Source organism: Sabethes cyaneus, chromosome 2 (assembly GCF_943734655.1).
Source record: "Sabethes cyaneus chromosome 2, idSabCyanKW18_F2, whole genome shotgun sequence".
Taxonomy (NCBI): Eukaryota; Metazoa; Arthropoda; class Insecta; order Diptera; family Culicidae; genus Sabethes; species Sabethes cyaneus.
This window is the reverse complement of record NC_071354.1, coordinates 32,152,968-33,252,346: the sequence shown is the minus strand read 5'-3', so window position 1 is coordinate 33,252,346 and position 1,099,379 is coordinate 32,152,968. Positions and strand designations below refer to the sequence as shown.

At 39.9% G+C, this 1,099,379-nt stretch overlaps 33 protein-coding genes and 1 pseudogene across 47 annotated transcripts; 15 read left to right on the top strand and 19 right to left on the bottom strand.

Annotated features, from left to right (window-relative positions):
- Positions 1–46,656: 46,656 nt before the first annotated feature.
- On the top strand, positions 46,657–75,866 carry LOC128734615 (bombyxin A-3 homolog). Its single transcript, XM_053828896.1, has 3 exons — positions 46,657–47,645; positions 74,328–74,565; positions 74,643–75,866. Exons 2-3 carry the CDS (start codon positions 74,328–74,330, stop codon positions 74,825–74,827), a joined length of 423 nt encoding a protein of 140 aa, XP_053684871.1. The 5' UTR covers positions 46,657–47,645; the 3' UTR covers positions 74,828–75,866.
- Positions 75,867–83,786: 7,920 nt separating this feature from the next.
- LOC128738143 (bombyxin B-9-like) lies at positions 83,787–84,314 on the bottom strand. Its single transcript, XM_053833029.1, has 2 exons — positions 84,135–84,314; positions 83,787–84,070 (listed from the first exon to the last, which is right to left on the bottom strand). The coding sequence occupies exons 1-2, from the start codon at positions 84,268–84,270 to the stop codon at positions 83,919–83,921; spliced, it is 288 nt and encodes a 95-aa protein (XP_053689004.1). The 5' UTR covers positions 84,271–84,314; the 3' UTR covers positions 83,787–83,918.
- Positions 84,315–94,036: 9,722 nt separating this feature from the next.
- On the bottom strand, positions 94,037–96,186 carry LOC128737665 (uncharacterized). The gene is made up of 3 exons (XM_053832342.1): positions 96,140–96,186; positions 94,414–94,623; positions 94,037–94,353 (listed from the first exon to the last, which is right to left on the bottom strand). The coding sequence occupies exons 2-3, from the start codon at positions 94,607–94,609 to the stop codon at positions 94,040–94,042; spliced, it is 510 nt and encodes a 169-aa protein (XP_053688317.1). The 5' UTR covers positions 94,610–94,623; positions 96,140–96,186; the 3' UTR covers positions 94,037–94,039.
- A 10,996-nt stretch (positions 96,187–107,182) lies between these two features.
- On the bottom strand, positions 107,183–111,886 carry LOC128735252 (uncharacterized). Its single transcript, XM_053829746.1, has 3 exons — positions 111,795–111,886; positions 108,082–108,830; positions 107,183–107,736 (listed from the first exon to the last, which is right to left on the bottom strand). Exons 1-3 carry the CDS (start codon positions 111,884–111,886, stop codon positions 107,711–107,713), a joined length of 867 nt encoding a protein of 288 aa, XP_053685721.1. The 3' UTR covers positions 107,183–107,710.
- A 1,290-nt stretch (positions 111,887–113,176) lies between these two features.
- LOC128737627 (mitochondrial import inner membrane translocase subunit Tim8) lies at positions 113,177–113,755 on the bottom strand. Its single transcript, XM_053832302.1, has 2 exons — positions 113,518–113,755; positions 113,177–113,451 (listed from the first exon to the last, which is right to left on the bottom strand). The coding sequence occupies exons 1-2, from the start codon at positions 113,608–113,610 to the stop codon at positions 113,278–113,280; spliced, it is 267 nt and encodes an 88-aa protein (XP_053688277.1). The 5' UTR covers positions 113,611–113,755; the 3' UTR covers positions 113,177–113,277.
- A 1,652-nt stretch (positions 113,756–115,407) lies between these two features.
- On the top strand, positions 115,408–117,031 carry LOC128733894 (protein AMN1 homolog). Its single transcript, XM_053827748.1, has 3 exons — positions 115,408–115,501; positions 115,560–116,212; positions 116,267–117,031. Exons 1-3 carry the CDS (start codon positions 115,440–115,442, stop codon positions 116,326–116,328), a joined length of 777 nt encoding a protein of 258 aa, XP_053683723.1. The 5' UTR covers positions 115,408–115,439; the 3' UTR covers positions 116,329–117,031.
- Positions 117,032–124,429: 7,398 nt separating this feature from the next.
- Positions 124,430–137,375, bottom strand: LOC128738879 (clathrin light chain). Its single transcript, XM_053834336.1, has 5 exons — positions 137,127–137,375; positions 136,497–136,628; positions 135,924–135,956; positions 135,508–135,697; positions 124,430–125,460 (listed from the first exon to the last, which is right to left on the bottom strand). Exons 1-5 carry the CDS (start codon positions 137,287–137,289, stop codon positions 125,274–125,276), a joined length of 705 nt encoding a protein of 234 aa, XP_053690311.1. The 5' UTR covers positions 137,290–137,375; the 3' UTR covers positions 124,430–125,273.
- Positions 137,376–148,965: 11,590 nt separating this feature from the next.
- LOC128735251 (dnaJ homolog subfamily C member 24-like) lies at positions 148,966–149,662 on the bottom strand. Its single transcript, XM_053829745.1, has 2 exons — positions 149,572–149,662; positions 148,966–149,517 (listed from the first exon to the last, which is right to left on the bottom strand). The coding sequence occupies exon 2, from the start codon at positions 149,443–149,445 to the stop codon at positions 148,966–148,968; it is 480 nt and encodes a 159-aa protein (XP_053685720.1). The 5' UTR covers positions 149,446–149,517; positions 149,572–149,662.
- Positions 149,503–152,344, top strand: LOC128734506 (NHL repeat-containing protein 2). Of its 2 annotated transcripts, XM_053828745.1 has the most exons (3): positions 149,518–149,586; positions 149,917–151,337; positions 151,394–152,344. In XM_053828745.1, exons 2-3 carry the CDS (start codon positions 149,925–149,927, stop codon positions 152,177–152,179), a joined length of 2,199 nt encoding a protein of 732 aa, XP_053684720.1. In that variant the 5' UTR covers positions 149,518–149,586; positions 149,917–149,924; the 3' UTR covers positions 152,180–152,344. The 2 variants fall into 2 exon arrangements, with proteins under 2 accessions (XP_053684719.1, XP_053684720.1); XM_053828744.1 differs by having other exon boundaries at positions 149,503–151,337.
- Positions 152,345–166,960: 14,616 nt separating this feature from the next.
- Positions 166,961–208,074, bottom strand: LOC128738543 (macoilin). The gene is made up of 8 exons (XM_053833757.1): positions 206,862–208,074; positions 179,054–179,198; positions 178,847–178,973; positions 178,654–178,780; positions 177,065–178,588; positions 176,710–177,001; positions 169,372–169,543; positions 166,961–169,304 (listed from the first exon to the last, which is right to left on the bottom strand). Exons 1-8 carry the CDS (start codon positions 206,936–206,938, stop codon positions 168,670–168,672), a joined length of 3,099 nt encoding a protein of 1,032 aa, XP_053689732.1. The 5' UTR covers positions 206,939–208,074; the 3' UTR covers positions 166,961–168,669.
- A 3,101-nt stretch (positions 208,075–211,175) lies between these two features.
- LOC128735248 (protein yellow-like) lies at positions 211,176–212,089 on the top strand (annotated as a pseudogene).
- Positions 212,090–213,193: 1,104 nt separating this feature from the next.
- Positions 213,194–214,287, top strand: LOC128734082 (probable elongation factor 1-beta). The gene is made up of 2 exons (XM_053828083.1): positions 213,194–213,361; positions 213,577–214,287. Exons 1-2 carry the CDS (start codon positions 213,282–213,284, stop codon positions 214,181–214,183), a joined length of 687 nt encoding a protein of 228 aa, XP_053684058.1. The 5' UTR covers positions 213,194–213,281; the 3' UTR covers positions 214,184–214,287.
- Positions 214,288–231,563: 17,276 nt separating this feature from the next.
- On the top strand, positions 231,564–654,739 carry LOC128733875 (beta-1-syntrophin). Of its 4 annotated transcripts, none has more exons than XM_053827723.1 (11): positions 231,564–233,035; positions 380,496–380,971; positions 426,510–426,933; positions 427,143–427,377; positions 564,019–564,231; positions 626,280–626,497; positions 626,633–626,715; positions 642,236–642,353; positions 642,468–642,641; positions 652,990–653,178; positions 653,264–654,739. In XM_053827723.1, the coding sequence occupies exons 2-11, from the start codon at positions 380,763–380,765 to the stop codon at positions 653,345–653,347; spliced, it is 1,947 nt and encodes a 648-aa protein (XP_053683698.1). In that variant the 5' UTR covers positions 231,564–233,035; positions 380,496–380,762; the 3' UTR covers positions 653,348–654,739. The 4 variants fall into 4 exon arrangements, with proteins under 4 accessions (XP_053683698.1, XP_053683697.1, XP_053683696.1 ...); XM_053827722.1 differs by having other exon boundaries at positions 642,444–642,641; XM_053827721.1 differs by having other exon boundaries at positions 626,280–626,715.
- LOC128735247 (MAGE-like protein 2) lies at positions 247,527–248,103 on the bottom strand. Its single transcript, XM_053829743.1, has 2 exons — positions 248,098–248,103; positions 247,527–248,042 (listed from the first exon to the last, which is right to left on the bottom strand). The coding sequence occupies exons 1-2, from the start codon at positions 248,101–248,103 to the stop codon at positions 247,527–247,529; spliced, it is 522 nt and encodes a 173-aa protein (XP_053685718.1).
- A 96,767-nt stretch (positions 654,740–751,506) lies between the features above and the next one.
- LOC128735246 (uncharacterized) lies at positions 751,507–752,083 on the top strand. Its single transcript, XM_053829742.1, has 2 exons — positions 751,507–751,512; positions 751,568–752,083. Exons 1-2 carry the CDS (start codon positions 751,507–751,509, stop codon positions 752,081–752,083), a joined length of 522 nt encoding a protein of 173 aa, XP_053685717.1.
- Positions 752,084–759,573: 7,490 nt separating this feature from the next.
- LOC128737504 (zinc finger protein 677-like) lies at positions 759,574–761,543 on the top strand. Of its 2 annotated transcripts, none has more exons than XM_053832157.1 (6): positions 759,574–759,684; positions 759,746–760,229; positions 760,291–760,454; positions 760,526–760,593; positions 760,678–760,959; positions 761,017–761,543. In XM_053832157.1, exons 1-6 carry the CDS (start codon positions 759,677–759,679, stop codon positions 761,163–761,165), a joined length of 1,155 nt encoding a protein of 384 aa, XP_053688132.1. In that variant the 5' UTR covers positions 759,574–759,676; the 3' UTR covers positions 761,166–761,543. The 2 variants fall into 2 exon arrangements, with proteins under 2 accessions (XP_053688132.1, XP_053688131.1); XM_053832156.1 differs by having other exon boundaries at positions 760,514–760,593.
- Positions 761,544–766,352: 4,809 nt separating this feature from the next.
- On the bottom strand, positions 766,353–767,111 carry LOC128735245 (uncharacterized). The gene has a single exon (XM_053829741.1). The coding sequence runs from the start codon at positions 767,109–767,111 to the stop codon at positions 766,353–766,355; it is 759 nt and encodes a 252-aa protein (XP_053685716.1).
- A 5,567-nt stretch (positions 767,112–772,678) lies between these two features.
- Positions 772,679–780,660, bottom strand: LOC128738065 (zinc finger protein 37-like). The gene is made up of 3 exons (XM_053832901.1): positions 780,520–780,660; positions 773,020–773,801; positions 772,679–772,961 (listed from the first exon to the last, which is right to left on the bottom strand). Exons 1-3 carry the CDS (start codon positions 780,616–780,618, stop codon positions 772,682–772,684), a joined length of 1,161 nt encoding a protein of 386 aa, XP_053688876.1. The 5' UTR covers positions 780,619–780,660; the 3' UTR covers positions 772,679–772,681.
- Positions 780,661–780,924: 264 nt separating this feature from the next.
- LOC128738067 (protein FRA10AC1) lies at positions 780,925–781,952 on the top strand. The gene is made up of 4 exons (XM_053832907.1): positions 780,925–781,253; positions 781,302–781,461; positions 781,528–781,806; positions 781,873–781,952. The coding sequence occupies exons 1-4, from the start codon at positions 780,984–780,986 to the stop codon at positions 781,938–781,940; spliced, it is 777 nt and encodes a 258-aa protein (XP_053688882.1). The 5' UTR covers positions 780,925–780,983; the 3' UTR covers positions 781,941–781,952.
- On the bottom strand, positions 781,928–782,758 carry LOC128738069 (gastrula zinc finger protein XlCGF49.1-like). The gene is made up of 2 exons (XM_053832912.1): positions 782,654–782,758; positions 781,928–782,560 (listed from the first exon to the last, which is right to left on the bottom strand). Exons 1-2 carry the CDS (start codon positions 782,756–782,758, stop codon positions 782,033–782,035), a joined length of 633 nt encoding a protein of 210 aa, XP_053688887.1. The 3' UTR covers positions 781,928–782,032.
- A 241-nt stretch (positions 782,759–782,999) lies between these two features.
- Positions 783,000–786,623, top strand: LOC128738064 (zinc finger protein 665-like). The gene is made up of 5 exons (XM_053832900.1): positions 783,000–783,109; positions 783,560–784,142; positions 784,201–784,420; positions 784,479–785,892; positions 785,952–786,623. The coding sequence occupies exons 1-5, from the start codon at positions 783,020–783,022 to the stop codon at positions 786,621–786,623; spliced, it is 2,979 nt and encodes a 992-aa protein (XP_053688875.1). The 5' UTR covers positions 783,000–783,019.
- Positions 786,624–793,675: 7,052 nt separating this feature from the next.
- On the top strand, positions 793,676–795,418 carry LOC128738066 (zinc finger C4H2 domain-containing protein). 5 transcript variants are annotated; one of them, XM_053832906.1, is made up of 5 exons: positions 793,676–793,922; positions 794,003–794,158; positions 794,231–794,412; positions 794,470–794,742; positions 794,899–795,418. In XM_053832906.1, the coding sequence occupies exons 2-5, from the start codon at positions 794,099–794,101 to the stop codon at positions 795,038–795,040; spliced, it is 657 nt and encodes a 218-aa protein (XP_053688881.1). In that variant the 5' UTR covers positions 793,676–793,922; positions 794,003–794,098; the 3' UTR covers positions 795,041–795,418. The 5 variants fall into 5 exon arrangements, with proteins under 5 accessions (XP_053688881.1, XP_053688878.1, XP_053688880.1 ...); XM_053832903.1 differs by having other exon boundaries at positions 793,987–794,158; positions 794,231–794,409; XM_053832905.1 differs by having other exon boundaries at positions 793,987–794,158; positions 794,470–794,718; positions 794,908–795,418.
- Positions 795,419–795,540: 122 nt separating this feature from the next.
- Positions 795,541–815,886, bottom strand: LOC128738068 (adipocyte plasma membrane-associated protein Hemomucin). Of its 3 annotated transcripts, none has more exons than XM_053832910.1 (4): positions 815,771–815,886; positions 815,414–815,582; positions 805,059–805,159; positions 795,541–804,996 (listed from the first exon to the last, which is right to left on the bottom strand). In XM_053832910.1, exons 2-4 carry the CDS (start codon positions 815,517–815,519, stop codon positions 804,640–804,642), a joined length of 564 nt encoding a protein of 187 aa, XP_053688885.1. In that variant the 5' UTR covers positions 815,520–815,582; positions 815,771–815,886; the 3' UTR covers positions 795,541–804,639. The 3 variants fall into 3 exon arrangements, with proteins under 3 accessions (XP_053688885.1, XP_053688884.1, XP_053688886.1); XM_053832909.1 differs by having other exon boundaries at positions 795,541–804,544; positions 804,615–804,996; positions 815,414–815,853; XM_053832911.1 differs by having other exon boundaries at positions 815,665–815,853.
- A 15,015-nt stretch (positions 815,887–830,901) lies between these two features.
- On the top strand, positions 830,902–841,646 carry LOC128737018 (sulfate transporter-like). The gene is made up of 6 exons (XM_053831562.1): positions 830,902–831,497; positions 839,153–839,317; positions 839,397–839,501; positions 840,139–840,280; positions 840,359–840,963; positions 841,031–841,646. The coding sequence occupies exons 1-6, from the start codon at positions 831,015–831,017 to the stop codon at positions 841,469–841,471; spliced, it is 1,941 nt and encodes a 646-aa protein (XP_053687537.1). The 5' UTR covers positions 830,902–831,014; the 3' UTR covers positions 841,472–841,646.
- A 13,297-nt stretch (positions 841,647–854,943) lies between these two features.
- Positions 854,944–867,291, top strand: LOC128735244 (solute carrier family 26 member 10-like). The gene is made up of 6 exons (XM_053829740.1): positions 854,944–855,720; positions 855,784–855,888; positions 855,970–856,111; positions 864,064–864,668; positions 864,731–865,113; positions 867,132–867,291. Exons 1-6 carry the CDS (start codon positions 854,944–854,946, stop codon positions 867,289–867,291), a joined length of 2,172 nt encoding a protein of 723 aa, XP_053685715.1.
- A 4,420-nt stretch (positions 867,292–871,711) lies between these two features.
- On the top strand, positions 871,712–881,953 carry LOC128735243 (solute carrier family 26 member 6-like). Its single transcript, XM_053829739.1, has 6 exons — positions 871,712–872,233; positions 872,292–872,456; positions 872,528–872,632; positions 872,702–872,843; positions 880,804–881,408; positions 881,483–881,953. Exons 1-6 carry the CDS (start codon positions 871,712–871,714, stop codon positions 881,951–881,953), a joined length of 2,010 nt encoding a protein of 669 aa, XP_053685714.1.
- A 988-nt stretch (positions 881,954–882,941) lies between these two features.
- Positions 882,942–897,002, bottom strand: LOC128735242 (choline transporter-like 2). Its single transcript, XM_053829737.1, is given in 10 exon segments — positions 882,942–883,048; positions 893,315–893,963; positions 894,022–894,172; positions 894,227–894,380; positions 894,435–894,610; positions 895,249–895,415; positions 895,454–895,539; positions 895,895–896,251; positions 896,312–896,434; positions 896,966–897,002. Coding segments are annotated over 10 exon segments (2,007 nt in total).
- Positions 897,003–922,919: 25,917 nt separating this feature from the next.
- Positions 922,920–961,001, bottom strand: LOC128733787 (choline transporter-like 2). The gene is made up of 10 exons (XM_053827583.1): positions 960,874–961,001; positions 937,875–938,157; positions 937,651–937,773; positions 937,232–937,588; positions 936,740–937,044; positions 935,854–936,019; positions 935,565–935,796; positions 935,192–935,510; positions 934,473–935,127; positions 922,920–923,072 (listed from the first exon to the last, which is right to left on the bottom strand). Exons 2-10 carry the CDS (start codon positions 937,942–937,944, stop codon positions 922,966–922,968), a joined length of 2,334 nt encoding a protein of 777 aa, XP_053683558.1. The 5' UTR covers positions 937,945–938,157; positions 960,874–961,001; the 3' UTR covers positions 922,920–922,965.
- A 24-nt stretch (positions 961,002–961,025) lies between these two features.
- On the bottom strand, positions 961,026–964,816 carry LOC128735241 (uncharacterized). Its single transcript, XM_053829736.1, has 2 exons — positions 963,836–964,816; positions 961,026–961,262 (listed from the first exon to the last, which is right to left on the bottom strand). The coding sequence occupies exons 1-2, from the start codon at positions 964,814–964,816 to the stop codon at positions 961,026–961,028; spliced, it is 1,218 nt and encodes a 405-aa protein (XP_053685711.1).
- Positions 964,817–1,010,675: 45,859 nt separating this feature from the next.
- LOC128734404 (delta-aminolevulinic acid dehydratase) lies at positions 1,010,676–1,012,327 on the bottom strand. Its single transcript, XM_053828598.1, has 5 exons — positions 1,011,959–1,012,327; positions 1,011,725–1,011,872; positions 1,011,203–1,011,655; positions 1,011,031–1,011,147; positions 1,010,676–1,010,962 (listed from the first exon to the last, which is right to left on the bottom strand). The coding sequence occupies exons 1-5, from the start codon at positions 1,012,069–1,012,071 to the stop codon at positions 1,010,804–1,010,806; spliced, it is 990 nt and encodes a 329-aa protein (XP_053684573.1). The 5' UTR covers positions 1,012,072–1,012,327; the 3' UTR covers positions 1,010,676–1,010,803.
- Positions 1,012,328–1,012,909: 582 nt separating this feature from the next.
- Positions 1,012,910–1,013,721, bottom strand: LOC128734405 (uncharacterized). Its single transcript, XM_053828600.1, has 3 exons — positions 1,013,639–1,013,721; positions 1,013,354–1,013,566; positions 1,012,910–1,013,293 (listed from the first exon to the last, which is right to left on the bottom strand). Coding segments are annotated over exons 1-3 (459 nt in total). The 5' UTR covers positions 1,013,640–1,013,721; the 3' UTR covers positions 1,012,910–1,013,048.
- Positions 1,013,722–1,018,696: 4,975 nt separating this feature from the next.
- LOC128734329 (uncharacterized) lies at positions 1,018,697–1,032,131 on the bottom strand. 4 transcript variants are annotated; one of them, XM_053828469.1, is made up of 4 exons: positions 1,031,791–1,032,121; positions 1,030,405–1,030,644; positions 1,020,295–1,020,652; positions 1,018,697–1,019,773 (listed from the first exon to the last, which is right to left on the bottom strand). In XM_053828469.1, the coding sequence occupies exons 2-4, from the start codon at positions 1,030,543–1,030,545 to the stop codon at positions 1,019,649–1,019,651; spliced, it is 624 nt and encodes a 207-aa protein (XP_053684444.1). In that variant the 5' UTR covers positions 1,030,546–1,030,644; positions 1,031,791–1,032,121; the 3' UTR covers positions 1,018,697–1,019,648. The 4 variants fall into 4 exon arrangements, with proteins under 4 accessions (XP_053684444.1, XP_053684441.1, XP_053684442.1 ...); XM_053828466.1 differs by lacking the exon at positions 1,018,697–1,019,773 and adding an exon at positions 1,019,780–1,020,014 and having other exon boundaries at positions 1,031,791–1,032,131; XM_053828467.1 differs by lacking the exons at positions 1,018,697–1,019,773; positions 1,031,791–1,032,121 and adding exons at positions 1,019,780–1,020,014; positions 1,031,146–1,031,427.
- Positions 1,032,132–1,034,055: 1,924 nt separating this feature from the next.
- On the top strand, positions 1,034,056–1,043,566 carry LOC128737514 (mediator of RNA polymerase II transcription subunit 18). Its single transcript, XM_053832168.1, has 4 exons — positions 1,034,056–1,034,236; positions 1,034,299–1,034,389; positions 1,043,001–1,043,202; positions 1,043,273–1,043,566. Exons 1-4 carry the CDS (start codon positions 1,034,103–1,034,105, stop codon positions 1,043,491–1,043,493), a joined length of 648 nt encoding a protein of 215 aa, XP_053688143.1. The 5' UTR covers positions 1,034,056–1,034,102; the 3' UTR covers positions 1,043,494–1,043,566.
- Positions 1,043,567–1,067,480: 23,914 nt separating this feature from the next.
- LOC128734172 (uncharacterized) lies at positions 1,067,481–1,072,278 on the bottom strand. The gene has a single exon (XM_053828217.1). It carries the CDS (start codon positions 1,071,963–1,071,965, stop codon positions 1,070,151–1,070,153), a length of 1,815 nt encoding a protein of 604 aa, XP_053684192.1. The 5' UTR covers positions 1,071,966–1,072,278; the 3' UTR covers positions 1,067,481–1,070,150.
- Positions 1,072,279–1,099,379: the final 27,101 nt, after the last annotated feature.

The following is a 1,099,379-nucleotide window of genomic DNA, read 5'->3' as shown; positions in this document are numbered from 1 at the left end:
ATGTGACGCCGGAACCGGGCCGGGTTTCATTGCTTCCGCAAAAGCACCAGTTATTAGACCTTCCAAATGTCCGGGAAACTACCATCTTCTAGGTATTTCTGCAGCACTGCAGCACTGAACATGTTCGAGAACGCTTATATCGCTGCCCTTAGGGCCATGTTAGGGATTCCATTCGGACCGGGAGCCTTGTTAGTCTTCACCCATCTATCCACTGCTAGAAGTTCATTGTTAAAGACTTAAAAATATTCAGCCGCCCGTTCCAGATCAGAAGTTGTCGTGAGCCGCTCCTAACCTAGAGTAGATTCGCGCACTTGGTTGGGGAATCGTCAACGATTCGACTTTGGACTTATACTCAAAACCTAGAGGAAACGATAGCCGCTATTATTATTTTAAAACAGCCACTTTTCACAACGAATAATTCAGAATATAAAATTGTATACTTCAACTGAATGTAAACGAAACTAGCTACAGTCTAGCTGTATAGTTAGTTTCGAAATCAAACTAAAAACTGTAAAAATATAACATTAAACCAATGCAGCCGCTACAGCCCACACAATTAGTGGGTGACGAAATGGAATTGTACGTCTCTCCCTCCGGCTGGAAGATCACTCAAAAACAGCATGATACTTATTGTAATCGTACGGCAGTAAGGGGTCACTCCAACTATTGTTATTTTTTTAACGTCTTTGAATATACTTTGTACCCAATCAAATTCTTGTTTTTCGTTGAGGAATATTTTTTGAACCAACAACAACACCAACAACAAAAATATAATCTCGATCGTCCTAGCTCTTCAACAAAAATCCATTGACGGACAGGTTAATAGGTTACAGGGTCTTGAGTAAAACTTCTACCTTGGACATCAGTGATTTACGCTGACCAAACCACCATCTCCCCTACTATCAATAGTCCGTTATTTACACTCGAAGATGACAGCATGTTGAACAAATTGTTGCTCCTGTCTGTTCATTCTATAACGTAGCTTACGTTCATCTCTTCGCGTTCGACCGATCGACCATGTGAGTTGTTCCGTTTCAGTGCCGGAGAAATAAAGCTTGTGAACGTAAATGAACTCTCGTCGCCTTTGTCACTCACGGGCAAGTACTTTGCCTTCTCGACTTCTGTGTAATGAAAATAGAAAAACCGATTACGGACCTATTTCTGCCATTTATTATTGACACAATTCTAGCTAGACAGAAGTTTGATTGAATTGTTACTAATTAGCTTACAGCGGCGGATCGCGCTAAATGAAAATGCGATATGGGTATGTGTCCCAATGATCGAAACACCCCTTCAATGTGATTACAATATTGTATGATATTTTGCTCAGAAGCATATCAATTCCAAAGCGAACATTTCGCTTTGATGTTGGCAGTAGAGAATAAATACGGTTTGATGATGTGTGATTGGCATTCAGATACCTATGCTTCATTCCGAGTTTAAGAGTTCTGTTTTACATTCTAATCGATTTACGTATTTAGACACAATAATAGATAAAATTGTAACTAACGAAGGAGTAGGGGAGAGTAGTCAACAGTGAGACAACGGGAATAGCTACGTCATAAAATATTTAAGATCCATGATATTTTCATGCAAAGTCAAGTTTGTAAACCTACATTGCATAATGTAGTTTGAGAAAAATTTGTTGATTTTTTAACATATTTTTCAACAAAAATTAGCTTTGGGGGGGGGGGGTCAAAGTAAATTTTGTTGCAATCATTTTCAAGTGATTTTCAACAACAAAATACATATTAAATTAAAATTAAAATTACTGCATGGCATCACATACTAATAAGACTAAATATTTGAAAATATGATAATCGAATTGTTTGCTAACTTCGCTAGTTCACTATATTTCATAAAATATGTGATGTATCAACTTAAACCATAAGAAACAAAGAAGGATTGAGAAAAAAATCTAATCGACCTGTTCTGCTCAATGTTTAGTTGTTGCGTATAACAAAATTATAGCCGTGTAAACATTACAAGTCTTGCTAATATTCAGAGGAGACAACTCAGTAACTTTGGGCTTAAGATAGGACTTAAAAATATCCAAAAACTGAACATAATGTCAAATTTTACTTCAAAATTTTAAGGCAAAGCAAAGCCTGAGTGTTTAATTCCGCGTTCGGATGTTGGTCTTTAGCTTTTTATTCGACAGATGTCGCAATAACCTGTTAGAATAGAATGCCGGACAATTGCGAGCGCAATAGTGCTACAATACTATTGGCTCTTACAGCTTTCCTCAGTTGAAAGTCGATTATCGAGGTTGTCATTAAAAAATTGTATCTTGTTGTTTTCAAAAGATAGACAAAATGTCAGTAATATTGTAAACTGTAAACTTTTGAGTTTTAAATTTTAAATTTTGAAATTTTAAATTTCAAATTTTGATGGTAATCTAGACAATTGAACCTCAACTGGGAGAGGCTGTAAGAACCAATATGTTCGTAGAACTTTTGTGCTCGCAATCTATCTAACAGCGGAATGTGAAGTCTGTCTAATGAAAAGCAGAAGTTTTGAAATTTAAAGTCATATTTGATGTTTTGATCAGTTTTTGGATAATTTTAGCATTTCAAGCCATTGAGCCTCCCACCAGAGAGGGTAGAACATTAGATTAGAATCCAGGAATACTGTCATTGTCATTCAAGCTTCCATCCCCTTCGTCCCCGCATTTCGAAGACAAAGATAGTAGTTTGAGTTACTTGGAAATTAGCAAGACCTGTTATGTTTAGACGGCTTTAATGTTGTTTGTATGTAACATCTAAACTTCGAGAAGAACAGATCGATTAGATTGTTTTTTCCAATCTTTCTTTGTTTCTTAGGGCCCAAGTTGATAGAATTGTGTCAATAATAATTCGCAGTAATAGGTCCGTAATGGGGTTTCCTATTTTCACTACACGAAAGCCAAGAATTTCATATGCGTTCACAAGCTTTATTTTTCCGAAGAACTACTAAACTGGAACAAATGCATATGGTCGAGCGTGACGAGATGAACGTAAACAACGTAAATGAACAAAAGCAACAATTTGCAATACTGTCATTTTCAAGTGTAAATAACGGACTACTGACAGTAGGGGAGAAGGTGGATTAGTCGACGCAAATCACTAATGTCCAAGGTAGAAATTCCACACTAAATTACTGTTAAAGTGCAAAACGATAGAACTTAGATTTTTTCCACTAACTAATGCAATGTTTTGTTGTTGATGCAAAAAATATTCCTCAACACAAAACAACAATTTGATTCGGTACAAAGTGTATTCCAAAAAATAACAATAGTTGAAGGTACCCCTTACTGCCGTACGATTCCAATAAGTATCATGCTGTTTTTAAGTGATATTCTAGCCGAAGAGCGAGACGTACAATTTCATTTCGTCACCCGCTAATTGTGTGGGCTGCAGTCTATGGACTGCAATAATCAGTTCATTGTTATATTTTTACAAGTTTTAGATTCTATTGAAGTACACTTTTATATATTTTAAAATATTCATTGTGAAAAGTGGCGGTCTTAAGTAAAACGGCTATCGTTTGCAATAGGGTTCCGTTACCTTCAAGATGCACGTTATCATTTATTTTGCATCAAACAACACTAAAGCGCACCTGAAGAGTGTAAGATACTTTCGAGAAGTCGGAAATATGCCAGTTTTTCTCTGGATATACTGAAAATGGCCATAGAAGAGGCCAAAACGAAAAAAAAACCTCACTGAGAGAATCGACCAGCAATATGACAGTGTCTAATTACGATCACTCGTAACGTAATGAACATTCATATATTACGTAACCGAGATATCGATGATTTTTAACTCTCCCGCTCCACTTCATGACGCGATTTTGCATAATGGATATACGACGTGTAATGCGTTGTTTCACAACTCCCGCTTCCCTAAGTGCGCTACGTAATATGTGAATGGTCTTTAAAAACGGCAGCTCTATCGGATCCAGACAAGGAATATCAACCGCATGAAAAATATAAAAAGTTATTTTGTAATTTCCGTTACGGGGTTCATAAATTTTTTTCACCAACGTGACATAGGGCATTTATGCGTATATTCATAGCAAAAGCATTAAAAATCACAAGTCGGATTATCATTTGCATATTCAAGTCAAAAGAAACTCATACAAATCTTTAAATTTGTTCAATTTCCAAAAAATATTACTTGTTGCAAGTTACCCCTTTTAAGGGGTTATTAGTAACAAATTAGTTAAACAATTCTACAACAGCCAATACTGATCGCATATTTTTTCTCAATATGTGAAATTGTTCTGTAGTAGACCTAATAACTTTGTATTAAATAAAAGTCCTCAAATGTACTACAGATAAGTTTTCACTTGCACTTATAGTTGAGAACTGTTGCAAGTTACCCCGTTTGACGGTACGTAAGCGACATACGTCAAATGTCATATAATTTGCTCGAACTCGTTGTGCAAAATATTATTTATCTTCTAGCTATATAACTGGTTGATGAAGTGCTCAATAATAGATAACATCAGTGCCTCGCGTACGTGTAGGAATAAAACAGACCTCACAGTGGTCTTTAGCCTCTTATCCAGCAACTCCTAACTCCAGAGTCTTCGTGGTACCAGCCGGAATACAAGCAACGGAGTAACGGAGATCGGGTAACCAACCTCGGGAGAAACTAAGGTCGTATACTAACAGGGAAGGAGGCACTCAAGCGGATGCTGAGCGTAACAACGAGCAATTGGCTTGTCTTCCTTGAGCGTCTGTTCCCATGTTTGCGGCGGCTCTTGATGGCTTGACGATTCCCCAAACAAGTGCTCGAATGTACTCTAGGTTAGGAGCGGCTCACGACAACGTCTGATCCGATGCGAGTGGCTGAATTTAGAAATGTGTTGTCTCGGCACTAAAGGTGGCAGCCCTGGCTTGCCCTTACATCGAAAAATCAAGTAAATTCGACTCAGAACATTCGGAATGGACAAAGGCGACAAAAAAGTACCTGGATCTGCAAATAGCTGAATTTCGTGGCTAGCAACAGGGTGATGCTGGAACAGTTAAGAACCCGAAAGTTCGGCATCGTGGCGCTGCAGGAGATCTGTCGCAAAAGCGTGAAGGTATGCAGGTTGCGTGGCGGCAAGGTCTAATTGTACCAGAGTGGTGGAGTGACCAACGAGCGGAAGTAGTACGATACTTCGAACTTTAAACGCGTTTTTCTCGAACGAGCTTTGTATTTATGGGCGGAATGCAGGATCGCTTGATGGACTGGAAGGCGTTTCTCCAACTGCACCATCATGAACGAGAGCTGTTCACACAAAGATAGACCTGATAACAAGAAAAAAGTATTCTACGCGCAGCTATAGGCAACGTGTTGTAGCTGTTCGTCACGGGACATCAATATTATCATCGGGGATATGATCGCCTAGATCGGCGGAGAAGCGATGTATAGACCGGTGATCGAGCTCCGTAACCTGCACACCGACTCGAACGGATGAAGTTCTACATTCTTCTGTGGAGTTGAGTGCGTCGACTCTCGTAAACGGGTGAAGCAGGTCACGCTCAATGCCGTCAATGTGGCCGCAACCGCGGTGGTAGGTGAAGAACCCTCGAGTGCGCGAAATGACTGGCTTGATGGTGAAAGCCAACAAGCGATGGAGGGGAAAGAAAGAGCTTGTAAAAATTATCTAATCATTCCCTCGAGTGAAAGCTTGGCCAAGTATCGACGAGTGCGGAATGAGTTGACCAGGATCCTGAAGAGTAAAAAGTGCCAGAAAGAGGACAGAGATCCTGAAGAGCTAGAACAATTATTTCGGGCTAATGAGACGCGCAAATTCTACGAGAAAGTGAATCTCGTAAAAGATACACTCCGAAAACCGGACGGAACGCTTACAATCGGTAACAGCGTGCCGGCTCCCGATCTCCAAGAGACTATTTTTAGATATCCTTTAGACTACTTTTGAACTTATTTTAGACTTTATTTAGAACTCTTTAGTCTTCCTTTAGCTTCCTGCAGGGCTTATTTAAGACTAGTTTTAAAGATCATTTACACTTCTTTTAGAATTCTTTTAATCTTTTTCCAGAATATTTTCCATTTATTAGAGCTTTTAGATGCTTTAGATCATACCTCTTTTAGACTCATTTTAGCCTTGATTTAGACTTCTCTTATACATCATTTCGTGCTCTTTTAGACTCCTGCCAGACCTATTCAAGACTCTTTTTATAGTTTTTCTTAAATTGCTTCAAGATTTTTTTAGATATTTTTTTGACTTCATATATTGGGTCAGTCTCGTTGTAGTGGTTAGCATTCACGCCTCTCACACCGATAACCCGGGTTCAAATCCCAACCCCGCAGAAGTCACGAATGACCCAAGAATAGAATTCATATAGAATTATTTTTGCCTTCTTTTCTGGAAGAAGATTCCTTCCCATAACTAGTTTCAAAGTTCTTTTACACCTTTTAGACCTTTTTTAGACTTTTTTAAAGTTTCTTAAGATTTCTTTTGGATATCTCTTATACTTCTTTCAGACTTCTTCCAGACTAACTTTAACCTCGTTTTAGACTTTTTTCAAACGTCTTTAAGACTTCTTTTGGGCTTTTTCAAGCTTGTTTTAGAAAATAATGCAAACTTCTTTTAGACTTATTTAGACTACATTCAAATCTCTATTAGTTTCTTTTAGACTTCTTCTAGTATTTCGTTAGTATTTTAGTACTCTTGCAAACATCCTTTAGATTCTTTCCAGATTTTTATTTTTGAAGTCTAATTTTAAAGTTCTTTCAGACCTCTTCTAGATTCTAGAATTCTTTCATTTTCGAGTTCTTTAGAACTTCTTTAAAAGTTCTTTCAGACTAATTTTAGTCTTTTCTTGGACTATTTTTAAGCCTCTTTTTGACTTTGCTTAGACCTGTTTCAGATTTCTATATTTATTTTAGACTCCTTTTAGACTTCTTTTGGACTACTCTCAGACTTTATTTAGAATTTTTTAAAACTCCTTTTAAATTTCTTGTAGGCTTCTTTTGGACTTATTTTAGAATTTTTTTAACCTGGTTTTAGACTTCTTTACGATTTTTTATAGACTTCTTTTAGATTTTGTTTAGAAATCTTTTAGTTTCCTGCCAGACTTCTTTACAACTATGCTTGGAGATTTTTTAAATAGAGTTTATTTCTAATTCACATCGTAGTTAGTAAAGCCGTTCTAATTTTCATCATTTGTTGAATGGATTTAATGAATACTCCAAAAGTTCTTGTGCTGATTTGACAAAAACACACTTACCTTCCGATCCGTGAACTTTGAAATCACTGAAAAGCGATTATTAAAGCATATTATTAAAATTACGCACCTAACTTTATTTCTTAAATTCGTCGTACCGTTTTAAAATCCGTCATCAAAATTTTTCATCGTCCGAACTAATAATCACAACAATTTTTACGAAGCTAACGCGCATGTATTTGTGTAGGATGGCATGACAAATGTTATTCTGCAAAATTTCTGCAGGTCAGGCAAGTTTTCCTGGCTGTAGAATAACGACAATGCCTTGCGTGAGTTATTTTCATTTATGAATGACGGAAATTAAAACGATTAGTCGACATTTTCTTCTTCGTAGCACGAAAAAACGTAGGAAATTTGGCTGGTAGGACTTCTTTAATGATAAAAAGCATTTAAATCGATCTCAGCTTACTTTGATTGATCGCGTATGACAGCAAACTAAAATATTAGGGAATAACTAGTTTTGCATTGTGTGTCATAAAAATGCTAATATTTTTAATAATTTGTGTTAAATAGAACGGGAATCGGCATTTACGACGAAGCAGCAATATACCCTATCTTCTTGACTACTTTTAGAATTCAGAATTTTCTTTTCAGACTTTTTTTGAACTTGTTTTATTCATACTTTAGACCTTTTAGACTTTTTTAAGACTTAATTTGAAACACTTTTAGATTCCCAACACACTTCTTTAAGAATATTTTACGACTTCTTTTTGGTTTTTAAACTTCCTTTAGGCTTCTTTTAAACTATTTTCAGATTTTTTTAGACTTTTTTCTAACTTCTAGGAATTTTTTTAGACTTTTTTTCTAACTTCTTGGAATTTTTTTAGTCTTTTGTCAGATTGTTTATCAGACTTCGCATGGACTTCTTTTAGATCTCTTTCAGAGCTCTTTTAGATTTCTGCCAGACTTCTTTAAGACTATTTTAAGTGTTATTTAGAGCTTCGTTTAGAATTCTTTTAGACTGCGTTGAAATGATTTACTGACTTCTTTTAGATTTCTTTTATACCTCACTAGAGGACCCGGCGCTAAAAAGGGGGTAGATGCATAATACTGAAGATTTGCTTAAGTGTAATCTTGCAACCTTTCTTTTTGACAAACCATGATATTCCTAAATCATAACGCAAATTTCTAATCACACGTAACAATCTGGGTTTTATTACCAACCTTTAAAATGGTAATGTTGGCAAAATCACAATGAAATATCAGTGCAGTTCGTTTGAAATCAGTTTTAAAACTGGTCAGAAACCATGGACTAAGAGTAATCTCAACATTTTTTTCTTATATTTTCATTTCAACAATATATTTTCTCTTCAATTTGGTTTTTAAAATAAGTATTATATTTTCTTACTTTTATTTAATTTGACTTAGGCCATTGCAAATCATATTAAAAGTTTTTGTCACCCCCCCCCCCCCCTTGAAAATTGGCTTGAAAAATCGGGGGGCAAAAAAATAATTTGTAGGATATGAGTCAAAGTTCTTTTTATAAAATCAAGTTTCTGTGGGCTCTATAGTCTGAAAAACTCGAAAAATGAGTCTCCGAGTTGAATTAACGCTTCTAGCACGAAACAGAAATGAAAATTCAAACAATGGAATTTCCGAAAATCGTCCAAAAAATTTTGCTTCGTTTTTGACATTTTTCGTATATTTTTGCATAGAAAATAATAACGTATATATTATAAGCAAGAATAGATTCGGTTTTCACGTTTAAACCTTAAATAAAAATTCTTCAAATCCATGTTTTTTTTGCTCGATTAAAAAATTCACTTTGTTTTTTTTTCGCCCCCCCCCCCCCTTCAGTGGCCGAACACCGGAAGGACAAAAACTTTATAAAATATTTGTAATGGCCTTATTATGCCGTATGAATAAAAGAGTTAGAGCAAATGCTCCCATACGATTTAAACGGGAAAATCAATTTTTTCATTTTTTCATTTATTCATACCCGAGCAGGAGCGAAGAGCAAAATAATATCAAAATGTGTTATTGGAAATCGAATAACTCATATCAAAATTTGGTCTTGTTTTGGCTGACATAGTTGGTAAAATAACAAAAAATAATATCAAAATTTTACTCCTTTAAGGCCAAAAGAATAACTACTTGTGTTATTTAAATAACAAAGCAATAACATGACTGTATTCAGAGTTTAGAATAACATATTTTAGTATTATTAAGGTATTGAATAACACATGCAGTTGTATATGAGATGTTAAAAAGTCATTTTATAAAATATTTATAATCTGAAATGTCTTTGATCAATAAAAAAAAATTATGTCGAATGTCATTTTAAGGCCAAAATAAGATATGATAACAAAATCAGTTATTAAACTCATCTTACAACCACTGTTTTAAATATCCACTCAATAACTAAATGTGTTATCAATGTATCTCCATATCTATTCGATAACAAAATATACCATTATAACGCAGTTTGATATTGTTTTTATATTATTTTGCTCTTCGCTCCTGCTCGGGTACGGCCTATTATCTAGGCTTCACCGATTTATTATGAACAATTCTATTCCAAATTTATTCTATATTTTAGTATGGACTACAACGCTTGCGGCCTGCGGCCGTCTCGCCCTTAACTTGCCTCCAAAAACCCCCACATGCCACATTTGTTTCTATTTGCTTGATTTGTTCTCGAGTTATGCATAAATTTGTGTTTCATTTGTATGGGAGCCCCCCTTTCAGAGGAAAGAAGGGTCTCAATCTACCATAGAAAAAATAATCTGCTTCCAGTTTCCCCCACATGCCAAATTTGGTTTCATTTGCTTGATTAATAGTCGAGTTATAATAAAATTTGTATTTTATTTGTATAGGAGCCCCCCCCCCCCTTTTAGAGGGAGGAGGGGTCTCAATCCACCAGAGAAAAAATTTCTGCCTCCAAAAACCTTCAGATGCCAAATTTGGTTTCATTTGCTTGATTAGTTCCCGAGTTATGCAGAAATTGGTGTTTCATTTTTTTCAGACTTCTTTTGGTCTTCTTTTTAGTACTCTTTTAGATTCCTGCCAGACCTCTTTAAGGCTATTTTTTGACTTCTGAGAATTCTTTGCTGCAGTATAGATAAAATTGAGAAACATTCAATAGTTGAAAACAACATTCCAGAAATAAACATAATTTTACATATATAAACCCGATAGTACTCGGAAAAGATTGGGTAAAACTCAAACTAAATTAAAATAAAATTGAATTAATAAACGAAACAAGCATAATTTATATGTGATAGCGATAAAAGGCAACACAAAGTATAGTACACACACAGCACAAAGTACAAAAAAATTGAATTAGAGCTCTGGCATAGTAATCTTATATTAATTTAAGATTAAACTCACTCACATTGTTGCATGGGTATCAACACGGCTTAGAAACCAGAATTTACTGTTTATTGCAAAAGTTTAGAGCCCCAACTTCTACCAAAGTCTTGGAACGCTAGTTAAAGTAATAAAGTAATCAGTAGCAGCTAACTAGAATCTTTCCAAAATACTGGTTCGAACAATTTATTTTTGGGAATTCATATCTATCAGTTTTGCCAGTTGTCAGATTGACGTAGTATTAACGAGGTAAACCTAGTTGGTTGCAACGCATTATTTCGTCAAGAATTTAGGCATATTTTTAGTATTTTCTAGCGACTTCTGCAGCAGCATAGGATAACTATGGTTTTGCCATTTTCGTTCTCTAAATAGATAATGTCTCAACTATAGATTTGAAATTCTCAGATTTCTCAAAACCGTCTTATAAATACAGTTTAGTCAAAAGGAAGATATAAACATTCATCACTTACAATTCCTGGTTCGCTATTTGATGAATACTTGATGTTCACCACATGATAAACGATAATTTCCCAACAAATGTCACGCTCCCATCAAAAACATATATATCCCATATTTTTATTGAAAATAAAAGCACCCCTTTCCTACCCCCGGAACTAGTTCCGCCGCAGCTCCCGCATAGTATGAGAAATTAACATACATATATCCCTTTTCGATCGGCTTGCTCGCCCCATTCGCACGTACCCATTCACATACGGCAGTGCTGGGATAAGATGGCATCTGATGCATAAAATCCAATCAAAAGCAATTCCCCATGAGTTTCTCATCCGGATTAGCACCATTTGGATGGAGTACGGGACGTGTACCATCGTCGATGGCGTGCTTGCTTGTTCCACCGCTTTATCATGATTACGGCCCTGGCTTGTGTGCTTGTGTGTGCAGTGCTAGGATGCTAGGATAGTATCGTTTTCCTTATGCAAATTCAACCATCGCTTTTTATTTATAATTTTCTAAACGCAAAACACAACAACCAGCCAACCGAACAGTACATATCTGGAAGGCATTGGAAATACTGGGTTGCATAATGATGATCATGATGGTGGCGGCAACGGCGTCGCCATAGAACAGCCATGAAAACTGATCCCTGTCTGTGTGCCGGTACCTACTCTATCGGAGCCTGGTGAGGAACCAAAAGCAACATCAACACCCCGGAAACTACAAGTGTTCATCAGCATTAAGGCATAAATGAATATCTATTCATGTTAAGTAGGGAACTGGCTGCTGCGGCAGCCTCTGATGCCACGTCCTACGTAGCGCACAGCAGCAGTGCAGAGCAGAGCAGAGCCGAGCATATGAGGGCTGTAAAAAGGGGCCTCTGACTCACCGAGCGCGTTTTCTCCCTGCGGAGAAAGAAACCGGCAACGGATAGCATCATTACGAATGGATATTAGAGAAAATTCCTATTCAATTTTACATATTCGCACTCCAACAACTTTTCACTCCGCTGGACTGATGGTCCATCAGCCTCGGAAGTGCTTGAAGAGGAAAAAGGGCTCCGACCGGAGGAATGAAAAGTGGAAAATTTCATCACATTTTCCCTTTTCACCGAGTTTGTCCGAATGCATTCGGCAGCAGAGGAATAAAAAACGGACGAATGGCCTCCAGGCGTCAAATCCCACCGACTCACCAGAATAGCATAGACCCGGGACCGGCTGATGAATACGACGGATATGGATGCTCTCAGTGTGCGAAATGTGTACGGAAGCGTAATCACATCATGTATGTTACCTCCCCCCCACACACACCCCGTCACTTGATGGCGACAAGGATGATGACGACAACGACGACGACGAGGGTGTCCGGTTGCAGCCGCCGGGGCCAATGTTGTGTACCGAAAAGGATTATGTTTCAGCGTCGAGCTGGTTTTAATTCTTTTCATGGGATGTCTTTCACTGTATTTAACTGATGAGTGTTGATACCCTCCGTAGAATGATGACACGCAAAGATAGGGCCATCGCAATGCAGCTGTGGCGAATAGTGGAAAGGATTTTCCGGTTTTCCGAATGCACTTCCTTTTGCGAAACGGTTTCGGCATTGTGGTCCCGGCCGGCGACACCGGGCGTCCCGTACGACAGCTCAGATCAGATTTGTCATTGAAAAATGATTTAATTCTATGATTGAAAGCGCATTAACCATATTCATTTAGTGTTGAATTCGTATTTAGCAAGCAAATGTAGACATTCATTAGAGCACGAATATTAAAAATAATCCTGTTATACGTGGCGAACATAACATGTGGAAGAGCTTTCATTTTATCTAACCTGAACTGAAGACAAACTATGATGGATAATGGTTCTATAATGGTTAGGTAGGGTAACCAACCTATTTTGGACCCCATCAGCAGCTGTACATAATTTGGACACTTACAGCGAAATCAAATGGAAGTGTCCAAATTATGTACAGCTGCTGATGGGGTCCAAAATACGTTGGTTACCCTATGTAGTGAAGTTCAATTGAGTTTCAATTGAGATCGATTTTCAAATTTAATTTGATGTCCACTTCCAAGTCAAATTTCAAAGCAAACTTCAAACTCAATTTTAATCCAATCTCAATTTTTTAGTAGAATTCCCCTTTTTCTCTTTTCCACTTTTCGTAGTTTTGTTCCCGTTGTTATGTCCTCGTTTTCCGTCTTGGGCTGTTTCGTTTTTCCGTTTTTTAATTTGTGTTGTATACACCGATCGCCTGGTTGATCGACTATATAACTCCCGGCTTTTCGTCTATTCTGTTTTGGTTCCCTTTTTTCCTTTTCCGCTCCGGTTATACTCTTTTATCTCCAGTGTTTTGTCTTTTTCTCTGTCGTGTTACCTTTTTCTTTAGACCATTTTACCTGCTGTACGTTTACTGTACGTTTCAAGTTCCATATTTCTCCTTTTATATACTCTTCTGTCTCTTTTTGCCGCTTTTCTCGTTTCCTCAATCGATTTCCTTTTTACTCTATGGCTATTCTTGTTTTATCTTATTATGCCTATTGTTTTTGGTTCCGTATTACCTTTCTTGTCACGTTTTCCCTCCATTTCCCTCTCTCGTTTTTTCTTTTTTTCCTGCCCGCTACTTCCTCTTATGCTTTGTATCTTTTCTTTCCTCTATTTTGTCCTGTTTTCTGCCCATTTCCTAACTCCTGAGTTTCCTCTGTTCTGCTGTTTGTTTTTTTCTTCCGTACTTTCCTTCGTTTTTTGTCATTTTTCGTCCGATTTTAGAATTTTCCTTTTTTTATCCCTGTTTTCGTCTTTTATCGCTTTTCCACTCTTTTACTATCCCGTTTTTCATCTTCTTCTTATTATTATATCGTACTTTTCTTCTTTTATTGTCACATTTTGCTTCTCTCTACCGTTTTATCTCCTTTGCCTTCCGTTTTAATTTTTTTCTCCATTTTTTCTGTCTCGTTTTTCCTCCTTTTCTGTTATAGTTTCTCCATTTTCCATCCGGCGTACACAAACGAATCTCAAAAATAACCCAAAACTTTTCTGGGCATTCGTTAACGACAAACGCAAGGAAAGTGGTCTCCCGTCCACTATGTTTCTTGGAGAAGAGCATGCAGATTCAGTCGACGGCATATGCAATTTGTTTGCAAAGCACTTTTCGAGCATGTTTGACGGGGAAATCATCAGCAATCAACAATTTGAGAGCGCTTTGCAAAATACGCCCTTTGATGTGCTGGACTTCCACGTGGGTCAGTTCTCCAACATGGATATTGAAGCTGCTATCAGAGGAATTAAACCGTCCGCTGCTGCAGGGCCTGATGGAATCCCTACGCTTGTTTTGAGAAGATGTGCGGAAGCTCTCTGCGAACCATTGCGTTTCATCTGCAACTGTTCAGTAAGCCAATCTACATTTCCGGACCGTTGGAAGAGCTCGATCATGTTTCCAGTGTTCAAGAAGGGAGAAAAGCGGAATATCTCTAATTACCGTGGCATAACATCACTAAGCGCAGGATCCAAGCTGTTAGAAACGCTAATCAGTAAGCAGCTTATACAAGCCGTTAAATCGTATATTTCAACCGATCAGCACGGCTTCTTTCCTGCAAGATCTATTTCCACAAACTTAGTACAATTCACGTCACATAGTATGGTGGGTATGGACGAAGGCAGCCAGGTTGACACCGTCTACACGGATCTGAAATCAGCGTTTGACAGAGTCAATCATAAGATTTTAGTCGCCAAAATCGACCGGTTAGGTGCTTCAGCTAGCTTTGTGCAGTGGGTAACATCATATCTTGCCAATCGACAAATGCGTGTGAAACTGGGATCCCACGAATCGAATGATTTTGGAAGTGATTCTGGTGTACCACAGGGGAGTAACCTTGGACCGCTACTGTTCTCTATATTCATCAACGATGTTTGTTTCGCTATACCCACTGGATGCAGGATGTTTTACGCTGATGACCTGAAAATTTACTTAAGGGTGAAGTCTATTGAGGATTGCAAGCAGCTACAATGGATGATAGACTTGTTTGTAGATTGGTGTTCTGCGAATCGCATGGAAATCAGCGTGAAAAAATGTGCAATTATCTCTTACTCTCGTAAAAAGAATCCACTGCACTGGCAGTACAGGATTGGGAATGAGTTGATCGATAGAGTCTCAATCTTCAAGGACCTCGGAATCCTGCTCGACACACAACTTTCGTTTAGAGATCACTACTCTTATATTGTAACAAAGGCTAATCGGAACCTTGGATTTATCTTCAGGATCTCTAAGGAATTTAACGATCCGTACTGTCTGAGGTCACTGTACTTCTCGCTTGTGCTGTCAATACTCGAAACGGCAGCCGTGGTGTGGAGTCCATATCATGATATCTGGATCAAACGGATCGAAGCTGTTCAGAAAAAATTTATTCGCTACGCTTTGAGGTTTTTGCCTTGGGATAGTCCGAACGACCTGCCACCTTACGAAAGTCGATGTGCTCTGCTTGGCATGAATACTTTGGAGAAAAGGCGCGACATTGCAAGAGCTGTGTTCATTGGAAAACTATTGAAAGGCGACATAGATGCTCCTGAAATTTTGAGGCAGATTAATGTGAACGCTGTTCCCCGAAACTTCCGGCTTCGGCAATTTCTCAGGCTAGACTTTCATCGAACCGCGTACGCGCAGAACGAACCCATTAGAGGAATGTGTGTAGTTTTTAATTTTGTGTTTGGCCAATTTGACTTTAATGTTGATAGCAATGTATTCAGAAACCGATTGTACTTGTTTCAATTTTGACGATTTAAATAGTTGTAAGTTAATTTATGTAGACCTATGTGTTCGATGAATTATAATATATAATAATAATATATAATTTTCAGGAGTCCATATTATCTCCTTTTCTTCTTCTTCTTTTCTATCACTTTTTTCTCCTTTATTGTTTTGATTTTACTCATTTTCTGTCCAGTTTATTCGTTTTCTGTACGGGTTTTCCTTATTTTCACTCGTTTTTCTTCTTTTCTCTTTCATTCTTCATCTTTTTTGTGCAATCTCCTAGTTTTTGGTTCATTTTCCCGTCTTTCTCTCCCATTTTCTTCTTTTTCACTTTTTGCTCTTTTATGTTCCGTTTTCCCTCCCATTCTGTTACGTTTTTTTTCTTGAATTTTTTTCGTTTTTCATGCCATTGTTAATTCTTTTTCTTCTCTCTCGCGTTTTTCCACTTTTTCCATCCAGTTGTTGCAGTTTTTATCACGTTTTTCTTCGTGCTTTTTCCATTTTATCTCCTTCTGTCACATTGTTCCTTCTTTGCTTCTTTTTCTATTCTATGTTTGTTCTTTTTATTCTGGTGTAGACTTGTTCTAGACTTGAAATTAGACTTAAAATTGGATTTGAAATCGCACTTCAAATTATATTTGGACTTGAAACGCACTTCAAATTATATAAGTTGGACTCGAAACCAAAGTTGAAATTAGACTTAAATTGAACTAACAAAACAAGAACACTATCAAAACTACGAGCTCTACCAGAACTTTCTGATAACTGATATAAAACTGCCTTCCGACCAAAGGACCAACTCTTCAGAAGGTTTTTATAACCTCTTTAAGAATCAAGTTATAAGCTTTGATAGTCCTATCACGTTCTGCAGCTAGCAGTAATAAATAAATGAAGCTTTTCGCTTCAAGGCCATAAAGCGCAAGTAACAATTTCAAGTTTTATTATGTTCCACTAGTGGTTGTCATGACGAATTCCATAAAACCGCTAATAAAACTATGAGCTCCACCGGAACTTTCTGATGACCGCTATAAAACTGTCTTCTGACCAAGTGGCCCACTCTTCAGAAGGTTTTCGTAACCTATATAAGAATCAGGTCATAAGCAAAAGTAGTCTTATCACGATCTGCTGAAAGCAGCAATAAAACCGATTATGCTTTTCACTGCATGACAGCCATAATTTAATCAAGCTTTTCGCTACAAAGCTATAAAGTAGACAGCTTGCTCTGGTGAAAAGATAAATCCGTCCGCCAACTTTTTTACTTGAAAATATATCCGTGAGCAGAAAAGTTAAAGTTTTACTGTCACACCATCCTGATCGATTTGGTTGGCAGCGCCAGCGAGCATAATAAAATATCCCATAGTATAATTAATAAATTTTAGCAGCTTACATTGGTTTGCAGCACATGCGCATAAAATTTTATCGTGCATATTGACATGATAGGTGGATAAAACTGGTCGTTTTAACAAAATAAATATATACAGTTAGTCAATCTCAATTTCTAGCAAAATTATTTTAGTTGCATCCTGTGACAAGAAAATCGAGTGATAATAACTTTCTTTCTGCAAAACGCTTTGTTTTGATTAACTTTTCTTTGCGAGCTAAAACAGAATTCTAGAAAGGCTTTGCATAAAAAAATGATTTCGGTGTTGAACTCTAATATTCTTCATAATGGCAGCAATAAATCTGATTGGTCATGGTGTTACTGTTTTAATAGCTCTGTTAGTTATAACAGATTAATTGCGGTTTGACAAGCAACCGTAATAAGACCAATTTCGATTGGTGCGCTATATTGTATTGATACGCTACACATATGGTAAATTTATAAGAGACGTGGTGTAGCCAATTAGTTTTATCGTGGTAATATAGCAGCCACAATAAATTTGCTTTATTAACAGTTTTATTACGGTTTCATAGCTAGCTAAATACAACGGTATTTTGACTCGTATCCTCTTGGTTTTGCGTAATACCAAAATAAAACCAGAGGTAATGATTACTACCGTAATAAAATCTATATTAAATTCAAGTACCAAGTAGCTTTTGAATTGTTACTTGGTAATATTCCATAGAATAATTAATAAATTTTCAGCCGTGTCCGCAGTTGTGCAGCATATGCACATTAAATTTTATCCTGGATATTAATATGATAGGTAGATGCATAGATCGGAAGGGAGTTTTCTGCCCAATCATTGGAAAAGAGAGCCTTCACTCGACGACCAATGATAACGGCCTGAGGTTGATAATCTTCGCTGCAGCTAGAGGTATGGCAATCTGTAGCATCAACTTTGCACGCCGAAATATTCGAAAGCACACCTGGAGAAACGTGCTCCCAAATCGACCAGGTCTTGATTGAAGGCCGACACTTTTCTGACGATATAGATGTGAGGTCCTTCAGAGGGCCCAATATCGTCTTTGATCATTACCTAGTGGTATGTAAGATTCGCGTTAGGCTGTTAAGCGTAACAAGTTCCAAGAGACAGAAAACTATGCGGCTGAACATCCAGCGACTGTCGGCTCAGGGCGTGGTCACAGAAAATGCCCAGAAGCTTGATAAGAGAATTGAACAGGTGGATGCGAGGTGGCGGCGGGTTCATGATGTGTTAAAAAGTAAAGCCACTGAGGAAATGGCTGGTTTGAAGAAAAGCATAGCATAGTTTGACCGCCCGCGATTGATCTAGATCAGCTGAAATTGCACAAAGAACCATCAGAATTTTCTGGTGATCCAAATCGTCATGGATGGTGAACAATAGCAAAGCTGGCCACGTCCATGCAGGTCAGTCAATTAAGAAAGGGAAGGAATATTAGTCGGGCACTTGTTGCTACTAGAGACCGAGGAATCCTCTGCATCATCCACATGTGGCACAGGAAGGGGTTGTTGTTAGTAGAAAAGAATTGATCTGGATCCACCAAGGTGGCGGTGCGATCACTATTATTCGAGCTTCCGTACAATTTTGGAGGCGTTTCATTAAGTGGGCATCGCAAAAACAGGCAATGGAAGCCCGAAGTGTCGATGTATCACAGAGAGAATTCCAAGGAATCAAGTAGAACCAGAAGTAACACCTATTCCATTGAACTCCGTGAAATCAAGGGGGAAGAAGAAAGCGTAGACCTCCCGTACCAAACGCTTTCCATATAGATAATGTTTTATTTACAGTCGTTGAGAGTATCTGCTAATAAACCACACGACCCTGTATCTCCTAGCTTGGCTACTCAATTATACAAATTAAAATATATCCAAATATGGCCACACGGAAATGCTAGGGAAGAGCTTGAGAGGAGTAGAGCTACGTTGGGCGCTTTTTCCTAGTTGCCTTTCCCATTTCATACCCTTAATCTCTGCTTGAACAACGGTAAGACAAAAAAGTTGTGTGCTCCTGCCTCTTGCCTGTCTTCGAATAAGTTTTAAGTTCTCGTGCAAACAACTAAAACGAAAGCGGAGCGGAAAAATTGCCCTTTACCAAGCTAAGCAATCCGCAAGATGAAGCAAGCTATAATAAGAGACAATTGTAACCGGATTCGAACCCTGCATTTTCTTTTTATTGATAAAGGTTATAGAGATTACCTTTTACCACTTCTCTATGGGTCAAGGGTCCTCCAGTGAAAACAGTTTACCATCATCCTATCCCGCCTTCTAGCTGACGCTTCAAGTGGTTATTTGCTTGGCAGTCGCAAATAACAGAATGGAACTTGGGTGCACCTTACTGCTTTGACCGAAGTTTTGCTTGCCCGATCGTCATCTAACTGATAAACTTGAGGAATCAGTTTCCAACGAGCTTACGGCTACGTCCGTTCCACAAGGCAGTCACCTTGGCCCGCACATCTTCGTGCTACATTTCAATGATGTAATCTTTTAGTTACGAAGACCTTGGCTTTTGTTTTTTTTTGGTCAAAAAAGTAAAAAACTCCATGCTCCTAGAACTAGAACTGGTCACACGAAAATAGAATGGAAGAATCAATACTAGCATTGGTGCAATCGTAACGTTTTCCAGGAAGCAGCTGCCAGTCTTTTTTGACTATCATTTCGATAATCAGACGTAGTTCTACGTTAAAAGAGGTAAAGCATTTGAGTGTTAGACGATCATGCCGAAAGATTGAACGTCTAATGGTAATACAGCATCTAATACTGCAGAGAAAACAGTCTATCTTTGTTTTCAAATAAATCTATACCTATAAAGAAGGATTTCTGTCTGTCTGTCTGTCTGTCTGTCTGTCTGTCTGTCTGTCTGTCTGTCTGTCTGTCCTGTGTTCCTTATAGAATCAAAAACTACTGAACCAATCGGCGTGAAAATTTGCATGTAGAGGTTTTTGGGGCCAGGAAAGGTTTTAGTGATGGTTAGAGACCCCTCCCCCCACTAAGAGGGGGGGCTCCCATACAAATGAAACACAAATTTCTGCATAACTCGAGAAATAATCAAGCAAATAGAACCAAATTTGGCATGTGGGTGTTTTCGGTGACAAGAATTTATTCTAGGGTAATTTGAGACCCCTCCCCTCTTTATAAGGGGAATTATAACTCCTCTCCCCTTTAAGAGGGGGGGTTTCCATACAAATTTCCTCATAACTCGAGAACTAATCAAGCAAATGGAACCAAATTTGGCATGTGTGTGTTTTTGAAGACAAAATTTTTTTCTATGATGAATTGGGACCCCTCCCCACTTTAAGAGGGGGGGAGCTCCTATACAAACGAAATACAAATTTCCTTATAACTCGAGAGCTAATCCAGCAAATGAAACCAAATTTGGCATGTAGGTGTTTTTAGGGGCAAGAATGTTTTCTATGATGAATAAGAACCTCTCCCCACTTTAGGAGGGGGGGGCTCCTATACAAATGAAATACAAATTTCCTCATAACTCGAGAACTAATCAAGCAAATAGAACCAAATTTGGCATGTGGGTGTTTTCGGTGACAAGAATTTATTCTATGGTAAATTGAGACCCCTCCCTCTTTATAAGGGGAATTGTAACTCCTCTCCCCTTTAAGAGGAGGGGCTTCCATACAAATTTCCTCATAACTCGAGAACTAATCAAGCAAATGGAACCAACTTTGGCATGTGAAGGTTTTCGAGGGCAAGAAAATTTTCTACGGTGAATTAGGACCCCTCCCCACTCTGAGAGGGGGGGCTCCTGTACAAATGAAATACAAATTTCCTCCTAACTCGAGAACTAATCAAGCAAATAGAACAACATTTGGCATGTGGGTGTTTTTTTTTGGTGACAAGAATTTATTCTATGGTGAATTGACACCCCTCCCCTCTTTATAAGAGGAATTATAACTCCTCTCCCCTTTAAGAGGGGGGACTTCCATACAAATTTCCTCATAACTCGAGAACTAATCAAGCAAATGCAACCAAATTTGGCATGTGAAGGTTTTCGAGAGCAAGAAAATTTTCTATGGTGAATTAGGACCCCTCCCCACTTTAAGAGGAGGGGCTCCTGTACAAATGAAATACAAATTTCCTCATAACTCAAGAACTAATCAAGCGAATTGAACCAAATTTGGCATGTGTGTGTTTTTGGAGACAATTTTTATTTCAATGATGAATTGGGACCCCTCCCCACTTTAGGAGAGGGGGGGGTCCTATACAAACAAAATACAAATTTCCTCATAACTCGAGAACTAATCCAGCAAATGGAACCAAATTTGGCGTGTAGGTGTTTTTGGAGGCAAGAATTTTTTCTGTGATGAATTAGGACCACTTCCCACATTAGGAGGGGGGGCTCCAATACAAACGAAATACAAATTTCCCCATAACTCGAGAACTAATCAAGCAAATAGAACCAAATTCGGCATGTGGAGGTTTTTGGAGGCAAAAATATTTTCTACGGTGAATTAGGATCCTTCCACACTTCAAGAGGGGGGGCTTCTACACAAATGAAATACAAATTTCCTCATAATTCGAGAACTAATCAAGCAAATGGAACCATATTTGGCATGTGGGTGTATTTGGAGGCAACCATTTTTCCCATGATGAATTAGGACTTCTTACCTTTTTAGGAGGGGGGGGGGGGCTCCCATTCAAACGAAATACAAATTTGCTCATAACTTTAGAACTAATCAAGCAAATGGAACCAAATTTGGCATGTGAGAGTTTTAGATGGCAGAATTTTTTTTCTGTGGTGTATTACGACCCCTTTCCCTTTTAAGAGGGTGGGCTCCCATACAAATGAAATACAAATTTCCTTATAATTTGAGTACTAATCAAGCAAATGGAACCAAATTTAGCATGTAGGAGATTTTTGAGTCTTGAATTTATTTTATGATAGTTAGAGACCTCTCACCCCTGTGGTAGGGGGATATGGACTCTCATACAAATAAAACAGAAATTTTTGCGAAACTCAAAAACTAATCCAACTCGAGAAATTCGAGACTCTTCCATAAAACATTAATCAACAACAAGACCACAAAAACTATCTATAGTAACACTAGATCATTCAGGACGAGCCGGTCGCGAGTGTTGCCGGTGACCCGCCGTCGGAAGCGCCGCCCACTGGGGGGCTTGCAAAACTCGAGAAGTGACAAAGATCATCCGAGATTCATGATTTATGTACAACACAGGTTAATTTGTGGCAATACGAAGTTTGTCGGGTCAGCTAGTCAATAATAAAAAGCGGTCGATCTCAGTTAAACTGCATCCACTCGATCGATCAAACGGCCTGACCTTTGGCATCTTAATTCCCGGTAGCCTTTAATTTCAGCATCTGTCTGACACTGCCTATTTACTGGAGAGCCATATGAACCAATCGCCGAGCCGATCTGCCGGCCGGCCATTTCGAATCACATTAGGATGACTGTTGTTGCTATATGTCAATTGATAACGAGATTCAGCCTTCATATACAGGCTCAATATTATGTGTGCAAACAGCAATGGAATTAGGAGTGATAGTCGAGAGCGGAAAGGACCTATGGAATGCCGGTCGACCTATACGAAATACCATCTGCTTTTCTGCTGCTGCGGTGTAGCTCGGCGTAGGTTCCGGACCGTGATCGGACTGCGATGGAGGCATTGTTGTTTTTTCTCGCATTCTAACCGGCTCGATGCGGCCGCGTTTTATGGCGGGAACGACACACGTCTACAAGTTTGGTTGGAATCATAATTTAATCGCATAGTTAACCTTCTGGCCCCATTCCGTCACTGATATGACCGCATCCATTCGTAGCACGAGACGTTTAAATTAAGAACTTTTTTGCCGCCGCCACCGTCGCCACGCCGGTTTCTGAATTCATCGCGGAAGGGAAAGAAGGCCAGAAGCGGCGTGACGGTGAGGTGGGTGGACTGTTTGCTAAGGATGGAGTGTTTCGTTGTATTGGAAAAACCTTTCAAATTTCCCTCACTTTCATTATGTTTTAATTTGTTGGAAACCATGCATCCGTACTAAGGCATCTCAAAGGTTTTCATCGGATGTGGCCTAGAAAAAAAAGCTACAGAGATGATGCAATCTTGCTGTATTTGGTTTAATGTTGGTCATGGTTAATAATGTTGTTTATGGCCTAGTGAATCACTCGCTGCTCTAGTTGATGCCCTCTGAAAACTAGGCGCGATATTTTCGGTCGCCACGGTTCTAGTGTCAGCAAATCAAGCGTGACCCACAAGGAACTATTTTGTGATCGTTGCTATGGTTCGAAAACAGCTTTTGATAACAATTTCAAAAATAGTTTTGTTTGACTTTCTCATCTTAGAAAGGCTACTCTTTCTCCTCAAAAAGGACTTGCAGAACAGAACACCGAATGAATCAGTGTTGCAAATATGCGTGTGCTATCGCTTTTTGAAATTCTTTCCATTTTCTCGGTAACGACTGATCCGATTTGTGCGTTCTTGATAACGAAGGAATTGTATTTTAATCTGGTTGATCAATATAAGGTATTTTTATTTGGTGCAGTAAATTTTAGTAGTGGAAAAACCACATTGTAATATCACATTTATCTGTATAAAAAATATACTTAGACGCAACTCATTTTTGTAATTTGCGAAGAAAATAGTTTTCTTCAGGTTGAACCTGTTGGATCTTTCATCTCGGCTATAAATACGGTTCCACTTAGTTCACATTGTTATTTTGCAATAGACATAAAGTATGTCGCAAAGTGAAGCAGAAATTCATTCACTATTAGGTAGATCTTTGTTTGTTTTTGGAGATAAGAAAGTAACAGTCATTAATTTAAATATTTTTCCGGTAAGTATATATTTAAAGTCTAACGAAATAGGAGCTTTTTCCAATGGTATCACGCGACAGCTCAGGACACATATGCATGCTGTGGCATGCTGTATTTCATATGTGTTTACCGTCACGTCACGTTGATAATAATTCCGACATCATGAATTGTGACAGGCAACAATAAATCTTTACACATTGACTTAATCTTCACAATTTGTGGGATTTATTTTTGAAACAGCTGTCCCTGCTGATAAAGAATATTTAGAAACCACCGAGACTGTTTTTTTAGCCGATTTATTCTATACTTAGCAGAAGTATGACAAATATTTACATTTTAATGCTGGTATTCGCTAATTGGTCAGAGTCAATCAAAATAAGCTCTAAAAACAAAAAAAAAGCATTATTTAATTCTCGTCACGGTGAAAAAAATTCTTCATTCATCATTTTAATCGAAATTTTTATTAAACCATTCTTAAAACGAAATTTTTCCTTGTTTGTGCTTGCGGTTTCTTGCTGTTGAATTCGTTTTGAACCCGCCAAAAAAATAAATAAAGAATTGGCTGGATTGCTTACTACTGATTACATGCCATGGCCAGAGAGTAAGGGCACCCATGCAGGTGCCGGTCTATCAATTTTATTTTGATGAAACGTAGACTAAATGGCGCTGATGGCTGTGCTGTACTCTATTAACGGCTTTCGGTTGCAAATAAACAATAAACAAGGTCTGTTCCATGACTTATTACTGAGCCGCAACAGTCGACAACACAGCCTAGTCAGACTACTTCAAACTGCTTTGGGGAAGCTATTTTGAATAGCAAACAAAACGCGGAAAACTTCACCCAAATATTTGTCGATTTATTCTAAGAAACTAAAAGAATATCACCAAATGAAAAACAATTGGATGCGAAGCTCAATTTAATTAACTTTTCGGATCTTAGTTTCCTAACAGCGAAAAACCCAATTATTTGGCAGTTAAATTGCAGTGTTGTCTGAACTCCTTCTCGACACTTGCAGTTCCATGCTAGTTTTCCAATTTACCATTTACAATAGACCAATGTTCCTCCGTCAACCCTAGTTCTATTCCAAAGGAATCGTATTGACGCCATTGTTATTGTACCACACTTTGGTTTAATTTTAATAGTGACAGTTTGCCAATTCGAACTCACTTTGCTCCAGAAAACGCCTCTTTGAAAGCACACTTTTTGATCAGTTTCCTGGTATATGGTTCCAGAAATTAGGAAAGCGTTATTTTTCAGTCATTGGCGGCTGCCAATTAGTTATCGAACGAGGAATTCTTTCGACAACTGTGATGCCCATTTCTGTCTTCTGGGGAACTTTACCGATCGAAAGAAGTATAAAATTTTTGTGCCGGAATTTGTTCGAAAGCAGCCTTGTAGTACGCTTCGTCATCCGTAACGTTGCAATTGAATGTTGACAGCTAATTCTCAAAGAGCTTTTCTTTGTCTTAGGAATTTGATTCACAATCCGGTCTAAAACAACTTTGGCCTTGAAACCTCTCAAACCAAGCACATTTCTCTGTGTTCTGGACACGGTATTGCGAAACTGCCATCTTTCGCAGTGTTCTAACGATTTTCAGTTCCATTTGAAACTTTTCAAAAGGATCTCTAACTTTTGATAAGTTTTGAGATTTTGAGTTTTTATTATCACTGTCTCTAAGTAACAATGAGCGATTCTCTTTCGCTTGCCACGGTGATACAAATGTAATTAAAAACATGAGCTATACGTGAATCGGTTGTGCGTCCTCAAAACGTTAAGAAAATTTTCGTTGAAATGTACTTTTGTCACCGTAATAATCGGAAGAGAGGAACACCAAAGAGAGTCTCCTTAATGTTAATCCTTTTGATAAGTTATGTGGGAATTAATTAAATAAATAACGGACAACATTTATCATCCACATTGTTTAACCTTTATTTATACAGTGACTAAGAAGAGTGATAAATCTCTCGAGTTCGATTAGTTTTTATGCAAAAATTTCATGAAAGCAACCCCCCCCCCCTCACTTTTCAGAGCGAGAGGGGTCTCAAACCACCACAGAAAAAATCCTGCCTTCAACAACCCCAACAATCCAAATTCGGTACCATTTACATGATTAGCTCTTGAGTTATGCAGAAATTCGTGCTTCATTTGTATGGGAGCCCCCCTCCTCTTAGAGCAGGGAGGGGTTTCGAACCAACATACCTGTCTCTAAAAACCCCCGCATGCCAAATTGGTTTCCATTTGCTTGATTAGTTTTGAGTTAAGCAGAAATCTGTGTTTCATTTGTATGGTAGCCCGCCTTCCAGAGGGGGAGAGGCTCAAACCGTCATAAGAAACTTTCTCGGCCCCAAAAACCCCTGCAAACAAATTTTTACGTCGATCGGTTCAGTAGTTTCCGAGTCTATAGGGCACATATAGACAGACAGACAGACAAACAGACAGAAATTCATGTTTATATACAATCAGTTCACAATCATGGGTCACACACAATTATGGTTCATTTTAACTTTAACTACCATCTGCTAGTCTAATCTGCCTACTAATTGAGTGACAAAATTGTTACTCATAAGTAGCACTAATAATTTGATTATTTATTAGGCTAGGGGATATTAATTAGTTGTTGTTGTTTTTTATTAGCGACACTTTACACCTGTTAGTGCATTCGTGTCGGAATCCCATAATAGTGGACTAACTGTATATAGATTATAAAATATATATGTAGATCTATACCTATAAAAATAGATTTCTGTCTGTTTGTCTGTCTGTCCATATGTTCCTTATAGAATCGAAAACTACTGAACCGATCGGCGTGAAAATTTGCATATAGGGGTTTTTGGGACCAACGAAGGTTCTTATGATGGTTAAAAACCCCTCCCCCCACTAAAAGGGGGGGTTACCATACAAATGAAATGCAAATTTCCTCATAACTCGAGAACTAATCAAGAAAATGGAACAAAATTTGACATGTGGCTGTTTTTTGGAGACAAGAATTTTTTCTATGGTAAATTGATACCCCTCCGCATTTTAGAAGGGGGGGGAGGCTCCTATACAAACGAAATACAAATTTCCTCATAACTCGAAAACTAATTAATCAAATGGAACCATATTTGGCATGTGGGTGTTTTTGGAGTCATGATTTTTCTATGATGAATTAGGGTCCCTTACCTTTTTAGGAGGAGGGGCTCCCATACAAATGAAATACAAATTTCTTCATAACTCGAGAACTAATCCAGCAAATGGAACCAAATTTGGCATGTGGGGGGTTTTGGAGGCAGGATTTTTTTTATTGATGGTTTGAGACCCCTCACCCCTGTGGTAGGACTCTCATACAAATAAAACAGAAATTTTTGCGTAACTGAAAAACTAATCGAACTCGAGAAATTTTAGACTCTTTCATAAAACATTAATCAATAGCAAGACCACCAAAAACTATCAATAGTAACATTAGATGATTCAGGGCGAAACGGCCCAGGCCGCGAGCGCTGCCGGAGACCTGCCGTCGGAAGCGCCGGCCACTGCGGAGGGGCAGCCCCCCGAAGAGATCACCTCTAGCTAGGGTTATTTATTTTTCTACATCTGCTGACCTCTATTACTTTCCTTCAGTTGGGTCACTCCTGCGAAATAGTGCTTTCTACGAAAAGATTTTCCGTGAAATGGTACATCCCGCGTAAGATTTTTTGCGAAATGGTATTCCGCGAAACTCTATATTCCGTGTTATGGTCAACCGACAATTGGTGTTCCGCAAAATGGTATTCGGTGAAATGGTTTGTAATGATGGCGAATATTTAAATGCTATCCGCTTTATTTTATCAGGCTAAGCAATGGAGTTGTTTTCTACTTTACTGTGAGGAAAATTTGTATATTAAAACACCCATGAACTCCTCAGAAACTTACAAAACATGAGATTGTGGCAAAGGTCATCCGAGATTCACGATTTATGTACAACACGGTTTGATTAGTGGCAATACGAAGTTTGTCGGTTCAGCTAGTAGTATATAAAATCCAATTTTATGTTAGCCGATGGTGGAGTTTTGGAAAGAAAAGTTAAAAAATTATGTCCTGTCACACAAAATATTTTTTCTTGTTTGCCAATTTTTACATTCCTTACAAAAAGTGGAAAACGTTGGAGAAACAAAGCAGAAAAACATGACATGAAAAGAGAAAAAAGTTGATGATAGAAAAAAGAGGCAAAAAAGAAAATGCAGGACAGAAAAAAGGAAAGAGAAAAGAAGAAAAATGAGAGAAAAAAAAGAAAACCGCTAAAAAATACGAGGAAAACGAAAAGGAGAAAACGGGGTAGAAAAGGAAGAACAGAAAAAGAAAAATTACTAGAGAAGGAGAAATGAGTACTGACAAAGAAGAAAGTTAAGATAAAAAATAAATACTGAAGACAAAATCGATAAAAGAAAAAGAAAAGGAAAAAATCGAGAAAAAACAATAAAAGAAAGTGAGAAAGAGGAAACAGGGAACCGAAGAATGTATAACGAGGGAAAAAAGAAGGAAAACGAGAAAAACAGAAGGATGACGATACAGAAAAAGAAAAAATGTGCCAGAAAAAATGGGATATCAGGAGAGAGAAAGAGGGAAAACCAGACAAGAAAGGGAAATCGAAACAGAAAATAAGTGAAAGCAAAAAAGAAAGGAATATTGAGAGAGAAAAGATTCGATCCGGAACAGGGATGGAAAAAGTCGCTTCTAGCGATCAAGATCATAGAAGTGATCAGTTTCAGATTTATTGACATCACTACTTGTAAGCGACAAACACTATGTCGCGATCCGTACAGATTATGACAAACCTTATGCCAGATCATGTTCATTGCATGATTGCGTTGAGAAATGTAACAGATACAGACGATTGGTTGTGTGCATCGTATGAATCACAATACAAACAACATGTGTGACCTTTTTTCTCGCAGCTAGGTAAGATGTAACACTGTAATCGACTGCTGACACTGTTTAGAGAACAAAATCTTATGATCAACGCTAAAGATTCACTGTTTGTCATAATCTGTACGGATCGTGATCTGTGCGTGTGGCGATAACACACAGATTTTATCAAAATCACTGATCTTCCATCCCTGATCCGGAAAGATCCGATAGAGGAAACGAGGAAAATGGGAAAAAAGGTCAAACGAGAAATTAAAGGAAAAAGATGGGATGAAAACCGTATAAAAAAATGGGACAGAAAAGAAAGGAAAAAACGGTAATTTTCCAAAGAATCATGAAATAGGTGAAACAGAAGAGAAAAAGAGGAAGGAATTAGATGAAAAAGGAAAACTGAAAAGCAGAGAGAAAAAATTGAGCCAAAAGCAGAATAAACATGACAGAAAAACGGATTAGGTAAAATCGAGCAAAAAAGGATATAAAAAGAGTTAGAAAAAGACAAAACTTTGAAACGAAAAAAGGAAATTGGGAAGTGAAAAGACGGAAAACGAAAAAGAAAATAACAAAAACCAAGAGCTAAAGCAAAATGGGACACAAAACGAAGAAAAACGAATCAATGAAATAGGATATACGGGACCGCAAGAGAATAAACAGTAGAAAAAGAGGAAAAATGGAAAGAAAAGTTAAAGCAAACATAAAAAAAGAAAAATCGGAACAGAAAAGTTGTAAAACTTGTGAGAGAATATGACGAAAAATTTCATTGGCCTAATCTTAAGCAATGATGCGAATCGAGCGAGAAGTCAAAGATGCCTACTCACACGCGAAAGTATGAGAAACATAGCATTCAATGCTTACACTGTACACGCAGGCGTAAAAGAAACAGCCGCTGTTTCAGACATTCTGCTACCCACACACTCGCGCTCGCACATCCTCACATTGTCTTCCTGCATAGCTTATTCGCGAGTCAAAAATCGCTTGGGGAATCAGCTGCCCGTGAGGCTGGTGGCGCACTGTGATACAAATTTTGCATTACTTTTTCTTTTCTTCTTCTTCCTCTTTGACTGAAGTTTTTGGAGCGTCTTAGTAGAATACGAAACCTAAAAATAAAAAAGAAGAAAACTTATCCAATTTAATTCTACTATGTGTAGTAGTAGAATTAAATTGGATAAGTTTTCTTCTTTTTTATTTTTAGGTTCTTCCTCTTTGCTATCGATTTTACTCACGGGCGGGAGTGCGAGCCGTTGCGAGAATTCGGTATCAACAGCTCAGGCTGCAACGACGAAAGAGAGCGACGACGGTAGCTGTTAGCTAAACACACACTCGCAAAAACTCGTTGCAGTGGATGAATAGATAAGAGCGTGAGTCCGAAAGGGATGCTTATGCCGGCGTGTTCGTTAGAATGACTACGCGTGTGTGAGAAAATTAGATCACACGAAAGTGGGCGTCGCAACACTGATTTTGAGTAAAACTACGTATCTAATTTCGTGTCCATGTCGAATTTCAAGTCAAATTTAATTTCGATTTTACGGTTAATTTAAAGTCAAATTTAAACGTTGATTTCAAGTCCAAGTTCTAGTACAAATTGAATTCCAATCCCAAGTCCAATTCCATTCCAGTTTCAAGTAAAATTGCATGACCGACTTCAAATTAAAACTTTAAATTCTGTTTTAAGTCCGATATTACGTCCAATGCAAAGTAAAACTTCCAGTCCAACTCTAAATTGAAGTTCTATTACAAATCCAATTTCAAGACAAATTTCCAGTTTAATTTGAAGCAAAGGTTCAAGCTTAAATTATTCTAAATTCAAGTTTAATTTGATGTCCTGTGTCAAGTCCGATTTCAAGTCCAAGTCCAAGTCCAACTGCACCCAAGAGTTCGGAGTTTTCAACATAATCGGCCGGTTTCTGTGATAAGTAATACTAATAATAGTTGCCAATTACTCGATTCCCAGGCCAAAAAATTCTTCTGAAAGGCCAGGTGCTCCACCTTTTGCTTATGTCTGAGCACGCTAGTGGCTCGGATGTCTTGTGCTGTATCAACATTTTGGCAACTTGTGTCGAGACAGCACCCAAAACGAATTCAATCTGGTCGAGCCATCCAGCACGTTGGTTGGGCGCCTCTATTGCTGGTGTCAGAAAACTAGATTTCACTGCAGAGTCATACGGCATCCTTGCCACGTGTCTGCTCGTGGTTCATACACCTCTGCCACTCCCCGCTATCCGTTTGTACTCCGCTAAAAATAATTTGCTACACCTTTCGTTCAAATATGGAAAGTGCCCATATAACTTTTGGTGAGTAAAGTTACAGTTTCAAGTCCGTTAAGGACTTCCAGTTTGATTAGCAATTTGTAGATCTTGGCGATTTGTGCCGCAGCGTATGCCCTTTGATCGAAGAATCTTGCAGAGGGAAAACCAGACCCGACTTCCAGCTTGAATGCGTCGTTGAATCTCGTCGTTGCCATCTCCAGGGGGTTGTCTCCATTCAACTCAATCTAGGACCACTCGTCGCCAATTTCCCAGGCGTCTCAGAAGCCCCTCTGTTTCTGGTGCTCTTGGACTTACGGAGTTTCCGTTGCACTGTCATCCGGTATTTTTACGACGTGCCCGGCCCACTAGGCGCTGCTGGATCTGCTTACCAGTGATCTTGTCTGCGATAACCAGCGATCTCAAATATACGAGCTCATCTACCACTTCTAGTTTGTTGCCGTCAACGGCTTCCATCAGTGACAGGCGCGCGTTTGTCTCCTTTGAGCCTTTTCCTTTCATGTATTCGATCTTCGACGGATTTATTTTTAGTCCAATCCTCCTAGATTCCGCTTTCAGTCTGGTGTAGATTACCTCTGCCGTGGCAAAGTTCATAGCTATCAGAGTAGGGTACTTTTACTGAAGATCATGCCTCTCATTTCGATGCCGATGCACGAAACACATCGCTCGATCCAAAGTAACTCTGACCGGTCGCGTTAGCGTTGTCCGGAAAACCATGTTCGTGCTTTATCTACCATAGCTGGTCTCGATCGATTGTATCGTATGCTGCTTTGAAGTCAGCAAAGATGTGATGCGTGGGCACGTTGTACTCCCTGAAATTTCTACAAGATCTGTCGGATAGTAAATGTTTGGTCCGCAATGGAGCAAGTCTCCATGAAGCCAGCCTAATAGTTCCCCAGGAAACCTACTCATATAAAGCTACGGTGTGTGCCCTTTACGAGTTTTGTCCACCTTCTAATAGAACTTACGCGTCTCATTAGCCCAAAATGGTTGTTCTAGCTCTTCACGGTCTCCTTCTGGCGCGTTTTTCTCCTCAGGATCGTGGTCCGTCATTCCGTGCTTGTCGATACTTGGCAAAATTCTCCCTCGTAGCAAAGTTAAGCAAAGTTTTTCCGAATCAAACACTGTCGTGAGCCGCTCCTAACCTAGAGTTCAACCTCTCACTCAAGGTCAAGGCTGGCAATGCTATTACTCGTTGTTACACTCAGCATCTGCACGAGTGTCACCTTCCCGGTATACGACCTTAGTTTCCACCGGGGTTTGTTTTCCCTGATCTCCGCTAAGGTTACTTTAAGCTAAGGCTAAGGATGTTATGCATTATCGAGCCGTTCACAAACCATGCTTACACACCATAATTTTTAATCAATAATTTACAACAGGTGAAGAAAATAATGGACACAAGTAATAAGTTTATGGCTGTCGACAGAATTCTTTGACATGAATAGCAACGAAATGATTCTTAAATATTATATCATGTCATAAAAAACTTTCCTTCTCTTCCGCAGACGAACAACTTCATCTCATCATGAAGCGTTGTATTTGAAATAACGTTATTAGCAAACTTTCCCAACGAGAAAGTCAGATTTATGCTTGACTGTTTTTAGTTGATTTCGCGACCAAATTTTCTATATCGTATGTCAACCAGGAACTGCAGCTACGATCAATAAAAAGATTTAACCTCTCTCCTAGCAGCATTTTCATCTTGAAATGCTATCATTTCTCGCGGTTCAGTATATTTTCTTCAAACTAGAATACGCCCTCAACGCATTCTTGCGCTTGAATTCCGGCCAAGAACCATTAACGCCATTGCTCTAGAAACCCACAACCAACGCATCATGTTTAGTAGGTTTGAAACTTCTGTGTCAATGAAAGTAAGCGTTCGGTTTCAGTGTAGACGATAAGAATAGTTTTTATTTTCGAGTCAGATTATTTCCTCGACAAACTAATGCACTCTCAGGTCATGATTGTTTAGTCTTATCAGCACTAGTAGAGCACGAAAAAAAGGATTGAAACCCACAATCAAATATTGCTATCCATCACGTTGCTGTACGCTGTACTGGAATCATTACCTTAGCAACAGATGATTTTGGTCCACGAAAGTATTATAGTTTTGGTTTCAGTTTCTTTCAAAGTCAAAAATTTCAACTGTTATTCCAGACAATGAATTAATTTGTGAAGAAGAAGTTTCTAACCAGAAGTGCCGTATATTCCGTGATAGTACCACGTGCTTGCCTGGTGCTGAGAAATACAACTTACCATTTAAAGTCCTGCTTATGTGTAGAAGTCCGATCAGACTCCAGCGAACAGATAATAATACAGATTCATTTTAGCGTCTGACTGACCCGGCTAGACGCGTCGAAAAACAGCTTGTATACACACTCATCACACTCATCAATAGACCAGCCTGTCAAACAATTACAACAATATATAAAAGGTTGCGGCAGCAAATCCAGCCGAAAGGCTACCCGGCCCGTAAGCCAGCCGGATCAGAGCACGCTTATCAGCTTTGTTATTGTTATTAATTGTTAGTGGCACACACGACAGCACCATCATCATCATCACCAGGAGCAGCACAAATTACCGACCGCCAGTATCAGCCCCTCTACCAGCCAGCGACCAGAACCGACCGAGGAAACCATTATCATCTGGGTGTCAATGAAAACAAAGCCCTGGAATTGGGAGCTCACCCGCACTGCTGCTGCTACTGCCCTTACGCACCAGGCGTCGCGACGGTTTTCTGAGACGGCCATCTAAATGGCCAAGCCGCCGCGCCGGTGCCATTGTGCGGCAGACGGTGGAAGCGTGTGCATTGTTGAAACTTTAGATCAAGTGATTAGCCAGCTTGCTTACTGATTTATAATAATAGCATGGCCTTTAATAAGCATTTTGGAACTTACTTTGGATGGGCATTTTTCAAAATTGTCATACTAAATGGGTCGAAAGATTTGGTTCAAGAAGTTTATTAGGAAAATGGAAGACCTTGCATTTTGTCCTTTATAAGTCACTTGGACCCTTCGTCTCTAATCTGTTCGTAAATTTTTAAAAACGCTCATATTTCTCATGACCCAATCTTGTCATTGTAACAGGATGTTTTCAATTTCATCTGTTTGAAGAGATAATTTACATTCAGCAAACATTTGCAAATCTCAATGTCTTAAAATCTATTTTTAGCTCGTGCAGACATACTCGGCTGTGTCACTGTCTAAAAAAGCACTACAATCCCTCCATTTGAAAGTCAACCATAACTGCCAGCATGTCAACAGATTTGGACGTCATTAGAACCGGTTAGTGGTCGGTCGGTAAGTCATTTGCAGCCGATTCGCAACTATTGCAAACATAAAAGTGGCTGACTCATGTTTTATTATATGGCATCAATTTTGCCTACAGACGAGTCTCGTAAATACCAATTTGTTCCATCTCGCTGCCATAATGTTCAATTAGTAAAACGATGCCTCTAAAAACGTTGCACAGAAAAGCATCTCCATACTGTGGCGGTGCTCTGTCTGCGACTGAAGGTACGAACACGTATATGATGTGCAAGTGCATTTGTTTCTCCCGCCACAATTCTTCTAGGAAATTTCATCTTTTAATGTTCTGTCTGCTTATGCTAAGTCCGAGTTAAGCTACAGTTTTTACAACCAAATCCTACATTCGTTCGTTAACCATCAACTTTATGGTTTCCCACGTTCTCCAAATCGTGTATCCTGTTGTTCAGTTTCATTCAGTTTTCTGGTCTCATAACCATGCTTGGTCAATTCATTCCACTGAATAATAAAATATACAACCGCATCATCCACTAAATTGAATTAGTATTCGCAAGAGTTGAACCGTTGCCGTACTGAACTGAACTGTACTGTACTGTTTTGCAAGATTTGCAAATCCCTGAATGTAAGCGCTCGATGCATAAAAGTTTTATTACAAAAAAAATACTGCTGTAGATTGCACGTGCTGAGCAAAATGTCGTGCTGTACCTCAATAGTCCATAAGTGGTTTATGGGCTCGGGGAAGATCTATTTCAAACTAAGAAACATAACTTCGAGCTTACGAAGCATTGAACAATTTTTGGCACGAAAACAGCCGTTTGAAATAATTCCTAAATTAACTACAACCTTCTGTTGTACATACGGAACATGATAGAAGCAAAATTTACCACGAGATGGCAAATACTCAAAAGGTTCTCATTGAAGGTACTAAAATCAAGCCCAAGAAATAAATCTTGTTTGTGTTTTGCTCGGCGGCGGCTAAAAAGTCAATAAAAAAAACTGCACCCGAGGTCAGACGAAATAATGATCGAGAATTCGAACCATAAAACCCGAACTGGTTTCAAGTTTTATTTCAACAGAAATGATATTTTTGATCTACACCAGTCAGACACAGACACGACGCTGTCTAGTTGCGTTTTGCAATTGGTTTAATGTTTTCGTCTTTTGTCCTTGTTAGTGGCGCAGGCTGAGCCGAAAGTTATAAGTTTTCTTGATTAACGTAAATTTTGCCGCGCGCGGCCCTGTTTCTTCGCACAGATCAGACCAAAGGTCGAGGCAACTCACGACCGACCGACCGACCGTCAGGATATTACGTTGATGTGGGAAGTATCTTGAGGCTATCCTGCGTCTCGTCAAGAAACGATCTCCGCGACCGTCATAAATCGACAACGGTACACACAGCGGACCGCGGAGCGGAGGGAGGCGTTTGGCAATTTAACACTAAAAAATAATAACAATCTTTTCGGTGCGAATGTGCACAATGAGAGGTGAACGGAACAGAAAGTAGCTAATGATGCGAAATTAATTGCACGATTAAATTTGGTATGCACAACTACTACTCATTGTTTTTAAAAATATGCCAAATTTTGGCATTACACAACTTTTTACGTCTATAAACGATTGGTTAGAAATATCACAAATCATCTAAATAACTGTATATCAAATGCTGAGATTAAAAAAATACAAAATACCGTTTTAAAACCATTCTAATCGTCACCTAAAACACACACCTAGTTATTTAGTGGCTGCTTCCCTGAATGCTAAAAACATACAGTTTCAAAGTCCAGCAGGTCTTTGACAAGTAGACTAGAATCACTAACAACATTTTAGATCTAGCTTGTTTGAAGTTCAAGATAGTAACTTGCAGTTTGTCTAGGAATCTCAATCACAGCTGAATAGTGCTTAGTCAGATTCTAAAGTAAAAAGTCCACGGTCTAGTCGAATTTGATTTTTACATCGGGTGGATAGACGCGATGATTTTTAACAATGATTAGGTTTAACACAGTTGAAAATTATCCAAAATTATCATACAGGTTTGGACCTAAGGATTTCAGATTTTTGGTAAAAGTTTTACACGGGAACAAAAATAATATATACCAAACTCGCGATCTCCCGTTTTGCCAGAAAACTCCAATGATAATTTGTCTATTTTCATGGATATCGAATTATTTCAAAAATATACTGCTCTTGAATCAATCGTATTTTATTTTAACAATCTTTCAGCAATCAACCCCATACAAAAGATTACTTTTTGTCCAGAATTTTCCAAACAAAATTAGAGTAGGACGGGGCATAAGTGCGACGTTTGAAGTTGTCATCAATTTTCATGAGAAATGAAGAAGCACAACAATAACATATCTTGTATATTGATGCAATAACTCAATATCTTCATACTCAACTATAGATCATCTGGAGTAATAGTGTTATGCAAAATAAATTCTTCATTTTTCTGATCAAGTGCCGAAACACTTTTTCCCCACTAGCGGGGCAAAAGTGCGAAGCTCGAATCCATGAAATTAGCACAGCAGTAGCTAACAAAACCATAATATCTTCAACCTGCGATATGTTTTGGAAAGGAATATTTTCAATTTGCACCTTTTCTGTTTTCCACTGGTGACCTGCAGCCTTCGTCAGATCGAAACTTTACCAAACGTTTTTATTTGTTTCACCAGCGGATAGACACCGTTTTCCGTCGGTCAGCATCTGTAGAGCACACAGTTTTCAGCTGATCTTCCATTTCTAGTATCTGTAATACAGTGCCTAAAACTGTATATAAATACCTATGAATTTCTGCCTCGCCCATAAATCGCACTTTTGCCCCGCTAGGCGCCTAACGGGTTGTGATCAAATTACAGATAAGCGAAATATATTTTGTAAATTCTTCTCACCGCATTTTCAAAAGAAATATGTGAGTGATGTAAAACGCTGCCACATTTTTTCAACAAGTAAAGCTGTCAAAGTAGTTACCCATCCATGCCAATGTAGTCAATTTACTCGTAATCTGAACTGATAAATCATTGAATCGCACTTTTACCCCCATCGTAATTTTACCCCTCCTTACTCTATTCTTGTTCGCCAACAACGCCCAACACGTAGTATACAAGCACCAAAATGGCAAAAATTGGGACTTTTTTCCTTGCGACTTTTGCTTTCATTTTAACAATATAGTGTCTTTGGAATATTCATTCATATGAATGCCCCCATAATCTGAAAGTGCGAAAAGTTAGTTACTATAATTAAAAGTTTGGGGATAGCGACATCGTTTCTTCAGAAAAGTTATAGAAAATGTAAAAATAAGCAACTTTGCTAAAAAAAATCTTTTTCCATTTTTCACTCCAAGTCTGCTAAGAAAAATGTGTACCTGTGCTGTGGCTTGAAAAGCCACATTTTCATTGCAACCGGAACCGTCAACCACAAAATTTACGTAAATGAATGCCTCAAAAACGTTTGCTGCCTTTCTTGAAACAACATGATTATCCTGCCACTAACAAAAGTCCTGTATTTGTATGCCGCAGCAACGTTCAGGTGGTTCCCATGGTGAAGAGTCCTCTCAACGTTCCACCCAGATAACACAACATCGTAATAGAAAGTTCACGTTAAATTCTATGCATGTCAATTTTATATCGAAATTGTATAATGATTAGACTAAAAGGGTACGTTTCTCTTGCACTTGGAACGATAACGGTTGTTGACTGGACTACAAGATGGAATTTCTAATTGAGGGAGAATAGGGTTGCCATTACAAGGGGGAGGTTTAAAAACGTAAAAAAGGCATTGGCTCGCTTTATAGAGATTACCGAAAGAAGACAGATTTACAAGTGGCCGGTGGATAACAGGGGGAGCGCTGTTTTGTTTCTTGCTTTATGAGAATTTTCGTTACAATACCAGAGCGCGGCTGAGAAACCAGAGCGTAAGAGAGTAAGATCGGGCAATCAGCTAGTTTTACTAATAAATTATCGTGCCGTACCGTTTAAATAATCCATGGTCGTACCTAACCATATACTTCATTCAACAATAATCCACCGAATCTTTTTACTTATCATTGGGCGTACCGAACCATTTAGTGCATCTATAGTCCTTCCGAACCATTTATTTAATCACACAATGAACGTACCGAAATGTTTTATTCATATTCGGGCGTATCGAATTTTTTTTTATCACACGACCAGCTTAACGAATATTTGGATAAATACTTCACTTCACAGTTCACTCATTCAAAAAAAGATAACTAAACAACTAAAAAATGAGAAAGAAAAGCACCCACATTATAAACGTAATATTTATTTATAATTTATAATTTATTCGTATAATTCATTGGACAATTTGGGTCTAAATGAATACTTAAAAGTTACTTAATTGTTAGTATTTACATTGTCAAGTGCACGAATTCGTTGGCGGTAAATGCGTGATGGTTCGTCAAAATTAAAAAGGTCAGCAAAACAGTTGAATTGTCTGGTCATGGAAGCGATGGGAGAGTTGGCGGCATATTGCGTTGAATAGGAGTCTTCCTGCAGAATCATTCTGGGTCGTAAAACTCTTGAAGGTGCGTAGAGTCCGATTTGCGATAGGATGTCCAGTGCATCATATTCGCCAGTTAAAAGCTTGTAGGCAAACAAAGATTGCGAAACCTGTCTACGTCGACTTATCCAATATTATCCTAATATTATTGTTTTATGCGTGACGCGTTTCAGCATACTGCATTCATTCGGCCATCTTCGGACGCAAAACAGGCACGTCTAGTTACTTTAAGCGTTCAATGTCTATTCCATTAAACGCTTAAAATAACTAGACGTGCCTGTTTTGCGTCCGAAGATGGCCGAATGAATGCAGTAGGCTGAAACGCGTCACGCATAAAACAAACATAGTATCATTTCACCGAAAAGAATCAAGCAATCTCAAATCGGAATATATTCCTGTTAAAGAAGAGCAGAAACTATCCTATCATAGTCGCCATTGTGCAAAGCCGAAATCACAGAAATCACAAAGAATAGCCCAAGTCTTGCTTGTTAACCAACTGCGGACGAGCGACTGTGATCAGCAGTCAGATCGTTGAACGCTGTCGGTGCCGACACTTGACGCACCGCACTCATTCAAAAGTTTGTCGCAACGGTAGAACAACGAAATTCTGCCGAAATAATGTTTTGCGCGAAACATGTTCTTTTGCAGGGACAAGCGATAATCTCTATCAGGGGCATTCAACCCCCACATGTGGTGCGCTATAAATCTTGTGAAACCATTCAAATTTGCCAAATCTGAAGAAGTACCAACGCACTATGGGCCAGAAATTATAATTCCGGGACAAAAATATTTGCGGTTAAACGGCATGTCTCAGCTCAATGTGGTCTTTGGCAACTTTTTGAATGAAAAAATGATGCAGCTTTTGAAGGGGTCGTCCAATATTTAGGTGTTACTTTATCAACAATTTAAGTAATAACTTTTTGAGTAAATATTTTTTCACCAATTTCAAGTATTTTTTTTTTTTAAAGATATCTAACTTGGGGACGGGACACGAGGCATACAGACGTTAGGCATACGGACGCAAGGCATAGTACGCTAGGCATACAGACGTCAGGTATAATGGATATGAGGCATACTGGATGGAAGGCATAATGGACGTGAAGCCGAATGGACGAAAGGCCGAATGGACGAAAGGCCGAATGGACGAGAGGCCGAATAGACGTGAGGCCGAATGGACGCGAGGCCGAATAGACATTAGACCACCTACACAATAATGAGAACCGAAGTGGCTAGTCAGCTTACTAGCCAGATGCTGCAAACGCTTTCAAGATGATTCAGGTTGAACCGGTTCGCTTTCCTAGGACTACTAACCCTTATTAGTTTTTCCTAGTCCTCGCATCGACGACAAAGCCGACTTCTGTTTTTCAAGCTAAAAACACAGTTGTGTTCTGCTGGCACAGGGTGCGTCACCTGGCTTTGCATTTCATTTCGAAGTTTTATACAGCGTGATAGATGCAATTCAAATCTTGGCCTAACACGAATTTCATTTTCTGTGATTTTTTTGGTAACGGGGGTGTTGTGGAGGGTTTTATCTTACTAGCCCGAATACCACATGGTCGAAGGGCACTTGCCCAAATGTGACAGTAGCCCGAATGTAACACCAATCCGAATGCATGACAATTTTGCCAATAGATTGCTAAAAACATTTGAGGCGAATTGGCTAATTCAATTGAATTGAAGTGACAAAACCCAAGTAACAATTTGGGTTTTATTACACTTTTATGATGGCATTTAAGACCAAAATTGGTCATGAAAATCGCCAAAAGAGTACAATAAAACTCACATTGTTGCTTGAGAAGTAAGCTCGGTTAACCGTGTTAGGAGTTATGCTTGTCATAAGATACGAAACTTTTTTACCATGTTAGTATCGCACGTTTCCTAGATGATTCAGGGCGAGCCGGCCGCAGGCAACGGCGAGTGTTCGCCGGTGACCCGCCGTCGGAAGCGCCGGCCACTGCGGGGGGGCAGCCCCCCTGCAGAAATCACATCTGTCTAGGTCTATTCGTTTTCCTAGATCTACCGACCTCTAGTTAGTTTTCCCTAGTCCTCGCATCGATTTAACCTTTGGGAAATTTTTGTCTCTATCAAACTGAAAATCACTATTGTTGTGTGTCTTATTCTTGAGTATTCTTGGGATTCAATAAAACCGAAAGCAAGCCTGGGTGCTACACTCCGTTTCAAAACTCAACCTTAACCGTTTTTATACAACAGACTTCACAGCCATCAGATAAAAGTTAATAATTGCGTTTGTAATAGTAACATTCACGAAATCAGATATATTTTTATAAAAAAAGTGAATTTTTGACTTAATGACGAAGTATACGATAAAATTTATACTGCTACATTACAGATAACAAGCTGTCCTAGAGGGCGTAGTCGGGCTGCGAATATTTGATACTTTCAAAGGAATCATTTCTGTTTAGAATTGGTATTCGATAAAATTATTACATCTAAATGTGCAATTGTATAACTCATGCGAGGCCGCATGCGGTTATGATCCTTGGTTGGTGCGTTCTCAATAGCTCCTCTTACCTGTATATTAACTCTATAAGAAGCCATCATTGGGATAATATAAACTTCAGCACGAAGGATCGGTAATGAGTGAGTGAGTTCTTCTAAGATTCGCTCACCAAGTAGATTCTGCAACCTTGCGGTTACGAAGCCCCTTATGTTACATTCGGACTTGTTATTCAGGCTAGTTACTTTCGGGCAAGTGGGCTTTGAGCTAATGGCATGGAATTGTTGCGGAGGGTTACTTCTTACTTAATAAAAATAAAATAAAATTTGGATCTTAGAACAATAATACCCAACACCGCTAAACGCAAAAAAATCGAAAATGGAACATGGCGCCACTGATTGTTTTCAGTGTTTTAAGTGACACTGTGTTTTATCAAAGAAGTCATTTTGTTTTTTGTTTTTGTAAACAAACGGTTGGCAAATTACATTGAACCAATCGGTAATTGGATCAAGTTTGGATCAACCGCCTAATACGTCGTATGCTATATGCTTTGCTCTTGATCTGCACATCTTTAGGCCATCGTATCTGTTCTGCCTAGCATGCATTCGGTCTCGTGCCCATTTGGCCTCGCGTCCTTTCGGCCTCGCATCCATTCGGCCTCGCATCCATTCGGCCTCGTGTCTATTCGGCCTTGCGTCTATTCGGCCTCGAGTCTCTTCGGCCTCGTGTCCATTCAGGCTCGCGTCTATATGCCTTGTATCCGTATACCTTATATCCATTATGCCCAGCGTACTATGCCTCGCGTTCGTATGCCTAACGTCCGTATGCCTAACGGGGTGTCATCATCTAACTTCTACCTTTTACCCATTTTCAGCAATAGACCTTTGTTTATAATGGTGATTGACCCGTTGTTAAAAAATACTCAAAAAGTTATGAAATTGTTGTTAAAGTAACACCTAAAAACCGCGTAAAAAAAGACTAAAACATTCGAAGACTCTGAATTTCTCGAAGAGGATTCGTGCCAAACGCATACAAACGTGAGGTTCTTGAAGAAAACAGATTTCACTGCATATTCATCGTTGCGACGACTGCAGCTCGTGGTGCATACGCCTGCGCCACTCTCCGCTTTCCATTTGTACTCCGCCAAAAATATTTCGCAAAACCCTTTTGCAAATACGACGAATGAACGTGTGTCTTTCGTAAGCAAAGTTACTGTCAACAAGTCAAGTCCGTAGAGGACTACTGGTCTAATTAGCGTTTGGCTCTTGTGCGGCGACGTATGTTTTTTGATCGAAGCGTCTTGCGCAGGGAAAAGTAAGCCCGATTTTCATCTTGAATGCATCGTTGAATTTCTTTACTCGTATCATTGCCGGCGGTAATCAGAGATCTCAATTATAAAATACATCAACCACATTAAATTCATTGCGATCAATTGTCACTGCCCGTGGAAGGCAAACGTTGTCTTCTGTGAAGCCTCTTTCTATCATAATTTGATTTTTGATGCATTGATTTTAGTCTGGCGTAAATTACCCCTGTCGTACCAAAATTTCTAGTAATGATGTCGAGACCGTTTACGAAGGTTAAAAATTGGATACTTTTGCTGGAAATCGTTCCACTCGTTTCGATGCCCATCGCCGAATCACACCTTCAATAGCGACGTTGAATAACACACAGGACAGTCCATCCCCTTGCCGCAACCCTCTGAGTGATTCGAAGTGACTCGAGAGTGCGAAAAACAGACGTAGCACATCACTCGCTCCAAGGTAGCTTTGATCAGCCGCGTCAGTTTGTTCGGAAAATCGTTCTCGTGTTATCTGCCATAGCGGTTCGCGCCCGACTGTATCGTATGCTGCCTCGAAATCCACGAAAATAGATGTGTGTGCACGTTGCACTCCCAACATTTCAGAAGGATTTGTCAGAGTGTAAAAATTTGATTAGTAGGAGTACAGCCCCCTTTTAACAGTTGGTTTCCAGCCTGACTTTTATAGACTTTTTCGTAAACAATATGAAGCACATGTATACCTGCTTTTATTTGACTTTTCGGTAGCGCTTAGTTACTCTAAGGAATTCTACCTGAAATTCGACTGACCATGCTTCTCAATTAACCACTTGAAAAAATACAACTTTTATTCTTTTCATACATGTATTATCTAAGATTTTCATACGGGGCTTGAACGTGCACTGTATCATTGGGGTCACCGTTGAACTCTTGAACGCCATTACGCCAGTTTTAATGTTGTGGTGATTCCTAAAAATCGGCTTTTGCTGCCACCTATGTTACATTTTGTTACGCGCAGAAATGGCCATAGGTCATTGCGGCCCGCGGGCTCATGGGGTGATCTGGTTTTGACCGCATCATGCCTATGCCTGGGCACCACTGACCTAGAGTGTATACATTGGAATGAGAGGTGATCTGCCAGTATCACCCCATAAAGCTCGCCTGATATCGCCATTCGAAACCTTTTGTTATTAAGGATAGCAATCGAGCCGACTCCCGATTATCCAGTGAAGTGCCGATACTTGCGGTTCCTTATCATTTTTTGTAGAGCTCTGCCGGGAGTCAGTAGGAGTAGCACCTTGTAATAAGCAGCAGTGCCAGCAAAACATTATGGCACCATTCATTATGGCACACAAATATCCTGTAAAATTTTGATGAGATCTGGCAAGCTGCTACTACTGCCAGAAGGTAACATAAAAACGTGGTCGACTTGAAAAATATAATTATCCTTAAAATCTAATTTTCGACTGCAATTTTCACTAAATCAAAAGCTGTTCCATTGCGCGTAACCCAAAACATCGTAGAGTGTTTTCTCTACAAATATTGTGGTAAGCGTAGCTCTAGGTTTACGGAAGGGGTTCTTGCTTCAAAAAGTTTTCCTTTTGTGATTGATTCATACCACACAGGTAAATACAACTGTATTTAGTTGATTTATTGGAGTAGTTATCTATAACTTAATTGTTTTTTTCCTGTTTTGTTCAAGACTACATAGCGAGCGCAGTTAGAAGCAGAGAAGTTGTTTATAATTCCGTGCGAATGCAGCGAAATCACGTCGGTCGGGAGAAAAATCGGCATAAAAAGTAACTGTCCGGAAAACATATCAGCTGAAATTAAGAAAGTGCAGCAAGTTCAATCCCGAAAGCAGCGAAAATGTTCGAGATTTCAGACATTGTCTTGCTGAATACAAAGGACCAAATAGCGCACTTCAAGGATCAGAAGCTAATACCACACTTTCTAAACTAGGCATTTTGTATCCTCGTTTCAATTTTGGGGCAGCCAACATAACACAATCGTTTATATCACACCCAGAATCCGAGTTCGTTTCATGCGACAGGCTTCCCTGGCATGCGGTACTCATCTTATTTCACCATCTACAGGACCTTGAACGATCGAATATAGGAAACGATCGAAATATAGGAATTATACGAAACAGGTTTCATGTCCTGGTTATAATAATTACAAGTCTAGTTTATACTGTTTATACTGTTTAAGTAGTTTATACTAAGTCGATAAGATATGAAAATGAAAACTATCTTAGTGAATGTCAATTTTATTGAAGTGCGAATTGCTATTATTTGATAGAGTGATAGTGATCCTGTTATTTGAGCTAATCTAGCCAATAGACCAGACAAATTATTTTATCTGACTGTAATAAGCATACTGCGAAGGAATGAAACAATACATTTGTATACAAATCTTCAGTCAAAAAAATCCATCTGTGTTGGCAACCCCTCCCTTCAAAGAGGCTTCGACAGTAAATTCCATTCTGCTGTCTAATACTGACGGAACCCTTTTTTCCGTGCCCATCCCTTTCGGTGCATTTTTGTCGGCATTTAACTATAAATTTTGCGGACGTTTTTATGATTATTCATCATCTTCGAGTTTACGACGATGGCTCTGAGGTAAACCTCTCTCATCCCGAAAGTTTACCAGCTATTTTTAAACCCTCTGTCGGTCGGTCGGTCTGCACTGTTTCGCAACAGCCCCGTGTGATAGATGTGCTGTCGAACCGAATGTGTTATGTTGATGGGAGTCAAGGGTTCTATAAATAGTCTGCACGGCAGACGGCTAAGCCCGCTAAATGCGAAGCGAGGCCAAAGGAGGACTTAACTGCAGAGTCATTCCGCTATCCAGCCGATCCCGTATAGGGAAGTCTTCACTTTGGAGCTTTCTTCCTGATGTTTTAAGAAATGTTTCGCAAATTGATTAATAATCAGCGATAAATCATTTACGAATTCGTACTGTGTGACCTCTGGTTTTCTATCTCTCGTGCTCGTAAAATTTTCACCTTTTCACCCGAGTGGTGAAGTTAAAAATTGATAAAATGTCAATCATGTTGCGAAATCTTTCTCGAAGTGGCATTAATTAAATAGGCATGCACAAAAACGATATATAATATCGTTACAAACCAGCTCAGCTCTCTTCATCCGATAAATGCATCGAAGAAAAACAAAACAGAGAGTTTATCCAGTCAGTCAGTGCAAGCCTTTTTGATGACAAAACCACACCGAGACCCGAGAGAGAGAGAAACCCTGACATAACACTGCTCTCACGCTCGGTATCGCCCGCAAAGAGAACGACCCTCTCCTGGTTGGTGCAATCATATGTTTCGGAGCGATCGTCATACGTGCAAGCAACTTCATCGATCGCCCGCCCCCTGCTACGTCGCCCTGTCGTACCACCCCGTTCCTATGTCGGACAGGCCAGGACAGGAGACCCACAACAGCGTTGATTATGCGTGGGAATACACGTATTCTCTGCGAGCTAGGCAGTGCAGCCACTTTGAGGAAGAAGAGAGAATGAAATAGCGAATAAAAACAAATAAAGAAACCGTCAAGTAGCACGAGTGTACACGGATGATGTAGACGGACGGAGCTATAAATAACTACCAGGCTGCTCGCCTTACATTTGGACGAGCGGTTCGATTGGATAAGTGGAGTGATCGTTCTTTGTCTCCCGTCAAAGCCCGCTTTAAATAAGACTATGCAAAGAAACGGAAAGCTAACTTTGACTAGCCTGGTTTGCATAAGCAACAAAGTATAGAGCATGATGCTGGAATTTCCATTGTGTGCTAAATGATCGCCCAGTTAAAGACCCTTCGCCCTGCTAGGTATCTCAATCATCGTCTATTTTCATTTTGAACAAGCGTTTACCGGATCTTCCTCACATTTTCTTCGTATCTACCACCATCATCGATCGACGCGTCGGCGAGCGTACATACTTACGCTAGAAAGAGAGTATAGGAGGCCCGGGATCGGATCGAGCAAGAGAGCAGATGACGACGGAATCATACATAAATCGGGGCCCCACAGACCCGCTCTAGCATACGGGTATAAAATGACTTATTTTAAAGCGCTACGCTTTCCAGCGGCTCGATCAGTTGCACTCGTGGTGTTGAAGAGGTAGTGCTCAAAAACAGTCTCTTGTATAATAAATTTAAAAATAAAAGGAAATCAGAACGTTGCAAACCGAGTAGACTTTCAATCCGATCGACGGTTCCAAGGGGAGAGCCCCGCAAAAAGGAGAAACTGCTGGACTGTGTTGTTTTTTGTTTTTACGTTGATTGCCGAAGGAAGCAAAAGTTCCAAGGTAGTCCAGACAACCGTCGGATTTGTGCTGTGCCTGCGCCTGCCTGTCCCTCTGTCCCCCACGTTCGCCCGGATCGGAACCTCAACAACGAAGACGACGACGGGCAAAGGTTGGAGAGTTCGTGTGTACTAAAAACAAAAAATAAAACAAGTCAGTGTCCTTTGAGCGTCGGTGATTACCGTAGGAAGAAGGAAAGCTAGTAGAAGGGTGAACGAAAGTACTGCAATTTGGATCGTACTTGAGTCAAGCAAAAAAATAATAATAAAGAAACAACGGCTTGTTTCGTAGGATTCCTGATTGCTTTTTTTTTGACGATAAAAATCAAACAAAGGATTTATTGTGTCTGCGATCCAGAGTTGAGAAACTTTTATCGCTCCACAAACTCGAACGCCTCCGGGAAGTGATTGTAGTTTTATCAGTACCGAGACTGTGATCAAATTGTGTTTTGTTTCTAAATATAAACCAGCAGTAGCGATACGACGAAGGACAGCAAAGCGATCGCCAGAAAATTCCAATCACCGCTTTAGCGTAGTTCTTGTGCTTTTCGTCTCCTAGCATAATCAAGCTTTCGGACAGCAAGGCTCAAACGGGTGACACACACACACACAGCCTTTAGTTTTGCTTGCCACTCTTCCGGTACGATCGTTTGTGCGATTAGTTTTCGATTAGCTTCACGTGCGGGTTGAATGTGTACCACGGAAATCCACACCATCGATTTCATATTTATCTTCAACAAGAACTGTTCCAAGTTAGCCGATCCGGTTTACTACAGCCACTTTGCGGATTGATCAACAACCGTCTTCAAGGTATGTTTTTTTATGATATTCAGACAGAAAGATCTTCCTTTGTTCCAAAGGTTATTCAACTTCATCTCCTTTTTTTTCAAATCCTTTTTTTAAGAATTTTGATTTTAAACATTTCAGGTTTTCCCAAAATCACTTTCACATTTTCGATTTCTTTGGCTCTCCTTTCTACGATCACAATTCCTACCGATTGCATCAGATTTTATGCTCTCTCTCTCGGTATATCTTAGTTTCTTACCTCAAGCTTGTTCCAAACATATTTGTTTTCGTACCTACCATGCTGTCTATAATCGCAAAATATGTAGTAGTCAACATCAACAAGTCACAAGCACATTATTTTGGTGAGTCACTAGTCAATATTTTGGTCCTTTATTGGGCGCCTAGGCGAAGGAATGTCTTAAGCAAAACAAGGAAATGCGATTAAAATAGTTCAACACCAACCGCATTCCATTGGGCTGCATGTTTTCCTTATCAGGGTGTATGTTTCGTCCGATTGGAGAGATTATTTGGCTTTGTGTTTGTTCAATAAGGTCACATGTTACAGCGTTGAATTTGTTCAAATTGAAATTGGTCAGCCATCCATACTTTGGTAAATAATTTCGGAACATAACTGTATGTTTTATGTGTCAGTGATGGAGTTAATTTTGTCAAATTAAAAACAAGTGCGTGGCAGTTGGGTAAGATTGTTCGAGTTTTAACTCGGACATGATCAAGTCTAATATTTTATTACGGTACTCTGTCCAATTTTTCGACTGAAAGAAAAAGTGTTCTAAAATTATCATTTTTAATAAAGCAACTTTGGCTAACAGAGTGATTTATGAAACCGTTCAAAATCGAAGCCAACGACAATGAATTAACGGAAAATTATCTGCGTTTCCTTACTCCTTTGTCACGCCAAGTTCCGGAACATCGCTTGTTAGAATTAAATCTGAAAGGAAAGCTGCTCCACTAAATAACTACTCCTCTTCTAGTAATTGCCAGAAAAAACGTACTTTCTGGGAGACTGTCAATAAAAAAAATCATAACTAAACGCTAACAAACTTAAAAACACATGTAACTAGCAGTTATTTTGTTAGCCTGTAATCGTACTCAAGAAGGGCTGAAATTCATCTGATATTGCCTTTATAAAAATAATAATGGAGCTTCAACTAGTAATGAACCTGTTTATAACGAAACAATATCAATATGGGACATTTAGGCTTTTATTTTACGTATGGGAGAGTTTAGATTTGATATTTTACTCTTCTAAAAAAAAAGTCCGTCTAAATTATAGCTTTTTAGATAGATTACGATGTAAATAAACTAAACTAAACTAAACTAAATTCATATGGGACAGTTATGCTTACTCACACCATTGCACAGTGGTGCATAGCTTTTTCGTGTTAGGAAATATAGACATAGTTTCTTTGGAAAAGTTGTAAATATTGTAAAAACAAGCAACTTTGCTGAAGAAATAAAATTTCTATCTTTATCGAGTGCTGAATTATAGGGCATATTTTTTGAAAATTCTTTAAAAATTAGTTTTTCATCCTTAGCTTTTGTTAGTCGTATTTTTCAAGAATACAATGTTCTAAGCAATTATCGAAGCTCTCAAAACACACGTTTTTGCAGAAGACCGCAAATCTCTGGGACTTTTACTTTCTAAGTTATCAAATATTCAAGCTTTAAATTTCCGTAGCTTAGCGAGCCTATGGGGTGAAACGGGGCAAGTGGATTTATGAAATTAGTGCTTCATCTTAAAACTTAAGTCGAGTACTATAAACTTGTATGGCTTCCGCTTGTCCCCAACCACCCAAAACCAGTACGGCAAGCATACGTTTTATGTGTTTCGCGTTCGCGAAAGGCTCGATACACGTCCATTTTTTTTGTGTTCTTAGATAGACACATGGTTTCTTCGGCAAAGTTTTGGAAAATATAAAGGCCAACAACTTTGCTAAAGAAATGACATTTCTATCTCTATCGAGTGTAGAGCAATAGAGTATTTTCCTTGGAAATTGTTTAAAAATTAGTTCATACTTATCTCATGTTGGTTACATTTTACGGGAATATATAGTTCTAGGCGATTATTGAAGGACTCAAAATACACGGTTTTGCAGAAGATTGCAAATCTCTAGGACCTTTCCTTACAAAGTTATCGCTTTTGGTTCGTGAAGTTAAGGAAAAATAAAGCTTAAATAAGCGATAACTTTGTAAAGAAAGGTTCTAGAGATTTGCAACCTTCTGCAAAAACATGTGTTTTAAGTCTTCCAACAAGCGCCTAGAACCATATACTCTTGTAAAATGCAACCAACATATCAACGGTAAATATGGAAACTTATTTTTAAAGAATTTTCAAAGAAAATGCTCTCAAACTCTGCACTCGATAGAGATAGAAATGTAGAGATAAAAAACTGAGACTTTCAGGAAAGTTGTCTTTTATATCAACTAAAAAAACCGCAGAGATGTATTTTTATTTTTGTCTCTATGTCCCGCTACGCTATGCTGAAAAAATGTATATGCAGCTACTTACAGCGGGTGGGTTGGTGTTATGCAGCTTTTACATAACTTTGTCATTGCGGAGAAGTTAGAACATTAGATATGAATGCAGAAATACTGTCATTGACGTTCCCGCTCCCGAGGGCAAAGTAACTAGTTTAAGCTGACTTAAAATTGGCAAGACCTGTTATGTTTACTCGGCTGTAATTTTGTTATACGTCTAAGTTTTGAGCAAAAACAGGTCGATTAGATTTTTTTCCCAATCTTTATTTGGTTTTTGGGGCCCGAGTTGATACCTCAAACCTAACCTTCTCTAGAATCGAGAGAAGGGTGTGTTGCGTTTTCGCAACGCTAGGAGGAAATGGGTAAGCACGCTTGGCAAGAAATATCCTATCGTATTTTTAATCGACGGGGTTTGTGTCTTATTTCGTCATATATATGTATGAGCTATGAACAAAATACAGACTGGAAAATAATAATGGTAAGTCAAGAAAAGCTGGAGCACGTTTTCGGTAAGTTTTCATTTCATCTCGATGACGTGTTTCACAATGATTCTAAACCTTCAAAAAAATCGTCCATCGTAAATGAAAATAATGGACACACCAAGCAAGAAATAAACGAAAAAAAAATTGAAACCCTAATTATTTTGTGTAAGGAATTCCGTAGTATCCCACAAATTTCAGCCCGTTTAGTTTAGACCACGTTCAGTACTCAATTCACTCAGCTTGCGATAGAAATTAAAAATATTTGAATATATCGCATCACATCATCATGAAATTTGGGAAAATAATTCAAAAATCAGGTGGTCTTATGCGAAAAATCCGAAAAATCGAATGGTGATCATCCCAGTTACTGCAGTTCTTGTAAAAAGCCCTTATAAATCAATTTTCTACCTCTTACATATTTATTACGAATATTTCCAAGAAACAATTTAGGTTTTATTACACTCTTATAATGGCTTTTATGAGCAAAATTGGTCATGAAAACTGCGATAAGAGCGCAACAAAACTTACGTTGTTACTTGGGTTAGAACTATATGAATGGGAATTCAGCGTAGTGCTTTGATGAGATCTTTTTCATAAATATTACTTGTTGCAGTCCAATACACTCAAGTCGCTTTTTACGCGAAGGATACGTCCCACGTAAATTAAAATCGCGTAAAAAACCGCGTTAATTCCGAAATTCGCGTAAAAAACCGCGTAAATTCCGAAATTCGCATAAAAATAGTCACGTAAAAAACAAACCGTGTAAAAAGCGACTTCAGTGTATTTTTTTATTACGGTAGTTTTTACAACCGACGAAGGGAACGGTAGAGGAAAGTAATGGAATAAAGTTGTTGATAGTATCTCAGGAGGGACAAGGCAGATCGAACCAAACTATAATGGAAACCAGTTAGGGTTTATTTCTAATTCCCGTCGTAGTAAGCAAAGCCATTCTAATTTTCATCATTTGTTAGATAGATTTAATGAATACTCCAAAACTTCTTGTGTTGATTTGACAAAAACACACTTACCTTCCGATCCGTGAACTTTGAAATCACTGAAAAGCGATTATTAAAGCATATTATTCAAATTACGCAACTGACCTTATTTCTTAAATTCGTCGTACCGTTTTAAAATCCGTCTATCAAAATTTTTCATTGTCCGAACTAAAAATCACAGCAATGTTTACGAAGCTAACGCGCATGTATTTTTGTAGGACGGCATGACAAATATTATTCTACAAAATTGCTGCAGGTCAGGCAAGTTTTCCTGGCTGTAGAATAACGACAATGCCTTGCGCGAGTTATTTTCATTTATGATTGACGGAAATTAAAACGATTAGTCGACATTTTCTTCTTCGTCACACGAAAAAACGTAGGAAATTTGGCTGGTGGGACTTCTTTAATGATAAAAAGCATTTAAATAGATCTCAGCTCACTTTGATTGATCGCGTATGATAGACAACAAACTAAAATATTAGGGAATAACTAGTTTTGCATTGTGTGTCATAAAAATGCTGATATTTTTAATAATTTGTGTTGGATAGGCCGGGAATAGGCAATTACGACGAAGCAGCAACATACCCTATAACTTGGTTCGATCTGAGGATTCCCCAGCTTAGATAAAGAGGAACGTTATACAAACTTAATAAGCGTTGCATCAATGACCCTCCCTTATCCAATTTCCCGCTCTTTCCTTTTTACGCCTTATCCCACACTGTTAGGATACTATAAACACGTTTGATTTCATTACTTTCTTCTGCAGTTTTTCCCGTTTACGGGGAAAGAGTGCTGTTATAAAAATTAAATAATGTCTGACAACAGACAACAAAATATCAGATTGTTGTAGTCCAATATGTTTGAATATTTTTAAATATTAGAGGAAAATAAGCAAAATACGGAAGTTCCCGAAAACAAACAGAAAAGGGGTGACCACCGTACGATTCCCCAGAAGTTTTTACATAAGATTGCTTGTATTTTGCTTTACTTTGCTTTAGTGAGAATCGCTTGTTTCTAAATTTATAACTCTTGAAGCAGGCATCGTAACATAAAAAAATAGTTCGTTCATTTTTATTTCCGATGGAAACGCGATGGCATTTTTTTCAGCAATGCTTTAAAAATATTTTTTTGGAAAAATTTTCTACATTTTATTTGATGAAAACTTGAAATTTTATTTGAAACTAGAATTGAACTAGACTTGGCATTGGATTTGAAATTGGACATAAATCGGATTTAAATTGGACTTCAAATTATACTCAGAATTACATGAAAGATTAAAATTGAAATTGGAATTCAAATTAAACTTGAAAATCGGACATGCAATTGAGATTTTTGACATTTTCCATTGAATTAGACTTAAATTTGGACCATTTTGATCTTGAATTTTTAACCTTCAAACCGGGCATGGACACGAGGTTTTACTTAAAATAAAATTAACATTTTTCGTTTTATTCTCTGAAACGTTTACCCATTTCCTGTTCTGCCTTTTCTTTTTCCCAGTCCTATTTTTCCACTTTTTGTTCCGTTTTTTTCTCCTTTTCTGTATCGTATTCTCGGTTTTTGCTATCATTTTCTGTTTCACCTCTTTTACTCTCGTTTTTATCTCTTTCTGTCCCGTTCAGGGTTGATTTGCTCTTTTTGCTTCTTTTTTCCTCTTTTGACTACAGCGCCTCAGCCCAACAGAATTCGAAAAATTGATTTATAGGACAAGTGTAGAGTTACTTATTATCTACAATATTATTGAAGAAAGTATAGTTTGATTTTTTGCATTTATAGCGTTACAGAGCTGCAATGCCATTGGTAGCTAAAAGAGTGCTCTTTTGGCTACCAGCGGGGTATCAGCCCTATAGCGCCATAAATATAAAAGATAAAACTATACTTTCTTCAACAATATTGTAGATAATAATCAACTCTACAATTGGCCTATGCATCACTGTTTCGAATCTTGTTTGACTGGGACGCTGTAGTCAAAAGAGCAAAAATAAAGTAAAAAGAGTAAATCAAGCCCGGTCCCGTGTTTACTGTTTCAATCCTGTTTCTAGATTTCTTCGATTATTTCACTGGTTTTCACAATTTTCAGTCTCTTTCCTCATGATTTTCACTCGGCTTTTTGTTATTTTTTCCCGTTTTCATTCTTTTCTCTACTCTTTTTCAGTTTTCAGTTTTCGTATTTTTCTAACTCCTTTTTTATCTCCTTTCCTTCTCTGCGTCTGTGCCGTTTCCCCCTATTTGATGCCCTTTTTTTCGTCTTTTCTATCTTTTCATTTAGTTTTCCATTTTGTTCTGCTTTTATCCCTTTTTTCTCCAGTTTTCCTTTTTTCGTCTTTTCTTCTCCCGTTTTACCTTTCTGTTTGATTTATTTTTCCTGTTTCTTTTTTTTCTATCCTTTTCGCGTCCTGTCTTTCTCCTTTTACATCTCATTTGACTTCTTTTTCCCGTTTTCCTTATTTCATCTGTTGGTTTTTACTCCCTCGGAATTCTTCTTTTCTTTTTTCATTTCACTCGCTTCCTCCTCTTCCGTTGGTTACCACTGCGTCTATTATTTTGAACTATTGTGGTTTGTCTCCCTTGCTTCTCTTTCTTGTCTCGTTTTCTCTCTTATTCTCCACAGTTTTCCCACCTTATTCTTCTGTTTCTGTCCCTCTTCCCTTCTCTCTATTTGTTTAGTTTTTCCTGCTTTTCTCTCTCTTGTTTCTGTGTACTGTTTCCTATTTTCTGTTCTTTCTGAACGTTTTTCGTCTTCTTTTTTCTGCCATTCTGTTTTTCTTTTCCATTTTGTTTAAACGGATCTTTGCTTTATTCTTTTTCTCTACATTTCTTTCTTTTTCTGTCCTGTTCCCGCCCCTGTTGTGTTCCTATTTTTCTATTCTTTCCATTTTTTATGGCCCCGTTTTTTCTCCTTTTCTATTTCCTGCCTTTCGGTCCCGTTTTTTCTCCTTTTTGTCACGTTTTTCCCCTTTTTCTATTCAGTTTACTGAAGTTTTTGGAGCGTCTTAGTAGAATACGTTCGAAAACAGACACTGAGGAAGCCTGCAAGTCGTAGTGTCGTGAATAAAATATACATAGTAGAATTAAATTGGATAAGTTTTCTTCTTTTTTAATTTTAGGTGTTCAGTTTATCCTCTTTTTCTCTCCAGTTTTCTTCTTTAGCATTTATTTTTTCATATCCCATTTACCTGTTCATTCTGTCACGGTTATTCTCGCTCGTTTGTCCTCATTTTCTTCAGACTCTTTTCCGTTTTTTCTCCTATTGTCTTATTTATCCTTTTTTGTTTCTTTTTCTGGAGAGCAGCAAGAGCAGACTTTTCACTTATTACACCCCTACCTTCCTGTACGACGTAATCCTACGACAAAAATCTCGTCGCAAGATTGTCTTTAATTACCCCAGTACTTATCAGAAGAATGCTGAACATCAACAATCAAATATTTATTTCAGCTGTGTGCACACTGTCCAGCGAGATTATCGTTGACAAACAACGAGCTAATTCAATTTCTTGTTTATTTGACGAAATGACGTAGGACTATTTCAGCTTCTTTGACTAGATTAGGTGGGGTATAAATTTAACACTGATCGGAAACCTAGCATTCCGGACTTCGTTGCTCATCCAAGGCCGTTTAATCATGTTTTTCCTTATTCGGTAATGTAGATAACAAATATTAGGCTCTGTTTAAAGTACACTCTCACCTCACGCTGTATAGCACGGGTTTCCGACGGTCAGTGATCGGTACGGAATGCAGGAAATCCTCCTCATCGAACAGCTGATAAGAAATGAGTTGAAAATCCAGCAAAGATTTGATTTAGAATAATGCAATCAAGTGATGATTCAGACTCTTGTCAATTAAATTTGGTGCCACGAACGTTTTGATAGTAAATATATGACTACAGATACAAAAAATGGAAAATTGGCCGAACAGATAACCAGTGAAGGCCGTGATCAACAGTTATTTAACAAAAAAGTTTTGGTTTGTTGTTCCTAATAGATACTGCGGTATCACAGTTTTCTGGTCACAGAAATACCGAACTACAGTCTGAAAAGGTAAAAAAAAGGCAAGCTAAAAGTACAGCAAAGCAAAACATAATACGTTACGTAATACGGTCAAGCAAAAACCACCATCCTCTTCCTTGAATCCATCCCTCCTATGAATATCGCTCGAAACCGGTTGACTAAAAACTCTAACCGGTATCGTACAGATTGCGATACATTATTTGTTCTAGCCCATTATCTGCGCGCCCATTACTCACTTACCTACCAGCTGCCCATAGATGAATGCATATAAATAAACGTTAATATTGCCGTTCGCAGAAACGAAATCGGCTCGCCTGCCTGCCTGCCAGCCTGCCAGCCCGCTTGAGCTCAATTCTATCGCCCCCAGAACTCAAAAGCGGCGGCCGCATCCATCCCGGAGCAGCGGAGGATTCCGCAGCTCGCGGTTCGTCAGGCATCGGTAGCAAAGTGTCACAGATTATATGCTATGAACGCATAGTAGAAACAATAAACGGACCTCAACCATCATATAACCATCCCGAGCTGGTTCCTTTCGTTTCGGCTCAATTTAGTTGGTGTCATTTATTTTCATTTGTGTCCCATCTAGCCGGTTAGAGGGCCCAGAATTAGAATATGCAATCTAATCAGCTGGTGGCAGAGGATTGATACGGTCGCGTAAGGGTAAAAAGAAGGGTGGTGAGGGCAATGGAATCTTAACGTGAAGTAGAACTCGGCATGATCGAGCAGAACCGGTCGGTATTTTCCATTTGCACGACGCGCAATCATCGCCTCAGTAACGAACAATCAATTGAGCGGAGCACACTTTAGCGTCATGTCTCATAAACTTTGAACCCGCGCATGAAGTGATCCCGTCGACATCTAATTCCCGCTTGATGCTCTCGAAATGCCATTACATACAATGTATGTCTTAGCTATGTTGCACTTTCGGCAATTAAACAGTGTTGATGAACTGAGCAAGATCAGTGGCATCACCTCGGAGATTCCGATAGGAGATCTGTCTGCATGCACGCGCCTGCTTTGCTCCCAAACCGAACTTTTCATCGTCGGATTCAACCTGCCGAGTTAATTTATTTATTGAAGTCAATTGGGACTGCGAAAGGCGAAAAGTGTATCGAGAGGAACCCACTGGTTTCAGTCGTTCTGGCCTGGCGGCGCGGCGCGTTCGCTGGTCGAGATGGACGAGACTCGCGAGAATAGCTCCACACGCATACATTTCGCAAACCATATCGGCAGCTTCTGTGCAAATTGGTTGACCTCGACGGTGTTCGGCAACGGCCGGCGGCGTCAGAATGGAGAAACCCAGCCCCGCGACTAGACGAATCTATTACTCTTAATTCGCGTCAATTTGGTGCTCGAATTAGCCAGCAGCAGTAGCAGCAGCGCGCGGTTTGCGCTTTATTGCGGGCAGGCCTGGCGGACGTACCAGGCAGCGTTTGCGTGAAAAGACCGGTTGGGTCCAAGTTTGGACCGGTGGATACAGCAGCAGCAACACCTCAAGCACAAGGTTTAACCGTAATGAGCTAAATACATACATGGCAAACTAATTGAACGATAAATGTGCAGGTGCAGGTCACGGTTACACCTCGGGTGCTATCGTGGCGAAAATAGGAGAGTAATGTTTTTTGCACTTTTCCGCGGGATGCCATTTTGGTTCACCAAAAATTGCCCGAGCATTCGCAGGTCGCAACTGCAGCTGAAAGGTGTGTCGTAACTTATGTTTTCCGTTTAAATTTTGGGTGCACGTTTTATTTCGACAGATTTTATTTGAAAGTCATTTTCGATTGCTTGTGGATTGGTTTTATGTCTGATAGAGTTACACCCCAAAGAGCATCGAACTATTCGAAATGTTCAATTGAGGCTTTCCCAATTGAATTTTTATTTACCAACTTTATGGCGCCTAAGTACAGTAAGTTGCAAAACAGCCATGCGTCTCCTTTTTCATTACAACCGATAAGGGCGGTTTTTGGATTCGATCTAACTGATCTAACAAACCACTCGTCGCATGCTCGAATCTAGGAGCTAGGAGAGGCTGTTTAAGTTTTTTGCAATTTTTGATTGATTTTTATGTACCTTTGTATCATTGTATCATGTATCATTATAGGTACATACCACGTCACAGGTGCATATCACTGAAAGCCACAATGGGCATGATGCCGAATGGAAGTTATACCGAACGGACGAAACACCGATGAGACTCGAGAGCGGCTGTTTGATCTAGTGGTATTGAACTACTTAGCACTTACTACTTAGCTCTCAATTTTTACCGCTCACTTCTTAGTGCTCAGTTCTCACTGCTCACTGCTTATTGGTTACTGCTTATACTCAATGCTCACTGCTCACTGCTTATTGCTCACTGCTCACTGTTCCCTGCTCTCTACTCATGGCTCACAGCTTACTGCTCTCTACTCACTGCTCACTGCTCATACCAGATACCAGGCCAGAGCCGTAGCGTGACATTGTGGCACCCTTGGCAGAATCCCAATTTGGCGCCCCCTCATTTCTTAAAGTAGTACTCGTCCCAAGTTTATCACTTTTTCGTATTCGCCGCTTATCCGATACTTAAATACAATTAACGTATGTATAATAAAAAGAACTGATTTCGGATGTCGATGAAAAAAAATACAAACGATAATCCAATGAAACAAATTTGTTTTAAATCCTACGTTTATTAAGCCTTCTATAAAAATGCTGTGACGCCCTGCCAGCCGGAATCTTCGCTATGGCCGATCAAAAGATAGACGTCGGCATATTATTCAACTTTTCGTGGCCTTGGCGATCAGCTTCTTCTCTGTTTTGGCCACAAAATTGTTGAAGTAAATGTTCCGTTTGAGCTTCACCATAAAATTTACTATTGATCGTATTTAGGAGCCGTTGGGAGAGTTGGTGATCGTCGGTACCTACAACCTTTATCTCCAGCCAGTTGCTCTATTCGGCGGATACAAAGTGCTTCATCATGTCCAACTTCTTCGCTACGGGGTAAAGCTGGAAGTTCGAACAAAGCATCGAGCGTAGTTGTTTGACGGTTTTCATCAAGGCTGTTGCATGCAAATCAATTGATAAAGTAGCATGAAAAATCACTAAAATCGATATAGTTTTTAATGCATACGTTATTGCTAATGCTTTACTGAAATGTAGTCCCTTTTTAGCGCCCCTAAGATCTTGCACCCTTGGCGAGGGCCAGTCTGGCCAACCACACGCTACCGCAGTGTACCAGGCATTCAATTTATCCTAACATATGCGCGATAATCGGTGAATTTTGCCTACTACGGATAACAACTGAACAACGGAGAAACGAGATTGTTTTATTCCAAGGGACTGGCAACCATATCCCTACTCAATGTGTTTGACAGTAGCCAACATCTACTGCCGGTGTGGGTATTATTTGCAAAAATCTGGCTAAGATTTCAAAATACTACCCATCTGCCAGCATACCGGTTTTGCAGAACGAAACGAACAGAACGTATAGCGTTGTCATGCTGTTTCATTTACGCAAATGGTTAGATGTTCACTGCAAAAACATGGCTGCCTAGCAGGACCGTGTTTTATTCACATTTAGACCACTTATACTTTCCTCCATTCCAACAAACACACGATCAAAAGAGAGAAATAAAACGACCGAGTTTATGTATTTGGGTGTCACCATGGTTTCCTATTACACTGCAGTCGCTTTTTACGCGGTTTTTTACGCGACTATTTTTACGCGAATTTCGGAATTTACGCGGTTTTTACGCGGTTTTCGGAATTTACACGGTTTTTTTAACGCGGATCTCGGAATTTACGCAGTTTTCGGAATTTACGCGGTTTTTTACGCGATTTTCGGAATTTACGCGTTTTCTACGCGGTTTTCGGAATTTACGCGGTTTTTTTACGCGATTTTCGGAGTTTACGCGGTTTTGATTTACGCGGGACGTATCCATCGCGTAAAAAGCGACTTGAGTGTATATACCTTTTATTGCATTACAGTTTCGCACCAATTTTACCTGCGATTTATATTTATCATGCTTCAGTGAAAGAGAATAAATATTTTTCAGGGAGAAATTAATCGAGATATTATCAACTCTCTTTCTTTAGCGGAAAAATGGCTTTCTTTCGCTGCTCCCTGCTCACTTCTCAATGCACTTCTCAGTAATCAATGCTTACTGCTTACTGCTTACTGCTCACTTTTCAGTTTGCACTTCTCGCTTCTCACTTCTCTCTTCTGGAAATTTTTCAAAATTCAAAACCTATACGATGTTAGAATTTCATTAAATTTAGCACACGAGCATATTTTGCTGACTTATTAATGTGTGTTTAGGTGTACCACCATCACTTCAAGGATATACCTATGTATGTAAGAAGAATAGAGGTATAGATAGATAAGAATCCTTCCAACATAAGCATACGGCTACTTGATCAACGATTTCGCCATACAAACTGAACTTGCGTGATGGGAAAAAAGGGAAAGGGTGTGTTAAACTCCTATCGGGCCTTTAGGGGGGCCATCTCCCAGGTAATTCAAGCAGATCACACACGTCTGTCCTCTTCTTCTTCTTCTTCAGTATAGAGCCGAGGTGGCTCGTGCTGTTTCAAACACTCGTCTCCATTCAACTCGGTCTGGGGCCACTCGTCGCTAATTTCCTAGTCGAAGTCGCAAATCGCTTTCGACCTGGTCGAACCATCGTGCACGTTGGGCCTCCCTGTTCTTGGTGCCGGTGAGGTTGTTGAAGAGGATTATTTTCGTCGCACTGTCGTCCGGCATCCTTATGACGTATCCGGACCACCGTAGCCTGCCAACTTTCGCTAGATGTACGATGAGAGTCTCCCCAAGCAGTGCCTGTAGCTCGTGATTCATACGCCTCCGCCACTCTCCGCTTTCAGTTTGTACTCCGCCAAATATCGTCCACAGCACCTTGCGCTCGAACACGGCAAGGGCGCGTATGTCCACCGTGAGCAGCGTCACGGCCTCAAGTCTATAAAGAACTACCGGTCTAATAAGGGTTTTGTACATTGTTAGCTGCGTGCGGCGGCGTACGCTTCCTGATTGTAGCGTTTTACGAAGGGCAAAGTAGGCCCGATTTCCCGCTTGGATGCGCCGCTGGATCTCCTTGCTAGTGTTGTTGTCCGCGGTCACCAGCGATCCCAAATACACGAACTCTTCTACCACTTCTAGTTCGTCGCCGGTAACGGTTACCGTCCGTGGCAGACGCGCATTTGTTTCGTTTGAGCCTCTTCCTTTCATGTATTTGGTCTTCGACGCATTTATTTTTAGCCCAATTCTCCTAGACTCCGCATTCAGTCTGGCGTAGATTGCCTCCACCGTCGCAAAGTTCCTGGCTATGATATCAAAGTCATCTGCAAAGCCTAGAAGTTGGCTACCCTTGGTAAAAATCGTACCTCTTGTATCGATGCCCGCTCGTCGGATCACCCCCTCAAGAGCGATGTTGAATAGCATGCAGGATAAACCGTCACCTTGTCTCAACCCTCGCCGCGTCTCGAAGGGACTCGAGAGTGTCCCAGAGTTGCGTACGAAACACATCACTCGATCCAATGTAGCTCTGATCAGTCGCGTCAGTTTTTCCGGAAACCCGTGTTCGTGCATTATCTGCCATAGCTTGTCTCGATCGACTGTATCGTATGCTGCTTTGAAATCAATATAGATGTGATGCGTGGGCACGTTGTACTCCCGACATTTCTGCAAGATCTGTCGGATAGTAAAAATTTGGTCCATAGTAGCGCGAGCCCCCATGAAATCCCCCTGATAATTCTCTACGAAAGCTTGTGCTATCGGTGACAACCGGCGTAACAGGATCTGGGAGAGTACCTTGCAGCAGTCTAGCCGATCACCATTTTTGTAGATGAGACAAACCACTCCTTCCATCCATTCCTCCGGTAGCTTTTCCTCCTCCCAAATCCTCGAAATAACCCAGTGTAGAGCCTTTGCTAGCGTTTCTCCGCCATGCTTATAAAGTTTTGTCGGTAGGCGGTCCTTGCCAACAGTTTTACTGATCTTCAGCGGCCCGATTTTTCGTTTGACTTCTTGGAGATCAGGTGCTAGGACATTACTATCTTCTATGGGTGCTCCTAAATTAATTTCTGTTTCTCCTCCTTCTGAGACTTCGCCATTGAGGTGTTCATTGAAGAACTGCTTCCATCTGTCAACCAACTCGCGCTCGTTTGTAATTAGATTCCCTCCCACGTCCCTACACATGCCAGGTTTCGGTGTGTAGCCCTTCCGAGTTTGGTTCACCTTCTCATAAAACTTGCGCGTGTCATTAGCTCGGAATAGTTGTTCTAATTCTTCACGATCTCTGTTCTCCTTTTCGCGCTTTTTCCTCCTCAGGATCGTGGTCAACTGGTTCCTAGCTCGTCGATATTTGGGTAGGTTCTCTCTAGTGGCAATATTTAAATATTTTTTTCCAAGCAGATTTTTTCCCCTCTACCGCTTGTTGGCATTCCCCATCAAATCAATCGTTTTGTATATTCCGAGGTTTAATACCTAGTGCCGCGGTAGCGGCCTCTCCGATGGCCGAGCGTATTCTGCCCCAACCGTCTTTGAGGTTTGAAGCACCTAACTCCTCGGAAGAAGGCAGTGCCTCATTCAGTATTCGCGCGTAGTTCTCGGCAGCTTGTGGGTTATCTAGCTGCCTGATGTTCAGCCGAGGAGAGCGGTTTTCACGTGTTCGGTATACGGTTGGCAGCTTTGAGCGCACATGAACTGCTACTAGGTAATGGTCAGGCCTCGGGAAGCTGCGAAGTTTATACATCGTTGGCCGTTATCGTTCGTGTCGGTGTGCAGGCTATGGGGTCCTACCACCGGTCTCCATTCGTCGTCCTTGTTCCATCGCCTAGGTCGATGCCGAATATTTCGCTCCGAATTTGCTTGAATTTTGTAAGTGTGATTTAATTTAGGTGTGTAGCCGTACTGGGGCAACACTACCGAGTCTCGCGATGGGGCTGCCATCTTATAGTGGCGAGACTCACTATACCTCCTTCCTGGTTAGTGTACGACCTTAGTTTCCACCGGGGATGGTTACCAGATCTCCGCTAAGGTTGCTCGGCGACATCACCATGCTTAACTGAACGGCCCATCATACCAAACGCATTTTTTCCATGTGGATCCAAACTTTTGCAGAGTAGTGTACATGTTTGGATTTTAACTTCTACTTCTACTGTTCTGTGTACTGTAAACGCTTTGTAGATGATTTATGGCACCACGGCCACTGAACGCCGACTGTTGCCGGCAACCCGTCGTCGTTGGACATTTTAAGCATAAGAACCTCTTTTAAAATCTAAATTGGAAGTGAACGTAAAGGCACTTCCTGGCTCTAGGGAGTAAGATTGGTTGAAATTACTGCACCGGTAGCAGTAGCTATACTGCAAAAAGACGATATCACAAAAGATCAAATTACTGGTCGCAGTGATAATGTTCATACCAATATTCAATTGACCAACGTTGGCTAGAAGCAGGTAGAGGCAATCTTTCGACGGCATACATTTAGTCTGCCATTGTACTGCATTTAATAACATTATTAAATGTATTATCAAGTTTAATTCATCGTTCTTAAAAGCAATATAAAACTGAAAAAAATCGCTAAAAACGAGTTTATTCCAACTGTATCATTATGTATTTACGTTTCAAATGTAATAATACATCTTTTTGATTGCGTTCTTATATGTACCATCCTAGATCGACCTTTCAGACAATTATTGTAAAGATGTGAGTACACCTCTTTTATCACCAAATTATAAAAAAAACATGGTTTGAACTTAAATGAAACACAATTATTTCTAGAACCGATTCAAGTTCGTGTTCTAGAGCACCCTTATCAACTGTAAACAATCCTAAAGTTCATTGCTACTGGCGTACTATCTCCTCACCGACAACGGACGGTCCACCCGAAGTCTCGTGATCGAGGCGCTCCCGAGTTCAAAGCCCTTCGTTAGTTAGTTAGCCGTTCAAAAGCGTACTCCCCATCAAACAAACATCGGCGCTAACTAACGAGAACAAAAAATTACGTATCAAATCTTCGAGTCATCGCCACCGGACTACGCCGTCTCCGAAATAAACCCACGGCGGACGCTCGGTTCGCTCCTCCCCGGTGCACCCCACGCTCACTATCAGTCAATACCGCTTGGACGCCGTATCCTTCACCTCGCTCGTTGATCCTGCCCGATCTCGGGCGGGCAGACAACGGCTATAAAAGTGGCCGCCGTAAAAAATAATTCCACTACGGCAAAATAACAACAGCTCATGGCAAATATAAAAAAAAACATACGCTTGAGCTCAAAATTCCATTCCGCGACCTGCACGATTAAGTCCAACCAGGATGATGAAAACAATGAAATGAAATAAACATTTATTATTTCTTATTTACCAGTTGTAAACCGTCGAGATTTGCTCGCGAATTTGCTGGAACATAGGGTTCATTAAAATTCAGCACAGTGATCCCGCGAGCTATTCGATAATGATGACGACGATGCACCTCCCGCAATGTCCGTCGTGCGTTCCGAAGCCGCAAAGACCCCGAAAGGTCTCAATCGGAGCGGTCGCGATTATGATGCTCATCCCCCTGCCCCCCTGTCTGCCCTCCCTCCAACTATGTCGCTCATTATGGCGGCCCCAAATGCAGCACACGTTCTGCTGCTATCGAATGCACATGTAGTAGGTACGCGACCATAAAAAATAGACCTATAGCGATCCGGTTATGACGGATCGCCACAAATGGCCCTGGCGATGAGCCGCTGCTGGTCGGCGCGCAGTTGATAAACGAGAATTCGCCTTCACATGCTGTTTTTTTATCAATGTTATTTTTTCCGTACACAAGAAATTGTCGTATATTATGACGCGGTGACGGCGCCGCACACGGCGAAGGTTCAGGACGGCGCAGCGCCGATGATCGTAGCGAGGTAATTGACATCGATCCGGCAACGAACGTGGCGACGCTTTTCTGGACCTGTGCTGAATTAGACTCACGGATGTGCTTACCGGGAAGTGAAACCGTGGTTCCTTCGGTTTTTGACAATGGACAATGCCACATCTCATGTAAAATAAATGTAAACAAATCGTCGATCTATTCCGCCATAACCAAAGAAGGTCCTCCGAATGCAGAAGGAATTTCAATTTGACACCGCAAGCGTCGGCCTACCCAACGGCTGCACTGGCGGCACGGGGCGCGAAGCAGAGGTTCGTGGTTTAACCAAAGTCCAACTTGTGTGTATCGCAGCTCTCCAATCGACTATAGCGAAATATCGTCAAGGAAATCGGACCAAGAACACACAGCTGATAGTCGCCATGCTGATGTAGCAACACAGACGCTGTAATTACCCCATAAACACTGTGTGTGCCATTAGTCAGTCCGTGGTCCGTGTGTCTATGGGAGAATGCCTGCCCAAGCACGAACAGCTGTGAGCGAACAAGGCACAGCGTGTGCATCTGGGCCTTAATCATATGATCTTAGCATACAAACGATCGAGCGAGAAATACAAGAAGTTTCAAATTTCCCCCCGCCAGCCCGCCGCTCAACCTCAACCACCAGTTTCCGCTAGGGTGCGAACTACCCCCGTACCTTGCGTCCGTCCGTCCGTCCGTCCGTGAACGAAAACCCACCCAGCGCTATAAATAGCCCGTTTAAGATATATGACTTCAACTATTATGAACTCACTTCAGCAGGCAGCCGTGGTCGCCTTGCTACAGCGAAGACAAAAATAGAGTTGTTTGCCGTTGTGCTGTGACACCAGCGTGTATAATGGTTCTTCGCCAATGTTGGGACTGGGACGGATCCGTATGTACTGTGTACGATGTATAGATACGGTACATGTACGGTGGTGCTGCACAGCATGAAGCCGAGAAGAAGAGAAAAAAAAATAAAATAAAACCTGCCCACAGCTGATACGAACATGATCGCACTGCGACGATGCGATGGCATAATCTTCGCTTTGACACGGCCTAAGCTGGAGGTAAAAGTTCTCATGTCTCATGTATGGCAGTATGCACCACGGCATAAGTAATGGCTTATACGAGATCGCCGCAAGCAGTGCTTTGGCAAAACAGCAGGCAGCCCCCTAGAACATCCGGACAAAAACACAGAGGGCGAACAAAATCTAGGTCATAGCAGTTATTCTTTTTTTTTTTTGCTTTTCTCGTTTTATTTTGCTCGCCTGTTTCTCCTTGGGTTTTACGATTTATGCTGTTTTTGTTGTGCTCTATGGGACTCATCTAGCTGCTTTTACTACTTTACTAGGCTAGACTGGGTGAGTTTTGGTTGTTGATGTTTGCAAATCTCTGCTGCACCTTTTTTCATGACTGTACCCCGATTTGATCTCTCTTCTATGTGCATCCAACGCATATATACGAAAGATATCTGAAAACAAAACCGAAAAAAATGCGAAGGAACTTACTAGACTAAACTAGAAAATAAATAAAAAATGACAACATTGTAAGAAACCGCAAATAGACTCGGCGTGATTATGATGAAAAATGCGAATTGCGTGTAAATCGTGTGCGCTGAAACCGGGAGAGCTAGCTATGAAAAACATTCCTACTAGTTAATTAATGATCACTCGATCAACGAAGACGACGACGACGACGACGACAACGACGAAGACTCTGCTGATGACAGTAACAACAAAGTAACAACTTCTTGTCGTCGATCAACTCCGGACCGGTCTAGCTAGGACAGAACCAAAGTCCGTGGTGCAGTGGTTAAGATTGAGAAATCAAGCCATAAATTATCTCATAATGTCTCTGGGTGGAGCAATCGGTAATCGGTGCACTTAAAACATTCTTTAAAACGTCATGTGCACTGCTTCGCACACAAAGTTAGAGACCGAACTTTTTACCTTCAGCGCATAAGCGCAGCTCAGGTGATACGAACGAAACGAACGTCTATTTAAATCATATATTACTTGATTAGCATTTTTTAACCTCACCAAGAAGCAAAACACAGGTCTAAAGTTTGCTCAATCAGCTGTAAATAGCATGCTCGCAAAGTGATATATTGTAGATTTTACTCATTTAAGCGACCGTGTTTCAAGGTCGCTATCAGGTATCAGTAAAATTGGCACAAGCCGGCTGCTTTTCCTCGACATTGTTTCGGTCGGCGCACATTTTGAATCGGAGGCAGACCGTGAACATTCCCCAAATTATTGCTTCATATTCTGTCTGATCCGACTGTCTCCTCCTCTAGGGAAAGAAGTAAAATTAGAAAACACTGCTCTGGTTCCGGGTACTGTCAATGTTAAAAGGGACCTTACATCTGAAATGAGAACGGTTTATAACTATCTTCGAGGAATGTGAATACTGTGATACTATTGTTGTTTTGTTGATAATAATTCTTAACATGTAAAGTGAAAATACACCGTTTGGTACGACGAAACTTAACGTTTCATCGCACAGTAGTCCAAAAGGGCGAAAAATGGAACTTGTTTTCCTAATGTGTTTTGTTTTCATTTTATCATTTATGGTTTTCAGCACTTTTGTTCGTATGAATATCCCCCTTAGTCTAAAACTTTCAAAAGTTAATCATCGCTGACTATAATGAAAATAAGAAAATAGCTTTTTTGTGCAATATAGTATAGTAATATAGGCATAGTTGCCTAGCAAAGTTGTAAACAGTATAAAAACAAGCAACTTTGCTGAAGAAATAAAATTTCTATCTTTATCGAGTGCTGAACTATAGGGCATATTCTTTAAAAATTGGTTTTTCATACTTATATTTTCTTCGTTGCATTTTACAAGAGCACAATGTTCTAGGCAATTTTACACTAGTTAACAAAGTAAAACAAAAAGCGTGGACTCAGTTAGCTGAACGAGATGTAAAATTGGCCGCTGAATCCGAAAATGAGGTCAGAAAAATTTAAAGTAGGATAGTTTTTGAGATATGTACTAAAGTTGAAATTTCGCTTAAAGAAAGAAAGTACATTTTTATGTTTATTCCGCTATTCTAAGTATTCTAGATTTAAATTAACAACGTGGATAGCAGCAACGTGTAGTGCTACGGTCTATAATATCTGGTAAAAAATATGGGAATTATAAGTCGACCAACAATTGAGTATATTTTTCGTTTTGTAAACTTATCCACGGTGCCTAATTCTGCGCACTTTCTTGCCCATGTTCCTAATTCTGCGCATGTTTGCTCCTAATTCTGCGCAGCCAAAAAGCGAAAATAAATAGTCCTGCCATGCTGTTTATGTCTTTATACACTGAAAGCACACCAAAAAATCCGGCATTAACCATTATCATAATTAAATCCATGATCCGGCCTTCTTGTGCTCTCCGGGTGGCAAAGGAATATTGTTATCATTTTGATTGCCTCATTTTAAATATTTTATTCTCGATAACGTGAAGGGCGAATTGATTTGGGTTTTCTGCATACTGAACATTGCACTTTAGACTAATACCAAAAATTGTGTTTTCATATAGAAACCACTGCCCCACTCTCTGACAGCCGCTTGAGGTTGAACATTAAAAAAAATAGAAGACATGCTTTCATGAATTGGCGCTCGTGGGTTCGGACCCCGAGACACAGCATAGGATTCCAATCAAGATAAAGATTCTACTTGAATTTTCATGCCTCTATACCTCAGCCATTTGGGTGAGGTTGCGTATTCTTTCGCGCTTTCTTCGTAGAATACATTACTGCGCAGAATTTGGAACATGAATAAAAAATCTGTGCCTAAATCTGCGTATTATTGCATCGCAGTTTTCTAAGGAAAGCAATGCATGCAATCACTCTTTTTGTCTAAAACATGACTAAAACTAATTACTCTTTCTAATTATGCTGGGTAATTTGATCATTGCAAAGAATTTAGATCATAAATTTGTTAATTTTCTAGCAAGACAATCTTAGCGTTGGTGCTAACGACGATGTTTTCTGTGACATAAAATACTTTCAGTTTCACGTTAAATTATGTCGCTCTCAAATATTATGACCCATTTGTGAATAATGGCGTAATATTCAACAGACATTTATAAAAAAAATAACGCAATGATCATAGTTATGCACAATGTTAAAAAATACTTATATAAAGGAAAATGCGCAGAATTAGGAGCTGCGTAGAATTAGGGGCGTTCACGGTACTGTAGATATTTGAGAACTTGTTCACAACAAAACAAAAAAGAACGGATTTTTATGGAATAATTTCAACTTTATCAAAGATGTTAGAGAGAGAGAGAGAGAGAGAGAGAGAGAGAGAGAGAGAGAGAGAGAGAGAGAGAGAGAGAGGGGGGGTATTTGTTGCATGTGGACAAGTAAGAGGGTGTTGGCAAGAGCATGATATTCAATATCGTTTATACGCAAACATAACTGTTTTAGTAAAATGGTTATAACTTCTACAATTTTCAATCGATTGTTGTCATTAACCCTCTGATTTCTTTGTTTTTTATCGACCTTCAAAATTCACATAAGACGAAATTTTTAAAATGCGTTAATCTGGTCTAAAATCTTTGATAAAGTTGAAATTATTCCAAAAAAAATGCGTTCTTTTTTGTTTTGTTGTGAACAAATTCTCAAATATCTACTGTACTATTATTCTTACAGAAAATTGAAGTTCAACTAATCGATAATAAATTTTTTCCTCTTTAATATGAAAAAAGAGTTTTAAAATTGGTGCATTACTATGCCGGCTACTGCCGGAGAAATTTGTATTTATGTACATGTACTTTCTTCCTGTGAGAACTTTAGAACATATCTCAAAAACTTTAATTTTTTCTGACTTCATTTTCGGATTCAGCGGCTAATTTTACATGAAAAATAACCATCAGCTTACTGAGTTCATAAATGCTGTTAACTAGTGTTATCGAAGCACTCCAAATACACATTTTTGCAGAAGACCGCAAGTCTCTTGGACCTTTACCTGCTAAGTTATCACATATTCAAGCTTGGAAATTTCCATAGCTTCACGAGCCCATGAGGTAAAATAGGGCAAGTGGATTTATGAAATCAGTACTTCATCTTAAAGCTTAAGTCAAGTATCATAAATTTGTATGGGTTCCGCTTGTCCCCAACGACCCAAATGAGAGTACGGCAAGCATACGTTTTATGTGTTTCGCATTCGCTATAGGCTCGATACACGTCCATTCTTTTGTGTTAGTAGATAGACGCATGGTTGCTTCGGCAAAGTTATAGACAATATAAAGGCAAACAACTTTGCTAAAGAAATGATATTTCTATCTCTATCGAGTGCAGAGCTATAGAGCATTTTCTTTGGAAATTCTTTAGAAATGAGTTTTTTATACTTAGCGCATGTTGGTTGCATTTTACAAGAATATATGGTTCTAAGCGACTATTGAAAGACTCAAAATACACGTTTCCGCAGAAGATTGCAAATCTCTAGGGTCTTGCCTTAGAAAGTTATCGCTTATTTTAGCTTTATTTTTCCTGAAAGTCACGAGCCAAAAACAATAACTTTGTAAAGAAAGATCCTAGAGCTTTGCAATCTTCTGCAAAATCATGTATTTTGAGTCTTTCGATAACCGCCTAGAACCATATATTCTTTAAAATGCAACCAACATACGCTAAGTATGAAAAACAAATTTTTAAATAATTTCCAAAGAAAATGCTCTATTACTCTGCGCTCGATAGTGATAGAAGTGTCATTTCTTTAGCAAAGTTGTTTGGGTTGGTTACCCGATCTTCACTAAGGTTGCTCGTATTCCGGTTGGTACCACGGCGAGGTAGGGATAGAAGCTGCTGAATAAGAGGCTAATGACCACTGTGGGGTCAATTTTATAACTGCAGATACGCGAGGAACCGATGTTACGCATTACCCAGCCACTTACCAGCCCGGCTGGTTGGACACCAATAGAAAATTCCCTTTGTGTCGTCGCTCTTGATGTAATAAACTTTTTTTTCATGGGTAGTACGTCTTCTCTAATCTAATCTAATCTCACACTAACGCAGCCAATTCTGGAAGGCATCCTGGAAAATGACGATTACTTGAATCAATCATTTTTCTTGTCAACGGCCAGGCCAACTGCGCAGCATGTACCGCAGAGAGAATTCCAAGGAATCAAGTGGAACCAGAAAAAATACCTAATTCCATTAAACTCCTTGAAATCAAGGGGAAGGAAGAGAGCGTGGACTTCCCGTACCAAACGCTTCCCATATACATAGATGATTTATTTGCAGTCGTTGGGAGTATATTTGCTAATAAAGGTCAAGTGATACTCCGGACCCTCAGGGATCAACTAATGGCATTTAGACCAGAAGCCAGGCTGCAATTGGCCAAGGATATAGCGCCTTATTTCGCTCTCTAAAAATAGATTAGTTTGCTAAAAAAATTAATTTAAATCATATAATACTTGAAAATAAAGTCGTGTGGTTTAATGGTTGCCTAAAACTACATTTGTAAGGTTAGGAACTGAAAACCGCACGACCCCGCACCTCCTAGTTTGGCTACTCAATTACACAAATTGAAGTATTTCCAGGATGGGATGGGTAGAGCTATATTGAGCGCTTTTTCCTAGTTGCCTTCCCAATTTTCATACCCATTTTTTCATGGGCAGTACATCTTCGTTGGAAAACTGATACTACTCAAGTAGTGATGTAATAAACTTGAGTGGTATCAGTTTTTCTAACGAAGATGTACGAATACAAAAATTAGCATTACGTACAGATATACATGTTAATAAATCGTATATGAAGCACAAACTTGGCATATCCGTACTATTTTGGAGGCGATATACGTGATTAAGAATAATGTTAAGCATTACGACTATGTAAATATTTATATACGTTAATATCCGATAAATGCGCAACTCGCTTCGTACTGCTATACAATGTTGTGCTGAAAATCGTGTGTATGTCAGTTAATATCATTATATACGATAGAAAATCAACTTGGTCTACTTAGTTACGATTTCGAATTTGTTAAGAGATATTTACGATAATTTTCGTACATTGATATACGAGTTGGTACTAGCTGGGCGGTATCCCAGCTATAATACTAAAAAAATGCGCGACTGTGCCAAGCATGGAAAACAGCATGCAAGTGGATATTATTTACACAGATTTGAAAGCTGCGATCGATCGTGTCGATCACTCTATCTTATTAGTTAAAATTGAATGTCTCGAAGCCTCAATACACTTTACAAAGTGACTAAAACATTGAGTCGAACAGTTTTGTTTCCCTTTCTGGTATTCCGCATAGGAGTTACCTGGGATTTACCACTGCTGCTGATCTCTTTATTCCTCAATGACTTGTGCTTTATTATTTTGAATTGACACATTTGAATTCCTTCTCTAACTGGTGCGAAACTTATTGATTATCAGTGTATCGAAATGTTTTGTGATTTCACAAAACGTAAGAAAAACCTTACAAAGGTCGGCTGAATGCCTCTCAGATAAAAGTATAAGCGTCTTCCTAGCAGCACAGTCGGTGTAAAGTAGTTGAAGTGTCTGATATATGACTAATACAGGTTAAATAATTTTATTTATTTATTTACTATTTGATGGGTCTTTCAACCGTTGGTTGGTTCGCCCCAAAGGTTAAATAAGTTACTTCAACTAAATGTGCTAGTCGCGTATTAAAAAGGCAAAGCTTAGGTGCTACATTTCGTTATCGATACTTGACCTTCTATTTTTTTGTATTTTTATCACAGCCTGCTGGTAGAGTACAGGACAATTGCGGGGCTGATGCTATGATCCTATTGACTCTAAAAGCCTCTCCCAACCGAGCTTCGAACATGCGACGAGTCTCTTTCTCAGTCTCTCTCTCTCTCTCTCTCTCTCTCTCTCTCTCACTCACACACACACTCTTTCTCTCTCTCCATCCTCTCTTTATTTATCTCTATAGCTGCCAATATTTATCTCATCTCATCTCTCTATTTCTCTGTATTTTTGTTCTAGTTCTCTCTCTCCCGCGCTCTCTCTCTCTCTCTCTCTCTCTCTCTCTCTCTCTCTCTCTCTCTCTCTCTCTCTCTCTCTCTCTCTCTCTCTCTCTCACACACACACACACACACACACACACATGCCTGTTATAAGCAGGCTTCCTGTATGCTCGGCGGATAATCTTAATTTTCAACGATTTACTGCAAAACACAGAGAACTTATTTTTACTCTGTCGAAACTCACCCTTTCCATGTTTTTTTTTCTTTTTAATGTTGATGCTTTGAATGTTGATTTCTTTTTTCATTAATTTCCTTTGTTCCTTCTGGATAACTATAGAATGCTTGCTCTGAGGGTTGCTGTGCCAATCGTTTTAGTCGGTCTGGTTTCTGATGGACGATTCTTACAGGGTGTTTTAATTCTCTTTCATATACGAAGCAATAGTTTAATAGTTTAATCTCTAAAGTGCGGTGGTCTCTGAACTGTAAAATATGAGCAAACAGAAGCCTGCTTACGAGCAGACGTATGTACAGCAAAGTGAAATATAACCTTCAACGTTAGTTCAATAGCCGCTAAATCAAATCAAACCAGAGAAAGTGGGAATATTTCTTAAATTTAGGAATGAAAACTGAATGTATTTTTAAAATGCATTTTCGAGTGTGGTGAGAGGCTGTAAGAGTCAATAGGATCAGTAGCCCCACCATTGTGCTGTACTCTTACAGCTGGTTGCGAACAGTCCACATCAACGTACCTAATTGCCGAAAAGCATTGAAAATTTTGTCGGAGGGAGTGAAGTGAATTTTGTTCCAAAACTGGATCTAATAATGTCTTATTATCTTTCAACCAATTTTGTAAAACAAGCATTTTAATCCATTTCGTACCACGAACTGGAGTTATTCGTTGTCATTTTTACAACCTTTCTGGTCTGGATATAAACCGAGGTTTGAAAGTTACCCCTTCGGTTAGGTCAGAGATCCAATGAACGGTCAGCTCATAGAAGAAATATGTTCATATGAAAACCAACATGTAAGCCGAATAACCTTAGACTTCTATTTTCAGACATGTATTAGAGTTTATTCTAAAAAATGTTGTATATAATCAATAAGTAGCCATAATTTAATTGGTTGGTTCAAGAAGTTAAGTAATGAGTCTTAGTTAGAACTATTGAAACATGCCAACCAACATTTGGCGATGACTTTCAGAACGCAGGCGCCACTCGGATGTGTACGAAAATTAGTCGACTATTATCACGCATTCCTTTTTCTGCGCAATCAAAATTCCTGAATACGCAACTAGCGCTTTAATCTTTATTTTCACTCTTTTTCAAAATAACATCATCAAAACATGTTTACCACCAGCAGCTGGGGCACAAAAACTGTCACTCACCCAATCTGATATCTGCACATTCACCACCACCGGGTGAGCCAGAGAGAGAGAGAGGGAGAAAAAAACCGCCATCAATAACTGCGTGGCGCTCGCCGATCCCCGGGTTACCTTAAAAGCTGTTTGTTTTGCTATTTTCCCACTTTTTATTATCATTACTATTATTATTATCAATCATTTCTTCGTTTTCGTACGACGTTCGTGTCGGCTCCGGGTCTGCCCGCACTGCATGCCGAGCTGCAATGCAACCGGGATGCAGGTCGGTCGTGCCGCGGATACCACGCTGCCACATCGATCGCACATGGCGTAAACAAACGCGCGCGCCGCCGCCGACACGCGCACGGTTGCCTCGCGCTGCACTTCATGTCGATTGATCACGCGACGATCGAGTGATTTCAATGCTTCGCAATGTGCGGTCGAAGTCGAAGAAGATTCCCCACACATCCATCAGCCCATTTCGTTTACTGATATGCGAACGCAGCACCACAGTTTATCTAATCAACTTCAATCTTCAATTACTTCTTTGTTTTTTCAGATGCGATCAGAAGCATATATTCGAATTGGGGGGTTGGTGATGATCCCCCTGCTGATTACACTGCTGTCGTCATTCATGCCCCATGTGGATGCATCACCGGTTCCCGCTCCGGCGAATGGGAATGACAGCGAGCTTCTACACCAGATGACTCGGTCTCGGTATTGCGGTCGCAAGTTAACAGAAACCCTGGCCATGCTGTGCCAAGGCCGCTATCCAATGATGGGCCACCACCGATCCGGTAAGTCCGACTCCGTCGAAACATCCACAGTCATTCACATGCTAATAATTATAAATCACCTTTTGTTTCGCTTGCAGAATATCTCTCCGACCAACCGCAGGTCCCGGTGGAGGTTGAAGTGGCCACGCTTCCGGAAAACGCTCCATACGGATTTCCCTATTCGCGAGCCAAGGGCCACCGAAGGGTCCGCCGGGCGGGTATATACGACGAGTGCTGCAAGAAAAGTTGTTCGTACAACGAGCTAAGAAGTTATTGCGAATGATCTGCTTCCGCGGCAGTGTCGTCTCCTAAGCAACGGACCAACGGACAACCATTATTGTCCGACCTTTTATTCCCCTTCGACATCCGGCTTCATGGGTGCGTCAACGGAGGGGGTTTCTGCGGCAACGTTATAGGACCGCCCTGGTGGCAGGCTGTTTGGGTATCTCAGGCGCAACGATCACCACAAAAAGGGGCAACTAAAATGAGCGTATGTTTGATGTGGAAGAAAGATTTTTTTTTCTCAACGAAAGCTTGTTAGTTAGATAGTTAGTTTTTCAACTGCATTGACATTCTCTTTGCAAAGCCGTATAGTGTTTTGAGGGTAAACAAAATTTACGAATGAAGAAGAAGAAAAAAAAACAAAGAAAACAATATGGGACTGAAGTATTTTAAAAGCAACACTAGTGCAGTGGAAAACGAAATATTTTTAAGTCAAAAGCATGCATTTCTGTGTTTAGGAACAAGGAACGGACGTCCCTTAATTCGTTTGTAAACAACCGAAAAATCACTACTTTTTAAGAGTTCTTTCCTTGTTCCGTACAAGTTACTCCTTTGTATTTATTAGATCCCCTGTCCTGATTAGTTAGAGCAAACTACAAATTAGTCTATTATAAGCAAACTATTACGGACGATTCAAATGCAAATGTATGCAACTTTGTCGATTTATTTATTATCGCTCAACATAATATCCATTTCTAGTTTGTCTCGAACAACAAATTAGGGATTCTAGAGATTTTAATTACCACAAAAAATTTGAGGGAAAAGGAAACGAAAGGAATTAGTCGCTTTCGCTGGTTGCGTTTAGTGTATCAATTTGTTATATCAGAAATGGATCACATGATAAAACTAAATTCTCCTATCGTTTCCCGAGAAAAGCACACAAGTAGGTACTACTCACTGACGAATAGTTTTGCTTGCGTCTTTTCCAATTGTGACCCTCAACATTCTATTAACTCTAGCTCGTAAGCCATCATTTACTGAATCGATTGTGATCATCTCACTTCTAGACACACACATGTATGAAAGAAGTAAAATAAAACTGTGCGAAATTCTAAAGCAGGTCATTGATATTTTTTACAACTTTAAGCCCGTGTGTTCTTATTTGCCGGGATCCGAAATTTCCTCTGTTGTTATCATGGAAAGGTAACGCTTAACTCTCGTACCACCAGTTGGAAATGATCTCTTTCGCTAGCAATAAAATCACGTTTCTTCACTTTGATGCAGGATTTGCCTCCTCCTACGATTCTAGTTACTTTAGGAAGGGTCATAGAGATTACGATTAGGTGTAAGGTCGGATTGTGAATGAAAGAAAAGTCGAAACTTTTTTCTCGATTAAATTCTCCTATCAATAGTAATTAGACTTTTCTTTCCGTCAATTCTCGTACTCTACTTAGACGCTCATAAAAACTTTAGTTGGATAGGCAGTGTGTTTTCCATAGGGGTCACAGTTGTTTTTGAGAATAAACTAAACACCCAAATATTCAAATAATGGTAGAAATTTTAGTTTAATTCAAAAGTAATATTTGTGGCCGTATTTATTCGATGACAACCTACGAAGAATAATAACCTGATGGATGCAAAACCACATAATTTAGCCTAGGGGACCATTGAATGGTACAAAACTTGGATTCCGTTAAAACTAGGTTAAAACTACCTAAAACGCCCCAAGAGCGTTCAAGCTCAGATTTTGAGTAGCAAACTTATTAATTTTGGCTACCAATAATTGAATTATTCGCAGTGACAAATAACGCGCTTTTTATTTCCCCTTGTTAATTTTTTGGTTGGAAAACTACTCAGAATCTGAGTTGGTACACTTTATGGGCATTTTGAGTAGTTTTAACCGAAAAAAAGCAAAGCCTAGGGCTCAAACGTCTTTCTAAGACTTGACCCTTTTTTTCGACAGACTTCGCAGCCGGCTGTTAGAGTACATGACAGTTACGGGGCTAGTTGCAACAATCCTAACTGACTCTATCTAGCCGCACCGCCTCACAGTGGTCCAGAATCGAAAAAGAGCGGACATTAATGATTGAGTGAAAAATGCGTAATTTTTTAAGGGTGTCTCTTCGGAGAAGTTTATGAATAAAATATAGCGCATCTTTCTGCACAATTAGAGTGACCGTGAATTCACCTGTTAGGATGATACGAACTTTATTTTAAATAAATTCAAAAAAAAATTTCCTTCAAAATCTCTGTCAAAATCAAAATTTTACCGGTTGCGAAACATAATGATGTGTTAAAAAAGAGCAGTTTCGAGTGTTCAACAAAGTTATTCAGTATGTTAAAATACACATTTAACTGTTTGTCGCACACGGACTGTTTGTCGCTATGACGCATATTTAAGGAGTTATGAAAAAAATTCGCACTGCTAAAAACAATTTTTTTCAATTTCTGGCAACTTCTGGCTAACTAACAGCTTTCATAAGAAAGTACTATATTTCGTCTACAGAAAAAAATCCTTCAAGAGATCTCTGAAGCATCTTCAGTAAAAATTAATTGAAAAGTGTGCTACTTTTTGATAAAACATTTTATGACTCATTAAATATGCATCCTAATGAAACATATTCTTCACAAAAGTGTATATTTTAGCATACTGAATAACTTTGTAGAACATTTGAAAGCAAAAATAAAAAATACAAAAATTCGTTTCACCACAATATATGAATTCACGGTCACTCTAATAATGCAGAAAGATACGTTATATTTTATTAATAAAATTCTCCAAAGACACCATGCCTCAAAAGTTACGCATTTGTTCGTTATAGCAAATTATTGTGATTTTGGTGGTTTCATTAGCTGCCACTACTCGCATAACGGTCCCATTTATAGAAAACTCCCTATAAAATGGGACCGTTACGCGAGTAGTTAGGGTGATACAAATTTTCGCTTATTCAAATGCGTTCAAAAAGGTATGTTGTCTTCAGCAAAGTTGTAGAACAGATTAAAATAAGTAACTTTGTTAAATACAGTAGCACTCTAACTCTTTCCCTTAGAGACAAAATATAGTATTTTCACCCAACAGTTGTCTGGTTTGCGCGAAGCTGCCTGAAATTCAAATTATTTTTTTAATAGTGAGTTTTTGATTTTGATTAAAACAGAGGAGCGTTTGGTACGAAAAATGTTAGACTGAATACTGGGAAAATTTCGATCTGCGGCTAAAAATATTGGGTAGTTTGTGGTAGTGGAACTCCAACCCACAATTTCTCAGTTGATACCCGAGTGCTTTACGCATTTAAACTATACCACACCCATGTATTAATTAGTCTCAGATCTAGTTTTTGTCCCTCTAGTCCAAGCATTCCATCTTTCGCACACATACGCTCCCCCGGCGACAGTTATTATTTGTAATATCACTGCGCTTTGCTTCTACCACCGAGAAGATAGACGATTATCGACTGCATTGTGTGCGAAAAATGGAATACTTGGGACTGGAGGGACAAAAACTATATCTGAGACTAATTATTACATGGGTGTGGTATAGTTGAAATGCGTAAATCATTCGGGTACCATCCTCTGCTTTAATCAAAATAGAGTTTACGTTTGACCGCAAGAAAGTCAGATTGTTTTTCATATATTTTATAAATTATTAAAAATGCGTCTTAGCGACAAACAGTCTTCAGAGAAAATGTGTATTTGTAACTTTGTAGGCCACTTTTGCTCTGACACTGTGCTCTTTTTAAACACATAATTTTCGTAACGAGTAAGAGATAGACAGTTACTGTATTCAGCCAAGTTGCTTATTTGAGTGTTTTATACAACTTTTTTGAGGAAAGTTTTTTTTTAAAATTATTCAAAAAAAAACAAAAGTTCATATCACCCTAATAAGTTAATTCTCGGTCACCCTTATAGTGTAGAAAGATGCGCTATATTTTATTAATAAACTTTTTCGAAGACACCACCCTTGAAAAATTACGCGTATTTTTATCCAATTACTAATATCCGCTCTTTTACGATTCTGGACCACTGTGCGCCTAGCCGAGATTCGAACATACGACGACTGGCTTGTTAGACCAGAATCATACCTCGAAGCAAACTGGGCGGTCGTTTAACCAAGTTTTAGCTAAATCGAACATTTTTACAGATAAACCCATTGAAGAGTGTAGATCATCTACGGTTACGTGGCCACACCATTGCGACTTTGTCGCTTGATTTCATTCATATCGTTGTCACAAGTCGCGAGCGTGAAATGCTCGGTCGTTGTTTAAATTGTTCTAACTCTACCTCTGTGCCAACACACCCCCGCCAGCTCGATTTACTTTGTTTTCAAAATTCACGGTTTGATTGGTGGCGCTTTACTTGTTTATTTATTGTTTGGGCCCACGTCTCAAGGATTCATTTCCTCATAATCAGGACAAAAACATTTTGAGCCGGTGTTTGCTAGAAATCCATCCAATCTTACATGACCTAAACCGGTTTAACATGTTTTCGCCGTGAAGATGAGGAAATAAATCCTTGGAACGTTGGCCCAGACAACAAATAAACTAGTTCAGCAAAACATCAACAGCCCAATCGTAAATATTACCGTTGATGAAAAATCACATTCTTTGTTTATAATTTTAGTGTAATTTGCCAGTAATTACGCACCTAACGTAGGTACTTTCAGTTTTTCTTATCTCGTGGGGAAATTTATTACATTATTTATGTCAAAATTTGCCCTGCAAGCAAAATGACCTTTCAGTAAAATATTTTATTTGATTTCATGGTCCGAAATATTGCATATATTATTCAATTTGAGTTTTTTTCCAACAGCATGTAGACCCAATTGTTGCCCACTTGATTAACGTCATTTGCCTAATATTGCACATGTTCAACCCAATTGTTGCACGGCAAAGAAAAAACGAAATCAGGAAAACTATCAAGTACAGAAAATTGACATATAAAGGAGAATTCGTTAGAAACATACTTACTAATAATGAGTACCGTACCGCAACCATTTTGTCACATTTTTCAGTTCAATCATCACCCAAAAATGGTTTACTTGAATAGGTGCAATTTATTGCATTAATTAATGTAACTTTAGTTTCCAGTGTCTTTCCCTTTTAAAATTTAGACGCTGTAACTATTTCTATTCTTGAAATTTCTTCTGTAGTATGCGTTTGTGGTTGAGATTTTGCTTTTTTAAAAGAAAAGCTTTCGTTTTTTTTTTCATTCGAGCATACAAGGGAAACCTTGCCCACTAGAGATGGTCGGGTAGCGGAAAATTTGCCCGAAACCCGCACCCGCACCCGTACCCGCCGGGTTCGGGTATTGAAATAAAAATAATTTGCGGGTTCGGGTCGGGTACGGGTTCTTAATTTTTGATTTTGAAACCGGGTACGGGTCGGATCGGGTATCTCTATTGACCGCATTTAACACTAAAGATGGTCGGGTACCCGGGCCCGTCACGTACCCGACGGGTTGCGGTCGGGTTCGGGTATCAAAAATAATAAACTTGCGGGTTCGGGTATGGGTTTTAAATTTTTTTCTTAATCGGGTACGGGTCTGGTTCGGGTATTCAAATTTTCATACCCGACCATCTCTATTGCCCACTACACAACTTTCTCCTTTTCCTTTAATAGAGGCTGAGGCATTATTTTGCGCTAGAGTTTTGTTTCTCAAGAATTTCTTATGAAAAACCTCCGCACACTTTTTTCCGCTAATCGATTGTGGATTACGGATGCGAAAATTATCTCTTATTCACGAAAATTTTTACCCGTCGGTAATATCATTAGGCTTTTATAGATTTAGTCTTCAGGGAAATCGATAATTATTGATATTCTTTTAATCAGACATTTAAATAGTGGTACATTTTTAATAAGAATCGGATTAAGTAAGAATGGTGAAGCAAGGCCTCGCTTAGCAGCATTTGCAGATGATAGGAAATGGACAAAATCCTAATATTGTTCCAATTAATAACCAATATGCACAGAACACAAAAATAGGAAATTATAGTTATTTATGTAATCAAAAATTATGAATGCAAATATTTTGAAAGGAATAGAGAGTAATATGAGAATAATTTGCTTTTCGTTGAGGTCTAAAAGCTTAAATTTGATGAGTAGTTTCTTAAACCAAACTGTAAGCTTTCGGCGTATTTTGGCTTTACTAAGAGTCGGATTTTATGAGGTAATTTGTCTATGCCAAATATGTGTTTGCCAACAATCATGTTTACACATATTTGAAGGTAGTGTCATATATTTGTATTTTGACCGTTTGGAGTGCTGCGATAATATTTATATCTTGAGTCAAAAACCGTGAAATGGGCAACAATTGGGTGGTGCGGAACAATTGGCAAACTACCCTAATGTTGTTTTATAAATTTCATGTGCATTTATCTCGGAAACTACAAAACATATTGGAACAAACCCTCTTTTGTATTATTCGCATCGGTGTAAAAATTGTGTTCTATTAACAAAGTTGAATTAGTTGATGATGGGTCTCAACCTCTCAGATTCTCTTTTAGAAGTCCTAAGGACGTCCTTTACAGATGTACGATCAATCCCGCTGATATCTATGTTATCCGCAGTACCAATAATCAGTATCTACCACGGGTCATCTCGCTTAACTGAACCATACGCGGCCTTGAAACCTACAAATAGATAATAATTCTACAGATATTATCACCGGGACTTAAATTTTTTCACAGAGTAAATACGGAATCCATCGCGAAGCGACCTGGTCCAACACTAGCTTGACACTCGTTCACAGGATACGAGAAAGCACCTTATGTATAGAATTAAGAAAGTTAATTCCTGGATAGTTATTATAGTCAAATTTATGCTCCTTTCTATGGATAAGATTTTCCACCAATCTGGCTATTTTAAACAGTCGTCTTCATTCTACTCTATCCTAGTATATTTTTCGCTAATTCGCAGGCGTCACAGTCAAGCCTCAAGTCAAGACAGTCGCAAGACATTTTGAAAATTTCTCAATGACTCAATGGCGAAGATGCAGAAGTTGGCGGAACAGAAGTTAGCCTAGTAGTGCTCATGGAATAGTGATGTCCCAGTACCTGATCTTCAAAAAGTCATAGAGAAATCGGGTTGTTGACCAACAAAGTCAATGGTAAGGACCCCCTACCCCTACCGGCAGGGCTTAATAAAAATGGCCGTGAAATGCTGCCAACGGCTCTACACTGGGTTATTTCCAAGATTTCGGAGGAGGAATGTAAGGAAGGAGTGGTTTGTCCCTTCTCAAACGAGTGATCAGCACGAACGCAGCAACTATCGCGGCATAACACTAGTAAACGCCGCCTAGTAAACGCCGCCTCGATCGAGACCAGCTGTGGCAGATAATGCACGAACATCTTTTTCTGGATAAACTGATGCGACAGATCAGAGCTACATTCGATCGAGTGATGTATTTCATGCGCATCTCGAAGACACTCTCGTGACCTTCGAAACACGGCGAAGGTTGAGATAAGGTGACGGATTATCCTGCACGCTGTTTAACATCAATCTTGAAGGGGTGATCCGATGAGCGGTCATCGAAACGAGAGGCATGATTTTCTCCAAAGGTAGCCAACTTCTAATAGGCCTTGCTGATGGATTTGATCGTACTCGGGGCCTCTTTGTCTCTCAGCCACTTGTGCATCTGTAATTGTAAAGAAAATTGTCATAATGCAAGCAACAAACCCCTTTTCCTTCATTTGAATGGGTCTACACTTTATCAGCTCCCCCCTTCTGTTGCTATCCAGCCTCTTGCAAATCTGTCTTCTTTTCGGTAATTCCTATAAAGCGAAGGTAATTCCTATAAAGTAAAAAAGGCTTTATTTTACGTTTTTAAACCTCCTTCTTGTAAATAAAGTGGCCTATTTCCTCTCTTTCAGAAATCCTCTTTTGTCATCCGGCCACTTGTTTAATTGTCTATTGTACAACTGTTCAAACTGTTCAAAACCCGTTCAAACGTTTCGGAGTTATAGCAGAATATACATTCATACTCGCACGGTGCTCCCCCAGACCGTTATTATAAAAAAAATGCTCTATGAAATCGGAAGTCACCAGCCGATTCATGAGATTGTACTGCATCTCTAGTGAAATTTTCAAAATCCTCCTGCGGTGGAAATTTGAGTTATGCCCTTTAAAGTGCCGTAAGTACTAAAATCAATGTTAAATCGACAGAACACTCATTGCAAACCACTTGTTAAGCCACCAGTTCACGAAAAAACATGTAGAAAGTGCTCTACACATTTCAAATACAACATTACATAATCTTTACAGCTGCTGGTAAGTCTAGTTTGAGAGTTTAAAGGGCGTAAGTGCATTTTATTGAATATCTAATATGTTAAACGTATAAAGTTACTTAAGTCAAAGTCCTTTAAGATAAGTGATTTTCATAAAGCAAAGCAAAGCCTTGGTGCTACATTCTGTTATCGAAACATGACCTTCTGTTTTTATACGACAGACTTCGCAGTCAGCTGTTATAGTACAGGACAATTGCAGGGCCAGTTGCTACGATCCTATTGACTCTAACAGCCTCTCCCAGCCGAGATTCGAACATACGAGGACTGGCTTACTAGGCCAGCATCATACCTCGAGGCCAACTGGGAGGTCAAGTGATTTCCATACTACGACAAAAATTGCCACGACAGGAAAAAAATGTCACGACATTTTGTGTGACCGGTCACCGTACATAACAGACACGCTCGATATAAGAACAGTGCGGAGCACTGACAGTTTTGACTGAGAGGGCGACATCATACTGAATACTAGTAAATGTTGAGAAAAAATGTCAACCGTCTCGGTCTCGGATTAAAATCCACAATTTATTTGAAGCCTCTCTTCGCATAGTAATCCCAGATTACGAATAATAGCAAGCGAAGAAAATGATAATTGAAATTTTTCTTTTGTTTTCGTTCACTATCTTATATCGTTCATGTATATTATATTCTCGGTACTGTTCGGTGATTATCAGCCCCTTCGAAATAAGAAGTTTTCTAATACAATCCCAGCAAATAAAACAACTGTGGAAAAAATTCATTCCATTTATGAAAAACATTAAACATGTTACACGTAAATCTCTTGCATATATATTATCACACTAAAAACTTTCTGGTACGGCTTTTTCGATTAACACCTCGTAGTGTCCAACTTGGTTCATTGTAAAACAAAGCTATTCTACACTTTTGGTGGGGTGCAAAGTATTTTAAGCTGATAAAGGTCGCAAGGATACGAACAGCACTCGGGGACTATGTTGCGCCGGAACCGTGGAATGTTACGAAAACCGTCGTCAGCAGGTTGGTGGGCTTCAGTTGCTCTATGATAGGGATCTGTAAAGTAGGAATGATATTTCTGTATCATTGTGGAATTGACGTGCAAAAGTATAAAACTTACAGTCTCCATTGCATAGAAGCGCTAAAACTTGAGTAAGCCGCTTTCCACAATATCGATCCTTTCCTGGTCTGGGAAATGAATCAACTACACCGCTGGCAATTAGGCAGACCAACAGGAAAATAACTTCAATCTTCATCTTGTGCGAGAACAGCAAACCAATCAATTGCTTCGATTCCGCAGTTCAATTGCAACTGACCGGTAAAGCACTTCGAAAGGATCATTTTTATGACTTGTTTCCATTTTTCTGTCTGTCTGAGGTGTTTACAGTAGCTGTTATATTTACGAGTTGCCAGCGACTCCACTGACTCAGCTTGTCTGCTGCGAATATATGCTTTTACTTTTTCACACCAGTTCGTGGGAGCCAAAGTTCAACCCGATAAGGTAGTTTATTTCTGGTGAAAATTCCTCGCTCCCTGTGACTCTTTCTCGCTCGCTCTCTGTAGGCAATGAGTTGATCCTTATCGCGCGGAATCACAGAGGAAAAAAACAAATATAATGGCTAATTTTATGAGCTGCTAATGAAAGTCGGGTGAGTGAGCACCATTATGGGTGTTTGTTTGTAGAATTGACTTTGTCCGATAGTTCAAACAATATTATAGTACATGTCTTCATTTCATTGTGGGAAGACGCTTGCTCGCTTGATAGAATGAAACCGAACACAGCATAACTGGGGCGATTTATCAGCCGCGCGTGCAGTGATCGCGAACCGTGCGTACTTACTATAATAGTGCTAGGTTTTCTCCGATGTGAAGGGCGCACACGTGTGACAATTTACGGATGATTGTTCGAACTTGATATCGTTACGTAGACGAGTGAGATCGCTATCTGATTCTAGACGGGCGGACTTAATTGAGTTTCCGGACAGGGCGGCGACACGGCCGGCGGCCCTAGACAGTGCACCATTGCAGACAATTTATGGTGTCTAATTTATACTGGACAGAATGCGAACCAACCGACCGGCTCCCTGCCGGTAAAGGTCATGTGATAGTACTATAGATGCTAAGCAAGATCGTTGTGGAATATACCGCCGTTTAATGCATGACTATACTAATTTTTTGTGGAGTTTCCTATATGAATTTTGAACGAGCTGATTGAACAGATTCAAATAGCAAAGTGTCAAGATAAATCTCTACAAATATATTATTATGAGATCTTTTTGTTAGACACACGTGCTCGCGCATATTATAACTAAACTTTGCCGTTTATCTGAGTGAAATGTGCTTCAACAGCTATTGCTGCGGCAATCTAGTCCATACAACGTCTTGAATCTGGTCAAAATTACGAGTAAAATCAAAATAAAACTGATTTCTTAGTTTTTTTCATTCTATAGGGATAATATCTTAAACTGTTTCTTGGGAAGTCTAGGTGAAGAAAATTTTTTCTTCTTCCTAGAATCTCCAGAAAGCGTAGATCCCTCGAGTGAATCGTCAGTTACTGACTCATCAAATTAGCTTTGCAAGGGTTCAAAAAGATTAGGCAGCAACCTTTTTGAGCATTGCTGCACCTTGTTTGTGACCGCTTGTTTTTATCACTGCGCAATTTATGCGCGGGGCATGTCGAGAGTTCATACGAAGACTTCCCATAATAGGGGAACTTTTAAACACCTTTCCTGCATGTGTCGAACGTATGATTCGCCCCTCACTTACCACATCGTACTCATTTTGAACAGGAGCTATCCGTATGTCTCTATTGCTTGCAATTGAAACAGTACATAAACCACGGTACAAGAAGGCTTGAAGGCAGACAAAGTTTGCCTACACATACCTGGCTAGGAAGAGCAGCTCTGGCAAAAGTCAACCGGAACAAAGCTGATGGACTTCGCACTTAAATATGGCTGTCCAACGATACTTCTTCAATTGTTTACATTTCAGTATCTTTACCGGGTGGGCATTTGAATCCTCGAATGGACCAATTCCAAAATATATCAGGTCCTTAGCGGTCAGACTAGGATGGCTGACTATACCGTCATTCTCCACCACGCAAATGGGAATGCACAATTGATACTCCCACGCAAATACACACAGAGACGGTTTTCTCCCTAGTTTTATAAAGCTCACTTGCCAACAACGGTCCCTTTCTATATCGACTGTCTTCGATTATTATTGGTAATGTTAATCGTCAAACCTGTGCCATCTAAGTGGATTTGTCAGCAGTAATGTTTTCAACACAACGTTTAAATCTGTCCACAAATTCTATCGAAATTCTAGAACTTTTGTCGCTGCTGAAAGATCATTTCGTGCCAAACACGCTCGTAATAGAGCACCATCTTATCTCATTATATAATAGGCATGTTTAAAAGTGGAATTTCTTTTCATGGTATTAGGCCGAAGTGAAAGGAAAATTACTACTGTATCGACCAGAATCGAAGAGAATGATAATGTGTCTATTCCACGCCATTTTCAAGAGTTGGGACTTTCCACATTTACAATCTGGCATATTTTGCGGTTGTACCTCTTTTTACATCCGTACAAGATCATAAGACCGAAAGCTTGGACCTTAGAAGCAATGAAACCCGACCCGGATTTTATAAAAAAAAAGACGTAAAAATGGTACATAAAAGCAGAATTTTTAATCATGATATAATTCAAATCCAAAAGTGGTCCATCAATTGCCACTACACCCTGGAAAACTATGGTTTAGTGCAGTTTAAAGTATAATAAATATATTATTAAGTTTAAACAAGGGTGTACGATGGCACTCACTGGCAAGTACTAACGCACTTTTACTTTTCGAGAGATGATGAAATTGATGCTGACGACCTTCATTCCAACAAGATGGTGCAACATGCCACATTGCGGCCAATTATATACTTGTTTATTCGTCCTGCGACATATATTATATAATTGACATAAGCACATATATTATTTCAATGTTCATTTTTTTGTTTTTTAGTTAATACTAAAAAAATATTTCCTCAAATCCACTCGGGTTGGGTGCCGCTCTCCATTTTCTTTGACACCATGTACTCGCCGCCACATCTCGGTCTACCCGCTCCCCTAACACCATCTTCGCAAATGATCGTCTATTTTCAGTATAACTTTTCTCCAACTATTTACGTAAATTCAAGATAGTTCTCATTTCACTTGATTGGCTTTCCGTTCTAAGACGCAGTCTGAAGAACAAAATTCCTCAAATTTACTGTGTTGTGGGCTACTGCTCACCAATTCCTTAGATACCTTTTTGCTTACTGCGCCTCTGGTAGTCTTGTCCCTATCATCTTTGAAGGGTATAGTTACCCGGAATTTTCGCAACATGACCTGTCCATCGTACCTGTCTAGCGTTAGCCGCCTTTGGATCGCCCCCGCTGAAGACCATTCTTAGCACTCGCAGATTGTCCACATTTCATGGCCGTAGAGAACAACTGGTCTAATAAGCTTCTTTGAACGGGGTAAACTTCGTACGGGAGCTAAGTCTGTTCAACCGCAGTTAGTTGTGAAGCCCAACACACCTTATATCCTTGTTCGTAACACCTTGTAGCGCTACGTTAAGCAGCAGGTAAGAAAGGCCATCACCTTTACGAAGCCCTCTCTGTACTTCGAATGAACTTGACAATCCACCCAAAATCCGAACACAGTACTGTGACCATCCATCGTAGATTGATCATTATCAGTATCATCAGTTTCTTGCGAGAACCGTTCATGATTTTTGATTGACCATCCATCAACGAAGCCAGCTTAATAAATTCGCACAAATCTGTTCGCAATTGGTGATAGTCTGCGGAAAATTATTTAATAGAGTACTTTGTAGACGACATGATGAATTAAAAAAATAGACTGATTCTAGCGTTTTTTTATGCGATTACCCAGTCACCTGGTAGTGAATCCACCTATGCATTGCCAGTTGCAGCAACCCTGTTGTGTACAGAAAAAAGACAGTTTTATCAGTGCAGTACAGTTGACAGTGCAACAGTCAAGGCGAAAAAGCAGTCAATCAACTACGCTTGATGCTTTGTTCGTACTGCCAGGTACCGGTGCGAAAAAGTTGTTAATCGAGAGGCACTTTGTGTCCGTCAGGTATGACTGATCCGGCATTTACAAGTTTCTCTCCCTACTGGAGAAGGACGAGAGCGGCAAACGGAAGCCTGCTACCAGCCACCCGACGCTACTGCACGACTCTAAAGTACTGCAGAAATCGAAGAGGAAGATCGTGAATAAGATGGCGTCGTGTGACATTTTTGTGCGGAAGCGTCAGTCGAGACCGGCCGTGTCTAAGCAGCAGCTAATCACCCATAATGAGCGGCTGAACGTGTTGGTGAAACATCCAGAATTCCGCAGGCCTCCTTCAGAAATTTTCACCAATTTTACCAATTTAAAAACCGGACAAAAATTAAGGACAATTCCCACTGACAAACAGTCGTCTCCATTCAACTCTATTTTGGGCCACTCGTCGGCAATTTCCCAGCCGTCTCAGAAGTTGCAACTCACTTTCGACCTGCTCGAGCTTTCTTGTACGTTGAGCCCCTCTGTTCCTGGTGGCGGCGGTGCAGCTGTTGAAAAGTTGTTTTTGTCGCACTGTCGTTCGGCATCTCCACCGTAGCCTACATACTTTCGCCAGATGACGATAGGAATCTCTCCAAACAGTGTTCGTGTATTATCTGCCATAGCCGGTTTCGATCGACTGTATCGTATGCTACTTTGAAATCAATTAAGATGTGATGCGAGGGCAAGTAGCATCCCCGATATTTCTGCATGATCTGCCGGATGGTAAGTATCTTGTCCGTAGTTGCGTGGGCCCTTATAAAGCCCGCCTGATAAAGGGTGGCAACTAAAATTTTGGAATTTTTTTCTCAAGCTGTCAAAAAAAGATAAAGATACATGAAGAAGATCTGATTTACCGAAATTAAAGATACATTATCCATTGTTGAAAAGAAATTAGTGTACATTTGAAAACGGTCCGTAATTGGCTGTTCGGCGAAGCTTTCGTTTGACGTCGAAACAAGAGCGTTGTACGGCCGTCATGTCAACTTTGCGAATGCATCTCTTGATTCTACCAATCAACTGTTTGCAATTCGTGGCTCTTTAGTTATTTTTGTACACCAAAGAACTCAAAATACCGAAGAAGTTTTCAATTGGGCGCACTGAGACAGATTTTTCGGGTCGTGGTTTATGGGTAAAAATGGGATCGAATGGGTATTCAGGAACGATTGTAATTTTTTGGCGTAATGCGATGATGCTCTAACCGGCCAAAACACGTATTGTCCATCTGCATGATGTTTTTTTTAGAAACGGGATCAAAATTTTCTTCAAACATTCGTCTGGTGCATCTTATTTGCTAGCCAAACCAGAGGGCTTGTTGATGAAGAAACGAGAAAGAGAACGATGTCCTTCTGCGTCCATAATTTTGGCTGGTTTTCCACTACCTTGCGTGCGAATAGTTGTTGGGCATCTTAGGATATGATAAACAGTCAAAGCCGCAACATACTTGCTTGTTAAAAATTGTACCGTATACTTTTTGCCGAGATTTCTGTTGCAGTTCGTAGAAGTGTACAACGCGCTCCCGAAATGCTTCTTGTTTCGACGCCATTTTTAGCAAAACTGGGCAAGCATAAACAAAACAAAAAATATTAACATAAAGAGGAGAGATAGAGCTAACACATACATACTCTCATTTCTCTCTGAGCTCGTTTGTTGTTGAGCATAAGGGCCGCGAAAAAATTCCAAAATTTTAGTTGCCACCCGTTAATTTCCTTAAAACCCTGTGCCATCGGTGACAGCCAGTGTAACAGCACCATAATGAAATTTTTTTAGGTGCACCCTCTAGGTTCCCTGCAGGGAAACTTCCTGGCTACGCCAATGTCTTTTGGCTGAACCTGGTCTCGACCCATTATACCAAGAGATCATTGGAGGAGACAGACCTGCCAAAGATAAACATTATACCGAAGATCGCTAACCCTCCCCCGAAAACCGCTCTAGGTCAGACATTGTCTTGAGCCGCTCCCAACTTGACAACAACTTGAGCCGGCTCTCACTGCGTTGAACAAACAATGGTCTGATTTGCCAGTAGAATCACCATCAAGAGTCTATATTTCGCACCAATTACTTGCAATTTTGTAATTGTTTACACTATTGGAGGTGTAATTTTGGTGGCCCAATTTTGGCTGCATTTTGGGAACGTGAGTGAAAAAGTGTTATTTTTGACGGTTATTTGGCGATAAAACAAAACAAAAAAAAAGAATTATTTCGTGGTTTCGTCGCCTGTGAGCGCTTTTTGTTTCTCGAACCACGTAAGGTGGACTATAGATCTAAAAAATGAGACGTCGTGGAAGGTAATTTATTTTAAATATTCCTAGTAGAGTAGGCCGGAGCATAAGTGCGATGTTTGAAGTTGTCATCAATTTTCTTGAGATATAAAGAAGGACAACAACAAAATATATTTTGTAGTGATGCAGTAACGCAATGTTTTCACATTCAACTATAAATCGCCTGGAAAAGTGTTATGCAAAATAAATTTTTCATTCTTCTGATCAAGTGCCGATTCGCACTTTTACCCCACTAGCGGGGCAAAAGTACGATTACCACGGGGCAAAAGTGCGAAGCTAGAATCCATGACATTAGCACGGCAATAACTAACAAAACCGTATTATTTTCAATCTGCGTTATGTTTCGGTAAGGAATATTCTCAATTTGCACCTTTCCCATTTTTCGCTGGTGTATTGCAGCCCCTGTCAGACCGAAACTTTCCAAACGTTTCTTTTTTGTTTCATCAGCGGAAAAACATTGTTTTCCTTTGGCCAACATCTGTAGAGCACGCAGTTTTCTGCAGATCTGCCATTTCTAGTATCTGTAATATAGTGCCTAAAGCTGTATATAATCAACTATACATTTTTGCCTCGTCCATGAATCGCACTTTTGCCCCGTCCGTGAATCGCACTTTTTCCCCGCTAGGCGCTTGACGGGGTTTTATTAAATTGTGGAAAAGCGAAATATATTTGGGAAATTCTTTTCACCGTATTTTCAAAACAGATATGTGAGTGATGTAAAACGCCGTATAATGAAAAATTACATCAAAACCGCCTCAAAATAACATTTGCACATAACTCAGTAACTATGCTTTGTAAGCATTCAAAGTTTACGTTAGATTCAAGCTGTCAAAGTAGTCACCCATCCAAACTAATGTAGGCAATTCACTCAGAATCTGCACCGATAAATTATCGAATCGCACTTTTACCCCTCCTTACTCTATAGGAGATAATATTGGGTGCTTTTTCCCATTTTTGAGTTTTTTGGAACATTTTTTCTTCACTGTATCTTATTGCGTTATGATTTATTATGTCAGAAAAGATAGGAACTTGGACTTGAAATATTTTATCCAAATATCCATACGTTGAGCTGGTCGTGTGATAAAAAAAAACTTCGAAAAACTAACTCTGAATTATATGAGTGGAATATTTTGTATGCTCATTGTGGGAATAAATAGAGGGTTCGGTACGACCATATGCACCGTCAGTGTCAAGAAGCACGCCCGTACGGGTAACATTGACAAAAGCTAACATTGACGGTTAACATTGACCGAAGCTTCCGCGACAGCGAAAGTTTTACCTCTCGGTGCGGTTTTGTCGCAAAGTTTATTTTTCTTGGGGTTTCAGGGGCAAGCGAAAACGTTTGCGCATGGACCATAACAAAAATTGTACGTCGAATCGTGCGATGTGAGTTATCGTAGTACATGTGTGAGAGGTTTCGCGCGCCACCTGAAACTCTCATAGACTTAACGTAAAGTCTCGCTCTACTCTCTTTTTTCGCAGCAGCTGTTCTAGTACTTCCTACTAAGAAGAATTAAGAGCTGATATAAATACCGGCGACAACGCCGCGAGGAAAAGAAGATTCATGTGAAAGAGATGATTAGTTCTTTAGTATAGATCAGTTCTTTACGCAGAGGTTCGTTAAGAGTTAGTTTTATTAGTTCCTTACGGAAGTTTACTAGTTAGTTTTATGTTAGTGAATAGTGAAGTTGAAAATACAAACCCATCTCAGTCACTGTAATTACGCAAAAAGTGTTTTAAGTGAGAGCTACACATAGATGAATAAAATGATTGGGTACGATCAATGTTGAATAAAGTCTATGGTTCGGTACGACCATAGATTATTCGGTACGATCATTTATATGTAAAATGATTCGGAATGTTCATTTATAAGTAAAATAATTCGGTATGAACACTGCTGAATGAAGTATGTCGTATTCGGTACGAACAGTTAAATGAAAAAATACAGATCGGTAAGACCATAGACGAATAAAATATCATGATTCGACCATTGATAAATAAGATGGTTTTGTTTGATTATTGTCGAAAAGATGGCTTTATTCAGTGAGAATTAAGCACTAGATTATGTACATAAGCTTTGTTTAAGCTTTGATTTATTTGCATTTTTATTTCCGTTTTCGACAGATACACCTAACGCGACTTTATGGGTCTTCGGAATATTTGGCGCTCAGATCAGATCACATTACTGACGTAAGATTCGTTTTATTATACGCCTGCGCGCAGTAAATTGGACAGTTGGATCTTCAATTCGGCAGTCCATCGCAGATTTTATCAGCAGCGCCCGAAAAATAGACATTCGCAGGTGTAGGTAGAGAAGAATCAAACAAACCTTGAGGAGAAGAGCGAATGAGATCTGCAGATGCAAACCCAGTGGTTCATGAAAGTGTACCCTAGCCTAGGCCAATATTCAGGCAGTTCAACCTGGTGGCAGATGACTGTCAACTGTGGAGAAATTCGACTTCATCCCATTGTTCTGTCTAACCGTAAGTAAGTAAATAAGAGAGCTATTGCAGTATAAAAAGGACCACCGACTGGAATGCAGTAATTATCGGGGCATTGCTTTCCTCAATTCTGCATACAAAATTCTCTCCCGCATCCTGTCTTTCAGACTGAGACCGTTGCAAGAAACCAAACGTTCACTGTGCGACAAATCTTCAATAAATTCCTAGTATTCAACTTGCAGACTCACCTTTTTTATAGATTTCAAGGCGCCGTACGATTCAGGTAAACGAAATGAGCTGTGGCGGATTATGCTTGAACATGGTTTTCCAACAAAACTAACTAGGCTGACTAGGCAGATACGGGTAGCAACTCTTGATAGACCAAAACCAAGCGTCAGAACAGCGGGCGAGACATCGAACGTGTTTGTGACGTCAGAAGGTTTGAAGCAATGTGACGGGCTAGCGAATTTGCTTTTCAACATTATATTGCAAGATGCTAACGAGGGGCGGGCGTGCAGGTGCAAGGAAGCGGTACCATTATCACGAAATCTCACATGTCCTAGGGTTCGTGGATGACATCGATATCATCGACATTAACCCTAGAGCTGTTGAAGAGGCGTACACGCATCTTAAGGAAGAAGTTGCGAAGCTAGGACCACAAACTCTGCCAAAACGAAGTATATGGTGGCTGGTAGAGAGCGTGGTATCCCTTCGGTCATTGAAACTACGCTGGTGATAATTTTGAAGTGGTCGATGAATTTATTTACCTTGCTACGTTAGTGACATGTGACAACGATGTGATCCATGAAGTAAAAAGACGGATAGCGGCTGCCAACAGGGCCTTCTGCGGATTACGTAGCCATCTGAGCTCTCGTTGAAATATAATTCTCATTATTATATTGTAAATATTTTTATTTACCTTTGCAATCACAATAACAGTTATATAAATTCTCTGCTTTCCTAAACATTTACGATCAACTTTGAGTATTTGGAACGAGTTGGTAATTCTAATTTGTATAAAAACAGCAATCTGCAATGTTCATCACTGCTCACAGCAACGCTATCACAATCATGGCTGAGCCTGTATGAGATACCCTATTCTCGAAAACAACAAAAGATAAAATGTTCGTAAACAATTTCCGCCCTTTAAAAGCACTTCCTTTACATCGTAGACATGGAACCACATTTTTTGATTTGCAAGCAATTTAAGCTACCGTTTTGCAGTACTTGAGCAACTGATTGATCCCGCAGGGTCGTACGCAGCACTCGTTCACGATTCCCTCTCGTGGGCTTTTCCGAAAACGAGGCGGAATCAGATCGTTACGACCGGCGTTCGAACGGAAACCGTAATCCTGCGGGTACATCATGGTTACCCAGAGGGGCACCTTCGGGTCGTGTTGATCGGTCGACATGTGATTCGGTGAAACCATCAGATCATTCGAGATTATCGTATCCTGCTCCGGACCGTATCCCGGCATCCAGTCGTCAACGGAATAGTCCATCTTGTCGAAGTCGATCACTGCAATCGAATGGTTCGCTTTAATTGGTTTGTTGATAAAAAAAAATAAAAAGAACTTACTTGACTTCTTTACGCCATAATGAAGATCCGGGAACTCATCGCAAAGCATCGACAGCATCTTAACCAGCTGTTTCCCACAGAAGCGTTGACCGGCACCCTGTACAGCGGGACTTACCATAAGAACCATGAGGCCCCAGTGTAATACCGAAAGCCCCCGGCTGGCATATCTGGACGGGTTGTGGCTAGTGGAACTCATGGAATCGAAGGTTTCTGCAAAAATTGAAATTTGAAATTGAAAATTAATTAGTTAAACTCATGAACGACGATGAAACACGAATATTTGTGATTGGCATATAAAACACAAAGGACAAGGTCATCGCTGCCAAAATCAAAATCACTTTATTCAAGGGCCATACTACAGTGCGAGATCATCTCATACAGGTTTCCGAAAAGGCATTAATCCGTCTAGTTAGCGCAATACTGCTTCAAAGTCGCCAAGGTGCAACTTTTGCGGCAACATTCGTCAACAATCTGACGACGAACACGACGATGGGAATCCAGCGGTTCGTCCGGAATCTGCAGGTATGTACGCGGATATAACGCGTGAAAGAGAGGCGGTTTATCGTTGAACATTTCCGGGGCCAATTGTTCCAGCTCTTCCAAGTCCTGTTTTATTTCCGCCACAAGTTGTTCTCTGTATGAACCTTCGAAGGACTCTTCTACGGATGCTGGATCTGCAAAAATAAAAAATACACAGAAAGCAGATAGTATTTCAGTTAGTAATATAAATTTAAGCGTTTATTCTATTAAAAATAACCATGCGTGCCCATTATCACCAATACGATGAAGACGCGTGGTAACTGATGAATTATTTCCTGAACTTACCAGACTTCTTTCTCCACGGTGAAGGGTAGCTGGTGCAAACATGTGCCAGCATGGCAGTCAATGCCTTGCCACAATAACGTCTACGATCTCGGGCGACCCGTTGAAACGCGGTCGTTGAATTGTGTTCTGACCGGCTGGCCTCCGATGTTGCCACTGCCAATACCAGCAGTCCGCAACAGACAACGAAAATCACACTGAATGTACATCGGCGATGTAAGGCCATATGAAATCTTTCGTAATTACCTGTAAGAGAAAAGAAATGACACTTTGACGGAATTTCCCTGCTTCATACCCTGCCTGATGATGGTCTAGAAATGGCGATGCGCCGCAAGTCCATTTTTTGTCAGAGGCGAAACGTTGAGATGTTATTTATATCACAAAAGAATTCGGCAGCATTCATGCACGACACGACTCCTACTTTTCAACATTATTGCACAGGCCAACGGTCAATTGTACTACGCCAAACCCATTCATAGGCGCATCACTTTCTGAAATATTAATTAGTCAGTATCCTAGAAATCGCTAAATTTGTTCAAATTTCACCAATATCCTTAGACATGCTACCACCACGCTTGAAAATGTGCGATCCGTTGTATCCATTACCAAACACAAAAGCCAATCTTTTGACCAGAATGGTCACACATTTTTCTTCGGTCAAGACTAACATTTTACTGCCCACCTTCCTCAAGCTACCTATCTAAAACATTACTTCTTGCTTCGAGTAGCAATAATCAAAAGCGGCACACAAAAATCATTTCACCAAACAGATTTTCTACTTACAAAAATTTTGCAGAACACCAATTATTCACCAATTTTTTACTCACTTTCAGACAGAAAAACGAAGCAGACCCTGGGAAAAGACGGTTTCACCTCCTAATCTCAATTGCTCAAATCAAATTACCTTTCCGGGTTTAAATTTTACTGGATTTCGATGCTGACTGGCTGCAAACGAACCGGGTTCCACTAACGGTAAGCTCAATTTCCGGCGTAAAACTGTACCGCTATCGGTGCAATCCTTCCGTTTTTATATAGTCCGTAAAAGTCGGCGATCGCGCGCGCTTTCCCTTCTGTCTGAAGGATTTTCGATATCCGCACGCTTGACTGAATCCTGCTGCCGCCCAATGCAATGCAACAGGTAGCACGTGCTGTGACAGCAGCCTCTATCGGCAGCCGGCGCCGGCGACAGACGACGACGCCGTGACGTCTTGTAGGCGCCAGGTTTTCCCTACGTACCGCGGCAAGGTGTCTTAAGAATGTTTCCACTCATTACCATTTACGAGATGGGGTTGACTAGATTCCCGCCTGCATGCATAGGGGGTGGTTGGTAAAAATAGTGAATATTCATGAAAAAGGTGAACGTCGTGATGAATTAGCGATAAGCGAACTCGCAGGTTTTTCCGAAAAGAAAATTATTCTCCGCTTCCGACTCGGTGAGGTGGAAAACCGATCTCCGTGAGTTAGCAACAATATTTAGCCGACTGTTATTTTCTGACTGGCTGTCTGGAGTTGGGTATCGGAAAACAGATGTTTATTTTGCAGTGTTAGTCATATAGAGAATCAAATAAAATAGTAAAACATTTTCAATCAGTACCTAATTATATTTGTCATATGATAACAAAAGTGTTCAAATAGCTTGGTCATTGCTAATAAAATCTACTGCATTTATAAGTCTCGGCATGAAAAAATTGCGGTAATTTTGTTGCAGTAATGTAATGTACCGTTTCAGGCACTTTATATGAACCTTTTTTCGAATTTGAGAATTAACATTGTGCAGTGAGAGTTCATCATGAATGTATTGTATGGTTTCTAGCTAGCCTGTCGCTAATCAACTGCTCTGTACAATACGTAAAAATGCAAAAATATAAAAACAGTTTTTATCGATATTATATATGCTCTCAATTATCAATTATTTGTTTCGACAACAAACAGGCTGAACTCAATGAATCATTTGTTTGAGAACTTGTGGGATTTCTCAAACAAACCATTCATATGCAGTACTTAGAAATCTCATATTCAATTTATGCAATATACCTTAATTGATGCAATATACTGCTCATTCTTTGCTGTTTCTGATTGTACAGATAAAATGAACTCAGCATTGCCAACCTGAAACCAACGATTCGATCAAATCACTTGCATTCATGTTCGAGTTGGTCTCTACATTCATTCATTCTCGGCAACAGGGAATGAAATCAAGTGTGAATCATTCATTCATTTTGAACTGCCGACAACGGCAAACTAAATTGTAATTGAACCAAAAAATTTAAGTTTTCAACATGATTTCCTTAAAAAACGCTCAACGTTAACGAATTTGGCAGAATTTGTCTCGAGAACTGCGCAATGGATGGTTATCAGGTGGATACAATCTACACGGATATGTCGAAGATGTAATTAATATAGATGTGATTACAGCTGTGTTACCAAAATATGGAATAGGCGGAATGAATCTGCAGTGGATAGACGATTATTTAAGAAACCGATCGCAATATGTCAAGATTGATAAAAGCAAATCAATGTCGTATTCGGTTTGTTCTGGTGTACCCCAAGGAAGCCATCTTGGACTTTTATTTTTCGTAACTATCATGAACGAGCTTCTGGAACTACTTCGCGATGTTTACGTCCTAATTTATGCCAACGATGTTAAGATTCTTCTCCCAGTAAAATTCATGAACGATTGTCGCATACCTCAAGATAGCGTCGATCGGTTCGTCGGCTTTTGCGAAATGTTTGGTCTCAAAGTAAATACAACGAAATGTAGCGTGGCTTCGTTCACTCGAAAACCAAACAAATTGTTGTTTGAGTATTTAATAGAAGGTTACGTAATTCCTAGAAAGGATAGTGTATGCGATCTTCGAGTAGAAATAGATAGTGAGCTCAACTTTGTGCGCCATGTTGAAAAGATAGTAGCAAAAGCAAATTCACTGTTTGGTTAAATTAAACGTCTTAGTAGAGATCTGAATGACCCGTATACCATTATTACTCTATACAATTCCTTAGCACGCAGTGGTATTGAATACGCGAGCATAATGGCAACCATGCTATGAAGTGCATAAGAAACGAGTCGAGCGACTTCAGAAAAAAATTATACGCTATGCCCTTCGGAATTTAGGTTGGTCTGGAGAAATGCCCGATTACAAGTCGTTATGCATGCTGATTGGAACGGAAAGCTTAGAGAGCAGACGACGTACCACAGATACTATTTTCTTAAAGGATCTACTCTGCGGCAGGTATAACTCGCCGTATCTGTTGAGTCAGATAACCGTGTACGATGGACGTTCTTCATTGAGGAGGGTTAGGCCTTTTCAATTGACAAATAGAGTCCAAAACTATGCTAGAAACGAACCAGTGTACAGAATGATATCCATATTTAATAATCATCGTGATATTGTTGTGTTGTGATAATGTTCAAATGACAAAGTAGCAAATTAAATGTAGTTTTAGATTGTTCTATGTAAATTTTATGTGATAATTAATTAGTTTTAATTATGATAACGAGCGAAGCCTACAATCAGTTAATCAATAAATTAGTAATAAACGTAAACATTGCTCCAAAGCTTTAATTAATTTCCTTCAGCCAAGGTTTGATTGATCTTAAAAAGCAGGTAGTTTAAAAAACTAAACTTTGAGATGTAAAATATTAGTCAAGAGCAAGAAAATTGACTGACAGGTTAGTTAAGCAATCATTCTGCACTGCAATTCAAGAATAAATTGTTTTAAACGGTAGAAAACTGAGAAAGATGAACACTGTCAGCAGTTCAGTAGTCATATCCATGGGCTGACGGTTAAAAGAATACTAAGAATACTACCAGGGGTAAAACTGTATACGCTGAATGCGACTTATATTCACCTTCATGCAGGGCTGTCAGGGGTGGTGGCCTGGAGGCCTTAGCTAGGTGGCCTAGGTGGTGGCCTGGAGGCCTTGAAACTATCGACGGTTTATACCTCGAGACAAAGCCGTCCTCCTCAGTTAAACATTCGGCAGTTAAGCAACCCGCCAGTTGCCGAAAACAATGCGCGCGTACTGGATGAAGCTCTGCCTTCTTCTCTTCGAAGAATTCGTCAGCTGAAGAATAGGAATACCGGTCTGATTAGCGCTTTGTACATCGTCAGCTTTGTGCGGCATAGGCTCGTTGATCGAAGCGTCTTGCGAAGGGAAAAGTAGGCTCGATGCGAGAGTGTCTTTAAAAATCCTGTAAAACATTCTTCTCAACAGCAAACTAATTAGCAGAAATCATATTGTACGCAAACTTGTGAAAACCATTAGAAAGTTACTTGTGTAACATGATTACTTAGTTTAACAAATTAATTAATTAATTCGAAAGAATATTCTGTAACATAAGCATTAAATATATTTCTTAAACAAATGGTTTTCTGCACAATAACTTGGCCTCCCTCCAGAGGCGAGTGAACCTCTTAAGTTTAAAATTTCTCTAATAAAAAAATAGCTTGGCCTTTCCCAAACGAAAATCCTGGCTACGTCACTGGCTGTCAATATTTTCGAGCATTGTTCATATGTTTTACGTACATTCAACAAAACATTCTAAGAATTTTCACCGATATTCAGTAAAGCATAAATTTGGTTCCGCATTTCATGATTTAAATGGGCTGAAGATTGTCTCCTAAATGCACACGTAGCACTTCATTCGCTCCAGATTAGCTCATCAATCAGCCGAGTCAATTTATCTGAAATTTGTACTAGTTCGTTAGCTACCATAGCCGTTTCCGTTCGACCACAAACAATCGACAGTATCATATGCTGCGTTGAAATCGACGAAAATATTTCGATATGTCGTACCGTAAAATCCTGATCCACATCTCAGCGCTACCCATCTTAAAGCCCTTTCTGATACTATCCTACGAACTCTCCCGCTATTGGAGATAAACGACAAGACAAGATTTGAAAGAACATTGGCAAGCATTTTTCCGCGGTAAAGTAATCGTATTGTACCTGAGACAAACCACTCCTTCTATCCATTCCACCGGTAGTTTCTTCTGCTGCCAAATCCTGGAAGGTGTGTTTTACGTTTTGAATCGAATATAGAACGTTTTTTCGGTAATACAAAGAATAAAGATAAATAGTGAACTAACTCATTTAAACCACGTGTTATTAACCCTCTAACGGACAACTGGGTACTTCGAAATAGTTTGTCACATGCAGGGATGGCACCTCCTCAGAAGAAAAAAAGAGAAGAGAAAAATTCAAACTGTGCTCAGTCTTCAACGCGATTTATTCTGCTCCGTTTCATTTTAACTGTGCTCTTTCTTGCTGAACGCAGTTGTATGAGCAACCGCACACTGTGCTACTCATTGAGGAGAATGTTAATACACTTTGAATACGTTGATGCGATGCGCTGACGTATGACAACTACGGGTAGTTTGAACATGGGTAGTGCGTTGAGAAAAAACGACGATTGTCAGTAGCGGTCATTGCCATCAAAAAAATATTAATCCATTAATGCAGTTGAATCATGATTCTTACATTTAGTATATAGAGCTTGCTAAGCCCAGTACAAAAAGCTACAAAAACTTATCGTTTTTCATTCAACGAATGTTTTTTGACGTAGGACTACGTCTTACGGCAAGTTTTGAGATAGGGTGTCATTCCAAAAAATCGACAAATGCGAGCGTCACGAAAAATGAAAGGTTTTGAGCGCTAATAGCTCAGCGGTTTTCCGATCGATTTTCAATATTCTTACACGAATCGATCGGAAAATCTTCTAAGAATTGACCCAAATGAAGAAAAATATGGATTCTTGATGTTGAACTATTGAAAAATTGAAAATAATGAACCTATGTTTTACCAGAATTCTCGCTTCGTGATTGGTTGGAAGATTCTTTACGATGATCTAAATCTATACTAATTTGATATCTGTGCTTGGGAAGTAAGCCAAAACAAATGACAAAGTTTCCCCATTTCAACAAGATTTCTTAACACCGCGGTTCAACCTAGACCATTTTGATGTCCTTGCTTGGGAAGTACGCCAGAGAGAGTGACAAAGCCCCCTCGTGCCAACAGATTTCTTACGAACGCGATTAAACCTAGTCCAATTTGATGTTTGTGTTAGGAAAGTGTGCCAGAAAAAATGACACAAGTTCGTCGTCCCAACAGATCGCAAATTCTTTACTGCGAGACGATTAAACCTCGGCGAATTTGATATCTGTGTTGGAAAAATGTGCTACAGCTGTAGTTTTCGGTTATAATACGACTCTGTATGAATACACATGCTTGCCGTTTCATTAGAAGTGTAGTGAAAAGATGTGCTGTTGATAAAATAGGATTGAATTGGTAAAATCCCTTCAACGTGGGAAATATGGATAATAAAAAAAATCTTTAATTTCAGTAAGGTAGCAGAAAAGCAATACACTCCAAGTCGCTTTTTACGCGCAGGATACGTCCCGCGTAAATTCCGAAAACCGCGTAAAAAAACCGCGTAAATTCCGAAAACTGCATAAAAATAATCGCGTAAAAAAACCGCGTAAAAAGCGACTTCAGTGTAATTTGTGTTCTTGATTTTGTTAAATTGTTTTCAAATGCACAATCTTTTGAGAATTGAACATATGCAATGTTACTACTTTGATAAATGTTACATACAACGCATGTAACATGTATATATGTTGCATATAGCATGTATACATGAAGAATCGAATGATTACAAGCATGAATACATGCTACTATCACTACAAAGAGACTTACGTAGTCCTGCGTCACCTATATATGCGGTCGTGTCTTGTACACAACCCCTATGATTTTTTACCGGGGTATAACTGGGGGAAAACAAAAACAAACGTGTAAAATCGATGTAAAATCTGTGCGTACGGTAAACGTCAGCATTCAGCAAGCTCAATTCAGTTGAGTTTGGCTGCCCGTGAACGCAACTGCATCATATAAAGCATTGCACGCAGATGTCAGAGCGTTTTTTTCGTTCCAGGTTTGACAGTGTTGTGGGGTTTGTTTTGATTACTTATTCGCAAGACCCAGAAGCAAAAAATGGCAAAAATGCAAAAATATATGTTGTACAGGACTGCTATCATTTCCCAGCTTCGAAAAAGTCGGGCATTTCCGTTTTCCGCAAACAAGTGTGTCGCGACCGATCCCGGATAATGTCTGGTCCATGACGATATTCCACTGCTTTCCTCCCTGATGACTGCTCTCTGATTGGTCGTGGATTCGCGTCCGATTTTCTTCTCACCGCTGGCTGCTGCTTGTAGTTGCTGGAGTAGATGCTGCTTCCTTTGCGTCCGTTCGATGAATGAGGGACTGCACCGGGGGAAAGCAATTATATAGCTGGCGTACGAAGACGCCAACGATGTTTCAAAAACCTTTAAATGCTTTCCGCCCGATGACTGCTCGCGTCCGATTTTCTTCCCACCGCTGGCTGCTGCTTGTAGTTGCTGGAGTAGATGCTGCTTCCTTCGCGTCCGTTCGATGAATGAGGGACTGCACCGGGGGAAAGCAATTATATAGCTGGCGTACGAAGACGCCAACGATGTTTCAAAAACCTTTAAATGCTTTCCGCCCGATGACTGCTCGCGTCCGATTTTCTTCCCACCGCTGGCTGCTGCTTGTAGTTGCTGGAGTAGATGCTGCTTCCTTCGCGTCCGTTCGATGAATGAGGGACTGCACCGGGGGAAAGCAATTATATAGCTGGCGTACGAAGACGCCAACGATGTTTCAAAAACCTTTAAATGCTTTCCGCCCGATGACTGCTCGCGTCCGATTTTCTTCCCACCGCTGGCTGCTGCTTGTAGTTGCTGGAGTAGATGCTGCTTCCTTCGCGTCCGTTTAATGAATGAGAGACTGTACCGAGGAAAAGCTTTTATATAGTTGCAGCATCGTGTGAAGAAAAATCTCTCTGCCGTCGTCGCTGGCTGATTGGTGGAACACTGATTTCTCAATAATCATTTCAATAATTATTAATTATTTAATTTTTTATTTTTTTTATTTTTAATTTATTATATTTTGCCTTAATTGCTACAATTCATCTCACCCCTACTCTTTACTCGTATATGTTATATAAAACCATGTCTTTTAAATAATTTGGTCTTCTGATATTACGTTGTGGTCGTACATACGGTGTATCCTCATGACTCGGCTGACAATGATTTTCTACATTTGAAGATGTTGATTCGGCTGGATAATTTTCGGTTGAAATATCCACAGTACTTTCGTTGTCCTCTAGGTTTTGCGTACGATCTTCGGTTATTTTGTCTTCGATTGCTCTTTTAGCATCTCCTACGTTCCTTGAATACACGACACCGCGATCGCTTTTCACGATCAATTTCGAACCTTCTCTACCAATAACAGTATATTTTTCTGGAGCAAATGTTGGATCTGTTTTTACCCGCTTAGATTGCGCTAAAACCACTCTGTCTCCGACAATGAGATCAGATTCTTCAGCCCTTCTCTTCGAATCTGCGTATATTTTACTTTCCAACTTTGAAAAAGCATCTCTTTCTCTGATATCTTCGCGGTCTAACTCCTCCGATCGCTGCGTCCATAGGCACGGAAATGTACCCCTGTATTTCCAGCCTACTAATAACTCGAACGGAGTTACTCCCAGGCGAGTAAGGGGTCGTACCTTATTGTGTACATGAACATATCTATTGAGTGCATTTTTCCAATTGGTTTTGTCAAGTTTCGATGCTGCCAATGCTCTTTTAATGCCTTCGTTTTGCCTTTCAATCGCTCCATTTGATTGAGGACTGAGCGGTATGGATTTTCGAATTGTAATGCCTTTATTTTCCCAAGTTTTGACGAACTTATCACTTCGAAATGGGGGTCCGTTATCACTCTGCATTGCCATTGGATAACCCCATAGAGAGAAGATTGTGTTCAAAGCTTCGTTAGTGGAATCGGCGTCAATGCTCTTCATCTCAATCACATGTAGGTATCGTGAGTAGGTATCAACTACTGTAAGGAACTCACCAAATCCAAACTCTTTATCGGTGAAAAAATCGATCTGCAGTATTTCCCATGGCCCGTGTGGAAGCTCTCTGGTAGTTAAAGGCATCGGTGGATTCTTTTTAGAAAGAAGCAAACAAGTTTCACAATGGCTTATAAAATTCTCAACCGCTGAACTCATCCCTGGCCACCAAAAGTGTTCTCGTAAAATTCTTTTTGTTGATCCAATACCGATGTGACCCTGGTGAGCAGATTCAATAACTCGAAGTCTCAATGCTTCTGGCAAAATTATCTTGTCTCCTTTAAATACCAAACTTCCCAAATTGCGGAGATCCTTTGCTTGGGACTCGTATCTTCTTAAATTATGTTCCCAATCACCTGTTTCGATCGACTTTCTAACTTCTGATAATTCTTCATCTTCTTCGGAACATATTTCTATTTCATCCCAAGAAATTTCTATTCCACCAGTGTCCAAAAAATAAAGCAGATGTTTATCGCTTGCTTCATCGTCGAACGAAGTAATTGGCTGGGCTTGTTCAACTAATCTTGATAACGCATCCGCGACGTTTTCGTCTCCTGGAATCCTCTTTACGCTGAAATTATAAGGTTGCAGACGTAGAGCCCATGACTCCGCTCTATTAACAGCCCTTTTGCCTATTCTGTGAAGGCCTCCGAAAATGAATTCGTTTGACTCGGCGTCGGTTCTTATGGTGAAGGCAATGTTTATGAGATAGAGGGACAATCTTTCAACCCCCCAGACCATTGCTAATGCTTCTTTTTGAGTATGAGGATATTTTTGTTCAACAGTCGTTAGAGCTTTTGAGGCACAAGCAATTACTCTCGGATTCGAATCGTTATCATATTGAACTAATACGGCACCCAATCCGTAAGGAGAAGCATCCACAAACAGTTCTGTCCTATCTTCTCGGCTGAAATATCCTAAGGTAGAGATTGTTTTCCCTGCATTGTTTTTCAAATGATTAAATTCATCTTCCAGATCTTGGTTCCAAAAAAATTTATCTGCTTTCGCTAGCTCACGAAGTTTCCAAGTTTTGGTAGCTCGGTGAGGAATAAACTTTTCGACGAAATTTATTAATCCAAGAAAACTTTTTATTTCTGCCAACGATTCTGGGGTCCTGAAATTCTTTATTGCCTCTATTTTATTTTCTTCGATCTTCCAACCTTTGCTAGATACAGTAAACCCCACAAATTTTACAGACCTTTTTCTGATAGCGCATTTTTCTTGATTGATTTTTACATTGTGGTTCTTCAAACAATTCATTACCGTCGCAAGATTTTTATCGTGTTCTTCTATCGTCTTTCCATATATTAAAATGTCGTCCAGGTAGTTAACAGTTCCTTGACATCCGGAGAGAACGATAGTTTGCATAATTTCTTGAAAAATATCCGGGGCATTACAGAGCCCAAAAGGAAGTCGGCAGTATCGATAGAGAGCATCGCCTGCGAAGAAATTCGTCAGATGACGTGAATCTTTGTCCAATTCTATGTGAAAGAATGCCGCAGTTAAATCTATGGTAGAGAACCACTGTGCACCATGAAGTTCCAATAGTATAGATTCTAGTGTAGGCATTCTAAACGGAGTCCGGTAAATGCAACGATTCGGTCCTCGCAGATCAATAACGATACGTATGTCATTCTTGCCTTTCGGTACTACTAACATGGATGAGCAAAACGAGCGATCCATTTCCTCCGTGACTATCTCGATAATACCTTCTGATAACAAATTTATCAATTTTTGCTTAGTTAATTGCCTGAATGCTGCTGGGACGTGAGTATATACATGTCTTGCGGGAGGCATACTTGAATCGTACTTTAATGATACCGGAGGCACATTAAATTTTGGAAATTCATTCAAACATTCGATTTCTGCGACGTGCAGGCACAGAAAAGCGGCATTCTGTCGAATTGGTACATCTAAACCAACGTCGAGAACTGAGTATCTCATAGCGGTGTTAAATCCCAGTAGTGATCTAACTTCATTCACCACATAAAATTTTTCTATCATGAAAGGTCTATTCTCTGATATGAATAACTCAGCAGAAAAAGTGGCTATGACTTTAATCTCCTCGCTCACAGAGTATGCTTTCAGTGGTTTGTCTGAGGTAAAGCTCAAGGCGAATAATCGAGATGTTGCATTCTTATTAGCAAGAATCGTATCGAAAGAAATCTTGGTTATTGTATTGATTTGAGCCCCGGAATCTATCAAGAAGTTAATATCAACACCCGCAACTTGTGCTGTAATATATGAACCCTTTTCATGAGAACTTTCAGTCAGTGGATGTAGTATGTTTTGATGGTTTTTCTGTAAATAAGGTATTAATAGATTATCAGATTGAGTTTATACATTTTTTTATTTTGTCTTAAGTCTTCTTTTTGCTTTCTCTAACGATTAAATTTATTCTAATTCTTCGTTGCCGTTATTTACCTTTTCTTCTTTGTCCTCTTCGTAATTTGCACTTTTGATAGCTGCAACTTTCTTCTCAATCACTGGTTCATCGTCGTCATCGTGAGCACGTTTTAAAGGTCTCGATTGATAATTTTGACTAGAACACATGCGTCCCAAGTGTCCCATACGACCGCAAACTCGACAATTCTTTTGTATAGCTGAACAATCTGATGATCTGTGGTAAATTCCGCCGCACCTCCAGCAATTGGTTGGAGCGTGATAATGTGATCCACCTCGGCCGGAACCTCGTCTACCGGCCCGATTAAATCGTTGCGTTCCTCTAGCTCTCCAACTTGGTTGCGCTTGCTGCGCATGATAGTTTTGAGAAGAAATCGCAGCAACTAATAAGTTATCGCCACCTCCATGAATTCTGTGAAACTCTTCTTCGTTAGATTTTTCGATTTCTCGAGCTTGCACCGCATCCAACAGCTCTTTCGTTGATCCTTGCTTTACCCAGTTTCGATGGGCTAAAACTCGTACTCTAGAATCGTCGGCACCTTTTGTGATTATTCTAACGACGGCTTCCATCTCCTCACCTGGTCCGTAGTCACAGAGTTTTGCTGCCGACACCACGCGTCTAACAAATTGAATACTGCTTTCCGTGGGCGACTGACTCATCGTTGTCAGTTTGCCCCGTTGAGACAAGATGTACGTCCTAGACCCAAAATATTCATTCAACCTTGCCATAGCATTAGAGAAAGGTTGTGTGTTCTCGTCTGGCATCCCTGGAGACGTAGATGTAGTAAGGAATAACTCCCGAAGCTTTGCACCCGCTTTGATTTTAAAAACATTAAACTTAGTTTGCTCATCTGCGGTCTGTATGAGTTGCAGTGAAGAAATCAAAATTTCCTTCCAATATTCAAAAGCTCGCTTGTCGATTTCTCTTTCGCCTTCAGATGGCAAACATTCTGGCATATTTAGTGTACTTAAAGTCCAATTGCTCATACTAGATAGAAGCAAGGATTCATTACTTGTTTGATTTGATTCTTCACGTAGAGTACTGGAATGTGCAAGAGGGTAACCGTCACCGATGTTTCTTATGGTCAATTGCGTTACTTGCTCTCGCAAAGTATTATTCCTCTCGAGTGCTTCTTTAAGTTCCCTCAAAAGTTTCTTCTTGGATATACTCCTAGAAACGCAGAGAAAAAAAAATCCTCCATGAGAATTTGCTTTTTTAAAACTACGGAATAAACATGTTTGAGTTACGTCCTCTCATCGTAACTCTACTTGTTATTTATCTTTATAATAATTTTCAACCCTCCGTCTATACTACGGGGCAAAATTATTTCATCAATTTCAGATCCGTCTATACTACGGAATAAACATATTTGAGTTACGTCCTCTCATCGTAACTCTGCTTGATAATAATTTTTAACCATCCGTCTATACTACGGAGGAAATTATTTCAACAATTTCAGATCACCGCCTACTGCTATCGGTGTCTGTATATCCACGAACTTGGTTTTATACTTACTTCTTATGAGCCGAAGGTTCAGCTGCGCCACTGTCGCGACCGATCCCGGATAATGTCTGGTCCATGACGATATTCCACTGCTTTCCTCCCTGATGACTGCTCTCTGATTGGTCGTGGATTCGCGTCCGATTTTCTTCTCACCGCTGGCTGCTGCTTGTAGTTGCTGGAGTAGATGCTGCTTCCTTTGCGTCCGTTCGATGAATGAGGGACTGCACCGGGGGAAAGCAATTATATAGCTGGCGTACGAAGACGCCAACGATGTTTCAAAAACCTTTAAATGCTTTCCGCCCGATGACTGCTCGCGTCCGATTTTCTTCCCACCGCTGGCTGCTGCTTGTAGTTGCTGGAGTAGATGCTGCTTCCTTCGCGTCCGTTCGATGAATGAGGGACTGCACCGGGGGAAAGCAATTATATAGCTGGCGTACGAAGACGCCAACGATGTTTCAAAAACCTTTAAATGCTTTCCGCCCGATGACTGCTCGCGTCCGATTTTCTTCCCACCGCTGGCTGCTGCTTGTAGTTGCTGGAGTAGATGCTGCTTCCTTCGCGTCCGTTCGATGAATGAGGGACTGCACCGGGGGAAAGCAATTATATAGCTGGCGTACGAAGACGCCAACGATGTTTCAAAAACCTTTAAATGCTTTCCGCCCGATGACTGCTCGCGTCCGATTTTCTTCCCACCGCTGGCTGCTGCTTGTAGTTGCTGGAGTAGATGCTGCTTCCTTCGCGTCCGTTTAATGAATGAGAGACTGTACCGAGGAAAAGCTTTTATATAGTTGCAGCATCGTGTGAAGAAAAATCTCTCTGCCGTCGTCGCTGGCTGATTGGTGGAACACTGATTTCTCAATAATCATTTCAATAATTATTAATTATTTAATTTTTTATTTTTTTTATTTTTAATTTATTATATTTTGCCTTAATTGCTACAAAGTGGTACGAATTACAAGTAATAAACCCACTAGCAATAAAATTAGGTAACAAAGGGAATCAAAACAAAACACACAAAAACGTCAAACCAGAGTTGAGGTTAGGTACCGTGCAAAGGTTTATGGTTAAGCATGTCACAACGGCAACAGTGCGAAAAATGTTATTTAGATATGACAACATTTGAAATCCCATGCATTTGCTTCTTGATGCGCACCAACAGGGAAGTCCCATTATAAACAAAGGCAATTCTCCGCTAAGATTCAAAATTTAACGACTTTTGATTGTCTTGACGCCTCTAAGTCTATAGTTGCTGTACGCGCACCGGTTGTTTTGTTTCCACGTTTACTGCTGTAGCTACCGAGAGGACCGGGAGCAAAACCGAAAGTTGCTCATTTAAAGAGCGCATTAAGAAGTTTTTCTGCGTCAGTTTTTCTCATTGTGTTTAGTCTGTTTCTCATTGTGTGGATTTATTTCTCATTTCTGAAAGCAGTTCTACTCATTGTGTTGAACAAAAAAAGTTGCACTTTTTGCACAATGAGTGAGGAAATAACAAGCCTGGCTCACATGCATTGTTGGGCACCGCTAATTCGCTAAATCGCTAACCGGCCAATCGAGAAACGCTAATTATACTTTATACTTTATACTCAGACTAGTCGAATTGTTGCTGATCCATAACTCCAAATGAAGTGCCGCTGTTTATTTTAAAATTATTAAACTGTAAAGCATTTTATCCATTGACTGAAGTTTTTGGAGCGTCTTAGTAGAATACGAAACCTAAAAATAAAAAATAAGAAAACTTATCCAATTTAATTCTACTATGTGTATTTTATTCACGACAGATACGTATTTCGCCTACGACTTGCAGGCTTACTCAGTGTCTGTTTTCGAACTACAGAAAACAGACACTGAGGAAGCCTGCAAGTCGTAGGCGAAATACGGATCTGTCGTGAATAAAATACACATAGTAGAATTAAATTGGATAAGTTTTCTTATTTTTTTATTTTTAGATTTGATCCATTATAATAGGTTTTGATCTTAGTTTAATTAAGAAAAGCCGTGTAATATATATAAATTAGTAATAATTTGTACAGTGATAGATTACAATGCAAGTTGCTCCGATATATCAAAAATAAACAGTGACTGTTAATTTTGCAGTTTGCAATTAGTGATTAGCGAAATTTCCACGATTATCGAGCAAATTGTATCGGCTAGCGAATTAGCGGTGCCCAACACTGGTCACATGGCTACACTCGTATTTGTGCGACGTCGCCGTTCTTATATTTCTGGTGTACCTCAAGGCAGTAACTTGGGTCCAACTTTTGTTCATTGGCAGTAACTTTTATTTATTATATTCTTCAACAACGCTTCCTCTTGCAGACTGGTATATGCTGATGATCTTAAATACCTGACGATTCGTTGCAACGAGAATAGTCATCGTCTCCAGGCACTTTTGGACACATTTGTAAATTGGTGATAAATCAAACTACTTGACTATCAACATTCCTAAATGTGAGGTAGTGATATTCCACCGTATTAAATCGCCAAACAAATTGATGGCAATTGATGGTCAGATATTAAAAGAGGTCGACTGCGTTAACGATCGTAGTGTCACACTATACCTGAAAATGACGTTTGATCGGCATCGTGCAGTGATAATTTCAGAAGTAAGCCGTCAGCTGGGATTGATCGCCAAAATTGGACGAGATTCCAATGATCCGCATTGTTTTAAGGCACTGTAGTGCCCGTTAGTCCGTCCGATTCTCGAAAATGCATTGCTAATTTGGACACCGCACCAGCTCTATTGGAACCTTCAAAATGAACGATTCCAGAGAAGATTTATACGATTGGCGAAGTCCAGAAGATAGCTAAATACTTTTGCTGAAAATGGCACCTCTCGTTTCGATACTCATTCGTCGAATCACCCCCTCAAGAGTGAGGTGCAGGATAAGTGGCTATCTTGTCTCAACCATCGCCACGTCTCAAAAAAAAACCCAAGAGTGTCCCCGAGTTGCGCACGGAATACATCGCTCGATCCAATGTAGCTCTGATCAGTCGCGTCAGTTTGTCCGAAAAACCGTGTTCGTGCATCAAAATTCATAACTTCTCCCAATCGACTGTATCATATGCAGCTTATTAAACGATTATTCCATTGGTTTTAACTATAAAATAGTTGAATAAGCTACTCTTAAACAAGACTGTTTGTTGGATTATCTTTCGTTCCACCTCCCTCTCCAACTTCGCCATTGAGGTGTTCCTTGAAAAAACTTATAATAGTTATTCTAATTCTTCACAATCTCTGTCCTGCTTCTGGTGCTTTGACCAAGTTCTTCCAAGTGGCAATGCTAATTTAAGATAATTTTTTCAAGTCTATTTTTTTCCTCTTCACCGCTTGTTGGTATTCCCCATCAAACCAATCATTTCTTATACTCCGGGGCTATCAGGCTGCCAGCAGCGGTCTCTCCAAACCATTTTCGAGGGTTGAAGCACCTAACTCCTCGGAAAGAGGTAGTGCCATATCCCGTAATCGCACGTACATAGTTCTCGGCAGATTGCGAGTTATCTAGCTGCCTAATGTTCAGCTGAGCAGGACAGCTTTGACGCGTCCGGTGTACAGTTGACAGTTTCGAGCTCACACTGCTAGTAGGTGATGGTCAGCGAGTGAATATTCGCACTCCGTAGGGAACGTTTGTTCATGATGTTAGTGATTATATGGTCAGGTGAACTCTAGCTGGCTTTGTAGATATCTTTGCATGGGAAAAATGTGTTTCGGATCACTTGAGCAGTACCCGAACCCGACACCATGCCCGGTTATCCATGCCGCATGTTCCGAATCGAATTTTCTTGATTGCAGCGCATCTATAAGGAAAAGCGCCGGCATTGTCTTCAAAACTACCATTTTCTGGGAGAGCAAAATTTTATTAGTTGATTACTTTCCAAAAAGGACTCAATGAACGAGCAGCGTTGATTCACTGGCTCGAGCCGTCAAGCATGTAAGACATTGGAAAATAAGTGACAATTTGGCACGTGTTTCTACTAGACTACACTTCCATTGGTACTCAGATTGTGAAGAAAGTCCTGAAGGGTGTAGAATTCACAGACATTGAATACCCACTCACCCAGCTATATCGAACTGAAGGCAGACGTAGACAAACAATTTGAAGAAAGTGTGAAATTAAGTCCTAAAAGTTCCTCAGCCGCCTCGTTAACCAGGCCGACTCGAAAAGGGCACTGTTCGTTCCATCCCATTCTATGAGAGCATTAACCTCTTCGGCGGCATTTCAACGATTTTATAAACATGTTTCATAAACAAATATAGTTGTCACTTATTATTTTCCGCACCATTGATTATTAAACGCAAAACATTACACACTGCACATCAGTGCATCGTGTATAAAATGCATCAACGCAAGGAAATTGTACACAGATCAATGTGTTCAACACGTGTGCAAGGTCCATCTAACCTTTCAAGGTGTATTTAAAAAGCGCATTTAAAAATGCACTCAACGTTTGAAAGAGATCTTGTTTCTCGATCAATGTTACTGTGTATCTTAGTCCTTATGAACCATATGTTAGTCAGCACTACGGCACAGGGCCAACGTCTGTGTGGCAACGTGTTGGTCCGCACACTGGCCATGATGTGCGATGAGTTCCCAACATTTCCTCCGCCACATTACAACAAAAGGTTCAGCTGTAAGTCTCGATTTGTTTGAAACGTTTCCTTATAATTATATCATTACTGATTGCAGATGAACATCGACTACCACTTAACGACGAGGCTAATTATGGTGTTTGGAAAATTGTCAGACAATATACGCCACATATTTCCTATGATAATTTCGATCTCTTTAAACAAATACCCTATTGGATAAAATTATTCCCGAAGCATGGAAACAAACATCAGGTCGCGAAAAGAGGCATTTTTGAGTAATGCTGTCTAAAGCCATGTACTCAAAGTCAACTAAAAACGTTTTGCGCAAAGCTTTCCACTAAACAATAAATTAAACACTTCGAAAAGTCGGATATACCATCGAAATGCAACTTGCAATTGCAATTTTTTACATGAAAAGCCCTAACAATGTACAACCGGTCGCCACGAAAACTATCTTTATACCAACAGAATGTCTGTATTGTTTTTCATCCCACAAATAAAAGAATCTCAATTCAACAATATAATACCTAAGATTTAAAAACGTATGTATTTCCGAACTAAATTCTTAACCAGCAAAATGCACCCTTCTTCGGCCTAAACTTCCGCGCCCACATATCGGCTCACATCCCCGATTGTCCTTTCTGCAGCGTCTGGGCGAAGCGGTTAGCAATGAGTAGAGAAGTATCAATGAATCGATTCACACAATTGTTTAGGCAGGATTCCGTCCGGCTGTCCAGTTTGCTGCCCGGTTTGTCCACACATTTGTCCCAGCAAATGTCGTTGAACTCGTGAATCTGCCGATAAAAATGTACCGGTATTAGTGAAAATGTCTAGTACTACATCGCACACGAAACACTAACCTGAGCACTCAGTTGAGCCTTCTGTTTTTCGGCCATTAGGAAGTCCTGCAGCTCGGGGTCAACGGAGCTTTTCGATGCATCGAAGTCTGCCATTGTGTAACACGTTGATATAGATTTTTTAAGTAAGGAAATAACTAGAAAACTGGACGATTTTTTACAAAAACTTAATCTGATGTAATGAACACACAGCACTTATTAAATATCCTGTTCAGCTACCAGCAACATGCGTGATCCATCATTGCGTAACAGAACTGTCAAAACTTATCGTTTGGTTGCAAAGTCAGAACGGTATGCACCACCAACTAAATTTAACATTGAAATTCAGTAAGTTTTAAATATAAATTATGAAGGAACAATGAATTATTTCTTACATTTTTCTAGAGAAAACTCTGAAAAATGCAGATGTGCCAGATGTAAAGACATTTGTGAATACATAAGTTTAGTATAGGATGTTTTTCACCGAATGTATTACTTTATGGTCTAATCTTTTGCGTAACATATTGAGCTTGCTGACGTTTATCGTACGCACGCACATATCGATGCGCGATTTGTTGTTGCTGTTGTTAGATTTTACATTGATTTTACACGTTTGTTTTTGTTTTCCCCCAGTAAACCTTTGCACGGTGCCTAACCTCAACTCTGGTTTGACGTTTTTGTGTGGTTTGTTTTGATTCCCTTTGTAACCTAATTTTATTGCTAGTGGGTTTATTACTTGTAATTGGTACCACTTGTTTGCGGAAACCGGAAATACCCGACTTTTCCGAAGCAGGAAAATGATAACAATTCTGTACAACATATATTTTTGCCCTTTTTGCAGTTTTTTGCTTCTGGGTCTTACGAATAAGTAATCAAAACAAACCCCACAACACTGTCAAACCTGGGAGGAAAAAAACGCACTGACATCTGCGTGCAATGCTTTGTTATACCCCGGTAAAAAAAAACATACGTTTGAGTGATAAACGATAAGTTTTTGTAGCTTTTTGCACTGGGCTTAGCAAGCTCTATATAATTAATGAAGTACTTTGAATTTCAGGAATTTATACTTGCACATAATGTCTTCAATCTCTGGAATCTCTGTTTAGGAGTCTTTTTTTCTCTTTTATTATCTGATCAATATTTACTTAAACAAACTTTTGTAAGTGCAGACTTATAATGTCCGCAAATACTATTTAAAAGATGGGTTAAAATATCAACATAACTTTCGACCTGATAATTGTTTTGGAGAGCATTATGGCTAAAAAGTTGTCTGCCAAAAAAATTTACGCTTGATAAAAACACAAAAAACGAATATTTTCAATGTATTGCGATCTTAAAAACTCTCAACTTTGGTCGCACATCGATTATTACAATTTTCAACTGCCAACAACAATATAATAATTAAGAATGCTATTTTAAAGCTGCTACGCATTAAAAATGCTGAATTATGCCTAGTAGCGTGTAACTTGTAAATATAAAGCAGTTTTCAGCAGCGGGGTGCTATCCGTATCTTAACGAACGGTGTTTGACAGTCCACTTAACGAAGGGCGCTATTTCAAAAAATGCAAGAAATAGCGCCCGTCTGACAGGTAGATTTGCTGCCAACCTTTGTCGAGATGTGCTGAGATGTTGGCAACAAAAACATGGCACCCATCGCAAGCCCCTGGTTTTCAGGCTTAGTGCAGTGCTTAGCGGTTACTTTGGAAGTAAATTTAGAAAAGAACATTTTGTCATCGTGCAACCCCTCAAAAACGAAACTTTAACTTCGATCGTTTTTTGTCACCCAAATCACCTTTGGCGACGCGCTTGTTTACCAACAAATGCAAATGCAAATTCGTTCTGCTTCGTGAATCCTGACGGAAATAATTTGTTCTTAAAATATGACTTTTTCCCAGTGAATTTAATTGCGTTTCTTTACAAACAAGTTTCTCAGTCCAGTTTTAATAATGTCCAGCAGTAATACGTGTGAAAGTAGATTTAAGAAACAGCCCTCAACATTATATAATTCGTAAGTAACGGTAATCAGACGAAAGTTTTTCGTAACATTTTTTTTCTCTGTTGCGTAGGTGCGTTCGATATGTGGCCCGAAATATTAAACGATACAAAAACATTGAATACCTAGAACTAATACCACCGTTGATTAAAAATGCACTAATTGTGAACATAACTCGAGTTCAACGAGGATTTCACGACGACGAACTGCTGGAAATGCTTTTGAATCGATCCCTTACACGAATGAATCTGTCCAGTTCGACCATCACCGACCGGACGTTGAATTCCCTGGCGGAAAAATGTCCACAACTGCGAAGCCTTATTCTCACCCAGGGTAAATATCGGTTTACCCAAACCGGACTGGAAACGTTGATCCGCAAATTACCCCACTTACAACAACTGTCGGTGAAAAACTGTCCCCTTGTGGACGACAATTTGATCACCCAACTGGCTGACAATTGTCCCAGGCTGGACCTGGTGGACTTTGAGTCATGCCCGAACGTTACCGATCGCTCGGCAGAATCGATTAAACGGCTTAAGTTGACCAAACTGAACCTTGCGCGAACCCGGATTTCCGACGAATTTCTAAAAACAATAGCGAGCGACGCGAATGGCTGCTCGCTGGAAGATCTAAACGTCGGCCACTGCCAGATTACCGCCGCCGGTTTGGTCAAACTGCCCTGGGATACCATCAAATACATTGGATTCGAAGGATGCGACATTGAAGGTGAGTGCCCGGCTCAAATTGGTTGCGTTCTGAAACAGTTTATTTCCCTCTCAGATTTAGAGTTCATCGATATGAGCAAGAACCTTAAGTATGTACAATGGACAATATCCAACTGATGGATATTGCGCCACGCCCAGTGGACATGCAATGTTTAACCTACTTCAAAGTACTAATGCGAAATTATTACTAGCGCAGATATTTTATTTACACAACTATTTTACCAACAAGTAAGTGAATCGTCTGAGACGATTATTAGATGTAAGTGATTTTCGTGTTTTCTAACCATAATTTATCTACCTACTATCAACGACGAAGCTCTAGTTTTAGATGACCTACCAGTGAAGCAATTAACTAATCTTTAGATATTAGATGTGCGTTTTAAGTGATATTTTTAATGTAGCTATACTTTACGTCTTACTTCCAACTATGAAAAACCAAATTATTCATTCATTCTTTCCTGTGATTAAGGTTTTTAGAAGATATTCAATATAATTTGAATTAATACCTACGGAATTCCAAATGTTTGATGAACATTTTGTCTGATTACTACAGACCCAAGTCCAATAGTTTCATGAGGACCAAATTCCTAATCTTTTGTTTGGCTGCCTTTCTGGAAGGGCACTTAACATTTTTAGTTTAAGTATCTGTCTATCCTCCAAACATAGTGAAAAAACAAAAATAACATGATGTATTAATGATCAAATCACATGTCTAACATACACAAGTAACCTAGAAGCCACACGATGCCCTATTTTATAGAAAGCCTAGATTTGAATACATAATATATATGTCACATAATTCAACAATAAGCGAAGGCACTTAGATAGCAAGTAGAATTTTTACATAAACCACTTATGCTATACACAAAGATACGGATCAAACTAGACCTAGGTTTGGTCCGAAAGTATGTCTTACTAAAACGACTAAAATGATAACAAAACCACAACATGGACCAGCTTCGAGGCACTTTCGTCGTACGGAACTACCGAAATAGCGCAATAAGGGAAAAAACTAAATTCAAGGTGAAGTGATAAATTAACAAAATATGAAATTCAAATAAGCGGATATTTAAATATTTAAAACTTTTAATTCACATTATGATCGCATTCTCACGGTGTTGACTCGCCGAAAATAAGCGAAGTCATTCTAAATACCGCACAAGCATAGTTAATCTACTAATAATAATCTATATTACGGACACAGTTAGTAAGGTTATAGGAAGTAAATTTTTAAACAAATCTCTGTCATCGATGTACGTTTCCGTCTTAATTCTCATTAGATCTCTAGAAATGATACAACGTAATGTTTATGATAAATTCTAACTGTTGTTCAACCTATCTAACTAAACTACTACGTACTAGCAATTAACGATTACAAACAAAGAATGAAAAATCAAAACACCACACAGAACGGGATTTTAGCAGATACGAAAACATTAGGTGATACTGGTAGCCTCAAAAGTCATCTTTATCTTTAGAGTAGCTAGTTTGTGCTTGCATAGCTCCAAGAACGGGTAGGGTTTAAAGCACCTGAGAGCAGAAATAACTCTCACTCCCTCTGTTAATTTTTATTGAATTTCATTATTCTTCAACTTTTGATATGGTACAATAACGTATTCTCACTGAGTTATTACAGTTTTAGCAGCTTCTATGTTTTCGTTTTAGCATAGTTTATAATGAACCTATTTCTCGCAGCTCTCTTACCGTTTTTATGACTCCCAAGGGTTCCTGTATGCGTCTACCATTCATGTAAAATTCTTTATTCTAGCAGATTGATATGAAGTGATAAACCCAAACAAAATCCATATATCTAAGCCTCTTCCACGCCGTTATGAAAAAATTTTTCTTCCCTGACTTTAAAGATTGGGTTACTTGGTACGTATCACACATTTCTCTCATGGATTCAACGGAAAGATGTTGGTTATAACGTGTGCATTGAAAAAAATGACTAATTTCGAATGGCGATGAAAAAAACTACAAAAGATAATTTAATGGAACAAATTTTCCTACGATCCTATTTCTGCTTCTTGTTTATCGTCAGTCGGTCCGTCTCCTCCAGTATCTCTTGGATAATGGGTCGTAGCCAGATCCAGTAAAAAAACACGGTCTTCTTCGCGTGATACTTCTTGATGAAGGCAAATGTTTCTGACCAGCGCATTCTGGGTGAATACCTGCTGCTCAGATACGGCCGGCATTGACGAAAATGTCCATTTTGGCCAAGTACTTCTTCAACGTTTGGTCGGTTGCTCTGACTTCCCAGCCCAAGGTGCGGAACGTTGAGGCCACCTTACTTTCGATTTTCCTCCAATGTTGTAAATCAAACGGGAATCAAACGATGCCTATACTCTCATCCGAACGAGTATAAGAAGCATAGTATCCAACGCTTACGCCACTGACGCAAGCACACGACAAATAGGCGCCGTTGCTGTGCGCAAACATTCTGCTACCTACACAAAAGCGAACGCACAGCCTCGTAACGTGTCTCGCACGAATCAGACCGCACGACTGTGCATATTGATTGTGAGGAACGTGCTCCTCGAGCCAAAGATGCTGTGGGCTTCGCAACACCATCTTCCTCTTCAGATTCTGCTGCACTTTACGGCCAGGCAGCACCAACGGGTGACCGGAACCAGGCTTTCGTTCGATGCTCGCGCCTTTTTTCATAAAGAAGAGGATGCTGGATCGGACAGTGATAAAAATACCCAGCATGAAAAAAATGCCGTGGACACGAAGTGCTTCACGATGTCCAGCTCCGGAGTGGAGCTGGCAGCAGGAAAAAAGCATCGAGCGTAGTTACTTGGCTATTAACGCTGTCAATTTTTTCTTGTACACAACAGGGTTACGATTAGCGATGCATTAACAGATCAATCATCAGGTAGCAGAGTAATCGCATGAAAAATTGCAAAACTCAGCTTATTTTTTAATGGAATCCCACTATATCCGAAATATCTTCGAAGAATCTAAAGCAAATTTTACCAATATATTTTTTTATTGAATCTCAGTGAAGATAGAACCGAACCGTACTTACTTACTTAATTGGCTTGCCGTCCCAAGACATAGCCTGATGAACAAAATTTCTTCAATTTACTTGGTTCATCCTCCATACTCTGTTCTGTACGCCGCCGAAGATCGTTCTAAGCCCTCGTCTTTCAAAAACTCCGAACACTCGCAGGTCCTCCTCAAGTCTTTGAATCTCCCGGCTGCTGGTGTCATTGTGCGCCGTTGCCGTCAAGATAGAAGAACCGGACGAGCAAATACACTATTTTTTACCGACGCCGAAGTTGTCCGCGAATACTAAGAGCATGTGAAGGTTCGTAATGATGACACCGAGCTACTCTCGAAGTAGCTTTTAAGTAGGGTGAGCACACTTCCCAATTTACCAGGACATGTCCTATTTTCGCGTGTGTTATCCTGGTGTCTTGGTTTACAGCCGAAAATCCTGATTTTGGAAATGAAATTCTACTTTACTGAAGAAATTGAAATACAAATGTTTTTAAAGTCCTGTTTTGCCAGCCTCTCAAGAAACAGGGTATCTTATCTTCATAAATGTTACGATGACCGATTTTACATTTTCAGTTTCAAAAATGTAGCATACTTTCAGTTGTTTACACTGCTGTAGACCCGATGACCAGACGTACGGTAGTTGTTTTCCATGAGACAGCATGTTCTTTCTAAGTACAGCTAGCCCTAAAGCCCACCTAGGGATCAACTATTAGGTTAGTAACCAGCAGGTGTTGAGCCTAATCTATAAAATTCTCATCGATGGCCGGTTTGTCTCAAATATCAGCAACATGCGGCAGCATACGATACAGTTAAATGTGAAGAGCTATGGCAGTTATTGCACAAGAACGGTTAACCGGACTAACTACGCAGCTAAGTCCTTTCGTACTGTCCTCTGTCCTTTGGGCCGTGCCTTATACTATTTAACATCGCTATTGAATGTGTGACCCGACGAGCGAGCATCGAATGGGACGAACTTCAGCAAAACTGACCAACTTCTTATTTTCGCAGATGACTTTGATATCATTACGAGGAACTTTGACACGGTGGAGGCAATCTACGCTAGTCTTAAATATTGGACAAAAAATCAATGGGTTGCTAACCAAATATATAGAAGGAGGAGCCTATAGAGAAAGTAACGTTCACTTCCCATGGACAGGTACTATTTAAGCCGATGAACTCGAAGAGGAAGTCGGGCTATCTTTTCACTGTAGCCTTGCTTATGGAAGACATACGTACACTTGCTGCATTTGAACGAAAGGTGTTGGACTATTTTTGCCAGAGTACAGAAAGCAGAAAATGGCGCTGGCATATGAACCATAAGCTCCTACTTGAAGAGAATCCCATCGTATACGTGGTGAAACTCGAAAGGCTACAATGGGCCAGCCATGTTGCCAGGATGCACCACCGGGACTAGGAAAAGAAAGGTTCCACGTAGTGGGTACCTTGACCAGGTTGAAGCTGACTTGCGAGTGTCGACATACTTGACGACGAACAGCCCAGGACGAGTACAAAGGAAAAAAGTTCCCGATGCAGCAGAGCAACCCCGGGTTCGTACGGTATACCTTATTCGTTTTTTGTCTGCTTTGTAATGTTTGTCTGGGCCTTGCCAGATTATTTGGCGACTTTTCCCCTGGTTTTCGGTGCATTTTTGATGGTAATTAAGTTTAGCTGGCTCACTGAAACTCACCATAGCATTTATACAAGAAAGCGTTTGGCTCTACAACAGCGTTTAACTTGGTTATTTGCATAGTTGGAGTGGTACATCATCTTTGTCTAGCATTGTAACTTGTACCTTCTGTAGTCTAAACACAAGGAGAGGAAGGTTAGGTTGGTCAATTTGGCAAATCTATATTATATAGACTAATCTCAAGTTTTTAGTCTTGACCTTGAAATGAGGTCCTACATATAAATTAAATAAATTAAATAAAATAAATCAAGGGACGGTAGGGGAAAGACTACTTGTCAAGCATAGCTACCAATAGCCCCCCCCCCCCCCCCCCTTCCTTTCCGCTCTTCCCCTCCTTCACCAAAAATTTTCATTTCTTTCCCCTACCGTCCCTTCATCAATTGTAGAACCATCGTTTCAAAAAATATTAAATCTATATTTTCATCCGCATGTTTGGGCAAATAATGTCTCCCAAATCCTAGAAATTATCCAACGAAGTGCCGTTGCTAGCGGTTCTTGGCCATTTTTGTAGAGCTCTGCCGGGAGTCGGTCCTTTCCGGCGCTCATTCGAAGCAGCAGTTCGAAATATTGCTTCCACCTGTCAACCACCTAGCGCTCGTTTGTGATTAGATCCCTTCCCTCGTCCCTACACATGTCAGGTTTAGGTGTGTAACCCTTACGAGTTTGGTTCACTTTCTCGTAAAACTTGCGCGTGTCATAAGCCCGGAATAGTTGTTCCAGCTCCTCACGATCTCTGTCCTTCTTGTGGCGCTTTTTCCTCCTCAGAATCGTGGTCAAGTCATTCCGCACGCGTCGATACTTGGTCAATTTCTCTCCTGGGATGGGAATAGGCTTAGATTCTTTAGCGCTTGTTGGCATTCCATCCGTCAAACCAGTCATTTCGTGCACTCGAGGTTTCCCCTCCTAGCACCACGCTTGCGGCCGCGTTGACGGCCGAGCGTATCATTCTCCATCCGGTTTCGAGGATCGAAGCATCTATCTCCACAGAGGAAGGCAGAGCTTCATCCAGTATGCGCGCGTAGTTTTCGGCAACTGGCGGGTTTTTTAGCTGCCGAATTGTTTAACCGAGGAGTTCGTCTTTGTCGCGAGGTATAAACCGTCGATAGTTTTGCGCGCACGTGTACTGCTACTAGGTAATGGTCCGAGTCGATATCCGCACCCCGTAGGGAGCGAACGTTGGTGATGTTTGAGAAAAACCGGCCCTCGATGAGAATATGGTCGATTTGGTTCGAAGCTCGTTGGTCAGGTGATCTTCAGGTGGCTTTGTGGATATCTTTGTGGGGAAAGAAAGTGCTTCTGACCACCAAGCCTCGGGAAGCTGCAAACTTGATGCATCGCTGGCTGTTGTCGTTCGTGTCGGTGTGTAGGCAATGGGTCCCGATCACCGGTCTATACATTGCTTTCCTGCTGACCTAGGCGTTCACATCCCCGATGACGATCTTGATGTCCCGGAGTAAATGCACCCGTCATCTTTTTCATCTCCACCTAATCAGCACCACCGTAGGGGTTTGAATTCGCATCGCGACATAGCTCCTAAAAACAGGATTTCCCAACAGCTTTGGGACTCTCGAACCATGTACTTCGTTTTGGCGGTTTTAATGGGACTTACCAATCTCGTTGCTTCCCGTTTGAAAAGCCTCTTCCTCTACTCTACGGTTGATTCTGATGATATCGACGTCATCCGCAAAACCAAGAAGCATGTGAGATTTGGTGATGATAGTTCCGTTTCTTTCCACCTTTGGTCTTCGTATTGCACCTTCTAATGCAATGTTGAATTCTCTAACCTGAATGCACCCCCTTGCTTCAGTCCATCGTCTCGTCACGACGTGACGTCCAGCGTCAGGAAAGCGACTGAGATCTCACCGGCTATTCTGACTCATGATTTTGACCCATCCAGCATCTAACGTATCAGCATAATTAGTTTCGTCGGAAAACCACGTTCTAGCGTTATCTGCCACAGCTCATTTCGTTGGACTGAATCGTACGGCGCCTTAAAGGCCACAAACAGATGATGTATCTGCAAATTTTACTTCCGAAACTAACGATACTGAACGTAACTGACGCAGGGTAAACATCTGATCCGTCATGGAGCGACCCTCACGAAAACCAGCTTGGTACACGCCGACGAAAGACTGCTAACAGTCTCAGTCTACAGAACAAAATACGGGAAAGCACCTTATAGGCAGAATTGCGCAATGTAATGCCACGATAATTTTTACACTCAAGTCGATGTCCTGCTTTGAAATTTTTCACAGAAAACGCTGTCAGATATTCGCGTTCTGCCAGTTTTGCCCATTGCATTTCCTATTGCACTATCGACCTTCATCTTACACTAGGATATCCGTATATGGCAGGTTATGTTAAAAGATATTGAAATCTTAGTAAATTTTGTAGGCGAGTATAGTTTATGAACTTATTAATGGAAAATGTTTTAAAAATTCTAGGTCTACTGTTTTTCTAGGAACCTGTAAGGGGATTTTCCGATTTTCTCGGATAACGCTTATTTTAAAAGTTCATAACTTTGTAACCAAGTTTTATAGAACAATTTTTTTTATAAAAATGCAGCAATTTTTTTCGCAATCTAGGAAAAATATCAGTTGAATAAAAATTTTCACCAATTTTCCACGACGATGGGAAACTGTAAACAAAAGTCGGAAAACCCGAGTTTTACTTCTTAGAAAATTTTTTGAAATATTTTTCTCTTATTTGCCAGCTCATTATCTTTTAACAATCAAAATGTCACGATACTGTTATTTTTATTTCTAACAATTAACGACGGCACATAACTGGTCCGTTTTGCTTGTTAGACTTTTAAAATTATTTTGAAAATAAAAAAATTTAAGCAAACGCCACTTTTATGAGTAAAGAGGAAAACGGATCGGAAAGCAATATTCAGAATTACTTAGTTATTACTTTACCCACCTTTACTCATTGTCATTAGAAGTATGATAGGACTTTGAAATAAGTAAAACTAGCAATATTTAAATTCAACCACATTTTATACTATTCCAATAATTCATGTCTTCACGTTAATTAATCAACCGTGTAGGTGCGTGTTTTTAATCGATCTGAAAACCATTCCCTTCGATTACTTTTACATTTAGATGAAACATTTTTCGGAACAAAAATTATTACCTCCTAAAACCAAATGTTAAGGAGCAAGTAGCAAGCAAGCACTTAAAAACTGATCAAGTAAAACAATAAAACACCACTTTAAAAGTAGTATAGTTCATCGTACGTAAGGTAACTCAAAAATATTACAATGAATGAAAATTTCTAGCTATAACATATATGAATAATCACGAAAGCATTCGTTCAATTTTTTACACTTCCCGCCACCATACCCGCCCCAAAACTTAGTATCAGTGCATTAATTAAAATTTTAGGCGGTCCACTAACTAATAACCATTATTAGCATGGAAAATTCCACAACTACTAGATGTAGTATTCCTCTAACCGGAAAACGTGATATCCTTCAATGTATTGATTCGGCAGTTCAAGCGGAATTAATTTTCTCAACATTTAAGTTTTATATTTTTAATCTGTCGCGTGTAGGACTTTTCATATACATTTGCTTTACTTAGCATTTAGTTACTACTAACGATGCTTTTTTTAAATATATATATATTTATAGAACTATAGTATGCTTATGTTAGCAATTAGCGTAGAATGTACTGCTACTTGGAATTACTATCTCTGATAAAATGCGCTTTTGAAACGTTTTCTCTTGCGAAATAAAAAAAAAAGTCCAAACCTTATGAGCCAGTAAATGCACCCGGTCCAAACGGAAACAAAATGATAATACGAAAATTGCAACAAATATGTTTTGAGAAATGAAAAAATAAAAAACTAATCGTAATATATTTTCAAAACTAACACACTATGCACATTAGTAATTTAGTCAAATAATGAACAAAAAAAAAGAAAGGAATGATATAGTTTATACCGAATACAAAAGCAGAGCAAATACAACACATGATATTCATCTACCTTTGTACTCTACACATAGTGATTAATAGGAGCAATTTTATTGAACAACTCAAAAGCATATATTCGAATCATAATAATAATAATCAAAGCTACTAACACCGTTCACGAACAGAGGTCTAGTGTTTTAGCTTGTAACTATATCGGAAAACTGCTACTAGAGTAATCAATAAAACTGTTTTCAAGTAGAAGAAAGCAAATTTCGTCCGAGTTTTTTTTCTCCTCTTATCTTCCTCCTTCTACCTTTAACTATTCATATCATTTTGCCTATAGAATTTTTGTCATCTTATTGGTAAACATTCTACACTTGCAGCCAGCCAGCCAGCCCAGCTAGTAATGGTTTCCTGCTTTTGCTTTGCTGCCGCCGGGGTCCTAGGCGCCGCTCTTAGACTTTCTTACTGGTGGCGGAGATTGGGTTCTGCTTCAGCTGCAGGATAATGGATCGCATCCGCGAAATGTCCTTGCTGGACTTGTTCGTTTTCGGGTTGAAATCGCACAGCTTGGCGATGCGCTCCCACTCGGTGCCCGGTTCGATTTCGTCCGTTTCGGCTACGAACTGTTTCTCGGCGTTTCTGTGGATTGAGTTTGGGTTTTTTTAAGGATCAAAATAATTGAAATTGTTAGAAAATGTGACTAAAAAGAAAGTCGGGTGTCGGTTTTATTGGCCGAGAGAAGCGATACAGAGAACACTCAGGTGCGCTAATTTGGATACGGAAGAATAAGATGCCCGAAAAAGCTTTGACTTATTTACAGCTAAAACGATGAACAAACGAAACTCACATGCCTATACCGCTTTTTAAATTGACCTAAAAGTAAAAATTACGTGTTTTACACGTGGTAGTTCGGGATAGTTCTCGAACTGCTCTCTAATTGATTTCATAAATTTTAAATAAAAGCGGTAAGCTTTTCGTTAGAAACTATTGGTCCGCTTTTGAAAGTAATCCAATTCCTATTCTTGGGATCATTATGAGCTTAACATGTTCATACGAACATTGAAAAAATAAAACAGATGATAAGTTGCCCTTGCTCAATTTAGTAAGTGAAAAATACAAGCAATTTCACAATTTTGAAACCTTTCCAGTATAATTTATATGTTCAAGCCATCAAGCAGATAATCAATACAGAAGAAAAAACGTCCGACAGTTCTACTATGAAAACATTAGATGCTTACCCACCCAGAAGCATAGCCCAATCATGATTATTTTGACCAGGCGACTCATCAGCCGCAAATCAGGTTTAATCGGACCGAGCCGCCTAGCACATTGAACCCACTTGTTCCTGGTGTTCAGAGGTTACTTAACTTTTATTGCAACGGATCTAGTAAATCCAGCGTCAAACAAAGAAGTCGGTCTTAAGCAGACATTCTCCATCTCCAAACTGATGCGTCTTCCTCTACATTGCACAGTCGCCTATTCTGGAATCAACGACCTCAATATGGGAAACTTTTTGTTTCTTTGCACATTCCTTCTTCGTACTACTCCCTCCCATGGGTAGGTGGTTTGACGAGTACTTCGGCCAAACGACCTAAAAATTCTTAGTTCCGCATGTAGAATGTTTATAGTTTAAGTTGGATATATGTGTAGTATGTAGTATTGCATAATTTAGCTTTATGTGTAGCATGTGTCTCGTAAAGCGGAATGGAGCGAAATCGAACGGATTTGATTTTAAATTCAATCCGTTTGGGCCGAAGCACCGGGAGGGCTTACTCGGTTCCCTAGATGAATTGCTGGTATGCACAGAAATTTCTCTAGAAAACTGAAACCAAATCCTACCCACCATTCATGAGATTTTGACTTACTCATGAAAATTAAAATGTATCGCTAGTTAGAACGAACGAGTGTTCAAAAATGATGTGATGTCTTTATTTGCGTAATCGAGACATTTTCTATGAGATTGCCATAGAATTTGTGGCTGTTATGCGATTATGGACAGCACAGCACTGAAAAATATACACACACGTACATGTATACATGTGTATGCATGTATGAGTGTGCATGGGTGTATAGGTACGAATGAATATATGTTTGAGTGTTCTATGATGAGTCGGCAATTATTCTTATACCTATGCTGCCAAATTACAATTATTAATGGGCAGGAAGTTATAGTCAGTAGCTGTGTTTCCTGTATCAGTTTCCTATGCTATTACTATTATTACTAATATTGCTATCGTTGCTGTTACTGTCACCTCTATTGTATTGTTTTGGATGTAATTATATTTTTTTTTTCTTTCTTAGAATGATTTGCATGTCTTGTGACTAACCGCGTTAACGGTATTCAACTAACAACATAAAATGATCATGTATGACGCTGTTTGTCTCCCAAGGGCCTTCCTAATGCTGATGAGCCTCTGTCGGAGAGTCCATCAAGTCGAACGGTGGCAACTCACCGGCGGCCTGCTCCTCTCCATTCTTGCGGCTGTCGTCGCGGTCGGACTTAGTGGATCACTCGAAAAGATTTATAGCCTCGATATATATCTTGTTCTGTCCATTGCCCAATGCTGGCAGACTTCAACTGAAATTCCATTTCTAACTAAATCTTTTTAGAGTTAAAACTTCTTCAAGTAAAAACAGGTATTCGATTCTCTGGCTGATTCAAGCGATAGCGAAGGGCTGTCCTCAATCATTTCCACTTCCTAAAATGGGGTCATAGTACATAATATATGGCCGTGGTATGAGGATTTTTTTTTCGATTCAATACCATCCTCACAGAATTATCAACGTCGTTAACATCTTATTAAGTCTTGCTTTAGTGACAGCTTGCACTTAAGACCTAACACGGCATATATACATATCTCCAAGTGAAGTTCTTTTTGATCCACCTCATCCCTTCTTAGTTACAGAATCATTTCAATTGACCACGGTCTGAAGAGCATACCGACAAATCGGTTGACTACCGCTACAAATATGCAATTAATGCCACCGGGAATAATACGAGCGAGTACCAGTCCCCATTATATCGCATCTGCTCTATTTTTCGGAAGTTCAAGTAGTTTTTCGATAGTTCTGAGCGATAATATTGCTCTTGAATAATATTCCGCACAAAATATTCGAAAATTTACGCCAACAGCTACAATACTGCAAAGATGGTAGATAAAGAAGCGGCTGTGGCTTTTAATGACCATAGGTTGTTGAACAGCGCTGGGTCAATCGTGATGACATGGGTATTTGGGAGATGAGTAGCGTCCATCCTAGCGAGTAGTTAGTCGGTAGTAGCATAGGTGATGGACAGACATAAAATTCTCGTGATATTACTAACTTGAAAATTGCAATCAACATGTTGACTAAAAAATTCCTCTTTTCTTTTCTTTTCTTTTTTCTGCCTGATCTCTATCGCTTCTTCTCACGGCAACAATAATGTTGCCGTGAGGGGAGGCAAGAGACCAGCCACAGATGACCACACTGGTGACAACGATAAAGAGGACGGCCGGCGTGGAGCCTGCTTCAGGTTTAATAGGATTGACTACGAACAAGATGAGGAAACAAACAAAGGAAGGAGAAAACAAGATAAGTACAAGCCATCTTATGCTATATTGACCAAGCACACAATTATATCAAGCCAAGTTCTGTCACTCTTCTTCCGCCCATTAATCCATAATCACCAATACATTATGGAGCTAGCGTAATCCGCACGGATTCTTTTAACATTATCACAACCACCTTATCTCAGCCCTGGACAGACTTGGCTCTAACTGCCCCACCTTGTGCTGCAAACAGAAACAGAAACAGAAACATTCCTTCTTCGTACTACTCCTTCAAGAACAATGTTGAAGATTATGTTTAAGAGGGTACCATCTTACATTAGTCCATCCAGTGTCATGATCTTGCTTAATCGTACGCATGATTTGAATTCCTCCAGCGTCATTCGATCCAATTGAATCAGATTCGTTGGAAAGTGATGTGATGTGCGTTTTGTTCAATTTCAACACAAACCTTCCGCGGCAGGTGACTCAAATAATATACCACTGAAATAAATACCACTGGCAGCGCAATGAAATTTGCTTTGTCACGTCTCCCGCCTTGCACTATTGACCCCGTTATCTGCCTAAACTCATTTCGTTTAACTGAATCCTGCGCCGCTTTGAAGTTCACAAGTAGATGATGAGTCTACAAGATCTGTCACAATCAGCTTGATGTGCCCAACAATGGATTTCGCCAACAATCCAAATTTTATGAACAGAATAGGGTAGAGCACTTTGGATGTGGATTTGAGCAAAATAACTGTTACAGTCGAGTCAATCCCTTTCTGTAAATAGAGCAAATAACACCTTTCAACGTGTCCCCCAAGCATTCGTTCATTCACCCAAATCTATATGTAGAAAAATCAAATGCTGTTCATGTGTCCTACAAACCGCTCGAAGGATTTTGATAAAACTTGATATACGCATTGCCTATGATGTGTGGAACGTTCTTAGAATGGTTTGGGTCAATTCCTGCGTGTGGCGGTTTTTGTGAAAATCTGTTTGAAACAGAAGCATCTACTGCGCTAGACAGCGTCACAAATCTCGGCGATGCTCTCACTAACCTACATAATGACGACGTTATGATTAAGCTGGCCGCTTTTTGTCTGTAAATCCGCTTACATGTTTTGAGTACATTAGAAGGGGACCAAAGAAACGGACAACTACAGAGGGATCTCTGTCTTATGTGCATTATCAAAACTCATCGAGCTCGTTGTGATCGTACCAATTTCCTTGTTCGTCCAGCAGTAGATCGCCGACGAGCAACATGGATTCATGCCCAAGCGCTCAACGTCTACTAATCTGCTCTACTAAATACTCACTACCCACGTCAGTGATGATCAAACTGCGACCCTTTGTGATAATTCGTGCGACTCGCGGACTGATTTGAGGGATGGCAGACTTATGAACAATTTTTTTGATCACACAGGGGTCACACAATTCAGTCGTAGTACCCCGTGCATATCGATAGATCTGATTGCTGATTGCGGTTTAAATCTTGTGGTGATTCGTAAAATTCGGCTTTTGTTGCCGGCTATTTTACATTTTGGTATGCGCAAGAATGGCCAGAGGTCATTGCAGCCCGCGGACTCATGGGGTGATCTAATTTGGCCCGCACTACGCTTATGCCTGGGCACCACCTGATACCTACGTAATAGATTAATTTGACGACCGTTCTCTAACATCTACGTTATCTACACCGATTTCTCCGCCGCTTTCGACAAGCTAAAATATCAAATCGCCGTCGCAAGACTGGACAAACTGGGCATTGAAGGGCCGTTGCTCCAGTAGTTTAAGCCGTTTCTGACGAATCGACGGATGGGCTCATTTCACCGGCTTTCACCACTTTTTTCGGAGTCCCACAAGGTAGCCATCTCGGACCGTTGGTTTTCCTTATTTATATCAACGATGTCAACAGAGCGCTCCGGTTACCACGCTACGAATAGCGTTGCAACACCGTAGCATACTAAAACCCCCATTTTTAGAATTCCAGCTATGATTTCTCAAGCAGTCAGTATAGGATAAAGAAATCTATCGACTTTTAATTAATAAACCAAAACTTCATCTGAGTTGCAGACCCCGTTCAAAGATGTAACGAATATTGTTTACATATTTCTACCAGTAAATTAGTTAGGTACTTTAGCATTTTAATCGTTTCTACGTCTGCCATAAAAACCCAAAGGTTTTCCATGGGTGCTCCTTCAATTTGTTTATAAAGGTCAGCCCGATAAGAGAAATATTTTTCATCCATGCTAAATCGAGTTTAGTTACTTTTACCTAGACTCCAACTTTGCATCATAGCGTTTTTTTACTGTGTTAGGTTTTTTGGAATGCTGTAAGTACTGCAGCGAATTTGATTAAGATGTGTAAAATTGATGGTTATATCTTTACCAGATTCTGATACAGCTATACTGATAAGCTAAACTCGCGGGCTACCAAATCGGTCATCTTGTCTTGTCTGACGTATGCCGACAGGAAAGGAGAGCTCTTTCGAGCTTCGTTGGCCCTCCGACGAAACAGGGGGTTGATGTAACAGGCTTTGCAAACCTTCACCACGAAAAATACTAAAGCACGGAACGAAGAACAAGGAAATTCCTACTAGAACAATCGGAAAGACCCTCGCAACGAAACAGGACTATGGATTGGAAACTCGGGACGTGGAACTGCCGATCTCTTAACTTCCGAGAGAGCACTCGAGTGCTCTCCGACGTATTGAAGAGCTGCAAGTTCGACGTCTTAGCGCTGCAGGAGGTGTGCTGGAAGAGCTCAACGGTACGTACGTTCAGAGATGGACATACCATCTACCAGAGCTGCGGCCACACACACGAGTTGGGTACAGCTTTCATGGTGATGGGGGAGATGCGGAAACGGGTGATTTGGTGGTGGCCAATCAATCCTCGAATATGCAGGTTGAGAATCAAGGGCCAATTCTTCAATATAAGCGTCATAAACGTGCACAGCCCTCACCTCAGAAGTACCGATGACGACAAGGATGAATTCTACGCGCAGTTGGAGAGTGAATACGACCGCTACCCAAAACATGATATCAAGATCGTCATCGGAGATTTTAATGCTCAGGTCGGACAGGAGGAGGAATACAAACCGGTGATTGGAAGGTTCAGTGCACACCAGCGGACCAATGAAATGGGCCAGAGACTTATCGATTTAGCCGCCTCCAAGAACATGGCCGAACGTAGTACCTTCTTCCAGCACATAATCCATCACAAGTATACCCGGAGGTCACCAAATCAGACTGAATCACAGATCGACCACGTTTTGATCGTCAGTCGGCACTTCTCAGACATTATCGACGTCAGATCCTATTGAAGCGCTAACGTTGACTCGGACTACCACCTACCGTGTTACCTGACTCATAACGAATATACGTTATATACGGGGGAGGGTCGCGTAACTCACAAACTTTGTGGTTTTTCGTTTAATTGATCATAAATTCGAATAGAGCATACAAATATCAACTATATAACACAAGAAATTACATGTTTACTCCAAAAATAAAAGCATGAGAGATTTTAGAATTTCGGAAATAGGGGTGCGTTATGAGTCAGGTAACACAGTAGTGATGGTTAAGATGCGCCCAAGACTCTCCGTTGTGAACAACATTCGATACCGACGCCAGCCTCGGTTAGATCTCGCGCGGCTGAAGCAGCCAGACGTCGCCGCAAACTACGCGCATTCACTCGAACCTGCGCTGTCGGAAGAGGACGAGCTGGACGAAGCCCCTCTCGAGGACTGTTGGAACACTATCAAAACAGCCATCAGCAGTGTAGCGGAGAGCTCCCTCGGGCATGTGGCCCGGAATCAGCGGAACGATTGATTTGCCGATGAATGTAGGAGGGTGATGGATGAGGAGAAAGCTGCGCGTGCGGTGCAACACGTCAGAACGTGGAAAGACACAAACAGAGAAATATGCAGCGAAACCAAATCTTTCGGGAGAAAACTGAAACTGAAACGGATCCCTCAAAGGCTTTGTGCCGCGAGCCGAAATGTGTCGGGATAAGACTGGCAGTATTCTGACGGACGATCGTGAGGTGACCGATAGCTGGAAGCAGCACTTTGGCGAGCACCTGAATGGCGCCCAGGCGGAGAACCATGGCAGCGGGGAAAACGATTTCGACGGTGCAGCAAACGGGGAAGAGGTGCCAGCCCCCACCGATAGCCGAAGTTAAGGAGGCTATCATCAGCTGGGAAAGATGGCTTCGGAGTGGAGCTTATTAAAATGGAACCAGAAAAGCTGACCGTTTGTATACACTGACTAATTGTTAGAATTTGGGACACGGAACAGCTACCGGAGGAGTGGAAAGAGGGGGTTATCTACCCGATCTATAAAAACGGCGACGATTTGGACTGTGAGAACTATCGAGCGATCACCGTTTTCAATGCCGCCTATAAAGTGCTGTCCCAAATCATTTTCCGCCGACTACCACCAATTGCGAACAGATTTGTGGGAACTTATCTAGCCGGCTTCGTCGAAGGTCGGTCTACAACGGATCAAATATTTACACTGCGGCAAATCCTCCAAAAGGGCTGCGAACACAGAGTTCCCACGCATCATTTGTTCGTTGACTTCAAAGCCGCATATGATACCATCGACCGGAAAGAGCTATGGAAAATCATGGACGAGAACAGCTTCCCCAGGAAGCTCGTCAAACTGATCTACGATTGATGCTATACAGTGCTGTGTTCCGATTTCGGGTGGATTGTCAAGTTCATTCGAATCACACAGAGGGCTTCGTCAAGGTGATGGTCTTTCATGCCTGCTGTTCAACATAGCACTACAAGGTGTTGTGAAGCGAGCGAATATCAACACGTAGGGCACGATATTCAATCAATCTAGTCAATTCATCTGCTTTGCCGATGACATTATCGCCGTCAGAACCTATCTGGGCGCTAACATTGATTCGTACCACTACCTAGTGCTGGTAAAGATACACCAAAAACTGTCTGGTGTGAACAACACACGATGCCGGCACCCGCCACGGTATAATCTAACGCGAATGAAGCAACCGGATGTCGCTGAGAGCTACGCGTTGTCTCTCGAAACCGCGCTACCGGAAGAGGGTGAAATGAATGAAACCCCTCTTGAAGAATGTTGGAGTGCCGTGAAAACAGCCATTACCAGCGTAGCGTAGAACAGTAAACTTCCAGGAGAAGAAACGCCGCAAGGAAAAGAAGTAGGGCGAAGAACTCGAGCAGCTCTACCGCTTTCGCGACACACAGAGTTTCTGTCAGAGACTCAACGAATCTTGCAAAGGCTTTGTGCCGCGGGCCGAAATGTACAGAGATATAGATGGAGGTATTTTGACAGACGGCTGTGCGGTGATCGGAAAGTGGAAGCAGCACTGCGATGAACATCTGAATGGCATGCAGGTGGAAGACCATGATAACGAAGGAAGTGACTACATTGGTGTAGCAAGCAACGAAGATGTGCCACCCCCATCGATAAGGGACGCTAAAGAAGCCATCCAGCGGCTGAAGAACAACAAAGCAGCGGGAAAGGATGACATTGAAGCGGAACTAAATGAGGCCGGACAAGTTGGTCAGCTATTTTCATCAATTGTTTGTCAAGATTTGAAACACAAATGATTGCCAGAGGAGTGCAAAGACGGGATTATTTGCCCTACCTACAGGAAAGACGATAAGCTAGATTGTGATAACTACCGAGCGATCTCTATTCTGAATGCCGTCAACAAAGCTTTCCACACGCATCACCTATTCATTGATTTTAAAGCTGCATATGATAGAGTAAACTGATAAGAGCTATGAAAAATTGTGATCGAAAACGGCTTTCCGGGTGAGCTTTACTAGACTTATTTAGGCTGTGATGGATCGGAACCAGTGCTGTGTGGGAAACTCGGGTGGATTGTCGTGGACTTTACTGAAGAAAATCCAAAATGACCAATTGTGAGTTCCGGTAGAACCGACAACGGTTCTATTCCGGAATGTGGGACATGAACCAGCGCTCTACAGGATAGTGTAGGAATCATTCTTATTGACCACAAATGAAATGAATAACTTTTACGCACTCTGTAAAGCAGATTTCTAATTTTACTTTATCTGCTACTTATAACGTTAAAAAAATCCCATTGCGATCTGGAATATCTTCGGGGAAATGGAACCATAATTTAACAAACTTATTTTTTCAGTAAAGGGCAATCTAATGTGGTCCTTTTAAGACTAATTACATAAAAATCGAATAAAAATCAGTGGGGATACAGACTGTCGCAGTAGCCTTTTAACCTAATCCTCTTCTGGTATATTAAAAAGTTAAACACAGCCTTGAATTTCATTCCAGTTAATTTTAATTTAAGATCATGATACAGAGCCTTTTATCATTCGTAGTTAGGCTTAAAAGCGTGTTCACTGCATTTAAGATGAGGTGTCTCGGGTTATAAAAAAGCCCGAATTAATTTATTAACTGTAAACTTTCAGACTATTTTGAGTAAATTATCAAAACTCTACACAACTAAAATTTCGTCTATTACACACAAAATACATCCAAAAGCTCGAAATAAATCAGGAAATAAATCAGGTTTTTTAAAATCGTTTTAAAACAGAAGTTCTTAATCAAGAACTATTTAAAAACATTAACAAAATCTAATTCTACAATTTGAAATGAGTGTTTGACAAAAAAAAGTTCGATTTCTGAGAGTACTGCCTCAAATCGAGTTGAGCTATTCAAAAAACAAACACAAAATGTAAATGGTCAAATACACGTGCAAGAATGAAGAGATAGAAAATCTAGTTTGTGGTTTACTAATCGACCAATGCCTAAACGGCTAAACATGATTACTTACTTGGCCGATTCCCTGATATATCGGTTCAGTCAAATTGAGAAAAAGAAATTAGCAGCAGTAAACGGTAAACGAGAAATGATACAGAAAGAACGTTAAAATTCGGTTACATGGCGTACATAAAATTTTAACACTTAGTTAGGATAGACAATAGTCTAATACAAAAAATAAATAGTAAAATAAAGAAGTTAGCATAACTCTCGCAAGCGATCAAACGCCACCAAGACTTAGGTTGACTGACGTTAGTGTTAGCGCAGAGAAAAAATGGAAAAAAGGTTAAAGCTTGTCCAAAACTGTTAGCCATTAGGCATTCTCGTTTGTTTGGCGATAAACAACCACCAGCAACTCACCGATTGGCCGCTTTGGTTTTGGAAATCGCCTCCTCGTGATGTTTGTACCAGTCTTCCAGCTCCTTGCGAGCCTGCTCCCGCAGTTCCTCCTTTTTGCGTTCTTCCTCGCGATCTTTTTCCTCAAGGCGAGCCTTCTGCTCTTCGCGCCACTTGCGAATCTTTTCCGGTTCCTCCGTTACTTGCTTGGGTACTGGAAAGGGGTGTTGCGTATGAAGGGTTGTCCAGAGTTTTGTTTACAATCGATTAAAACGTAATGGAAGCGTGTAACAAATAAAGTTTATTATATTTTGGTATTTTTTCTTTGGTAGTATAAATGTAAGACTCTCAAGGCAAAAGCTTATTGAAAAGCCGAAATATCTGACAAGAATGGGAGGGACAAGAGAAAGTAGTTTTAACAATAAGAACGAAATTCTTACCTGTGTACCCTGAAAAATCATCATTACCATCCTCTAGAGGAATTAGAAAGAAACATAGTTTATACATTTATTCGAAAACAATTTGGTTAACTTAGTAAAACTATGCAATGGAAACAAAAAACAAACACAAAGCAATATATACGAAAGGTAAGCATTAAACGATTAAAATAGGTAATTTAATTGTACCGTGCAGGATTGTGTAAAACTACAAACCATCCACCAGAAGAACCGCTTATGATTAATTGGGAAAACATTCCTTGCCAGTTAATAGTTTTGTATTGGGCTCAGAATGCTTTCTTCCGACATTTCATATACGAATAACTTACATCTCTATCCACTGGAAGCTAAGAAAAACCATGCAAAAATGTACAAAACAAGCAAACATAGGACCAACAGTGTAGAATCAGGTGAAAGTTTATGGTGTTTGTTACTATGAACTGTATCCTCTAACAGGGTATGTTTATTAGGTTGATACTAAGAATACAGAAGACAGTTTCGCTAGCAGGCAACTTCAGCAGTTGCCCTTCGGTTCTACACGATTCGGTTAGTAGAAAAGTTCCGTTCAAAAGTTACCTTCGCTCGGGTTAATGGGACTGCTCGAGAAACCGCCAGCATCTTGGGAGCCGTAATCCTGTGGCCCACATCCGGCATCCGCATTGATTACTTCAAAGCTTCCGGTTGACTCGAACTCTAGTCCCAGTGGTTCTGATTACAGTATTGGTTATTTGTTTGTACGGAAAAAGTGTTGTGCGTCGCGTTTTGTCGTTGTTGTTTCAGTTGTTAGTATTTATTGTTGGCAAACCAAATGAAACCAAAAGGAATATACAGAAAACAGAAGGAAGCAAATTAACTTTTATTTCTCACGGTTCACCATGCTAGAAGAGTGCTCGATTAGCTACGGCAATGTATTCACAGAAGTTTTAGAAAGATAATTTTCGATTTTCTGGCCGACACTAAACACTACGCTCTAAAGCTATGATACAAGCGCTACAGTGGGCGTTTAGCATATTTCGATAAGCACAACGGATGAATTCGGAAAAAAACGGAACCATTTAGGACATATAGGCATAGATTTGCTGATAAACTAAAACGCCAATCGACAGAGGAAAAACCAATGAACTTATTGCCAAACAATACAGTAGCAAAATAACGCTGCTGCTTATCATCGATAATGATGCTGCCACCCAAAGGCGACGATGGTACCTGCATTCGGCTGAGTCACGTCATCGTCCACCGTACCATTGCTAACGGGAATGGGCGGAATTTCGTCCTCCAAACCGGCCAGTGCGTTCTGCTCGCGGGCTAAAAACTCAGCTGCCGGATCGATCTCGTTCTGCTCGAAGTTTCCATCGCCAAATGCGTCCATTTTAAGGATAATTTAGAGGAAAAATTGCACCAGAAAAAGCACACCACAAAATTGTACAACACTATCGAATCTACGAAAAAATTGCTTCCATGGATGCGGATGACAGTAGGCAGCCAAACGTACCGTTGACAGACAGAACAATGAAAAAGATACCAAACATCGCATAGCTCGGTATAGCTGGATTCTGCAATGCACATAAATTTACCGAATTTTCTCCACAGCACACAACGTCCACAACGGTTATCATGATATGCAAGTGCTGCATTCGAGTTTCGAGTCATTCGATTTCAAGCGTTCGATAAAAATAAAACAGCAAACAAAGGATTGTAAAGTACAAAAAGATGGTGTGAACTGTGAAGTGAAAATTTAATTATTTATTTGCATAGTTATTCTATTTTAAATTTAATCTAAAACTAACTACAGATCAAACTAAAATCTAGAGTGACTTAAACTAAACTTACATCTAATCAACAGGTAGGAAAACACAATTATGAATAAATTAAAACAAAATACTTATGCTAACCTTAAAAATAAACAGAAGGTGGCTTACGTTGCGTGTTCGCAAAGGTGGATCGGTAAAGCTTTGTAGGATAGAACTGGAGAAGAGAATATCCGTTAGCCGGTGAAAGTGTGAAAGCTTGGTGAAAGCAATCTTCAGTCCTGGTAAATACATACTGGTTATATACAACAAGGGTCAGGGACGATTCGATCACTTTGACTCAATTTCTAATAGCTTTTGACAGCTGAGCAAAGTTTGATTATAAATTCGGAATGTAGTCGCCAATGTCTTAAAAATTTCGTTCTCTGCTTCCAGAAAACAATGTCGTGGCCTAGGCCGGGCGGAACAACTTCATCGTACTGCAAGCTTTGCGTGAACGAGGATAACTCCGCCATGGTCCAATGCGACCGGTGTGAAAACTGGTACCATTTCGACTGTGTCGGGGTAGATCAAACAGTCGAAAACCGAGATTGGTTTTGTGCTGAATGCACCCGTGGCTCCTCCAGTACCTTCCGTAAGTACATGAAGACCGTGAACCGCCGTTCATTTTTCCGTTTTTAATTTGAACACTTTAGTTTGAACCCCGCTAATTTGCACGATGCACAAACTAAAAATGGTTTAAATCTGGCTTTAATTTTCAAAAGGTCGCATAATGCGTTGATTATATGCGACCTTATGAAAACTAAAGTCAGAAATGTGAGTTGTAACAATCTATGTGTATGTATGTATGTATGTATGTAAATGTATGGGGGTAGCCACTATCATCTCAAGGGTTTCCCATTGTATGCAAGTAGAATTACTGCAGAATCGAGTTTATCTACCTAGCAACTTTCATGTCAATGCTGTTCGTGAAGGACCAAAAGGGGGCATGTCGCTTATATGATTCCACGGGATATAAGACACTACTTCCAGCATAGACTTCCGGTTTCTAGATATATAACTTCGCCGTGCAAACTTATCTTGCGTGATGATTTGTGTGCTAGAAGGGCGCGTCAAAATCCTCTCCGACCTTATACGACTTGGGCTGGTTACCACATCCCTCATCCAGTCTTCGATTCATTCGATACCCTGATGCTCCTTCCTTGCGGTTTATGCCACCTAATAAAATATGTGTTATATGAATATACATTATATGAAGATATATAGACAAAAACAGAACAATCTCACTAGCAGTCCTTCGAATGGAATAGAGTTGCATCATTTGAGTTTACATGAGTGCTTCCATTATTAATTTAATTTTTTCTTCTGGTATCCATGAGCATTATTTAAACTTTCTTCGGCCCGAGTTTTCACTGTACAGTAGGAGGTGCTTGCTCCATGAGCTAAAACGAAACAAATCATTAAAATAACTTATGTCAAACTTACCTACTAACAAGGTCATGTGGCTCACCCGTCATCCAAACCCGCAGTTTTGAGATCAGGCAGCCGGGAACTACCAGGAACATCATCGCCGATGCTAGCTTGGCTTCTCAACCCAGTTTTTACGAGCCATACTGGCGGACGTGTTCGTAATATTTGAACAGCATTTTTGACATTTCCCTAATACATCGCGCGTTTTCTTTCCGTACATTCCTTTAGGTTTACAGTGAACGCGCGGAAAGAAAACGTGCGATGTATTAGACAAATGTCAAAAATGCTATCCAGCTTTTTACGAGCCATAATGGCGGACGCAGGGGCTTGCGATGGGTGCCATCGCCATGTTTTTGTTGCCAACATCTCAGCACATCTTGACAAGGTTGGCAGCAAATTTACCTGTCAGACGGGCGCTTTTCTTGCAATAGCGCCCTTCGTTAAGTCGACTGTCAAACACCGTTCGTTAAGATAGGGATAGCACCCCGCTGGGCGGACGTGTTCGTAATATTTGAACAGCGTTTTTGACTTTTCTTTAAAACATCGCACGTTTTTTTTCCCGTACGTTCATTTAGTTTTACCATGAACGCGCGGAAAGAAAACGTGCGATGTATTAGGGAAATTTCAAACATGCTGTTTAAATATTACGAACACGTCCGACATTATGGCTCGTAAAAAGCTGGATAGAATCACAGGAAAAATACAACAGAGAGTCGAAATGAACTTTCATTTTTTGGATGCTGGCCAGCGATTCCCCACTGTGCGTTGTAAGGAAAACTGTTCTATCCACCCAAGTAATCATAAGCATTAACCCAAAATCGTATACTGGAAATAATTCTGCATCCCTAGTGCCAAACTTTTGTATATCAGCAACCTTAATGCTTATAAAACGTATATTAACACTGTTGATGCATAGAATCATTAACGTAAAGCAGCATTAAAGACTGCAATATATGCGCATATAACGTAACAATATATTGCATTTAGTCAATTGCATTCAAACGAGCCGTAAGTGTTGATAAACGGCTTGTACTTGACTTCTTATTTTGCTATTCTACGGCCACTACTCGTCCCCTCTTCCACCAAATAGATGCCGGTTTTTCTACCCTATTGGTAATGCAGGACAAGTAGCTATGATATGAGAGGGAATATCACCAAGGTTTAAATATACAACTAATTTCACTAATTGCATAGTGTCGTCGTCCTGAAAGTAAAAATCAGAGGGGTTGTGTACAAGACACGATCGCATATATATGTAACGCAGGACTACGTAAGTCTCTTTGTAGTGATAGTAGCATGTATTCATGCTTGTAATCATTCGATTCTTCATGTATACATGCTATATGCAACATATATACATGCTACATGCGTTGTATGTAACATTTATCAAAGTAGTAACATTGCATACGTTCAATACTCAAAAGATTGTGCATTTGAAAACAATTTAACAAAATCAAGAACACAAACTATTACTTTCCTGCTACCTTACTGAAATTAAAGATTGTTTTTATTATCCATGGTTTCCCACGTTGAAAGGATTTTACCAATTCAATCCTATTTTATCAACAGCACATCTTTTCACTACACTTCTAATGAAACGGTAAGCATGCGTATTCATACAGAGCCGTATTATAACCGAACACTACAGCTGTAGCACATTTTTCCAACACAGATATCAAATTCGCCGAGGTTTAATCGTCACGCAGTAAAGAATTTGCGATCTGTTGCGACGACGAACTTGTGTCATTTTTTCTGGCACACTTCCCTAACACAGACATCAAATTGGACTAGGTTTAATCGCGTTCGTAAGAAATCTGTTGGCACGAGCCACGAGGGGGTTTTGTCACTCTTTCTGGCGTACTTTCCAAGCAAGGGCATCAAAATGGTCTAGGTTTAATCGCGGTGTTAAGAAATCTTGTTGAAATGTAGAAACTTGGTCACTTATTTTGGCTTACTTCCCAAGCACAGATATCAAATTGGTATAGGTTTAGATCATCGTAAAGAATCTTCCAACCAATCACGAAGCGAGAATTCTGGTAAAACATAGGTTCATTATTTTCAATTTTTCAATAGTTCAACATCTAGAATCCATACTTTTATTCATTTGGGTCAATTCTTAGAAGATTTTCCGATCGATTGGTGTAAGAATATTGAAAATCGATCGGAAAACCACTGAGCTATTAGCGCTCAAAACCTATCATTTTTCGTGACGCTCGCATTTTTCGATTGTTTTGACTGACACCCTATCTCAAAACTTGCTGTAAGACGTAGTCCTACGTCAAAATGTGAGTTGTACTAATCTAGCCACAAACTACCTAACATTAAATGAATAAAATTAATAATGCGAGTGTGAGTCGTATGAAGTATTCCACCACGCACACATATAAAGATTTTTTGACATAAGCTGAGGCCCTCGGTGAGGCTGTTTGCAGTAGGAGTAATAGGTCATTACACGGGAGCTCCTAACCACACTTTTTTGACAGCACTTGGTGGTTTGTTTACGTGGTGTTAAATTTTGAATTGAGTTTTCTATCTTTGTCCGGCAGATAATGATAGAAATTTATAGTTTTTATTGAAGAGAAAGTGCCTTACATGCATTTTACAGAAATTGATGCAGTAATCCTTCACGAAATTTCAAATCGAAACTGCTGGATGTGACAAAAACATGTAAACAAACCACCAAGTGGTGTCATTCGACGGCAAAATGACGTCATCGCAAAATGATCTATATCAACAACCAAAGTAAATTGATATATACCAGGTATATGACAATGCGAGCTGTCATATACACTTTGCACTAACACATCTACACTAGTTCTGAGATTTCGAGCATTTTGTATGGAAAATTAGTTAATTTTTTAAAAAAATCGTTGGATACGCAAGATTTGTCTTTTTTTTCTTACAGCTTTTATGTTTATGCTTAGAACATTATTTCTAATATGTATTTTCATGAATACAATGAAGTACAACATTCCAAATTGCAAGCAGAAATTTTTTCGTCAAAGCGGTATCAAGATATCTCAAAGAAATGTCCTTATATCGCTTTCCTACAAGTAGTAAAACAAAAAAGAAATTCTTTAAAATGCTCGGACATGATTGTTCAATAAGCAGCATGAGCAACATTGTAATCCGCCCGCGATATTTTTCGTCTGATTTCTGGTAAGCTTTTAAAGTGTTAATTATCATCTAAGACTGTTTTGTAGCAATCTAAGATTACTTTTTATGGTTTTCTACGTAGTGTTGAGACAAGAGCATATATATCAAACAACGTGAGCGGGCAAATTTATGATAAAAAGGTATCATCTTGGAATAGTGACTTCAACTTAAGGATTTTCAAGCAGTAGCACAAGCATCTATTCGAATAAAACTATTTTTTAAAAGAAGACATCAGAGGCAGATATTCAAGAGCATCATGCAAGCAAAATGTTGGACGGAACGTGTTTTAATTTAAGCAACCGTATACCATATTGATCGTGAAGTATTAGAAACATTAATTCATTTTTCAATTGTACATCGAAATAGTTAGTCACCCATGTTCTCAAATTTTTTACGCATAATTAAAGAAGGCTACAAGTGCAAATGACTTAAAAATATATTCCTTACATTTCATTGTAAATGTTCAAATATTTCTCTGGAATAATATAGCTGCATTCATTAATTACAATTAATTTAGTTTTAATTTTCATGAAAGTTCCACCATATTTCAGAACTATTTCTTCTTCTTTCTACACACACTAATGCAACCCTCGATGGTCACATACCTGGTATATATCAATTTACTTTGATCAACAACATCAAATTCCAAACTCCCGGATCCCCTCCTCCACTCTTTGCTCCCCTCTCACTCCTACATAAGCGATATCCTCAGCAAATGTCATTCTCGTTGGTGACGAAACCGCAAATTACTTCATAGGAGGCTGATAAACAGAGTGACGTCGATGCCTTTGATGATGTCTTTCGCAACGGATGGGTATCCCCACAAACATTTTTTCATGTAACAGCTTATCATGCGTTTAACGTGAAAACTAGCTACACAATGGTTGAATAAGCTATCCCGCCGTTTTGTACTTTACTGGAGAGCGGAGTTTTCCACTGGAGTGACACAAAAATGCAACATTGTGAGATTGGTGTAGTTTTTTTTTCTCACGACAAAGTCGCGAAAGTTCACCTACCCCGGGCGGTTGCCAAAGGAAGATTAAGGCTCGGTGGATCTGCACTTTTTTGACGTAAGACTACGTCTTTGTTTACTATCTGGGACTGGGTAGCACTTTGTGAAAACGAAAATAGAAGTGTAACGTTGGAATGAAAGATTTCAAATGCTAATCATAATTTATGGAGGAGGCGAGAAAGCAATTTTATGGACGGCGTAAGAGGGGGGGGGGGCTCCTATACAAATGAAACACAAATTTTCTCAGAACTAATCAAGCGAAAGGAACCAAATTAGGCATGCAGGGGTTTTAAAAGGTAGGATTTTTTTTATAGGGTACTGGGACCCATTCCCCTTCTAAGAGGGGGGCTCACATACAAATGAAAAGCAAATTTCTTCATAAATCTACAACTAAGCAAGCAACTGGAACCAAATTTGGCAAGTGGGGGTTTTAAAGGGTAGGATTTTTTTCTATGGTGTACTGAGATCCCTTCCTCTTCTAAGAGGGGCGGGGGGGAGGGGCTCCCATACAAATGAAATACAAATTTCCTCATAACTCGAGAGCTAATCAAGCAAATGGAAACAAATTTGGCATGTAAGGGTTTATGGAGGTATGTATGAATTTATTTTATGATGGTTTGAGACCCCTCACTCCTGTGGTAGGAGGATAAAGACACTCATACAAATAAAACAAATTTTTGCATATATGCCATATTTTCTGCTATGTAACAAGCGGTAAGCTGTGAAAGTAAACTAGTAAAACCTGGGAGCAAAAGACAGTGAATCGAAGCCGTTAACTTTCATGACTTGCAATTCATGCCAAAAGAGAAGGACATTCGAATGGCACGTCATATTTGCGATGAACGTGCTTTGGCTGTAATATTATTTGTAACCAATGGCCCTTTTAAAGGCCACAAGCGAGTTAAAGTAAGATTATTGAAACATGTCAAGCTACGCATAATCATATTTATTACAACAATCTGTGGGCTGGTCATTCATTACTATTTCAACTTTTATGATACACACAAGTGATTTTTAAAAGAAATCTATGTCTCAATGGCTGCAGGCAAAGAAGAATTGAATCTGAATATTTCGCTCTTCTCTTTTAAACAATGGCACTCATTAGATTCTTATAAACATATACACTCAACCCCCGGTAATATGAAAAACATCTCGTTCAGATCAGGCGAATTCATTTTTAATCTGGATATTTGGTAACTCTATTCACTTTCACACACGCGCAAGGCTCGTACCCTATGAGCTTGTTGCTTTGATTTGACGAAAACAAACGTTTTAAAAACATGTCGAATATGCGTGAATTCTGAACATCCAGATTGTAGAAGAGGAAATTGGCTTGACAGTATCAACTAAAATGGTCTATTTTGAGTGCTGGATTGAAATAAGTTGCATATGAGCTATATTGCCAAAGCTGCTGAGCAAGAGGAAACGTATTAAGTTTTTTTTGCTTTTTTTTTTCAATTTGCCCGGTCTTAACCGTCAATTGTGTATGACGCTTGATCAGTTTTTAATGTAAACGCATTCATACCAACCGGGTTCAGATAAAAAATGTTCACATTAAGGAAGATCATTCCAGCGGGAGTATACGGTAGTCCTACGTCACCCATTCGTACAACCCTTAGGCCAGGAACTGACGGATAATTACATAGGTGCTGAATATCGCTGATTTCTGCAACAATCTAACCTCAGCACTTTTAGGTCTTCCAGCGATACTTTCGGAACCACCTTTGGGACCTCTCCTAATCTCCACAACTCTTTCAACTCCATTGCCAGCGGACGATACTTAACAATAGAGGTTTTCCGTCAAAAAATTTTTTTTCACTAAGTGTTCGGTTTTGACTCTTAGAAATGGTACCCATATAAAACTTTCTTTATTAAAGTCTCTAACTACTGTAAAAATGAAAAACTAAAATACGTATATTTCTGCCCGTCACTTCTCGGATGTATTACATGCCTTTTTGTACCAGTGTCCTCTATTTTCACCACTTCGAAACCATTTGCGCTACTCTTTACTCTTGTGACAAGCAACAAACGAAATGAAAAAGAAGGTAATCATTAGCTTTTCATTCGTTTTGTTCTTTTCACTCAACCGCTGATACACATTAGACTGACTATATACAGAGTGGCGACAAGTCATCCCAAATGTATGCAATGCGGTTTTTCCAAAGTTTTTCTTTCTCTTTCCTGCATACGCGTTGGATAGGCCGTCTGCTCGATTGGAATGACACTGACAAAAACTGTTGTGCAATGCTGCCAGAAAATCTGAAAAATTTGATAAACAGTGCAGCCGAAACGAATTTTTTAAAACTCAACATTCGAGATTTGGTGAAAAGAAACTCAACATTCTTGCAATTTGCATTATTTAAAAAATCGTAGTAAATTCTAGAGTCAACGAAAAAAATATATTTTTTCACCATTGTCATTCGCATTGGGAGTACTTTCAAGAAAAAATAAGAAAAGGAGGGGTATGATCTGACGGAAAACCTCTATTTTGTGACAGTGTGTTGACTCCCGGCTCAGTTGAATGGCGACGTCAATAATGGTTACTATTCGGCTACCCTTGTCGTAAACCATAATGTCCGGTTGGTTGTGGTGAATAAAAAGGTCCGTTAGGACGGTGCGGTCCCAATACAGCTTGAAACGGTCTTAGATAACTACTAGACTGAGGTAGTAAGGTATTTACTCGCCGTTGATCGGCTCTCCAGCGGTTTTGTAGCTCAAGTACAATCTGGGTGTAGCAGACCCCCCCCCCGCCAGACGTCCGAGTTTTGGACCGGATCCGAAGTAGTGTCCTGCCCGCTGTCCGCTCGCTCACTGACATCATGTTGCTTCTCGCGTCCACGAAACGAGGGCATATGAAGAAAGCATGTTGTGCAGTTTCCTCTACATCCATGTACCTCCGTTAATAACCTCCGTTTTACTATGCGCAAGCTCCAGTTTCCTGGAGCGCATCCAATCTTCAACAATGCTTATAGAGTGGGCAGCCATCAATTCAACATCTCTGATAGATTCACCGTAGACTTCCAAGGTGATGTCGTCCGCAAAACCGACAATCACAATCCCTACCGGGAACTTTAGCTTCAACACCTCGCCATACATGACGTTCCACAACACCGGGCCCAGATTGCTGTAGTAAGAAAGAGCAAGAGCGATAACGGCAATGTTACTGTTTTGTTTTGTCATATTTACATTGACATTAGAGAAAATAATACAAGTTTACAAGAAAAAATCGGACATAGCCTAACTGTAAGGAGTTTATTCAGGAAATGGAGAATTATTTTCAGTTAAAAACTATTTTGGTTGAAATTAAGTGTTCTTCATCAGTCAAAAAAATCAAATTGAAATAATACAGTTAAAATGTTGGTTTCAAAGCTGGCATTGAGGTACGTTGTTTATTCGAATTTCGGCTGGGAGAGGCTGTTAAAGGTCATAGAACTGAGTATCTTCTAGATGCGGCCAGGGTGCTGCAGAACAACTTATCCGGTATGATTCTCAATACCGCTCTTAAGGCGATCCGACGATCGGATATTGAAACAAGAGGTTTGATTCACAGTAAAAGTAGCAAACTTCTTGGCTAAACAAGTGACTTTGCCACAATCAAAATAAATTTCACGTCGAAATCATAGGAAAAGTTATGTGACTATTTTCCATCCAGCTTTTCCTGCACTACCTACGTGATTTATCAGGTAGTTCGCACGCATACTAATGCGCTAACGTGAAAATCAGATAGATGCTATTATTTTTTTCAATAACAGTCAGCTGAAAATCTTGTAACTGCCTGTAGAGAAATTTACGTGATTTTTCACGTGGAAAGGACGTGTGGATTATTTTGAGTGCAGGTAGCTAAGGTGGGTGATTTATGTATGTATGTATGAATGGGGGTAGCCACCATCACCTCAAGGGTTTCCCATTGTATGCAAGTAGAATTACTGCAGAATCGAGTTTATCTACATAGCAACTTTCATGTCAATGTTGTTCGTGAAGGACCAAAAGGGTGGATCTATCCAGCTTTTTACGAGCCATAATGGCAAACGTGTTCGTAATATTTGAACAGCATTTTTGACATTTTCCCAATACATCGCACGTTTTCTTTCCGCGCGTTCACGGTAAAACTAGAGTGACTATATACAGAGTGGCGCCAAGTCATCCCAAATGTATGCAATGCGGTTTATCCTAGGTTTTTCTTTCTCTTTCCTGCATACGCGTTGGATAGGTTGTCTGCTCGATTGGAATGACACTGACAGATAATTATCATTCCAATTTTGACATTGTCGCCACTCTGTATATAGTCACTCTAGGTAAAACTAAAGGAATTTACGGTAAGAAAACGTGCGATATATTAGGGAAATGTCAAAAATGCTGTTCAAATATTACGAACACGTCCGCCATTATAGCTCGTGAAAAGCTGGATAAGCACTGTCGCTTATATGATTCCACGGGATATAAGACACTCCTATCAGCATAGATTTCCGGTTTCTAGATACATAACTTCGCCGTGCAAACTTTTCTTGCGTGATGATTTGTGTGCTAGAAGGGCGCGTCAAAATCCTCTCCGACCTTATATGACTTGGGCTGGTTACCACATCCCTCATCCAGTCTTCGATTCATTCGATACCCTGATGCTCCTTCCCCTTTACGATAATGATGGTATCCAGCTTTTTACGAGCCATAATAGCGGACGTGTTCGTAACATTTGAACAGCATTTTTGACATTTCCCTAGTACATCGCACGTTTTCTTTCCGTACATTCCTTCAGTTTTATCGTGAACGCACGGAAAGCAAACGTGCGATGTATTAGGAAAATGTCAAAAATGCTGTTCAAATATTACGAACGCGTCCGCCATTATGGCTCGTAAAAAGCTGGATACGAACGCGTCTGCCATTATGGCTCGTAAAAAGCTGGATACTCTTTTAGTCAACCAGCTTTTTACGAGCCATAATGGTGGACGCGTTCGTAATATTTGGACAGCATTTTTGACATTTCCCTAATACATCGCACGTTTGCTTTTCGTGCGTTCACGATAAAACTGAAGGAATGTACGGAAAGAAAACGTGCGATGTACTAGGGAAATGTCAAAAATGCTGTTCAAATGTTACGAACACGTCCGCCATTATGGCTCGTAAAAAGCTGGATACATTGCACCACCCCATTGACATCTCTATATCGAGCTGCAGTGAACGTCAGCGACAGCATGTTCGGGGCTCAAAATTTGACAGCGGGCCCAAATCAGACTGCTGGCAGTTGAGTGAAACGCAGTGCTGACATGGTATCTCATTTTTGCACACACGAGATGTTGGCAGCGAAAACATGGTTGCCTGCCTACGGGGTGCATTGCACGTTTTCTTTACGCGCGTTCACGGTAAAACTAAAGGAATGTACGGAAAGAAAACATGCGATGTAATAGAGAAATGTAAAAAATGCTGTTTAAATATTACGAACAGGTCCGCAATTATGGCTCGTAAAATGCTGGATAGGCATCCAGAAAAATCATATTCAAAATTAAAAAAAGGGAACATTATTATTTATGCTGCTGTGACATCAAACGCAATATTTTTACTTTCGAGTTACTTTAATTTGTATTGCTAGGCTATAATATATTGATATTACCAACAATCAATCAATATAGGTACTTATATCAAAACATTTAGTTAAAGTCAAAGTTCAAGTAACGTTCACTTGCACCACAAGTGAGCATTCGTCGCACGCGATATAACAACTTTCACCGCTGTTCAGATCTTCAGGCAGTATATATAGACCTCCGCATCGACAGTTACGACATCGATGGTCCTCGTCTCGATCGTAGTTGAAATCTTTGGCTGTTAGAACTTCATTTACAAAATAATCCTCTCGGCAGGTACGTTGCATTAATTCGGCATCGTAAATGCGCCTGGTCTCTGCATCCCGTAGTATCTTCCATGCTTCGTCAATGCGAATGAACTCGATTGGCGCCCTGCTGCTGCTGCTGCTGGAGCGCATTTTATCAGGGTGGTAACGCAAAGCCAACGATTGGTAGGCTTTTCGAATTTCCTCATGCGTGGCATCCGGTGCCACACCCAACACTTGGTAGTGTGAAACCTCATCGTCTACCTGTTCGTTTAAATTTTGCGAACTGGATTCTGCCTCTTTTGTGGCGGATGACATTACATAGCACTCACCGGTCGAATCGGCGATGTTTTTGTGTTAATATTTCTGTGCAGAGCACGTCGAATCGAACTAAAAAGACTTGCAAATATTAGTTTGAAATATTATTTAAAAAATATTACTTACATCAAAAAGAAACCAGTGAGTAGCTTACCAACCAAATTCTAGCGTGAAATCTTTATCTCGTTCCGGTAAACTCCAAACACATGCTGCTTTTTCCGATCCGATCCTTACCGCGCCGTTTGTTTACTGCGAATTATTCGTCCACTTTGACAGTGAGAAACGTCAGCAGCAGCAGTCGACGACATCATCATCATCACCGTCCTACTCAAATAGTCCAAAACAAACCCATCCAAAAATTCCTTTACGACTCCTCCCAATCCCATAATCGGCAGTTGCTGCAGCAGAAGCGAGAATTAAGTTCGTCGTCTACTTCATTGATTCGTCGTTTTTGTAAATCTTTCAAAATAGGTTCCAGAATGAGTTCCTCATCACCGGAAAATCTGGATATGCTGGATGCATTGGCGTTCAGCTGCAGCAGACTCACCACCGACCTGTGGCAAGCGACCAATTTAAACGAAAAACGTAAGTTGGTTGCTGAGTACTTGAAAACTGCTGACCGGGATGGCAAAAGTATCAAAGATTTCCGGGAGGATTTGGATTGGTTTAACGTTACTGAACCCCTTTCGTTCGAAAAATCTCTACGAGGAAAAATAGTTGTGCTGGATTTTTTTACCTACTGCTGCATAAATTGTATGCACATTCTTCCGGATTTGAAACGTCTAGAGCATCTCTACTCGATTGAGGACGGACTGGTGGTGATTGGAGTTCACAGCGCCAAGTTTGAAAACGAGCGCGACTCCGGAAATATTCGCAGCGCTGTTCAGAGGTATGAAATAACGCATCCGGTGGTTAACGATAATGTTTCCTCAATGTGGAGGAATCTCCGCATCCAGTGTTGGCCTACGTTGCTTATTCTGGGGCCGCGAGCTAACCCGTTGTTCGTAGTGATGGGTGAAGGACACTTTGACGATCTTAAATTGTACGTTAGCTCGGCGCTTAAATTCTACAATGACAAGGGAGCCATATCGAAACATATACTGTCGATCAATCTGACGAATAACTTGACCGAGAGCAGTCATTTACAATTTCCTGGTAAAATCAGCTGTTCTTATCGGGGTTGTGATAGCAACGATAATCCACTGTATGCGATTTCCGATTCCGGAAACCATCGGATTCTGATTGTCAACAGCGAGGGAACGGTCCTGCATCGTGTGGGTGGTAAGAAACCAGGCTTTGTCGATGGAGACTTTCGAAAAGCGAGATTCAATGCTCCTCAAGGTGTAGCATTTCAAAGTGATGAGATTTTGTTCGTTGCTGATAACGAAAATCATGCCATAAGAAAAGTGGATCTAAAGAATCGCCTGGTTAGCACCGTCGTAGGCAATGGAAAGCAAGGCAACGATCGAATCGGGGGCAAATCTGGCCATGAACAGGTTATTTCTTCGCCCTGGGATGTAGCGGTATACCGCACGCGGGATTTGGACATGTCCTTTCATTCGGACGAGTCAAAAGTTCCGCTAAAGGATGTGGTCTTTGTGGCGATGGCCGGAATCCACCAGATCTGGGCATTGTTTTTGGAGGATACGATTTGGTGGAAGTTCAAAAAATACTCTGCCAACAATTGTATGGCAATCGCCGGGAACGGACGGGAGGAGAATAGGAACAATACATATCCGAACAATGCTGCTTTCGCGCAACCCTCGGGTCTGGCGATTAATCGGGAATCGAAGGAACTCTATCTGGCGGACAGCGAGAGCTCGTCAGTTCGAAAAATCTCCCTGAGCGACGGAAAGGTTATGCCAGTAGCAGGAGGTGACCGTAATCCTCTGGTAAGAACACAAAATTAATAATTCTGTTTACCATTTCACATCGACTATTGTTTTAGGACCTCTTCTCCTTCGGTGACGTAGATGGAAAGCAGTACGCCGCAAAGTTTCAGCACCCGCTCGGGGTCACGTACAATGCTAAGGACAATTGCATTTACTTCACTGACACGTACAACCATAAAATTAAAAAAATTAACGCAACAACGAACGTGGCAACGACTTGTCTGTTCACGGACGAGGACGGTTCTGTCAAACGATTCAGTGAACCTGGCGGTTTGTGTGTGGATCCTACCGGGCGCTACCTGTACATCGCAGACACAAACAATCATCAGATTTCGGTGGCCGATCTGTCCGATATGAGCATTCGTCCGCTGAAGATTCGCTTCGACGGTACAGCAGCCCTGGAGGCTGATCAAACTGACGTTCCTGGAGAGGTTCACATCTACGAAGGTACCTTCAAGGTGCTTCCAGATGGAGGCAAAGTACAGATCAAACTGGAGTTCGGTTATCTGGAATCGAACATAAAACTAACGGAAGGGGCGCCCCAGCGGTGGACTCTAGTGTTACCGTCGGACAAGTGGCGCTGTGACACGATGAGCGGCACAATTAGCTCGCTTAATGACGGTCTTACGCTGTCGTTGGTCATACCTAAGGGTAGCGAACAGCAAAAACCGGTCCAGGGCAAGGTTAACTTCAGGCTGAATCTGTGCGCCAATGATATTTGCTTTCCGAAGGAATTTGCCGTGGGACTCAACTTTGTGCACGACGTTACCGGTGCTGCATCCGTCAAAGCGGGCTTAATGGTGCAGATCGGGCGAAGGAGTGTAGTCGTCTCCAAAGAGTAAAGAGCTCTTCTCTCGCCTGACCGCTATGCACCTAGTAAATGCATGCATTATTATATGATTAAATTCGCTTTAACTGTCACAGACTCACTATAATATTTTTTATAAATTTTACAAGTTTGTAGGTGTTGCCTATGTTATTATTGCTTTTGTTTTTGTAATCGCTTACAATAGATACAGTAGATAATAAAAATTATATTGAATGTAACACTTTTTACTTTTTCGTAGAGATTATAAATTTCCGTGATACTCTCAGCCTCAGGACGTTAAGTTGTGGTGAGAGTTTTCAATGAGTTTTTTACGTTTAGAGAAACAACATGCTAGAATTGGCCAAGTTGTTAAATAATTAAGTGTGTGCAAAACGCACAACTTTCACTATAGTGGATAGTATTGAAAAAGAATAAGGTTATAACGTTGAAATATTCTCGTCAGCATAGAGCCAGAATGGCTCGTGCTGCTTCAAGCAGTTCTCCGTTCAACTCATTCTTGGGCAACCTATCGCCAATTACCCAGATGTCTCAGAAGTCGGAAGCCACTTTAGCCCTGATCGATCCATGTGCACGTTGAGCTTCTGTTTCTGGTAATTTATTTATTGTTGCTTATACCAGCAGACATATAGTTGTCCTAATGATAATTTGGTCTAACTAGTACGTACAATATTTAAAAAGTTCCTACGAATAATCCTACGATTTAGGTAAAAGTCGAGCCCAGCTGACACTTGGCTGAAAGCTCGTAGCCGTTGGCCCCGTTTGCTGCATAATTTGTCCTTCGAAACGGTACTTGGAGGAACATTCTACTACGAAGAGGTCGTAGTTGAGCCCGTAGACTGATGTGGTTGAGAAGCCATAGACAATCGGCCCCCGCCATTAGGAGATCAGCTACAAGGATTGCTTGGCACAGTCGCACAGATTTATCCTGGTGTCTAGGGTGTCCAATCCAATTAGCATCAGGCGCGCTTCGTATCTTGGCAGCTGGAGCGGGTTATTCCAAGGCAGGCGACGGAGGGCGAACCAAATAAATTTACGGTGTGGTTCTAGTTTGGTTGGTAAGTGGTTGGATAATGCGTAAAACAGACCCCATTGTGGTCCCTAGCCTCTTATCTAGCAACTCCTATACCCCTATCTCCACGTGGTACCAGCGGAGATCGGGTAACCAACCCCGGTGAAAACTAACTAACTAACGTATACTAACAGGAGAGGAGGTACAGTGTGGTCTCGACACTGAAAGATGGCAGTCCCATCCCGAGACTTGGCAGCGTAAGCCCTAGTACGGCTACCTATCTAAACCCAAAAAACTAACAACAAGAGTCAAGAAATATCTTCTCGGAATATTCGGCATGGACCAAGGCGACGAAATAAGGACATGGAATGGAGACTTGGTACCTGGAACTGCAGATCGCTTAACTTCATTGGTGGCGACAGGGTGCTGCTCGATCAGCTAGAACCCCGAAAGTTTGGCATCGTGGCACTGCAGGAGATCTGTCGCAAAGGCAAGCCAAGAAGGTGTGGAGGATCCGTGGCGGCAAAGCCCAATTTTTTCAGAGTGGTGGAGCGACCAACGAGCTGGGAACGGGTTTCGTAATGTTGGGCAAAATGCAGGATCGCGTAATGGACTGGAAAGCGATCAACGAGAGGATGTGCGTGTTGAGGATAAAAGGCCGTTTCTTCAACTTTACCATCATAAACGTGCATCGTCCACACGAAGGTAGACCCGACGATGAGAAGGAAGCGTTCTATGCGCAGCTGGAGGCGACGTACGACAGCTGCTCGCCACGGTACATCAAGACCGTTGTCGAAGATATAAACGCCCAGGTCGGCAGGGAAGCAATGTATAGAACGATGTTCGGGCCCCATAGCCTGCACACCGACACGAACGATAACGGCCAGTGATGCATCAACTTTGCAGCTTTCCGAAGCTTGGTGATCAGAAGCACTTTCCTCCCCCACAAAGATATCCATAAAGCCACGATCACCTGACCACCGAACCTCGAGCCAAATCGACCATATTCTCATCGAGGGCCCGTTTTTCTTGAACATCACCAATGTACGCTCCCTGCGGGGTGCGGCTATCGACTAGGATAATTACATAACGTTGTATTCCGATCGAAACGCAATTTCTGATCGGATACGACTCCGATCGGTATGTAGAATAGAGGCGAATGATATATCTCACGATAAAGCCCTCCGTTAAACATTCGCTGCCGAGAACTACGGGCGTATACTGGATGAAGCTCTATCGTCCTCCGTGGAGCTAGTCAATTCGACCCTCGAAGAAAGATGGAGTAGGTTTTGCTCGACCATCAATGCGGCCGCAACCGCGACACTGGGCGAGGTAACCACGAACGCATGAAATGATCGGTTTGACGGGGAATACCAACAAACGATGGAGAAGAAAAAAAAGCTTGGAAAAACTATCTAAGCATTGTCGCGACGGAGAATTTGGACAAGCATAGACGAGTGCGGAATGAGTCCATTCTGACCCTAAGCAGGAAAAACCGCTAGAAGGTGGACAGAGATCTTGAAGAGCTAGAACGACCATTCCGGGCTAATGAGACGCGTTGGTTTTACGAAAAGGTGAACCAATCTTGTAAGGGGCACACATCGAAGCCCGATATGTGTAGGGACGAGGAGGGAAATCTGGTCGCAAACGAGCGCGAGATGGTCTACAAGTGGAAACAGTTCTTCGATGAGCATCTCAACGGCAATATAACATATAGAAAAACTACAAGGTATACAGCCCTAAGGGTTGTTCGAAAGGGTGACGTAGGACTGTGTCATATAATACCCATTACATTGATAACATGTTTTAATCGATGAAGTATAATTATAATTTTGTCTGATCATTAGATCAAAGACTAATGCAAACTGCATTTATGGCATATGCATATTTGAGTATCTGTGAGTATCATTGTTTGATTGTTTATTTGTAAAAGAAGAGCGAAATATTCTGATTTGGTTCTTCATTGAATCAATGGTGGTTTTGAAAAAAACCGTTTGAAACAGTTTGGTGGCCCTGAAAAGAACTATGTTTGAGCTGATAGCACTTCTTAAAAATCAGTAATATAATTACTGTTGCCAATATACAGATGGATGTCGCTATTCGGTCCTTTAGACTCTAAGATGATTGTTGCCCGCTAATACAGGAGTGATAGGAAATACCAAATCACTGTAAAGTAGAAATGGATCAGTTTTATCAAAATACTGACCGTCCGTCAGTGCGATCGTGCGATAAATGAGCAGACGGCGAACCTAGTGTGCTATTTTATAGTCACTGGCACTGCCGTTGCTACTTGTAACCCAAGCAACCAAAAGTTCAAATTTCACTTAATCTAATCTAATCTAATCTAATCTCACACTAACGCAGCCAATTCTGGAAGGCATCCTGGAAAATGACGATTACTTGAATCAATCATTTTTCTTGTCAACGGCCAGGCCAACTGCGCAGCATGTACCGCAGAGAGAATTCCAAGGAATCAAGTGGAACTAGAAAAAATACCTAATTCCATCAAACTCCTTGAAATCAAGGGAAGGAAGAAAGCGTGGACCTCCCGTACCAAACGCTTCCCATATACAGTGGACCCCCGTTAGTTTGAACGATTGCTCATGCAAACTAACGGGGTTCGTTTTTAATTTGAACAACTGGCAACCCTAAATATGTTGAGACATAAATAAACTGGGCGCCCTGTTCTTTGTTATTGTTTTGATATTTCGTGTTAGCAGGTGCAACCGGCGAAATTTTTTTCTTAGATTAAACGTTGATAATCAGTAGCTGAAAAGCATAACATGGAAAAAATTAACTACGTTAGCGCTGGGAAGAGGTAATATTTATCTTTCACTTTCATCGAATGAAGCTTTAATGCACGTCATAAATTTAGGTTACCTGCTGGTGAAAATAAAGAGAATATAGTGACCAGCTTGAAAAGAAAACATGTCACGCTTACTTTGGAGCAAAAACTTGAAATTATCAACCTACTGGATTCGGATGGTTTCTCTCTTGACAAAATTGCACGAAGATTCAACGTTTGCAAATCGACGGTTCTCAATATTTCCCGCAATAGAGAATCAATTCGAACAGCCGAAAACCGATTCAGAGAGACTGGCGTAACAGGTAGACGTACGGTAAAGGTAGCCAGATTTGTTGATATGGAGGAAGCGCTATTTGTATGGATGTTGCAGGAGAGGGATAAAAAGCATACAGTTACACCCGATGCTGTGAAGATAAAGGCGGAGTTGATGTTCTTGATGTTCCAGAAAAAGCAGAAATATTCCGACAAAGTAACGTTTGCTGCTACGAACGGTTGGTATGACAGATTTCGGAAACGTTATGGATTACGAATGCTGAATGTTACCGGTGAGAAAGTGTCTGGAGATGTTGAAGCGTTCACCTCCTTCAAGTGTAATCTCATGCAGATTATATTGGCTAATGGATATGAAAAACATGAAATCTATAATGCTGATGAGTCAGGACTTTTTTTCAAGTTGCTGCCATCGCGAACCTTAGCTTTACATGATGAAGACATAGCCGAAGGACGGAAAGTTATTAAATCTCGCGTTACATTTATGCCATGCTGTAATATGAATGGGTCGAATAAATTACCATTAATGCTTTTAGGGACTGCACAAAATCCAAAAGCACTTCCCAAAGACAAGTCATTATTGCCAGTGTACTACAAAAGTTCCAAGAAAGCATGGATGAACAGAGAACTGTTTAGAGAGTGGTTCTTTCAACAATTTGTTCCTTCAGTTAAAGAATTTGCTGAAAAAAACAACTGTAACGCGCGTGCTTTATTATTGCTCGATAATTGCTCTGCACACCACGATGGTGGTGATGCTCTAGAATATGGTGAAATTAAAGTCTTATACATGCCACCTAACATTACATCGCTCGGTCAACCTATGGATCAAGGGGTACTGAACTCTATCAAAAAGCGATATAAAAAAAAGCTTATGTTACATTTACTTTTGAATGAGGAAGAATTAGCATTCGAAGAAAAGTTGAAAAAAATTTCATTATGCGATGTGATAAACTGGCTTCATCAGTCCTGGGAGGAAATTTCGCGCAAAACTATTGAAGGTTCTTGGAAGAATCTGGTCGATGAATATCCTCATTTCACTTTGGATAGGGATGAAGACAACTCTCTAGATTTAGATGTACTAGCTTTAGCGAGTTCCATTGCTGAAGCTTTGGAGGAACATCCGTCTTCGGAAGAAGTAAAGAAATGGCTGAATGATAGTGTTTGCGACATGAACGGCAATAAACTCATCGGAGATTGCGATATCTACAGTGATCAGGAAATCGTAGATTACGTCCTCAATCGTCACACAGACAGTGTGGACCTGTGTACTTCTTCAAGTGAAATTGACCAGGACGACTCAACTTCCGATGATGCTTCTTTTCAAATTCAAAGGCTCGACGCGGATCGTGATAAACACAATAAGGCAATGGAATGTGTAGAGTATCTCATAAACTTTATGGAAGAAAAACGGGATGTGTTGGAAGTAACCCGCTTAAATAACATTAAAAGTAAACTAATTGAATATGAATGGAAACGGCGCCGAGAAGTTTAATTTTATCTTGCAAGCAATATGCTTCAGGTGATTTGACATTTGACTGATGAATTTTATTTAATAATCGAATAAATCTTTCTATAGTTACTTTTTATTATATTCTCCTGATTTGAGTAGATATCAATATGCAATAATATTTTCGGCTGTTCTCAGATTCGAGTTTTTTCACAGGCACAAAATTTAAATAAAAGGTTTCATATAAATAGAATGGATTCTTGGAATGGACACCGAAATGGTTGTTTTGGTTTTTGACTAATGATCGACAAATTTCTTTGGCTAGTTACTGCTTATTTTGGTTATCAGAATGTAGACAAATGCTGTCAAGTTGATGATGACATTTGAACCTTTTTTAATTTGCACGTCGTGCAAACCAACGGGGTTCAAATTAAAAAGTGTTCAGATTAAAAACGGTCAAACGAACGGGGGTCCACGGTACATAGATAATGATTTATTTACAGTCGTTGGGAGTATCTTTGCTAATAAGGGTTAAGTGATACTCCGGACCCTCAGGGATGAACTAATGGCATTTAGACCAGAAGCCAGGCTGCAATTGGCCAAGGATATAGCGCCTTATTTCGCTCTCTGAAAATAGATTAGTTTACCAAAAAATTAGTATAAATCATATAATACTTGAAATTAAAGTCGTGTGGTTTAATGGTTGCCTAAAGCTACATTTGTAAGGTTAGGAACTGAAAACCGCACGACCCCGCACCTCCTAGCTTGGCTACTCAATTATACAAATTGAAGTATTTCCAGGTATGGCCACGTGGATGCGCTAGGTAGGGGCTTGGGATGGCTAGAGCTATGTTGGGCGCTTCTTCCTAGTTGCCTTCCCCATTTCATACCCAGCCAAAAGTTCAAATTTCACTTAAGGAACAAATTTGAAAGTTCATATTTGGTTCAAATTTAGTTCCGTAGAACTTTCTTGCTGAACAACCAGTCACTACATTTGTAAACCGAACTTCATTCTCATTAAAGTACTGTTAATAGCTGTAGCAACTTGAAAGTCCAACATGCAGCTTGAAAGTTCAACATACAACTTGAAAGTAACTTAGAGTTCGGATAATGGTGTCTAAGGAAGGTTAACAAGCTTTATGTCTATGGAGGTATAGATTGCTAAGCAGCTTTACTTGTAATTAACCGAACTTCAAGGTTGCCTAGAGTTCGCTGCATAGAGCGCTAAACAGCTTCTGAAGAAACTTTGGCAAAAGTTTATAAAACAGCACTTGTAGTTCTATTTTTATACTTTTCCATTTTCTACCTCCGCCTCCTCCTATAACTTTTGTAAAGTCGGTTCATGCGATTAAGATAGACCATTTAAAAAAAGCCTAACTAACACCGACCGCTACTGGATTTGAACCCGAGCGTTCCTCGTTGCATGCATATCCTGATGCATTGCGCCATCTCTGACGCCGCTAGTGGCATGAATTTTGCCGATGAGTTGTTCTTAAGTGTAAGTTCGTTTCGGGGCCAGGGTATCGATTTTCTAGGAAAACCTGGAAAATCAGGGAATATCAGGGAATTCATTTTTGAATCAGGGAAATCAGGGAATATCAGGGAATTTCAAAATTCAATCAGGGAAATTTTGTTTACCCGGCAATATTGTTGATCAACTTTGGAATCAAATCAATTTTCGTGTAAAATATACGCAGATTGATCGGTTGAATTAAAACTTGTTACATATCTAGTGGCGATTCGATTATCTTTCAGTTTGCCGTAAATTTTTTATTTGTTTTGCGCCGTACAATTGTCAGACTTCACTCGCTGTAGTGCTCGAAATTGGCAATGGCAGGCCTCACGTACTTCACGGTGCAGACATCAAGAGCACAAAGCGGGATACAGACTGTTATTTACACGCGATCTACAGCGTTTTCACCAGTTGCAGAATTTTACACTCAGAAGCCCCAAGCATTGATCATCTTCCTTCAGTGTCCATGATTCATGTCCGTTGAGGGTTACCGGGAGCATTAACGTTCTGTAGAATTTGCGTTTATGCGAGTTGGCAACCTTTGAGACTGGTCCAGCTGTTTACGTAATACGCAGAAAGCTTACATGTTTCTCTGTTCTGACGTGATCCGCAGTGAGCATGCGACTGCTGGCCTGGTTCTTCTCATCTGTCATTTTCTGGCATTCGACATCAAACAAGCTGTTACACTCACCCTTATTCTGCGAGGCGAGTGACGTAACTAATTCGATCTTACGACGATATAGTGGTCAAAGTCGCTAAGAAAAGACTTTGATTGATGACTTCCAAACAGTATTGACCGTTAAACAGGATCGATCTGGGAGCTAGAGTCTTGAATTTTCAAGTCGTGCGCACCCCATTAATCCTTTCTAACCTGTCATAGAATTCGTCCCTAGCAAAGCAAAGCAAAGTCTTGAGCATTAACCGTCACTAGACATTATCCTTCTTTATCGACAGACTTCGCAGCCGGCTGTTAGAGTACAGGAAAATTACGGAAAATCAGTGCAACGATCCTATTGATTATATCAAACAAAAACCGGCTAGCCGACTTGTTAGATCAGCATCGTACCTCGAAGCTAACTGGGCGGTTCAATTCGTCCCAAGTATCATCGAATTTATGATTTGTTGGTGACTATACGTTGATTAAGCTGCAGTTGAAAAATTCGCCTTAATTCTCAACACCCATATACGGTCAACGGACCGAACGGTCGGCCACCGAACTACCTTCGACTTGCTCTCAAGCCTCGATAGTTGCAATCCTAAATCATGACACACAGCTTTAGTCTTAACTTCGCATACTGTCCACCATTGAGGGTTAAAATATTTGCCATTTGGACATTTTCTAACAATATATCTAGCTAAAGTTTTGCCGTACCTCAAAGCCAGCAAAACGCATATTTTTGTACCAAAAATCTTTGGGGAATCATCTCCTTAACCCCATACTTTTTGCAGGAAAGATAACAAGCTGAAACTTCCAGGAAAGTTTTGTTTTAGTTTAACTGAAAAACCGCAGACATGTGTCCAACTTCCAGCGGCAAAGTTACTAGTTTGAGCTGACTGAAAATTAGCAAATTTGTTATGTTTACACGGCTGTAATTTTGTTGTATGTAACATCTAAGCTTTGTGCAAAAACGGCTCGATTAGATTATTTCTCAATCTTTGTTTCTTTGGATTCCAGTTGATACCTCAAACATAACTGTCCCCAGACTCGATAGAAGAAGGCGTTTTCGAAACGCTGGTAAGAAATAGGTTAAGAATCTTTGATAAGTGTTCTTAAAACATGAAGAAATCTAGCTTTAGTTTTCAGCAGCTCGCATAAGCCATGCTAAAGGGTTAAAAAGTTAAGCCAGAAATCGCCCAAATAAGCTTGATATTCGATTTTTGAGGGTCAGGGAAAAATATTTGAAGCATCAGGGAAAATCAGGGAAAGTCAGGGAATTTGATTTTTGGATTTGAGTCGACACCCTGGGGGCTGTGATAAATGAGAAATTAGCACATCGAGTAAAAACGATGCAAATGGCATATTCCAGCAACGGAGCAGTGGTATGCGTCTAAGTTACCGAAAAGAAGTACTCGAGTTCAAATCCCCGAGGTTTATGTTGGTGGTGTGTGGTAAGTTACAATAAATTAATATTTATAAAAATACAGTCGATTATTAACCGAAATTAAACACCTTAGTTAATGAGAAATGTCATGAATCTGCAAAGTGGGAAAATATTCCCCCAATCTTTTTTATTTTGAAAATTATTGGAGTTTCTTTTTGGGCTGAACAGTGTTCTATATAGCGACTTAAGCGAACTTTTTGCGAACTTTCTAGTTCTGTTAGAAGCTACTTTGTATTCCCTTCGAAGTTTAAACAACAAATACGAACTTGAAAGTACGGTTAATTACTTAAAAATGAAGTTGAATAGAGTTCTATTCATGATCATGTCGTTGGCTGATTAAGCCAAAAATCCCCTTTTATCGGAACTTTTGGTTACTTGGGACAGGCGTATACTATCGTATATCTATCGTCCTCCGTGAACCTAGTCAATTCGACCCTCGAAGAAAGATGGAGTAGGTTATGCTCGACCATCAATGCGGGCGCAACCGCGGCGCTGGGCGAGGTAACCACGAACGCATGAAATGATCGGTTTGACGGGGAATACCAACTATCTAAGCATTGTCGCGACGAAGAATTTGGACAAGCATAGACAAGTGCGGAATGAGTCGATTCTGACCCTAAGGAAGAAAAACCGCTAGCAGGTGGTCAGAGATCTTGAAGAGCTAGAACGACCATTCCGGACTAATGAGACGCGTAGGTTTTACGAAAAGGTGAACCAGTCTTGTAAGGGGCACCCATCGAAGCCCGATATCTGTAGGGACGAGGATGGAAATCTAGTCACAAACGAGCGCGAGGTGGTTTACAGGTGGAAGCAGTTCTTCGATGAGCATCTCAACGCATATAGAAAAACAACAAAAGTTAACATGGGAGTGCCTTAAAACGAGGACAGCGTGTTGGTTCCCGATCTCGAAGAGAAATCGGTCAGCTGAAGAATAATAGAGCCTTCGGAAAGAACCAATTTTCGACAGAATTCTACAAAAATTGCCAAGAACTGTTGCTAGGGCACGTCACCGGATAATTTCAAGGATTTCAAGGAGAAACTACCGGATGAGTGGATAAAAGGTCTGTCCCCAATAGCAAGAGAATTCGTAGGGCAGTATCAGGCGGGCTTTATGGGGTCCGTGCTAATACGGATCTAATTTTTACTCTCCGACAAATCTTCCAGAAATATCGAGAGTATGACGTACCCACGCATCATATTTTCGTGGATTTTAGGGCAGCATACAATACAGTTGAACGAGAACGGCTATGGCAGATAATGCACGAGTACGGTTTTCCGGCTGACTGGCAAACTGACGCGGCTGATCAACGCTACCCTGGAGCGAGTGATGTGTTACATGCGCACATCGGGAAAACTCTTGAGTCATTTCGAATCGCGCAGAGGATTGCGGCAAAGAAATGGATAGTCCTGTCTATTATTCAAAATCGCTGTTGAAGGTGTGATCCGGCGTGTGAGCATCGAGACGAGAGGAATGATCTTCAGCAAGAGTAGCCAAGAAATCAATGAATAGAAAACCAAATATATCGTAGGAAGAGGCTCCAGAAAAAGCAACGTTTGCCTCCCACGGGCAGTGACTAGTGATGGCGATGAACTGGAAGTGGTTGATGAGTTCGTATATTTGGGATCTCTGGTCACCGCCGACAACAATATGAGTAAGGAGATTTAACAACACATTCAAGCTGGAAGTCGAACCAAGTTTCGATCAAGGACCATACACTACCGCACAAAGTTGCCGATGTACAAAACGCTAATTAGATTGGTAATCCTCTACGGACTTACGGACTTTGCTTACGGAAGACATACGTGTACTTGCCGTATTTGAACGAAAGATGATACGGACTATTGCTGGCAGAGTACAGCGGAGAGTGGCGTAAGCGTATTAGACACGAGCTGCGGGCACTATTTGAAAAGATTCCTATCGTACACCTGGCGAAAGTTGGGAGTATCGGCACCTACCAGCCAGGAATAGTGGGGGCTGGGGGCAACGTGCTAAATGACTACACCACGTTGAAGCCGAATTGCGTATCTCGAGACGCGCAACGGGTTGGCGACGAGTAACTTAGGACCCACTGTAGAGGAGTTTATCTACTGTTTATCTATCTAGTTTATCACTGTAGAGGAGGACATTTTATTACAAACGAACACGAGGTGGTCGACAAATGGAAGTAGTTCTTCGGTGAACCTCAATGACGAAGTTGTCGAAGGAGACGGAACGGAAGCTAACCAAAGATTCACTGGAGGCACACAGGTGAAAACATTGAAAATACTCCAGCAACTGCTAGATTGCAGAAATTCCTTGCTAAAGATCATTCTAATGGGTTAGGTACTGTGAAAACAGAGGATAGCTCTTTTACTAACTCAACTAAGGAAACATTAGAGTTAATTATGAGAACACATTTTCCCTGTTCAATCATTAATACATGCGGAGACCAAAGTGCACCGGCATTGAGAACTGTAAATCTTGAAACCAGAACAGACATTCACGAAATAGCGAGTGAAATGACTGGGTTAGATAGAAACAGGAATGATGCTTGTACAGCACTCGTTCGCTAATTGCACGAATGAGACGATGCGACTTGCGAATTTCGTTTTTTAATTGCACGATGGTTGTCAATATTTATTGTAAAACGTAATGCGTTATCACTGTAAAGAACTCTTCTCATGCATTCACACGTACGCTAAATTTTGGGAAAAACATTTAAATTTTTCCAAACGAACTAAAAGCTTAATGAATATGTGTTCAATAAGTCAGAGTTTAGCCAAATTTGCATGAATTTGTTTGTAATGTATCTACGTAATGCACAGATAGAGAGTTTTCATTTGGCAACGCTGCATTTTTGTTTATAGCAACCACCTGGAAAATCACGTGTAGTTTGACAGATAACTGCTTTTTAGTTGCACGATCGGGATGGAATTTTTCCTGTACTACTACAGAAGGCAGTATGGCGACAAGTACGGGTCACGTTCATTCCGAAGCCTAATAAAAAGGATAAGACTTCACCAAAATCCTTCAGGCCGATAAGCTTATCGTCTGTTGTGTTAAAAACAATGGAAAAAATATTGATGAGCATATAAAGTCATCATATTTAGCCAAAGATCCTTTGAGCGAATATCAATTCGCATATCAAGAAGGCAAATCTTCAATAACAGCAGTACAAACTGTTGTAAAAAAACTAGAAAAGTCTTTTGAAGCGAAAGAAATTTCACTAGGTGCCTTTCTTGACATAAAAGGCGCATTTGATAATTCATCTCATAATTCAATCATTACGGCTATGACGAAACGTGGTTTCGATATATCCATTATCGACTGGATTAGCGAAATGTTATCAAAAAGGGAGATATCAGCAAGCCTTGGAAGCTCATCTATAAGCATTAGAGCAGTAAAAGGTTGCCCACAAGGAGGCGTAATATCACCTCTATTGTGGTCTTTAATAGTTGATGATCTTCTTCAAAAGTTGACGGCGCTAGGCTTTGAAATAGTTGGCTTCGCAGATGATATAGTCATAATTGTTCGAGGAAAATTTGATTCTATTATCGCTGACCGGAATTTGATTTTCATCATGGTGTGATAGGCAGGGCCTCAGCATAAATGCCAATAGAACTACTATCATACCATTTACGAGAAGGAAAAAAATTTACATTAAGTAACATCAGATTGAAAGGAACGCTTTGAAAACTTTCAGACACTGTCAAATATCTTGGAGTATTTCTTGACAGAAAACTCAATTGGAACACACATCTAGAGCAAGCAGCAAACAAAGCAACCAATGCTCTGTGGCTATGGATATGTAAAAGAACGTTTGGTAAGCAATGGGGACTGAAACCGAAGATGATCCATTGGATCTATTCGGCCATTGTCAGACCCAGGATTACCTATGGTTCGTTGGTCTGGTGGCCAAAAACGAAAGAGAAAACTACCCAAATAAAGCTGGAAAAACTTCAAAGGCTAGCCACTCTCTCAATAATAGGTGCAATGAGAAGTACACCATCGAAGGCATTGGATGCTTTACTCTATATACTCCCATTGCATCAGTTTATACAATTAGAAGCTGAAAAAAGTGCTCTGAGGATCAAAAGATCAATGAACCTCTTTGAAGGGGACTTAACAGGTCATCTCAGTATTCTAAAAACTATTAGTATTAATCCTCTTGTAACCAATAATAAAGATTGGATGGGGAAAAAATACAACTTCAATTGAATATTTCGAGTATTTGAGCCTAGACGTGATTCCTGGGAAGATGGTGGTCCCGATCTTCGTCCAGGCTCGACAGTTTTCTATACAGATGGTTCAAAAATGGACAATCAAGTGGGAGCAGGAGTCACTGGCCCAGGAATAGACATGTCAATTTCTATGGGCAGATGGCCAACTGAATTCCACGCTGAAATACAAGCAATTCTAGAATGTACGACTGTGTGCTTGCGCAGGAACTATAGACATTCAAATATATGCATCATATCCGACAGCCAAGCAGCTCTAAACGCTCTGAAGTCGGCGACATGCACATCAAAACTTATCTGGGAATGTATTCATTCACTCCAAAAATTGTCTTGTCGTAACCAAGTCAACCTGTACTGGGTCTCAGGTCACTGTGGAATTGATGGAAATGATAGAGCTAATGTGCTAGCAAGACTCGGATCATCACATCAATTTGTAGGAGCCCTTCTGTTGCTTATCTGCTTCTGCTTCAAAAATGGAGCTAAAAGCATGGGAATGTACGAAAGTGGAATCAAATTGGAACAACATTTTCAATGCTAGGCAGTCGAAACGTTTTATCTCTCCAAACGTTTCAATGACTCGCAAAATCCTGGTGCTTTCGAAGAAAGATCTAAGCATTTATACTGGTTTTATAACAAGACATTGTCCGAGCCGCTGAATCATCTGAAGCTAATGGGAAAACTTCATAATGATATATGTCGCTTCTGTGGCATAGAAAAAGAAAACTCGGAACACCTGCTATGCCGATGTCCGGCAATTCTCAATAAAAGATTAAGGTTCTTCGAAAGAGGGCTGTTTCAAACGGGTTGGTTTTTCGAACGAAAGTGGATGATATTCTTCATTTCGCCAGCGAAATGAAATGAGCAAAACCTCTCGTTCGGAACAAGTCGAACGAAACAAAAAGCCGTACGAAATATAGCGTATAGGTGAATCTAGCGACTGACTTGATGTAGGAATGTTACGTGCCGCAAGCAATATATCAGATATTAACAACGTCTCGCTGGAAAGGATACTGGCAATCTTTCTAGCAAACAGCTGGCAAATTTTCTGAGGGCGCGAACCCGTCTGCGCTTCGCAGTGCTTCGTTGAAGGTAGTCCAGGTTTCAGGTTCTAGATTCCCAAGTAAATTTTCGTTTCGTTTCTCGCAGGGGAGGATGTGCCATCCTGGGTTTTATACCATATTAAAGGATTTCAAGTATGTAACGTGTGATGTTTAAACATTTTTTGGGCACAGTTACCGGTAGCGTGAATTGGCACAGAGACAAAGTGTCGGAGCTGCTCGTGAGTTCAACCGTGTCGGGAGTCAGTCGTCTAGAAGGCGTACCACAGGATATCACAGTTACCGGTAAAAATAGGACAACTACCGTTCGGGGTCAAGTTTCTTAACAACCGAATGAAAAGAAAACGCTTCTCTAGATTGCATTTCCAGTTTATTCCTATTTTCATACTTGATTTTTCAAGTTCGACTGACCGGAGGTCAGAGGACTCAAATAAGTTATTCTTCTTTCAGTGGATGCCACACAGCTGGCCTGTAATCTTCTTTTAATTGTCAGCATCTCATCAAATAATTTAAATCGTCATCATTCGCTTTTACAGGTGTATCTGTTTATTTCAGTTTCTGTCATTATCTACAGTAAAGTTTGCTGTTCAAACACAATCGATTGTATGCTGCTGCTGCTGTTTCGAAGATTTCATCGCCCTTTTTGTTCACCAAATAATCTCGTTACTTTTAATTTGCTCGGACAGCAGCGCCCTTAATATTCAAAACTCACACGAAACTGTTGCTGTTGTCGCGGTCGTAATCTCGGTTTGTCTTCCGTTTACTCCTTTCATTACTCATGTCACTTCGGTTGGTTATTCTAGATGAGAGATTAAACACTGCACAAATTGTATGCATCGAACGACATCGCTCTGTCAATAGGTTATCATTTTGTTTTTTTTATCGTAGTTGATAGAAGTCAGCGCGAGCGCAGTTCAAACAATGTCAAGATTTTAGTTCTTAGCCTTGTCTCGATTTTACCGATGGATTCGGAACTCTTCCGCAGTCGAATGATAAGTAGTGAGCTCTCCTCTGCTGCTTCAGTAATGCTTGGATGACTTTAATCAGCAGATCCATTACGTTACATAATAATCATAATAAATCGTAATAATAATTGTCGGTTAACGCGAGTGATAAAAAAATAGGAGCTGGTTTTACTACGCTTGGTTTTTTAGCAATATGTCGTTCTTCTATAAATAATAGGCTATAATTTTAAAAATTAAAAAAAGTTAAATCATTAATTTTAAGTAATATGAATATCACAACATTTGTTTTTTCTCTTCGTGTAGTTTATTTTTATTTAATTGTAATTCACTTTAACGTATCCTCCCTGTTGGATGCTGATTTCCTCAGGATGGAAAATAGAGAGAGAGAGAGTGAAAGAGAGATTGGATAGAGCAGAGGCAAAATCGTCTCGATTTGTATTTACTGATTTGCAATTCAGTAGCAGCCGATGGATAAGAGTTTTTAAAATTAGAGAAAAGCACTCACAAGTATATGCACATGGTTTACTGTTGATATAAGCAGTGTTGTAGTTTAATTATAAATATTGTGGGCTCAAATGCGTGAGCACGTTTAAACTATGGATAATTTGTTATTATTGCAATGGGCAAACGTGTAGTGCTGAGTTTCGAATGTCGAACTCAAATTGGAGAATAATCTTAGGCGAATCAAAAGTAAAAATTAGTTGAAAAAGTGTTCCTTCAGTAAAGCATATCTCGCAACTGCTTTGAAGTGTAAGGTTTAATCTGTTGAATGTGTATTAAAGGAAAACACAAAAGACTAGGAACATTTTGTTTGCTTGCTTGCTTTTCTAAAACGGATCTCCTCTCTATTCTGTTAAATTTTGTAGAGACTTGCTTGAGATCAAAGTGAAACACGTGTACTCTCTTTTCAAAGTTTACGGAAAAGGTTGACCGTGTTGCTGTTGTTGTTGTTTCTGCTGCTGCTGCTGCTGCTGTGCTTGCAAAAGAGACTGCTGATGTACGGAAGCAAACTGATTTGTACCAGAACTGCTGCTGATAAGATCGAGACTGGGAAATGGAGAGCAACTGCCGCTGCTGCTGATCGGTAGGAATTGCTGCAATTCCAGTGCTGACGGTCAGGCTTCGGCACCGCCAACCATCGACGATCCGGAGCACGGATTGTTCTTCGGTGTGTAGACAGACGCATTCGGATCCAAACTGGAGGGACAATTGTTAGAGTTTTGCATTTGTACTATCTGGCCATTGGACGTTGTCACGGTTACGACTCCGGAAGGGCCCATTGACTGATGTTGTTGTTGTTGTTGCTGCTGCTGTTGTTGTTGTTGCTGCTGTTGCTGTTGTTGTTGTTGTTGCTGCTGCTGTTGTTGCTGCTGTACTGACGGAGGAACCATTCCTCCGCCGCCTGCCAGTACATTTGCCGGTGCGCAACCGACTGACATAGCGGCGGACGCAGTCGTAATCGTCGAAGTCAGTACGCCCAAACCGCTTAGTTGGCTGATCAGCGGCGGATTGTTCATGACAATGTGCGACATTGGACTGGGCTGACCGGTTAAGCCGTTCAGGCTAGATTGAGAGAGCAACTGCGGTGCATCCGATAGTCGCATATGCGATCCACCGCCACCACCGGATGACGAAGGTCCGTGCCCAGAGAGACAAAGTGCGTCATTCGGCATGGCCGGCATAACGGCTAACAGTTGAACAATTTTTGCCTTCAAGTCTAAGATCTCCTTATCCTTAGTGCGCAGTGAACCTAGGGATCGGAAAAGGCAGGTTCAAAACTGTGCGGTTGGAAAAGACAGTTAATGTTGCGAACTTACATGAAGTGATTTCCAGCTGTCTTCTGGTGTCTCCGAGAGCTGAGAATAAGTCCAGCTTAACTCTCGTTTCAGCGGATAGATTCTTCTCCAGGGTGGCGTTTTTGTCCTGCATGGCAGCCAGCGCCGACATGAGCACCTCGGCGCTTTGCTGAGACTCCCGGTTCCGAAGCATCTGGAAGAAATGGATTGGTGAATCATTTTTTAAAATTAACGTATAGGCTTGGGCTGAAGGATTCCAGAATTCCACGGAATTTGAACACGTGTATTAATGGTCTAACATGAATGAAAAAATATTTAAAAAATTCGAGGTCTTTGGTTTTCCCACAAAACTTTAAAAAAATTCCGAATTTCTCGGAAGTCGGCGATATCAATTATTCGTGACCCTTGACCAAGTAATGGGGCGCCTCTAATCCAGGTTAGGATGGTGGTGTTCGATGAACACCTCAATGGCGAAGTTGCAGAAGCGTCGAAGACCTAATACCTGAAAGGAAGAGGCTCAAAGGAGACAAACGCGCGCCTCCTACGGACGGTAATCGTTGACGGCGCCAGATTAGAAGAGATAGATGAGTTTGTATATTTGAGATCGGTGGTGCTGGTGACTGCGGACCGCGGGTATCCTGTTCGGTAGCCTGAGACCGACAGCCGATCGATCAGATATTTACCCTGCGTTAGTTAGTCAGACAAGTTCCGGGAGTACAGCTTGCAGACTCATCATCTGTTTGTGGACTTCAAGGTGACGTACGATTCAATCGAACGAAATAAGCTGTGGCAGATAATGGTTTTCCGACGAAACTAATTACGCTGATTCGTGCGACGCTGGATGGATCAAAATCATGCGTCAGAATAGCGGGTTGAAACCTTAACCGCCTTCGTGACGTCGGATGGACCGAAGCAAATGGAAGCACTCTCTACCCTGCTAATCAATGTTGTCTTGAAAGACGCAATACGCAATACGGAAGAGCAAACGTGGAAAGAAACAAGATAATCATCACGAAATCTCACATGCTTCTTGGTTTTGCGGATAACATCAATTTCATAGAAATCAACCGTCGAGAAGTGGAAGAGGCCTTTTAAGCGAGAAGCAACGAGATTGGGACTTATCATTAAGCCCGCCAAAACGAAGTACATGGTTGCTGGCAGGGAACATGGAAGTCCGAATGGTGTTGGTGCCGAGGTGAACTTGGAGTTGGTTATAACCAACGTTATAACGTCCCGTAGTTTGCAAATTTGCACAACACTAGCGCTCTACAAAACACTAATCCTCTCGATGGCTCCGTACGAACATGAGTCATAGACGCTAAAGGAAGCTGATCGACCCCAAGCTAAAGTGCTTGGGGGTTTTCAGTGTAAAATTCTGCGATTAATACTTGGTTACTGCGTCGGGAGTGTGGTGCAGACATAGAAACCACGAGCTGTATTAAGTATACAAATCTCGGCCAACATGTCAAAAGGTCCAATGAGAGATTCTCTTTGCGTCTCCTCTCTTGTGCTTATCACGACGGCATAATTGCAACGCAAATTTCCATAAAGATTAGCCAGGCAATAACGGCAGCTACCGTTTCATGCAAAACAGATATATTCAAGTGCATTTGCATCAGCGGGATAAGCGTAAGAGAAGACGCAAAGAGAATCTCTCATTTGCGCGTTGGACCTTTTGACATGTTGCTCGCAAATTATACTGATACAATAATACTTCGATATAAGACTTTTAAAGTATCTTCGATAAAACGTATCTAGATAAAACGCAATTTTTACCTCGATATAACGTAATTTTTTTGGGAAGCCGAACATTAATAAAAAAAACTGAATTAATCCCTCTTACAGTATACCCGAGGTCTTTCTCCTGAACAAAAACCATCACTATTTAGATTTGAATTAACAGAATCTTTGCACAGTCTTCGCTCCCTTTTCAATTGCAATCAATTTCATTCAAATATAGGGTAAAGGAACCGGTTTTAGGCAATCTAAGCAAGTCACTGATTGTTTTACCTTATTACAAGCGATGGATTGACTAAGTGGGGGATATCAGCATACCAATCTTCTTGCTACCTTTAATTCTTCAAGCTGTTACCATTGGAAGACACTATTGTTGAGCTAAACTTTTGATTTTTCGCTTTAAAAGTTGGAGCGATAGAACTAATTTTGATCAGATCGAACATATTTTCACCCTCAAGGTGCTTTTTAAGCAGTCCTGAAATCTGAAATTTTTTACTCCCCCATAAAAAATCCCTCGAACTTTTCCCTCTATTCAGTAAGTTTGCGTTCCTATCCGCGACATACTAATCGGCATCTGCATTAATAGATTTGATATTTTTGGTCGGTAGATGCTAGATGCGTAAAATGCCATCTGTCTAAATTGGTAATCGGGGCATACACTTACCGCACCGTTCGGCAAACGGTATTCGTCGTCTCTTTTATTCTCTATAGTGTTCTTATTGGAAACTGTGAGTTTGACGTCTCACTCGCTGTTCATAAGGATGATGGGAGAACAAAAGAGGGACACATAGCAGAGCACACGGTCCTACTACAGAACAGTGTTGTCAAAGCAAATAACATTGAAACATATCGTTGCTTCATTAAATCACTGAGAAAATCTTCGAAAATTATTAAAAAAGCTGTCTAAATAAAAATTGCAAGAAATCTTTTCGGAAAAAAATGAAACAGTCTGCTGGTTTATCTGGTTTAGCTGGTTGCCAAAGGGTTGTGGGATGAGCCGTCTTGCCTGTTAGATCACATGCAATAAATGGGTATAAATCCGCATCAAATATTTAGCTACGCAAAGCAATAAACATAAAAGTTGGTCTCTAGTTTAGAACATAATTTGAAGATATTTTCTGACATAAAGTCCGATTTGTCTGGGCAGCTATTTCGATTTGTTATCAAAATTTGAGGAACCCTCAGAAATATAAAAATTTTTGAGGACAAATGACTCAACGAACGCGACTCGTTGCGACTCTATCGATCCTCTGCTCGCAGTCGAATTTCGAAGATATGACTGATTTGTTAGATTAAATCAGAATTTTGATGCTGAGATGGTCTTTAAAGGCTGATTTTGGTTCAGATTGATTAGTTCTCGTTATAGTTACAGTCCGACCTCGGTCCGGAAGTCTGGAATTATCTAGAGGCAAATATTAAAGAGGCAAAAATTTTTGCTGGTATGGCCTTTTTATGCCACTTTCCTTACAAAATAAGCAAATTTTCTATCCACAATTTTTGATCACATTTTGATTAATTTTGTTAAGAAACGTAAAACTGGCAACAATATTCCTCCGTCGGTCAACTTCGAAAGAACAACTTCTCACTCGAGCTCAGAATTAGCTAATCTTTTCGCTACGTTTTTCGAGGGCGTATTTGGTAAAGCATCACCCGTCCAGCGACATAACTGTTTCGAGCATATATCAATCCGTGATATTAATCAACCACTGGCAGCCATCAGTTTGCAGTTTTCTATAGACGAGGTTCGGAAAGCTCTTGAAGATCTCGATTCAACGAAAGGACCAGGAAACGACAGTCTATCGCCAGTATTTTTGAAAAACTGCGCCGTTTCGCTTGCATCACCGATTACCGCTGTTTTTAACCGCGCAATCGGTAGTAGATCGTCGCCAATTGCATGGAAAATGGCGTCCATCATGCCGATTCATAAGTCCGGAACTTACAAATCGGTCACCGTGGCACTTTGCAGCCTCAGCAAGGTATTCGAAAAACTATTCTATACAACTATATACAGGTCAGTTGCACCGATCATCTCTAACAGCCAGCATGGATTTATGAAGCATCATTCTAGAACATCAAAGCTTATGTGCTACGCCACAGCGATATCACGTGAGCTAGAAGCTAAGCGGCAAAAGGATACGATCTATTTTGAAAGCTTTTGATACTGTACCACATACCGAATGGCTTTACTCATACTTATCCGATCGCAAAGCTTTCGTTACAGTAAACTCCGTGCGCTACAGAACATTCGACATATCGTCTGGTGTCCCTCAAGGCAGTGTGCTTGGCCCGCTCATCTTTATAATTTATATTAATGACCTGGTCGAGCTGCTGTCATCATCGAAACTATCGTTTGCCGACGATCTAAAAAATTTTCGGGTGATTGCTGCCCCTGCCGATTGTGTCGCATTACAGGAGGATATTAATCGTTTACTAGTCTGATGCAGTGACAACGGGATGCGTGTTAACAGCAATAAGTGTAAAGTAAGTAATCATACATTCGCCGTAACACCGTTTTTCTTCATCAATACAGCATGAGACCGGATTGTCTGGAACGTGTTAACTCTATTCTCGACCTAGGCGTTACTATCGACTCTAAATTGAGGTTCGACGAGCATATAAGTAGAGTCACTGCTAAAGCATACACCGTGCTTGGTTTTATGCGACACCATGCGTCTGGGTTCACTGTCGTTTATTGTCTCAAGACGCTATATTGCTCTCTCGTACGCAGCAATTTGGAGTATGCTTCCCCGGTTTGGGCTCCTGCACACGTAACACAGATCCTTGCGATTGAGCGAATTCAGAAAAAAAAATTTGCGATTCGCCTTGCGTCAGCTACCGAGGAATGATCCAGTCAATCTTCCCAGTCACATAGACCTTTGTCAACTGGTTAGCCTGGATACACTCGCAGTCCGGCGCGTCAAACAGCAGCGTCTATTCATAGTCGACCTTCTAACAGGCAATGTGGGTTGCCCGGAACTCCTGTACCAGATACCGTGGAATGTACCTCCTCGTCGGCTTCGGAATCCACCGTTATTGGCCATCCAATTCCACAGAACAAATTATGGTGTGAATGATTGTTTAAAGCAGGTCAGTCGCACATTCATGAAATTCGAGATTTCGAAACTCAGAAATTTGTACACAGCAGATTGGTTGCACGTGAGTAAAAACAACGTCTCGTATTCTATTTGATTTAGGAATACAGAAAGGACTTAAGTGAAAAGGTGCCAGATATTTAGTAAATGTTATTCTTGCGAAGTCTTAATTTTTCCGGTATATTTGCTTCCCATGTCAAAAATCCCTGACTTCAAATGAAATTTCCTGACATTCCCTGGCTTTTCCAGGCTGAAACGAATTTCCCTGACATTTCCAGGTTTTCCATGATTTTCCAGGTAACCGATACCTGTAATAGATTATTTTTCGATAGTATCACCGATTTTGAATAAGAAAAAACAGATATACAAATTGCAACTCTGCTGGGAAATTGGCGATAAGTGGCCCAAGATCGATCTGAATAAAGGCGACTGCTTAATGTTCAAACACGCTTCATAGATTTCTGGGACCTTAACCTTAACCTTAAAACAGTACAAGCCCTCCTGGCTGATACTGATGACGACTGCAATAGATCTTTGTAAACTCAGGCTATTATTTTTAATTTGAAACCTAGCGACTGCAGTTTATAGCTTGGGTACTACCTAGGTAACCAATAAGCCGTAAGATAAGCAGCAATACAACCACATATTGGCATATCTGGCATTTTATACTACACGTTCTTGTATATTAGCTTTTTGACTGCATTGATGTTGTAAATTGGTATCCATAACTCTATTCAAGTTCTTCGTGTCAGTAATCAGCTGCAAATAGGCATTGTCAGCACTATAAGGGCGGTTGGTAAAGTAGCCGTATATTTTACCAAAATAGCATTGAAGGTGACTTAAATGCTTATTGGCTTGCATTTGAATAGCATTAGTGATGCTTATTGGTTATCTCGGTATAATTACCCACAACTTCAGTGATGTAGGTCGAATGGTGAAATCCTGTTTGACGGTGGTCCGTGGAATGGTGGTTCTGCTTTACGAAACCACAAACCACAACGCCTACACCGTTTCCAAAAAACATTGAGCCTTTGACTACTTTTGACGCATACCATCCTGCTTTAGATGTACTTTTAAATCTCCCAGTGCCGGTACTCTCTGATTATGATGGGACCAGTTCCGCAATCTGCCGTATTAACTGAAGAACTAGAACAATCTAACTCTGCTATCGAATATTTTCAAAAACAATCTTAAACGTCAGAACTAAATTTGCCTAATGCCCAGCCACAGCTAAAACTTTCTTCATCCAATAATCAACTGCGTGAACTGAAATGGCTCAGGGCTAAGGCTCTACTACAGAGATACTGCTGGAATCGTTCTCATTTTACTAAACAAGAGTTCCATCGTATGAATAACGATTACAGGGAATATAACAGATGTACGTACAACTGACTCAATTATTTCGTAAATTTTAAAAAGAAAGAAGCGGATATGCCATTATTAGTCGCTAACTCTGAACTTGAGAAGTGCGACCTTTTTGCCCAACACTTTATGAATTCGTTCACTGAAAGCTCTGCGTCATCTGACCAAGTCTCGCTTGCCAGCAACTCCTAATGCCTTGAGTTCCAAGGACAAGCCAATTCTTTAAAATTCTTTCTTTTTTTGAGAAAAAAAGAGGTCCAGAGTTACAGCAGAATAACCTGCACGTCGCTACGGATCATTGACCACCTGATTCAGATCCTATCTGGCAAAGCTATACGCACACGGCCAGCGGCAAAAGAGCTGATATGATTGAAGATTTTCAAATCGTCGGCGAAGGACAAACAGCGAGCTTTCAATTCAAAATTTACATTGTTGAAGTGTAAAAGCAATACCAGCGGTCCTAGATGGCTGCCTTGAGGAATACCAGCTGGAGCAGAAAATTCGCCAGGAAAATTATCACCAATTTTTACTGCCAACTGACAACCAGTGAGCGTAACCAAATGATAACTCTACCGGCGAAGCCCAATTTGGTTAAGTTGATTTGGCTAAATTTTGATAAGTTCGACGTTTCGCTTTTACAATCAAATCTGATAAGTATATATGTCAAGAAAGTTCATCTTGAAACCATTTTTTCTCTAAAAATTAGTTTTGGAGAATTGTGAGGAAAACAAAAGGGGAGAAAAGCCTTGTTGGCTTGTTGATTAACAAATGTTTCAATATTTTTTTGAAACGATGATTCTACAATTGATGAAGGGACGGTAAGGGAAAGTAATGAAGAAGGATTTTTTCCGGGAATGAAGGGGAAGGGTGGAAAGGAAGGGGGGGGGGGGGGTAATAGGTAGCTATGGTTAACAAGTTGTCGTTGTGACTCCTATCTTTTGTCCAATGCTGGAAGGTGCATGGGTCGAACCAAGCTGTAATCAGAGATTATAACCGGATTTGAACCCACAACACCTGCCAGGGCGCAGGTTAATATATGCCTGACCGCATTTCAAGGTCATGACTAAAGTCACGAGTTTGGTCAAATGTTTCAAACAATTTTGAGAAACGTACACTGCTCGCCCCAAAAATGCTGATAAACCAATTGACATATGGGAAAAACACTCACCTCCTGTTCGAAGCTGCGATTCTGCTTCTCGGCATTGTGCTTGGCATCTTCGGAGCTGATCAGTTCTCGGCGCAACTTTTGGATTTCCATTTCCAGCTGCTGGCGCTTCAGTTTGCACTGTTCGCCACACTCGGCCCGGGCTGCCTTTTCCTCCGCTTGCTTACGGTGTTTTCGTTCGTTTTGCATCTGGGATTCGAGCGACTGCCGGTGGCGCCGCTCGTCGCACAGTCGCCGTTCCACCGTCTGCAGGCTTTGCCGTTCTTGCTGACGCTGCACCGTCAGGTCCTGGAATCTACGGAAACAAAGCTCGGCTTTACAACAAATTGAATCCATTTTGACACCATTAGAAACTTACTTGTTTTGTAACTCATCGTAGTCTTTCTGTTTGACCTGCAAACAAGATTTCAGATTGCTGGTACTGGAATCGTATTTTTGTCGCGTTTCGTTCTCGTTCTGCTTCAGGTTACCGATTTCCGAGCGCAATTTCTTGATATCCGCTTCCAGCCGACTGCAGGTATCACAAGCTTTGATCACTGGCGGGATGGCGGCCGCAGTCGGAGTCGGTGCTGCGGCCGTCAACTGGGTACCACTGGAAGTGACCGGCGTAGAACCGGCGGTCGAATTTCCAGTGCCGTTTTGAGTATTATTCGAGACAGTGCTAGTAGTGCTGGCTGCGGCGGCTTGCTGTTCGTGCTGCTGCAGGTGATTGTCTTTGGAAGTCATCGTTGCAGCCGTCGACGACGACGACGACGACGATGTCGTGCTCGTGCTGGCTGTTGTCGTGGATGCCGCAGCCGTTGTCGTGAGAGTTGTAATTGAAGACGCCAAAGCTAGTGTCGCTGCCAGTCGAACTGCCGCCAACTGATGGTTGGCGTTCTCCTTTTGCTTGACGCGATTTTTCCGACCAGAACGGTTCGATTTCGGTTCCGCAGGCGGATCGTTATCTATGTGGTTTTGGGGTGGCGTCTGCTGCTGTGGCGATTGTGGCTGCTGCAGGTCCGTGTCATAGTTTACCACGTGTCCATTCTGCTGATGCTTGCTTCGGCTGTTGCCATTTTCATGGTTCGCGCCTTCGCTAACTTGCGTCGATTTACTGCTGCTACTGTTGCCGTTAGTCGTTTGAGAAGCTGTTGAAGAGAGATTATCTGATTGGGACTTTTGCCCTGAAGACAACGAGTCGCAGTCTTTTTTCTCCTTTGGAGACATGGCCGCACCGTTCGTTTGGGGACTGTCGGGCGATCGAGAGCTTTCCTTGGCGCTATTACTGACGTTATTCTGTTGATGATGATGATATGAATAACTGCTGGCTTTTCCGCTTAGAGAGCTTGAGCTTTCCTTGTCCAAACTCTTCCGTTGCAGATGTTGCTTCGAATGGTTGACACCACCGTTCATTGTACTCGTGCTGCCACTACTGGATCCACTAGTTCCGCTTGCTGCTGTCAGATTGGATCCCGTCCCAGCGTGTCCATTCACTTGGCTCGGGGAAGTCGTGCTGTTTTGTGACTTGCTGTGACTTTGAGCGTTCTTACTACTATGATGATGGTGGTGACTGTTGTGGCCACCACCACTGCTGTTGCTATTGTTATTATTAAGATTATTATTATTACTATTGTGAAGAATTGCCGTCACGGCAAGCTCTTTCGGTTGTGAAACCGGAGACAGTTGATGATCCACCGTTTGCTGGAGCGAATCGGAACTCGCTTCACTTCCGCCGGTGGCCGTACCGTTGCTCACGGTTTCGTCCTTGGGCAGAGCTTCCTGCAGCAGCTGCATATAGAAGTCATTGTCCTTAGCCACCTCACGTTGCTTCCGCTGCCGTATTCGATAGCCAACGTAGCTCTTGAAGCCGAAACCAAGCGTTACCACCGGATAGCCAATGCTGGAATGTTAAAGTCAAAATTTTCGTAAAAAAAGTCAGTCGGAAAACAAACAATTAAATTTTACCAGTGAGCCGCAAAAGGCCTGCACAGATCCAGATGTGGTATGTTTCGGCTATCCTTCCATCGGATGGCAGCTTCGAGATATACGAATAGTATCCACAGAATGATGGTTGGCAAGCAGATTCCTTTATCTGTGAAAATTGATATATTTTTTATTGTTGCTGGGCATAGCTGTCTGCCGAAAAAATGCTACAAACCTGTATGCCAAACATACTGCACCCAAACGTAGGTGCTGGCCGCAAAGAACAGCCACTGCACCGGGATGAAAAATAAGCACACCAGATCGGAAGTTATGGCAATGCATACAAACAGTACCGAAAAAGCCTGCCGAAAAAGAGAGGAGGTTTAAGGTTACCCTCCGAATGATACAAATAAAATTTAAAAAAAGAGAAAGACACACTTACCAGTCCTTTGTACTTGAACGAATCATAAACTGAGCGCAATAGCAACCAAAATGGCCATAGGAACTCGAAACGGAACTCGAGCAGGAAGTCAGCGGTGATTACGAACGCCCATAGAAGCAGGAATTTGACGTATAGCAGTGTGTTGCTGTGGGAAAGGCAAAAGCAAAAATGAGATATTATTAAAAATCATATATCTATTTACTACATATAATAAAGTTCATATGGCCTTAAATTTACAGAATGTATAGCATCGACGGTTTGGTCATGGTGATGGTGACAGTAAGCTGTAAAATTTGTTCGCAACATGCGATAACTCATCGATAACGAGATGAGTTAAAGTCATCACAGTCCTTATAATGAAAGCTTCCCCTATTAAAGCCGAAATTATCGTACAGAAAACATTATGATTATGACAAACGTCAATAAGCCGCTGAAGCTCAGTGCAATCCAAAGTATTTCGAACGTATTTTCACATCATCTGCGTAGAGTTTTTCAACAACCATCCGGGAGTAGCATCGATACAGCATCGATACAAAAAAAACGTCTTTAAGATTTCTTTATCGACAGACTTCGCATCGCAGCCGGTTATTAGAGTACAGAACAATTACAGGACTAGTACAACGATTCTACTGACTCTAAAACAACCGAGATTCGAACATACGACGATTGGCTTGTTAGATCAGCATCGGACCTCGACTAACTGGGCGGTGAACATAAAGAACAATGGTAGGCGGTGGTCCTACTATCTTGTGGTACTGCTGAGATATTTGTAAACTGTGCTGAAAGCAGCAATGTGATCTTCACACAAAGTATGCGGTTCATTAGGCAAAATCGAAGGCATTCCACAAGAGCGGGTGAGATTCTTAATATTACGAGTTTTGTTAAGAGAATTCTGAGTTGACGGTTTAAGTGCCGTTTAAAAATTGGGCTTCGCAGTTTACATTATTTTCGTAGAGCCGAGGAACGCTCTGTTTTTAGCTGTGGGAGATGTAGATTAGTCCAAGGAGTTTTTTGAGCTGGTTTTTGTGAGGAACAAAACGACCGATTACTGACTTAATACTTGAGTAGAAGCACTCCAAGGCATCATCAAGGGCGAGCAACGCTTGGTGACTCAAAATCAGCTCTACGGTAACCCAAATTCGGAACGGCTGGGATACTGGTTAGAATCGATTTTGCTTACGGAATTACTCAAGCTCAGCAAATCAACGAGGATCTACTGAATGTCCAAGAGTTTATTCTAGAAATGCGAAACCTGAAGTCTTTCCATGTAGAAGTTCTAAGTGCGATTTACAAATTAAAATCATCGTGGCTACCTGGACCAAGTGGTATTCTGCCTATTATTTTTAAGTAATGTTGTGACAGAGAACAACCTCTGTGCACCTCTCACTGCTGTTTGGAATCAGTCCATATCCCAATCGATGTTCCCAGATACCTGGTATTCAAAAAGGATATTCGTCGTGATGTGGCCAATAACCGCGGAGTTACCTCCTTGAGCAGTGGATTAAAACTACTAGAGATTCTTGTGAGCAAGCAACTGATGATGTACGAAGCTAAGCGACACATTTTCTGTGATCAGCACGGATTCTACTCTAGGCGATCTACTAATCTTGCTGAACTTACGTCACACTGTATATAAAACCTGCTTTTAGCCAAGATAGAACATACGAATGCGGCACCAAACTTTGTAAACTGGTTGAAATCATACCTTCATAATTATTCGTCGCCTCTCAGTAAAACCAGGCGAAATTATCTCTAGTGAACCATTCTGCCGTTCCACAAGGAAACAACCTCGGATAACTAACGTTTTGCTTATTTTTGAACGACGGTTGTACTGTACTTTCACGAGGATTGTTGATTGCTGATAGATTGCTGATGATCTGAAAATATTTTTACTGGTCCAATCTCTTGAAGATTGCCGTGAGCTACAAAAGCCAATCGAGATTTTTGCGGACTGCACAAGTGTTCCGTTATCTCGTTCAGTAGAAAGAAAGAATCTATTACATGGAACTACCGCATCAGCAACGAAGTACTGGAAAGAGTATGTATAGTTAAAGACTTAGGCCTCTGGTCTCGGGAACCCTACTCATATTTTATATCAAAAACCAATCAAAATTTGGATTTTATATTTGAGATTTTTAAGGAATTTAAAGATTCATATGACTTACGTGCTCTGTACTTTTCTATTGTGCGTTCAGTTTGTGAAATTTGGAGCCCTTTTATTGGAATTTGGTCCTCCAGGTTAAAAGCAATTCAATCCAAATTTTTACAATTTGTTTAGAGATTCACACGCTGGCAAAATTTTTAGTGCGTCCGCCGTATCAAGAACGGTACAACCTGCTAAACATTGCAACTCGCGACAAGTTAGGAGAAAAATTGAAAGGATTCTGTATGTCAGGAAAGCTTTAGTGGGCGAATTGAACTCTCCAAACATCGTCGTTCAAATTAATTTGAATGCCACTCCACGTGCCCTTCGAGAGGTGGAATTTCTATTTGTTTATTTGCTTATTTGTATAGAAATATCAACAGGCCTACTGGTCCTACTGATACACTTAAACTAGAATCTACGTGCTAGTGCCAGGAAACGAGTTTTCAGTACCTCACGGCTGACGTTTAAGTCAAAGCTATGTATAAACCGATTGAAATGGCGTTGCAGACCGATGATTGTGCTAAATGTGCTATAGTTGGTTCGCCGATGCGGTACACGCAGAAATGGACCGTTGCGTAGAACACGACTTTGGGCGTATATGTTGAGGTTCGCGAGTAGACATGGGCAATCCACTCTCGAGGTCAGCATGTCGGCGACAGCCATTTCTCTGATGACGTCGCGACGAGTGTTCAACGGGTCAAGATCGCTGAGTCTGCAGCGTTGTTCATAGCAGGGCAGCTGAAAGGGGTCGTTCCAGGGCAATCTTCGAAGTGCAAAACGTATGAATCGGCGCTGCACTGACTCGATTCGGTCAACTCCGTTTTGGTAGTAAGGAGAAGGACCCCACACAGGAGCGCAGTACTCAAGGTTGGATCAGACAAGAGCACAGTAGAGAGCTTTGAGGCAGTGAAGTTCTTGGCGATCCGCTTGATAAATCCCAGATTCCTGCAGGCCTTATCGACAATATATGTGATGTGCTGTCTGCTGTTTGAAGTCAAGCTTGGAGTCAAGCAGTATTCCCAAGTCCTTGACACAGTTTTCGCGGGGTAAAGACACGTCTGATAGCATGTAGTCGAAAACGAGAGGGTTCAATTTTCTTGAGAATGTAATTATTTCTGCGACCGGTCGTCAAAACTTTTTATCGCGTCGGACGTAAGGGCATGAAGCCGTGCTGATCGTCTACGACATATTGCCTTTTTATGAACAGGAAACATGTATGCCGATTTCCATATTGTTGGGAAGACACCTCTACTGATTGATAAACTGAACAGGTGACTCATCGGAGCAGCCAAGGCGTTGATACACTGTTCCAGCAGAAGAGACGGAATACCATCCGGTCCAGAAAAACAAGAGGATTTTAGCTTCGCGGCGGCTGATATGACCATCGCGTCGTCGATGGAAAGGTGAGTTAAACAATTGCTAAGTACGGGGACGCACTGGATGGCTGCGGAAATTTCTTCTCTTGTCAATGTTTCGTCAATAAATACACTGGAGAATTTCCGCGCGAATAGTTGGGAAATCTGTTCTGTGTTACTGGCAGTTTCACTACCCAGGAACATTACCGAAGGAAGCCCGTTGTCCTTCCGCTGGTCGTTGACGTGCTTCCAAAAGGATTTGGGATTCCTTTTCAGTCTACGTTCGATGCTGCTCAGGTAGTTTCGGAAACAGGAGCGACTCAATCGTTTGTAACACGTGTTGATCGACAAGTAGTGGTTACGGAGTGGCAACGTTCGATATTTTGAAAGTTTCTTGAGAGCGGTCTTTCTCTCGAGTTTCAGACGTCGTAACATAGCGTTTATCCAGGGTATCTGCTTCAGAGCGGGCATGGTTCTTTTTGAGACATGTCGATCGATAGCGTAGTTCAGGATATTGGAGAATGTCATTGCGGCAGAACTAACATCATCCTTGTCCAAAACTGCATCCCAATTGATGCTAGGCAGGGTTCTTTGGATTTCCCTGAAGTCCGCACGTGCGAAATCGTAGTAAACGATCGGTGGTGCACTAGTCACGTCAAGACGTATTTGTCGACGGATAGTAACCAGCAAGGGTGGATGATGTAGAACGTCCTTAACAAGCAGGGAAGGAGCCATCGCTATTTCGGGAGCCTGAACTTGCACACTAGCAAAGCATAAATCGAGAAAGCGACCGTTTTCGTTAGCAATGTTGTTGACTTGTTGCATGGTGGCAGTGCTGTAGCAGTCGAGTAACTCGTTAGTGAGTGGAGATAGAGAGGACGAGCTAGAGTCAACGTACATGAAACCATTGCCTCGTCCGTGCCACTTTAACCCAGGCAGGTTGAAATCGCCCATAACGATTATCTCGTCAACTGGAGACGCCATTGAAGCTATTGCAGTAACTGAATTTATATGAGCATTCAAGATAACGGGGTCACGGATGCGATCAGGAAGCAGATACAGTGCACACAAGAACAGCCTCCGGTCTGCAAGCTGCACCGTCACCCATACTTGCTCGACGGGTAGCCAATTGTCATTTTCGACGATAGACGCTTTGAACTGATGATGGACTGCTATCGAGACGCCACCTCCTGTACTTTTGCGACTATTGTGTATGCTGCGGTCGCAGCGAAGCACCTCATAATTAGGCCCAAATATCTGCCGAGAGCACGTACGATTGTCAAGCCAGGTTTCGGTGAATACGATAATCTCGTACGGACTGTCGATGCAGGCGAGTAGATAGGGGTTGCAGCATTGATCTTGTCGGCGAGTTTTGCAACCTGATGGTTATTCCTGACAATTTCGTCTTTGAGTTCAGAGATTCCATTTATTTGGCCCTCGATGACGGTAGAGATGACATTTCTGAGAGACGAAACCACACTTTTGAAGCGCGCAAACTTCATTAGTTTTACGCACTCGTCACACATCCAGAATAGGTCGAAGTTTTCGTGAAGAATCTTCCAGAATGGGCCGTTGAAACCAGCGCACCGGACATGGCAGGCTTGGTCGCAAAAACCAATACATGTAATATGATCCTCTGCTTTTTTCAGCGTTTTAGCACAGCGGTCACAAGCGGAACAGTTGGTCATATTGACTCGAAAAATTTCAATTCTTGTTAGAATGTACGGTATTCGACCGCCAATATGGACGCCCTTTGGATCACGCTGACAGCAGGTACACGCAACGTGCAGATTTATTTCCGTGTAGCACTGGCACTGGCTTCGTATAAGATGTAAACAAAACAATCGAACAAGATCACCTAAAAGCTCGTAGTTACTTCGATTGTGTTCGATTATTAAAATTACTATTGAAAAACGCCACAGGCAATCTTCGTTAGCACTCTTCACAAAGAAAAAACAATAAAACGAACGAAAAACTAGTAAAATAATATCGAAAACTTAGCGGGTGGCTAAAACATAGCTATCAACGTTCAATACACTGAACCGAAACTCCCGAAAACGCCCGGACTTCCGACGAACTGGGTACGGCCAAAATTAGCGAAATAGAGCTATGTTTCGCTAATTCAATCGTGTGTACAGCCTTTTTGATTTTAATTGTTTTAGATGCCGCTTGCAAAGATTAAATATACTTAGTTAGCTGTAATATAATGTTTTATTCATGTAGACGCTGTGGTCAGATGAATTAATGTAAATACATTAAATTAAATTAAATTATTTATGATTTTGTTCATAACTCCTTAGTAATATCAAATTCTTATCCCAATCGATATGAAGAAGTTTTAGGATATCTCAATGAAAATTAACGATATTCAAGTAACTGAAGTTTTTGGAGCGTCTTAGTAGAATACGAAACCTAAAAATAAAAATAAGAAAACTTATCCAATTTAATTCTACTATGTGTATTTTATTCAATGACAATTTTCATTTTTATTTTTAGGTTTTAGATATTCAAGTACATATTTCAATTACAACTCTTGATTATCAGAGATCCCCGTACTCCCCCTATTCTTATTCAAAATAAAAGTTTTTCTAAACAACGCAACCATCACATTCCGTAATTTCGGAACAAATTTTACTTGAAATAATTGGTTCAAAAGATTGTATTGTTTTACCAAATGGCATCCACCTGTCGTGAAATCAATTATTTAATTTAATAGCTCAATGAACATTTTTTGCTCCAATTAGCATTGTTGCTATAAAACCAAATTCATTGAGATTTCAAAACACTTTTTTCAAATATATGTAGATGAACTCAGCATAATTGGGATCCCTAACTGCCTGGTTTTTATATGGACGATGGCGATTCATATTTGGAAGATTAAATCAAGAAACTAGTGAATAACTTTGTATTTAAGATGTGTGCTGGTAATAAAAAATTTTGATTTTTATTTACCTTCAATATTTATTCATTTGATTTTCTTTTGTATGGATTTTCCTATATATTTCACTATGGATGACACTTAGTATCCTATCATAGTATCACCTGCTGGATTGCACAACACAATCGATCACTCCCGACTTTCAAAAGTTCGGCAGGGATGCCATCCATTCTAGTTGGTTTGCCGTTTTTCAGCAATCCTTATATTCCCCTCAAACTCTATTGTTAAATTTTCAGGACCCAGATAAATGTCACGTAACAGAAAATTCAAGTACCGCGAGTAGAAAATTGTTTTTTGACGTAGGACTACGTCTTACTTTAATAGGGTGGCACGTTGGAGAAGCAAAAATGACCGCGACACGACAAAGTGATAGATTTTGAACGATTGTAGCTCAGCCAATTCTAAATATATTTTTATGGTTTGCATACCATTCGAATCACAAAATATCAGCCTTTTGTATAGTTTTTATTAGAAGATTGTATTTTGTATGTAACTTCTGGAATTTCCACGTAAAGTTGAACAATTTTTCCAAATTCCCTACAGTATTCGTTCAATAGTCGCCATAGTTACCATATGAAATTGTTATTAATAACATACAATCAATTTAAGTGAGAAGTGAGTGATTTTGTGCATCTGATTCTACAATGTCTGAATTGCTTCAAGCAAAATATATGCGCAAATACCGCAAGCGAGTCCGTGAGTAGGCATTATTAACTGGACCAGCAAGAGGCCAGCGTTGACGGTGGCAGAGCACTGTAAATTCTACCATTTGAGAAGAAAAGGAAATCGTAGGCAAAGGAACTGCATCGCCGAGAATCCAGGAATTAAGGACGGAACTTAGGCGCCTGGAAAACCACAAATTGGTTACTTTAGGTACTGAACTTCTAGAATTTATAACGTCTAACGTAAGCCATTTTGCTGTACTGCTGAGCCTGAATGTACATAGTCTAAACGCACGCACATTCAGCAGATATTTCAACCGATGCGGTTCTCAGACAGGCAGATATCCTTGCGCTCAGCGAAAAATGAATGGACAATAATGAAGTTATTTCCATATCGACATTAGTGTCAGGAGCTTTTCTGTACCAACCGGTAAGGAGATGACACCATGTACCTGATTTTAACGGCTAGTAAGTTTCTGATTTGCAAATCAATTTTTTAAATAATTGTTACTCTGTAGTGTTAATTCACCACTATCTTAACCAGAGACAATGTGATTTCTTCCCTTGAACCCTTTAAACAATCCAGTTGAAATATTCGGACAAGCGACATCAACTCGATAATGTTGCCACTGGAAATCAGATGTAAGAAAAAGAATGTCATTTATGATTATACCATACATTACTTTAATTCACAGTGTCAAACAGAAAATTTAAATTATCAGCATTATCATGATGTCTGATTTCGACCTCACGCTGCTCTAAATAACGGTTTAGCATGTGCCAGATTGCTTATAATTTACACGATGCGAAGTTCTGCAATATGTAATGTAATGTAATGCTTTTGTAATGCTAACACTATGCTTTTTCTCTACAGCACAAAGTAGCCAATCCAATCGTGTCAGTAAATTTTAAACTTTCAAAATGGTTCTTTTCAAAACCATCAGAACTGTGAAGAGTATTATGATTTCCATTAGCAATCAATTTTCTCATAAGTGTTTTTAGTATGGTGTGTCTAGATTGGCAACTAGTGGCATGCAATTGTTCCTAACAGTTGCTGATGTTTCCAAGTAACTATGGCGACGCACCACAAATGCGCAGGTGGCGACAGAACCAACATTGAGCATGAACTAGCAACATATCGCATTCCCAACGTAGCCAAAATTGTCCATTCTAAACGCACCTTTACATTACCTTTGCGTAGTCCTACGTTGAATATGCGGTCGTGTCTTATACACAACTCCTCTGATTTTTTGGCTAATTTGAGTTTAAAGGTCCCAAAAGCATACGAACATGTTGTACAATTCAGAATTAGCACTAGCAGATATCCGCTCGTGTGGTTACTGAATTGTTGAATTACAGCCAAAGTCCACAGTGTGTGATGTCCTCAAACGATTTGGAAAACGTCTGACCATTGATAAGAAATCCAGAAGTGGTACCGTGAAAGCACCTAATTCCGATCACCTAAGGCATGATTCAGCTTTGAGTTCTCACTAAAAAATAAAGCTTTGACATTTATTTACCTGGTATATGTCTTTAGCAAGTACTTTTAATTATGTTCCATGCAAAAATATTAAAATGCCTAAATTATTTTCCAAGTTATAAAAAATGCATCAAAGTATGATGAATCAGTGCACCTAATTCCGATCATCAACTTTAAGGGGTGATTCTAATTCCGATCACGTCATGATGAACTGTTAAAGTATAGAACTATTGTCAACTTGTACCGAATGGATCTGAAATGTTTTGAGTTTATATAGTCTGACGACAATCCCCCTACCAGTCATCTTCTGCTTGCGTTAATGATCATTATTAACATTAGATTAATATTCATAAAATTTGTATACTCGAGAGCGCGACAAGCGAATTATGAAACTTTCTTCTTCTTTTTCTTCGTTCAACTGTTGCAATTACAATAAAATTGGGCCACATTCGACGTTTTTATAAAGTTTTATTCATTAATAATAGTAAAAATCAAATCAGAAAGGTTGTGTTCCAGACATGACCGCGTAGTTGGTGTAGAACTACGTTAGGCTGGTTTTCGCGAAGAAACCTCGAATATTAAAGAAAAAAATTTACACCATATTGGTATATGTGTAGCATAAAATAGCGTAAATTGAGAAAAACAAACAGTTATTTTGTGACATCATTTTTACCAGTGCCAAAATCGCAGTATTTGAGTATAGAAATCTGCCTTACGCATCGAGCTATTAACAAAATTGTAGGAGAAAACTTAGGTCCTCAAAATAAATATTATTGTTAGAATAAGAGAACAGGCATTATAAATAAGATAGCCCATAACTGCACTGTCGCCGTCGCTTGTAGCGTTAGAAAAGCAAAAAGTCTGAGCCTCTCAGATGGCCTCGTGGTACGGCACTGGTCTAATAAGCCAGACGTCACACGTTTGAATCTCGACTGAAAGAGGCTGTAAGAGTCAAAGGATTTGTAGCACTAGGCCTACAATTGTCCCGTACTCTTACAGCTGACTGCCAAGACTGTGCTGTGCTTTGTAGTAAGCAAAAAAACACGCAAGTTTATTTTGCTCCTTTGTCTTCAAACAGGAGCAGCCACAAGCTTGGTGTGTGTAATGGTTGTCCATGCCTGGGAAGCAAGACTGTCATACAGAAAATGTATGAAAAAATTTTAGCTTGAAAGTTTTCCTTAATTTTCACTATTCAACGATTGGCAATCTTTTCAAGAAAATCATACAATTGCTGCATCATTTATGATCAAAATCCGTTTTAAATTGAAAGAGCTAATAACGTTCAAAATCTTTCATTCTTTCGTGACGCTGCGCTGGCTTGATTCCAAATTTCGGATTGACACTCTACCGTAAGACGTAGTTCTACGTCAAAACATTTCATTTTTTCCTGCCATATTATCATGTTGCGAATAATCCTTAAAATCCAAATAGCAACTTCGTTAGCATGCATTTCGCGAGTTTATAACTTTGCTATAGTGATCGGAATTAAAAGCAGGAAAAAATGTTATGTTCATCATTCCGATCAATTACTTTAATGGAATAAATTCCGCAAATTCAGCATATTTTCAGCCAAATTTGATATAGAACGGTTATATATGCTTGTATCTACATGTTATCATAGAATACCGAAAAAGATAATATGTTTCCACGTTGCTATGATCTTAGCAAATTTGATCGTTCGCTTATCACTTCGGCTAAGAAAATACTTTTTGATGATATTTTTTGCTACTGCCTGTCGAATTTAATTTATTGTGAAGTGCATGGGACCCCAAAGGCAGTCATTTTTCAAGAACTGACACATAAACACATAACACAATAACTGAGCATGCTCATTTACTACAGATTTTGGCTTAATTTTCTAAAAATTGACTATTTAGGTTGAGTGATCGGAATTAGGAGCTGATCGCAATTATGTGCGGCCACGGTAGCAAAGAAAAAAAAAGACAGTTAATCGTAAAACTCATTCGAAAGTAGTGGCTCTTTGTAAATGAAACCCCAAGCTGTTATCGAGATTAGCGGCGAAAGTGCAGAAGTTTCACGATTCTTCATTCAGAAAGCAAAAAAAAGGAAGAAGCTTCAAGACACAAGTTGTAACGGATCATAACGCGAAGCAGAATCTGAAGGTAAAGAAACAGTCAACGAAAGCTCTGAGAAATTGCTGATGGAGTACAATATACCTACGTCGCCGTAGATAAGGAAACGTACGGCAAGTTCGTTTTCAAATAAATCCTTAGCTTCGTTTAATCTTCCCGATGCTCCGAAAGACTTCAAAATAATATGTTTAAGTTTCCCGCACAATCTGCAGCTACGGACTGGAATATGACGTTTTCGTAACTTCTAGGATTATGAATGAGGAAATTTTTCACAAGGAGAAAAGGTGGCTACCTTTTTCTGGGCCAGCAGGAGCTTGATTGCCGTGTCCTAGCCCGATTTGGTAGAGCTATTCAACTATTCAAATTCAATCAAACTATAGCCAATTGAGGAACACTGGACGATTGTGAATTCCAAACTGAAGAAATAGAGGGAAACTATGGAGCGGAAACAGTTGGTTCTAAGCATACGCGGTTCAGCTGGCTGTAGAAACTATCTTTCTCCCGCAGGTCGGCAGTATGTGTTATCTCATAGCACTGGATTAGGTTTCTAACCCGTGCCTATTTCGAATTCCTGCACTTCTTTGTGCAGAATATCGATTGTTGTGCGAGGAATGAACCACAGAAGCTCTTAAAGTCAATTCAACATCTACGAATCGATTAAAGTTACACATCTCTTCACGGGTTTGATTCCCGTCACCGTGTTAGAAACTTAACGGAATATTATCCCGGTGTGACACGCAACAGGCGATCTGCCATTCCATGGTGGAATGAAAAGAGCACCAATGTCTACGTGGAAAAGTGCCTCTTTCGAAGTAAAGAAAAGTTCAAATTCTTTGAGCTACACACGGCGCTTGAAACTAGGTTTAAAAACTTGAACCAAGTAAAGAAAAACCGAAGCACAGCGCAAAATTCTGGTCATGATTTTCACTGTTGTTCGACACAATTAATTTTCTTTTCTCGTGCTCCATCTGCTGAGATTTATGAACTTGTTTGTGCACCTGATGGGATTTTTGGCACTGAAAGAGGTGATCTATAACAGACGCAAAACTATCAAAAATCGATTAATTCGACAACCCAATGATAAATCGAACTCGATCACATCGCACGTGTCCGGTCCGGACAACCTTGGACTTTCTCCCCGCACGGAATCAGCTACCAGAGCGATTTTTTTTTCGATGAAAAGTATTATTAACTTATTTCAAGACATTGGACAGCTCTTTTTTCAAGCCCTCGTCGGTTCATTGACTTTCGACAAAATTTCCTGAACTTCTTACTCTTTTCATCCTTTGGCCGTTACTGTCGTTATTGGTCCATGTTTCACAACCATTCAACTTGGCCACAACGTGCACAACGATGATTGAAATCTAAGCTTTCAGCTGATTATCACATTTGCTTGCAGATGACTAGCTTCCGCAACGAGACAGAGAGAAGTGTCGTCATACTACTGTTCGATCGAACCGAGGTTCATTTACATAAAAAATATCACGTTTACTGTCGCAAAACCGTCTTTTTTTGTGCTTCACTTTCTGTGCCCGCCTGTCGAGTGCGCGTCCTCTCGGCTATCAGCCGAAAATATTTGCCATCGGTAGCACAATTGTGAAGGAAAACAACGCGCCGCGCCGAAAACGAAACCGGCTGATCGCGCCCTGGCCATCACCACAGCAGCAGCAGAATGTGTATGTTTATGTTGATGCTAGTTTTATCGTTCGTTCCATCTGTCTCGTTCCTCTGTGGGGTCTCCGTCTTTTTGGCGCTGCTACGCATGTAAAAAAGAAAGCACAGACCGGAGCAAAATGCCCTCTCGGATCGGATATTTGCTTATCTGCCGCCGTCTGCTCTTGGCTCGAATACTGTTATTGACTGAAAATGATGACATTTTGCCGTATCTGGATTATGAATTTAGGTAATTTTGGTGCAATTTTTAAGGCCAGTCTTTGGGCGGACTTAGAGGAGTATGACAATCCTCTCTCCTCCACCATGTTCATATAATTTGGAGGTGGTCGATCTCGGTAGAATTTTACGACTAACTCGACTTAAATTAAATCGATTTGCTGAAAGGCTCAACGTTTACCTCATCTTCCAAAGCAGTTCCACTCTACTAAACGATGGTTGTTTGCATTTCATCCGAGAGCTAAAAAATTCTTAACTTCTTAACGGTTTTAATAATAAGTGACCAGCAAAAACAACCATAACAAATTGAGTTGGCAATTTGTCCCGAGGAATAAGGCATCTGTTTTTAACTTTTTGTGTTTTTTCTTTTTATTTGAGAGAGTGAAAGTCAATTTTGTTTTGCAATATTCAACGATGACCTGAACGCTGAACATCCAAATGTCAAGCTGATGCAAGTTGAACAAAAAAAAAGGCAAAACTGTGACATCGATTAAATGTTAAACTCGCGGCACACACATGCTTTGGCAATGTGCATTTCGATATGCAAACCATCTAGGACAAAAGGTGCGGCTGATTCAGGAGTCAGCGGTTTTAGCATCGACATCGAATTAACGGTTGGTTATGCGGTGTAAGTGACAGGTGACGGCAGATTACCAGCAACCGCATTATGATGAAGACTTTCCTACTCTTGCGGTGGTCATCTGGTCGTCTTCGCCAGGAATGGAGGGGCGGGTGTCACACGAAAGGAACGGAAGCTGGACAGGTGATACCCGGCAGTGCCGTGCCGTGCCGAGAGAAGAACAGAAAAGGACTTTGCAAGGCTGCGGGCTAAGACAAGCAACAGTTAGGCCGGCCTAAATGAATAATTAATGTTTCGAGTAAGCGTCGATCGAAACACCGAAACTAATGCTGGTAGGAAAACAGCTCGTGATAGAGGGGGAAAAAACAAGGTCATATGAAATGTTGGTGTCGTGCACCGGCAGAACCCCTAAGGTTCTGGTTTTCTGGCGTTCTTTTATTCAACGAAAAAAAAAATTGTCTTTCGTGCGGGATCATTTAATATTACAATTACCCCTTTTAGTTTTGTGTACAATCGCTTTCTTTGCTCATCAATTTTGCAATAATCATGCAGACATAGCATGCAAAGAGGCACCAAATTGTTCGATGAACTCACGAAACAACAAAAAAAACGCATTATATTTATCCTCGATAAGTAAAATATTTATTGGCCACGAGCTGAGCTCCGTTATGACCAGGCTGATTGCCAGGCAACTAACCCAAACAGTCGTCAGAACGCGATGATTGGTGGGTAGCTTCCTGAGATGTATTTCAAAGCAAGGCAACTGCCTACGGCAGTCTGGCATGGCAAAGCCACCGTCCGTCGGTCGTAGGATAGGAGAATATACGCTACACGCAACCAGTGCGTACCACTGCAAGTTGTAGGTCGTATTCGGTGGAGGTGTTAGCTTTCTCGCACGAAAAGCTTTCCACGGTAAATTATGTATGTTAACCGGAGTGGTTGGAGAATTCACGAAAAAATGAATATTTGAGTGAATATTCATCCCTTCTGCAAATAAACTATTCACATCCTCTACCGATAATGCATCCGTCGGCTTTTGATTGCATCATAAACGAAGTTGATGCTGAATGTTTGTTTATAAAGGTTGAACACGAAAAAAGGCGGACACAAAAACTATGCGTGAATATATTACTGCGTTTATTGTTGTCATGGGCTTTGCTTCAATCTTACAGTCTGTCCTTCGCTCAAACTTTTCCCTGAACAGATCCTATCATCCTTGACACCAACAGTTTTCGTTCCGCAGTTTTACCATAGTTTTTCAGTTTGGCATTCACAATTGACCAGTACTGATCGGTCTAAAATTTTCAGAAAAAAAACAAGTATACAAAGTTTGGCGAAAATCGGAGTACTTTTGATCACGGAATTACTAAGTGGGTACACCTGTACCCGGTTGATCAGATTGCGTTGAATTTTTGGTTGATCAATTAAGGGTTTTTTGACGTAGGACTACATCTTACGGCAAGTTTTGAGATAGGGTGTCATTCCAAAAAAATCGAAAAATGCGAGCGTCACGAAAAATGATTGGTTTTGAGCGCTAATAGCTCAGCGGTTTTTCGATCGATTTTCAATATTCTTACACCAATCGACACCAAGTCTTGGTACAATTAAGGAATCACCGAGAAAGTTGATGGAAAGTTCCATTTAATTTTACTATAAAAAGGTTACAAGAGAATTAAAGGGAATCCTACCCTTTCTCGTTGATTGCTAATTGGCTTGAAAATTTCTTATTGGGATGTACCACCAACGGCAATACGGGATGTGACGCAGTCGTGCACGTCTGCAATTCCCGGTCGGTCGTATTCATCGGTTGCTGAGGAAAAGAAAGTATGCTGAGCGTGTGTTGGAGCTGGAGCACTCGTTTCGCTGCCGTGATGGAATATCTGGCTGCCGAACTTCTGGAATTGGCAGGAAATATGCTACTCGCGACAACGAAACGACCAGAAGCATCCCACGTCACTTGCAGCTGGCCACTTGGAGTGGTATTTCATCGTGATTCAGGACCATACACGAACGGCTTCGTTGATCGCATAGCTGCTGAGGTTTTCCGGATGGTCCGTTGCTATAAACCGTGCCAGGTTAGCGGTTATCGGTACTCCAATTTACCGAACAGTGAATTACGTTAAGTGCGTTAATGCAAGTTTATTGCAAGCTGGAGTTATGGTAAGCAAACAATCGGTCCTTTAAGGGCCACACAACGATTGAAGAGTTTATTATATTTTCTTGCCCAGTTAATACCAAAATAACACAGGCAACGAGCGAAAAGTTGAATTTTTCGCCATTGCGGACGACCAACAAATAACTGAAATAAGTTTTCTGGTCACGGGCGACATTTTCTGCGAGCTCCAAAACGTCTGCAGGTTGTAAATGCTTTATCAGTGTTCTTTTGTAAGCCGCAGAAAAGTTGCGTAAAATATTCAACTTTTTGAAAACTCGCGCGTACCGTCTACCGATTACCAGAGGAAAAGCACAATTCAACGTAGAAACAAATCATAAAAATTTTCTGTTTGGTTTTGTTACTGACTTGGTTTCGTTTTAATAAAATAGATTCAATCAATTCATGGATATAACTCCAAAATCGGTTGAGGATTGAATGTTTATTTGTTTATTTGTTTATTTTATTGTGAAATTCAACTGACACAGTTGTCTTATTGAATAATATAGTCATAGTCATGCTTATAAAAAACTACTATTACATATTTTCTGAGCAAACTTATGTGAAGGTTCGCCGAACTCAAAGTGGGTTTCAACTGCAGAGAAAGTTCGAATGCAGGCAGTTATTGGTTTGTTGCATAAAAAAGTTGTTCGATGAAAACTCGGCTGCAGTAGTCCGGTTGATCGGAGGGAGCATTGCGACGCACGGAAGCTCAAAGCAGATAGAGTTGTAAGTGAATCGATCTCGCCATTTAGGATCTTTGCTACACATACAGCTTGCTGAACCTTCCTACGCCGCTCGAGTGTTTGAAGACCCAGAAGACGACAACGTTCGGGATATGGTGGTAGATTTGCTGGATCACGCCAAGGTAAGTCTCGTAGCGCAAGCCGGACAAAACGTTTCTGCACCCGTTCCATACGCAGATTCCACGCCAGTTGATAAGGACACCAAACTATGCACGCATTTTCGATCAGTGGACGTACCAGGGAACAATATAGCGCCTTCAGACAGTGGGGATCACTGAAACCACGGGCAATCTTTGCGATGAAGCCAAGCTGTCGGGAAGCCTTCGATATTGCAGTGGTGCGATGTAAATTGAACGTCAGCTTGGCATCAAGCAGTACTCCGAGGTCATTGACTTGGTCGACTCTCGAAACTAGCTGTTCGTTTATTTGGTAGTTGAAGGAGATTGGACTAGCGATGCGATGGAAAGTCATTACTTGGCACTTCGGGATGCTGATGACCAGCCAGTTTTTCCTGCACCAGTCAGCGAACATATCCAAAAGCCCCTGAAGCCGCATACAATCATCTATAGAACGAACTGGTGAGTACAATTTCAAATCGTCAGCGTACATTAGCTTGCATCCAACTCCAAGCAGCGGGGCGATGTCGTTGATAAACAGTACAAACAGTAGGGGTCCCATGTTGCTGCCTTGGGGCACACCCGACAAATTAGTAAACCGGGAAGAGAAACAGGAGTTAAGCTGAACACGTAGAACTCTGCCGCATAAATAGGAACTGAGCCATTCGGTGAAATTCCGAGATGCGCCAAGCCGCGAGATTTTCTGCAGTAGTATTTTATGGTCAATACGATCGAACGCTGCTTTCAGATCAGTATAGATCACATCGATTTGCGCTTTTTGTTCCATGTGGGAAATACAGGTAGACGTAAAATCCATAAGGTTCGTGCTTACGGAACGACCAGGCGTAAATCCGTGTTGGTCGCTGGAAATATAACATTTTGTTCTAGCAACGATAAAACTACTCACTACAATTTCAAATAATTTCGACGCAGCAGAAAGATTCGTAATGCCCCGATAATTGCGAACATTCCGGCGATCGCCATTTTTAAAAACAGGAAACATGAGTGACTGCTTCCAGATCGTCGGAAAAATTCCATCCTCGAACGATTTGTTGAATATGTGACACAAAGGCTCCACTAATGCCATAGCACAACGGGCAAAGACTACCGCTGGGATACCGTCAGGTCCAGGTAAACACGAACGCTTCAGTTTTTTTGCAGCTGACAGTATCATATCGGGAGTTATTTCAAACGTACTTATATCCACTAAGTTAACAGGAACATCAGCAGCAGCGATAGTTGCCTCAGAATCAGAAGCCGATTGTTCAGCGAAAACGGAAACGAAAAATTTCGCGAACAACTCACATGATTCTATAGTGGTTTTAGCTTCGGTTTCGTCGAGATAAACATTAGAAGGAATGGCGGAATGTTTACGTTTTGATTTAACAATGTATACAATGTTACTACTTTGATAAACGTTTTTTTTTTGTTTATAGGAGACTAGACCACTGCGACCAGCATTTAGATCTATTGATAAACGTTACGTACGTAGCTTGTATACACGAAGAATCGTATTATTACATACATTGATACATCCTACTATCGTTACAAAGAGACTTACGTGGTCCTACGTCACCTATGCGGTCGTGTCTTATGGACAACCCCTCTGATTTTTCGTATGCCAGAAGGGCATTGGGTTAAAAGGCCACTGCGACAGTCTTAATGATCGTCTTTTGCGGCAGGATCAATTTGTAACCCTTAATTGATCTATTAAGGGTTACAAATTTTTTTTAACCTTCTATTTTTTTTAACCTTTAATATGCAGCGAAGAATGTCCCAATCCTAGTTCTTGTGCAAGATTTGGAGATATGGACATCAAGGCCCGCTGGACAGCTGTTAAAAAGAAAAAACTGTATCGCAAATGTCTCTCAAAGCATTTCGGAGCGTGCACGATGAGCGAAGCTTGCGGAAAAAATGGCTGCCCTTACATGCACCATAAATTGTTACACGACGATTCTAGATACCCGCGATATCTAAATCCTCAACCTTCAACGTCACAGGCAGACGTTGAGACCGGTTATGAAAGCTACAATGCTAGCGTAAGCAACGTTGGTGGAGTGCTGTTTAGATACATTCCAGTAGTGATTCACGGACGCGGGAGCTCTGTTCGTACATACGCCTTTTTGGATGATGGTTCTTCAGTGACGCTGATGGAACATGGCCTTCTGAGTTAGGTCTCAATGGAGAATCTTATCCACTGTGCTTAGGGTGGAAAGCCGATCATCAATGGCAAGAAGCAGAATCCGTGAAACTAGCATCTCTGGAATACATGACGCGGAATACATGAAAACGTATTGGATCCCAAAGGTGCATACAGTTGAAAGCCTCGCTTTACCTCGACAGACTCTCGAGATGGATGAATTAACACTTAAATATAATCATCTAATCATCTTGGGTATGAAATGGAGAGAGTTACCTGGAAGGAGCGTCAAACATAGCTCTGGCTCTCTCAAGCTCCCACCTGGCGCCTCCACGCAGATCTAAGTCAAATGATGACGGTCGATGGCCTTACCCGGAAATGCTTCACGTACTTACTGAAGCAGCTAAGCTAGGAGGTGCGAACTAGAGCGCCTGTTCTCCAGGTGAGGGGTGGCTCACACAGCGTCTGTCTCGTAACGGGCGGCTGAATATGAAATGCTGTATCCCGCAAGCTATACCTAAGATGGCAGACCCATCAGCGGGATGTAGGTATCGCGACCCCGGTGAGGTAGTATACCGAAAACTCAATTACCACGAACAACGAACAAAGAAATTCAGGACGGAACAATCGGTATAGGACACGGCAAGGGACAAGGAAACGATTAAGGGATAACGATTGGAAACTTGGTACCTGGAATGTCCGAACTCTCCATGAACCGGCACGGGCTGGCTTGCTTGCTCGAGAGCTGCATCAACTCGGAGTGGAGATCGCTGCTATTCAGGAAGTTCGGTGGCCAAATTCCGGAGAAAGGGAGTTCCGTGCAGTAGACCCTATTGCAGGCACTTCTTTTAAGTACCACATCTACTACAGTGGCGGTAAGAAAGCTGAACATGGAGTCGGTTTCGTACTGTTGGGAAAACAAAAGCAACGAGTTATCCGGTGGATGCCCGTAGATGACCGTATATGCGTGTTGAGGATTAAGGGCAAATTCTTCAACTATAGCCTAATCAACTTATACGCACCGACAAATGATAAATCCGATGATGCTAAAGACGAGTTTTACGACAAGCTTGAGAGGACCTATGGAGAGTGCCCAAAACACGACGTGAAAATCATCATCGGAGATGCAAACGCGCAGATCGGGAGGGAGGAATTCTTCCGTCCAGTTATTGGAAGACATAGCCTGCATCTGTCGACCAATGATAACGGTCTGAGGCTCATAAATTTTGCCGCGGCCAGAGGGATGGCCATCTGTAGCACCTACTTTCCACGTTTGAATATTCGGAAACAAACCTGGAGGCATCCAAATGGAGACTCTAGCTCTCAGATCGATCATGTCTTGATTGACGGTCGACACTTTTCGGATGTTATCGATGTACGGTCTTTTCGTGGACCAAATATCGACTCTGACCACTATCTCGTAGTGAGTAAGATTCGCGCAAGGCTGTCGAACACGGCGAAAGCTCGCACTGAAAGGACGCTGCGTTTCAACATCCAGCGGTTAACGGCAGACGGCGTTGCAGTGGAGTACGCCAAGAAGCTTGACCAACGAATCGCAGAACAGCAGGTAGAAGGAGAAGATATAAATGGGCTGTGGAAGAACATCCATGGTGCCATCGAAACAGCTGCGAGAAAGATGGTAGGCACGACGCGTGGAAGACAGCGTAACAGCTGGTTTGATGCCGAATGCCAGAGCGTGACAGACGAAAAGAACCAGGCCAGGAGTCGCATGCTCACTGCGGCAACGCGTCAAAACAGAGAGAGATACAGAGAGACTAGAGCAGCGAAAAAAAGAATCCATCGTCTACAGAAACGCGAGTACGAGGAGCACGTGCTCGCCGGCGCAGAGGAGCGATACACCAGCAACGACACACGGAGTTTCTATAAAACGGTGAGATGCAGGAATTTTGCCATGCCTGTGATGTGCAATGATAGTGCTGGCAACCTGCTTATCGACAAAACGGCGGTAGCAGCCAGGTGGAAGGAGCACTTTCAGACGCTGTTGAATGGAGAGGTAAATGCGGTGATCAGCAGGGACAGGATAGAAATTGTAAGCGATGGTCAAGCTGTGGAGTCACCAACACAGGAGGAGGTTAAGAAGGCAATCAGTGAGCTGAAAAACGGTAAGGCTGCTGGAAAGGACGGTATCCCGGCTGAACTTCTAAAAGCGGGGAGCGAGCGGCTGTACGAAGCAATCCATCGGATCATTGTCAGAATCTGGAAGGAAGAACAAATGCCGGAGGAGTGGTTGGATGGCCTCATTTGCCCAATTTTCAAAAAGGGACATCGAATGGTGTGTAAAAACTATCGAGGAATTACATTGCTCAATTCTGCCTACAAGGTGCTTTCCCGTATCCTGTTCTGCAGACTGAGACCGTTAGCGGAGTCCTTCGTCGGCGAGTACCAAGCTGGTTTTCGTGAGGGTCGCTCCACGACGGATCAGATGTTTACCCTGCGTCAGTTGCTAGACAAGTTCCGGGAGTACAACTTGCAGACACACCATCTGTTTGTAGACTTTTAAACGGCGTACGATTCAGTTAAACGGCAGATAATGCTAGAACATGGTTTTCCGACGAAACTAGTTACACTGATTCCTGCGACGCTGGACGGATCCAAATCATGCGTTAGAATAGCGGGTGAGACCTCAGCTGCTTTCCTGACGTTGGATGGACTGAAGCAAGGGGATGCACCCTCTAACATGCTATTCAACATTGCCTTGGAAGGTACATTACGAAGGGCAAACGTGGAAAGGAATGGAACTATTATCACGAAATGGGGGACCCTGTAGCTGCAAGGTTACCGAGTCTGCGTTGACAAGCGAGTGGTCGTGGGTTCGAATCTTATAGCGTTTTTGTTTTTGCTCAGGTCCCATCTAGGTCCGCCCTAGTTCCAACCGAATGGCTGTCAAAACGTTTGTTTTTTCACTCAGGTTGGACTTAGTTTCGCTCTAGGTTGAACTTTTTAGACGTCGGGTTCGCCCTGGGTTTTTCTACAGTTTCAACCCCGCTATTAGCAATAAACTGACAATCCGAAAACGTTTGTTTATTCTCCCGAAAATGTTTGTTTATTCAGTGGTCGGATTGAAACTAACCCAGGTTAAAAAACAAAAACGGTATTAGTAGAATCAGGCCATTCCAGGCTGTCGATTATCCAGCGAAAATAAAATTCTCTGACTTTCACACGAACACGAAGTTGTTCTTACGTTAAGCAAAAAAGTCAAGTTCTCTGACTTTTCCAGGTTTTTCCAGGTGTATTTCAAAAAATTCCAGACGCAAAATATCTCCGTAATTTCACTTATCAAAGTGTTTATTTGGCTTAATTGGTTGTTTACTCTTGAATCATCATTTCCTAATGAATTCAATTTTTCTTCTTAATTCAAATACATCTTTTTATGCAAAATTTCTATGTCCAAAATTAAAATTAATTCGAACTTAATTAACGCACATTGAAATTAAAGAATCAAGCTCAATAAAAATTGCAAGATGTCTTTTCGGAAAAAAAATGAAATTGTCTGCTGGTCAAAGGGTTGTGGGATGAGCCGTTTTGCCTGTTAGATCACATGTAATGAACGGGTATAAATCCGCTTCAAACATTTAGCTATGCAAAACAATAAACATAAAAATAGGTCTTTAGTTATTTTTGAGGCCAAATGACTCAACGAGCATTGCAGCATCTTGTATTATTTAGAACCTAACCTTCTGTTTTTATTCGACCTACTTGCAGTCAGCTTTTGATATTCGGGAAAACTTCGGGTTTGCGACTCTATCGACCCTCTGCTCGCAGTCAAATTTCGAAGATATGACTGATTTGTTCGACTAAATCATAATTTTTAAGCTGAGATGGTCTTTCATTCGAATACGCATTAAGCATAGGTTTTCACTAGTGATCGACATGAGAATAAAAATTGTAGTCCGGGTTCTGGCCCGTTCAGATTGAACATCGTAGTAAATTTTCAAAGTCTGATTCAGTTTGGTTCAGTTTGATTAGTCCTCGTTCCAGTTACAGTCCGATCTCGGACCGGAAGTCTGGAATTATCAAGAGGCGAAATTTGCTGGTATCGCCTTTTTATGCCACTTTCCGTTCAAAATAAGCAAATTTTCTATCCACAATTTTTGAATTTTTGAATATCCAATTAATATCGAAGAATCCAAAAGATATTGATAATTATCGATTCGGTTGTGAATACTTCCGTTTGAAACCAGAATCGATCAAATCGGTTCAACCGTTGCTGTGGTTTAAAGCAGGTCAGTCGCACATACATGAAATTCGAAATTTCGAAGCTTGGAAAGTTGTACGCAGCAAATTGGTTGCACGTGAGTAAAAATAGCGTATCGTATTCTATTTGATTTAAGCATACGCGAAGACCTTGAATGAAAAGGTGCCAGATATTTGAAGTAAATGTTATTCTTGCGAAATCCCTGACTTCAAATGAAATTCCCTGACTTTTCCAGGTTGAAACTGATTTCCCTGACATTTCCAGGTTTTCCCTGATTTTCCAGGTAATCGACACCCTGTGCTAGTTGCGAATCACTCCGGAATTAATACGCAGCTTTTTTTATTATCGCTTTTCTATATTTTAATCATAAAACAAACATTAGGGGCATTCGCGTAGCGCTGGCTATGTTGCGTAAACGGTATATTTCGTGTATATACTGCCGCAATTCGCGTTGCAGTTCCGGTTTCTATGGAGATGGAACTGTTATGCGAGTAGCGGTAGTATAAGTACGCAATACTCCGTATAGGCAACATAGCAAGCGCTACGTGAATACCCCTATTATTTAAATAACGGAATACGACGGTTTATTTTACCACCAAACTTGTCTCTGAATTTTAACTACGAACCGACAACTTTTCGTTCAATTTACCTATTGAACCAAATTCAAGAATAACCACCTTACTGCGATGCGCGCACAAGCCCACACCACACGCACCACAAGCAATATGCGTAAGTTGTTCAATGCTCAAGATGAATGAGATTTTGCGAATAATGCATGCCAACCGCGCTCTATTTTCAAATCCCTTCGTACCAACACATTGTTCCTGGTGCTAATCTCTAAAGCAACGTTCAAACGTCATGTTGAACGTGTTGCTTATTAACTTCGTAACTAAATAAAATGGAATCAAAGCGCAGGCCATAGGGATATGTGGTAGTAAGTTGTTCAATGCTGAAAATTAGCGAGTTAATGAGATAATAATGCGCCCGCGCTTTCGAGTAAAAGCTGTTTCACATTCTTCTTTTATCTCCTTCGTACCAACACATTGTTCCTGGTGCTAATTCAGTATCAAGAATCAACACCAGGAATAATATGTATGCTTGTGCATTGAGATCTCTAAAGCAGCGTTCAAACGTCGTGTTGAACGGTTTGCTCATCAGCTTCGTAACTAAGCTAAATTCGTATTGCATATGCGTCGGTGCAAACGAAATCATGAACGAGTGATGAAAACAATATGGTCGTGCTGAATTTTGTTGCCTGTCCTATGAACAGTGTAGCTGCATCATCACAAATCTGCAAAGCTTTAAAATGATGGCTTTCCCAAAACGTCAACTAAATGCATCACAATTACATCAAAACATACATATTTATTTTTCCCATCTTCCACTCACTATCTCTCATCTTCTAACTTTCCTGTCACCTAACAACTCGACTCTATTTTCTATCACTAAACATTTTCTTCTTCGGCGTCATGCCACTCTTCACACTTTCTTATGGACTATTCTTACTTGCTCTTCGCTCCACCATCTCTTATCTTCCGCCACGCCACGGCATATCAGGTATCAGTACTTGTGGCTTGAGCAGCACGTTACTCGCTGACGTATGCAATGGTCGTCACCATGCAACGTTGCCAAACCAAAATCTTCCACGAGTCGTTGGGCACCGATCGGCTGCTGGAGAAGTCCAATGTCGTCCCGGTCGAGTGCCGCACCGAATCAATATCGCACAGCGCTGTCACGACACAACCTTGCGTCGGTTATGTGCTGGTTGAAAAAATATCCGACCGATGATCTCGATCACGGCCACAGTCGAAAAGCAGGAACCGGAACGGAAGATCCCGACGTGCGATCTAAGGACGAGAAACAAAAACCCTCCTCGGAAGGTTTTTATCACTTTCTGGTCGTTCTCGTTTCTACGCCGCGATTTTAGCCAATGAACTCAAAATTATTCTCACAGTCGAACTCCGGTACGGATTTTTCCAGAACAAACGCACGTGTCGATCACACCAGCTCTTGGTGATTGCTCTCCGTGCCGGATCTTTTCCTGTTTGTCCCCACGTCTAGTTCTGAAGATCAGCAGATTGGCCGGCAACTTGCGTGCCCAGTGAACCCGTATGCGTACACGACACTTCCGTTTATTTTATCTGACGGCCTTCGTTGTATCCTAACCGGATGCTAGCAGGTTTTCGTTTCCTAGTGCTATGTGATTCGGCTTTTCTTTCTAGCTAGAACGAAATCAGGCTGGTAACGGCAATGCTGCTTTTAACGAAAACTGCTGCCACCGGTTAAGACTCGACGATGAGCTGGCACAGTGCACAGTCACGAGACGAAAAACGTTTTTGCTGGGATCTCCACTTTTATGTTCCTCTATCGCGTCGAAAACGGAAGACTGCATGACAGCTTCGCTTATAGGCGTCCAATTGCGTAATTTCAAGCGAGCGGCAACTGTCACTTGACTTTAAAGGAAGGTGTGCTTACACGTCTAACACTACTTAAGCTAATTTGAGAGTAATTAAGCTACGAATCATAACAAGTACATAATCCACAAATCGTTACAACAGGTTGAACATACGGACGAGTCGCCACTGCCGAGGATTACCCTGAAACTTTTTGACAATGCAGTTATTAAATGACCTCGAGCTGACCGACGACATTCTCTTGCTCTCCCAATGGCAATGTGATTTGCAGAGATTGCTACAACTTCAGGTCTTTGCGACCATAGTCAACGTAGCAAAGACCAAGTCAGTGGGAGTGAACAGTAACAATTCTTCCAATTTCACAGTAGAAGTTGAGGAGGTGGAAGATTTTGGTAGCCAGACAACCCCAGATGGTGGTACCAAGACCGAAATAAACAGACAAATCAGGATAACTAGCGGCGATTTTGTGGAATGTTTGTTGTTCAAATCAAATCACTTTACCAACTCAAACGCGGATTTTCAATTCTAACGTGAAATCCGGTCTATTGCCTGCGAGACGTGGTGCGTATCTATCAGCGTAGACAACTGAAGGTCTTCGTTAATCGTTGCCTGAAAACATTATTAGGGCTTGGTGGCCTAACACTCGATCGTCGATATCACCAGCGTCAGATAGAAACAGAGATTTGGAAACGTAGGTAGAGGTGGATCTGACATATTTTGAGAAGAGAATCAAACGAAATCTGCAGGAAACCTGGACTCAACTGTAATCCACAGGGAGAGCAGAAAAGGCAAACCTAGAGGTTAATTGTGGACACAGTTGGGAAAGCAGACTTTTTGGTTTTGTCGAATCAGCGGACATGGCCACTCAAGTAATTAAGCAATCAGCAAGCATCAAATTTTTTTCCTGATTTTGGGTAAAAATTCCTGGGTTTTTCCCAGTTTTTCCTGGTGAAAAAAATTTCTGGTCTTTTCCTGGTTGAGTTCCCACCCTGTATTATATTTTAGGATGTCCGTTGATCGAAGATGGCGCGAGTATCGAAAAGTTGAAAACTTTTGGGTACCGGTATTACCGGTACTGATGTTCCCAGTATCGAAATACCGGCTTTCGAAAAATACTGTCGGCACTCCTAACCCTATGCCGTGCAAATGGTCATAGATCGAGAACAAAAAGCAACCTGAATGGCGACGTTTTCGTTGAAATTGAGATTGGTTAAAATCTCTAGGCAGTAGGTGGCCAACAGCTACTAGCCACCGTCAATATTGAACCAGCAGCATCAATTGAAGAGGCTAAGAAACTGAAACGGTTGAATACAGACCACCTCCTCGCGTTTCGCCTGTCCATCCTGAATCGTGATCGTTACAATAAAAGCTGAATCCATTATCAAACGTCCGCGATTAGTAAAACTGAGAATACGGTCATATTTCTGCCTAAAATACAGCGTTTAGCTACAGCCCATCAAACTCGATCGGAGTCCTCTGACAGTCTGATAGTAGATGCGTTGCATTTTTCGGTATCGTCGGATTGACATTATTTTTTATTTCGATTTTAAAATATTTATATTTCTTTGCTTCTTTATTGAAATCTAAAGTAAGAATTCCTTTCCACTGTACTCGGTCCTGAGCTACCTGTCGCCAATTCGGTGACCGTCTCGACACACGCATACGTCAGTACTGGCCCAGTTGGCTTGAATCTGGTCGAGTCATCATCTAGCACTCCATCTAGGGTTCCTCTATTCCTGGTGCCGGTGGAGTTCTTGAAGAGAACGGATTGCTCCGCACAGTCGTCCGGCATTCTTGCGACGTGGCCGAGATGCTATTGCTGCCGAAAAGAGACTTCACCGTCGTAAGCAACTCCTGTTGGGTGCAACGTCAAGGAGAAACCCTGATTATCGGAGGAGGCTACGCGTTGGAAACAACATTCCGATATACTATCTAAAGGTGAGCAAGACACAGCTGTCAACAGAAACCGGGTAGCTGTGGATCTTGGAAACTGTACGCCGTCTTCAGTTAAACGAAATTTGAGCCAATTGTGGTAACAATCAACTAGGAGCTGCCAGTTTCAAAATCGACCAAAATAAGAGAAGAGGTAACGCGAGATGAGTTTTCTTTGTGACAATGCTCCATCACATACCCAAAACCGGTCTACCCGAGGCGGTGAAACTTTTTTGTTATCGGTATATTAGCTTTCTGGGAAAATGTCCAAACGTTAAAGTTTTTCTAACAGATGCTAAAAGCCCAGAGAATTTGCGTGATTAATTTTTTGTGTGGCTGATAAACATGGAATGTTTCCGGAACCCATACAACGACTTGGCGGAACAAAATGGACTATTCATATGCTAGCTCATATCTATCGCACCTTGGTGTCAAATCAATATGCAATTTTTTTTATGAGGTAGAGAGCCTCAATACTATTAATATTTAATAACTATATTGATAAGAATTAGTGATAATGATCCCCCCAGGATATTGACAACAGAGGGTAATCCCAAAATAGAAGTGGGCTTAGGAAATAATTCCGCACCCTATTTTATGATACAAAAACCATGTTTTTTCAACTCCATAAAACATATTACATTTTCTAATACGGTAAATTTTTATACTATTGTTTCTCATGCCACCCATTTAATTTTCGAGCGAAGGAATATTGAGTGAATTGTGAGATCATTGTCCTACCTTAACCCCACCGAACATAGCAGCAATCGTCACCGACCGTTAGTGGGTTTATTAGAGGCAACAAATTTTACATTCATCAAAAAGATATTGAAACTAGCTATAGATATAAGCTTCACTTACAAACCATTGAGGTCAGAATTTTTGATTTTTCAAATTCACCTTGAAAAAACCCACACGTTACCTTCCGTCCGGAAAAGGCCCACTCACCTTCCAAACTGCTCTGCTATTTTATTCCTCTTGATGGGCCGTCGAATCTTGCCACAATCGGCATTTCTCCTCTTCATTATCCGCGGCGTTGAGACAGCAGCTGCTTTCTCGCCGTGATTCCGTTTTTTCTTCTACCTTTTCTTTTTCTTCTTCTTGTTTTTCTTCAGCTATTCAGTTGTTCCAACCAAACACAACACACTTGGAGTGAATGAGAACGGCAGGCAGCGCAAACTACAGCTGCTGCGAAGAGACGAAACGAGTGCTCCCGACCCTTTCCTTCCGGAGGAAATGGAACACACTCACGTAAACACGCACACACACTCGCGCACGCAGGCCAAAGGGAAGTGCAAAATTATTTCCAAATTTGCAGGATATGCTGCGGTTTTGACAGCGCTGAAGACTCGAAATATTCGGTGGAATCTTGCTGAAACCAGCAGAGAAGGAAAACTATTTTTCCTTGTTTTCGCCTTCCGATTTTCGCGTGTTAAATTTAGAACGGCTCTTCTTGATGGTTGAGTTTTTCCTGTATTATTTGCTCTTCTTCGCAGCACCCACTCGTTTATTCCCCTCTGACAACAGCAGCAGGGTGACGAATAGAAAATTACTTCTTTTTTAGCCTCGTGAAAACACTCTCACTGACGACGGTGATGGTTTTCCTGGCACTTTTCTTCTTTTCCACTTCTGGATGATGGTTGACCAGTTGGCAGCAAAGCGATACCCTTCACCGGAGGGGGGGCTCACGAAAAAGCCTGAAATTCTCTCACTCCCGAATGGTTCGATCTGTTTCGGAGCGTTTAGAAAATACGGTAAGTAAAATCTTTCTTCGGGAAACGGAATATTTTCTCTTTCGATTCGAGGGAATCGATCAGCACTTAATATTAACAACAATCTCGGGCACCCGGGTGCAATTGTCAAGATTTTTCACACACTGCAATCTGCTTTTTTCGCACTCAAACATTCGTCGCTTCCATTCACATCACTCGGGGCAGCACATCTTGCCTCCTGCGCTAATTCCGCCTGCACTCGCACCGTTGGTCACACTCCGATACCGAGTTCGTCAAGAATTCACCCCGTATCAGCAGAATAATTTGTTTTCTTCCTTCGCGACACTTCGATGGCTGATGGTGATGTTCTCGTCTTTCCGTTCCGTCCAATTTATATCTTCAAATCTTCGACCGTCCGCGGCGAATCGCGTTTCGTCCGTGTGTCCGCTTTCTACCTTCTTCTTCAACTCAACTTGCGTGATGCGATGGTAATCTGAAATTTGATGGAAGCTGGCTCACGGTCTGTTGTATATGGAGAGGTCCGGCAAATGGTGCAATCTTTGCGGTAGTGTTAAACTAAAACTCATTCGTTATTTGCTTTTATGCCTCCTAAGTGAGGTATTTTTTCAAAGATGAGTTGGTAAAATACTTCATTATTAATAGAATAACGAGAATAACAATGAAATCCGTAAATATTTCGAAAATCTTGTTAAATTCCGGAATAAAATCTTCCACATTGCATAAAACATGATGACCTGACGTTAAACTAATCTTGATGGAAAGTTTCGCTGCGATGTTTCACTGCAGCTTTTTATCTGCGATGATGGAAGATGTTTTTGAAAGGTAAACGATATATTTCTGGCTTTTTTCTGGATAGATTACACGCTTAAAAAATTTAACTCAGAAATGAGTGAGTTTCAACTCAAAAATGAATAAAATCCGACTTACTTTTGCAAAAAGTGGGAACAGCCCAAAAATTTGAATAATTTGGCACCGGGTGCTAAATATATTTACTGGTATTGATGAATATATTACGGAAGTTTCCACTTTTTTCAATACAATCTTGAGCTTTGAAGTCCCATTGAGCTTGCTGACGTTTATCGTACGCACACATCGACGCGCGATTTGTTGTTGCTGTTGTTAGATTTTACATTGATTTTACACGTTTGTTTTTGTTTTCCCCCAGTTATACCCCGGTAAAAAAAGCATACGTTTGAGTGATAAACGATAAGTTTTTGTAGCCTTTTGCACTGGGCTTAGCAAGCTCTATAATAGTATGTGGCAAGAATTGTTATGATGAGGTGACACATTTAAAATAGTAAATGTATTTATCACATATTGAATATTTATACAGGAAGTGATTTACCCTGTGGGCTGACCCAAGGGGTCGGTCACTCGGCACAGCCGTTTTTATGTTAGGCGACTTGAAACGAACCGAACTGTGCCGTTGCTGTACCGAAAGTGCCGAACTGCAAGATTTGTTAAATTCGTTAAAATCTGATAGATCTGGCAACCATGCGAGATGATTTTGACAACTGGCAGTGCTCCCATTTCATATGTAAAATTGAACCGGAGGTGTGTAAAGCCCTATAAATGTTATTTTTATAAGGCTTTAGAGGTGTGCCGTTTGATATTTCTGCAGTGCCGGGGCACTATGTGCTGAGTGTCCGACCCCTTGGGGCTGACCTCATAATTGAGTTATATCAAAACATCCCATCAAGAAGACTGGCAACTCTGCCAATAGTTGAGCGACAGTAACAGCAATGATATCTTCCGAGTTAAAGTTGAACTTTCACATACTAATGTGTGTATATTAGAATATGGATGTACACAAACACGTATGCAATGCATAGCCACGCTCGCACACATCTTTTCCCACCAATACATGTACACACAGCTTCAACTTTTGTCGGGAGGGGTGCGCTGTTGCTTCTGTTGCTCGTCATTTGTATGGGCGCGAGGAAGAGATGCCAGTCTTCTTGATGGAATGGTTATATTTAATCATAATTTGTGTAAGTATTACTCACACGGAGAAAAATGTGGCTAGTTTAAAACAACCATAAATTTGGTTGAAGCCCAAACTAAATTTTTGATTACGTTAACATCGGAATTTGTTTAAATTAAATTCACTAATCTAGTTGAAAGAAACGACTTTTCCACATTATTTCAACTTTATTAACTCGCATTGTTTCAAATTAAGTATCAGTTGATCCAAACTAGAAGTTTGCTTTTTTCAACCATAATCTTGTTTATTTCAACCAAAATTTAGGTTGCAAAATACAGGTAATGTTACCTGAATTCAAATTGAGGTGTTAGTTTAAATCAACCTAAACCGTTGGCATAAATAAACTAAATTTATGGTTACGCAAATACCAACCTTAAAAATAGTTCAAAACTTGTTCTTAGTTTGCGTTTACAAATGCGGCTACCCAGGTAACCAATAAGCATTTCCAATGCGATTTAAATGCAAGCCAATAAGCATTTAAGTTGCTTTAAATGCTACTTAAATGCTATTTTGGCAAAATATGCGGCTACTTTACAGCTAGCCCTCTTATAGTGCTGACCCTCTTATAGTGCTGATATAGTGCTTATGCTTATTTGCAGCTAGTTAGCAACAAGAAGAATTTAAAAAGAATTGTGGATGCCAATTTACAACAGTTATGCAGTCAAAAAGCTGATAAACAACAACCTGCAGTATAAAACGCCAGGGTTGCTAATAAACGACTGATTTACTGCTTATTTTAATGCTTCTTCACGGAGCGAAAAAGCTCCAGTTTGTTTCAAACAAAATGATTGTTGCTTTAAGCCTCAATAAAATATTTTTATAACAACCTGAAAATATTGTTGTTTCAAAACGAGATTCTGAGTGAATCAAGAAAATAACAGTTTTGAATTAAATATAAAGTATTTTCAAATTTGAAGTTAAGATTGATATAACAATAAATATTTTCATTTCAATCATATATTTCAGTTTGAAACAAAACGAAATTTTTGTTTGTGCGTAAAACAACCATAAATATGGTTGAAACTACATTTTTATTCTCCGTGTTGGTTACCTGGGTAGTTTAAAACAACCAAAAATTTGGTTGGAGCCAAACTAAAGTTTAGATTACGTTAACATCGAAATTTGTTTGCATTAAATCCAGAAATCTAGTTGAAAGTAACGACTTTTACACATTATTTCAACTTGATTAACACGCATTGTTTCAAATTAAATATCAGTTGATCCAAACTAAAAGTTTATTTATTTTCAACCATAAACATGTTTATTCCAACCAGAATTTCAATTGCTATGATGTCATTATTTTTTGCCGTGTAGGTCGTCGCGTCGCTCGCTTTTTTGCGGTCTGTTCGTCGTCACAAGAGGAAAACTGAAACAATAAACCTCTTGTGGGAAATATGGTTTGTCCTGGGTCGTGTATGAATACGCGGAGGTAGGTTCCGAAATAAGTAACATTCATTAAAGATTATTCATTCCATTTTCTAACGTTTTCTTACATGATTTGCCATAGGACTTTTCGGTGTCATGCAGATGGATTTATATTCCGTCATGGAACGATATATCAATCACGTCTTCATCACTACTCCCCGCTGGAATCCTGGTGTTCCTGCGACTTTATCCTATATGCCGTCACCGATAAAAAACCCCAGCACTCCCTGTAGTCCGCATCCGGACTGGAGCTTCTACACCACTCCACAATCGGATTCTGGGAATCCGAACTGTAGCAAGTTGGTTTCATTGTACCGAATTGACGACGATAAATGCGATCCACTGTGGGTTCTGGACGTACTCTCAATGTGCTTGACCTTCGACCTCCACACCGACAAGGCGCTGTTGACGTACGTTCTGCTACCGGATCAAGTCAGGCAGGACTCGTTGGATATGAATCTGGTGGTGGACATCCAGGACGGTCAGTGTAACGATGCTTTTGCCTACGTGGCCGACGTTCTTTTCTGCATCATCGTTTTTAGTTTGTGTGAGTTCAAAAGCCAGAATATTATCAACTATTCATACAAATTCAAAATCCTTTCGTCAGCAATTGAACTATTTGGACTTGAACTTCCATTGATCGGATGGAATATTTCGAATTTCCCTTTCGCCAGTTCATCCTGATGGTAATCGAATGTTTTTTTTTATCATCCAATGTCTAGTTTTACGGCGTTCGAAGTCCCAGTGCCGGTACTAGAAAAAGAATCTTGCGAGGTTTTGGCCTGGTAAAACATTTAAACTGATCGGAAGCCGAGACAAGGGTGGTCATTCGTCTACTTTCGAGGTGGCAAAAACAACAATTCAGTTTCAGTTTATCTCTTTGGTCCAGCAGAACGGCGTTAATTGATGGGATCTGGCGAAATCGTAACAATCTGGCTGGTGAGAAGAACTCGTACAAGCTGGCGTACCCGAATGATTTCAAGGTGGACCGAAAGCCGAAGCAGTCGATTTGGGTCATCAGCGACAGTAGCTGACATAAATTTAAAACTAGTGATAATTTATAACTTTTTATTTTCATGAAATTGCCTCGTCTTCCGAAAATACAGTTATAAGATATTGCTGATGCAGTTGAACACCGTAGTAATCGACCTGCGATAATCGATTTTATTCTTGTTCTGTGTGTCGCAATTAAGTCGAAAGCGGTGAGCTGTAATCGCACAGTGATATAGCACACAACTTGCGACGTACAGAACAACAATAAAACCGAATGGTAGACTCGGTTTTGAACTGCAACGGCAATGCGTATGTATGTTTAAAACCGCAAAAATTGTTTCAATAAATTTCTTGGTTGTTGCAAACAACATTTTTGGTTACATTTAACGTTCATTTCAGGTTTATTTCAAAAAATAATATTAGTTTGTTTCAAACGTTTCAATGTTTGACTTGACAGATTTAATCAGTTTGTTTTAAACTAAAATCTGTTTAGATCAAACTATAAAGTTTGGTTGATATTACCTAAAAGATATCAACTGTCAAAACCAAACAACCAAGATTCTGGTTATTTCAAGCAAATATTTGTTGAATTGAAGTTAATTCCTAAAGCAAAAACAACCTAATATTTTAGTTAATTTCAAGCATCGCGGTTTGTCAAAGTAATCAAGTATATATTTACGCAAATTTCAATGTGAAAAGCTGGTTGAAGCAACCTAAAATATGGTTGTTTTTGCCATACATTTTTCTCCGTGCTAGAGCTTGCTAAGCCCAGTGCAAAAGGCTACAAAAACTTATCGTTTATCACTCAAACGTATATTTTTAAACCGGGGTATAACTGGGGGAAAACAAAAACAAACGTGTAAAATCAATGTAAAATCTAACAACAGCAACAAAAATTGCGCGTCGATGTGTGCGTACGATAAAACGTCAGCAAGCTCAATAAAGCTGAAAAACGAAATATTTTCTCGGGAAGTACAATACTTCACCCGGAAATTTGCCTCAGTGTAAATATTGTGAATTAAATTTCATCGCATGTTCGTTTTTTTAACGTTTCGCTGTCATTTCGTTCTTTCGTTCGCTTTTGCTTCGCATTCTCTCCAAAGGACTGTTGTTGCTTTGTCACCTTTCTTTTCTTTCTTTTCTCTTCACATTCTGCAGCAGCTGGATCGACATCGTGTTCGTTTCTGAAGCAGACGTTTTTCCTGGTAAATCCATAAGAAAATTGTACGAACAATGGCTTTTGGAGACGTTAAGACACCCAAGGGACTGGAAGAACTGAATAACTTCCTGGCCGATCACAGTTACATCGAGGGGTGAGTGTAAATTTGTTTAATGTTACGCAAATTAAACATTGAGGTTAGGCTCATTGTACCGATCCGATCAGATCACCGTCACCGATAGTAAATTATTGTTGACACGTACGAGCTTGAATGTGAAAAATGAAATTTTAATTCCTAATACCTGCTTCAAAACGTTGCAGTTTTTTCAAATTGGTTTAAATAACAATTTATAATCTCTCCTTTCGTAGGTATGTTCCATCGAAAGCCGATTTGTCAGTGTTCGATGCACTGGGAAAAGCTCCGGCAGGAAACAATGTCCATGCTCAGCGCTGGTACCGTCACATTGCTTCGTTCAGTGCCCAGGAGCGCGCTGCATGGGGTGGTCAGGCACTTCCGCAGGTCGCTGGTGCTAAGCCAACGGTGACTGCCGCAGCTCCAGCTGCTGCTGCAGCTGCCGCCGACGACGACGATGACGATGTCGACCTGTTCGGATCGGAAGATGAGGAAGAAACTGCCGAAGCAGCAAGGTTGAAGGAGGAACGTTTGGCCGCTTACAACGCGAAGAAATCCAAGAAACCGGCCCTGATCGCTAAGAGCTCCATCATTCTCGACGTAAAACCCTGGGACGATGAAACTGACATGGCAGTGATGGAATCGTCGGTGCGCAGTATCGAGATGGATGGTCTTCTGTGGGGAGCTGCCAAGCTGGTCCCAGTTGGATACGGTATCAAGAAGCTGCAGATCTGCTGCGTCATCGAGGATGATAAGGTTTCCGTGGACGAACTGCAGGAGAAGATCCAGGACTTCGAGGACTTTGTACAGTCGGTTGATATTGCCGCCTTCAATAAGATCTAAGTTTAAAATGGGCTTCGAAACAGTTTCGTTCGTTGATTTGCCGTAACAGCCAGTTGCAATTTTAAATTCTCCGTTTTTACTAACGCCAATAAAGACTCATTGTAACCTTATGTTCAGCTTCTATTTGTTAGTTTTGAAGTTGATCGTCTCGTGTTGTTTGAAACCTTGTTCAATGTCAAGCATTTCTATTGAAGCTTCAGAAAACCAATAAGTTCGTTGGTTCACACCTTCAATAGTGATGTTACATACAGGACAGTTCATTCTCCAGTCGCTGCGTGATTCGGAAGAATTCGAGAGTACCGATCCCGTAAAAACGTTGAAAGCGCCCAGTCCTGACGATATTCCGAACAAGGCACTCAAAGCGGCGATCCAAGCATATCCTGATATATTTAGAGAGACACTTCAGAGCTGCCTAGAAGTATGCGAATTTCGAGACAATCGGAAAATCCAAAGATTGGTACTGCTACCGAAGCCGGGGAAACCACCAGGTCGTACAGGTCAATTTACCTACTGGACACGTTAGGCAAATTACTAGAACGGGTAATCCTAAACAGGCTAACGCCTGTGGCGGAGATTGATGTCGAGCTGGCAAGGACGCAGTTTGGCTTATGTAAGGAGAAGTCTATGTAGACGCCCTTCAGTCCGTCATAGAGAGGGTCGAGATGCCTATGAGACAGAAGAGGCGTGGCAACAGGTATTGTGCCGATGTCAAAAACGCCTTTAATAGCGCTAGCTGGGCTGTAATCGCGCTAGCGCTGCATAGGAAGAGGGTACCGGACCCTCTGTGCAAGTTGTGAGCTACTTCGAGAACCGGACGCTAGTGTACGACACGGCTGATGGACGGACGGATGCACGGATTGTCGGTCCCACACTCTGGAATGCCATGTACGATGGGGTATTGAAGCTCGAGCTGGCCACTGGGGTCGAGATCACAGGCCTCGCCGATGATATCGTCCTAACCGTGGTAGACGAGTTTCTAGCAGAAGTGGAAATGCTGGCATCAGACGCCATAAGCTAAATAGAGGGCTGGATGGCTGGCGTCAATCTACGATTAGCCCACCATAAGACGGAAGCGGAGATGATAAGTAACCGCAAGGCGGCCTTAGAGACCAAAATTATCATTGGAAGACAAGTGATTGTCTCCAACCGTAGGGTGGAGTACCTAGGTGTTATGGCAGACAACTGGCTGAACTTTCCCAGCCACGTGAATTATGCTTGTGATAAAGCGTCAACAGCGGTTACTGCGCTGTCCAAGATTATCCTGAACGGCTATGGACCTGCCAGCAATAAGAGACGCCTAAGAGCCAACGTTACCATGTCAGTGCTGAGGTACGGCGCCCGGCTTTGGATAATAAGCGCAATCAGGCATGTCTGAACAAAGTGTTCAGGCTAATGGCATTGTGCGTAGCGTGCGGCTGTCGTATCATATCGTTGGATGCGATCGGGGTTATTGCAGTCATGATTCCCATATGCATAATTCTAGGTGAGGACATCGAGTGCCTTATGCAGAGAAACGTCAGGGACGCTCGGGACAGACTTAGGCTGGACTCTACTAGGCGGTGGTAGGCGAAATAGGACCGCGCTGAACACGGCAGGTGAACCCATAGGCTGATCCATAACATTTCGTCTTGGATCGGTAGAAGACATGGAGAGGTAAACTTTTTCCTTACCCAATTTTTATCAGGTCATGGATGTTTTAGGAAGTATCTACCTACGCGTGGACGGGTAGGGTCGCCCTTTTATTCCGTTTGTACGGAAGCCAAGGAAACGGTGGAGCATGTGATGTTGATACTTGCGGTCGTTGGAGAAGACACCAACGCCGACAGCATCGTGCAGAGAATGTGCGCGGAGCAGCCCAGAGGATTCACCATATCCTCAGTCGACTTTTTTCTACCGCAGTTGCCCGCCTTCTTGGCTGAGCTAGCAGCGGCAGCCACCGGCGGTCTAACTGGAGTGTTGGACTATGGTGGAGTCGACTTATTCTTAGGTAGTGCCCCCTTTTCGAGCTGTGCCCCCGATTTCGGCGGGGTTTGAATCTACATCACGGCATAGGTCCTGGAAATAGGATTTCTTGCTACGCCTAATCTCTTTGTTGAGCTCTAAGCTTAGCAACACGCACTTCGACATCCGCATCGCTTCGGGCCTTTTCGCGCTGTAGCATCTGGAGTAAAGGAGACCGATGGCCTCGTTCCACCAGTAGACAGAGCGGCGACCGTTCGTTGGCTTCCCGGTGCTAGGCTAGAGCCAGCAGCGTCAGCCACCTGCAACCCAACTGGCGAATTGGATTTCGGTGGAGACAACTTCTTGGATCTGCCCACGCTTCGGAGGGCTTCCCTTCTTGGGCAGTACTCCCTGATTTTGACAGGTCGTCCTTTTTGGGTCTGTCTCCCCGATTCCGGGGGGCTTCCCTTTTTCATCGAAAGGGACGAACGTTTCGAAGGGGAAGGCCCGAGGAGGTCTGGTTGAGCCTGGTCCCCGCTCTTCGACGCCAGAACCGATGAGTCCCTACTTCGTTCATGAGCGCCGTAGATAGAGTACCCGTCAGGACCCTAGAAGCTCGATCCACAGCATCGTACCAACCAAGGTACGTCACACTCTCTCCCTCTCTACAGCTACATGTATTCCTGTATTGGGCCCCAACAGTTCCAGTCGGCCGCACTGTTCAATTCAGGCATGATCGTATATAAATATAAGTATTAAAATGATGAGTAATTCTTGCTGAAACGGGGCCACTACTGACACGAAGTGTTGGTACTTTTGTGCTTAATTGGTTGATAATGCACAGTGGTCCAGCAGCGAAAATTAAGTGGAAAGTTTTTTGTGGTTCAAAATTACTCCCTACAATGTTCAGCAAAGTTGTTCAACTCTAAAAGACAATTAACGTGAAATCAACGGCTAAGTTCCAGTTTGGCTTGTAAACTTACTTACTTACTTTAGTGGCAACGGTCCGTTACCGATCCTGCGCCGAACGAATTATAGTCCTCCAGTACCGTCGGTCCTGGGCTGCCGTTCTCCAATCCCCACGAACACCAGCTGAACGTGCATCGTCTTCGACAGCACACACCCACCGGGTGCGGGGTCTGCCTCGGAGTCTACGGCCTCTTCCTGGTTCTCTGCTGAAAATAGTTTTGGCTACTCTTTCATCGGGCATTCTGGCCACGTGTCCAGCCCACCGCAGCCTGCCACATTGCACTACCTTCACTATATCAGCATATTTGTATACTTGGTACAGCTCGTGATTCATGCGTCTGCGCCACACTCCATTTTCCATTTTGCCACCAAGTATAGATCGCAGAATTTTACGCTCAAAAACCCCAAGCACTCGCCGATCAGCTTCCTTTAGCGTCCATGATTCGTGTCCGTAAAGGGCCACCGGGAGGATTAGTGTTCTGTAGAGCGCCAGTTTTGTGCGAATTTGCAAACTACGGGACTTCAGCTGGCTACGTAATCCGTAGAAAGCCCGATTCGCGGCTGCAACTCGTCGTTTCACTTCGCGGCTTACATCGTTGTCACATGTCACGAGTGTACCAAGGTATATAAATTCCTCCACTACTTCATATCGTTCCCCATCTAACTCCACCTCGGCACCAACACCACTTGAGCTCCCACGTTCCCTACCAGCAACCATGTACTTCGTTTTGGCGGTATTAATGGTAAGTCCCAATCTCGCTGCTTCCCTTTTAAAGGGCCTAAAGGCCTCTTCTACTGCTCTACGGTTGATTCCGATGATATCGACGTCATCCGCAAAACCAAGAAGCATGTGAGATTTCGTGATGATAGTTCCATTCCTTTCCACGTTTGCTCTTCGTAATGCACCTTCCAAGGCAATGTTGAATAGCAGGTTAGAGAGTGCGTCCCCTTGCTTCAGTCCATCCAACGTCACGAAAGCAGCTGAGGTCTCACCCGCTATTCTAACGCATGATTTGGATCCATCCAGCGTCGCACGAATCAGCGTAACTAGTTTCGTCGGAAAACCATGTTCTAGCATTATCTGCCACAGCTCATTTCGTTTAACTGAATCGTACGCCGCTTTAAAATCCACAAACAGATGGTGTGTCTGCAAGTTGTACTCCCGGAACTTGTCTAGCAACTGGCGCAGGGTAAACATCTGATCCGTCGTGGAGCGACCCTCACGAAAACCCGCTTGGTACTCGCCGACGAAGGACTCCGCTAACGGTCTCAGTCTGCAGAACAGGATACGGGAAAGCACCTTGTAGGCAGAATTGAGCAATGTAATTCCTCGATAGTTTTTACACTCCATTCGATGTCCCTTTTTGAAAATTGGGCAAATGAGGCCATCCAACCACTCCTCCGGCATTTGTTCTTCCTCCCAGATCCTGACAATGATCCGGTGGATTGCTTCGTACAGCCGCTCGCTCCCCGCTTTTAGAAGTTCAGCCGGGATACCGTCCTTCCCAGCAGCCTTACCGTTTTTCAGCTCACTGATTGCCTTCTTAACCTCCTCCTGTGTTGGTGGCTCCACAGCTTGACCATCACTTACAATTTCTATCCTGTCCCTGCTGATCTCCTCATTTACCTCTCCATTCAATAGTGTCTGGAAGTGCTCCTTCCATCTGGCTGCTACCGCCGTTTTGTCGGTAAGCAGGTTGCCAGCACTATCATTGCACATCACAGGCATGGCAAAATTCCTGCTTCTCATCGTTTTATAGAAACTCTGTGTGTCGTTGCTGGCGTATCGCTCCTCTGCGCCGGCAAGCACGTGCTCCTCGTACTCGCGTTTCTTTAGACGATGGATTCTTTTTTCCGCAGCTCTAGTCTCTCTGTATCTCTCTCTGTTTTGATGCGTTGCCGCAGTGAGCATGCGACTCCTGGCCTGGTTCTTTTCGTCTGTCACTCTCTGGCATTCGGCATCAAACCAGCTGTTACGCTGTCTTCCACGCGTCGTGCCTACCACCTCTCTCGCTGTTGTTTGGATGGCACCATGGATGTTCCTCCACAGCCCATTTATATCTTCTTCTTCTACCTGCTGTTCTGCGATTCGCTGGTCAAGCTTCCTGGCGTACTCCACTGCAACGCCGTCTGCCGTTAACCGCTGGATGTTGAAACGCAGCTGTAGTAGATAAGACATGAATTGGTATAAAGTCGATATAATTAAGTTGCAATATGAATAACCACAAATTAGAGTGTAGAATTAAACTGCTCGAAAAGTGTGCTGACAGCACGGTTCGAGTGGTCGCGCAATATCAGTGCGCTAAGTTCTGAGTCAGACTGAGATAGCGCGACATCGGAAAATGATTGATAGTTCGTCGAGTAAGCGAGCGAGAGATATGCGAACCGAAGAGAATCGAATACTCGGTCTCAAATACAAATAACGAGAGAGTCTGTTGATTATATTAGCCGACGTAACTCGTGTTTACAAGTTGCTCCTGAAGTCGAAGAGCAAAAAGCACGACATTGGCACGGTTGGTAGGATGCTGCACCTCGGTAAGTTAATATCAAATTGTGAAACCAAGACGGCGAAAACAAAGGGCATCCATAATGGGCGGCAAAGCCCAACAGAAGGTCCAATCTATTAGTGGACAATAGCAAATACGGAAATTCATTTATACGCAATAAGCAGGTGTATGAGAAAGAGCATAAAAAAAAAGAAAAATGGCGTCAAAAATATGATTGGGTTTTGTGTACAAATCTGGAAAAAAAAATTAAACAGCAAGCTAAAACAAGGAAAAAAAATATATAGAATGAATCAGCAAGAAAAAAATGATGCATTCAGCTGAGATAAAAAGAATTGTTGGTACGTATAGTAAAAAAAAAGGTAAATATGATTGGATATTGTGAAAAAAATGGAGGCAAAGAAAAAAGAGATGGCACGCAAAAAAAACAATGAATGAGCAAAAAAAGACGGTACAAAAAAAAATTGGTTGGTACGCATAGTGAAAAAAAAATGGTAAATACGATTGTATATTGTAAAAAATGGAGGCAAAGAAAACAAAACGATGGCATGCAGAACAAAAACAATGAATGAGCAAGCAAAAAAAAGATGGTACAAAAAAATGGTACGTATAAAAAAAAAATGTAAAGATGGTACAAACAAAATTGTTGGTACGTATAGTGAAAAAATGGTAAATACGATTGAATATTGTAAAAAAAAATGGAGGCAAAGAAAACAAAGAGATGGCATGCAAAAAACACAATGAATGAGCAAGCAGAAAAAAGATGGTACAAAAAAAATTTGTAGGCACGTATAGTAAAAAAAAAGAATAAGTGGCTAAACGGTGAGATGAAAAAAATGGCATTTAATAAAAAAAAATGAATAAACAACAAAACCAAATAAGTAACAAAAATTAAATTCAGTTGAAAAAAAGGTCAGAGATTGTTAATAAATGAAGGCATAGTAAAATGAATAAACAAGAAAAAAGTTGGCAATCAGTAAACAAAAAGGTAAAATGAATGAGCAAGGAAAAAAAGATGGCATTCAGTTCGCGGGTGCATATAGCAACAACCGCAGTTTGTTTCAAGATACGAAGCTGGTCTAGCAGCTCTCGAGTCTCGGCGCTGAGGGGCTTGCTAGATGGTGTCAGTGGGATCGTTGCGATGGACCCATAATTGTTCTGTACAAAAATTCGTGTGCATGTATAGCCAAAAAAAAAAGTTTAAATATGAAAAATAATGTGCAAGGAAAGACCACAAGTAAAGTGAAAAGGTCAGAAGAAATGACGTCTAGTGATTTCTATTTTGACAGTTATAACGGTTGTTAACATACAATTTGATACGTTCATGACATACGACTCGAAAGATCCGTATATGGAAAAGTGGAATTGAGATGACAATATGTTTGCACTTTCAATGCAATTTTGGAATAGGCTTAACCAATACAACGGTGGTTTCTTGGCAATCGGTTAGTTGTATTTGGCAAGGCAGTATCGTTCGTGTTTGGAACGTTTCTCAATTAGCAACGATTCACATGAAATGAAGAATACAGAGTTCAATATAGGGAACAGAAGGCTCGCATATACACAGAATATGATAATACTATTTCGCCATCTGTTACCTCAAAGGAAATACTATTAAATTACCCATAAATGTACAATGAATCTAGGGGTATACTGTTGATGGATGTTGCTTCCAAACGATGCCAATATTATAGTGATGTTAGGGTGATGACACATACACAAACTAATACAGCCTGAATTCGTTAATTGAGTCACGACTGCACGAAAAATCGAATTAACGAGCTCTCAATGAGCGAATCATTGCTGTACCTACCATCATCTTCCATAGAAGGTGTAATAAGCCTAGTAAGACACTTGACAGTGTGTCCAGTCTTTATATAGGTAGACTTCGCGTGAAGGCACGACAGGAATGCATTGAATCTGTGTCTTTTTCTGCTGCGAACGGATCATTTGTTCACTAAATTGATAGTTCGACAAATTTGGTAAATTAGTATCTATACCTATAAAGAAGGATTTCTGTCTGTCTGTCTGTCTGTCTGTCTGTCTGTCTGTCTGTCCTGTGTTCCTTATAGAATCAAAAACTACTGAACCAATCGGCGTGAAAATTTGCATGTAGAGGTTTTTGGGGCCAGGAAAGGTTTTAGTGATGGTTAGAGACCCCTCCCCCCACTAAGAGGGGGGGCTCCCATACAAATGAAAAACAAATTTCTGCATAACTCGAGAACTAATCAAGCAAATAGAACCAAATTTGGCATGTGGGTGTTTTCGGTGACAAGAATTTATTCTAGGGTAATTTGAGACCCCTCCCCTCTTTATAAGGGGAATTATAACTCCTCTCCCCTTTAAGAGGGGGGGTTTCCATACAAATTTCCTCATAACTCGAGAACTAATCAAGCAAATGGAACCAAATTTGGCATGTGAAAGTTTTCGAGGGCAAGAAAATTTTCCATGTTGAATTAGGACCCCTCCTCACTTTAAGAGGGGGGGCTCCTGTACAAATGAAATACCAATTTCCTCATAACTCGAGAACTAATCAAGCAAATGGAACCAAATTTGGCATGTGTGTGTTCTTGGAGACAAAATTTTTTTCTATGATGAATTGGGACCCCTCCCCACCTTAAGTAGCGGGGGGGGGGGGGCTCCTATACAAACGAAATACAAATTTCCTTATAACTCGAGAGCTAATCCAGCAAATGGAACCAAATTTGGCATGTAGGTGTTTTTGGAGGCAAGAATTTTTTCTATGATGAATAAGAACCTCTCCCCACTTTAGGAGGGGGGGCTCCTATACAAATGAAATACAAATTTCCTCATAACTCGAGAACTAATCAAGCAAATAGAACCAAATTTGGCATGTGGGTGTTTTCGGTGACAAGAATTTATTCTATGGTAAATTGAGACCCCTCCCTCTTTATAAGGGGAATTGTAACTCCTCTCCCCTTTAAGAGGGGGGGCTTCCATACAAATTTCCTCATAACTCGAGAACTAATCAAGCAAATGGAACCAAATTTGGCATGTGAGGGTTTTCGAGAGCAAGAAAATTTTCTATGGTGAATTAGGACCCCTCCCCACTTTAAGAGGAAAGGCTCCTGTACAAATGAAATACAAATTTCCTCATAACTCGAGAACTAATCAAGCGAATTGAACCAAATTTGGCATATGTGTGTTTTTGGAGACAATTTTTTTTTCAATGATGAATTGGGACCCCTCCCCACTTTAGGAGGGGGGGTCCTATACAAACGAAATACAAATTTCCTCATAACTCGAGAACTAATCCAGCAAATGGAACCAAATTTGGCGTGTAGGTGTTTTTGGAGGCAAGAATTTTTTCTGTGATGAATTAGGACCTCTTCCCACATTAGGAGGGGGGGCTCCCATACAAATGAAATACAAATTTCCCCATAACTCGAGAACTAATCAAGCAAATAGAACCAAATTCGGCATGTGGAGGTTTTTGGAGGCAAAAATATTTTCTACGGTGAATTAGGATCCTTCCACACTTCAAGAGGGGGGGCTTCTACACAAATGAAATACAAATTTCCTCATAATTCGAGAACTAATCAAGCAAATGGAACCATATATGGCATGTGGGTGTTTTTGGAGGCAACCATTTTTCCCATTATGAATTAGGACTTCTTACCTTTTTAGGAGGGGGGGGGGGCTCCCATTCAAACGAAATACAAATTTGCTCATAACTTTAGAACTAATCAAGCAAATGGAACCAAATTTGGCATGTGAGAGTTTTAGATGGCAGAATTTTTTTTCTGTGGTGTATTACGACCCCTTTCCCTTTTAAGAGGGTGGGCTCCCATACAAATGAAATACAAATTTCCTTATAATTTGAGTACTAATCAAGCAAATGGAACCAAATTTAGCATGTAGGAGATTTTTGAGGCTTGAATTTATTTTATGATAGTTAGAGACCTCTCACCCCTGTGGTAGGGGGATATGGACTCTCATACAAATAAAACAGAAATTTTTGCGAAACTCAAAAATTAATCGAACTCGAGAAATTCGAGACTCTTCCATAAAACATTAATCAATAACAAGACCACAAAAACTATCTATAGTAACACTAGATCATTCAGGACGAACCGGTCGCGAGTGTTGCCGGTGACCCGCCGTCGGAAGCGCCGCCCACTGGGGGGCTTGCAAAACTCGAGATAGTGACAAAGATCATCCGAGATTCATGATTTATGTACAACACAGGTTAATTTGTGGCAATACGAAGTTTGTCGGGTCAGCTAGTAATCAATATATATGAAGTAATTTGCGGTTTCGTCACCAACGAGAATGACATTTGCTGAGGATCGCTTATGTAGGAGTGAGAGGGGAGCAAAGAGTGGAGGAGAGGATCCGGGAGTTTGGAATTTGATGTTGTTGATATTACTCCTACTGCAAACAGCCTCAGCGAGGGCCTCAGCTAATGTCAAAAAATCTTTATATGTGTGCGTGGTGGAATACTTCATATAGAATGCCAGTGTCGCTGCAGTGCGCGTGGTAAACATCACACTTGTTCAGATAATGTATTTGCAGTATATATGCATATGTGTGTGTGCCTGAGATTCATCAAAAAGGAATCTCATTGTCAAACTTTGACAACCAGTTTAAAATTTCAAATATGGCTGCCAAGTAATGTGATTGGAAACTTCACTTGCTGCAAATTTCTGAAAAAATCGGTGCAAAAGGGCGCAGTTGTGGGATTCAATTCATCCGGACGAAAAGAAAAAGAACGTTTAAAAACATTTCACTGGCATGAAAACACAGCGATGAGCGCACTGATGACAACACCAACGAGCGCACAGATAAAGAACAGATAAATAACAATGAGCAACTTTGACAATGAAGTTCCCGATTCACAGACTTGATACAGATTGTTAGCATCATGTTTACCACAATGAGTCCTGTAGTAAAACAGCGACACTGGCATTCTATATATATTGATTCTACTGGTAAATTACGATTTACAAACCAAACGTCATGCTATCTTTGTGTAGTTTCGAGGTACCGTGATTCCTTTTCAAGAGCTGTTCATTTGAGCGCTTTTTCTTGGGAACTGGTTCTTTTGAACGGTTAGTGAGCCGTGTGCCCATTCCTGTTTAGTGCCCGAGTGAAATCGTTTACTTCGAATAATTTTGTTTGAATAAATTGGAAGGGATTCTCCCGTTATAAAAGTGCTATAGTTAATATTCTTTCCCGAGTTGAGTCAATACAAATAAATTTAATCTGAAACAGCAGTTATCTATTTTGCAGAGTGGAGAAGGGGGATAATGTAGTAGATAAGACATGAATTGGTATAAAGTCGATATAATTAAGTTGCAATATGAATAACCACAAATTAGAGTGTAGAATTAAACTGCTCGAAAAGTGTGCTGACAGCACGGTTCGAGTGGTCGCGCAATATCAGTGCGCTAAGTTCTGAGTCAGACTGAGATAGCGCGACATCGGAAAATGATTGATAGTTCGTCGAGTAAGCGAGCGAGAGATATGCGAACCGAAGAGAATCGAATACTCGGTCTCAAATACAAATAACGAGAGAGTCTGTTGATTATATTAGCCGACGTAACTCGTGTTTACAAGTTGCTCCTGAAGTCGAAGAGCAAAAAGCACGACAGCAGCGTCCTTTCAGTGCGAGCTTTCGCCGTGTTCGACAGCCTTGCGCGAATCTTACTCACTACGAGATAGTGGTCAGAGTCGATATTTGGTCCACGAAAAGACCGTACATCGATAACATCCGAAAAGTGTCGACCGTCAATCAAGACATGATCGATCTGAGAACTAGAGTCTCCATTTGGATGCCTCCAGGTTTGTTTCCGAATATTCAAACGTGGAAAGTAGGTGCTACAGATGGCCATCCCTCTGGCCGCGGCAAAATTTATGAGCCTCAGACCGTTATCATTGGTCGACAGATGCAGGCTATGTCTTCCAATAACTGGACGGAAGTATTCCTCCCTCCCGATCTGCGCGTTTGCATCTCCGATGATGATTTTCACGTCGTGTTTTGGGCACTCTCCATAGGTCCTCTCAAGCTTGTCGTAAAACTCGTCTTTAGCATCATCGGATTTATCATTTGTCGGTGCGTATAAGTTGATTAGGCTATAGTTGAAGAATTTGCCCTTAATCCTCAACACGCATATACGGTCATCTACGGGCCTCCACCGGATAACTCGTTGCTTTTGTTTTCCCAACACTACGAAACCGACTCCATGTTCAGCTTTCTTACCGCCACTGTAGTAGATGTGGTACTTAAAAGAAGTGCCTGCAATAGGGTCTACTGCACGGAACTCCCTTTCTCCGGAATTTGGCCACCGAACTTCCTGAATAGCAGCGATCTCCACTCCGAGTTGATGCAGCTATCGAGCAAGCAAGCCAGCCCGTGCCGGTTCATGGAGAGTTCGGACATTCCAGGTACCAAGTTTCCAATCGTTATCCCTTAATCGTTTCCTTGTCCCTTGCCGTGTCCTATACCGATTGTTCCGTCCTAAATTTCTTTGTTCGTTGTTCGTGGTAATTGAGTTTTCGGTATACTACCTCACCCGGGTCGCGATACCTACATCCCGCTGATGGGTCTGCCATCTTAGGTATAGCTTGCGGGATACAGCATTTCATATTCAGCCGCCCGTTACGAGACAGACGCTGTGTGAGCCGCCCCTCACCTGGAGAACAGGCGCTCTAGTTCGCACCTCCTAGCTTAGCTGCTTCAGTAAGTACGTGAAGCATTTCCGGGTAAGGCCATCGACCGTCATCATTTGACTTAGATCTGCGTGGAGGCGCCAGGTGGGAGCTTGAGAGAGCCAGAGCTATGTTTGACGCTCCTTCCAGGTAACTCTCTCCATTTCATACCCTTGGCTACTTGGCTTGTAAACACATAACACATAATAACTTTTTGTAGAAAAGAGATTGACGGATAATATCTTCGACAAAGTTGTAACTAAAGATTATATAAGTAACTTCGCCAAAGACATGGTAGTCGAATGTTTTATAGTTTCTATCTCACAGGGCGTTTTATATAAAGACCTCTCAAAAATTACTTTTTCGCTAATTACTTCAAATTTAATGGTTTTATTGCATCATAATGTTTTACAAAGTTGTTTCTCTTATCAAAAGACATATTTTTGTAGAACATTGTATGTTGAAAACTCATATGTATAACCGTGGACCCAGGGGCTCCTATACAAATGAAACACAAATTTGCTCAAGGCTCTAGAACTAATCAAGCAAATGGAACCAAATTTGGCGTGTGGGGTTTTTTTGGAAGCATGAATTGATGTTGAATTTATTTTATGATGCTTTGAGACCCCTCACCCCTGTGGTAGGAGGTTAATTCATTACCATTTCAACCTTTATGATGCACACAAGTGATTTTTAAAAGAAATTTCTATATCTAAGGTTGCAGGCATTGTACTTATGAACCCCCGTCCACGTATTTTCAAAGCCACCATTTGGCTTAAATGAAGAATTGAATCTGAATATTCCGCTCTTCTCTTTTAAACATTCACTTAAACAATGGCACTCACAGATTCTTATAAACATACATATGCCAGAAATGCAGTTTACATTAGTCTTTGATCTGATGATCTGATATAGTCCTACGTCATCCTTTCGTACAACCCTTAGGGCTGTATACCTTGTAGTTTTTGTTTCTCTTAAATAAATTAGTACTGTTTGTGTTTTCAAATCAACGTTATTCTGATATAAGCAGGTTGAAGTTTTCAAAAAGGTTCTATGCTTTATTCTTTTGCCTCTCTCGACATACCTACTTGTGATTAAAAAATGACATAAACAACTGAAATAATGATTTGCAATATTACGTTAACCAACAAAAACTTGTTTTGTTTTTATTATTGATTGAAAATTTTCTCAAAAAGACATTATTAATGGTAGAGATGAACCACATTTGCAAAGTAAAGAAAGTTGAAAGATTGATATTTATCCAAAACAGCTGGTGCAGATAGAAAACTGATGTTATAGGGTATGTTGCAGCTTTGTCGTAACTGCCTATTTCCGTGCTATCCAACACAAATTATTAAAAATATCAACATTTTCATGACACACAATGCAAAACTAGTTATTCCCTAAAATTTTAGTTTGTTGTCTTTCATACGCAATCAATCAAAGTGAGCTGTGATCTATTTAAATGCTTTTTTTCATTAAAGAATTCCTAGCAGCCGAATTTCCTACGCTTTTTCGTGCGACGAAGCATAAGCATAAGCATAAGTATAGACCTACGCTTTTTCGTGCGACGAAGAAGAAAAAGTCAACTAATCGTCTCAATTTCCGTCATTCATGAAATGAAAATAACTCACGCAACACATTGTCGTTATTCTGCAGCTGGGAAACTTGCATAACCAGCAAAAATTTATTGCAGAATAACATTTGTCATGCTGCCCTACATAAATACATGCGCGCTCATTTCGTAAACATTGTTGTGATTCTTAGTTCGGACGATGAAAAATTTTAATGGACGGATTTTAAAACGGTACGACGAATTTAAGAACTAAAGTCAGTTGCGTAATTTTAATAAAATGCTTATAATAATCGCTTTTTAGTGAAATTAAAGTGCACGGATCGGAAGGTAAGTGTGTTTGAGTCCAATCAGCACAGGAACTTTTAGATTATTCGCTACATCCATCCAAGAAATGATAAAATTTTAAGTTGCTTTCCTTACTACGACGGAAATTAGAAATAAACCCTATCTCTAATTCGAAGACTATTTTACGTGACAATCAGAAGAAATTACGTCGTTGTACGACGAATTTCATTTTTACTATTGACTTGGCTCTAATCGTCTTCATGAAGATATTAGAAAATGCTGCATAGTGGAAAAAGGCCAACCATGGAATAATTAAACGGAAATTACTCGAGTTAGAGAAAAAACCAGTTTTTAATTTTCACATATGTTTGAAATAAAATTTCAAGCTTTCAGAAACGGCCAAGTTTGATTTTTTCCGTTTGCGCCTTTTTGAGATATTCTGTTCTGAAAAAGACTAAAAAACATGTCTTTTGATGAGAAAAACAACTTTGTAGAACATTATGATGCAATAAAACCATTAAATTTGAAGTAATTAGCGAAAAAGTGATTTTTGAGAGGTCTTTATATAAAACGCCCTGTTAGATAGAAAATATAAAACATACGCCTACTATCTCTTTGGCAAAGTTACTTATATAATCACAACTTTGTCGAAGATATTATCCTTCTATCTCTTTTCTTCAAAAAACTATTATGTGTTATGTGTTTACAAGCCAAACTGTAACTTAACAGTCGATTTCACATTAGTTGTCTTTCAGTGTTGAAGAAATTTGCTGAACATTGCAGGGAGCTTTTATGAATCGCTAAGCCGCAAAAGTAAATTTCCACTTAGTTTTCGTTTCTGGACCACTGTGCAATGGTTAAAAAATGAGAATTACACTTTTAATACCTCGAAATAGTGGACCTCTCGTTCGCCAACGGGCCTACCAGTTTCAAAAAAAGTTGAATTTTGAGCAAACCTTGAGATCTATATCATGTGATATTTCATAAATTTACCGTGAAACAACTAACAAATGGCCCGGTTCAGTAAAGAAGAAGAACAGGGCTTTCAAATGGAGTAAAAAAAATTTTGGCGGCCATCTTGGATTTGTTCGCTATATTGGATTTTACCAAGAAATCGCCGTTTTCACCATGAGCTCCCCAGCCGATTTTTATTCTAAGACCATTGGAAAGCTGAGAAACAATGCTACAAGAATCATACATAAAATTAGGTGTGCAATGGCATTAACTAAACAAAACAATTAATTTTCTGTAGCAAGATATTCCATTATATGAGATTATATTACATTATATTACATTATATTACATGTGCCACTACACATGTAGTTTGATGAATGTTTCTTATAGCATTTTTTTCTCAGCTTTCCAATGGCGGTCTCAAAATTAAAATCGGTTGGGGTGATCATGACGAAAACGGCGATTTTTTGATAAAATCCAACATGGCGGCCAAATCCAAGAAGGCCGTCGATTTTTTTCACTTCGTTTATAAACCCTATCTCTTCTCTTTACAAAACCGTGTCGTTTGTAGTTTGGTTCATAGCAAATTTTGGAAATATCACAATGATTATATGGAAATTGTTAACCTTGCTAGAAATAACTAGTTGTTTTATTCAGCTAATGCCATTGCACACCTAATTTTATGAATGTTTTTTGTAGAATTTTTTCTCAACTTTCCAATGGTGGTCTTAAAATGAAAATCGGTTGGGACACTGTGATTTTTTGATAAAATCCAATATGGCGAACAAATCCAAGATGGCAGCCAAAATTTTTTTACTCCATTTGAAAGCCCTTTCCTTCTTCTTTACAGAACCGGGTCATTTGCTAGTTGTTTCATGGCAAATTTATGGAATACAACATGATATAGATCTCAAGGTTTGTTCAAAATTTAACTTTTTTTGAACCGGTAAAGCCCCTTGGCGAACGAGGGGTTCACTATTTCGAGGTATCAAAAGTGTAGTTCTTATTTTTTAACAATTTTTAACCAATTAAGCACAAAAGTTCCAATTTTTGAAGACCTCGTGTCAGTAGTGGCCCCGTTCCAGCGGCAATTACACTGATTTACTTTTTTCTCTACTGAGCCCTATATCTGTCTTGCATGTGTATATTTGGTGTTTTGTTCGCTTGATAGTCCGAGGTAAGTTTCTGGGAAATGAGTCTCCTTCAGCACATTCATTGGTGGGTAGCCGACCCTGTAACCAAGAGTCCGACTGAGCTAGTCGTCAGTTACAGGCAATGTCTTAAAAAGGCATGCCAGTTAAGCAAGTTTTTTAAATGTTATACCCAACAGACATTTTTTTTACCCAACAAGAATATTTGTTGGGTATCAGCACAGTGTAAATAACTGCAAAATTTTTTAAAATATTTAGTCTCTAAATATAATATTTCGAACTATCGCACCGTGCACCACATTACCCTACAGAATAAAACGATTAGCCACCCACCACCCACTTTTCTCACAGCTCACCGGTCGCTGCTCGGTATATGTCTGCTATGGAGGTGTGCTCCCACACGCACACAGGCACAACCACCCAACGAAAGCTCGCCCGCGTTCTCGTGTTCTCATCGACCGTCGCGAACTCTCGCACCGCCAAAACATGCTCTCTCAGAACCTCTCGTGCAAGCTCTCGTCGTGCCATCCCCGCACGTGTCAAATCACACGCGCGTAGATTGCGCAGAGTGAACACGCGTTCGCTCTGTCACCGTGATGCCTAGGTGCCACTCTCCGGTTTTATGAATGGCAACTACAAACGTTTGTGTAACGAGCCAGAGAGAGAGCGTCTAGCTTTTCCACCCACTGAGATGAGGTGGAAAACTACGGAGCGGAGTGAATGCAGCAGCGGAGAGCGTTGGATGACGGGCGTCCTACAGCTCGAATCAAAACAATAATAAAAAACAAATCGTCACCGGAGCTTCTTGAGGGTGGTGGGTGAGACAGGGCGCGGAGCCAGTGTTGTTCAGTTCAGCTTCGCTGCTGGCTGTATAGTAAAAGCACTAAATGCGATGCCAAACGAGAGGAAACCGATCCGGGAGAACTACGGAGAGCAATGGAGATTGCCTGGTTCGGGATTGTCTGCTTGTGGTGGGTGCTGCTGCTGCTGGTCGCTGGTGGCTGGTGCCGTTCGTTGAAGAAAATATCGGACGCTCGGGTCTGCTCCAGTCAGTTGTCGTTTGGCGTGCGGTCGGTTCGGTTCCGTAGTTTTGCGTTAGTGTAACGGTAAAACTAGTGCTTGTTATCAGTAAATTGATAGTTTTTTTGCTTCTCCTAGTGGAACTAGGGAACTCTATCCATTCGTTGGAGTGGAGTTAAAAATTTGAAGCTGAAAAAGTAAAATAATGTGAATCCTGGCGGAGAAACTGTTGACACAGGCAAAGAAAAATACTGATAATATCAAAATTCATACGGTTTTGGTTAAAATTTTACCTTCATTGGTAGCTGCATTGGTAAACATTGGTGAGTTTTGTGATTCGCAGTACCAAATTCAAAGCCATTTCGATCGGGATTAAAAATCGTCTGCCAGCTTTCGAAGCACCTTCCACAAGTTTTGGCAGTGCCTGTAACCCATGGAAAGGAAGTAGAAAATCGATTAAGAGTGTTTCGGTCGGGTGGACGGTTTATCTGTGTAAGTGTAATCGTGAAAAGGCGGAAAACGCCAGGCTATCCGAGCAGTAATTTCAGACAGCTTGAATTGAAATACAATAAATTTTTGCAATTGAATTCAGGCCGTCTACCTTTACGGGGCCAGGTGAATTATAATCAGTTTGGGACTGCACAGAAAACGCACAATTAGAAGAACCCAGCCAGCGGGCCAGCGATCGATGTGTGCTGTTGGATGAGAAAATTGTGGGTGAATGAGTGTGAGGTGGTGTCCTGTAGGTGAGAAAAAAGCTCTAACCGGTGAGTGCCGCAGGAGCTGTCGGAAAGTGTCTAAATTTTTTGAAATATTCCAACCTGAAAACTCTCAGGTAACAAGTTTTAAAGCCGATTAAAATTTCAGTAAAGTGTACAAATTTACTGGAAGTAAATCATTTGCGATAAGTTGCAATACAGGCCAGTCCATCATTCGTGAGAACTAGCATCCGATTTTTCTCTCTCCCATGTGTAAAAGACCACTGACTGCCAGACGAGTGAGTCAGTAGTGAATGATGTTTTGACTTCCTCTCGGTCCGTGCCAAGTGAAGAACGGTGCTGGTTGGCCGATGCGATGCAAAAACGACGGTGCTGCTAAGCTGCGTCGTTGTGTGCGACGACAATGACGACGATGAAAAGCTCAGTTTGGCTTGGCTCCTGTTGACGGGTACTGGAAGTGGCAGAATAAAAAAAATAAAACGAGCAATATCAGCGGCATTGTTGTGAATAATAAACGTTACAAATCTCACTCTAATTACTCACTCCTTTTCCACCATCATCGTTCCGACTCGGCAGTGACGAACGGGTTGAGCAGGACGCCCTCCTGTCCGTGAGGGTGCGTTTGAGTGTGTGTGTGTGGGTTTTGGTGTGAAGGCGCAAATAAATGTCTATTGTTGTACCGTGTAGCGACGGCCAATTGTGTAGTGTATTTTTGCTTTCGCTTCGGAGCTATCATTCATGATTGTAGCCGGAAGTTCGTGATCGCGCCAGTAGCCAGTGTGTGACAAATTACCTGTTTCAGGCGGACGTATAATTGGCGCTTTTTGGAAGAGGATAACTAAATAGAGGCAAAATTGAGAGGAAAATAGTTTAATTGTGATTGGAAGGGGAGGCAATTACCTGTCTGCAGATGAATAAAAATTTGCGTTGGCGAATGCAAAAAAATTATAAAGCAGTGTGTGACGGAAGTGAATAATAACAGGTTCAAGCTGGTGATTCAGGAAATCAGACCAAAAACAGATACACTGAAGCTTCTTTTCCCATCGGATTTTGATTGAAAGGTAAGTGTAAATTGAAATTTTACTTCATTTTCGGTGGTCAATTGCGTTGATATTTACGCATATATATTACAAAATATTTAAGAAGAGATTCAGTTTGGACTGTGGTGATTGGAAATGTAATACACAAATAAAAATTTCGACCTATAATATTCTAAACCGACTCTAAACAAGCGTCTTTTGACATTTCAAGAGTTCATTTATCGTGGAGGTGACCTTTTTAAAAATCTCTCCGAAAGCGCGCTCAGAGTGGTCTTTCAAACACCGCTTGATCTTAGTACCGTGCTCGAGGGCTCATGGCAAGCCTGACTTTGTTAGACGTAACCTATTTTTCCCCTGAACATACTTCATTATGTCCTATTCTAACAGCATGTAGTTGTATGACCCAAAGACAGCCAATGCAATGGTTGACTATCAAGCTTCCGGGGAACTCTTTGGAATCCGTGATTCAACCAACTCCAAACTACAACAGGTTCTTCACGGTTAGACCAACATCGCTAACGACATCTTCAATCTGCACTACGTAAATAGCGTACAAACAGCAATCACATTTGTTTGTAAGAGGTACGAAATAGTAACATGAAGCTCTTTTGGGTGTCTTTAGAAGGGTGAATTTTGGAGCTCAACACAGGCAATTTGCTCCTGTGGCGTATCTGGTCCCTTTTTTGGTACTTTAAAAAGAAGGTAGGGATTAACACTGGTAAAAATATCTGACATATACATTTTCAAAACAGGTGGCTAAAATGCGCTTTTACTATCCCATAAACAGAGTAAAACCTATTCGAAAAAAAACTATATTTTTGAAACAGCCTATACTTAAACCCTTCATTCCTTCTGTACGCATTGGCATTTTGCATCTCTCTCTCTGAGAGTGTGTCCAAGTCAAGAAGATGGCCTAAAGTGCCAGATTATTACAACGTAAAGTTTGTACTGGTTTGAGAGTTCCTGAGCTGCCTAAGAAACCAAACCAGATTACAGTTTTCCAATAGCAAACAACTTTGGCACAGTAAAAATATTTTAGGCAGTCAATTTCCTCAAAGTTTTGCTCAATCTTAGAGATGAATTCAAGTTGGTAATTAACTCATGTTTGTTAAGTGTCCTACAAGACGCCAACTTTAGTACCTAACTAAATTAAGCATTGTTAAAAAACAAGGAGGAGGTCTAGATTTATCAATAACCACTGATGACAGAATAAATCTGAGTTGAGACAGTTTTCGCAGTGATACTGCAATGTTAAATCGATCGAACGCCGTTTTTAAGACAGCATAAATTACGAAATACATTGCGAAATACATATCAAATTGCATTCTAACTCATACACTCCTTATGTTCATTTCGTACAATTGCTGCAAAAAGACCGTGGTAATTCCTCACATCATGATGGTCGCCAGATTTATATGTCGCAAACGTAAACGACCTGTTTACATATATCTGGGAATTACGTCACAGAAAATAAAAGAAGATATTACAACGAAGCCAACCTGACATGATAGAAGACGTATGGCATGGTAGTGCAGCAGTTGATTTGATTTGGTTTGAAGCACAAAAAAATCTGGTATCTGATGGGATAACTTTGAATATTTCTTCGAAAAAATTTGCATATTTTTCAAAAAAAAAGGAAGATTTTGCAGCAAATAAGAATTTTTAGACCATAATTTTAATGTACCTACAACTTTGCTTTTACGACAACTGCAGCTTTTACCCTTTAAAGGGTAAGACTATCTGGAGACGGTATTCGCTTTTGAAGCTTCAGAGCCACAATCGAAAACTTTGATTGAACCATCAGCATTGAATTCCGAAGCCAGCTAGCAGTTGGCATTCATGACTTTTCTGGTCATCATTCAAATTCGATTCGAGCGAACAGTGGTACAACGACAATGACGTTCCTGTGGTTTCCAAATGTTCCTCGGAGCAAAGGCCGGGTGAGTACATATCTACTGGTCGACTGTGAAGGGTAAACTGAAGAAGAAGAACAAGAAGAAGAAGAAGAAGGATGAAACTGCATACGAAAAGGAATTCAAGCGAAAATAAAATTTGATTGTCGAACAATTGGGCAAACAATTGGTATAAAGGAGGATGGCCCGCATTCGGGGAAAAGTTCGAACGATGAGCTATGAGAAGGACCAATGGCTGAAACAATGATCTAACAATAATTTTACAAGATTTTACTGGTTTCGTCTGTGAATAGTATTTGGTTTAGATATATTTTTTAGTAAGATTTCGTGACTTACGGTGCCAAATGCTTTTCTAACGATTTTTCTTTGATCAGTTTCATATACAGTAAACTCTCGGAAAAGTTAATCGATTGGGGAATGGGTCGATTAACTTTTCCGAAATATTAACTTTTCCGAGTAGTCCTAAAAATCATTGAAAATGATAAATACAAAAGCGAAAAATGCACTCCGGGATATAGGATACACATTTTTATATATTTTGAAATAGTAATGAAAAGAAATATGTATCAAGATCTTTATGAAATAATATTTAGTTCCTTTCAGTAAGTTTAAAATAGTCGGTTACACTAGTTTACTTTCGTTTTTTTTTTCGTATAGTGTGCGACTACGTTTTGATAGTGTTCGCGTTTATTTTTAGTTTCTTGCTGTTCCTTCTTTTGCATTTAAAATTCAATCTGAGTTTGCGCTTTTCCAGTATGTTATCAATAATCCTGAAGTAACTATGTGTAACTAGCAAATAGTTCAACACGCTATTGTTGCAATTATCCGGTACAAGAGTTTAATTTAATCCCAGTTATGATGCGACTCTGTATGACTTTGTATGACTGTGGAAAGGCGACAATAAACCGAAAAATGAGAAATAAAGATAGAAGGTAAACACACGTGTGTGTACGAACGCTTGGACAACCAATAAATCAAAACTCTCAGAAAAGTTAAGGTAAAAATTACCTTTTTAAAGCGTTGCATGAGAGCTGATATTCGCTTAACTTTTCTGAACAATTAACTTTTTAGAGAGTTAACTTTTCCGAGAGTCTACTGTATCAACTTATCGAATTGCTCTATAATAGCCAGACACGAATGCACCGAAAGGTGTAGTGTCTTTAATAAACAAACAAACAAACAAACAAACATTCTATAATAGCAGTTGATGTTTCGTAACCTTCCCAGAAGCAAAACTATTATTTTGTCCAGAACATGGAGATACTTAGACAGGTTACAAGTATTACCCGATAGGACGATAGTTATAGATGTTACCTTACAAGTACTACTCGATTCGAACACTGGGATAACTCTTGCAATTTCAAGATATTAGGATAAATTCACGATTCTATTATTCTTTTGAAAATACTTGCGATAATGTCTGATAACCGTGCTGCGTTAGATTCATCCAGTCTGCTAGTAAATTATCATGCCTTCTACTTTTTCTAACATCAAGTTAATTTTCCTTTTTATTTGTTGCTTTCGAGTTGTAATTTTGGCTTTTAGGTTGGGTTTTTTAACTTCTGTATTCTGGTGGAGGGAGGGGGCACGTTGGGCCCCTCTGTTTTTGGTACCAGTGGGGTTCTTCAAGAGAAGGGATTTCACTGCACAGCCGAGCAGCATCCTAGCGACGTGGCCGGCCCTTAGTAGTCTCCCAACTTTCGTCAGGTGTACGATGGGCATCTGTGGGTAGATTATACCCCTAGGCCACTCTCCGCTATCTGTTTGTACTCTGCCAAAAATAGTCCGTTTCGTTCAAATACGACAAGTGCACGTATGTTTTCCGTAAGTAAAGTTAATGTCTCAAGTCCGTAGAGTACTAAAACCGGTCTGATTAGCGTTTTGTACATTGTCAGGTTTGTGCGGCCATTGTCTGTGGAAGGCAAACGTTATTTTCTTTGGAGGCTCTTCTTCCTTATATTTGGTTTTCGATGCATAGATTTGTAACCCAATCCTCCTAGCATCCGTTTTTAGTCTGGTGTAGATTTCCTCCGCGTCCTCCCAAGGTTTCTAGTAATGATGTCGAGGTCGTCTGCGAAGGCTAGGAGTTGGTTACTCTTGCTGTAAATCGTTCCTCTCGTTTCGATGCTCGGTCATGGGGTCGGTCACCTTCAATCAGAGCCTGACAACGTCACCTTGAATTACATAGCGTCGCTCAACAATAAAGCAGGGAAGCTTCGATTTCAACAGAAACAGCACCGCTTCGCTTTCAAACTGGCTTCAATCAGCGTCAGTGAAACGGGTTTCACTTCATCATGACTATCGGTTTCAACTTTTCATTTGTACTTTTCTATCAAATATTCAGAAGATGGCCAGCAACTTTGAATGCAAATGAATTGAATTTGAGTAATATTTTCTATAATGCAACACATATTATAGTTAACCTAGTCAATGTCGACAAAGCGTGCCTGACTTTCTGTCGTCGTCAATTGAAACAGCCACCAACTTCTACTGAAGCTTGTTTGAAAAGTTCTGTTCAACTAATGAAGCAAGTCACTTCATGTATGAAGCGAAGGTAAGAGAAAGTCAGTTTCATTTATTTGTTTCGACGATGCCCGGCCCTGTCTTCAATAGCGGTATTGAATAACATACAAGACAGCCCATCCCCTTGCCGCAACCCTCTGCGCGATTCGAAAGTACTCGAAAGTGTCCCCGGAACGTGTACGTAGCTCGTCACCCACTTCAGGGTAGCTTTAATGTGCCGCGTCAGTTTATCCGGAAAACCGGACTCGTGCTTTATCTGCCATAGCTATCCGCGCTCGACTGTATCGTATGCTGCCCTGAAATTCACCTAAATATAATACGTGCGCACGTTTATCTCCCCGTTGTACATTTATGGAGGATATCTCGGAGTAAAAAGTTGATCCGTCGTAGCACTGCTGCTACGATAGGAAAGCCCGTATGTGCTTTAAATATACTAATACTATTTATTTTCGTCTAATATTTTATGGTAAAAAATTTATCATAGCAAGTTCTCCAGCAAAATATACATGCGATTGTATGCTTCGTATTTATACATAAAAAACGAAACCTGCTGCCAGCAACTCTTCTCTCTCTCTCTCCCTCTCTCTCTCGCAAAGTACGTGTCTATAGATTAACAAAAGGACGATAGCTGATTGTAAAAGTTTTGTAATCAGTTGAAAATATGTAAAACAATGTCATTCAAACTATGACGTAACTTGATAAAAAGACATTAATGCTTTTGGTTACACTTCTTGATGATTATTTATTTACGTGTAGCAAAATTCTTTACCTAGGGGTTTGATGCGAGTTTTATTCATTTTTTTAACGGTTAGTGTTTTCTACAATATGAGTGAGTTTCGCAAACCGATTTTAATTTGTCATTTTTGATTTAGCTGAAACCAGGGATGGCACCTCCTCAGAAGAAAAAAAGAGAAGAGAAAAATTCAAACTGTGCTCAGTCTTCAACGCGATTTATTCTGCTCCGTTTCATTTTAACTGTGCTCTTTCTTGCTGAACGCAGTTGTATGAGCAGCCGCACACTGTGCTACTCATTGAGGAGAATGTTAATACACTTTGAATACGTTGATGCGATGCGCTGACGTATGACTACTACGGGTAGTTTTAATATGGGTAGTGCGTTGAGAAAAAACGACGATTGTCAGTAGCGATCATTGCTATCAGAAAAATATTAATCCATTAATGCAGTTGAATCATGATTCTTACATTTAGTATATTCAGTTGAGTTTGGCTGCCGTGAACGCAACTGCATCATATGGTTAGGCATGTCACAACGGCAACAGTGCGAAAAATGTTATTTAGATATGGCAACATTTGAATTCCCATACATTTGCTTCTTGACGCGTACCAACAGGAAAGTCCCATTATGAACAAAGGCAATTCTCCGCTAAGATTCAAAATATAACGACTTTTGATTGTCTTGACGCCTCTGAGTCTATACCGTGGACCCCCGTTCGTTTGACCATTTTTAATCTGAACACTTTTTAATTTGAACCCCGTTGGTTTGCACGACGTGCAAATTAAAAATGGTTCAAATGTCATTCTCAACATGACATCATTTGTTTATGCAGACAATGCACATAAACACGATTCGTTTGTACTGACCTAGCGTGTTTCATCGGTTTCACATTTCGTTTTCCTAACGATTAAGAGAGAAATCCGATTGGAAAATGCAATATTCGCACTTGCAACTGCCAACTAAAACAAACCACCAAAACAATAACAAAGAGCAGGGCGGCCAGTTCACACAGGTTTCAGCATATTTCGGGTTACCAGTTGTTCAAATTAAAAAGTAACCCCGTTAGTTTGCATGAGGAATCGTTCAAACGAACGGGGGTCCACTGTAGTTGCTGTACGCGCACCGGTTGTTTTGTTTCCACGTTTACTGCTGTAGCTACCGAGAGGACCGGGAGCAAAACCGAAAGTTGCTCATCTAAAGAGCGCATTAAGAAATTTTTCTGCACGTCAGTTTTTCTCATTGTGTTTAGTCTGTTTCTCATTGTGTGGATTTACTTCTCATTTCTGAAAGCAGTTCTGCTCATTGTGTTGAACAAAAAAAGTTGCACTTTTTGTACAATGAGTGAGGAAATAACAAGCCTGGCTGAAACTTTGCATAGCTGTTATGTTTAAGAAAATATGTCATTTAATATGATAATATCAGTTATTTTTTTAAGATCAAGACTGCTTTTTCAAAAGGGCCTAACCAAAAATAATCCATTGAACCACAAAAAATTTTTTTACAGTGCACATATTTTTGTTAGAAAGGCAGTTTTATTATCTACAACTTTGCTGAAGACACTATTCCGATCAAATAACCCTTTTTTCCAATATAAAATATTTAACGGATTAGCACCATTTTCGGTTAGGCCCTTTTGAAAAAGCAGTCGACATCTTAGAAAAATACCTGATATGATAAAATGACACCATTTTTAAGCAGAACAGCTATGCAAAGTTTCAGCTAAATCAAAAATGATAAAATAAAAAATATATGTTATTTTTTCGTCACTTGGTGTGGAATCCCTCATATACAAACATTAGTTTAAGAGTGTTAGATAGGACATTGGGGACAATTGAAAGTTCGGTCTATTTCGAAAAACCATCAATTCACCGAATTTTTTACACTATACCCAACAAACATTTTTGTTTAAGAGTAGTTTATTCAGCCACCATATAGCTAATACCGACGGAATAAGCGCTTGATAAACCGTTATACAACAATAATGTTCCTTGGGTAAATCCATTGTCATTTGCCATTTGTTTATTGTTCTGTAGTGTAAGGTTCTACCTTTTAAAAATACTACCTCCGGTTTGTCACAGTAATTACAATTATAATGTTTGTTTAAATCTAGTCACTAATAAATTAATTTACCAATCTAACTACGGTTCCAAAAACTTATGCAGCCACTCCTAAAAATTGCTTCCGAAGAAGAACGCTTTACTATGGGAGGTAAACTATTCCAATTAATAACACCTCGTACGAACAGTGAATTGGCGTAACTCGTTGTATTGTTTGCAGGAATCACTAAGTTTTGTAAACGACGGCGCGCCGTCGACGGTGTGATTGTATCAGTTTTCGATGCAGTATGGTCAGGCTTGTAGAGGACAACCCAGCAAATTCTTCTGTAGATGGCTTACATGGTCATATCGGGTTAAACCATATACAAAACGTACACAGCAGTTTAATGCCACACGTAGACGATCAAACGAACTTGCACTGAGGCGGACATGGAAGATATCCCCGAATAAAAAGTGTGGCAGGATTAGCGACTTAAATAGTTTCAGCCTAGTGCCGACCGGCGCAGCAGAAACCCTGGAGAATAGTGTTCGTAGACCAGCGTAAATCTTCCCACACTGTTGGGCTATTAAGCCGTCCCACTGAAGATCACTCTGGAACGTATACCCTAGGTTGTTCACTCTGTCCGACCACTGAATGATCTTATCGTCTATCTTGATGCACGATAACGGAGACACAGATCCAATTTCTCGTCGCCGTCGACTTTTTATAAACAGCGCTTTACTTTTGGTAGGATTGATTACAAGCCCGCTTCGCTTTGACCACTCCGAAATTCTTTCTAAGTCCGCATTCATCATCCTGTTTATTTCCAATGTGCAGGGACCAAGACGACTGATGTATAGTAGTACGTCATCAGCATACATTTGGATGGAACAAAACTTAAGAACCGTCGGAAGATCGTTTATGTAACAGCAAAACAGCAACGGTCCGAGGATAGAGCCTTGCGGTACACCAGATGTAGACACGGCGCAGCTGGAACAGCTACCACCACAGTATACTGTCTGTTTTCGCAGAGGAAAAAATAAATTGAGCCTCCAGTTTTGACAGCAATTTCCGGTGAGGGATAATGTCAAAAGCCTTTGATAAATCTAGCAGCAGAAGAATACCAACTTCTTTTTTATCGACTACCGCTCCCAAATCGTCATGTACTTGTAGCACAGCAGTTTTAATGCTTTGACCTTTGCGAAAACCAGCCTGGAATTCAGTCAGTAGGTTGTTGTTTTCTATGTAGTGCGCCATTTATTGCTTAAGAAGCTTCTCGAAGGATTTCGACAGTGCGCATAGTATGCTGATCGGGCGTAGACTTGCAATGTCGTTCAGATGACTCTTCTTTTTTAGTGGCAGAATCTTCGCATGCTTCCAGCCTTCTGGGAAAGTAGATGACTCAATGAAGGCATTGAACAAGTGAGTTACACGTTCAATTACCAATGGTTAAATTATCTTTATAAACCTGATCGGTAAGCCATCCAAACCCACTGCGTTCGACTTGACTTCCCAAATGGCATTAATAACCTCCCAGCTCTGCACTGGTCGAAAAGAAAACTGATACAGCGAATACATTGTAGCTCTTGGAGGAGTTCCTTCCAGAGTACCACTTGTAGTATAGTTGGACAAGAAAACGTCATTGACTTCTTCAGGGTCGAAGTCGTGTTGCTGTGACTTCTTATCCTTGCCCACACCTATTCGCTTTACTCGTTGCCACAAGACCTTCGACGATATCCTACTGTTCAAATACTGCTCCAGAAACTGTTTTTTGGCTCGCGCAACATGTGTATTTGCACGGTTTCGTAGTTCCTTATACCGCTGTCGTTTATCGTGTTTCAACTCGGGTGCAGCTCTTAACCAGTCTTTGTACACTAAATCGCGTTCCAGCAGAGACCGCCGAACACCGGCAGTAAACCACTCATTCGATTTTCGTCGATTGGTGTTGGTACGAAGGGGTATACACAAATCGTGGACTGCCTTGACGTGATAGTGAAAATATTCGATCGATTCATTTGGATTTTCATTGTCGTATAAATGATTCCAAAGAATAGAAAGTATTTCGTTTTGTAGCCATTGCGCATCGAAATTTACATAATCGCGGTATGCACTCACTTGAGCGGAGCACTGAACATCAAAGTCAACTGATGCAAAGATAAGATCATGCTGCGATAATCCAGGAAACCTAACCTGTCCAAAACGTAATATTTTTTCGTGCACGTTAGCAACCAGGAGATCAAGTTATGAACATCCTCCACCATGGAAATATGTTGGTTCTTCGGCAACCGACGTCAGCGGAAAATTTCGAAGCATGGATTCGAACTATGTGCGCTTGCTACTTGGACAAAGCATATCCGTGTTGAAATCCCCAACGATGTATGCAACGTAAAACGCAATGTGGCATGTTGCGTAATGTTGTTGGTATGAAAGTCATCATTATCAATTTCATCAATTTTTGGAAAGAAAAAGTAATTAAGGGGACATAAACGACTAAATTTTTTAGAAAAACTCATTATTTTTTTACTACAGATTTTGATTCTGCAGTCTTTTTCGCTTATTTTGATACTAATTTTGTAATGATCCGACCACGGGAAGTGGCCGAAAAACGATCATACACATAAGCGTTCCAGTGCGGCGTGGAACAACCGCGACGGAATAAAGCGCCGCTCCTGAAAAATCATTATTTTCCAACTTTATGTACCGTTTTCTCAGAAACTACAAAACGTATTGGAACAAACTTTTTTTGTTTTGTTGGTAGCAGCTTGGCAAAGACTTTTATAACTTTTGAACTTGGTAAACAAAATACAGCTTGAGAAAAATGAAAAAGAACAAGAAAAGCTGGCTGGAATACATTTTTTTTATCTGTTTCTTCTTTTTCCTTCTGAAATAAAAAAATAATGAGCGTCTTATAACACCTTCAAGCGCAATGTTGAAAAGCAGGCAGGAAAGACCATCTCCTTGTCAAAGTCTCCTTCGAATGGGTCCGACAATCCACTCGAGATTCTCATACAGTACTGGATCCCATATATCGTAGCCAGGATAAGTCTAATAAGCATACCCGGGAAGCCGTTTTCGTCCAGAATTTACACTATCATATGCGGCTTTGAAATCAATGAACAGGTGATGCGTGGGGATTCGGAATTCACGGCACTTCTGGAGGATCTGCTGCAGAGTCAAGATTTGGTCCGGTTATAGACTGACCCTCCATGAAGCCGGCCTGGTAACTTCCCACAAATCTATTGCCTATTGGCGGTAGTCGATGCAAGATGACTTGGGACAGCACTTTGTAGGCGGCATTCAGGATGGTGATCGCTCGGTAGTTCTTACAATCCAGCTTATCGGCTTCCGTGTAGATGGGGCAAATAACCCCGGTTGTTCACTCCTCCGGTAGTCGTTTCGTATCCCAAATATGGATAATCAATTGATGCAAACAGTTCGCCAACTTATCCGGGCCCATTTTAAGAGCGTTCATAGCGGCCTTACTGAGTTTTAAAGAAGTAATGCCAAGAAACGTGCATTTTTTGGGAAGATAATTTTTTGATGAAAATCAGGATTAATTTCGATCGGTAGGGCCTTGGAACCCACAAACTCACGTCGTAAACGATGATCGGCAGACTCTAGGGTTTGTGACCTCCTGCAGAATTCACATCTGTCTAAGTCTATTGGTTTCCCTGAGCCCTGGTTCATTTTCCCTAGCCACTGCATCGACTTCTACTTAATAAAATTAGTCTAAGGCGGCAAAAATCAAAGGTTTTTGGTTCTTTCGAATTGAAGATTCGAAGAGGTGTGCTCATTTGCGTCAATACATATTTACACATTACTTATTCTCGTCTTATTGTCTAGGGTTTGTATCGCGTGACCTTAGGTATGTTTCTTTTTTATGCACTTCCACGTAACAAAACTAGTATAAAGATAAGCGCAAAGTCTAGAGATTCGAAATCTAAAATACAAAATATCTATTCTACTAAGACGCTCAGATAAACATTAGTTATTTTTACAAAATACTAATTTAAAAAAAATTGGGAGGATTTTCAACATTGGGAGGCTATCTACTTTGTTACTCTACGAACGAAAGCGGCGAAATAAAACATTTTGCATGGCAATCAATCTCGAACCTGTATTTTTTGTATTTTTTGTTGGATGTGACCTAACTCATTTGCCTTTTGCAAGTCTTTTTCCCGGAATCATAGTTATTTTTGCAAAGTGCCTGACGAATTTCACCAGAATCAGTCCGCAAAAATTCCAATTTTATTTATTGGACATTAAATCCCATCCCCCTCGTGCCAGAATGTGCACTTTTGCTGTCAGAAATAGCTTGCTAGGGTAACCAGCAACAGCAGAGCAGCAAAAAAAAAAAAACAGAGAACCAGTACATATATCACCGAACGGGGCGATCATAATTTGCATACCTGCCAACCAACGAAAATTCCACCGATATGCGAAGAAAAATATTTCTGAAATGACACCGACAAAAAAACAAATTGCCTAGCTCTCCCATGTTCGCAGCCGGGACCCCGGCTGATGGCGAGTATCACAACCGGCTGCTGCATGGTGCATAAATCCTGTCCTCCGGTCATTCAGTGGATGGCATTTGTACTATCTATGTACTAGTAGAAGTTTTGTAGCAATAGTAGTAGCACTGCTACTACTGGTGGTACTGGTGGTGGTGGTGGTGGTCAATAGTAGGTCAACACCAGCGCAGCCGGTGGCCATTAGGAGGAACCTGCAAGGTTTGACCATAGTACATACACCGGACATTAGCGCGAGGCCCGACAGTTCTGTCGGGTCGGGAGTTCAGACGGCACTGTACATATATAGGAGCTATAGTATACGTTTGGCTCGCTCACTTGGCCATCGTTTGGCGCAAAAAAGCAGGTGCTTACCAAGCTAATTTTTCGCCAGGACAGCTATATGACAACTATGAAATTGCTCCGTGAAGCAGTTCCTTCCGTGGTGTAGCAACTGCTGCAAGCAAGGTACTGCTCCTTTTGCTTGCTTTTGGCCCCGGCTAGAAACTTCTATAGACATAGAGTCACCAGCTAGAAAACACGGGTCAAACGATAAGGTGGTGGTACATACACAGTCAGTGGGTTTCTTGTGTGCAAAGCTTTCGCGATTAAAGGGTTCAAACACGGGTACAAAAAAAAGGAAGGCTCTCCTGCACCCACCACACCATTATTTGCGTCAACAATTTGAAATATGATTTTTTTTCTAGTAAATTTTGCAAGTCTTAAATTTTTTTTTATAATTTAAGCTATTTCTTTTCCAAAAACGAAAAGGTAAAAATGGAGCTTGCTTCAAAGGACATATAAATCACACATTTTATTATCATTTCCAGCAAAAGCATTCAACTTCATTAATCTTGATATAATGTGCGTTATGAAGCGGCATATATCATATGGTGCAGTGGCACTATTTTCTGGTTATGAGGTCTAAATTTTTTCAATTTTTTCCCGATAGTTACAGCAGTTCAAACAAAATATCAATCACTCTCGAACCGATTGATTCCGATTTCCGAGCGTCCTTGATGTTTCGTTCGAGCAGTACCAGTCAGTAGTGGCAGCCAGAGCCAGAGCCAGAGCGATATTGGTATGGTATTGCGGGAATTAAGTGTACCCATAAAAGTGTGACCCCATTACCGTTGCGCGATCTCTCCCGAAGCTGTTTACTGTTGTTTTTGCACGTTGACTGACGGGAAAGGAATCTCCCGGCAAAGCACTTGAAAAATCCCACGAGACGGCGACGCTTGCGGTTTTTCGCCATCCAGCCACCGCAGAGCACGGTACGGCCCGGCACGGCACAGAGCAAACATCATTAAACCGCGAAAAGCAGACCGAGACAGCGAACAAGGCAGAGAGACTTAGGCTGAAATGGAAGAGGTGCTTCCGTATTTATTGCCAGGTCGAGAAGAAGAAAGTCAACAAAATATTACACGAATCGCGTTTCCTGCAGCCAACGCAATGGTAGGTTTCCCGAAAAAAACGGACGACAAAAAAGCGATGTGGCGAACCGCGAAATTTCATTTCGCGCGGTGGATTTATGATGTGGTTTTTTATCATTCCATGCTAAATGCTGTCGGGGAAGTTAGTGGCAGACTAGGACCGGCGGTCGTCGTCGTCGTCGGCCACGGTTCTGTACGGTTCTAAATACGTTATCACGACCCTCGACGTTGGTGTCACCGCAAAGGCCGCCGCCGTCGCCCTCGTTGTTGTTGTTGACGAGGGCTTTCCGGGGGTGCCAACGACGGAATTTCGTCACCTGTAATCCATCGCAGTCATTCCGCGGTGCGGTGGCATGTGTAGGCGGCGGCGTTTTGGTCGACCGAGCCATCCGATCCCCCATGATGCGAATCGTTTTCGGTGGCAAGCAAATGCAAATTAAAGTTGGGTCGTTTTTCACGAGTCTAATGAAAAATGGGCTCTCGGCCAATTATAATCGTTTAATGCGCTCGTTTCTGGCGTCATTCGGGAGCCTTAAATTTCATTTGTGATTAGAAGCTCTTCCGATGCTAGTTTTGAATATAAATTGGGCTGTATCGCACAGCTTGAGTTGAACCGCCCAGTTAGCTTCGAGGTACGATGCTGGTCTAACAAGCTAGTCGTCGTATGTTCGAATCTCGGCTAGGCGGTGCTTGCTAGATAGAGTCAGTAGGATTATTACACTGGCCCCGTAATTTTCCTGTACTCTATCAGCCGGCTGCGAAGTCTGTCGATGAAGAAGGGTAATGTCTAATGACGGTTTAAGCCCACGGCTTTGCTTTGCTTTGCTTTGAGTTGACCCCGAATTAAAACAGAAATTAAGTTTGCGATTGATACTTTAAGTTATGATTTTCATCACTTAATTTTATCAGAGTTTTTCACAGCAGAACGCTAGTATACTTTAAATTGCTTCTCGCTTTCAACAGTTTTTTCTGCGTTCTTCAAGTTTTGCTTGACGACAACCTGTACGTTATTTTGTTATGGCAGAATGCCAAATCCAGCCTGAAACAACACGAACCAATCGTGTAGATTTAGGAAAGGTAACGGACGTTTTTCCGGACAGTTCACGTAAATTTTCCATATGCTTGAAAATGTCTGTCCTTTTTCCCTCTCCGTTTATCGTATAAAATTTCTGCCTTTACCATACGAACTTCGGCAGCAATATAGTGTACAGCTTCCGGGATCGTGTTTTGGTAGTCTTGTTTTCACATGTGGTACATCAAAAGCATTCTTTCTCAATTTTTGGAGCAAATATCAAAAGATTTCAAAAAAGGTAAAATCCCAAAATTTATTTCATCTCTCACACTCTATCAACCTCAACCCGCTCAACCCCAGTATGATTTCTTGCCGTAGTACTGATCCTTCACGTACACCGTCGGCTGTTCGACGTAGACGGGCTTTTTCACGTAAACCGGATAAGGCTTCTCGACATGGACCGGGTAGGGCTTCGCCACCTCAACCACTTCCTTTTGGTAGACGGGAACTTTCACCTCCACTGGATACGGGACCGGGCGATCAACCGGTACGTGAACCTTCTTCTCGACGTAGACGGGAACTTTCTTCTCGACCAGCACGGGGACCTGCTTCTCGACGTGCACCGGAACGGGCACCTTAACGGCAACCGGAACGTGTTTCTCCACCTCCACCGGGTACGGGACGGGAACGTTCTTCTGAACGGTCACGTGTTTGGTCACATGGTTATCGGTCCATCCATTGTAGAGCGGTTCCTCGTAGCCGAAGTTATGACCGATGTCAACCAGTCCTCGCTTTTCCTTCTTTTCCGATTCTTCCGCCGGGGCAGAGGCCACCAGGGCAATTGCCACCGAGAGCACGATGAAGACCTACAATGAAACACTTGTTGAGTCCAGCACCAAGTATGGAACCAACTGACGTTACCTTCATTTTCTTCGATATCAAATGATTTGGATGCGTAACGCTTGATGGAACTCAGACGACTGATGCCGTAGTGATGGTCTACATGCTCGTTTTATAGGTGCCACAAGTTCATCAACGATTCCACGACGCGTCTTTGATCGGCAGTCAAGCGTTAAAAATGTATAACAGTTTGATTTGTAAAATTTTTATTTTTATTCAGTTGGGAATGGCACAGAGACACGGGAAACCAATCAAAAGCACAAGTCACTTGAGTTTCATCGATTTCGGTTTGATTGAAAGTACTAAGGTCTTCCAAGGTCAGCAACGAACGGTCGATTTCATACGCTAACGGTAGGTCAGTTTTCAATCCCAAACTCAAGAATGTGTAGAGAGGTTTTTTCAATTATGTACGTTCGTTTTTTTATTATTCTTCAAATTTATATTAATGTATCGATACTGTTGTTATTTATTCAATTTAGTTTGTGTATTATTATGACATCATTTCAAATTTAGTTTCAATATTATTGGTGTTATTGGCTTAGTTTAACTACAATTTCTTATATCTATACCAGAAACTGATTTAAAATTGTCCTGGACTTGTGTGTGGGTGTGGAGGAGGAATCTTTCACCGCTTACGATCTTGTCTCGAACCATAACTTGCTTCATGGTTCTAGTGCAGTGAATTGCCTGAAAGACAGCGGCAACACGTTGACTCCATCGGCAGTTGCTGACGTTGTGGCAGGGGAACCTGCTACTTTCCTACTGCTACTGAGGGGATCATTCCATAAGTCGACTGTATCCGCTCATACTATCAGAATGTTAGAGGACTCCGTTCATAATTGTTTTATCTAAAGCAAAAATAAAACCTTTAACTTTCTACATAAAATTAAAATTAGGATCCGGCATCGGTTCGTCATCTACTTTATATATGATAAAGATTTCGTCTTATGCCTGGAACGGATTCTAGCCTCAAACATAAACGACGTTTCAAAGTCACATTTAACCCCATTTTTCTTGCACCATCGACTATTATAAGAATGATAAACTCTGTAGTTTGTTCCTTGAAACATGAAACTCATTGCTATAGAAACATAACTAATTTTACGCAAAATGAAATTGAAATTACCCTGAAGCAGCTGAAATCATTCAGCGTTCGGACGGAATACCTTCGTCATACTGTAGAAATGCGCAGCTATTCTTTCAAAACCTATACAGTTTATTCTTTCCTTGTCACTTCTTCAGGAAACATTTCCTGTTTGGTGGAATCGACATCAAAGCAGCGCTATATTGCGTTGATCACACTATACTACCAGCCAAATTAAAGCATCAGGCGTTCCTCAGGGTAGCAACGTCAGATCCTTGCTATTCTCACTGTATTACAACGATGTCTGCATGATACTTCTTGCCGGATGCAGAATCGTGTAGACCGATGTACTCAAAATCTAACTTGTAGTTCTCTCAGTATCGAATTTCGAACTACTGATCGACATGTTCTTTGATTGGTGTGTATGCAACCGACACAGCATCAGCGCACAGTAGTCCAAAAGGGCGAAAAGTGATACTTTTTTTCCTAGTGTCTCTTGCTTTCATTTTATCATTTATGGTCTTTAGCACTTTTATTCGTATGAATATCCTCTGTAATTTAAAACTGTCAAAAGTTAGTCATCGCTTACTATAATGAAAATAAAAAAATAACTTTTTTATGTTAGGAAATATAGACATAGTATCTTCGGCAAAGTTGTAAATATTGTAAAAACAAGCAACTTTGCTGAAGAAATAAAATTTCTATCTTTATCGAGTGCCGAACTATAGGGCATATTCTTCAAAACTACTTAAAAAATTGGTTTTTCATACTTAGCTTTTGTTAGTTGCATTTTACAAGAACACACTGTTCTAGGAAATTATCAAAGCTTTCAAAATACACGTTTTTGCAGAAGACCGCAAATCTCTTGGTCCTTTATTTGCTGAGTTATCGCATACTCAAGCTTTAAATTTCCATAGCTTCACGAGCCCATGGGGTAAAATGGGGCAAGCGTATTCATGAAATCAGCGGTTCATCTTAAAGCTTAAGTCGAGTACTACAAACCTGTATGGGTTCCGCTTGTCCCCAGCCACCCAAATGAGAGTACGGCAAGCATATGTTTTATGTGTTTCGCGTTCGCGAAAAGCTCGATACACGTTCATTTTTTTTATGTTCGTAGATAGACACATGGTTTCTTCGGTAAAGTTATACAAAATATAAAGATAAACAATTTTGCTAAAGAAATGACATTTCTTCTTCTATCGAGTGCAGAGCTGTAGAGCATTTTCTTTGGAAATTCTTTAAAAATAAGTTTTTCATATTTAGCGTATGTTGGTTGCATTTTACAAGAGTATATGGTTTTAGGCGATTATTGAAAGACTCAAAACACATGTTTTTGCAGAAGGTTGCAAATCTCCATTACCTTTCCTTACAAAGTTGTCGCTTATTTAAGCTTTATTTTTCCTTAACTTCACGAGCCAAACGAGGAAAATCGAAATAGAACTGGGTTTCGGGCTGGAACACTGAGAGTCTGAGATTCTGGCACTCTGGGACTTTGGAACTCTTATACACTGGGACACTGCACTGGGACTAGAGTTGGAGACGATCAGTTTAATCACTGACGTTAACGCTGACAATTACCAAAAATAAAGTCACTTTGTAAAATAATCAGTTCCATGCTTTTTGTCGGTGACGCAAAATCTCCGACTATAATTACTTTATTTTAGTGGCGACGGGCCGTTACCGATCCTGCGCCGAACGGATTATGGTTTCCCTGCGCTGTCGGTCCTGGGCTGCCGTGCTCCAATTCTTTCGAACACCAGCTGACCGTGCGTCGTCCTTGACAGCGTACATCCATTGAGTGCAGGGTCTGTCCCGAAGTGTACCTTTTCCTGGTTATCTGCTGAAAATGGTTTTGGCTACTTTTTCGTCGGGAATTCCGGCCACGTCCCTAGCCCACCGCAGCCTGCCTCATTGAATGTATTAACTGCACTATATCAGCATATTTGAATACTTGATACAGTGGTTCATATGTTTGCGCCACACTCAATTTTCCATTTTACCACCAAGTATTGATTGCAGAACTTTACGCTCAAAAACCCCAAACACTCACTCGTCGATCAGTTTCATTTAGCGTTCATGATTCATGTCTGCAAGGACCCACCGGGAGGATTAGTGTTTTGTGCGAATTGACAAACTACGGGACTTCAGCTGGCCATAATCCATAGAAAGCCCGATTCGCGGCTTACATCGCTGTCACAAATCACGAGTATACCTAGATATATGAACTCCTCAACTACGTCATGGCGTTCACCATCCAGCTCTACCTCGACACCAACACCGTTTGGACTCCCATGTTCCCTGTCAGCAACTAGGGTATGTTGCTGCTTCGTCGTAATTACCTATTCCCGTCCTCTCCAACACAAATTATTAAAAATATCAGCGTTTTTTATGTTACAAAATGCAAAATTAGTTATTCCTTAATATTTTAGTTTGTTGACTATCATACGCGATCAATCGAAGTGAGCTGAGATTTATTTGAATGCTTTTTTTCATTAAAGCTGCCCTAGCAACCAAATTTCCAACGTTTTTTCGTGCGACGAAGAAAAAAATGTTGACTAATCGCTTCAATTTCCGTCATTCATAAAATGAAAATAACTCACGCAACGCATTGTCGTTATTTTGCAGCCGGGAAAACTTGCATGCCATGCAGAAATTTTGCAGAATAACATTTGTCATGCCGTCCTACACAAATACATGCGCGCTAGCTTCGTAAATATTATTGTGATTTTTAGTTCGTTTAGTTCGGACGATGAACAATTTTGACGGATTTTAAAACAGTACGACGAATTTAAGAAATAAAGTCAGTTGCGTAATTTCAATAAAATGCTTTACTAATCGTTTTTTAGTGAATTCCAAGTCCACAGATCGGAAGGTAAATGTGTTTGAGTCAAATCAGCGCAAGAACTTTTGTGATATTCATTAAGTCCACCTAAAAAATGATGAAAATTAGAGTGGCTTTACTTACTACGACGGGAATTAAAAATAAACCCTATGTACTTTGTTTTGGTGGTGTTAATGGTATGTTCCAATTTCACCGCTTCTCGATCAAAAGACCTCTTCCACTACTTTACGGTTGATTATGATGATATCGACATCATTCGTAAAACCAAGAAGCATGTAAGATTTCGTGATGGTAATCCCATTCCACGTTTGCTCTTCGTATTTCACATTCCAAGGCAATTTTGAGCAGCATCCCTTTGCTTCAGTACATCTAACGTCACGAAAACGGCTCAGGACTCACCCGCTATTCTGATGCATGATTTTGATTCATTCGGCGTAGCACAAATCAGTGTAATTAGTTTTATCTAGTAACCATGTTCTAGCATTATCTGCCACAACTCATTTCCTTCGACTGAATCGTACTCCGCCTCAAAATCCACAAAAAGAATATGAATCGGTAAGTTATTCTCTCGGAACTTGTCCAGTAAGGAGGGTAAATATCTGAGCCGTCGTTTAGCGACCCTCGTGAAAACCAGCTTGGTTCTCGCCGACGAAGGCATCGGCTAACAGTCTAAGCTTACAGTGTGGAAGGTTCTTGGAAATAACTACGCCACGGTAGAAGTCGCAATGTAAGCCGTATAAATTTTCTTTGTACTCATTCAATGCACAAGTTTCACACTGTTTGACTGCTGAGGAAACCATAAAGTGTTACAATTTTCAAGTAACAGTCTAAGCAAATAGCACATATTCAAGATGTGAGGGTCTTTAAAGTTTTATTCAAGTTTCGAAAGGACATTTACAAGATTATAAGGAAATCGCAAAAATTAATCGCTTGAATATGAATTAATGGTACATTTAGTTGTTGTAAACACAAACAAAAATGTACATTACCTTAAAAAATTATAACAAACTTTTAGCAATAACTGTAAAAGATATCTAGAGGGAGCAAGGATGATCTCACTCTGTTATATCATTCTGTTTTTAGGCGGGGGATGCAGTATCCTACCGTTATCAAATAAAATACGTTCGCCCAACTACCTTCCATAATTATTAAACGTAATAAACGTAAAGTCGTCATCTTCACACAATTGCTCACGCTCAAGCGATGCTCTCCTATGACACCTACAAACAGGAGCATACATATTTTCTATCATTCATACTTCAGCCAAAAGTTCTCAGACGAAGATGAATGTTTCTCACAGAGGATATTTCTCATTCTGTTTAGTTTCCGCCATGTTACATTCATGAGCAAACTATTTCTGAGTTAACCTAGGCTCTTCACACAACCTTAGTTTTTAGCCGTAGTTTTAATCAAATTGCACCACGGAAGAAACGCTGTAGAAAATTTCCCATTGGGTATTTTTTCTTGAAAAGGGTATAAGTAGTTTAGAGTGTATTGTTTACACTCTATTTTTATCGCGGTCAGTTTTTCGAAAATTGGAAAAAATGGCGTCACCCGAAAAGCAACGTCGCGAATTGATTTTGCGCAAGCACATGGAGAATCCTCAACGGATTACCTACGAATGGCCGAAACCCAAATGGCCGAATTACGAATGGCCGAAACATAAATGGCCGAAATAACAAATGGCATAATATATCTAATAGCCGAATCATGAACAGCCGAATCACAAATGGCCGAATCGCGAATGGCCGAATCACAAAAGGCTGAAACACGAATGGCCGAACGTCATATTCGGCCGAAAATAATCACGGTACCTGCACAAATGTTGGGTATATGCTGTCCTTACTCGCTGCCGCTCGTTCGGACCTAACTAACGTATAATCCCTACTAGTCAGTAAATCTAGGAAAATGCATGCACCTAAATAGTAGTGGTTTCTGCGGCGGGTCACCGGCGCACAATTGATCGCGTCTCGTCCTGAATAATCTAGGAAATAACTTGCTACTGACACGATCCTAGATCAATAAACCTAGAATAAACGTAAATCATTCGCGCTTAGGGAAAGAAACAACTATCAATTATCAATACCAGTGATGGCCAAACTGCGGCCCTTCGTGTTGATTCGTGCGGCCCGCAGACTGATTTGAGGGATGGTAAACTTATGAATCATTTTTTTGATGACACAGGGGTCACTCAGTTCAGTCGTAGTACCTCATGCATATTGTAGATCTGATTGCTTTCCGGTTTAATTCTTATGGTTATTCCAAAAAATCGACTTTCGCTACCGCCTATTTTACATCTTGGTATGCGCAAGAATGGCCAGAGGTCATTGCGGCCCGCGGACTCACGGGGTGATCTGATTTGGCCCGCACCACGCCTATGCATGGGCACCACTGATGTATACTATATCTACCAAAATAAAACATAAGACGCAGAGTATGTCTTGTTCTTCTAAAACTAAGGTACAGAATTTAACGAAAAGCTTTTTTCCTTCACCTATCAATAACGCGGATCATCACGCGGGGGATGTTTCAAATTCGCGGAGAGAAGTAGATGAAAAAATTTATTTAAAATGTGTAAAGTCTCACAAAATGAGCAATCAAAATTTTGTTGATTTAGGCTTTTCGGGAAAATTCGGCCTTTCGTGATTCGGCCTTTCGAGATTCGGCCTTTCGTGATTCGGTCTTCTGTGACTGTTGTTGGAATTCGGCCATTTGGATTTCGGCCATTCGAGATTCGGCCATTTGTGTTTCGGCCATTCGGTACCAGCCCTCCTCAACTATCGTGCACTCAACTGTGAGTCGTGTGGTTAAACGTTACTACAAAACTCTGAGCATCGAACGGAAGGCGAAATGCGGTCAAAATGGATGCTCTATCAGTGATCAGGATCATAAGCGTGTCGTGAAAACGTTTTATCGGAATCCCAATGCTTGGTCAGGGATGTGGCCAAAAAGTTGAATCTGTCCAAGTCATTCGTTCAGAGAGCCAAGGAACGGAAGAGACTGCATACGTACAAAGTGCAGAAGGTTCCGAATTGTGACGAACGGCAAAATACGGTGGGAATGTCACGGGCCCAGAAACTGTACACACAGATGCTGACAAAGCGTCATTATTTAATTATGGATGATGAGACTTACGTCAAGGCGGATTTCGGGCAGCTTCTGGGTCTACTGTTCTTCACCGTAGAGGAAATAAGGAAGCAGAAACTTTCAAAGTTTTCCAAGAAATACATGTGCGCCGTTCGTGACTACCGGAACGGTAAACGGGCAGATCTACCTGAAGCAAGTGTCTACAGAAGCGTCTGCTTTCTCTGTTGAAGCAACAGGAGGGCCCTACGATCTTCTAGCTTTGTGCCACTATTTAAAGGATGTCCTGGAGTGATACGAAGCCAACGGGGTCGCTTTCGTACCCAAGGACACGAACCCAACACACCGGAACTAAGGCCCATCGAAAAATACTGGGCTATTATGAAGAAGGCACTACGGAAGCATCCCAAAGAGGTCAAATTTGGGGAAGACATGAAGAAAAAGTTCGTATAAAAGAACCGGAGTTAAGCGTAAGGTGTGAGCATACGGTTATGGTATTCAAGTTGAATGAAATAAATATGCCAAAAGCTTACTAATGGGTTATATTTTATTGTCTAAAAGTTTGAAAAGGATCGGTCGATTAGTTAATTTTCTACAGCGTTTCTTATGTGGTGCAATTTGATGTGAGACACCCTTTATTAAACCGAAATCACGGCGTATGTACGAAAACATGTATGGTATATACCATGAGGACAAACTTCGATCAATTGGTATCTTATTAGATAGAAGAATAATACTTGTATTGAATATCATATGCCATTGAAAAATTTCCATAATTCTACTGTAATACAGCATCCGAAAAAAACATCATGCGAAATGTTATTTACAACTACCGTTGATGGCTTTATTGGAAATGATAAACAATTATCTCGAATAGTACTTAAAATAAAGCCGGAACGATGCCTGACCTTGTACTATAGAAAGAGCAATGTCATTTTCAATCCAAATTTGCTCCTGCTCGCCGGTAAAACAGTTTACCATTCCATTAGATTTGTTGGTTTTACTAGCCAGCAACGAAAACACATTGTGTCACTCACGGGTTAACCTTGTGATAAGCTTGTTTTTATTTGTCCGGTTAAATTTATGTGTGTCGCTTGCGGACGAACTGTGCGACCGACACTTATAAAATGGAAGGAAAAAAAGAGTAGCCCCAATTGGCCTGCTTTGCATATCAAAGGGGCCCAGATCCCACCGAATGAATTCGATACCGAGTGGCTGTAATCCGGGTGATAAATTTGGATCTCAACTGGATGGCTGCCAGGCAGCCGCCAGTGCGCCGGTGTGATTCAGCTCCATACTTAGCGCTTCTGCAATATTTGTGTCGAATATATCGGTAATACTTTGGAGATAACTATTAACCCTTCAACTGCTAGAGGGTTTCTAACAAAATATTACAGTTCCAAACCGTGAATCTGCTGGAACACTCCATTAGGGTTTTATTGGGTTAATCGAGGCGGAAAGCAGATAGCGGTTATTGAGTCGAGTAACGGATTTCTCCCCCAACCCGCACAAACTGTCCCAAACCCAAACAACTAAACAGTAAAATTATATTTATAGCAGCTTCCAACGAGATAACAGAATCATAAAAGTGTTTATGGTTTTTTTTTCATCTCACATCGATCCGGTAGGGTTGGTAAGAAAATATTGGAATTAACATTCGAAAAGATGATGTTGAAAGTGTTTCTCTATCTTAAATATTTTTAAAGTTTTAAGACCAGTTTAGCAGTTTTTGTAAGTTATTTCTATTGTAATATTCTAAACACAAAGCTATGGGCTCTTCTTATTTATTCACCACTTAGCGGTTAATTTCGCTCCAGCAATAGCTTTCAATAAACTCAGTCGGTATTATCCATTTTTGATTGGAAGCGAAAATGTAAATATCATTTTTTTCTTCTTCGTAAAAACACCTTTTTAAGGTAAACGATTTTGTCCCTTCTCGTCGTTCAATATCGCCATAATCCTGGCAGGAAAGATACCCGGGTTTGGAATTTACCAATATGATACCTACGCTGGTTGGCGCACATACTGCATCAAAAGAAAATCCCCGGAAACAGGGGCCCCTGACCTTTCGGTTGTTTATTTCCACCGTTCATTAATAATCATCTCCTTCGGTTAGAGAGCTGCGGTGCTCCCGGTTTTCCACCACCGACCGAAGTGGAGCGGAACGGAACGGTGGCCTCCTGTCTGGCAATCGGAGAACACCAACCGACGGAAGGCGAGAAAACAGAGGGTCTACCATTTTTCCACTCGTTTTATGCCCTGTTTTTTGCTGACTGATATTAATAATACCGGCGGCGGCGACCAAACACACAAATCGTTGCTGCTCTACATAGATGCTAGAAGACCCGCTTATTTCTTCTCAAACGTCGTATCGTATTTTTCTTTCTCCCCTCTATCGGCGGTCGGTGGTTAGCACAGGCACACAGCAACACCCGCCCTGAGAAGGAAAAATGTGAATGAAAGCTTTGCGCCAGCCGCCACACAAATGAGTTGCGGCGATAAAAAATAGAACATAAGCACATCCAAGGCTCGCCGGGTTGTTGGTTTGGCTTTGTTCGCAGCTTCGAAGTTTCTTTGGCTTGCCAACTATCATTTATTCACGACTTTGAACTGGGATTTGCTGCTGCCACCGCGCCGTCCCTTGGCATTCCACTGTGCCCACGGGTTCCGCAATCTGGCGATTTGTATCTTGTTGTCCCATCGCCGGCTGGCTTCGCTCCACTACGGCACGATACGCTGGTGGCTTGGGGTAAATGTTGGAAAATTTCAGTCCCCAGTCCGGGGGGAAAATTCTCCGACTATCAGCGAGCCGAACCGTTTTACCCACTCCTAGGGCGAGATTTACTCTTTACGAGGGCGAGAGTGGGTTATTCATTTGCAAATAAGAAGATTGATTACTAATTTATGGACAGTGTGTGAGAAATCCGCTTCGCTGTAGGTAGCTCCAGCCGCCCTCCTACCGGACGGCACAGTACAGTAAAGTGCATGATGGCAGCTGATGCGGTCATGTTAATTTTAGAAATCGCCGTCACCGGTTTTGATCGATCCGAAACACGACCACCGTCGTTGTAGTTGTCGCGGCTGTTATGTTGGTGTTACACATTTTATGTGGGAGACTGCCAAATTGACCCTTTACCGTGTGGAAAGTTAGACTGTTAGACTGCTCTACACGTTTATAATGGGTGTCACTTGATAAAAGTTGTCATTTCCGGGAAATATTACAACTTTGTCGGTAGCAGAATGTGTCCACCGTAGAAAATGATCAGCACAGCCGGGATGGTGCCGGGATTCGAGGGTACAGCATGCTCTTGTGCACAACTGTCAGGATAGTTAACGGACGAACAAGTTTCGGCTATGCCCAACCCACTTAATCCTGAACAAACACATACACACAATCACCCGAACACCCACACCGACACGCACATCAACAGTTTTCCGTGCAGTTCCGGAGGAAAATGATTGAACTACTCATGACAGTTGTTGGGCTTGAAGTTTAGATGAGTTTACTCTGTGTGTCGTCTGTGGACAACTTGAATAATATCCAGAGCTCTGTCCGGTCGGCGGTGGCGGTGGTGGCATGAACAGTTGAGTGAACTTTTTCTTTCTGCTGCTGTGGTGTGATTCTCACAGAGTCCATGTAGCAGCTACCGGCAGGCTAAGTTACTGTGGGCTACTGTGAATATTTATGGGAGCTAGGAAACATGATTTATAATAGTTTAAAAGTAAAGCAACATAGACCCATGGCCATGAAATTTATGGAGCGTGTTTTATTATTCAATTTGTCAATGCAATTTTTCGCTCTGCATCCACCTTCTATTTGTTTGAAATTCAACGTGATATGAAAAATTTGATAGAAGTAAGTGGTAAAATCTATAAGTAAAATTAAGAAAATTACAATAAAAAGGAGATAATTTAAACCTCATTACCGGAAGTCAAAAGTTCGACTGAAATGGATTCAACTAGATATTAGGAAAAAATCGCGGTAGTTTAACGCTTGGGTATTCCATTCGTACCAATTTATTAGAATTCAGCTTGACTTGTATTTCGCAAGTAGTGAATAGGAGGCAAATTTATCGAATATACACTCAACAATTAGTGTAATAGCTGATCCCGTGCGTGAAGTTTGATTGCTGCATATCTTCGCAATTTCCCGATACCTTAGGCATCCCTCAAGGTAGCAATGTGGGACCATTGCTTATTCCATAGTTTTTCAACAACGGCACTCTGCTGTAGGATATCGATTGTAGATTTATGACGCTGATGATCTGAAAATGTTTCTGATTGTTGAAAACATGGACCACTATCGCCACCTACAATCTTTACTAGATAGATTTGTCAACAGGTGAAATGAAACGGCAAAATGTGTAGTGAAAAAACTTTTAGCGGATTAACTGCGCGATACTTTTCAGCAATCATTAATGGTACATAGTTGCGCAGGATATACCACGTTAGGAACCTTGGTGTTGTCCTCGATACAAAGCTTACTTTTGACCTACACCGCGAACCGATATCGATGTCGAGATCAACATAGTTATGCTTTAAGCTAAAACATCCCTAAAACATAACCAGGCCCGGATGGGATTTTTGTTTCATTTAACGCTTTCTACTGGTAGATTTCCTGCAGGATGGAACCGTATTTATTTTCGGTTGGTAAAAAAGGTGATCGGTCGAAGTCGATAATTATCGAGGAATTTCAGCGCTGTGTGCTACGTCGAAATTGTTCGAGTAATTCGTCATCAAACCATTTTGACCTAGGACTACGTCTTACGGCAAGGTTTGGGATAGGATTCATTGGGATTAATAATTTTAATTTAATTTTGTTTTTTATTACATGCACAAGTTTAGCCTAATATGCCTGCCATTTCCTCCTCTTGTTTGCCTTAACCTGCAAAAACAAAAAACAAGCTATTAACATGAGATTTTACTTACGTAACCATCCTTTAACAATTATCTGCAATTCTGAACCTTACATGCAGTACTTAATTTGAAAATCTGTTAAAGAACTTACCAAAGGTAATTTTGCGTCGCGCGCTTCGCTGTGTGGCGTTTTGACAGATGCAATTGCTGAACTTTCAGTAAAAAATGACATTCGCTGATCTTTAGGAAATTTTTTAATCATTTGCTGGATTTCAGCGAAAAAGTTTATTGCTGGTTAACAACCAGTAAATCATTTTGCTGAATCGAAAAATGCAATTTTGGTGTGTAGTGTGATACGCTAGACTGAAAGCGGAGTCTAGGAGAATTGGGCTAAAAATAAATGCGTCGAAGACCAAATACATGAAAGGAAGAGGCTGAAAGAAAACAAACGCGCGTCTCCCACGGACGGTAATCGTTGACGACAAAGAACTAGAAGTGGTAGAGGAGTTCGTGTATTTGGGATCGCTGGTGACCGCGGACAACAACACTAGTAAGGAGATCCAGCGGCGCATCGAAGCGGGAAATCGGGTCTACTTTGCCCTCCGTTAAACGCTACGATCAGAAAGCATACGCCGAAGCACGAAGCTAATAATGTACAAAACCCTTATTAGACCGGTAGTTCTTTATGGACTTGAAGCAGCGTCACTCACGGAGGACATACGCGCCCTTGCCGTGTTCGAGCGGAAAGTGCTGCGAACGATATTTGGTGGAGTACAAACTGAAAGGGGAGATTGGCGGAGGCGTATAAATCACGTATGACGTGATACGTATAACGTGTCACTTATGGCGTATGAACATTTTTAGTTTTTGGTTCTGTTTACCTTAAATTTGCTCTGGTACAAAAACTATGCTAGCTAGCTTAATTCTGTTACTTTCATTCAAAAACTGAAATAACTTTGTATTGAAAATTGGTCTTAAACCTCCTACTTCATGAGGTTTAGTAACTTTTTTGTAGCAAAAAGCTTTGAACTAAGTGTTTCTCAAGGCATTTTTATCGAATTTCTCCCAAAAATGTGTGATTAAACTAATTACAGCTACTGACCAATTTAAAGCCCAAATACCGTTCTACATTTCGCTCTTGGACGTAAAACGTCTATCTCTTTTAGCTTCGTTGCAATTTCATTTTAAACGTATGATTTTAAGTGTTGAATTAGTATCTGAAAACTGCTCGAACTCATAAATCACGCATAGCACATTAGATCAACGCGTGCGGCGGACACGATTAAACGCGTATGGAATTTTTTTTCGAAACTGACTTCTCGGGTCTCTCTGGGACGTTTCTGAAAACGATTGCAGTATTAAAATGTATTCCCGGAAGGAATCGCGGACATTCACCTTTGTTATGGCGTCGCTAATTGGGTAGCAACGACAGCCCAGCAGGAGTATGGTTGTAGATTTTCTGATCGTCGCGTTGGCTACCCCAATGTAAGTGCAAGTAAGTGTACACAAATCCAAAAGTGTTCGTTTTGTTGTACAATGATTTCAATTCAGGGACGTCTATGACAACGTACTGTCGCTTCCGATAAGAAACGTTGTTTTCAACGAGGCTTCGAGGGAAGCCTCAGCCTCATCAGCAAGTGCCGTCAGCGATTGACCATAAAATTTTGCGAATCATGGGAAATGATTTCAAGACAAGCACAAGGCAAATTGGGAAAGTTCGGAGACTACGGTGGGCCGGCCACGTCGCAAGGATGCCGGACGACTGTGTAGTGAAATCCGTTATTTTCAAGAACCCCACCGGCACCAGGAATAGAGGGGCTCAACGTGCACGATGGCTCGACCAGATTGAAACCGATTTGCGTGTGTCGAGAATCGCAATGAATTGGCGACGAGTAGCCTAGGACCGAGTACAATGGAGAGGAATTCTTGATACGACAAGAGCCACCCCGGCTCTCGGCTGAATAAGAAGAAGAAGAACAGGGCAAAATGCGGAACAGTCCCTTGTCACCATGGAGGTGTGGAACGTGCTGAAACGGGTAAAAATGCATCCTTTCCACACCACCACAGGTTCAACCCAAGCAGCATATTTTTCGCATTTATGGTTGCAGAAACTTATTTATGACTAAAATTAGTCGTAAATCGGTTACCACAACTGGTTTGTAACAACTGTGCTAGTATTGAAGAGCTGCTACCAGCGAATAAACCTAAGCGGCTTAAGTTTGCAAGATTATGCAAGCAAAAGCAAAAGAACGCAAATGAATTCGAAGGCCGCCTGCTCGAAACAACACGACTTCTTTCATAAAATCGAAAGCATGGTGATGAAAGCAAAAACTTTTCTTCCCCGAACATACAACCCAACGACCACGAACTATATCAATATGGGCCATGTCAAGTAACCGAGAAAAAGTTCAAACGTGTAATCGACCTTTACGGATTTGAACCAAATTTCGCCAGATTGTTCGTTTTCGGTTAGGAAGTAAAAATCCAAAATCTGGTGCTGATCGGACATTGCCTCGATTAATGGGATCACCTCAATTTTTACGGAAAATACCCGTTTTTGTCAAAACCTCTTATTTTCTTTTGTTTATATCTCGGGAAACATTCGAAATATTGGACTATTGTTAAATAGAGGTTGAAGAAGAATGGTAAGATGACTCGGTATGCGATTCATTGCATGCATTGCATGCATTTCTTTTTGCTAAAAGAATGCCACGGTTCAAACCAATCACGGAAATCTAGTCGGAAGTTTTCGAGTTTTACGCAGATTGATAATCATTGGATATTTTAATTCCCACTTGAGTTGCCGTGACCTTTCATCAACCGCGTCAACACTTAAGGGTAAATGTGCTGGGCGTGACTGCTTCAATAACAACGGGATGCAGATGCGACTGTTCTTAAATTTATAATCCTTTACTGTTAGGAGTACCCAATCATGCGCAAATACTGGCTTGAAGTGGACGTGGTCCACTGGTAGTTCCCACCTGAGCTATGCAGAAAGACTCTACGAGGCTGTGCGTTCGCGAATGTGTAGATACCAGAATGTTTGCACATAGCAACGGCGGCTGCTGCTTGTCGTACGCTTGCGTCAGTGGCATAAGCGTTGGGTGCTATGCTTCTCATAGTCAATCGCGTGAGAATCGGCATCGTTTGGTTTTAGCTCGATTTGCAACATTGACTTAAACCATCAATCCCTCTCCATTTTTCCATTTCCATTCGGTCGACAAATAATTTCACCTCAGCAAGAGTGGGACCAGTAAAGGTATTTTCACATGCGGGCTCAGATACGTAGACGCGCAAGAATCTGCGAGTTGCAGAATTGCACTACAAATACCGCAAGTTAAACTCTGATTTTGTGTGTGTTAATATGTGATCCACCTGACTCTTGCGGCAGCTCAGCTTCAAGAAAATGCGCGTAGCGAAAGCATATGTCCAGCAAACGATGTATCACATAGTTGCAAGTTGCAACTAGTCGCAATCATTAGTACTGTTGTTGACGTCGTTAGCGTAAAACAGGTGGTTTCCTGTTGGCAGTATAACAGAAAGCTCGTTGACAAATAGCGAGAACAAAAGAGGTTCAAGATTACTCCCCTGGGGGACGCCCGAAATTTTCGTAAACAGTTCAGAGCAAGCCAATCTAAACGTAAAGCGATCGATTTATCAAATAGGATCTAAACCGGGCGAATAAGGATCTATAGACCTCAAGCTTCTCTTGTTTGCTTAACAGCATTTCGTGATCCACTCGATCAAATGCTGTCTTCAGCTCAGTGTAGACAGCATTAGCTTGTCCGCGCCTCAAGCAGGTGCCCAAGTAGCACACGTTGTCACAATTGAGTCGCAGCGGCTGATATGCGACAAATTTAAATGTAAAACTTCGGTTACAGTAACCTAAAATATAACAGTAAATCTGGTTGCATTAACAGTTACTCAATAACCAATATGTAACATGTATAGTTACAAAATGGTTACTATTGAAGTTACACATAAACTGTAAATTGACTTTCAATTGGTGGCAAATTAGTTATCTTGTAACTTTTATTGCATAGCGAAAATGTAGCAGGTTTATTATTTCAATCTATGGCTGTCAACGTCAAGCAGTAAATTTAACTGTTGAATATAGAAGAGTGTATAAATTATTATTTCAACACAAATTTTAATGCAGTTTCAAATTTATGGTGAAATGCATGAGTCTAGCTTTGAAAAATTCAAGCGCTCTTATTTAATATAGCTTTTCGTTACTTACTTCGTTGAAAAATTGATGTTTTGTAAATCAAATATAAAAATTTAAATTTTAATTTTTTGATTTTTTAAATTTATTCTTAGCAATAATGAATTAGTGGAGCATTCACCAAGAAACCATTAAAAATCAAGTTGTTTTCGCTATCACTTCTATCACAGTAAAATTCATAGCCATTTTGCCTTTGGTTCTAACTACTACACCATCGTCCTTGAAGTTTTGTATCGTTTTCGGCATATTGCATGAAATGATATTAAGCAGCCATTGTTCATTGTTCACATTGTTGATATCGGGAAAAGGTATTTTTTAGTGATTGTTGTGAAAAGAAAGTGTTAATTTAATATCAAAGAATAGTTTCAGTTTGAATAAAACAGTTACCACCAGTGTTAATCATAGAAGGTTACATTTCAGTTACATTCTAGTTGTACGTAACCTTAGCCTTCGACCTGGTTACGGTATCGGTTATACGGTAACCAATATTAAATCTGTTGTAGTCATTTATTTCTTATGTCGTCATTTCTAAGTTACACTGTAACCTATTTTCATTGCCGGTTTCGTTTCGATGTAACTTGATCGTTTTGACGTTTGAGAATAATCATCATTTGTTTACTTAATACCAATGTCTGGGCGGAGAAGATTCCAAGTACCATCAATTAAGTAAATAAACGCATTTACAAGAGCATTTCGCAACCCGTGTACCAATTGTTTATCTTTACCATTAGCAATATTCTTCAGGTCTAGTTTTTCCTTAATCCGTTGTGTTTACAAGGAACAGTGAACAAATTGTTGCGAAAATGTTACTAGCCGACTTTTTTTGACTTCGTAACTGCTCGTAACGGAAAATTAACTGTTTTGAGACCAGCAAGTTGATGACAGTTTGGAAAAGGTTTCATTTGTGTCACTTGATAACTATTTGGTAACTCGTAACTGAAAGGTGACTGTTTTGCGACGACCAAGTTGTTGACAGTTCGAAAAAAAGGTTTCAATTTGGTCATTTGGTAACTACCTGGTAACTTTTTGAGATTTTTGTCACTAGAAAACTAAAAAGTAACTATTTTTAATTTTATGTAACCTAACTCGTTACAAGTATCCTAAATGTAACTGCTGTGCAACCTTTTTGTATTTTTTTATTTTAATGATTAGTTACAAGTGCTACTTGGGTGATGTCTCTGTAATTACGAACGTGTCTCTTATCATCTTTCTTGGGAACAGGGAACATAAATAAGGATTTTCACAGCTCAGGAAATTTGCTCTCTTGTAGTGACCTGTTAAATAATTTCGTAAATGGAGTAAGTAACAACTCCGAGCACAACTTCAGAATGGATGCCATCTAGATCAGCAGCATATGAAAGCTTTAACTTTTGGAGTGCGGACATGTGTTCACCTAATGTGAAATGAACGGAACCTAAAACCATCACTAAGACAATCGTTCATGGCGATGGCGACTTGAAAAGATCGCACTTCTCAAGTTCAGAGTTGGCAACTTGTTCCCCAATATAAACCAACACTGGCAGACCAGTTTCTTTCTTCTTGGAATTTACGAAATACCAAACTCTGTTGAGTTTCTTGTAGTCGTCACTCGCACGAATAAATTTCTGTTTTGTAATGTGAGAACGATTCCGACAGAATCTTCGTAGAGCTCTAGTCCTCAGCCGTTTTAGTCTGCGCAGGTGATTATTCGACCAACGAGGCGGATGAGCGTCGGGTGGTCGTCGGATACAAATTTAGAAATTACGTTCAAGATTGTTCACTGAAAATATTCGACGGTGTCGTCAATACAGGTAGCAGCGTTTAGTGTCTGCCAGTCAATGCGAGAGATAGCGGATCTGATCCCGTCATAATCAGCTCGTTGCAAGTCCGGTATACCATTATTCCCGAAAGGATCTTCAGAAATAATCGACGTTGAGAGTTTCAACAGAACTTCCAAAGCAGGATGGTTTTCATCGAGAGTAATTAAAGGCTCAATTGCTTCCGAAACAGTGCAGACAGGTGTTGCGGTTTCGTTCGAGCGGAGGCAGATAAAGCCGTTAGAGAGTCGACCTGAAATGTCCCGTCATTTGACTTACTCAACCGAAGCTGAGACTGGGGACTACAGTCCCCAAACTGTAGAGCATAATCACTGAGTTCCAAGTTGGAGACAACAGCACCGATTGAGTCCACGTGCTCATGATCATGCTCATGCTCATGGTACTAATATCATTACGATGATCCGGGGCTACATAGATGACACCCACGGTCACAACTCGCAGAGGTGTAGCGATTCTAACCCATAGCTGCTCTACACCATCGGAAACAGGCATTAGATCGATATGGCTGTTCCACCCAGATAGCACATTTTTGTCACTTTTACTCGACGAAATTTATTTACAACTAAAATTGGTTTTAAATCACTCGCCAGAACTGCTTTGTAACAATTGTGTGAGTAGGGCAACGAGTTGAAACAGCATTCATAACACTCCCGCCACGGCTTTTTATACTGTTCGAGGGATTGCGCTCAGTGCGACGGACAGCAAAGCCACTGCCGAACAGTATAAAGATTCATCAAACCATGTCTCGGTCAACACAATAATATCGTAGTCGCACTCGATTGAAACCAGAACAAAATAATCTACCTTTGTCCGCAATTACCTTCCACATTGCAACGTGCTACAACTCCACCGTTCAACTTTAAAGTTGAAGTGTCCGGTAGATAACAGCATTAGAGAGCAGTGGGATCAGTGGCTGTGGCGACGAGGGATATCGCTACAAAGGCCATTGCTGTTTGCATGGCATTGTCTTGGTTTTCCTACCTGCTTTGAACATGACGAAGAGATCAAGGCTGATCCCTCGCAATAAACACTTGCACTGTAAAGTTCTAATTTAAACTGTTTCCATTTTTTTGTGCACTCTTGCACAGGGTTCAATAAATACATCCATAGATTTTTTATAAACAATTGCTGTCTGTCCATAATAGACGACAGAAATCTTGAATATGTCGAAGTGCAGTTTTCATATGATTAACTCCCCCTGGAGCATGAAAAATTGTTTCACTAAGAAATGCAAATTATGATATATTTTATATGCCAAAATAGGTGAGATGTACAGGGAAAAGGCGTCATCTCAGGTGAAAAACTTGAGTACTTTCCGATGGATATAATTATTTTAAAAACTCGAAGTAAAATATGGATTGTGTTTACGTTCGACGAAGGGGATCGGTCACCTTACAGATTTTCATTGTCAGTTAAATCTTTGTGAAGACCTGTCAAGGTCAAAGAAATCCGAACACAAAGAAACAATAAACTCTAAAAATTCACAAAACAATTATCGCCCAATTTAACCAGTGGTTAATTTCCAACAACACTTTAACGATCCAGCCAACAGGCCAACGACACCATCCTTTACGTTGCGTGTGAAGACCATAAAAATGTGCCGATAACACACGTCAAATTATTATCTTCCAGGCCAGCTCGCCGCGTTCCACCGAGAGACCAATCCAGCCGGCGCGGGCCCGGCACGCTCGCTGGCATGGCGGTGGCGGTTCGGTTGACTGGAAACAAAACAAACACAAAAGACATTGTGCTTTCGCTGACGACGGTGTCGGTGGTGTGTGGTGGTGGTGCTAAGCGCAATAAAGCCACAAACAAAGGCACCAACCGAAAGCTCATTAAACGGCTCCGGCACAAAAACAACTGAAAACAAGACAAGACAACCCCCGCAGTTAAAGCACCGTTTTTAGTTCATTCATCAAACAAACGGCTTTACGTGGTGTTTCATTTATGTATACGTACCTACGAGCAGGGAGTAAAGCACCTAGTGCAACCGCAACCGGATGGATGGAACCCTTTGGCATTCACGCTAAGCCCCGGCAGATAATGATTATGACGATGATTAAGACGATCAGTCATTTCGTTGTGGAATCAATCATCTGGAACTAACTAACGGGCAGCAAAGTGCGCGCGGGTGGCTTTCGACCTCCGCGTCGCGCCACGGACATTCGAGTTGTGAATGTTTGTTTACCCAAACTGGCACACCGAGTGCAGCCGGAGAAGGTGTTATTGTGCATACCTACAAGGTGATTTGCCAGCCCTGGTGCTGTGCTTTGCCCGCGGCCTGTCATAGTGGGATGATTAAATAAGGCACGGGGCAGAAAAAACAACAACACAACGACGATCAACCTAAACTGGTTTGGTTTGTAGATTATATCGATACCGGCTGTGGCAGTGGCAGTGGCACTAAGCTTCTCAGAAGCGCCACCTCCGCTGGCAAATGCTGCCACTTCTCAACGGGCTGCTTAAAATGGACAGAAATAACTGCCCGATCGATGATGCAGCAGAAAAGATGCTACCGGATCGTTGTTGTTGCTGTTGTCGGTGCATGAGCGCTCGGACAGAAACTGTCCAAAGATACATTAGCGGTTGATTTATAAGCGACGAGCCAACCTGATCTGATCGCTGGCTGCTCGGACGTTGGACACGACCGACCGGCACGACGAATCAACAACTTTTGTGCACATCAGCTGAGAACACGCGAAATGCGCACTCGTCAAGGTCAGTCTCAAATTGCGACGTTAGATAGCGATCGCCGCGGTGTTAAGCGCTCTGGATGGATATGACTAACTAACATAATACGTACCTCACGGCCGGTTTCTTTAATTTGATCGCGAAAGGTGTTTGTTTTGTAAGGTTTGTCTAGCTTGTTACGTTCTGTGTACTAAGAGGTGATAGATAATTTGACGAGCCCGCAATGCATATTAAGCTAGAGCACGTCGTCGATTGATAACGTTCGTGCAATGTGACACCCGAGCCGATGTTGTTTGCAAACAATGCATTTCTTTGCATAATGGTTGCATGCTGCAACGCTGTCTTCCGCAAAATGAAATCAAAAACAGGTGTAAAATGCATTCTTCCGGTATGTATACAGACTAAGTGTAAGTCTTAACCTTACTGAAGATTACTAGTTCCGGCTTTTTCGTGGTTGTATTCCCTATAGACGATACAAGAGATGCAGTTGCAAATTGGCCTATCCGGTCTTTAAGGTTTCCAAGAATCCAGCTGGCACAGACCTTGTACCCAGCATAGTTCAAGGAGATGTTCCCAAACATCGGGAAGTTTTTTTTGACCGATTGTTCATCGCTATATTTGAAAAATTCGCTACTTAAACCAGTGTAACGAAGCCCACACTTGTGTGGTCTAATTTTCTCACAGACGCGTATTCGTTCTATCGAAAACGCCAGCAAAAGCGTCCCTTTTGGACTCTCGCTCTTATTTATTTATGCACTGCGACGAGTTTTTGCTAGCGTGTATCTAGCTAACGCTCTCGTTAGTCATTGCGGCCCGAGCTGCTGATACTGAGCACTCGCCCGTGAGTACAATCGAGGGCGAAGATGTCCTCATGCCTACGGGCAGCTAGCTGCTTACGAGCTGTTTGCCTCGTGAGCGGACTATGCAGAAAGACTCTACGAGGCTGTGCGTTCCCGAATGTGTAGATACCAGAATGTTTACACACAGCAACGGCGGCTGTATGTCGTACGCTTGCGTCAGTGGTATAAGCGTTGGATGCTATGCTTCTCATAGTCAATCGCGTGAGAATCGGCATCGTTTGGCAAATCTCACTCGATTTGCAACATTGACTTAAAGCATCAGTCCCTCTCCATTTTTCCATTTCCATTCGGCCGACAATTAATTTCACCTCAGCAAGAGTGGGACCAGTAAAGGTATTTTCACATGCGGACTCAGATACGTAGTCGCGCAAGAATCTGCAAATTGCAGTATTGCACTACAAATACCGCCAGTTAAACTCTGATTTCGTGTGCGTTAATATGTGACCCACCTGACTTTTGCGGCAGCTCAGCTTCAGCTGAAATGTGAGAAGATAGACTGAAAAAGGTACGGCGAACCTAAATCTTTCAGGGGAAAAGGCGTTACGTGGAGTGTGGAAGAGCATGAATTTCTGGACACACCTAAGTTCTGCTCGATTGACAAGAAAGTCAACAAGCTGGACTGTGAGAATACGCAATCACTCTTCTCAATGCCACCCACAAGCCACAAAGTACTGTCTTAAATCATTTTCCACTGACTATCACCAATTGCGAACAGAATAGAGGTTCGCTTTTGACTCTTAGAAATGATACGCATATAAAACTTTCTTTAATAAAGCCTCTAACTACTGCAAAAATGAAAAAAATAAAATAAATTTCAACCCGTCACTTCTGCTATGTATTACACGTCTTTTTGTACCAATGTCCTCTATTTTCACCACTTCGAAACCATTTGTGCCACTCTTTACTCTAGGGGCAAGCAACACCCGAAACAAAACAGAAGGTAATCATTAGCTTTTCATTCGTTTAGCCCTTTTTACTCAGCCGGCGCAGATACACATATGTCAAAAGCTGTTGTGCAATGCTGCCAGAAAATCTGAAAATTTTGTTTATTAAAAGCAGCCGAAACGCATAAATTTAAAACAACTTTCGTGATTTGGCGAAAAGAAATTCAACATTCTTGCAATTTTGCATTGTTTAAAAATTCCTAGTAGTAAATTCTAGAGTCAATGAAAAAATATATTTTTGCACCATTAGGCCGTATGAATAAAACAGTTTGCTTTGCTTTTCCCGTGTAAATCTTATGGGAGCATTTGCTCTAACTCTTTTATTCATACAGCCTATTGTCACTCGTATTGGGAGTACTTTCAAGAAAAAATAATAAAAGGATGGGTATGATCTGACGGAAAACCTCTATTGTGGGAAATTATCAAGCCGCCTTCGTTGAAGGACGATCAATTTCGAAACAATTATTCACGCTGTACAGATGCTCCAAAAAGGCAGTGAATACAGATTTTCCACGCACCACCTATTCGTTGAATTCAAAGCTACAAATGATCCCATCATCTGCAAAGAACTATGGAAAATCGTGGACAAAAACGACGTTCCCAGGGAGCTGGTCAGACGGAAGCGATCTACACAGTGCTGAGTGTGGATTTCCGGTGGATTTTGCAGGCCATTCGAATCCCGCAAGGGGTTTTATCAGCAGGCTCTCATGCCTGCTGTTCAATATAGCGTTACAAGATACACTCAAGTCGCTTTTTACGCGAAGGATACGTCCCGCGTAAATCAAAACCGCGTAAATTCCGAAATTCGCGTAAAAAAAACCGCGTAAATTCCAAAATTCGCGTAGAAAAACCAAAATTTCGCGTAAAAAAAACTTTGTGGATTTCAACAGTGCGCGAAAAAATAGACGTTTTGAGCACATCCGCGTAAATTCCGAAAACCGCGTAAATTCCGAAATTCGCGTAAAAAAAACCAAAATTTCGCGTAAAAAAAACTTTGTGGATTTCAACACTGCGCAAAAAAATAGACGTTTTCAACACATCCGCGTAAATTCTGAAAACCGCGTAAAAAACCGCGTAAATTCCGAAAATCGCGTAAATTCCGAAATTCGCGTAAAAACCGCGTAAATTCCAAAATTCGCGTAAAAAAACCGCGTAAATTCCAAAATTCGCGTAAATAAACCAAAATTTCGCCCTGGCTGGTGTTGTGGGTTCGAATCCGGTTATAATCTTAGATTACAGCTTGGTTCGACTCATGCACCTTCCAGCATTGGACAAAAGGTAGGACTCAAAATGACTACTTGTCAAGCGTAGCTACCAATACCCCCCCCCCTTCCTTTCCGCTCTTCCCCTCCTTCACCAAAAATTTTCTTTTCTTTCCCCTACCGTCCCTTCATCAATTGTAGAACCATCGTTTCAAAAAATATTAATATATATGTCTGACCGCATTTCAAGGTCAAGACTAAAAACTTGAGATTAGTCTATGGCCAAAATTTCGCGTAAAAAAACTTTGTGGACTTCAACACTATGCGAAAAAATAGACGTTTAGAGCATATCCGCGTAAGTTCCGAAATTCGCGTAAAAAAACCGTGTAAATTCCAAAATTCGCGTAAAAAAAACCAAAATTTCGCGTAAAAAAAACTTTCTGCATTTCAACACTACGCGAAAAAATTGACGTTTTGAGCACATCCGTGTAAATTCCGAAAATTGCGTAAAAAAACCGCGTTAATTCTGAAAATCGCTTAAGGGGGCATAGTACTTTTTACACCATATTTTTTGCCGTATTTCAAATGTTTTTTTCTCGATAACGCGAAAAGCGAATCGATTCGGGTTTTTTGTATTCTAAACATTGCACTTTATACTAATATTTACAATTTTGTTTGCATATATGAACTTCTTCCCCTCTCCCCTACGGCTCCTTGAACATGATCATTCGAAAAAAACATGATTTGCGGTACCATGGATTGGAGCTGGTGGGCTTATCCGAATTGAAAAATTCCAAAACGACATGAAAGTATATTAAATTATCTCGTGTTTGACCCATCCTTTTTTTAAAATTCGAACGCATAACAAAATGGCGGACATTCAAACATAAAAGTAAGGTTTTTAGTCGAAAAAATTGACTTTAAACATTTCTAAAAAATACAAAAATTGTAATATCGAAAAAACGATGGGTCAAACACTAGATAATTTTGTTGGCTTTGAAACAAAAAAGAATCATGAGAATTGCTTGAGTCGTTCTTGAGATATTTATGGTACCGACTTTCAAAACCTGGTTTCGAGAAAAACGACGTTGAAGTTTTTATTCGCTGTGTAATCGCTCCAGACATGCGCGGTACAAATAGCTGTAACTTTGCCAATTTTTGGAATTCATCGAAATGACTTGAAACACATATGGTCAAAATGTTAATCTTTCGAAATAGTCAACAAAAAAAAATTCAATTTTTTTAAATTGAAAAAGTACTATGCCCCCTTAAGAAAACCGCGTAAATTCCGAAATTCGCGTAAAAGAAAAACCGCGTAAATTCTGAAAATCGCGTGAAAAAAACCGCGTAAATTCCGAAATTCCCGTAAAAAACCGCGTAAATTCCGAAATTCGCGTAAAAAAATCGCGTAAAAAGCGACTTCAGTGTATTCAGTGAACGCAGGGTACAATTTTCAGCAAATTTAGTCAATTCGTCTGTTTTGCTGAAGACATGAATATTGTCGGCACAACATCTGTAGCAGTGCGGTGGCTAAACATATCAGCCTAAAAACCTTTTTAACGCCTGCCTTTCTGTCATCTTTATTTAGTCCTTTTGTCTATTTGCAGCGATTAGTTGTTATTTTTTGCTGTCTGTTATTGCGTTCCTGGTTGTTCTTCATTGCATCTGTTTGTCCTCATTTGTAGTCTATTTTGGCATTTCTTGTCGCTGTTTAACTGTCGTTTAATCGTACCTTTGTTGCCTTTTCTGCATCTTTTTTCAGTATTTTCGTCGTTTTTGACATTTTTTGTCATTTCTTTGGCGTTTTTCGGCGTGTTTTGAGTGTATTTTTGTAGTCTTTCGTCTTTAATTTTCATTAGCTTTTCGCTACTTGTCATCACTTTCTCGCCATCTTTTCGCCGCCTCTTCGTTATCTTTTTGTCGTCTGTTTGCTGTCTTTTCGTCGTGCCTAAATTGTCTTTTCGTTATTTCTTATTGTTTCTACACCGCGTTTTCGGTATCTTTTCGTCATCTTTTTGTCGTATTTTTGACGCCTTTTCATGTTCGTACTCATGGTTGTTCGTTATTTTTTAACTCAATTTTTGCATTTTCGTCGTTTTTTTCAACGGCAACGGCTAGCCGCCGTTTTTTTGTCGTCATTTTTACGTGTTTTATCGTTTTTTTTGAAGCTCTGCAATTAGTTTTTGTTCTATTATTTTGCGTCCCTGTTTTTGGCGTCTTTTTATCGTCTCTTCATCACCATTTCTAGATCTATTTATAACAATTTCATCATCTTATTGTTGTATTTTCGATACCTTTCCGTCGTCTTTTTGTCATGGTCTCTGCCATCACTTCAACGTATTTTCATCGTTGTTTTTTGAAGTATGCTTTTGGCACTTTAGTCGCTTTTTCGTCCTATTTTGCTACTTTAATCGTATTTTCGGTATTTTGACACCTTTTGGACACTTTTAAAGGTTACAGTATGGTTCCGATTATATCAGCTCCCGATTATATCTACACTTATATCACCTTTTTTCCGATTATATCAGCCCCAAACATAAATTGTTTGTTTGTTCTTTTTAAGTTATCTAATGATTCGTTTGAAGTTATATGAACAACCAAATGAGTGTTTCAGGCGTTTTAACCCTTTATGGGCCAGGCCGCATAGTAGTCCAAACAGCGAAATACGTAATCGCGTGAGATTACGCCGAATCGCGAGATTTTTCGCATATGGTATCTTTAGCAATATTTCTTGATTTAAAAAAAACCCTTCATTTGACAGGAACCATTATATGATTAATCTCCTTAAAAATGAAATATGAAATTTATTTTCTCACATATTCAAGATACAGGTTTGATGTGTTCAGCTAAGGTGTAATAAATATCAATACAAACAACTTTGTCAAAGACATCATAGTTGTATCTCTTCATATAAATTAACTATGAAGCATTATTTGTGGACAAACCCCTAAAAACAGTTTTTTTGTCCCTAATTTATTCTGGTAAATTTTTACGTGTTCATAGTGTTCTAGAAAGTTATTTGTCTTACTAAAATACACTTTTTAGTGTAACATCATTATACGTTATTTTCTAAATTTTCCGAGATATTAAGCTTTTCGTTGAAAAAATTTTTTGAGGTCTAATATTTCCCAAAGTGGTAATTGGCAGATAAAAAAATTCACACATAAAAGTACAACAAAAAACCTGTAAAAGAAAGTATCAATTGTCTGTATCTGATACCTTGAAAAATTACAGTTATTTTAAAACGTCTTAAACCCACGTTTTGCCTTTCTACTATATAAATATATAGTATAAAGGTATAGAAATCACTTGGAAAACCGGAAATGGAAAGAAGGTCCTGCGGGCCGAATGTTATATACCATTCGACTCAGTTTCGAAAACTGAGCATTTTCTGTGTGTGTGTATGTATGTGTGTGTGTGTGTGTGTGTGTGTGTGTGTATGTGTGTGTGTGTGTATGTGACGCTTTTAATCTCACTCACTTTTCTCGAAGATGGCTGGACCGATTTTAATGTTCTTAGTGTCAAATGAAAGGTCTAGGTGTCCCATTGGTCGCTATTGAATTTCATACTGATCGGACTTTTAGTTCAAAAGTTATGTATAAAAATACGAAAAATATGGGACTTCATTATCTCATAGGTCTCGTAACCGATTTGAACAAAATTGATTGCATATGAAAGAGGAGCCTTGCAAACCCTTAACTTCCAAATTTCATGACGATTGGACTTGTAGTTTGAAAGTTACATAAAGAAATGTGAAAAAATAGTATTTAAAACATATTTATGTAACATATAAGCATTAATTTAATGAAAAACATCACACATTTTATGATTATTTGAAAATTACTGCTAAGATCTATCAAACGAAACTGAGTTATTTAAAATCGGACGCTTCATTCAAAAGTTATTCAAACTTTAACACTTAAGTCCCGTATATTAAACCGTTAAAACGTGTGAAATCAAAACATATCAATCAAATGTTGATTGTATTCAATGTATGAGATGTGTGTGATGTATGTGTGTATGTATGTATGTATGTATGTATGTATGTATGTATGTATGTATGTATGTATGTATGTATGTATGTATGTATGTATGTATGTATGTATGTATGTATGTATGTATGTATGTATGTATGTATGTATGTATGTATGTATGTATGTATGTATGTATGTATGTATGTATGTATGTATGTATGTATGTATGTATGTATATATGCATGTATGTATGTATATATGTATGTATGTATGTTATGTATGTATGTGTGTATGTATGTATGTATGTATGTGATGACTATTTGCAATTTTAAAATTTGCAGTGAAATTCAAGAAAAGTGAGAAACATGTCAATAGTCAGAAGTTTTTGAAGCCTCTTAGTGGAATACGAACTCTGAAATTAAAGAAAAGAAAAAACTTTTACCGACTAAATTCCACTATTTAATATTTATTCGCGACAGATACGTATACGCTTTGAAATAAGACACTGATGAAGCCTGCACATCGTAGGTGAACTACGTATCTGTTGCAAATAAATATTAAATAGTGGGATTCAATCGAAAAGTTTTTTCTTTTCTTTGATTTCAGATTTCAATTGTCATTTTCTTCACTAGCTGTTACTCACAATTGTACAAGAAAAGCAAAGAGCGAAGAAAAGCAGTTTATTTAAGCATGTAGGTATAGTGGTGTATAGAATCAAAAATACTAGTGAGTTGATTTTTCCAAATAAATTTGTACAAATTCCAAACAAATTCTGCGCATCAATAGATGCTCTTTTCAATCAATAGATACTAGAGCTTAGAAATGTCTTATGAAAAATAGGAAGTAAACGTTGCACGGTAGAAATTTTGTAAGATTTGTTTTCGTCAGTGATATTTTAAAGGACAGATGTCTTATGTCATGTATCATGTTTTAATGAATAAATCAAAAAAAGACAAGCACTGGGAATCATATCGATCGTATTTCCCATTCTCAAGCATGTTTATGGCGCAGCTTTGGCACTATTTTTCGACCTCATCTTGTTTTCCTAACCCTCTAACATTGTAAAAACGATGCGATCAAGCTAATGACTATCTTTTCATGAAAGTACATTCAAAAGAAGCTTAAGTTTTGATTTTCATGCAAAAAATAATTATCTGAAGGAGCGCCAGCTAAGAAAAAGTTCAATTTCTCTTTTTCATATCTAATGCTCTATTCAGTTATTTTTTCTAATTCAGATATATTGCAAAATTGAAGCCAAGCAAACTAATAGTAAAATTTTGAGATTAATCATTTTGTTGTAGATATCCTTTTTCTTCAAAAGCGAAGTATAATAATAATTTTTCTGAACTCTTGTTTTTCAAAGATGCTAACTTTTGAGCGCATGGTATTAATATCAAAATATCAAAAAATCTACCCTTTGGGTTTAAACCACTCAAAAAAAAAATATCAGAAAATCTGCTATGAACACATATTTCATATTGTCAGTTCAAAACAAGTTTCGTATGTGGCTCTGAAACCCGAAAGTTAGCCGATCGATTATAAAACTAAATAAGATGTTCATCAAATAACATAAATGACGCTTACAAGTATTTACGCACCCAAGGAAAGAAAATATAATTATTCTACGCAATACGTTATGAATTTTACTGGCAAATAAGTATTTTGAGAAATACGGAACGGATATTTAAAAATATAGTCAAGTTAATTATAGATGTTTCTGAAAAATTAAATAATGATTATTGTGGCAGTAGAAAGGCTAGGTCACGCCGCTAGGTGGATTAATTTGGGTTTTTACAAACAAATCATTATACTTCGACAACCATAAGAGATAGATAGTTATTATATTCGACAAAGTTACTTATCTTAGTATGTACTACAGCTTTTAAAACGCATTTAAAACTTTTTTTTTGGATCACCCTAATATGTAGAAACATGACCACCCTAATAATGCAAAAAAGAACATAATTTATTAATGAATTTGGCATACTTTGAGCAAAAAAAAAATTTTTTTTCGATCGTATCAACCTAAAATTCACGGAGGGGCTGAAATAATCGGAACAATACTGTATTTTATTTTCTTTATCGCATTTAGTCATGTGTTTTTGTTGCTGTTTTGGCTTCTTTTCGTCATCGTATTGTTTTTCTGATATTTTGTTGTCTTTTTTTTCGTGTTCGTAGTCCTTTTGTCAGCTCTCTGTCGTATTTTTCTACTCTATGCCGATTTTGACAACTTTTTTGTTGCTGTTTTGACGTCTTTTCGTCGTCTATTCTATGTTTTTGTCATCTTTCCATCGTCTTTTGTCGTCATTTGATCGTTTTGTTGTTGTCTCATCATCACTTTTTTGTTAATTTTTTGTCTTACTGTGCTTTTCAAGACAACAACAATGTTACTTTTTAACTAACTTGTCATCGTTCTTTCATTGTCGTATTTAGCATGTTACATCACCCTTAAAATGCTTTTTACACCTTTTTGCCTTTCTACTATATAAATATATAGTATAAAGGTATAGAAATCACTTGGAAAACCGAAAATGGAAAGAAGGTCCTGCGGGCCGAATGTCATATACCATTCGACTCAGTTTCGAAAACTGAACATTTTCTGTGTGTGTGTATGTATGTGTGTGTGTGTGTGTGTGTGTGTGTGTGTGTGTGTGTGTGTGTGTGTGTGTGTGTGTGTGTGTGTGTGTGTGTGTGTGTGTATGTGTGTGTGTGTGTATGTGACGCTTTTAATCTCACTCACTTTTCTCGGAGATGGCTGGACCGATTTTAATGTTCTTAGTGTCAAATGAAAGGTCTAGGTGTCCCATAGGTCGCTATTGAATTTCATACTGATCGGACTTTTAGTTCAAAAGTTATGTATAAAAATATGAAAAATATGGGACTTCATTATCTCATAGGTCCCTTAACCGATTTGAACAAAATTGATTGCATATGAAAGAGGAGCCTTGCAAACCCTTAACTTCCAAATTTCATGACGATTGGGCTTGTAGTTTGAAAGTTACATAAAGAAATGTGAAAAAATAGTATTTAAAACATATTTTTGTAACATATAAGCATTAATTCAATGAAAAAAACATCACACATTTTATTATTATTTGAAAATAACTGCTGAGATCTATCAAACGAAACCGAGTTATTTAAAATCGGACGGTTCATTCAAAAGTTATTTAAACTTTAACACTTAAGCACCGTATATTAAACCGTTAAAACGTGTGAAATCAAAACAAATGTTGATTGTATTTAATGTGTGTGATGTATGTATGTATGTATGTATGTATGTATGTATGTATGTATGTATGTATGTATGTATGTATGTATGTATGTATGTATGTATGTATGTATGTATGTATGTATGTATGTATGTATGTATGTATGTATGTATGTATGTATGTATGTATGTATGTATGTATGTATGTATGTATGTATGTATGTATGTATGTATGTATGTATGTATGTATGTATGTATGTATGTATGTATGTATGTATGTATATATGTATGTATGTATGTATGTATGTGTGTATGTGATCCCAAGCAACAATGTGAGTTTGATTGTACTCTTATGGTGGTTTTCATGACCAATTGTGGTCTTGAATGCTATCATAAGAGTGTAATAAAACTCAAATTGTTACTTGGGATGACAATTTGCAATTTATAAATTTGCATTGAAATTCAAGAAAAGATGTTTCTCACTTTTCTGAATCAATTGTCTAAAGTTTTTGAAGCCTCTTACTGGAATACGAAATTTGAAATTAAAGAAAAGAAAAAAATTTTACCGACTAAATTCCACTATTTAATATTTATTCGCGACAGATACGTATACGCTTTGAAATAAGACACTGATGAAGCCTGCACGTCGTAGGCGAACTACGTATCTGTTGCAAATAAATATTAAATAGTGGGATTCAATCGAAAAGCTTTTTCTTTTCTTTGATTTCAGATTTCAATTGTCATTTTGTTCACTTGCTGTTACTCACAATTGTACAAGAAAAGCAAACAGCGAAGAAAAGCAGTTAATTTAAGCATGTAGGTCTTTTTAATCAATAGATACTAGAGCTTAGAAATGTTATATGAAAAATAGGAAGTAAACGTTGCACGGTAGTAATTTTGTAAGATTTGTTTTCGTTGATGACATTTTAAAGGACAGATGTCTTATGTCATGTATCATGTTTCAACAAATAAATCAAAAATGACAAGCACTGGAAATCATATCGATCATATTTCCTATTCTCAAGCATGTTTAAGGCGCAGCTTGCACTATTTTTCGACCTCATCTTGTTTTCCTAGCCCTCTAACATTGTAAAAACGAAGCGATCAAGCTAATGACTATCTTTTCATGAAAGTACATTCACAAGAAGCTTAAGTTTTGATTTTCATGCAAAAATAATTATCTGAAGGAGCGCCAGCTAAGAAAAAGTTCAATTTCTCTTTTTCATATCTAATGCTCTATTCAGTTATTTTTTCTAATTCAGATATATCGCAAAATTGAAGCCAAGCAAACTAATAGTAAAATTTTGAGATTAATCATTTTGTTGTCGATATTCTTTGTCTTCAAAAGCGAAGTATAATAATAATTTTTCTGAACTCTTGTTTTTCAAAGATGCTAACTTTTGAACGCATGGTATTAATTAATTATCAAAAAATCTGTTATGAACACATATTTCATATTGTCAATTCAAAACAAGTTTCGTATATGGCTCTGAAGCCCAAAAGTTAAGGCCGACCGATTATAAAACTAAATAAGGTTTTACAAGTATTTACGCACCCAAGGAAAGAAAATTTAATTATTCTACGCAATACGTTGGTAATTTTACTGGCAAATAAGGATTTTGAGGAATACGGAACGGATATTTAAAAATATAGTCAAGTTAATTATACATAGACGTTCCTGAGAAATTAAATAATGATTATTATGGCAGTAGAAAGGCTAGGTCACGCCGCTAGGTGGATTAATTCGGGTTTTTTATCATAGTTTTGTTCTTTTTGTCGCTGTTATGTCGTCTTTACATCGCATTCCCATGTTGTTTCCGTCGTATTTTGGTCGTTTTTCGTTATATTTTTTTTCATCGTATTTCCGCCATCTTTACACCATTTTTTTCTCTTTTAACGCATTTTCGTCGTCCGTGTCTCTTTGTCGTTTGTATGTAGCGAACCCGTAAGCAGGGATGATTCGATCACTGTGACTCAATTTTGATTCATTTGACAGTACCGTCTCAGCCGAGCCAAATATAACAATGTTAGATATGGGACATTTGTAGAACTAGTTCTAATCTACAATTTTTCTGAACTAAGTTTTGTTATATCTTTTGTAGTTATGGTACTACAACGCTAGTAACTCATCAGTGACTAAATGAACGTTCATTTAGTCACTAATTAGATACTAGCATTGTAGCGCCGTAACTACAAAAGATACAGCAAAACTTTTTTCAGCAAAGTTGTAGATAATAATCTGTTCTACAAATGTCCCATACATAACTTTGTCATATTTGGCCCCGTTAAGACGGTATTGTCAAATGAATCAAAATTGATTCAACGTGATCGAACCATCTCTGCCCGTAAGTTTTGTAACTGAAAGAAATTTTCAACCATTTTCGGAAAATTTATGAGCACTTGATCCGTAGGTCCGTAATAAATTCCTAAATCCGTAGAACTTCAAATAAGTCCGTGGTTCTGGCATTACCGCTGACATAGAATACAGGGTCGACTGGGTGACTGATTTGTGCACCCAGCAAGGGTTCGATTATGACGGGGCAACAGAAACCTTCATGAAACCAGAAAAATTCCGTCCCTGTGTCCGAATAGCTGACGGTAGAAAGACTGTACAGTTCGTACAGAACTAGAGACCACTGGCGCCACAATAAGTGTTAAGGTCATGGCTAAGCTAAGGATTTTTAATGTTTTGTTAATTAAAGTTTAGTATGATATATCAATACTGAGGTATTTCTTTTATCCAGAAGCACTACAATGATGTATTTTTCGTCTATATTTCAGGTACGTGAAACTAAAAGTTTAAGCCCCGGACGGAATTGTAAGTTGGTACAAACTGCCACTCATATTTGGTTGCTCCTTCTGATTCCGACGTGAGTTCCTAGCAACAATTTTACTGATGTGTTATTTACAAGGTAGGTCTTGGCCTCAGGTCCGGGATATTGGTTGAATTTCACTGCTTAGGAAGCACGCACAGTGATGTCATTGTCATTGTACCACTCTATGGTTGAGTTTGAATACTGGCCGCCAGTACTATCTCATACTGTAGCCGTTCCTCTGAGCAGTACACTTTAACTATAAGAGTTACTTTGGCACTGCCAGAAGGCTTCATCGAAATATGTAATATAGATTTCGGCATGAAAGAAGGATAATGAGGGGCCTGAGAATAAAATCATACTAAAGTCACCTGACATCGAATGAACTGATTCTTCTAAGATTCGAACGCAGACTCAGTAACCTTGCAGCTAAAGAGGTCAGCTCTCCAGAAGTTACGTAAGCTTCATTTCTCAGTCCGCAGCTGCAGATTGATTGCCAAAGGAGGAACTTTTTCAGAGGTTTTGATATTTTTATTTTGCATTCTTCCGAGTCGCTTTAGTGCCTTCAGTCTATTTTAAAAAGTTTTATCTTTATCTCACTACTAAAATTAGAAAAAAAAACCAACGCCAAGCACTCATCCACTTTTGGCTGAATCACCTTTTAAATTTAAAATAGTCTCTTTTTTTACCAGCCGCTTTGCCTTCCAGCAGCGAACCATTGGCATACCTATTTACATACCCCGCCGCAATACATAGTGCCACGCCATGTTTTTCGCTTGACTGACTTTCAACTCCGGCCGACAGCCCAGCGGCGGCGCGGCGGAACCGACGGTCGGTGGTGACGCTCGGTCGATCCGCCACACCGCTGGCGCTGCTGGCTGTGCTGGCTGGCTATGCACTGCGCGATTCACCTTTGTCGCGGTAATAAATGTCTCATGAACGCGCCTCATTTAAATTTAATCACCTTCAGTCAAAGCAGCAAGCAGCCTCTCTCGTGGCGGGCGGGCCGGGCCGGGTCGAGCGGTTGGTTGGTTGCACTTGGCACTTCATTTTTCGACGTGACTCGTGTTCGCGCGTAAGAACGAGAGAAGGTGGCATGGGGGAGTTGATGAAATAAATATATGAAAAAAATTGGGGGTTTGTTCTGTGGAAGCGAAACCTTGGGCGAAACTGTTAAGTTCTCTAAACAGCTAGCTAACGAGCTGTTTTACTATTGTACGCACAACTGTGATTTAATAGATGCGGTAATATTTTACCGACTCTTGCTGCTAGCGCACTTTCTGTCAGGAAAAAAATCTGCTCTTAGTGTAGAGTTCATGTTGGCAACTGACGGCAAACAATTTCCCACCTATTCCGTGCAGTTGTGCTGCGTGTGTTCTGTGTTCTCTTTTCACATAGATAGGTCAGAGCAATTAAGAAGACAGTAACACCGCGAGTGCTGCCATCATGCAACGTCTTCATTAATTAACACAAGTTGAAAATCATCGCGAAAGACAATTTTCACCAACAACAAGAGGAGCAGCACAGTGAAGTGGTGAGGTCGGTGGTGCGGTGGTGTTACGATTTAAATATTTTCCCACGACACTTCTTCGTTTCGCGATGCGCAAAGCGGCCGCTTTTCTCTCGAGTTTCTAGCTTTTGCTTGCCGTCGTCGTGCCAATGAAGACGGCGCGTGGCAACAAGAAGTGCAGAGAAACATTCTGCTTGACGCTTCGGGACGGAACAATTAACTATATGAAATGTGATATAGTGTATATATTGGGACGATTTCGTATAAAAAGAAATGACATATGAAAAAAATAATAAAACGAGTGACATCAAACAAGCCAAAGACAGCACAGATGAAACCGTGCAGGTTGCCAATGTAGGTACAATGTAGGTTGAGGTGGGCGACACACAGAGCGAGAGAGAGAGAGAGAGAACTGACATTATTAGCGAGGCTGGAATTTCGGTGTAAAATGTTTTATGATTTCTTTAGTACGCACCTAAAACGACGCGCGAGGGAATGAATGAATAACGGCCCGCTGTGCGGGATTCACTGACCTCCGGGCTGGGACAGGCCGTGAGATACGTGGGATGTGGGAAGAGAAGGTCAAGAACGTTGACGAACAACAAGTCCATCGGTCGTCGACAAACTGCTGCTGCTGCTGCTCCGTAAATAGTGGGTGCGTAAAATATTCAAATGAATACGTTCAGCGAAAATGATTACTTGCTTTGTTATGACAGTGACATTCCACGCCCCTTCGGGAGTCGTGTCTTCAATTCTCGGTCGGTCATCTATCTGACTGAGCAAACCCAAAAGCGGGATGGGACGGGACGGGAATTTTCCCCCGTTTCTACAAAGTATTTTAACTGGCATTTAATTTGTGGAGCGTGAATATTGCTTTCCCCTTCGCCGTAACTTCTGCCACTGGCATCCTACCGGATGGGGCAGGTTTATGGTGTTTACCGAGGCGATGGAGGGCTACGTGTTTTTGTAGCAGATTCTGCATTGCAATAACACCACAACAGAGCTCTGTGACACAGCAAACGTACGTAGGTACCACCGCGATTTTGTGCGGAAAAATGTAATATATCGGTGCAGCTTTGCGCGCAAAGGAAGATTTGCGGTTGTGGTTCAATTTGTAAGATGTGTGTGCGGAGCGTGCCAAGGAATGAAAACAACCCAAGGGGAAAAGCTATAAAATGGGTGGGAGGAAGCGGAAAATTTTCGCTGAGGATTTGGTGGCGATTTTCTGTTTTTTTTTTTCGTTGGTCAAAATATATGGCGTTGATAGGGGATTCGTTTTCGTTCGTTTTTGGTACAAGAAAGTCAGGATTAAACGTTGCCATTTCTCATCGTATTTATAAGAATGAAATCTTTGGTTGGTTGGTAAAAATATTTTACAGTTTATGGTGCTAGAGTTATGCTTTCCTTGCAATACCAAAAATTAAGACTTTTAGAAAGACCTTTAGACTATTAATTTATATTTTTTGACTCGGAGCGTGGTAAAAGTCATGCGTTATTGCCACAAACGATACTAATTCAAGAAAATTGCATTAGCAAACTTTCTGGGTATCCGAGCTCTATGAGATACACTTGTTCGAAACACATTTACATACTTAAGTTCATTTTAGTTCAACAAACTAATGCAAACAGAGCATCTCATGTAGTGAGAGAGTGTTATCTGGAAATCTATGCGACAAACGAGATACGAACACTTGAAGCTGGACTTGAAAATGGTTCAAACACAATAGGACATAACATTTGACTTAAAATGAGAATTCGACATGAATGAAACATGAAATTAGACTTTGAATTGTACTTGAAATGAGACATAAAATTGAGCTTGGGAATTGAAATTAAATTTGACTTGAATTGGACTTAAAATTGAACTTGAAATTAGACATAGAATTATACTTTACTTTGGAATGCAATTAGACACGAAATTGAATTAATTTTGGGTCAATTTGGATTTCAAATTGAGCTAAAGGTGGACTGTAAATTGAACTTAAAATAAACTCGAAGCTGGACTTACATTTCGACTTCCGATTTGACTTCAAACTGTATAGGAAATCGGATTTCAAATAGGGTTTTCAAATTGAGCTTGAAATTGGACGGGAATTGGTCTTTAAATTGACATAAAATTGAACATGAAACTGGACTCAATTTTGAACTAATTTCGACTAGAAACTTTGCTTTTTTGGAAAATGATTAAGTGTCTGGTGCGTAGAATGCTCTTTTGGTTGGTACCCGAATGTTTCACTGACTAAACTATTGCCGCACCCTTATATTAGGTGGACTAATACCTAGTTTTGTTTCTCCTCATTCTATCTCATCACACACTCGCCTTGGCGACGATAATTATTAACCTACGCATTCAGAGCGATAGAAACGGGCAGTCTATTGCCGGACGTCGCTACGGCAAGTTTAGTTATTCTACCAGCTTCAGGTGTTTTTCTGTAAATTGGACATGAAATTGATATGCAATCGGACTTAAACTTGGGCCAATTTAAATTAGTCGCTTTACTTCAAATTGAACTGGAAGTTTGACCTAAACTGGTCAGCTTGAACTGGTTATGAACGACATTGCGACTTGAAATTGGACTTGAAATATAATTTGAAATTCACTTGAAATCGTACATGAAATAGGACTTGGAATTGGATTATGAATTAAACATTAAATTGGAATTGAAATTAAACTTGGAATTTCACTTGACGTTGGACTTGAAATTGGACGTGAAGCTTGATTTGAGACTGGATCTACTTTTACGCAGTGAGATTTTTATCGCAAAAATGACAGGGAATTAAATTAAAATCTCCGATTACATCGAGTCCCAGCCTGGACACGCCAGTAGGGACGAATACAGATAACGCTGGTTCTCAGTACGATTGCATAGCTGCCAGTGCATATAAATATGATGTGATGGCAGACCGAATATATGCCGCTTTTGAAAAAAACGAACGTTGAAATTTAATTTAGAATGCTACGTTTCAAAACGTCAAACGTTAAAATCCAAAAGTCGAACGTTGTAAATTAGAAATTGAGCGTTACAATGCAAAGTCGAACGGTAAAATTCAAAAATCGAACGTTTAAATCCGAAAGTCGTTTGTTAAAATTCAATGTCGAACGTTAAAATCTACAAGTCGAACGTTAAAATCCGAAAATTGAACGGTAAAATTCAATATCAAACGTCAAAATGGAGACGTCAACGTTACAATCTAAAAGTTGAACGTTAAAATTCACGTCTAAGTCCAAGTTGCAAGTCCAAAATACAAGAATTTAGGAATTGGAAAATTCAAAAATTCAAGACTTCTTGTCCATGTGCAAGAATCTGAGAGTCGAAGAGTCCAAGAGTCCAAGAGTCCAAGAGTCCAAGAGTCCAAAGGTCCAAGAGTCCAAGAGTCCAAGAGTCCAAGAGTCCAAGAGTCCAAGAGTCCAAGAGTCCAAGAGTCCAAGAGTCCAAGAGTCCAAGAGTCCAAGAGTCCAACAGTCCCAGAGTCCAACAGTCCAAGAGTCTAAGAGTCCAAGAGTCCAAGAGTCCAAGAGTCCAAGAGTTCAAGAGTCCAAGAGTCCAAGAGTCCAAGAGTCCAAGAGTCCAAGAGTCCAAGAGTCCAAGAGTCCAAGAGTCCAAGAGTCCAAGAGCCCAAGAGTCTAAGAGTCGAAGTATCCAATAATGCGAGAATCGAAAATTTTGAGAATCCGAGAGCCCAGAAATCTAGGAATCAGAGAATCCGAGAATTTAATAATCCTAGAATCGTAGAATCCACGATTACAGGAATCCAGGAAACCAGAAATACAAGAATCTTAAAGTCCAGGAATCCGAGAATTCGAGAATCCAAAAATCCAAGGATATAAGAAACCATGAATCCGCGAATTCAAGAATCTGACAATCTACAAAACTAAAAATTCAAGAATCCAGGAATCTAGAAATCCAAGAATCCGAGAATTCAAGAATCCGAGAATCCAAGTTAGACTCTTGGAATCCAAGAATTTAAAAATCCGAGAAGCCAAGAATCCAAGAATCCAATAGTCTAGAAATTCAACAGTCTAAGAATCCAAGAGTCCAAGAGTTTATAGGTCCAAGAGTTTAGGAGTTCAAGAAGCCGAGAAGCGTCCATGATCTTGTCCGTTCGATGAGATCCCAAGAATCCAGGAATCCGATAATCCAAGAATGTTAGGATCCGAGAGTCCAAGAATCTACGAATTCAAGAATTCAAGAAACTAAGAATCCAGGAATCCAAGAATCTAAGAATTCAGGAATTCAGGAAACAACGAATCCAAGAAACTAAGAATCCAGGAATCCAAGAATCTAAGAATTCAGGAATTCAGGAAACAACGAATCCAAGGAACTAGCAGTCCAAGACTTCAAGAGTCCAAGTATCCAATACCCTGAGAATCCAAAATTTTGAGAATCCGAAAAGTCAGAAATCTAGGAATCAGAGAATCCGAGAATTTAATAATCCTAGAATCGTAGAATCCACCATTCCAGGAATCCAGGAAACCAGAAATCCAATAATCTAAAGTCTAGGAATCCTAGAATTCGAGAATCCAAAAATCCAAGAAACCAAGAATCCATGAATCTATAAATCCAGAAATTCAATAATCCAAGAATGTAGGAATCCGGGAGTCCAAGAATCTACGAATTCAAGAATCCAAGAAACTAAGAATCTTGGAATCCATGAAACCAAGAATCCAAGGATCCAGCAGTCCAGGAATCCGAGAATACAAGAATTAAAGAATCAAAGTATCTAAAAATCCGAGAATCCAAGAATGTAGACATCCAAGAATCCTAGAACAAACAAATCGTAAAATTCAAAAATCCACAAGTCAAGAATCCGACAATTTCGAGAATCCAGAAAACTAGGACTCCAAGAATCCAATAATCCCCGAATTCAGTAATCCAAGAATCCCTGAAACCAGAACTTCAAGAATCCGAGAACCTGTGAATTCCGGAATTCAATAATCCCAAGACCCCAAACCCAAGAATCGTGGAATCTAAGTATTGAGGAAACCACGAATCCAAGCATCATGAAATCTAAGAATTCAAGAATCTAAGAATCCGAGAATCTGAGAATCCAAGAATTCAGGATTCCAAGAATCCAAGATTCCAAGAGCTAATAGTAAGCCGAAAGTAAACCAAAAGTAAGTAAAAGTATGTCATATGTAAGTCAAAAATATATGAAAAGTGAGCCAGAAGTCGAAAGTTAGCAAACTGTAAGCCAAAAGTAATTTGAAATTACGCCAAAAGTAAGTCTAAAGAAAGTTAAAAGTAAGCTAAAAGTAAGCCAAAACTGACTTAAAAGTAATCCAAAAGTAAGCATGAAGCAAGCCAAAAGTACGCCAAAACAAAGCCAAAAGTATGTTAAAAGTAAGTCAATAGTATGTCAAAAGTATGCTATAAGCTAAAAGTAAAGCTGTAGTAAGCGAAACGTAAGCCAAAAGTGAATCAAAAGTAAACCAATAGTATGTCAAAAGTAAATCAAAAGTAAGTCAACAGTAAGCCAATAGTAAGCCAATGTGAGCCTGAAGTAAGCCAAAAGTAAGCCTAAAGTGAGCCGAAAGCAATCCAAAAGTAAATCAATAATAAACCAAATGTAAGCCAAAAGTAAGATAAAAGTAAGCCAAAAGTATGCCTAAAATAAACTGAATTAAGTCAAAAGTAAGTCAAAAGTAACCTAATAGTATGTCAAAAGTAAGTCAACAGTATGTAAAAAGTAAGTTTAAAGTTAACTAAAAGAACGACACTAGTATGCATAAAACAAACTACAAGTAAGTCAAAAGTGAACCAAAAGTAGGCCAAAAGTTAACTAAAAGTATGTGAAAAGGACACCAAAAGTATTCCAAAAGTAAGTTAAAAGAAAGTCAATAATGAGTCTAATTTTACCCAAAAGTGAGCTATACGTAAGCCAAAAGTAAACTAAAAGTAAGCTAAAACTAAGCCAAAAGTGAGCCGAAAGTAAACCAAAAGTAATAGTAAGTACGCTAAAAATAAGTTGAAAGTAAGCTGAAGGTAAGTTAAAAGTAAGCAAAACGTAAGTCAAAAGTCAATCAAAAATATGTCAAAAGTTAGTCTAAACTAAGTTCAAAGTAAGCCAAGTCAAAAGTATTTCAAAAGTGTGCTGCACGTAAGCTAAAAGTAAACAGGAAGTAAGACAGACGTAAGCCAAAAGTATGTCAAAAGTAAGTTGCAAGTAAGTCAAAAATAAGCCAAAAGCGTGTCAAAAGTAAACTAAAAGTATGCCATAAGTAAGTAAAACTAAACTAAACGTAATTCAAAAGCCAAAACCAAAGGTATATGAAAATTAAGTCAATAGTGTGTATAAAGTAAGTTAGGCCATTACAAATATTTTTGAATGTTTTTGTCCTTCGGATGCTGGACAACTGAATATTATTTTCCATGCAAAAACCTTCCAAAATAGAGTCAAATTCGAAAAAAAAATCGAAAAAAGTAAAAAGTAAAAAGTAAAAAGTAAAAAGTAAAAAGTAAAAAGTAAAAAGTAAAAAGTAAAAAGTAAAAAGTAAAAAGTAAAAAGTAAAAAGTAAAAAGTAAAAAGTAAAAAGTAAAAAGTAAAAAGTAAAAAGTAAAAAGTAAAAAGTAAAAAGTAAAAAGTAAAAAGTAAAAAGTAAAAAGGTAATTTTTCAAATAAACCTATGTGACAATGAGAGATTCTCTTCGCGTCTCCTCTCTTCCGCTTTTCACGGCTACGTGAATGCATAGAAAAGAAAATTCTCAAAACACTTAACTAACTAGTGACTTCGGCATCCGATTCATGCAAAGCTGATGTGTTAAAATGCATTAGTATCGCCGTAAAAAGCGGAAGAGAGGAGGGTCTATTTGAATAATTATCCGAGAAATGTTAAAAGTCAAAAGTCAAACGTCGACAGTCGTGATCAATTTATTTTAAAATAAATGAAAATAATGTAATAAGCAGTGTCCGACTGGCTGAGATAAAATTTCAAGCTCACTAAAGAATGAAATCGCTGACGCGGAAACTCTAAAACAACCATCAGCTATGGTTGACCGGCCTGCCGGTACCATCCGAAACTTCCGAATAGGCATATAATAACACCTGATCACGAAATACGCTATATCTTACCTGTCCAATCAACATCGGCCGCAATCATTTCCAGCAAACAATAGTACGTGAACATTAGTAGAAACCTTTAGAAACTGAGCTTCGCAGAAGAAAGTCCATAGATTTGAAACGTGCTGACACTTTGTATAGACCTCATCAGCCCGGCGCAAAAATGGAGAGACCTTCACCTCCGTCAACATCAACACGGCACGAACCGTGCCGACGCGATGATGGCCAGTGCGAACCCAAGCGGTTCCTGCTGGGGTTCGCAAAGGGGTACCAGTGACGGAGCTTCGGAGAGTTCCCGTTAGACGCATCATCAGCGACCGATACGGTCGCTAATCGAAACGATAACGACCATCTTCGCCAATGTCCATTATGGGCTTCGCTGGCTGACAGCCAGCGGGGAAGCCCGGCCGCTGGGAAACAGGTATTCTGGCGGCTTTGGCGGCAATCGGACGGTCGCGCGTGCACAATCTCCGCTGCCGTGTTGTATAGATATGTAATACAGCAGCCGTAAGGGAGGGGGAGAGCAAGCGCGGTCGCGGTGTACGACCGTACGTGACCGTGATCGCAAGAAATGGTCAAGTTCGTCGTCGAATGACAGGTAGTGTGTGGAATTATTTTTTGTGTTTTTTACTTTGCTCTCTTGCTGGTTTTCTACGACGCCCTGCCGATGGCGACGACGGCATTCGAAGAAATGAGGTAAATATTTTCGTTTCGAAGGGCAAAGAAATGCGCCAACTGGTCAGCTGCCGCTAGCCGGCATAGCACTAGATGATAAGCCGTAGAACTGAACGCTGAGAAATCATAGTGCTCACCGTAATGTGACGGGTTCCCGGTAGCCTCCCGTAGCGCAGTGGCTATACGCTGGAATGTTTGCAACGGAATTAACATTTTGCTCGAGAGATTTCCGAGGCCTTTTTCGAGCACATTGGATCGCTTGTTTTGATGCCAACTTTTCGCTGTATCTTGCTTTCCAGCAACAACAGGCGGGGCGACCCGATTCCGACTGGTAATTATCATAAAGAATTCTTCTTTTCTGCTTTTTTCCGCAAAATTGATTGAAATGACTTTATAGTTACCGTCATTAGTTTTGCTTTTCTCACTGAGGAGGAGTAAGCTTTTATATGTGGATGACCAGTGCTTAGTGAGAAAGGCATGCCTTCACTGTTAAGTATATTGGTTTTTCTTTTAATAATTTAATTTGTATACATATATGAAAAAATACCGGAAAAGACTAAAGACTTTAATCCAGTTATAATTCCCATCAACCGGAAAAACCAGATTGAAACTTTTAGTCTGTTTTTTCAATTTTGACAAAAAATTCCGCGAATAAGATGAGATTGTTGTTTCAGCATTATTGATATTATCAGGTGGTTATATAGGTAACGGGCATAAACGTGAATTGATGCAAATTGACGGAAGATAAAGTTTATTGCCCAGAAGAGTCAGTGGCTGCTCGAAGGCGTCAATTAAATTTCCAATCTACAACACGATCTTGGTGATTGGATTGGATCGACGATTCGTCGTTTTGGAACCTATGCAAATTAAGAGGTTTTTAATGGAAGCGTCCTTATGCTATCTGAATTTTTAATGCGATTAGAGGCTTAACTTTTTTTTTCAATAATACGCACCTGAAACCATTCGCCCCAGAAACTGCAGCGGTGGGTACTGCATCGTCGTCCTTCAAACCAAAAACGTTAAACAAACCAAAATTTATCACCAAAAAGCAGTTATCAATCAGCACTCGAACGAAACAAAAGTTATTTTGCCTCTGGAAAAAACTTTTCCTGCAGCAAAATGGGACCAGAACAAAAAACTGCTTGCTGCTGTCCCATAAATATGCATTAAGCACCCGCGGCGCGACGTCATCCCATCCCGTCACTCACTGCCGCCGCGACCTGAACTGATTCCAGCCAGCTTTCCGCCGTGCTTTGCTCAACTATATAGTATAGCATGGATGGGCTTGTCAATGAGCATGAATGTGCGCTAGAGTGGCTCGCAATCGTACGGAATGGAATGTACGCGTATGTAATCGAATTGGACCGTTTTTTATTTCGGTTTCTTTTTTGAGGTTTGAAGTAATTGTGCCAAGTTTGGTGCCACGAGTGGTTGCACTCCGGTTTACCGCATCGTATTTAAACTTTGCAGCAAAATTGCACCGCAAAAATCCGTAATGCAATCTAGGTAATCAATCGACCCGTTTTGGTGTAGTTTCAATGGTCGCCATGGTTCACCATTTTGCCGCAGGACGACGTTTTGCTGGAAGGCTGGAAATAGGCGCCATAGTCACTCGGCTTTGTAGTTTATATGGCTCCTGTCCTATAAACCCCTGTTAATAAATACCGAATTCAATTGCTTGCAATCCAGTATTTTTGCCAACTGGATACAAACATTCTTAAGTACGCCAGTTCCAAAGTCCAACAGGTTCGTTGGTGGTCAGACTAGGTTTAGTTAGGTGAACTCTTTTAGGACCTTGGATGTCGTTGAACGGTAAGGAACATAGCATAGCAAGAATTGAAACGAAACCCAAGTTAAAATTCTAAAACCACTTGATTTTACTTGAATTTTATAAAAGTTTTATTGCGGTATTAATCATTACCTTTGGTTTCGCTGTGGAATTGCGCAATACGAAGAAGATACGAGTCCAAAACCAACTTAAAGCTAGATAGAAAACCATAATAAAACTGTTGATAAGGCAAATTTATTGTGGTGGTTTTTATTACCACGTTAAAACTTATTGGCTGCACTGCACCACGTCTCTTATAAACTTACCATAACACAGTGGTCCAAACAGCGAAATACGTGATCGTGTGATATTGCGCCAAAACTTGAAGTTTTTCGCATATAGTGTCTTTAGGAACATTTCTTGGTATAACAAGCCCCTTCTTCTGAGAGAAATCTTTGAGTGATTAATTCCTTTAAAAGTGAGATACGAAATTTATTTTCTCGTATATTCAAGATACACGTTTAGTGCTTTCGGCAAAGTTGTAATAAATATCAATTCAAACAACTTTGTCAAAGACACCATACTTGTATCTCTTCAGGGAAGTTGTCTATGAAGCGTTATTCGTGGACAAACCCTTCAAAACAGTTTTTAAACTCTGGCTTATTCTGGTTATTCACCTTGGGAAATATTTAAGCTCAAAGTAGTACTATTTTTCATCAAAAATGCTAAAAATCCCCGAAACTGTAGAAAATCGCGTATAATAATGTTCTACAAAAACGTTGATTTTAGCAAGATAAACAACTTTCTAGAACACTATGAACACGTAAAAGTTGACCAGAATAAGTCAGGGTTCAGAACTGTTTTGAAGGGGTTGTCCGCGAATAACGCTTCATAGACAATTTCCATGAAGAGATACAAGTATGGTGTCTTTGACAAAGTTATTTGTATTGATATTTACTACAACTTTGCCGAAAGTACCAAACCTGTATCTTGAAAGTACCAAACCTGGATACGAGAAAATAAATTTCGTATCTCACTTTGAAGGGAATTAATCATCCAAAGATTTCTCTCACAAGAAGGGGCTTGTTATACTAAAAAATGTTCCTAAAGGTAGTATATGCGAAAAACTTCACGTTTCTGCGCTATATCAAACGATCACGTATTTCGCTGTTTGGACCACTGTGCAATGGTGGCAAAAAAGCAGAACATGGAGTCGGTTTCGTAGTGTTGGGAAAATAAAGTAGTGTTGGGAAAATATCCGGTGGAGGCCCGTAGGCCGTAGATGACAGTATATGCGTGTTGAGCATTAAGGGCAAACTGATGCTAAGGACGAGTTTTACGACAGGCTTGAGAGGACCTATGGAGAGTGCCCAAAACACGGCGTGAAAATCATCATCGAAGATGCAAATGCACAGATCGGGAGGGAGGAATTCTTCTGTCTAGTCATTGTAAGACATAGCCTTCATCTGTCGACCAATGATAACGGTCTGAGGCTCATAAATTTTGCCGCGGCCAGAGGAATGGTCATCTGTAGCACCTACTTTCCACGTTTGAATATTCGGAAACACACCTAGAGACATCCAAATGGAGACTCTAGCTCTCAGATCGATCATGTCTTGACTGACGGTCGACACTTTTCGGATGTTATCGATGTACGGTCTTTTCGTGGACCAAATATCGACTCTGACCACTATATCGTAGTGAGTAAGATTCGCGCAAGGCTGTCGAACACGGCGAAAGCTCGCACTGAGAGGACGCTGCGTTTCAACATACAGCGGTCACGACTAAAATACACAAGGCTTGCTACTCCGCGACCAGCTATTTTTTGTGACGTTGGTAAGTTCGATGAAATAAACAAACCGTTTTTTCCCATTCATCTCCAAGTGACTGTTTCGACCGCCGAAAACTTTCCTACTATGTTTCCTTAACAACCCAACGCAGTTTTCAGCATTATGAATGGAAAAAACATTTACCACGTGCAAAACAATTTACTACAATACAATATTTACTCCGACGAATTTGATGATGATTGCACATTTTATGTTTATCTCTAATGAGCTAGCCTCCTATATTTAAGTCGTGTCCAGCGGTTAACGGCAGACGGCGTATAGCAGTGGAGTACGCCAGGAAGCTTGACCAACGAATCGCAGAACAGCAGGCAGAAGGAGAAGATATATGTAAATGGGCTGTGGAAGAACGTCCATGGTGTTGGTGCCATCGAAACAGCTGCAAGAGAGGTGGTAGGCACGACGCGTGGAAGACAGCATAACAGTTGGTTTGATGCCGAATGCCAGAGAGTGACAGATGAAAAGAACCAGGCCAGGAGACGCATGCTCACTTCGGGAACGCGCCAAAACAGAGAGAGGTACAGAGAGACTAGAGCTGCGGAAAAAAGAATCCATCGTCTAAAGAAACGCGAGTACGAGGAGCACGTCCTCGCCGGCGCAGAGGAGCGATACGCCAGCAACGACACACGGAGTTTCTATAAAACGGTGAGATGCAGGAATTTTGCCATGCCTGTGATGTGCAATGATAGTGCTAGCATCCTGCTTACAGACAAAACGGCGGTAGCAGTCAGGTGGAAGGAACACTTCCAGACACTGTTGAATGGAGAGGTAACGCGGAGATCAGCAGGGACAGGATAGGAATTGTAAGCGATGGCCACGCTGTGGATCCACCAACACAGGAGGAGGTTAAAAAGGCAATCAGTGAGCTGAAAAACGATAAGGCTGCTGGGAAGGACGGTATCCCGGCTGAACTTCTAAAAGCGGAGAGCGAGCGGCTGTACGAAGCAATCCACTGGATCATTGTCAGGATCTGGGAGGAAGAATAAATGCCAGAGGTTGGATGGCCTCATTTATCCAATTTTCAAAAAGGGACATCGACTGGAGTGTAAAAACTATCGATGAATTACATTGCTCAATTCTGCCTACAAGGTGCTTTCCCGTATCCTGTTCTGCAGACTGAGACCGTTAGCGGAGTCCTTCGTCGGCGAGTACCAAGCTGGTTTTCGTGAAGATCGCTCCACGACGGATCAGATGTTTACTCTGCGTCAGTTGCTAGACAAGTTCCGGGAGTACAACTTGCAGACACACCATCTGTTTGTGGACTTTAAAGCGGCGTACGATTCAGTTAAACGAAATGAGCAGTGGTAGATAATGCTAGCTAGAACATGGTTTTTAGACGAAACTAGTTATGCTGATTCGTGCGACGCTGGGCAGATCTAAATCATGCGTTAGAATAGCGGGTGAGATCTTAGCTGCTTTCGTGACGTTAGATGGACTGAAGCAAGTGGATACACTCTCTAACCTGCTATTCAACATTTCCTTGGAAGGTGCATTACGAAGGGCAGGCGTGGAAAGGAATCTCTAGTAGCATAGTTGTTACAAATTAGTTGTGGCAACCGATATGTGACTAATTTTAGTCATAAATAAGTTACTGCAACTAAAAGTGCCAAATGTGTACTGCTTGGGATGGAACTATCATCACGAAATCTCACATTCTTCTTGGTTTTGCGGATGACGTCGATATCATCGGAATCAACCGTAGAGCAGTGTAAGTGGTCTTCAGGCCTTTTAAAAGGGAAGCGGCGAGATTGGGACTTACCATTTACACCGCCAAAACGAAGTACATGGTTGCTGGTAGGGAACGTGGGAGTCCAAGTGGTGTTGGTGCCGAGGTGGAGTTAGATGGGGAACGTTATGAAGTAGTGGAGGAATTTATATACCTTGGTACACTCGTGACATGTGACAACGATGTAAGCCGCGAATCGGGCTTTCTACGGATTACGTAGCCAGCTGAAGTCCCGTAGTTTGCAAATTCGCACAAAACTGGCGCTCTACAGAACACTAATCCTCCCGGTGGCCCTTTACGACACGAATCATGGTCGCTAAAGGAAGCTGATCGGCGAGTGCATGGGGTTTTTGAGCGTAAAATTCTGCGCTCTATACTTGGTGGCAAAATGGAAAATGGAGTGTGGCGCAGACGCATGAATCCCGAGCTGTACCAAGTATACAAATATGCTGATGTAGTGAAGGGTGTGCAATGTGGCAGGCTGCGGTGGGCTGGACACGTGGCCAGAATGCCCGACGAAAGAGTAGCCTAAACTTTTTTCAGCAGAGAACCAGGAAGAGGCCGTAGACTCCGAGGCCGACCCCGCACCAGGTGGGTGTGTGTTGTCGAAGACGATGCACGTTCAGCTGGTGTTCGTGGGGATTGGAGAACGGCAGCCCAGGTCCTTTTACCAGAGCGAAAAGCGAAAAGCTTAACCGGTTTTATTGCTGCGTTCAGCAGAGCGTGATACGACTACCTGAGCTTATAACCTGGTTCTTATAGAGGTTATGAAAACATTCTGAGGAGTGGGCCACCTTGTCTGAAAGCAGTTTTATAGCGGTCACCAGAAAGTTCTGCGTTTTTATGAAATTTGTCATGAAAGCCACTATACGAACGTAATAAAACTTGGAATTGTTACTTGGGAAATCATTACAACATTAGCCACGGAGTTTTTATTGTGAAACGTTTAAATCAATAAAGAAATCACAAAATTACAAAATTTGTGGGAATATTCAAAAATTCAACAATCGAAGCGACGGTTACAAACACAACAGCATAGCTAAGAGTCCTCTTAGGACTCACTACATTCGCTGATGATTTTTGCCTGCTGGATTTTTTCACTATTCCCGATCGAGCTCGACGTTACGAGTGATTTTGGGTTCAAAACGGTGGTAGCTCCTGGTTTACTTGTGGTCTTTAGGTCGGTTTGCTTCACGGTGGCCATTGTAGTCGTAGAGCAGCGGCATACTGTCCGGTGGACCACCGGATACCAGGGAGCCCAAGTGGCCGAATGATATTTTCTTGTCCTTTGCGTAGAGCGCGTTGTAGGATTTGCGGAAAGATTTGCGGTAGACTCCGGAGCTAAAATTTTTAATACCCTAGGACTCAAAGTAACAGGCTCGTCCGGAAGTTTCCTGCAGATTGATGTGAAATAAAATATTAACTATTTATCAACATTAAGGCAAAAACTTACTTGCATTGAGAAAAATGGCAATCGTTGAGAAGTGTAAAGTTATCGGTCGAACCGAACAGCATATAGTGCAGTGCGTACTTGTTTGTCTCCAAATCAATACACCAAAGAAATAAGTCATCATCTTCGGCCGTACTTTGGAATTTGAAGGTAAGTGTGCCACGGTGTGACGTTGGGACGTTTCTCATGCTAGGATGTCCCATATAATTGGCGGTCCATTGGTATCCTCCATGAACATCGTTGGTAGAAGGATTGTGCACTTTTAAAAGATATGTTATACAATCCTAAATGGTTGGAACTCCTTTATTTACGTGCAGATGTTAAAATTTTATTATCAATTACCGAAGTTCCACGTACGGACACATCCAATGCTTCATTACCAAATTTGGAAGTTTCCTCTTTTATCCATGCAATATCAATGGTTTGATTCTGGTGTCGATAAATTTTAACGTTTGTCCTACCTGCACCGAGGACGTCTAACTGGTCGGGTTCGGAAATGGTTCTTATATGTGGAAGCGAAGGAATAAAAATTAATTTGTAATCCTTACGAATAAACACAAAACCGGATTTTACCCATCGTTTCCGAACAAACAGTGAGCGCTGGTAACGAAGAGATTATCTCCCATATTGTACGCCGCGCAGTATTTTTTTCGAAATATGCACGTGGCATCCCCACAGTTAGCGTTCGTTGGCGTTCCGGGTTTTTTGTGGTACACGATAGTTGCACGAGCCGCTTCTTCTACCGTTAGATCTTTGTGATCGAAGAGAGAAGCTCCAAACTGGATCAGTAGGAATCCAAGCCACAACGAAAGATATGCTTTCGGTGATGTCATTTTGTCACGCTTTTCCAGTTAAACTTGTTAAACTAGCGTACGCCTACTACTACCTACCGGAAGTCTGTCTATCCATGAGTTTCAAAAAATAGCCTGCAGAAATTAATATTTTTTTAAAACGATGGTTCTACAATTGATGGAGGGACGGTTAGGCAAAGTAACGAATATTTTTCGGGAATGGAGGGGAAAGAGTGGAAAGGAAGGGGGGAGGGTAATAGGTAGCTACGCTTAACAAGTTTTCGTTGTGACTCCTACCTTTTGTCCAATGCTGGAAGTAGCATGGGCCGAACCAAGCTATAATCAGAGATTATAACCGGACTTGAACCCACAACACCCGCCAGGGCGTGTGGCTCGCTGGTACCCGTGTGCCTTTGAACCATAGAGGCGCTAGATGCTATGGCGCTAGGGCAAGGGCAGACGAAGCTATAAAGTGGGGGAAAGGTCCTTCGTTTGAATCGGACAGTCGCTGGATACAGGGTCCGAAGTTTTTGTATGAAGACGAACATTAATGGCCGAAAGATTGCAGAGAAAAGGTATTGGAGCCGGTAGCGGAGCCTAGACCATCCTATGTCCTATGTGAAAGCCACATTAAAATTTGAACGATTCTCGAAATGGGAACGATTTTTGCGACGCGTTACGTACGTTCAACGTTACATAGACAAGAGCAAACGACGTAGCAAGAAGGAGCCGTTGGAAATCGCATTCGACCTCTCGAGCGAGCGGAGCATTTGGCGTATTGTACAGTCCGAGACGTATCCAGCCGAAGTAGCCACTCTAAAGAGGAACACAGAGCCAACCAACGCGAGACTGAAACCGTTTATGCGAGCTTTTACATATGTCGGGATATATTATTTTGGGCCCTATCTCGACAAGGTTGGCCGAAAAATCGAAAAAAGACGAGTCGCTCTCTTCACCTGACTTACAACCCGGGCTGTTCATCTGGAACTAGTATACAGTTTGTCGACAGATTCCTGTAAGAAGGCTATACGCGGATTTATCGCTAATATGGGCTCGGCAGTGGAAATCTACTCAAGCCGGGGTACGAACTTTGTAGGTGCCAGTAGAGAGTTGAAGGAGGAAATTACGAGAAATAATGCTAGGCTCAGAAGTACATTTACTGATGCCACTGCTCAGTGGAAGTTCAACCCACCTGCTTCACCGCACATGGGAGGCTGTTGGGAGAGAATGGTTCGGTCAGTCAAGGCAGCCGTGAGCTCGCTACCTGTTGAACGAAAGCTGGTTAGACGACGAATCGTTGGAGACAGTGCTGAAAGATGCACAACACATGATCAACACTCGCCCGTTGACCATTGTTCCGCTTGAAACTGCTGATCATGCAGCGCTGACGCCGAATGATTTCCTCCTATTGAATTCCTGTGGGGCGAAGCATCCGGGAAAAGAACCGGTTGTTACGGGAATGGCATTGAGAGGGAGTTGGAACATGATCCAACATACGCTCGACGGATTTTGGCGTCGCTGGCTAAAGGAATACCTGCCGACGATAGTGAAACGAACCAAGTGGGGGCCCTGGCCATTCGATGTAAAGTGACTTTAGCATGGGTTTATTTTCCGGCCCCTCCACATCCTTCCTACTGCATTCTGCATTTACTAACAATGAAAGCCTCTTGCCAGGGCAAGTTATAAGAGTGGTACTTGCTTGAGGTGCGAATGAAGCCTCTTGTTCAAGGGCAAATTATAGCTTGTTCCGCTTTCTGGTTCTAGGAACGAGATTGGTAATGCATAAGTAGTAAGTAAGTAAGTAGTAGTAGTAGTAGTAAGTAGTATGAGTGGACTATGAGTGGAGTAGTGCTGAGAGATCGGGCAGTATGCAACCTTGCGTTGTTGGATGTACAGCAGGATGGTGACGCCGAATCTTAACTTCTGACGACACGTGGGGGAGAATGCTGCGCGCGAACTGGTTCGAGATGCAGTGGAAGATAGTATCTGTCAGGAGGTTGGTACCGTCACGCTTGCTGTCATCAGTAAGTTGTCAAAGACCAGCAGAATGTCATCGAAAAACATAACAGCGAGACTGTCAAAAGTAGTAGTTATCAAAAACTGAAAATGGATTTGTTTTCGAAGTACAAGAAACCAGTTGGAACTTAAGATTAAGAATTAGGATTGAATATTGTGCTTAAAAGTAATTATAGCTAAATACTAAATGCTAATTGTTCTTAAATCAAACATCTTCTAATTTACGTTATAGTTCTTAGAATTGTCAAACATTCAATCTGTTTGCGATTGCGATTAAAATTAATCGGATACAAAATTGTAAGTAAGAAAAAGTATATTTAGAGACGCGCACTAAATAAAATATATTACAGGTCGGACTCGATTATCCGGGTGAAATTTTTTTTAAATAGGTTTTGTGAAATGTGCTTACGTTCAAAACCTGTTTAAGATTATAAAAAAAAAATTTTCACCCGGATAATCGAGTCCAACCTGTATAGCTTTGAGCTCTTGTGACGTGATATCTACGCGTAGTGCTTCAGGGAGTCTGAAGTCTCCAACCGTACCAACACATGGGTTACGTTCAACAATGTAGCCTTTTATCAGATCAATTTATATGAGTGGTGCTGGCTCAAGGCGCGTAATGAAGCCACTTGTCAAAACGAGAATCTAAACCATTAGAAATACTCCTTAGAAATTGCGTGTAGCAATTCTGAATTCTTTCTGAATGTCTGAATTCTTTCAAAAATCACTCCAATAGCTTGTAACTCAAATATTAAAATGATTAAAAACTGAACAAAATATGATTGCGTTTAGTTATAAAAAAGAAATCAAACTTAATCCACTCGGGTATCGCGTGCTTGACAAGGCGACTGCTTTTGAGTGCAAAACGAGTGGTAGCTATGAGTCTACCTGCTGTCTTAGGGTCGGTTTTCCGGATTGATCAGTGGTCGTCTTCATTGTGCTGGTGTCTGGCTGAAACGGTAACATGGTTTGCTTCATGGTGGCCATTTTAGTCGCAAAGCAGCAGCCTACTGTCCGGTGGACCACTGGATACCAGGGGGCCCAAGTGGCCGAATGATGTTTTTCTGTCCTTTCTGTGGAGCGCGTTGTAGGATTTGTAACGGGTTTTGTTGTAGGATTTGTTGCAGGACTTATTACAGGAGTTGTTGTAGGATTTGTTGAAGGATTTGTTGCAAGATTTGTTACAGGATTTGTTGTAGGATTTACTGTAGGATTCGTAATCTGCTGAGCCTGGAAAGTTTCAGATATCCTAGGATTCATGGTTATAGGCTCGTCTGGAAGTTTCCTGCAGATTGATGTGAAAATAAACATAAACTATGTAGTTATAACCAAGCCAAGCTAAATCTTACTTGCACAGTGAACTATGGCAATCGTTGAGAAGTGTATATTTATCGCTCGAAGCAAAAAGCATATAATGCAGTGAGAACTTCTTCGTCGTGAAGTCAATGCACCAAAGAAATAAGTCTTCATCTTCGACCGTACTTTGGAAGTTAAATGTAATTGTGCCAGGGTGTGACGTTGGGACGTCTTTCATGTTAGGATGTCCCAAATTTTTGGTGGTCCATTGGTATCCTCCATGAACATTGTTGGTAGAAGCGTTGTGCACTTTTAAAACGTAAGTTGTACACTCCTAAATTATAGAGACTCATTTATTTATGTGTAGATTTTATTATTTTTGTTCCAATTACCGAAGTTCCACGCACGGACACATCCAATGCTTCATTACCAAATTTAGAAGTTTCTTCTTTTATCCATGCAACATCGATCGTTGGATCCTGGTGCCGATAAATTTTTACGTTTGTCCTACCAGCACCGAGGACTTCTAACTGGTCAGGTTCTGAAATGGTTCTAATGTGTGGAAGTGAGGGAATAAAAATTAGTTTGTAATCCTTAGGAATAAACACACAACCGCTTTTACCCATCGTTTCCGAACAAACAGTGAGCGCTGGTAACGAAGAGATTATCTCCTATATTGTACGCCGCGCAGTATTGTTTTCGAAATATGCACGTGGTATCTCCACAGTTAACGTTCTCTGGCGCTCCGGGTTTCCTGTGGTACACGATAGTTGCACGTGCCGCTTCTTCTACCGAAAGATCTTTATGATCGAATAGAGAAGCACCAAACTGAATCAGTAGGAATCCAAGCCACAACGAAAGATATGCTTTCGACCGTGTCATTCTGTTGCGCTTTTCTTGTTAAACTCGTTAAACTAGTGTACGCCTACTACTACCTACTAGAAGTTTGGCTATCTACAGAAATGCTGAAGAAAATGTAGGTAAAATGTGCTAAGAGGGCCTTTTCGAATTTCTAAAATAAGCTTGCAGTTATATATGTTTTAATTTTACTATAACTCCCGTATAGTAGTAGAATTGACCGAAATATTTTTCTTACTTCAATGAAAAATGGAAAGATTGAACTGATAGTAAAACTCCAAATCCAGATTGACGAAATTGATAGTCATTTCGTAGTACATTGAAGCGCCAGAACGATTTGATTGGCTCGGCTATTGACGAAAACAGACTCCGAAATTCCATCACACATCATAAACGTAGCTGATCGATCATAAACAAGTTTAAGCGTTCCCCCGGCGGTCGTAACTTGCGTTATCGCTATAATTAATAATGTTCGAATGAAAAATAAGCAACAATACAGTGTGGACTCTCCCAAGCATGCCCTTAATAATAATAAAAAACTTCTCCCAGATGGGCAGCTTTCACATTAACGACAAAGGAAATATAACGTGTTTACATTAATTTTCTACGCTCGCTCGCTCGCTCAACGGCTCGCTTTTCTACGCACAATCGGCCGTCCGGTCGGAGATGATACTGCCTAGCCGTAGCTTATACATATCAATTTGGCTGTATCAAACAATCATAAATCATCTTTTCCGGCCTGTCATCTAAATTGGTCTATCATCGGGTCCGTATCATGGCCATCGTGTTTCATCGTCGTCTTGTCTACTTCCATCGCGTGCACGGACAAGGCAGAAACAGGCGAATAAAACATCGCCGCTTGTCCGTAGCCTTGTAGGCCTCGAAGCCAAACCGAGGGCACAAATCCGGTGGGGCCGGTTTTGGGCTCAGCGGCACTGCGCGTCTGTGATCATAATAGACCTCCGCCCGTGCTGATAAGATCGCACTACGAACGGACACGCAGCTTCCCGATCGGCGCACCGCAATTCAGCTGAATTTTGCTGCTTGCTACTGTCCACGCTCTACCCGATGCAGTTAATAACTGCTGTGCTGCGCTTACCGGGTAAAATTCTTATCCATTTTATTGGCGACTCGCTGGCACGGTCTTTACAACATTCCAATAAAGTTCCACTTTCGATTGGCAAACGTACCTACTCGGAACTCCCCAGGATGGTAACGATGTGCGTGCAGCAATAGCGCAGCAGTTCGCACCCATTTTAGAGACGATTTGAGTGGGATGTTGAGCTGGCTTACGGGGGAGGTGTAATGTCATAAAAATCTCCGCAGCAAATAAAAATATCCTACCTTGCTGAAACGGCAGATGCGAGTGTGCCAGCGAATTGTATGTCGTAGGTGCAGGGCATAACCTCCCAGCACGTTCGATCTCGCGTACAATCGGCATCGATAGCAGCGATCGGTGGAAGGAGGGAAAGCTTGCCCCCGTCGTCGGTCGTCGAGGTGGGACATTGTTTACATTTGATTAGCCTTAATCGGTGGTGCGCGAATGAATGTAAATATCGCAGAAATATTACCGCTAAACCGATCGGTTGGTTGGTTGGCAGCCGGTACGTGGCCTTATCACGTAATCACGAGTGCGTTCGTGTTCGAAATCAAGCACGGAACGTTTTACGATTGGTTTTCTTTCTCGTCAGGCCAGCCGTTGCCCCGTGGAAACGATTTGTCAACGTTGTTATGTTTATTTTTTTGTATTAACTTACCATGCAGATTTTTCCAAAAATTTGGTTTAACGAGAGAAAATTAGCTGAATTTATTTTTGGTCGAAATTTCAACAAAATATTCTAAATTTCTGTACCGTCAAAACTAGCGACGCATGTATACCCAGATTTAAGTAATATCTGAACGTAGTTATGCGATTGTTGTCACGCAAACCTGAGCAGAATACATTTCATGAGCGTACAGCGATGGCTTTAAGTATAAAACCTTCAATCGGAGCTCATATTTTTGGCACCTGTGTTAACACATTCTAGTAAAGTATTTTTGATAACGTCCTCTCCGTCAGGTCAGGTAGGTTCATAGTCGGAAACTTATATTGAACAGAGTTTTAAACGAAGAAGATGTTTTATAGTCATGCTTATTGGGAAATGTTCAACTTTTTACATTGCAATGACGTTTCGCGCTGAACTTTAAATTTATAAAAACAAAAAATAAAGTTCGACAAAAACTATTTGCATCTTGTTAAGGGGACACAGTCTACTAAACACGTTGAAACATCACTAATTTTTTAATTGCAGATTTTGATTCTACAAACTTTTTTTGCATGTTTCGATATTAATTTTGTAATGATCCGACCACGAAAAATGAATGATAAACAATTCGATCTTGAGCCATTCGTTGCCAATTTCTCAGGCGCGTTAGAAGTTGTAAACCGCTGTCGAGGTTGTTGAAGAGAACCGTTTTCATCGCACTGTCGGTCGGCATCCTTACCACGTATGCGGCCCTCCGTAGCGGCCTTCTGACTTTCGCCAGATGTTCGATGGGCATCTCTCCAAGTAGTGTCATCGCCAACTCTCGCCATCACAAAGCTGCTGGCTATGATATCAAAGTCATCTGCGAAACCTAGGCTTGGCTACCTTCACTGAACATTTTACTGCCTGCTCGTTTCAACGCCTGCTTGTCGGATCCTCCCTTCAAGAGTGATATTGAATAGCCGTCACCTTGTCTCGAGGCGTCTCGATGGGACTCGAGTAACCCATCTCTCGATCCAATCTAGCTTTAATAAGTCGCGTGAGCTTGTCCGGGAAATCGTGTTCGTGCTACATCAGTCACAGTTGGTATCGATCGACTATATCGTACGCTGCGTAGAAATGAATACATATTTTGGTTCGTAATACCGGGAGCTTCCATGAAGCCCGCTTGATAATTTCCTACGAATCTTTGTGCTATCGGGAACAGTGCGGGAAAGTAGCTTGCAGGCGACGTTTACCTGCGTTATGCCGCGTTATTTGCAGCAGTCGAGCCGATCACCCTTTTAGTAGATGGGACAAACAACTTCTTCCATCCATTTCTCCGGTAGCTTCTCCTCCTCCTAAATATTGAAAATATCCCGGTATAGAGCCGTTACCAGCGTTTCGGGGCTTTAAAACTCTGCTGGTAGGCAATGATTACTGACGGCTTTGTAGAACTTCAGCATTCCGATTTCTTGTTTGAATTCTTGGAGATCAGGTGCTGGGACATTACAATCATCCATGGGCTTGGCTAACTTCTGTTCCGCCTGCTTCTGCAACTTCGCCATTGAAGTGTTCATCGAAGAACTTTCCTCCTTCTGGCGCTTTTTACTCGTCAGAATCCTGGTCAATTGGTCAAGTTTCTCTCTTCTTGGTGCCAGTGGAGTTCTTGAAAAGATCGCATTTCACTGCATAGTTGTCCAGTATCCTTACCACGTGGCCGGCCCACCGTAGTCTCCCAGTTATCGTCAGGTGTACGATGGCAATCTCTCCAAGCAGTGCCTGTAGCTCGTGATTTATACACCTCTGCCACTCTCCGCTTTTCATTTGTACTGTGCCAAAAATAGTCCACAAACCCTCTCGTTCAAATACGGCATGTGCATGTGTGTATGTCTTCCGTAAGCAAAGTTACTGTCTCAAGTCCGTAGAGAACTACCGGTCTGATTAGCGTTTTGCACATCGTCAGCTCTGTGCGGCGGTGCATGCTCCTTGATCGAAGCATCTTATGCAGGGAAAAGTAGGTTCGACTTCCAGCTTGAATGCGTCGTTGGATCTCCTTACTTGTATTATTGTCGGCGGTGACCAGAGATCCCATATATACGAACTCATCAACCACTTCCAGTTCATCGCCGTTAATAATCACTGTCCGTGGAAGGCAAACGTTGCTATCTCTGGAGCCTCTTCCTACCATATATTTGGTTTTCGACGCATTGATTTGTAACCCTATCTTCTTAGTCTGGCTTAGATTGCCGCCGCCGTCCCAAGGATTACACCTTCAATAGCACACCTTCTGCGCGATTCGAAAGGACTCGAGACTGACCCCGAAATGCGCACGTAGTACGTCACTCACTCCAGGGTAACTTTGATCAGTCGCTTCAGTTTGTCCGTAGAACTGTACTCGTGCATTAGCTGCCATAGCTGTTCGCGTTCAACTGTATCGTATGCTGCCTTGAAATCCACGCAATTGTGATGCGTGGGCACGTTGTATTCCCAAAATTTCTGGAGGATTTATCGGAGAGTGAAAAGTTTTCCGATAGCCGGCACGCTGTTATCGTTTGTAGGCAATCCTAGGTTAACCTCCTTTTTGTCTACTTCTGTTATATCGTCATTGAGATGCCCATCGAAGAAGTACTTTCACCTGTCGACCAACTCGCGCTTGTTTGTGTGTATCCTGGTTCTCTACAATATCTGTCCTCCATCTGGCGTATCTTTCTGCTCAGGATCGTGATCAACTCATTCTGCGCTTGTCGATACTTGGCCAAAGTCTCCCTCGTGGCAATGTTTAGAAAAGTTTTTCAAGCTCTTTTTTTCCTCTCCTTCGTTTGTTGGCCTTTCCCGTCAAAGCAGTCAGTTCATGCTCTCTACAGAGGAAGGTAGATCTTCATCTGGTAAGCGCGCGTAGTTTTCGGAAACTGGCGGAATGTTCTAATTGCCGAATGTTTAACCGAGGAGGACGCATTGGTTGTGAGGTATAAACCGTCGATAGTTTTGAGTGCACATGCACTGCTACTAGGTAATGGTCCGTGTCGAAACCTGCACTTCGTAGGAAGCATACGTTGGTGATGTTCGAGAAAAATCGGCCATCGATGAGAATATGGGCGATTTGGTTCAAGGTTCGTTGGTCAGGTGATCTTCAGGTGGCTTTGTGAATATCTTTGAGGGGAAAGAAAATACTTCTGATCAACAACCCAAAGACCCCTGTGGGGTTCGTTCATTCAACCGTTCCTTTAAAGCCAATTGAATTCCGCACATAGTACGCACTGTGTACCATTCAATGTAGTTTTAATTGGTTTGATCAGCTTTCCGGAAAAGCCGTTGTCGGCCATAATGTTCCATAGTTCTTGGCACTCTTCATAGGACGATGATATCATACGCAGCTTGGAAATCGATGCAATATTGGATTGGACTGATAACTCCATCCCTCCACTCCTCCGGTAGCTGTTCTTTATGCAAAATTCTTATAATCTGCTGATGGAGTCAAGTGGCCAGTTCACCTGAGCCATCGTAATGCGCTCCGCTCGGGTGCCTTCGTTGCCAGTCGATTTATTTTTCACCAGCTGCTTAATGGCCTCTTTATTACGTTTGACACACTGTCGAAATCGAAATTGCTTTCCCCGCCGCTATGGTTCGTTGCCTGGGTGCTATTAAGGTGTTTATCGAAAGACTTGTTTCTACTTTTGGTCACCTCACAGTTGTCCATCAGATACTACCATTCCTATTTTTTCTGCATTTCGACTCGCGTCACAAATCCCTTGCGCGATGCAAAACTCATTTCTGGTAGCACTTTCCCAACGGGCCCAACAGTTCAATATTTATAAGCAGTAGAAAAGGTTCGACTGAAATAGAAATTTTACTTAAATTTACTAGCATTAAACTTGTTCATATGACACATTCCAGTGTTACGGAACCATTTCACAAGGTATTTGCCAAAAAATTGGTGAAACCGGAGGTGATTCACAGGGTAACAATGGGTGCTAATTGTGTCCCGTGACGCTGGAATGCGTCATATAAGTATTCTATAAAGCTTAGGACCCGAAGGGTTAATACCCAGCCAGCACCAAATCGTACATCAATAACCGAAAATTATCGTAAATAACTCTTAACAGAACCGGAATCGTAACTAAAGCTTAATAAAGTCCGTTCAAGTTGATTTTCAGTTGTATATGATGATAATAGCTGACATACATTCGATATTCAGCACAGAATCGTACGGATCGGGTCGGGCCTAATCGGATATTATTGTATATAATTACTTATATCGATTAAACGCGTATGTTTATTCCTCATCACGTATGTCGCCTCCAAAATAGCACGGATGTGCCAATTTCGCGCATCTAATACGACCTATTAGCATGTATATATGTACGTAATGCTGATTTTTACCTTTTATATACAAGCTGACCCGAAAAACTTCGTATTGCCACAATTATACTGTGTTGTACATGTCTACTACCTGAGGTAGTTTATTATACAAAATTGCAATTTTTCCGCACAGTAAAATAGAAAACAACTCCCCTACTGCTCAGCCAGATAAAATAAAGCGGATAGCAATATTCGCCGTGATTGTATAACAATACGCCGAATACCATTTCGTGAAAAACTTCACGCGGAATGTACCATTTCACGGAAAACCTTATTGCGGAATGTACCATTTCGCAGGGGTGATCCTCTTCTGACACGCTGTCGCTCGTTCGGACACAAATGAAGGAAAGTAATAGAGGTCAGTATATCTAGCAAAACAAATAAACCTAGACAGTGCCAGGCCAGAAATTAAAATTTCGGGACAAAAATATTTACGGTTAAACGGCATGTCTCAGCACAATGTAGTCTTCGGCAACTTTTTGAATAAAAAATTGATACATATTTTGAAGGGGTCGTCCAATATTTAAGCGTTACTTGAAAAACAATTTAAGTAATAACTTTTTGAGTAAACTTTTTTTCATGTTTTTGGTTTCAAAATATTAAAGACAAACTAATTTCAAATAATTTTTCAGAAGATATGAAACTTCTACCTTTTACCCATTTTAAGCAATAGACCTTTGTTTATAAACGACCCCTCAAATCACATTTGTTCTTGTAACATGTTTATTTCAACAGACAGTTCAATGTAAATTTCTTGAAAATATTTTGCACATAAAAGAGGAATATTTTTGCTGAAGACTGTTTTCTTTATATGCATTAATTAATGAGAAATAAGTGATTTTAGGTTGAAACCCGTCTGATGAAAAATCCGAATATCTTAGCCATCTGAAAGTATCTGCAATTAGTTTGCATACCACTTTTTAGGAAATTATTAATGATATCTGCCCAAATGTGTATTTCAGAGAATACCTGGGAATACCTGGGAATAGCGCGGATTTTTTTCATACACTTTATAACCTAATAAATAAGCGTCCTAGCGTCAAACGATCTTCACAGAAAATATGTATTTCAACATACTGAATAACTTTGTAGAACATTTGAAAGCAATAAAATAATCGTGTGCGAAGTTATTGAGTGTAATTGATTTTTAAGTGCTCTTTTTTAATACATCATTATATCTCGCAACCGGTAAGAGATAGTTACTTTATTCAGCAAAGTTACTTATTTTAGTATGTTCTGCAACTTTTGGAGAAAAAAACTTTTTTTTAAATTATTTAAGAAAACAAAAGTTTGTATCAGCCAAATAGGTGAATTCAAGGTCTCCCTAATAGTGCAGGAAGATGCGTCATATTTTATTATTTTACTTCTCCGAAGACACCACCCCTAAAAATATACACATTTTTCATCAGACGGTTTTTAACCTAAAAACAGTTATATCTTATTAATGAGTGCAAAAAAAGCAAAATGGTCTACATCAAAAATATTCCTCTTTTATGGGCAAAATGTTGTCTAAAACATCACATTGAGCTGTCTGTTGATATAAACATGTTACAAGAAGAAATGTGATTTGAGGGGTCGTTTATAAAACCAAAAAGGTGAAAAAAATTTACTCAACAAGTTATTAGGTCATTACAAATATTTTATAAAGTTTTTGTCCTTCCGGAGTTCGGCCACTGAAGGGGGGGGGGCGTAAAAAAACAAAGTTTTTAATCGAGCCAAAAAAATATGGGTTTTAAGCATTTTTATTTAAAGTTTAAACATGAAAACCGAATCAATTCTTGCTTATAATATATACGTTATTGTTTTCTATGCAAAAATCTACGAAAACAAGACAAAAACGAAAGAAAATTTTTTCGGACGATTTTCGAAAATTCCATTGTTCGAATTTCCATTTCTGTTTCGTGCTAGAAGCGTTAACTCAACTCGTACGCTCATTTTTCGAGTTTTTCAGACTGTAGAGCCCACAGACAATTGGTTTTATAAAAAAAAATTGACTCATATCCTACAAATTATTTTTTTGGCCCCCGATTTTTCAAGCCAATTTCCAAGGGGGGGGGGACAAAAACTTTCAACAGGATTTGCAATGGCCTTACTTAAATTCTTGTTAAAGTAACACCTAAATATTGGACGACCTTTTCAAAAGATGCAACATTTTTTCATTCAAAAAGTTGCCGAAGACCACATTGAGCTGAGACATGCCGTTTAACCGCAAATATATGTGTCCCGAAATTTTAATTTTTGGCCCATAGTGCAGTGGTAATTTACGAGGGGCGGCTGTCCCCCACAGTGGCCAGCGCTTCCGATGGTGGGTCGTCGGCAATACTTGCGGCCTGCGCCCGTCTCGCCCTGAATCATCTAGTGTTACTACAGATAGTTGGTGATGGTCTTGTTATTGTCTAATGTTTGGTGGAAGTCTAAAATTTCTGGAGTTCGATTAGATTTTGAGTTAATACGTAAAAATTTCTGTTTTATTTGTATGAGAGTCCTTATCCCCCTACCACAGGGGGGAGGGGTCCTAATTCACCATAAAAAAAATTTTTTCTCCTAAAACCCCCACATATGAAATTTGCTTCCAATTGCTTCTCGAGTTATGAGGAAATTTGTGTTTCATTTGTATGGAAGCCCTCCCTCTTAGGGGGAGGGATCTCTAACTATCATAAGAAATTTCCTTGGTCCCAAAAACCCTTACATGCAAATTTTCACGCCGATCGGTTTAGTAGTTTTCGATTCTATAAGGAACATACGGGCAGACAGACAGAAATCCATTTTTATAGGTATAGAATAGATGAAAATGCTAGCTTGGTATTTAAAAGCAACAGGCCGATTTCGGATGAAACAGAACTTTTACTTTTAAACTCTCAGGCATTCTACCTGCTCATATAAGTCAGTTTCAGGCCATTGGGGCCTAAACTGGCGCCTTCAAACAATAAAGTTGTATAATGTTTATGATTTATATAAACATGTATCAAATAAATCCAAACAACTCAATTTGGCACACAAGCTAATTTTGAATAAAATTTTAGGAATACTTACATTTAGAAGACTATTTTTGTTGTTTGTTGTTGTTGTACTAATATAACGAAGAAACAAAAACTAACCTTACGATGATTTGTTTTCTCCCATATGTAGAGAGAAGCGGAATATGGTCAATTGGTTCCGCTATGAGAATGTACGTCACGGTAATGAATTCAATGAATTCACAGAAATGTACATATACCTATTTGAATCAATACCAGAAATAAACGAATAATCCAATAATGTAGTTTATTTCAGACTCACGATTTTGTGCGAATTCGGTTACATAGCTTTATATATATATTCATAATATGCACGACAAAAATAACCAAACGGCGTGCTTCTGAATTCCGCGAAGATGTTCTGTTTTTGTTAATGATTTTTGATATCGTAAAATGGTTTCGAAACGCTGTTCAAATCAACCAAATCGTACGATGGCATTATAAATAAAGATTATTATTCTTTTTTTTTGCAGATGGTGACTTGAAATTCAGAATATTCAACACATCTGTTTTTTTGCAATTCATTTCTCCTTCTGACATACATGGATGAGTATTGTAAATTTTTTCAAATGTCGGAGGAAAGTAACCGAATCGATTTCGGATCGAATTTTAGAAAATATTGAATGTTGCAAGTTGCTGGATCTGAACTTATACAATAATTTGTGTAGAAAAATTTGGCAAATTGATAACACTTACTAAATCACGCACCAAAATTAAAATGCCACCTTTTTGTTCACCTGTTATCGATAGCAAAATTAGCATTTCCAAGAATAAACCGGTTGTGCCACCCCATCGGAGTTGTTTATTTCGTTGGAAAAAATGCGGTAGCATTTCAAACCAGTCACCAACCACCGCAAGTGAAATATCGACTCCGTCGAGTCCACTGACTGTGGAGGTTCAAATTCTTACATAATAATATACTTTTATTACTTTTTATACCACGCGAGCATCTTCCCGGCTGCAGCACAGCAACGACGACGACTGATATCTTTTCCCGTCGCACGGGGACACATGACATTCCATCTTGCAAGGCGTAAGGTGTAGTGTAGAGCGATGTACACTATCAGTGCCAGTAAGCAGTACGTACTACCGTTTGCCAGGATGTTGCCACTGTGCCTCGCACAAGCATCCATAAATCATTTCCTTCTTTGCGCTCATTGAAATGCATTAGAGCATCACGCGCGAAACGTTGAACCCGTGCGTTCGGACTGCACAATCCACAACACAAGAGTGCACTGGAGCAGCGGCACCGACCGTGGTTGGAACCGGGTGAAGGGGAAATAAATGCTTGAATCCGTCAGACAGCGGCATCTTTCACTATCTTGAGGAATATCAGCGAAGCTGACTGAAACAAAAGCAACCGGTACGAGCTAAGTTACAGGTGAAAGACTGGATAATCTTAATGAAATCTTCTAGTCCTTGCGGAGAGAACAGACTAACTAGGCTTGGGATGTTTTTGTTGCTCCGTCGTGGCTGTACCTGGTGTTGATTTCTTGTTAGACTGTAGGGTTTATCACGCTTGAATGAGTTTATTCGCGATTAAAGTTGTTCCGATTCGACAAGATTGCATCCTGTTGTTGAGTTAAGGCTTCCAGGCAAAGGATTCCGAAAGATTCCGAAAATTTTTCTTCTTTCCTAATGAATAATTCTAAGTTTATGGTTATCCATAGTGGATGATATTGTCTCAACAAACAAAATGTTTATAACTAAAATTTAACTGACTTCTCTACATTTTTGTTTCTTTTTTTTCAGGTAATACAAACAACAATTTTGATCTGCTGCTGCTACTGCAGTTATTTATAGTAAGTAAATTATTTTTTAATAAAAATATTTTGAAATGATTTTATTTTTAAAAAAAGTTGATTTTGAAATTTCATAGAATGTCGACTTCCAGGTGATTCTTTTATCTTTGAAGCTGTGTAATTTATAACGGACCACATACCTAGAAAAACATACATTTTACAGCACACGCCGCACATTGCAATTGATTCACATCATTTTGTCATGCTTACTTGTTGCATGTCGCTATAGAAAAAAATCGTAAAAGCTCAATCAAATGTAAATTTTCACATACACCAAAGGCGGCACACAGGCGGCGGAAGCACCGAAAGAAAAAAAAAACACATTCCCAAACACGCACCCAGGAAACGACACGTCACATCAGATTCCAAGCGCCCATAGCCGCAGAAATTTCGCGCACCGTTCCAATTGCATTGCTGCTGGTGTACCGTGACGTGACCGAGCGAGGTGGTAGGACGCAACTCCTACGCCCGCAGCACCCGCTCTGCAGCTCGGCTGCTGTTCTCGTCAAGAATACTTGGCCGTCGTCCGTATGAGTGCCTACCTAAATATTATCGGCAATACACAGGCAGCGTACCGTGCGTCTTCATAGAGCCTGGAGTTTATATCACGGGTTGGCCAGCAGCAGACGGATCATACCATCGAAACCAATTGAACCGGATTGACTGGCACTCGTGAGAGACCGGAACGTCGTTATCAGCTGGTTCCGCTAGATGGGAATGGGAATGTACGCAACAGGAGTGCGCTTACATCATAACCGACAGCCCTGGGGCAGCGTAGCGGCTTCAAGTAACTATTTACGTCAGTAGTTAGCAGTTAGCGTGGATGATGTGCTGCTGAGTAAGTGGACCGCATAAATGCAGCTCGTTGGGGCTCGAGAAGCTCCCCGTTAAGTGCATTCGATCGCATTTCCGTTCCGGAGCCGTACCAGTCGGCCAGTAGCCGAGTCCGAAGAATGTGTTAACCCCCGGCTGCTAGGATCCTAGGCGTAATGTTTTAAAATCCGATTTGAACGTTTCCCTCGAATGGAATACTGTTAGTGATGTACTTGGAGGTTTTCTGCCACACTCCTCTATTTCAATAGTTTGATTGGTTTAACCGGATTAACCGTGGGGTGCTTTTCGTCAGAGTTCCTTTCTGATCGCAAATCGCAGTAGCCAGAGTCTCACCGCCGAATGAAGCAGTGACAGCTTTCTGAAATAGTCATCGTTTGCTAATTCTGGCACCTTATTTAAGTGAACCACAGGCTCTAGGAAAAGAATCTGCAAATGGTATGGAAATATGTTTCGTGAAATTCTTAGCACCCCAGTTAAGTTCGTTCAAGATTTTCGTTGCGCTAATCAATTATTGTGCCTGGAAAATTGGTTTTTCGGAAACACATGGAAAATGGGTTTTTCGTGGAAATCATGCTTTAATTTCTAAAACAAGAAAAAGTGGATAGTGGTTAGATTTGAAACGCTTACGAATTTCGGATGAGCGATGAAAATAAAAACTACAAAACATAATTAAATGAAACAAATTTTCCTTCAATCTTTTGTTTATTAAGCCCTCTAAAAACAGTGCAAGGGTTCATGCCTAGTGGCACGGGCGCAGGCTTGACGTAGGACTACGAATGTAGAGCAATTCGTCCCCAATGCTAAAGCCGGTGATTTTTGTACGAATTTCATATATAGTTGCCCAAGTTGCGTATTAAAGGATTGTGTTCTTATATGTGAGAAATTCATAATTTCAACTCTTCAGCTAATTTAAATGGTGGACTTGAAAAGGTCCGTTTGTTAATCTCGAATTCTCAAATTTCTGACTCGTGGTGTCCATTGTCTACTTTCGTCCATCAGATTGGTAATTGGTGCGTGGATTAATGGTGGGAATACTGTTTACCGGACAAACGCTACTGGTAGGATCTGTAATCAAGATAGACTTTTATGTTTATGATGTTTTTGTTATGATGATGTTATGCCAGCTGCTTGCCGATGTGTCGCCAACGAAAGCCGCTGACCGAATGACGATGCGCACCGTAAGGCAAGCAATGTTTCAAATACAACCTTTCAAATTGTGCCACGGATGTGACACGAAAGCTGCCTGCCCGATGTGTCACTAACCGAAGCCGCTGACCGAATGACGATGAGCAGCAAGCAGAAGCAATTTTTCAAATACAACCTTTCCTGCCGATGTGTCGCGACCACCCCAGGGCAACTATGACGTTTGCGAACATAATAAGTGAAGCCAACATCGACTGGATCACTGAATCACTTGTATGCAAGTGTGCATGCAAAAGAACGAATTACACGGTATTTCTGCAGCACCAGTAGTAATTTTCGTTGTGTTATCATCTATCTCATCTAAAAAATGACGTTTTCTCTTAGTTGAATGTAAACTATAATTATCAATGAACTGTTCTTAACAAAAATCTTCACTTCAGTATCACATAATTGATACATATGTGATTAAGTTTCGGTGGCTTGGTCACGTCAGTCGCGTCACTTCCATTGTTGTGTGAATGCTGCTCACTAAAAACAAAACGCATGTAGCGCCACCTCAAAATGTGGCGGTTTTAGGAAGCTGGTAGATACCCTGGGGTTGGTCGCGACCGAATGACGATGACCAACAAAAGGCAGGCATGCAGCAGTAATGTTTCAAATGCAACCTTTCCTGCTGATGTGTCGCGACCGAATGACGATGAATAGCAAACGGCATAGCAGCTAAGATTCTTCAGTTTGTTGGCGTCTCGCTTGGTGAATATGGATATCTTTGTTACCTTATCCGGGGAAGCAGCAACAGTTAGGGCTAGGGCGTAAATTAGATACAATCATAAGGGAGCTTAACCCATAGTTCATCTCGTATATATTTCTGTCATCTGTGCTAGGGAAACATTGACGTGGGAAGGCAAAAAAAATGAAATTAATGAAATAATGAATAGTCGTTTAATACTTTCTTAAATATTAAACGTCTGTTAGGAAAGCATGTAATCTACTGTGTTGTAATGGATTTAAAAAAAAAAATCCAATCGATTGATATCAATATCTCTAAAATCTATTGACGGATGACTGAGTTATAAGCGTGCAAACTATAACCACTTTTCGTTAAATGTTCCCTTTTCGTTTTTCTAAAGTGCACCTTCATATAGATAGAATAGAAATCGTAGAAGACGTAGTCCTACATCAAAAAAATCTTAGCCATGACCACTGAAAAGATGGATGCTCGCATTTCCTTCAGCTCTTTCGTGGCCTTGGTGGTTAGACGCTTTTCTGTTTTGGCTACTAAATTATTGGAGTAGATTCTTCGTTTGAGGTTCACACAAGATTTTTTTTTTATCTGTTGCAACTGGAGACGTTCGGAGGGCTGGCGATTCTCGGTACAACGTTTATTTTCAGCCGGTCCACATATCCAGCTAGCATTTTCATATGTATAATTATAGTATAACAACGGTAAAAAGATAAAAATCAGCATTACGTACAGATATACATGCTAATAAATCGTATTTGATGCGCGTAATTGGCATATCCGTGCTATTTTGGAAGCGATGTACGTGATTACGAATAATTTTGAGCGTTACGACTATATCAGTATTTATATACGATAATATCCGATTAAGCGCGAGTCGCTCCGTACTACTATACGAATTTGCGCTGAAAATCGTATGTATGTCAGTTATTATCATTATATACGATAGGAAATCAACTTGGTCTCATTTTATGCAGCTTTAGTTACGATTTCGAATTTGTTAGGAGATATTTACGATAATTTTCGTACATTGATATACGAGTTGGTACTTCAGAAGGACCTTCTTAGGCAACTTGGTATAAGAGATATATTTAACGTAGGTATTTGGCAGGAGGCATAAAGTATCAGGTCCCCTTTCGTTGCCATTCGTTGCCCCCCAAGTGTCAAGTAGGTCCGTCATCCCTTATGACCTCGACGTCGCAGTTCGCCGGAAGAATGCTTTTCACCAGCACCTGACGCCGATTTTTCTGAGTGACGGCCTGATTCTGCATAAAAATAACTGTTTTGACCGGAGATTTCTTTACCGTTTGGGTTGTTCTGATCTCATAGTCCAAGGTGCGGAACGAAGAGGCCACCCTGCTCTCGGTCTTCTACTTCAGCTTATTTTTGGACGCAAGCGTACGACGAACAAACGCTGGTGCTGTGTACATACGTTCTGCTAGCTGCACACTCGTGAGCGCACAGCCTGGTAGTGTCTTTCCGCACAACTCGCTTTCGAATCCAACAACTCATAAGCTGCCAACAGTCAGCGAGCGCCACTCTAGAATGTACGGCTACAGATTTTTGCTGGGGTAGTTACGCTTAACGACAACTAGCGTTGTGACTGCTACCTTTTGTCCAATGCTGGAAGGTGCATGCGTCGAACCAAGCTATAATCTGAGATTATAATTGGATTCGAACCCACAACACCAGCCAGGGCAAGTGGCTCGCTGGTACTCATGTAGGGGAATGACCCCAGTCAACCATTTGGTTTGTATATCTTGATTGCAACTGAGAAATACGACATCATATCTGAACGAAAAAGTTATACAGTAATGACCCGATTTTGTCACCCCCATGATGAATTTAGGGGTGACAAAAACGGGGCAGTGACAAAATCGGGTATTTTTTCAATTTTCATTTTTTTGCAGATAACTTAGAACGAACTACATATACTTCATTCTGATCACTTTTAGGACATGTCGCACTTCCTGTGGACATTTGTCACCTTTTCACAGCACTCCCAAAGGTATGAAAACACGCGTTTTTTAATTGCGCAGAAATGGTTGATTATACTGGTTAACTATGTTCAGAGAAATTTCACAGCGTAAAAAGCTCTTTCTTATGGTATGAACGATTCTTTGATTAACCCCCCTAAAAGTAAGATAGAAAATTTATTTTTCAGGCACTAAGAGATAGAGCAAAATAATGTTCTACAAAACTTTTGAGAAGATTATTATAAAGAACTTTGCTAAAGAAAGTAACCTTCTAGCTATTATAGTTGTGGAGATAAGAAACAACTTTTGTGGAAAATCCACGATAATCAACTTGTTGAACACAGTTCTTTTCACAGTGTTTTAACACATTTGACATACTAAGCTTTTGATAAATCAAAAGCGAGACAAAATCGGGTAAAAAACGTGACAAAATCGGGGGTGACAAAATCGGGTCAAAAACGTGACAAAATCGGGGAGTGACAAAATCGGGTTACCACTGTATTTCAGGTCAGATAAGAGCATAAGAGCATAAGATAAGAGCATATGTACCAAAGTGGAGGCAATATACGTGCGAAAATTTTGACGATTATTTTCAATTCAATCTTACATTTTATACAGCGGTTTGTATAGCACGCAACTTTATGCTCCTGAATATATGATTGAGATACAACTAAATATTGCAATCATCTATACTGCTTTATAATTCACAGTCATGAGTTGTATATGAGGACACGCACGACTGCAAAATAATTTATTGTTTACTTTGTTTTGACATAGGGGGATTAGGGGCATAATGAGCACACGGGGCGAAATGGGCACCCCTATTTTCTACGAAAGTACGCATTTTGTAACATCATATGGCATGCGAAACATTGCTGTAGGTACTACAGTATCTATTTATCAAAAAATGAGTGATCTCTACTTTTAAAACACGGAGTTATATTAAAAAACTCAACTTGGTTCTCAGACGCTGAAAAAATTATAATTTTGGTGCACTACCAAATAAGCTTTCACGATCATTTAAATATCTTAAACTATCAAGTGCACACTGCAACATGATGTATACATTGTATCTCAAATTTCACCTTCATTGAAGTTTTGATTTTATACTATAATTAGTGTAAAAACCCATTTTTACTTTAACTACTTGACTGGGGGCGAAATGGGCACCCTTAGGTGGGGTGAAATGAGCACTATGTCACATTAACTAACCTGTCAGTTTCTTTGTTTATCGCGTCAATGCTTGTTTACAGTGATGGTATAAATATGCCAAGAGAATCCGAAAGACATAATTGGTCAAAAAAGGCCTTGCAAGTGGCCTTGACCACTCTAAGACGAGACTGAATACTCACAAAATAAGTCGCCAAGTACCACAACATTCTGCGGCAGACGTTAGCTTGGTATGTGAGGCCATACGAAAGGGCAATCTCGGGGAAGTAGGTGGACCAAATTGATTCCTTCAAAACTGTTTTCGCTCCCGCTGAAGAACAAGAGCTGTTGGTCCATATTTTATATATGGAGATTCGATGCTACGGTATTACTACCCGTGAAATCAGAACCCTCGTATACCAGCTGGTAGAGGGAAACGGAAAAGCATATGTCTTCAACACTAAAACACAGCATCATTAAGCGTCATCCGAAAATTCCTTGTGTGTTCCAGAGGCAACCTCCGCGGCTTAATTGCCTTTAAGCGGCTTGCGGTCAATAGTTTTATCGGCGTTTTGACACGTTTTATGTTTTTGTATGTATGGATGTGTATGTGTTGGTGTATATGTGTATGTATGTGTTTATGTATGTGTATATGCATGTGTGTGAGTGTGTGTGTATGTGTGTGTGGTTGTTGTTCGTATATACACCCTTCAAGCATGTGTTTATAAGGGTGCTCATTATGCCCCAGGGGATGCTCATTTTGCCCCACACACTGACCGATTTTTAGTTTTTGAAGCACAAGTTTAAATTGCAATTTTCGCCATCATATCAATTATTTTTCAATTTGTTAACAGTATGCCTTTAATTATCGATAGTGAATGTATGTTTTGCAATGAGGACACTTTAAAAATTCTGTCATTTTGGGTGCTTAAATCAGCAAACAAGTTAGGGTGCTCATTATGCCCCTAATGCCCCTACTCTAATCATTATGCAATTCCCATGTTAAATTGACATGAAAACGATTTAATATGAACTTTCTATTACGATCTTGTGTTATCTGGGACGTCGTGGTTGGGCCATCGTTTGGTCCACAAATCTCATCCCAAAAGAAGCTTTGGAAATCTAACAAAGGTCTTATTAATAGTTTGTATTTAGACCTTTGTATTTAGACCTTTGTTAAATTTCCAAAGCTTCTTTTGAAATGAGATTTGTGGACCAAAAGATGGCCCAACCACGACGACATTCCCCTACCTTTGAACTGTAGAAGATACTTCGGGAAATTCTTTATAAAATGTTTATTCGTCCGCTTCTCGAAGGTTACTAATAATTTTACAGTAAATGTCACTCTTATATATACTGCTACTCTACACTATGCCTACTATATCTCCTACAGTTCGGCCATCTTGACAAAATACATCGTCCTCGATGTACATTATTTTATTAGTTGCTGCTCCAACAGCATTTGTCTTGATTCTGACTGCTCCAACAGTCACACCAGAAGTCGCACCAACGGCTCTAGTAGCTGCACCAACAGCATTTGTCTCGATATTGACTGCTACAACAGTCACACCAGTAGTCGCACCAACGGCCCTGGTTTCATCATAAAAAAATAGTCCCATTGTACAAATCTACAAACAATTGCTGCACAATCCGTGGCTGCTCTTCCGTTGTTGTTCTTCCGAATCGAACCCAATGCCAAACCGACGATAAATTGAGTTGTGAATTTCGAAATATCTATCACTAATCTGTTTGGGTGATAAATTTTCTGCCAAAGGCTTCGTCTCCGTTGACGTTCTCGATACTAGCAGTCAAACGAACAGGTTGCATCTGGATTTTCATAAAAAAATAGTCGATACTGGTGATTTTGCTTCGAATAGACATCTTCCTTCGATTGCCTTGAGGAATTTCCATTTGCCGATAAGCTTTCGGTTCTCAAAAAAAAATTTCTGCATCGTTGATTGAAGGCGCTCACGGAGAATAATCCCACTTCTGAAATTGTAGAAGATACTTCGGGAAATTCTTTATAAAATGTTTATTCGTCCGCTTCTCGAAGGTTACTAATAATTTTACAGTAAATGTCACTCTTATATATACTGCTACTCTACACTATGCCTACTATATCTCCTACAGAACCACAGAGGCGCTGGACTAAAGGAGACTGCACAACCCCCTTATTAAGGTAGCGATGTATCTATCTGATTGGGCTATTTTTAGACACAAATTGTGCCTCTTCCTCTGTCTACTGTAGAAACCACCGACCGAAAAGTTTTAATCTAACTTGTTTTTACTGGCAGGACGATGACACTATGCACGGCCCTTGCGACTTGCAAGGTACTGCGCGTGACGCTGTTCGTCTGTCAGCGTGTTAGCCGCGATTCTCAGCGCGAGTTTTTAATGCCTGACCACGTTTTAAGGTCAAGACTAAAAAACGCGAGATTGGTCCACTCATAAGGTTCTGTACAACATCTGGCTACAGCTTCTTCTGTACGGAAACTCACTTTTTCTTCATGTCTTCCTCAGATGCCTTCCTTGGGATGCTTCCGTAGTGTCTGCTTCATAATAGCCCAGAACGAAAAGTACGAAAGTAACCCCGTTGGTTTCGTACTACTCCAGGACATCCTTTGAATAGTTGCACGAAGCTAGATTCGCCCAGAAGATCGTAGAGCCTTCGTGTTGCTTCAACAGAGGAAACAGAGGCTTCTGTAGACACTCTTTTAGGTAGATCTGTCCGTTTACAGTTGAGTACAGTACATGAGCAGATCGCTTTTTGGCAAACTTTGAAAGTTTTTTCTACATTACCTCCTCCGGAATATCAAACTTGTGCTGGGTGGTGAAGAACAGTAGTCAGAGTTTTGTAGTAATCACACGACTCACACTTGTCTGCACGATTCCGAGTGGTTTTCCGATGAGAGAGTTGAGGATTTTCCAGGTGCTTGCGCAAAATCAATTCGCGACGTTGCTTTTCGGGTGACGTCATTTTTTCCAATTTTCGAAATACTGACAGCGATAAATATACAATGTAAACAATACATTCTTAACTACTTGTACCCAAATTTTCAAGAGAAAATACCCAATGGGTAATTTTCTACAGCGTTTCTTTTGTGATGTTATTTGATTACCCTTTATCCCAGACAGCAGTGTTGCGAAGCCCACTCTCGTGTGGTCTAATTTTCTCACACACGCGAACTCATTCTAACGAACACGCCGGTATAAGTATCCTTTTAAACTACCCGCTCTTATTTCTTCATGCACTGCAACGAGTTTTGCGACTGTGTGTTTAGCTAAAAACTACAGTCGTCGCTCGTCGTTCGTCGTTGCAGCCCGATCTGCTGATACCGATTGCTTACGACGGCTCGTACTCCTGCCCGTGAGTAGAATCAAGGGCGAAGATGAAGAAGAAGAAGAAGAAAAACTAATGCAAAATTTGTATCCAAGTGCGCCAGCAGCCTCACGGGCAGCTGGTTCCCCACGAATTTTTCGAAACGGAAATAAGCTATGTAGGAAGACGATGTGAGGATGTGCGTGCGCGTGTGTGCGGGTAGCAGAATTTCTGCACGCAGCACCGGCGGCTGTTCTTTTAACGTCTGCGTGTGCGGCGTAAGCGTTGAATGCTATGTTTCTCATACTCTTTTGCGTGTGAGTGGGTATAGTTGACTTCTCGCTCGATTCACAACATTGGTGATAAGACTGTTTTTAAGAAAAAAATCGACCGTGTGATTTTTTAAAGAAGCTGAAGCCATTCGGAATAAACGAAAGATTCATCTTTTGTACCATCAAACGATACAAGAAAATCAGCTCTTGGAAAATATTCCCCAAACCTTTTCGTAAACGCATATCAAACGAGTAAGAGAGCGAGATCGATGGAAATCAGATCAGTCTGGATGAAAGATGACCAAGGAACTGGGAATTCGGCAGCCAACCATGAAGAATATTTTGAAAAATGATCTTCGATTGATTGCAACGAGCGTACGATTGCAAGAGTCGAAAGATGTCGGCAGCTGCTCAAGCGGCACGGTGATTGTGAAGTTCTGTTTTCGGACGAAAAAATGTTCCTGCTCCAGGATCACCACAACCAATAAAATGTTGCGGATATTTACAGCACGTCTTTATAATATTCCTCGGGTCAAACTGGCTGTTCAGAGCTTTCAGAATGTTTCCAGGGTGATGGTATGTAGATGTTTCTCCAAAAATTTGAATGTTCCATTGCCGTTTATTGAACCTGGTGCTCAAATCAACACTAAATATTACATCGATAATTACAAGAAATACTCTCAAAATTAAAATCTATGCAAGCGTTTTATTTTTGTGACCATTTACTTTACTAGCAGTTATTACTACTCATCTTTTATTTATTCTTGACTTGCTAAAAAAACATATTTAATGTACATATTTCCGCTATATTCGATACTGAACGGTCTTATCACATCAGCGGGCCTTATCCTGATGACCTCTAGACCTCCTAGTTGATGATTTCAATTCAGTAAATATGATTTTCGGGCAACCAATCAATAATGCTGTTATCCAAAGAGCTTCTGTAAATTTGGCATCAGGAAGCAAATGAAATTCTAATCATCACCCAACGTAATGCTGCTGCTGCTATCATCATCCATTCGTCCGCTCGTCCGTCCGTCTGGCTGTCCTTTCCGGTTCCTTTACATGCACGTATGATGATACCTAGGTATAAAGTTGTCAGTAGTGACATCTCCAATAAAACCAATGCACAGTGGTCCAGAAATGAAAGTTAAGTGGAAACTTACTTTTGCGGCTAAGCGATTTATAATAGCTCCCTACAATGTTCAGCAAAGTTGTACAACTCTAAAAGACAATTAATGCGAAGTCAACGACTAAGTTCCAGTTTGGCTTGTAAACTCATAATCCATAATAACTTTTTATAAGAAAGAGATAGAAGGATAATTTCTTTGACAAAGTTGTAGCTAAAGATTATATAAGTAACTTTGCCAAAGACATAGTAGGCGTATTTTTAGGCGTTTCTAACTTACAGGGTGTTTTACAACCAGACCTCTCAAAAATCATTTTTTCGCTGATTTCTTCAAATGCAGTGGTTTTATTGCATCGTAATGTTTTACAAAGTTGGTAATCTTATCAAAAGACATATTTTTGTAGAACATTGTATGTTGAAAACTCATACGTATAACGAGTTCTAACGTTTTTCCTGTATTTTTTTAGTCTATTTTGGAATAGAATATCTCAAAAAGGGGCAAACGAAAAAAATCAAACTTGGCCGTTTCTGAAAGCTTAGAGTTTTATCTTAAACATATGTGAAAATAAAAAACTGGTTTTTTCTCTAACTCGAGTAATTTCAGTTTAATTATTTCATGTTTGACCATTTTCTACTATGCAGTATTTTTGAATATCTTCTTGAAGACGATTAAAGTCAATATGTCAATAGTAAAAAAGAAATTTATCGTACCTTGACACAATTTCTTCTGATTGTCACGTAAAATAGCCTTCGAACTCCGAATATGACATCAGTTTTCTATCAGCACCAGCTGTTTTTGATAAATATCTATTTTTCAATTTTCATTATTTTGCAAATATGCTCAATCTACCATCTACCAATCCACCAAAAAAAAATATTGGCTATTTCATACGTAATATTGTTAACTGTTATTTTAGTTATGTCATTTTTTAATCGCAGGTAAGTATATCAAAACAGGCAAAGAGGTAAAAGAGAAAAAAACCTTTAGATCCTTTTCGCAAACTTCAACCACCTTATATTAGAATATCGTCATTTATTTGAGAGATTCAAAAAATGTTTTGTTTTCGAAATATTTTATTATTGTTAGCAATATAATAATTTATTATATTATTAATTGGTTTGCGCTTGGTGGAAGCTCCAGAGTACGTGTACAATGTATTGCAATGACTGGATCGGACGACAGCAGGAGGCGTTTGAATACATCCTCCAAATTGGCAATCCGGTTAAATTTTCTGGCGTGAAATTCCCTGAACTTACGAATGTATTTATTTCGCGTTTCCTGTACTTCTTCGCTTAATAACCCTATGGGTAGTGCCGTAACCTTAATAATATCTGCGCCGTGTACTAGCATTTTATGAACAATTGGCGATATAGCTAATATAGAATTAAATGGGAAAGAATCTCCTAAACTACCGAATTACTTTCACGAACATTTTAGATACTAATTTAAAATAACAGTAACGGTACCCTCAAATCTTTTGACGAAAAACTCCAGGATTCTAATAGGATTTGCTTGAAAACGTTCCTCCTTTTTTACTACGATTATAGTCATGTTCCTGTTCCTGAATATACGTATTCAATTCAAGACATCAATTTTAAGACTTCTCAGCTTTCTGACACTAAAGTAATTTAAAAGATTACTTTAGACTAGAATCAGAAATATCAATATAAAATTTAATTTCATGTGCATATATCCAAGTGAAGATTTCCATGACTATTTGTAAAATAATGAAAATTGTAAGATAGATATTTATCAAAAACAGCTGATGCTGAGCTCCATTTGCAGAGAGGACGATACGACAGTGATTATTTGAAATCCAGGATAACTGCTAACCAGAGTACAGTAGTTCTGTGGAGACCAAGGCCCTTCACTCTAAACCACCGTCGAACTAACTACGCGCGCAATGAACCAGCCTGCCGCTGTATGCAGCTAATGAACAATTTTAGAAACATACTAAACTTAAACATGTCGACTGATACTACTAAGAAAAAACTTTCTGACTATTTTTGAGAGGTCAATTACATGTACACTAAAACCTCTGCATTTTATATTATTTTGTATTTGGTATTATAATTTTTATATTTATGTAGGAATTGGATGATGGGCGAAGCCCATATATCTTGACAATAAACAATTGTAAAAACTACCGTTATAAAAACTTATATAATGAATATTTTAGCAGTGGTTCGAAAACTAGCACATGGTCGAAAAACTAGATCGCTTAACTTATCCGGAGTTCGAATTGTGTCATGGTACGACAAATTTCCTTTTTGCTATTGACATGTTGACTTTAATCGTCTTCAAGAAGATATTGGAAAATACTGCATAATAGAAAATGGTCAAACATGAAATAATTAAACTGAAATTACTCGAGTTATAGAAAAAACCAGTTTTTTATTTTCACATATATTTGAGATAAAACTCTAAGCTTTCAGAAACGGCCAAGTTTGATTTTTTTCGTTTGCCCCTTTTTGAGATATTCTATTCCAAAAAAGACAAAAAAAACACAGGAAAAACGTTATAACTCGTTATACGTATGAGTTTTCAACCTACAATGTTCTACAAAAATATGTCTTTTGATAAGATAACCAACTTTGTAAAACATTATGATACAATAAAATCATTGCATTTGAAGTAATCAGCGAAAAAGTGATTTTTGAGAGGTCTTTTTATAAAACACCCTGTAAGTTAGAAACACCTAAAAATACGCCTACTATGTCTTTGGCAAAGTTACTTGTATGATCTTTAGCTACAACTTTATAGAAAGAATTATCCTTCTATCTCTTTCTTCTAAAAAGTTATTATGTGTTATGTGTTTACAAGCCAAACTGGAACTTAGTCGTTGATTTCGCATTGATTGTTTTTTAGAGTTGTACAACTTTGCTGAACATTGAGGGGAGCTATTTTGAACCACAAAAAACTTTCCACTTAATTTTCGCTGCTGGACCACTGTGCAATGCAGAACAAACATGAACGGATGGAACATGAGATGCAAACATATTATGGCGAATTTCCCTACCAAACAGCTGGTGGACGACGATTCGGTGCATGTGGTGCCGTGATTGGACACACACACAAACATCTGCGAACCTTGCAAATATTGACTCACCCTAATGAATATGTTTGCTTGGCTTACCGATAGAATATCATCAAGCGATTCATTTGCTATGCTATCCATCCGGTTCTGGATATCTGGTAAGGTAGAGCACAACTTTCGTTTCATTATGAGCGACTCCTTGATGTCGTATCAAGCCAACAATTTTGTAAGCCATCGTAAAATTTAGAGTCTATCGTAAAAATTGGGTAGAGTCTAATATTCAAAAATGTTAATGCTTCACGCAACCCTCTTGTTGGTCTGTTGGTCTAGGTGCTAGACCCTCCCCCGGGGGTCGATTGGAATTTACAATCAACTTTGAAGCCATCGAAGCCGAACCGATGTGCATCGGTTACATTAATTAAGATGTTCATTGCTCGCTCATAAAAATTGTCTACAATGCAAATGAAGATCACCATTCCGCACCAACGACGACGATGAGCAGGTCGGTGTCGGCATCGGCACTGGACCGGTCACCGGAATCGGAGGGGTGTGGGTGGTACCGGGGGTGAAAACTAACTTCATCATCATAAAATCGACATTATATTGTTTCTGCGTGTCGGTTTTCGATTAGACTTCGATTAGACACACATTCGAAAAACCGGTAATGCCGAGTTGAACAACCGGCTCAACATCGGTTTTATTGGCAATCGAAAGGCTGTTGTAGTATTTGCACAATTATCGATGTCCAACTGAACCATAAATAAATTTAATCTGCTGCTGATTAGGTTAGTACCGGGATTGAGCTGGAGCTGGTGCTGGAGCTGGAGCTAGTTGAATTATTTTTGTCGATGATGGAAAATGTTGACTGGTTTGCGGTTAATGCAATTATATCTCGTGTGCGGTTTGAGTGTTCCGGTGCAATAGACAGGAACACTTCGAAAATGAATAATTGGGTTGTTTTGTACATGTTGCTGTTGTTTTCATTCAGGTTGATCGTCACCGTGTAATTCAATTTTCTAAACTCTGCGTTGTGTTTACTGGTGTACACAGGCTGGGGCACGTGACTCTGTAAAATGTAATTTTAAACAAAATAATTTCTGTAACCCAGAAATCCGCAGTTACTAATCGGCTATAATTTTTTTTAAAGTAATTTCGTATAAATAGTTCCAGTTTTCAGTCCAATTTCAAGTCCAGCTTAAATTCAAGTCAGGTTCAATTTTGAGTTCAAATTCAATTCTAATTTCATGTCCAATTTTAATACCGATTTCAAGTCCAATTTTAAGTCTACTTTCAAGTCGAAATTCTAAATGCAATTTCAAGTACAATTTAAGTTCAACTTCAATTCTTTGCAAGTCTAATTCCATGTCCACTGCCAAGTCTAATTTCAACTTTAAAGTTAAGCTTCAAGTCCGATTCAGTTTTTGTTGTTCCTGAGTTATGGCTGTTAAAAACTCTGTTCCTGAATATTTGCCTAATTCAAAAAGCCATATGTCATGAACCCAACAACGAAAAGCAAACAGTTTCTCATGAAAATGTTAGTGAATATTCTTAGTTAGGCCATTACAAAGTTTTTGTCCTTCCGGTGTTGGGCCACTAAAGGGGGAAGGGGCGAAAAAAACAAAGAGATTTTTTAATCGAGCAAAAAAATTGATTTTAGGCCTTTTTACTTAAAGTTTAAACGTGAAAACTAAATCTATTCTTGCTTTTAATATATACGTTTATTTTCCATGCAAAAATCTACGAAAAAAGACAAAAACGAAAGAAAAATTTTTTGTTCGAATTTCCACTTCTGTTTCGTGATAGAAGCATTAACTCAACTCGTACACTCATTTTTCGAGTTTTTCAGGCTGTAGAACCCACAGACAATTGACTTTATGAAAAAAAATTAACTCAAATCCTACAAATTATTTTTTTGCTCCCCGATTTTTCAAGCCAATTTCCAAGAGGGGAAGGGGTGACAAAAACTTTTAAAATTATTTGCAATGGCCATAAAAGAAAAAACATAAAAACATGATAAAAACTGACAAGAAAATAGAAACAAGAAACTAAAAACGTTACAGAATAAGAAAAAATGTTACACAAAAAGAAAGAAAGTGAAGAAGAAGAATACGAAAGACAAAAAAAGAACAGGAAGATGAAGAGAAACGGGAGAGAAAAGAAGAAAAATGAGAGAAATAAAGAAAAACCAAAGAGAAAACGAGGACGAGAATGAGGATAAATTGCACAGCAGAAAAAGATAAAATGAGATAGAAAAGGAAGAAAGGAAAGGAAATATGGGAGCGAGAAAATGGAGTCACGACAACAGAAATAGACAAAAATGGGACAGAAAAAGAATAAAACGGAAAAAAATTAAAACGGAGGACGAAGCAATAAAACGGAAAAGAAAAACAGAACGTGACTAAAAAGGAGGAAAATCAGGACATAATAGTAACGAAAGAGACGAGAACTTGAAACGGAATAAAAAAGGAGCGAAAAAAGCAGAAAACCGGAGCAAAAAAAAAATGACAAAAATAAGAGAAAAACGGGTCTGTAAACATAGAAAAACGGAAGAAACAAAACGAAAAACAGAACGGAAGAAACAGCAGAAACCAATCGGCGAAACAAGGAGAAAAAAGGTCAGACGGGATATAAAAGGAGAAAAATGGAACGAAAAAATGGAATGCGACTGAAAAATTTAAAGAAAACTAGGGAAAATTAGCTACAGAAAAAGGTGAAACGTAAGAGAAAAAGACGGAAAACGGAAGATAAACAAGAAAAACTAAGGGAACGGAGAGGAAACTGAAAAATGGTAGCCAAAATAAAATAAACATGACAAGAAAGACGGAATAGAGGAGAAAGAGACAAAAAGAAGACGAAAAACGAGAAGGAAAAGAGACAAAAAAGATTGATATAAGACGAAAACTGTAAACTAAGAAAAGGGAAAAAACATGAGGCCTGCTTTCCGTCATGTTTTTTAATCGTTTTTAAATTTTTTCTTTCCAGTCTTACGTCTTTAATCTTTAATCCCTAACAACTAGACTAACAAAATAGAACAGGAAATGAAGAAAAACGGAACAAAGAAATAAAAAACCACGACACAGGAAAAAGGAAAATGAGTGAAACAGTGGAAAAACGGCAGGAAAGTGAAAGTGTGAACTAAGAAAACGGCACTTAAAAGGAAAAAACGAGATGGAAGGGAGAGGTAGCGAGAAAACAGAAAAACGGCAACAAAAAAAGACAAAACTAGGACATTGGAAGAAGAAAAAGGAGAGAAAAAATTAAAACGGAAGACAAAAGGGATAACACAAAAAAGAAAAACAGTACGAAACAGAAAACGAGAATAAGCAGGAACAAACGATAACGAAAAACTGAAGAGAAAAGAAAGTAAATAAGAATACCGGGACAAAAAAAAGAAAAATTAGAAACAGAACAGAAAACGACAAAAAAAGAGCAAAAGCGGGCCTGAAAACGAAGCAAAATGGAAGAAACAAGACGAAAAACGGAACAGAAGAAATTCCGAGGCAGGAAAAGAAACACGGAACTGAAACAAGAGAAACTAAAAGGGGAAAGAAGAATAAAAATAAGAAAATAAGAGAAAAAAGAAACCCGACAAATTAGGGGTCAGTCCCGGCCCATGTGATGACCACTAATCATTCACGCCTCTCACGCCGAGGACTCGGGTTCAAATCCCAACCCCGCAGAAGTCACGAATGACATAAGCTGTTAAAGTGACTATAATCTAACAAACAAAAAAATCTGACAGATGAAACAAGGAAAACGAGAGAAACAAGGACGAGGGATAGGAAAATGAGACAGCAAAAAATCAAAAGAAAAGCAGGAGAAACGTAAGAGAAAAAAGGCGAAAAATGGAATATAAAAAAGGATACCCAAAGAAGGAGAGAGAAGAAAGGGAGCCAAAAACCAAATAAACATGATAGAAAAGATACAAAAGGGGACGAAAAACGAGAAAGAAACGAGAAAAAACGGAGTTAGAAAGGATAAAAACTAAGAACTATAAAAAGGAAATATAGGAAAGATGAAGAACGGAAAACGGGAAAGAAACTAACAAAAAAAAAACAAATGAAAAACATGAGGAAAAACAGGACTGAAAAGAGAGCCAATACCAGAATAAAGATAACAAAAAGGAGAAGAAACGGAGCACATGAAGATGAATAACGAGAAGGAAAAGTTAGAAAAAGACGAAAACTGAAAACTTATAAAAGGGAAAATGGGATAAAAGACGCAAAACGGAAAGGAAAGTAAAAAAAACGAAACATATGGGGAAAACTGAATCAAAAATTAATAAAAAATGGAACAGGAAACGAAGAAAACAAAACAATGCAACAGAAAACACGAAACCGAAGAACGAGAGAAAAAACGACAGGAAAATGAAACTGTAAACCAAGAAAACGGTGCTGGAATGGAGAAAAAACAGGATGAAAAAAGGGAGAAAATACGGGAGCGAGAAAATGGAGAAACGACAACAGAAAAAGGCAAAAAATGGGATAGAAAAAGAACAAAAAACGAGTAAAAATTAAAATGAAAGCCAACGTTATAACTATATAACGAAATATATATAAAAAATGAAAAACAGAACGTGACTTAAAAGGAGGTTAAGCAAGACATGATGAGAATGGAAAAGACGAATATAAGAAACAGTAGAAAAAGGAGCAAAAAGGAGAAAACAGGAACCATAAAAAAAAGTCGGAAAGCGATAAAAAAATACAAAAAATAGAGGAAAAGCGGGCCTGAAAACGAAGAAAAACGGAAGAAACAAAACGAAAAATAGAACGGAAAAAAATCAGGTCTAAGGAAAAGGGCAAGAAACGGGAAATGAAAAGAGCAGGAACAGAGAACGAGGAAATAGTGGGTCGAAAAAACGAGAGAGAGAAAGAGGCAAAACAAGATACGAAAGGAAATACAGAACACAATAAAAAGAAAAGAAGAATAGCGAGAGAGAGAGAGAGAGAAAAAAGAACATCGGCAGAGGAAACACGGAAGCTTGGAAAAAAAGTTAACGGAATAGGAAAAAAGAAAGATGGGATGAGAAATGGGAAAATGCAACTGATAAATTAACAGAAAAACAGGAAAAACGGGGTAAGGATAAAGGTAAAACGTAAAAGAAAAAGGCGAAAAACGAAACATAAAAGAGGAAAATCGAAGCGGAAATGGCACAAGGGAAGCCAAAATTAGAATGAACATTACAGAAAAGACGCAAAACACGAGAAACAGAACAGACGAAGACGAAAAACGAGGAGAAAAAGAAAAAGACGGTGATTCAAACAACGAAATAGAAGAAAAAGAGATAAACAAGTTAAAAAAGGTGAAAACTAAAAATAAGAAAAGGGAAAATAGAAAATAGAAAAGACGGAAAACGGGAACGAAAATAAAAAGAAACGAGTGAAAAACATGAGGAAAAACAGGACTGGAAATTTAAAAAAAATGGGACCGGAAATGAAGGAAAGCGGAACAATGAAACAGGAAATATGGCACTGAAAAAAAGGAAAACGAGAAAAAATTGGAAAAACGGAAGGCATAACCCCAAATAAACGGTACAGAAAAGGGAATAAAACGCAGCAAAAAGTGAAATAACGGCACTGGAAATGAGAAAAAATGGAACAGAAAAGATGTAAAACCTGTGAGAGAATAAGACGAATAAGAGAAATTCTAATTTTGAATAAATCTTTCTGCCTAATTTCGTGTCCATGTCAAGTTTAAAGTAGAACTTAAAGTTCGAGTTAGTACAAAGTCTAATTAATTGTTCAATATCAAATTCAATTGTATGTCCGATTTTAAGATCAATTTCAAGGCTAATTTAATTGCTAATGTAGGTTTAATTTCAAGTCAAATTTGATTCCAAGTCTAATTTCAAGTCCAATTCAAATCAAATTTATCTCCAATTTCAATTCCCACTTTAAGTTCAAATTCGAGCTTAATTACACATCTAATTTCAAGGTAAATTTCAACTTTAATTTCAAATCCAATTCCAAGTCATATTCAATTCCAAGTTCCATTTTAACAAAATTGCAAGTTCAATTTCAAATAAGAACTTCAAATTCTGTTTTAAGTTTGATTTCATGTCTAATTTCAAGTATTACTTCCACTCCAAACTGCTCTAAATTTAAGTCCAATTTGAAATCCACTTTTAAGTATTTTTTTTTGCTTTGTTAGATTATAGTCACTTTAACAGCTTAAGGTCATTCGTCATTTCTGCGGGGTTGGGATTTAAACCCGAGTCCTCGGCGTGAGAGGCGTGAATGCTAAAATCACTACACCGGGACCGACCCCACTTTTAAGTACAATTTCCAGTTCAATGTGAAGTGGCGCTTCAAGCCCTTAATGTTTGGGCTCTAATTTAATGTCCTATATTAAGTTTGATTTTAAGTCCATTTTCAACTGCAATTTCTAGTCCAGTTCCAAGTTCCAAGTTTCTAGTCGAATTTTGACTTTGATTTTAGATGCAATTACAGTTGAAAGTCTGAAATTTTTAACTTAATTGGCCGTTATTTTTATGATAAGGAAGAATAGAGTCGCCATCCTACGATTAGCCCGTTTTTCCAGCACAAAATATTCTTCTGAAAGATCGGGTGCTCCACCTTTTGCTCATGTCTGGGCACGCTGGTGACTGTGTTTTGTGCTTTAAATTATCATTTCAAACTTTGGTAGGAATTTACAAATAAAATACAATCGAGAAGCGAGAGAAAAAACAACAATGGCACAGTCATGAGCGAAGATTACAACGATTCGCCTGCTAAATAATCGTACGGAACAGGTGCGATTACTATATTTAAATAATGGCCTTCGTCGTGTAATCCTCACTGGTGATGCTACACCGGGCTGCAGCCCACCAGCCATACGATTTGCATACGGTGGCAGCTTGCAGTTCTGCTGCATAAGCTACTTACTTCTCCGGGAGACCTCTGCTAGCATCCGCTCCGACCATCATATGGTGGAACAAAATGATCGGCTTTCGTTTCGTGATGTCTAAAACAGAACACCGGAATCCGCTCATACTTACTGGTAGGTACCTACCTACGAATAGTAAGCCGCCAGTCGACGTACGACAAATTGCTTCAAGTCACCTTTCCTGTTTAGCGCGCCCACCTGCTAACTGGGTTAAGCAAAGATACATGTAGGCTCCATTGAGCGGGAGGCATTGTCCGGAGGGTAGTAAACAAGCTACACTAAATGCAAATGACACTGACGTGGTTGCTTGTTTCTAGTGCATCGCTTTCGGTGCATTCGGTGCTCCGCGATTTCGGTCTATGCCGTAATACGAAGTACGAAGGAAAAGCTTTACGAAAACTGTGGATGAACTCCCAAGCAAAACACTACCAACACAACAGGATGTTTTGATTCGACTGTGCAGTAGATTCTGAAGCTTCGACTATACTGACAGGTTGAGCAGGTGTAAGTTGCTCATTCCATTCTATCATTGTCTCAGACGATACCGGCCCAAGCTATTAATGATGCCGAAACACTCGGAGTGGTTCAGTGCGGCGCGGCATGCGAGCGGGTGGAAAAAGGATCCACGTTGCGGCCGTCCCGCCTAGATGACAAAGTAGCCTACATAAACGGGAGTTTCCTTAATTTGGCTTTCGACGCGAAGGCATGATTTATTGTGCCATTCGATGCCGCTCTTGCACCTGAAACCCGGTTTGCCGGAGCGGGGGAGGAGGCCGTAATTTTTGGCCGGCGTGACGGCGCATTACAATGAATCATCCCGCACCCGGGTGTTGAATAATAAACGCTACTCAAGTGGTGGAAAGGAAGTTGCGACCATAAATTTCGTTCGTACCCCTTTTGCGTGTCGCGCGAATCGCGCCATCGAAACATCAGAGAGCGAGCAATTGTTGAAACAACAGGCTATCAAGAAGAGAGCGAGCGACACACGGTGAAGAGGGTAAGTCAAAGGTATAAAAGCACTTTTCAAAATTCAAACCAGCCAAAAGCCGGCCGGGTATACCCTAAAAAGGTAGAACAATAGCGGCCACTCCGGCGCGGCAGAACCCGTCTAAGTGCTCGCCGTCACTGCCCGTCGATGGATTGACACGGTGCGGTGGGAGGTTCTAGCGCGACTGGCGGGCGGCCTCAACCCATTGTGGTCCGTGCACAATAGGCTATTCAACGACGAACCCATGATGAGTGCCTATGTCTGCAACAGAGACCGCAGCAGCGGCAACACCGACGACGGAAGAATCACGAAGTGATACGTGTATAACGATGACTATAGAGTTTGCCCGCCTACCGACCGTCTGCCTTCCCATCACATCACATCACATCACATCGCCATCGCCTAGCTCATTTACATCAATCAATAATTTCTCACATCCATCAAGCTGTGTGACGATATGAGAAGCCTCCTCCGACGTGATTGCAGCTGGATATGCATTGTGGGTCAAAGGTGGTTCTTTTAACAGAGTTTTAAAATACATATTCGTTAAGAACAATAGTTGAGATATTTCATATAAAATCATGGCAACACATTAATCGACTCTATCTGGTTTGAATTTAAAATGACATAATTCAATGTACTAAAACGAGACTTGAAAAAGAAAATCAGGAGAGGAAAAGCGAAAAAGGGTGACAAAGGACAAGAAGCGGGAAAGAAAATAGCCAATAACGAACGAAAAACATGATGAAAAACAGGACAGGAGAATTTAGGTCAGAAAATGAAAAAACGGAACAATGAAACAGAAAACAAACGACAAAAAAAAGAAAAAGAGAAAGAAGAGGAAAAATGGCAGAAACGAGAGAGCGAGAACAAAGAAAACGGTACAGAAAAGGGTTAGGTTAGGTAGACTGCCTGTAGTTGCACTCCGAACCAGTAAGATTGCACAAAGAACCAACTGAATGGTGCTAAACAAAGAAAACGGTGCATAAAAGGAGAAAAAACGAAACTAAAAGCGGAAAAACGGAATTGGGAAAGAGATAAAACGGAACAGAAAAAAGGTGAAACGTGTTAGAAAACAGTGCCGCGGACAAACAATGTCAATCCTAATTTTAAGTAGAACTTCGTGTCAATATCCGACTTGAAGTAAGATTTTACCTTCAAATCAGTTCAAATTCAAGTCTAATTTAATGTTCAATGTCAAGCTCAATTTTTGAAGTTCAATTGCATGTCCGATTTTAAGTCTAAATTGATTCCAATTTTAGGTTAAATTTTATGTTAAATTTGAATTCTGATATTCCAATCCAATTTCAAGTACAAATTGAATACCAATTTTAAGCCTAATTTCGAATGTAATTTCAAGTCTAATCTCTAGTCCAATTTAAATACAATTTAATTTAGGTTCAATTTATTCCAATTAGAATTCCATTTTTATGTTCAATTTCGAACTTACTTTCAAGTCCAATTTCAAGTCAAATTTCAATTGAAATTAAATTCTAATTCCAAGTCTGATTCAAATATGATTCTAATTTAAAATGAAATTTTAAGTCCGATTTCATGTCTAAATCCTAGTAAAATTATCACCCCAAATTAAATAAAATTTAATTCTAGGGTAGACGCACCATTAGTGGTGGTAGTACCAATAGTGGTGGAAAATCGAATTATTCCATTATTTTTGCAGATTTTGGTACAACTTTGATAAGTATCGAACTACCAGTAACAGTATTATTTGATAAGTATCAAACTTGTTCCAAAATCTGCGAACATAATGGAATAATTCGAGTTTCCACCACTACTGGTACTACCACCACTAATGGTGCGTCTACCCTATTTCAAATCCAATTTTTTCCGCCCCTTATTAAACTTCCTATGTCAAGTCTGAGTACAAGTTCTATTTCAACTGTAAATCGTAGTCCAGTTCCAAGCCTAATTTATGGTGCAATTTCAACTTTGATTATAAACCCAATTGCACCCGAATGTCCGAAGTTATCCACCTAATCGGCCGGTGATTTTGTGATAAGTAATTATAGATCCTACGATTACTCAGTTTTTCTGGTGAATGACCAACTGGTTAAAATCACATTGAAATAAAAATAAAAATGGCCACCCACGTACGGTTTCAGACCAACCTGTCTGTTTAGCGATCCTAGCGTTAGCGTTGTTTGTTCACTGATCGTCTTTTCACTTTCGTTGCAGCTTCACGATAATCAACAAAGCCGGCAATAAGAACAGCTCTGGTCAGTTTTAGAGTCTGTATCACCGTTGTAAATACATCCCGTTCCAAAGTATTGGGCCGAGAATGGAGCCTTGCGGTACTCCTGCCCTGATGGTCATCGTCTTCCGCCCTTTGGCGGACTCGTAAACTAGCACCTGGTTTTGGATGTCAGTCCTCAGAATCCAGCGAGTCGGTGATGGCCTCCCAGCCTCCCAGCTGGGAAAAAGCGTTTTTAACGTCGATCGTTACAACGGCGCAAAAACGATCTCTTCTTTGCTTCTGTTTACACGACTTGTTGGCTAACTCGGCAATCATCTGAACAGTATCTACAGTGGACTTCCCTATCCGGTATCCGAACTGCACGTTTGACAAATCGTATTCACCTTGCGTGTATGTCGCCAGCTTGTTCATAGTTCACTGCAGGATAATCCTCGCAGGTTTGGTCAGCTTAGGCAACAGCACTAGCTTCAGGATTTTCCCCCCGTCTGGAAAGTGACCATCCTTCAAGAATTTCTGCAAAACTGTCCTGTCCAGGTACGTTTGTATCGCTGCTTCCAGGACTACATTGCATTGGGGATTCCATCCAGATTGACGCCTTCGGTCGTCTAACTACTGCAACTAACTCATCGTCGGAGACTTACAGGCCCTCAGCATTATCCATCTCTTCTGAACCACTCGGAGTGCCTGGACAAACAGATCCTTGCCGGAAGCCGCCGTCTTCCACTTCCACTTGTAGGTTCTAGCTCTTTGTATGACCACCGGATTCCGCCGGCCGATGCTATACCAGATAGCTTGATGATCGCTAAGGCAAAAAAAAGCAAAGCCATGGGCATAAACGTCCTTCAGAACTTGAACCTTCTTTATCGATAGACTTCGCTGCCGGTTACAGGAAAATTACGGGGCTAATGCAAAGATCCTATTAACTCTGTAGCGGCCCCGCCCAGTCGAGATTCGAACATACGACGCCTCGACCCGGAGCTAATTGGGCTGGCACTGTAGACACTATAGGTATAACTCTCACATACTCTCTAGTTTATGTTCAGCATTAGCAACGGGCTATCGACGATGGATCGCCAAAGCCTGCAGTCCACAACCCAAGTATTAAAGTCTCCTCCAATGATGTTTGGCGTTCGCCCGATGAGCTTCTCGGTTAGCATTCAGCATCTGGTGGAACTGCTCCATGGTCCATCTTGGTGGTGCATAGCAGATCCAATTGATTTTGACAATTACTAAACCTCCATCACTGTTGGCCCGTATTCTTTTATACGGCTGGCCCGGTTTTTTTATACGCTGAGCATTGGAAGCCTCCTGCTGTGTGGTCATTTCTCGTATGTGCCGTTCTCGTCGCATTTCTAACGCCATGTAGATCTCTCCGGACCTCGACAGTTTAGCGCCTGGTGTCCAAAGCCCCAGCACTGGAAGCGTCGCTTCATTTCTTGTCCATACGGGGGATGGCTTTTAACACGCACACTGAATACCCAACTTTAATTTTGCTCTTTCTTAGTAGCTTGTTCACTGCTTCTGTCCAAAGGGGAATCGCCGCCGTCTGCGTTCCACCGTAAGCCTTTTTCAGCTAGATTACCAACGATACGTTGCTTCGCACTGTGCACTTCTTAGCTCTTTTTTCGTCGTAGTTTTGTCCAGATCTCTGCTCTCAATCGTGGTTTCTTGGGAGAGTGCATTAACGTTTTCGTTATTCCCCAATGCCTTAGCAACGAGCTCTTTAAAGGCTGCGCTCTGGTCGATGGATCCTTCTGCAGCTCAAAGAGCATCGTTCTCCTTTGGGTTCGCCTGATTCTTACCACTTTTTCACCGAGCTCTTTCAGTTCTGGAGCCTCGAGTACTTTACGGTGGATCGCTACGTACGAAACGTTCTAGTTCGCTTCGACAACTAGCGTATCTCCCGTAGTCAACTAGCGTATCTCCCTTAGTCGCACCGAGGCCTAAGCTTCTTCAGTTCGCCATCCTCCACTTCATTTTATTTATGCTTCATCCTGTCCTTCTGGTTTACGACGGTACACCACCTGCTGCATTCGCCTTAGTCAGAATTCTTTTCCTATTTGTTCATAGCTTTCCTTTTCTCCTATTCATATTCCTAAAGCATTCACTCTTTGAAGTCCCTTTGGCGCCTCGGATATTTCAGCAGTTTTCTTCGTGGCTTCGATAAGTGCATTTTCAGCAGCCGAAGCTCTAGTCTCGAGCTTCTTCTGCTCACATTCGACTGTGATCATAAAAGATTTGTTGCTTACCACTGAGCTGCGTGTGGACGTTATGCCTGTCCTTGACGAACTTGTAAAGCTTTGCTCGAATACTTACGAAGTTACACGCACATTTGCAATGAGGTTCAGAGCGATTGAAGAAGGAATGCGAATCTTTGAATGTGTATTTCTTAAAAGTGTGTTATCAAAGTCGGCGCCCTAGGTTTCTCGATAACGGCTGAACCAATCCACTTTAATTTTTACCGGCAGCTTTCTGAGAATATTTTCTCCCTCATTGATCGAAATTTTTCACTTTACGGACAACTTAAAAGCGAAATTTGTGCCAAAAATCGACTGTTTGTGTTTGAGAGAAATAACTATTTCGCTTGTTCCACCGATCAATTTGAAGATAATATTATGGACTACAGCTCGAACTTCGGATTATCCGGATGTTTACTTTTATTCTTAACCCGGAAAATCGAGCTCAAAAACCCGAATAATCGATTCCGAGCTGTATTATATTGATACTACAGCAGTTCTTTCAATAACTATTTTCACAAGTAAAATATCTTAAATTACAGTTGTGTAGTTCTCGCTGAAACGGGTATCTGCTGACACAGGGTCTTCATCTTCAAATATTGGAACTTTGACGCTTAATTGGTTGAACATGGTTAAAAAATAAGAATTACACTTTTGATACCTCGAAATAGTGGACCCTTCGTTCGCCAAGGGGCCTAACAGGTTAAAAAAAAGCTGAATTTTGAGCAAACCTTGAGATGTATATCATGTGATATTTCATAAATTTGCCATGAAACAACTAACAAATGGACCGGTTCTGTAAAGAAGAAGAACAGGGCTTTCAAAGGGAGTAAAATTTTTTTTGCGACCATCTTGGATTTGGTCGCCATATTGCATTTTATCAAACAATCGCCGTTTTCACCATGAGCCTTCTACCGATTTTCATTTTAAGACCACCATTGGAAAGCTGAGGAAAAATGCTACAAGAAACATTCATAAAATTAGGTGTGCAATGGTATTAACTGAATAAAACAACCAGTTATTTGTAGCACGGTTCACAATTTTCATATAATTTTTGTGCTATTTCCAAAATTTGCTATGAAACAAACGACACAGTTATGTAAAGAGAAGAGATAGGGTTTATAAACGAAGTGAAAAAAAATCGACGGCCATCTTGGATTTGACCGCCATGTTGGATTTTATCAAAAATCGCCGTTTCCGCCATGATCCCCTCAACCGATTTTAATTTCAAGTGGCATTAAATAAACGAAACAATTAATTATCTGTATCAATGTTTACAACTCTCATGTAAGATACCCCGGGGCAAGTGGGAATACGGGGTAAGTGGGAATGGATAGAATGGAGAGCAGTAACTGTTGACATGCCACTTTGATACGCGAATTGATTTTTACTTAGAGGTTTTTTGCAGAGCATCACATCTTTAACATATTCATCAATTAGTTTTTCCATTACTTTCAGGAATATGGATGACAAGCTAATTGGTCTAAATGATTTTGGTGAAGATTTGTCTTTTTTGTTTGCTTTTGGTATAAACACTACTTTGGCCTGTCGCCATACTGTAGGAATATATTGCAGCAAAAGACTTGCTTTGTATAGCTTTGTTAAAGCAGGAACTAATACGGTCTTGTTTTTTTGAAGAAATATTGGCAAAATTTCATCAACTCCTGGAGATTTGAATGGGGCAAATGAATCAATTGCCAATACTACTCTTGGGTGTGTGAAAATTTTATTGGCCAGACTTTCATTCTCCCTATTAGATCTTTCTGATCTATCCGGCGAGTCGTTTGGTCTAGTCTCAGCACACTTGTCCATTATTTCAGAGTTTGGGTCTGAAATGTCTAACATTTGATTGGAAACTGCAGTTTTCATCAGCACATCTAGCGTTTTCTTTGTATTGAAAGTGAAAGAACCATCACTATTTTTGAGAATTCCTAAGCCATTAGAATGAGATTTTGAGAGAACCTTCTGAAGCCTACTAACAACCGGGACACTTTCAATGTTTTCACAATTGAACCTCCAATTCCTACGTTTAGATTTTGTGATCTCTTTATTGTATTCAGTCAGGGCCTCTTTATATTTGGATTAATTTGATGTGGTTTTGGCGTGATTGCAAATGCAAATGTAGGTTTTTCTGGCTCCTGCTGGTTTTTTCCTGCATTCTTAATTGTAATTTACGTTATCAATGTTTAAATTATTTTCATGTTTTGTAAATTATTTTTCCGTTTTGTACGTGAAACCCTTCAAAGGAACTAAGTTCCACTGGGTTCTCACTTCGTTGTTAATTGTTGTTAATTAAATCTCCGCGTTTTTCTTTTAATATTTTGTTTTATAAGTGTCCACTACCAGGGGGCTCTTTCTGAGCTCTTTGGTGTGGGGGTCAGTGGAGGGTTAATAATAAAAAAAATACGACGGAAATACACGCGCTCGTAAGCTTTATCGTGAATATTTAACGAAGTTTCCATATGTTATAATGGACGATAAAACGTATGTCCTAGAAGACTTTAAACAGCTTCCTGGTATGTCTTTTTACACTGCCCCATGAAACGGAATGGCGTTGCAGAGCATTTTAGGACAAAGAAGAAAGCCAAGTTCCCCAAAAAATATTTAGTATGGCAGGCCATATGCAGATGCGGTCGAGCAAGCAAAAGTTACATCACTACGGGAACGTTTAACAAGGAAATATACTGTGACGAATGCCTGCAGAAACGATTGTTACCGTTCCTACACAGCCGTGATGTACCCTCGCTGTTTTGGCCTGATTTGGCATCCTGTCACTACGCCAAAGATGTTTTGGAATGCTAATGGAGTCCATATTGTATCAAAGGAGGCGAATCCACCTAACTGTCCACCTCATCGAGCGGTATTGGGCTTTGGTGAAGAGAGAGGTGTCCCAGCACAAACAACAAGCAACAACTATAGATAAATTTCGAAAATCTTGGACAAACGCAGCTAAATTGGTTGCCAACAAGTCTGCACTGACCCTCATGGCAAGGGTAAACTCCAAAGTTCGCCAATTTTTCATGCAGACCAAATAAGTAATGTTAATTTGTTTGATAATTATTAACGATACACACATAAATGATATAAAATTGTTTAATGGATTAAACTTTTAGCAAATTTGTTTTATTGGAAAATTGAGGTGTCCAGATTTTGTCGCGAACAAGCCTTAGAGACCCGTTTCAGCAAGAATTACTCAGTTGACAATTACCGTAACACCGTAACCTTTGCTTTGCTTTGCTTTATATAAAAATTTGTATTTTCAACAGTTAAAGTTTCTTTATAGAAAAATCAACTTTTTAAGCCTCCCAACTGTATGTAATTTATTTACGATTTTCCATAAAAATAACTAAAAACTTTAAAAATTTAACTTGTTTTTAACGATTAAAGCTCTTTCCGCTATGGTAATCCCTACTAGCATACTTGTTATAGAACTCTTGAGTTGACTGTTATATGACTAATTTCAGTCATTAATAAGTTGATATAACTAAAAGTGTCGTAAGCGTCTTACTTAAGATTTGCTTTATTAAAATTTTCTCAATTTTTAATCTTTTATTAACAATCTACTTTCTTCTATTTTAAGGTGAGGAAAACGCCATTAAAAAAAACGTCTTTGTAAGTACAGAAAATAAATCTTATCATATTCGAAATTGTTACACTTTTTTTAAGGACGTGCATCAAATTGCGAATTGCTATTTCTCAATAAAAATTTGTCCCAAAATAATTCTTAGTAAAACAATTCATCTGCTTTCTACCCACCGCAAACGCACTGTGGGATTCATGTTTTTTTCCAATCGGTTCCTCTTCTAATCGACACCAAATGCCACCGAAGGCCAGGTTGTGGGTTGATGGCATCCGCGTGAACAGCAGCAGCAGCAGCAGCGGGAAACAATTGTGCAGCAAACGCCGGTTCACTCACAGTCACAAACTTTGCGTCGGCAGGCACTTTGATTGATCGTTTACACTATCCGGAACGGAACGGTTGCACTTGCTGTCGATTAGAAGAACGATTTAACAAAAATTCAAAACATCACGTTATCCAAATTATACTGGTGTTTTCGGCTTGAAATATAAATTTTGAGAATAGCGGCTAACGCCGCCGTGGTGCAACCACGCCGTATGCTCAGGAACACGATCCGAAGGTGCCAATACCGGGAAACTCCGGAACGTCGCTTCTCCGCCATCCAGCCATCCATCCATCCAGCCGTCTGAAGAGTTGCGTGCCTGCAGACTTCGAACACATGTTCGAGAAGGGGAGTGTATTAATTGAGCTGTTTATGAAAATAACTATACGGAACCGTTTTCCTGATGGTGCAATTTTCCCCCTAGCATGTCGGGTTGTACATTCGTGACTATACCAGACTAGCTAGAGTCCTGTTACGCACCGGGCGCGGCCACTGCACTGCACTGCACTGCACTGGAGAGGGCGGCTGCTTCATGAAATGGCTTGTAAGTGTGGTCTGTAACAATGCAGTTGTAGTACATGTCGTACCGGGCCATTTAATGAAGCCCTACAATATTCATGGCGGCTGGTATTCCGGTGCTGAACAATCGCTGTTTGGCGTGAATATGAGATTGTGGGTTGTGCTTGCACCGTTACAGCTTCCCCCATGCCGGAGCCACGCCCCGCCGCGCCGGCTGGGCCGGTGGAACACGGTAAGCTAACTGAATTTATAAACATTACTGGTATGCGGAGGTGTTGCCCCGGCATACAGCGGATACGGATAGAAATGTTTTCGGTTGTGGGATTGTTTAAATAACGGCTTTAAGCCGTTATCTTCTATTCATTTTGAAGAAGATATTCTATCAGACCTCGACTGACAGTCTTCGGGAAAACTCTCATCCAGTTTAATTCGCAAACCGGCGGCGTTTGAGGCCAAAACGAGAGGCATGTGCAAACTTTTGCACATTAATCACTTGTATTTTGCTCAAAGCAAAGTTTTCCAACACGATTTTCTGGCTCAATTATTACCGTTTCACCAACACACGATAAGTACCGAGATATGTAAATGCAATCCTCATCCTTCCCTTCTACACTGATTTAATTAAAGTTGGTGTCTAATCCTTAAACATCCTTTACAATAAAGGAGTGCGTTTTCGTGGATTTACCGAAATTCGGTTTTGGTGAAAGATCTTTAAATAATGCCAGTTGGACTCCCCCTGCTGGTCAAAACCAATTTCTACCATTCGTTCTCATCCAAATATTTCCAGCTGCGAACTCGAAATCGATCAAACCACCACCAGTTGATTATGATTTCGCGCTCTTGGTCTTGGGACCGGCTGTGCTGGCCTACAACCCCGGTTGGCCGGGTTGCGGGCACACACTCGTTCTCGTCTCGAATAGCCTTCGAAAGTTTGCTCATTAAATCACCGGAGTGTTAAAGCTGGAGTGCCCTCGTGGTGCCGTTTTTCTCCGGGTCAGCAGGCGGATAATTTTACTGCACACTTTCATTCCATCCGACCGACCGACCGACCGACGGACCAACCACTCACCCGGTTAAGGTACAACAGAACAGTACAACCGACACCGCCGGTTTAGTGTGCAGAACTTCAGCCGTGTCGGGGGTGTACTTTTTTTTCGGCTGATTCCCGCCGTTTGCTCCTTCACCATGGCATCATCATGGATGGGGCTCATCATCATTACCATTACCATCATATTATTCTCGGGATGAGTTTGGCTGTTCCGGAGTGCTGCCGGGGTGCTGAGTTCTACCTTCGGTGCCGAGGTGGAAACAAAAAGTTTCACTGCTTCAAACCCCCCCCCCCCCCCTCCAAACGAAATTACATTATAAGTGACCCGGTAGAATTTGTCGAATCATTTCGGCAATTTACTCGGGCGCTCGCTGATAATGGTCCGACGGAACTTGTGATCTCTCAACGCTTATGGATGAAGACATTATCCTGTCACGAAGGAAAGTGAAAGAATACTGGAACTCATGAAATAACTTCATTATCATCGAAGAAAACTTTGCCAAGAAACTCCGCTTGTTGTTTTGCCGGATTTAAAATTCTTCAATTCCCTCCTTACCTTCACCCATTGGCTCATTGGCCCTCATCGCGCGTGCGAGTGTTGTTTTGCGCTGACTGTGCTGTGTTGTTTGCTGTTTGGGAAGTCAAGCGTTCGGTCGCAATTTCGCGGACCAGAGCCGAACCGAACCGCGTGGCCGCTGCCGGTGCCGGTGCCGGTGCGCAAAGCAACGGACTGAAAAAGTCGTTAATTACCGTGCTAAACGAAACGATCAGACATCGTCGTTTCGAGTGATAGATTGCCCTCGAATATTTGGCGGAGCGCGGCATTTTTTCACCGGACCACATCCGGTGGCCGACCGGGCTCCCAGTCGAAGTGGCTCAGCTACGGTGCGGCGCGGCGCGGCGCTACGCGACTACGCCGCCGCTTATTGGTTAGCGGAGCAAATGTTGCGGACGAACAAGAGCCAGGAATGCTACTTCGGCGTGAAATTATTATCATTTTCGGAGGGTTATTTATGATTGAATTCATTATGACTATGTTTTCTGTTTCAGTTCGGCTAGGAAATATCTATATGTGTTTCAAATTTAATGTTTTCTTTTATGCATGAACGAAGGAGATATTCATACAGTTTAGATGAGTTATTAGGTCTACTTTCTATAAAGTCGCAGACTATCATGTTGTTGGGTAATAAATTTTGAAAGTGAATTAATTTGAAATGAGCCAAAGAAATAATCCAAATTAATTTGATTGCTGGTTTTTAGCCATGCAAAATTGAGTTCAGGTTCTCGACTAAATCCCATCACGTTAAGCAGGAGCGAATTTGCATTTAGTTGATGCTTATTTATTTCAATGCTCGAGCTATTAACTTTAACATACGGTCCTCAATTGTAAAGTCTTCCAGCAAATTTTGCCAAATAAAATAAATAAATTATCTCAAATTAGGCTTAGACTTGTTGTAAATTGTTTTCGTTAGCCAGAAATTAATGATTTCCTATTAGGTTCAGAATTACACTCTAGCAAAAGCCGAAAAAACACACTTTTAAAGATACGAAAATGCTGAAAACGGAATAATCCCAAATTCAAACTCTGACTTTGAAAGGACTGGGACATTGGGACATTGGGACATTAAGACTGGGTTTGGGACACTAGGGACTGGGGCTTGGACTGTGCCGGTAAACTCCGTACAAGGCCGGTAAACAAAATTATCAAGAATCAAACTCAGAATCACTGAATCATTCCAAAAGTCCCAAAAAGGCCGTAAAAGAAAAAGAGCTACTAATTAAACTTAAAATCGTTCCAAAAATGAGTGCTTCTAAGGTTATGAAAAAACTAAAAAATAAAACTGACCTAAATTAAGTTCAAAATTTAAAGAGTTAATCCTAAATTAAGTTCAGACCAAATGCACAATAAGGCATAGTGTGCTGTCCCAAGTATGCTTTTTCCAGCCATCATTTTACAATTGTCATCGATCCTGGTCAATAACGGAGGCTGTACACGGGCGGTATCCTATGCTTATGCTTATGCTTATGCTAATTAAGTTCATACCAAATCGTTAAAAATGGTTTGAAAAGCCCGCAAAATGCAAAATAATCTCAATTCGGACTGAGACTGGAACATTGGGACAGAAACATTGGGACAGAGACACTGGTACTGAGGCTTTGAGACTGCGACATTTGAACTGGGACATTGAGACTGGGACAATGGGACTAGCGCATTAGGACTAGGCCTAGGAGATTAGAACTGGTTCACTGGGACTGGGACACTGGGACTGAGATATTAGGACTGGGGTATTGGGACTGGTACGTTAGGACAGGGAAATTGAGAATTGGGACTGAGAAAATGGAACTAGGGCAGAGACATTGGAACTGGTTTATTGGGAGTGGGACTTTGGAACTGCGACATTGAAATTGCAACATTGAGACTGGGACAATGATACTAGGTCAGTGAGACTGGGAACATGAAACTTGGACATTGAGATTGAGACATTGAGACTGGGACATTAAGACTGGGACATTGGAAATGGAACATTGAGAATGGGACATTGGAACTGAAATATTGAGGCTGGGACATTGGAACTGGAATACTGAGACTAGGACATTGAGACTGGGACATTGTGACTGGGACATTGTGACTGGGACATTGTGACTGGGACATTGAGACTAGGACATTGGAACTAGGACATTGGGACTGGGACATCGGGACTGGGACATTGGGACTGGGACCTTGCGACTGAGATATTAAGATTGCTACATTGGAAGTGGGACATTGAGACAGAGACAATGGAACTGGGGCTGGGACATTGGAACTGGTTCAATGGGAGTGGGACATTGAGACTAGGACATTGAGACTGCGGCATTTGGGGCTGGGATATTGGGACTAGAGCTGGGACATTGGAACTGAGAAAATAAGTCTGGGACACTGGATCATTGGGACTGGGACATTGAGAATGGGACAACGGGACTAGGGCGTTAGGACTAGGCCTAGGAGAATGGAACTGGTTCACTGGAACCTGAACATTGGGCTTCGGACATTCGAACTGTGTATTCGTCCCTTCCAATACAACAGGCCATATTCGTGGATGAGCTCACCAACGCACAGTAGTCCAATATGGCGAGTGAAACTTTTGGTTCGTATAAATATCCCCCTTAATCTAGAACTGTCAAAAGTTAGTCATCGTGTATTATAAAGAAAATAAAAAAATAACTTTTTTTGTTAGGGAATATAGAAATAGTTTCTTCGGTAAAGTTGTAAATAGTATAAAAACAAGCAACTTTGCTGAAGAAATAAAACTTCTATCTTTATCGAGTGCAGAACTATAGGGCATATTCTTAAAAAATTCTTTAAAAATTGGTTTTTCATGCTTAGCTTTCCTTAGTTGCATTTTACAAGAATGCAATGTTCTAGGCAATTATCGAAGCTCTCAAAATATACGTTTTTGCAGAAGACCACAAATCAGTTGGACATTTACTTGCTGAGTTATCGCATATTCAAGCTTTAAATTTCCATAGCTTCACGAGACCATGGGGTAAAATGGGGCAAGCGGATTTATGAAATCAGCGCTTCATCTTAAAGCTAAAGTCGAGTACTATAAAGTTATATGGGTTCCGCTTGTCCCCAACCACCCAAATGACAGTACGGCAAGCATACGTTTTTTTGTGCTTCGCGTTCGCTAAAGGCTCGATACACGTCCAGTTCTTTTGTGTTCGTAGATAGATACATGGTTTTTTCGGTAAAGTTATAGTAAATATAAAAGTAAACAATTTTGCTATAGAAATGACATTTCTAACCCTATCGAGTGCAGAGCTATAGAGCATTTCCTCTGCAAAGTTTTTATAAACAATTTTTTCATATTTAGCGTATGTTGGTTGCATTTTACAAGAGTATGTGGTTCTAGGCGATTATTGAAAGACTCTAAATACATATTTTTGCAGAAGGTTGCAAATCTCTAGGACCTTTCCTTGCAAAGTTATCGCTTATTTAAGCTTTATTTTTTCTTAACTTCACGAGCCAAAAGCGATAACTTTGTAAGGAAAGGTACTAGAGATTTGCAATCTTCTGCAAAAACGTGTATTTTAAGTCCTTCAATAATCGCCTAGAACCATATATTCCTGTAAAATGCAACCAATATAAGAAAACTATGAAAAACTTATTTTTAAAGAATTTCCAAGGAAAATGCTCTATAGCTCTGCACTCGATAGAAATGGAAATGTCATTTCTTTAGCAAAGTTGTTTACCTTTATATTTTCCATAACTTTGTCGAAGAAACCATGTGTCTATCTACAAACACTAAAAAATGGACGTGTATCGAGCCTTTAGCGAACGCGAAACACGTAAAACGTATGCTTGCCGTACTCTGATTTGGGTGGTTGGGGATAAGCAGAACCCATACAAGTTTATAATACTCGACTTTAGCTTTAAGATAATTGCCTAGAACATTGTATTCTTGTAAAATGGAACTCAGAAAAGCTAAGTATAAAAAAACAATTTTTAAAGTTTTTAAGAATATGCCCAATAGTTCAGCACTCGATAAAGATAGAAATTTTATTTCTTCAACAAAGTTGCTTGTTTTTGTAATATTTACAACTTTGCCGAAGAAACTATGTCTATATTTCCTAACACAAAAAAGTTATTTTTTTATTTTAATCATAGTAAGCAATGACTAACTTTTGACAGTTTTAGATTAAGGGGGATATTCATGCGAACAAAAGTGCCAAAGACCCTAAATGATAAAATGAAAGCAAAAGACACTTGGAAAAAAGTTCCGCTTTTCTCCCTTTTGAACCACTGTGCAACGGCGGAATGGATTCTCCAAAACTGCTATAGGTATATGTTTAACTTCCGGGCATCGCAGCGGACAGTATGCTTATCGGGTTTGCTTAATACAAACCGCGATGGACCGCGTTTGGAGCTAATGAACCGATCGCGGAATGTATCAAAAGCCGAAGAATTGATTGACTTCGGTGCGCCTTCACACTTATTCGCGCAGAAGATGAAAAGATCTAATCAAATTCCTGTAGACAATTTATAGTTAGATGAAATACACTAATAATAAAGAAAAAGTACACCAATACCATGATATAAAGCCATTTTATTGTTATTTTCGTTAAGTTATATAGGAGTTACGTTATATCGAAGCAAAAACAAAATTTATGCATATAAAAGGGGAGCCTTTCAAATTGTTAAGTTCCAAATTTTATGTTGATTGGATTTGTGGTTCGAAAGATACATTAAGAGATGCAGAAAAACGAAGAGTGCGTAAAGATTTTGTCAATTGAAATTTCTAAAATCTAAATAATAACTGAATTACAAATCATCATATCATATTCTAAAAATTATGAAACTAGTAATGGTTTTAGCATAGTAGAAAGGCGAGGTCACTCCGCCAGAGGGGTTAATTCTATTTTTTAAATTAATTTTCAGACTTCTAAAAATTTCTTTTTATCAAGGTAAAACTTATGTCATATCGGGTTACGTCATATTGAAGTTGCTTTAAATCGTTATAAAATCTCGAGTCGCTTTTTACGCGGACACGTTCTGCGTAAATCAAAACCGCGTAAATTCCGAAATTCACGTAAAAACCGCCCAATTTCCGAACATAGCGTAAAAAACCTTGCATATTCCATATCTACGTGTAAAAATAGACGTTTTGAGCACATTCGCGTAAATCGCGTAAAAAAACGTAAATTCCGAAAATCCGTTAAAAACCGCGTATAAAAAACCGCGACAAAAGCGACTCCAGTGTATCACTATTAATCAACTGTGATATTGGGCTTTGGACATTGAGACTGGGACATTGGGATTGCGACATTGAAACTGGGACATTGGTAGTGGGACATTGGGACTGGGACATTGAGACTGGTACATTGAAATTGGGACATAAAGACTGAGATATTGGGATGAGACTAGGATATTTGGATTAGTGTTGGGACATTCGAACTGGTATCATTGGGTCTGGGACATTTGGATAGGGACATTGAGACTAAGGCATTGAGACGGCGACATTAAGACTGAGATACTGGGGCTGAGACAATGTGATTAGAATATTATCGGGACTATAACTGGGATATTGGAATTGGGACACTAGGAACATTGGGTATGGCACAGGGACAACGGAACTAGGACTTAGACATTGGGATAGAAAGGTTAGCACTTAGATGTTGGAACTGGGACATTGGGACATGTGATAGCTTGGGATTTGAATTAGATTTGGATTTGAATTTTGATTGGATTTGGATTGGATGTACACAGGCGTGCCCAGGGTGGGGCACACTTAGCCACGTGCCCCTCCTTCTCTATAAAATTTAATGTAAAAAATACTTGCCTAATGTTTAACCGCGGAGTACGGAGATTATAATGAAATACGCCTTTTCAAGTCCAACTACCAGTTTAATTGAAAATGGAATAAAACCTCTAGGACTGGGACATCGGGACATTGGGACTGTGACACTGAGCTTGGGATTTTGATTGGGATTGGATTTAAATTGAATTTCGATTCTTTTTGGATTTTCTCAAGTTTCTCAAGCTCAGCTATATATTAAATTTTAAATAAAAAAAAAGAAAAATCGAGAGAAAAAATGTGACAGAATGGGAGGCAAAATCGGACATAAAAAGAGGAAAGAGCGAAAAAATAGTCAATGGGAGAAGCAAAAGAAAAAGAGGCAGAAAATAGAAGTTAAACAGAAGAAGAACGTGAATAGAAGAGGAAATAAGAAAAAAGGGAAAGAATAACAATAAAGCTAACTAGAAAAATGGGACTGAAAACGGACAGAAAAGAAGAAAAACGGAATAGACTAGAATAAATAGAAAATACAAAAGCAGGGAAAACGAGAATAGAAAGAGAAGAGAATTGAGAGAAAAAATAACAACGGAAGATAAAAGAGAACGACAAAGAAGAGCAGAAAAGGAGAACACAATGAGAGGAAAAACGGAACAGACGAAAACAAAAAAATAGAAAAGTAGTTAAGAAAACGAAATGGGGCCGAATATGCAAAAACTAAAAGAAAAACAGGAAAAAGGAGCGTCAACTCGGGATAGAATAAGAAGACAGAAAATGAAAAAATTCTGGGAAAAAGGTAACAACAGGAAACAAAGGCCAAATGGAGGGAAGACGGGACGAAAAAAGAAAAAAATGTCACAGAAAAGATGAGTAAATGGGAGAGAAAAACAGTGACAACAAGACAAGAAAAGGAAAAAGAATCAGTAAACAAGTGAAACAAAAAAGAGGTTAAACGGGATGTAAAAGTAGAACGATGGGTTAAAAAAACGGGTAAATGGGATAGAATTTTTTCCAAAGCATCAAAGAAAAAGATTAAACGGAAGAACAAAGAGGAAAAACAGGAGATAAAAAGGAAAAACCGGTGACCAAAGAAGAAGTAGTGAGCATAATAAACTTAACAGAAAAGAAGGAAAAACTGACCATCTGAAAGAGTAAAAACGAAAAAGAAAGAAAATAAAACAAGAAAGAAAAAGACGAAGACTGGAAACCAAAGAAAACGAAAAAGTGAAATGAAAAGACGGAAAATGAGAACGGAAAAACGAGTGAAAGCAAGTGGAAAATTGGGAAAACGAAGAAAAAAGAGAAGAATGAAACAGGAAATACCGTACAGCAAAAGGAAAAACGATTAAAAAACGGAAAAATTGAATGAAAAGAAAGTAAAATGGAGCGAAAAGAGGTAAAACATGTAAGAAAATAAGACAAAAATACCAATCCAAATTTTAAGCACAACTTCGTTACTAATTTCGTTTCCATGTCCAATTTCAAGTCTAAATTCAGTTTTAAGTCAAATTTAAATTCTTATTTCAAGTCCAATTTCTAGTAAGAACTGAATTCCAAATTTAAGTCTAATTTAAGATGTAACCCCAAGTTTAAATTCAAATCTATACCTATAAAGAAGGATTTCTGTCTGTCTGTCTGGCTGTCTGTCTGTCTGTCTGTCTGTCTGTCTGTCTGTCTGTCTGTCTGTCTGTCTGTCCGTATGTTCCTTATAGAATCGAAAACTACTGAACCAATCGGCATGAAAATATGCATGTAGAGGTTTTTTGGGGCCAGGAAAGGTTTTAGTGATGGTTAGAAACCCCTCCCCCACTAAAAGGGGGGGCTCCCATACAAATGAAACACAAATTTCTGCATAACTCGACAACTAATCAAGCAAATAGAACAAAATTTGGCATGTGAGTGTTTTCGGTGACAAGAATTTATTCTGTGGTAAATTAAGACCCCTCCCCTATTTATAAGGGGAATTATAACTCCTCTCCTCCTTAAAAGGGGGGGCTTCCATACAAATTTCCTCATAACTCAAGAACTAATCAAGCAAATGGAACCAAATTTGGCATGTGAAGGTTTTCGAGGGCAAGAATATTTTCTATAGTAAATTAGGACCCCTCCCCACTTTAAGAGGGGGGGCTCCAGTACCAAAGAAACACAATTTTCCTCATAACTCGAGAACTAATTAAGCAAATGGAACCAAATTTGGCATGTGGGTGTTTTTGGAGACAAAATTTTTTTCTATGATGAATTGGGACCCCTCCCCGTTTTAGGAGGGGGGGATCCTATACACATGAAATACAAATTTCCTCATAACTGAAGAACTAATCAAGCAAATGGAACAAAATTTGGCATGTGAAAGTTTTCGAGGGCAAGAATATTTTCTATGGTGAATAAGGACCACTCCCCACTTTAAGAGGGGGGGCTCCTATACAAACGAAATACAAATTTCCTCATAACTCGAGAACTAATCAAGCAAATGGAACCAAATTTGACACGTGGGTGTTTTTGGAGACAAAAATTTTTTCTATGATGAACTGGGACCCCTCCTCACTTTAGGAGGGGGGCTCCTATACAAATGAAATACAAATTTCGTCATAACTCGAGAGCTAATCAAGCAAATGAAACCAAATTTGGCATGTGGAAGTTTTCGAGGGCAAGAATATTTTCTATGGTGAATTAGGACTCCTCCCAACTTTAAGAGGGGGTGCTTCTACACAAATGAAATACAAATTTCCTCATAATTCGAGAACTAATCAAGTAAATGGAACCATATTTGGCATGTGGGTGTTTTTGGAGGCAACCATTTTTTCTATGATGAATTAGGAGCCCTTACCTTTTTAAGAAGGGGGCTCTCATACAAATGAAATACAAATATCCTCATAACTCGAGAATTAATCAAGCGAATGGAACCAGATTTGTCATATTGGGGTCTTAGGACGCTAGAATTTTTTCTTTGGCGAGTTATGCCTCTTCTCCCCTTTAAGAGCGGGGCTCCCATACAACTAAAATACCAATTTCCTCATAACTCGAGAACTAATCAAGCAAATGGAACCAAATTTGGCATGTGGAAGATTTTGAGTCTTGAATTTATTTTACGATAGTTAGAGACCTCTCACCCCTGTGGTAGGGAGATATGGACTCTCATACAAATAAAACAGAAATTTTTGCGAAACTCAAAAACTAATAGAACTCGAGAAATTCGAGACTCTTCCATAAAACATTAGTCAATACAAGACCACAAAAACTATCTATAGTAACAGTAGATCATTCAGGACGAGACGGTCGCGAGTGTTGCCGGTGACCCGCCGTCGGAAGCGCCGCCCACTGGGGGGCTTGCAAAACTCGAGATTGTGACAAAGATCATCCGAGATTCATGATTTATGTACAACACAGGTTAATTTGTGGCAATACGACATTTGTCGGGTCAGCTAGTCTAATATTAATCTAACTTCCGTCTAATATCAAGTCCAATTTCAATGTTTAATTTTGAGCTTAATTTCAAATTTAATTTCATATTATTTCAACCTAAATTTCAAATTAATTCCAATTTCAATTAAAATTTCAAGTCTTATTTCAAATAAAAACTGCAGATTCTGATTTCATGTCTAATTCAAAGTAAACTTTCGGTCCAAATTACTCAAAATTTAAGTTCAATTTCAATTTCAAATCCAATTTTAATCCAAATTCCAGTTTAAGTTGAAGTAAAGCTTCAAGCCCAAATTAATCCAAATTCAAGACTAATTTAATGTCTTATGTCAAGTCCGATGTGATGTAAAATTTTAGCTCTAATTTCTAATCCAATTCAACGTCTGATTTCTAGACCACCATGAACGTATGCACATAATTTCGATCAGCTCCTAATTCCGATCACACAAGCGAAGTGGTCGATTTTTAGAAAATTGATCCAAAAATCATTGTCAGCGAAAATGCTTATAATAAAAGCATGTTTAATGCTTTTATTGACAATGATATTGAATTAAGCCTTCTAAAAATCGACCACTTGAGTTGAGTGATCGAAATTACAAGCTGATCAGAATTATGTACTTTCACGATATTTTCAACTTTGGTTTTAAAACCAACTGCCACCGCGAGTCGCTGAGTTTTCAACAAAATTGGCCGGTTTTTGTGATGAGTAATAATAGATTCACCATTCCTACAAATATTCCCCAGGCCAAAACATTCTTCTGAAAGGTCGGGAGTCTATGTCTGGGCACGCTAGTGCTTGAAATTGTTCAGGACCCTGGAGTGTCCAGGCTGGGATACATGTCCCGTCTTCTCTATGAAATAGACAGAAAATTTTCATAGCGTAACCCGGAAGTCCGGAGTTTTTAATCTAATCGGTTGGTATTTTTGCGATAAGTAAACTATTTACTTGGAAATAGAACCGCCATCCTACGATTACTTGCTTGATTTTTCTGGGTCAAAATATGCTTTTGAAAGGCTGGTGCTTGTTGTTTATAGTTGGTTTGGATTTGGACTGAATTTTGATGATTTGAATTAAATTTAGTTTAGATTCGGATTGGATTTGAACTGGAATCGCATTAAGATTGGATTTGGGTTCGGTTCTGCAAAAAGGAAAACTTTTATAAAACATGATGATAAAGATGTTTGAAAATTTAAAAAATCCAGGATGGCCTGAAGCAGGTTCTTCAGGTTCCAATTTAGACTACATAGAATGTTGTTACGATAAATTAATAGTTTGTAAATCGGTTACACATTCTTAAATATTTCATAGTACGAATAATGTTTTTTCTGTAAGATGATTTCGTAAGACCGTCCTCCACAACATTGTCCACCTCTGCGTTATACTTATTCCATTTTCTACCATTTATTTAAGTTATGGAATATCAAAGATAATCCATTAGCGCCCTTGACAATTTCCTGTAAGAATAAGTTTCGCAATTACATACCATTTGCCCGCAGAATGATAAGCAAACCAACATTTCGATTCAGTCCATCGGACGTACGGAAGGAATAAGTGAAATTCTCAATGTGCAATACCGCCGGCAGCCTGGGCAATGCTGATGACATGGCGAGAAGATCGCAATTCGGCCGGCGCGACCACTTGTTTTATCGACGCACATCGACGTCGTCATGCCAACGTGTCGGAACTCCATTCGTGGGTGGTGTGATAATTTACGATTGCTGACGCAGGAAAATTAAAATATTCCCACAGAATTCCGAACAATCCATAGGACGGTTCAGCTGTTACCGCCCTTCTCTATGGAAGCTGATTTTCCTGCGAATCAACTGCGGTTCTGGTAATTATGTTCCTTTCACAATGCTCTCCGTAATTAATTTTGATATTAGTTAGACAAGCGAAACTGAGCCACACTAAACCAACTAAATATGCAAATATAAACCGCACTTCAATAGACCAGTGCGAACGTCACCACACCAGCGCGCAGCACCTTCATATGGATGGAGGAGCGTTCAGTCGCGTAGACACACTCGGAGGTCCTTACCGTGGTGTGCCGATGCCGACCACCACACCGTTTTCTCCACGGTGCTGCCAGGGATCGTAAATCCTAGAGAGCCCATTCGCTTTCGCACACCGGTTAGTAATCGTAATCGCGGTGCGTGTCGTCAGCTAACCATAACGTCAGCCACGGCAAATAATTTAATTTGCCAAAGATTAGAACGTTTGTGCGGTCGGAATATTTATGGCCAAGTGTTGCTGAGCATTCCACTGGCTCCACCACCGTATCGTGCTGAAGGACCAGCAGCAGCTCAGGAATTATACGCGCCTTGTCGTAACGTAAGTGCTACACCCAACCGAGGCACCGGAACCGAGCAGAATTTCCCCACAATTAAACACATTTTAAACCGTAATCGATCGATCGATTTATGCCGTTTGGATAACGGCTGAAGGAGCGAGCGCTTCGGCTTCGGTTGACATTAGAAATTAGCGTTAGATTAATTATCTACTTTGTGGGTTTATTTTTCTGATAGGGGAAGTCTTCAACACTTGTTTTGTTCGTAATTATGTAACCGCTTGTTCTGTTATGAAGTCATAAATGCACGTCGTAATGTTCTTCTAGTTTATGTGCTTCTATCATGATATTTGCCAATATCGGCTAATGGTATGGTCTTTACCAACTATAAAGAGAGCATTCAAATCTGTGTTCAACACGCGATAAAATTAAACTCACAGTGTACATACTATAAAGCGCTCACATCATTTTTACGCGTGCTGACCGACACTCGGCAGGGCTTTTATACTTTGTTGACATAGAATAAAGTCGGATGACAAGAACGATAACCGATACATGGCTGTACATATTGCTGGTTTGGTTTAAACCGGTCTGGTTGGGTCAGTCAGGACAATGTCGAGCCACTCGCCTGGAAAGCAAACGATAACGGACGACAGATAGATATGCTTTGCTTCACATATTGCAGATGTCATGCGAGTTGTTTACAAGTTCGACACAATTGGTCAATTTTTTTCTCTCCGTAACCCTTTATAGCTAGGCTGTCAGCTGTCGTAAAAAAATAATGGTCCTTTCGTGAGGCTTTCTGTTATATGTCTTTGTCACCGGGGAATGGCTATAAATTCACTTCAAAAGTAAGGTTTGTTTTTGAAATCACAGACCAGCCATTAATTTATCCACCGAACATGACCGAATTACGTAACATACTGCGCTATGTTGTATTTAATTTTAGTTCTTCATTTGAATTATCGGAGTGTTTAGGACTTCATAGGGGATTTTTCTAAACTGTTAAGTGAACTAATCTCACTATTTTGTCATATTTAAATTCGGATCCAGCGAGCCCTTCGTTGTTTATCTTAATGCTTATGCTTCCGACCGTAGGCCGAAGGACTTGCTTTCCATAGCTTTATTTGCACCCTTATTGTATTGTATTTGGAAGACAGTGGGACATCCAGTTGATAACAGTCTCTTCGTTTCTGGGAAAAGAAAGTCACCAATGGATAATGTAAACACTACGGCCAGAATTGCCCTCAAACACTAACAGATTTTCACTGTCCGCAGCTAGTACCAAACTAGCGAACAAATTGATGGGATAATGGAGCCTGGATCCTGAGTATACATTGTGAACTCCGAAGAAAATATCCGTTGGCCAGTCTAGTAGGCATCAGGCGGCTTTTTCCCATCAGTTGTTGTTTACTGTTTCCGGGGAAACTCCATTCGAACACAGATGCACTGCAAACTGGGATAACAGTCGATCCTTGTTTATTTTGTGCTGAACAAAAAAAGCACAACAAAGCAGCGAATGACACGCTGAATCGGTCTCCGTGGAATTGGTGGGAGAAGCGTTACGCATTGGTTCTTCTCTTCGTCTAGCATGACCGTGTGGCATAGTGGACGATAGGTGAGGAACGATCAATCGTTCTGCTAAAATGGTTCGTTTTTCTATTCAATTGACACTGACAATTTCACTCGCAATTCAAATGGATTAGTTCGAAAGTGTGCACGACGCTAGCACGGGGTTTCGCAGTTTTTAACAAATCTCGAATTTAGCACCAGGTTTTAATTTCTTATTATTCTTGCAACGGTAATTTTGGCATAATCATGTTCTGGTTATGGTAACAATTTTTAAATAACATGTGGGTATAATTTTAATGCATAATATCTTCAAATATCATATAGAGAATAGCAGATTGTCCCATGATGGTAAATGTTCTAGATTAAAAACTGTTTCAGAATGTCAAAGGCTCCAGCACGGAAAGCAAATTGTCCCGAAAGGCTAATTAAAATGTCAACTGTCGCAGAAAGTTGACTGGCCCAGAATGTTGACTGTCCCAGAATATTATTTGCTCCAGGAAGCACTGTCCCAGAATGCTTAATACTTTACCTTAGTGGCGCGACGGTCCGTTATCGACAGTGCATATCTATCGCGTGCGAGGTCTCTGTCCCGAAGTCTATGGTCTCTTCCTGGTTCTCTGCTAAAAATTCTTTTGATTTCTCTTTCATCGGGCATTCTGACCAGGTGACCAGCTATACTCGAAACACTCCATTCCATCCACAAAACGAAGATGCATGTGAGATTTCGCAATGATATGTCCGTTGCTTTCCACATTTGCTCTTCGTACTGCACTTTCCAAAACAATGTCGAGTAACAAGTGCATCACCATTGTTCCAGGATGTTAACTGTCATAGAATGCAAACTGTTCCAGAATGCTAACGATCCCAAAATTATAAGTGTCCCAGAGTGCTAATTGTCTCAGGATACTCACTGTCCCTGAAAGATAATTGCTGCAGTGTAACGTGACACAACACTTAAAGTTCTTACAAGATGAAAAATTACCTTATAAACCGACCGGTTTCGGGAAATATGATTCCCATCTCTGGGGTGATACCAATTTTTCGTTAGAATACTGAATTATTACAATGTCCTACACTGCTGAAAGTCCCAGAATACAAAATGTAGCAGAATGATAATTGTACTAGGATGCTAACTGTCTCAGAAGGTAAATTAATCCAAATTGTTAACTGTCCCAGAATGCTAACCAACCCAGAAAGATGATTACTTTATATTTTGGAATCATAATTGTCTTAGAATGCTAACTGTCCCATACTAATAAGAATGCTAATTGTCTCGAAATGCTGACTGTTCCAGAAAGGTAATATTTTTATTTATTGACTTACTTCATCGAACCTTATGTCTAAATCAAGATTAGAAACTGTGTATGAGAAAAGCCGGTTTGAGTTGAGATTTTTCCCATTATCCCAGAATGCTATTTATCCCAGAATGCTATTTGTCCCACAGTGCTATCTGTTTCATAGTGATAACTTTCCCAGTCCCAGTCCCAGTCCCAGTCCCAGTCCCAGTCCCAGTCCCAGTCCCAGTCCCAGTCCCAGTCCCAGTCCCAGTCCCAGTCCCAGTCCCAGTCCCAGTCCCAGTCCCAGTCCCAGTCCCAGTCCCAGTCCCAGTCCCAGTCCCAGTCCCAGTCCCAGTCCCAGTCCCAGTCCCAGTCCCAGTCCCAGTCCCAGTCCCAGTCCCAGTCCCAGTCCCAGTCCCAGTTCTAATCCCCGTTTCAATAGCTGTTCTTATCTCCGTTCCAATGCTCAAACTCCGTATCAATCTCCCTCCGATCGCCACTCCAATCCCTTTTCCATCCCCGTTCCAATGTCCGTTCCAATCTTCGTCCCAATTTTCGTTTCAATAGCCATTCCAATCCCTGTTCTAGTCCTATTTAACCACCCAACTGTCTCAAATGACATTCCCATACTTCGCCTCAGATAACAATGTGCTTGATAGTAACCGGTTCTAATTTTAGTCTCGAATAAATGGGTATTGGTAAGCAGTCGAACAAAGTTGGTGTTTTGGTATTTTTCTTTTTCTTTGAGTCGAACATTTAGGAAGCGCAAAACAACAGTAGTCGCTTCTCTACTTTCCAGTTTCATAAGCGCGTGTTTAACAAGGAGGTTGGAACGGGATTTGGAACAGGGATTGGAACGGAGATTGGAACGGGTATTGGAACGGGGATTGGAACGGGGATTGGAATGGGGTAGGGTAGAAACGAGAATTGGAATGGAAATTGGAACGAGAATCGGAACGGAGATTGAAACGGGGTTTGGAACAGAGATTGTAACGGCGATTGAAATGGGAATTGCAGCGAGGATTGAAACGGGAATTGGAACGGAGATTGGAACAAGAATTGGAACGGGGATTGAAACGTGGATTGGAACGAAGATGGGAACGGTGATTGTTATTGGGATTGGAGTGAGTTAGAACGATGACTGGAACGGTGAATGGAACGGAGATTCGGGGACTGAAATGGGGATGGGAATGTTGCTTAGAACAGGGATTAAAACGGGGAATGGAATGGGGATTCAAACGGGAATTGGAACGGAGAATGGAACGGGATGGAATGGGGATTGAAATGGGGATTGGAACGGGGATTGAAACGAATTATGAGACGGAAATTGGAACTGGGATTGGAATGGGGGTAGGGTCGGAACGAGAAAGTTGGTGTTTTGCTGTTTTTCTTTTTCTTTGTGTCGAACGTTTGCGTCGAGCGCAAAAAAATATTAGTTGCTCTCTACTTTCCAATTTCATAAGCGCGTGTTTAATAAGATGTTTGGAACAGGATTTGGAACAGGATTTGGAATAGGGATTGGAACGGAAATTGGAACGGGGATTGGAACAGGGATTGGAACGGAGTATGGGACGGGAATTGGAGCGGGGATTGGAATGGGGGTAGGGGAGGAACGAGAATTGGAATGGAGATTTGAACGGGAATCGGAACGGAGGTTGAAACGGGGTTTGGAACAGAGATTGTAACGGCGATTGAAACGGGAATTGCAGCGAGGATTGAAACGGGAATTGGAACGGAGATTGGAACAAGAATTGGAACGGGAATTGAAACGGGGATTGGAAGGAAGATGAGAACGATGATTGTTATTGGGATCGGAGTGAATTGGAACGATGACTGGAACGGTGATTGGAACGAAGATTCGGGGATTGGAACGGGGACTGGAATGGGGATTGGAATGTGGCTTAGAACAGGGATCAAAACGGGGATTGGAACGGGGATTTAAATGGGAATTGGAACGGGTATTGGAACGGGGATTGGAACGAAGATGGGAACGGTGATTGGTATTGGAATTGGAGTGAATTGGAACGATGACTGGAACGGAGATTCGGGGATTTGAACGGGGACTGGAATGGGGATTGGAACGGCTATTAGAATGGAGATTGAAAAGGGGATTGGAACGGGGATTGAAACGGAGATTGATACGGGGATTGAAACGAAGATGGGAAAGGTGATTGGTATTGGGATTGGAGGAAATTGGAACGATGACTGGAACGGTGATTGGAACTGGAATGGGGATTGGAACGGCTATTATAATGGAGATTGAAAAAGGAATTGAACCGGAATTGGAACGTGGCTTCGAACAGGGATTAAAACGGGAATTGGAACTGAGAATGGAACGGGATGAAATGTGAATTGGAACGGAGATAGGAATGGGGATTGGAACGGAGATTAGAACGGAGATTGGAATGGGGATTGAAATGCAGATTGGAACTGGGATTGGAACGTAATTTAGACCAGGGATTAGAATGGAGATTGAAAACGAGATTGGATCATGGATTGAAACGGGAATTGGAACGGATATTGGAACGGGGATTAGAACGAGGATTGGAACGGGGATTCAAACGGGGTTTGGAACGGAGATTGGAAAGGGGATTGAAACAGGGATTGGAATGTGGTTGCGAACAGGGATTAAAACGGGGACTAGAATGGGGATTGGAATTGGAATTAAAACGGGGATTAGAACGGGGATTAGAACGTAGTTTGGAATGGGGATTCGAAGGGGGATTAGAATGGAGATTGAAAAGGGAATTGGAACGGTGATTGAAACGGGGATTGGAACGGAGATTGGAACGGGGATTGGAACGGGGATTGAATCGGGGATTGGAACGCGGTTTGGAGCAAGGATTAAAACGGAGATTAGAACGGGGATTTGAATGGGGATTGGAACTGGGATAGGAACGGGGATTCAAACGGAAATTGGAACGAAGAATGGAACGGGATGAAATGGGGAGTGGAACGGAGATTGGAACGTAGTTTAGAACGGGAATTAGAATGGAGATTGAAAACGAGATTGGAATAGGGATTGAAACGGGAATTGTAACGGAAATTGGAACGGGGATTAGAACGATGATTGGAACGGGGACTCAAACGGGGTTTGGAACGGAGATTGGAAAGGGGTTGAAACGGGGATTGGAACGTGGTTTCTAACGAGGATTAAAACGGGGACTAGAATGGGAATTGGAATGGGGATTAAAACGGGGATTCGAACGGGGATTACAATGGAGATTGAAAAGGGAATTGGAACGGTGATTGAAACGGGGATTGGAACGGAGATTGGAACGGAGAATGGAACAGGATGGAACGGGGATTCGAACGGGGACTGGAACGTAGGTTGGAACGGAAATTGGAATGAAGATTGGAACGGTGATTGGAATCGGAATTAAATTCGGACCTTCATTCGATCAAATGTTCAGCGGTCATATCATATGTTCGTGATCATTTATCTTGAGGTACAAATTTAAGTTAAATTGTGGAATTTTACCATTTCACTTGACAATTGAAACTCTTAGGTTTGTGAGAAGAATTGCACTAATAAAAAAAAATTCACACATTTTCACGGTTTCAAATGAGACTCTTTTGAGTAATATTTACTGGTAGACCTCTTCGGTCTCTAATATTTGTACTAGTAAAAATGTTATGGCATGATAAAATGCTGATATGTGGGCAAAGCCTTAAAGGCCAAAGGCTTAAACGTCTTTTCTCAGACTTGACCCTTCTTTATCGACAGACTTCACAGCCGGCTATTATAGTACAGGACAGTTACGGGGCTAGTGAAACAATCCTACTAACTCTATCTAGCAGCACCGCCTATCTGAGATTCGAACATACGACGACTGGCTTGTGAGATCAGCATCGTACCACGAATGCTGATATGTAATGAAACATAGAATTCTTTTTAATGAGCATGAATAAAATAAAGTTGAACGAGGGTATGAGCTCTTGCCATTTCAAGCCCCTACCTAGCGCCTCCACGCGGCGATACCCGGTGCGATACTGCGTAGTTCCTGACTGCTCCTGGAAAATTTAATTAATTATTGGATATTAGATACACTAATGGAAACTCAAAGACGCAATTATTCGACGGATTGCTGGTGAGATTGTTCTATTTTTGCCTGTATATGCTCCATTTAATTTTATTTTTACACTTATATATTCATATTATATTCCAATCATATATTATTGGGTACATGAACACCTATGAAAATTGCGTGAGTTTTTGCGCATCCTCTTAAAGTAGGTATTCAACTAACGTACTGTATTTCTACAATCGTAAGGACATGGCCAGGTGTATGTGTGTACTTACGGGTACACAATATCAGCCACCTATGGTGTGTACGGTTGTCTATGCTATGCTATGCTATGCTATGCTATACTATGAATAAAATAAAGTTGAACGACAATATATCAAAAGAAAAACTTTTCCGCACGTAAAATTTTCATCTGATAATTGAATGAAAGAATTTTTATTGTGAAAATAGTTCCGGTTTTTCTTTCATTCCACTTCCGTAGTCTGATGAGACGTTTCAAAAATTAACTTTAGGTTATCGGATAATTGACAATGTCGGAATTCGAGCAAATTAAGTTATTAGAATAACATGTTTAGTTTGCTTGAAGATCTAGCAAATAAAAATGTTACTTCAAAACTACTGCGTATCCGTATCCGGCCGTTCAACCTGTCCTGTCCCGCAAGCTTAGCGTTGCTACGGGTTACTGTTTGTTATTCAAATAATAACACAACACGTTCAACAATCCTTTGACTAAGCTTTGAAAATGTCCAAAGCTGTTCCGCAAACAGAGCTGGCTTTGTATCATTTACAACAGCATAAAAGCAGTATTTTCCAGCATCAATGTTACTTTACCCAGAAACACACGCACACACACAATCGCCTCCTCACATCCCTATGGCTACTGCCCACTGACCGAACCGGAACTGGACCGCATCACGGGGAAAACCTCACCCGTCACTATGGTGACCCGCTGGCTGGCTGTGTGCTGTGATTAGATTCTTTTTCGCGATGACATTTTACGCCTCCACGCGAGAGATAAGCGGACCCGACCGGTACGGGTGTCAACTCGAATTAAACGACTTTCTTTTGTGATTGCTCGTGGGAAAACGATAATGAAACTGTGGCGCACTGGCCCCGGCGGGACCATCTGTCGACCAGGTCCAGTTTCAGGACCAGCAGGTCCCCCGGTCAGTCCAGTTGCATCGCTTCTAACTATACCTGACGGAGCTTGAGTTAAATCGGAAAAAGGTTACGCGCGTGTACACTGTGGGATTTTCTGCTCTGTTCTGGGAAAGTCAGAGACACTCACACGCAATCGGTTGACATTTCAAATATCAACCCACATGAGTTGACTGAGTAGAATTATGTCAGTTTCGAGATAGGTGCAAAAAAAACTAATAATTTCGGATCAGTTTTATGAATTTGTTTTCTCATATAAAATAATTTAAAGGCGAAATATTTTTTTAAATATTTTTTTAGCATCGCAAAACTTTAAATGGTAATTTATCCCAGTGTAATTCCACGGGGAGTAGCCATAAAGAGTGGGCCGTTGGCACCGGACGGACACGACGACGATGGCCGTGCGTGCATGTAAGTCGAAATTGCCACTTTCCGGTTGCATTGGTCATGTGAGCTCAACCGGTCGGCCATGTGGCTCTATAAAACCGGGCACACTTTCACACACACACAAGCATGCACACGTACGCATACACACCGGGGGTGAACCTTTGTAGAGCGTGACAACGCGAGGCCAGATTTAGCGGAGATTACCTGGAGCCAAATTAAATTTTAGAGCACATCCTGCGCCTGTGGTTAACCCTTTTCGGGTGGTCCCGTTGGAAGGCACAGGGTAAGGTAAATTACGGTTTTCAAAGGTGGGTCGCGAATTAAGTGTTGTCGAATGTGAAGTGAAACTAAGGTGTTCTTTTTTGTTGCGGTTGGGTCGAATGTAATTATGGATATGGATATATAATTTTTGCCGTTATCCTTTTAAAGTCCATTGGCACGAATTTTTAGAACGCTTATTAAATTATCCATCAACCAATTTACCACGAGACAGTTTCATTTGAAGCACACTAAAAATATTATTGGCAGGAGTATCGCATGAAAATTAGAAGCTATAAACGTGCTGCAGTCAGGCGTGGAAAATTGTCGCTTGCCAGTCAACCACCGAAAAGATGATCTCAAAAATGATGCTGGGGCAAAAGGTTGGGTTGGGGCGTGTGACGGGATGGAGCGAGGTGTGCCAGCGTTACCTGCCCGTCAGGCATGTCAGCAGTGATGAAGTACGAAATTATGATCTGAATGTCGTCGGCACGAGAATAGATGTGACAGCATCCAACAAACGGTGATTGACAGCGTGGACGATCGTCAGCATCTGCCGGGCCTGAGGTGACACATTCGGCCTGGCACGAGACCCCGTTGTCGCCGCTCGTTGGCGGGACAAGGTTAATTGGTGTACCATTCGTGATCATTCGTCGGTAATTAGAGTGACGTTTGAAAAATGAGAAATTACCTTGCAACAGATTTATACGGATCATTAAGATCTCTGTGACATATGGCGGATTTTATTTTCTGAAAATTTAGGATTCGTTATGGTTTATGATTGGTTTGTCTCCGTTTTTCGACTCACATTGAATGAACGTTGTGTTAATGTCATCTCTGATACTTAACAATGTTATTCTAGCTATATAGCACTTACATTTTACATTACATTTACACTTACATTGACTCAACAGAGATCTAATAAGGAAAAGCTAAAATATAGGTAGCTTGACTTTAAGCGAGTCTGACGATTTTGCTGACATGCTTTCCACCCTTCTACTTTTTATATTAGAAGAATAAGAACAAGTCTTGTAGCAGTTTGAATACAGAAGTGCCACCAAAGATAAATCTCAACAACGAATGGTCAGGGCCAATATTTTATTTTTGTCAATCCATTTTAGCTTGCTTTATTAGGTAGGTGATTAGTAGTACATTCATAAAATTGATTCATGAAGACACCACCAAACTCAAAACATGCTCTGCTAAAATGCAAATAAAATCTATTCCATTTAGCAGGAAAAAGGTAATTACTCCCCATCATATTTTTAGGTATATTTCCACCAATAAAAAAATATACACACTCTTCCGCTTCACAACAAAATCAACCACGGACCGAAAAGAACATTCCGGTTTCAGCAAAAAGTAATAAGCAATAAGCAATAAATTTAACAACACGCTCTTCATATCATGAATCACACGAAGCGTAATAATAAAAATGAGAATGAATAATTTTTCAAAAAATTTATTCGTCTTCAAAACAAAATGCTAATGCAATTGAAATATTATTGCCAGAATTTTTTCAATCACACGAAAAAAACTATCCAAAACAAAGGAAATTTTATCCAGTAAAAAAACTGTGCCTTCTATCCATGTTTTATATGCAAATAAAATTATTAGCTGGTACCAAAGTGCAAAAATCCTCTCGCAGCCGGAAAAATGAAACTGCAAATTTGATCTGTCAGTAGGAGTGATTTCTATCTCAAATAACAAATAAAATGGTATGACAAAGGTTCCCTTTTCACCACCAGGTGGAATAAATAGGGGTTTCTCATAAAATTTTAAAGGAAGTCTTCTGATTTTCTTGGATATCGCCTATTTAAAAAAAAGCTCTTGAACTAAGTAACGTGGAACAAAACTCTCTGTATGAAAATGTTCTCCGTAATCAACGAAGGAAATATAATATAATTTGAAAAATGCTGTTTTGCAACATTTGCAAAACGGTGACGAAAGACTCTAAAACTTTGTTAAACGACTTTTGATCTTTGGATGTTGAAAATTTCACGACGACATTATTTTTTTATGCTGATTTATGCTTGAAATGTTAACGATTTTCGACGGCATGTCACCCATTTTCATATGAGGAAAAAGTGTGTTTGTATTGCATTATGAGACAGACAGAGAGCGAGAGGATGAGAGAAAATGAATTATGAAGTGAGAGAAAGAAAAAAGCAGAGAGAAAGATAGGAGGGAGAAAGAGTGTGGAGGAAGATAAAGAAGCTATCATGAAAGGACCCCTTGGTGCAGTCATGTGAAGTTCCCAGGTTCAATGTGACTCGACTAGGCAGCTTTCAGGAATCGGCATCATATAGTGATACTCGATACATTCGGCGCGTTTACGTCCGGGTTGGTCACGGCGAACGAATGGATTTTCTAGCCACGTGACTTCCGGGGACTTGCAGTGTTCACTTTTCCGTATTCTTCCGGTCATCCTACGTGGCATCAACAAATCCTAAACTATCCACACCTTCACTAACGAAGGCTCATCCAACATGCTTGTAATGAATCAGTTGCCAGGTCACTTGGTGTTAGTGACAAACCTACAACTCTAACCCTAAAGTGGACTAGAAATGTAACACGAATTAAACCGAATGCTCAATATGTACAGCTTTCCGCTACACTCTGTCCAATGCACGTACGGTTAGCCGTCTTGTTCTGTCCATGTAAAGCTTGAACTTCCGGGACTTGGTGAATTGTTTCCCGTATTTGCGGGCTCTCCCACTCGAAGACTACGAGTTCCAAGTTACCCATTGATCAAGACAACGCACAGTCCTCTGAAGCTGCCAGAAGTAGTCCCGTTACATTCTATGCCCAACTCGAATCAGTCTGCAATAGTCAGTTTCCAGATCGAGACGGTTGCCGATCCTGATCGTGCACTAAATGAACCACTTCGTGACTATTTTCCACTCGAAGATACTGAAGTCGTCGAACCACGCCAAGGCAGTCGCTAGAGCATCAGCTTCAGCAGGAGCCAGAGTTGCAAAACCGTGTTGACGCCAGCTTCGTTTAACGTGGCCACTAGCTCAAAAAAGCCCGGAAAAGTTCGGCTAATCTGGGATGCGGCGGCCAAGGCGGGTAACGTGTCTTTCAACTCGAAGATCTATAAGGGGGCTGATCTTCTCGCTCCGCTTCCAATACGGCGGTAAGTGCCGACGTAATGTTATATCGGTTATAAATACGTTCTCCCGATTGCCAATCGCAGCGCTTCGTGCTCCGTGATAATCCAACAGACATTCCACGAGTTTACGTCATGAGCGTCGCCACCTTCGGGTCGTTCTGTTCTCCAGCGTCAGCACAGCACCCCAAACACCTCAATGCGGCTAAGTTTGCAAGCAAATATGCGACCCTACTAACACAGTGGTCATAAAGTTGTTATAGCTTTTGCAAATTCTGGTTACACTTGTGTCGTTTCTACTAGAAATCCCGAAATTGTGTTTCCTCTAGGAGCCACAACGAACAAACATTATATTGATGGCTACATGAACAGCCGAGACGACCGAGGAGGCGATTCAATTGGTGAACGAAATCAATTCCTGTCCAATAAGTATAAAGTCCTGTATGGAATTGACTAGGTAACAGAAAGGGATTCGAAAAACCTGTGCTAGAACGTAGGGAAATCTGAATCGGTGTTGCGACTGAAGTGGTTCACAGACGAGGATGTATGCCTTCGTATGGGTGACGATCTGTTAAGCATTCTAAAGAATGATCACGTTCTTACTAAGCGAGAGGTTGCTAGGGTAGTCATGACTCTGTTTGACCTAGTCGGTCTTATCGCTTTCTTCATGGTGCACGGAAGAAAAAGTGTTTTTCCAGGAGCTCTGGAAGTCAGACGCAGGGTCAAAGTACTAAGAAATTCCGCACGACATCATTGAATGTTGGCGACTTTGGGCAGATTCTCTTCAGTAATTGGACCAACTCCGCATTCCGAGATGCTATTACCACTATTCTCAATGGCTTCGCTCTGCTACAAATTCACCTGTATTCTTCTTCGGCTTGGAAACCGATCAAGGCCGCCTCGATTGTCGAGTCGAAGACCAAGTTTGCACCGCTGAATTCGCTCTCAATCTCTCGACTTGTGCTGTGCTGGGGCATCCGTTCACAAGTATCACATTTACACGGTCAATGTGCGTTACTGCCCGAGCAGGAGCGAAGAGCAAAATAATATCAAAACTATATCAAACTAAAGTATAATACTATATTTTGTTCTTGGATAAATATGGAGATACATTGATAACACATTTTGTTATTAAGTAGATATTTAAAACACCGAGTACTCTCCGCCAGATCTCGCTCCACCTGGTTTAACCATCTTGCTCGCTGCGCTCCTGGTCGTCTTGTTCCTACCGGATTTGAGGCGAACACCATCTTTGCAGGGTAGTTGTCCGGCACTCTTGCAACATGCCCTGCCCATTGTATCCGTCCAGCTTTAGCTACCTTCTGGATACTGGGTTCGCCATAGAGCTGTGCGAGTTCATGGTTCATCCTCCGCCTCCATACTCCGTTCTCCTGTACGCCGCCGAAGATTGTTCTTAGCACTCGTCGTTCGAAGACTCCGGGCACTCGCAGGTCCTCCTCGAGGATTGTCCATGTTTCATGCCCCTAGAGAACAACCGGTCTAATAAGCGTCTTGTACAGGGTGCACTTTGTACGGGGACTTAGTCTGCTCGACCGCAATTGTTTGTGGAGCCCATAGTAAGCACGACTTCCGCTGATAATACGCCTCCGAATCTCACGGCTGGTATCATTGTCCACCGTTACCAGTGAGCCAAGGTAGACAAATTCATCGACTCCCTCAAACTCATCGCTGTCGATCAATATACTACTGCCCAAGCGGTGTCGTTCGGCCTCGGTTCCGCTGGCCAGCATGTACTTTGTTTTAGACGTATTTACCTTTAACCCAATCTTTTCTGCTTCGCGCTTTAGTCTGGTGTACTGTTCAGCCACCGCCACAGATGTTCTGCCGATAATATCTATGTCATCGGCAAAGCAGACGAATTGACTAGATTTGTTGAATATCGTGCCCCGCGTGTTGATATCCGCTCGGTTCATAACACCTTGTAGCGCTATGTTGAACAGCAGGCATGAGAGACCATCACCTTGACGAAGCCCTCGGTGTGATTCGAATGAACTTGACAATCCACTCGACCTTCGACGAAGCCGGCTTGATAAGTTCCCACAAATCTATTCGCAATTGGTGATAGACGGCGGAAAATGATTTGGAACAGCACTTTGAAAGCGGCATTGAGAACGGTGATCGCTCGATAGTTCTCACAGTCCAACTTGTCGCCCTTTTTGTAGATCGGGCAGATAACCCCATCTTTCCACTCCTCCGGTAGCTATTCCGTATCCCAAATTCTAACAATTAGTCGGTGCAGACAAACGGCCAGCTTCTCTGGTCCCATTTTAATAAGCTCCGCTCCGATGCCATCTTTTCCAACTGACTTGTTGTTCTTTAGCTGCATGATGGCCTCCTTAACTTTGCCTATCGTTGGGGCTGGCACCTCTTCCCCGTTTGCTGCACCGTCGAAATCGCTTTCCCCGCCGCCATGGTTTTCCGCATGGGCGCCATTCAGGTGTTCGTCGAAGTGCTGCTTCCACCTATCCGTCACCTCACGATCGTCCATCAGAATACTGCCAGTCTTATCCCGACACATTTCGGCACGCGGCACAAAGCCTTTGCGGGATCCGTTCAGTTTCTGGTAGAACTTCCGCGTTTCCTGAGAACGATGCAGCCGCTCCAACTCTGCATATTCCTGCTCTTCCAGGTTGCGCTTTTTCTCCCGAAAGTTTTGGTTTCGCTGCATCTTCTTCTGTTTGTGTCTTTCCACGTTCTGACGTGTGGCACTGCGCATATTGGCCGCCCGCGCAGCGTTCTCCTCATCCATCACCCTCCTACATTCATCGTCAAACCAATCGTTCCGCTGATTCCGGGCCACATGCCCGATGGAGCTGTCCGCTACACTGCTGATGGCTGTTTTGATAGTGTTCCAACAGTCCTCGAGAGGGGCTTCGTCCAGCTCGTCCTCTTCCGGCAGTGCAGCTTCGAGTGAATGTGCGTAGTTTGCGGCGACGTCTGGCTGCTTCAGTCGCGCGAGATCTAACCGAGGCTGGCGTCGGTACCGAATGTTGTTCACAACGGAGAGTCTTGGGCGCATCCTAACCATCACTAGGTAGTGGTCCGAGTCAACGTTAGCGCTTCGATAGGATCTGAGTTCGATAATGTCTGAGAAGTGCCGGCTGTCGATCAAAACGTGGTCGATCTGTGATTCTGTCTGATTTGGCGACCTCCAGGTGTACTTGTGATGGATTTTGTGCTGGAAAAGGTACTACGTACGGCCATATTCTTGGAGGCGGCAAAGTCGATAAGTCTTAGGCCCATTTCATTGGTTCGCTAGTGTGCACTGAACCTTCCAATCACCGGTTTGTATTCCTCCTCCTGGCCGACCTGAGCATTGAAATCCCCTATGACGATCTTGATATCATGTTTTGGGCAGCGGTCGTATTCACTCTCCAACTGCGCGTAGATTTCATCCTTGTCGTCATCGGTACTTCTGAGGTGAGGGCTGTGCACGTTGATGATGCTTATGTTGAAGAATCGGCCCTTGATTCTCAACCTGCACATTCGAGGATTGATTGGCCACCACCCAATTACCCGTTTCCGCATCTCGCCCATCGCTATGAAAGCTGTACCCAGCTCGTGTGTGTTGCCGCAGCTCTGGTAGATGGTATGTCCATCTCTGAACGTACGTAACGTTGAGCTCTTCCAGCACACCTCCTGCAGCGCTACTACGTCGAACTTGCGGCTCTTCAATACGTCGGAGAGCACTCGAGTGCTCCCTTGGAAGTTGAGAGATCGGCAGTTCCACGTCCCGAGTTTCCAATCCATAGTCCTTTTTCGTCGCGTGGGTCTATTCCGATTGTTCCAGTAAGAATATATTTGTTCTTCGTTCCATGCTTTAGTATTTTTCGTGGTGACGGCTTGCAAAGCCTGCTACACCAACCCCCTGTTTCGCCGGAGGGCCAACGAAGCTCGAAAGAGCCCTCCTTTCCTGTCAGCATACGACCTTGGCTTCCACCGGGGTTGGTTACCCGATCTCCACCAAAGTTGCTCGTATCCCGGCTGGTACCACGAGGAGGTAGGAATAGGAGTTGCTGAATAAGAGGCTATGAACCACTGTAGGGTCTATTTTATGCCTACACGTGCACAAGGCACCTACGGTACGCATTATTCAGCCGTTTACCAGCCATAAACGCAAGCACGCAATAAAAAATATGCTCTTAGTGCTGTCTCAATAGCGATTAAAGCGAAAAGAAATACAAAAAATGGTATCGAAAACTTCCACCGGTGTGGACCCAAGGACAATTTGGAACTGTTTCGCAGACGAAATCACCATCCCTGAAATAACTCAAGAGCCGCACGAAAATCGGCACACAGAGGCAAGCCAAGGGATTTCTGAACGGACAACACTACCTATTTCCAAGGTACCGGTAACGATTTGAAGGATGAAATGGCACTCTCTGAAAAGTACACGTCTGCAGACACCATCAGCATCATAGTCGGCAAAATTTTGCCGAGATTTGGACAGTCGAGCGTTCGGTAAAAAAGTTTATGATACCAAACGGTAAAGATCCGTAAACGTCGTTATGCACCACCAACATTTTCATCGAACACTCGGCTATCCAAATCTCGTCAAATTTTGCCCACCAGCGGCGGCGCACATGGGAGACGCGTGGGAGAGTCTCGTCCGATCGTTAAAGGTGGCGATTGGAGCCATACTGAATGGTCCACACAAATTGGATGATGACACAATAGAGACTATGCTTCTGAACATGAACATCCAACCACTTCTTGTTGGGTAATTCTTCTGGGACGAAGTCCCTACCGAACGAACAGCTCGACAGTTCGGAGTAGCTGGAAGTAAGCCAGGTACATCATGGACGATTTCTGGAGCAGATAGCTCAAGGAATATCTACCCATAATCACGCGGAGATGGAAATGGTTCCAGCATGGGAAGGACGGGGACGGATCGAATATCTTCTGGTATTCTGCATATGCCAGCAGATCGCTGTATTGGACGTCGATGTAAAAGAAAAACTCGAGTTACGTTGTGCCAGGAGAATTGGACTCTCACCAAGGTTTACAGGTGGAAGTATGTCACGATGGGACCGCTTGGTGCAGTAACGCTTTTAACAGCAGCTCAGCGTTAGCTGTCAGCGAAGTAACATTGAGGTTGTGGAACGTCAGGAACAGTCGGGAAGTCAAAACGGATCAGGGGGAAAAGATAAATAACGGGTGACAACCAAAATTTTAGAATTTTTTTCCCAAGCTGTTAAAAAAAGACAAAAATACATTAAGAAGATCTGATTTACCGAAATTAAAGATACATTATCCATTGTTGAAAAAAAAATTAGTGTACATTTGAAAACGGTCCGTAATCGGCTGTTCGGCGAAGCATCCGTTTGGTGTCCGAACAGGAGCGTTGTACGGCCGTCAAGTCAACTTTACGAATGCATATCTTGATTCTAACAATCAACTATTTGCAATTCGCATCTCTCCAGTAATTTTTGTACACCAAGAAACTCAAAATACCGAAGAAATCTTCGATCGGGCGCACTGAGACAGATTTTTCGGGTCATGGTTTTTTTGGTAAAAATGGGTATTCGGGAACGATTGTGTTTTTTTTGGCGTAATGCGATGTTGCTCTATCCGGCCAAAACACGTATTGTCCATCTGCATGATGTTTTTGTAGAAACGGGATCAAAATTTTCTTCAAACATTCGTCTGGCACAACTTTATTGATAGCCATGGTCTTCCACTACCTTGCTTGCGAATAGTTGTTGGGTATCTTAGGATATGGTAAATAGTCAAAGCAGCAACATATTCGCTTTTTAAAAGTTGTACCGTAAACTTTTTGCCGAGATTTCTGTGACAATTCGTAGAAGTGAACAGCGCGCTCCCGAAATGTTTCTTGTTTCGACGTCATTTTAAGCAAAAAAGGCAAGCATAAACAAAACAAAAAATATTGACAAAAGGAGGAGAGAGAGAAAGCTAACACATACTACTTCTCCTTTCTCTCAGAGCTCGTTTGTTGTTGAGTATAGGGGCCTCAACAAAATTCCAAAATTTTACTTGTCACCCGTTAGTGTGATAAAAGCATTGACTGACAGTGCAAAATTCAACAAAAGTGCAAAATCGATGAAATTGTGTTGGATTTAATACAAGCGTTAAAATCTATAGTACCGATAAGAGACAGACAAAGTGCTGCAGAAACAGGTCAAACTACTTTCAGAAACAGTACCCAAAACTGCAAACCTAAATTGTATTAATTTCACATTAATTTTCTTCAAAATGAACACAATTTCAGATTGAAGAATGACCAAAGTAATAGGCAGAGAGAAAGAGAAAAGAAGAAAGAGGAGAACGTGAGGGAAACATAGTAAAACAAAGAGGGAGACCTATAAGAATTTCGTGTTTTATTTGGTAGTGTGTCACTCCAGTAACTGGGTACAGTTGCATGGTCAGCTGCTAATGTTCACCACATTTATGACATAAATTTTAATAAACGAATAGTGAACATATCTTTTCTGAGCCTTTATTTGTAGTTTTCGGGCCGATAACTAATGTTCGATAAAACGAAACAAGCGGGGGATGCTGTATTTATCTCTCTTCAAAGTAGCCTTCTTAAAAGTTTCAAGCTTCTTTGCCGGTAGGTTAGCGCCACTGTGATCATTATTGTGGTCTATTGTAGCCTATTGATTCGTTCTCGACAATAGTGAATTAAATCATTTATTCATTCTGAACTGCTGGCAACGGCAAACGAAATTACAATAAACGTAAACATTGCTTTGAAGTTTTAATTAAGTTCCTTCGGCCAGGTTTTGGTTAATTTTAAAAAGTAGGCAGTTTAAAAAACTAAACTTTGAGATCTAAAATATCAGTCAAGAGTAAGACAATTGATTGACAGGTTAGTTGAGCAATCATCCAGCACTGCCATTCGTGAATGAATTGTTTTGAAGGGTTGAAAACTGAGAAAGACAAACACTATCTTCAGGTTTAGTTGAAAATTTTCGGTGAAATAATGAAACTGATGAATACCATGCTGTATCAAAATCCGGACGGTACCAATATCCGGACACCTTCACTAATTTATCCTTATTAAGTAATAATAAATGCAATTTATGAGTTGTAGCTATGTGGTTTACTTTGCAAATATATCTAAGATCGTTTAAACATAATCGATGGTTAAGTAGGCTACGCGAAATAACTTAAATAAATCCAAACGTAACGTTGGTGTCAAACAGTGTTTTTTTTCTGCGAGTTTTTTAGATTACTAAAAAGTAGTGCTTTCGCGATTTAAGGTTTTGGGAATTTATTATTCAAAGAAACCATTTTTTTAACTTAGCATCGACAAAGAAGGCAAATTTTAATCAAATGAGACGGTGTCATTCATTAATGTGTTGAAATAAGGTGTATTTTTGTAAATAATTACGCTGTCCGGATTCAAAACCATGTTTTTAGATCCGGACATGTTTGACTATTGATGGTGGCTGCCTAATGTTTTTCCTAGAAAATGCGAAAGGACGCGTTGAACCAGGCAGAAGTTTGGTACAAGAAGGAGCCTCGATCCATGGAACCGGTAAAATATTTGGCAATCCAAAATACTTTAAGGCATTTAATGTAGAATTACTTGATCACTTTCATTCTCTGGTTAGGTAAGTGAGTCAGTGTCGCACTTGACTAGAATCGTACCGTTAATAACACAAAAGTGCAATTAAAAGTAAAAAAATGTGCAGAGAGATGATTATTTAATACTACATGTAACAAGTGATAAGTTGTTTACTTATAGGCAAACATTTCTTAGACAAAATATCAAAAAGTTTTACCTGTCCGGTAAACGATTCAAAAGTGATTCACTGAGCTTTGAGGTGTCCGGATTTATAAACACGACAAGCCTGTTTATTTTTCTTATTTTAATATATTTTATTGAGTTTTTATTGTAAAATTGATGTGTTATTGCAAATTTAAACTTTATATTTGATTATAGCACAAAGTAATTACTAGAATGTTGCGTAATTATTGTTTACGGAGTATATTAAAAATATGACATGCTTAAGTGTCCGCATATTGATGCACTATGGTATATAGCGTAACGCTTCAGCCTACTACTCTTCAGCTATCGTCTGACGCCTGTAAATATTTATTGCCATTAAATTGTGCTATTTAGGTATTTGTCAACAATCAAATTCGCGAATTACATTTTTTTTAGACGGTACAAAAACACGCATTACAAAACATTCTTACATTCTTCTAGTATCTACGCCACATTCATATCAATTATTCAGCTTTCACCAGTGGGCTGGTTTTCGTTCCGTCCAACTGGCTTGTTGTTATTACTCTGACGAAGCTTCAGGATTAGACCGTTGTATGCAGCATTGAATGTACCGCACATTCTCTCTGTAGATTTACGGTTTTGCTATCACCTAGGATTTTGATGTGGAACATTTCCGCTGTTGTTCTGGTCTCCTGGTTCTCTATCCGTTCTAAAAGCCGAGTTTTGGCGAGTTTCGCCTCGCCCTTTTTAGCATCATTTTTGTGTTCTGCTACCCTGGTTTCTAGTTTCCTTCCCGTTTGTCCGATGTAGACTTTTCCATCGTCCGTTCCACATGGTATCGAGTATACAACATTTATCTGCTTTCCTGGTGGAACAGAATCTTTAAGTTTACTAAACAACCGATTCCGAAACGTTAATTCCGTATTGTGTTTGTGCAAGATCTTCTTTAATTTTTCACTTAGTCCAGGGATGTACAGGGTGAAGACGTATCTTACCTCACTAGTGGTTTGTTTAGTCGCTTGCAGAGAGTTATAGAGTTTGTGTACTCGATCTGCTAATATTTTACGGACAAACCATGTGGGGTAATGGTTGATGCGCAAGATGTTTTTTGTCATTTTAATCGCAGCAGGGCGATTTTGGCAATCGGATAGCTTTAAAGCTCTGTCGAATATTGCTATAGCCATGTTACATTTGTGTGCATACGGGCTTTGGGAAGCAAAATCGAGGTACCTTCCATCTTCCTGTTCCGGTGCCCACGTTTTCTCTATTCGTTCATTATTTCTTTTCAGCAGCATGTCGAGAAATTTGAGGCTTCAACTTTGTTCAATCTCTATTGTGAATTGCAATCTGTTGTGGAATCTGTTGAATATGTTTAAAATTTCGTTCACATGTTCATTGGATGCTACACAGAAACAGTCATCGACGTATCTGCGGTACATACTCAGTGAGATATTTTTACTCTCCAGTTCGGTTACGCAATGCTGCTCTTACTTCTCCATCATTACGTTCGCAATCACCGGCGAGAGAGGCGATCCCATCGGCAAACCGAAGCATTGAGAGAACGTTGATCGCAAAGAAGGCGGAATCCAGTACAAAGACAAACACTGTCAGCAGTTCAGTAGTTATGTCTATGGACTGTTAGATAAAAGAATACTACCGGGGGTAAAACTGTATGCGTCGAATGCGTTTTATATTTGCCATCATGCAGGGCTGTCAATTTTTTCAAGCACTCGTTGTGGCTGTTAATAACTTAAGGGGAAATGTGCAATCATTAACTTTGTAATCACTGCACGTTTCTTGCCAATCTGAACATAGAGTATTCATTTTATGATTGTTTCAAACCAAAAAAAAACTATTTTGAAATTTACAGAATCAATAATGGCTTATTTCTCCTTACGCTGCCGGTCGATTGCTGATGTGTGATTGTTGGATTAATGTTGCCAAATGCTTGTAAAATTGTTGTTAAATATATCGGGATCGGTATTTACTACACAAAAAATGTGATGTTATATGATGACCTTTTTTCTATTTTTGTGGATCGCGTCTAGTCACTGTAGAATGAAATCTGAACAGGTTTGGAACATTATCAAGATATATCTTCAGGTTTAGTTGAAAAATTTTCGGTGAAATAATGAAACTGATGAATATATCGCGTAACGTTTCAGCCTACTATTCTTCAGCTATCGTCTGACGCATTCTTCTAGTATTTACGCCACATTCATATCAGTTATTCAGCCTTCATCAGTGGGCTGGTTTTCCTTCCGTCCAACTGGCTTGTTGTAACAACAACTGGCAGAGTAACAACAACAAGCAAGTTGGACGGAAGGAAAACCAGCCCACTGATGAAGGCTGAATAACTGATATGAATGTGGCGTAAATACTAGAAGAATGCGTCAGACGATAGCTGAAGAATAGTAGGCTGAAACGTGACGCGATATATTCATCAGTTTCATTATTTCACCGAAAATTTTTCAACTAAACCTGAAGATAGTGATTTTGCGGTGACTTAAAATCAAAGAATTATCAAGATATATCGGAATTTCTTACAATTTCTTACAAACCGTTTGGTTCTGCCATTTTGATGAGCTGATTTCTTACGATTAGTATCAGAGGCGTTTTAGTTAACTTACGAAATCTTAATCGAAAATGAAGCGGTATCAAGATTAATCTACTTGTTCCTAAAATAAAGAAATTGAAAATCGGGATCAAGCTAGCAGCTAATCTACCATGTTTCATTATCCAAATTACAATCACAAATCACGAAAGACATTTTCAAATATTTTTCATTATCTCAGCATGAAAGCATGATTGATAACAATCTTCAACGTAGCACCTCTTCCTAAGCGTATAGCCTTTATATAACCGTGAAAGCTCATCAATAATCCAGTCAGTCAGCTCATTAGGTTACGCGATAAATATGTGGACGGCTATGTCATCCCAAATCACCGACGGGCCCATCTGACAGTGGCATGGCAGGCAAGCAGCTGACAGGCGCAGTTCAATCTTCCTCACATGAAAAAGATTCTTTGCTTCCAAATTTACAATTTTGGTTGATTCCAAAATAGCTAATCCTCTATGTATTTATTTTTTGAACATTTTAAGCGGTATTTCAAAAAATACCAACCATTAATCTCGAAAGTGTCATATCTAATTTGTGAACGACGCTGATCTACCCAGACTCATACAGTTAGGGCTAAAGTGGTGAAATGGTTAGGGGTTGGTAATCCAGACTTCAACAAATTTTCGAGACTATCTTTCGGAGTACCAGATTCCATTCACATCACATTCGATTTCATGCAGCTTTTCAAGCTGCGTCGCGTCGTTCTTCCTTTTGTAAGTGTGAAAAGATTGAGTGACGGTCCTGATTTGCGCCGCTTGGTAAATAAAATAATATGTAGATGGCACTCTTCGGCAACCAAGTTTCTTCCTCAAAGTTCCTTCCATTGACTGCTTTCCTCGGTTCGCTTCGCAGAGTTTGTATGTTATGCTAATCTGCATGCGGGAGGATGGCCAAACAAGTCTGCGAGTGTTTCGAATTACTTACGGTTGTTTTCGCGATTTTATTTTCCTACACGTGTCAATCACCCACGCATAATTTTACCGAAGTACGCGGATTGAGTTTATGGAGGACTTTGCTCACGATAACGTTTGAGATTTCGCCTGTGAGTGATACATACATACTTGCAAATAAATTCGTGATGACGCACGTTTCCTGGCAGGTTTTGAAAAACTTTACAGACACACTTGAAACAAACAAAACGTGGGTGTATATAATCATAGTAATTTTTATTAATATACTTTTAATGTGACTCAACTAATTAAGTTATTAATTCAGCTTGCTCTTAAAAGTTAATTCGCTTTGACAAACCATTATCATGCCATCTATTTTTCAGAGAAAAAAAACCTGCACTCACACTTGAGAGTGCACTCACCGTACTCGCCGCGCAGTGTAATTTTAATTAAAATTTTAATATTGCCTGATGCTAGGAATACATTATCATTTCTAATTATGTTTTCCCATAATTTTACTTGCAGCTTTTTTCTTCTCTCCGTCGCCACTCCAGCAGCAGCAGCCGGTTTCAAGCATGTAACATCGAAAGTTTGCATGCCGGCAGCCGCATAAGTGAAATTACGTTACATCCGTCGAGTGGAGCACAGCGGAGTTAATAATAATAGTTAGCAAGGTGCGTGAGGCAGGTAAATCCTGCGAGTGAAAGGAAAGTTTTCCGGAAATTCCCCGGTGTGCCGGCAAGATTAGAGATAGTGCCGGTGCAGGTGCCGTCAGCTAGTGCCTGGGTTGAAATGGTGGAATCGGGCAGTATCAGCCGGACCAGCCCGGCGACGGCGACGTCGATAGTGGCGGCTGGCGTCCGCAGCGGAATCCTCGAAACACGCGTCCGCGGTGCTTGGTATCGCGTTTCGGTTACACTGGAAACGGACTACATCTCGGTCAGTTTGGATGAAACTTGCGAACCGGTGGATCACAGCACCACGCTCAATGGAACGCTAGGGTAAGTTTTGGGGAATTCAACCCTCCTGGATTGCTTATTAATTGTATTGGATTTTCGTCACGTCAACTTAAAGTCCCAAACAATTCTTCCATTGTACACTATAAACACTTCAATTTACCAACAATAATGGATCGAACAATCAATATTATTCATACCCATCCGTGCAATCAGTCCGGATTCGGTACGTGACTACAATCAATGGGGTTCGAAAAGAGCACACCCTTTCCCAGTGGGGCAGTGGACGTGCGTCAATACTCGGAGCAAAAGCAAAATTTTCCCCCTCAAAAAATAAAGCTCAAAATGGGCAACAAATAAGTGGAAAATGATTAAACACTTCTAATGATTTCTGATTTGTATAGGCAATTAAATTTAATGATGTTCAATTTGCCCGCTATTTATTGATCATATTTATAGCCACTTTCGTTTCACTTTTTGCTAGCATTTTCGCCGGCTCTCACATACTGAAACGGAACAATGGCACAATCATAATGCATGGTAAATCGATTCCACCTTTCTCTGGCACACTTCTGCCTGCCCCTCTCTGCGCTCTGGCTGGTGGTCCGGTGTCTGAGCGACCACCAGTCGCACGCGCACCAGCCCAGCACCAGCATCAGCATCAACCTCAGTCGCTTTTCTCCGGTTTTCCCGTTCAGCAGAAGGGATGTGGGCGATTGCGGAATTTCGGAACCGATCCACAGGCTGCCGGGGCAATACATCATAAATGATGAAAGGTTATTATGTTTAGGGGTTACGAGTCTATTTTCTGCCAAAGCTGTCTAACCGCGCAACAATGTGCCGGCGACCGGAGTCGTCGTCGGCGTCGTCGGCATCGGTGACGGCACAAACCGGTAGCCCGGTGCTTAACAACGCAACGGGAGGAAATAGGATAGCTTCTTTGGTATTTTGGGATAAATTGAACTCTCAATGGAAGTCGGTTTGTCGGCACTGCACGATTCAAGCCGGTCCGATGGAGAAACAATGCGTTTTATGGGGTTAAAGTTTTCAGTTCGAATGCAGCTGGTTACATTCACAATTTCTCACGTTTTAGTCGAATGTGTTAGAGTTGATTTATGATGGATGTTACTTCTAAGTGAAAATTTTGAACGCTAAGATTTATCATCAAGATTAAGTAGCAATATGCCGTTCGCTTACTAATCATGGTTGTGGTCCTTGTGGTCCTGTATTTAATGGTGTTTCCATTAGACGCATCTCATAATCTGATTGGGAGGATATTATATTCTTGGACTGAAAAAGATCTTTTCGTAAAATATATAAATTTTTCAAAATCTGTCAAATCTAAGAAAGGATGCACAGTCGGAACTAAAATCGGAACTCGGTCGGAGGTCGGAACTAAAATTGCATAAAATTTTGAAAGTTTATTTATTTCAGAGAGTATTTATTTCAGAGGCTTTGCTCAATAAAATATGAAAATTTTCCAAAAAATGTCCAGTAACAATCACGAGAATACGAATTAAAATCTGGTTAAACTTGATATATACACTGGTATATCTGGAACGTTTTGTGGTCCCCCTATTTGTCTATTGGACTAAGAAAGAATCTGGTAAGGTAATGTATAATGTAATATATAATGGTAAAGGCATAATGTGCCCCCCGTAAGAATAAATGGATATATTTCAAACGGGCTTCCCAAGATTAACGTTAGAACTACGAATATATGTTAATTTTTGAGCTTAAAATCAATTGCAACTGTTTATTTCCTTTAATATTGTAGAATAGCAATGCTAGGAATTATTTAACCTTCCTAGTGCATTGGGGTCGTTTTCGACCTATCGGCATACTTACAAAGCTTGATACTCAGTAACGGTACGAGCTAGAGACTTGAAATTTTCTGACTTTTCCTAACTTTGGAAAATTAGCATTGTGGGGGAGTTTCAGGTTTCAGCGACATCTAGGAGAGCCACAGCAAAAAAAGTTACATATTATGCATTAAGGGTCGAAAATGACCCAAGTTTTGAAATTGCTCTCATTCATCCATTTTCAATCCGAATTTCGTTTTCTTTACCTCGTTTGAAAGATATGGCCAAAAACTAGCACCCAAGGTATGTTGGGGAATATTTGTTGACTGATGGCCACTTCTGCGTCGGTTCCGGATCACCCACTACCAGGTCCCGGGGAACATTTTTATATTTTGAGATAATTCATTTTGCGGCACATCAAATCACATTGGCTTGATAAAATAAGACTAGTGGAAGTACAATGGGGACATTTTGGACCCGAATGGCCACTTCCCCATCGGTTACCGAACATCCGGTACCTGGTTTTTGACGCCATTTTTGAATTTTAGGATGATTTCTATTGCGGCACGTCAAATTTCATCTCATTGATAACATAAGACTATTGAAAGTATAATAAACACATGTTGAAGACAAATGGCCACATCAGCATCGGTCCTGGAACATCCGGTACCCGGTTTTTGGGGACATTTTTGTATTTTAGGATAACTCATAATGCGACATATCAAATCACATCGGCTTGATAAAATAAGACTGATGGAAGTAAAACAATGTCATTTAGAAGCCAAATGGCCACTTTACCATCGGTACTGGGTCATCCGGTACCAGTTACGGGGGACATTTTTGGCTTTTGAGATAATTCACCATGCGGCACCTCAAATCACATCCCGTTGATAAAATAACAACAATGGAAGTGTAATGGGGCGTCAGTCGCATATAATCCGGTACCCGGTATTTATAATGAACCGTAAAACGGGGTAACTCGGGACAGATAAATTACCCTGTAATTCAAAAATGTCCCCAAAACCCGGATACCGGATAGTCCGGAACCGATGGTGAAATGGTAATTTTGGCTCCAAAATTTTTCCAACATACTTCCATTAGTGTTATTTCATCAAGCCAATGTGATTTGATGTGGCGCATGATGAATTATCCTATCCAAAAATGTTCTCAAACCGTGCACCCGATGTTCCGGAACCGATGATGAAATGGCCATTTGTCTTCAAATGGTCCCCATAGCTCTTGTAACTGTTTTATTTGATCAAGGCGTTGTGATTTGATGTGCCGCAAGATGAATTATTTCATAATCCAAAAATATCCCGCGGAACCAGGTACCGGATGTTGCGGAACCGATGGTAAAATGGCCATTTGGCTTCTAAATGACCTTATTTTATTTTCATCAGTCTTATTTAATCAAGCCGATGTTATTTGATGTGTCGCAAGATGGGTTATCCTAAAATACAAAAATGGCGCCAAAACCCGGGTACCGGATGTTCCGGGACCAATGCTGATGTAGCCATTTGCCTTCAAAATGTCTTTATTATACTTTCAATAGTCTTACGTTATCAAGCTGATGTAATTTGACGTGCCGCAAGATAAATCATCCTAAAATTCAAAAATGGACTCAAAAACCAGGTACCGGATGTTCCGTAACCGATGGGGAAGTGGCCATTCGGGTCCAAAATGTCCCCATTGTACTTCCACTAGTCTTATTTTATCAAGCCAATGTGATTTGATGTGCCGCAAAATGAATTATCTCAAAATATAAAAATGTTCCCCGGGACCTGGTAGTGGGTGTTCCGGAACCGACGCAGAAGTGGCCATCAGTCAACAAATATTCCCCAACATACCTTGGGTGCTAGTTTTTGGCCATAGCTTTCAAACGAGGTAAAGAAAACGAAATTCGGATTGAAAATGGATGAATGAGAGCAATTTCAAAACTTGGGTCGTTTTCGACCCTTAATGCATAATATGTAACTTTTTTCTAATGCATTAGGAAGGTTAAAAACGGCGTCTAAAATTTGGGTTTCTTCTATGCGGGCAATATGCCCCAGCTGCAGTATATTGAGCTCCACGTGGTGTTTTGAGTATTTGTGCAATTGATATGCCTACTCTATTTTGTGGAAAGTTAAACTTTCTTGGACATTGTCAAAACATTGTATTTTCATATAAATTAAACCTCATGTCGGTCTCCTGGGATAGCTTTTCTTTTCTGCATGGGGCATATTATACTGCAAGTAGCATATTGCACCGCTTTGTTAAGTACTCTGCAATATTCCTGGCATTTTTATTCTACAATACTAACTGAGCCTAATAGTGGCAATAGATTTTCACTTATATCTATTTATCTGTATTTAAAGCCTCATCTGCAATGGGGCATATTGCACCGTCGCAAGTGGGACATATTGGCCGCACACGACCTGGCGGAAAAAATAATTAACCCTCCGTTACTCGCACTGTTCTGTTTTGTACAACGCCCAGTGATGCCAGGTTTTGCTGAAGAAAAATCCGTAGTTTTACTATTTGTTTTCATCTCTTCTGTGATGTGAAGCGTTATAATTATGCGTTAAACTAAGGCATAGGCAAAATTTAATCAAATTTTTCGTTTAAATGAAAGTTTAATGAAATTTGTGCTTCATTTCAAGGTTAGTTTGATTGAGTTTGACTATTTTCGCTTAAAAGTGTAAACAAATTACACGGATAAACCAAGCTTAATTCCACCTAGATATATCTTGCACAACATGTGAAAATGTTTTATCGTACAGGTATTCTTGATGGATATTTTAGAGTCAGTATGTCATGAACGCATTTTAATTGAACCTATTTGAAGGAAACTAATACTTTCTTGAATCAAATCAGTTTATGACACATTTCAAATTTTCCCTTATTCAAGGACGCATACTCTCGACTTTCGTCATTCGCCCTTTGTCTATGTTTTCCATATTTTATTTTCATTTGTGTTGTTTAGTTTTGACGTAGGACTACCTCTTTCAGGAAGGTAGCTGGTAGGTATAGGGTGTCATTCCAAAAAATCTTTCTCGAAAAGTGGTCAGGTTTTGAACGCTAATAGCTTAGTGGTTTCCCGAACGATTTTCAATATTCTTACACCAATCGATTGTAAAATCTTCTAAGAATTGGCCCAAATGAAGAAAAGTATGGATTCTTGATGTTGAACTATTGAAAAATTGAAAATAATGAACCTTTGTTTTACCAGACCTCTCGCTTCGTGATTGGTTGGAAGATTCTTTACGATTATCTAAACCTATACCAATTTAAGATCTGTGCTTGGGAAGTAAGCCAAAACAAGTGATCAAGTTTCCTCATTTGAACAAGATTTCTTAACACCGCGATTAAACCTAGACCATTTTGATGTTCTTGCTTGGGAAGTACGTCAGAAAGAGTGACAAAGCCCCCTCGTGCCAACAGATTTCTTACGAATGCGATAAAACCTACTCCAATTTGATGTCTGTGTTAGGGAAGTATGCCAGATAAAAAGACACAAGTTTGTAGTCCGAACAGCCGAAATTCTTTACTGCGAGACGATTAAACCTAGGCGAATTTGATATCTGTAAGGTAGCAGTAAAGCAATAGTTTGTGTTCTTGATTTTGTTAAATTGTTTCCAAATGCACATAGAAATAACTCTGAAATCTTTTGAGGATTGAACATATGCAATGTTACTACTTTGATAAATGTTACATACAACGCATGTAGCATGTATATATGTTGCATATAGCATGTATACATGAAGAATCGAATGATTCGAAAGAGACTTACGTAGTACTGCGTCACCTATATATGCGGTCGTGTTTTGTACACAACCCCTCTGATTTTTATCTTCTGTCTTTAATTTTTCGTCATCGTATTGTTATTGTGTACTTCGTAGCCTTTTGCTGTCGGTTTCATGTCAATTTTTGCTTAATTATTAAATTTGATTATAGTATTAGTGACCTTAATAGCTTAGGTCTTTCGCGACTTCTGCAGGGTTGGGATTTGAACCCGCGTCCACCACACCGAGATTGACCGTTCGTTGTTTAGTTTTGTTATCTTTCAACGTTTGTTGGTCGGATTGCTAGCATTTTTGCATCGTCTTTTTGTCTCTTTTCAGCAATTTGTTGCCATTTTTTGTCGTGTTTAGTAGCATTTTCTGTTTGATGGCGATGGCATTTGTAGTCTTCTTTGACATTTCTAGTTGCGGTTTTGCTGTTTTTTTATTGTTTCTTCATTGCGTTTTCTGCATCCGTCTCTTCGTCGTTTTGTATTGTTCTTTTTTCTTGGTATTTTATATCGCTTTTATGGCGTTTTTTGATACCGTTCTGATGTATATTCGTCATTTTTTCGCCTTTTCTTTTTTTTCACCGTCTTTTCGTCTACTGGTCTTCACTTCTTCGTATTTGTCCGTTATCTTTTCGCTGTGAGCTACTTATCTTTTTGTTGTTTATTTTACTGTCCTTTTGTCGTTCTTTCGTCGTCTCTACGTCATCTTTTCGTTGCTTTTCGTCGGTTTTTGTCATCTCTTTGTTGTATTTTCTCGTCGTCGCCTCTTTGTCAGTTCTATTTCATAAATTTGTTTTTTATTGCTGAAATAGCGCCTTTTCATTGACGTTTTGCCATCTTGTTTTCGTTTTTTGTCATCCTTTCATCATCTTTCATCGTGTTTATGGTCAAGATAACAAAAATATTGTATTTTGCTTGTCTTTTCGTAACTGTTTTTCCGTCTTTCTGACATAGGTTTTTTTCCCATCGTAATAAGTAAAGCCATTCTAATTTTCCTCATTTGTTGGATGGATTTGATGAATACTCCAAAAGTTCTTGTGCTTAGTTGACTAAAACACACTTACCTTCCGATCCGTGAACTTTGAAATCACTGAAAAGCGACTATTAAAGCATATTATTGAAATTACGCAACTGACTTTATTGCTAAAATTCGTCGTACCGTTTTAAAATCCGTCCATCAAAATTTTTCATCGTCCGAACTAAAAATCACAACAATGTTTACGAAGCTAACGCGCATGTATTTTGTGTAGGACGGCATGATAAATGTTATTCTACAAAATTTCTGCAGGTCAGGCAAGTTTTCCTGGCTGTATAATAACGACAATGCCTTGCGTGAGTTATTTTCATTTATGAATGACGGAAATTAAAACGATTAGTCGACATTGTCTTCTTCGTCGCACGAAAAAACGTAGAAAATTCGGTTGGTAAGACTTCTTTAATGATAAAAAGCATTTTAATAGATCTCAGCTAACTTTGATTGATCGCATGTGATGGACAACAAACTAAAATATTAGGGAATAACTAGTTTTGCATTGTGTGTCATAAAAATGCTGATATTTTTAATAATTTGTGTTGGATAGGACGGGAATAGGCAATTATGACGATGTAGCAACATACCCTATATTTGCCATTTATTTGTTATCCTTTTTGCATATTTTATCATTTGTATGACACATTTTAATCGTAACACTCTGATTTTTGCCACAGGTTTGGCGTCTTTTCATCGCATTTTTACGTTATCTTCATTAGATTTGTTTCGTTTTCTCGTTAACTTTTCATCGCATTTTGGCAATCTTTTTATGACTATTCCGTCATCCTATCATCACATTATTGTCATCTTACCGCTGTCTTCTCGTCTCTCGTCTCTTTGTTGTCTTTAGTCTTTTATGTGTGTTTTAGTCATCTTTTTATCGCCTTCTGAAGGCTTAGGGAGAAAAGAGTCGTCATAACAAAAAAAAACAAATTGAAAATGCAAAAGGATTCTGTATCAATTTAACAAAAAATATTGTAGACTCAAGGCTAACTAAAATATTTTTTGGTAATAACTGGTTGACCTTTTAGTTCGACAATAAGCTTTGTTATTTCTAAAAATACCAGTTTCTACCAAAAAAAATTTTTGAATCAAAAATAAGTATTTTTGGGTTTATTGACGATCTAGTAGAAGCAAAAGGAGTATTAATTCAGCTTGAAAAATATGGTATAAGTTGAACTTAACAACAGATATTGTTGTTTCTAACTATCATCATTTTTCTAATGGATTAATTCTGTAAATTTCAAAAGCAGTTTCTTTGTTTGAAACAAAAATTAAATCTGTGTTCAGATTAGCAAGAAGAATACTACTGTTTATTTGAAACGATGGTTCTATAATTGATGAAAGGACGGTAAGGGAAAGCAATGAAGAAGGATTTTTTCGGGAATGGAAGGGAAAGAGTAGAAAGGAAGGGGGGGGGGGTAATAGGTAGCTACGCTTAACAAGTTGTCGTTGTTTTGTCCAATGCTGGAAGGAGCATGGGTCGAACCAAGCTATAATCTGAGATTATAACCGGATTCGAACCCACAACACCCGCCAGGGCATGTGGCTCGTTGGTACCCGTGTACCTATGAACCACAGAGGCGCTGGACAAAAGGAGTCTGCACAACCCCCCTTATTAATCTAGCGACATGGGTTGGGCTAGAATTGGCATAGCATTTTTTTCTCAGTTTTCCGATGGTGGTCTTGAAATTAAAATCGGTTGGAGGGATCATGGCGAAAAAGGCGATTTTTTTTTTATAAGTTCCAACATGGCGGCCAAATCCAAGATGGCCGCCGATTTTTTTTCTCACTTCGTTTATAAGCCCTATCTCTTCTCTTTACAACACCGTGTCGTTTGTAGTTAGTTTCACAGTAAATTTTGAAAATATCACAATAATTATATGAAAATTGTGAACCTTGCTGCAAATAACTGGTTGTTTTATTCAGTTAATGCCATTGCACACTTAATTTTATGAATGTCTCTTGTAGCATTTTTACTCAGCTTTCCAATGGTGGTCTTAAAATGAAAATCGGCTGGGGGGCTCGTGGTGAAAACGGCGATTTTTTGATAAAATCCAATATGGCGACCAAGTTCAAGATGGCCGCCCAAAAAATTATTACGCCATTTGAAAGCCCTGTTCTTCTTCTTTACAGAACCGGACCATTTGTTAGTTGTTTCATGGCAAATTTATGAAATATCACATGATATAGATCTCAAGGTTTGCTCAAAATTCCACTTTTTTTGAAGCTGTTTGGCCCCTTGGCGAACGAAGAGTCCACTATTTCGTGGTATTAAAAGTGTAGTTCTTATTTTTTAACCATTTTCAACCAATTAAGCGTTAAAATTCCAATATTTGAAGACCTTGTGTCAGTAGTGGCCCCGTTTCAGCGAGAATTACTCCATTATTTATTTCGAAAAAGTAAATTTTGAAAACACCTCCCTAATAACAATTTTAAATTTTATTAGGTTCCTCTACTGGTTTTCATAACCAATTTCATAAACCGCTATTAAACTGCCTTTCGACCAAGTGTCCCACTCTTTTAGAAGGTCCTTAGGAATCAGGCTCTGCTGAAGGAAGCAATAAAACCGATTATGCTGTTTGCTGTTTGACAGTCACCACCATAATTTAATAAACCTTTTCGCTTTTCTTTCTGGTAAAGAGCTAAGTCAGTCAAACAGCTTACTTGCGAACTTGAAAATATATATCCGTGAGCAGAAGAGTTAAATTTTACTGACAGATCACCCTGGTCGATTTGGTTTATAGTGACCATAAAAAAGTATCCCATAGAATGAATAATAAATTTTCAGCAGTCTCCGGAGTTGTGCAGCATATGCGTATTAAAGTTTATCGTGCATATGGGAATAATAGGTGAATAGAAACAAAATATTTCAATTTTTGAAAACAAGTGGTTTTAAAAAAATAAATATATTTAATTAGTCAAGCGTAACTTATAGGAAAATCATTTTAGTTGATGCCTGTGATAGAAAACCCGATTGATAATAACTTTGTTTCTGGAGCACACTTTGCTTTGACGAATTTGCGTTTGCGAGAAAAAATACTAGAATATGGCAATATGCTCTAAAATAAAAACCCGATTCAATCCACCCAGTGGTGAAACGAACCTTTGTTATACCATCTTATTTGTCATTTGGTATGGGCATTTCCAGCTCAAATATTATTGTTGATTTCTATTTGAATTTGTAATTTTCATAAAACTGACAGAGTCAAATATATACCCATCACTTTGAACTAAATTCTTATATAAACTATTTCTTAGGCAGTTCGCAAGTTATTCAGATGTGAAATCTAAAAATTATCCATTAGATAATGCATGCATGCAAAGTATCCGATAACCGTGTAATCGACCTTCACGGATTTGAATCGAATTTTGTCAAATTGTTCATTCTAGGTCAGAAAACAAAAATCTTAAATTTGGTGCCGATTGATACCCCTATTAGTGGTACGATTAGTGGTAGTACCTCCTTTTTTTAAAAAAAGAGGTTTTGTCAAACCTTTTTATTTTTTACATGGAATACATGGATAAACATGGAAATCTCGACCAACATGTCAAAAGGTCCAATGTGCAAATGAGGGATTCTCTTTGCGTTTCCTCTGTTATGCATATTACGGCGGCATAAATGCATTTCAACCCAATTATTCTAAAGGATGAGCTTTCCAATAACACCAGTAGTCGTTTCATGCAAAATAGATGTATTCAAGTGCATTTATGCCGCCGTAATAAACGTAAGAGACGAGACGCAAAGAGAATCTCTCATTTGCACATTGGACTTTTTGAAATGTTGCTCGTCAAATATTAGGTTTAGAAAGAAACTATTTTCACATTCGAATTTCAATTCCAATCGAAAATAGTCGAGTAAAAATGGCTTTTTTAGCGTTTTGAACTAGAAATGATCATACAGAAATCGACACGTCTTCGGAACTTAATTCAACTGTTTATTAACGCTGTGCTATCCATATGCATCCTAGCAATAAACAATTTTCAGAGTATATTTCAACCTACTAAAGAACTTTATAGAATATAGGAAAGCAATGAAAATAGATAGTTACTATATCCCTCTAACGGGTAAGAACGTCTGTAGACGGCCTTCGCTTTTGGAGCTCCAGAGCCGCATACGAAATTTGTTTTTAATTGGCAATATGCAAAATATGTTCAGAACAGATTTCTTGACATTTTGATACTAAGCACATTCTGACCATGCATTCAAAAGTTATCATCTTTCGAAAACAAAAATTCCGAAAAATTCCGAAAATAATTAATGCGCGAATATTCCTTTTTTTACTTTTGAAGGAAAAGGCCATCTAGAACCAAATGATTGACCTAAAAATAATTTTTATAAGTAAATTTCATGCATTATTTTAATTTTGTAATATATCTGAATTGAAAAAATATCTGGGCAGAGCGTTAGACATGAAAAAAGAAAAAGAGAAATTGGACTTTTTCTTACCTAGCGCTCCTCCAGCTCATTATTTTTGCATGAAAATCAGAACATAAGGTTTTCTTGTGTGTACTTTCATGATAACATAGTCATTAGGTTGATCGCATCGTGTTTACGGTGTTATTATTATTATTATTATTATTATTATTTATTTATTTACTTCATCCGACAGTGAGTCTTAATGAATTGTGATTAGATTGGGAAAAGCCACCTTGAATAAGTCTCAAATTCTTATTCAAAGCGGCACAAAAACCCAATATCTTTTGAAACAGTTGTACAAACATAAATCAATAGGAAAAAATCAATAAAAAACTACTAAATACAAAACACACACTTTACAAATGTACAAAAGTAACTAAAAAGACATGTTGTTTCCGCAACGATTATACTCCAAAGCCATTCGACGAATTGGTTCATAAAGTCCATAATTTGTTCGGTGCGAATCAACAGCTTTTGCGTGTCGACGAGGGCAGTGTAACTGAAGCCGCGATAAAACAGCAGGGCAGTCCAGAGTTCCCAACAGAATCTTATGAGCAGTCTTGACGATGATGTCCTTTCGTCGCTGCTCAAGAGACGCAATTCCTACTAGTTGACAAAGTTCCTCATAAGGCGGCAGAGTATCAGGGTTACTCCAGGGCAGCATACTGCAAATCTTACGGATGAAGCATTTTTGTATCCGTTCAACTCGAAGTATCCAATATTCTTAATGAGGATCCCACACCACACAGCTAGTTTCGAGAACGGAACGCACCAAGGAGCAGTAAAGAGTACGTAGAGTACCTGGATCATGGAATTCTCTACCAATTCGGAATATAGTGCCAAGCTGACGATACGCTTTATTGATGATAAAGGTATAGTGTTGCCTAAATGACATTTGGCAATCCAGTACAACGCCTAGATCTGTTCCTGAGTAACTCCGTTGTAGTGACGAACCGTTAATACAGTAATCAAATACTAGGGGCTGTTTTTTACGAGTAAAGCTGATTACAGTACATTTTTGAATACTAATTAGCATACGATTACAGTTGCACCAATCGGCAAACAAATTGATCAATTTCTGGAGACGCAAACAATCTGATGTGGTTTCAATTGGCAGATAGATTTTTATATCATCAGCGTAGCACAGCCTTGTTCCAGGAGGTAACAGTCGAGTGACATCGTTCACGAACAGCGAAAACAGCAAAGGTCCTAAGATGCTACCTTGTGGAACTCCAGATCCATTCTGGAACCATCTCGATTGACTGGGACCCAATTTAACAGCGATTTTACGATTGCGTAGGTAAGAGTTAAGCCATGAAAGTAAATTAGTTGACACTCCTAATTTGTCGAGTTTGGCTAGCAGGATATCATGATTGACTCGATCGAATGCCGCTTTCAGGTCAGTGTAAATAGCATCGATCTGGTTACCCTGTTCCATTGTACGCAGACAAAGCGAGGTAAACTCCAGTAAGCTGATCGGCCAGGATAAAAGCCATGTTGTGAAGTAGAGATGTAGGATTTTACATGAAACAGTAGATGGTCATAGACTGTGGCTTCAAATATCTTGGAGCAAGCACACAATGAAGTGATACCACGGTAGTTCTCCACACTATGCTTATCACCTTTCTTGAACACAGGGAACATAAACGATGATTTCCAGCATTCAGGAAAAATTTGCCTTCGTAACGAGAGGTTGAAAATAGTGGCTATTGGAGATTTTAGCGCGTCGCAGCATTTTTTCAGTAAAGCAGCAGGTATACCATCAGGTCCCGGGCAGTATGATTGTTTTGTACTACGAATGGCATTGGCCACGTGTTCAGCAGTGACCAAGAAAGATTCAACCGAAATTTCATCTCTTGGAACGAAAGACAAAGCCCATTAGAGCCCGTTAGAGGGATATGCAGCAAAGTTGCTTATTTTAGTGTGTTCTAAAATTGTGTGAAGACGCTATTTTTTGGACGCGTTCAAAAAACAAAAATTTGTATCACCCTATTAGGCGGATTCACAGTCACCCTAAAAGTGTAAGAAACACCCATTGAAAAACTACACATTTTTACTATATTATTCTGTTTTTGAGGTTTGGTCCCATTGAAGGTTTGGATTAATGTTTTCTTGCATAAATTTCATCAATCATTTTTAAATATCTGTTAACCAGCAGAACCAATCCTTATGAAATTGGGCAAATACATTTGCAGTGTTAAGACCTCAAAACAATTGAAACTAGAAAAATTACCTTGGTTAATATCGCTATAAAGTATTGTAAATTTTAACGTGTAACTTCAATTGCTCATAACTTTCAAACTAAAAGTCCAAGAAAAAACAACTCAATAGTGATCTATCCGGCTATATTACCTTTCAAATGAGACTAATAGCGCATAAATCGGCTTGGCCATCTCTGAGAAACAGGCGATAATTATTACCTTGTTAAAACTCGTTTTTAAGCATAACTTTTAAACTACTTATTTGTTTTCAATAAAACTTCCTGAAAAATGTTATGATAGCAAGAGCTTTCATTTGATACTAAGATCATTGAAATCGGTTGTGTGGTTCCGGAGAAAATCGTGTCACGCAGTTTTCACATTTTTGCAAATAACTTTTAAACGAAACATCGGACCATGAAACAATTCAATAGTGATATACTAGGCAATAATACCTTTCAAATGGGACTAATAGCGCATAAATTGGTTCAGCCATATCCGAGAAACAGGTGATAGAAAATGAGCTGCACACGCACACACACACACACACACACACACACACACACACACACACACACACACACACACACACACACACACACACACACACACACACACACACACACACACACACACACACACACACACACACACACACACACACACACACACACACACACACACACACACACACACACACACACACACACACACACACACACACACACACACACACACACACACACACACACACACACACACACACACACACACACACACACACACACACACACACACACACACACACACACACACACACACACACACACACACACACACACACACACACACACACACACACACACACACACACACACACACACACACACACACACACACACACACACACACACACACACACACACACACACACACACACACACACACACACACACACACACACACACACACACACACACACACACACACACACACGCACACACACAGCAGCAATAACTCTGATTGATTGAGGGTGTTACCGTTTTAATAGCTCTGTAAAACTAACAGATTTATTGCGGTTTGATATGGAACTGCAACAAGACCAATTTTGATTAGAGCGCCATACAGTATTGCTACGCTTCTCGAAAGGCAAGAGATGTGTCGTAACCAACTAGTTTTATCGTGGTTATATAAGCAACCACCATTGAATTTACTTTATTACAGTTTTATTGTGGTTTTATAGCTAACTGAAAGCAATTTTTTACTTGTTACTTGGGCTGGGGCACATTCTTAATTGGAGCCGTTAATAATAAGCCAAGTCGAGAATTACCCTGAAATGACATGACGCCGACATGATCAAAAACATTCCGTTGCTGTACGTATTGGCGAAGATAACGCGTATACTGCAGTACTTTGTAAACCACATCCAGCGATACATCGTACGAGTTTGGTGGCTTCAAACTTGGATTTGCTGTTCGAAACTGCCAATGTTACCAGTAGCAGTAGATCGGACATACCTTGAGGAGAGAAGCGAACGAAATTGATTGAGATTGAGTATCACATCTTTATTGAATTTAAAGCTGCATACGATACAGTCGATCGAGACCAGCTACGACAAATAATCACAAAAAAGGTTTTCCGAACAGACATACGTAAATATTCAGAGCCTCATTGGATCGAGTGATATGTTTCGTACGCATCTCGGGGACACTCTTGAGTTCCTAGAGATTTGCAAGGTCCTAGAGGTCCTAGAGATTTGCAATCTTCTGCAAAACATTTCATGGAGTACAAACTGAAAGCGGGTAGTGGCGAGATTCCCATAATACATCCTGCGAGAGTCGATAGGTTACCGGACGGCCGGAAATGTCGTACAGATGCCGGGCGACAGAGCGACGAAAACGGTTCTATTTGACAACCTCACCGGTACCAAGAATATTTAGAGGAGCCCAACGTACAAGATGGCTCGACCAGATCGAAAGTGACCTGCGACTTCTGAGATGCCTAGAAAATTGGCAACAAGTAGCCCAAGGTCGAGTTGAATGGAGTTGACTGCTTGAAACAGCACGAGCCACCTCGGCTCCATGCCGCGGATGAAGACCACGAAAACGACATTTGTTTAGGTGGTGTTAAAGAAGAAATTCCTACTAACCCTAACTAAAGGCTAGGGGTTGTGTTTCAGATCGAAGCTATTTGCTGTATGCCACCGACACTGCACTGGCAATGGTGTGAAAACTCTGTACCAACCGAGTTTTTCCAGCAAACCGAGATTGTACCTTTTTTATTCGCTCTAAACCAGAAGGGGGCCGCTAATGGGTCGATCAATTATTTCTGAAAAACGAAAGTTTTTTTTCGGCGTTTCTCATCTCAAACTTGGTAATTGTCGTTGGACTTTTTCTTCTTCTATTATTGTCTTTTTCTGTTGTGTGCACGTGCTCGCACAGGTTAATTCGCAAAGTTTTGCTTTAAAATTACAAAATAAGTTGCGATGTTCAACTCAGCATTTTTCAGACTGTTACTCCAGGACGGTCACGGGAACGGCAGGTAAATTCATGATGGACCGGAAATTGGCGCGAACGGTGGTGCAAGCGGCGAACAATGGGGAACGCAAGCTTCGTCGCATTCTAAATAATTGATTTTTCGACGGTAATTACACTTCCACCGGAGCAGCTGTGTGGGAAGATTCGCTTAAATTACCGTAAAGCAGGTTAAGCATTCCTTTGAGTTTGGAAACTCAATTATGAATTCATGAGAGGTGGAAAACCCGAACCACAGGGCCAGGCAGGCAGGCAGGCGAATTCCATTCTACGCGAAGCTTCATTTAGCGCCATTCCGAGAGCCATAAGTCAACAAAAAAGAACAGGAGCCTACACAACATTCGAGCGTCGTTATATCGGATCAAATCGTTCATTAAAATCCGCCAAAATCCAATTTCTCTTGATCACACCACCACCACCGTTATCGCCCCAGTCAGCTATCCGCATTGAATCATGCCACGCGGCGGTCGCCGCCGCCGGTGTGAAGCTGGCGCTCCTGATTGAGGTCGTGAGACGTTCCGAATCAGGGGAAAAATCTCATTTCGACGACAAATTTGTTTACACTTTCGTTCACCATTTCCATTTCCCAATCACGTCGTCATCGTCGTTGTTGTTGTTGTTGTTGTTGTTGTTGCATGCAGCGCCACGACACAGATAGCGGAGAAACGCGCATCATCGGAGAAACGCGCATCATCGTGCAGATTAAAATGGACCCCTTCACTGTCCCTTCCAATGAGTGGAGATGTTCCGGTTGCATACAGGAGACGGACGAAGCGGTGACAAATTTGTGTCGCGTGCCAAAATCGGACAAAAAAGCCTAGTTATACATTTTGGGCTCCTGGCAGTTAAGCCGCTTTTGATAACATCACCGTTGTTCCACACGTGTGCGGGCAAATAATTTTCTGTGCCGGGATTCGGCCACCGAATCGGATTGTCGTTTCGGACATCGGTGACCGTTGAGGTGAATGAATTGTTAGTTATTTCGAGGGTTGTTGAACAAAAAAGTGACATACGGTTAAACATTGCACCCACTGAGTGTGTTGTTGTTTCCAGGTTTCTAAATTTAAGGATTAAAATTGATTCCAAATTAGTTTGTTATCTTTCGCATCTGGCAGTGTGTGGAAATGCAACACCATCTGCTATCTAAATTGGAAACTTTCTGTTCCAGTCGCTCTGCCGTTTTAGTTCGCTTTCTGCTTGGAATTGAGTTTTCGAACTACGATCCGAATTTTCGTTCCAGCTGCTCACTTCTCCCCCTGCACTGCTCTTATCGGAGCCGAAACTCACCAAACGAATCAATTTCAGGCAATTTTCCAGTATTGAACCGGCAAATTCGAACCCGGCAAATGTAAACTCGCACTGGCAAATACGGAAATTCCCGCTAAAATTGAAACCAAACACACGCCTAGGCCACAACATGCTCTCGCCTGGCTGAAGGCCACAGTTTCCGTGAACTTTCCGAACGATTCGATGCTAGCCGTGTCGATTTGCCATCCCAATGAATGTCTGCTCACCTGGGAGCCGGCTTCCGGCAGGAAATGTTTCATCGCGGAATTAATTACTGCGCTTTCCCCAAGCTTTGAGCAATCCAGAATCCTGGAGCAAAGTTTGAATTAAATTCAAAACATCCTCCGGTAAGGATTGCTGGTGTCAGATTATTCTTAAGGCGATTTGGTTTCCACATCCAGACGTAATCACAAAGTACCGTGCGTCTTCACAAATCAACCACAAGAGTACGATAAAAGACCTGGCGTTCGCGTTGCAAAGCAAATCAATTCATTCAATTTCCTCGCGGATAAAATTTACTCACACAAAAAGCAGCGAAACAGAAAATAAAACCGAAAGCAAAGTCACTGTCAACAAACCCATATTGAACAAACCGCCTAACTTTTCAACTCATTGCCCGACGAACGCTACTAAATTCTCGCGCACACATTTCGGGGGGTTGTTCCACCCACACCCGTCGCCGCACACGAACCAGCAGCATTGGCCTGCCTGCCTGCCTGCGCTGCTGATTGGCTTTGCGACCGACCGGGTTGCCAGCGGACGGAAGCAATGGTTTCGGGTGCCACGAGCTGCAACATGCATCAACGTTCCACCCACCCACCACATGCACCGGAAGCTAGAGAATTGCCAGTAGGCAACAGCACAGCAGCAACGAAAAGAAGAAAAAAAAATATTGTAGAATCGCTCGAAAACAGCCAGCCAAAGTGCATTGGCATTTGAGGTACGCTCGGTTAAGCCACGACGACGACGACGGCGGAATGTTTGCTGTGCCGACGACTACGTACGAGCTGCTGGGCAGGAGTCATCGACATGCACTACGTCGTCCGCACAGCAGTGCAGTGCAATAGTGCACTGTTTACTTTCGGCTTTTCCGTTGCCCGGAATTTCAGGGTACACTTTCGGGATTGCGCGATGCGTTGTGAGGATTTGTTTTTTCCCCGCATTTCCCGGTCGGTGTTTATTCTTTGCGTTTGCCATTGTGTGTGCCTTACTAGGCGAACCCCCGGGAGGGCTCGCTTATTCGGATTTCAGTGCTCCGTGGTAAAGGTTATTTCCTTGCTCGAGCGGCCGGTCGGCTGGAGCGCACAGTAAGCCGAAAGGGCGCAAAGTGGAACTTTTTTCCTAGTGTCTTTTGTTTTCATTTGATCATTTATGGTCTTCTCTTCGGCACTTTTGTTCGTATGAATATACCCCTTAATCTGAAACTGTCAAAAGTTAGTCATCGATTACTGTAATTAAAATTAAGAAATAATTTTTTTGTGTTAGGAAATATAGACATACTTTCTTCGGCAAGGTTGTAAATATTGTAAAAACAAGCAACTTTGCAGAAGAATTAAAATTTCTACCTTTATCGAGCTCTGAACTATAGGGCATATTCTTTAAAGCTTCGTTAAAAATTGTTTTTTCATACTTAGCTTTTCTTAGTTGCATTTTACAAGAATACAGTGTTCTAGGCAATTATCGAAGATCTCAAAGCACACGTTTTTGCAGAAGACCGTAAGTCTCTTGAACTTTTACTTGCTAAGTAATCGCATATTCAAGCTTTAAATTTCCACAGCTTCAAGAGGCCAAGGGGTAATATGGGGCAAGAGGATTTATGAAATCAGCACTTCATCTTAAAGCTTAAGTCTAGTACTATAAAGTTGTATGGGTTCTGCTTGTCTCTAACCGCCCAAATGACAGTACGGCAAGCATACGTTTTATATGTTTCGCGTTCGCTAAAGGTTCGATACACGTGCATTTTTTTGTGTTGTCGTAGATAGACACATGGTTTCTTCGGCAAGGTTATAGAAAATATAAAGGCAAACAACTTTGCTAAAGAAATGACATTATATGGTTCTAGGTGATTATTGAAAGACTCAAAACACACGTTTTTGGAAAAGGCTGCAAATATCTAGGACCTTTCCTTACATAGTTATCGCTTATTTAAGCTTTATTTTTCCTTAACTTCACGAGCCAAACGCGATAACTTTGTAAGGAAAAGTCCAAGAGATTTCCAATCTTTTGGAAAAACGTGTATTTTGAGTCCTTCAATAATCGCCTAGAACCATATATTCCTGTAAAATGCAACCAACATAAGCTAAGTATGAAAAACTAATTTTTGAAGAATTTCCAAGGAAAATGCTTTATAGCTCTGCACTCGATAGAGATAGAAATGAGAATGAAAAACTAATTTTTAAAGAAATTTCAAAGAATATGCCCTTTAGTTCAGCACTCGATAAAGATAGAAATTTTATTTCTTCAACAAAGTTGCTTGTTATCACTATATTTACAACTTTGCCGAAGAAACTACGTCTATAATTCCTAACACAAAAAAGTTATTTTTTTATTTTCATTATCGTAAGCAATGACTAACTTTCGACAGTTTTAGATTAAGGGGGAAGTTCATACGAACAAAAGTGCTGAAGACCATAAATGATAAAATAAAAGCAAAAGACACTAGGAAAAAAGCTCCGCTTTTAGCCCTTTTGGACCACTGTGGAGCGGTGGTTCGATTTCGCTCATGCGGCGTAAAATTGAGAAAATCATTCACCTATCGACATGGAATATTTTGGTCGGTTATAAATTGTTGTGAGCTCTGTAAGTAATTTCAAGATAAGTAACACTCACTCAAAATATGCCTAACATTAAATTATTTTTCAATATTCATGAGAAAGTTTTTGATAACCTTCTTGGCCTCCAGCAGTAAATAATAAAAAGTTGCTTGCTTGTTTGAGCAACGGTAGCAAATTTATCAAACAACAAAACGATTTACCACTACAAGCGGTCCGTAAGCTCCAACTTGCGTAGTACAACATAAAGGCACACTTAAATAATAGCCAATGGCCTGATATCATGAACTTATTGCGGTACAACACAACACAAGATCACTCATTAATATTAATAATTTTGTGTTGCCTGATATGTTATGATTTCACAGCAATTTAAACTTTATTCATTTTACACACATTGTTTGAGTAGCATGCAACTGGAACAGAGAAACTGACAGGAGTTTGACCATTTCGTGAGCCTGGCTGACTGCTTCGCGTGGAAACGGAGTGTAAGTGAGTCGCGCAGGATAGCAAAACTTTATACCAATACTTCCATATGCTTCATTCGAAATTGAGCGCATCGAATGTTTTTACTTAAAATTGATCGTATCGAATGTTTTCATTATTCTATGGTCGTTCCGAACCATTCAATATATGACCACACAATGTATGAACCGTTTTATGTACATACGAATATTGGTATATTTATCTATGGTCGTACCGAACCATATACTTTATTTAACAAAGATAGTACAAGATCATTTATCAATGATCGTAATGATATCTTGAGTGGCTTGAGTGGTTTTCTTCCATGAATTATTTTGAACTGGCTACGCCAAACACGCAACAGATGGCACTTACAATACGAGTAATTTTCGATTAACGCTAAAAAACTATCAATAATGTTGCAAATCTCTTCATTTTATACATTTTTTAAAACAAGTTAGAATGTCCGTTTTCCTTTTATGGTTTACAATAGGATAGCGACCGGGTTCATTATAGGAATTCTAGTGCATTTTGCATGAAGAGGGTCCACTAATAGCTGCATTTTTGCATTTGCATCCGCATAATGGACCCTCACTTGTTGAAAATGTCGATTTTAAGGCATTAATCATCAAATGCGGCCAAAATTTTGTAATCTGAACTGTGTGGTATGTTTAGTACTTTCCGTTTCATGTCATATATCCTCGGAAATAAGAAGTACAAACTAATAAACCCCTAAACTGAGTTTGTATGTTTGTATGTTTGTATGCTCCACCATAACTCCAGCACACCTCGACATATCTCCACCAAACTTAGCACACATGTTCCTTGACATAAGAGAATCAGTATTGGGGGGTTGTTCCTTGGCATAAGGTCATGGCATGTTCCTTGGCATAAGGGAATCGGAACCCAGGGGGTTGACAAAAGAGGGGGTTCATAACGGGACGGCGGTCAGCTAGTAATATATAATTACAGTTCGTAAGTTTACTCATTCAAATTCTAGGTCTTATCCGTCCTGCCACAACGAAACATATCGCAAAATGAAAATGAAAACTCTTAAACATACTCCAATAATGATTCAACACACTAATTAAATTATTTAAAATACAACCCTTGGATGCAACATACATTTCTGTTTTAACTAATATTATTTATTTATTTTAAAAATCTTGCACTAGCCAGCCCCCCAAGCAACAATGTAGGTTTTATTGTACTCTTATGGTGGTCTTCAAGACCAATTTTGGTCTTCAATGCCATCATAAGACTGTAACAAAACCCAAATTGTTACTTGGGCCGTACCTGTACCCGTACCCAAGCAGCAATTTAAGTTTTATTAAGATCCTCTTATCTCCTCCTTTTACTGTCAGATCATCCTGTTGGATTTGATCTATAGCGACCATGGTAAAATATCCGAAAGAAAAGTAATAAATTTTCAGCAGTTTCCGTAGTTGAGCAGCATATACGCTTTAAATTTTATCGTGCATATTGGAATAATAAGTGACTAAAATTAACGTTCTATCAAAATTTTGCAATTATTGAAAACTGGTTGTTTAAACTTTGTGCAAACAAAATAATCGAATGATCGAAAATAGATCAATTAGTCTTAGTTTCTAGCAAAATCATTCTAGTTGCATTCTTACAATAAATCCGATTAATATTAACGTACTTCCTGCAACTCACTGTTTGCTTTGACGAATGGTTGCTTGGAGACCAAAACAACGGTTTGACAAGCAACCGCAACTAGATCCGCTTTAAGTGGTACGCCATAATGTATTGCTACGCCCCACTTATAGCAAGTTTATCCAGCTTTTTACGAGCCAAAATGGCGGATAGCATAATACGTGTTCGTAATATTTGACCAGCATTTTTTGACATTTCTGTATATATCGCACATTTTCTTTCCACACGTTCTCACGGCAAAACTAAAGGAACGTGCGTAAAGAAAATGTGCGATGTAAACAGATATGTCCAAAAGGTTGTTAAATTAATACGAACATGGATTATGCTGTCCGCCATTATGGCTTGTAACAAGCTGGATAAGAAATTTGTCGTAACCAACTTGTTTTGTCGTGCTAATATTAGGAACTACAATAAATTTTATATATAAACAGTTTTATTATGGTTTTTGGTGATAGCTATATGTAGCTTTTGACTTGTATCATATTAGCATTGCGCAACACAATGCTAAAACCATCGGTCATACAATGGTTAATATCGCAATAAAAACTTTATAAAATTCAAATGAAGCTAAGCGGCTTTAGAATTGTTACATGGGTAATGGCTTCACTAGTTAGCTAAGTGTAAATTTTTTGTAAATTTTAAACACATTTATGTTGCCATAAAAATCGGACAAGAGGGACACTAAATAGAGTCTCTCAATGTTACTTAGGTCCTTATGAAAAAATACCCGAGAAACGGATTATGGTTAGGTTCCGTTCAAATATTACCCCTACTAATACAGTTGTTATAAAGTAGTTGTGGTAACTGATATATAACTAATTCTGGTTATATATAAGTTTATGCAACTAAAAGTGCTGAAATTGTGCTGTCTGGGACGTAACGCAGCAGAGGTTTGGGGTTTGTTGAATTTCTATTATAAATTGTTACAAAAATATCGAATCGAAAGTTTCTAATTTGATCCCATGTCATTTTGCACTTCGAAGAAAGCTTGTTTCAACGGTCAAAGAATACTTTATTCGTTGTGCACCTATTCGAACTAACCCCACACCAGGCAAAGCACTGTTGTCCGTCTCGAGATCGGACATCTCGTCGACGTGATGAAATCCGCTCGAACAAACCGACAGCTGTGCCCTCTACCACTTGAATTAGTGACTCGGTGAAAGGTCCGGTTCGGCTCTGTATTGCTGAAAGTGTTATATAATAGAGAAACAGAATCGGTTGGTTCGGGTTTGACACGAACCCAATCAGTCGAGCTGGAGATAGGTAAATCAATAATTAATACTGCTAATCAATTATCATCCTGATGCCTACAGCTTCGGTTTGTGAATTTAAATAAGATGCATTGTGGGTGGCAATGACACTGGCCAGTCCGACCCAAGGCATCTTAGACTGATTGCGCTCCACTGATTGTGAGGCACAGAAATTAATTGCGTCGGACCAAGATTTGCTATATGATGGCTATCATGTAAGAGATATCTGACGCTGATGCTGACGACGTCGTTCCGTTCCGTTGCTGGTAAAATCTTGCTGAACATTGAGTGGTACAACGCATCCGATGTGATACCATGAAGTGGCCGAGATTTGTATCCAATGATCGTTCCGGATGATGGAACTAAACTAATTGATTTGGAGTGCAACGACGTATGTCACTGACAGAAGATTTATCACCTCAATAGTTATCAAGATCCATATCAATCTATTTGGAATTAAATGAGTATCGGATGTCGAATGTATTGAGTGGGACAGAGAGTGTTGTTAGCTTGAATAAAAAGATTTGAATTTTTGATAATGTCAAAGTTAATTGACATAATTTCCTCCCTTTAGGAAATTCCATTCCTTAGTTTACATACTCTTCAGATCGTCCATTATGATTGTAATCGGTTGCGTGTACGAGTCCATCCTTCTCCCCCCGCAGCAACTGCGATCTCGATGCAACCAAGAAGTAATTGGTCATTCAACCTGCTCGCTGTTAGTTCAACCGCGGTCGTCTGGTTATCACCGGCCGCGGCCGCGGTCCGGTCAACAAGCCTGCCAGTCATCACCACCATCATCAAGGTAAACGCCGCAACGATAGTGTACTCATCCGGCCGGCCTGTGGGGTGGCGTCCTCCGGCGCGTGCGATCCAATTACCGTTCATAACCTAATGCATTATTCAGCAAATGCTTTGCCACTATTGTATGGGACAGTTTTGCCAACCGTCGCAGAAACCGAACCCGAAGGCAATGGTAAGGTTCGCGAAAAGGATTGCCAAGGCTTGTGAGTGCTGGCTTAGGGTGAGCTCGGAAGGGTGGCGGCTATAGCATGCGACTACAGCACGGACATTACGATTCATCCAGTGATGACGATATCGTACACAATATAACCACGACCAATGAGATGGTTATATCGGTCGGTAAATGTGTAAGGTTCTTAGAAAGCGGCTTGATTCTCCGTGCTTCCTGAAGAACTGAGCCAAATACAAGATCTCCCTCTAGCTATTTTCGTTCCATTCCACTGCATAAGTGAGCTTAACTAAAAATTTTTAAAACATTGAAATCTTGAAAATAAAATATTTGTGGTAACAATAAAGTAGTCAGATCGTGACAGTTGTATCGTTTCTGTTTGAGAAGTTGAGTATTTACTGTTCCTTTGGTTTAGCTTCTAAACTTGTCACTGGAATCTGGAATCTTCCCAAATATATGGAAAGCTCATTTCTAGTGTCTTGTGTCTATCATTAAAGCGGACCGAAAATTTAATTTCAAATTTTTGGTTGGCTTTCGGTCACGGGTTACGTGCGAAAATATTTATTTCCCGTTTGAGGGATATCGCCTCATCTTCAGGACAGCTATTGATTAACAAATTTTTTTTTGCAAAGTTATACATGTTTACAGTTTAACTACTCACAACGTATACAAATATTTCTTTTGTCAACTGGATAAAAATACATTATGAATGTGCTGCTTCCTTTTTAGTGTAGAGTAACAAGCTTTCCACATTACTATGACACAATCCACTTGAACCCCATGGTGGAACGCAGAACTTGCGAAACTTAGGAAGAAATGTCGAAGGGCTTGGAACCGACGTTACAGAGATGGTCAGGATGCCTACAAGTTAGCTCGCAAAGCTTATAAAAAGGCGCTCCGGGCCTCTGAGAGAACTGGGTGGAGAAACCTATGCTCTAATGTCTCGAGTACAAACGAAGCATCTAGAATTAATAAAATTCTCTCCAAGACGAAGGATTTTAATGTAAATTCACTAAAAACTGCAAATGGTGAATACTCATCGGATGAAGATGAAGTACTTAAGTGTTTGTTTGACACTCATTTTCCAGGTTGTACGGAGCCAACTCCAACGATTGATTGTGAAATCTTTTCAGCAAACTACGAGTCTTGGGCATTAGCCAGGAAACTCGTAACAACTGAATCGATTAAATGGGCAATCGAGAGTTTTGCTCCGTATAAAACTCCTGGAACAGACGGAATTTTCCCTGCTTTGCTTCAGGAAGGGTATGAACATTTCAAACATATTTTGAAAAAGATCATTTCATGCAGTATTGCCACTGGTTATATCCCGACACAGTGGCGGGAAATAGTTGTGAAATTTATCCCCAAGGGTGGTCGCTCGTCTTATGAAGAAGCGAAAAGTTTTAGGCCTATCAGTTTGAGTTCTTTTCTTCTCAAAACTGTAGAACGAATTATTGATCACCATATTCGTGATGTTAGTTTGAGTGATTATCCACTTCATGATATGCAACATGCATATCAACGTGGTAAATCTACTGTAACGCTGTTACATAATGTCGTTTACAAGATCGAGAAAGCATTTTCTCACAAAAACTCCTGTCTAGGAGTATTTCTCGATATCGAAGGAGCTTTCGATAACGTATCTTTCAATTCTATACTGGAAGCAGCACAAAACCATAGAGTTCCATCTACTATAATAAACTGGATACGCCAAATGCTTAGCAACCGGATTCTTTGCTCATCATTGAGACTAGCAGGAATAAGGAAGCTGAGTATCTGTGGCTGCCCTCAGGGTGGTGTTCTGTCACCACTCCTATGGAACCTAGTTGCGGATAGCTTACTAAGCAAATTAAATGCTCTGGGTTATCCAACTTATGGCTTTGCGGATGATTATCATATATTGATCTCCGGTCTGTGCGAAAGTACACTGTTTGACTTAATGCAAGAAGCTTTGCATGTTGTTGAACAATGGTGTCGGGAAATCCGACTCTCAGTCAATCCGGGCAAGACTTCGATGATACTTTTTACAAATAAAAGAATAATAACTGGTATTCGTCCTCTGCAATTTTTTGACTCTGAAATCGTCATTACAGACCAAGTTAAGTACGTTGGGGTCATTCTTGACTCAAAGTTGAACTGGTCTGCTCACATCGATTCCAGAATCAAAAAAGCATGCATGGTATTTGGACAGTGCAGACGAGCATTTGGGAAAACTTGGGGTCTAAAACCCAAGTACATATATTGGATATACACAAGCATTGTTCGACCTATTTTGGCGTACGGCTGCCTAGTATGGTGGCAGAAAGGAGAAGTTGCTACCATACAGTCAAAGCTAAATCACCTTCAGAGAATGGTACTTATGGCAATGACTGGTGCTTTCACTACAACTCCAACTGCTGCTCTCGAAGCACTTTTGAGCATCAAACCTCTTCATGTTTTTCTGAAACAAGAAGCACTGTTATGTGCCTACCGTTTGCAGGTAACTGGACACTGGAATAGTAATTTATTATCTCGTAATACGAGTCATACACGTGTGTGGCCTCAATTAGTTTCCTGGGACAAATATGTTGTTGCTCCTAGTGATATTGGACTAAATTGCAGTTTTCCATATAAAACTTTTTATACTAAAATTCCTGCCCGGAGTGAATGGCAGTCTGGTTACTTAGAAAGAGAACTGGAACAACATATTGTTTGTTATACAGATGGATCACTGTTGGACGGTAGAGCAGGTGCTGGAGTCTACTGTCATGAATTGCGATTGGAAGAATCGTACCCACTTGGCAGGTACTGCACGGTATTTCAAGCTGAAATCTTTGCGATTATGTGCGGAGTACAATCGGCACTTCAACAAAACCTGTCTGGCAAAAGAATTTATTTTTGTTCTGACAGCCAGGCTGCTATCAACGCACTAAATGTGACAAATTCTAAATCAAAAACTGTAGTTGAATGTCGGACTCAACTAGAAGTTTTGAGCATCTTAAATGCTGTTTACCTTATATGGGTTCCTGGTCATTCTGGTATATCTGGAAATGAATTGGCTGACGAATTAGCAAGAGCCGGAGCAGAAATCGACTTCATCGGTCCGGAACCGGCTTTGCCTATTTCCTGCTGTTGGATAAAGCAAAAGATTCGCTGCTGGGCTTCAGCTGAACACGCCTCCTATTGGCGAAATACTGAAACATGTCGTCAAACTAAAGTATTTTTGGCAGAGCCTAATCTAGCGTTTTCAAAGAATTTATTAAAATTTTCTAAGCAAAATATGAAGATTCTTGTTAGAGCATTGACTGGCCATTGTAAACTCAATTATCATATGGCCACTATTCAACGTGCAGAGTATTACTCTTGTGATCTTTGTGAGTCCGATTATGGAACTTCATATCATTTGATATGTGTCTGTCCTACAAAAATGCAATTGCGTTTACGGGTTTTTGGACAACCCTATATAGAGGATCATACTGTTAGACAGTTGAAACTAAAAGACATTCTTATGTTTTTGAACCAATGTGGGAAAGAACTTTAGTTCTCTCTGAAGTTTTTGACTCGAAAGAGAAAAACACTTCTGATATATGTATGTGCCGTCGTTTTCCTAGTCCTCACTATTCCCACATCCTTACTACCTATCCCTATCCTTCCCTTCCCATCAGGAAAATGATGAGAGAGCGCGGCAAGGCACAAATTTCCTTATAAGTATGGGGAGCGTGCCGTTTGAGCCAAAATATTCTGATTCCTGATTCCTGATTCCATATAGCAAACACCCAGACGGCATCACAATAGATCAACTATACTGGTCGCAGTGCTGAGTCCACACTTGAAAAAATAGTACAAGAAAACTTCAAAATCAAGCAAATAAGATTATTAAAATACATCCAAAACGATGACGGCAGAACAGTGAGAAGATGACGAAAATGTGATTAGAAGACAGCAAAAATGATGGCGAAAATGTCATGAAATGTTGAACAAAAGATGACGTGAAAATACGGTGAAAAGATGACGAAAAAATACCAAACTACGATAAAAAACGGCGTAGAGAGATTTGAAAAGTGCCAAAAAGACGGCTTAAAGAGGGCGAATACATGTCAGAAAGATAACGAAAGAACGATGATTATACAATAAAAAGACAACCTTTTTGTTATCTTGACAACAAATTGGACGAAATATGACGTAAAGAGGACAAAAAAACGAAGAAAAGAGCAGCAAAATAACGATGGAAAGACGGCAAAAATGCAACACAAATGGTAAGAAACCAACGAAAACAAGCAGCAAAAAATGCAGAAAACGACAAAAATACCATGGAATGATGACCATGGAATAGATCATGAAATGACAAGAAAAATATGACAGAGAGATGACAAGAAGGTGACGAATACGAAGAAAATGCAACGATAGTATGATGGATAGACAAAAAGACAGCAAATAAACAATGAAAAGGCGAAACGATGATGTGTGAAGTGAAGATAAATAGGCGAAAATATGAAGATGCGACTAAAATACGATGAAAAGTCACCGAGAAAATACCAACAAAGCGACAAAAAATGCCAAGAGAAACAATACAAAACGGAAAAATACAATAAAAGAAAGAAGAAAGATGCAAAAACGCCCAAAACTGCGGTAACAAATGCCAAAAAAAGGCTACAAATAACGACGCCATCAAACTAGCAAACGCCACAAACGATGAATGCCAACATTTCACAAGGTGATTGACGCAAGTCGAGAGTATACGTCCGCGAATAATTTAGAGGAAATTTGAAATGTATCACGAACTGATTTAATTGAAAAAATTGTTAATTTCCTTCAAATGTGATAAAACTGACAACACGTCTAAGCGAAATGATGCGGGGCGCAACTATAAACTTTTCTCCTATAATAAAATCACAGATGGTAAAACTACGGATTTTTTTTCGGCAAAACCTGGCGTTACTGAAAGACCTTAGACCGTACACTGTACACAACTTCTTAAGCATTGCTTCAATGGCCCTCCTTTGTCTAATTTCCCGCTTTTTTCCCTTCGCGCCTGGTCCTATTTTATAGGATCCTATCAACTTCTTTGTTTCCTTACTTTTTTCTACCGTCTACTACGTTAATTGTAAAATTATACCCTTATAAAAATTAAATAAATAAAAATAAATGAATAACGGTTAAATAGATAAAGGTTAGGAGACCTTCTGCACGTTCACAACATCGTAAAACGATGAATTATAGATCTCACGACTGATTACGATTGATTTCATATGGTTTTAAATTTAGCCGGTTGGCAAAAGTTAGCCTGGTTTCTCAATATTTCAATTTTTGGAAACGCTTATCACAGACGATTAAAAATAAAGAAATTAGCAGCTATCAGCTGGGCTAGTTTCGGTGGAGGCGTGATTCGTTTTTCGCCTAATGACATTTGAAGCAGTTGAAAAAGTTTTATGAAACCACGGTACATTTCTCTGCCATGTGATTATTTTGTGAGACTTCCGTTGTTAGCAGCATATGCATCGCAATGCTGGTCCAATTTGGCGGATCAGCTGACGACGGACGGTAGCTAACTTTCACCGAAAAACCCAACATTTGAATCGTGTCGTGTGCTACTGACGGTTTTTGACCATTTGTTTGCTCATTCATTAGTTCGTGCGTGATAGGTTGCACGCTTCAAGGAATAAGACGATCGAATTTCACACACCAGTGGCGTCCGTACGTGTGTGGTTTTGGCTTCTGGCAGGTTGGTTGGCATCTTTCGAACTGCTAATTGCATTGAAACTTTGCATCGCATTTTGTTCTCAGAACGGTGCTTGCTATGGGGATTGTTTTCGGAACTGAAGGAGGTTTGATTTGATAGAATCACCCTGAATCGAAATTGCGTAAAATTTAATAATGTTGAGGAAAATTCAAGCGGTTTTGTTTGCCTTCAAATGGAAAAACTTGAAATTGCTCAAATAATCGTTCCGACGCTTTAGGAATACAAAATTTTATTCCGCGGAACTTTCGATGGCCCATCCATCAGGCCGGAAACCACACACATACTCTCTTTCTCTCTCTCTTTCTCCGGTAGGCAAAACAATTTTTCGTCCCAGCGTTTCTATCGGAACCCATCTATCTTGCGCCGGAAGGCTATCTGAATTGAATCTTTCGCCAATTTTGCGGTCGCTGAAAGCGCACATTCACATCATCCCAGTTGGGATCGTCGCAAGTTGGGAAGCCTTAATAAAATATAAACGACCCCGGGCCCGTTGGAATCGTAAAAACAAATCAACTCCCGCCGACACTCCCAGTGAGCTTGTTCCTGCCGTTGAATTTTTATGTTGCCGCTCGAACGCGCCCCGCTGCCTGTGTGTTGGTGATGGCCATGATGCTGCCACCCGCATAAAGTAGGAGAAAAGTTTAGTGCACCAAAAAGTAAATCACAACCTAAAGCGCCCTCTATTCCACGCTTGAAATAGATGCATGCAATGGATAACGACGGGCGTGTGCATGCGGGATTTTCCCTTCGATTTGTGCTGGCTGTGAATTGGGTGACGAAACTTTTAGATGATGTCCACCCACCCACATGCCAAAATATATTACACTCTCGCAGAGTAAAAACAGAAGTGATGGAAAAACTTCTACCCAGGACGACACACACAAAAAACCGGAGAAACTCGCACTTTTGTTCGGTTCGGTTTCATTGACGCCGTCCCGTCCCGTTTTCATGTGTTGTCTGCTCTGCAGCTCAAACATTTCATTGTGACGATCTTCGCCATTCATCTGTGGGAGGGGGCGCCCATCTAAAATGAAAATCCAATTTATTTAAATGATGCGGATTAATGGGATCAATTTGATTTCATTTAATTTTCACATACGATTATGTTTGTGTGGGAAGCATGCAAGACGACGGGGAAAGGTGGTGCAATGGATGCTTGGGAAAATACTTTTCTCGTGGTATGCTGAATGATTTACGAATATTTATAGTGAAATAGCCCGTTGCGACTTGTTCCTGTGAGTTATGATGGGACCAATTGCGAGTACCGGACAGCGGACACTGACAGGATAACGAAATGCAACATTGCTAAAAACTAGCGTGCCTAAACATAAACAATAGGTGGGGCCTTACCTTACCTTTTCGAAGAATGTTGCTGGCCTGGAAAAATGGAGTAAGCGTAGGACTTGAATAGGACATTAAAATATTTGAATCGGGACTAATTTGACCTTGAAGTTTTACTTTAAACCAATCGTGGACAGGAAATTGGACACGAACTTTACCTCTTTACACGAATTTAGTTTCTTTTCGTTTTTTAGCCTCGTTTTTTTCACTTGTTATTCTGGTTTTTCCTTTTCTGTGTCATTTTATTGATTTTTGCGTTTTACCCCTACCATTACCTTACCTCTTTTGATTTCGTTTTTTTCTATCCTGTCTCACTGTTTCATTGTTCCGTTTTTCTTTGTTTCCTGTCCCATTTTTATTATTTTTATTATTTTCTTTCTCGTTTTTCGAGTTTTCTTTTCTCTTTTTCGTTTTTTTTTCGCGTTTATCTGTTTTGTTTCCGTTTATCTCCTCTACCTCTCGTTTTTCGTCTTCGTCTGTTCCTTTTTCCTCTCTCCGATATCGTTTCTTTTTGTCTTTTTTTATTTGTCACATTATATAGCTTTCTGTCCCACTTTCTCCCTCTTTTCCCTTTTGGTTTCTTTTAATTTGTATTCTATATTCCCCTTCTGGTCTCGTTTTCCTTCTTTTTCTCTCTCATATATAGTTTTTCTGCCCGCTGTTTCCGCTTTCTCTATCCCTTTGATATGCTTTTCTCCCGGTTTTTTCTTGTTTTCGGGCCCGTTTTATCTCTTTTCCTGTCTCGTCTCGTCTCTTTTTGTTATTTTCAGTCGCGCATATCCTGTTTTCTAGTTTACATCATTTTTTCACTTTTTAACTCTTTCACTATCCCCTTTTTTCATTTTTGACACACCCGTTTAGGGGGAAGTCCCCCAGTACCGGGGGACACCTAAAGATTTTGACATATATAAAATCAACATTTAGCATTACTTCAGTTTTTATTAACTGGAAGAGTAATTTAAAAGACTATTTTCCAATCAAAATAAGTTACACGTACTTGTATCACTAATGAACCATTTTAGAAGCCAAATGAGAACTCGATAAAAATCATTATTTAAAAATTATGTCTCCCAGTACCGGACACTTGAAGGCATTTAGTTCTGAAAAATACATGTCAAAATGCTTAAAATCTCTTATTGCTTGCATACTTGTTACCTAAAGATGTTTGAAAAATTGCTTTGCATAAAAATCAATAGTTTTTTACGCACTACATCGAAGCCGTTCTGTTTTCTTCGAAAAATTGATCATCGACTGGTTTCCTTTATTTTTTTTCGTATTTAAGAAAGCCGGTTCGGTATAAGTGACGTTCTTTCTTCTCAATCTCTTTTTTTTTTTTGCAAAATCTTGATTTCCTTTAAGAACATGACTGGACTGGAAGGATGGCTCGGTGTCCGGCACTGGGTGATGGGAATTATTGAGTACCATTTACATTTTTTAACGAATTGAATATCTTGGTAGAAAAATGAACTACGGAGCTTGAAAAATATTTACTGAAAGATATTTTTTTTCATGAAAAACGAAATTTTATGCAACCGAATAATACTGTAATGCTGATCCGAAAATTAGCCGAAGCATAGCAATTCCCTTTGACCCTTTTAATAATTTTATCATATTAGCGGCTAAGGTGCACCGTTTGAACTATGCAAGTCAGAAGTGTCCGGTATTGGGAGCTGTCCGGCGCTGGGGGACTTCCCCCTACATCTTATTATGTCCTGCTTTTACTCTTTTTCTGTCACGTTGTGTTTATATTTTCCGTTTTATTCCTTTTGTCTTCAATTTTCACATATTTTCTGTCTTTATTTTTCATTTTCTGTCTTCTTTTCTATTCCCATTTCACTGTTTTCCTGCTCTCTTTTCTTTTCCTTCCGATTCTATTCCGTTTTCCTCGTTTTTCTCTGTTAAGTTACCTCATTTTTTGCCTCGTTTTTCCAATTTATCTTTCTCGTTTTTTTCTTTTCCTCTTTTTTCTTTTTTTAACTCCTCTCCTTGCTAGTTTTCGGTCACGGTTTTCGTTTTTTCTCGCTTTCTAACATTTGTTATATCCCGTTTTACGTTTTTGACTGATCCATTTATGTCTTATTATGTCCAGCTTTTCCCCTTTTTCTGTCACGTTGAGTATCTTTTTCGTTTTATTCCTTTTGTCTTCTATTTTCATACTTTCTCTCTCTTTCTTTTTTATTTTTTATCTCGTTTATTCGCTTTTTCTGTTTCCATTTCACTATTTTCCTGCTCCCGTGTTTCTCCTTTCCTTTTCCTCCTATTCTATTCCATTTTCCTCGTTTCCCTCTGGTCAGTTGCCTCATTTTTTGCATTGTCTTCCCAATTTTTGTTTCTCGTTTTAATCTTTTCCCCTTTTTTCCTTCTATCTCCTCTTTTCCTTCCTATTTTATCACATTTCATTTCTTTTTTATGCCAATTTTTATTCTTTTCCTCTCTCACGTGCCCGTTTGTCCAGTTTTTGTCAGGTTTTCCTTCGTGCTCCTTTCCATTTTTTTTCATGTTTGTCTATTTTTATTCTGTTTTTGGCTCCCTTTTTCCGTTTTTCTCATTTTCTCTTCCCCCCTCTCCGGTTTACCTTTTTGTCTCTCATTTTGCTTATTTTGCTTCTCCTTTTAGCTTTCGTTTAGAGAAGTTTATTTTTCCTATTTATCCCTTTTGGTTACTGTTCTACATTCCTTTCACTGTCTCGTGTTTTCTCTTTTCCCTCTCTTTTGTCCGCTATTTGCTATTTCTCTGTTCCTTTGCTTTCCTTGTCTTGTCCTGTTTCTTCCAGCTTTTCTTCTCTTGTCTTGCCTCGTCGCTTAGTATCTCATTATCCGTTTCTTTTTTACGGTCTATTTCTCTTATTCTATTTCGTTTTCGTTTATCGTTCGTTGGTCTGATCCATTCATGTCTTGTTAAGTGCTGCTTTTTCTCATTTTCTGCCACGTTGTGTTTTTCTCTTTCGTTTTATCTCTTTTGTCTCCCATTTTCTTATTTTTTTGCACCCGTTTCTCTATTTTCTCCTTTTCCGTATATTTTCCTGGTCTTTTTCTCCTCGTTTTCCCAATTTGTTTTTTTCTTTTCCGTTTTTTTCGCGTTTTATATCGTGTTTTCCTCCCATTCGGTCACATTTTTTTTCTTTTTGGGCCAGGTTTCATACTCTTCCTCTCGCGTTTTTCCTATTTTCTGTGCCATTTTTCCAGTTTTTGTCACGTTTTCCTTGGTGCTTTTTTCTGTTTTTTCTCATGTCTGTCTTTATTCCGTTTTTGTCTCGCTTTTTTCCTTTGCTTTCCGGTTTTGCTTTTTATATCCCATTTTTCGTCTTCTTCTCTTCCGTTTCAATGTTTTCTCTAGTTCATTTTTCCTGTTTTTTTTCTTTTTTATCTATCCAATTTTCCCGTTCTTGTCCCATCTTAATCCTTTTATAACCCGTTTTACCTTTTACCCGCTTGCTAGGATTTTTGCTCTCGCTATTCTCCTTTTCCCTTTTGGTTCTCTGTGCCAAATTCTTTTTACTGTCACGTTTTCCTTCTTTTTCTTTCCCACTTTTCTTTTTTTTGGGTCCGCTATGTGCTCTTTCGCTGTTTCGTTTCTTTTCTTCTCCCGTTTCTTCTGCTTTTCTCGTTGTTAAGGGTTCCTTTTCTTTTTCGGAACAAGTTTTAACTCTTGTTCTATCTCGTATCAGTTTGGTTTGATGTTATTTTTATTTTTTTTTCTCTCGCGTTTTCGTTTTTTATGCCGTTTGGGCCGTTTTTGCCACGTTTTCCGTCGTGTTTTTTTCGTTTCTTCTCATTTTGTTTTGTTCAATTAACGAGTTAAATCAATATATGTTAAATACATTTAAATATAATGGTCAGATTAGACTATAATGAGAAGGTATAAGAGAACAGTAACATACAAAAATGAAATAGGCCTCAGTGGGTTAAAGTAGGAATTGAAATTGGGTATAAATAGGATTTAAAATGCACTTGAAATTGTATTTAGAATTGGACTTGAAACTGAACTTGAGATCAGTGTTGATATTGGGCATGAAATCAGAATAGTAGAGCGGAGACAGTGGATAAAAAAGGCTTGCCTTACGCTATCGGACAATAAATGCAAATGAATGAATGAATGAAATTAGAATTGAATTTGAACAGGACATTTTGCTTAGAGAGCATTGGTTTTATTTTGGGATCTAAAACAACATGGTTAACTCTCTAATCCCCAACACCATCCTTTGGTAGGCTTTAGAAAAAATGTCTGGGTCGATGTTAAACTATATAGTGTTAGATGTGAATAATCATATTCTTTCTAAATGAATTCTCCCATTTGTTTTAGTTTTGAATTAATGGTGCAAATGGTGTGGCTCTTAATCTACCACACTTCAGAATAATTTAAACCCCACTTGACAGTCGGTTTCACCACATTTTACCAAAACTTTTCCCATTTGATGAAATCGTCTGATAAAACTAATGCGACACCCTGACAGTTCTTTTTTTTTCTATTGACAAACCGTATTCAAGTGCAGAATATTCTCACCGACTACAATGGCTCTGGTAAAATCCTACTTCCTTTTGTGCACGCACATACACAGACACAGACACACACACACGCACCACCACCGACTGCCGACCAATAAATACACAGTACCGGCGGAAATAGGGGAGATGAAGTTGGTCTCTCTACAGCAGAGAACTGCCAGCTCTTGTTTTATTGGATGTGGTTGGCATTGAAGCATCGAACGGTCCCCGCCCGGACGCACCCGTTCCGGTCGTACGTTCGACGGTGACCATTATAGTGTCCCCATTCCACGCACGTTTTCCCCACGCCTACGGGGGTGGGCGCTTCGCAAACGTACGTACGATCGTTACCAATTTCCGGTCAAACCCGGCGCCCTGAGCTCGGTCCACAGCGCTGGTTCGGGAACATTTGTAACCGGATATTATGCGGCATAGAAAATTGAAAATAATTGAAACTAATGGCTAATATAATGTGAGGATAATTTTTAAAAAATGCGAACGGAACTTTTTCCGGCCTCCGGCCGCCGGGAAAAGCTAGCAGCGGAGGGTGTGACAGCGTGCAGTAATGGCCACTTCCGGCGAAAAGATGGATGGGCTCGGGAAAAATTCCGACAAACGCGAGCCCGGTTCGGCGGGCCGTTTCGTTTCGGTCCACCGGAGAACCGGTAAAGGATGAATTTCCGGCAATTGATCCATCATTGATATTGCAATCACCTGAATAATGGATGAGGTGAAAACGGTAAAACGACTGACTGGTGATAATTAATCGGGCTGTGTGTGCGCGTTTTTTTTTTGTTAAAACGTAATCGTAATAAAATACATTTCTTTTGGGGGTTGATTCGGATTCATTTAATCGAATCACTCTGAAAGAAAATTATTGCCGAATGTGGAAGGGTTAATACATTTTATTACAACCAATTTGGCGATAGAGTGTCAGCGATTGTGGAATAATTGATTCCGAAGGCGTTGCCTGGCGACTTTTTTAGTACTGGAACATCATTAAAGTTGTATAAAAAGCATAGTTACAGAACAAGTTGGCTGATGATTTCCATCGATTAGGCAGTCGAATCGATTATCATAATAGTGCCTTCGATTAGGTTTCAATTTTCGAACTCGTTGACGTAAGTGTCTCTATGGTTTCTCCTGTGTACAACTCGGAATATGTGAACTTTCATCAGCCATTGTTTCATTTAATTTCGTCGAATGCTAACGCATGCCATAATGCCATTATGATGGAGAAGTTCTGCTAGAACTGCTGGCAAGGGAACTAACAGAACCTATGTGTAAGAAAGTTCTAAAACGGTTACAAAGTTTTCTTCCTTTGTTGGAAACTTTGTCCTTCGTGGCGCGATCTAACAATGAACGCTAGCTGAAGGTGGAAAGAAAATTCGACTGATTGATGGGTAACTGTGCGGCTTCACGGTTCTACGTTCTCCGGATTGCTGCTGCCTAAGCCAGAACACAGCGGAAGCTTGCGGTTAGTTGGCAGAAAACTTCCTACGTCAGTTTGCCAACTTTCTCTGCATGGGACGTATGTCTTAATCCATAATAATAGCAATAACTAGTTCGCTGTGTCCGGCCAAACATTGACATCGAACGCATCAAACTCCACATCAGCTCTAAAGCCGAATATTCATGAGTCCAAGGTGGGACCGAGGTGGTTCAGTATATTATGAGCTGTTAAAATCTGGTAATTCCATTTCGGGCGTCTGTACGGTCTACAATTGATTCGTTTGTGCATTGAATTACTAGAGAAAAGCCTAGATTCTAGAATACGCGCAAAGAGATGATAAAATTATTCTGCTGCATGACAGTGCTCCGTCTCATGTTACAAAAGTCGTGAAAAAGTTTCTAAAACTGCTCTAAAATTCCCGGATCGAACCATGCTATAATTGGAGCCGATCATATTCGGATTCGAACCCTTGGTCCCGTCCAAGCCCTGTGGATCACCGGTAGTGATGAACCTCTGAACCACAGCGGACTAGACTGTTGAGCCAATCCTGTACGGAAATTCAATATTATTTTGGCTGCGAGCCCAGTATGCTCCCTTGTGGAACTCCTGAAGCGACTTTGCTTTTCGTCCAGTGAAGTATCATTCCAGCCACTCAATAATCCAACTCGGGAAAATGAAAATTGCCGTCGAAAGAACAGCTGCTTTGGTTTGCGAAAAAGCTCTGCACAAGTACATCGAAAATAAGAATCTGTCACATCGTGCCATCGGTAAAAAGTTGGGAATCCCAAATTCTACCTGCTGCAAAGGATAAGTTTGATGTTCCAGAGAACCTCCGAAAACAGAAAATGTCGAACTTTGTCAAGAAATTCTTGATTTGGCAAGCAATTTGTTTATGTGGAAAGCAGAGAACACCTTTCGCGACCCCAGAGAAGATGAACATAGACTGGTGTAATTGAAAGAGTGTCTCCAAAAGCGATTGCTTCCTCTTCTGAAGTCTCACAACTGTCCTACGATCTTCTGGTAGGATTTTCCATTGTGCAAAGGCCGTGCTGGAGCGGTATAAGGCAAATAGTGTCGATTTCGTGCCGAAAGATCATAACCCCTCAAATACATCGGTGCTGTGACCAATCGAGTAATACTAGGCTATTATAAAGCAGAATCTTCTGGAACATCCTTAAGTAGTCCAAATAGTTGAATAAATGAAAAAACATGGGTAAATATGCCAAAACACGTCGATTTTCAGGTTGTCCAAAATCTCCTGGGTGCGGTTGCTAAAGCCAGTACGGGCATTCGAATATGGAGGCAAAATTTAATGAAATAAAGATGTTAAAACTAAGTTTAAATGTTTCATTTGATGGCCTGAAAGTTTGGTGGCAATCGGATAAAAACTCGAATTTTGTGAATTAATTTTGTGTGCTGCAATTTTACAAGTTGATTCGACTGGTAAGGTAAACCTAAGAGGAACTCTGGCTTCACGTCTCTGCCTGGGGATTTTGCCTAGGTGCGTCTAATTATTGTTCATTTCCACTTAACATATTACTCTTCTTCTGTGTCTCTCTTTTCAATATCACAGTCCCCGTTGACAATCAGTGATGGCTCGCTCCATCTATGGTCGTACCGAACCATATACTTTATTCAACAATGATTTGGTTTTAGTCACCGCACTTTTACGTCCGTGTATTTAAATTGATTTCGATAGGTGAAATATTAAACTTTGTTGGTTAAGTTTCGGCTTTGTTTTCTTCTGTTGGGTACCCTCACCACTGCGTCCATAATTTTGAACTATTGTGGCATGCCCCGTTTATTGCTTTTTCTGTACGCTTCAAGCTGACCTATTACTTATTAAGGAAGTAATTGGCTGGTAGCTGAAGCGAGGCAGGTGCCAATCAGAGGTGACTTGGTTTGAACCTTGTTACCCTGATCGGCGACGCAGACCATATCTCCCCTTTTTGAGATATTGCAGTCTGCGTGCTGTTTGTGCTCCGCAATTGCAGAGTAAGTGTTCCGTGGTTTAATATTCTTGTACGAAACCAAGGTTCCGAACATAATATTTACCCGGACAATGTCCTGTCTAAAAACTGGTAGGGGTGCTGATATCTCTCTTATTGAGACTCAGCAACTTTTGAGTACCTTAATACTCGACGTTATAGATGGTTAGAATGTTTGAGCGATTCTACGGCCATCCAATGACTGTTCGGCTCTCCCATAGTTTCAGCTCACCCTTAAGAGTTGGAGCCTCGTCTTTCGACTCACTACGAGTCGGCGTATTGAGGATAGACAAGGAACAGGACTAGATGTTCCTTCCCTATGCTCCTATTCTCCCCTCCACCTCTTTCGGGTCTTTGTTTTTTCGGCAGACGGAGCATGCATGGTAAGAAATCGTCCACTGCATCAGTGACCGGCTTGATGCAGCAAGGGCAGATTGCTGTGAAGGGCGCCCTGGTACTCCACAGGCTCCGTTGCGGCGAGAGAATTTATAGAACCCCCTACACCCTCCCTCGGCACGGGTCGCGTCACACCTTGGATTAGGGGTTCATCCTTTCAAGTTTTTACATAATAGCCATGGATAACAGCTATTAAAAGCCATATTCTTTAGGGGCTTTGGACTCTCTGCTTTGGTTCCTAGTAGTTATACCTTCTACCAGAACCGTCCTGCAGGCGGAGAGTTAACACTCAGCCTTCGCATGAGTGCCCCCTTCTCTGTCCGCATACGACCCTAGTTTCGACCGGTTGTCCGATTTCCACTAAAGAACGTATCCCGGATGGTACCACGAGGAGGTACAGATAGGAGTTGCTGAATAAGAGTTTCGGCTTACTGTTTGCGTTTTATTTCGCCATCATTAGGTGTTTACTTTATTCAACAATAAACGTACCGAAACATTTCATTTGTCCATTTAAGTCCATTGATTTGTCCAGACCATTGAATTCTACACCATTCAGAATCATGTTATTTACCAATGCTCGAATCGAACCATTTTAATTAAATGCCGTACAGAAACATATTATTCACCAATGGCGGTACCAAACCATTTTGTCCATCTATGGTCGTACCGAACCATATACTTCACGAACAATGATTATACTGAATAATTTCAGTTTACGACGATACAGAAATATTTTGGTAACCATACCCACCCCAACAAGTCGTACGGAATCATTTATTTAAATTTAGCTTTGGTTGTATCGGACCGTTCCATTTATATTCTTAGTTCAGTGCATCTGAGTTCCCGTTTATCAATTATGTTGGCGCTGTGGACCAAGCTTTTCATCAGAAGGGTCGAAAAAATTAAAGAAAACAAGGTAATAAACAAGCATTATAAAACAGATACTCTATAAGTTTAGTTATTAAAGTTCCCATACTGTGATAATAAAGCATGTATAACACAATTTTTCTGTAATGTTCTCTGGTACATTAACCCTTCGAAACAAGTAATAATATTTTATTCTATATGCGACTAATTTTGTTGATAAAATGTACGGATTGTAGATGACAATATTATGCATACGCGCAGCTCAAGATGACCATACAAAATAGAGCCCTGACCCCTACAAAGTAAATTGCCTTTTTCCGGCTGGAAGGTAACCTTCGATGAAGGTGATTTATTTAGTTTCATTCCACTAGTAGAGCTATATTTCTTCCACATTACTGGCATGAACGGTAAAGACGGATTTGTTATAAAGCAAACAAAAGTATTATCTCGCTATGTTTGTAAAGCAATGTGTAATTTTTTTCTTAGATAAAATAAATTGATCATTTGTGCTCGTTAGCTCGTATACTTTGCTTGTCCGTTGGTTGGTAACCAACTGCAGCCGACTGACTGTGATCAGCAGGCTAGTCGTTCAACGCGATCGGAATCTAGACGATACCGATTATAGCGAACTGTTCTACCCGTTTTTGGCGGCGATAGCTCAGCGTCACACCCCTTAGATGGTGTATTGCGTGAGACATGTTCTGATGCTGGGATAAACGATATTAGGGTATCGTTATCTCCAAGTAGGGCTTACAGCTTATGGTTCATACGCCAGTACACTCTTCGCTTTCTGTTTGAACTCCGCCCTAAAAAAGTCCACAACACATCCCGTTCAAATAGGGCAAGTGCCCGTATAACTTTCGTAAGCAAAGTTCTAGTCTCAAGTACGTACAGAACTGCCGATCTGATTAGCGATACTTCGTCAGCTGTGTGTCGCTCCAGAGTAGATTTGATCTGTCACATCAGTTTGTCCATAAAAACCGTTCTCGTGCATTATCTGTTCGCGCTCGACTGCATCGTATGCTGCCCTGAAATCCGCAAAATAGATGTCTGAGCACATTGTCCTTCCGACATTTTTGGAAGATTTGTCGGAGTGTGAAAATTTGATCCTTAGTAGCACGGGTCCACCTGGTATTGCTGTTGGGGATAGACGACAAAACAAGATCTGGAGAGTCCATTGTACGTAGCGTTGCGTCGCTTTTTCATAGATGGCCATCTTCCATTCACTTCTGACACATTCTAGCGTTACATTATCCATTAACATTATCCCTACTATGCGAATCAGTTCCTTGCCAAAAAATTGATAAAACAGGAAGCAATTCACACAGTAGGAATGGGTGCTAATTGTGTCCCGTAACGCTCCACAGAGGAAGGTAGAGCTTAATCCAGTAGGCGCGCGTAATTTTCAGCAACTTATGGATTGTCTAATTGCCGAATGTTTAACTACGGAGCTTTATTGCGAGGTGTATAGCGCCGATAGTTCGGAGCCCACATGTTTTGCTACTAGGCAATGATCCGAGTTGATATTCGCACCCCGTGGAGACAGTATGTTGGTGGTGTTCGAGGAAAACCGACTATCGATGTTAATATGATGGTCTATTTGGTGTAATATTCGTTGGTCGGAAAAAGACAGTGCTTCTAGGCTATGAAGCCCGGCCACTGGTCTTTACATCGTTTCCCTACTGACCTGGGCGCTGCAGTCTCTGGTGACGATCTTGATGTCCCGTGGCGAACAACAACGTATGACAACGTATGTTGCCAAACTTTCACGGTTCTAGTCGTTCGAGCAGCACTTTGCTACCACCCACGAAATTCTGCGATTTGCAGTTTCAGGTAGCAAGCATCCATTCCGTGTGTTTATTTCGTCGACTAACAAATCGCTAAAACAGTCAAATTCAAAGGATGGACATTAAACCTCCTTCAAGTCACCTTTGAAGTTCCTCAAGGCTCCCATTTAGGGTCGCTATAGTTTGTTTTATTCATTATTCACCGGCATTTTCAGCATTTTGAAAAAGATGCACATGTCGATAGTAGAAATTATATTTATGTAGATAATGGTGAACGTGATTTAGTAGCTATTTTAGACTCAGAAATAACTTTTGACAGGATGGTCAGAGTTACTTACTACACGGCAACAAACGTTTATTAGTGAACCACGTCAATCATTGTTATAATGGTATCCGACAAATAAACAATCCGACCAATTAGAAAGAATGAAATGAAAAGAATTGAAAAATTTCAAAGTGATAACCTATAGGAAAATGTCGTTGGTTGGACCACCTTTTGGCATTCACCCGTAAATTAAGTTTCAAAAGGAAGTCTGGAAGCTAGACTTAGACATTGTGGCAAAGGTCTAAAAATAAGGTACATTTCTGGAAAATCTCGAACTAATGCTTGAAGAATAATGAAGTTATAAACATTTATGTAAATTAAAAAAATGTTGACAACGTTAGGTCATATTGAATATGTTGGGCCACCGCTGATAATCGAAGAAATTTGCATTGAAATTTTATATAGAGACACGATAAGAATGAATTCCGTGAAAAACTGAACTTTGAATGAAGCACAATACACTGAATACATTTTCAATATTTTTCTGGATAATTGCTTTTTATGAATTATTTTTAGAAAAAAATTTACCGCGTCTGGAAAACTTTTTGTCGTAGGACTACGTTTTTCAGGAAGGTAGCTGGTATAGGAGGTCATTCCAAAAAATCGAAAAATGCGAGCGTCACGATAAATGAAAGATTTTGAGCGTTAATAGCTTAGTGGTTTCCCGATCGATTTTAAATATTTTTGCACCAATCCATCGGAAAATCTGCTACGCATCTACACGAATAAAGAAAACTATTGATTTTTAAGTGTGAACTATTGAAAAATTGGAAATAATGAAGCCTTATCTATCTAGAAATCCTAGCTCCGTGATTAGTTGTTGGAAAAGACGTCATCAAAGTGATTTTCACGCTTCGGCTTTTAATTCAGTCAATTCCTAATAGATTTCTAGGCTATTTACACCAATAGATCGGAAAATCGAATTGGAAAATATAGAAAACTATTGATTTTTAATGCGCGCCATCGAAAAATTGAAAATAACTCTTACTCGGTAGTTAGACAGTAGTTTGTTCATCTCTTCGTCGAGGTATAAATTCTCGCTTCGTGGTTGGTTGGAATAATTTCCAATTATTTTCGAATAAGTTTTGATACAATTCTAGAACCAACGAGAAAGTTGATGGAAAATTCCATTTAATTCTACTATAACAAAATTACAAGAGAATTAAATGGAATCCTACCCTTTCTCGTTGATTGCTAATTGGCTTGAAAATTCCTTATTGTGATGTACCACCAACGGTAACACGAGCGGAGCCGCAGTCGTGCACGTCTGCTGTTCTCGGTTGGTCGTATTTATCGGCTGCTGAGGAAAGGAAAATATGCTGAGCGTGTGTTGAAGCTGGAGCACTCCTTTCGCTGCCGTGAAGGAATATCTGGCTGATGAAGTTCTGGAATTGGCAGGAAATATGCTGCTTGCGACAACAAAACGACCAGAATGCTCGTCGTTTGCAGCTGGCCATCCGCAACGACGAAGAGTTGAACCAATTGCTGTCCGGTGTCACCACTGCTCAGGAAAGTGTCTTTGCCAACATCCAAGCTGTTTTGTTGCTGCCCAAGAAGACGGGGATATCACGTCGAAAAACCGTTCTTTTAAGGACGAAACATAATGTTCATGAAGATTTGGGGAATTTTCGCTTGCAGATTTTAATTCTATTTAATTCGATTGATTCTAATTGTTCGCTTCTTATCAAATAATTCTAGCCGATCACCTCTCGCGCTTCTGTTCGCTTGTAGCTGCTGGTTGAGTTGGCTGTCTCGGAAGGTACCGAAGCAGCCAGCAAATAAACCAGCTCCAAGTAAATGTGTTCGGTCAAGCGTCAAAATGCATAAAACCGTGGGTTTAATAAAATGAAATAGTTTTAGTAACATCTCTTGCATCTTCATTAAAACAAATTTGTTCGTTCTTAACAGAACGGTTTTCGGTAATTGATGAAACCTAGGAAACTTGGAACTTAGGGCTTTTCACTCGGTTTTCTTTAGCAACACAAATCTATCCATCACCAATGCTACAGTAATATATAGCGGAATTTTCTTTGGCAGCAAAAGCTGAACGGCTCACTGGTAACTTTGCTCTTTTGTTCAGACCGAAATTGAAATGCTCCATTTTCTTCAACGTAGATGATGGAATGACGGACCATGAAAAATAGGTGGAATCGATTCTTGTCGCTTGCTCTGGTACATAACACGAGGTAAGCCGGTGAACAGCATTATTCAAACGCTAGCTGAGATACTGCCAACATCTCATCGGCATGTCTGGACTCGGCAAAGGAGAAAGCATCACGGACGACATTTTCTACCACTTCCAAAACGTCTGCAGCTTGTATATCTGTGTTCTTCTTTTGTAACCCGTAGAAAAGTTTTGCGTAAAATTTTCAGCTTTTTGAAAACTAGTGCGTACCGTGTACCGATTACCAAAGGAAAAACACTATTCAACGTAGATTCATGATGTACTGTTTGGTTTAGTGTGACTGATGCGTTTAAATAAAATAAATTCAATTAATTCATAGAAATATCTCCGAAATCTGTTAAGCATTGAACGTATACAATGTTCCTATTATAATAAACGTTACGTACAACGCATGTAGCATGTATACATGAAGAATCGTATTATTACATACATGGATGCATCCTACTATCGCTACAAAGAGACATACGTAGTCTTACGTCACCTATGCGGTCGTGTGTTGTGCACAACCCCTCTGATTTTTTGTTAATCTTAGTTACTAAATTTCGTAAACACGTTTGAAATTCACAATAATGTGCTAAGTTAGTTGTCACAGTAACAAGATTTATAATGCTTAATAGCACGAGTCATTAAAACTATATAAAATCGCGGTGGCCCGACTCTAACGAGTTTACCCTATTGTTGTTACACTGACTGATGCACTATTACTGATGCAATCTAGAGTGCCATGAAACAATTAAGATTTAGTCTAGAAAATCAGAAATTCAGCGGGGAATTTTCCGAAAGTGTTCGCTTCCAGCAAAACAAGCAATTATTGAAACTAAAATGCACGGCTAATTTTCCCCGTCTCTTCTCGTTTCAGGAGCAACCACAGCGGCAACAACAGCTCGAACAACTCGTCGCAACCTTCGTCGGCGGGTGCATCGGGACCGTCGATTCACTCGTCGGAAAACTTGAGCAATGGCGGCGGTAGTGGTGGTGGTGGTGTTGTGGGTGGTGGACCGGGTGGCGGCGGCAGTGGTGGTGTCGTAACGACACCGGCCGGAAGCAGTACACTTAATGGCGGCGGAAGTCTGAACGGAGACAATTTTCTGAACAATAATACCAATAATAACAACGGCAGTAGTAATGGCACCGGCGGTAATAATCTAAACAACAACAACGGCACCAGCAATGGGATAGTGGTGGGAGGTGGTAACGGTGGGGGTAGCAATAACAACAGCATCGACAACGGAATCGCCGAAATCTGCGACGTACCTGATTCGGTGGCAAATCAGAAGCGACATGTGAGTAGACGAACAATCCGCCCTGTATTTTCTTATTAGCTGCCAAACGATCCGGCTTGTTAAATTAAGCATGTCTAAAATTTAATGTTAGCAGCCTGTTCCAGACAGCCTGTATTCACCTTTTTATGATATTTTGCTGATGCGATTTGGATCAAAGTAACCCATTTTTACCATCGTCACTGTTTTCCATTCTTTTCCAACGGCTGCAGGTGCGAGTGATCAAATCCGATAGCAACGGGCTTGGCATTTCGATAAAAGGAGGCCGCGAAAACCGGATGCCCATTCTGATATCGAAAATCTTCCGCGGCATGGCTGCCGACAGCGCAAAGGGCCTTTACGTAGGCGACGCCATTCTGTCGGTGAACGGCGAGGATCTGCGCGATGCGACCCACGAGGAAGCGGTTCGGGCGCTGAAACGGGCCGGCCGTGTGGTGGATCTTGAAGGTAGGTGTATGTTTTACAAGGGATGTTATTTACCGGAAACTCATTCACGTACCGCCGATGGAACGGGAACCGAATTGTTACCGAGCTGTTCTCCGAACGGCCTCAGGCAAGCAAAGCATGCCAACGCAACGCACCGAATGGCTGGTTAGGTAGTGGGTGCTGACAGAAAAATGAAAATGACGAAACCCAGCCGGGAGGTAATTGAACAATTTGATAGGAGATATTTCTTGTCAGCACCCGCTCGAGCAGAAATTCAATATTTGGTGATTGTTGCAAACATTTGCGTTCGTTGAACTTGAGTAAAGTTGGAACTCGAAGAATCATTTTCTCAACACATTTCAAGACTTTCACAGGAAAGTCATACCGAAAGCTAAATAAAGTTCCAATTAAAGACATCCTACTTCAAGTAGGAACGCAAACAAACTGGAATTCTAGGTATTTGGTTTGCATCGCTCTGGATCGACTGCCTTGGAAAAGTATCCTTGCCGTTTGATTGCTTCTCCGGCTCTTCCCGGCCGGTTACGGCTACAACTTTGCGAAAGTAGCAAAATTCACCAGAATGAAAGAAACGTTTCTCATTCATGTTCTATTATGCTATAGACATTGTTGTTTTTTCTCCCGTAAGTCGTTGTGTTTGCTTTCATGTTCGACAATGCGGTCTGCCCTAGTGCCGGAGTGAAGTTCAGTTGGTCGATTTTTTTCTCTTTCTTGCATCCTCGCATTCGAGAAATAAAACTACATTCTGTTCTGTGGTTTAGCGGTAACAACATTTCCTTTCAAGTGTACAGCTTTTTATGTCAATATAAACTTGAAATAAGGACAGTTGCTTGTCGCATCGAGTGTCCGAAAAAAAAATTCGCTCACCTTAAGTTTGATTGCAGATGTAGATTGTGCAAAACTTCACCACTAGTTTTATCAAAGTCTTTTAAAAAAGGGAAATTGCTTTCATCAATATAATTGGATAACTATTTGATTGTTGCCTCCGTTTAACCAAGCTTTCGACGTGCTCCGGACACATCCGCACCGATCCGTGCCATGCAGAACATAGTTTTCCTATCCTGGGCAGGAGAAAAACCAACCAACAAGCAATATACGGTAAAATACGGCTGCCAATGAAATTGGATTTATGATCTATACGACGCTGCTTGCGGAATTCCTAATGAAGGGCACACTCGCAGCAGACCATGGATTTGTTTTGCTGTTGCCATCTGTCTCCAACTCTTTCTGCACCTCTCGCTATCACTCTCGTCACTATTCCCGCACGTACCCATAGAGAGAGAGAGAACCGAACCTTCTACACGCTTCAATGCGGTTGGGTATCATTTGACCAGACACTCAATACACTTTTCCAGAAAGCCACTCCTTCGGTTGGCTTCTCTGCTCTGGTGGGGCTTTGCACACTGAACCACATTTCCGGTCCCAGATGTGACGACGTGACGGATTCTCCGCCCAGGAGCACCATCAACAACAGGATACGGTCCTACACAGACTAGGCATTTGGGATAGGTAATCAAATAATAGTTGGGCTCGGATACTGCGTAGATGTTTGCCCATTTCATCCCAAAATTCGATGCCACTATATGCATGAGTGCCAATGAAAAGGGATCAGCTTGCGAACGAACGGGGTTAACTTGCCCATTCCGACAAGATGTTCCGTGGCAGTTACACGCGTCACAATTCGATCCATCGTGCCACCGGAATGGGACACGGGACGAATGTTTTTGATTTGATAGGTACGTCGTTTAGTCGATGGATTTCGATGAAGGGCCCCTCTAAACGGGTTTCGTGCTTAGCAGCAGATTACCCCACAGGGAACATGTGCTCAATGTTTGCCTAGGCTTTGGAATGCTAAAATCAGGAATCAGAAAACAAGAACTTTAAAGTTGTTTATTTAGCAAGAAAACTCGAATAAAAAATAAAAGGAACGCAAATACAATAGGGTCTGACTTCAAAATACAAATTAAAAACTAAAATTAACAAAAATCAATATTCTGAAAATGAGAAAAGCCATTGAAAATAAAAAATAGATAACAGAAGAAAAAAAACAGAAAACAGAAGAAAAAAAACAGAAAACAGAAGAAAAAAAACAGAAAACAGAAGAAAAAAAACAGAAAACAGAAAACAGAAAACAGAAAACAGAAAACAGAAAACAGAAAACAGAAAACAGAAAACAGAAAACAGAAAACAGAAAACAGAAAACAGAAAACAGAAAACAGAAAACAGAAAACAGAAAACAGAAAACAGAAAACAGAAAACAGAAAACAGAAAACAGAAAACAGAAAACAGAAAACAGAAAACAGAAAACAGAAAACAGAAAACAGAAAACAGAAAACAGAAAACAGAAAACAGAAAACAGAAAACAGAAAACAGAAAACAGAAAACAGAAAACAGAAAACAGAAAACAGAAAACAGAAAACAGAAAACAGAAAACAGAAAACAGAAAACAGAAAACAGAAAACAGAAAACAGAAAACAGAAAACAGAAAACAGAAAACAGAAAACAGAAAACAGAAAACAGAAAACAGAAAACAGAAAACAGAAAACAGAAAACAGAAAACAGAAAACAGAAAACAGAAAACAGAAAACAGAAAACAGAAAACAGAAAACAGAAAACAGAAAACAGAAAACAGAAAACAGAAAACAGAAAACAGAAAACAGAAAACAGAAAACAGAAAACAGAAAACAGAAAACAGAAAACAGAAAACAGAAAACAGAAAACAGAAAACAGAAAACAGAAAACGGAAAACGGAATACGGAAAACAGAAAACAGAAAACAGAAAACAGAAAACAGAAAACAGAAAACAGAAAACAGAAAACAGAAAACAGAAAACAGAAAACAGAAAACAGAAAACAGAAAACAGAAAACAGAAAACAGAAAACAGAAAACAGAAAACAGAAAACAGAAAACAGAAAACAGAAAACAGAAAACAGAAAACAGAAAACAGAAAACAGAAAACAGAAAACAGAAAACAGAAAACAGAAAACAGAAAACAGAAAACAGAAAACAGAAAACAGAAAACAGAAAACAGAAAACAGAAAACAGAAAACAGAAAACAGAAAACAGAAAACAGAAAACAGAAAAATAGAAAACTAGAAAAATGAAAAAAATGGCAAAATGGCAAAATGGAAAAAATGAAAAAATGGGAAAATGGAAAAATGGGAAAACGGAAAATGGAAAAATGGAAAAATGGAAAAATGGAAAAATAAAAAAATGGAAAAATGAAAAATTGAAATCTAAAAAAAATTGAAAAATTAAAAGTTAAAAAATGGAGAAATAGAAAAACGAACAAACAAACAGGAAAACATAACAACAGAAAAGTTAAAAAACAGAAAAACAAACATAAAAACAAGAAACTAAAATAGAGAAAAACTGAGAAATGAAAAATAAAAAACTGAGAAATTGAAATACTGAAAAGCTGAGAAATTGAAGAACAGAAAAACAACAGTACAGCAGAAATACAGAAAAACAGCCAGCCTGAAGAAAGACAGAAAGATAGAAAGACAGAAACACAGAAAGACATAAACACAGAAAGACAGAGAGAACGAAAGACAGTAAGACAGAAAAACAGCAATACTGAAAGACTGAATAGCAACACTTTACGCATAGCTGAGAAAAAATAATCACAAAAGGACAAAAAGACAAGAAGATAAAAAGAAGGAAAAACAAAAGAATAGAAAAATAGACGAAGACAGAAAGACAACAAAGTAAAGACAGAAACTTCGAAAGACAGAAAGAAATAAGGGAAGAAATAGAGACAGAAAGACAAAAGGTCAGAAGTAGAAATGGACAGAACAAAAAAAGAAAGACAGGAAACAGAAACAAAGAAAGTCAAAAATAGAAAAAGAGAAAAACAAAAAAGACAGATAACGAAAGGATGGAAGGAGTAAAGGATAGAACGAAAGAGACAGAAAACAACAAGAAAGGCAACACAGAACAACAGAGACACTGAAGAATAGAAGACAAAAAATCGGAAAGTCAGACAAGCAGTAAATAGAAAACAGCAAAAAATGCAGAAAGCACAGAAAGAAAGAGATACAGAAAAACAGAAATAGGTGGTGAATGACGTTTCGGGTTGAAACCACACTAAAAAAAGCAAATACCGAATAATAAAAAGACAGTATTACAGAAGTAGAAAGTAGTATTAGTAGCTCTTTTTATAAGGCCATTACAGATATTTTATAAAGAAATTGTCCTAACGGTGTTGGGTCACTGAAGGGGTGGGCTAAAAAAACAAAGAGATTTTATTAATCGAGCAAAAGGGGGTTTTAAGCAAATCTATTCTTGTTTCAATTCTATACGTGATTATTTTCCATGCAGAAGTCTACGGAAAGAATACGAAAACGAAAGAAATTTTTTTGACCTAGAAACTCAGTTTCGAGTGTCAACTTGTACACTCATTTTTCATTTTTCAAGCCAATTTCCAAAGGGAACGTGGGGGGGGGGGATGACAAAAATTTTAAAAATAATTTGTAATGGCCTACTGGGGTTTTAGCCACAGGCTGATTCGCCCCTAACAGAAGTAGAAAAGGACAGAACAAAAAAAGACAAGAAGCAGAAAAAATAAAGCCAAAGGTAGAAAGGTAGAAAAAAGTATGAAACAAAACATGACGAAAATTGCACAAAGGTAATAAAAAAGGGAAAACCCGTGAAAGTGAGATGTATAAAAAGAAAGGGAGAAAAAATAGAAAAACAAAAGGATAGAAGGAAGAAAGGACAGACCGAAAGAGAACCAGAAACCAAAAAGAACGAAAAAGAGAGATCGACAGGAAAACTGAAAAATAAAACACAAAAAGTCAGGCAGGCAGTAGATAAGAGCAAATAGCATAGACCACAGAAAGACAACGAAAGAGATAGAAAAACAGAAATATCGAAAATACCGGCAGAAGAACAGGAAAAGTACAGGAAAAAAGTCAAAGATAGTAAGGTAGACAAACAGAAAAAAGTATAGAGAGAAAAAGAGTAGAGAGAGAGCAATGACCAAGGAAAACAAAACGTGACAGAATGGGACGGGAAACGGGGCATGAAAAGTTGATGAAAGCGATGAAAAGATGAAAAAGCGGAGAAAAAAAGAAAACAGGAGGAAAAGGAAATGAAAACAGGAGGAAAACGAAAAGAAAACAAGAAGGAAACAAAGGCAATATTACAGAAGTTCAATGCAATGGACAAGGATTGTCCAAAGTAGCCTAAGTCCCCCCTAACAAAAAAAGGCAAAATACAAGATGAAAAGAAGATATATAAGTAAATAAAAGGAAAAACCATAAAGAACACGATGCAAATGAGAAAGAACATGTGAATAAACTGGGTAGAAAAGAAGAAAAACGGGACAAAAGAGGAGAAGCGGGATAGAAAAAGGGATAGAGTAAAAGAAAAAGAAAAAATACTAGTACCGAAAAATACAGAAATTCATAAGGTGTTGGTCGGGGACGGGGGGCGAAAAAAACAGAGAGTTTTTTAATCGAGCAAAAAAAAAGGATTTTAGGGATTTTTACCTAAAGTTTAAACGTGAAAACCAAATCTATTCTTGCTTTTAATATATGCGTTAGGCCATTACAAATATTTTTTAAAGTTTTTGTCTTTCGGATGCTGAGCAAGTGAATGGTCGGGGGGGTGGATTAGGCGGAGAGGTTTCTTTAATCACGCAAAAAAGAATTAAGATTTTTAGGAATTTTTATTCTTGCTATTCTTGCTTTTCATGTATACGTTATTATTTTTTCATGCAAAAACCTTCGAAAATAGAGTCAAAATCAAAAAAAATTTTTGTCGATTTTCGGAAATTACATTAGGCCATTGCAAATCATTTTCAAAGTTTTTGTCAAACCACCCCCCCCCTCCCTTGGAAATTGGATTGCAAAATCGGTGGGCAAAAAAATAATGTGTAGGATATGAGTTAATTTTTTTTTTATAAAATCAATTGTCTGTGGGCTCTACAGCCTGAAAAACTTGAAAAATGAGTGTACGAGTTGAGTTAACGCTTCTAGCATGAAATAGAAATGGAAATTCAAACAGCGGAATTTTCGAAAATCGGCCAAACAAATTTTCTTTCGTTTTTGTCGTATTTTTGTAGATTTTTGCATGAAAAATAACAACTTATTTATTAAAAGCAAGAATAGATTTGGTTTTCACGTTTAAACTTCAAGTAAAAACGCCTAAAATCCATATTTTTTTGCTCGATTAAAAAATTCTCATTGTTTGTTTTTCGCCTCCCCCCTCCAGTGTAATTTAAAAGTTATTTCAGCTGCAGATTAATATGTTTAAAGACACGCACACGACATTATGTAATTCTTTTAAGTATGTTCTGTTCTTTGCTAGTTATGCGTTCATCAACTTCTTCGAAAATTTTAATTAAAAGAAGAAATTGTAAGAAGCCTAGTTGAATTACAGTAATGTTTTAAAAGAAACATCCATCGTGATCTTTCCTGTTCTTAGTGCAACGATTTTACATATTTAACTGCACCCCCAGAGGGGGGGGGGGGAGTCTCCTATACAAATGAAATACAAATTTCGGTATTACACGAGAACTATTTTATTTTTATCGGCTGTCAGTCTTATTAAATCGAAACAGATTTTGCACTTTCTCCAACATTTCGACTATATTTTGTAGTCTTTATCAAAGATTTCTACGATACATTAGAATAACTCGAGAACTAATGGAGCAAACGGAACCAATAAAAAGGAAACACAAGTTTCTGCATAACTCGAGAAGTAATCAAGCAGCTTTTCAGTCAATTTGGACTATTTATAAATTACATAATGGTCACAGTAATTACTGTAAAAAGTTGCTGAACATTTTTTCTATCCAACGACGTACTGACGATGAAATTTCATAAAGTGGTAAAAAAGCTATTGATGTTTGAAATCTTTCATTAAAACGTTACAGTTCCGTTTTAGTTTTCACAAAGTGCTACCCAGTATAGTGAACATAGACGTAGTCCTTATCAATGAAATAGAAATAGAATAGAAATAGAATAGAAATAGAATAGAAATAGAATAGAAATAGAATAGAAATAGAATAGAAATAGAATAGAAATAGAATAGAAATAGAATAGAAATAGAATAGAAATAGAATAGAAATAGAATAGAAATAGAATAGAAATAGAATAGAAATAGAATAGAAATAGAATAGAAATAGAATAGAAATAGAATAGAAATAGAATAGAAATAGAATAGAAATAGAATAGAAATAGAATAGAAATAGAATAGAAATAGAATAGAAATAGAATAGAAATAGAATAGAAATAGAATAGAAATAGAATAGAAATAGAATAGAAATAGAATAGAAATAGAATAGAAATAGAATAGAAATAGAATAGAAATAGAATAGAAATAGAATAGAAATAGAATAGAAATAGAATAGAAATAGAACACGTGTGAAGTGTGTGAATCTCAATAGAAACCACATTAAAAAATTAAGAAGATGACTCCCGTTCCCGAGTCATATTTTGCACCAACAATTTACAGTGCATCTCCATCATGCTGTCATGTTCCATACCTATCACAGCTACCATACCGCATGTGGATTTCGTACCAATCCAAGGATTTTACCGGAATTATAAATTAAAACCAACCTTGGATTCGAATAAAGTTTGGGTAGAAAACGAAAACAAAACAAAAAAAAACGAAACCTCCAAACTGTAGCCACCGTTGCTGGCAAACTCCGGAAAGTTGTGAACCAAAAGTGGGCATTGTTTCGAAATTTACAACGTGCACTAAAGTTTTGGACGGAAATAATCTCTGTTCACTCGTTCTTTCTCTCTCGCTCTGACTCTCTTCCCATCGCATTTTGAGTCACCAAATTTTTCACAAAAGATAGCCGAAACCAACCAACCAACCAACCAACGAACGCAACGAGACCGACCGGGGGTTGCAATTCGTTTTTGTATGTATTTATACGAGCAGCAACTTCCGTCGTCGGTGTGTCGGTTCCTTTTTTTTCTCACTCCTGTCGACCGCTTCGATCCGACGCGCCCTTGTCTCTTAGGCCCGACAGAAAAATCCGATGGCATCAGCAGCAATTTATAGCCAATAAATATTGCGGAATCAAATCGAACTGTAAATCATTTGTTTTATATATTTGTGCGTTATTTTTTCTTCGTCATATTTTGTCGAGAGATTTGTCCTGTGCCTTTTTCGGTGGGTGAATGTTTTATGGGTAATACAATCGTTCGGGTTGGTTTGGTGGTTTACTAGTGATGAGGGTGTGGGAGGGCGGTGGTTTTGGTCTACGTACTTTACGATTGGAAGCTGAAACTTGTGTACAATTCGTGACTGACTGACTTTGAATGTTACCCGGGGGTAACCGCGTGCTGCTGCTGTATATCAGGATGTTTGTGTGTCATCCTACGAATGGGTGTGGATATGTTGTTCTGATGCATTTCACAACTTTTGTGATTTTTTGTTTTTCGTTCCGTAGGCCGGAATCGATCGTAGTGCAGTGGACAAATAGCTGATTGGTGTCATACTGCGAAAAAAATCAGACCTTCATCTGCGAGTAACATCCTCGCAGATTGCGCCTCTGATGAGCTGCTGGTCATCAACCGCATCGGGCATTTTTTGTGGGTGTCGAAACCAGAAAAAAAACTATCGCCGGGGTGGAATGATCGGAACGAAAAGCCTCACCGGGCGAAGAATGACAGTCGGTTTCCCATTTTTCCTGGTTAAAAATGCTGAACGTGCGTCAGGGTTGTTTTTTTTTTGTTCGTGATGGAATTTTCCTACTGCAGCGCTGCTGGTTGATGATGAAGTATGAATGATGATTTACGTGTCCCGCTGGAAAAAAGGGAGTCGACGCCGCTGCCGGTGGGAATTCCTGTAAGTGATAAAATGATTAATTCCTGAGCTGTAAAGCAATTTTGAAGGGGAAAATTTTTTGCTCCCTCCGTTCAGCTTCCTGTTGTTGTCCTCATTGTCCATTGGCCCTGCGGCTGCAGTGTGGGCGTTGAGCGTAAATGAAATTATGAATCAATGAATTTAGATTTTTTAGGGATGCTAATACCAACGGTATCTTCCCAATTGATTAGTTAATAATTGAAAAAGGATTTGATGCAGTATCCGCAATTATTTATCAGTTTTTTTCTCAGACAAATAAAACTGTAGTTATTTAATAAACCGGTGGATTAGTCTCGCCTGGTTTTTCCCGTCACAGAACTACAGAGGAAGAAATAAACAGCCGAAATCTGCACGACTGCACACTCACCTGGTCGGAAAATGCTGCTCAGGAATGCAGCAGCAGAAGCAACTGCAGCAGAAGGTGTCTGCTAACTACACTGAACTGGTTATAATATTGCCCGGAACGGAACACAGTCACTTCGTTTACTGTTCTTTGGCATACCTTCCGTTCGGGCTGCCTCACCCCAGTAAAAAAAGAAAAAAAGCGCGTCCCTTTCACAGGAAAAAATAACATCAGATCCGTCCGCTGCGGTGGTTCGGGTTCCAACGAAAATAGAATCTTGTTATGTTTTTTTCCTCCGTCTCTTTATTTCGACTATCGACTGAGAAGAACCGTACGTTTCCGCTTTTGACATAACATGGTTCCGCTAGCTTCCGCATTCGCGTGCTCCTTCGCGCCAGCAAAGGCAGCAGCATTCTCAGCTGCTACTGACAGGAAGCTTGCAAGGAAACTTCCTCTGCCGCATCCTTCTTCCCTGCAGAAATTTATACGCAACCTCTCGCAGGCAGGCAGGTTGCCATGTCTTCCAATGACTTTGGAATTGTCTTGTCAAAGTGCCTTTTTAGGTGGGATCTTCTCTCTAGGAGCAATTTACATGATTGAAAATTGAATATTTTTCACGCGGCGTTCCGTTCACAGTGGGTTTGAGCCTTCTTTTTCCAGACAAATTTATTACACATATCTTTGATCCGCTAAACTTGACTCGCAGAATCGTGCGACTCTGACACTGCATAGGTAAACAAGTCATCGTTCCACTCTGAACTGATGATGTTGTCGTTGTTGATCATAGGAATGATGATGAAGCTGCTGCTGTGGTCTAAGTAAACCTTAGTTGGTGTCAACAGCTCTGCTAGCCCGTCGATGATGGCTGCAGTGTGCCTAACTGTGTCCTGAAGCGGCTGCGATTCTCCTCGGGTGCGAACATCAAAAGTGGACGACGCTCGGCGCCGCCACCGCCGACATCAACCAACGGCAAGAGGAAAGAGAGAAAAGATTCAATTTCTGCTCGACACTTGCAGGCGTGTGGAAAATTGAATCAACCCGAGCGAAAGGGATCCGTTATGTAGGTACCTAACCTACGTGTGTGGTGTGCACTCGTGGAGTTGCCCGGTGAGCCACGATACGGTCCGGTGGCAGGCAATATAGTGATAGAAGCCACTGCTCTAGTGCTCTAGTGCATCGGTAATCGGTGTGCTAGAAATAACTGAAGTATTCGAAAGAATGGTACTGAAGTGTAGCTTCAAGCTATGGATGATCGCTTTGAAGTAGAGTAGGGTAGTTAGGTTGCTGAAAATTTAGCCGGAATGATGAGGATGGAATGGAAAAATTGTGAAAGTTGAAGGGTTAAACGATATTTACCGAAACCGGTTATAATTAGAACCACTAGCGTACCACTAGCATTTTAAGTAATCGTAGAATGGCGTATATATTATTGCTTAGATATCACAAAAATACCGGCCGATTAGGTTAAAAACTCCAGACTTTTGGGTGCAATTGGATTAAAAAGCAAAGATAAAATTGGACTAGAAATCAGACTTAGAAATGGATTATAAATTAAAGTTTAAAATGGACTTGAAATTGGCCTTTGCGTAGAACATTAAATGGGATTTCAATCTAGACTAATTTGGGCTTTACTTCATGTTGAACTGTAAATTGGACTTAGAAATTGGATTTGAAATTAGATTTAAAGATTAAAATTTAGAGTAATTTGCACTGGCAGTTTTACATGGATGTAAACATGCAACTTGGACTTAAAACAGAATTTGAAGTTTTGATTTGAAACTGGCCCTGAAATTATATCAAAATTAGAATTGAATTAGACTTGGAATTGAATTTGAAATGAAGCCCGAATTTGAACTTAAAATTGGATTTCACGAAATTAGATACAAAGTTTTACCTGAAATTACCGTGTTATTCTCTCACGCGTTTTACTGCTTTTCTGTTTCGTTTTTATATTTGCCAGTTCTATTTTCCCATTTGTGTTCTTTTTTTCAACTTCTTTTCTGTACCGTTTGTTTGGTTTTTGCTACCATTTTCCTTCCGTATTTGTGTTTGGTCTTTTTTCACGTTAACCTTTTCCGCATTCTTTTGATTATTCCATTTCTCTTGGTTTCTTATCCCATTCTTAATTTTCATATTCTTAATTTCAGTCCGGTTTCCCTCCCTTGTTTTCCATTCGTTCTTTGTTATTTTCTTTCCCGTTAACCGCCTCTCCTTTTTTCCTCTTTTTTCGGTTCCAGTTTTCATCTTTTTCTAACTTTTTTATCTCCTTTCTTTATAGTTTTTTGGCTTAGTCTGCTCCATATTTCCTCTTTTTGATACCCCGTTTAACAGTCTATTCTTTACGTTGTTGTTTTATTTTTAAGTTGTTGTTGTTGTTTTATTCGTCAAGCATTTGTAGACTACATACAATAATATTATTACAATGTTTTTTTTTTTCCTGTATGGACCATCACTGCGACCATTATGGTTAGATCTATTGTGATATCGCCCGGGTGTTTGTTGTATAACCCGCACTGCATTTATTTTGGCTATAGTCGCTATTGAGTGAGCGATATGCTTATTGAATTTTTTTTTATGCGTGCTTGTGTGTAATTGGGTACCCTTCTTTCAATACTTTACTCTACTTTACCCACCTCGTTCCACATGACAGCGCACAGTCCCCAATTATAGTCATCCCTGGCGTAGCAAACCAGTGCATTTTTACTATAAGGGTCTCATTTTTGCACTGTCAATAGGCCATATCGGGATAATATAGAACTCAGCATGAAGGAAGGGCGATGAGGGGCCTGAGAATAAACCCATGCTAAAGTCACTTTGACATCGAATGGCCTGATTCTACTAAGATTCGAACCCATGACCATTCGCTTGTCAAAGCAGACTCGGTAACCTTGCGGCTACAGAGCCCCTCATTATTACAATGTTTACTTATATACTATACATTATTCCTATGGCTAAGTCGTAGTTTAATTTGGATTCTGGACATAGTGATGTTAATTCTTTCGCAATTTTGATTATAAAGGCGCATCATGTTATTGACTGGTCCATTTTTCGCATAATTGGTTTTATATGATTTTTCCATAAATATATTTCTAGTTCTAAGGTTACGACTCGGCGCATAAAAGTTTAATTGAGCAAGCAAATCTGCGGACTGGATGCGTTGAGAAATAATGTCATTGATAAAGTAAAGCATTGCTTGTTCGCGACGTTCTTTAAGTGTTTGTATATGGATAAGCATGCAGCGCGCTTCATAAGATGGTAATGGAAATACTGTCCAGTTAAGTTTTCGAAGCGCGTATAGTAGAAATTGTTTCTGAACAGATTCAATGCGCCCTTCGTGTTACGCAGTCTGTGGGTGCCATACAATATTGCAATATTCCAAAATAGGTCTTACATATGTAATGTATAAAAGTTTTATTGTGTATGGGTCTTTGAAATTATGACTGAAGCGTTTGATAAAGCCCAGCATTCTATTTGCTTTGTTAATAATGGTATTGTAATGTTCTGTAAATGTTAGTTTTGAGTCTAACATTACTCCTAGATCCCTTACAATTTTACATTTTGGTACAATATTGTTTCCTAAGTATATGTCAATAGAGGGAGTTTGAATTTTCCTGCTAAATGCTATTGAGTTACATTTTTTTACATTGAGGTTTAGTAAAGATTTGTTGCACCAAGTGTTGAATACATTGACTTCATTCTGAAATACTGCGACGTCATGGGCATTTTTTATTTCCATATATATTTTCATGTCGTCTGCATATACAAGTACTTTTGAGTGGTTAAGTATGTAGGAAATGTCATTTACGTGCAAAATGAAAAGAAGTGGCCCTAAGTGGGAACCTGACTTGAATAGGGTCCGAGAGGGCATTTTGAAAGCGAACAATTTGTTTACGTTCCGTTAAATATGATTGAAGCCATTTCAAGAGCTTCGGTTCTATTCCAATTTTGCCTAATTTGAAGATTAATAATGGTATGTCTATTCTGTCAAATGCCTTACTAAAGTCCGTGCAAATAGCTTCTACGTGGTTGCCACTGTCCATTGAATTAAGAGTAAAAGCTACAAATTCCAGAAGATTTGAGGCAGTAGAGCGGCCTTTAAAAAAGCCGTGTTGCTGACTTGTAATTTTGTGTTTTACTTGTTGAAAAATTTTTTCATTTATAATTGATTCAAATAGTTTAGGAATGCAAGAGATAATGGCAATTCCACGGTAGTTTCGGATGTCTGATTTTGTTCCTGATTTGAAGATAGGGACTAAATACGAAAATTTCCATATTTTCGGGAATTTTCCATTTTTCAGAGACATGTTAAATAGGCGTTGTAATGGTGTAGCAAGTTCTTCGGCCAGGTTTTTGAGAAATATGGGTGCTATTCCGTCAGGCCCCGGCCCTTTTGACGCATTCAAGCCTTTGAGTGCTTCAAATACGTCAATTTCTGATAGTTGAGAGACAGATATGTCGTTAGAAAATTCGGGGATAAATGAGTAATATTCTTGGTCGCGGTCTTCTTCGGTAAATGTTGTATATACTTCTTGAAAGAAATTTGCGAAAAGGTTGCAGATTTCATTAGTATTATTTCCAATAAGCCCGTCAAGTTTCATTTGGGATGGGAAATTACTGCTTTTCAATTTAGTATTTACATAGTTAAAGAAATTTTTTGGGCATGATTTGACTTCATTTTCGACTTTACTATTATATTCTTCATACGCGATTTTAGTGGCCGAGTTGAGTTCTTCGCTAATATTGAGATAATTATTCAAGTTAATGGTATTGTTTTCATTTTTGAATTTTTTGTGTGCTTTTTGTTTTCTATTTTTAAGATTTTTTAGATGTGGGTTGAACCACACAGGCCATTTACTATGTTTACTTCGTCTTCTTCTTTTCATTGGTACAGTTTCGTGTAAAAGGCACTTCAAGAAAAGGATGAATTTTTCTGTTTCATAGTCTACATTTCCTTCAGTACAAAACACATGTTGCCATTCTGTTGTACATAGTCTACGCTTAAGTCAGTCACGTATATTCTGTTTGCGGTTCCTTTTTTCCCTTTCCTCTCTGGTTGCCCGTTTTTCATCTTTTTACCTCCCGTTTCACCTTTTTCTTTAGTTGGTTTTTTTCTGGTTGACTATTCTCCGTTATCTGTCCCATATTTCTGGTTTTATATTCTGTTTAATCTTTTTTTTTCATTTTTGCTCGTTTCCTCTATCGGTTTTACTTTTTTGCCCAACGTATCTTTTTTCTCTATTCCTTTTTTCTTCTAGGCCTGTCTTGCTGTCGCCCTTTTTCTGTGTCCTGACTTTTACCTGTTCTGCTTTTGGTCTCTTTTCCTTTATTTTACCTGGTTTTCAAGGTCGTTTTTTCTCTTTTCCAGTCTTTTATGTCATTTTCTTTTCCGTTTTAGCTTTTTTGACATACTTCTCTCTACCATTTTTAGATTTCGTCTTTTTCATACTGTCTCTCATTATAATTTGCTGTTTCTCCTTTTCTGTCACATTGTGTTTTCTTCTCCGCTCTGTTCCTTTTGTCTTCCATTTGCTATTTTCCGTTCCATTTTTTTCTATTTTTGTCCCTTTTTTCTCTTTTTCTATTATGAATTTTTGCATTTTTCGCTACTAGTATTTTTTCCTTTTCTTTTACTCTACCCTGCTCTGTTATTTTTTCTATCCCGCTTTCTATCTCTCTCTTTTGTCCAGTTTTTCTCCTTTTCTATTCAGTTTGTTCACATATTCTCGTTTCCATCGTGTTCTTTATGGTTTTTCCTTCTTTTCCCTTATTTTTCTTCTTTTCATCTTGTATTTTGCCTTTGCTTCCTTCCTGTTTTCTTTTTCTTTTCTTTTCTTTTCCGCTTTTTCATCTTTTTATGTCCCGTTCCTGTCTCATTCTTTCACGTATTCTCCTTATGTTTTCCTTGTTCACTCTCCCTCTCTCTGGATTCCTCTTTTTCTATTCCGTTTGTTCAGTTTCCATCACGCTTTCTTTTGTACTTTTTTCTTCCTTACTATCTTTGACATTTTTTCTGTACTTTTCCTGTCCTTCTGTCTTTTCGGTATTTCTGTTTTTCTTTCATTGTCTTTCTGTGGTCTATTTTCGCTGTTATCTACTGCCTGTCTGACTTTCTCACTTTTTGTGTTTTATTTTTCAGTTTTGCTGTCGATCTTTCTTTGTCTTTCTTTTTGTTTTCTGGTTCTCTTTCGTTCTGTCCTTTCCTCCTTCTGCAGGCATACCTCGATATAAGACAGCCTCGTTATAAAACAACCTCGATATAAGACAATTCGATATAAGACAATTTTGTCTTATATCGAAACAAATCCCTTTGACATAGCTGGTAACGATACCAAAGCTGATTTTCCATTCTGAAATCGGTGCCACGAAGTTGTTTATTATTTCAAAATAACCCCAAAAATAGTAAAAAACGAATAGTTCAAACAATAATAAATAGTTCAAAAACCGTAAACACATAACACAGAGCAAAACTGGCGACCGCTAATGCAACTTTTTTTTGAAAAAACCATGTTTCGATATAAGACAATTTCGATGTAAGACAACTTTTAGAAATTATAAATTGTCTTATATTGAGGTATCCCTGTATCCCCCTATGTGTCTATTTTTTTTCTTTCTTTTTATACATTTCTCTCTCTCTCACTCACGGGTTTTCTCTTTTTATTACGTTTGTGCAATTTTCGTCATGTTTTGTTCCGTGCTTTATGCTACCTTTCTACCTTTGACTTTCTTTTTTCTGTTTCTTGTCTTGTTTTGTTCTATCCTTTTCTACTGCTGTAAGGGGCGAACCAGCTTGTGGCTAAAAACCACATTAGGCCATTATAAATTATTTGTAAAGGTTTTGTCTCCCTCCTTGGAAATTAGCTTGAAAAATCGTGGAAAAAAAATAAGGCCATTACAAATATTTTAAAAAGTTTTTGTCCTTCCGGTGTTGGGCCACTGAAGGGGGGGGGGGGGGCGAAAAAAAAACAAAGTGAATTTTTTAATCGAGCAAAAAAATTTTGGATTTTAGGCATTTTCATTTTAAGTTTAAACGTGAAAACCAAATCTATTCTTGCTTTTAATATATACGTTATTAATTTCCATGCTTGTGACTACGAAAAAAAGACAAAAACGAAAGAAAAATTTTTCGGCCGATTTTCGGAAATTCCGTTGTTTGAATTTCCATTTCTATTTCATGCTAGAAGCGTTAACTCAACTCGTATACTCATTTTTCAAGTTTTTCAGGCTGTAGAGCCCACAGACAATTGATTTTATAAAAAAAATTAACTCATATCCTACAAATTTTTTTTTTGCCCCTCGATTTTGCAAGCCAATTTTCAAGGGGGGGGGGGGGGGTGACAAAAACTTTTGAAATGATTTGCAATGGCCTAATATGGGTCAATTTTTTTTATGAAATCAATTGTCTGGGGGCTTTGTAGCCTGAAAAACTCGAAAAATGAGTGAACTGAACTGAACTTCTAGCACGAAACAGAAAAGAAAATTCGAACAATGGGATTTACGAAAATCGGTCAAACAAATTTTCTTTCGTTTTGGTGTTTTTTTTCCGTAGATTTCTGCATGGAAAATAATCATGTATAGAATTAAAGCAGGAATAGATTTTGCTTGAAACCCGAATTTTTTTGCTCCATTAAAAATCTTTGTTTTTTTTTCAAACAAACCCCCTCCCACCCCCTTTTCAGTTGCCCAACACCAGAAGGGACAATAACTTTATAAAATATTTTATATAAAATCTATAACCATAAAAAAGGATTTCTGTCTGTCTGTCTGTCCGTATGTTCCTTATAGAATCGAAAACTACTGAACCGATCGGCGTGAAAATTTGCATATAGGGGTTTTTGGGGCCAGGGAAGGTTCTTATGACGGTTAGAGACCCCTCCCCCCACTAAGAGTGGGGGCTCCCATACTAATGAAAAACAAATTTTTGCATAACTCCAGAACTAATCAAGCAAATGGAACCAAATTTAGCATGTGGGTGTTTTTGTAGCCGATTTTTTTTCTATGGTGAATTGAGACCCCTGCCCTCTTTAGGAGGGGAATAATGACCTCTCTCCCTTTTAAGAGCGTGGGCTTCCATACAAATGAAATACAAATTTCCTCATAACTCGAAAACTAATCAAGCAAATGGAGCAAAATTTGACATGTGGATGGTTTTGGAGACAAGAATTTTTTCTATGGTGAATTGAAACCTCTCCCATCCTTAGGAGGGGAGGCTCCTGTACAAATGAAATACAAATTTCTTCATAACTCGAGAACTCATTAATCAAATGGAACCATATTTGGCATGTGGGTGTTTTTGGAGGCATGAATTTTTTCTATGCTGAATTAGGATCCCTTACCTTTTTAGGAGGGGGGCTCCCATACAAATGAAATACAAATTTCCTCATAACTCGAGATCTAATCAAGCAAATGGAACCAAATTTGGCATGTGGGGGGTTTTGGAGGCAGGAATTTTTTTATGATGATTTGAGACCCCTCACCCCTGTGGTAGGGGGATAAGGACTCCCATACAAATAAAACAGAAACTTTTGCGTAACTCATAAACTAATCAAACTCGAGAAATTTTAGACTCATAAAACATTAATCATTAACAAGACCACCAAAAGCTATCAATAGTAATATTAGATAATTCAGCGCGAGCCATAGGCCGCGAGTGTTGCCGGGGACCTGCCGTCGGAAGCGCCGGCCACTGCGGGGGGCAGCTCCCCATAGAGATCACCTCTATCTAGGTTTATTTATTTTCCTAGATCTACTGACCTCTATTACTTTCCTTCAGTTGGGCAACCCCTGCGAAAAGGTACTTTCTACAAAAAGATTTTCCGTGTACATTTTCCGAAATTGTACATCCCTTGTATGGTTTTTCGCGAAATGGTATTATTATTCTTATTCTTATTCTTATTAATACCATCACAGCCACAATAAAGGATTCCTGGAAATAATTTTAATTATTTCTGATCATAGAAATATTTCAAATTATTTTCTTGTCTGTATAAACATTTGCAAAATATCAGAGATATATTGCAAATGTTTAATCGGCCAGGCCAACTGTGAAGTATTGCCGCAAAGACGATTATACGAAACGGATCTTGTTTGAACAAGTTATTCATACATAGATGCATTTCAAATCAACAGGGGAAGAAGAAACGGGGACGTCTCGTACCAACCGTTTCTGATTAATAGTAACTTTGTTTTCGTTGGGAGTATCTTTGCTAATAAAGGTTAAATGATACTCCGGACACTCGGGGATGAACTTTTAGCCTTTAAACCAAAAGCCCGGCTGCAATTAGCCAAGGTTATAGCGCCTTATTTCGCTCTCTGAAAATAGATTAAACTCTCCAACTACCAACAATATTAGTTCAAATTATTTCTTAAAAAACGCGGTATTGGGAGAAATTTAGCAGAAATAAAAAACTTTCACTCATCTGCGTTATAATCCACTACTGCAAATTAACTACTGGTTAAAAGATTCTGTCCGCATCGATCGATCTCAGTCCTTGGCCGACAATACACCTAGGACATTCGGCGTAGGCGTTATAAACGGTTCCAGCACAGCAATGCACTTTTTCTGCGTTGGAGCTCCGCTAATAGTTCCATTATAAATCACAATGTTGCTCTAGTTTCACCCGGTGAATCTATCACGGTTCGGCTCATTCAAGAACACTTTTCCACTATATTGACGCGTAACTCTACTACTACGTAACTACTACTTTATATTCTTTTTCCTGAAAAACTGTTTAATTTACATTATTTAAAACAAAAAATTCGCAACGTCAAAATTTTTCACGTCCGTTCGCGCTCAGTATGGTTTTTCGCGAAATGGTATTCTGCGAAACTCTATATTCCGCGTTATGGTCAACCGAGAATTGGTGTTCCGCAAAATGGTATTCGGTGAAATGGTTCGTAATGATGGCGAATATTTAAATGCTATCCGCTTTATTTTATCAGGCTGAGCGATGGGGGGAGTTGTTTTCTAATTTACTGTGAGGAAAATTTGTATATTAAAACACCCATGAACTCCTCAGAAACTTGCAAAACTCGAGATTCTGACAAAGGTCATCCGAGATTCACGATTTATGTACAACATAGTTTAATTTGTGGCAATACGAAGTTTGTCGGGTCAGCTAGTATTTAATAAATTTTAAGCAATTCCTTTGGTGAGCAGCATGTGCGCATTTAATTTATAGGAGACGTGGTGCAGCCAACAAGTTTTAACGTGGTAATATAAGCAACCACAATAAATATGCTTTATTAGCGGTTTTATTATGGGTTTCTAGCTAGCTATAAGAGTGTTTGGACTCGTATCCTCTTAGTATTGCGCAATACCACAAGAAAACCAGAGGTAATGATTAATACCGCAATAAACCCTTTATAAAATTCAAGTAAAACCTAATGGCTTTAGAATTGTTACTTGGGGGTAACTAGAATATGAATTATGAAATGGCACCCTGCGGTAAGACGTAGTCCTACGTCCTAGTCCAAAAGAGCTTCATGTCGTCAGCATATATTAGACCGTATGAATAAAAGAGTTGGAGCAAACGTTCCCATAAGATTTACACGGGAAAAGCAAAGCAAACTATTTTATTGATACGGCCATTTTAAGTTCCTTAAGAACGAAGGAAATGTCGTTGATCAACAAAATAAAAAGGAAAGGTCCCAAATTAGAGCCTTGAGGGACTCCAGCAGTTACTTGAATTGGATTCGAATTTTTTCCGTTAAATTTAATACGATTTCAGCCCTGGTGTTGCTTAGTTGTAAAAAGTACTTCATGTTCTCTTTCAATAGGCCGTACAAATAAAACACTTTGCTTTATTTTTCCCGTGTAAATTTGATAAGAGAGTTTGTTCTAACTCATATCTTATTCTTATTCATATGGTCTAATATCTTTTAATAAGACAAATGGAGAGAGACATAGGATAGATGTTGTAATCTTACAATTTTTACATATACAAATCGAAAGTAGTAGTTAGTATTTGGTATGGTGACATAATGACTATATGATAAAGTAAATGTAATAGAAAAAAACCTAGAGTGAGCTTCACCCAAAAAATCAACAAACACCGCCCAGCTGCCGGAAGGACCCGGTGTGGCAAAGCTTACGCATAATTATCGGATTAGTTTAGTGTCCAATTAACCTTTCTCGCACGCCTCCTGTCCTACCATTCATTCGCTCAGCGTTCGGTAGTGACTTTACCCGGTCACCTTTCATGGAGATGGAGGCTTCGGTAATCCAACGCAGCTTATTATAGGCACCCAAGAAAGCCACAATAAGCAGCCGTGAAAATTGAAATTTTAAATTTAGTAACCTTCGCAGCCCGTTAGGACACACCAACACACACCGAACGGCACCGGCGACCATGCCGCGCCCCGCCGGTAGGAGAGCTGGAAAACAGACGTTGTAATGATACACCTACTATTTGGCAGGGGAGGCTTGGGAGTTTGTTTGCGTGTTTCGGCGAAGGATGGCTGACCTACATCACGGGGTTAAGAAATTGGATAGAATGAGGTTCTTTTTTTCCTGGTCGGATACACCGGAACAAAGAATCAGTTTCTTTATTTGGAGGATAGCTTGATGCTAATGAACTTCTTCCATGCTGTTTACTGTGGGGTTATGCTCATTAGCTTCCCCGTGCCTGCGGGTATTTGTTCGGGTTTCGGCAAGTAAGGTTCCAATTAGATTCCAGTTACATCTTTGATCCAACTTCGAGCTTTGGAAACGACAGCATATACACCGTAAGCGTTTGGTTTAGCACAGTCTCCTCCCCATGAAACTACACCAGTCAGTTTCCGACTGCAGATCAATGGCCCACCAGAGTCGCCCTGGGCAAACAGTAAAAAAGTATTATTTTATAACCAAACTTGCATGTTTGTTCGAATTTTTTTAATCCTTTCACTCACTCCACACGTGTCGCGCAATCCCTCGTCATAACCGGCGCACATCATATTTTCGGTAACCTTCATCGTTTCCTTGTAGCTTTCAGCACACTTCGTCCAATTTACCACTGGAAGATCAACTACCTTCAACGAAGCTGGGTCTCCAGTGCCCATCGTTATTCCCCAACCACTGGCCGTGCAAACGGTTCCGTCCTCAATGGTTTCGTTTTCGTCCACCATTTCTATGGAACGTGCGATAGAATCGACACTAAAGGCTCGTCTTAATTTTACCAATGCATAGTCAAAATCGACAATTCTGGGGTCATAGTTTGGGTGTAGCACTACTTCGAATGCTTTGATAATGTGACCTTCCAGCTCTCTAAAAGTGGACCCAATTCGAACAGCAACTGCGCTAGCGTTTCTGTTGAAGCAAAAATGTAATATGTAATGTAGAAGTTTGGTTTTATACTTGAGATAAGAGTATACTCAAAACAATGCGCCGCCGACAGGACCCAGCGATTACCGATTAAAGTTCCACCACAAGCAAAGTTTTTTGGAGGAATTCGTTCAATATGTAAAGCTACTTGATACGGTCGATCTCGGATATCCACTTCTGTTCCGTTGATGATTCTCGGTGAATCTGTACCCACTAGAGCAAACAGTGAACTAACTATAATTGCCACTTCTGTGTAAGCCATAACGAACCGAACGGGCAATAATGAGTTTGTGATAAAACAAACGCCTTATATTCAAGGTGAAAAAATGCATTTCCAGGTGGAAAATAATTTCTCAATGTCACCAATGCTAGTTTAAAAGTACTTTAGATAAAAACGAATAGGCTGTTTAAAAGTTTTATTTTTATAGCCCCATTGTTGCGCGGATGGACAATCGTTAAAAGCAAGCTTGCGTAGAGAGGCAAGCGGACGAGGGAAGATTTGAAAACTTGAACGCACGCATGAGTCGTCACTCAAAAGTAATCCGTGCATTTCTTAATCTCTGTTCTCCTATTTAGATAAAATCTGAAATCGACGTCGTTGCAATAAGTTGAGACAATAATCTCCAGGAATTTATGACAGCTAATAGTGTTGAAGTTAAATCAGCCAATTAGTTGATGAAGTAGCAGACAATAATACTCCAACACATCCGTAGAAACGATGTCAATGTTGGTGAATTTTTGTTTCGATTTGGACTATTATCAAACTCGGATGTTGTATATTTCTCAGTTTATAAAAATACGGAATGAATGAAATCGAGGAAGAATGTTGAACTCTCTTCGCCAATTTAGTCCAAATAGATATCAGCAATGGTTTTATCCTTTAACGTTTCGTTTCTCACAAAGAGCTCTTTTGAGATAATTTGCCTTCCACAATACTGGTTTAGCATCTGTTCTATATTAAACCCTTGTTTATCGACAAACTTCGCTGGTAGAGTGTAGGACAACTACGAGGCTGCAATTACAACGATCCTACTAACTCTATCTCGCAGCACTGCCCAGCCGTTGCTTGAACATACGATGACTGGCTTGTTAGGTCTACGAAGTAAACTGGGATATTTTTTTTTGTTTGATTATAGTCACTTTAACAGCTTGAGTCATTCGTGACTTCTGCGGGGTTGATATTTGAGCCCGGGTCCTCGGAGTGAGAGGTGTGAATGCTAACCACTACACCGGGATTGACTCCATCAAACTGGGATAATATCTAATACTAAAGGTATCCTATTTAGTCTGTAACCTAAACCAGACCCCTGACAGGACCTCAGCGCGGAGTAAGCAAAGACTCAAACCATCTATGCCAGATTGCAGTCAAGACAAGCGTCAATAGCGTACTTGCGTCTAGCGTTAGAGGCACATTTAGGCGTTTTGGTCATTCATTCCGGTTATCTCCGTTATAGTGATTATCCCAGCAAAAAGTGTTTTTTCGTAGTACCACCACTCTCAAATAGATGCGAGACGACGCACGCTACTGCAAGTTAATAAACAAATAATCAAATCCACGGCGGTGTTCCGTCCAAAGAAGTTAACTGGCCAAGTTACAATTCTTGCAGACCCTTGCGATTTGGGTTGAGTTATATTAAGCAAATCTGCACTCCATCACCAGATTGTGTGATCGCGTGACTGTGCACCACTCTCGATTGATCAGGAAATAGCAGGGATTTTTGGCACTGGCCTGCCCCACCTTCGCTTTATTAATTAACTAGCTGACCCAACAAACTTCGTATTGCCACAAATTAAAATGTGTATTGTACATAAATCGTGAATCTGTCACAATCTCGAGTTTAGCAAGTTTCTGAGAAGCTCAACCTCAGATAACTTATTTTGGCAGTTACGTCACTACGAAAGCATGGGTAGTTTAATTTACAAATTTTCAATTTTTCCTCACAGTAAAGTAGAAAACAATCCCTCCGTTACGCCAGATAAAATAAAGCGGATAGCACTTAAATATTCGCCCTTTTTGTATAACACTTTGCCGAATACCATTTCGCGAAAAACCTTACGCGGGATGTTGCATTTCACGGAAAACCTTTTCGTGGAAAGTACCATTTCGATCGGGGTGATCCTCTTCTTACTCGTTTCCGCTCATTCGGACCCAACTGATGAAAAGTAATAGAGGTCAGTAGACCTAGGGATCCGGGCTATAGAAAAGGGGAGGGGTCTCAATTCACCATAGAAAAAAAATTTGCCTCCAAAAACATCCGCATGCCAAATTTGGTTCCATTTGATTTATTAGTTCTCGAGTTATGAGAAAATTTGTATTTCATTTGTCCGGGACCCCCCTTCTAAAGTGGGGAGGGGTCCTAATTCACCATAGAAAAGATTCTAGCCTCCAAAAACCTTCACATGCCGAATTTGGTTCCATTTGCTTGATTAGTTCTCGAGTTATGAGGAAATTTTTATTTCATTTGTATGGGAGCCCCGCCTCCTAAAGAGTGGAGGGGTCATAATTCTCCTCCTAAAGAGGGGAGGGGTCTAAATGCACCATAAAAAAATTCTTATCTCCAAAACTACCCGCATACCAAATTTTGTTCCATTTGCCTGATTAGTTCTTGAGTTATGCAGAAATTTGTGCTTCATGTGTGTGGGAGCCACCCCTCTTAGTGGGTTTAATATTGGTCTAACAAGCTAGTCGTCGTATGCTCGAATGTCGGCAGAATCAATAGATAGAATCTGTAGTCTAACAGCCAGCCACGAAGGGGCAAGTCTTAGAAAGACGTTTAAGACCAAGGCTTTGCTTTTTTCAAGTCCAATTTCTAATACAATTACAAGTGCAATTTGAATCCAATGCATATCCTAGTTCAAACCCAATTTCAATTCCTACAATTTCAAGTCTAATTTTATGCCTAAAATCAATTCTAATTTCAAATCCGATTTCTAGCTTGATTTTAGGTCCAGCATCAAGTCAATTTCAAGCCCAATTTAAAACCATTTCATATTCGTTTCCAATTTTAAGTCCTGGTGGAAGCGCAAAAGAAAAGTCGAAAAATTATGACAATCATGGAAAGTTTTTAACTTTTTTTTAATTTGTAAATTTCTAAAATTTTAATGAAAATATTACTTGCTGTTCCCGAGTTATGGTCGAAAAACTTATTTTCTCTGAACATTTCAAAAATTCATATCTCATGAATTCAAACAGCGTAGAGCGAGCAGTTACAGTCAGTGCCAAACGGGACAGAGCTTTGCTCTATCTTGGAAAAAACACGAAAGAGGAAAAAGAAAAACTGACACGAAAAAAAGAAAAACAAAAAAATTATGACAAAATTGGTGAGAGAACTGAACGTCAAAAGAGAGAAAAGAGGAAAATAAGTAAACGGAAGAGAGAAAAAGGGACAACGAGGCAAAACAGTGAAGAATGGACAAAAGAAGAAGAAAAGAAAGAAGACCGATAAAGAAAATGAGAAAGAAAATGGGGGCAAACTGGGCAGAAAAAAAGGAGGAATAAACGGAACAATAAAAAAGAAAAATCAGGAAAGAAAAATAGAAAATACGGGAGCAGCAAAATTGAGAAGGAGGAAAATTGCAGAGATAAAACGAAAATGGAAGACAAACGGGATGAAACGGAAAAGAAAAACAGAATGTTCCAAAAATAATCAGAACAATGAGAGGAAGAATGGAACAGAGAAAAAAAACTGAAAATGCGTTAACGGGACAGACAACAAAAATGAGACAGGAAAAGAGGAAATTGATATAAAAATTTTCTCACCTTTCAACCGAAGACAAAAGATGAAAAACTGGACAAAAAAGAGAAAAACATTAATAAGAATATGAGGACAAGAGAAACCAAAAGGGAAAGAAGGGAAAGAGGCGAACCAGCCGAAGGTTGAAAACCTCTCTAATATAGAATTAAAAAAAAAAAAAAAAAAAAAAGGGAAAGAAGACCAGCGAAAAAGGAACACCGATAGAGGGAACGGAAAAAAAGAGGCAACACCGTTTATAAAAGGAGAGCAAAATGGAATAAGAAAATGGGACAAAAAGAAAAGAAAGAAAAAACTTGAAAACCGGATCAAAGAGAAAGGGGAATGCGAGAGAAAAAAGACGAGAAAAGAGGACTGACGTTTTTGGAGCGTCTTAGTGGAATATGAAACCTGAAATTAAAGCAAAGAAAAGTGAACTTTTTCACTATCAATTTTATTCACGACATATAGGGTTTGTCGTTATCGTCGGGCCATTGTTATAGTCGGGTCATCACGATTTTACAGTTTTAGTAACTCATGATATCTATGATACAACCATTGTAAAACTTCTTACTGTGATAGCTAACTTTTCACAATATTATCAGTTTCAATCGTGTATTCAAAACACCCGTACTGAATTCAGTGACTAAATTTTACAAAAAAAGTTTTCCAGGCGCTGTGAACTTTTCTTCACGAAATGATTCATGAAATGCAATTATCGAGATAAATTTTGAAAATGTATGAAGTGTGTTGTGCGACATACGAAGACTATAGAAAAATCCCCTCCAGTAAGGTGTTTCGCAAGGCTAAGGTGAAATACTAAAAAAACGTTATTTGTAAAGGTCGGGCCACTTGAGTAGTCATGGTTGGGCCACCATAATTTTAAGCGCAGAAGCGCAATAATCGCTAGAGAATGTCAGTCACGTAAAATGTGATGAAATACAGCAAAATTAATACGATAAAAACCTAGATTTTTGTCGTTTTTTTTTTCATTGTAGTTGTACACTTCGGAAAAGGCGATTGTAGCAATATTGATTTTACAAGATCGCCAAAATTTCGCAAAAATGCAATTTAAAATAGGGTATTTGTACCTATATGAACCGTTGTTCACGGAATTTATTCTTTTCATGCCTCTATATAGAATTTCAACACGTAGGTCTTAGATTTCCTGCGGTGGCCCAATCTGTAAAACATGGCCCGACTTTGACAACATTTTTTGTCTTCACGTAAATGCCTATAACTTTTTTATTTATCAAGCAATCAGTTCAAAACTTTCCGGAAATATACCTTATTCTTAGACCTTTGCCACGATGTATTTAGATTTCCAAAATTCCTCTTGAAACGAAAGTAATGGGCGAATTCCAAAACGTGGCCCAATCATGACGACACTCCCCTACGTATTTCGCCTACGACTTGCAGGCTTCATTAGGGTCTGTTCTTTGATTTCTTAAATTTCAGAAAAAAATGGAAGATACAAAAGGAATAAAAAAGGGAAAAAAGGGGACCCAAACCAGATTGAACGTGACCAAAAAGAAAAAAAAATGGAGCATCTATAAGAAGAAAAAATCCGAGGGGTTTTGTACAAGACACAACCCAAGCAACAATGTGAGTTTTATTGTACTCTTATTGGGGTTTTCATGACCAATGTTAGTTTCGGATGCCATCATAAGAGTGTAATAAAACCCAAACTGTTACTTGACGTACGACTACGTAAGTCTCTTTGAAGTGATAGTGTATGAAGTGAAGTCTCTTTGAAATACACTGAAGTCGGTTTTCACGCGTTTTTTACGCGGTTTGTTTTTTTTCGCGCCTATTTTTACGCGAATTTCGGAATTTACGCGTTTTTTTTTACGCGAATTTCGGATTTACGCGGTTTTTTACGCGAATTTCGGAATTTACGCGGTTTTTTTACGCGATTTTCGGAATTTACGCGGATGTGCTCAAAACGTTTATTTTTTCGCGTAATGTTGAAATCCGCAAAGTTTTTTTTGCGCGAAATTTTGGTTTTTTTTACGCGAATTTTGGAATTTACACGGTTTTTACGCGATTTTCGGAATTTACGCGGTTTTTTTTACGCGGTTTTGATTTACGCGGGACGTATCCTTCGCGTAAAAAGCGACTTGAGTGTAGATATTTGTTGTGTTGTATGTAACATTTATCAAAGTAGTACCATTGTATCCGTTCAAACCTCAATAGATTTCAGAGTTATTTCTGCGCGCATTTGGAACTAATTTAACAAAATTATAAAAATTACAAAGTTAACCCAAATTAATGCTTTCCTGCAATTCAGAAATCAAATTGGCCTAGGTTTAATCGTCTCGCCCTAAAGAATTTGCGATCTGATTGGACAAGGGACTTTTGAGGAGACTATGTTATTTGTTGTGGTTTACTTTCGAGCACAGATATCGAATTGGTCCAGATTCAATCATCGCAAAGCATCTTCGACCTGTTAGGACGGGGAGACTTTGTCAATATTTTTTCTAAATTCTATGATGGCGTCACGAAGCGAGGATTTCCAGTTGAACAAGAATCAATATTTTGCTGCAATTGGGTCGAAGAAGATTTTTCGATCGATTGGAGTAAGAATATTGAAAATCGATCTGGAAACTGCTAAGCTATTAGCGTTCAAAACCAGACCACTTTTCTAGCAGGATTTTTTGGAATGACAACCTATCTCAAACCTTCCCGTAAGACGTAGTCCTACGTCAAAAGCACACCCAATAGTGGTTTAATTGCGAGACTTGCCGGACTGTCGATAACTAATTGATTGTTTCTTTCGCACTGATCACGTAGATAACGGTCTATTCTCTCAGCGGTAGAAACAAAAAGCTGTCATACAAAAATAATATCGTCGCGTATGAGTGTGTGGTGTGTATACGGGAATGATAGCATTGGCAGAATCAAGCTATTAGACTACTTAATAAAACAGGCGGCAGTAGTTTAATGAGTAAAACAAGTCGGGTACCAACTGAAAGAGCGTGTGTACAAGCTCCACCTGCCGTTGAACAACCCAATATACTTTTGGTTTAAATCGAAATTGTTCAGTTCATTCAATTAATCATTCTTTCCATCAGATACTTCTTCCCTTTCCAAAATAGCGTTCATCTTTTGGTTTTAGTGATTTAATCATCGGGTTTCTATGAAACCAGTTTAACTGCTGTCTAGGCCAACGTTTCAAGGATTTATTTCCTCTTCATAAGGGTAAAAATATTTTAAACTATCTAAAATAAATTTAAAAAAATCTTTTCGAATTATATTCTGCTAGTTATATTTATTCGCGACAGATACGTATTTCGCCTACGACTTGCAGGCTTCATCAGTGTCTGTTTACGAACTAAAGTTCTACTAGGACGCTCCAAAACCTTCAGTATTTTAAACAATTTTTGTATTGTTTGTTTCGGTGGATTTTTGTTATATTAGTCGAACTACAACACATCACAGTACGGTTAAACACAACACTGCACAGCAGATAAACTAGTTTGATAGAAACCCGATGACAAAACGCCATCACTAAAACCAAAATTAGTAACGTTGGTCAAAAAAGTCACTCTGTAGCTTTTATCTGCCGCGTCAGTTTGTCCCGAAAACCTTGTGTCTAGCGCATTATCTGCCATAGCTGTTCGCGCTTGACTGTATCGTATGCTAACCTGAAATCCACGAAAACCTGTTGCGTGGGTGCGTTGTACTCCCGAAATTTCTGGATTCGTCCGGCAGTTTCTCCTTCTTACAAGTTCTTGAAATTATTCAGTAAAATGCTGTTGCAGGTAGTTCCTCGACATTTTTGTGGAGTTCTGCCGGGAGGCGGTCCTTTCCGGTGGCTCTGTTAGTTCTCAGCTGTCCGATTTCTCACAAATCAGACGTGATTTCAAAATTCTACATATAATATTCTATATTTAATTTAATTTGCTTTAGTGATTTTGCGCATCCTCGAGGATGAACTTATGACATTAAGGAACCGAAAGTCAGGTTTCCTTTAGGCAAGCTTTGTAGTGTCTTATAAAGAAGGCATACCACACAAATTATGATGTAATTATAATACAAAATCTTTCATTACTTCATTACAATAATATTCTCAACTTAAGCACAATAATGTAACAGATTAAAAACGTATGAATCATCATGATCATGGAATTGAATGGCAACAATCAAAAATCGGTTCTTATATGTGTGGAAGCGAAAATCGGCATCGTTAAATATTGCATTTAATATCTGTAACCGCTTACCACAGGAGAAACATTTTTTCCACCCAAAACCGTCCCCCGACAGCAAAGGATATCTCCATAAAGTCCGCATAATGTGTCCTCGCAAGCGTTCAAACAATGCTTTGCACTTTATTGGTCGCTTTTCATTATTTTTCGATGATAGATTCGATGATATGTATTCGCTGCTCCTTTTGAAACCGGCCGGTCATGACCGTGGACAATTGGAAAATTGGAACGCCATTAACCGTACACGCGGTTCATTTTTATATGGAGGCAGGTTGGTCATTTTGCCCCCAAACGTTTTTAACCATTGTTAACCATTGATAACACTAAATTGACACTAAATCAAATTAAAATTTTATTTCTTCCATCAAATAAGCAGAATAGAATCTGCAAATTGAGAAAAACGATTCTTCTTGATTTAGGGTTTATATTACTCAGAAACGCGTATTATGTTTTCAATTTGTTTTCTCCACCAACGTTTGGTTTCAATATAAACAAACATAAATATATCTTTCTTCATGACAATGCTCCGTGACATGTGGCAAAACTGATTTTTGATGCGTTGTATCGCAGTATCGATTTGAATCCAATTTAAATTTATTTCCACATTAGAAAGAATTGAACAAAGATAGCATATTTCAGTTTTATGAAGGAAACTGTCAAGAAACAATCTAAAGCCTGTGGATCCATATAGAAAAGCACGCCTAAATTCATAATTTCAACTAACAAAAACTAACATCATCTAAAAACCAATGCTTAAAACCATCATCACCCTCTCGTGGATTTTCCGCTGGCATAAGCCCAACAATTGCAAGCAACATCGATAAGATGTGCCAATTTATGACCGCCTATTACTGGTTGCCTGAAAAGGCGTATTTCTCCGAGAACAAAGAAACCGTTTTCCTCGCCGTCGTCGTCATCGTCCCTCGAGCTAAGCAATAACGACAGAATGTGGTTCCCAATTTATTACTTTCGGGAAAACTAGGCTCCGGCTGAATCTCCTGCTATCGACAAATCGGTCCAGATCGAGCCGTTAGGGTGATTCAGCGAATTCCCATTCAGTAAATCATGCTGATTACCTAGTAATTAAAAAGCAACTGATTTACGTGAAATCTTCTAAGAAGATCTGCATTTTCTAAAAATTTTAGTGATGAAATCTTTGAAGCTCGTTTCACCCTACCAGCCTGCCGGGTTGTTGCCAACTTTCAAACCGGAACACCGCCGCCAAAGACCATTAAATTATAACTTCAAGTCAGACATTCCCGGCAGCTGACACAACACTTTTTCGCCTCCGCTCATGGGCGGCAGCAGCATGATTCTCAAAGTTTTAGTATTTTCCAGCCGCCGAAGTCGTTCGTTTGGGCGTCCGATCCTATTCGAACTGTACGCGCGCTTGATCCTTTGGTAGCCGTACGTCCGCCCTCATCCACCTTCACAACCATCCAATCCTCGGGCTCGGGCAGCGAAGGAACAAAATTGAAAATTAAATAGCAAACCAGCAGGAAAACCACAGGCAAAACACAATTACCAACGTGAAAGAAATTAAAAACAAATTTACACTGCGACTTGCTGTGCCGTTGTGGCCAGCTGTGGCTGGTCGTGATGTCTTCGCCGGTAACCGACCATCGGTTCCGGCTCGTCCTTCCCCAGTTACCGACCTTCGCGTTCGTTCGCGTCAGTGTAAACGGAAACTGATGAAGCTGAAAAATGAGTAAACAAAGATATCCCGGGGATGCATCAATTTTCCTGCCACTTGCCGTCCGTTGTAGTAATCCGTCGACTGCAGATGCGCTCTCCAAGTTGATGGCCATCATCGCCATCATCGTACACCGTGTATGTGCGATGTATGGATGGACAGGAACAAACAAAAAAATATATTGCCCTACCGGACCGGACCAACAACGCAGCGCCCAGTATATATGATGCGATCACTCCTCGCATCAGAATTCGATATGGACGAACACCGCCCAGCGCCCAACGCCCCGTGTTCACACGTCAAGAGTAGTGGATCGAAATTTATGAACAGTGGAGAAAATCCTTTTTTTTTTTTGCTGTTGTTGTTACTGTTGTCCAGAAGGGAAGCAAAGCTTTTATTCTCCATTAGACTTTGCAGCGGTTTTTCTCCTCAATAACAACAACACATAATTCCTGGAAACATTCTCCGGTAATTCTGGTTCACATTTTTCCGCTTTTTCGTCGTTTTGCTGAAAGACATGCTCCGGCGGGATATGAAAACTGAGAACAGATGAAAGTATGGAAATTAAATATCGCTTTTTATATCGTCGAAAACTCCTCCTACTGCTGTCCTGCCTTCTGGTAGTATTGTGCTCGTTCTAAATAAAAATGATTGCTTTTTTGTTCGTTCGGCTGCTGCCATTGATCCGGTGTGTATATTCTGAAGCATTCAGCATCCCTGCCTGGCTAGAGAAAATGTTGCGTAATGTTCAAGGTAATCAATCAGTGAAATATACCTTTCGTCGTAGCTCCTCCGTCCGGAAGCAAGCGGGCCTTCCTTTTCATCCCGAGCGAGCAGCAAAGTCCTTTTTTATTGTTTTCTCTTTTGCTGCTGTTTTTTTTGCTGGTCGGTTTTCCTCGTTACCTTGGCAGACGCTTTGATTTTGATACATTAAAGGAGAACTGCCTAATGGATTGGTTTGAGTCGAAAATATTCACTGGGATTTGATTTTTTTCAATTCGTTTTAATAAAATTTTGAAGTGTTACTGAAAGTGTGGGTACTTTTTTCAGGTTAGCTGATTGCAAATTCGATTTTAACCTGGGTCAAAGTTAATTTAGATCTTGAATTGCAAATCTGACATCATGAAAATAAAATTACTTTCTGAAAATGTGTTGTTGTGGAGGAACTTAATTAGTTGTTGGATCCTCTAATATAACAGGAAAAAAAAGCATAATAATAACAGTACCAAACGTCCGTACTTGTAATTAGGGTATTTTAAAATCTAGCTCAACCGAAACGAAGTTTCCCATAGTTTCGTTAGCAGTTCACCTCCCCCAGCCAGACCGCCCGACCGCCCACACCAGGTTTAAAACCTAGCCCATCGAATTCATTATTCCCCACTCAGGAGAAAGTTCTTGCTCAACTTACACCAGTTAGTTTCGCGACCCGAAGCAGTAGAACCAAACGAAAACAAAAAAACGCAAGCGTAAAACACAAAATCTTCATTGCTTATTGTGCATATATGCAGCTGTGAAAATTGGATGTTTCTTCTCCCGCGGGAGATTTTCCTCGGCTGCCAGCATAAACACTCACTCGGGCTGCTATTGCCTTTGAACCATCCACCGCCCCAAGTTTCGTTCACAAACACCCATCCAACCATCCACCACACTAACATCTTCTTCATCGTTGTTGGTAGGTTTCCACTAGGTACTTGAACAAAGGCACCAATTTTTCCATCTTCTTCGTTGGCTAAAGAGTCTAAATAGCAAAAAAAAAAAAAAAAAAGAAAAACGAGCCAAGAACACAGTGTCTCGCGGTGAAAAGCTTGGCATACAACAAACCAAAATTTCGTCTAGCATGCAAACGAGAAGTTGCAAATCGTGGCAAGCAAAAAAAAACTAGCGAGCGCGAAAAGTGGCTTTTCTTGCTCGCTCCTGGCGACGACTACGACGACGGCGTCGACAAAGGAGAGCGACTGGGTTCTTTGTGGAACAATGGTGCACCGACAACGATGCAAGGTGCAAGCAAGACAGGACGGCAGCAGCTCATCCGTGGCCGAAGCGCGGTGCGGAGAGTGGCGGTTTTAATATTAAAATTATCGTTCCAAAAGAAATTGCAACGACACGCTTTTCACAAGCAATTTGCAGCCTGCAACGGTACCGCACCACCCGCTTTTCCACACCACCATCACCACCACCAAAGGCGAATTTCACGCGAAACGGTTTATTGCGAGAGTAAAAAGTGTGCAAGAAATCTTTGAAATCTTGATTGGCATTGGCATGAGCAGCTATTGCTTTGCTGAAATCTGTGTTCTTTGTAGTGAGCTCACGCCTTCAACTATATTGACATGTGTTTTATGTTACAGTAGTACCTAGGTTGGTACTTATGAAAGCTTCCGGGTGTTTGAGTTTTTTGCTGCCCCTAGGATTTGGAATAGAGATAAACGAAAAAGTAATATCACTGTAAATTTTTTGCGAAATAAATGAACTTGGCAATGCAGATGTTGTGAAACAGATTGGCGTACAGAGGAGATGAATTGTAGGATCAATTTTATTACCCATCTTACTATGGGGCAATTTTTTACAATTATATAAGTTTGAGATGAAGGGCTCCACGTTTGCTCTTCGTATTGTAGCTTCCAAGGCAATAGCAGGTTGAATTGCAGGTTAGAGAGTGCATCCCCTTGCTGCAGTTCATCCAACGTAGCGAAAGCAGCTGAGGTCGCTATTCTCACGAATTTGACTCATCCAACGTCGCACAAATCTGCGTAATAAGTTTCGACAAAAAATATGTTCTAACGTTACCTGTCGCAGCTCGTTTCGTTTGATTGAATTGTACGCCGCCTCAAAGTCCACAAACAGATGATGGAGTCTGAAAGTTCTACTTCCGAAACTTGTCTGAATAACTGACGCAGAGTAAAAACCCCCAATTTTCTCGATCTTGAAGCTCGATCCATTCGATAATTCAGTTATTCTGGCCCCTCGATTCCATGCAGAACGCATTGAGCTATAGGATGTATTATCGAATGCTCCTTCAATATCGCGAAGAGCAACCAATGACAAAGGCTTTACAACGTTATTCCTCCATCTAATTCGGTCCATGGCAGCTGGTCTCCAGTTACGCGAGCACCCGGTGCTCGTCAGATCTTGCAACACCGGCATTCTAGCAACAGATCCTTCCCAACGTACCGTTCAGCTTTAGCCACTTTCTGAATACTGGGTTCGCCGCAGAGATGCGCGAATTCATGTTCATTCTTCGTCTCCATACACCATTGTCTTGCACACCGCCAACAGGCTTGGTACGCCCACTTCGCTTCGGTTTTGCGCTTTTGATTACTAATAGTAGTAGTAGTATGGGAAAGCCACCATCATTTCAAGGACTTGCCAATGTATGTAGGTAGAATTACAGCAGATCCAAATTTGATTATCAAATGAATTTCTCACTAATGCTGTTACAGAAGGGCCAAAAGGGATTGGGCGGACCCACAAGCAGAGGTACATGTGCGCATTCCGGGGCTAGAAGAGTCGCCTTCCAGCATTAGGATCCTTCCATGTAATAATCAATTTCGCTGTACCAATTTTAACCCACGTGATGATTTGTTTGTTTTGAAATGAGAAGTGCCATATTTGCTTCAGACCATAAGGATTCAGGTTGAAAATCCACACCATCATCCAGCCTTCCTCATATATGATATTAATAATATGATATTATGATGACATGTGCAAAATTAGAACAATCTCACCAGCAGTCCTTCGAATGGAATAGAGTTGCATCCTTTGAGTTTCCATAAGTGCTTTCAATAATTGATTTAATTTTTTTCTTCTGATATCCATGTACAGTATTAAAACTCGTTTTGGCCAAAGTTTTCACTATATAACAGGACGTGCTTCATAAGCTAAAGCGAAAAAAATAATTAAAATAACTTATATTAGGCTTACCTATTAGCAAGGCCGTGTGGCTCCGCATGCTGCCCAAAACCGCGGTTTTGAGATCAGGCAGTCGGGAACAACCCACCATCGCACCTCCTAGCTTGGCTACTCAATAGAGCATTACCGGGTATGGCCACGTGGAGGCGCTAGGTAGGGGCTTGGGAAGGCTAGAGCTATATTGGACGCTCCTCATTTGCCTTCTCCATTTCATACCCTCGATTTTGAACATTTGATTACTGCACCTAAACCAAGCAGAATTTGAAAAAGTGGTGTATGGGAAATTTGTAGAATTAGTCATTATCTGCAATCGTTCTGAAGAAAGAAATGTTTTACTTTTTGTATAGTAAATAGAGCGCTCTTTTTGCTACCAACGGCATTGCAGCCCTATAGCGCCGTAAATACAAAAGATTAAACATTATTTTCTTCAGCAATATTGTAGACAATTACTTGTTCTACAAATGCCCCATACACCACTTTTTCAAATTTTGCTTGACTGAGATGCAGTAATCAAAAGAGCAAAATCGAAGCGAAAAGTGCATGCCAAGCCTGCCGCCAAAGACGATTTTTAGCAGTCTTCATTCGAAACCTCCAATTGCTCGCAAGTCTTCTTCTAGCAGTGTCCACGTTTACTAGCGTGCCCAGACATAAGCAAAAGGTGGGGCACCCGAGGTTTCAGAAGAACGACTTGGCCTGGAAAAACGAAATAATCGTAGGATGGCAAATCTATTACTATTTATCACAAAACCACTGGTCGATTAGGCCGAAAACTCCTCACCTTCGGGTGCAATTAGATTTAAAATCAAAATTGAACCGTACTTGAAATTAAAGTTGACTAAAAACAGAATTTAATTATACTTGAAATTGTATTTGAAATTAAAGTTACAATTTGACTAGCAATTGGCATTCAAATAATACTTGAAATTAGACACAAATTGAATTTAAATTGGACTTGAGATTAGACTAGAAACTACATTTGAAATTAGGCTTGATATTGGAATTGCAAGTGTACTTAAAGTTGGACTTGAAAATAGTTTAAATTGAACTTAAAATTGAACCTAAAATTGGAAATAAATTAGACTTGAATTTGGACTAATTTGAACTTGAAGTTTTACTTCTAACCGGACTTGGTCACGAAATAGACACGAAGATTGAAATTAGGACTGACATTTTTCGTCTTATTCTCTAACAAGTCTTACCTCTTCTCGGTTTCATTTTGACGTAGCACTACGTCTTACCGCAGGATATTAATCCAAAATTTGGATTTAAGCCAGCGTCACGAAAGAATGAAAGATTTTGAACGCTAATAACTCCTTCAATTTAGAACAGATCATGATGGTTCGCGTACTATTCGATTCACAAAAGATACAGCAATGGTATGGATTTCTTGAAAAGAATGTTTTCTAATCGTTACATAGTTAAAATCAAGTTAAAATTTTCCCATACATTTTTCGTGACAACGACGGACGACGATTGCATTCACCAAGCCGGTCATTGTGGCTGCCGCTGCTGCTTCAAAACAGAGAAGTAAAATAAACGGTGGTTGCATAGTCCTGCCTTCTTGACATGTAAAGACGTTTCGGTTTTTTGCTAGCTACATAACACAGAACAGAAGTGGAAGTTCGAACAATCGTTCGAGCAAAACCTGGCATCTACGCTCTGGTCTAAAACTCTACCAATAAGTAAGAACTTTGACGAGTTTTTGTTTTGAGTGCACTTGTCATTCAAAATCTCGTCTAAACGAAATTCCTCAACTCGTCTAAATATTTCAGCTTTACTACGCACATAGGAGTATTTGATGCAAAATGTTGGCCATAAGTCCAAAATGGAAAATGCATGATTTTATCAAAATATCGTATCTATTATCACAATAGGGCCTACTAGTCACGTTAGTATTGTTCTATGCAGAATTGATTGCTTTTTTTCACAGAGTATGCTGTTATTTTGGATAGCAGTTTTCAAGAAGCATCCTATCGTTCGTGGGTATATAAACCTGAAAATCTGAATGAAATATTATTTGTTTAACATAAGTGAGCATTTTCTCCGTAAAGAAGGATATTTTTAAATAATTTTATCTAGCTTTTTATGAGCCGTATTGGTGAACCGTATAATCTGTGTTAGTGTTCGTAATATTTGGACAGTATTTTTGACATTTCGTAATTACATCGCACGTTTTCTTTGCGCACGTTCACGTTAAAATTAACGGAACGTGCGGAAAGAAAACGTGCCATGTATTTAGGAAATGTCAAAAATGCTATCCAAATATTACGAACGCCGTCCGCCATTATGGCATGTAAAAAGCTGGATATGCATTTATATATCCATCAGCTTCTTCGAGCCATAATGGCGACTGTCATTCGACTCAATTCGACAAGAACAAAATATATTTGTCATTATGTTTACGTATATATGTATGCACGCATGTACATATGCATATACAAGCATAGGCGTCACACACACAAACCAATTTTATGTCACATACACAAACCAGTTAGCACCGCCTAGTTAGCGGAAGGAAGATTGTCTAATCAATAAGTGCGCAATCGCTCTTAAAAGTGCTATTTTGGCTTAAATCGTTTAATGATTTAATGCAGGATTTAATGCAGGATCGCACTTTTATGAGCGATTTCGCACTTTGGAGGGTACAATTTTCCTTGCAATCAGCAATATGGAAATTTACTATTAGTTATGTGCAGAATATTTTGAGTTTAAGTGGGGCTTGCTAGTTAGAGTCAGTAGGATCGTTGCACTGGCCCCGTAATTTTCATGTATTCTAACAGCCGGCTGCGAAGTCTGTCGATAAAGAAGGGTAATGCCTAAAGACGGTATAAACCCTTGGCGTTGGCTTTTTACACAAACCAATTTAGATTCAATGGATTCGACCGCAATAAATTTTATGGAAAGCTCTAAGGTAACAAGTTTATATATTTTTGGATAGAACTAAGTGTAAATTCGACTATCTGAAGAACCTTAAGCGAAACTGAAATAAACTTTTTCTCGCCGAATAAGTCAACAAGAATAACATCACAGAACAGAAGTGGAAGTCCGAACGATTCGGCGATCAAAACGGGTAACAAATAGCGTTTTTGTTTTTTTTAACCTGGGTTTATTGCAACCGACTACTAAATAAACAAACATTTTCGCGAGCATAAACAAACGTTTTCAGTGCATTGCTTATTGCGAGGTTCAAACTCTGAAAAAACTCAGTGTGAACCCGTCGTCTAAAAAGTGCAACCCAGAGCGAACCAACCTGAGTGAAAAAACAAACGTTTTGACAGCCGTTCGATTGGAACTAGAGCGAACCTAGATTGAACCTAAGCAAAAACAAAAACGGTAAAAGTCTTTTTTGTTTTTATTTTTCTTTGGGAAGGTTTTCGTATAGAAGCGAATAACAGCAATATAAGCAGAACGCTCGCTGCCAATCGCATAGCAGCTTTCACATGCTTTTGTGTGCATTCGTATACGTTCGTGTGTTTTTGTGGAAAAAAAGTGACTCGCTACCGCCAGGTTCGCTAGTATCTGTAGAAATCTGTAGCATGTACGTGTTTGGATTTTTACTTCCATTTCTGTTCTGTGATAACATATTAACCCCTCTAAGGTCTTTTCTATTTTCATAATGTCTATAGATAATGGCCATATGTCTTATGGCCCCGGAGTTATAACGGAGTTCTTTGGGGGACCGCGACATGGCTTTTTGAGATAGTTGCCAAATATTTAAAATTTGTTTGAAATCTGTTGATTTTTGTAAATGTATCATCGACTGTGGACATATAAGTTACTTTGCCGCAGTTACGAGCCATGGCGCGCACGGTCCGGATCCGGGGGGACACTATGAATCCGGAACCGGTTCCCATAAAGGGACATTTCAGCATCAGTAAAGTATGTCGTGTCGCATATCAAAAAACATCAGCATACGATAAAACAGCGATTGGCGATCAGTTCATGTCTCAAGAGAAAAATTTGTGCGCTGCCGTCCGAATAGTTTTTTGGCTGATTGTTACGTGTCAGAGTGCAAATCGCGAAAGCGAATTTCTCAAAACTGTATTTCCAAAATCGATGAGCATGATTTCTCGAAAAAACCTACACCGATCCACTTGAAACTTTTAAACAAGTTATATTTTCGTTTTGTTGATTTAATACAAGTTTTCTGGAAATATTTTCTAGAGATTAATCGAAGAGTAAAATTATTTTTCTTTTTTTTTGGTCTGTTACCGTAACATGTATACAAATTTCCACTTTAATCAGTTAAAAGGTTTAGTCCTCTCAACTGTGTAAAGTATAACCGCTTAACCTTCAATGCATTAGAAAAAAGATTTGAGATTGCTCTCATTCTCATTTTAATTCGTATTTCGTTTTGTATTTTGAAATAATTCATTGCCGCAAGCATCAATTGATGTACCGCAAACCTCTAATCACATCAGCTTGATGAAATAAGACTAATAGAAGTAATGAAGATATTTTGGACCAACATGGCCCCTTCACCGGAAAAACATCTGGTACCTGATTCGCGACACATTGTTTAAATTTTAGGATAATTCATCTTACGGCACATCAAATCACATCATCTTGATAAAATGAGACTATTGAAAGTATAATAAAGACATTTTGAAAGCAAATGACCACATCACTATCGGATCTGGAACATCCGGTACCTGGTTCAAGGGAATTCTTTGGATTTTGTGATAATGCATCATGAGGCACATCAAATCATATCGCTTTGATCAAAAGACATTGATGGAAGTACAATGGAGACATTTTGGAACCAAATAGCCACTTCAGTAACCGGGTTTGGGTTCAATTGATGATTTTAGGGTATATAAGCGATTTAACTTATAATGAACCGGTTAACGGGGTAGTTCTGGTTATATTGGGGCGGTTTAAAACAAAATCCTATGGCACTGAAAACTGCAATACATATATCAAACTAATAATGCGTTTTAGAAGCAACCATCACCATTGGAATAAAAACCATCTTATGTGTTGAAGGCATATCTGATATCATAGCTTCTAAGGTATTACACATTTTTGTCCCGAATAATCCCATATGTGCTGAATCATAATCCACCCAGTTAGCTTCGGGGTAAGATGCTAACCTAACAAGCCAGTCGTCGTATATTCGAATCTCGGCTAGGAGGTGCTGCTATAGAGTCAGTAGGATCGTTGCCCTAGCCCCGTAATTATCCTGTACTCTAATAACCGGCTGCGAAGTCTGTCTGTCTGCCCAAGCACCGGGAAGTTCCATTAGTGTTATTTTGCTAAGCCGATGTGATTTGATGTGCCGCAAAATGAATTATCTCAAAATACAAAAATGTCCCCGGAGACAGGTGGTTGATGTTCCGGAGCCGACGCAGAAGCGGCCATTAGTACAAAATACTCCGAAATTTACCTTGGGTGTCAGTTTTGGGTCATACCTTTCAAGCGAGGCAAGGAAAACGAAGTTCGGATTGAAAATGGATGAAAAAGAGCAAGCTCAAAATTTGGGTCCTTTTTGATGATGCTTTCGTTTAGATGGACCGATAATACAAATTAATTGGGGAGTCAAACGACATGCATTGTACAACGGGAGCAAATCGTTTGAATTTATAAGAAGCAATAAATTGAAATAACTTACAGGAGATAACTATACAAAAACTTTTTAAATTAGGAATATCGTAAAAAAAAGAATTCATAACTACATATTTCATCACTTTACCCACTGTCCAGGCAGATTAGACTAGACACAGGGGGATTAAAATACCCAACTTTTGTTTTTGTTTTGGTTTCACTGAGCGAACTGACAGATTCAGTTGGTTCGACTAGTTGAATTTCATAACAGAGACAACAGCTAATAATAGTAAAATTGTAATAAAAATACACTGTTTAATTGCTTCCTGTTTAATACTTCCAACCAGCAAGTGGGAGCAAAACCAAAACTGATAAATGCTATACGGAAAATATGTAGAATTTGACAGCCTCACCAGTCCCTAGTGGCGAGACTGGAGCATTTAGACGAGTTGGCAAGGATGCCAGAAAGAAAAGTGTTATGAATTTTCAAAATGTATCATCGAGACGAGAATCGAAATCAACATGCGGCTTGTGATCTTAAACAAATTTTATATTGCGAATTGCATCAAAAACGTGAAATGCAAGAAACTTGCAGACATGTTACAAGTAAAAGCCCCGCAACGAGCTGTCAATTACATATGTCAATTTATTGGGATTGACACTCGCAATAAGTTGACATAAATATTTGACAGCTCGCCGCTGGAATTTTACTTGCAAACTGTTTACAAGATTTTTGCATTTCACGTTTTTAATGCAATTTGCAATATAAGAATTGTTGATGTGCGACTGTATTGGTGGTTTGTATGCATCGGGAAACACTTGCAATGAAAAAAAAACTCTAGATGCAAACAAATCGCGTATACGTATACGCGGCGATGTGTGCGTAATATTCTTGTCAGCAATCTCTATGCTAAACTTCCAACGACATGCGTAACCGGTGTAACGTATAAAATAGGAGTAAAATCAAAAGTCGCGTAGGTATAGATTTTGATTTTTATTATTGATCACCTGCGGTTAGCGGCAACTACATTAGCATGTTTGAGAGATGAAAAAACACCTATGCTAGTTTTAATCACACGGTGGCAACTTTGACGTTTTCGAACAAAATAGGTGAAGCCAACACATCTGGATCACTGGATCACTTTTATGCTAGTGCGCGGCTAGTGTGCGTGTAAAAAAACGATTAATACGATATTTCCGCAGCAGCAAACTTAACTTTTGTAGCGGCGTCATCTGTTTCTCGCCCGAAAAGTGAAGTTTTATGTAAGACGAATGTAAATTATTGTTACCAATGCACTGTTTTTGAGATTCCTAGAAAATTCTTCACTTCTATATAACTAAATTGATACATGCATGATTGAGTTTTTGTTGGTTTGGTCGCGTGAGCATAAAGATTATTAACACCTTTTTGACATTTCCGTACAGGAATTCCATAGAATAGTTCTGGCAACTTTGCTTTGGGTCAGCTAGTCTAAATTGGGAAAACAGTATAGTAAATTTTCCGTGTAAAAAGCCACTTTCCACCGCCAGGTTCGTTAGTATCTGTAAAAGGTTAGAGTTACGAGTTTTGATTTTAACTTCCACTTCTGTTCTGTGTACATAACGTTGCAAACAGGCGACATATGCAGTCATAGACTGGCTAATGTAAATCAATTTTCGTGCCTTGACGGTTGCAACTGCGGAATGTGACAGCAGACAAGAGCGAATATGTTCAGATGGCAAAGAATGGAATTAAATGGCTTTGGAACGACAAGCTTGCTTTTTGATAATTGTCAGTGCGGACAAACGTACGCTAAATAAAGTATTACTAACCGTAACCCCCGCGCGTCGCCTCGCGTTTAATTGGGAGCGAATTGGAGGTACGCTATGTAACGCTAATGCTAAGACTTAAGACCTTCTCTAAATTAATTGTTTTGACCAATACTAACATCCTGTGAAGAGAAATCTGAGGTGCATGAAAGTTAAATAATAAGTGCCTTCGGACATAGCGTGTGAGGTGCAACTACGTTACTTTTGCTTGTCTTGAATGTAATCTGGTATGATTGGTTTGAGTCTTTGCTTAATGTGGGCGATTATTACCACGAAAATACATATCGCGCCTCTTGTTTTGGCGACAGACATAAGCCTCTTATATTCATGATGATGATTTGAATTTTGGTGAGGTCAGATCAAGAAATGACTCTTATTAATGCCAAAGACACATTGTTTTAAAGATTTAATTTCCTTCCCAGAACATTGTTAATAAGCTGGCTGCGTGAGGGAGATTTCTATTCTAAAATACAGCAATGATTCGCTAATTGAGGATTCGTTAATTGGGTGTTCGTTAGTTGGGCCAAGCCCCAACTTAACTATCAAAATTCTATTGAACTTTTAAGTTTAGAAATTTTTAACAACTGTCAGTCGGCCCAATTTGCGAATCAACTGGAGTGCCGTCGTGACTTAATTAATGAATTCTGGCTGTACTCCGATTTTAGCATAAGTAATTTTTTTTACATCACAAAATACAAAATACAGTCAGTCCACAATCATGGGTCACACACAATTGTGGGTCATTTTAGCTTTAAGTGCTGATTAGCGTTTAAAAATCACCTAATTATTGATCAAATTATTAGTGCTACTTACAACAATGCTACTTGTACTTGTACTTGTGCTATTTATAACAATCACTTCGTACAATATTCATGCATTAATGAGCAGAAAAAGCTAAAATGACCCATAATTGTGTGAGACTCATGATTGTGGACTGACTGCACATACCAAAAATACGATACAATTATTTAGAACTATTATTTAGGCCGTTGCAAATCATATTTAAAGTTTTTGTCACCCCCCCTCCTTGGAAATTGGCTTGAAAAATCGGGGGGAAAAAAATAATTTGTAGGATATGAGTCAAATTTCATTTTATAAAATCAAGTGTCTGTGGGTTCCACAGTCTGAAAAACTCGAAAAATGAGTCTCCGAGTTGAATTAACGCTTCTAGCACGAAACAGAAATGGAAATTTGAACAATGGAATTTCCGAAAATCGTCCAAAAAAATTTTCCTTCGTTTTTGTCTTTTTTCGTATATTTTTGCATAGAAAAAAATAACGTATATATTATAAGCAAGAATAGATTCGGTTTTCACGTTTAAACCTTAAATAAAAATTCTTAAAATCCATGTTTTTGTTTTGCTCGATTAAAAAAATTCACTTTGTTTTTTATCGCCCCCCCCCCCCTTCAGTGACCGAACACCGGAAGGACAAAACCTTTATAAAATATCAGTAATGGCCTTACTTAACGCTATTTCATGCCATACATAGGTCAATTATGGTGTGAAAAGTTTTCTTTAATATTCAAGGTTTCTTCGCAAAAACCCGCCAAACGTAGTTCTACGCCAGCTCACGGTTGTGTGTGGAATACAACCTTTCTGATATTTTCTCTTTTCTGAACCGTTTTCTTGGTTTTTGCTTCATTTTTTTTCTCTCGCATTTCTTTTTCTGTACCGTGTTTGCTATTTCATTGTTCCATTTTTCTTCGTTTTCTGTCCCATTTTGCTTATTTTCAGTCCTGCTTTACGTCATGCTTTTCACTCGTTTTGGTTATTTTCATTCCCGTTTTCCGTCTTTTCTCTTCTCTTTTTTCCAGTTTTTATATTTCTTCTTCTTATTCTTCAAACTCTTTATTTCCTTTCCTCGTCATGTTACGTCTTCGTTTGCTCTGTTTTTCCTCTTTTTGATGCCCCGTTTTTCCGTCTATTCTGTCTCGTTTACTCTGTTTTTGGCTCCCGTTGTCCCTTTCCTCTCTGGTTTTCCGTTTTTATCTCTCGTCCGTTTGTTCTGTTTTGTTTTTCTTTTCTGTCCCAATTTCCCGTTTTCCCCTCATCTTTCTCCTTTCACGTTTAGTTTCTTCTATCAGCTCTCTCTCTCTCTCTCTCTCTCTCTCTCTCTCTCTCTCTCTCTCTCTCTCTCTCTCTCTCTCTCTCTTATTTTTCTTTTTGGTTTCGCTTGTTTTCCCTCTTTTTCTCTCTCGTTTTTCCTTTTTTTATTTTCTCCAGTCGCATTTTACACCATTTTCTTGAATCCTGATTCTCTTCTATTCTGCTTTTCGTCATTTTTCTTCCATTTTTTTCGTCATTTTTTAACCCGTTTCGACTTTCTTTTTCTTTTCTATTTTGTTCACTTTATCTGTTATTAAGGACACCTTTTTCTGTCTGACCTACCTCTTTATCTGTCTCGTTCTGTTTTGCTTTTCCGTTTCATTTATTTGTCTCCCAGCTTTTTTCTTTTTCTGTCTGGGTTTTTATCTTTTTCTGTTCTCGTTTCGAAATTTTTTTGCTCCCTTCATGCTCTCTTTTGCTTTTCCTCCTTTTCCATTTTTTGACTAGTTTTACCTCCTTTTTGTTCAGTTTATAATCATTTTCAGTATGGTTTCTATTTATTTTCTCCTATTTTTATTCTTTTCTCTTGCGTTTTTCATCTCTTTTTTTGTCCAGTCTTCTCGTTTTTTGCTTGTTTTCCCTCTTTTGCTTTCCCGATTTTTTTGTCTCGTTTTCCTCCCATTCTGTCATGGTTTTCTTTTATTTTTCTTGTTTTCATGCCAGTTTTTATTCTTTTCCTTTCTTACGCGTTTTTAACATTACATGAGCATTGTAAGCCTTGCTCCAGATAATCAATTGTTTCATTTAGCTAATGCCACTGCATACCTAACTTGAATGTAGCTTGTGACATGTTTTTCTCAGCTTCCAATGGCGGCTTTGAAATTAAAATCAGTAGGTGAATCATAACAAAAATGGCAATTTTTGTTGTAAAAGCCACAACATGACTGCCAAATCTAAAATAACCACCAGTTATTTTTTCATTTCATTTGAAAAACCTTTCCTTCCTCTTTACAAAACCGTGTCATTTGTAGCTTATTTCATAGCAAGTTCAGGCAATATATGCATTTACATGCATACATACAATACATACATTTAGGCAATGTATCACAATAATTATATAAAAACTGTGAACCTTGATAACTGGTTGTTTTATTTAGTTAATGCCGATGCGCACCTAATTTTATGAATTTTGCTAGTAGTATTTTTTCTCGGCTTTCCTATGGAGGTCTTAACACTAAATATACCGACTGCACTCTACGATATTTTTCCGCAAGCAGACCGGAATTGCCGCGATTATCAACAGAATAGCGTTAATATTTTTCCTGAAAAAAAAAGTCAAATAGTAGAGTAGTAAACCTCGCATAAGGTTTTAAATATATTTTCCAGTAAAAGTAGTTAAGAGGCATAGCGTAATAGCGCTGCGGAAATAAGCAAAAAATAAAGGAGTCAAATGATCCCTTCAAGGTATGTTTAGTTAACACTAAACCCAATGAAAATCGGTAAATAGTTAAATTTCACCCAATGAAAATCGGTTAGGGGCTCATGGCGAAAACGACGGTTTTTTGATAAAATCCAATATGGGGACCAAATCCAAGATGGCCATCAACAAATTTTAACTCCATTTGAAACCCCAGTTCTTTTTCTTTACAGAACTGGTGCCATTGGTTGGTTGTTTAGAAAATATCACATGATATAGAGCTCAAGGTTTGCTAAAAATTGCCAAATTTGCTTCCATTTGCCTAGTTAGTTTTCGAATTCTGAGGATATTTGTATTTCATTTATTTGGGAGCCCCCCTCTTAAAGGGACGAGAGGTCATAATTCACCATACAAAAAATTTCTGCTTCCAAAGCCCCCCACATGCCAAATTTCGTTCTATTTGCTTCATTAGTTATCGAGTTATGAAGAAATTTGAACTTCATTTGTATGGGAGCCCACCCCCTCTTAAAAGGGCGAGAGGTCATAATTCGCCATAGAAAAAATTCCTGCCTCCTAAAATCCCCACATGCCAAATTTGGTTCCATTTGCATGATTAGTTTTCGAGTTATGAGGAAAATTTTATTTTATTTGTGTGGGAGCCCCCCCTTCTAATTCACCATACAAAAAATCTTGCATCTAAAACCCCCTCATGCCAAATTTGGTTCCAGTTGCTTGATTACTTCTCGAGTTATGGAGAAACTTGTGTTTCAATTATATGGGAGCCCCCCCTCTTAGTGGGGTCTTTAACCATCATAAGAACCTTCTCCGGCTTGAAAATCCCCTACCTGCAAATTTTCACGCCGATCGCTTCAGTAGTTTTCGATTCTTTAAGGAACATACGGACAGACAGACAGACAGAAATCTATTTTTATACATAAAAAAAGATAGCAATATAGCCAAAAGAATGTAAACAGTTGCAAGCAACTAACTGGCGCAGATCTTTAGACGAGTCTTTAGTTCTTCGCTTTGAAAATTGCTGCTTCACATCACATGCATGAATATTCCACGTTTTCATACAAGACTTCAGTTTCGAGTACTTATATTCTTAGAATTATCGATACGAACGCTTGAGGGGTTGGGTTGGTCGCCCTTTTCTATGAGCTCATTTTACATTCAGGACATCAATTTGGTCTAGCTTGAATGTTCAAATTATAAAATTTCGATAGTGATATTAAAAGTATCTATTGTATTTGCTCTATCTTTCAATTCTTAGAAAAACTTGATCGATTGATGCAAATATCTGAGCTGAGTTAGTAGCGGGCAAAACATAACCACTTTTCGTTACATGTTCATTTCTCGTACTGTTAAAATGCACCCCAATATAGAAAAAAAAATTTGGTTGGCTTTTGAATTGTGACAAAATAAATATTTGTAAACGTTCTGTCCTGAAGATGAGGGGATATCCCTCGAAACGTCGACTGTAGACAGAAAATAAATATTTCCGTACGTAACCCGTGACCAAAAGCCAACCAAAAATTTGAAACAAAAAACAAATGGTCGTTTTCCCATTATAATAGAAAAAAACGTAGATTTACGTTAAAAAAGACGCAGAATTGCAAGACTTCGCCTAAACCATAGCGCAGATGTGTTGGCGTCTGCTGCACAGATGTCATTGCGTGCTTCCGGAAAATTTGACGCTGCTCACAAGGTTAAGAATGTTACACAAACTCCTCCAATGAAGATGAGATGTGGAAGTCGTGGAAAAGCTCAAAAGTTCCACAAATAATTCCTTTTGCGGACACCAAAGCGTTGACGTTGATTATTGAAACGAATTCGAATAAGTCACAATATGTCAACATAAGAAAGGCTGCAAATGGCTAAAAGTGTAAAATTATATCTATCGTATCACAAAGTTGCGGGTGCAAAAAGAAACGCCAGTTTTTGACTGCTGTATTTGCATATGACTGATACGTGGATTGAATTGCCGCTTTAGGAGCTATGACATATTTAAAACCACTTGAAAAGTGTTCAGAGGATGAGCTTTTTGGAAATAGTGATGACAATAAAAGCGGGTTTCGATGGCAGTAGCGATCGCCAAGCAACGTGTCATGTCGGACGAAAAAGCATCAGATTCTCACATGCTTTCAACATCGGTTGTGCCTATAATGGTGTAAAGCGAACGGCAGGGCACTTTTCCCAAAATTCGACTCCAGTTTCTCTACTCGTTTTTGTCGCCCATTCTTTATTCCATACGAACGGAATCTTTCCCGAATACCCGCGTTAAGAATCGCGATTAACACGCAACTAATGGATAAGTAACGTCACGTTCCCGTGCAGTGCCTGTACAATTTCGTCGTCCCGGTTGGTAAATGACTAAGATTAAACTTCTCGGTTGGTGGTTTGACTACAATAGACGGAGGAAGAGGTGCAATTTGTGTCTAAAAATAACTCGACCTGCCAGTGTTGGAGAAGTTTGAAGTATGTCGCACGCTTGATAAGGGGATTCTGGAGTTCTCTTCTATCCAGCCTGCTGTGGTTCAAAGGTTAACCAAACCCTGCGACTCATAATGGCCTGGGAGGAGAAGTGGGTTCGAGTCCGGTTATAATAGGCTCAGATTATAGCTTAGCTCGATCCGCGGATCCCCCAGTTTGGGTTAAGCCTTGAATTCTAAAAAAACTATGACGTTAACTCTTCTTGTTAATAATTATGGTGGACCGTTTGGTTTGAATATTAATTTGGTCTGAATTGTAAGAGCTTCTCTCCTAAGCAACAATTTTATTTAAATATTCAATTGTAATTTTTGTTTTATGTTTTTTCTGTTTGCTCAGTTCTTCGGTTGGTATAGGTCCTCTCTGTTTTCTCTCAATTGTTTTGTTTTAACCGGACTATCTTGTTTCTTGTTGAAATATGACCTAAAGAAGCATTGGTTTTGATTTTCATGTCAAAATAAGTTATCAGTACAGTATTCAACACCATAGTATTCTCAACGGAGAGATAAAACAACTCCATCAAGAAAACCTACTTGATTGTCAGTTGTTAGCTGATGTCAAAATCCACATTTAAATGTGCACTAATTCTAATAATTCCATCGCAATCCGCCCAAGTCAAAAAGACAACCGGCAAACACTTTCTTCAAGGGTGTCAACCAGCTCGTTCGTCCATAAATGCAAATACATCCTGTCGCCAGTCAGTCTACTGCTGTCACCAGGCAATAGAAACCCCAGTCGAATTGAAATTAAAAGCTCCATCCGAGTCCGGAGGAGATTCGTCCTGCTGATGGAAAAGGTTCTACTGGTGCCATCTGTGCTCTGCTCTGGCATTAAGCATCAGACGACATTAATTAGTCTTGCATATAGATATGCTAAGCAGGATAGCGTCTTATTTAACACTACATTACTGGCTCGGGGAGTGGAAAAGCTCCCAGTTTAATAGCTTGGCAGATTGGATTTTTTTCCCTCCACTAGCTTGCCTTCTGCTGGTCCCAAAATGAAATCGTATCTATTTGCACCACCGCATCGCACCGGTTCGGTCGTATCGGTGCGGACGGTACAAAATAATTGAATATTTAAATTTTGCCGTTTATCCATTGAGCGGCTCATGCACTGCCACCGGGACGGGGACAGCAAAGACTTTATTCTCCACGTAGGGCCCAGGATTTCCTTTTCCCGGTGTCAGTGTGTCGGTTTCCCACGGCCGGTCCTTCTTGCAACTGATCTCCAACGAGGTGTGCATGCTCTCGATAAAGTTTTTGTCATATTTTTTTTTCTTCGTCTTGTGCTACCCACGTTTATAAGAATGTGCCGTGTACTTGAAACTCTTGCTTCCTTCGTATGAATTTTATATGGTGGATTTGTGCGGAATACTAATGAGCCCAAAACTGGAACGGAACTGGAGTTGGGAATTAGCGTCGTTTCATAAACATCCGGATGGTTTACGACACACGCGCGAAGATTGGTTTTGGAATGTCGCGCTGGAAAGGATTATGCGTGAATACCTGAAATGTTTGTAATGAGTTTATGCGGGGGAAAAAGTAATTTAATCTCATCACTTTGAACAGTATTTACGCTGTTTAAATATGCGTTCGTTGATTATTTACTCTGCGATAAAATTCAATTTCTTTTCGCACACAGCAAAGTGTGTATTTTCTTTTAAATCAAAAAAGTCTAAAATGACAAATACTGCAAAAATTGAATCTTCCTAAACTTGTCGAAATCAACTCATTAGTATCAACCGGATACACTCCTGATCCTGTAGCACCTGAAGCAAGCTGACAATCGTCAAACATCCTTTCCGGCGAGCCTCTGGTTTCCCTCCAGTGAAATCTTCGACACAAAAGCTTCCTCTCGAAAAGGGTCGTTTCTTTTTAGTTTTTATCGCTCCAGCATTTATTTATATTGAGGCTTTGTGTGGTTCTAGCACGCAAAAGATTAAAGCTGTTTTCATTTTCTTCCTTTTACTATTTAAGTATTAAGCAAATTCTGAAACTGTCCGCCTTTGTTGTTTGACATCCGACCTCTCTTCTCCCGTAGAGGTCCTTTTACTTGGATTGGATAGAGCGGGTGGTTTGCAATATATTAAGATTTAAACTGCAAAACCCTCGCAATGAACGAAAAAATAAACGTCTAGAAAATACACAAGCTGGAAATATTTGATACACTCGATTGGCGTCGTGCGGAAACTTATTTGGCCGTACATTGAGCAAGTTTACTATCCATTCCATGCCCCATGGTAGAGTAACTCACCGAGCTCCTCGAGCAGAGCAGAGAACAGCCACGCATTAGTACACGCTTGAGTGGCAAAGCAAATTTACAAAAGAAAATATATCTACTTCTTGCTTGCAAAAACCGTCGAAAGCTCTCGGTTTATTGTTAATCCTTTGTGGTGCATGAAATTCTTTCGGGAAATGCAAACACGTTCCCGTGGTCTTGCCAGTCGGATGGGATGCGATACACCGAACCAACCAGCTAACCTTTAAACAACGAGCGCGGTTCTTTTGTTCTGTTGAATTTAATTGTTGCACTGGTTGCCCGCGGTCGGTTGTTAAGTGGAAGCCACACCGAGGTTCGTACGTTTTGCGCTTATCTCCGAACGGGGCGGGCTGCTTGTGCTGTTGTTCGTTCTTAGTGCCAATGGCTACGTTCGTAATTTTAGTTGGTCGAAAAAACTGCATAACATTTCAGTTCGGTGGTATTTGGACAAACGATGATAGAAAATGAATACAATAAGGCCAATATTGCTTCCTTGCGAAATTTCAGCCTGTAGATAAAATGTGTATTTTAACATATTGAATAGCTTTGGGGAACAATTGAAAGCAATAAATAACTCTAATGTACAGTTTTACAGAATTGATTTTTAAGTGTACTTTTTAAACAAATCATTATATCTCGGAACTACTAAGAGATATATAGTTACTATATTTAGCAAAGTTGCCGATTTTAGTGTGTTCTACAATTTTTATTAGGAAAAATGTTTTTTCGGAAGTATTTAAAAAATAAAAGGATGTAGCACCCTAATTGGTGTATGTATGGTCACCCTAATAGTGTAGGAAGATGCGCTATATTTTATTGATACGCCTATTTAAAGACAGCATCGTTGAAAAATTACGCATTTTTACGGAATGACACATAAACATGTTTTGCGGAGCTAAGAGAGAATCAGGTAAAATGGACCGTTTGTGAATTCTGCACGGTACACAACCGATAACTCTCCACTTCAACTTCAACGAACTTCACGATAACTTCAACTCTCCTGACGGTTTTCAAATGAACTGGTGCTGTTTGAGTTTATTCTCTGATCTTTGAGTTAGTTTCAATCGCTTTAATAAGGTTTTACTATATATTTAGGGGTGAATTGGGTAAAATCAATTGGGATTAAGAGTTCATTTTTGTCAATTTTCCCTTGCTTGAGAGTATCCACAATCAATCTTTTGGTACTCCCTAGTTTGCCTAGCCCCCATGTATAGTAGTCGAGAGGATTCAAATCAGGCGAAGTGGCAGGCTACTCTTTCAAAGAGATAAAATCCGAAAAATTTGCTTACACCAAGCTAGTGAGCTTTCGCCTGGTGAGACGGTGCAGTATCTTGTTGGAAGCAGTATTTTTCTACGATAAAAGGCAAATGGTTGTTAAAATCGTTATCGAAATAAGGCCATTGCAAATCATTTTAAAAGTTTTTGTCACCCCCCTTGGAAATTGGCTTGAAAAATCGGGGGGGAATAATTTGTAGGATATGAGTTAATTTTTTTTATAAAATCAATTGTCTGTAGGCTCTACAGCCCACTTGAAAAACTTGAAAAATGAGTGTACGAGGTGAGTTAACGCTTCTAGCATGAAATAGAAATGGAAATTCAAACAGCGGAATTTCCGAAAATCGGCCATAAAAATTTTCTTTCGTTTTTGTCTTTATTTCGTAGACTTTTGCATGGAAATTAACAACGTATATATTAAAAGCTAGAATAGATTTGGTATTCACGTTTAAACTTAAAATAAAAATGCCTAAAATCCATATTTTTTGCTCGAATAAAAAATTCTCTTTGTTTTTTTTCGCCCCCCCCCCCCCTTTCGGCCCAACACCGGAGGGACAAACACTTTTTAAAATATTTGTAATGGCCTAATATGTTTTGATTTAATGAGTGTTGATTTTAAAACAAACAGCAATGGAACCGTCAAATTGTTGGAGAAACCTCCCCATACAAACACTCTGGAAACATTCTGGAATCTTTGAACAGCCAGTTTGTCCCGAGGAATATCAGAAAGATGTGCTGCATATTTTCGATCATTTTGTTGGTCGTGGTGATCCTGTAGCAGGGACAATTTTTCGGTCGAAAACCGGATTTCACAATCACCGTGCCGCTTGTTGATTTCTTTGTAACCCTTGATGGTTCGAAAGATGAATCTTTCGTTAGTTCCGAGGGACTTCAGCTTCTTTAAAATATCAAAGAAAAGCACATACCGTTATCGAATCTCGAACTTCTAGTTTTAATACGACAGACTGCGCCTCGATAGACTGTTTGTATACGACAGAAGGCTCGTTGGCCTCGAGGCACGCTGCTGGCCTAATAAACCGGTCGCACTCTAGATCTAACGGGCTGAAACACGAATGGCCAAAACACATATGGCCGAATCATGAATGGTCGAATGTCTTAGAATATTTGCGGCCTTCGACCAGTTTAAATGTTGAGTATGTACTGTCATTCCACGTTACCGCTCGTTCGGACTCAACTCAGGGATAACCCCTACTTGTCAGTAGACTGCAGTGGCCAACACGAATGCACAAAAATATCTTTCAATTGTTTTGATGATAGGTTAAGCTATCCCTTAAGCTTGATCCGAAAAATATTATTTTTAACAATATTTTTCGAGCGAGAATAAAGATTTCGGCGAGATTCAGTCAGGTAGAGGTTCGGCCTTTTGTGATTTGGTCAAATAAGCCTTTCGTGACTTTCTTGATTCGGTCAAATTTCGGCCCTCTATGATAGTTATCAAAATTCGCTATTTATTATTCGGTCATTCGGTACCAGCCCGGTGGGTCGATACGAGGGCTATACGCAAAATAATCTGCATGCCCTTTCCAAATGAAAAATCACGTAAATTTCTCGACATGGAGTTACGCGATTTTCAGTTGAACATTATTGGAAAATACAATAACATCTATCTGGTTTTCGGTCTGGTACCGAATGGCCGAAACACAAATAACCGAAATTCAGATGACCGAATTTCAAAAACTGTCACAGAGGACCATAATTATATTTGGCCGAACCACGAAAGGCCGAATCACGAAAAGCCGAACAGTTATTTGGCTGAGTCTCGAAATACAAAATAAGCAACACACAGAAACTCAAGTTTTCTTTATCGAAACTTGACCTCCTGTTTTTATACGACAGACTTCGCAGCCAGCTTTTGAGTACAGGACACCTGCGGGGTTAGTGCTACGATCCTATTGACTTTAGCAGTCTCTCCTAGCCGAGATTAGAACATATGATGACTGGCTTATTAGACCAGCTATCTGATATAAAGCAACACAACTAGATGATTTAGGGCGAGACGGAAAATCGTGAGTGATCGCCGGTGATCTGCCGTCAGAAGCGTCTACGCAGAGACTAAGACTGCAATTTCGGTGCATGCACATTCCTAGGGTTACAGACTAGTATAGATTATCGGGACAGTACCGAAAGACCGTAACCAAATGACCGAATAACAAATAGCCGAAATCCAAATGGCCAAATTTCAACAACTGTCACAGATGCTGTGGTCACTTAGCTGCAACAGTGTGAACAAAGCAGTGGTTATTCGTCGGCAGCATACGGAGCACAATGTGTGAAGAAAATGGACTGACGGAAATGTAAGCTTTTTTATTTGTTTTTTTGTTTTATTTTTTTCTTTTTTCTTTCATTTGAACGTGTGATAAGAAAAATGTTTTCTGAATTTGTATAAATTAGTTAGCCAAAGAATAATACTTTCCAGGCGTCTGACGATAAGCGAAGCATAGTAGCCACTTAGGTGACAGGGGTTTGTTACCTAGGTGACACGGTAGTCATCCAGGTGACACGGTAGTCATCCAGGTGACACGGTAGTCACCCAGGTGAATCGACTCGCCGTGGCGAGTCACGGCGAGTGAAATTTGTCGTATTCAGTCACGTGACTCGCAGAATAAGGGTGACATTCGGCCATTCGTGTTTCGGCCATTTGAGTTTCGGCCTTTAGTGATTCGGTCATTGCTGTTTCAACTATTTGTGATTCATTTAGGAAACGTTTGCTGCTTTGCAGAGTGTATGTGTGTGTGTCTTGTTTTTCTGAGACTTAGGTTCTAACATTTTGCGAAATTTTTATTTTCATTCCTTATTTGACGTTTTCCTAAATTTTAATTATTTTGATGACAGCTTAACTGGCTTAATATTGACGGCAAAAATATTATTTTTGTCAATATTATTAAAGCGAGAAAATAGTTTTCAGCGAGGTTCAGCCTAGTAGGCAGGCGTTCGGCCTTTTGTGATTCGGCCGAATACAATTTCGGCCTTCTGTGGCAGTTGTTGAAATTCGGCCATTTGGATTTTGGCGGTTTATTATTCGGCCCTTCGGTGCCAGCTACAAAGAATCGGAATAAACGTAGACAGATGTGATTTCTGCGAGGGGAGGGACATCCAACACCGAGTTGCCGGCAACACTCGTGGCCTGTGGTCATCTTGCCCTGAGTCAGTCTAGAGACAGCTTAGTTAGTCAAACGAGCTGGTACCAAATGGCCGAAACACGAAATTCAAATGGCCGAATTTAACAACGGTCACAGAAGACTAAATCACGAATATCCTAGTCACGAAAGGTCGAGTTTTTTCGAAATGTCTAAATAATTATTCAATTAAAGCATGAATTGGCGTAGCTAACAAATAACATTAACCAAACAAAAAACAAAATAAGTAACACAACTATTTGCTATAAAGTATGGATGATTGGTAGTTCTTTCTTGTCCTAAGCGCAAATGAATTACGTTCATTAAATGACGCGAAACCTTTTTACCGTGTTAGTAGCAAATATTTCCTAGATGATTCAGGGCGAGACATCTGTAGACCACGAGTGTGCGCCGGTGACCCGCCGTCCTGTAGGGATGATCCCTTAGTTAAGTCCGAACAATCGACAGCGAGTAAGGACAGCATGTACACAACGTTTGTGCAGGTTGAAAGCCGTGAATATTTCCGTTCGAATAACATATTCGGCCATTAGCGATTCGGCCATCCACTAGTTGGCCATTAGATATATTATGCCATTTGTAATTTCGGCTAATTGTGTTACGGCCATTCGTAGGTAATCCGGTTAAACAACTCACTCGATTAGAGATTAAGAGCTGTGAGTTTGACTCTCACCTTCACTAAGTCTATATTTTTGGCCTAATAACAAGAATTTTTCAGTTCAGTTCAGTTTATTTTTATTCTTCCCCAACAGATTATGTCTACTGTCCGTACGCCTCAAGCGCCTACGGACGCCTAACAAGGGATAACAAGAGACGGAGGATGAGGAAAAGGAAAATAGTGAAAGAGAAAGAGATCAAGAGATTGAGGGAGGAAGCGGGAGCGAGAGTGAGAAAAAGAAAGCGAAAAATAATACGACCAGTTGATGTTTTTCGTGTATCCATATTGAAAAACAACAACAAAAAATATCTAATAATCGGTTTAGTGTTCGACATCGGAACGAAAATTGAAGCCCGGGTTCCGGTCCGGTCCGGTCCGGTTAAAAGGCGGCACGAAGTTTGTTATTCCGACTATAAAGACTAATAATCCGGTCCGATTTGGCTCTGTTCAGGTTCCGGAACCGGAACAGAGCCAAATCGGACCGGAATAAATTCGGAATAACAAAGTTCGTGCCGATTTCTACCGGACCGGACCGGACCGGACCGGACCAGACCGGAACCCGGACCTCAATTTTCGTTCCGATGTCGAACACTAAATCAGTTACGCCACCAGAACGGTTGATAGTTTGAAAGATACGTTTGGGTGTATTTGGCATCTGGCAGTGTTGCCAGATCGATTTCTTCTCATGACTGAAGAATAGCAGTTTTCAGTTCCTGAATTGTTGAAAATTGACGATTATCAGCATAAATCCATCGGTCCATTATTCCCCAAATGTTCTCAATCGGGCTTAAAGCCGGTGAACAATCCGGTCAATCCAAAACAGCAATCTGTTTAGATTTCTGCCGTGCCATTTTTTCCGTTCGGGTGTGAATTCGTGCGTTATCCTATTTGAAAATCAGCTTCGCCCTGCGTCTTCTTTGAGTCTTTGGCTTAAAGAACATTTATGTAATCGAAACTTTTCATTTTATGTGATACAAATTGAATTTCCAGCTTCCCGGAGTCATAAAATGCACTCCAGACTATAACGGATCCGCCTCCAAAGTTTCTCTTAGAAAAATATCGAGAAACTTTACGTAAATCTCGTCAAGTAATATTTGTTCTCGTCTGAGTAAATCACCTGTTATAATTTTTGTTTAAGTGATTTTAATGAATATCTTCCCGAGCAGGAGCGAAGAGCAAAATAATATAAAAACAATATCAAATTGTGTTATGATGCTATATTTTGTTATTGAATAGATATGGAGATTGGAGATACATTGATATCACATTTTGTTATTGTGTAGATATTTAAAACAGTGGTTGTAAGATGAGTTTAATAACTGATTTTGTTATCATATCATATTACGACCTTAAAATTACATTCGATATATTTCATAAGATTTTATTTCATTGATTAAAGAGATTTTAGATTATAAATATTATATAAAAGGTTTTTTTAATATGTCATATGCTACTGCATTTGTTATTCAATATCTTAATAATACTGAAATATGTTATTCCAAACTCTGAATATAGTCATGTTATTACTTTGTTATTCCAATAACACAAGTAGTTATTCTTTTGGCCTTAAAGGAGCAAAATTTTGATATTATTTTTTGTTATTTTACCAACTATGTCAGCCAAAACAAGCCCAAATTTTGATATGAATTATTCGATTTTCATAACACACTTTGATATTATTTTGCTCTTGGCTCCTGCTCGAGTTACCTCAATCTTAAAGAATTTAATCCTACCTTTTTCCAGTCTTAAGACTTGTGCCAAGGTTGCAAACGTGGGGTACTGATCATTTTTTATATTGATCGTATTTTGTTTGGTGAACAGTTCAATGTCCGTCAAACCGTCAAAACTGAAGCATTCTACTTGAGTTCGGAACGAATTTGTGAATAACTCATCGTAGAATTTGACGCTTTACTGAGAATACGACGTTCATCCCTTTTAGTCAGTTTCTTTTTTCGTCCTGTACTTTTTTTCTGGCCATATCTTGCGGGATTTTTCAAAAAATTCAGGACAACGCAGTCCGTCGCTACGTCTAATTTCTCTTGCAATTTTCCCCCATCCAGTCTTCCTAAAGGCCAAAATTTGCCCTTGTTCTTGCTTACTCAGCCTTTTTCGTGTACCTCTATTAGCAAAATACTGTTAAATGAATAATATTTATGTTCATTACAAATAAATAGTTAAATAACGAAGCAAATTACTAAGTGGTTTTATAGTTTTGTAAAGGATTATTTACCTATTTTTCCTCCATTCGCGTCACTAAAGAACAAATGCACTTAATTGGGGTCTTTTATTTGTATTTGTGTTATCATTGATCGATTGTTAAAATTCGTTTAATTACACTTTAAATTTGTCTTTTCCGGTGTAAAACTCCTGTCCTGGGAGCTGCTGAAGTCAGTTTTGACATATGTTTTGGACACAGTAGCTGAAGTTGGTCAACATTTATCTGTAGAGCTTTCTAGCGCGGGTTTTGGCAACAGTTTGCTGGCGTTCATCGCGGTTTGTGAAGTTTTGAATGTAATCCAGCTTTTGCAAGCTGCATCGGGTTACTTCCCAGGTTCTTCTTGGCAGCTGCATCTGGTTACTTCCCAGTTCATGGTTTCTGATCCAATATCAAACGATTCTTGAACCTTTTCAAGCTCCGGATTTTCCATTTGAGCCTGTAAACAATACACTTCAAAGAGAAACTGTGCCATATTACTTCCCAGTAGAAAAACAGTTATGACCAGTTGTAAGTGGCGCAATAATTTTGTGGTCGTCCTTCGTTTTCAAATTTATTATGACCCATAGTAAATAACACTTACCCACGTGAAACCAAAGTAGAAATATCTCTAAACATTCGAATGGCAGTGCCGCAGTCGGGGCTTTTTCCACACCACCCCAGTTGCAGCACCCATTTTGCCAGAGACAGAAAGAGAGATTTACAATTAACTTTTTCGCTTTACACTGCCACTGCAAAGGCATTACTGCCAACCAAAGTACTAAGAGTGTGGCCCACAAAACATTAGCGTAACGAAAATGTGCAGTGCACCGTTCAGTTCACCGCGAATTGTTGTCTGACCGATCAGAGGGAAACTTTAAAGTTGTAATGTTAGTTACAGTTCAGTTGAGAGGGTTCTTGTAATTTTATCACGCTCGACTATTCAGATTGTGACTAGGCTTTATCACTATACACTCTGCTGATTTGAGCCAGCTTCCATTCCGAAGACGCTAATTTCGTTTACCATTCTAAGCTTCAACGCCACGATCCAGAGGCTGCGGATCCAGAGGTGCGGCGGCAAAGTGCGAAAGACGTCTTCCGTGCTCAGTAACGACTCAGCGCGCGACCGCCAGCGTCGGCATGCCATCGCTGGTTGTTCTTATCGGATTCCGTTCCATTCCGGTGGCGCTATTGTGCAGGCAAACAGCGGAAGCCAGCGGAAATTTATTACTTACATCCGATGTTTGCGGGTAAATGTTTGGTTCGCTTGACGGGGAAGTTTGCATCGTCTTCTAGAGTCTGTGATATTGTTCTGAGATGAAAGGTACAGTTTTTCTAAAGTATTAAGGTTTCTTGTTTAAAATAGACTTTGGATAAGGATGCTTTTCATAATAACTGGCAAAGCTTAGTTCCTTTCCACAAACTAATGCCAAACTCCAATTAAGCCGAATGACACAGCAAACAATAACTTGTTCCGCGAAATTATTAATGTAATTAGTTATACCTCACTCAAATAAAACTTTTGTAAACATTTACTCACACTCCACATCGGACAGGATTTGTTACTCTAATCACCTCGCCACTACCGATTACAACACTCACTAGTGCTCAGACTGATAAACAATGTTACTCCTGTAAAACTTCGCACATAAATCATTCCATTAGAAACTTGCTGTTGACCCTTTTTCCCACCGAAGAGCAGCGGAAACTGACGAATGTAGAACCGTAAATACACGCATTAGGTTAATGAATGTTTGATTTTACCACAACCGACCGGTCCGGTTCGGTTCGGTGTCCGGTCCGGTCGGTCGGTCGACGCTCGATCACCGAAGTTCATCACCATTAGGAGTTAGTTATTTTTTTACTTTCGAGTCCATCGAAAGTTTGAATATAAATATGTACGGAAAATACTTTAACTCTAACCCAAAGAGTAAACCTATCAAGCGTGGGGGGTGCGATGGGAAAGCTTCCGTGAGTGGGTTGGAAAATGGAAAAAGTTCTGAATTTAATACGAGAGTAATTAATTTTCCAGCTCATTTAAACTTATTGGTTTGGTTTTTGCCTTTACTTTTTCCGGCTTCGTGCATTCGGACTCTGTGTCTGTACTGTACAGAGAAAAGAGCGTCGTCGTCGATTTGCCTCGGAGTTGAAAAAAAGAAGGAACTTTCCCGACGAAAGTCAAACCGATTTGTGTACATTATCGTGAAAGTTCCTTCTCATCCTGGGGAAAACTGGTCCCTTCCGAGGTGCAGCGTAGGTGGAGGCAGGGAAGCAAATAAGATTAATGAATGGTTTTAAAAATTCGATCGGGTTGATTTCTCCGCAAAGTAGAGACCGCACTTCGGAGTGGTTGAAAAATTCACTTTGTTCCTGTGCTGGACGATAGCCACCGCTCCCGGTGGTGCAAAGAATGTAATTTGTCAACCGGAAAACCAACCGTTTTTCTTCGGAAAATCTAACAATAGCGGGGACTGTTTTCATCTAACTTTGATTGGAAAAGAATTTACGGGAAAAATAATCTCTTAAGAAATTATTATACTTTGACCAACAAAGAACTACAGTGAAGTTTTCTTTTTATTTTTCAGGTATGTTCGCTCCCAGTATTAGCAGTAAGTAATGAAAAAAGTTCCATAAATCTAGCATGATTGAGCATCAATTATCATGAAGTAATTGAACCTCCAATATTAATATCAATTCATGCAACGCAGACATGCAACCCTTCATGCAAGACACAATTTTTAATTTTCGAAAAGTAAACAAAATCATTGTCGGTACGGCACACCGTAAATCCAACGGGATAACGCGGTGTGCCTGGTGTGCGCTAAAGATCGATTACAACCGGATTTTCACCATTCAGCAGCCTTGCATTGGCACGGACATACAATGCATGGCTCAACGGAGCAGAGCGCAGCGCGCGCGCTTCCAATCGGTAATCAATTTTACTACTGCTTCCTGCACTGGATCTGGATACAATCTGTTGTTGTTTCCGCCGGTGTTCCATCGAACACCAAACCGAAGTCCGGGGATTCTGCCAGCCGGAGGAAGCTGCACCCTAGGAAGAAGAAGACCCGGCGGAGGCGGAGGCGGAAGCGGTTGACTGACTGATTGCAATTTGCCCATCGAAGCGCGATGATCGATTGGCATCGATTGAGAAAATTACAGATTAACTACCGAGAAGAGAAGCCCTCTGAGGTGGATTCTCAGCCAGCCACCAGCCAGAGCAGTGACTAAGCTGCCGGAACTGGTGTAAGGCGGTCCGGTCCGGGTAACGAATAAATCAGCAATGAAATTAGCCACAATCAATGGCGTCACCTGTACCGAGGCTGTTGCTGCGGTGAGAGCAGCAGGATGATTGATTTGCCGGGAAAATTGATTTCTCGCTTTGAAACTGCCAGTAAATGACATTATTTACGTGTTAGTACAGCCCCTGTTCTGATTGTGATTTGTATAAACTATTTAATATAGTTTAAATTGACTAATTAATACAGTGCCCATTCAATATATCATACAGAGCAGCAAGCTAATCACTGCTTTAACAATGTTTATCACTTAACGACCCCAGAATACTTGAAGGGGAGGGGACTTTAAATTCCGAACCCAAAATAGATCCTAGCAGATTCAATAGCCCAACGCATCCATATCAGCTAATCACCATTTGTTTTCTGTTTATCCTCCGCCCTGTTTAATATTCATTTCACAGGACCTTTGCCCTTTTCTGGGCTGGGCTGGGCTGAGCTGGGCGTTAAGTTTTTGCAGCTGCCACTAACTCTCTCTCTGTCTCTCTCTATCGCTCAGTCTATCTACTAATTCAGTCAAACCGTCATCGTCGTGTCCGCAGCAAGCAAGCAAATTCAGTGTGCTAGCCGCCAGCAGCCACCCCCGTCATTTTCAAAACAAAATTTGCATTTAATTATTATTGTTATTATTGGCACCGCGCTGCGCTGGCTGCTGCTGCTGCTGCTGCTGAGCTCATCCTTCCCTCCGGAAATAATTATGCGAGGGTTGTACTTCACGCTCGACTCGTTTCTCTGTTTGGTGGGCGAAAAATAAATACGATCCTATTAGCTGATGATTGACGGCTCATTTTAATAAGAGGATACAACAACGGTGCTTGCTGCGCTCAAGAACCTGTTGCTTGAACCGTGAGCCCCGTGAGGAACGGTTGATTTGTAGGCTTGCAGGGATATATTGCAATCAGCTCACTGTATTTTATCAGCTATTTAAGGATCGACTTTAGACGGTTTTGGTATTATTGAAAGGTATTTTAATTTAGCTGTTAAGAGTAAAGTTCAATGTTATAAGCAAGAATAGGTTGTCTTGATATATTGGAGCTAATAAACTGACTCATGTTTTCAACAACGACAAAGCCGATAAAAACGACGGTAATGGTGGTAACATTCCCAGCTAGCATTTTCATATGTATAATAAAGGTAAAAATCAGCATTACGTACAGATATACATGCTAAATAAATCGTATTTCATGCGCAAAATTGGCATATCCGTACTATTTTGGAGGCGATTTACGTGATTACGAATAATTTTGAGCGTTACGACTATATAAGTATTTATATACGATAATATCCGATTAAGCGCGTGTCGCTCCGTACTACTCTACGATTTTGTGCTGAAAATCGTATGTATGTCAGTCATTATCATTATATAAGACAGAAAATCAACTTGATCCCACTTTATCCAGCTTAAGTTACGATTTCGAGTTTGTTAGGAGATATTTACGATAGGTTTCGTACATTGATATACGAGTTGGTGCTAGCTGGGTTACTTGATAGAGAATACAGGAGTATGGATAAAAATAAAACTTGTCAGAAAGGTGAAATAAATGGACAGACAGGAGAAACAGACAGAAAAATAGATGAAAAAAAGAAAAGTTAAAAATAAGAACGTTACAAGAACAGAAATAGATTCAAAATGCAACAAGTTGAGAGAAAAATTTGCAAAAAAAGAAACTTTGAAACTTTGTGACGATTGAAATTTTGAAGTTAGGAGACCATCGAATTTGGAACTGGCTTGAATCCAAAATTTGGATTGACGTCCTGTCGTAAGACGTAGTTCTACGTCAAAAACGACGACGTAAGACTTACAAAACAACGACAAAAACGGTAGAAAATTGCTGAAAAAAGTGACAAAAATGGATGGATGGATGTAAAGCAATAAAACATGCTAAAACGTCGAATATTCGCCAAAAAATGATGAAAGGACAATGATAAAACTGTAAAATTACAGCATTTTTGTTGTTTTGACAATACGTATGACATATATGACAATATGATGACGAAAAAATGGCAAAAAGTTGACGAAAAGACAACAACGAAAAATGACGACAGTAGCATTAGCATATGTGGCTGCACACATCGTAGGTGGCTATATAATCGCTTTATACACCTGGCTACGTACGAACAACCGCAGGGGAAGTGGGTAGGAATGTTAGTGTAGCACTACCTTTGAAAGTGCAGGGAACCCATACTACCTTCATAAATGTTACAGGAAAACAGAGTATATTATGTTAGTAGGGCAGAGCAAACAATAAGGATCATGAGGAAGATTCATTCAATAATAAACTGTATATAGTATATATTGAGTATATATATGCAAAAATAGAACAATCTCACCAGCAATCCGTCGCGTGAAATACAATTGCGTCATTTGAATTTCCATCAGTGCATCTAATATCCAATAACTAATTAATTTAATTTTTTCCATATCCATGATATCCATGTGTATTATTGAAACTTGTTACGGCCAAAGTTTTAATCGTACAGTAGGAGATGCTTGTTGAGCTAAAACGAAACAAATAATTAAAATAACATATTAGGCTTACCTGCTACCAAGGCCGGGTGGCTCAGCCGTCTGCGCAAAATCTTAGTTTTGAGGTCTGGCATCTGGTAACCACGCAGCATCGCACCCCCTAGCTTAGCTACTCAATAGAGTATTACCGGGTATGACCGCGTGGAGGCGCTAGGTAGGAGCTTGGGCTGGCAAAAGCTATATTGGTCGCTTTCTCGTTTGCCTTCCCCATTTCATAGCCACAACAACGAAAAATGACTACATTACGACAAAAGAAAACGAAAAAAGATAACTAAAAGACGCTAAAACAACTACAAAAAAGTCGACAAAACGGCAAAAAGTCGATAACGCCATAAGAAATCGCAGAAACGAGACAAAAAACAGTGTAACAGGAATGACTTTGGTTACTCATTCTGGCATTCTTTAAAATTACCTACCTGCCTATATTAAGGCCTATATAACGATGCTTCTTCATTCAGATCGTCAAAGCACTGAAGAAAGCTGTTTGTAACAGTCGAAATACGTATCTGCGGAATGTTTACGTGAGAGGATGGTTAGTTTAGCTATGTTATAGTTATAGTGTAATTATAGTGTAGTGAAATTTTGTAATTATCCTTAGTGTGAACATTGTGTAGTATAATTTTAGTAGAATAAAACGGACAACCATCCTAACCTCACTCGTATTCGAGATTCTGCTAACGCTCAACGTAATAACTTTTAATTAGCTGAATACTTTGTATTCTCACAATTTTGGACCCCTGAAATTTGAACCTTAAATTGAACCTGAACCTTAAAAATTTGACCTTCCAAACCTTCGACAATCAAAGTCTTAGACCATTGCTATTTTCGAGCCTCAAAAATTTTTTTAAAATTGTAAATACTCAAAATTTTAAACCTACGAATTTTTTTATTTTCACAATTCTCATTGTTCAAAATTAAAACCTTGAAATTCTGGACCTTTAAAACTTTTGCTCATCTAAAATTTTGAAAACTGTGAAGCTGATCAACGTTCAAAATATTAGACCATCGAAATCTTGCAACTATTGAAGGTTGAATCGTAGACAATATGGCCCTTGTAAATTTGAACTGGGCAAAGCTTTGGACCCTAGGGGTTTTAAGCCGCCGAATTTTTGGATCCTCGAAATTTTGGATTCTCGACGCTTAAGGCGCTTAAAATTTTGCACCCAGGAAAATTTTCACCCTTGAAATTATGGTACCTCAACATTTTGAGGTCTTGAATTTTCGAACCCTTCGAAATATTAGACCCTTGAAATTTGGGGGAATCCAAATTTTGCACCCTTGAAATGTTGTACTTTTGAAATGTTGAACCTTTGAAATACAGTAATGTTCCGATTTTGTCAGCTCCCGATTTTGTCTGCCCCCGATTTTATCTGCTTTTTATCCCGATTTTGTCAGCCTATAAATTTTGTTTAACTTTGGTGCTTTCAAACATGATTTATAAAACTTTTCAGCCTGCATGAAACTATTCTGATTCTATGGGGAGAGTTTTTAAATAAAATGATGCCTTCTTGCGAGTAATTCGGGGTCAAAATTCGGGTATTTTTATAGTAAAAGCTCTATAGTTACTAAACAAGCAAAGATAGAGGTAGACTATGTTCAGCAATTTTGTGTATTTTTACTATTTGTACAACTTTGTAAAGCACGAAAAAGTCATACAATAACTACAAAAACAGCTAAAACAGAAAAACTGATTTTAATGATTTTTAATAGCATTTTTCTGCATCTTTGCTGAAGAGATAGAAGATTACTGTCTTCAGCAAAATTTCTTGTAATAATATGCTGTAAAACTTTACAGATAACATCAATGTGTTGTATTGAGACTGAAGAAAAATAATTTTTTTATTGCACTTTTAGGGGGATTAATCAAAATTTAAATTCCGCTGGACGATAGAACTTTTAATTTTAAGAAACTCTTCCAAAGGTTCCATAAACATAAAACCAAGTTTTCACGCTCAAAGCTAATGCGCACCAAAAAAGGTTCTGGACCAGTGTGCTGTGCCCGGTTCATTGAGCTTTCGGTTGACCAATTGAGGGTTAAAATTAAATTTTTAGTAAAAGTCATCGATATTGTAAGGTCTTGAGTCTTGAATTTTGAAAAAAAATCCGAATTTTTTTTCCGATTTTGTCAGTTTCCCCATTTTGTCAGCCCAAAATTCAACATGGGAACATTACTGCATTCGACACTCGACTGGAGTTTTTTTAACCTTGAAAGTATGGATTTTCGTAATTTTGTACCTTTCAAATGTTTAACTATCGAAATAATATACCTTTGAGATTTTAGACCCTTGAAATTCTGGACCCTCAACTTTTTGAATGCTTGAAATTTTGGACCTTTGAAAATTTTGGACCCATGAAATTTCACATTTTTAAATTTTCAGACCGTCAGAATTGTGGACGGCTAAAATTTTAGACTCACAAAATTTTAGACCCTCGAAGGTTATTTCTCTCAAAATTTCGGCCACTCGAAACATTGATATAAAACATAAAATTTTGAACTTTAGAAACTTTGAACTTTCCAAATTCTAGGCTCTCGATTTTACGAACTCACAAACTGGATTCAAAAAATTTGGGGGAAATCAGGACAATCAAAATTTTAAACTTATTTATTTTTTTATTTATCAACTTTTTTAATGGGGCAAAGAGGACTTCTAGGTTATGTTGTATTAAAATAAAATTGTTCATATACCTTTTTCGGAACATTCTTCTTCGTTTCCTTACCATAGAATCTCAAATTAGAGAGACTTTCTACATGATTCTTTCAAAACAATTAAATAATAGAGGTGAATGGGGCAAAATAGGCTACTTCCCGTCATTTCCGCGCATTGAGACCATCACCAAACGGTTTCTCGTGATTTTTTACATAAGAAAAGTCACTTTTTACCTCTTAAAAACAGTGGAAACAAAAAGTTCCGTTTTTTCGGTCGGTTATGCCCACTGTGCACTGGTTGGTTCGCCGCAAAGAAATTTTAAACTTGATTTAAATTCGAAATTTTGGTTTCACGAAAATTTTGGTTTCTCGAAATTTACAACTCTCAAAATTGTGATCGCTCAAAAGGTTACTCTTTTGAACAATCCAGACATTGTTGAAGTTTTGGACTCAGAAAATATAGGACTTAATTTTGAACCCTAGAACTCTTCCAGTTTTGAACTGTCAAGTTTTTGAAAAAGTTGACTTGTGGGAAAAGAATAGTTTCCTTCGCCGAAGTGTCCTCGAAATTATACTCTTAAATTTTACTCTCGAAATTATAATCTCGAAACTACACTTTTGAAGTTTTAGGCTCTCGACAAGTAAAACAGAAAAAAAACACACCCGGTGTGGTATACACGAAACGTGCCACTTCGACGATCGGCAACCGGTTGCTCGCTTCTACCACACTACAGTTGATAACCGTCTATCTTCTCGGTGGTAGAAGCAAATCATACAAAAATAATTATCGTCGATGGACGTATATGGAATGGTTAAGACTGGAGGGATAAAATTTGATATTAGACTATATTTTTAATACAAGTGTGCGCCGGTAGTTTAATTACACAAACAATTGGGAACCAACCGAGAGAGTGTGAATTGGAGTCCCACCTGCCACTGAACGACCCAATTTATTTTTGGACACATATCAAAATTTCCCAGCTTCATCCAGTTTATTATTCTTCGCACCATAAATTCCTTCACTTTACAACAACATCTCATTTTATGTTAAATGAAAAAAGAAAACACATTGCAACTGAAATTAGCGACTACCAAAAGAAATATTTTCGTCCAAGAAAAACAAGTTAGTCCTAGGACATTTTAAAATTCTGATATGAGTCCAAAATCATAATCCTACACAAATCTAAAATTAAGAGTGCTCAAGTGTTTAAAATGGAGCCGGCTATGAGTCCGTAATTTGGAGAGTATATAAATCTCGGAGACCTGAAGCTGAAAATTGTGTTAATCCAGAAGCCCAAAATTGGGAGCGTCAACATTTAAGGTCTTACACTCCTAATTTTGAGTTCTGATAACCCAAAATTGGGATAGCGTAAGAATTCAAAATTAGAAAGGTAGTACAAAGGTGTAAATTTGAAGTTTTGAACAGTTCAAAATCGAAACAGTCCAATAATCCTAAGCGCGTTGAATTCTAGTTTCTTAAACTGAAACAGCTTTCAGAACTGTTGATGAAGTTCAGAATTTGAAGAGTCCAAAATTAGGCGAATCCTACATCCGGGAGACTCGAAAATTGGAAGAACCCGAAATTGGGAAAGTGCAAAATTGGTAGATTCCATAGTTGCGAGAATTTAAACGTTTTAGTCGAAAATTGTAGGGGTCTAAGAGTACAAGTGTTCAAAAATCCAAATATGCAAGAACCCAAAGTAGGTGAAGTTCATAAAATCAAAATCAAGCTCTAGGGTTCAAAATTGAGAGAATAAAAAGAATTCCAAATTACGAGAATCCAACATTCCAAAATCTCGAGAATTTAAAATTGTATGAGCCCGAAATTTAAATAATTCAGAAGTGTTCCATAGGGTAAAGAATTCTTAGTGTTCAGAATTTTGAGAGGCTAAGAATCCTTAGTTCGTTGGCTTCAAATGTTCAAAATTCGTAGAATCCAAAAACCCACAATTGGGAGAGTCAAGTATATTCTGAGAATCCATAGTTAGGAGGACGTATAAGTCGCATATTGAAATAATACCAAACACTAAAATAAATTTTCTCAATTGAAAGAATCCAAAACTAGGAGACTCCATAGTTGGAAGAGACCAAAGTTGGGAAAAGTTAAAATTGGAATAATCCACAATAATGAGAGTCTAAAATCGGAAGAGTTCAATATTGTAAGAATTGAACAGCCCAAATGTTCATTGGATAAGTTTTCTTTTTATTTAATTTCCAGGTTTCGTATTCTACTGAGACGCTCCAAAAACTTCAGTCCACTTTTTTTTCCACTTTATCTACTTTTGTTTTCCTTTTTGCAATTTGTAGTTTTTGGTTATGGTTTTTTTCGTTTGATCTTTCTATTTTTTGCCTGTTCAGTTTGTTTGTTTTTATTTAATGATTTATTTTGCAGCGGTTTTTTATTCAGTTTAAATTTTGTTGTTATTTAATAGAAAGTATGAATTGGATCTTAGATGTTGGTCAACAAACATTTGCGTAATTTGATCTTTAATTTCCTGATCGTAATTGTCAACTTTATAAAAAAAAAGTCGGATTACTGCCAAGTTCGTAATTCAATTTTCCTCTTCCACTCCCGTCTTGCATTTTGGTGGTCACGATCCCATTCCAGGTGCGCTAGATTAGTATGTTTTATGCTTCACCTGCCATATGAGCTCCTATTTCGTCACTTTAATTTCCTTTTTTCGTTTTCTGTAATTTTCTCGCACTGGTCATCATCGCTGGTGCTGCTAAAATAAAAATCCCTACGCCAGGTCAGGTCACGCGACAATAATCAACAATTTTGACGCTTTGCATCTTTCATGCATCCTTGCTTTGCTCATTTGTGAATTTACGTTCCCTCCCTCGGTGCGGCGAGGAGCGGCGCGGCGGTACAACAGGAACAAAGGGTAACATTTACGTGAAACATGACCCGTTTCGATTAGATTGCGCTGCAAACGACCAGTTGCTGGTGGCCACTTATTTTCTCACCTGTTTTGTTCGTTTTTCTTTCCTGCTATATTATTGTATGCAGTGGAAATGACGTCATGTAACGTAGATAGCGATGGTAAGGTTTTCATTGGAACAAGCAAAAAAAAATCCTTTTCCCCTGCTGTGAAGCAAACTAAATTACCTTATATAACCGCGCCAATAAGACGACTCACAAAAACATCCTGCTGTAATGACGAACACCTTGATACGTTATTACGATGGAATTTAATGAGGAGACCTTCGACCTTTTCAATCTAGCTGACGCCTGAACGTTTCTGCTTCGTCTGGGATAATCTAGAATGGAATGAAAAATGAAATTGAGTTTTTCCACTTCAGTTTTACAATGGACAGAATTGCATCCTTGCAATTGATTACCTCATCAATCGGTATAACGACGTGAACCCCGCAATAGGACCGCTCCATCTTTCGGATACCATTGCATTGTTGGATTCCCACGGTATTAATATTTGATTCGATGTACCACGCCAACTTATTCCTTCAACCGAGCGCACAATGTTCCGGGATGCGAAATTCATTCACTCAGGTGAATTTGGAAACGCTGTGCGACGAGGGCGTGAAACTGAGAGGTTGATCAATTTCCATCCAACCGCCAACGAGACGAACACGAAACGAGTCTGTTTTGCAGGTAGCACAAAAAATGAGACGAACCGAAAACGGGACCGCAGCTGGAAGCATTCTGGCGAACGTGCAAGATCTACATCTTCGAGTGCTCGAACCATCAGGGTTGAACAATCGAGGGTTGTTACACAAAAAAAAAGTTTTCGAGCAAACTCGTAGGCGAAAGAATGCATCGTTGACGAATTCACCGTAGGACTAATAGCATCTCAAAAACGTACAACCTCCACGCGCGCACAAACACGAGCTCGATAGGCGGAATCACCCTGGGTCCTATCGTGGTTATAAAAGTTACACCAGTTTGTGCCCTCGGGTGTACATACTTCCACCCAATCAATTCTTTATTCACAATAGCACCACCAACAACAAGGCAGGAGTTGGGCGTTGCATCCCGTGGAATTCCATTCCGATGTAGCGACAAAATGTATTCCTGCGGTGCAGGTTTCTCGAACGTTGGAATCTATTCGTCGCTACAAACCCGCTTCCGACATGCTGCTGAGGCTGCCAGCCTCCGTCTGAGGCACACTTGCCGATGAGGTTTTGCCCTCGTTGCTTGCATCACGGGGTTGTTCATCGAACCGAGCATAAGCCTACCTACGGAAGCGGGCTACCTGTCGACTTTACTTTTCCTCAGTTCGGCAAATTTTGTGTTTCCATATTCGATACAAACGAAATTTAAGAAGTAAGAAAATTAGTAACCTGATACAATGGTTGTCAAGTTTACAAGCTGCTTGGAAAAGAGTTTCATTTATCAGAATTTAAACCATTTTCTGGACGATATTTTATACTAGTTGAGCCCGAATCTTACGATCCGGAAATTATAAATGTCTGTTCAGAATTCTGAAAACTGCCGATACATTCCATTGGCCAGTGTTTGCGAAGATGTTTAATATTTGTATTACAGTAATCCCCCCAATAAGGACGCTAATAGGGACCGCGTTAATGGAAACCGTGTTAATGGAGTCTACGTAGCATATGGGAATTGACTTAATTGGTTCCAACATGGAATAACTCGTGATCCTGACCTAATAGACGGTTGGTGTCTTCGACAAAGTTGTTCAGTACATCAACGGGTTTTCAGTAGTTTATAGTATTGCGGAATTGTCTCACAACGTGGCGCTAGCGTATATGTTATATTTTTGTATAGGCTGTATCTTGCGCTGCAGGCCATCTAGAAAGTTGCGGCCTTCGGGAAGGTTACTCAAATGACTGCCACCTTCAAGATGGCGTGGAAAAAGCGCAGAACTGACTCACTACGTGGCGCTAGTGTATATGTAATCCTCTTATGCAGGCTGTATCTCACGCTGCTGACTATCTAGCAAGTTGCGGTCTTCGAGAAGGTTATTCATATGACTGCGACCTTGAAGAAGCGATGGAAAATATTACAGAATTGCCTCACTACGTGGCGCTGGCATATATGTAATCTTCTTAAGCAGGCTGTATCTTGCGCTGCTGATTGTCTGGAAAGTGGCGGTCTTCGGGAAGGTTATTCATAAAACTGCCACCTTAAAGATGGTATGAAAAATATTGCAGAATTGCTTCACTACGTGGCGCTAGTGTATATGTTACATTCTTAACCAGGCTGTCTTTTGCCCTGCAGGCTATCTAAAAAGTTGCGGTCTTCGGGAAGGTTATTCATATTACTGAGGCCTTCAAGAAGGGACGGAGAATATTACAGAATTGCCTCACTACGTGGCGCTAGCATATATGTAATCTTCTTATGAAGGCTGTATCTCGCGCTGCTGACTATATAGCAAGTTGCGGTCTTCGAGAAGGTTATTCATATGACTGCGACCATCAAGAAGGGATGTAAAATATTGCAGAATTATCTCACTACGTGGCGCTAGCATATATGTAACATTCTTTTATAGGCTGTATCTTGCGCTGTTGACTGTCTGGAAAGTTGCGGTCTTCGGGAAGGTTATTCATATGACTGCCACCTTAAAGATGGTATGGAAAATATTGCAGAATTGTCTCACTATGTGGCGCTAGTGTACATTTAATCCGCTTAAGCAGGCTGTATCTCGCGCTGCTGGCTATCAAGTTGCGGTCTTCGAGAATGTTATTGCAGAATTGTCTCACTACGTGGCGCTAGTATATATGTAATCTTCTTGTGAAGGCTTTATATTGCGCTGCAGTGAATACAAAGTATCTGTTAAAACCATGCAACCAATTCACATTCTAATAATAAGTTTAATAAAGATTATATAAATTTGTTAAAAAGTTTATGCCCTACTAGCACAGTTGTTATAAACTAGTTGTGGTAACCGATTAATGACTGATTCCAGTCATAAATAGATGGCAGTAACCAGAAGTGACAAAAGTGTGCTACTTGGGTGTCCTGGTCTGGAGTTTTTTTTGAAGAGGGGGGCAAGAAAAAGATAATAACATCAGACCTTCAATAACTAAACAAAAAAGAAAAAACCCAGTGTTTATTTTTCCATATATTAAAAATTAAATACAAAAATTTTGTACAGTACTTAAAGTTTTGTTGAAACCTAACAAACCAAAAATTTTCGACTCATCCTGGTAAGCATCTTGGTAGAGATGAACCAGTTTGATAATAGTGGTTTAACAGTAACCACGAAATACTATCGTGATCTAATCATCTTTTGAAAATGGCAGTTTAGGTCCCTACAACTTTTTTACATGGAAAGCATCTGCTCACCGGCGTGTCCAGAGGTGGGGCTCCACAATTGCAAATCAATGCTGACCTTTATGTTTATGCTATTATGTTCAGCATGCTTTTTTTAGAAGAAACTCGTATATCCCCCACAGTCCTCGCAAAAATAATCCATCGGGTTAGTCTACCATCTATCCGTAAATGCTACTTCCTAAATGGCCGGAAAAATCCCACCGTCATTTGAATAACCTTCTCGAAGACCGCAACTTGGTATACAGTCAGCAGCGCTTGATACAGCCTGCTTAAGAAGATTACATATATGCTAGCGCGAGCGCCACGTAGTGAGGCAATTCTGTAATATTTTCCATCCCTTCTTGAAGGCCTCAGTCATATGAATAACCTTCCCGAAGACCGCAACTTTTTAGATAGCCTGCAGGGCTAAAGATAGCCTGGTTAACTCTCTAACGGGTAAGACCGCCTGTAGTCGACCTTCGCTTTTAGATCTCCAGAGCCACATACGAAATTTGTCTTGAGTTGGCAAAATGAGAAATGTGTTCAGAACAGATTTCCTGACATGTTGATACTAATATCACAACATTCTGACCATGCGTTCAGAAGTTATTATCTTTCAAAAACAAGAATTCCGAAAAATTCTGAAAAAATTATGGTGCGAAAATTCCCTTTTTTACGTTCAAGAAAAAGGACATCTAGAACAAAATGTTCGATCTCATTTTTCCTATGAGTAATTTGCATGCTTTTTTTCAATTTTGTGATGTATTTGAACTGAAAAAATATTTGGGTAGAGCGTTAGGCATGAAAAACTAAAACGAGTAATTGGACTATTTTATACCTAGCGGTCCTCCAGATCAATATTTTCCCATGAAAACCAACACTCGAGCTTCTTTTGAATGTATTTTCATGATAAAGTAATCAATTGCTCAATCGCATCGTTTTTACGATGTTGCCCGTTAGAAGGATAAGAATGTTACATATACACTAGCGCCACGTAGTGAAGCAAATTCTGCAATATTTTTCATACCATCTTTAAGGTGACAGTCATATGAATAACCTTCCCGAAGACCGCAACTTTCCAGACAATCAGCAGCGCAGGATACAGCCTGCTTAAGAAGATTACATATATGCTAGCGCCACGTAGTGAGGCAATTCTGCACTTTTTTCCATCCCTTCTTGAAGGTCTCAGTCATATGAATAACCTTCTCGAAGACCGCAGCTTGCTATATAGTCAGCAGCGCGAGATACAGCCTCCATAAGAAGATTACATATATGCTAGCGCCACGTAGTGAGGCAATTCTGTAATATTTTCCCTCCTTTCTTGAAGGCATCAGTTATATGAATAACCTTCCCGAAGACCGCAACTTTTTAGATAGCCTGCATCGTGAGATACAGCCTGCATAAGAGGATTACATATACACTAGTGCCACGTAGAGAGTCAGTTCTGCGCTTTTTTTCATGCCATCGTGAAGGTGGCAGTCATTTGAGTAACCTTCCCGAAGGCCGTAACTTTCTAGATAGCCTTCAGCGCAAGATACAGCCTATACAAAAATATTACATATACGCTAGCGCCACGTTGTGAGACAATTCCGCAATACTATAATCCGATGAAAACCCGTTGATGTACTGAACAACTTTGTCGAAGACACCAACCGTCTATTAGGTCAGGATCACGAGTTATTCCATGTTGGAACCAATTAAGTCAATTCCCATATGCTACGTAGACTCCAATAAGGACGTTCGACCGCGTTAATGGAATCACTCGAGACCGTCCTTAATGGAAACGTCCTTATTCGAAACCGCGTTATTCGGGGGACTGCTGTAGTTCTTTGAGTTCTTATATTGCATAGTATAGCTCTAATATGTTGTACATAAAAGAGTCATAGCCGGAAACTGAAACAAATAGACTAATCTCAAGTTTTTAGTCTTGACCTTGAAATGCGGTCATACATATATATTAATATTTTTTTTGAAACGATGGTTCTACAATTGATGAAGGGACGGTTGGGGAAAGAAATGAAAATTTTTTGGTGAAGGAGGGGAAGAGCGGAAAGGAAGGGGGGGGGGGGGGTATTGGTAGCTATGCTTGACAAGTAGTCATTTTGACTCCTTCCTTTTGTCCAATGCTGGAAGGTGCGTGAGTCGAACCAAGTTATAATCTGAGATTACAACCGGATTCGAACCCACAACACCCGCCAGGGCATGTGGTTCGCTGGTACTTGTACCTTTGAACCATAGAGGCGCTGGACAAAAGGAGACCGCAAAATCCACTTCTCAAGAATAGCGACGCGTGTTGGTTGGGTTATCGACACATATTGTGCCGCTTCCTGCATCAATTGCAGTTGCAATTGCTAACTACTATTTACTTTCAGGACGACGACACTGTGCCGGCCCTTACGACTTGTTCGTCTGTCAGCGTGTGTTAGCCGCGTTTCTCGGCGCGGGTTTTCGAGGGAAGGCCCCGTTCCTATGTAATAGACTAATCTCAAGTTTTTAGTCTTGACCTTGAAATGCGGTCATACATATATACATATATATTTCCGCTCTTCCCCTCCTTCACCAAAAAATTTTCATTTCTTTTTCCCCTACCGTCCCTTCATCAATTGAAACAAATAGTTTTTATGGTCGTATTGGATTTTATTCAACTGAATAAAAACTTCTGGCTGTTTGCAACATTTATGTAGTTTGATTAAAATAATCAGACCGGTCTGATTTAATACCGACCATATGATATCGCGACAAGCAATCGAGTTGAGCATGCGAGTCGAGCAGTCGAATCAAGCAATCGAGTCAAGCAGTTGGGTCGAGCAGTTAAATCGAGCAGTCTAGTCGAGCAGTACGGTCGAGCAGTGGAGTCGAGCAGTTGAATCGAGCAGTCAAGTCGAGTAGTTGAATCGAGCAGTCAAGTCGAGCAGTTTAAGCGAGCAATTAAGTCGAGTAGTCCAGTCGAGCAGTTGAATTGAATTTTCTAGTCGAGCACTTGAGTCGAGCAGTCGAATCGAATGATTCAGTCAAGTAGTCGGGTCAAGCGGTTAAGTTGAACAGTTGAGTCGAGCAGTTCATTCGAGTAGTCAAGTTAAGCAGTTCATTCGAGTAGTCGAATCGAGCAGTTGAGTCAAGTAGTCCAGTCGAACGGGTTATTCGAGCAGTTGAGTCGAGTGGTCCAATTGAGCAGCTGAGTCGAGCAATCGAGTCGAGCTGTCGAGTCGAGTAATCCAGTCGAGCATTTGAGTCGAGTAGTCCAGTCGAGCAGTTGAATCGAGCAGTTAAGTCGAGCTGTCGAATCAAACAGAAGTCAAGCAGTTCAGTCGAGCAGTCAAATCGAGCAGTCTAGTCGAGCAGTTAAATCAAGCTGTTCAGTCAAGCAGTCCAGCCGCGCAGTTGAGTCGAGCAATCGAGTTCGGCAGTTCAACCAAGCAGTCGAGTCGAGCATTTTAATCGAGCAGTCCAGTCGAGCAGTAGAATCGAGTAGTCTAGTCGCACAGTTGAATCGAATAGTCTAGTCTAGTCGAGCAGTTGAGTTGAGCAGTCTAGTCGAGCAGCCGTGTCAAACGGTTCAGTCGAGCAGTTAAGTTGAACAGTTGAGTCGAGTAGTCCAGTCGAGCAGTTGAATCGAGCCATCGAATCAAACAGTTAAGTCAAGCAGTTGAGTCGAGTAGTCGGGTTAAGTGGCTAAGTCGAGCAGTTATGTCGAGCAGTCTAGTCGAGCTGTTGAATCAAGCTATCGAATGAGTCGAGCAATCAAATCGAGTAGTCTAGTCGAGCAGTTGAATCGAGCTATCCGGTTGAGCAGTTGAGTCGAGCAGCCGATTCGAATAGTCCAATCGAGTAGTTGAGTCAAGCAGTTCATTCGAGCAGTTGAGTCGAGTAGTTCAGTCGAGCAGTTGAATCGAGTAGTCTAGTCTAGTCGAGCAATTGAGTTGAGCAGTCTAGTCGAGCAGTCGTGTCAAACGGTTCAGTCGAGCAGTAAAGTCGAACAGTTGAGTCAAGCAGTTGAGTCGAGTAGTCCAGTCGAACAGTTGAATCGAGCCATCGAATCAAACAGTTAAGTCAAGCAGTTGAGTTAAGTAGTCGGGTTAAGTGGCTAAGTCGAGTAGTCTAGTCGAGCTATTGAATCAAGCTGTCAGATAAGTCGAGCAATCAAATCGAGTAGTCTAGTCGAGCAGTTGAATCGAGCTATCGGGTTGAGCAGTTGAGTCGAGCAGCCGATTCGAATAGTCCAATCGAGTAGTTGAGTCAAGAAGTTCATTTGAGCAGTCGAGTAGAGTAGTTGAGTCGAGTAGTCCAGTCGACCAGTGGAATCAAACAGCTGAATCAAGCAGTTGAATCGAGTGCCGAATCGAACATTTGAGTCGACCAATCTAGTCAAGTAGATAAATCATGCTCTTCAGTCAAGCAGTCCAGTCGAGCAGTCGAATCGAACAGTTCAGTGGAGCAGTTCAATCGTGCAGTTAAGTCGAGCAATCCGGTCGAGTAGTAAGTCAAGCAAATGTGTCAAGCAGTCGAATCGAGTAGTTAAGTCGAGTAGTCCACTCGACCAGTTAAATCGAGCTGTTCAGTCAAGCAGTCAAGTCGATCTGCCCAATCAACCAGTTGAGTCGGGATGTCGAATAGAACAGTTCAGTCAAGCAGTTCAGTTAAGCAAACCAGTCGAGCAATCAAATCGAGCAGTCTAACCGCCCTGCCCTGTTGAGCAGTCTAGTCAACCAGTTGAGCAATTGAACAGTGCAGCAGTTGACCAGTGAGGTGACAGAGAATACAACCTATTGCTACGAAAGCATGACGTCCTGTCAGGGACCTGTTTTTAGTTACCGATAAGCCTCTTATGACGTCCTGTAAGAGACCTGGTTTTCGGTACAGACATAAGCCTCTTATATAAATAAGAAGATAGATGTGCATCGTTCCTCTTTACCCAAGCTGGGGGATCCGCTGATCGAACCATGGTTTAATGGAAGGCAATTATAGGTGGATACGAAGCCGAACTCTCCTCCCAGGAGGAGGAAGGTAAAGAGGAACGGTAAACATACTTACTTAAGCGTTGCTTCAATGACCCGGTACGGGGTCGAATTTCGGCTGGGAGGTGCTGCTATAAAGTCAGTAGGATCGTTGTACTAACCCCGTAATTGTCCTTTACTCTAATAGCCGGCTGCGAAGTTTGTCGATAAAGAAGGGTCAAGTTCTCAACTGGACGTTTATACCCATGGCTTTGCTTGTTGACGCTCCTTTATCTAATTTTCCGATCTATCCTCTTCACATCTTGTCCCACTCCATTCGGATACTATAAACACGTTTGATCCATTACTTTCTTCTACCGTCCCCTCCCCTCCGTCGATTGTATCAGCAACTATGGGTCGAGTAGCACGTTCCGTTGATTGTAAAATCTACCGTTATAAAAAATTAAATAATTTTCTAAAAAATGGAAATAAAAGCTAAAAACATGTCAACGTTTAAATTTTCCGAGTTTTTGAAAGAGTTTTCACCCAAAATTTGAAGTAAAAAGTAAAAATAATCTGAAGTAAAAAGAAAAAACGTAGCAATAGTCGATAGCAAGTTGAACGAATCGACAAATTATACCTGAAGCTATCTGACTTTTTTTAATGGATCCATAAACTGAGTAAACCTAACCTGTACGATTATGGACCCTTACCTTAGCCGTAAATGAAATGCACGTTCCTATTAAAAATTTGCGAGGTTTGGGCCTTAGAAAAAAACTGACCTTCTACAGGCTTCTAGAGGCTTACCACTAGGCTAAAGCCTAACCTCCTAATGTAGTTATTAGGTAAGAACATTTTGTTTTTCATTTTTGGCCCTTTTTGTGAATAACGCAGAGGGTACAAATAACCGTGCGTCCCCCTCATGACAGTTTTGGTGAAAGTTTCGTTTCATCTCTAACCCACAACGTGAAAAGAAACAGCAGCTGGATAAAATCGGCTGGGTCAGCTAGTACTTCTATAAATCAAGTTGAATCCTAAATAAAACTGATTCAGGTTTGCTTGAATATAAAAAAAATAACAGAAAATCCAATAAAATCATTCATTCATCGCTTTTTGTCCCAGACAGACGGACAAAATGAAAGCCAAACCATCTGATAAAACTAGAAATTGCCAGTAGCAGCGTGTGTGTGAGTGTGTATACGGTTATTGGAGATCGTAAAAATATTATCCCTCTATCAAAACCATTGGCACCGACCGGCTCGATTCGGGTTTCGATCCGATTCTTCATAATATCGGTGCCCACTTTAATAATAATAATAACAGTAACGACTCGGTAGCACTTGGTGGCAAGAAATATGATACGATATTCGATCCCCCCCACACACACACACAGAGACACACATCCATTGGGTGAAAGTGTCGATTTGTTCCTTCAGAGCAACTGACACTCTGTCGTTTGAGCAAATGTTACGGAATCATAAAACATCTTGACTGCAGCCAAATGGTTTACGCCGGTGTGTCGAATACTGACGCTGACTGTATGTCATGCCGTCAGCAGTTTAACTTTCCAGAAACTAAACACCCGAGAGCCAATGCAATGCAATCGATCCGGTTGTGGAATGGTTCTCTGCAGTATGGATTTTATCGTTTAGTTCGAATGGAATTTTTGAATGATGATGCTCTACTTTATCATACTAATGAAACATCATGCGTCTCCATTAGAAGGTCGCCACACCGCACCGCCCCGTACCGACCTTCGTTCTCCGGTAGTGGCATGGCAGCTGCCGGTGCCGTTTCATAATCCGTGAGAAATTCCAAGACTCCATTATCGCAACCACCCACTTCCGAATGCTTGCCGCAAAGACAAAGGATCCAGAAAGACATATCGCTTTCATCGGCATGACCCAGTGCCATAAATCACTACCTTCCACCATTCGGTCGGCGTTCGGGAAACTATTGTGAAAGTGGTTCTCAGCTTTCAGTTGCAGCTTGAACGGCAGCTCGGCAAACGGCATTCATAGCTGACGCCGGAGAAAAGCAAGAAGACCGCCCTAAGGAATTTCTTTTGTTAGCGTTTAGATCTCTTCACTTGCTGCTGAAGTGGTGAACATGCCAACGCACACACACATACACACACAGTGCTCACTCGAACAGTATCCACAGCCGGCGAGGTGCTGGGAAAATCTGCTACCAACTAGCAGGTAATGCTGAAAAGCGAATAACACCTACTGTATAAAATAATTGAATCTGATGCTCACTTGAAATCGGTTAAGTGGGATTCAGAGTGAAATCTTGTTTGTTGCTTTATCTTCTTCTTGTTTTTTTACTTGAAACATTCTCTACAACTGACAGGTGTTAACATTTCCGGGCATACAGGCGGCAAACGGTTGATAGAAGATATAACCTTGGGGACATTCGTGAACCGTTGAAATGCCATCCTTGCAGTCCACGTATCGCGAACAATCACTCGGATGCGCAACTTTCCCATTAGCAACGGTTTGACAGAGCCAATCTTCAGTGACGCTGGTGGTCAGCAATGTTGTTGTTTCCGTCGATGGCGGCTCCGCCGTCGTCGTCCTCGTTGGCTCGATGGTACTGGGGGTGGTTGTAACCGACGGAATGGTAGTTGTCGCATGGGGATCAAAATTTTCTGGACCTCCAACGGGGCATACATCGCCTTCCAGCCTAATGCAGTGCTTAGCCACGTGACTGTACGCAAATCCGGGAAAACAGGGCATGATGAATGGTATTCCTAGCTCACACACGAAGGCTCGGTTGCAGCAGTCTTCAACGTAGTACCACACGCTGTGTTTCTTTCCTTCGCAAAGTGTCTCCAGTGGAAACGGCAGCGGGCTGAGTGGGTCACACCATATCGAGGGTTCCTGGACTAGCAGGTGGCCACTGCTGGGTTTATGACCAGCCAAACTAATCAGCACTGTTAGCAGAAGTGGAAACTTTAGTAGGTTCATCTTTAAAGCTCGTTCACACGCGAAAGATCAATCCACACTGCGTGGTCCATATAATAAATGCGAATTTATACAAAACCTGAAAGACGATGTTTACCGTTGAAAGTACAAAACAATTCACTGGAACTGTTCGCAGTACGCGGAAGCACAGATTTAGTCGTTCGTTTTGTGTGTACTTACTAGAGAAAGGTTTGGGCTGGGAATGTTTATTTTGGTGTTATCTTTTGAATTGAGCTGAGATATAGTTCCACTGGATATTTCTCTCTCGACTTTTTGCTCTGATGTTTACAAAGCTCCGAAACAATTGTTTGTTTGTTTGTTTGTTTCTGTGAATTTTTGTGAGATTTTCCGAGAAGTGATACTTTAATCCACGACACATCTTCCATGCGATATGCGTAACAGATTTGAAAAGAAAGTAGTATTTCAAAAAGTAAATGTAAAACTGGATTTGAAATTAAATTTGACATTGGAAATGAAATTTGAGTTAAAGTTGGACTTGAAATCAGACATCAAAAATGGTCTTTGGTGTAGACTTAATGTTGATCTTGAAATTATACTTAAAATTTGACATAAAATTGGACTTCAAACTGGACTTATATTGAATTTTAATTTTCATAAAATAAATTCGACTTTAAATTGGAATTGAATTTGACACCAAATTGGAGATTGGAATTTGATTTGAAATCAAATTGCATTTGAAATAGGACTTACATTGGTTTTATATAAGACTTCAGATCAGAAATGAAATTGGACATAAATTAGACTTGAAATTTAGCTGAAAACAGAACATTACAATGGCCATGAAATTAGATTAAATAGGACGTAATTAGTCTTGAAAATTTACTTGAAGTTTGAATTAAAATTGACTTGAAGGTGGACTGAAAATGGGACATTCAATTGAACATGAAATTAGATCTCAATTAGAATTGGATTTTTCAGAAAACTTGAAAGCGGATGTAAATTGTGGAATAAATTAGACTTTAATTTTTATTTGACTTGGATTTTTATTTGTGATTTGTGAAGCTTAAAATGGGACATTGAATTGGACTTGAAATCAGAGAAGAATTTGGACATACATTAGATTTGAAAGTGGGCTTCAAATGGAACATTTGATTAGGCTACAAGTCTAATGGACTTGAATAGGACTCGAAATTGGATTGGCAATATAACTTAAACATTAAAATAAACATGAATGTGGACCTTAATAAGTTTTGCAATTGAACTTTAAATTAGCTTTAAATTGGATTTGAAATCGGAGGTGAAATTGGACTTAAATAGGACTTGAGATGCGACTTGAAATTAGACTTGTAATTTGGAATTAAAATGCTCGACATAAATTGGGCATAAAAATGACTTGTAATTTGACTCGTAGTTTCACTGTAAAATAAACTTAAATTTAACATGAACGTGCACTGACAAAGGGATATTAAAATGGACTTGAAATTGGACCTCAATTAGATTTGAAATTGGGCCTGAAGTTGGAACGAAAATTGGAACTAAAGAGCTTAGAATTGAGTTTGAAATTTTACTTTAAATTTGACACCACATTGATCTTCGAATTGAACTTACATTGAAATTGGACTTTAAATTGGCTTTGAAGTGGGACATTTAACTATTAAAGTTCAATTGGAGCTAATTGCACTTGAATCTCGACTTGAAATTGGACTTGAGACCGGAGATGAACAACACAACAAAGCCAAGCCTTGGGTTTAAAGGTCTTTCAAAGGCTCGACCCTTCTTTATCGACAGATTTCGCAGCCGGCTAAAAGAGTAGGGTAAAGTGGTGCAGAATGCACCGCTTAAGCAAAACATCATTTTGCAGAGCAACGGCGTGTTTGCTCCACGTTTTTCAACTTCTAGAAGACTTTAGGATCTATTCTACACTTACTCCTGGTGAAATTTCCTAACAAAAACCAGTATTTTTTGTTATTTTGTTATGTGAGGCAGAACGCCAAGGCCCGTGGACAAAACGCACCAAGTTTGCCCAGCTAGACGTTAAACGCAACCAAAAAATTTACATTCAATTACGTGTTGTATAAACTCCTAAAACTAAGCTGCTGCAATGGCGGAAGCGTTCGTTATAGCGTTTGTTACAAACGCTTGTTTGCTGGGATACAATGGGTTCATATCTCAACATAATTGGCAATAAAATTTAATCATCTACTTTTCTCCAACTGTTGCGTGATGAAATATTATAAGTTGAACAATGTACAATTAGGTTTAAGGCAAATTTTAAGTCCCATACAATACATAATATTGCTACATTTTTAATAAATAATCCGAAACAAAAGATGTCCTGCAAATTAAAAATATTTTATAACTGTTCGATCCCGCTGTGATGCATTCTACCCCTGTTTTGTATTTTGAAGTTTTTTGCAATATATGATATGCCTAGTTAATGCCGTTTTTGTGATGAATCATCGAGTATGACAGTATATCAATTAGATAGACTGTATTTATTATGAAATTTGCATACCGACTAGTGGTAAAAGCTTAAGAGAAAACCGTGATTTCTTACATATGGAATGAGATCGCGAATAATCGTTTGTTTTTATTGGATGTGGCTATGCTTGATGCTTTTACATTCTACACAATTATGAATTGGTTTGTTTTACACCAAAATAAAATGCGCATTCATAATTTTACCAAATAGTTTCCGCGTTTTTAATCAATTAATAGCATGGGCCATTCTACCCCGCCGGTGCGTTCTGGACAGTCTTACCCTACAGGAAAATTAGCCACAATCCTACTGACTTGGTCCAGCCGAGATTCGAACAAACTGACTTGTTAGACCAGCATCGTACCTCGAAGTGCTAGTGTCGAGATCGGAAATGAAATTGGGCTTAAATCAAACTGGAATTGAGTTAAAATATGACATTAAATTGAACTTCAATAGGACTTGAGACTTGGATTGGAAATTTTATTCAAAATTCGATACGAAATTAAACTTTAGGGACATTAAATTGGACATGAAATTGGACTTAAATAACTCAAGTCCTTTGCTCAAGTCCTATCAGAGATGAAATCTATATATATAAAAATGAAATGCTGTTCGTGTGTCCGGTATAGACTCACAAACCACTCGACGGATTTTGATGAAACTTGGCATACACATTGCGTATGATGTGAGGAATGTTGTTAGCATGGTTTGAGGCCCCTCCCCCCATTAAAAAGGGGGGCTCCCATACAAATGAAACACAAATTTCTGCATAACTCGGAAACTAATGGAGCAAATGGAACCAAATTTTGCACATAAAGGTTTTTAGTAGGAGATTTTTTTTCTATGGTGGATTGAGATCCTTGCTTCCTCTAAGAGGGGGGGCTTCCATACAAATAAAACACAAATTTCCTCATAGCTTGACTAATTATCAAGCAAATGAAACCAAATTTGGCATGTGGGGGTTGCAAGAGACAAGATTTTTTTCTTTGGTTGTTTGAGACCCCTCCTTCTCTAGAAGGGGGGGGCTCCCATACAAATGAAACACAAATTTCTTTTTAACTCGGGAACCAATCAAGCAAATGGAACCAAATTTGGCATATGAAGGTTATTGGAGGCAGAATTTTTTTCTATGGTAGATTGAGAACTCTCCTTTCTCTATGAGGGGGGGGGTCCCAAACAAATAAAACCAAAATTTCCTCATAACTTGACTATTAATCAAGCAAATGGAACCAAATTTGGCATGTGGAGGTTTCTAGAGACAGAATTTTTTTCTACGGTTGTTTGAGACCCCTCCTCCTCTAGAAGGGGGGGGGGCTCCCATACAAATGAAACACAAATTTCTTTATAACTCGGGAACTAATTAAGCAAATGGAACCAAATTTAGCATGTGAAGGATTTTGGAGGCAGAAATTTTTTCTATGGTATATTGAGAACCCTCCTTGCTCTAAGAGGGGGGGCTCCCATACAAATAAAATCAAAATTTTCTCATAACTTGACTTTTAATCAAGTAAGTAGAACCAAATTTGGCATGTGGGGGTTTCTAAAGACAGGATTTTTTTCTATGGTTGTTTGAGACCCCTCCCCCTCTAGAAGGGGAGCTCCCATACAAATGAAACACAAATTTCTTTATAACTCGGGAACTAAGCAAGCAAATGGAACCAAATTTGGCATGTGAAGGTTTCTGGAGGTAGAATTTTTTTTTCTATGGTAGATTGAGAAACCTCCTTCTTCTAAGAGGGGGGCTCCCATACAAATAAAACACAAATTTTCCCATAACACGACTATTAATCAAGCAAATGAATTTGGGGGCTACTGGAGGCAAAATTTTTTTTCTATGGCGTATTGAGATTCCTCTCCCCTCTGGAAGGGGGTGGGCTCTCATACAAATTAAACAGAATTTTTTGCAATATTCAAAAAGTAATCGAAGTCGCGAGTGTTGCCGTCCATACTAAAATATAAGATAAATTTGGAACAAAATTGTTAAGAATAAATCGGTGAAGCCTAGATAATGGGTCAAATTAAATAAAAGTAAGATACTTATTTTTGTAAGTAAGTAAGTACTTATTTTAAAAACAAAATTGAAGAGAAAATACATCGTTGAAATGAAAATATGAAGAAAATAATGTTGAGATTACACTAAGTTTATGGTTTCTGACCAGTTTTCAACTGATTTCAATCGAACTGCAGTGATATTTTATTACGATTTTGCCAACATTACCATTTTAAGGGTTGGTAATAAAACCCAAATCGTTACGTTGGACTTGCTGCTCGAGTCACAAATTCTGACGCGTTGGATTAGAAATTTGCGGCATGATTTAGGAATATCTTGGGTTGTCAAAAAGAAAGCTCTTGGTTGAAAGATTACAATTAATCAAATCTTCAGGATTATGCATGTACCCCCTTTTTAGAATGGCGTAGCAACGCGCGCCGGGTCCTCTAGTTGGAAATAAATTTGACTTGAAATGGGCCCAAAATGGGACATTAAAATAGACTTAAAATTGAACCTCAAACAGACCTTAAATTGGACTTCAAATCGCAGGTGAAAAGGGAATTAAATTAGACTGCAATTGGACTAGGATTTGTGAGTTGCCTTAAAATGGGACATGAAATTGGTTTTAAAGAGGACAGTTGAAATTGGACATAAATTAAATATGAAATTGGGCTTAAAATGGGACACCACATTGGTCTTGAAATTGAATTTAAATAGGACTTGAAAGTTAACATCCAATGTTTACCTGAGAATAGAATTATATTTCATTTGAAAGAGAACTTAAAATGGGACATTAAAATGGACTTGAAATGAGACCTCAAATAGATTTAAAATTTAACATTAAATCGGAGGGGAAATTAGAATTAAATTAGTCTTCAATTGGACTTGGATTCTTACTTGAAAAATGGTTGAAAATGATTGATTGAATGAAAATGGGACATTAAATCAGAAATGAAATAGGACTTAAATAGTACTCAGGAAGATCAGAAACGGAATTAGATATAAATTAAATTGGGTTTAAAATGGGACTTGAAATTATACTTGGAATTTTACTTAAGTTTGGAATTGGAATTTGACTCGAAAGTTGATTTAAAATGGGACATTAAGTTGAACCTAAATATGACTTGAAATTTTACATTAGATTAGAATTAAATTTGACGTGAACGTAAACTAAAAACGGGACACCAAAATGGACTTGAAATTGAACCTCAATTAGATTTGAAATTAGACTTGAATCCGGAGGTAAAATTGGAATCAGGGATGGTTCAATCACTTTGACTCCATTTTGATTCATTTGACAGTACCGTCTGAGCCGAGCCTAATAAGACAATGATATATATGGGACATTTGTAGAAATAGTTCTAATCTACAATTTTTCTGAACAAAGTTTTTGTGTGTCTTTTGTAGTTACGGTGCTACAACGCTAGTAACTCATCAGTGACTAAATGAAAGTGCATTTAGTCACTAATAAAATACTATCATTATAGCGCTGTAACTACAGAAGATACAGCAAAACTTTGTTCAGAAAAATTATAGATAATAACCTGTTCTACAAATGTCTCATTCATAACTTTGTCATATTTGGCCCTGTTAAGCCGGTACGGTCAAAAGAATCAAAATTGAGTCAAAGTGATTGAACCGTCTCTGATTGGAATTAAATTAGAATTTATTTGGATTTGAATTTTTACTGGCAAGTAGACTGAAAATAGAACATAAAATTGGACTCTAATAGGACTTAAGATCAGAGGTGAAACTGGGTTTGATTTGAACTTGAAAAACGACATTACATTGGTCTTGAAATTGGACTTGTAGGATAAATACCACTTGAAGGTGGACTTGGTTTTATGCTTGAAAATGGAATTACATTTCTCTTGAAAGAGGACTTAAAATGGGGCATTCAAATGGACTTAAAACTTGACCTCAATTAGATTTGAAATTGTATCCCTTAACTAATTCTCCGCGCTTTTCACTTCACACCTTGACCCATTCTATATGGATACTATCAACACCTTTTTTTATTACTTTCTTCTACCGTCCCTTCCGTCAATTGAAAAAAAACTACAAGACAAAAGACAAAACACGAGGTTGGTCTATATGAAAAACTATTTAAAATGGGACATTAAATTCCACATAAAATAGGACTTTGAAATGAAAATACAGTGGTCATAAAAAGACGATGAGAAAAACCACTAAGAGATTCCAAAACTATTTTGGGACATGCAAGGCAAAAACGGCGAGAAAAGCGTCAAAAAATACCAAACGCGGTGGTTGTAAAACGGCGAATAGTTGACGCAAATACGATAAAAAATAACGATAAAGTTGTAAAAAGACGATAAACAATAAAAACAAGTCAAAATAATTAAAACAAAAAACATGTTAAGAATTGTAACGAAATTGTTAAGGAAGAACAACCAAATGGCAGTAAAAAGATAACATATTCGTTGTTCTGACAACGAACAGGACGACAAAAAATGGCAAATAAGCGACAAAAAGACAAAAATGACGCAACGGCGATGAAAAGATGAGACAAAAACAAAAAATAGACGACAAAATGATGACGAAATGGCGACTACAAACACGGCAACAGCAACAAAAAAGCCCACAGAAATGGTAAAAAGCTGCCGAAAACAACGACAAAAATGCCAAAAAACGAATTTTGAAAAACGACAAACAGACGACATAAAGATACGACAAAAAGACACGACTATGAGGCGGTAAATAGAATGCGTTAAGACTACGGAAATGCGATAAAAATATACGAAAAAGTCGTAAATAGAGGGCGAAGGACACTAAATTGGGGCGAACCAACCACTGGTTGAAAGCCCCAATAAAAAGAATTAATAAATAAATAAAATAAGGACACTTAAAATTTGACGAAATCAGCGTCAACACAAAAATAAAGAAACACGGTAAAAAAACAAACGGAAAGACGTTTAAAAAGAGTCTAAAAGGTAACAAAACACACAAAAAAGGCGACCAATACATGACAGAAAATCGACGAACGAACGATGAAGGGACAGTAAAAAGATAACAATATTTCTGGTTTTGACAACAAAAAGAACGACGTTTAAATGGCATAAAAGATAAAGAGGTAACAAAAAAGGCAAAACAATAACAAAAGACGATGAGAAGCGAACACACAAAATAAAAACGAAAGATTCGAAGTGCAGACAACAAAGAGATAAAAAACTGCGAAAAGTAATCGAAAGCCCCTGAAAGAAGAAAACTTTTACCAAATTAAATTCCACTTTTAATATTTATTCGCGACAGATACGCTTTTCGTCTATCACTTGCAAGCTTCATCAGTTTCTGTTTTCGAACTGATGAAGCCTGGAAATCGTAGGTGAAATACGTATCTATCGTGAATAAATATTAAAAGTGGAATCTAATTTGGAAAAAGTTTTTTCTTTTCATTAATTTCAGGTTTCGTATTCTACTAAGACGCTCCAAAAACTTCAGACGACAAAAAGGCATTCAGAAAGCGTCAAAATGTCGTTTTCTAACAAAACATTTCAAAAAGTTGACGAAAGAAAAACAAATATACGACAGAGAGACGACGAGAGGGCAGTAAAAAGACAACCTTTTTATATTTTTGACAACAACAGCTCGACAAAAAATACAAAAAGCGACGAAAAACATGGAAAAAACAGCGCACGACGAAAAGATACCAAAAAACGTAAAAAGAAGATTAAATGATGATGAAAAACCGCTGCGGCAAAATGACGCAACAAAAATGACAAACAGACGACATAGAGACAAACAGACGACAAAAGATCATAGAGCAACGACAGAAAGATGACAAACTCGAAGAAAAGACAACAAACAGATGATAAAAGGCGTCAGAAATACAACATTTAGATGATAAAAAGTCAATAAAAGAACGACGAAAAGACATTCCGTTGTTTAAACGGACACAGCATGCCGAGAAGACAGCGAAAATACGACAGAAAGATGATGAAAAAGAGGCGAAATGACGATGAAAACCAAACGAAAGGTGACAAAGCGACAAATGATGTCAAGAAACATGATGCAAAACTACGAATAACCTACAAATAGATGTAGAAGGTCATGAGGGAATGATAATAAGACAACAAAACATTGACAAAAAATGTTACAAATGACGACCTCAAACGCCTTCAAGAGCAACAATAACAAATAAATAACCAAATTTTTTTTTGCAAGCCAACTAGTAACTAGTTCAGTGAAAATTATCGAATAACCCTAGCTGAGGTCCCGGAAATGTAACTGAAATCTCTTTCTCCAATGTCAGGCTGCGCTTAAAGGGCTAGGCTCTTGGAGGAACCCACTTCGAAGACGACAACCGACAGAACAAAAGACAATCTCATACGATAAGAACCGGTGGCAATTCAGTCCCGGACTGTCGTCGTCGACTCGGCGTCGACTTGGCACGGTCTTTCTTCTTCGGCCAGTAAAACTACCCCGAACTACCGAGAGACAGGCACAGCACAAAAACGGTTCATCAATTATCCGGCCGGTTCACACTACACTCTACGGCTGGTTGTCGGTATACTCTCCCTTGCGGTGACGGTTGTTTGCTGTTGGTCTTGATTCTGTAGACCGTGAAGTACGAGGCCAAAAAACGGTATGGTGTGCATGATTTACTGGCGACTACTTCTTGCGCCCACCGACCGGTGTTCGGTGGATGATCCTCGTTCACTCTGTACGTATGTGTCTCTTGTCTGGGCATAAGGTGAAGTCCTGTAGTAGACTCGTAAGTTTTTCACTGTCCGCCTGCCTGCAAGCTACAAGCAAGACAGAGGTGAAAGACAGTTTAGGCAAACTGAATCGGGAGGTTATAATTAAATCGTCAAGGGAAGGCTTGGCTTGGCGGAATGCTTGCAAACTCGCAGTGTGTTTTGTCTGGAGGCTTCCTTATCATCGTATGTTGTTTAGTCGTCCGGTACGCGGTGGCTTCCGTGCAGAAGAAGCGAACTATTCACAGCGAACAATTAGCATATTAAGATTTCAATTTCTGGGAAATGCTCTATTGTTGGCTGCTCTTGCATCTTGCTGCGCAGTGGATAGTTAGCATGGTTTTTGCGGTACCTGCAACAATGTTTCTTGTTGCTACTTCCGCAGTGAAGAATGGTTACCTTGTTTACTGGTCTCCAGAATGAGATATGCCAGGCCACGTGACTAACAATTTGTTTGAAATTAATTTTTTATACGAAAGTGTATTATTTTGAATGACTTGTGTTTTTAATCATTGTGGGTTATTCCACATGGATAGAAATGATCCCTAAAAAAGCAAATGATCAAATTTGCAGAGTTGTGTCCTTTATGACACAACTGAATTGTTGACGTAGAAATGTTAACAATCTAAAGCATTCCATTTCAGTGTCTAATCACTAATAAATACTAGCGTACCCAGACCTTGTCGCTGTCGGTTTACCGTTTCTATTGACTTTTTTGTTGCAGTTTTGGCATCTTTTCGTCATAATTTCTTTTTCTTATCTTTTCACTGTTATTTCGCTATTTTAATGTCTCTTTATTGTCATTTTTTGCAATTTTTGCAATATTTTTATCATCCTGTTCGTTGTTAAAACAACAAATATGTTGTCTTTTTAATGTCATTTGGTCGTTTTATCGTGTATGTAAGTTTGTTTGCACTGCTTTGCTCCGGAACGCTTGGACGCTTCTTCATCACACTTAGCATACATGTTCATTGATATAAGGGCATTATGAGAATTTCCAAATCGATAACAGAATAAGTGTCTGAAAGACAAGAGGTAGATCTAAATAGGACGGGGACAGAGTGGCCAACCCGTGGGTAGGACGTGGTGGGAGGGGCATTGATACTAGATCTACGATTTTATCCGTAGTTCTACGGACTTAGGAATTTTCTATGGACCTATGGATCGAGTGCTTGTATCTACGGATTCTCACAAACTTTTCGGAAAAGGTTGAAAATTTCTTATCTCGAAAAGCAAAAAGACAAAGAAATGAAAAGGATAGTGAGAAGAGCTTACAGCTCTAATGAGTAATTCATTACAAAGGGAAGATTTACTTTAATGCTGACAATCCGAACTTGCAATTTTCGGCCGATAGAACTCTTCACCATTATACGCGTTGATGACATGATATTTTTCACTCTCAGGCTTTGGTGCGGGCTTCCGGCTTGACTGATCGTAGTCTATGCAAATTAAAAACACATTGACATGATATTTTCCTAATAAGATTTCTGTAGTAATACGATTTCAACAGTTCTTACCTAATAAGATTTCTGTAGTTCAATAGAAATTCACTACTGTCAAGCGAATGAGGTTGATCTTTATAACCTAGTAGCTGAGATTCTTGTGTTATTAACGCTTATTAGCTTTGCTACTTCTGGTTCTTACCTTCAGAAAATACAACAAAAAATGATGAAAAGATGTTTGAAATCAAATAAATGACACGAAAAGCGAGTAACGAAAAAGTGATGAAAGGATAGTGCAAGTAAGATAAAAAGTTAAGTTCAAACACGGTGAAAGACGATGGTAATAGATCGGAAATTACATAATAATACAACAAAAAACGTCAAAACATCAAAAAAGGCGACAAAATGGCAAATGCCACCATAACAGTAACAAAGAAAAAAAATAGATGCGAAAAGCAAACAACGACAACAACGAAAAATACGACAAAGAGATGATAAAAAGACGACAGAATCAAAATCGGCAAAAAATGACGAAAAAGTGATGGCGAGTCGACAAAAGAACTACGAGAAGACAGTAAAAATGCAACAATTTTTTTGTCTGAACAGGCCGACGAAAATATGCCACAAAAATGATGAAAAGACAACAGAAAACGGCATAAAAAACATAATATAAAACTAGACAAAACATACAAAAAAGACTGCGACAAAAAATTACACAAAATCGCCGAACTGAAGCAAAAATTGCCAAAAACAGACATCAAAAAAATAAAAATAAGTGGTCCAATCAGCGAAATACGTGATCGTGTGATATTGCGCCAAAACGTGAAGTTTTTTGCATATAGTGTCTTTAGGAACATTTCTTGGTATAACAAGCCCCCTCTTGTGAGAGAAATATTTGGGTGATTAATTCCCTTAAAAGTGAGATAAGAAATTTATTTTCTCGTACATTCGAGATACAGGTTTGGTACTTTCGGCAAAGTTGTAGTAAATATCAATGCAAACAACTTTGTCAAAAACACTATACTTGTATCTCTTCATGGAAATTATCTATGAAGCGTTATTCGTGCACAAACTCTTTAAAACAGTTTTTAAACCCTGAGTTATTCTGGTCAACTTTTACGGGTTCATAGTGTTCTAGAAACTTGTTTATCTTGCTAAAATCAACGTTTTTGTAGAACATTATTATAAGCGAATTTCTGCAATTTCGGAGATTTTGAGCATTTTTGATGAAAAATAATACTACTTTGAGCTTAAATATTTCCCAAGGTGGCACATGGTGGCAGACCAAACAACTCCTATTTAAAAGTACAACAAAAAACCTTTAAAATCAAGTGTCAATTGACTGTATCTGTTTGTACCTCAAAAGTTATAGTTGTTTTAAAAATCCTTTACAGTCATATTTATCGAACAATTAAAATGTACTTCGTATGCTGACAATCTCTTTCTAAGAAGTTGAGTTACCAGCAATTTTTTCGCCTATTTTCGATTCAAAAATTAATCTAGACTGAAAATTATTTGACGCAATTAATAACAGAAAAGTTTCCAAATAACTAACTTAAGTCTATTTTGTTCAATACCTTCGATTGGTGTCTTTTCAAAAGATCCCACTCATAATGGGCTGGTACCAAATGGCCGAAACACAAATGGTCGAATCACGAATGGCCGAAATCCAAATGGCCGAATTTCAACAACAGTCACAGAAGACCGAATTTTCTCGGAATGACTTTTTAATCTATTTAATTAGAAAACACGAATTGACAAGCAGTTAACAATTAACTTTACTCAAACAAAAAATAAAATAAGCAACACATCTTTTTGTTGTACTTTTAAGTACGAGTTGTTTGATCTGCACCATTTGCCACCTTGGGAAATATTTAAGCTCAAAGTAGTACTATTTCACATTACATTATTAGTAGTACTATTATTCATCATATATGCTCAATATCTCCTCAACTTCAGAAAATCACGTATAATAATGTTCTACAAAAACGTTGATTTTAGCAAGATAAACAACTTTCTAGAACACTATGAACACGTAAAAGTTGACCAGAATAACTCAGGGTTAAAAAACTGTTTTGAAGGGTCTGTCCTTGAATAACGCTTCATAGACAATTTCCATGAAGAGATACAAGTATGGTGTTTTTGACAAAGTTGTTTGTATTGATATTTACCACAACTTTGCTGAAAGTACTAAACCTGTATCTCAAATATACGAGAAAATAAATTTCGTATCTCACTTTTAAGGGAGTTAATCATTCAAAGATTTCTCTCTCAAGAAGGGGCTTGTTATACCAAGAAATGTTCCTAAACACACTATATGAGAAAAACTTCACGTTTCGACGCTATATCAAACGATCACGTATTTCGCTGTTTGGACCACTGTGCAATGTTGAAAATAAGATGACAAAAAGGCAACAAAAAGACGACATAGAGATAACAAAAAGACGACAAAAAGATTATAAAAAGACGACGAATCCTAAGTAAATATAGTAAAAAAAATCCAAAAGACGGCGAAAAACGTTGCAAAAACAAAATGATGAAAAGACACCAAAAAAGCAACAGCAAAAACCGAAAAGATGTTTAAAAAGCAACATTTTTGTTGTCTTGTAAACAAACAAAACGACGTGAAAAAAATGCCAGAAAACCATGAAAAAAGTTGATAAAATGACGATGAATACAGCAACAAAAAAGACACCAAAAACGTTAAAAAAATCGACGAAAAATGCCGTGTGAAACACGACGAACAGATGACGGAAAAAACATGAAAATACGATGAAGACGCCAAAACAACGATTGATAATACCAAAGTGAAGATGCCAAAATAACAGCAAAAAAACGACAAAAACGCTAAAAAAGCAGCAGAAAAAACGTGACGAAATCTGTAAAAACGACGGTCAATAAAGGGCGAACAGACGCCGAAAATGTGATGTAAATATGGCGAAAAGATCATGCAAAGACGATAAAAATATGACAGAGAGATAGCAAAAATACGGCGAATACATGTCGCAAAAATATCAAGCAGATATCGAAAAGATAACATAAGAACGACAGCAAAATAGCGAAAATGAATACTTAAGCAGACTCAAAATGAGAACAAAACAAAGCCTCAAAAGCAACCAAAAACGCAAGAAACGAACTATAAGAAAAACAACAAATCGCTGGAAAGAGACAAAAAACGATGTAAAGGTACGAACAAAGGCAGATGTTAAGAACAACGAACCACCGAACACGAAGAAAAATGAAAAATGAAAGACGGAAAACCATAAATGAAAGGTGAATGATGAAAGATCAATAGCGATGGTCGAGCTTAGTTCTAAAAACTGCTAATTTCCTTCAAATACAATTAAGAACAACACCAATAAAACAAATGTGATAACAAGTGGTCACACATTTAGACGGAAAGAAGCGGAGTTCATCCATGTTAAAATGTATCTTTCCTGCAAAACGCACAAACAATACTAGCAAACCGGCAAATGAACCACAAATATCGGTCAATTTAAACTAAAACATAGCACATAAATCTATACCAATAAAAATAGATTTCTGTTTGTCTGTCTGCCTGTCTGTCTATCCGTATGTTCCTTATAGAATCGAAAACTACTGTACCGATCGGCGTAAAAATTTGCATGTATGGGTTTTTGGGGCCAGAAAAGGTTCTTATGATGATTTGAGACTTCACCCCCCAAGTAGCATTTTGGGTTTTATTACACTCTTATGATGGCATTTAAGACCAAAATTAGTCATGAAGACCACCATAAGAGCACAATAAAACTTACATTGCTACTTGGGCCCACTAAGAGGGGAGGCTCCCATACAAATGAAACCCAAATTTCTGTCTGTCTGTCCGTGTGGTGCTTATAGAATCGAAAACTACTGATCCGATCAGCGTGAAAATTCGCATGTGGGAGTTTATGAGGCAGGAGAAGTTTCTTATGATGGCTAAAGACCTCTCTCCCTACTAAGAGGGGGGGCTCCCTCACAAATGAAATACAAATTTCATCATAACTCGAGAACTAATCAAGCAAATGGAACCAAATTTGGCATGTGAAGATTATTGGAGGCAAGATTTTTTTCTATGGTGAATTAGGACCCCTCCCCACTTTAGGATGGGGGGCTCTTATACAAATGAAATACAAATTTTCTCAAAACTCGAGAACTAATCAATCAAATGGAACAAAATTTGGCATGTGAAGGTTTTTGGAGGCAAGAATTTTTTCTATGGTGAATTAGGACCCCTCCCTACTTTAGAACGGGGGGCTCCTCTACAAATGAAATACAAATTTTATCATAACTCGAGAACTAATCAAGCAAATGGAGCCATATTTGGCATGTGGGTGTTTTAAAGGCAAGAATTTTTTCTATGATGAGTTAGGAACCCTTACCTTTTTAGGAGGGGGAGGGGTCTCCCATACAAATTCAATACAAACTTCTGCATAACTGCAGAGATAATCAAGCAAATGGAACCAAATTTAGCATGTGGATGTTTTCGGAGATAAGATTTTTGAATGGTTGAATTGAGAGCCCTCCCCTCTTTAGAAGGGGAATTATACCCCTCTCCCCTTTAAGAGGGGGGCTTCCATACAAATGAAATACAAATTTCCTCATAACTCGAGAACTAATGAAGCAAACGAAACCAAATTTAGCATGTGGGTGTTTTTATAGGCAATTTTTTTTTATGGTGAATTGAGACCCCTCCCCTCTTTAGGCGGGGAATTATATCCCCTCCCACTTCAATAGTGGGGGGCTCTTATACAAATGAAATACAAATATCCTCATGACTAGAGAACTAATCAAGCAAATGGAACCAAATTTGGCACGTGGGGGGTTTTGGAGGCAGGATTTTTTTTATTGTGGTTTGAGGCCCCTCACTCCTGTGGTAGGGAGTCTCATACAAATAAAACAGAAATTTTTGCGTAACTCAAAAACTAATCGAACTCGAGAAATGTTAGACTCTTTTATAAAACATTAATCAATAACAAGACTACCAAAAACTATCAATAGTAACGTTAGATGATTCAGGGCGAGACGACCACAGACCGCGAGTGTTGCCGGCGACCCGCCATCGGAAGCCACTACTGATCTTTATTACTTTCCTTCAGTTGGGTCACCCCTGCGAAATGGTACTTTCTACGAAAAGATTTTCCGTGAAATGGTACATCCCGCGTAAGGCTTTTCGCGAAATGGTATTCCGCGAAAGTCTATATTCCGCGTTATGGTCAACCGAGAATTGGTGTTCCGCAAAATGGTATTCGGCGAAATGGTTTGTAATGATGGCGAGTATTTAAATGCTATCCGCTTTATTTTATCAGGCTAAGCAATGGCGGGAGTTGTTTTCTACTTTACTCTGAGGAAAATTTGTATATTAAAACACCCATGAACTCCTCAGAAACTTGTAAAACTCGAGATTGTGACAAAGATCAAGTCAAGATAATGTTAAAGTAATGGCTGCAGAAACACCACCATCATTTTTTCAAATACCAAGGTTGTTTTATGTATGTCGTTTATGTAAAAAATTTAATACTAATGTGACATAATGTAATGTCACAAAAGTGATGTACTGATAGGTACTGTTTTGATCCATTCTGCACTGAAGGGACATTTGGAAATATTTAATAATTCCATTTACTGGATTAAACCTGATGAGCCCTGTAGCACAAATATCATTCTCATCGTAAGCTTACAACGGTTGAGGTTTTGATGCTTTCACTGAAGAGTCAGTTTTTGTGAAACTATATTGCAAGTCGAGCTAAGCCGCAAAATTAAATGGCAAAATGTTGTCAAAGCCTAGAATAATAAAATATTAGCAGAATCGAAAATCTGGCTGAAACTAAACTTTGCTGTAACTGCCAATCATATTCAGCCGGACCGGCTTGCCAGCTAGTGGACAGTACTAGATAGAAGGTCATGGGTGAAATGAAATGAAGCTGACTGCTGCAGTAGGATATTGTAAACACTCATAACGGAGAGATTATTGTCTGTCCGTTCGCATATGAACTATCCTGCTGAACAAGAGGCAGGCAGGCAAGCAGAACATGCCGACATCGCCTACGATTGTAATAATATTTGGCTAGCCTCAGCCAGACTCGACTCGGGGCCCCCCCAGGCATCCTCCCACACGTCCTAGACCGGACACGGTGCCCGACGATTCGGCTACGATGCAGATCAGAGAGCAAATTAGCTTTAAAATATTCAAGCTGCTAGGTAGGATGCTTCAAGTTTCTTCAAGTTGCGTCTCAAATTGTTGGAGATTGCAGCTTAATTTACTCACTCCAATGCATATTTCGCACCGGCAGAAAACGACTCCATCAAGATAATGATCCTGGCGTGCTAGGAGATGTAAAGCACCGGAACCAGACCGGCCAGCAAAAGATGAGCAGCATCTTCTCTGTCGGTCGGTCGGTGCAGTCCGGGCTGCATGCGGAACAATGCAGCTTTCCAGAAGCGGCAAAAAATCTTCGAATAGTTTAGAAGCTGCAATGTTGCTCTAAGCGGTGCACTCTTTAGCTTCTTTTTTTGTTGTCCTTCTAACGTTGTCTAGGCTGGAGTAGAGGCCTCATGAGTAGGAGGCAAAAATACATACACATACAACATCGCTCGCTCCGCAAAGTCAGGAAAAGCTGCAGAAAGTCTGGCTCATATATCATCATGCAGATCCTATCTCGATTGACTGTATCATCCAGGCTTTTATTCTTACTCGAGAAAAATGGAGGGAGAAATCCCAGGGAAGAGCAAACTATCGATTCCGAGCATAGTTGCAGAGTCATTCTATGGTTTCGAGCCCGCCCGATCGTATGTAGGCAGCCTCAAGTCGAAACGTATCCACTTCAACAAAGTTTGCCTGCATCCGAACCTCCTCCGGTACCGGTACCGGCACCAGCACCAGCTCCGGTACCGGTACGTATCGTTAGAAGGTGAATTGTCAGAACCAATTTTGTCTGCTCAGTAAATCTCTGCCGGAGGGCGGGGGTACCGAAGGTACCGAAGGCGGTGTCAGAAAAAGTTACTCGTTTTCACGTGGAAATTGTTCCCTAACAAAAAAAAGAAAGTTCTGCTTATTCCTTTCGCTAATGAGACTGCTAGGCTGTCTGAGTTTTTCTGATTCTGGCAGTAGGTATCGCTGAATTGAAAAAAAGGGTGACCTAGAAAACTTTTGAAGTTCATTTGGATTGTTAATATTTGAGGTTTTTGATGACATTGGTCTAGTTTCGAAACTAGCCATTAAAATGAGAAACATTTCCGGCTATCAGTTGGTGATGCTGCGGCCGGGTATGGGATGAACTTCACATATCGACATGCAGGTCTCGGGTCCCGATGATGGCTAACACGTGTTGGCAATGTTGTACAAATTGCATTCCGCTTTGTTTCGGTCGTGTTGCTGCCTTCCCCCGTGCCAAATGAAGCCTGATGATGATTATCTGTCATTCAGCGAAGATTATCTCCGCAAAGCACATGGAAAACCAGACAATAAATGTTGCCTGTGAACATGCCGTGTGCCGATTGCGGAGCAGTGCAAAGGAGGAGAGCATCGGAGGGGCAGGGGGAGTTACCGCAGTTCGCAATTCCTGTACGGTGCGTATTCGCACGTACGTCGGTTATTCCCGACAGGATATCTTCCAATCGCGCACCCACATTATGGATTCCGATTCTGCCCACTCGGTCTGGAAGGATGGGAATGGAGGTTTCTCTCTCTTTATTAAATCGATTGTTGCGCTTGTGTCGAGTGAGTAAAGCACTACTCGTTGCTGGTATTTGTTGTGCTTCCTGGGAGGAAGATTATTAATTTTTTTTACTGGTAATAGACAATAATGTGCATCGTAATTCTTTTGCATTTTTTTCCGTTTTTAAAGTAAATCACTTTAAGACTTTAAATAATAAAATTCCAAAGTTTATTTCATCTGTCTACGAGTCTAAAATAGATCACAATTCATCAACTACAATTCACTCAACCGTAGTATGGTTTCTTGCCGTAGTACTGATCCTTCACGTACACCGTCGGTTGTTCGACGTAGACGGGCTTTTTCACGTAAACCGGATAGGGTTTCTCGATATGGACCGGGTAGGGCTTGGCAACCTCAACCACTTCCTTTTGGTAGACGGGAACTTTCACCTCAACTGGGTAGGGAACCGGGCGATCGACCGGTACGTGAACCTTCTTCTCGACGTAGACGGGAACCTTCTTTTCGACCAGAACGGGGACCTGCTTTTCGACATGCACTGGAACGGGCACCTTAACGGCAACCGGAACGTGTTTCTCCACCTCCACCGGGTACGGGACAGCAACGTTCTTCTGAACGGTCACGTGTTTGGTCACATGGTGATCGGTCCATCCATCGTACAGTGGTTCCTCGTAGCCGAAGTTATGACCGATATCAACCAATCCACGCTTTTCCTTCTTTTCCGATTCTTCCACCGGGGCAGAGGCCACCAGGGCAATTGCCACCGAGAGCACAATGAAGACCTACAATGAAACACTTGGTGAGTTCAGTCCCAAATATATGGAACCAACTAATGCTACCTTCATTTTCTTCGATATAAAATGCAATTTGGATGCGTAACGCTTGATGAAACTCAGACGACTGATGCCGTAGTGATGGTCGGCAAGCTCGTTTTATAGGTGCCACAAGTTCATCAACGATTCCACGAGGGCCTTTGATCGGCAGTCAACCGTTAAAAATGTATAACAGGTGGATTTGTAAAATTTTTATTTTATTCGGTACGTACAGAGAAACGGGAAATCAAACAAAACCACAAAGTTACCTACTTGAATTTCAGCGGTTTTGGTGTGATTGAATGTACTTAGGAATTCCAAGGTCGCCAACAACGGTTGATTTCATGATTTCGTAACTTCCTCATACGCTAATGGTAGGTCAGTTTTTAATCCCAAATTCAAGAAAGCGCAGAGCGGGTTTTTCTATTACGCCCATTTTTTATTTTCGTTTACATTTATATTGATAATGTATAGATATTGCTTCCATTTCATTTGCATGTTGTTATGATTTCATTACTTTTTGTTATACATATTACATCTGTTTAACATCAATGATGTTGCATTTTCTTACATTTTCTGAACTTTTTAGAGAATATCAGCCCTTAGTTGTAGATTTTCTTCTCCTATCTCTATACCTAAGGCAAGGCTGATTTAATATTGTTGTAGTAAGAGTGGGTAGGCTAGTGGTTAGTTATGGTGGGCTACAAACTCTAAAATAACTAGATTTGATGTTTGTATGCACCGCTGAAACTCTGGAAGGGGTGGCCGATTCTTTATCAAACCTGGCATACATGTTTCTTGACATGACGGAATCAGTATAGGGACAAAGACAAAAGGAGGGATGCTTTTGGGGTGAGAGGTCCAAATAATGAAATAGGCTTAATAGAATAAAAAAATATTCATAAAATAGATAAAGGTGGGTGGGTACAACAATCAATTTGGATAATTGTGTGTGTGTGTGTGTGTGTGTGTGTGTGTGTGTGTGTGTGTGTGTGTGTGTGTGTGTGTGTGTGTGTGTGTGTGTGTGTGTGTGTGTGTGTGTGTGTGTGTGTGTGTGTGTGTGTGTGTGTGTGTGTGTGTGTGTGTGTGTGTGTGTGTGTGTGTGTGTGTGTGTGTGTGTGTGTGTGTGTGTGTGTGTGTGTGTGTGTGTGTGTGTGTGTGTGTGTGTGTGTGTGTGTGTGTGTGTGTGTGTGTGTGTGTGTGTGTGTGTGTGTGTGTGTGTGTGTTTGTGTGACGCCTAACTTTAGTCGACTGTTTCTCGGAGATGGCTAAACCGATTCGATCGCCGTTAAGCTTGTTTGGAAGGTGTTTTTTCCATGTGTGGACTCATCACTGCGACCAGTATAGTTGATCTATTGTAATATCGCCCGGGTGTTTGCTGTATGACCTGCAACTGCATTTATTTTTGCTATAATCGCTATTGAGTGAGCGATATGCTTATTAAAGTTATGCGTGCTTGTGTGTATTGGGGTTTACCCTTCCTTCAAAGCTTGATCTACTTTACCCACTTATTCCTCGCTGCCAGTGCTATCCCATATTATAGCTGTCCCTGGCGAGGACTCATTCGTACCTCTGACCAGTACACTTAACTATAGGAAGGACATTTGCACTGTCAGGAGGCTTCAGTGGGTAGATATGTAGAATTCAGCATGAAGGAAGGATATATGGAGGGGCCTGAGAATAAACCCATGCTAAAGTCACTTGACATCGAATGGCTTGATTCTACTAAGATTCGAACCCACGACCACTCGCTTGTCAAAGCAGACTCGGTAACCTTGCGGCTACGGAGCCCCCCGATGGAAGGTGTAGACTGCCTTGTAGATCACTATTGAATTGTTTCGCGTTCCGACGTTTCGTTTAAAAGTTATAAGCAAAAACGTAAAAATCACGTGACACGATTTCTCCGGAACCACCCATTCGATTTCAACAAATTTAATATCAAATGAAAGGTCTTGCTACTACAATGTTTTTTTTGAAAATCAACAAGCAGTTTAAAAGTTATGCTTAAAAATGTGTTTTACCAAGTGTCAATTAGTCGAACGTTTCTCCGAGATGGCCGAACCGATTTATGCACTATTAGTCTTGTTTGAATGGTATTATAGCCTCATAGGTCACTATTGATTTGTTTTTATGTTGGGCGTTTAATTTGGAAAATATAAGTAATCGTATGTAACACAATAAAATATACAATAATGCATCGATTTTAAGCAGATGAATCAGATTTCTATTATTTTAGTATCAAACGAGAGGTCTTAACGTGTTCAGAGCCAAATTTGATGAGAAATGCTCACTAGAAAACACTTACTTTGTGGAAATCAGCGGAGTATCGGAGAACGGATTTGAATGATGACTTCGAAACGTAAGGTGAATACCTTAATTGTTTCCTGGTGATAATTAAAAATTCGAAAAATTATCAAAATGACAGGCTTCTTTTAAAATCGATTTTTTTTTCAACTTTCCAGAGTAGCGTTCCTCCTCAAATCTCAATAACTGATCAATAACTTTGCATACAATTTTTTATTGCTTTCGTTAGAAAGACACATTTTACATTAAGCTATTCAGTATATTAAATGCATATGCATAGTATATTAAATACGCATTGATTATATGACACAACGTTAACAAGAGTTGAATTATGTTCCGAAGACTTGTGGATTTCTAACTCAACTGACAAAAAAAATGGTATAACAAAGGTTCCTTTCACCAATAGGTGGATTTAATCGGGTTTTTTCATTAGGTTTATAAACAAATGCTTATCTATCTATTAGGTTTATAAACAAATACTTAGACCAACCTCGTGTTTTGTTGTCTTGACCTTTATAATGAGCTCAGGTTTCAAGCATTTTTTTAGTGGTAGTTTTTACAATCGATGGGGGGAACTCTAGAAGAAAGTAATGAAACAAAGGGGAACGAGTAGAAAAGTAGATAAGCGAGGATCATTGAAGCAACGCTTATTAGGTTTCTCCAACGTTCCTCAACGAGTGTAGCGAAGTACTGGATATAGGGAGTTGAACGAATTATGTATGACTACCTACCGTGAATGTACCATATTCAGCGCAGTTAAGACATTTTTATGATTCTTCCGCTATTCTAAGTATTCTAGATTTAAGTTAACAACGTGGATAGCAGCAACGTGTAGTGCTACTGTTTATAATATCTAGTAAAAAATATAGGAATTATAAGTCGACCAACAATTGAGTATATTTTTCGTTTTGTAAACTTATCCACGGTGCCTAATTCTGCGCACTTTCTAGCCCATGTTCCTAATTCTGCGCATGTTTGCTCCTAATTATGCGCACCCAGAAAGTGAAAATAAATACTCCTGCCATGCTTTTTTGTGTCTTTATACGCTGAAAGCACACCAAAAAATCCGGCATTAGCCATTACCATAATTAAATCCATGATCCGGCCTTCTTGTGCTATTGTAATCATTTTGATTGCCTCATTTTAAATATTTTATTCTAGATAACGCAAGGTTTTCTGCATACTGAACATTACACTTTAGACTAATACTAAAATTGTTTTTTTCATATAGAAACCACTTCCCCACCCTCTGACAGCCCCATGAGGTTGGTCATTAAAAAAATAAAAGGCGTGGTTTCATGAATTGGCGCTCGTAGGTTCGGACCCCGAGACACAGCACAAGATTCCAATCAATAGAAGTTAAAGAATCTACTTGAATTTTCATGCCTCTATACCTCAGCCATTTAGGTGAGGTTGCGTATTCCTTCGCGATTTCTTCATAGGATACATTACTGCGCAGAATTTGGAACATGAATAAAAAATCTGTGCCTAAATCTGCGCATTATTGCATCGCATTTTTCTAAAGAAAGTAATGCATGCAATCACTTTTTTTGTCTAAAACATGACTAAAACTAATTATTCTTTCTAATTATGCTCGGTACAATCTTAGCGTTGGTGCTAACGATGATGTTTTCTGCCATATAAAATACTATCAGTTTTACGTTAAATTATTTCGCTCTAGAATATTATGGCCCGTTTGTGAATAATGGCGTAATATTCAACAGACATTTATAAAAAAATAACACAATGATCATGGTTATGCACAATGTTAAAAAATACTTATATAAAGAAAAATGCGCAGAATTAGGAGCTGCGCTGAATTAGGTGTGGTCACGGTAATTGCACCAAATGCACCACAAACGGGTCTTCGTCAGGGTCACCACAATGTCACGCTACAGTTCTAGAACCGAATCAAGAATCTGGGTTCAAAATCTGAATGAATCTGAATTTGATGTAGTCTAAAATCTGGTCCAGAATCTAGTTAAAATATTTTCCAACATTTGTTACAAACTCTTGAAAAAAAATTCGATAGGAGAATGTAGTCCGCTATCCAGTCCCGGTCCAAAATACGGTTCAGAATCTAGTTCAAAACGAGATCCAAAATCTGTCTGGTGGTTAAAATGTGATTAAAAATGTGGCCCAAGACCGGGTTTATATTCTGGTCAAGTTCCAGAATCTGGGCCCAAGTTTGTTTAAAATTTTAGTCTAAAATCCGATCTCATGCACGTTCCAGCATTGGACAAAAGGTAAGAGTCCATGACTAGGGTATTATCGTTATCGTCGGGCCACTGTTATGGTCGGGCCATCACGATTTTACAGTTTTAGTAACTCATGATATCTATGATACAACCATTGTAAAACTTCTTACTGTGATAGCTAACTTTTCACAATATTGTGAGTTTCAATCGTGTATTCAAATCACCCGTCCTGAATTCTGTGACTAAATCTTCCAAAAAAAGTTTTCCACGCGCAATGAACTTTTCTTCAGGAAATGATTCATGAAATGCAATTATCGAGATAAATTTTGAAAATGTATGAAGTGTGTTGTGCTGCACACGTAGACTATAGAAAAATCCCCTCCAGTAAGGTGTTTGGGAAGGCTAAGGTGAAATACTAGAAAAGCGCTATTTGTACAGGTCGGGTCACTTGAGTAGTCATGGTTGGGCCACCATAATTTTAAGCGCAAAAGCGCAATAATCACTAGAGAATGTCAGTCACGTTAAATGCGATGAAATGAAGCAAAATTAATACGATAAATACCTAGATTTTTGTTGTTATTTCATTGTAGTTGTACAATCCGGAAAAGGCAATTGTAGCAATACTGATTATACAAGATCGCCAAAATTTCGCAAAAATGCAATTAAAAATAGGGTATTTGTGCATATATGAGCCGTTGTTCACGAAATTCATTCTTTTCATGCTTCTATATAGAATTTCAATACGTATGTCTTAGATTTTCTGCGGTGTCCCAAGCTGTACAACATGGCCCGACTATGACAACATTTTTTGTCGTCACGTAAATTTTATTTTTCGAGCAATCAGTTCAAAACTTTCCGGAAATATACCTTATTCTTAGTCCTTTGCAACGATGTATTTAGATTTCCAAAATTCCTTTTGAAACGAAAGTTATGGGCGAATTCCAAAACGTGGCCCAACCACGACGACACTCCCCTACTTGTCCATGACTACTTGTCAAGCGTAGCTACCAATACCCCCCCCCCCCCCGCTTCCTTTCCGCTCTTCCCCTCCTTCGCCAAAAATTTTCATTTCTTTCCCCTACCGCACTATGGGGCAGAACCCGAAAAAGCTCGGACAAAACCTCAAAATTTTTATTTGAGATATTCCGTCAAACCTAATATTCTACGTATAGCAGACATATAATCTATAAGAAATATGCATAAATTGTTTTAATAAGTGTTTTTTCAATAGGCATTAAAGAAGGTGAAACACAGTGTAAAAAAAAATTAGAAAATGAAAAAGTAAATATCGTTTAATTTTTTAGCATCTAGCTACCATGCTGCTTAAAATTCTATACTTTTAAAAGACAGTTCACATTAAAGGGATTATAAACTAATAGTTTAGGTGATATTAAGACAGATTTTTTACTAGTAGGCTTTGTTCTGACGAAGTGTTTTAGAACAAAAAAAATGTTATTTTTGTCAATTTTCAATAGTGTGTAGAAAAAGATTTCCACAGATTTCCGCTCTGATACTACCATCAAATCAACATTCAAGGTGTTAACTAGTAATAAGCAAAAAATTAGCTGCTACTAGTTGCGATGTTCGGAGATATTCAAGTTTTGCGAATGCATGTTTTTCGGTATTTTCGACTACAAAGTAGTAAATGCGCGCGCCAGTGCGAAGTTCATTCCTGCTGTACGTTGAATAGTCATGCTTGTGTATGTAAGACACAACATTATTATCGTTATGAGATACATTGGAGTCGATAAGGGGTATTTAGGACATTGTAAAGGCGACCACTTAACAGCTTTATCCCAATTACTCTCCATGCAAAATACACTAGAATTCATTTAATGGACTCGGTCGTTATTCTATTGTAAACCACAAGGGTCCATAAAAGGAAAATGGACATTTCAATCTGTTTTAAAAAATATGTAAAATTTAAAGATTTGCAGTATAAATTGTTATATTTAGGCTTATTCGAAAGTTACTAATATTGTAAGTGCCATCGGTTGAGTGCTTAGCGTTACGAGTTCAAAATAATTTATAGAAAGGTCCACAAATGGTTGAAATACCCTATACCAGAATAATATTACTAAATTACTCTTGATATACAGATTGTGATAATTTGTATAGGAGGTCGCGCGACTACCAATTTTGACTGCACACTGAAAAAAAGGTGTTTGGGTATTTAAAATATTTATAACTTGATTCCCGTAAGTTCTACGATTTTGGTATGTTCAGTAACTTTACGTAACTTTACAGGACAAACAACTTTTCTGAAGACACAATATTTCTAAAGTCATTATTTAAAAAGTTAGACTTCAACGCCATCTATAGGAATGAAAATAAAACTACATAAAATTTACAAAAAGATGCGAAATTTTATAACAAACAATGTTGCTGAAGACAATAAAGCTCTACGAAGCATATGAAAAAAGTTATGAGGTTTTGTCCGAGCGCCGGCTCAATCTGCCCCACTGTGTACCGTCCCTTCATCAATTGTTGGACCATCGTTTCAAAAAAATATTAATATATATGTATGACCGCATTTCAAGGCCAAGACTAAAAACTTGAGATTAGTCTAAAATCCGATAAAAAACGCGGTCCAGAATCAGGGCAAGGTGGTACAGGTACAGAATCTGGTTCAAAATTTGATCAAAAATGTGGTCCAAAGTATCGTAAAATCCCTGATAAAAATGTTGTCCAAAATCTGGTCTAGAATCTAATGCAGCTCCAAGATCTAGTTGATTCAGAACGTGGTTCAGGTCCAGAATCTTATAAAAAATGACGTTCAAAATGTGATCAAAACTGCGGCTTAAAGTCTTACCCAAAAGCTGGTACAAACCTGATAAAAATGTGGTCCAAATTCTGGTCCAGATGCAAGTCCAGAATGAGATCCAGACCATCCGATCCAAAACTTGATCAGAATCTAGTCCATATCTGTATATCCAACTAAAACGAAAATTAAGAAAAAATGTGGTTCACGATGTAGGTCCAAAATATGGTCCAGATCCGAAATCAGGTTTAAAACATGATCTAAAATCTAGTTGATGGTTTGAAAGCTGATTGAATCACTGTGTGTGGCCCAAAATTTGCTTTAGGTCCATAATCTGGCCCAAAAAATCTTATCAAAAATTTGGTCCCGAATCTGATTTATAACCTGGTCCAGTTCTACAATCCAGAATATTTAATACAAAATCTAACCCGAAAACTGATGAAAGAAAATGTGAATCACAATGTAGTCCATGTCCAGAATTTGGTCTGGGTCCAAAATCTGGTTTTGGTCTAGAATGTGGTTCGATGTTTTGTCCAAAATGTGAACCAAAATGTGGTCCAAGATCTGGTACGACAAACAAAGACAGTAGCCAAATGATCGAGAGTAAGCGTTTTTGAATATTTCAGACAAATTATAAATGTATCATGAACAGATTTGATTCAAAAATTATTAATTTTCTTCAAATACAATCGAAAACATTATCAATGCGATAAAAAATGATCACGCGTCTAGGAGGGAATAAAACGGGATTCATCCGTGTGGAACGAAACCCTAGTGTAGCAAAAAATGGTACACATCTAAATTAATGTACACTTTTCAGCAAAAAAAAACAAACTTTTGTTTATAATCTTTAAAATTAAACACATGTTGGTTAAACTTTCATTTAAACCAAAAATTTAATTAAAGTTTGCCTCTTTCTTAGTTTGAAACGAATTTAAAAGCCTCTCTTCTGTGATAACAACACAGACGGTAAAACTACGGATTTTTCTTCATCAGCACCTGGCATCACTGGTAATGAGCGACCAGAGAATAAAGTAAGATTCGAACCCATGACGCTTGTCAAAGCAGACACAGTAACCTTGCGGCTACGGAGACTGTCCCCTTTAATACATGGTTCTATCCGTGGATCCCTCAGCTTGTGTTCTTTACACAATGTTGGATGTTGGATGTTTACACAATGTTGGTGTTACACAATGGAATGTTATACATACTTAATAAGCGTGACCCTCCCGTACCTAATTTTCCGCTCTTTCCCCTTCACGCCTTGTCTCCATTGAGTTACTGTCAACATCTTTATTTCATTACTTTACTTTACCATTCCCTCCGTTGACTGTAAAAGTTACTGTAAAAAACCCGAATTAATCCACCTAGCGGCGTGACCTAGCCTTTCTACTGCCACAATAATCATTATTTAATTTCTCAGGAACTTAATTGTAGATGTATAGATGTTATATTAGACTATATTTTTAAATATCCGTTCCGTATTCCTCAAAATCCTTATTTGCCAGTAAAATTCACAACGTATTGTGAAAAATAATTATATTTTCTTTCCTTCGGTGCATAAATACATGTAAGCGTCATTTATGTTACTTGATGAACACCTTATTTAGTTTAATAATATTTATAGTAAAATAATGTTAACACAAAAGATAATTTTTACAGACTTGAATGAATATGTATAGAAAATTAGAAATTAACCCTCTAACGGGTCTACAGACGTCTACTTTCGGGCTTCAGAGCCACATACGAAACTTGTTTTGAATTGACAATATGAAGTATTTGTTCATAGCAGATTTTTTGATATTTTGATATTAATACCAGGCATTCAAAAGTTAGCATCTTTGAAAAACAAGAGTTCAGAAAAATTATTATTATATTTCGCTTTTGAAGAAAAAGGATATCTACAACAAAATGATTGATCTCAAAATTTTACTATTGGTTTGCTTGGCTTCAATTTTGCAATATATCTGAATTAGAAAAAAATTACTAAATAGAGCATTAGATATGAAAACGAGAAATGGAACTATTTCTTAGCTAGCACTCCTTCAGATAATTATTTTTGCATGAAAATCAAAACTGAAGCTTCTTTTGAATGTACTTTCATGAAAAGATAGTCATTAGCTTGATCGCATCGTTTTTACAATGTTAGAGGGTTAGGAAAACAAGATGAGGTCGAAAAATAGTGCCAAAGCTGCGCCATAAACATGCTTGAGAATGGGAAATACGATCGATATGATTCCCAGTGCTTTTATTTATTAAAACATGATACATGACATAAGACATCTGTCCTTTAAAATATCACTAACGAAAACAAATCTTACAAAATTTCTACCGTGCAACGTTTACTTCCTATCTTTCATATAACATTTCTAAGCCTTAGTATCTATTGATTGAAAAGAGCATCTATTGATGCGCAGAATTTGTTTGGAATTTGTACAAATTTATTTGGAAAAATCAACTCACTAGTATTTTTGATTCTATACACCACTATACCTACATGCTTAAATAAACTGCTTTTCTTCGCTTTTTGCTTTTCTTGTACAATTGTGAGTAACAGCAAGCGAAGAAAATGACAATTGAAATCTGAAATCAAAGAAAAGAAAAAACTTTTCGATTGAATCCCACTATTTAATATTTATTTGCAACAGATACGTAGTTCACCTACGACGTGCAGGCTTCATCAGTGTCTTATTTCAAAGCGTATACGTATCTGTCGCGAATAAATATTAAATAGTGGAATTTAGTCGGTAAAAGTTTTTTCTTTTCTTTAATTTCAGAGTTCGTATTCCACTAAGAGGCTTCAAAAACTTCAGACAATTGACATGTTTCTCACTTTTCTTGAATTTCATTGCAAATTTTAAAATTGCAAATTGTCATCACATACATACATACATACATACATACATACATACATACATACATACATACATACATACATACATACATACATACATACATACATACATACATACATACATACATACATACATACATACATACATACATACATACATACATACATACATACATACATACATACATACATACATACATACATACACACATACATCACACACATCTCATACATTGAATACAATCAACATTTGATTGATATGTTTTGATTTCACACGTTTAACGGTTTAATATACGGTGCTTAAGTGTTAAAGTTTGAATAACTTTTGAATGAACAGTCCGATTTTAAATAACTCGGTTTCGTTTGATAGATCTCAGCAGTAATTTTCAAATAATCATAAAATGTGTGATGTTTTTCATTAAATTAATGCTTATATGTTACATAAATATGTTTTAAATACTATTTTTTCACATTTCTTTATGTAACTTTCAAACTACAAGTCCAATCGTCATGAAATTTGGAAGTTAAGGGTTTGCAAGGCTCCTCTTTCATATGCAATCAATATTGTTCAAATCGGTTAAGAGACCTATGAGATAATGAAGTCCCATATTTTTCGTATTTTTATACATAACTTTTGAACTAAAAGTCCGATCAGTATGAAATTCAATAGCGACCAATGGGACACCTAGACCTTTCATTTGACACTAAGAACATTAAAATCGGTCCAGCCATCTCCGAGAAAAGTGAGTGAGATTAAAAGCGTCACACACACACACACACACACACACACACACACACACACACACACACACACACACACACACACACACACACACACACACACACACACACACACACACACACACACACACACACACACACACACACACACACACACACACACACACACACACACACACACACACACACACACACACACACACACACACACACACACACACACACACACACACACACACACACACACACACACACACACACACACACACACACACACACACACACACACACACACACACACACACACACACACACACACACACACACACACACACACACACACACAGAAAATGCTCAGTTTTCGAAACTGAGTCGAATGGTATATAACATTCGGCCCGCAGGACCTTCTTTCCATTTCCGGTTTTCCAAGTGATTTCTATACCTTTATACTATATATTTATATAGTAGAAAGGCAAAACATAAATTTTTAACTGAAATAACCCAGGTAATCAAAAAAAAATCTATATATTTTGCGGTATTCAGACTTGGTACGCTCTCTTCACTTCGACTTTGCTCTTTTGATTACTGCATTACAGCCAAGCAGAATTCGAAGAAGTAATGTTTGGGGCATTTTTAGAGCTAGTAATTATCTACAACAGCGCTGAAGAAAGTAAAGTTTCATCATTCGTATTTTCGGTGCTTTAGGGCTACAATGCAAAGAATACAAAGAGAGCGCTTTTGCTACCAACGCACAGTAGTCCAAAAGGGCGAAAAATGGAACTTTTTTCCTAGTGTCTTTTGTCTTCATTTTATCATAACTAAAGACCATAGCACTTTTGTTCGTATGAATATACCCCTTAATCTGAAACTATTAATAGTTAGTCATCGCTAACTACAATGAAAATAAAAAAAATACTTTTTTGTGTTACGAACTATAGACATAGTTTCTTCGGCAAAGTTGTAAATATTGTAAAAACAAGCAACTTTGCTGAAGAATTAAAACTTCCATCTTTATCGAGTGCTGAACTGTAGGGCATATTCTTTAAAACTTCTTTAAAAATTGGTTTTTCATACTTAGCTTTTCATAGCTGCATTTTACAAGAATACAATGTCCTAGGCAATTATCGGAGCTCTTGAAATACACGTTTTTACAGAAGACTGCAAATCTCTTGGACCTTTACTTACTGAATCACCGCATATTCAAGTCTTAAATTTCTGTAGATTCACGAGCCCATGGGGTAAAATGGGGCAAGCGGATTTTTGAAATCAGCAATTCATCTTGAAGCTTAAGTCGAGTACTATAAACTTGTAAGGGTTCCGCTTGTTCCTAACCATCCAAATAAGTGTACGGCAAGCATACGTTTTATGTGTTTCGCGTTCGCTAAAGGCTCGATACACGTCTATTTTTTATGTTAGTAGATAGACAGATAGTTTTTTTTGGCAAAGTTATAGAAAATATAAAGGCAATCAACTTTGCTTAGGAAATGACATTCCTATCTCTATCAAGTGAAGAGCTATTGAGCATTTTCTTTATAAATTTAAAAAAAATAAGTTTTTCATATTTAGCGTATGTTGGTTGCATTTGACAGGAGTATATGGTTCTAGGCGATTATTGAACTTAAAACACATGTTTTTGCAGAAAGTTGCGAATCCCTAGAACCTTTCCTTACAAAGTTACCGCTTATTTAAGTTTTATTTTTCTATAACTTCACGATCCAAGAGCGATAACTTTGTAAGGAAAGGTCCTAGAGATTTGCAATCTTCTGCAAAAACGTGTATTTTGAGTCCTTAAAAAATCGCCTAGAACCATATATTCCTGTAAAATGCAACCAACATAAGCTAAATAGGAAAAACTAATTTTTTCAAAATTTCCTTGGAAAATGCTCTATAGCTCTGCACTTGATACAGATAGGAATGTCATTTCTTTAGCAAAGTTGTTTGCCTTTATATTTTCCATAACTTTGCCGAAGAAACCATCTATCTATCAACATTGAAAAATTGACGTGTATCGAGCCTTTAGCGAACGCGAAACACATAAAACGTATGCTTGCCGTACTCTCATTGGAGAGATTGGGGACAAGCGGAACCCTTACAAGTTTATAGTACTCGACTTAAGCTTCAAGATGAAGTGCTGATTTCATAAATCCGCTTCCCTCATTTTACCCCATGGGCTCGTAAATCTATAGAAATTTAAAACTGGAATGTGCGTTAATTCAGTAAGCAGAGGTCCAAGAGATTTGAGGTCTTCTGCAAAAACATGTATTTTGAGAGCTTCGATAATTGCCTAGAACATTACATTCTTGTAAAATGCAACTGAGAAAAGCTAAGAAAGAAAAACCAATTTTTAAAGAAGTTTTAAAGAATATGCCCGATGGTTCAGCACTCGATAAAGACAAAGTTTTATTTCTTAAGCAAAGTTGCTTGCTTTTACAATATTTACAACTTTGCCGAAGAAATAAAACTTCTATATTACCTAACACAAAAAAGTTATTTTTTTATTTTCATTATAGTAAGCGATGACGAACTTTTGACAGTTTTAGATTAAGGGGGATATTCATACGAAAAAAGTGCTGAAGACCATCAATAATAAAATGAAAACAACTAGACACTAGGAAAAAAGTTCCACTTTTCGTCATTTTGGACTACTGTGCAATGGTACCTAAGAACAAAACGCAATCATTAGCTATAACGTAAAAATGCAAGATTTTTCAAAGTTCGTGTCATTGAAGAAGTTTATCAATAAAATATAGAGATAGAGGTCTATTCTAGATGGTATTGGAGCGACATCAGAGTCGGATTCATGTGAATTTTTTGCTTCTGATTTGCAGACCGAATTGTTTCGGACTTTGAAGCCAAGGTTACGGCAGCAGACGTGCCAGCCAGTTTTGTTGACTTGACTGTTTTCGAAATAACCACTGGTATGACATTGGCCGCCGCTAAGAAACTATAACGCTCCTACTCGGCAGATTCCGATAATGGAATCTCTGTTGTTATTTTTAGTAAATGTGCTGATGTGCTAGCAGGCTCGTTATGTTCAATTTTCAACAAGTCCTTTGCACAAGAGAAATTTCCCGAAATATGGAAGCAGGCACATACCCCAAGTTACGACACTTATGACCAATTTTGGTCACGAAAACCACCATAAGAGTGTAATAAAACCCTCAATGTTACTTTGGGTGTTCTTAGTATTCAAATCTGAAGATCGGTAGAACGTCAGATATTATCGTGGCATTACTAGCCTATCGGCTGTGTGGTTCTAAGTTATTTGAGATCGTAGTTAGTAAGTGGCGTTATTCTTTCTCGTACGAAACATTATATCTCTACCTCTCAGCAAACGGATTCTTGTCAGGTCGCTCCGTTTGTACCAACTTGCTTGAGTTTACCTCATCGTGTATCTCCCAAATGAAAGCACAAATTGATGTCATTTATACTGACCTAAAAGCCGCTTTCGACCGTATTGATCATTGAATACGTTTTCGTAAAATTTTGCAATTTGGAACTTGTTGTCGATTCGTTGAATGGTTGAGCTCTTACCTACGTTGTAGAGTCTAACGTGTTTTAAGCTCGGTACTTGTATATCTTCGCAATATCTAACTACTGGAAAATTGCAACTTGTTCGATGTTCGGAAGCAGGTTATGTTATTAAATCTTATTTTAAGAAAATCCTCGTCGGACATCCAACACTTCCGGCACACCTGTTCCATTCGACGTGTTGCATGCGTGCTAAGCACAAAACGTCAAATAATTCTGTTTGTATCTGCTTGGAAGCCGTTAACTTCAACACTTCTCGGAAGACGAAAAATAATATCCTCTACGGCTTCGTTAATTTTATCGTCTCTGCTACCAACTACTGCTTCACCGCAACACTCACCACCGATGGTGGGTGGTGATGCGGTGGCAGATGAGCCTGAATTCGGGGTGCGGTTGAACGGTAAAACAACGCACTACATTTAGCTCGTTCCACTCCAACAACCGCGCCGCGCCGGTAGAATGGCTCACTCACTGCCGTCCCGTACTTTGAAGGTTGATTAAAATGTCGTAATTCTCGACACATTCCACCTCCGACACTGCCAGTGAGCGAATATTGTCTCAAGCACAATCATTATCTCCGGTTTGGCTGGCTGGCTGGCTGCCTGCCTGCACGGGCGGAATAAATCCTGCCGATTCGCAGCTGCCGGGCGTACTCCCCAAATGAAAGTCACTCACGGTCGTAACATTACATATTAATACACTCTGATTCACTGCCATTACTCATGATGGTAGCGGTTGGTTCGGAGTATGTACTGCCTCCCTGCCTGCCCGGTGTTCCGCTGTGTCAGCCGGAAAGGGAAACAGTCTCGAAAAAGCAGACGTACCTACGACGTGGGAAGCATTTCGGCTGAAGACAGTGTAGGATGTGTGTGTGTATGTGTGTATGTATTTGGGTGTAATGTGTAAGCATGCGGCTCCAGAGTGATTTCGAACACCTGTAACTCACTCGCACTGTCGCGGAGTGGGAAGATGGTCTTCCCACAGAACTGCCGGTGTGCGGTTTACGATGTTGAAAGTGCTTAAATTTGAATTGACTTGCCATTAGCTACATGTTAAAATGTTTTTTGATTGTGAGAAGTAAAAATTTTATTAACGAAGTTTGACAGTTAAAATGCAGTGACTGTGCGTACTTCGTGTCAAATAAACAACACTCAGACGACTGGTCTTTCAAAAACGAGAATTCAGAAAGATTGCAAAAACATTATTCCGAGAATCGATTTTTTTAAATAAACCGTACACATTTGAGCCGAATGATCCCACAATGTTCTGAAATTTTGTATACGGAAATATAATAGCAGACAGAATGAAGATCACAGTTCGAGATCACACGTTTTTCCAAAAAAAACTCCAATGAAAGTTGCTAAATGTGCACTGCTCTCGCTTATTTTAAAAATTCATAACTGTTGAGCTAAACATCATTGAAGAATTATTTTCTTATAAAAATTTAGGGTGGCAATTCAGCAAAAAAAAAAATATACGAAAGATATGCCACATTTCCCATGATAGCTCTTGGTTCCTCGGCTCCATGCTAAAAAAATCTAAAATACAATTAAACCTTTTTTTCTAATTCGCCAATTTAGTAAAAGTTTAGTATATTACGAAAGTTCCAATCCCAGTCCCAGTGTCCTGGACTAAGTGTTCCTATTAATGTGTTCTAATTCTAATGTCCCAGTATCCCAGTAGCGGTCGCAGTGCATGTACCAGTTCGAGTGGCCCAATCACAGTACAACAATTATTGAAATTAGAGATTGACGACTGTTCCTAGAGATTTCAAAACTGGTTTGGTAACTGCGGAAATTTCACTCTGCATTCGGCATTGTGCTGTTATGAGGAGAGGTTGATGTTGCAACGTTTCACTGGATTTATAATAAAACAATTCACAATGGTTAGTCAAATCAAAATTACAAACAAAACACGAAACAAACAATAAAATAGAACTACTAAGAAACAAAGCAGTTAAGAAAGGAACATTAAAAGTCATGGAAAACAATGACCCTCGGGGTGAAAATCGATGCAGCAAACTTGTAACTTGGAAAAACAAGAAAAGTAAACTAAGAAAAACACACATGAAACAAAAAATCAATAAAAACAGAAAAATGAATATTCAAAAAAGGGTAGTTAAACAGAAAAAAGCAAACACTGATATATTAAAACAAAAACTATGCCCACTAACTAAGCAGGAGCCGAACAATACTATACTTGTTTTGTACTTATTCTGTACTATTGCTTCACTGATTTACCGCTTTCTTTGCATCTTCAGAGCTAATATTCTGTTTTCCGCATTATTATTTGTCACCGTGTTTTACTAATTGCCTCCTTCATCAGATGACAGATTTCACGCCAACTCGTCTGTGGGGTTAGCAGCACCCTCTCAGATTTCAATGAAACTTTTTGTGTGAGTTCATGTAAATAAACAACTTTGCATACTTAGTTTTTCGAAAATTGGTCTAGACTAACTTTTGGAAAGGGCTTAATTTGTTTTCTCTTTTTTATTATAAAAATATAACTCGAAAATTATAGGAAAATTAATTTATAGAAAATTATAGGAATTTTCATAAAAAAATACTGAAGAAAATAAAAATTGATTTCTACACTGAGAAAAAAGCATTTTCAAAATTAAAAATCGATTTTCCAAAAAAGGCTCTCAGAAATTGATGAAATTTACTGAAAGATAGAAAATTATACGGCCTACAATTTTTCCATACATCGCAAAATAGGTATATTGAAGGGAAAAATCTAAAAGCCCTAGGGATTGTACGAAAGGGTGACGTAGGACTATACAGATTATTGTATTAAATCTGATTATGCGCAGCTTGACATGTTTCAATAATCTTACTTTAACTTGCTTGTGGCCTTTAAAAGGGCCATTGGTTACAAATAACATTAGAGCCAAAGTACCTTCATCGCAAATATGACGTACCATTCGAATGTCCTCTTTTTTTTACATAAAAGTTAGCGTAAGTTAGCGGTGTAGATTTACTGTTTTTTGCTCTAAGAAGGTTTTACCAGTTTACTTTCATAGCTTACCCCTTGTTACATAGCAGAAAATACGGCACATACGCGAAAATTTCTGTTTTACTTGTATTTATTTGACCAAACTCGTGTTTTTAGTCGTTGACCTTGAAATGCGTCAGGCATTAATATTAATATTTTTTTGAAACGATGGTTCTACAATTGGCACAATTTGTGCCAATTACCACAATAACCCAAACCAGATAAGTCGCTACATTAATAAGGAGGGTTGCGCAGTCTCCTTTTGTCCAGCGCCTCTATGGTTAAAAGGTATACGGGTACCAGTGAGCCACACGCCCTGGCGGGTGTTGTGAATTCAATTCCGGTTATAATCTCTGATTATAGCTTGGTTCGACCCATGCACCTTCCAGCATTGGACAAAAGGTAGGAGTCACAACGACAACTTGTTAAGCGTAGCTACCAATTACCGCCCTCCATTCCCAAAATTTCCATTATTTTCCTCTTCCATTCCGCCATCAATTGTAGAACCATCGTTTCAAAAAAATGTATTTATTTGTATTTCTTCCTACCACAGGGGTGAGGATCTCAAACCATAAATTCATGCCTCCAAAAAACCCCACATGCGAAATTTGGTTCTATTTGCTTAATTATTTCTCAAGTTATGAGGAAATTTGTGTTTCATTTGTATAGGAGCCCGTCCTGTTAAAAGACGGATGGATCTCAGTACACCATAGAAAAAATTCCTGCCTTCTAAAACTCCTACTTGTCAAATTTGGTTCCATTTGCTTGATTAGTTTTAGAGTCATGAAGAAATTTGTATTTCATTTGTATGGGAGCCCCCCCTCTTAGAATGGGAAGGGGTCTCAGTACAGCTTAGAAAAAAATCCTACTTTCTAAAACCCTCGCATATCAAATTTGGTTCCATTTGCTTGATTAATTCGAGCTTTTTGAGGAAATTTGTATTTCATTTGTATGGGAGCCCCCCACCCTCTTAGAAGGGGAGGAGGTCTCAGTACACCATGGAAAAAAATCTTACTTCTAAAAACCCCCACATGCCAAATTTAGTTCCATTTGCTTGATTAGTTCGAAATTTATGAAGAAATTTGTTTTTCATTTGTATAGGCCAAATAGCCTCCCCCTCTTACGCCCGCCATAAAATTGGTGTCTTACCCCTCTTCTTAATTGGCCTAACGTCTTATGACAAGGCCTGCGCAGTATAATTTCTCCATCTGTTTCGGTCCATGGCAACTGATCTCCAGTTCCGCGGGCACCCAGTGCTCGCCAGATCTCGCTCCACCTGGTCTTGCCACCTCGCTCGCTGTGCCCCTCTTCGTCTTGTATCCTACCGGATTTGATGCGAAAACCATTTTTGCAGGATAGTTGTCCGGCATTCTAGCAACATGTCCTGCCCAACGTATCCGTCCAGCTTTAACCACTTTCTGAATACTTGGTTCGCCGTAGAGACGCGCGAGCTCGTGGTTCATTCTTCGCCTCCATACACCGTTCTCTTGCACTCCGCCAAAGATGGTTCTTAGCACCCGCCGTTCGAAAACTCCGAGTGCTCGTAGGTCCTCTTCTAGCAATGTCCACGTTTCGTGCCCGTAGAGGACAACCGGTCTAATTAGCGTTTTGTACAGTGTGCACTTTGTACGGGGGCTCAGATTGTTCGACCGCAAGTGTTTGTGGAGTCCGTAGTAGGCCCGACTTCCGCTGATAATACGTCTTTTAATCTCACGGCTGGTATTGTTGTCCTCTGTTGCCAGCGAGCCAAGGTATACGAACTCGTCGACTACCTCGAACTCATCCCCGTCGATTACCACGGTGCTGCCCAAGCGAGCCCCGTCGCGCTCGGTCCCGCCCGCCAGCATATACTTCGTTTTAGACGTATTTATCTGCAATCCAATCTTCTCTGCTTCGCGTTTCAGTCTGGTGTACTGATCTTCCACCGCCTCAAATGATCTGCCGACAGCATCCACATCGTCAGCAAAGCAGATAAATTGACTGGATTTATTGAAAATCGTGCCCCGCATTTCGATCGCCGCTCGCCTTATAACACCTTCAAGCGCAATGTTGAATAGCAGGCAGGAAAGACCATCTCCTTGTCGAAGTCCCCTGCGAGATTCGAATGGGTCCAACAATCCACCCGAGATTCTCACACAGCACTGGATCCCATCCATCGTAGCCATGATAAGTCTAGTAAGCTTACCCGGAAAGCCGTTTTCGTCCAAAATTTTCCATAGCTCTTGTCGGTTTACGCTATCATATGCGGCTTTGAAATCGATGAACAGGTGGTGCGTGGGGACTCGGAATTCGCGGCACTTCTGGAGGATCTGCCGCAGGGTGAAGATTTGGTCTGTTGTAGACCGACCCTCCATGAAGCCGGCCTGGTAACTTCCCACAAATCTATTGGCTATTGGCGATAGTCGATGAAAGAGGACTTGGGACAGCACTTTGTAGGCGGCATTCAGGATAGTGATGGCTCGGTAGTTCTCACAATCCAGCTTATCACCTTTCTTGTAGATAGGGCAGATAACCCCGTCTTTCCACTCCTCCGGTAGTCGTTCCGTTTCCCAAATCTTGACAATCAGTTGATGCAGACAGCCGGCCAACTTGTCCGGGCCCATTTTAATAAGTTCCGCTCCAATGCCATCCTTTCCCGCTGCTTTGTTGTTCTTCTGCCGCTGGATGGCTTCTTTAACTTCCCTTATCGATGGGGGTGGCACATCTTCGTCGCTTGCTGCACCAATGTGGTCACTTCCTCCGCTATCATGGTCTTCCGCCTGCACGCCATTCAGGTGTTCATCGTAGTGCTGCTTCCACCTTTCGATCACCGCACGGTCATCAGTCAAGATACCTCCATCTTTATTTCTGCACATTTCGGCCCGCGGCACGAAGCCTTTGCGAGATCCGTTGAGTTTCTGATAGAACTTCCGTGTGTCGTGAAAGCGGTACAGCTGTTCGAGTTCTTCGCACTCCTTCTCCTCTTGGTGGCGCTTCTTTTCCTTGAAGAGTCGGGTTTGCTGCCTCCGCTTCTGTTTGTATCGCTCCACATTCTGACGGGTGGCTCTACGCAGCATTTGTACCCGCGCTGCGTTCTTCTCATCCAATATCTGCTGGCATTCCTCGTCAAACCATTCGTTACGTCGATTCGGTGCCACACTGCCTAGGACGTTCTCCGCTACGCTGTTAATGGCTGTTTTCACGGCATTCCAACAGTCTTCAAGAGGGGCTTCATTCAGCTCTCCCTCTTCCGGCAGCGCGGTTTCGAGAGATAACGCGTAGCTTTCGGCGACCTCTGGTTGCTTCAGTCGCGCTAGATTATACCGTGGCGGGCGGCGGTATCGTATGTTGTTCACAACAGATAGTTTTTGACGTATCCTTACCATCACTAGGTAGTGATCCGAATCAATGTTAGCGCCCGGATAGGTTCTGACGTCGATAATGTCTGAAAAGTGCCGACCATCTATCAGAACGTGGTCGATTTGTGATTCTGTCTGGTTGGGTGATCTCCAGGTGTACCGATGGTAGAGGTTATGCTGGAAGAAGGTACTACGTATGGCCATGTTCTTGGAGGCGGCGAAGTCGACAAGTCTGAGGCCGTTTTCGTTCGTTTGCGGGTGAGCGCTGAACCGTCCAATCACCGGTTTGAATTCCTCCTCCTGACCAACCTGAGCATTACAGTCCCCGATGATAATTTTGACATCATGTCTTGGGCAGCGGTCGTATTCACGCTCCAACTGCGCGTAGAACTCGTCTTTGTCATCATCGGTACTTCCGAGGTGAGGGCTGTGCACGTTAATTATGCTTATATTGAAGAATCGGCCCTTGATTCTTAATCTGCACATTCGGGGGTTGATCGGCCACCACCCGATCACCCGCTTCTGCATCTCGCCCATCACTATAAAAGCTGTGCCCAGCTCGTGTGTATTGCCGCAGCTCTGGTAGATGGTATGACCATCTCTATACGTACGTACCATCGTTCCTTTCCAGCATACCTCCTGCAGCGCTACGATGTCGAACTTGCGGCTCTTCACTTCTTTAGAAAGCACGTGGGTACTTCCGAGGAAGTTTAGAGACCGACAGTTCCATGTTCCTAATTTCCAATCGTTAGTCCGTTTTCGTCGCCTGGGTCTTTGCCGATTGTTCCGATTAGAGTTATTATTATTACTTACGGAGTCCATTGCTTTGGTTTTTTTTAGTGGTTCAGGCTTGCAAAGCCCGCAACCAACCCCACAGTATCGCCGGAGGGCCAACGTAGCTCGAAGGAGCCCTCCTCCCCTGTCAGCATACGACCTTGGTTTCCACCGGGGTTGGTTACCCGATCTCCACCCGAGGTTGCTCGTATCCCGGCTGGTACCACGAGGAGGTTGGGGTAGGAGTTGCTAGGTAAGAGGCTGTGAACCACTGTGGGGTCTATTTTATGCCCGGTGCACAAGGCACCGATGGTACGCATTACCAAGCCATTTACCAGCCCATACCTTACCCCTCCATAAATTGCTGATCATTTTATCTATCCAACGACATATAAATTGTTCAGTTTCGTTCAGTAGTTTAGTAGTTATTAGCATTTGAAATCTTTCATTCAAACGTTACACTTCAATAATCTTACTTTAACTTGCTTGTGGCCTTTAAAAGGGCCATTGGTTACAAGATACATTAGAGCCAGAGTACGTTCAGCGCAAATATAACGTGTTTCGTTTCGTTTTCACAAAGTGCTACCCAGTCCCAATATAGTAAACAAAGACGTAGTCCTACGTCAATAGATTTTTTTAACAAAAAATTTTCCGGGAAAAAAGGTATTTTAGTATTTTCGAAAATTATAGCACCTACAAAAAAATTATCTATAAATGACTTTTACAATTTTTTTTTGAATTTTCATTAAAAAATACTAAATGAAATAAAAATCATTTCTACACTGAAAAAAATAGCATTATAAAAACTAAAATTCGGTTTCCTCAAAAAACGTATCTTGGAAATTGCTGAAATTTCTCTTGAAGATCTTTCATATGTGACAAAATGGGCATATTTAAGAGAAAAAAGTGTTTTTAACGAAAACTTATACCTGAAATAGTTTTTGTTAGGAAAACTTTTATTCCTTAACCCTTAAATGCGCAATGTTGCTTTAAAACAACATAGTGAAAAAGAGTAAATTATGTTTACCGCCTTTAGATAAGGAAGATTTCTTTATGAATGAATTTTTTCAGCGTGCGCATTTAAGGGTTAAGTGTGCCCATTTTGCAATATATGAGAGGCTTGTAGGCCATGTAATTATCAACCTTCAAAAAAAAAATCAGCAATTTCCGAGATGCGCTTTTTGAGAAAATCAACTTTTCGTCGGAAAGCCCAACTTTGGAAGTAGTTTTTGAGCCCAAAAACGAAGTTTTGTTTGTAAAATTGTAAATACTGCATTATTCTTGCGAATCTGAACACTTCAAATACATTTTCATGAACAGAATTTTTGTTTCAAACAAAAAAAACTGCTTTTGAAATTGGCAGAATCGATGACGACTAATTTCACCCTAAATATGCCCATTTTACGATGTATGGAAGAATTGAAGACCAAATAATTATCTATCGTAAAAAAAAAGTTTATCAATTTCTGAGATGACCTTTTTTGGAAAATCGATTTTTAGTTTTTAAAATGCTTTTTTCTCAGTGTAGAAATTAATTTTTATTTTTTTAGTATTTTTTATGAAAATTTAGAAGATTTTCTAAAAGTCACTCATAGTCAACAGTGAAAAAGCATAAAATTTGAATACCGCCATCCGGAGTGAAATTGTGCCAAAAACCAAAAATGTTTATTTGTGAAAATTTATTATATCTATGGAAACTGGTGACCTAAATTCAAAATGATGATGAATATAACATATTTATTCATAACATAGAATGGAACACAGATCATATTAGCACTCTATTTAGCCTAAGCAGGGTTTCAAAGTTCGCGATCAAAAATACGCGGAAATAACGGTTGTAAAAAATGTCCCGCATAAACCAACCCAAACAAGAAATCGCATCAACTTGCTATCTTGAAGGTATATAAACTAATCATTCACAATGTATTGAAAGGTTATTATGCGTTGGATAAGTTTTGATTACGAAAATAATATTTTTCAAAACTTTGTACTTTTCGAGCTTCACGGCGGTGAGATTGTGCCAAGCCATAATGATCGATCCAATTTGTGGATTTCACATACACAACAAAAATACATCAGTATACACCAGCACACTCACATTCTTTACTATTGAGCAAACAGCATCATAAATAATTTAAACTAATTTTTACCTTTTCTCTGGAAGTTTCGGATACTTTGAATAAACACTCTAATATAAGACGAATATATTACACCGTGTATAAACTGCCAGTTTTAAGGAGGGGGGAGGGGGGTGAAATAGGCCACATGTTCTGCGGCCGCGGATTCTCGAACGAAGTAATGGTTACTTTTGTTAAATGATCAAATAAGTATGCCCGCTTAGGATACACCCCTTCATATATATCCCCCTTGTTAACCCTAGAAACGCTACAGGCTATATAAAGGATGTCCATTGACTACGAATTCATTTTTAGTTATTTCAGACCTCTCCGGGTTATTTTCGTTCATACTTTTTGTATGATGCGTTGGTTTTGGCCGACCCCCTGCCCCTAATAGTCCACTTCCCAAGCAGCACAATTTCCTCATTTCTGATTGCAGCAACTTATTTATGACTAAAATTAGTCGTTAATCGGTTACCACAACTAGTTTATAACAACTGTGCTAGTAGAGTTAGTTCATGGACGGTTCATAAACATGCTAATGTTCACTGTTTTGGGTTTTAGCTTAACTTTACGTTTTTGGCACAATGTCACCCCCTAGAAGAGGTGAGATTGTGCCAAAGTTCATGCACTTCCAGTAAAATTAGGTTTCATTGTAACTAAACTATCTCTACGGTAGTTGTTAATTGAACAATTTAGTATATATTGACAGGTTTGAAATCAACATAGTTCCTAAATTGTGTGTATACTGAGCTAAAGAACAAAAACATATGCTTTTTTGGCACAATCTCGTACCAGATGACGGTAATAAAAATTATATAGATAACTTAAAAATTGAAAATTCAGAAATCTCTGTTGTACATCCCATTGTTGTACATCGAAAACACTTATTTATACGTGTATTACGTTTCAACAGATAGCATTAGCATAATAAACGTGGAGAATTATAGATTGCCCGGTTAGCCGTCGATTCCGATAAATTTGGTTCATTCAAAACTTTTTCCAAAGCAAATCGAGAGAAAATAATCAAGGCCAAAATATCAAATTAATTTCCTACATTAACTATCGGTATTGGCCCTTAACTCCCTTCTAGTGTTAGGACGTCAAGGTGCGTTCTCTCTTAACAAGGAGGTGTGAAAACGATGTTCAATATTTTACAATATTAAATAGTTAGACTTTCCTGTTTGTTAGGTGCTGCCTGCCTACCTGCCGTGCCAGTAACGTAACGTTATCATCATTATCGAAGGCAAGCTGTGTCGAGTAAGGCTCATACTGGCTTCGCTGGAAGATGGCAGTTTGTGGTACCACCGACTGCCGAGTTTCTAAGCAAGCACGCCGAACAAATTATTAGTTTGGTAAAACTTTCCTTGCGTGACGTGTGCTGTAATGTTTTAAATAGTTCCGAACAAACTATAGACATGTCTATCCAACAGTTTGTGAGTGAATAAAACGCTTTACAACTAAGTAATGCCTTCAGTCAGACATTAAACCACAGTCGAGTAAATCGTACTTGCTGAAATGGCAAAGAAAAATCACATACACCTTTTATTGTAGGTGGAATAGTCCTACCCTCGTCGTCGTCGTCGTCGTCGTTGAGTGAGAAAAACATGGCGCAGGCTAGACGGTTAAGTTTTTGTACACATCGCAGTCGGAAGCCGCAAAACATAACTTTCGTAATATACCGAAATCCTTGAAAGCGCACGAATTTAGCCCCATCAGCGTTGGGATTTGCGCCCGCCACCGCACTCATTAAGTCTTTTTTGGGGCGATGCGAGGGTTGTGTGCGCTATCGTACATTCCATTCATTCAGGTCGTTGCACAACACCCCGCCAGCCAGCACACAGAGTTTCGTCAGTTACTTGTGTAGTTACTGGTACTGGCAAGCAAAGGAGTGGTATGATGTGTACCGGAAAGGATTGCTTGTCGACACCAGGCGACGGCATGGCAGTCTGCCGTACTGCGAAGGAACAGTCAACTGACGGTTTCAGGAGAGGTTTTCCAGTCGGTATGAAACTCTCAGTAGGTGGAAAGTGAGGCAAGTTTTCGTTCCCCAAGTGGAACAACACAAATCGAATGTTATGTCGGATTCAGTCGAAAACTCTGTTCTGCTGATTTTCTGACGAGTTTCACCCTGGATACGAGTTATCACGAAGGAAGTAATAATGATGTGGCCGCAGGCCACAAAGTTGGTAAAGTGATTAAACAAATGAGCATCTCGCAGCAGGAATTATTTAGGTGTATTTGGGGCAACGCAATTTGTTTCCCCCACCCGCTACGATAAACCTTAATTTACTACATGAAGTAAATCAATCAACGATTCTAACGATTTTATTTATTGCACTTCTTGCAGACTCCTGAAGCGTTCTCACAAATCACTCCCGCTCGGTTCACATTTCAGCGGGTTTCCTTATCAAATGGGGGAGCACATTGCCACCAAATCTTTCCACCAGTGAGCAATTTTTCAGCGCGAAACCGTGCAATCGTACGCGAAACATCAGCTGCTACTTTTACACAATGGAAGGAAAACCAAGAGTGTTTCCAACTTGATCCTATCAATCAAAAAATATTGCCATCATGCCCGGCCCGGCAGCTTCTCCGGTTCCTGCTATTCTTTTCTTGGCACGCAATACGCCAGTACCTACATACTTGCAGCCGGCAGTTTTATTTCCCCTCGGGAAAATTTCCGTTGAAACGACGTTTTAAATTCAGAAAAGTGGGAAGGTTTTTAGTAAACTGAAGTAAAGAAAAGACTCCGTCACGAGAGGAAATGCTTGGTCCTAGTAATGAACAGACCCTTTTCAGTGCGGTGCGGGTGTGGACAAAAGATGGAAAAATAAGCTGATCTAATCCACCTAGTGGTGAGTGAATGCCTCGGATTTCAGCAAATTCGTATGTGTTATTCGTATGCGTACTATAATAAATGATATGAAAAAGGCTCAGGTACTTGAACAGTTGTTCAGTTTTAGGAACTAAGTAATTTACTGTCAAGCTGGAACGAAGCTACATCGCTTTTCCTTGCTAAGCAAAGCAAAGCCGAGCAAAGTAACGCAACAGGAAACAGGAAGTTAAAACGAACGACAACGCAGTGAAAGCAGTGTGGCTCCTCCAAAACGGCTTACGCTACTCTAGGATAGGATAACGCACGCCAGTAGCACCAGATAAGAACGCGCTAAACAGGAAAACTTATTCATTCTCTTAATTTAGTCTGCACATTCAAAATCCCCATGCAAAGCGGAGTTAACAGCACGAGCCAGAGCCGCCGTCCCTGGGAGACGCGATTCTGTCTGGGAATCAGTGAAAAGAATTTAAACGAAGCAAGGGAAAGCGTTCCTTAGAATCGGCAAATATTCAGCGCCGTCACGTCGTCCGTCTCGCAGTCGGTTGCCTCGGTGGAATCAGGATATCCTTTCCATAAACTTTTACAGTTTTTGTTTGCTTCTGATTATTTGGATCCGTTCGTTTGTTTTCACACTTTATAACGCCGTTGACACTATTCACTACTTAGGTACGCGCTGCCCAGTTTATGAATTATTTCCACCGGCGAGAAAGCAATTGTGAGATTTGTGTGAACATTAGAGATTACGTTGAAACATTTAATTATTAACGTCTTACTGCTTCAAGCATAAAAAATGACAAATTCCAAGTACCCGAGCAGGAGCGAAGAGCAAAATAATATCAAAACTATATCAAACTAAAGTATAATACTATATTTTGTTATTGAATAGATATGGAGATACATTGATAACACATTTTGTTATTAAGTAGATATTTAAAACATTGTAAGATGAGTTTAATAACTGATTTTGATATCATATCTTATTGTGGCCTTAAAATGACATTCGATATATTTCATAAATTTTTTTTATTGATTTAAGAGATTTTAAATTATAAATGTTTTAAAATATTTTTTTAATATGTCATATGCTACTACATTTGTTATTAAATACCTTAATAATACTAAAATAAGTTATTCTAAATTCTGAATACAGTCATGTTATTGCTTTGTTATTCAAATAACACAAGTAGTTATTTTTGGCCACAAGGGAACACAATTTTGATATTATTTTTTGTTATTTTACCAACTATGTCAGCCAAGACAATATCAAATTTTGATATGAGTTTAATTCGATTTCCATAACACATTTTGATATTAATTTACTCTTCGCTCCTGCTCGGGTAGGAATGTAAGCAAATCGAGTGAGAATCATTGTTTGCAGCCGAACATGAGGAAACAAACTCTCAGTCGGATTGTTTACGTTTACGCTTTCGTTCTTTCGGAAAAGTAGCCGAACCTTGATGATTTCTCGAAAATTTTACATTTTTAGTTTTCAATTTTATACTTTATGTTGTCCGCTGCTGTGGTTTCGGCTTCATGATTTTCAGTTTTCATTTTGGGCCAACTATTTCTTTGCCTATGGTTACATTATTCTGTAACCACTGAATCGCCCTTTCGTGTTAATAAGTTTTTCCTGTACTTATACTAACCATTAATTATAAATTTATCCAAGAAAACTTTATTGTTGTGAATCAAAATAGAATGGCGTTACAGAAAATTAAGCATAGTTAAAAAAAATGGTAAAGAATAATACTTCCTCTTTCAACTTACTTTTACTTGCACTTACCCACATTAGTAACAACTTACTCAGCAATTTTATGAAATTTATAAGTGCTTCTATTTTGTTCAAATTTTGTAAACTTGTTCAATTTCCAAAATTTTTATGTAAACCAACACTCTATGCAACGTTAACCAATAGATGAATTATGTTCCGAAGACGTGTCGATTTCTATCTTAAATAGCAAGTAAGACCGTATAACAAAGGTTCCTTTCACCACTAGGTAAATCAGGTTTTTCATGACATTTCAGTCGTCTGTTTGCCGTTTTTCGCACTCTGTTTTTGGCATTTTGCGTCGATTTTCGGCCATTTTTTGGACGATTTTCGTGTTTTTTTTTGTTGCTACTTTGGCGTCTTTTCGTCGTCGTTTTATCGATGTTTTTTTCATTGTCTTTTGTCACCTTTTTGGCATCTCTGAGACATCTTTTTTACGCCGTTTTGCATACTTACAAAACAACGAAAATGTTGTCTTCTTATTGCCTTTTTATCGTTCTTTCGACGTATTTCTTTATTTCCGTTTTTTGGTGCATTTTGACGCATTTTAAACATTTTTTTGGTTTTTGTTGTCACTTTTTTGGCGTATTTTCGTATTATCTTGTTTTTGCAACGTTTTTCGCCGTCTTTTATATTTTTTTGAAGTATTTACTTCGGATTCGTCGTCTTTTCGTTATCTCTATGTTGTCTTTTTGCCATCTTCTTATTTTCATCATTGGTTCAATTTTTTTATGTCTGTTTTTGGCAATTTTTGTTTCTGTTCGGCGATTTTGTGTAGTTTTTTGTCGCTGTCTTTTTTGCATGTTTTGTATAGTTTTTTATTATGTTTTTTATGCCATTTCTTGTGTCTTTTCATCTTTTTTTGGCATATTTTCGCCTGTTTGTTGTTCAGACAGGAAAATTGTTTCATTTTTACTGTCTTCCCGTCGTTCTCTTGCCGTCTTTCATCATCTTTTCACCTAATCGTTATAACTTTTTCATTATTTTTCGTCGTATTTTCGTCAAGTTATTGCGGCCTTTACAATATTTCTTCACCATATTTTTGTCATCTTTTTATTGTCTTCTCTAAACCGTTTTTTATCGTCTCTCTGCCATATTTCTGTCGTATTTTTAGGGTCTTTTGGCCTATTTTGTCAGATTTTTTGCCGATTTTAATTCTGTCGTCTTTTTGTCATATCTTTGTCGTATTTTCATTCCAGTCACTTCATTCCAGTTGGATTGTTTCATCGCAGTACCTTAGTCTATAGATAATCTATACGAGCAGATCGTTGTCGCTTTTGTGCTACCGTATACAGTGGACCCCCGTTCGTTTGAACGATTCCTCATGCAAACTAACGGGGTTAGTTTTTAATTTGAACAACTGGTAACCCTAAATATGCTGGAACTTGTGTGAACTGGCTACCCTGCTCTTTATTATTGTTTTGGTGGTTTGATTCAATTGGCAGTTGCAAGCATTCTCCGATCGGATTTCTACCATAATCGTTGGGAAAACGCAATGTGAAACAGATTAAACACGCTAGATCAGCACAAACAAATCGTGTTTATGTGCATTGTCTGCATAAGCAAATGATGTCATATTGAGAATGACGTTTGAACTATTTTTAATTTGCACGTCGTGCAAACCAACGGGGTTCAAATTAAAAAGTGTTCAGATTAAAAACGGTCAAACGAACGGGGGTCCACGGTACATTACTAGGCACACAAGCGCCTTGTTGAGTGCGAGTCGGATATTGTGTGACGATGAGAACTGAGAAAAGTTGTTGTGCTAAGTGCAGACAGGAAATAACTGGCATCGATTTCGTTACCTGCCGTGCAGACTCCACATGTCGTGCTCGGGTGTTACTCGCGCCCTAACGAATTATTTTCAATCGCATTGTAAAAATTTATTTTGGATGTGTGATCAGCGTGCCGATATGTTTGAGAGCAGTCACCTTCATTCTATTACGAAGCTAGCTGACGAAAAATCTCCGCTGATGTCTCTTACGGCGGCAATCAACAATATTCAGTCGGAAATTAAGTAGATGTCTTCAAAAACGGTTCCTTCAGTTTTGTCACCAGTGGTCAAACGTTGGCCGTCAGTTGAACCCGTTCGCGCTGCAAAACGTCCCCGTGTACCTGATATACCTGGCTTATAAAGCATCCGAATGCCAGTCCGGTTCTAAGCAAGCAGGGCAAAGCGTTGTGTCCGTTCCCGTAGTTGACGCTCGATACTCCGCTCGATACTCCACCGAAAATGATGCAGCAATAAATAGTGACTTCGTGCGTGTTAATTTAGATGATTAGAACCCGAAGCTTGCCCTTACCGCTACCGATGATGCCCTTTGCTTTTATTATCAGAATGTAAGAGGATTGAGGACCAAACTTGACGACATCTTTCTGGCATCGTTCGATTGTAGCTACGACGTAATTATGCGAACGGAGGGAGACTGGGTTAAATGACAGCATCAATTCACTGCAGATTTTCGGTACCTCATTCAATGTATTGCGTTGCGACCGATCCAGTGTTAACAACGACAAGCATAGTTTTGGCGGTGTGTTAATTGCTGTTGCCTAGCGGCATGGTTGTTCCCGCATTAATACATGTAACGGCAATAGGCTGGAGCAAGTGTGTGTCTCGGCTACGATACGAGGGCACCGTTTCCTGATGTGCAATATTTACATTCCTCCCGACAAAAGCCGATCAGTTGATATAATTGAAGAGCACATTAGCACCGTCCGTGAACTCTGCAACAAGGCCTCTCAAGGTGACACTGTCCTTGTGTGCGACGATTACAATCAACCCCGCATTGCATAGCGCCAAGACGAGAGCAGTACTCTTCCTAACTTGTCATATTTAACTCCAGCGAATATAGTATTGGTCGATGGCATGGACTTCTTGAGCATGAGTCAAGTAAACCTACAACTAAATAACAACGGCCGCTCTCTAGATTTAGTTTTTGTGACTGAGGCCAGTCGTACTGTGGTTACCGCTTCAGAGGATCCCCTACTACCAGTAGATCTTCATCATCCTCCACTGGATATTCGCATTAATGTTTGTGGCGAACTTTCGGGGTCGCTACCAACGACTGATGAACGCAGGAGAGGACTTAATTTCCGGAAAATCGACTTCGACAGACTTTCTGCTTACCTATCAGCTGTAGATTGGCACTGTATCCACAATTGCGTGGATGTTCATGGTATGGCCTCCCAGTTCGGCGATGTTATTCGTCAATGGCTAAACTCAAACGTTCCAGTGAAAAGAAAACCAATTTCACCTCCATGGAGTACTCCTCTTCTTCGTCAAGCGAAAAGGGACCGCAATCGTTGGCTGCATCGTTTGAGGATTGATAGGTCAGTAGTGTTAAAGAACAATTTCAAGAGTGCGAGTGACAACTACAGAAAGTTATATGCTGCACTTTATAAGTCGTACGTTCTAAGGATGCAATTTGGTTTGCGTCGGAATCCAAAATCGTTTTGGAGTTTTGTGAATACGAAGAGGAAAAATCAGTCAATCCCATCTAACATGGTTTACGATGGCGAAGAATCTACGAGTGAAGCCGAAACATGTGATTTCTTTCCGATACATTTTGCTTCAGCCTTTCAAACTGAACAATCGTCCGATGCAGACACCGAACTTGCCGCGTCTAATGTCTCACTGGATTCTGTAGACCTGGATACGTTTGAAATTTCGCCCGCCATGATTGTTGCTGCCTCAAACAAGTTAAAAAGCTCCCGGCATTCCCGGCAGATCCGTAACTACAAACTTGTTAGACTTCGTTACCACTCGTTCGACGGCTATGGAAGGCAGAGCGCTAGTTGATGTCATCTATATGGATCTGAAAGCGGCTTTCGACAAAATTGACCACAAAGTGTTACTGCGTAAATTGTTGCGAATGGGAGCCTCGAGCAGATTCGTGTCGTGGCTTTCATCCTATCTGATCGAAAGAACGCTTCATGTCAAACACGGTCTAAGCATCTCGTCACCGTCATTGGTAATAAATCTGGAGTTCCGCAAGGGAGCAATTTAGGACCACTTTTGCTCGTCGTTTTCTTCAACGATGTTGCATTCTCGCTTGGTTATAGATGCAAACTCATTTACGCCGATGATTTGAAAATCTACGTAGTGGTGCGCTCTATCGAGGACTGCCTCCATCTGCAAATGTTGCTAAACGTGTTTGTCAATTGGTGTCAGCTGAACAAACTTGTTATAAGTATCGCAAAATGCTACGTCATGACCTTTCATCGTTCTTCAGATCCGATTATGTTTGATTACCATATCGACGGTACTATTTTGAATCGAGTGGACCATGTAATGGACCTTGGTATTCTACTGGATCCTAAGCCTACCTTTCATGCGCACTACAAGTCGATCATTTCTAAGGCAAACTGACAGCTTGGCTTCATCTCCAAGATTGCCAAGGACTTTACGGATCCGCATTGCTTAAAGGCATTATATTGTTCTCTTGTTAGGCCGATCCTTGAAAACACTTCCATTTTAAGTTCTAAGTGGAACTTAAGGATCGAGCGAGTCCAAAAAAGATTCATACGGCTCGCTCTCAGGAATCTTCCGTGGCGTTATGCCTGGAACCTTCCAGCGTATCCAGATAGATGTCAACTGCTTAGTCTCGAAACGCTCGCTCGGAGACGAAAAATCCAGCGACCCGCTTTCGTTGTTAAACTGTTCGCTGGCGACATCGATTGCCCACATCTTTTATCCGTGCTTGATTTCCGGGCATCAGGAAGAACCTTGCGACAGCGATCATTAATGCAGCCAGGATTTTATCGAACACGCTATGGTTACAATCAGCCTATCGCTGCGATGGTACGCCTGTTTACTTCGGTGGAATCTGTGTATTCGAGTTTGGAATGTCTGCATCCCAATTTGTTAACCGAGTGAAAAGATTAAATATTATATAAGTACATCATACACTTCATTAAGATAAATTGTCAGATGGATTATAAATAAATAAATAAATAAATAAATAAATAAATTTTTACCTCCCAGTTGGCCTCGGATAAGACGCTAGTCTTATAAGCCAGTCGTCGTGTGATCGAATCTCGGCTGGGAGAAGCTGTTAGAGTCAATGGGATCGTAGCACTGACCCCGATCTGTCCTGTATTCTAACAGCTGGTTGTGAATTTCATCGTATTTTCGTCATTGTTGTTCGCTTTTCGCGTCTATTTTTTCTTTGTTACTTTTATGGTGGATTTTGCCATTTTGTCGCCTTTTTTGATGTTTTGACGTTTTTTGTCGTATTTTTATGTAATTTCCGATCTATTACCATCGTCTTTCACCGAATTTTTAAATTCGTTTTCTGTTTTCTATTTTCTGTTTTCTGTTTTCTGTTTTCTGTTTTCTGTTTTCTGTTTTCTGTTTTCTGTTTTCTGTTTTCTGTTTTCTGTTTTCTGTTTTCTGTTTTCTGTTTTCTGTTTTCTGTTTTCTGTTTTCTGTTTTCTGTTTTCTGTTTTCTGTTTTCTGTTTTCTGTTTTCTGTTTTCTGTTTTCTGTTTTCTGTTTTCTGTTTTCTGTTTTCTGTTTTCTGTTTTCTGTTTTCTGTTTTCTGTTTTCTGTTTTCTGTTTTCTGTTTTCTGTTTTCTGTTTTCTGTTTTCTGTTTTCTGTTTTCTGTTTTATGTTTTCTGTTTTCTGTTTTCTGTTTTCTGTTTTCTGTTTTCTGTTCCTCTCCTATTATATTGATTTAAACTTTTTCATTTTATTTTCTCTTTGTAAAATGCAAGTCGCTGCTTTTTGTTCACTGTTGTCACTTCTAGATTACATTTTCAATAATTTCTGTCTCTATTTTTTCAATCATTCGCAACCGCCTTTAATTGCTGTTGTAAGTCATCAATTTTCAGTTTGGTTTATCCGATTGTTAGTTTCACTAAAGAATTTTCTATTGAGAAGCATTACTTTGAATTTTGTTTCTCTATTTGCTAATTTTGCTGATTAGTCAATTCTATTGTACGTGATATCAGCTCCGGAATTGTTCCAGTTTACCCCAAATTCTACTGTTGGTTTTGAGTGTTTCCAACTTTTTTTGGTTTGCGTTCTTGCTTCTCTTTATTCCAATATTGCATTTTATCAATCACTTTTGCTTCACTATTTTTTTGTTTGCTGCGGCTGTGGTTTTAGTTTTTTTGATAAATGTTCTAATGTAAGATTAGATTATTTCTTCTGTCATATAGGACATTCCATTCCAATTCGGTTTCGGTTTTTGAATTGCGATTTATTTTATTTTATTTTGTTTCAGATGTTCTATTTTGATTTTGGATTTTGAACTTGTGATTCTCAAACATTAGGCCATCACAAATATTTTATAAAGTTTTTGATTTTCCGGTGTTGAGCCACTGAAGGGGGGTAGGGGGGCAAAAAACAAAAAGATTTTTTTATTCGAACAAAAACAATGGGGTTTGAGCATTTTTACTTAAAGTTTACACGTGAAAATCAAATCTATTCTTGCTATTAATATGTACATTGTTATTTACCATGCGAAAATCTACGAAAAAATGGCCAAACCGAAAGAAAATTTTTTTGGCTGATTTTCGAAAATTCCATTGTTGTTTTGTTCTGTTTCGTGCTAGAAACGTTAACTCAACTCGTATACTCATTTTTAGAGTTTTCCGATCAGACAAACATAACAAAATTATAACAAATCATTATATTATGCTATGTATTGTATGTATTTCTAATTTCTAATTTCTGTCTTATGTATTTCTAACATGATTTGCTATAATTTTGGTCTCGTTAGTAGTTGAAATATCAAAATTTTTATCAGAATTGCTTAGTAGCAGTAGTAAAAATGTAACAAAATTTGTTATGTTTTAAACAAAATTATAACAAAATTTGTTATGGTATTTGTAACAGGTTTTGTTATAATTTTGTTAAAATATAACAAAAGTTTCTTTGCCTTCAACTGCTATATCGACATTTTATTTCGGATAAATTGCCAAAAATAGTACAACTATTATCAGGAACATTAACAAATAGCACAAAAAACCTTTGTTATATACTATAACAAAGTTAAACACTTTCATACATTTTCAAAAATCGTTTCGGCCTCGACCGGAATTGAACTCACGACTCAACGCACGGAATGCAATAGTCTTAACCTCTGTGCCAGAACTACTCTTGAGCGAAGGAAGATTAAATGCTTATATGATTTAGCCGATAGCTTATTCGGGGTTGTCAGTTTTTGCTTCGAGTGGTCTATAAATAGATAATAAGCGTTCAATCTAGAGCCGATATCAAGAAGACGAAGAAATCGAATCCGTTTTATCAGTGTTGCGCCACTTTAAGAATGTTGCACGAATTGCCTTCAAATATGGTCGGTGTTAAATCAGACTGGACCAAGGCGCAATTAAAAAAAATGAGTTAATGACAGCTTTCTAAGCTTTTCTAAGCTGCATTTCACTTTAATCAGACTATCATAAATGTTGCAAACAACCATAGTTATCGGATGATTTCGAACGATTGATAGGTATTAACCATACATTCCCCAAGGAACAGCGTGTCACTGCATCGAGTATGTTTCTTAAGGTGCATTTAGATTAGACAATTTTTTAGCAACATGTAGTCGATTACATCTCGGACACTTCGCGTAGAATTACCCTAATACGTGATTTTTAGATTTTAAATTTGCAATAATTTGAGAACGACCTAAGAAAAAAAAGTTTATATGACATAATTTGTTCAATATTATGCGTAGAATTTGATTTTATTTTAGTTTTACAAAAACTTGTCAATTTTCAAAGGTTACAAAAATTCCGAAAGAGCTCCTTAACAGATTTTATGTGCGCTTAAAAAAATCTTAAAGAAAGACATGTTTTGAGTTAATTCACAATTTATGATTTTTATCGCGTATTTGCAAAGTTTTTTCATTCAGTGTAATTGTTTACTGAAAATACACTTAATTTACTACAACTTTTCCTTTGACGTCATTTTCATAAAATAAATAGTTTTCGAGATAGAATTTTGTGAAAAAATAATCTCATTTCTAACTACGCTCTTTTTAAAAGTTACTCTTGACGAAAAAATATATTTCATGAAAAATGATTCGGTGCGTGATTGTAATGTATTAGCAAAACTTCATTGCAATCAAAAATAGTCGAGACAAACCGTTTGCAAGCTGAAATTGATCTGTAACAAAATTATAACAAAGAACAAAACTTGTAATAATTCTCATTATTTTGTCTGACCAAAAATATAACAAATTCTGTTATTTCTATCTAATTGAGATATTTTTTTGTTATATGTTTGTTATAATCATTTACTCGGGTTTTCAGGCTGTAGAGTCCACAGATAAATGATTTTATAAAAAAGTTTAATCCATATCCTACAAATTATTTTTTGCCAGCCGATTTTTCAAGCCAATTTCCAAGGGGGGGAGTGACAAAAACTTTAAAAATTTTTTGCAATGGCCTTATTTGAGCAGGATAATAGTACAAAAAAACCTTTAATTGAGGATATGTAATATAATAGCACAGGATCAGAAATTGGTTTCAATTTCATTTCAAGTTTCTTTACCGACTGAACTCTCAACTAGCAGTCCGATGCAGAACTGCAGAGTTATTTTTGTGATCGTGATTTCGCAAATATTAATTACCTGAAAGCCTATCGAAAATTGCCAAATAAACAATAATCCATCACAGTATGAAAATGTCCCCGTTTTTTCCCATTTATCAAGAAATACAAACATTACAGGGTGCGTGTAAAAAGCGAACAATTTTTTGGTTCTTCCCAAAGTAAACCATTTTTTTTTATTTTCACCATGCCGCCTACTTTCGGCAAGCCCAACACTCCAAAAATAAAAACTTTCCGCCATCCTTCCAACTCAATTAATTAAGTTTCGTGTTTTCATTCGCGCTTCACCTCTTGCCTCTCTTTCTCTTTCTGTCTCCCTCTTGCAGTGAAATTCCTGCGCGAAGTGACGCCGTACTTTCGGAAAGCGAGCATCATCTCCGAGGTGGGCTGGGAGCTCCAGCGGGCTTTCCTGTGTCCGCTCGGGCCGGGCGCATCCTCACCGCCGGCGGCCGCCCCACGCAGTCCACCCCGGGCCGACACCCGGTACATCCCCCTGCAGTTGACCCATCTGGCGCGGAATCTCAAGTACCACGATGCGGGTAAGTGTTTGATGATTTTTTTTTTCTTATTTTATCTTACTCACGGTTGCTCACCTCCCTCCGGTGAGGGAGGGGGACGACAGGGTCACCGGCGGACATGACAACCGAGATGAATTTGGAACAAAGTGAAAGAAAGAAAGAAAGAAAATAAATCAATCTAGAAAGTTGGCCTAATCAAAGCGTGTGACGGTAGGCGCTCGTTTCGGCGCGCTCAAGGATAACGATGATAGGCACCTACCTACGCCTCCGACCCAGATTTGATAAACTGGAAAAACCCGGCAAAATTTGGTACCCTAGCAGATGTGCCACCGAGTTGATGTGAAGATTAAATTGGATCGTAGGATTATAAGGGCAGGTTTAAAATTTGTTTTTTCATGAATTAATTTGTTAGTTTGATGGTTGGTCAAATAATTAAAATTCCTATCTTGCCCGTATGACAGGATAAAATACAAACTTTTCCGCCCTGGAAATTTATCTCCGCAAATGATTTTCCCAGTAAGCATTTCAATCAATTTGTATTAATCATTATTCATTTTACCGTTTCTGACCGGCGAGGTAAATCCCGTAGAATTGGGGTGTTCTGTCGAGCGAAACCCACCAAGACCAAGACCTCTGGCTTCCCTCAGCTCCAATCAATCACTCCGAAGCTTAATCACGTCGTCAAACATTGCATTGTCATCACCGTCCAATTCGGGCCGGATCCGAGACGGAGCCGGTTGAGCCGTAAAGAAAACCATCCAGAGTCGCAAAGTTTGCTGTTTTTTTTGCTCTCGATGATTCGTTCCCATTCTTGGAAGATCCCTTCTGGCGACTGTGTCTATATAGGCTAGCAGGACGAAGCAGTAACCGGGCTATCAACAGGAAGAGCAAATTTAATCAAGCTCCAACAATTTTCGGATCCTATCAGTGTTCGTTTTTTTTCGTTGCTATCTTTCATCTATTGCCGATAGCTCAGCCGTTCGTTATTACGTTCATTTACTGAAGAGATCGGGACCAAATAGAAATGCATTACTCCGGTACGGCGACTGACGACGGCGCGGTGTCCGAAAAATTTGGGCTTCAATCAAACAAGCTGGTCAAGCGGAACGAAACCACTGGCTGGTTAGGTTTTTCCTCTTTTTTTTTGTGGAGCAATTTTCCAACAAGTTTTGACACGTTTCGTGCTGACCTTGAAACGATTTACAGACTGTGAATAAATTATCAACTGTGAAATCGTCGTGATTAAAGTACAACCTTACAAGACACAAAAATTGATTACGAACAACACAAATATCCACCGGTATGAGCATCATTATTATCATCATCGTCATCATCGTTATCCTCAGACTCTCCTGTGGGCTCTTAGCCAGGGCCTAACGGACGACTGCAGGCAGACACGCAGTAAACCGTCGTCAGGATTCCAGGAAAAACCAACCCACCCATATCGGTCATCCACTGCGCATAGTTTGCCGAGAAAATGAGCTCTCGAGAAAACATGCAGACTGATAAAAAGCAATTAATCTTCCTGTGGGACGACTTCGCTTCGATGGCTGGAGCAGACTTGAACCGGGAACCGGGAGGCTTCTTTCTGGCGTGTGCAAACCGGACCGGTCGAGAAGGTTTGCCGCACCGACAGATGCCGGACAGAGCTTCCGGTGTTTGCTCTATATTTGCTGCTCCTCCTGCTCCTGGCTGCGTGCCTGCCTGCCCGCCGGCAAGCTGATGTGTCTCCAGTGGTTTAAGCGTTGGCCAGCATCATCACTGGAGACGATAGACAACAACTCTCGGGGATGAGATCTTCTCCGGACTGCAGTTCCGAAAATTTCCAGAGCATTTCACGAATCTGTCCGGACGGCCCTATCCAGTGGTGGATATGTTGATCGAAGGTATTTAGTCGAGGTAAACTGAAATAAATTACCGACGCATCGAGCCAGAAATTAAGGTTTTCATCCTTCTCCCTTCGGCAGGGATTCGAGCGGTACCACAGTATAGTTTGAATAATTGCTCTTTACTACCGACCGTTTCGAGGATTTATGAAGATGAATATGTTGATTGAAGGTTTATTCGTTTGGGAAATGACGAATGCTACTTGTTTATGTCGTTTGTGAATCGAAATTTTTTGCGGCTTGATTTGAGCAATCGTAAAGTGGTTATTGATGTGTATAAATCAAAGGGAAACAATACCTACCTATTTTCACTTCAATGGCCATGCGTCTCCTTCAAATCTACTAATTTAAAGAATTTTACAACCAAAAAGCTTCATCACAAACAGTACACTATTTCTTCTGTATGATTAAAGTTTTCCAATTGCCCTAAAGCAACAGATCGAAGCAAACCCATAAACGAAAGATCTTCACTCACTGGCTGAACGAACCTTTTTCCTCCTGCAGGCTACTTTTTCATTTCCATGCTTTTAGCAAAATTATGCTCATTTCTTTGGCGAAAGCGCAAACGGCAAACCAACCCGACTGTGTTCGTTCGGTTCGTTCGTTCATTCCGCGTTCGAAAAACCAGAAACGGAAATCCGTAATTCGCTTTCACCATTGCGCCAATCCATTTGCAAATTTAAAATCGAACATCTCTTGTTGCATTCATTCAAAAGAAGCCTTTTGTGCAGCAAAAATGGAAAGAAAAAAGAAAAGAAAAATCTTTTCCATTCTGACCCACTACTGTGGCACTGACACTGCCACTGACTGCAGCAGCAAGGCAGGACAGGGGCAGAATACGAGCTGCAACCATTTCTTTTTCATTTTAATTCCCGATTGTACTTTCTTCGCGCCATCTACAAAAGATGTCGGGCTCCTTTCGACCGTTTTCAACGGAATAATCGCGCCGTGAACTTACCGCACTACCACTCGTAGCTTCTGTGCTGCGTCCAACTTTTCAGTGAAAATTATTATTACGACGACGTCGTCGTCGTAGCCGCTGTCGCCGACGATGGAAATAAGACGAGGTAATTTCCGGTGTCATTTTTATATTCTCTGGAATGTGCTTCGCTTCCGTTGACAATCCGTGTCAACCCCGTCCGTGTCGGTTGGTTGGTCTCTGTTGGTCCTGGCGGGTGAGGCCAGAACAATTGCTTTGACCTTCTTTTTTTTCTTGCTGCGAGGTGACGCGACAAGAGTCGTTGAACGGAAAGTCAGTAGTGTGAACGGAAATGGTGCGAAATGTCTTAGACTGCTCCATTGTATGCGTGAGGAGGTGAGAAATGGTGCACAATTATGGCTTAAAAATAGCTTGAAAGTGCAGATTAGCTAATTACATGTATTTTTCAGCTAAGTTCACACATTTGTTTCAACAACTCTTCGCACTTTTCACAAAAAAACTGCCTTCCCTGTAATATTATTCTGAGAAGTTCAACATTCAACCAGCAATGGCCTTATTGCAGCAGCAAATAAGCAAATCATTTTCAAAGTTTTTGTCATCCCCCCTTTGAAAATTGGCTTGAAAAATCGGGGGGCAAAAAAATAATTTATAGGATATGAGTTAGTTGTTTTTTATAAAATCAATTGTCTGTGAGCTCTACTGCCTGAAAAATTCGAAAAATGAGTTTACGAGTTGAGTTAACGCTTCCAGCACGAAATAGAAATGGAAGTTCAAACAGTGGAATTTCCGAAACTCGGACAAAAAAATTTTCTTTCGTTTTTGTCTTTTTGTTCGTTGATTTTTACATGAAAATAACAACGTATTTATTAAAAGCAAGAATAGATTTGGTTTTCACGTTTAAACTTTAAGTAAAAATGCCTAAAATCCATATTTTTTTTGCTCGATTAAAACATTCTCTTTGTTTCCCCCCCTTCAGTGGCCCAACACCGGAAAGACAAAAACTTTTTTAAATATTTGTAATGGCCTAAATGCACGATCAAAAATCAATTAACAAATCCGGGACTGTCTCACAAAGTCAGAGCCAGTGCTCGAAAAAATTTACTGCCCTGCATGAAGGTGAATATAAAATGTATTCAGCGCATACAGTTTTTCCCGGGAAGTATTATTTTATTTGTCAGCCCATGGACATGACTACTGAACTGCTGACAGTGATGTCTTTCTCAGTTTTCTACCCTTCAAAACGGTTCATTCATGGATTGCAGTGCTGAAAGTTTGCTGAATGTTTGCATGTGCCGAGAATGGATGAATATAGAGAACAACACGAACATGAACACAAGTGCTTCGCTCGAATCGTTGGTTTCACGTTGACAAAGCTAAGTTCATTTCATCATTTCTGTACTACAAACAGCGAAGAATGAGCAGTATATTGCTTCAATTCTGGCGTATTACATAAATCGAATAAGAGATTTTTAAGCAGAAGCAGGTCAGAACGTTTGGCAAAAAATCGCCATAACCCTGGAAAAATTAATAGCTTTCCATTGAAAGATTAAAATTCATTGAACAAGAATATTTTAAAAACTTTATATATAGTAGAACATAATTTTTTTGATTTTTTATAACGGTGGTCTTTACAACCGATGGAGGAAACAGTAGAAGAAAATAATGAAACAAAGGTCTCATGGTAAATAAGGCGTGTAGTGAAAAGAACGGATGATTGGGGAGGGACGGCCGCTTATTAAATTTGTATAACGTTCCTCTTTACCCAAGCTCTGGAATCCGTAAATCAAAGCCAATTAAAACAAACCCTGGCCAATTGTAATCGAACCCAACTTCTTCCTCAGGCCTTGTGGATCGCAGAAATTAATTATAATTGGCTCCCATTATTCGTTCGTTCCGCGGATTCTCCAACTTATATAAAGGGGAACGTTATACAAACTTAAGCGTTGCTTCAATGATTTTTCCGTACTTAATTTTCTGTTCTTTTCTCTTCACATCTTGTCACCCCTGAGATACTAACAACACCTACCAAGTAACAATTCCAAATTTTATTTCGTTCGTACAGTGGTTTTCATGACCAATTCCATAAAACTGCTAATAAAACTGTGAGCTTCACCAGAACTTTCTGATGACCGCTATAAAACTGCTTTCTGGCTAAGTGGCCCACTCCTCAGAATGTTTTCATAACCTCTATAAGAATCAGGTTATAAGCTCAAGTAGTAGCTCAAGTATATTACCTTTGTTATACTATAACAAAAATTTAGAAATTGGTCGAAAAACACGAAATCGATCCGAGCCGAGCCACATATACCAATCGACAGGGTTCGACGAACTGAGCAATGTCTGTGTGTGTGTGTGTATGTGTGTGTGTGTGTATGTGTGTGTGTGTGTATGTGTGTGTGTGTGTATGTGTGTGTGTATGTGTGTGTGTATGTGTGTGTGTGTGTGTGTGTGTGTGTGTGTGTGTGTGTGTGTGTGTGTGTGTGTGTGTGTGTGTGTGTGTGTGTGTGTGTGTGTGTGTGTGTGTGTGTGTGTGTGTGTGTGTGTGTGTATGTGCGCGACGCAACTTTTCTATCGCCTGTTTCTCGGAGATGGCTGAACCGATTTGTTCGCTATTACTTTTGTTTGAAAGGTATTATTGCCTAGTATATCACTATTGAATTGTTTTGCGGTCCGACATTTCGTTTGAAAGTTATGAGTAAAAATGTAAAAATAACACGATTTTCTCCAGAACTACATGACCGATTTCAACGATCTTAGTACCAAATGAAAGCTCTTATTAACGCTAAAATTTTCACAAAGTTTTATTGAAAACAAAGAAGTAGTTTAAAAGTTATGTTATGTTTATTCTATCTATTTTAAATTATTTTGGCATCAACTTAGAGGTTTTAATGCTGTTAATATATCTGCAAAATTTCAGAAGAATTGGTTTTGCCGGTCAAAAGATATTAACCCTCGAACACTCGCGCCAGCTTTTGTAACACGGTTACTCGCGCGCATAATAGCACAAGACAAAAAAAAACGTGCGCACAAGACTTTTGACTAGGAAAACCTGGTTTTAGGTTTATCGAACCTTTGGAAGAGTTTCTTGAAATTGAATGCTCTATCGTCTGGTAGAATTTAAATTTTGATTAATCCCCCTAAAAGTGAAATAAAAAAAATATTTTTCTTCAGTTACAATATAACACATTGATGTGTTCTGCAAAGTTTTAGAGCATATTATTATAAGAAATTTTGCTGAAGACAGTAACCTTCTATCTCTTCAGCGAAGATAGAAAAATCTTATTTATTGTACATGAATTTGTAATACCAGTTTTTCTATTTTTGCTCGTTTTGTTATTGTTGTATGACTTTTTCATGTGTACTTTGTAATTGTAAAACAGTAAAAATACACAACTTTGCTAAATATAGTATACCTCTATGTTTGCTTGTTTGCTATGTTACTCGACTACCAACAGACGGATACATTTTAAACATATTACATTTCTCGGGTAATTTTTCAAACAGACCTGTGTGACAATGAAAGATTCTCTTTGCGTCTCCTCTCTTCCGCTTTTCACGGTTACATAAATGCATAGAAAAGCAAATTTTCAACACATTTAACTAACTAGTAACTCCGGTAACCGATTCATGTGAAGCTGATGTGTTAAAATGCATTAGTATCGCCGTAAAAAAACAGAAGACAGGAGACATGAAGAGAATCTCTCATTGTTACATAGATCTATATGAAAAATTACCCGAGATTTGCTGATAGTTTTGCTTCATACAGACATGCTTTTTCCATATGAAGAAACGAGAGAAAATTCCAGTTGGGGCCAATTCCGGTACACCTTATATGCTGATTGCTTCGTTTCTGTGATGGCAGTTTATGCTGATCTTTCCCAATAATTTAAAGTATTAATACATTGAATAATAATGACATTTTGCTCATAACAAGTCTATTGAAGAATATACGTTAGATAAACAACGATTTGTAACTTAATAACAATATGGCGTTCAAAATACAAAATACAACAGCGTGAGTAACCGAAGGTTAATAAAAATTGATGAAATTTATTCTAGAAAACTTTATTGATGTGAATCAAATAGAATGGCATTACAAGAAATTATGCATAGTTCCAAAACCTATAAACTACACCTTTACTACGCAATGTATATGGTAAAGAATAATATTTGCTCTTACAACTTACTTTTACTTGCACTTACTCAAATTATTAACAACTTACTTATCCTTACTCAGCAATTTCATGAAAAAAGGATCTATCAAAATTTATAAGTGCTCCTATTTTGTTCAAATTTTGTAAACTTATTCAATTTTCAAAAATTTTATGTAAACCAACGTACTACTCAACGTTAACCAATAGATGAATTATGCTCCGAAAACGTGTCGATTTCTATCTCAAATAGCAAGGAAGATCGTATAACAAAGGTTCCTTTCACCACCAGGTGGATTAAATCGGGATTTTTTTATTAAAGCAGAGGTGCGTTTGGTGTGAAAAATGTTAGACTGAATACTGGGCAAGTTTTCGATCTGCGGCTAAAAATATATTGGGTTTAGTTCGTGGCACTGGGACTCCAACCCAGAATTTCTCGATTAGTACTCGGGTGCTTTACGCATTTAAACTATACCACACCCATGTATTAATTAGTCTCTGATCTAGTTTTTGTCCTACCAGTCCAAGCATTCCATCTTTCGCACACATATATGTAAAGCATTGAATTTTGATTTGAGTAACTTTGCTGAGAAAATAAAATTTCTATTTCTTATAGTGAATTCTATCTTTTTGCATTATTAGACACATAAGAAACAGCTATCTTTTTGCATTATTAGGGTGGTCATGCTTCCACACTTTAGGTTAATCATCCTTAAAATTTTAAATGCGTATCAAAATTACGATGTCTTTATAAAAGTTGTAAAACATACTAAAATAAGTAACTTTATCGAACATAGTTATTATCTATCTCTTGTGGTTGTGGTTGGTTCACCGAAATAGCTCAATATTTCGGAAAATTTAGAAAATAGCGTTTTACGAAGTTCCTCTAAAACTATTTTTAAGCATTTGTCCACAGATAACGCTTCATAGTTAATTTCTGTGAAGAGATACAGCTATAATGTCTTTGACAAAGTTGTTTGTATTGATATTTACTACATCTTTGTTGAACGCACCAAACCTGTATCTCGAATATTTATTTGTGATATGTGTGAAAATTATCGAAGTGGACCTATCGACTGTTGATGATTCCAAACTTTATGTTTTCGGCAGGACATTCAAACGGCAAAGCAAAACGACACTTATTTATTCTACGCCCGATTTTTCGATGTATTTAACATCTTTCTCAAGGAGTTAGAACCACGTATCGTATTTTGTCTGGTGGCTTCTGTAGAAGGTTTGTGTGAAAATAAAATTCGTATTTCACTTTTAAGGGTATTAATCACATAATGGTTCCCCTCAAACGAAGGGTTTTTATGCTAAGAATATTGACAAAGATATAATATGTGAACAATTTCGCGATTCGGCGTAATCTTACGCAATCACGTATTTCGCTGTTTGGACCACTGTGCAGTCCAGTCCATAAAGGGTTAAAACGCCCCAAACACTCATTTGGCTTTTCATATGATCTCAAAGAAATCATTAAATAACTTAAAAAGAACAAACAAAAAGTTTATTTTTGGAACTGAAATTGGAAAAATGCTGATATAATCGGGGTTAGATATAAACGGGAGCTGAAATGATCGAAACCATATTGTATTAGCAATGCATCCTAACGATAAACTGTCTTCAGACAAAATGTGTATTTTACGTTCAACCGTACGGTGAAGGCATATTTCGCCGATGAATTCGATCCGAATTGTTTTGACTTTCGACGCGGAAACTATGATGCAATCAATATTGCATCTCAAGGAGTAGATTGGGATTCATTCAGTAACAATAATAATCCGAATGATGCTGTGTCCAGATTTACTGTTAAATACAAGATCTTATTCTTCAGCATGTTCCCAGAGTTCGTCCGCACCCGAAGCCTATCTGGGGAAATAAGTTTCTTACTCGCCTCAATCGCCCGCTCCTCAAGAGTGATGTTGAACAACACGTAGTCACCTTATCTTAACCTTCACCGCGTTTCGAAGGGACTCGAGAGTGGCTCCGAAATGCGCACGAAACACATAACTTAATCTACTAATGTAGCACTGATCATGCGTCATGTTATCTGGAAAACCGTGTTCGTACATTGTCTGTCATAGCTGATTTCGATGGACTGTATCGTACGCTGCTTTGAAATCAATAAACCTGTGATGTGTGGGCACGTTGTGCTCCCAACATTTATGCTAGATTTGTCGGATTGTAAAAATTTAGTCCGTAGTTTCGCGAGTCCACTTGAAGACCGCCCGGTAGTTCCTTACGAAACCCTGTGCTGTCGGTGACAGCCGGCGTAATAAGACCTGAAAGGTTACCTTGTAGGCGACGGTTACCAGTGTTCTGCCGCGATAATTGCAACAGTCGAGTCTAGATCACCGACAAACCACTCCTCTGGTAACTTCTCCTCTTCACAAATCTTGGAAATTACCCAGTATACAGCCGTTCGAGGCTTGTATACAACGTCTTAGGTTTTATGCACGCGCGTAGTTCTCGGCAGATTAGGGGTTATCTAGCTGCCTGATGCTCAACCGAGGCAGACGGCTTTGACACGATTAGTTAACAGAGAAGAACCGACCATATATAAGAACGTGATCAATCTGGTTCATTGTACGTTGGTCAGGTGATCTCCAGGTGGCTTCGTGGATATCTTTGCGTAGGAAAAAGGTGCTTAGATTCAGCAGGCCTCGGGAAGTGGCGAAGTTGGACGATATCGTTCGTGTTGATGCAGGATCACCGGTCTATACATTTCTTGCCTATTAATATGATCGTTCATATTCCCGATGATGATCTTGATGTCCAGTGGCGAGCAGCTGTCGTACGTTGCCGCAGCCTCGCGTAGAATGGTTCCGTCTCATCTTCGGGTTTACCTTCCAGTACTGTGTCAATCGACCGGTTTTTGCCCGTAAAGATGCAATAATCGTATCGTCGTCTCCAACCTAGTGCAAGCGTAATAGTAATGGATCGCACACATGTGCATCGTTCCCGTTCGCATGTTTACCATCTCTCTCTCTCTCATCTCTCCCTCTCCATCTCTCTCCTCTCATTTTTTTCTTCTCTGTTTCTTACTCCTTCTCTCTATTTCTTCCTCCTGTTCTTTCCATGTCATGCCTCTAGCTCCTGTTCTTTCCATGCCTTTCACTAGCTCCCTCTCCCTCGCTCTTTCTGACTTGCACTCGTTCTCCATTTTAGCGCTTGCAGTGATGCTCAAAATCTCAAAACTCATCAAAAATAAAAATCAACTGTGAATCATGTCAGCTTGATCCTATGCAGAACAAACTCACGCGTGAGTTTTTCTGTTTTCATAGCAAGAAGCACAAAACTCACACATATTTCTTTCCGGTTGATCACATTCTGCTTTGCTTTGCTTCAACTGCTACCCGGAGCTATGCACATATACATACAAATTCCTTGTTTAACAGCACAGGCATCCTATCGGGCGACACGTAGCTGTAAGTGAGCGTGAGGAAACAAATCGCAAAGTTAAACTAAAACGCACATTTAAATTACATGTTTATCTAATTCTTATTAGGCTTATTACTTTCTAGTTAAGAAAATGTCGATTCCCGCAGTAGAAAAATGTAAATTCCGCCAATATGTTTACCATCTTAATTCATGAATGTGTGTTGCATTTTTCGCTGCTGATGTTTTCTCTAACGGTAGATTCTCTTTTGCTCTCTGGTTCGTTGTATGAAATGGAAGAATTAAGCAAAATGCTCACAACGGAATTTGGTTCACATCGCATAGCAACAGAGACATCGCGTATAATAGCGAGAGAAATTCATATGTGAGTTTCGCGCTTGTGATCAAGGTTGAAATTTCATGTGTTTGAAATCTCATTGAATTTTTTGCTGCTATGATTTTTTCAACACTGATCGCTTGCAGCTTCCCCCTTCTTCTTCAGTTTTCTCTCCGCAGTTGATCGACATTTCGCCATTGGCTTCAACTCCGCGCTATCAATCAGATTCCACTCTTGGGAACCATAGAGACGGAATTCAAAGATATAGGCTAACCTTCCATGATATCGAGCAAAATAGGAAAAGACGCTCTTCCTTTAGCCAACATTCTTCGACATCAATAAAAGTATCTCTCTGTTCACCTCAAAAGATCGGAAGCGTCATAAAATTCTTAGAGCTGAGATTACCAATGTTTACAAAGAGTGAAATTTTTAGGCAGATATTCAGATTTTGGTTTCACAGAGCATAGAGACGTCGTCGCTTTAGAGTCAAATAATTATTTGCGCACAGTTAATTTCTTACAATTCAGTTCAAACCCATTCTAAAATATGAAATCATAAACTGTTCTAATTTTTCTTCATAATGTTTGGATTTAAATGAAAAATTAATGAAAGTTGGTTACTTTTGAAAATGTTCTTGGCGTACTCAGCAACAACTTCTGCCGGTAAAATCCGATGGATGTTTAACTGTATTTTCCCTGTTGCTTCAAACAGCAGATTGTGCTACAGATTGCTAAAGCTCTGGTTAATTTTCCGGGAAATAACTACTAGGTATCCTGCTTAAAAATACTGGGTGACATTTATAATAATTATGCACAATCCATTTGCTGCACCGCGGCATTTCAATTAATAATTCCCACGAATACGAAGGTCCTTTTAATGAGAAAGCAAATTTCTGTCCCATTTCTCTGAACTTCACACGTATCCAAAGTTATCATGCAGTTATCTGCTCGAATGAAACCCACCATCTCTCCATTTTGAATATGCAAGCACCTCACTCGACACTAAATCATTGACTGCTTATAACTTTACGGTCTGTTTTCTGTCTACAAACACTTTTCGCATCAGCATATGTGGTCGTATGAAATTCGCGAACGCTGCCTTTTTGAAAGATTGACAAATCGAAGCGAATCCTTGCCGCTAGCCTGCTAGCAGAAGAGCAAACAGCAACGGTTGATTTAAGGATTTCCAGATCGTATCATACTGAGTTTGCGAGAGAAAAAAAAAATAAAAAAAATAAATAAATTCAGTCGGTAGCAACCCGCAGATGGTTCTTATCGCCCTCATACCCGGCTTAGAGTCGATCTATCTATCGCTGGCAAATTCTATCGACAACCACCCAGGCGGCGAACAAGCAAAACAATTCCATGCCGCTCCGCTGCTCGCTGGCTTCCGCCACGGTACGTAGCTCGGGAAACCGTTTCGGGTGACTGTGGCCGGGACGATGTCCTGCAGACAGCACCGACGAACAAGTGGAGTGTGTTATTTGATTATAAAATTGTTATCGTTTCTCTGTTTCAACGTCTGCAGGCAGCAGCGATCAACGATTCTCCGATGGATCCGCACCGTGGTGGATCCGTCGTCACGGCAGGCAGGACAGCAGTGGCACGAAGGCAGACACGGAACGGTTTTGCCTGCCTTCAGGCCAGACAGCATAGTGCGGTTAGTGTTAGCACGCTAAAAATGCTAGCCGGCTTCAATAGCAGCAGCAACAACAGCAGCAGTCGACTAGGCACGGAGTGAGTGTTGTGCGATATAAAAACTTAATTTGAATAACTTTGCAGACTTTAATGTCGGCTGCTGATGGCTGATTGGGAAAATAGTTGTTTAACAATTTCTGCCCGTCGACCGAGTTGAACCGTACAAAGCTACAGGAAAGGTGTCTTCAGTTTGGTGGACGTATAACGAAGTGACTTCGTGGAAAATCCATAATCACTAGTGAGCCAAACGGACACTGACAAACGCCGATGAACTCACAGTAGAGCTATCAGTACGTCCCACGCAAGGCATCAGGCGACACAAAAAAAAAGCCAACAGTTAAATCATCGTAAATTCCATACAGTTACCATTCCAAGTTCGAAGAAAAAATCCAAAGCACAGAAAGCCACAGATAAATCCCGACAGTAGCAAATTGTACCATTTGCCACAACAGTTTTCTTTCACCCAATGCGATTTGTCCGCATGGACTGCATCACAAATGCGTGCTCTTTCACATTGTTTGATACCGTGTAGATGCACTTTCTTCACTTGCTCCCACATACAAGCCCCCGAGCGACGTGACTTTTCCGTTCACAAAACTCAACATATACAGAAAGAGACAGACAGACACTGAATGGGCTCCTCTAAGCCAAAAAGCTCCCAGCTTCAATCGTACGAATTCAAATAAAAATGGTGATTTATTCAAGATTTTCATTATTTATTATACATTCAAAGTCTTTCGTCTGGTTGTTCCATTCTATTTGTCCTAAGATACAGGCTGCAGCCTCGGAGAGTGACTCTGAGTTCTTGGCCATCTAGTTTGTCTCGTCCTCCTCCGACCGACCGAGGAGGGAAGACGTCCTTCTTCTCCGGCCATTCATATGAAAAATAAACTCCGATTGTCAGGAGAATCGTCATTGTGTAACCGAGCGCATCCGAGACGACAGACGGAGCAGGTTGAGAACATAATCGGACTTTTGCACTACGGCTGGTGGCGGTGATGGGCTGGTGGGGAGTGCGGCTGAACGCCGGTCGGTCACGAAGGGACACTATCGGTAACATCACATATGTATTCGCACGGCGGACCGTCGTCGTCCTCCGGGTGGAACATGTCACACGCCGGGGCAGCAGCAAATCGCCCGGTGTGGGATTAGAGATGGAACGTTGTTTGCAAGCGGAACGTAGTTTTCAGCACTGTCGTTGCCAGTTATGGTCCGATAGATCAGGACAATCGGAGAATCTCAGTGGAGGACTATTTGTGGATTAATGATTTGGCTTAAGATTGTTCGTTGCGAATTCTAATAATATCAGGCTAAAGTTTTCATTTAAGAAAAGAAACTTTAATTCTCATATTTGATACTCTCGGAAATACTAAGAAATAACTGTTTAATTATTTAACAAGCGTTTTGCGCAATTGGGGCATTATGAGCTGTCATGACATGGTGATTCAGGCTCACCTTAGTTGGCATCAAATGTTCTGCCGACAACATTCATCGTCACCTTGATCGACAAACCAAATAAATTGACTGGATTTATTAAAAAAAAGTGCCCCGCATTTCGATCGCCGCTCGTCTTATAACGCAATGTTGATGAGTAAGCAGGAAAGACCACCTCCTTGTCGAATTCCCCTGCGAGATTCACACACACGAGACTCACATAGAATTGGATGCCATCCTTCGTGGCTATGGTAAGTCTAGTAAACTTACCCGGAAATCCGCTTTCGCCCAGAATTTTCGAAAGCTCTTGTCGATTTACACTATCACATGCGGCTTTGAAATCAATGAACAGATGGTGCGTGGGAATCGAAATTCGCTGTACTTTTGGAGGATCTGTGTCGGGTGAAGATTTGGTCCGTTGTAGACCGACCCTCCATAAAGCCGGTCTGATAACTTTCCACGATTCTGGCTATGGACGACAGTCGATGGAAGATGACTTGGGAAAGCACTTTGTTGGCGGCATTCAAAACCCCGTCTTTCCACTCCTCCGGTAGTCATTCTGTATCCCAGATCTTATTTATTTATTTATTCATCTTCAATCAATCTTCGAAATCTTCAAAATGAAAATCTTGACAATGAATTGATGCAAACAGCTAGCCAACTTGTCCGGGCTCATTTTAATATGTTCCGCTCCAATACCCTCGTTTCCTGTTACTTGGTTGTTTTTCAGCCGCTGAATGGTTTATTTAACTCCGGTTGGGTGTGGCACATCTCTGTTGCATGCTGCACCAAAGAAGTCACTTCCTTCACTATCACGATTTTCCAGTTTATAGTAGGGCTACTTCCACCGTTCACTTGCACGATCACTTTTACTCATTTCACATTCATTTGACAGTACCGTCTCAATGAACCCAGGAGAGGACCCCAGGTTCGTCAAGGGGCTTAATAGTTTCAAAAAAGCTGAATTTTGAGCAAACCTTGAGATTTATATCATGTGATATTTCATAAATTTGCCATGAAACAACTTACAAATGGCCCGGTTCTGTAAAGAATAAAAACAGGGCTTTCAAATGGAGTAAAAAGTTTTTGGCGGCCATCTTGGATTTGGCCGCCATGTTGGGTTTTATCAAAACATCGCCGTTTTCGGCATGATCCCCCCAACCGATTTTAATTTAAAGGCCACCATCGGAAAGCTGAGAAAAAATGCTATGAGGAACATTCACAACATCAAATCAGATTACGTGTATAGTGGCATTAAATAAACGAAACAAATAATTATCTGGGGATCATGCCGAAGACGGCGATTTTTTGATAAAATCCAACATGGCGGCCAAATCCAAGATGGCCGCCATGTTTTCATTTCGTTTATAAGCCCTATGTCCCCTCTTTACTACGTGTCGTTTGTAGTTTATTTCATAGCAAATTTTGGAAATATCACAATAATTATATGAAAATTGTGAACCTTGCAACAAATAACTGATAGTTTTATTCAGTTAATGCCATCGCACATCTAATTTTATGAACGTTTCTTGTAGCATTTTTTCTCGGCTTTCCAATGGTGGTCTTAAAATGATCTTAAAAAATCGCTTGGGAGGCTCATGGTGAAAACAACGATTTTTGGATAAAATCCAATATGGCAACCAAATCCAAGATGGCCGCTAAAAATTTTTTAAATCATTTGAAAGTCCTGTTCTTCTTCTTTACAGAACCGGACGATTTGTTTGTTGTTTCATGGCAAATTTATGAAATATCACAAGATATAGATCTCAAGTTTTTGGTCAAAATTCAACTTTTTTTGAAACTGTTGAGAACCTTGGCGAACAAGGGGTCCACTATTTCAAGGTATTAAAAGTTATATTCTTATTTTTTAACCATTTTCAACCAATTAAGCGTAAAAGTTCCAATATTTGAAGACCCCGTTTCAGCGATTATTACTCTAGTACTTTTTTGTGTTTCCTCTTGTTTTACATTCATTTTTATTTATAATTTTCATTCCCGTTTTCCGTCTTTTTTTTCCGTTTTTTCGGTTCCAGTTTTCGCCTTTTCCTACTCTTTCCATCTGCTTTCCTTCTCGATTTTCGTTTTTCCTCTTTTATATCCTCCGCTTTATTCCTTTCTGTCACGTGTATTCTGTTGTTGGCGTTCGTTACTCCTTTTGCTCTCCGGTTTTCCTTTTTTATTTCCCCTTTTTCGAACCTTTTCTCTCCCATTTAACTTTCATTTCCGGTTCATTTTTCTAGGCCCAACTCCAAATTTCTCCTTTTGGTCCAACTTTCTCCTTTTACATCCTGCTTCACCTCTTTTTCCTGTTTGCTCATTTTCTCTATTTCTTTTTCCGCTCTCGTCAGCCTTCTTGTCCGGTTTGATTTCTCGTATTTTCTGTTCCGTTTTCCCTCTTGTTTCATTTCTTGTTCCATTTTCTATCCTCCCATAAAACAATGAAAGTTTTATTGTACTTTTATGGCGGTTTGCATGACCAATTTTGGTCTTAAATGACATAATAAGAGTGTAATAAAACCCAAATTGTTACTTGGGCTATATTGCTTTTATTAGTCGCCTTGGTTTTTCTTTTTGCTTCCCGCTGTTTGCTCTTTCTTTTCCTTTACTGCCCTGTCTTTCACACTTTTAAATCCTGATTTTCCTCTTTTCTGTTTCGTTTTTCAACCTTTTTCTTCCGTTTTTCCTCATGCTCAGGCTCGTTTTGTCCTCTTTCTTTGTCTTGTGATTTTGTCAGCCCCATGTTGAATTTTGGGCTGACAAAATGATGAAACTGAAATTCGGGATTTTTTTTTTCGAAATTTTTTTCAAAATTCAAATTCACCTTGCAATATTGAAGACTTTTACTAAAAATAAAACTTTAAACCTCAATTGATGAACCGAAAGCTCAACGCAATCTAATCAACCGGGCACAGCACACTGGCCCATAATCTTTTTTGGTGCGTATTAGAGTTTTGAGCGAGAAAACTTGGTTTTAGGCTTATGGAAAAGTTTCTTAAAATTGAAAGTTCTATCGTTCAGCGGAATTCAAATTTTGATTAATCCCCCTAAAAGTAAAATGAAAAAATATTTTTCTTCAGTTTCAATGTAACACAATGATATGTTCTGCAAAGTTATATAGCATATTATTACAAGAAATTTTGCTGAAGACAGTAACCTTCTATCTCTTCAGTAAAGATAGAAAAATCCTATTTCTCATATATGAAAAATCGTTAAAATCAGTGTTTCTTTTTAGCTGTTTTTGTAGTTGTTGTTTGACTTTTTTATGTTCTACAAAGTTGTACAAATAGTAAAAATACACAACATTGCTGTACTTAGAGTACCTCTATCTTTGCTTGTTTAGGAATTGTAGAATTTTTACTGTAAAAATACTCTAATGTTGACTCTGAGTTACTTGCAAAAAGCATCATTTTATTCAAACACTTTCCCCAGGGAATCAGAATAGTTTCACGCAGACTGAAAAGTTTTATAAATCATGTTTAAAAGCATAAAAGTTAAACCAAATTTATAGGCTGACAATATCGGGATAAAAAGCTGATGAAATCGAGGGTAGACAAAATCGGGAGCTGCCAAAATCGGAACATTACTATATTTGGTTTTGGTCTGTTCCATTCTTTCTCCCAATATGTCCTGCTTGTCCTCCTTTTCTATCATGTTTCATTTTTCTTTTCCATTTTATTGCGTTTTTCTTCCGTTTTCATTTTTTCCTCTCCATTTTCATATTTTTTGTTCTCGTTTCTTGAATTTCTCTTGTTCTTTGCGACCTTTGCTGTCCCATTTTTTCTGCTTTTTTGTTCCGTTTTTCTCCTTTTCTGTACAGTTTGTCATCATTTTCTCTTGCTTTCCTCATTTACTTTATGTTTTTCCTTCTTTTCTCTTCCATCATCCCTCTTTTTCGTTCCAGTTTCCTGATTTTTGGCATATTTTTCATTTTTTTCTCCCATTTTCTTCGTTTCCATCTTTTTCTCTTTTCACCTCCCCTTTTGCTCTTGCACTATGTCACGATTCTCCTTTCGTTTTGCTTTTTATCATGCCAGGACACGAACTTCCGCCGTCCTGGTAACCCATCTGTACATATACTGAAAAAATGTACTCAAATTTTAATATGAAACTGTTTGCACTGCGCTGTTTGATTCGTGAGACATGAATTGATTTGAATTCGGTAAATACAGGTATACCTCGGCCATATTTTATACCCAGCTAGCATTTTCATATGTTTAAAAAAGGTAAAAATCCGCATTACGTACAGATATACATGCTAAATGAATCGTATTTCATGCGCAAAATTGGCTTTTTTATACCCAGCTAGCATTTTCATATGTACAAAAAAGGTAAAAATCCGCATTACGTACAGATATACATGCTAAATGAATCGTATTTCATGCGCAAAATTGGCATATCCGTACTATATTGGAGGCGATATACGTGAATACGAATAATTTTGAGCGTTACGACTATATAAGTATTTATATACGATAATATCCGATTAAGCGCGAATCGCTCCGTACTATTCTACGATTTCGTGCTGAAAATCGTATGTATGTCAGCCATTATCATTATATACGACAAAAAATCAACTTGATCCCACTTTATCCAGCTTTAGTTACGATTTCGAGTTTGTTAGAAGATATTTACGATAGTTTTCGTACATTGATATACGAGTTGGTGCTAGCTGAGTACGTACCCTCGTTAGTACGTACACTCGATAGTACGTACCCTCTATAATACGTACATTTTTCCTCGATAGTACATATCCTCGATAATACGTACATTTTGCCTCTATAGTAGGTACATTTTCCAGCAACACTTTATTTGTCCATTCCAAGCTTCACAAAGGGTAAAATCATTGATTTAAAAAAAATTAAAATAATTGCTGTATTAAGTCAATACCACTAAAATAAATATTTATTCAAAGGTGTATGCAAATTTGCAAATTTTATGCAATGTTAAGCGTAATACAACAATGCTTCAAACCCTAAAATTGTGATTCGATAGTACGTACATTTCGGTAATACGTACGCTAAACGAAAGAAAGGTGTACGTATTATCGAGGTACACCTGTATTCAGGAAAACCGAGTTTTTCGGCCATAACCCCGGAACAACCAAAAATGTTACCATTAAAAGATTAGTAATTCAAAAACAAGAAAAAAAAATTTCAAAAGTTTCCGTAAAACGGAAAATAATTTTCCGACTTTTCTATCCATCAGAGTTTTCCGTGATTCTTAACTTTCTTAACTTAACCGTTCTTAAAATGAATTGAAAGTGGTTACCAATAGGACACCATACGAACCATTGCTTTTCAACAGATGGCACTTTCCTAGTAGTAGTAAAATCACAATATATCATGATGAGCAGTAATGTTGCTGCGGTGAGTAAATTTATTGTCGCGCAAAATTGGGCTGTTCCCGAAATGTACAAAATGCGTTACAAAATAACGACATCTGTTGTATTCAACTGGGAAACATTGACAGTTTCAAGCATACTCTCACGCATGGCGCATGATGAAACTAGAGGCGTGTCCTATTCGACTTGAAACTGGACTTGGGGTTGCACTGAAAAGGAATAAAAATTGAACATGAAATCGGGCTTGACAATATACTTGAAATTAGACTTAAAATCGTAATTGAAAATGGACTTGAAATTAGACTCGGCAATGGACATGAAATTAAACTTGAAATTGAGTTAAAGTAGGAATTGAATTGCAATTGAAGTTGTCGACATGAAATTAGAATTGAATTTGGATTCGAAATTAAACGCATGAAACTAAACTTGAAATTTAATTTATAGCGGAACATGAAATTGGGCGTAGGGTAAGGAACGAGTTAAGCAGTGTCACCTGTTTTAATCAGTTGAAAATAAATGAGCCAAAAATGCACTTTTTTGATTCATGTTTTCAAAATCTTTTGATAAGGACATCATCATGAATCACTTAACCATAGTTTTTATTCTCACAAACACAGTTTACTGTATTTCCGACAGGAAATATGATGAATTAAAAATAGTTGTCCAAAAACGTACATTTTTCAGCTGCTGAAAACAATCGCCACCTCGCTACTAAGCAATTCATCACATTTTTCAAAAGTCAACAACTTAACATTCACATACCAAATTATTCAATACAGTTTTTTCTATAATCTAAAGTTTTATTACTAGCCGAAAATCTTATTATTTTATAACAAAACTGAAAATAAATTCTGAATCGATGGGACCTGTTCAGCAGTAGCAGCAACGGCATTGAAATTCGTAAACTATCGTGTTGCCAAAAGACTGATTCGATTCTGGAAATAGAAATTATAGGTTTGAAATTAACTGAAACCTCCAATGGTGAAAACGTGGCTCAATACTTTCAGGTGAAATGTATGTTCATAATTAATTTTTCTTTATTAAAAACAACAGAAAAGCTGTCTTTTTCAATAATTTTCGACGATTTTCTCAGTGATTTAATGAAGCAACAATGTGTTTCAATGTTATTTGCTTTGACAACACTGTTCTGTAGTCGGACCGTGTGCGCTACTATGTTTGCCTCTTTTGTTCTCCCACCAGCCTTATGAACAGCGAGTAAGACGTCAAACTAGCAGTCTCCCATAAGAACACTGGAGAATAAAAGAGTGACGAATACCGTTTGCCGAATGGTGCGGTGAGTGCATGCCCCGATAAACAATTTAGACAGATGGCATTTTACGCATCTATCGACCAAAAATATCAAATCTATGAATGTAGATGCCGATTAGTAGGTTGCGGATAGGAACGCGAACTTACTGAATAGGGGGAAAAGTTCGAGGGATTTTTTTGTGGGGGCGTATAAAAATACAGATTTCAGGACTGCTTAAAAAAACACCTTGAGGGTGAAAATATGTTCGGTCTGATCAAAATTAGTTCCATCGCTCCAACTTTTAAAGCGTAAAATCAAAAGTTTGGCTCAATAATAGCGTCTTCCAGTGGTAGCAGCTTGAAGAACTAAAGATAGCAAGAAGATTGGTATGCTGATATCCCCCACTTAGTCAACCCATCGCTTGTAATAAGGTAAAACAATCAGTGGCCCGCTTAGACTGCTTAAAACCGGTTCTTTACCCTATATTGGTCAAACCTCGTGGCTGCCAGCGAACCAACATGTTTTCATTCTTCGTTATTTTCATGCAGTTAGATAGCAAGAAATGCAAAAACAAACAAAAATGAATAAGCTGCGCGATTGTTTGTTTGTCGCTCTTAGACTTGGTGCCGCACGGTGTGTTCCAAACACATAGAACACCGTGCCAAACAGAAGAATTTGGCACTGACGAGAATGTGAAAAATACACCCAATGCAATGTGTTAGTTATGACCAGAGCAGAATGTTTGAGCGCCGCTAGTATTGCGGTGCGTGCTTTCCCAAATTTGCTTGCGCAATTTTCCTTTCGCATCAAACGGTAAACACGAGCTCAAAACCAGACCATGCATTTATGTAGCCGTCAAAAGCGGAGGAGAGGAGACGCGAAGAGAATCTCTCATTGTCACATACGTCTATTTGAAAAATTACCCGAGAATTGATGAAAAAGTTCGGCTAAAGTAATTAAATGACAACCTGAAAAATGGGACGGACTAAAATTGTATCTGAAATACGTTGGAATAAAATACCTTTCCGCAGTGCTACAACAGGGCTGTGGAGCAAGTCAGAACAAACCATTGGAATAGTTAGTAGAAAGTAATCAAAACAGACAGAAAGAAGAAGAAGAAAACACGTCATCTCTATAGGCTCTTTACAACACACTACAAGTCGTGAAAACTGGAAAACATTTCGGTAGCTCGTTGCGATAGGGAAATTACGCTGAACGCCTCGGCTTGTGCTACCCAGTTAGCTCCAAATTTTATTACAAAATATCAAATTCAAGCAAAGGGAAGGTAACTGAGGAGGCAAATCTTTAGCCGCGAGTTTTATCAGAAAGATAAAGTGTTGTTGTAAATATTAAAAAGTAAAGCCGAATAGAAATGATAATTTGCTCATCTTCTAACTATAATAGCCTGATTGATTGATGGCTAGGTTGATGTTTGATGAAATCAAACCGGCGGATGTCACTATATCAACCTCTCTCCAAAGCAGCACAATGCCGAATACAGGGCATCTCACTTTTGTTTGTGTTCGGTTGAATTTATTTTAAGTGAATCGAACTTTTCATTCCCTTCAACTTTCATTTTTTGTTCATATCTGTAATTAAATTCTATTTTAAATTCAAATATACATCCCATGACTTTATGACGCTAACAGAGTAGTGGTTTTTTTTCTCACCGTACCTTTTTGCTGGCTCTTAAATACCCTCCAGGTGATGCCCGGAACCGGATACATACGACACTTCTCCCACCGAGCGAATCTATTTCCGTAGTATTCATCCGAAACAACCGCACTGCTGCACGGTCGATTTTCGCAGAAAAACGGTCCCATCGGAAACCACTCGAGGTAAAATGTGGGACTGCCATGTCGGTTACCCGGCAGCGCGGCGGGACGGGCCGCCCGCTCCGCGTTTGGCTTCCAACGACACGGCGGCGGCGGATCCTACTCCTACATTATATTGCTCGCACAGCAGCCCGGTACCCGGGAGTACCTCTTAAGCATCCTCAATTGACCTTTAATTTAGCCAATGTACAGGCCGTACTTATTGTTCGTTTGCCGCTCGCCGCCGGTGCGGTGATGCCACTGAGGGTTAGCCGATGGCCGTTCAGATGATGAGCAGATCAACCTTTCCGACGACGACGACGACGACGACGATGACGACACATGTGGCTAGCCGAGAAGCCCAAAAAGTGGTCCCGAGACCTGCGTCGACCTTTGTGTCTCTATGTGAATCCTTCGAGCATACGAGTGGAATGCCGGCAAATGAAACAAGATGGCAAAATCACTTTGGCCATAAAAGCTCTTCATTTTTGCCTTTGATTGTCTGCTCTCGTATGCGGCAGGATTTAGATGTAGCTTCCAGTTTGTTGGACGTGCATGAAAATTAAATGTAATATCAAGGAAGCCTATCAATTTTCACCCGGAATGGGATCAAAACGTTCGTTTAAGTTGAGGTTTCGGCTTATATATCACTTAGTTTTGACATCCTTTGAACGATGTAGAACGAAAAGTTCGTCTTCTAATGATGGTATGAAATTTCATTAAAAAAACAAGCAATGAGGTATTAGTAGGAATATTTGAGCTGCAACTGCCAACCAACGTCGCTTGTTGGGCTAAAAATTTCCATAAAGCCGAGCATGCTAGCGTGACTCACAGTTGCCTCAATTTCAATAATCTAATGAAACGGAAAACCATCAACGCCACATCTCCGACAGGCGCTCGTTCAACCTGCCAGCCAATGTGGAAACACGCCACATCGTTGATGCCTGCACGACCGAACGGCAGACGATTCGCTATAGGTATGATGCATCGAAATCTACCTAAACTCTTTCGGTAAAAATTCCAATTAGCTACAATTCAACCCGACTTTTCGGCCCCAAACACCTATCCATACAGGAAACGGTGGAAAACGGGGAACAATAGTGACTGTATCTTTTACCTCACTGATACGGCGAGTCTGGCGGGAAAACTACACCTCTGCTGCAGCACTACTTATTCGCTGTGCGGCCGACCAGTCCAATTAGCCTTTTGCCACGTGTAGATTGGGATTTTGGCTACGGCTTCGTGCTTTTGTTTCAAACATCAAAAACACAACACCAACAAAAAAAAAGAAATAGAAGAATTAAACTTCACCAAACAAAATGCAATCAGGCATGCAATCATGCTTCAGCCGACGCCGACGCCGACGCGATGCGATGGTGCGAGGTGAGTCGCGAAAAGTAGCCAAAGTTTTCCCGACGGTGTGTCAGCACCGCCGGGCGTAGTTAGATTAGGAAAGAAGGAGGATCACAGCCTTTTCATATGGTAGTGAAGTCACCTTAGAAATCATCAGGGATGCTTATCACGACATAAACTTTAACAATATTTTCTAAAAAAAACTTTTCAAAAACTCATCAAACTAAAAAGTTATTATTTTCTTCGTCCAAACCAATTTTTTTTGACAAAATAATTAATTTTTCCATAAATTCAAAATTCACAATGTACGATAGAACACGTTTATATGGAATTGTTTCTCGACCTAGCTACGCCACAGTGAACTAGTTCGTGCTAGTCCTGCCGGGGCAATACTTTCGACCGTTTTAATGCCTATTTATTCTGGCCGACGGTAAAACGTTCCTTCAGCGCGGCATTAGGTTCGACGAATCGGGTAAGCGACCTCTTCTACCGATGTACCTATCCGTAATGCTGCTGCTGCTGTTGATTGCAGCTCACAGGAAGCTTCGAATGCAGATTAAGTCATAACACTTTTGGCGCTGATTGATAGAACAGAACCTGTGCGGACATACTACTACAACAGTGCAGTAGAAGGAGTCATAAAATAGGTAAATTGTATGTGTACATATCTCTTCAATGGTAAATATCTGCGCAACATTATTCAACACCTATGATGTGTTGTTCGACTTTTGATCAATATATTAATCACTCATCATTCATATATATATATATATAAAAACTCTCACATGTGGTGCAGGCATGGTCAAACACTCTCGATGAACGTCAAAGTCATATGGTATTTTGATCTCGTTAAGCTGTCGAAGGACCTCTAACAAAGGTAGCTCATTCCGCATCGCTGTGATAAGCGGTAGAGAGGAGTTGCGAAGAAAATGTCTCATTTGCAGATAGGCCCTTTTAGAATTTTTAGAATTTTATTTAAAGGAGTAAAAACCAAAGTTCTACTCTGCATTCGGCGTTGTGCTGCCACAGAGAGTTTGTCACAGTGTAGCTCGCTGGTTTCCCACTAAGGTTAAAATAGGTTATTTGTCCAAAAATCTTTGATATAACATGCAAAATCGACCCACTATACGGTATTGTACGTCTATGAATCTTACCTTCCTGAAGTCAATGGTCATGATATTCTACCTATTCCCTAACATTTTAGTCCTTTCAAAACATCGACCCTATCTTCACATGCGTTGGATTTTTCACGTCTCAACGCTAACAAATGTTTGGCACCTAAATTTTGCCATTCGCTATTTGCCATTCGTATTTTCACCTATTACTACGGCAAGGTTTAGGATAGGATGTCATTCCAAAAAATCAAAAAAAAGCGAGCGTCACGAAAAAATGAAAGATTTTGAACGCTAATAGCTCTGCTAATTATGAATGAATTTTGATGGTTTGAATACCAATCGATTCATAATATATGTAGCAATTATGTGAATTTTTATTACAATTTAAATTTTCAGTTTCTAAATGGTGAAAATTAGGGAAAAGTTTCTAGGTCAAATTTCGCTATATATTTTCTTCGTGATTAACTCGTTTCACAGACAGGGACGACAATTAAACATACCATCTGTTTAGTATGATTTCCTTTTACAAAAAAAGTAACAAAACCCTTCCGTCCCAAAAAGTCGAAGATTCTTAACGACGTTTAACATATGCCAAATTGATATCTGTGCTTGGGTAGCACGCCGGAATGCAAAACCACCCCATTTCTTCAACCGATTTTATCGTTGGAACATTTACCCAAGTCCAATTTAAATGTCCTGAACATGAAACGTCATAGAAGAGTGAGCGGTCATCCTCTCGTTTTGCCAGGTTGTATCCATATACTGCAAGAATTTGTTCGGAACTGTTGCCTTGCACTTGAAGCTTCCTTTTCCGTTTGATAACAGCGGCGTTCCGTATCGGCCAGTGACTTCGAAGCGAAACTGATAACATGGTGTTTACCGGGCTCATCGAACTGAATCAAAAAGGCCCTCAGCCCGTACGGGCTTGGACCAGTGATCACAAGTGTGTAATCTTCAACCCCCATGGAGCTCGAGACTCCCAATCTCATAGTATCTTTAATAGCGTGGAATGACCTCGATTGTTCCTGGTACCATATTATATTATTATTATTATTTTTCTGTTGGGAAGAATAAATGCTTAATGCGAGAAATGAAGATTCAGGCAAACTGAAAATTCTTGATATTAGGCCAAAAATATAGACTTAGCGAAGGTGAGAGTCGAACTCACAGCTCCCAATCTCTAGTTGAGCGTGTTGTTTAACCAATTACACCACTAAGCCGTCTATACTCTGTGGTCTTATATCAAGGTTTTGTTATGACGCTTGCCTGATTCTATCATTCATTCGCACATTTATCCAGCGCGAATATATTTTTGTTGACTGTATGTGTTGCGACCGCACAGATTGATAGACATATAGCTATTTGGTTTGCGCTTGCGCTTATTATTATTATATCCTTGCCTAGTAACCCTCGCAAAGGTTCCTCAGCCATTCCGGGTAGGCAGAAAAACACAGATTCTTTTTAGCGTAATGCTTTAAGCTGAAAGGTTTATTATAATCATATTATATTTCGTAGTGATAAATTAATTTTACGCGCACAAATTCTGTGCGCGATCTTATTTAGCTACCCGAAACAATGGGTGAAGCGGAGATGATAATCACTCAGTAGTTGAAAATATATGTGTAAATTTTATGAAACATTTAATGTAATATTGAACTACAACCTCCTATAGAGTACAATTACTTAATTGAAAACTAGTTTAACTAGCAATTGGTGATCGTAGCTTATTCCGCGTTAAACGCGGTCTCGCAGCCTTGTAGCTATTAATATAAAGAATTTCGGGCATTTGCCTCGAGAATATTATTTGTAACTCTTACCGATCTACTATTATTGTGAACTTAGTATAATATAAATTTATAAGAAACAACTATTTAAGAAAATTAATTGCGATAATTTCTGCACTTGGATTTCACGCTATTTATGGAGTGATTTTTTTTTTCTTTTTGCACTTCATATATCGAGTTAGACTTCCGTTCGATTGATAACGGCCGTTTTATCTCTTCTCCTTAGCTCGCTATAATCAAGGGTTGCATTCGTTGATCAAGGTTGCCAGATGGACTGCTGTAGTGGCAACAGCTAACATTCCCAAAAACTTGAGATAATGATGGCGAAAACTGCGAACCTTCGCCTCGCAGTTTGGTTCTCGCCACAATTGAATCGTTTGTGGGGTATGTTGCTACATCGTCGTTATTGCCTATTCCCGTCCTATCCAACACTAATTATTAAAAATATCACCATTTTTATGACAGACAATGCAAAACTAGTTATTCCCTAATATTTTAGTTTATTGTCTATCATACACGATCAATCAAAGTGAGCTGAGATCTATTTAAATGCTTTTTATCATTAAAGAAGTCCTACCAGCCATATTTCCAACGTTTTTTCGTGCGACGAAGAAGAATATGTCGACTAATCGTTCTAATTTCCGTCATTCATAAATGAAAATAACTCACGCAAGGCATTGTCGTTTCTCTACAGCCAGGAAAACTTGCCTGACCTGCAGAAATTTTGTAGAATAACATTTGTTATGCCGTCCTACACAAATACATGCGCGTTAGCTTCGTAAACATTGTTGTGATTTTTAGTTCGGACGAAGAAAAATTTTGATGGACGGATTTTAAAACGGTACGACGAATTTAAGGAATAAAGTCAGTTGCGTAATTTCAATAATATGCTTTAATAATCGCTTTTCAGTGATTTCACAGTTCACGGATCGGAAGGTAAATGTGGTTTAGTCCACAGCACAACAACTTTTGGAGTATTCATAAAATCCATTCAATAAATGATGAAAATTAGAATGGCTTTACTTACTACGACGGGAATTAGAAACAAACCCTATTTCACTTTTTTTCCAAGGCCAATTCTGTAGTTCTCAATTGGCACCTCCCCCAATTCAGTTCAATGCCTCGGTTAGGCGTTTAATCGTGACAACGCGATATCTAAACTTTACTTACTTATGTGTCCATGTCCGCCGGTCCGGCAGAACAAAGGGATGAAATCAGAGATCTCCACTGCTGACGGTTACCCGCCATGGCTTTTACCTGTCGCCAGGACAGGTTCTCGTCTACAGCCCGGATGTCGTTGGCTAAGCTCCGTCTCCATGAGCCTCTGGGTCTGCCTCTTCTACGCTGTCCTTGTGGATTCCAGTCGAGTGCTGCTCTGCAAACCTCGTTCGCTCCTTTCCTCAAGGTGTGTCCGATCCACTTCCACCTACGCTCACGAATTTCTGTGGCTATCGGCCGTTGATGACACCGACGATGGAGTTCCTCATTGGATATCCAATTATCAGGCCACCAGGCACGAATAATATATCGCAGGCACCGGTTAATGAATACCTGCAGTTTTTGCGTTGTCTCCGCTGAGACGCACCACGTTTCGCAGGCATACAGCAGTACGGATTTAACGTTTGAATTAAAGATTCGGGTTTTCGTACGTAGAGTGATCTGGTTTGAGCGCCAAATGTTTCGCAGACCTGCAAAGGCACCCCTGGCCTTCCTGATCCGTCTTGGTACCACCATCGGGCGTTGTTTGGCTACCAAGATATTGAAAGACGGCTACCTGCTCAACTTGTTGTCCCGCTACTGTAAAGTTGGTGGAATTGTCAGTGTTCACTACCATAGACTTAGTTTTCGCTACATTGACTGTGAGACCTGCTGCCTGGGAGCTCTCGGAGAGGTCGTCTAACTTGCTCTGCATATCATTTCGGCGTTGTGCGAGCAAGACAATGTCGTCGGCTAGGTCGAGGTCATTTAGCTGCTCCATCGTTAGAGGATTCCAAGGCAATCCTCGATTTGGTCTACTGTCAATTGCTCCAACTAATATCTCATCCATAACGATGAGAAACAGAAGCGGTGATAAAATGCAGCCCTGTCTCACGCCAGCAGTAACCCTTATGGGGTCGGACAAGACGCCGTCGTGCAAAACCTTGCACGAGAACGCCTCGTACTGAGTCTCGATGAGATGGACTAGCTTATCTGGAACTCCTCTACGCCTAAGTGCGCCCCAGATGTTTTCGTGATTGAGTCGATATCTAAACTTTCGTCCTCATTTAAATCGCTATACCCTCTATAAGTACATCGTGCAGGTACACGCCCCTGCAACCGCTCGTCTCATGCATGGCCCCATGGCACTCTGGAAAAGCTCCGAAGCTGTAACCAAACCGAATGGTAAGTGTCTAAAACGGTACAATCTTTATCGTATCATGAAACGCTAGCAGTAGAGTCGCTAAGGGGCCGTGCAATAATTGCGTAAGGGCTTTTTCCTCATTTCTCCTCATTCACCTTAAATGCTATTTAAATGCCATTTTGGCAAAATATACGGCTGCTTTACTGCTTACCTTCTTATAGTGCTGACAATGCTGATTTGCAGCTGATTACTGACACGTGGAATTTGAATAGAATTTTGGATGCCAATTTACAACACCTATGCAATGCAGTCAAAAAGCTAATATACAACAACGTGCAGTATAAAATGCCAGATATGCCAATAAGCTTTTTGATTTGCTTGGTTGATTTGCTGCTTATGTTAATGCTTATTGGTTACCTGGGTAGCGTTCATTTAATTCGCATTGATCCACTCTAAATCGTCTGAGCACGTGTCTTCGTCAAGTAGCGTACAAGGAACTTCTTTGCCTCTTCTGATGACACGCGACATGGTCTTATGTTGGAACTGGCACTGCGTTGCGTCTAATTCACAGATCTGTAATGACCATCCGTGGTTTCATTTGAAGCAAAATGCTAACCCCACTCTGGTCACATGCGGCAGGCAAGATCTTTGGGAACAGAAGAACAATACATCCCAAGAAACATTTTTGTTGTATAGTAGCTTATCAAGCACTTGTTCCATTGGTACAACTATGCATTAGTTGAATAAGCTACTTTTAAACAACATTTCTCGTGATATCACAAGGGATTTTACGGCTGCCTGGCGGGATTGGGATAGGCAATTGCAACGAAATATGTTAATAATAGTATAAACCGATGACATCAGATGGCTCTGGAATAAGTAGGCCAACTGCTGTTTCCCTGAGCGGGTAAGGTTAAAATACTCTGCAGGTTGCTACGCATTTCTTTGCAGCATGAAGGATTTCAACCTCAGAGAGACGAGCCAGCTGGGATTGTTTTTGTGCATCGAAATATCGGATGAAACCATGTAAGAACTGTCACTGTGAACCGGGCTTGCATAGTTGAATAAAACCGGGGAAGTATTTATTTGCGATGAAATTTCAAACCCCTCGCAAACCCGATTTGATGACTTGATTTAAATGGTGCTATTTGAATTTTGTGCATCAAATATAAGAAGAAGAAAACGAAAACAATCAATCTGTCACTGAGCTGGCCCTCTCTCTCTCAGATTTCGACACTTCACAACTTAACTCATAAATTTAAAAAATTTTGTATCAAGTAACATGAGTTGCTATTAAAAATGTGAATTTTTCATTTTCATGAAAGAAATTATTAAACCCCCTCCCCGCCCCCCAAAAAGATTTTGCAAGATTTCGCGGAACCTCCCCTCCCCCCATTATGCCTTACGTAACTAGTGCACGGCCCCTAAGCAGCAGAGCTCTCTATCTGGAAATATGGCTCCTTCTCTCCCTGACAAACAGACAAGACATTTCCGTTAATTCCATCGTCTATTTAAAAACTACTCATTCTTCCAGAAAAAAACTACAAGATATACAGCCCTAAGGGTTGTACGAATGGATGACATGGGACTATATTCAAATTCAATTCTTCATTGAATGCAATGGTGGCTTTGAAAATATGTGAACGAGGGCTCATAAGTACAACGCCTGCAGCCATTGAGACATAGAAGATATCTTTTAAAAATCACCTGTGTGCATCATAAAGGTTGAAATAGTAATGAATGACCAGCCCACAGATTTATTGTATAAAATATGATTATGCGTAGCTTGACATGTTTCTTGTGGCCTTTAAAAGGGCAATTGGTTACAAATAACATTAAAGCCAAAACACGTGCATCGCAAATATGACGTGCCATTCGAATGTCCTTCTCTTTTGACATGAATGGCAACAGGCACGCAAGTTAGCGGCGTCGATTCACTGTCTTTTGCTCCGAAAAGGTTTTACTAGTTTACTTTTACAGCTTACCGCTTGTTACATAGCAGAAAATATGGCACACACGCAAAAATTTCTGTTTTATTTTTATGACAGTTCTTATCCTCCAACCACAGGGGTGAGGGGTCTCAAACCATCATAAAATAAATTCATGCCTCCATAAACCCCCACATGCCAAATTTGGTTCCATTTGATTGACTAGTTCTCGAATTATGAGGAAATTTGTATATTATTTGTATGGGAGCCCCCCCCCCTTCTAAAAAGGGGAGGGGTCTCAATTCACCATAGAAAAAATTCTTGCCTTCTGAATCCCCTACATGCCAAATTTGGTTCCATTTGCTTGATTAGTTCTAGATTTTTGAAGAAATTTGTATTTCATTTGTATGGGAGCCCCCCCCCCTCTTAGAAGGGGAAGGGATCTTAGTACACCATAGAAAAAAATCCTACCTTCTAAAACCCCCATATGCCAAATTTGGTTCCATTTGCTTGATTAGTTCTCGAGTTTTGAGGAAATTTGTGTTTCATTTGTATAGGAGCCCCCCCTCTTATGCCGTTCATAAAACTGCTCTCTCGATCCCTCCATAGAATTGCTGGTCATTTTATCTTTCCAACGACATATAAATAGTTCAGTTTCGTTCAGTAGTTTAGTAGTTATTAGCATTTAAAATCTTTCATTCCAACGTTACACTTCTATTTTCGTTTTTACAAAGTGCTACCCAGTCTCAGATAGTAAACAAAGACGTAGTCCTACGTCAAAAAACTGTTTCACAACATGACCACACCGCGGCGCTCGAGTGATGCTTCCAGTCACCAGTCAAAACCATACAAATGTAAAAACCTTACAATACAAAACACTGTAAATACAAGCTACTTCGTAACATGCACAACGTAGATCAAGACATAGTTGACAGTCACCAATTGGACCTCTCGACCACACTAGTCGCGAAACCCAAGCGGTAGGCCCTGTTCCAACATCGATGGTATCTAACTTCAACACTTCAACACATCCACCTTCCCATCTTCCGCTCTCTCCAAGGTTGTAGGAATCTGGCGCATAGGCCTGCGGATTCATTCCAATCACTGCACTTCTTTTTACGTAAACTTTTTTTTAGCAACTTTATCTATTCAAGGGAGATCCACATGATTTATTATTACTCCTGAGTAGACTGGTTTTACTCTGTATTTCATACCTGCCTGGAGAAGTCTACCAATTATCGCCTTCCATCTGGAGAATTTTACTAATTCTCGCATTTCTTTTCTGGAGAATTCTAATTCTCGCATTTCATACCTGGAGAACTCTACTAATTCTCGCATTTTATCTGAGGAACTCTTCTAAGTTCCCAAATTTCTAATAGAAGTTCCATTAGCCAATCCGTTTGAATCGGCTATCAACCCTCGCTTTTCTTATGCCATATTCTAAGAAATCCTCAAGATTTCTACCTCTTCCGGGGAAACCCTTATAGTTTCCATCATGTCCTATATTTCATTCCCTGCTATACGTCACCTTTCTATTTTATACGAAATATATATAGAGTAAGGAGGGGTAAAAGTACGATACGGGTAAAAGTGCGATTCAATGATTTATCAGTGCGGATTCCGAGTAAATTGACTACATTGGCATGGATGGGTGAGTACTTTGACAGCTTAAATCCATCATAAACATATGTTGTTTACGAATCATAGTTGCTGAGTTATGGGTAAATGTTATTTTAGAGCGGTTTTGATGTAATATTTCGTTGTACGGCAAATACGATATCAACAGGAGGATAGTACTTATTCACAAATTGTAGCAGCGTTTTACATCACTCAGATATCTCTCTTGAAATTGCGGTGAGAAGAATTTACAAAATATATGTTGCTTTTCCATAATTTAATCAAACCCCGTCAAGCGCCTAGCGGGGCAAAAGTTCGATTTATTGACGGGGTAAAAGTCCGATTCGTGGATCGAGAATCTAACTCATTTTACTGACGGGACGACGACACTATGCAAGTCCTTGCGACTTGTAAGGTACTGCGGGCGACGCTGTTCGTCCGTCAGTGTTATAGCCGCGATTCTCAACGGGGTTGTTCGGGGAAAGGAGTTCTAGTTCTATCACGGAGCGAAAAAATTCGTTTGTTTCAAACGAAATTTTTATAACAACCTAAAAATATTTTTGTTTCGAAACGAAATTCTATTTGAATCAAGAAAATAACAGTTTCGCTTATCCATAATTTAATCAAACCCCGTCAAGCGCCTAGCGGAGTAAAGGTGCGATTCACGGACGGGGCAAAAATATATAGCTTATATACAGCTTTTGGCACTATATTACAGATACTAGAAATGGAAGATCTGCAGAAAACTGTGTTCTACAGATGTTGGTCGAAGGAAAACAATGTTTTTCCGCTGACGAAACATAAAACAAACGTTTGGGAAAGTTTCGATCTGTCGGAGGCTGCAATACACCAGCGGAAAATAGGAAAGGTGTAAATTGAGAATATTCCTTACCGAAACATACCACAGATTGACGATAATATGGTTTTGTTAGCTACTGCTGTGCTAATTTCATGGATTCGAGCTTCGCACTTTTGCCCCGCGGTAATCGAACTTTTACCCCGCTAGTGGGGTAAAAGTGCGAATCGGCACTTGTTCAGAAGAATGAAGAATTTATTTTCAATAACACTATTATTCCAGATGATTTATAGTTGAATGTAAAGACATTGAGTAGCTGCATCACTATAAAATATATTTTGTTGTTGTTCTTCTTTATATCTCGCGAAAATTGATGACAACTTCAAACATCGCACTTATGCCCCGCCCTACTCTATAAGGATTTCGGAAGATCGATTAACTACACGAAAAGTTTTCTCAGTGTATAAAGCCTCGCTAATTTCAATCACTCTAAAAAATCATCACGTCGCATCCACGTCAAAAATCATGTAAACTTCTGTACAGCAACTTACATGAACTTCATGTACTAGTTAATAGGAAAGTTGATAAAATTTACCGGGATTGCACGTAAACTAGTTAGTATGAGTGCAAGTTACCAACAATCCACGTGAATGTTACAAGAAAAGTGTGATGGATGAGAAGTACCTATGTTTTCACGTAAACTTGATGTGCCGATTTTTTTGAGTTATTATTTTTCGAACAGAAAATTGATAAGCCTGAAATTTATTACCCTGTCATTGCTCCAAGTACGCAACGATAGGAGAGTCTCCGCGTGGGCTTGTTTGGTCGACGCATCAAAAGCGGTTAGCCGAATGGGGGTTAGGGAATAAGATACTGGAGTTAAAGAAAAAGATAAAGATTACGCGGATAAATAAGCATGGGACAAAACGAAGGATTCTACAAAAGGGTGAACAGGTACTGGTCAAAAGAATGCGGAAATCTTATAAACTCGATGGAGACTTTATCAATGACGAATTGGTCATTTGCCGGAGGAGAGGGACAGATACAATAATCCAATCAAAAGGCAATGGCAAGCAATATAGACGAAACTAAGCTCATTCTTCTGTTGACGAAGCAACAAATGGTGTTTTAGACCCAGCAGAGATAGGAAACACTCCTATCAAAGAAACTGCATCCAAACACTTGTTAAGTGATCTATACAAATGAATCAGAGTACCGCCGTCAAAATGTCATGGCTGCCCCATACTCGGGCACCAATAGTAATATACATTTTTACAGCATCTAAATGAATGAACATCACATAGAACAAAAATAAGGTTTTTTCTATTTATTCAAAGGGGGAGTTGTAGTATATTGACCTGATCTATTATTATACGTACGTTAGACCTGAACGACAATACCTTGTATACAATGTACTTTACGATGATCGATCGTTACCTTTGACAGATACATACATACATACATACAAGAGAGCGGTGTGGACATTCGCAAGGAAGGAGAGATAATAACGTGATGACGGAAGAAGACATGCAACTCTTGGACGGGACAGTGATGACTACTCACTACAGATAGCCAATTTTTATACAGCTATACTTTAAATCAATTTATCACAATGAATGGTGCCATCAACAATTTCGTGGGAATTGACGAATACGAATCAGTGTTTCATATGATAACCCAAAATAGTTACAAATTTATTTTTTCGATTTAACCGTAGTTGTAAGCTCCTTAAGTAACCGTCAACTGGCTACCAGTTTCACGCCAGTTTTTTAAAGTTGACGTTGAGGCGTTGTAGTCAAATGAACATCTTCTGAGGAAAATCCCGAAAATGAAACATGCGTTCCCTTAGGCACAGACTTCCATACTTTTGTCTTTTAGTTCCTGCCTTTGTTTGTCTCCTGTATTGCGGCCTATTCTGCTGATTGGCTGATTTTCCAAATGTCTTTCAGTTTATCAACTCCCAGATTTTCGATTTTTCAATTTTTCAGTTTATCTGTTGGTTTGTATTTGTTTTGTTTTTCAGTTTTTTGTGTTTTAATTTCACAGTTTTCTTGTTTTTTTTTTGTATTCTGTTTTCTGTTGTCTGTTTTCGACCTGTCGATGCGAGCAGAGATTGTCACTATTTCTGGCATATTTCCCAAACAAAGACATCAAGTTAATCTAGGTTTAATCGTCGCAAAGAATCTTCGACCTTTAGGAATATTTTTTTTGAATGCAAATCAATTTGAAGAAAAATTCGACAGGTGGGAAAATCTTGCCAATTCGCCAAAATATGGATGAGTTTTAAATGTTCATAGCCTGACCGCTTTTCCATAGATTTTGGAGTGACATTCGCACATTTCTGTAAAACGTAGTCTCATTTACGTCAAAAGAACAAATCGCTTTCACCGGTAGTATACCTTCCTTTCGTCAGCTGACGCTACTGAAGAGCTGAAACGTCGCTTTTTATGCACCTGCAGAAGAGGGAAACAATGGGAGCATGAACCGGAACAGCCTAAGTATCGCCACGTTGCCCGTTATGACCGTGAAAGGAAGTGCAAAATGCGCTCAGGAAATGAAAGTAAGTAGCCGAGAGGAGCACCTGACTGGAAGATGAAAACTGGAATTACGATTGGGGTAGGTACCAACCGGGCAGGCACTCATTTTGCGCACAGAATTCTCCGACTTCAAATAAAACAAAACCCTATTGCTATTTACGATGTTTGTGCCAGCCCAACCAACCAGCGAGGGTTCACGGTGAATGGTAGAGTGAGTAAAGTTTTTCCTTCTGACGCAAACGCAACCCGTTACACGCTGCTACAGCAGAAAGCACCAGAAAGCACCAGAAAGTAATGTTTTGTAGCCAATCTGCATCGAGATACCGTGCAGTCGTAGTCGGACTGCAAAAAGTGCACGGCGGCGGCGGTGGCGGCTCCGAACGAGTCCCATTGGAGCGAACAGGCCAAGGAATTGCCCATTGGCAAACAAAATAGTAATGAATGTTGATTTTTTTTTTTGCTTTCTTTCGAAGGAACAATTTATAGTCGAGAGTCGAGAGCAGTTTTACTGCCACCGTCAGCCACTCGAGGCATGACAACGGAATGGAACCACTGAGATATGATGAATTGCAATCCTTCCTCGGCTCCCTGCGTCGTCCTTCTAACTTGCTATTCAGAAATGAAGTGCAAAAAAAAATATATAGAAAAAAATAAAGTAACAAATGATAAAAAGAACGCTGCGCGGCAAAGTGGGTGGAGGATAGGGCGGGGAGGAAACTACTCTTTTTACATTTGCCGTTTCTGTTTCCCGAGCGGTTGATATGAAACGTAAATGGCAATAAATATTTATAATGCTTTAGCTTTGTAGCTCCCAGGAAGATTACAGTTTTCTGTGATTCGGCTGAGGAACGTCCCGGCAACGCGGCGCGGGGTGTGGTGAAGAGGAATGTGTGTGTGGGTGTGGGTATGTGCTTGAATGTGGGTGTGCCACAGTTGGATAAGATGTAAAGTGCATGGATATTGCATCAGAAGCGTTACAGTTGTTGAAATGAATGTGAAACATCGTACTGAATATGAATGTTTTGAAGGTTGATGGAAAATGGTACCTCGTTCAGCTTTAATAGTAGAAATTTATTTCAACTCTTCCAGCATAACGTAAAGATATCAATGATATGCGTTGGGTGAATCGCTAGAAAATATATTGACAGACCTTATGGTTCATGCAATGCCATTGCTATTTGTGAGGAACAATTTTAAAGCATTACTTTCTGTACATGACCTTAAATGAGCAAGAAAATTTAACCCGAAAAACGTTTTATGTAGAGAATTATTTATCCAACTATTATACAGCTAAAGACTGCGGAACGAGGTTTTAATAAACTATAATACAACAAAAATGTTTGATGAGTTTACAACCTGGTTGGAAAGTGGTTGACTTTCTGACCGTTTTTAAATTCGTTCAAATTGAGCAGACACATCCTAAATTTTTAGCATTGTTGAATGGAATCCAGAAGATTTGAAAAAAAGTTCGAGAAACAATTACAGTCTGTACGGATCATTTCGTGAAATCGAACAGTGCTTAAGATATAGAAATGAAATTTTTAACTTCCGTTTTGTTTGTGATTAACCTAATTATACAGGTAGAGAATGCATTATTAAATAAGTTTCACGGCAAAACGATTTCCACTTTAGCTGATTGTTCACAGCAAACAACAAAACAGTGCAATTCAGCATTTGATGAATATTTTTCTTTGTTTTTTGTCTGCAGAGATTGCTTCCTGCCAGCCCGCTTTCAGAGTATGAGAATGGCAGAAGATGACACATTAGACCTTTTTTGAACGGAACGCAACCACGCAGCGTGCTTTACCGACGTGATGTTTTAGTTCCTGTTTTCCAGCGCCAGAAGGACTAGCAAAATCCTAAATTATGCGTTTCGGCCTGTTGTGTGTGTCACTGGCATATGTTCAACCTGCTGGAGAAGTGAAAATGAAGGGAGCCAGAGACAGAGTCGGTCGGAAATTTTCTCCCCAGACGCTACTTCTGACTGGTATGAACTGCTAATAACTGTGACGTTTGTCCTTATAACTTTCACTTTTCTTGCAAATAGGAATTGAAGAATGGTGGCGTAATTCTGCCATGCAAAATTAAATGTTCACACCTCATTTTGAACTTTTAATTTTTACTGTTTGCCAACCAAAAGACTGCCAAGTTATTCAACCGATTGAATAGTTAATGATTCGCAAATTCGCCATTCACCAACTGTCACTGCTAGGTACGCTAGATTAATTTCTTTTCACGTTCGTAAACATCCCGGTGTGGAACCTTTCTCCGTCTAGTGCAGGCCACCTCCCTGCCTATCTGTCTGTCTGTCTGTCTGTCTTTGGGACCCGAATAAAGCACAATTGTTGCTAGTGAGAGACCAAAGCAAGAACGTAAACAAAGTGCTTCAACGTTAGAATAAACATAAAAATGTAGCATGCATCATGATTACCGTTTTGCTGCTGCCGTGTTACCGTTCCTCCCAGTGACACACTCGGAACGTAAAGAGGCCACTCGGGAGGGAACGGGAGATTGCATGGGTACCGAAACCCGGGGCCAGCCGCTGCTGCTTTTTTGTTGTCGCTTTGTGTTTTGGAAGCCAACGCATATCGCACAATCATCGAGTCAAACGAAATGGAGTTCTGTGCACAACAATGGCAATGACGAGGACGACGACGCAAGTGACGAGATTGGCGTGGACTGAAGTGAAAGTGTGAAGAAAAAAACGCGCACACGAAAACAAATAAAGTTTCATTTTGTGCTTGAATGCCACCTTCACGTCTCTCCGGTGTGTACTGAATGCGAAGGTGACAGGTATGAATTTCTCACCGTCTTTTTGCGCATTTGAAGTGGAGTTTTTACCAGTTGCCGAAATGGATCGCTCGAGATTAGAATGGCTGTGGTTCGTTTGGCATAATTGATGATGATGATGATGATTTTAGATTCGGTTCAGACGGGCACATTCACCGAATGTGACATCGTTCTGAAACGAAATATTATCTACCCGTTTGAAATAATGTTTGCAGACACCACCGCCGCCGGTGTAATCATTTTTATGGCAAACGATGTTTCTCCATCGATATGTTGGCGGTAATTTCCAGAAATACCAGGCGTCTCCATAAAAAAATTTGAATTCTGCAACGTTTGGGCTTTAAAGATGATGATCTTTAGAGTTCAACTGCCATGACACCAAACAATATACTAATTTCACACACACACACACTCTCTCTCACAACAATTATCGAGCTCTCAAAACAATTTGCAACCGAAATCAATTGACTGAAAACATTTGGAATTCGTACTAATCCATTATCAGCATGATATTGTGCCATAAGCTGAACGAATTAAATGGATTTTTTTTAAATATGGGGTGAAAAAGCCTACAATTTTTTCAGTCGACGAAACACTTTTGATCTTTTGAAGACTGTGTAACTGCATTTATCAGAAAAACCTCTCCAAATTTCCAACAAAACGGTAAGGAAAACAAGAGAGGTCGGTAAATCTTTAAAAAATAGAGTTTTCTGGTCAGAACTCCGAAATAATAGAAGACGCTAGCGTAAAATTTTGAATTTTCTTCACCAAAGAGATTATAAATTGACAAATAAAAATAAAATGTTTGGAAATGCTTTCCATGATTTAGAACAGTTTAAAATATAGTTTAGAATATTAGTTTTCCCGGCTTTGCTTCGAGATTTCTAACACCTACACAAGTTAAAGAAAAATTTTTGTGAAAAAAATGCCTGCGATGTTTTATTATTGAGTCATAAATTTTTACGTAATCGATATCCGAAAAAAGGGAAATCGGATTCCTTTTCTGATCCTAGTCTGCCGCTCGTGCTCACACGACCTGTTGACAATTCGTGAGCTATGGCTTCGCGGGTGGGCTGTGCAGAAAGTTGCTATGCTAGCTGTACACTCGCGAGTGTGTAGGTAGCAGAATGTATGCACACAGTACCAGCAGTTGTTTGTCGTAAGCTTGCGTCAGTGGAGTAAGCTTTGAATGCTATGCTTCTCACGCTCGCTCGCCTAAGATTTTTAAACCTTATCGAAAACAAGATATACAAGTGGCTGGAAGACAAAAGGATGGTGGCCTCTGATGAAAGGGAAGATGCGAATCGCGGAAATTCCCGTTCCGGAGTGACAATTATTTAAACTTCTAATTTGGTAGTTGACTACAATAGGTGTGGACGAGACACAATTTGTGTCTAAAAATGACGCAATTCCACCAGCGATGGTGGCACACTAAACTTCCGCAACGCGCGGATCCCTTAAATTGGTAAAAGGAAGTGAATTATAAACCTTGTAAGTGTTCCTTCAATGACTTTGCTTCATCTAATTTTCCACTCTTTCCCCTTCATGTCTTATTCCACTCTATGACACTATAAAACACATCCCAGCTAGCATTTTTATATGTATTTAAAAGTTAAAAATCAGCATTACGTATATATATACATGCTAACAAATCGTATTTAATGCGCAAAATTGGCATATCCGTGCTATTTTGGAGGCGATATACGTGATGAGTAATAAACATACGCATTTCATCGATATAAGTAATTATATACGACAACATCCGATTAAGCCCGACCCGCTCCGTACTGCTATACGATTTTGTGCTGAATATCGTATGTATGTTAGCCATTATCATTATATACGACTGAAAATAAATTCGGGCGGACTTTATTTAGCTTATGTTACGATTCCGAATTTGTAAATTTGCTGAAGAACAGTAAAGGCATTCCGGAGTTATGGCGCAACTCGTTAACTTTTATATTTACTTAAAACCCACATTCACAGTTGATTTATTTGAGATAGACCAAAATCCCCTCTCCAATTTTTTGATATTATGCACAGAAAACTACGTTCTTTCAAACGCAATCAACCGATTTTGATTCTGCTTGCATCTTTCCAAGATACTAACATTTGAAAACGGCATATTTTTAATAAAAAATTTGATGTAAGTGTAGAAGTAAAGTAGATATCCAGTTTCTTTTTGCACCAAAAATTGCCTCTTATTGAGCCTCAAAAGTGCAAAATAAAAAAGTTATGGAGAAAAATCGAAAAATAGCAGAGTCAACCTAACTTGATTCAGGAAAAACGCCCTCTTATGGAAACGGTTTAAGATAGAGGATTCCGTCTTCTGTAATATTACTCAAAATACTTCCAGCTATAAAATTGCTGAAGTGAGTATCGCTCTATCTTGTTTCGTTTTGAAGATAATTTCTGGATCTTGGTTAATTGAAGGGTCACCCTAAAATAGCTCATGCCAAAAAAAGCGGCATCCTAAATCAAGATTTTGTTGCTAACACGTAAATAGTCTAAAATCAACGACTAAACAATTTATTCCACCTAATTTGGCTTTCTGGACCACAGTGCAGCGGTTAATCACTAAACTTGCCACAGCGACATCCGGCAACTGACTGCCTATTTCTATGGCACTGATCAGGTAGATAACACTCTATCTTCTCGGTGGCAGAAACGTAGAGTAATCATACAAAAAACTGTATGGACGGAAAATATTACATGCGTCTTGACCTCGTGATTTTAGTCATGATCTTGAAATGCGGTCAGGCATATATTAATATTTTTTAAAACGATGATTCTACAATTGATGAAGGGACGGTAAGGGAAAGTAAAGGAGAAGGATTTTTTGGGAATGGGGGGGAAAGAGTGAAAAGGAAGGGGAGGGGGGGGGGGTAATAGGTAGCTACGCTTAACAGGTTGTCGTTGTAACTCCTACCTTTTGTCCAATGCTGGAAGGTGCATGAGTCGAACCAAGCTATAATCTGAGATTATAACCGTATTTGAACCCACAACTCCCGCCAGAGCATGTGGCTCGTTGGTACCCGTGTACCTATGAACCACAGAGGCGCTGGACAAAAGGAGTCTGCTGCACAACCCCCGTTATTAATGTTGCGACATGGGTTGGGCTATTTTTAGACACAAATTGTGCCTCTTCCTCCACCTACTGTAGAGACCACCGACCGAGAAGTTTAACCCATTAAGCCCCACACTTTTCCCAGCAGGGATAGAAAGTAGAAACTTTCAGGAAAATTCTCTTTTAGGTCAACTAAGAAAAAGCCGCTGACATGTATTTTTAATTTTGACCCTGTGTCCCGCAACGCTACGTTGCGAAAACGCAACGCTGGGCATTAAGGGTATACCGTTTTTGCATACCTTCATTATTATGCATATAAATGCTTCATACTTTTTTACCGTTAAATCAAATTTTGGATTTTTTTTTGTGAATTTGAGTATTAATAAAGATTAAATGAACTACTTAGAGTATTACATGTTATGTTTTATGATAGATATCGAAACATTTGGGTTGGAGACCATCTTTGCACTAGACGCATAGTATGCAGTTTGAATGCTAAATGCATGTCGTCGCAGATGATTAAATGCCTACCAACACGTTCCGGAAAGGTTGTAACAATAAATTTGGGTCCATGAAACTGTCGTTTCCATCACTCAATTCTTCCAGATATTCCGGAGGCAAAGGTACTTTAACAATTTTATTACGCTCTTATCACAACGGCTTCTCCATCTGCCATCAGTGTATGAAGTTGCGAATTCTATGTTATGTAAACTTTTATAATGTTTCCGGGATATTTTAAATAAGCGAAAGATAAGATTTACATTCATTTGTTTACTAAAAAGCAACGACATCAAATGAAAAACCTCACCGAACGAACGAAAACAAACGTTCCCGTTGCAAATTTTGAATATCGTTACTTCCTAGCGTTGCGTTTTCGCAACGCAAAGCTTCAAACCTATCTTAAAATTACAAAAATAATCAAAATTATGAAACAAAGTTTTTTTTGGCAAGCAACCGATTCTTACTAACACTGATTGATAGGTCAGGCGTTAATAGAGGTAAAATCGAGTTTTATGAGCATTTTTCCTTAACTGCCTGAAAAATAGCAAAACCTGTTGTTTTGTCACAGCTGTAATTATGTTACATGTAACATCTGGCCTTTGAGCAAAAACAGATTAGATTTTTTTCCAATCTTTCTTTGTTTCTCAGGGTCCAAGTTGATATCTTCAACCGGGCCTTCTCCAGAAACGAATGAAAGTGCGTTGCGTTTTCGCAACGCTGGGAGGAAATGGGTTAATCTAACTTTGTGTTGACTAGCGGGACAACGACACTATGCAGGCCCTTGCGACTTACAAAGGTACTGCATGTGAACGCTGTTCGTTTGCCAGCGTGCTAGTTGCGGTTCTCAGCGCGGGTTTTTCATGCTACCTGTTATCCCCCCTTCCTTTCCACTCTTTCCCCTCCATTCCCAAAAAATCCTTCTTCATTACTTTCCCTTACCGTCCCTTCATCAATTGTAGAACCATCGTTTCAAAAAATATTAATACATGCGTCTTGTTAAATACGTTGATTATTTATCATGAATGTTTTGATTTAATTGAATATATTCTCGCTAATTAAAAATAAAGATATCGAGGAGGTCATCAATCACGCGTTCTAATTCGTTTACAAACCATTACATTAAAAAATTTACTGCACCACGAATTTATCGTTTCATAACAAAAATCATACATGTAGTTTATCTGGGCGCCCGGTCACCATGACCAGGGATTCCTATATTCCGCTCTTCACCTGAGCCAAATATTATTTTAAATTACAATATAAACTACGGTTCAAAACAACTGGATTCGAATTTAAATCTGCGTCACGGTTTCGGAAGAATTCGGTTGTTGCAATGAACGAGACACGAAAGCAAGCGATGCTAATCGCTTGCAAAAAATACTCAGAACCTAACCTCAGGAACATCAACGAAGCTGTAGATAATCATCACATTGCTAATTGGCTCACTGACAGTAAAAAACCAGGAACAGTAAAACCAATAAAGGATTTCTTAAAGCAAATGGTCCCTAAGTTGATAAGCTCTTCCTCCTATCAACGCAAATATGTAGAGATATAGCGCCCTACACACTCGAAAAAAAAACAAAACAGAGAACAGAAAAACTAATAAACTGAAAAGCTAAAAAGCTGAAAAAATGAAAGGTAGAATCGCGAAGTCGACAGCCAGCCGAATAGAAACAAAGACAGAAGATTAACAATGGTAGAAATCAAAATGTGAAATGCAAATGGCTAAAGGCAAAATGTAAGAGGCAAAAAGGCATTATATAAAAGTCAAAAGCCCAAAGCCTGAAGACAAACCGGAAAATAAAAGATAGAAAGACAAAAAATAGAACGAAAAAAAATGGAACAGATGGACAGAACGGCGGTAGGACAAAAGGACAGAAGTACAGGAACACAGAAGGCCAGAAAGGCGGAGGACAGAAAATAATGGTTGAAGGCAAAACAGCATGAGAGTAGGAAGCAGAAGCAAGAGGTGCGTACAAATTTGAAAGAGGGCCGATGACACTGATATCAGTAACAAATCCAGACATGAAAACCCGAAATTGAAAAGCATAATATCGTAACGATACGAAAACGAAATTTATGGAATGTAACGGCATTAAAATCTCATATATAAAAATGGATTTCTGTCTGTCGGAATGTTCCTTATAGAATCGTTAACCAATCGGCGTGAAAATTTGCATGTAGAGGGTTTTGGGGCCAGAGAAGGTTCTTATGATGGTTAGAGACACCTCCCCCCACTAAGAGGAGGGGGCTCCCATACAAACGAAACACAAATTTCTGCATAACTCAATAACTAATCAAGCAAATGGAACCAATTTTGGCATGTGCTAGTAGGGGGGTTCCCCCTCCTAAATGAAATACAAATTTCCTCATAACTCCAGAACTAATCAAGCAAATGGAACCAAGAGGCAGGACTTTTTTTTATGATTGATTGAGACCCCTGGCCCCTGTGGTAGAGGGATAAGGACTCATACGAATAAAACAGAAATTTTTGCGTAACTCAAAAACTAATCGAATTCGAGAAATTTTAGACTCGTTCATAAAATATTACTCAATAACAAGACCACCAGAAACTATCAATAGTAACATTCAGGGCGAGACGGACACAGGCCACGAGTGTTGCTGGCGACCTGCCGTCGGAAGCGCCGGCCACTGCCCCCGTAGAGATCCACCTCTATCTAAGTTTGTTTATTTTCCTAGATCTACTGACCTCTATTACTTTCCTTCAGTTAGGTCACCCCTGCAAAATGGTACTTTCTACGAAAAGATTTTCCGTGAAATGGTACATCTCGCGTAAAATTTTTCGCGAAATGGTATTCTCCGAAACTCTGAATTCCACAAAATGGTATTCGGCGAAATGGTTTGTAATGATGGCGAATAATTAAATGTTATCCGCTTTATTTGATCAAGCTAAGCAATGGGGGAGTTGTTTTCTATGTTACTGTGAGAAAAATTTGTATATTAAAACACCCATGAACTCCTCAGAAACTTGCAAAACTCGAGATTGTGATAAAAGCAAAGCCATGGGTTTATACCGTCTTTAGACATTACCCTTCTTTATCGACAAACGTCGCAGCCGGCTGTTAGAGTACAGAAAAATTACGGGCCAGTGCAACAATCCTACTGACTCTAACTAGCAAGCACCGCCTAGCCGAGATTCGAACATACGACGACTGGTTTGTTAGACCAGCATCGTACCTCGAAGCTAGCTGGGCGGTATTGTTGTGATGTGTGATTATGGTATTATTGTGATAAAGGTCATCCGAGATTCAGGATTTATGTAAAACACAGTTTAATTTGTGGCAATACGAAGTTTGTCGGGTCAGCTAGTAGAAATATAAGAATATAAAATAAGGCCATTACAAATATTTTAAACAGTTTTTGTCCCTGCGGTGTTGGGCCACCAAAGGGGGGGTGCGAAAAAAACAAAGAGAATTTTTTAATCGAGCAAAAAAAATAAATTTTAGGCATTTTACATAAAGTTTAAACGCGAAAACCAAATCTATTCTTGCTTTTAATATATACGTTATTATTTTCCATGCAAAAATCTACGAAAAAAAGACAAAAACGAAAGAAATTTTTTGGCCGATTTTCGCAAATTCCACTGCTTGAATTCTCATGCTGGAAGTGTTAACTCAACTCGTACACTCATTTTTCGAGTTTTTCAGGCTATAGAGCCTACCGACAATTGATTTTATAAAAAAATTAACACGTGTTAAAAATGATTTGTAATGGCCTAATTAGAAAAACAGATTAGAAAAATTAGAAAAAAAACTCAAAAACAGAAAAGCAAAAAAGCTGATAAGTTGAGTAACAGAAAAGCTGAAAAACTGACAAACATTGTAACAGAAAAACGGAAAAGCAGAAAATAGCAAACAGACAAACAGTGACACAGAAAGTCGGAAACTATAACAGTCAGCATAATAGAAAGACAGACAGAAGACAGCACACAAAAGAGAAACCAAAAGGCATAATGCGAATGGGGCAATTGTGTAAAGGCAAAAAGAAAAAGAAAGAATGAAAGTATGGAAAAACAGAGAGACAAAAAAATGAAAGATATAAGATCAAAAAAGCAGGAAACAGAAGCACAGAGGGGATGAAAGCCACAAGAACGAATGGATATTGGGAGGAAAGACAGAAGTTGAGAACGACAGAAGTACAAAAGGATAGAATAACCGAGGAACATAAAGGTGGAGAATAGAACGGAACAGAAACATAGAAACAAGACACGACAAAAAGGATAGAAATAAAAAAATAGAAGGACAGCTGGAAAGAAGGAGAATGAAAGACAGGACAAACGAATAGAAGAAAAGAGACATGGTAGGACAGAAAGCTGAAACACAGAAAATAAAGGTTGAAGGCAAAAAAGCAAACAGGCAGGAAGTTCGCAGCAGAAGTAGGAGGTGCATGCAGAGTTCAAAAATCGAAAACAGAAAAGAAAGAGGATAAGGAAACAGAAATTTATGAAAAGCAAAAACATTAAAATAGAAATATATGAACATAAACTTAGAAAAAAGGCTATAAAACTGAAGAGTTAAATAACTGAAAAAAAAATTTAAAGATTTCAGACCCGAAAAAACAGAAAAACTGAGAAACATAAAAACAGGAAATCGGAAAAACAGAATAGAAGCAAAACAGAAAAACTGGAATACGGTAAGGCAGTAGATCAGACAAACAGAGGAACAAAAAACCAGAAAGTTAGATAGTAAACAGTATATAAAAATACAGCAGACAGTAAACAAAGGAAGAAGCTGAAGCGAAAAATGCAATAGGCAATAGGCAAAATGTAAAAGGTAAAAAGATGCGAAAGATAAATGATGAAAGGCAAAAGACAAAAACCAAAACACTCAAGGCTAAAACAAAAAGAAAGAACAAAAGTACAAAAGAACAGAGAGATTAAAAATAGAAAGACAGAAGCATAGAAAGGCAAAAGTAGAAGGACAGAAAGGGCAAAATGATAAAAGAACAGCAAGACAAAAGATCAGAAGGACAGGGAGATAGAAAGATAGAAGTACAAAAGGAAAGAAGAACAGAAAGATAGAAGAACAGAAAGACAAAAGTATGAAAACATAGAAAGACAGAGGAACAGAAGAACAAAAGAACAAAAGAATAGAAGGAAGAACAGCAGAAACACAGAGGGTAGAAAAATAAAAAAACAGAAGACAAAAGTGGAAGGCCGAAAAGCAAAAAGGCAAAGAAGTAAAGAGGCAAAAAGGTTGAAAGTAGGCAGCGTGGACAACGTGGATATCTAAAACGAAAAAAATAGCAAAAATTGGTAAACAAACTTATCTATTTCCCTTCGGCTAAATATGATATGTTGGGCTGTACATTATCGAAGCTTTAGTTTTGAGAAAAATTAATATCCACAACCGAATATGAAAATTTCAAAATGCTACTTAGATATCTAAAAATATGTAAAAGTTACGTTCTCTTTGGTTTTACACCTTGAAATCTTAAAAAAACAGTATTATAACTACAGTTGTAAAACGTTTCGAGTTCCAATCTAATATGTTGCCTGAAAATATTATTAAAGTTTGTTTTTTCCCAGTGAGCTTAACAATCGCCTGCGAATTTTATCGATAAAAATTGGTCAACTTTTAAAGATGTTTAAACCCACAGGTTTGCATATTTGCGTAATTTTGTATCGAAGCTCAGTATTGTTTGCGTTAGATTAAAATAGTACTATTTGTCTACGACCATTTAACGACCATTCCTTTGGGTTTAAAGTTCTCAACATTGTTGATGTATATTACCCAGTAAACTATTTGGTTTGTATATCTCGATTGCAACTGAGGTATACGAAATCATATCTGAACGAAAAAGTTATATTTCACGCCATATAAGAGCATATATGTACCAAAGTGGAGGCGATATACGTGCGAAAATTTTGACAACTATTTGTAATTCTATTTTGCGCAGTTTTTATAACACGCAACTAAATACTCCTGAATATATGATATAGATATAATCAAATATTGCAATTGTCTATCCTGCTTTATAATTCACAGTCATGTATTGTATCTGAAGACACGCACGACTGCAAAACAACTTATTGTTCACTTCGATTTGACATACTCTAATCATTATACAACTCCAATATGAAATTGACATGAAAACGATTTAATGTGAACTTTCTATTACGATTTTGTGTTATCTGGGTACAAACAGTAGTGGTTCAGTAGTACTTCCTTGAGGGATCCCTAGCTAAATTGGTTTAGTGTGAACATCTGCAGTTAATACACAATGATTTCTTAAAATAAATTTCGTTTGTTGAAATAAGTTACATCAATGACACAACTGCCGAATATCTCGGTGGTGTGCTTGACAAACATTAGTAATATCAAAGCTTTAAGACTTTGAAATATAATAATTTGTAAATAAAGTAAAAAGTTTTGTAGAAGTTTCAAAATGGCAATTTTCGTCTATCCAGCTTTTAACGAGCCATAATGGCGGAAGGCATAATTCGTGTTCGTATTTTAACAGCATTTTTGACATTTTTGTTTACATCGCATATTTTCTTTCCGCACGGTCCTTTAGCTTTGCCGTGAGAACGTGGGAAAAGGAAATGTGCGATGTATACAGAAATGTCAAAAAGGTTGTTAAAATAATACGAACGCGGATTATGCCTTCCTCCATTATGGCTCGTTAAAAGCTGGATAGAACAAGTTTTGTATAAAATTGATGATAACAGCACTCCTTGCGAGTAATTTTAATATTTAAAGTACTTTGAATATTTCACCCTGCAGTGATGAAAATGTGACCAAACCAACAATTGAGCCTAAAAGTACAAAAGAAACAAACCTGGTCGTCCAAACCTTATGCTAGGAATTTAACCGAACCCAACAACCGAAAGGTCCACCAATAATAATGGCACCAAAGCGTTCCCCCATCGCATACTGTTAACGACACGCTTCCAGTCCTCCAAGCCTCATTTGGCGTAACGAAAGACATTTTCCAGCTTATTGCCCCACCCCGAAGGTATCCGTTCGGCTCGTCCCCAGCTCGTAATCAAACGGACAACAATAGCACAAGCAAATCCCGAGGCATTAGGATTGAAATCGAGACACGAAAGCAGGATGTCGATAAAGTTTTGGATAATCTTTTTATCGCATTCAACCACTCCCACACGCACACGTAGCAGCGTAGGCCGGCTCTAGTCTCTCTCCCTCTCACTCTGTTCTTCTTCAAGTCGATGTGATGATTGGAAGCTTTGGCCATCCTTAGAGACAGTTGGGGAAAGATGGTGGGCGGAAGTGAGGTAGCCCCTCGGAAAAGTTTCCCCTTACCGGAAAGAATTATCACTGCGGCGTTGATGAGCCGGAATGTGTTTCCTAGCGGACTTATACTTCCGGGCGGAAAAGTGGAGCACCGAGATGAAGAATTATGGTGATGGGCTCTTTGTTAGCCGGGGCTGTTGCTGCTGCTGCTGGTGGATGAGTGTCTGTGGGGATATCCGCTTCAGGCAGGCAGCCAGGCAAGCAGGCAGGCAGGACAGTATGTATGTGTGCAGCAGCCCGGAGATTGCGGGCTATTTTCGGGAGAGAGAAAGTTTGGCTTTAATGAAATGATTTCATATCGTAGTATATTCTATTATTCGTTTAGACACTTGAAAGAGATGGCGGAAAATAACAAAGAGATTTCTTTTTATAAAAAACAATGAAAGTGAATGAAGATTTACAAAGATGGGAAAGTAAAACGAGATGCCATCCCTCAGATAAAGACGTTATCAGCCAGCCAGCCTCTTGACCAAAAAAAAAGTTTTCCACAGATGCACAGTATTTGATTTTAATCACCGGCGAGCCAATCAACACCAAAGCTGAGTCGTATTCTAATTCCCAACTCCTGCCCGGAATTAATTTCCACTGATACTGTTACTCGCTAGCTTAGCCAACGCTTGCGACAACACTAGAACGAGTAGACAAACGCCAGTGCAGGCAAGTGAAAGAACAGATTAAGGACTGAACTTTTTCCTTTCTCGTCGGTGTCAGTTTAGACCTCGGTCCGTCGTCTTAAACGGCCGGCTGGCTGGCTGTGCCCAACCCGAACCTACCAGAGCGAGCGCTCTCGATTTTCCCTGGCCCGGTCTGCTGTACGTCAACCGGGCATTAGAAAAACATTTAGAAGATGGGAAAATTGCGAAAACCAGCAGGCGGATAAAAACTGAGACACAAGATTAAATGTCAGCGGAGTCCGGAACGTTGGCAACCGGGGTGGTAGATTTATCCTACATTTCTGTCATGTTTGATCATGGAGCTTTGCTGCATCCGAGGCAGGTTGCGCTTGAAGCGGATATTGGCGTCGTGCGGCAACGAACCCGTCCTCGCCGCATCTAGCATCTCCTAGCATGCCGCTTGCGCTAGAAATAACTAAAGGAAAATGGTTATACTGGAAAAAGCTTTTGTCTGAGCTCATCTCATCGCTATAAGTATGTAATTACATGTTAGCCTTATAGAGCAAGCACTTTGCCGCTGAGCGAAGATCTTTGAGTGGAGGAAGAAAAGTTTTCCCAACGGGCGGTGGACCAACCGTGCTCGATCGGGAAAATGGGATGACTCAATCAAGCGAGCAAGATTTTAGCAGCAGACCTGTTCAGCTGCAAATATTTCTGCTGCTTAAGATTAAGAACCCTTGGCCGGTCGGGCTGACACTAATTTACTGCCTTTTGTTCCTGTGAAGCATAGCTTGGCTTCAGGTAAATGCACCGTCACTGAATGAAAGTCACATCTTCGAAATAATCACTCGACTTTCCAGCTTCCAGTAGGTCACCGGTATAGGTAGGTGGATGGATAATCGATGGGGTGTGCGTTGAGGTGCAAAAACCCGTTTTCCTTGTCACCCGAGAACAATGGAACGTAAGTAAAGCGAGGACTGTGAAAGGGTGCCAAGGTAAGGGCAGGTTGGTTGGCTTTTACAGTTGCACAGTCCCACGACGGCTGACGGTGCGCAGAAAGAAAACGCAGAACCGGACAAATAGCCCAGAGGGCGAGACTTTGCTTTCTCCGTTCGGTGTCTCCCTTAATTAGGTCGGGAATAAAATTAAAATGTCATGAAAATAGGATGAAATTCGCACTAATTATAAAGCAATTGAGTTATGAAACTGTGCAATCGCTGTTGTCGTCATCCGTGGAAAGTTTTGTTGTTTCTTGAAGCTGGAAAGTTTTTTGTGTTTGAGTTCTGGTGATGTTTTGATCTGCACTTGTCTGGTACCGTCCGTCGCCGTCCTCAGAGGATTCATTGCTACCATAGAAGAGGCTAGAAAATTAGCAATTCAAATTTTTATTCAATGTTGCAGCCGATGGTTGGCCGTGAAAAAGGAAGGTCGCCGAGCAACCGTTTATTATGAATACGTTTTGAAGGAAGCAGATTGCAGAGGTTATTATCTGATTTCGAATGAATTCAACTACATTGAATTGCTTATAGTGTAAATATGATAGAAAATAGCAGGCAAATGAATATAAACTTTTAAAACATTATGAGATAATATACAAATCATCTGTAAAACAAATTTATATAAAAGCTTCTATCATTTGTAAAGTTACGTTTTAAAACTTTTACCTCATTCATGAGCTCCTTATTTTTAATTGTTAAAAAATTTTATATTTTCCATATGAATGTACACTAGCTTTCCGAGCACTGCCCAAAAGCACATCACGGAGTTATTCGGCTAACTTATTGGTGTTACCGATTCCATTAAATGAGATTTCAATACATAAAGTAGTTGGTTTAGTACACGTATGAACACTGTCTGAGCCGAATGAAAAACAACAAAATTTAGGATTCGCCTCTGCGTCCGTCGCACGCGGTAATCTAATGTGCTTTGCGTGATGTATAAATTCGTGCAGATTTCAAATACTAATTCAACACTCAATACGATACGTTTAAATTGCAATAAAACTGAAAAGACATAAACATTTCACACCAAAAAGCGAATTATAGAACGATACCAGAGTTTCAAATTGGAGGATAAAAGCAATGAAAGTAACGGAGTTAAGCTAAGTAGCATTCTTTTTGTACTAGAGCTAATTTAAGGCAAACGAAACCGAAAACTAAAAATGTTCAATAACTCGGCAACGATTCAGATTTGGCAATATGCGTAGTAGGATTTTTGACGCAGGACTACGTCTTTCTTTACTATACTGAATACTGGGTAGCACACGAAAATAGAAGTGTAACGTTTGAATGAAAGGTTTCATATGGTTATAATTTCTAAACTGTTGAACGAAACATAACTATTAATATGTCGTTGGATAGATAAAATGTCGAGCAATTTGATAGTAACATACTTATACTAATCTTTTATATGCTTAATAGTGAAAATGTATGTAAAGTTTCAAGGTCAAATTTCATTAACACGAAGGTAAGCGGGCAGCACGGATGGTAGGTGGGGGCAGACTGCCGTGATAGCTGCCAGTGAAAGCTTTTCGGTACAAGATATTGTCGTGTTTGGAGCAAGGCATTTCGGGTGAAACCAGTAATACTCGGAACCCCGTTGTTGCTTTTATCAGGTCGATCACAAGACTGACTCTTTATTGCCTTTTCTTCAATCAAGCCTCTAATGACTTCCTAACTTCTCTCTCTCTCTCTCTCTCTCTCTCTCTCTCTCTCTCTCTCTCTCTCTCTCTAGCCCTATTTTCCTTTTATTCATTTCTGACCCCACTCCCTACATCCACTTCTACCGCTACTCTTTATTAAAATATATGATAAAGATACATATCTTTGAATCTTCCTGGTTTTTGAACATTTCTTTTTTGTCTCTTTTGATTTAAGTTTTCATCCTTCGGGTCTGTTGTCGATGATTGCTGAGTTAGTGTAACAGAAGTTCCAACGGTCACGGTATCATTCACAACTGGCTGCGTTGAATCTGGAAGAAAGAATTAATTATATCGAAATCTATTCTGCAAATAAAGAAAGGAACGACTATTGTTCGTTTCTTTTATACCTCCTAAATGCTGCAAACTTTTATCAGTCGATTCATTAGAGTTGCAATCCGAATTGGATCCGCTAGGGACTCTCTTTACGTCCTGAACGTTTCGAGATAGCTGAATACCATCCTGACTCCGTAGTACCACTTTGGCACCTTCTCTTGCTAAAACACTGAAACACTGAACATATTCATCCAATGCCTCTCTCCATCCTCTTTTATCTTCTCTTGCAGCTGCCAATGCTTTAATAACCCCTTGGTTCTGTCTTTCAATCGCACCGTTAGATTGGGCACTCAACGGGATCGACTTTTGCACACGTACTCCTTTCGTTTCCCAGAATTCCACAAATTCACTGCCTTGGAAAGGTGGCCCGTTATCGCTTTGGAGTATAACGGGAAGCCCCCACAAGCGGAATATCTTGCAGAGCGCTGCATTTGTGCAACGAGCGTCTGTTTGTTTCATTTCTATAACGTGCAAATACCTTGAGTAAGTATCAACACACATCAGTAAGTGTCCTGAGCCACAACCTTGAACGGTTAGAAAATCTATTTGAAGGATCTCCCAGGGCCCATTGGGCAGCTGACGACTTGAAAGCGGTATGGGTGGATTTTTGCTGGATATTACCAAGCATGTTTCGCACCGGGATACAAAATCTTCTGCTTCTTTAGCCATGTTTGGCCACCAGAAATACTCGCGAAGAATACGCTTTGTTGCTCCACAGCCGATATGTCCCTGATGAGCAGTTTTCAATGCCCTTGTTCTCAGGTTGCCAGGAAGGATTATGAGATTATTTTTTAGGATTAATGAACCAAATATGCTCAGGTTTTTTGACTGAGATTCGTAGCGCTTAAGTTTGTCCGGCCATTTACCCGTTTCGAGTGCTAGTTTCATTTCATCTAGCTCAACGTCGTTTTCAGCAGCTAGTTGGATTTCTGCCCACGAAATGCTCATACTGCCGGCATCCAAAGCGTAAAGCATATGTTTGTCGTTATCCTCATCAAACGGTTCATCAATCTGTGATTTATGAATAAGCCGCGATAACGCATCCGCAACATTACAATTTCCAGCAACTCTCTCTATACGAAAGCTATAAGGAAGAAGTCGCAATGCCCAAGCCTCGGCACGAGAGATGGCCCTTCGGCTTGTTCTGTGCAAACCGCCGAAAATGTACTCGTTGGCCTCTGAATCCGTTCTAATAATAAACTGCTTGCTGGTCAGGTAGTATGTGAATCGTTCCACTCCCCATACAATAGCTAAAGCCTCTTTTTGGGTTTGTGGGTACCTCTGTTCGGCCAAGGTTAGTGCCTTAGACGCACACGTTATGATACGAGGCTCACCTTTAAGACTGTACTGCACAAGAACTGCTCCTATCCCAATCGGCGATGCATCGACGTAAAGCTCCGTTTTGTCGCTGTGGTCGAAATATCCCAGCCTAATTATCGATTTCAATGCTTCTGTTTTTAGATGTATAAACTCTAACTCCTCTTCTTGTGTCCAATAGAAAGCGTTTGATTTCGTAAGTTGCCTTAGCTTTTCCGTTTTATCTGCTCTATTCATAATAAACCGCTCTGTGAAATTTATTAAGCCCAGGAAGCTCTTAACTTCCGCTAAGGATTCTGGTCTACGAAAACTTCGTATTGCCTTCCGTTTATCATCTTCAACGCTCCAGCCATCATGGGATAGACGAAAACCTATGAACTTGACAGACTGTTTCCCAAATACGCATTTAGTTGCATTCAATAAAACGTTATGTTCGCGCAGTCTACGGAGTACTTCCTAACTTCTCTCTCTCTCTCTCTCTCTCTCTCTCTCTCTCTCTCTCTCTCTCTCTCTCTCTCTCTCTCTCTCTCTCTCTCTCTCTCTCTCTCTCTAGCCCTATTTTCCTTTTATTCATTTCTGACCCCACTCCCTACAGATATATGAATCGGTGCCGATAATCTGCATGTCTGTTGCCATCAGGGATGTGAAATTGTCAAAATTTGGCATACTAAATATCCATGGATGGCGACAATTCTGAAGTAGCCTATATGTTAAAAATAACAGCTAGTGATAGTAAAATTATAGCTAATAGGCAGTATTTAACTGCTTTCCGATTAGTTTCATTTGTTTGGCTACGAATCAAACAGTAGTTTTTTCGTCAAATGTGGCACTTTATTACGCTCTGAAAGATTTGCACCGAGCTACCTGTACACCCTGTATTTTCATACTGTTGCATACCACATATTTCAGTTTTATTTCGCCTTTTGCTTTCATTTTTACGCATTTTGTTTGCCCATTTTTTACTATTTTTTCGTTTCTGATACCTGCGTTATTGTATGCCCTACCTGGTTCTTTGCTATTTTGCTTTTTTGCCCATAACCTTTATTTTCTGACTAAGTGAAAGAGAAAATTTTTCACGATTAAATTCCACTATTAATTTTATTCACGACAGATACGTAACTCAAAAACAGACACTGATGAAGCCTACAAGTCGTAGACTGTCGTGAATAAAACTAATAGTGGAATTCAATTGCGAAAAATTTGTTTTCTGTTTTTCACTTTTTTGTCCCTCTGTGTATCTGTCTTTTTACTATACTGTCTTTCCATTATTTTGTCCTTGTGTTCTTCTGTCCTTCTGTATCTCTGTACTTCTGTCCTTCTATCTTTCTGTTGTTATTTCCTTTGGTATTATTGTCCTTTCTATCTGTATTTCTGTTTTTCTGTCCATTTGTTCTTCTGTTTTGCTACACATCTGTCCTTATGTTTGTTACTTTTATTTCCTTCAGTCTTTCGAATGTTTTTTTCTACTTTTGTTGTTTGTTTTTGTTTTCGCATTTTGCATTTTACCTTGTATAAGGCCATTGCAAATAATTTTAAAAGTTTTTGTCACCGCCCCCCCACCCCTTCTTAGAAATTGACTTGAAAAATCGGGCGGCAAAAAAATAATTTGTAGGATTTGAGTTAATTTTTTTTCATAAAGTCAATTGTCTGTGGATTCTACAGCCTGAAAAACTGAGTTGAGTTAACGCTTCTAGCACGAAACAGAAATGGAAATTCGAACAAAGGAATTTCCGAAAATCGGCCGAATAATTTTTCTTTCGTTTTTCTCTTTTTTCGTAGATATTTGCATGGAAAATAATAACTTATATATTAAAAGCAAGAATAGATTTGGTTTCCATGTTTAAACTTTAAGTAAAAATGCCTAAAATCAATTTTTTTTGCTCGATTAAAAAAATCTCTTTGTTTTTTTTCGCCCCCCCCCCCCCTTCAGTGGCCCAACATCGGAAGGACAAAAACTTTTTAAAACATTTGTAATGGCCTAATTGCTTTTTGCCAATCGCATTTTGGCCTTCAGCTTCTGCCTTTGTTTGCTGTCTTCTGTTATTTTCTATACTGATAACTGTCTAAACTTCTTTTTTCTGTTTCCCTATTGTCTGATTATTTACCTTTCCGTATTGCTGTTTCCCTCCTTTTCTGTTCTGCTTTTATATTTCCTAGCTTCTCTAATTTTTTATTTTTTCAGTATTAAATTTTGACATCAATTCAGTTTTTAGTTCCGGTTTTTAAACTTTTCCCTTTAAATTTATGTTCTTATATTTTTATTTTAATGTTGGTGTTCCGGCATTCCATAAATTCCTGAACCCTTACGCGTTTTGTTTTATTTTTTATGCTTCTTGTCTTCCATTATTCATTTCTGTTATCGTATCTGATAACCATGTTAATTTTCCTTTTTTCATTCTGCTTTTGATTACTGATTTCTGCTCCCTACTTTCTGCCTTTTAGCTTTTTTGCCTTCAAACTTTAGTTTCAGTTTTTCATCTTTCTGTGCTTTTGTACTTCTATCTGCCTATTGTATTCTCCTGCCTTTAAACCTAGGCATTTCCTTTAATTTTTTGTTCCGATATTTCTACTTTAATATTGTTGCATTCCATACATTTTTCCGTTTCCTTACGCATTTTTGATCATTTTCTTATTACTTATTATTTCCTATTATTTATAACTGTTTACATTTCTGATATCCGCCTTATTTCTCCACTTTCCATTCTACTCCTGTTTTCTGCTTTCTGTTCTCACTTCTATGTTTCTATACTTCTGACTTTCAATCTTTCACTTCTTGTTTGTTCTTTTGCCTTTCTGTCCTTTCGTCCTTCTATTCTTCTGTCCTGTCTTTCTGTCCAGCTATCCTTGAGTTTTTTCTTTCTGTATAAAGTATTTCTCTGTTTATGTTCTTTGCTATTTTGCACCTTTCTGTCATTCTGTCTTTTTGATCTTTTGATCCTCTGTCTTTCTATCCTTAAGTCCATTTGTTCTTCTGTCGCTCTACCCTTCTGTCCTTACATTTTTCGCCTTTCTGTTCTTCTGTGTCTCATTCTGTTTTTTTGCCTCTTTGTTTCCCTAAACAATTATTTTTGCTTTTTTTTGCTTTGCCTTTAGCCGTTTGGCATTTAACATTTGGCATTTGCCTTCCGCAGTTTGCTTTCGTGTTTCATGATTTTCGTTTTGGTTTTTACTTTTGTTTGCTGTCTTCTGTCTTTCTTTCTATTCTGCTGAATTTTTAATGTTTCTCTGTTTTGGTTTTCTGTTTTCCTGCTTTTCTGTTTTTCCATTCTTCTGTTTTTTCAGCTTTAAATTTGTAAAATTCATTCAGTCTATTCTTTGCGCTTTCTGTTTCGCATTATTTATTTCTATTCACGATATTCGCACACACTGCACACACCTCCTGCTTCTACTTCCTACTTTCTGCTGTCTTACTTTTTTTTGCTTTCAACCTTTGTTTTCTGTTTTCCATCTCTCTTTGTTTATGTTCTTCTGTTCTCATGGCTTTCTGACCAAGCGTGCTTCTATCCTTCTATTCTTCGATCTTTCTGTCCTTCTAATTTTGCTTTCTGTTTCTTGCCTTTCTTCCATTCTATCTCTCTCTTTCTGTCCATCTGTTTTAATTTTTTGGTTTTTGTCTTTTACCTTTTACTTTTTACCTTTCACCATTCGCTTTTGCACTTTACCTTTCGTCATATACATTTTGCTTTTCGGGTCCTGTCTTTGTTTGCTGCCTTTTGGGTTTCTTTTTATTCTGCCTACTGTCTAACCCTCCAACTTGCTATTGCTCTGTTTTTCTGTTTCTCCCTTTTACGGTTTTCCAGTTTTCTTACTTTCCCGTTTTTCTGCATCTCTGTTTGTTTGAATTTCCGCTTTTCCGTTTTTGTTTTCCTATTTTTCCGTTTTGCTGGTTTCTGTTTTCTGCTGCTCAACATCTCTGCTTTTTCGTTAGCTGCTTTTTACCTTTGTTATAGTATTACAAAGGTTTAGAAATTGGTCGAAAAACACGAATTTGATCCAAGGCCCGGAGGGCCGAGTGTCATATACCAATCGATAGGATTCGACGAACTGAGCAATGTCTGTGTGTGTGTGTTTTTTTTACGTGAGAAAACGCTCAATTCCAGGCACACTAATGGTGTATTGCTACATCATGTGGCACAGTGTGGGAGTCTAACCCACTAAAAACCTCACGGGCGTCTGACCTTAAGCCCCCCCCCCCTCCCCCCAGAACTACCGTTAAGTATTACTTTGGGGGGAGGCTGTGTCTGTACACCCCGATCCGGAGATGACGACCGTCATAACGTCCACTCCTTCACTTTCACCCTCACAGGGTTCTGCCATTCTTTTTGCTACTACATTCTCCTTCACCGTCCACTTTCCTTGCACCTGTCGAGACGTGTACCGATCCAAAGATGGCGACCGTCATGACTTCCATCTCCTCACTGCCACCCTCGCAAGGTTCTCCGTCGAGTTCGCCACTGTTGTGTGTGTGTGTATGTGTGCCTGTGTGTGTGTCGGTGTGTGTATGAGTGTGTGTGTGTCTGTGTGTGTGACGCTTGACTTTAGCCGTCTCTTTCTCGGAGGCGGCTGAACCGATTCGAACGCCGTTAAGCTGTCGAATTGAATTGTTTTGCGGTCCGACGCTTCGTTTAAAAGTTATAAGCAAAATATAAAAATGACGTGACACGATTTTCTCCGGAACCGCTCAACCGATTTCAACAATTTTAATATCAAATGAATGGTCTTGCTACTGTAAATTTTTTAGAGGAGTTTTGTTGAAAACAAACAATCAGTTCAAAAGTTATGTATAAAAAATGTAATACTAGGTGTCAATTAGTCGAACGTTTCTCAGAGATGGCCGAACTGATTTATGCACTATTAGTCTTGTTTGAATGGTAATACAGCCTCATAAGTCACTATTGATTTGTTTTTAGATTTAGCGTTGAATTTGGAAGTTATGAGTAATTGTATATAACACAAATTTACAAGAATGTATAACGATTTTAACCAGATGAGTCAGATTTTAATATCATCATTTTAGTATCAAACGAGAGGTCTCAATCTTAACGCTCTGAATATATCTGCTAAATTTGATAAGAAATGGTCTTACCGGTCAAAAATGTTTTTGATAACCGGTAAAAATAATTTGATGAAATTATTTAAGAAAATGTTATTGATATGAATCAAATAGGATGCACAACGGGGCCTAACCTCAAACAACGCCAGCATAAAAAATACGTATCCTTGGAGAAGTTTATTGGGCGCATATTTTTACATTATTAGGGTGACCGTGAATCTACCTAATAGGGCGACACCATTTTTTGTTTTTAAGTGCCTCCAAAAAATAAAGTGTCTTAACAAAAGTTGTAGAACATAGTAAAATAAGCAACTTTGCTGAATATCTCTTAGTGGTTGCGAAATATATTGAATTGTTTGAAAAAGCACTTAAGATGAAACTCGACTCTGTAAGGTCGCCGAATACTCGAATTTCGTAATTTTTATGGATTTGTTGGTATTAAAGTTAAGTGTTGGGGTAGTGTGTTGTGTTTGAACATGTATTTTGCATTTTTTAATGATTATTTTACTATTGGCAACTGGGCGCGCGAATGCTCACTAGAAAAAAAAGTTACTTTGTGGTGGTACGTGTCGCTGCCGAAAACCAACGGAGTATCGGAGAACGTACTTGATTGATGATTTCGAAACATAAGGTCAATACCTAAATTGCTTCGCAGTAGTGATTAAAAATTCGAAAAATTATCAAAATGGCGGCCATTTTTTCAAAAAATCGATTTTATTTTTCAACTTTCCAGAGTAGGGTCCCTTCTTAAATATCGGAAACTGCTTAATAACTTTGCTCACGATTTTTTATTGCTTTCATTAGAAAGCTACATTTTCCGCTAAGATATTCATAATATTAAATACATATGCATAAGTATACTAAACGCACATTGATAATATCTAACACAACGTTAACAAGAGTTGAATTATGTTCCGAAGACTTGTCGAATTCTAACTCAAATGACAAATGAAATTGTTTAACAAAGGTTTGTTTCACCAATAGGTGGATTTAATCATTGTTTTTTCAATTAAGTGTTATGCTTTTAATTTTTTTGTAGTGTTTAAGATTCGTCCTTGAACTGTATGTTCCCCTACTAGCACGGTTGTTACAATGTAGTTGTAGTAACCGAATTATGACTAATTTCAGCCTAAATGGACCTAAAGTGTGCTGCTTGGGTCTTATATTTCTACTTAAATGTTGCAGCATTCCATAAATTTCTGTTTTCTTACGCATTTCTGTTTACATTTTTGATATCCATCTCATTTCTCCTCTTTTCATTCTGCGTTTCTTTTCTATTTTCTATACACACATCCTACTTCTGCTTCCGAATTTCTGTTTTCTTGCTATTTCGTTCTCAACTTTTGTTTTCTGTTTTCCGTTTTTTGTCTTTCTGTGGTTCTGTTCTTCTCTTCTTCTGTCGTCGTCCTGTCTATCTGTCTATTTTTTGCTTTCTTTCTGTTTCGTGTCTTTCTGTGTTTTCTTCTCTTTTTTTTGTCTTCAGGGTTTTGGGTTTAGACTTTTGTATTTTTCTCTTTGCCTCTTACTTTTTGCCTTTCGCCATTTGCATTTTGTTTTTTTTTGTTCCTGCCTTTGTTTGCTGTTTTCTGTCGTTCTTTGTATTCCACTGACTGACATTCCAACTCTTCGTCGTTCAGTTTTTCAGTTTCGGCGTTTTTCAGTTTTACATTTCCTCTTAATCGGTTTCTCAGTGTTCTTATGTTATGCAGTTTTTCGGTTTTTCAGTTTTTTCATTAAATTTACGAAATGATTCGTTGTTATATCAAACGCAGATGAACCTGCCTGCATCCGTAATCCTACGATAAGCCCGTCTTCGTACTCCTAGACAGAACTTTCTACTTTTGGTTAATGTTTATTATTTTTCCTATGAATTTCGTAAGACATAAAATGATGTTCGGGGCGATCAAGTTGATAATTAGACAGTTATAAAGACCAATTTACTCAATTTCCTATGCAGTCAAATAGCACATTTTGCTGCAGGAAACTAAACTAACTAAATGAACGAATTATTTAAATTTTGTATTGATTAGATAAAATTTAACTTCTTAAACTATTTGTGAGGGGGGCTCTGTAGCCGCAAGGTTACCGAGTCTGCTTTGACAAGCGAATGGTCATGGGTTCGAATCTTAGTAGAATCAGGCCATTCGATGTCAAAGTGACTTTAGCATGGGTTTATTCTCAGGCCCCTCATCGCCCTTCCTTCATGCTGAGTTCTATATTATCCCGATATGGCCTATTGACAGTGCAAAAAAATGAGACCCTTGTAGTAAAAATGCACTGGTTTGCTACGCCAGGGATGACTATAATTGGGGACTGTGCGCTGTCATGTGGAACGAGGTGGATAAAGTAGAGTAAAGCATTGAAAGAAGGGTACCCAATTACACACAAGCACGCATAAAAAAAAAGAAATTCAATAAGCATATCGCTCACTCAATAGCGACTATAGCTAAAATAAAATGCAGTGCGGGTTATACAACAAACACCCGGGCGATATCACAATAGATCTAACTTACTGGTCGCAGTGATGAGTCCATACAGGAAAAAAAAAAAAAACTATTTGTGAAAACAGAAACCAAATCAAATGAACAAATTGAATGAGGAAATATTTAAATTTGATTTAAGAATACGAAATATTGAGTATTAATTCCAACGAATGGGTATCAAATGATTCATTATTATGCTTTAACGTTTGTTTTCATTATTCTTCTTTCGCAGAGAACCGCTGCATAGAGCTGCACTCCCCGGACGGTATCCACTCGTGTATCCTGCGAGCGATGGATCCACAGGAAGCAACGACCTGGTTCAACGCACTGCACTCGGCCATCGGTAAAAGTACGCAGAAAGCACTGCTGGACGCCAACCGAGCGCTGGCATCGATTATCGGCGAACTGAAGTACATCGGCTGGCTCAGCCGAAGATGCGGCGGAGAGCAGGTACGAAAAATTACCGCACATCATCCTAGTTATTGTATCGCAATTTGCCAGACAATTTGTTTTCAATTATTGCCTCGCTGCTTCCGATTCTGTCGGTTTAAACTCCTGTTCATTCTTTTCTTCTCGTCGTTCCAGAACGGTCGCTCCAGCTCGGAAAGCTCCGACGAGTTAGATAAATGGCAATCAATTTTCGTTGCCGTCACGGATCGTGAATTTCGGTAAGTACAACATGTCAGCTGTTCGAAGGTGACCGGCAAAGAACCCCCGTCTGCTGCAGAGCAAAATTGGCACCACAGAAGGTTCTGCCCCGTTTATGCACTTGTTCGCGACATTTGGCACACGGGTTTTCTTATGTTTCTGACGCTTCACTTCTGCGACAGCAGAACTGGCAGTAGAGCGTTTGGGTTGATACCACCACCACCGCAGTCGCACCCGGTAACCTGGTAGGATTACGAGCAGAAGAAAGATAAATATTTGCCTTCCGGAGTTTTCTACTTCTACCTATACCGACCGAGTATAAGCTACCAGCAGCATAGAGCTGACAAGCTGACAGTAATTGGAATTGCATTTGCAGTGTGACAAATATCCGGCAATCAAATAAATGCTAAACGGAGCTGCAGATAATAATGGTCCACAACCGGTGACAAATCTGCATTGGCTTTGCACGTTCGGGTCGAATTGAGTTCCTGCGCAATTTGTTTGTCGCAATTGCTAGGAGGATTTTTTTTTTCTCAAATTCTAGAAGAATTATTGAATGCAATTTCCCAGAATGTTTTCGTTAAAACGATTTGGATTTGCTTCATTCTCACTTTTAACGAAAAATGCTCAATTACATATAGGGATTGTCTGAGCTTATTTCTAAATTCTATTTTCCACAAACTGCCCCCACTGGCAGCTTCACACTCGGGCAGCTAACAGGAATGGTTTACGGAAAATAAGTCCGCTTTCTACACAGGCTTTCAAATGGATCCCCCTAAATCCCAATAGCCAGTTTTGACTCCTCCGCCACAATAGACAACTTCTCGGGATACTACCAACTATTCTTTAACCGCCGCCCATCGTATCGTCTTGATAGTTAAACTTTGCAGCTTAACAAAGCCACTGCCACTGCTCTGTCCCGCTTGGACCTGCGTCCTCCTCCTTCTTCGCGATGTACCAGGACATCGCCCGCCCGCCACAAGCACAAACGAGCTGAACCCAAAACGACAGCAAAACGAGTGCACACAGTAGTTTGGCTCGAACTTACTGCTCTATATTTGGAACGAGTTCGGTCGGAGCCCAACAGAAGACGATTTTCCATTTCACTTAGCTCGGCTGCTGGGCGATAGGCGGTTCCTGCAGGAGCGACGACGGCGGCGGTGGCGTCGGTTGAAGTTGGCAAATTGGAGCCGAAATAGAGCAGTGAGCTCATGGTAGCAGCAACGAGCATCCTACATGAAAGCAACCACTCCGAGTGCTGTAGTGCAACCAACAAACAATGCAAAACTTTGCCAAACCCAGCATCATTGTAGGTAAATTACACATAAATACACGTGGGTTATAAATGTTCCTCCGACACACAGAGCGTGCAGCGGAAGATAGTTGGAGCCACCTCTCCCGGAGGATATTAATTGGATCGGTAAGCGGTCCGTGACTTTTGGTGGGTAAGGGGTCTTAATTCCGGCGCATTCAAGCATCAGTAACAACCAACAACAACAGCAAGACAGCAGCATTTCAGCAGGGTGCGGCTCATGTCAAAATGCCATGTAAGCTTTAACCCGATTAGCACCGTTCCTTCGATCTACCCGGACTGGACCGAACCGAACCGAACCGAACCGCCACGTGTTACACGTTGGTTTCATCGAACTTCAATCCACCGCACCGCAATCAATTAGCTAACCAGTCCTCTCCATTCATTGTTCTCCTCGGAACGGTGGCTTACCGGAGCGTCACTCGGTGTTATAATGTTACAAATCAAATTAAACTGATGAATTAATTATGTGGTTTTCTACTCGAAGCAGCTGTCGATTCACGGCGTTCGCCAGTTCTTGAGACTGAAATTTACGATTAAAGCAACCAACAACGTGGGAGGGACAATCCTTTTACTTAGAAATATGCATAGTTGTTGGGTACTGCTATTTCCCACTAAACTCGGAACTCGGCTTTCGGACAAGGGTTGACATCGGACGATAGGTCCTTGCTTGCTTCGAACACAGTAGTAATGGGGCAGCTACCCTCCTACCCCGAGCGTAATCCCCGTTTGTCTTCGCCTTGTAATTGAATCAGCTTTTCTTCAGGGGTGCAAAGATGCTTGATAAATCAAGTTACTTGCTTGATGAATACATAATATACAAATTGGATTTTGGGCTTCCAGTCAGCACAGAGCCTGGTTCGGAATAATTTGTCACGCCTGATCGTATCTGTCGCATCTGGTTGGTTGGTAGCTGGTTGGTTGGGAAAGCAAAGCTGTCATGCTGATTTATCAGCTAGGACAATACGGGTCAATGGCTAAGGGGAAAATGCTGATGACACGTTTTTGTACTTTTTTTTTTTGAAGTGGTGCACCATTTCTCATTGAATGGTTGACAAATAATGAGTTGAAGCTTTTCAGACTTGGAATTATATTAGTGTTAGACTTTTCTCGTTCTCTTTCATCGTCCGTTATTCAATATCAATATGAGTCCTACTGGCAGCAAAACGCTAGTAAGAGTTCTAAATTTGACTGATTAATTTGAGAACAAAAAAACCAATGAAACAAATGAAAACGAAAAGGAATGGTTTTCTTCCAAACTTTTAGAAAATCACCAATGATTGGCTCGTTTTCGTACAACTTATCTCCTGTCTGTTCTCCTAACACAAACATGCCTTCGCCTTCCTTCACACAGAGAACCAGCACTTCCGGTCGCATCCACAAAACAGCAACATCTCTAATTGAAATGTTCCACTGGGAATTATCGTTGCTTCGACTTGCTGCTCCTCGCTTATCGTCTTCTCATATGAAATTGTTTCCAGACTGGAAAACGTTCCCTCAGTGATTGTGCAAGTATCGCTATTTTAGTAGTGTGGAAATATTCAATATTCGACATTCGAGCTTAAGATTCCTTCTGAGGCCAGTAGATAACGGCCCACACGAAAATGTGAGCTAGTGCTTAGTAACAGTGGCGTTTTTCTTTGAATCTTGAATTAAACCTCACGCTAGAACCTTTCACTTACTTAAATCTGCTCTGGCATGACGCATGGTGCTCGGAAGGTGCCCATCCAGCTACCGTACCATGGCAGCCAAATAAATTCTGCGAAGAGATTTACGAATTTAAAAGCTAACTGAACTTAATCTTAGCTTAATAGCAATGAAATAGTTTTTTCAAAAATAAAGTTTCTTCATTTTTACCTCTTCTTGACCTTAAGGCCAGGAAGTTCGTTGACCTTAAGGCTAGGAAGTTGTCGAATGGATCTCCACCACCCACATTTACATGCTATTTGAACAGCAGCCTTTGATCAACCTTCAAGTGTATCGTTTGAGGATGTTGCTTGTTCTGGTTGGGAAATGTATTCTCCTCTCCACATCCAACAACGCTGCTGAACGATTTGTTGGTAGTGCTGCAGACGATTTATGGGGACATCTGCGTATTCCGCGTAGAGAGGTGTTAGTCAGGAGTGAGCATGCTCAGCTCGTCTGAATGCGCTGACAATGGAGTAAGTAGACCGAAGCTCATCATGCCCTCGAACGAAAGTTGTCGATGATCCAGAACTCGATTAAGTGATAACTTTGCGGACTTCACAGCTGCCTCCCAAAGACCACAGAAGTTAGGTGTGTGCGGTGGGAAGAACTTCCATACGATGCCACACTGGGACGATTTCAGTCGTCGTACCTTTCAACAATTCTCAAGGATTGTTACCGTTTCCTCGAAAATTGAGGACGTTGTTTGAATGGTAGACCTTAAAGGCATACGAAGCATCGCAAAACGCTTAAGTAAACGGTAGTAGTGAGATGCTCTACGAGTCCGAGGTCCGTATGAGTGGGAGTTGTACGAGGCTTATAGAGTTGCCTTCAAATCTTCTTTAGCATTCCAATGCTAGTCGAGTGCTGATAACCAGTGTGGACCATGAAAACATTGTGGTAAATCAAGCAGGTCCCTTGGAATAACACAAAATCAGCAGGATATACCGTCTCCACGACGTTGTTCCAGCGGGTTTCCTTTCTAAGCTCCTGAATGTGGGAAAGTCGGTATGCGCTTTGCAGTCTTAACCATAGAAGCCTCAATATCTTCTATCTTGAGTGTATGAACGGTAGGTAGCTCGGTAAAGTTTTGCTACGACAAAGGCTCAATACAGTTCCAACCTAGCGAGAGTGACCTTTTTCAGACAATACTCTGCAATACTCGCCGTAGCTAGATAGCCTCTTCCTTCGCCTTTGCTCGTGAGTATGCCATCTGCTGGGATGGTAAATGGTTGAATAATGCGCCCCAGAACCACCATGAGGTTCCACAGCCTCTTATTCAGCAACTCCTATCTCTATCTCCTCGTGGTACCATCCGGGATACGTTCCTTAGTGGAAATCGGACAACCGGTGGAAACTAGGTACGTATGTGGACAGAGAAGGGGGCACTCATGCGAAGGCTGAAGTGTCAACTCTCCGCCTGCAGGACGGTTCCAAACCAAAACCAAAGGAACCAAAGCAGAGGGTCCAAAGCCCCTAAAGGAGATGGTTGTAATAGCTGTTATCCATGGCTATTATAGAAGAACTTGAATGGATAAACCCCTAATCCAAGGTGTGACGCGACCCGTGCCGAGGGATGAATGGTGGAAGGGGTTCTATAAATTCTTTCGCCGCAACAGAGCCTATGGAGTTCCAGGGCGCCCTCCACAGCAATTCGCCCTGGCTGCATCAAGCCGGTCACTGATGCAGTGGATGATTTCTTACCGTGCAAGCTCTCTCTGCCGAAAAACAAAGAAACGAATGAGGTGGAGAGGAGAATAGGGAAGGAGCAGGACTTGAACGATGCGCTAGTAGAGGTTCAGTCCTGATCCTCGTCTATCCTCAACACGCCGACTCGTTGTGAGTCGACAAACGAAGATGTGGCTCCAACTCTCTACTCACGGGTCGAGATTCACTCTGCCTGATCTCTGACTGTGTGCTGGAGGGTGGACTGAAACAAAAGGAGAGCCGAACAGTTATGGCCGGTAGGATGGCTGTACAATCGATCATACAATCTAAAAATATATAACGTCGAGTATCACCCCCTGGGTTACTCAAAAGTTGCTGAGTCTCAATAAGAGAGATCTCAGCAAGCTTACCGGTCTTGCGACAGGACATTGTCCGAGTAAATATCATCTTTGGAATCTCAGTTTCGTACAAGATGATATTTAACCTCGGAACACTTGCTTTGCAATCGTGGAACACAAATAGTACGCAGACTGCAGTATCTCAAAAAGGGGAGATCTGGTTGGTGTCGCCGATCAGGGTACTAGGGTACCACAATGGTTCAAAATAATGGACGCAGTGGTAAGAGTACCCAACAGAGGAGAAGAAGAAGAAATGCCTTCTGCTGCAAATATCGCGTTGCAAAAAACGATAATTAGGCTAGCTCAAAAGTAACCGTAGACATCTCGTACGTTGAAATTGGTTTCGATGTTGAGAATTTTCACAGAATATACCCAAAAAAACATTTTTGCCTAAGGGTAGCTTATTCAACTATTGTATAGCTAAAACCTATGGAACAAGAGCATGATAAGCTGTTATACAACAAAAATGTTCCATGGGCAGTGTCGTCTGCCTGTGCCACCAAATGCAGGCACTTCTTCTCGATATCAGTAATGAAAGGAACCAGATATTTGCAAATTGTAAAAGTAGAGCAAATAGAGGGTCCTGGACAGGGCTTCAACCGATCAATCCGATTTTCTACCGCATTCACATCACCGCGCATTCAAATTCACACCGTCCGTTTAGTGGCGGAACACGAATGCTATGCATAACGTGACTAGCAGCTTGCTCAGTTATACCTCCGTATTGAACAGTAGAACGAATGCGTTCTTAACTTTTTTACCTTTGTTATACTATAACAAAGGTTTAAAAATTGGTCGAAAAACACGAAATCGATCCGAGGCCCGGAGGGCCGAGCCACATATACCAGTCGACAGGGTTCGACGAACTGAGCAATGTCTGTGTGTGTGTGTGTATGTGTGTATGTGTGTGTGTGTGTATGTGCGCGACGCAATTTTTCTATCGCCTGTTTCTCGGAGATGGCTAAACCGATTTGTTCGCTATAACTTTTGTTTGAAAGGTATTATTGCCTAGTAGATCACTATTGAATTGTTTCGCGGTCCGACATTTCGTTTGAAAGTTATAAGTAAAAATGTAAAAATTACGTGACACGATTTTCTCCAGAACTACATGACCGATTTCAACGATCTTAGTACCAAATGAAAGCTCTTGTTAACGCTAAATTTTTCGGGTAAATTTTATTGAAAACAAACAAGTAGTTTAAAAGTTATGCTTAAAAAACCTGTTTTGACAAGGTAATAATTATCGCCTGTTTCTTAGAGATGACTAAACCGATTTAGGTGCTATTAGTCTCATTTGAAAGGTAACATAACCTAATAGATCACTATTGATTTGTTTTTTGATTGGACGTTTCATTTGAAAGTTATGAGCAATTGAATACAACACATTAAAATTTACAATAATATATAACGAGATCATCTAAGATAATTTATCTAGTTTGAATTATTTTGGCATCAAATGAGAGATTTTAATGCTGTAAATACATCTGCAAAATTTCAGAAGAATCGATTTTGCCGGTCAAAAGATATTAACCCTCGAACACTCGCGCCAACTTTTGTAATACGATTAGTCGCGCGCACAATGGCCCAAAGCCAAAAAGACATGCGCACTAGAATTTTGACTGGGAAAACTTGGTTTTAGGTTTATGGAACCTTTGGAAGAATTTCTTGAAATTGAAAGTTCTATCGTCTGGTACAATTTAAATTTTGATTAATCCCCCTAAAAGTGAAATGAAAAAATTATTTTTCTTCAGTTTTAATCAGTGGTTGGAGAATTCGCGAAAAAGTGATCATTTGAATCGATGAACATCCCTCATGAACACACACTATTCGCCTGCCTCGCCGATAATGCACGCATCAGCTTTGAATTTTATCACGAACAGAACCTCAATGTGAACATCAGAATTCGTTCAAAAATTGAATATTGAACATTGCGTGTGTTCGATTTATCGGATATAGAATGTCCGGGGACGCCGGAAAGTATTCAAAATAATATTACCGCGAAAAGGGAATAGTTTAAAGTAGTGTTAGTGGCTTTACAAGCAGCAGAAAGCAATAATTTACACTTTTGCGTTGCTCACGATATTCGTATATTCAGCGATGCTATGAAGCGTGAGTGTATGATGCTCATTGTTATAGGCGAATTGAACCACTCGCGTAGCTGTTTTATCATGATGAAAACCGTTTGCCGATGCTCGGCGTATCTATTCATTTTGCGAGTTTTCCAACCTCTGGTTTTAATATAACACATTGATGTGTTCTGCAAAGTTTTAGAACATATTATTACAAGAAATTTTGTTGAATACAGTAACCTTCTATCTATTCAGCGAAGATATAAAAATCTTATTCATTGTATATGAATTTGTAACATCAGTTTTTTCTATTTAGCTCTTTTTGTAATTGTTGTATGACTTTTTCATGTATTACAAAATTATATAAATAGTAAAAATACACAACTTTGATGAATATAGTATACCTCTATGTTTGTTTGTTTAGGTACTGTAGAACTTTGATTAAAAAAGTGCCTTAATTTTGACCCCGAATGACTCGACCACCAACAGATACATTTTGAACATTTTATATTTGCTGATAGTTTTGCTGCATACAGACACCATTTTTCCATGAAGAAACGAGAGCAAATTCCAGGGCCAATCGCGGTACACCTCACATGCTGATTGCTTCGTTTCTGTGATGTCAGTTTATGCTGATCCATTTTCCCAACAATTTAAAGCATTAATACATTGAATGATTATGACGATTTGCTCATAACAAGTTAATTGAAGAATATACGTTAGTTAAACAGCGATTTGTAACTTTATAACAATATGGCATTCAAAAACCTACACGTGTTGTACAAATTGCAACAGCGTGAGTAACCGAAGGTTAATAAAAATTGATGAAATTTATTCAAGAAAACTTTATTGATTTCAATCAAAAAGAATGGCTTTATAGAAATTTATGCGTAGTTCAAAAACCTATAAACTAGACTTTTACTACGCAATGTATATGTTAAAAAATAATATTTCCTCTTACAATTTGCTTTTACTGGCACTTACTCAAATTAGTAACAACCAACTTACCCTTACTCAGTAATTTCATGAAAAAAAGGATCTATCAAAATTTATAGGTGTTGCTATTTTGTTCAAATTTTGTAAACTTATTCAATTTCCAAAATATTTATGAAAGCCAACGCACTACGCAACGTTAACCAATAGATGAATTATGTTCCGAAGACGTGTCGATTTCTATCTCAAAGAGCAAGTAAGACCGTATAACAAAGGTTCCTTTCACCACTAGGTGGATTAAATCGGGTTTTTACATTTTCTTTTCGAACAAGTTTCCTTTACCGTTTGGAGCAGCGAATGACTCCAAAACAGTCAAATGATTGGCAGTCATCATACTAATGAAAAGCAACCACGCTATCGTATGATACAAGACTACAAAAAAACATCCACTACATGTGTGTGGAAGACGACAAACTATTACTGTGGCTAGCCGATCTGGAGACAAAAAGAGAAACGAAAATATGCGTCGCCTTATGCTTCCAGCCAGTTTGCATTTTACACTTTCCAATATGAACGCGAAGCGGGAGAACGACTGTAGGAGGTCACATGAATTATGAGATGGCAGCAGCGCAAGCGGCAGATTGACTGGATTCTAAAAACAGTCAAATGACCGTCAAAAAAGCGCAAGTTGAATCCGGAAAGAGTACGCATTCACGCAGTCACATTCAACTTGCTATCCCTTTTCAAGCCCTGGTCCTGGATTACCGGACCTATCAAGACGGTCGTCGTTTTCAGTTTCTGAAAGTACTCTTCATACTTCCTCTCATAGTTCTTCAATGGTCCAGAACCGATCCAGCTTTTCCTACAAAGTAGTTGCATTTACCGTCACGTGGCGGCAAGAAACGGGATTCACAGTTCCCAAATCCGCTTTGCCAGCCGAAATCCGAAAACGGTGTTAACGAAAAATAGAAACCCCTTCGATTACACGCTGTAGGTCTCTGAACTCTACCGTTATACCGTTAGCAACAAGAACTCGTAGAAGTGCTTCCAAATCCAGAAGAATGTCAGTTACAGCTCGGTCATGAAAACCTGTATTCGCAAATTAGCCGTATATAATTTAACCAACGAACTCTGAAGAGACTGTTGACAGAATGTGTCTGCTGGAGTCGTAGAAACACCAGAATCTACCATTTGCGATTGTTTTGAAATCAGAGCATAAGCCACAGAACCAGATGTTGTTAACATAGGATAAGAGTATGGTGAAGGTACGCAAGTTCTTTCTTCACAGAGAATTCTTACCAATTCTTATGCGTGACGTTGTTTAGCTTCGATACCAATAACTAGTTGAACTGTGGAAAGCAAATAAAGTGAAATATTTCGGCATCGCCCCCCAACCAGTAGAAACTTCCTCCAATTGATCCAAAATTTTCAGATATCGATTAAAACAATCTGTGACGGTCCGGATTCAGGGTTCCTACGCTCATTTACACTCACTTACTTATAGAAGCAAAATTTCTAAAAGTCGTGTACGTAATATTCTGATCCAAAGATAGAACGTATTCCGCAGAAATTAGTCAGGACTCGGAATCGACCATATGGCCTTCAAGACATGAAATGATCACCAATCTCTATTTTGTTGAGTGGCGATGATTTTAGATATACGACATGACATATATATTGCTGAATGTTGAAATTGTCATGTACTCTAACAGCTGGCTGCGAAGTCTGCCGTATAAAAAACAGAAGGTCAAGTATCGATAACGATATCGAGAAGCATCTTAGTAGAATCAGGCCATTCGATGTCAAAGTGCCTTTAGCATGGGTTTATTCTCAGGTCCCTCATCACCCTTCATTCGTGCTGAACTCTATATTATCCCGATAAGATCTATTGACAGTGCAAAAAGGACTCTTATCGTTAAATGCACTGGTCAGCTACCCCAGGGATGGCTATAATTGGGGACGGTGCTGTCATGTGGAACGAGGTGGGTAAAACAGAGAAAACATTGAAGGAAGGGTAAACCCAATTACACACAAGCACGCATAAAATTAATTAAGCATATCGCTTATAAGCATAGCGATTATAAGTAAAATAATCCAGTGCGGGTCATACAGTAAACACCCGGACGATATCACAATAGATCAACGATACTGGTCGCAGTGATGAGTTGATACAGGAAAAAAACTCTACAGTTTCTCCAGTTTTTATCATGTTTTACTTTGGGCTGTTTTCAGTTTTTTCTCCTTCAGTCAAATTTTTCCTTTTCTGCTTCTTTTTACCTTTGTTATACCATAGCAAAGATTTAGGCAAATGGAGGAGCGTTTGGTGGGAAAAATGGTAGACTGGATGAAACGGCGAAATTTCGCGTGAGACCAAAAATATATTGTGTAGTTCAATTGATAAGTGGGACTCTAACCCACACTCTCTCGGTTGGCGCCCAAGTGTTTTGACAATTACTGTCGGGGGGTACGTATGTGTGTGCGTACGAATGATTAGACTGGAGGGACGAAGACTAGATGTGAGATTATCTAATATAGAGTGTTGTGTGGTAATAGTTTAATTGTCAAAACACTTGGGCGCAAACCGAGAGAGCGTGGGTTTGAGTCCCACTTACCATTTGAACTACACAATATATTTTTGGTCTCACGTCGAAGTTTTGCAGTTTTATCCAGTCTACCATTCTTCCCAAGCAACAATTTTGGTTTTATTACACTCTTATAGTGGTATTTATGACCAAAATTGGTGATAAAGACCACAATAAGAGCGCAACAAACATTTACATTGTTACTTGGGTTCCCAAACGACCAAACGCCCCTCGACTTAAAAATAGAGTTTACGTTGGCCCACGAATCAGACACAAGCAAAAAACAAAAAAAGGTTTAGGAACTAGTCGAAAAACACGAAATAGATTCGAGGCGCAGAGAGCCGGTATGTGATCAATCGATTGACTTCGACGAACTGATCAATCTCCGTGTGTATGCAGCTCATTTTTAGTCGTCTGTTTCACAGAAATGGCAAACCAATTAGTCCTCTATAACTTTTGTTTGAAAGCTGTTATTTTCTGAGATATCACCCAAGTAACAATTCGGGTTTTATTGAGCTCTTATGATGGCATTCAAGACCAAAATAGGTCAAGAAAACTGCCATAAGAGTACAATAAAACTCGCATTGTTGCTTGGGCACTATTGAATTATTTTGTGATCCAACGTTTTGTTTAAAAGTTATAAGCGAAAATGTGAGAACTATGTGAAACCATTTTCTCCGGAACTACACAACCGATTTCAACGATCTTAGTACTAAATCAAAGCTTTTGCTTTCACAAAATTCTTACAAAGTTTGATCAAAAACAAACAAGAGGTTTGTTATGCTTAGAAACGTGTTTTGACTTGATAATAAATCGTTCGTCTACTTTTTTGGTTCATGAGATATTAATTTTAGTAAAAATTCCGGAAAACCATGCTTTTAGAAATAATTCAGAAACAATTAGAAATGTTATCATGAAAATTTTATCATTAAAATATTGGAAATCGACAAATAAAAAAATGTAATTTCCTAATTTTCCGACTTTTCTTTGGAGCTTTCTACCGTCATCTAATCCTCAAACGGATAAGGCCGCCTGTAGATGGTCTTCGCTTTGGACCTTCAGAGCCATGAAGGAGATTTGTTTTAAATTTGCAATTTGAAAAATGTGTTCAGGGCAAATTTCTTGACGTTTTGATATTAACCCTCAATTGATGAACCAAAAAATCAACGCAATCTGATCAACCGGGTACAGGTGTACCCACTTAGTAACTCCATGATAAAAAGTGCTCCGAGTTTGCTCAAACTTTACATGCTTGTTCGTTTTTTGAAAATTTAATTCTTATATTTTTATTTGGCGCTTGGGGTTCCCCCTCCTGACTCAGGGTGGTTCCAAAAATCGTCACCCTTGCCATGAGACCTTTTTAAAAAATTCATAACTTTTGATTCACTCGATCGATTTCAATAATTTTGATAGCAAATGAAAGGTATGATGATGAGCTTTTAAGAAAAATCACAACCTAAATGAGCTTTCTGTGAAAAATATTGGCCTGAAACCCAAACTTTTGCTTAATTTTAAAATCATTGAGTTTTACTGTTTTTATGTTGTAACTAGCTGATTGCCCGATCTCACACGGGCTCCTTTGTCACTCAGTCACTTGAACAACTGTTTTTGTAACGAAAACTCTCATAATGCAAGAAACAAAACCCTTTTTTTACTTGAATATGTCTACTTCCTTTGTCAATTCTTCTCACGTTGTCCCCCAACCACTTGTAAATCTGTCTTCTCGGTAATCCCTATAAATCGACACAAAAACCTTTTTTACGTTTTTGAACCTCCCCCTTTTTAATGGCCGCTCTGTTCCCCCTTTCAGAAATAAAATAACTTGTACAATTGCTATCGTTCCAATTGCAAGAGAAACGCCAATTGATTTACCCATTTGAACTATACTCTCCCCTTGTAAGAGGCCGCCTCCCTCTTTTGTTAACCCCTTCTTTTATGCCAAAAACATGTGTTTGACAAACGACGTTTGATGAAGAACAGTCCAGAAGTTCCGGAGCTATGGCGCTAACATACATTCATTCCTCCTCACATTCCTCGTCTCCTTACATGTCGGTTCCTTCCCAGTGGAACCCCTTCTTTTCTAAAAGTCAGTTCCACAAGTGCAATTGGTTTAAATGCAAGAGAGGCGCAACCCCTATTACCTATTTAGATCTCTTCCCTCTTGTTAGGGTTTCCCTTCATTTTTGTTAACTTCCCAGTGCTGTGCTGATTCCCTGATGTCAAGGAACATGTGTGCCAAGTTTGATGAAGAATCGTCCAGGCACTTCGGAGTTATGGCCTCCCCCCCTATTATGAACCCCCTTCCCTATTTGGTTTGCCAACTCTTCAGTGCTGATTCCCTTATGTCAAGGAACATGTATTCCAAGTTTGTTGAAGAACCGTCCAGGTATTTCGGAGTTATGGCCTCCCCCCACTGTTACGACTGTTACGTAGTGGGACCCTCCACTGTTGATTCTTTTATATCAAGGAATATGTGTGCCAAGTTTTGTGGAGATCGGTCAAGGCGTTCTGGAGTTACCCGGTTGATCAAATTAGGGGTATCAGACTTTGCCGATCCAAAACCCAATTTTTTCTGACATGTTTCTATATAAATGATTGAATTTACTCACATTCGTCTAAATAACGAGGATCAGGAGCATGAAATATAAAGAGAGTACAGGTGTACCCGGTTGATCAATTGAAGGTAAATATGACAACATTTTTACCATGCATTCAAGTTTTCAAATTATTTTAGATAAATACATAAAAATAAATACTTGATCTTCTTTTGAGTGTACTTTTATGAACAAATAGTCATTAGATTGATCGCATCGATTTTACGATGTTGCCCATTAAAGGGTTTACTTCAAACTGAACTATAAAATGAAAATAAACTGGGTTTGAATCGGACTTGAAATTATATTTGAAATTGGACTTGAAATCTGCAGCTTGGTTAAATGTTCCTGGCACCATGTGCTGAAAATAGCTTCTATATTCTCTCACTGGTTTCGATGGATTTTCATCAATACCAGTGCAAAATCATTTTCAAGTAAAGACTTCTAACTGACTCTACTAAAAATATCCAAATATTAAAGCCTGCAAGTTTCCAACGCTCATCGAAAGAAGGAGTAATGGGCCTTGAATTAAGGCAACACTTCACTTGGCCGCGGCCGCGGTGCCGCCTGTCTTCGTAGGAAATCGTCGTATTTTCCAGCACGCAAAGCATGATGAACTTACGCTGCCCGTAGCGCAATTTCCCACACGCCCCCGAATTGCGAAGTCCAGCGAGTGGTATTAAATTGTCATGTCGTATCCTTTTGATGTGCATTCCCTCGCTAGCGCATCGTGATACTTTTTACTCCTTAATTTCTGCATAAACTCTGTCATTTGATACCTGGCAGCCACAAAATTTTTGCGATTTCTCAGAAACATAAACCTCTTCAACGCTGAGTATCTATGATATCTGCAATGCAGTGTGCTCACGATCTGAATTCGAATTCGACGAAAAGCACTATCTTGGGACAATCTCCATAAATCAATTTTGTGGCCGTGTGTTGAGTCCAAATTACGACTCAGTTGAATGGCGTCGTCAATAATGGTTATTATTTGTCCAGTCTTGTTATAAACTATAATGTCCGACCAGTTGCGGTGAATAAAACGGTCCGTCAAAGTGGTGTGGTCTCAAGATACAGCTTAAAACGGTCGTTTTATAAGACGGGATCTCTGTTCGTAGCCGTGCTGTAGTTTGATCTCCCTTATTCTTTTGTTCTAGTTTTATCTCAATAACATTTAAAATTTGTACAAATACGTATTAATTTTGTTTGACCTCAAGTTTTACTTGCTATTCTTATGTTTGGAATTTTCGTTTTAGCTTGGTTTATCCTGCGACTTGTGACTGTGGCTTACTGTTATATTTTAATCTCACTCTATTGACATTCATGCCGCATCTCGGCAGTCCAATAAAGGCAGAGCATTTGAGAGTAAAAATTTCAATATAAGTTTAACAAGCTCTCTACCACCACAGTCACCTCCTAACTAGCAGAACGGCTCTATTGCCTGATCATTTTCCGTTATAGACAATAAACATTTACTACCGGTCCATAAAGAACAAATCTGGAGAGTTTTTGCTCAACCAACTCGCTGCCCGACGAAAGTGGAAAATATTTAGATACGACTGTCGGTGAAGTGTCTTTCCTCTTTGGGATCTTTTACACTTCCAAACGTGACGGCAAACCACCACCGGCGCCGCCGTGATTTGATAAGTTTCAATTGCCAGCCACTCAGTCTGTCTACCGTTACCACCCCGACCCCGGTGACGGAAGGAAGAAAGGAAGGAAGCAAAGAATTCTCGTGTTCTCGGATATCCTCAGCACCACCGACCGGTATGACCCAGCGGTTTGGGGCAAACAGTGCTACTACACTACAACCGCACACAAGAAGAAAATCAGTTCTGTTCGACCCCTCTGCGGCGCAGTTCCGAAATGGGGGGGTAGCATCGTAGCATGGCACCTTAAGTTTCTCACCTTTTCTGAACGCTTGGCTGGAGTGGACCAGCAGACAGACAGAGCTCTCTGTGGTGTGAACATATTTGCATATTTGATTATACAGTCTCCGACACAAACAAGGACCTATTGCGTCGTCTGTTTAATGCCGGAACATGTTTACTGGTTTTCGGATCTACCGGTTTCCCCGGTCCGTACCAAAATCGGTGTCACTGTCTATGATGGAGTACCGAGTAGATTGAAAGATTTTTGCTGAAAGGGAAGTTCTAGAGAATTTTTTCGATTGCTTGTTATAGCTGTTCAGAATAGATGGAGAAACAATTTCCGGAACCTTATTTAACATTCAGATTACATTAGAATGTTTTGTGTTTTAAAAACTAATAGAAAAATGTTTGTTTGTTGTCTCTACAGATTATACGAAAGCGCCCCCTGGTCGGTGGAAGCATGGAGCCGGCCGTTTGAAAGCTGTCCGCTGGTGACCACCCGATTGGCAGGAGCCGGAAACACATCCACCGTTGGATCAAATTCGGTAAGTGACCGTCCCCAAATTAGTATGCAATAGACTGATGCAACCGCTCGTTTGCCCTCTCGCTCCATGCTTTCTTTTTTCCGCCTGCAGCTTACGCTCTCTTCTGCCCAACAGAGTTCCCAGTCGAGCGTGTTTTGTGTCCGCTGCGGTACGACCCGAGGAGTCGTGAGTCACTGGCTGCGCGCGGAGACCAACCGCGATATGGCGGCCTGGGCCCGGGTACTGGTGCAGGGCTGCCACAATGCGATCATCGGCCAGCGAGAGTTTTCCTTCCGGTGCCAGTTTCAGGTGAGTCTATTTTCTTTTTGAATGAATATCCTAAGAAATGCACTTATCTTAAGGCATCTTATCTCATGTTTTTATATGATCAAAATGGGTTTCAGTATTTTTTTTTCAACTGATTACGATATCTATTCATGAATCCATCCATCCGACTCGCTTCTATTCGACCAAATAGTCCTAAATAAATAATGTTTTTCCCGTTTGTCAATTATTCCGAAATTCATATCACCAATCCATAATCCATTTAAAAAGGTCCTCATCACCTACGTGCGGGATCGGTGCACATGAATACACAAACGTGCCGAAACAAAGCCTTCAGCGTGGATGGATGCCTGGAAGACCTTAAAAAATCCGCTTGGAATTAATGTAAATCGGGCTATGCCGGACATGCTAATATTTCCATTACCACAATGGTGTAGTCGGAACAAATAGTCGCAACAAATCCCTTTCGCTGGCAGCCACACGCAGCAAAATTGGTCGCCTCAATTGAAAAATCCCTTCTCTTCTCCTTCTGCACTGCCTGCCAACCCCGCTCACACTCGGCGGCGGTGGCGGTTCCAGAGTTCACTCAAATGACCCGACCCGACGGCGCCGTTTACGGATAAATGATAAATTCAATTTTAATATTATTAGCCGGGTCCAGAGAAAACAAACCGCCGACCGCCAACATGGCCCCCGATTCCGGTACCTGACCTAACTCGGGCTTCATAATATATTTTTTTTGCAGGTGCAACTAATCGACGTACAACGCCGCTGCCGGAAGCAGCTGGTGACTGACGAGAGCGGGCGGAAATGGTGTTTTACCGGAACACCGGTTTTATGTTACGAAATTCCACAAATTAGTCAACTAAGCTGTTGGGTTTTGGCGCGGCCGGGCCGCCCCGTAAACGAAAGTGTTTTATAGTGGAGTTTTTTTTTAAACCCTTTCGGATTATTATTTTACACGAAACTATTCAATGAAAGGTGACGTTCAATAGCCTTTGTTCAGTTTGAATAGGTTCATTGTTTTTCAATTGATGATAATCGGCCTATTTTTGGCTATTAATCGAGCACAGCTCCAGGGTTCGGTATTTATCGATGGGCTTGATAATTGAAAATATTATTAATATGATAATATCGGGCTTTTATAACAAAATTTGCCCCCAACACCTGGTCTGGTATGAGATTGGGTTTGGAGCTGTACATTTTCGATCGTTTTCAACCAAAAAGTTGGTTAAAAATACTCTTATACCGGTGAAGCACCATCGCCTGAACCTGGAATAAACGTCCTTGCTTGGAACAATACGACTCCACATGTTTGGCTACAGTTTACGGAACATAACTTAACCGACCTCAGCGATCTGTCCATTAGCTCGATTAAACCTGCCCCGATACCACCAACATTCTGATTGTATTTGAAAAGAAAAACGAAGTTTGTGGATTAGTCCCTCGTCGTCCGACAGATAAACCTGTGAACAACGGTCAGACTACAATTTAACACATTGTACAACAGATGGTCCCTATGGCTTCTTCCTCTGCCACAATTAAGCATTTCTAGTCATCGGCCTGCAATCAAGGCGGAGCTGTGTGTGGGAGCGGAGAAAGGGCCTTGTCAGGAACATCAACAACAGACAGACTCGGTTAAAAATTGCATTTGCGTCTACTATCAGAATGTACGTGGTACTCGAATGGATTTATTTCTGGCTGATTTTGGTTACGAGTTCGACGTTATCATATTGACTGAAACCAGACTCGACGACTGCACAAACGGTTTATGTTTCATTGAAGTTACCCGAGTTTGGGTCTTTCATATGTGCTGTGTACATTCCACCCGATCGAAGCTGCGATGTTGATGTAATTTACGCTCATTTTGCCTCTTTCAAAGAGCTGTAACTAATAGGAATAAAGTCCTTTTTGGCGGCAATTATTAACAGCCATTACTTCAATGGAATGGGTGACCATCAATGACAAGGGAGTTGATTTTTTCGAAGATTCTGTTCCGCGCTGAAGTTGAAAATATCCTGTCTCTCCTGCTTAGAGCTTAGCCGGCTGAAACGTGATTGTACTGCAGCGCAAAGGAAACTATAACTTCATAGAATAGCTGGCACTAAGCGTGATTTCAAGCATGCTTGTGCTGCCTGTTGCAGGCTAAACGCTGATCTGTATACATCTCTCGATCTCAGAGTCCGGTGGATTTTGTTAACCTTTACATCCCCGACATCAAAAATGAAGGTAGGGGAAGACGGGGTAAGATGGCCCTCCTAAGCGAATAAATTGCTTGCGTAAAATGTGTACGAAAATTCACCTTTTCTTGTTCCTCACGTGGAAAAGCACTCATTTATCTCCCATTAAAAATTATATAAAGAATTAATTAGTAAATTTTTCCGTGATATTTCATCAATTTTCGAAACGTCTAAAAATTACTCGTTCACAACCAGGCGGGGTAAGAAGGACCACCAAAGGGGTAAGACGGACCATGGCCGAGTAAGGCGGATGGTGGCAGATTTGAAGGTTTCTTTGAGTTGTAAACACAATTTTAAGATTATTAACTAAGTAAGAACAAGTTCTTAAGGGGTTTTTAGGTACATGCAAAAGAAGGTATAGTTTAATTTAAACACCTGATGAAAAAAGGACTACTAGTTCAATTTTGAAAATAAGAGTAGACGTTATTTTACTCCACTGGTTTTCATTTACTCTTTTCTTGGCGTTATTTTTGTTGATTTGTCAGCAGGACGTTTACTTTTTGAATACCCTTAGGTGAAAGCAAAGAACACAACATGTTAAATGAGCCGTTAAGTAAATTAGAATCATCAAATTTTGATTCCATTAGATCCAAATTTACATTGATTGTGTTATTCGAATGGCACTTGTTGGCTTCCTTTGACGTGGGAGGCTCTGTGTTAGACAGGATGATCTCAGATTCAGGAATAATTTTTATTACAGGTGTACTCTATTTCGAAAAAGACACTGATGAAGCCTGCAAGTCGTAAACGAAATGCGTTTCTGTCAGAATAATAAAATAGTTAGTCAAACAGGAAAAAAGTTGGTTTTTTCATTCAATATTTTTAAAATTATTAAGACAATAAACAGAAGAACTTTAGGCAATTTACCATCGTAAAGAGTAGCGTCCTTTGAGGTTCCATAAGTGCTTCTAATAACACTAGTTAACAGCATTTAGGAACTCAGTAAGCTGAAGGTGATTTTTCATGTAAAATTGGTCGCTGAATCCGAAAATGTGGTCAGAAAAATTTAAAGTAGGATAGTTTTTGAGATATGCATTAAAGTTGAAATTTTGCTTAAAGTAAAAAAGTACATGCATATAAACACAAATTTCTCCGGCTGCGGTGCACCAATTTCAAATCTTTTTTTTTCATATTAAAGAGGAGAAAATTTGCTATCGATTAGTTGAACTTCATTTTTCTATAAGAATAATAGTACTGTAGATATTTGAGAATTTGTTCACTACAAAACAAAAAAGAACGCATTTTTTTGGAATAATTTCAACTGTATCAAAGGTTTTATACAAGATTAACACATTTTAAAAATTTCATTTAATGTGGGTCTTAAAAGCCGATAAAAAACAAAGAAATCATGGGGTTAATGATAACAATCGGTTGAAAATTGTAGAAGTTATGACCATTTTACTAAAACAGTAATATTTGCGCATTTGAATATCATGCTCTTGCAAACACCCCCTTACTAAGGTTTTACCCTCTTACTTGTCCACATACCACAAATATACCTCTCTCTGTAGCTATCTTTCCTCTCTTTATTTTTCAAACACACACGCATCAACATTAAGGTCGGAGCAAATTTTCCAATTATGTTTAACTGTATTTTATTATATGTAGAGCAATTTGACTCATGCTTAGGGCTACGGAAATCGAGGATTATTTGTATCCTTGATGTAGTAATAGGATACCAGATGAACCATTACTTTTCAAGAGATGACGCTTTTCTCAAAATTTGTCGGTTATCTATGTTTACCTGCTTTAACAATACCTGATCTAATATTATCTAATTTTCATTACCTGCCTAACTTTAATAAAAACAAACTTTTCCTATACGTCTCCATTGCATCTTACTATCATTCTTCCGTGAGCCCAGGAAGGTGATTTTGATACCGCGCGAGAGCCGGGAGCTGAATATTTTTGCGACATTTCAATTTAAAGAAATTAAATTTCGTGACATTGACGCGATAAACAAAAACAATATTTACCAACTATTTGTTGGTTCAAATGTCAAAGGTTATACCGCCTTTAACGGTGCTGTTGCCAAGCTGAGTAAATTTTTTGTTGCGCAAAATTGGGTTGTTTTCAATATGTACAATGTGCGTTACTAAACAACGACATCTGTTGCATTCAACAGGGAAACATTAACAGTTTCAAGCATATTTTCATACATGACGCATGATGAAACACTAGCGCCAACTTCTGTTATTTAGTTTCAGAAACTAGAGGCGGTATCAAAGTATACAGTCTTCAAACTCTGCTTAATGCTGTCTATGAACAAACGCCAGATGGGTCATAGGGCTCACCAATAGCCCCTTTACATCCAAACAGTAACAAGCATTGTCTCAATTGGCATAACATTTATCGAATTGCTTGTCATGATCTATATAAAAGAACACGCAAATGGAAACGCAGTTTGCAATGAAGCAGTGAAATTAACCGGGGTTGTAAAAATATAGTTTCCACAGGCGTAACAGAGTTTCTGTGGATTATTTTCACGTCTCACGCTCATTTTTCTTACTGTTCTTTCTATTTTCACAATTCTTACTATTAAGAATTCAATCACTCTTCAAGCGTGATCATGAGCATGATATTCAAATGCGCAAATATTACTGTTTTAGTAAAATGGTCATAACTTCTACAATTTTCAACCGATTGTTATCGTTAACCCCATGATTTCTTTGTTTTTCATCGGCCCTTAAGACCTACGTTAAATGAAATTTTTGAAATGCGTTAATCTTGTATAAAACCTTTGATAAAGTTGAAATTATTCCAAAAAAATGCGTTCTTTTTTTGTTTTGTTGTGAACAAATTCTCAAATATCTACAGTACTATTATTCTTACAGAAAAATGCAGAAAAACTAATCGATAGCAAATTTTCTCCTCTTTAATATGGAAAAAAGAGATTTGAAATTGGTGCACCGCAGCCGGAGAAATTGGTTTTTATATGCATGTACTTTTTTTCTTTAAGCAAAATTTCAACTTTAATGCATATCTCAAAAACCATCCTACTTTAAATTTTTCTGACCACATTTTCGGATTCAGCGACCAATTTTACATGAAAAATCACCTTCAGCTTACTGAGTTCACGCTTTTTGTTTTATTTTGTTAACTAGTGTAATTAATTTAATTTTTTCATTCTGGTATCCATGTGCAGTATTAAAACTCGTTTTGGCCTGCTATATAGTTTTTACTATATAGCAGGAGCAGGCTTGCAAGAGCCTCACTCATGTGCTGTATTTGAGGCGAGCATGGCAACGAAACACTTCGTTATTTTTAACCTCATAGTGAGCCTTGAAGTGTTTCAACACGAAGCTCCCGAATCATTGGAAAACTGCACTTCATGAAATATTCCATTTGAAGAGCGCTTGAAGAGCAGCTTTACTACACATTGAGGATTGCTCATTGAAAAATTTCAATGGAATATTTGCTTAAGAAGATACTTCTTTAAATCTTCTTTATTTACGCACAGTTACTTACATTCACTTTTTATGTTTCATAGGAAAGCTATTTTTTTGAAAATCTACACAACACAAAGATTCCGGAACTTATCCATTTCAGTGTGGTGATAACAGAATCGTAATCGATTCATCTGGTTTCCGTAAATCCGGTATTCCGGGAAAGTGTTCCCGGGGAAGGTTTTTTTATGTTTTTGGATATGAAAATCAAATAAAATTATGAAAAGCATTGCTTTGAAATCAAATTGTTTCCTCGGAATGGCCATTCTGCAACGGGTTCCCGTAGGGATCCGTGTGGCGATGGATGTTTTTGGATAGAATACCGACAATATGGATATCGAAATTCATAAAAATACCCCAGACGGTCATTTTCCATTGTTTTGAGACATTTTGATGATTTATGATCGAACTATTGATAATGGTTGATGGTCCCAACGAGTTAGCTTCGGGGTACGATGCTGGCCTTACAAGCCAGTCGTCGAATGTTCGAATCTCGGCTGGGAGCTGCTATAGAGTCAGTAGGATCATTGCACTAGCCCCGTAAATGCCCTGTACTCTAATAGTCGGCTGCGAAGTCTGTCGATAAATAAGGGTCAAGTACTTAACAGGACGTTTATACCCATGGCGTTGCTTATTACTGATTAAAGTCCCTCGGAAATTTATTCCAGAATTGTCCTACCGTGGACAAATCATCAGATAGAGTTAAAACCATGAAAAACGATCTTCAGGGGTAAATTTTAAAATTTGTATACCCTTATTGCCGGTGTTGCCAGCCAAATACTTCTATGGCCGCATGAAGCCCTAAGGGAAACTGTTGCAGAATAGGCATTCCAAGTACCAATAATCATATTGTTCCAAAGCAATGAAAAATTACCTTCCGTTGTAATTTGAAGCATTTTGAAATCCGTTCTGGTTTGAGAAATGAATTGTTACTGTTGTTTTACTCTCCTAAACAGAAATTTTGAAGTTTAAATTTGAAAAATTATTGAAAAATAACATTATTTCCTTAATCTCGGATAAATTTGCCAATACCGGTTTTTATCAAAAGTGTCCAATATCGATCGCTCAACTTCCACCCCTCGTTGTAATTGTCCTTAGATAATTTAGTGATGTTAACATTTTATTGCTAATACTCGCCCACCTCTATGATTAACGTTACTACTGGCCTTACAAGCCAGTCATCGTATGTTCGAATCCCGGGTTTGAGAGGCTATTAGAGTCAAATTATTACAACACTGACGCCGTAATAACCCTGCACTCTAGCAGCTAGATGCAAAATCTGTCGTATAAAAACAGAAGGTTCAGTGTTAAAATAGGAATGTACCACCTAGGTTTTGCTTCTATATCTCTACATGCTCTGGTTTATAGGTCTGACCGTTCTCATCTCATAAACCATTATTTGCTTTTATAGTGAAAACTGATAGGAAAATGATTTCAAAAAATAAATTTAAAAGTAAATTTATAATTAACATTTGTATAAGAAAATCGTAATTTATTGATTTACATTTACATACATCGCACATTTACGATTCCTACCAAAAAAAAAATCTAAGGTGATAAAGCAAACTTGGCATTTTGAACTATGAATATTATAAACATAAACTGTACTAGTCCATAGATCATTCTTGAAAGTTGCTAGTAAAAATTACTTATGGAGTTGTGAACATAATAAGTATATTTGGTAAAATAATGTTGCAGCAGAATTTCACAAAACAACATATAAAAACTATAGCGATAAAACACATAATGTGATGATAAATTTATTCAAATTCAGCTTTTGCTCCCTGAGGATTTTCGAACTTACTGTAAATACTACTCTTCAATCTACCAATTCCGACTCTGTTGTCGCCATGCTAGAAGTAAATATGCTCCTGAATCTTTGGGTACTAAGAGAATTCAAATTGGTCGAAAATTGCCAAAGTTACAAGCATTTTAATTTGTAGTACCAGGGTACTCTTGTCGAGCACATAACGGTTAATTTTGATGAAGGTCATGATTTCAATAAACAAGTTTAAATTTCTCCATCTCATGATTGACAAAGACTTTTATAACTTTTAAGCTTTGTAAATGAACTATGGCTTGATAAAAATGAAAAAGAAGAAGAAAAGATGGCTGAAAAAACAAAATTTTGTCTTCTTTTTCTTTTTTCGCTGGCTATGGCAAAAGTTATAAAAGTCTTTGCCAAGCTACTACCAACAAAACAAAAAAAAGTTTGTTCCAATACGTTGTGTAGTTTCCGAGAAAAAGTTACGTAAAGTTTGAAAACCGTGGTTTTCCAGGAGCGGCGTTTTATTCCGTCAAGGTTGTTCCACGCCGCACTGGACCGCTTATGTGTATGATCATTTTTCGGCCACTTCCCGTGGTCGGATCATTACAAAATTATTATCAAAATAAGCGGAAAAGACTGCAGAATCAAAATCAGAAATAAAAAATCCATGACTTTTTCAAAAAATTTATGTCCCCTTAGTATTAATAAAATTTGTGTACTCAAAAGCTCGACAAGCGGATTATGAAAGTTTCCTCTTCTTTTATCTTTATTCAACTGTTACAATTACAATAAAATTGGGCCACATTCGACGTTTTCACGCATCTTTGATCATAAATAATAATAAAAATCAAATCAGAAAGGTTGTGTTCCAGACATGACCGCGTAGTTGGCGTAGAACTACGTCAGGCTGGTTTTCGCGAAGAAACCTCGAACATTAAAAAAAAATTTACACTATATTGGTATATATGTAGCGTAAAGTGAGAAAAACAAACAATGTAATAATAATATTATCTTGCTGCACCGTATTTATGGTAGGTGAGCATTTTGTGATATTAAAAACGAATATTTGTACCAGTGCCATAATCGGAGTATTTCAGTATAGAAATCTGCCTCACGCATCCAGCTATTAACAAAGTTCTAGGAGAAAACTTAAGTCCTCAAAATAATATGTTATTATTAGCTATTAGCGTTCAAAATCTTTCATTCTTTCGTGACGGTGGCTTGACTCCAAATTTTGGTTGACACCCTGCCGTAAGACGTAATCGATAATCCTACTATGTTATCATGTTGCAATTAATCCTAAAATCCAAATAGCAACTTCGTTAGCTTGCATTTTGCCAGTTTATAACTTTGATATAGTGATCGGAATTAGAAGCAGGAAAAAAATTATGTTCATAATTCCGATCAATCACTTTAATGGAATAAATTCCGCAAATTCAGCTTTTTGTCAGCCAAATTTGATATAGAACGGTTATATATGTTTGTATCTACTTGTTATCATAGAATACCGATGAAGGTAGCACAGAGAACAGACAATTATGTTCATATAAAATATTTCGCAAATGGTGTGTAAGCTTTTAAGCAAGACACTAGCGACATCTCTCTTAGTGTGCGCCAGTTGCCCAATATCCGCATTGCCAAATTTATTATATATTCTTGTCATAATCTACATATTCGAAATACTGGCAACTCTAATATTAGTTACTGTAGCAACCTAGCAGCGGTTGTAGCAACGGATCGATTTTGTTTATGTTATTTGTTGAATACGGCTAAACATTGAAAACAGCGAATTGAACAGCGCAATTCAATGTTTTCTGTTATTTTGGCCGTATTGTGAGTTTTTCAACATTGCATCGTTCCATTTCATCGTTACACGCAGCATGGACCTTCGCGGTGGTACTAAAGTGAACACATACAGAAACACAGTTTCTCCAAAGGATTAAACAGAAATTCTACAATAGTTACTATTGTTGCTAAATGTTTACCTTTATTTCAAGTCCGATATCTTGGGTAAACAATACGTTAGTTGCTGTAGCAACTGTTAAATACAAGTTAAATGCTTTGGTGAAAATATGACGATATCTTTGATGTGTATTGACGCATATTAACAACCAAAGCTCTTTCTATTAGTGATGTGAGCGCTACGTAGCGGAGGCATTACCACATACATTCAAAATGGTGGCTGAGCTTTTACACACGTTGCGAGGCCAAGATGAATGTCTGTTCTCTGTGAAGGTAGTATGTTTCCACGCTGCTATGCTCTTAGCAATTTTGATCGTGCGCTTAGCACTTAGCGCTTAGCTAAGAAAATACATTTTGAATGCGTTTTTTGCTACTGCCTGTCGAATGTAATTTATTTTGAAGTGCATGGTGCCCCAAAGGCAGTCATTTTTCAACAACTGACACATAAACACATAGCACAATAATTAAGCATGCTCATTTATTACAGATTTTGGCTCAATTTTCTAAAAATTGACCATTTAGGTTGAGTGATCGGAATTAGAAGGTGATCGCAATTATGTGCGGTCACGGTACAGGTTGACGTAAATCTATTAAAGTTTGTGCCTACGGATCGACCAAACAAAAATTCGCGTTGGTCCGTGAAAATATAGCGTTTTAAACGATTTAAGAATGTGATAATTTCTTCCATGCTAACTTTTGCTGCGATCGTGATTGAACCTGTCTTGAAGTTGGAAAATCGTGGGAAAAACGTACAGAGAATTTAGACCTTCTTACTTATCAATCAGGTCTTAATTTACCTGACTTTTAAGATAAAGCGTCTGCAATGAAATATATATTACAAAACTAAACTGGTTAAAAATTGCTTAAACTTAAATCCACAAGACCCCAAACTCACCGCCCTCACCAATTTGTATGTAATTTCATACGTCCATCACTTTCTCGTTACCTCATTACAGGGCCGCCCGTGTCAATTAATCGTCCACCTGGATCGGGGCTTCACCCTGCTGGACAGCGCCCTCGGCAGTACGGCAGTCGGCTCGAAACCGCTGTGGTCGTACCCGTTCGATAAGCTCAAAGGATCGGCCGACGACGGCAACAAGTTGCTACTGTTGGACTTTTCCGGCAGCGAGGACGGTGCCGAGATTGTAAGTTTGTTCACAACGCGAAACTGTCCACTTATTGATTGAAATGTTTTTGTTTTGTTTTTGGTTCTGTCTCTCGGCCTTTCAGGAACTGGATATGGAATGCTGTCCGAAACCGGTGGTGTTTGTGCTGCACAATTGCCTGTCAGCTAAGGTTCACTCGCTGGCGTAAAGCAGTTTTACGTGGCGGTAAAGGAAGTATTACTTTTAATCGCAGCAGCAGAAATGAGTAACCGGAACGGAAAAGCAAGTCATCTGTAAATACAACTCTAAAAACCATTGGTTATTTTTAACTAAGAAGATTGTTTGACTGTTTTGTTTGACCATTTTCTCTCGAACGCGTGTTAAAGGTGAGGTTATGTTGTTTGTTACAGTAGTAGTAATCATTTCGTTTAAGCTCTAATAGGAATACAAGCATTGTATTAAACGAACACCACGTTAAGATACACATATAAAAGCACACATAATGTAACACAAAGACACACACACTCACTTTCAAAAGCGTAAAGACGCGATGTAAAAAAATACACATTTTGTAAACTGATTGTGATAGTTGAAACCTTTTAAAAGATCTTATTCCTATTTAGACTCATTGAACTCTTCTTCAATCCGATAAATATAAGGTGACAACTTAGCACAGTCAGTCCAAGAGTCGATTAATCAAATCATCAATCTTGTTGTCCATATCGATAGCAAATTTAGTCAGTCAGTCAGTCAATGCAAACAAAAAAAAAAACAAAGAAAACATTGTAAAAATATACCAAAACGCATCAACATTTTCAAAGTGTTCTACACCCGGGCAGAGAGCGCAAAGTGTTGCAAGGAACGAAACAAACAAGTTGAAAAATTAAACTGAAATCTGTTACGTTAAACAATCTTATTGAAACGGAAAGGACAAGCAAAGAAGATATAACAAAGTTAGCGGAATGAGCAAAGTTAGCTAATGTTAAGTTTTTTTTCTCTACTCGACAAGTATCACACAGAAAGTGAAACAATTAAAAAAAACACCGGCACAGGAAAAAAAATACTCCCAACAGTAAACGAACGAAAGAACGAACGCGAAAGCAAACTTGAGCAGGTATTTCTGATAAACTGGAAAACTTTAATAATGTACACTCCTTTCAGCCGCACCTCTAGGGACGATATGCAGTTGACAGAAAACTACGATAATTAAGGGTTGAGGAAACTTTGCATACTTTGCATGGATAATTTTAAAGCGGAGGATCACTACAATAATAGTTAGGGCGTGTGGAAGGTGTGGATCTCTTCTTACCGCATACCACTCCAGCAGTAGGAGATACTTCCGTATTCTGTGTCCCGTGGAAGAGAAACTAATTTCAAGCAGAAAGAAACATCGTTTCAAAGTGCGAGCCGGACAAGAAAAAAGTTCAACCAACAGCTCAAGGAAGCTTAATATTTGCCTCCTTTCGGTCGGTTCGTCCAACCGGGGAAGTCGACGCGCAGACGACCGGTCTAAAGCTAAAGAGCGCCTGTTATCGTTATCATTATTTTAATTAATTTAATTAACTTCCAATGTGCGCGCACTTTGGGGGGCGGCGCAGACCTGGGCACGCCGCCGCGCTACCGACGACGATGGGGACCGGGGGCCATTCCCAGAGCAAGCGCGCCGGCCGTTTGTATAATTTTGCAATCAACAGTTCGGGAAGTATCGGAAAACTTCCGGGAAGTCTATCGAGCAGATACCGATACCGGTTCGCTCGTTCGCGACCTACTACCTACCATGGAACGGAGGAACTTTTCAGCAACTTAAGACCACCACGGCCTTTCTCCGGGGAAGGTCCCGCGGAAGGACCTGCTCGTAATTAATTGATACTGTTACTGGTAGTTGTTGGACGAAGTTTCCAATCTTTTCATTTATTTTTGGAAACTGTAAATTGTAAGCTTTTAACTTCACTGTAAATTGATTGGCCAAGCAAGGAGGTCAGGGCGTTTGTTCTCGATTCAATTGTGCTGACGTTGTTGATTCTTTTTGGAAGCTAAATTAGGAAATTGTTTTCAGTTCGGAATCTAGGCTTCTCTGGAATGACAATTATTTCGACTCGGTTGAATTTGAAACCACTTTTCCGATTACGCTATCAACAAACGTCATTATACTTGACGGCTCGTACATCACATGACTGCTCAGAATCAAAGCAACCCAATAATATCGAACGCCCACAGATACTTTCTACTGTCAAGATAACGTGCATTTCACAAGTGGAAAACAAAAACCTTCCGCCGGAGGTAAACAAACGGAAGGCCGAAGGTAAAACAATCGTCGTAAATGAAAAATCATATCAGATTTATAGGAAATTTTGTGTAAGATGTACAGAGCGAGTCAGCAGATTGAAAAGTTTTCCAATAATGAAATAAAGTCTGTAAATATAGGAGGAAGTTTATAGCCACTTCGATCCTTCCTTTTTTTCCCATTCACTCACTACACTAGTCGTCGGTATATCTACGAGAGCGGAAGAAATAAACTCGTCCCTGCCCTACACCACATCATTCGTCCTCGTTTCGTAGTAGGCGAAAAAATGAACAGCAAAAAATATGGCTTACTCATCCTGGCGGTGGAACAATAAAACACAAACTCACACGGACAGAGACACACAAACACACACATACATTCACAGACGCTCACTGTAAGCTATAAATGACTGATTCGATAAAATCTCAGAGCAAATAAAGCAAAAATAGCAAACCGGAAAAGCGAACTTTTCGCCTCCGAAAAAAAAACACAAACGAGAAGGAAAAAAACGTTAGAGCAAACATTTTTACCGTGTAACTGAACGAAAAAAAAACACTCTTCTCTTCTTTATCACTTTTAAGCGTCTCTATCAATTTCAACGTCGAATAGTTGGCTACATATAGGAGCTCAGTAGTAAATCGAAAGTGTACACTATACATACATACAAACAAACATATAATTCTCTGCCATCAGCAATCGTTTAGGAGAGAACCGATAGAAAACAAAAACAAAATTCAAAGCAAACCAGCAAGAAAAACCCTTCCACAAACCGGAAACAGATGTGCTATCGCGCAGCCAACCTGCTTATCCTCCCATTCCCTGTCCTTCTCCACCACCTCCCAGTGTGAGTAGTTTTGCTTTTCTTTCGATGATGCGAAACAGAAACTTTACACCTTCCTTTCCGGTCGATAGGTACCTAAAGGATTACACACGCTAACTGCTGCCTGCTGCTGAAAATCAAAAAGGATAAACTTTTACACGAACTTTTGCATACCTAGGTACATACATTAGTGACGTGACCACCGCACCGACGACGACGAAGACGACCGTGATCGGTCAGTCCAGTGTAGCAGCAGCCAGAGCAGCGCGCGCATAAGTGTAACCAAACCCAAACTACCCCTTTCCCTAACCACCCACAACGGAACAGCGCGAACGAAACCGATTAGGGCGTAAAGTTTAGAGTTTTAAAGGGAATGTTTTTCTTTGTCGTTTGCTGACAAAACAAAACAAAACACAGAACCGAAAAAGCACAAAAAGCAAGAACGAAGAAAAAAAACCAGAAATCAAATCACTATCAGCATAAGTGTAGTTTTTCCTCCGTGTAATTTAGGGAAGGTGCGAGAGTGTAACAACGGGGTATGGTCGCTCTTAGTGCTCGGTCGAGCCGAAACTAAAACAAAACACTAAACAGATAAGTACCCATACCATACATACATGCATACCTTTCTTTCCGAATCAATCCGGTACACCACCGGTGTAGGGAAAAGGTAAATTTGCTACCGCCGCCGTCGCCGTCGCCGCCGCTATGGCGGCCGGTAGAATCAGAGCAAAAATCTGGAAGGAAAATAAAAGTCAATAAGTGAAAAATGAAACGAACGAACGGGTTTTAGCTGATTCACTAAATACAGTCCGAAATGGCTATTTAGGAACTGAGAGTTACAACAGGGACTTAACCGGGACTTTAACAAATACAAATGTTATTCAATAATGGTATTCATCTTTAGAGTTATGCTAGTTCAACAGGGGCCAAATTTTCAGATAAGACGGAAAGAGAAAATACGGGAGCTGGAGAAACGGGAACAGAAAAAATGAAAACGGAAGAACGGAACAGACGAAAACGAAAAAAATAGAAAAGGAAAAACAACGGCGACGTCAGGGAGCGAAAAAAAAACAAAAAAAAAGACGAAACGGGACAGAAAATAACAAAAAAATGAGGCGGAAATCTTGATACCAAAAGAAGAACAGCGAAAGAGAAAACGGCGGCATCAAAAGAAAGACGAGAGAAAAAGGATGGGAAACGAGACGAATGGAGAGAGAAACGGGACACAAAAAGAGAAAAAAAAACGTGACAGAAAAAGTAGGAAATCTGCCACTTTTTTGTGACAAGCAAAATAATTGTATTAAAATTGTTCCGTTTTTTCTCCTTTTCTCCTGTTTTCTGTACTTTGGTTTTAGCTTTCACTTTTCATATTATTCCTTCCAGAATAAAGAGAAATATTATTATTTATTCTTTTGCTGTCCCGTACTTCCTTGGAGTATCGATAGAATTAGAGGCAGTAGGTATCCCGCTCCTACTGTTGCAAACGTGACAGAATGGGAGGGAAAACGGAACATGAAAAGAGAAAAAAGTGGAAAAAGAGGCAAAAAAGAGGGGAGTTAACAAAAAAAGTGAAAAGAAAGGAAGAAAAATGAAGGAAAAGAAAGAAAAACGATGACGGAAACGGAGAAACGGACAGAAAAGAAGAAAAAAGAGATAGAAAAGAAGCAAAAGTAAAAGAGAATAGCGAGCACGAGGAATGAAAACAGAAAAAGAAGAAAATCGAGAGAAAAAATGAAAATGGGAAACAAAAAAAACAATATGACAGAAATAGAGTAAATCGAAAAATTAAAGAAGGAGTTGAAAAGGGAAAAAAGACGAGACAAAATTACTAAAAACGAAAAGGAAAAGAGGAAAAACCAGAGAAAATTCTGGATTAAAAAATAGGAGAAACAGAAGAGAAGAGGAAACAGTGGACAGAAAAAGGAAAAACGAGAATAGAGGAAAAAGGAACCCGATAGAGAAAACGTTGAAAACCGGAAAAAGAAGTAAAACGGGGTAAAAATGGAGAAAGATGGGTCAAAAACGGGAAAATCAAGAGGAAAAATAGAAGGCAGAGAGAAAAACTGGAGAGTAAAGGTAACAAAGGAAGCCAAAAACAGAATAAACGTGACAGAAAACAAGGAAAACTGGTGCATCTAAAAGAGGAAAAACGGAACAGACGAAGATAAAAAAAAAGAAAAGAAACAAAAAGAGTTTGAAAAATACTGGAATAATACTAGAAACAAAAAAAGGAAAATTAACAGACGGAAAACGGAAAAGAATACTTTAAAAAAAAACTAGGAAAAAACTAAAGCAAAAACAGGATTGAAATAAGCATAAGCATAGGATACTGCCCGTGTGCTGCTACTCCGTTATTGACCAGGACCGATGAAAATTGCAAAATGATGACTGAAAAAAGCATACTTGGGACAGCACGCTATTCCTCATTGTGCAACCTTATCAGGTCCCTGCATGCTGATCAATACCAACGTCGGGCACGTCCGAATGCGGGTCCTGGTGGGATGGGAAGGAATGTTAGTCCAATACTTGTTGCTGCTAAAGACCAGGGAATCCTCTGCATCTTCACAAGTATTTCGGGAAAGGAATTGTTGTTAGTAGATGGGGGAAGCTAGATGGACAATGTAAGTATGTAAGCACCAGTTATATGAGACTAGCCTGTATATTAGAAAATACAACCATGATTTAATTTATATCGAAAAATACTATGCACATGCGAGATTTACGGGTCGAAAACTACGTGACAACTTGAATTTATTATACCTGAAAATAAAAATCAGGAATAATGAAACGAGCCAGTATAGTCCCTAAGTTGATAAGCATTTCTTCTTACCAACGCAAATATGCAGAGATATAGCGCCTTACACGCTTACTAAAGCAAAAACAGGATTGAAATTAAGAAAAAAGTGGAACTCAAAACGGAGAAAAACGAACCAATGAAACAGGAAATCCGCGGCAGCAAATGGATAAACGATAGGAAAAAGCGAGAAACGGAAGAAAAATGAGAACAAAAGTATAAAGGTCTGTGCTAGGGATATTACGGACGCGTTTACGTAGAACTACGAATGTAGATAACATTCGACAATACGTGACACGTTACAAATGTTCAACGGTTTGTTTCACAAATTTATAATTTCTACTATATTATTAACACAGGGGTCAGTCCCGGCATAGTGGTCAGCATTCACGCCTCTCAGGCTGAGGACTCGGGTTCAAATCCCAACCCCACAGAAGTCACGAATGACATAAGCTGTTAAAGTGACTATAATCTAACAAAAAAAAAATACTATTAACAAATGCCTTGAAATGTCATTTTTATCAATTTGCATAGCATTTGTATCAACTGCTGTTTTCCAGACTTTCCGGTTTCACTAATTAAACCACGGACGGTATTTGTTTACTGGCTTAAGGAACTTTCTCAAAACATATAATAGTCATCGGGCGCGCGACTTTTGGTTACACAAAAATAATAAAGAATTAATCTGCACTAACTTTTACAAGCATTGGTTCGCATTGATTAATTCTTCAAAAATAGCTGAAACTACGCTTCATTATGGCAGATTGATTTAAGTTATATTTTTGGCGATTTTCATACGTTATAGCAATACAGCCAAAAGTATGTCAAGAATTGCAAGCAACTAACTGACGCAGATCTTTGAACGATTCTTTAATTCTCCACTCTGAGAATTGCTACGTCACATCACATGCATGAATATTCCTCGTTTTCTACCTCATTTTCATGCAAGACTTCAGTTTCGAGTATTCAGGCTGGATGTCGTTGCCTAAGCTGTGTCGCCATGAGCCTCTGGGTCTGCCTCTTCTACGATGTGCTTGCGGATTTCAGTCGGGTGCTTCTCTGCACCCTGATCTCGTTCGATCCTTTCCTCAAGATCTGTCCGATCCATTTCCACCTACGCTTTCAAATTTAGCTGCTCCATCGTTAAAGCATTTCAAGGCAATCCTCGACTTTATCTACTGTCAATTACTCCAACTAATATCTCATCCATAACGATGAGAAAAAGAAGCGGTGATAAAATGCAGTTCTGTCTCACGCCAGCAGTAACCTTTATAGGGTCGGACAAGACGCCGTCGTGCAAAATCTTGCACGAAAACGCCTCGTACTGAGCCGCGATGAGCTGGACTAGGTTATCTAGAGCTCCTCTACGCCTAAGTGCGCCTAAGAGGTTTTCGTGATTGAGTCGGTCAATAAAAACTTTTTAGGGACTTTGACCATGAGTAATACAACCCAAGTAACAATTTTGAGTTTTAGTACGTTCTACTAGTGGTTTTTATGACCAATTCCATAAAACTGCTAATAAAACTAAGAGCTCCACCAGAACTTTCTGATGACCGCTATAAAACTGCCTTCCAGCCAAGTGGCCCACTCTTCAGATGGTTTTCATAACCTCTATAAGAATCAGGTCATAAGCTGAAGTAATCTTATCACGTTCTGCTGAAAGCAGCAATAAAATCGATTGTGCTTTTCGCTGCTTGACAGCTACCGCCATAATTTAATAAAGCTTTTCGCTGCAAAGCTATAAAGCATACAGCTTGCTCTGTTGTAAAGCTAAATAAGTTCGCTAACTTTGTTAAGGGGGCATAGTACTTTTTCAATTTTTAAAACCCGAAATTTTTTTTATTAATTATTTCGAAAGATTTACATTTTGACCATATGTGTTTGAAGTACCTAGTTTGGGTGAATTCCTAAAATTGACAAACTTATAGCTATTTGTACAGCGCATGTCTGGAGCGATTACACAGCGAATAAAAACTTCAACGCCGTTTTTCTCGAAACCAGGTTTTGGAAGTCGGTACCATAAATATCTCAAGAACAGCTCTAGCAATTCTCATGATTCTTTTGTTGTTTCAAAGCCAACAAAATTATCTAGTGTTTGACCCATCCTTTTTTGATATTGCAGTTTTTGTGTTTTTTAGAAATGTATAAAGACTAAAACATTACTTTCATGTTTCAATGTCCGCTATTTTGTTATGCGGCCGAATTTTAATAAAGGGATGAGTCAAACCCGATATAATTTAATATACTTTCATGTCGTTTTGGAATTTTTCAATTCGGATAAGCCCCCTAGCGCCAATCCGTGGTACCGCAATTCATGTTTTTTTTTTGAATGACTGTTTTCAAGGAGCCGTAGGGGAAAGGAGAAGAGGTTCCCATGTGTAAACAAAATTGTAAATATTTATATAAAATGCAATGTTTTGAATGCAAAAACCCCGATTCGGTTTGCCTTTCGGGATTTCGGGCCGAGATTCTCACACAGCACTGGATCCCATCCATCGCCTAGAAATGATAAGTCTAGTAAGCTTACCCGGAAAGCCGTTTTCGTCCAGAATTTTCCATAGCTCTTGTCGGCTTACCCTATCATATGCGGCTTTGAAATCGATGAACAGGTCATGCGAGTGGACTTGGAACTTGCGATACTTCTTGAGGATTTCCCAGAGGGTGAAGATTTGGTTGTAGACCGACCCTCCATTAAGCAGACCTGATAACTTCCCACAAATCTATTGGATAGAGAGATTCGATGGCAGATAACTTGGGACAGCACTTTGTAGACAGCATTCAGGATAGTTAGTGATCGCTCGGTAGTTCTCACAATCCAGCTTATCGCCTTTCTTGAAGATATCCATCCTTTTCCGCTGCATAGTTGTTCTTCAGCTGCTGGATGGGTTCTTTACCTTCTCTTATCTATTGGGGTGACACATCTTCGTTGTTTTGCTATACCACTGAGGTCACTTCCTCCACTATCATGGGATCCCGCCTGCACGCCATTCAGGTGCGCATCGTAGTGCTGCTTCCATTGCCAGATTCGTTGAGTCTCTGATAGAACTTCCGTATGTCGTGAAAGCGGTACAGCTGCTCGAGTTCTTCGCACTCCTTCTCCTCCTGGTGGCGCTTTTTCTCCTGGAAGAGTCGGGTTTGCTATCTCCGCTTCTGTTTGTATCGCTCCATATTCTGACGGATGGCTCCAAGAAAGTATTTGTACCCGCGTTACGTTCTTCTCAGCCTCGCTGAGAATTCCTCGTCGGGTTCGAAAACAGACATTGATGAAGTCGTAGGCGAAATACGTAGCTGTCGCGAATAAATATACATAGTAGAATTTAACTGGAAAGTTTTCTTTTTTATTTGATTTTAGATTTCTCGTCAAACCATTCGTTACGCCGATTCGGTGCCACACGGCGTAGGACGTTCTCCGCTACGCGGTTAATGGCTATTTTTACAGTGATCCTTAAGAGGGGCTTTATCCAGCTCGCCCTTTCCCGGCAGTCCAGCTTCGAGAGATAATGCGTAGCTTTCGTCGACATTCGATTGCTTCATTCGCATTAGATTATACCGTGGCGGGCGCTGAAATCGTATGTTGTTCACAACAGATAGTTTTTGACGTATCCTTACTATCACTCACTAGGTAGTGATCCGAAGGTGTATGCAGAAGAATTTTGCCAGCAAAGACAGATACAATGGAGTACCATACCACCGAATGCTTCGTGCTTTGGAGGGTTGTGAGAAACAGGAGTGAACAGTGTGAAGACGGTATTAACAGAGGTATTTAAGTAAGCAGTATTGACGATTATCGAAATTGCCACACTATTATGTTTGCTACTGTTCAGATGATCCAAATTATAGTTACTATATATATAGTTCGGCGGATAGAAAACCAGGCGAATTGGCATCCCTGATTTATGAAATTAAATTTGAAATTATGGTGAAATGTGCAGGTTTTTACGAAAAATAATCACTGGCGGGTGTTGAAAATGACTAGTTCTATGAAAATAAAGTGTGTTTTATTAACATTACTCCTGCATTTTGGATTTTGAAAAGCTTTTGGCTCCGCTTTTGACGTTTATTTGGCTTCCGATTTTCTATCCGCCGAACTATATATATAGTAACTATAATCCAAATGATGAAGAAGCGCTCACTCCAGGAGACTTTCTTGTCGGTCGTCCAATAACTGCAATTCCAGAACCATCTTGTGAAGGGATCCCTATAAACCGACTATCGCGTTGGCAGCACATACAGGTTCTTCACGAACATTTTTAGAAGCGATGGAACCAAGGAATACACTATGGAGCTTCAAGGCACAACAAGGTGGATGCAAAAATGCACTAATATCCAACCAGCAACCGAATTCCGGTACTTTGCGATAAATCTCTTTACGAAAAGAAATTCTTAGAATCTCTTTCTCTTCCAATAATTCTCTTTTCTTTTTACCGTATTCCGAGCAACTAAAGACAAAGAAAATTATTATGTCTGCGGAAAGAGAAAACGTAGTTTTTTCTAATCTCCGCTAGATGGCTTCGAGAGCTTTATCTTTAACTTCTCCCTAATATGCGTTGAAAAAATCATCCAACTTACTTTTTACAGGTTTTGAATTCATTTATAATAACCAAAATGGTTCATAACATGTTGTACTGCTGCCAAATTTCGAACAAAAAACTTGCGAAGAGATTTTTTAAATTTTCTTATTTTGGAATTCCGGTGAAATGCCTTAAGAAAACTCTTTGACGTTTAAAAAAGAAAAAGAGATTTTTAATCTCTTCGAGATTTTTCGGGTCAGAGAAACCGAAGAAAATTTTTACTTACATTGAAAATGTATCAAATCTTTAAAACAATAAAAATATATGCTCCGAGTAATGGAGATAGCAATTTTATTTTATTTTTATTGTCATTTTGATGCAAAAAGGAGATATAATCATCACACAGGGGATCTAAACCGTGCATAGCGTGCAAACACCTGAGGTGTCTTTGGTGAGGTTTATTAGTTAAAAATAGTCTATCTTTCTGAAAATTAGTTGTGAATCCACCTATTAGGGTAATGTAAGTTTCGTTTTTGTTGTTATGCGTGCAAAGTTGCTTACTTTAGTATGGCGCCACAAAGTTGGAGAACATAATCCGTTTAAATATACGTTTTCGGTGCTTTCAAATGTTCTCAATATGCTGAAATATATTGTTTGGACACGCCGCCCGTACTGCGGTCCGTATCACTGTCGTCACTCGTGAGTGACCTACATGAAAGCCACGTTATGTATTCCCGCTTCTAGTATAAGAATACGTCTTTGTTGCGCCTCACGCTATTGTTACTAAAATCCATATAAACCAGCTCAGATGCTGGTCAGCAGGTTAATTGTATCATTATTATCAGTTGTTAGTATTGTCAGTATCACTATCATTCTCATTATCATTCTTAGTATTGTTCAGTACATGCAGTAGCCCAGTTGCTACTTGTCTCTGCTGCCACCACTGTTACGTGGCTAGATTAGTACGAAATGTAGTTGACTTAGTGCCACTGCCGGCCTGCTTACCAGCAGCCGCCAGTATTCCATAATTGTTACCCCGTTTGTGATATAAGTGAATATAATTCGTATAGTAAACCAGTGTACTATTCAGTAACTGAACATAAAGAAACCCGTGATTCCCTGATTCAGTGATCCAAACTCACCAGGCCTTAATTGCCCGGTACAGTTTACTACAATTGGCAGAGGCCAGGAAGAAAAATTAGAAAACACAACGTAGGGCCTTCCACAACGGACGAACATATATATTTTATAAGACAGCCTGTTATCGTTAAAATGTATATTAGACAAATTATAACATATTAAAAAACGCACATTTCAATAAACAATCGACAATCGCTCGTATTTTTAAACAGTAAACTGATAACAAAACTTGGTTTATAGTACGAAAACGAGCGTTTGCTTTACGAATTCTTTCGTTGTTTTCTACCACAAAGTAGATTCGTAAAATCAATCCTGAATGTTTTGTACATAGTAGCAAAGCTATATTCGTACGCATTATTGCATTTTACAAAATGGCTCGTAGGTTTTACGAATGCGCGAAAAGGCTGTCGATAAAAATAATACTAGATTACACTATTTTCCGATAGGTGACAGTATGCTACATTACCGACACCTATCGAAAAATAGCGAAATCTTTTTTATCTCCGAAAAAAGCAGATTTTATTGGGAATCGAACTGAGCTCGTTTGTCATGCTTCTTTACGAACAGTCGACGGCGCCGCAAACCACTGAACCACAGCTACTGCATACCAATAAGGTCATAATTGCACAAGTCTATTTTCTCTTCATACAATCTTCGCAACCCGTTTTCGTCGGTAACGATGCCAGACAACAACTGTGCATCAAATGGGTCTTGATGCAAGACAGCTACGAATGTAATCTCGTAGAAAATACGAACCATTCGTAATAACAACATTGGCGGTAGACAATAAGCCTACGAAAGTTTTTAAAAGGTATGAAAATATTTGTATCAGCTACGAATATAGTTTTACGAATGTTTTTTCAAAAAAAGTACGAAATTATATTTTCAGTGTATATAAGATTACACCAACCGCAATCAATTATAGAGGTATTGTATTCAACAAAGTTGATAACTTTGGCATGTTTTGCAACTTTGTGAAGACTTTGTGTACAAACGTTCAAATGGCCTATTTTTTATGTAATATATGTTGAAAATCAGTGATTCATTACCGCCATCCAGCGAGGTTATTGCCGCAATTTATCAACGCTATCGATAATAGCTTTACATCGATAATAGTGTTCGACATCGGAACGTAAATTGAAGTCCAGGTTCCTGTCCGGAACAGGAACAGAGCCAAATTGGACAGGAATAAAGTCGGACTAAAAAGTTCGTTCCGATTTTTAACCGGACTAATTTTAGTTCCGATGTTGATTCGATAATACTGCAACGCTTTAGCATTGACTAAAAATATTGAGACTATATGAAAAACTTATCATTTTGGTAATAAGATTATTTTATATCCTTAGTTTATCGTTGTTAAATATTAAATTGCTAGGGTAGACGCACCATTAGGGGTGGTAGTACCAGTAGTGGTGGAAACTTGAATTATTCCATTATTTTTGCATATTTTGGTACAAGTTTGGTAAAAATCGAACTACCAGTAACAGTATTATTTGATAAGTATCAAACTTGTACCAAAATCTGCAAAAATAATGGAATAATTCGAGTTTCCACTACTACTGGTACTACCACCACTAATGGTGCGTTTACCCTACTATTTAAAAAAACGAAAAAATTGACACTTATTAATATCCATTTTTACCGTGATTTCCCGTTACAGAAAAAAGTGATTGATGCATTATCTACAAACGATTGCTTATTACTTAACATAACATTAGCATAACAAAAATTAGATTATTATCACCCTAATGAGTGGATATCTATCACGTCTACAGACAGGAGACATACTATTTTTGATTAATAAATTACTCCAAAGATCACTGACTATCATTGACGAACTGACATGACATAGAAGAAAATGCTTTAAAAACTATCGTCCTACACTTTTTGCCTGCACATTGGCAAATGTTATGCATCCGTTATGCATGTTACGGAGTAGCTTTTACTTGTATGGTTTTATACCGTAAGGTTTTTACATATGTATGGTTTTATACCAAAAACTCGAGTGCCACGGTGTGGCCATGTCACAAAACATCCTTTTTTGAAAAATGAGTATGAAACATCCTTTTTTGAAAAATGAGTTCTTGAATAGACGATGAAATTAACACTAGTGTCTCGTCTATTTGTCTGCGGTAATATCTGCTTTTAGAATTAAAATCTCGATTAAAATGTGATAAAATCGCTGTCTTTATTACTCTAAATACCAATTTTTATTGTTTTACAATAGATTTAAAACACACTTAATGCAAGTAAAAAAATGATTCTAATTCTCTTACACGAAAAATTTCGAAGAGATTTAAAATCTCTTTTCCTTTTTTAAACGTTAAAGATTCTCTTACAGATTTTTTCCGGAACATCAAAATAAGAAAATTCTAAAAATCTCTTCAAAAATTTCTTTTCTTTTACGTCCGGAATTCGGCTGCAGATATGATGATTATCATTCGTGAGGACAGCTTACCACCTCAAGTGTGGCGTTAAGAGGTACAGTGGAGAAGGTTTATCCAGAAGATGACGGAGGATGTTCAAGCCAAGCCGTGATAGCTCGATAAATTATAGTGACTATTATATTAAACCCAAGCCGAGCCGGAATGTTCATTTTTCATCGAATCCAAACGCGCCCTGAACTCAACTTTTATTTTAATTTTCATAACACTCACACCTTGATCTAAATCTTACCAGTTCTCTTTTCGTATTGTTTTTAACGTTCAAACTCTGAAATTCATTTGAAATTTAGGTTTCAGTTTCCCTTTGGCTCGATTAAAATCCCACACGGTTCTATCCTAGGTTTCTCGGGCTGGAACGTGATGTACGGCGGTATACTAAAGCTGATTCTGCCTAGGGGCCTAGAGAGAGACTTGGTTTTGCGCACGATTTCGTGGCCTATTGACAAACTTATAAAACCCTACACATCAAAAGAAGGGTCTGGAACATTGCCCAACTTGGTTGAATGCAGTAACTCTTTTATTCCCAGGGCCACAAGTTATTCCGGGATGAACTGAAAAACTTCTTTCGTGTTGTAATTAAAATAAAGAAAGTAATTGAAATTTGATTTTCAGTTTCGTTTCGAGTAAAATTGATATAGAAATACAATTTCTCATCAGACCAACTTCTTCACACTAACTTCAAGTATGTGCGATTCATATACAGTAGCTATTTTTACTCTATAACAAGTCAACCGAGTAATGGTTATCGTTGAGTATTAGTTCAAATATCATATTTTCAATTAAAAAAAAGAATCAAAAAGAGAAATGCGTTCATATTTTTCAATTTGCATAAAACGCAATCACTCTCTTTCTAACACTTGAAGGCCGTCTGCCGTAGGCACAGCGTTTGAAATAATAAAATGCATCATGATATCAGAGCAGAAAATTCAACTGCGATCTCATTCAACTAAGCTAAGGGTGTACTTCTGAGAGGAAATGTATGCTTGAAGTTTATTTTTAATACATGTAAATGTACGGCAGGGTGTCCCAACGCTGTTTGCAGTTCTCTGATACCAGAATGCAAAGTTAAAACAGTTCTCAAGGTTCTCATATGGCCTGATTGATTTCTTCATACAAGTTGTTAACCTTCGTCTGAAGATTAACCGAATTGGAGGGAAAAAATTGGAACTTCAATTGAAGCTTGTTATTCGACCCACCCTGGTGCACAATCATATCGACAGGGACCGCAAGTCACATGTTTGCGTTGACGACGACAACGATGATGATGATGACGCCACGCTGCTGCTGGCTGGTGGCCTTCCCGGCTAGATCCTCCAGCAGCAGTGGATGAATGCCGTTTATATGGTCTAAACAGGGCAACAGATTCCCGGCGAATGTCGGATGCACACCACAGTTGGGAACACAAAATTTCATGCATCTTTAAGCCAACGGCATGCATTCGGACAGCCTTGCACCGAAACGTGACCGCGACTGTATGGAATTGAGCTGTGAATAAACTAAATAGCAGTTCCGTTTTGGTCAAAAGGCTGACCGCTTCCTGGTGACATGGCATGGCAATGGCAAAGGCAGGGGGCATACAGAGCATGACCACTTATTTAACCTCCGAAACGGGCCGCAGAGCTCGTGTCGAAATTTAGTTTCACAAATTAAATTAAACGATATATTGTTTGTGAAATTTGATTATTTTCGGCACTTGGGTCCCTTTAAGGGTACCTACCGCCGCCTAGCGAACCACGCACAATCATATTCGACACCTAGTTTGCGGTGTGGGCCCTGTATGAACGGAAAAGCCTGTTGGTTTCGGTTTTATTTCGTTGCGGAATTCCGATATTTCAGTGTGAAATCAAGTTAGAGCACTCAAGCGTTAAAACGAGCGGAAAGGAAGATTTTGCAGCAATGCGTGACGAACTGGCGGCGACCGTCAGTGAAATCCGTTTCAGATCAGATAATCAGCTTCGTTCCATTCCGAATTAATCTTCAGCTCCAAAGTATGCGCGGTGTTTTATCTGTTATCGGCTTTGGGTAGCATTTGATTGAGCCTTTGTTCTGTTCTGCATTGCTGCTTCGAAGCTGCCTGATCCTTCCAGCAGCAGCTACACGCAGGCAGCGCCGGGCGGCCTTGTAAGTGAGTGTGTGCGGCTCCATTTGGTGAGATAATTCTGATGAACGAACGTGATTCAATACCGAGTGCAAGGATAAAACTGTGTATGCTTGCTGGTTTGTTGTCCCATTAGGAGACACACTGTCGGTTGAAACGGAAATCCCCCGTCGTTAGTATAAATTCAATTAAACAATCGCTTCATCCGGAAAACGGTAAATCATTCGCAACATCTTTTAGTTTTGCCTGTTGGAATTTCTGTGTTTGAACAAAGAATTGGATTTATTCTCATTCGTCTTACAAAATGGGCTAATGAATTTATAGTTTTTTGTAGAGTAAATATAATCGTATTTTATAATAAAACAGTAATATTGGTAAGCTTAGGAGAATTGCAGAAGAAAGTAATGAAACCAAATGAGTTTTCTAGTATTCCTATAGCGAATGAAACGTGAAGGGGAAGAGAGCTGATAATTAGGTAAGGGAGGCGGTCAGTAACGCAACACTTATTAGGTTCGAAGTTCGTTCCTTTTTACCAAACTAGGAGATCCGCGTGTTGCACTCACTTATTACGGGAGGTTGGTATAACCGGATTCAAAGCCAACTTTTCGCTTGGGCCTTATGACTCGTCGATTTTGTGTAATCCTTGAAACATACAGGAATAGTAAAAGGAAACCTTAATAAGCTTTATATAAGCGTGCGACGCCTTTCAATCCTCATCATAACTGATGAACCTAGATTATTTTTAGACACAACTTGTACCTTGTTCCTGTGTATTGTAATCAACAAGTTTAACTGATTTTCTAGCCGGGACGATGTAACTGCACAAGCATTTGCTACTTACAAACGTTCGGGAGTGGTCTTTAATCGTTTTATTCTAGTTGAATGTCCTATAACTGATTCCCATGATTTGCATAGGATTTTTTATTTTGGTGCCTCGGTCAAGCAATTTGAATTCAGAGATCGTTTCACTTCCACCTTTCCTTCAGATTGTCACACCATTGTGGGACTAATTCTGGCCCTATGTCGGGTATTGTGGGACGAACGTCCCAATCGCAGTCTGAAAAGTATCTTAGGAAAAAAAATAAAACCTTTCAGCCATCTAAAATGATTGCGACGGTTTTGGATTTTATACCACACTATAATCACCCGCTATCAGATGATTAAACGAGTAATTTGCATGTTCTTCATCATTGACCATCGCCCTTTGCGCACCATATCTTGAATATCTTGAAGTCACAGATGTTGCATTTCGCAGATTTCACTCATGATAACAATATGCAAGTGTTCAATATGTTGACGGATATAGTCTACGCACCTTTTCCGCAAACGCTGTAGGGTAGTTAGGGGTGATTTGGACACCTGGGGTGATGAAATGGACAGGTGAAATATTTCGGAAAAATACCGATTTTTCGGATTTCTAAGTATATCCTCTATGTTCCTTCACTTGTTAAACCGTACTTAGCGTAAGTAAATCGCAGTTAGCCTTGACTTATGTCGCGAAACGTCAGCTTTATTAAAAAAGTCACCTATATGGAGTGTGACTATTAATTTTTCGCATGCAGTTTTAAGGTTTTGCGATAATTTGAAAATCCTTTAATATTGTTGTCCAGTGTAGTTTTGTTTGGATACATAAGTGATATTATTTCGTGAAAAAGTAACGGTAAGTTTTGCAACAATAAACGTGATAAATTGCATATATATTAGGCCATTGCAAATCATTTTCAAAGTTTTTGTCATCCCCCCCCCCCCCCCCCCTTGGAAATTGACTCGAAAAATCGGGGGACAGAAAAATAATTTGTAGGATATGAGTTAATTTTTTTATAAAATCAATTGTCTGTAGGCTCTACAGCCTGAAAAACTCGAAAAATGAGTGTACGAGTTGAGTTAACGCTTCTAGCACGAAATAAAAATGGAAGTTCACAGTGGAATTTCCGAAATTCGGTCAAAAAAAAATTTCTTTCGTTTTTGTCTTTTTGTTCGTAGATTTTTGCATGAAAAATAACGTATTTATTAAAAACAAGAATAGGATTGGTTTTCACGTTTAAACTTCAAGTAAAAATGTCTAAAATCCATATTTTTTTGCTCGATTAAAAAGTTCTCTTTGTTTTTTTTCACCCCCTACCCTTCAGTGGCTCAATACCGGACGGACAAAAACTTTTTTAAATATTTGTAATGGCCTTATTACATGCTGTTTGGGGTGAACTGGTCAGGATAGTTTTACACTAGTTCTTCGGTCTGATTGATTCCAGATGCCGCGGAAATACAAAAAGAGGACGGACAGACAATGTTGAAAGAAAGATGTCCTGCAAACTGCATTGCAGGCAGTCAAGTATGGGGTTTTTGTAAACAAAGCTTCAAAAGTTTTCGCTGTTCCCCGAACCACGTTGATCAGATACATAAAAACTTCATCATCCACCTTAGAAAAGCCACGATCAACCGTTTTCTCTCCGGAACAGGAGATAGAAATGGTTAATCATGTTCTCGACATGCAAAATCGGTTGTATGGATTGACATTATACGACATTCGGTCGATGGCATTTAACTTAGCCGGGAAGAATAAAATAACTCATACTCTTCGGTTCAATCGTAAGACTCGCTTAGCCGGGTGGGACTGGTTTTACGGATGCATGCAGCGGCACCCTACAATTTCGATGCGATCGCCAGAAGGTACGTCAGCAGCAAGAGCCAGAGCTTTTAATAAACCATCGGCATCAAGTTGGCTGCAGCATGTTACACACCGTCACAAATTTACAATGTTGACGAAACTGGTGTTTCTACGGTAATGTTAAATTCTCGGTTATGTTGGAATAAGCGTGTGTCTGCCTTGATCAGTTTTCTTAATAATTTTTTCTGGCAAACCACGTTCCAAACAACACATTATAAATTGCTGCGAAGAAAGGGCAAAAACGTGTGGGCATTATTACAAGTGGTGAAAGAGGTGGAACAACCACTATTGTTATGTGTATGCCTGCGTCGGGCCATTACATACCACCGATGATCATTTTTCCCCGGCAAAGAATGACCGACCAACTGAAGACTAGTGCTTCCCATGGCACCAAATTTACATGCACTTCTTCCTGTTATAATGACAACTGAGCTATTTTCTGGATGGTTCAGACACTTTCTTGAGCACGTTCGTCCTACTTCGGAGCGTCCAGTAATATTGATTCTCGATGGTCATTCTTCGCACAGCAAGAATCTGGAGTTTTGCGAGACTGCTTCAAAGAATCACGTCGTAGTGATTGTGATTCAGCCCCAATGTAGTCACCGTATGCAGCCATTAGATGTAAGCTTGTACCGCAGATGCGGTCGGGTCACTTCTCAAGAAGACCTCAGGAAAACCTGTGACGCGCTATGACGTAGCCAGTTTGGTTGAAATCACCTTCGAACGTTCAGCGACTACGCGAAATGCTGCGAAAGGATTTTCGGCAACAGGCATTTGGTCATTCAATCGGAGAATTTTTGGAGCGAACGATTTTATGGCCGCAGATGTTACTGACCATCCAGAAATGGGAACATCAAATGTTGACAATCACCAAGTATCGCCGTCTGGAGACCAGCAAATCCAATATGCTCATGCTGACGAGTCTGCGGGCACTGCAGTCAAACATTCGTTTGAGATAGGACAATCGAGCATCACTCCTCTGCAGCAGCAACGGAGCATCTTATAGACGATGTAAGATTAGGCGGGTGATATATGAGAAGCAACAAATTCTACAACTCTTAAGAACGGTCTCAAATTTGCAAATGTTGACGATTTGGCTGAAATTTTGATCAAAGGCTTAGGATTGAATATAAAACAAGTAATGTTGAGCTGAAGAATGTGGGTCATTTTTAAGGTCACTTTAAGGACCTCTAAAGTGAGGAAAATTTCATTTTTGCAGCTGAATTTCATATTTAATTGAAAAAATTTCGGCTAACTGTTGTAGAACCCTAGTGAATGTGTATAAATTCTAAAAGCTTGTCCTCTAAGCTGTCCAAAAATGCATAAAACACATAAAATTGCTCGGAAAATTATTAAGTTATTCATGATAGTATGTGTACACCTAGTGTAACCGCACTAACTTCTTGTAACAGCACTAACTACTACTCGCTTATGTTTACCGGCGCGGACGGTTAATTGAAATATACTTAGCCTTTGGACTTCAAGCAATAGCCCGTGGCAGATCAACTGATCTCGGGGTTGCTTGTGGGACTAAGTTCTTTCGTTAGCGATAGCCCGGTTGGGGTCGCATTAAACGTACGAAGTCTGAAGTCGAAATGGCTTGCTTTATTGTTTGAAAGGTTAGCTTTTATAGTTAAATTTTGGTGGAAAATATCGGTAATGCATATCGATATTTTCCTTATTCTAAATGCATTCTTAAAGCTAAAAAGAGATAGACTAGCATTGGGCGATACTGTATCTGTATCGAAAAAATCGATACTTTTGGGCCGATACATCGATATTTTGGATCGATACTGAGTGTCCCGATACCGGTCAGTATCGATGCTAAAACGCCGATATTTGTATCGATACCTTTATAGTAAAAGCTAGAAAAACTAAAATACTTATCCTAATTAATAACCTTACTTATACTAATGCGATGTCCGTTAGGATTTCACCTGCATAACAAACTCGGTCCATGGCTGTTCGCCTCCAATTTCTCGAATGTCCCACACTTTCCAGGACTTGCTCCATTAAATGGAGTCCATTTGGTCTAACCGTCGAGCACGCTGCGTACCTTTGCACCTTGTACCAACCGAATTCGAGGCAAACATCATTTTTACGGAATTGTTTTCCGGCATTCTCACAACATGTCCCGCCCATTGTACCCTTCCAGTCTCAGCAACTTTCTGAATACTGGGTTCGCCGAAAAGCTGCGCCAGCTTGTGATTCATGTTTTTCCTCCATACACCGTACTCCCATACACCACCAAAGATGATCCTAAGCACACAACGTCCAAAAGTGGCCATGGCCGCTGCAGTGCGTTCAAGTCTCCGTCGAGCATTGACCACGTTTCGTGCCCTTAGACTATCGGTCTTATTTGCGCCTTGTACATGGTACATTTGGTACAAGGCAGAAGCTTGCCAGATTTTATGGTCTTGTAGAATCCGTAGTAAGTACGACTTCCGACAAGAATGGTGAGGTGCATTTCTCTGCTGCAGTTGTTATCCGACGTCATCAACGACCCGAAGTATACAAACTCGTTCACCACCTCGAACTTATAGAAATTAAAATAAGAGGTGTACCTAATTAAAAGTACGGCGGCTAATTTTTTTCGATAAATAAACTAACTCTGCAAAAATACATTCCTAGTTCCAGTCTTAAATCAAATTTTAAGTAAAACTTCATTTTCAATTTGAAATCCAATTTCAAGTCGGATTTCTTGGGCGATGTAAAAAATCAAATTCAATTTCAAATCCTATTTCAAGTTCAATTCGAAGTTCCATTTTAAGTCCGATTTAACTCCAATTTCTGGCAATTACCGCCTAGTTAGCTTCGAGGTACGATGCTGGTCTAACAAGCCAGTCGTCGCATGTTCGAATCTCGGCTAGACGGTGCTTGCTTGATAGAGTCAGTAGGATCGTTACACTGGCCCCGTAATTTTCCTGTACTCTAAACAGCCGGCTGCGAAGTCTGTCGATAAAGAAGGGTAATGTCTAATGACGGTTTAAGCCCACGACTTTGCTTTTTCTGGCAAAGTTGTAAGCATAATTTCTAGTCAAATTTTACATCCAATTCAAGGTTAGTTACAAGTAAAATTTTAAGTTCTCTATTGTGTCCTATTTCAAGTTCAATTTCATGTCTCATTATAAGTTCTATTTCATGTGTAATTTCAAGTCCAATTTATATATTGTAGTCTGAATTGGCCCAAACTTAAGTTTAACGTTCAATTTTAAGTGTAATTTGAAATCCAAATTCAAGTTCCACTTTTAGTTTAATTTTAAGTTCAATTTAAAGTCTTAATTCCAGTTCAAATTTAAGTTGAAATTGATGCAAACTGAAGTCCAATATCATTTGATCATCAATATCCCGCATTTTGCACCTTACTGAACACCGCAGTCTAAAAGTGCGACTGGCACAAAAACTGCGACAATGCGAATGTTGTGAGTGAGAAAGAGTAACAACTGCAATGTTGCTGTTTTGTTTTGTCATATACATTGGCATTAGAGAAAATAATCTGGATTAATCCAGGTACAGCTGCAAAGCACAATATCAATTTGAAGTTCTATTTTAAGCATAATGCCATGCTTAATTCTAAGTTAAATTTCAGTTCCCATTTCAAGTTCAATATCAAATTTAATTTCAAGTTCAATTTTAAGTAAAATTTCAAGTGCAATTCCTGCTCCGATTTTAAAATTAATTTCAAATGCGATCAATTAGACAACTCGCAAGTTGCTGAGAACTACTCGCACTTGCTGAGTGAAGCTTTGCTTTCCTCAATGGAGCTAGCTGTCTTGGCACTCGAAGATGGATGTCGTTGGATACGCTAGGCCGTCAACCGCGTTGTTAAGTGAAGAAACCCTGAGTGCATGGAGTGACTTTTGACGGAGATGAACTGGAAGGGGTTGATGAATTCATAAATTGGGGATCTCTGGCAACCGCCATTAATAATACGAGTAAGCAGATTCAACGACGCATTCTAGCTATATCTGGTCTACTTTTCCCTTCGTAAGTGATTTCGATCAAGGAGCATAAACCGTACGCAAAATATAAGTGCATTTGCCGTATTTGAACGCAAGGTGTTGGTAACTGGGAGCAGAGAGCGGTCCAGACGTATAAACCACGAGCTGCAGACACTACTTTGAAAGATGCCCATCGTACACCTGCCGGCCGAATGCACCATCGACACCAGGTTGAAACTGACTTGCGAGTTCTTGATATAGCAAACAAATTTCAGCAATGTTTAACTTTCATCTGTCTCAGCAAGTGTTACGTTCTACATTTATTTTAATGTTTCGATGTTTTCGGTGCAATTTCCATGATAGTTAAGATTAGCTAACTTCGCCATAGCGTTCATACTAGAAAGCATTTGGCTCCACAGCGCGCACGAGCACGAGGCACCTCGGTTAAATTAGATATACCCTCAGCCATTAAAAAAATAATTTACAATTCTCCTCCACCTCAATACAATCCGCAAGTCGCACGAATCATTTCTAAAAGGGGCAGTTTGGTCATCGCTGATCTGAAGTCTCCAAAACACTTGTAGAGAAAAGTGTTTAATTTGGTTATCTGTATGGTTGTAGAGGTACATTCTCACGGTCATCATATTTGTCCAGTTTTGTATGGCTTGTACCTTCTGTAGCGTAAACAGAAGTGGAAGGGGGTTAAATTAGTTGGTTTGTCGAATATAAATCTTAATCCGCATGTTTGGGCAGAAAATGTTCTGATTTTTTAGTTCGACCGATATGCTTACCTCGTTTAATATTCATAAGTTCCATTTCTAGCATTTTTGTCTGTAAGGTTGCTGAGTGGTCGATTTCTGGCCGGCCCGGCCGGTTTTTCACTTGCAAAGCCGGTGACCGGTCAATTTGGCAAAAAATCGGTTTACCGACTTAAGAAAACGGATTTGTATTTTTTGTTCGATTTTTAAAATTTATTTTTTATTTCCATCATTCCGCTAGATTTTCTAATAAATGTATTAGCAATCCTGAGCAATTCGTTGCAGTTTCCGGTCAAAAGAGTTTAAAACCGCAGGCCTGACCAGTGCGACATCAGCTATTATTTCGTTCCTAACGAGATTTCGTATGAGTAGGAAAGAGAATCAACAGCAGCAAAAGCACACGCATATAATTTTCTAAAAATTAAGCTTATTTAGCTTAATAAACTTAAACAAAACTATGGTTTTCTTTGGGGTTGCGTGTACCCTGCCAGTGTATCGATACCAATATCGATACCACTGGTATCGATGCTTGCCGCCCGATATTTCAGTCGGATCGATACTTTTTGAAAATTTGTATCGATATTCGAATATCGATACTTCTCGCAGTATCGCCCAATGCTAAGATAGACTACTGGGACAGAAAGATTCATTGTTCGATACATTGGGTTCTGGAATTTGTAATTCGAGTCCTTACACCGAGTCACATATGCCACCGAGCGGTCGGAGAGCCAGCTCAGCGAAATGCGTGCACTTGTGAAGTGTATGCATGGCGCTGGTGCTTGCGTTCGGTGCCCGCCGTGTGTCTCAATACGATCGGAGTTGTCTGTTTTGTTTTGCTTGTTGCATAATATTTATTTACATGATGTTGTGCATGGCTAGGGTAGAGTACGGATAGTACACTAGCCAAAAAACATACCGCAGATTGAAGATAATATGGTTTTGTTAGCTACTGCTGTGCTAATTTCATGGATTCGTGCTTCGCACTTTTGCCCCGTGGTATTCGCATATTTGCCACGCTAGTGGGGTAAAAGTGCGAATCGGCACTTGATCAGAAGAATGAAGAATTTATTTTCAATAAAACTATTGTTCCAGATGATTTATAGTTGAATGTAAAGACATTGAGTAGCTGCATCACTATAAAATATATTTTTTTGTTGTTGTCCTTCTTTATATATCGCGAAAATTGATGACAACTTCAAACATCGCACTTATGCCCCACCCTACTCTATACATGCTACATGCCTTGAATGTAACATTTATCAAAGTAGTAACATTGCATACGTTCAACCCTCGAACGATTTCAAAGTTATTTCTATGTGCATTTGGAAACAATTTAACAAAATCAAGAACACAAACTATTGCTTTCCTGCTACCTTACAGAAATGTTTATTACTCATGGTTCTTCACGTTGAAGGGATTTTCCCAGTTCAATCCTATTTTATCAAAGGCACATCTTTTCACTACACTTCTAATGAAACGGCAAGCATGCGTATTCATACAGAGTCATATTATAACCGAACACTACAGCTGTAGCACATTTTTCCAACACAGATATCAAATTCACAGAGGTTTAATCGTCTCGCAGTAAAGAATTTGCGATCTGTTGGGACGACAAACTTGTGTCATTTTTTCTGGCATACTTCCCAAACACAGACATCAAATTGGACTAGGTTTAATCGCGTTCGTGAGAAATCTGTTGGCATGAGGGGGCTTTGTCTCTCTTTCTGGCTTACTTCCCAAGCAAGGACATCGAAATATTGTATTGTAAGAATATTGAAAATCGTTCGGGAAACCACTGAGCTATTAGCGCTCAAAACCTGACCACTTTTCGAGAAAGATTTTTTAGAATGACACCCTATACCAGCTACCTCCCTGAAAGACGTAGTCCTACGTCAAAAATTGTTTATAGGTTGACTTTCCTTGGACGTTTGATACTGCCATAATTTGGCAGAGTATTTCGAAACTGAAGCAAAAATTATTTTGTATCGGAATGGATACCGATTTCCATGTTATAAGCGCATCTGAACAGTCGCCGGGACGACGTAAACTCCTTTTACGTAGAGTTTCGGTGTGTCATTGCAGTGTATTAAATTATGTTAAATATTATTCAATTTGTTGCTGTACGAAATACAATTATTTCGTCTCTGGCAACCGATACTGCGTATTTATTATGTTGCAGCATTTGTAAAATAACTGAGATTAGGTTATTTGGTTTGTCTGGCGGCAAATTTTCAAATAGAAGTGGCCAATAACCTATACGCGTAACGCTCTGGCCAAAACATATACGATACCCTATACCTGGCACGACCCATTATTTACATTTAGTTACCTGAATCAATTCGACGATTTCTCCTAGTGGATTTTCCATCAAATTATTCCCTTCTATCGTACACTTTATACCGGGAGTACGGTTCTTAAGTCTGATAATTCCCAGCGCTCTGACAACATCTATATCCACAGTACAAATTAAATTGCAGTTTAAATTATTAAATAAAGTGCTTGTTATTAGTAATAACTTATAACCATTATTAATGTGCTTCAGCATCGTAGGGAAATTCTTTAAAAAAAAATATTTGCACCATCTGGAACTTGTCCCAGAACTGTGGAGCATGTGGGTAGAGTTTACGAAAATCGAGTGAAATCTGGAATAAGTAGATCATTCACGTCACTAAACAAGTCAATATTTTCAAAAAAATTTAAAACAAATTTTTACAGAGTCGCTATGGAGATTAAAGTCATTGGATTCTAGAAACAGTTTTGTTTGGTTGGCTGTTAATTTCAGAAGCTGTGAAATAATATTATCGCAAATTTTAATTGTCTCGGTAACTTTTTGACGTAGGACTACGTCTTTGTTTACTATACTGGGACTGGGTAGCACTTTGTAAAAACGAAAAATAGAAGTGTAACGTTTGAATGAAATATTTCAAATGCTAATAGCTACTATACTACTGAACGAAACATAACAGTTAATATGTCGTTGGATAGATAAAATGTCCAGCAATTTTATAGTAACATATTAATAATAATTTTTTATACGCTAAATAGTGAAAATGTGTGTAAAGTTTTAAGGCCGAATTTTCCCATACATTTCCCTGGTGATCGCCTAGCTTCACAGGCACGGACGACAATTAGATACACCAAAGGATTTGGATCCAAATGATAACCTTTGAGACCACTTTGTAAGCCACACCCCTTTTCCAATCCAATTGGCAACATCGATGGCTATTGACGGCAACACCGACAAGACCGAAGACAAGCGAAATCAGCGGGCAATGGCCAACGTGAATCCCACATGATGCACTTTACGTTACATTTTGCATGATCCCCATCGCAGACATGCGAAATTGTTCGATAGCTTGCTCAATCAGTGTCGGACAATCATTTAAGCAGCAGCAGCCGATATGGTTTCCTCCACCACCTACACTAGCTTACAAGTAGCAGCGGCAGTGCCAGTGACTATAAAATGGTACTCTTAATGGTAATGGTACAACGGCATTTGGCGGCAACACCAGCGATCGAAGGCAACACCGATAGCAATTGGGAGGTAAAAACGATGGCATTTTGGCGCCAATTGGAGGCAAATCCAACGACCTTTGCGGCAATTAATGGCAACATCGATGACAATTCGAGGCAAACCCAATGGCATTTTGGCGGCAGTTTCAATGGCAATTATCGCAAACCAACACTGAAGGCAAATGGAAACGGATCGACTGACGGGCAGTAAATTCAGCAGCAGGCCATTGTGGTCTTAAACAGTTCTTATAAGAACTATAGTAATTGAAGAATGGAAAGATTTTTCTACACTTTCTAAATGGTTAACGTTCCATTTTGCGTTATACCATGGTAAACATGAAAAATGCTTGCTCATTCAGCGTCGGATAATCATTTGAGCAGCAGCAGCAGTCGATCTGGGTTCCCCAAACCCCTACACTAGATTACAAGTAGCAACGGCAGTGCCAGTGACTATAAAATAGCACACTAGGTTCGCCGTCTGCTCATTTATCACACGATCGCACTGACGGACGCACAGAGGAGTAACTAGGGCAAAAAGCTGGCCAAAATTATTTTCTTACGTATTAAGTAATATTTCGCTCGAATATGAAATGAAACGTAAAAATAGTTAATTTTGTAACAAACTGGTGCCATTACAAGTCATTTCAATTCACTTAATAGTGCAAATTATGCTTTTCTTCTATTCACTATTCACTATTTAGCCTTCTCCAAAACCTACAAATGCATGAGTAAATCAATGAGTATCTTGTTTGTCTCTGATTCATATAAAAAAATGACATTGGTTAATACCAAATTGTTGATACTGGAGTAGACTGATTCTTCGACACTAAATCAACGCAGATGTCTTCTCTGTGATATATAACTTCTGTTATGCAATTTATCAAATAACAATCGCGCCACACATACTATTACATACTTTACCGTCACCCAACTAACATTTTTCCTACTATTCTTGTCAGCGAATTTTGTTGAATGGGAATGTAGATTCAAATAGTGACATATTTGGAGAACAGACCTCATAATCCCTAGACATGTAGTATTGCTAGTGTGCCCATTGTATTGAAGGTGAATTCTCTTGCACAGAAGATACGCAACTAGATGTGAATGGTCGATATTTCCTTCAAAACAATGTGAAACATACAATTTTCAAAAGGGTCGCAAATGCCAGTCCGGACGTTTCCGGATGAGCTTTAGGTACCGATTTGTTCAGAATACCACAAAGATTCATTCCTTCATAGAATGTATGACCAGATTCTGCAAGATTAGATAACTTTTTTACCGTTGAAAAAGCACAAAATTGCAAAAAAATAGTTGTTTGACATAACTATTTAAAACAAGTCATATTTTCAAAATTTTGAATTTTCTTCCTACAAACCAGTTAGAATTACTTATGATGAACCTATGTTTTGATAAATATCCTTTGTTAATCTTTTTGTTTACTTCTGATGGAGTCCGTTTCCTGATGCTTGATGATTTTTCAAAAAAATGTTTCAAATATTGTCAATGTTTGTACACCTGCCAAAACTTACAAGTATGTTTCCATGTGTTTTGACTAAGAGTACTTTATGCAGCATCTATTTAAGCATACAAAAATATATATATTATATTAGGAGACCGAAAAATATGTTTTTCTTATTTTGGCCAGCTTTTTGCCCTAGTTACTCTTCTGTGGGACGGTCAGTATTTTGATAAAACTAATCCTTTTCTAATCCATTTCTCCATTCATCCATTTTACAGTGATTTGGTATTTCCAATCACTACTGTATTAGCGGGCAACCAACATCCTAGAGTCTAAAGGACCGAATAGCGACATCCATCTATATATTGGCAACAGTAATTATAGTACTGATTTTTAAGAAGTGCTATCAGCTCAAACATAGTTCTTTTCAGGGCCACCAAACAATTTCAAACAGTTTTTTTTTTCAGAACCATCATTGATTCAATGAAGAATTAAATCAGAATATTTCGCTCTTCTTTTACAAATAAACACTCAAACAATGATACTCACAGATACTCAAATATGCATATGCCATAAATGCAGTTTGCATTAGTCTTTGATCTAATGATCAGACATAAAGTTATACTTCATCGATTAAAACATGTTATCAATGTAATGAGTATTATATGACACAGTCCTACGTCACCCTTTCGTACAACCCTTAGGGCTGTATACCTTGTAGTTTTTAATTTCCTTCAATATCATTTCGGATTCGATGGAATCCGTGCAATCAGTGCCTCTTTGAAGGGATTCAGTATTATCCTGGTCGACTGAATCCGGAAAATCATAGTTGAAAGTTGAGGGATTATCATCGGTTATCTGTTCCTGTTGGTGCGACTCTGATATGCCGTCTCAAACTAGAGAAATTTTGATAACGTCTCGGCATCGACTAAAAATGCAATCAAATGCATAAAACTCTTCCGAAATATCCCCGTTTTTGTAATGCCGCTTTATGTACCGGTTCAAACCCGTAATAAAATCGGGTACAGAATGCCGACAGAAAAAAAAACAAATAATTGTGTCTGCCATTTTAAATCTGTATAACCTAAAATCGAATCGGATTGAATGAATTTACTCACGGAACAAATCTTCCACTCCTGCGTCTACCTCCATCACAAATAAAACTTTAATGTTTTTAATATAATAAATGTATTTTAGCACTTTCTATACTTAACACAGCTCTTCATCGCTTTTTCCAAAGAATGAGACGATAAAAAAAAACGCTCCCGGGCTCCCAGTGAATTTTCAACTGTTTTGCTGACAGGTTTGTAAAATTTTATAATAACTGAACACTCGTTGCTAAGTTAGGTCGATTTTTATCTCAGTTCGGAAAAGTTGTAGTTTTACAAAAATCTCAGTAAAACAACAAATAATACTGAGCATCAGTAATTTCTCTGGCAAATGCTGAATTGTCGGTAATTGTTTCGATTTAAAATTCAAAAACCGGGGAAATTAAGTGTGTATAGGTATAACCGGATTCAAACCCAACTTTTTGCTTAGGCCTTATGTTTCGTCGATTTTACGTAACCCTTGAAACATACAGGAATAGTAAAAGGTGTTCTTAATAACCTTCATATGAGCGTGCGACGCCTTTCAATGCTCATCATCTCAGGCGAACCTTAATTATTTTTAGACACAACTTGGTGCCTTGTTCCCGTGTATTGTAATCAACTACCGAACGAGAAGACAAGTTTAACTGATTTTCTAGCCGCGACGATGTAACTGTACAAGCATTTGCTACTTACAAATCACTGTAAGTCATGTTGTTCGTTCAACGCGGCTGTTCGGAGGTGGTCTTTTCTTGATCGTTTTATTTTAGTTAAACGTCCTATATCTGATTCTCATGATTTGATTAGGAATTTTTATTTTGGTGTCTCGGTCAAGCAATTTGAATACAGAGAACATTGTGAAACTAATTCTGGCCCTGTGTCGGGCACTTTAATTTGTTCCCTGGGGGTCAATAGCGGAAAGTTCCAATCGTAGTCTGAAAAGTATTTTAGGAAAAAAATAAAACCTTTCTTTCAGCCATCTAAAATGATTGCGACGGTTTTGGATTTCATACTACGCTATGATCATCCTCTATTAGATGATTAAATGAGTCATCTGAATGTTCTGCATCACTAGGTTTATTTTCCTTCTTGAGCAGGGATTTTTTTTTGAAATATCTATGATGGTTGGGAATCGTTTTATTAGGTCTCGTGAGATTTGTATGCAATTTAATGGTTTTGATTTAGTTCTAATGAAAACAATCCACGGTCCAGCCGAACCCTCTGGGTAGAGCTTGCCTCGTCGAGTTTGTTCTTGTGGGGTTTGTTGGCCTTGTTTAATGACTTTATATGATGGATCAGAAGGACCAGATGCATGATCAGTTGGAGAATTAATTAAATTAGTCATTGAATCAGACGGGATTTCATATTCGTCTAGATCCATTACGTAAAACAAACAAACAATATCTTTTTTTTAACGCCACTCTTAAGTTTAAAGAAAAGGAAAAGCAGAAAAAAAAGTGAAGAAGGAACCACTTAAGCGGCGGGGAGGTACAGGAAATCGAATCACGTAGCGTTGGTGTATTTATTCCAGAGCACTCAACCGTAGTTGACGCGCAACACATCACCTTAAGGCATAAGGTGGTGATATTCTTCAATGCTGTCCGGGAACGATCCTTTGAATCCTATTTTCAGCTTCTTTTCACAATTCAGAAAGTATGAAATAGTGAAAAATTTATTGCGGCAGAAAAAGTGTAGATACGCGTCACTTTCCAAGCGCAGGTTGCTGAGCAATGAGCAGGGAATTGTCATTAAAAGGTATAAGCATGATACTGGAGATAGTTATCTCCAATAGTGCTTTTTGGATCTTCAGTCGTCTTAAATGTATAAGAAAAAATTCTTTCTGATGGAAAGCATGCATCGTTTATCCCACAACTATTTCTAAATGCAAACCGAAATTAATTAATCTACTTTTAATTCTTTTATTCCTTGTCTTTTCAGAAAACCTACAAAATTTTGTGAATCAAAAACAAATTTACAGATTACATTATGCAGTATTCAGTCGTTGGGAGTATCTTTGCAAATAAAGGTTAAGTGATACTCCAGACCCTCGGGGATGAACTTATGGTTTTTAGACCAAAAGCCAGGCTGCAATAGGCCAAGGTTATAGCGCCTTAGTTTGCTCTCTAAAAAGAGACAAAACAAACAAACAAGCGCAAACAAATCAACTGTTTATCAGTAAGCTTGATATGTAATCATTGACCATCGCCCTTTGTGCGCCAAACGGAATATCTTGAAGTCACAGATGTTGCATTTCGCAGATTTCACTCATGATATGCAAGTGTTTAATATGTTGACGGGTATAGTCTACGTACCTTTTCCGCAAAAGCTGTATAGCCTGCGAGTGATCCAGTGTCCCGAACTCATATCCTTTTCAACGAGTTTGAAATGATTATCAAATAATATAGGGTAATTTTCCCATGGTCACACAGCTAAGCCATTCAATTTTAATTTATCATGATTTTTCTCATAGATTATTGCAAATTGATTAACTTTTTGGAATTTAACGTAAATGCTTAAGAAGTTTACAGTATATGGCAATTTTTAGCGAATATTATCGTTTTATTAACAGACAACTTTCAATCTTTTCTCTTTCGATTCCTTTTTCTTTACCACTTCTTCCTCTCTTTGCTTTATCTTTAAAGCACGCTTTTTCAAATTCTCCTGTTTCTTACGTACCATTTCCTGTTTTTCAATTTCTTTGTCGTTCAACTCTTGAAGCCTTCCAGAAGCTGTTAAAACAAAACGCTTATTTTCTTTGTACGTTTTTGCGTTTGGGTGTTGACGGAAGGATTAAATGCGTTGAAATGCTGGTTCTACGATGCAGTACAATCGTATTTGTTGTGTTCCCAAGAATAACTGAATTTTCGTTAGAGTTTCTACCGACATTTAAATTCTCGTCTGTTGGTTGTGTTGTGGCCAATCAATTTAACCGCGTTTTCTAAATCATTTTGATCAACGAGTACTTGTAGAATACTTGTAGAAATAATCTCGCATGCAATGGGCTCCGATCGCGATAGGATTGCCACTGGTTGCTTTGATGAAGCGATACAGCCTAGGACAGGACATGACGTGTGACTTCTTACTCATTTTTATTTTGTTTTGGCGATTCCCTTTTAAAATTTACTACGGTAAACAAAAAGTGTTTCCAAGAATGCAGCTGCAGTTTATGATAGAAGCCACTTGTCCTAGTTGATCACTAATTGCACAAAAATAGATCCAATCTGATCAAATAACACTTAGGTACATTTCGATTTTGTTTGTTTTATGTTAACACGCCACGATAAACAAACTCTTAAAAACCTAGTAACGTGAAAAACTTGATGGTTTCAGTGTTTGCTGTGGATTCCAGCAACACATTTGCGCTTCCCTTGTGAATTTTTGTTTCTACAGTTGCACGCATGAAATCAGCCAATCAGGAACCTGGCTCTTTTGACGTAGGACTACGTCTTACGGCAAGTTTTGAGATAGGGTGTCATTCCAAAAAATCGAAAAATGCGAGCGTCACGAAAAATGAAAGGTTTTGAACGCTAATAGCTCAGCGGTTTTTCGATCGATTTTCAATATTCTTACATCAATCGATCGGTAAATTTTCTAAGAATTGACCGAAATGAAGAAAAGTATGGATCCTTGATGTTGAACTATTGAAAAATTGAAAATAATAAACCTATGTTTTACCAGAATTCTCGCTTCGTGATTGGTTAGAAGATTCTTTGCGATGATCTAAACCTATACCAGTTTGATATCTGTACTTGGGAAGTACGTCAAAACAAGTGACAAAGTTCCCTCATTTCAACAAGATTTCTTAACACCGCGGTTCAACCTAGACCATTTTGATGTCCTTGCTTGGGAAGTACGCCAGAAAGAGTGACAAAGCCCCCACCCCCAACAGATTTCTTACGAACGCGAATAAACCTAGTCCAATTTGATGTCTGTGTTAGGGAAGTGTGCCAGAAAAAATGACACAGGTTCGTTGTCCCAACAGATCGCAAATTCTTTACTGCGAGACGATTAAACCTCGGCGAATTTGATATCTGTGTTGGAAAAATGTGCTACAGCTGTAGTGTTCGGTTATAATACGACTCTGTATGAATACGCATGCTTGCCGATGCCGTTTCATTACGTGGGGAACCATGGGTAATAAAAATAATCTTTAATTTCAGTAAGGTATTTACACAGTACAGTTTACAGTAAGGTAGGTACACAATATTTTGAGAATTGAACGTATGCAATGTTACTACTTTGATAAATGTTGCATACAACGCATGTAGCATGTATATATGTTGCATACAGCCTGTATACATGAAGAACCCAAGTAACAATTTGGGTTTTATTACTCTCTTATAATGGCTTTTATGGCCAAAATTGGTCATGAAAACCGCAATAAGAGCGCAATATAACTCTCATTGTTACTTGGGAATCGAATGATTACAAGCATGAATACATGCTACTATCACTACAAAGAGACTTACGTAGTCCTGCGTCACCTATATATGCGGTCGTGTCTTGTACACAACCCCTCTGATTTTTTGACAGCAAATTGACTCTTGTGCTATACAACGTGTCACATCCTGTCCTAGGAGACAGCGAGTGTAATTAACAGCATCTGCGTCTAACGGGTATAGACCGCATTTTTGAAACCCTTTTTTGAAGCAAAGCACTATGGTCGAAAAAGCAAAAATTCCAGACAAATACTGAATACATATTTCATGTATTCAGAAGATTTTGTTTATAAAAAAGACCTATCTTTTGGTATAATTAGTCATTAGGGTGATCCACTTTTACTCGTTATAAATTTTTTAACTTTTTAGTCTTGCCATATAGAGTAATACTTTCTAGTACAAAGTTGTAACTTATTTTGCAGAAACTTTGCTGAAAAAACCAAAATTGTTTTCTAGATTAAGTCAGGATGGATCTTGAAAAAGCAGTTTTTTTGCTCTAACTTTTTTATTTGAAACCCAATTTGTAAACTGTGTTCGGATGATTTTTAGAGCGTAAAATGATGCATTTTTTAAAACTTCTAGATAGTTGCTATCTATTGTCTGAAGGAAGATATAGAAGTTTTTGATTCAAAATATTATAGTTTTCCACTGCGTCTCACGCTTCCGTTGGCACATATTTTCGTAAACGGAAAGAATAGTCTAAAAGTACGTATCTGGATCTATAAAATTCATGTGATAACACTTTTCCACACTTCTCCTGTTCTGTAGAAAAACGCATTTGAAAAGTGAGTATTTTTCCATATTCAGCCCGCTGTAATCCAAAGGTTCACCAATATCTACGATTCGCAGGGCCTGGGGAACAGTTGGGTTCGAATTCTGTTATAATTGGCTTCCATTGTAGCTTGGTTTGTTCCATGAACCCGAAAGCGTTCCTTCAAGGGCCATCCCTTACCTGTTTTTATTCGAGGGGGGGGGAGGTGTGCTTCCACCAAATATGTCGTAAAGGAGGGTATAAGGAGCCAGGGGACATTTGGAAAACCTTTTCTGGAGTTTTTTCGGATGATCCTAAAAAGTAGCAACGAACAACAGCATGTATAGTTGAACATAGTTTATTTTACTTATAATACTAAAGCTTATATCATTATATTATATTAATTTAAACTGAAAACCAGTTAGCAGAGCTTCGGACGCTTAATTTGCTGCGTCGCCTCTTCGATGCCGTCGTTCAACCGCCGTTTTGCAAATTTCAACGCCGGCGTGCTGCTGTACAGTTTCAGCTGGCAGGCTTCTTTTAGCGCGTCCATGACCTCCTTGGCGTAGGTTAAGCCATACAATCTGGAGCAAACCTTGTTGCTTACCAACATGGCGATCTCATCCACCGCCTCTTCATCTTCGTCTAATCGTTTTTGAAGCAGCAGCTTTCGAGCTTCCTCCTGCTCTGCTGTGACACCTTTCACCGGTTTGTAGTACGGTTCCTCCGTCGGAATCCGCAACAATGTATGCAACAGTTGCATGCGCTTCAACCGACCTTCGACTTGGCACTTCCAAGTATGAAACGTATTTCGGTTGCCATCGAAGATATTTATTTTCGCTGAACCATTAGTAGCAGACCTAAGGGGTGCCGTCGACTGGAAAGTGGCTTTGACGTAGTTTGCAGACATCTCTCTAATTTATGTTGGTTTATTTTTGGCTAATAACGAAAACACTCGATAGACACTCGAATTTCTTGCTTTCAGGCGTTGTCAGCTCTCCAATAGAAACTGATGATTGATACACGAATATCCACGGAGCTGATCGTTCGAAAAAAACATGATTTGCGGTACCATGGATTGGCGCTGGGGGTCATATCCGAATTGAAAAATTCCAAAACGACATGAAAGTATATTAAATTATCTCGTGTTTGACCCATCCTTTTTTTAAAATTCGAACGCATAACAAAATGGCGGACATTCAAACATAAAAGTAAGGTTGTTAGTCGAAAAAATTGACTTTAAACATTTCTAAAAAATACAAAAATAATAATATCAAAAAAAGGATGGGTCAAACACTAGATAATTTTGTTGGCTTTAAAACAAAAAAAGAATCATGAGAATTGCTTGAGCCGTTCTTGAGATATTTATGGTACCGACTTTCAAAACCTGGTTTCGAGAAAAACGACGTTGAACTTTTTATTCGCCGTGTAATCGCTCCAGACATGCGCAGTACAAATAGCTGTTACTTTGTCAATTTTTGGAATTCATTGAAATAACTTGAAACACATATGGTCAAAATGTTAATCTTTCGAAATAATCAATAAAAAAATTTTCGATTTTTTTAAGTTGAAAAAGTACTATGCCCCCTTAAACAGCTTTATTGAAAACAGTAGCTGATTAGTTTCTTAACAATACAAGATACAGCGTTTACAAGAAGTTCACTTAAACACTAGCGTAGCATACATAGTGAGACAACCTTAAACAGGGGTGACATTGCGCATCTCGTTTCGAGTGATTTTCGTTCGAGACGCCCATTTGTTTAACGTGGTCGAAACGAACCAAAATCACTCGAAACGGGATGCGCAATGTCACCCCTGTTTTCCATAGTCAAATTTACGACATGTAATATAAACAAGAATATTATGTATGGACTAGCGCAACGTAGAGAGAAAATTAAAAGCTACTTTTTTTCCATCCAGAAAATTTTGATCTTCTGAACATTTTTACGAAGACACCATACTTCTATATGTTCAGCATCACGGGTTTTTCTAATTAGGAACAAATTAGGTCGATTTCCAGAATATACATTGACTCCAGTAAGGCTGTCGCTATGTATACGTATGTATACGGCTTTTAATTTGTCTTGCTGCATATAATTTATCATGCACTTTTTCTTAAAACTCCTTCGGTAGTGCCACTGCAAGGAGGATTGATGTTATAATGATTTGAAGAATTACGGTGCATTCACATGATGAAATACCAAAATAATTCGCCAAGATGATGATAAGTAAAGAAAAAAGTGCTTGGCAATAACATAGGTAGAGCTTTGGCAGATCACAATCGGTTTAATTTTATACCTACCAAGCGATAGGCCAGTAAGTATTGAGTTATAGTGGTTTACCAAAGCTACCTATGTATACCATAGGTAGTGGTATACCAAAGTTTACCTATGTTATTGCCTAGCACTTTTTTCCTTACCTATCATCCTTTAAATAGTGATCTACGAACATGATTGTACATCAGTCGATAACGTCTAGTGGACAAGTTTCCGAGTTTACAAGAGATTTATCACTTAAAGACAAATTTTTTACAAACAAGATGTCGAAAAGCGGTCGGTATAATAAGGGAGCTTTGGAGCGCACCTCAGGAATTGGTGCGTATAGCACAGCATCAACAACACACGTGTTCGATGGAAATTTAGCGACATTTCCGGCGTGGCTCAACTTCGTTCAACGTCGATTAGCCCAACGGAATTTGTCGCACACATTGAGGCTGACACCGGCAGAGGAACCGTTCTTCAAACCGACGAAAGGTGCATCCGCGGAGCAGGAAGATGCCCGCAAAAAAAGCCTGCGGAAAAGGATGCAGGAGGATATGGAAGCGTATGACGAGATTGTAATGCTCGTTAGTACCGATGTTTTTTGCCGTGAATTAGTTTACGTCGAGTATGCTAAAGAAGCAATCGACGTCCTGAGGAAGAGTTACGAAAAAAGTAACTTTTTCGTTCAAGAACCAGGGGATACACCGGTCCAGTTCGAAGCAGTCCAAATGGACAGCTCGGAAGTCACGCCGACGGTGAAATCTGCCAAACGGCGGTTGAACGATGACATCGAAGAGGTGACGCAGCAAATTAAGCGATTGAAGATCTGCTAAGTGTTAAATTTATAATTAAATAATTAAATTTATATAAGCTTTAGTATTAGTTTTTGACAACGAAATAATAAATGTTCAACTATACATACTGTTGTTCGCTACTATTCTTTAAGATCATCCGAAAAAAACTCCAGAAACGTCTTTCCAAATGTTTAACATGTTGCTCCTTATAGGGTGAATTATATATTTTGGACGTATACGTATATTACCAATTATTACTCGGTATTTAACAAATGAAATCCAGAACTAATTATCCAAAGCGACTAGGACAACTCTAAGTCCCAAGTTTATACAACTTTTCAAGGCGAATTACTTTGCAATTATTGATATTTTTTCGAAACCAAAACTTGTCGCCGCTTGCTGTTTAACGTGGATCAAGAAGAATCGCAGTAAACCGACTTCAGTTAAATTTATCATAAATTTTGATATCAACCTTATTTCACAAAACTTATTGTCTTATTCTATCCATATTAGTGAACTTCACGCTTGTGTTCGTTACTAACCTTTAAAAATCATTTAAAGTTTAATTGTCAAAAACATATTTCGAAGAAAAAGTAAACATGTATTTTGGACATCATCTTGGTTTTTGAGGAATGAAAAGCAGGTTTGATATCATTTACTGACCGCAAGCAGCAGTGCGAATTATTTTGGTATTTCATCATGTGAATGCACCGTAATTCTTCAAATCATTATAACATCAATCCTCCTTGCAGTGGCACTACTGTCTTTTTAAAGATTTTCAAAAAATATCATTTTTACGCTCAAATATCTCTGAAACGATGTGATAAAGAGAAATGCCTACGTACCTATTAACAGGTCTAGGACTACCGAAGGAGTTTTAAGAAAAAGTGCATGATAAATTATATGCAGCAAGACAAATTAAAAGCCGTTGCTGGCGGGGAAGTTGGTGGTTTCAATCCAAAATCAAGTAGATTATGGAAATTGACCTAATTTGTTCCTAATTAGAAAAACCCATGATGCTGAACATATAGAAGTATGGTGTCTTCGTAAAAATGTTCAGAAGATCAAAATTTTCTGGATGGAAAAAGTAGTTTTTAATTTTCTCTCTACGTTGCGCTAGTCTCTACATAATATTCTTGTATACATTACATGTTGTAAATTTGAATACGGAATGCAGTTTAAGGCTGTCTCACTGCTACGCTAGTGTTTATGTGAACTTCTTGTAAACGCTATATCTTGTATTGTTGAGAAACTAGTCAGCTACTGTTTTCAATAAAGCTGTTTAAATAATGTATGTTACTGTTTAAGTAAGAGAGCGATGCGCTGTAAAGTAATACAACTTTTCATGCTTTCTGGAAGGCCTTAGTCAGTAACCAACCTTTTCGGATATAACAACTTCCATAAGCATTTATAAAAAATCACATGTATCGCGTAGTGACTAAATTTCGAAAAAAATTTCCCATCATTAGCCTCAGTCACATGAACAAGTCAAAGATATCTATCGGGAGTTAAACATCAAACCAAGATGGCAATTATTGGACCATGATCACGAGAAAAATACATGCAAAATGGTCACTTATATACTAGCGCCGAGTAGTGAAAAAACTTCAATCAATTTTGATACCATCTGGATGACAGCAACCATTTGAACAACATTCTTAAAAATAGAATCATCTCTAAGGTTCAATATCATATCTTATAGCAAATACAAGTGGGAAAAAATGGGATAAAAACAAAGAAAAACGGAATAATGAAATGGAAAAAATTGCGAAACCATACTGTAGCTGCGTTTTGAATTCTTTTGGCTCCATTCAGATTCAGGAACTTATCCAATTCATATGTGGTGTTCCCGTCAGTTCAGTATTCCGGGGATGTATCAATAAACGCTACCTAGGAATACCTAGGTACCTACATAAACAATGCCCTCATGTCACAATTTACCTGTAAAGAAATGGCAATTGTGCATCTGCCGGTATTACCTGGTCAGATAACCTGGTTAGATATTACCTAACCGTATAAGCTCATCCATTTAAAAAGGCAGCTCCGTGGATATTCGTGTATCAATCATCAGTTTCTATTGGAGAGCTAACAACGCCTGAAAGCAAGAAATTTACTATCGAGTGTTTTCGTTATTAGCGAAAAATAAACCAACATAAATTAGAGAGATGTCTGCAAACTACGTCAAAGCCACTTTCCAGTCGACGGCACCCCTTGGGTCTGCTACAAATGGTTCGACGAAAATAAATATCTTCGATGGCAACCGGAATGCGTTTCATACTTGGAAGTGCCAAGTCGAAGGTCGGTTGAAGCGCATGCAACTGTTGCATACACTGTTGCGGATTCCGACGGAGGAACCGTACTACAAACCGGTGAAAGGTGTCACAGCAGAGCAGGAGGAAGCTCGAAAGCTGCTGCTTCAAAAACGATTAGACGAAGATGAAGAGGCGGTGGATGAGATCGCCATGTTGGTAAGCAACAAGGTGTGCTCCAGGTTGTATGGCTTAACCTACGCCAAGGAGGTCATGGATGCGCTAAAGGAAGCCTACCAGCTGAAACTGTACAGCAGCACGCCGGCGTTGAAATTTGCCGACGGCATCGAAGAGGCGACGCAGCAAATTAAGCGTCCGAAGCTCTGCTAACTGGTTTTCAGTTTAAATTAATATAATATAGTGATATAAGCTTTAGTATTATAAGTAAAATAAACTATGTTCAACTATACATGCTGTTGTTCGTTGCTACTTTTTAGGATCATCCGAAAAAACTCCAGAAAAGGCTATCCAAATATCCCCTGGCGCCTTATACCCTCCTTTACGACATATTTGGTGGAAGCACCCCTCCACCCTCCTCCCCCCTTTGTGCTTTATGACGAGCTTGAGACGTTTCTCAAATGAATCACACGCGGCTCGTACCTAGTCCATGGGCCTCTCGTCTCAGATCTTGGCAATGAGCTTGGCAAGAAAAAACCTCTATGGTCCAGCGCCTCTATGGTTCAAAGGTACAAGTACCAGCGAACCACATGCCCTGGCGGGTGTTGTGGGTTCGAATCCGGTTATAATCTCAGAATATATAGCTTGGTTCGACTCATGCACTTTCCAGCATTGGACAAAAGGTAGGAGTCAAAATGACTACTTGTCAAGCGTAGCTACCAATATCCCCCCCCCCTCCTTTCCGCTCTTCCCCTCCTTCACCAAAAATTTTCATTTCTTTCCCCTACCGTCCCTTCATCAATTGTAGAACCATCGTTTCAAAAAATATTAACACTTTTCATGTAACATTCACGTGAATGGTTGGTAACTCGCACTCATACTAACCAGTTTACGTGCAATCCCGGTAAATTTTATTAATTTTCCCATTAACTTATACATGAAGTTCACGTAATTTGCTGTACAGAATTTTATATGATGTTTCACTTCGATGCGATGTGTCGATTTTTTTGAGTGTGCTTCTAAATAACGTATATGTAATCTGCACTGGGTTATACAGGTTTACTTGCAATAATCGTTTCTTCTCTTAGTGGTTAAATGAAATTTATAGAAGTATTCCGTTGGTTTGTTAAGATTTTCTGATTAAAATTTAATTTTGCATAGCTGCCAAAATAGGTACTGAATTTTATTTTTTCTGAGATTATTTATTTATAAATTTAGGAAATTTGAATCTGTCGAGCATATAAAATGAGAACGTAGTCTCATGCAAACAAGCAGAGCCAGTTTGTATAAATTTCTATTGCAGTAATTGAATGTTTAATGTGTTGCCTCCATTATGGGCTCACGATGTCTCCAATCTAGGGACCTCGGTAGGAACCTTACCACTACTATAGGCAAACCAATGATGGTTAAAAAATCTTTCTTTTTAACAAAATTCGAATTTTCCAATTCTGTGAATTCAACTATCATTTTAAGTATGATTAGGAATATTTCAATCATATCACGCGCGTGTGTATGTATATTGGTTCTGATATCACTGTATTTTGACCAAAAATTTTAAATTTTACTACTAAACTAGAGGACCCGGCAAACTTCGTACTGCCACAAATTGGACTGAATGTTTCAGATTGTAAATTTTAGATGAACTGAGAGAACTGCCGGTTTTTATAAAACGGAGTGTATTACAGGTATAAGTAGAATTTTGTAGTTTTTGAAGAGTTCAACGTTTGTTGAGTCGGTTAAACACCAGATTTTCAAAGAAGGTGTATCGTATTAAGGCATTACTAAGGAATGACGATCTAACAAAATCTCAAAATTTATTATCCCCTACACGTTGAAGGCATGTCAGTTTAAAAGTTGGCTTGTCAATTCCCAATACTCAATAGTTGAATTATTGGTGGAAGTTGCATCGAACGTTGTCTTTTAAACTCTGCTGATTTCTGACTTATTTTTGTAAAAAGTTACTGATCCAGTTAAGGCCATTGCAAATTATTTTTAAAGTTTTTGTCAACCCCCCCTTGAAAATTGACTTGAAAAATTAGAGGCCAAAAAAAATAATTTGAAGGATATCAGTTTATTTTTTTATAAAACCAATTGTATGTGGGCTCTACACTCTGAAAAACTCGAAAAATGAGTGTACTAATTGAGTTAACGCTTCTAGTACGAAACAGAAATGTAAATTCGAACAAAGGAATTTCCGTAAATCGTCCAAAAAAATTTCTTTCGTTTTTGTCTTATTTCCGTAGGTTTTTGTATGAAATATAATAAAGTATATATTAAAAGCAAGAACAGATTTGGTTTTCACGTATAAACTTTAAATAAAAATGTTTAAACCCCATTTCTGTTTTGCTCGATTAAAAAATGCACTTTGTTTTTTTTTCGCCGCCCTCCCCCTTCTGTGGCCCAACACCGTAAGGATAAAAACTTTATAAAATATTTGTAACGGCCTAACTTCATTATTCCACAAAATGAATTGAATTGGTAATTTCATTTCAAACCGCCTCCTCAAATATGTGAAAATACTAATAAAAGTACCCATTTGCCTTTAACAATCTTTTATTCTTTTTGTTCCTTTGGTGGTAATTCACGCACTAAAACAATTTAACACAGAAGCATAATTTTGTGCGCTTTTTATGCTCTTTAGGGCTGCAATACGAAATGAAATCGGTATTCTTCATTTGGCGATTGAGAAGTGTCAATTTAGTCAACTTAGTGCTTGAACCATTTATATGAATTTCATTACTGACGCTTTAGGCTTGAGTTTAGGTTTATTAATAAGTTATACCTACGACACATTACATAATGTTGGTTATTTCCTGATCTTGCAAGGTCACAAAAATGGTTAACAGCAAGAAAATCCCTCCTTGTTACATGTGGAGATTTCAATCTAGGTAACACGTGTTTGTTAACCGCGGTAACGGCGCTGTCAAAAATCGTGCGTGATATCGGCCGATGATCGTAGTAACCAGTAATATGGCGCATTCAATGTGTTGCAGGTTTTATATGGAAAAATAATAGTACCGTCATTGATTGTGCTTGTGCCAAAAAAGCATATGTTTTTGTTCTTTACCTCAGCGTACACGCAATTTAGGAACTAAGTTGAATTCAAACCTATCAATGTATACTAAATTGTTCAATTAACAACTACCGTAGAGATGGTTTAGTTACAATGAAACCTCATTTTACTGGAAGTGCATGAACTTTGGCACAATCTCACCCCTTCTAGGGGGTGACATTGTGCCAAAAACATAAAGTTAAGCTAAAAACCTAAACAGTGAACATTATCATGTTTATAAACAATACACATATATATCAGTATAAAGTAGTTCATATGGGGCTGTCCATGAACTAAGTGGATTACTAGGGGCATGGGGTCGGCCAAAAACAACGCATCATACAAAAAGTATGAACGAAAATAACCCGGGAAGTTCTGAAATAACTAAAAATGAGTCCATACTCAATGGACAGCATTTATATAGCCAGTAGCGTTTCAAGGGTTAACAAGGGGGAGATATATTAAGGGGTGTATCCTAAGAGGGCATACCTATTTGATCAATTAACAAAAGTAACCATTAACTTCGTTCGAGAACCCGCGGCCGCAGAACATGTGGCCTATGCCACCCCCCTCCCCCATCCTTAAAACTGGCAAAACTGGAATATATTATACACGGTATAATATATTCGTCTTATATTAGAGTGTTTATTCAAAGCATCTGAACATTCCAAAGCAAAAGTAAAAAATACTTCAAATTATTTAGCAGATCTTTGATGCTATTTGCTCCAAAATGGATGATGCAATTTAATCTGTCAAAATATTGTGCTCAATAGTAAAGAATGTGAGTGTACTGGTGTATACTGACGTATTTCTGTTGTGTATGTGAAATTCACAAATTGGATCGATCATTATGGCTTGGCACAATCTCACCCCCGTGAAGCTTGAAAAGTACAAAGTTTCGAAAAATATTATTTTCGTAATCAAAACTTATCCAACGCATAATAACCATTCAATACATTGTAAATGATTAGTTTATATACCTTTAAAATGGCAAGTTGATGCGATTTCTTGTTTGGATTGGTTTATGCGGGACATTGTTTACAAGCGTTATTTCCGAGTATTTTTGATCGCGAACTTTGAAACCCTGTTTAGGCTAAATAGTGTGCTAATATTATCTGTGTTCCATTCTAAGTTATGAATTAATATGTTATGTTCATCATCATTTTGAATTTAGGTTACCAGTTTCTATAGATATAATAAATTTTCACAAATTAACATTTTTGGTTTTTGGCACAATCTCACCCCGGATGGCGGTAGTAAAATTTTAAATTTTTGGTCAAAATGCTCCACTACTGGTACGCTTGCCCTACGCCCCGTTTTTGAAAAACAGCAAATAATTAATTTCAACATATAGCCATGACAACCGGTGACCTGTTTGTCGCCATTACCTTTAATTGATCTCAGCAGCCCTATCCAGCGAACTGCTTAGCAACCAAACAGAATACTCAAATTAAAAACTGTAAAATGCAACTCCCAACCCCGATCACAACTATTTCTTAACGACAAGGTCGGCAGAGTCCATTTATGGCAGTCAGTATGGTACCGAATATTACTCTTCCTTTTCCTTCACAATCATCAATCATCACAAAAAAATTAGTATAACTAACTTGCTAGCCGTATAAAGATCTTGCAACTCGAAGCGCTAAACATTGCATTCTATAGGTTCTATTATTTTTTGGGGCATAAATTATACTAAATACTGAGATTTCTACCCAATTAAAATGCATCACTATATTTTCACTCTTTCGCCGTCGATTTTTCATTAATTTTTTCGGCCGTTCCAAACGTCACATCCCTCGCGAAACTTACCTTGAGACACAGAAAACTTTAATCTACCGCCCGAGCAGTTAGTTGGTAAAGCCAATCCAAATTATTTTCAAAGTTTTTGTCCCCCCGCCCTTCAAAATTGGCTCTAAAAATCAGGGGCAAAAAAATTGTTAAATTTGAGTAAAAACTTTTTGTATAAAATCAATTATCTGTGGGTTTTATAGCCTAAAGAACTCAAAAAAAGAGTGTACGGAGTGTTATCGCTTCTAGCACGAAACAAAAATGGAAGTACAAATAATGTAGCTTACGAAAATCGGCAAAAATATTTTTTTTCGATTTTGACTTTATTTTGGAAGGTTTTTGCATAGAAAATAACAACGTATATATCAAAAGCAAGAATAAATTTGGGTTTTACGATTAAACAAGCAAAAATTCCTAAAAATCTTAATTTTTTTGCGTGATTTAAAAAATTTCTTTGTTTTTTTTCGCCCCCCCCCCCCCCCCTCCGCCGCTTCACTTTTATTTGTAGTGGCCTAAGTTATTACAGCAGTCCCCCGAATAACGCGGTTTCGAATAAGGACGTTTCCATTAAGGACGGTCTCGAGTGATTCCATTAACGCGGTCGAACGTCCTTATTGGAGTCTACGTAGCATATGGGAATTGACCTAATTGGTTCCAACATGGAATAACTCGTGATCCTGACCTAATAGACGCTTGGTGTCTTCGACAAAGTTGTTCAGTACATCAACGGGTTTTCATTGGATTATAGTATTGCGGAATTGTCTCACAACGTGCCGCTAGCGTATATGTAATATTTTTGTATAGGCTGTATCTCGCGCTGCAGGCTATCTAGAAAGTTGCGGCCTTCGGGAAGGTTGCTCAAATGACTGCCACCTTCAAGATGGCATGGAAAAAAGCGCAGAACTGACTCACTACGTGGCGCTAGTGTATATGTAATCCTCTTATGCAGGCTGTATCTCACGCTGCTGACTATCTAGCAAGTTGCGGTCTTCGAGAAGGTTATTCATATGACTGCGACCGTCAAGAAGGGATGGAAAATATTGCAGAATTGCCTCACTACGTGGCGTTGGCATATATGTAATCTTCTTAAGCAGGCTGTATCTTGCGCTGCTGATTGTCTGGAAAGTTGCGGTCTTCGGGAAGGTTATTCATAAAACTGCCACCTTCAAGATGGTATGAAAAATATTGCAGAATTGCTTCACTACGTGGCGCTAGTGTATATGAAACATTCTCAACCAGGCTGTCTTTTGCCCTGCAGGCTATCTAAAAAGTTGCGATCTTCTGGAAGGTTATTCATATGACTGAGGCCTTCAAGAAGGGAAAATATTACAGAATTGCCTCACTACGTGGCGCTAGCATATATGTAGTCTTCTTAAGCAGGCTGTATCTCGCGCTGCTGACTATATAGCAAGCTGCGGTCTTCGGAAAGGTTATTCATGACTACGACCTTCAAGAAGGGATAGAAAATATTGCAAAATTGCCTCACTATGTGGCGCTAGCATATTTGCAATCTTTTTATGGAGGCTGTATCTCGCGCTGCTAACTATATAGCAAGCTGCGGTCTTCGAGAAGGTTATCCATATGACTGAGACCTTTAAGAGATGGAAAAAAGTGCAGAATTGCCTCACTACGTAGCGCTAGCATATATGTAATCTTCTTAAGCAGGCTGTATCACGCGCTGCTGACTGTATACCAAGTTGCGGTCTTCGAGAAGATTATTCAAATGACGCTGGGATTTTTCTGGCCATTTAGGAAGTAGCATTTACGGATAGATGGTAGACTAACCCGATGGATTATTTTTGCGAGGACTGTGGGGGATATACGAGTTTCTTCTAAAAACACGCATGCTGAACATAATAGCATAAACATAAAGGTCAGCATTGATTTGCAATTGTGGAGCCCCACTTCTGGGCACGTCGGTGAGCAGATGCGTTCCATGAAAAAAAGTTGTAGGGACCTAAACTTCCATTTTCAAAAGATGATTAGATCACGATACTATTTCGTGGTTACCGTTGAACCACTATTATCAAACTGGTTCATCTCTACCAGGATGCTTACCAGGATGAGTCGAAAAATTTTGGTTTGTTAGGTTTCAACAAAAATTTAAGTATTGTACAAAAGCTTTGTATTTAATTTTTAATATATGGAAAAATAAACACTGGTTTTTTTCTTTTTTGTTTAGCTGTTATTATCTTTTTCTTGCCCCCCTCTTCAAAAAAGTTTCCAGACCAGGACACGCAAGTAGCACACTTTTGTCACTTCTGGTTGCTGCAACCTTTTTATGACTGAAATCAGTCATTAATCGGTTACCACAACTAGTTTATAACAACTGTGCTAGTAGGGCATAAACTTTTTTACAAATTTGTATAAGCTTTATTAAACTTATTATTAGAATGTGAATTGGTTGCATTGTTTTAACAGATATTTTGTATTCACTGCAGCGCAATATAAAGCCTTCACAAGAAGATTACATATACACTAGCGCCACGTAGTGAGACAATTCTGCAATAACTTTCTCGAAGGCCACAACTTACTAGATAGCCAGCAGCGCGAGATACAGCCTGCCTAAGCGGATTAAATGTACACTAGCGCCACGTAGTGAGACAATTCTGCAATATTTTCCATACCATCTTGAAGGTGGCAGTCATATGAATAACCTTCTCGAAGACCGCAACTTTCCAGACAGTCAACAGCGCAAGATACAGCCTATACAAGAATGTTACATATATGCCAGCGCCACGTAGTGAGATAATTCTGCAATATTGTCCATTCTTCTTGAAGGTCTCAGTCATATGAATAACCTTCTCGAAGACCGCAACTTGCTAGATAGTCAGCAGCGTGAGATACAGCCTGCATAAGAGGATTACATATACACTAGCGCCACGTAGTGAGTCAGTTCTGCGCTTTTTTCCATGCCATCTTGAAGGTGGTAGTCATTTGAGCAACCTTCCCGAAGGCCGCAACTTTCTAGATAGCCTGCAGTGCGAGATACAGCCTATACAAAAATATTACGTATACGCTAGCGGCACGTAGTGAGACAATTCCGCAATACTATAATCTACTGAAAACCCATTGATGTACTGAACAACTTTGTCGAAGACACCAACCGTCTATATGGTCAGGATCACGAGTTATTCCGTGTTGGAACCAATTAAGTCAATTCCCATATGCTACATAGACTCCATTAACACGGTTTCCATTAACGCGGTCCCTATTAGCGTCCTTATTGGGGGGACTACTGTATAATGATTTTACCCAACCTGTTCCTGATATGAAAAATTGGAATGAATTGATATGAAAAACTTGGCTTCGTTTCGATTGCAATTCCGAATCCGCGACCTTCGTCGGTGTACGTTACCAAGGAAACGGGTGTATATGTGGAGTGATGCCATATTTACGTTGCGCATGAAATTGACCACCCAAGCAACAATGTGAGTTTTATTGTACTCATGGTGGACTTCAAGACAAATTTTGGTCTTAAATATCACCATAAGAGTGTAATCAAACCCAAATTGCTACTTGGGCAATAAAATATTAAATTAACGGTCGTAGAGTGTCGAAAATCTATACCTATAAAGAAGGATTTCTGTCTGTCTGTCTGTCTGTCTGTCTGTATGTTCCTTATAGAATCGAAAACTACTGAACCAATCGGCATGAAAATATGCATGTAGAGGTTTTTTGGGGCCAGGAAAGGTTTTAGTGATGGTTAGAAACCCCTCCCCCCACTAAGAGGGGGGGGCTCCCATACAAATGAAACACAAATTTCTGCATAACTCGACAACTAATCAAGCAAATACAACAAAATTTGGCATGTGGGTGTTTCCGGTGACAAGAATTTATTCTATGGTAAATTGAGACCCCTCCCCTCTTTATAAGGGGAATTATAACTCCTCTCCTCTTTAAAAGGGGGGGCTTCCATACAAATTTCCTCATAACTCGAGAACTAATCAAGCAAATGGAACCAAATTTGGCACGTGAAGGTTTTCGAGGGCAAGAATATTTTCTATAGTAAATTAGGACCCCTCCCCACTTTAAGAGGAGGGGCTCCTGTACCAAAGAAACACAATTTTCCTCATAACTCGAGAACTAATCAAGCAAATGGAACCAAATTTGACACGTGGGTGTTTTTGGAGACAAACATTTTTCTATGATGAACTGGGACACCTCCTCACTTTAGGAGGGGGGGCTCCGATACAAATGAAATACAAATTTCCTCATAACTCGAGAGCTAATCAAGCAAATGAAACCAAATTTGGCATGTGAAAGTTTTCGAGGGCAAGAACATTTTCTATGGTGAATTAGGACCCCTCCCAAATTTAAGAGGGGGGGCTCCTATACAAACGAAATACAAATTTCCTCATAACTCGAGAGCTAATCAAGCAAATGGAACAAAATTTGGCACGTGGGTGTTTTTGGAGACAAAATTTTTTTCTATGATGAATTGGGACCCCTCCCCACTTTAGGAAGGGGGGCTCCTATACAAATGAAATGCAAATTTCCTCATAACTCTAGAATTAATCAAGCAAATGGAACCAAATTTGGCATGTGAAAGTTTTCTAGGGCATGAATATTTTCTATGGTGAATTAGAACCCCTCCCCACTTTAAGAGGGGGGGGCTCCTATACAGACGAAATACAAATTTCCTCATAACTTGAGAACTAATTAAGCAAATGGAACCAAATTTGACACGTGGGTGTTTTTATAGACAAAATTTTTTTTTATGATGAACTGGGACCCCTCCTCACTTTAGGAGGGGGGGCTCCTCTACAAATGAAATACAAATTTCCTCATAACTCGAGAGCTAATCAAGCAAATGAAACCAAATTTGGCATGTGAAAGTTTTCAAGGGCAAGAATATTTTCTATGGTGAATTAGGACCCCTCCCAACTTTAAGAGGGGGGGCTCCTATACAAACGAAATACAAATTTCCTCATAACTCGAGAACTAATCAAGCAAATGGAACCAAATTTGGCACGTTGGTGTTTTTGGAGACACAATTTTTTTCTATGATGAATTGGGACCCCTACCCACTTTAGGAGGGGGCTCCTATACAAATGAAATTCAAATTTCCTCATAACTCGAGAACTAATCAAGCAAATAGAACCAAATTTGGCATGTGGAGGTTTCTGGAGGCAAAAATATTTTCTATTGTGAATTAGGACCCCTCCCAACTTTAAGAGGGGGTGCTTCTACACAAATAAAATACAAATTTCCTCATAATTCGAGAACTAATCAAGCAAATGGAACCAAATTTATCATGTGGGTGTTTTTGTAGGCAAGAATATTTTCTATGGTATATTTTCTATGGATTTTCCCACTTTAAGAGGGGGTGGGCTCCTATACAAATGAAAAACAAATTTCTCATAACTCGAGAACTAATCAACCAAATGGAATCAAATTTGACATGTAAGTGGTTTTGGACGCAAGATTTTTTTCTATGGTGAATTGAGACCCCTCTCTTCTTTAGAAAGCGAGTTATGGCCCATCTCCCCTTTAAGAGGGTGGGCTTCCATACAAATGAAATGCAAATTTCCGCTTATCTCGAGAACTAATCAATCAAATGGAACCAAATTTGGCATGTGGGAGTTTTAGATGGCAGAAATTTTTTCTATGGTGAATTACGACCCCTTCCCCTTTTAAGAGGGGAGCTCCCATACAAATGAAATTCAAATTTCCTTATAACTTGAGAACTAATCAAGCAAATGGAACCAAATTTGACATGTGGGAGATTTTGGAGTCTTGAATTCATTTTACGATAGTTAGAGACCTCTCACCCCTGTGGTAGGGGGATATGGACTCTCATACAAATAAAACAGAAATTTTTGCGAAACTCAAAAACTAATCGAACTCGAGAAATTCGAGACTCTTCCATAAAACATTAGTCAATACAAGACCACAAAAACTATCTATAGTAACACTAGATCATTCAGGACGAGACGGTCGCGAGTGTTGCCGGTGACCCGCCGTCGGAAGCGCCGCCCACTGGGGGGCTTGCAAAACTCGAGATTGTGACAAAGATCATCCGAGATTCATGATTTATGTACAACACAGGTTAATTTGTGGCAATACGAAGTTTGTCGGGTCAGCTAGTATACTTATAAAATTCACTGATAATAAAATTCACCGTAAATAGCATTTTATGTGATAGAATTACTGTCGGATCTCGTTCAACAGGAAAACTAGATACGCGATTCTACGTTTCATAATTGTTCATAACAGATTATTACCTACTACTAGCAACTCTGTTCACGTCGTGAGAGTACTGAAATCAGAAGAAAATGCAACTGGACTCTGACGACCTTCACCTTAATAACAAACCAGGATTCCTGCTTTCCAAATCGGGAATTTCATGGCGAAGGCGATTCCTTTACCAAGTTATAGGTACCCGGGGATTTAGGATTCTCATATAAAAGAATACTGGTGGTTCTATAAATAAGACATTCTGTACGAATCTTCTGCAGAATTTCTCCACACGATTTCACCCCGAGGAATCCCAGAGACTCTGTGCGAATCTTTTTTGTTCGTCCGGGTGGGCCTGGGCAGTTTTTTCAACATTAGCATCTACCTACATGATGCATATTTTGTGACTTGTTATTCTACACACAATAGTTCACTGAACCGATCTCTTCCTTTAGTTCTTTATGTAAGTATCAATTTGTGTTTACCATTTTCCTTTATAATAAACTTTAAATACCTTTCCCATATAATTACGACCAGCTTTGAACTGTTAAAAGACTTCCATAGAAACCATTAAATCCTAGTGCATCCCCTTATGTTCCAGACAAGTGTTTGAAAAGAGTTCGAAAGCATGAATAGAATAAAACGTATTCCTCCTGCAAATGTCGTTTTCGCATTCATTTTACGTACGTTTTCAGCACAGAACGCACATACAGCATGCACCCAGACCCACCTAACCAGCCAGCCGTGTACTGAAAGCCACGCGAATGAGTGCAAACAAATGCGACTTAAATTGGCAGGAAAAGCGGTGCAACACCGCAGAAAACTTTATCCCCCTCTTCTCGTCCCGTCACCTAACTGCATCCCTTCCATCCACTGCACTGCACTGGTGTACTGGTGTGCTGGTAACATCCTACACCTCCACCACGTTCGGATTCGAATGCCACACGTACGGCACACACGAGTGTACCTGCTTGCATTTGTGGCTGCCTCAAGATAACGTCGCCGTCGCGCCGCCGCGCCGCTTCTCGCCGGAGCCGGACGGAAAAGCCAACAAACCGAGAGTAGTTTGGTTGGTTGGTTTGGAAAAAATAATGTCGTGAATGAGGAAATAAATAACTCAAGTCATTTGTCTTCCGAAAGAAGCGTAGGTTTTCCGACTGCAGCTGATGCTGCTGCTGATGTTGGCCGATTGTGTTTTCCTTGAACCCACAGCCAACACTGTGTTGGGGTTTGACAAAGTGGGTTTGTGTGTGCGGTCTGTTTAGCACAGTTTGTCATTCAGATTTTTTTACTGGTAAGTTCGTAGTTTTTTTTTAATCTGTTGAATGAATGAATGGTCTACGGTTTAATGGTTACTATCTTGAATTAGAATTTTCAGTACACTTAAGTTAAAACAATTTTTTTGGGTAGATTTCTTGCGATTTTAAGTTGACGTTACATTCGTGTAATTTTTTAAAAAGTTCTAAGTAACAATGACAGATTTTGTCCTTTCCTCTCTTCCGCTCATTACAGTGCACAGTGGTCCAATCAGCGAAATTCGTGATCGTGTGATATTGCGCCTAAGCGTGAGGTTTTTCGCATATAGTATCTTTAGGAACATTTCTTGGTATAACAAGCCCCTTCTTGTGAGAGAAATCTTTAGGTGATTAATTCCCTTAAAAGTGAGATAAGAAATTTATTTTCTCGTACATTCGAGATACAGGTTTGGTACTTTCGGCAAAGTTGTAGTAAATATCAATGCAAACAACTTTGTCAAAGACACTATACTTGTAACTCTTCATAGAAATTGTCTATGAAGCGTTATTCGTGGACAAACCCTTCAAAACAGTTTTTAAACCCTAACTTATTCTGGTCAACTTTTACGTGTTCATAGTGTTCTAGAAAATTGTTTATCTTGCTAAAATCAACGTTTTTGTAGAACATTACTATAAGTGATTTTCTGCAGTTTCGGAGATTTTGAGCATTTTTGGTGAAAAATAGTACTACTTTGAGCTTAAATAATTCCCAAGATGGCAAATGGTGGCAGACCAAACAACTCCTACTTAAAAGTACAACAAAAAGATGTGTTGCTTATTTTATTTTTTGTTTGAGTAAAGTTAATTGTTAACTACTTGTCAATTCGTGTTTTCTAATTAAATAGACTAAAATAGACATAGACATAGACTTCATAGACAATTTCCATGAAGAGATACAAGTATGGTGTCTTTGACAAAGTTGTTTGTATTAATATTTACTACAACTTTGCCGAAAGTACTAAACCTGTATCTCGAATATACAAGAAAATAAATTTCTTATCTCACTATTAAGGGAATTAATCACCTAAAGATTTCTCTCACAAGAAGGGGCTTGTTATACCAAAAAATGTTCCTAAAGATACTATATGCGAAAAACCTCATGTTTAGGCGCAATATCACACGATCACGAATTTCGCTGATTGGACCACTGTGCAGTGATGTAAATGCATTTTAAAGCATCTGCTTTGCATGGATCGATCGAGATGCTTTACCTCCACCTGACCTATTTATGTAAGAATGCAACAACTAGTCGCTTCGTGAGAAAAAAATGTAGATTAAAACTTGATATACATTAGATAAACGGTAAAACTCGCATAAAAATCCGATTTTCATTACTGTCAAACTTTAGAGACCACCGGAGCATATTAAAGACGAACTCCAGTAAAGCAAAGCAAAGCAAAGCAATCTCGGTGCCGTTTTACGATCGCACACTTGCCCACACACACACGTACGGACTTCCAGCGCGCGAAAACATTCATCATCCCCCGAGTCGGAGATTAAGTGAAACTGTATATGCTGCTGCTGCTCCTTTCATTCAATTCCGAGCTGCTCTAATCGGTGCTCTTCGCCGGCGCTTCGCATGAAACGAGCATCTTATCAGATATAAATTTCAATATGGCAACAAGCCAGAGCCTGAAGCTGAAGCTGGAGCTGGGCCATCAAACCGAAATGTGCAATGACGGTCTGGCTGCGCTGACTGGAAAAGATGCTTCCATCGTTTTTGACTGACTTCGGGCATCACCGAGGCCGGTACGGGATTGATAAAATGTCGCACCGAATCGAGTTAGTCTCTCGAAGCAAAGCAACATTAAACCACGTTTAAATTTATTACGAAACACTTCCCCACCGCTTCGGTCCCGGTTCGGTTAAGCTTTCCGTGTACTTTTGCTGCACTCGATTCGCTGCCCTAGGACGGATGATGTTTTACATTGCATTGGCTCGGTAGTTGGAATCAAAGGTTGCATCTGCAGGATTATGTATCCGGCAAGGATCACATGAAAAGCAATCTTTTAGCTTTTTTTCCTGTGTTGGTGGAAAATTGGATGAGAAGGTTCGAAAAAGTTACAAATCCGATTTAAAACTTTGAAAAACTTTACACTATCGCGTTCCGGAGGAACGTTTTTCGCTTGTTGAACAGGATCTGTTTTTTTTCTGTGAAATTCATTCTCTTATCTAAAGTCGTTTCCGCTAGAAGTAAATTTAACGAAAAATCAGAGAGGTTGTGTACAAGACACGACGCAGGTGACGCAGGGCTACGCGAGTCTCTTTGTGGCGATAGTAGCATATATCCATGCATGTAATAATACGATTCTTTATGTTTACGCTACAGCGTTTTATTCATTCTCATGATTGAAAGCTACTAAATAAGTTAAAGTTGTTTGCAAAATGTTTTGTACCTTACTGCCTTATAGTGAGTTGACAGTCAAGTAAACATTAGCATCACTACGGGTCCCTTCTGCTTTGTCTTGTCCATCATTTTCGAAAGAAATTAATCTAAATATAATGCTTGACTATGGAAACTATGTAAAAAATTGCCAGCAACTAACTGATGCAAAGCAGCAAATGGAACGTTCAAAACTATTCTCGGATAAGAGGTCCAGGTCCTGGTCCAGGTCGAATGCGACCGTCCAGGTCCAGGTCTGCATCTGTAGCTGCTACGCTCCACCTAGGTGGTCGGCGGAGCAGTTTGACCGGATGCTAGACGTGCTCTGTCCAAGCTGGAGGTAACTCTGGCTAACGTGGGATCCGTAAGTACCTTTTGTAGGGGGGTACAACAATCGATCATCGACATCACCTTTTGCAACCCAACGTTGCTTGCCAACATGGGCTAGAGGGTGTCAGATGAGTACACGCATAGCGACCATCAAACTATACGGTACACGATTGAACGACGGACGTTATGGCCACGCGGGTTGAAGTCGACAGGGAGGAGGTGGAAAGTGAAGTCTTTCGACAAAGACCTGTTCGTTGAAGCACTCAGCGCAGAGAGCAACCGCTCGAACCTGAGTGTTCATGAGCTGACCAACGTCCTAGTACGGGCATGTGATACCACTATGCCCAGGACGGGGCAGCCAATCAATGAACGGTTGTCGCTCGGTATACTGGTGGAGTGATACCATTGCCCAGCTCCGTTCCAGGTGCCACAGAGCGAGAAGGCTGGCGCAGAGGGCCCGGACCGATGCAGATGCTGAAGCTCGGGGGGGTCGAACTTAGAGCAGCCAGGTTGGCGCTCAACAAGGAGGTTAGGCGTAGCAAGAAATCCTGTTTTCAGGAGCTATGCCTCGATGCGGACCTGAACCCCTGGGGCGGTGCATTCCAGGTGGTGATGAAAAAGATGAAGGGTACATCTGCTCCGCAGGAGACCTACCCAAAAAGCTGAAAGTCGTCGTGGAAGGGCTCTTTACGCAGCACCATCCAGTTTGGTGGCCTCCGACCCCGTACGGTCAATCGAATGATGTCCTCATTCCGGCCACGAATTGCCAGGGGTTTAAAAACGAAGAAAGCGCCCGGGCCTTTCGGCACTCAAAGTGGCGATCCAAGCATATCCCGATATGTTTAGAGAGACGCTTCAGAATTGCCTAGAGGCATGCGAATTTCCAGACAAATGGAAAGTTCAAAGATTGGTGCTGTTGCCAAATCCGGGGAAACCACCTGGTGATCCCTCGTCGTACATGCCAATTTGCCTATTTAACAGCGCTAACTGGGGTGCAATCGCGTTAGCGCTGCATAGGATGAGGGTACCGGACCATCTATGCAGGTTGCTCAAAAGTTACTTCGAGAACCGGACGCTAGTGTATGACACGGCGGATGGGGCGAAGAAGGGCAAAGTGACGGTGGGTGTTCCACAGGGCTCAATTCTCGGCCCCACGCTCTGGAGAGGGTTGGATGGCGGGCGTCAATGTACGATTGGCCCACCACAAGACGGAAGCGGTGATGATCAGCAACCACAAGTCGGCGGCCTTAGAGGCCAAAATAGTCGTTGGAGGACAGGTGATTGTCTCCAAACGAAGTGTGAAGTACCTGGGTGTTATGGCAGACAACAGGTTGAACTTCACCAGCCATGTAGATTATGCTTGTGCTAAAGCGTCAACGGCGGTTACTGCGCTGTCCAAGATCATGCCGCACGGCTACGTTCCTAGCAGCAGTAAGAGACGTCTGATGGCCAGCGTTGCACCGGCATGGGCCCGGGCTTTGGAGAGTAAGCGCAATCAGGCATGTCTGAACAAGGTGTTCAGGCTGTTGGCATTACGCGTTGCGTGCGGCTACGGTACCATTGGGGTTATTGCAGCCATGATTCCCATATGCATACTTCTAGGTGAGGACATTGAGTGCTATAGGCAGAGGAACGTCAGGGGCGCTAGGGACAGAGTTAGGCTGGACTCTATTAGGCGTTGGCAGGCGGAATGGGATCACACCGATCACGGCAGGTGGGCCCATAGGCTGATCCAGAACATATCGTCCTGGATCGGTGGAAGACATGGTGAGGTAAACTTTTTCCTTACACAGCTTCTGTCGGAACATGGATGCCCTGAAGAAGTATCTACATACACGTGGGCGGGTATGTTCACCCTTTTGCCCCGTTTGCACGGTAGCCGAGGAAACGGCGGAGCATGTGATGTTTCACTGCCCGTGTTTCACGACCACTCGGCGGGTGATGCTTGCGGTCGTTGGGGAAGACACCAACGCCGACAACATCATGCAGAGAATGTGCGCTGAGCACGCGCATGGGATGCCGTCGTTAGGGCGACAACGGAGGTGATAACGGAGTTGCAACGGCTAGAACGGTTGCAAAGACAGAGCCTGACATAGCTAGGGTCAGTAATGGGCTGATTGGGCAGCCCAAGCCCTAAGTGAAGGGTAGGGGCAGTATGAAATGACAAGCGTGTTGTGTGAACCCACATACGCAACGAATAAGTCGGAGTGCTTAGGCACGTCCACCCTCCTGAAGTAAAACCTAACGGTAGTTCCGGGAGGGGTTCAGGAACGGGCAGCAGGAGAGTTTTTAGTAGGTAGGCGCATGTTGGCACCTTGTGAATCCTACTCGGCACCGTGAAGGTGCTGTCTGCCTGCATAAACAGTACAAAAAAAACGTCCAGGTCCAAGTCCAGGTCCAGGTCAAGGTCCAGGTCCAGGTCCAGGTCCAGATCCAGGTCCAGGTCCAGGTCTAGGTCCAGGTCCAGGTCCAGGTCCAGGTCCAAGTCCAGGTCCAGGTCAAGGTCCTGGTCCTGGTCCAGGTCCAGGTCCAGGTCCAGGTCCAGGTCCAGGTCCAGGTCCAGGTCCAGGTCCAGGTCCAGGTCCAGGTCCAGGTCCAGGTCCAGGTCCAGGTCCAGGTCCAGGTCCAGGTCCAGGTCCAGGTCCAGGTCCAGGTCCAGGTCCAGGTCCAGGTCCAGGTCCAGGTCCAGGTCCAGGTCCAGGTCCAGGTCCAGGTCCAGGTCCAGGTCCAGGTCCAGGTCCAGGTCCAGGTCCAGGTCCAGGTCCAGGTCCAGGTCCAGGTCCAGGTCCAGGTCCAGGTCCAGGTCCAGGTCCAGGTCCAGGTCCAGATCCAGATCCAGATCCAGATCCAGATCCAAATCCAAGTTCAAGTCCATGCTTAAGTTCAAGTCCTAGTGCAAGTCCAAGTGCAAGTTCAATTCCAAGTCCGCATCCAAGTCAAAACCAAGTCCAAGTTCAAGTGCAAATGCAATTCCAAGCTCAAGTTCAAGTCCAAGTTCATGTCCAAGTCCGAGTTCATGTCCAAGTGCAAGTCCAAGTCCAAGTCCAAGTCTAAGTTCAAGTTCACATTCAAATCCAAGAACAAGTTCTAGTCCATGTTTCAGTTCAAGTCCAAGTGCAAGTCCAAATCCAAGTTCAAGTCCTAATACATGACCAAGTGCAAGTCTAAGTCCGAGTTCAAGTCCAAGTGCAAATTTAAGTCCGAGTCTAAGTTTGAGTCTTAGTCCAAATTCAAATCCAAGACCAAGTCCCAGTCCAAGTTTATGATCAAGTCCAAGTGCAAGTCCAAATCCAAGTTCAAGTCCAAGTTCATGTCCAATTCCAAGTCGAGGTCCAAGTCGAAGCTCAAGTCTAATTCCAAGTTCAAGCCCAAGTTCAAACCCAAGTCCAAGTCCAAGTCTAAGTCAAAACCAAGTCGAAGTCCAAGTTCATGTCCAAGTGCAAGTCCAAGTCTGAGTCAGGGTGGCAACTGGATACGAAAAACCAAATTCCCTGATTTTTCCAGGTTTTTCCCGGTGTTTAATAAAATTCTAGGTTTCATATTGCGATATAATTTTAACTGAAAATGTGTTTCGATCATTGATATTTGAATTGTTTATCAATCTACGAGGTATTGAGAAAAATTTCCCCACCTACTCTATTTCCCTAGGCAAATTCTTCAATCACTTTCTCTTATTCTGCCGACCAGCAAATTACACTCCTCCCGTAAGTTCCTCGTCTGTTCTTTTTCCCGCGCAAGTTTATTCGCAAACTCAGGCGCAAGCGGAGTTTTAGTGCCCATTGCGGCTAGCTCTCGAACCCGCCGTGGTACTTTTCCTGCCAGCCATGCGAAATGTTCGTATGTTTAATGTTCGTTCTTCGAGCCATAAGCCATGCAAAAAAGCAGTTTAATTTCGCTTTACCACTGGTGGCTGTTCTACTTTCTGACCAACGCGGTTTATTTCACTTTGCATGGATTGATCGGGATTTACTCTTCCGTGTCCAAGATAGAGCCAAAAATTCGTAACGTAGAAGGTAGGGTCGCTACACCCGCATTTCGGTTACAATTTGTTACAACAGTATGGCAAGTTTATGTACTGCCGTGAGTCAGCGGAATTTCCCCAACATTTTTCTCGAAAACCGAATTTCGCTGCGGTGCCACTGGCATTTACTTCGATGTTCTGCGAATTCTGTCGCATGCCGCAAAATATCTGTCCTGAAACTTCAATGTCATTCGATTCGACTTGACTAACGCCAAACGAAACGCGCGAAGTGAGTGCAAACTAAATTTGTTAATCACTTCACCTGCCTCGCAGAATAAGGTCCTTTGCAAAACACTGAGCTAATTATCGATAACCCAATCTATCGCTTGTGTGCCGTACTTCTTCATCTATTTCTAAGTGTTCTTGACTACTCAATGAATCGATCATTGGGGTTGTTTGAAAAATTCCCTGATTTTGTTAAAAATTCCCTGATTATTCCAGGTTTTTCCAGGTAATTTAAAATTCCCTGACAATTCCAGGTTTTCCAGGTTTTTCCAGGTAGTTGCCACCCTGCGAGTCCCAGTCCGAGTCCAAGTCTGAGTCCAAGTCAAAATCCAAATCCAAGCCCAGGTTCAATTTCAAGTCCAAGTCCAAGTCCAAGTCAAAATCAAGTCCAAGTCCAGGTTCATGTCCAAGTTCAAGACCAAATCCAAGTCCGAGTTCAAGTCCAAATGGAAGTACAAGTCCGAGTTCAAGTCCAAGTCCGAGTTCAAGTCCAAGTTTAAGTTTATGTCCAAGTGCAAGTCCAATTTTAAGTGGGTATGAAATGGGGAAGGCAAATGAGGAGCGTCCAATATAGCTATAGCTATCCCAAGCCCCTACCTAGCTCCTCCCCGTGGCCATAACCGGTAATGCTCTACTGAGTAGCCAAGCTAGGAGGTGCGATACTGGGTGGTCCCCGGCTGCCTGAGCTCAAAATCGAGGTTTTGGGTAGACGGCGGAGCCACACGACCTTGTTAATAGCTTTATATACGGCTTTATACTTTATTATACGGCTTTATACTTTAGGAAAATTGTTTACCTTCAGAACATCACATTGGACTAGGTTTAATGCTATAACGATAACATCAGTTGAAGAAAAGGGGAGGTTTTGCAATCTGAGGTACTTCCCAAGCACAGATATCAAATTGGTATCTAGCTTTACACGAGCGATAATGGCGTATATTGAGCACAAGTGGGCCCAAGGTTTTGACATTCATTGCAGGAGCGTCGAGTTCGCCCTGACGGAGTTACTATGGATATATTCATGATTGTTTGTTGTTCGAATGTAAAAATGTAAACATTGTTTAATTTTGCAAATCAGCTAAAGAGGAACATGATTGAACGGACAACAAGTTTTATGGACTGTGGCTTTCCAGTTTTTGCAAATTTCAGGGAGAATGTCCAAATACGCAACGGAAAGTTTCTTATCAAGTCGAGACGCTGTTCGAGAGCAAACTTGACAACGGCTCGACCAACATGAAGTTAATGTTTGCGTTAATGTGTAATGTTTCGAATGTTTAATTCGCACGATTGCCTTCAGCAAATTATGGCCGCAAACCACTATAAAAGTTTGAATCCGTTTAGTTATGTTCCACTTCAGCTGATATGCAAAATTAAACAATGTTTACATTTTTACACTCGAACAACAAACAATCATGAATGTATCCATAGTAACTCCGTCAGAGCGAACTCGACGCTTCTCCAATGAATGTCAAAAGATTGTGCCCACTTGTGCTCAATATCCGCCATTATCACTCGTGGAAAGCTGGATTGGGACGAGGAGTTTCTGTCACTTTTTTGCAAAAAGCACGTGCAAACCATGAAGACATCTTTTCTTCGACCAATCAGGAAGTGAGGATTTCTAGTTGGACAATGCTTCATTATTTTCAGTTTTTCAATAGTGTACACTTGCGAAATAATAGCGTTCTTCATTTGAGCGAATTCTTAGAAGATGTTCCGATCGATTAGTGCTAAAATATTGAAAATCGATCGGGAAGCCGCTAAGCTATTAGCGTTCAAAACCTGACCACTTTTCGAGAAAGATTTTTTGGAATGACACCCCACCCAGCCAAACCTTGCTGTAAGACGCAGTTCTACGTCAAAACGATGAAAAGACGCCGAACAAACACCGAAGGAGTGACAAACCCTGTAACCCTTTCTGCGCTGACAAAACTACGGATTTTTCCTCAGTCTGAGCTATCTGAGCAACAAGGAACCAGTTAACGACAAATCTGAGGAGTCAAAAGCGTTAGAAGGAGAATAGAGATCGTGAAAAATTGGAACAACTATAGTGAGAGGCTGTTAGAATCAATAGGATCGTAGCAATTGGCCCTGCAATTATTCTGTACTCTAACAACTGGCTGCGAAGTTTGTCGTATATAAAAACAGAAGGTCAAGTTTCGATAACGGAATGTAGCACCTAGGCTATAGCGTTGTTGTTGTTGAAATTCACATCACTAAGTGAATTATTTCAGGTTTTTTTGGAGGCTTTAGTGTATTAAACGGTAACCTTACTGATCAGTTAGAGCAGCGGCTCCCAATCTTTTTTGTATAGCGAATCCCCTAGCAGGATTCCGCGTACAATATTGTTCCGATTATATCAGCTTTCGATTCAGTGAAACTTATTTTTTAATGATTTTATGATGCATTTCAACCCAAAGTCAACCTTCCCTTCGCATGGATACAGGAAAAAATAATTGAGCTAAGGGGTGCACTTTGAAATTTCGACGAATTTCGGTTTTTGGACACCATTTTGTCTAAAACAAAAGAGAAATGATCAGGCATTCAATTTATCCTCTCAAACGTGCGATAATCTATGAATTTTGCCTACTACGAATAAAAACTGAACAAATGTGAAACGAGAATGTTTTATACCTATGTATTGTCGTTCGTGAGCATGGGCTACCAAGACTTTCATTTATCCCAAGGAATACACGATCATGATTTGTTTAGTTTTTAAATTTTCGTAACACGAGTTTATCCTCTCTTTGTGTGAGAGGATAAAGCTGTATCAGCCTTTTTCCAGAGACGAAAATGCACAGGTTACTATTGAATTTACCAAACAACCAGCTAACAAGAGAGTGAAATAAAACAAACGAGTTTATGTATTTGAGTATCACCATGGTTTTCTGTTATATACCTATTATTGCATTAGATTTTCGCGCCAAGTCTACCTGCGATATTTATTTATCATGCCTTTAGTGAGAGAGGATAAATGTTTTTTAAGGGAAAAATGAAACGAAATATTATCAACTCTCTTTCTTTAGCGGAAAAATGTTTTTCTTCCGCTTTATACGAACAGATAACTACAACATCTAGTTGTCATGTGAGAAGAATGGGTGAACGAAATACGTTTATCCTACATGTGAGTGAAAATTTTATTCCCTGGAAATGATACATTTGAAAACAGGTTTTCCCAACCTAACGTTGAAACAGTTCACAAATCGGTGAATTAATTCCAAAATGGTGTTTTTACGAAGTCAACTTTAGCATAATCTACCATACAGGATCCCAGAAAAAAAGGAACAATTTTAAAAGTGTTCGATTAAAAAAAAAATGGAGTCAAAAATTTTTAGGACAATATTTTGTTGTTCTGGCGCTTGTTAGGGCGGTCACAAAATTTCTTCTACTTTTCTTACCATAGGAACTCAAAAGAGCTTGCAATGAATGCTTCAGAAAGAATAAAGGAATATGGGTTAATCCTATAACATCCTCTAGGTTGAGCCGTTGGCTGGAGTCCCGCAATATTTTTCATACATCCAGCGTTTGACTTGTAACAAACCGTCATACAAAATCCATTCAAAAATTAAATTGGGGATTACGTTGTTTGCTTTTCAACTGCACCAACTCAACTCTACAATCTCTAACAAAGATATATAATAACATTTTTAACTGACTTCCCTTGCAACGGTTCCCGTTTTTTAAACTCTCCATCTTGATTTGGCCGCCACATTCCAGCGGCATTATCCAGCGTAAACAGCAGTGTAACTAATTAGGAAAAACAACCCATTCGGAGGGTTCTCTCTACATCCACCGAGCGAACGAAGGAAAGTCACATCTGTTTGATTTTGCTTTTTTATTTGCTGTTACCAGCTTCAGCCTTTAGCCTTCAGCCGCCACACGGTTTTGCCAGCTCGTTTCCACTGCAGATTATCTACACAGTGAACTTGCATGTCGCTGCTGCTGCTGCTGCTGCTGCAATGTCCTTTGCATCCTGCAGGCAGAATCGGCCGCATGTGCATTAACGTTAAGGGATTTCCACTGTAATCCGAAATGTTTTCATTTAGGTGCACACAAAACATCACGTTTTCCTCCCTCTTTCGGACGTGCTGCATTTTAACTTTTTCCCCTTGGTTGACACAGAAAGTCTTTTAAACTGTGTTTCATTTACCAGAGTATGAATGCATGCGGATAAAAAAAAAGAACTAAAACTGCAGGATGGGAAATAGAAATAGCGTATAACCGACCGGCAAATTATTTCGCAGCGACCTCCTCTCTGCACGTCGCTTTTGTGGTCATCGTTGTCGTCTTCGCGGAGAAAAGTTGTTCATTTATGGCCACCTCCGTAACAATATCATTCTGATTCCTGCAGCAAACGGCTAAACGATATGGAAAACTTTTTGCCCTACTTGCGAACTACATACAGATGAGTTGAGGTTGGAGGTTGGTCGGTACAAATTTAAGGGGACGCATTGTCTCCTACTGCTAGAGTAGTCTCCAAACAAAGCACCGTGCGCCCACTCCACTTCCAATACGTGTTAGACGCTTCCTGTTGGGAACCCCGAATGAAATTATCGACTAATTTACTATTGTTCAAACTGCAGTTGAACATATTGACTAGGTCGGAGTAAAATATTTACATTGCGTAGCCGCACGTGGTCCATAAATTAAATTTTCTAAACTCCCACCACCACTGCGTACCGTGCACCGTGCGCCTCCTCCGGAACCGGCCGTAATCTGCCAGGCGTAGCTGTTGGATTGCACTCGGCATTCACACTCGGTCACCTGCCCGTGAATGGGGGTGTAATTTACTTTTTGTGTTAGATTACTCAATTGAATTATGAAACCCCTATTAATGAAGATAACACCGGTTGTCGCGTGCGCGCGTTACCTCTCGCAGCGCAACATGAAGCGGTGAATTGATAAATAATTACGTTAGGGCCAGAGCAAAGTGCCGCACCGCGCCGGCCTCGGATATCGGATAGATCAGATAAAATTACGTGTAATTTATTTGCAGCAAATGTGCGGGCCGGCTGTGCCGGTCCCCGTGGGAATCGGTCCCGCTCTCGTAGTGTAATTTTGTTGCAGATTGGGGAGTGTTTCAACACTTTTAAACCATAATTAACGGAATCGGTCCGCGGCGAGCGAGCGGTGTTAATGCGAGGTGGGGCTCATTGAACGGATCGGTTAATATTTCATCAAAACCACCGGAGATGCAATTTTGCAGTTGGAAGAGATTTAAAATCGAAATTTACCATCATAATCGGGTTTGATTGAAATGTGTATAGAAAAAAAGGTTGCAATTACTGTGCTTGGATTTATGTTAACAAAAACGGAAATAGTTTATATCATTGTATCGTAATATACCTTTTTTAGTGTGATTCATATGAAATATTTAAAATAAACATTTCTTAAAGTCTATAGGAAAGTTATGCAAAACTTTGTTTTTGGTTTTGGATTTGGATTTTTGGAGTCAAAATCGATATACGATTTTCAATTCCTACTTTAAGTTCAATTTCAAGTCTAATTTGAAATTTAGTTTTATGTCTAATTTCAACTTTAGTTTTAAATTCAACTTCAAGTCCATTTCACGTCCAATTTTAAATCTTCCCAATTTCCAAGTTCAAGTCCGATTTTTCAAAATCCATTTCAAGTCCAGTTTCAAACTAATTCATATGCACTTTAAATTTTAAGCCCAATTTAATGTTAAGTGCTGGTAGAAAAGCTGCAAATTATGTTCTGTTAGAATTTTTTGATGATAAAATTTTCATGATAAAGTGTTGTCCCCGAGTTATAACTGAAAAGTACGAGTGTCCTGATTTCTTACTTAATTAAAATAAAAATTCATATCTTCTGAACCCCAAATAGCATAAAGCAAACAATTTCTCAGGTCAGTAAATTTTCTTAGCGTATTCACAGATTGATTACCGATGGATCTAGAGGCAATTTGTCCTACACACTTAATAAAAAGCACCGAGTTCGGTAAAATTTTACCGAAATATAAACAGCTGAACGTTCGGTAAAATTATGATACCAAACATTACTAACGATCCGTAAATTTCTACCGAACGATCGGCTGTTTAGATTTCGGTAAATTTTACCGAATCGTTTAAGTGTGTATTCTGCTCTACAGAAAAAGAAGCAAGAAGGAAAAATGAAACAGAAAGAGAAAAAATTGGAAAAGAGCGTAGAAGAAAAACGTAGTTAAAACTTTACAAACGGGAAATAAAGGGGAAAATGTGAGAGAGAAAATTAGAAAAACTGGAATAAAAAGAAAAGAAAAACGAAAGAAAAAATGTGACAGAATGGCAGGCAAAACGGGACAAAAACGAGGAAAAATTGGAAAAATAGTACATGCTGGAAAATGAGGGAGAAGAGGCAAAAAGTAGAAGCAGGACAGGGAGAACGAAAGAGCAAATAAAAAAGGGGAAAGAAAAACGATACAGAAAACTAGGAAAACGATAATGAAAACGAACTGAAAAGAAGAAAAACCGGATAGAATAGGAGGAAAAATGAGAAAATATAAAAGCAGAAGAAACGACAACAGAAAGAGCAGAGTGTTGAGAGAAAAAACGGTAAACAATAGACGGATTTCACGCCAACTCGTCTATGGGGTTGGCAGCACCCTCTCAGATTTCAATGAAACTTTTTGTATGTAAAGAGTTCATGTAAATAAACAACTTTGCATACTTAGTTCACAGACTAACAGACGTAACACTTCGAACAAATTTTCCAACAAAACATCGTTTCAATGACACCCCTAAAACTTGAAAAAAAAACACTAGCATCACCTGGTGAAGTTTTCGCGCTACGCCAGTGTAGGTTGCTATAAATTTAGCAATGCTATAAATTTACTTGTATATTATCTGACAACAGCGCCAGCGCAAGCGAGCGGCGTTCTCGCGCAACGACTGTTGTTTGAGTCTTGACTTAAGGGAAAATTTGAAATGGTCGTTTTTATTGGCGATGGAATGGAGCTTCAGTGTTACGTCTGTTAGTCTGTGCTTAGTTTTCGAAAATTGGTCTGGACTAAGTTTTGAAAAGGGCTTAATTTTTTTTCTCTTTTTTATTATAAAAAATATAACTCGAAAACTATAAGACCAACAAAAAAAAAGATCTATGGGTGGCTTTTAGAAAATCTTCTGAGTTTTCATAAAAAATACTGAAAAAAAAAATTAATTTCTACACTGAGAAAAAAGCATTTTAACAACTAAAAATCGATTTTTCAAAAAAGGCCACCTCAGAAATTGATGAAATTTTTTCTAGAGATAGATAATGATTTGACCTACCATTCTTCCATACATCGCAAAATGGGCATATTTGAGGGAAAAAAGTTTTTCTAACAAAAACTTTTTCAAGTCCTTTCCAGTAAAAAAGGTTTCAAGTTTTTCGAAAATGTGTACCTACAAAAAAATGATGTACGAGTGACTTTTACAAAATTTGCTGAATTTTCATAAAAAATACTGAAAAAAATAAAAATTAATTTCTACACTGAGAAAAAAGCAGTTTAAAAACTAAAAATAGATTTTCCAAAAAAGGCCATCTCGGAAATTGATGGAATTTATTTTGAAGATAGATATTACATATATTACAGACTAACAGACGTAACACTACGAACAAATTTTCGAACAAAACATCGCCTCAATGACACCCCTAAAACACTAGCATAACCTAGTGCACTCTTCGCGCTACGCAAAGCAGCTTGCTATAAATTTGGCAATGCTATAAATTTACTTGTAAGTTATCTGACAACAGCGCCAGCGCAAGCGAGTGGCGTTCTCGCGCAGCGACTGTTGTTTGAGACTTGGCTTAAATGAACATTTGAAATGGAATGAGTCTTCAGTGTTACGTCTGTTAGTCTGTGATTAGATGGACTACAATTCTTCCATACATCACAAAATAGGCCTATTTAACAGAAAAAAGTTTTTCTAACAACAACTTTTTCCGGAAAAAAGGTTTCGACAATTATAGCACCTACAAAAAAAAAGATGTATTGGTAGTTTTTACAAAGTTGTCTGAATTTTCATAAAAAATACTGAAAAAAATAAAAATCATTTCTACACTGAGAAAAAAAGCATTTTAAAAACTAAAATTCAATTTTCTTAAAAAGCACATCTCGGAAATTGATGAAATTTGTTTTGTCTTGAAATTTGTTTGAAGAGATAGGAGAGAGAGATACAGTGGGATTTCGAATTTGGCAACAAATGCGTGTCGCCTATGTTGCAAAATCGAAACCGTGCCAAAATCGAAACCCTTTTTTGATGTGAAAAAATTGAATGTAAATGCTTTAGAAATTGAGTAAATATCATTAATCAACGATTGCAACCATTTTATGTTTGAAAAGTCCGCCAAGAGCTATCCGTCCGGTACAAATAAGTTATTGACACCTTGCGGTAAGACAGGACTACGTCAATAAATATTTTATTGTTCGAAATCACATAACTTTTTTTCATGAACATACCGAGAGCATCATTTTTTCGTCATTTAAGGGATGTATGTGGAAACTGATTGATATTTAGGCATATTTTTGGAAGTGAAATATCTTGTGTTGCCAAAAACGAAGAGTTTTGTTGCCAAAATCGAGGCATGCCAAAATCGAACCATGCCAAAATAGAAATCCAACTGTAGTAGGAATCTCTTCTGGATGCACAACCAGTGCGTCGAATTGATGAAAATTACTCGATTTAAACCGGCCTTATCGTCCGTCAACCAGGCAGTGAGGTGTGAGGTCAATAGTGATTTGAAGCAGACCATCTTGGTTAACAGTAAGCTGATGGAATACCTTTCTAAGAAAGCGCAAGAGACTGTCTCTACACCATTATCCTCTAAGAATTGCGCTGGTCGAACCTCCGATACCATCGTGATGAACGCTTCAGGATTACCATCGCCCAGCCAGCACCAACTCGTATATCAATGTACGAAAATTACCGTAAATATCTCCTAACAAATTCGGATTCGTAAATAAAACCTAATCAAGTGCGCAAAAGTTGATATTCTATCGTTTATAATGCCAGTAGATGACAAACATACGATTTTCAGCACCAAGTTGTATAACTGTACGAAGCTGGTCGCGCTTAATCGGGTCTTATCGTATTGAAATATCTATATAAGTGTATCGCTCTAAATTATTCCTCAGTGCGTGTCGCCTCCAAAAATGGTACTGATAAGCGGCTTTTGCGCGAGGAATACGATTCTGTTGGATACATATCAGTACGTAACTCTTATTTGCAATCTAATTATACATATGGAAACCATTCAACGGTCGAAAAACTGTTTTTAATCGTATTCTAAAATATATTTACTTCAAATCTCAAAATAGTGACACATTGTATTGTATTGTATTGAAAGGCGGTTGTTTGTGTCGGATTTTCCGCAAAATTTTCGCAATTTTATACACGTTTATCGCTAGTTCTAGTATTTATAGTTTGTGCAAAGTGTAAATTAAAGCTTTATTCGGCGTTTCATAGTCGTAACAACGCTATTGGAATCTAATTGAAGTGATTTTCTGTGATCTGCTGCTACATAGTTTTGTTCGATTTGTCTGTTTACATTCTGTATAGCAGTATTGGGCGATACCCCACCTTTAGATCGTTATTCGCTATATCGATACTCGCGCACGGCCAGAGTTACTAAGAGCATACTTATCGGTGTTCACTTAACGTGATTTAATTTTACCTTTAAAATGACCGACTGTACCGCTTGCGATCGATGTGCAAAAATGATAAAAAAGGAGGAGGACCTCTTAAAATGCATGGGTTTTTGTGACCAAGTTTGTCACATTAAGTGCGCTGGTTTGAATGCTAATTTTATGAAATTCGTCCGGTCAAATAACAATTTGTTCTGGATGTGTGACGAGTGCGTCAGGATGATGAAATTCGCACGTTTTAAAAGCACCGTTTCGTCCTTGGGAAACGTGATATCGTCCGTCGTAGAAGGGCAAATGAACGGAATCTCGGAGCTGAAAGACGAAATCGTGCGGAACAACAACGAGGTAGCCAAACTCGCCGATAAGGTCAATGCGGCAACCCCGATGCGAATACCAGCTCGCGATCGTCCCGCTAAACGTCGTCGCGGTGACGTGGAAACTCCGAATAAACCGACTACCGGTACCAGACTCGTTGAGAACCCCGAAAAGCTTGTGGTCAGCTCCCCATCCAAGTTATTCTGGGTGTATCTCTCACGTTTCCACCCCACCGTAACCTCCGAGGTCGTCGAGCGACTTGTTCGAGATGGCCTACAAAACCAGGATCCAATTCGTGTTGTTTCACTGGTGAAAAAAGGGGCCGACCTTCAATCGCTCAACTTCATTTCCTTCAAAGTAGGCATTCCTCTGGCGTACAAAAATGCGGCCTTGAACCCTGATACTTGGCCACAGGGAATTGTATTCAGGGAATTTGATGATGCTCGAGCGAATTCAGCGGTGTGGCTGCCCCCTATCGCTTCCGCTCCTTCCGCTACTCCATTAGTTGGACCCTACGATGACTCCGGTGCTGGTTCATCATCTGTCACTCCAATGGCGCTAACTCCAGTCCCTTTAGGACTCCCTTCGACTGTAGATCTACCGCAGACTCCTGCAGTAGACGGATCATAGTTTCCGTCACACCGACGATACTAAACTGCACCAAGTTCCCAGCCGACTTTTGTCAATCCGACGCTACATCAAATAGCATGACACTGGAACGCTCTGTGTTTGGTATCATGGTATCATGGTATCATTCTTCGCCATTTCCTATTTGTTCTGGTGCTCCACAAGGAAGCCACCTAGGACTGGGTTTTTATTCCTGCTGTATATGAACGACGTTAATTCCATTTTGAAATGCGCGAAACTCTCATACGCTGACGATCTAAAGCTATACCATACGATAAAGCAACCACTGGATATGAGTTTTCTGCAGTAGCAGTTGGAAAACTTCGCTAAATGGTGTCAAATTAACCGATTGTCGCTGAATGTGTCTAAGTGCTCGGTAATCTCATTTGGACGAAAACATTCACTATTCCAGTATGACTATGCCTTGGCAGGCGTACGTTTACTGCGTGAATCCACAGTTAAGGATTTGGGAGTTTTAATCGATGCAAAATTAACTTTCAAGGATCACATTTCATACGTGGTGGCAAAAGCTTCATCACAGCTGGGCTTTTTATTTCGTTTCGCGAAAAAATTTAAGGTCATCTACAGCCTGAAAACACTCTATTGTTCAATTGTGCGACCTGTACTGGAATACGCGTCTCCCGTCTGGTCTCCTTATTACCAGAACGAAATGCAACGCATCGAAGCTATTCAGCGAAAGTTCATCCGCTTCGCTTTACGTCATCTCAGATGGACGGATCCACGGAACTTACCCAGCTATAAAAACCGTTGCATGCTGATCGGACTGGAATTACTAGAGGAAAGACGCAATGTGGCAAAAGTATGCTTTATTGGCGATCTCCTGCAAGGTAACGTTGATTGTTCAATACTCCTCAGCATGCTGGATATCAATATACGACGCCGCAATCTACGATATCAGTCGTTCCTCAGTATTACTCCAGCTAGGACGAATTATGGTCTACATGAACCAGTGCGCAGTATGTCTCGTCTATTCAATCAATGTTACCATGTATTTGACTTTAATGTGTCTCGAGAAACAAACAAGTATAATTTTAGACGTGTTTTATGTTAATAATCTAAACAGACGAGTATTGTAAATACGTTACTTAGTTATTTCTGTCATTGGGGTGATATTTTACCTGTTGACGTTAATAAAATAAAACAAAATAAAAGAAATGTGTGACTTCGCATTTTCAAAGTTGAGCATCTTTTTTTGGGAACGGAAGGTAACCGTCATTTTTACATATTTTATGTAGAATTTAGTCTACTTTTCAAAAATCATTACCACATTTTGCGCAGATTTGCGCAAAGACCCAAAATATTGAATGTGTTTTAAGGCTATTTCGCTTTGTAACTACTTCTATAAATTCTATAGATATATTTTCAAGGAAATCCTTGCGCATTTAGAAATTTAGGTGAGTACCAGATCAGTAGAAACGTAGTGATTCGATGATATTAAAATTTTAGTGAATAAACATGATTATTCGCAGGGGAAAGTGCTTTTTTCTAAATTTCAATTTTTTTTTTTAAATATGGCTCAACGTTATGGATCGCTGAGTGTTACAAGATCTTTACTACTTCTCCTAATTATCCCAATGTAAAAAATCACAAAATAAAAATAATAGTTTAAGTAGTTATAAAATTTTTCATAGAAAATTATTTTAGAGACACCCTAATTATTGATTTCTTTTTATATTTGTAAACTTTTAGTTTTAGTAGTCGATATGGTTCAAAGTTATAAATAAAACATGTAAGTTACACGCTAGTTTACCAACTTTATTGGTTTTGTCTCAGTTTTGTTCTGACTGGCGCCACTGTGCGCTGTGGTTAGGATACAAATAAAACAGAAATTTTTGCGTAATTCAAAAACTAATCGAACTCGAGAAATTTTAGACCCTTTCGTAAAACATTAGTCAATAACAAGACCACCAGAAGCTATCAATGGTAATATTAGATGATTCAGGGTGAGACGGACACAGGCCGGGAATGTTGCCGGCGACCTGCTGTCGGAAGCGCCGGCCACTATGAGAGGGGGGGGGGGGGGGGGGGGCAACCCCCCGAAGAGATCACCTCTATCTAGGTTTATTTATTTTACTCTATCACTTTCCTTCAATTGGGTCATCCCTGCGAAATGGTACTTTCTACGAAAAGATTTTCCGTGAAATGGTACATCCCGCATAAGGTTTTTCGCGAAATGGTATTCTGCGAAACTCTATATTCCCCGTTATGGTCAACCGAGAATTGGTGTTCCGCAAAATGGTATTCGGCAAAATGGTTTGTAATGATGGCGAATGTTTAAATGCTATCCGCTTTATTCTATCAGGCTAAGCAATGGGGGGAGTTGTTTTCTATTTTACTGTGAGGAAAATTTGTATATTAAAACACCCATGAACTCCTCAGAAACTTTTAAAACTCGAGATTGTGATAAAGGTCATCCGAGATTCAGGATTTATGTATAACACAGTTTAATTTGTGGCAATACGCAGTTTGTCGGGTCAGCTAGTTGTATATAAATATCAACTGAGAACTGTCAACCACTAGAATTACTGGTGGTTTGTGAAACAGTGCACATAGATTAAGGATGGAGCATACCAAAATATACCTAAATGCAGGTCGCAGGGTTGTTGAATACATATCGATACGTAATTCTTATTTGTAACCTTAATATAAATATGAAAATGTTAGCTGGGTCTTGGCCATAGAGCACCTATCTAGTATGAAGTACCTACCGGGAGAATTAGCAACATATGAAACATCTCGGAGCGCGCATTTCGTACGGAGTTGCAGGCTACGGAACCTCAGCTGGCAATGCGATCCGTAGAAGACCCTGTTGACAGCCTCTGTCTGCATTTCTATTTCATAACACATATCACTTACGTACCAAGGTAAATAAATTCATCGACTACTTCAAAAGTATCTCCATCTATCACCATTACAATCCCCGAACACCAAAAGGGCTGGCACGCTCTCTACTAGCCATCAAATACTTCATTTTGGCAGAGTTTATGACAAGCCCCGTCGTCGCATCTTTGTCCTTAAAATGCGTGAACGCCTCTTCCACAGATCTAACCTTCCAATGAGAAGCACCTTCCAATGCAATGTTGAACAGCAAATTTGACAGCTCATCACCTTGCTTTAAACCGTCTGCTGTCACAAACAAGTTCGATGTCTCATCCGCTATTCTGATGCTTGATAGACAGTTTTGTTTGAAAACCATATTCAAGCATAATTCGCCACAGCTCATTTCGTTCAACTGAAGCGTACGCCGTCTTGAAATCTATAAACAAGCGATGAGTCTGCAAGTTGAATTACCGAAATTGAATGGTGAACATTTGGTCCATCGTAGATCGTTCCTGTCGAAAACTGCACTGATATTTGCCAGCAAAGGTTCCCTGCAACACGGCCTCAGGCTATGAAACAGGATGAGGGATAGAATTCTGTGTGTAGAATTGAAGAAAGTAATGCCCTGACAATTGCTGCATTCGAGTCGAGGACCCTTTTTGTAAATATAGAGCATATCAGAGCTTCCAAAAAACTAGTAAAAAAGAGGTAGCAAAAATTTGACATTGCCATAACTGACTGGACAAGTTTCATCGGATTTGAACTAGTTTAATTTATTTCAAGTATAAACCACTCCAAAATACTCAACCGAAAGGTCATAAGAGTAATAACTAAACAGCGTTCAATGGGTTACTAAATTTAATTTGTATACATGATTTTGACTAATTATGCGGCTTGGCTTTGGTGGTACAAACATGGCAACGAACGGTTCCGGCAATCCACCCCAAATGACGATGCTAATTGCTCTGCCCAATAAACCACTCATCAGCCCCGGCAGCTCGTGAAAAGAGTTTACATACTTTTGCTTAAATTATTATACCTAAATAAATCGTTTATGCTAGCTTACCGCAAAATAAATTGTACGAGTGGTCATGCACGCACTCGTGTAAAGCAAATAAATGCCGGGATTTCCGAAAACGTGTGACATATTCAGCTGCTGCCCGTGGCATATTAATCACGAAATTAAACGATGATCAAGTACCGGGACATCAAAAAATAAACGGAAAACGCAGTTTTTTTTACGTTTGATTGCCCTCATTTTGGCCACAACGTAATTTGTTTGGTTTGTGTTTTAACAGGGGGCTTGAGCAGTGCAATATTTATGCCAAAATCCTTCCATAACATCGGTTGAACTACTCAGATACAACATAAAGTGAAGAAATTTGATTTTTGAGCTACTCATTACAAAAACATTTCCCACCGGCTTTTGTAATGTAACTGATTTGCTCACCTTCGGTGGTTGAACTGCAAAATATTCATTTAATTCTACCTGGCTTTAACGCTGCTGATCCGTTATTATCCTTCCGTTCGACACCTGCACTGCGTCGGGCGCGTGGGAGCCACTGCGTAGGAAAGCCAATCATAAAACTTCCTTTCAGCAACGGGGACGCTCCGGTCTCGGTCCGTCCCGTCCGGCGGTAATTTTTCATCCAACGCAGAACCGCCGACGACGGAGGTTGGCGTAGGTAATCCTGCTCTTGTAGAAAGGAAATGCTCGTAAGCAATTGCACCGCACTGCTGCGCTGGTGCCGCTTATGAATGGCGGTCGGTGGCAAACTGGATGGTAGAACTCATTTAGTCTCATTAGCAGCGTCATTAAGTAGGTATAAGAAGCGCCCGTTTCACTCGTTAAATTCTCTATGACCACCGGGGAATAGGCGTCTTGAATCCACGGGATGACACGACCACCTAGCAGAATCATGGCCTGGCGTGGGGAGGGGGAATCTGTCTGTGCCCTCCGGTCGGAAAATGAGCCCGAAGAAAAGGTGCTCACGGAAATAAATAAGCTTTCATTGAAACAAAAGTGATGAAAAATGACAGACAACCACCAACCGAGTTTCTGTCGGACGGGATTGCGACGTGGTTTTAGGCCGAGAATTCTAATTTTGCTTCCAATGCGTCATCCCATCCTTTGGATGCCTTGAACCGATCGTCGTCGTGGGCAGCTGCCACTAACCGGCTTCGATACAAAGAGTGCCGATTACCATTCAGAGGATGAATGATTATGCTTCATATTATATTTTTTGCCGGTGTCGTTGGGAAAACCATTTATTTTCGAGGCGAATATAAATATAACTCCAAGAAGATATCACCGGAAAAACGAAAACCGGTCCGTAATTTCAGTCGAATATAATATTAAATTTAATCGAATACAGACACCGATTACAACTTGATCATTGTAGAAAACGAACTTATCGAGCAGAACTGAAACTTAATTTTAAATTTACAAAGATTAGCAAATAGTAATTTAAATCCGATTGAACCGCAGCTCCATCCGGCTTATCCAAAAGCATACAATGGAAAGACCAACACTTTCTGCAGCTTTTTGATATTTCACGATACTGTTTATCGATCGCTTTCGCTAAATTTAATAGCAATTTCCAGCCTTGTTCTCGATAGTTTCAACATCGGCAGACAACGCAACGCCCCAGCTTCCAGCTTCTGGCATGGCGCCTGCTGCTGCTGCTGTTGCCGTTCAGCCGGCGGGATTGGCACAAAGCCATCGTCCCGGAGCTCGATTCCGGATTCCATGGACAGAATGCGTGGCTGTCTGACCCCGGAGTTCATTCATATACACACACTCACACGCATCCAAATGGACTCCAGCAGCGGAGACGATGGAAGCACATTGTCATTGTGTAGCAGCAGCAGCAGCAGCATGCGGAGTGGAATTTACGGTTTGCGTACGATCTGCCCTGCACCCGTGCTCGTGCTTTATGGATTCTTCAACCGTTGGGATGTGTACTTATGGGTGCATATGGATTTTCCATTCCAGGAGCCAGAGCCGTCGTACATCACGGCACAGCGTGCGGCCATCATCGTTCCGGTGCGACGGCTTAGCGACGTTTGAGGCGTAAGTGAATGAAATGACATTGCTAACCCGGAAATCGTCGGGGTCTCTCGGCACTGTAGGACATTTCTCACGAAATTCCAGAAATATTCAGCGATCGTATGGCAATGAAATCAGTTTCGAGCATGTTGGTTAACAACAAACCGGTACAGATTTTTTCTAACCTTTAGCAGAACAATCCCAAGTTGTTGCGCATAAAAGGGATAATAGAATTGTTTCACTAGACGTCTGAAGCTTTTCGAAAGATACTAAACTGAGAGAGTCAGCTGAAACATACGACTGAACTGGTTTGTTGTTTTATGACGTGCTGCTGGCAACGAAGCAGAGAATTTTGAGAAAGTACAGATAACGAAATCATAAACATCATTTGAAAGTTACCGTGCTGCTCAGGGCGAAACCGGAAAGAGGTGTGTGTGTGCCAGTCTCAATTTAAAGCCGATTGTCTGGCCTGGTCGGGCTCGGGATGAGCTCTGCAGCTTCGTCTCGGAAACGCCCGACCGAGTCTGACCGCAATAATGGCAATAATATAATAACGAAATTCGAAGCACAGGATAAATCGGACAAAGCTTGTAGATTGTTATTAGGTCTGAAGTTTGGTCTGGGTTTCCCCTTTTCCATGCTGAATTTATCTAATCGGAATGCCGCAAGAAACTCCGGACAAGCTGAAGACTAACATTTTGTCTGTAATATAATTTTGATCGTTCACTGCCTGGAGCGGAACCGGAAAATGCTTTTCTTAGAAAGAGTGAGTTCAGTTGAATTATGATTACCGAGTTGGTAATAACCAGGTATACGATACTGTTCACGATTCTTGGTGCCCTTTTTTAGATTCTAGACTAGAATATTGGGTCCTTTTAAACGAACGAAGACTACTATCGAATTGTGTTTTGTTAAGCTGTGTTGAGAAACGTTAATTTCGTTCGTTAATTATACGTTAATTAAAACCGGTGATCCAACGTGGTTTAACATTTCAATATAATTCGCCGTGTAATAGGCGTATTTATCCCAACTTAAAGCCAACTTAAGGGTTCATTATGGAAAATATTTTGCTCGTCGAACGTTCCAATAAACCAGTTTCTGCATGCCCGGTGTGAAATGTTATGCCGTTTTGTTGAAACTACAGCTAGTCCACAGTAATGGCGCCCAATTATGGTACCGAAAAGTCGATGATTACGGTCATCATCGGCAGCTGTGCGTTCACCAGTTTGTAGATATCAGAATGTCTGCCATTACAACGGTGGCTGTTTGTCGCACGCTTGCGTCAGTGGCGTGTAAGCGTTGGATGCAATGCTTCTCATACTTGCTCTCGCAGGAATAGGCTTCACGTTCGATTTGCAACATGGATGACAATTAGCCACAGAGGTAACCCTGTATGAGAAGTAATATCAAAATATGCAATAACAAAAACTAATAATAAAAGCAGATAAAAATATACAAAAAGAACTCGAAAAAGACTCAAAAATACCAAAATTTGGAAACGTTTGTCATAAAACTAAAAAGTTATGCAGCAGAAATGTTACAAAAATGACACAAAAATAGTAGGGTTGCGGATTCACCTCGTCATTCGTAATCACGATTCGAAAAATAGTGGTTTTCTTACATTATTTTGAAATTTGAATTTGAAAATTTTGTTTATGTCGCCCCCCCCCCCCCCTTCAAAAATTTTCGAAAATTGAAGGGGCAAAAAAATAAAGTGTAATATTATTATGTTGCATTCTTCAGTGATAATCAGATTTTTTACAGTTTACATCTCTAAATTACCCAATATGTGCAAAGTAAAAGTAATTATCCGGTTAGTCTCAATCAACTTTCCTTCACAATCTAAGCTTTCTGATTGCTACTACAGGTCACAGGCGACTATTGTGCTTAACGTTTAAATCCCGCCGCCGAACATTGGGCTGCTTGAAATCAGACTTTTGGCTCCATTTACTTTAAATTTTATTCCGTATTAGTTCAACATGTTTTAAAAGAACCAAATTAGATTGAGGCATCAATAAACAATATAGAGTAGGGCGGGGCATAAGTGCGATGTTTGAAGTTGTCATCAGTTTTCGTGAGATATAAAGAAGGACAACAACATAATATATTTTATAGTGATGCAGTAACTCAATGTCTTCACATTCAACTATAAATCACTTGCGGTAATAGTGATTTGCAAAATAAATTCTTCTTTCTTCTGATCAAGTGCAGATTCGCACTTTTACCCCACTAGCGGTACGAATACCGCGGGGTAAAAGTGCGAAACTCGAATGCATGAAATTAGCACAGCAATAGAGCTAACAAAACCATATTATCTTCAATCTGCGCTATGTATCGGTAAGGAATAGTGTAGCTAGTGTATTGCAGCCTCTGTCAGATCAAAACTTTTCCAAACGTTTGTTTTTTGTTTCATCAGCGGAAAACATTGTTTTTCTTCGGTCAACATCTATAGAGCACATAGTTTTCTGCAGATTTTCTATTTCTAGTATTATTACAGTGCCTAAAGCTGTATATAATTAACTATACATTTTTGCCTCGCTCATGAATCTCACTTTTGCATCGTCCGTAAATCGCACTTTTACCCCGCTAGGCGCTTGACGGGGTTTGATTAAATTATGGTAAAGCGAAATATCTTTTTCCACGTATTTTCAAAACAGATATGGGAGTGATGTAAAACGCTGCTACAAATTTTTAACATGTAATATCCTCCTATTGATATCGTATTTGGCATATAACGAAAAATTACATCAAAACCGCCCTAAAATAACATTTGCACATAACACAGCAACTATGTGCTTCGTAAGCAACCAAAGTTTACGTTAGATTCAAGCTGTCAAAGTAGTCACCCATCCATGCCAATGTAAAAAATTTACTCGGAATCTGCACCGATAAATCATTGAATCGCACTTTTACCCGCATCGCACTTTTACCCCTCCTTACTCTATTAGTGAAATTTGGTACCGCTTTTAACGGAGATATTCCGAATTGTAGCGGGGTTATTTTTTGCTGTCATAGGTACTAGATAGATTAAAATAGAAATACAACTAATTAGACACTCCGGAATATCAGCTTTCAGTGCTTTCGGGGCTCCAATTGGTCGTTTCCATCTTCGAGATACAGGCGCCAAAAATCAGCGTTACACCCCCTCCCCCCCCAACACACACACACACACACACACACACACACACACACACACACACACACACACACACACACACACACACACACACACTGCTCAGTTCGTCGAACCCTATCGGTTGGTATATGACGCTCGGCCCGCCGGATCATTTTCGTGTTTTCGACCAATTTCAAAACCTTTGTTATAGTATAACAGAGGTAATATAGTATAACAAAGGTAAAAAGGAGGAAGGGAAAAAACGACAGAAAACAGAAAAACAGAAACGGAAAAAATAATGAAAAACGAGTAGAACAGAAGAGAAAAAACAGAACAGTAACATAAACCAAAAAATGAAAGAATACGAAGAAAACCGAAATAAGGAAACAAGGAGAGAAAAAGAGGAAAACGGAAGAAACATTTGAGCAAATACCATGGAAACGGTATAGAAAAGGAGAAAAACGAAAAAAATGCGAAAACTGCACTCGGAACTGGAAAAGAATAATAGACCAACCTCGAGGTTTTAGTCTTGACCTTGAAATGCGGTTAAACATATTTTATTAATATTTTTTGAAACGGTGGTTCTGCAATTGATGAAGGAACGGTAGGGAAAAGTAATGATTTTTTTTTGGAAAATGGAGGGGAAAGGGTGGAAAGAGAAGGGGGGGGGGGGGTAATAGGTCGCTACACTTAACAAGTCGTTGTGACTCCTACCTTTTGTCCAATGCTGGAAGGTGCATGGGTCGAACCAGGCTATAATCAGAGATTAAAACTGGGTTCGAACCCACAACACCTGCCAGGGTGTGTAGCTCGCTGGTACTTGTACTTTTGAACCATAGAGTAACTAGAGTAACCCCCTCTATTAATGTAGCGACGTATCTGGGTTTTTTGGGTTATTTTTAGGCACACAAATTGTGCCTCTTCCTCCGTTAACTGTGGAAACCACCAATCAAGAAGTTTTAATCTAACTTGTTTTTACTTTCAGGACGATGACACTGTGTAGGCCCTTCGACTTGTAAGGTACTGTGCGTAACGTTGTTCGTCTGTCAACGTGTTAGCCGCGATTCTCAGCGCGGGGTTTCGAAGAAAGGCTCCGTTCCTATGAAAATAGACCAACCTCGTGGTTTTAGTCTTGACCTTGAAATGCGGTCAAACATATTTTCTTAATATTTTTTGAAACGGTGGTTCTACAATTAATGAAGGGACGGTAGGGGAAAGTAATGAATTTTTTTTTGGAAAATGGAGGGGAACGTACCCTAAAATTATGTTAATCGTTATTTATTGACCGTTATTTTATTGATAACTTATTTATTTAATACTAGCTGACCTGACAAACTTCGTATTGCCACAAATTAACCTATGTTGTACATAAATCATGAATCTCGGATGATCTTTGTCACAATCTCGAGTTTTGCAAGTTTCTGAGGAGTTCAATCGATTCATTTTGGCAGTTACGTAACTATGAAAGCATCCCAGGTAACCAATAAGCATCACCAATGCTATTCAAATGTAGGCCAATAAGCGTTTAAGTCGCCTTAAATGCTACTTAAATGCTATTTTGGCAAAATATACAGCTACCTTATTGATAACCTTCTTATAGTGCTGACAATGCTAATTTACAGCTAATTACCGACACGAAGAATTTGAACACAATTTTGGATGCCAATTTACAACACCTATGCAGGCTTATTAGTTACCTGGAATGGGTAGTTTAATATACAAATTTGCAATTTTTCCTCACAGTAAAGTAGTAAACAACTCCCCTGTCCCCTCATTGCATAGCCAGAAAGCGGATAGTAATGTTCGCCATGATTGTACAACATTACGCCGAATATCATTTTGCGAAAAACCTTAAGCGGAGTACGATTTCGCGATCCTCTCCTTACTCGCTGTCGCTCGTTCCAGGAAAGCCAGGTAGACCCAGGAAAATAAATAAACCTAGACAGTAGTGATTTCTGCGGGGAGTTGCCACCCCACAGTGGGCGGCGCTTCCGACGGCGGGTCGCCGGCAACACTCGCGGCCGTCTCGTCCTGAATGATCTAGTGTTACTATAGATAGTTTTTGTGGTCCTGTTATTGATTAATGTTTTATGGAAGAGTCTCGAATTTCTCGAGTTCGATTAGTTTTTGAGTTTCGCAAAAATTTCTGTTTTATTTGTATGAGAGTCCATATCCCCCTACCACAGGGGTGAGAGGTATCTAATTATCATAAAATAATTTCAAGACTCAAAAATCTCCTACATGCTGAATTTGGTTCCATTGACTTGATTAGTACTCAAATTATAAGGAAATTTGTATTTCATTTGTATGGGAGCCCCCCCTCTTAAACCCCCTGAACAAGAAATGGTCCTGACTCAATCCATTCTAGCATGTGGGTTACAACAGATTCAGGATATTCGTAATGTGAATGACAGACTACTTGACCTGGCTTTCGTTAGTGACACTGACAAAATTGAACTCTTCGAACCGCCCAGTGGAATTTTAAAACTAGACGCTCATCATAGACCTTTTATTGTTAAAATTGACTACATTCGGGCTACTGAAGACTTCGCTACAGTTCGCTATTACTATGACTATGACTCCTGTGATGAAGCTGCAGTTCATACACGTCTTCAATCCTTAGACTGGGCAACAGTTTTAGCAGATTGTGACGTTGACCACGCTGTTCTCCGGTTTTATGACGTGATCTTCGATATCATCCACGACTGTATCGCTATTAGACAAAGACTGCCCCGAGTGCAATTCAGCCAACCTTGGTGGACCCATGAGTTGCGAAATCTTAGAAACAGATTACGAAAAGTCAGAAAACGGTTTATTAAACTACGATCAGAGGAAACCAAGCGGCTACTTCGCGACATGGAAGAGTTCTACTCCAGCCGGTTAAACACAGTATTCCATGAGTACGTGTTGCGCAATGAGGCGAACGCAAAACGGGATCCATCGTCTTTTTGGACTTTTGTGAAGAAGCTTAGACGTAATGGCGGTATTCCGCACGACGTTTTCTTGAAAGAAGCTCGCACGGACTGCGCGGTAGCTGCTACTGAACTTTTTGCTAAGTTCTTCAAGAGTGTGTTCTCGAACATTCATCCTTCTCATACGCCGGATGAACATCGGGATTGGCTGACCGGCATAGCGCATTACAACATCTATCTGCCACACTTGATCGTGTCCATCGAGGATGTGAAACAGGCACTTTCGTCCGTAGATTCCTCAAAAGGTCCTGGTCCAGACAGTCTGCCACCATCGTTCATTAAACAATTTGCCACATCCCTCGCTACACCCGTGTCAATCATCTTCAATCGTTCACTAGATTGTGGCATTTTTCCAACAATGTGAAAAGTCGCGTCCATCACTCCTATACACAAAACTGGAAATGTCCACGACATTGAGAACTATCGCGAAATTTCAATTCTGAGCTGTCTCCCCAAGGTTCTTGAAAAGATGGTCTACGATGTTGTGTATCATGCAGTACACCCAATAATTTCGGAACACCAACACGGTTTTATGAGAAAACGGTCTACAGCCACGAATTTGATGGTATTCGTCAACTCACTGATCACGAGCATTGAAAAAAGAAGACAGGTCGATGCGATATACATCGACTTCAGCAAGGCATTCGACAAAGTTCCACACGCACTGGCAGTAGAAAAAATGCGGTGTATGGGGTTACCAACCTGGGTAACACAGTGGATCCAATCATACCTTACCGAACGCTCTGCTTTTGTCAGCATCAATGGTACTAATTCGGCTTGTTTCGAGGTGCAATCCGGTGTGCCTCTAGGCAGTCATCTAGGACCCTTGATATTTGTACTTTTTGTTAACGAGCTGTGCAGTCGTTTGAGCTGTTCTAAACTTATGTTCGCAGACAACTTAAAGATATTCCGTGAAATTAAGTCCGCACTTGATGGGTGCGCTCTTCAAGACGATATTAATTCTCTCTCACGATGGTGCACTCTGAACGGCATGGAAGTTAACGTCACGAAATGTTGCGTCATATCTGTTAGCCGCCTACGTGACCCCCTACAAAACGAGTACACTATCGGGCAAAACCATTTACGTCGAGTACAGGCTATTAAGGATTTGGGCGTTACTATTGATTGTAAAGCCAGGTTCAATGATCACATCTCTACAATAACAGCTAAGGCTTTCGCAATTCTAGGTTTCGTGAAAAGAAACACTAAAGCATTCCAGGATATATACGCACTTAAATCGTTGTACTGTGCACTTGTCCGCAGCATTCTGGAATACGCTGTTGTTGTATGGGCTCCATACCATGCTGTGCATATCAATAGATTAGAGGCTATCCAAAAAAATTCCTGAGATATGCTCTGCGTTTTCTGCCCTGGGATGATCCTATAAATCTACTAGCCTATGGAGAATGCTGTAAACTGATCGACCTGCATTCGTTAGCTGCGAGACGGAAATTATTGCAAAGACTTTTTGTTTTCGGACTACTAAACGGAGATGTTGATTGCAGCTCTCTTTTAAACCATGTGAACATCCGTGTCCCCCGAAGGCAACTCCCTTCTGTGGCAGCCTTCTCATCGTACAAACTACGGGTACAACGAACCTTGGGCCATGTGCTGCCGTGTCTTCAATGATACTAGTGAAGTGTACGATTTCAACATTAGCAAAACTATTTATAAGCGTAGGATACAACTATTAGACTTAAACTAATTGTCTGTACAACTCTAAGTTGAAGATAATAATATAAATATAATAATAAAAGGGGAAGGGGTCGTAATTCACCATAGAAAAAAAATCTGCCATCTAAAACTCCCACATGCCAAATTAGGTTCCATTTGCTTAATAAGTTCTCGAAATAAGTGGAAATTTGCATTTCATTTGTACGGAAGCCCACCCTCTTAAAGGGGAGATGGGTCATAACTCGCTTTCTAAAGAGGAGAGGGGTCTCAATTCACCATAGAAAAAAATCTTGCCTCCAAAACCACTTACATGTCAAATTTGGCTCGATTTGCTTGTTTAGTTCTCGAGTTATGAGGAAATTTGTTTTTCATTTGTATAGGAGCCCCCCCCCCCTTCTAAAGTGGGGAGGGGTTCTAATTCACCATAGAAAATTTTCTTGCCCTCGAAAACCTCCACTTGCCAAATTTGGTTCCATTTGCTTGATTAGTTCTCGAGTTATGAGGAAATTTGTATTTCGTTTGTATGGGAGCGCCCCCCCCCCTCCTAAAGTGGGGAGAGGTCCTAATTCATCATAGAATAAATTCTTGTCACCGAAAACACCCGCATGCCAAATTTTGTTCTATTTGCTTGATTAGTTCTCGAGTTATGAGGCAATTTGTATTTCATTTGTACAGGAGCCCCCCCTCTTAAAGTGGGGAGGGGTCCTAATTCACCATAGAAAATTTTCTTGCCCTCGAAAACCTCCACATGCCAAATTTGGTTCCATTTGCTTGATTAGTTCTCGAGTTATGAGGAAATTTGTATGGAAGCCCCCCCTCTTAAAGGGAGAGGAGTTATAATTACCCTTACAAAGAGGGGAGCGGTCTCAATTTACTATAGAATAAGTTCTTGTCACCGAAAACACCCACATGCCAAATTTTGTTCTATTTGCTTGATTAGTTCTCGAGTTAAGCAGAAATTTGTGTTTCATTTGTATAAGAGCCCCTTTCCACCCTTTCCCCTCCGCGTTTTCCAAAAAAAAAATCATTACTTTCCACTACCGTCCCTTCATCAATTGTAGAACCACCGTTTCAAAAAATATTAATAAAGAGAATAAAATGAAAATGACAATCCCATTTTCTTAATTAAAAATTCGTGTCTAATTTCGTGTTCATATGGAGTGTGAGCAAAACTTCAAGTTCAAATTAGTCCAAGTTCAAGTCAAATATAATGTTCAATTTAAAATTCAATTTAAATCCAATTGCATATTCGAATTTAAGCTCAATTTCAAGTCTGAATTAATTACAACTTTTAGTCCAATTTCAAATAAAATCAATTCCTTTTTAAGTTAAATTTCATATAAAGAGTTCAAATTCTGCTTTTAGGCTAATTCCACATCTAATTCCAAGTAAAACTTCCAATGAAAATTACTCCAATTTCAAGTCTAATTTTAAATCCAATTTAAAGTCAAATTTCCAGTTCAATTTGAAGTAAAGCTTTAAGCTAATGAATGAAGTTTTTGGAGCGTCTTAGTAGAATACGAAACCTGAAATTAAAGACAAGAAAAACTTTTCCCAAACTAAATTTCACTAACAGTATTGTTCTAAAACAGACACTGATGAAGCCTTCAATTTCAACTTTGATTTTAAATCAAATTCCACCCGAAAGCCCGGAGTTTTCGACCTAATCGGCAGGTATTTTTTGGCTGGTAAAGCTTCATTTTTACAAGTCAAATCATTTTTTCTGAAAGGTCCGGTACAGATGTGAAGTAGAATTATCTACATTTGATTTGACGATGGTTTGGGTACAGCTCAAAAGATTTGACTTATTCAACTTCTTATAATCCAAATTTCGTCCAGTTTCGAGTTTCAGAGTAAGGTATTTTTTAAAATGTGGATTTTCTTATCGAAAATTGCACAACAAACATAAAGAATACGTCAATAATTTCAATATTTTAATGTTTTTAATCTACACAGTAGTACATCGTTGAAAAAAATCTTATGCAATACAATTTCCAGGTCTATTTGCTGAATGGAACTCTTTTCAAGTCAAGTCACATCATACTTCTGCTAGTGATAGCTACGATTATGCAACAATTTCTTCGGCTGTTGTTTTCTATTCAGTTCATTCATATTTTTTTTCATGTCTCTTCCAAAGAGCTTTGGTCAACAGCGTACCGCTTGCTCTCTATTGTGTTTACTGTCATAGCCATTTCCGGCGCATACAGCTTTTGCTGACCTGTCGGCTGTCGCTTTTCAAAGTGAGGAGGCCACGTGAATAGTGGTGGCCCCAACAACGTGACGAACGATAGCGAAGAGGACAGGATCGAAAACAAGAAACGGGAAAAGAGCAATGCAATGAGTTTCTGCCGCTGCGACTGCACCAGAACAACAACGACAGTTGAATGCAATGAAAAATATGAGTATGGCTGGACAAACGGACGGCGATGACCGTGGCACAGTGGCTGCGCACTAGTTTGGCCTCGTTCAATTTCCTTCCATAAATGATTTTTCCGGTTGGTGAAAACTATCCGCGACATTCTTACGAAACCGAATAAGGAAGGTTATACGGTTCAGGAATCGTCGTTGGAAAAGCAAATCAAAACCAGACAAGACCCGGCTATCGTGTTGAATATTCAATCAGGTTCTTGTCTTCGGTTGGAGACTTTTTTTTCGGTTTCATTCAACCGACTGGAGAGCAATTTGCCAAAGAGATGTCACCTGGTTTACCAAGGAAATGTGCAAAGGTTTGCCTCTTATCAGGACGGATATTAGAGCATCGATGTACTTGATATTGAGGTTAGCCTCTTGATGCGCATTTGAAATGTCGGAACAGCAATTTGTTCCGGCTTTTTGCTGTCTAATGTCGACTCGAGGTTGGCTGCAAACTGAACCGATGATGGATGGTAAATTTAGAAATTGAAGATTTCATAAGAAGTAAAATGTTTTCACAAAAAAACATTCAATGTGTCTATTTTCTGTTCACAAAAATTGACAATTTTTTATCTTTCACTTTTTATTATATTATCTTTTGATCATTTTATCATCTTCTCGTTTTAATTGGCATCTTTTTGCTTGTTTCTTCTTAGTAACGCAGTGCAATACCAAACCGTAGATAATCTAAATATCGTCTAAATAGAAACTGCAGGTAATAATTATTTGAATTTGATGCAATACTTTTGAGCAAAACGGTCTAAACTCTAAAGAATATTCAGTTGCCATAGGATTGCAATATCTTTATTTCACGATTGGCACAAAGTAACAACCATCCATCATAATATGTCCTCATATTGAGAACGCTCTGTAACCGAAGACGATGAGTGCTTTTTTCAATACGTTCTGCTACGCAGGCAGGCACGATATTCTTGTTCAAAAGTAACTAGAGACGTGCATATCTCTGTCTCTATCCCTCTGTGCTAGTCCGCACTTGAGACGCACATCGGAAACGGGAAGCTTTCATACATACATTGATGCTCCTGGGAGTCCGTCCACCTTGTACTTTACCGTATCTCTGGTTTGCCGTCCGTGCTGCGAGGCCCATTTATCTTATTTAATCTTAATTCATTTATTCACTGATAGTAAAGCGATAACGTACGCTCTGGTCCCCGTGGGGGAGTTGGCTGACTGCTGGTGCACAAAACATTCAACATCGTTCCCATCCAAGAGCAACTCTAATAACTGCATAACCCATCCTGGTAAGCTGGATCATACCACAATGACGGGAAAGAATCCCCGGAAATCCGGTCGAGACGGAAGATCTTCCACTACAACATCAACCATCGCACTGGCATGCGAATCTACTTTGTGCGGAAATATCGAAAGAGACTACTTCATACAGAAGGAAATGCTTCAAACCAGGGCGAAGAAGTAAATGCTTCAAGAATGAATCCCGCACCGTCTGGGAATTATGTATGAGCTCGGCTGGGGTTCTTATTACTTTTCCTTCTTATACGAATGCATTTGAGGACGATGATTCACTCCCAAACAGATTGGGTAGAAAATAGTTTTAGAAGTTAACACGAGTTTTGTCTAAACGAATTTATCTATTTCCCTCTAAGTGATAGATTGATATTTTTCAATTTTTACTACGCACTGTGATTAATGACAATTTTTCACCAAACAGTCTGCAAGCTCATTCGCCGTCTTCACTCACCTGATGTGCACAGAATCAGACAAGGATTCTCACTACACACTACCTCAGCAGCCTGTTTATCTCGGAGGAAAAACTCCGCCCAAGCCCCCCGCGGGATACCGAGTGCATGCGGAGAAGAGCCCCATAGCTCTAAGGCTGGCCGCGCCACAGATGTTCTGCCGGTGATAGCTCAAGTGTTTTTCAGATCGATGTGATGTGACTGCACATAATATTTTTGCCCTCTTTAGTGCTTGGCTCGGGCGAACACCGCAGCAGCAGTGGCGGGGGAGGAAACGCCACTAACTGGAGGATTTCTATCAAGATTTTTCCAGAACGCTTTTGCACCCCATTGCTGTCGCCTCCCGGTGTGCCATCAGCAGTTACTTCAGCTGCTGCATATTTTATGATTATACGATGCTGGCTCGCATCGTGTGCATCGGGAAATGCGGTGATCCCATGACACTATTTTGCAATTACCTGCAAATTACGACGGTTGATCGACGAGCGAGCATTCGTCAAGGAGAGGGGGGGATAGAATCAACCGAGGTGCATTTATTATGGAAGAGCAAAAACCTGTGCTTTAGACATTTAATAGATGGGTGGTTTCGGAGATACGTTAAACTTTGAATTTTGTGAGGAACTATAAAGAAGTTCAAGCACTGACGCATTTACCAGAAATATGCATTGCTTTGCTAAACATCCGTCTCATTACAAAAAGGGCCAACGACTCGAATGCAGCAATTATCGAGACATTACTCTCCTCAATTCTGCACATAAAATTCTCTCCCGCATCCTATTTCTCAGACTGAGGCCGTTGCAGGAAACCTTTGTTGGCGAATACCAGTGCGGTTTTCGAGAGGGACGCTCCACGACGGACCAAATGTTCACCTTGCGACAGATCCTCGATAAATTCCGGGAATTCAACTTGCAGACTCATCATTTGTTTATAGACTTCAAGGCAGCGTACGATTCAGTTAAACGAAACGAACTGTAGCAGATTATGCTTGAACATGGTTTTCCAACATAACTGATTAGGCTGATACGTGCTACCCTTGATGGTTCAAAATCAAGCGTCAGGATAGCGGATGAGACATCGGACTCGTTTGTGACGTTAGATGGTTTAAAGCAAGGTGACGGACTATCGAACTTGCTGTTCAACATTGCATTGGAGGGTGCTATTCGAAGGGCCGGCGCGGACGACATCGATCTCATCGGTGTTAACCGTAAAGCTGTGAAAGAAGCGTACACGCATCTTAAGGAGTAAGCTGTGAGGATAGGGCTTATCATAAATTCTACCAAAACAAAGTATATTGTGGCTGGTAGAGAGCGTGGTAGCCCTTCAGGTGTTGGAATTGCGGTGGTGATAGATGGAGATACTTTTGTAGTGGTCAACGAATTTGTTTACCTTGGTACGTAAGTGACATGTGACAACGATATGAGCCGTAAAGTAAAAAGGCGGATAGCGGCTGCCAACAGGGCCTTCTATGGATTACGTAGCCAGCTGAGGTCCCGTAGCCTACAACTCTGTACAAAACTCGCGCTCTATAAGACGATAATTCTCCCGGTGGCCACGAAACGTGAACGTTGAAAGAAAGCGACCGACGAGCTCTTGGCGTTTTCGAGCATAAGATCCTGCGATCTGGCTTGGCGGCATATTAGACGAAGGAGTGTGGCGCAGGCGCATGAATCATGAAATATACCAATAAAAACAATATTTAGCAGAGAACCCGACAGAGGCCGACGACTTCGAGACAGACCCCGTACCCGTTGGATGAGCGCTGTTGACGAGGATACTAGAACAGCGGGTGTTTAGGGGCGACTGGAGAGTGGCAGCCCAAGACCGAGTAATGTGGAGACGGCTCCTGAATTCGGCATGGATTCGATAAGCGGATTGTCGCCGAAAAAGTACAGTAAGTACGTAGCAACCAGAAAATAAAGGGACAAACAAATGTTTCCTCACAGGAGCGAGCAGGATAACTTTCGATGAGAATATACATTTGATACACAACTCGCCGACCCAAGCAGCACCATATGTTGCATGAAGGGTTTCGCAACTATATTTTAAACATTCAAATATAATATTATTGAACTGTTATGTGACTGAAAAAGCGCAAGAGGTGGAGCCTATGTACAGCCAATTGTTACACAGATGTTTCATGGAACATCAGTGGGCGTTATCTAAACACAAGCAACTATTCGCGACTACGATACTAAAAGCGATTTTAAGACTGTTCTCACTCACACGAAGTCCTATGGCGCGTTGTCAAAAGTTGCGGGAAAACAAAAATAAAAATACTTCCTTCTCTTTTGTCGCACAAAAACCAAACAATTATGAGCAACTTCGTAATCACAAATTGTGTTTAGCGGGAAACGAACAAAAATTACATTGGTATCCGTAATGCGAACCAAAACTTTAGTTTTTGGGCCTATTATATTATAAGGGTAGGCGGGGCAAGACCGCCCACTTAAGCAAAACCACCTGTGTAAAAAAAAGTTGTGGCTCAATTTCTAATTTATCTGCTTTAAATGAACAATTGATCTATTACCTACATGTAAAAAATACAATCATAAATATTTGTAATGATTTTCTATTTTTTATTACGATTTGAAAACACGTCCAAAAAATAGAGTATTTTTTCCATGCGGGGTGAAACACGCCCACTAACGGGGTAAAACCGCCATAGCGTATAACTTTAACAATATTCAACCGATTTGAACGAAACTGGTGGCATTGGATTCGTGAATCTATCTAATTTAAACAAATTGAATCAGTTTGCCATCAAACAATACATGGATCCCCGAGATCCGCAATTTCGAAAGAGTGTCCGGCAACCACTCGTATTAAAAGTATATCAGTAAGATAGGTACCAACAGTCTTGAAATTGATATCGTGTAGTTTCCTTAGACAACAAGATGGATCAGGTTAAGCATCCTGGAGTCAATCTTTAAGGACTAGAGAGGATCTAAGATAAAATATAACAATATGGGTATTAAAGTTCCTGCAATTGATCCGGTGGGTAATTTTTTGACATTTCAAATTGTTCTGATTGATAAAACAGATACATGTTATTTTTGCATTGCTAAGAAAATTTGCTATGTTTTCATAAAAAATGTTTATTCCATGATATTTGTTCCAAGAGGGACGAATAATTGAAAAAAGCTATATCCGAGAAAACAAGAAAATGTCCATAGCGCCCGCAGGGAAAATTAGCAATTTAAATTTTTTTCAAAAAGTCTACCAGCTACAAGTTAAGCACTTTTACATTGTTTTATGTAAATCTGAGATTCTTTGATCCAAACTATGCAATTATTTTAAAAATCTCCGTATCGCACAAGCATTATGCACGACGGTCTTGTGTCGTTCGTTGTGGGCGGTTTTACCCCCAAATGACCGACTTACACATTTCACTATTTATTTCAACAAAACTGCATGAATAGGTAAGTTAGGTTAGGTAGGTACTTTGGCTCAAAGTCATAATTTTTTTATTACAGATTTTAATTCTGCAGTCTTTTCCGCTTATTTTGATACTAATTTTGTAATGATCCGACCACGGGAAGTGGCCGAAAAACAATCGAACACATAAGCATTCCAATGCAGCGTGGAACAACCTAGTAGGAATAAAACGCCGCACAGTGGGACGGCTTCAAAAATAGGTGGACATCAGCTTTTGCGGCGAAACTATTCAGTATTCCGCATTAGTGTTTTCACAAAAAATTCTTGGTTTTTCATGTGTTGTTTTGTTAGATAAAAAAAAATTACATTAAGAGGGTGGGTCAATAAATAGAGAAATTAACTTTTTTATTTTAGGTCCAAAATAAACAGTGCCTAAGGAAAAGTGGTAGAGGACATTATTTAAAGACTATTTGGTGAAGGAAAAAAGTTTCTATTCCTTAAGGGAAAAAAGATATTGAGCAACACAATAACAAACCCCCTTGATATCAGTTTTCTCAATTTTTCATGCTTATTTCCGTTTCTACGTACTTTTGATGTTCAGCGAAGTTTAAGATATAGTAAAAATGCATCTTTTTGCTGAAGAGAGCGTAGCTCTAACCTTATGGGATTTTGAGCTGTTACAGTTTTTATATAATTTTCTAGTCAATTTTAAGGTGATTTATTTCAAAAAGGCGCAAGTATGCGCAGCCAATCTCAGCGACTTTAAGTGTTATGATGTAGTGGCTTTCATTTCATGTATATGACACGGTGGAACACGGTGGAACATTTGAGCAAACTGCGACTAAAAATATCGCGTTTTACGCCTGGAATATTACATAAAATAACATAATAGCCCAATACAAATGGTATAAACCCATTTGAAACAAAAATAAATTTAATAATATATGATCAAAAAACTCAATGATGCTATATTTAAAAATATCTGTTCATTTCTTCATCGTTAGCTTCTTAGGAGTCAAGAGTACCGTTTTCCGGTACTCTTTGGTTCATGCAATAACTTCAGTGCTGCTTCACTAATAGCGAATTTGTTTATTCAATCCGGATTGAAACCGGATGAATTTTTTGTGTTCATTTGCTCCTATCTGAAGATAAAATTTATCCAGTTCCAACCCGGATTGAATAAACAAATTCGCTATAAATGGTATTTTTCCGTTTTGTGTTCTTACCTACTGTTGAAACTATCGGATCAGATGATAGCATTGAGCTGTTAAATATATTTTGATTTGTAGATACTCTGTGAACATAAACGTATGCAATTCGGAACAAAATACAACATATATGATGACTAATATTCACCTTGAATATTTTGAAGCAGCATTGAAGTTATTGCGTGAACCAGATTTTTCAGGAAACGGTACTCTTGACTCCTCCGAAGCTAACGATGAAGAAATGAACAGTTATTTAGAAATATAGCATCATTGAATTTTTAAATCGTATGTTATTAAATTTATTTTTATTTTAAATGGGGTAAACCATTTGTATTGGTCTATTACGTTATTTTATGTAATTTTTCTGGCGTAAAACGCGATATTTTTAGTCGCAGTTTACTCAAATGTTCCACCGTGACATATACATGAAACGAAAGCCACTATATCACAACACTTAAAGTCGCTGAGGTTGGCTGCGTATACTTGCGCCTTTTTGAAATAAATCACCTTAAAATTGACTAGAAAATTATATAAAAACTGTAACAGCTCAAAATCCCATAAGGTTAGAGCTACGCACTCTTCAGCAAAAAGATGTATTTTTACTATATCTTAAACTTTGCTGAACAGCAAAAATACGTAGAAACGGAAATAAGCAAGAAAAATTAAGAAAACTGATATTAAGGTGGTTTGTTATTGTGTAGCTCAATATCTTTTTTCCCTTAAGAGATAGAAACTTTCTTCCTTCACCAAATACTCTTTAAATAATGTCCTCTACCACTTTTCCTTAGGCACTGTTTATTTTGGACCTAAAATAAAAAAGTTAATTTCTCTATTTATTGACCCACCCTCTTAATGTAATTTTCTTTTATCTGACAAAAAAATACATTAAAAACCAAGAAACTTTTGCGAAGACACTAATGCGGAAAACTTAATAGTTTCGCCGCAAAAGCTGATGACCGCCTATTTTTGAAGCCGTCCCACTGTGCGCCGCTCCTGAAAAACCAAGATTTTCAAACTTTATGTACCTTTTTCTCAAAAACTACACAACGTATCGGAATAAACTTTTTTTTGTTTTTTGTTGGTAGAAGCTTGGCAAAGACTTTTATAACTTTTGAGCTTTGTTAACTAAACACAGCTTGAGAAAAAATCAGACGGGTTGTGTACAAGACACGACCGCATATATAGGTGACGCAGGACTACGTAAGTCTCTTTGTAGTGATAGTGGCATGTAATCATGCTTGAAATCATTCGATTCTTCATGTATACATGCTATATGCAACATATATACATGCTACATGCGTTGTATGTAACATTTATCAAAGTATTCTCAAAAAAGTAATTCTCAAAAGATTGTGCATTTGAAAACAATTTAACGACATCAAGAACACAAACTATTGCTTTCCTGCTACCTTACTGAAATTAAAGATTGTTTTTATTATCCATGGTTTCCCACGTTGAAGGGATTTTACCAATTTAATCCTATTTTATCAACAGCACATCTTTTCACTACACTTGTAATGAAACGGCAAGCATGCGTATTCATACAGAGTCGTATTATAACTGAACATTACAGCTGTGGCACATTTTTCCAACACAGATATCAAGTTCGCCGAGGTTTAATCGTCTCGCAGTAAAGAATTTGCGATCTGTTGTAACGACGAACTTGTGTCATTTTTTCTGTCACACTTCACTAACACAGACATCAAATTGGACTAGGTTTAATCGCGTTCGTAAGAAATCTGTTGGCACGAGGGGGCTTTGTCACTCTCTCTGGCGTACTTCCCAAGCAAGGACATCAAAATGGTCTAGGTTGAACCGCGGTGTTTAGAAATCTTGTTGAAATCAGGGAACTTGGTCACTTGCTTTGGCTTTCTTCCCAAGCACAGATGTCAAATTGGTATAAGTTTAGATCATCGTAAAGAATCTTCCAACCAATCACGAAGCGAGAATTCTGGTAAAACATAGGTTCATTATTTTCAATTTTTCAATAGTTCGTCATCAAGAATCCATACTTTTCTTCATTTGGGTCAATTCTTAGAAGATTTTCCGATCGATTGGTGTAAGGATATTAAAAATCGATCGGAAAACCGCAGAGCTATTAGCGCTCAAAACCTTTCATTTTTCGTGACGCTCGCATTTTTCGATTTTTTGGAAGACGTAGTCCTACGTCAAAAGAAAAAGAAGAAAAAAAGATGGCTGAAAAAATTAAAATTTGTTTTCTTTCTCCTTTTCCTCTGGCTGTGTTTCGTTTACAAGGCTCAAAAGTTATAAAAGTCTGCCAAGCTTCTACCGACCGAACCAAAAAGAGTTTGTTCCGATACGTTGTGTAGTTTCTTAGAAAAAGGTACATAAAGTTTGAAAATCGTGGCTTCACAGGAACGGCGTTTTATTCCTACTAGGTTGTTCCACGCTGCACTGGAATACTTATGTTTTCGATTGTTTTTCGGCCACTTCCCGTGGTCGGATCATTACAAAATTAGTATCAAAATAAGCGGAAAAGACTGCAGAATCAAAATCTGATATAAAAAATATATGACTTTTTCAAAAATTTTAGTCGTTTATGTCCCCTTAATGAATTGTTGTTTGGCGACCAAAAAAAAAATGCTTAGAAAACGGCAATATGACCTCGCAGAAAAAATGAGTAGATTAAGGAGGGGCCAACGTGCGATGGGGGTAAAAATGCGCTTCATTGATTTATCAGTGCAGATTCCAAGTAAATTGACTACGTTGGCATGGATGGGTGACTACTTTGATAGCTTGAATGTATCGTAAACATTTGTTGTTTAAGAAGCATGGTTGTTGAGTTATGTGTAAATATTATTTTTGAGTGGGTTTGATGTAATATTTCGTTAAGCGGTAAATACGATATGAACAGGAGCATACTACTTGTTGATAAATTGTAGCAGCATTTTACATCCACCACGTGTCTCTTTTGAAAATGCGGTGAGAAGAATTTACAAAATATATTACGCTTTTCCATAATTTGATCAAACCCCGTCAAGCGCTTAGCGGGGCAAAAATGCAATTCACGGACGGGGCAAAAGTGCGATTCATGGATGAAGCAAAAATGTATTGGTAACTATATACAGTGTTAGGCACTATATTACAGATACTAGAAATGGAAGATCTGCAGAAAACCCTGTTCTCTAGAGATGCTGGCCTAAGGAAAACAGTGTCTATTCGCTGGTGAAACAAAAAAAAACGTTTGGTAGAGCTTCGATCTGACGGTGGCTGCAGAACGCCAGCAGAAAATAGGAAAGGTGCTAACTGAGAATATTCCTTACCGAAAAATGTCGAATATTGAAGATACTATGGTTTTGTTAGCTACTGGTGTATTAATTTCATGGATTCAAGCTTCGTACTTTTGCCCCGTGGTATTCGCACTTTTGCCCCACTAGTGGGGTAAAAGTGCGATTCGGCACTTGATCAGAAAAATGAAGAATTTATTTTGGAAAGTACTGTTACCCCAGGTGATTTATAGTTGAATGTGAAGATATTCAGTTATTGCATCAATATGAAATATATTTTATTGTTGTGCTTACTTATCTATACCTATAAAAATGGATTTCTGTCTGTCTGTCCGTATGTTCCTTATAGAATCGAAAACTACTGAACCGATCGGAGTGAAAATTTGCATATAGGGGTTTTTGGGACCAGGGAATGATGGTTAGAGATCCCTCCCCCCACTAAGAAGGGGGGCTTCCATACAAATGAAACACAAATTTCTGCATAACTCGAGAACTAATCAAACAAATGGAACAACATTTTACATGTGGGTGTTTTTGGAGACAAGAATTTTTTCTATGGTGAATTGAGACCCCTCCCCACTTTAGGAGGGGGGGCTCCCATACAAATGAAATACAAATTTCCTCATAACTCGAGAACTAAGCAAGCAAATGGAACCAAATTTGGCATGTGGGGGGTTTTAAGGGCAGGAATTTTTTTAATGATGGTTTGAGACCCCTCACCCCTGTGGGAGGACTCTCATACAAATAAAACAGACATTTTTGCGTAACTCAAACTAATCGAACTCGAGAAATTTTACACTCTTTCATAAAACATTAATCAATAACAAGACCACCAAAAACTATCAATAGTAACATTAGATAATTCTGCGCGAGACGGCCACAGGCCGCGAGTGTTCCCGGCGACTTGCCATCGGAAGCGCCGGGCACTGCCCCCGATGCGATCACTTCTATCTAGGTTTATTTATTTTCCTAGATCTACTGACCTCTATTACTTTCCTTCAGATGGGTCACCCCTGCGAAATGGTACTTTCTACGAAAAGATTTTCCGTTAAATGGTACATCCCGCGTAGTTTTTCGCGAAATGGTATTCTGCGAAACTCTATATTCCGCGTTATGGTCAACCGAGAATTGGTGTTCCGCAAAATGGTATTCGGCGAAATGGTTTGTAATGATGGCGAATATTTAAATGCTATCCGCTTTATTTTATCAGGCTAAGCAATGGGAGGAGTTGTTTTCTACTTTACTGTGAGGAATTTTTGTATATTAAAACACCCATGAACTCCCCAGAAACTTGCAAAACTCAAGATTGTGACAAAGGTCATCCGAGATTCACGATTTATGTACAACACAGTTTAATTTGTGGGAATACGAAGTTTGTCGGGTCAGCTAGTCTCATACAAATTGAAGACAATTTAAAACATCGCACTTATGCCCCGCCCTGTTCTACAGTAAAGATTTGTATAACGCGGTGTAAAGATTTGAATATTTCGTGCGATTTCGTGGTCCTTTTTCTCAAATGCTGCCGACGGATCAGTATAAATGGCATTCTCCATAAGGCGAATGACAAAAGAAATTAATGCCACAAGCTTGTTGAAACCATGTTGATCTAACGAGTTGTATGGCGAGCCTTTTTGCATCACAAATTCAAGAGTAATTAGATCAAAAGGTTTTTTTCAAAAGGCACATTAGGCAGCAATTTCTTGATAATTGACTACTACCAGCTAGAGAAACAACAGTGGCCAATTGGAAATCGACTATTGATGCAAGAGAAGTGCTATTTGATCTATTGTCCGCGCCTCTATGTCCACATGGATGTAAGAAGATACACCTTGTTTCAATGATCGAACCTTTTTGGTTCAGATTTGAGTGTCCATTGTAAGCGATTCAGGTGAACATGAAATAGTCACTTATTTAATCTTTTCTACTTCCTATTGACTTCCAGGTACATGGCTTTCGATGCCACAGTTTTTATTAGGCTAATTTTTTCAATGCCTTTTTTTAGAAGTTTTGGGCAAGGAGAGTTCTCCACAAACATGAATTAATTCATCCCAGAATACTGATTTAAGAAAGAGATTCATACCGGCACACTAATGCACTAACGACGAGATTCATAATGCATAAATAACAGCACATGCGGATAGTGTCTACAGTCTTTTACCAACGGACAGTTCTACCATGTAATATATTTACGTTACTTGTTTCAAGGTATTCATTCATGTTAGAGACAACCTGCCCTGTAGATTCAGTTTCGAGGTATAAAATAGAAAAACTTTGCACTGAGCATTATTATCACCTGTCATTATATAACACTTTTTCTACAATTTAATATAGCAGTGAGAGTAAAAATATAACCACTCCACAATCCTTTGCCTTTGGAACTAAAGCCGGATCTACGTTCAGAGAATGAGGAAGCTACGAAACCAACCGTTGGTTGGTGACCTTGGAATTCCTTAGTGCATTCAATCAAACCGAAGCCGATGGTACTAAAATAGTTAACTTGGGTTTTTTATTTAATTTCCCGTTTGTTTGTACGTCCCTAACAGAAAAAAATGAAAATTTTACAAACAAACCGCTGATACATTTTAGGCGGTTGACTGCCCATCGTACGCCGTCTTGGAATCGTTGATGAACTTGTGGCACCTATAAAAAGTGCTAGCAGACCATCGCTACGGCATCAGTCGTCTGAGTTCCATCAAGCGTTACGCATCCAAATCAGTTGATATCGAAGAAAATGAAGGTAACATAAATTGGTTCAACATTTGTCGCCGAATTCACCAAGTGTTTTATTTTAGGTCTTCATTGTGCTCTCGGTGGCAATTGCCCTGGTGGCTTCTGCCCCGGCCGAAGAATCGGAAAAGAAGGAAAAGCGAGGACTGGTTGACATCGGTCATAACTTCGGCTACGAGGAACCGCTCTACGATGGATGGACCGACAAGCACGTAACCAAACACGTGACCGTCCAGAAGAACGTTCACGTTCCGTACCCGGTGGAGGTGGAGAAACACGTTCCGGTTGCCGTTAAGGTTCCCGTTCCGGTGCATGTGGAAAAACAGGTCCCTGTGCTGGTCGAGAAGAAAGTTCCCGTCTACGTCGAGAAGAAGGTTCACGTACCGGTTGATCGCCCGGTCCCGTATCCAGTGCAGGTGAAAGTGCCGGTCTACCAAAAGGAAGTGGTTGAGGTTGCCAAGCCCTACCCGGTGCATGTCGAGAAACCCTATCCGGTTTACGTGAAACAGCCCGTCTACGTTGAACAGCCGACGGTGTACGTGAAGGATCACCACTACGGCAAGAAACCATACTGGGGTTGAGTGAATTGATGTTGTGATAAAATTGTGATTATTTTGGATTTCGGAAAGATGAAATAAATTTTATATTTTTTATTTGAAATTTGTGTAAGCTATCATTCATGCCACGAACTCGCAAGCCTCATAATTTTAAGTCATTCATCGTAACGATGTTTTTGTGTCAGATAATTTAAGCTACAATTTTCCGACACACGTTTAGTACGATTCATTAAATTCCATACAACATATTCCGAATTCCGATCCGTGCCAGAGTTCATGGCTGGTATGAATAAGTTAGCTGAATTTTGGGATCAGAACAGAAGGACTATGATTATTGATAAGGCTGCTCTTGGATGCTCGCACAAAATGACTGTACAAAAATGACCAGGGTGGTGGGCAAAATACTAATAAAGCAAATATATTAATGGATTACGGTTTAATTCTGAACACGTCTCGCTAACGTATGGTTGTCGTTTCCTGAGAAAGAAAAGCGAAAGCAAAAAAACATAATAACGAAACTGATCCGTCGAAGAGAAAAGCCTAAAGCACGAACTTAGAAAAGGGATTCATTCACTATTACGTTGAATCGTTGCTACTAACGTACGACAGCACTGGCTGTAAGTACTCTTCGGGTGGCATTGATCTGGCCCATCAATAAACGGGAGTTTAGTGGAAACGGTTGCGCACATTCAGCGGTGCGGAAAAATCGAGTAAAATGAACAATTTATCATTCTTTGTGAAATGTGTGGGTGTGTGTCTGTTTCGTACCCGTTTGTCATTTTGATTGTTATATATTGCATCGGCCGGGATGTCCCTTTTCCCGTGAGAATATTGCCGACGAGCCTATGATGTGAGATTGTCATTCGATTACTTGCTGGAGATAAAATCATATTTTTCCTGGTCACATTGTGGTGGGTGCGGTGACGTTGTCTCGAGAATAACAATGCAATTCATTGTAATGGGCATCCGTTAACGAACCCGTACGTCTTTTGAATGGTCTTTTATTGAAGAAGATTCGTTCGTTCGACGTTCAATCACTTGATGGCTTTGGAGAATAGGAAAAGCGACAGATACCTACATTTTCTTTTATATCAGGCTTGAACTAAGTGTGTTTTAAGAAGCCGAGGTGAGCGATCACCACCACGTTGAGAGTAGTTTTACGTAGTTGCTATTATATGCTATTATATAAATGATCAAACATTATATCTTTTTGAAGTTCTATGACTACAAAATATAGACAAATTCCAACTATCCAAATGATCCAAACAGTCAGGCTCTAAGTTTTACAGCTTTCATCAAATTTCCGCATCAAAACAGATCAGATACCGCTGGCGGCTTCGTGTTTGATGTAGAACGCCAATTTGTTTTAAATTGTTTCTCATTTCCAACTGTTTTTTGAGTTTTTTTGGCGATGCGGTCAGAGTGGATATTTTCAATTCGGCGCAGCTCCGACGAATTTGAAAGTTTTTTGTCCTTGGCTATGACTAGTACGTTGTTGGTAGCTTAGCATTTCTAAGACATTTTCCTGTATTGACTGCAAACGAGGTGTGGCTGATACAGCACGAAGGTCCTAATCGTTTACTCATGATTCTATTTTCATTAAGAAATATCAAATCAAGTAATTTTTTGGCACCTTTGGCAATTTTTGGGAACTTTGGCACCTTTGTCTGTCTAAACTTAATCTTCTCCGTTATCTTAAACTAACTTCCGGAAGCCTTATAAAATCCTTGACCTTCGCTTGAGTCACTGTAGCTTTGAATGTTGATAGCCTAGCTAAATTCTTGACTTTTTGCAAGATTGTGTTCAATATTCGATATTCGCAACTCCTTTCCAAAATTTTCGATGTAAATGTTTGGACTACATTTGAAAACGCTGACTACTCTTCTTCAGGTGGCTGCGTCATTTTGGTTTCCCTTTTTTTCTGCTTCTTGCTTGCTAGCAATCGTTAAACTTTCAGCGATGATGACAAACGATTTAGCCACTTTCAGCGATTTCCGGTATGGGAACAATTTCGATTTGGAGTCTGCGCGAGTAAAATTTTTATACCCTGTTTCTCTTGCTTCGACGTCATTTATAAGCTTTTTAATTTATTCTTTATTTTGATCGATGTTTTTTGGCGAAATAAAATACAAATTTTTAAACCCCAGTTTATCCGGACGTTTCGAGCCACTCACTGCATTTCACTCATCATCTGCGGTTACTAAGAAATATAGTGTTCAAGCACATTTAGAACACAGACCATGTTACAAATTCTTAACTTTTTTTCGTCTATTATGTTACCCTTAACTTATCTTGCTGTATCTTACTTTCTATTTCTCTCTCTCTCTCTCTCTCTCTCTCTCTCTCTCTCTCTCTCTTTCTCTCTCTCTCTCGCAAGTTCGGGCTGCTGAAATGGGGAAGGTCACAAGGAAGAAGCACCATTAAAAAAATGGTGTCATCCAAAAAACAACGTTGCGAATTTATTTTGCGCAAGCACCTGGAGAATACTCAACTCGGAGTCGTGCTGTCAACGATGAGTCTTGTGATTAAACATTACTATGAAACTCTGAGCATCGAACGGAAGAATAAATGCGGTCAGAGTGGATGTTCTGTTGGTGATCAGGTTCACAAGCGTGGCGTGGAAGCGTTTAGGCGGAATCTCAATGCTTCGGTCAAGGTTGTGGACAAAAAGTTGAATCTTCCCACATCTTACGTTCAGAGAGCCAACGACCGCGAAGGACTGCATACGTTCAAAGTGCAAAAGGCTCCAACTCGTGACGAACGGGAAAATACGGTGGGAAAGTCACGGACCCGCAAAGTGTACATCGAAATGCTGACGAAGCCTCATTGTCTCATCACGGATGATGAGACTTACGTCAAGGCGGACTTCCGGCAGCTTCCAGGACTACTATTCTTCACCGCCTAGCAGAAATTTGATGTTTCGGAGGAAGCAAGGAAGCAGAAACTTTTAATGTTTGCCAAGAAATACATGATTTGGTAAGTGATCTGCCTTTGTGGCAAACGGAGTGCGTTGTTCGTGACTACTGGGACTGTAAACGGGCAGATCTACCTTAAGGAGTGTCTACAGAAGCGTCTGCTTCCTCTATTGAAGCAACACGAGGGCCCTGCGATCTTCTGGCCGGATCTAGCTTCGTGCCACTATTTAAAGGATGTCCTGGAGTGGTACAAAGGAGTCACTTTTGTACACAAGGACATGTCCCAGATAACACAAAATCGTAATAGAAAGTTCACATTAAATCGTTTTCATGTCAATTTCACATTGGAATTGTATAATAATTAGAGTATGTCAAATCGAAGTGAACAATAAGTTGTTTTGCAGTCGTGCGTGTCTTCATATACAATTCATGACTGTGAATTATAAAGCAGGATAGACAATTGCAATATTTGATTATATCCTAATCATATATTCAGGAGTATTTAGTTGTGTGTTATAAAGCTGCGCAAAATAGAATTACAAATAGTTGTCAAAATTTTCGCACGTATATCGCCTCCACTTTGGTACATATATGTTCTTATATGGCGTAAAATATAACTTTTTCGTTCAGATATGATTTCGTATACCTCAGTTGCAATCGAGATATACAAACCAAATGGTTTACTGGGGTACCAGGTACCACTCCAACGCACCGGAACTAAGTTATACCAAAAAATATTGGGCTATTATGAAGCAGGCATTACGGAGGCATATCAAGGATGTCAAACCTGAGGAAGACATGAAGAAAAAATGGGTTTCCGTACAGAAGAAGCTGCAGCCAGATGTTGTACAGAACCTTATGAGTGGAGTTAAGCGTAAGGTGCGAGCATACGGTTAGGGTATTGGAGTTAAATGAAATATATATGCCCAAAGCCTACTAATGGGTTATATTTTATTGTCTGAAAGTTTGAAAAGGATTGGTCAATTAGGTAATTTTCTACAGCGTTTCTTCCGTGGTGCAATTTGATGTGGGACACCATTTACCCTAAGCCTAAGCGTATAGTTTCTATGTGTCCCACATATAGATATTTGCATTGTGCCCAGTAAATGATCTTTATGTGCCAAACAGTTATCATTTATGTGCACGCGAAAAATTTGCACATACTATTCACATATAATTTTTATGAGTATTTCTGAGAGGATTGTGTTTATATGCGCACATGATAATCATATGGGATTTCATACGGAAATTTTCTATTAGTTATTTGCAGAATATTTTGAGTGTGGGCTGGCTTCCGGCCTAAATGTCATTAGTTAATCTCCGAGGGTCCAGAGTATCACTCAACTTTTATTAGCGAAGATAATTCAAACGACTGTTTATAAATTTTTATCTATATGGGAAGCGTTTGGTACGGGAGATCACACTTCATTTCTTTCCCTTGATTTCAACGAGTTTTCCAGGGACATTCCGGCGTGTCCCGTTACGACGAGGACCCGACTTTTATTGACATTTTGCTCCCGCCAAAAATACGTTAGTGACTAAATTATTAAAGTTTTAAATTATGTCTGTTAAATGTACTTTCTAATGTAGTATTTACTTTTTGAGTTAGATATTTAGGTAGGTAAAACAAGTTACATTTCGTAACGGTTCACCATCGCAGAAATTCCGCTTTTTCCACCATGTTTTAATATGTGTACACTTCAAAGTGCTAATAATTAAACGTTCTGTATAATGAATGTGTTGAGAACTACGTTTTCTTTGTAGTTCAATAATCACTGGTTCATATCCAGTATAATATGAGTTGAAATATGCAGTTTTAAATACCGATTTCTTGGTATACAAGTGCGTGGAATGTGTCACAAACCACATCTTCCATTCGCTCCTCCGGTAGTTTCTCCTAAATCCTGGAAATTATCTGTGACATCGGTGGTGGTTCCTTATTATTTCGACGGCTCTATTGGTCTTCTGGCGTCCGTTTTCTCCCGGATTTCTTGAAGATCAAGAGCTGGGACGCTATTATCGTTTACGACCACGGGTTAGCTTCTGTTTCGTCTTTTGTTATATCTTGTTCTCATTTGTGTGTGATAAGATTTCCCCTCCTCTTTCCTACACTGCGTCCCGCCCTGGGACGAGATTGGTCCATAGAGCTCTCACAAAGCTTGCACATGTCATTACCCCGGAATATTTGTTTCGTTTACATGATCTCTATCCACCGTCTGGCGTAGATGGTTTTCCAGAAAGTTTTTCCAAGCTCTTTTTTCTCTTGCCTATCATTTGCTGGCATTCCTTATCAAACCGTGCACTTGGGGTTTCTTCACCTAGCACGGTCTCATTGCCCGCGAAGTGTATCCTGCTTCATCCGTCTTCAAGCGTTAAAACACCTAGCACAAAGGAAGGTAGACACTAATCGTACAGGCACAAGTGGCTCTTGGTATCTTGCGGGTCGTCTAATTATTCGTTCAGAGAGCATCTGGGTAACTCTCGGAACTTCTGTCATATTAATATATGCACACCAACTGAGCTGGACGTTGCAGCCAATGGCATATCAGAGTAGGACCATTGATGGGGGGCTCTATAGCCGCAAGGTTACCGAGTCTGCTTTGACAAGTGAATGGTCGTGGGTTCGAATCTTAGTAGAATCAGGCCATTCGATGTCAAAGTGACTTTTAGCATGGGTTTATTCTCTGGCCCCTCATCACCCTTCCTTCATGCTGAGTTCTACATTATCCCGAAGACGCTTCTTATGGTTAGTATCAGGGATACCAGATTTGCAGATTTGTCTGCAAATTGCAGATTTTTGGAACGGTCTTGCAGATCATTATAAATTTGCAGATATTTGCAGTTTTTTTTTGACTTTTATTGTTTTGTTGCAGATTTTTGTTCGAAGCTCTTTAAACTTTCACAGACTTCCTAAAAAAGTGTGCAGATTTTCGCAGATTATTTTCAAACCTGAAAATTCGAGTAGCCGGAAAACTGCTCGATTTTTCCGGTTTTCGAGCAGTTGCAGACATTTTTTTTAGAAAATATGGCATCTCTGGTTAGTATACTGGTATGAGGACCTAATGAGGTAATGGTTTTGAACCTCAGGAGGACTCACCAGTGCTAACTATAACGAGGCGAAACAGGTTTGGTATGGTAGGACAATCTGCCATGACGTGCCCTACTGTGTTAGCTGACTCACTGCGAATATACGCTGGGTTCGCGGAATCGTGTTGGTTTGAAAGGTTTCGAAAAATATCTCCCTTGTATAGAAAATATCGTTCATTTTGATCACTAAAAATAATGTATTTAAGCCACGATTTAAGCGTTATATTTTATAACTGTTTAGTTGAGTTTTATAACTGCAAAGTTATTTTGCAACTTTTGACAAGTTGCATGCAATGACAAAAACATAAATTGACACATTCCAGCGTTACGGGACGGACACAATTAGCACCTATTGTTACCGTATGAATCTCCTCCTGTTTCATCAATTTTTTGCCAAATGCCTTGTAAAATATTTGTTTAAAGAGTACTTTATTTTCCACTAGAATGCCAGGGATTTGATGAAACAGGAACCGATCTGCATAGTAGGGAATTAGGGATAGTGCGGACCACCTGTCGCTGGAATGGGTCAATTACAAAAAATCGGTTAATGTCGATATTAGCTGCATATGCGTTATAAACGAATAAAACGGTAGAACACGTTTTATTGCAATAACACGTAGATTCGCCATCTAACCTGAAGTTCAGGCGCTCCACTACTTAGGTCGAGGACAAATCAAGCCGCCAAGAACCGACCCTAACCTGGGAACAGACGCTTATGGCGGCTGGCATAGGTAATCCTCGTGTTAACAATCAGCATTCATTTATTAATTAATTATTACTGATGCATATGCATCAGTAATTCGCGACTAAGAAACTAATAGAGTTTTTGTTTTTGCTCAGGTTCAATCTAGGTTCGCCCTAGTTCCAACCGAACGGCTGTCAAAACGTTTGTTTTTTTTTCACTTAGGTTGGGCTTAGTTTCGCTCCAGGTTGAACTTTTTAGACGTCGGGTTCGCTCAGGGTCTTTCTACAGTTTCAACCCCGCTATTAGCAATAAACTGACAATCCGAAAACGTTTGTTTATTCTCCCGAAAATGTTTGTTTATTCAGTGGTCGGATTGGAACTAACCCAAGTCGAAAAACAAAAACGGTATAAAAGAGATACTTCATTCTCTCATTTTCTCAAACAAAAACCAAACAATTATCAGCAACTTAGTAATCGAGAATTGTAACGATTTGTCGACCAACATTTGAAAGGGGCGGATAAGCCAATTGTCAAACAGACCGAGCGAAAGTTATTTTTTGCTGGAGCAGCATAGGAAAATGAACTCTCACTCGTTCTGTTTGACAGTTGGCTTATCCGCCCCTTTCAAATGTTGGTCGACCTTTATACAGTTTAAAAACTAGACTCTAACCGCCATTTTTCTCTATCCCCCATTTCTGAATTTCCTGAAGGGCGTTGTCGGACTGACAGCTCGTTTGACTTTTTGTTTCTTAACTGTCATTCCTCTTTTTTGCATACCGTTGTTTTCTTTTCGTTCATTTTTCACTGCTGCATTCTCTGTGTGTCTGGCGTTGTTTTGGCTAAATTCGATCAAAAAGAAAAAAGTTTGAAAAAATTACCGCAAATGTAGTGAAATCGGTGCAACTGTTCCCGTATCAAAGTCAAACAAAAATGAATTTGTGAGTAAAGCTTTTCCGGTGTAAGTTTTGTGCAAACTGAATACAATGGTTGCTCTTACAGTTTTATACCGAACGATAAGCGGGAAGGTATCTACTTACAGCAGCATCTGCCACCGCAATTGCTTCCACCCGGCTTCCAGCAAGTGCACCATCAGCTTCACCAGCAACCACAACAATCCCAGCCACACCAGCAGCAACAACAGCAGCAGCAGCTTATTCAAAACGCATTTAATCCCTCGGGGATGATAGTCAATTTGAAAAAAGAAATCGATCCGTACGAAAAGAATCCACCTCCGCTGGGGGCAAACGTCGTTGTGCAGCACATTGCCCAGCAGTTGAGTGTTCCTTCTATGGTACCGCCCACAGGTGAACCCCTTCAACAGGATCCTCCACCGACACCGGCTCCATCAACCAGCGGCCGCAAGAAAAAGAAAACCAAAGCTGCAAAAGCGATTGTCTTGCCCCCACTACCGGAGGGTTTTATCGTCAAAATAAAGGAAGAGTACAACGAAAACTACGTCAGAACTGTTACAAAGATACCAGAAGTAACTAACGCTTTTATCGATTGAAATTAAATAAGTGAATTATTTGTTCGTTACTTTTCAGGAACAGTTTATAAGGACAATTAAGCCACCAGGCAAGAAAGAACGCAAATATCACGACTATAACGTTGTGAGCGAGTACCATTGTGAGATATGTGGCAAGTACTTTAAAGATAAGTACAAACTGAACTACCATGTACGGATCCACAGTCCAGAACTATCGCACAGGTATTTGGAAATGATTGCACAGTTTTAGAGAACACGTTAACAGTACTAAACTTTAAAAGATCTTCCTTCAGGTGCGATGTTTGCAGCAAAGTATTTGCCCATCAATCCACTTTAACCAACCACAAGCGAATTCATTCAGGTTAGTTAATCTAAAAACCGTTTCACAAAATTTTAGAGTATTTGGCAATTGAATTCTCTGAAAATTTACGATGTGGACTTCTAGGTGAACGCGCCTTCAAGTGCGGAACGTGCGGGAAGGCGTTCGTTCAGAGTTCGGCCCTATCCAATCACACCAAGATTCACACCGGAGAACGACCGCACGAGTGCTTGATCTGCGGCATCAGCTTCATTCAGAAGATCAACCTGATCTACCACATTCGTATCCACAGCAATGAGCGTCCGTACCGCTGCAACATTTGCAACAAGTCGTTCATCCAGCAGAGTCATATCAAAAACCACATGAAGGTGCACAAAAAGGATAATCCGCTGGATTGTAGCATTTGTGGTAAGTTTGCTAACTGTTTTCAAAGACTGAGGAACTAATAGTGTCGATTATTTTCAGGGAAAAGTTATAACGATCTCAACGAACTGACCGATCACTATTCCTCCCATACCGTCGAGTTGCCATTTCGCTGCCAAACCTGCGGCAAGTGCTTCGCCCAGGCGAATCATCTGAAAATTCACAAGAAAAACTTTTGCAATAAGAACTAAAAACAGCAGAACACGACCGACAGCCCCCGAACATATATGATAAACCCCACTGGGCGCGGGCCGGCAGCCATTGATTATTATCGCTACTATTACGCTGATGTTAAGTTGAAAACAAGAGGAAGCAAACTATTTTATGTAGCTTGATTGATTATATTACTTCGTAAGTGTATAATGCTATCAATGATAATAAATAGACAGGTGCTTTATTATCATTGTAACGCTATTACGATTATTACAAAACAATGATCCAGTCGTAGGCAGGTTTTCTTATTTTCATGTGATAGCCAAACTAAAAAAATTGTTTTAAAATTCTTGTGCGTAGAACAGAATAACTAACTGAAACAAAGGACGATGTTTTATACGTTTTCGCCAGCATTATTGGATCAATATATTATTTTAAAAAAACACTTCTTTTGATTATTCAGATAATTCTCCGAAAAACTTTACCCAAACACCCTTTCAATAAATTCTCGAAGTAGGCGTAGGCGTTCTGCGAAACTGAACGAGATCGTATGATTTTTTTAGATTTTGTGGTAGAACATCAGAACGAACAAAATTCGCATAGAATCTTTCGAGTGATGAAACCCTTGACAGCGAGCTCAGAGGATGAGCGGAAATAGGCGGACCAAAGCAGCTAAGACGGTTGCCTGGCAACGATTAATCGACGACCTGGAGCAGCCCTTTCAAGCTTGTAGCCATTAAAAAGAGTCTGAGCTAAGTTTCTAGCCGACGAAGGAGAAATCGCCGACACCTGTTGATCGACATTTATCGCCACTTTAGTGGTGCCAGGTTGACGGCTAAGACGCTGCTAAAGGACTGAAATGACCCGCAGCTGCTGAATGTTCGTGCTGCCAGGCGTATTGGTCAAAGTCCTTGAACAAGGAAACCTCACTGAATGCGGTAACTGGCGGGGTATAATGCGGCTCTACTTTACTCTGGAAATTCTCTATAAGGTAATTCTTAACCTTCTGGAATCTTTGTCCTTCTGGAATTTTGCCAATAACCGCAGACGCTCAACTGGAATTCCTTCAAACCTTTTTTATAGTAATAGTAAATCGTCAAAGACAGAAGATTCAGTGAACCTGTTTGCAGATTTCTTTCAAACTGTGTACAGCAACGACCCTCCGACAACTCGTGAAGCGAGCGATATACAAATGTTTAACTTGTTTCTTCCTCCTACGACACTGACGACCAGCGAAGTGTGTAGTGCTCTTGCCGCGGTGGATTCCTTTAACCCTCTCTGTCCCATGGTAGCACAGGTGCTCCATGACTTCTGATACTAAAATCGACCGATAAAATGTTTGAAGCAATATGGATATTTTGATTTTATAACGTAGTAAAAACATTGTTTTACAAGGTGTATAGTTGCGTTTGATGAATTGTTAATTAATAGCTTTTTTACATGATCAAAAACTGTAAACCACCAAAACACCCCTGGGACAGAGAGGGCTAAAGGACCTGACCCCGACGGATTGCCACCGTTATATTTGAAACAATGTGCTACAACATTGGCCCTGTCACTTGTAATGATTTTTAATAGCTCTCTCGACAGCGGAGTTTTTCCTAGCGCATGGAAGCATGCTTCAATTACACCGATTCATAAATTATTATTATTATTATTATTTATTGAATAAAATTCATCTGACAAAATATTGTCTTAATGAAAAATAAAACGAACACAAGATCATGATAGTCTTCTCATAAAAACATGCAATGGAATGTTGAAGTCAAAAATGCTGTAAGCGAGATTGAATGCACTGGCTATGGCACGGATTGGCTCATTTTGTCCGTATTGTCGACTACGAGCTGCGAGGTGTAAAAAGTTGCGTTGACGTATAACTCTCTCTGGAGCATAGAAGTAAAACTGCCGGAGTAGTTCAGGCGAATCGACTTCCGAAGTGATGATCTTAGCAGCAAAGAGAGCTTGTGCAGTGAATCTTCTCCGTTCTAGGGTATCAATTCCAAGTAGCCGACAGCGATCAGTGTAGGAAGGCAGGTTCGTAGCATCACGCCATGGTAGCCAACGAAGTGCGTAGCGAACAAACCTTTTTTGTACTCGCTCGAATCTAGCAATCCAACACGCTTGGTATGGACACCATACCACACTACTAAACTCAAGAACTGAGCGGACTAGTGCACAATACAACGCCCGTAGGCACAGCGGGTCGCGAAAGTCTTCGGAGATTTTGAATATAAAACCAAGTTGTCTGTTGGCTTTCGTCAGAATGTCGTTGTAGTGAGGTTTGAAGGTCAACTCACAGTCAAGAGTAACTCCCAAGTCTCTAATTTGGTAGACCCGTTGAAGTCTGTGTCCAGCAATTGAATAAGTAAACATGATCGGTTTCTGTCTACGGTGAAAGGTTATCACATTGCATTTGTTGATACTAAGTGTCAAAAAATTCCGGGAGCACCAACTCTGCATACGATCTACACTTAGTTGCAAGTAGCCGCAATCATTAGTACTGTTGATGATGTTATATATTTTGACGTCGTCGGCGTAAAACAGGCGGCAACCAGATGGCAGTATGACAGAAAGTTCGTTGATAAATAACGAGAACAAAAGTGGCCCAAGGTTACTGCCCTGGGGGACACCCGAAACATTCGTAAACACTTCGGAACTAGAAGCTCCGATCTTAACGCGAAGCGATCGGTTTATCAGATAGGATCTGAACCAGGCGACTAAGGATCTGTTGACTCCAAGTTTTTCTAGTTTCCTTAACAGTATTTCGTGATCCACTCGATCAAATGCTGCCTTGAGATCAGTGTAGACAGCATCAACTTGTCCACCGTTGTCCATTGTGCGAACGCATAGTGATGCAAATTCGGTCAAATTTGTCGCAACAGACCGCTTGGGATAGAATCCATGCTGAGCAGTTGAAATGTAGTTCTTACATGAGCAGAAAAGCGCCTCATTGATAATAATCTCAAAAACTTTAGAACAGCAGCATAAGGAGGTGATGCCTCTGTAATTCCGAACGTCTCTCTTATCACCTTTCTTGTGAACAGGGAACATAAAGGAGGATTTCCATAGTTCAGGAAATTTGTTCTCTTGCAGTGACCTGTTAAACAGTTTTGTAAGTGGAGTAACTAACACCTCCGAGCACAACTTTAGAATGGACGCTGGAATGCCATCGGGACCAGCAGCATAAGAAAGCTTTAACTTTTGGAGTGCAGACATTACGATTTGTTCACTAATGTGAAATGGACTGAACTCAAAAGTATCACTAGGACAGTCGTTGATGGCAATGGCGACTTGTTCAGGTGAGGCAGAACGTTCGTTGAACGAATTCCTGAAGTGTTGGACGAAAAGATCGCACTTCTCAAGTTCAGAGTTAGCAACTTGTTCCCCAAGGTGAACCGACATTGGCAGACCAGCCTCTTTTTTCTTGGAATTTACGAAATGCCAAAATCGCTTTGGATTCCTGCACAGAGATGCCTGTGTGCGGAGAACATAGCGTTGGTACAGAAATCTATTCAGTTTCTTGTAGTCGTTACTCGCACGGTTGAATTCCTGTTTTGTAAGGTGAGAACGATTCCGGCAGTATCTTCGTAGAGCTCTAGCCCTCAGCCGTTTTAGTCTGCGTAGGCGATTGTTCGACCAAGGAGGTTTTAAAGGCGGGTGGGCGTCGGGTACAAATTCACTAATTAGGTTTACGATTGTTCGCTGGAAATAATCGACGGCGTCGTCAATACATGTAGCAGAGTTTATTGTCTGCCAGTCAACGCGAGAGATAGCGGATCTGATTCCATCATGATCAGCTCGGCGAAAGTCCGGTGTACCCTCATTCCCGAAGGCAGACTCAAAAATGATCGGCGTTGGGAGATTCAACAGGACGTCCAAAGCAGGATGGTCTGCGTCGAGCGTGATCAAAGGCTCAATTGCTTCCGAAACGGTGCAGACTTGCGTTGCGGCCTCGTTACTCAAGACTAAATCAAGAAATCTGGCGTTTTTGTTGGCAATACCATTGACTTGCATCAACCCATGTAGGGCAAAACCGTCGATAAGTGTAGAGCTGGCCGCAGATAAAGCCATTAGGGAGTCGACCTGGAAAGACCCGTCGCTCGACTTGCACCATCGGAGCTGAGGTTGATTATAGTCCCCAAACTGCAGAGCATAGTCACTGAGGTCCAAGTTGGAGAAAACAGCACCGATAGAGTCCACGTGCTCATGAATGCTGTTAATATCGTTACGTCGATCCGGGGGTAAATAGATGACACCCACACTTACAACTCGACGAGACGTAGCGATTCTGACCCATAGCTGCTCTATAACATTGGACACAGGTGTTGGATCGATATAACTGTTCCATCGAGTTGAAACAGCAATCAGAACACCCCCGCCACGGGTTTTTCTACTGTTCAAGGGGTTACGATCGGTGCGATGGACAGCAAAGCCATTGCCGAACAGTTGCGCACTGTACAAACATTCGTCCAGCCATGTCTCGGTCAACACAATAACATCGTAGTCGCACTCGCTAGCTGCCAAAAAGAACGGGTCTACCTTTGTCCGTAATCCTCGTACGTTCTGATAGTAACAACGCATGGGACGGTTATCGTCCACATCGCTAGATGCAACAGCTGCATTGTTCGGCTCTAATGTTGAGGTACCAGTTCTGCGTCGTCCATGGAAGGCAGGAGCGTTGGGGTTTAGTGGCCTAGAAGCGCAGAGCGGATCAGTGGTGCGATGCGGGCTTGAAAGTTCGTACTTGCCATGAATGCAATGTTGGAAACTCCGTTCCCCGCAACCGCACGTAGGACCAGGACGACTGTTGAACGCAGGCAGGAAAGGCGCGACTGCGGCGGGGGGGTCAGGAGTTCCCACAATGCTAAAATCGGTGCATCCCGGTAGCTGCCGTAGTGGTGGAGCTGGAGCAAGGTCGGAGACGGCATTAACATTTCTATCCAGATGGAACCCATTGACGTTAGAATTCAGTAGGCTAGAAGCGCAGAGCGGGTCAGTGGTGAGTTGCGGACTAACAAATTTGTACTTGCCATGAAAGCAATTTCGGAAACCCCGTTCCCCAGAGCCGCACGTAGGACCAGGATGGCTGTTGAACGCAGGCAGGATAGGCGCGACTACGGCGGGGGGGTCAGGAGTTCCCAAAGTGCTAGAATCGGTGCATCCCGGTAACCAGCGGCGTAACGATGGAGCTGGAGCAGAATCGAGGACTGAACGGTCCGTTGTATCTAGGCGGACTCCATTTGCGAAGAGCCCGGTTCGGTGTTGGCGGATAAAAAATCGCCAACCGGGGTTACCTCAATACGAGGAGTAGTCAGCAACGAATGATTGTTAGGCGGAGCCCAATAACTTTTGGAATTCGGGTTATCAAATTCCCGAAAAGCAATACCGTTTGGCCAAGTACCAGGATCCAGTGCGACACTGCGATATTTTTTATCCAGACCAATTTTGAAGGAGATGAAGTTCATCGCATTTAGGTCGGCATCCTTCTTCAGAAGAGGGATCACTTTGATAGGATCCTCACACTGTAAGCAGTCCCGAACCAATTCAGTAACGGTCTCGGACTTTACACTAGGGTGAAAACGAGACATGTACAGCCAAAAGAGCTCCTTTGGGGGAGGAACAGTCGGTACGGTCAGTGAAGTGGTGGACTTGGTGCCGATGAGGGGCGGCAAGCTAGTCATCACACGCTCTTCACGACGACGTTTTAGTGGCGGTTCCCGTAACGTTATTTTAGAAGATAGTGGCGTCGACGCGGTCTCGGTGACCTTCTTAGAAAGCTGCTGCATTTGTTTACTATTAACCGAAAAAGCTTCTTTAAGCTCACTAATGGCTACACGATGGCTATCTTCGATCGATGAGACAGCTGAGCTTACTGAAGACATAACCGTTTTGAAGCGGGGAATTTGCATAAGCTTCACACATTCATCACACATCCAAAGCAGGTTTTTCCGCTCGCGCAGAACCTTCATGAAAGCCGCATTCATTTTAGCACACTTAGCGTGTACAACTTGGTTACAAAAACCCATGCACGTAACGTGATCTACATCATCTTGGACCGGCTTAGCACAATGGTCGCAGATATTTTCCATTGCTACAGGCGGCAACAGTCTGCTCGAAAAGATCGACTTTTTACGTTGGCGTTACGTTGACGGTTAATGTGTCTTCGGCCTTCAGTGACTTCTTCGGCGTTCAGTGACGGTTAATCTGAACTGACTTTCTGACTGACGTTACGGTGACGGTAAATCTGGCGATGGCGGCAGACGTAAACAAAATGTTGAATCGCACTAGTAGGCAAACGGAGAAATAGGAATCACTTCACTAATCACTAATAGCTGTTGGAATTGCTTCACTAAGCACTATCGTGGATGGAAATTGAATCTGAATTTACTATATGTAGAACACAAAACGGTGAGAAAGCAATAACTTGCGAAATACGTTGAATGATATAGGAGCGATTTGACACCAAACATTCACTGTACAATACACTGTACAATAAATGCGGCAGTATGAATAATATTGAAAACTACAGGGCAGCATTTTAGGACCATTGATCTTTGTACTTTTTGTAAATGATCTATGTGACAGCCTGAAGTCAGAAAACTTATATGCCGATGATTTGAAAATCTTTCGCACTATCACCGCTTCTTCCGACCGGGATACTCTACAACGCGACGTGAATATCCTGCTGCATTGGTGCCATATAAACGGAATGGAGGTAAACGTGACTAAATGTAACGTAATCACTTTCTCTCGCCAGCGTAATCCTCTACATTTCACGTATGCCACGAATGGAAGTGAATTAAAACGTACCAGCTCTGTCAAAGATTTGGGTGTTACACTTAACAGCAAGTTAATGTTCGATGAGCACATCAGTACAATAACGTCTAAAGCATATGCTGTGCTTGGTTTTATCCGACGAAACGCTTCGGATTTCAGCAATGCCTACGCCTTAAAAACGCTCTACTGCTCCCTAGTCCGCAGTATTTTGGAATATGCCGCACCAGAGCGGGCGCCGTACCAAACAGGACAGATTAAAAAAATTGAAAGTGTCCAACGTTCTTTTATCCGTTTTGCTCTGCGTCGCTTGCCGTGGCAGGACCCTCTACGGCTTCCAGCTTACGAAAATAGATGTCGTTTGGTAAAACTGGATACGCTTATCGAAAGAAGACGAACATCTCAGATACTAGTCATATACGGCCTTTTAATGGGAAATATCGACAATAATTATCTCCTGGTAGAAATCAATATACATGTACCCCGTCGAACTCTCCGGTATCGAACGCTCCTTTGGACTCCGGCTCATCAAACCCAATACGGACAAAATAATCCCTTACATTTATGCTGTAGACTTTTTAATGAGGTGAATCACGTGTTCGACTTTCATATTAGTAAATCTAGTTTTAAGAATGTAATTCAAAATTTAAATTAGTTAAGCTAGAATTGGTCTGTACTGTACCCCTGTGTGCCGAAGACTGTAGAATAAATAAATAAATAAATATAATATAACCCGAGACCAACTTAAGCGATGGCATGTGAATTTTAAATAACCCTTTCGAGTTTCAACCGCTGGTGGACTGAATGCCAGGCGTATTGGTCAAAGTCCTTAAACAAGGAAATCTCACTGAATGCGGTTACTGGCGGGGTATCATGCTGCTTTATTTTACTCTGGAAATACTCTATAAGGTCATCCTTAACCGGATGCAGAAGATCGACGCTACTCTCCGGCGGCAACAAACTGGATTGCGTACGGACCAATCATGTGTGGACAATAATCAATTAATGCCACAGCGGTCTTCTGCTGGTGTTCGATGACTTCGAAAAAGCGTGCAACCGACTCAACCACTAAAACATCTGGGACCGCTCTCATACAGGATGTTGCATAATGGCATCTTGTCCAACCCTATAAGGGTTACCGCCAGTGTGAGACGGGGTTGCATTTTATCAACACTGCAGTTTCTAAACGTTATGGATAAGATTGGAGCGATTGACAGTATACCAAATCAAGAGCAAAACTAAACTGTGGTAGTGAACACTGATAATCCAACTAATTTCACTGTCGCAGAACAACTGGCTGAGCCAATGGTGGGGGGGGGGGCTTCTATAAATACTCAGTAGCAAACAGAGCGTGTGTTGTACCACAGCACCCTCCACAGTAATCTGCCCTTACCGCATCATGAGGGGTACTGATGCGACGGACTCTTTTTTCCCCTCAACTCGTGGGACTGTATATGGGTAAAAATATAATAAATTTAACTTCAATGATGAGCGTAGACGGACTAGATAATCCGTTTGCAAGAGACGGTATCCAGAGATCTCCGCCGATGGATACAAGTGGAAGCGCCAGCGTAAGCGGAAAGGGAAGCGGCACATCTGTCGCTCCTACTGCTGCATCTACGCCGGCCACAACGATGGCCAGCCTGTCGCTAAAAAAGCAGGAAACCCGTTCGCGGAAGGAGGCATCCAGCATTCTAGTGTGGATCGCAAAGGCAGTGCCAAGCGTCTGAGACAGTCCCTGGGGAATGGCACCCCTGGTGGACCAAAAAAACACCTGATCGGTAAAAGCTCTCAGCCTAGCGGGTTGCCCGTGGATCGAGGCCGAGGCGGTTCGCCTGCGCAAGGGTCCGGTCGGGACCCAGGTAGCCACCATACGACTTCTGCTGGCGGATAGAAATGTAGCACTGAAAGCGGCTAGGCCAAAAGTGTGGTGGCCGATATGCCCACTGAACGTGCTCAAACAGTCGGAGGCTTGCATCCGGTGCTTCGAGCACGGGCATAAGGCCTGGAACTGGCAAGGGATCAGATAGGAGCCAATTGTGCAGATGTGGCAGTATTGGCCATAAAGCAAGGGCGCGGAGCCTCCCAAGTGTTTGATCTGCACCGGTAAACGGGACGCAAAGCACGTAACGGGAGATCCAAGGTGCACGGCCGGTGTGCCGGCGGCCAAGCCGCGTTCATAGTGCGAGTGACGCAACTCAACCTGAACCACTGCAGCACGGTTCAGCAGCTGTTACACTAAGCAGTTTCCGAGACGGCTAGGGATATTGCCATCATCTCGCTCCCATATCGCGTCCCTGCCGGAAACGACAACTGGGTCTCGGACAGGTCCGGGACGGGGGCTATATGAACCAGGAAGCAGATTCCTGGTTCAGGAGGTTGTGTCAACTGCAGATGAGGCATTTGCGGTTGCCAAGTACGTGGAGTGTTCTACTGCAGCTGTTACTCTCCGCCAAGATGGTCTATCGAGCAGTTTACGTAGACCGAGTATCAGTTGTGCTGACTGGTCTATGGCCATTGGTTATGGCGGGCGACTTTAACGCTTGGGTGGTAGAGTGGAGAAGTCGCACGAACCATAGGGGTCGGATTCTGCTTGAGGCTCTGGCAAAGCTCACCGTAGATCGGACCAACGTCGGCACCATAAGTACCTTCAGTAGGAATAGTGCGGAGTCTATCATCGACGTGACATTCGGCGGTCCTGGTTTGATAGAACACTATAGGGTAGACAATGGCTACACTCACAGTGACCATCAGGCGGTCCGCTATGGTGTCGGTCAGATAACGAGGCGGCAGGTGGCGAGTAGAGCCGACACTCCAACCACCCGTGGATGGAAAACATCATAGTTCGATCCCGAAGTGTTTGTGGAAGCGATCCGAAGAGAGTGCGGTGATCGCAGTATGCCCGATCCGAACGCTGATCATTTGGTTGAGGTAGTCACGTGCGTGTGACGCCACCATGACTAGGAAAGACCGACCTAGGTATGGGAGGCCACCGGCTTACTGGTGTACAGATGAAATTGCGGAACTCCGCGGAGCGTGCTTCCGTGCGAGGCGAATTATGCAAAGAGCTCGTTCGGACGAAGACAGGTTTGAATGTCGAGTAGCACTTGTTGCTGCACGCGCAGCGCTTAAGAGTGAGATAAAAGCTAGTAAACGAGCCTGCTTTGAAAGGTTATGTGCTAGTGCCAATGCGAACCCATGGGGTGATGCCTACAGGGTCGTGATGGCAAAGACCAAAGGCGTGATGGCGCCCGCAGAGCGATCGTCAGAGATGCTGAAGCGGATCATCGAGGGCTTCTTTCCGCGCCACGAGCCAAGGCCCTGGCCTCAGGCCGCTGAGTCGTCCCACGGCCGGTGTTCCAGTATCTCAGACCATTGCGTAAGATGGTTGGCCGCCCTGCCGAACATCCAAAATATGGTGGGCGACGGAGGTTTAGAGATCAGGGAGGAAGGGACGGTTACGAACGAGGAACTCATTGAGTTAGTATCCTAAAAGTGAGCAAGGTACCGGGACCAGACGGAATTCCGAATTCGGCAATTGAAGCGGCTATTTTGGAGGCTCCCGAATTATTCGGGGCAGTAATAAGTAGATGCCTGGAAGATGGCCATTTCCCGGACAGATAGAAGCGAAGAACTTGGTCCTATTGCCGAAGCCGGGAAAACCTCCGGGTGTCCCCTCGTCATGTAGGCCGATCTGTCTGTCGGTGCGCTGAAACCAGATCACGCTGCATACCAAAACCCGAATTTTCAACTCAGACGTTAAATCCGTACTGCTGTATGCCGGCGAAACGTGGTGCGTGTCAGCGGAGACAACGCAAAACTGCAGGTATGTATTAATCGCTGCCTGCGATATGTCATTCATACCTGGTGGCCTGACAGCTGGATATCCAGCGAGAAACTCCATCGTCGATATCATCAACGGCCGATAGCAACGTAAATTCGTGAACGTAGGTGGAAGTGCATCGAACATATCTTGAGGAAAGGAGCGAACGAGATTTGCAAAGTACTCGATTGGAATCCGCAAGGACAGCGTAGAACAGGAAGACCCAGAGGCACATGGCGATACAACTTAGCCAACTGCATTCGGGCTGTACTGTAGATGGGAACCTGTCCTGGCGACAGATGAAAGCCATGGCGGGTAACCGTCGGCAGTGAAGATCTCTCATTTCATCCCGCTTGACTTAGCATATCACTCTAGGCAGCTCATCGCGTTTCTACCGACATCTGAGGCTGTACTGGGATGCAATGATTCATGGTAGCCCTCGACCCCCCCCGTCGCGACAGTGATAATAATTGTGAATAATAATAATATATTACAGGTATTATAAATTGTCCATGATTATATGCATATTTATTATAATTCCTCTTACCTTATCAGGCTTTTCAGAGCTTTGCTTACAACTTATCATTTCCAACTTTCATTTGTTAAGGTCCGTTGTTTCGGTATGCCCCACAATCATTTCATAGTCGAATTTGCTCGAGAGAAGTAGTGTCACAAGATGGTAATAACTATGTTGAACGCTTCCTTTCTGTTGCCTTCTGATTTTCGAGCTAAATTCTCCACGGATTCCGGTTATAGCGTCCACATTCAGTATTGCTCTGATATTTTAGCAGTGTCATTCAATTACCAATAGGAAGCGGTAGGTGTATCATCTAGAATTATTTTTTTCGAATTCGACATTCACTATTGGAAATTTTCAATATTTCACAACTTATAAAATAAATAATTGCATTCAACAAAAACGTCATTCTGACCAGCGACAACCGATCCGTCCTTTATTCACAGAGCTTTTTTCATCATCGAATCCTTATAGCCTTTCTTACCGCTGAGATACATAAGTGGCCGTCCTGGATGATTTTTGTTCATGTGCGCAACGTACAGGTTCCGGTGGACAAACGCTTTTCTACATCCTTCAACGTCGCACTTGTACGGAGCCTCACCGCTGTGCGTTCGCATGTGTATATTCCAAACCGACTTGCAATAGAAAGCCTTTCCACACAGTTCACACTTGAAGTCACGTGTCTGGTTGTGGATCTTCAGGTGATAGTTCAATGTAAACCTGAAACATATAAAACGTATTAGAAATTTTATCAGGTAATGACTAAGTTCTGGCATACTTGTTAGAGCACTTCAGTGGACACAGGGGGCACTGGAACTTCCGCTCGGCGTGCGACTTCATATGTGACTTTACCTGTAGCTTGTTCTTGAAGACCTTGCCACACGTTTCGCATGCCGCTTCTTCGTCCACAACGTGGTTTCTGCGCCAGTGGCCACGTAGATTAAGCTTACAGTTAAATTTATCACCACAATCAGCGCACTCGTATGGTTGCAATCCGAGATGACGATTTTTGTGTCCATCCATCCGAATGATATCGATGTTTCGACCACATATTTCGCACACCAGGGTCTGTTTCTTCGCATTGCTCTTTTGGAGTACATATTCGCGATACTGTTCCGGTGGCATATCAATCGCTTCCTTGAACTTTCGTCGCCAGGGACGCGGAACGACTGTTCGTGGTCCTTCCACAGTTGTTTTCGGCTTAGGGCGGTACACCTTTTTTGGCTTTTTAGGTTTCGGTAGGGGTGGAAGTTCCGGTTCTTCTAGCGGAAACCAAGGTTTACGCGAAGGGGAATCGATTTCGGGATCTGTTTCGGATGAACTGACAGGATGTGCATTTTCTTCGATAGAATCTGGCCGATCAGGCTTTGTTTTAAGCTTTGATTTATTGCTGTAAGAATTTGGCAAACATCGTTCTTTCAAATCTTTTCGGACAATTCTGGGCTTATTTTTTAATCGCAGTTGAACGGATCGGCATTCGCTTTTAAAAGCGTAAAACCGTTCCACTAACTCTTCGCAGGCATCGCATGTATCTACCCTTGTGTCAGTGTTGATATCAATCTAAAATGGTAAAATAATTTGAAAAAAATATGAATACGAATATCTTTTGTTTTTTGTACAAGTTGGTAGGTACCTATATTTTGACAAGAGAGCTCCAATTTACTGTTTATCTAAGGTCAGCGAAAGAAATAAAAGTGTCGAGCGTAATTTTTGATGGCCTTCAAATGTAAGAAACGTAAACAAAATTCCTGTTTATATGCTAGGTACTGGAGTCCTTTGAGTTCAAATCCAATAATAATCGACTCGGATGAAGGACCGTTTCTAACTCTGGGATCTAGTTTGCAAAATACAAGAAACTACGAACCTAATAGGCGTGTTCTCTTTCCTCTTCACGTCTTGTCCTAATCTTGAGCTACTATTACACATCTTTGTTTCACTACTTTCTTCCACCATTTCCTTCGTCTATTCTTCGTAAAACTCTGACTTTAATACAAAAACACGAAGTTGCCTTAATTTCTTTGTTTGAAAATATTTTCCTAATTAATCATTGGGCCATAACAAATTATTGTTAAAGTTCCAGTTAGATTCTGGAGTCAGCTGGCGAGAAATGTGCCATAAGAATGCTGAAGGAAACAGCACAGCGCACGCCTACTCGATCGAACTTCAAAATAGGCCTACTAAAGAAAATGAAAACCGGACAACCCGAACTTTCCCGACGTCTAGTGGACTACGCTCACCGAGCGAGTATGACCGAAATAACCTCTGTTGAAATTAGAAATATATGGTAACGCAAATGAAAATTGCGGCGAGACAAGGCAGGTAGCCAGTGTTCCGGACTTCAGCTAAATGCGGGACGGTATGCGGGCGCCGACCGAAGCCAAGTTTTTAGTCAACAAAAAAGTTTTCCAATGATTCGAATGATTCAGAGGTCTACCAAGAACGTTCTGGACCGACATTGCCACATGTTTCCAAGATACTAGTAACGTGATAAATGTACAACAAGAGGTAAGGTATAAAACTCTTTCCAAAAAGTTCATGAAATTGATCCCACCAGCGCCCCCACACATGGGAGGTGCGTGGGATAGACTCGCCCGCTCGTTGAAAGTGTTAATTGAAGCAGCCCAAAATAGTCCTCGTAAATGTTACGACCTTGGACTACCTGCCTATCATCGCACGGTGTTTGGTGAACTACCCCTCGTTTAACATACCCCCCGTTGCCTACAATTTGAAACCAACATTGATGTCATTATAGTGTCAACCAGTTCAGTTGGCAAACTTGGAACGATTCCATTCGGCAAAGGCGATTAATACAGTTAATGCATGCGGTATAGTGGTACGATTATTTTGTTACGTTAAATAATTATCATATAGCAAATCGGTATGGTAAATAAATTATAGTGAAATATGAATATTCGTAAATATAAATTTAATTATTAGATATTTGGCCACCAACAGTAACCAAAAGGGTTAAACAGATTAGATTGTTTAATCTATTGAACTAAAACTAACCTAAAACATTGTATTAATTGATCAGTCATTATATTAAAAATTGCATATTTGAGCGTATTTCACCAAAATCGCTACAGAGAGGTTTCCATTCATCCGAACAATCTAAAAGAATTTTAACACTCAGCGAAATGGCAACGGCGGCTGGATTTAATGACACCTATTGCGTATGCGGCAATTGTGGTTTATCTCCGTCGGTTGATCGTGGGATGGTAGCTTGTGATAAATGCAGTATATGGTACCACTATCAGTGTGCACCAGTGGATGATTCTGTGGAGAATAGGGCCTGGTATTGTGATTCGTGTGCGAAAGTGGTCAGGAAAGATCAAAATCGCCTCTGTTGCGGCGTACTACAATGGAATTGGAATTGTTACGACTGGTGGAAAAGCAATGAAGTAGAGTATATGAGAAAGCGATACGACCCAGCTAGCACCAACTCGTATATCAATGTACGAAAATTATCGTAAATATCTCCTAACAAACTCGAAATTGTAACTAAATCTGGATAAAGTGGGACCAACTTGATTTTCCATCGTATACAGTGGAGCCCCGTTCGTTTGAACGATTCCTCATGCAAACTAACGGGGTTACTTTTTAATTTGAACAACTGGTAACCCGAAATATGCTGAAACCTGTGTGAACTGGCCGCCCTACTCTTTGTTATTGTTTTGGTGGTTTGTTTTAGTTGGCAGTTGCAAGTGCGAATATTGCATTTTCCGATCGGATTTCTATCTTAATCGTTAGGAAAACGAAATGTGAAACCGATTAAACACGCTAGGTCAGTATAAACAAATCGTGTTTATGTGCATTGTCTGCATAAACAAATGATGTCATGTTGAGAATGACATTTGAACCATTTTTAATTTGCACGTCGTGCAAACCAACGGGGTTCAAATTAAAAAGTGTTCAGATTAAAAATGGTCAAACGAACGGGGGTCCACGGTATAATGATAATAAAACTGACATATATACCATTTTCAGCACAAAATCGTATAGTAGTACGGAGCGACTCGCGCTAAATCGGATATTATCGTATATAAATACTTATATAGTCGTAATGCTCAAAATTATTCGTAATCACTTTTATCGCCTCCAAAAAAAGTACGGATATGCCAATTTTGCGCATCAAATACGATTTGTTAGCATGTATATCTGCACGTAATGCTGATTTTTATCTTTTTTATACATATGAAAATGCTAGCTGGGGAAGTTATAGAATCACTAATTTGTGAAGAGGCGTTAGAAGGCCATGAAAGCGTCAAAACTGTGGTTAGTAATACCAATAGGATTCCAGCGTGGATTGAGCAACAGCGAGACTTGTTAAAAGCAGAGGGAAAGATTCTCAAATGCTAATAGTCTCGGCGCGATCTCAAAGGCTAATCCTGGAGGAACAACGCTTTTCGAAAACTTTCGACTACCCGCAAGCAAACCACTGAGACACCCTTACGTCTTGAACAATTGTTTATCCCACGGAGGCGGCACGCAGCTGTTCCCGCGTCACGGAACGCATATCGTTGCGGTAACGATGGCAAATCAGCAACTTCCATTCCCGGTAACCGGGGGCTCAGAAAAAGCTAGTGATATGCAATATTCTCAGCCAAAACATGCGATTGAGTATAGCAAATGTGTGAACTGTTCCACGCCTGAGCGACAATGTGCTACTTAGGAAATATTGCAGCCGCACACGTACTGGGGCCGTCGGTAAACCAAATCGCCGCTCGGCAAGTGAGGCCCGAAAAGCTTCCTATATTTTCGGGAGATCCTATCGACTGGGCTCTTTTTATTAGTTCCTTTCAGAACCCCAATGAGGCCTGTGGATTTTCGGACGTGGAGAATTTGATTCGATTGCAGGATAGCCTTAGAGGACCTGCTCTCGACGCTGTGCGCAGCAGCCTGCTGTTGCCGAAAAACGTACCGAAGATAATCAACACGTTGGCGAGCTGCTCCCATACAAAAGGAGTTTCTCAACGCACACTGTGACGACCAGACAGAGTCGCTGAGAGCTGTTAGAGTCGATACGTCGCCGCAAAGCAAACCAGATGATAAATTAGGGTAAAAAACCAGTTTTAAGCGGTCTAAACGGGTCACTGATTGCTGTTACCACTGGAAGACAGTAACTGATCTTAAGCGCACAAGAAAACGGAGTTCACGTTAGAATTGTCATTGTCGTCGTCGTCGTCAGCATAAAGCAGGGGTGACAGTCATTTCCTTTCAACTCAATCTTGGGCCACTCGTCGTCAATTTCCCACTTAGAAGTCGCGAGTCGTTTTCGATCTGATTGAGCCATCTTGCATGCTGGGTCACTCCGTTCCTGGTGCCGGTGGGGTTATTGAAGAGGACCGTTTTTGTCACACTGCCAACGGGCATCCTTAGGACGTGTCCGGCCCACCGTAGCCTGCTAACGTTCGCTAGATGTACGATGGGAGTCTCCCCAAGCAGTGCCTGTAGCTCGTGATTCATACGCCTCCGCCACTCTCCGCTTTCAGTTTGTACTCCGCCAAATATCGTCCGCAGCACTTTCCGCTCAAACACGGCAAGAGCGCGTATGTCCTCCGTAAGCAGCGTCACGGCTTCATGTCCATAAAGAACTACCGGTCTAATAATGGTTTTGTACATTGTTAGCTTCGCGCGGCGGCGTATGCTTCCTGATCGTAGCATTTTACGAAGAGAAAAGTAGGCCCGATTTCCCGCTTGGATGCGCCACTGGATCTCCTTACTAGTGTTGTTGTCCGCGGTCACCAGCGATCCCAAATACACGAACTCCTCTACCACTTCTAGTTCGTTGCCGTCAACGGTTACCGTCCGTGAGAGGCGCGCGTTTGTTTCCTTTGAGCCTCTTCCTTTCATGTATTTGGTCTTCGACGCATTTATTTTTAGCCCAATTCTCCTAGACTCCGCTTTCAGTCTGGCGTAGATTGCCGCCGCCGTCGCAAAGTTCCTGGCAATGATATCGAAGTCATCTGCAAAGCCTAGAAGTTGGCTACTCTTGGTAAAAATTGTGCCTCTCGTTCCGATGCCCGCTCGTCGGATCACCCCCTCAAGAGCGATGTTGAACAGCATGCAGGATAGACCGTCACCTTGTCTCAACCCTCGTCGCGTCTCGAAGGGACTCGAGAGTGTCCCAGAGATGCGTACACATCACTCGATCCAATGTAGCTCTGATCAGTCGCGTCAGTTTGTCCGGAAAACCGTATTCGTGCATTATCTGCCATAGCTTGTCTCGATCGACTGTATCGTATGCTGCTTTGAAATCAATAAAGATGTGATGCGTGGGCACATTGTACTCCCGACATTTCTGCAAGATCTGTCGGATAGTAAAAATTTGGTCCGTAGCTGCGCGAGCCCCCATGAAACCCGCCTGATAATTCCCTACGAAACCTTGTGCTATCGGTGACAGCCGGCGTAACAGGATCTAGGAGAGTACATTGTAGGCGGCGTTTACCATCGTAATACCACGATAGTTGCAGCAGTCTAGCCGATCACCCTTTTTGTAGATGGGACAAACCATCCATTCCTCCGGTAGCTTTTCCTCCTCCCAAATCCTCGAAATAACCCAGTGTAGAGCCTTTGCTATCGTTTCTCCGCCATGTTTATAAAGCTCTGCCGGTAGCGCGGTAGCGGCCTCTCCGATGGCCGAGTGTATTCTGCCCCAACCGTCTTCGAGGTTTGAAGCACCCAACTCCTCGGAAGAAGGCAGTGCCTCATTCAGTAATCGCGCGTAGTTCTCGGCAACTTGTGGGTTATCTAGCGCACATGTACTGCTACTAGGTAATGGTCAGAACCAATATCCGCACCCCGACGGGAGCGTATTTTCGTGATGTTAGAGAAAAACCGACCCTCTATGAGAACGTGGTCAATTTGGTTCATTGTACGTTGGTCAGGTGATCTCCAGGTGGCTTTGTGGATATCCTTGCGCGGGAAAAAGGTGCTTCGGATCACCAGGTCTCGGGAAGCTGCGAAGTTTTTACGACGTTACTCGTATTCCGGCTGGTACTACGAGGAGGTCGGGATCGGAGTTGCTGGATAAGAGGCTAACGACCACTATATTCCGCATTATCCAGCCGTTTACCAACCAGCAAGATCTATCGGATGGTAAAAATAATCTGGTCCGTAGTTGCCCGAGCCTCCCTGAAGTCAGCCTGATGATTCCCTACGAGTTCCCTTGCTCTATGGTACGGGAGGGTATTTTCGGCCTATTAAGCAATTGAATCTATTTCTTCAGTCTATGTCTGGTTCTAGCAACAGAACAGGTGGTTGTGATGTTTATTTTAACCAAATGCAGCAGATTACTTACATTCTTGAGAAAGTAGTTATAATATCGGTATTTATTTAGCGATAGAAATGGAATTGTCCTTTTTCATCAAAAGTAAAAAAGTAATCATTCTTTTCGAAATTTTGCTGGATTCTTGTTTTTAAAACTTTTGAACGCATGGTCAGAACGTAATGATATTAATATCAAAATTAAAAGAAATCGGTTCTGAACACATTTTTCATGTTGTTAGTTCAAAACAAATTTTGTATGTGGTTCAGAAACTCTATAAGCAAAGGTTGTCTGCAGACGGCATTACCCGTTAGACGGTTATCATTTAGACGGCTCTTGTTACTTGTTACTACGTTACGTTGCAGCAGTGGTGCTTAGGTACAGGCATGGTGCAGGCCAGATCAGATCTCCCCATGAATGCCGCGAGCCGCATTGGCCTCTGGCCATTCCTGCGCATAACAAAATGTAAAATATGTGGCAACCCAAAGCCGATTTTGTAATAGAAACCACTACAAGATTGAAACCGGAAAGCATTCAGATCCACAACGTGCCCAAGGCATTACAACTAAACTGAGTGATCTTTGGGTCACCAAAAAATCTACTTAAAAGTCCACTATCCCACTTGCAAGATAATAAAAAAATAGGTAATCAGATTGCTAAGATTCTACCTTTTTAGACTCCCACGCAAAAATTATTAGCGTGGTTATTTTCTGCGTGGCCCAAACATGTTTGCAATTTAGCAATTTGAACCGTCAGGTTATTCATTATTGGCTCCCCACTGCACCCTTCCTTGCTCCACAAGCATATTTTATTATTAAAATATGAATTTGCGTAGGACTCGTAAAATTGCTGCGAGGAACAAGAATTCTCAATATATTTTGCCTATAAGCCGACAAACGTATAATTTACTTGAAAATGAATGAAAACCCTACCTATGGGGAAGCTAGCCAAGCTGGCCGGAAAAAAATGCGCACAAATTTACTATGCATATATTTAAGGAAATAGACTTACCCACATGCAGATGATATCCACAACCTTTTCCCGGAAATTACGTTCCTCCAAACGGTTATTAGCCGTACAATCTTTGGCACAAAGCCGGCAAATAGCCATGATTTTACGATAACTTTTTCAATCACTTCGCAACTCAACTTGATAGCATCAAAAACAAAATACAAGTGGGTTTGATTCTTTGATTTGATTTGATTATCCTGCTGATCCAGAGCAGCTGTAAACATTTGGCGCGATGTTTGTTTGCGATGTTTTTCGAATCAGTCGAACTGTCACTGAAACATATACGTTTCCTAAAGGCAAAGGGCTACCTGTGCCTGTGGACCTGTGATTGTGAGCCTGTGAACGAAACTTCGGAAACTGTCCACTTGTGCTCTCAGCAAAGCATTCAAAACAAAATTATTAAATAATTTTATTATAATTGGTGAGTTTATCGACTAATTGTGTGCTGCAATCGGCCTGCAAAAATGTCCCGCCGGTTGGCCAAATTGAACCCGTACGAGCTGCATAAGCACCTGATCAACGAATATGTCTTGACGAAGCCGGGTACAACGAAGCATCTGCAGAGGGACAGCTCCAAGGATAAAACCGATCACGACGTTATTCGCGAGAACCACCGGTTCCTGTGGGATGACGAAGAGATTGATTCGTGGGAGAAGCAGTTGGCCAGAAAGTATTATGATAAATTGTTCAAGGAATATTGTATAGCCGATCTGAGTCGGTACAAGGAGAATAAGGTGGGTGCAGAATCTTAATTCAGTAAATAGTTTAACAAACGTTTTCAGGTGGCAATGCGTTGGAGAGTCGAAAAGGAAGTTATCGCCGGGAAAGGTCAATTTATCTGCGGTAGTCGAGCGTGCGAAGCAGGAGAAACACTGCGAAGTTGGGAAGTCAACTTTGCCTATCTGGAGCATGGATCGAAAAAGAACGCTCTGGTTAAGTTGCGTGAGTAAACGATATCCTAATTGCCTATGGCAAGCGGTACAGTTTGACCGATTTTTGCTTTACAAGGGTTGTGTCCTAAATGTTCGGATAAGTTGAACTATCACTCTAAGAAGCGAGAGGTCAAGCGGTTGAAGAAGCGGGAGCGACGTAAACAGATTTTGGGGGATGAACTTGAAGGACATGAGAAGGAAAGCGTGGCGAGTGGAGAGTTGGAGGATAAGGACGCTAGCACGACCGATGCTAGCGAAACTGTTCAGCATTCTGCTGAATTGGATGTTGATTTAGAAAGTCAAAATGATTTACCCAGCTCCTCAGTGGCATCAGCGGAAAATTGTTGGTCTCAAGGTAAATTGTTCAATAATTATTGTGAAGATCAGATTTCAATGAATTGAATTTTTGTCATGCTTCTAGGTCCTAGCGTGGAAGAAAAAACAAGAGAAGAAGAGTTTGATGAGTATTTAGAGAATTTACTACTATAATAAAGTTACAAGAGACGCACTCAAATCATAAATTAATAACAAACAAGTCGTCGTATGTTTGAATGTAGGCAGTGAACGAAATTTTAATTACGTTAAGGTCCATCTTCCTCCAGCAAATGTGACCTTTCGTGTAGCAACAAATGTCTCCGTTTGGAAAATATTTTTCCACACTTGTCGCAACGAAACTCTGTCGCTCCATTGTGCAGCTTCTGGTGGTCAAGCAGCGAATAGATCCGCCCGAAATCCTTCCCACATATATCACAGGAAAACCGTTCGGCCATTGCATCGTGAACTTTATGATGCGTTTGTAGGTCTCGTTTGGCAGCGAAACTTTTGTTACACAAATCACACTCGAATCGGCCGACGTTTTTGTGTCGCTGCAGATGCGAAGTATATGTGGAGCGAGATTTCAGAAACACACCGCATTGATCGCACTTCAATTTCTGTGACCGGTGACACTCCAGGTGCCGTTGAAGCTTTTTCCATTCGTCGAACCGCTTGGAACAGGTATCACAGGTTAAAGTACCAGCATCCAGGTGGTTGGGATCCGGCATGGGTCCCACAAAAAGGTCACTGATTAGAACCTCTTGGCAGTCGACCACGGGCGGAACCGCCGGGCGCTACCGTCACATGAAAAATAAGCAGTCATAAATATTTTATTCTTTTCCGCAGTAATTGGAATATTTGTGCTAACTTTATTTCTCAATAATTACCTCATTTTCAAGTTCAGTTTGATATTGTTGAATTTCTGCACTTTCTCCTATGCTGTCAATGGCCATTTCACCGCAAATTTCTTGGACGGATAAATCATTGGTCATCGTCTGGACTTAAATTTGTTACTTAAATGCTATGATTTAATAAAATCAGTCATTTTATTACGAAACATTGGAAACAAACAAACATTAAAAAGCTTATTTCTCGAGGACGACGCGAAGCTGTGCACTGTCAAATCGCGGATTTTGGCATTTTTCTTTAGCTCGCTCGTTTGTAAACAATCGTCTTCTTTGACTCTGCCTGCTGGCATAAAGGAAGATTACATTTCCAAAACAGAGCAGAGAAGTTTTATCTTTTGAAAAATAATGGAAATCGTAAGCGGGAGTGACTTAAAGGAAGACAAACCGATGATTGCCGATCAAACCGGACCGGACAAAGTGGATTTAGACCAGCAGGTTTGTTAGATTTTGGAATAAATCAGTCGAAAAATTGAACTTGTTTACGTAGTGTTAGATGTTGTAAGGTAAACATTGTTTAAACAAGAAATTGCGATTAACTTTTTGTGCTAACCTTATTAAAACGAATTAAATATAGATTTGGCTGCGACTTATTTAGCTTAGCTTATTTGTTGTATACACAGGTTGAAAATAATAAATGACATCATATTTGGCTAGGTTCTATTCTATAATCGTAATTCTGTTCTTGTGCACTGTCAGCATTCATGCTAGATTTCAAGATAAAATTTTGTATTATATTAGTTTTTATATTATAGAAAATTGAAAGAGCATAATGAATACTCCAATATTAGAACTGACTGCGTGCAGAGACTGCACACTGATCGTATTAGAGATGCTAGCCGTTAGTTAAGTATTAGTGGGTGTGGCCTAACAATTTCTTCCCATCAGCCCTCCCCACCGCCGATGCTACCTGCGTACGGTCTGCAGTCTATGTTCGAGACAATCGACTATCTGATCGTACAGGACGGCTATCAGTGTGCGGCCTGTCCAACGGACAGGCGCCGTAGCTTCCCAGACATGCCCGAACTGCGTCGCCACATGGTGAAGCACGTCAACGGAGGTCGCAGCACGGGCCGACATGCGGAAATTCGATGCAACCACTGCAACCGGACGTTCGAGCGGGTTGATGAACTGCGCAAACATCTTCTGGAGGCACTGAACAGCGAGTACGGACAGTCGAAAAAAGCGGACGCCGGAGAAGACGAGGAAGAGGATATCAAACGACACATTGCCAGTGAAACACCGGTTAATTACATCATCAAAAATGGCTGTCTGACTTGTTCGGTTTGCGATGCCGAGTTCGGAGTGCCAACGCGGTGGAACAAAGAAAAATTTAAAATGCACGTCGGGAAGGAACACTGGAAAACTCCCGCCTACCGGTGCGACGAATGCGGTCGGCGGTTTACCGAGGCGGGAACGCTGGAGAAGCACATGAAGCAACACGTGGAATTGATGGATGTCGGGTGGATGGGTGAGAACTCACAGCTATGGAATGTATTCTTTGAACTAATTGAATATTTCTGTTACAGGAGCAGAACCATCCACCTCCAGTGGAACAAAAACCGAGCGTGATCTCAATTCGGATTCAGACGATGCTTTGGACTCTAAATTGTTCGACGAGAGCATGAAGGTTGCTGTTGAACTCCAGCTGGATGAATTGCCTCCACCGGAAGTACAAATAAAGGTGGAATTAGAAGACGAACAGAACCCGTTACTGGTCGAGGATACCAAATTGGAAGATTTAAAAAGGTTTTCCATTGTCTATGAAACACCACAAAGAAGGATGCTAACAATTTCCTCTTTTTAGTTCTATTCAATCGGACGTGGCTTCCGGTTCCAGTTCCTCCAGTTCGGAATCCAACGACTCCAACGAGGAGCACATCAAAAAGCGAAAGAAACCCAAAGTAAAGCCAAAATCAAAACATCGTAGGAAAAAACCGAAGGTCGAATGTCGAGAGATTCCCGACTCACAGGAAGGATCCATAATTTTAGCGTGCAACCTATGCGACGAAGGTTTCCTGTTGCAAAAACTGCTCGACCGCCACATGGTGCAGAAACATGACGAACGTGAGCGCCCGTTCAACTGTTCATATTGCGCCAAAACATACATGACCAACGGTAACCTGCAGGAACACATTCGAATGGTACACACGGGAGTTAAGTTCCCCTGTAAGGAGTGTGGCGTTGAGCTGTCAACCAAAAGTTCCTGGAAGCGTCACATGAAGGGACACACGGAAGAAGGATTCTGTTGCCACCTTTGCACGGAAAAGTTCTCCTCCCATTCGGTACTGGCTAAGCACATCCGACGAGTTCACGATAAAGTAGCAAACCACTTTATTTGCCTGGACTGCGGAAACACGTACGATACCAATGCAGCCCTCCGCGAACACAGGATCTCCCACACTGACGAAAGACGTTGGGAATGCACGGAATGCGGTATGAAATTTAAACGCAACCACAACCTGATAAACCACCGCAAAATTCACTTAGTCGAGAAGAAAGTAGTCAAATTAAAGTGCCAAGACTGTGACGAGGAATTTCCCTCGAAATCGGCTCTAGCTAGTCACCGGTCCATACACGGAAAGTTTTGCTGTCGGTTGTGCTCCCGAACCTTCGATTCTATAGCCGATTTGCTGCAGCACCGCCGAGAGGAGCACAAAGACAGCGTAAAGGACACGGCAGTCAATTGCCGAACCTGCCATAAACGTTTTCCTGACCAGGAAGAACTACTAAAACATCGTGAGGAAGAACATCCCCTGGAAGTTCCGCTGGTGTGTGAAGTCTGCAAAGCTACTTTCATCTCAACGGTTGCCTTACGGGCCCACCAACGTGAGCACAATCGAGTGATTCTGTACAATTGTCCAAACTGTCCGGAAACGTACAACTCCCAGCTGCTGCTGGAAACGCACATCAAGGAACTGCATGCCGATTGCAAAAATCACGTGTGCGATCTCTGTGGCAGCGGTTATCCAACGCGAAAACAACTTGTCTCCCATTTGGGCAGACATCGTAATCCCAACAGAAAGAAGGCATCCAACATACCGGGACATTACATGTGTGACATTTGCGGAAAGGAATTCAACTTCCGCGTGACGCTAAAGCGTCACGTAATCAACTTCCATGATAATGATCGAAAATTTCAGTGTCAAGTATGCGAAAAGATTCTGCTGTCGTCCGAAGGACTAAAGCTGCACCTCAGAGGTCATTCGGAAGATCAACTGGTAAGTAACAATTTTACATTAACTGCTTTGCAAAAATTAAAAATTTAAACCACTTTCAGGTAATGTGCGAACTGTGCGGCAAAGGGTTCTCCCAGCCGTACCGGCTGCGTGAGCACATGACCCGCCACGCACGCGAATCCAACGAGCAACGCTGTCGCATCTGCAATCGGGCTTTTCGCGACCCAGCCAAACTAGAACTGCACCTCAAGTCGCACAGCGGCGAAACGGAGTTTTGCTGTACCCCGTGCCATCGATACTTCGCAACCGAGCGGCACTATCGGTTGCACGTCAAACGAATGCACGAATCGGAAGCAGCCTGTCCGATTTGCGACAAACTTTTCCCCACGGAGCGCAAAATGAAAAGCCACGCCCGAATACACGACAATCCGCACATGTTCGAGTGTCCCAAGTGCTACGCCTGCATCAAGGAAAAGAAACACTTCGATCGGCACATGAAACAGCACGAGAACGAAGGCGTTCGGCTGCCGTGCGCCTACTGTCCGCTGACATTTTCGATGCCCAAAACCCGACGCATCCATGAGGCACGTTTGCATAAGGACGAACAAAAGGATGATTCGGTGATGATGGGAATGACGCCGACGGCACCACCACCTGCGGTGGATGCTATAACCATAAGTCCGAAGCATGAATCGGTAGGCGGTGTCACTCCATCAAATTTGGGTTATGTTGGCATTCCAGGCTTGAGGGAAGATGAAGTAAGTGTTGGTTAGTGTGATTTTTGTGTAAACTATTCCGTGTACAATAAATTGCGATGTAGTCAACTCACGGTGTTAAGATTTTTTTGCTTCCGATATCCCTTCTCCCCATGCATAGTAAACTTAATCATTGGCGGAAATAGGGAAGCTAAGCCCCTTTTGGAGAGATTCAGCCCTCCTAAATACCCTTACTTATGTAATTGGCCTAACGTTTTATGATAAGGGCTGCGCAGTATAATTTCACCATCTATTTCGGTCCATGGCAGCTGGCACCCAGTGCTCGCCAGATCTCGCTCCACCTGGTCTTGCCACTTCGCTCGCTGTGCCCCTCTTCGTCCGTTCCTACCGGATTCGATGCGAAAACCATTGTTGCAGGATAGTTGTCCGGCATTCTAGCAACATGTCCTTCCCAACGTATTCGTCCAGCTTTGAACACTTTTTGAATATTGCGTTCGCCGAAGAGACGCGCGAGCTCGTGGTTTATTCTTCGCCTCCATACAACGTTCTCTTGCACTCAGCCAAAGATGGTTCTTAGCACCCGCAGTTTGAAAACTCCGAGTGCTCGTAGGTCCTCTCCTAGCAGTGTCCACGTTTCATGCCCGTAGAAGACAACCGGTCGAATTAGCGTTTTGTACAGTGTGCACTTTGTACGGGGGCTCAGATTGTTCGACGGCAAGTTACTGTGGAGTCCGTAGTACGCCCGACTTCCACCGTTGTCCTCTGTTGCCAGTGAGCCAAGGTATTCGAACTCGTCGACTCCTCAATCTCATCCCCGTTGATTACCACGGTACTGTTCAAGCGGGCCTTGACGGGCTCGGTCCCGCCCGCCAGCATATATCTCGTTTTAGACGTATTTATTTTCAACCCAATTTTCTCTGCTTCGCGTTTTAGTCTGATGTACTGATCTTCCACCGCCTCAAATGTTCTGCCGATAGCATCCACGTCGTCAGCAAAGCAGAAAAATTGACTGGATTTATTAAAAATTGTGCCCCGCATTTCGATCGCCACTCGTTTTATAACACCTTCAAGGACAATTTATTTATTTTCTTCATCCGACAAGCTGTCCTAATGAAGATTTGATTTGACTGGGAAAAGCCGCCTTGAGCAACATGTTGTACATACAGTACATGGCATAACTACATACATTATTCAAATTACACACAACATTCACTAAAAAGAAAATTCATTTTCACGTCGATTATATTCCAGCGTCATCTGCCGAATAGGTTCATGAAGGCCATAGTTGGTCCGGTGCGGGTCAACACGTAGAAGCAGTTGAATCCGTTGAGGCCGGAGAGGGCAGTATAGATGCAGTTGTGACAAAATAGCAGGGCAGTCCAGAGCGCCCGACAGAATTTTATAAGCAGTCTTGGCTATAATAACCTTTCGCCGCTGCTCAAGAGGTAATACGCCAACAAGCAAACAGAGTTCCTCGTATGGAGGCAGAGCATCAGGGTTTCTCCATGGCAGCATGCGACAAATTTTGCGGATAAAGCACTTCTGAATCCGCTCAAGAGGAACAATCCAGTAATCGTAATGCGGATTCCAGACAACGCAGCCTGTCTCCAGAATAGAGCTAATCAAGGAGCAGTAAAGTACCAGGATCACTCAATTCACCGCCGATTCGGAAAATGCGGAAAATGCCGATTCCCAGCAGACGATACGCCTTGTTAATAATAAAATCATAATGCTGCCTGAATGATATTTGGCTATCCAATACGATGCCAAGGTCCGTCACACTATCACTGCGCTGTAGTGGTGTACCGTCAATGCAGTAATCAAAAACTATCGGGTACTTTTTACGGGTAAAGCTGATTTCTGAATACTGATTAACATACGATTGGAGCTGCACCATTTCACAAACATATCAACCAATTTTTGCAGACTCAAACAGTCACTGGTTGTCTTAATTTGCACATAAATTTTTACGTCATCTGCATAGCACAACCTTGTTCCATGAGGCAATAGTAGAGTGACATCATTAACCAACAGTGAAAATAATAGTGGTCCTAAAGTGCTACCTTGAGGTACTCCTGATCCATCCTGAAACTACCTCGATTGAGAAGGGCCTAGTTCAACGGCAATTTTGCGATTGCGTAAATAAGTGCTCAACCAGGAAAGTAAACTAGATGAGACACCCAATTTGTCCAGCTTGGCTGGCAAGATATCATGGTTCACACGATCGAATGCCGCTTATAGATCAGTGTAAATGGCATCGAGCTGATTACCCTTTTCCATAGTATGTAGACATAGCGAGATGAACTCCAGTAAGTTTGTAGTCACTGATCGGCCCGGATAAAATCCGTGTTGCGAAGTGGAAATATAGCTTTTCACACGGAACAAGAGATGGTCATAGACAATTGCCTCAAAAATCTTAGAACAAGCGCATAGGGAGGTGATTCCACGGTAGTTCTTCACACTATGCTTCTTGCCTTTTTCAAACATAGGAAACATGAACGACGACCTCCAACTTTCAGGAAATTTTTGCGCTCGTAGAGAAAGGTTGAATATAGTAGCGATTGGAGCTTTCAAGGTATCACAGCATTTTTTCAATAGGGCAGCAGGAATTCCGTCGGGTCCAGGACAATACGATTGTTTCATTTTACGAACAGCATTAGCAACGTCTTCTGCAACAACAATGAAAGATTCAACTGAGAATTCGGCGCCAGGAACGTGAACCAGGGCATCTTCCAAGCTATCTGGCAAGACTGACTCCGTACAAAACACACTCTCGAAGTATTTAGCAAATAAAGCACATTTACTACTAGTGGAGGATGCAACATCGTTATCCAAGAAAATAGTAGATGGAAGGCCGTCCTCTTTCCGTTTGCTATTGACAAACCGCCTAAACTGTTTAGGGTTACTACGCAGTTTACGTTCGGTGTAGCGTACATGGTTGCAATACAGACTTTTGTTCAGAGACTTATATTTTTGACTAGCCAATTTGAAATTTTGACGATTGCGTGCACTACTGGATGTGTGGTAAGCACGAAGGCAACGATTTTTCTGGCGTTTTAGACGGTTATGTTCGCGGTTTCCCCATACTGGCTTACAGCGCGGTCGTACTCGGGGGACATGCTGCAATATTAGCTCATGAATCTTGACAATGAAGATAGCAACAGCATCATCAACATCGGTATAGCTGGTTAAAAAGGAAAGTCAAATTCATCATAAAATAGCGAACTGATAGGCTGGTCATATCTAATCATAACGGGAGGATGATGAGGATCAATATTGCAAAGCTCATCAACTGCAGTGGTCACTGAGCAGGCTGGCGATACTGTTAACAAAAATTAGATCCAAAAGCCTGCCATTATGATTGAGCACTGGGTTGACCTGGTATAGGCCATTTAAGGCAACGCCGTCTAGAAGGCAAGAACTGCCAGAGTTAATATGAGCATGCAGAGTATTGACATTCAAACATCTATTGATATCATGTAGCTTCCAGACTACACCAGCATGGTTGTAGTCGCCAAACAGTAATAGATCATCACTAGGACCGAGAGAATCGTTTACTTTATTAACCGATGAAATATGCCGTTCGATCACTTCAGCATCATTGCGTAAGTTAGGAGGAACAATAACACCGATCGCTAACTTTGTTCCAGTTCCAGTAGAATCCGTTATCCATAATTGATCCAGTAACTCATCAATTGCATTCGTTAATAACGTAGACGACCAATTACGCCGAACTGCAATTAGCACACCACTGCCAGATGACTTGTTGTTGTTGGTCGGGCAGCGATCAGTGCGAAAAACAGTATAGTCCTCGCCAAACAGTTGATTTGAGATGATTTGAGAATCAAGCCATGTTTCAGTTAGAACAATACAATCATATGAAGAATCTGGAGACCCCTAGTGTTCTGATAAAACAGAAGGACAGGCTCAGGAATAGAAACTCTTGGCTGAGACAAATCCTCATGCGCTGCGGTGTTGCCGAATGAAGAGCTATGGCAGCTAGAAACAGAATAATCGATGAAATTCTCCAGTGTATTTACTGATGAAAGTTTGATGATTGCAGAGATATCCACAGCGACAGAGTGTGTTCCTTTCCTGGGTCATTCATTGAACAACCTCACCATCGATGAAGTGATGGTTACATCGACCGCCGAGAAGTTGAAACTTTCTCGATCCGTTGGACCGGACGGTATACCACCTGTGTTCCTGAAAAAAATGCATCCACACAATCGCTGCTCCAATGAGCCATCTTTTCAGCTTATCCGTTAACTCAGGTGTCTTTCCCTCAACATGGAAATCGGTTTACATGTTCTCTGTGCATAAAAAGGGAAATAGGAAAAACGTCGATAACTATCGAGGAATCTCTGCTCCTAACTCAATTTCGAAACTGTTTGAGCTCGCCCTGTTTGCATTTTTCAAACGGTACATCTCTGTTAACCAACATGTATTTCTGCCCAAGCACTCCACGACTACCAATTTTTTGACTCTTACATCCTACGTGATAAATAGTTTCGATGCTCGGTCGCAAACAGATGTCATTTACACTGATCTTTCCGCAGCTTTCGCCAAATTGAACCGCCAAATCGCTATTGCTAAACTGGATAAGCTTGGCATAGGTGGTCCGTTGCTGCGTTGGTTCCGTTCATACTTATCCGATCGCCACTTAAAGGTGAACATTGAGGGTAGTCTCTCTGGATCGTTCACTGCGCATTCTGGAATACCACAAGGCAGCCATCTTGGTCCTTTAATATTCCTTATCTACTTCAATGACGTCAACTACCTGCTTAAAGGTCCGCGACTCTTGTTTGCTGACGACCTCAAGTTATACTCAAAAGTCGAAAATCTATCCGACGCCGCTGCTGTCCTGCAGGAGGAACTATCGCCCTTTGCCAAATGGTGTGTCGAGAACCGCATGCTGCTTAACCCCTACAAGTGTGAAGTCATCACATTTTCTAGAAAGCTGAGACCATTCGCTTTTGACGCATTTGAAATACGCCATTACGTCGTGAAAACTGCGTCAAGGATCTGGGGATACTGCTCGACTCTAAACTTACATTCAAACAGCACATCGCGTTCATCGTGGACAAAGCCTGCAGAAACCTTGGCTTCATTATGCGCATCGGCAAGAACTTCAACGATGTTTACTGCTTGAAAGCTCTTTATTGTGCATTAGTCCGCTCCAATCTTGAGTTCAAGTCAGTGCAGCGGAGATTCATTCGTTTTGCTCTTCGGAGACTTCCGTGGAATAACCCTTTCCAGCTGCCAAGCTACGAACAACGCTGTAGGCTCATCGACCTAGACCCCCCCTTCATGTTCGTCGCGATGTAAATAGAACGAGTCATGTGGAACGAGGTGGATAAAGTAGAGTAAAGCATTGTAAGAAGGGTACCCAATTACACACAAGCACGCATAAAAAAAAAAAGAAATTCAATAAGCATATCGCTCACTCAATAGCGACTATAGCTAAAATAAAATGCAGTGCGGGTTATACAACAAACACCCGGGCGATATCACAATAGATCTAACTTACTGGTCGCAGTGATGAGTCCATACAGGAAAAAAAAAAAAAAATAGAACAATTGTCTCTGATTTATTGTCCTCACGAGTGGATTGCCCGTACATATTGGAAAACCTGGATATTCACGTCCCGAGTCATATATTGCGCAATAGACACTTTCTACACGTGCCGAATTGACGGACTAACTACAGCAGCTTCAGCACGATTACCGGTCTCCTACGCCACTTTAACCGTTTTTACTCCAGCTTCGAATTTGACGTCAGCCGTAACGTGCTGAAAAATCGTTTTTTATCAATAGTAGTTTTTAGGTTAAATTATCATTTGGGCCACGAGGCCACAATTAAACAATTAAACTCAATCACTCGGCACTCCCTCACCCCATTTGAACATCAAAATTATGTATGGGTCATTCCACGCGAAGTGTCAGAGCCCCGTGTAATCGACCTTCACGAATTTGAACCAAATTTTGCCAGATTGTTCGTTTTCGGCCAGAAAGTAAAAATCGAAAATTTGGTGCCGATCGAACATTCCCTCGATTAATGGGAGCTCCTCCATTTTTAAGGAAAATACCCGTTTTTTTCAAAACCTCTTATATTCTTTTGCTTATATCTCCGGAAGTATTGGGTTTAGAAAGACTCTATTTTCACGTTTTTAAGGGAAATTATCCAAGGAATTCGAAAAAAATATTATTTTTAAGCACTACTGCGGCCAAATATTTTTAAACTTAATTTGAAAACTAAATTTTCATTTTTCTGTCAATGAAGACAATTTGATCTCAAAAATTTCAACCTCATCGCATTTTGCAGATTTTTTTACATAAGAATCACTTATCGCCCCGAGGTCTTCTTTGCCAATTCCGAGATACATAATCTCGAGATTGAGAATACTTCAAATCTCAACCATTTTAATGAGTTTAGAGTATAGATTATGAAAAATCAAAACACAAATTTTCCGGCAAAAATGAAATTTAAATTACAAGATTTTTCTGGATCAACAGAGCATTGCAGTTAAACAAAACAAAAAATTAAAAAGATCCCCCCTTTATTTTGCAAATTTCTTCCACTCGGCGTGGTATTTCGTCATTTGGTCAAGCAGTAATATTTTTTCGCATGCCTCTGAACTCATTCCTCTCTTTAGAGGTTTTCTTAGAGTTCTGTATCTCAAATCTCCGATGTAATTCGATCCACATGATTTCTCACCGCATAAAGATTGTAGAATCAAAAATTTTCATCTCGTTGTCGGCTTTAAACCCTGCTAGATCGGCTAGAACGCTGCTTTATCGATGTATCCAGCAACATCCGCGTAAAGCCAGTCAGCACTCATCGCCGTCATCGGCGTCACATTGAAGCGGAGCCAATTCCAAAGGGAGTTTGTTTGTAAACATTCCTTCACTTGTGTGAGTGTGTCATGTCATGTCGCTTGCCGTGCTGCTTGCATTCTGTTTTTCAAACAGCTCACCCACAGGGATAAGGGCGGCACAAGGGAAAACGGGGCACCGAAGCGGCTGCAGCGCAAGAGCAGCAGACGGACGGACGGGACAGGCTCGAGACATAGTTAGAGATGAAAGATTAATCGGCCATTTTCCATCAACATTGCAGCATCAAAGGAAACAGATTTTTCATCCTGGTGTGAAAATTGATAGTTTTGCAAGGAAGTTGGAGTCATTTAATTATGAAACAAGCTTAAAACATCGCCGACGTTGAAAGTGAGAGTTATCAGAATAAAAGAAATAAGTAATTCACATCGGAAACCGGAAAAATCGAAATAAATTCAGGAAAAATGACAGCCGTAGACGAAAGAACTATTTATGCTAAACTGGAAGCTATGAAAGACATTCGGTAAGAAAACGTCTCCATCTTTGTAAGCATTATGGATTGTGATTTCGAACATTTCTTATTGCAGTTCAAAAACCTTGCAGCTGGAAAAGGTAAAACTTAAAATTATTCGCGAAGTAGAAAACGGCGATGCGGAAGAGAAGTGTCTTGCCGAATATCGCCGCGAGCTTGAGCTCCTGATGCAGGAAAAGATGAGTCATGTAGAGGAATTAAGGCAAATTCATGCAGACATTAATGCGGTAAGACGTTCGTTCTGTTGTGGTTTTAAGAGTTTTTCATGACGTCTGTGTTGGAAAATTTTCTCCATGCAGATGGAAACTGTCATCAAACAGGCGGAAGAGAACAGAATTCGATCGATCAATATGGCGAATCGATTTCACGAGGAATATGTACCGCTGAAGTCGGACGTCGACACGATGCGCCGTGAATATCTTGGACTGGAGCGTCTTCCGGAACTACACGAGGAAGAGGGATCGATTATCTCCCCAGAGTAGTAAACCACTCAACTTCACTAAGAAATTAGTCATCTCAAACTTTCCTCTATTCGCAGTCGTTTCCAGAACTACTACACAGGCAACAAATCGATAACGAATCCGGCAGCAACTTTTGCTCGGCCTCCACTTTCGGCACACCATCCTTTACCACCGGACGGACCGGTTACCGCACTTCCACCGACGGCTCCACCTGGTTTCCTGCCGCCACCGCCTGTGGCTATGCGCATCAATAAACCACCAGAGCTTCCCACCAATCGACTCCAACCGGCTCCCTCTACCATCGGAATAGGTCATCCCACGTTCAGGTCTGATTTCAATGTCAATCTGAGGTGATTTTTGTTTTCCCATTGATTTATCGCCTGATTTTAACTTTCCCGGAATGATTTTAACACAACCCTTTATAACCATAATTTGGTTTAGTATCCTCACCTCAGCCCCTCAGTCTAGAGCTATCATTTTCGGAATAAACAAATCTGACTGTTCAGTCTTTCCAGACAACAACCGCCGCCGATGAAGTCGTGTCTTTCCTGCCACCAGCAGATCCATCGTAACGCTCCGATTTGTCCCCTGTGTAAGGCAAAGAGTCGATCGCGCAATCCGAAGAAGCCGAAAAAGAAGGAGCACTAATAAAGTCTGTGTGAGACGCCACTTCACAGATCGACTGACCACAGTGTTTGTAGTTCCCATCTTCCGATGAGATGAGTTTGCATTTAATAATTCGCTTTGAAATGTAACGTTTAAGTGTTTTTAGTTTTTTTTTTCTTTATTGTACGGACTTGCCAACATTATAAGCTGTTCAATTCAACTAATTTTGTTGACTGTTCTAAGGAGTATTTGTAAACTCCGGTGAACGTGTGACTAACGATACTTATTAGGAACCCTACGAGGTGATCTTCATTTCGTTTAAGTGAAACGAAAATAACATTATACGTAGCGTAGTATATAGCCAACATAACTGACCAGTGTAATGATAAGCTTTTAATTTTCAATCAATAAACGTAAATAATCAAGTCTGATTTTGTGTTGTTAAACTTTTAAAGGGTGAAAAGATGAAAGAATTGTATGAAATTCAGAGGGGTGGTCTGTTCACCTTGACAAGTAAAAACACAAAACCCCTAGAGTTTACCAAGTTGATATTGGGAAAATTTATTCATTTGCATTGTCAGCCTAACTGTAACACACTTTCCTGGTTTGGGTCGTCCCAATTAAGATTCTAATTTTGACAATGCGGAATGAGTGATTTTGTCTCAATGAAAGTACCGGACTAGACAGATACAAAATATTCAGTAAACGAGCTTTAAGCGTCCACTGGAGAAGACGTTCATGGATTGAGATATAATTTTTAAGAAAGCAAATGCCGTAAACATCCACATCAAATTGAACGACTTCTGCAAAAACCGCAGAAGCAAACTCAAACGTTTCGGCAGCTTACAACAACGCTCATTCGCTTAGCCATGTCTCTACAATGTTACTTTAACTTCTGCGTCCGATATAGATGATAGATAAGTTTTTCAGCGTACTGCTTGCGCTGTGAAAGACAGTTTGATATTTTATTTGTTTTCCATGTTTGTAGCAAGCGAAAAAAGTAGGATGGATTTCTTCGTTTTTTTTTTCTGTCAATTGATAAACTTTTTTTTTCTAATTGTTTTAAAGTGTTACTGTGTTATCAATAATAACTACATTCCTGTTGCTTGGTTTGCATTTTATCTGTAATCATAATTAAGAGCACTTTCCATCCTTTCCAATTGCATTTAGTTCACTTTTTTTAGTCCCAAAAGTAAGACCATTCACTTCCTTCAATCAGACTTATAACATTTATGATTTGGACTTATTCTTATTTTCTAAAAGCATATATTTTCAGATATCTTATACACATGGTTTGTGTTTGTAAACAAATGGACCGAAGGGAGAATTTTGATATCTTGTCAACTGACTTATGTTACAAATTATTTTAAAATTATCTCCATTCTACTACTGATTTTAATAGTTGCTATTATATGACAAGATATAAGTAATATTGAGATTTTTTACGTTAAATGCTCAAAATATGTCTATAAATTTAGAGTGAAAGTCATAAACACTTTTGCCAAGAAATGTTTGTAAATTTACTAGTAAAATGATATATTTAATTGCAATGTTCTACTCAATTTTTCTTGATTACAGGAAATTTTAATGTCACCATGTCTTGCCGAAGCTTTAGCTAAAATAGACCACTGAAATTAGTTTTAAAACTCGCAGATAGTAAACCGCTAAGTGCTTATTAATATTCCAGCTAACGCACAATGACTCAGAAAGAACTGCTGAATTTTCGACGAAGCCTTCAGCAAAAGATCTTTCTCGTATTGAGATTCAAGCGATACGATCAGTCGAATTGCTTTACCCTACATTATATGAAGGTAACTTTGAAAGGGATGTTTTCGTTTCTATTGGAACTCAACCATCAATTCTGTGTCAAACTAAAATTAAATAATGGATGAAATGAAAATGCTGGTATACCTTTATGGGGCCTTGTGCTACGACGGATCAAATTTTTGCTCTCCGATAAATTCTTCAGAAATGTCGGAAGTACGACGTGCCCACGCATCATATTCCCGTGGATATTAGGGCAGCATACGATACAGTCGAGCGCAAACAACTATTGCAGATAATTGTAATTGCAAAAAAGCCAAGCAAAAGCCTAGGTGCTACATTCCGTTATCGAAACTTCACCTTCTGTTTTTATACGACAGACTTCGCAGCCAGGTGTTAGAGTGCAGGACAACGTCAAGGCCAGTTGCTTCGATCCTATTGACTCGAAGAGCCTCTCCCAGTCCAGATTCGAACATATGACGACTGGCTTATTGGGTCTGCGTCATACCACGAAGCCAACTCATACCTCGAAGGAGGCAGATGATGCACTAAGTAGTACGGTATTCCGGAAAAACTGGCGCGGCTGATCAAAGGTACCCTGGAGCGAGTAACGTGTATCGTGCGTTTTTCGGAACGCCCAGTTAGCTTCGAGATACGATGCCCGTCTAACAAACCAGTCGTCGTATGTTCGAATCTCGGCTAGGTGGTGCTTGCTAGATAGAGTCAGTAGGATCGTTACACTGGCCCCGTAGTTTTCGTGTACTCTAACAGCCGGCTGCGAAGTGTGTCAATAAAGCAGGGTAATGTCTGAAGACAATGTACATCCAAGGCTTTGCTTGCGTGTTTCGGAGAATCGCGCAGAGGGTTATGGCAAGGGGATGGATTGCCCCGTATGATCCGGCGAGCGGGCATCGAAACGAGAGGAACGGTCTTCAGCGAAAGCAGCCAACTCCTAGCCCTCGCAGATGACCTCGGCATCATTACTAGAAACCTTGGGACGGCGACCTACGCCAGACCAGAAACGGAGGCTAGTAGGATTGGGTTACAAATCAATGAGTCGAAAACTAAATATGTGGTAGGAGGAGGCTATAGAGAAAGCGACGTTTGCCTCCCACGCACAGTGACTATTGGCGGCGATGAACTGGGTTGATGAGTTCATATATTTGGAATCTCTGGTCACCAACGACAATAATACGAAAGATGCTTACGGAAGACATACGTTCACTTGCCGTATTTGAACCACCTTTTGTTGCGGACTATTTTTGGTGGAGTACAAACGGGTAGCGGAGAGTGGCGTAGGCATATGATCTACGAGCTGCAGGTAATACTTATCCCATCGTATACCTGGAAAAAGTTAAGAGACTACGGTGGGCCGGCCACGTTGCAAGGATGCCGGATGCCTGTGCAATGAAATCCGTTCTCTTCAAGAACCCCATTGGCACCAGGAATAGAGGGGCCTAACGTGCTAGATGGCTCGACCGGGTTGAAGTCAACTTGCGTGTGTCGAGACGCGAAACGAATTGGCGACGAGTAGCCCAGGACCGAGTTTAGTGGAGAAGAATTCTTGATAGAAGAAACCGATCCATAAGACATACGATCGGGTGCTAGAAAGCCATGTTTTTATCAACTGTGGGCGTTTGGCACTCACCCGGCGCATACATTATGGTGACAGCGGTGGGATAGCTCTGCGCTTTGGAACGCCACTTCAAGCTGGTGACGCGCCGCAAAAGTATCGAGTTTAGAAGAAGTGAGTTTAGAAGAAAAAAGGTTTTCGATTAAAAAGAGTGCAAAATCAATTTTAGCCGGAATTCGCAGCGAATTTATAAGCAGTTAAATACCTGGCGCTGGCATTTTGATACGCGGTGCTAAAATTTTAATTGAATCAAAAGTGGCTACAAAGAAAAATAGCAATTTGATCTTTGTACGCACGATCGAGGAACTAGCTAATCAAGAAGAAAAAAATTATGGTTGAAAGACAAAAAGTCTGAAACTCATATGTTTGAACTTACACCAATGTTACTACAAAAACTATGTCAAATAATGAGAAGGTATCTATTGAAGTTGAATTGGTATTTGCATTTTTATCCTCCATATATATTGTATTTGCTATTGAAAATGAATTAGTCGTCTTCCGCAACCGAGTGTCTCCACCGTTCGGTCTTCCGCCTCAATTTGCACACCAAATTCCTGTTGCTTACCGTTTGTTAAGCCCCTTTTTCAGCGGCGCTCAACAGCTCACAGCAGAAGCTGCCCGCTTCTCTCCCATATACTAATCCTACCTGAATCCGAAGGACGAAATCTCGGATCAAATCAGGCCACATTCACTATTATCACAGCACGCCATCTAGCAGCGTTGAACCAAAAGTAGAATACTCAACATCCGGCGTAAATTATTGTGAAAAACATGAGCCATGAGCGCAAGTCTTTCGCGTTCTGGAAATTAAAACGAAACATGATCCAGCAAAAGTGCCGATTTTGCACACTTTTGACTGTTGAAATTTAAACATGTTGTTGCGAAATCGCACCGTAGCCCGGTGGGGAATCGGCATCTAAGGGTTGCGTCGCATAGCGTGAGAGCTAAATCACGCCCGCGAGCACCACAATGAACACCGGAAATAGTAAAATGGAGCAATGGCTATCACCGCCGGGCTGCGATAGGATAAACGTTAGAAAAGATAGGAGCGAGATTCGCATGAAGAACTCGCTTAGGGCCAGGGCTTCGACCGATCCTTTTTTTTCTACCGCAGTCACACCAACGCGCATTCAAGTTCACACTGTCCGTTTAGAGGTGGAATACGAACGCTATGCATAACACAACTGGCAGTTTGCTCAGTCAACGCCGATTGCACACAGCAGAACGAACGCGTTCTAAAACTTTTTGACATTTTTGTTTCGATCAAGTTGCCTTTACCATTTAGAGCAGCGAATGACTGCAAAACAGTCAAACGACTGGCAATCACCACGCTAACGAAAAGCAACCGCACAATCGTATGATTCAATACTACAAATAGTAGTTACTACAATAGTAGTTGTTACTACATCTGCATGGAAGAAGTCGGTCGGACTCCGTCCAATATAAACGAATATTTTGCTTGCGTCCGACCGACGTCCGGGTGACAAACTATTACTGTGAGCAGCCGATTTGGAGACAAAAAGAGAAATGAAAAAATACGTCACCGTATGCTTCCAGACAGTTTGCAGTTTATATTTTCAAATCGCAAAGCAAAACGGGAGATCGACTGTTTGCTTTTGCTGAGATGCCGCATGAATTGTAAGACGGCAGCAGCGCAAGCGGCATATTGACTGGATTCAAAAAACAGTCAAATGATCGTTCAAAAAGCGGAGTTTGAATGCGGAAAGTTCGCATTCACGGCAGTCACATTCAACTTGCGATCCCTTTTCAAGCTCTGCTTAGGAATTTACGAAAGGTGAGGGTTTTCCCCTTTTTAGAATTAAGTGACAAAACTGGAAATTTAGTGTAAAAAACGAAGAGTTCTCTTCTAGCCGTCAATCCGTCTGGTTGCCGGAAGAGGATTATGACGTTGGCAGCCGACCCTTAAGGTCGGGTGCAAGAAAAAATCGTGTTTTGATTAACTGTGGGCGTCGGGCGTCGGCCCGGTGCCTACACAAGTAGCCTAAACAAAGAACGTGTAACGTCAACATGTAGACTGGAGTTACAGATCGAGAGATTCTGGAACCGGAGACGTATTGTTCGCACGATAGTCTTCGTTTCATTGGGAACGCCCAAGCCAAGTACTTTTCACGGCTTAAAGGTAGCCTTACGAGGGAATAAATACGTCATGCCGATGACTTTGCCGCACAGCTGGATACTTTTCGGAATGAGCTTCTGGGCCTGAAGTGGACTGACCTCAAGTCAACGTTACTCAGCGTAGCAACTATCACGAAATGTTCCACCACCGGAAACACGAGACAGTCATTAACGAAACCCGTCGAACCCGGTTCTGCATCAGTCTAAGTTGCGAGATGCTGGCCTTCGCGCTCCAGAACTTGCCTCGGGGTACCGACTAACCCCGTTCGTCCGTCCAGTCATATCGAAGTAGTTAGCTCGTTAGCCACGAACTCCTGCACAATGGCCATAAGGAATTTGATTGCGCGACGAGAAACACCTGCCAATTTCTATAACGACAGGGGCACTAATTTCATTGGCTCTGAAGTGTAGTGAAATGAAACAGGCGCTGTCAGCAATTGATTATAACAGAATAACTCAAGAGTTTATATTTTCAAGTACTTCTTAGCACTTCAATCCATTATCTGCTCCCCACGCGGGTGGAAGTTGGGAACGACGCATTCAGTCCGTCAAACGAACCCTATACGAGGTCAAGCTTTTTTGATGGCCAACTGATGAGGAACTTCGAAACGCTATTTTGGATATTGGGCAGCGCCGATGGTTCTAAACCATGATGTCTTCTGAATGAGGACTCTATTGCATTGAGAGGCGTTCCGGATTGCAGACGGCACCAGTGTTGCGAAGCTCGCCCTCGTGTGGTCTAATTTTCTCACACATACGTTCTCGTTCTAACGAATACACCGGCATGAGGTTCTTTCTTAGACTCCCTTTCTTATTTTATGCCCTGCAAAGAATTTTTGCGAGTGTGTATTTAACTATCAGCCACGGTCGTCACTCTCGCGCGTCGTTGCAACCCGTGCAGTTGATACTGAACGCTCACAAAAGCTCGCGCTCCTACTCCGTTTGTGAAACGGGAATGTAAAATGAAGAACAGAAGAAGTAAAGCAAAATTTGAGCTGTTGGTGAGCGGGCTGTGCAGAATGACGTTACGAGGCTGTTTGTTCGCGAGTATGTCGGTGCAAGATGTAATGAAGGTAACAATGCTCGATGTCAAAGCAAGGTTGGGTAGAGACAGCCGACTAGGAGGCGGAGTCAGCAAACTGGGACGGGAGGAGTGTTACCACAACCCATTGGTGCTGTACATACCTCCGTGCTGTACATCACTAACCTATTAACTTTGCACGAATAACACAGACCTTTTAATGAGATGTCAGGTCAATTAGGCAATTAAGTATATCTTGATAGAGTTAAATGCAGGTGATTTCTCCTTTATTTATATTTGCTATAGAATAATTTTCAAATCGCTTGCTACCATTACGGAGGAAGTTTAATGCAGATCTGTTTGCTATTTTTCAACAGTTTTATATCATCTTGATGAGTTCAACATTTATTCAAAATGTCGATTATTGAACAAAAATCAAAATTCCTGAATTTTCCAGGAGTGTTTTACAACAAATCAAGCACTTTTGATTTAAAAAGAACTTCGTCATATAGCAATTATTAACCAGAGTCATTTCTTAGATTGTTTTCTTAATAGTTTCTGCCTCTCACTTCACCTCTTAAAGTTTTCTTTAGACTAAGGCTAGCGAGCATCCCCTTCGCACAATCGCTTTTTCGATTGTACCTTCGGTCTCTTGCTTGCACCGTTCTTGATCCACAATATATAATCCATGTGCAATGTGCATTTCTCCGTGATTTCTATTCAATCAGTGTCCCACCTTCTGTAAGAACCGGGATCTAATAACAAACATAACTTTCAATTAAAGATCGTTACATGAAGGTAACACACTGAAGCGTACTGAATTGGGGGACTCCAAACTCGCTTGGAAACTTCAGTTCGAAAACTATGGCAAGTCGAGTGTGGTGGTTGAGCAAGGACAATACATAATACTTGTTGGCTAAGGAGCTCCCTCTCTAAAATCTTCAAAAGAATAAGTCGTCGCAGCAGGTTCCCACGCACGTTCATTTCGAGTACATAAAGATGTTGCGCCAGAACTGTGCAGAAAAACCTATTAAAGCATGTTACAATCATAATGAGACGCCGATCACGATCTCTGGAGCCTCGATTGAAAGCTGTTCTCTACAAAAAGAGCTTGTAACCTAACTCTAGAATTTCAAAGCAACGTACGATGCAGTTAAACGAAATTACCTTTCTGAGGAGATAAGTTTTGAGCACGCTTTTCCGAAGAAACCGATTAAACTGATTCGAATGAGGGTCGAAAATCATGCGTACAAAGATCAGGCAATCAGACGCCTTGGAACGTAAACTGAAGTAAGGAGACACGTCCCGGAAATTACTAATGAAACTAAATAGTGGAACTGTTCATTAGTTAAACAGTGCACATCCACTGCTGAACAGTGGAATCGCCATGTGAATATTTTGTGAATTTCGGAAGAAACTAGGAATATTTCTACGACTTCAAAATGTTTAAAATAAACACTGGCTTGAAGCTGGCCCACTAATATCTCAATACAAACGATGAATCATCTTTAGATTTGAAAATCCATGATCAAGCATAACTGTGCAATCGTAACAATAGTATTTTGCTCTAGGTGTAGCTAAACACCTAACCTAACATGCCACATACTGATTTAATACACGTTCCACCCTTGTTTTTTTTGGAAATAAAATAAAACCGATTAATTAGACCTCCCATAGTAATAACAGAAAGCTGCTAAGTTAATCACATTTGAGATGAAAATAAATTGAATGAGACTCTTCCTGGTATACGACACCTTGGAGAAGCGCAAGAAATTCCAAAACAGTTTATAAAAAATGCAAGTAAAGCAAAAAGAATTAACACATCGCGTTAGCGTTAGTTCCAAACACCCAACTGCTAAACTAGGTACACCATTTTATAAACCAGGCAGAGCTGCATAGTTCCAATGTGCTCCTGGATTACTTTGTCGTATGAGTCCTGCGCTGTAGCAAGCTAACTGCATACTGTATGCAAGAGAATTCTAAACAAACATCAGCGACTGTTATCGCTAATCCAGCAAACTATAGATTGAACCGACTCGACTGACAGAGACTGGCAACACACAAAACTGTCGAAGTAGCAAAAAATCGACCGGATCTGATGACAAAGTAACAAACGGCCAACGGCGGCGTACACAAACGTATGCAACGCGCGCGCGCGGCTGGTAACCTACAACATCTGCACCGCCAATACGTTCAAACCGTTCAAACAAATTATCGGACAAAGGCGATCTACATGGTTGCAGCATTTCATTTGCGGTAATGTTCACTGATAACAAGCCATTAGAATGTCGAATCGCGATATCTCACGTTTGTAGCGTATAACCTTCGCGCACTCGGTAACCGGAAATCGGTGCACTGCTGTGAAATAAGCAAAACGTTCCACAAAGGATGCTATAAGATTTACGCTACAAAAAGTAATTTAACTTTTGAAAATTCTACGCAAAAATTAATACCAGAATAACATCAAAAATTGAGAACTCTAACTTAATGGGAGGAAACATATAGTTTTGCAGCTTGCAGCACCGTTTGTTGAACACTAAAAATTGAGCGAGAAAGAATTAAAAGTAAGCTCGTGTTTACGTTTCAATCAGCTTTTTTCTTTATTGATATCTAATTTTTTTTCTGGCAGAAGCATTTTTCCAATAACTTTTTGGCTTTGGAACTGATTTTGAGATTCCAGAATAAGAAAACTAATTTTATAAACATATTATAGCTAACTGTTCAGGACTGTTTGAGCAATGTGGGATGAGATTAACAGTCCTCAACTGCAGTTCAGAAATTTTTAAAACAAATACACGTGTGGTTATGTGGTGGTGCATCATGCGCGAGTTACGGAAAAGAGGATTCGAGCAACACAACGAAAAAGTTCAATTAAATCCTTATTCCAGTTATGAGATTTAAAATAGTAGGTAGTTAAAAACAAAAGAAAATCAGCAACCCTCGCCTATTTGCCCGCGGATTGGGGCAGAGACGTTTTTTTCTCTCTTTTTCTCTAGGGGATGATGGAGGGAAAGTAAAGATTGTGAAAGATACCTAGCGCATCGCCGTTCATCGAGACTTACCCGGCCGGCCCGGTGCGTTGGTAGTTTACAGAGTGTGATAGTTTCGCTCGGTGCGAGCCTTGTAGAATTTCCATAGCACAAATCCGATCGCCATCGAACCGTACGCTAGGATCATTCCGCCGACGAACGAGTAACCGTCGAAGTGGTTGCAGTGTGGAGTCGGCGGAGCGACCGTGGTCGATGTCGACGGGCTTGGAGTTGGTGTGGGCGTCGGAGTCGGATTTGGTGTGCTGGTAGTAGTTGTAGTGTTCGAAGCCGGTGTCGTTGTGGTAGCCGGTGTTGTACTGGTTGTACTGGTAGAAGTTGTGGTAGTGGTGGTTGTGGTGTTGTTATCTGGGACTGGCGTTGGTGCCACCGTGGTGGTCGTTGTATTAGGTGAAACCTGCAAAGGGAACCGGACGTTGAAAATGGATAGGTTTTTCAACATAAAGCGGCGTTATGTACCGTTGTAGTAGTCGTGGTTGTTGTTGTTGTGGGCGCTGTAGTTGTATCGTTACCAGTAGCCGGAGTTGATGTCGTGGGAATATCTGCGACTGTAGTTAAATCTGAAATAGATAACATAGCAACTGTAACGGACGCATCTAATTAAACGTTTATTAGATTATTTAATCAAATCCCAAATTCATTTTATTTTCTGTAACTAAAGAAGGTTTTGAAAAGTAGGTTCATAAACCGTCTATTTTAGTACCTGCGTGTACGAATTGTAGAAAAATTAGAAAAAAGGATCAACAAAACAAACCATAATCCAAAACCAGGTATCTGAGCAAGACCCCTTTGGTGATTAGGCTTTATAGGTAGTTACCGTGTACCACGTGTATATGCACTTACCATGTTTATCAGGCAGGGTCCGAACACACTTTACATCCGCCTCAGGTAGCCAGCCATCCGTAACATTTTGGTGGCTCCAGAGAGGAACCGACCTCCGAGCCAGCCAGCCGTAACATTTTGGTGGCACCAGAGGAACCGACCTCCGAGCCATCGGTAACATTTTGGTGGCTCCAGAGAGGAAGTGCTCACATTTTTTAAAAAGACCAGGAAGGATGAAAGACTCCCCCTGGCAAGATCAGCACGATTTTTAAGGAAGAGCTCACATTTTTTAAAAAATACCAGGAAGGACGAAAGACTCCCCCTGGCAAGATCAGCACGATTTTTAAGGAAGTGCTCACATTTTTTAAAAAAGACCAGGAAGGACGAAAGATTCCCCTGGCAAGATCAGCACGATTTTTAAGGAAGAGCTCACATTTTTTAAAAAAGACCAGGAAGGACGAAAGACTCCCCTGGCAAGATCAGCACGATTTCTAAAGACCAGAAAGGACCAAGATATTCCCCTGGCAAGGTCAATACGTTCAGAGAGGAGTTTTTGACATTTTTAAAGACCAGGAAGGACGGACGAGATTCCCCTGGCAAACATAAATCAGCACGATAAAAAGGAACAAATCTGGTAGCACTTTAAAGAGGAGAGTGCACACATTTCTAAAGACCAGGAAGGACGGACGAGATTCCCCTGGCATGATCAGCACCGTTAAAGGAAACCTAGCAAACCGCTAACCAAGGATAGCGGATACCACTAAAAGGCCTGCAGAACTTGGAATCGATTTTGGGTATTCCACTGCAGCGGCCACATTTGGACATGAATCGGAACTAAAAGGAGGACCGACATGTAAATTATAAGGTCAAGTCAAGAGGACATGGGCCACTAAGTATTGGAAACAGTATCAAGGTTCGCCAAGGACGGTTAAAGTTTTCACCATTACCGATCATAGGGATCGAAACTATTACCAGCAGGATTAGGAGTAAAGGCAAATTCCCCTGTAAAGTAACACGTCAACAAAGTTATGGATTTCTTCATGAAAAACCCCAATGGCAGGTGTCGTTTATGTACTGGAAAGGACATCACGGACAGCATGGTCCAATGTGATGAGTGCGACAGGTATTTCCACCTGGTTTGCGCACAATTGATAAATATGCCAACCGATGCAGGACGCTGGATCTGTATCAAATGTGCATTAATTGAAGACCTACGTGCCAAGTTGCAAAAAGAAGCAACGCAGCTGAAATCTGACGATTGCAAATCGAGGATTCCTGAAAACCATAGAGATGATATGGGGGAATTAATGAGTTCATCTAAGGAAAACAAAGTTGAACCAACGGACGATATGAGTTTCGCAAATGAAACACAAGTACCTGTTGTAAGCTGGACAGCCAAAGCACGGCAAAGGCCGAAGCAAATCTGTATAGAAACGACCAAGGAAGGTACGTTCGATCCTGAAAGTACGGATCAAGAACTGAAGCATTTTGAAGGATGCTTCGAAACAATTAAAGCAGCTAACCGATTCAGTGAAGCTGCAGTTTTTGAGAAAAAGCTGATTCTAATGGATCTGTCTACATGTAGTGCAACAATCTTAACGGATTGTTCGAATGCTTTGGATGATCTAGTTTCGGACATCAATGCATCAAAGAATTATTGCTATTTAGATGATCCTCAATTGGTAGAGGAAATTATCAGCAAATTATCCCTTAGTTTACAAATCACGTGGGCTAAGGAAACTAAAGGAAACGAAGTCAGGAACTTGAGCGAATTAAACGATTGGTTGAAACCACAAGTTGAAATGCAAAGTATGCGGCGTACAAGGCAACCGCCAAAACATTTTCCTCCTCGCCTAAGAAGGAACTCCGAAGATAGAGCGACAGTAATATGCTCGACTAATCAAGAAACCACAGATGGTCTCAGTTTTGATCAAATAAGTCCGCCGGATAGGGACAAAGACATTTTTGCAATTGTAAGGGAGAAACTTGCAATTAAGCAACAGACCGAAATCGGTGAGAAGACGAGTATCTGTAAAGACTCACGAGAAGTTTACGGAAACCCCCAAGAAAGAGTGATAAATGAAACCACGGAAAAAGGAACGGTTATGCAATCCATTGAAAATAAAGGCAATCAAAACTTTAGAAAGGGAAACAAAATTATAACATCCGTTATCAAACTTGCAGAAAGTGGATACTCAAGAAAGGACCAAAGACCACAAAAGTCAGCTCCTGAGCAAAGAACTATAGAGAGAACCTCAGCGCCTAAGCAGGAAATGGTATTAACACAGGTTCAAACGAAACAAAGTTTTGATGATACGCAACGGAAGAAAATGTCTCCACAGATCTCAGAGAAATGTAACACATCTAGTTCATTCTCGGTTTTATTGAAACGCCAAAAGGCAGAAACAACATTAATTTCAGCGGATACTGAGTGTTCGCTTAAATTAATTGAAGGACTGACGCGTCCACCAGAAACCAGCAACAATAATATTGATTCTGTTATGGAAATCAGAAAGGTTACGGATCATGCCGTAGACCAGGAGAACAAACGGAAGATCGATTCTCCAAAATTAACACTGAGCTCTCAGAAAAGAGATAAATGTATTTATAATCCTAAGAATGAACAGGATAAAGTCGACAAGAAATGTCAAGCGGATCGAAAATCTACATATCATGTTAAGAAGACAGCCATAGTTTCACGGGAAAATAAAATAACTTTGCCTCCAGATAAGTCAACGTCATTGCATGATTTATCATCGGAAAACAATATTAATACTTCACCTTTAACATCACAGTTGACGAACACAAAGTTGGAGAATAGAAATGGCAAGTTGTCGCCAGGATTACTGCAAGAAACGGATTATTTGGATTTCAGTAGTAATTCGATTATTTCTGTCGTGGAAAGTCCCCCGACTAAATTATGCTACGAGAAGACGTTGGATGTATACAGGGAAACATCAATTATTCCCTTGGATCCTGAAGTCGAACACAACGATATAAGCATTGGAAAAATCAAAAGCACTGAATTGCCAGTTAAGAGGTATTTGTTATCATCGGAAGGCCAGAATAAACAAAAACATGTAATGCAACGATCGAAATTTACTGAGAAAATAAAACGTGTAGAGATTTTAAGAATACCTAGATCTATTGAAAGTTCAACAAAGACTTTTACGGTTTATCAGTATGTCGAAGAAGCACTACCTCTTAGAATACAACCGAAGCAAACAGCAGTAGATACTAGAGACGATTTGGATTCATCATTACAAGCAGCAGTAATCGACTCAATAGTATCAGAATCGATTGAGTTTGGAATACCAATAGGCGCTCGAATACAGTCAACGCACGAGCATGGAAGTATCTTCGTTAGTGAAAACCTAGACACTCCAATTAGAGATCATTTGAGTCAGTTACCACGGGAGAGTGTTGTTTACAAAAGCACGAAGAATGTTATCATGAAATTGAAATATTTCTACGGTTTGAAATTTGCTAAAAGGCCGCCGGATAAATGGCCAAATGGGTTACAATGTGTAACATATGCAGTCAATTCACTTCACAAAACTGGTCCAATGGCCAAACAAAAAGAGTTATTCTCCAATTGCGATAAAAGATCGGTCGAGATGAATGACATAGAATTGCTTGGAATCAAAAATGGTTTAAGCATGAACGGCAATAAAATACCATTTTCTCACGAAACTGAAGAACTCGAAGGAAAACATCTGTTAGAAGCACAACAAAAAAAGTCGTTTTAAAAAGAAATACATTCCAAGTTGTGTTACCAAAAATAAATCGAACAAGATACGAAAACCGTTTCGGATGAACAACTTAAAGAATGATGTTACAATTGACTCACGTGACAGTATAATTGTGGTAGTCAACAACACAAAGGATAGCCAATTTCATAGTGTTGAAATTAAAATGAATGAAGAAGTTTCAACGCATTCTATATCTAAGGTAACTTATGACAATATTAAAAGAGAAAACAGACTGACAGAGGATTCGGATAGAGCCGATCTATCTGGTACAGAATCATTGCATCATCAGACTAACGGAATGATGGAAAATAGAAAAGGAAGTTTTCGAATATTCCTTTATAACTGGAAAAAACGACAGAAACAACTGCAAATTAAACTATCAGAGTTTAATCGGAAACATTATAAAAGAACGACGCATTAAAATTTGCTCAACGGAAAGAACATCAATGAATTAAATAATCATCTTTAAGAGGTGTTGTAGCAGCGACACAAATCCGCCATTTGGTAATGGTAGCATATGATATATTTTTTAAGAATAAAAGGTTCATGAATGAGAAGCTAGCAAAATAAGAAGTAATACCTTTATATCTAAACACTGTAAAATGTACAAGGCATTGAAGTGCGATCACCATAGGAAAAAGAAAACTGAAATGATTAAGAAAAGGAATATTACCCAACGGTCAAGTTATGAAAACTTGAATGCACACCACCAAAGGTAAATTTTTTCAATCCTGACTGTAGAACAAGGTAGAAAAATTGTGTCACGTCAAAGTAAGTGAGATTAGAAACAATTAATTCAATTATAAAGTGGATAAAGTAGCATGACCACAGCACCAACATAGGCATTATTAGGATTACACTTCTCAACGTTGATAGTACGCGATGGGCATCGTAACCACACAAAGAAAACTGGTTCATTAAACAATCAATAGTCTTTACAAGCCGTTTTACGTTTTGTAAACTCACTAGGGTTCTAACATTCAGCCAGGTAACAAAGCGGAGAACTAGATTAGTCGCAACCGGAAGTAAGCATCACAAGGAAGAGTTATGTCGGAACATCGAACATTCAGGAGAAGTGATGATAGCAGCATAGTGTGACTATCATTATTACTTATACCAACTCGTAGAATTAAATTAAAGATTCAGTCATAAAATATAACCAAGTTCAGAATATGCATATCTAAAAAATTGGTAAGCACATCGAAGAGCATATATGAAAACGCCTTAGAAAAGACAAGTTAATAGTTTGGCAGAACAGATAGCAAATGCTGCCACGTAAAATTAATTAAAACACGGAATTTAAAACAAATGGAAGTTAAGCATATTTCAAGTTATATATACAAAAGAAGTAAAGATTACATTCTAGTAAGAATCAACTGAATCCATAAAGCGAATTGAGACCCAATGCAAATTAGAAGCAATAGATAATTAATGCGATCCTTTGAACTTTATTTGATAAAACTTAGCAGTTTTATGGGGTCCGGAATGTAACGGACGCATCTAATTAAACGTTTATTAGATTATTTAATCAAATCCCAAATTCATTTTATTTTCTGTAACTAAAGAAGGTTTTGAAAAGTAGGTTCATAAACCGTCTATTTTAGTACCTGCGTGTACGAATTGTAGAAAAATTAGAAAAAAGGATCAACAAAACAAACCATAATCCAAAACCAGGTATCTGAGCAAGACCCCTTTGGTGATTAGGCTTTATAGGTAGTTACCGTGTACCACGTGTATATGCACTTACCATGTTTATCAGGCAGGGTCCGAACACACTTTACACTCGCCTCAGGTAGCGCCAAAGATAAGCCGGAAAAAAGAAACCTTTGTTTTGACTAGCGGAAGGAACAGGCAGAGTAAATCATTCGTGTTGTCCATTAGGTCAGATTGTCTACGCCCTTTAAGAATAAATGCACGAAAATGGAAATACCAGCCAACCAGGTACAGTTAGGGAATCAGGCCGTAAATAATTTCCCACTTTTCTATCTCTTTTCACCACACCTGGATCAAATGACTTGAATTTGTATCGAAAGATAGGAAAAACCAAAGTTATCACTTTCACTCCAATTAGCCATAAGGATTTAGAATAATTGAATTTACCTGTAACTACGTATAAATAGATCAGATTTACGAAGAAATAAACTAGTGCAAACTCAGACCAGCAGTAAAGCTTCTCATCCGAACGATCCTTTTGGATATTTTCCACTTTCCTACTGAGCCTTCCGAATGGGAGAAGGGACCTCGGTTTGAAGGTTTAACGAAAATATTTCAAGGGTGCATCCTTTCAAAGAAGTAGGTTTGATTGCGCTCATTGCTTTACCCTTAGCGGTAACATTTTGGTGGCTGACCAAGAACCTCTGGCCAGCCGTCCGTTACAGCAACTTTTACTATAGTTCAACATAACGTACTCAAGAAATTCTGAACCCAAAGCAAAGCCTGGGTGCTAATTCCGTTATCGAAATTTGACCTTCTGTTTTTTATACGACAGACTTCGCAACCAGCTGTTAGAATACAGGACAGTGCGAGGTCAGTGCTACGATCCTATTGACTCTAACAGCCTCTCCCAGCCGAGATTCGAACATACGACGACTGGTTTATTAGACCAGCGTCTTACCTCGAGGTCAACTGGGAGGCGGTTCTGAACCCCCCCCCCCTTATTTTACATAAAATCCCAGCAATCAGTGAGCGAACTGCTTTTATTACCCGTGCTTAAAGTGGCTGTGTGTTGTCACCCCTTTTCCCACTACGCTTCTTACTACTGTTCAACCAATCTAGCTCTAGAGCCAGGAAGAGCGGAGACTAGTTACAATTTGTCCTTGGACAAGAGGCTTCATTCGCACCTCGAGTAAGTATCATTCTTATAACCAGTGCCGGCTAAAGGCTTCATGGTCGGTAGTTCAGCACAGAGTGAGAGTGTGTATGTGTGTATGTATGTATTTCTTACTACTTATGTATTACCTATCTCGTTCCTAGAACCAGGAAGCGGAACAAGCTATAATTTGCCCTTGAACAAAAGGCTTCATTCGCACCTCAAGCAAGTACCACTCTTATAACATGCCCTGGCAAGAGGCTTTCATTGTTAGTAAATGCAGAATGCAGTAGGAAGGATGTGGAGGGGCCTGAAAATAAACCCATGCTAAAGTCACTTAACATCGAATGGCCTGATTCTACTAAGATTCGAACCCACGACCACTCGCTTGTCAAAGCAGACTCACTAACCTTGCGGCTACAGGGCCCCCAAAACCTTGTGCAAAACCTTGCACAAGTGCGCCTCGTTCTGAGCCTCGATGAACTGGACTAGCTTATCTGGAACTACTCTACGCCTAAGTGCGCCCAAGATGTTTTCGTGATTGAGTCGGTCGACCGCCTTTTCGAAGTCAACAAACACCAGCAGAAGAGAGTCCTGGAATTCGTTGATCTGCTCCAATATAATGGGGAGCGTTGTGATATGGTCTACACATGATCGGTCAGCGCGGAATCCAGCTTGCTGCCACCGGAGAGTAGCGTCGATCTTCTCCTGGATCCGGTTGAGGATTACCTTACAGAGTACTTTGAGTAATACAGAGCAACGTGATGCCACGCCAGTTACCGTATTCAGTTAGATCTCCTTTCTTAGAGACTTTGACCAATATGCCCTGCAGCCAGTCCACCGAAAAAGTTGTGGTTTCCCATATATTGCTGAAAAGTTGATGCATCATCTGAGCTGACAAAGATGGATCAGCTTTGAGCATTTCGGCTGAAATACGGTCTATCCCTGGCGCTCTATTGGATTTCATACTCTTGATGGCTGCTACAATTTCATCCAGCGATGGCGCCTCCGAGTTCACGCGATTTATTCGACGAACTGTAGGCGTCGTACGCTGCTGGTTTTGTTGGTCTCTGACATTTGAAACTCGGATGAGTTGTTCAAAATGTTCAGTCCATCGCTTAAGCTGTTCTGTACGGTCAGTCAATAGCTGACCAGCTCTGTCCTTTAGCGGCATCTTTGTATTCATCCTGGCACCACTAAGGCGGCGAGAAATATCGTACAACAAACGGATATCACCATTGGCGGCGGCGGTTTCTCCTTGTTCGACTAGGGTCCAGGGTTCGGTCCTGGCTCTCTTGTCCCGCCTACAAGCACGTTTAACAGCCCTCTCCAGTTCGACGTATCGTTGACGGGCAGCTGTCTTAGCCGATCTGGTCCGCGCTCGCTTAATGCCGGCTTTCGCCTCTCTCCGCTCGTCGATCTTCCTCCAAGTTTCATCCGAAATCCACTCCCTCCGCCCACTACGCGCTTTGCCGAGGGTTTCATCACTGGTCGATAGCGTTCTTGATGCCGGTCCATTGCTCTTCGACGGTTCCATCAGGTGGCAACTCCGAGGCTCGAGACGAGGTTGTTCGACAAAGGCCCTTTTCACCTCAGGATTCTCCAATCGGCGGACGTCGTAGCGGCACCCAACTTTCTCCTCCCGTCGTTGGACACGTGCGACGCGCAGACGTATCTCAGCGATAACAAAATGATGGTCGGATGCAATGTCAGCGCTGCGTTTGTTGCGTACATCAAGAAGGCTCCTTCGCCATTTCCGGCTGATGCAGATGTGGTCGAATTGGTTTTCTGTTCGGCCGTCGCGAGAAACCCAAGTGACTCTATGTACTGGTCTATGGGGGAAGATTCGCTTATTCATCGGTTCCCACTTCATCAGGGCCGCATGTGCCCCTGGGCTCAGTAGGAATTCAACTCCTCTTTTTCGAGTTGGATTTTCACCTCGTATGCCAGAGTAGAGCAAGACTTGCCCGGATGATGTCCTGTGTTCGCCAATACCCGGCCAGCGGTCTCCCTAAGGTCTACACAATTTTTACACAGTTATCAAATGGGAAAGGCAACTAGAAAGAAGTGCCCAACATAACGCTAGCCATCCCAAATCACTACCTAGCGCCTCCACGTGGCTATAGCTGGAAATACTCCAATTTCAATAATTGAGTAGCAAAGCTAGGAAGTGCGGGGTCGTGTGGTTTTCAGTTTTTCATCTTACAATTGTGGGCTTAAGCAATAATAATTATTGAACCGCACGACTTTATTTTCAAGTATTATTTTATTTGGTCGTCGTTAAATCAGACCGGATCAAGTCGCAAATAGTTAATGACAGCAAACGATTAAGAATTTCCTAAGCCACATTTTACTCTAATCAGATTACATAAATGTTGCAAACAGTCAGAGATATGAACTGATTACAAATGATTGATTGCTTTAAACTACATAATTTAAATACAAGCAACTCTTTTTTATTCGCTGAAATGGCATAACTTTTTTGTTTTTCAATATTTTCTCACCAATTTTGGAAAATTTCCCGAAAATATTTTCAATTTTAATAATTTCTAAAGCCATAGTTATGCTGCTTGGTCCCAAAGTTATTTTGGTGCTTCTTGAAAAACCAAGATATGGCTTTATAAGATACTCCAGCCCCACCAAATTAGGGCTTAAAGTTTGCTATAAGTTAATTTAATTAACCTATAGTTAAAAATTAATTTTGTATCGACCCTTTCAACAGAAAAAAAATCAATGGCTGGAAAAGTCGTAAGATGCAATTATAGTTTAGAATGGATTGCGTGATAATTAATCAAAATGCTACCCTGTTTTCTGTCTAATGGCCCATTACTTTTGTTATTAACAATGAATATCTTACAATCTAAAATCTTTAAAAAAATATTAAGATTTACCTACTTTGTAAGATTGTTAAGCCCAAAGCAAAAACATCAATCAATCTGCAAAGGTTTTCACGAAACCATCTCAGACCAATGTGGACCATCGCGCAACCAGTGAACCAGAAAATCGCCCATCAGCAAAACTGCCACGGACGCGAACCGGCAAACGGTACAGCCAGCCGGTGTCGAGTTTATCAAAAGCAAAACTGATAAAGTGGCAACTAGCAAATAACGAGCCATTTATTCATTACTACCGCGTAATGCACTATGCAAAAAACTATACATATTGGCATGTGCAGGTCCGTCTCACACACGGCCTCAGTACACGTACGTACACATATCAAGCTCAGATGTGCAGAGGAAACCTTTTTACGGCAGTCAATCTGCCTGCATAATACACCAGCCAGCAAGCCTTTAACATTTATCAGCGCGTTGCGGATGATTCATACTCGTCGCTATTTCGGTGGTTGCTTGTAAAAAACCCCCAAGCACAAGACCACGCACTGGATCGTTACTAGATTATCAATGTCTTTAATTCAATATCGAGGAAATTACCTTGATCGGATTCCACATCGACCGGCTGTGAAGCGCCGGGATTAGCCAGCAAGCAGGAAATACTCAGCACTCCAAACACCAGCAGAACAGCCCAAACTTTCGACATTTTTGTTTTTTTCTTCTACCAAAATGCAAATCACTAGGTTCACTATAATCTTCTCTCCTATATCTGCAAATATCGCAAAAAACACGTGACTAACTTTTGTAGATAATTTCAAAACGCAATAGGTAATATTTTCCACTGTTCGTACAACTTTTTTTTCGCTTCTTCCAATAAATCTGCAGCTCGCGACCTTTCTACACGAAAGTGTTCTCGTCTGCTCCGCTGAACTTTTAATCGTTCTCTCTCGTTCTTACCGCTAGGCGTCCGCTATCTTTTTTACAACGTGCGTGTTTTCGATGCAACAAAGCACAATCCAAAAAGAACCGAACAGTTTGACGTCTGAAGTACAAATAAGTTCGGCAAACGAAGCACAGAAAACAGTGAAAAACAACTGTTCATACATGGGTAAGACAGAGAAAGAAATACCGCGCCTGACTTGGCCGTTGTCGTCGTTGCGAACAGAGAAAGAGAGAGAGCAGGAAGCCACAAAAGCACAAAGAAATGCACGTCGGTACAGAAGGTTTGGTTTATATGTTTCTGAAGGGAGTTACACTGTTGCAATTTGCAAATGTGCGGATACAGGGTGGTTGATACCTGTCTGCGGATAATTGGCGGAAGTTGGCTTTATGACAAAGAACAAAGGGCAATGTTTCCGGCTGATGAGTGAACGCGTTTTACAAGCATTTCATCATCTACCAACTTTGTATAGGCGCAGTCGAGAGTCTAGATACACTGATCTAGCTTATTATCAAAAGGCGAACAAGTTTGCAAATTCAGGAGCTATTTTGTAAATTTATTTTTGTGAAATGACTCACAAGAAAGAATTTTTGTTTAATGAACGTTTATCTGGCAGTTTCTATTTGGGATCTGCTTTTAAGGAATATCTAAACAACATTGTTTCAATTTGTACAATTGATTTTAGAGAATTTCAACAGAAAAATGCTCATTACGTGCTTGGTAGACACGTTTTAATTTGTACTCCGCTAACTACCGTCCGCAGCAGCTTCTGCTCATACACGGCAAGGGCGCATATGTCCTCCGTGAGCAGCACCACAGCTTCAAGTTCATAAAGAACTTCCAGCCTAACGAGGGTTTTGTACACTGTCAGCCTTGCACGGCGCGTGGTTTCTTGATCGTAACGCGTTGCAAAGCACAAAGTAGGTCCGATTTGCTGCTTAGAAGCACTACTAAGTAGATCACCTTGCCAGTATTGTTGTCCGCAATCAACAACGATCCCAAATACACGAACTCACCTACCGCATCCGATTTGTCACCGTTAACGATTACCTACGGTGTTGCAAAGTTCTTGGCTATTATACCAAAATCATCTGCGAAAGCTAGGAGTTGACTAAAAATCATACCTCTCGTTTCCATTCCCGCTCATTGAATCAGCCTCACAAGAACAATGTTCAAAAGCTTGCAGGATAAATCATCACTTTGTCTTGCTGCGTTTCGAAAGGACTCGAGTGTCCCCGAGACGTACACAAACACATCGCTCGATCCAATGCATCGCTCTGATCATTCGCGCCAGATTATCCACAAATCCGTGTTCCCACATTATCTGTCATAGCTGACTTCGGTCAACTGCATTGTATGCTGCTTTGAAGTCAATAAAGATGTGATGCGTGGACACCTTGTATTCTTGATATTTCTGCATTTGGTCCGTAGTTGCACGAATTCGCACGAAACTCGTTTCAAAATGGAACCTTGTACTATCGGTGACAGCCGGGCTAATAGAGGATCTAGGCTAGGACTTTGCGACTATGCGATGTTTATCAGCGTTATACCGCGATAGTTGCAGCAGTCGACCCAATCACCCTTTTTATAGGAGAGACAAACAACTCAGGTAGCTTCTCCACCTCCGCAACCCGTAGGGAACATAGTTCAGTGCACACCAGCGGACCAATGAAATGGGCCTAAGACTTCTCGACTTTGCCGCCTCCAAGAATATGGCCGTACATAGTACCTTTTTCCAGCACAGCATCCATCACCTACACCTGGAGGCCACCAAATCAGACAGAATCACAGATCGACCACGTTTTGATCGACGGTCGGCACTTCTAAGACATTATCGACGTCAGATCCTATCGAAGCGCTAACGTTGACTCGGACCACTACCTAGTGATGATTAAGGTGCGCCCAAGACTCTCCGTTGTGAACAACATTCGGTACAACAACGTCTCCGCAAACTACGCGCATTCACTCGAAGCTGCACTGCCGGAAGAGGACGAGCTGGACGAAGCCCCTCTCGAGAACTGTTGGAACACTATCAAAACAGCCATCAGCAGTGTAACAGAGAGCTCCTTCGGGCATGTGGCCCGGAATCAACGGAACGATTGGTTTGACGATGAATGTAGGAGGGTGATGGATGAGGAGAACGCTGCGCGGGCGGCCAGGATGCGCAGTGTCACACGTCAGAACATGGAAATACACAAATAGAAGAAGATGCAGCGAAACCAAACACCTGAATGGCGCCCAGGCGGAGAACCATGACGGCGAGGAAAGCGATTTCGATGGTGCAACAAACGGGGAAGAGGTGCCAGATGGTGTTACCTGCCCGATCTATAAAAAGGGCGACAAGTTGGACTGTGAGAACTATCGAGCGATCACCGTTCTCAATGCCGCCTATAAAGTGCTGTCCCAAATCATTTTCCGCCGTCTATCACCAATTGCGAATATAGATTTGTGGGAACTTATCAAGCCGGCTTCGTCGAAGGTCGGTCTACAACGGATCAAATATTTACACTGCGGCAAATCCTCCAAAAGGGCCGTGAATACAGAGTTCCCATGCATCATTTATTCGTTGACTTCAAAGCCGCATATGATACCATCGACCGGAAAGAGCTATGGAAAATCATGGACGAGAACAGCTTTCCCAGGAAGCTCATCAAACTGATTAAATCTACGATGGATGGTACACAATGCTGTGTTCGGATTTCGGGTGGATTGTCAAGTTCATTCGAATCACACAGAGGGCATCGTCAAGATGATGGTCTTTCATGCATGCTGTTCAACATAGTGCTACAAGGTGTTATGAACCGAGCGGATATCAACACGCGGGGCGCGATATTCAACAAATCTAGTCAATTCGTCTGCTTTGCTGAAGACATGGATATTATCGGCAGAACATCTGTGGCGGTGGCTGAACAGTACACCAGACTAAAGCGCGAAGCAGAAAAGATTGGGTTAAAGGTAAATACGTCTAAAACAAAGTACATGCTGGCCAGCGGAACCGAGGCCGAACGACACCGCTTGGCCAGTAGTTTATTGATCGACGGTGATGAGTTTGAGGTAGTCGATGAATTTGTCTACCTTGGCCCACTGGTAACGACGGACAATGATACCAGCCGTGAGATTCGGAGGCATATTATCAGCGGAAGTCGTGCTTACTATGGGCTCCACAAGCAATTGCGGTCGAGCAGACTAAGTCCCCGTACAAAGTGCACCCTGTACAAAACGCTTATTAGACCGGTTGTTCTCTACGGGCATGAAACATGGGCAATGCTCGAGGAGGACCTGCGAGTGCCCGGAGTTATCGAACGACGAGTACTAAGAACGATCTTCGGCGGTGTACAGGAGAACGGAGTATGGAGGCGGAATATGAACCATGAACTCGCACAGCTTTATGGCGAATCCAGTATCCAGAAGGTGGCTAAAGCTGGACGGATACGATGGGCAGGACATGCTGCAAAAATGCCGGCCAACTATCCTGCAAAGATGGTGTTCGCCTCAAATCCGGTAGGAACAAGACGACCAGGAGCGCAGCGAGCAAGATGGTTAGATCAGGTGGAGCGAGATCTGGCGGAGAGTACTCGGTGTCCGAGGAATTGGAGAGCGGTAGCCCTCAACCGAGTTACATGGAGAAACTTTGTTCAACAGGCTTTGTCTTAGGACGGCAAGCCACCTAATGAATGAATGATGAGGGAACATATGTTCGTGATATTGCAGAAGAACCGGCCATTGGTTCATTGTACGTTGGTTCGGTGATCTCCAGTCGGCTTTGTGAATATCCTTGCGGGGTAAAAGGTGCTACGGATGACCAGGCCTCGAGAAACTGCGAAGTTTATACATCGTTGGCCGGTGTCGGTGCTCGTGAGGCCTTACCACCGGTCTATAGATTTCTTCCTTACCGACCTAAGTGTTCATATGTTCGCTGACGATCTTGGAGTTCCGTGGCGAACAGCTGTAATACGTTACCTCCCGCCACGCGTAGAATACTTCCTTCTCATTTGGGGGGTCTACCGTCGTACGGGAAGTGCACGTGGATGATACCACACTTCCATCTTGGATGGGGCCACACTACCATTTTAGCTGTAATATTTTTTCAAGAATATGTTCGCGAATATCGGTGAATGGCCAAATGATTGAAGTTTTTGGAGCGGCATAGTAGAATACAACACCAGAAATTAAATAAAAATAAACCTATTCTAATTAAATTCTACTATCTAATCTCTAATCTAATCTCACACTAACGCAGCCAATTCTGGAAGGCATCCTGGAAAATGACGATTACTTGAATCAATCATTTTTCTTGTCAACGGCCAGGCCAACTGCGCAGCATGTACCGCAGAGAGAATTCCAAGGAATCAAATGGAACTAGAAAAAATACCTAATTCCATCAAACTCCTTGAAATCAAGGGAAGGAAGAAAGCGTGGACCTCCCGTACCAAACGCTTCCCATATACATAGATAATGATTTATTTACAGTCGTTGGGAGTATCTTTGCTAATAAGGGTTAAGTGATACTCCGGACCCTCAGGGATGAACTAATGGCATTTAGACCAGAAGCCAGGCTGCAATTGGCCAAGGATATAGCGCCTTATTTCGCTCTCTGAAAATAGATTAGTTTACCAAAAAATTAGTATAAATCATATAATACTTGAAATTAAAGTCGTGTGGTTTAATGGCTGCCTAAAACTACATTTGTAAGGTTAGGAACTGAAAACCGCACGACCCCGCACCTCCTAGCTTGGCTACTCAATTATACAAATTGAAGTATTTCCAGGTATGGCCACGTGGAGGCGCTAGGTAGGGGCTTGGGATGGCTAGAGCTATGTTGGGCGCTTCTTCCTAGTTGCCTTCCCCATTTCATACCCTATTCTAATTAAATTCTACTATGTATATTTATTCGCGACTGATACGCATTTCGCCTATGACTTGCAAGCTTCATCAGTGTCTGTTTTCGAACCTGTATGAAGCCTGCAAACCATAGGTGAAATACGTCAATTTCAATTAATTGGCCTAACGTCTTACGACAAGGCCTGCGCAGTATAATTTCAGTCCATGGCAGCTGGTATCCAGTTCCGCGGGCACGCCAGTGCTCGCCAGATCTCGCTCCACCTGGTCTTGCCACCTCGTTCGCTGTGCCCCGCTTCGTCGTGCGCCTACCGGATTTGATGCGGAAACCATTTTGCAGGAGAGTTGTCCGGCATTCTAGCAACATGTCCTGCCCAACGTATTCGTCCTGCTTTAACCACTTTCTTGGCGAAATACGTACCTGTCGCGAATAAATATGGATAGTAGAATTTAATTGGAATAGTTTTCTTTTTAATTAATTTCAGGAAATGACCAAATGCTTAAAACATTAAAATAAAAATAAAAAAAATTTCGTGGAAAAAGTCATGATTCAACAAGAGATCTATTCATGTGGTAAGAAAACTGTTTTTGTTACGAATAATATGAATGCGGAAATACTACGAAAGGGTGTGCCTCAACAAACGGATTTCACCCTTCATTAAGTCCCATGGTTGTCAAATAAACTAAGCCCCCGTACAAAGTGCACCCTGTACCAGACGTTCATTATACCAGCGTTGTTTTCAACGGACACGAAACGTGGACAATGTTCGAGAAGGACCTGCTAGGAGCATTCGAAAGACGAGCGCAAAGAAAGATCTTCGAAGGTGTCAGTAGGTCGAAGTGCTCTAACGGTAGATAAACTATGAACTCGCGTAGTTCTGCGACGAATCCAGCATTCAAACAGTGGCTAAAACTGAACAAAAACGATGGGCAGGGTATGTAGCTAGAATGCCGGAACAATTACCATATGAACATGGTGTTTGCTTCCAAACACCAGGTAGGTAAAAGGCGATCGAGGTTAGACCATTTCGAGCAAGATCTGGAAGATTCCTTTTCAAACTTTGAAATATAAAAATTATTTTACAGAAGCTATATCAACTTTATTAAAATACATCCACTACCTATATATCAGCAGATTTATAATAATGATGGTTTGTCAAGCATTTTTCAGAAAAAATTTTTGGCGATTTCAAATACCATATTGAACAATTCTAGCACAGATTCAATGCTAACTCGGAATAAGTTAGAAAGTTTTAGGAATATTAGGTTTGTTTCATCCGATTTTCCCCCATTCCTGGATACCATCCAATCCACAGAAACATGGTAGTGCCTTCCCTGTGGCTGTGTGATAAGCGTGATCTGACAGTTCTAACTTTCACGGTAGTAATATATATCGAGTACGATTCCCAAACAGATCGTGGCACTCAAAAAACGTCCCAAAAATAATAGAGACTTCTCTCAAATGTCGTTTTGTTGATCGAGACCGCGATGAGGGCCGTAATACAGGCCCCCTGGCCTGAAACTCGCGTTATTTATTAGGTATCTCACCCACAGCAACCGACTTCAACATTATTTTTATTAGCTTTTATTACAACACATCCCGATTCTCAAGACTTTGCATAGCACCCACATCCCATCACCATGTAAATAGTAATGTGCACACTGAGTAATTTGTCTAATTCGTCTGCATTATAAATCAAAGATAAGATTTAAATTATGGCAGGGTGCGCACATCTACTGAGCAATCGTCAAATTGGTCGTCTGGCCCGACGATAGCTGAGTGTACTAATAATGATTCACTGGTAGTTTCAACTTTTATCTACCTACCAAAATCATCTCATCTGTATACAGATGTTCCCCGGTGCAATCTTGACATGTGAGACAACGATCCACAAAGATACCTAACGAACCGGACTCGATCTTGACTATCCGCTGCGGCTGAACTGGCTTCTGGGACAATCGTCGTTTTTTTTTTATTTTGTCTGCTTTCACTTACCATAACCATTTGTATAGCTGAGCCTGAGTGGAGACCCACGTAGGCTCGATTGCCATTCGACCTCGAGCAGCGGTTCTAATTTGCAGTTCGTTCGTTGCACTGATCAATCGGTGTGGTTTTCATTTCGGGACATATTTACATTAGTGTAAACGGTGTAAACAGTGGAGTGGCATAAGATCGACTGCGACAGATTGACCTATTTGTTTTTTTGTTTTGATCAATGATCATGCATCGATGTGTATCATTTTCGTTTTTTATCTTTCACACGTAACGGTTCCTTCAGGCCTATCCAGTTTAATGCGGAAAAAATCGGTTCTACATCTCCAATAATTACAGCTACTGAGTACCTACTGAATCTTCAAGAAAAGTGAAATACAGGTGAGTAGTGAGTACTTTGCACAATGTTGAAGCAAATGAAGTTATACCTTAGGTGTCTAAAGGATATGGCTAGAATATAAGTGATTCATATACTTAGGGCTTCTCTGGACTCATTGTTTCCTAATCATTTTATGCTAATTAACGGGAAATTAGCAGTCATTAACTTTTCGTCGAAAAGCCCAATTTCGGAAGCTGTTTTTGGACCCAAAAGTGGGATTCTGTTTATGAAAATACTGCATTCTTCTTGCCAATCTGAACACAGCGAATATATTTTCATAAACAGAATTATTGTTTCAAACAAAAAAACTGCTTTTGAAATTGGCAGAATCGATGACGACTAATTTCGCCTTAACTGGACTAAATGATTCGACGGTATGGTTAGTCGGTGGCTAGGCTATTGGGCGTTGTAATATTTCCGAAATTTAAGTCATTGATATGATTAGATAGATATAACCAAAACTCAAAAAAAAAAAAAAGATTGTAGGAGGAAGTCCCTCAGAACCGGATTTTGACATATATAAAATCAACACTTAGCATTACTCCAGTTTCCAATAAAAATAGGTTACACGTAAATGCATCACTAATGAACTATTTTAGAAGCAAAATGAGAAATCGATAAAAATCATTACTTAAAAATTGTGTCTCCCAGTAGCCAGTACCGGACACTTAATAGAAATCATAAAATAAACCAATTCAGGGTTCATAGTTCTGAAAAATACATGCCAAAATGTTTAAAATCTCTTATTGCTTGCATACTTGTTGATTAAAGATGTTTGAAAAATTGCTTTGCATAAAAGCCAATGGTTTTTTACGCACTATATCGAAGCGCTTCTATTTTCTTCGAAAAATTGATCATCATCATCGTTTCTTCGTTTTTTTTTTTTCATATTTAAGATAACCGGTTCGGTATAAGCGATGTTTTCTTTCTTCTCAATCTATTTTTTTTTGTAAAATGTTGATTTAATTAAAGAATTTTACTGAACCAAGCAAAGCATTTTGCTGTTCGGTATTGGAAGATGGCTCGGTGTCCGGTACTGGGTGACGGGAATCACTGAGTACAATTTATATTTTTAACGAATTGAATAACTTTGTGGACAAACGAACTATGGAGCTTGGTAAATATTTAAAATTAGCCGAAACATAACATAACCGCGGCGGAAGATAAAAATAAGCAAATCTCTATTTTCATGAATGATTCTGACCTATAAAATCACACATGTTAATTTTTTGTCCTTTTTATTGATTTTATCATATTAGCTACTAAGGTGCAACCATGTGAACCATGAAAGTCAGAAGTGTCCGGTATTGGGAGCTGTCCGGCGCTGGGGGACTTCCCCCTGTTACTTTTGGGCAGCAATTCATTACTTTTTGATAATTATAACCGCGCCTTAGACAACGGATATATGGATATAGATATATGATTAGGAATAAGAAAAATTGCAGCTCCAACACTATACAGTGAGATTTTGATATTGGCACGGACCGATTTAGGCAACAAAGCAAAGCCGTGGGCTTACCGTCATTAGACATTACCCTTCTTTATCGACAGACTTCGCAGCCGGCTGTTAGAGTGTTAGTGTACAGGAAAATTACGCGGCCAGTCTAACGATCCTACTGACTCTATCTAGCAAGCACCGCCTAGCCGAGATTCGAACATACGACGACTGTTACTTACTTACTTATTCAGCCGAGAGCCGGGGTGGCTCTTGCCGTATCAAGAATTCCTCTCCATTGTACTCGGTCCTGGGCTACTCGTCGCCAATTCGTTGCGCGTCTCGACACACGCAAGTCAGTTTCAACCTGGTCGAGCCATCAAGCACGTTGATCCCATCTATTCCTGGTGCCGGTGGGGTTCTTGAAAAGAACGGATTTCACTACACAGTCGTCTGGCATCCTTGCGACGTGGCCGGCCCACCGTAGTCTCCCAACTTTTGCCAGGTGAACGATGGAAATCTGGAACGTGGAAAGACACAAACAGAAGAAGATGCAGCGAAACCAAATCTTTCAGGAGAAAAAGTGCAACCTGGAAGAGCAGGAATATGTAGAGTTGGAGTGGCTGCATCGTTCTCAGGAAACGCGGAAGTTCTACCAGAAACTGAACGGATCCCGCAAAGGATTTGTGCCGCGAGCCGAAATGTGTCAGGATAAGACTGGCAGTATTCTGACGGACGATCGTGAGGTGACGGATAGGTGGAAGCAGCACTTCGACGAATACCTGAATGGCGCCCAGGCGGAAAACCATGACGGCGGGGAAAGCGATTTCGACGGTGCAGCAAACGGGGAAGGGGTGCCAGCCCCAACGATAGGCGAAGTTAAGAAGGCCATCATGCAGCTAAAGAACAACAAGTCAGCTGGAAAAGATGGCATCGGAGCGGAGCTTATTAAAATGGGACCAGAAAAGCTGGCCGTTTGTCTGCACCGACTAATTGTTAGAATTTGGGATACGGAACAGCTACCGGAGGAGTGGAAAGATGGGGTTATCTGCCCGATCTATAAAAAGGGCGACAAGTTGGACTGTGAGAACTATCGAGCGATCACCGTTCTCAATGCCGCCTATAAAGTACTGTCCCAAATCATTTTCCGCCGTCTATCACCAATTGCGAATAGATTTGTGGGAACTTATCAAGCCGGCTTCGTCAAAGGTCGGTCTACAACGGATCAAATATTTACAGTGCGGCAAATCCTTCAAAAGGGCCGTGAATACAGAGTTCCCACGCATCATTTATTCGTTGACTTTACAGCCGCATATGATACCATCGACCGGAAAGAGCTATGGAAAATCATGGACGAGAACAGCTTCCCCAGGAAGCTTATCAAACTGATTAAATCTACGATGGATGGTACACAGCGCTGTGTTCGGATTTCGGGTGGATTGTCAAGTTCATTCGAATCACACAGAGGGCTTCGTCAAGGTGATGGTCTTTCATGCCTGCTGTTCAACATAGCGCTACAAGGTGTTATGAACCGAGCGGATATCAACAAGCGGGGCACGATATTCAACAAATCTAGTCAATTCGTCTGCTTTGCCATGGACAATGCTCGAGGAGGACCTGCGAGTGCTCGGAGTTTTCGAACGATGAGTGCTAAGAACGATCTTCGGCGGCGTACAGGAGAACGGAGTATGGAGGCGGAGGATGAACCATGAACTCGCACAGCTCTATGGCGAACCCAGTATCCAGAAGGTAGCTAAAGCTGGACGGATACGATGGGCAGGGCAAGTTGCAAGAATGCCGGACAACTACCCTGCAAAGATAGTGTTCGCCTCAAATCCGGTAGGAACAAGACGACCAGGAGCGCAGCGAACGAGATGGTTCGGCCAGGTGGAGCGAGATCTGGCGGAGAGTACTCGGTGTCCGAGGAATTGGAGAGCGGTAGCCCTCAACCGAGTTACATGGAGAAACTTTGTTCAACAGGCTTTGTCTTAGGACGGCAAGCCACCTAAGTAAGAAAGTAACGATGGGAATCTCTCCAAGCAGTGCCTGAAGCTCGTGATTCATACGCCTCCGCTTTTCATTTGTACTCCGCCAAAAATAGTTCGCAATACCTTTCGTCCATGTACGGTAAGTGCACGTATGGCGTCCGTAAGCAAGGTTACTGTCTCAGGTCCGTAGAGGACTGCCGGCCTGATTAGCGTTTTATGCATCGTCAGCTTTGTGCGGCGGCGTATACTCCTTCATCGAAGTGTCTTGCGGAAGGAAAAATAGGCTCCGCTTCCAGCATGAATGTGTGGTTGAATCTGCTTACTCGTATTATCATCGGCGGTGATCAGAGACCCCAAATAGACGAAATCATTAACGACTTCCAGTTTGTCGCCGACAATAGTCACTGTCCATGGGGGTAAACCTTATTTTCTCTGGAGCCTCTTCATGCCATATAAGTAAGGTTTGTTCGCGACAAAATTTGTACACCCCTAAGCACACACAGCTTCGAAAATACATTAACAATGAGTGAAATATTTTGCAGGGCGGTAGACGTATGTCTGTTCTTTCTGAAAATATAACACTTGTTTATATTACAAGCGCTCAGCGTAAAATGGCGTCGAAAGAAGAGCAGGTGCGAAAAGCAATTGTGTGCGGTCGCAATGAAAATCCGGATCTTTCGTTAAGAAAATTTGCCAAAAAGCTTGGATTTCCTCCAAGCACTGTTCACAGTGTTTTAAAATCGTTAGATACTCGCTTGACAACAGCTAGGAAGAAGGGATGTGGAACAAAAACGGATCTGAGGAACCACCACAAGGGTGCGAAGGTAAAACAAATATTACGGAGGAGACCAGATCTTTCTGTACGTACCATTGCTAGTAAAATAAAAATGTCGCCAACATTCGTGCACACTTCTAAGCAACGACAAGGCATGAAGTCTTTCAAGGTGAGGACTGTGCCAAACCGTAATGATAAGCAAAATACGACGGCCAAAACACGCGCTCGTAAGGTTTACCGCGAATATTTAACGAAGTTTCCATGCGTTATAATGGACGATGAAACGCATGTCCTAGAAGACTTTAAACAGCTTCCTGGTATGTCTTTTACACTGCCATGAAACGGAATGGCTTTGCAGAGCATTTTAGGACAAAGCAGAAAGCCAAGTTTCCCAAAAAATATTTAGTATGGCTGGTCGAGCAAGCGAAAGTGACATCACTACAGGAACGGTTAAAACAAAGAAATATACCGTGACGAATGCCTGCAGAAACGATTGTTACCGTTTCTACACAGCCATGATGTACCCTCGCTGATTTGGCCTGATTTGGCATCCTGTCACTACGCCAAAGATGTTTTGGAATGGTATGATGCTAATGGAGTCCATATTGTACCGAAGGAGGCGAATCCGCCTAACTGTCCAGAGTTACGCCCCATTGAGCGGTATTGGGCTTTGGTGAAGAGAGAGCTGTCCCAGCACAAACAACAAGCAACAACTATAGATAAATTTCGAAAATCTTGGACAAACGCAGCTAAATTGGTTGCCAACAAGTCTGCACTGACCCTCAGGCAAGGGTAAACTTCAAAGTTCGCCAATTTTTCATGCAGACCAAATAAGTAATGTTAATTTTTTTGATAATTATTAACGATACACACATAAATGATATAAAATTGTTTCATGGATTGAAAATCTCGCAAATTTGTTTTATTGCAAAATGGAGGTCTCAGATTTTGTCGCGAACATGCCTTATTCGGTTTTCGACGCGTTGATTGGTAGCCCAATCCACCTACCCTCTATTTTTAGTCTACACTCTTAAATGATTCTACTCTCAAATAGGTCGGATTTAGCTAAAGCTAGGTTGAAACTACTCAAAATGCCCTTAAGATGTACAAACTCAAATTTTGAATAAAAAATTCAACCAATTTTGGTTAAAAAGTACCAATAATTGAATTATTCCCTGTGAGAAATAACGCACTTTCAAGTTGCTACTACCATTTTTTTTTTGGTTGAAAAACTACTCAAAATCTGAGTTTGTACACTTTAAGGGCATTTTGAGTAGTTTCAATCTAGCTTTAGCTAAAGCTGACTTATTTACGAGTAGAATCATTTAAGAGTGTAGTGTACAATTTTGTCTTCGAAGGCTAAGAGTTGGCTACTCTTCTTGAAAATAGTTTCTCTTGTTTCGATGGCCGCTCGCCAGATCACGATGTTGAATAACATACAGGACAGTCCATACCCTTGCCGCAATTCACCCTCTGCGCGATTCAAAAGGACTCAAGAGAGATCCTCCGCAACGCGCACGTAGCACGTAGCTCTCCAATGGTGGTCTTAAAATGAAAATCGGTTGGGGGGCTCATGGTGAAAACGGCGGTTGTTTGATAAAATTCAATATGGCGACCAAAGCCAAGATGGCCGCCAAAAAATATACACATGATATAGATCTCAATGTTTGTTCAAAATTCAACTTTTTTTGAAACTGTTAGGCTCCTTGGCGAACGAGGGGTCCACTATTTCGAGGTATCGAAAGTGTATTTCTTATTTTTTCAACCATTTTCAACCAACTAAGCGCAAAAGTTCCAATATTTGAAGACCTCGTGTCAGTAGTGGCTCCGTTTCAGCGAGAATTACTCAGCTGTTGAATTTTATTGTAAAAAAAGCGACGCAATCTTGGCTATAGTAATTAAATTAACCTATCAAACATTGATTTAGCAATTAGAACACAACCTATCGTTGGAACAATCCAACCGTAACAAGCAGCTGCGTTCAAATATTCTCTAAACTCTAAAGAATCTACGCCAAATGCCAATCGAGTTTTTGCCTTTCGAAAATCAAGTCGATTTGCAACTATACGTCCTTGTTCTACATCCTGTTAAGTGGCACACAGCATATAAGTGCCTAATGGCCTAGTAGAGCTTAGATTTCACTAGTATGCCAATTGCATATTGTATTCAACTATGCCTAACAAATTTCGTCATCCTAATGAAATGGTTTTGCTTATTGAATTTGTGCACAATCTCGCACCTCAACATATCATTGTTCGACTAAACTTGCTCCGATCACGTTTTCGACGAGCCTCCGAATCGGAGGCTTGACTAGTCCCGTAGTAAAAATAGAAACCGGGGCGATTGACAGGTTTGCTTTGGTGGCGCGTGTCTGCCTGTTTTGCAATGCATAAGTATTCACGATTTTTTTTTTTCGCAATGATCTTGACCTTCCGGTCGTTTCCAATTCGATTGTGCACTGGTTAAGATTGGAGGTCAGTGTGTTATTCCTTTATTTCATACTTCAAAAGCGCGCCCGTTTGAACCAGCGTGAAATTATAAGCGGGTTTGTTTTGGAAAATATGAAAACAAACTATTTTTAGACAACAAGAAAACATCCCACCAATGTGCTCGCTTTTCCTCAAAAGCAAAATCATTGTCGAAGGAATTGAACGAAGATCGTGTTTATACGCTGTCGAGCGACGGGACAGTTGTAACAGTTGCAAGTTGGTCCGCCCGATGACGTACAGAATCTCTCGTGACTGGTAAAAAAGTTCGAATCGTACTATCCAACAATACAATTTGTACATTCTAAAAAACTCTTAAACAAATAATATTCATTTTTGACGTTCTAAAATAAGGAAAAGATGCTAATGAATAATATTAAAAAAAATGGTCCAACAGATGTATGGAGGCAATTATGTTATTCATTTGTTCTTTCACCTAAAAGGACAAAATGTGTTTATTTATTCTACAACGCTTGAGGAAAAACTTATCCATAGATCCACCTATACAAGAACTCGCTATTAGATTTTTGTTTCGACAAAGTTATTTTGAAAGATTATGCTCTAACAACTGCGTAAATTATTTCCAGACGAATTTATCTAGATCTTATCATTGTTTCAACTGAATCATAATAATTATGCGTCAAATTGTTGTACCAAGGTAAAGCAAGCTATGATTTATAGTTCTTTACTTTTTGGAGGAAGTTTTCCGGGAACCATGAGATAGCAAATTTGTGAGCAATCTCGCAACTTTCACCCACCAATCCAGCGGCATGTGATAGCAACAGTAAACTTTCAGTGTGACAGTTTTCATTGCCACGGTTATTTCCTGTTTTTCTACCTTTCCTTCAAATCCGTTTGCTAAAGGATCAGCAGACTAAATAGACACAAGCAACCTAGTGCAAAATTACTAACCGCGCTCTAAACGGTACTCTAAAGGTCGAATGTTTTTGCTTTCAGGTCTACGTTGGCATTCCTTCTTATCTCGATGAGGCTCAATCAACAAGACACCAGCGCCAGCGCCGCCGCAGCAGCCTGTGAACAGCATCAGTTCTGAACGAGACGACGCATGACCGTGGAGCACCTCGTAGCTTAGCTAGACAGCCTCACCAGTTACGGATCAGTCGTCGTATGTGACAGCGGCTGCGCTAAAGCGCAGCGCATCTAGTTCGAAATCATGAACCGAAATAATAATTTCACCCTCAGTAGTGAAAGTGGCGAAAGCGGAAAAGAACGCAATGGAATCACCAACCGCGGATTCTATCAGGATTTGGTTGACGATGGAATTGGGAGTAGTAAACTGGCTCCCGGAGTAAGCCAATTGATCGTTACAAGACCTCAATATCGGCAGGAGGATCTGAACAGTGAGATGCATTATAGTGTTCCTAGCAGCAACGTGTGCCGGGATATGCTAAATAGTGTTCGGAATGTTAGCGCAAGAAGCTGTGTGACTAGTGTGTTACCTATCTTCGCATGGTTGTCAGAGTACTCATGGAAGCGAGATTTTGTGTCAGATCTGATCAGTGGCTGTACTGTAGCCGTTATGCACATCCCACAGGGCATGGCTTATGCTCTGTTGGCCAATGTGCCACCAATTACGGGCATCTATATGGCATTTTTCCCGGTGCTAGTGTACTTCTTTTTGGGCACTTCGAGGCACAACTCGATGGGAACGTTTGCGGTCGTGACGATTATGGTGGGAAAAACTGTGCTTGCATACTCTGACGTGGGGACATTGAGTAAATCGGCAGCCGAAAATGGGACGTTAGTAGAGCCAACCGGAGCGGACGCTGCGGTTCGAGGACCGATTGAAGTGGCAGCCACGGTTTGTTTAGCGGTTGGATTACTGCAGGTAAATTGTCATGGTTATTCAATGATACCATTGATAAAGTGCTATTTGAAAAAGAAATTTTCAATTAAACAATGTATCCTATTCAAAACAATTTAATGTTTATCACTGTTAGACAAGGTTTTCTGAACAAACGTTATTATGCTAAACAAAAAAAAACGAATTGTGAAACAGTTTAGTGAGCACCTGTTTTCAACTTTTCAAAAACACTTGTTAAAATAGCCAGGAGTAATCAAATGCAGAGCTTCGATTGGTTTCGATGGTTCACCAAGCATGGCTAAAACATGTAGTAAAGAGTCAAGAGTCTGGCGTGCCCAGACATCCAGACAAAAGGTGGGGTATCCGACTTTTCGGAAGTACGTTTTAGCCTGCAAAATGAACTAGCATTTTGAGCTTATCATTGGACATTAAATTTTATTTGAAATTGAACAAATTTGAAGTTGAAATTTTTCTTCAAACACGATATTGATATTGACACGATGTTTTTTTACTTGAAATAAGGATTGACATTTTTCGTCTGCGATATTATTCTTTCACATGTAGGGTCTTTTTCTAATTCCCGTCGTAGTAAGTAAAGCCGTTCTAATTTTCATCATTTGCTGGATGGATTTAATGAATACTCCAAAAGTTCTTGTACTGATTTGACTAAAACACACTTACCTTCCGATCCGTGAACTTTGAAATCACTGCAAAGCGACTATTAAAGCATATTATTGAAATTACGCAACTGACTTTATTTCTAAAATTCGTCGTACCGTTTTAAAATCCATCCATTAAAATTTTTCATCGTCCGAACTAAAAATCACAACAATGTTTACGAAGCTAACGCGCATGTATTTGTGTAGGACGGCATGACAAATGTTATTCTCCAAAATTTCTGCAGGTCGGGCAAGTTTTTCTGGCTGTAGAATAACGACAATACCTTACGTGAGTTATTTTCATTTATGAATGACGGAAATTAAAACGATTAGTCGACACTGTCTTCTTCGTCTCACGAAAACGTAGGGAATTTGGCTGGTAGGACTTCTTTAATGATAAAAAGCATTTAAATAGATCTCAGCTCACTTTGATTGATCGCGAATAATAGACAACAAACTTAAAATATTAGAGAATAACTAGTTTTGCATTGTGTGTCATAAAAATGCTGATATTTTTAATAATTTGTGTTGGATAGGACGGGAATAGGCAATTACGACGATGTAGCAACATACGCTATTACCTTTTTTCTGTTACATTTTTCTACTTTTCCACACCGTTTTTCAACACTCCATGTTTTCTCGTTTGCGTTTCCTTGATTTTCGCTCTTACCCTTTTCCTGTTCTTCCTCTTTTTCTCTCATTTTCCTTCATTTTACGGGACACAAGTGTTTTCTGTTTCATTGTTCCATTTTACGTCGTTTCCTGTCTCATTTTTCTTATTTTCAGTCCTGTCTTACATCTCTCGGTTTTTTGCTATTTTCTTTCCGTTTTTCATTTTTTCTTTTCTCGTTTCTGCTTATTTTGGTCTCCAACTTTCATTTTTTTTCTTAACTCTTTTTGTCTCCTTTCCTTTCTGCTCTTCGTTTTTGTCCGATCCATTTTTTCGTCCTCTAAGGTACGTTTATTCTGTTTTTAGCTTTCTTTTTTCCTTTTCTTTCCTCATTTATCTCTCGTTTTAGGTCTTTTTCTCTTTCGTTTTAAATTTTTCTTTAGTCTGTTTTACTGTTTTTCTTTTTCCTTTTGCCTCATTTTCCCGTTTTTTGTTCCGTTTTTTTTCTCCGTTTATATCCTGTTTATCGCTGTAAAGCGAAAAGGTAAATCCAAATGGAGTAAAACGGCGTAAAAATGAACAGAAACGTTAGAGAAAGAAAACGTTAGTGAAAAGGAGGGAAACCCAGACAAGAAAGAGAATACGCAACTGAAAACAAGAGAAACCAAAAGGCAAAAGAAGAATAAAGTTCCCGTTTTCCCTTTCTTGCCTAGTTTGCCCTCTTTTACTCTGTCGTGTTCCCTTTTTTATGTAGACTATTTCCTCTTTCTCTGTTATTTTTTTCTGTCCCGTTTTTCGAAAAGACAAATCTGTGATCAGATTTGTCTTTTCGGTTTTTCGTTTCTTTTTTCTTTCGCTTTCTCCCTTTTTCTCTTCACGTATCTCCATATTCCTGCTTTCGTAGACACACCTTTTCTTTTCCCCCATTGACATTCTGTTTTTTCTTCCTTTTTGTTCCGTTTTTCTCCATTTCTGTCTCCGTTTTCTTTCTAGTTTTCCTTCGTTCACCTTCTTTTCTCTTATTTGTCTTCATTACCTTTTCGTTCTTCTTCTTTTCTGCTCAGTCTCTTCGTTTTCCCTCTTTTTCACTCTTGTGTTTTACATTTTCTTTTTACGACCCGTTTTCCCTTCCATTCTGTTTATGTTTTTCATTTTTCATTTTTCTTTTTTTCTCTTTTTCTATCCCGTTTGTCTAGTTTTTGTTACATTTTCCTGTGTGCTCTTTTCCGTTTTTTCTCCTTCTGTCCCATTTGTCCTTTTATGTTTCTTTTTCCGGTGAGCAGGCTATGAACTGCCTCCAAATAAATTTATAATCCATCTGTGAAAATGATAAGAATAATGTACTCTACGTTGCTTTATTATTCCATTTCATTTCATTCCATTTTTCTTCGTTTCTCTTTCTCTTTCTCGTTCTCTTTCTCGTTCTCTTTCCTGTTTTTCATCCCCCGTTTTTAACTATTTCCCGTTTTCCGTCTTTTCTCTTCTCGTTTTCCCTTTTTCCTTAGTTTCCAGCTTTTCTTAGTCTTTTTGTCTGCTTTCCGTTCTTTGTCTTCATCTGCTCAAGTTTTCATCCTTTTGGTGCGCCATTTTTAGTCTTTTCAGTCACGTTTATTCCGTTTTTGCCCTCTTTTATCCCTTTCCTCTCGTTTTTATCGTTCTAATTTTCTCTTTTGTTTTAAATTTTTCTTCAATTTTTTTTCTTTTTTTTTCTTTTTGTCCCATTTTTCCGTTTTTTGTTCCATCATTATTCGTTTACATCCCGTTTGTTTCCTTCTTCTGTTTTCCTTAGATTTTCCATCAGTTTTCTTCTCTCTAGCTATTCTTCTTTCCCTTTTGGTTGTTTTCTATTCCCTTTTTTGTCTGCCTTCTCTCTGTTGTTTTGTTTTCTTTTGTGGGAAGTTTCCTCTTTCTCTATTACTTTTTTCTATCCTGTTTTTTGCCCATTTCCTGCGTTCATACTTACCTTTTCGGTTTTTGTTTCTGTCCCATTTTAATCTTTTTATTCGGTTTCCGTTTTCGTCTTTTTTTGTTTTTGAACAACAGAGGAAAATGAAGAAAGTATTTCCTTACTCTTGTTATATTGTACTCTTCCCCCCTTTCTGTCACGTTCTGTTTTATTTTCTATTTTTCGTTTCTCCATTTTTCTGCATTCGTATAATCTCCTTTTTTTCTCCATACCCAGCCAGTTTTTTCTTCCTTTTTGTCTCTTCATTTATGTCTAGTTTATCCTCATTTTCAGTTTGCTTTTCCCTTTCGTTGTTCATCTTTTTCTGTACGGTATCCTCGGGTTTTCCTCGTTTTTCCTCCCGTTTTCTACATATTCACTCTTCTCTTTTTTATGACTCTCTTTTTTGTCCCGATTGTCCAGTTCTTATTCTGTTTCTTGTTACTTACGGTTCCGGTTTACGGTTGTTTTGTTTTACTATCTAGTTTTTCGTTTTCGTCTGTTGCGCTCTTTCTCTTATTATGTCCTGCTTTTCCTTCCTTTCTGTCACGTTCTATTTTTCTTTTTCGTTTTATCCCTAAGCTTTATCCCTTTTGTCTGCCGTTTTCATCTTTTTTCCATTTTCCTGCTCAAATATGTTCCCATTCTCTTTTCCTCCATTTCCGTCCCGTTTTTTTTCCTTTTCTGTACCGTTTTGTTAGTTTTCTTTATGGAGTTCCTTTTTTCTCTCATTTGTCTTTTTTTCTCTTTCGTTCTTCATGTTTTTCTGTCCCGTGTTTCCTGTTTCATTGTTCCATTTTTCTTCGTTCCCTATCACATTTTTTTATTCTCAGTCCTGTTTTAGATCATGTTTATCACTTTTTTTGCTCTTTTCTTTCCCATTTTTTGTCTATTCTCTTCGCGTTTCCCCTTTTCTTCGTTTCCACTTTTCATCTAACTCTTTTTATCTTCTTTTCTTCCCGTTCTTCGTCTTCGTTTTGGTCCATTTTTCCTTTTTTTGGTGCTCCGTCTTTTCAGTTACGTTTATTCTGGTTTTGGTTTCGTTGTTTCCTTTCCTCTCATCTTTTTTATCACCCGGCTTAGGCCTTTTTTTCATTCGTTTTAAATTTTTCTTTTCTTCTTTTTTCCCCCATTTTCCCGTCTTCTCCATTTATATCCTGTTTGTCCCCTTTTCCCATTTTCTTTGTTTCCTCTATCGGTTGTCTTTCTTTCTCTCTCCCTCTCTCTCTCTCGCAATTCTTCATTTAACTATTGGCTTCTCTTAGGTTCTATTTCGTATTCCTTTCCGTGTGTTCCGCGAGATCTCGCGAAATTTCGTGTTTTCCGAAATCTATTGAAACCGGGCGAAATTTACATTAGCGTCTGTAGTTTAATGGTGATCTACTATAAAATCTAGGGTAAATTTCGAACGATTTCGATAAATTTCGGTAAACACGATCTCGCATAGACTTACTGTCACGTTCTATTTTTATTTTCCGATTAATCTCTTTTGTCTTTGCTTTAATTTGTTTCTCTTTCTATCCGGTTTTTTCTCTTTGCTTTTTTGTCACGTTTTTTTCTCCATTTCTGTTCGTTTTCTTTATGGAGTTCCTTCTTTCTTTCATTTGTCTTTTTTCGCTTTCGTTCTTCATCTTTTTCTGTCCAGTCTCTTCGTGTTTTTTCTCGTTTTCCTTCTTTTCCACTCCCATTTTGTACAATTTCATTTTTCTCTCTTTTGATGACCCGTTTTCCCCTCCATACTGTCACGGTTTTCTTTTGTTTTTTTTTCTATGCCGTTTGTCCAGTTTTTGTCACATTTTCCTTCGAGCTCTTTTCGTTTTTTCTACTTCTGTCCCATTTGTCGTTTTTGCTTCATTTTCTGGTGAGCAGCAGGACAGCAGAACTACCTCCAAATCCATTATTAGTTTATCTGTGAATATTCTAAGAATAAGAAACTATTTGCTCCACGTTGTTTGGTTCATAATGTATGAGCTTTTGAATTAGGTAGGGTAAAGAACCGGTTTTAAGCAGTCTAAGCGGGTCACTGATTATTTTACTTTATTACAAGCGATGGGTTGACTAAGTGGGGGATATCAGCATACCAATCTTCTTGCTACCTTTAGTTATCTAAGCTGTTACCACTGGAAGACACTATTATTGAGCTAAGCTTTTGACTTTTTGCTTTAAAAGTTGGAGCGATGGAACTAATTTTGATCAGACCGAACATATTTTCACCCGCAAGGTACTTTTTTAAGCAGTCCTGAAATCTGAATTTTTATACGCCCCCATAGAAAATCCCTCGAACTTTTCCCCATATTCAATAAGTTCGCGTTGCTATCCGCGATCTACTAATCGGCATCTGCATTAACAGATTTGATATTTTTGGTCGCTAGATGCGTAAAATGCCATCCGTCTAATTTGTTTATCGGGGCATACACTCATCGCACTGTTCGGCGAACGGTATTCGTCGTCTCTTTTATTCTCCAGTGTTCTTATGGGAAACTGCTAGTTTGACGTCTCACTCGCTGTTCATAAGGATGGTGGGAGAACATAAAAGGCAAACATAGCAGCGCACACGGTCCGAATACAAAACAGTGTTGTCAAAGCAAATAACATTGAAACACTTCGTTGTTTCATTAAATCACTGAGAAAATCGTCGAAAATTATTGAAAAAGCTGTCTTTTCTGTTGTTTTTAATAAAGAAAAATTAATTATGAACATACATTTCTCTTAAAAGTATTGAACCACGTTTGGAGGTTTCAGTTAATTTCAAACCTATAATTCTTATTTCCAGAATCGAATCAGTCTTTTGGCAACACGATAGTTTACGCATTTCAGTGCCGTTGCTGCTACTGCTGAACAGGTCTCATCGATTCAGAATTTATTTTCAGTTTTATTCGGCTTTCGGATTTTCGGCTAGTAACAAAACTTTAGATTATAGAAAAAACTGCATTGAATAATTTGGTATGTGAATGTTAAGTGCTTGACTTTTAAAATCACTGAAATCAGTGTTGAAAAATGGGATGAATTGCTTAGCAGTGAGGCGGCGATTGTTTTCAGCAGCTTTTTTGGACAACAATTTTTAATTCATCATATTTCATGTCGGAAACACAGTAAATTGTGTTTGTGAAAATTAAAACTATGGTTAGGTGATTCATAATGATGTCCTTATCAAAAGATTTTGAAAATATGAATAAAAAAGTGCACAAAGTTCAAAAAGTACAAAAAGTTCAACTGATTAAAACAGGTGACACTGCTTAACTGGTTCCTTACCCTAAATGTTTATGAAATCCGAGTTTTTCAGTCATAACTCAGAAACCAAAAATGTTCTCATGAAAATTTTATCATTAGGTAGTAGATTAGAAATTAACAAATAAGAGAAAAATATTTCATGAAATCTTCACGTGACAGAACATAATTTTACATCTTTTATTTGGGGTTTTTCATCATCGCTTTACCATAATAGGAAATATTGTAATGTTCCGATTTCGTCAGCTCCCGATTTTGTCTATCCCCGATTTTGTCTACTCCAATTTCATCAGTTTTTTATCCCGATTTTGTCAGCCTTTAAATTTTGTTTAACTTTTGTGCCTATAAACATGATTTATAAAACTTTTCAGTCTGGATGAAACTATTTTGATTCCCTGGGGAAAGTTTTTGAATGAAATAATGCCTTTTTTGCACGTAATTCGGGGTCAAAATCAGGTTATTTTTATATTAAAAGTTCTACAATTTCTAAACAAGCAAAGGTAGAGGTATATTATATTCAGCAATGTTGTGTATTTTCACTTTTTGTACAGCAAAGTCAGAGTTGAAATTGTACTTAAAGAAGCTATTGAAATTAGATATAAATTAGATTTAAATTGCACTTGAAATTGTATTTGGATTGGACTGAAAACTAGACTTGAAATTGGACTTGAAATCGGTGTTAAAATTGAACATGAAATTTGTGCCCCAGCCTGGGCACGCCGGTGTGAAGAGTCAATAATATCTGAAAAATATGTGGAAATTAACGAAAGCCTCACAATAGAGTTTATTTTTTTGGTGTTATAAATTTATCCAGCATATCTAATTCTTTACTATAGAAAGATGAGTTATTCTTTTTTGTATCAATTTTCTTCTCTCAACTTTTTGCGCTTATCGGTGGTCTCTTATCATTTTCTTGAATTTGTTTTTGTTTCTTTTCTCGGACTGCTCCTTCCTCTGCCATTTCTCTTCAAAGTTCTTGCTTCACATCTTCAGATTTGGAGGCATTTCAGTCCGCAGATGAAGTAGAACTCGTTTGTTTCTTTCATCGTTCGCTACTTAATCAAAGACCTAAGCGACGGCTAAGAATATGTTTAGATCAGTGTTTTTCCGCACAAACTGATTGATTGCCCCTTTGTTTGCAGTCCTTCCTTCTGTTTGCAAACGTTAACGATTTTGTGACGCAACTATTACTTACGTACGTTTCTTTTTGTTTTCGCTTTCGTAAACAAATAAACAGCTGATAATGTACGTCTGCCGGTTGGGCGTTATTTCATTTCTCCTATCGGACACGCTGGTTTCGGGCTTCACGACGGGTGCCGCCATTCACGTGATAACCTCACAGATTAAAGACCTGCTCGGGCTTTCGCTACCACCCACCGGGGGCAACTTCAAGATAATCAACGTAAGTAATTGAACCAGCTACTATTTACTGATCGTTCAAGTATTTAACACACTGTTCCCTTCTTATTCTATGTTTACAGACGTACATCGCCATATTCTCGGAGATCGCCAACATCAACCAAACGGCCATTCTGGTATCGGCCACTACCATAGTGCTGCTGGTGATAAATAATGAATTTCTGAAGGTAAGCTGCTTAATGCATGGTTGAGACAACTTTAAAAAAAATCTAGTTTTTCGTTCTGTCCGTTGACGACGGTAGAGGTAGCATAACTCAGGTGAAGTAAGCAGTGAGGCACTAATGCTTTATTTGATAAACTAGTTTATTCTGTCTGAATTTTGAATGCAATAACGTTGTGCGTTGCGTTCAAGAACTTTCAGCAGTGCATCACTTAAAATAGTATAAAAGTGATCTAATGTTATATTTTTTTGAAAATTATGCACATTTGGAAGTTCGTTTTTTATGCTACAAGCTATCCCGGCAAACTTTGTATTGCCACAAATTAAACTGTACTGTACATAAATTAATGTAGACCAAAAATATACTGGATAAAACATTTGGGTACCAAAAGAAAGAACGTGGGTGCGAGTCCCACCTGCCATTGCACAACCCAATATATTTTTGGTCTATATCGAAATTTTCCAGTTCATCCAATTAATCATTCGTCGCATCAGGCAGTTCCTTTCCAAGATAGTTCACATCATGATCGCATATGGAGTCGTATACGAGCAAATAAAAAAAAAAGAACAGATCAAAAATCATTCTATTTAAGATAATTTAAATATTGTTTGTATTGCGATTTGCTTTTATTTTTGAATTTTAGCCAAAGGTGGCCAAACGCAGCAAGATTCCAATTCCAATCGAACTGATGGCTGTTATTACTGGCACTCTATTGTCAAGATATCTGCATTTAAATGAACAATATGCCATAAAAACTATCGGACACATTCCAACGGGATTTCCTGGTGAGTTACGATCAGTTTTTTACTCTACTCTTTCGAACTTACCCCCCTTTCTTGTTTTTTTTTTCTACACTCCCACAGCTCCCTCCCTGCCGGATTTGAACCTGCTTCGATCGGTGCTGCTGGACAGCTTCACGATCGCAATGGTGGCGTACGTGGTGTCCGTATCGATGGGACTAATTTTCGCCCAAAAGCAAAACTACGAAATCAACTTCAACCAGGAACTGCTGGCCATGGGCGTCAGTAACGTTTTCGGTTCATTCTTCACGTGTATGCCATTTTCGGCGTCACTTTCACGCTCGATGATCCAGTACACGGTGGGTGGCAAGACACAGATCGCCTCCGTCGTATCCTGTGCCATTCTGGCCGTCGTTCTGCTTTGGGTGGGACCATTCTTCGAACCGCTGCCACGGTGCGTCCTTGCCGGTATCATAGTGGTTTCACTTAAGGGTTTGCTGATGCAGGTAACACAGGTGATGGACTTCTGGCGACTCAGCCGCGTGGACGCGGTAGTGTGGTTGGTAACCTTCCTAACCGTGGTGCTGGTTGCCATCGACATTGGCTTGTTGGTTGGAATTGTACTCAGTATTTGCTGCATTTTCTTTCGTGGAATGAAACCGTACACATGTTTGCTGGGAAATGTGCCCAACACGGACTTGTATTTAGATGTGAATCGCTATAAAGCGGTAAGTGATTTGTATTATTTAAATTTAATTAAATTCTAAATAAAAGTCGCATTTGGTTTTGTTTCAGACCATCGAACTACCAAACATGAAGATCTTTCACTTCTGCGGCAGCCTAAATTTCGCAACCAGAGCTGGATTCAAGACGAGCTTGTGTCAAGCGTTAAACCTAAACTTGACGGAAGCGATTAAACGAATAAACAACGACGGCGACTATAAACGGCAGCAAAGTTTGCACTACTTGATACTGGACTTCACGGCTCTCAGTGATATCGATCCGTCGTCGGTGTCCTCGCTAAAATCTCTGATGAATGAGTTTGAGAAGCTTTCCATCAAGGTGCTGGTGGCCGGAACATCAAGCCCAGTGTACGAAGTGATGGTCAAATGTAAACTAGTTGGTTCGGATGAACGAGAGTACTGTAAAGTTTTTCCCACCATTCATGATGCGGTCCTTTGGACGAACGATGTTTCCGCTGAAAACTCCAGGATAATCAGCATTGAATCCACTTGAACTACTCGTTACCATCGCGTGGTGTTTTTGAACAAACTTCCACAACGATTCCGACACGATTTGATCCAATTTCTACAAGTAACGTTGATAATACTGCACAGGGAAATGAATTTATTTGTTCGCATTTAACTCAATTTACTATTGTATAGAGTAACGTTTGTTCAAAGAATCTCTGTTGAAGGCATTTTGTTATAAAATTAAACTATGTGTATTTATAAATTGCAATCTTGAATAGGTAGAATGGAAGGAATGTTTTTATTTAATTGAAGTAACAGTATTGATTATCTGATAAATCTAAACAGCTCTTTTTTTATTTCTCCTGAATATTTATCGTACCTAATTTCATCTTCCAATGCCAGCCCAAAAATCTGCTTTGATTTACTTCGAATAAACTTAAAGATTCAATGTTTGATTTTTGCCTAGCGATTTGCAAAGTCTGATACTTTCCCGGAAAACTCGAAGGGAAAATTATCTGAACGATACTTTTGAAAAATTAACAATAACTAAATTCCCAACAAACAAAAAATCCGTTGCAAATAAAAAGCTTCAAGAATTGATAGAAATGCTTTATATTGCAAGTAGAATGAGGTTATGTTTAGTAGAGGGCTGCGTATGTAGCATCTCATGCAATGATGAACATCGCTAATCACCGAGTTTACCGCCGCTAATGGATTTAATCTACCGACCGTAAAATTTAGTTCGGTAAATACTTGCCTACGGCAAATTAATATTTAACATTTATTAGCTGAACTTTCACCAGACGTTTTACTATTCTCAAATTATGTAAATTATAAATCATGTCACGTTTGCGGAAAAACATGTTTACAGTTGAGAGTATGTCGATATTTACTACAGTTTTCTAAGCAAAGGCAACCATATTTAATGCCTGTTTACTAATAGACAGAATTTCCACCTTCTAGCCCTTCTCTAGTTTCGCTATTGACAAAAATATCTAGTCAATTTTAGGCTCAATCAATTTTAATCGACCGTATTTTAATTCCGTGAATGTTGCCTTGGTTACCTACTTCATTACATAAACAAACTAGTGTCGTGAATTCACGATTAAAATTTTGTCATTATGCGTAATCACAATCTATTTGAAATCATTGCCAAGTCTAATTTTAACTTCGATTTAAAGACCAATTTCAAGTCCAATTTAAAATCAATTCGATTCCAATTTTTTAGTCCAACTTAAGGTTAAGTGATGGTGGAAAACTCCTAAGAGAAGATTTAAAAATAATTAGGGTACTTGATCCAATAGTTGTGGTAGTACCAATAGTTGCGCTACTATTCATTATTAATGTATATTTTCGTCACCGTAGCATTTTAGATAAAACAATTACATTCATTATGTAAAACAGGTTCTTAGAAGTATTGGTAGTTACACTACACCATTTAAAATTAAAGCATGATTTGCTAAAATGCCAATATTCCAAAATCCAACGCGCAGTTGGAGCGCACAACTATAGGCGCTCATCTATAGTTTTGCTACGATGTTTTTTCACTTAGCAACCTAGCAATGTATATGGAATACCACAATTAAAGGAACATCAAACTTAATTAAGGAAACATTAGCGCAACTGTTGGTACAATGTAATTGAATCGGAAAATTCATTTTTTCTTTATAAAGCTTCTCGTGCAACGTCTTGCCTTGTGACAAATACCTTGTATTTGATAAATTTATATCCCACAAGCATTAATTGAAACATATACCTCAATAGACAAGCAAAATGAAGTTATATTGTGCTTAGTAGCGCAACTAATAGATCAACTACCCTACCCAAACAGTTTCTTATGGAAATGTTAGTAAATTTTCATAGCATATTCACAGATAGATTACCGATACATCTAGGGATAATCCGTTACCTGCTGCTCTCCAGAGCAAAGCAAAAGAAGAAAAATGAGACAGATGGAGGAAAAACCGCAGAGAACACGGACCCCAATACATCGCTAAACTCCTAAAATGAATGCCAATGGACATGTGTTGCACAAAAATCTTTACCGGCTGCGATTATAGACTTTATTATTATTGATTTATTATTATTGACTTTATATGGGCGATCTGCCCTATAAATCTCAAGACGCAATGCACGGTGTTCAAAATACCGTTATTAAAAAATAAAATAGGCCATTTATACGGCAAATGCCAGTTGGTTTGTATTGCTATCCTACACCTCTAAGCGAATTTTTAAAAAAATCGTTCGACAAATTTTTAGTTACGCCCTTGTGAAATTTTGAAGGGCAGATTGCTCATATAAAGTAAATAAAAATCTTAAATAACACTTCCAAAATGAACGTAAATCATAGCTGGTATTAATTTTTTATGTAACAAAAGCACATTGGCGACCATTTTAGGAGTTTTACGCTGTATTGGGGCTAACCGGAAATGTTCCGGATTAAGTTGTCGCTGTGGGAAATGGTCAGTATCGAACATGAATAAAAATTTATCATGCGACACCTCAAATTACGCCTGAATTTTAACACTAGACTAATAGAAGTCAGATCAAGTACTTAGCACCACGTTGGTTACATCTGGACAAGTTCAGGGAACTTCCGGGAACACCCTGACAAGTGGCTAGTTTCGTCCAAGAACAAAACCTTATCGTGCGATACCTTAAATCACACTAGAATTCAATAACTTGATCAATGGAAGTCAAATCTGCTATCTGGGGTCAGGCTTGGTCATATCTGGACATATTTGGGGAACTCCGGGAACCCCTAGGAAATGACCAATTTCGAAAATGAACATAAACTCATCATTCGACACCTTAAATCACACTAAAACTTAGATCCATGTAAGCCAAATTAAGTACCGAAAACCACAATAACCAATTCCGAAGAGGGTTTTGTTATCAAAGATATACCACATACTGTTATTGACTTTCATAGGGGTTCCCGGAGTCCTCCAAACATGTCAATATATGGCCAAACCTGTCCCTAAATAGCAGATTTGGCTTCCATTGATCTAATTATTGAATTCTAGTGTGATTTAAGGTGTCGCACGATAAGTTTCTGTTCATGGACGAAACTGGCCACTTGTCTGGGTATTCCCGGAAGTCCTCGAAACTTGTCCAGATGAAACCAACGTGGTGCTAGATAATTGATCTGACATCGATTAATCTAGTTTTTACTTTCTGGCGTAATTTGAGGTGTTGCATGATAAGTTTTTGTTCATGTTCAATACCAGCCGTTTCCCACAGCGATAACTCAATCCGGAACATTTCCGGTTAGTCCCAATACAGCGTAAAACTCTTAAGATGGTAGCCAATGAGCATATGTTGCATAAAAAATTAATATCGGCTGTGATTTACGTTCATTTGGAACTGTCATTGAAGGTTTTTATTTACTTTATATGAACAATCTGCGCTTTAAAACTTCAAGAGGGCGTAACTCAAAAATTCGTCGAACGATTTTTTTTTAAATTCGCTAAGAGGTGTAGGATGGCAATACAAACCAGTTGGCATTTGCCGTTTGAATGGCCTATTTTATTTTTTAATAACGGTATTTTGAACACCGTGGCAATGGCTTATTTTATTTTACAAAAGCCAAATTGACTGAAGTTTTTGGCCAAATTTCAAAGCCAAGTTTAGTCAAATTTCATCTTTAATTTAAAATCCAAGTCTAATTCTATTTCAATTTTAAATAAAATGTTTAAGTCCGATTTCATGTTTAATGCAGGGTAAAACTTCTAGTGCAAATTTATCCAAATTTAAGTTTAATAGGGTAGTTGATCCAGTAGTTGTGGTAGTACCAATAGTTGCGCTACTATTCATTATTAATGCATATTTTCGTCACCGTAGCATTTTAGATAAAACAATTACATTCATTATATAAAACAGGTTTTTAGACGTATTGGTAGTTAGACTACACCATTTAAAATTAAAGCATTATTTGCTAAAATGCCAATTTTCCAAAATCTAACGCGCAGTTGGAGCGCACAACTATAGGCGCTCATCTATAGTTTTGCTACGATGTTTTTTCACTTAGCAACCTAGCAATGTATATGGAATAACACAATTAAAGGAACATCAAACTTAATTAAGCAAACATTAGCGCAACTGTTGGTACAATATAATTGAATCGGAAAATTCATTTTTTCTTTATAAAGCTTCTCGTACGACGAAAGTAATTGTCTTGCCTTGTGACAAATACCTTGTATTTGATAAATTTATATCCCACAAGCATTAATTGAAGCATATACCTCAATAAACAAGCAAAATGAAGGTATATTGTGCTTAGTGGCGCAACTAATGGATCATCTACCCTATTAAATCTAATTTGATGTCCAATTTCCAGTTCCATTTGAAGTAATTCCTCAAGCCCAAATTAGTTCAAATTCAAATCTAATTAAATGCCCTATGTCAGGTTCGATTTGAAGCCAAATTTAAACTCTACTTTCCAATCCAGTTCCAAGTCTAATTTCTAGTCCAATTTCATTTCCAATCGGCTGGTAATTTTATGATAAGAGCGCTCGTATTTACTTATATATATCACGTGCACATAAAATCGAATCATGATATCGGAAATTCCACGCATTTGAGGTTGATAGAGAATGTTCTCTTGTCGACATAGTGATTAGAACAACAAGCTGATTTACACGAGAAATTAACACCAACAACCTTGCGATAATTGGGCGAAGGTGATCTTTACTTTCTTTATTTAACCAGTCTTAATGAACTACGCTATAATAAGCTAGAGCTTGCAAAATTGTAAAAAAGAGGACGTTATTTCAAATTACGGACGCAAAAAGTGGGTGTAAAACGAAATTACGTAAAATGAATGAACGTAAAAAGAGATTCAATTAATAAAATCTTTACACAATCTTCGTTTCTTCGCATTTCTTAATATGTCTTCCAAACCACAAGTTCAATCATCATAAAATTTGAAAGATAACTGTTTAAAAAAATTCTCTTTCATTTGTAAGCAATTTCATTCAAATATAATAAAATTTCGTTTTTGCTTTGACATATCGAAACTTCAATGTAACCTAACACAAGCCTGTAACACATAGCCTGTAGAGAAATCGCTGTCCGTTTTGGAATGTGACGACTAAATACTGCTTGTCCTAATATCTTTGTTAAGATCGCATAATCGCCTAATATCTTGTCATTGCATTGTACGTCTATGAACCTAACCCTCCTGACGTCAATGGCCATGATTTTCTACCTGCTCAACCCCTAATGGTCAAATCCAAATCCCTGTTGACCATGGCCCTCTTACCGGTTCAACTTTAATACGATTTGGCCATTGGATTTCTCAATCCTAACCCTTCTATGGTCCACATCATTTTTAACACCGTAAAATTTACTAAAATGATCATAACTTTTTTTATCTTTCAATTTTTTCTCCAAATTTGGGAATTTTCCCAAAAATCTATTCTATTTTTATATCTAACTAGCTGACCCGACAAACTTCGTATTGCCACAAATTAACCTGTGTTGTACATAAATCATGAATCTCGGATGATCTTTGTCACTTCTCGAGTTTTGCAAGCCCCCCAGTGGGCGGCGCTTCCGACGGCGGGTCACCGGCAACACTCGCGACCGGCTCGTCCTGAATGATCTAGTGTTACTATAGATAGTTTTTGTGGTCTTGTTATTGATTAATGTTTTATGGAAGAGTCTCGAATTTCTCGAGTTGGATTAGTTTTTGAGTTTCGCAAAAATTTCTGTTTTATTTGTATGAGAGTTCATATCCCCCTACCACAGGGGTGAGAGGTCTCTAACTATCATAAAATAAATTCAAGACTCAAAAATCTCCTACATGCTAAATTTGGTTCCATTTGCTTGATTAGTACTCAAATTATAAGGAAATTTGTATTTCATTTGTATGGGAGCCCACCCTCTTAAAAGGGAAAAGGGTCGTAATACACCACAGAAAAAAAAATTCTGCCATCTAAAACTCTCACATGCCAAATTTGGTTCCATTTGCTTGATTAGTTCTAAAGTTATGAGCAAATTTGTATTTCGTTTAAATGGGAGCCCCCCCCCCCCTCCTAAAAAGGTAAGAAGTCCTAATTCATCATAGGAAAAATGGTTGCCTCCAAAAACACCCACATGCCAAATATGGTTACATTTGCTTGATTAGTTCTCGAATTATGAGGAAATTTGTATTTCATTTGTGTAGAAGTCCCCCCTCTTGAAGTGTGGAAGGATCCTAATTCACCTTAGAAAATATTTTTGCCTCCAAAAACCTCCACATGCCGAATTTGGTTCTATTTGCTTGATTAGTTCTCGAGTTATGGGGAAAAGTTGTATTTCATTTGTATTGGAGCCCCCCTCCTAATGTGGGAAGAGGTCCTAATTCATCACAGAAAAAATTCTTGCCTCCAAAAACACCTACACGCCAAATTTGGTTCCATTTGCTGGATTAGTTCTCGAGTTATGAGGAAATTTGTATTTCGTTTGTATAGAACCCCCCCTCCTAAAGTGGAGAGGGGTCCCAATTCATCATTGAAAAAAAAATTGTCTCCAAAAACACACACATGCCAAATTTGGTTCAATTCGCTTGATTAGTTCTCGAGTTATGAGGAAATTTGTATTTCATTTGTACAGGAGCCCCTCCTCTTAAAGTGGGGAGGGGTCCTAATTCACCATAGAAAATTTTCTTGCTCTCGAAAACCTTCACATGCCAAATTTGGTTGCATTTGCTTGATTAGTTCTCGAGTTATGAGGAAATTTGTATGGAAGTCCCCCCTCTTAAAGGGGAGAGGAGTTATAATTCCTCTTATAAAGAGGGGAGGGGTCTCAATTCACCATAGAATAAATTCTTGTCACCAAAAAAAACACCCACATGCCAAATGTTGTTCTATTTGCTTGATTAGTTCTCGAGTTAGGAGGAAATTTGTATTTCATTTGTACAGGAGCCCCCCCTCTTAGAGTGGGGAGGGGTCCTAATTCACCGTAGAAAATTTTCTTGCCCTCGAAAACCTTCACATGCCAAAGTTGGTTCCATTTGCTTGATTAGTTCTCGAGTTATGAGGAAATTTGTATGGAAGCCCCCCCTCTTAAAGGGGAGAGGAGTTACAATTCCCCTTATAAAGAGGGAGGGGTCTCAATTTACCATAGAATAAATTCTTGTCACCGAAAACACCCACATGCCAAATTTGGTTCTATTTGCTTGATTAGTTCTCGAGTTATAAGGAAATTTGTATTTCGTTTGTATAGGAGCCCCCCCCCCCTCTTAAAGTGGGGAGGGGTCCCAATTCATCATAGAAAAAAATTTTGTCTTCAAAAACACACACATGCCAAATTTGGTTACATTTGCTTGATTAGTTCTCGAGTTATGAGGAAATTGGTATTTCATTTGTACAGGAGCCCCCCCTCTTAAAGTGAGGACGGGTCCTAATTCAACATAGAAAATTTTCTTGCCCTCGAAAACCTTCACATGCCAAATTTGGTTCCATTTGCTTGATTAGTTCTCGAGTTATGAGGAAATTTGTATGGAAACCCCCCCTCTTAAAGGGGAGAGGAGTTATAATTCCCCTTATAAAGAGGGGAGGGGTCTCAAATTACCCTAGAATAAATTCTTGTCACCGAAAACACCCACATGCCAAATTTGGTTCTATTTGCTTGATTAGTTCTCGAGTTATGCAGAAATTTGTGTTTCATTTGTATGGGAGCCCCCCCTCTTAGTGGGGGGAGGGGTCTCTAACCATCACTAAAACCTTTCCTGGCCCCAAAAACCTCTACATGCAAATTTTTACGCCGATTGGTTCAGTAGTGTTTGATTCTATAAGGAACACAGGACAGACAGACAGACAGACAGACAGACAGACAGACAGACAGACAGACAGACAGACAGACAGAAATCCTTCTTTATAGGTATAGATTCCTACAGATTATGCCCATATGACACATGGTCCCCGAGTAATTCCGGTGTTCCTTGGGAGACCGCGACAAGGCTTTTTTAGATAAATTTGTGAAATTTGTTTGAAACGAGTTTTTTTAAACAGATCTTCGACTGTAGTTATATCAGTTTGCTCAGTTGCGAGTTATGATACGTGCGTTTGCTACAGTTGCAAGTTATGATACGTGCCTTCCGGATCAGGAGGGACACTATGAATCTGGAACCGATTCCCATAAAGGGACTTTTCCAGATCAGTAATATATGTCATGCCACATATCAAAAATCTTCAGCACCCTAAAGGGTGTCCCACATCAAATTGCACCGCGAAAGAAACGCTGTAGCAAATTACCCATTGGGTATTTTCTCTTGAAAATTTGGGTAGAAGTTGTTTAGAGTGTATTGTTTACACTGCATTTTTATCGCGGTCAGTTCATGGATAATGAGTCAAGGCGCACTTCCGGCAGCTTCCGGGGCTACTGTACTTCACCGCCCAGCACAAGTTTGATATTCCGGAGGAAGTAAGGATGCAGAAAGTTTCAAAATTTACCAAGAAATATATAATTTGGCAAGCGACTGTGCCTCATGTCCATGTGACAAACGGAGTGCTATGTTCGTGACTACCGGTACTGTAAACGGACAGACCTACCTCAACGAGTGTCTACAGAGGCGTCTGTTTCGTCTGTCGAAGCAACACGAGGGCCCTACGATCTTCTGGCCGGATCTAGCTTCGTGCTACTATTCAAAAGACGTCTTGGAGAGATACGAAGCCAACGGAGTTACTTTCGTACCCTGTACCCAATACTATCCCACATATTTATAATCAGCTTAATAGCGTGGCCTGTACGAATTTATCCGAACCTAGGCTTGTATTTCGCAAATAGAGAATAAGAAGCAAGTAGACGTAATTTACACAGATTTAATGGCAGCTTTTGACCGCATTGACCATACAATTCTACTGCTTAAATTTTTCCGTCTCGGTGTACCTCAACAGTTAGTACAATGGCTGAGCTCATACTTACGAGGCAGGGTACTGCGCGTGAAATTTGGTTCCTGTATTTCGTCACAATTCTACAATACCTCTGGTGTCCCGCAAGGAAGCAATATGGGACAATTTCTGTTTTCACTATTTTTCAACGATGTGTAACTTTTTTGCTGCGCCTCTTCTAGATGTCGGTTAAAGCTAAAACTCCCCAACAATGCTAGTTTTTTAAAGTTAGGTAAAGTCAGAAAATGTCAAGTCTCTAACTCGTTCCGTTATAGAGAATTGAGCTTTGTTAGTATGCCGTTGGGTCAAAAATGACCCCAATTCACAAAGAAGTGGGGCCGTCAACCAATACGCTGGTTCTCCCCAATTAGATCAGCAATCCAGATTCTAGAAGCTTTGTAAAGAAATCACATGTGACTTTTCAGTATCCCAAAAAATCGGTCTGGAATCATTCGAATTTAAAAACATATTTCCAATAGAAACGTGCAAAGTATTTGATTTGTTTCTTCCAATCGGAGGCTTCCAATCTGCGGCTGGTTCGCTGTGCAAAGTATTAATTAAATCTAATTAATTTCTGACGATAGCATACAGGTGAGCATATTGGCGAAATCGGGTTCAGTCAAACAGTTGAGGTTGAAAAGAACTGCTAAAACTATTTCAAACAACATTAAATTAGCGTCGCGCCGTTTGGTTTACAGCCTGAGAGGTGGAGTTAACTTACTGAGTGCTAATATCTTTTGTTTAATGATTATTATTCTTAAGTTTTTGTATGAATGATAATTCTTTATATTTTACTACAGTTGACGCTCAGGTTTTTGTGCTACATGAACTTATTATTTTCGCAATTATAAATCAAATACCTAAATGATTACGGCGGATTCAGTTCCGTTTATTCACTTGATGTTAATTGGAGAAACAAATTTTTGATCAACGAGTTAGCACTTTTACTAAAGTTTAAATTGATTAGCAAAATCATTAGTTTCGCTAGAAAATGCGTCAAAAACTCTAACCAATTCCAGTATCCGTCGACGTAAAAAATAAAAACCGAAGGAAGCGCCAGCATATAAACAAATTAGAGCAAAACCTTGGGGGGAAACATTTTACGTAGATATTATTGTTTTTTATGGAAGAATGAAAGACTTTATGAAAGACTAGGCCACCGACTGTTATTTTAATTTGATTCTACGACGCAGCTGACATATATTCGACTTTAATTCACACGCCTTATTTGCAAGCAACGACACCGGAAACCGGTATAAATCGACCGGTACTGACCCCATGAACAAAAAACGTTTTCAATTGGTATAGTATTACAAAAGTTTAGAAATTGACCGAAAATCACGAAGCTGATTGTTTTTCTATGCAGTTATATACACGTTTCATTTCAATAGTTCGAACGTTTTCGAATAAAGTATATTTATAAATCCGAAAGATTTGTTTTAGTACACTGAAATACGATATACACGTGTTTAATAATTATGTTCATGATATTTAACGTTTATTCAAATATTGGCTAAAAGAGACACAGTTGATAGCAGCAGAGTTCCACAAAAGATTACGTTATTGGAATGACAAAATATTCTAGTCCTACGTCCTCCATTTGCACAAATCCATATCAGCTCTTCGTGAAGATCACCTTCCTCCAATTATCGCAAAGTTACTAGTGTTAATTTTTACTTTAAACCTGCTCGTTGTTCTTGTTACTACGTCAACAAGAAAGAGAACATTCTATCTCATCCTCAGAGTCAGCATGTGAATTTGGATATCGTGATTCGAAATGCCGTGCACGTGTTGTATGTACAAGCGCTCGCTCTAACGGTAAGGTCACCAGAGTATTCTAACGGGATCGAGAGTGGCCGGCAAATTCAAACTTCGCACCCTTCCTCTGTCTAGCGAAACCATTCCATGGCTTCACAAACCGTGACTTAAGTTAAGAAATTAGTTTTAGTCTCGAATTCACGACACTAGTTTGTTTGTGTAATGAGGAAGGTGACCCAGGCATCACTCCTAGATTCGACGTGCACTTGTACTCTTAACCTGCGGCAGGACATGCCATGCTAAATCTCGTCTGATTTTTGAATTGGTTCTATCAATCGGTTTTCTGGTTACACTTATGATACCAGCAACCATTTCATACGAACAAGATGCGTTCAAGTGCATTTACATAGTAAAGAGAGAAAACCCGAAGAGAATCTCTCATTTGCAGATAGGACATGTTCGCAAATCCGGCCAGAAATTCGCTATGTGCGCGAAACGGTGCTGCCACCTTCCCAAGTTTGTTCTATTTGTGAAGTCTGTGCATAGGTTTGTTAAAGAGTGAAAAGGATAAACAAAACTTTGCACCAAATCTTCACAAACTTTCCATATGGCAGTTCCATGAGAGTACAAGAGATCGATTTGTGCTTACATAGCGAATATACCGATCATTACGAGATACTCGTATTTCTATTAAATTCAAACAGGGATCAATTTATTCTAGCCGGGATGACTGTTCCTCGTGGTTAAAGGGAGCATCAGTAGATCACTCTGCTCAAAACTTCGTCGATAACTTCTGAGAATCATTTGCTGACCTTAAACATCCGAATGTAGAACTTTAGTATATCGTTGCAAAGCTCGGAAGATAAAACCGTGCAGTGGCACAAACAACTGGCTGATTTACACTAAAAATTAACACTAGCAATCTGGCGATGATTAGCGGTAGATGGTCCTGATGAGGACGCGATATGAATTTATACAAAATTTTGATTATAATCGAAGAAGCTTTAATATCAAAGTCCATAACTCACCTCCACGCACACCTGCCAAACTCAAAACCAAACGAGCATGAACTCAAGCTGGCAAACTTTTGCACTTCTCTTTAGCATAACGTTAATTCTTAATTCAATGTTGTTCGAAATGGTGTTTGCTTTTAACTTTCGTACGATTTTATAGATCGGGTGCTTCAAATGTGATACAGCACGAGTTGATTTCAAAATGATACGATAAGATTTGTTGTCGATTTACTATGCTTCACCATGTGTTCATTCGCATATGACTTTAATATTTCAAGCAGCAATAATTTTTCTATTCAAAAAGCATTCCAGTTCCTATCCATTTAACTTAACAATTAAATTTGATGAATAAGTAGCTTATTCAAGCATTATAGCTACAGTAAGATTTCGAATTTGGCAACAAATACGTGTCGCTTATGTTGCCAAAATCTAAACCGTGCCAAAAACGGGACTCTTTTTTGATATGAAAAAATTTAATGTAAATGCTTTAGAAATTGACTAAATCTTAATAACCAGCGATTGCAACCATTTTATGTTTGAAAAGTCCGCCATCCGTCCGGTGCAAATAAGCAATAAAAATATTATTGTTCGAAACCACATAACTTTTTTTCGTGAGCATTCTGTGGGCATCATTTTTTTTTGCATGTATGCAGAAACTGAGTAATAGTTAAGCATATTTTTGCAAGTGAAATATCTTGTATTGTCAAATACTTTTGTTGCCAAAATCGGACCATGCAAAAATCAAGCCATGCCAAATTCGAAATCCAACAGTTATACCGGAAAACAAGCACTTGATAAGCATTTGTACAGTAAAAATGTTTGTTAGGAAGCTTATTTATCGAGCTCTAACTCACGCAAGCTTTATTTCGTCCTATATAGAATGATTAATTGTATTCATTCTAACCGAACAATTCAGTTAGATTTGAGGTAAATGTCCTATGTTAGTTCTGCCTTTGAGCACTAATTTTTTTTTACATCGTAAGCGTGATAAACCACTGACTTTTCCCGGAACTGTTTTTCTTCTATTTCTTCTGTTCTCGTCGAGTCGATTCGAGCCACATTCAGAAAATTTTTCGTCCTGGTCAGGGTTGAACACACCCACCCGCACTCTACGATCTATAGTTACCCTTTTACTTTAGCACCTCTCTGTCAGCCGAACCAAAGAAACGTGATCTGACGTGCAGAAAGTAAACAATACAGGGTAACAGGGAGAGGTGTCGCGCCATCGCAACAAACCAACAAAGTGTCACAACGAAGAAAAGAAACACATTGACTGCGTATTCGGTCAAACCTCAGCCGATCAGCCGACCGCAAACGATTATGAGCCAAGTTTTACGTATCAATTAGAGCATTTTAGCATGTTTAGCGCCTGAAAGGTAAAGAATTTTTTTTGCCACTCATCAAACAAGTTGTTTTGATTTCTGGCACTACCAGAATTTCGCTGTTATCAGCAGTCGATTCCAGTGTTAATTTTTCGGCGATTTTTCTTTCGAAAGTATTTTCAATCCATTTTCTAGTAAATCATTTTATTATTCTCCGATATAGTTTCCATACTTAATATGGGTGAAAGTTTTTAATTCCATTTTACTAAACATTTGAGTTTTTTTTCCCAAAAAAAACAACCATTTTTTTCGTTTAAAATCGTACAATATCCTTGCCGCAATTGGTTGCATTTTATTCGCGCGTAACCGCGTTAATAGATCGTGACATCAGGGCAGGCTCCAATAAACATAAAAGCATGTTTCAATGGAGACGGAGTGGTTATTGGATTTGTGGTCTTCACAAAAGTAACCGATACTGGTGCAGTGAGTGGTGTGGTGAGTGTTTTGAATCCGATCCTAGTTAAAGTTTTGGCACCGAAGAACAGGATGACTGGTGGTGGACAAACCAACAATGGATATCAGCATGAGGCGGAAGAAGTTAGAGTTAAAGCAGACAAGCTGCAGTTGACCATGGCCCGGCCTAACTATCAACAGGAAGAGCTGAACACGGAAATGAATTACAGTAAACCGAAGCGACGAGTGGCGGATGAAGTGATGAGTTCGGTCAGAAGCTTCAGTATGGCAGACTACATCAAAAGTGTGTTCCCGATCGTTGCTTGGATACCAGAGTATCCCTGGAAGAGTTGGTTCATGGCTGACTTGATCAGTGGGTTTACTGTCGGAATTATGCACATCCCTCAGGGGATGGGGTATGCCATGTTGGCCTATTTACCTCCAATCGTGGGTCTCTACATGGCCTTCTTTCCGGTGATAGTGTACATTTTCCTGGGAACTTCACGACACAATTCGATGGGAACGTTCGCTGTAGTCTCAATTCTGATTAGCAAGACCATACTGCAGTACTCCACGGCTGGTGGAGCAATGTCTGGTAGTGTGGCTGGCAACGATACACTAGCCGCAGTTGCTGGAGAACAGATCGTTACCAGGGGACCTATCGAGGTGGCCGCCACGCTGACATTCGCCGTGTCCCTATGGCAGATTCTGTTTTATTTTTGCCGAATGGGAGTACTTTCGTTCCTACTGTCGGAAACGCTGATTTCCGGTTTCACAACCGGTGCTGCCATCTATGTGTTCACATCGCAGGTTAATCTTTTGCTGGGTGTGCCGCTTCCTCCGATTGTTGGAGCCTTCAAAATTGTTCGAGTAAGTGAAGTGTGAAAAATTAAAAATTAGATTAGGTTTTGATTATTTTGTTTGAATTTCTAGCAATATGCTGCCATTATTGCGGCTCTCGGCAAAGTAAACTACATATCCGTATCGATATCTCTCTGCACGATAGCAATACTTACCTTCAACAATGTGTATCTTAAGGTAAAACGCTCGCTGCTTGCTTTATGGTAGTGCTAATTAAAACTAATAGGATATATTTTATCTGCTCACTTTACCAAATAGAAAAAGGTAGCAAAATTTAGCATTGTTCCGGTTCCTGTTGAGCTGATACTCCTAATCATCGGTTCGCTGATGTCAACACATTTCAATCTTGCGAAGGATCATGCCATTAGAACCATCGAGCACATACCAACTGGTTTTCCTGGTAAGTGCTTGTTTCAAACCTATCTTAGTGTATCACAAAAACGGTTGTCTTTCACCAATAGAGGTTTTCCGTCAAAAATATTTTTTTACTAAATGTTCGGTTTGGCTCTTAGAAATGACACCCATATAAAACTTTCTTTATTAAAACCTCTAACTACTGTAAAAATGAAAAACTAAAATACCTATATTTCAACCCGTCTCTTCTCGGATGTATTACATGCCTTTTTGTACCAGTGTCCTCTATTTTCACCACTTCGAAACCATTTGTGCCACTCTTTACTCTTATGGCAAGCAACACACGAAACGAAACAGAAGGTAATCATTAGCTTTTCATTCGTTTTGTCCTTTTCACTCAACCGCTGATACACATATGTCAAAAACTGTTGTGCAATGCTGCCAGAAAATTTAAAAATTTTGATAAACAGTGCAGCCGAAAAGAATTTTTTAAAACTCAACATTCGTGATTTGGTGAAAAGAAACTCAACATTCTTGCAATTTGCATTGTTTAGAAAATCGTAGTAAATTCTAGAGTCAACGAAAAAAATATATTTTTGCACCATTGTCACCCGTATTGGGAGTACTTTCGAGAAAACATAAGAAAAGGAGGGGTATGATCTGATAGAAAACCTCTATTCCACAATATTTTCCCGTAAGGTTATAAATTTCTTTGACTTCAACGAACACATTATAAGGCATTTTTTCAAAACTATATCGTATCAATAAAGGACAAAAAGTTTTAGAGTTTCATCCAGATCCAGATTCTGTGAAAAATCCAGTAAATCTGGTAAAGGCTTCTTCCAAAATTTTCCACGCTCCAAAGAAAAGCAGAAAGAACTACACTCCAAGTGAGGCAAAATATTTTTTTCCTATTTGTCAAATCATAATTTTCTTGTGGTTAAAGTTTCCCAAAAGCGCATTTTGTTGTTTCGGAACTACGACCGGAACACTCGATTTTCGACATTTTAAAAAGTTAAAATCACCCCAGGTAACCAATAAGCATTTCCAATGCAGTTTAAGTGCAATCCAATAAGCATTTAAATCGCCTTAAATGCTACTTAAAATCAATTTTGGCAAAATATGTGACTACTTTGCTGCTGGCCTTCTTGTAGTGCTGATCATCCCGAGCAGGAGCGAAGAGCAAAATAATATAAAAATAATATCAAACTGTGTTAAAATGTTATATTTTGTTATTGAATAGATATGGAGATACATTGATAACACATTTTGTTATTGAGTAGACATTTTAAACAGGGGTTGTAAGATGAGTTTAATAACTTTAATAAGATTTTGTTATCATATCTTATTTTGACCTCAAAATGACATTCGATATATTTGATAAAAAAAATTTATTGATTAAAGAGATTTTAGATTATATTTTTATAAAATGATATTTTAAAATGATTTTTTAATATCTCATATGCTACTGCATTTGTTATTCAATACCTTAATAACACTAAAATATGTTATTCTAAACTCTGTTTACAATCATATTATTGCTTTTTTATTCAGATATCACAAGTAGTTATTCTTTTGACCTTAAAGGAGCAAAAGTTTGATATTATTTTTTGTTATTTTACTATGCCAGCCAAAACAAGACCAAATTTTGATACGAGTTATTCGATTTCCATAACACATTTTGATATCATTGTGCTCCTCGCTCCCGCTCGGGGTGCTTATTTGCAGTTAGTTAGGCCATTACAAATATTTTTTAAAGCTTTTGTCCCTCCGGTGTCCCTCCTGAAGGGGGGAGGCGAAAAAAAACAAAGATAGTTTTTTAATCGAGCAAAAAAAATGGATTTTAAGCATTTTTACTCCAATAACGAGCATATTGATTTTTTTGGAATATCTCAGAAACGTGACGAGATAGAATGTTACTGTGTTCTACAAAATTATTTCTTCGAACAAGACGCATTTGGTAATACATAACAAAGTTCGAAACTGTCTCACTAGGTGGCGCAAGTGGTCAAATTATAATCTTATGATGATATCTCATGACTATGATACTATAGAAGGTTGCTGTTTTTGACAAAGTTGTGTATCTAGACAAGACGAATTTGAAAATGATCGGTTAAATTCGGAACTGTTCCGTTAGGTGTCGCAGTTGGTAAAATCATATTTCTTTTTGCGATATCTCTGCTTATGTTGAATAGGCGATAAAGTGGCTTATCTGGTCTGGTAAAGAACACCAAAATGTTTGCAAATAGTATTCTCTTGGCGAATTTCCCAAAACAGAGTTTGTCAACAACTGAATAGTGCACATATTTTAGAGACAATATACATCGAGATTCACTCATCTAGAGACACATAATACTTATTCAACTTAACAATCCTGTAATATTCTTATTACGGTCACTTATATCATACAGGAAATAACACACACGTAGTACAAGGAAAGGGTGAAGTATTCGAGCCCAATGAAAAAAGCGTATGTTCAAGTCTCGCCTGGGCGGTGCCGCTACAGAGTTAATAGGATCTTTGCACTAGCCCCGTGATTTTCCTGCGGCTAAACGGCTGCGAAGCCTATCGAAGGGTCAAGTTCTGAAGGATGTTTATACCCATGGTTTTGCTTTGCTGATCAATCTAGATTTTACCAGATTTCTTATTGCATGCCCGACAAAGCTCAAAATCTTCCAGATATTTGTTAATGTCCAAGATTTTTGCCAGATCTCTGTTTCTCCGTCCTGTCATCACTCCTAATTTCAGACTACATTTTGTATCTGCGTTGAACAAAACAGGCAAGACGGTTCCCGAAAAAGTCCTCCCTATCGGTCAAATTGATCGCCAGATATTGGCCAGACATTTATTCGTGTTTGCCAGATTTTCGAGTAATCCTATTAGTGACTCAAACATTCTCTAAAATATTTTTGAACAATGTGATAGAAACGCGGCATGGGTTTCCAGGAATCTTTTTCTGGCGACATTTTTGCTAGACGATGTACACGACGAAATTGCATCGTCAAAAGAATTTTGATCAGTCTGTGCTCTTCTTCTCGTCTTTTGATAAAAGTTGAATAAATACGTATCAATTGCTTCTTTTAGGAAGCCATAGAAATAGCTGTTGATTGGCTGGAATTTATAACGGCATCAATGGTGAAAAGGACAGGATGCGTTATCTAACGTGTTTTGACTACACAAACCGCTTTGTAGAGAATAGCAGTGTTCTATGTCATCATGGTTCCGCAATATTCCGAAAACAATTTGATTTTCTCATCATCACCACCGAAATTTATTTACGATCATCGGAAGTATCTTGACCTGATAAACAACTTTATCGAAAACATCAACCTTCTATCTCGTCATGGTTCGGAAATGTCGCCAAATGAATTGAATTTCACCGTATACTCCATCTAGTGGACTGGTTCCAAACTTCAGTGTTCGTTACCAAATGCGTCTTGATTTTACAAACCACTTTGTAGTAAAAAGTAACCTTCTAGCTCATTACGGTTCTGAAATATTCCTAAATGAATTTAATTTCTTCATTATAAACGCCATTTAGCGAATCAGTTTCGACCTTTGTCTTATATCACCGGATGAGTCTTAACTAGATAAGCAACTTTGTTGAAAGTCACAACCTTATATCTCTTCACAAACTAGAGCTATTGCCCGTCGTGTACTCAGTACACGACTCGACCGCTTGCGCTTGTGTAACTTTTTTCATTTCAGAAAAGTTACATTAGTGGTCGCGCTGATGTATCAAATATAGTCCTCTATCACCCCATGAAATATTTGCAATATGTAATCAAAACAGACCAAACCTCGTGTCTTTAGTCCTGAAATGCGGTCAACAACACAACACCCGCCAGGGCATATGGCTCGCTGGTACCCATGTACCTTTGAACCACAGAGGCGTTGGACAAAAGGAGACTGCACAACCCCCCTTATTAAGCTAGCGACATGGGTTGAGTTATTTTTAGACACAAATTGTGCCTCTTCCTCCGTCTACTGTAGAAACCACCGACCGAGAAGTTTTTTTTAACTATCTTTGTTTTTACTGGCGGGACGACGACACTATGCAAACCCTTGCAACTTACAAGGTACAGTGTATGACGCTGTTCGTCTGTCAGCGTGTTAGCCGCGATTCTCAGCGCTGGTTTTCGGGGAAAGGCTCCGTTTCTATGAAACAGACCAAACCTCGTGTTTTTAGTCTTGACTTTGAAATGCGGTCAAGCATATATATATTAATATTTTTTGATGGGTCACAATAACCCCCTCTCCTCCTCACCTTTCCACTCATTCCCCTCCATTCAAAAAATTCTTCATTACTTTCCCCTACCGTCCCTTCATCAATTGTAGAACCACCGTTTCAGAAAATATTAATATGTACTTAATCAGCCGCAAATAAGCATTGTCAGCACTATAGGAAGGCTAGCAGTAAAGTAGCGGTATATTTCGCCAAAATAGCATTTAAGTTGATTTAAGGGCAACAGGTTACGATAATAACGCGGGATTTATCCGCGCAGGAATACCTTTTTCAATCTCCACTATAAAAGCATCACTGGCTCTCATATCCGATTGACGGCTTTCCCGTCGTGATTTAACGCCACCTCCAAAGTTCAACTTTGCTCAATGCCATCTCATTTTATTCGACCAGCCATATACATCGCCCGTTGAGTCGATCGATTTTATCTCACATACCAGATGATGAGCGTGCAGATATCATCGGATCGAACGTCGACTCATACTCCTTCAACTCTTACAAAACAGAAACTCGGTTCCGGAGCTTCGCTCGCCTGTTCGAGCTCTAAAGGGAGTTCCTTGAGCTTAGCACTAAGTTGCACCATTTTCAATTTCAGCTGTGTTGCTGTGAATCATTAAGTTTTTCTAATAACTTTTGGAGTGTACTCTGAGTTCCCTTAACTCATGTGATCATGTTACCATGTGATGTTACAAGGTTACATTTGATAGCAGGTTTCGCTTCGTTTTTATCAAAATTCAGTAGCATGAGCCATTCAAAAAATCAAAACCTACTCCTAGAGTGCGTAAACATTAGGCGAATCGTTGGGAACCAGTTTTAAATCCTACGGTCCAAGATGATTCCCTTGCGGAATCCCACAGAAAGCCTGAAAAGTCGGTGATAGTAGTAGTCAATCACATAATTTCGTGTTGCTCATTGGCGATGTACTACTGAACGGTGGAAGAGATTGGTACTACTAGCTCGAAGAGTTGTGATGACGCGTGTAGCTGAGAACATTCTGTAATTGTCGACGTTTCTTCTATTTCAAGAATTAGATAGTCTTCATTTCAGAAGCTTTTAGTTTGCTGATGCTAGGCATTTTTGCCATAAAGAGCCAGAGAATTTTGCTCCACGGACAGCTAATTGTTGTGTTCCAGGACGCCGGCCACTCCAGTTGTCCAAGGGTCATCCTAATGGTTGCAACAACAAAGCCTTGATATTCCTCCAGAACAATTCGCGATTTATTATCAGAATGTGAGAGGTTAGCACACTAAATTTCCATCCAGGAACGGAAATATCACATGGAAAATATCGAAAGTAGACCACATCGAAAATCTCTTCTAACTTGCAGTTGGAGGTTTGTCCAAAAAATTTCTATCGCTCCCAGCTGAAGGACGTTAGAAGGATTGGCGGTTTTCGATACAACTTTTTGGCATAATGAGTGGAGGCTAGGTTCGGTCAAAAGACCACATGCTCCTCTGCGTGATAATTCTTGATGAAAGTGATAGCTCCCGGCTGGCACTTTGTACTGCATACCTTCCGGAAGCCCCGAAGGAAAGAACACTAGCTTGAACAGTCTATTCTCGCTGATCGTCAGTCACAGACGGACCTTCTACGGGAACTTGATGTGGGATTTATATTTGAAATAATCGCTACAAATTGCTTCATTACCTCTTTGTTAAGAGATGTAAAGTATCCCAGTCGTTGTTTTCGAGAGTCAAGTAGGTCTCGTCACGATGCTCTTCACCAGTAGACTCGGCCGGCCTCGACTGACGCTTCTGCATAAAGATGACCATTTTGGCCAGGTTGATCCGATCCGGTTGAGCCAGCCCTACGCACAGAGCGATGAGGCCTCCTTGCTCTCGGTATTCAACATCAGCTTCTGTTGCACTTTCCGGTTGCGCAGCACCGTCATACGGCCGGAGTCTGATTTTTATTCGACACTCACGCCTATCTCTAGATCGGAAAGGATGTTGTAAACGCCGGATCGACTATATCCGGCGGATACGAAGAGCCTCACGACATCCAACTTCTCCGCTCGGGGGTGCAGTTGACAGTACGAACAAAGCATCGAGCGTAATTGCTTCTGGACTATTTTTGCCATGTCTGCTGCAAATCAACAGATAACACTGTCAATTTTTGTCTGTACACAATGGGGTTGCTACGATTGGTGATGCATAAATGAATTCAAGACTAGGTGGAAGGGTAATCGCATGAAAAATAGCTAAAATCAGTCTATGTTTTTAAGCATGCGTTATAAAGGGTGTCCCACATCAAATTGCACCACGGAAGAAACACTGTAAAAATTACCTAATTGACCGATCCTTTTCAAACTCTCAGACCATAAAATATAACCTACTAATGGGTTATTTATTTCATTCAATTATTATGGTATTGAAATAACCGTATGCTCGCACCTTACGCTTTACGTTAACTCCACTCAAAAAGTTTTGGACAACATCTGGCTGCAGCTTCTTCTGTACCGAAAACCACTTCCTTGGCATGCTTCCGTAGTGCCTACTTCATAATAGCCCACTATTTTTGGATGGGCCTTAGTTCCGGTGCGTTGGAGGGGTTCATACCTTTGGGTACGAAAGTAACCCCGTTGGCTTCGTACCAATCCAGCAGATGCTTTGAATAGTAGGACCCTCGTGTTGCTTCAACAAAGGAAGCATACGCTTCTATAGACTCTCCTTGAGGTAGATCTGAACGTTTACAGTTTTGGTAGTCAGGAACGGCGCACTCCGTTTGCCACATGCCAAATCATGTATTTCTAGGCAAACTTTGAAAGTATCTGCATTGTACTGGGCTGTGAAATACAGTTTTCCCGGAAGCTGCCAGAAGTCCGCCTTGACATAAGTCTCATTATCAATGATAAGACAACAAGGATTCGTCAGCATCTCGATGTACAGTCTCCACTGGAGAGTCTCCAGTCCCGTGACTTTCCCACCGTATTTTGACGTTCGTCACAATTTGGAGCCTTCTGCACTTTGTACGTATGCAGTCCCTACGATCCTTGGCTTTCTGAACGAAAAACTTGCACAGATTCAATTTTTTGGCCACATCCCTGTCCGAAGCATTGGGATTCCGCTTAAATGCTTTCACGCCACGCTTGTGATCATGATCACTAATAGAACATCCATTCTGACCGCATTTCTCCTGCTGTTCGATGCTCAGAGTTTCGAAGTAACGTTTAATCACACGACTCGCCGTTAACTGCACGATTCCGAGTTGTTTTCCGATGTCCCGATGAGAGAGTTGAGGGTTTTCCAGGTGCTTGCACAACATAAATTCGCGACGTTGCTTTTCGGGTGACGCCATTTTTTCCAATTTTCGAAAAACTGACCGCGATAAAAATACAGTGTAAACAGTACACTCTAACCTACTTCTACCCAAATTTTCAAGAGAAAAATACCCAAGGCCAATTTTCTATCAGCGTTTCTTCAGTGGTGTAATTTGATGTGGGACACCCTTTAGGAGGGTTCTGTAGCCGCAAGGTTACCGAGTCTGCTTTAACAAACGAATGGTCGTGGATGGGTTCGAATCTTAGTAGTATCAGGCCAGTACCAGTACCGATTTTGCGTTATTGGTATACATGGCTAACGTCAGAATTATTGCCATATTTATGGCATTCATTCTGTCACCGTTTTGAGTGGTTAGCCTAATATGTAACAATTTCGTCATGAAGGGCAGAGCGCCCTTGTCAAGAAAAAACAAATTGAAGACCAAATAAGATGAGTTCCCAACATTAATCCATACAATTTTATTTCTTTTCCTAGAACCTGCCCTGCCGGACTGGGACCTTCTGCAGTTGATCATCGTGGACAGCTTCATCGTGGCAACCGTCTCGTACGCGGTAACCGTGTCGATGGGAACCATATTTGCCCAGCGGGAAAACTACGAGATGGACTTCAACCAAGAGCTGCTGGCGATGGGCGCCAGTAATCTGGCGGGTTGCTTTTTCTCCTGCGCGCCCATGTCGGCGTCTCTATCGCGTTCCATGGTGCAGTATCTGGTCGGAGGAAAGACCCAACTGACGTCCATCTTTTCCTGCTGCATACTGGCGGTGGTACTGCTGTACATCGGACCGTTCTTCGAACCGTTACCGGTTTGCATCCTGTCCGGAATAATTATGGTTGCCTTGCGTCGACTGCTGATGCAAGTGACTCAGTTTGTCGATTTCTACAGGCTAAGCACCATTGACGCAGTCGTGTGGATGGGCACTTTCCTGTCCACCGTCCTGGTCAGCATTGACGTCGGCCTGCTGGTGGGTCTCTCGTTGAGTATTTGCTCTATCTTCTTCCGCGGTATGAAATCATACACTTGTTTGCTGGAAAATGTTCCCGATACTGACCTGTACTTGGATTCGAGTCGATACAAGGGAGTAAGTCTGCGGTAACTAAAATTATGTGACTAGAATTTAACTTTTTTTTTGCTTTTTCACAGACAGTTCGTATTCACGGGGTGAAGATATTCCACTACAGTGGAAGCTTAAACTTCGCCACCCGATCCACGTACAAAGCCAGTCTTTGCGAGGCACTGAACCTGGACATAATTCAGGAGCAGAAAAAACGCGACGACGATGAGGCCAAGCGCCACCCGGATTTGCGCTATCTGGTGCTGGATTGCACCCGCATAAGCGACATCGATCCATCCGCTGTTTCGTCGCTCAAGTTGTTGATCAACGAGCTGGAAAATCTGGCCATTACGGTACTGCTAGCCGGTCCGTCCTGTCCGGTTTATGAAATGATGCGGAAGTGTAAGCTGGTGGGTTCGGAAGAGTGTCACTATTATAGTTGCGTTTTTCCGACGGTTCACGATGCGGTTGTGTGGGCAAAGAACTGCATGGTCCGCTGCCCGGGAAGAGTCAGCGTTGTCGGTACGAGGTTCTAAAGACCAAAAAATTAAAAAAAAACTAAAGTGCATTTGTTTTCGGTGTGTAAAAAAAGAAAAGTTAACAGGTATCTTTATAGTTTAAGAAATACAACTTACAGTAGGTATTTAGCTTGATTTATGACGTCATACATTAATATTTTTTTCGATAAATATGATCCGAAAATTACCTTGTCGTTTCACACTCACAAATATCGTTTCAAAAAAATCATGCAGCTAACGGGTGGCAACTAAAATTTTGAAATTTTTTTCTCAGGCTGTCAAGACAAAGATCCATGAAGAAGATCTGATTTACCGAAATTAAAGATACATAATCCATTGTTGAAAAGAAATTAGTGTACATTTGAAAACGGTCCGTTATCGGCTGTTCGGCGAAGCTTTCGTTTGACGTCGAAACAGGAGCGTTGTACGGCCATCATGTCAATTTTGCGAATGCATCTCCTTATCCTACCAATCAACTGTTTGCAATTCGTGGCCTTCCAGTTATTTTTGTACATCAAAGAACTCAAAATACCGAAGAAATCTTCGGTTGGGCGCACTGAGACAGATTTTTCGGGTCGTGGTTTATGGGTAAAAATGGGATCGAATGGGCATCAAGGAACGATTGTGATCTTTTGGCGTAATGCGATGATGCTCTATCCGGCCAAAACACGTATTGTCCATCTGCATGATGTTTTTGTAGAAACGGGATCAAAATTTTCTTCAAACATTTGTCTGCTGCATCTTAATTGATAGCCAAACCAGAGGGCTTGTTGATGAAGAAACGAGAAAAAGAACGATGTCCTTCTGCGTCCATAATTTTGGCTGGTCTTCCACTACCTTGCTTGCGAATAGTTGTTGGGCATCTTAGGATATGGTAAACAGTCGAAGCCGCAACATACTTGCTTGTTAAAAGTTTAAGCCGTATGCTTTTTGCCGAGATTTCTGCAGCAGTTCGTAGAAGTGTACAACGCGCTCCCGAAATGCTTCTTGTTTCGACGCCATTTTTAGCCAAACTGGGCAAACATAAACAAAACAAAAAATATTAACGAAAAGAGGAGCGAGAGAGCTAACACATACATACTCTCATTTCTCTCTGAGCTCGTTTTTTATTGAGCATAAGGACCGCGAAAAAATTCCGAAATTTTAGTTGCCACCCGTTAGGCATTGCAGAACCTCGCAGAACAAGCTGGAGCAATTTTAGAGATTTGCTTCTGTAGAATCTTGTTTTCATACTCCATATACTTTTTTCACGGAAACAACGAAACAATATATTTCACGACCATAAAAAAAATAGAAAAATACGTAAAACCCATGTTAGATGCATTCTAGACTCTTTTTTGACTTATTATAAACTCATTTCATACTTTTTAAGACGTTTTGGTCGTTTTACAGACTAGTTTTAGATAATTTGTAGCTTTCCTAAACTCTTTGATGGACTGTTTTGGGACTCGGTTTAGATTTTTCTCTTTTCTCAGAGCTGATTTTAAGTTCCGTAAGTAAGTTATCATTCCGTTTCAGTCTTTTTAGATTAATTTTAAACAACTTTTAGGCACTTTCCGGTCTTTTTGACCCTTGAAGCACATGTTAGACTCTTTTAAGAATGTTTTACCACAGAGAACAGACATTTATGCTCATATAAAATATCATGCAAATGGTGTGTAAACTTTTGAACAAGACACTAGCGACATCTCTTTTACGGTGCACCAGTTGTTCAATATCCTTGTTGCCATATTTATTATATATTCTTGTCATTATCTATATATTAGAAATACTGGCTACTCTGACGGCAGTAACTGTAGCAACGGTTGTTGCTCGATTTTGTTTATGTTATTTGTTGAACGTCGCTGAAAATGGAAAAATTGAACAGCATTTCAACTTTTCCTTTTATTTTCAAAAGTATGGTAAATTGGTGTTAGATTTAAAGTTTTTTCACATTGGAACACTCGTGCCATTCGATCGTTTTACTCCACAGCGGCGGAACTAGCAGTAACCTTTCATCTGTGAGCCTCGGAAAACCTACCACTTCATCGACGTCCGCCGATGGTGCAGTGTTTGGCATTGTATCAATGATCTCGGAGATGTCGGTCGCTAAATCATGGCTTATTCTCGGTCTGTATGCCAATGGCACGTGAATCGGAATCACCTTTATCGCCATGTATGTAGTCTGGTTTAATGTTAATTCATTGGCGAAAATTAGATAGCAATTGCGCTACCTCTATCTGGTACGTTCGTTTCTGAAACAGAAACACAGATTCTCGGAATCATTTAATCGTTATTATTTTTGATAAATGTTTACTTAATTTAAAGTTTGATATATTGGGTAAACATTAAGCAATATGTTAGTTGCTGTAGGCTGTAGCAACTGCGAAATGCTTTGGTGAAAATATGACGAAAGCTTTGATATGCGTTGACAGTCATTGACAATCAAAGCCCATTCTGTCAGTGATGCGAGCGCCACGTAGCGGGAGCATTGCCACTTACCTTCAAAATGGCGGCAGAGCTTTTACACACGTCCCGAGACCAAGATGAATGTCTGTTCTCTGTGGTTTTACACAGAAATTATATTTATTTTAAACTCTTTGTAGACTCTGGATTGGAAATAAGTTGCAATCAACATGATCGCAGTGACACTAGTCCCGTGATTTACCTGATTTTCTAAAACAGTTGGCTGCGCCTCTCTGTCTCTCTCTCTCTCTTAGATATTTTTAAAAACTTTCGGTCCTCTTAACCTTCTTTAAAGTGAAAGAACCTGTCTCTTACTATTATGTTCATTTTTTACTCATTTTGGCTCCTTTTTCATTTTGCTTTCGACTTATTTTCGGCCCTTTTTAGATCATTTTAAGTTGTTTTTAGCTTCTTCCATTGATATTTTCTTTGATTACTTTTAGATTCCTTTCAACTTCTTTTGTTCAGCTTTCAGATACTCTTTCTGAAACTTTTCGGCCTCTGTTAGTTTCTTTTTTATTGGTTTTTCAATCGCTTTTTAAGCACATTTTGTACTATTCTTACCCTTTTGGTTATTTTTATTTTGATTTTTTCTTTGAGTTGTCCATGAGGCTCTTTCACTGACTTTTGTTCCACTGCTTCTTGTCTTGGATTGTTTTTTTTTTTTTGAAATTTTTTGGACCCTTTTTCAACTTTTTCTTTGCGTCTGTATTTGATACTCCCTTTGGCTCTTTATCTTTTTCTAGACTTATTTTGAGCAACAGTATTTGTAACTTGTACCCCTTTTTATCATCTTGTCTTAGATCGTTTTTCGGACGCTATGTTGACGCTTCCTTAGCTCGCTCTTTTACCATATTCTAGCTCATTCCTTTACTTTTACTTTTACTCATTCGCTGAGTACTACTTTGCTACTTTTGTGGTTCTTCATCTAGTGCGTTTTTTAACTCCTGTTGGATTTTTCTTTGACTTTTTAAGACTCATTTTTGGCAATTGTTTTTCACTCCTGAATAACATGAATAATTCAACCCTTTTTGACCTATTTTAGATCGTTTTTCGGCCAGTGTTTTTACTGTTTTTACCTTTTCGTATATTTTTTGTGACTTTTTCTTTTGCTCTATTGTCTCACCTTTCCTTGACTTTTTCTGTAATTTTTAATTTGAACGTTTCTTTTACTCTTTCTATTACTTATTTGGAACTTAGTTTTAGAAAGTACTTTTGATTCCGTTTTTACCCTGCTTTTGACTCATTTTCTCTCTCTTTTCCGGTTTGTTTTTGACCAAAAGTTTTCTAAAACTTTTTTGAACCTTTCTTAGAACATTTTTTTAACTCTTTCTTTGGTTCATCTTTTAACTCTTTTTGTCTCTTCCTTTGATTCTTTGTTTTGATTTTTTCTTTGAATCATTCTTTTGCTTACTGTTCATTTCTACTGCAGTTTATTTTGGTTTTTAGTCTTTTTCTATCCTTTTTGGCTTGTTTTAGATCGCCCTTTAAATCTTTTTGAGTTTTGTGTTCATTTTCTCTCTAAATCCTTCCTGCCTCTTATCTTGACGCCTTTTTTACTCTTTATTTGAATATTTCTTTTGCTATTTCTTCTACCAATTGTTCTCGCTTCTTTCTTTTTATATTTTTCCTCTAGATCTTTCTTTGATCTTAGATATTTTCGGCAACTTTCTTTTATAGGTTTTTGAATCTCTGGAATCATTTCTTTATTTTTTGTTTTTTTTTCTGGCAATTCTTTTCTCTTTATTTTTGATCGCTTTCGGACACGTTTGACCATTTTTACCTTCTTTTACTCTTTTTAATTTCTGGTTAACTGTTTTCCCGACCCTTTCTTTGACTCCTTATGTACATCTTTTTTAGATTCTTGCTTTAACCCTTTCGCATACTCTTTTTAGATTTATTTAAAAAAATGTTTTTAAATGCATTTTTATTTTTGGTATGACCCATTTTTAACTAATTTTCTCTCTTTCTCTTGATTGGCTTGTTTTCACCGTTTTTCAAAACCCTTTTTTGGTGCTTTCTTTGGTTCGTTATTTGGTTCTTTCTATGACCCTTTGGTTCTTTCTTTGACAGTTTCCTTGACTTTAAATGTTTACTTAAATCCTTCTTTTATTATGACTTGGCTCCTTTATTGGTTTTTCTACTAGCTCTTTCTTTGACTCTGACTCTGACTTTGACTAATTTTTTTCTGTGAATCGTTCTTTCACACTTTTAAAAACTTCTTTTTGACTCATCTTTAATTGTTGGCCTTGATTTTTCATTCAGCTTTTTCTGGGTTGTTTTTGACCATTTCTGGACACTTTTTTGAATCTTTCTTTGTCCCTTCTGTTACTTGTTTTACTATTTTCCTTTGACTCCTTTTAATTTTTTTTTTCTGTGAATCGTTCTTTCACGCTTTTCAAAACTTCTTTTTGGCCCTTCTTTTATTCTTGGCCTTGATTTTTCATTCTGCTTTTTCTGGCTTGTTTTTGACCGTTTCTGGACACTTTTTTGAATCTTTCTTTGACCCTTCTGTCGCTTGTTTTACTATTTTCCTGACTTTTTCTTTGACTTTCCTGACTTTTTTTCTTACTTTTTCTTTAAATCTATATTTGAATCTTTCTTTAACTGTTTCCTCATTCTTTCTTTTTCTCATTCTTTGGTGTTCTTTGTAGCTCTTTTTTACTTCTTTTAGATTTTTTCTGTGACTATTTTTTTACACCTTTTGGGATCTTTTTTATGTGATTATTCTTTCAACCCTTTTCTGGCTTGTATCAGAAGGTTGTTGGACGCTTCTTGATTTCTCTCTTAATTTTATCTCTGACACTTTTTCAATATCTCTTTGATTCGTTTTATACTTTCACTTTTACTTTGATTCTCTCTTGTTGTCTTTCTTTTTATTTTTATTGTTATTCTTGTTTTAACCCAATTTACTTTTGTTTTCCTTTTTTACTTTTTGGTCTACTCTTTGAAAGTTTTTTGGCTCTTTTTTATTATTTCTTTGATTCATTCTAAATTTTTTCATTTACTTTTTCTTCAACCTTCGCTTTGACTCTTTCTTAGAAGCTTTCTTTCGCTCTATCAGTTACTCGTTTTAGATTCTTTGTTCTTAATTTTCCCTCTTATTTCATTCTTTGTCCAACTCTATTTTGGTTTGGTTTTTGACTGTTTTTCAGACCCCTTTTTACTCTTTTGACTTTTTATTTGAATATTTCTTTTACTGATTCTTTGAATCCTTTTTAGAATCTTTCCTAGACCCTTTCCTAGACTATGCAAAAAAATCGGCCCTAAATTTGACTTTTTCTTTGGCTCCCGCTTTGACTCTTGGGTTTCTTTGGCTCTCTCTCTCTCTCTTTGACAGTTTTCTTCACTTTTTTAAACGATGGATGAATTAAAAATGAAGCATACATTATTTTTTATATTTTACCCTTATTTATAACTTTTTCACTTGTTTTAGAATGTTTTTGGACACTTTTTCTTTGCTTCCTTACTCGTTTTTTAATCTTTCTTTGAAACTTTCTTGAATCCTTCTTTCTTTCTATTTAACCGTTGTTTTTGCTTGAGTAAACCTTGCAAAAGATTGACAAAAATTCTGAATACTACTTAATGAATAGATAAAATGTACGTTTAAACTGACCAATAGCGCCCAATTTTCGGCAATTTTAACATAAAATTTGCCGTGACTATAACTAATAACGTGTAGATTTTATATCCAAGAAGAATATTTGAGGACATTTTAGCATTAAAATCAAGTTTTCACGCTCAAAACAGCTTTGAAAACATTTTAACCCCATTGGGATCATGTACAACAGCAATGAACCGAAAGAAAATGCGTAATTTCATCCGGAGAACACCGACTGAAACGTGACGTAGTTGGAATTCGCCTCTAACACATCGTAGTAATCACGATCAAAGTTGGCTTAATTATTAGACTCTGTGCTAATTAGTTTGAAAAACAAAGCTAACATGCGCAGAGTCTGTGCGTACGATTATGCGAATAAGTCAGTGTGACAGTGTTGTGTGAGACAAAGGTAACCTTTTTTTCAGTCCAACAGTAGACACCAAATAAGTTTTTACATGTTATCTAGTACTAAGTGATAGCCCTGGACCAGTTTTTATACCTCCAAAATGGACGGCGATGGACATTACACTCTGGCGATCAGCTCCTTAATGGACAAAAGGGAAGTTCTTAAGCGAAACCCTTCCGCAGAGATTGTAGTAGCTCCAGCGTCCGATCGGAAGGAAAACAACCACTACAGTGAGTACCGACGACGACTTCGATCCTGCCTACCGATCGTCCATTGGCTACCAAAATACGGCTGGAAACATGACTTGCCGGGTGATCTGGCGGCTGGCTGCACGGTGGCAATGATGCACATTCCGGAGGGTTTGGGCTATGCACTGGTTGCGTTTCTGCCACCAGCCGTAGGAATTTACACGGCGTTTTTTCCCGTGCTGGTGTACTTCCTGCTAGGAACTTCGCGATATAATTGTTTTGGTGCGGTTGCTGCTGTGAGTATCCTGCTCTGTAAATCCGTGTCTGAATTAGCTGATGTTGAAAAGCATTTGGATTCAAACAATCCAGCTCGGATGCATAATGACCCAATCGTTGTGGCTGCAACAGTTTGCTTCGCATGCGGCATTATACAGGTAATTGTGATAATAACACCTTTAAAAGATTTAAATTCACTATAATTTTCCACCGAAGCTGGCAATGTACGTTTGTCGACTGGGGTTCGTGTGTTATCTACTGTCGGACGCGTTGCTGTCGGGTGTAACCGCTGGAGTTGGTGTCCAGGTACTCACATTGATGGTCAAAAATCTATTGGGTCTACCATTCACGCCTATTGTTGGATACTGTTGGACGATTCGTGTGAGTTGGTCTTTAGTTCTTTACTAACTAACTCGTTCATAACTTAGACTACCGTTTCTTGCACGGATTAGGCGTATATTGACATACTCAATGAGATCGAACGAGTGAATTTGTCAACCATACTAATATCAGCAGTAACTGTAACGTTGCAACTGATAAACGTCTATTGCTTCAAGGTAAGATGATAAATTATTTTAGGTGCAAAGGTTCGAGACTAAGGTCGTTATATTTTTTTATTTCAGTAGCCTTGGGTAGAAAAATTTGGCAAATTTCCTGTACCAGCTGAAATCGTCATTCTTGTGATTGGAACAATGTTATCAATGTTTCTGCAGCTACCGGAAAAATACAACACTAGGACATTAGGAACTTTCAAATCCGGTGTCCCTGGTAAGTGTATAATTTTCAAGAAATACATCAAGCAATTTGGCTGGAAATTCAATCAATATTGTTAACGTTAACCCGGCATAAAAATTATTCTGGTGGTTTCTCTTCTGAATTGTTACTTATTTCGCAAAAAAAACTACATACCACACTGAAATTCGACCAACACAAATAAAGCTACATATTGGTATGCTTGTCAGACTTGATGGTCCATGAGAAACAATTTAATTTTCAAAAGCAGAAAAATGACTCATGCTTGAACTTAGTGAACTCAGTATAATCATGAGACCACGTATTACTTTTTGGTATTATTTTTCGCTATTATCAACTTTGGCGATAAATAAAAATTAAAACCATGCAATCGTGAATCATCCAATTTAGTTAGAACGATCGATTCGAATTAAATTCTGGATTGCACGATGGTTGTCGATATTTAAAGTATCAATGTGATACGTTATCACCGTAAAGAACTCTTCACATGCACTCTCACGTGTGCTAGATTTTGGGAAAATACATAAATCTTTACAAACGAACCAATAACTTAATGAATACGTATCAAATTCGTCAAAGTTTAGCATATTTTGAAATAATTTGTTTTTAATAGGGTATTGTCGTTATCGTCGGGCCACTGTTATGGTCGGGTCATCACGATTTTACAGTTTTAGTAACTCATGATATCTATGATACAACCATTGTAAAACTTCTTACTGTGATAGCTAACTTTTCACAATATTGTGAGTTTCAATCGTGTATTCAAAACACTCGTACTGAATTCAGTGACTAAATCTTACAAAAAAGTTTTCTAGGCGCAATGAACTTTTCTTCAAGAAATGATTCATGAAATGCAATTAACGAGATAAATTTCGAAAATATATGAAGTGTGTTATGCTGCACACGAAGACTATAGAAAAATCTCCTACAGTAAAGTGTTTGGGAAGGCTAAGGTGAATACTAGAAAAGCGCTATTTGTAAAGGTCGGGCCACTTGAGTAGCCACGGTTGGGCCATCATAATTTTAAGCGCAGAAGCGCAATAATCGCTAGAGAATGTCAGTCACGTAAAATGTGATGAAATAAAGTTAAATTTATACGATAAAAACCTAGATTTTTGTTGTTTTTTTTTTTCATTGTAGTTGTACACTTCGGAAAAGGCGATTGTAGCAATATTGATTTTACAAGATCGTCAAAATTTTGCAAAAATGCAATTAAAAATAGGGTATTTGTACGTATATGAGCAGTTGTTCACGGATTTCATTCTTTTCATGTCTCTATATAGAATTTCAATGCGTATGTCTTAGATTTTCTGCGGTGGCCCAATCTGTACAACATGGCCCGACTATGACAACATTTTTTGTCTTCACGCAAATGCCTATAACTTTTTTATTTTTCAAGCAATCAGTTCAAACCTTTCCAGAAATATACCTTATTCTTAGACCTTTGCAACGATGTATTTGGATTTCCAAAATTCCTTTTTAAACGAAAGTTATGGGCGAATTCCAAAACGTGGCCCAACCACGACGACACTCCCCTATATCTACGTTATGTAGAGAGAATGTTTTTATTCGGCATTGCTGCATTGTTGTTTATAGCAACCACCTAGGAAACCACGTGTAGTTTGACAAATAACAGATTTTTGGTTGCATTATGATGCAATTAGCGGACGTGCAATCAACAAACGGTGCTTTTGACAGACGGGCAATTAAAGTTGTGTTTCTAGCGTCTCTCTTTTTTGCCACCAATTCTTAATCGCAGAATTTTACGCCTAAAACCCCCATGTTCGTTAAGCGCCAAAGGAAGGATTAGTATTCTGTAACAGCGCCAGTGTTGTGTGAATTAGGCAACTACACGAGCGTACCAAGGTATATGAATTGCTCTACTATTTCGCATCGTTTCCCATCCAGTTCCACTTCGGGACGAACACCATTTGAATTCCCACATTCCAGTCCAGCCATCGGGGGTTCGTTTTGGCGGTGTTAATAATGAGTTACAATTATTTTCCACGTTTACTACTAGTATTGCACTTTCCATTGCAATTTAGAATAGCAGGTTAGAGAGAGCAAGGGGCTGTGCTCTCCAGCGTCACGAAAGTGGCGGAAGTCTCATCTATTCTGATGCATGATTTTGACCCATCCAGTGCGCTGCAGCATCGCACTAGGCAGCCCAACTACTTTCATCGGAAAACCATGTTCTAGCATTACTTGTCACAGCTCGTTTCGTTTGACTGAATCATACGCTGCCTTAAAGTCCACAAATGTTAAGTACCCAAGAAACATTTATGCGCTGATTAAACATTTTAGCAGCCATAATTATTCAGCCATAGCTAAATGTGCATCGAATAAAATTTATGTAAACAATTCTACAATACGTATTCAGCCGAAATTGGAGAACTTATACAACCTATTTCGTTTGAGACAGAAAAAACACTTGTTAAGCAGTTATATCTCCTCTATGCGCCTTGTTTCCAGCTTTGCGCAAATTGGTTATTTAAAAACGCACAAAAAAGCCTCTACCAAGCTGCATTACAGCTTCAAAGCAGCTATTAGCAAGCCCGAAGCTTGACTTAGATGTTTAAGAGATGTTTGATCAGCCTGAAATTGTTACTTGCGTAGCTGCTTTCAAAGCTACAATGGAGCTTAATAGAGGCTTTTGCGTGTTTTTAAATAACCAATTTGCGCAATGCTGTCAATTCTATTTTTAGAACGAGAAATAGTTTTGCAATGCTTTTTAAGTCACTTAATCAACGACTCAGCAACCTTTATGCAGCCAAAAAATAAACTATTTTAACTTAAAAAAATAGAAGGCGTCATATGCTATATTTTAAATTTCGAATAACTTGAGTTCGTATATACAAGCTAATTAAAAATGCATGTCGTTATCTTTCGGGAATTGAACCGCCATCTTCTGATCCATAAGCCCTTAAGCAGCTTTAAAGTAGTTCGAAAGCTGTGAGCCAAGTGAAAGCCTCTACTGGTTTATAAAGTCACTTTGACACCTTTAAGCAACCGTAAAACGGTTTGATGGTTATGGCTGTTTAAACGCGGATTGTTTAGCAGAAAAATCCGCTATTAAGCTTATTCATCAGCTTTGGATGAAAGCTGGTTTGAAAAAACTTAAAGTAGCTTAAACATTGCTTGATCAAACACCATTTGAGTGCTTACTTTATGCAGCTTACATCGCTTGGTTTAAGGCGATCCAATGTGCAAAATTTTTCGAAAACAGACACTGATGAAGCCTGCAAGTCGAATGCGAAATACTGATACTTCAGAAGATGGCGATTCAATTCCCGAAAGATGACGACATGCATTTTAGATTAGCTTGCATAGACGAATTCAAGTTATTCGAAATTTAAAATATAGCATACGACGCCATAGCAAAATAAATATGACACTTTCCATTTTTTTTAAATTTGAAAATAAATTATTTTTTGGCTGCATAAAGGTTGCTGAGACGTTGATTAAGCGACTGAAAAAGCATTGCAAAACTATTTCTCGTTCTCGTTCGTTATTTAAAAAGCCTCTATTCTGTGGCTCCTTTGCAGCTTTGAAAGCAGCAATTTCTGGCTGATCAAACGCTTTAATAGCTGAATTTTTTCAACCTGTGGCTGAACTATGGTTTAATTTTAGAAATAAAAACCTTATCCTTGATTTTATCAAGATTCGGGCTTGCTAATAGCCTCTATCGAAGTTGCAATTGTGCTTAATAGAGGCACAGACAAACAGACATAATTCTTGGAAGAAAAATCTTAAAAAATTATCGTACTTCACATTTAGCCTGAACACTAGCACCATCTATAATCGACATTCCCAAATATCAAATAACAACAGGAGTATCCCTCGAAGTAGCAAGTATTTTTTATAAGGAATTCCCTTTCTTTCGTCAAAAAGCGCCACTTTGATCAAAACGGAGACATTCCCAACTAAGCCCAAATTTGAAATGACGGTTTTATCGGTACGAAGTATGGAAAACGAGTGCTATGTCTGTTTGTCTGTGATAGAGGCTTTTGTGCGTGTTTATAGTAAATAATCAATTTGCGCAAAGCTGGAAACCAGGCGCACAGAGGTTATATAAAGGGAGATATAATTGCTTAACAAGTTTTTTTTCTGCCTCAAACGAAATAGATTGTATAAGTTCCCCAATTGCGGCTGAATAACTGTTGTAGAATTGTTTACCTAAATTTTATTCGATGTATATTCAGTTATGGCTGAATAATAATGACTGCTAAAATGTTTAATCAGCGCATAAATGTTTCTTTAGAGGGCTTTTTTATTAAGCTGACAAATCTTTTATTCAGTTAATATAGCACAATTATTGAGAATACTGACGGGTTGTGGAGAGGTTGAAGATGTGCCTAATCTGCTTGTGACACTATCATGTGAAGCAGCTGATTTGCAGCGCATTCGTTGGCTGCTTAAATACTTATAGAATACAGAGGCCTTTGCTTAAATTTATTCAGCGTCTACCACCTGTATTCAGAGTTAAATCAGCTGTAACCAAATAAGAAGCATTTTAATTCAGCTTCGGTGTTTGTTGGGTGTGCTAGTTTTACTCTCGGAACATGGGTCAGGGATGGAAGATCAGCGATTTTGATAAAATCTGTGAGTTATCGCCACACGCACAGATCACGATCCGTACAGATCATGACAAACAGTGAATCTTTATCGTTGATCACAAGATTTTGTTCTCTAAACAGTCTCAGCAGTCGATCATAGTGCGATCACCTAACTGCGAGAAAAAAGATCACACATGTGGTTTGTATTGCGATTCATACGATGCACACAACCAATCGTCTGTATCTGTTATATTTCTCATCGCAATCATACAATGAACATGATCTGACATGAGGTTTGTCAAAATCTGTACGGATCGCGACAAAGTGTTTGTCGCTTACAAGTAGTGATGTCAATGAACCTAAATCTGATCGCTTCTATGATCTTGATCCCTAGCAGCGATTTTTTTTTCATCCCTGTTAGTAACTGTCGCGTCGTGGAGCGATCCTCGCGAAAACCAGCTTCGTATCTCACCGACGAAGGACTCCACAAACAGTCTCAGTCTACAGAACAGAATACGCCATACGGGAGACTACCTTATAGGCAGAATTGAGCAATTTGATGCCTCGATAGTTTGTACACTCGAGTCGATGTCCTTTTATAAGACAATGCCGACATTTGTTTTTCCACCCAGATTCTGACAGTGATCCGGTGGATTGCTTCATACAGCCGCTCGCTTTCCGCTTTTAGAAGTTCAGCCACAAAACTGTTCTTCCCAGCAGCCTTAGGGTACCGCCAGAGTGCAAGCGACATTTCTTGCTGTAGTTATACACGCAGCCCTTTTTCGCCCGAAGTAGGACTGTGCATTTAGCAACATGACTCTGTTGCTCTGTACGGGCCCTTACCGTTTTTCAGCACACTGATTGTCTTCTTAACCTCCTCCTGCTTTGGGTGCTGCACAGCTTGGCCATCGCTCGCCATTCTTATCCCAAGCAACCAAAAGTTCGGATTTCACTTAAGGAACGAACTCGGAAGTTCGGTTGGTCGTAGTACTGGTGGTTCCAGCTTTGCAATTACTGGAGGTAAAGGCAGACCTGCACTATCCAGAACCAGCATGTTTTGAAAACTCACAGGATTCAGGTTAACCTTTTTCTTGCGTTGGCTTGCCGCGCATCTGATGAGGACTTACCGGAGAGTTCCTCACATAAGCCCATCGCCTCATTGTAGGACCGGATGCCATTCCGCTCGATCGTACATTCATAGTTTGGCCATGCTTTTTGGGGGTGATGTTAGTATTCCGAAGCATTTTTTTCACATCTTGAACTCCCTGTAAATTGGGCCACAGCATAATGTTTCCGGATTAATTTTTCTGGGACCGCCGAAAGCTCATTGTGGCCCCTTGCTGTAATTAATTTTGCGTCAGTCAATATTGTTTGCATTGTACCTATATAATTACTAACCTGGATTTTGCGAAAAATGTTGCTGCAGAAAAAATTACCGCTTGCTGCTGCTGAAACATTCAAAACAAACTGGGGAACTGTCAAACGCAAGTTCACATAAAGCTTCGCGCGTATTTTTTTCGAACCATCCTGTTCGAAAAATGTTTCGCGCGTACTTTTTCTGAACTGTCACGTTCGGATGAAGTTTCGCGCGTACTATTTCAAAACTTTCACGTTCGGATGAAGTTTTGCGGGTACTTTTTCTGAACTTCAAGTTCAGATCATGACTTTCAAGTTCAAAAAGAAACCAGGGGCTGTCCTTGATGTTACAGTAAATGAGAAACCGAAGTGAAATCGAAGAGAACATCGAGTGAAATTTATGCAGATCTCATATTACAGCAATAGAGCAGTGGTATGTGTCTAGGTTACCAAGAGGAGTACTCGAGTTTGAAACTCGAGGCAAGTTATGAAAATAAATTAATATTAATAAACAATCATTATTCTTCTGATCTAGGTTTTCGATCTAAGCTTATCATTAATAACCAAAACAAATGGTTTAGTTAAGGACAAAACAAGGAAAAGTGGAAAATTACTTTTTAATTTTGAGATTATCCAAGTTTTTTTTCGAGCTTAACAGCGTTCTATACAGCGACCCAAGCAAACTTTCTAGTTCTGTTTGAAATTTGCTTAGCATTCCTACTTGAAACTTGAAAGTACGGGTAGTTGCTTAAAAATTAAGCTGAATAGAATTCTATTCATGATAATTTGGGTAGCTGATTAAGCTAAAAAATCCACTTTTATCGGAACTTTTGGTTGCTTGGGCGATCTATAAGCTAGAGTCTCGCTTGGGATGCCTCCAAGTGCGTTTCCAAGTGTTGACTAACATTTGAAAAGGGCGGATAAGTCAACTGTCAAACAGAACGAGTGAGAGTTCATTTTCCTATGCTGCTCCAGCAAAAAATAACTCTCACCCGTTCTGTTTGACAGTTGGCTTATCCGCCCCTTTCAAATGTTGGTCGACAAGTATTCAGACGTGGAAAGTTGGTGCTGCAAATGACCATACCTCTGGTCGCGGCAGAGCTTATGAGTATTAGGCCGTTATCGTTGGTCGACAGATGAAGGCTATGCCTTCCGATGATATCCATCCTACGCATAAAAAGCGACTTGAGTTAGGGTATGTTGCTGCTTCGTCGTAATTGCCTATTCCCGTCCTATCCAACACAAATTATTAAAAATATAGTCACTTTAACAGCTTGGGTCATTCGTGACTTCTGCGGGGTTGGGATTTGAACCCGGGACTGACCCCTAGCGATTTTTATGACACATAATGAAAAATTAGTTTTTCCCTAATATGTTAGTTTGTTGACTATCATACGCGATCAATCAAAGTGAGCTTAGATCTATTTGAATGCTTTTTTCATTAAAGAATTCCTAGCAGCCTAATTTCCTACGTTTTTTGTGCGACGAAGAAGAAAATGTCGACTAATCGTTTCAATTTCCGCCGTTCATAAAATGAAAATAACCCACGCAACGCACTGTCGTTGTTCTGCAGCCGGGAAAACTTGCATGACCTGCAGAAATTTTGCAGAATAACATTTGTCATGCCGTCCTACACAAATACATGCGCGCTAGCTTCGTAAACATTATTATGATTTTTAGTTCGGACGATGAAAAATTTTGATGGACGGATTTCAAAACGGTAGGACGAATTTAAGAAGTAAAGTTAGTTGCGTAATTTTAATAATATCTCAAGCAACAATGTGAGTTTTATTGTACTCTTATTGCAGGATTCAAGACCAATTTTGGTCTTAAATACCATCATAAGAGTGTAATAAATGTGTTACTGGGGATGCTTTAATAATCGCTTTTCAGTGATTTCAAAGTTCACGGATCGAAAGGTAAGTGTGTTTTAGTCAAATCAGCACAAGAACTTTTGGAGTATTCATTAAATCCATTCAACAAATGATGAAAATTAGAATGGTTTTACTTACTACGACGGGAATTAGAAATAAACCCTACATGCTTTTTCTTCCTCGTTTCAGTACCATCCCTACCGGACTTCAGCTTGCTGCCTCCGATACTGCCAAAAGCGTTCATGATTGCAGTGGTGTCCTACGTGCTGTCCGTCGGAAAAGCACTTCCCACCAGCAAACGGGAAAAACATACGATCCACTTTAATCAGGAACTACTAGCAATGGGCGCAGGCAACCTGCTCGGGTGCGTTTTCTCCTGTATGCCCACAGCTGCTTGTCCTTCCCGATCCACCGCCCAGTACACCGCAGGAGGAAAGTCTCAACTTACATCTATTGTTTCTTGCCTGCTATTGGTTCCGGTTCTGTTCTGGATTGGACCACTACTGGCACCTCTACCGACGTGCATTCTATCCTCAATCATTTGCGTTAGCCTAGGCGGTCAACTAAAGCAGTTGAAGCAGTTTTTCCAGTTTTGGGAGCGAAACCGTGAGGATGGTATCGTCTGGTTAGGCAGCTTTTTAGCCATCGTATTGGTCAGCATTGACGCTGGTTTGCTAGTGGGACTCGGGTTGAGTTTCCTCGCCAGCTTTTATCGGTTCACACATTCTCACATCTACCAGCTACAGCATGTTCCAAACACCAATCTTTACATGGATATGAAGCGGTTCAAAGGAGTGAGTTCCAGCGTCCACCGAATGCGAAACAGACAACATTTCCGATTCAAGTGTTTCCTCTTATTTTATTTCAGACTGTTGACATAACGGGAGTTAAGATATTCCAGTTCATTGGAAGCCTGAATTTTCTGTCGATTCTATTCTTGGAGCGGTACCTCACGCGTGCCTGGGCATCGGAACTTCGGCTGAAGCTTGTGCACATCTGCAGTGACGGGAAAGTTTACGATAACGACAACAAATGTGTCTGGCGCTTGCGTTACTTGGTCGTCGATTTCAGCGAACTTCGCGATATAGATATGGCGGCCGGAAGCAAACTTCAAGCGCTGCTTGTTCAACTCGACAAGATTAACGTTGAGGTACTGCTGGTCGTACCGGATGGCAGTCCAATGTATGAACTGGTACGGAACACTCTGCCCCTGGATGAGGCAGCAGAAATCCGAAACGGTAAAATATTTACAACGGTCAACGATGCTGTGCTGCATGCCAGTAGTGGCATTACCCGAGCCAGAATTCACTTCCATTTGCTGCCGGGAAATTACTTTTGAACCTAAGCTTTTCTAATCTATACCTATAAAAATGGATTTCTGTCCGTCTGTCTGTCGGAATGTTCCTTATAAAATTAAAAACTACTGAACCAATCGGCGTGAAAATTTGCATGTACAGTTTTTGGGGCCAGGGAAGGTTCTTATGATGGTTAGAGACCCCTCCCCCCACTTTAGGCAGGGGGCTCCAATACAAATGAAATACAAATTTCCTCATAACTCGAGAACTAATTAATCAAATGGAACCATATTTGGCATGTGGGTGTTTTTGGAGGCAGGAATTTTTTTATGAAGCTTTTAGTCGCCTCACCCCTGTGGTAGGGGGATAAGGACTCTCATATAAATAAAACAGAAATTTTTGCGTAACTCAAAAACTAATCGAACTCGAGAAATTTTAGACTCTTTCAAAAACATTAATCAATAACAAGACCACCAAAAACTATCAATAGTAACATTAGATAATTCTGCGCGAGACGGCCACAGGCCGCGAGTGTTGCCAGCGACCTGCCGTCGGAAGCGCCGGCCACTGCGAAGGGCAGCCCCCCGTAGAAGTTTATTTATTTTCCTAGATCTACTGACCTCTATTACTTTCCTTCAGTTGGGTCACCCCTGCGAATTGGTACTTTCTACGAAAAGATTTTCCGTGAAATGGTACATCCCGCGTATGGTTTTTCGCGAAATGGTATTCTGCGAAACTCTATATTCCGCGTTATGGTCAACCGAGAATTCCGCAAAATGGGTGTACAACACAGTTTAATTTGTGGCAATACGAAGTTTTTCGGGTCAGCTAGTACCCTATATTATGTACTTTTTGATACGCTTATATTTGGCATGAGTTTTTACTCCACAATACGAGTAACCACGTGTCGTGTGTCACGTAATTATTGTTAATTTCTAATTGCTAATTTTAAAGAATAATAATAGCTTTTCTTTAGCTTAGCGGTGGTGGTGGAGGTGGTGGTCTGTCCTTTGTGTCCTCCTAGCGGGGCTCCTAGTGGGCATTGGAAAACTTTTACTTTTTGATCAGGATTTTCATTAAACTCCTAGACATGTAGTATGGCTTCTCCGGAGTACCGTCGTTACGTTCGCAGTCCTCCACTGGGAAAAAAAAGAAATTGTTATGGTTAGGTAATCAAATGAATCATGAAAAGTTTGAAATAGATAGCTTTTTCCGATCTTTTGCATTTTCAATTTTCCTCCAGTGTGAAAGTGTGATTGAAAACTTTCACCAGATAATATTTTCTCTGGATTGCTAAGAAAATTAACTTACATATTTTTGAAAAATTAGAAGTTCTAATTCTAGTGTTTTAGACACGGCTGCATGGCTCTAAACTCGAGAATATTGAAGACAACTTTGATGTTGACTCTTCTTGAAAACAGGGTGGCCCTGAAAAGAACCGTTTTGATTTGAATCCATTGAAAAGAACCATGGCTCAGGTTGACTATTGAACACGGCTCGATTACGATGATACATTCCAATTTTCCCAAAATATTAGAGACAATAAAAAAATTAAAATGTCTTGACTATGATTTTCGGATATTCTTCCAAAGCCATATATCTGTAAATAATGACATTTATTCCCCTTTGCCGATACGCCGGACTTGAAAATAGGTACGAAAACTATTGGTGCAGCTTTGTAGTTGCATCAACTGGTCTGCTGCTTCTATATGAAGAATGGAAGTAAAACGACCAACAATAACGCGAAAATTCTAATGTGCAAAATAAAATCTTAGTGGCAATGATTCTCTTAGCCGTTACTTGGTGTGACCTTGCCTGTTGTTGCTAGCAAGTGCGCTGACCGTCCATTAAAGGAACCATTAGTTAAGTGCAGCGTTAAGCAGTTAACTTAAGCAAGTGGAATTTGGGGCTGATTTGAGTCGGATTTGGAATTACTTTGAGTCAGATATGGAATTGATTTGAGTCGGATTTGGGATCGCTTTTGGTCCTATTTTATTCTGAATTTAACGGTACCAATTTCAAACGGATGGGGACCGGTTTGTGTCGCATTTTAAACCGATCTTGGGCGAACTTCAATCTGATATTATAGTTGATGCCAAATTCAGTCGGATTTAGGATCGACTTGAGTCGAATGTGGGGTCGGTTTAAATTTAACTTGAGACTGCTTTAAGTCGAATTGGAGACCGATTTTGGTCGGACTTGAATCCGATTTTGAAGTCGGTGCCGATTTCATTTTGATTTGAATTGAATTTGAGGTCACAATGTGTCGAATTTAGAACAGATTTGAGTCGGATTTCTGACCGATTTGTGCCGGATTTGGGATTGCTTTTGGTAGGACTTTAATATGATTTTAAAGTCGATATCAATTTCAGATACATTTGGAACCGATTTGAGTCGGATTTAAAACCACTTTGAGCCGGATTGTCGACCAATTTTGGTCGGAATTTATTATGATTTTAACGTTGGTGCCGATTTCAGTCGGATTTTCAGCGGATTAGAACAAGATTTGAGACCGATTTTGGTTCGACTTTCATCCGACTGCAGAGTCGGTACCGGTTTCAGTCGAATTTAGAACCGATTTGAGTCGGATTTGGAACCGGTTTGAATCGGATTTAACTTATCGGCACCAACTTATAACCAGATTGAAGTCCAACAGCCGATTTTAGTTGGATTTGGGACAGATTTGAGCCGGCAAAAAAGCAAATCCTTGGGTTTAAATGTCGTCCTCAGACTTGACCCTTTGTCAATCTTCGCAGTCGGCTATTAGAGTACAGGACTGTTACGGGGCTGGTACAACAATGCTACTGACTCTATCTAGCAGCACCGCCTAACCAAGATTCGAACATACGACGACTGGCTTGTTACACCAGCATCGTACCTCGAAGCTATCTGGACTATGTGGGCCGGCGTTGGGACCGAATTCAGCCGGATTTCAGACCGATTCTGGTCAGACTTTAATCCGACTTCAATTTCGGTACCGATTTCGGTTGAATTTGAAATTGATTTGAGTAAGACTTAGAGTCGATTTGAGTCTGATTTGAGACCGCTTTGTGCTGAATTTGAGACTGATTTGTTTGAGACTTGGGACCGATTATGGTTGGATTTTAATCCGATTTTAAAGTCGGTATCAATTTTAGTTTGATTTGGACGAGATTTGGAACCAATTTTAGTCGGATTTTAATCTAACTTTGAAGTCGGTATTGATTTCTGTCAAATTTCGAGCCGGATTGAGTCAGATTTGGAGGCGATTTGAGTCAGATTTGGCACCGAGTTTGGTTGATTCTGATTTCAGTCGGATATTTAGCAGATTAAAGTTAGATTTGAGACCGATTTTGGTCCGACTTATATCCGATCTTGAAGTCGGTATCAATTTCAGTCCAATGCGTAGCCGATTTGAGTCAGATTGAAGACCAATTTGAATCGATTTAAGGACCGATTCGAGTAGAATTTGAAACCGACTTGCGTCAGATTTGGGACCAATTTTTGTTGGACTTGGATCCCCAGCTAGCATTTTTATCTATACCTATAAAAATGGATTTCTGTCTGTCAGTCTGTTTGTCCTTTGTTCCTTATAGAATCGAAAACTACTGAACCGATCGGCATGAAAATTTGCATATAGGGGTTTTTGGGACCAGGGAAGGTTCTTATGATGGTTAGAGACCCCTCCCCCCACTAAGAGGGAGGGCGGCTCCCATACAAATGAAACACAAATTTCTGCATAACTCGAGAACTAATCAAGCAAATGGAACAAAACTTTACATGTGGGTGTTTTTGGAAACAAGATTTTTTTCTATGGTGAATGGAGATCTCTCCCTACTTTAGGAGGGGGGGGCTCCTATACAAATGAAATACAAATTTCCTCAGAACTCGAGAACTAATTAATCAAATGGAACCATATTTGGCATGTGGGTGTTTTTGGAGACATGAATTTTTTCTATGATGAATTAGGACCCCTCTCTCTTTTTAGGAGGGTGGCTCCCATACAAATGAAATACAAATTTCCTCATAACTCGAGAACTAATCAAGCAAATGGAACAAAATATGACATCTGGGTGTTTTTGGAGGCAGGAATTTTTTTATTGATGGTTTGAGACCCCTCACCCCTGTGGGTGAGGCCCCCTTTAAGGACTCTCATACAAATAAAACAGTAATTTTTGCGTAACTCAAAAACTAATCGAACACGAGAAATTTTAGACTCTTTCATAAAACATTAATCAATAACAAAACCACCAAAAACTATCAATACTAACATTAGATAATTCAGCGCGAGACGGCCACAGGTCACGAGTGTTGCCGGCGATCAACCGTGGGGGGCCCTGTAGCCGCAAGGTTACCGAGTCTGCCTTGACAAGCGAGTGGTCATGGGTTCGAATCTTAGTAGAATCAGGCCGTTCCGATGTTAAGTGACTTTAGCATGGGTTTATTCTCAGGCCCCTCCACATCCTTCCTGCTGCATTCTGCATTTACTAATAATGAAAGCCTCTTGCCAGGGCAAGTTATAAGAGTGGTACTTGCTTGAGGTGCGAATGAAGCCTCTTGTTCAAGGGCAAATTATAGCTTGTTCCCCATCCTGGTTCTAGGAACGAGATTGGTAATGCATAAGTAGTAAGGAACACATACATACACACATACACACCCTCACTCTGTGCTGAACTCTGCTTTACCGACCATGAAGCCTTTAGCCGGGACTGGTTATAAGAATGATACTTGCTCGAGGTGCGAATGAAGCCTCTTGTCCAAGGACAAATTATAACTAGTCTCCGCACTTCCTGGCTCTAGTGCTAAGTTGGTTGAAAAGTAGTAAAAAGCGTAGAGGGAAAACGGGGTGAAAACACACCGACACTTTAAGCACGGATAATAAGCAGTTCGCTCACTCTATAGCGATACTGCAATAACAACGAAGTGCGGAACAACACCCGGATAACATGACAATAGATCAAAATGCTGGTCGTAGTGATAATATCCACACAAAAAAAAAAAAAAACCGTCGGATTCGCCGGCCACTGCACTATGGGCCAGAAATTGAAATTTCGGGACAAATATATTTGCGGTTAAACGGCGTGTCTCAGCTCAATGTAGTCTTCGGCAACTTTTTGAATGAAAAAATGATGCATCTTTTGAAGGGGTCGTTCAATATTTACGTGTTACTTTAACAACAATTTAAGTAATAACTTTTTGAGTAAATAATTTTTCACCTTTTTGGTTTCAGAATATAAAAGATAAACCAATTTCAAGTATTTTTTTCTGAAGATATCAAACTTTTACCTTTTACCCATTTTCAGCAATAGACCTTTGTTTATAAACGATCCCTCAAATCACATTTCTTCTTGTAGCATGTTTATTTCAACAGACAGCTCAATGTGATGTTCTAGACAACATTTTGCACATTAAAGAGGAATATTTTTGCTGGAGACGGTTTCGCTTTTTCTGCATTAATTAATAAGATATAACTGTTTTAAGGCTAAAAACCTTTTGATGAAAAATGTGTATTTTTTCAAGGGTGGTGTCTTCGGAGAAGTAAAATAATAAAATATAGCGCATCTTCGTGCACTATTAGGGTGACCATGAATTCACCTATTAGGGTGATACAAACTTATGTTTTCTTAAATAATTTAAAAAAAAAGTTTTTTTCTCCAAAAGTTGCAGAAAATACTAAAATAAGCTACTTTGCTGAATAAAGTAACTATCTATCTCTTACCGGTTGCGAAATATAATGATGTGTTAAAAAAGAGCACTTAAAAATCAATTACACTCAATAACTTTGCACACGATCATTTTATTGCTTACAAATGTTCTACAAAGTTATTTAGTATGTTGAAATACATATTTTCTGAGAAGACTGTTTGTTGCTAGGCCGCATATTTATTAAGTTATAAAATGTATGAAAAAAAATCCGCACTATTCCCAGGTATTCCCAGCCATGGTATTCCCAGGTATTCTCTGAAATACACATTTGGGCAGATAGCTTTAATAATTCCCTACAAATTGGTATGCAACCTAATTGCAGATACTTTTTTTTTTGTTTTTTTCCTGTATGGACTCATCACTGCGACCAGTAAGTTAGATCTATTGTGATATCGCCCGGGTGTTTGTTGTATAACCCGCACTGCATTTATTTTAGCTATAGTCGTTATTGAGTGAGCGATATGCTTATTGAATTTCTTTTTTTATGCGTGCTTGTGTGTAATTGGGTACCCTTCTTTCAATGCTTTACTCTACTTTATCCACCTCGTTCCACATGACAGCGCACAGTCCCCAATTATAGTCATCACTGGCGTAGCAAACCAGTGCATTTTTACTACAAGGGTCTCATTTTTGCACTGTCAATAGGCCATATCGGGATAATATAGAACTCAGCATGAAGGAAGGGCGATGAGGGCGATGAGGGGCCTGAGAATAAACCCATGCTAAAGTCACTTTGACATCGAATGGCCTGATTCTACTAAGATTCGAACCCATGACCATTCGCTTGTCAAAGCAGACTCGGTAACCTTGCGGCTACAGAGCCCCCCATTGCAGATACTTGCAGATGGCTGAGATATTCGGATTTTTCATCAGACGGTTTTTAACGTAAAATCAGTTATATCTTATTAATTAATGCATATAAAGCTAAACAGCCTTCAGCAAAAATATTCCTCTTTCATGTGCAAAATATTTTCTAGAACATCACATTGAGCTGTCTGTTGAAATAAACATGTTACAAGAAGAAATGTGATTTGAGGGATCGTTTATAAACAAAGGTCTATTTCTGCAAATGGGTAAAAGGTAGAAGTTTGATATCTTCACAAAAATTACTTCAAATTTGTTTATCTTTAATATTTTGAAACCAAAAAGGTAAAAAAAGTTTACTCAAAAAGTTATTACCTAAATTGTTGTTTAAGTAACGCTTAAATATTGGAAGACCCCTTCAAAATATGCATCAATTTTTATTCAAAAAGTTGCCGAAGACCACATTGAGCAGAGACATGCTGTTTAACCGCAAATATTTTTGTCCCGAAATTTTAATTTCTGGCCCATAGTGCACTGCGGGGAGACAGCCCCCCGTAGAGATCACCTCAATCTGGGTTTATTTATTTTCCTAGATCTACTGACCTCTATTACTTTCCTTCAGTTGGGTCACCCCTGCGAAATGGTACTTTCTACGAAAAGGTTTTCCGTGAAATGGTACATCCCGCGTAAGGTTTTTCGTGAAATGGTATTCTGCGAAACTCTATATTCCACGTTATGGTCAACCAAGAATTGATGTTCCGCAAAATGGTATTCGGCGAAATGGTTTGTAATGATGGCGAATATTTAAATCCTATCCGCTTTATTGTATCAGGCTAAGCAATGGGGGGAGTTGTTTTCTACTTTACTGTGAGGAAAATTTGTATATTAAAATACTCATGAACTCCCCAGAAACTTGCAAAACTCAAAATTGTGACAAAGGTCATCCGAGATTCACGATTTATGTACAACACAGTTTAATTTGTGGCAATACGAAGTTTTGGAGGCGATATACGTGATGAGGAATAAACATACGCATTTCATCGATATAAGTAATTATACACGACAATATCCGATTAAGTCCGACCCGCTCCGTACTTGCTATACGATTCTGTGCTGAATATCGTATGTATGTCAGCTATTACCATTATCCACGACTAAAAATCAACTTGGGTGGACTAAAGCTTGATAAGTTACGATTCCGAATTTGTTAAGAGTTATTTACGATAATTTTCGGTTATTGATGTACGATTTGGTGCTAGCTGGATCCGGCCTTAGGGTCGGGGCCAGTTTGAATCGGACTTAATCCAGTTTTATAGTCGATATACTGATGTCAGCTGGATTTGGGGCCGGTTTGAGACGGATTTGGGACTGAATTGAACCAGCGTTGGGACTGAGTTGAGCCGGATTACAGACCGATTTTGGACAGACTTTAATCCGACTGCAATGTCGGTGCCAATTCCGGTTGGATTTGGCCCCAAATTCGAGTCGGATTTGGAACCGATTTGAATTGGATTTTGGATCAACTCAAATGTGGGACCGCTTTAGTTGGGTTTTAGATCGATTTGAGTAGATTTTCAAGCCGATTTGGTCCAGATGTGGAACCGATTTCTATTGGACTTTAATCCGACCTTAAAGTCGGTACCGATTTCAGTTGGTTTTGGACTAGATTTAAGTCGGATTTAAAAGCGATTTGAGTAGAATTTGGAGACAATTTGAGTCGGAGTTTGGATCGATTTAAGTTAGATTTGAGGCCGAGTTCTGTCAGACTTTAATGCGGTTTTAAAGTTGGTTCCGATTTCAACTGGATTTGGGGTCGATTTGAGATGGATTTGGGACCGTATTTAGTCGGATGAGGGCCTACTTTGAGTCGGACTTAAGACCGACTTGAGGTTCAGGCTGACTTCAGTCAGATTCGAAACAGTTTTCTATCGGAATTTAATCCGACGGTCATAAAGTCTAGGACGACTTCGGTTGGATTTGAAACCGATTTGAGTCAATTTTAGAACCGATCTGGTCAGATTTTAATCCAACTTTGAAGTCGGTGCTGATTTTAACTGGTACGAAATCGAATTTGGTACGATTTGAGCCAAATTTGGGACCGATTTTGGTCAGACTTGAATGCGACTCTAAAATCTGTATGGATTTGAAACAGATTTGAGTTGAATTTGGGACCGATTTCAATTGGATTTTGGGCCAATTTAGATCGGCTTTGAGACCAATTCGGTCAGACTTCAATCTAACTTTAAAGTCGGTTCAATTTTGGTTGGATTTAAGGCTAAGTTGAGTCGGTTTTAAATCCGATTCGGTCAAACATTAATCCGATTTTGCAGTTGGTGAGATTTGGTTAAAATTTAAGGCCAACTTGAGCCAGATTTGAAACCGAGTTCTATCGGGCTTTAATTCGGCTTTGAAGTTGGTACCGATTTCAGCTGGATTTGGGGTCGATTTAAATTAGATACGCAACCGATTTTGGTCAGAATTTGATCCGATTTGCAGTCGGATTTACAACGGATTTGAGTTAGATTTGAGACCGATTCTGGTCCGACTTAAAGCCGACTTTGAAGTCGGTACGGATTTCGGTCACATTTGGAGCCGATTTGAGTTGGGTTTAAGAACGGTTTGAGTCAAATTTGAGGATGATTTTTGTCTGATGTGAGACCGTTTTGAGTCGGATTTGAAACCGATTTCGTCAGACTTTAATCCGACTTTAAAGTTGATGCCGATTTCAGTAGGATTTGGGCCAATTTGAGTTAGATTTCGGACAGATTTTTAGTTGAATTGAAGATCGATTTACATAGAATTTGGGGCCGATTTGAGTCGGAGTTTGGATCGATTTAGGTTAGATTTAACACCGAGTTCTGTCGGTTTTTTATCAGGCTTAAAAGTTGGTGCCGAATTCAGCTGGATTTGGGGCCGATTTGAGACGGATTTGGACAGACTTTTATCCGACTTTAAAGTCAGTGCCGATTTCGGATTGGATTTGGGACCGATTTGTCGGTGTCGATTTCAGTCAGCTTTAAGTGAAATTTGGGGTCAATATGTGTTGGATTTAAGACCGATTTGAGTCGGTTTTGAGCCAGATTTGTTACCAATTTTGGTCGGACTTTTAAGTTGGTACCAATTTTAGTCGGATTTGAGACTGGATTTGAGGCTGATTTGAGTCGGAATTGAGCCAGATTAGGGACCGATTTGCGTCGGATTTGAGACCAATTAGTGCCGGATTTGGACTCGACTTTGATCGAATTTTATTCTAACTTTAAATTCAGTATCGATTTTAGTCGGCTTGGTAACCGCTTTGAGCCGGATTGGGAACTTATTTTTTTGTTTAGATTAGGGATTTGAACCCGGGTCCTCGGCGTGAGACGCATGAATGCTAACCACTACGCCGGGACTGACCCCGGATTGTGAACTGATTTGAGACCAATTTTGGTCAAACTTTAATCTGACTTTGAATTCGGTATAAATTTTAGTCGGATTTTGGGCCGATTTCACTCGGCTTTGAAACCAATTAGAGCCGAGTTTTGAACCGATTTTGGTCTGACTTCAAAGTCGGTACCAATTTCAGACGCATTTGGGAACGATTTGAAACCAATTTGAGCCGGATTTTTGACCGACTTTGTTCGGATTTTAATTTGACTTGAAAGTCGGTACAGATTTGAGTCGGATTTGGGCCCGATTTGGGTAGGATGTGATGTCAAGTTGTGATCGATTTGGGCCGGATTTTAATGCGACTTTGAAGTCGGTGCCGATTTCAGTCGGAAGTTTTCGCCGATTTCCATCAAATTTGAGTCAAATTTCAGACCGCGAGTTAAATCGTGGTAAAACCTTTGTAGTTGTTATTGATACTTAGTCTATAGTAGCCAAATCAAACATACAAAAATGTATAAAAAATTTACAATTCCTCACTTGTCACCAATTTTTATTATTTTGGAGTTGAAATGCCACCTTTTTCCTATGTGAATTGATTCACATACAATATTCTGGTCGATTAGAACAAACATTTTGAAAATCGTTGAATTATTAGCAATCAAAACCTAACCACTTTTCGTGACGCTCATTTTTTATATTTGTTGGATTCCTGTGAGACGTAGTCCTATGTCTAAACTGCTCGGCCTGTAAAAGTTAGATATCTCAATATGGAACAGTAACGTCATTTTTACGAATCACACGGTTTTTGGTAACATCACAATAGGGGTTATTTTATTTTCTGATTTAAAACTTCAAGGAAAAGTTAGAAAAACTGGATGGAAGATTTGAAACATTTTTTTCATGTTCGACAATTCTTAATCATTCGTACGAGAGCCCCCCCCTCCCCGTTCCAGAGAGAAGAGGGATCCCAAACCACGATAGAAAAAGTTCTGGCTCTAAAAACCCTCCATATGCCAAATTTGGTTCCATTTGCTTGATTAGTTCTCAAGTTATGAAGAAATTTGTGTTTTGTTTGTATGGGAGCCCCCCTTCTAGAGTCTCGAACTACCATAGACAAAAATTCTGCCTTCAAAAACCTCCACATCTTGCTGGATCGTATTGATTCATAAATCAAAATCTAAACTGATCGTATATTAGATCATACGTTCAGCCAACGTTTAACGACTGGTTCGTTTAAAATTAGATTGCCATCGATGTTGATGAAATATAGCTTCAACAAGACGGCACAACATACCATACTGAACGGGGAAAAATTCAAAGAAAAGTGACCTGACAATTGGTCGCCAAACTTATGTGATTTGATACCATTGCATTATTATCTGCTGGTTTCCGTTTGCTAACAAATCAGCGACAATTCAGATTATAATACCGAATGCCATTCACGTCTAACTTGCACAAAAAGTGACTCAAGATGGTCATAAGCTTCAAAATGGTCATAAATAGTTTAGCAAATAGTCGCTTGCTTTCGTCAAATCGCCAATACTTACAAAAGCAAAGGAACAGCGTATCCACCGCCACCGAGTACACGCTGAAGAATACGGATGCGATGACGTACGTCCCAACGAACACCAAAATCGCCGGCACGAAGGGATAATGCAGCTGCTTAGTGATTCCTGAGTCGAATATGCTAAACGTTATGGCTGCCATGCCGCAGGCTAGCAACAGCTTCGACAGGAAGAACAGAAATCCGGTCACCTTGTCCAGTACGATCACCCGCAGAACATTTCTGGCCAGCAGACTGAACGCATCCTTCGCACTGGAGCAAAAGTTTTTCCCATGTATGGCGCACATGATGTAGGCGTTAGTGTTCAGGAACTTAAGGAAGCTCTCCAGCCACCGGAAGCAGCAATTCAATAGGCTACATACGACCCTCACCACAGGGTTCCCTTGAGACCTGTGATTAGTGAGCTCCAGCATGACACGAACAATCTTGCAAATTGCAATAATAAACGATCCGAATGCTAGCGTGCCCAGATGGTAGCGAACGGTTCGCAGGAATCCAGTGGTTAGTACGAAGAAGCGCAGATCCTTCTTACGGAATGTCCAGTACCAGGTGGCAAAGGTGAAGGCTAGCACCATCTCGCCGAATGCCGATATGAAGCAAATCCCCCAGAAGAACTCAACGACATTGATTGCCTGCAATTTAATTACATTTGTAAGTTGAACTTCTTTTGAGAAAGCCGAGAATACTCACGTGAAAATAGCCAACCTCTTTGGGTATATCTTTGGGATAACCTATCGAAGCCAAATAAAGACCCACGGTAATCGCAAAAACTGTAACCAGAATGTGCAAAACCCACGGTATAATCGGAAAGAATACAGTGGCAAAGATGGCAGTGACGGCTCTGAAATAAAAATCGACTTGAAACTACGGTTATAGGGAATAGTTCGGAACTTACTTGCTTCCCTCCTTGATCAGGACGATCGCGATAGCGATTCGCCCGCAAAGTATCAAAACCACCAGCAGCAGAACGACCAGGGCGATCGACAGAATGATCAATATCGGGAGCCACGTCTCTTCCGACTGATACTGCTCGTAGCTGTAGTAAATTCCTGTTGATCGTGGATTGAACTTAGCTTCGGAAAAAGTCAAGGGAAGATACCTACCGCAGCAGAGAGTGGCAATTGCACCCAGAATCGATATCCACACCATGGGCTTCGCAATCCAGCGAAGCATCGTGATAAAGATCAAACTGGCTAGAAGGGATGCCACCAGAAGGCCGATAACTAGTGGCCTACTTTCCATAATGTCCTCGACGACCATCTGACCGGTCTGGAGAACAGTGAATAGGGAAAATTAAGTCAACGAGGGTTCCAAAAATTTGTTGCAGGTAAGTTATTAGAGCTTTTTTTAAAGATGCCAAGTAGCAATGTTGGTTTTATTACACTCTTGTTATGGTTTTACTCTTGTTATGGATCTTACAGATCACAAAAAGAGTGCAATAAAACTCAAATATGTTACTTGCGCTTGCAGCTATAACCTACCCCAATGGAGAGCTCTATATTAGCGACCGCATCGATCATGGATTGAGAATTGTTCTGGCGTATTTTCAGATCTGGCAGGCAACGCTTGGAAACTATTCGATCCGAATGGTTGTTGAAATTTTACGTGATTCGAGCGCCGTATTTATGGTTTATGGTTGTGCGTGTGTATGAGTTAGGCATGAATACATACATAGAATAAAACGACAGAAGCGAAAAAAGTGTCATAATTAAAACTACGTTCTGGAAGAGCTTCGGTCTAAAAGAATGGGGTTAGTTTTTGGGGTTATTCGAAAACCATGGATAAAAGGGGAAACGCAAAAACTAGTGGGATTAGTCTTCGAAGTCCAGCCTCAGTAGCATGTCAGCCGTGCAGCATGCACGGTGGTTAACGATAACCCAAAACGGCCACTCTACGACGTACGGCGGCACACGAGATAAACCTGATGCACCCGGGTGTGACAGCACATTGTCTACGTAACGGGCGAAATAGGATTGCAGCTTGATCATCCGTTCGACCTGCAGCTGACGACCGAGTCGCCGTTGGTTGGCACAATCCTGTCTCATTGCCACCGAGAGTTGTTTACCGTGGCGAGTGCTGTTTTGCTGACCATCGAGGAATCCTGTGCCGCGGACGGCACCACCGGTGTTAGTTGGTACTGTCTCAAATTCTTGGACGGAATATACGAACACTCGCTGTCTGGCAGGTCGGAAATGCATCGCTTCGCGACTGGAATTATTGAGGTTAGACCGTTAGACCAACCTCGTATTTTTGTCTTGACCTTGAAATGAGGTTAGACATTATTAAATATTTTTTGAAACGGTAGTTCTTTTTACAATTTACGAAGGGACGGTAGAAGAAAGTAATGAAATTTTCTTTCTCCTTCTAAAATTCTAAATTAGTTATTATTGAGGGTTAAAAATTCATTCGGCGTCTCTACCATCCACGGGTTAATCAACATTGTTGCAAAATTAGAACACTTAACTTGAATAAGAACAACACACAGAGGAACAATGTAATTTTAGGCAGGATGGGTGAAACTTTATAAGGGAACTCTTTTGGGATAAGAAAGTACAATACTTACAAGGAACACTTTTACGGTAATACTTAGCACATTGTCCCCGATCGATATGAGTCTGAATGTCGTTGCAGCTTAGCTGGTCTTTCTGGATCAAACAATCGCAGATCAGCTGCGACCGGATGGTGGCCAGTGAACTGCTATTGCACGAATCGGCCAGGAAATCGAAATCTTCGGTAGGACACTGTTTCACGCAAATCTGAGGCGTTTTACAGCCGTGCAGTCGAACGTCATACTTGGCACACTCCGTGATGTCCAAGAACACCAGGTACGGTTCATGCTGAACTTCACTGTCCACACCGCACTTAAGCCCATCCGAATCGGTTGGCACCAGCAAACGATCCAAGTCACCCTTGAGAAAGGCTAAAAAATTTACGAACGTCATTTTTTTGCTGAACAAGTAAAATTGCTTCAATCACTTACCATAGCAGGCTACGCCTGCCCAAGTTATTAGAAAGACAAAAAACAATAACAAACATGGAATATCCGTACAGGATCGCTTCGAGAGCGGTCCCTTGAAGTCTGGATCATACTCCAGCGGTTGATCTGTAAGGAAGTAGAAAAACAACGTCTGGGTAAGTAAATGATTAATATTTTTTTGAAACGATGGTTTTTACAATTGATGGAGGGACGGTAGGGGAAAGTAATGAAATTTTTTTGTGAAAGGAGGGGAAAGAGTGGAAAGGAAGAGGGGGTAATAGGTAGCTACGCTTAACAAGTTGTCGTTGTGACTCCTATCTTTTGTCCAATGCTGGAAGGTGCATGGATCGAACCAAGCTATAATCAGAGATTATAACCGGATTTGAACCCACACCACCTGCCAGGGCGTGTGGCTCGCTGATACAGAAAATTCCTTATTGAGATGTACCACCAACGACAACACGAGCGGTGAGTCGGTGATGCAGTCGTTCCCGGTCGGTCGTATTCATCGGCTGCTGAGAAAAGTATGCTGAGCGTGTGTTGGAACTGGAGCACTCGTTTCGCTGCCGTGGAGGAATATATGGCTGCTGGAGTTCTGGAATTGGCAAGAAATATGCTGCTCGCGACAACAAAACGGCCAGAATCATCCCACGTTACTTGTAGCTGACCACTTGGAGTTGGAGTGGTATTTCATCGTGACTCAGGACCATACACGAACGGCTTCGTCGATCGCATAGCTGCTGGAGGCTTTCCGGTTGGTCCGTTGCAAAATGTCGTGCCTGGTTTGCGGTTATCGGTATTCCAATTTACCGAACAGATAATTACGTTAAGTGTGTTAGTGCAAGTTTATTGTAAGCTGGAGTTATGGTAATCAAACAATAGGTCCTTTTAAGGGCCACAGAACGATTAAAGAGTTTATTATATTTTCTTGCCCAGTTAATACCATTATAACACAGGCAACGAGGGAAAAGTTGAATTTTCCGCCATTGCGGACGACCTACAAATGACGGAAATAAGTTTTCTGGTCACGGGCGACATTTTCTGCGGCTCTCCAAAACGTCTGCAGGTTGTAAATGCTTTATTATCAGTGTTCTTTTGTAAGCCGCAGAAAAGTTGCGCAAAATTTTCAACTTTTTGAAAACTCGCGCGTACCGTCTACCGATTACCAGAGGAAAAGCACTATTCAACGTAGAAACAGATCATAAAAATTTATTTGCTGTTTGGTTTAGTTACTGACTTGGTTACGTTTTAATAAAATAGATTCAATCAATTCATGGATATAACTCCAAAATCGGTTTAGGATTAAATGTATACAATGTTACCACTTTGATAAACGTTACGTATGTAGCTTGTATACATGAAGAAACGTATTATTACATACATGAATACATCGTACAATCGCCACAAAGAGACTTACGTAGTCCTACGTCACTTATGCGGTCGTGTCTTGGGCACAACCCCTCTGATTTTTGGTATGACATTTCTGAAGGTATAAGCGTCCCGAAAATGCAACAAAATAAAATTCGATTTTTCCGATTTTCCAGAGTAGGGTTCCCCTTTAAGCGATGGCATCTATTTTTTCGGCCTATGGCCTAGTTCTAAGAGGAGAACAGGTGGTTTTGACGTTCTTTGAATAAAAATAGTAGATTACTTACAGTCTTGAGACAATAGTTATAACATATTAAAATTCTATGTCTGCAAAGTATATTTATTGGCGAAAGAAAAGGCTAATAGGCTGAATTTAAAAAACCTGCTGAAGATCCCGAGCAAAGTTCCATAAAATAAAAATAGCCAAATTTGCTATCATGTGAACAAGTTTGGATAACAGGATTTGGTAAAAACTTGTATGAATTAAGTGACAACATAACAAAAATGATAACAAAAATCGCTCGGCATGATATCAAGTTTATATTATACTCAGTTATCGGTGATAGCAAATGAAGTCGAAATTTTGTTATCCAATTTCTTCACTATTGAGCACATGTGTTGTTATCATAACGTTATCTAAATAACAAAAAAATCTTCTTTACCATAGTCTACTATATCGACTATTTTGTCTCGGCTAACTACCAAAAAACTAAAAATAATTGTCGGGAGTTTCAATGGGGGCCTCAAAAAAACCTCCCCATGACTTTATAATTATTCTTCTGGCCGGGATTGAACTCGCGCCTTAGAGCATCCTATGCAACTACCTTACCTGTGCACCACAACTGCTCTTGTGTGTGACTGGGTTAAAAGCGCAGGGGAATTGTGTATAACGTGCCCCCCCTAGCCAATGCACTATGGGCCAGAAATTAAAATTTCGGGATAAAAATATTTGCGGTTAAACAGCATGTCTCAGCTCAATGTGGTCTTCGGCAACTTTTTGAATAAAAAATTGATGCATATTTTGAAGGGGTCGTCCAATATTTAAGCGTTACTTTAACAATAATTTAAGTAATAACTTTTTGAATAAACTTTCTTTCACCTTTTTGGTTTCAAAATATTAAAGATAAACCAATTTCAAGTAATTTTTCTTAAGATATGAAACTTCTACCTTTTACCCATTTTCAGCAATAGACCTTTGTTTATAAACGATCCCTCAAATCACATTTCTTCTTGTAACATGTTTATTTCAACAGACAGCTCAATGTGATGTTCTAGAAAATATTTTGCACATAAAAGAGGAATATTTTTGCTGAAAACTGTTTTGCTTTATATGCATTAATTAATAAGCTATAACTGATTTTAGGTTAAAAACCGTCTGATGAAAAATCCGAATATCTTAACCATCTGCAAGTATCTGCAATTAGTTTGCATACCAATTTGTTAGGAAATATTAAAGCTATCTGCCCAAATGTGCATTTCAGAGAACACCTGGGAATACCATGGCTGGGAATACCTGGGAATAGTGCGGATTTTTTTCTTCATACATTTTATCTATACCTATAAAGAAGGATTTCTGTCTGTCTGTCCGTATGTTGCTTATAGAATCGAAAACTACTGAGCCAATCGGCATGAAAATATGCATGTAGAGGTTTTTTGGGGCCAGGAAAGGTTTTAGTGATGGTTAGAAATCCCTCCCCCCACTAAGAGGGGGGGCTCCCATACAAATGAAACACAAATTTCGGCATAACTCGACCACTAATCAAGCAAATAGAACAAAATTTGGCATGTGGGTGTTTTCGGTGACAAGAATTTATTCTATGGTAAATTGAGACCCCTCCCCTCTTTATAAGGGGAATTATAACTCCTCTCCTCTTTAAAAGGGTGGGCTTCCATACAAATTTCCTCATAACTCGAGAAGTGATTAAGCAAATGGAACCAAATTTGGCATGTGGGTGTTTTTGGAGACAAAATTTTTTTCTATGATGAATAGGGACCCCTACCCGTTTTAGGAGGGGGGGATCCTATACACGTGAAATACAAATTTCCTCATAACTGAAGAACTAATCAAGCAAATGGGACCAAATTTGGCATGTAAAAGTTTTCGAGGGCAAGAATATTTTCTATGGTAAATAAGGACCCCTCCCCACTTTAAAAGGGGGGGCTCCTATACAAACGAAATACAAATTTCCTCATAACTCGAGAACTAATCAAGCAAATGGAACAAAATTTGGCACGTGGGTGTTTTTGGAGACAAAATTTTTTTCTATGATGAATTGGGACCCCTCCCCACTTTAGGAAGGGGGGCTCCTATACAAATGAAATGCGAATTTCCTCATAACTCAAGAATTAATCAAGCAAATGGAACCAAATTTGGCATGTGAAAGTTTTCTAGGGCATGAATATTTTCTATGGTGAATAAGAACCCCTCCCTACTTTAAGAGGGGGGGCTCCTATACAAACGAAATACAAATTTCCTCATAACTCGAGAACTAATCAAGCAAATGGAACAAAATTTGGCACGTGGGTGTTTTTGGAGACAAAATTCTTTTCTATGATGAATTGGGACCCCTCCCCACTTTAGGAAGGGGGGCTCCTATACAAATGAAATGCGAATTTCCTCATAACTCAAGAATTAATCAAGCAAATGGAACCAAATTTGGCATGTGAAAGTTTTCTAGGGCATGAATATTTTCTATGGTGAATAAGAACCCCTCCCCACTTTAAGAGGGGGGGCTCCTATACAAACGAAATACAAATTTCCACATAGCTCGAGAACTAATCAAGCAAATGGAACCAAATTTGAGAACTACACGTGGGTGTTTTTGGAGACAAAAATTTTTTCTATGATGAACTGGGACCCCTCCTCACTTTAAGAGGGGGGGGCTCCTATACAAATGAAATATAAATTTCCTCATAACTTGAGAGCTAATCAAGCAAATGAAACCAAATTTGGCATGTGAAAGTTTTCGAGGGCAAGAATATTTTCTATGGTGAATTAGGACCCCTCCCAGCTTTAAGAGGGGGTGCTTCTACACAAATGAAATACAAATTTCCTCATAACTCGAGAACTAATCAAGCAAATGGAACCATATTTGGCATGTGGGTGTTTTTGGAGGCAACCATTTTTTCTTTGATGAATTAGGACTCCTTACCTTTTTATGAGGGGGGGGCTCTCATACAAACGAAATACAAATTTCCTCATAACTCTAGAACTAATCAAGCAAATGGAACCAAATTTGACATGTAAATGGTTTTGGACGCAAGATTTTTTTCTATGGTGAATTGAGACCCCTCTCTTCTTTAGAAAGCGAGTTATGGCCCATCTCCCCTTTAAGAGGGTGGGCTTCCATACAAATGAAATGCAAATTTCCTCTTATCTCGAGAACTAATCAATCAAATGGAACCAAATTTGGCATGTGGGAGTTTTAGATGGCAGAAATTTTTTCTGTGGTGAATTACGACCCCTTCCCCTTTTAAGAGGGGAGCTCCCATACAAATGAAATTCAAATTTCCTTATAACTTGAGAACTAATCAAGCAAATGGAACCAAATTTGGCATGTGGGAGATTTTGGAGTCTTGAATTTATTTTACGATAGTTAGAGACCTCTCACCCCTGTGGTAGGAGGATATGGACTCTCATACAAATATAACAGAAATTTTTGCGAAACTCAAAAACTAATCGAACTCGAGAAACTCGACACTTCCATAAAACATTAGTCAATACAAGACCACAAAAACTATCTATAGTAACACTAGATCATTCAGGACGAGACGGTCGCGAGTGTTGCCGGTGTCCCGCCGTCGGAAGCGTCGCCCACTGGGGGGCTTGCAAAACTCGAGATTGTGACAAAGATCATCCGAGATTCATGATTTATGTACAACACAGGTTAATTTGTGGCAATACGAAGTTTGTCGGGTCAGCTAGTAACTTAATAAATATGCTTCCTAGCGTCAAACAGTCTTCACAGAAAATATGTATTTCAACATACTCAATAACTTTGTAAAACATTTGAAAGAAATAAAATAGTCGTGTGCAAAGTTATTGAGTGTAATTGATTTTTAAGTGCTCTTTTTTAACACATCATTATATTTCGTAACCGGTAAGAGATAGATAGTTACTTTATTCAGCAAAGTTGCTTATTTTAGTATTTTTTACAACTTTTGGAGAAAAAAAACGTTTTTTTTTTAAATTATTTTAGAAAAGAAAAGTTTGTATCACCCTAATAGGTGAATTCATGGTCACCCTAATAGTACAGGAAGATGCGCTATATTTTATTATTTTACTTCTCCGAAGACACCACCCTTGAAAAAATACACATTTTTCATCAAACGGTTTTTGGCCTAAAATCAGTTATATCTTATTAATTAATGCAAAAGGAAAACAATCTTTAGCAAAAATATTCCTCTTTTATGTGCACAATGTTGTCTAGAACATCACATTGAGCTGTCTGTTGAAATAAACATGTTACAAGAAGAAATGTGATTTGAGGGGTCGTTTATAAACAAAGGTCTATTGCTGAAAATGGGTAAAAGGTAGAAGTTTGGTATCTTCAGAAAAAATACTTGAAATTGGTTTATCTTTAATATTTTGAAACCAAAAAGGTGAAAAATTATTTACTCAAAAAGTTATTACTTAAATTGTTGCTAAAATAACACGTAAATATTGGACGACCCCTTCAAAAGATGCATCATGTTTTCATTCAAAAAGTTGCCGAAGACCACATTGAGCCACACCGTTTAATCGCAAATATATTTGTCCCGAAATTTTAATTTCTGGCCCATAGTGCAATGTGCCCCACCTTCGTTTTTCCCTAAACAAGCGAAACTAAAATCCAAAACCACCCAGAAACCATAGTATTTGATGGAACTAGCCTACTATGCAAGTATGACAGTTGTCACATGCTGTAAAAACAAAACAAAAATAAATTTGTTTTTGAGCAGCTTCCGATGTAACTTTTGGCGTCATTTCCATAAGCTATTTTCTTGTCAAAATCTGTAAATAACCGGTTGTTGCGATTCGATTGCGTGAAGTGAACTTCTAAAAGACATCCCTGCCAAAAATGAGGGTTTGAAACGCTTGATTTGCTTTAGAATTTAATATTTTTTCAAATAGGTAAAAGCAGGCCAATATGCCCCACTTGCGGTGGTCCAATTTGCCCCCTTGCAAATGTGGCTATAAATATAGGTAAACAGATCTAAGTTGTATTCAATTGCCATTATTTAATTCAATTAGTATTGTAGAGCAACCGTGGTGGAAATAATTTATTACCAACGTCCAAATTCTAGGTAATTCAACTACCCGGTACAAAATGCTGCAGTATAATGTGCCCCATGCAGAAAAGAAAAAGTGCACCAGGAGGCCGAAACTAGGTTTATTTTATATAAAATGACGATATTTTGCAAAACAAAGGAAATAGTTTTACTTTCTACGAAATAGAGTTGGTCTGTCACTGGTAGAAATACTCAAATTACCGCATTGGGCATATTATACCGCAGGTGGGGCATTTTACCCCGCGCAGACGAGAAACACAACATTTAGGTGCTGTTATTAAATAATTCCTAGCATGTTTATTCCACAATACTAAATGAAATAAACAATTGCAATTGGTTGTCAGCTTAAATACCAACATATACTCGTCATGTTAATTTGGTGAAGCATAACAGAGATACATCCATTTATTCTTCGGGGGGGGGGGGGGGCACATTATACACAATTCCCCTACTTACAGTCTTGAGACAATAGTTATAACACATTAAAATTCTAGGTCTGCAAAGTATATTGGCGAAAGAAAAGACAAATAGGCTGAATTTAAAAAACCTGCTGAAGAAACCCTCCCGTACCCTAGTTTCCTAATGTCTGATGGTAGCGCTGACTGATCCAAGCATGCCGTTGAATAGAACACTAAGTCTTCCTTGATTTCAACACTTGTAGGTAGATAAGGTAACGATTATTTAATCAGGTGGGTGGGTGGGCGAAAGGGCCAATGTTGCATAATATGAAGGGTTGCCACATGACGCGATATTGATTCTAACAAGTACCTACTTGATTGTAAAGCAATATATGAAGCAAACATCAATTGTTTCAGATTGATAAAGCTTCAAAACGTTCGATTTGGCACGATAAAATAAAAATAGCCTACAAGTGGGGTTTGATGCAAGACAGCTACGAATGTGCTAACGTAGAAAATACGAACCATTCGTAATAACATCATTTGCGGTAGACAATAAGCCTACGAATGTTTTTAAACGATACGGAAATTATTTTTATCAGCTACGAATATAGTTTTACGAATGTTTTTGACGTAGAACTACGTCTTACCGCAGGGTATCAATCCATAATTTGGATTCAACCCAGCGTCACGAAAGAATGAAAGATTTTCAACGCTAATAGCTCTGCCAATTATGAATGGATTTTCATGGTTTAGCTACCGATCGACTCATAAAAGATGTAGCAATTATGTGATTTCTATTATAACATTCTTTTTCAATCACTAACTAGTAAAAATTACCGAACAGTTTCCAGGTCAAATTATCCCATACATTTTCTTTGTGATCGCTTTGCTCCACAGGCAGGGACGACAGTTAAATACACCATCTGTTGACTGTGATTTCGATTACTTTATGTTTAGGAAAAAAAGCAACAAAACCCCCTCGTCCCAATAGGTCGAAGATTCTTTACGGCCGAATAGCCGATTGCGAACCGTTTTCAAATGTACACTAATTTTTTTTTTCAGCAATGGACAATGTATCTTTAATTTCGGTAACTCTGATTCTTCTTCTTTTTGGACTGCTTGAGAGAAAAATTCCAAAATTTTAGTTGTCACCCGCAATCTATTCAATTTCCAATTTACAAATTAATCTAATTTTAACAAATTAGACTGTCAGAACAATCGTGATAACAAAGTTCCCTTTTTATATAAGTTCTCACGTTCTCTTCTTTAGTTCTCACGCACAATTTTTTCGTTGATTTCAAAGCTGCGTATCATACCATCCACCATAAAAAGCTTTAGAAAATCATAGAAGGCAACAGCTTTTCCGTAAAGCTGACCACAAGTGACACCAAGAGATACATTGAATAGTAAGCAGTGCTGTGTGCAGATTTTGAGTGAATTGCCGTGTTTATTCGAATCCCGAAGGGGGCTTTGTTAATCAATGATCTCTTATGATGATATTCAGCATAGTACTACTGAGCGGATATCAACACGTGGACACAATCTTCAATCGATCTAATCTATTCGTCTGCTGATGACTTAGATAATATTGGCAGAACATCTGAGCCGATGGTTGAAAAGACTAAATTTGTTAGACATCTGCTGTCATGAGAATTTCGCAAAATGGGGTCCCTAATCTGAAAGGCTCGGTGGGCCCTTCGGCTCCCAGTCCGCCCCTAGCTTCATGATAAAAAGCCAGAATTCATCAAATGTTTGGTTTACGCGGGACTTGGTGTTTTACGATTTCGTTGCTAAATTAATTTGCGAATGCGAGAATAAATATTTTATTTCATTCGTTTGTTTTGATTTGTTGTGTTAATTTTTGTTTCGTGAATGAATTTATTTAAACCTTTAATTATTAAATAAACTTAAACAAGTCCATGTGTGGGGTTTAACCACTGGTTAATATTCGTTCATCAATTTATTAACTACAGCAAAACCAAACACCGCCGTTTAGAAGCACGGTCGAAATACAAATAATCTTTTTATATTTATTATCGCGTTGTTTAGTGTTCTAATATCTCACAGCTTGCTATTTTATATTATACACTACAATCCCTCCTTGTTTTTAATTAAAGAAACTTAACCAGATAAATACGTACATTGAAGAATATATTGACTACACTATATTAATATGAAACGTAATCCATTAAACGTTGTGGTTCTTTACGTATTCTTTTGTTTGAAATGTTTTCTAACTCTTGAACATCATGTATTGGCATTAATTCTTGTTTATTTTCTTCTTCACTTGATATTTTCTTCAGATGTCCGACATTACGCCTATGTTGCCTTCCCGTTTCTTTAGATATCAGTGTACAATCTCCTCCATTTCTTCGGCTCACAACAAATTCTTCGTTGATGTAATATGTACCCAGTTTATTATTTTTCTGCATTCTTTTTATCAATACCTTATCGCCAACTTTAATATTATTATCTTTAGCATTACGCTTCCTATTACTGTACTCTTTTCCCTTTTCTTTTTGCAATCGTTCCATATCCCTGACTTCTTCATCATTCAGCTGATAAAGTGGCACTTTTGGCATTTAACTTCGAATACGTCTTCCAAACATCAATTCTGAAGGCAATTTTCCTGCAGTGGGATGGTTAGTAGAATGATATACTAGCAAATAGTGGCTCAATTCCTTTTTCCAGTTTTGTCCTAATTTTTGCGCAATCCGTAACCTTTTTAGAATAGTTCTATTTTGTCACTCTACCTCTCCAATACCTCGCCAATGTGGAATGGTATTGACTACTTTTATACCACTCTCGATGCAAAATGTTTTTAATTCATTGCAATTTTCACTATGTGGTCCGTTGTCTGCTTTCAACGAAACTGGAAGCCCGTAACGACCGAAAATAATGCTCAACTCTTCAATTACTGCTTGTGCATTTGTAGTCAACATCTCCTGAACTTCAACATAACAACTATAATAGTCAACTACGACCAGTAAATACTGGCCTTCAGGTAAAGGACCAAGAAAATCAATCGCAACATCTTCCCATGGCGCTGAAGGCATTTCTTTTCTCACCATTGGTTCCGGAGCTTCAGGTGCAGATACCAAACAGCATCCTCGACACGTTTTCACATATTTGTCCACTTCTTGATCGAGTTTTGACCACCATACATTTGTTCGTAAATGAGTCTTCATCATTCTACTACCGGGATGTCCTTCGTGCGCCAATGCAAGAACTCTATTTCGAAGCTTTTCTGAAATTATTATACGATCTTTTCATAACAAAACTTCTCCGATCTGACACAATTCTTTAGCAATAACCTTATATGCCAATGGAAGCTTTTCAATTTGACCTGCACCACGGCACGGTTTCAGAAACCCCCACATGCCAAATTTGGTTCTATTTACTTCATCTAACCTTTTCCTGGCTCCAAAAACCCGTGCACATAAATGTTCTAAGTTTCCACACCGATCGGTTCAGTAGTAAGGTCAAGCTCACTTAAATACGGGTTATGTACAAAATCGATGTCTCGGTTACCGCCCAGTTCACTTCGAGGCACGATGCTGGTCTAACAAGCCAATCATCGTATGTTCGAATCTTTGCTAGGCGGTGCTGCTAGATAGAATTTGTAGGATTTTTGCACGAGCCCCGTAATTGTCCTGTACTCTAACAGTCGGGGTCAAGTCTTAGAAAGATCTTAAAGCCCGAGACTTTGCTTTTTTGATATCTCGATTGTGCGGTCAGTAAACGACCCGAGCTCTATATTCGGTAGACTCCACATAACACTGCTAGTGTACAGCGACCGGTCCCAAATTCACTGTCTTCAAAAGAAAAACCCAATAAAATGATACACAGCAAGACTTGCCTTGCAATATTACGCGATATGAGCAGTCATTAATTTTTCCTCAGAAAGCTCAATTTCGGAAGCAGTTTTTAGGTCTAAAACAGGGGCTCTGTTTTCTAAAATGTATTCATTGCATTCTTCTTGTCAATCTGAACACAGTGAATATATTTTCATGAACTGAATTTGTATTTCAAACAAAAAAACTGCTTTTGAAATTTACAATAACGACTCATTTCACCTTAATGCAATGTGATGCTCCAAAGTTATGTAAATAATTCACCTTTCCGTGGGTTAACAAAGGCCCCCATACAAAAAATAACAGGAAGTTCTGAAAACTAAATTAAAGTTTCAAAGCATTTTTGTTATTTTCACTTTTTAACAGTACTTAACCTGTCATTTGGGATGACATGTCGCACAAGTACTGATAAAAATATTTAAAACAGAGTTATATCCGTGTTTCAGATTCGGTCAAAAGTAAACAGAACTGTCGAACAGTTGTAAATTCGTTCCAAAAAGGAGCTCGAAAAGTAGAACTGCAACTTAGCATTGCGAATGACCAGTTTTAGTTCTTGTTGTAAAATAAAATAGAAGATTTCATCACACATCAGTTGGAGAAAAGTAGATGATTAAATTTTATTGCCAATTATGTTGAGATATGAACCCATTGTATCTCAGCAAACAAGCGTATGTAACAAACGCTATAACGAACGCTTCCGCCATTGCGGCAGCCTAGTTTTAGGAGTTTATACAACACGTGATTGAATCGTAAATTTTTTGGTTTGCTAGCTGGGCAAACTTGGTGCGTTTTGTCCACGGATGTTGGCGTTCTACCTCACATAATGATTTTGACTCTTGCCAAAAATCGTCAAAAATAAAAAAATACTGGTTTTTGACGTAGGAATACGTCTTTGTTTACTATACTGGGACTGGGTAGCACTTTGTGAAAACGAAAATAGAAGTGTAACGAAAATAGAAGTGTAAGTGTTTGAATGAAAGATTTCAAATGCTAATAACTACTAAAACTACTGCACGAAACTGAACAATTTATATGTCATTGGATAGATAAAATGATCAGCAATTTTCTGAAGGGGATAAGAGAGCAATTTTATGGAGGGCGTAAGAGGGGGGCTCCTATACAAATACACTAGAATCTCGTTTTACGTCCGTTCATTTTACGTGATTTCGTTTTACGTCACTTTTTTTACGTCCAAATTTTGAATTAACGTCCTCTCGTTTTACGTCCAAAATTTGAATTAACGTCCTCTCGTTTTACTTCCGAAATTTGAATTAACGTTTTCGGGAAAGTTACTTAAATGACTGCCGCCTTCAAGATGGTATGAAAAATAGCGCAGAATTGGCTCACTACGTGGCGCTAGCGTATATGCAGTACTATTATACAAGCTTTATCTTGCGTTGCTGACTATCTAGAAAGTTGCGGTCTTCGGGAAGGTTACTCAAATGACTGCTACCTTCAAGATGGTATGGAAAACAGCGCAGAATTGACTCACTACGTAGCGCTAGCGTATATGTAGCATTCTTATACAAGCTGTATCTTGCGCTGCTGGCTATCTAGAAAGCTGCAGTCTTCGGGAAGGTTACTTAAATAACTGCCGCCTTCAAGATGGTATGGAAAATTCAAGGTGGTATGGAACCGGCTGCACTAGTGTATGTTTTTTTGTATTTGCCATAACTCATGATCTTGGTTGTACAAGAAGTTCCTTTCTTCGGAAAGGTAGTTTAAGTTACCGAACCGTCCATTCATTTTACGTGATTTCATTTTATGTCCGAAATTTGAATTAACGTCCTATCGATTTACGTCCAAAATTTGAATTAACATGCAGGAGTTTTTGGGGCCGGGGGAGTTTCTTAGGATGATTGTGTATTTTTTATCCCTCACTTTCCCGCTTGGTCAACCGTCCAAAAAAATTCTACAAAAATTACACCCGTATTTTTCCAATTGGCAATAGGGAGCCCCGTTTTGAGAAAGAGTGGTCCCAAAAAATCCCAACTTTTGCCAAGCTTTCCTTCTTTAATAATTTATCACTTTTGAACCACAGAATTGATTTTTATTATTTTGGTACCAAATATGGAGTTAAAGCTCAAGGTTTTCATCGACTGCTCAAATATTTTAAATATTTTGACGTAGATCTACGTCTTTGTTTACTATACTGGGACTAGGTACCACTTTGTGAAAACGAAAATAGAAGTGTAACGTTTGAATGAAAGAATTCAAATGCGAATAACTACTAAACTGCTGAACGAAACTGAACAATTTATATGTCGTTGGATAGATAAAATGACCAGCAATTGGGTGGGTGAAAGAGCAATTTTGAGTAGGGTGTAAGAGGGGGGGGGGGGCTTCTATACAAATGCAACACAAATTTCCTCAAAACTCGAGAACTAATCAAGCAAATGGAACCAAATTTGGCATGTAAAGGTTTCAGAAGCCAAGAATTTTTTCTATGATAAATTGAGACCCCTTCCCTCTTTTGGAGAGGGGGCTCCCATACAAATGAAATTCAAATTTACTCATAACTCTAGAACTAATCAAGCAAAAGGAACCAAAATTGGCATGTAAGGGGTTTTGGAGGCAAGAATTTTTTCTATAGTGAATTTAGGCCTTTGCCTTTTTTAAGAAGGGGGATCCCATACAAATGAAATATAAGTTTCCTCATAACTCGAGAACTTATCAAGCAAATGGAACCAAATTTGGCTTGTGGGTGTTTTTAGAGACATGAATTTATTTTAATATGCTTTGAGACCCCTCACCCCTGTGGTACGAGGATAAGGACTCTCATACAAATAAAACAGAAATTTTTCCGAAACTTCCAGAGGACCGTAACTTTCTAGATAGCCAGCAGAGCAAGGTACAGCTTGTATAAGAATGCTACATATACGCTAGCGCCACATAGTGAGTCAATTCTGCGCTATTTTCCATGCCATCTTGAAGGTGCCAGTCATTTGAGTAACCTTCCCGAAGACCGCAACTTTCTAGATAGTCAGCAGAGCAAGGTACAGCTTGTATAAGAATGTTACATATACGCTAGCGCCACGTAGTGAGTCAATTCTGCGCTATTTTCCATACCATCTTGAAGGCGGCAGTCATTTGAGTAACCTTCCCGAAGACCGTAACTTTCTAGATAGTCAGCAACGCCAGATAGAGCTTGTATAAGAATGCTACATATACGCTAGCGCCACGTAGTGAGTCAATTCTGCGCTATTTTCCATACTATCTTGAAGGTGGCAGTCATTTGAGTAACCTTCCCGAAGACCGCAACTTTCTAAATAGTCAGCAACGCAAGATACAGCTTGCATAAGAATGCTACATATACGCTAGCGCCACGTAATGAGCGAATTCTGCATTATTTTCCAACCCATCTTGAAGGTTTCAGTCATTTGAGTAAACTTCCCCAAGACCGCAACATTCTAGACAGTCAGCAGCGCAAGATATGGCCTGCATAAGAGTACTACATATACGCTAGCGCCACGTAGTAAGACAATTCTATAATCCATACAATCCGACGAAAAGCCCTTGATCTGCTAAACAACTTTGTCGAAGACACCAACGTTCTATACGGTCAGGATCACGAGTTATTCCATGTTGGAACCAATTATGTCAATTCGTCCACTTTTTTTACGTCCAAAACTTGAATTAACGTCCTCTCGTTTTACGTCCAAAATTTGAATTAACGTCCTCTCGTTTTACGTCCGAAATTTGAATTAACGTCCACTTTTTTTACGACCAATTTGATTTACGTTCCCCCAATAGTGAACGTAAAACGAGATTTGAGTGTAAAACACAAATTTCCTCAAAACTCCAGAACAAATCAAGCAAATGGAACCAAATTTGGGATGTGGGAGTTTTAGAAGGTAGGATTTTTTCCATGGTATACTGAGACCCCTTCCCCTTCTAAAAGGGGAGGGCTCCCATACAAATAAAATACAACTTTCCTCATGAATCTTGAACTAAACAAGCAAATGAAACCAAATTTGGCATGTGGTGGTTTCAGAAAGCAAGAATTTTTTCTATGGTGAATTGGGACCCTCCCCTCTTTAGGAGGGGGGCTCCCCAGATAACACAAAATCGTAATAGAAAGTTCACATTAAATTGTTTTCATGTCAATTTCACATTGGAATTGTATAATGATTAGAGTATGTCAAATCGAAGTAAACAATAAGTTTGTTTTGCAGTCGTGCGTGTCTTCATATACAATTCATGACTGTGAATTATAAAGCAGTATAGACGATTGCAATATCTTAATCATATATTCAGGAGTATTTAGTTGCGTGTTATAAAAACTACGCAAAATAGTATTACAAATAATTGTCAAAGTTTTCGCACGTATATCGCCTCCACTTTGGTATTTATATGTTCTTATATGGCGTGAAATATAACTTTTTCGTTCAGATATAATTTCGTATATCTCAGTTGCAATCGAGATATACAAACCAAATGGTTACTGGGTCCTATACAAACAATATATAAGTTTCCTCATAAATCGAGAATTAATCAAGCAAAAGGAACCAAATTTGGCATGTAGAGGTTTTCGGAGGAAAGAATTTTTTCTATGGTGTACTGAGACCCCTTCTCCTTCTAAGCGGGGAGGCTGGTAATACAAATTTCTTCCTAACTGTAGAATTAATCAAGCAAATGGAACCAAATTTGGCGGTAAGCTGTGAAAGTCAACTAGTAATACCTTCTCGGAGGAAGAGACAGTGAATCGACGCCGATGACTTACGTGCCTGTTGCCATTCATGTCAAAAGAGAAGGATATTCAAATGGCACGTCATATTTGGTGCTTTGGCTTTGGGATCATTCAATAATGACGTCCATTGCTTATGGGGGAGGGGGTGTCAATTTTGTGACAGGTTGTGACAGGTTGTGACAAAGGGGGGGTAGGGGGTCTAGGCAAATGTGACATCCGTAAAAAAATGCATTTTCATCAAGAGGCAGCAAAAATATGTTTCTCAGTCATTCATCACTCATTGATTTATTTCTATTTTGTTCGATGAACTTATTGTTCCAGCTGACGGCGCTTGAAAGTCAGGCACAATTTGTCAATGTTAACTAGATAGACCACGCGTTACATTGAAGGATCAGTTTACACATCAATTTTAGTTCATTTGCAATCAAAGTTTCTACTTTTTACTAAATATTGGATAGAAAAGTACAATGAACTCTAATAGCTATCGTCACGATGTAGTCAAACCTGCTTCGCCGACGCAGATTGAAGCTTGTTTTGAAGCGGAGCCATGTTACTTCAATTGAAACCAAAGCTTCATTTCTTAATTGATTTGTAACAATTTGCAATTGAATGTTGTTAGAGCCCTTGTTCGCAGTTATTATTTTTTATTAATTGTTATTTTCTATATTTTTTTTAATCATACTTTAACTCTTAAAAGGTTAAGCTAGTTTTATAAACCACTTTTTACTTTCAACATGCTGTTCATTATTATTTTGAGTTTGTGTGACGTCCAAAGGGTGGGGGGCGGTAGGTTGAGTTTTGTGACACAATCGGACAGAGGGGGGAGGGGGGGGGGGGTTCTAAAAAGCAGAAATTTGGTGGACGTCATATTTTAATCCTTTGATGTGTAATCAATGGTTTTTTTAAAGGCCACAAGCGAGTTAAAGCAAGATTATTGAAACATGTCAAGCTACGCATAATAATTTTTAATACAATAATCTGTAGGCTGGTCATTCATTACTATTCCAACCTTTATGATGCACATATGTGATTTTTAAAAGGAATCTCTATGTCTCAATAGTTGCAGGCGTTGTACTTATGAACTCCTGTCCACGTATTTTCAAAGCCACCATTCCATTCAATGAAGAATTGAATCTGAATATTTCGCTCTTCTCTTTTAAACATTCACTTAAACAATGGCACTCACAGATTCTTACAAACATACGTGTGCCAGAAAGGCAGTTTACATTAGTCTTTGATCTAATGATCTGATATAGTCCTACGTCACCCTTTCGTACAACCCTTAGAGCTGTATACCTTGTAGTTTTGCTAGGAAATTTCACCAGGAGTAAGTGTAAAAAAGATCCCAAAGTCTTCTAGAAGTTGAAAAACGTGGAACAAACACGCCGTTGCTCTGCAAAACGGTGTTTTGCTTAAGCGGTGCATTCTGCACCACCTTACCCTAATTGCTGCAACAAAAATTTTCCTTGTGATTTTCTTATTTTCGTTCTCCTTTTTTCCAAACTAATTCTAATTTCACAACGCCGCCATCATAATTCCGAGATCGAAACTCCATTATGTGAATCCAAGATCCAATCGCTACCAAAATGGTAGAAACTCCATCATTCGATATCAATATCGAATCACTCGTTACCAAAATGGTAAAAAAATCCAAGGTTTAAATGCAACACTCGATCTTTACCGATGAAATCTCCATTTCGTTTCCATTCCCGGTAAAATAACCATGTTTCATTTCGTTACCATTTCCGGTAAAATCTCCATTATTCATTCCGTTATCGTTTCCGGTAAGACCTCCATGGTCAATTTAAATTTCTCCATTTCATTTGAATTAACTCAATAATTTATTAATAAATAAAATTTCAACGTTATAATTACCATCGGTTTCACTTCGTCGCCAGATTGTGGGGTTTAATCACTGGTTAATATTAGTTCATCAATTTATTAACTACAGCAAAACCAAACACCGCCGTTTAGTAGAAGCACGGCCGACATACGAATAATCTTTTTATATTTATTATCGCGTTGCTTAGTGTTCTAATATCTCGCAGCTTGCTATTTTATATTATACACTACACCATGCAATAAAAACTTTCTTAAGGTGTGAAGAGAAAAAAATGGCAAATTATTGACAAATGAACAGAAGAGCTTGAAGTCTGCAAATTAAAGTCCGATGCGATGAACTACAACGATTCGTACCGAAGAGTCGTACGACGCGAACTTTCCAGATCTTAGGTTATAGATTTAAGAGTTTAGTAGAAGTAGCATTAGATATTTGCTGTAAAGTAAGTTTTTTAGGGGTTGGGTCGCGAGAAACTGTCGAAAACTTCAATATCTGAAGTTTTGCTTTGCACTGAGTCAATGCCAGATGGCGTTTTTTTTGGTTTTTGAGATAGTTGTAGTAAGCGGTAGCCAGTTAGAGACTAAAGTTCTGCCCGGTATAATGCAATCAACATTTTCTGCAATCATAATTTTGGCGAGACCGAATCTAAGTTTTGTTTCGGAACTAAAATTGAGTACTTTACTTTTATATGTTTTAAACAATAGAAGGTTACAAATTTTGACACTATTTCACTAATAAATTTTAATAAGTGCTATTGAATTAAATTTCAAAGGTTTTGGTATCATGGCTAGCCACGACGGGTCAATCTAGTAAGCTATTGACTAGCTTTACACAACAATCAGGTACAATTCCACCATTCCTTCTTTGTCAAATTACAATTTGAATCAATAGAATAAAAAGGACTTTAAAGCAGGTCATTCGAGTTGAATGACAACTGTTTTGGAGTAAAAGCAGCGTCTTGAGTTTAGCACGTATCTCAGGAATTTGGCTTATGTCCCCTTAATTCTGGGATGAAAAATAAATAGTTTACGATAAAACTTACTACGTTTGTCCATATTCCGTGCCGCTTCGCCAGCTTGTTTCAGAATTCCCTGCCAAAATAAGAGCACAAATAAGTACTGAATGTCAATTCCTACACTTTATCGATTGAAGGTCAACCAAAAGACTACGGCATGCAACTATAACTAAGCTATGGGCGCTAGTGCAAGCACTATAATCATCTATTTAACTACGATGAGTCAAACTCTCACCGATTGGCTAAAAGTAGGTACTTCAGTCGGCAGTTGGCAGCTTACCGAGGTACTCATTAGAGATGGTCGGATATACCCAAAATTCGCACCCGTACCCGTACCCGCGGGTTTGCGTAGGGTACGGGTTTTTAATTTTTTCATAATCGGGTACGGGTCGGGTCGAATATCTCTATTGACCACATTTAACACTAAAGATGGTCGGGCACGCGGGCCTGTTTCCGTACCCGACGGGTTGTGGTCGGGGTCGGGTATAAAAAAATAAATCTGCGGATTCGGGTCGGGTTAGGGCATCTAAATTTTCATACCCGACCATCTCTAGTAGGTACTCACGTCGCGGCGGAAAGAATATAGATCAATAATTGAACAATCGCAACCATCGCACATTACTAATTGTCACCACAGCAGTTCGTTCCGTTCCGTTCTGATGATAGCGACTGATAGTTAGTTACGGTAACCTGCAAAATGGTTGTCCTCTATGCTATGGAGACCATGTTATCAGAATCGAACACCCGTATTATTTGACTATGACTACGAACGGTGGTGCTGTTGTAGCTGGTACATTGGCGAGAAACAACGAACAGAACGTAAACACCAACATCCTTGCTCGACCGAAAGTGAAGCTGAGACATCCTTTGTGCCATCTGGAGTGGGGATTTTTTCGCCACATTTTAGTACTGCTGGCGCAGTAGATTATCGTGATACATGTTTGTTTGATTACGGGGGTATCTTAGGTGATATCTGCAGCATCTAGTCTTTTGTATTTCTGACTTAAGTAGAAAATTACGCCTTTCAAATGACGAAATGGAAACGAGCACCAAACCTAATATTAATGTTAACTGGAAAGTATAATACAATCTGTAAAGAAAAATTATCTAGACAGGTGAGATTCGAGCCCACAACTTTCGAATGCCGGTCTAGTGCGTTTCCAGTTACACCACCGCGCAGATTATGTTTTTCCACAGTCTGTCACATATATTTTCCAGTTCATTCAATTTGCATTCTTATCGAACAACATTTACTTCTCCCAAATAAGTTAAAAAGAGCTAGACTAGCAAAGTCAATAAAAAGAAAGAATATTACCGGAACACATTTATCTATCCATTAAAACGAAACGTTCATCAATCAATGTAATAGCTCAAATTAGATTTAAATTAGTGCCGAACTCAATCGCGTCATTTTTCGTCATCTGTGTTTTGCAAAGCAAGCAAACAACAACCACTGCCGGCACACATATTTTCTATTGGAAATTCAGCCTAACCTAAAACAGCATAGATCTTAGAGAGAGTGAGAGTACGCCCCTGCGGTTAGCCGATAGTCTGCTTTGGATGTTTTATTTTTACACCTGAACTAACGCAAATCATGTATGAAATATTATTATTTTGACATCCGGTTCGAAGATATCGACGACGCCAGCCATCTTTGGATCGGTTGCTTTTTTTTTTCATTTTAGTCGGCCACCATAAGCAACGGCACCAAAAGCTGGTTGCTCTCAAGTGGATTCAACTGCACTCGGCTGATCAGTTCTTCGAACGCCGCCTCCCGGAAGCAAACACACAACAGCACGGTAATCACGATAAGCTTTCCACGGTGCCAATATTGTGGCCCTACTGCAAAGGATGCGGAAAATTTAAATTTAAATCATTTAAAAACGAAAGAGATCGAACATCAGGTCAGGGTCATGAGTCAACCAAACCACTGTGGTACCGCCATAGGCCAATAATCGAAAAAAAAATTGTTTTGTTTTACGGTTTCTAAAATTTTTCCGGATCTATTATAAACCCAAGGAGGCAAAAATAACATTTTCATCCAATATATTTGAGCGATAGTTCTCATTTGAGCGTAAGATGTGATATAGCATTTAACATTTTCGATATAAGCTTGAAAAGCACGTGGTTTTTGGATTGTGTATTTTGTCACCGTAAAGCAAATTTCAGCTGGTTTTCATGAAGGAACTTTGAAAAGCATCTATTTCTTACAAGTTGAGCTAGATATTCACTAGTATTTAATTCACTGTTGTGCGTGAGTGAAACATAAGTTTTGTTACAGAAAATCTAAAACATTCCAATTGACTTTAGTTTTTAACTATGTTTCTACCCGAATCTAATCATCAAATTACTATCTACTAATTCATTTAAGTCTTAAAAATAAACCTGTGAAGATTTTAGCTGCTAATACTTGCTAATGCGTTTGACGCCTTCGATTTAAGGATTGATAGTTAAGCGGCATGGTACGATGACTTTGATCAAATTTTGATTCATTTTGCTATGCAGCCTCTCTCAAGCAGAATCTGATAAAGTAATGTATGAGGAATTTCTAGAGCAAGTTATTGTGTACAATATTGCAGAACAAAGTTTTACTGCATCTTTTGTATTTACAGTACTACAATGCCGCTACTGTGTTGCTAACCAAATATACGTTCACTGGTTACCAACGGGATAGGAGCCGTATAGCATCGTAAATACAAAAGATACAACAAAGTTTTGTGAAGAAAAATTGTAGATGATAACTAGCTCTATAAATGCCCTCTGCATAACTTTTTAGAATTCTGTTTGGCTGAAGCGGTACACTCAAATAATCAAAGTCGAGCCAAAGTGAGTGCGCCATGCTTGATAGTTGATAAGCCAAGAGGAATTGAGACAACTAATGATGGCAATACAGTGAACAAATTATTGAAATGCTCTAAGATTAGAAATAATTAGTTTAAAAGTGAAATTACTTGACGCTGCAGAACTATGTTGTTGCGATCGTCCTCTGGGTACGCAATCAATACGGTAAAATTTAAGGAATAAGCTATAAGCTGTTCGAATGCTGGTAGATGAATACTCATAATTTTATCATCTTCTATCTATTAATAAATTGCTCATTTATAATCATTTGTTGATTTTTCACGTACTCGTTTCAATTGCAGAATTGTCTAAAGAAACAGCGGAATCAAATAGTAAATATATTGAAAGTTTACGTTTGACTCATACCCGTTAGATGGCACCACGGGTAGCTACCAAACCATTTTGCAATGATTATTGCTAAGTTAAAATTCATTTATTGCAAGTTTAAACTTATTCTTCAAATCCAACAAACCAAAATTACCCCAAGAAATGTTGGAACTATTACATATTTAGTTTAAAGTTTCTAAAATACTTGGATAAATAACATGGAAACATTTGCATTTCAAATATTATCATTATAGGTATTGCTTGCAATTTTTTGTTGTAGCAAAAATAAACATACAAAACTGATCAAAAATAAGTACAATAAGTGTTTTGGAACTACCTTTAAGTAAAAACAAAGAAAAACGTATCGTTAGCTTATTTTGAGAATAACAATAATAAGTGTCTAGTAGCAGTGCTCCAAAGTTAAAAGTATTAAATCATCCAAATCGAAATAATTGTAACGAAATCGTAGACATACAACTTTGACGTGTGTTTTGGTTAAAAGAGACTTATTTTCGTCCATTTTGATGATGCTGGACATCATTGTCATGAAAAATCCAGCGCCTCTATGGTTCAAAGGTACAAGTACCAGCGAACCACATGCCCTGGCGGGTGTTGTGAGTTCGAATCCGGTTATAATCTTAGATTACAGCTTGGTTCGACTCATGCACCCTCCAGCATTGGACAAAAGGTAGGAGTCAAAATGACTACTTGTCAAGCATAGCTACCAATACCCCCCCCCCCCTTCCTTTCCGCTCTTCCCCACCTTCACCAAACATTTTCATTTCTTTCCCCTACCGTCCCTTCATCAATTGTAGAACCATCGTTTCAAAAAAAATATTAATATATGTATGACCGCATTTCAAGGTCAAGACTAAAAACTTGAGATTAGTCTATATGAAAAATCCATTTACGGCCGCCCGTCCTAACAAATGGAACCACTGTGCAAACCGGCGATTGTGCTTGATCGAGAGATCGTTAGGCCGTTCCCTTATTTAAAAAAAATGACCTAGCGATGGGCTCAATATCACAAAAAGTTCGTTTTGTTGTGCAGAATAAAATGACGTGCTGTTAAGGTCCCCGCGAGAACATTAAGTGGTCCCGCAATGGACTTTTAGATAAAATTACATGGATGGCCGGATCATTCACACCACACAATGACAAATATGTACGCCACTAATGGTGCGTACACTTGGTCATCCTTTATTCGTTTGGGGCCATCCAGATACCACGTGGACAGAAAAATACCAATTTTCAATCCCCCCGTCCCCCTCCGTGGACAAGCGTGGACATTGACTCAACCTCCACCCTCCTCCCTGTTTCCCACGTGGACATTTTTGACGTAGGACTACGTCTTTGTTTACTATCTGGGACTGGGTAGCACTTTGTGAAAACGAAAATAGAAGTGTAACGTTGGAATGAAAGATTTCAAATGCTAATAACTACTAAACTACTGAACGAAACTGAACAATTTATATGTCGTTAGAAAGATAAAATGACCAGCAATTTTGTGGAGGGGGCGAGAGAACAATTTTACGGACGGCGTAAGAGGGGGGGCTCCTATACAAGTGAAACACAAATTTCCTCAAAACTCGAGAACTAATCAAGCAAATGGAACCAAATTTGGCATATGGAGGTTTTAGAAGATAGGATTTTTTTTCTATGGTGTACTAAGACCTCTTCCCCTTCTAAGAGGGGGGGCTCCCATACAAATGAAATACAAATTTCTTCATAACTCTAGAACTGATCAAGCAAATGGGACCAAATTTGGCATGTAGGGGTTTCAGAAGGTAAGAATTTTTTCTATGGTGAACTGAGACCCCTACCCTCTTTAGGGGGGGGGGGCTCCCATACAAATAATATACAAATTTCCTCATAACTCGAGAACTAATCAATCAAAAGGAACCAAATTTGGCATGTGGGGGGTTTTGGAGGTGAGAATTTTTTCAATGGTGTACTGAGACCTCTTCCTCTTCTAAGAGGGGGGGCTTCAACTACATTTGTAAGGTTAGGAAGTGAAAACCGCACGACCCCGCACTTGGCTACTCAATTATACAAATTGAAGTATTTCCAGGTAGGGGGTAGGAGGATAAGGACTGTCATACAAATAAAACAGAAATTTTTGCGTATGTGCCATATTTTCTGCTATGTAACAAGCGGTAAGCTGTAAAAGTATTCTGGTAAAACCTTCTCGGAGCAAAAGACAATGAATCGACGCTGTTAACTGACGTGCCTGGTGCCATTCATGTCAAAAGAGAAAGACATTCGAATGGCACGTCATATTTGCGATGAACGTGCTTTGGCTTTAATGTTATTTGTAACCAATGGCCCTTTTAAAGGCCACAAGTGAGTAAAAGTAAGATTATTGAAACATGTCAAGCTACGCATAATCATATTTAATACAATAATCTGTGGGCTGGTCATTCATTACTATTTCAACCTTTATGATGCACACAAGTGATTTTTAAAAGAAATCTTCTATGTCTCAATGGCTACAGGCGTTGCACTTATGAACCCCCGTTCACATATTTTTAAAGCCACCATTGCATTCAATGGAAAATTGAATCTGAATATTTCGCTCTTCTCTTTTGAACATTCACTTAAACAATGGCACTCATAGATTCTTATAAACATACATATGCAAGAAATTCAGTTTACATTAGTCTTTGATCTAATGATCTGATATAATCCTACGTCACCCATTCGTACAACCCTTAGGGCTGTATATCTTGTAGCGTTTTCCTTATGTAAAATTGAACAAAACAAATGCATGGCGCTGAATTTTGTTTTCAACTTAATTTATGCAGTATTTATTGAAAAAGCTTACGTGAAAGGAAGCTCCAGTCTAAAGGCCCCAACACAATGCTTACGAAATGCGGAAATTTAAGTTTTTCCATGGATTTTCTGTCAAATTTCCGCAGCGTATTAAAATGTTGACTAATCGTTCCAATTGCCGTTATTCATAAAATGAAAATAACTCACGCAACGCATTGTTGTTATTCTGCAGCCGGGAAAACTTGCATAACCTACAGAAATTTTGCAGAATAACATTTGTCATGCTGTTCTACACAAATACATGCGCGCTACTGTATTACCTGACTCATAACGAATATACGTTATATACGGGGGAGGGTCTCGTAACCCACAAACTTTGTGGTTTTTCGTTTAATTGATCATAAATTCGAATAGAGCATACAAATAACAACTATATAACATAAGAAATTACACGTTTACTCCAAAAATAAAAGCATGAGAGATTTTAGAATTTCGGAAATAGGGGTTCGTTATGAGTCAGGTAACGCAGTAGCTTCGTAAACATTATTGTGAGTTTTAGTTCGGACGATGAAAAATTTTGATGGACGGATTTTAAAACGGTACGACGAATTTAAGATATAAAGTCAGTTGCGTAATTTCAATCAAATGCTTTATAAATAGCTTTTTAGTGAATTCAAAGGGTATGGATCGGAAGTTAAGTGTGTTTGAGTCAAATCAGCAGTAGAGCTTTTGGAGTATTCATTAAATCCACCTAAAAAATGCTTTCCTTACTACGACGGGAATTAGAAATAAACCCTATTTTACATTAAATCGTTTCGGTATCTTCGGCGCACTTTTTCGTTACATTCCAAGCAATAAGTGCACCGAAGAGACCGAAACGATTTAAGCTAAAATAGAACTTTTATGAGCGATTTGGTTCAAGTATTTTTTCCACAGACTTCCACAGACACATCTGCAGTGACGGTAAAGTTTACGATAATGACAACAAATGTGTCTGGCGCTTGCGTTATTTGGTTATTGATTTTAGCGAACTTCGCGATATAGACATGGCAGCCGTAAGCAGATTTCAAGCGCTGCTTGTTCAACTCGACAAGATTAACGTAGAGGTACTGCTGGTCGTACCGCATGGCAGTCCAATGTATGAACTGGTACGGAACACTCTGCCCCTTGGATGAGGCAGCAGAAATCCGAAACGGTAAAATATTTACAACGATCAACGATGCTGTGCTGCATGCCAGTAGTGGCCTTACCTGGGCCAGAAATCACTTCCATTTGCTGCCGGGAAATTACTTTTGAACCTAACCTATCCTAATTACTGACAATAAACTGTGTTTTTCTGATTGTTTTAATCACATCTGATGACGACATACAAAAATGATGGCAAAGAAAGCTTAAAATTCACGTTTTATTTTGCATTTAATTTGTGATGAAACACAACTACATCTGTATTTGGTTATACTCTACTGTGCTCTGCAGAGCACATAATTTTATCTGCGAAAAAATGTTTTCTGAACATCTAAAATCGGTTGTCGATAGAGGTATTTCCTTTTCATTATCCTTAATGTATCAACAACGTTACATTCGATCACAATCGGTTTCACTTGCAATTACGGGGCACGAAATTCGAACAGTTTCTTCTACTTGACTCCCCAATCTGGTGGTTTCCGTTCGACGAACCTCGTGTATTATTGACTCCTTATCAGTATATACATACAATATAAATTAGTATAAAAATACGTACTTCTTTACGAAACAACCTTTTCGTTTTTATTTGCTGCTACGAGCAAGATAAAACTAGGATACCCTGCCAGTTTTCATTGCATTCAAAGCTCTCAACATTCTAATCTGATGAATCACAATGCATCAATGTGTGACAATAATAATAGTAATAATATAGATAGTATTATTATATATAGTAAGTCTTTTATCTTCTTTCACAGCTTTCTCCTGGGAGGAGAAAGCTCCTATATGAATTGTTTGACTGAACGCACCATTCGTGTGTGAGTTTTTTTTCTTCTTTGCTTTGGCCTCGATGAATCCTTCTTAACTTGCTGATGATGAAAGTGTAGTGTAGTTATATATTATGTACTTTTTGATCCGCTTATATTTGGCATGAGTTTTTACTTCACAATACGAGTAATCACGTGTCTTGTGTCACGTAATTATTGTTAACTTCTAATTGCTAACTTTGAAGAATAATAATAGCTTTTCTTCAGCTTAGTGGTGGTGGTGGTGGTGGTGGTGGTGGTAGAGGTGGTGGTCTGTCCTTCGTGCCCTCTTAGTGGGCGGCAGAGACCTTTTGCTTTTTGCCCAGGATTTTCATTAAACTCTTGGACATGTAGTATGGCTTTTCCGGGGTACCGTCGTTACGTTCGCAGTCCTCCACTGGTGGGAAAAGAAAATGTTAAATTATTATGGTTAGGTAATCAAATAAATCATGAAAAGTTTGTAATAGACAGCTTTTTTCCATTAAAAAAAATTGCAATTTAGATTTTTTTTGGCTAGCTTTAAGAAGTTTCTCCTACTTTTGAATAATATTTTCTAAACAAATGTTTTTCCTCAATTGCTTTTGAGGTATGCTTATTTTGAGCAGAACTGTTGAACAATAATTGTAAGGCCATTGCAAATTATTTTTAAAGTTTTTGTCCCCCCGCCCTTTAAAATTAGCCTGAAAAATCAGGGGGCAAAAATATAATTTCTTAGATACGAGTTAATTTTGTTTTATAAAATCAAGTGCCTGTGGGCTCTACAGCCTGAAAATTCGAGAAATGAGTGTACGAGTTAAGTTATCGTATCTAGCACGAAACAGAAATGGAAATTTAAACAATGGAATTTCCGAAAATCGGCCAAAAAATTATTCTCTCGTTTTTGTCTTTTTTTCGTAGATTTTTGCATGGAAAATGATAACGTATATATTACAAGCAAGAATAGATTTGGTTTTCACGTTTAAACTTTAAGCACAAATCGAGCAGTCGAGTCGAGCGGTTGAGTAGAGCAGTTGAGTCGGGTAGTCCAGTCGAACGGTGATATTCGAGCAATTGAGTCAAGTAGTCCAGATGAGCAGCTGAGTCGAGTCGAGCAGTCCAGTCGATCAGTTGAATCGAGCAGTTAAGTCGAGCTGTCGAATCAAATAGAAGTCAAGCAGTTGAGTGGAGCAGTCGAGTTGAGTGGCTAAGTCGAGCTGTTAAGCCGAGCAGTCTAGTCCAACTGTTGAATCAAGCTGTCAGTTGAGTCGAGCAATCAAATCGAGTAGTCTAGTCGAGCAGTTTAATCAAGCAATCGGATTGAGTAGTTGAGTCGAGCAGCCGGTTCGAATAGTCCAATCGAGTAGTTGAGTCAAGCAGTTCATTCGAGCAGTCAAGTCGAGCAGTTGAGTCGAGTAGTCCAGTCGAGCAGTAGAATCAAGCAGTAGAATCGAGCAGTTGAGTCGAGCGTCGAATCGAACAGTTGAGTCGAGCAGATGAATCATGCTGTCCAGTGAAGCAGTCCAGTCAAGCAGTCGAATCGAACAGTCCAGTTGAGCAGTTCAATCGTGCAGTTAAGTCGAGCAATCGGGTCGAGTAGTAATTCAAGCAGTCGAATCGAGTAGTTAAGTCGAGTAGTCCACTCGAGCAGTAAAATCGAGCTGTTCAGTCAAGCAGTCAAGTCGATCTGTCTAAAGTTTTTGGAGCGTCTTAGTAGAATACGAAACCTAAAATTAAATAACAAGAAGAAAACTTATCCAATTTAATTCTACTATGTATATTTTATTCACGACACTACGACAGTTACATATTTTGCCTACGACTTGCAGGCTCCCTCAGAGTCTGTCTTCGAAAACATACACTGAGGAAGCCTGCAAGTCGTAGGCGAAATATGTTATCTGTCGTGAATAAAATATACATAGGAGAATTAAATTGGATGTTTTCTTCTTTTATTTAATTTTATGACAAGTCGATCTGTCCAATCAAGCAGTAGAGTCAAGCAGTCGAATCGAACAGTTCGTCGAGCAGTTCAGTTAAGCAGTCCAGACGTGCAATCAAATCGAGCAGTCTAATCGACCAGTCTAGTCAACCAGTTTAGCAATCGAGCAGTCCAGCAGTCGACCAGTGAGGTGACTGAGAATACAATCCATTGCTACGAAAACATGACGTCCTGTCAGGGACCTGTTTTTGTTACCGATAAACCTCTTAGGACGTCCTGCCAGAGACCTAGTTTTCGTCGTAATTGCCTATTCCCGTCCTATCCAACACAAATTATTAAAAATATCAGCATTTTTATGACACACAATGCAAAACTAGTTATTCCCTAATATTTTAGTTTGTTGTCTATCACATGCGATCAATCAAAGTGAGCTGAGATCTATTTAAATGCTTTTTATCATTAAAGAAGTCCTGCCAGGCAAATTTCCTACGTTTTTACGTGCAACGAAGAGGAAAATGTCAACTAATCGTTTTAATTACCGTCATTCATAAATGAAAATAACTCACGTAAGGCATTGACGTTATTCTACAGCCAGAAAAACTTGCCTGACCTGCAGAAATTTTGAAGAATAACATTTGTCATGCCGTCCTACACAAATACATGCGCGTTAGCTTCGTAAACATTGTTGTGCTTTTGGGTCGGACGATGAAAAATTTTAATGAACGGATTTTAAAACGGTACGACGAATTTAAGAAATAAAGTCAGTTGCGTAATTTCAATAATATGCTTTATTAATCGCTTTTCTGTGATTTCAAAGTTCACGGATCGGAAGGTAACTGTGTTATAGTCAAATCAGCAGAAGGACTTTTGGAGTATTAATTAAATCCATCTAACAAATGATGAAAATTAGAATGGCTTTACTTACTACGACGGGAATTAGAAATAAACCTTCCCTAGACACTATTAATACTGTGGCCAATATTTTGATCTATTGTGAATCGTACAGGTGTTCTTCTGGATTTCACACTTCATTCACTCTAGAGACAGGACGTCGGATGATTTGAACCGAAATTCAGTCCGATTTTGGTCCGACTTAAATCCGACTTTGAAGTCGGTACCGATTTCATTCGAATTTAAAGCCGATATGAGTTGAATTTGGGGCCGATTTTAGTCGGATGTGGGGCCGACTTGTGTCAGATTTGGGACCGACTTTAATGTTGGACCTTAATTGGCCTTAAAATCGGTATCGATTTCAGTTGGATTTGCGGGCGATTGCAGTTGTATTTGCCATAGATTTGAATAGGATTTGAGATCAATTTGAGTAAATTTCGGGGCCGATTTGAGTAGGTTGTGGGACCGATTTTAGACGCGCTTTAATGCCGATTTCAGTCAAACTTTAAGCCGATTTCAGTCAAACTTTAAGCCGATTTCAGTCGTATTTGAGGCCGACTAAGCCGAGCTTGGGTACGATTTTGGCCAAACTTGAATCCGACTCTAAAATCTGTACCGATTTGATCGGATTTGGGACTGGTTTGAATCGGATTTGAGTTGAATTTGGGATCGATTTAAAATGGATCTTGGACTAATTAAGATCGGTTTAAATTTCAGCTGAATTTGAGCTCGATTTGAGACGGATTTGGGACTGATTTGAACCGACGTTGGGATCGATTTGAACCGAATTTCACACCTATTTTGTACAGACTTTAAAGTCGGTGCCGATTTCGGTTGGAGTTAGGACCAATTCAAGTCAGATATGGAACCGATTTGAGTCGGATTTAAGTTGAATTTGGGGCCCATTTGAGTTGGATTTGAGATTGATTTAAGTCGAACATAAGCTCGATTTAAGTCGGATTTAAGACAGCTTTTAGTCGGATTTGAGAACGATTTTGGTCGGACTTCAATCCAATTTTAAAGGCGGTGTCTATTTCAGCCTTATTTGAGTTGAATTTAGGGTCAATTTGTGTTAGATTTTGCTCCGACTTGAACCGGATTTGGGACTGGTTTGAAATATATTTTGGACGGACATTAATCTGACTTTAAATACGGCACCGATTTCAGTTGGATTAACGACCGCTTTGAATCGGATTTGAAACTGATTGAAGTCGGATTTAAGCCCAATTGACACCAATTTGAGACGGATTTGGCATCAGTTTGAGTCGAATGTGGGGTCGATTTAAGTCTGTTTTGAGACAGCTTTTACTCCGATTTGAGACCGATTTGTCTCAGAATTGTGACCGATTTTGGTCAGACTTGAATCCGATTTTCATCGGGTTTGAGTTGAAATTGAGGCAATTTTTGTCAGATTTGCGACCGATTTGAGCAAGATTTGGAACCAATCTGAGCCAGATTTGAGACTGATTTTGATCGGACTTTAATCTGACATTAGAGTCGGTACTGATTTCAGTCGGAATAAAACCGCTTTGAGTCGAATTTTGAACCGATTTGGGATTGATTTAGGTCAGAATATATTTTGTCCTCAAAGACGCTACCCAGTTCAGACGGATTTGGGACTGATTTGAGCAGGATTTGACACCAATCTGAGCCAGATTTGGGATCGATTTTGGTCCGACTTTGAAGTCGGTACCGATTTCATTCGAATTTCTAGCCAATGTAAGTTGGATTTGGGACCGACTTTAATCGGATGACGGTACCCAACAAACACCGAAGTTGAATTAAAATGCTACTGATTGAGCCACAGCTTATTTAACTCTGAGCACACGTGGTAGACGCTGAACAAATTTAAGCAAAGGCGTCTGTATTCTATAAGTGATTAAGCAGCCAACGAATGCGCTGTAAATCAGCTGCTTCTCATAATAGTGTCACAAGCACATTAGGCGCATCTTCAACTTCTGCACAACCCGTCAATATTTTCAATAATTGTGCTATACCAGCTGAATAAACGATTTGTCATCTTAATAAATCGCCCTCCCACGAAACATTAAATATTTTAACAGCCATTTTTATTCACCCATAACTGAATATGCATCAAATAAAATTTATGTAAATAATTCTACAATACTTATTTAGCCGAAATTGGAGAACTTATACAACCTATTTCGCTTGAGGCAGAAAAAACACTTGTTAAGCAATTATATCGCCCTTTATATAACGTCTGTGCGCCTTGTTTCCAGTTTTGCGCAAATTGGTTATTTAAAAACGCGCAAAAGCTTTTATTAAGCTTCATTGCAGCTTCGAAAGCAGCTACTAGCATGCCGGAAGCTTGATAAAATTACCAAATTTACATGTAAGAGCTGAAAAAAGGTTTTTATTTCTAAAACCAAACCATAGTTCAGCTACAGGTAGAATAAATTCAGCTAAAAAATATTTGATCAGCCTGAAATTGTTACTTGGGTAGCTGCTTTCAAAGCTGCAATGGACCTTAATAGAGGCTTTTGCGTGTTTTTAAATAACCAATTTGCGCAATGCTGTCAATTCTATTTTTATAACGAGAATTAGTTTTGAAATAGTTATTCGGTCGCTTAATCAACGTCTTATCAATCTTTATGCAGCCAAAAAATAATCTATTTTAAACCACGCAAAAGCCTCTATTAAGCTCCATTGCAGCTTTGAAAGCAGCTACCCAAGTAACAATTCCAGGCTGATCAAATGTTTTTAGCTGAATTCATTCAACCTGTGGCTGAACTATGGTTTAGTATTAGAAATAAAAAGCTTATTTCAGCTCTTAAACATCTATGTCAAGCTGCGGGCTTGCCAATAGCTGCTTTGAAGCTGTAATGAAGCTTAATAGAGGCTTTTGCGCGTTTCTAAATAACCAATTTGCGCAAAACTGGAAACAAGGCGCACAGAGGCGATAAAACTGCTTAACAAGTGTTTTTTCTGTCTCAAACGAAATAGGTTGTATAAGTTCTCCAATTTCGGCTGAATAAGTATTGTACAGTTGTTTACATAAATTTTATTCGATCCATATTCAGCTATGGCTGAATAATTATGGCTGCTAAAATGTTTATTCAGCGCATAAATGTTTCTTGGATATGACTTGTGTCAGATTTCTGTTGGTCTTTATTCCGGCCTTAAGGACAGTACCGATTTCAGTTGGATTCAAGCCCAATTAAAGTCGGTTTTAGAACCGATTTGGTCCACCTTAAATCCGAATTTGCAGTCGGTACCGATTTCAGTCACAATTGGAGTCGATTGGAGTCGGATTTAGGACCGGTTTGAGTCGAATTTGGGATCAATTTTTGACGGATATAGGGCCGCCTTGAATCGGAAATAAGACTGATTTGAGTAGAATTTGAGGCCGACTTGAGTCATTATTGAGACCGACTTCTGTCGGACTTCAATCCGGCCTTAAAATCGATGTCGATTTTAGTCCGGTTTGGCACCGATTTGGTTAGACTTTAATCATACTTTATAGTCGGTACCGTTTTCAGCGGCATTTGAAGCCAATTTGAGTCGGATTCGGGACAGCTTTGAGTCGGATTAAGGATCGAGTTGTATAGAATTTGGTGCCGATTTGAGTTGGAATTTGGATCGATTTAAATTAGATTTGAGGCCGAGTTCTGTCGGTCCTTAATCTGGCTTTAAAGTTGGTACCGATCTGGATTTGTGACCAATTTGAGACCGTTTTGGGACCGATAAGAACCAAATTTCAGACCAATTTTGGACAGGCTTTAATCCGACTAAAATCGGTGCCGATTTTGGTTGGATTTGGGGTATGACAGATTTGAGACTAATTTCAGCCGGATTTTCAGTTGGATTTGGGACAGATTTGAGTAGGACTAAGAGTCGATTTGAGTCAAAAATAAGATCGATTTGAGTCTGATTTGAGACCACTTTTAACTGAATTTAAGACCGATTTGTCTCAGACTTGGGACCGATTATGGTCGGACTTTAATCGGATTTTAAAGTCGGTTCCAATTTTAGTCGGATTTGGGACCCATTCGAGTTGAATTTGTAACCGATTTAAGCAAGATTTTGGACCAATCTTAGTCGGACTCTTAACTGACATTAAAGTCAGTACCGATTTCAGTTGTATTTGGAACCGCTTTGAGTCGGATTTGGGACCGATTTGAATTAAATTTGGGGCGGATTTGAGCGGGATTTGGGACTAATTTATAGTTTTTTTTTCATGTGTGGACTCATCACTGCGACCAGCGTCGTTGATCTATTGTGATATCGTCCAGGTGATTGCTGTAGCCTGCACTGCATTTCTTTTTGCTATAATCCCTATTGAGTGAGCGATATGCTTATTAAATTTTATGCGTGCTTGTGTGATATTGAGGTTTACCCTTCCTTCAAAGCTTGTTCTACTTTACCCACTCGTTCCTTACTGCCAGTCAGTGCCATCCCATATTATAGCTGTCCCCGGCGAGGACTCATTGCGTTCCTCTACTCTAAGAGTGACTGTTTTACACTATCAAGAGGTCACATCGGGGCAATGTAGAATGCAGTATGATGGAAGGGGCCCATGCTAAAGTCACTTTGCTATCCAATGGCCTCATTCTACTAAGATTGCACCCCGCGACCACTCGCTTGTGGAAGCAGACTCGGTAACCTTACGGCTACGGAGCCCCCCACACCAATTATGATTGGATTTTAATCTAACTTTAAAGTCGGTGCTGATTTCAGTCAAATTTGGATCCGATTTGAGTCGGGTTTTGAGACCAGTTTGAGTAGAATTTATGACAAACATAAGACAGATTTAGAACCGTTGTCTGTTAGCTTTTAATCCGGCCTGAAATTTCAATTGGATTTGAGGCAGATTTGGGACTGGGTTGAACCGGTGTTGAAAACAATTTGAATTGGTTTACAGACCGGTTTTGGACAGCCCTTAATCCGACTTTAAAGTCGGTTCCGATTTCGGTTGGATTTGGGACCGATTCGACTCGGATTTGGAACCGATTTGAGTCGAATTTGCGCCAGATTAGGAACCGATTTGAGGGACATGGGATCAATTTTAGTTGGATCTTAACCTAACTTTACAGTCTGTGCTGATTTCAGTGGAATTTAGAGCCGATTTATGTCAAATTTGGGACCGATTTCTGTCGGACTTTAATTCAGCCTTAAGGTTGGTGCCAATTTCAGTTGGATTTGGGGCCAATTTGAGTCGAATTTGAGACGGATTTAAGATCGGTTCGAGTAGAATTTGGGGCCGAATTAAGTTGGATTTGGAATCAATTCAAGTTAGATTTAGGATCACGTTCTGCCGGACTTAATTTCAGACTTTAAAATCGGTGCCAATTTTAGTTGGATTTGGGACCAATTTTAGTCGGTTTTGGAACCGATTTAGTTAGACCGATCTCAGTCACATTTGGAGCCGATTTGACTAGAATTTAAGACCGAAATTGAGTAGAATTTGAGGCCGACTTGAGTCAAACCGATTTCTTTATTCTGACCTTAAAGTCGATGCCGATTTGAGTAGTGTTTGGAACCGATTTGGTCAGATTTCAATATATCTTTAAAGTTGGTGCCGATTTCAGTTGGGGTTCGAGGATCGAGTCGGAGTTTGGATCGATTTAAGTTAGATCTGAAACCTAGTTCTGTCGGACTTTTATCCGGCTCTAAAGTTGGTCAATTTCAGCTGAATTTGGGACCGATTTGAGACGGCTTTGGGACTGATTTGAACCGGATTTCAGACTTATTTTGATCGGGCTTCAATCCGACTTTAAAGTCGGTGCCGATTTTGGCTGGATTTGGGACCCATTCAAGTCAGATTTGGAACCTATTTCTATCGGATTTGGGACCGCTTTGAGTCGGATTTGGAACTGATTTGAGTCGGATTTGAGACCGATTTGAGTCAGATTAGGGTTCGATTTAAGCGAGATTTAAGACCGATTTGAACCGGATTTGTGAGCGATTTTGGTCGGACATTAAAGTTGATGCCAAATTCAAATTGATTTGGGGTCAATTTGAGCCGAATCTGAGACCAATTTGAACCGAATTTTGAACCGAATTTTGGATTTGCTCGGACTTTAATGTGACTTTGAGGTCCATACCAATTTTAGTCGGAATTGAGACCGATTTGAGTTGAATTTGGGGTCGATTTGAGTCGGATTTGAGACCGATTTGAGTCGAATTTGAGACCGATTTGAATCAGATTAGGGTTCGATTTGAGCAGGATTTGGGACCGATTTAAACCGGACTTTAATGCGACTTTAGATTTGGTGCCGATTTCAATAGGATTTGGGGCCAATTTCAATCAGATTTTAGTCGGACTTAAGGTCGCTAGGTAAATCTTAGTCTACATTTGCTAAATCGTACATCTTTGTCCCGTCCGCGCTAAAGAATCGAAAAGAAATGTTTGAAAAATTTTTCAATGTCTCACTATTTTCATTATATTTAGCAGTTAGAGCGCCACCTTTGTCCATTCAAATTGATTCGCAGAATTTTTTTTTGTTAGGTTATAGTCACTTTAACAGCATGGGTCACTCGTGACTTCTGCGGGGTTGGGATTTGAAGCCAGGTCCTCGGCGCGGAAGGCGTGAATGCTAACCATTACGCCAGGACTAGCCTCAAATCGTTGAGTTCTTAGCAATCAAAACCAAGCTTTTTTTTTAACTTTGCTAGATTCCTGTAAGACGCAGTCCTATAACATAATTACTCAGCCTGTAAAAGATGGATTCCTTAACCTGCAGCAGATGTGCCATTCTTCCATGTCACGGTTTTTGGCATTTGGTGCAATTTCAAGCCCAATTTCAAATTTAATTTTATGTCCAATTAAAGCCCTATTTTAAATCTAATTGTATGGCCCACTGCAAGGCCTATTTCATGTCTAGTTTCAATACAAATTTGAAGTCCAAATTCAAGTCTAACTTCAAGTTCAATTTTAGGTTGAATTTGGGTTCAATTTGAAGCGATGGAGACTCCGTAGTCGCAAGGTTACCGAGTCTGCTTTGTCAAGCGAGTGGTCGTGGGTTCGAATCTTAGTAGAATCAAGCCATTCGATGTCAAGTGGCTTTAGCATGGGTTTATTCTCAGGCCCCTCGTTTACCCTTCCTTCATGCTAAATTCTATATTACCCGCTGAAGCCTCTTGACAGTGCTAATTTCTCTCGTATAGTTAAGTGTACTGGTCAGAGGAACGAATGATTCCTCGCCAGGGACAGCTATAATATGGGATAGTACTGGCAGCGAGGAACAAGTGGGTAAAGTAGATCAAGCTTTGAAGGAAGGATTCACTCCAATACGCACAATCACGCCTAAAATTTCATAAGCATATCGCTTGCTGGATAGCGGTTATATAAAAAAGAAATGCAGTGCAGGTCATTCAGCAATCACCCGGGCGATATCACATTAGATCAACTATACTGGTCGCAGTGATGAGTCCACACATAAAAAAAACTGATCAACTGTTTCAAAATTAAGTCCTATTTCAAGTCAAATTATACCTTTTGAAAGTTTAATTCACGTGCAATTTCAAGTTCAATTATAAGTAAAATTATACGTTAAAATTGAAGTCTACTTTGAAATTTAATTTTATATTCAAATTCAAATTCAATTTTACGCTTTATCTCAAGTCCAACTTCATGTCCTTTTCCAAGTGCTATTTCATTCCTAATTTTAAGTTCAATTCAAAATATAATTTCAGATTAAGTTCAATTTCAACTTCCATTTTAATTCAAGTTGAGTCCAATATGAAGTTTGTGAATTCCAATTTCGAGCTCAATTTAAGTCCAGTCCAGTTTCAGGTTCAAATTTTGGTTCAATTTTATGGTTAATTTCAAGAACAACTTGAGCTCCAATTTTAAGATCTCAAGTGCGATTCCAAATCCGATGTTGGGTTTCCTATTTCATGTGTGATTTCATGTGTTGAAGTTCCAATTCAAGCCTAATTTTGTATTTATTTTAAATACAATTTCTAGTTTACTTTGCGGTTAGCTTTCAAGTCTAAATTGGCCTAAATTTCAGCTCAATTTCATATCAATTTGAAGTGCAAGTACAAGTTCCAGTTCAAACCCAAATTTGAATTTTCAGTCAAATTATAATTCTAAAAGATCAACCTCTTGTTGAGGATTGGTACAGGTGCAGTACAGAAAGCAAATAATGTGAAAACGGACCGACACAATCGGCATAGACCGGGTATTTCAAGACGATGGTATTTGCTGCCTCCTGTTGTGAAATGTGCGGGTTTTATTATGCTGCGCATGATCTTCAATAAATCTAGCCAATTTATCTATTTTGCTGACGACGTGGACATTGTCGGTAGGACATTCCAGGCGCTGCCAAGTTGAAACGTTTTGAACATAGTACCTGCTGGCAGGAGGAACCGAACGCGATCAAGCGTGCATAGTCAATAGTGTGGTAATCGACGAGAACGAGTTCGAAGTGACGGAGAATTGGTATATTTCGGGAATGAGAAAGTCTTAGAGTTTCTCCTTACTTTGTCAAAATTTTCCGGCTTCGGCGGTTTATGGGAGGCCGATGGAAAATTCTTAAAACTTTTGAAGTGAATCATCAGTCGTCGGTTACTCCAACGTGATTGATCACATATGCTAAGATAATGGTAATAATAGCACATATCGTTGATGATTCCATATTTCGCCGAATTTTGATGCAATAACAGTAAATAGGACAATGACCGTTGACAGCGATCCCTGAGTCCAGATTGCAGACAGCAAATCCGGAACAAGTGGACAATCCAATGCCTGTCCGATCTGCATAACCGGATCAAATAAACTTGCAGCATCTCTGTAGGAGCTTTGGTCTTACTTAATAAAGATGGACTTCCACCAAATGTCGTTTACGTCATCAAGAAAATGACGACTTTACACAAAAAAATACTAAAAATTGGAATAAACTTTGCATTAGTTAGCCGCACCAGCCAAACAAAATACATAAGTGACGATGTCGATAAAATAGACATGTGGGCAACATTTCAGAATGGAAAAAATATAATTTGAGCTTTTATGTTTTCGATACTTACAGAAACAGAGGAACAACGTATCCACCGCCACCGAGTAGACGCTGAAGAATACCGACGCAATGACGTACGTCCCGACGAACACCAGGATCGCCGGCACGAAAGGATAGTGCAGCTGCTTAGTGATTCCTGAGTCGAATATGCTATACGTTACGGCTGCCATGCCGCACGCCAGCAGCAGCTTCGACAGGAAGAACAGAAATCCGGTCACCTTGTCCAGTGCGATCACCCGCAGCACATTTCTGGCCAGCAGACTGAACGCGTCCTTCGCACTGGAGCAAAAGTTTTTCCCATGTATGGCGCACATGATGTAGGCGTTTGTGTTCAGGAACTTAAGAAAACTTTCCAGACACCAGAAGCAGCACTTGCACAGGCAAAGGACGGCCTTCACCACCCCGTTGTCGTACTTGCGAAGCTTGTGATCGATGTACTCCAGCATGGCACGAATAATTTTGCAAATTGCGATAATCAGCGATCCAAATGCTAGTGTACCGAGATGGTAGCGAACGGTTCGTAGGAATCCAGTAGTTAGTACGAAGAAGCGTAAATCCTTCTTACGGAATGTCCAGTACCAGGTGGCAAAGGTGAACGCTAGCACCATCTCGCCGAATGCCGATATGAAGCAAATTCCCCAGAAGAAACCAACGACGTTGATTGCCTGAAATTAAATTTAATCTATAAATTGAGATTAAAATTATTTTGAGAAAGTTCAGGATACTCACATGAAAATAACCAACCTCTTTGGGACTACTGATCTCCTGAAAGTGACAAGCAGCATCCATACAGCGTGCAGCACGATCACCGCGCATTGCCGAATTGTGACAGAACTCGTTGAATGTCGTTGGACTGCACACGTCACCATCCTTGTAACCATTCTCACAAACACAAGTGAGTGAGGTATTCAACCCATAGACTCGATGTACCGGATCACCTATCGAAGCCAAATAAAGACCCACGGTAATCGCAAAAACTATGACCAGAATGTGCAAAACCCACGGTATAACCGGAAAGAATACAGTGGAGAAGATGGCACTGACGGCTCTGAAAAAAAAATCGAACTGAAATTTCGCCTATACGGAATAGTTCGAAACCTACTTGCTTCCCTCCTTGACCAGGGCGATCGCGATAACGATTCGCTTGCGAAGTACCAAAATCACCAGCAGCAAAACGACCAGGATGATAGACAGAATGACCAATATCCAGAGCCACGTCTTGTCCGACTTGAACCAGGACTGCACAAGCGAGCTCAGGTTCGGCGATACGTTAACGTGGCTCTCCACCGGATGCTGGCTGATGTACTGATACTGATCGTAGCTGTAGTAGACTCCTGTTGATCGTAGATTGACGTTAGCTACGGAAAAAAAAGCTAAGGGAAGATACTTACCGTAGCAGAGAGCGGCAATCACGCCCAGAATCGATATCCATACCATGGGTTTCGCAATCCAGCGAAGCATCGTGATAAAGATCAAACTGGCCAGAAGGGATGCCACCAGAACGACGATAACTAGGCGCCAACTTTCCAGAATGTCCTCGACAACCATCTGACCGGTCTGGTAAGTGAACGTACGTAAAAAATTAAGTTAAAGAGCGTTTCAAAAATTTTGTGGAGGTTAGTTATTAGAGCCTTTTTTACAAGAAACTACCGTTTTACGGAAACTAGAAGAAAATTTAGAATTCTAAATATTCCAAGTAGCAATGTTGGTTTTATTACACTCTTGTTACGATTTTACCTAACCCAAATCGGTAATAAACATCGTTAAAAGAGTGCAATGAAACCGAAATTTGTTACTTGGGATTGCAGCTATAACCTACCCCAGCGAAGAGCTTTATATTAGCGACCGCATCGATCATGGACTGAGGAATGTCCTGGAGCGTTTTCAGATCTGGCAGGCAACGCTTGGAAACTACTCGATCCGAATGGTTGTTGAAATTTTACGTGATTCGAGCGCCGTATTTATGGTTTATGGTTGTGCGTGTGTATGAGTTAGGCAAGAATACATATAGAATAAAACGACAGAAGTGAAAAAAGTGTCATAATTTAAACTACGTTCTGGAAGAGTTTTGATCTGAAAAGAATGGGGTTAGTTTTTGGGGTTAATCTAAAACAATGGATAGGATAAAAAGCTAGCAAACAGGAGGAAAACGGAAACGCAAACACACTAGTGGGATTAGTCTACGAAGTTCAGACTATCATACTGCCCAGCATGCACGGAGGTTAGCGATAACCCAAAACGGCCACTCTTCGCCGAACGGCGGCACACGAGACAAACCTGATGCACCCGGGTGTCGTTGGTGAACTGAGACAGCACGTTGTCTACGTAACGAGCGAAATAGGATTGCAGCTTGGTCATCCGTTCGACCAGCAACTGACGGCCGAGTCGCCGTTGGTTGGCACAATCCTGTAGCATCGCTGCCGAGGGTTGTTTACCGTGGCGGGTGCTGTTTTGTTGGCCGTCGAAAATGCCGTACTGTGCCGCGGACGGCACCACCGGTGTTACTTGGTACTGTTTCAAAATCTTGGACGGAATGCGCGGACACACGCTGTCCGGCAGGTCGGAAATGCATCGCTTCGCGACTGGAATTATTGAGGGTTAAAAATTCATTCAGCGTCTCTACCATTCACAGGTTAATCAACATTGTTGCAAAATTAGAACACTTAACTTGGGTAAGAACAACACACAGAGGAACAATGTAAATTTAGGCAGGATGGATGGGATTTTATAAGGGAACTCTTTTGGGATAAGACAAAGTACAATACTTACAAGGAACACTTTTACGATAATACTTAGCACATCGTCCTCGATCGATATGAGTCTGAATGTCGTTGCAGCTTAGCTGGTCTTTCTGAACTAATCGGTCGCAGATCAACTTTGACCGGATGGTGTCCAACGAGTTGCTATTGCACGAATCGGCCAGAAAAACGAAATCTTCGGCTGGACACTGTTTCACGCATACCTGAGGCGTTTTACAGCCGTACAGTGGAACGTCATACTTGGCACACTCCGTGATGTCGAAGAACACCAGGTACGGTTCATGCTGAACTTCACTGTCCACTCCGCACTTGAGCCCAGCCGAATCGGTTGGCACCAGCAACCGATCCAAGTCACCCTTGAGAAAGGCTGAAAATTTGAGCATGACATCACTTCTTTGTTGAACAAACAGAGTTGATTCATTCACTCACCATAGTAGGCTACGCCTCCCCAACTTATTAGAAAGACGAAAAACAATAACAAACATGGAATATCCGTGCAGGATCGTTTCGAGAGCGGTCCCTTGAAATCCGGATCATACTTCAGCGGTTGACCTGGAAGAAAGGAGAAAAACAACGTCTGGGTGAGTAACGATTGTCAAAAAGGTGAAATCAAATCGGATTAGAAACACAAGTCACTATTTACAAACTCTTACTTTCCGAGGGATGCAAAACATCGTCGACGGAGTGTCTGATTACGCGATCACCACCGCAGCAAAGTCCCATATTGCACTGAGCGCCCGGCGGGTGTGACAGTACTGGTGACTGACTAATAGTTTGCTATCACCACTCGAATCGCTGATAACAGAATGAGTTTCATCCACGCAGTGTCGCTGATTTCCTCTATACTGACACTTTTTTTTACCGAAATCAATTCGAATTGAATGATAATAGTTACGTTCGAAAACCTCTTCTATTTAAAACATCTTCGGAGAACAACTGTCATAAAAATAGAACTTAAAACGTTATCCAACATTCCGTTCAACAACCCAAGCTGAACTACGCGTGTGTGTCTATAGACGTGACGTTATCACTGCTCGAGCCGAGTCGAGTGAGCACCGTCGTTATCCAAATGTCGTACGGCATTGCCAGATAAACAAAATTTAGCTTGGCAAAGGTGGCCACGGACCTCGAAGCATTGCTGGCGACGACAACAACCCCAGTGCAGTGGTTTGAAGAAAAAAAATTGTTTGGTTTGCACAGAAGTTTTGGAAATCCTTATCAGTAATTCTAAAACAAGCTCTTCCCAAAATTATTTGGGCAACGTTGCTATCATGTTGTTCTATTCCCTTGTATGACAAGAGAAACATACATTTGTTTACGCTTATGCAATAGTATGTTTATCGTAAAGACCATAGAATACACTTTGTCGTTGTTGACGAATGCACGAACAAACAAATGCAGAGTTGAAGATAACGGGTGGCAACTAAAATTTTGGAATTTTTTGGAGGCCCTTATGCTCAACAAAAAACGAGCTCAGAGAGAAATGAGAGTATGTATGTGTTAGCTCTCTCTCTCTCTCTCTCCTCTTTTTGTCAATATTCTTTGTTTTGTTTATGCTTGCCAAGTTTTGCTAAAAATGGCGTCGAAACAAGAAGCATTTCGGGAGTGCGTTGTACACTTCTACGAACTGCAACAGAAATCTGGCCAAAAAGTATACGGTACAACATTTGAAAGCAAATATATTGCGCCTTCGACTGTTTATCATATCCTAAGATGCCCAACAACTATTCGCAAGCAAGGTAGTGGAGGACCAGCCAAAATTATGGACGCAGAAGGACATCGTGCTCTTTCTTGTTTCTTCAACAGCTCTGGTTTGGTTATCAATTAAGATGCACTAGACGGATGTTTGAAGAAAATTTTGATACCGTTTCTACAAAAACATCATGCAGATGGACAATACGTGTGTGGCCGGATGGAGCATCATCATATTACGCCAAAAAAACACAATCGTTCCTGAATACCCATTCGATCCTATTTTTACCCAAAAACCACGGGCACGACCCGAAATATCTGTCCCAGTGCGCTCAATTGAAGATTTTTTCGGGATTTTGAGTTCCTTGGTGTATAAAAATACCTGGAAACGGTTGATTGGTAGAACCAAGAGATGCATTCGCAAAGTTGACATGAAGGCCGTACAACGCTTTTGTTTCGACGTCAAACGAAAGCTTCGCCGAACAGCCGATAATGGACCGTTTTCAAATGTACACTAAATTTTTTCAACCATGGAAAATGTATCTTTAATTTCGGTAAATCAGATCTTCTCCATGTAACTTTGTCTCTTTTTGACAGCTTGAGAAAAAAATTCCAAAATTTTAGTTGCCACCCGTTAGACGCTATGCTATGCGTTAGACGTAAAAACCAAAATGACCAAAATGTTCACATGCCCAATACTCAAACAACATATGTTTGTTCAAAAATATTCGAGAAATTTAGGAAAATGCACGTAGAGAGCCTTAGAGAGTCGCCATCTTAAACCGAAAATTCCAATCGAACAGAATCAGTTGTCAAAAGTAAGTCCAATCGAACAGGAGACTTGTCAAAACACCGATTAAAGAGCCTTAAAAAGAGTAACGACTAGAGAGCCTGTTAAAGATAGAGAGACGCCATTTCAAATCAAGAAAATATTTTAAGCAGATTTTTCTGAATTTTTAGCAGCTTTTTATGAATTATTCAAAATAAAAGCTTCAGAGAAAGGTTCTTCGAGTATATTGTTATTATATATAGCATCGAGAAACTCGAAATCTTTAATTTAAGTCCCTGGTTCTCGAAAGAATTAGCAACTACAGACAACTGCAGCATAATTATTTACGGTACGACCATTAACTGTGCTAAAATTATCATGAAAAAGAGTTACATATCCAGATTTTATAAAAGTTATTTATTCCAAATGTCTGTTGATCATAGAATAATCTGTGCGTGCGGCAACACTGACAGACGCAGCTGCATTGTTGCTAGATTATTTGTTTCAGATGGCGACTCTCTAAGGCTCTCTAGTTTCACGTAATGCTAATAGTTGATGTAATTCCCCGCATAATCGATCAGCATAGTATTACTGATTGCAAGTAAAATTGTCCAATCAATAAGTGCGCAATCGCTTATAAAAGTGCTATTTTAGCTTAAATCGTTTCAGTCTCTTCGGCGCACTTATTGCTAGGAATGGAACGGAAAAGTGCTCCGAAGATACCGAAACGGTTTAATGTAAAATAGAACTTTTATGAGCGATCTCGCACTTTGGATGGTACAATTTTTCTTGCAATCAGCAATAACCTATTTGTTTTTGTAGCTTTACGCCAAGTTATGTGAATAATCGTTCAAAAAAAAACAGTCTGTTTATTCGCACAAACTGGCGCTCACATTTTTTAAACACAATAAATGAGGAATGAATCATAAAACCTCATTAGTCCTGTTTTGATTAATAAACTGTACTGCATTGACAGATTATTCGATTGAAAAAGTTTATAGCAAAGATTATATGGCTTCAAACGGTTTTCACGATAAAAATGCGTTTTCTCAACAATCATGGTGCTGGTCGTTACGTCGACTATGCATTCATGAGCAGAGAATACTTATCACAAAAACACCAGCCAATCAGGTTGAAAACGCTGGACTTTCGGGTGCAACCGAATTTAATATCAAAGTTGACTTGAAATCAGACTTGACATAAGGCATTTTATTACACCTCAATTTGGACTAATTTAGGCTTGCAGCTTTACTTCAAATTGACCTGTAAATTCGGCTTAAAATTGGGTTCGAAATTAGACTAAAATTTGAATTAACTTAGTCTCAAAGTTTTACTTGAAATTGGAACACATAAAATCAAACTTAAAACAGAAATTTGAGGCTTTTAATTTAACTTGGACATGAAATTTTATTTTAAATTAGAATGAAATTCGACTTGGAATTGAATTTGAAACTAAAGTTAAAAATTTGTACCTCAAATGAGATTTGATTAAGATCAGAATTGAACATAGAATTGAAATTGAAATTGTACTTAAAATTGAAAATAAAAGAGATTTACATTGGACTTGTATTTGAAATTACAATTGAAATTAGACTTAAAATTGGATTTCACATTGTAGGGTAATTTGCTAATTATAACACACTTCGTAGTGTTTGCACCTTTTTTCGACGGGTTATTATCGTGAATGTAATTAAACAACAACATCGGCTATACAATTTCATTATCCATCGAATGTAATGACTTTTTCCTGTAAATCAATGTGATTTTTAAGCGTAATAATAAATTTTCTTACAGGTGTACCAATTTCGTCTTCACCAAACGATTTTCTTGTCAAAATTATTGAAAAAGTTGATTTAGAAAATAAGCTTTCACCGAACGTTAAATGGAAAAAACCATGTTCTATCGGTTTCGTAGTATTGATAGAAACTTACTATACTCAATGAGTGAATAAAATTGGGTCTTTATAACACAAATTGTCAATAAATTCGTAAATTCTATAAATGGAACACCGTATGACACTCCTTCCAATTTTATTGCACAACTGTTTTTCTTGTTCTAACCCCTGTTTATCTGCAACGCGCATTTGAAAGATCACTTCTCTGCGGTGTTGCTATTTGTTTATCAACGCAAACGGTGAGGGCCTTAGTTTTCTGTATTGCGATTTTTCCCGTTTCTCACCGTTTATTGCGATGCCTGCAGGTCCATAATGGATGCAAAAGTAATTCTAGAGTAGGTATATGTAAGTGGTTTTGTCCACAAGTAAAACAACTTGGCATGGCATTGATGCCAAAGTAATAATGAGGAAAAGTCAAACCAAAAGCTGTGCAACAATTGAGCGTGAGGTGTGCAATAATTAGGTGCAGAGTTGCTATGCAAAAAAATATGCTTTCATTTGCTCAAAATCATCAAATTGCTGTTGACAAGTGCTTAGCTGTGCATTGGCAATTTAACCTACCTGAAATTAGACTTGAGTTTAAATTTGACTTAAAATTGAACTTAAAATTGGAATTAGAAACAGAAATAGAAATAGAACGTCACATAGGACATCAAATTAGACTTGAATTTTTGTCTCATTTTCTCACATGTTCTTTCTTTTTTCTGCTCTTTTTCTGTTTTGCAGTCCCTTTTTTCACTTTCTTGTTTTTGATCTCACTTTCTTTTCGTTTTTCCTATTTTTCTTTTGATTATTTTTTTCTATCCCAGAAAACATCCTGTTTCATTCACGAACAAACAAGACACATCACTTATGGTTCTTACAAAACATTAAAATTACCTTTTTCGCTAACCGGTTTCGGGTTTAATCCAACCCATCTACGGAGCGGTGGTCTACCACCGCGGGGGTCGACCACCGCTCCGTAGATGGGTTGGATTAAACCCGAAACCGGTTAGCGAAAAAGGTAATTTTAATGTTTTGTAAGAACCATAAGTGATGTGTCTTGTTTGTTCGTGTTAAGTTGTTCTTACGTTAAGCAAAAAAGTCAAGTTATAACCTGTTTCATTGTTCCATTTTTATTAATTTCCGTCCTTTTTCCTCATAATTTTCTCTCGTTTTTTTGTTATTTTCTTTTACGTTTTCAGTCTTTTGTCTTCTTTTTCCATTTTTGTTGGTTTTCAGTTTTCGTATTTTTCTAAGTCATTTTATCACTTTCCGGTCAGGGACGAAAAAAATCGCTTCAAGCGATCAAGAACATAAGAGCGATCCGAATCAGATTCATTGTCATCACTACTTGTAAGCGACAAATACTTTGTCGCCATCTATACTGATTATGATAAACCTCCTGTCAGATCATGTTCATTATATGGTTGCGTTAAGAAATATAACAAATACAGACGATTGGTTGTGTGCAGCACATGAATTTCAATACAAACAACATAAATAGCCGTTTTTTCTCGCAACTAGGTAAGATCTAACACTGTGATCGACTGCTGAGACTATTTAGAGAACAAAATCTTGTGATCAATGCTACATATTCACTGTTTGTCATGCACTGTACAGATCGTGATCTGTGTATGTGGCGGTAACTCACAGATTTGATTAAAAACACTGAATTTCCATCTCTGCCTCTGATAGTATCAGTCAGCCCATGGACATTACCACTGAACTGCTGACTGTTTTCGTTTTTCTCAGTTACGTTTCTACCCCTCAAAATAATTCACTCATGAATTGCAGTGCTGAATGATTGCTCGACTTCTCTGCAAGTCAATATTCTTTCTATTGACTGATATGTTAGGTCTCAAATGTCGAATTTGTTTATTCAATCCGGATTGGAACTGGATGAACTTTTTGTGTTCATTTGCTCCTATCTGACAGATAAAATTCATCCAGTTTCAACCCGGATTGAATAAACAAATTCGACAAAAGTTTAGTATTTTTTAACTGCCTGCTTTTTAAAATCAACCAAATCCTGGCTGAAGGAAATTAACTAAAACTACGAATATTTTTTTCGAAACGATGGTTTTTACAATTGATGGAGGGACGGCAGGGGAAAATAATGATTTTTTTTGGCAAAGGAGGGGAAAGAGTGGAAAGGAAAGGGGAGGTAATAGGTAGGTACGGTTAACATGTTGTCGTTGTGACTCCTATCTTTTGTCCAATGCTGGAAGGTGCATTGGTTGAACCAAGCTATAATTAGAGATTATAACCGGATTTGAACCCACACGCCCTGGCAGGTGGTCTGTAAACTGACTGTTGTTCTCATGGTTTTTCTTTCAAAAATAATTCGAAGATTTTTAACGAACTTAGAGAAAAACTCGTCAAAAATAAACGAGAATATTGTATGAAATCACAACTTGAAATATTGGATTACTACGTTTTCCAAGTGCTTAAAAGTTTAGTTAAAAACAACAACATAGAGAAAACACAAAATAACGAGATTGAAAGCGATTATCAATTATTAAAAGACGAACGTATTGCTCTTACAAGTAGCAAAAATTGACAGATCTAAATCCACTTCAATCATCAAACAAATTATTTAATACAACTTGGATATCGAAGATGAAAAAGCTTATTGTAATATAACAATTATCAATGAAACAAAGAACTATTCTAACATACGATGCGAGCAAAATGTATCAATCAAAGCGATAATAAAAAAATTCCTTTCCATCTGAAAGACTTTTCTGATTCGGGTATTTTCGTGGACTAGAGAGCAACTAAACGAAGTTTCAAACTAGCCAAACTATAAATAATACTAAAAAGCTAAAAGGTTATAATGAAATTAACAGTATAAGAGAAATTATCAATTTTAATAGTGAAAATTCAATATTAACAACGTATCACGACGTAACAAGAAACGTAAATCCCACTTGTATTATGTACGTTCTACGTAAAAAAGATGCAATTTCGAAAACAAGACACGTTAGATTTAATCTATTTTTTATCTTGACTTATGATATCAAAGTCATTTGCAACAGTGTTGTTTGTTGTAAGAGCAGAACGGGGCCTTAACCTCTTCCTAACATCTGCGTCCGCGACGGGAATCGCGGTTGAAAAATAAACAATGGGACGTGCAAGTAGCAAGTGTCGGTACAGTTTTGTCGTCGCGGTTAGTAAAACTAGTTAGATTAAACATCTCTCATTATCACTGTAACTAGACTGATACAAGGCACACTTTTCACTTTCACGGGTCTAAAAATAACAGAAATTTCCTTTTACCAGTGCTATCTGGTTTAAGGGTAAAGCAATGAAGGCGAATCACGGGTCCAAAGGGAAAAACCGCTGATCTCTCAGTTTGGTAATAGAAAACAAACTACGAGTCTGGTAGGAATTGTTTCAATGATCACCCTCTTCCATAGTTTTTCGCCCTTTACCCTTCACGACTTATCTCACTCCAGGGTACCATGAACACCTTCGATTTCAGTATTTTCCTCTTGCGTTTTTTTTTCGTCTATTGAAAACTCTACCGTTAAAAGAAAAGACATTAGAACAATTACTAGTATTGCTGTTTGTCAACACATGCAATGTAAAAGATTCGTTATTATTGTAAAATTTTAGGAAAAGTGGTGGAGATGACATAACATTTAAAATGTTACACCATGATACGGAGAAAACTCGACGCTTAGGAATCTTTACTACACAAATCAGAAGTAAAGAGAAAATACTGAATAAGAATTACTAAATGTACAATAAATTAAATTGAAATCTAACTCAAGACAAAAAGTTTGGTATAACAAAGAATCAAAAGGAATTTCTACATCTTATGACACACTTGGAAAAATATGCGCCACAAAAGATAAATATTGTCTTCCGAGCAAATCGTAAAGATTCTTTAGATTGGCATTTTGATGCTACCGGTGGCGGCGGCGGCGCTTTGATCCACAACTGACGGTACAGGAAATTCATATTTTATTTAGTTATACATTATGAACAAAAATGAAACACACTGGCAAATGTCACGTTTCGTTTAGCAGAAAAATTCACAACATCAAACACTCTAATGACGGTGACATTAGAGAAAAAAACATTTATAAAATTCCTGTATTTCAAACCTTTTTTGACGATTTCAATTACACGCAAAAGGGTAGATAGTTTTTTTGTGGAAGAATTCTTTGGACAGGCGACGCTTAGTCCGATCTAATACTAATAAAAATTAAATGCAATTGCAACACATCAAATGTAATGTTACCTTTAGCAGAAATATTCACAACGCACATAACTGGCAACAATATTTCTATCGTTCACTTCGGTCTTAGAAAATAAAGTGACAATCTGTCCATCATAACGATAAATCTAAGACTGAGTTGATGTCCTGGAAGTAAAATTTTTTGTAAAAATGTAAAACATTATCTTCTCTTCGTTCGATTTTATCATTTTAACATTGATTCTGGACGAACTTGATGTCCTGAAGTAAGCAGTTTTGCGAAAATTTGCAAGGTACAAAGAATGATAATTATAATTGATAATCTTTTAACAGGCATTCCACATGTTAGTTGGAAAACAATCATACTTCAAATCAATCTGTCATAATAAATGGTGTTTTCAATTATTTTTGAAGAAATTAACGAAAGCGAATCTGTGTTGCAAATGATAACCAAGATTAATTGAGTAATATTTCCTATCTAATCAAAAGTGATGCGTGTAGTGACAAATAGTGTGTGTTTTGAACTATGTAGTTCCTTAAGCCATTAAACGTGTACGTTTGTCAACTGGTGTGTGCTTTCCAACCAATTTTCTAAAGTTATGGTTGGAGATGCTACTGATCACGCCAATATCTTCAAAATGCGATATCACAGTAAAGCACCAAAAAATTTATGATTCTAACTTGGTGGTTTACCACTGCATGAAACTGAAAATTTTCTGAAATTGTAAAGATCTTCATACTTTTTCGAATATTATAAGCATTCTTAAATGCATTGGCAATAATGCTTTTGTACAAATTTTTACTAGAAGGTTTAGTCCGTTCGGTCAAAATTTATACGATATTTTTGAAAATGTCGTGTTGCTGAACAATATTGTTTCGAGTTTCTCTGATAACCTCTGTTTGTTGTAAATAAACTGTAACTGCAGAGAAACCATCTGATGTAGAGAGAAAGAAATTATGTGATCTGACTTTAAAAGTAAATAACCAAATCGCAAACAACGTACCTGCCTACAAAGTTGGTAGTACCAACTGATTGTTTGCTTACGCTCTCTATCATCGCACAGCAAAAAATAAAATAATGATATTTGTGGTTTTTCCCAGTTTGGAGAAGTCAAAGTGGGATTCACTTCTGGGATTGTTCTGATGGTGTTAATTTGCGTTAAGATTGTGTGCCTGTCTTCATATCTCTTAGTTTCGCAAGGCGGATGATGTCACTTTGTAATTATTATTTATTTGACCACAGTCCCAATTTAGATATTTCGCCACCACCGTTGTCGTTTGCTAGGTCTAACTCTCTGCATGGATGTCACACTGCAATACCTAATTAGCAAGTTATCTATAGATGGAGTTCCACAAATTGTGATTACATTTATAATATTTAAATAGTAGCGTAGGTGGTGAGCCCAAACAAAGCCGTTCAATATTCGGAGATCGACGATATGCATAGAAATGTAAAGTTTCAATTAACATTGAATATGTATTGTAATTAGCAGGCTTGAAAATCCAAGAAGCTTTCAGCGCTCAAAACTATCACTGTACCCAGTATAAATACTGGAGCGCATATACTGTCGGTAATTCAAGCGAAGTTCATGTTTTACATTTATTTGATGGCTGTTATTTTACCATTTTATTACCAAATGTTATTAGTATGCAAATAAACTGACGTAATACACACAACAAATAAAGAACATATGTATCTCACTTCACTAGCAAGTCAAACTTCACACAGCATTAGTTGCCGCCCGTTGCGTTCATGTGCACCGGCCAACATTATTGGGCACACGCCCAATTAAAAAACAATTAAGTCAGCAATTAATACAAATTGATCACCCACTTACTGCGTGCACCCGAAAGTAGGAAAACACAATAAACAATAAAAGATCTACAACGTGTAGGCACAGAGACACAGAGAGAGATCCGGCCGCGTCCGATTCGTATGTGGCCAGATTGCGGAATGAGACGGGGTTGAATAGTAAGTAAAACCACACTAGTGCCGGCGAAAAGAAAAGACTGCCATCAGTAATAAATTGATGACACGGTGCCTCTTGACTAGTAAATAAACATTCGAACCAAACTAGGTGTGAACTGGGTGATGGTTGCCTACGAATTTCTGGTTTATGGTAGAAAATTGTATGATTAAATGGAGATTGCCTTCTTGTTTCGAATTAGATCCTTTTCTCTTGGGAAGCCCGCCACTTTCCCCCAGATCGTTGTGCACTATTTCACTGTTGCTCTATTTGTCAGTACCACCGCACCGGCGGCAATAAAAAGTAAGTAAAACATAGTATAATCATCATCGTCAGAAGTGTGTGGCACCAAGTGTTGGGCAAACAAAACAAATGTCCACACCGCTCAAGCGACAGAATGAAGGACCGTATAGACGCAGGTAGGGGAATTATGTATAACGTGCCCCCCGTGGCCAATGTGCCCCCCCTTCGTTTTTCGCTAAACAAGCGAAATTAAAATGCAAAACCACCCAGAAACCATAGTATTTGATGGAACTAGCCTACTATGCAAGTATGACAGTTGTCACATGCTGTAAAAACAAAACAAAAATAAATTTGTTTTTGAGCAGCTTCCGATGTAACTTTTGGCGTCATTTCCATAAGCTATTTTCTTGTCAAAATCTGTAAATAACCGGTTGTTGCGATTCGATTGCGTAAAGTGATCTTCAAAATGACATCCCTGCTAAAAATAACGGTATGAAACGCTTGACTTGCTTTAACATTTAATATTTTTTCAAATAAGTAAAAGCAGGCTAAAATGCCCCACTTGCGGTGGTGCAATTTGCCCCCCTTGCAAATGTGGCTTTAAAACTATGTAAACAGATCTAAGTTGAAGTCGATTGCCATTATTTAATTCAATTAGTATTGTAGAGTAACCGTGGTGGGAATAATTTATTACCAACGTCCAAATTCTAGGTAATTCAACTACCCGGTAGAAAACGCCACAGCTGCGTATAATGTGCCCCATGCAGAAAAGAAAAAGTGCACCAGAAGGCCGAAACTAGGTTTATTTTACATAAAATAACGATATTTTGCAAAACAAAGGAAATAGTTTTACTTTCTACAAAATAGAGTTGGTCTGTCACTGGTAGAAATACTCAAATTACCGCATTGGGCATATTATACCGCAGGTGGGGCATTTTACCCCGCGCAGACGAGAAACACAACATTTAGGTGCTTTTATTAAATAATTCCTAGCATGTTTATTCCACAATACTAAATGAAATAAACAATTGCAATTGGTTGTCAGCTTAAGTACCAACATATACACGTAGTTGTAACGTTAATTTGGGGAAGTATAACGGAGATATATCCATTTATTCTTAGGGGGGGCACATTATACACTTTTCCCCTATATGCAAATTTGCCAACCATGCTTAAAACATGCGGTAAATTGGCATAGACAGAATAAGCATGTGCAAATACACGTGCTTCTAACGTCATCGATGCATGCAGCAAGTGCCACTGAAAGGATTTGGTGCAAACATGGAAGCTGAACTTAGAAATTACTCAATTACATTATATTTCCAAACATATTGGTTAATACCTACAATATAGTTTTACTTTGAATTTAACTTTAATACACCTAAGCATGCTATCAAGTATTTTTTTATTTGGTGTTTAATCCATTATGAAATCGTAATATTCTTTTTAATTTTAATAAACTCTTATTCTCAATTTTATTTTCTCGATTTTGTGTGAGTTACTTCTACTGAAATTTTTACTATGGTTTATTTTAATTTAGTATAACATAAAGCAAAGCTTAGGGTTATGAACGTTTGACACACAAATCAGATCATCGTTCGGACCCTAACGCGGATTTTCGATTTAAACGTGAAATTCGTTCGATTGCCTGCGAGCCGTGGTCCGTATCGGTGGAGACAACTGCAGGTCTTCGTAATACATCATTCAGGGTTGGTGGCCTTACACTTGGATTTCCGATTAGGAACTCTATCGTTAATATCGCCAGATAGAAACAGATATTCGGAAACGTAAATGGGGGAGAATCTGATATATTTTGAGAAGAGGAGCGAACGAAATTGGCAGGAAGATACTCAACAGGAGAGCAGAAGAAGCAGATCTAGATACTACTGACGGTGTGGCCTTGCTAACCGTATTTAGATTATTACTGGAACCTCACCTGGCGACAGGTGGTAGATGGCAGATGACGAGTGTCCACCAACCAGACTTGACCCTTTGTTCTGCCAAACCGCAAGCCAACGGACATTAACACATCAGTAGTTAAGTCATCGGCAACGAGATAAAAACGAGGAATATTACAATAATTCAAAATATTAGATGCAGTGGTTCAGCTCCGCAACAGAAGAAGAGAGCTCTATTTATTGCTAACCGTCTCCTCCCAGTTAGCCTCGTCGTAAGATAAGTCGTAAAATTCATGTGTCTCAGAATTGCAGGGGTGTCGACATGAATCCCAGATTCTAACAAGGAATACAACTTAAACATCTTTACGTAAATTCATAAATTCCCAAATTTCCGATTTAAAGCAATTTTCACCGAATTCCCAACTTTTGCCCGCATTTATCGCTTTACCCGAGTCAGTGGCCACCCTGCGCCGCTTTATAAGAGACTCACTACCCCTTTGTCAGCCCCTCTGCACTGATTTTTTTATGTCAAAAAACATGGGTTTCAAGCAGGCTTGGCATACACTTTTCGCTTTGATTTTGCTCTTTTGATTACTGCTCCTCAGCCAAGCAAAATTTGAAAAAGTGATGTATGGGGCGTTTGTAGAATTTGTTACTATCTACAATATTGCTGAAGTAAGCATAACTGTGCATTTTGTATTTATGGCGCTATAAGGCTGCTACCCTCTTGGTAGCACAAAGAGCGCTCTTTTTGCTACCAACGGCATTGCTGCCCTACAGCGCCGTAAATACTAAAGATAAAACTTCACTTTCTTCAGCAATATTATAGATAATTACTAGCTCTACAAATGCCCCATTCACCACGTTTTCAAATTCTGCTTGGGTGAGGAGCAGTAATGAAAAGAGCAGAATCAAAGCGAAAAGTGTATGCCAAGCCTGGTTTTAAGTTTGATGAAGAACCGTCCAGACGTTTCGGAGTTATGGCGACACATATATTCATACTCACGTTCGTCATCCCCTGTCGGCTCCTTCCCAGTCAGCTCTCTCTTCTGTCACGTAGTTAATTATGCACCTGTTTGCTCTATAAAAATTCCTCTAAAGGAAGCGAGCCAAAGCTTTTTCTCCATATATCGCTCACTCTCCTCTATATTCCCAGTCACTTGCACAACTACCATCGAAATGCAACCCTTTTTACATATTTGGACCTCCCCGCTTCCTAGGAGCCACCCCTCCTTTTATCAACTCCCCTCCTGCGCTGATTCTTTTATGTCAAAGAACATGTGTGCAAAGTTTGATAAAGAACCATCCAGGCGTTTCGGAGTTATGGCGGAACATATATATTTTACTCACGTTCCTTGTTACCTCGATAATATAGTAATGCAGCAGAATAAAACGGAAAACTTTTTGTTTAAAAAGTTTCAGTAATAACTTTTAATATGTGCCAAGTGTTATATGTGATGAAGATCGGTTAAGGCGTTCTAGAGCTATGGCGGAACATACAAACAAACGTTCACTCTTATATTTATAGATTTTGGTGCATTTTGCATATATTTTTGTATCATTATTGCGTTATTTTAATATTCTTAGATAAATTTTCCCGTTTTGTACCAATTTTGATTTTTTTTCTGTTTTCATATCTTTCTATCATTTCGAAGTCATTTCTGTATTAGTTTTGTTCCATGAATATGTAATTTTCATTTCCTACTTGCGTTATTTGAGTAATTCTCGCTGAAACGGAGCCACTGCTGACACGAGGTCTTCAAATATTCGAACTTTTGCACTTAGTTGGTTGATAATGTTTAAAAAATAAGAATTACACTTTTAGTACCTCGAAATAGTGGACCCCTCGTTCGTCAAGGGGCCTAACAGTTTCAAAAAAACTTGAATTTTGAGCAAAACTTGAGATCTATATCATGTGATGTTCATAAATTTGCCATGAAACAACTAACAAATGGTCCGGTTCTGTAAAGAAGAAGAACAGGGCTTTCAAATAGAGTAAAAAAATTTTTGGCGGTTATCTTAGATTTGGTCGCCATATTGGATTTTATCAAAAAATCAACGTTTTCACTATGAGTCCCCGACCGATTTTCATTTTAAGGCCACCATTGGAAAGCTGAGAAAAAATGCTACAATAAACATTCATAATATTAGGTGTGTAATGGCAAAGCAAAGAAAAGCATAGCCTAGGTGCTACATTCCGTTATCGACACTTGACCTTCTGTTTTTATACCACAGACTTCGCAGCCAGCTGTTAGGGTGCAGGACAATTGCAGGGCCAGTTGCTACGATCCTATTGACTCTAACAGCCTCTCCCAGTCGAGATTCGAACATATGACGACTGGCTTATTAGGCCAGTGTCTTACCTCGAAGCCAACTGGGAGGCCAACTGTGCAATGACATTAGCTGAATAAAACAACCAGTTATTTGTAGCAAGGTTCACAATTTTCATATAATTATTGTGATATTTCCAAAATTTGCTATGAAACAAACTGCAAACGGCACGGTTTTGTAAAGAGGGGAGATAGGACTTATAAACGAAGCGAAACAAATTAGTGGCCATCTTGGAAAAAAGCGTGATAAAATTGATTACTTTTATCTACCAATTTAAAGTTCTGGTGCCATTCGACACATTGCTGTTTATCGTGAAACGGCTATCTCTTTTAGTTCCGTTTGCAATTTAATTTGAAAGCGTATCGTGTTGGCTGTTGACTTACTACCTGAAAACTGCACGAATTCATACATCACGCATAGCACACTAGATCACCGGGTGGGTCGGAAATGATCTCAAGCCAAGCACAAGGCAAATTGCGGTTCAGCCCCTTGGCACCCTGGAGGTGTGGAGCGTGCTGATCTGGGTAAAAATGCATCCGTTTCACACTACCTACAGGTTCAAAAGCTCATACCTGCGGATAAACCTAAGCGGCTTGAGTTTTACCGGATTATACATGCAAAAGTAACTAAACGAAACTAAAAGAGATAGGAGTTTTACGCCAAAGAACGAATTGTAGAACTGTACCAGATTTTTGAATTGGTAAATAAAAGCAGGCAGTTTTATCACACTTTTTTGGAGAAATTGGATAAAAAGGCCTTGGAAACACTTATTTCAAAGCTTTCTGCATCTAAAAAGTTTGTAAATTTCATAAACTACAAGATTTAAAAGCAATTTTCAGTACAAAAGTCTCTCAATTTTCGAATGCAAGTAACAGAATTGATCTAGCTAACATACTTTTTCTACAAGAGTTAATTAAATGCAAAACAGAACCGAAGACTAAAAAAGTTTAATAACTCCGTAACGATTGAGATTTGACCATATGCGTAGAAGGATTTTTTCCGTCAAATGTGGTCCTCTATCACCCTCTGAAATATTTGCACTAAACTACCTAACACCGTGTATTTAACTGCATATTTTTGTGTTGATTTTATAATGAAATCAGTCATTTGAATATTTTTTATAATGGAGACAAAGCAATAAAAGCAATAAGCAATATAAGAAAGGTGTTATAGGATCCTTAGGGTAGCGAAGGACAAGACATAAAGGGAAAAAAAGCGAAAATTTCAGGGTGAAAGATAATTTGAAGCATGCTAATTAGGTTCGTAGTTTTTTTTTGTATTTCGCTAAGCAGGGCATCCACAGGTTAGAACCGGCTTAAAGTTGTAATCGAACTCAAAGGACTCAAAGGAAATATAATCTCTATAACCGCCATACAAGCGCGCGACACCATTTCAGGTTCAGCCGTTGTTGAGATTGTATCTTTCCAATCCTGCTCAAAATTCAAGGGGGACGCAATGTCGACGAAGCTTTAGGACATTAAGAAGCTGTTAATCCGGTATTAAACGGCTCGAATTTTAAGCAGGTATGCTCTTTCCACTCTGAGTCTGGTCCAACACCAAAGGGACTATTTACATCTTTAATTTCATTACTTCTACCCTTTCCCTTCCTAATCATTGTTTATGTTATTTACTAACAACTGATAACTGAGTAGTGAGAAATGAAGAATGAGAAGTGGGTAAGCAGAAATGAGTAGTGAGGAGTGAAAAATGAGTACCGTGAACGTACCATATTCTGCGCAATTAAGACATTTGTATGATTCTTCCGCTATTCTAAGTATTCGAGATTTAAATTAACAACGTGGATAGCAGCAACGTGTAGTGCTACGATCTATAATATCTGGTAAAAAATATGGGAATTACAAGTCGACTAAAAATTGAGTATATTTTATGTTTTGTAAACTTATTCACGGGGCCTAAATCTGCGCACTTTCTTGCCCATGTTCCTAATTCTGCACAGGTTTGCTCCTAATTCTGCGCACCCAAATAGTGAAAATATTTACTCCTGCCATGCTGCTCATGTCTTTATACGCTGAAAGCACACCAAAAATCCCGGCATCAGCCATTATCATAAGTAAATCCATGATCCGGTCTTCTTGTGCAGTCCGGGTGGCAAAGAAATGTTATTATTATTTTGATTGCCTCATTTTAAATATTTTATTCTCGATAACGCGAAGGGCGAACTGATTCGGGTTTTCTGCATACTGAACATTACACTTTAGATTAATACTAAAAATTGTGTTTTCATATAGAAACCACTTCCCCACTCTCTGACAGCCCCATATGAGGTTGGACATTAAAAAAAATAGAAGACATGGTTTCATCAATTGGCGCTCATAGGTTCGGACCCCGAGACACAGCACAGGATTCCAATCAATGCAAGTAAAAGATTCTACTTGAATTTTCATGCCTCTATACCTCAGCCTTTTGGGTGCGGTTGCATATTCTTTCGTGATTTCTTTACTGCGCAGAATTTGGCGCATGAATAAAAAATCTGTGCCTAAATCTGCGCATTATTGCATCGCATTTTTTCTAAGGAAAGCAATGCATACAATCACTCTTTTTGTCTAAAACATGACTAAAACTAATTATTCTTTCTAATTATGCTGGCTAATTTGATCATTGCAAAGAATTTCGATCATAAATTTGTCAATTTTCTAGAAGGACAATCTTAGCGTTGGTGCTAACGACGATGTTTCTGCCATATAAAATACTTTCAGTTTCAGGTTAAATTATTTCGCTCTCAAATATTATGGCCCGTTTGTGAATAATGGCGTAATATTCCACAGACATTTATAAAAAATAACGCAATGATCATAGTTATGAACAATGCTGAAAAATCTTTACCTATAAAAATGGATTTCTGTCTGTCTGTCTGTCCGTATGTTCCTTATAGAATCGAAAACTACTAAAACGATTGGCGTGATAGTGTGCATATAGGGGTTTTTGGGGCCAGGGAAGGTTTTTAAGAAGGTTAGAGACCCCTCCCCCCACTAAGAGGGAGCTCCCATACAAATGAAACACAAATTTCTGCATAACTCGAGAACTAATCAAGCAAAGCTCAGTGGTCCAATCAGCGAATTACGTGATCGTGTGATATTGCGCCAAAACGTGAAGTTTTTCGCATATAGTGTCTTTAGGAACATTTCTTGGTATAACAAGCCCCTTCTTGTGAGAGAAAACTTTGGGTGATTAATTCCCTTAAAAGTGAGATAAGAAATTTATTTTCATGTACATTCGAGATACAGGTTTGGTACTTTCGGCAAAGTTGTAGTAAATATCAATGCAAACAACTTTGTCGAAGACACTACACTTGTATCTCTTCATGGAAATTATCTATGAAGCGTTGGACAAACCCTTTAAAACGGTTTTTAAACCCTGACTTATTCTGGTCAACTTTTGCGTGTTCATAGTGTTCTAGAAAGTTGTTTATCTTGCTAAAATCAACGTTTTTGTAGAACATTATTATAAGTGATTTTCAGTGATTTTGAGCATTTTTGACAAAAAAATAGCACTACTTTGAGCTTAAATATTTCCCAAGGTGGCAAATGGTGCCAGACCAAATAACTCCTACTTAAAAGTACAACAAAAAACCTTTAAAATCAAGTGTCAATTGACTGTATCTGTTTGTATCCTCAAAAGTTATTGTTGTTTTAAAAATCCTTCACAGTCATGTTTATCGAACAATTAAAATGTACAGGGGTTAGACAAAATGATCGGGACAGGCAAAATTTTGATGAAATTCAAACGGTCATAACTTCCACAAAATTGGACATTTTTAGATGAAACCAATTGCATTCGACGGAGAAATCTTTCTAGTTTTTCTAAAATATTTCAATATTCGCAATAGTCAGCGGACACCGGAGATAATCCGGGTTATCTGGGAGTATGTCAAAGAATGATTTTTTTCATCGCTTGTATCTTTTTCTGTCATGGAAATTTATTCATATTCATATTTTATCCCAAAACTAGATTTTATTTCCAGTCGATTGGTGAAAAAAGAACGGAAATCCTACGAGAAACAACCAAGTTACGGCCATTTTCGTAAAATCACCACTAGTAACATCTATTGCTCTGGCCAGTTTAAGACATGACGCAAATGATGTCAATATGAGCATCAAACGTGAAGGTTTTATGAGCAATTGACAATGGAAGCATTTTCAGGTCCGCAGCGTGCCATGGCAACCCTGTAGCAGGCTCTAGGTACCCCGGCGGAAGTGGTCATTTCAGGGAATATTCCAAATCATGACAATATGGGTGTCAAACTTCAGGATTTTCAACCCTCGTAAATTTTATGAAGTTTGACATCCATATTGGAATGATTTTGGTCATATTTTAAAATGGTTATAAAGGTAAGACATTACTGGCAACATTTCCAGAACTGATTTCACTAAAATGGCCATATCTCGGTTGTTTCTCGCCGGATTTCCGTTCTTTTTTCACCAATCGACTGGAAATGAAATCTAGTTTTGGGATAAAATATGAAAATTAATAAATTTCCATGACAGAAAAAGATACAGGCGATTAAAAAAATCAGTTTTTGACAGTCCCCCAGACAACCCAGATTATCTCCAGTGTCCGCTGACAATTGCAAAATTTGAAACATTTTAGGCAAACTAGGAAAATCTTCCAGTCGAATGCAATTGGTTTCACCTAAAAATGTTCAATTTTGTAAAAGTTAAGCCGTTTGAATTTCATCAAAATTTTGCCTGTCCCGATCATTTTATCTAACCCCTGTACTTCGGATGCAATAAACGCCATTTTGTTTATGTTGACAATCTCTTTCTAACAACTTGAGTTACCAGCAATTTTTTTGGCCTATTTTTGAGTCGAAAATGAATTTGGCGCAATTAATAATAGAAAAGCTTCCCAATAACGAACTTAAGTCTATTTTGTTCAATACCTTCGATTGGTGTCTTTTCATAAGATCCCACTCATAATGGGCTGGTACCAAATGGCCGAAACACAAATGGTCGAATCACGAATGGCCGAAATCCAAATGGCCGAATTTTAACAACAGTCACAGAAGACCGAATTTTCTCGGAATGACTTTTTAGTCTATTTAATTAGAAGACACGAATTGACAAGCAGTTAACAATTAACTTTACTCCAACAAAAAATAAAATAAGCAACACATCTTTTTGTTGTACTTTTAAGTACGAGTTGTTTGATCTGCCACCATTTGCCAACTTGGGAAATACTTAAGCTCAAAGTAGTACTATTTTTCATCAAAAATGCTCAATATCTCCGAAAATTCAGAAAATCACGTATAGTAATGTTCTACAAAAACGTTGATTTTAGCAAGATAAACAACTTTCTAGAACACTATGAACACGTAAAAGTTGACCAGAATAACTCAGGGTTTAAAAACTGTTTTGAAGGGTCTGTCCATGAATAATGCTTCATAGACAATTTCCATGAAGAGATACAAGTATGGTGTCTTTGACAAAGTTGTTTGTATTAATATTTACTACAACTTTACCAAAAGTACTAAACCTGTATCTCGAATATACGAGAAAATAAATTTCGTATCTCACTTTTAAGGGAATTAATCACCCAAAGATTTCTCTCGCAAGAAGGGGCTTGTTATACAAAGAAATGTTCCTAAAGACACTATATGCGAAAAACTTCACGTTTTGGCGCTGTTTTCTCTGATTTCGCTGTTTGGACCACTGTGAAATGGGACAAAATTTTACATGTGGGTGTTTTTGGAGACAAGAATTTTTTCTATGGTTAATTGAGACCCCTTCCCACTTTGGGAGGGGGGGCTCCTATACAAATGAAATACAAATGTCCTCATAACTCGAAAACTAATTAATCAAATGGAACCATATTTGGCATGTGGGTGTTTTTGGAGGCATGAATTTTTTCTATGATGAATTGAGAACCCTCACCCCTGTTGTAGGAGGTTAAGGACTCTCCTCCGAAATTTTTGCGTAACTCAAAAACTAATCGAACTCGAGAACTTTCAGACTCTTTTATAAAACATTAATTAATAACAAGACCACCAAAAACTGTCAATAGTAACATTAGATAATTCAGCGCGAAACGGCCACAGGCCGCGAGTGTTGCCGGCGACCTGCCGTCGGAAGCACCGGCCACTGCGGGGGGCAGCCCCCCGTAGAGATCACCTCTATCTAGGTTTATTTATTTTCCTAGATCTACTGACCTCTGTTGCTTTCCTTCAGTTGGGTCACCCCTGCGAAATGGTACTTTCTAGGAAAAAATTTTCCGAGAACTAATCAAGCAAATGGAACCATATTTGGCATGTGGGTGTTTTTGGAGGCAACCATTTTTTCTATGATGAATTAGGACCCCTTACCTTTTTAAGAGGGGGGGCTCTCATACAAACGAAATACAAATTTCCTTATAACTCTAGAACTAATCAAGCAAATGGAACTAAATTTATCACCCACATGATAAATTTGGTTCCATTTGCTTGATTAGTTCTAGAGTGTTTGTAGGCAAGAATATTTTCTATGGTATATTTTCTACGGATTTCCCCACTTTAAGAGGGGGGGGGGAAATCAAATCAAATTTCCTCATAACTCGAGAACTAATCAAGCAAATGGAACCAAATTTGACATGTAAGTGGTTTTGGACGCAAGATTTTTTTCTATGGTGAATTGAGACCCCTCTCTTCTTTAGAAAGCGAGTTATGGCCCATCTCCCCTTTAAGAGGGTGGGCTTCCATACAAATGAAATGCAAATTTCCTCTTATCTCGAGAACTAATCAATCAAATGGAACCAAATTTGGCGTGTGGGAGTTTTAGATGGCAGAAATTTTTTCTATGGCGAATTACGACCCCTTCCCCTTTTAAGAGGGGAGCTCCCATACAAATGAAATTCAAATTTCCTTATAACTAGAAAACTAATCAAGCAAATGGAACCAAATTTGGCGTGTGGGAGATTTTGGAGTCTTGAATTTATTTTACGATAGTTAGAGACCTCTCACCCCTGTGGTAGGGGGATATGGACTCTCATACAGATAAAACAGAAATTTTTGCGAAACTCAAAAACTAATCGAACTCGAGAAATTCGAGACTCTTCCATAAAACATTAGTCAATACAAGACCACAAAAACTATTTATAGTAACACTAGATCATTCAGGACGAGACGGTCGCGAGTGTTGCCGGTGACCCGCCGTCGGAAGCGCCGCCCACTGGGGGGCTTGCAAAACTCGAGATTGTGACAAAGATCATCCGAGATTTATGTACAATACAGGTTAATTTGTGGCAATACGAAGTTTGTCGGGTCATCTAGTACTTATATAAAGAAAAATGCGCAGAGTTAGGAGCTGCGCAGAATTAGGAGCGGTCACAATAGTAAGAAGTTAATAGTATGAAGTGAGTAAAGAGAAGTGAAAAATTAGTAGTATTTGAAGCATGTTCTGTTGTAATATGCTATATTAGTGCTGATTCTGCTAATTCTCAGCTGTATCTAATTTCGATCAGTCTCCATGGAATTACGTATTACCAGTGTGGGATAAGTAAATACTGGAAATGAAAAATGATTTTTAAATGTCCTTAAGCTTCCCTCAGAAATGTTAAAAAGATTAACCGTAAGACGATAAACGAAAAAGAAAGTGTGAAAACGGCTTGACGGCAACGCGTGCCACATGTAGCCCCTAGTAATGACGACAATTGAATAGGTTTATCATCAAACAAAATAGTCACTTACAACAATATTCTCGCTAAGTGAATGTTTGGAGAGCAATAACATTAGGAGAGTATAACAAAACCTAATATTAGATTACTTTGTTGGAGCCTAACACGGTGATGTAACGGAAACACACTCGACCGACAATCGAGTTCCATTTTTCGAGTCAATATATGTAATGGTCTTTATATTAAAAATTTTCAATTCGTCTAAAGTTGATTTGATAAAAGAGAAACCCCCAAAGCTAAACCCCGATGTGTTGTTAACTGCAAAAATCCTCATTGTATCTGACTGGCAGAATTATCACTTGTAAGCTATAATTATCCAATTTCCAATTTTTAATCACAATCAAAAATTAATCCGATATGGATATGATTATGATGTGATATGATGAAATGTAATCTACGTGGGAAAGATTACTTAGCGCACTATTGATCAACTGTGAACAAACCCACGTTGGTCAATTCTCGCTGAATGAGTTCTCACCAAACTATGAAAACTCACGTGTTTTGCTGTGCAAAATCCAATTGGCTTCTAGCAGGTAATCGCTAGCACATGATTATGAAATTGAAATCGTATATTTCCCTGTATCCGCTACAAAGTCACATTGAAATTGAAAACAAAGTCTGTATAATGTATAATATTTGTGAGTTCTATGTTATGAAGGTACATAAATAGAAAACAGATGCCTGCAGGGCATCTGCAGAGCTCTTCAAAAGAAAACACGATAGTTGCGAAACTTCTGTGAAGTTTATAAATAACGTTAAGAGTAACATTGTGAACACTTGGTATAAGTGTCAAACAATTCCAATTCTATATGTATTTGTCGAATCAAATTTGCTTCAATAAATCCACTTGATAACAACCGGCAGCTGGTATTTCGAGGAAAATGACTAATAATGGGAAACCACTGCACTGGGTTCACTTCAAATGGCGTGTGCATTGATTTGTCTCTTCCACATTCACTATGCATCACACACTGCCTGTCGTCTGGCTTTAAACAGCACCCACCGACCGTCCTCTTCCGTGCACTATTTGCTGCTCTCCTTTGTTGCTCGTGGTCACGGTTCACTACTTGTTGCGCCGGCATGCAAATTCAATAGAAAAACCGATTGTTTCACGCGGTTTAGGTACGTAGATATGCAGGTAGAAAAAAGACTAATTTCATTACCCGCCCAACGGACCGCCGTACCGTTCACTTTCGACGTTTCGCTGTAGACTGAACACTGAACTGCTAGAAGTAAAGCAACTGGCCAGTAACATACCTGCACTCGGGGTAGCGGCTATGTCGACGATGACGACAACTACATGCTGCCGATGCCGGCCGATGATGACGATCAATCGTGATCTATGTGACATAAAAGTGATGTTTGAAGTGAGCTCGCTTCTATCGTCCATGCCCATCTTTGCAAAGCCGGTGAACGGTGAACATAGGGAAAGTCTTATTAAACGACTAACTAATTGTACTAATTGTTCTAAACAATGACTGAGTCGGGTGGCATTACTAATACTATGGTTTTATAAGTGAAGAACTGTGACCAATTTACTAGAACGTGTAATAGCTAATTGAAAAACAACGGACTCGCTAACCCGCTAGCATCAGCAGAAGCTGCGAGAGACATACGTAATGCAGATTAGAATCTAGAATCTATGGCAAAACCAAGCTGGGCATTACAAATTCAGAAAACTAGTCGTGCTGGCTGCATTTGCTGACGAGTTACAAGCATAGAAGCTTTGTCGGCATGTAAGTTCCTACCAGCAACCGGCAATAATGCAGTTATTATGGCATGGTGTACATTTATATGGTTCGACTCGGATAGCGTTATGCAATCGATTCCGTAAATAGTGCGTACACCTTCGAACTGGTTGTGTACAAACGTGTGCCATTCGATCGGAGAACGAATGATGAGTTCTCACGATTGAAGTTAGAAGGCGGATTTCAATTAGAAAAAATGTGTGATTGAAACACTAGAAGTAGTTAACTGATGAAATAATGTAAACAAACCCCCCGGGCAATGCATTGGTTTTGTGTATATCGCATGCTGGTTCATTTTACGTTCCTGGCGTGCTGAATAATTCAAACAACCAGAGTTACGATTCTAATACGAATCACTGTTACGGGCAGCAAAATTTAGCCGGACTTAATCTAACCCAACTCTGGATTTTTTATGGCCGTCTTATGGATTTTATTACAGAACCGTCTAAATTTTTTATGACAGTAATCACACTCTACTCTACTCTACTCTACTCTACTCTACTCTACTCTACTCTACTCTACTCTACTCTACTCTACTCTACTCTACTCTACTCTACTCTACTCTACTCTACTCTACTCTACTCTACTCTACTCTACTCTACTCTACTCTACTCTACTCTACTCTACTCTACTCTACTCTACTCTACTCTACTCTACTCTACTCTACTCTACTCTACTCTACTCTACTCTACTCTACTCTACTCTACTCTACTCTACTCTACTCTACTCTACTCTACTCTACTCTACTCTACTCTACTCTACTCTACTCTACTCTACTCTACTCTACTCTACTCTACTCTACTCTACTCTACTCTACTCTACTCTACTCTACTCTACTCTACTCTACTCTACTCTACTCTACTCTACTCTACTCTACTCTACTCTACTCTACTCTACTCTACTCTACTCTACTCTACTCTACTCTACTCTACTCTACTCTACTCTACTCTACTCTACTCTACTCTACTCTACTCTACTCTACTCTACTCTACTCTACTCTACTCTACTCTACTCTACTCTACTCTACTCTACTCTACTCTACTCTACTCTACTCTACTCTACTCTACTCTACTCTACTCTACTCTACTCTACTCTACTCTACTCTACTCTACTCTACTCTACTCTACTCTACTCTACTCTACTCTACTCTACTCTACTCTACTCTACTCTACTCTACTCTACTCTACTCTACTCTACTCTACTCTACTCTACTCTACTCTACTCTACTCTACTCTACTCTACTCTACTCTACTCTACTCTACTCTACTCTACTCTACTCTACTCTACTCTACTCTACTCTACTCTACTCTACTCTACTCTACTCTACTCTACTCTACTCTACTCTACTCTACTCTACTCTACTCTACTCTACTCTACTCTACTCTACTCTACTCTACTCTACTCTACTCTACTCTACTCTACTCTACTCTACTCTACTCTACTCTACTCTACTCTACTCTACTCTACTCTACTCTACTCTACTCTACTCTACTCTACTCTACTCTACTCTACTCTACTCTACTCTACTCTACTCTACTCTACTCTACTCTACTCTACTCTACTCTACTCTACTCTACTCTACTCTACTCTACTCTACTCTACTCTACTCTACTCTACTCTACTCTACTCTACTCTACTCTACTCTACTCTACTCTACTCTACTCTACTCTACTCTACTCTACTCTACTCTACTCTACTCTACTCTACTCTACTCTACTCTACTCTACTCTACTCTACTCTACTCTACTCTACTCTACTCTACTCTACTCTACTCTACTCTACTCTACTCTACTCTACTCTAAATACTACTTACTGACTCACTAACTTTTCTCACTTGGCTCGATATTCACTTTTTTCAATGTTTCGGGTCAAATTATAAAGCCTCATTTACCTTGATTGTCCTAATTACCAACTATCTACTTCTGTTTTGTCTAAAATATTGTCAGTTTTTTCAGCAATTTATTCTTTCATCTTGATCTTAACTGTATCAATGATGCGCATTATAATTTATTTTACATTAGATCTTTAATGTTTTACTACTAATAATGTGATGTATATACTGGACACTATCACTTGTTGTTCTTACAAAATAAAATAAGCATTTACCTTATTCGCCAACCGGTTTCGGGTAGATGTTACCCATCATCGGGGCTAGGTCCAACTGATTTTGATAAGAGAGTAGTTACAACTTCAGTTTTGTTAGATGAAAGAGCGGCGATACTATCGGAGCATCGTCTTCATTCATCAAACATTGCTCAGCTGTGGTGATATGCAGCGACTCCCAAGCGTTCAAATTCGATGACTTCCTCACTGGTTTTATTAGTTTAGCACTGTTCCAGTTTATTTTATGCTGATGATTGGCAGCATGCATCGCGACACTAGACTCGTTCACTCGTTCGTTCTCAGTTGCATTCTTATGCTCTTTCACACGTTGTTTAAATTTGCGGCGAGTTTGTCCGATGTAAATTGCCGGGCAATCATTACAATCGATTTGATAGATTCCCGACTTATCTTCGGCTGGAATCCTGTCTTTTACATTGCAGAGCATATCACGCAGCGTGTTGTTGCTTTTAAAGACAACGTGGTATCCGTGTTTCCTAAGGCATTTCTTTATCGGGTTTGTGGCTTTAGGATAGAATGGCATACTGATCCTTTCAATGTCGTCTTTCTGGGGTTGTAGAGTGGTAACATTCTCTCTATGTTTTTTACGCTTATGGATACTAACTATTTTGTCAACGAACTTTTTGTCATATCCATTGATTCGGGCAGATTCATAGATTTTTTCCCTCTCCTCTAAGAATTCTTCTTTTTCCATAGGTATAGAGATAAGACGATGTACCATTGAATGGAACGCTGCTTGTTTCTGAGCACCGTAATGATTAGAGTCCGATGTAATGTAGCGATCAGTGGATGTTGGTTTACGGTAGATACCAAGTTTAAGAGAATTATCATTTTTCTTAGAAATCATCAAGTCTAAGAAGGGTATTTTTCCATCCACTTCTCGTTCGACAGTGAACTTTATAGTGGGATGTCTAGAGTTTAATAAATCGAGTGTTTTTGGGAGGTGTCTTTCTTTTACAATGGCAAAAACATCGTCCACATAGCGTTTCCATACTCTGGGGAAATACTTTTCTTTTTGTAGTGCAACTTCGAAGTCACTCATGAAGACTTCTGCCAGCAGTGGTGAGACTTTACTACCCATAGTGAGACCATATGTCTGTTTGTAAAATTTTTCCCTGAATGTGAAAAAATTTTGGCTCATACACTGTTCTACTATTGATATATACGCTTCCATGTGGAACGGTGGAGCTCGAATTCTTTCCAAGTGGTCACGAAGGCTTCGTACAGCTTCTGGGATTGGCACGCTCGGAAATAAAGCACTGACATCGAACGAAACCATAATTTCCCCCCTCCGTATCACTGTATTCTGTATCACTGTACAACATCGAAAATCATATCCAGTACAAAGATGCATCACTAAAAGCGGCGGTGCGGCATGATGTGAAAAAATGTCTCCTACACACTGCTAACAAACGAAGCAACCAAAAACAAGCAGCGTTCGATGAGTGGTGTGCGATTCGGCAATTGAAAGCGCGCGACGTTACATACGTTCGGGCAGACAAAGGTAATGCTGTGGTAGTCATGGATAAGGAAGAATACGATTCACAAGTCCGTAAAATGATTAACTCAGGCCCGTATGCAGAATCGATGTCAGTGCTTTATTTCCGAGCGTGCCAGTCCCAGAAGCTGTACGAAGCCTCCGTGACCACTTGGAAAGAAGTCGAGCTCCACCGTTCCACATTGAAGCGTATATATCAATAGTAGAACAGTGTATGAGCCAAATTTTTTTCACTTTCAGGGAAAAATTTTACAAACAGACATATGGTCTCAGTATGGGTAGTAAAGTCTCACCACTGCTGGCAGAAGTCTTCATGAGTGACTTCGAAGTTGCACTACAAAAAGAAAAGTATTTCCCCAGAGTATGGAAACGCTATGTGGACGATGTTTTTGCCATTGTAAAAGAAAGACACCTCCCAAAAACACTCGATTTATTAAACTCTAGACATCCCACTATATAGTTCACTGTCGAACGAGAAGTGGATGGAAAAATACCCTTCTTAGACTTGATGATTTCTAAGAAAAATGATAATTCTCTTAAACTTGGTATCTACCGTAAACCAACATCCACTGATCGCTACATTACATCGGACTCTAATCATTACGGTGCTCAGAAACAAGCAGCGTTCCATTCAATGGTACATCGTCTTATCTCTATACCTATGGAAAAAGAAGAATTCTTAGAGGAGAGGGAAAAAATCTATGAATCTGCCCGAATCAATGGATATGACAAAAAGTTCGTTGACAAAATAGTTAGTATCCATAAGCGTAAAAAACATAGAGAGAATGTTACCACTCTACAACCCCAGAAAGACGACATTGAAAGGATCAGTATGCCATTCTATCCTAAAGCCACAAACCCGATAAAGAAATGCCTTAGGAAACACGGATACCACGTTGTCTTTAAAAGCAACAACACGCTGCGTGATATGCTCTGCAATGTAAAAGACAGGATTCCAGCCGAAGATAAGTCGGGAATCTATCAAATCGATTGTAATGATTGCCCGGCAATTTACATCGGACAAACTCGCCGCAAATTTAAACAACGTGTGAAAGAGCATAAGAATGCAACTGAGAACGAACGAGTGAACGAGTCTAGTGTCGCGATGCATGCTGCCAATCATCAGCATAAAATAAACTGGAACAGTGCTAAACTAATAAAACCAGTGAGGAAGTCATCGAATTTGAACGCTTGGGAGTCGCTGCATATCACCACAGCTGAGCAATGTTTGATGAATGAAGACGATGCTCCGATAGTATCGCCGCTCTTTCATCTAACAAAACTGAAGTTGTAACTACTCTCTTATCAAAATCAGTTGGACCTAGCCCCGATGATGGGTAACATCTACCCGAAACCGGTTGGCGAATAAGGTAAATGCTTATTTTATTTTGTAAGAACAACAAGTGATAGTGTCCAGTATATACATCACATTATTAGTTCAATAGTTCTTACGTTGCACGAAGATACGAAAGTGGCTTTAATGTTTTGTTTCAATATTCCTTCATCTTGTCTACTTACATTCTATTTAACTTGGTTCAAAAATATAAAAAATAAGAGTAAAATTAAAATTTATACTTATAAAAATGGATTTCTGTCTGTCTGTCCGTATGTTCCTTATAGAATCGAAAACGATTGAACTGATCGGCATAAAAATTTGCATGTAGAGGTTTTGGGGCCGGAGAAGGTTCTTATGATGGTTAGAGGAAGGGGGGCTGGCTCCCATACAAATGAAACTCAAATTTCTGCATAACTCGAAATTTGGCATGTGGGTGTTTTTGGAGATAAGAAGTTTCTCTATGACGCATTGTGACTCCTCCCCTCTTTATGAGGGGAATTATGACCCCTACCCCCCCCCCCCCCTTTAGGAGGGGGGACTACCATACAAACAAAATACGAATTTCCTCATAACACGAGAACTAATCAAGCAAATGGAACCAAATTCAGCATGTGAAGGCTGGAAGCAAGAATTTTTTCTATGGTGTACTAAAACCCCTCCCCACTTTAGGAGAGGGGGCTCCTATACAAATGAAATACACTGAAGTCGCTTTTTACGCGGTTTGTTTTTTACGCGACTATTTTTACGCGAATTTCGGAATTTACGCGGTTTTTTTACGCTAATTTCGGAATTTACACGTTTTTTTAACGCGAATTTCGAAATTTACGCGATTTTTTTACGCGGTTTTTTTACGCGATTTTGATTTACGCGGAACGTATCCTTCGCGTAAAAAGCGACTTGAGCGTAAAAATTTTCTCATAATTCGAAAACTCATCTATCAAATGGAACCAAATGTGACATGTGAAGGTTTTTGGAGGCCAGATTTTTTCCAATGGTTAATTAGAACCGCTCCCAATTTTAGGAGGAGGGCTCCCATATAAATATAACGCAAATTTCTTCATAACTGCAGAACTAATCAAGCAAATGGAACCAAATTTGTCATGTGGGTGTTTTTGGAGGCAATTTTTTTTTCTATGGTGCATTGAGACCCCTCCCGTCTTTAGGAGGGGAATTATGACCCCTCCCCACTTCAAAAGGGGAGGGGGCGTCTCCTATACAAATGAAATACAAATTTCCTCTTAACTCGAAAACTAATCAAGCAAATGGAGGCAAGATTTTTTTCTATTATGAATTAGGACCCCTTCCCATTTTAGGAGGGGGGGCTTCCTTACAAATGAAATACGAATTTCTTCATAACTCGAGAAGTAATCAAGCAAATGGAACCACATTTGGCATGTGAGTGTTTTTGATGAAATTTTTTTTTCTATGGTGAATTAAGATCCCTCGCCTCTTTAGGAGGGGAATTATGACCCCCGCCCCTATAAGAGGGGGGCTCCCATACAAATGAAATACAAACTTTCTCATAACTAGAGAACTAATCAAGCAAATGGAACCAAATTCGGCATGTGGGGGACTTTGTAGCCAGGATTTGTTTATGATGGTTTGAGACCCCTCACCTCTGTGGTAGGGGAATAAGGACTCTCATACAAACAAAACAGAAATTTTTGTGTAACTCAAAAACTAATCGAACTCGAGAAACTTTAGACTCTTCCATAAAACATAACAGACAATAACAAGTACACCAAAAACTATCTGCAGCCCCCCCGTAGAAATCACCTCTGTCTAGGTTTATTTGTTTTCCTAGGTCTTGCCTACTGACCTCTATTACTTTCCTTTGGTTGGGTCCGAACGAGCGACAACGAGTAAGGAGATGATCACCCCGAGGATCGAAATGGTACTTTCCACGAAAAGGTTTTCCGTGAAATGGTATTCACTGAAATGTTATACAATCACGGCGAATATTTAAGTGCTATCCGCTTTATTTTATCTGGCTAAGTACCGGGGGATTGTTTTCTACTGTACTGTGAGGAAAAATTGAAAATTTGTAAATTAAACTACCCATGCTTTCATTGTGACGTAACTGTCAAAATGAATTATCTAAGGTTGAGCTCCTCAGAAACTTGCTAAACTCGTGATTGGGACAGATTCACGATTTATGTACAACACAGTATAATTTGTAGCAATACGATGTTTGCCGGATCAGCTAGTATGGAATAATGAAACACATAGTACCATAACACTGCAGCTGCCATCCATAAATAATCAATGCACAGTATTTAAGTCGGATTACTAGCCTTCGATTTAACAGCTTGTTGCGGCAACTGATGGCTTCTAATCAGAGCAAATTACGATTACTTTAGCACCTTCTTAGAAACGGATTCATTTAATATGAATAAAAAGTCATTAACGTTAGTATATGCATTAAAACTTGCTCCAACTGCTGCTGAAGGCTTTTAATTTGCATGACACGTCGTCGTCCAACAATTAATATAACTAGCTAGCCAAAGCTATTGTTATCGATTCGACCACAACTCAGCTGCATGTGTTCCTACCGCTTCCGGCGGTTTCTACCACCTCCAGTTAGCACCTAAAACTAATGTATAACAATTTCTAGAAAAAAATCGGATTAAACACACTTGAGAGTTTGTTGTTAGTCATTCAGAATAGAATCGAATAACTCAATGAAAATCGATTTAAAAAAAACTAGCCTAATTATTTACACCTAGAGGATTACGTCATACTATTGTGTACTATATTGTGTATTATATACTGTGTTATACATTACAAATAAGGAAATCAAACTTATCTGCAATTTTAAGATGAATAGTGATTTCGACTTGAGTTTAAACAGTTAGGTAGTATTTTTCAGAAACATTAATAAAAAATCAACCATGATTAACATGTCTATTACGTATGCTTGTTGTTTAGTTTTGTAATTTCTATTTTTGTGGTATTATTTAGGTAAATCTTCTCTTCTCCAAACATTCCTAACGGCACCGTCAGAGAAATTTGCCATAAACTGGAAATTCCATACTTTATGACATCTTTTGTTTTCCAACCGTGTTTGTCTAGAAGACATACGAGATACAACGCTTGATAGCGCACCAAATAGATAAGATGAACCATTTTTAATACGGTGCACTTGAATCACCGTCATAGTAAACAATTGAGTCCGAAGAAATGGTATTGTTTAACAGGATTCAGAACTGAATCAAGTGAAATGAATCATGAAGTTAATTATACGCTGTTCTGTAGACTAAATGGACAAGAGGATAATATTGTCAAAACTTTGATGCACCAACAATCCTACGAGCACCAACCAAAAGTATCGAATATAAACAAGATTCTTTTGTTTATTGCTGAAAATAATTTTTTTGACTGCCCATTTGCGACACTCGGGGACACTCAAGCAAGTGGCCAATTTTGAACATGATCACAAACTTATCGTGCGACACACTATAATTCAATAACTATATCAACGGAAATCAGCTATCTAGGGTCGCACTGGTCATAGCTGGACATGTTCGGAGGACTTCGGGAATCCCTAGGGAAATGACCAGTTTTTAACATGACCAAAAACTCATTATACGACACTTTAAATCGCACTTGAATTCTAAAAATAAATCCATGATAAACCAAATGAAGAACTGAGGACTACAATGGACAAATTCTGAAAGGATTTTATTATAAAAAATACACCATATTGTGCTATTGTACTTCCCTGAGGACTACCGGAGTCCCTCGTACACATCCAGATATGACCTACGTGACCCTAGATAACAGATTTTGCTTCCATTAATCTAGTTATTCTAGTTGGTGAATTCTAGTGTGATTTAAAGTGTCACACGATAGGTTTTTGTTCATGTTCACAACTGGCCACTTGCTGAGCCGAGCGTTTCCGGGAGTCCTCGGAACTTGTCTAAATAAAATCAACGTAGCCCTAGGTGCTTGATCTGACTTCCATTGTTCTAGTTTTTAAATTCTATTCAGGATATGTTTTTGCTCATATTCGATACCGGCCATTTCCCCTAGCGGCAACTTTCCGGAACATTTCCAAACGCTCCAAAAATGGTCGCTAATGGACATATGTTACAAAAGAAATGAATACCGGCCGCGATTTGTGTTCATTGTAGTAGTAAAAGGGTGTAACTCAAAAATTCGTCCAATGATTTCTTTTTAAAATTTGCTCAAAGAGGTGCGATGACAATTCAAACCAACCGTTTTGATTGACTAATTTTTTTAATAACGTTCTTATGAACACCGTGAAATCCTTAGCAAATAAATAGCAACGAACAGAAAATTAGATGATAACAGGGTAATATGAAGTGCGCTTGTTAGGTTCGTAGTTCGTTGTATTTTGCCTAAAGAGTTAAAACCGGTGCATACCTCAAAATGCGTAAGCATTTATTCATATGAGGGCTAGCCAAAGAAGCAGATAATTTTGAATCGGATCTGAATCAGGCCAGATTTTCGTCGACTTCCTTACTGAGACTGCATTGTCACGAGTCCTTGGACCTACCTCTGCTAGGATGTCGTGCCGGATTCCTATCCAGCATATTTTCTTGCATATTCCGTTGCCACCACTTCATAGCGCGTCCATCTTCTATCTTCACTTCACTTGAGCCACTAGGCACCGCTGGTGGACGGTTGGATAATACACAATATATACCACATAGTGATCCTCAGCCTCTTATTCAGCAACTTTTATCGCAACCGTCTCGTGGTAGTAACCGGAATACGTCATACTCTAGCATACAGCCAACCAAAAAAGTATTCGGACAGCAGCGCATAAAATTTTCTTTTAGAAATTTTGCACAGTATTTTTGCAAAGAATGGTAACACATATTTTTTAAAACAATGTTTAACTAAAGCATATTTATATGCACAACAAAAATTCGGGGAAAAGCTTTCCGTTTTGAAGATAGGCTACATATAGTTTGAATTCCTCAAAAATGCAGCCAAAAAAGTATTCGGACAGTTAACTATTAGTTGAAACAAATGTCCTTTCTCGCTCAACTGCTACCTTGTAGAACCATTTACATCTGTTTGGGATAAAATTAACAATTTTTCAAATATCCCTCTGTGAATTGCTGACCATTTTTTTTACAAGAGCTCGGTTTAAGTCATTGTGATAAGAAATCGAATGATTTCTCATTTAGAAATGAGATTATCTAAAAAGATGTTCAAAAGGGTTCAAATCTAGACTGAATGCTGATGTTTCGATAGCTCTAGGACAATTATATGGTGCCTACCGCTTACAATTATCGACAGTATGTTTAGATTCAACATCCCGGTACAATATGTATGTACCACACAATTACAATTTTGCTTTAATTTCACCTAAAATTATTCAGATAGTTGAGTTTACATTTAGTTCTATCCAAAAATATATATCTTTGGTGCCTCGGAGCTTTCCAAGCACCCCAACAAGGTATGACATCAACAACCCTTATGCAAGAATAACTAAAAGAGAAGGGTTACAAGCGAAAAATCACTCGTCAGCAAGTAAACGAGCAATGCGGTTAGTGTCATACCTTGTTGGGATGCTTGGAAAGCTCCGAGGTAGCAAAGATATATATTTTTGGATAGAACTAAGTGTAAACTCAATTATCTGAACAATTTTAGGTGAAATTAAAGCAAAATTGTAATTGTGCGGTACATACATATTGTACCGGGATGTTGAAACTAAACATACTGTCGATAATTGTAAGCGGTAGGTACCATACAATTGTCCTAGAGCTATCGAAACATCAGCATTCAGTCTAGATTTGAACCCTTTTGAACATCTTTTTAGATAATTTTATTTCTAAATGAGAAATCATTCGATTTCTTATCACAATGACTTAAACCGAGCTCTTGTAAAAAAATGGTCAGCAATTCACAGAGGGATATTTGAAAAATTGTTAATTTTATCCCAAACAGATTAAAACAGGTCATCAAGATTGTAAATGGTCCTACGAGGTAGTAGATGAGCGAGAAAGGACATTTGTTTCAACTAATAGTTAACTGTCCGAATACTTTTTTGGCTGCATTTTTGAGGAATTCAAACTATATGTACCCTATCTTCAAAAAGGAAAGCTTTTCCCCGAATTTTTGTTGTGCATATAAATATGCTTTAGTTAAACATTGTTTTAAAAAATATGTGTTACCATTCTTTGCAAAAATACTGTGCAAAATTACTAAAAGAAAATTGTATGCGCTGCTGTCCGAATACTTTTTTGGTTGACTGTAGATTGGATAACCAGAGTGATAAAGCGACCAACGGGCTTCGTTGTGATGGACAGAATGGAGGATTGTATAATGGACAGGAAGACTATCAACGAGGGGATGTGTGTATTGAGGATAAAAGACCGTTTCTTCAACTACACGCTCATAAACGTCCAAACGTCGCACTGTCCACACGAAAGTAGACCCGACGACGAGCAGGAAGTGATATATGTTCATCTGGAGAAAATATACGACAGCTGTTTGCCACGGGACATAAATAAAAACGCCCAAGGAAGCTCAATCGACAAGGAAGCAGTGTAATGGCCTGGTGATCAGAAGTACTTTTTTCCCCGCAAAGATATCCACAAAGTCACCTAGAGATCACCTGACCAACAAACACTGAACTACGCACTGAACTACTGTCTAGAACTACGCACGTGTACTGAATAAAGCTCTACCTTCCTCTGTGTATGTTTGTGTTTGTCATATATGTTTGTGTTTGTCCAAATTCCTCATCTACCCCTTCCTATTCCTCCTGTTTTCCTTCCCGTCCTCATCAGGTAAATGATGACACGGGCAAGATGGGCAAGGCACAAATCTTCCACATGATTGTGAGGAACGTGCTGCTCGAGCCAAAGATGCTGATACCTGATACCTTCCTCTGTGGAGCTAGATGTTTCCACCCTCGAAGACGGATGGAGCAGAATACGCTCGGCCGTCATTGAGGCCGCATCCGCGGCGCTACACAGAACGAAAAAATAAATCTCACATTCGACGTAAACTGAAATGCACATTAATTAATGAACACGAAACAAAAATCCGATATATTTTTCTAGCAAATAAAACGTAAATAGCTTAAACCGTTTTTACAGATATATTTTTACATCAAGCCAAATGTAATAAATAAGTCTGCTGTAGGTGAATTAGCACATAATGTTATATGATCTGTGATGTTCCATTTATGTGCATGTTAAAAGACGCAAGTTTACAAGATTTTCTCGAAGTGTGGAGGTGAGTAAACCTCGCGTACATGAAATAATTGGTTTGACTGAGAATGACTAAAGTTTTTGGGGCGTCTTAGTAGAATACGAAACCTGGAAATTAAATAAAAAGAAACCTTATCCAATTTAAATTTAAAGAGTTTCTTTAAGCAAAGAAATCCTCTAGATTTTACTTTGCATTACGATCCCGTAAAACTTGTGCTATGAAACTTCGCAAACCAGCCCTCCTAGCTCTTACGAATGAGTGTTATGATTAGCTGCCTTTGCTTCGCTGCCTCTTTTGGGTTTCCTGTCGATGGTCAGATATATACCATATTGTTTCTGGGCATAACACACCACGAATTTGGTATGATTCAATTGTTGAGCCAACTCACGATCGGATAGCCTGGGATTTTCGTTTCGTGTCTGCAGCATAATGTAAACAAAACTTCCCACAAACATTTGAAAACCGCCAAACAATCAGATGCAAACAAACCGAGTAAGTTGTCAACAATAAATGCCTACTTGGATCTTCACATCCTGAACATAATTCAATGCAATTTTAAAAACTTTTGCTCATAAAAATTATATGACAGCATTTTTAACGTGTGTAGATTTCTTCTTGTTTAATTTTAACAACCCGCCTCACCTTGTAATCAATCATACAAAGCACAATATATTTCGTGATACTTGAATAATCGTAATTTCATCTATCAAACCATCAAAACAGACATTCTACTGCAAGTATTTTTCAACATTAGATAGGGTATGTTGCTGCTTCGTCGTTATTGCCTATTCCCGTCCTATCCAACACAAATTATTAAAAATATCAGCGATTTTTATGACACACAATGCAAAATCAGTTATTCCCTAATATTTCAGTTTGTTGCCTCTCATACGCGATCAATCAAAGTAAGCTGAGATAAATTAAAATGTTTTTTTTTTTCATTGAAAAATTCCTAGCAGCCAAATTTCCAACGTTTTTACGTGCGACGAAGAAGAAAATCCCCCTACATGTCCTACACAAATACATGCGCGCTGCTTCGTAAACAATATTGTGATTTCTAGTTCGGGCGTTGAAAAATGTTGATGGACGGATTTTAAAACGGTACGACGAATTTAAGATATAAAGTCAGTTGCGTAATTTCAATCAAATGCTTTATTAATCGCTCTTTAGTGAATTCCAAGGGCACGGACCGGAAGCTAAGTGTGTGGGAGTCAAATCAGCAGCAGAGCTTTTGGAGTATTCATTAAATCCATCTAAGAAACGATTAAAATTAGAGTGGCTTTCCTTACTACGACGGGAATTAGAAATAAACCCTAGTTTTGTCTTACGAACAAAACAAGTTTTGTTCGTTGTTCTAAATCCTTTGTCAATCCATCAACCCTTGAGCCTTGACAATCATTCGACAACTTAACGTACTGCTGATAGCAAACTTGTGTTTCCGGCACTTGACCTGACTGATACTCAATGGCATGCGGCCTATTTTCAGAGACAGCACTAAAGGTATCACTAGCTTAGATAAAGTGAATGAAACTAAGTAAAAAGTAATGTTTAGACTAAATTAGATATTAGGTAGCTAAACACAACAACAATTTCGCCCTTCATATAATTTTAATTTCTCGACTATTTGAGTGAAAATACATTTCTCGTAAAAATGCCTTCTTTGTCAATAGAATAAAAAAGAAGGATTTTAAAGTAGGTCATTCGAGTTGCATGAAGAATGAGAGTAAAAGGAGCGTCTTGAGTTTAGCACTTGTCTCAGGAATTTGGTCATTCGTCGACGTTCGTCGTTTCAATTCTCCTAAATAAAAAAGCAAAGCCTTAGGCTTAAACGTCTTCCTAAGACTTGACCCTTCTTTATTGACAGACTTCACTGCCGGCTATTAGAGTACAGGACAATTACGGAGCTAGTGGAACATTCCTACTGACTCCATCTAGCAGCACCGCCTAGCTGAGATTCGAACATACGACGACTGTTAGTTGTTAGTCCAGCTTCGTACCTCGAAACCAACTGAGCGGTTGGATGAAAAATAAATAGTTTACGAAAAAAAACTTACCGTAACCATTCGCAACGTCATGTTTGGCCATATTCCGTACCGCTCCGCCAGCTCGTTCCAGAATTTCCTACCGAATCAGAGCACAAATAAAAACACGATCAGTAATGTATGTTAATTTCCACACCTTATCGTTTGAAGGTCAACCAAAAGACTGCTGCATGCAACTACATATAACTAAACTATGGGCCCTTGTGCAAGCACTGCAATCATCATTTTACCGACAATGAGTCAAACTCTCACCGATTAGCTAAAAGTAGGTACTTCAGTCGGCAGTTGGCAAGTTGCCGAGGGACTGACCTCGCGGCGGAAATAATATAGAGCAATAATTGAGCAAGCGCAACCACCAGCAGTACACTACTAATTGTCACCACAGCCAGCAGTTCGTTCCGTTCCGCCGTTCCGTGTTCGGGCTGTTCGAATGATAAGATGATACTGACTGCTAGTTAGTTACGGGAACCTGCAAAATGATTGTCCTCTATGGAGACCATGTTATCAGAATCGAACACCCGTATTATTTGACTGTGACTACGGCGCTGCGTTGGTGCTATTGTAGCTGGCACATTGGCGAGAAACAACGCACGGAAAGTAAACACCAACAACATCCTTGCCTGACTGAAAGTGAAGCTGAGACATTCTTTGTGCTGGCTAGAGTGGGGATTTTTGCGCCACATTTTAGTGCTGCTGGCGCGCAGATTATCGTGAGGCATGTTTGTTTGAATACGAGTGTATCTTAGATGATATCTGCAGCTGGTGTAGTCTTTTGCATTTCTGACAAAATCGGTTGGAAATTACGCCTTTCAAATGACGACACTGGATTCGAATCAACGGCCTAATATTATCTAAGATAATATGTTTAACGAAATAATATTTAAAGTATTTTACGTTATTATGAAGGAACAAATGGCAGGTGAGTCATGAACCCACAATTCCCGATCGCCGGTCTAGTGCATTTCCAGTTACAACACCGTGCAGATTATACTTTCATTTTCATGGTCTGCACACTTAAAAAAAGTACCGAGTTCGGTAAATTTCCGCAAATTTTACCGAACTCTGAGCAGCAGATCGTTCGGTAAAATTTTTTTATAATGCCAAACATCACTAATGATCCGTAAACGTCGATTGGAATTATCGAATTTTACCGAACGTTCGGCTGCTCAGAGTTCAGTAAAAAAAATTCTCATATTCTCCAGTTTATTCAATGTTCGTTCTTAACGAACAACATTTACTTCCCCCTAATAAATCTAAAATAGCTAGACTAGCAAAGTCAATAAAAAGAAAGAATATTATCTGAACACATTTATCTATCCATTGAATCGAAACGTTCATTAGTCAATGTAATAGCTTAAATTAGATTTAAATTAGCGCCGAACTCAATCGCGTCATTTGTCGCCATCTGTGTTTTACAAAGCGGGCAAACCACTACCGCTGCCGGCGCTCATAATTCATATCGGAAATTCGGCCTAACCTAAAATAGCATAGATCTTAGAAAGAGAGAGAGTTAGAGCACGCCCCTGTGGTCAGCCGATAGTCTGGATGTTTTATTTTTACACGTGAACTAACGCAAATCACGTATGAAATATTATTATTATGACGTCCGGTCCGAAGATATCGACGACGCCAGCCATCTGCGGATCGGCTGCTTTTTTTCCATTTTAGTCGGCCACCAGCACCGGCACCAAGCACAGCACTGGTAGCTCTCCTCAAGTGGATTCAACTGTATTCGGCTTATCAGTTCTTCAAACGCCTCCTCCCGAAAGCAAACAGACAACAGCACGTCTAATGGACGGTAATCACGATAAGCTTTGCACGGTGCCAAGACCTTGGCCCTACAACAACGGATGCGGAAAATTTAAAATTGAATCATTTAAAAAAACGAAAGCGATCGAACATCAGCAGATCAGGTTCATGAGTCAACCAAACCGGCGATGGCGCTTGATCGAGTGATCGTGATCGAACGCTCTGATGGGGACCCGCAATAAAGTGCATAAAACACTGATGATGCTGAGACAGAGAAGTACATTCAACTTTTCCCATATTCTACAAACACGTATGACTAATCACTTGAAGCAAGCAAGTAAGCAAACAGCACAGATGGAAAGCCAGACACCAGTCAGTCCATTGGACATTTTATCGGTCTGTCGGTGGTTGCCCGCTGAACGTCAACAAATGGCAACGCGCTGCAATGTATCATGTTTCTGCGTAAATATACTAGGATTAATATCGAATACAATCAGTTCTTTGTAACACTAATAGTTTGCTAGTATCGATGACACCAAACACTTGTAAATATAAAGTAAAATACAGCGGAACCGAACCAGACAAGCAGTGTCCATTTTTGCCTCAAGCTTTAATCCATAAGCACAGCCAACGCAACGTGCTGCAACGGTAAAGAGGTTGATTGGGTGTATTCTAATCAACGGGTCTCTTTACTTGGAAAGACACATTATTTTTAAATTACTGCGGGGTCTACTGGATGGATAGCGAATAATAACAATGGAAAGCTGGTTCTGTAATGCACAACCACATTTTTAAAGGCAACATAAAACAAAATTACATGTATCATTTGATTAAATGTACTGGTTTTGATAATTCTTCATAAGTCGGAAACTTCTTGAAAAACTTTTCGCCATCAGAAAAAGATCTGTCACACATAGGGGAAGATCGGTAAAAATGGGCACCTTAAAGTTATGATTCAATATCTACTAAAATATAATTGCATTGATCGCAATTTTTATACAAACTGATCCTTTAAGTCACTGTTTGATATAGGCACAAAGTTTTCACCGAGGAGAGACTTTAAGCAAGCGAGATTTTTTTTATAAGAGACGAAACCACTGCGACCAGCATTTAGAGCATTTAGATTGTAATATGCTTCATTTTTTTCTGTGTGCACTGTTCGACATACCACCAGTAATTCGGCAGGATTTGTTAGTACTCAGCAAACTCATCTGCAACACTCAGCAAACAGCTAAATAATTCATACCGTCGGTGCCTTCCCAGCCAGCACCAACTCGTATATCAATGTACGAAAATTATCGTAAATATCTCTTAACAAACTCAGTTTCGTAAATAAAGCCTAACAAAGTGCGCACAAGTTGATATTCTATCGTTTATAATGATTGTAGCTGACAAACATACGATTTTCAGCACAAAGTCGTATAGCTGTATGAAGCTTGTCGCGCTTAATCGGATCTTATCGTATTGAAATACCTATATAAGTGTATCGCTCAAGATTATTCCTCAGTGCGCATATCGCCTCCAAAATGGTACGGATATGCGGCTTTTGCGCGTCGAATACGATTTTGTTGGATACATATCAGTACGTAACTCTTATTTGCAATCTAATTATACATATGAAAATGCTGACTGGGTTGCGCACCTGTAACCATAAAATAGACCCTACAGCGCACAGTGGGGATTTTTTTGGTCCTTTATCTTAATATCTCAAAATGCCGCTGGGCTACTTTCAATCTTTTGATGGCAAAAGAAACATATTTTTATGGGGAGTCCAATTGTGTCCAGTGTTTGCACACTGCACGCTTCTATTTTTAGCAGTTTTGGCCAAATTCTAGGCCAAATTCTTCTGCTTTTCTAGGAGTACAGAGACATTTGAACAACAACTCTGGAACCCGCCGGGATAAAACTGATGTTTCGTTACCACAAGAAAGTTATCTTCATGTGGATTCCGATAACGGGTTATTGGATTGCGGCAAAATTAGTCACTATTAGCTGAACCCAGAGATATAGACGTTTAGAGACGTAAACATATCGAGAAAACTAGTGTAAAATGCCCATCTTTTGGCCAAAACTGCTAGAAATAGATGCGTGCCGGGAATGAGCACCACATCATTGGAATTCTTATAGAATTCTTTGCATTACCTATTGAGATAAAGGTCTTTTTTGAGAAAATCTGCCTCTTATTCAGCAGCTTCTATCCCTATCTGCTCGTGGTGCCGACCGGCATACGAGCAATCGTAGCGGAGATCAGGTCACCAACTCCGGTGGAAGCCAAGGTCGTATGCTGACAGAGAAGAATGGCTTTTTCGAGCTTCGTTGGTCCTTCGAATAAGGATCGAAAAAGGACTAAGGATTTGAAACTCGGGACGTGGTAGTGCCAATCTCTTAACTTCCTAAGAAGCATTCGGGATGGTAAATGGCTGAATGATGCGCTCCAGAACCACCGAGAGGTTCTACAGCCTCTTATTCAGCAACTCCTATCTCGACCTCCTCGTGGTACCATCCGGGATACGTTCCTTAGTGGAAATCGGACAACCGGTGAAAACTAGGGTCGAATGCGGACAGAGAAGGGGGCACTCATGCGAAGGCTGAAGTGTAAACTCTCCGCCTGCAGGACGGTTCTCTTGACTCCCAGGAACCAAAGCAGAGGGTCCAAAGCCCCTAAAGGGCTAAAGGTGATGGTTGTAATAGCTGTTATCCATGGCTTTATGTAAAAATTTGAATGGATAAACCCCTAATCCAAGGTGTGACGCGACCCGTGCCGAGGGATGAATGGTGGAGGGGGTTCTATAAATTCTCTCGCAGCAACGGAGCCTGTGGAGTACCAGGCCGCCCTCCACAGCAATTTGCCCTTGCTGCATTAAGCCGGTCACTGATGCAGTGGACGATTTCAACAAAGAAACGAATGAGGTGGAGAGTAGAGTAGTGGAGGAGCAGGACTTGAACGATGCGCTAGCAGAGGTTCAGTCCTGATCCTCGTCTATCCTCAACACGTCGACTCGTTGTGAGTCGACAAACGACGATGTCGCTCCAACTCTCTACCCACGAGTCGAGATTCACTCTGTCTGATCTTTGACTGTGTGCTGGAGGGTGGGCTGAAACAGAAGGAGAGCCGAACAGTTATGGCCAGTAGGATGGCTGTACAATCGCTCAAACAATCTATAAAAGAATATATAACGTCGACCCCTAGGTTACTCAAAAGTTGCTGAGTCTCAACAAGATAGATCTCAGCTAGCTTACCGGTCTTGTGACAGGACATTATCCGAGTAAATATCATCTTCGGAATCTCAGTTTCGTACAAGATGATATTTAACCTCGGAACACTTGCTCTGCTATCGTGGAGCACAAATAGTACGCAGACTGCAGTATCTCAAAAAGGGGAGATCTGGTTGGCGTCGCCGATCAGGATACTAGGTTCATAAACCTAGTCATCCCTGATTGGCACATGTCTCGCTCCGGCTACCAGCCTGTCACGTCCACAATAAGTGATAGGTAAGCTTGAAGCGTACAGTAAAATAATAAAACGGGGCATACCACAATAGTTCAAAATAATGGACGCAGTGGTAAGAGTACCCAACAGAGGAGAAGAAGAAGCATTCGAGTACAACTTTAATGGCGATGCGCGAAATGCGAAAACGGGTGCTTGAGTAGTGGCCAACTAATCCTCGAACGTGTTCCCCTTTAACATAAGCATCATCAACGCGCACAGCCTTCACCTCAGAAGCCCAAAACATGATATCAAGGGGGTCATCGGTAATTTCAATGCTCAGGTCGGCCAGGAGGAGGAACACAAACCGGAGGGTTCAGCGCACGCCAGCTGACCAACGAAATGGGCCTAAGACTTATCGACTTTGCCGCCTCCAAGAACATGGCCGTACGTGGTACCTTCTTCCTGCATAGAATCCTTTCACTAGTACTCCCGGGGTCTCCAAATCAGACCGAATTACAGATCGACTACGGTTGGATCGATTGTCGGCACTTTTCAGACATCATTGTCATCAGATCCTATCGAAGCGCTAACGTTGACTCGGATCACTACCTAGTGATGGTTAAGATACGCCCAAGACTCTCCGTTGTGAACAACATTCGGTACCGACGCCAGCCTCGGTTAGATCTCGCGCGGCTGCAGACAGACGTCGCCGCAAACTACGTGCATTCACTCGAAGCTGCGCTGCCGGAAGAGGACGAGCTGGACAAAGCCCCTCTCGAGAACTGTTGGAACACTATCAAAACAGCTATCGCAACATGCCATCAGGCATGTGGCCCGGAATCAGCGGAACGATTGGTTTGACGATGAATGTAGGAGGGTGATGGCTAGAGGAGAACGCAGCGCGGACGGCCAAGATGCGCAGTGCCACACGTCAGAACGTGGAAAGACACAAACAGAAGAAGATGCAGCGAAACCAAATCTTTCGGGAGAAAAAGCGCTACCTGGAAGAGCAGGAATATGCAGAGTTGGAGCGGCTGCATCGTTCTCAGGAAACGCGAAAGTTCTAACAGAAACTGAACGGATCCCGCAAAGGCTTTGTGCCGCGAGCCGAAATATGTCGGGATAAGACTAGCAGTATTCTGACGGACGATCGTGAGGTGACCAATAGGTGAAAGCAGCACTTCGACGAACACCTGAATGGCACCCAGGCGGAGAACCATGTCTACACCGACTATTTGTTAGAATTTAGGATATGAAACAGCGACCGGAGGAGTGGAAAGATGGGGTTATCTGCCCGATCAATAAAAAGGGCGACAAGTTGGTCTGTGAGAACTATCGAGCGATCACCGTTCTCAATGCCGCCTATAAAGTGCTGTCCCAAATCATTTTTCGCCGTCTATCACCAATTGCGAATAGATTTGTGGAAACTTATCAAGCCGGCTTCGTCGAAGGTCGGTCTACACCGGATCAAATATTTACACTGCGGTAAATCCTTCAAAAGGGCCGTGAATACAGGGTTCCAACGCATCATTTATTCGTTGACTTCAAAGCCGCATATGATACCATCGACCGGAAAGAGCTATGGAAAATCATGGACGAGAACAGCTTCCCCAGGAAGCTCATCAAACTGATTAAATCTACGATGGATGGTACACAGTGCTGTGTTCGGATTTCGGGTGGATTGTCAAGTTCGTTCGAATCACACAGAGGGCTTCGTCAAGGTGATGGTCTTTCATGCCTGCTGTTCAACATAGCGCTACAAGGTGTTATGAACCGAGCGGATATCAACATGCGGGGCACGATATTCCACAAATCTAGTCAATTCGTCTGCTTTGCCGATGACATGGATATTATCGGCAGAACATCTGTGGCGGTGGCTGAACAGTACACCAGACCAAAGCGCGAAGCAGAAAAGATTGGGTTAAAGGTAAATACGTCTAAAACAAAGTACATGCTGGCCAGCGGAACCGAGCCCGAACGATACCGCTTGGGCAGTAGTATATTGATCGATGGCGATGAGTTTGAGGTAGTCGATGAATTTGTCTACCTTGGCTCACCGGTAACGGCGGACAATGATACCAGCCGTGAGATCCGGAGGCGAAAGTCGTGCTTACTATGGGCTCCACAAGCAATTGCGGTCGAGCAGACTAAGTCCCCGTACAAAGTGCACCCTGTACAAGACACTTATTAGACCGGTTGTTCTCTACGGGCATGAAACATAGACAATGCTCGAGGAGGACCTGCGAGTGCTCGGAATTTTCGAACGACGAGTACTAAGAACGATCTTCGGCGGTGTACAGGAGAACGGAGTATGGGAGTATGGAAGCGGAGGATGAACCATGAACTCGCACAGCTTTATGGCGCACCCAGTACGCAGAAGGTGGCTAAAGCTGGACGGATACGATGGGCAGGACATATTGCAAGAATGCCGGACAACTACCCTGCAAAGATGGTGTTCGCCTCAAATCCGTTAGGAACAAGACGACTAGGAGCGCAGCGAGCAAGATGGTTAGATCAGGTGGAGCGAGATCTGGCGGAGAGTACTCGGTATCCGAGGAATTGGAGAGCGGTAGCCCTCAACCGAGTTACATGGAGAAACTTTGTTCAACAGGCTTTGTCTTAGGATGGCAAGCCACCTAAGTAAGTAAGTAAGTGGGACTAACCGGGAATGTTCCGGATTAAATTAACGCAGTGGGAAATAGCCAGTATCGAATATGAACAAAAACTTACCATGCGACACCTCAAATTACCCTAAAATTTAAAAACTAGATCAATGGAAGTCAGATCAACTACCTAGAACCATGTTGGTTACCTTTGGACATGTTCCTGGGACTTCCGAGAATACCCAGACAAGTGGTCAGCTTCGTCCATGAACAAAAGCTTATCGTGCGACACCTTAAATCACACTGGAATTCGATAACTAGATCAATGGAAGCCAAATCTGCTATCTAGGGTCAGGTTTGGTCTTATCTGGACATGTTTGAGGGAATCCGGGAACCCTTAGGGAAGTCAATAACACAATATGGTATATGTTTGATAATGAAACCATGTCCGGAATTGGCCATTGTGGTTCTAGGTACTCAATTTGACTTACATGGATCTATTTTTAAAATTTTAGTGTGATTAAAGGTGTCGTATGATGGAGTTTTTGTTTATGTTCGAAACTGGTCATGGGTATGAAACGGGGAAGGCAAATGAGGAAGCGTCCAATATAGTTCCACCCATCCCAAGCCCCTACCTAGCGCCTCCACGTGGCCTTACCCGGTAATGCTAAGTAGCCAAGCTAGGAGGTGCGATGATGGGTGGTTCCCGGCTGCTTAATCTCAAAACTACGAGTTTGGATGACGGCTGAGCCACACGACCTTGTTAGTAGGTAAGCTTAACATAAGTTATTTTAATGATTTGTTTCGTTTTAGCTCATCGAACAAGCACCTCCTACTGTACAGTGAAAACTCGGGCCGAAGAAAGTTTAAATAATGCTCATGGATACCAGAAGAAAAATTAAATTAATACTGGAAGCACTCATGTAAACTCAAATGATACAGCTCTATTCCATTCGAAGGACTGCTGGTGAGATTGTTCTATTTTGACCATATATCTTCGTATATTGTATTACATTGTCATATACCATCATTATCGTAACGGGGAAGGAGCATCAGGGTATCGAATGAATCGAAGACTGAATGAGGGATGTGGTAACCAGCCCAAGTCATATAAGGTCGGAGAGGATTTTGACGCGCGCTTCTAGCACACAAATCATCACGCAAGATAAGCTTGCATCGCGAAGTTATGTATCTAGAAACCGGAAGTCTATGCAGGAAGGAGTGACTTATATCGTGGAATCATATAAGCGACATTGCTTATAGATCCACCCAACCCCTTTTGGCCCTTCACGAACAGCATTGACATGAAAATTGCTAGGTAGATAACCTCGATTCTGCAGTAATTCTACTTGCATGCAATGCGATACCCTTGAGGTGATGGTGGCTACCCTCATGTTAGAAACTGGTCATTTCCTAGGGATTCCCGGAATCCCCCAAATATGTCCAAATATGACCAAACCTGGCCCTAGATCGCAGATTTGACTTATATTGATCTGGTTATTGAATTCTAGTGTCATTTAAGGTGTCGCACGTTAAATTTTTGTTCATGAATGAAACTGGTCACTTGTTTGAGTGTTCCCTGAAGTCCCCGGAACATGTCCAAATATAACTAGGTGTAGTTGATCTTACTTCGATTGGTCTAGTTTTTAAATTCTGGCGTAATTTGAGATGTCGCATGATAAGTATTAGTTCATGTTCGATGCTGGCCATTTCCCACAGCGATAATTTAATGCGGAACATTCCCGGATAGTCCCAATACAGCGTAAAACTTCTAAAATGCTCGTTAATGACCATATGTTGCATATAAATCAATACCGGCTGTGATATACGTTCATTTTGGAAGTGTCATTGAAGATTTTTGTTCACTTTATATGAGCAATCTATCATTTCAAACTTCAAAAGGGCGTAACTCAAAAATTCGTCGAACAATTTTTTCAAAAATTGTCTCAGAGGTGTAGGATGGCAATACAAACCAACTGGCACTTGCCGTTTGAATGGCCGGTTTAATAACGGTATTTTGAACACCGTGAAACTATTAATGCATCATAGTTAGTCATTTGAGACAAGTCATACAAATCAAGAACTACGTATATCACAAAATCCGGGACGGTCTGATCAGTTTAGTTGAACAATAATTTTAGTGCTTCATCGTAGTCAATTCGACAGGGAATCAAAAATCACGAATGCTTCATGACAATTCTGTTGTTGCCTGCGAATAAGACACACTGCTGTATGCAATACGTATTGTACGCAACAAAAGCAATACTAATTACGTCACACTGTGTCGGCAGCGGCAGTGTTTGGTAGTTACCAAGGTAATATTGTACGCCAGACTTCAAATCAAAGCAAAGTCATTTTCTTAAGATTTTTGTTGTTTGTCCCTTTTGCTTTTTATTCAACCGACTTGTGACAAACCCATATTTTATTGTATACCTGCATCATCAACAACAAGCGCTTGTGAGAACGAGTGTGTATCAAAATATATTCTCACCAAGGGTGAAGGGTCATTCATTTGCCCTATTATTTTGTTATCGTGATACATTCTGGTTGCTATATATGTTTTTTTATAGGCAGAGAATAACTGGTTTATCGCTCTTCGTTTTTGTCGGTTATTACTGCGTATGATCAATGATATTTTGATATTTGAATTCTTTCAAGCGTATAAACGCCAGCTTACAATTGCATATTTGTGGAAATTCACACCAGCTTTTCTCAAAGAGAAAATGCTTCCCAAACCGTTAGTTTATTTACTAACTTCCAAACTTCCTGCTTATCTAAGCATCACGATCATTGCGCAAAACGTGCCAATTGTACTGCCAGATGCCTGATTCACCAAGATTGATTTTATTCATACGAAAACATCACGTCTTTCGAAGACGAAAATGTTCCTACTTCTTCACGAAGTTGGACCGTTTTATCTTATGTCGTTCTACCAAATTACATTATTCTTGGAATTTTTGCCACTCAATGCTCTCACTGAATGTGATGTAATTCTTTTCTGGATTAGATATAACAATTCTCCAGATTTTCCGCTTATCCTCCAAGGTAAACTTACTTCTCGTCCCGAGTCTCTTTATGCGACCACGTTAGATAATTACCATTTTTCAAGCAATTCCTGATCGCCGTATGTAAAATATGGCTACTAAATTACGTTGAATTATATATTGTACACAAAAATACTGTGTACATGCTTCATATTGGTAAATATAAATTTGTTTTGAATTTTCATAAATTTATTCTATCACTAATTCTACATCGGTTCTTTTACGTGCTGCAGCTTCAATGAGTGGGCGAAAAAGAGCAAAACCGACCGAACCGAAATGTACAACGACTGAACAACCTGCTTTGTAGGTTTTGCCGCCGCTGCAGCAAAGTCTGTCTGTCTGTCTGTCAGTCAACGAAAGATATTTCCGTCCCGATGGTTGTACGTTTTCGTTTTTGTTATGTAACAAAAGTATCCCAAGAAGATAATAAACAACATCTTGCGTGTGTGACCGACCAGCCTCAATGGCACGATATTGAATTCCCCACTCGCGGCTTCGAGTGATCGCTTTTTTGTTTTTTGTCAAAATGTTATTCTAATTTTACAACTGAACCAGAAAAATCTATTGTCTGCTGCTGAGAATATTTCTAAAAAGGTGAGCGGAAAAAAATCCCTTGATTTCGTAGGTACCTAAGTGTTGCCGTGTTTCGAAACAATAATGTTTTCTTTCGCGTAGCGGAAACGACCGTGACCTGGAGAAACCACAAAAACCATGGCATCGAGAAGGAACTTCGTCAACAATAACATAAACGGGCACTCGTAGAGGTGACGCGTGTGCCTTCCAGTCATTGCTGACTGGAATCTAGTTTTTCGTTTACTAATATACCCACAATATAGAAGGTACGTACACTGACCTAATGATACAATTTTCTAGGTCGCTACTCAAGAAAATCGATTCCGAGTGGTCGTGAACCTATGCTGGACGACATCAAAGGGCTCGGGAACCTGAAGGCAATCACTTGAGAAGTTCAGGGTTAATTGATGTTTTGAGCACGGTTTGACTAGGCAGTAGTATTGCCGAAGGCAATAAACTATTAGTTAATCCAAGTCCACAGCTGCCTTAATGGTGAATCAGCATAAAGACCCAATTGGATTGGATTTTTTGTTCAGTAAATTAAAAAAATACTACCAATGCATCGCGATGGTTTGTGCTACAACTTCGTGCTTAAAATCAAACAAAATACGCAGACTATACTAACGTGCTTCCACTATAATTTTAAAGATTAAAGATGCGGTGCCGCCGTTTATTCGCATTACACACTAGAATGACTAACAACGGCAAACGCAGGCGGATATGAACGAAAATCGTTCAGTTTATTCATTAAATACGCTATCATAATTCTGTTTATAAACACGAGCAACTGGTCTTCCTACAAGTTAGCGCCGAGAACCAGAACTGATGGAATCATCTTGCTAAAGTGGAGAAAATCCTATGAGGATTTTTTACACTGCGATACCGATAAGTTAAAACCTGAAACAATCATTTTGTACTTTTTTAATATTAATTCACAATAAATTGTGCGAAATTAAAAACTATAAATAGTTTGCTCTTTAATGTATTTTTTGCTTTAAAAATAGACTATTCAGAAAAACTGAAAACAAACTGGAGCAGGGTTGTCCACAAACAGTACACAAAGAGCAGAACAGTCCTGATCTAGAGACTCTATTATACGAGAATTCGATCATCCGGAAGTACAGATTCGACTATCCGGATAACAGTATAATAGGAGTAATAATTTTCAGTTTCTAGCTCAACTCCATCAATGGGTACCTAACCTTTGAGCAGTCCGTAAACTGTGTACAGCAATCGGAGCTCAGGCTTTTTAATTCAATGCCCTTCAGGCAAACAGGATCGTAGCAACTGGTCCTGCAATTGTCCTGCGCTCTAACAGCTGGCTGCGAAGTCTGTCGTATAAAAACAGAAGGTCAAGTTTCGAAAACGGAATGTAGCCCCTAGGCTTTGCTTCCTTTGCTTTGCTTTGCTTTGCCCTTCAGGCAAACAAAAAAGGTATTTCTGTAGTTTTTTACATTCGAGGGCCAATCCTTTAAAAATCCTTAACGTATATGCAGATTTACTACTAATACATGTTGCATTAACGTCGGCATACATTTCTGACAGTTAACAAACTATTAAAATAAGAAAAATTGTCCAACGAAGAGCACTAAACATTACATGCTTTGCGTCACATTGCTGTGTGTAAACCTTTGCACGGTGCCTAACCTCAACTCTGGTTTGACGTTTTTGTGTGTTTTGTTTTGATTCCCTTTGTAACCTAATTTTATTGTTAGTGGGTTTACTACTTGTAATTCGTACCACTTGTTTGCGGAAACCGGAAATACCCGACTTTTCCGAGGCAGGAAAATGATAACAGTTCTGTACAACATATATTTTTGTCCTTTTTGCAGTTTTTTGCTTCTGGGTCTATCGAATGAGTAATCAAAACAAACCCCACAACACTGTCAAACCTGGGACGAAAAAAAACGCACTGACATCTACGTGCAATGCTTTGTAGTGATGTCCGATTACTTCTCGATTAATCGAACTAATCGATTATCTGTTAAAATAATCGATTGATTTTTAATCGATTGCTTTATGTTCCGATTATTAGATAATCGATTACCTGGTCGATCGATTATGCCGGATTTTTTAAAATTTTACTATTCAACAATTTCTAACAAATTTAATTTATTACAGTTGCTGGCGCTTAGCTACTAAATTAACCACACGTGATTAGCCAGTTAGTTGGCTTCGCTTAGTTGGTTTCGAGGTACGATGCTGATCTAACAAACTGGTCGTCGTATTCGTATGTTCAAATCTCGGCTAGGCGATGCTCCTAGATAGAATCAGTAAAGTTGTTGCACTAGCTACGTAATTGTCCTAATAGCCCTTTAATAATACTGATGTGAAATCTGTCGATAAATAGGGGTCAAGTCTTAAGCCTGGTATCCAGCTGAAAAGAAAACAGCTCAAGAAAAAAACCTGCTATTTACCAACGGTGTGGCACGCTAGAATTTTAGCATAACGAACATCTATTTTCATTCCGCTTTCACCAAAACAGGATAAACTGTTGTCGTATTTTCACTCATTCAACAGAAAAATATATGATGTATAATATATTACAAAACCGCAATCCGCAAGAATATTCATAAACTGCATAAATAATCTTAAACTGCCATCATTTGGTACAGCCAGCAACAAGTTTTGTTACCCGATTTAACATTGCCTTAGGGCGAACAGGCCATTTTTCGTATGCCAGTGCCAGTGATGTCGGTTACGCACCAAATATATGGGAGATTACAACCTTGCCATCCCGTTGCTATTTACTGACCAATCTGATGGAGTTCTTTTAACGTTAGTTGCATATGAATCAATTGAACAACAATGGAGATAGAGCCGAAAGTGTAACTGCAAGTATCCTTATTTTTGGTATCGGGACGTAAAGGTTATAACCAATCGATTATTTCGACTAATCGATTATATAGCGCCGATTAATCGATGTCGATTATTGGCCGCCCAAACAGTAATCGATTATTAACTAATCGATTAACTGGAAAAATCGGACATCACTAGCTGTGTGGGCTTAAAATTCCACTAAATGCAAAGATTTGTTCTGAATTAAAATTTATCACTCTATATTTATCTTTCTACTGTCCGTCGGGTTTTCGAAGGGTCACCTACATCCACTAAAACGTGCGCAAAAATTTATTTGACACACATATAAGTCGAACTTACCGACCGAATGGTTTTTAACAAGTAATAATAATTATATTGCCTGTAAAAAATAAATATATGATTCATAATGGTTCATAAACGAATAATAACTGTTACTACAAGCAATTCTGCTCTCTGGGAAAATGAGTCATAAAACAAAACAAAGCATTGGTGGCAGAAAGATTAGAATCTGTAATTAGTAAAAATGCGTACTTGTTTTCAATTTCATCTAAGATTTAATCTAAGGAATAATCTACTCTAAACTTTCGCTTTTGATAAATGTTATAGATCATTACACGGGAGCTCCTAACCACACTTTTTCGACAGCACTTGGTGGTTTGTTTACATGGTGTTAAAGTTTGAATTGAATTTTCTATCTTTGTCCGGCAGATAATGATCAAGAATTATAGTTTTTATTTATGAGAAAGCACCTTACATGCATTTTAAAGCAACTGATGCAGTAATCCTTCACGAAATTTTAAATCGAAACTGCTGGATGTAACAAAAAACATGTAAACAAACCACCAAGTGGTGTCATTTGACGGCAAAATGACGTCATCGCAAAATGATCTATTGAATTAATTTCGTTTTATAGTTCGTCACACACGTAATATTACGTCTTTTGACATGCACATAAATGGAACATCGCAAACCAATAAAATTACGTGTTAAGGTACACTGAGAAAACTTTTCGTATAGTTTCTATGTGTCCCACATATAGATTTTTGCAATGTGCCCAGTAAATGATCTTTATGCGCCAAACAGTTATCATTTATGTGCAAGCGAAAAATGAGCACATACTATTCATATGCGTATAATTTTTATGTGTATTTCTGGAAGGATTGTGTTTATATGCGGCTTATGATTATCATATGGAAATTTACTATTAGTTATGTGCAGAATATTTTGAGTGATGTTGCTGCTTCGTCGTAATTGCCTATTCTCGTCCTATCCAACACAAATTATTAAAAATATCAGCATTTTTATGACACATAATGCAAAACTAGTTATTCCCTAATATTTCAGTTCGTTGTCTATCATACGCGATCAATCAAAGTGAGCTGAGATCTATTTAAATGCTTGTTATCAGAAGTCCTACCAGCCAAATTTCCTTCGTCTTTTCGTGCGACGAAGAAGAAAATGTTCGACCAATCGGTTTAATTTCCGTCATTCCTAAACGAAAATAACTCACGCATGGCATTATCGTTATTCTACAGCCAGGAAAACTTGCCTGACCTGCAGAAATTTTGCAGAATAACATTTGTCATGCCGTCCTACACAAATACATTCTCGTTAGCTTCGTAAACATTGTTGTGATTTTTAGTGCGGACGATGAAAATTTTTAATGGACGGACTTTAAAACGGTACGACTAATTTAAGAAATAAAGTCGGTTGCGTAATTATAATATATGCTTTAATAATCGCTTTTCAGTGATTTCAAAGTTCACGGATCGGAAGGTAAATGTGTTTTAGTCAAATCAGCACAAGAATTTTTGGAGTATTCATCAAATCCAACCAACAAATGATGAAAATTAGAATGGCTTTACTTACTACGACGGGAATTAGAAATAAACCCTATATCACAATACAGGTATACCTCGATAGTACGTACACCTTTCCGATTTAGATTCGCCGTATAGTACAGTCACAGACGGTGGTACAGCAGTTGATATTCAGTTTTACTCGCTTATACATCATCTGTCTTAGGCCGCACAGTAGTCCAAAAGGGCGAAAAATTGAACTTTTTTCCTAGTGTCTCTTGTTTTCATTTTATCATTTATGGTCTTCAGGTTTTTTGTTCGTATGAATATTAATGTAAAACTGTCAAAAGTTAGTCATCGCTTACTATCCGGATGAGCTTCGAGTCATCCGGATAAGCTAAATCCCTTACTATAATGAAAAAAAAAATTACTTTTTTTGTGTTAGGAAATATAGGCATAGTTCTTTTGGCAAAGTTGTAAATATAGTAAAAACAAGCAACTTTGCTGAAGAAATAAAATTTCTGTCTTTATCGAGTGCTGAACTGTAGTGCATATTCTTTAAAACTTCTTTAAAAATTGGTTTTTCATACTTAGCTTTTGTTAGTTGCATTTAACAAGAATACAATGTCCTAGGCAATTATCGAAGCTCTCAAAATACACATTTTTGCAGAAGACCGCAAATCTCTTGGACCTTTACTTGCTGAGTTATCGCATATTCAAGCTTTAAATTTCCATAGCTTCACGAGCCCGTGGGGTAAAATGGGACAAGCGGATTTATGAAATCAGCACTTCATCTTAAGGCTTAAGTTGAGTACTATAAACTTACACGGGTTCCGCTTGTCCCCAACCACCCAAATGAGAGTACGGCAAACATATGTTTTATGCGTTTGGCGTTCGCGAAAGGCTCAATACACGTCCATTTTTTTGTGTTTTGTGTTTTGACACATGGTGTCTTCGGCAAAGTTATAGAAAATATAAAGATAAACAATTTTACTAAAGAAACGACATTTCTATCTCTATCGAGTGCAGAGCTGTAGAGCATTTTCTTAGGATTTTCTTCTATTTAGCGTATGTTGGTTGCATTTTACAAGAGTACATGGTTCTAGGCGATTATTGAAAGACTCAAAACACATGTTTTTGCGGAAGATTGCAAATCTCTAGAACCTTTCCTTACAAAATTATCGCTTATTTAAGCTTTATTTTGCCTTAACTTCACGAGCCAAAAGCGATAACTAAAAACTGCTTCCGAAATTGGTCTCTCCGACAAAAAGTTAATGACTGCTAATTTCCCGTTAAACTGCGAAAAAATATACCGAATTACGGCCAATGGGAGCGCCACTATTGCCAAAATGAAGTGCTCCATTTCCAGAGGTGGGCACATTTCCGCTAATCCGCTAACAGCTAATTAGCTCAGCTAACATTTTGGTTAGCGGTTAGCGGTTTCGCTAATTTTTAAAACCGTTAGCGTTTTTGTTAGCTTCCGCTAAATTTATGTACCGCTAAATAAACCGCTAACTTTTTTTAGCAGGAGGAAAATTGTTGAGGAATGAAAATTTTCTTTTAATTCTGCTATTGAACTATTATCTATCAATATTATCGCACAGATTTGAGTCGAATCTCAAAACTTCGTAAAGTTTTGTACGCCTGGAAAACAGTTTTTCACAAAATTTGCTATGGCTGCGGAGCTCCAAAGCCAACTTTGAAAAACGATATCTTATGGAAAATTTCCAAAATGTTTTTTATTGTTTCTTGTTCTTGTACTTGTGTCATTCATTTACAAATGTGGCCATTGACTCATTGGCAAATTTCATCATTGACAATCCGGATAAAATATTATTTGGAAAAATGTTTTACAAAATGTTCCACAGAGATAGAAAACTGCAAAGAATAATCGAAAAAAACATAGCCTGTCTCTTGGAAATATTTTCTATCTCTTCTATTTTCAATGTGAGTATGTTCTTCAAAACATTTTTTATGAGCGCCTGTGATTTTTTTCATGATTTTTCCAGATATATACTTTATCTTAGACTTTTGCAACGAACATTTTCGTTTTTGCCAAAATTGGCGCTTATCAAAGTATTGCCAAATTTGCGCTACTACCCAATTTAGCGGTTAGCTTTAGCTTCCGCTAAATTTTTGGTTACTTTAGCGGTTAGCGGTTATCGAAGCTAACGTTTTGAATTAGCGGACTAGCTGTTAGCGAAGCTAAAATTTCGGTTAGCGGTGCCCACCTCTGTCCATTTCTAAAATGATCTAAGCTTTACTACAGAACCAATTTAGCAAATAAGCCATTTAATGTGTCCCACATTCTTCCCGAAAAAGTCTGGTCAGTTTAATTTGTGTGCATGTCAAAAGACGTAAATTGACAAGATTTTATCGAAGTGTGAATAAAAGGAAGCAAAATAAAAAATTTGCCGCAGATTTCTGATTGAGTTGAACTTGTAAGTTGTAACTCAGTTGGAAGTATTCCAATCCCAGATTCTGCTGCTTCCAAACAATCTCGAAAAAGTACCACCGATTTCGATTTCGATGAGCTTATAGAGTTTATGAACCTACAAATTTACATACATATTTATATTTATAAGGATACTTAATCTGGCTTACCAATTGTCTTAATAAATAAAATCGGTAATAAAATGCGCAAAGATAGGTTTTAAGATTTAAAAACAAAAATGGTAAACATGCTCAGCGCCATTGAAATTTCTGAAGAATTGAAAAAAAAGTTCACTATTGCCATCGCACACATCTAACGACGAGAAGGAAGACTTAATCGTGCATCGGAAAGCCAATTTCATGCAAACTACGCTGTCATCGCAAGGCATTCGAAATTCTCAGTTGTCACTGAAGATATATGACAAGGCATATTTCAGGTACGATAACTGAAAAAATCATGTGCACTATCGTAAAAATGCGTAGATCGGAAAACAAATTCATTATTCGGTGGTGTCCCGGGTGGTGAAGTTATTAAGGGCGACCCAGACGACCGAATGGCAGTCAGGCAGCGACAAAAAAAACCAACGACAGCTGACCTGGCGAAAACCAGCAAGGTGTTGAGTCTGTTCAAGCGTCGGTTGAAACTTTCGATTCGCAATGCGGCGAAGAAGGCGGTTAGAAAAAAACGACAAGCGTACCGGCCTCCACGCTCCACGTCTTCGAGATTCGCAATGTACCGAACCGGAACGACAAACAAAACACGCGCAACGGAGCTGTACAGAGAGTGGTTGACGAAACCAAGATGTGTTGTGATGGGCAGCGACACCTACATCAAAGTGGACACAAAGCAGTGGCCAGGGCAGGAGTTTTACGTTGCCATATCACGGTTGGGAAATAAAAAGGAAGGAAAGGAAATGGGAAAGGACGGGTACGCAACGGGTGCGGGCGGGTCTACCAGAATAGGTGTCTACAGAAGCGCCTGTCGCCCTTTCTACGAACTCACAGGCGAGACTGGCTTGTTTCGACCGGACTTGGCATCTTGACACTACACACGACTGATGGTAGTCTGATAGTCTGATTAGTCTGACAGAGAGAACACCGTTGTTTCCGTACCAAAAAGAAGTCATCTCACCGAACTTGCCGAAACTTCCCCCGATTGAGAAGTCTTGGCTCATGGGTTATGAGCGGCGTGAAAGGCATCGTGGAGGCATTTGATTGTGAGAAGGATATCCAATAAAGCATTGAAATAGAAACCTTACAATTAGATTATTCTCTGAATGTTTGAAGCCAAACCGATTTAAAATGAATTTTGGCGACCATATTTATGTGTCACACTTTTTTCGAGTTCACATAGTCTTTATCGAGCTCAAGTTAACGTTAACGTAAAACAATGATATAATTATTTGTGACAACATATCTCAAGTCGACTATTTCGCACATACACAGGACAATTTGGGCCACCGTAATTCGAAACCGTTCGCAGAAAAAACACTTTTGACGCAAATGTTCATAACAATAATGTAAAAACTGTCAGCTCAAAATGCTCTCCTAACACAAAACAGCTGGTCACGATGTGGAGTGAAAACGCCAGCCAGTGTATGATCGTTCCTAAAATGATCACTTAACTCAAGAGCAGCTCGCTTGCCGCTTGCTCCAGATTGCCCGTATTCGCTTCGCTATTTGTTACTATCAAGACAGATAAAATGGCCATTTAATTTTCGAGTGGCATCTTGCCGGCTGACTGACTGTGTGTTTATGCAGTTTGACGCCGCCTTTTTTTAGTACAGTCACATGCTACTGCTCTCCTCATGTTCATACAGAACAATTGAATTCGTTGTCGAAAGTGCGAGAATAAACAGTGACACGATATTTTCTGCGCGAGTGATCGAATTACGCGTGACTCGCGTGTCCATGGCAGTGTGCCTTGGATGCTTCATTTGACATCATCCATGTCATTCGTGACATATCAGAACAAGTAAATAAAGAATGACTACTTTATTGATTTGGATACTGCATTAACTATCATTAAAAAGTAAAAATAAATCAGAACTTAACTAATTGACTGTATATTTCTTTTCAGGTGTATCCGAAGGAAAAACTTTGTTTACAAACATCCTTCAGAAGTAACACATAATACCGCTGACGGCGCACAACAATGACTACACCACGATGCACGATAGCAGCCTAATTTATATTCAACCGGTGTGCCATGCACTGCTGCCGAGGTTAAGTTTCCTTGTTTCGGCGAATGTGTGCCAGTGAAATTCACACTCACTTCTTTTGGCGTCGTTTGCCACGCGGGTTTTACCATCCATTGTTGTAGCGCAAAAATGTGGCCATGAAATATGCTTACTCGAAGACCGACGTGACGCCGCACCGGCAATGACTGGAGTCAATGACGAGCCATTGCGATTGTCTGTTGTTGGTTCTTTAAGGTAGCAAATGCCTTCTGAATCAATGCTATCAACACTATCTGTGTTAGGTAAATGTAATGAATCATGTTTCGTTAATTGGTCTATTGCTCTATTCATGCTCATCAATTTGGGTGGGAAAAACTTACCCCAAAAGCGCGTTTGCTGACGTTTTCGTTCAGCCACATCCGTGTTTCGTGTAGATTAGAATCAATTGCGCTGCTTCCTCCCGACAGGTGCTGGAAGCGCGGGTCGATCGAGTGAGACGATAATGACCGTGATTACGACACCTTGATTAATTGTTTTCCTACCAGCAGCAACAGCAATAGCCAGCATCAGAACAAGTTGCTGTTGCTCACCTTGATAAGTGAAATGTAACGTCCGGTTATCATTTGTTAGTAATCAAACTAATCAAAGCGAGAGCGATCAAGTTTATAAGTGAAACTTAATATCTTAGATGAAAAAAAATCTTGTCCTATTACCAGTAAATTAAAGTGTACTCACTGGCAAACGTTAGTTATGAATCATTTGCGAACTGTGAATACATTTGCTGTGCACAGCATAATAAACGGTCTTAAAGTTGCGTAGCGCAATAAAAACAAGACATCATACGCTTGAAACACCAGCCAGCCGACAGAAGAAAATGCTGCTACCGTAAATATTCATTTCAAGGTATGTATATAAGTCTTTAGGAGATGATTGAGTTTACTCACGTTCCAAAATTACAAAATAAGCATCACCGTTTAAACAACTAATCTCACTAAATTCTAACTAATCTCGCCTACAAAGCAGGAATTTATATTATCGGTAGTTAAGTATGAATGATCACTGCCCCAAACTTCTCTACCGACGATGGAGTAAACGAGGAAAATCTTTGTTGTCCGTTCATCTCACAATAAATAAACTTACCGTCGTACTTCTCACAACCTGTTCGGAGTGCATGCAATTCCGGTCTGGACCCAAAACAGCTGATCGGTTTATCTATGTACTGGTGAGTGTTTTTGTCGTCGACTGACTAGCAGGGGACAACCACCTTCGCCAGGAGCCCGTCTCTTTCTCGTGCTCACTCGCACTCTATCGGATTCCGGCTCTTGGAAACTCTTCCCGTAGATGATGCGTTGCCCTCGACCCCCTCGACTCTGTTCTCCAGCTCGCAGCCCGCACTAACGGATCGCCGACTTTTAATACCCCAGTTCCCCGACCTCTCTTTGTTCCGGATTGGGCACAATACTATGACTGTTGCTGATGTTGCTTCACTTCACAACCCCGCAGGCACTCAAACTTCGTACGCTGAAGCGACAAAGAAACGAAAACACACTTTTTTTCGTTCGAGCTAGCAATTGAATTTTTGCGAGTGCAAATGACACTTTCATCAAAAATAACTTAATTTCACGATCACATACACTCACTGGTCTAATTTTTATCACTTCCGTCCGACCGACATTTCGTTTCGACGACGCAAATTGCTGTATTCAGAGCGTGGATGCTGTGTGCACGCGCGCTTTGAGGACCCAAACGAAACAAAGTCCAGCTTCGAACTGCACTGGGTTAGATCCAAACAAAAGCGGTCTGCAATCGAGGCCACTCCAAAACGTACAACCTATTACAACTTTATGCTGTAGACAGTATGCACTTCCCCTTCTCGGTCTATCATTCTCTCCATCCGACACACAACAATTGGACGCTTGGCTTTCCCTTCCCAGCGCAGCACACAGCACAGCACCGTTACCGCAGCGCCCGTGCGGAAGAGCCACGGCCACGGACGACCTCGTCTGATTGAAGCGCCACACCACCGAACCGAACGGAGAGATGCTGCCCCGCGAGATCTCGCGATGTTACTAGCTATATTTCGGATGGCAGCCAAACAGCACCAGCAGCACCAACGACCATGCGAACCGAGCGAGCAGATACCAACGAATGAACGAACGAAATACGCTCAGCTCAGCTCACCGCCGGCCGTACCGTAACGCTCAATGCGAAATTGGTATCCACATCAGCCAGTGGCACCGTCGTCGTTGTCCCATTCCAAATCCCATAGCAGCGAGCGCTCAGCTCAGCCTCTCGACTCGAATATTTTAGCATCATAGCACAAGTTGAGCGGTTCTCTGCTGAGAAAACGAAGCGAATTTTGGTTTGCCATGTAGTCAGACGGTGGCGGTGTTTTTTTTTGCACGTCAAAATCGGTTCTACAATTGCAGGTGGCAATGAGGAAATACGTTTCGAGCCGGTGGAAACATATGTACGTCCGTTGACCGGCCGGTAACTCCTATATTCTACCGTCACCTCACGACACAACGGCATGGCATCGTCTCGACTCGAGTAGCGATGAATTTATCTAGCGTAGTCATTCGGTGAGTCACCTTGGTGGTCGTCGCGAGTCAGCCAGCAACAAAAAGAAACAAATTTAATTATTTTGCAGATTCAGTAGATTCATGGTCGTGTTTGAAGAAACAAATTAAACTTTAAGCTATGGGTTCAAACAATTGCGCATCGACGATGGATGAAGCACAACGAACGTAACGACCTTGTCACTTGGCAGTTCGGTACACTAAGATCACAAGTCTCTAATTTGGAAGTCGATTCTTATAGGTATAGACATAGTCAATGCTATTTCTGCGAAATAAAAACGTTTGAGGTTGACTGGTATTGTATTTAACTTAAGAACTTTTTAAAACTTGTGGGAAAATTGACAAAATTTCCCTTAGAGAGCGAAATTAGGCGCTGTACCCTTGGTTTATTGCAGCCTGGCTTCTGATCTTAATGCCATTACTTTTTCCCCGAGGGTACGGAACTTACTCCCAACGATTCTAAATTACCAATATAGGTAGCGTTTGGTACGGGAGGTCCACGCTTTCTTCCTTCCCCTTAATTCTCACTCTTTCCTCACTTTCCACTGGCCTGTTAGACGCACAAGCGTTTGATTTCGACGCCCGGCACAGTTCGTCTATCTCTAGCTTTGAAGCAGCCAACTGTGCAGTCAGTTCTTCAGCCATTACGACCTCTTTACCTAAAAATAAAAAATAAGAAAACTTATCCAATTTAATTCTACTATGTGTATTTTATTCAATGACAGATACGTATTTCGCCTACGACTTGCAGGCTTCCTCAGTGTCTGTTTTCGAATTAGTAGTAGTTCGATAGTAGAATTAAATTGGATAAGTTTTCTTATTTTTTATTTTTAGGTTTCGTATTCTACTAAGACGCTCCAAAAACTTCAGACCTCTTTACGTTTGTCCTTTCGATCACTTACAAACGGCGGGAGGCGAGTTCCGTCTAAACTGAGAGCAGTAACCCACTCTTCGAATAACTCACTTTTCGATTCACTGTTACTCAGGAACCTGATGGAAGTATGCCATGACGTAGGTTTCGTCGTTTATCACCACGCAATCGAATTTCATCAGCATCATCGTGTACAGCTTTCGGGATCGTATTTTGGCCATCTTGCTTAATTTATTGTCATGACTTGGAGTCGCAACCTTCTTAGAAGTCGCAAGCTGCGGTAGGCTGAGCACGTGGCCAGAATGCCCGACGAAATAGTAGCCAAAACTATTCTCAGCAGAGAACCGGGAAGCGGCCGCAGACTTCGGGGCAGACCCCGCACCCGTTGCGTATGTGCGTAGTCGTGGACGATTCACGTTCAGCTACTCAACTAGCACACTTTTGTCATTTCTGGTTGCTGCAACCTATTTATGACTGAAATTAGTCATTAATCGGTTACCACAACTAGTTTATAACAAGTGTGCTAGTAGGGTAGTGCTCGTGGGGATTGGAGAACTGTACCCCAGGATCGACAGTACTGGAGGACCATGATTGGTTCGGCGCAAGATCGATAACGGACCGTCGCCAATTAGTGTGTAGCGGTAGCGTGGCAACCAATTTAAAGCTACTTTACTACGAACAATCAATAAAATTCAACTCGGAACAAACGACATGAACAAAAGCGATGAAATAAGGAAATGGAATGTATGCTTGGTACCTGCATATCACTGAATTTCGTGGATTCGGGAGATTTCACACACAGATTTCGGGACAGTTCAGGAGAACTGTCGTAAAAGCGAGAAAGTGTGGAGAATACGTGGCATCAAGGTCTATCACAGCATGATGATGGACGTTCGTCGTTAAGAAGTGTTAGACCTTTTCGTTTGACAAATAGAGTTCAAAATTACGCCAGAAATGAGCCAATGTGAGAATGATGGCCACATTTGACAATCATCGTGACATTATAAATGTTGAATTGACCAAGAAGCAAATTAGAGATAATCTGAGAATACTTTATGTAAATTATTTAATTATAAATAAGGTAATAACTATGTAACTTTTATTAAGGTAGGTAATAACTATGTAACTTTTTTTTTAATATCGATAATGGGCAGAGCCTAACATCAGTCATTCAAATAAATAAATAAATAAACAGCAGTGGAGCGACCAAAAAGCTGGGAACGGGCTTTGTAGTATCGTCATTTGTGGTTCGAACAGCACATTATGATGGGCAGAATGCAAGATTACGTTATAAACCTGACGACTCGCAGGAAGCGTTCTATGCGTGGCTGGAGGCAACGTAGGAAAGCTTTTCGCCACGGGACATCAGTATCGTCCTCGAGGATACGAAAGCCCAGATCGACATGGAAGCAATGTATAGACCGGTAATCGGGCCCCATGCCTGCACACCGACACGAACGATGACTGCCAGCGATGCATCAACTTTGCAGCTTCCCGAGGCCTGGCGTTCTGAAGCACTTTCTTTCCCCACCAAGATATCCACAAAGCCCCCTGAAAATCACCTAATCAACGAAAATTGAACCAAATCGACCACTTTCCTCGGGTTAAACATTCGGCAATTCAATAACCCGCAAGTGTGATTTACAAATTAAAATCATCGTGGCAACTATTGTGACGTGTTGTGATGATCTCTGTGCACCTCTCGCTACTGTTTGCAATCAGTCCGTAACCCAATCGACATTTCTAGTTGCTTGGAACGAGTCCATCTTATTCCCGGTATTTAAAAAGGGAGATCGTAGTGACGTGACCAATTACCGTGGCATTACCTCCTTGAGCAATGGTTCTAAATTGCTTGAGATTCTTGTGAGCAAGCAACTAATGTAAGAAGCTAAGCGACGCATTTCCTGTGATCAGCATGAGTTTTACCTTGGGCGAGCTACTATCACTAATCTTGTGGAATCTTACATCATGCTGTATGCGAAACATTGAAAATGGTGCACAAATCGACACAGAAGGGTTTATTTCTAATTCCCGTCGTAGTAAGTAGAGCCATTCTAATGTTCATCATTTGTTGGGTGGATTTAATGAACCCTCCAAAAGTTCTTGTGCTGATTTGACTAAAACACACTTACCTTCCGAGCCGTAAACTTTGAAATCACTGAAAAGCGATTATTAAAGCATATTATTGAAACTACGCAACTGACATTATTTCTTAAATTCGTCGTACCGTTTTAAAATCCGTCCATCAAAATTTTTCATCGTCCGAACTAAAAATCACAATAATGTTTACGAAGCTAACGCGCATGTATTTGTGTAGGGCGGCATCGGCATGACAAATGTTATTTTGCAAAATTGCTGCAGGTCAGGCAAGTTTTCCTGGCTGTAGAATAATGACAATGCCTTGCGTGAGTTATTTTCATTTAAGAATGACGGAAATTAAAACGATTAGTCGACATTTTCTTCTTCGTCGCACAAAAAAAACGTAGGAAATTTGGCTGGTAGGACTTTATGATAAAAAGCATTTAAATAGATCTCAGCTCACTTTGATTGATTGCGTATGACAGACAAAAAAATTAAATATTGGGGAATAACTAGTTTTGCATTGTGTGTCATAAAAATGTAGATATTTTTAATAATTTGTGTTGGATAGGGCGGAAACAGGCAATTACGACGAAGCAGCAACATACCCTATATACTGATAGAAGTCCACCTTCAACCGTGTGCATCACATTCTGCTGTAGCCAATATAAAATATGGGTGCAGAATCAAATTTTGTAAACTGGTTAAAATCATACCTGGTTTGTCGTCGCCTTTCAGTAAAACTAAAGCTTGCTTCAGATAGTATTGGAACAATTACGTGTATTTCGGTTATTTATTATTGAATTTAAGGAGAAACCGAAAGTGGCTACCGTTATTGTGTTAGAGCGACAAACACTGTACTGTACATTCCATGTGTTAGTAATAAACCTAAAGGTTTATTTGAATGTTGTATTAATATTGGTAATGTATGTCAAATAGCTGAGTTTGCAAACATAAACACAGCTGAACCGTAGGCAACCGCAGCGACTACGAACATCCCGAAATATAGTTTGTTTTCTTTATCAAGACATTCCGATTCATTTAAGATTTGCAGCAGCAACTGAATAATACATAGGATCAATAAGATGGTTAATTACTCCGTTTACATTGAAGGCCAGTTTTTGTTTGCTTACTTCACTCTACGCTTATTGATGCGGCAAAAGCTGAAAGCTCTTTAAAAGCTCATTGATGTGGCGAAACTTTGAGACTGTGGTGCTTTTTTTCGGAAATCGCTAGTGCAACGAAATATGTGCGCTACCAAATATTTATTAACTAATTCTAGATTACACGTTTTATTAACACGTAATGATCTATATGATCAATTAATTTTATTTTCCATTAGCGATTATGTTTTACAGAGCGTTTGTTGATATATAGCGGATCGATAAATGGAAAATCCATTATGGAATGACAAGTTTTAGGAAATTATAACAGCACTGGAAGCACTGATTACGTGGCAAAAGCGTGCTCTGCCAATACAGATGCATTTAAAGGCACAAAACAATAAATCCATCGAACATAAGTCATTTATCCAGCCATCTTTGAGCCACTTTCGGTTTCCCCTTAAGATCTTTTCTTACACAAATGTAGCATTTTTTTCATACTTTTCTGCCACAGCTGCAAATGCCCTGCCAAATCATAAATTTTCGTGCAAAGTTGTCGGCAAAAACAAATTTAAATTTGCAGGGAACAGCCCCCCGAGCCGTTGCCAAGTACAATTTGGCATTTGCCCAAAGCCAGTCTTGACATTGGTTTCATCGTCCATCAGAAGACACCCGTCGAACTTGGTTTGCACCCGGTCGTATAGCTTTCGGATTTTGGCCACACTATTCTGTTTTATGGTTCGACTTGGCTGTTTGCTAGCTCGATATGACTTAATTCCTTCCCGGAGTTGAATGTTCCTCACGGTACTATGGGCAGCACCGAATTTTTGGGCCAAATCACGATCCGACAGATTGGGATTCCTCTTGATAGTCTTCAAAATCTTACCACGCAGTTTCCGGTCGACAGTTCCACTCCAATGATTTGCTTGAGGCTTCCGAATCATCAGTGATGCTTCCTTATACCGTTTGATAACGCTCCATAGGTATTTCTGGGCAATTTCAACTGCTTAGCTAGCTAGAATACAATGGGTTTTCCAAATAACTGTGCAGAGTTTTTTCCCTTCTTTCGGCTTCCATGTTGTTTGTTTGCTAAATACAGTCGTTTTGCCAAAAATACATAGGTGAAGCTAACAAAATTTCCGACACGTGAGCGCCAAGAAGTTTTTTCCCATTCTAAATGAAGCAAGCTTTAAGCGATGTCTCCTCTATCAAATTTTGTAACCATTCTAGCGTTCCACAAGGAAGCAACTTAGGACCGCTATTGTTTTTCGTTATTTTTTAACGACGTTTATGCTGTACTTCCACGGAAGTTCCAGATTGCTGTATGTTGATGATCCCTTTTAAGACTGTACTGAATACGAAAGAATTCTTTAATTTCACAAAATGTTTGTACTGGTCAAATCTATTGAAGACTGCTGTGAACTACATAAGCTAATTGACATTTTTGCAGACCGGTGTCGAAAGAGAGTGCTTTCGATTAACGTGCGCAAGTGTTCGGTCGTCTCTTTTAGTCCGCAGAAAGAACCTATTATGTAGAACTACCGCATCAGTAACGAAGTACTACAAAGAATATACTTAATTAAAGACTTGGGAATGCTTCTTGATACGAGCCTCTGTTTTCAAGAACACTACTCATCCCAAGTAACAATTTCAATTTTAAGGTGCACTTGAAGAGGTTTCCAGCATTTGCTGCTTAAAACCGATCTCAAAACTTGTAATTCTACAAAACTGCGATAAAACAGCCATAAAACCCTTATAAGGCGAGGGAGGCCCACACTAAAGAAGGTTCTCAAGAAAATTTCCAAAGATCCTTTTAAAACTTGTAATTCTTATCGATATCTATTTATAATGACTTCCAAGAGTCGCTAGAAACAAAAAGAAAACTGCCACAAGTGTTGATGATTTTATGGTTGTCTCTTCAAAGAACACTTGCAAGACATCATACACTTCTCACAGCCTTAAATGTATTAAATTGAACAAGAGCTATAAGCTATAAGCATTCACAGATATTGCTATTTCGAAATGGGTATAAATGAAAATTGAAAATAAAAATGGTGATAAAAGCAGCTGTTCTGTTGCTCATAAATGAGAAATTTTTCATGCCACGCTCGGTTGGTCGATGTTTTGTGACTTAAAAGTTGGAAAATTTTAACGCGCCAGTTATTTTTGCTAGATTATTGAAAAATTAAATTAATAAAAAAAATTAATGATTTCATGAAGAAGTTGATAACTACCAAATTTTTAACTAATTGTGGCAAATTGTGGCTTTTATATGTCTAAACATTTATTTAAAAAGATAAGATCACTAATAATATTGCATAATACCATATTTATAAGCGCCCATATGCAATTGACTACAATTTCAAAAGTAATCAAAATAGCCCTGTTCGCCATTTTTTCAATGGTTTTATCCAAATCAACCCGAAAGCGCTTATTAGACTAACATTTCTTGCACAAGACAAAGAAAATTTTTCCAAGAGCGCGTTAAGTTCATTAATACTTATTGTATTCTTGAAGAAGACAAGTTGCGCTTGAATAAGAATTGTTTGAATTACTTGAGGGCACCAAGTTTTTGCAAGATAACCATTCTAGTATAAACAAAGAAAACATCAACGAAGTATCGACGTAACGTGTTGTTTGTGCTGTTTGGACTGCACGACAGTTCCAAGCGTTTAATTTACAATTGGTATTGGTACAACTGTTTTTAAAAATTATGCTTCAACTGCTTCAGTGCCTTCAAACATTTTCCATACAAAGACATCTGACTTATGAACTCTGGCCTCTGGCAAATGCATCATTACCGGCACTGTCTTTCCCCAGTTCAGTTAGTCCTGAGATCTTTATTGTTTTGTGATTTCGCTGATTGTTCATATGAAAGAGTTTTCAAAATATTACACAGATTTTCGCTTAAAAGATCTGTATTCTTCAATTTTCTCCAGATTCAGACGCCCATTTTGACAGATTAGTTGTTTACGTTAGAATGTTCTTATTCAAGAGTATAATTTCTCTTTCAAGAATATACGATTTTAAGAGAGTTTTATGGCAGTATTGTTAAGATAAACGAATCTTGCAGAAGAGTGTCATAAGTTTTTGTCAAAACTATTGTTAAGTTTTAAGGAGCGTCGTTTTTAAGCAAAAATGAACTATCCTTTAAAACCCCTTATAAGGTGAATTACACTTATTGATATTTCAGTTTAATGCGTGTTTCTTCAAGTCTCCTTCAATCATACTTCAGAAATGTTAATCAAATAAGATAACATTCACTTGAGGAAAAACATTATAAAAACTGATAGATTTTGCAATGCTCTGATAAAACTACTATAAGAAATGCATAAGACCAATTTGCTATTGGATTGATACTTGGGATATGTAATATCAAAAGTTGATCAAAATGTGGGTTTAATATCTAGGGGCTCCAAAGAATTTAAAGATCCATATTGCTTACGTGCCCTGTACTTCTCCATTGTGCGTTCTATCCTCGAATTTGGTGCTGTAGTTTGGAGCCCTTATCAGTAGAATATGGTCCTCCAGGTTGGAAGCAGTATAAGTCAAATTCTTACGGTATGCTTTATCTTACCGAAATCCGTTAACGCTTCCGGCGTATCAAGACCGCTGCAATCTACTCTACATTCAAACTCTCGAAAACAGGAGAAAAATTGAAAGAATTCCACTCATCAGGAAAGATTACGAAGATTAAATGCTCTGTAATTAGTTGTAATCCCAACAAACATTTTTGTTGTATGACAGCTGATCAAGCGCTTGTTACTCGGTAATTAGCTACATAATAATTGAATAAGTTGAATAATGTTGAATAACTATTCAACAAAAATGTTTGTTGGGATGCAATGTTTTATTCATGTAGACGTCGTCAAATGAATTAGTATTAATAAATGAATAAAACTACGCGCGTCTGCAGGATGTAGCTCTACCTTCCTCTGTGGTGCTTGGTTTTTGAACCCTCATTGAGGTCGCAGCCGCCCTGCTACGTGAAAACACGTCGAGTGCACAAAATGATTGGTTTGGCAGGGAATGCCAACAAGTGATGAAGAGGAAAAAAAAGAGCTTGGAAAAACTATCTAAGCATTGCCACGAGGGAAAATCGAAAAGCTTAGAATGAGTTGACAACGTTTCTGAGGAGGAAAATGTACCCGAAAGCAGGACAGAGATCTAGAACAACTATTCCAGGTTAATAATACGCGTAGGTTATATGAGAACGAGAACCAATCTCTTAAAGGTTACACACCGAAGCCTGACATGCGAAGGGACGCAGAGGAAAACGTGATCACAAACGAGCGCGAGATGGTTGACAGGTGGAAGTACTTCTTCGATGGGCCTCTCAATGGCGATATAACAGAAGGAGACGCAACGGAAGTTAATCTAGGAGTGCCTACTAACGATAACAACGTTCCGGCTCCCGATCTCGAAGAAACCCGATCAACTGAGGGATAATAGAGTCGCTAGCAAGTACCAGCACCCGGCTAAGAACCGTTAGCAACGGTGGAAAAGTTTACAGAAGGAATGGATGGTTTGCCCTTTCTATAAAAGCCGCCTGCAAGATGCTCTCCCAGATTTTGTTACGTCGTCTTTCCCCAATACCAAGAGAATTCTTAGGGCAGCATCAGGTGGGCTACTGCTACTATAGATCAAATTTTTACTCTCCGACAAATATTCCAGAAATACTGGGAGTACGAAGCGCCCACCCGTCATATTATCGTAGATTTCAGGGCATCATACGATACAGTCGAGCGTGAGCAGCTATGGTAGATAATGCACGAAAACGGTTTTCCAGACAAACTGACGCGGCGGAGCTTCCCTGGAATAAATGATGTACTACGTGCGTGTTTCAGAGGCACTCTTGAGTCCCTTCGAATCGCGCAGAGGGTAGCGGCAAATGGATGGACTGTCCAACATCGCTAGGGACTGTTCAACATCGCTATTGAAACTATGACCCGGCGAGCGGGCGTCGAAACGAGAGGGACAATCTTCAGCAAAAGTAGCCAACCTTAGGTTGCTCCAGATAAAACAGCGTTCGCCTCCCACGGACATTGACTATTGACAACGATGTACTAGAAGTGATTAATCAGACCGGCAGTCCTCTACGGACTCGAGACTGTAACTTGCTTATGGAGGACATGCGTGCACTTGCCGTATTTGAACGAAAATTGTTGCGGACTGTTGTTGGCGAAGTAAAAATGGATAGCGGAAAGTGAACCACGAGTTGCAGGCACTACTTGGAGAGATTCTCATCGTACATCTGGCGAAACCTGAAGACTGCGGAGTACCGGCCATATTGCAAGGATGCGTCTGTGTCTGTGTACGACTGTGGAGTGAAATACGGCACCAGGAATAGAGGGGCCCATTGTGCTAGACGGCTGGACCAGGGCTTAAAAAGGGATCGCAAGTTGAATGTGCGTGCCGTGAATGCGAACTTTCCGCATTCAAACTCCGATTTTTGAACGATCATTTGACCGTTTTTTTTAATCCAGTCAAACTGCCGCTTGCGCTGCTGCCGTCGTACAATTCATGCGGCATCTCAGCAAAAGCAAACAGTCGATCTCCCGTTTTGCTTTGCGCTTTGAGAATATAAACTGCAAACTGACTGGAAGCATACGGTGACGTATTTTTTCGTTTCTCTTTTTGTCTCCAAATCGGCTGCTCACAGTAAAAGTTTGTCACCCAGACGTCGGTCCGACGCAAGCAAAATATTCGTTTGTATTGGACGTAGTCCGACCGACTTCTTCCATGCACATGTAGTGGTTGTTTTTTTGTAGTATTGAATCATACGATTGTGCGGTTGCTTTTCGTAGCGTGGTGATTGCCAGTCATTTGACTGTTTTGCAGTCATTCGCTGCTCCAAACGGTAAAGGCAACTTGATCGAAACGAAAATGTCAAAAAGTTTTAGAAGCCGTTCGTTCTGCAGCGTGCAGTCGGCGTTTGACTGAGCAAAATGCCAGTTGTGTTATGCATAGCATTCGTATTCCACCTCTAAACGGACGGTGTGAACTTGAATGCGCGTTGGTGTGACTGCGGTAGAAAAAAAGGATCGGTCGAAGCCCTGGGCTGGACCAGGTTGATACCGACTTGTGTGTGTCGAGAAGCTGAACGAATTACCGACGAGTTGCCCAGGACCGAGTACACTGGAGATGATTTCTTGATACGCAGACGCCAAAATATTTGCGTTGAGTACAAAAAGCCGATTCTACTGCATTACCAACGTGCACAGCTCGAATCCACGACGACAACTGATCACCAGAAACAATTCTAGTGTGATACACTGTAATACACTGTAGGAATGGCGGAGGAAAACCTGTACAATATATATCAAGATCAGCGGAGACGGAGCCTAAAACGACAAGCTTTATTAATCTTCGTGTGAATGCAAATCACATCACATTACATTTTCATCGATTTCAAGGCAGCAAACGATAAAGTCGATCGAAAGCATTCAAAGCAGATCGTGCATGGGCACGAGAAAGAGGACATCTTAGCGGATAAAGTTACATGACTGATTAGAGCTACAATGAATCGTGTCACGATGGGTTACGTGCATGTTTTAGATAAACTCTTGAAACCCTTCAAGTCATGCAGAGGATCGAGTCTTTCATGTTTACTGTTCGGCTTATAGCCCTGGCGTGTTGATTCGAAATACGGGCGAAATATGGACTTTGACATTATGGCACAAAATTTTGATGAAACCCATGACTGAACGGCGATGAGCCGCAGATGGGTGACAAGTTATGCTTACTTTTTACTTCTGAAGACGTTTAGATCGAAAGGAGTTATCCTTGATGAGTTTGAGACGACTGCAAACTACAGATACAAATAACAAATATCATAAAACTAAGTTCCTTCGTGGATAAAATTTTGACCAATCATGTTGTGGCAATTCCGACTATGCTTTCACGCGAGGAATGCCTCCGAGAGATACATCCGGTTCGCTTCGCGACGACTACCGGGCCCTTCGTCGGAGAGAGTAAACTGTGGCTGCGAGAATCGCGCCGTGTGGCGTCAAAACAGAGAGGATTTAAAGGTGAGCACTGAGCAGACCATTAATTTTAACATGCAAACATGAGAAAATTTGCATTTGCAACGAAAAACAGCATAACTTGCGGAATGTCTTTGTGTGTGGCAATCCGGAGAGACAGTATGATGCATCAACATGCATGCATAATATTGTGTAAGTCAAGCACCTTACGAGAAGGGCCACCCGACACGTTGTGCTAGGGGGCGGTTATATATTTGTTATGAAAGGCTTTAATGCAGCTTTTGCAGTCGGTGGAAATGATGCATGATGCTACTAGACCAGGCAAGATGTGAATGTATTTTTTAGTGAGATTGTTTATGTTGTACTGCTCAAAAACGCCGATCGGTGATGGAGAAGACCTTACCGGTGGCGTCACGCTTGAAAGGACGTAAGTTGGTGGAAGCCTGCAAGGAAGGTCGTTCAGTGGTTGCAATTGACGTAGGTAAGTGAAGTGAAGTGCATTCGATAGAGGTTTTCTTACAACCTTTTACGTAAGAGAATGAAAGATTTAATTTTAGTAATTTAAAACAGAATATCATATCAATAGATTTTCACATTTATTTCAAAAAGTACTTCGTTTGTTTGGAAATGTTGAGAAAATTTCACATTTTTAAGTAAATAAGAAAATTAAGATTTCATCTACCATTGCTTTAAAGCTAACCCCTTAACCAACTCAAATCAATATACTGTGTTCCGAACAAATTCTTCAACTATTCTTTCAACCAATCCAGCAAGGTTGGTGTAAAGTACGTGATTATACAATCGGCTCCAGCACGGCGCATTCCGATCAGAACTTCCCAGAGAACTGTACGCAAATCAAACGCACCTATTTTACCGGCATTCAGCAACATTGAGTATTCGCCAGAAACCTTAAAGGATGAGCACAATTTCAGTAGCAATCAGTGATTAAAATACTTGCACTCAGCTATGACCTTACTTGATACACAAACAGTGGTAGTTCCGGATAGTCATCCTTAACTTGTTTTACAATGTCCAAATATGCCAAACCGGGTTTGACCATTAGCATATCCGCACCCTCCTCGACATCACGATTCTGTAAATTTCGAAACTTAGAACTATGTCGGCAATAATCCAGAAAAGTCACTCACCGCTGCTCGTTTGGCCAGTCCCTTCGAACCGGGCGGCAGTTGGTAGCACTTGCGATCACCAAAGGCAGGTGCCGACTTGGCTGCATCCCTGAACGGTCCATAGAAACCGGACGCAAACTTCACCGAATAGGACAGCACCGAAACTCTATTTTCCAACCGATTTTCGCGCAAAATCTGCTTGATAGCCCAGATTCGGTTATCCATCATATCGGACGGTGCCACAATGTGTGCACCGGCCCGTGCGTAGGCCAACGAAACCTCGGCTATCCGCTTGATGCTGGGTTCGTTGTCAATGACTCCGTCATCGGTCAGGACCCCACAATGACCGTGGCTGGTGTAGGGACACAGGCAAACATCGCACGCAATCAGCAGATCCGGAAACCATTCACGCAGCTTTGGCAGAGCTTTCACTACCGGATTGTCTTTCGAGTCGGCACTGGAACCGGTTGCGTCCTAGAAATTGAATTAAATTTTAGAATTTAACACTAGTTTGTTAATTAGCAACAGAATTGAGCGACATACTTTTGGCAATTTTTCTGTCACACCGAACAGCAAAATTGAGCTCAAACCTTTCTCAACCAAGGGGCTTAGATGTTTCTTCAACGGATTTAATCCGTAGCGAGCGACGCCGGGCATGCTCGCAATTTCCTGAATTGCATCGTCATCTTCCCTAAAAATTAAAATAAATGAGACAGGATTTTCATGGAAAATTTTACGAAGAGGCTATCCGTGCGGGTTTCACCGCTTCACACTCACACAAGAAACACCGGATACATGAGATTGTGTGCGGCAATGTCCACCTCTCGGCACTGGAGTTTCCGCAGGGTCGGGTGGAAGATTCCGCTGTGAAGTTTGGTTAACTGCGACATCCTGTCGATTTTGCTGCCAATAAGGGCAATTTAAGATCAATCACGTTCAACGCCTTCGAACACTACTGATTGATAAGGGTTTTCAATCGAAAACTGACGACGCACTTTCACCGGCCGTCGAATCAAGTCACGACACACGAAACGATTGTGTAATTTACGACGGACTGTGCTGAGGTTGTGGGAGGTATTTTTGCCATAACATTGTTTTGAAGTTAATTTTAAACAATTTGTCATTATGTTCCAGTTTAAAAACAAAATTTATTACAATTTGTTAACATGACGATGCAAATTTGCATATTTTTTTAGCAGTGAGAATACAAACATTGGCCCTAGTAATGAATGAATGCAGTTGTATTTTCAATGATCAGCTTCAAGATAGGTAAAAGTTTGTGTTTTCCTTCGAACAGTATTTGTGTGATGCACTATCGAGGGGAAAAGTGGGAAAAGGCGGATCTAATTGCACACTATCAACTATGTTTTGTTTGGTACTGAAAAGACGTTTATTTGCTGCACAAAACCAAGTGTAACATTGTAAAAAATAATAGAAATATATTGTAAAATACAGTAGACAAAGATTTTAAACACTTGAGAAGCAAATTTTAAGAAAACCGGCCAGTCATCGAACCACTGAGATGAGGATGTTTTCTTTGACAATTCTTTTGTATGGGATGAAATGTTTCAAAAAGTTGCATTCAACATTGCTTGCAATGAAGCTGATTTGCATTGAAAACATTAAAATTGTCCGATCTTGAGCCATCAATTTAATTAGTCTCTTTTAAATCAATAGAATGATTGTTTTCGGTATGTTATGCTAATAAGAAGTTACTCAAGATTGGCTATTATAACCCCTCTTTATGGTGAATAGTTCCGAAATGAAACGCAAATAAATTCGCTAACTTTTTAATGTAAAAAGTCTCGTTGTTCTCAAAATGACAAAATTAAATTACTTATGTATAAAAGTGCCTTTAATACCAACCTTACGTTGTCCTACGTCTATAACGTAGCAATATCTCAGACACAACCTTCCACATGTCTTTTATCACATCTTCAAGTTCCGTATCGCTACAGGTAGGTTCTGTCACCGTTTTCCCATTTTCTGCCTGAGTCGATTTCAGAGCCTTACGACGGCTGGGTAACTTTTTACTATTCCGGTTTTTGATGTCCAATTTCTGATTCGGTACCCAGTCGGGATTCGTTTCCTCCAGAAGATCAGCACTGCGTCCTACGGTTTAGTCAGGAATCAAAACAACTATAATTATACTTGACTTACTAGTGGACATACCTGAAATGAAATGCTGCGAGCACACAACCGTTGATGGCCACCGTTTCGGTACCAGATCGACCCGTTGCAGTGCATTCATCCATGCAATTTGCCGCTTTTTGGATAGTTCTTCCCTTTGTGGGGTACGTTTATCTAACCGGGGAAAACGGAACCACTTTTCGCTATCTCTACCTCCGCGTTTGCTGCACCCGGAAACGGCACACGTTCTAGGCACTGAACAACAATACAAAAGTATGCGAAATAATCATCGAAATTTTATAGCTGCATGCTTCAAAATATACTTACTTGTGGTACTTTTGTATTAAACGAGCCTAAATCTTTAGCTTTAACCAATAATCGTCTTCTTTAGCACTTTTGCTGCAACCTGCAACGAAACTTAAAATGTTAATGTAAACATACGATGTGTGCCCAACAGATGTCATGTAGCTTTGCATGTGTTTGTGTAGCACTCGAACATCGTTTATACTTTATTCCCTTTATTCATATGAATGAATCGAATGAATGCAGGATACGATTCATTCGTAATCGCGGCATTTTTCAAAATTATCGTACAAAATGGGTCAAGAAGCCTCAGAATTTCATGAATTTGTAAGCGGACATAGCCAATTTTGATGGAAATTTTCCTGGTTTCTTGGGTATCATTTTTGTTAAAAATTCATTGCTTTTGTACCACAGAATAGTTTTTTTTTTCTATGGAAGCGTAGGCAAATTTTCTCAACAATCCTGGAAAATGTTTTCCACAAAAATTTCCATAACGTTGGATAACCCTAAAGAAAAGTCGGAACATTGTACAACAAGGTAAAAAATAAATCCGTCTCCCAGCAAAAACTAATTGCTCGCCAGACGAGGAACTTTTTCGGGAACTTGGACCTTCGGAACACTCTGCCAGTCGAACGAGGTACAAAATTCTTGCTGAGGACTTTTTCCGGCCTACTGCAGTACATTTCACCATCCATAGCCACACAATTGCATTTCGTCGACAAATTTGAGCATTTCTTTGCCTTCATTTCGGTAGAACTTGTGCCATGAAACTAATCAAGCCAGCTGCCAGCCCTATTCTTTGCATTCTGCACAGAGAATTGCGAAGTTCTTGCCATTTTCACCATGTCATGACCAGTTACGCCAGTTACGGACCTTTGCTGATTAACCGCTACGTGTGGCTCCCTAAAAAGAGTGAACAAGTGATGGTGGAACGGAATCGGGACTCGAGCTGTCTGTCACAAGCCGGTATAAATGAGCAGTGTTGAAGTCTCTTCCATGGTAAATCCTTGTAAAAACCGTGGCAAAATATAAATACTTTTGCTTTCAATGAGCAAGTAGTTTTGGACCATCACAAGCAACAATGTTTGTTTTATTATACTTTTATGGCGGTTTTCATGACCAATTTAGGTCTTAAATGCCATCATAAGAGTGTAATAAAACCCTAATTGTTACTTGGGATGCTACATTCTGAGCGAAATGCGAAAGGGGATCCCAATTCTCGGTGTAACGCGACCTGTTCCTAGGGATAAATGAAAGCATCGAGGGGTCTGATTAAGTTTTCCAAGGTCGAGCGGAGCCTGCCAGGTACCAGAACACGCTGTGTTCTCTGTGTGAATATTGATGGGGAAACCAACAGGGGGTTGTAAGTCCAAAAGGGGGTTGTAAGTCCGATCATTACGGACGCTACCGACAGAATCATGGATGTAGAGATGGAAGAGAATTTCTATTTCTACAGCATGTCGTTGAAAAGAGGACTCTCGGCTTCATGTTTGATCCTGAACTCACCACCAGGCAATGAGGAGAGTCGCACGAATAATCTTCCCGATCCGGCGACGCTATCTGAGGTCAAGGGGCAACCTGAAAGCTCCGGTGATGCAGTTAAGCAACTCTTCAACTCACAACGATGACTCTACTCTTGCGAGGAGGCGCAAAATCTCATCCTTCTAGCGGTCAACCAGCCTACTCAGCGGGATCCGGTCGCTAACAAAAGACAGCGATCGGCTGATATGGCATCGCCGAACATCAGCAGCAAATGTCCTACTAAGAAGAGATGACGCAGCCGAACTCAAGCGGGTCCTCTGACACCAAAACCATTCTCGGGTTTCACATATGGTCCTTCTTCTGGATCATATAACTGCCCAGGAGACTTGATTACTTGACACCTGCCCTTCTCTCGTTCCGTGGGATTCTTTCACAATCAGAACGGCGGCTTTTCAACACAAATATGGCAGATACGCCGCGGTGAACATATATACATACATACGGCGCGCCGTTGCAATGTATTTGGAAAGACCCTTGAACCCTTGAAAATGCAGGTTGACCAAAAGTCGGCTAACCATATCGCTGAGCAGCGCTTCATGCTGAACTACATGTTTGGCAAAGCACGCATGCGACAGGTTGTCGAGGACGGTACAAGCGGAACTCCCTTCTCTTCTCCAAGACAATGCAATTCTGCAGCATTAATAACGGAATATGCAGAACTTCCCTCCGGGAGTGCCCTGCCGCCACCTACACAATGCAAACCTGTGAAGACTAGGAAGATGCCGTAAACCCCGCAAGAGACGTACACAGTAACCACTTGTCAAAATCAGGCAACCTCAGAGGCTTTAAGTGCGGGACGGACATCTGTAGCCTGTCGCCAGCAGCAACTGTAGTCTGCCGGCATAGACGACCCTGCCGCTTAACCCAGCGAAAACGGTACTGGCATCCTATCCGCCACGCCAAGGGCGCATCTAGTATCCTATGCCGGAGGTTCACCAAAGAGCCATCAATCAACGATGCCAAGATCCTCGATTTATCCGGTGCCAATGGTAAAATCACAGACTAACAGACGTAACACTTCGAACAAATTTTCCAACAAAACATCGTTTCATTGACACCCCTAAAACTTGGAAAAAATATTAGCATCACCTGGTGCAGTCTACGCGCTACGCAAAGTAGTTTGCTATAAATTTAGCAATGCTATAAATTTACTTGTATATTATCTGCCAACAGCGCCAGCGCATGCGAGCGACGTTCTCGCGCAGCGACTGTTGTTTGAGTCTTGGCTTAAGCGAAAATTTGAAATGAACGTTTTTATTGACGATGGAATGAGGCTTCAGTGTTACGTCTGTTAGTCTGTGGTAAAATGATTTATTGCAGTACACAGTCCAAGCCTAGGACTGCCATTCTGTTAAATAAGAAAATAACATTTTCTCTGCGATTACGGTGGTAGTCTCGACGACTAGAGGAAAACAGGAGATGGCAGGAGTCGTTGCGTCCGCCTATTTTCCGATGAATCAGGACGAAGTTGCTGAGCCCGTGCGATACTGCAGGGCAGTCAACAAGCCGTACGTGATAAACTGCGACTAGCCGAGTTTGTCGGCGTAGCGACTCACTTGGGGGTTGTTACAACCCACTATTTCTATGTTTGATTTTGAGCCATTAAGGGTAGCACATATCAGCCTAATCAGTTTTGTATAGGTTTCCAATGTTCAAGCATAATCTCTGCCACAGCTCATTTCGTTTAACAAAATCGTACGTCGCTTTGAAGTCTACAAACGTATAGTGAGTATGCAAGTTGAATTCCCGGAATTAATCGATGAATTGTTTCTGGCGGACATTTGATCTATCGTAGAAAACCACACTGGTATTCACCAACAAAGCTTTCCTGCAATGTTCTCAGTCTATGAAACAAGATGCGGGAGAGAATTTTGTATGCAGAATTGAAGGGAGTAATGCACCGATTATTGGCCTTTTTTTGAAAATAGGGGATGCAAGACCTTCCAACCAGTTCGACGGTAGTTTTTCCTCAGTAAATACACTGCCTAGCCGAGATTCGAACATACGACGACTGGCTTGTTAGACCAGTAACGTACGTTGAAGCTAACTGAGCGACTAATCTCCTCAGTACATACTTTAAGAATTATCCGGTGGATTGCACAACACAGCGGTTCGTTCTCGATTCTAAAAAGTTGAACTCGCTGCTTTGTCATTTTCAACTCTCCAGCAGCTATTTTAACGTCCTCCAAAGTTAGCGGATCCACAGCTGGCCCATCAGCCTCAATTGTCATTCTGTTTCTGTTGACAGCTCCGTCACAGACTAACAGACGTAACACCGAAATTTTAGGGGTGTCATTGAAACGATGTTTTGTTAGAAAATTTGTTCGAAGTGTTATGTCTGTCAGTCTGTGGCTCCATCTTTCTCACCATTTAACTATACATCGAAATGTTGTTTCCAATGCCTGGCCACATCCGATCTCTCAGTAATCAGGCCCCCCCTTGTTGCCCATAACAGGAGTCAGCATGATCCGGTTCCTGATTCCGTTGACCGTTTTAAAGAAGGTTCTCGAAGCAATTCTCCGCCGCTACGAGAACGCGATCCTAGTGCTGGCGTTTCTTACGACGATGAGGTCTATTCGGCGGCTCTAGCATCTCGGTATCTTTCTCTGCTCTGGCGCGGCACAGTTGTAGCCAACGCGTGAGCATTGGCTCGAGTCTTCTCGTCTTCTCATCAGTCATGCTGGCACTCTGCGTCAAACTGGGACTGGAACTGGAAGTGGCCGCAGTAGTAGTACCTACTATAGATAGCCATTCCTCTGGCTGCAGCGAAGTTTATTAACCTAGAACTTTGTGTTTTATGGTAGAATTCGTGCGTTATCTGCTTTAGTTAGTTATCCTGCCTGGTCGCAATCGACTTTATCATATGCTGCTTTGAAGTCTATTAAAAGGGATACCTGCCCACGTTGTACTCCCGACGTATCTACAAGTTCTGTCGGATGGTAAAGATTTGGTCCGTCCCTAAGTAAATTTACAAAAGATCTTCATAACAAACTTTGTGAAAACCCAATTAGCAGTATTTACCTCTCCACTAGCTCTGTGCTGTTGAAAGATGGTTCTGCTTCCTCGCTCAACAGATCGAACTGTTTTTCAACATTCTGCTTCTGCTTAAATTCTTCACCGATTGAGCTGTCACAAGAGCTTAATTAATTTCGTTCGCTCGTCTCTTCAAGGTAAATGCCCGATTAACTTCCATCGATGCTCTCGAATCCCTGTTTCTATTAGGCGCTAGTGATATCGGCGATGGAGTTCCGAAATGGAGATCCAAGCATTAAGTCACCAAGTCCAACGATGTATCGCTGGTAGCGATCCAAAAAGATACAGTTTGGGCATTATTTTCACCGGAACGTGCCACTTCTCGTAAAGATTTAAGTTCAACATTATTTAAATTAAATTTAGTTCGTCCGGTAGTGCTGCCTCAATGGTTTGCGTAGTCAGTAGCGACTAGCGACATAGGTAGTTTAAGTTTTGTTTAGGTTTTCACACTAATGTGATTTCAACAAAAATAATTTCTTTCCAGTTTAAGAAATCAAAACGCGCACCTTGCGACTACAATTTATTATACACGTAGCAATTCATCCTATACTAAAATTTTGGCAGAGTACATTTTCAATTAGCTTGTTTGTCCTAGGGTTGAGAGTTTGATCCACAAATAATTATCACATTAGATCACCGTTATTGCGGTAGCATCTTCGGAGTTCCAAGGAAATGAAATGATTTTAACTTCGTGTGACACGAAACTAGTGCACTTGTATAAAGACCCACACCATTAAATTGAAACAAGCTTTACAACTTATTATCAGTATCAACTAACTGAACAAATTTGTTTTGATTATGGTGCGTGATTGCAATAAACGGTGATTTATTTTCGAGAAATGTTGCATCTCTTCTTTTGTATTGTTAAATCCTTAAAAAAATTGCAAAATTTTTAAACTTATTAAATGATATTAAACTCAATACAGGCTTAATCAATTGGTTTGTGTTGTGTTCGATTGTATGTTTGCTTGTCTCAAATGTTCGTGTTTGTAAACAGATCACAGTAGAATACTAAATATTTGTCTTTATGTTTAAACATTTGTGTTTAGATTTAGATTTTTCATATTTCGAAACAATTAACCTACGCTTAGTGAGCCAACTTCTGACAAGGATTGAGCCTCTATATTCTGCATGAATTGATTATGGGGCTAGTTAATTGTGGGCCCTATTATGTCCGTCGAGTCGAGTGTCAGGTTTTGTTCGACTGATCTACTACGATGCTGTGTGCTTTTCAATATTGCAGATTTCCACTCAATCCGACCTACATCCAACTGGGCCCTGTATATTGCAACTTTCTGAGTGCCTCTGGCATTCATGTTCGACATTTTCCTACTTTGTCAATGTCATTCAATTTACAACAAATATGAGATTACGTAATATCTTCGGTATATGCTGTACAACTGCGAAAACTAACTAACTAACGCATGGCTCATGGATGGAAGAGGTTTGGCAGACTGCTTCAATGGCATTCCACGGTAGTGACTGCGACTGCGACTCCAGCGGAGCGGGACGTCGATGGTTCCCCGAAGTCCTGACTTCGGTACTGTTCATCCAGGCTGGGTGTAACCGAACGGCTCGGTGAATCTGGAATCATATGAAGACCGGAATTTGCCCGGACACCGCGTGTAAACGATGACCAGTAAAATGAAGTTTCGAAAACATATATTGTAATGGCGAAAATGAAATTAAATAAATCATCTGTGGGAGGGAACTGCTCGAGATACTGTGAATGGGTGCATTCGGGTTGATCGGAAAATGACGGACGGATAGTTTGATGGCTCTACGAAGAAAGGGTTTGATAGTTGCTGCGATTGTGGTGAGGTCGCTAAAGGGTTACAAAAGAAAATTAGACGAAAAATAGTAAAATTATGGTTAAATCAAATAAAATAAATAATAAGCTTAAAAACGATCATCACATACAGAAGAGGGACAGGGTGCGGAATGACTCATTGCGCAGGACTCGGCTAAAACAAAGAACAAGACACAGAAAGAGAAAGGCGAACAAATGATGAGTCGAATAATGATGAGAGGTGATAATTGATTTACAATTAGTTATCAACGAATGCAGATTGATTGATTGAACGAAATGGCCGGATCGGACGTACCTGTCTGCAGGCAGCGTGCCGTGCAAATAACGTTGGTCTGGCGTGCTCGCACGTTTTCCATGTTGACCTTCATCGAGAGGTGGCCGAAGAAGAAATAACCGAGAGCCATTCCTCCTACCACCGCCAGGAACAGGTATCCGTTGTAGAACATGACCATCAGCATCAGGGCGTAGCCAAGCATGTTGTGCAGCAGAAACATGGTGGCTTCGGCAAGGAAAGTCCCCACACGATGTGCAAGTGGACGCCACAGGCCGGGGTTGGGTTCCATCGAAAGGAGGGTAGCACTTTCGCTAGGCGGAACGGAACCGGACCGAGTACGTTCGCGCGCTGTCCGGGCGCGAGTTTTTGCACCATGGACCTGTGGGTAGAAATATTAAAGATTAGCAATTTCTACGACTGAATCCACTCCACAATTTCAAAAAATGATTAATACGCTCAATTCATCGTCATTCAGTCGGACAAGCAAATCGAACATTCAATATTATTCTTGAGTCTTGACTTTCCAAACTTTAATTTTCTTTGTTGAATTATCTGTTCAATCTTTCAATCCACACGTTAAAAATTCACCTTGTTGATTGTGTTCAACCTGCTCGATTTATTATAAAGAAATAATTTGCGCATCGATAAAAAACTTTCCTGGCTTAGAAGCCAGCCTGTCAACAGTATTCCTGTGATAGCGTTTTGCATCGTTTTGAATCGAATGATACTCTAATGACGCCAAATCTGGCGAATATGTTGGATGAATAACTCCCAGCCACTATTTACCGACTATGTATGACTTTTACAGCTACATGTGGCCGAACATTGTCATGATGGAAACTTACGATCATATTTCATCCGTTTTCTCTTTCAATGGGGGGTTTATCGACAATTTCAAGGTTATGGGTTGTCGCTGTTGGCACAAAGATTTGTTTGTATCGCTTAAAATATAATTCAGACATGCAAAATGGCTGTCCGATATCTATAGGCTTTAGTTCACTTGGCACTCATTACCGTATCTTTTGAATGAACTCTTAAGGTGCGTTTAGATTAGCTACATGTGGCATGCAACTTGTTCTAAACTGTTGCCCGATGTTTCGAAGCAACTATGACAACTTATCACAAATAAAAACCACCCCATGTATCTATGAAAATTAGTAGCCCAAATGCCGTCAAATTTAGTCAACGTAATGCCAGTTCCGCGAATGATGAAGACGAAACCCGTCCGAAGAGTTCGGCATTTTCAATGTCAATGGTGCAATGTGTTGCGATTGCGATAGCTGGTTTCATTTCGTATCTGTTACTGACGCTCTAGCCCATGTCAGTTGGCTTAGTCCTATTTGTGTGACCGTGGAGCGTGGTCACAACAGTGATTATATTCAAACGGATGGTCAGCGACTTCAGAATCCACCTTTAATAAGCTTGTGTCAGTGCAGTCTAGAAAGTTTTGAATATAAAAGCAAATTTGTGGTCCCCAGTAGCACAATTTAAGTCCATTTAGTTGAAGCAACCGAATTAAGACTGAAATTTGTTATATTTCGGTTACCACAACCGCTTTGTAATAACCGTGCTAGTAGGGGTACGAGTATGCTGGAGACCTCATGAACAGTGCGAGTGACGTCAGTTTCCTTCTCAGCCTCTAGTAGCATAAAGCCGGGGTGGTTCATGCTGCATCAAGAACTGGTCTCCATTGTACTCTCTATTTTTGTTCCTGGGCCATTCGTCGTCAATTTGTTGTGCGTCTCGACATTCGCAAGTCGGCTTTAACCTGGTCGAGCCATTTGTCACTTTCGTGTTGGCGAGGGGGTTCCTGAAGAGAATAGATTTCGCTGCACAGTCGTCCGGCATCCTTGCTACAAAATCTCTTGCTATTGGGAATAGACGAGGTAACAAGATCCAGTGAAGTGCTGTTGCTGGTGGTTCCTTACTATTTTTATAAAGTTCTGCCGGTCCTGTTCGGCGGATCTATTACTCTTTAGCTGTCCGAATGCTCGGATGAGTAGAATCAATATATATAGAATGCCAGTGTCGCTGTTTTTCTACAGGACTCATTGTGGTAAACATGATGCTAACAATCTGTATCAAGTCTGTGAATCGGGAACTTCATTGTCAAAGTTGCTCATTGTTATTTATCTGTGCGCTGGTTGGTGCTGTCATCAGTGCGCTAATCGCTGTGTCTTCATGTCAGTGAAATGTTTTTAAACGCTCATTTTCTTTACGTTCGGGTGAGTTGAATCCCAAAACTGCGCCTTTTTGCAACGATTTTTTCAGAAATTTGAAGCAAGCGAAGTTTACAATCACACTACTTGGCAGCCATATTCGAAATTTCAAACTGGTTGTCAAAGTTTGACAATGAGATTCCCATTTTGATGAATCTCAGGCACACATACATATGCATATATAATGTAAATACATTATCTGAATATGTATGATGTTTACCACGCGCACTGCAGCGACACTGGCATTCTATATATATTGACTAGCTGACCCGACAAACTTCGTATTGCCACAAATTAACCTGTGTTGTACATAAATCATGAATCTCGGATGATCTTTGTCACTATCTCGAGTTTTGCAAGCCCCCCAGTGGGCGGCGCTTCCGACGGCGGGTCACCGGCAACACTCGCGACCGGCTCGTCCTGAATGATCTAGTGTTACTATAGATAGTTTTTGTGGTCTTGTTATTGATTAATGTTTTATGGAAGAGTCTCGAATTTCTCGAGTTGGATTAGTTTTTGAGTTTCGCAAAAATTTCTGTTTTATTTGTATGAGTCCATATCCCCCTACCACAGGGGTGAGAGGTCTCTAACTATCATAAAATAAATTCAAGACTAAAAAATCTCCTACATGCTAAATTTGGTTCCATTTGCTTGATTAGTACTCAAATTATAAGAAAATTTGTATTTCATTTGTATGGGAGCCCACCCTCTTAAAAGGGAAAGGGGTCGTAATACACCACAGAAAAAAAATTCTGCCATCTAAAACTCTCACATGCCAAATTTGGTTCCATTTGCTTGATTAGTTCTAAAGTTATGAGCAAATTTGTATTTCGTTTGAATGGGAGCCCCCCCCCCCCCTCCTAAAAAGGTAAGAAGTCCTAATTCATAATGGGAAAAATGGTTGCCTCCAAAAACACCCACATGCCAAATATGGTTCCATTTGCTTGATTAGTTCTCGAATTATGAGGAAATTTGTATTTCATTTGTGTAGAAGCCCCCCCTCTTGAAGTGTGGAAGGATCCTAATTCACCGTAGAAAATATTTTTGCCTCCAAAAACCTCCACATGCCGAATTTGGTTCTATTTGCTTGATTAGTTCTCGAGTTATGGGGAAATTTGTATTTCATTTGTATTGGAGCCCCCCCTCCTAATGTGGGAAGAGGTCCTAATTCATTACAGAAAAAATTCTTGCCTCCAAAAACACCTACACGCCAAATTTGGTTCCATTTGCTGGATTAGTTCTCGAGTTATGAGGAAATTTGTATTTCGTTTGTATAGGACCCCCCCTCCTAAAGTGGGGAGGGGTCCCAATTCATCATTGAAAAAAAAATTGTCTCCAAAAACACACATATGCCAAATTTGGTTCAATTCGCTTGATTAGTTCTCGAGTTATGAGGAAATTTGTATTTCATTTGTACAGGAGCCCCTCCTCTTAAAGTGGGGAGGGGTCCTAATTCACCATAGAACATTTTCTTGCTCTCGAAAACCTTCACATGCCAAATTTGGTTGCATTTGCTTGATTAGTTCTCGAGTTATGAGGAAATTTGTATGGAAGCCCCCCCTCTTAAAGGGGAGAGGAGTTATAATTCCTCTTATAAAGAGGGGAGGGGTCTCAATTCACCATAGAATAAATTCTTGTCACCAAAAAAAACACCCACATGCCAAATGTTGTTCTATTTGCTTGATTAGTTCTCAAGTTAGGAGGAAATTTGTATTTCATTTGTACAGGAGCCCCCCCTCTTAGAGTGGGGAGGGGTCCTAATTCACCGTAGAAAATTTTCCTGCCCTCGAAAACCTTCACATGCCAAATTTGGTTCCATTTGCTTGATTAGTTCTCGAGTTATGAGGAAATTTGTATGGAAGCCCCCCCTCTTAAAGGGGAGAGGAGTTACAATTCCCCTTATAAAGAGGGAGGGGTCTCAATTTACCATAGAATAAATTCTTGTCACCGAAAACACCCACATGCCAAATTTGGTTCTATTTGCTTGATTAGTTCTCGAGTTATGAGGAAATTTGTATTTCATTTGTATAGGAGCCCCCCCTCCTAAAGTGGGGAGAGGTTCTTATTCATCATAGAAAAAATTCTTGCCTCCAAAAACACCTACATGCCAAATTTGGTTCCATTTGCTGGATTAGCTCTCGAGTTATAAGGAAATTTGTATTTCGTTTGTATAGGAGCCCCCCCCCCCACTTAAAGTGGGGAGGGGTCCCAATTCATCATAGAAAAAAAATTTGTCTCCAAAATCACACACATGCCAAATTTGGTTCCATTTGCTTGATTAGTTCTCGAGTTATGAGGAAATTGGTATTTCATTTGTACAGGAGCCCCCCCTCTTAAAGTGAGGAGGGGTCCTAATTCAACATAGAAAATTTTCTTGCCCTCGAAAACTTTCACATGCCAAATTTGGTTCCATTTGCTTGATTAGTTCTCGAGTTATGAGGAAATTTGTATGGAAACCCCCCCTCTTAAAGGGGAGAGGAGTTATAATTCCCCTTATAAAGAGGGGAGGGGTCTCAAATTACCCTAGAATAAATTCTTACTTCAATTGTTTTGGTCACCGTATTCCTTTGTATTTTCTTTTTAATTGATGTAAATCGGTGAAACTTTTAAACTTTCCTCTACGTTTCGTTTATTACGTTTCGGCCTACTTTATAGCTGTTCAGCCATCATCAGATTTCTTAAAAATAAACAATCTTCAAAATTTACATATTTAGGCAAAACAGAAATAGCTTACATAGGGTAAAGAACTAGTTTTAAGCAGTCTAAGCGGGTCACTGATTGTTTTACCTTATTACAAGCGATGGGTTGACTAAGTGGGGAATATCAGCATACCAATCTTCTTGCTATCTTTAGTTCTTCAAGCTGTTACCATTGGAAGACACTATTGTTGAGCTAAACTTTTGATTTTTCGCTTTAAAAGTTGGAGCGGTGGAACTAATTTTGAACACACCGAACCCATTTTCACCCGCAGGGTGCTGTTTTCAGCAATCCTGAAATCTGAATTTTTTTATGTCCCGTTAAAAAATCCCTCGAACTTTTCCCCCTATTCAGTAAGTTCGCGTTCCTATCCGCGACCTACTAATCGGCATCTGATGCGTAATCGGCATAGCGTATCGGCATATGCGTAAAATGCCATCTGTCTAAATTGTTTATCGGGGCATACACTCACCGCACCGTTCGGCAAACGGTATTCGTCGTCTCTTTTATTCTCTGGTGTTCTTATGGGAAACTGCGAGTTTGACGTCTCACTCGCTGTTCATAAGGATGGTGGGAGAACAAAAGAGGCAAACATAGAAGTGCACACGATCTAACTTTAGAACAGTGTTGTCAAAGCAAATAACATTGAAACACATCGTTGCTTCATTAAATCACTGAGAAAATCTTCGAAAATTATTGAAAAAGCTGTCTTTTGTGTTGTTTTTAATAAAGAAAAATTAATTATGAACATACATTTCTCTTAAAAGTATTGAACCACGTTTTTACCATAGGAGGTTTCAGTTGATTTCAAACTTAAAATTCTTATTTCCAGAACCGAAACAGTATCTTGGCAACACGATAGTTCATCAGTTGTGCTGCAGCTGCTGCTACTGGTGAACAGGTTCTATCAATTCAGAATTTGTTTTCAGTTTTGTTAGAAAATAATAAAACTTTCGGCTAGTGACAAAGCCTTAGATAATAGAAAAAAAGAGACTGAATAATATGGTATGTGACAATTGAGTGCTTGACTTTCAGAGTGGTTGTAAACAGTGCTGAAAATTTGATGAATTCGTCAGTAGCAAGGTGGCGATTGCTGAAGAGCAGCTGAAAAATGTACGTTTTTGGACAACAATTTTTAATTCATCATATTTCTTGTCGGAAACCCAATAAATTGTGTTTGTGTGAACCAAATGTATGGTTAAGTGATTTGTGAAGATGATCCTATCAAAAGATTTTGAAAATATGAATAAAAAAGTGCATTTTCGGATCATTTATGTTCAACTGATTAAAATAGGTAACACTGCTTAACTCGTTCCTTACCCTATAAACAGTTCTTATAAAAATGCAAAACTTTTGTTGTCCGCTGTTATTCTTTACGGCGACGCTGCCCGTGCCGTAAGTGGACTGTTTATATATATATAAAGTAAGCCGAAACGTAATAAACGAAACGTAGAGGAAAGTTTAAAAGTTTCACCGATTTACATCAATAAAAAAGAAAAAAAAAAAAAAAAAATAGAATAAATTCTTGTAACCGAAAACACCCACATGCCAAATTTGGTTCTATTTGCTTGATTAGTTCTCGAGTTATGCAGAAATTTGTGTTTCATTTGTATGGGAGCCCCCCCTCTTAGTAGGGGGAGGGGTCTCTAACCATCACTAAAACCTTTCCTGGCCCCAAAAACCTCTACATGCAAATTTTCACGCCGATGGTTTAGTAGTTTTTGATTCTATAAGGAACACAGGACAGACAGACAGACAGAAATCCTTCTTTATAGGTATAGATTATACTCTCGGATGTCATCGAGATCGAGAATATTAATGAGAATATAAAATAGAATATAATGACGCTATTAATGATTGTCAGCACAATTTTAGTTTTGATTTGGTTACGTACCTGCCGATAGCGATTTAATATTGAAATATGGAATGGATGAACGCATAATAAAATTTAAGCAACGATTTATGAAGCAAGAAACAGCCAACTTTTCTCATGAGACCGCATAGCAACAAAACTTTGCTCGATACATACTTGATATGTGTGTTCCAGGAAAGACAAGAATTTAATTGCAGCCCTACATTCTTAAAAGTTGCATCTTTTTCAATACAGAAATTGCCGATGAAGGGATAAGGATGTTGAAAGTTTTTTATGTGGCGAATGAAAATTCATGTATTACCGTTGCAAATTTCAGTGAGGGTTGACTAATCTGATTCGATGTCATTCACAATAGACTGGATATTACTGCGAGGATTGAACAATGCTGTATCATCCGCAAAAATGTGTAGCTTTAAATGTTCAATATCATTGATAAATATTGAAAATATAAGAAGACCTATATTGCTTCCTTGCGGAACTCCAATAGTAATCGGGCGCAAAGTACTGTGAACACGGTTTATATCTACAAATTATTTCCGCATTGCTAGATAGCTTTTTATCAAATCATCTTACTCCGTGAAGCCCAAGCTTTTGTGTAATATATTTCGTAATTTATGGTGTGAAATGTTTTTTAAAGGTAGGTGAATAAGCTACCTACGTTTTTTTGGATCAATTTCATCATTCAACTTATCGACTAGCTTTATACAGTATTGTCCCGATTATGTCAGCCCCTCCGTGCATTTGAGGCTGATATAATTGGAAAACTGATATAATCGGAAAAACAATTTTTTTGTTCATAGTAAACAAAGTTTCTACCTCCCAGTTGGCCTCTAGGTATGATAATACCTAATAAGCCAGTCGTCGTATGTTCCAATCTCGGCTGAGAGAAGCTGTTAGAGTCAATAGGATCGTAGCAACTGGCCCTGCAATTGTCGTGTACTCTAACAGCTGGCTGCGAAGTCTGTCGTATAAAAAACAGAATGTCAACTTTCGATAACGGGATGTAGCACCTAGGTTTTGCTTTGTTATGCCAAGTTAAGTAATGAATTATATTCTTTTTTTGCATTATTAAGGTGGTCAAGTTTCTACACATTAGGGTGATTCAAAAAAAATAGTTTTAGATGCGTACCAAAAATACGAAGTCTTTACAAAAGTTGTAGAACATACCAAAATAAGTAATTTTGTCGAATGTAGTAACAACCTACCTCTTATGGTTGTCGAAATATGATGATTTGTTTGTTAAAATCACTTAAAAAGGATTTTTTAAATAACTGTAACTTTTGAAGATACAATCAGATACAGACAACTGTTACTTGCTTTTACAGGTTTTTTGTTGTATTTTATGTGTGAGTTGTTTGATCTGCCACCAATTGCCACCTCGAGAAATAGGGTAGACGCACCATTAGTGGTGGTAGTATCAGTAGTGGTGGAAACTTGAATTATTCCATAATTTTTGCATATTTTGGTACAAGTTTGATAAGTATCGAACTACCAGTAACAGTATTATTTGATAAGTATCTAACGTATACCAAAATCTGCAAAAATAATGGAATAATTCGAGTTTCCACTACTACTGGTATGTCACCCCCGATTTTGTCACGTTTTTGACCCGATTTTGTCACCCCCGATTTTGTCACGTTTTTTACCCGATTTTGTCACGCTTTTGATTTATCAAAAGCTTAGTTTGAAAATCATTTTCAAACATGTCAAATGTGTTAAAACACTGTGAAAAGAACTGTGTTGATTTTCGTGGAGTTTCCACAAAAGTTGTTTCTTATCTCCCCAACTATAATAGCTAGAAGGTCACTTTCTTTGGCAAAGTTCTTTATAATAATCTTCTCAAAAATTTTGTAGAACATTGTTTTGCTCTACCTCTTACTGCTTGAAAAATAAATTTTCTATCTTACTTTTAGGGGGGTTAATCAAAGAATCGTTCATACCATAAGAAAGAGCTTTTTACGCTGTGACATTTCTCTGAACATAGTCAACCAGTATAATCAACCATTTCGGCGCAATTAATAAACGCGTGTTTTCATACCTGTGGGACCTCACAGCACAGGTGACAAATGTCCACAGAGAGGTAGAAGGAAGTGCGAAAGGTCCTAAAAGTGATCAGAATGAAATATATGTAGTTCGTTCTAAGTTATCTGCAAAAAAATATAAAATTGAAAAAATACCCGATTTTGTCACTGTCCCGTTTTTGTCACCCCTAAATTCATCATGGGGGTGACAAAATCGGGTCATTACTGTATTTATCAAGTACGGAATAGTCCATCCATGCCTTTATGAATGGCATCGGAAGTTCGTGCTTATTAGACTCGATAGTAAACTTCTATAAACAAAATCTTTAATTTGCTGGAACCGTCCGCAAGCAACATGGCATTTGTATAACGTGTTTAACTAATTTTACATTCTTAACCTCCTCTGTCCCAGGGGCGTGTTGGTGTTGGTGATGTGAAAAAGCTATTAATAAGCAATTCTTCAAACACAACTATACAACTCATAAAAAATGTTTTTACTAGATCCATATTTAAATGCCTTGAAAATGCCTGTGCTGCCATGGGACAGAGGGTTAAATCTGTCCTAATCTTTTTGTAACATCAAATGTTAATATATTTAGTAGTGGTAATACATTTAGCAGCTTTGAAAATGTAGCGGTCTCATCAGCATTAAAAAATTACTATGGTTTGAGTTGCATTTTGTCAATTTTTTTAGCATGGCAGATTTGAATTTCAAATAACCAGAATAAGCAAATCAAGGGAAGTTTTCTTAATCGTCACTCTACGTTGCATGCATAAGCCAAAACGTTCTTTAAAGCACCGCCCGTGCCCATCCATCTTAAAAAGTAAAACTTTGGTTTTCATAACTTCCGCGTTCTTTGGGTAAAGTATGCAATAGCTTAGCTTAAGCTCGCAGAGCTTCGGATGCCACAATGATTTATTTTCCATGTTGTTACAGGATCTATAAATACAGCTCATTTTTTGCCACAACGGTACCACCTTTATGGTTCTTATAATTATTCATAAATATCAAGATGTCGATGTTCGGGTGAAGTGTTTTCGTTTTAATTGCATTTTGAAAGCGTTTTCCATTTTCATTAATTCAATGGAATTACACTGATAGAGTGTTCCTTCGTAGCACAAAATTGTAACAGAACAACACATGAATAACAAAATCGTTTTTCGACACTGACTTATGTTCTAATTTCATTTAAAAATGCTGAACCCATTATATCAAATATTCGATCAGATGAAGATAACATCGAAAGGGTCATTGATTTGATCTAATCTAGATTGTTCTGACAATTCAACCGATTCTTAGATAATCTGCTGGCCTACTTACCTTCAAACCTTCGTACGCGATCGACAGCATGGTCAGAACGAGACAAAGCGCCACCATGGCCCCGGTGCTGTTCACCGTAAGACCCTTGAAGAACACATCGCCCACGTCAGCTCCCCACCAGAAGGACATATGCATGTGCATCGCGCGTCGTTTGAGCTAGCCTATAATACTGGTTTTTTCTCTATTTGTTCGGTAACTTTATGTTTTCAGTTGGCTTCCACCTTCCAGTTGTACGTCCAGCTAAAATGGTAAACAACAAAACAGAAGTCCAGTGAATGTGTATGTTTACTTGCTCATAAATAGTTGTTTTTATAGTTGAAGGAATTCGTTCGATAAACAGGTTCATCTGGTAGGCCAGACATTTACCACCGACTGGTTGCGCTCAGCTAAGCTGTTGAGTGTTAAACTGATGAGCCTCCAAACATGCTACCGTCAAACAACGTTCATTTTTATACTTTTACTGAACTGAATGAAACTGTCGATAAACTAGTGAAGTTAACACCAATCCAAAGCTTTGACGAGATAAAAGTCACATCTTCAATGTATGAAGTAACATCTTTATCCAAACGACAAGTACACTTCGAAGTTCGAGTTCGATCTTTGTGCGAGGTCACTGACTGTGCTTTGGACGCGTTGTTGCAATGTACTATAACTGATAAGTGGAGCAAAACTTGCACTGTGTGTACGAACGGTATCTCTTATCAGTAAGTCAACCAACATGATTTTACTTGATATACGTACGCATTGCACGATTTTTGGCATTTAAACTTCAAAGGGAAGTAAATTAAAATTTAGGAAAATTTATAATTAAGTTTTTTTCAGAACGAAACAAACGAATTTCAACTGTCTGTAGAAAATTCGAAATTCTCAACCAAAAAGTTATCTTCCTTTGTACCGGACCTGTTTACAATAGCAAATTCGCGTTAAGCGATAAGAACATCTCATTTAAATAGCCGGTCAAATTGCAGAGCACATTATGCACACAATGAAAAGCATTTAAATTGCAATTTGCTTTCGTCAACTTCAGTCAGCGACGGACGACGGCGAAATAAAGCCCCCAATGACACAGTTATTGGTGCATGCATCAGCAGGTGAGGCGGCTCCGCCTCGCAAACCAAGCACATACCTACCTACGAACAAGCTAAACGAAAAGTGCGAAACAAAAATAAACCCCACTAGCTTGAGTCGAATAAACATTATAATTTCCAGTTAAGCTGCCCGTCTTGTTGTAACTAATCGTATACGTAGGACTGAAGCGCCGTTTATGTAATAAGCTGGACCTGCTGGTGGGTTGACCAACAAAAGTGAGAATTTCCTCCACCCAATCAGAAAAACCAAACAGCCTGTTGGAAAATCGATCATAATAGATAGCAGTTTTTTTCTCACCTTAATAAACAGGATCCTTTTAGAACTAGCTCACACGGTCACTGTAAAACTTGTGGCCACTTATTGTCATCTGTGCTATACGACGAACTCGCGACGATCCGATCGTGATTCGTGACTGGATTGCGATAGTGTTTTGAGTTTCTAAACTTTGTACGACGACGACGGCGACGGCTATTAAAAACTGGGATTTTTTCTCTCCTCGATGGAGCCGAGTAAGCAAACTGCCTCACAGCTCAGCCATTGTTTAGTAAATGGTACGGTGGTACACCTTTGGTACTGTGGTGGTTTGTACTGGTGCGTTGCTGTGTATCAGGACGTAAATATAAGTTCAGCAAGTTCTGTACAGCAGCCAGCCCATTCACCACCACCCCACAAGCAAACCAAACAACAACAGCACGAACCAACTATGGAACGAAGGAAAGGAGCGACGCGAAGAACCGGATTGCCTTGAGACTGACAATTTTACTCGATTATTTACCAGCGGGGACAGATATGTGAATGATTCACTATTCTGGTAGCAGCACGTTCTCGTGTCACGTGTGTTAGTGAATCAACCGGACATTTTTCATTCTTTTTCAGTTCTCTAATCATATAATTTTAGTCATATTTGCAACCATTTGAAATGTATGATATTTCAATGATTATAAATAACATATTTAACTTAATGATTGCTTTTACTGAAGTTGTTTAAATTTTAGTTATTCAACTACATTCTACGTAGTTTTCAACTTAGTATTTAAGTAGCAGTTGGGCACTTTAAAGACTGTTAGTTTTTTCCGCTCAACCACTTTATAAGTTTTGTTATCAAATTGGTAGCAACAGGCAGATAATATTCATCAAAAATGGAAATCTCAATATTTCTAACATTTCTAGTAATGATGACATCACTTATACAAGAGTGTTAGTTAAAAGAGGATTGGACATGATTTAATGTTAGACTTTGGCTTTAAGTTCATTCTCTTTCCATCTATCTCGACCAGGGGCTTGCGATGGGCGCCATGTTTTTGTTGCCAACATCTCAGCACATCTCGACAAAGGTTGGCAGCAAATCTACCTGTCAGACGGGCGCTATTTCTTGCATTTTTTGAAATAGCGCCCTTCGTTAAGTGGACTGTCAAACACCGTTCGTTAAGATACGGATAGCACCAGCGGGGTGCTATCCGTATCTTAACGAACGGTGTTTGACAGTCCACTTAACGAAGGGCGCTATTTCAAAAAATGCAAGAAATAGCGCCCGTCTGACAGGTAGATTTGCTGCCAACCTTTGTCGAGATGTGCTGAGATGTTGGCAACAAAAACATGGCGCCCATCGCAAGCCCCTGGATAGCCTGGATAGCACCCCGCTGATCTCGACATTTTACTGTGCTGAAATATTTCACAGCGGCTAACTAACGCCCTCTGAATCATGGAGCTAAAGTATTTTGAAAGAGTAGTTACATTGCTTCGAGAACAGAATGGCAGTGAGCAGTTCAACTATTGAATTATTTATAAATTTATTATTTCAACCAAACTATGAAACGGCATTTTATTCACTTTTTTGTTCTGATAAACCAACGAATGTGTATCTTTAAAACAGCTTATCCTGGTCATAGGGATGTTGCTCTGAAAGCTTTCCGAACCGGCTTATCGGCACGGCAGTCAGCCATCATGTTTGCTGTTACGTCGCCGCCCAGATAGGCGGCTGTACAGCAGCTGTCAAACAAATCAAACGCACTGAACGCACTCCAGCAGCAGCAGAAATGCCAAACATCCCTAAACTTCGGAAAACTGAATTTTTCATAGGTTTTAAAGAAAACTACGAATAGGAGCAAAGTACCACCAATTTGATCTTTAAAAAGAAGTTCAATTAATAGAGTAAAGCCTAGGTGCTACATTCCGTTATCGAAACTTGACCTTCTGTTTTTATACGACACACTTCGCAGCCAGCTGTTACGAGTGCAGGACAATTGCAGGGTCAGTTGCTACGATTCTATTGACTCTCACAGCCTCTCCCATCGTATGTTCGAGATTCGAACATACGACGACTGGCTTATTAGGCCAGCGTCATACTTCGAAGCCGACTGGGAGTTCAATTGATAACCTTATTAATTTCAGTGTCTATTTTATAGCTGAAGTCGGCAAGCTCAAAAAATATCTTTAAAAGCTTTAAAATGGATTTTTCTTTACATCTGGCACCCCTGTTGCAGAGGTAAACAACTCGCTGTTTAGTTTACATTCAAAACGGGCAACGGGTTGCTTTCGTGTCCGCATTTTTACAGCAAATTTGGTGCTAGAATTCAGTTAAATTTGAACAGACAGATATCAAGCCCGAAATGGCCAGCTCGGCTACACCGGTCAATGCCGTCGATCTGCTGCAGCAGGCGCTTCAGTCGAACATTATCCCCAACCAGGAGTTTCTACTGCAGGGCTCGATTTTGGACTCGGCGGCGGAGCATTTGTTGCATCGGTAAGTTTTTGTTGAATTTTGTTTCGTAAAGATACAGCTCTATTTCAATAATTTCATTGTAGATTGCGAGGGCTTTGTGATAATGTCGACACACCTCCGGAAACCTTTACCGATTACGAAATGTGCTTCAGTCTGAAGCTGCCCAATGAGAAGGTAAGTGGCTGTAAATTAAAAGTTCTACACAATAATTCTAGAAAGACTGCAAATTATTTCGAAGTTTAACAGAGTAAATTAATAAAAAATACATTTGCGAAAATAGGTACTCAAAACTAACGTGAAAATATGTAGTTCAATTATTTGAAGTACGGTGGGTTTATTAACGGGAAACTAGCAGTCATTAACTTTCCGTCGGAAAGCCTAATTTCGGGAGCAGTTTTTGGGCCCAAAAGCGGGATTCTGTTTATAAAAATGTAAATATTGCATTCTTCTTGCCAATCTAAACACAGCGGATATATTTTCATGAACAGAATTTTTGCTTCAAACAAAAAAACTGCTTTTGAAATTGGCAGAATCGATGACGACTAATTTCACCTTAATAGTACAGGGACTTTATACCATTCTATTTTTCCTCTGCGGTTTATTTGTATTGTAAAGGTGAAATTAGTCGTCACGTCATCAATTCTGCAAATTTCAAAAGCAGTTTTTTGTTTGAAACAACATTTTTGATCATGAAAATGTATTCGCTGTGTTCACATTGACAATTCCTATAACCAGAACCCCACTTTTGGGCCCAAAAACTGCCTCCGAAATTGGGCTCTCCGACGAAAAGCTAATGACTGCTAGTTTCCCATTAATGTTTTAGATACATTATATGGCACCAGGGCCCGGCATCGTCGAAACAAATAAATGAAACTGATTTTCTCTTACCTTCGCTTCTTACATGAAGTGACTTGCTTCACTTTTCGAACAGAACGTTTCAAGCAAGCTTCAGTTGAAGTTGGTAGCTGTTTAAATTGACGACGGCAGAAAGTCAGGCACGATTTGTCGACATCGGCAAGGTTAACTTTAATATGCATTGCATTGTAGGAAATGTTACTCAAATTCAATTCATTTGCATTCATAATTGATGGCCTTTTCTGAATATTTGATAGAAGAGTACAAATGAAAAATTGAAACCGATAGTCATGACGAAGTGAAACCCGTTTCGCTGACGCTGACTGAAGCCAGTTTGAAACTGAAGCGGTACTTCTTCTTCTTCTTCTTCTTCAACAGCATAGAGCCGGGGTGGCTCGTGCTGTTTCAAACACTCGTCTCCATTCAACTCGGTCTTGCGCCACTTGTCGCCAATTTCCTAGTCGTCTCAGAAGTCGCAAATCGCTTTCGACCTGGACGAGCCATCGTGCACGTTGGCCACCCTATTCCTGGTGCCGGTGGGGTTGTTGAAGAGGACTATTTTCGTCGCACTGTAGCTCGTGATTCATACGCCTCCACCACTCTCCGCTTTCAGTTTGTACTCCGCCAAATATCGTCCGCAGCACTTTCCGCTCGAACACGGCAAGGGCGCGTATGTCTTCCGTAAGCAGCGTCACGGCTTCAAGTCCATAAAGAACTACTGGTCTAATAAGGGTTTTGTACATTGTTAGCTTCGTGCGACGGCGTATGCTTCCTGATCGTAGCGTTTTATGAAGGGCCATGTAGGCCCGATTTCCCGCTTGGATGCGCCGCTGAATCTCCTTACTAGTGTTGTTGTCCGCGGTCACCAGCGATCCCAAATACACGAACTCCTCTACCACTTCTAGTTCGTCTAGATGTATTTGGTCTTCGACGCATTTATTTTTAGCCCAATTCTCCTAGACTTTGCTTTCAGTCTGGCGTAGATTGCCTCCGCCGTCGCAAAGTTCCTGGCAATGATATCGAAGTCATCTGCAAAGCCTAGAAGTTGGCTACTCTTGGTAAAAATCGTGCCTCTCGTTTCGATGCCCGCTCGTCGGATCCCCCCCTCAAGAGCGATGTTGAACCCTCGCCGCGTCTCGAAGGGACTCTTCTGTTGAAACCGAAGCTTCGATACTCCATTGTTCAGTGACGCTATAGAATTGAAGGTGACGTTGTCGGGCCCTGAATGGCATATGTACCTATATCCAGCTTGATAGTAGTTTCAAAAGTTGTTTACGCTGATAGAAAATAGATCGCGGCATTTATGACTAAAAGGTGTGGTTCTCCTATCACAGATTTCACAGGCTGATGTCTCGGAGATATACCTGTAATCTTGTACGATTTGTACAAAACTGTCAGAATAACGCTGACGGACGCGTTGACGCAGCACTCTGTTTGGCCCTTTACGCTCGTGAATATAAAACCTTCACAGTGTCCTTTCAGCATCAATTATAAGAGCAACTGCTCTGTCAAAAAGGCTTCCCGGGGTAAGATTGGAATCGGAAAGTAGGTTTTTGGAAGAGTAGCTAGCTCCAGTTTTATCCTGGCAAGTCATGATTGCATTATTAAAACTCCTGGATGATATTCTCTTTCTGAATAGTTGAAAGATGCAGAATCTAGTAATCTCCACTGTGAAAATTAAAAAAAGGCCCAATATTGAGACCGGCTTCATGAGTGTTGGAAAGCGGGGCTGTCCTGCTCTTTGTGCATCGATTTTAGTTGCTGTTGTAACCGTAACCACTGGAAGCAACCAGCACTGGAGGAGCAGAGCAGTATCGTAGCATTGCGGCGCGCTTTGCGAAGATCCGATTTGACATCCACTCGTATCCTAAATGCTTAGTTGGTTTCAAGGTATGATGCCGGCCTAACAAGCCAGTCATCGTATGTTCGAATCTCGGCTACTTAGTCGATGCTGCTAGATAGAGTCAGTAGGATTGTTGCACTAAACCCCATTACCGTCCTGTACTCTAACAGCTGGCTGTGAAGTCTGTCGATAAAAAAGGGTCAAGCCTTATTTGTTATTTGTTATTTATATATAAAAATTCAATTTGCCTCCCAGTTGGCCTCGAGGCAAGACGCTGATCTAATAAGCCAGTCGTCGTATGTTCGAATCTCGGCTGGAAGAGGCTGTTAGAGTCAATAGGATCGTAGCACTGACCCCATACTGTCCTGTATTCTAACAGCTGGTTGCGAAGTCTGTCGTATAAAAACAGAAGGTCAAATTTATTCGACACAATATTGTCTTGATGAACACTAATATAGACTAACTAAGAGGTACATATTGTTACCGATACTTTTACACAAAACTACACTTAAACAGCAAACAGCTATCGTCTCTGCAGGAGTCGTCTTTTAAAAGTGTCTATGGTGATGTCAAAATCGAACAGCTCGTACACGGTGTTGAACTGAGCTGCCATGTATCTTATCGGGCTAAACTGACCGTAGTTAACTCTCCGATCGTCAAGATGAAGGAAATTCCTAGTAAGAAGAGCCCTTTCCGGAGCGTCTAGATTCAGCTGTTCCAGGATAGGCGGACAGTCAATATGGCCGATCAGGAGCTTAGCAACAAACACAACTTAAGCAGCCGTACGCCTCTTTTCGAGGCTTTCAAGTCCTAGCAATTTGCATCGGTTTTCATATGGAGGCAAGTCCAGCGGGTTGCTCCACGGTAGCATCCGAAGAGCATAACGGACGAACTTCGTTTGTACTGCTTCAATCCTCGCAATCCAGTTAGCTTGAAACGGGCACCAGACTGTTGAGCAGGTTTCGAGTAATGATCGTACCAATGCGCAGTATAGCGAACGAAGACAAAACGGATCGCGGATCTCGTTAGCTATTTTAAAGATGAAACCGAGTTGCCTGTTAGCTTTTGAGATGATCTCTTCAAAGTGCAAACGAAAGGTGAGAGCACAGTCAAGACTCACTCCCAGGTCACGAATATGATTAACCCGTTGCAGCGCGTGACCCAGAATAGAGTAATCAGAGGTAATCGGATTCAGTTTGCGGTAAAACGAGATAACACTGCATTTGGGTACACTGATTGTTAACAGATTATTCGAACACCACGCCTCAAATAGGTCAACCAGCTGCTGCAATCTCAAACAGTCAAGTGTGGTTTTTATTGGCAGGTATATCTTAACATCGTCCGCAAATAGACGACATCCAGCAGGCAGCAGTATAGAGAGCTCGTTGATGAATAGTGTGAAAAGCAAAGGGCCCAAGTTGCTTCCTTGTGGAACCCCTGATAGATTACAAAACAGTTCCGATTCTACTGGAGCGATTTTGACGCATAAACTACGGTCAGTGAGGTAAGAGCTCATCCATCTGATAAAAGCGACAGAAATTCCAAGTTTCTCCATACGATTCAACAATATCGCGTGATCAACACGATCGAAGGCAGCTTTTAAGTCTGTATATCTAACATCCACTTGCGCATTTTTCTCCACGACGTTTAGGCAGAACGAGACAAACTGCGTTAGATTAGTGGCAACTGATCTTCTAGGGAAAAATCCATGCTAATCAACGGATAAGTACTGCGAACTGCACATAAAAAGTGCATCGTGGACTATGATTTCCAACACTTTCGAGCAGGCGCAAAGTGATGTGATACCCCGATAGTTTTCCACGTTCCTCTTATCTGCTTTTTTGTGCACGGGAAACATGATGAATTTTTTCCATGATTCAGGAAATACATTTTGCCGGAGAGATATTTCGAATAAAAACGCCAGTGGGCGAACAATAGCTGCAGCACATTTCTTCAGAACACAAGAAGGAATTCCGTCAGATCCAGCAGCGAACGAATATTTGAGCTTTTTGATCGCGGTTTCAACGAGTTGATCGTTTATATGGCATGTATTCAAGTTGATCGCACTACATGGAGTATCTCGGATTGCAGAGGCAGTCTGCATTTCCGAAGCAACAGAAGTGTTAAAAGAATTCTTGAAGTGAGTGGCAAAGAGCTCGCATTTTTCCACGGCAGTGTTCGCACAGACGGTACCCAGAAACATGTTTACAGGCAGTCCTACCTCGTTTTTCTTGGAATTCACGAACGACCAGAATGATCTAGGATTCCTGCGCAAGTTGGATTGCATTCGTAAAGTGTACCTTTTTTACAAGAGTAGATGCTGACTATGTTAAACTGTCTAGCTAAAGCTTAGAGAATGGACATCGGAGCTTACTGTATTTTCGTAGAGCGGAAGATCTAAGGCGCTTCAAAAATCGCAAATGAGCATCGCCCCACGCTGGTTTGCGAGGTGGTCTACGAGTGGGAACACAATCGGAGATCAGGTGTTTCGTGGTTTGGGTGAAGTGACAAACAGCATTGTTAACATTCGCAAAACGGTCGAGGCAACTCCAATCGACTCGACTGATTGCTTCGGCCAAGGCAGAAAAATTTGCTCTTCGAAAGTCCAGGTCACTTGCGTCGACAATGTCTTCAAATTCAAAGGAGACTGGCAGGTCCACTATTACTTCAACAGCGGGACGATCAGCGTCAAGTGGAACAACCGGGTCAACAGCTTCATGGACTGAGCAAAACCAAAACAAGATCAAGCAGGCGTGAGTTTCTGTTGACCGCCGTATTAATCTGCGTTAGACCATGCAGAGAGAAACCGTCTAAGGGAGCAGCGCAAGCAACCGAAATGTTCGATCGCAAGCTGTCAACCGCAGGCGGTGCATGCCCAGGAAAGCTCCAAACAAGACCGGATTGATTATAATCGACGAATAATAGCGTGAAGTCCGAAAGGCTGAGGTCTGAGTAAACCGTCTCGATGGAACTGATATGATCCTTAATGCTGTTCAGATCCTCTTTGCGATCTGGGGGAAGGTAGATAACTCCTACGCTCATTGTGTGACCAGGTAACTTAACTCTTATCCATATTTGTTCGAGTGTGTTGCATATGGGGGAAGGATCGCTGGAAGCACTTAGCCTCGTTGAGACCGCAATTAGCACGCCACCACCGCGTGATTTGTTGCTATTGTGTGAACTCCGATCCAACGATATACCGTAAATGAATCACCGAACAACTGCGCTGAGTAGATTTTCTCGTCGAGCCACGTTTCGGTAAGAACGATGATGTCGAAGTTTGATTCAGCCACGGCAATAAAGAAGTCATCTATTTTGGTCCGTAATCCCCGTACATTTTGATAAAACACCAACAAGCCCTTTCTCACAGTACTACGCGTGAGTGTAGTATGCTCCGTGGCAGATGGTAGAGGTGTGAAACCGCTGGAATTTTGAGATACTACAGGCAAAATACCGTCGCCGGATGATAAGTACTTGCCTGAGTCTACGGGCAGGAAGACCCCTCCTCCAGTTCCAACCGCAGGACCGAGACGACTGTGATGAACGCTGGCAGCGGGAGGCTCGACTGAGTCGGACGTTTAAGCCCACCCCATCGACAGGCAATCATGCTTTTGCAGCCAACATCTCAGCCTCGACTGCCAGCAGCTTGATTTGGACCCGCTGTCAAATTTTGAGCCCAGGACATGCTGTCGCTGTCGTTCACTGCAGCTCGATATAGAGATGTCGATGGGGTGTTTAAGCCCAAGGCTTTGCCTTTTCGTATCTTAAATCAGTGTTTCTTCCAAGTTTATCATTTTTCGAGTTATACGACCATGCATGATTCATATAGCGCTTTATAACCAGTACTTCACTATACTTTTTGATAGTGTCTCACTGAAGTTCAGACCCTTTTTGGCGCTCTCAAGAGCTAACGCGCTTGACGGGTGCCAGTTTAGCTACCCGGATGAACCAAAAAGATTCGCACAGATTCTCTGGGATTCCTCGCATTATAATCGTGTATCGAAATCCTGCATAAGATTCGTACAGAATGCCTTGCCTGTAGAACCAGGCATGAGAATACAAAAGGCGAACCCCCAGGATATCTATAACACGACAAAGGAATTCTCTTTACTATGAAATAGTAATCCTCGGGATGAAACAGGATTCCAGTATGTGTTAGCAAGGGTAACCGCACGCTACGGCACTGGTTATGGGTAACTAAAACAGGTTTATCTTTCTTGGTGGTTGACTAACGAATGGCAATCGTTATTAAACAAAGCAAACTCCCTCTTGGGAAGCAGGGCAGAGCGAGGCCTGCTACATCTCCCCCTCTTAAAAGTAGGTTAGCAATCGTGGGAGTTTTTATTCAACGATAGAACGTCGCAAGGTAACTTCATGTTGATCGGACTACTTCGGCGTGGGGGGTGAATGAAGCTGCGTCCTTTGCTTCTTCAATAATCGAAACAGGATTCGAGTCAGATGTACCTTCTGCTTAATCCAGGATCAGCTGCAGTGAATTGACAGAAACCGGGCCATCGCATGTAGTTGATTAGGTGTTGGTAACGGTTGGTAGGGAGTACTGCTAAATCGTCTCTTGCAGGTGCCATTGTAGATTGAACCTCGTCGAATAGGATTTCCCATTGAGTTGCAGCATCTCTCCCGAAGAAGTGTCACAATCGTACCGAGGGCGTATTTGGTTGATTTACGACCTCACTCCTGCCTCCCAGTTGGCTTCGAGGTATGACACTGGCCTAATAAGCCAGTCGTCGTAGACCAGGCCGGCTTCGATAACGAAATAGTAATATCCACCTGCTTTCGTTGAAGACTTCGTTGCTTCAGCACGCTCTCCGCACTGTCGCACAAACTGCGCACACATGGTCGTCGACATTGGGCCTGTAGATGTAACTGCGCGCCAGAGATTTCATACGGTCATTCCCAGGATGTCCACGATGCAGCTGACGAATTATTCGCTTTCGAAACTTCAGTTGACAGTTTGAAGTCCATCTCGTCTGGCGAAGAATTTCTTGACATCAGCGTCGCCAATCTGCTTTGTATTTTATGGCCAACCGCTGTTGATAACTACACTGCAGAACTGTATCCTTCTTCGTCTCAGCCACGAAAACATCTGGTGCGTAACTGGTAGTTCACTGATGGGTGCCGTCGAGAACTGTTTTCACTTCAGATTCAGCGAGAACGTAGACGTAGTCTTCATCCGGTCGACGTTAGGATAACATCTGGTGGAAGCAGGTAACAGCGAATGTTCGAGTACGGCTTGTCTCCAGGGACGTCGGCCACTATATTATCGATGATACATTGGAATGCCCCTGATTCTGACTTGACTTCAGAGAGAAGTCGGTTGTATTGGAGGAGCCCTCGATGTCCCGGTGAACAACGCAGGTAGGCGTCTGACAAGTCGAGGTGTCGTGATGCTCTAGCCAGTTCCGGATAGATGTCGTCTGGGTTTGGCAGAGGATGTTGTTGTGATTTCAGCACTTCTTTGCTGTCCACCACTAGTCCTGTTTGAGGTTGGCCACGCGATAACATTCTTCCACAAAGTTTTTTGCTCGGATGCCCGTATACCATGGCGATTGGAGTCCACAAACGAAACGGAGGGGCTTCGAAGTGATACGGTGTGAGCTTGAAGAGTTTAAACGCTTCACAGTGTTTTGTCACTATGGCAGCATCCGAAGTCATCCGCATCGTTTTTGGAGTACTGTAGGGACTGGTAACGGCAATGGAAAACGGACTTCTTGTGAACGAACTATTTTTTCAACTTCTTGACGGTCTCGTCCAGAGTGTAGTCCCGACGGTGCTTGGATAGAATAGTATTATCGAGAACTTCGCCGTCTTCGCATTTCGCATACCAGCCGTCGAAGCAAGCTCCTGCGTTCGAATCGTGCTGGAAGTCATTATGCTTACTTAGTTGGCCTTACGTCTTATGACTAGGCCTGCGTAACATAATTTCTCCATTTAATTCAGTCCATGGGAGCTGGTCTCCAGTTCCGCGGGCACCAGGCTAGAAATACACTTGCATTTAAACTTTACTTTCAACAAAAACAACCGATTATCACTTTATACAATATTCTAACTTTTTACGCATCCCTTTAGGCTCCCGTAATGACACTACGCGTACGCAGAGCTCAAGATACGGAAGCTCCCTTTCAACTACGTTACATTGGCCAGCCGGAACTGGGAGATCGTACTCGGCCTACCCTGGTGCGCAGTAGTCTGGACATCGCGTGCACACCGCACGTGGTTGAATTTCTCACAGAAATGGGTTTCCGAATGGATTTCGAATACATCACACGAGGTAAATAAGCTAATGTTCTTGACGATGGCAAAGGCACGTTCTTATCGTTTCACAACTTTCCACTCAACAGGATATATGTTCCGCAAGGGCCGCATGAAGGTAACCGTGTCCAAGATTGTTAAGGTCAACACTTCGGAACCGATATCGCAAAGTTACCTGGTTGAGCTTTCCGTGCTGGCACCCACCGGTCAGGATGCAATCGCAGAGGATATGCGTATTTTCGCGGAACAACTCAAACCGCTGGTCCAACTGGAGAAGATCGACTACAAACGATTCGCCCAAATGCCCTAGTAAGTAAGAGTATTATTTTTAATGAACCTAACAGGTAAGGTTTGAAGGACAAACAAAAAAAGAAACTAGAACAAAACGGAAGTATCGCAACGGCATTGCTAAGATGAAAGAAAATTCCACCACACGCGGCACTTCGCAATCGCACGTAGTACTGACAGGCTAGAGAGACACACTCGACCGAGAATTTACGATCTAGGTGACTCACGTTAAGCCTAGTGGCTGCATACCAGAGTCAGTGGTTGGCTTCACGAATATTATGCGCCTGCTTTATGTGCGGAAATGTTTTCAGTCAATTTTCGCTTACGTTCCGCAGTTCTACTCCCTTATACCACCACCCACCCCGTTCGTTTGAAAGTGCTTTCGCATCTAATTAAAAATGCGGTAAAATCATTGTTGACGTATTCGCTCGAGGAATGTGAAATATGTGTCGTTTCCCCGCTTGGGAAATTGGGTCCACCTCGGGAAAAAGGACGACCACTTGTCCCGCGTACGCGTACGCGAGAAGCGCGGTAAAAGAACAAACAACCCGCGTGCAGCATCATACCAACAACCAGCAGCAGAGAGCAATTCGGAAGAAAAAGATGCTCCATTGCGAATAGTTATAAATTAAATCTGAAAATAGATGACGACGAGCGTCGTCGAGTTGAGGTAACAACAGTGTGCGTTATGTGCGTTGTTCGAATTGCTTGCGCGTTCAAAAAAAAATGGGGGGAATTATGTCACAGATGTTCACGTAGGCCGTAAATTTAGTTCCTCTTAGAACAATAATTGAGATTTCGTTAAGCACAGCATTTAATGATTGGAATTTTAAAATAGGTCAATGTTTACCACTTGAACTCCGAGTAATAAGTTGTTGTTTAACAACTAAAATTAGTCATGACATCTCGGCGTTGCTGGGAGTTGAAAGCCGGCATAGTTGATGTAGTTGGCAAAGATTGATGGAATGAGAATAAGGATTCCAAGATGGAGAAAGCATACCTGGTTTCGCTAATGATCCACTAAAAAATGAAAAAATGGGGATTTCGATCAAAGCTGTAAAACAGTGCGAATTTGCATGGATTTATAGACAGCAATAATTCTATATTATTTGCAGTACCACTTATTCCATTAGCAGCAAAAATCGTATTCCACTAGAAAATTTATATTTTTTATTTACCAACTATTAGGTATACTAACGAATCGAAACTAAAAATAGATTTTCTCTTCTTTTTTCTGTTTCATCTAACCAGTCTACACTACTTTTGAAAAATGGCTAAAACGACTAGTAGAAGAATGCAAAACATATTAGAACATATCGAATAATCAGTGATCAAGAACCAATCGAATTTATGCGCCAAAAATGAGGTAAAGGTGGAATTGTTCAAACTAAAGGTAAGAAACTTAGAAAATGGAACAAATGTAAAATTACTTGATTTATTGCCATGTTGAATCTAAAAGAGTGAACAAGCACAGATGCAAATATTAGATTTGGCAGCCCCAAATATGGGTTTACAATAAATCTAGTAAAAATATCCATGTACAACTATGTTACTAAATACTAGCAATAAAATTTTTGGTGCATCGCACTTTGCAAGTTTAAATTTTATTTACACATTCATTTTGATTTTTATAAAAAGGATTTGACGAAATTTCATGACAAGCTTAGCTACTGTAGTTTTTTATAATTATTTATTTGTAAATTTATTTATATTTTTTCCTCAAAAACAACCATAACAGAGCAATACGATTATCGACTTTATAATCACGACTTTAGAAATAATTTGCAATGACCTAATATAAGGTACCCCCGGGCAAGTGGGACTGCAAAATGCATAGTTAGGATTTATGAAGGTTTGAAGGTTTGAAGGTTTAATTACGAAAAAGTCCTATAAATTTACATGAAATGAATCTGGAGGATAATTTTCAAAAGCATGGCGTTAGCTTCCACTTGCCTCATTTACCGGGACAAGTGGGACCTATATTCAAATTTCATTACAAAAATCCCAAGCACCCCAAGTTTGCTGCTGCAGTTCGTTGTTTTATTTCGCTTCTCATATTATTGTCACATGTCACGAGCGTAACAAAATATATGAATTCCTCCACTAATTCAAATCGTTCCCCATTCAGTTCCACCGTCGGCGCCAACACCATTTGGACTCCCACGATCTCTGCCTGTCTGTTTTAGCGGAGTTAACAGTAAGTCCCAATCTCGCTGCTTTTGTGTAGTTTTGTCCGAAAACCATGTTCATCTGCCACAGGTCACATTTCGTTAGACTGAATCGTACGCCGCCTTAAAGTCCGCAAACAGCTGAGATTCAACGACGCAAGGCATCACACGCTAATATTTCATATCCAAGGACGAGGGGTTGGCCAACTTATCTTCTGCGGAATATTTTCCTCGATACATCTCAAGTATAGTACCGTAATACTTGAGGACACAACCCAGTTGTTGCGAAGGTTCAACACCATTCGATGTCGTGTTCCGATCATGTAAGCACATCTCTAACTCCGCCAGTGACGGACCTTCGCTGATGAACCGCCACGTGTGGCTACCTAAAAAGAGTAAACAAGTGATGGGGAAATTGGATCGGGACCCGAGCTGTCTGTCACAAGCCAGGATAGAGGAGGAGTGTTGAGGTTTGTCGCTCGGCGTGCAGCTCCGGATGGCTCCGTGGTAAATTTATGGTTGATCCATCCGGAACTGTACATCGAGTCTCTTCCGCGGAAAATCTTGTAAAAATCTTTTGCTAGTAGCAAGTAGTCTAGGAGCATGCTACATTCTGAGCAAAGTGCGGAAGAGGACTCCAATCCTCGGTGTAACGCGACCCGAACCTAGGGATGAATGCTTGGGGGCGGGTCTAATAAAGATTCCCAAGGTCTAACAGAACCTGCATGGTACCAGAGCACCCTGTGCAGTAAATTGCTCCCTCTGTTCTAAGCTGGTAATAAACAGTTGATTTTCTCCCCAGCAAAGTACAATCATCGCCATGGATAACCTTGCAAAAATAATTGATGAGGCAAACAACGACCCCCTAGAGTTGGTGATAAACACCGGAGTAGGTGTAGAGGTGGCGCACGACGATAGACCGGAAGTGCGCACTCCGATTGGCACGGTCGATACTGGTGGAGTGATGGACACAGGAATAGAAGAGGACTTTAACCTCGACAGCATGTCGCTGGAAGAAGGACTCTCGGCTTCATCCCTGATCCTGAATGCACCAACAGGGAATGCGGAGAGTGACGCGAATAACCTTCCCGATCCGGCGACGCTACCTGAAGTCAAGAGGCAACCTGAGAATTCCGGAGTTGTGGCCAAGCGTCTCTCCAACGCGCAACGGTGACGGCAGAAGTGGGCTACTAAAAGGAGGAAGCGGAGGAACTTGCCCTTCTGCCGGCCGACCAGCCTAGCCAGCGGGGCCTGGTCGTTGCCAAAAGGCAACGATCTGCTGATACGGCGTCGCCGAACATCAGCAACAAAGGTCCCACTAAAAAGAGACCACACAGTCGAGCCTGCGCGGGTCCCTCAGCACCAAAACCAACCTCGGGGTGCACTTACAGGGACATGGTAGAAGCTTTCAGCGTAGCCATAACTACGGCTGATTATCCCGTTTCCCTGCTCACTACGGATCAGCTCCAGACTGTCCGCGCCCTTCTTCTGGATCACATAGCTGACCAGGAGACTCCAGACATTGGACCCAAGTTCAGGAGCTGCCAGTTCAAGAACGGCTACTTGATACTGGCTTGCTCTGACCAGAACACGGCCAAATGGCTGGAGCAAATGGCATCTACTCTTGTCTCGTGGGAAGGAGCACAACTACGGGTCTACGACAGGAAAGACCTGCCGAAGGCTCACACCTTCATAGGGTACTTCCAGGACATTGTCGGCACCACGGACGAGAAAATCTTGAGATTCCTCCAGAATCAGAACGACGGCTTCTCAACGCAAGCGTGGCAGATACGCCGTCGCATTGTGCGTGGACCGGGGAACTGTTAATGGAGGTTGACCAAAAGTCAGATCGCTGAGCAGCGCTTTATGCTAAATTTTATGTTTGGCAAAGCACGCATGCGACAGGTTGGCAGAGGTCTGATCAACACAAGCGCAACAGTCTCTGCTGCAAAGTCGAGGAAGGTACGAGCGGAACTCCCTTCTGGGAGTGCCCCGCCACCACCAAGACAATGCAATCCTGCAACGTTGAGATTGGAAAGTGCGGAACTTCCCTCTGGAAGTGCCCCGCCGCCATCCAAACAATGCAATCCTGCGAAGACTAGGCGAGCGCTGCGAAAACCTTGCAAGAGGCGTACGCAGCAATCACCAGTCGATAGTAGACCTCAGAGGCTCCATCTGCCGTTAAGTGCGGGTCGGACATCTGTGGCCTGACGCCTGCGGCAACCGAAGCCTACCGGTGTGAGCGACCCAGCCGCTCAACTCAGCGAAAACGCTGCTGGTACCCGTTCGCTAAGGCTCGATCCAGTATTGGATCAAGGTGAAAACGGCAATCCTGCCTCAAAATGAGCACCTTTCGCTGCATTCAGGTAAACCTCCACCATGCCAAGAGCGCCAGAGGTTCACTAAAGAGCAGCTGAGTGCTGCTCTGATCCAGGAGCCATGGATCAACGATACCACGATCCTCGGTCTATCCGGCGCTAATGGTAATTTGATCTATTTTAATACGCAGTCCAAGCCTAGGACTGCTATTCTGTTAAATAAGAAAATAACATTTTCTCCAATTACAGAATTCATCCAACGCGACGTCGTTGCCATTACGGTGGTACGCCTACTTTCCAGGGGACAAGGACGAAATTCCACTGCCCGAGGTTGCTGAGCTCGTGTGGTACTGCAAGCCAGTCAATATACACGATATGGGGCAGCTCGGACACAAACAACAGGGGTGAGTACCTACTTGAATATCTTACTTCTAACGATGTCAATGTAATCAATGTAGGGATTGACCCCACCTTTATAACCGCTATCAGACAAGAGGTCTTAGACCTTACTCTATGTAGCGCCTCTATAGCTGAGAAAGTCAAAAATTGGCATGTCTCTGATGAACCAAGTTTATCAGACCACAAACATATCATTTTCGACATCGAGGCAAATCCTCTAAAAAGAGAGCAATTCAGTAATCCGAGGAAAACCAATTGAGGTCCCTTTAGGGATCATCTGATTGCCTCACATAATTCCTGTCACAATGACCCAGCAAACACCAACTCGTATTTCAATGTACGAAAATTATCGTTATTGACTTTTAATAAATTCAAGATCGTAAATATAGCCTAATGAAATGCGCTCTAGTTTATATTCTGTCGTATTTGACGATAACAAGTGATTGACCTACGACTTCCAGTACAGAATTGTACAGCATTATAAAACTAATCGCTTTGAGTCGGATCTCATCACATACGAAGACTTATAAAGTCGAATTGAAAACGTATATTTTGTAGTACGTATATGGCCTCCAAATTAGTACGTATATGCTAGTTTTGTGCATCAGATACGATTTTTCAGGGTATATATAGGTACATATAACTCATTTGTTGCTCTGATATGCATATGAAAATGTTTACTGGGGATATACGAACTCCAGTTGGGCTGGGTATCGCCGCTAGTGACCTGGAATGCAGGATCACAGACGCGTATAACACAAACTGTCCCGTAAACACGTGAATGGTTTGCCGTGATGTGCCCTGGTGGAAGAATGAGACGCTTAACAATCTCCGTCGGAAGGCTAGGCGTCTGTTCAATAGGGCCAAAATCAAGTCTAACTTGGAAGGCTACAGAGCCTTCCTCACCAAATACAACGCTGAGCTACGAAAAGCCAAAAGGAAATCACGAGTTAAATTTTGCGAAAGCATTCAAACTCTGCCAGAGGCTACGCGTCTGCAGAAAGCGATGTCCAAGGACCACTGCAATGGTCTAGGGCAATTGAAAACAAAGGATCGGAGTCTCACTGTTACCACCAGGGAAAATCTGCAAGTTCTAATGAACACGCACTTCCCTGGCTCGACAGTGACCACCGGACAAGACATAGGCGGGCAGGAGCGGAATGGATCAATGGGTCATTGGGCACTCAGCTCTTTTGAACCAATGAAATCTCCAGGTCCGGATGGTACCCATTTTCTTACAAAAAACGGACGGTGTTATAATGTCCGAGCCCATCAACCTCTTTCGAGCCAGTTTCACTTTGGGATATATCCCGGAGAATTGGCGGAAAGTCAGGGTGGTGTTCATACTTAAGGCTGGCAAAAAAGACAAAACCATGCCTAAGGCTTTCAGACCGATAAGTCTGACTTCAACGCTTCTTAAGCTGATGGAGAAAATCACGGATAACTGTATCCGCAATGAGTTTTTAAAAAAACTCTCCATTACATGTAAGTCAACATGCATACCAACACGGTAAATCTACGGAAACCGAACTACACTGCTTAGCTTAAAAATCAAGAGACAGCACTTTGTGCTTTTCTTGATATTGAAGGTGCTTTCGATAACACGTCCTTCGCGTCAATTAATACGGCTCTCTGTCAAAAGAGAATCGACCACACTACAATGAGCTGGATTCAAGCAATGCTCTCGAGCAGACAAATTACGGCATCATTGGGAGATACGTCGGTCACGATTTCGGTGATCAAAGGATGTCCACAGGGAGGAGTTCTCTCCCCCCTGCTCTGGTCACTGGTGGCCGACGTACTCCTTCACAAGCTATCACAGCTTGGTTATGAGACCATTGCTTACGCCGACGACGTTGTTGTACTTATCGTCAGAGGTAAGTTTGACGCAGTATTGTCAAGTCGCTTGCAAGGAGCTCTAAACACTACCATGTTATGGTGCTCATAAGAGGGACTTAATGTAAACCTCACCAAAACAGTCGTTATATCATTCACTAGGCGAAGGATACATACCATTACTCCCCCTATACTGAATGGTGTCAGACTGGGCTTCAGTAATGAAGTCAAGCACCTCGGAATAATTCTCGATAAAAAAACTGAACTGGGCTGCCCACCTAGATTATGCTGTTAAGAAAGCAACTTCGGCTATCTGGGCATGTAGGTCACTGTTTGGCAAAACCTGGGGATTGAAACCTCAACTAGCCTTTTGGTCATATAGTACTATTGCACGGCCTAGGATAACCTATGCTGCAGTCGTATGGTGGCCAAAGGTGAATGAGGTGACAGCCCAAGCCAAACTAAACAAAGTTCAGCGCCTGGCCTGTCTTACAGTTACCAGTGTCATGCGTACAACACCTACTGCAGCCATGGAGGCAATGCTATGCTTACTGCCTTTCCATCTTCATGTGAAGAAGGAAGCAGAGCTCGGCGCACTACGGTTGCAAAGGAGTAAAACTATACTCGAAGGTGACCAAATCGGTCATCTTCGCTTACTTCGGGAGTTCAATCTGACACCCTTAGTAACTTCAGTCTCTGACTGCATGGAAGCCAGGCCCAATATGGACGTTCCAAATGAGGTGATTGAAACAGAATGTGGAATATTGGAGGGCCAGATCTTCCATCTGGAACTATCTGTTTTTTACAGATGGTTCAAAAATGTGGGCCTGCACAAGCTCCGGAGTCTACGGACCCGGCATCAGGGAAACTATCTCATTAGGAAAGTGGCCCACCGTTTTTCAAGCAGAAGTATATGCGATATACATCTGTGCAACAATATGCTTGAAACGAAAGTACAGGCATGCGAAAATCGGTATCTTGCAGACAACCTAGCAAGACAAGGATCAGCTCAGCAATTTATTGGTCCTGAACCGTTTCTGGGCACCTCCACATCCGCCGTGAAAGGCGAACTAATGACATGGGAAAAGCTAGAAATAGTATCCCGTTGGAATCAAACACAGCTCTTCCGAGTATCGTCCGACACCTGCCACTTTCGTAACTCTGAACCTGAAAGTTCAGCGCATCTGCTCTGCTATTGCGGAGCTCTTGCATTATCAAGGCACAACTTCTTAGGAAGTTTCCTTCTTACTCCGTATCAGGTATGGAGCCTAAATCCCAAAACGGTCTTGGCTTTATAAACCATGTAGTACCGAATTGGGGCACAGGATTACAACTATCCCGCTCAACTCCATCAATGGGTATTAGCGGTCCGTAAACTGTATACAGCAATCGGGGCTTGCCACAAAAGACGATCATTAAGACAATGCACAATACCCTTCTGGCATAAAAAAGCACATCTCTGGTCGGATTGTAGTTGGATGTAAAAAATTACAAATATTTCGGTAATGTATTTCAGTTCGTCACTCGCTTGTCATCGGCATCCGTGACCAGTAAATGACCGCCGTATGGTTGTTTTGAGTACTCGAAAACGGTGCAAAAGTATCTTGAGTCCGCCATATCGCCTGATGTGTAGTTCAACAGCCCTTGTGGTGGAGCATGTGTAAGTGCTGCTTCAATAACCCTCCTCTTATCTAATTTTACACTTTTTCCGCTTCATGTCTTATCCCGTTCTGAAAATATTACAGAACACCAACGCTTTCTTACTTTCTTCTATCTTTTTATTTTTTTATTGGAAAGACTGTCGTTATAAAAAAAATCTTCCCTTGATCGATTGAAATCATTCTTACTTTTCTACTGTTTACTGTCCCAAATTTTGACGCAGATATTGTGTTACATTCATTAAATCCGAACAACGATTTATTTTTTATTTGATGATTCAAAGTTTTTAAATAAATTTAGGAAACAGTTGCGAAATAAACTGATACTAGAAGCTGATCGACTAAAGCTCTACATTGCGGTTCATAGTTTTACTTTATGCACGCCGGGTGCCCGGTGGCACCTTTTTCTCTCTGGTCCTCTATCTCTCCGCCCCTGTTATTACACAAGTGGCGCACATGTGTGCTCACTGCTCACCAATGCGGTGATGATGGCAATTCGCACAAATGATTGGGGACCGCTGCTCCCTTATCTTAATCAGGCTGGGCGCTGTGATTTTGATAGATCACTAGTAGAGGTTGTCAAATGTACCGAGCGGACCGGCTCACACCCTATGGCCAGGCGCTGCTGGTCGGTTTACTGAAGCGCCCTGGTACCTCAATGTCTGACGGGATTACAGTGCGCCAACAGAAGTGTAAATTTCTGACGCAATTGACCTGCCTCATGCATGGGGTTTCGTGCTGTTTCATAAATACAGCCCAGGTTATGATGATTACCTCTTCACAATTTATTATTGGTAGTAGTCTCGTTGGTTAAATCAAACAATAAACGTGTGTTGTTATTTGCTAAAACAGGAAAATGATAGAAACTAAACAGTGACGTAAAACAAATCATAGCAGTCATTGGTTTAATCAAGTAAAATAAAAATCACACAAGAATCAGTCACCGATCGGAACTGCTGCAGTAGCAAACACGGTGAATTCCACCTTGCACTGGACTTTCTACCACGATGTGACCTACGCACTTTGCATTGAGCCGTACATAATTCGATTAACGGTGGCCGCCAGGCTGGTCACCAAACAGATTCACTATCGCTAACAAGCGAACCGAATCCGTACCTACACCAAGTGGAAACGGAACGGAACGGAGCGGAAAGGGTTACAGCAGCAGGCAGTAGTATAATTACTCTTGACATTGACTGTGTGCCGTCGTGTCTACCTGGCTGCGGTTGACGATGCCTTCGAGCGAAAGGTGGCAGTTAGAGATCGGCACGGCACGGCACGGAACGGCACGAAGGTGGAGGACCCCACAGGCCGTCCGAAGCATAAAATGCAACAGAAGCCGTGGCCGCCGCCCGGCAGGCAGGCAAAACTCGGCAAGTTAATCGGACCCGAAACTTTTAAACGCCCTTCACAATGGCCAAGTGGGTTATGCAAGAATGTTGCTGGCAACGTATCAAATTGCACAGGTGACTCGCGTCGTCGAAAAATTTAAATTCAATTTAAAACCACCCGAATAAGTGCACCAAATATCGGGAGGCCATAATTCGATTTCGTCGTTTGCCTTGCCGCCACGAAGCCGTGTGTTCGAAGACCTATGATGAGTGATGGGTAGTAGTAGGTAGTGGCAAAGCTCGGCTCACTGTCTGTTTTTGTGGGGCTGCTGCTGCTGCTGCTGCGGCTACTTTGGCTGATAAGATAGGGCAAAAGAATGCCCTCGGATTAGGCATGAAGTCACTATCCGCGAGCGAGCGAAAAATACACTACTGCTTGGAGCAAAATTTGCGCGGTTTTCCGGTAGTCTAATACGGGCTGAATTTTCTGTGTCAATTCGGAATAAATGACAATGAATGAAATTACGATAATCTTCGTTATCAGCGGAAGGTACGCAAAAATCTCAAACCATGATTGGTCAAGAAATTGTAGATTTTGTTTATTAAAATGAATTACCTGTAAAGGATGAGACAAGTCAAGAAGTGGCCATACATGATTACGTTATTTTATAAATTTATATAAACTGATGATGATTAACTGAACGGGCGGTAGTGTAATTGGATAACGTACTCGACCGGAGATTAAGAGTTGTGGGTGCAAGTCCCACCTGTCCAACCAATTATTTTTCACAGTTTGGTCATTTTTCCTAGTCCATTTAATTTTCGAACTTCATAAAAATTCATTTAATCCTCCCTCGGCAAAATTGTATAATGACCAAACTTTTTAGCAGTTACATAATATCAAGCGTTCTGTGACTGAACACTAAAGGCTTATATAGAAAATTGAATTTAAAATTTTGCAATACATTGTATTTCTATTCGACGAATGTTGTGAAAAATTTCCGACAAACGCAAACTTTCGTTCGCACGGTCCCTAAATCAGTTAATGATAAAAGTCACCTAACATCGAAGGCTATAGAGAGCCCCCAACGAGACTATGGCGCCTTTCAAATGAGTTCAAGTCACAATCAGTTGAACCATTATCGAGAGAATTGAGTAACTCATTAGCTACCTAATCCTTTTAACTGAGATGAAGATGGGCAAATGCTAGGACAAGCCCAAAGCTACAGATTTATTGGCTGTAGTTTAAATTTGAATAAATGACATTTTATTAGGTAAAATCCTGCAGGTGTCGGTGGATCGGTTACAACCACAATTGGGCCATCATTAGAGAATTCAAGGTCAATATTGAAAACAATAATAATAATAATAAGCTTTGCAGAGAGAGGCAGTTGCGGGCTATACGAACTTCAACTGGTGCCTTCAAAGACGGCACCAAGAGCATAAAGCGGGATAAAGATCATTATTTACACACAACCCATAACGTTTTACAAGATGTGCCTTTGCGGCGGTGTCCTATATGCTAGGGAATGCTCGGTTTGATTTGTCTTTATTAGTTGTCGTTGATTAGTTACATGTCGCTAAAGGTTGATATTAATTTGGAATTTGGTTCATTAAATTTTATTACCATGTTTTAATGAAGAGTATTACATACCTTTGGAAAGGTATTTCCAATATCTAGGCATCTATTGAACATATTAACCTTGGAAAATAACATAATTATGGGCATTGCCGTGACGGTCTTAATAGTTTATGGACTTATGAACGAAAACTATAATTAAAAAAAAATGAGGCTTTACCTAGAAAATCACAATGGAACACAATGGATTTTCTCGGACATCGCTTACTAACTTACATAAATTCATAACTTTTTAGCCAACATCAAACAAAACGTTCGTTATCGATTTATAAGCAAATTGCCTCAACAATTCAATAAAAGTATTACCTGATATAATTTCTACGCCTTTGCCTATTCCTATTGCCTATAATATTTAAACATTTCTTATTTCTATTTAGTACCGTAAACCGGGGACAAATTGATCAAGTTTTTCAGGAAATTTTTAATATTTCTGATATTTTCAGTTTATTTCTCTCTTAATTATTTTTAAAACTAGTACTGATGCTAAGGTCAAAAACTGTAATGGAAATTTCTTGTAAAATATTTTGTTAAGTATTAGTTTGAAGATGTTTTACTGCAAAATTTCAAAACATCGCTTCGGGGTGAAATTGGTCAATCTATTTTTTCAACATTTTTTAATGTAATATGTACTGATATACATAGAAATTAACTAATTTCTTTAGTTACGGCAATTTAACCTTCCTAATGCATTAGAAAAAAGTTACATATTATGCATTGGGGTCGAAAACGACCCAAGTTTTGAAATTGCCCTCATTCATCCATTTTCAATCCGAATTTCGTTTTCTTTACCTCATTTGAAAGCTGTTGCCAAAAACTGGCACCCAAGGTATGTTAGGGGATATTTGTAGACTAATGGCCACTTCTGCGTCGGTTCCGGAACACCCTCTACCAGGTCCCGGGGGACATGTTTATATTTTGAGATAATTCATTTTGCGGCACATCAAATCACATTGGCTTGATAACATAAGATTAATGGAAGTACAATGGGGACATTTTGAACTGAAACGGCCATTTTCCCATTGGTTCCGGAACATCCGGTACCTGGTTTTTGAGGACAATTTTGAATTTTAGGATGATTTATCTTGCCACACGTCAAATTACGTCAGCTTGATATCATTAGACTATTGAAAGTATAATAAAGATATTTTGAAGGCAAATGGCCACATCAGCTTTGGTCCCGGAACATCCGGTACCCGGTTTTTGGGCCCATTTTTGTATTTTAGGATAACTCATCTTGCAACACATCAAATCACATCGGCTTGATTAAATAAGACTAATAGAAGTAAAATAAGGTCATTTAAAAGCCAAATGGCCACTTTACCACCGGTTCTGGAACATCCGGTACCTGGTTCCGCGGGACATTTTTGGATTTTGAAATAACTCATCATGCGGCACATCAAATCACAACGCCTTGATCAAATAAGACAGTTACAAGAGGTTTGAGGACAATTTGAAGACAAATGGCCATTTCATCATCGGTTCCGAAACTTCGGGTGCACGGTTTATGAGAACATTTTTGGATAGGATAATTCATCATGCGGCACATCAAATCACATTGGCTTGATAAAATAACACTAATGGAAGTACAATGGAAAAATTCCAAATTGTCCTCAAACCTCTTGTAGCTGTCTTATTTGATCAAAGCGTTGTGATTCGATGTGCCGCACGATGAGTTATTTTAAAATCCAAAAATGTCCCGCGGAACCAGGTACCGGATGTTCCAGAACCGGTGGTAAAGTGGCCATTTGGCTTTTAAATGACCTTATTTTACTTCCATTAGTCTTATTTAATCAAGCCGATGTGATTTTATGTGTCGCAAGATGAGTTATCCTAAAATACAAAAATGGGCCCAAAAACCGAGTACCGGATGTTCCGGGACCAAAGCTGATGTGGCCATTTGCCTTCAAAATGTCTTTATTATACTTTCAATAGTCTTATGTTATCAAGCTGACGTAATTTGACGTGTGGCAAGATAAATCATCCTAAAATTCAAAATTGTCGTCAAAAACCGGGTACCGGATGTTCCGGAACCGATGATGAAGTGGCCATTCGGGTCCAAAATGTCCCCATTGTACTTCCACTAGTCTTATTTTATCAAGCCAATGTGATTTGATATGCCGCAAAATGAATTACCTCAAAGTATAAAAATGTTTCCCGGGACCTGGTAGTGGGTGTTCCGGAACCGACGCAGAAGTGGCCATTAGTCATCAAATATTCCCTAATACACCTTGGATGTCAGGTTTTGGCCATACCTTTCACATGAGGTAAAGAAAACAAAATTCGGATTGAAAATGGATGAATGAGAGCAATTTCAAAACTTGGGTCGTTTTCGACCCTTAATGCATAATATGTAACTTTTTTTGCTGTGGCTCTTCTAGATGTCGCTGAAAGCTGAAACTCCCCCACAATGCTAGTTTTCCAAAGTTAGGAAAAGTCAGAAAATTTCAAGTCTCTAGCTCGTTCCGTTACTGAGTATCAAGCTTTGTAAGTATGCCGATGGGTCGAAAACGACCCCAATGCACTAGGAAGGTTAAACGAAAATTTAAAACTGTGTCCTCACATAAAACATATTTTTACTTCGTTCGAACGAGTAATGCGGATGCTTTATTCCAGCTGTTTTTTGCTATTCGTAACAACACTTTTAGGTATAACTTCGGTTGGAAATTGTACATTGAACTAAATTGTATTTCTCTTTTTCTCTTTTTGGTAGTATTTTGATCTAAAAAATAAAAATAAGAAAACTTATCCAATTTAATTCTACTATGTGTATTTTATTCACGACAGATACGTATTTCGCCTACGACTTGCAGGCTTCCTCAGTGTCTGTTTTCGAAGAGTTCGAAAACAGACACTGAGGAAGCCTGCAAGTCGTAGACGAAATACGTATCTGTCGTGAATAAAATACACATAGTAGAATTAAATTGGATAAGTTTTCTTATTTTTATTTTTAGGTTTCGTATTCTACTAAGACGCTCCAAAAACTTCAGTATTTTGATGCAAAATAAAGTCAAAAAAGTACGTTAAAAAAAAACTAAAACAAGCCATTACCTTAACACATACCAACCATGGTTACCGGGTTAGGAAAAAAGGGGATTTCGTGGTACTTTTTTGATGAATTAATTTTTCTCACTTGTTTCAATAACAATTACAATACAACGATCACTGTTTCGGATAGCAAACTAACGGCGGGGTGTGAGTTAATATGTTTAACGTTTATTGATTTCGTTTTGATATAGGGTTTTTTCTAATTCCCGTCTTAATAAGTAAAGCCATTCTAATTTTCATCATTTGTTGGATGGATTTAATGAATACTCCAAAATTTCTTGTGCTGATTTGACTAAAACACACTTCCGATCCGTGAACTTTGAAATCACTGAAAAGCGACTATTAGATCATATTATTGAAATTACGCAACTGACTTCATTTCTAAAATACGTCGTACCGTTTTAAAATCCGTCCATCAAAAATTTTCATCGTCCGAACTAAAAATGACAACAATATTTACGTAGCTAACGCGCATGTATTTGTGTAGGACGGCATGACAAATGTTATTCTACAAAATTTCTGCAGGTCAGGCAAGTTTTCCTGGCTGTAGAATAACGACAATGGCTTGCGTAAGTTATTTTCATTTATGAATGACGGAAATTAAAACGATTAGTCGACATTGTCTTCTTCGTCGCAAGAAAAACGTAGGAAATTTGGCTGGTAGGACTTCTTTAATGATAAAAAGCATTTAAATAGATCTCAGCTCACTTTGATTTATCGCATGTGATAGACAACAAACTAAAATATTAGGGAATAACTAGTTTTGCATTGTGTGTCATAAAAATGCAGATATTTTTAATAATTTGTGTTGGATAGGACGGGAATAGGCAATTACGACGATGTAGCAACATACCCTATATATTCAAAGCAGCAATTTGATTTTTATTGTACTCTTTGAACGATTTTTATGACCAAATAAAAAGCGTCTGCCTAATAACATCTATAAAACCATTTTAATGCCTAGTGCTCTTCCAAAAAAAATTTAAAACAATTTTCAGGCAAATTATAATGCTGCTTTAAACCGATTTGGATGTAGCCTCTATAATCTACAGCAGGATATTTTTTTTCAAATTCTATAAGAGTAATGTTAAGTGCAAGTAGCTTTATTACACCGATTGAAAGCAGCAATAAATTCAACTGGATTTTTCGATGCTTGACAGCAGCCACCATAATGATATAGCTTTTCGTTCCGCTCTTCAAAACTATAAGGCAAGGAACTATGCTAAATATGTTTAACTAGCCAGCTGTTGTTTAAACAACGCAAATAAATTCGATTAGGTAATCTAATGTCCAGTAATATTATTTTGGCTGCATTCTGCAACATGAAAACACATCGATATCAACTTCATTTTTGCTGCTCTCGCTCTGCATTGATGCAACAGCTAGCATTTTTGTTTCAAATCTAACAAAAATGACATAATGTCACTATAGCCTAGCAAAAAAATAGGTTTTCGGTGATAATCTCTATGCACTCTTAATAACTGCAAAAAATATGCTTGGTAAGGGTATTACCGTTTCAAGAGCACTTAAAAACTGATAGATTTGTTGCGGCTTGACAAGCAACCACAATAGGACGCTTGTATTGAGACGTTTATTGCTTTCTCGTGGGAGTACTAAGGGAAGTTTTATGAGAAATTCTGCATAGTTAACTGGTTTAACAGTATTTTTTTAAGCAACCGCAATAAATCTGTTATTTGGCTTCGTCACTGTAATTGTAAAACCATTTTTGCCGAAAATCCATCTTATATTTGTTATAAAACTATTTATAAAACCGAACTATGCAAATGCTTTTATGGGGCGAAAAAATGCTTGAGGGATTGCATAAAGCTATTTTGAACCGTGTGAACCAACCGCAGTCTGGAAAAATCAGAAAAAAGAACAAAAGTTCTATTGCGGTTGTTTCTACAACCACTATAAAACCTGCTGGCTATACAACATCTTTCATTAAACCGCTCTAATCTTATCGTGGTTGCTGTCAAACCGCATTAAATCTGTTAGTTTTGTAATGTTTTTAAAGCGCTAATTCCCTGACTATTTGGACTTTTTCTTGCTGTTATGAAGAGTAAATAGAGTTTATCAAGGAAACCCTGTGTTTTTGCTGGGCCATGTTGACAGTTTGGAATTTTTCTTAGCTCTAAAACAACAATTCAAGCTATTTCATGAGTTTAATGCGAAAATTGCCGAGATGAAAACATTAGCAATGCGTTTCTATGTTACAGAATGGAACTAGACTAGAATGATTTTGCTAGTAATTGTAAAAGACTAATCGGATTCATCTAGTTTGTTTTTAAAAACTGGCTTAAAGTGTACTATTTTGATGGTGCGCTCATTTTATCATCCCAATATCTATACCTATAAAAATGGATTTCTGTCTGCTTGTCTGTCGGGACTCGGGATGTTTCTTATAGAATCGAAAACTACTGAACCAATCGGCGAGAAGAGACCCCTCCCCCCACCAAGAGGGGAGGCTCCCATACAAATGAAATACAAATTTCCTCATAACTCGAAAAGTAATCAAGCAAATGGAACCAAATTTAGCATGTGGGGGGTTTTGGAGGCAGGATTTTTTTATGATGGTGTGAGACCCCTCAGCCCTGTGGTAGGGGAATAAGGACTATCATACAAATAGAACAGAACTTTTTGCGTAACTCAAAAACTAATCGAACTCGAGAAATTTTAGACTCTTTCATAAAACATTAGTCAATAACAAAAACCACTAGAAACTATCAATAGTAACATTAGATGATTCAGGGCGCGACAGACACAGGCCACGAGTGTTGCCGGCGACCTGCCGTCGGAAGCGCCGGCTACTGCCGTGAAGGGGTGAGGGGGGGAGGGTGCAGCCCCCCGTAGAGATCACCTCTATCTAGGTTTATTTATTTTCCTAGATATACTGATCTCTGTTACTTTCCGAAATGGTACTTTCTACAAAAATATTTTCCTTGAAATGGTATATCCCGCGTAAGGTTTTACGTGAAATAGTATTCTGCGAAACTCTATATTCCGCGTTATGGTCAACCGAGAATTGTTGTTCCGCAAAATGGTATTCGGCGAAATGGTTTGTAATGATGGCGAATATTTAAATGCTATCCGCTTTATTTTATCAGCATAAGCAATGGGGGGAGTTTTTTCTATTTTACTGTGAGGAAAATTTGTATATTTAAACACCCATGAACTCCTCAGAAACTTGCAAAACTCGAGATTGTGATAAAGGTCATCCGAGATTCAAAATTTATGAACAACACAGTTGAATTTGTGGCAATACGTTTGTCGGGTCAGCTAGTTCACGATAAAATTTGATGTATTGATGATGTGTAATTATGGAAGATGTTGAAAATTTTCAATTTATTCAAACAGATATTTTTTATTTGACAGTAAGTCTAGAGCTTTTCTTTGCACGACCACATAGGGTAAATGATTTTGAAATGGACCTAGTCGAATTCTGATCTTGAATGGACCTATTTTTAAATAAGAATTTTAGGATATAATTATCAAGTCTTTGTACTGTATTTAGCTTTTATGTTTAACTTTAATCATTTCTGAACGTAAATATACTAAAATTAAATTAAAATTATAGCTAAAACTACTTTATTGCCGCGTATTTAAAAGTAGCTGTTTTTCAGCGTTTTGGCAGTCACCATAGAGTATTTTCAAACTGTTACTACCCGGAACCCTTCTGGTTTGAAATAAAACAATACTCTTAAAATGATGCTAAAATATGTGTAATTTCAATTTAGGTGTTTAAAAGTTCAGTGAAACCAGTAAAATCTTCAAATTCCTTAAAAATGTTAACCCCCTTTTTTGATCTTGAATGGACCTAGTATTGATTTTAGAATGGACCTAGTTTTGCGCTCCGAGACATCACTGCCGGTAGCTATCATTGCCTACCACCAACGAACACGTCGTTGTATATTCTATAAAACTGCTTGTTGTCACTATAGTATCTCCGTTTATAATTAATCTATAAGCACGGGATATTGAAAGTAGGCTTGATTTATAGCCTAAAAAAAACTTAATTATATTGATATAACTAACTATCACTCATCCTTTTTCGTAGTTGCTTCATAGTGTTTGTACATTGTAGCCTCTAGTTTTGAAACTAAAAAGTCTTCCTAATTAGTTAGCTAACATATGTCATGTTATGCTTAAAATAATATAAACTTAATTTGTACAAAATCAGTATTGTACAAAAATTTTAACCATCATTGATTAAAAGATAAGATGGATCAAAAGATAAGAGGGATACTAACTGCCTTCTGTTAAGGGGGCATAGTACCTTTTCAATTTTTTAAAACCTAAATTTTTTTATTGATTATTTCGAAAGATTAACATTTTGACCATATGTGTTTGAAGTCGTTTGCATGAATTCCAAATATTGACAAAGTTACAGCTATTTGTACCGCGCATGTCTGGAGCGATTAAACAACGAGTAAAAACTTCAACGTCGTTTTCTCGAAACCAGGTTTTGAAAGTCGGTACCATAAATATCTCAAGAACGGCTCAAGCAATTCTTATGATTCTTTTTTTGTTTGAAAGCCAACAAAATTATCTAGTGTTTGACCCATCCTTTTCTTGATATTGTAATTTTTGTATTTTTTAGAAATGTTTAACGTCAATTTTTTCGCTTAAAAACCATACTTTTATGTATCAATGTCCGCCATTTTGTTATGTGTTCGGATTCTAAAAAAGGATGGATCAAACACGAGATAATTAAATGTTCTTTCATGTCGTTTTGGAATTTTTCAATTCGGATAAGCCCCCAGCGCCAACCCATGGTACCGCAATTCATGGGTTTTTTGAACGACTATCTTCAAGGAGCCGTAGGGGCAAGGGGAAGAGGTTCCCTTATGAAAACAAAATTGCAAATATTAGTATAAAATGCAATGTTTCGAATGCAAAAAAACCGATTCAATTTGCCTTTCGCGTTATCGAGAAAAAATATTTGAAATTGGGCAAAAAATATGGTGTAAAAGGTACTATGTCCCTTAAAAAAGAGCTATTTTTGCGTCATTGGCATTTAGCACAAAACCTGTTACACTTAAATTTTTCAATTGGATTTTACGTATTTGTCTTAGCACGAAGCAAAAGTGTAATCTAAATAATCTATATAAGTAATCTATATAAGTAGAGTAAAATTTTCCCAATTTGTTCGCCTTATGTAAAAAAAAATCCCAAATTATGCTAAACGGGACAATTCTTGTATCATTAAAAGTAATGCTCAGAAGAATGAAACAAGTTATTTGAGAATACAATTCTGAAGATTTGTATATAGCTTTATTGTATAGGAAACTCTAATATTGGAACTTCGAATTGAGTTACGAAGCTAATATTCCAAACTCTATTTAAAGTGGTTATCCCTGCTTAACTATCTACGGGCAACATCGTAAAAATGGTTGGAATCAAAATTTTGGACAAATAACGTCCTGTATTTTCCATATAAATACAGCAAAAAGTTTTGCTGTAAGTTCAAGTTTTGACAAAACTCAGATGAGAAATAGTTTAAACACGTTAATCAAGCATATACCAAAGCTTCAAAACACCTTTAGCGCGCTGACCGAAAACCCTAAGGCCAATAAAATTCAACCGGATCCTGTAGTCACAAAATCAGACTCGTCTGAGTAAAAAGGAGCAGCCACTTCTGATGGTTAGGAACGTCAACTTCCTCACCCTCGTGAAACTTTGTGATGCCCAACCATCCTACAAAACTATCCGGTTTGGCAATAAAATCATCTGTGCGTCATCTGTGCGGATTTAGAAATTAGGTAAAGGCCTGGATAATGATATGGTGCAAAAAATATAAAATTTAGATCAATATCTGGACCATTTTCGAACTGGATATGCCTAAAAAAATAATATTGTATTTGATAATTTTCTAAATAGTTTAGTTAAAATAATTATGAGGCTCAGAATGAAGTAAAATTAGGCCATTACAAATATTTTATACAGTTTTTGTCCTTCCGGTGTTGGGCCACTGAAGGGGGGGAACAAAGTAAATTTTTTAATCGAGCAAAAAACATGGGTTTTAAGCATTTTTATTTAAAGTTTAAGCGTGAAAACCAAATCTGTTCTTGCTTTTAATATATACGTTATTATTTTCCATGCAAAAATGTGCGAAAAGAAGACAAAAACGAAAGAATTTTTTTGGACGATTTTCGGAAACCCCGAATTCGAATTTCCATTTCAGTTTCGTGCTAGAAGTGTTAAGTACACTCATTTTTCGAGTTTTTCAGGCTGTAGAGCACACGGACAATTGATTTTATACTCATAGCCTACAAATTTTTTTTAGCCCCCCGATTTTTCAAGCCAATTTCCAAAGGCCCCCCCCCCCCCCCTTTGACAAAAACTTGGGGTGACAAAAACTTAAAAAATATTTTGCAAAGACCTTATATTTCGCCGATAAGTAAGCAGGTTGACTTCACATCACCTTTTGATCGATTGACAGATAGATTAAAAATCAGTTTAGTAAAATATTCAAAATCATGCAACCCGACTAACGTTGTACTACGTCATCCGTGGTCGCATCTTATACACAAACCCTCTGATTTTTTTTCTTAGGGGATGTAAAGTTTTCTTTAAGCACCTCTCCCCTCAGACTTGTGAGAAAATTAATACCTCCTTGTCCACCGAAATTGAGTGACCCTGAGATCTAAAATATTCAACTGTACCAGATAGAAAATAGGAAGGTTCACCTATTTTCTATCTGGTACAGTTCTTCATCGACTATCATTTAAAATTAAAACCTAGTATCTAACCTTACCTTTAAACCTAGTAGAATTACCAAGTCTAATTTTTGCAAGCACCATTTACAGTATGCTTTCGAATTTGACAACAAATGCGTGTCGCCTATGTTGCCAAAATCGAAACCGTGGCAAAATCTAGACCATTTTTTAACTGAAAAAATTGCATATAAATGTGTCAAAAATTGAATAATTACCACTAATTAACGAATTTTTCACGATTGCAACGGTTTTATATTCAAGATGTTCGACAGAGGCTGTCGCAAACCTTTAGATACTTTGCAGTAATACGTAGTCCTACGTCAGTAAAAGTCTGACCTTTCGAAATATGTAGTCACTAAATAAAAACTCGAACCCCACTGTACTTGATAAACTACGTTTAATATAAGTTATATTACATATTTTTAATGAATGGTTTAAATTTTTGAAACTAATAGGCGACATAATTTTTTTATGACGTAGAAATCGTTTCAACTATATCTGAACAACAGGTAATAATAAATTCCCAATATACAAATGTCACACACAGATACATACATAACGCATATCAAGTCACTGAAACATTGTTCAATTGTTGGGCTGACATAAAAATAAGACCCTCGGCGACTGTGACTGATTTCAAATTTTTCAACCGACTTTCATACCTTTCTAACAGAGTATAAGAAAGGTAAAAGCTGTTCAACCTTGTGTCCTATTAATAAATAACAGTAGTATAGTTGTACTATTAAAAAAAATTCTTTGTTATTATTTTGTTCATTTACATGGAAGAAACTATAACAATCCAAATTTAGGTCCATTTCAAAATCAAAAATAGGTCCAATTCAAGATCATGTTGGGTCCATTCAAGATCAAAAAAAGGCTTTGGCAAAAAACGATATATTTAATAAAAGTTTCATCAATTATACATTTTTAAAGTACTGATAATGTAGAAAAAAGGTGGTACTTTCCAACAAATAGTAACATCACCACATATTATTTATAAATGACGAGTAAATTGAGCAGGAGTGCGAGTGGTGGTGTTAAAAAGCGCTAAATAGGTCCATTCAAGATCAATTACCCTACTTTGAAGTTAACAAAGCAGGCTGGCTGATTTAGGCAAGTTGGTACAATGAGCTGCTGTTAAGCAACAACAAATCCAATTCACATTATAACTGCTTCCAGCGGAGCGTAATAAAACTACTCACGCTTAACACTATTCTTAAAATGTTTATAAAAACCTCCTGTAAGATACAGAGGCTACATATAACTTGGTCTACAGAAGCATTATTGTTATTCTAAAAATTGCTTCAAAACCCATCTGAACAGAGGACACTAGGCATTAACATGGTTTTATAGCAGTTATCATGAAGAGGTTTTTATCAATTTTATAAATTTGTTCATTAAGACCGCTAAAAGATTACAGTAAAACTCAAACTCTTGCTTTTGAATACAGCTCTCATTAAAATCGCAATGACAGCCTTAAAACTACGATAGGATATTGTGCTGTAAAACTTAGAAGTCTGTAGATGATTTTAACGTTTGGTTTTAACTCTATCCTGTAGCATGGTCCTCTTTGGTTCTAAGTAAGGCTTTTCATTGATTTGTTATAGCCTTTCATGTTTACGAGACTTAAAAGAAGATTTAAGAGTATGGTCGTAACAACAGTATAAAAATTATCAAACAACTAATATTGTTACTTGGGGATGGACAAGACAAGGCAGGAGGGTCCCATGGGGACGTTTATTTGACTGTCAACTCAGTATAAGGCAGTAAGGTACAAAACATGTTGCAAACAACTTTAACTTATTTATCTAGTAGCTTTCAATCATGAGAATGAATAAAACGCTGTAAAAAATATCGACCTGCAAAAATTTGGATTTCTCAACCTGTAGTACAACCAAACCATTTTAACATAACAATTTTTTGATATCATCAAATCAAATACATATATACATATGTGTCTAACTAAATAGTGTTTGATGTTGAAGTAAGATTTGAGGCGCCTTTATCATTCATTCGAAAATAATTGAATATTCTCAACCTGCAGTCTCAACAAACCCTATATCTATATGCTGCATGTAGCATGTATACATGAAGAATCGTATTATTACATGCATGGGTATATACTACTATCGCCAAAAAAGAGACTTATGTAGTCCTGCGTCACCTATATGCAGTCGTGTCTTGTACATAACCTCTCTCAAGTCACGAGATGCAAAAGGAGGTAAAATCGAGTAGGTTGGTGGAAACCGATCGGCCAGGCATGAACCCAATAATAATTTCAAAAAGCTTGGTGCTAAGCAGACAAGCTGGTAATTCCTCTGGAGCTCCTAACATTCCGACGTTCGCCACTTTTATGAACGGAAAACATAAATGATCGTTTCCAAATACTAGGAAATTTGCCAAGTTCAGGTACAAAATGTAAACCATAAGCTACAAGAAATTCTCAAGAAAAATCTTTCCCTTTAAGGGGAGATGATGAACGAAAAAATAACAAATAACTCATCTTAAAACATTCAAATCGAGCAATTCTTTAACATAAATTTGATTGCAAAAATAGTAAGTCAGTTTTCGGGTCTAATTTCAAAAGGTAATTTCAAACTTTAGTAATAAGTAAATTCTTCGTAAATCGGGAAGTACCTACCACGTGCAGTAATCTGCATTAGAAAACACTCGAAAAAACCTGAAAATACTTACCAGAATAGAATATGCAAACAGCTATAAACCTGCAGTAGAAAGACGTGCAACGAGGTGGAATCAAATTCAGCAAAGGAGAATCCTTTCAGAGACCTTGATTTCTTCAAAAATGTCGCCTTCATTAACGTATGAAACCCTTTTGTTTTTCAGTATTGTTTATGATAATGTTTTACAACTATCATAGAATAGATATATTTCGCATCTTTATTCTTCGATCAAATAAAAAAACTCTCATTCAAAGTGTGTGTGTATAATATAGTTAATAGAAAATACAATATGATTTTTCCTTATATTTCGCTTTGCTCGCTCTTGCTCGCTGCGCTCACTTACTTGTAACACGATTAATTAAAATAGTTCCAATTCATTCTTTTCAAGTATGGCTGGTTTTTGCTTGTCAAATGTAAACTATTTACAATTGCTACGGGCGGTGCTCCCTGTACGAGCATCTCGCCCGGATGTATAACTAACTGCCTTCAGTTCATCATCACACACATGATCAACTACTGTACACTGACTATCTGTCGGAATCCTACCTAAAGGTATGCTAGAAATAATAATTAATAATGTTAAGAGTAATCATAATAATAATATTTTGTTTACAATAATTAGTACAATCAACCTTACGAACGAACCTGTATACTTGATGCACATAATTCAAAACGGAAAAGTCAACTAGATAAGTTATGAGTTATGATGATGATTTGACATTTCATGAGAAGAAATCTAACGTTTCCGTTCCCCCGTTTTTGCTCGGGTCGGGTTGGACTACTACGTTTATGTACAACAAAAGTGAAATTATTGATTGCGAATTGAATTTGAATAACTTACAAAACAAACAGAAAAAAAAACAATTGGATAAACTGGACTCGCGGTCGAGTGTTTTGATTTGTGGATTTCCCCGCTGGCTGAACAATTTTGCTGTTGTTCGATTTATCAAATCATTAGCATTAATTGTTTGTTTGTTTTTTTTCTTTCTTCTAGTTACTAACAGCTGTTTTGCTTGTTGGTGTATTGGCACTTGATTTACTTGTTTTATTTTACTCTTATTACTAGCTTATTACTTTTTGCTTGTTCCTATTCTCGATTAGGCACTTGATATTCACAAATGTTAGTATTTGACAGGATTGATGTGACACACTGTTGAGATAAGTTTGTTCTTTTGATTTGATTTTGTCAGTACATTTTTTTCGGTTTCGAATTGTCACGGTTGGGAAACATCAAAGTGGGACCGCAGAGTTCGAGGAAGGGATCCAAAACAAGGGAAAAAAATTGTGACGATCGACGAGTGCGGTTCACTTTCGGAGTAAAAATATTGTTGAAATCATGTGTCCGATTGGCACAATTTATATGGTGGTACTTGCGATGAATGATTCGCTTTTTTTTCTTGTTTGCTTTCCTGAGTAGCGGCGTAAGGTGGCACTCGAAGAAAAAAAGTAAGAATATATAAAATAAGCGAAATAAAAAAACAAGTGAATGGTTGAGCTGAACGCCCAGGTCTGGTGCGGTTCGTTCGTCGTCGGGGTCGGAGGCGCACGAGCCGGAGCAATTAGTGGCACCTTTAGTTTTTCCTAGTTTACGAGACGATTGTTCAATCATTCGCCTAATTTTAGTTGCAATTTAACGCGAAAATTTAGTCACTGCTGATGTGGTGCAATTTTTCTGCGCATGGTTGGAGATGGGGATTAGGAAAAAAAAAGATGGCGCAAAAATGGCGAATGACACAACGCGCAACGGTCTCTCTGCCAGCTTGCGTGCGGCTTCTGACAGGCGCGCGATCAAGTTTTAGACTGTACAAAATGGTAGCCGACATATCTGTCTCCGGGCCGGGGGGTTGGTTTGTTCTAATTAAACAAACGAGCAAACAGTGCCAGAAAGAGACTATGCGAAACAAGTGCGAACCGACCGAAACTACTAATTATGATCCAGACTGGGGGAATTATGGGAAATTCCCATCCCTTCGTTATGGCCGACGAAAGGTGTTGCTTTTATTGCTCTTTTGGGTTTTATGGCTGCATTTTTCGCTGCACGATTGCCTGGCCTGCCCAGGACAGGGGAAGTGTAGATAATTCCAACCTTTCGCTCGCAGGCTGCTGCTGCACTTGGCAGGCGGAAAGTGGTGATCACTAGAATCTACTTTATATGGCACCTGTGATTTGTTGAACCGTCCGAAGAAGTTACAGTCGAAAGACAGAAAAAGGAAGACGGGGACGGTGTGAGATCTGGATGTCATTCTACCTGCGATCCTAGTGCGGTGCAAATCTTTTTTCGGGAGGCGTAACCCAAGCCAGAGCCGCCAGATAGTGGCAACACCTGCGTGCGAAGGGTGGGAACAAAGCAAACTTCACAGCTTTTTGCTAGCCAAAACTTGATAGACTGCAATTGTTATGCTAATTAGAGGACCAGATTTTTGTGGGTAGTTCTTCTGCAAGTGCCATGCGTTTTCCGAGCTTCGCTCGAACCGTGGACCTTCGATGTGTTCCCAAGTTTTTTTTTCTGCCACTATGTGTAAATCATGCTACTTCCTAACCGCTCGCTCGTTAATCCTGACAAACTTACTTACGATATGATCATATGTATAGGTTATAAATATCACATTTCAGTTTTTTTCATTTCAACAAAGTCCCTGTGAACTCGGACAGACGGACTGGCCTGCCGAGTCCCGATTGAAAACCGCGAATCGAGCGGTCGACGATCATTACATGATCGACGACGGCTCGCGCTTACGAGAACATCATCACAGGATTGATCGTATATGCTTTCTTAATGTTCAACGGAAGAAAACGCGCGCGGTGTCGAACGAAATCCTGACTCTAATTGCTAGCTCTAATGTACTATATGTGTTAGAAGAATAAAACGAAAGCGAAACTATGGCTTACCCAACCACGACCTGGGGCGGCAGTGGCGGCGGTGGTGGATTGCTGCTGCTAACGGTGCTCACGGCTAGGTGATCCTCCTGCGCTAGCCACTTCTCGACGTACTTCCGGCTGATGTTGTACTTAGACGCGACGGCTCGGAAGTCACCCCGGCAGCTTACGTCGTGATAGTAGCTATCGATGGCCTGCTGCTTCAGTTCCAAGCTGTAGCTGTAGCCGTCGTCGTTTCCGTCGGCACTGTAGACGGATGAGATCGAGGTAGAACTGTCGTATCCGGAAACTGGTGAAGCCTGCGGTGCAGCCCAGCGGCTGCTGCTGCCACCGTTGCTGCTTGGCGGAGACGGCGACAGGGTGCTGTAGGGGGTTCGCGGAATCGGTGTGAGCGGAGTTTGATGGATGTAGGGCGGACTGGGTAGATAGGCGTACTGGCCGCTGTTGTACTCGTAGAAGTTCTCGTAGTAGCGCTGCTGAGCATGAAAGTTCCATATGATGGGATTGTTCTCTAGCCTCCCCGACGATCCAATACCATCCTTCAGCGATTCCGCAGCCGCAGGTGATTCGATGGAGGAATCTTTTTCGTCATCTTTCTCGTCCAGCAGGTACGGTTTGAAGAGTTTCACCGACTTGGGCGGGCTGGGACCGTCGCTGGAATCGTCACCGGTTGAGTGAGACTTGCGTTTGCGGCAGGACAAATCGACGGCTTCGCAGTCGTCCGCCGGATCACGCGCTTCGCATTTGATGCTGACCGGCACCGGCGTCGGCGATCGGGGCCGCGATGAGTAGACGGACGAAACGGTCGAACATGGCGAGAGAGCTTGCTCCATTTTGCTGCGAATATGCTGCTGCGGCCGTGAAAGATCGATCGGGCAGTCGGTCGCGTACTTGGCGTAATGATGATAGTGATAGTAGTTGTCGAACAGATTAAGCTGATCGTACCCGGGATGATACTGCTGATGATGATGGTGGTGGAGGTGGGTCGGGGTTGCTACGGCTGGAAAATCGCCGGAGACAGGTGAAAAATTTGGCCGCAACACTTGGCTTACCATCGCTGCCGCCGCCGCCGCAGAAGCGGTTGCCGTCGGATCCCGGCTTTGTGGTTTAAGTACCGATAGACTTGCTGACGACGACGAACTTTCATGGTGTGGATGCGAGAACGGCGACAGCAATGTGTGAGTTGGAACGGGCGATATTATACAAGCGCTGACGCTGCTCTCTTTGCCGTTGATGTTGTTGTTGTTGTTGTTATTATTGTTGTTGGAGCTGGCGTTTTGAGCGACGCGGTGTCTGGTTGAATCCATGGGTACTTTTAGTTCAATGGAATTCAGATTCTGATGGTGGATGTGATGGTGATGGTGCGGTAGATGAAGCTGGAACTGAGGCTGCTGCTGCTGCTGCTGGGGCTGCGGATGATGCGGATGATGATTGCCACTATTGCTCATTAGGTTGATTTTCATCGTACTGGCAGCCCCATTGGAGGAGCTGCTGTTAGCGGCCGCTGAGCGGAGATTGCTTTCCACCTGCAGCCATTTCTGAATTTGCCTTCGGTGTATACCGTACTTGCGAGCTGTTGCTCTCTGGTTTCCTTTACAATCACCATCGTTCCGATAGGAATCGAGCACCTGCAGCTTGAACTGTGGCGTGAAGATCCTTCGGGAGCCCATCTTTCCAGCGGAACCCGAGCTCGCTCCATTCGCAGCACCGCTGCGCTGCTGCTGGTCAACCCGCGGCTTACTATTGCTGCATCCAATTTCACTTTTTATCATCGAATGTAGTCCGTGCGCCATTATTGAATTATTTTCGAAATTTTTACACATTCAATCTGCTCACACATGCAACTACTGTACTGTCACTTTTGAGTTTCACTTCACAAGTGTGAATCGACCAACGATACGCTCGTGCTGTCCTCCCAACAACTGGCTGATTAAATATTGTTCACAAAAAACTGTGCACACTGAGCTAAGAGCTTCCACTACACACCGTACCGTAGGTTCCAGCGCTTTTCTTGTCACTTCAATCAGTTGCAAAACAAAACAAAACCGAAACACTTTAAAATTTAGCAGATTTTTCCTTTGCTACAGAACCGAAAACTTTGCTTCTGCCCGAGACCGTGCTGCGCGTTAATGTTTTCCATTTAAACTCATTTCTGCTTGTGTCTTCTTGTGTTGAAGCACTTTGAAATCAACCCGCGAGAGAGGATGGGCGATGTGACTAAACGTTAGCAGCATACACAGTCGAGTGGTGTGGTATTATTTTTTCATAAATATCTTTACCTCCTTGGACTGAAGCCGAAGGCTCGCACACACGCACCCACGACTGTGTCGGCGTGTACGTACACAGCCGAAGTCGGCGCTGACCTGACCACTACAGGCGAACATCGCGCGCCAGCAAGTATAGCAAGTGTGCGATGACTCGTCGTGGATCGGAGTCACATGACAGGGGGCACCGAGGGCAGGTGGCCAGGGGTGGCAACCGGACAGGTTGCGAGAGAGACATTCTTGCAAGCGAGACAGCGCTACCCATCCGCCGTCCTCTTTCATCCTCCGTTCGCTAGCATGCCGGGTCCGATCGTCTACATCAACGTGTGTCGGTTCTTCGTTCACAACGCCTACAGGTCTAACATCCGTTTTCAAAACGAGTTTAGAAGCAACGTTGCCAAACTGTCTGCCCACTCTTTCGCTCACTGACTGCTGACTGACTGCACACCTATATGTGTGTGGATGTGTGGATGTGTGGAGCCGAAAAGCAGCGACGATCATGCTGTCATTACCCCATCCGTACCCCCGAAAGGGGGAGCCCAACATCCTGTAAGCAAGCCCCAGTCGAAAAAATTATCTCCCCTTCGCAGGAGGAGTAAGAAAAACCCTTCGCAGTGCCTTCATCAAAGCAGGCGATAATTTATTTTTAATTATGCAGTTCGAAGAAACACATCGCACTCTAAAAATATTTGTTCGTTCTTCGTACCACCACAGGCAGCGGCAGGCAACGAACATGGCTGGCACGCACCAATACTCGCACACACTCGCACGAAGGAAGGCAACGCAACGCAGCTCCACAGTCAGAGTCAGAACTCATGCGAAGCGACCGACGACGAGCCGAACGAAAGCCACAGCCAGCAGAAGCCGAGAGAGCCGAAGCGGTTTGTGCCAGCCAGCCAGCCGCCGTCGCCGCTAGTGCGCAAACGACGGCAACGTCGCAATATATAATACCGACCAGACAAATTGTCGCCACGACTTGGATTCGTACCAGACAAAGCGTCGCTGCTGGAGAGTATATAGAAAAAATTCAATGTGTATACTGATTCGAAATGACGAAATGGTACACCCTGCCCATTGTCCCGTGTGTGTTTTTTTCTTCTCTACTCTTCCTTTTCCTCCCCCACCCGACGGCGGACCGAGGAGGTGCATGGGCAAGTGTGAACACATTCCACCGCAAAGCCAACCCGATATGTGCACACGACATAGGCAATCATACAATTTCCCATCCTGCTGACCCGACGTTCCCGTCCCGACACCGACTCAGCCACCGGCTAGGTTCGTCCAGGGATCTTTCGGACCCGATCGCGGTGATAATTGCTTCTACCAACAACGTGGCAGCGGCAGAGCCGCTGAAAGGAAATCGGTTTGAGTCTTTTGTTGCAAAATCAAAAAAAGTAATAAGAAACAAAAACAGGCACACACTTTTCTAAAACACACTCCCGCCGCCCGGCCCCCCGTCCGCCGTCGTTCGATTCGGCAGGACAGGACAGTTGAAAGGAAGCCGCCATCGGCGAAAACGCCGACTTCTCAGGAAAGTGACGAACGAAGTCGTCAAGCCAAAAAAAAGTGTATAAGCGTGCATTGGAAAGCCGTCGTCGCAGTCGTCGTCGTCGTCGCCGCCACCGCCGCCGCAGCCATTGCCGCGTTATTGACAGGTTTTCAACAGTTTTGCGAACTCTCGAACGACAACAACAACAACAACAGGTCCGGCGAAAAATTAAGACGCAATTCTGCGGCCTGCTTATCGCCTGCCCCCAAGCCGACAGCAACTTGTTGCTGTGCGCTGCGATTTTTGTTACGATATATCATCAGGTCGATTACGGAATGTGTGCGTGTGTTTGTGCACGGGCGACTAAAAATAGGCTGCTCTGGAAAAGCCACTTTCGGCGAAACACTAGAATGCGTAATGCTTTGTGGGCACTTTCTTTTGCAATCGTTAGTTTTGGGCGATAGTTTTGTTATTGTCAGAGAAATTAGTTGGTTCCCTTGCTAAAGCTAGTTTCTTCACGTTCGATCGTGTTATATTCTTACACAGAAAGGCAACAAAAACCACGTGATGGAATCATTATCTTATCCAAGGTGAGTTAAAATAGGTGATCTAGTTTTCACAGTTTGTAGAACAGAAGTGCGCGGTACAATTGGTTAGCAACCATCGACGTTGTTTATACATTCAACAGTTTCCGCTTTGAAAATTTCGGTGATCGTCAAGGGTAACCCAGCGGGGGTGAAAAACAAATTTGAACATCAGAAAACCTCTCTTGACTAACCTTGATCTTATCTAATTGGGTCCTAAAGCCCTATGTCGTTTTTAGCTTGAATCGATGAGGTTAGGGTTAGGAACACATATTGTGATATTCAATTTTATATTTTTAGGCTATTGCCGTTAAAAACCTTTTTTTTTAATTTTGTGAAATTTTGAACAAAAAATAAACATTTGGGCAACCTTATATAGACAAGCTATAGTTGGGCATGGTTGTGCCAAGCGGTGTCTAGACAACACGAATTATAAAAAGAAACCATAGTCTTGAAATGTCACGGAAAACTTTTTGTTTACCTTCACGCTCATGTGATAGTGTGTCAAAAAGTCAAAAGTTGCAAAGTCAGGAAATGGCTTGGCAATCGCGACCTAAAACATTTTCTGAGTTTACAGCTCATTTTCCGGTTCCGGTCATCTCAGTTTAATTAAGGCTTTTGTCAAAATCAGCAATAAGCGTAGTGACTGCACTTGGTCACAGCGTGGATGGCTTCAGTTTTCGGATGCAACACCCGCCATCGAGATGCGACCGTGTTTGGTTAGAAACGCACAGAAATTTTTGGTTTGCCGTTCGCCCTACTGCTGATTCACATCGGAGTAGCAGAACATACCAATCGGATTGATAATACGGTGCCAGTTTCGGTTGGCGTTTTTTTTCATACTGTTTTGCGGGGTCGATTGTACCGAGATTATACTGTTGGCCATCAGTTTGATATCGTTTAGTCATTCTTAGCGCAAACTAGATTTGGACAAAGTCTAGCACCGTGAATCGATGGATTGGAATACATTGCCCGAATCAAAACTTTTATCCGATAACTAGTACAAATTTGATGTTCCACTTCCTCACGACCAGCAAAACGCAGACAAGCACAAGAGACAACTGCGAAGCTGTAACTGTCAAAACGATCAGCTGTCAAACCAATGAGTCGCCAGTAAGAAAAAGTTATCATTGTTGCCAGAAACGTGTTATTTTCGTTATGTCAAGGAAGATCTCTAATGTCAAGGGAGAATAAATTACAATAATTTTGTTTTTTAATTTTTTAGTGCTCTGCATCTTTTTAAAAAAGAAAAAACTATACTCTGGTAGTCATAATGGGAAGCTTTATCGTTCCTGCTAAAAAAATCATCTTTTTATCACAAATTTTAGGACCCAATTGCATGATTAATACTTAACCAATTTCACAGCAGCGTGAAATCCGATATTTATGCGCTGTAAAAAATTCGGTTCAGAGTACTCATTAAAGGTAATTAAAATCTTAGACGTAGCAAAGTCTACTTTTCCATTCAACTTTTGAACAACAAGGCATGCAGGTTCTCACCAATTAGGATTCTACTAAGCTTAGTTTATTCTTTAAAAGGGTTTACTTGTTGCTGTTTCATTTCCTTGCAACAAAGGTTCACAATAAAACGTCTCGTTCAAGACTTTTCCACGATCGAACCTTTGTTTCATCCTCCGGTTGGCAGAAGGCAAGGAAGATCGAAGTATGCCGCGACCATGAATGGAAGTATATTTTCACTCGTAGTTTTGAATTTGTGAGGTTGATCGGAAAAATCATCGGAAGTTCAATTCTTACGAGTTTGTTGCTCTTTATTCATTCAGAGTAATTGTGCCCGCTTTGGTATACAAAGTACTGGAAAACTAACACAAAAAATAATCTCAATAATCATGAACGAATAATTGCTTCGAGTGTGGAAAAGTGAATTTCCACCACGAACAACAATAATCTGCATATCCAGTGTTCAAAAACACAATTATCCATCGGTTAGCAATGGTTATCAAAGGAAACGATATCAGAATGAAAATAAGACTCTAATAATAAACTAACGTCAAAGAGGTGTAAACTAGTAATATGTTCGTAAATGTGTGCAATTACCTATCGAGACTATATTAGAATCTATTTAAGTTGAAGTCCTGGGCGCAAACATGAGTGACGGAATATAGCATTCAGTGCATTACAATGCATTAACTTTAGTACAACGTAACACAATAAGTGAAAATCCATACTCGAAGCATTCTAACACTTGTATCTCAAAATTAGTTACGAGAATTACAGGTTAGTGGACAACCTTCATTGCTTTCGGGCCGTGCTAATTGATGAATGCGAATCTACCCTTGAATCCTGAAAACAACTCCTTCCATCCACTCTCCGGGAACTTCTCTTCATCCCAAATTTTAGGGAAGCCATTATCAGCATTTCTCAGTCTTATGTGGAAAGCTCAGGCCTCACCAGTGGGCTTGCTGGTCTTTAGAAACCCGATTTATCGTTTGACCTCTTGGAGATTTAGTAATGGAACACTATTATCTTTCATTCTTTCCCCTTCTGCAGCATTGCCATTGAGGTGTTAATGAAAGAACTAACTGTCTCCCTTTCTACCTTTTCGTCGATGCACATGTCACGTTTCGTCATGTGTTTCCTTTACAAGATTGGTTCTGGTACTTTTTCCTCATGAAGATGGTATTCGACTACTTCCGTGTTCGTTGGCATTTGGCAAAGTTCGATGTCAACGCTGCCGAATTTATGTAGCTTAGGTAGTTCAAGCAGCTCCCGGCCACTCCCTGCGAAATGCAACGATCTGCAGTTCAAAGAACCGAGTTTCCATTCGTCAGTTCCTTATTTCAGCGCCTTGCTTGATGCTAAATATTCCGATTCGTATTTAGTAGAATGTTCGTAGTTTGATAATTGTTTTGGTAGGTCACCTTGCCAAGGCCACGCTACTGAGTCTCGTGATGGGGTTGATAGCTTGGGTTTAGTGCCAAGATAACACTTTTCTTGAAACACCCGCCCGCACCGGGTCTGACGCTGTCGTGAGCCGCTCCCAAGCTGAAGTGCAGATGCTCTTGAATCAAGAGCCGCCCCGGGGACAAGGCGACAGACACTCATGGCTGGCAAGGCCACTCCTCGTATTCACACTCAGCATTCGCATAATTATCTCCTATCCCGGTCGTATTTGACCTCTGTTTCCACATTCCACCGCGGTTGGTTAACCGATCCACTAAGATTGCTCAGATTCCGATACCACGACGAAGTAGAGATAAGGTTTGCAGGAGATGATGACCACTTTGCACTTTAAAGCGCTAAAAGACTTGGCCTGTTTTGACACAGAAACGGGTGTGCGTTGTATAAATGTCTGTAGTTGTCAAAATATGCGCAACTTCGAGTGATATGCCTTTGGGATCATTCAATAATGACGTCCATTGCTTATGGGGGAGGGAGGAGTCAATTTTGTGACAGGTTGTGACATCCGTCGAAGTGAATCCGTGAAGGGGGAGGACGGGTTTAGGCAAATGTGACATCCATCGAAAAAAAATGCATTTTCATCAAAAGACAGCAAAAATATGTTTCTCAGTCATTCATCACTCATCGATTTATTTCGCTTTTCGAACTTATTGTTCCAGCTGGCGGCGCTTGAAAATCAGGCACAATTTGTCAATGTTAACTAGATAGACCATGCGTAAGGATATATGTAAATCAATTTCAGTTCATTTGCAATCAAAGTTTCTATCTTTTTACTAAATATTGGATAGAAAAGTACAATGAACTCTAAATGCTAGCGTCACGATGTAGTGAAACCTGCTTCGCCGACGCAGATTGAAGCTTGTTTTGAAGCGGAGCCGTGCTACTTCAATTGAAACCAAAGCTTCATTTCTTCATTCTGCTACCCAGATTGTACTTGAGCTACAAAACCGCTGGAGAGCCGATTAACGGCGAATAAATAGCCATAATCCAGTAGTAATCGAAGAAGATGCGTTAAGCACAATAGCCCATCCCTGAAGTAATACCGATAAGGTGGTGCCAGGGGGGATGGAGGCTGGAGACTCGAGTAGGATTTTAGTGGGTCTGGATCCTCACGCCTAATAAGGGGGGTCGGGATACCAAACCCCACTCCCTGAATTGTCTTCTCAGGTGTCTTCTAAGACGCTCAGCAGATCTAAGGTTCTTATTATGGTTAGAGACCCCTCTCCCCACTAAGAGGGGGACTCCCATATAAATGTAACACAAATTTCAATCAATATCAAGCAACTGGAACCAAATTTAACATTAGGAGGTTTTTGGATGCAAGATTTTTTTCTATGGTGAATTAGGACCCCTCCTCCCTTTAGAAGGGGGGGCTCCCACACAATTGAAACACAAATTTCCTCATAACTCGAGAACTAATCAAGCAAATGGAACGAAATTTGGCACGTGGGAGATTTTGGAGGTATGATTTTATTTTATGATGGTTTGAGACCCCTCACCCCTGTGGTAGGGGAATAAAGCACCACTCACAAGTTACACTCACAGTGATCATCAGGTGATACAGTACAACATTGGCAAACGAAACGCTGTGCATCAACAGGGGCCTTGAATCCACGAGCGCAGGTAGAAAACGAAATATTTCGGCAGCAATCTTTTCGTAGAACTACTTCGAGCAAAGAGAAGGCAAGCGAGAGCCTGTGACATAATCATGCCTAGAAAACTGGAACCCAGAAACAAACAGCGACTAGTGTATTGATGGAACGAGGCACTAAGCGTACTTCGAGCTAGATGCTTTAGATCCAGAAGACGTGCACATCGAGCAGTACCGAGATTCTGATGTCAACCTATGGAGCGACGCATACCGCATCACCATAAGAAAGTCAAAAGGCCGCTGAAACATTTCCAAACAAGCTGAAGGGAAGAAGAGAGATTCTTTCCGCAGAATGCCGCAACGTGAGCAAGAGGATGGCAACGCCGTGGAAAGAATAGTTACCAACGAGAAACTTGTGGTAATCGCAAAAGCTTTGAAGGCGAGCAAAGCACCCATGCAGAAATGTCTGGACCAAGGTCACTTGCCAGAAAGATGAAAGGCATAGAAACTGGGGGGTGTAACTATCTCAACCAAGAGAATCGCCGGTTACTTCGTATGATTTGCAGGATAATCTCGGAAAACTTCTGGAAAGAGTCATCTTCAACAGGTTAACTCGATACACAGAGTGCGGAGAGCGAGCACAGATGGTCGAATAGGCAATGCAGCTTCCGGGAAGGAAAGCCACAGTAAATGCAATCCGGATAGTAACCGAGAGTTCCTCAAGGTTCGATCCCTGGTCCAACGCTTTGGAATGGAATGTACAACGCCGTGTTTAAACGTGACGTGATATTAAAGCTACCTAAAAGTGTCGAGATTGTCGGTTTCACGGACGACGTAGTACTAACGGTCATAGGTGAGTCGCTGGAACAGGTGAAAATGCTGGCGACGTCGGTTCGGATATGCAAGGTCACCACTGTCCGGAATCGTTGAGGAAACGCCAGAGCATGTAGTGTTCGACTGCCCTAGATTCGAGGCAGTGCAACGACAAATGCCTACTCTTAACCCGGAGAATATTGTCGCCAAAATGTGTCGAGAGGAGACCACTTGGAATACCGTTAGCGGAACAGTGACGCAAATTCCCTCAAAACTGCAACGCAAATGGAGAAACGAACAACGATCCAGCATCGGCGAGTTGGATGTACTGAAGAGGTCGATTTGCGTATCGGAGTCGGAAGTTATTCCATTGCCGGGAAACTCTCTGTCGGTGTAGAATAAATCCGTCGCCGTGAATTACTCTAGTAACTACAAACGGACATCTACTGAAAGAAATCCTGCGAGGGTGGCCGTGAAGGGACAGAAGTCAAGACGGACGTCACTCCTACATCGGTGCATGTCTCGAGAGGAAGAGCGGCAGGAGAGACACGAGCGTAGAAGATTGGAGCATGATGAAGTGCAAAGGGACGATACAAATATGACGTCCACCAAATTTCTACTTTTTTAGAAACCCCCCCCCCTCCCCCTCTGTCCGATTGTGTCGCAAAACTCAACCACCCTTACCTCCCTCAACCAACCTTATAAAAATAGCTTAACCTTTTAAGAGTTAGTGTATGATTAAAAAAAATATAGAAAATAACAATTAACAACAAATAATAACTTCGAACAAAGGCTCTAACAACATTCAATGGCAAATTGTTACATTGACCGCTCCCCAGATGTCCGAGCTGGAACGCATCCTTTGGACTAAGTTATCCGGAGTAATGTCCTGACCGCTCACGGCCATCATAGTGCTGCTCGTGCCCGCGAAACGAGGGCATATGAAAAAAGCATGTTCTGCAGTTTCCTGTACATCCACGCATTCGGAATTCCGCATGTCCAAACTTGTGCAGATACTGTCTGAAACAACCATGCCATGACAAAATCTGTGTCAGGTGGAAGTTGACTTCGCCGTGGCACCTGTTGACCCACTCGAATAGTTCCAGGATAAGTCGATGTGTCCACCGACCTTTTGTGGAATTAGACAACGTGGCTCCTGAACTTGAGCTTGTCGTCGACCATGGCTCCCAGGAGTTTTAAGGTCCGTGTTGACGAAATAGTGCAGCCCCGACGCTGATATTTGCTTGCTGCACTGACTAGCGGTTGTTCACCACGATAACCTCCATCCAATCCAATCTTCAATAATGCTTATAGAGTGGGCAGCCGTCAACTCAACCTCTATGATAGATACACCGTAGATTTCCAAGGTGATGTCGTTCGCAAAGCCGACAATCACCACCCCTATCGGGAACTTTAGCTTCAACACCTGACTTCATACATGACGTTCCACAACACCGGGTCCAGTATGGAACCTTAAGGAACCCCTGCGGTGATTGGAACGCAATTCTGACCCTCCTCCGGATTGTAGCATAGCACACAATTCTGGAAATAATTTTCCAGAATTCTGTACAGCGACACCGGCACTTCCCAGCTAGCGCTATTAAACGCATTTCTAACGTCGAGCATGACAATTGCGCAATAGCGGATACCTGTCCTCTTGCGCTGGATTGCCACCTTGGCTGGCTTAGTGACAGACAAGATGGCATCCACCGTAGATTTGCCTTTTCGGAAGCCGAATTGGTTCCTTGACAGACCGTTTGTACCCTTAGTATACTGTACGAGTCTGTTAAGAATTACCCTCTCCAGCACGTTGCCGGCAGTATCGAGCAGACAGATCGGCCTATATGACGAGGAGACACCCGGAGGTTTTCCCGGCTTCGGCAATAGGACCAAGTTCTGTCGCTTCCATCTGCCCGGGAAGTGGCCAGCTTCCAGACATCTACTCATTACTGCCCCGAATAATTCGGGAGCCTCTAGAATAGCCGCTTTAATGACCATATTCGGGATTCCGTCTGGCCCCGGTGCCTTGCCCTCTTGTAGGAATTTAACGATCACAATGAGTTCCTCGTTCGTAACCGTCACTTCCTCCCCGACCTCTAAACCGTCGTCGCCCACGTTACCTTGGATGTTCGGCTGAGAGGCCGACCATCCTACGCTATGGTCTGGGATACTGAAACGTCGGCCGTGGGACGACTCAGCGGCCTGGGGCCAGCCATTACGACCCTGTAGGCATCACCCTACGGGTTCGCATTGGCACTAGCACATAAACTTTCAAAGCAGGCTCGTTTACTAGCTTTTATCCCACTCTTAAGCGCTGCGCGTGCAGCAACAAGTGCTACTGGAAATTCAGCCCTGCCTTCGTCCGAACGAGCTCTTTGCATTATTCTCCTCGTACGAAAGCACACTCCGCGGAGTTCCGCAATTTCATCTGTTCACCAGTAAGCCAGTGATCTCCCATACCTAGGTCGGCTTTTCCTAGGCATAGTGGCGTCACACGCTCGCGATAGTACCTCAACCAAATCACCAGGGCGTTCGGATCGGGCAAAGCGCGATCACCGCACTGTCTCCGGATCGCTTCCACAAATACTTCGAGATCGAAGTATGATGTTTTTCATCCACGGGGGGTTGGAGTGTCGGCTCTACTCGCCGCCTGTCGCCTCGTTATCTGACCGCAGGCTTGGCAAACACTTTTCGCTTTGATTTTGCTCTGTTGATTACTGCTCCTCAGCCAAGCAGAATTTGAAAAGGTGGTGTATGGGGCATTTGTAGAGCTGGTAATTATCTATAATATTGCTGAAGAAAGTGAAGTTTTATCTTTAGTATTTACGGCGCTGTAGCGCAGCAATGCCGTTGGTAGCAAAAAGAACGCTCTTTTTGCTACCAAGAGGGTAGCAGCCTCATAGCGCGATAAATACAAAATGTACAGTAATGCTTACTTCAGCAATATTGCAGATAATAACAAATCCTACAAACGGCCCATACATCACTTTTTCAAATTTTGCTTGGCTGAGATGCAGTAATCAAAAGAGCAAAATCGAAGCGAAAAGTGAATGCCAAGCCTGTCTGACCGACACCATAGACGACCGCATGATGGTCACTGTGAGTGTAGCCATTGTCTACCTTCCAGTCTCCTATCAGACCAGGACAGCCGAATGTCACGTCGATGATAGACTCCGCACCGCTTCTACTGAAAGTACTTATGGTGCCGACGTTGGCCAGATCTACGTTGGGCTTTGCCAGAGCTTAAAGCAGAATCCGACCCCTATAATTCGTGCGACGACTTTCCCACTCTACCGCCCAAGCGTTAAATTCGCTCGTCACAACCAACGGCCTTAAACCAGTCAGCACAACTGATACTCGGTCTACCATCCGCGTAAACTGCTCGATAGACCAACTCGGCGGAGCATAACAACTGCAGTAGAACATTCCACACACTTTGGCAACCGCAAATCCGTCTTCTGCGGTTGACACAACCTCTTGAACCGGGAACCTGCTTGTCGTCCATATAACCGCCATCCCGGACCTATCAGAGACCCATTTACCGTTTCCGGCAGGGATGCGGTATGGGTCCGAGATGCTGGCAATGTCCGTCAACGACTCAGTAACTACTTGGTACAACAGCTGCTGTACAGTCCTTCGCTATATGGCCCGTACCGTCACATCTCCTACATAGGTGGCTTCGGCCCCTTACAGCTCCAGGACTTGTGCCCTCTCTCAAAGCACCGGAAGCAGGCCTTCGGCTGCTGGAACACGCTCAGTGGGCATACGGACCACCCCACCTTCAGCTTAGCCAATTTCATGGCTACATTTTCGTCCACTAGTGGAAGTCTTATAGTTGCTCCTTGGGTTCCCGTCGGTCCCTTGCGCAGACGAACTGCTTCGGTAGTCACGCCCGCTTGAGTGATCTCGTCCAGGTTTTTAAGCTGGAAAGTCATCTCGAGCGTTAGTGCGCGGATCTGTACGCTATCGCCAAGGACCTTTTCTGCCAGCACAAAACCCTTTTCAGTGGCATTCTTTTTGAGCTCTAGAATCATGTCGCCTGTGCGAGAGCGCGCACATTCGCGCCAAAACCCTTCAACTGTTCATCCCCTCCCATGGCCTTTAAAACTTCAGAATATTTCGGCCCCTCAGTTTTGAGGGTAAGGGCATCGCCTTTGCTCCTCTTTTTCCTTACCACTTTCGGTGGGGCTCTATCCTCCTCTTTCTGGTCTTCTTCTTTTTGACCAACTCCCACTGGTTGTCGGACGCTAACAGCGTCTTGTTACCCTCAGTGGGTTCTTCGGTTGGCTTACGACCCTCTGCTATCAGACGCTTCTTCGGGCCCGTGGAGGTTTCTTCCCCTTGATAATGGCATCGAGCTGATGAGACGCCGCTAGCACTCTTGGTAGCATGTCTCTCTTTCCTGCCACTGCTTTTATTAGCGACAGGCGGATTATCTAATCCGTCCGCGCTCACTGAAGTTAAGTTTGTTTTATTTTGATAATTCATAAAGAATCCCACGAGTTGAGGGGAGACAAGAGTCCTCCGCATTAGAGCCCCTCACGATGCGGTAAGGGCTAATTACTGTGGAGGGCGCTCTGGCGCTTAATACCCAAATTACTGAAATGGTTCAACGGTTCAAAAGTTATGAATTTAAAAAACTAAAGGCAAAAATCAACCTCTAGGATTGCCGCAGTGACAGTGACTGTGCCCTTCTGGTATACAAAAAAATCGGAAAAACAATGATTTTTCTCAAAATATTAAAACAAGAAAATACGAGAAAATTTTCCGAAAAGAAAACGCAAACTCAAGTTTTGAGCAAAATTTGAGCATTTTTCATTTAATTTCAGTCTATATTTACTGAATGGAACTGCTGCTATAATATTTGAATATTACCTGCTTAACTTTATTGAAGATTCTAATTTTTTAGTGCTGACATCCAAAAACACTTATTGTACTTTCTTTACAAAAATCATATTCACAACTCCAGTAGACCAACCAAGAAGTCGTAATTTTAAATTCCGTTGAACTGGTAAATTTCCACTGGTAAAACGCGCAATAATCTGTACTGCAGAATACATACCATCAAACCAACTCATCAAAACGGTACACTTTCTTATTGAAACACATTGACACTGAACCCTGAAGCATGCTCTATCAATAGAACAAGCGATAGACCTGTCCAGTTCGTTCGGGTTAATTGGAACGCAGTACTTACTTACTACGCGTGATTCACTATCACCGATATAGCGCGCAAAAGCTATTTCCGATAAGTATGTAGTAGCCAACCGATGTCATGATTTCATCATTTGTGAAAATATTGCTAAAAATGACCATACACGTTGCCTTTCCGGCCGGCCGGTGACGCTTACCAGTTGAGTAAACAATTTACTTATTATATAAGTTAGGCTAAAAATTGAATACGACCCGAAATTGCACAACTTTGTCAATCAAAGGTTTGATAAAAAAATTGACGATTGTCGATCGTAGAAAACGACAACTCATGGCAAGATTTTACGTTGTTAATTTAGCTTGTTGAATCATACCCATCGTTCTGTCGTACACTGGACATAGATTTACAGGAATCGATATTGGTGCATTTTGATAACAGGCCGTACAATATGACAGCACCTCATTGCATCACCGCACCGTCACCGTCGTTGTCGCACTCGCCGACCCGCGCTATCAGTCAGTGGCTGATTCTTGGTTTTAGCACGTTTCTTAGTTCATACGTCACTGCAATAATTGAACTGGAAAGTAGATTGCAGAAATACGACACTTATTTTAAAAAAATTCGACCCTCCTGTCGGCTGAATGTCACTTTCAAGGCGTACAGGATCATTTAACTAATAGCGAATAGCGATGCCTTTTTGGTCGTCGCACCAATCGATCAGGCAGGACCTAAATGCTACACCCTACAGCACGCTGCGTTGGATGAAAAACTTTCACCTGACCGGGCCAGGCCTCGTTCAAGGATAGAGATTCCGATACGGGGTTGTTGGATCGTGGGAACTGCCCTTGACAAATCACGGCGGCAGCCAGAATGAGAACAATAAAACTTTGGTTCGCCTGCGTCTGCGTCTGTTGGAATTGCGAATGTTTAATCCGAATGCGTCGGTTGTGGGAAAACGCCAACATCAAGTGCCAAAATGAGGCAAAAAGAATTTTAGATTGATGCCTTTCACTTTTCTGGCGCGATGCGGAGGTTTTGCAACCCAACGTGTTAAATGAAATTAACTTCGATTGAACATAAAAACAAAAGTCTTCATTACCGTCGAAGTGAACCACCGAGCGATTAAAGGAACCTTAATTTAAAGGTTATTTAGCTTATTTTAAGGTTAAGGATAATTGATTTTAATAAGTCATGGATGACTTCGAGTATAAAATATTCGTCTTTTAAACCCTTCGTGAAAAGAATGAATAAGTCCCTTCGTCGCAATCGGTATATTGAAGATAGAATTCCTATAGTTAAGTATCAAATTGCGTCATTTTCGTCAGTCAGATCAGATATCTGTTTTGCGTATTAATCCAGAAATATCACACATCTTAAATATTTATGAAATAATAGAATGAAAAAGAAAATTTTTGGTCTCCATCAGATATAACAGTTCTTGCAGTTAAGAACAGAGCAAGAACAGAACAAGAACAGAACAAGAACAGAACAAGAACAGAACAAGAACAGAACAAGAACAGAACAAGAACAGAACAAGAACAGAACAAGAACAGAACAAGAACAGAACAAGAACAGAACAAGAACAGAACAAGAACAGAACAAGAACAGAACAAGAACAGAACAAGAACAGAACAAGAACAGAACAAGAACAGAACAAGAACAGAACAAGAACAGAACAAGAACAGAACAAGAACAGAACAAGAACAGAACAAGAACAGAACAAGAACAGAGCAAGAACAGAACAAGAACAGAACAGAACAAGGACAGAACCGCCTTAAACAAGTAAAATCAGTTTGGGTCAAGAATACACTTCCACATCAACGCGTGTGGTTGCAGAGTTCATCCCCAGCGGTCCGGTGTACCACTTAACGTTTAAGATACTCCTGACCAGGCATTCAATTTATTTTGCGTACAACTGAACAAAAGAAAAACAATTCGATTTGTATATCTCGGTTGCAACTAGGAAAGACGAAACCGCACGAAAAAGTTATATTTCACACCACATTAAAAAATGTAACTTGGCAATGGACATGAAATTAGAGTTACAATTTGTAAGTCTAATTTCATGTCCATGCCAAGTGTAATTTCATGTCCAATTTCAACTTTGATGTTAAATCCAATTTCAAGTACAAATTCAAGTGCGATTTCAAATCCAATTTAGAACTAATTTTTTTTCCAATTTTAAGTCCAATTTTTAGCTAAGTGATGATGAAGAAGACAAGAAAAACTAGCATGAATGAAAGAAAGCCGAAAGAAAAAACGTGACAGAGTAGCATAGGAAACGGGATATAAAAAGAAAAATAACGTGGAAAAGGAGAAAACAGAAGACAAAAAAGTGGAACAAGAGGCTAACAAGAGGAGACTGGGCAGACAAAAGAACCCAAGAGAAAAAACGATAGAAAACTAGTGAAAAAAGAAGAAAGAAAGGACTAGAAAAAAAGAAAATGAAAAGTAAAAAATACTGGAGCAGTAAAATAGAGCAACGAGAGCAGAAAAAGAGGACGGAACAGGTGCGGGAACGAGACAAAAAAAATTGAGGAAAAATGAAAACGGAAGACAAAGGAGAAAACAAAAACAGAATGTGACAAAAAACAAGGAAAAACAGTACATAATAAGAGCACTGATGAACTTACATGACACAGAGAAGATTATCCTTTTAAAACGTCCCACTCATGATAAGATGATGGAATTGCTACACTCGTCTGTTTGTCTGCGATAAGAGGAAAAACGGAACAGCTGAAAAGGAAAAACGATATAGAAGGAGTTAAAAGGGGAAAAATACGAAAATCGGCGAAAAAAAGAACAACACCGAATAAAGACAGAAGGTGATAAAAAATGAGACATGAGAAAAAAGGAAAAACGGAAGATATTCTAGAAAAACCGACGTTTACGGATCATTACTAACTTTTAGTATCATAAAAAAAATTACCGAACGCTCGGCTGTCCAAATCTTGGCAAAATTTTGCCGACTTTGGTGCTTTTTTTAAGTGTAGAAAGAAGAAAAAGCGGGTAGTAAAATCGAGAAAGAAAATGAGGGAAAACGAAGCAAATAGAGGGAAGACGTAACAGATAGCTAGAGAAATCAAAAGGAAAAAGAAGAATAATGGGGAGAAAATAAGGAAAACTGGAAAAAGAGTTCAAACGAGATATAAAAAGATAAAGATGGGACACTAAAATGGGACACAGACAATGGGGCAGGAAAAGATGAAAAGAAAAGCAGGAAAATTAAGTAAAGAAGAAGACAAACCGGTGGAAAAAAAGAGAAAAATGGGAGATATAAAAGGGAAAAAAGAGAGCCAAAAACACAACAGACGTGACAAAAAGAAGAAAAAACGAGGCTTCAAAAACAGAGAAAACGGAACAAATAAAGACAAAAAAAGAAAAGGAAATGAGATAAAAAGATGAAAGAAGAATCATGGCAAAATAAAAAACCACAGAAAAAGAGAAAAAAAACTGAAGGAAAAAGAAAAAAACTGTATGCGAAAACCAAAAAACGATACAGAAAAGGAGAAAAACGGAGCAAAAACTGGAAAACGAGAAAAGAAGAACAACGAAACAGAAAAGAGGTAAAACATGAGAGAGAGTAAAATGCAAAATGGCAATCCTGATTTCAAGTAAAACTTTGTGTCTAATTTCTTGACCATGCCCGGTTTGATGCAGAACCACAAGTTCAAATTAGTTTAAATTTAAATCTAATATAATGTCCAATGTTCAGTTCAATTTTACATCCAATAACGTATTGCGAGTAAAATTTGTCCAGATAATGTTTTGTTGTATTACGGAGAAAAATCATTTATATTCTTCATTCAAATTTTATCGTTTATAAATCATTTATATTTATACTAGTTGAGCCCGAATCTTACGATCCGGAAAATAAAAATGTCTTTTCAGAATTCCGAAAAGTGCGGATACATTCCATTGGCCAGTTTTTGCGAAGATGTTTAATCTTTGTAGTAGTCTGACTAGAGTAAAATGTTGCTTAGAAAATCGTCTTGATCGTTTGCGATCATTAACTCATTTGCGACTTGGTCCGGTCTGATTTAACACCGACCGTATGATATCGCGACAAGCAATCGAGTTGGGCAGGCGAGTCGAGCAGTCTTATCAAGCAATCGAGTCAAGCAGTTGGGTCGAACAGTCGAGTCGAACCGTTAAATCGAGTAGTCAAATCGAGCAGTCTAGTCGAGCAGTAAAATCAAGCTGTTCAGTCAAGCAGTCCGGTCGAGCACTTGAGTCGAGCAGTCGAATCGAGTAGTTGAATCGAATGGTCGATTCGAGCAGTTAAATCGAACAGTCCCGTCGAGAAGTTCAATCATGCAGTTTAATCGAGCAGTTCAGTCAAGTAATCCAGTCGAACAGTTGAATCGAGCTGTCGAATCAAACAGTTAAGTCAAGCAGTTTAGTCGAGCAGTTCAGTCGGGCAGTCTAGTCAAGCTGTTGAATCAAGCTGTCAGTTGAGTCGAGCAATCAAATCGAGAAGTCTAGTTGAGCAGTTGAATCGAGTAATCGGGTTGAGCAGTTGAGTCGAGCAGCCGATTCGAATAGTCCAATCAAGTTGTTGAGTCAAGCAGTTCATTCGAGCATTCGAGTCGAGCAGTTGGGTCGAGTAGTCCAGTCGAGCAGTGGAATCAAGTAGTTAAGTCGAGCGTTGAATCAAACAGTTGAGTCGAACAGTCTAGTCGAGCAGATTAATCATGCTGTCCGGTCAAGCAGTCCAGTCGAGCAGTCGAATCGAACAGTCCAGTCGAGCAGTTCAATCGTGCAGTTAAGTCGAGCAGTCGGGTCGAGTAGTAAGTCAAGCAAATGTGTCAAGCAGTCGAATCGAACGGTTCAGTCGAGCAATCTAATCGACCTGTCCAGTCGAGCAGTCTAGTCAACCAGTTGAACAATCGAGAGGTCCAGCAGTCGACCAGTGAGGTGACTGAGAATACAACCCATTTCTACGAAAGGATGACATCCTGTCAGGGACCTGTTTTTAGTTACCGATAAGCCACTTTATGACGTCCTGTCAGAGGCCTGGTTTTCGGTACAGACATAAGCCTCTTATATAAATAGATACTTGATTAAGATAAATACAATCATTTAGACTTATTTGCGCTTTTTTAATCGTTCTATTTACGTAAAAATTGTGATTTTGGTAAGTAAAACGGTAATTTTTAGTTAAATATTCAATACGGTCTAGCAAAAAAGGGCCGACCTGAAGCGATGTGATCTTAATTAATTTCGGAGGCCAATATATTACTAAACATTTATATAAAATTTGATTTGCTGCTTTTGAGCAGTTTTTACATTATATTGACATTTGAAAAAAACATATTTTTTAGAAAAAATGCCTGTAGCTTGAGAACCGAAGGAGATAGCGACTTGATTCCTTCAAACAAAATGTGCGTTTCCTATGCGTGTAAAAGTGCTCAGAAGGCATGATTTGTGAGAAATAAACACGAAAGAAGATATAAAGAAAAAACGGATTTTTAGGTCAACCCCGACCAAAAAAAATTTAAATAGCTATAGCCCATCAACCATAAGAGATAGAACTTTCATTTCTTTAGCAAAGCTACTTAAAATTTAATGTTCTTTAACTTTGCTGAACATTTTATCCAGCTAACTTAAGCCATAAAAATGTTTATATTTTGCACTCGCTTACTATGATGGTCACCCTAATGTCATATACACCAAAAAAATGTGGAAGTTAAAATACCAAATTTACTCCGAATATACTATATACATAGGACTAACGGTTTTAGCGTAATTACTTTTGTCCACCTAGATTTGGGCTTCATCCCACGGTGCGCCGATCGAATTGTTATGTTTTGACATTTTGACATGTATTATTCAGAATTTTAAGCCCTGAATTGGTTTATTTTATGATTTCTGTAAAATGTCCGGTACTGGGAGACACAACTTTTAAGTAATGATTTTTATCGATTTTTCACTTGGCATCTAAAATGGTACATTAGTGACGCAAGTACGTGCAACCTATTTTTATTGGAAAATAGTCTTCTAAATTACTCTTCCAGTTAATAAAAACTGAAGTAATGATAAGTGTTGATTTTATATATGTCAAAATCCTTAGGTGGCCGGTACTGGGGGATTTCCCCCTAGTGTACAAGTACCTGACTTTCAAAAAATCAAACAAGAAATAGGGTTATTGAAGATCTGAATTGATCTGATTGAAGAGCCTTATAAATATGGCCGAGAACTTTGGCAATGGTTTTATACAAGGTTTATTCCAAGATGTTGAAGAACATTTACATCCCATCCACGGCTAGACTGCTGCAACTCAAGGTACAAAGTACTCTCCCCGATCGTGTTACATCGGCTGGCACCGATAGTACAAGGTTGCGGAAGGAATTATCAGGCGGGTTTTATTGGAGCTCTTGTCAAAATTTTCCACCGTTTTACCATCCAACAGGTCTTGCAGAAATGTCGGGTGTACAAGCTGCTCGTCACACATCACATTTTTATTGACTTTAAAGCAGCATACGATACAGTCGATCGAGACCAACTATGGCAGACAATGTAGGGACATATTTTTCTGGGCAAACTGACGGATTTATATTGGATTGAGTGATGTGTTTCGTGCGAGACACTCTCGAGTCCCTTCGAGACATGGCGAGAGTTTAGACAAGGTGACGGCATATCCTGCATGCTATTCATCCTCGGTCTTGAGGGGATGACCCGACGAGTGGGCATCGAAACAAATAGGCACGATTTTCACCGTTTCGCAGACTTCGCAGATGACTTCATGTCTAACCAGAAACTTTGCCACGGCTTATTCAATCTACACCAGACTGAAAGCGAAGTCTGAGCGCATTAAGCTAAAAATAAATGCGTCGAAGACTGAATGTATACTGGAAAGAGGCTCAAAGGTGACGAACATGTGTCTCCTATAGACGGTAACCATTGACGGTGACCGCGGACAACACCACTAGTAAGAAGATCCAGCTGCGCATTCAAGCGGGAAATTGGGCCTACGTCACCCTTCCCAAAACGCTACGATCAAAACGCCGCCTTAGCGCCCTTGCCGTGTTCGAGTGGAAGCTGCTACAGAGGATTTTCTGCGAAGCATAAACTTAAAGCGAAGAGTGGAGGTGGCATAGAAATCACGAGGTACAGGTACTGCTCGGAGAGCTTCCCGTCGTATATCTGGTGAAAGTCGGTAGGGTATGGTGAGCCAGACACGTTGTAAGGATACCGTAAAACCGCACCGGCACCAGAGACAGAGGGCCCCAACATTCAAGATGGTTCGACCAGGTTGAAAGCGACTTGGGACTTCTGAGGTGACTGGGAAATTAACGTTTTCGGCCAGACGGCGGAGCCACACGGCCTTGCTAATAGGTAAGCCTAATATAAGCTATTTTAATTATTTTAAGCTTATTTTAATTAAGTTTTAGCTTATGAAGCATCTCCTGCTATACAGTAAAAACTTTGGCCAAAACGAATTTTAATACTGCGCATGGATACCAGAATGAAAAAATTAAATTAATTATTAGAAGCACTTATGAAACCTCAAAGGACGCAACGCTATTCCATTCGAAGGACTGCTGGTGAGATTGTTCTATTTTTGCCCATATATACCACATTTCATCTTAATATCATATTATTAATAGTATTGTTAATGATATCATAAACGTGAAAGGCTGGATGATGGAGTGGATTTCCAACCTGAATCCTTAAGGTCTGAAGCAAATGTGGCCCTTCTCAATTCAAAACAAACAAATCATCACGTGGGTTAAAGCTGGTACTGCGAAATTGATTATTTCATGGAAGGACCCTAATGCTGGAAGGCGACTCTTATAACCTCGAAATGAGCACAAGTGCCTCTGCTTGTGGGTCCGCCCAATCCCTTTTGGCTCTTCTGTAACAGCATTGGTGTGAAATTCATTTGATAATCAAATTTGGATCTACCGTAATTCTACCTACATACATTGGCAAGTCCTTGAAGTGATTTCCCCTACTACTACTACTACTACTACTACTTTAAATTCATTCATCCCCCTTTTCATTGTAGTAGTCTATCTTGGACAAATGGCAAATGCCCTATCTTGCCATATTTTCAAAAAAGCACATCGACTCGATTGCAGATTCATCATCTATGTGTGGACTTTAAAGCGGCATGCGACTCAGTCTGACGAAATGAGCTGGAGCAGATAAGGCTAGAACATGGTTTTTCAACGTAACTAATTACGCTGATTCGTGCGACGCTGGATTGAAGTCCCGTAATTTGCAATTTCGCACAAAACTGCCGCTCTACAGAACACTAATCCTCCCGGTGGCCCTGTACGGACATGAACCATGAATGCTAATGGAAGCTGATCGACGAGTGCTTGAGGTTTTTGAGAGCAAAATTCTGCGATCATACTTGATGGCAAAATGGAAAATGGAGTGTGTCGTAGAGGCATAAACCACGAGCTGTATCAAATTTTCAAATATGCACCATAAATCGTTCGGCGTAGGATCGATAACGGACCGTCTTTTTTTGCGTAAACAAAGAAATACTTGATTCTGCTGCGGAAAAAGTTACTTTTAGAGAGCCAGTTCAAACGAAAATGACTCGCTATTGACCCTGAACTTGATAGAACAACAATCGGGACGTGTTATAATTAGAAATCGATTTAATAAAATTTAGTCTGGATCAGTCAGCGAATGCTGCACTTCAAAAATATCGCGTAATGCGATAAAGTTAACCGGAGGTCATACCTACCTGTACCTCCTGTCAAGAGTTGAATTAAAAGTACCATGCCTACTCTTTCCAGGATCGGCTCATAAAATTCGCACTTTCATTTTCCGTACAAACATTGGCCACCCCTCGTCGTAAAAATACCTGTAACGTGCCTTCATTAGCACCCATCAAGCTGAGGCACAGAGCCAGAGCCATTGCCAGAGCAAAAGCCAGGCCGACCCGGGCAGTAGCAATAAAAATAATAATAACAATATCGAAAGTAATGAGCTTATGGACGGTGGTGCTGGCCTGGCCTGGCCTGGCAGTGCAATGCAGTTGCAACAGTGAGTGCAGTGCAGGTACCGGCCAAGCCGTAGTATGTACGTAGAGACAGGTATAGAGAGTCATAGCGGACAGATTGCAATGCAATGCAGTACACACCGGCATGGCATTACTACTCCTGCACGATGCAGATGGAAGGAAAATGCACCCTTAGGTAGGTACCCCTTAGGTCGTAGCTGCTGTTTACCTGTTTGCTGCTGATTATTAGCTTTCATGGGCTTGGCCTTGGCACTACTCTTGCTTTCGATTACGCAGTCGGTAATTTGTATAGGAAATAACAGATTTGTCACGGCCAGTGGCTACTCGCGCAGATGCATTGAAAAACTGTCACATGGATGGAATGGAGCTGCGTGGTCATTTAGCGAAACGGGTGAATATTGTTATTAGGTGATAGAATGTTGCTAACCGATGCAAATTGTGCAATTATCGTTTTCTTCCGGGGACCAATTTTGTAATTAATTGGTGCTGACTAATTGGTAGCCCGAACATTCCTTCGGAGCTTGCACAGCTTTCAACCGGCCGGGCAGAGTCTTTACACTATCATTTAGTAAATTGGATAGAAAGTGCGTTAACAACAATGGGCTGATTGTTAGTTTGCGGTGTTTGAGTAAAATGTTTGTTCGGAAATTGATAGGCACACCCCGGTTCGATATTGCGTTTTTTTTTTCTTCTCTCCCTCTATTTGACAACTGCTCGATCCAGTTGGCAAACAAATTTAAATAAGGAAAAATTAAACATTTCAATTTCGAATAAAAGTAAACATTTCCAAGAAATTGCAGCTAATCAATCTATCGAGGCAGAACAAAAGGTTTCATTCAGACCGACCGACGACGACGGGAGGACGCACGTAGCCCGGCCGCGTAGGATCCATAATTACGTCTCACCGAGAAAACAGTGCGACGAGCAGCGAAGAAACGCGACTCTTAAAAACAAGTCCACACACTTGTACAATCAGGTTTTCTCTCGGTTTGGCTCGACCCGAGCAGCAGAAGCCCACGAAGGCAAATATTTAAACATTGGTGTGTGACGGCCGCACGGGACCGCCGCTGCGGTGTGGCATTCCTTCCAGCAGGAGGTGCGACGGGGCTCGATTCGATTGCCAAAAAATAAAAATAAAACAGAAACAACCATCAGGGGCGACGGGACGGGACGGGACACGATAGGAGGTTGATGCCACGACTGCGAACCAAAAACTGCAGCCAAAAAAAGCTCCGTCCGACCAGAATGAGCGAAATCGACTTTCGTCGTCGTTGGGGTTGGAGCCACGTAAAACGCAAGGGTCCCGAGTGGATTGATTCTGGGAGGCTGGTTTGGCCAGTTTTTGCCCTTTTGTTCGCGTTCGTTTGGTGGCGCTCACTCGGTCCGTCCGAAACTGCACTGGACCTGAGCGGATAGTGTGTGCTGTGGCTTCTGAGCTGCTCTCCTTTTCTTACGTAAGCCGATCGTACCACAACAGCACACGTTTTGCCATGCGGGAGAAGGAATGAGAGTTAATCATACGCGTGAAGCCGCGAAGAGGTGCTTGAAGAAGAAAACTTGAATCTTGGATTTGAACTCGATATGATCCAGAGCACACAAACACACTCCGTGCGGTGTGATGTCGGTCAGTATTGCCGGTTGGGTGCATTTCTAGAAGATCCATGTTCGGCATGTGCTTTGTTGGCAACGTACAATAACAGATTAACTTTAAATGCAATATTTCTTTCAGATAAGCGAAATTCTGTTACGATTTATAATTATTAAATTATTGCCCTTGTACAGTTTCAAACCAATATTTCAGAGTACCATCCGTTGTATTTAGTATTTATATTTTACTGAATCAGCTGTTAAATTGCATGACAGTTGTGCCCTCTAACAATCACTCGCAGAGCATATCCGAACATGTACGGCGGCCGGCTTATTAAGCCCATGTCGCACCTCTAACCCAGTTGGGAGACCAGGAATATGTACTGTATCCAAAAACCACCAATAGTTTGTCAAACTGCACAACTTAAAGATTGATGACTGGGTCAGCGATTCAACGCTGTTCGTCAAGGATCTGCTGGATTGTGGAATTGGTCGTTTCGGTAACTCCAACACTCTGCCGTTAAAGATACTGAATTGTAAATGATTACGTTCTGTGTCGTTTGACAAAGAAAAAGTAGTGTATATTCTTTGAGATTGATTTCGAGTGACTTTCGCAGGATGTGCTTTGACTAGCCACGCAAGCGTGTGGTCATCAAACGAATGATGTTTGCAATAAAGTTTGTAACAAAACTTAAGTTATCGCTTAGGCTTATCTGTATCATCTAATAAGTTCGATACTGGTGTAGCTTTTGGGGAACATTGTCATATCGAGCCTTTGAGCTGTAGAAAAACAAACAAAATCTTTTGGCCTAAGGATGCCAGCTGATTTTTCATGTATCAGGTATCAGCATCTTTGGCTCGAGCAGCACGTTCCTCACAATCATGTGGAAGATTTGTGCCTTGCCCATCTTGCCCGTGTCATCATTTACCTGATGAGGACGGGAAGGAAAACAGGAGGAATAGGAAGGTGTGGATGAGGAATTTGGACAAACACAAGCATATATATACCGAGAGATTTTTGTACCCCCGAGGGGATACTGCAATCCTTGGTAGTTAACTTATCAAAAGTACACCCCCTGGGGGGTATACTCATGATAAATAAGAGCTTATAGCTCAATACCGCTTTCGGTAAGAAATATCAAAATGTCTCGTAATTTTAGTTTCCTAAAATCCGATTCATTTAAGACGTAGGGTCCAAAGATCCTATGACGCAATTGTGCTACTGCAGGACAGTTGCAAATTACGTGATATGGTGTACCGTAGTCGGATTCACATAAATTACAATGAAACGATTCAGCTCGCTGAATCGTAGCCATATGATAATTTAGTCTGCAGTGACCAGTCAGTGATCTGACAAGAGTCTGAGTGATCTGACAGTGATCTGCAGTTTCTCGGCACCACGTTTCCACGACGCGTAGTGCCTGCTGCATTAATTAAGTCAAATAATGTGCTTATGCACTTTCCAACTACTGGCATGAGATAATCATTCGCAAAACCATATGACGGATAGCCTAGACCATTGAGTTTCCTCAGTAGGCCATCCGCCTCAAGGTTCCATAAAAGAAGTGAGAGAACACCACCTTGTGGACATCCACAAACACTTTGCTTCCAAATGCCTGCTTGCCGTAAGGACGAAAAAAGCAATCGGTTACTAAGCATTTGTTCTATCTACTTTATAATTATTGAAGGCACATTATAATAACGAGCAGCCTCCAAAATGGAAGCGAAAGATACGTTATCAAACGCGCCTTTAATATCCGAAAAAGTTCCTAAGCAAGATTACTTTTGTGAAAAAGCAACCTCAATTTTATCCACCACATCATGTAATAAAGTGGTTGTAGACTTGCCACTTTGATAAGCATGCTGTGCTGAATGAAGAGGAACTTCTACTAAGCTTGTTTCGCGGATGTGATGATCAACAATCCACTCAAGTGATTTAAGCAAGAAAGACGTTAGACTGATTGGTCTAAAACTTTTGGCTTGCTCGTATGTCGCGCGTCCACCTTTAGGAATAAACTTAATGGTTATTTCACGCCATTGAGTTGGGACGTACCCAATAGCAATACTACACACAACAATCCTTCTTAGAATGTGTTTGAAGTACTTGAATCCTTTCTGCAGTAGAATAGGGTATATTCCATCTGTTCCAGGAGATTTGTATGGAGAGAAGCTGTTCACGGCCCACTCAATCGCTTCAGTTGTGATAAGTCTCCGAGCAAATTTTGATTTTGACAGCATTTTATTAAGTCGACTTGCCTCGCCGAAACTGGAAACGTTGCTACAGAACCTGTGCCAGCTCGTGCGTGCTGAAGATCGTAGAGCCTTTGCATAGGCTTTCCGGGCCTGCTTGAAAGGCTCCACGCCATCCCTCCGACGTCTATTCCAGGCTCTCCTGCATCGTTTCTTTAGTTCCGCGAGATGAGAGTTCCACCATGGTGTTCCTCTAGTCGTTTTAATAGTATTTAGCGGGCAGGCTACTTCAAAAGCTTCCGCAATAAAAGATGTTGTGATATCTAAAGCCACATCCAAGTCGATCGATGACTCAATCGTCGGTTCGAATCCTTTAAATTTCGTCGCCAGTTCCTCCTCAAAGAGTTCCCAGTCAGAAAATCTCTGATTGCGAAATGTTGCAGCGTTCAAGGAGACACCCAAATGATCAAAATATATAAACCAATGATCAGATATTGGTGTCTCATTTGAAACATGCCATTGTGCCAACTCATAACTAATCCTGTTAGAGCAGAGTGTTATATCTAACACTTCCTCTCTACCAGCTCGTATGAAAGTTGGACAATTGCCAATGTTGAGTATTCCAAGGTTGGCATTACTCAAATATTCCATCAAATTAGAGCCTCTCAGATTGATATCCGAGCTGCCCCAAATGATGTAACGGGCATTGGCATCACTGCCTACAATGAGCGGAAGCCCATTAGATTGGCAGTATCTCACCACATTTCTGAAATCGTCGCTGGGAGACGGTTCATCGTGTGGTAAGTATGCAGAACAGTAGACATAGTGCCTATGGACATCATCCACGACGAGTTCTACTGTGATTGCACAAATATCTCGAGTAGTAAACTCAGAGATAAGGCATGCACTTATTGACCTATGCAACAATATGCATGCCCTGGGCATCAAACGAGGATTTGTCATACCAGTTTTGCTGAAAACAGCAAAGTTCTGGTTTCCAATATCCGTCGAATGAAAGTACCCCTTGCGAAAATATGGCTCCTGAACCAATGCGATGGTGACAGAGCCATTAAAAAGTTTTTCGCATAAATACAAATGTGCTGCCCGTTTGTGTTGAAGATTTATTTGTGCGACTCTAACTATTTGACTAGCGGAGTATATGCACAAACAATCTCCAACACAGATCAGACAGCAAATTGTAAGCGAAGCCAATTATGTTGGCCAGAACGCACTTGGCGTAAAACCCATAAGGGAAATTGGGCAGGACTACTATGCTGTTCCCACGAAACGCAAGGGACAACAAAGATCGACCGTACCCCGCACGGCACAGTAGGGGCAAGATGCCCAATGCACTCCGTTCGCGACTGGCATGTTTTCCCCCCTCCAGCCATTCCAGCCAGCCATGGTTTGTAAGCTCGCACAAAACTGGCGCTCAATAGAACACAAATTCCTCCGGGGAGCCTTTACGAAGCTGATGGACGAGCGTTTGGGTTTTTGAACGAAAAATTCTACGATCGATAATTAGCGGTAAAGTCGAACATAAAGACTAGCAATGAACCACGAGATGATCTAGTATACAAATTAGCTGCTTTAGTGAAAGTAATATAATGTAACAGACTGCAATTGGTTGGTCCAACAAAAGAGACCCCATACTTCGGGGCAGAC

Coding starts and splice junctions, on each gene's coding strand:
- LOC128738143 (XM_053833029.1), bottom strand. CDS start 84,270: ATGAAGATTGAAGTTATTTTCCTGTTGGTCTGCCTAATTGCCAGCGGT. Junction 84,071..84,134: donor GCTTCTATGCAATGGAGACT/GTAAGTTTTATA, acceptor CCTACTTTACAG/ATCCCTATCATAGAGCAACT.
- LOC128737504 (XM_053832156.1), top strand. Junction 760,455..760,513: donor AGTCCAGAACTATCGCACAG/GTATTTGGAAAT, acceptor AAACTTTAAAAG/ATCTTCCTTCAGGTGCGATG. Junction 760,960..761,016: donor GCTGGATTGTAGCATTTGTG/GTAAGTTTGCTA, acceptor GATTATTTTCAG/GGAAAAGTTATAACGATCTC.
- LOC128737627 (XM_053832302.1), bottom strand. CDS start 113,610: ATGGCAGACTTCGATGCATCGAAAAGCTCCGTTGACCCCGAGCTGCAG. Junction 113,452..113,517: donor AGGCTCAACTGAGTGCTCAG/GTTAGTGTTTCG, acceptor TTTTATCGGCAG/ATTCACGAGTTCAACGACAT.
- LOC128735251 (XM_053829745.1), bottom strand. CDS start 149,445: ATGTCATCCGCCACAAAAGAGGCAGAATCCAGTTCGCAAAATTTAAAC.
- LOC128738064 (XM_053832900.1), top strand. CDS start 783,020: ATGGAAATCGTAAGCGGGAGTGACTTAAAGGAAGACAAACCGATGATT. Junction 784,143..784,200: donor GATGGATGTCGGGTGGATGG/GTGAGAACTCAC, acceptor TTTCTGTTACAG/GAGCAGAACCATCCACCTCC. Junction 784,421..784,478: donor AAATTGGAAGATTTAAAAAG/GTTTTCCATTGT, acceptor TCCTCTTTTTAG/TTCTATTCAATCGGACGTGG.
- LOC128738068 (XM_053832910.1), bottom strand. CDS start 815,519: ATGTCGAAAGTTTGGGCTGTTCTGCTGGTGTTTGGAGTGCTGAGTATT. Junction 805,160..815,413: donor CGATGTGGAATCCGATCAAG/GTAATTTCCTCG, acceptor TATCTATTTCAG/ATTTAACTACAGTCGCAGAT. Junction 804,997..805,058: donor CAACCACGACTACTACAACG/GTACATAACGCC, acceptor TTCCCTTTGCAG/GTTTCACCTAATACAACGAC.
- LOC128738065 (XM_053832901.1), bottom strand. CDS start 780,618: ATGGCTATTTGCCGGCTTTGTGCCAAAGATTGTACGGCTAATAACCGT. Junction 773,802..780,519: donor TGGATATCATCTGCATGTGG/GTAAGTCTATTT, acceptor TTACCATTTTAG/ATTGATATCAACACTGACAC. Junction 772,962..773,019: donor CCACTGAAGTGCTCTAACAA/GTATGCCAGAAC, acceptor TATATGTTTCAG/GTTTACATTGAACTATCACC.
- LOC128738543 (XM_053833757.1), bottom strand. CDS start 206,938: ATGAAGAGGAGAAATGCCGATTGTGGCAAGATTCGACGGCCCATCAAG. Junction 179,199..206,861: donor ATAGCAGAGCAGTTTGGAAG/GTGAGTGGGCCT, acceptor CCTTTCCCACAG/CAACACACTGCTATACGTCA. Junction 177,002..177,064: donor TACGATGAGTTACAAAACAA/GTAAGTTTCTAA, acceptor TTGTTTCCGTAG/ATTCCAGGACCTGACGGTGC.
- LOC128737018 (XM_053831562.1), top strand. CDS start 831,015: ATGCATTATAGTGTTCCTAGCAGCAACGTGTGCCGGGATATGCTAAAT. Junction 839,502..840,138: donor TAAATAATGAATTTCTGAAG/GTAAGCTGCTTA, acceptor TTTGAATTTTAG/CCAAAGGTGGCCAAACGCAG. Junction 840,281..840,358: donor CATTCCAACGGGATTTCCTG/GTGAGTTACGAT, acceptor ACACTCCCACAG/CTCCCTCCCTGCCGGATTTG.
- LOC128734615 (XM_053828896.1), top strand. CDS start 74,328: ATGCGATCAGAAGCATATATTCGAATTGGGGGGTTGGTGATGATCCCC. Junction 74,566..74,642: donor GATGGGCCACCACCGATCCG/GTAAGTCCGACT, acceptor TTTCGCTTGCAG/AATATCTCTCCGACCAACCG.
- LOC128734404 (XM_053828598.1), bottom strand. CDS start 1,012,071: ATGTCGCAGTTAACCAAACTTCACAGCGGAATCTTCCACCCGACCCTG. Junction 1,011,873..1,011,958: donor ATGTATCCGGTGTTTCTTGT/GTGAGTGTGAAG, acceptor TTTAATTTTTAG/GGAAGATGACGATGCAATTC. Junction 1,011,656..1,011,724: donor TGACAGAAAAATTGCCAAAA/GTATGTCGCTCA, acceptor TTCAATTTCTAG/GACGCAACCGGTTCCAGTGC.
- LOC128737514 (XM_053832168.1), top strand. CDS start 1,034,103: ATGGCCAGCTCGGCTACACCGGTCAATGCCGTCGATCTGCTGCAGCAG. Junction 1,034,237..1,034,298: donor GCGGAGCATTTGTTGCATCG/GTAAGTTTTTGT, acceptor ATTTCATTGTAG/ATTGCGAGGGCTTTGTGATA. Junction 1,034,390..1,043,000: donor TGAAGCTGCCCAATGAGAAG/GTAAGTGGCTGT, acceptor GCATCCCTTTAG/GCTCCCGTAATGACACTACG.
- LOC128733894 (XM_053827748.1), top strand. CDS start 115,440: ATGTCCAGCAGTAATACGTGTGAAAGTAGATTTAAGAAACAGCCCTCA. Junction 115,502..115,559: donor CCCTCAACATTATATAATTC/GTAAGTAACGGT, acceptor TCTGTTGCGTAG/GTGCGTTCGATATGTGGCCC. Junction 116,213..116,266: donor CGAAGGATGCGACATTGAAG/GTGAGTGCCCGG, acceptor TTTCCCTCTCAG/ATTTAGAGTTCATCGATATG.
- LOC128734506 (XM_053828744.1), top strand. CDS start 149,652: ATGCTGCTTTTTCCGATCCGATCCTTACCGCGCCGTTTGTTTACTGCG. Junction 151,338..151,393: donor GAGGTGACCGTAATCCTCTG/GTAAGAACACAA, acceptor CTATTGTTTTAG/GACCTCTTCTCCTTCGGTGA.
- LOC128735243 (XM_053829739.1), top strand. CDS start 871,712: ATGGACGGCGATGGACATTACACTCTGGCGATCAGCTCCTTAATGGAC. Junction 872,457..872,527: donor GATACTGTTGGACGATTCGT/GTGAGTTGGTCT, acceptor TGCACGGATTAG/GCGTATATTGACATACTCAA. Junction 881,409..881,482: donor ATATGAAGCGGTTCAAAGGA/GTGAGTTCCAGC, acceptor ATTTTATTTCAG/ACTGTTGACATAACGGGAGT.
- LOC128735244 (XM_053829740.1), top strand. CDS start 854,944: ATGACTGGTGGTGGACAAACCAACAATGGATATCAGCATGAGGCGGAA. Junction 864,669..864,730: donor ATTCGAGTCGATACAAGGGA/GTAAGTCTGCGG, acceptor GCTTTTTCACAG/ACAGTTCGTATTCACGGGGT. Junction 865,114..867,131: donor ACGGTTCACGATGCGGTTGT/GTGGGCAAAGAA, acceptor TTTACTCCACAG/CGGCGGAACTAGCAGTAACC.
- LOC128737665 (XM_053832342.1), bottom strand. CDS start 94,609: ATGAGTTCCACTAGCCACAACCCGTCCAGATATGCCAGCCGGGGGCTT. Junction 94,354..94,413: donor TTATGGCGTAAAGAAGTCAA/GTAAGTTCTTTT, acceptor ATTCGATTGCAG/TGATCGACTTCGACAAGATG.
- LOC128734172 (XM_053828217.1), bottom strand. CDS start 1,071,965: ATGTGTAAAAATTTCGAAAATAATTCAATAATGGCGCACGGACTACAT.
- LOC128735245 (XM_053829741.1), bottom strand. CDS start 767,111: ATGAATGCGGCTTTCATGAAGGTTCTGCGCGAGCGGAAAAACCTGCTT.
- LOC128733875 (XM_053827720.1), top strand. CDS start 380,763: ATGGTGGAATCGGGCAGTATCAGCCGGACCAGCCCGGCGACGGCGACG. Junction 427,378..564,018: donor CCGTGTGGTGGATCTTGAAG/GTAGGTGTATGT, acceptor TCCCTCTTGCAG/TGAAATTCCTGCGCGAAGTG. Junction 642,642..652,989: donor CCTTCCGGTGCCAGTTTCAG/GTGAGTCTATTT, acceptor ACCTCATTACAG/GGCCGCCCGTGTCAATTAAT.
- LOC128738879 (XM_053834336.1), bottom strand. CDS start 137,289: ATGGACGCATTTGGCGATGGAAACTTCGAGCAGAACGAGATCGATCCG. Junction 136,629..137,126: donor CGTGACTCAGCCGAATGCAG/GTACCATCGTCG, acceptor TACTGTAATCAG/AACCACTGGGACTAGAGTTC. Junction 135,698..135,923: donor TGATTTTTCAGGGTACACAG/GTAAGAATTTCG, acceptor ACCCCTTTCCAG/TACCCAAGCAAGTAACGGAG.
- LOC128734082 (XM_053828083.1), top strand. CDS start 213,282: ATGGCTTTTGGAGACGTTAAGACACCCAAGGGACTGGAAGAACTGAAT. Junction 213,362..213,576: donor GATCACAGTTACATCGAGGG/GTGAGTGTAAAT, acceptor CTCCTTTCGTAG/GTATGTTCCATCGAAAGCCG.
- LOC128738066 (XM_053832902.1), top strand. CDS start 793,864: ATGACAGCCGTAGACGAAAGAACTATTTATGCTAAACTGGAAGCTATG. Junction 793,923..793,986: donor GAAGCTATGAAAGACATTCG/GTAAGAAAACGT, acceptor TTCTTATTGCAG/TTCAAAAACCTTGCAGCTGG. Junction 794,413..794,469: donor TCGATTATCTCCCCAGAGTA/GTAAACCACTCA, acceptor CTCTATTCGCAG/TCGTTTCCAGAACTACTACA.
- LOC128734329 (XM_053828466.1), bottom strand. CDS start 1,030,545: ATGCACATGCATATGTCCTTCTGGTGGGGAGCTGACGTGGGCGATGTG. Junction 1,020,653..1,030,404: donor TCGCGTACGAAGGTTTGAAG/GTAAGTAGGCCA, acceptor TTCTACCCACAG/GTCCATGGTGCAAAAACTCG. Junction 1,020,015..1,020,294: donor GGCACGCTGCCTGCAGACAG/GTACGTCCGATC, acceptor GTAACCCTTTAG/CGACCTCACCACAATCGCAG.
- LOC128735241 (XM_053829736.1), bottom strand. CDS start 964,816: ATGGGTAGTAAAGTCTCACCACTGCTGGCAGAAGTCTTCATGAGTGAC. Junction 961,263..963,835: donor ATGAAGACGATGCTCCGATA/GTATCGCCGCTC, acceptor GGCTTTGCAAAG/ATGGGCATGGACGATAGAAG.
- LOC128738067 (XM_053832907.1), top strand. CDS start 780,984: ATGTCCCGCCGGTTGGCCAAATTGAACCCGTACGAGCTGCATAAGCAC. Junction 781,462..781,527: donor GAACGCTCTGGTTAAGTTGC/GTGAGTAAACGA, acceptor TTGCTTTACAAG/GGTTGTGTCCTAAATGTTCG. Junction 781,807..781,872: donor GGAAAATTGTTGGTCTCAAG/GTAAATTGTTCA, acceptor TCATGCTTCTAG/GTCCTAGCGTGGAAGAAAAA.
- LOC128733787 (XM_053827583.1), bottom strand. CDS start 937,944: ATGGGACTTTGCTGCGGTGGTGATCGCGTAATCAGACACTCCGTCGAC. Junction 937,774..937,874: donor TGTTTTGCATCCCTCGGAAA/GTAAGAGTTTGT, acceptor CCTTTCTTCCAG/GTCAACCGCTGAAGTATGAT. Junction 935,511..935,564: donor CTGGTCAAGGAGGGAAGCAA/GTAGGTTTCGAA, acceptor TTTTTTTTTCAG/AGCCGTCAGTGCCATCTTCT.
- LOC128738069 (XM_053832912.1), bottom strand. CDS start 782,758: ATGACCAATGATTTATCCGTCCAAGAAATTTGCGGTGAAATGGCCATT. Junction 782,561..782,653: donor AAACTGAACTTGAAAATGAG/GTAATTATTGAG, acceptor ATGTGACGGTAG/CGCCCGGCGGTTCCGCCCGT.
- LOC128734405 (XM_053828600.1), bottom strand. Junction 1,013,294..1,013,353: donor CTCGCAGCATTTCATTTCAG/GTATGTCCACTA, acceptor ACTAAACCGTAG/GACGCAGTGCTGATCTTCTG.
- LOC128735252 (XM_053829746.1), bottom strand. CDS start 111,886: ATGCCGGCGCTTTTCCTTATAGATGCGCTGCAATCAAGAAAATTCGAT. Junction 108,831..111,794: donor GGGCATGGTGTCGGGTTCGG/GTACTGCTCAAG, acceptor TCCTCGGTACAG/TCTCTCATTCATTAAACGGA. Junction 107,737..108,081: donor GAACCTTCGGCTCATAAGAA/GTAAGTATAAAA, acceptor CTGCGTTTCTAG/GAGTATATCCAAGAAGAAAC.